We start from the raw sequence: 1,153,433 nt of genomic DNA on the forward strand, positions 1-1,153,433 counted from the left end.
ATAAACAGAATTTTGCAAGTTTTCCCACCTACAAAGAATGGAGAGGTCTGTAATTTTTATCATAGGTACACTTCAACTGTAAGAGACAGAATCTTAAAAAAATCCAGAAAATCACATTGTTTGATTTTTACATAATTAATTTGCATTTTATTGCATGAAATAAGTATTTGATACAATAGAAAAACAGAACTTAATATTTGGTACAGAAACCTTTGTTTGCAATTACAGAGGTCAGACATTTCCTGTAGTTCTTGACCAAGTTTGCACACAGTGCAGCAGGGGTTTTGACCCACTCTTCCATACAGATCGTCTCCAGATCTTTCAGGTTTCGGGACGACTGTCGCTGGGCAACATTGAGTTCGAGCTCCCTCCAAAGATTTTCTATTGGGTTCAGGTCTGGAGACTGGCTTTGCCACTCCAAGACCTTGAAATGCTTCTTACAGAGCCACTCATTAGTTACCCTGGCTGTGTATTTCATTCCATTGTCATGCTGGAAGACCCAGCCACGACCCATCTTCAATGCTCTTACTGAGGGAAGGAGGTTGTAGGCCAAAATCTTACGAAACATGACTCCATCCATCCTCCCTTCAATATGGTGAAGTCGTCCTGTCCTCTTTGCAGAAAACCACCCTCAAAATATGATGTTTCCCCCACCATGCTTCACAGTTGGGACGGTGTTCTTGGGGTTGTATTCATTCTTCTTCCTCCAAACATGGCGCGTGGAGTTGATACCAAAAAATTCTATTTTGATCTCATCTGACTTCATGACCTTCTCCTATGCCTCCTCTGGATCATCCAGATGATCATTGTTAAGCTTCAAATGGGCGTGAGCAGCGGGACCTTGCGTGCCCTGCGGGATTTTAATCCATGACGGCGTAACGTGTTACTAACAGTAATGTTTGAGACTCTGTTCCCAGCTCTCATCAGGTCATTGGCCAGGTCCTCGCGTGTAATTCTGGGCTGATTCATGACCTTTCTCAGAATCATCCTTACCTCACGAGGTCAGGTCTTGCATGGAGTCCCAAACTGAGGAAGATTGATAGTCATCTTGTGTTTCTTACATTTTCTAATAATTGTGCCAACAGTTGTTGCTTTCTCACCAAGCTGCTTGCCTATTGTCCTGTAGCCCACCCCAGCCTTGTGCAGATCTACAATTTTGTCTCTGGTGTCCCCTTAGACAGTTCTTTGGTCTTGGCCATGATGGAGAGGTTGGCGTGTGATTGATTTGTGTGTGGACAGGTGTCTTTTATACAGGTAATGAGTTCAAACTGGTGCAATTAATACAGGTAATGAGTGCAGAGTAGGAGGGCTTCTTAAAGAAAACTAACAGGTCTGTGAGAGCCAGAAATCTTGCTGATTGGTAGGTGATCAAATACTTATTTCATGCAATAAAGGGCAAATTAATTATGTGGGTTATGTAAAAATCATACAATTTGATTTAGTGGTTTTTATTTTTAGATTTTCTCTCCCACAGTTGAAGTGTACCTACGATAAAAATTACAGAACTCTCCATTCTTTGTAGGTGGAAAAACTTGCAAAATCGTCAGTGTATCAAATACTTATTTTCCCCACTGTATATATGTATATATGCCAGGGGAATCATATTGCCCTCTCATTTTTACTGCACACTGTAAAAACAAAACCCACGATTCAGTGGTGAAGTTGCATTATTTCTTTTGTTGTTGTACACCACTTGTATTTTTTTTCTGTTTTTCAGCACCTTATATAGTAAAGTGTATGTAGTAAAGTGGAAGGTGTAAATCAAAATTACAACTCGTCTCACAAAACAATAAGCGCTCATTAGGCTTTGTCGACAGAAAAAAAAAAATAGGGCTCTTGAATAAAGAGAGGAATAATGAAAGTGCAAAACTGGGAAAACAATTAAAACTGCCTGCTCATGAAGGGGTTAATGATGTTTGGTTATATTTTCCATATCACTATATTTAAAAAAAAAAAAATCCTGAATCTTGCAATTTTCACTTCTTGTTCTGTAGAGATCACTTTTATTGTTCTCATGTGCACCTTCTTACAAATAGATAGTGCGGATCTTACCTGACGATGGGTAATGATCACAGCTCCCCTCTACCCTCTCTCTGCAAAACATGCCAAGAACCCTCAAAGCTCATCAACATCTCTAGTCTATTGTTTCCAATTCCTCTATGTGGGAAAGTAAAGCATATGGCTAAATGTTCTTAAAGGCAATGTGTCATCAGAAATGTAATTATTGTTTGAAGGGGTTGTCAATTAGTGGACAGCACCACTGTACATCATTATACACTGCTCAAAAAAAATAAAGGGAACACTCAAATAACACATCCTAGATCTGAATGAATGAAATATTCTCATTGAATACTTTGTTCTGTATAAAGCTGAATGTGCTGACAACAAAATCACACAAAAATCATCAATGGAAATTAAATTTATTAACCAATGGAGGCCTGGATTTGGAGTCACCCCCAATATTAAAGTGGAAAAACACACTACAGGCTGATCCAACTTTGATTTAATGTCCTTAAAAGAAGTCAAAATGAGGCTCAGTATTGTGTGTGGCCTCCACATGCCTGTATGACCTCCCTACAACGCCTGGGCATGCTCCTGATGAGGTTGCGGATGGTCTCCTGTAGGATCTCCTCCCAGACCTGGACTAAAGCATCCGCCAACTCCTGGACAGTCTGTGGTGCAACGTGACGTTGGTGGATGGAGCGAGACATGATGTCCCAGATATGCTCAATCGGATTCAGGTCTGGGGAACGGGCGGGCCAGTCCATAGCTTCAATGCCTTCAGCTTGCAGGAACTGCTGACACACTCCAGCCACATGAGGTCTGGCATTGTCCTGCATTAGGAGGAACCCAGGGCCAACCGCACCAGCATATGGTCTCACAAGGGGTCTGAGGATCTCATCTCGGTACCTAATGGCAGTCAGGCTACCTCTGGCGAGCACATGGAGGGCTGTGCTGCCCTCCAAAGAAATGCCCCGCCACACCATTACTGACCCACTGAAATACCGGTCATGCTGAAGGATGTTGCAGGCTGCAGATCGCTCTCCACGACGTCTCCAGACACTGTCACGTCTGTCACATGTGCTCAGTGTGAACCTGCTTTCATTTGTGAAGAGCACAGGGCACCAGTGGCGACTTTGCCAATCCTGGTGTTCTGTGGCAAATGCCAAGCATCCTGCATTGTGTTGGGCTGTGAGCACAACCCCCATCTGTGGACGTCGGGCCCTCATACCACCCTCATGGAGTCGGTTTCTAACCGTTTGTGCAGACACATGCACATTTGTGGCCTGCTGGAGATCATTTTGCAGGGCTCTGTCAGTGCTCCTCCTGTTCCTCCTTGCACAAAGGCGGAGGTAGTGGTCCTGCTGCTGGGTTGTTGCCCTCCTACGGCCCCCTCCACGTCTCCTGGCACCTCCAGCCTCTGGACACTACGCTGACAGACACAGCAAACCTTCTTGGCACAGTTCGCATTGATGTGCCATCCTGGATGAGCTGCACTACCTGAGCAACTTCTGTGGGTTGTAGAGTCCGTCTCCTGCTACCACGAGTGTGAAAGCACAACCAACATTCAAAAGTGACCAAAACATCAGCCAGAAAGCATTGGTACTAAGATGTGGTCTGTGGTCCCCACCTGCAGAACCTCTCCTTTATTGAGTGTGTCTTGATAATTGCCAATAATTTCCTTCTATTGTCTATTCCATTTGCACAACAGCATGTGAAATTGATTGTCAATCAGTGTTTCTTCCTAAGTGGACAGTTTGATTTCACAGAAGTTTGATTTACTTGGAGTTATATTTAATTGTTTAAGTGTTCCCTTTATTTTTTTGAGCAGTGTATAAGAAAACGACATACTTACCCCCTGGGACTGGCGTAGTTTCTTTGATCACTGCACTTTGTTCCCCGGCAGTCATATGACATTCAGCAAATTGGCAGCTACTGATCTGTTGCAGTCTTAACTATTCCGTCAGAATTGACTTTATTAGTCTTTATCGAACGAAAAATATGCATCCATTGACCAACTGAATAGAATTTTCTAGCATGAACACCTACGTCAAACTTTAGCAGGTTCCAAATGAATAGAACTAAACATGGAGTCCGTCATATCGCACTTTAGTGTACTGATATTAGTCTAGAAATACCGTAGCTTTTGTATTACTATTATCCAGATCACTTTTCCTATATTTGGCGTCTATCAGCTGTTCTATTTTTCACAAAGGCCTTTCTATTTTACAGGTGGTAAAGACACTGCTATATCCGCAGCCGACCAGAAAATCCTTCCTTTCAACCGAAAAATGGTAACTGCAGAAAAACCGTTTTATTGTGCCGACTGTGGCGGCTTCTTTAAGCACAAGTCCAGTTTGGTCCTGCACCGTAGAATTCACTCCGGAGAAAAACCTTTTACCTGTTCACAATGTGGAAAAGAGTTTATACAGAAGGCAAATTATATTCGACACCAGAGACTTCACACTGGTGAGAAGCCGTATAAATGTACGGAGTGCGGGAAGCTTTATGCACAGAAACAGAGTCTGATCATGCATCAAAAGTTTCATGCTGAAAATGAACCTTTCTCGTGCCCAGAGTGTGGGGAAAACTTCATCCGCCAATCTCATCTGGTCAATCATAGGAAAAGCCACAAAGGTTTAAAACGCTACTCATGCCCGGACTGCGGAGATTTCTTCATGTTGCGTTCCAGTCTGGTCATTCATCAAAGGGTTCATAGTGCCGAAAAGCCGTTTTCTAGCTGAATTGATAGAAGCATGAGAAACTTGGGACTCTGTAAGCTGCCCTATGTGTATAACTGTATAGTCAGCTGTATAATGCTATGTTTTGCTGCAAATCCTGATGTGTTGGCAGGAAATAAGCATTGTAAAATATGTATGTTTTTGTTGCGGATTTTTCCCCCACTCATTAGTATCGGTGAAATTTGCAGCAAAATCGCTGCAAGAATTGACATGTGGCAGATTTAAATTTGCAAATGTGCAAGGAAAAAAATAACATGTGCATGAGAGTTCAGGAATCTCATTCACTTTTCTGGCATTAGGAAATCCTTCAGGTTTTGTGACAAATCTGTGCAAAAAAAAATTGCAACATGTGTAAGGACCTTAACTGTATATATATTTATACAAATGAAGACAGTTAGGATCATGTAATGTAAGAAGAATACTAGAGTCAATGATTTATTTCAGCTTTTATTGTTTTTCCTCACATTCCCAGTATTTCAGAAGTTTACATACCTTTGGTTTTGGTTTAGTAGCATTACCTTTTAAATTGTTCAACTTGGGCCAAATGTTTGAAGTACTGTAGATTTCCAGAGGTTTCTCACCATAAGTTTCTGGAATTTTGGTCCGTTCCTCCTGAGATAACTGTTGTAACGAAGTCAGGTTTGTAGGCCTCTTTGCTTGTACACACTTTTTTTTTTAGTTCTGGTTTTACCTTTTCTAAGGGATGGAGGTCAGGGATTTGTGATGACCAATTTGTTGACTTTAAAGTGAACCTGATTCATGCTGTCTGGCTTACAGGCAGCAGGAATCAGACACATGCTCTGTTATTTCAGCCACGTATGTATTACATACATATATATAGTTTAAACATACATTTAAAAACTGCCCTAGGACCATGTCACTCAGGTGACTAGTCTCCCGCAGCTTCCATCCATCCTGTTCTTCTTGAGTGACATGTCTATCCCTGCACACACATGTGCTAAAGAATGTGCTAAAGACCAGACTTTTGGACTAGTGCCCTGAGCGACATGGTCCCTGGCCAGCTTTTAAATGGATTGTTTCTCTGAAATGCCATGGTGTTTCAGAGTAAAACACACTTGCTTTAAATGACAGTCAGACTCTGATTCATATTGATGCTAATCTCAGGCGGCATGAATCAGCTGACAGATTCCCTTTAAATTTATTTTGCCAAGACCTTGGTAGTATGCTTGGGTCATTGTCCTTTTAGAAGACCCATTTGCATCCAAGTTGTAACTTCTTGGCTGATGTCTAGCGATGTTGCTTCAATATCTTCACACATTTTTTGTTACGCATAATATTTAGTGATGTCTACCAGCCACTTCTGCAGCAGAACACCCCCACAACGTGATGCTGCCACCTCCAGACTTCAGGTTTAGCTTTTAAACATTCCCGTTTTTTCTCAATACTTAACAATGGTCATTATGGCCAAATAGTTCCATGTTTGTTTCTTCAGACCACGAACGGTAACATTAATAACTCAGTTCCCATTTAGTAAAGTATATGTCAGCACTGGGTTAGTGCTTTCACAACGAGGAGGGTCCCAAGATCCCGTGGGCTTTGCATACTGGGATCCCACAGACTGGACGTTCAGACTTAACTTTTGCTAGAAATTCAGGTGCTTTATTGGGCATTAGAGACACTTTTGTGACTATTTGCTATTCTGTGTTAATTACAAAAATCACCATTCTGAAGCAGCCTATTCTTTTCTTAAAGACAACTGGTCACCTACCAAAATACTATTTACCAGCATAATCTGCTAGTAAATAGCATTTAAATAATGCCTGGCTGCCTTCCTGGATCAGGAGATAATGGGAAAAATGAAGTTATATATGAAGGTCAACCTTCAATACATATTGAGTGCGCTGTAATTACTCCCTGCACAATGATTGACAGCCTGTTCTACATACATTGTAGAGCATGCTGTTAATCAATGTGCAGGGGAGTGATTACATTGCCCTTACTGTGTATTGAGCAGTGACTGTAACATCTCCCTGCACTGCCCCGAAGACTGGAAGCAAGTGGCTGCAAGGAGAATGTAACATTGTTTTATCCCTGTAGCCACTGGTCTAAGCAGGAAGACTATTTAAATGCTATTTACCTGCAGATTCTCCTTTTTAGCAGCAATTCTGAGTGTGACGTGTTCTCTTTAGAGGGAATCTGTCAGCAGGATTTTAGCACCCAAACTATTTATAGGAGCATGTAGCTGTTCCAAAGACAAAGCCAGCAAAACCTTTACATGGCCAGTCTGTTCCTCGGTTATTGACAAATCAGCATTTGGATTGATATGCGAATGAGGCTGAAGAGCTTTTGGTAGAGCTGAAGCCTCCAGCTGCCTCCTCCTGCTTGTCTGACTGGTCTATGCTGTGTGACTTCCGGCAAAGGAGCGGTCAGTCAAGCAGGAGTAGGCAATGCTGAGTGGGGAATAGAGCTGGGGTGACAAAGGCATCAGATCTACCATAGCTCTTTAGCCTCATTTGCTTATCAATTCAAATGCTGATTAAGAGATTTTCCGTAATGAGGATCGGACTGGCCATGTAATGGTATTGCTGGACTTGTCTTTTAAAGAGCTACTTGTACATATAAATAGTTTGGAGTGAAATCCTGCTGACATATTCCCTTTAAATTAAAAGGGCAGCCCCAGACTGGTACTCTTAAAAGTAAAGTAGGTTATATTTCATCCCTAAATAACTAGCGAGAAGTAAAAGCAAAGTTACAGGAGGTTTTATATTGTACAATTCCCAATGTGTATGCTTAGCAGGTTACCATGTCCAGTCTATTTAGAATTGTCTTTGTGGGACATGTTTCTTTTTATCCGCTTTGTTAAATAATACACGTATAAATATGAGCATGACACTGGGACCAGGGAGTAAAGAATAGTTGTTTGCTTTTTTTAAAAAAAAACCCTGCAGCCAGGGGAGAGGGGTTTTCTGAAATCCGGAAATCCCCTTTAATAACCTGTTCATTAAAATAATTGTGTGATTTGTCTTTGTTTTGTATGTGTTCTTTAAAGGAGTCGTTTCCCTAACTTTAAGAATATATTTAAAAGCATTTTTTGATTAACAATAAGGATATGTGCGCACCTTCAGGGCTTGATTGCAGAAATTTCTGCATCTCTTGGCAGCAAAAACGCTGTGGCAAGTTTTGCCGCAATTTTTAATGCATTTTTTATGCATTTTTTTAATTAATTTTGGAGCCAAATAAAGAAATTTGAAAAAATAAACAAGAGTCATCGCTTTAACCCTTGGATTACCTGGGGTGAGTATATTGGTTAAAGGGAATCTGTCACCCCCTGGGACTTTTCAGTCCGCTAATATGGGCATGCAGGTAATAGAAATGTGAATCTATACTTACCTGTATGGCCCATATTAGCGGTCTGGTTGCTGTGTAATAGCAGAAATAATTTAATAAAAAAGCTAAGCTTCGCGTCCCCCGGATGCCAATAAATGCCCGCCTACTAGCCCTATTTCCATACTCACCCCACCGCCCCTGCACGTCCCATGGCCCTGTGACGTACAGTTCCTGGCTGGATCCCGCACCTGCGCTGTTTCCTGTGTACGGACGGCATCTTCTCCTTGCTGTCAGTATAGTGTTTTGCAGCAAGGAACTTGTGCGCAGGCGCTGGGAAGGCAGAGTGACTCACCGGCGCCTGCTCACAATTTCCATGCTGCACAACACTACACTGACACAGGGAGAAGAGCGCCGTCCTCACAGAGGAAACAGCGCAGGCGCGGGATCCGTCCGGAACTGCACATCACAGGGCCGTGTGACGTGCAGGGGAGGTGGGGTAAGTATGGAAATAGGGCTAGTAGGCGGGCATTTCTTGGCGTCCGGGGGACGCGAAGCTTAGCTTTTTTTGTTTAATTATTTCTGCTATTACACAGCAACCAGACCGCTAATATGGGCCATACAGGTAAGAATAGATTCACATGTCTATCACCTGTATGCCCATATTAGCGGTGTTAAAAGTCCCAGGGGGTGACAGATTCCCTTTAATTTAAATGATTAAAGAATGTGTCTGTTGTATTTAAAATCAAGTGTTTTATTCTTTGTCTCTGTTTATTTAACTCTTTACTTACAGATTTAGTAATGAGGGTGTCTGGTTGACACCTCTTCATCACTAAACAAAGGGCTTGGTGTCAGCGACACCTAATCCTATAAACCGTAATCCCATTAGCCCTAATTCTCATTCATGTCATTTCTGGGGCAGCTGACAGCTGCTATTTTTAGCCTATGAAGGGGCCATTAAGCCAACATGTTCTCTGGCTATTAATATATTAATAATAGCTCACAGCTGTTTATTTAGCTGCTATGTCCCAACGATCAGCAACTAGCAGTGCTTTGGATGCAGCGTATTTTTGCTGCGTCCAAAACGCTGTGTTCTAATGCCGCACTTGTTTTGCCAGTACATCTACCGCATGTAATGACATTTTAATCTGTCAAAATCTGCAGCGGGAGACTGGTGTCTCCACTACAAAAATTGACATGCAGCGCGTGAGTTTGGGTATGTGCCCATGATCAGGAAATGCTGTGGGTTTGACTCAACTAATGCCCATTTCATTTGAAGCCATTGTTCCCTGAAATAAACCAAAAATAAAAAACAACCATATCCCTCACCTGTCTGCCATGATGACATAATCCAGTGTCCCACAACGATCTGAGTCACTTCTACAGCAATCAATGGTGTGACTGTAGTAGAGGACAGCACTGTATACACTGACAGGAGTGTAATCACTCATGTCAATGTATAGCGCTGAGCTGCCGGGACTGAGGTCACTTGAGTTCATCAGCTGAGGGGGCTCTTTCACTACTCCAGTGAAACAGAGCCTGGTCTTCCTGGATAGAGCTGCCACCAGTTTCTATTTGATATACAGACTTATATCGGGCTAGAAACCAGCCCGGTAGCGCGTCGTTGGACCGAACAACAGACGTGAGGTTCGTGGTTCGAGATAAAAGACCAGCCAAGATTAAATTATATATTTAATCGCCATAAGGGCTCACTAAACAATCTACTATATACATCAGGGTTATATATACAGTGGTCAGAGTTACAAATACAAAAGCATGGTACATCAAGCATAACAGATCTTAAAGTCAATTACCGGTTTGATGGAAAGCATGGCTCGGGGTTGGGCGACCACATGGGGAAGAATGTGTGCCCTGCTTGGTTGTTGGACTTGTCCTTCACGTCTGCATGTCACGAGTTTCCCCAGGGAAAAGACAATAGGCTTATGCTACACAGACATTCCAACTCTCTGGGAACTCCCACTACCTGCCCCCTGTTCAGCCCAAGTCTCCACCCCCTGTTCCTTCCTGGCTAAGAGACTCCCAGAACAAACATGGCCCATACCTCCTTACTGGATGGTACCAGGGAACCGGTTCTGGTGTCAACAGAGCCGGCCGGGCCCCTGCTACGTGTGGGTACCAAACAAAGCAGTTGTAGGAGGTTCCAAAAGGCTGAGACATGTATCCCCTCGTCCCTACATGCTCAGTGGGCTAGGATGCAGTCTGGCTTTTGCTATCTTCCCCTGAGCTAGAAAATCCATTTTGTGAAGAGCTGGGACATATAGTTCTTCCACAGCTCGGTATTGAAATATAGTACTTTACACAACAGAGCACGTTGCTGAATAAAGGAAAGGATCACAGCAGGGGGTTATCCTGTCAGCTCAGCTCCCGCTGCAGAGGGACACTCACACTGAAGCCTCCCTCCCTTCTCTCTTACAGCTGGAAGCCGAGTTACACTGTGCCTGGAGACCTGACAACCAGGGAACATGTGATTATTTTAGAAAATTCTTCACACACCCCTTTCTTTAGAGGGCGCTAGGGGGCAGTACTTTCCTGTGTTCGCCTGTCTGCAATCTCCCTTCGTCGGGGGATAACCCGTCTGCATTACCGTGGTCACAGCCCTTCTTATAGCGAAGTGGTACTGCAGGAGAGCAAGGCTCCAGCGTAGCAACCTCCCATTCGTTCAGGATGCTGCGTGTAACTGTGATGCTGAGCCCCTTTTCACGGCCAGGCCGTGAGACGGAATAGTCAAGGAGTGAGAAGTCAAAACCAGGAGGGTACGTCATAAACAGAGGGAAGAGGCAAAGGCGTAGTCAGGTAACGTTCCCTAGATCAGAATACCAGGAGGAAAGCAGATCAGAGCAAAAGGGGTTAAACAGACAGATGGTCAGAACAAGGTCCAAGGTCAGGCAACAGAAGATCACTAAACAGAACTCAAGGCACAGAGAACAAACCACACCCTAGCTGAATGTATGTCTGGCAGAAATCTGGGGAAAACAACTCAGTTAAGTAGCTAGGCATTCAACTGAAATAATGAACACCTGATGATAGCCAGTGCCTCCCAGTCTCAGATTGGACAGCCGAGCTGTCAATAACCACACTGACAGCTATTGCACGCCCCTGTACCAGATTGGATGGTCGAGCATTCACTCACAGTACTGACAGCTCCAGCACGCCCCTGTACAAGATTGGACGGCTGAGCTGTCAGTAACTGCATCCCAGACACAGTGAGGGGTGGAACCATGACAGTAACCAGCTGAGCGGATTGTGGTGTTTCCATGGTGAATTGGTGTCCATACAAGTAGGGCTGCAGGGCCCATACAATTTCCAGGCATTCCTTTTCCATCGTGGAGTAGACTACCTCCCTTGGCAGGATCTTCCGGCTAAGATATAAAATGGGGTGCTCATGGCTCGTCGAGTCGACCTGGCTGAGCATGGCACTGAGGCCAAAGTCACTGATGTTGATCTGTACTACAAATGGCCATGTAAATTTGGCAGCTTGTAGTACCGGGAAGCTAGAAAGGGCAGTCTTCAGCGCCCAGAAGGCTGTCTCACAGTCATTTGTGCAATCGACTGCAGAGGGCAGATTTTTCTTGGTGAGGTCCATCAGGGGCATCGCCAGGCTACTATAGTGGGGAACGAACCTCCTATAGTACCCGGTGGTGCCCAGGAAGGACATCTCCTGTTCCTTGGTCCTGGGGCTGGGCCAGGATGTGATGGCATCTACCTTCCAGGGTTCCGGCTTTAGAACCCCCCACTTAGCCAGTGCCCCAGTTAGTTTACCTTAATCATACCCAACTGTCACTTTTCCGGCTTAATGGTCAAGCCTGCTTGGCGGATCCGCCCGAGCACCTATGCCAGATGCTCTAGGTGATCCTCCCAGGTGGAACTGAAGATGGTAATGTCATCGAGGTATGCAGCCGTGTACCCTTCAAGTCCTTTGAGCAGCGTGTTGACCATCTGCTGAAAAGTGGCAGGGGCATTCTTTATGCCGGATGGCATCACTGGACTCATACAGTCCAAATGGGGTGATAAAGGCAGATTGTTCTCGTGCCTTGCGGGTCAGGGGAATCTGCAGACTCAGATCCATGATGGTCAGGTACTTGGCTCCGGCCAACTGATCAAACAGGTCATTGATACACGGAATTGGGTACGCATCGGTGACCGTGACAGCATTGAGGTCCCTGTAGTCCACGCAGAATTGGGTTGTCCAGTCCTTCCTTGGAACGAGGACTATGGGCGAGGACCAAGCGCAGCAGGAAGTTTGGATGACCTCCAGCTTCAGCATCTCGTCAGTCTCCTGGCACATGTGCTGCTGCTTCTCCATGGAGACCCAATATGCTGAACGCTGGATTGGTTGGTGATCCCCAGTGTCCACGTGATGGACGGCCGACTCTGTCCTTCCGGGCTTATTGCTGAACAAATCCCAGAAGAGGTGTAGGGTTGCCTACAGCTGGGACCATTGGTCCGACAAGAGCTTGTTGCAAACCTCCACATCCTCTATGGTCCCACCCGCTCTAGCCTGGGCGAGCATATCGGGAAGATGCTCCGCCTCTCCCTCCTCTGGCAGGTTGCATACAGGGGTGGGGGGGGGGGCTCAGGCATATCGCTCTTGATATTCCTTTATCATGTTCACGTGGAAGGCCTTCTGCCTTCCCCGGACGTTGTCCAGGGTGACCAGGTACGTTGCGGCGTTGAGCCACTGCTGCACAAGGTATGGGCCTTCCCTGGCCGCTGAAGCTTGTCCTGGTGTACAGGGACCAGTACCCACACCTTTTGACCCACCTGGTAGGTCCTCTCACAAGCATTCTGGTCATACCATCACTTCTGGTCAGCCTGGGCTCGCATCAAATTATCATGCACCAACTGCCTCAAGGCCTGCATTTTGTCCCAGAAGCGCACGACATACTCGCTGACCGACACGCCAGGAGTGGCTAAGTCTTCTTCCCAGACCTCTTTCACCTGAGCCAGGGGGACCCCTGCACACATCCAATGAGGCCTGTGGAACTTCCCGGTAGGTAAATAGTAGGTGTGGAAGGTACAGCTCCCAGTTGTGCCCGTGGGAGTCTACCAACATCTTAAGCATCTGCTTCAGGATGCCATTAAACCATTCACATAGGCCGTTGGTCACCAGATGTTGCACCTGTATCTGCTTTCAGAGGGACTCCATCAGCTGCGACATGACTGGGTCCCCTGGTCGGTGGGCATTTCCTGGGGAAAACCCACTTGGGAGATAATCTCCAGTAAGGTGGTGGCAAGCCTTGTCGCCCCAAATGGACAACAGGTCTACCGCTTCCAAGTATTGGGTGGCATAGTCTACTACCGGCAGTATAAAGTGTTTCTTGGAGCTGCTTGAAGTGGTCATTGGTCCAACCAAATCCACAGCCACCATCCTGAAAGGCTCTTCAACAATGGGCAGAGTTACCAGTGTGGCTTTGGGATGCCGCCCCGCCTCCCCCACCCTCTGACAGGTGTCGCACGAACGGCAGTAGGCAGCCACATCAGCCCCATCCTTGGCCAGTAGAAATGCTGAGCTAGCCTGGCCTTGGTCTTAGTGATCCATAGATGTCCGGCCATTCTAATTTCATGTGCAATCCGCAACTACTCAGCCCTGAAGGAATAGGGTACCTCTAACTGTCGGTCCCTAGGCCACACCTCCGGTGATCCTTGCTGGACCATTACCCGGTACAGCCGTCCTTGGTCCCAGACCACCCACTTAAGGTCTGAGTCTGAGGGAGGCAGTGCTGCCTGCTCTTAGAGAGCTTTCAGGCTGTTGTCAATTTCCAAAGCGACCTGAAACCTCTGACTGGATGTGTCCAGAATAAACGAGACTGTCTTCTGTCAGTTCCCCGGGACAGGTCTTCTGGCCTCCGTCTGGCCTGGCAGCCACTTGGTCGGAAGGGGAGAAGCCGTCGGATCCTTGAGGGGCACTGCAACTGCAGGTAGTGCCCTCTTCTCCTCAGTTTCTGCTCAAGTTGCCGATCCAGACCTAATAACCTGGCCCTCTGACATTCCGGTTGTGGAGAAATCCTGAATTACCTAGGAGCCCTACCTCTCCTGGGACAGCCCCACCCTCATTTGCATGTTCCCCCCTGCAGCTGTCTGTCCTCTCTGTGACAACCTCACAGGACAAACTGTTCCAGGATGCATGCTGGCCACACTCTAAGGCATTATCACAGCTGGATTAATTGATCTCCCTTTTGAGGTGCGAGGGACACAGTGCATCACCCACCCTCACATCCACATCAGTAGGCATGTTAATCACATTGACATCAACAGGGGTGGACATTACGTTGTTGTCTGGAGGATCAGGCCTTAAGGTTTCAGTGGCCATATACTGGGACACTAGCCACCCCAAGTCTGTCCCAAACAAAACACTTGTGGGAATATTGGGGTTACCTCCACCTCTCGCACACCCTTCCCAGCGCCCCAGTCAAAATACACCTAGGCGACTGGCAGCGCCGGTTCAACTCCTCCGATCCAGGAGACAGGGGGGGTTTTCTCCGGTACCAAATCCTGTGTGGACACCAGCTCACGCTACACAAGAGTCATCTCAGCGCTGGTGTCCCGTAGTCCCATGGCCATGGCCTGGCCTATGGTGACGGGCTGAAAGTTGTCAAGGGACCTCCCTCCACCCCCACACAAAACCGTGGATGGTTTTTGGGATGGGGACGGCTCTTCTGGTGCTGGGGACACATGGCTTTGAAGTGTCCCAGCTGTTTTCAGAGATGACTTTGCAGAGATACTGCTGGAGGTCCTCCGGGCTGTTCCACAAAAACTGCTCAGTCGCGATGAGCTCCTTCAGCTGCTGGATGGTTGTGAGCTCTAATCCCGTGGTCCATGGGTCGGCCTCTCTCAGTAGGGCCCACATGTGATTGACCCATCTGTCTGCAGGACTCCGCTTCATACACTGGAGCTTCTTCTGGTACGTCTCAGGGGTCGAGTTATACTGTCGGAACAGAGCCTGCTTGATATTCTCATAGCTCAGGGTGGTCTCGCTGAGCAGGTACCCAAAGATTTCCAGGGCCTTACCCCTGAGGCAAGGGGTTAAGAACCGGACCAACTGGTCCTCAGGCAGATGGTATTGATGGCAAGTTTTTTCAAATGCCAGCAAGAAAGTGTCCAAGTCCCCTTCTTTGTCCAACAGGGGGAAGTCCTCCACTCGTAGCTTCGGGACCCGGTTCTCAGAGGACTTGTGATCGCTGGGGTCGGCGGCTGGACCTGGAGATTGAGCATTTGTAGCTGGTGCTCTTGTTCACGCTGGTGTTCTGCAGCTTCTTTGCGACTTTCTGCTGCTGCCGCTCACCACCTGCCCATCCCCCCAGCCAGGCATGCTCGGATACCCTCCTGCAAGTTGCCCTGATCAGACTCGAGGCTGGAGACAAAACCACCTACGAGACGTAGGTAGTTTTGTCTCCAGCCTCGAGTCTGATCAGGGCAACTTGCAGGAGGGTATCCGAGCATGCCTGGTGGGGGGGAGGGGGCAGGGGGTGAGCGGCCCACTGCAGGACTGATCGCAGGCGATTTGCTCCTTGGGGAGCTTGGGCTGGACTCCCCCTCTGCTTGAGCAACGTAGTCTTCCACATCCTCCCCACCGTCCATAGCATTGGCCATCTCCCTGGCTCTGCCCCTGTTGCCACTGTCCATTCTTGCAATGTTTGGTCACTGACATAAAGCTGCAACCCTGATGCACCCACACACCTTACAGATTTTGCACTCGGACTGTCTAGTGCTGAGATGATTTTAAGACCCCAGTGGAAAAAAGCTACTGCTGGTAGTGTCTGGGTGTATGTGTCACCCACACACACACACACACACACTATTATCTCGATCCCACAGTGCTGCCACCACGTGAATGAACCCACACCTCACCACCCCGCCTGAAGTCACTATTACGTCAGATGGATAACGAGATACGGTCTCCCATTTGCACCTACGTGACATTCCGTACCCCCTGGGGACACCCTGACAGGCTGAGAGGTCCCTTTCGCTAGCACCAGTGAAAAAGCGCCTGGTCAGCCCAGTAGGACTGCCACCAGTTCCTTGTTAGATATAAGCCCGGTCCCTTAACGGGATTATATTGGGCCAGAAACCAGCCCCGGTAGCATGGAAATTTAAGCCGAGAATACGGATCGAGATAAAAGAGCAACCTAAGGTTAAATTATATATTTAATTGCATAAAGGGCACAGTAGACAATACACTATATACACAATGGTTATACATATACAATGGTCAGATATGCAAATACAAATAGTGGTAGTACGGTCCTAGGGAGGTGGTTTTGGCTCCGGTCGGGCCCCTGTTAAGTATTGAGAGCAAACATGGCTTCCCTACCTGGCTCCTACTAGCCATTCTACGTATCTCCTCACCCTGGGGTGCTAGAATGGGTCGAGACCCTGGAAGGCATTTGGCCCGTTCCCAAGATCTCGAAAATGTAACCAGTATACAGCTAGGACAATCGATAAGTCCATAACTCTATATGAAATTATGGCTTCCATCCGGCTGGGGGAATTCTTTCATCAGTTAATTAGCTTTAGGTCACGGCCTCACTATCAGTATTTGGTCAGTATATTTTCTCAGGAGTGGGAGCCAAAACCAGGTAAGGAATAATCAGAGAAAAGGTATAATAGAAACAAGTGCACCAATTCTGCATTTATCACCCACTCCTGGTTTTGGTTCCCTTTCCTGAGAAAGAATACTGACCAAATACTGATAGTGGGGCCATGGCCTTACACTCTCAGTAGGGATCAGTCCTGCCAGAAATAGCTTGGTCCCAGCTATATGGAGGCGTGTATTTAGCTCAACCACCAACTGAGAATGGTTTCCTGTCTCAGCTTCACACTTTGTAAGGGGACTATAATCTTGAACCGGATAGGATAGTTGATTGAAAAAATTAGTGATCAATATAGCCACCTTTCTTTATAATGACACTCAACAGCCTTCCATCCATAGATTCTGTCAGTTGCTTGATCTGTTTTTGATCAACATTTCATGCAGCAGCCACCACAGCCTCCCAGACACTGTTCCGAGAGGTGTACTGTTTTCCCTCACTGTAGATCTCACATTTTATGATGGACCACAGGTTCTCTATGGGGTTCAGATCAGGTGAACAAGCGGGCCATGTCATTATTTTTTCATCGTTTAGACCTTTACTGGCCAGTCACGCTGTGGAGTAGTTGGATGCATGTGATGGAGCATTGTCCTGAATGAAAATCATGTTTTTCTTGAACGATACCGACTTCTTCCTGTACCACTGCTTGAAGAAGTTGTCTTCCAGAAACTGGCAGTAGGTCTGGGAGTTGAGCTTCACTCCATCCTCAACCCGAAAAGGTCCCACAAGTTCATCTTTGATGATACCTGCCCATACCAGTACCCCACCTCCACCTTGCTGGCGTCTGAGTCGGAGTGGAGCTCTCTGCCCTTTACTGATCCAGCCTCTGGCCCATCCATCTGGCCCATCAAGAGTCACTCTCATTTCATCAGTCCATAAAATATTTGAAAAATCATTCTTAAGATATTTCTTGACCCATTCTTGACGTTTTATCTTATGTTTCTTGTTCAAAGGTGGTTATTTTTCAGCCTTCCTTACCTTAGCCATGTCCCTGAGTATCTGAGTATTGCACACCTTGTGCTTTTTGATACTCCAGTAACGTTGCAGCTCTGAAATATGGCAAAACTGGTGGCGAATGGCATCTTGGCAGCTTCACGCTTGATTTTCCTCAATTCATGGGCAGTTATTTTGCGCCTTTTTTGGCCAACACGCTTCTTGCGACCCTGTTGGCTATTTGCTATGAAACGCTTGATTGTTCGGTGATCACGCTTCAAAAGTTTTGAAATTTCAAGACTTCTGCATCCCTCTGCAAGACATCTCACAATTTTGGACTTTTCAGAGCCCGTCAAATCTCTCTTCTGACCCATTTTGCCAAAGGAAAGGAAGTTGCCTAATAATTAAGCACACCTTATATAGGGTGTTGATGTCATTAGTCAACACCCCTCCTCATTACAGAGATGCACATCACCAGATTTACTTAATTGGTAGTTGGATCTCAAGCCTATGCAGCTTGGAGTAGGACAACATGTATAAAAAGTATCATGTGATCAAAATACTCATTTGCCTAATAATTCTGCACACAGTGTATAAAAGGAACAAATTTACTATCATGGCAATAATGACCTGAAATATACAATGTCAATCTACCATCAGATCTCAAAATAGCCAGCTGCCCTCATCAGGAGAGGCAGAGTGGATGACCGAACTACAGTACAGACCAAAAGTTTGGACACACCTTCTCATTTAAAGATTTTTCCGTATTTTCATGACTTTGAAAATTGTACATTCACACTGAAGGCATCAAAACTATGAATTAACACACGTGGAATTATATACTTAACAAAAAAGTGTGAAACAACTGAAAATATGTCTTATATTCTAGGTTCTTCAAAGTAGCCACCTTTTGCTTTGGTCACTGCTTTGCACACTCTTGGCATTCTCTTGATGAGCTTCAAGAGGTAGTCGCCGGAAATGGTTTTCACTTCACAGGTGTGCCCTGTCAGGTTTAATAAGTGGGATTTCTTGCCTTATAAATGGGGTTGGGACCATCAGTTGTGTTGTGCAGAAGTCTGGTGGATACACAGCTGATAGTCCTACTGAATAGACTGTTAGAATTTGTATTATGGCAAGAAAAAAGCAGCTAAGTAAAGAAAAACGAGTGGCCATCATTACCTTAAGCAATGAAGGTCAGTCAGTCTGAAAAATTGGGAAAACTTTGAAAGTGTCCTCAAGTACAGTTGCAAAAACCATCAAGCGCTACAAAGAAACTGGCTTACATGAGGACCGCCCCAGGAAAGGAAGACCGAGAGTCACCTCTCCTTCTGAGGATATGTTTATCCGAGTCACCAGCCTCAGAAATCGCAGGTTAACAGCAGCTCAGATTAGAGACCAGGTCAATGCCACACAGAGTTCTAGCAACAGACACATCTCTACAACAACTGTTAAGAGGAGACTTTGTGTAGCAGGCCTTCATGGTAAAATAGCTGCTAGGAAACCACTGCTAAGCACAGGCAACAAGCAGAAGAGACTTGTTTGGGCTAAAGAACACAAGGAATGGAAATTAGACCAGTGGAAATCTGTGCTTTGGTCTGATGAGTCCAAATTTGAGATCTTTGGTTCCAACCACCATGTCTTTGTGTGACGCAGAAAAGGTGAACGGATGGACTTTACATACCTGGTTCCCACCGTGAAGCATGGAGGAGGAGGTGTGATGGTGTGGGGGTGCTTTGCTGGTGACACTGTTGGGGATTTATTCAAAATTGAAGGCATACTGAACCAGCATGGCTACCACAGTTTCTTGCAGTGGCATGCTATTCCATCTGGTTTGCGTTTAGTTGGACCATCATTTATTTTTCAACAGGACAATGACCCCAAACACACCTCCAGGCTGTGTAAGGGCTATTTGACCAAGAAGGAGAGTGATGGGGTGCTACGCCAGATGACCTGGCCTCCACAGTCACCAGACCTGAACCCAATCAAGATGGTTTGGGGTGAGCTGGACTGCAGAGTGAAGGCAAAAGGGTCAACAAGTGCTAAGCATCTCTGGGAAATCCTTCAAGATTGTTGGAAGACCATTTCCGCTGACTACCTCTTGAAGCTCATCAAGAGAATGCCAAGAGTGTGCAAAGCAGTGATCAAAGCAAAAGGTGGCTTCTTTGAAGAACCTAGAATATAAGACATATTTTCAGTTGTTTCACACTTTTTTGTTAACTATATAATTCCACATGTGTTAATTCATAGTTTTGATGCCTTCAGTGTGAATGTACCATTTTTAAAGTCATGAAAATACAGAAAAATCTTTAAATGAGAAGGTGTGTCCAAACTTTTGGTCTGTACTGTATGTATAGGGCACTCCTCGGACCAATCTGGGGGAGAAGCATGACAACAGCTGGCTGTTACACACCTGTTCTCAGTCTTCCAGGATCTCTGGTACGTGTCTGATTGTGGCTTCCAGGATATCTCCTGTTTGCTCGCGGTTTCCCGTACCTCTGTTACTGGCTTCTAGTACCGCAGATTCCTTTTTGCCTTTCAGTACCTCTGCTAACTTCTTCTGTCTGCTATCTGTGTCCTGCATGCCTCACTCGTCTGCTGCACCGACGCCCATGGCCTCTGTGCCCACCGGGACCTTAAGCTTAGCAGATTCTCCTCACCTAGTGAGCCCTTGACACTGGCCAAGCTATACGTAAAGGTAAGAGATTTATATCATGGCAATAATCACCTGAAATATACAATGTGGAATATGTATAAATACTGTATTTTTTGTTTTTTACCATCAGATATAACAGTAGCAAGCCACCCGCAGCAGAAGAGGCAGATTACATGACCGACCTATGCTGAGGATACTCCTCGGACCAAACTGGGTGAGGAGCATGACAATATTTGGCCAAGCTACACATAAAGGTAAGAAATTTACAGCTGAAACCAGAAGTTTACATACACTATATAAAATGACACATATGCATGTTTTTCTCAATGTCTGACATGAAATCAGAATAAACCTTTCCCATTTTAGGTCAATTAGGATTACCATAATTTTTAATATTTGCCAAATGCCAGAATAATGAGAGAGAGAGAATGTTTTAAGGCATTTTTATTACTTACTGCAAAGTCAAACGTTTACATACATTTCATTAGTATTTGGTACCATTGCCCTTAAACTGAATGACTTGGGTCAAACGTTTGGGATATCCTTCCACAAGATTCTCACAATAGTTGGTCAGAATTTTGGCTCATTCCACCTGACAAAACTCGTGTAACTGATCCATGTTTGTAGGTCGCCTTGCTCGCACCTGCCTTTTCAGCTTTACCCATAAATTTTCAATATGATTGTGATGGCCACTCCAAAACATTGACTTTGTTATCCTTAAGCCACTTTGTTACCATTTTGGCAGTATGCTTTGGGTCATTGTCCATTTGGAAGACCCATTTCTGCCCAAGCTTTAACCCCTTTATGACATGTGCCGTAATAGTACGACACACATCATATTCCCCTGTTTGGTGAGGGCTCCGGCGCTGAGCCCGCACCTTTCCGGGCACATTGTAAGAGCTCATTTACATAAAGTGGTAAAAGATTTATCCACAACAACACATCTGATATGAGGCATACAGGGATGACTCTTTTCAGCAGTCTATATACTATATGCCCATGTTAATAGTTCAGATAGGTTAAATATAGTGAGAGATTCCCTTTAACAGGGATTGTAAAAAATTAGAAAAAAAATCTCTCCTTTCCTGCATAATAAAGTGTCCTCGGGTTATACCTGGTGCTGCCTCTCGGCTCCACTGACCTGACCAAGTGCAGAACAACATGCACACCATGAGGACAGGGGGTGCTGTTTATGGCAGAACACCACCATATTTATCATAAATAACCCTGCTATTAACCAGTCAAGACTCACACACACAGTTGACAATACAGCAAATAATCAAATAATTTTGAGGGAAATCTGTAATACAAATCTACACCGAACCATGTGCATATTGCTGTAGATTTGCCTCTGATTTTCTTATATGTTAGGAAAAGAAAAAAAAGTCAATGATTTTGTAATCCACAGAAAAGATACAATGCATTGTACATAATACATCTCAGCTGCTGCACAACCTCATATTAGACAGCTCAACTGCTGCATAACCTCATAATACACACCTCAGCTGCTGCAGAAACGCATAATGCACACCACAGTAGTTGCAGAACATGATAATATACACCCCAGCTGCTGCGGAACCTCATAATACACACCTCAGCTGCTGGAGAACCTGATAATGCACACCTCAGCTGCTGCAGAACCTCACATTAGAGACCTCACTGAGGTCTCTAATGTGAGGTTCTGCAGCAGCTGAGGTGTATTATGAGGTTCTGTACAGCTGAGGTCACCTCAGCTGTGCAGAACATCATAATACACCTCAGCTGCTGCAGAACCTTATAATACGCCTCAGCTGCTGCAGAATCTCATATTAGACACCTCAGTGAGGTCTCCAATGTGAGGTTCTGCAGCAGCTGAAGTGTGTATTATCAGGTTCTCCAGCAGCTGAGGTGTGTATTATGAGGTTCCGTACAGAACCTCATAATACACCTCAACTGTCGCAGAGCCTCATAATACCTCAGCTGCTGCAGAACCTCATATTAGACACCTCAGCTGCTGAAGAACCTCATAATATCATTATTTAGCTAATTTACATAAGAAACTGAAACCAAACAAATATGACCTTTTGAAAAACACTAACCTTTCTGTTTTAGAACTTTTTAATAACTTTTCCATTCCCCACATTTGGAACGATCTAGGTATTACTAACGCCCCCTCAGAAGAAGCACTTGCGAAACGGCGTCGTCGGGGTTGGTTCCCTACAAGCTCTCTCCCTTGGCAAGTACTATACCCTAATCCTTGGATCTCCATATACACTTTATATACACTTGTATTTTTATATACACCACTACTTTTTCCTTGGAAGCATTAAGACTTACTACTTTGTCTATGCTTATCCTATTACCTGCTTACCTTATCTACTGTTTATGTGCTTATATTAGGTATGAGTATCCTCTATATGCACTAGCACCTTACACAACTAATGATTTCTTACTATTGTTATTTTTTAGTACATGTACCTTCATTGTTTATGATCATTACTTGTAAGGGGATATATTTTTACCCAAGCATTGGATTTAATGTTATTATTGCATGGTTGAGTGAGCTATTTTGTAGGGAACTCAAGGGTTCCTGCTTTTTTAGTATTTTTTATTCTTGTTAGTCCTTTTATGTGTACATCTAAATAAAAATTATACTTTTAAGCCATGAGTTTTATGCTTTCCTGTTGAAGCTGCACTAATTTTGTGGCAGTTTTTGTGTCTCTTTATATCACTGTAAGCAATTGCAGACACCTGTGCTAATTAGTTTGGCAGGTGTGTCCAATGAAAGGCAAGACTACTTAAGAAGGCTCTCCCACATTATTAAGCAGCCTACATTTTCTGCCAAAATGGGAAAGAAAAAGGATGTGTCGGCTGCTGAGAAGCAACAAATTGTGGAGTGTTTAGGTCAAGGCATGACTACAATCAACATTGCCAAGACACTTCATCGTGATCATCGCACAATCAAGAAGTATGTAGCTGATTCACAGTACACAGTGCGTGCTGATAAGGGAAAATTGAGGACTCTTTCCTACAGGCAATTAAGTCAGGTTAAAAGAGCAGCGGCAAAAAAGCCTTGTCATAGCAGCAGACAAGTTTTTGAAGCTGCTGGTGCCTCCAACGTCCCCCGAACAACAAGATGCAGGGTCCTTCAGAGGTTTGCAGCTGTGCGTAAGCCATCCTGTCGACCTCCTCTATCCACTGCACACAGAAACGGCTCCAGTGGGCCAAACAATACATGAAGACTGACTTCAAAACTGTTGCCGTGCGACGCTCAATGGTCCAGATGGATGGAGTGGAGGATGGCTGGTTGATGGACACCCCATGCAAACACGGCTACGGCACCAACAAGGAGGAGGTGGAGTAATGTTTTGGGCTGGAATCATGGGGAGAGAGCTTGTCGGCCCCTTTAGGATCCCTGAAGGGGTAAAGATGAACTCCATAATGTATGTGGAGTTTCTCAAACAGCACTTCCTGCCATGGTTCAAGAAGAAGAACCGTGCATTCCGCAGCAAGATCATTTTCATGCATGATAATGCCCCGTCTCATGCTGCACATAACACATCTGCATCTCTGTCTGCTATGGGCATAAAAGGGGACAAACTTATGGTGTGGCCCCCATGCTCCCCTGACCTCAACCCCATTGAGAACCTCTGGAGCATCATCAAAAGGAGTGTCTATGATGGCGGGAGGCAGTTCACATCTAAGCAACAGCTCTGGGAGGGTATTCTATCCTCATGCAAAACAATTGAAGCAGAAACCATCCAAAACCTGACAAATTCAATGGATGAGAGAGTTAAGAAGCTCCTTTCGAACAAGGGGTCCTATGTGCAAATGTAACATCACCTAGAATAAAGTTTTGAGTTGAAAACTGTTTGATTTCAGTTTGTAATAACCTGCTAATGCTTATAATTTCAAAAATTACCATTTTTTTGTTCTTTATTAAAATGAAAAGGTTGAAAACTCTGCTGTGCATAATAATTTGGAACATGCATTTTGAGTGCAGTTTGAGTGTTTTATTTTTTTAAAAATATACTGTTATCATAGGCAGTTTGTACAAAAACCTTTCAATTGTACTCTAATAGTTATTTGACTGGAAAATTACAATGACTACAATTCATATAGGTAATTTGGGAAAATCTGAGAAAATATTATTTGCATAATAATTTGAAACACAGTGTAGATGTGTGGTGAGCACCCTGGACTCCGAAGTGCTTTACAGAAGTTTATAACATGGAGCCATGAAAATAAAAAAATCAAACTTTTTCCACAAAAATTATGTTTTGGCCCCATTTTTTTATTTTCACAAGGGTAAGTCGAGAAAATAGACCCCAAAAACTTTTGTGCAATTTCTCCTGAGTACGCCAATACCCCATATGTGGGGAAAATACAGTGTTTGGGCGCACGGCAGAGTTCAGAAGGGAAGGAGCACTGTGTGACTTTTTGAACGCAAAATTGGCTGGAATCGAGAGCAGACGCTATGTCGCGTTTGGAGAGCCCCTGATGTGCCTAAATAGTGGAAACCCCCCAAAAGTGACCCCATTTTGGAAACTACACCCCTTAAGGATTTTATCAAGGGGTATAGTGAACATTTTGAACCCAGAAGTACGACACAGAATTTGATAACATTAGGTCATCATGTTCAATAAGTTGTCATTAGTCTTGAGCGCAAGTGCTCGCTACTTGAGTTTGCATCGGGTACTCAGGTATGCACCATGTATCGCGCATGCTCGAGTGACATGCTTGAGTCCCCGCCCGCATGTTTCACGGTTATTAGACACCCCAAAAAAAAACAAGCGGGGACCGCTCGTGCATGGCAGGCACTCCCTGCGAGATTTTTTTGCCCGCGAAAAAATCGGAGACTCGAGCATGTCACTCGAGCACCCACGATACTCAGTGCATACCCGAGCACCCAATGCAAACTCAAGTAGCGAGCACTTGCGCTCAACACTAGTCGCCAAATCGTCATCTTTTTTTTACTTTGAAAAAAATCCCAACCCTAACCCCAACCCCAACCTTAACCCTATCCCAACTCTAACCCTAACCCCAACCCCAACCCTAACCCTAGCCCAACCCTAATCCTAACCCTAACCCCAACCCCAGCCCTAACCCTAGCCCACACTAACCCTAGCCCAAACCTAATCCTAACCCTAATCCTAACCCCAACCCTAATCCTAGCCCAACCCTAACCCCAACCCCAACCCTAACCCTAGCCCAACCCTAACCCTGGCTCAACCCTAACCCTAACCCTAGAGTTTATTTTTTATGCTGTTCCTCGTGCGGTATAAGTGATTAGACGATTTTACTCTTCGGGTCGTTGTGATTACAGCGATACCAGATTCATATCGGGTTTTTATGATTGACAGCTGTCACACACTAAAAGACGCATTTTTTTGTAAAATCTAGTTTTTGCATCGCCATATTTTGAGTGCTATAATTTTTCCATATTTTGGCCGACAGAGTCATGTGACGGCTGTTTTTTTGCGGGATGAGTTGACGTTTTTATTGGTGCCATTTTCAGGCACGTGACTTTTTTGATCGCTTTCTATTCCGATTTTTGAGAGGCAGAATAAACAAAAACCAACAATTCAGGAATTGTTTTTTTTTTTATTCTGTTCCGCATGTGGTAAAATTGATAAGGCAGCTTTATTCTTCGGATCAGTTTACAGCGGTCCCACATTTATATAGTTTTTCTATGTTTTGGCACTTTTACACAATAAAATAATATTTTTTTACATCACCTTATTCTGAGAGCTATAACTTTTTTATTTTTCGCCTGATGGAGCTGTATGGTGGCTGGTTTTTTGGGGGACAAGATGACGTTTTCAGTGGCACCATTTTTATTTATATTCGTCTTTTTGATCGCGTGTTATTACATTTTTTGTTTGGCGGTATGATGATAAAGCATTGTTTTTTGCTTTGTTTTTTTTTTTTTTTACCGTGTTCACTAAAGGGGTTAACTAGTGGGACATTTTTATAGGTCAGGTCGTTCCAGACGCGGCGATACCAAATATGTGCACTTGTATTTTTTTTTTTTTTTCATAATAATATTTATTGATGGGTACATTATATTTTTATTTTTGGTGGATTATTTTTTTTATTTTTTTTTTATAGTTTTACAATTTTTTTCATTTATTTTTTTCATTTTTTAGCACTTTTTTACTTTTATTCTTTGTCCCACTATGGGACTTTTACTTTTTTTATTCTGATCGCCTGTATAGCATAGGGATGGAGCACTATCCCTGTGCTATACAGGCTGTCAGCGCTGCAGATGCAGAAGATACTTTGGTCATGCACTGCGCATGACCAAAGTATCTTCCTGCTGTCTGGTGACCCGGATGTTGTCATGACGACATCGGGTCGTCATGGCAACATCCGGGAAGCCGCGGCAGACGGCGTTGGACGCCGGCAGGAGAGGTGAGTATCACGATCACCTCCCCTTGCCCCCGCAATGCTGCGATCGACTTCGATCGCAGCATTGCGGGGGTTAATGTGCCGAGAGTGGTGTGGGACCGCTCCCTGCACATAGCACCGGGTGTCAGCTGTAACAATCAGCTGACACCCGGCAGCGATTGCGCCAGCACAGCCTGTGTGCGGGCGCAATCGCCATGACGTACTATTCCGTACCTGGCTCTTAAGTCTCAGGGCGCAGGTACGTATTAGTACGTCATGGGCTTTTAAGGGGTTAAACTTACAACTACGATTGAACAATGGAAATACAGTCTTAGTCTTACCTATTAATCTAATCTTTGTTCGAACTTACATGAATGCCATTTTAAAATCATTACAAAATGGTATCTACCGTATTTTTCGGACCATAAGACGCACTTTTTTCCCCCCAAATTTGGGAGGAAAATGGGGGTGTGTCTTATGGTCCGAACCTTACCGGATACTTGTGTGGAGGTTTTACCAATTTAAGATACACCAGGTATCTGCCCTCCTAATGATTAAAGATGTCCGAGTGCATGCAAAGAAGCTAATTAACCAGATTTGCTGATCTGGTTGAAAAACTTCACTCAGAGACTGAACCACGCAAAATGGCATATTTTATTACGTAGACATGGGGTTATATAGTATTCTACTTCTAGGTGGGATTAGTAAAATTCATTGCTCTTTCTGATAGCTTGGCACACTGAAATTTGCTCATCCATGTATCTCTTGGCCTCAGTAACGCCTTAGGAATTTTGATGGGAGGTGTGAGTTCGTCTCTCAGCGCCATCTTTGCCAACTCGACATGAATCTCTCTGTTATGAGCCATGCACATGCATACGTTGTTATCAGGAAATCATTTAGTTGTTCATGTCTACAATAAGAATAGAAACTGTTATTTATATATTCATTAACTATTAACATAATCCATGTGCATATACACATTTGCATACATACATACACATAGATTATTCCATCATCTCTATATTAATTCGCACTGATTAGGTAATCTATTAAAATAAACTAATTGATTTTCTATAATATATATATTTTACCTTGACAGACCCCCCTAAAATCAATTATTTGCTTTTAATATCCATATGCTAAAAATCAGAGGGGGAGAAGGAATTGACCCTATGTTAAGACTCTTCTGGAACCCTACAATGTGACGGGTGCCCCGTCCCCTTTAGACGGAGCCACCGACGTTTCCTAAATCTAACTCAAACGAAGACTTACAGGAAAGGGATGGAGGCCCTAAAAGATCTAGTGACTGGGTAATCGAGGGCCACCCCTAACACAGAAATATGGATATTAACTTTACAAACTCATTTACTTCCGGTAATCTCTCTGGTACAACACCTTCTAAGGGGAACTGTTTGTTCATAGGCCTCTTCATTAGATTCTTCGGACAAGACGCTGACAGGTACTGCTGCATCTACTGTTTTGGCAATTAACCTCTTGATACGGGGAATCACACAGATCAGCAATACACTAATTAGAATTATTGCACTTAGTAAAATAATTTCCCCTTGGATTAACCAACTCTTCCAATCTCCCATCCAAGAAAAATATTTATCCCAGGGATCAGTCACACCTGAATTCCTTTCCAGTTCTTCACTTAAATCTGTCAATTTTTTAAGAGCTTTAGTAACTTTCCCTGTGGGGCCGGTATTGTCTGGGATATAAGTACAACAATGCTCACCTATCATTTTGCATACCCCTCCTTTTTCTGCAAGTAACATATCCAGAGCTATTCTGTTTTGGAAGACCATGGTAGATGTGGGTGCTAGTTGGTCAGCTATTCCTTGTAAGGCATCTTTGGTGTAATTGACAAATCTTTGTTGGCTATTATATATGTAATTTATCCAATCTATGTTCTTGTTAACGGTTATTATGGGTATTATGGACTCAAATCCCGCCTTCACTTGGTCTCGGGCCTTGAATTTGTCTGGCACACCCCTAGGCACCCCGAGAACATCAATATATATATATGTGGGTCAAAACTGCCTTCTTGCAATGGGATGCGTGGACCCATGATGTACGGCCTTTGACCTTCACAGCGGTAGGTGATGTAAGCAACACTTGGTAGGGCCCTTCAAATCTGGCATCCAGTGTGCCTTGCACGTGATTCTTTATCCAGACAAAATCTCCAGGTTGGATGCTGCGAGTACCTGGTTCAAGATCTGAGTCTGGAATGGAAGAGTACACTGTAGCATGTGTTAGTTTTAACGCTTTAGCAAGTCCGGCAACAAAATTCACAAGCTTATCATTCCCTGAACTAAGCTTCTGTGGGTAATATCGACCCATTCTAGGTGGCCCTCCAAACAAGATCTCATATGGTGTGAGCCCTGTGGGTTGTCTCAGGGTATTTCGGACTAAGTATAGGGCAATAGGCAGCACTTCCGGCCATGGAAGTGACAATTCTTTACTGGCTTTAAGAATTTTGTTTTCCAAAGTGTCATTCATCCTTTCAACTTTGCCGCTACTTTGAGGATGATAAGGAGTATGCAGGCCCAAATCCGCCCCAATCATCTCCCAGATTGATTTGGTAACTTCAGCAGTGAAGGCGGGTCCTTGATCACTTTCAATCTCCTCTGGAATCCCGAATCTGCAGATAAGTTCTGCCAGAAGCCTTTTCACTGTAGTTCTAGCGGTCATGTTGGCTACTGGGTATGCTTCTGTCCAGCCAGAAAACATATACACCACCACCAGAACATATTCATATCTTCCACTCTTGGATAATTGCATATGATCAATTTGGATTCTCTGGAAAGAATACTGTGACTTTGCCAGTTTCTTCTTTGGCTCATGTTCTGTTCTTCCGGGATTGCAAGTGTTACAAATCTCATAGCTCCTAGTATAGTTTGTAGCAAGAACTGAGATCTCGAGTCCAATATAGAGTTTATTGATAGCTGAAATCATCTAATTCTTTCCTCTATGTACCTTTCTATGAGCCCACTGAACCACTGCAGGATACAGTGCTCTTGGCAGACATATTCTTCTTCCCACTCTCCAGATTCCGTCATTACAAAACGTTCCTCCCCGTCCGATCCATCCTTGTTTTTCTTCTTCTGTTACCGCATTCTGCCGGTCCACTAAAGTCCTGTGTGCCGGATTCTCTTCCAGTCTTGGCTCCTCTTCTTCTTTCAACCCCAAATTTCTCATTCTCTTTTCTTCCTCATCCCCTCGTTGTCTCTGACTTCTGGTGAGCACAAACACCTCGGTACCCCCCGACACCTCTGCTTCCTCTGGAAATATTGGTTCCATAGCTGCTGCTTTTGCTGTAATGTCAGCCAGATGATTCCCCTTGGCTTCCTCCGCATTCAGTTTCCCATGAGCCTTAATTTTGATCACAGCCACTTGCCTAGGTAACTTCAGAGCTTCTAGCAGACTTCTCACTGCCGCTGCATTCCGGATTGGAGCTCCACTGGCTGTCTTGTAGCCCCTCAGGGCCCATATCAGGCCAAAGTCGTGGGCAATCCTGAATCCGTACCTCGAGTCTGTGTAGATATTGGCCACTCGACTCTCTGCGCACTTGCAGACTTCGGTCAGAGCATACAGTTCGGCCTCTTGAGCTGACATATAAGATGGCTGTGGTCCAGCAGAAACAACCGTTGGTGGGGACACCACCGCATATCCGGTATGGTAAATTCCATATTCATCTCCGTATCTGGACCCGTCAGTATACAGTATCAGATCCGCTTCAGGCAGTGGCTGCTCAGAGACAGTAGGTAGGTGAGAGGTTTCTGCCTTCATGACCTCAAGGCAATCATGGTCTCTCGAATCAGGGTATTCATGGTCTTCTGAGGTCCCCCCTAAGTCTTCAGAGAAGTCCCCCCTTGACAGAGGAAGCAGAGTGGAGGTGTTCAAGACAGTACATTGCCGAAGAGCTATATTTTCTGGTAAAAGGAGCTCATATTGGATTCTGACATGACGTTGCATACATAGATGGCTGTGCTGGGTTTGTGGAAGGATAGCTTTCAAATCATGAGGGGCCAGTATAGTTGTAGGATGGCCAAGTACAACATCTGCCAGCACTGCTTTGAGACATGTTGGAGCTGTTTGCGCCACTGGATCCAATTTACTGGAATAATATCCAATGGGTCTCATGTGGCCTCCATGTTTTTGTGCCAGAACTCCTGAGGCATGGCCACACGCTTCAGAGACAAATAAAAAGAATGGAAATTCATAGTTGGGAATCCCCAGTGCAGGGGCTGAAATTATGAGTTCTTTCTACTGGTCCATTGCATCCTCAGCTTCTTGGTCAAAATGCAGGTCAAGCTCAGAAAAGTGGACTCGATCATATAGAGGTTGCATGAGAACTGACGCGTTAGGGATCCACTGCCTGCAATATGTGACCATTCCCAGGAAAGCTTGGAGTTTTTTGACAGTTCTCGGCTACGGGATGCCACAGATGGCAGTTTTCCGCTCTTCAGTGAGATGCTTGGTACCTTGGAATATGCAATGACCCAAAAACACAACTTTGGTACAACACCATTGTAGCCTTCGCTGAGTAACTCTGCATCCGACGGTGGCCAGAAATTGGAGCAAAGAATAGCTGAACCTGTGGCAAGTTTGGTCATCGGGACAACAGAGGAGTAGATCATCGACATATTGTATCAATGTGACTTCAGGGTTCTCACTCTTCCAGGGTTGGAGACAGATAGATAAGGCCAGTGTGAAGTGATGAGGGGAGATCTGAGCTCTTTGAGCCATAACGGTCCAGGTGTACTGTACTCCTCTGTGTGTAAAAGCAAAAAGATATTGACAGTCTGAATGCAGAAGCACACTGAAGAAGGCGTTTGCCAAGTCGATTACTGTGAAATGAGTTGCTTCAGGGGGAATTTCACTAAGTAATGTATGTGGATTTGGCACCACTGGGGTCTTCATGATTGTAACTGGATTCACAGCTCTCAGATCTTGCACCATCCTAAATTTATCCGGTTCTCCTCTTGCAGTTTTCTTCTTCACTGGAAACAATGGAGTATTACCAGGAGAAACAAAGGGAATTAATGCTCCTTTCTTGAGTAATTCTTGGATCTGGGCATCTAATGACGCTACTTGGGCTGCTTTCAGTGGGTACTGTGGGAGTCTGGGAATCCGTGCACCTTCTTTCAGGAAAACTTGGATTGGCGGGACAGGCAGCCTATATCATCAGGACCTTGAAACCAGAGTTCAGGTGGTATGCAGTCAACAATCTGTTGTGTTGGCTGGTCTCTGTAATTCTGCAAAGGTTCTCTTGGCATTGTCTCATACTCTCTCTGTGGTGGCTGCCTTGATGGCTCTCTATACTCTTGGCGGGAGTACTGTGGATTCCCTTGGTAGCGTGAAGAATCTCTTCTTTCAAATTGCAGGTTGTAGGAGAGTGGCATCGAGCCATAGAAAGGATTCTCTCTTTTCTCTGGACATTCTCTTCTGAAATGATCTGGTTGGTTACAACGGTGACAGATTGGTTCCCTTAGTCTTAAACTCGGTCCTCTGCACATTTGTGGAGGACCCATCCATTGTGGGGGTGAGCGGTTTAGTTGTTGTGGGTATCCTGGGGGATATGGTAACTGTTCTTGTTGATTATCTGCAGGTTGATAGACTGCTAGAGCAGCTGGAGCAGAAGCAGGAACAGGAACAGGAGTCGGTGTAGGTGCTGGAGTAGGCTCTGGAGCAGGCCTTGGAGCAGGCCTTGGTACAGCATTCAATTGTTTCTCTATAGCTTTAGTAATAAGGAGTACCTTTCGCGGGACATGTCCACATATCCTTGTCTGGAGTCTGTGAGCCGCTCCTTGGCCCATTGCTGAAGTTGTTGACAAAAAGCTCCTCCTGATTGGTAAGTCTCCTTGTCTGTCACTTGGCTGTCATTCAGAGCTACTTGAATTATTGGCCAAAAGGCATCTCCTGCTTTAATGCTAGTGATTTCATGAAGATCTTTCCAAGTGGCTGAATACGTTTGTTGAATTTGTCTGATTCTTCTGTAGAACCTGTAGAACGCCATAAGGTGTCTGTCTGGGTCAGGTAGTTGACTAATCACTTGATAAACTTGCGAAGGTGTGAATGCCAAATATCTATTATGGTAATCTGGCACTGGAGATTCTGACTGAGAAGATATTGAGGGAGATACTGGCAAAACAGCAACAGGAGGTGGGCTTGTTTGTCCAGGAAATTGTTCATTTGGGTTATCTTCTGAGGTCATCTGGTGGCTGAGTGGGTCTGATCTAGATGTGGCACTTTACACAGCTCGGGTGAGAATTTGAAACTATTATAGTCATTGCTGATTAGTCTTATCTTCTCCAGCGTAGTTAGTCCTCTGTACTCCTGTATAGCTTGGACTATTGCTTGGGCACAGGCTTGCATAGGAAATCCATATATTCCAGAACTTATAGAAGGAAGAGCAATAGAAGTAAGGTTCCTTGTTCCAGCATAGTTCAGAATATTGTTGATTGTAGCTCTAAGTTGTGACACACACTGATCATGATGACCTTCATCATACACTGGACCTACTGAATGAATGATAAGCCTACATGGTAATCTCCCTGGTCTGGTGGCTACCAGGTCTGTTGCCTCGACCGGTCCTGAAGAATGTACAATGCTGTTACAGTCTTCCTGAATAGCATTACCTCCGGCTTGCACAATAGTCTTAGCCACTCCTCCCCTATGTTGTAATCTAGGGTTTGCTGCATTAACTATTTCATCCACCCGCTGTGCTACCAGATCCCCCAGACCTGCTGTTAGTACCGTTGATGACTTCCAAATCATTCTTTCTGTCCATGGTTTCCACACCTGTGGGTATTCTTCATCTGAATGGGTGGCACGGGAATCCTGATATTGGTGAATTCTGATATTGGTGTGCGAAATGTCACACGAGCCGGTTTACCTTCTGGATCGCTTATCGGTGTGGACATTGATGGTGGTGGTGGTGGTGGTGGTGCTGCCGACACTTCATACTCCGGCTCCTCCGGTTCAATAGAATTTCTCCTTCGGTTAAGGGCCTGCCAGAACTCCGGACTATTAAATAGAGTTTCAGCACTAGGCAAATGAGGATAGAGAGGGACATAGTCTTTTGGGACATAGTATGCACCATCCGGAGTGACAACCGGACACACTGGTATAGGAGTAAATGTTGCGGGTGTAGTGTGTTTTGCGGCCTGTATTCCAGGTGCACCAAGATGGCCACTACCGGAAAGGTGGGTGGCACTGGGAAGAAGCACACCCACTGACATCTGGTCAGAGGCCGGAGGTGATGCAATGGGTGTAGTAACATGGCCGCTGCAGGAAGGGTTGGAACTTTGGGCGGTCATAGGTATGAGTATGGGGCACTAGGAGTGGCTTGGGTAGTAGTGAGGGGTGGGCCTCCTGGACAGGGCGCGTGACATGCAACACAATAATCTGCTGATAATGGATTCTGCTGGCCACAATTAGAACACATCCAACAATTCATTGCGCCGCCATTATAGGGCGGTGACGGAGGCATCTCTCTAAAACAGAAATAACCAGTTATGTTCCCTTTGTTATCCCTATCCTCAATCTCCACAAACCCTTCTTTCGATAAACTCAGCGCAACCTTTTTCCACATGTATGCACTTTGCAACAACCCATTATCTTCCAGTTTTCCAGTTTTCAAAAATTGCTGCATTCAACATCTCGTACTGTAATCTACCCCCCCGGGTACAACCCACACAATGACATTACTTTTTTGGTTTTCTCTACATATTTCCTTCCTTCTCTTCTAGCAACTATATCTTTGGGGTCCTGTTGCTCCTGATCGAGCGACCCCTGCGACATAAACAATGTCTTTATTTTTTTCCATGATTTTGGCTCAAGGTGTCCCGTCCCCTTAGACTTATGATCAGACCAGGCAGCTGATACACAAGTAGAATTGTAACAGGTCCCTACACTCCCTACCAAGCACTGAATTGATTCTCTTACGACTTAATGAAGCACTGACGTCTTAATATACGGCTTAACGATGCAGTTGGCTCCCCGTATATTCCACGTCTTAATAGAGGATTGGTTGACCCTGCATGCCCGCGTCCTAATGGCGTCTTAATGCACGACTTATCAGTAACTTCATTCCCCGCGTGTCCAACTTAATAGAGGATTAGATGGCCCCGCGTGCCTGCGCCCTAATAGCGTCTTAATACATGACTTATCAGCGTCACTCCCCGCGTGACCGCGTTATAAACAAAGAAATTTTCCTAAATTCTCAAGTGTATACTTGTACGCCCCTCCATACAAAGATCGTTCTAATGGGACGGAACACCTCAGAAACCACAGAGCAGCAGTTAGCCAGGAGCGACTACACACCAGAGTTCTTGGAATCACACAGCGGGGACCTGCCCAGTCGCACGGGGCTGTCCCTAAGGGCCAATCTAGACACCACAAACTCACCAGAGACCGCTCAAAATACGAATAAGCACTACGGATTCATTAAATCTGCAGACTTACAGTATTCAGTGATGAGAGTTGATCAGGCTCTCGCTTTGAGCAGTCCCAGCTCGTCCATAGGTGGTCCGGTGATGGGCACCCCAAGACCTAGAGTCCCCTTCAGTGTGATCCGAGTCATGGCACCATTTGTGGAGGTTTCACCAATTTAAGATACACCAGGTAACTGCTCTCCTCCAAATTAAAGATGTCTGAGTGCATGCAAAGAAGCTAATTAACCAGATTTGCTGATCTGGTTGAAAAACTTCACTCAGAGACTGAACCACGCAAAATGGCATACTTTATTACTTAGACATGGGGTTATATAGTATTCTATTTCTATGTGGGATTAGTAAAATTCATTGCTCTTTCTGATAACTTGGCACATTGCAATTTGCTCATCCATGTATCTCTTGGCCACAGTAATGCCTTAGAAATTCTGATGGGAGGGGTGAGTTTGTTTCTCAGCGCCATCTTTGCCAACTCGACATGAATCTCTCTGTTATGAGCCATGCACATGCATACGTCATTCTCAGGAAATCATTTAGTTGTTCATGTCTACAATAAGAATAGAAACTGTTAGTTATATATTCATTAACTATTAACATAATCCATGTGCATATACACATTTGCATACATACATACACATAGATTATTCCATCATCTCTATATTAATTCATACTGATAAGGTAATCTATTAAAATAAACTAATTGATTTTCTATAATATATATATTTTACCTTGACACTTGTGGTGATGGTGTAGTGGGATCGCAGGGCCGATGCAGCAGAGCGACGGTGCAGCTGTGGGTGCGGCGGCGAGGCAGAGTGGCTGTGCGGCGGCGAGGCAGAGTGGATGTGCAGCGGCGAGGCAGTGCGGCGGTGGGTGCACCGTGATCTACAGGAAAATGGCCGCTTCCATTTTTCTGTGGATCACAGCTTCATGAAGATGGCCGCGGCCCCATCCGGACCACAGGCCCCAGCCAGGCTCCACTACAGATCAAAAATAGTTCACTAAGTACCCTATATTTATTATGCAATTTTGCTTTACATTTATATATAATTATGGTAGGGTATGAGATATATTTTTGTCTTGCTTCTTTTTTGCTAATGTGAACATGCCTCTGTTTCTTGTATGTCTGCCATCTTAGACCTCAGTTCACATTGTCTGGTTTTTTGACTTGTTTGCATTCTGTGCAATTTAAGGGTGTGGCATGCCCTTTGTTGAGCTGATTGGTATATATGTAGCTTACCACGGGCCTAGGTGGTCTGGAGTTGGGACCCGGTCCTATTTGTCTACCCTTGTATATGCATTACTTCAACTTTGATATACAGTAAGGTTTTTAATATAGGCAGTATAGGTACCGTCCCAATTTAGGGTCACCTTGCCGCTGGTGGGACGGCTTGTATACTTTTTTTGATCAAAAATAGTTCACTAAGTACCCTATATTTATTATGCAATTTTGCTTTACATTTATATATAATTATGGTAGGGTATGAGATATATTTTTGTCTTGCTTCTTTTTTGCTAGTGTGAACATGCCTCTGTTTCTTGTATGTCTGCCATCTTAGACCTCAGTTCACATTGTCTGGTTTTTTGACTTGTTTGCATTCTGTGCAATTTAAGGGTGTGGCATGCCCTTTGTTGAGCTGATTGGTATATATGTAGCTTACCACGGGCCTAGGTGGTCTGGAGTTGGGACCCGGTCCTATTTGTCTACCCTTGTATATGCATTACTTCAACTTTGATATACAGTAAGGTTTTTAATATAGGCAGTATAGGTACCGTCCCAATTTAGGGTCACCTTGCCGCTGGTGGGACGGCTTGTATACTTTTTTTGATCAAAAATAGTTCACTAAGTACCCTATATTTATTATGCAATTTTGCTTTACATTTATATATAATTATGGTAGGGTATGAGATATATTTTTGTCTTGCTTCTTTTTTGCTAGTGTGAACATGCCTCTGTTTCTTGTATGTCTGCCATCTTAGACCTCAGTTCACATTGTCAGGCTCCACTACAGGCCCTAGGCCCCACCACCTATTTTCCACCCCAAAATTTGGGGTGCGTCTTATGGTCCAGTGTGTCTTATAGTCCGAAAAATACGGTAACTCCCAATAAATTATCCAAAGCCTATAAAGATCAATCCCCTATGTGTTGGCGCAGTTTTGGGCTTAAAGGGGATGTGCTTCACATTTTTTGGAACTATCCAATTCTAGATAATATGTGGAACGATATCTCCTTTTTGATTTATAGAGTCACTCACCAAAAAATGATAATCACCCCAAAACTTGCACCTCTATCTTTAGGCACAGAGGTCATTCCAAAAAATTTGAGACATCTAATCGCACACATTTTCTTAGTTGTCAAAAATGTAATCGCATCTAATTGGAAAACTTCCACTATCCCTTCGATCTCCGAAATTATAGATAAAGTATCCCTACACAATTTATACGAATATATTAATGCCAAAATAAAGAACTCTTTACACAAATATTATATTAAATGGAACTTTTGGAATGAACAATTTCCCCTCCAATAAGAATTCTGACACAACTGTTGTATATATTGTTTGAATATATTATCTTTGTTAATTATACTACTAGAAACTGTTAGGCTGTGTGCCCACGATGCGTTTTTTAAGCGTTTCCGCAGCGGCAAAAACGCTGCAGAAACGTCTAAAAAACGCATGGTAGAAGGTCTGCCATGTTCCCCAATGATAATCCGCATGTGCTGTGCACATGCTGCGGAAATTTCCACTGCGGATTATCATTGCGGAAAAAAACGCAGCACTACCAATTATTTTGCGGAAGTGCTGCGTTTTCGCCGCCATTAACTTGCATTAGAACGCGCCAATTCCGGCAGACTGCATCTGTACTTGCGTAATTGGCACATTCTAATGTGCGGATGGTACCCGGGTGTGGAGGAGAGGAGACTCTCCTCCACACCCAGGTACCATTAAAAGCTCTAAAAAAAATAAAAAACTAAAAAATAAAGATTAATATAAAAAATAATATTCACCTTCCCACCGCCCCCGGACTCCTTCCCTGTGCTTGCCTACAGATCGCGCAGGACTGAAGGACCTGCGGTGACGTCACAGTCATGTGACGGCAGGTCCTTCAGTACAGCATACTGCGATCTGCCGGCAGCCTGCACAGGAGGCGCGGGTCATCAGAAGGTAAGTATAGGTTTATTTTTTTATTTTTAACCATTCTCTCGGGTCACACTATATAAATCCATGCTGTTTACATGGATTTATATAGTGTGACCATGTTGTCAAGCACTTTCCAAGTGATGCTAAAATTGCTTGGAAAGCTCTTGACAACCCGCATGCGGAAATGCATGTGAAGAACGTTTCACATCCGCATGTCCCTGGCAGGAAAAACACATGTACAATCCGCATGTACAATCCGCATGTACAATCCGCATGTACAATCCGCATGCGTTTATTTCTGCCAGGGAGATGCAGAAACGCTCAGGAAAAAATCCGGAGCATTTCTGCATCGTGGGCACATAGCCTTAATTTATTTTTTCTCTATATTTTGAATAAACAATTATTTTAATATGTTATTTTAATTGTTTATTACTCAGCTATGTTTTAAAGTTAGTATTGTCAGACAATGTTATGTAATTAAACTACTGTACTGGATTACTTTGTTTTAAATGCATAAACCAGATTTCCTTCTTTCCCATGTTCCTTTCTTTTATGTATCATTGTAGTAAATAGTTAAAAAATTGAAAAATTCAATAAAGATATTAATATAAAAAAAGAACCTCATAATAGACACCTCAACTGCTGCAGAACCTGATAACACATGCCTCAGCTGCTGCAGAACCTCATAATACATACTTTAGCTGCTGTAGAACCTCATACTACACCCCTCAACTGCTGCAGAACCTGATATTAGACACCTCAGCTGCTGTAGAACCTCATAATACACACCTCAACTGCTGCCGAACCTCATATTAGACAGCTCATCTGCTGCAGAACCTCATATTAGACACCACAGCTGTTGCAGAACCTCATAATACACACCTCAGCTGCTGCAGGACATTATAATATACACCTCAGCTGTTGAAGAACCTCATAATAGTCACCTCAACTGCTGCAAAATCTGATAATACACACCTCAGCTGTACAGAACCTCATAATACACCTCAGTTGCTGCATAACCTTATATTAGACAGCTCATCTGCTGCAGAATCTCTTTAGACACCGCAGCTGCTGCAGCACCTCTAAATACACACCTCAACTGCTACAGAACATTATAATACATACATCAGCTGCTGCAGAACCTCATATTAGATACCTCAGGTGCTGCAGAACCTCATAATAGATACCTCAGCTGCTGCAGAACCTCATAATACAACTCGGCTACTGCAGAACCTCATATAAGACACCTCAGCTGTTATAGAACCACATGATCCAAAACTCAACTGCTGCAGAACCTCATACTACATACCTCAGCTGCTGCAGAACCTCATAATACCCACCTCAGCTGCTGCAAAACCTCATAATACCCACCTCAGCTACTGCAGAACCTCATAATAAACACCTCAGCCTTTGCCAAACTTCACAGTACATACCTTACCGATCGCAGACCCTCATAATACCCACCTCAGCTGCTGCAGAACCTCATAATACACACCTCAGCTGCTTCAGAACTTCATAATACACACCTCAGCAGCAACAGAATCGGATCACAGATGTGGAAAAGATGGAGAATAATTTCTCCATTCTTTGAGTCAATGTACACTGCTCAAAAAAATAAAGGGAACACTTAAACAACAGAATATAACTCCAAGTAAATCAAACTTCTGTGAAATCAAACTGTCCACTTAGGAAGCAACACTGATTGACAATCAATTTCACATGCTGTTGTGCAAATGGAATAGACAATAGATGGAAATTATTGGGAATTATCAAGACACACTCAATAAAGGAGAGGTTCTGCAGGTGGAGACCACAGACCACATCTCAGTGCCAATGCTTTCTGGCTGATGTTTTGGTCACTTTTGAATGTTGGTTGTGCTTTCACACTCGTGGTAGCATGAGACGGACTCTACAACCCACAGAAATTGCTCAGGTAGTGCAGCTCATCCAGGATGGCACATCAATGCGAGCTGTGGCAAGAAGGTTTGCTGTGTCTGCCAGCGTAGTGTCCAGAGGCTGGAGGCTCTACCAGGAGACAGGCCAGTACACCAGGAGACGTGGAGCGGGCCGTAGGAGGGCAACAACCCAGCAGAAGGACCGCTACCTCTGCCTTTGTGCAAGGAGGAACAGGAGGAGCACTGCCAGAGCCCAGCAAAATGACCGCCAGCAGGCTACAAATGTGCATGTGTCTGCACAAACGGTTAGAAACCGACTCCATGAGGGTGGTATCAGGGCCTGACCTCCACAGATGGGGGTTGTGCTCACAGCCCAACAACATGCAGGACGCTTGGCATTTGCCACAAAACTCCAGGATTGGCAAAGTCACCACTGGCGCCCTGTGCTCTTCACAGATGAAAGCAGGTTCACACTGAGCTCATGTGACAGACGTGACAGAGTCTGGAGATGCCGTGGAGCGCGATCTGCTGCCTGCAACATCCTTCAGCATGACCGGTTTGGCAGTGGGTCAGTAATGGTGTGGGGTGGCATTTCTTTGGAGGCCCGCACAGCCCTCCATGTGCTTGCCAGAGGTAGCCTGACTGTCATTAGGTACCGAGATGAGATCCTCAGACCCCTTATGAGACCATATGTTGGTGCGGTTGGCCCTGGGTTCCTCCTAATGCAGGACAATGCCAGACCTCATGTGGCTGGAGTGTGTCAGCAGTTCCTGCAAGCTGAAGGCATTGAAGCTATGGACTGGCCCGCCCGTTCCCCAGACCTGAATCCGATTGAGCACATCTGGGACATCGTCTCGCTCCATCCACCAACGTCACGTTGCACCACAGACTGTCCAGGAGTTGGCGGATGCTTTAGTGCAGGTCTGGGAGGAGATCCCACAGGAGACCATCCGCAACCTCATCAGGAGCATGCCCAGGCGTTGTAGGGAGGTCATACAGGCACGTGGAGGCCACACGCGATACTGAGCCTCATTTTGACTTGTTTTAAGGACATTACATCAAAGTTGGATCAGCCTGTAGTGTGTTTTTCCACTTTAATTTTGGGGGTGACTCCAAATCCAGGCCTCCATTGGTTAATAAATTTGATTTCCATTGATGATTTTTGTGAGATTTTGTTGTCAGCACATTCAACTTTGTACAGAACAAAGTATTCAATGAGAATATTTCATTCATTCAGATCTAGGATGTGTTATTTGAGTGTTCCCTTTATTTTTTTGAGCAGTGTATATCGGACTGCACTCGGTGGACATCCGAGTGCAGTCCGATGTTTTGCACGCACCCATAGACTTGTATGACCGATTAGAGCGGTCGTCATATGATCACTCACATGCGATTTGCAGACTTGTGGTTGTATGACAATTGAGGTCTCCTCCTGTTTCTCTCATTGTTTTAAATTTCAATTGAGAGAAGCAGGATGAGACATCAGTCTTCACATGACCACAAGTCTGCAAGTTGCATGTAAGCGATCACATGACGACCGCTCGAATCAGCAAGTAGAGCAAAAGCCTAACAGAGCGCATATTACACACCTCTAGGATTCAGCATGTAAGGGTGCAGAATTACAAACATTTAAATTACACCTATATATTACACACATACACATTACATTCTACACATGCCCTGCACCTACTCTACAGCCAGGGGCCTATCAGATGCCCACAGCTGCTGAGCACACTGGCGTCACATCGCAGACTCAGCCTGATGTCATTACGCCTATCAGAGACCTGCAGCTGCAGAGCAAGTGCAGGATAGGGAGTCCGTGGCTCTCAGCTCCGCAATGGTTTTCAACTGGGGGTGCAGCTGAGGGAATAACAATGCCCCCCTCACTCACAAGTCCGATTGTTATGCCCCTGCAAAGATTGGAGCCAGATTGATGAAGAGTACTGTTTGTCACTCATTAAGTCCATGCCTCAGAGACTGCAAGCTGTTATTAAGCCAGAGGTGGTGCAACAAAATACTAGTGATGTATTGGAGACTTCTTTTGTGTGTTTGTTTTTCATGATTCCATAATTTTTTCCTCAGAATTGAGTGATTCCATAATTTTTTCCCTCTGCTTGGTCTGAAAAAAAGAACCCTTACTGAGTACCACATTTTTTATCGTGATTTCTTTTAGTGTTTCTTAAAGTCCTAAAGTTGCCATTTGAAATGACTTTAGTTTTGTGCCATGTCTGTGATCTGCTTTTTTTCAACAACATTAAACAACTGAATGAACATCCTCCGAGCCTGGTGATTCCATAATTTTTGCCAGGGGTTGTATATGTCATGTGCAGGGTGTAATACATATACAAGTCTAAATTGACAAGTCTGCTGTCACTTTATGAATGCAGACTTGTGAATCCTCCCAGTGCAAGATAGATAGATAGATAAATAGATAGATAGATATAGATATGGGGTAGATAGACAGATAATATGGGATAGATAGATAGATAGATAGATATGGGGTAGGTAGTGTGATAGATCGACTCACTTGGTTGCACATAGAGGTACACAGGAACTCTGTCTCTTTAAATCTTCTGCTGAGTTTATTAAGAGCACTGCATAAACTACAGCAATGTTAGCAAACACAAACACGGCCTTCCTGGCCTAACAGGAAAAACAAAACATAACCATAATGTATGGCACAGTCCTTGTTGCTACGGTAACCGCCTGCTTCAGGAACAAACAATCCCAGGTTTGTCTTTCCTTCTTATGACCAAAACAGCTCAGAGCTTTCACCTTCAGTCCCTCCCCCCACCAAATGCTCAGAAAAGCTGAGATTTTATCCTCTGACCTCCTCCCTCTACAGGTGTTTAATCACCTTAGCACTAAGATGGCTGATTAACCCACTCGTCTTCTTGAACCTTTTTCCTATATATAATTACTGCAGCTATTAATCTCAGTGCTACTTATATCCCCTCCAGTACTTTGCCAGTGACTTTGTCACAATAGATAGATATGGGGTAGGTAGGTAAGTAGATATACAGTGGTGGCCAAAAGTATTGGCACCCCTGCAATTCTATCAGATAATACTCAGTTTCTTCCTGAAAATGATTGCAATCACAAATTCTTTGGTATTATTATCTTCATTTAATTTGTCTTCAATGAAAAAACACAAATTGCAGGGGTGCCATTACTTTTGGCCACCACTGTATAGTAGGTAGGTAGGGAGATATGGTGTAGATAGATAGATAATAGATAGACATTAGATAGATAATATATACATAACAGATAGATAATAGATAGATAGACATTAGATAGATTCCACACAGTACAGGACAGATATATACTGTATCTTACACATGCCACATATAGAGATACTGTAGCACATACAGTACAGACCAAAAGTTTGGACACACCTTCTCATTTAAAGATTTTTCTGTATTTTCATGACTTTGAAAATTGTACATTCACACTGAAGGCATGAAAACTATGAATTAACACATGTGGAATTATATACTTAACAAAAAAGTGTGAAACAACTGAAAATGTCTTTTATTCTAGGATCTTCAAAGTAGCCACCTTTTGCTTTGATGACTGCTTTGCACACTCTTGGCATTCTCTTGATGAGCTTCAAGAAGAAGTCACCGGAAATGGTCTTCCAACAATCTTGAAGGAGTTCCCAGAGATGCTTAGCACTTGTTGGCCCTTTTGCCTTCACTCTGCGGTCCAGCTCACCCCAAACCATCTCGATTGGGTTCAGGTCTGGTGACTGTGGAGGCCAGGTCATCTGGCGTAGCACCCCATCACTCCCCCTCTTGGTCAAATAGCCCTTACACAGCCTGGTGGTGTGTTTGGGGTCATTGTCCTGTTGAAAAATAAATGATGGTCCAACTAAACGCAAACCGGATGGAATAGCATGCCGCTGCAAGATGCTGTGGTAGCCATGCTGGTTCAGTATGCCTTCAATTTTGAATAAATACCCAACAGTGTCACCAGCAAAGCACCCCCACACCATCACACCTCCTCCTCCATGCTTCATGGTGGGAACCAGGCATGCCCTTTGTTGAGCTGATTGGTATATATGTAGCTTACCACGGGCCTAGGTGGTCTGGAGTTGGGACCCGGTCCTATTTGTCTACCCTTGTATATGCATTACTTCAACTTTGATATACAGTAAGGTTTTTAATATAGGCAGTATAGGTACCGTCCCAATTTAGGGTCACCTTGCCGCTGGTGGGACGGCTTGTATACTTTTTTTGATCAAAAATAGTTCACTAAGTACCCTATATTTATTATGCAATTTTGCTTTACATTTATATATAATTATGGTAGGGTATGAGATATATTTTTGTCTTGCTTCTTTTTTGCTAGTGTGAACATGCCTCTGTTTCTTGTATGTCTGCCATCTTAGACCTCAGTTCACATTGTCTGGTTTTTTGACTTGTTTGCATTCTGTGCAATTTAAGGGTGTGGCATGCCCTTTGTTGAGCTGATTGGTATATATGTAGCTTACCACGGGCCTAGGTGGTCTGGAGTTGGGACCCGGTCCTATTTGTCTACCCTTGTATATGCATTACTTCAACTTTGATATACAGTAAGGTTTTTAATATAGGCAGTATAGGTACCGTCCCAATTTAGGGTCACCTTGCCGCTGGTAGGACGGCTTGTATACTTTTTTTGATCAAGAGTCCATCCATTCACCTTTTCTGCGTCGCACAAAGACACGGTGGTTGGAACCAAAGATCTCAAATTTGGACTCATCAGACCAAAGCATAGATTTCCACTGGTCTAATGTCCATTCCTTGTGTTCTTTAGCCCAAACACGTCTCTCTACCTGCTTGTTGCCTGTCCTTAGCAGTGGTTTCCTAGCAGCTATTTTACCATGAAGGCCTGCTACACAAAGTCTCCTCTTAACAGTTGTTGTAGAGATGTGTCTGCTGCTAGAACGCTGTGTGGCATTGACCTGGTCTCTAATCTGAGCTGCTGTTAACCTGCGATTTCTGAGGCTGGTGACTCGGATAAACTTATCCTCAGAAGCAGAGGTGACTCTTGGTCTTCCTTTCCTGGGGCGGTCCTCATGTGAGCCAGTTTCTTTGTAGCGCTTGATGTTTTTTGCAACTGCACGTGGGGACACATTCAAAGTTTGCCCATTTTTTCAGACTGACTGACCTTCATTTCTTAAATTAATGATGGCCACTCGTTTTTCTTTACTTAGCTGCTTTTTTCTTGCCATAATACAAATTCTAACAGTCTATTCTGTAGGACTATCAGCTGTGTATCCACCTGACTTCTGCACAACACAACTGATGGTCCCAACCCCATTTATAAGGCAAGAAATCCCACTTATTAAACCTGACAGGGCACACCTGTGAAGTGAAAACCTTTTCCGGTGACCACCTCTTGAAGCTCATCAAGAGAATGCCAAGAGTGTGCAAAGCAGTCATCAAAGCAACATGTGGCTCCTTTGAAGAACCTAGAATATAAGACATATTTTCAGTTGTTTCACACTTTTTTGTTAAGTATATAATTCCACATGTGTTGATTCATAGTTTTGATGCCTTCAGTGTGAATGTACAATTTTCAAAGTCATGAAAATACAGAAAAATCTTTAAATGAGAAGGTGTGTCCAAACTTTTGGTCTGTACAGTAGTACATTACACACAGGACATACACTACACACAGCACACTATACTCACCTATGTGGAAGCCTGTTTTCCTTCCAGGAACTCCAGGACAGCAAGGGGTGTTTGGCATCAGCTTATGCAGCCAGAGTAGGCGCCACTCCCCTTCTCTCTTTTGTGATAGGCTGTGCAGATAGCATGCAGAGCAGAGCACAGAAGGAGGGAAAGTTGCCTTCTGCATTGTTTTTGCTGGAGCCTGGGCAGAGCGGGAGCAGCAAATGAAAGCGAGTTGCTGTCTCCTTGTGGGCACCCCCTCTGGTGTTTGACTGCCCGTGCCCTGTGCGACCTCACTGGTCGCACATAGGTAAGGCCGGCCATCTGTATAATCACTGTATTTTTTCTCTATTAACATCAGATATAACAGTAGACAGCTGCCCTCAGCAGGAAAGGCAGATTACATGACCGACCTATGCAAAGGACACTTCTCGGACCAGACTGGAGGAGGAGCATGACAATATTTGGCCAAGCTACACATAAAGGTAAGAGATTTATATCATGGTAACAATCACCAGAAATATACAATGTACAATAACTGCATTTTTCTCTTTTACCATCAGATGTAACAGTAGCCAGCTGACTGTGGCAGAAGAGGCAGAGTGGATGACTGACCTTTGTAGAGGCCACTCCTCGGACCAAACTGGTGGAGGATGTCACGCACAGTGTAGGAAAGACAAAGTGCGACACCTAGGGATGAGGGGAAGGGAGCCCAGACACTAGGAAATGGGAGAAGTGGAGACCTCCTAGGCTGATCTGCAATAACCCTGTCTCCCCTATATTGGTTCCTCCCCAATTGCTGCACAGGAACCTATCCCTGTATTTCCCTAGCGCTTGGCCCTGGATAGGGAAGGGGGGATGAGCGCTAGTCGATCCCCACTGACAACTAAAGACAGAAAGGGGAGACAGACACGGGGGAAGTAGCTTAGCTTGAGTCGACTTCAGTGAGATGGCACACACGTCCTCTTACCACCAGAGAAGAAGGAAGAACTGCACTTGCTCCAAGCCTTCACAAGGGGTCATGTGAATATCACCGGCACCTCCCTCTAGCAACAGCCAGTATTTAAACACCCAGCCTGGGTATCAATTAGCCGGAGGGAGGTAGCCACTGGGTCCTAGAGTGAGACAGCTAAGAAGGTGTCTGTAATCAGTGCTGTGGAGTCGGAGCCCATTTTGGTGGAGTTGGAGTCGGTATAAAATGGACCAACTCCGACTCCTAAAATATATAATAAATTGGGGACAGTAGTTCAGTGCACTTTGTGGGGAATATTTTTTCATAAGAATTTGGGAAAGTTATGAAATGTCCTATAAATGTCTGTTCTATTCCTGATCTAAGGGTCTATATTTTTAGCTGACATGAATCTGTGCTATATTAAATTAATCACTTAAACATGAGTCATGTATGAGGGAGTCGGTGTCATGGAAATTGAGGAGTCGGAGTCGGAGTTTTGGCTTACCGACTCCACAGCCCTGTCTGTAATGCCAAACGAAGAGATGTTCTGCAACTGTCTGTCACTTCTGACGCACCCGTGACAGAGGAGCATTATAGACATTTGCCAAACTACACTTAAAGGTAAGAGATTTATATCGTGGCAATAATCACCAAAATATACAATGTTAATTATGTATAATTACATCTTTTTTTCTCTTTTTCAAACCTATGCATAGGGCACTCCTAGGACCAAACTGGGGGAGGAGCATGACAACAGCTGGCTGTTACACACCTGTTCCCGGTCTTCCAGGATCTCTGCTATGTGTCCGATTTTGGCTTCCAGGACTTCTCTTGACCGCTTCTGACTTCCAAGACAGAGGTCTACGAGCCACCTGCAGCTACCGGTAGGTGTAGGTCTCCAGTCCACTTGCATTTTCCAGTACCTCTGCTAATTGTCCCTGGTCATAAAGTACATTTGCTAATTGTCCCTAGTCTTCCAAGTACCTCTGTTACCTGTCTGCTGTCTTCCAGGACCTCTGCTACGTATCCGCCTGTGGCTTCCAGTATTTTTGCTACCTGTCTGCGGTCTCCCAGTTGTCTCTGGTCTGTCTGCGTCTTGAATTACCTCTGCTAATTGTCCCTGGTCTTGAAGTACCTCTGATGCCAGTCTGTGGTCATCCAGGACCTCTGCTACGTGTCCGCCTGTGGCTTCCAGGATGTCTTCTGGTCGCCTGCGGCTTCCAGAACCTCTGTTTTTTTTTCTTAAATCAATTTTTTTTATTGATTTTTATAAAGATTTACACAAAGGAAAAAAAAAAAAGGAAAAAACAACAATCAGACAAACATTGGAGAAACACAGTTCTCCACCCCCCAACCTTAAGAAGCATTAAACATGAGTTATTTATACATCCTGGCCCTGCAAAACCAGCATAATTAGATGAACAAGTATTTGAACATGGTAACAATACTCAATCCAATTACATATAACTTGTGGAAGTACTAACAACATTTTAATTAATTTTCAAAGAAGTTTAAATTGAGGCATCATATAAACGTAATTCAAAGCAAGCCGAGGCAAAATCTCCTCAGTTCCCTAGATATCAAACCAGAGCCATCAATCCATAGACCCTATATCTTGTCAAATTTATAGATAGCATCTATTTTTAGGTATATGCCTTTTTCCAAATTTACTAGCCAGTTAACTTTATCAATAAATGCTGATATCATAGGCTCCTGATCTGCTATCCATTTTTGGGCTATCAATTTTCTTGCCATATATAACATACGTGCCGCCGCAATTTTGCCGTACTCATCAATAGTTACATCTTCAACATATCCCAGTATACATACTAATGCTGAAAGCTCTACGTCAATTGAATAAACCCTGTTAATCATTGCTACAACACTCTTCCGAAAGGACACAAAGTTAGGACAGTTCCACATCATATGAAGCATATCTGCTATGCTAGTTTTGCATTTAGGACAGTGGGGACTTGAACGAAATCCTGTGTTAAATAAGAATTGAGGTGTCCTGTATACCTGGTGTATCACATATATATGGGACAGTCTATGGGATTCACTTAAAGACAGCTGTGGAACTCTTTCCAGTATTTCTGACCAGTGATTTTCCTCTATGGGTCCCATTACACTCTCCCATTTCTCTTTTGATCGCATCGGCTGGTTTGTCAATATAATGTCTAAGAGAATGTTATAAAGTAATGAGATCAGTCCATGAGAACTGTGTAGATTAGCTATTCTCTGTATTATTGAGTTTCGGGGTACCCCCCACTTCCAGAACAATGCCTTCCGCCCGATATGCGTGCCTAAATTGTAAGTATTTGTAGAATTCAGAGTGAGGTAACCCATATTCGCTTTGCAGCTGTGAGAATTCCTTAATCACATCACCTATCAGCACTTGATTAAGTCTGTTTAAACCCTTGGAGCTCCAGGAGCCAAATCCCACCAGTTGGTATAGATTTGGAAGCCATGGAGTATTTCATAATGAAGTAAATTGCGAAACACATTCTATACCTTGTAGTTTTTTCACCGTCCCCCAAAGTTTGTGACATAACAGCATAGTCGGTATTTTGCCTCCAAGTGTCCCAAACTTATTCGCCTCCAAACCTCAAAGAGTTTATCTGATTGGAAATAATGCTGTAGCAACATACGCTGAGCTCCCCCTCCCCAGGGTCGTCCCATCCCTGAATATGTTGAAGCTGAGATGCCACATAATATACCCATGGGTTAGGAACTGCCAGGCCTCCCATTGTTTTGTTTCTTTGCAATGTTTCCAGTTTAATTCTCGGAGTCTGTTTGCCCCATATTAATTTTCTAAACTCCTCACTGACTTTAAAGAAAAACCTCTGATTTATCCATTTTGGGGAGTTGTGTAGAACATACAGCAATTGTGGCATTTTGACTAGGTTAGTACGGCCCACAACTGACAACGGTAACTTAGACCAGGCGCCTAGTTTACCGCCAAATTTAATTAAGACTGGATCCAGATTGAACTTCTCATAATCATTTATTTTTGCCAATATTTTGATGCCTAAATATTTAAACTCCGATACCACTTGTAAACCCGAGTTAATGTAGTGGGAAGCATTCTCATCTGTATTATCCCATAGAAGTATAGCTGATTTGCTCCAATTTATCTTCAGACAAGAGTATTTTCAAATGTTTCTATCATTTCCATTGCCATAGAAAGGGACTCAGAAGTTTTAGCCAGAAATAATAAAGTGTCATCAGCGTATAACGTGACTTTCTCTTCACTATTCCCTCTACGAAACCCAACTAATCCTGGACGATCCCTGATAACCGATGCCAGGGATTCAATTGCCAGAGCAAAGAGCAGGGGGAACACCCCAGCCTCGTACCTCTACTCAGTCCAAAAGCAGGGGAGAGGTGTCCATTTACCCGTATTCTAGCCATCGGCCTACCATACTGCAATTTAACCCATGAAATAAAACTAGGTCCTATACCAAACTTTTCCAACACCGCCCATAAATATTCCCACTCAACAGAATCAAACGCCTTAGCGGCTTCCAGAGAACATACAGCCCTGTCCCCATCACCATCCACTGAAGATTAAGAAACAATCTCCGGATATTAACAGCTTTGGATCTAGCCGGCATGAAGCCTGACTGGTCAGTATGGATAACTGTAGAAATTACTGTATTCAATCTAGACGCCAGAAACTTCACAATAATTTTAACATCAGTTGACAATGAAGATATTGGCCTATATGAGTCAGGGATTAAAGGGTCTTTACCTGGCTTAGGTATGACTATCACCGCCTCTTGCATTGAATGGGGTAGGGTTCCCCCCCTCACCGCCTCCTCCAGGGTAACCAGTAAGTGGGGAAGTAGAATATTTCCAAATTTCTTATATATTTCTGTGGGAAGCCCGTCTAGTAGTGACGATTTGTTATTAGCCATAGAGGCTACTGCCATTTGTAACTCCTCCAGCTGTAGTGGTCTATTTAAAAATTCTTGATCTTTACTGCTGAATGTTGGTAGTTTGATTTCCCTCAAGTAGGATAAGATCTGTTCTCTATTAAATTGCAGTTTGGATGTATATAAATCTTTATAAAATTCTAGCAGAGTGTTTGAGATCAGGTCAGTCTGATTTACTACCACTCCTTCCCTGTTCTTCAAAGCACCAATAAAAGAACTCCCCATCTGGGCTCTTGCTATCACAGCCAGTAAGTGTCTTGCCTTCTCCCCCTCCTCAAAGAAGTGTGTCTGGGGAAACATGCGTTTATTTTTAGTTTTTTCCTTTATATGTGTGGTGTACGCTTCTTGTGCCTCTCCCCACTCCATCAGGTCCTCTTTTACACCGGTTAGTCCAACTTTCTCTTCTGTAGATCTAACTCTATCCTGTAAAAACTCCCCGATCTGTTAATGGCCTGTATTAAGACTCCTCGTAAGCACGCTTTCATGGCATCCCAAAATGTGTTGTGCGACACTCGTTTGTCGTTTTCCTTAAAATAATGTTCTAAGTTAGATGTGATCAGTGTAATATCTATAATTTGAGGCCAGAAGGGATTCATGGCCCACATCAGAAAATCCAGCGGCCTGGGTGAAAAACAAAGAGTAGTCAGCAAGTGTGAATGCTCTGATAGCGCTCTGGGCAAATATTCCACTGTTCTTACCAAGGGGGAAATATGTTCTGTGCCCAATACCATATCAATACACGATAATGTTTTATGTGTCTTAGAATAGCAAGAAAATTGTCTAGTGTTAGGATATTTGAGACGCCATATGTCCACTAATGATAGTATTTCTCCAAACTTCGTTAAGGGGGCATTTTTGTAGCAGTGTCTGCTTTATATCTATCCCAATATGGATGAACAACATTATTGAAATCTCCCATGCAATGGACTGGAACTCCGGGTATCTTATTCATTAGTGAAGCAATATTTTTCAAAGTAATGTTGTTATATGGTGGAGGAACATAGACTGCCACAAGTAGAATTTCTTTTGTGAATATTTTACAGTGGATTCTCACAAATCTGCCTTCTCCATCTATCTTGGAATCAATTAATTCAAAAGGGATAGTCCTGTGTACTAGGATGCTAACCCGCCTAGAATATGTGGAGAAGGTAGAGTGGAAGCTGTGGCCTATCCATGAATATTCCATGCCCACAACACTCTTTCCCAAAGTGCGTTTCCTGCAGACGCAGGCAGGTGATCCCGGATATATTCCATGACCGCCGCTCTCTTTAAGGAGTCCCCCAGACCTCTGACATTCCATGAGAGGAATTTTACTTTATCAGCCATTATATCTAGTTATATAAGGATTGAAAAATACCGGTGACTTGTAAGGTATCGCACCTTTTTCTTCCCTTTTATAACCCTTTTTACAGTATTTCCACTTAGTCTGCTTGACCGCTAGTATTTGCAGAACCAGACAACAAGTTGTAGAGACAAAAACCCCACAAACACATTAAAACAAGTAAACATTAATCCATCCATTCAATCTGGATGAAGAAAGGCACCAGTCCATCCTGTAACCGTATACAAGGCAAGCGAACAATCAACCTAAAACGAAAAAGGTTAAACACTTCCTGGGGGCCTGCAATATTCGGATATAGCTCAGGATAGTTGTGTCCACTGGGCCGTGGGCTAGGCTGTAAAGGATATGACCCCAACAGTCAATCGGGAAACTCTGATGGTATATATCTTTAATTATTCAGCTTCAAAGTTACTGATTTTGATGGATCTTCTGCTCATTCAGATCAATCCAACCGAGTGCGTCTTTCGGATGTTCAAAAGAGAAAGGCTCTCCCAGAGCCGCCACTCTAAGTTTCACAGGGTAAATCATGGAGTATGAGGTTTGCAGACTACGCAGCCTTTGTTTTACATCCAGAAACTGCGCCCTACGTTTTGAAACTTCAATGGAGTAATCTGGAAAAAGGAAATTCTTTGGCCATTAATAGAAATGTCCCCTTTATCATGGGCAGCCTTAAGGATGACATCTCTGTCTTTGTAGTGCAGCAGCTTTATTAATACTGGACGTGGAGGGGCCCCTGGTGGCAATGGCCGGATTGGCACCCTGTGCGCCCTTTCCACAGCAAAGAGGGCAAACAGGCAATCAGTCCCAAACAAGGAATGTAACCATGTCTCAAAGTACTCATTCAGATTATTGCTCTCAGATTTTTCAGGGACACCAATCACTCTTATATTATTTCACCTGAGTCTGTTCTCCAAATCATGTTTTAGCTAATAGGGCCATTATTTGTTTGTCAGGTCTCTGGCAGTCTCTTATTATCTGTAGCTGTTTGTCCTCCATATCACTGATTCTGCCCTCTGCTGCTGTAGTGCGTTTATGAACCGTTTGTAGCCCGTGCCTCATAAAAGAAAGTTCCTTTTTAATCTCTCCCATCTGACTGTTAAGTGAGGTTAAAGCAGCTCCATACTGTGTTACAGCCATAAACACATATTTTATTGTGGGCTCATTAATGTGTTGAGCTGTATTATGATGGGAAGCAGTGATTTCTGTCTCAGGGTGAAGGGCACAGGAATTTGCAGAGACCTTTTCAGCAGTGTTATTGAATTCCTCTGAGAGCACAGAGAAAGGATTAGACACCTCAATGATTTGTGTCTGTGCCTCATTGCCAGTGCAGGCTCCTGTGCTTGGAGCTCTAAGAAATCCAGACAGCCTCAGTGCTGTGCCTGCAGACACTGACTTCCCTATTCTGGTACCTGCTGCAGAGGAGCCTGCGGCATCTTGGATGTCTCCATTCCCTCCTGCTGTTGCTCCCCGTCGTCTTGCTGCTGCTCCTCCGGCCATGATCGCTCCTCCTATGCACACCGGTAAGTGCTAGGACGTGTTTAGAAGGGGTAATACCTCTTTTTATGAAGTTAGAGGCCAAGTGGATCCTCCGGCAGGCTGCTTTTCCCAGGAGCTCTTCTACCACACTTCCACTCATATGTCCAGCCAGGCCACGCCCCCCCAGAACCTCTGTTACCTGTCTACGGTCTCTCGGTTGTCTCTGGTCTGCCTGCAGCTTCCAATACCTCTGCTACCTGCCTGCAGTCTACAGGACGTCTCCTGTCTGGTGGTGGCTTCCAGTACCGCAGCTTCCTTTTGCCTTCGGCTTTCAGTACCTCTGCTAACGGTCCTCTGTCTATCTGTGTCCTGCGTGCCTCCCTCGTCTGCTGCACCGACGCTAGTGGCCTTTGTGCCCACGGAGACCTTAAGCTTAAAGGATTCTCCTCACCTAGTGAGCCCTTGACACTGGCCAAGCTACACGTAGAGGTAATAATTTTATATCAAGTCAATAATTACCAGAAATAGTATGTCTCAATTATGAATAATTGCTAATTTTTGTTCTTTTACCATCAACTATAACTATAGTAGCCAGTCGTCCACAACAGAAGAGATAGTGAATGACTGACCTGTGCAGAAGGCACTCTTCAGACCAAACTGGGGGAGGAACATGACAACATTTGGCCAAGCTACACGTAATAGATTCATATCATGGCAATAATCACCTGAAAATACAATATTGATTATGTATAATTACTGTATTTTGTTTTTTACCATCAGATATAACAGTAGCTAGCCGCCCACAGGATAGAAGACAGAGAGAACAAACTAGCTATGCAGAGGCACTCCGCGGATCAACCTGGGGGATGAGCATGACAGAAGTTGGCCACGCTATACGTAAGGGTGAGCGGTTTCTATCAAGGCAATAATCACCAATTACAGTGGGTACGGAAATAATTCAGACTCCTTTAAATTTTTCACTCTTTGTTTCATTGCAGCCATTTGGTAAATTCTAAAAAGTTCATTTGTTTTCTCATTAAAGTACACTCTGCACCCCATCTTGACTGAAAAAAAAACAGAAATGTAGAAATTTTTGCAAATTTATTAGAGATGATCTGCAAAGAGCAGTGGACTAAAATTGCTCCTGACGTGAGCAACCCTCATCATCAACTACAAACAACGTCTGACTGCTGTGCTTGCCAGCAAGGGTTTTGCCACCAAGTATTAAGTGTTGTTTGCCAGAGGGATCAAATACTTATTTCTCACTGCAAAATGCAAATAAATTTATCTAATTTATACTATGTGATTTTCTTGATTTTTTTTTTTTGGATATTCTGTCTCTCAATGTTAAAATTAACCTACCCTTAAAATTATAGACTGTTCATGTCTTTGTCAGTGGGCAAACCTACAAAAACAGCAAGGGATCAAATACTTATTTCCTTCATAGTATGTCTCCCGGTACTCTCTTTCCTTGTAGGCTGCATAGCCGCTCACACACTTTGATTTACTTATAATGATGACATCACATACTATATGCCTGTATTTTGAAGTAATTGTACCCTACTGATAATATCATATACACAATTCATGGAAAATAGGTAGTATAATTATCCCCGATCAGGGAAACAGTCAATACTCATGCACTTTGTTAATACATCAATAGAAACTACCAATTAATGGACTATTATATAGGCTAAATCGTACAAACAACATAGCACAAGAGAACAAAGAACGATCAATAAGCCATAATTTTGAAAAATAGTTCAATAGACTTTATTATGAATAACAACAAGCATAATTTAGGGTAAGATATAAATATAGATATAGCCAATATGAACCTTGAAAGAATGGCTCCACTGAGTACAGCAGATATTATCTAATCCACAATTTGCAAATGCATATATATTAACATATGTTAACAGTCAGCACATGTACTGAAAAGTCCCTTGTATACCCCTAATCGATAGTGTGCACAAATAGCTATCATAAATGCTCATTGCTGTATAGTGTACAATCCATAGAGACCCTGTCTATACATACCAGGGAATCACACGGAGGACCGCAGAAAGAAGTGGCAGGGCACAGGGGCGTGACAACAGGTAGCTGTACATGTGGAGCAATAGCCCCGACGCGCGTTTCGGTTTTCCCTTCGTCAGGAGGCGTGGAGACATGTTTGTTTGGTCTCATGTATATTGGTACCGCAGGACCCTAAGACCAGAAGTGGCGTTTGCGTCCGCATCACGCCACCACCGGAAGCCAGGCCCCACATGACCCGGAAATGACGCATGCGTTGCCACGGCAACCGCGACGCCCGCCGGCGTCCGCGTCACATGGCGATGACGGCAGGCCACACGTGACCCGACGCCAACCACCACCAAAGACACAGAGAGCCGGCAGGCATCACGGAGCCGCAGCACGCATGCGTGCAGGGTCAATAATATAGCAAGTATAAAGGCTGTATACATATATTTTGGGGAAAAAGAGAGAGAGAGATAATCGCTGGGTTCTGCCATAACCACATATATGAGGGACATTTCAAAGAAGAATAGATACATGTCAAATTTAAAACCAGACAATGTAAAAGATAATTATAACGTGACTGCCACATGTGCACAATGTCCGAACCAAAACCACAAGGGGATTCCATCAGGACATCCCGCAAAGTGTCCACACGTGTGTGTTCAGCATCACAGTAGATAGGTACAAGAATTAAATCAATCCTCAATAGAGAGAAGGAAGAAAGTATTATTCAAAAACCATCATATAGGGTGATATTACAATATAGAATGTACACATATAAATTATATATAATATACTGGAGCATACAAAGACATCATATAAATAATTCAGAATTGATCAAGGCCACCAATGGGCAGTTTTTTGCTACATCATAAACATAATATGACAAGTATACTGCAATATCACTTATCAAAGATGTCCATACCTACAAACATATAGATGAATGCACAGATGCTAAAATACTTTGACATAAAGTGAATACATAAGGCCACGTATTATCCAGTTGTATATATAAGTATTCAAATTCTTGCAGGGACGGCTCCATATATGTGTTGCAGAAAGAGAACAAGTGTAGCGCCGGCGTCCCTGCCCTCTGCTAGGCAGGGACGCTGTTCCCCTCACCCCTCTGCTCCGAGCCCGGTGTTCTCCTCCCGCTCTGCTGGCAGCGCGCGCTCCTTCCCGGCCACTGTGCTTAGGGCGCGCGCGCTCCCTCCCTCTTAAAGGGGCCGCGCGCGCCGTCCTAAGGAGTCCCCGGCCAATGGCCGGAGGACTTCACCATATATAAGGCACCTCCTCCAAAATGGAGGTGCCCGAGCAATGTTGTTGCACTGTTCACTACTCTGCTTCAGCCCTCAGGTCCCGTTGCCAGTTACCTGCCAGATTCCTGCCAGTTTGCTGTCTGATTCCCGCCAGATATTCCGCTTACCTGCCTGCTAGCCTGAGGTCCGACGGTCTGCCTACCGACTCCTGTCAGTCTGTCTAAGGACCAGCTTGCCCGCTCACCTGGGAGCGCACCTCTGCTACCTGCCTGCTAGCCTGAGGTCCGACGGTCTGCCCTCCAACTCCTGTCAGTCTGTCTATGGACCAGCTTGCCCGCTCACATGGGAGCGCACATCTGCTACCTGCCTGCTAGCCTACTTGGAGGCTCCGCCGTCACGTGCTGTGACCATCCGCCTGTCCAGAGACTCCTGCCCGCTCACCTGGGAGCGCTCATCTGCTGCCTGTCTGCTAGTCTTCCTGGAGGCTCCGCCGTCACGTGCTGTGACCACCCGCCTGTCCAGAGACTCCTGCCCGCTCACCTGGAGCGCTCATCTGCTGCCTGTCTGTTGGTCTACCTGGAGGCTCCGCCGTCACATGCTGTGACCACCCGCTTATCCAGTGACTCTCACCTGCTCACCTGGGAGCTCACGTCTACCATCTGCCTGCTAGCCTACCTGGAGGCTCAGCCGTCACAGGTCGTACCAACCCTTTACCCAGAGACTGCCTCGGTCACTTGCCGTGACCTCCTGCCCGTTCATCCAGAGACTGCCCCGGTCACTTGCCGTGACCTCCTGCCCGTTCATCCAGAGACTGCCCCGGTCACTTGCCGTGACTTCCTGCCCGTTCATCCAGAGACTGCCCCGGTCACTTGCCGTGACCTCCTGCCCGTTCATCCAGAGACTGCCCCGGTCACTTGCCGTGATCTCCTGTCCGTTCACCCAGAGACTGTCCCGGTCACCTGCTGTGACTGCCTGCCCGTATTCCCTGGTCGCCACCCGCTCCCTTACAAGGACCGCCCCCTTGTATAGTAGCTCAGAGGTTCCGCCTCCCAGACCCGTTACAACAAGTAGAACCACAGCAAGGAAAAGCAGGTAATGAAAGGTCCTAAACGGCATAAAAAATGCATTAAAACCAAATAAAAAATCAATATAAAACCAACAACACAAATACAAGGTTCAGACTTGAGGCATGATATAGACGTTGCACATTTATGTACTAGTAGGGGATTTTTTAGATATTCAGAGGAATGGTGCATAACTGATGTTTTCATTCAACCCCCGTGGGTGTACAGTATTTAGGGTCCAGATCCAGCGAGACTCAAGTTGAGCCAGTTTCTGTCCGATCTTGCCTCCCCGTATATTGGGTGTGATAGCATCTATCCCCTAACCCGGAATAGTGAGGCATCGCTATTGTGATGAGTCTTAAAATGACGCGGAATCGTCTTAAGGGTGGATGTATCCGTGTGGTCGGCAGCAGCCAAAATCCCCAGTACATGTTCACGTATTCGTATTTTGAACTGGCGAGTTGTCATACCCACATAAATCAAACCACATGGACATGTAGCAAAGTATATTACATTCTTAGTTGTACATGTGATAAATTTATTGATTGTAAAGGTTCTAGACCCATCAGATTTAGAGAATATGTCACTCCGTTCTACATTGGGGCATGCCACACACCGACCACACTGAACACATCCACTTCTCTTGGGCTGCCCATCCAAGAATGTACTACCACTTAAACTCTCATAATGGGAGCGTACCAAATAATCACGGATATCCCTAGAGCGTCTAATAGTGATTGATGGCCTATCGGACACATATCTTGCAGTGGCAGGATCAGCCCTCAAGATATGCCATGATCTGGCTAATATGTCTCTGAGACGAGGAAACTGTGAATGAAAGTTTGTAACAAATCTAACCTGCTCTGTACCATGTCCAGTTTCTCTTTTTCCATATAGTAGGCTATTCCAAGTAGTGAACCTAGCCCTATTGTAGGCCTTTTTAACCATACCCCTACTATAACCACTGGCATAGAACCTATCTTTGAGTTCTGAGGCCTGCCTCTCAAACTCCGTGTCGGTGGAACAAATCCTCCGGATGCGGAGGAACTGTCCCACCGGCACGGACCGAAGTATATGCCCAGGATGTGAGGAGGAAGCATGCAAAAGCATGTTGGTAGAAGTAGGCTTGCGAAAGACAGTAGTCTGGATACAGTTGGTATTATCCCTACTTAAGGACACATCAACGAACTCAATATGATCTACATCAAAATGATACGTAAGATGGATATTACGATCATTAGTAGTAAGATGACACATGAAGGTCCTCAAAGAAGTTTCAGACCCCTGCCAGATCAGGAGGATGTCATCGATGTACCGCGTCCAAAGAAGAACCCGGCACATCGGCTCCCCGTGATCTGACAGGCAGAGGTCCCTTTCCCACAGCCCCAAGAACAGACAGGCGTAGGCCGGGGCAAAGGCTGCGCCCATTGCTGTTCCCTGGAGCTGCAGAAAAAAGGACCCCTTAAATACAAAGAAGTTGTGACTAAGAGTAAATTCTAGCAATTCCAAAATGAGATCCCTAAGTGATCCCGGAAGGGGTGATGTCCCCAGAAAGAATTGTGTCATTGCAGCCATTTGGTAAATTCTAAAAAGTTCATTTGTTTTCTCATTAAAGTACACTCTGCACCCCATCTTGACTGAAAAAAAACAGAAATGTAGAAATGTTTGCAAATTTATTAGAGATGATCTGCAAAGAGCAGTGGACTAAAATTGCTCCTGACGTGCGCAACCCTCATCATCAACTACAAAAAACGTCTGACTGCTGTGCTTGCCAGCAAGGGTTTTGCCACCAAGTATTAAGTGTTGTTTGCCAGAAGGATCAAATACTTATTTCTCACTGCAAAATGCAAATAAATTTATCTAATTTATACTATGTGATTTTCTTGATTTTTTTTTTTGGATATTCTATCTCTCAATGTTAAAATTAACCTACCCTTAAAATTATAGACTGTTCATGTCTTTGTCAGTGGGCAAACCTACAAAAACAGCAAGGGATCAAATACTTATTTCCTTCATAGTATGTCTCCCAGTACCCTCTTTCCTTGTAGGCTGCATAGCCGCTCACACGCTTTGATTTACTTATAGTGATGACATCACATACTATATGCCTGCATTTTGAAGTAATTGTACCCTACTGATAATATATATATTTGATACCCTTTGGCTGATTTTGTTGTGTCTTTGTATGTAGACTTGATTTTTTCATGTCTTTCTTATATGTGCTGTTGTGCCTAATTGTTTGTACATATTAGTTATTCAATTTCTTATATGACTATTTTTGTTAATTTTGGTATAAACCTTGAGAAAGGCCCTACCCGGCCGAAATGTTGGATTTATGGGTCAACTGAATAAAGTTTCTTTCTTTATCTGCAAAAAAGAGTGCAGAAGTTAGATTTTTTTATGTGAAGACTTAGTCTTTCTTCAGAGCACCTTCAGGACCATTACCACAGTAGAGTAGACTTTTTCTATATATTCAGCACTTTGACTGACAGCCAACCTTGCAGTGAATCAATGCACATCTGGCTGTCAGTCAAACTGCCGAGACGTGATTACTGTAGCTACGTCGGCATGCCTTTATGACTGTAAGCCTGCGGCTCTTGGAAGCAATACATTTCATTTTCTCCCAAGACCTTCACTTTCATTAGGGCAGCCAGGCGCCTTCATAATGCTATTAACCTGCGTGTATTGGACATCACAAGTTTCCTTTAAATAACAAAAAAAAACATACATATTAATATGTATCCACACAACCACAATAACCTGAAGGTATCTCTATTAAGACTCTCCTCTCTGCCCGTAGTCCTGGGCACATTGTGAAAAAGGTCTGAAATGCCTTGGTCCACATATGTCAAACTCTGTCCCGCAGGGTGGGTATATTTGGCCCGATGAAGCACTATATGGGGCCATTATACTGTATGGAGCACCATGTGGGGCCATTATACTGTATGGCGCACTATGTGGGGCCATTGTACTGTATGGAGCACTATGTGGGGTGCATTATACTGTATGAAGCACTATGTGGGGCCATTATACTGTATGGAGCACCATGTGGGGCCATTATACTGTATGGCGCACTATGTGGGGCTATTGTACTGTATGGAGCACTATGTGGGGCGCATTATACTGTATGAAGCACTATGTGGGGCCATTGTACTGTATGGAGTAGTATGTTGGGCCCATTATACTGTATGGATGACTATGTGGGGCCATTATACTGTATGCAGCACTATGTGGGGCCTATTATACTGTATGGAGCACTATGTGGGGCCATTATACTGTATGGAAGATAATGCAGGGCCTTGTTATATGGTATGCAGGACTTTGTGGGGCCCATTATGCTATATGGAGCACTTTTTGTAGCCATTATACTGTATGGAGGGCTGTGTTGGGAATCACAATTGGAGAAATATACTGTGATGGGGTCACCATTATTTGTTGGAGAAATTGAGGGAGGGGGGTACATTAGGGTCTTCATTCTGTACGTCTGGAGGGTACTGTGGAAGAATTCACTGTGAGGGTGTCTCACTCAGGGCTGTGGATTCGGTAAGCCAAACCTCTGACTCCGACTCCAACTCCGACTCCTCAATTTCCATGACACCGACTCCACGACTCCGTCTCCCTCATACATGGCTCATGTTTAAGTGATAAATTTACTGTAGCACAGATTCATCTCAGCTAAATGTCTACATCCTTATATCAGGAATAGGACAGACATTTCTAGGACATTTCATAACTTTACCAAATTCTTATGAAAAAATATTCCCCACAAAGTGCACTGAACTACTGTACCCAATTTATTATATATTTTAGGAGTCAGAGTTGGTCCATTTTATACCGACTCCAACTCCACCAAAATGGGCTCCAACTCCAACTCCACAGCCCTGATTACAGATACCTTCTTAGCTGTCTCACTCTAGGACCCAGAGGCTACCTCCCTCTGGCTAATTGACACCCAGGCTTGGTGTTTAAATACTGGCTGTTGCTAGAGGAAGGTGCCAGTGATATTCACATGACCCCTTGTGAAGGCTTGGAGCAAGTGCAGTTCCTACTTCCTCTCTGGTGCTAAGAGGACGTGTGTGCCATCTCACTGAAGTCGACTCAAACTAAGCTACTTCCCCCGTGTCTGTCTCCCCTTGCTGTCTTTAGTTGTCAGTGGGGATCGACTAGCGCTCATCCCCCCTTCCCTATCCAGGGCCAAGCGCTAGGGAAATACAGGCATATATTTTAGGAGTTGGACCATTTTATACCGACTCCGATTCCCACTCCACCAAAATGGACACCGACTCCGACTCCATGATTCCGACTCCACAGCCCTGGTCTTACTGTGTTTAGGGGCACTTTTGTTTGCATAATACGTTATTATCTGTATTATTCAAGGTTTTTTAGCTGTTGTTATTACATATATAAATTAGGCTATTGGGCCATATGCTTTTTACTGCTCTTACATAACATATTATTCCAATATTTTATTCTAAGATCTATAAATAAAAATGTACTTTGTTCGTGGGACAACCCCTTTTAAGTTTGTTTCCATACGAAAAGGTTTGTATTTATATTGGATGCTGAGGAAAAACTTCCTCAATTGTAGACTTTTTTTTAATAAATATCACGGCTGGCCCATGACTTTGTCTAAGCTTTTAATTTTGGCCCTCTGTGTATTTGAGTTTGACATCGTTGCCTTAGTCTGAGGGCAGAGAGGAACGCTGAGGAGACTGACAAGACATCCCAAGGGCAAAGAGGGACACTGAGGATACAGCCCGAGAGCAGAGAGGGACACTGAGGAGACACTCTAAGAGCAGAGAGGAGTGGACTCTGAGGAGGCGGCCTGAGGGCAGAGAGGAGTGTTGAGGAGGCGGCCTGAGTGCAGAGAGGAGCGATGAGGAGACACTCTATGGGCAGAGAGGAGTGGACGCTGAGGAGATGACCTGAGGGCAGAGAGGAGCGCTAGGGAGACAGCCTGAGGACAGAGAAGAGCGCTGAGGAGATAGCCTGAGGGCAGAGAGGAGCGCTCAGGAGATGGCCTGAGGGCAGAGAGGAGCGCTCAGGAGATGGCCTGAGGGCAGACAGGAGCGCTGAGGAGACGGCCTGAGGGCAGTGAGGAGCGCTAAGGAGACGGCCTGAGGACAGAGAAGAGCGCTGAGGAGACGGCATGAGGGCAGAGAGGAGAGGACGCTGAGGAGTCACTCTAAGGGCAGAGAGGAGTGGACACTGAGGAGATGGCTTGAGGGCAGAGGGGAGCGCTGAGGAGATGGCCTGAGGGCAGAGAGGAGCGCTGAGATGGCCTGAGGGCAGAGAGGAGCGCTGAGATGGCCTGAGGGCAGAGAGGAGCGCTGAGCTGGCCTGAGTGTGGACTGATAGGAACAAGAGCTTAGGTTTGAATTGTGATGGATACTTGGACAGAAAGGTGACGAATTTCATTATGTGCAGTGGGGTGGTCAGACTTTGCTCTGCATTCCACGATAAATCTGTCCCCAGCTGCTTTCCATTGTTCTGCTCCTATAATGGACAGGACAACAAAAAGGTCTGTGTGAACACAGACTTCATTAGCGCTCCTCTCTGCCCTCAGGCCATCTCCTCAGCGCTCCTCTCTGCCCTCAGGCCATCTCCTCAGCGCTCCTCTCTGCCCTCAGGCCATCTCCTCAGCGCTCCTCTCTGCCCTCAGGCCATCTCCTCAGCGCTCCTCTCTGCCCTCAGGCCATCTCCTCAGCGCTCCTCTCTGCCCTCAGGCCATCTCCTCAGCGCTCCTCTCTGCCCTCAGGCCATCTCCTCAGCGCTCCTCTCTGCCCTCAGGCCATCTCCTCAGCGCTCCTCTCTGCCCTCAGGCCATCTCCTCAGCGCTCCTCTCTGCCCTCAGGCCATCTCCTCAGCGCTCCTCTCTGCCCTCAGGCCATCTCCTCAGCGCTCCTCTCTGCCCTCAGGCCATCTCCTCCATGCTCCTCTCTGCCCTCAGGCCATCTTGGAAAGCTCCATCACTTTTTCTTAATGTGGTCAGGTAAGAATGACACAGTAAATTGGTATGGCCATGGCTGCAGCCCAAAATTTGCTGTGGCGCGTGTAATGCGCTGCATATTCTGTCCCGTTTTCTCTTCTTCAGAAGGTGGGAGGAATGGACTAGGGGCATTGTTAAAATCTGCTTAGTTTATGCCTTTTTCTATTCTGTAAAGGCTGAAGGGTATGTGTCTGTATTACACCATATCTAGAAAACATATGCAGTGTACTCCTAAGAACTCTGTTATGAGTCTAGCAGTCAGCCCCCCTTACATATGGTTCACAGGCAGCCATGATATCTTCGCAGGAAGCTCCACCCCTTTATGTCGGCACAACTTCTGAGCATCGGCCATTTTTACAGCGGCTACAACACATCTTCAGGAGGCTACAGAAACATGGCTGCCGCGCCGAGGACGTGTCTGGCGTATTAGTCACTCCCTCTAGCGCCGACTATTCGGAGCCGATGACATAATAAAGAGCCGACATGTTGTTGGGAGTTTACATTTAGTGAGGGTGGAATGAGCCCGAGCGCCTTGTGCATGTAAGCCCCAGAGTTGCCTGCGCCTGACAGGTGAGACGCGGCCTCTAGGGCTGCACCGGATGCCATGGAGACCAACACTGTGCATGTCTATTATGGAGGTGGACGGGGCACGAAGTACACAATGAATAGTAACTGCAGGGCACATGGGGGTGACTGGTACCTGTGCTCAGGAGATATTTATCACTGGCACCACTCAGGGAGAAGTTTTCTCGTTATGGAGGCAGTGCTGCCACCATTGGGGATTGCCCAGAGCTGCAGCACCTGGCGGCTGAGGCACTCCTGTATGGTATGGCTAGTGTTAGCATATGCCAGGCTAGAACTAGCACTCCCTCTCACTGTGCACAGCACTTACAGACTTAGGTACCCGAGTGGCACTGTGCACCAGGTGTGGGGAATCTATACAAGGCTGATTCTTGATAGGATTTCAGACAAAGGGACGATGTTTTGGGGACTGTAATGGGAGCTTTCCAGGGGGAGGAAGATCCTTCCTAGATGGCGGATTTAGCTGTGGCTTCCACATGATGTTCCTGGTGAGCTGCCGGAAGTATTCTCCATTAGGATGAGGCCTCCCATCATTAGAACAAATCATTTTGGATTTCGGGAGTAGGTAAAAGAAGGCTTTAATCAGAACCAATATTTCATGAAGGGAAAATCGCCTTGGTCAGGCAAAAGCTGTCTGGACAATAACCCCAAGGCATTACTATTGGTAAGAAATTATTTTTGGTTAGCCGAGGACATCCCTGGTTGCAACAAAGCTATCCTTAGATGAAGGTATTCCTGGTTAGAAAAAGACTTTCCTGGTTAGAAAAAAATTTAGGCAAGTGGGTTCCCACTAAAGAAAACATATTTTTTGGTGAAAGATGTTTCCTTGGTTGGGTACGGGCATTCTTAACAACACAAGGACTTAACTACTGGGGCTGTCCAGTAACATCGAGTTATCAGCTATCCAAGATGATAACTTGTTTCATGGTGGGGGTCCGACGTCTAGTACCTGCACCAGTCGGCAGAAGAGGTCACTTTTATTTAGTTAGAATGGAGTAGCCGTGCACATGGTTAACCGCTGCTCGATTAATTCCTTATGGGACTGCCGAGTGCTGCGCTTTTCCGACAGCTCCTTAGAAAATCAATGGAGCAGCCTTTGAGGATCTGATCTGCCCACACTATTTTGAAACTGGGATAAAGATTACCCATAAGAGATCCAAATTCTGCCAATCCGTGCGGCTCCAGGTGGTGGGACACCCATAGATCATCAAGTTATCACTATTGCTGGATAACCCTATTAATGTAGGCTTTCCTAGTTGGAAGGCACTTTTTCTTTTTCAGGCAAAGATGTTCCTGATTAGGCAAGGGCATGCTTTGTTATTATATTAACACTGTCCTGGTTAAAGCTGGGAATATTTGTATCTCAAATTCCAGCTAATTTTCTAAAATTAAAAACCTACAATAAGAAACTCTTATTTTGTTAGATCCCCTTTAATTTTTCTGTCCCCCCTAGTAATCTTTGTCAGAGTTGCTAGCCAGGGCTGTGGAGTGTGTGTCGATTTTGGTGGAGTCAGTATAAAATGAACCGACTCCTAAAATATATAATAAATTGGGTACATTAGTTCAATGCAGGATGTGTAAATGTTTTCATAAGAATTTGGGAAAGTTATGAAATGTCCTATAAATGTCTGTTCTATTCCTGATCTAAGGTTTTCAGCTTTTAATTGAGATGAATCTGTGCTTCACTTTATGTACACCCTCAGTAGTTAGGCAGTGCTGTGGAGTCGGGAGTCAGTGGTTTGGCTTAGCGACTCCACAGCCCTAGCCAGGGCACCTAGCCACCCATTCCCCCATTCCAGCCACCAGATGTCACAACATTAGAGTTACTGGATGTCAACTTTTTTAACAAGTATAGAATCGGGAGGGGCAGGCAATCGAAATATTTGTTTGATTTACATTGTAGTTTTAGAGATGTGTAAAAACTGTGAATGTGGTAGAATGGCATATCTCCATTCTTTGAGTAAACTTTGGGGATTCAGATTATGGCCTCTCACAGGTCCTATCTTAATTTCAGAAGACATGCAGTAGGACACCCAGTCATCAGTTTCTTGTCACAGATCCCTTCTGAGGCCACCTTCACATGCCCAATCGTTATTTCCATTTTTGGATCTGTTCTGGGATGATGAAAGTGGAAATAAATTGATCCAGTGCAAGATCCATTCATTTGAATGGAAACAGGACTGTCCTAAAATGTCTTCTATTTGTCTTCTTTCTAGCTACAATCTGGTGTTTTTAGCTGGATCAAAAAGTAGTCTGCACAACTTTTTTTATCCGGCCAAAAAAAACATCAACTAGAACTGTTTCTTTAAACAGTGAAGTACATGGGGAAACGGATCACAAAGGATGTGATTCGCTAACAGATCTGTTTTTTAGCACTATGCATGTCCAAAACTATAGAGGTGGTCAGAGACATCTCTAGTAAGGAAATGGATCCAATACAAAAAAAGATTGAAAAACGAAAACATCAATTTTTACTTCCTTTGTAACAGATCTAGGGTATTTTTGATTAACTTTTTTAATACTGGATACGTTTCAAAGGGATGACAAGTGGGTGTGTAAACAAAGCCCAACAAATTAATTTTGCGAAGCCGGAAACGCCTTTAGAGAGAGAAATAATGGTAATAATATGAACAGTTGGTATGAGCATCTTGGCATTGCTTACTTTTCAAACTTGTTCCTTTTACTATGGGTCCACCCAATAGTATAAAATTAATAAAACACGCAAACAAGTAATCAACACAGTCCCTATACCCTTTTATGCTATTATATACAGTGGGGAAAATAAGTATTTGATACACTGCCGATTTTTTCAAGTTTTCCCACCTACAAAGAATGGACAGGTCTGTCATTTTTATCATGGGTACACTTCAACTGTGAGAGACAAAATCTAAAAATAAAAACCAGAAAAACACATTGATGATTTTTACATACTTTATTCATGCAATAAAATGCAAATTAATTATTTGATGCAATAGAAAAACAGAACTTTAATATTTGGTACAGAAACTTTATTTGCAGTTAGAGGTCAGACGTTTCCTGTAGTTCTTGACCAAGTTTGAACACACTGCAGCAGGGATTTTGGCCCTCTCCTCCATAGAGATCTTCTCCAGATCTTTCAGGTTTTGAGGCTATTGCAGGGCAACATTGAGTTTCAGCTCCCTCCAAAGATTTTCTATTGGGTACAGGTCTGGAGACTGGCTAGGCCACTGCAAGACCTTAAAATGCTTCTTACGGATCCACTCCTTAGTTGCCCTAGCTGTGTGTTTCATGTCATTGTCATGCTGGAAGACCCAGCCACCACCCATCTTCAATGCTCTTACTGAGGGAAGGAGGTTGTTGGCCAAAATCTCGCGATACATGACCCCATCCATCTTCCCTTCAATACGGTGCAGTCGTCCTGTCCCCTTTACAGAAAAGCACCTGCAAAGTATGTTTCCCCCACCATGCTTCATGGTTAGGACGGTGTTCTTGGGGTTGTACTTGTCTTTCTTTTTCCTCGAAACACGGCTAGTGGAGTTGATACCAAAAAATTATATTTTGGTCTCATCTGATCACATGACCTTCTCCCTTGCCTCCTCTGGATCATCCAGATGCTCATTGGTGAACTTAAAACAGGACTGGACATGTGGTAACGTGAGCAGGGGGACCTTGCGTGCCCTGCAGGATTTTAATCCATGACGGCGTAGTGTGTTACTAACAGTAATGTTTAAGACTGTGGTCCCAGCTCTTTTCAGGTCATTGACCAGGTCCTCCCATGTATAGTTCTGGGCTGATTCCTTACTTTTCTCAGAATCATCCTTACCCCACAAGGCAAGAACTTTCATGGAGACCCAGACCGAGGAAGATTGACAGTCATCTTGTGTTTCTTCCATATTCTAATAATTGTGCCCACAGTTGTTGCCTTCTCACCAAGCTGTTTGCCTATTGTCCTATAGCCCATCCCAACCTTGTACAGGTCTACAATTTTGTCCCTGGTGTCCTTAGACAGCTCTTTGGTTTTGGCCATGGTGGAGAGGTTGGAGTGTGATTGGTTGAGTGTATGGACAGATGTCTTTTATACAGGTAATAAGTTCAAACAGGTGCTATTAATCCAAGTAATGAGTGCAGAGTAGGAGGGCCTGTTAAAGAAAAAGTAACAGGTCTGTGAGTGCCAATTCTTGCTGGTTGGTAGGTGATCAAATACTTATTTCATGCAATAAGATGCAATTTAATTATTTAAAAATGATACAATGTGATTTTCTGTCTCTCACAGTTGAAGTGTACCTACGATAAAAATTACAAACCTCTCCATTCTTTGTAGTTGGGAAAACTTGCAAAATCGGCAGTGTATCAAATACTTATTTTCCCCACTGTATATGGGTCATTACTATAGTTTTACAGCATGTATTCACTAATCAGGGTTTGAGTGATGCTTTCATTGTGCAAAATATGCAGTGATTTGTGACATTAATATCATGGATGTGTATGAGTGGCCATGTAGACCAAATTTGGGTGACAGTCTATGATATCATGTGCTTTCAGGCTACATATTTACAGATCGTGTTATGGCTCCAAGAGTGCTACATATTTTTTGTGAAATGCAGGAGAAAGCCTGGTTCACACTCACACTGTGCTCTATGCTGAAAAACGGTATTCAGAGAGTGGTGGAGTTACTTTCGACGTAGTCTGACCTTCATTCAGGCAGTATTTTTATTTTTAGGCGAACACTAAAGTACAGTAGACAGTGTTTTTACGTACTAAAAAGAACGAAAACTTCTAGAATGGGAGTTAGATGGTGTACTAATTGACTGGCTCCATCAGGCCTTCTCTCTGAATCCTGTTTTTCAGGACTTTAGATGAATATGTGGCTCATTTGTAAAAGCTTTTTTGTTCTTAGATAAGATTTTTCTTCTTTCTCACAACAGTATCCAATCCTCACTTTTTTGCCAAGTACAGTTGAAACCAAAAGTTTACATACACTTTATAAAAAGACACATATGCATGTTTTTCTCAATATCTGAGATGAAATCTTAATAAACTTTTCTCGTTTTAGGTCAGTTAGGATTACTGACCTAACTTCTGGTTTCAACTGTGTATAGCAGTCGCATAGAACCATAATATATCTTTGATTTCTTGATCACTTCTTGACAACAGGTAATTTTTGTAGGTTCGGCCAGTCTAAGAGCCCCCATACACTTTGAAGTAATGGCTGAACCCGCCGATATTGATGTGTTTGGCTGACAGTCTATTGTCTCTTGGGCATGTCATATTTCAGACTGCCAATTGCATTGTTCTTCCAGAGATAAGCCACCAGCTGACGTGCCAGTCAGCGTTTTTTTCGTAGAGAATACAGGACCACTCAGCCGAACGAGCGCTCCTGTGTATGGGAGTGTCGGCTGCAATGGCTGTCGGCCAAACAATCGGACGAAGCATTGTTCGGCCGACAGCCATCTATTGTGTATGGCCGGCTTCAGCCTATATCTATGGGGGCTTTAGGACAGTCCAAATTGTTGTTCTTGGACTATGACACCCCTTATCTTTTTTCATTGTATTTTAACCCCCTCCCGACATTTGCGGAATATACAGTTGTGCTCAAAAGTTTACATACCCCGGCAGAATTTTTCCTTTCTTGGCCTTGTTTCAGAGAATATGAATGATGATAAAAATACTTTTTCTCCACTCATGGTTATTGGTTGGGTGAAGCCATTTATTGTCAAACTACTGTGTTTTCTCTTTTTAAATCTTAATGACAACCAAAAACATCCAAATTACCCTGATCAAAAGTTCACATGCCCTGGTGATTTTGGCCTGATAACGTGCACAGAATTTGACACAAATGGGTTTGAATGGCTACTAAAGGTAACATCCTCACCTATGACCTGTTTGCTTGTAATCAGAGTGTGTGCATAAATGCTGATTGAGTTTCTGAGATCCAGACAGACTCTTGCACCTTTCATCCAGCCACTGATGTTTCTGGATTGTGAGTCATGGGGAAATCCAAAGAATTGTCAACGGATCTATGGGAAAAGGTAGTTGAACTGTATAACACAGGAAAGGGATACAAAAAAATATCCAAGGAATTGATAATGCCAGTCAGCAGCGTTCAAACTGTGATTAACAAATGGAAAATCAGAGGCTCTGTAAAAATCAAACCACGCTCTGAAACCAGGCCAAGAAAAGAAAACTTTTGAGCACCACTGTATACGTCATCATCGGGAAGGACTTCCCGACCAATGCAATATATATACGTCATGGTGATCGCCCGAGCACAGGGGGCTTTGCGCGGGTCTCTCCTATTCATGTGAAAATGAAAAAAATTTGGCGCTAAACTAAAACATTTTTGTGGGGAAAAATATATTTTTTTCATTTTTACAGGTCCACGTTGTAAAATCTGTGAAGTACCTGTGGGTTCAAGGTGCTCAACACACATCTAAGTAAATTCCTTGAGGGGTTTAGTTTCTAAAATGGGGTCACTTATGGAGGTTTTCCACTGTTTAGGCACATAAGGGGCTCTCCGAACGCAATATTACTCCCGCAGACCATTCCATCAAAGTCTGCGTTCCAAAATGTCACTCCTTCCTTTTGGAGCTCTGCCGTGCACCCGAATAATAGTTTTCCCCCAAATATGGGGTATCTAGCTGCTCAAGAGAAATTGCACAACACATTTTGGGGTCCATTTTCTTCTGTTACCACTGTAAAAATAAAAAATTTGAGACTAAAAAACATTTTTATGGGAAAAATAGGATTTTCTTTATTTTCACTGCTCAATGTTATAAACTTGTTAAGCACATGGGGGTTCAAGGTGCTCACCACACATCTAGATACGTTTCCTGAGGGTTCTAGTTTTCAAAATGGTGTCACTTGTAGGGAGTTTCCACTGTTTAGGCACATCAGCGGCTCTCCAAACGTGACATGGCATCCGCTAATTATTCCTGCAAATTTTACATTCAAAAAGTCGAATGGCGCTCCTTCCCTTCTGAGCCTTGCCGTGCGCCCAAACAGTGGTTTTCCCCCACACATGGGGTATCGGCGTTCTCAGGAGAAATTGCACAACAAATTTTGGGGTCCATTTTTTCCTGATACCCTTGCAAAAATAAAAAAAAATTGGGTCTAAAGTTACATTTTTTGGAAAAAAAGTTAAATGTTCATTTTTTTCTTCCACATTCCAGAAATACTGTGATTCACCTGAATGATTAATAAACTTCTTGAATGTGGTTTTGAGCGCAGTTTTTAGAATGGTGTCACTTTTGGGTATTTTCTGTCATAAAGGCCCCTCAAAGTCACTTCAAATGTGATGTGGTCCCTAAAAAAAATGTTTTTGTAAATTTGGTTGGAAAAATGAGAAATCGCTGGTCAACTTTTAACCCTTATAGCTGCCTAACAAAAAAAATTTTGGTTCCAAAATTGTGCTGATGTAAAGTAGACATGTGAGAAATGTTATTTATTAACTATTTTGTGTGATATATCTCTCTGATTTAAGGGCATGAAAATTCAAAGTTCGAAAATTGCGAAACTTTAAAATTTTTTCCCAAATTTCCGATTTTTTTTCACAAATAAACGCAAGTGATATCGAAGAAATTTTACCACTATCATGAAGTACAATATGTCACGAAAAAACAATCTCAGAATCAGGGGGATCCATTGAAGCGTTCCAGAGTAATTACCTCATAAAGTGACAGTGGTCAGAATTGTAAAATTTGGCCTGGTCATGAAGGTGAAAACAGGCTCGGGTGTGAAGGGGTTAATCACACCATGTCTAATCCGCAGCTGGCCCTCTTGCTGGCCTTCTGCATTTATTTACGGATGATAATCTGCTGTGCACATGCTGCGGAAATTTCCGCTGCGGATTATCATTGCGGAAAAAAACGCACCACTACCAATTATTTTGCGGAAGAACTGCGTTTTCGCCGCCATTGACTTGCATTAGAACGCATGGATTACGCATCACTGTATATGTAGATGCGCATTCCATGCGTTTCAATGTGCGGATGGTACCCGGGTCTCTTCTCCGGACCCGGGTACCATAGAAAACTGTAAAAAAAAAGAATAAAATAAAAAATAAATATATACTTACCTTCTGGCGGCTCCCGCTGCGCTCCTCCTCGCATGCCGACAGTTCGCGATGGACTGAAGGACCTGCGCTGACGTCATAGTCATGGAAAAAATCCTGAGCATTTCTGCATCGTGGGCACATAGCCTTAAGGTCTCTTTACACAGACCGACCAGCGGCATGATACGACTGTAGATCGGTAAACTTACACCAATTAGTGATCGTTTAAAGACCAAAGGAAACGATGCGCTCTGAGAGATCTAAACTACTCAGTAGGCTGCCGTAGTTCTCGGCAGTGAGAGTACTGTTTACACAGAGCAATGCACCACCGAGAACGATTATCTTTTGTGATGTATAAAAGATAATTTCACCCTATAAACAAGCATTTTGCTCATACATCGGGTGATCGGCAGCCTTTTTAAACCGCCAGATAATCATAAAATTATCTTGCCATGTAAATGTCCTTTTATGCATACAAGCTTGGGCCAATTTCATAGTTGAAGGGGTATTGCCATCTTCAAGATCTTATCCCAATATGTAGTGGGTGTAATGATAATCATATTAGCAAATACCTCCAATTAGAAATGTAGTATAGTTCTTCTGATTTGCTATGTAGCTTACCCCATGTACAAGGCATTGCAGTTGCTTAGGTATCTATGATTATGGCCACTCCTATATTGACAGTTAGTTAGCTGTTAGTGGTCGTAACCATGGATACCTAAGTTACTGCAATGCAGTCCACATGGGGTAAGGGACATAGTGAATCAGAAGAACTATAGCACATTTCTAATTGAAGGTATTTGCTAATACTATTACACCTACTACATATTGGGAAAGGATTTTGGAGATGGGAATAGTCCTTTAGCTTGTTTATCTTTTTTTGAGTGTATTAGGAAACCATACAGGATCCATGTGTTTCTCAAATTCATGTTTATGTTTTTTGTTGCTTCATTTCAACAGATATTCTACTTCCTGAAGATGGAAAAAGACAGAAGTCAAATGACTGATAGGATATTAAACCTCACACTGGAGATCATCTACCTACTGACTGGAGAAGTGAGGGAGTTCAGGAATAAGAATGTGACATCACATTTATTTAAAAAAAAATATTTGGTTAAAGAAACCTATATAAGTCATTACATTGAGAATGTACTATTTTAGGTTTTTAACAGATGGGAGCAATACATGTAATTATAAATAATGATTGTTTTACTGCCTCATGCTGGACTCAACATAAACTGTACATTATTAAATAGATCCTTCAGACTTCATAATACTGGTGTACTTTATAAATATAAGCGAGGATCCCTGTGTAATCCTTTTTTAAAAAAAAAACCATAATCCCTACTCACTGAGCCTGCATTTTCTCAGTGACTCTCCTCCCTGCTGCTGAAATCTCACTCTACAATCTGCAGCTGTGAATCAAACTATGTAGGTGGAGCTTGAATACACATAGATTCATGAGTAATTTTCCACTTTCCTGAACAGATAAAATACTTATTTTAATATCAGGAGGGTACAACAATTCTAACGTGGATGTACAAATAAAGTACACCGGTGTCATCAGGTCTAAGATATTTAATTTTAATAATAATGCAGCTAGAATTGTGAAATTTGGTGCCGGTCTGCTTTCAATAATATTCCTATCACTAAAGATTAGTTTACTTTTTATTTTATTTCTGTCCTTTAAAAGATCTGTATCCTGTAACTTTGTAGGACTATGTACCTTCAAAGAAGTTAAGTGAGCCTGTCACACCAAGCAACTCGCATGCGTCAGGGGGACTGAGCAGGACCCAGAGCCCTAGCACTGTGTCTCCTACTCACTCAAAGAAGCAGGAGAAAAGCAATGATGAGAAGATCCTAGAACTCACCAACAAGATCATACAGGTGCTGACTGGAGAGGTGAGCGCTGCTGGGGATACTGGGACGTTATATAGTAATGCTAAAGCATACTGTGTCTGGATGATGATGTATTATTGTGTGTCAGGTTCCTGTAAGGTGTCAGGACGTCACAGTCTATTTCTCCATGGAGGAGTGGGAGTACATAGAAGGACACAAGGATCTCTACAAGGATGTTATGATTGAGACCCACAAGCCCCTCACATCACCTGGTAAAATGGCTGCGTATTGATGTTGAGTTTTGATTTGTGCAAGTACGCTAGTAATGCCATCTTTTAAATTGGAATCTGACCTCATCCAGATCGTCTTGTCCAGGTAAAAAATAGAAGGCAGAAGGCTTATGTCAAAGGGAGAGGTGTCGTAATTAAAGTTTAATAAAAGACAAATAAAAGCAGTGTGTAATCTTTATCCGCTTCTAAATGGTTAATTTTGGCATTGTTGTAGCATACATGAGGAAGGTGTGAAACTAGTTTTAACTAGGTGGGGCATGTAGTAGAATGACTCTAGGAAAAACCATGGCTGCCCAAATTTAAACCCTTGGAGATGTGGCCGTTTTTTTGTTGCTTTTTTCTCACCTTCCAAGAGCCATAACTTATGTTTTCCTTCTACATAGCCGTATAAGAAGTTTTATCAGCCGAAAGAGTTATAGTTTTGAATGATACCATTCATTGGAAAAAAAATTCCAAGTTGTGAGAAATTGAAAAAAAAATTACAATTCCGCTGTTCTTTGGATTCTGTATTTATGATATTCACTTTGTGTTTTATTTTTCCATTTACTACTTCAAACTATTTTTTTTTCAATTTTTTGGTTTCAATAATCATATAAGATTTTATGAGGTCTTTTTTGTGAGGTGAGCTATAGTTTTTATTGGTACATACTAATTTCTGATCTTTTTTTTTTAATTTTTGGGGAAGTGACCTGACAAAATAGCAGCAATTGTGTCATTTAGATTTTTTTTTTCCATTTCATCATTCACCGTATAGGATAAATATTTTGATATTTATTAGTTTCAACAATTACACTCTGTAATGCCAAGTATGTTAGTTTTTGTTTAACTTTTTACAGATTTCGCTATTTGCGTTTTGGAAAAAAGGGGTTATATATATATAAAATTTAAATATTTTTTATTAATTTTATTAATCCACTTGATGTATTATAATGTACGTGATTGCGTGTTGAGGGGGTCTCAGGAGCTGAGCTCCCTGTACATGCAGCAGATACTAAATAGCCAGCATCTGTCTCCGAACATCCACAGGTGGAGATGTGCTCCAGCTGCAGCTGTTAACTTTTTAAATGCCGCTGTCAATCTCTGAAAAGTATCCACAGGTGCTTGCTAGCTTTCATCGGCTTCCTTGTGATACGATCACGGGGCGCTAATGGGTTACTGTGACAGCCGGGGGCCTGCTGGCCTCTGTTGTTGCCATCTTGGTGCTCCTTTGACGTTTTCTGTATGTGAAGCTTCAAAGGATGGTGAGTTTTACAGTATATATTGCAAAAAATATAATATAAGGGATTGGATGATTGCAGCTTCAAGTTCCCTAAAAGGACTAACAATTAAAGTAAAAATAAAAAATAAATATTTAAAAAAATAGTTTAAATCCATCCCCTTTTCCCTCTTGAAAATATTGAAAATAAAGAAATTATGAAAATACAAAAATGTGGTATCTCCATGTTCATAAAAGTCTTATCTATAAAATTAATTAACCGATCAGTAAATGCGTAACGAGAAAAAAAATCATGAAGCCAGAAATGTTTTGGGTTTTTTTTGGGTCAGTACTCCTCCCTAAAAAATGCGATAAAAAAAAAATAGATCAAAAAGTGAGATATAGCCAAAAATGGTATCATTGAAATAGTCAGCTCATCACGCAAAAAAAACCCTCACCCATTGATGGAAAAACAAAATATTAAGGGGCTTGCAAAATGGCAACACAAACCCAAACATTTTTATTATTTTTTTAACACATTTCTGAATTTTTTTTTTCTTCACTTAAAAAAAATATATATCTATACACGTTTGATATTGTTGTATAATATTACTGACTGGGAGAATCATGAATCAGAGTAACTTTTACTACAGAATGTACGCTGTAAAAAAATACAAAAACCCATGGTAGAATTGCATTTCTTTTCCCCAATTTCATCACACTTGCATTTTTTTTCCCATTTCTCAGTACATTGAATGGTGAATCAATGGTGTCGCTGAACACTCGTTACGCAAAAAAAAAAAAGCAGTCCTACAGCTATGTGGACGAAAAATAAAAAAGCTGTGGCTCTTGGAAGAAGGGGAGGAAAAAAAAGCGCAAAAGAGAAAATTGGCTGCTGAGGGAATGGGTTAAAGGACTTGAATTTTCAATATGTAGTCTATTATACAATTACTGGTCTCTTTTATAAAGCTGTAATTCTGATTACCGTGTTCTGATGTTAAGATCTAATGTACAAAACTGGTGATATAACTACAAAAAACACTAGGTCCAGACTAGCATGCTAGGGTTGATAGGTGTGCTAAAATGACAGACATGGGGTGGACCTTCAGTAAACCACTGGCTTCAATGACAACCCATCAGTGCCAGTTACCACATTGCTAAGGGGTGATAGGTGTTAGACGCCCCCCCCCATCTCTCCAATACCACTTCTTTAACCTCTTAATTTAATCTAAGAGGTTCAATTGTAACCCAAGCTAATATAGCGTCGTAAGCACCGTATAGCTTCTCTATATTCAATAGATTTCTATATTACTCTATTTTCTTTCTCCAACAGATAACTTTAAAACCAAAATGTCTCCTGGAGATTTTCGCACTACTTTTCATTCCCCTTACTACATAGGACAGAATAAGAACTTCAGTAAATCTAATCTGAGACCTGAATTGTTGAAATTATATAAAACAATCGAGAGACCTTGGAAATCAGTAAGTGACGAATTGGAGGACTCGTCTTCTAGTGAAGAAGACTATTTCTCAGAAAGTGACCTTTACATACATACTCAATACACAGCTACTGATGGTCAAGCCACAGAGTCCGACTCCAGTGATGAAGATGTAATTTATATATCCACACAACAAACTCAAACAAAACATCCTCCTTTATTTAGGAGGGAAGAATCAAGGCCACGAGATGGAGCAAACCTCTTTCATGTCTATAATCCAAGAGCTTTAGCCTACAGACCAGCTCCTATTAAACAAATTCCTAAAACTAATATCAACACACAGAAAATGAATGCTATGTTAATAAAATATGGTGAATTTAACAGGAATTTTAACATTAAGCCAGCTCCTCCACCTCCTCGTCCGACTGTACCGCGGCAGACTTTACAAATGACGCGGAGATTGTTCACCTGCACTGAGTGTCCAAAGGTTTTCACTAGTAACGCCGAACTGACTAGGCATTATCGAGTCCACAGGAGAAAGAAACTGACGTGCTCCGATTGTGGAAAGCTTTTCCCATACAAGTCACATCTGGTTAGACACCAGAGCGTTCACACAGGAGAAAGAGCCTTTGTGTGCCCAGAATGTGGGGAAAACTTCCTTTGCAAGTCCCACCTGGTGACACATCTAAGAACCCATACGAGAGAAAAGCCTCTCATCTGTCAAGATTGCGGCAAACATTTCTCTTGTAACTCTGCTCTCGTCACTCATCGGAGAATACACACCGGAGAGAAACCTTTTGTTTGCCCCATCTGTGGGAAGGCTTTTGCTCAAAGTTCGAACCTTCTCTCACATCAGAGAGGTCACACCGGAGTGAAGAAGTTCATCTGTCGGGAATGTGGCAAGAGCTTCGCTCAGAAGAATGACCTGAATAGACATTTGAAAATCCATAGAGGACAAATTGTTTTTCAACATATGTAGAGCTTTTTGATTTTAAATAAAACCTGTTAACCTTTCAAGTATCTTATGTTGTTGTTAACTTCATGTTAAAGATACAGATTTTATAAGGTTTCCCAATAGGGCAGCATTAAGATGAACATAAAATGTATCCTGTGTTCTGATGTTATGATATAATGTACAAAACTGGTGATTTAACTACAAAAAAAGTAGATCTGGATTAGCATAGAACGTCTGACTGTACAGTATGTGTAAATGTTACTTAATTACGACATTTTTACATTTCAAATTTGGGGGAACACTTTTAAGAAAGCTGCAAATGGTTAATAAAAATAGCCATATGATACATAAAGTTAATTTACACAAAGTTCGAAGAAGTAAAAGAAAGTACAGTCGAATAGTAATGGACTTGTGTATAATGGTCATCATGTGCAGACCTTTGCATAGAAACTTGGGACAGACAAGGTAGTTGCCCTTGTGAATCATGTGTCTGGGAAAATCAAAACCAAGATGAATTGGACCCAGGGCTGCCACAAGACCAGAAGATGAGGATCTCAAAAAGGAAATTATCCTCTACTAACTTAGAATTGCCTAATATAGTTTGATTATTTTTTTCTCTGAAACTGAGATTATATTTAAGAACTTAAAGGCTACATTACCCATTAAGAAGCAAATTATATACATCCTCTATAAATATATCCGGTAAATACACCTCCACCATGGTTGTCTGAATTTAGGCTTTTTATATCCGGTAAATACGCCTTTACCATGAATTTCTTCCCCCCTATTACCAACAACAGAGCTCCCCTTACAGTAACATCAGTGCATCTTGTCATAATTGTGTCCCTCACTCTCTTTTTCTAGTAGGCACAACTGACCCTCACTGCAACTTTCAAAGTAGTTATAGCAACTACCCTTACCTATACAATGGTAAAAACTTCCCTAATCATAGCAACAGTCCAACCACTTCCCCAGTAGTCATAGCAGCTCCCCATTTACCACTTCTATTTTGATCAATGACCATCAACTGTGATTTTTTTTTTTTTGGAATTGGTTTTGTTCAGCCCTGTTTTACAATGATTGATTTCATTGGGGTTACGTGAGAAGAGTTATGAACCATTTAGTAAAAAATTCAAGAAAGGTGTGAAGTCTAGGAAGAATATTTCAAGGGCAGCTGACATGGATTCTTAAGATTTTATTTTCTTAAGGTGCTCTAAGGGTGCTCTTCTCTTTTTTGTGTTTCTATATTTTATTATATTTTGCAACACATAAAAATAGAAATAACTAACAATGCCCATCCAAAGATTGTCACAATGCTGTTGCCTAGATTAATTAAAATATGCGTTATCCCAGCAGGGGATGGGAATCTAGCAGCCTACAATGTAACGCAATTTGGATAAACTAATAGAAGAACAGTGACTAGCTTGGGGCAAAGTTGTGCCAACTTTGTGGAGAACACATGAACAAGTATAATTTGTTATCCATCTTACTAAGCTACCCCGTTTTAAGGGCTGTCATATCAAACCAAGAATAAACAAATATATTGACAACACAAGAGAACGAGACTAGAAGAGTACAAAGGTACTAACATTGGAAAGGGACCACGTTAATCTCAGACATTAGCATAGAAAATTGGGACAGACAAGATCGGAGAGGTGGTCTCCCTTGGGGAGACTAATCTATCCAGGAACATCAAAACTAAGATGAATTAGACCAGGGCTGCCACATGCGCTCAAATTTGGAAACTTTATCATAAGGTATACTAGATAAATGTTCGTTAACCATTATTCACATTAATTTTCTTTAAATCAAAGGATAGAACTGAGGACTTCCAGAACAGGCTTATGTGATTTTAGTTTTTAAAAAAATGAAAGAAATAAGGGCATTGGTATGAGATTCTTTTTAAAACACCACTCCAGTGTTTTGTTTTGTTTTTTTAGCGCTGGAGTGGTGCTTTAAATCTAAGCCCACTGCCCCCGGTCATTTGCTCACATTCTGGCGTCTTAACCGTTTTTCCGTGCCGCTCCGGTCCCCCTGAGCCATCTTGTGAGCACAGCTTCTGACTGTCCGGAAGTCAGAAGTTATGTCACAAGAGCACAATGGAAGTATATGAGAGCCAGAAGGAGGCTCCATAGACTTGTATTGTAAAGTGACCTCCACGAAACACTGGAGCAGCCGGCAGGTCACTTTTTGCCAGGGAGCGGCGGTGAAAACCAATGAAAACGCCGGAAGCTGATTATCAGACAGGGCAGGGAAATTAAATTTAAAGCACCACTCCAGCGGTGCAATATAAAAAACTGAGTGGTGCGTTAAGGAATTTGATAATTATGGAGAGCATACAAGGGGTCTTTCTTCAAATTGGTCGAGGATTGAATAAGTTGAAGACCTCTATCATATGCGACACATTGTGCTCTCAGTGGTGCATCCACAGAAATTATTGGGGGACACCTGAGAATAAAATTAATATAGTCTAGTGGGGACCATGTACCATCTCATAAGAATGTTAATGTTGGCTTCTGTAAGCTTGACATTAATACTCCTCTTCAAGGAGAGGGCAGGAGCTTTATGCTAGATTTGTACAGGAAGGATTTTATTTATCTCTTTCCCAAGTTGTCATACAAGATTATTGATTGGGTTGATGAATAAAGATATTGTATAGAAAGGAGACAAGCTATCTGCCACAACAGTTTGAAATACATAAATTTCCAAAGGTGGAAAGCATGGTCAGTTTCACATTTGGAGATTTTATGCTTTGAATATAATGAACTGTTCATTTGTATCGATAGATTTCGGATGTGAGCATTTTGTAGATGTTCTGAAAAGGAGACAACTGCCTAATAATGGGGTAGTAATAATAATAATAATCTCTATTTATATAGCGCCAACATATTCCGCAGCACTTTACAATTCAGAGGTTCATATACAACAGTCATAAGTAACATAGCTAAAGATAATACAATAATTAAAGCAAAAATAATGACGACCCTGCTCGTAAGAGCTTACAATCTACAATGAGGTGGGAGTGATACAAAGTACAGGGGCTTATTTACAATGATGGTCCAGCCATCTTGAGGGGATGAGGGATAGATAAAGGCTGCATGAGCTCATCACCAGCCAGTATCTGTAGTGCTTTTGGGTTCGGTGGAGACTTATCTTTGGAGAAATAAGAAATGGGCTATAAGAATATAAAAGGACTTTGATTAGGGAACGTGAAAGGCTGCCCTAAACAGGTTTGTTTTTAGGGAGCGCCTATAACCGTATAAGTTGTGGTTCGTTCTAATTTCTTGGGGTAGAACTTTCCAAAGAATAGGTGCAGCTCGGGAGAAGTCTTGGAGCCGGGAGTGGGAGGTACGGATTAGTGTGGATGTTAGTCGAAAGTTGCTTGCTTAGCGTAGAGAACGGGTAGGCTGATAAACAGAAATAAGGGATGAGATGTAGGGGGGTGCCGCACTGTGGAGAGCTTTGTGGGTGAAAACAAGCAATTTAAATTGGATCCTATAATTCATGGGCAGCCAGTGCAATGACTGGCACAGAGCGGATACCGGGGGGGTACCTAGGGATATGAGAGGAAGAGTGTGGAAATTGATAATTCAAGTGGCCCCAAAGGGCAGTAGATTGAAATAATATAGACGCTAAAACGGGAGGCCTGCAACATGGAGCCATCCACATAAGAAAAAGCATGAGGTTGCATTTCTTTCAATCTCTGTCGATGTAGCATCGGCGTCTCTGCCTCCTGCACGGCAGAGACGCCGTCCCCCTTGCCGCCGCGGGCCTGCTCCGGCGTCTTCTGGCCTCCCTGCTGCTGGTGCACGCAGCTTCCCTGGCTCTGTGCTTAGGGCGCACGCGTGCGCGCTCCCTACCTCTTAAAGGGGCCGCGTGCGCCATCCTAAAAAGACCCCGCCCAATGGCCGGAGGACTTCCCCTATAAAAGGCATCTCCTAGGACCGCTTGGAGAGGTCGTCCTGGGCAAAAGTAAATCCTCTCCGTTCTTGACTTTATCCATCTCTATTTCCTGTGGAGAGAACCGCTTCTTTGAAACCGCACATCTGGATTCCGGAGCCGCTGGGAATCTCATATCCCAGTCCCTTGTAGAGAAGTATCAGATTCCTACCAAACCTCTGGCCGAACCAGTGGCAGTCGCTTCCGTGGATGGTAGACTCCTTCCGGTGACCATCTTGCTCGTCACAGAGCCCGTAACCCTGATTTCCTTCCATGTGCTTTCCGGACTCTCTCACCCCCTTTTGCTGGGTCTACCCTGGCTACAGAAACATGAACCCATTCTGAACTGGCAATCCGGTGAGGTGCTCCGTTGGGGGCAGGATTGCCATGAGACCTGCCTGGTTCCGGTTCGCCCGGCTCGACCCCCATCTACTCCGACTAATTTCCCGGGTTTACCGGCACCCTACTGGCCCTATGCTGATGTCTTCGACAACAAGGAGGCAGAGACTCTGCCACCCCATAGGCCATATGACTGCCCTATTGACCTGATACCCGGTGCTACTCCACCCCATGGGCATATCTACCTGTTATCGTTGGCCGAAAGTCGGGCCATGTCGGAGTACATCGAAGAAAATCTGGCTAGGGGATACATCAGGAAATCTTCCTCCCCGGCTGGAGCTGGATTCTTCTTCATTAAAAAGAAAGACGGTTCACTACGTCCATGTATCGACTATAGAGGACTCAACCAAATCACTGACAAAAACAAATACCCCCTGCCACTCATCTCTGAGCTGTTCGACCGCCTTAAAGGCGCGAAGGTCTTCACCAAGCTCGATCTTTGTGGGGCGTATAACCTGGTCCGGATCAGCCAAGGAGACGAGTGGAAGACGGCATTCAATACCCCGGACGGTCACTATGAATACCGTGTGATGCCCTTCAGTCTCTATAATGCTCCCGCCATCTTCCAAGAATTAGTTAATGACATCTTCCGTGACCTCTTATATTCTTTCGTGGTGGTGTACCTGGATGACATCTTGGTCTTCTCTCCGGATCTTCCCTCAAATCAGAGGGATGTTCGTCAGGTCCTGCTTAGGCTCAGGCAGAATCACCTATATGCAAAATTTGAGAAATGCCTCTTCGAGCAGTCCTCTCTTCCGTTCCTGGGCTATATTATCTCTAAGACAGGTCTACGGATGGACCCCGAGAAGGTCTCTGCCATCTTAAAGTGGCCCCGTCCGGAGAGGTTGAAGGCGATTCAGCGGTTCCTGGGCTTCACCAACTATTACCGTCTCTTCATCCCACATTTTTCTTCCCGGACTGCTCCCATCTCTGCACTCACCCGAAAGGGAGCAAATCCCAAGGAATGGCCGTCCGAAGCGGAGGAGGCCTTCCTCTCTTTAAAACAAGCCGTCTCTTCTGCCCCTGTGCTGCACCGTCCAGATAACAACAAACAATTCTTTCTGGAGGTTGATGCCTCCTCTTCCGGAGCCGGAGCCGTGCTCACCCAGAAATCTCCATCCGGGAGAATGGTAACCTGCGGCTTCTCCAAGCTCTTCTCCTCGTCTGAGCGCAATTACTCCATAGGAGACCGAGAACTGCTAGCCATCAAATTGGCGCTGGAGGAGTGGCGTTACCTGCTTGAGGGGACTCTGTACCTGGTGATCATCTATACTGACCACAAAAACTTGGCTTATCTTCAGAACGCCCAAAGACACAATCCGCGTCAGGCCCGGTGGTCTTTGTTCTTCGCCCGCTTTAACTTTACCCTACATTACCACCCGGCGGACAAGAATGTTAAAGCAGACGCCTTGTCCCGATCCTTCCTGTCTTCCGATCAAGAGGAGGAGCCTATGCATATCATCGATCTCTCCAAAGTGATGAATGTGCCCCCTTGGATCTGTCCCGTCTCCCACCCGGTAAGACGTTTGTAGCGGTTCCGGATCGTAAGAAGGTTCTTTACTGGGGTCATTCATCCAAACTAGCCAGCCATGCTGGCCAGAAGAAGACCTTCCTGCTCATTACCCGGCATTACATGTGGCCTACCCTGCGCCAGGATGTGGTAGATTTCATCACGGCCTGTTCATCCTGTGCCCGCAACAAGGTTCCCAGACATCTTCCTACCGGCCGTCTCATGCCTCTTCCCATACCTGCTGCCCCGTGGCAACACATTGCTATGGACTTTTTTACGGATCTCCCTGTTTCTGCCGGATGTACGATCATTTGGGTGGTCGGTGACTGCTTTTCTAAAATGGCCCACTTCATTCCTCTGCCTGGTCTCCCGTCTGCATCTGTGCTGGCTAAGGACTTCATCCATCACATCTTTCGTCTCCACGGCCTGCCCCTCCACATTGTGTCTGATCGAGTGGTCCAGTTCACTTCGCGCTTCTGGAAAGCTACGTGTAAGCTGCTGGATGTCACCCTTGATTTCTCCTCCACTTACCATCCGCAGTCCAATGGCCAAGTGGAGCGTATCAACCAGATCCTTACCAGCTACCTCCGGCACTTCGTCAACGCTCACCATACCGATTGGGTGGAGCTCCTACCTTGGGCCGAGTTCTCCTACAACAACCATGAGAGCGAATCTTCTTCCAAGTCCCCGTTCTTTGTGGTCTACAGTCAACATCCCCGGATTCTATTTCTGCTTCTGTGGACAACCCGGCCGCAAAGTCTCTGGTCAGCGAATTTTCCACTATTTGGGAGGACTCTTATCAGCATGCTTCTTCATCCGCTCGGAGGATTGAAGAAGTGCGGATCTAGAGACGTCTGGATCCACCTCAATTCCATCCGGGAGACAAGGTTTGGCTCTCCTCCAAACATGTTCGACTCCAAATACCCTCCTATAAGTTGGGTCCACTGTTCATCAGCCCATTTGAAGTCCTCAAGCAAATCAACCCAGTAGCCTACAAGTTAAAACTCCCGGCCACCTTACGGATTCCGAACTCCTTCCACGTATCTCTCCTCAAACCAGTTGTGCTTAATTCTTTTTCTGACAATCCAGGTACCTCCCCAGCTCCAGTCTCCGCTGAGGACGTCTATGAGGTAGAGAACATTCTGGCCACCAAGAGGGTAAGAGGAAAAAACTTTTTTCTGGTGGATTGGAAGAGGTTTGGCCCAGAGGAGAGAACTTGGGAACCCAGGGAGAGCATTCACGCCCCTCTTCTCCTTAAAAAATTTCTTGCTGGCCTGAAAAAGAGGGGGCATAAAGGGGGGTACTGTAGCATCGCCATCTCTGCCTCCTGCCCGGCAGAGACGCCGTCTCCCTTACCACCGCGGTCCTGCTCCGGCGTCTTCTGGCCTCCCTGCAGCTGCTGCTGGTGCATGCAGCTTCACTGGCTATGTGCTTAGGGCGCTTGTGCGCTCCCTCCCTCTTAAAGGGGCCGCGCGCTCCGTCCTAATAAGTCCCCGCCCAGTGGCCGGAGGACTTCCCCTATAAAAGGCACCTCCTCCAATATGGAGGTGCCCATGCAAGGTTGTAGCTTTGTGTGTTATACTCTGCTTCAGCCCTCAGGTCCCGCTGCCAGCCTGACTACAAGTTCAGTCCGCCAGCCTGACTACAAGTCCAGTTCGCCAGCCTGACTACAAATCCAGTCCGCCAGCCCGACTACAAGTCCTGAGGTTAAAGATCAGATAAAGCATAGATGTGTTCACAGGCAAAAAAAGAAAGAAAAAAGATACTTAGCAGCTCTCTCAGGGTCTGGTGTAGCTCATGGATCCGCAAATTCACAAAGGTAGGCACGGATAACAGAATCCCAGCTGGTTGCTGGGTGGAGTGCAAAAGAAGAGGGTAAAAATCCAGCAATCCCCAATAGAAAAAAAAAATCTTTATTAAAATTTCACATTTAATAGAAAATCTTTAAAAAAATCCATCATGAAAGAGAATAAAAAAGGTAGATGAAAAAAGGGTGGGGCTAGAAAATATACAGAGGTTACACTGTTCTAACCACACTGGTTCTTAATCATAACTAGTGATGAGTGAGCATACTCGCCACTATTAATTACTCGCCTGCGCATCACAGTGCTCGAGATGCTCGATACTCGGCGAGCATTTTTTGAATGTTCGGGCAGGTGCTCGAGTCCCCGCTCCACATGTTGGGTGCATTTTAGGAAGCCAATTACCATGTAGGGATTGCGTGACAGTCACTGTAATGCCGTAGCCATGTTGGTTGGGGCATTACAGTGATTGGCTGGCCGCACAGCGTCATCAGGTCTATATAAGACCCGGAGAAAGGAAGTAATTCCCAGCACTCACGTGTTAAGTGATTAATTGCTCTTTTATTTCATTGCCAAACCCAGTGGGCGTTTCAGCTTGTCCCAGGCTTTTTTCCCACAATTGTTGAAAAAAAGCCTGGGACAGGCTGAAACATCCACTGGAATTGGCAATGAAATAAAAGAACAATTATTCACTGAACACGTGAATGCCGGGAATTACTTCTTTTCTGCATATTTTATTACATGTACACCACACTAACAGAGTGCTGATCCACTATTCCTGTGTCTATATAAGACCCATGTCCCTATGCTCGTCACAGTCCCTCTTCTCCCACTCTTGACACACTGATAGCAACACCGCAGAAGAAATGCTAGCACAGGCTATCCGTTGTATCTTGATGGTATGGTGTGGTATAAGGGGTACAAATATAGTGGGGCCATTCTTCATCAATGGAAACCTCAAAGCCACTGGATATCTGAAATTGCTACATGATGATGTGTTGCCCTCTTTATGCACGGAAGATCGCACGTTCCCTGAGTTTTTCCAACAAGATGGTGCACCACCACATTATGGGTGTCAGGTCCGAGCATTCCTACATGAACTGTTTCCTGGAAAGTGGATTGGTCGTCGTGGGCCAGTTTAATGGCCACCAAAGGTCTCCCGATCTGACGCCCTTAGATTTTTATCTTTGGGGTCATCTGAAGGCAGTTGTGTTTGCTGTGAAGATACGAGATGTGCAGCATCTGAAACAACGGATACTGGAAGCCTGTGCTAGCATTTCTTCTGCGGTGTTGCTATCAGTGTGTCAAGAGTGGGAGCAGAGGGTTGCATTGACAATCCAACACAATGGGCAGCACTTTGAACACATTTTATAATTGGTCATAAACTTGTAAAACATGAAAGAATAAAGTTACGTTAAAAGCAAGTACACCATTGTTTTTCTTATGAAATTCTCAATAAGTTTGATGTGTCACATGACCCTCTTCCCATAAAAAAAAATAAATTTGGATCCAAAATGGCCGACTTCAAAATGGCCACCATGGTCACCACCCATCTGGAAAAGTTTTCCCCCTCCCATATACTAATGTGCCACAAACAGGAAGTTGATATCACCAACCATTCCCATTTAATTTAGGTGCATCCATATAAATAGCCCACCCTGTACTATTAGAAATCTAATCTAACAGTCCTTGTAAGGGCTCAATATTAATATTAATCCTGCTGATAGCAGTAGTTAAGCAGAGTTTGTGGAGACCTAGTATAGTACAGAATAGGGTCCATTGCACATTCTTTCTGCTGCTGGAACTCCTATCTATAGCCCTAGATATCAGGGCTGATAATATTCTTTTTGCTCTTAATTCTGCTAATTTTGGTGAAAAGCAATATAATACACCATTTTTAGTTTAGTTGATTTGAATATCATTGCTGTATTGTGGAAGCAGAGAAACTTGTTCATCATCTCAGGTGGTCAAATATTACTGCAGTATTAATCCTGATTTTTTTTTTGCAATCTGCAAAAGATTATACTCCATTTAAAGTCTGCTACTTGTGTGTCCAAAACCTATCCACACTTGTTCACTGTCCAATAGCATCGCTATACCGTCACTGGGCAAAAAATTGGTCATCAGACGTGATCACACACTGCGGTATTAATCCTGACATTTTTTTGCAAGCTGCAAAATATTATACTCCGTTTAAAGTCTGCTACTTGTGTGTCCAAATTATATTCACACTTGTTCGCTGACCAATAGCATCAGTATACCATCACTGGGCAAAAGAATTGGTCATCAGACTTGATCAAATACTGCGGTATTAATCCTGATTTTTTTTTTGCAAGCTGCAAAACATTATACTCCATTTAAAATCTCTTACTTGTGTGTCCAAAACATATCCGCACTTGTTCGTTCATGAGAACTCATGGTCTTGCTTGCTGTACTTTAGCTAAGCCCATTCCCATCTTCGCCATCGACTCAGCGCCACTTGCACAGAAAGCTCTAACTCAGATTGTACATAATGTAAGACTGAGGGTGGGGTCGGTTCATTGTGAGATAATTCCTTGCTATGTCCTAGACGGTCTTCCCACTCCAATTGTACTTGGTCTACCCTGGTTTGTGAAACATAATCTGTTGGTGGATTGACAATCCAGAGAAATCATTGGGTGGGGAGATTACTGCCTTGAGAACTGTTTAAACATTTCCCTTTCTACAGCCTCTACAGAGACCTTACCTGCGTTTCTGTCTGGTTTTGAGGACATCTTTTCTGAACAGAGGTGTCCGGATTTGCCTCCTCATTGTGCATATGACTGTCCTATTAACCTGACCCCTGGAGCTAAACTACCAAAGTCCAGACTGTATAATCTTTCTGGCCCTGAGAGACAAGCCATGAAGGATTTCATTGTGGAAACTCTGGAGAAGAGACATATCAGATCCTAATCTTCGACCAATGCAGGAGGGTTCTTCTTTGTGAAGAAAAAAGATGGCGGTCTATGTCCCTGTTTAGATTTCCGGGAAATAAATAAAATTACCATCTGAGATCCATACCCTCTTCCTCTGATTCCAGATTTGTTCAGCCAGCTTGTGGGAGCTAAGGTATTCTCCAAGTTAGATTTAAGGGGAGCCTTCAATCTGGTTAGAATCAGAGAGGGGAATGAATGGAAAACACCAATACCCCTGAAGGCATTTCGAGAGTCTGGTTATGCCTTTCGGTTTGACCAATGCACCTCCGGTGTTCCAGCATTTTATTAATGATATTTTCCATCATTTGGTGGGCAAGTTTGTGGTCTATCTGGATGATATTTTGGTTTACTCACCTGATTTTGAGACTCATCTGGGGCATATTAAACAGGTACTTCAGATATTAAGAGATAGCAAACTATATGCCAAACTAGAAAAGTGTGTTTTCGCCGTCCTGGAGGTGCAGTTTTTGGGGAACCTGATGTCATCTTCGGGTTTTTGGATGGATCCGGAGAAGCTATACAGCATTTTCTGGGTTTTACTAATTTTTACCAGAAATGTATCCAAAATTTTTCGGTAATTCTGAAACCTCTCACTGACATGACAAGGAAAGGGGTCTGATCTTTCTAAATCGCCGGATGCCGCGCAGCAGGCTTCTTCCTCCCTAAAGAGCTGTTTTGCCACTGCACCTACAATACAGACCAAAAGTTTGGACACACCTTCTCATTTAAAGATTTTTATGTATTTTCATGACTATGAAAATTGTGCATTCACACTGAAGGCATCAAAACTATGAATTAACACATGTGGAATCATATACTTAACAAAAAAGTGTGAAACAACTGAAAATATGTCTTATATTCTAGGTTCTTCAAAGTAGCCACCTTTTGCTTTGATGACTGCTTTGCACACTCTTGGCATTCTCTTGATGAGCTTCAAGAGGTAGTCACCGGAAATTGTCTTCCAACAATCTTGAAGGAGTTACCAGAGATGCTTAGCACTTGTTGGCCCTTTTGCCTTCACTCTGCGGTCCAGCTCACCCCAAACCATCTCGATTGGGTTCAGGTCTGGTGACTGTGGAGGCCAGGTCATCTGGCGTAGCACCCCATCACTCTCCTTCTTGGTCAAATAGCCCTTACACAGCCTGGAGGTGTGTTTGGGGTTATTGTCCTGTTGAAAAATAAATGATGGTCCAACTAAACGCAAACCGGATGGAATAGCATGCCGCTGCAAGATGCTGTGGTAGCCATGCTGGTTCAGTATGCCTTCAATTTTGAATAAATCCCCAACAGTGTCACCAGCAAAGCACCCCCACACCATCACACCTCCTCCTCCATGCTTCACGGTGGGAACCAGGCATGTAGAGTCCATCCGTTCACCTTTTCTGCGTCGCACAAAGACATGGTGGTTGGAACCAAAGATCTCAAATTTGGACTCATCAGACCAAAGCACAGATTTCCACTGGTCTAATGTCCATTCCTTGTGTTCTTTAGCCCAAACAAGTCTCTTCTGCTTGTTGCCTGTCCTTAGCAGTGGTTTCCTAGCCGCTATTTTACCATGAAGGCCTGCTGCACAAAGTCTCCTCTTAACAGTTGTTGAAGAGATGTGTCTGCTGCTAGAACTCTGTGTGGCATTGACCTGGTCTCTAATCTGAGCTGCTGTTAACCTGCGATTTCTGAGGCTGGTGACTCGGATAAACTTATCGTCAGAAGCAGAGGTAACTCTTGGTCTTCCTTTCCTGGGGCGGTCCTCATGTGAGCCAGTTTCTTTGTAGCGCTTGATGGTTTTTGCAACTGCACTTGGGGACACTTTCAAAGTTTTCCCAATTTTTCGCACTGACTGACCTTCAGTTCTTAAAGTAATGATGGCCACTCGTTTTTCTTTACTTAGCTGCTTTTTTGTTGCCATAATATAAATTCTAACAGTCAATTCAGTAGGACTATCAGCTGTGTTTCCACAAGACTTCTGCACAACACAACTGATGGTCCCAACCCCATTTATAAGGCAAGAAATCCCACTTATTAAACCTGACAGGGCACACCTGTGAAGTGAAAACCATTGGCGGTGACTACCTTTTGAAGCTCATCAAGAGAATGCCAAGAGTGTGCAAAGCAGTCATCAAAACAAAAGGTGGCTACTTTGAAGAACCTAGAATATAAGACATATTTTCAGTTGTTTCACACTTTTTTGTTAAGTATATAATTACACATGTGTTAATTCATCGTTTATCGTTTTGATGCCTTCAGTGTGAATGTACAATTTTAATAGTCATGAAAATACATAAAAATCTTTAAATGAGAAGGTGTGTCCAAACTTTTGGTCTGTACTGTATACTCAGTCAAATCAATGTTTCCCAATCCTGTATTGTGGAATTTGATGCGTCGGAGGTGGTGATTGGGGCTGTTGTCGTCTCAGGGTGCATCCACTGGTAAATGGCATCCGTGCGCTTTCTTTTCCAAAAAAATTGTCTTTGGCTGAGAGAAATTTTGACGTGGGTAATAGGAAACTTTTCAACTTGGTTGGAGGGGGCTGTCCATCCTTTTACTGTCATCACAAACCATAAGAACCTGTTATATCATCAATCAGCTAAACGTCTCAACCCTAGGCAAGCTAGATGGTCCCTGTTTTTTACTAGGTTCAATTTTGTTGTCACTTTCCGTCCAGGGGTCAAAAACGTCAAGGATGATGCTTTGTCCCAGAGCTTCCCTGGTGGTGGTGACCATGATAACCCTGCCCTGATTTTGCAGAAGGGGGTAGTCATTTCGGCATTGTACCCTGAACTGGAGGGTGAGGTGCTGGAGGCTCATGGGGACGCCCCTGCCTCCTGCCCTTTAGGAAGGTCATTTGTACCATCTAATCTGCTCCGCAAAGTAATTAAGGAACATCACAACTCTCTGCTTGCTGGTCATCCGGGTGGTAAGGCAACTGCGGACCTCCTTTCTTGTCGTTTTTGGTGGCTGGGGTTGTATCAGGATGTGATTGAACACGTGTCTGCTTGTAGTATTTGCGTGCGTTGTAAAGTATTGCACACCCGTCTGTCTGGTATTCTTCTTCCGCTACCTATTCCTAGCAGGCCACAGGCCATGGCCACACTTGTCCATGGATTTTATTACTGACCTACCGGTATCTGCAGGCAAAACTGTGGTTTTCGTGGTTGTAGATGGGTTCAGTAAAAGGGTTCACTTTGTTTCATTACCGACACTTCCGAATGCCAAAACTCTTACTCAGGTGTTTATAAATGAGATTGTGAAGCTTCACGGGGTTCCCTCCGATGTAGTGTCAGATTTGGGGACCCAGTTTGTTTCCAAGTTCTGAAAAGCATTCTGTTCTTGACTGGGGGTGCAGCTGTCCTTTTCCTCTGACTTCCTTCCTCAGTCAAATGGGCAAACCAAACGCATTAACCAGAATTTGGAGACTTATCTCAGGTGTTTTGTCTCAGAAAACCAGGAGGATTGGCATCTTACCGCTGGCTGAATTTGCTATTAATAATCACCAAGAATCTACCGGTAGGTCACGGTTCTTTGGTCCATATACAGTTTCCATCCACAGTTTTGGTACTTTTAGTGGGGGAGGGGCTTCGGGATTTCCTGAGAAGGAACTTTTTGCTTTGTTGCTCTCCTCGGTGTTCTGAGTAATTTGAAGATCATGGGAGACAGGTACATACGTATGGCTGACAGGAAATGCTCGCCAGGTCCGGACCTGAGAGTGAATGACTTTGTGTGGTTGTCTACCAGGAATATTAAGTTGATGGTTCCTTCCTGAAAGCTGGGACCTAGATTTATTGGTCCCTATTAAATATCCACCGTTATTAACCCAGCAGCTTTTCGTCTTGAGCTACCTCAGGCCCTTAAGATCCACAATGTCTTTCACAGGTCTCTGCTCCAGAAACATGTAGAACCTCTTGAGTCTTCTCCCCTACCCCCGCCCCCAATTATGGTTGATGGTAAGTTGGAGTTTCAGATTTCACGGATTGTAGATTCCCTTCTCCAGCATCGTTCCCTACAGTACTTGGTGCACTGGAAGGGTTATGGTCCAAAGGAAAGGATGTGGGTTTCAGCATCAGAGGTGAATGCCCCTAGGTTGGTTCATACATTCCACACCTCTTATCCTGAGAAACCTGGTCCTGAGTGTCCGGAGGCCACTCGTAGAAGGGGGCTACTGTACGGGTGTGTCAGGTGTAACAGACAGCCGCCGTGGATATGGCTGTAGAAGGTCACTGCGCTTGGCATTACAGACTCTTTCTTAATTCTTCTTCCTTTTGGACCCAGCGGCAACCTCTTTCCTGCTGCTGATTGACACACCCTTGCCTGGGAGTTAAAAATACTCAGTTTGCTCCAGGGAATCGCCGGTGGTAAAGATGATATTATCCAAATACGACTCTGTCAGTGGCATCTGGCAGTAACTCTTGGTCAGATCGAAGGCGTGAAGTACTGGGCCTTCCCCAGCCTCTCTCAGCTCATCTACCCGGGGCATTGGATAAAGATCAAACTTTAACACTTCATTCGATTTTCGGAAGTCATTGCAAAATCGTAATGATCCGTCTGGCTTCGGAATCAGCACAGTGGGGCTAGCCCACTCACTCCTGGATTCCTCAGTGACTCATACCTGGAGCATTTGTTTCACTTCAGCCACGATGGTTTGCCTCCAGGCCTCTGGCATACGGTATGGATTCATTCGCACCCTTACCCGAAGCTCGGTAACAATTTCATGTTGGATCACAGATGTGTGGCCGGCAGTTTCGAGAATGCTTCCATATTCTACTGCACTAATTTCTGAGCCTCCCTCCGCTGCTGTTTAGTGAGAGAGTCACTTATCTTTACCTCTTCCCCGGCCTCTTCTCGGGCTGGTGTTGGAGGGTCCACAGACAAAACGACGTCGCATCCGTAATCATACATTCCCGGTCTTTCCAGGCTTTAAGTAGATTGACGTGATATATCTGTTCGGGATTCCTCTTCCCGAGTTAGTATCCTCTATAATTTACCTCCCCCACTTTTTTTTCCATATGGCCCTCTGCCACTTGGCCACAAGTTTACTCTCTGCAGTGGGCAGTAATACTAATACCTGATCCCCCTTCTTTAAAGGACCTAACTGTGGCCTTTCTATTATATGCTTGGGTCTGCGCTGTCTGAGCATCCAGGAGGTGTTCCTTTACTATCAGCATGACCACCGCGATCTGGTCCTGCATAGTTGCCACATTTTCTATTACACTCTTATATGGGGTAGGCTCCTGTTCCCACGTCTTTTTGGCTAGGTCCTGCAGCCCCCCTAGGATGCCTGCTGTACAGTAGCTCAAAGGGTAAGAACCCCGTGGAAGTCTGTGGTACCTCGTAGACGGCAAACATTAAATAGCTCAGTAACATGTCCCAATCCCTCACATCCTTGGAAACCAGCTTTTTCAGCATGGATTTGAGGGTTTAATTAAACCATTTGACTAATCCGTCGGTCTGTGGATGGTACACCGACATGCGCAACTGTTTTATTTTTAGCAGCTTGCACAGTTCCTTTGTCACCTTGGACATAAAATGAGTCTCCTGTACCTTAAGGATCTCCTTAGGCAGTCCAAGGCGACATAACATGGCAAACAACTCCCGGGCAATAAGGTTAGCCGAGGTGTGGTGAAGCGAAATGGCCTCTGGGTAACAGGTGGTATAATCTACAACCACAAGTATGTGTTGGTGGCTACGAGCTGACTTTACAATGGGCCCCACCAAATCCATCACAATCCGTTCAAAAGGTACCCCTATAACCGGCAGAAGAACCAATGGACTATGGAAGTTGCAGTGGATGTGATCAGCTGACATTCCGGGCAAGATTCACAATACCTCTGTACCTCGGTGTAAATCCCGGGCCTAAAGAACCACTGCAAGATACGTTCTTGCGTCTTTTTATATTCAATCTGTTTTATTAAACATCAATTAAGCATTAATTATTATTCATTTTACATTTTGCAAATCAAGAAAAATATATTGTATTCAATTTTGAAGAAAATATAACAAAATAGAAATATAGAAAAATGTCCAAAGTTCAAATGGGGTCACTTTTTTCAAATAATTCAAATGGTAGTATAATGAACAATATAATATTGAACAATATAATATAAGAGAATCATATATTTTGAGGAAAATTCTATATTATATCTGAAAAGCCCATATAAGAAGAAGAAAAAAATGGAGAAAAGACAAGGCAAAGGGTCAAAGGGGAGGGGAAAGGGGGAGGTCCTTATGCCTCTGTGACTTATTATGAACACAATCACATGTATCTGTTGAAACTATTAGAACAAGGTATGAAAATCAGGTGAGTCCTGCAACAGAATCCATCCGCTCCAAACCCTTCTAAATTTATCATTGGTTCCATTACATTCTGTAGACAACTCTTCCATCCTACATAGATTCACCATTTCCTTGTACCAATGTAATATGTTAGGAGGGTTTTTAAGTTTCCAAAACCGTGGAATTACCGTCCGTGCCGCTGTTAAGCAAAATCGAAGTAAATCCTTCTTTTGTACACCTATTGAGGAAGGGAGGATTGACAGAAGGGCTATTTGAGGAGACCCCAACACTCCGTTTCCTGTGATACATTGGTAATTGGCAAATGCCTTCTCCCAAAATGGTTTAATTTTAGAACACACCCAACATATATGAATCATAGAACCCACTTCACTTTCACATCTCCAACATAGTAACATAGTTTTTAAGGTTGAAGGAAGACTAAGTCCATCTAGTTCAACCCATAGCCTAACATGTTGATCCAGAGGAAGGCAAAAAAAAACATGTGGCAAACACTAAACTCCACATTGGGGAAAAAAATTCGTTCCTGACTCCACATACGGCAATCAGACTAGTTCCCTGGATCAACGCCCTATCAAGGAATCTAATATATATAACCTGTAATATTATACTTTTCCAGAAAGGCATCCAGACCCTTCTTAAATTTTAGTAGTGAATCACTCATTACAACATCATGCGGCAGAGAGTTCCATAGTCTCACTGCTCTTACAGTAAAGAATCCGCGTCTGTGATTATGATTAAACCTTCTTTCCTCCAGATGTAGAATATGCCCCCTTGTCCCCGTCTCAGGCCTCAGAGTAAAAAGATTAGTAGAAAGGTCTTTGTACTGTCCCCTCATATATTTGTACATAGTAATAACCCCTAAGCCTTCATTTTTGCAAACTGAATAACCCCAAGTGTAATAACCTGTCTTGGTATTGCAGACGCCCCAGTCCTCTAATAACCTTGGTCGCTCTTCTCTGCACCCTCTCTAGTTCAGCTATGTCTTTCTTATACACCGGAGACCAGAACTGTACACAGTAATCTAAGTGTGGTCGCACTAATGACTTGTATAGAGGTAAAATTATGTTCTCCTCATGAGCATCTATGTCTCTTTTAATGCATCCCATTATTTTACTTGCCTTTGCAGCAGCTGCCTGACACTGGCCACCAAATGTGAGCTTGTCGTCCACCAATACACCCAGGTCTTTTTCAGTGACAGTTTTGCCCAGAGTTTTACAATTAAGCATATAATTATACATTTTATTTCCTCTGCCCAAGTGCATTACCTTACATTTATCCCCATTAAAGCTCATTTGCCATTTATCAGCCCAAGCTTCTAGTTTACATAGATCCTCCTGTAATATAAAATTGTCCTCCTCTGTATTGATTACCCTGCAGAGTTTAGTGTCATCAGCAAATATTGAAATACTACTCTGTATGCCCCCTACAAGGTCATTAAGAAATATGTTAAAAAGAAGAGGGCCAAATACTGACCCCTGTGGTACCCCACTGTTAACTGTGACCCAGTCTGAGTGTGTTCCATTAATAACCACCCTTTGTTTCCTATCACTGAGCCTGTTCTTAACCCACTTACATATATTTTACCCTATCCCCATTGTTCTCATTTTATGTATCAACCTTTTGTGTGGAACCGTATCAAAAGCTTTTGAAAAGCCCATACACACAACATCCACTGCATTTCTTTGGCCTAGTCCGGAACTTACCTCTTCATAAAAGCTGATCAGATTAGTTTGACAGGAACGGTCCCTCGTAAACCCATGTTGATATTGGGTCATGAGGTTATTCTCCTTCAGATACTCTAGTATAGCGTCTCTTAGGAAACCCTCCAGGATTTTACCCACAGTAGAGGTTAAGCTTACTGGCCTATAATTTCCAAGTTCGGTTTTTGTCCCCTTTTTGAATATTGGCACCACATTTGCTATACGCCAGTCCTGTGGTACAGACCCTGTTATTATGGAATCTTTAAAGATTAAAAATAATGGTCTATCTATGACGTTACTTAATTCCTGCAGTACTCGCGGGTGTATCCCATCCGGGCCCGGGGATTTGTCAACTTTAGTGATTTTTAGACGCCGCCATACTTCCTGCTGGGTTAAGTAAGTGACATTTAATGGAGAATTTTTGTTATCATTGATCATGTTTTCTGTCATGCGATTTTCTTGTGGAAATACTGTTGAAAAAAAATCATTTAGCATATTGGCTTTTTCCTCATCCTCATCCACCATTTCACCCAATGTGAAACTGTTTTGCTCTGATAATGACTAGTAAATAGCCGTTTGATAACACTGTGTTTGTATAGTTTATTGTCATCTTGAGGAAAAAAATAAATAAATTAATTAAAAAAAAATTAAAAATTAATTAAAATAAATAAATAAAAAATAATTTAAAAAAATAAATAAATAAAAACAAAAATAAATAGGGGACTCATATCATTTATTTCATAAGGAAAGCCCTACTAGAGTTGCAATAAATTATCAATCACAAGTGCGAAATATACACACCTATATCTGAAACGGACAGGATTTTTATTTTGGCTGTGGGTGATTGATTCCGTCTACTATTAAAGGATGGTGTTAGACGGACTCTACAACCTCATTTAAACCGTCCGGATGGAGGCTCCCTAGTTTATAAATCCAGAAGGATTCTTTGGAATTAAGGGTGGCTCTTCTATTTCTGATACCTGCAGGGATCTGTTCAAGCGGTGTGACTACTACAGAATCAAAATTTTTATTATGCACTAATGTGATGTGCTTGAATAGACTTTGCTTGAGAAAGCCTGTTTTGGCATTATGCCTGTGGCCGTTCATACGGTTCCGCAAAGTCTGAAGTGTGCATCCCACATAATTGAGCCCACAGCTACATGTGACTGCATATATAAGAAATTCAGAACCACATGTGAACTCATACGTAGGATTTGCAGTGACCTGAGCTATTTTATCGTTTGAGGCTCTCTTGTCAAAGTTGATAATTCTACAACAATAACATTTTTTGTTCCCGCATTTAAAGATTCCCACTTTTTCTTTATCAGGCCTCTGTACAGTATAAATATTTTATTCCTCAACAGACTGGGTGCTATGCTATTTTTTATAGTTTTGCCCCTTCTGAACACTACATTGGGTCTCGGGGGAACTAGATCTTTTAAAATGGGGTTCTTCCTAACAAGATACCAATATTTATTTAATATTTTACGAATTATGCGTTTTCCTTTATTATATACTGTAATGAAACTATGTTTCCAGTCGGATTTGCTCTTCTCTGGATTGCTTTGCGGTTTCTGAATCAAACAATCGTTTTGAGTGAGTGCTAGATTATTTTGATAGGAGGATGCAATTAATGCTCTAGGGTAACCCTTCTCTTTGAATCTTGTGATCAATGTTTTGGTTGTTCCTGGTAATCTGCTGTTGAGGTACAGTTACGCCTAATGCTTCGGAATTGACTAGAAGGGATATTTTTCTTCCACTTGGGGTATTGTGCACTTGAGTAATCAAGGTATCCATTTGTGTCTACCGATTTGAAATATGTTCTACTTTGGATTTTTTGACCTACAGTATATAGTTCAAGATCCAAATAAACAATTTTTTCTTTAGATGTATTGCTAGTGAATGATAAGCCCCAATCATTTTGGTTTAACTCTTTCACAAAGGACTCTGCTTTGCTTGTTGTGCCCCTCCATATTATGATTAAGTCATCGATATAGCTGCGATAATATCGAATGTGATCCTTATATTTGGGGGCTGTGAGTGGCGACAGGGACTTGAATCGCCCCATGAATAAATTTGCGAAACTGGGTATGACCCGAGTCTCCATCGCAGTCCCGAACTGCTGCAGGTACAGCGTGTTTTGGAACCAAAAAAGATTGTGTTCGAGTATAAATCTCAGGCTTTTGAGCAGAAAGATTTTTTGTTCCATCAACACCACTGCGTCGTTTGATAAATAATAATCTATAGATTCGATAACCAGATCGTGATCTATATTTGAATACAGCGCACAAACGTCAAGGGTCAAAAAAAGAAAATCGGTTTCCCATTCTATATCTCTAGTTTCCAATATCAGTTGTGTGGAATCTTTAAGATATGAGGGTAATTTTGATACATATCCCTGTAAGAATAAATCAAAATAATGGGACAGAGAGCTGGTTAAAGAACCAATCCCATAAATGATGGGTCTTCCCGAGGGATTTTTATTGTCTTTATGAATTTTGGGTAAGTGGTAAAATATTGCCTGATTAGAATTATTATTGGTTAAGAACCGTTTTACTTTTTTGTTGAGTACTTTTGCTTGATACTCTTCATTTATCAGGATGTTGTATTCTTTTTCATAGGATTTTGTAGTATTTATTATCAGACAGAATATGTAGTGCTTCCTTGATATAATCATCTCGATCCTGTACAACCACCCCCCCTCCCTTGTCAGCTTGTCTCATGACAATTTTGGTGTTATTTTGTAGCCGTTTTAAAGCCAAACTTTCCCCTTTTCATAAACTGTATGTGCTTATTTTAGTTTTATTAACATTTTCAAACTCACCCATGACAAGAGAATAAAAGGTTCCAAGAAAGTGTCATCTATGATGTAGAGGATAAAATTGGGATTTTGGTGCAACTGGTTGATGTATATATACATCTGACTCTAAAGCCAAAGGTTCAGATTTCACTTTGGTTTTTTCAATCTGGAAATGTCTATCTAGGGTGAGTTTGCGAACAAGCCTATTTAAATTCAGGAATAGTTGATATTCACTAGCTTGTTGTGAGGGACAAAATTTTAATCCTTTGGTCAGGAGATTAATTTCAAAGTCATCGAGTGTATATTGTGATAAGTTGAAAATCTTTACAGTTTGGGAGATTTTTTGGTGGGGGTGTATTTTGTGGGACTGTTGGTGTTTTCTTCCACCTCGTTTTCCCCGCAATGTTCTTTTCTTTTTCGGGATGATTTGAGTGGTGGAAAGAACTTTGTTATGGAGTGTGACCGGAAGGATAGAGGAAAAGGGAGGGTAGTAGTGGGGCAAAGGTGCCCTGGAAATGTCAAGGATGGGTGTGTGGGGCCCAATCCTAAAAAAAAAATGTAAATGTAAAGAAATTTGCTTTGTGTAGTTTTATGTCTCAGGATATCGTCCCAGTTTATTGCACTAAGATCATCTCTCAACCATTCAAAATTTGCCTTCCTGAAGTTTAGTGTCCTTGTAACCCCTCTATTACACATCTTATTAAAGGATACATGAAAACTTATTATTTTGTGATCACTATTACCCAACTCGTATATTTGATATGCGGTCGGGCCTGTTGGTTAATATTAGGTCTAGAAGTGCCCCACTTCTTGTTGGGTCCTGAACCAGTTGTGAAAGGTAATTGACTCTCATAGTTGTCAAAAACCTATTACCTTTGCTGGAACTACAGGTTTCTGTTCCCCAATGTATTTCAGGGTAGTTAAAGTCCCCCATAATAATGACTTATCCTTGAGTCGCTGCTTCATCTATTTGCTTTATGAGTATATTTTCCGCTGCTTCCATTATTTTTGGAGACTTATAACAAATCTCTATCAGTAATTAATAATTTTTCCCCCCTCCCCTTATCTCACCCACAGGGACTCTACATTTTCATTAGATTCACATATATTCTCACGCAAGGTGGGTTTTAAGGATGATTTTACATATAAACACCCCCCCCCCTCGCTTGTTTATACGGTCATTTCTGAACAGACTATAGCTCTGTAAATTAACTGCCCAGTCATGGCTCTCGTCCAGCCGTGTCTCAGATATCCCAACCATGTCATAATTATTTGCCACCAAAATGAATTCTAATTCCTCCATTTTGTTGGTGAGGCTTCTGGCATTAGTGTACATGCATTTTATGTATCTTTCTGTACCTCTATTCCTTCTTACTATATTGACTTTTCTAACCCCAACCCCAATTTCTTTATTTGTGCCCAGGTCACTATCTGCATTATCTTCCCCATCTATAAAATGAACACCCTCCCCCCCAATCCCTAGTTTAAACACTCCTCCAACCATCTAGCCATTTTCTCCCCCAGCACAGCTGCACCCTCCCCATTGAGGTGCAGCCCATGTTTCCGAAACTGTGGGGAACATTGCATGTAGTTTAGATGGGTAATAATACCATTGTGTAAGTATTTTATAGTTATTTTCATGTGTAGTCCCAGCATTAGTGAGCTTATGTGTGAAGAGGAACCCTTTTGCCCACTCAAGAGGGGATAAACTAACTCCCATATCTCCCATGCTTGCTGAAATGCCAGTTTCGCCGTTCTCCACTCTCTGCCCAATCCCTCGATAGCGTGAGTCGGACCACTTTCTAGAAGGAACATGTTTTCAAAGAAGGTGTAGTTTGAGAATGAATTTACATTAGAATTGTGTGCTGCTAGAAAGGATTGCATTTGCAAATATTCAAACCATTTGATTTTAACATTTGGGGATTTTGTTTGTAAAGATACAAAAGTAGGTATCATGCCATTTTCCAAAATCTGAACCAATCAGGTGTCCTCCACTGCCCTCCAACCGAGGAAAGATCCGCGCAAAAATCCAGGTAGAAAGGAAGGGTTATAAAATATTGATGTGAGTGGGCTAATAGTTCTACCTGGAAACATATTTTTCCTCAGAGAGTGCCATGTTTTAAGTATTTCCCTAGTTAGATTGCATTTTGCCAAGGTCACTGAGTCTTCTTGGCACCATGGTAAATGTCTTAAAGGGACGTCTGAGCCCACCTGTTCCACCCCTACCCATTGTTTAGAGTCTGCATGAAAGTGCCATTCTAAAATCTTCATCAAGGCAGAAGCCTGAAAATACCTATAGAAAACCCACTCCTCCTAATGATTTGTGACGAGAGAGAACCCATATGTTTATGCAGGGTTTAATCTTACCCCAAATGAATTTGATTAAAGCTAATTGTAGTTTACGAAAGAAGCTATGAGGTGGAGAGATCGGAACTGTTTTAAAAATATATAAAAAACAAAGTAATATATTCATTTTGATTTCATTCATTCTTCCAAACCAAGATAGCGTCAGTTTGCTATATTTCAATAAATCTCCATATATTCTGTGCAATAAAGCTTAATGATTAAGCTCAAATAAGTTATTAGGGTCCGAGGGAATATGAACCCCTAAATGTTTAAATGATTCTTTCTGTCATTTCAATAGGAATTAAGTCATAACTTGTGAGATTTCAGTCTGTGGAATAGATATATTCAAGGCCTCTCTTTTAGTAATTTTAAAGCCAATTACTCTAACTGCTCCAAACCTATCAAATTCTTTTAGGATAATTGGAAATGTTATTTGTGGTTGGGATATGTAAAGAAGCAAATCGACTGCATACAGAGCTGCTTTATAAGACTTAGATCCCACTTTGTATCCATGAATATTACTATTGTTTCTGAGGGCATTGGCGAAATGCTCCATTACCACTACATATAACAATGGGGACAAGGGGCACCCTTGTCTGGTTCCATTGTTAATTGCAAATGGGGCAGAAAGAGAATTCTTTACTCTTACCAGTGCTGATGGGTTTTTATACAAGGCCTTTATTTTCTGTAGGTAACAAGGGCCCAAGCCTATCTGTTTCAAGGCTTTCTCCATAAACCCCCAGTAAACTCTATTGAAAACCTTCTCTGCATCTATAGATAGCAGACCTAATGGAGTAGAGTCACTTCTTGCTTTGGAGATAATGAGTAGTGTCTTAATGGTATTGTCCCTAGCCTCTTTTCCTTTGACGAAGCCTACCTGATCATTGTTGACTATAGAGGGGAGTAAAGGAGCTAACCTGTCAGCCAGAATTTTTGAAAATAGTTTAATATCTATATTTAATAAAAATATTGGTCTAAAATTAGCAATTATTGAGGGGTCTTTGTTCTTGCGTCTTTTTAACCCCTAGGTGCCGTACCCAGCAGACGGTACGACTGAGGCACTACTAGCTGTTCTGCTACCTCGTCCCGAATCTTGTCAACCGCTATACAATAACTACTGTTTGATCGCCATTCATGGAAAAACCGCCTCTGCTCCTGGTTGCTGAGCTACTCCATTTACCTTTATCACCCGTTCCCGTACCCGGGTCAGGGTAGGATCTTGGAGCTGAACGGTCCCAAACGTTCCCCGGGACACTTCTAGCTCTGGGATCGATGGGGTCTCCTCAACCTCTCCTGCCAATACCTCTAGGGGAAACCTATCGGGTTTACACTCTGTCCCTAGGTTGACGACCCATACAGCAGGTATACCTCACTCGGGATCTTCGTGTTCCACACCCGGACAAATCTTTATCCTGGGAGATTTAACCTTATTCTCACACAACACCAAAACAGGGGTAAGTCTCTTCCCAGCACAGTCCCATAAGGAAGGGTCTTTACTAGTGATAAGCGAACGTGCTTGGTACTCGCCGGAGCATCACGGTGCTCGACAAGCTCGGTGAGTATTTGCGGGTTGCTCGGGCGGGAACTCGGGTCCCCACCCTGCATGTTCAGCTGTAGCATCGGCGTCTCTGCCTCCTGCAGGGCAGAGATACCGTTCCCCTTACCGCCGCAGTCCCAGTCCGGCGTCTTCCTGCTCCCCTGCTGTGGCGCGCACTTTGCGCAGCTTCCCGAACACTGTGCTTAGTGCGCGCTCCCTCCCTCTTAAAGGGGCTGTGCGTGCCGTCCTAAAGAGTACCCGGCCAATTGCCGGAGGACTTCTCCTATTTAAAGCACCTCCTCCAAAATGGAGGTGCCGGTGCAAGGTTGTTGTTTTGTGTGCTAACACTTTCCTCAGCCCTCAGGTCCCCGTGCCCGTCTGCCTGTCTGTCAGCCGTGCCATCTTACCATTTGAGATCTGAATATGCTAGCATCCTTGTAGTAAGTGAACCACATGTGACTATATTAAAACTTTTGACTGTAGGGAAATTAGCAAGAAGCATTCTTTTTCCTGGTGATTTGCCTGAGTGAGATTTGAACCCACACCTCCCAAGTGAACTGGAGCCATAAACCAGGGACCTAGCCCACTAAGCCATCTTACCATTTGAGATCTGCATATGCTAGCTTCCTTGTAATAAGTAAAGCACATCTGACTATTTAGCTCCAAAAAGCTAAAGTTATTTGGTGGGACATTGCTTAAACCATTGGATTACCATCAGAACTGAGGAGAGTATATAATTTAATTGATTTAAGAATTTGACTGTATTTCAAATAAAGTGTTTGCTCTTTGTCTGTTTATTTAAGTCTTTACTTTACTTTGGTCTTGAAAAGGTCTGATTGGTTATGACAAAGTGTCAAACAAAAGAGCTAGGTGTCAGCTAGTCCCATTCACTCAATCTTCATTAGCATTTCTATTCACGTAAATTATGCAGCTGCTGTGAGCTGCTATTTTTAGCCTGGGAAGGTGCCATTAGCAAACATGGTCCGTGGCTATAATTAAGAGCATACAGCTGTTTTGTTAGCCACTTCGTCCCCACGATCAGCATTCAGCAGTGCTTTGGACGCAACATATTTTTGTTGCGTCCAAAACGCCCTGTTCTAATGCCGCACTTTTGATGTCGGTACATGTGAATCCACCGCATATGACACTTCAATCGGTCAAAATCTGCAGCGGAGACTAGCGTGTCCGCTACGGTATTTGACATGCTACGGGTGCGTTTAGGTACGTGGCCATGGTCAGGAGCCGCTGCAGGTTTGACTTTGTGTGTTTATACAGCATCAAACCCACAGCGTCCAGAAGTTAGATCCCATCCACTATGCTGTAACCCTAACCCTAGTCGTCCTAACGCCAACACTAGTCATCCTAATGCTAACCCTAGTCGTCCTAACGCTAGCCCTAGTCGTCCTAACCCTAGTTGTCCTATCGCTAACCCTAGTCGTCCTAACCCTAGTCGCCCTAACGCTAACCCTAGTCATCCTAACGCTAACCCTAGTCATCCTAACCCTAGTCGTCCTATCGTTAACCCTAGTCGTCCTAATGCTAACCCTAGTCGTCCTAACCCTAGTCGTCTTAACGCTAACCCTAGTCGTCCTAACGCTAACCCTAGTCGTCCTAATGCTAACCCTAGTCGTCCTAACGTTAACCCTAGTCGTCCTAACGCTAACCCTAGTCGTCCTAACGCTAACCCTAGTTGTCCTAACGTTAACCCTAGTCGTCCTAACCCTAGTTGTCTTAACGCTAACCCTAGTCGTCCTAACGCTAACCCTAGTCGTCCTAACCCTAGTCATCCTATTGCTAACCCTAGTCGTCCTAATGCTAACCCTAGTCGTCCTAACGCTAACCCTAGTCGTCCTAATGCTAACCCTAGTCGTCCTAACGTTAACCCTAGTCGTCCTAACGCTAACCCTAGTCGTCCTAACGCTAACCCTAGTTGTCCTAACGTTAACCCTAGTCGTCCTAACCCTAGTTGTCTTAACGCTAACCCTAGTCGTCCTAACGCTAACCCTAGTCGTCCTAACCCTAGTCATCCTATCGCTAACCCTAGTCGTCCTAATGCTAACCCTAGTCGTCCTAACGCTAACCCTAGTCGTCCTAATGCTAACCCTAGTCGTCCTAACGTTAACCCTAGTCGTCCTAACGCTAACCCTAGTCGTCCTAACGCTAACCCTAGTTGTCCTAACGTTAACCCTAGTCGTCCTAACCCTAGTTGTCTTAACGCTAACCCTAGTCGTCCTAACGCTAACCCTAGTCGTCCTAACCCTAGTCATCCTATTGCTAACCCTAGTCGTCCTAATGCTAACCCTAGTCGTCCTAACGCTAACCCTAGTCGTCCTAATGCTAACCCTAGTCGTCCTAACGTTAACCCTAGTCGTCCTAACGCTAACCCTAGTCGTCCTAACGCTAACCCTAGTTGTCCTAACGTTAACCCTAGTCGTCCTAACCCTAGTTGTCTTAACGCTAACCCTAGTCGTCCTAACGCTAACCCTAGTCGTCCTAACCCTAGTCATCCTATCGCTAACCCTAGTCGTCCTAATGCTAACCCTAGTCGTCCTAACGCTAACCCTAGTCGTCCTAATGCTAACCCTAGTCGTCCTAACGTTAACCCTAGTCGTCCTAACGCTAACCCTAGTCGTCCTAACGCTAACCCTAGTTGTCCTAACGTTAACCCTAGTCGTCCTAACCCTAGTTGTCTTAACGCTAACCCTAGTCGTCCTAACGCTAACCCTAGTCGTCCTAACCCTAGTCATCCTATTGCTAACCCTAGTCGTCCTAATGCTAACCCTAGTCGTCCTAACACTAACCCTAGTCGTCCTAACGCTAACCCTAGTCGTCCTAACCCTAGTCATCCTATCGCTAACCCTAGTCGTCCTAATGCTAACCCTAGTCGTCCTAACGCTAACCCTAGTCGTCCTAACGCTAACCCTAGTCGTCCTCACCCTAGTCATCCTATCGCTAACCCTAGTCGTCCTAATGCTAACCCTAGTCGTCCTAACGCTAACCCTAGTCGTCCTAACGCTAACCCTAGTCGTCCTAACCCTAGTCGTCCTAACCCTAGTCGTCCTATCACTAACCCTAGTCGTCCTAACGCTAACCCTAGTCGTCCTAACCCTAGTCGTCTTAACCCTAGTCATCTTAACGCTAACCCTAGTCGTCCTAACGCTAACCCTAGTCGTCCTAACGCTAACCCTAGTCGTCCTAACCCTAGTCATCCTATTGTTAACCCTAGTCGTCCTAATGCTAACCCTAGTCGTCCTAACCCTAGTCGTCTTAACGCTAACCCTAGTCGTCCTAACGCTAACCCTAGTCGTCCTAATGCTAACCCTAGTCGTCCTAACGTTAACCCTAGTCGTCCTAACCCTAGTCGGCCTAACGCTAACCCTAGTCGTCCTAACGCTAACCCTAGTTGTCCTAATGTTAACCCTAGTCGTCCTAACCCTAGTTGTCTTAACGCTAACCCTAGTCGTCCTAACGCTAACCCTAGTCATCCTAACCCTAGTCGTCTTAACGCTAACCCTAGTCGTCCTAACGCTAACCCTAGTCGTCCTAACGCTAACCCTAGTCGTCCTAATGCTAACCCTAGTCGTCCTAACGCTAACCCTAGTTGTCCTAACGTTAACCCTAGTCGTCCTAACCCTAGTCGTCCTAACGCTAACCCTAGTCGTCCTAACGCTAACCCTAGTCATCCTAACCCTAGTCGTCTTAACGCTAACCCTAGTCGTCCTAACGCTAACCCTAGTCGTCCTAACGCTAACCCTAGTCGTCCTAACCCTAGTCATCCTATCGCTAACCCTAGTCGTCCTAATGCTAACCCTAGTCGTCCTAACGCTAACCCTAGTCGTCCTAACGCTAACCCTAGTCGTCCTAACCCTAGTCGTCCTATCACTAGCCCTAGTCGTCCTAACGCTAACCCTAGTCGTCTTAACCCTAGTCGTCTTAACGCTAACCCTAGTCGTCCTAACGCTAACCCTAGTCGTCCTAGCGCTTACCCTAGTCGTCCTAACCCTAGTCGTCCTAACGCTAAGCCTAGTCGTCCTAACGCTAAGCCTAGTCGTCCTAACGCTAATCCTAGTCGTCCTAACGCTATCCCTAGTCTTGCTAACCCTAGTCTTCCTAACGCTAACCCTAGTTGTCCTAACGCTAACCCTATTCGCCCTAATGCTAACCCTAGTCATCCTAACTCTAACCCTAGTCGTCCTAACCCTAGTCGTCCTATCGCTAACCCTAGTCATCCTAACTCTAACCCTAGTCGTCCTATTGCTAACCCTAGTCGTCCTAACGCTAACCCTAGTCTTCCTAACCCTAGTCTTCCTAACGCTAACCCTAGTCGTCCTAACGCTAACCCTATTCGCCCTAATGCTAACCCTAGTCGTCCTAACTCTAACCCTAGTCGTCCTAACCCTAGTCGTCCTAACGCTAACCCTAGTCGTCCTAACGCTAACCCTTGTCGTCCTAACCCTAATCGTCCTAAAGCTAACCCTAGTCATCCTAGCGCTAACCCAAGTCGTCCTAACCCTAGTCATCCTAACGCTAACCCTAGTCGTCCTAACGCTAACCCTAGTCGTCCTATCCCTAGTCGTCCTAACGCTAACCCTAGTCGTCCTAACCCTAGTCTTCCTAACGCTATCCCTAGTCGTCCTAACGCTACCCCAAGTCATCCTAACGCTAACCCTAGTCGTCCTATCACTAACCCTAATCGTCCTAACATTAACCCTAGTCGTCCTAACGCTAACCCTAGTCGTCCTAACGTTAACCCTAGTCGTCCTAACACTAACCCTAGTCGTCCTAACGCTAACCCTAGTCATCCTAACCCTAGTCGTCCTAACGCTAACCCTAGTCGTCCTAAGGCAAACCCTAGTCGTACTAACCCTAGTCGTCCTAACGCTAACCCTAGTCATCCTAACGCTAATCCTAGTCATCCAAAGGCAAACCCTTGTCGTCATAACGCTAAACCTAGTTGTCCTAACCCTAGTCGTCCTAATGCTAACCCTAGTCGTCCTAACCCTAACCCTAGTCGTCCTAACCCTAGTCGTCTTAATGCTAACCCTAGTCGTCCTAACACTAACCCTAGTCATCCTATCCCTAGTCGTCCTAACGCTAACCCTAGTCGTCCTAACGCTAACCCTAGTCGTCCTAACCCTAATCATCCTAAAGCTAACCCTAGTCATCCTAGCGCTAACCCAAGTCGTCCTAACCCTAGTCATCCTAACGCTAACCCTAGTCGTCCTAACGCTAACCCTAGTCGTCCTATCCCTAGTCGTCCTAACGCTAACCCTAGTCGTCCTAACCCTAGTCTTCCTAACGCTAACCCTAGTCGTCCAAACACTACCCCAAGTCATCCTAACGCTAACCCTAGTCGTCCTATCACTAACCCTAATCATCCTAACATTAACCCTAGTCGTCCTAACGCTAACCCTAGTCGTCCGAACGTTAACCCTAGTCGTCCTAACACTAACCCTAGTCGTCCTAACGCTAACCCTAGTCATCCTAACCCTAGTCGTCCTAACGCTAACCCTAGTCGTCCTAAGGCAAACCCTAGTCGTACTAACCCTAGTCGTCCTAACGCTAACCCTAGTCATCCTAACGCTAATCCTAGTCATCCAAAGGCAAACCCTTGTCGTCCTAACGCTAAACCTAGTTGTCCTAACCCTAGTCGTCCTAATGCTAACCCTAGTCGTCCTAACCCTAACCCTAGTCGTCCTAACCCTAGTCGTCTTAACGCTAACCCTAGTCGTCCTAACACTAACCCTAGTCATCCTATCCCTAGTCGTCCTAACGCTAACCCTCGTCGTCCTAACCCTAGCCCTAGTCGTCCTAACCCTAGTCGTCCTAACGCTATCCCTAGTCGTCCTAATGCTAACCCTAGTCGTCCTAACCCTAGTCGTCCTAATGCTAACCCTAGTCGTCCTAACCCTAACCCTAGTCGTCCTAACCCTAGTCGTCCTAACACTAACCCTAGTCATCCTATCCCTAGTCGTCCTAACGCTAACCCTCGTCGTCCTAACCCTAGCCCTAGTCGTCCTAACCCTAGTCGTCCTAACGCTATCCCTAGTCGTCCTAATGCTAACCCTAGTCGTCCTAACCCTAGTCGTCCTAATGCTAACCCTAGTCGTCCTAACGCTAACCCTAGTCATCCTAACCCTATTCGTCCTAACGCTAATCCTAGTCTGCCTAACCCTAGTCGTCCTAACACTAACCCTAGTCGTCCTAACGCTAACCCAAGTCGTCCTAATGCTAACCCTAGTCGTCCTTACCCTAGTCGTGCTAACGCTAACCCTAGTCGTCCTAACGCTAACCCTAATCGTCCTAACTCTAACCCTAGTCGTCCTAACCCTAGTTGTCTTAACGCTAACCCTAGTCATCCTAACGCTAACCCTAGTCGTCCTATCCCTAGTCGTCCTAACGCTAACCCTAGTCGTTCTAACACTAACCCAAGTCGTCCTAACTAGTGTTGAGCGAGCACTAAAGTGCTCGGGTCCTCGAAGCACAGGCCAAGCTCACCGTGATACTCGGGTGCTCGACCCGAGCAACGAGCCCAATGTTAGTCTATGGGAGACCCGAACATTTTTGCGGCGGCACCCCTGGCAGTCTTAAATGACAGTGCTCAAATGACATGGGGACAGCATGGGGATCGCCCCAGGAAGCATTTCTGACCCCCAGGTCACTGCTGTCAACAACGTGGTCAGAGGTATTAAGCCACTTTTAAGGGCTCACAATAAAACGTTCAAAAGCGAAACTGAAACTGCTTTCCTGTGAAATATGTTAAGGAAGTTCCTTTCCAGGGTAAAGACTTGTGTACAGTGCTGGCCAAAAGTATTGGCACCCCTGCAATTCTGTCAGATAATACTCAGTTTCTTCCTGAAAATGATTGCAATCACAAATTCTTTGGTATTATTATCTTCGTTTAATTTGTCTTCAATGAAAAAACACAAAAAGAATTGTCCTAAAGCCAAATTGGATATAATTCCACACCAAACCTAAAAAAGGGGGTGGACAAAAGTATTGGCACTGTTTGAAAAATCATGTGATGCTTCTCTAATTCGTCTAATTAACAGCACCTGTAACTTACCTGTGGCACCTAACAGGTGTTGGCAATAACTAAATCACACTTGCAGCCAGTTAACATGGATTAAAGTTGACTCAACCTCTGTCCTGTGTCCTTGTGTGTACCACATTGAGCATGGAGAAAAGAAAGATGACCAAAGAACTGTCTGAGGACTTGAGAAACCAAATTGTGAGGAAGCATGAGCAATCTCAAGGCTACAAGTCCATCTCCAAAGACCTGAATGTTCCTGTGTCTTCCGTGCGCAATGTCATCATGAAGTTTAAAGCCCATGGCACTGTGGCTAACCTCCCTAGATGTGGACGGAAAAGAAAAATTGACGAGAGATTTCAACGCAAGATTGTGCGGATGGTGGATAAAGAACCTCGACTAACATCCAAACAAGTTCAAGCTGCCCTGCAGTCCGAGGGTACAACAGTGTCAACCCTTACTATCCTTCGGCGTCTAAATGAAAAGGGACTGTATGGTAGGATACCCAGGAAGACCCCACTTCTTACCCCGAGACATAAAAAAGCCAGGCTGGAGTTTGCCAAAACTTACCTGAGAAAGCCTAAAACGTTTTGGAAGAATGTTCTCTGGTCAGATGAGACGAAAGTAGAGCTTTTTGGGAAAAAGCATGAACATAGAGTGTACAGGAAAAAAAAAGAGGCATTCAAAGAAAAGAACACGGTCCCTACAGTCAAACATGGCGGAGGTTCCCTGATGTTTTGGGGTTGCTTTACTGCCTCTGGCACTGGACTGCTTGACCATGTGCATGGCATTATGAAGTCTGAAGACTACCAACAAATTTTGCAGCATAATGTAGGGCTCAGTGTGAGAAAGCTGGGTCTCCCTCAGAGGTCATGGGTCTTCCAGCAGGACAATGACCCAAAACATACTTCCAAAAGCACTATAAAATGGTTTGAGAGAAAGCACTGGAGACTTCTAAGGTGGCCAGCAATGAGTCCAGACCTGAATCCTATAGAACACCTATGGAGAGATGTCAAAATGGCAGTTTGGAGAAGGCACCCTTCAAATATCAGGGACCTGGAGCAGTTTGCCAAAGAAGAATGGTCTACAATTCCAGCAGAGCATTGTAAGAAACTCATTGATGTTTACCGGAAGCAATTGTTCGCAGTTATTTTGGCTAAAGGTTGTGCAACCAAGTATTAGGCTGAGGGTGCCAATACTTTTGTCCGGCCCTTTTTTGGAGTTTTGTGTGAAATGATCAATGATTTGATTTTTGCTTCATTCTCTTTTGTGTTTTTTCCTTGCAAGCAAATTAAATGAAGGTAAAAATACCAAAGAATTTGTGATTGCAATCATTTTCAGGAAGAAACTGAGTATTAGCTGACAGAATTGCAGGGGTGCCAATACTTTTGGTCAGCACTGTATAAGGTAAAATAAATACCCCCCCAAAAAAATACTCCTCCACACCTTGGGCTATGTTCATGAGCAGCATTCACCGGGAAATGTCATTTTAACATTTTACAATCTTATCTGGCCATGTGCTGTGTGACACATGCATACAGTGCTGAAAAGACATGGGAACAGCATAGGGAAGACCCCTGGAAGCATCTCTGACACCCAGGTCACTGTCTAAAAGTATGCCCATCAGAAGTGATCCTTGCCATTTCAGAAGATGCAGACTTGCAACTATCCCCGTGCAAGTCCTTGTCCCAGGGCAGTGTTCAATTGTACCTCCCCCATTCCTTGCAATGCAAGCTCAAATATGCAGCCTGCCACAGGGCTGCAATACCATACTGCTAGCTTGCAATTGAAATGGGGCCTTTTAGTTAGGAGGAGGCTGAAGCTGGCCACTACCTCATGGCTGCTTCGGCAGCGAGGTCTCCATACTCAGTCCCCAGCCGCCACAATTTGTCAAGGTAACCTTCCCCACACTTTTCTTAGCCTGGCCTGCTTTGGGGCAGCATTGGACGAGCCCACCAGAGTACCAGACTCCCCCGGTGGGCCCTGGCTTCTCCATCAGGGGAGTTGAGAGTGCCAAGGTGAGGAGCATGATGATGATAGAAGTTAGCATCTGCTTTGTTTTCTTAGAATGCAAGCGCATGTATGTAGTAGCGGCTAGGCCTGAGGTGGTCAGCGTTTTGGCGCATATCCTACCTCCTCCGAGGATTGCTGGGTGTTTTCCTGCTACTATCTGTAGCGTCGGCGTCCCTGCCTCCTGCTAGTCAGGGACGCTGTTCCTCTCACCTCTCCACTCCGTGCCCGGCGTCCTCCTCCCGCTCTGCTGGCACTGCTTCCCGGCCACTGTGCTTAGGGCGCGCTCCCCCTCTCTTAAAGGGGCCGCGCGCGCCGTCCTAAGGAGTCCCCGGCCAATGGCCGGAGGACCTCACCATATATAAGGCACCTCCTCCAAAATGGAGGTGCCCGAGCAATGTTGTTACAAAGCCTTCACTCTGCTTCAGCCCTCAGGTCCCGCTACCAGTTACCTGCCAGACACCTGCCAGATTCCTGCTAGATACCTGCCTGATATCCGTTTACCTGCTTGCAAGCCTGCGGTCCGACGGTCTGCCTTCCGACACCTGTCAGTCTGTCTATGGACCAGCCTGCTCGCTCACCTGGGAGCGCTCATCTGCTACCTGCCTACTAGCCTACCTGGAGGCTCTGCCGTCACTTGCCGTGACCACCTGCCCGTCCAGAGACTCTTGCCTGCTCACCTGGGAGCGCTCACCTGCTACCTGTCTGCTAGCCTACCTGGAGGCTCTGTTGTCACTTGCCGTGACCACCTGCCTGTCCAGAGACTCTTGCCTGCTCACCTGGGAGCGCTCACCTGCTACCTGTCTGCTAGCCTACCTTGGGGCTCTGCCGTCACTTGCCGTAACCACCTGCCCGTCCTGAGACTCTTGCCCGCTCACCTGGGAGCGCTCACCTGCTATCTGCCTGCTAGCCTACCTGGAGGCTCTGCCGTCACTTGCCGTGACCACCTGCCTGTCCAAAGACTTTCGCCCGCTCACCTGGGAGCGCTCACCAGCCACCTGCCTGATGTCCTTCTACCCAGAGACTGTCCCTGTCACTTGCCGTGAGTACCCGTCCTTCTACTCAGAGACTGTCCCTGTCACTTGCCGTGACTACCTGCCCTTCTACCCAGAGACTGTCCCTGTCACTTGCCATGACTATCTGCCCTTCTACCCAGAGACTGTCCCTGTCACTTGCCGTGACTACCTGCCCCTCTTCCCCGGGAGCCACCTGCTTCCTTACAAGGACCGCCCCCTTGTATAGTTGCTCAGAGGTTCCGCCTCCCAGACCCGTTACAGTTTGCTCGGGCCATGGAACCCGGTGGCACCCAAGCTCCCTCGCTCTCGGACCTATGTCATGAACTGTCCCGTCAGAGGTCCCAACAGGAGTCCATCCTGAGTCATCTGCGGAATGTCAACTCTCGCCTGGATACTCTGACTGCTCCACCAGCAACCACCGCTAGTGTCATGACTCGCAGCCCGGCAGCGCCGCTGCCCACCAATAGCATGGCATCCTGCCCCGGACCCCGGCTTTCTGCACCTCCTCGCTTCGGAGGCGACCCCGCTCAAGCTCGGGGCTTCATAAACCAGTGCACCCTGCACTTTGAACTCCTGTCCCACCAGTTTATCTCCGACCGGGCCAAAGTAGCCTTCATCATGTCCCATCTCACGGGGGAGGCACTGGCTTGGCTAAACCCTCTATGGGAGAGAGGAGACCCCCTGGTGTCCAACCTGCCAGCCTTTCTCACGGCTTTCCGGAAAGTCTTCGACGAACCCGGACGGAAGACCTCATCCGCATCATCTCTGCTACGCCTCCATCAAGGAAATCTCACCGTGGGCCAATATGCCATACGGTTCCGTACCCTTGCTTCGGAGCTGGCCTGGGATAACGCCGGTCGGGACATACCTACCACTATCGACGACTTAATAACTCTTGCCACCCGGATTGACATCCGGTTCCAGGAACGCGCCAAAGAGGTTACCCGTGAGAGGAGGTTTCCACGTCTAGCCCCTACCTTTCAGAAACCTGTCCCTTCTCCCGCTACTCCCCAGGCGCACTCACCCGAGCCTATGCAGGTCGACCAGACCAAGATGGTCAAAACCCGTCAAGAGTTACGCCGTGCCGAGGGGAGCTGCTTCTACTGTGGCAGTAAGGAGCACCGGATCCGTTCCTGCCCGGAGAGGTCGGGAAACGCCTGTGTCTAGGATCGCTCAGAGAGGTCGTCCTAGACAAGAGTAAACCCTCTCCATCTCTGTTGCTGTCAGTCTCTATCATCTGCGGGGAGAACCGTTATTTTGAACTAGCCCAACTTGACTCTGGAGCTGCCGGAAATCTCATTTCTCAGTCTCTGGTAGAGAAATACCGCATTCCCACCAAACCTCTAGCTGTACCCTTATCTGTCGCTGCCGTGGATGGGGGCCTCTTACCACATCCCATCCAACTCATCACCAAATCCATAACCCTGCAGGTGGGAATGCTGCACTCTGAGAGCATCTTCTTTCATGTTCTGCCTGGACTCTCTCACGCCCTATTGCTAGGCCTACCTTGGCTTCAGAAACATGCACCCGTGCTTGATTGGCAGACCGGAGAAGTCCTTCGCTGGGGACAGGACTGCCATAAGACTTGTTTAGTTCCCGTCCATCCTGTCCGTCCTTCTCCTGCTCCAGCCAATCTACCTGGTCTTCCGGCTCCTTATTGGTCGTATGCGGATGTCTTTAATAAAAAGGAGGCAGAGACATTACCCCCTCATAGACCATACGACTGCCCAATCGACCTGATGCCCGGCGCTACTCCTCCCCGTGGGCGCATTTACCCTTTGTCCGCTGCTGAGACCCGATCCATGTCAGAATATATTGAGGAGAATCTGGCCCGGGGATTCATCCGGAAATCTACTTCCCCGGCGGGAGCAGGCTTCTTCTTCGTCAAAAAGAAGGATGGCTCACTCCGTCCCTGTATAGACTATAGAGGCCTTAACCAGATCACGGTGAAGAATAAATACCCCCTTCTGCTCATTCCGGAATTATTTGACCGTCTGAGGGGGGCTAGAATCTTCACCAAGCTGGACCTCCGTGGGGTGTATAACCTGGTCCGTATCCGTCAGGGGGATGAATGGAAGACGGCATTCAACACCCGGGATGGCCACTATGAATACCTGGTAATGCCCTTCGGTCTCTGTAACGCTCCCGCTGTCTTTCAAGAGTTGGTCAATGACATCTTCCGGGACCTTCTCTACTCCTGCGTAGTGGTGTATCTGGACGACATCTTGATCTTCTCTCCGGATCTCCCCACACACCGGAGGGATGTTCGTCAGGTTCTGCTCAGGCTCAGGCAGAACCACCTCTACGCTAAATATGAGAAGTGCCTCTTTGAGCAGACCTCGCTTCCGTTTTTGGGCTACATAATTTCTCAGACCGGCCTACGAATGGATCCTGAGAATCTGTCTGCCATCGAGAAGTGGCCTCGACCAGAGGGGTTGAAGGCTATTCAGCGGCTCCTGGGCTTCGCCAACTACTACCGCCTCTTCATACCGCACTTCTCTTCCCGGACTGCCCCAATCTCTGCGCTCACCCGTAAGGGCACTAATCCCAGAGAATGGCCGCCCGAAGCTGAGGAAGCTTTTCTTTCCTTAAAACAGGCTTTCTCTTCCGCTCTGGTGCTGCATCGCCCGGACGGCAACAAGCAATTCTTCCTGGAAGTTGACGCCTCCTCCTCTGGAGCCGGAGCGGTACTTACCCAAAAATCGTCTTCCGGGAGAATGGTAACTTGCGGCTTCTTCTCCAAACTCTTCTCCTCTTCCGAGCGCAACTATTCTATAGGAGACCGAGAATTATTGGCCATTAAGCTGGCATTGGAGGAGTGGCGTTACCTGCTCGAGGGGGCTCTTCACCCGGTAATAATTTACACGGACCACAAGAACTTGGCTTACCTCCAGAGTGCCCAGAGACTTAACCCGCGCCAAGCCCGTGGTCATTGTTTTTTGCTCGCTTTGATTTTGTTCTTCATTTTCGCCCGGCTGATAAAAACATCAAAGCTGATGCCTTGTCCCGATCTTTCCTGATGTCTGATCTTGAGGAGGAACCTAAACACATCATCGATCCCGCCAGAGTAATGCAGGTGGCCCCCGTGAGTCTAAATCGTCTCCCTCCCGGTAAGACGTTCGTAACGGTACCTGATCGGGAGAAGATCCTACACTGGGGTCACTCGTCTAAGCTTGCTGGCCATGCCGGTCAGAAAAAGACCCTCCAGCTTATTACCCGGCACTACTGGTGGCCTACCCTGCACAAGGACGTAATAGACTTTGTTTCTGCCTGTGTGTCCTGCGCCCGCAACAAGGTTCCGAGACACCTGCCAGCCGGTCGCCTCCTTCCTCTTCCAGTACCTGCTGCCCCCTGGCAGCATATAGCTATGGACTTCATAACAGATCTCCCTGTCTCTGCCGGTTGTACGGTCATTTGGGTGGTCGCTGACCGCTTTTCCAAAATGGCTCATTTCATTCCCCTGCCAGGCCTCCCGTCTGCACCCGAGCTGGCTAAAGACTTTATCCGCCACATCTTCCGTCTCCATGGCCTGCCCCTCCACATCGTGTCGGATCGTGGGGTTCAGTTCACCTCACGCTTCTGGAGAGCCACATGTAAGCTGCTAGACGTCAGCCTGGACTTCTCCTCCGCATACCACCCACAGTCCAATGGTCAAGTGGAGCGGATCAATCAGATCCTGACCAGTTACCTCCGGCACTTCGTTAATGCCCACCATTCAGACTGGGTGGATCTCCTGCCATGGGCCGAATTCTCTTACAATAATCACGAGAGCGAATCTTCCTCCAGATCCCCGTTTTTTGTAGTCTTCGGTCAGCATCCTCGGATCCCATTTCCCGTCTCCACCTCGGTGGACAATCCGGCTGCGGAATCTCTTGTTAGCAAATTTTCCTCCATTTGGGAGAGTACCCGATCCGCACTCCTTCAGTCGTCCGAGCAGATGAAAAAACACGCTGACAAAAAACGCCTGGATCCTCCACAATTCCGTCCTGGATATAAAGTCTGGCTCTCGTCCAATTATGTCCGGCTCAAGATTCCTTCCTATAAGTTAGGGCCTCGGTTCATCGGCCCACTAGAAGTTATCAAACAAATCAACCCAGTGGCCTATAAATTGAAACTCCCGGCCAACTTGCGGATCCCTAACTCCTTCCATGTATCTCTCTCAACTTAACTCTTTTTCCAAGTCTACAGGTACGCCTCCTGCTCCGGTTTCCGCTGAAAACGAGTTTGAGGTAGAGAACATTCTGGCCACCAAAAGGGTAAGAGGAAAAACCTTTTTTCTGGTAGATTGGAAGGGGTTTGGTCCTGAGGAGAGAACGTGGGAGTCCCGGGAGTACATCCATGCCCCTCTCATCCTTGATAAATTTCTGTCTGGCCTAAAAAAGGGGGGGCCTAAAGGGGGGGGTACTGTAGCGTCGGCGTCCCTGCCTCCTGCTAGGCAGGGACGCTGTTCCCCTCACCTCTCCACTCCGTGTCCGGCGTCCTCCTCCCGCTCTGCTGGCAGCGCGTGCTGCTTCCCGGCCATTGTGCTTAAGGCGCGAGCGTTCCCCCTCTCTTAAAGGGGCCGCGCGCGCCGTCCTAAGGAGTCCCCGTCCAATGGCCGGAGGACCTCACCATATATAAGGCACCTCCTCCAAAATGGAGGTGCCCGAGCAATGTTGTTGCAAAGCCTTCACTCTGCTTCAGCCCTCAGGTCCCGCTACCAGTTACCTGCCAGTCACCTGTCAGATTCCTGCTTAATACCTGCCTGATATCCGTTTACCTGCTTGCAAGCCTGCGGTCCGACGGTCTGCCTTCCGACACCTGTCAGTCTGTCTATGGACCAGCCTGCTCGCTCACCTGGGAGCGCTCATCTGCTACCTGCCTACTAGCCTACCTGGAGGCTCTGCCGTCACTTGCCGTGACCACCTGCCCGTCCAGAGACTCTTGCCTGCTCACCTGGGAGCGCTCACCTGCTACCTGTCTGCTAGCCTACCTGGAGGCTCTGCCGTCACTTGCTGTGACCACCTGCCCGTCCTGAGACTCTTGCCCGCTCACCTGGGAGCGCTCACCTGCTATCTGCCTGCTAGCCTACCTGGAGGCTCTGCCGTCACTTGCCGTGACCACCTGCCCGTCCTGAGACTCTTGCCCGCTCACCTGGGAGCTCTCACCTGCTACCTGTCTGCTAGCCTACCTGGAGGCTCTGCCGTCACTTGCTGTGACCACCTGCCCGTCCTGAGACTCTTGCCCGCTCACCTGGGAGCGCTCACCTGCTATCTGCCTGCTAGCCTACCTGGAGGCTCTGCCGTCACTTGCCGTGACCACCTGCCTGTCCAAAGACTTTCGCCCGCTCACCTGGGAGTGCTCACCAGCCACCTGCCTGTTGTCCTTCTACCCAGAGACTGTCCCTGTCACTTGCCGTGAGTACCCGTCCTTCTACTAAGAGACTGTCCCTGTCACTTGCCGTGACTACCTGCCCTTCTACCCAGAGACTGTCCCTGTCACTTGCCGTGACTACCTGCCCCTCTTCCCCGGGAGCCACCCGCTTCCTTACAAGGACCGCCCCCTTGTATAGTTGCTCAGAGGTTCCGCCTCCCAGACCCGTTACACTATCCCAGTTCTATGACTCCCGTTAAAACAAAGCTTCAGGTGATAAATGATGGATGAGGTGGTGGCAAAGGAGAAAAAGCAGGAGGAACAGGGACCATTGACATCAATATCAGACCAGTCAACCACACATGTCTTGTAGGATATGTTTCTGTACCAAAAGGAGCAGTTTGGCTACACAGTTATAGGGCATACAGTGAGTGCAATGCCTACCAAAAATTTAGAGGCACTCCAATGCCCCTTGGAAGTGACATGGAGGTCAGAGGGCCTTAACTAAACCATTTTTTCCATTTATAACAACTGTGTCTCCTGTGCACTGTTGGCCTAAGCAGTGAATGGAAGGCATTCCAAAAAATATGAGGAACTGCAATGCCCCTTGAAACAGACGTGGATTACAGCGTACTAAAAACCTTCTACCCATTATTGGAGAGTGGGTCTCCCTTAGTGTTCGCCTATGCATTGAATAGCAAAAGCTGACTAAAATTAGGAGGAAATGCAATGCCCGTTGGAAGAGTCGTGGAGGTCGCAGTAGCTTAACAAGACGGTTTTAATGCCCATTGGATAAGTGGTGGAGGTCCCAGTAGCTTGACAAGATGGTTTTAATGCTGCTTGGAAAAGTGGTAGAGGTCACAGTAGCTTAACAAAACGGTTTTAATGCCCCTCGGAAGAGACGTGGAGGTCCCAGTAGCTTAACAAGACGGTTTTAATTCCCCTTACAAGAGCCATACAGTACAGCATATTACAAACATTATTCCCATTATTGGGGAGTGGGTCTCCCAGAGTCTTTGCCTATGCCTTCCAAGCAAAAGCTGACAAAAGTTAGGAGGAAATGCAATGCCCGTTCGAAGAGTCGTGGAGGTTAGAGTTAATTAAAAACAACATTTCAATGCCCCTTGGAAGAGCTGTGGAGTTCAGAGTGGTTTAACAAGATGCTTTTAATGCCCCTCGGAAGAGACGTGGAGGTCCCAGTAGCTTAACAAGACGGTTTTAATGCCCCTTGGAAAAGTGGTGGAGGTCACAGTATCTTAACAAGACGGTTTTAATGCCCCTTGGAAAAGTGGTGGAGGTCCCAGTAGCTTAACAAGATGGTTTTAATGCCCCTCGGAAGAGACGTGGAGGTCCCAGTAGCTTAACAAGACCGTTTTAAAGCCCCTCGGAAGATACGTGGAGGTCGCAGTAGCTTAACAAGACAGTTTTAATGCCCCTTGGAAATGTGGTGGAGGTCACAGTAGCTTAACAAGATGGTTTTAATGCCCCTCGGAAGAGACGTGGAGGTCCCAGTAGCTTAAGAAGACGGTTTTAATTCCCCTTACAAGAGCCATACAGTACAGCATATTACAAACATTATTCCCATTATTGGGGAGTGGGTCTCCCATAGTCTTTGCCTATGCCTTCCAAGCAAAAGCTGACAAAAATTAGCAGGAAATGCAATGCCCGTTCGAAGAGTCGTGGAGGTTAGAGTTAATTAAAAACAACATTTCAATGCCCCTTGGAAGAGCTGTGGAGTTCAGAGTGATTTAACAAGACGCTTTTAATGCCCTTCGGAAGAGACGTGGAGGTCCCAGTACCTTAACAAGACGGTTTTAATGCCCCTTGGAAAAGTGGTGGAGGTTACAGTATCTTAACAAGACGGTTTTAATGCCCCTTGGAAAAGTGGTGTAGGTCCCAGTAGCTTAACAAGACGGTTTTAATGCCCCTCGGAAGAGCCGTGGAGGTCCCAGTAGCTTAACAAGACGGTTTTAAAGCCCCTTGGAAGATATGTGGAGGTCGCAGTAGCTTAACAAGACGGTTTTAATGCCCCTCGGAAGAGACGTGGAGGTCGCAGTAGCTTAACAAGACGGTTTTAATGCCCCTTGGAAAAGTGGTGGAGGTCACAGTAGCTTAACAAGATGGTTTTAATGCCCCTCGGAAGAGACGTGGAGGTCCCAGTAGCTTAAGAAGACGGTTTCAATGCCCCTCGGAAGAGATGTGGAGGTTCCAGTAGCTTAACAAGACAGTTTTAATGCCCCTCAGAAGAGACGTGGAGGTCCCAGTAGCTTAACAAGACGGTTTTAATGCCCCTTGGAAAAGTGGTGGAGGTCACAGTAGCTTAACAAGACGGTTTTAATGCCCCTCGGAAGAGACGTGGAGGTCCCAGTAGCTTAACAAGATGGTTTTAATGCCCCTCGGAAGAGACGTGGAGGTCGCAGTAGCTTAACAAGACAGTTTTAATGCCCCTCGGAAGAGACGTGGAGGTCGCAGTAGCTTAACAAGACGGTTTTAATGCCCCTTGGAAAAGTGGTGGAGGTCACAGTAGCTTAACAAGACGGTTTTAATGCCCCTCGGAAGAGACGTGGAGGTCACAGTAGCTTAACAAGACGGTTTTAATGCCCCTCGGAAGAGACGTGGAGGTCCCAGTAGCTTAACAAGATGGTTTTAATGCCCCTCGGAAGAGACGTGGAGGTCGCAGTAGCTTAACAAGACAGTTTTAATGCCCCTCGGAAGAGACGTGGAGGTCGCAGTAGCTTAACAAGACGGTTTTAATGCCCCTTGGAAAAGTGGTGGAGGTCACAGTAGCTTAACAAGACGGTTTTAATGCCCCTCGGAAGAGACGTGGAGGTCCCAGTAGCTTAAGAAGACGGTTTCAATGCCCCTCGGAAGAGATGTGGAGGTTCCAGTAGCTTAACAAGACAGTTTTAATGCCCCTCAGAAGAGACGTGGAGGTCCCAGTAGCTTAACAAGACGGTTTTAATGCCCCTTGGAAAAGTGGTGGAGGTCACAGTAGCTTAACAAGACGGTTTTAATGCCCCTCGGAAGAGACGTGGAGGTCCCAGTAGCTTAACAAGATGGTTTTAATGCCCCTCGGAAGAGACGTGGAGGTCGCAGTAGCTTAACAAGACAGTTTTAATGCCCCTCGGAAGAGACGTGGAGGTCACAGTAGCTTAACAAGACGGTTTTAATGCCCCTTGGAAAAGTGGTGGAGGTCACAGTAGCTTAACAAGACGGTTTTAATGCCCCTCGGAAGAGACGTGGAGGTCACAGTAGCTTAACAAGACGGTTTTAATGCCCCTCGGAAGAGACGTGGAGGTCCCAGTAGCTTAACAAGATGGTTTTAATGCCCCTCGGAAGAGACGTGGAGGTCGCAGTAGCTTAACAAGACAGTTTTAATGCCCCTCGGAAGAGACGTGGAGGTCGCAGTAGCTTAACAAGACGGTTTTAATGCCCCTTGGAAAAGTGGTGGAGGTCACAGTAGCTTAACAAGACGGTTTTAATGCCCCTCGGAAGAGACGTGGAGGTCACAGTAGCTTAACAAGACAGTTTTAATGCCCCTCGGAATAGACATGGAGGTCGCAGTAGCTTAACAAGATGGTTTTAATGCCCCTTACAAGAGCCATACAGTACAGCATATTACAAACATTATTCCCATTATTGGGGAGTGGGTCTCCCATAGTCTTTGCCTATGCCTTCCAAGCAAAAGCTGCCAAAAATTAGGACGGAGGAACTTGCAATGCCCCTTACAAGAGCCATGCAGTACAGCATATTACAAACATTATTCCCATTATTGGGGAGTGGGTCTCCCATAGTCTTTGCCTATGCCTTCCAAGCTAAAGATGACAAAAATAAGGACGGAGGAACTTTCAATAATGGTAACACGGACCACGGTCACCCTGGTGGTATAGTGGTGGTGGAGGCTGAGGATAAGGAGAAGAACATAAAACAGCCGAAATGAAGAAGCGTATACCCATGTGTGGGTGTGAAGCGGTGCATGTGAATACACCTCCCGAAATAACACAGTGGATTTGACTTTATGTTACTCTGCTGTCATTTGGTGGTGATGAGAAGTTTGGCCCAATCCAGCCCTTGTTCATTTTGATAAGGGTCAGCTTGTCAGCATTGTCAGTTGACAGGCGAGTGCGCTTATCAGTTATATTTCCCCCAGCGGCACTAAAAGCATGCTCCGATAACACGCTAGCGGCAGGGCAGGCCAGGACCTCCAAGGCGTACAGAGCGAGTTCATTCCAAGTGTCCATCTTGGATACCCAATAATTAAAAGGCACAGAGGTATCACGGAGGACACTGGTACGGTCGGCAAGGTACTCCCTCACCATCTTTTGAAACTTTCCACTCCTTGTGAGAGTACCCCGCTCCTCAGGGTCTGTCCGAAAGGAGGGTCTGAGAAAACTGTCCCAGAACGTTGACAGTGTTCCCCTGCCTCTGCTGGATTGGAGTTGCGTCTCTCTCGCATGTACGCCTTGGTTGGGCAATGAACTGTGACCTCTGCCGCTAGCGTGTTCAGATGGGAATTTTTTTAAGAGTTCTGCAGCAAGGGCCTTCTGGTACTGCCCCATTTTTGTAGACCTCTCCACCTCAGGAATAAGAGAGTGAAAGTTCTCCTTGTAGCGGGGGTCTACAAGTGTCACCAATCAGTAATGACTGTCACCCAACATTTTGACAACGCGAGGGTCACGGTTAAGGTAGCGTAACATAAAGTCAGCCATGCGTGCCAGACTGGTAATGGGCAAGACTTCCGTGTCCTCACCAAGATGACGACTGACCATGCTGTCCTCCTCTTCCTCCTCCTCCTCCTCCCCCCTGTCCTCAGGCCACCCACGCTGAACCAACGGTATGACAGTTGTACAGGTACTACCGTCTACAGCTCATGATACATGCTCCTGTTCTTCCTCCTCCTCCTCCTCTCCCTCATTGTCCCCCAATGCACGTTGGGATTAGATTAGGCAGGGCTGTGTGTAATCGACCGCTACTTCTTCTTGATCCATCTCATCATACTCTGGCTGCAATGCCTCCTCTTTAATTCTCTGCAGAGAGCATTGCAAAAGACAGACAAGTGGAATGCTGACGCTAATGATGGCGTCATCGCCACTCACCATCTTGGTGGACTCCTCAAAGTTTGTCAAGATGGTACATATGGTAGACATCCAGGTCCACTCCTGAGGTCTTATGTGTGGAGACTGACCTGAATATTGACGGCCTTGTTGCAGCTGGGAGTCCACAACTGCTCTCTTCTGCTCACAAATCCTTTGCAACATGTGGAGGGTAGAATTCCAACGTGTGGGGACATCACACACCAGTCGGTGTGACGGAAGCTGCAAACGCTGCTGCAACACAGCAAGGGCGGCGGAAGCTGTAGCCGACTTGCGAAAATGAGCTGACAGGCGGCGTACTTTGACGAGCAGATCTGGCAACTCGGGATACGATTTAAGAAACCGCTGAACCATGAGGTTAAGCACATGAGCCAGGCATGGTACGTGTGTGATCTCGCCTTGCCTCAGAGCCGCCGCCACGTTACGGCCATTGTCACACACGACCATGCCTGGATGTAGGTTCAGCGGTGTCAGCCTCAGATCTGCCTGCTCTTTCGCAGCTGTCCACAACTCACAAGCAGTGTGAGGTTTCTCACCTAAGCTTAGGAGTTTCTGCACAGCCTGTTGCCGCTTGGCGGAGGCAGTACTGCAGTGCTTCCAGCTTGTAACTGATGAGGTGATATCTGAGATGGAGGCTGAACATGAGGAGGATGATGCACAAGAGCTGTACACTGTGGGGGCAACTCTGACTGACATAGGGCCCGCAATCCTCGGTTTGGCGAGGATGTGTTCCATCCCAAAGTCCGCAAGCAGTCGTGAAATGTGCGAATTTAGGACTGTGGACTGTGGGGCATTAGCTGCGAATTTCCGCTTTCGTTGAAAGGTCTGGGATATGGACAATTGAATGCAGCGGTGGGACGTGGACGTGGACGTTTATGCTGTTTCTTGAGAAACTGCCATAACAAGTGAAGACTGAGAGGAGGGGGCATCTTTGCATGCAGTATGGACAGGGGATTGCCTTGCACACACAACAGGGGGTTCTATTGCATGCACAACAGCGGAAGAAGCAGTGGTGACACCCGCTGACACTGGTCGTGGACCCTTGGGTTCGCCCCACAAAGTTGGGTGCTTTGCTGCCATGTGCCTGATCATTCTGGTGGTGGTCAGGCTGGTAGTTTTGTCACCCCTGCTGATGCTGGCATGGCAGGTGGTACAAATGGCCTTTTTGGGGTTATCAACAGAGTCTTTAAAAAAATTCCAGACTCTGGAAGACCTACCGGTTGTACTGGCAACGTCCCTCGTGTTGGGGTTACGGGGAACTGTTGCCTGCCTTCTTTGTGCGGCCACCACACTGCTTCTTCCTGCCTGTTGGGGTACTCTGCCTCCCTCACCCTGTGTGTTGCTGGCCTCGCTCTGCATGTCCTCCTGCCACGTTGGGTCAGTTGCTAGATCATCCACTACCTCCTTCTCTTCCACTTGTGCACCACGATCCTCCTCCTCACTCCCTGGCAATTGTGTCTCGTCATCGTCCACCTCTTATGACAAATTGCCAGCGTCGACTTCCTGTGGCTGTGGCTGTTCAAATATTTGGGCATCGCTACATGGGATCTCCTCTTCCACCACTTCAAGCGGAGCAGGCGAGGGGCACAAATCTGGAAATGAACCAGTGAACAGCTATTCAGAGTGTTCAAGTGTGGGATCAGTTGCTGTCTGACGATACTCGGCATGGTGGGAGGAAGGAGCATCAGGGTGAGGAGGAGTATGCGGTCGAGACTCACGGTTACTAAGATTTGACCGTGTGGAAGACAGACCGGAGATGGTGGTGCCTAGGTAACTGGAAGTATTATCTGCTATCCAATTAATAACCTGTTCACACTGATCAGTTCGCAATACTGGTGTTGTTCTGTGCTTCTCTAGTAATTCGGTCAAGAAGTGGAAGCGAGAAGATGTGGTTGTTGGTTGTGGCACATTTTCACCTTGGCCACGGCCCCGTCCTCTGCACGCACCATCACCAGAACGTCCAGTTCCACGTCCCTTGCCTCGCGCCTTTCCTATTGTAAAGGAAGTAAAATAGCTTACACTCGCACTATCAATGGAAAAAGGGTGATAAAAAGTAGATTAGAACCGTGGAAGAGGAAAACCACAGTTCTATTTCTCTGGCCTACACCCGAGTCTTTTAAACAATCTGAACAATCAGGGAGAAACTATTACTGTTTTTCTTTACGGAAAAAATACCAAAAGCTGGATAAGATTTTTTACCATGGAATGGCAAAACCACAGTTAATGTTTACTGGGGTATACCAGACAATTTTAAATAGATATATTTGCGGCTGAACAGTGAGCGACACACTCAAACTGTATTTTTTAGGTAAAAATGGCCCAAAAGCAGGATAATACAGAGATTTCACCTGTGGAACTGCAAAACCACACTGGAAAATAGTCTGGTGTAGGCCCGAGAAATACAAGTGTGGTTTTGCAGTTCCACGGGTCAAATCTCTGTATTATCCTGCTTTTGCCATTTTTTGCCGTAAAGAAAAACAATAATAGTGTCTCCTGATTTTTCAGACACAAATATATCTGTTGAAATAGTCTGGTGTAGGCCCGAGAAATACAACAGATATATTTGTGTCTGAAAAATCAGAGACACACTTTCTTTTTTTTTGGGGGGGAGCGGGGGACACCAAAAGGTTAATAAGACGGGTATTTGTACAGTGTGAAGGAGGGAAAAAAAAGGATTTAGATGAAAAAGAAAGGACTTTTCCTGCCCCCCGAGACCTGGAGCTAAGTCCAGCAGTTTCAGCAACAAGAGCACACGGGACTGTAATGCAGAGTTTGCTAGTATAACCACTGCGTCTCCTATACAGCCTGCCTGCCTGCCTGATATCTGGGATGGATATTAGTCCTGAGAAGGACTGTTTGTTTGATCTGGCAGCCTTTACAAAACCTACACTAACTTTTTCGCAGTATATATCTCTCCCTAAATCAGCAGCGCTGTCCCTACACTGTCTGATCCCAGCCGTCTGTGTCCAAGATGGCGGCGCCCGGTTTTAAATACTCGAGGTGACGCTGTGCGGCCAGCCAATCAATGTAATGCCCACAACCAACATGGCTGCGGCATTACAGTGACTGGCTGGCAATCCCTGCATGTTCATTGGCTCTGTAAAGAGCGCCAAACATGCAGGGCAGAGACCCGAGCTCCGGCCCGAGTAACCCGGAAATGCTCTGTGCTCGCCGAACATCCCGAGTAGCGTGATGCTCGGGCGCGTACCGAGCAGTGTCGAGCATGTTCGCTCAACACTAGTCCTAACACTAACCCTAGTCGTCTTAACGATAACCCTAGTCGTCCTAAGGCTAACCCTAGTCGTCCTAACGCTAACCTTAGTCGTCCTAAGGCTAACCCTAGTAGTCCTAGCGCTAACCCTAGTCATCCTAGCGCTAACTCTAGTCTTCCTAGTGCTAACCTTAGTTGCCCTAGCGCTAACCCTAGTCGTCCTAGCGCTAACCCTAGTCGTCCTAGCGCTAACCCTAGTCGTCCTAGCGCTAACCCTAGTCGTCATTGCGCTAACCCTAGTCGTCCTAGCTCTAACCCTAGTCGTCCTAGCTCTAACCCTAGTCGTCCTAACTCTAACCCTAGTCGTCCTAACGCTAACCCTAGTCATTCTAAGGCTAACCCTAGTCGTCCTAGCGCTAACCCTAGTCGTCCTAACGCTAACCCTAGTCATCCTAGCGATAACCCTAGTGGTCCTAGCTAGAGATGAGCGTTGTTCTACTCAAACTGTTCGCCAATCTCAAATTCGAGCTGTTTTGGGCGGTGTTCGAGCCGTTCGGCGAACACGAACAATTTGAGAAAAATTCGGCTGTTCGAGGTTATGTTCGATAACTGTTCGTGCACCAAAATCATAACTGGATTTTTTCTCAGTAATGATGAAAATTAATGTTAATACGCAGTTTGAGTGTACAGCGGGGTGAGGGGAGGGGCAGGGGATGGATCTCTGCAGGAACAATGAAGATCTCCATTTTTTTTTCTCTTTCCCGCATTTACAGTGGGGAGGTGCAATCTGTCAGCCTATCAGCAGCGCACACACGGAGCGAAGTGCTTTTTTTCACACAAGCAAGGGCATGTGTCATTGGCAGTGTATGTCACATGTCCTTGCCCTATAAGACCAAGCCATTTTCCCCGCCGCCACCATTTTCTCACTGCTGCAGCTGCGTGTTAGACGGCACCGCTGTTGCTGTGTGCGCTATACCTTGTTAATTTCAAGCCAATTTTCGCACAAATATACAGATAGCTTGGGAGTAGGGAATAGTTGTGATTGCAGTCCTTTTAAGGACTAGGTTACAGCATTTCCTACGACTTTTATCAGGGAGGTCTGTGCTCTTAAATAGATCGGTTGTGGGAGTAAAGACTAATTGTAATTGCAGTCCTTTTCAGGACTAGGTTACATGAGTTCCTATCAGTTTTTGCCAGGCAGGTCTGTGCCAGTGCTGTGCAAGTTTGTTTCACAGCATTTGGCTGAATCTAGCAAAGCTAATCTTTTTTGGCCTATTGCAGAGTGTGTTAGTCAGTGGAGTAGCCTATCTGTGTTGCAAGATATAGCACCTGTGTATAGAATACCAATTTTTTTACTGCACCTAGTGAAGTAAAATCTTTTGGGCATAGCATCATTCTATTAGTCCATCTATACTGACCTCCATCAGGTTGCAAATTAAAACTAATTTTTATCTGCATCTACAGTACCTCTGAAAAAATATTTGGGCTTCTAGCAGTGTGTGGGACTTGTTCTATTAGTCCATCTATACTGACCTCCATCAGGTTGCAAACTGAATATATTTTTTTCTGCATCTACCTCTGAAAAAATATTTGGCCTTCTAGTAGTGTGTCGGACTTTCTCTATTAGTCCATCTATACTGACCTCCATCAGTTTGCAAATTAAAACTAATTTTTATCTGCATCTACAGTACCTCTGAAAAAATATTTGGGCTTCTAGCAGTGTGTGGGACTTGTTCTATTAGTCCATCTATACTGACCTCCATCAGGTTGCAAACTGAATATATTTTTTTCTGCATCTACCTCTGAAAAAATATTGGGCTTCTAGCTGTGTGTGGGTCTTGTTCTATTAATCCATCTATACTGACCTCCATCAGGTTGCAAACTGAATATATTTTTTTCTGCATCTACCTCTGAAAAAATATTTGGCCTTCTAGTAGTGTGTCGGACTTTCTCTATTAGTCCATCTATACTGACCTCCATCAGGTTGCAAATTAAAACTAATTTTTATCTGCATCTACAGTACCTCTGAAAAAATATTTGGCCTTCTAGCAGTGTGTGGGTCTTGTTCTATTAATCCATCTATACTGACCTCCATCAGGTTGCAAACTGAATATATTTTTTTCTGCATCTACCTCTGAAAAAATATTTGGCCTTCTAGTAGTGTGTCGGACTTTCTCTATTAGTCCATCTATACTGACCTCCATCAGGTTGCAAACTGAATATAATTTTTTTCTGCATCTAGCTCTGAAAAAATATTTGGCCTTCTAGTAGTGTGTCGGACTTTCTCTATTAGTCCATCTATACTGACCTCCATCAGGTTGCAAATTAAAACTAATTTTTATCTGCATCTACAGTACCTCTGAAAAAATATTTGGGCTTCTAGCAGTGTGTGGGACTTGTTCTATTAGTCCATCTATACTGACCTCCATCAGGTTGCAAACTGAATATATTTTTTTCTGCATCTACCTCTGAAAAAATATTGGGCTTCTAGCTGTGTGTGGGTCTTGTTCTATTAATCCATCTATACTGACCTCCATCAGGTTGCAAACTGAATATAATTTTTTTCTGCATCTAGCTCTGAAAAAATATTTGGCCTTCTAGTAGTGTGTCGGACTTTCTCTATTAGTCCATCTATACTGACCTCCATCAGGTTGCAAATTAAAACTAATTTTTCTCTGCATCTACAGTACCTCTGAAAAAATATTTGGGCTTCTAGCTGTGTGTGGGACTTGTTGTATTAGTCCATCTATACTGACCTCCATCAGGTTGCAAACTGAATATATTTTTTTCTGCATCTACCTCTGAAAAAATATTTGGCCTTCTAGAAGTGTGTCGGACTTTCTCTATTAGTCCATCTATACTGACCTCCATCAGGTTGCAAATTAAAACTAATTTTTATCTGCATCTACAGTACCTCTGAAAAAATATTTGGGCTTCTAGCAGTGTGTGGGACTTGTTCTATTAGTCCATCTATACTGACCTCCATCAGGTTGCAAACTGAATATATTTTTTTCTGCATCTACCTCTGAAAAAATATTGGGCTTCTAGCTGTGTGTGGGTCTTGTTCTATTAATCCATCTATACTGACCTCCATCAGGTTGCAAACTGAATATATTTTTTTCTGCATCTACCTCTGAAAAAATATTTGGCCTTCTAGTAGTGTGTCGGACTTTCTCTATTAGTCCATCTATACTGACCTCCATCAGGTTGCAAATTAAAAATAATTTTTATCTGCATCTACAGTACCTCTGAAAAAATATTTGGGCTTCTAGCTGTGTGCGGGACTTGTTGTATTAGTCCATCTATACTGACCTCCATCAGGTTGCAAACTGAATATATTTTTTTCTGCATCTACCTCTGAAAAAATATTTGGCCTTCTAGTAGTGTGTCGGACTTTCTCTATTAGTCCATCTATACTGACCTCCATCAGGTTGCAAATTAAAACTAATTTTTATCTGCATCTACAGTACCTCTGAAAAAATATTTGGGCTTCTAGCAGTGTGTGGGACTTGTTCTATTAGTCCATCTATACTGACCTCCATCAGGTTGCAAACTGAATATATTTTTTTCTGCATCTACCTCTGAAAAAATATTGGGCTTCTAGCTGTGTGTGGGTCTTGTTCTATTAATCCATCTATACTGACCTCCATCAGGTTGCAAACTGAATATATTTTTTTCTGCATCTACCTCTGAAAAAATATTTGGCCTTCTAGTAGTGTGTCGGACTTTCTCTATTAGTCCATCTATACTGACCTCCATCAGGTTGCAAATTAAAACTAATTTTTATCTGCATCTACAGTACCTCTGAAAAAATATTTGGGCTTCTAGCAGTGTGTGGGACTTGTTCTATTAGTCCATCTATACTGACCTCCATCAGGTTGCAAACTGAATATAGTTTTTTCTGCATCTACTTCTGAAAAAATATTGGGCTTCTAGCTGTGTGTGGGTCTTGTTCTATTAATCCATCTATACTGACCTCCATCAGGTTGCAAACTGAATATATTTTTTTCTGCATCTACCTCTGAAAAAATATTTGGCCTTCTAGTAGTGTGTCGGACTTTCTCTATTAGTCCATCTATACTGACCTCCATCAGGTTGCAAATTCAAAATAATTTTTTTCTGCATCTAACCCAGCCAATAGTTTTGGCCTAATACCACAGTTTGGCCACTCAGCTCTGCTCGGTTACCATCCATTGTTTTTTTGTGCAAACAACTCCAGAGTTGTGAATTAGGTAACCACCAAAATGAGTGGAAAAAGGCCTGCTGCTGGTGGAAAGGGGAATAGGCGTGTTGGGAAGGGGAAAAAAGGTTGTGTCCGTGGGGTAGGTGTTAAAGCAACAGTAACATCTGCAGAAGAAAGACCATCTTCCAGCCAAACTAAAATGTCTACTTCTTTTAGCGGACAATGTGATAAGATCCCTTTCTTACGGCCACGCCAATCGCTACAAATTCCAGATGAGGCACAAAAACAGCAGGTGCTTCAACGGATATCAAGTGCTCCTTTAAGTGGGCTCTCCTCCACATCAACTTCAACATCACAAATACTCCAGTCCTCAAAGGTGTCACCCAAATCGCACTTGCTTCCTCACAGCTCCCAAATCTCCAGCTGCCCGTCTGAGTATGAGGTAGAACAGATGGTTGAGTCTGCAGAGCTGTTTACTCATACTATAGCCTGGGAATCAGAGGTCGACTCCAGCGCTTCTGTGAATCCAGACGAGGAAATGATCTGCACTGATGCCCAGAATCTTTATGAGTCGGATCCAGGACCAGACGCAGAAGGTTCTGACCATAATGTAGACCCTCATTCCCAAACTGTAACTCCTGTTGGTGGAGACAATGAGGAAGACGATGATAAGACTCAAATACCTGATTGGAGCGACAACTTTAGTTTTTTGTCAGGGCAGGAACAGGTTGGCTCTGAGGACGACGGGTGTGATAACGCACAGGGTGATGATGATGAGGTCGGAGATCCCACTTACTGTCAACCCACAGTCAGCCAAGAGATGAGGTCAGCAGAGGAGGTGGAGGAAGATGCTAGTGACGACGAGGTCAGGTTGCGCCTTCCTGGACAGAGACGTAGTACTGGAAGCACGTCAACAACTGCATCCTCAAACACAACTCTGCCTCTCACCACAAGTCGTGGTGGCTCTTCAGGTCGCATGGGTGCTAAGCCTTGCATAGCCTGGGCATTTTTTCAGATCGATAAAGATGACCCAACTCGTGTTATCTGTAACATTTGTCAGCAAAAGCTAAGTAGAGGCCAAAAAATACATAGTTTGAGTACTTCATGCATGAACCGGCACATGGACATGAAGCATAAGTTGCAGTGGGAAGCTCAGTGTGCTACAATGCGGCCTAGCCGGCCGGGCCAACCACCGTCTGCCATATCTTGTGCATCCGCGGCCTCTTCATCCTCTGTGACTGGGGGGACAGCAGTCACACCTGTTTTGGGGCGCAGACCTGCCACCTCTTTACCCGCAACAGCCAGCGTGATTGGCAGGTCATCATTTTCTTTGGAGGTGGTAACACCAGCTGGTGTTGAGCGCTGTCCGACATCGATAGCACCACCTTTGGATCAAGGCAACCTAACATGTCCGCCTGCATCTTCCTCACAGACCGGTAGTTTGCCGGGGACACCCTTATCAACCCCGTCTGAGAACAACAGCCAGCCCTCGGTCCCTCAGATGTGGACAAGTAAAAGACCATTTCCTCCTAGCCATGAGAAAGCTAAGAGGTTGAATTTCACCATCTGCAAGCTCTTGGCTACAGAAATGCTGCCTTTCCGCCTGGTGGACACAGAGGATTTTCGAGACCTTATGTCCGTCGCAGTGCCCCAGTACCAGATGCCCAGTCGGCACTACTTCTCAAAGAAAGGTGTGCCTGCGCTCCACCAGCATGTCGCACACAACATCACCGCTTCTTTGAGAAACTCTGTGTGTGACAGGGTGCATTTCACCACAGACACTTGGACGAGTAGGCATGGACAGGGGCGTTACATGTCGCTGACTGGGCACTGGGTAACTATGGTGACAGCAGGACAAGGGGCTGCTGTCCAAGTCTTGCCGTCCCCACGAGTTGTGCGTCAATCCTCTTTATGTCAAAGTTCCTCCACTGCTTCTGCCTCCTCAACCTCCTGTCGGTCTTCCACCTGCACCCAAAGCCTGTCTGGTCATGCCACAAGCTTTCTAACTGCGCAGAAGGGATCCTGCACACCTCCTTACTATGCTGGCAGTAGGGCTCAACGTCATCAGGTGGTTTTTACATTGAAATGTCTGGGAAATGTGAGTCACACAGCTGAGGAGTTGTGGTCAGCTCTGGAGAACCAATTTCATGAATGGTTGTCTCCACTGGACCTGAAACCAGGGAACGCCGTGTGCGACAATGCTGCAAACCTGGGTGCGGCCCTTCGCCGGGGCAATGTCACACACGTGCCTTGTATGGCTCACGTGTTGAACCTGGTTGTCCAGCAATTTTTAGCCCACTATCCCAGACTAGATGGCCTTCTGCAGAGGGCACGGTCGCTGTGTGCTCACTTCCGCCGTTCGCATCCCGCAGCTCAGCGACTTACATCTCTACAGAAGTCGTTGGGCCTGCCACTTCACCGGCTAAAATGCGATGTGCCTACCCGGTGGAATTCAACTCTGCACATGTTGCAGCGACTGTGGCAGCACCGACAAGCCCTGGTGCAATACGTTCTGACGTATAGCCTGGGCCAACGAGATTCAGAGGTGGGGCAAATCACGCTGGAGGAGTGGTCTCAGATCAGGGACCTATGCACCCTTCTGCACAGTTTTGAAATGGCGACGAAGATGTTTAGTGCTGACGATGCCATTATCAGCATGACTATTCCGGTGATTTACATGCTGGAGCACATGTTAAACAGAATTCGGAGTCAGGTGGTGGCACAAGAGGAGGTGGAGGAAGTAGAGGAGGAGGAGTTGTATGCGGAAGGGCTAACATCTGCAAGGTCCAGAAGGTCGGCAGCACCAAGGCGGCAGGCATGTGAGGGTGGGGGAGATGGTTTTACCAGGGCGCATGGTAGCAGCCAAACTAGTGAGGAAGGTGCAGGAGCCCAGGAAGAAGTGGAGGACGAACTGATGGAAGACTCATCAGATGAGGGAGACCTTGATCACATTTCTGTTGTGCGAGGTTGGGGGGAGAGGACAGGGGAAGGAAGCATGATTGTTACCTCGCCACCAACACAACAGGGACTTGGTGCTCCTGGATGCGCAACACACATGAGTGCCTTCTTGCTGCACTACCTGCAACATGACCCTCGAATTGTGAGAATTAGAAATAATCCTGACTACTGGGTTGCCACACTGTTAGATCTCCGGTACAAAAGTAAATTTGCAGAAATTATTCCTGCCATAGAAAGGGATGCACGCATGCAGGAGTATCAGCAGAGACTGTTGCAGAATCTTACATGTGCTTTTCCACAAAATACCAGTGGTGCACGTAGTGAATCTCACAGTTCCAACTTGCCAACCGTGGGACCGTCAAGTGTTCAGCACTCAAACCGTAACAGAACCACAGTATCTGCTGGTAACATCAATTTTGCGGAATCATTTCACCACTTTTTTAGCCCATCCTTTGCAAGGCCACAGGAGACAAGAAGTCTGACACATAGTCAACGCCTAGAGACGATGGTACAGGAGTATCTCCAAGTAAACATTGAAGCCACGACTGTGTCACTGGACCCTTGCTCTTTTTGGGCTTCCAATCTGGATAAATGGCCGGAGCTAGCCACTTACGCCTTGGAGATCTTGTCATGCCCCGCAGCCAGCGTTCTGTCTGAACGTGTGTTCAGCGCTGCTGGTGGTGTGCTGACAGATAAGCGCACGCGGCTCTCCACTGATAATGTAGACAGACTCACGTTCATAAAGATGAACAAATCATGGATCCGAAACGACTTTTCTACCCCTGTGTCATCCTGGGGAGAGTAAAAGCTTGATGACTGGTTAAAATCACCCTACCAAACGTTTTAAGCTTTCAAATTACTAATCATGTTTATCTGTATCTTGACTGGAAAATAATTTGGGCTTTGTAGCAGTGTGCAGCACTGATCCTATTAGGCCATCTATAATAAGCTCCACCAGATTTAAAATTAAAAATAATTTCTGGCTGCATCTAGCCCGGAAAATAATTTTGGGGCTCCGAGATGCGCAAGACACATAAGTGCCTTCTTGCTGCACTACCTGCAGCATGACCCTCATATTGTCAGAATTCGAAGTAATCATGACTACTGGGTTGCCACACTCTTAGATCCCCCAAACTTTTCGATCAACCTTTTCATTTTAATAAAGACCAAAAAAATGGTCATTTTTGAAATTATAAGCATTAGCAGGTTGTTAGAAACTGAAATCAAACAGTTTTCAACTCAAAACTTTATTCTAGGTGATGTTACATTTTCACATAGGACCCCTTGTTCGAAAGGAGCTTCTGAACTCTCTCGTCCATTGAATTTGTCAGGTTTTGGATGGTTTCTGCTTCAATTGTTTTGCATGAGGACAGAATACCCTCCCAGAGCTGTTGCTTAGATGTGAACTGCCTCCCGCCATCATAGACACTCCTTCTAATGATGCTCCAAAGGTTCTGAATGGGGTAGAGGTCAGGGGAGCATGGGGGTCACACCATAAGTTTGTCCCCTTTTATGCCCATATCAGCCAGAGATGCAGATGTTTTATGTGCAGCATGAGATGGTGCATTATCATGCAGAAAAATGATCTTGCTGTGAAATACACGGTTCTTCTTCTTGAACCATGGCAGGAAGTGCTGTTTTAGAAAATCCACATACATTATGGAGTTCATCTTTAGCGCCTTCAGGGATCCTAAAGGGGCCGACAATCTCTCTCCCCATGATTCCAGCCCAAAATATTACTCCACCTCCTCCTTGTTGGCGCTGTAGCCGTGTCCATCAACCAGCCATCCTCCACTCCATCCATCTGGACCATCGAGCGCTGCACGGCACTCATCCGTGAACAAAACAGTTTTGAAATCAGTCTTCATGTAATGTTTGGCCCACTGGAGCCGTTTCTGCTTGTGTGAAGTGGATAGAGGAGGTCGACAGGATGGCGTATGCACAGCTGCAAACCTCTGAAGGACCCTGCATCTTGTTGTTCGGGGGACGTTGGAGGCACAAGCAGCTTCAAAAACTTGTCTGCTGCTATGACAAGGCTTTTTTGCCGCTGCTCTTTCAATCTGACGTAATTGCCTGTAGGAAAGAGTCCTCAATTTGCCCTTATCAGCACGCACACGTGTGTACTGTGAATCAGCTACATACTTCTTGATTGCCAAGACACTTCATCCTGATCATCGCACAATGTTGATTGTAGTCATGTCTTGACCTAAACACTCCACAATTTGTTGCTTCTCAGCAGCCGACACATCCTTTTTCTTTCCCATTTTGGCAGAAAATGTAGGCTGCTTAATAATGTGAGAGAGCCTTCTTAAGTAGTCTTGCCTTTCATTGGACACACCTGCCAAACTAATTAGCACAGGTGTCTGCAATTGCTTACAGTGATATAAAGAGCCCTGACACACATCACCATCAATGAGTTTAACTGACAAACAAACAAATTCTTCCCTTATCACTCCTAAACACTTTTTGCATAATAATTTGGAACGCGGTGTACATGTGCTTTTCCACAAAACACCAGCGGTTCACGTAGTGAATCTTACAGTTCTAACTTGCCAACCGTGGTCTGTATGGAATTGTTCAATAAAGGGCCCAAAATTAAGATAACATAGATGGGAGAGGTCTCTATGAATAGGAATTCCTAAGTATTTGATACCCTGTGAGGGCCAGGCAAAGGGAAAGTTGGACTGGATGGAATCCTATATGGATTTGGGGAGGGAGACATCGAGGGCCTCAGACTTCGCTGCATTGATTTTAAAATTTTACCATGTAACAAAGTGATCTATTTCAGCCATAACAGCATGGATGGATATATGTGATTGAGTGATATATACTAGGACATCATCAGCAAATAGAGAGCACTTGTACTCGGTGCCTCCCACCTCAATCCACCTAATATTGGGGTTATGGCGAATTGATGAGAGCAGGTGCTCCGTCACTAGGATGTATAAGAGAGGGGACAGAGGACATCCCTGCCTTGTCCCATTGGTGATTGTGAAAGGTGATGAAAATGTTCTGACGCACCCCCTGGGCCTTGGGACACCCGGAGCCGGACCCTTTTTGGTGGATGCTGGTGGTTGTAGTCTTCGTGGCGGCGACCCGGTTCCGTGGCTCAGGGCGGTCAAACCAGTGGCGGAACTATTTATGTGGTTTTGATGTTTAAATGTCCGACTACGCCACCCGTGGATTGCGGTCAGAGTGAACCGCCGCTACAGGGCAGACCGCTGAGGCTGGTGTTGTGGGTGCAGCAGAGCGTAGCATAACTCCCCATGGGAGGAGTATAGCCTCAGGGCAGTGTATGCGGAGGATGGGGGTGATGGTGCAGGGCAGCAGCAGTAACGACACGGAGTCAGTGATGCAGTCCAGGGCCTTTACTCACAGTTCTTATTATCCAGACCACGTCTGCAGGTAACGGCTGCCCACGTCGTACTGTGCTCACCAGGTGAGGGGCTCAGACAACTCCCAGATAACTTTGGAGCACTTCACAGGACCCCCTTTGTGTGTCCTTTGTCTGGCCTTTCTTACCAACACTTCTGTCCGGCTGCCTCGGGCCTCCTCTTGGTAAACTTGGCGCCAGTTTCCCTGACCCTATGTGGTGCCTTCCTAGCGGGTGTAGCGAGGGGCTGCGCCACATAAAATGTCAGAGCCTCCGGTTTCTAGCTGAGGGTCGTTTCCTGCCTCCACTAGTTCGGGGACCGGTCTCCCCCTTTGGCCTGACCCCTCCACGCAGGTGGATTCGGGCGTGCGGTGGCGACTCGCCCGTCCGCACCCCTGGGATCCCTTCATTCCTCGTTCCTGGAGCCTTCTCCGCTCCTCTTCCTTCCTTCTCCCTCTTCCAGGCCTGGGCCTCTGTTACTAGGCCCGCCTCCGGAGCAGAGCTCATGCAGAGCCCCTGCTCCCTGCCACTTCTGCTCAGACTTCTCTGCACTGAACTAAGATGGTGCCCACCTTTTATACTCCCTTCTCAATGCACCCAGGAACTGCTTCCTCCCTGCTCCTGCACTACAGGGTTCCCCTTCCTCAGTGTTCCCTCCCCCCACTCCAGCCAGGGACAGGGACTGTCGTGCCCATCTCAGGGGCATATTGGTCGCCCTGCCCCACGGCAATGTGGTGTAATGCATGCAGGTGTCGGGTCCTGATCCACACTCCATCCTTACCTGAGAGTGAGATATCACACCTCTGGGTGAGGTGCAATATGTCTGTAGCAACCGAGCCCTCAGGGTGCTACAGTTCCATTTATCTTCAGCCTAGGTGACGTATTGCGATACAGGGACGTGATTTTGGCTATAAAAGGGTCCCCTAGACCCCTACCCCAAGCTTTTTAAGAGAATCATATATGGCGTGCCAGGAGACTCTATGGAATGCTTTCTCAGCATCCAACGAGAGTATCTAATTACAAATTTTTAACTGCATCTAGCCCAGGAAATACTTTGTGCCTAGTAGCAGTGTCTGCTAGTCAGCGGATTATCCCGGCTGTTAAGCAAGCTACACCACCTGTAGTTTAGACACTTAATTTTTTCAAAGGAAATGCTTCGGGACCATGGGATACTCAGTGAAGAGCATCAGGAGGCACCCCAAGGCATAGGGGCTGGGACTGGCAGTAGGACGCCTTGAGGTGGACAGCCGAGCTCGATCCTTATAAAAGCTTTTTAACTGCAGCAGCTTTAGTGGACGCTACTGGAGCTGGAATTACGCGGCTGCTGGCATGAGACTTGCCCTCCAATAGATCCTTGTAAATGGATTTAAAGTGTATTCATTCAAATTAGAGAGACAATTTAAATTAAAAAGCTTAGAGCTGCCTCCGCCACAGGGGGGCTCGCTCGACCCACCAGCGGACAGGCACCAGTATTGGGAGAGGGGGGCTGGCCATCAGGGTTCACCGCGGCTCTGGCACAAACCCGGCGACACGGAGGTGGCACGGGCAGGAGCGGACTGGCCGTGTCGGCTTCTCACTTTTTGGATTTTAGAAGGGCATGACATGCCTATATCTATATGCCTAACGCTAGTCGTCCTAACGCTAACCCTAGTCATCCTAGCGCTATCCCTAGACGTCCTAGCGCTAACCCTAGTCGTCATAGCGCTAAACCTAGTCGCCTTAGCGCTAAACCTAGTCGTCCTAGTGCTAACCCTAGTCGTCATAGCGTTAACCCTAGTCATCCTAGCGCTAAGTCTAGTCTTCCTAGTGCAAACCCTAGTCATCCTAGCGCTAACGCTAGTCATCCTAACGCTAACCCTAGTTGTCCTAGCGATAACCCTAGTCGTCCTAGCGCTAAACCTAGGCGTCAAAATGCTAACCCTAGTCGTCCTAACGTTAACCCTAGTCGTCCTAAGGCTAACCCTAGTCGTCCTAGCGCTAACCCTAGTCGTCCTAGCGCTAACCCTAGTTGTCCTAACGCTAACCCTAGTCATCCTAGCGCTAACGCTAGTCACCCTAACGCTAACCCCAGTCGTCCTAACGCTAACCCTAGTCGTCCTAAGGCTAACCCTCGTCGTCCTAGCTCTAACCCTAGTCGTCCTAACGCTAACCCTAGTCGTCCTAGCGATAACCCTAGTCGTCCTAGCCCTAAACCTAGTCGTCAAAATGCTAACCCTAGTCGTCCTAACGCTAACCCTAGTCGTCCTAAGGCTAACCATAGTCGTCCTAGCGCTAATCCTAGTCGTCCTAGCGCTAAACCTAGTCATCCTAATGCTAACGCTAGTCGTCCTAAAGCTAACCCTAATCGTCCTAGCGCTAACCCTAGTCGTCCTAACGCTAACCCTAGTCGTCCTAGCGCTCACCCTAGTCGTCCTAGTGCAAACCAAAGTCGTCCTAGCGCTAACCCTAGTCGTCCAAACGCTAACCCTAGTCATCGTAAGGCTAACACTAGTCGTCCTAACGCTAACCCTAGTCATCCTAAGGCTAACGCTAGTCATCCTAACGCTAACCCTAGTCATCCTAGCGCTATCCCTAGTCGTTCTAGCGCTAACCATAGTTATAGCGCTAAACCTAGTCGTCTTAGCGCTAAACCTAGTCGTCCTAGCGCTAACCCTAGTCGTCATAGCGTTAACCCTAGTCATCCTAGCGCTAAGTCTAGTCTTCCTAGTGCAAACCCTAGTCGTCCTAGCGCTAACGCTAGACGTCCTAACGCTAACCCTAGTTGTCCTAGCGATAACCCTAGTCGTCCTAGCGCTAAACCTAGGCGTCAAAATGCTAACCCTAGTCGTCCTAACGCTAACCCTAGTCGTCCTAAGACTAACCCTAGTCGTCCTAACGTTAACCCTAGTTGTCCTAGCGCTATCCCTAGTCGTTCTAGCGCTAACCCTAGTCGTCCTAGCGCTAACCCTAGTCGTCCTAGCGCTAACCCTAGTCGTCCTAGCGCTAACCCTAGTCGTCCTAGCGCTAACCCTAGTCACCCTAACGCTAACCCTAGTCGTCCTAGCTCTAACCCTAGTCGTCCTAGCTCTAACCCTAGTCGTCCTAACGCTAACCCTAGTCGTCCTAGCGATAACCCTAGTCGTCCTAGCCCTAAACCTAGTCGTCAAAATGCTAACCCTAGTCGTCCTAACGCTAACCCTAGTCGTCCTAAGGCTAACCTTAGTCGTCCTAGCGCTAATCCTAGTCGTCCTAGTGCTAAACCTAGTCATCCTAATGCTAACTCTCGTCGTCCTAAAGCTAACCCTAATCGTCCTAGCGCTAACCCTAGTCGTCCTACGGTTAACCCTAGTCGTCCTAGCGCTCACCCTAGTCGTCCTAGTGCAAACCCTAGTGTTCCTAGCGCTAACCCTAGTCGTCCTAACTCTAACCCTAGTTGTCCTAACGCTAACCCTAGTCGTCCTAGCGCTTATCCTAGTCGTCGTAGCGCTAACCCTAGTTGTCGTAGCGCTAACCCTAGTCCTCCTAACGCTAACCCTAGACGTCCTAGCACTAACCCTAGTCGCCCTAGCGCTAACTCTTGTTGTCGTAGCGCTAAACCAAACGTCCTAGCGCTAACCCTAGTTGTACAAACGCTAACCCTAGTCGTCCTAGCGCTAACCCTACTCGTCCTAGCGCTAACCCTAGTCTTCCTAATGCTAACTCTAGTCGTCCTAGCGCTAACCCTTGTCGTCCTAAGGCTAACCCTAATCGTCCTAGCGCTAACCCTTGTTGTCCTAGCACTAACCCTAGTCGTCCTAACGCTAACCCTAGTCGTCTTAACGCTAACCCTAGTCATTCTAGTGCTAACCCTAGTCATCTAGTCGTCCTAACGCTAACCCTAGTCATCCTATCGCTAACCCTAGTCGTCTTACCGCTAACCCTAGTCGTCCTAGCGCTAACCCTAGTCGTCCTAATGCTAACACTAGTCGTCCTAGCGCTAACACTAGTCGTCCTAGCGCTAACACTAGTCGTCCTAACGCTAACCCTAGTCGTCCTAACGCTAACACTAGTCGTTCTAGCGCTAACCCTAGTTGTCCGTGCGCTAACCCTAGTCGTTCTAATGCTAACCCTAGTCGTCCTAGCGCTAACCCTAGTCGTTCTAACGCTAACCCAAGTTGTCCTAGCGCTAACCCTAGTTGTCCTAGATCTAACCCTAGTCGTTCTAGCGCTAACCGTAGTCGTCCTAGCGCTAACCCTAGTCTTCCTAATGCTAACCCTAGTGGTCCTAACGCTAATCCTAGTCGTTCTAAGGCTAACCCTAGTCGTCCTAGCGCTAACCCTAGTAGTCCTAAGGCTAACCCTAGTCGTCCTAACTCTAACCCTAGTCGTCCTAGCGCTAACCCTAGTCGTCGTAGCGCTAGGACGACTAGGGTTAGAGTTAGAACGCCTAGGGTTAGCCTTAGAACTACTAGGGTTAGTGCTAGGACGACTATGGTTAGCACTAGGACGATTAGGGTTAGCGTCAGAATGACTAGGGTTAGCGTTAGGACGACTAGGGTTAGCGCTGGGACGACTAACTCTAACCCTAGTCGTCCCAGCGCTAAACCTAGCATTCCTAGCGCTAACCCTAGGCGTTCTAACTCTAACGCTAGTCGTCCTAGCGGTAACCCTAGTCATCCTAGCACTAACCCTAGTAGTCCTACCGCTAGGACGACTAGCGTTAGAGTTAGAACGCCTAGGGTTAGCGCTAGGAATGCTCGGTTTAGCGCTGGGACGACTAGGGTTAGAGTTAGTCGTCCTAGCGCTAACCCTAGTCGTCCTAACGCTAACCCTAGTCGTTCTGACGCTAACCCTAGTCGTCCTAATGCTAACCATAGTCGTCCTAGCTCTAACCCTAGTATTCCTAGCGCTAACCCTAGGCGTTCTAACTCTAACCCTAGTCGTCTTAGCGCTAAATTTAGTCATCCTTGCGCTAACCCTAGTCGTCCTAAAGCTAACCCTAGTCGTCCTAGCGCTAACCCTAGTCGTCCGACGGCTAGCCCTAGTCGTCCTAACGCTAACCTTAGTCGTCCTAAAGCTAACCCTAGTCGTCCTAACGCTAACCCTAGTCGTCCTAGCGCTAACCCTAGTCGTTCTAAGGCTAACCCTAGTTGTCCTAACGCTAACCCTAGTCATCCTAGCGCTAACCCTTGTCATCCTACGGTTAACCATAGTCATCCTATCGCAATCCCTAGTCGTCCTAAGATAAACCTTGTCGTCCTAACGTTAACCCCAGTCATCCTGGCGCTAACCCTAGTCGTCCTAGTGCAAACCCTAGTCGTCCTAGCGCTATCCCTAGTCATCCTAGCGCTAACCCTAGTTGTCCTAACTCTAACCCTAGTCGTCCTAACGCTAACCCTAGTCATCCTAACGCTAACCCTAGTCGTCCTAGCGCTAACCCTAGTCGTCCTAGCGCTAACCCTAGTCATCCTAGCGCTAACCCTAGTCGTCCTAACGCTAACCCTAGTCGTTCTAGCGCTAACCTTAGTCAACCTAACGCTAACACAATTGTCCTAACGCTAGCCCTAGTCGTCCTACGGCTAACCCTAGCCGTCCTAACGCTAACCCTAGTCGTCCTAAGGCTAACCCTAGCCGTCCTAACGCTAACCCTAGTCGTCCTAAGGCTAATCCTTGTCGACTTAATGCTAACCCTAGTCATCCTAGTGCTAACCCTAGTCGTCCCAGCGCTAACCCTAGTCGTCCTAGCGCTAACCCTAGTCGTCCTAACTAGTGTTGAGCGATACCTTCAGATATCGAGAAATATCGGATCGGATTGTATCAGACCAATACCTAAAAAATATCGGATATCGTCGATTCTGATTAGTGTTGAGCCACCCCCGTAGTGTTCGAGTTCGGTTCGGTTCGTCGAACACCCGTGTGTTCGCCGAACTGTCCGTCGAACTGTTCGTCGAACACCTTCGAACACCATTAAAACCAATGGCAGGCTAACAAAAACACATAGAAACACATAGAAAACACCTTCAAAGGTGTCCAAAAGCTGACAAACTGCTCAGAAGACACAACTAACACATGGAAAAGTGACAAGTACATATAGTCATGCGAAAATAAAAGAGGTGGAGGAGTAAAAGGAGGGGGAGACACAGATATAGGCATGTCATGCCCTTCTAAAATCCAAAAAGTGAGAAGCCGACACGTTCAGTCCGCTCCTGCCCGTGCCACCTCCGTGTCGCCGGGTTTGTGCCAGAGCTGCGGTGAACCCTGACGGCCAGCCCCCCTCTCCCAATACTGGTGCCTGTCCGCTGGTGGGTCGAGCGAGCCCCCCTGTGGTGGAGGCAGCTCTAAGCTTTTTAATTTAAATTGTCTCTCTAATTTGAATGAATACACTTTAAATCCATTTACAAGGATCTATTGGAGGGCAAGTCTCATGCCAGCAGCCGCGTAATTCCAGCTCCAGTAGCGTCCACTAAAGCTGCTGCAGTTAAAAAGCTTTTATAAGGATCGAGCTCGGCTGTCCACCGCAAGGCATCCTACTGCCAGTCCCAGCCCCTATGCCTTGGGGTGCCTCCTGATGCTCTTCACTGAGTATCCCGTGGTCCCGAAGCATTTCCTTTGAAAAAATTAAGTGTCCAAACTACAGGTGGTGTAGCTTGCTTAACAGCCGGGATAATCCGCTGACTAGCAGACACTGCTACTAGGCACAAGTGGCAGGGAGCAGGGGCTCTGCATGAGCTCTGCTCCGGAGGCGGGCCTAGAGGCCCAGGCCTGGAAGAGGGAGAAGGAAGGAAGAGGAGCGGAGAAGGCTCCAGGAACGAGGAATGAAGGGATCCCAGGGGTGCGGACGGGCGAGTCGCCACCGCACGCCCGAATCCACCTGCGTGGAGGGGTCAGGCCAAAGGGGGAGACCGGTCCCCGAAACTAGTGGAGGCAGGAAACGACCCTCAGCTAGAAACCGGAGGCTGTGACATTTTATGTGGCGCAGCCCCTCGCTACACCCGCTAGGAAGGCACCACATAGGGTCAGGGAAACTGGCGCCAAGTTTACCAAGAGGAGGCCCGAGGCAGTCGGACAGAAGGGTTGGTAAGAAAGGCCAGACAAAGGACACACAAAGGGGGTCCTGTGAAGCGCTCCAAAGTTATCTGGGAGTTGTCTGAGCCCCTCACCTGGTGAGCACAGTACGACGTGGGCAGCTGTTACCTGCAGACGTGGTCTGGATAATAAGAACTGTGAGTAAAGGCCCTGGACTGCATCACTGACTCCGTGTCGTTACTGCTGCTGCCCTGCACCATCACCCCCATCCTCCGCATACACTGCCCTGAGGCTATACTCCTCCCGTGGGGAGTTATGCTACGCTCTGCTGCACCCACAACACCAGCCTCAGCGGTCTGCCCTGCAGCGGCGGTTCACTCTGACCGCAATCCACGGGTGGCGTAGTCGGACATTTAAACATCAAAACCACATAAATAGTTCCGCCACTGGTTTGACCACCCTGAGCCACGGAACCGGGTCGCCGCCACGAAGACTACAACCACCAGCATCCACCAAAAAGGGTCCGGCTCCGGGTGTCCCAAGGCCCAGGGGGCGCGTCAGAACATTTTCATCACCTTTCACAATCACCAATGGGACAAGGCAGGGATGTTCTCTGTCCCCTCTCTTATACATCCTAGTGACGGAGCACCTGCTCTCATCAATTCGCCATAACCCCAATATTAGGTGGATTGAGGTGGGAGGCACCGAGTACAAGTGCTCTCTATTTGCTGATGATGTCCTAGTATATATCACTCAATCACATATATCCATCCATGCTGTTATGGCTGAAATAGATCACTTTGTTACATGGTCAAATTTTAAAATCAATGCAGCGAAGTCTGAGGCCCTCGATGTCTCCCTCCCCAAATCCATATAGGATTTCATCCAGTCCAACTTTCCCTTTGCCTGGCCCTCACAGGGTATGAAATACTTAGGAATTCCTATTCATAGAGACCTCTCCCATCTATGTTATCTTAATTTTGGGCCCTTTATTGAACAACTCCATACAGACCACGGTTGGCAAGTTAGAACTGTAAGATTCACTTCGTGAACCACTGGTGTTTTGTGGAAAAGCACATGTACACTGTGTTCCAAATTATTATGCAAAAAGTGTTTAGGAGTGATAAGGGAAGAATTTGTTTGTTTGTCAGTTAAACTCATTGATGGTGATGTGTGTCAGGGCTCTATATATCACTGTAAGCAATTGCAGACACCTGTGCTAATTAGTTTGGCAGGTGTGTCCAATGAAAGGCAAGACTACTTAAGAAGGCTGTCTCACATTATTAAGCAGCCTACATTTTCTGCCAAAATGGGAAAGAAAAAGGATGTGTCGGCTGCTGAGAAGCAACAAATTGTGGAGTGTTTAGGTCAAGGCATGACTACAATCAACATTGTGCGATGATCAGGATGAAGTGTCTTGGCAATCAAGAAGTATGTAGCTGATTCACAGTACACACGTGTGCGTGCTGATAAGGGCAAATTGAGGACTCTTTCCTACAGGCAATTACGTCAGGTTAAAAGAGCAGCGGCAAAAAAGCCTTGTCATAGCAGCAGACAAGTTTTTGAAGCTGCTGGTGCCTCCAACGTCCCCCGAACAACAAGATGCAGGGTCCTTCAGAGGTTTGCAGCTGTGCATACGCCATCCTGTCGACCTCCTCTATCCAATTCACACAAGCAGAAACGGCTCCAGTGGGCTAAACATTACATGAAGACTGATTTCAAAACTGTTTTGTTCACGGATGAGTGCCGTGCAGCGCTCGATGGTCCAGATGGATGGAGTGGAGGATGGCTGGTTGTAGCCGCAAACACGGCTACAGCGCCAACAAGGAGGAGGTGGAGTAATGTTTTGGGCTGGAATCATGGGGAGAGAGATTGTCTGCCCCTTTAGGATCCCTGAAGGCGCTAAAGATGAACTCCATAATGTATGTGGATTTTCTCAAACAGCACTTCCTGCCATGGTTCAAGAAGAAGAACCGTGTATTTCACAGCAAGATCATTTTTTTGCATGATAATGCACCATCTCATGCTGCACATAAAACATCTGCATCTCTGGCTGGGCATAAAAGGGGACAAACTTATGGTGTGACCCCCATGCTCCCCTGACCTCTACCCCATTCAGAACCTCTGGAGCATCATCAAAAGGAGTGTCTATGATGGCGGGAGGCAGTTCACATCTAAGCAACAGCTCTGGGAGGGTATTCTGTCCTCATGCAAAACAATTGAAGCAGAAACCATCCAAACCCTGACAAATTCAATGGACGAGAGAGTTCAGAAGCTCCTTTCGAACAAGGGGTCCTATGTGAAAATGTAACATCACCTAGAATAAAGTTTTGAGTTGAAAACTGTTTGATTTCAGTTTCTAATAACCTGCTAATGCTTATAATTTCAAAAATGACAATTTTTTTGGTCTTTATTAAAATGAAAAGGTTGATCGAAAAGTTTGGGGGATCTAAGAGTGTGGCAACCCAGTAGTCATGATTACTTCGAATTCTGACAATATGAGGGTCATGTTGCAGGTAGTGCAGCAAGAAGGCACTTATGTGTCTTGCGCTTCTCGGAGCCCCAAAATTATTTTCCGGGCTAGATGCAGCTAAAAATTATTATAATTTTAAATCTGGTGGAGCTTAGTATAGATGGCCTAATAGGATCAGTGCTGCACACTGCTACAAAGCCCAAATTATTTTCCAGCCAAGATACAGATAAACATGATTAGTAATTTTAAATCTGGTGGAGCTTATTATAGATGGCCTAATAGAATCAGTGCGGCACACTGCTACAAAGCCCAAATTATTTTCCAGCCAAGATACAGATAAACATGATTAGTAATTTGAAAGCTTAAAACGGTTGGTAGGGTGATTTTAACCAATCATCAAGCTTTTACTCTCCCCAGGATGACACAGGGGTAGAAAAGTCGTTTCGGATCCATGATTTGTTCATCTTTATGAACGTGAGTCTGTCTACATTATCAGTGGAGAGCCGCGTGCGCTTATCTGTCAGCACACCACCAGCAGCGCTGAACACACGTTCAGACAGAACGCTGGCTGCGGCGCATGACAAGATCTCCAAGGTGTAAGTGGCTAGCTCCGGCCATTTATCCAGATTGGAAGCCCAAAAAGAGCAAGGGTCCAGTGACACAGTCATGGCTTCAATGTTTACTTGGAGATATTCCTGTACCATCGTCTCTAGGCGTTGACTATGTGTCAGACTTCTTGTCTCCTGTGGCCTTGCAAAGGATGGGCTAAAAAAGTGGTGAAATGATTCCGCAAAATTGATGTTACCAGCAGATACTGTGGTTCTGTTACGGTTTGAGTGCTGAACACTTGACGGTCCCACGGTTGGCAAGTTGGAACTGTGAGATTCACTACGTGCACCACTGGTGTTTTGTGGAAAAGCACATGTAAGATTCTGCAACAGTCTCTGCTGATACTCCTGCATGCGTGCATCCCTTTCTATGGCAGGAATAATTTCGGCAAATTTACTTTTGTACCGGGGATCTAACAGTGTGGCAACTCAGTAGTCAGGATTATTTCTAATTCTCACAATTCGAGGGTCATGTTGCAGGTAGTGCAGGAAGAAGGCACTCATGTGTGTTGCGCATCCAGGAGCACCAAGTCCCTGTTGTGTTGGTGGCGAGGTAACAATCATGCTTCCTTCCTCTGTCCTCTTCCCCCAACCTCGCACAACAGAAATGTGATCAAGGTCTCCCTCATCTGATGAGTCTTCCATCAGTTCGTCCTCCACTTCTTCCTGGGCTCCTGCACCTTCCTCACTAGTTTGGCTGCTACCATGCGCCCTGGTAAAACCATCTCCCCCACCCTCACATGCCTGCCGCCTTGGTGCTGCCGACCGTCTGGACCTTGCAGATGTTAGCCCTTCCGCATACAATTCCTCCTCCTCTACTTCCTCCACCTCCTCTTGTGCCACCACCTGACTCCGAATTCTGTTTAACATGTGCTCCAGCATGTAAATCACCGGAATAGTCATGCTGATAATGGCATCGTCAGCACTAAACATCTTCGTCGCCATTTCAAAACTGTGCAGAAGGGTGCATAGGTCCCTGATCTGAGACCACTCCTCCAGCGTGATTTGCCCTACCTCTGGATCTCGTTGGCCCAGGCTATACGTCAGAACGTATTGCACCAGGGCTTGTCGGTGCTGCCACAGTCGCTGCAACATGTGCAGAGTTGAATTCCACCGGGTAGGCACATCGCATTTTAGCCGGTGAAGTGGCAGGCCCAACGACTTCTGTAGAGATGTAAGTCGCTGAGCTGCGGGATGCGAACGGCGGAAGTGAGCACACAGCGACCGTGCCCTCTGCAGAAGGCCATCTAGTCTGGGATAGTGGGCTAAAAATTGCTGGACAACCAGGTTCAACACGTGAGCCATACAAGGCACGTGTGTGACATTGCCCCGGCTGTTAGAACCTTGCTCTTAGGTTTTTTCCTTTGCTGGTCACATGACCTTGTTGGCCTATTTAATCCTGCTCCGCCCTTCTGGCTTTGCTGGACTTCATTGTATAACTACTTTCTAGCTAGCCTGTGCTCTGTATCTAACTCTGTTAGTTTGCTTGGTCTACGGACCTCAGTGTTCTATATATTTTGTTTGTTTGTCTGTCTGCTACTATTTCTGTTAGGAGGTGTCCCATTTTCCTCCTAGTCCTTAGTACTTGTAGGGATTCCTTCCCCACATCTATAGGTCTCCGTACAGACTAGCTTAGGACTTTAGCAGGTCTGATCGCAGGATCAGGTTCCCTGTTACATCGTAGGGATTAAGCTGAGTTCTATCGTAGGGACAGATCTCCTCTCTTTCCTTAGCTCTGGTAGCAGAACATAACAGTAAGTCCAGCCTGCAAATTCTCTAAGGAAAGATTTTTCTGTTCCATCATGGTGTCGGTTCAGGATTTGGCTCATCGCCTGCAGGGACTCTCTCTGGAGGTGGCCGAGCTCCGTCAGCACGTGAGTAACTGTCCTGGAGCACATTTCTTGGAGCCTAAGGTATGTTTGCCGGATTTATTTTTTGGTGAACACCGAGAATTTTTTTCATTTAAAAATGCTTGTTTATTGTATTTTCGTTTGAGACCCAAGTCCTCTGGGGATGAATCCCAGCGCATAGGGTTCATAATGTCACTTTTGCGCAAAGAGCCTCAGGAGTGGGCCTTTTCTTTGCAACCTAGTGATACATGCTTCAGATCAGTGGATAGTTTTTTTTTCTGCTTTGGGACTATTATATGATGATCCTGACCATGTCGCATCAGCTGAGACTGAGTTGAGACGTTTGAAACAGGGATCAGGTAATGTGGAAAAATATTTTACTCATTTCCGTCGATGGTCTACTCAAACAGGGTGGAACGATTCTGCTCTGAAAAGTCTATTTCTTGCTGGGCTCAATGAAAGGGTTAAAGACCTGCTAATTGCTTATCCTACACCTGAAGATTTGCAACAGGCTATGCAATTAGCTATACGGGTGGATAGGAGACTGCGTGCAAGGGTTAATGAGAGCAAATCCTCTGCTATGTCAGTTTCTGGTTATGAGAATGTGTGTACTAACAGTGGTGAACCGATGGAGATTGGATCGGTGGCACCTCGCTCTCAAGAAAAAGACCGTAGATTTTTTGAAGGCTTGTGTTTCTATTGCGGAAAATCTGGTCTTTTGATTAAAGGCTGTGAGCTTCGTATGAAGAAAGAAAAAAAAATGGTCAGTCATGCCCGTATTGCCTGTTTAAATTCCAAGGGTGTATTTTTAGCTGCTTCCACGATTGCTCAGGAAAAATTAATGGAATTTCGGGTGTTTGTTGATTGTGGGTCTACTCTGAATGTAATTGATGGGGGATTCTTGGAAAGACTCAATTTAAAACCCGAACCTTTATCATCCCCCATTGCTGTGGTTTCTGTGGATGGTTCCCCTTTGAAGAATATTACTCTCAAGGTCTGTGAATTTCCTCTCACTATTAATGGTGTTCACCATGAGAAATTGGATTTGGTAGTTTTGAATAACTTGCCTTCTCCAGTAATATTGGGATTGCCCTGGTTAAAATTTCACAATCCTGTACTGGATTGGTCTACCAGTGAAATTAAATCCTGGAGCCCTAAATGTTATGACAAGTGTTGTAACGGGCGTATTGCAGCTTTGGATAGGGGAGAATTGCCTGTTCCTATTCAGGATTTTTGGAGAGTTTTTTCTGAGAAGGAATCGCAGGTTTTGCCTCCCCATAGAGACTATGATTGTTCTATTGAATTTGTCCCTGGAGCGACTCTTCCTAAAAGTCGTTTATTTAACCTTACTATTCCTGAGAGGAAGGCTTTGGAGGAATACATACAGACAAGTTTGGCCGCCGGTCACATTAGGCCCTCTAAGTCTCCTGTAGCGGTTGGATTTTTTTTTGTAAAAAAAAAGAACTGCGGTTTACGTCCTTGTCTGGATTTTCGTGAGATTAACAAAATTACTGTACGCAATCCTTACCCACTGCCATTGATTCCTGATCTGTTTAACCAGTTAATGGGGGCCAAGTGGTTCTCTAAAATTGACCTTAAGGGGGCATACAATCTGTTGCGCATGAAGGAGGGTGACGAATGGAAGACTGCTTTTAACACTCCTGTGGGTCATTTTGAGAATCTGGTTATGCCTTTTGGTCTTACTAATGCTCCTGCATTTTTTCAGAATCTTATTAATGACATCCTTAGACCTTTGATCGGCAAAAATGTGGTTGTGTATTTGGATGACATTTTGATTTATTCGCCGGATCTGGAGTCTCATTGGCGGAGCGTACGTGAGGTATTACAGTTGTTAATGGACAATTCGCTTTTTGCTAAGCTGGAGAAATGTGAGTTCGCTGTACAGAGAATTAGTTTTTTGGGTTACATTATCTCCAGCGAAGGTTTTGAGATGGACCCGGTTAAAGTTCAAGCTGTACAGGAATGGCCTAGGCCTATTGGTTTGAAATCGATACAGAGGTTTTTAGGTTTCGCCAATTATTACAGAAAATTCATAAAAATTTTTTCTAGTATTGTCAAACCTCTGACCGATCTCACAGGAAAGGTGCTGATGCGGTTCAGTGGTCTTCTGAGGCTATTGAAGCTTTTGTGTATCTCAAGGAGAGGTTCACCTCTGCTCCCATCCTTATGCAGCCTGATGTGACTAAGCCGTTTTTGGTTGAGGTTGATGCTTCCTCTGTGGGGGTTGGCGCAGTATTGTCTCAGGATAACGGGGATGGATTACATCCCTGTGCCTTTTTTTCAAAAAAATTTTCGGAGACTGAACTGAATTACGATATTGGTAATCGGGAATTATTGGCTATTAAACTCGCATTTGAACACTGGCGCCACTTCTTGGAAGGTGCGGAATTTCCCGTTCAGGTTCTTACGGATCATAAAAATCTGATATATCTTGATGCTGCCAAGCGCCTGAATGCCCGTCAGGCTAGGTGGGCACTGTTTTTCTCGCGGTTTAATTTCTCCGTTACTTACATCCCTGGTACTAAGAATGTTAAGGCGGATGCCTTGTCTCGCAGTTTTTCTCCCATAGTCGGTGCTGAGAAAGAGGAGAACATTTTACAAGAAGGTGTTGTGATAGCTGCTTTGGACTCCGTTTTGGAAGATGAGATTCTTAAAGCACAGGAGAATGCCCCATCTAACACTCCTCATGGGAGGTTGTTTGTGCCTGGGACCTTTAGGAGAGATTTGTTTGTTGAGTGTCACGAATCTCGGTTGGCAGGTCATCCCAGAATCTCTGAGACCAAGAGACTGGTGGGTCGCAGTTTTTGGTGGCCTGGATGGCAGAAGGAAGTCATTAAGTGGGTGCGTCAATGTACTATATGTGCTAGATCTAAGTCCTCACATACTCCTGCTGCGGGGTTGCTTTGTCCTTTGGAGGTTCCCAGTGCTCCTTGGACACATTTGGCTATGGACTTTATAACTGACCTTCCCCCCTCTGAGGGTTTTACTGTCATCTGGGTGGTCGTAGACCGTTTTAGCAAGATGTGTCACTTGGTTCCCTTCGTCAAACTGCCCTGCGCTAAAACTCTCGCTAAGGCCTTTGTCAAGGAAATTGTCAGACTTCATGGCGTTCCTACTGACATTGTTTCTGATAGGGGTCCTCAGTTCGTGGCTCGTTTTTGGCGTGCCTTTTGTGACAGGTTGGGAGTTCATTTGTCGTTCTCGTCCGGATATCATCCTGAATCTAATGGCCAGACAGAAAGGAAAAACCAGGATGTTGAGCAGTTCTTGCGTTGTTTTGTGGCAGACAATCAAGAGGGGTGGTCTGAGTTTCTGCCACTTGCTGAATTTGCTCTGAACAATCATACATCTTCTTCTGCTGGTTGTTCGCCTTTTTTTTGTTGTTCTGGGAGACATCCGTCGTTTGGGTCGTTCTCCAAGTTGGGATCTGCCGTGCCTGAGGAGGAGAATTTTTCCGGTGATTTGGAGAGAGTTTGGACGGATGTGCGTGGTAATCTTCAGGAGGCCAACAGAAAATCTAAAGACTACTTTGATAGGAAACGACAGGAGGTTTTGTTCGCTGTTGGTGACATGGTTTGGTTGTCCTCTAGGAATCTGCGGTTGAGGATTCCTTCTAAGAAATTGGGTCCCAAGTTTGTAGGGCCCTTTAAGGTGCTTCAGGTTGTCAACCAATCTGCTGTTAGGTTGGAGGTTCCTACCTCCTGGAGAATTAATCCGGTATTTCATGTCTCTCTGTTAAAAAAAGCTGTTGTGTCGGATGGTGATGCCTCTGCCTCTGTTCCTCCGGTGGTGGAGGACGGGGAATATGAAATTTCTCGCATCCTTAACTCTAGACGGTATAGAGGTAGTTTGCAGTATCTTGTGGCCTGGAAAGGTTTCGGACCCGAGGATAACTCTTGGGTGAGGTCAGATGATGTTTCCGCGTCCAGACTTATCAGAGCGTTTCACAGGAGATTTCCTGATAAGCCTGGTCCTAGGGGATCCGGAGGATCCTCTTAGAAGGGGGGGTACTGTTAGAACCTTGCTCTTAGGTTTTTTCCTTTGCTGGCCACATGACCTTGTTGGCCTATTTAATCCTGCTCCGCCCTTCTGGCTTTGCTGGACTTCATTGTATAACTACTTTCTAGCTAGCCTGTGCTCTGTATCTAACTCTGTTAGTTTGCTTGGTCTACGGACCTCAGTGTTCTATATATTTTGTTTGTTTGTCTGTCTGCTACTATTTCTGTTAGGAGGTGTCCCATTTTCCTCCCAGTCCTTAGTACTTGTAGGGATTCCTTCCCCACATCTATAGGTCTCCGTAAAGACTAGTTTAGGACTTTAGCAGGTCTGATCGCAGGATCAGGTTCCCTGTTACATCGTAGGGATTAAGCTGAGTTCTATCGTAGGGACAGATCTCCTCTCTTCCCTTAGCTCTGGTAGCAGAACATAACCCCGCGAAGGGCCGCACCCAGGTTTGCAGCATTGTCGCACACGGCCTTCCCTGGTTTCAGGTCCAGTGGAGACAACCATTCATGAAATTGGTTCTCCAGAGCTGACCACAACTCATCAGCTGTGTGACTCACATTTCCCAGACATTTCAAAGTAAAAACCGCCTGATGACGTTGAGCCCTACTGCCAGCATAGTAAGGAGGTGTGCAGGATCCCTTCTGCGCAGTTAGAAAGCTTGTGGCATGACCAGACAGGCTTTGGGTGCAGGTGGAAGACCGAGAGGAGGTTGAGGAGGCAGAAGCAGTGGAGGAACTTTGACATAAAGAGGATTGACGCACAACTCGTGGGGACGGCAAGACTTGGACAGCAGCCCCTTGTCCTGCTGTCACCATAGTTACCCAGTGCCCAGTCAGCGACATGTAACGCCCCTGTCCATGCCTACTCGTCCAAGTGTCTGTGGTGAAATGCACCCTGTCATACACAGAGTTTCTCAAAGAAGCGGTGATGTTGTGTGCGACATGCTGGTGGAGCGCAGGCACACCTTTCTTTGAGAAGTAGTGCCGACTGGGCATCTGGTACTGGGGCACTGCGACGGACATAAGGTCTCGAAAATCCTCTGTGTCCACCAGGCGGAAAGGCAGCATTTCTGTAGCCAAGAGCTTGCAGATGGTGAAATTCAACCTCTTAGCTTTCTCATGGCTAGGAGGAACTATGTCTCTGTCCAGGAAGGCGCAACCTGACCTCGTCGTCACTAGCATCTTCCTCCACCTCCTCTGCTGACCTCATCTCTTGGCTGACTGTGGGTTGACAGTAAGTGGGATCTCCAACCTCATCATCATCACTCTGTGCGTTATCACACCCGTCGTCCTCAGAGCCAACCTGTTCCTGCCCTGACAAAAAACTAAAGTTGTCGCTCCAATCAGGTATTTGAGTCTCATCATCGTCTTCCTCATTGTCTCCACCAACAGGAGTTACAGTTTGGGAATGAGGGTCTACATTATGGTCAGAACCTTCTGCGTCTGGTCCTGGATCCGACTCATAAAGATTCTGGGCATCAGTGCAGATCATTTCCTCGTCTGGATTCACAGAAGCGCTGGAGTCGACCTCTGATTCCCAGGCTATTGTATGAGTAAACAGCTCTGCAGACTCAACCATCTGTTCTACCTCATACTCAGACGGGCAGCTGGAGATTTGGGAGCTGTGAGGAAGCAAGTGCGATTGGGGTGACACCTTTGAGGACTGGAGTATTTGTGATGTTGAAGTTGATGTGGAGGAGAGCCCACTTAAAGGAGCACTTGATATCCGTTGAAACACCTGCTGTTTTTGTGCCTCATCTGGAATTTGTAGCGATTGGCGTGGCCGTAAGAAAGGGATCTTATCACATTGTCCGCTAAAAGAAGTAGACATTTTAGTTTGGCTGGAAGATGGTCTTTCTTCTGCAGATGTTACTGTTGCTTTAACACCTACCCCACGGACACAACCTTTTTTCCCCTTCCCAACACGCCTATTCCCCTTTCCACCAGCAGCAGGCCTTTTTCCACTCATTTTGGTGGTTAACTAATTCACAACTCTGGAGTTGTTTGCACAAAAAAACAATGGATGGGAACCGAGCAGAGCTGAGTGGCCAAACTGTGGTATTAGGCCAAAACTATTGGCTGGGTTAGATGCAGAAAAAAATTATATTCGATTTGCAACCTGATGGAGGTCAGTATAGATGGACTAATAGAACAAGTCCCACACACAGCTAGAAGCCCAAATATTTTTTCAGAGGTAGATGCAGAAAAAAAATATATTCAGTTTGCAACCTGATGGAGGTCAGTATAGATGGACTAATAGAGAAAGTCCCACACACTGCTAGAAGGCCAAATATTTTTTCAGAGCTAGATGCAGACAAAAAATTATTTTGAATTTGCAACCTGATGGAGGTCAGTATAGGTGGACTAATAGAACAAGTCCCACACACTGCTAGAAGGCCAAATATTTTTTCAGAGCTAGATGCAGAAAAAAATTATATTCAGTTTGCAACCTGATGGATGTCAGTATAGATGGACTAATAGAACAAGTCCCACACACAGCTAGAAGCCCAAATATTTTTTGAGAGGTAGATGCAGAAAAAAATTATATTCAGTTTGCAACCTGATGGAGGTCTGTATAGATGGATTAATAGAACAAGTCCCACACACAGCTAGAAGCCCAATATTTTGTCAGAGGTAGATGCAGAAAAAAAATTATTTTTAATTTGCAACCTGATGGAGGTCAGTATAGATGGACTAATAAAGAAAGTCCCACACACTGCTAGAAGGCCAAATATTTTTTCAGAGCTAGATGCAGAAAAAAATTATATTCAGTTTGCAACCTGATGGAGGTCAGTATAGATGGACTAATAGAACAAGTCCCACACACAGCTAGAAGCCCAAATATTTTTTCAGAGGTAGATGCAGATAAAAATTATTTTTAATTTGCAACCTGATGGAGGTCAGTATAGATGGACTAATAGAGAAAGTCCCACACACTGCTAGAAGGCCAAATATTTTTTCAGAGCTAGATGCAGATAAAAAATATTTTTAATTTGCAACCTGATGGAGGTCACTATAGATGGACTAATAGAGAAAGTCCCACACACTGCTAGAAGGCCAAATATTTTTTCAGAGCTAGATGCAGATAAAAATTATTTTTAATTTGCAACCTGATGGAGGTCAGTATAGATGGACTAATAGAGAAAGTCCCACACACTGCTAGAAGGCCAAATATTTTTTCAGAGCTAGATGCAGAAAAAAATTATATTCAGTTTGCAACCTGATGGAGGTCAGTATAGATGGACTAATAGAACAAGTCCCACACACAGCTAGAAGCCCAAATATTTTTTCAGAGGTAGATGCAGATAAAAATTATTTTTAATTTGCAACCTGATGGAGGTCAGTATAGATGGACTAATAGAGAAAGTCCCACACACTGCTAGAAGGCCAAATATTTTTTCAGAGCTAGATGCAGATAAAAATTATTTTTAATTTGCAACCTGATGGAGGTCAGTATAGATGGACTAATAGAGAAAGTCCCACACACTGCTAGAAGGCCAAATATTTTTTCAGAGCTAGATGCAGAAAAAAATTATATTCAGTTTGCAACCTGATGGAGGTCTGTATAGATGGATTAATAGAACAAGTCCCACACACAGCTAGAAGCCCAATATTTTTTCAGAGGTAGATGCAGAAAAAAAATATATTCAGTTTGCAACCTGATGGAGGTCAGTATAGATGGACTAATAGAGAAAGTCCCACACACTGCTAGAAGGCCAAATATTTTTTCAGAGGTAGATGCAGAAAAAAATATATTCAGTTTGCAACCTGATGGAGGTCAGTATAGATGGATTAATAGAACAAGTCCCACACACAGCTAGAAGCCCAATATTTTTTCAGAAGTAGATGCAGAAAAAAATTATTTTTAATTTGCAACCTGATGGAGGTCAGTATAGATGGACTAATAGAGAAAGTCCCACACACTGCTAGAAGGCCAAATATTTTTTCAGAGCTAGATGCAGAAAAAAATTATATTCAGTTTGCAACCTGATGGAGGTCAGTATAGATGGACTAATAGAACAAGTCCCACACACAGCTAGAAGCCCAAATATTTTTTCAGAGGTAGATGCAGATAAAAATTATTTTTAATTTGCAACCTGATGGAGGTCAGTATAGATGGACTAATAGAGAAAGTCTCACACACTGCTAGAAGGCCAAATATTTTTTCAGAGCTAGATGCAGATAAAAATTATTTTTAATTTGCAACCTGATGGAGGTCAGTATAGATGGACTAATAGAGAAAGTCCCACACACTGCTAGAAGGCCAAATATTTTTTCAGAGCTAGATGCAGAAAAAAATTATATTCAGTTTGCAACCTGATGGAGGTCTGTATAGATGGATTAATAGAACAAGTCCCACACACAGCTAGAAGCCCAATATTTTTTCAGAGGTAGATGCAGAAAAAAAATATATTCAGTTTGCAACCTGATGGAGGTCAGTATAGATGGACTAATAGAGAAAGTCCCACACACTGCTAGAAGGCCAAATATTTTTTCAGAGGTAGATGCAGAAAAAAATATATTCAGTTTGCAACCTGATGGAGGTCAGTATAGATGGATTAATAGAACAAGTCCCACACACAGCTAGAAGCCCAATATTTTTTCAGAAGTAGATGCAGAAAAAAATTATTTTTAATTTGCAACCTGATGGAGGTCAGTATAGATGGACTAATAGAGAAAGTCCCACACACTGCTAGAAGGCCAAATATTTTTTCAGAGCTAGATGCAGAAAAAAATTATATTCAGTTTGCAACCTGATGGAGGTCAGTATAGATGGACTAATAGAACAAGTCCCACACACAGCTAGAAGCCCAAATATTTTTTCAGAGGTAGATGCAGATAAAAATTATTTTTAATTTGCAACCTGATGGAGGTCAGTATAGATGGACTAATAGAGAAAGTCCCACACACTGCTAGAAGGCCAAATATTTTTTCAGAGCTAGATGCAGATAAAAATTATTTTTAATTTGCAACCTGATGGAGGTCAGTATAGATGGACTAATAGAGAAAGTCCCACACACTGCTAGAAGGCCAAATATTTTTTCAGAGCTAGATGCAGAAAAAAATTATATTCAGTTTGCAACCTGATGGAGGTCTGTATAGATGGATTAATAGAACAAGTCCCACACACAGCTAGAAGCCCAATATTTTTTCAGAGGTAGATGCAGAAAAAAAATATATTCAGTTTGCAACCTGATGGAGGTCAGTATAGATGGACTAATAGAGAAAGTCCCACACACTGCTAGAAGGCCAAATATTTTTTCAGAGGTAGATGCAGAAAAAAATATATTCAGTTTGCAACCTGATGGAGGTCAGTATAGATGGATTAATAGAAGAAGTCCCACACACAGCTAGAAGCCCAATATTTTTTCAGAAGTAGATGCAGAAAAAAATTATTTTTAATTTGCAACCTGATGGAGGTCAGTATAGATGGACTAATAGAGAAAGTCCCACACACTGCTAGAAGGCCAAATATTTTTTCAGAGCTAGATGCAGAAAAAAATTATATTCAGTTTGCAACCTGATGGAGGTCAGTATAGATGGACTAATAGAACAAGTCCCACACACAGCTAGAAGCCCAAATATTTTTTCAGAGGTAGATGCAGATAAAAATTATTTTTAATTTGCAACCTGATGGAGGTCAGTATAGATGGACTAATAGAGAAAGTCCCACACACTGCTAGAAGGCCAAATATTTTTTCAGAGCTAGATGCAGATAAAAATTATTTTTAATTTGCAACCTGATGGAGGTCAGTATAGATGGACTAATAGAGAAAGTCCCACACACTGCTAGAAGGCCAAATATTTTTTCAGAGCTAGAAGCAGAAAAAAATTATATTCAATTTGCAACCTGATGGAGGTCAGTATAGATGGACTAATAGAATGATGCTATGCGAAAACATTTTACTTCACTAGGTGCAGTAAAAAAATTGGTATTCTATACACAAGTGGTATATCTTGCAACACAGATAGGCTACTCCACTGACTAACACACTCTGCAATAGGCCAAAAAGGATTAGCTTTGCTAGATTCAGCCAAATGCTGTGAAAAAAACTTGCACAGCACTGGCACAGACCTGCCTGGCAAAAACTGATAGGAACTGATGTAACCTAGTCCTGAAAAGGACTCCAATTACAATTAGTCTTTACTCCCACAATCTATCTATTTAAGAGCACAGACCTGCCTGATAAAAGTCGTAGGAAATGCTGTAACCTAGTCCTTAAAAGGACTGCAATCACAACTATTCCCTACTCCCAAGCTATCTGTAGATTTGTGCGAAAATTGGCTTGAAATTAACAAGGTATAGCGCACACAGCAACAGCGGTGCCGTCTAACACGCAGCTGCAGCAGTGAGAAAATGGTGGCGACGGGGAAAATGGCTTGGTCTTATAGGGCAAGGACATGTGACATACACTGCCAATGACACATGCCCTTGCTTGTGTGAAAAAAAGCACTTCGCTCCATGTGTGCGCTGCTGATAGGCTGACAGATTGCACCTCCCCACTGCAAATGCGGGAAAGAGAAAAAAAAATGGAGATCTTCATTATTCCTGCAGAGATCCATCCCCTGCCCCTCCCCCCACCCCGCTGTACACTCAAACTGCGTATTAACATTAATTTTCATCATTACTGAGAAAAAATCCAGTTATGATTTTGGTGCACGAACAGTTATCGAACATAACCTCGAACAGTCGAATTTTTCTCAAATTGTTCGTGTTCGCCGAACGGCTCGAACACCGCCCAAAACAGCTCGAATTTGAGATTGGCGAACAGTTCGATTAGAACAACGCTCATCTCTAATTCTGATACCGGAAACCAATGCAGGTCAATGGGACACAGATATCGGAATGAAAATAAACCCTTTCTTTCCTTGTAGGTTAATTCTACATGAAGGAAAACAACTAAGAATAATGTAGAATCTATTGGGGGAGGTGGGGGAGACAATAAAGGCATAGAGAGCAAGGAAAAAGAGAACACCAGGTATCCTGTTGATCTTCATTAAAATATAGCTTTTATTGGAAACATATAAAAGCAGCCATGACACGGAATACTAATCCACAGAGCATGCTCTGTGGATTAGTATTCCGTGTTTTGTCCTTGTGACATGGCTGTTTTTATATGTTTCCAATAAAAGCAATATTTTAATGAAGATCTGCTGGATACCTGGTGCTTTCTTTTTCCTTGCTCTATATTCCAAGTGATTGCCTGGAACCAAGGCTATTCCGCTGTCGGATCACTGCTAACACAGAGCTTCCAGCTGTCTACTAACGGGTGAGCTGATATTTTTTCCCTCTCCCTCTTCCCTGCTATTTTGCCAATAAAGGCATAGAGGTTTAGCCCAATCAAATGGAATAGCAGGAATTAATATTTTTTTTAAGACGTTCTGAGTTACAAAAATATTGACTATGTTAAGTTTTTTTATATTTTGTCAGATATTTATGTTTCACTACTTCTATGCTCTTCACCTTCTTTTTTACTTCTCCCACACTTTCTCCTTCATCATCCTCAGCATCAGCATCTTTTTCATCAACTTCTTCTTCACCTTCTTCATCTTCTTCTTCTTCACCTTCTTCGTATTATTCTTTTTTTTTTACATTCTTCATATTCTTCTTATTCAACTATTAGGCTGTGTTCACACGATGCGTATTTCATGCGTTTCCGCGGCGTTTTTGCAGTTGCGTAAACGCCGCGGAAACGCATGAAAAACGCATGGTAGAAGGGCAGCAATGTTCCCCAATGGAAATCCGCATGTGCTGTGCCCATGATGCGGATTTTTCCGCAGCGTTAACGCTGCGGTCAAAAATCCGCAGCATGTCAATTAATTTTGCGGAAACGCGGCGATTTCGCCGCCATTGACTTGCATTAGAACGCGCCAATTCCGCAAGACAGCATTTGTACTTGCGTAATTGGTGCGTTCTAATGTGCGGATGGTACCCGGGTGTGGAGGAGAGGAGAGTCTCATCCACACCCAGGTACCATTAAAAAAGCTGTAAAAAGAAGAATAAAATAAAAAATAAATGTATTCTTACCTTCTGTCGGCCCGCGCAGCGCTCCCGCTTGGTTCCCGGCACTTGCAGTGAGTTGTAGGACCTGCGCTGACGTCAGAGTCATGTGACGGGTCACGTGACGCTGACGTCGGCAGGTCTTTCAATTCAAAGTTGCCGGCAGCCGGGAGAACGGAGTGAGCAGGACAGCGCGGGCCATCGGAGGTAAGTATATACACTCTCTCGGTTCACACTGTATAAATCCATGCTGTTTGCATGGATTTATATAGTGTGACCTAGTTATCAAGCACTTTCCAGGTGATGCTAACATCGCCTGGAAAGCGCTTGTCAATCTGCATGCGGAAACGCATGTGAATCTGCATGTGGATCCGCATGTATTCTGCAGGAAAAACGCATGCACAATCTGCATGCGTTTTTTCTGCCAGGGAGATGCAGAAATGATGCAGAAATTTTCTGCTTCATTTCTGCATCGTGTGCACATACCCTTATTCTTCTTCATATTCTACTTCTTCATCTTCTTCATATTCTTCTTCTTCATCATATTCTTATTTGTGACAGGCATTCCTGTAGTTGTTAGCTATAAAAGTTTGAAGATTACACCTTTCGTTCTGCCCGTCACAATAGATTTACAACAGGATTTGTCTGTGTTCAGTTTGGCCTGCAGCAGCAGGTCTTTCCAGGGGCACCATGAGGAGGAACGGACTCACCCCCATACACTGCTTAGTCTTCTTCTGCTTATAATTTAGATAATATCTTTTGCTCTGATTTTTATTCATATGCTTAATATTCTTCTGCTTTTTGTTCTGCAGCTTCTTGTTCTTCTGCTTCTTGGTTTTCTGTCTCTTGTTCTTCTGTATCTTGGTGGCTGTCTTCTTGTTCTTTGTCCTCTTGGTCATCTTCTTCAGGGTCATCTACTTGGTCTTCTTCGGGGTGGTCTTCAGGGTCGTCATCTTCAGGGTCATCCTCTTCGGGGTCCTCGTCTTCTTCGGGGTGGTCTTCAGGGTCCTCATCTTCAGGGTCGTCGTCTTCAGGGTCCTCGTCTTCTTCGGGGTGGTCTTCAGGGTCGTCGTCTTCAGGTTCGTCGTCTTCGGGGTCCTCGTCTTCTTCGGGGTGGTCTTCAGGGTCCTCATCTACAGGGTCATCGTCTTCGAGGTCCTCGTCTGTTCGGGGTGGTCTTCAGGGTCGTCGTCTTCGGTGTCCCTGTCTTCTTTGGAGTGGTCTTCAGGGTCCTCGTCTTCGGGGTCATCGTCTTCGGGGTCCTCGTCTTCTTCCGGGTGGGCTTCAGGGTCCTCGTCTTCAGGGTCATCATCTTCGGGGTCCTCGTCTTCTTTGGGGTGGTCTTCAGGGTCGTCGTCTTCAGTTTCGTCGTCTTCGGGGTCCTCATCTTCTTCGGGGTGGTCTTCAGGGTCGTCGTCTTCAGGGTCGTCATCTTTGGGGTCCTTGTCTTCTTCGGGGTGGTCTTCAGGGTCCTCAACTTCGGGGTCGTCGTCTTCGGGGTCATCATCTTCGGGGTCCTCGTCTTCTTCGGGGTGGTCTTCAGGGTCGTCGTCTTCAGGGTCCTCGTCTTCTTCGGGGTGGTCTTCAGGGTCCTTTTCTTCAGGGTCATCGTCAGGGAGATCCAGAGTGATTACCAAGAACCATTTCAAAAAGCTTGAACTTGGAAATGTAGCAGAAGGTACAAGAAGGCTGAGGAACTGCCGAGAACCAGCTGACGGTACTGGAACCCGGATGGGTAGCAGAAGGTACAAGAGCCAATGGAACTACCGAGGACCAGCTGACGGCACTGGAACCCGGTTACTAAGCAGTAGGTACCTGTGCCAGAAAGCACTACCAAGGACTAGCAGACGTTGGTGGAACTTGGATACCGAGAAGGAGGCACCTAAGCCAAAGGCACTGCCGAGAACCAGCTGACGATACTGGAACTCGGATGGGTAGCAGAAGGTACCCATGGAAAAAAAAGTTGCAAGGCCGCGAGCCCATCTGAGTTACCGAAACCCACAGTTCTACAGGGGGTGCTTGTCCTATTGGCACTATGGAACCAGCCTACACTGCCAGATCCCGAGCCCACATAGGAGTCACCTAAGCTGCAGGCACCATAGAGTCGGCTAACCCAACCGCAACATGACAGGACAACGTATTGGAAGCAAAGTGACGTTCACACTACCCGGAAACAGCTGGCGTGCTGGAACCAGGCTGGGCAGGAGGGAGTACCTGAGTACCAAAGACACTGCCGGGAAACAGCTGACGGTACTGGAACCCGGATGGGTAGCAGAAGGTTATGGAATGGCACTCTGGAACCAGCCGTCTAACCGTAGTCATCCTAGCGCTAACCCTAGTCGTGCTAAAACTAACCCTAGACGTCCTACCGCTAACCCTAGTCATCCTAGCGCTAACCTAAATCGCCCGAGCGCTACCCTAGTCATCCTAAAGCTAACCCTAGTCGTCCTAAAGCTAAACCTAGTCATCCTACCGCTAACCCTAGTTGTCCTAGCGCTAACCCTAGTCATCCTAGCGCTAACCCTAGTCGCCCTAATGCTAACCCTAGTCGTCCTAACGCTAACCCTAGTCGTTTTAAGGCTAACCCTAGTCATCCTAATGCTAACCCTAGTTGTCCTAGCGCTAACCCTAGTCGTCCTACCGCAAACCCTAGTCGTCCTAACTCTAAACATAGTCGTTCTAGTGCTAACCCTAGTCGTCCTAGCGCTAACCCTAGTCGTCCTAGTGCTAGCCCTAGTCGTCCTAACTCTAACCATAGTCATTCTAGTGCTAACCATAGTCGTCCTAGCTCTAACCCTAGTCACCCTAATGCTGACCCTATTGTCCTAACGCTAACCCTAGTCGTCCTAATAATAACCCTAGTCGTCCTAGCGCTAACCCTAGTATTCCTAGCGCTAACCCTAGGCGTTCTAGCTCTAACCTAAGTCGTCCTAATGCTAACCCTAATCGTCCTAGCGCTAACCCTAGTCGTCCTAGCGCTAAACCTAGTCGTCCTAGCGCTAACCCTAGTCGTCATAAGGTGAACCCTAGTCGTCCTACCGCTAACCCTAGTCGTCCTACCGCTAACCCTAGTCGTCCTAACGCTAACCCTAGTCGTCGTAATGTTAACCCTAGTCGCTCTAACGCTAACCCTAGTCATCCTAGCGCTAACCTTATTCGTCCTAATGCAAACCCTAGTCGTCCTAACTCTAACCCTAGTTGTCCTAACGCTAACCCTAGTTGTCCTAACGCTAACCCTAGTCGTCCTAGCGCTTATCCTAGTCGTCCTAGCGCTAACCCTAGTTGTCCTAACTCGAACCCTAGTTGTCTTAACGCTAACCCTAGTCGTCCTAGCGCTTATCCTAGTCGTCCTAGTGCTAACCCTAGTCGTCCTAGCGCTAACCCTAGTTGTCCTAGCGCTAACCCTACACCTCAACCCCATTGAGAACCTCTGGAGCATCATCAAAAGGAGTGTCTATGATGGCGGGAGGCAGTTCACATCTAAGCAACAGCTCTGAGAGGGTATTCTGTCCTCATGCAAAACAATTGTAGCAGAAACCATCCAAAACCTGACAAATTCAATGGACGAGAAGCTCCTTTCGAACAAGGGGTCCTATGTGCAAATGTAACATCACCTAGAATATAGTTTTGAGTTGAAAACTGTTTGATTTCAGTTTGTAATAACCTGCTAATGCATATAAATTCAAAAATTACCATTTTTTTTGTTCTTTATTAAAATGAAAAGGTTGAAAACTCTGCTGTGCATAATAATTTGGAACATGCATTTTGAGTGCAGTTTGAGTGTTTTATTTTTTTAAAAATATACTGTTATCATAGGCAGTTTGTACAAAAACCTTTCAATTGTACTCTAATAGTTATTTGACTGAAAAATTACAATGGCTGCAATTCATATAGGTAATTTGGGAAAATCTGAGAAAATATTATTTCCATAATAATTTGGAACACAGTGTAGTCATCCTAGCGCTAATCCTAGTCATCTAAGCGCTAACCCTAGTCGTCCTAACGCTAACCCTAGTCGTCCTAAGGCTTACCCTAGCCGTCCTAATGCTAACCCTTGTCGTCCTAAGGCTAACACTTGCCGTCCCAACGCTAACCCTAGTCGTCCTGGCGCTAAGCCTAGTCGTCCTAGTGCAAACCCTAGATTTCCTAGCGCTAACCCTAGTCGTCCTAGCGGTAACCCTAGTCGTCCTAACGCTAACCCTAGTCGTCCTAGCGCTAACCCTTGTCTTCCTAACGCTAACTCTAGTCATCCTAGTGCTAACTATTGTCGCTCTAAGGCTAACCCTAGTCGTATTAACGCTATCCCTAGTCTTTATAAGGTTAATCCTAGTCGTCCTAACGCTAACCCTAGTCGTCCTAGCGCTAACCCTAGTTGTCCTAGCGCTAACCCTACACCTCAACCCCATTGAGAACCTCTGGAGCATCATCAAAAGGAGTGTCTATGATGGCGGGAGGCAGTTCACATCTAAGCAACAGCTCTGAGAGGGTATTCTGTCCTCATGCAAAACAATTGTAGCAGAAACCATCCAAAACCTGACAAATTCAATGGACGAGAAGCTCCTTTCGAACAAGGGGTCCTATGTGCAAATGTAACATCACCTAGAATATAGTTTTGAGTTGAAAACTGTTTGATTTCAGTTTGTAATAACCTGCTAATGCATATAAATTCAAAAATTACCATTTTTTTGTTCTTTATTAAAATGAAAAGGTTGAAAACTCTGCTGTGCATAATAATTTGGAACATGCATTTTGAGTGCAGTTTGAGTGTTTTATTTTTTTAAAAATATACTGTTATCATAGGCAGTTTGTACAAAAACCTTTCAATTGTACTCTAATAGTTATTTGACTGAAAAATTACAATGGCTGCAATTCATATAGGTAATTTGGGAAAATCTGAGAAAATATTATTTCCATAATAATTTGGAACACAGTGTAGTCATCCTAGCACTAATCCTAGTCGTCTAAGCGCTAACCCTAGTCGTCCTAACGCTAACCCTAGTCGTCCTAAGGCTTACCCTAGCCGTCCTAATGCTAACCCTTGTCGTCCTAAGGCTAACACTTGCCGTCCCAACGCTAACCCTAGTCGTCCTGGCGCTAACCCTAGTCGTCCTAGTGCAAACCCTAGATTTCCTAGCGCTAACCCTAGTCGTCCTAGCGGTAACCCTAGTCGTCCTAAGGCTAACGCTAGTCGTCCTAACGCTAACCCTAGTCGTCCTAACGCTAACCCTAGTCGTCCTAGTGCTTATTCTAGTCGTCCTAGCGCTAACCCTAGTCGTCCTAACACTAACCCTAGTCGTCCTAGCGCTAACCCTAGTCGTCCTAGCGCTAACCCAAGTCGCCCTAACGCTAACCCTAGTCGTCCTAACACATACCCTAGTCGTCGTAAGGATAACTCTAGTCGTCTTAATGCTAACCCTAGTTGTCCTAGCACTAACCCTAGTCGTCCTACCGCAAACCCTTGTCGTCCTAGTGCTAACTCTAGTCGTCCTAGCGCTAACTATAGTCTTCCTAATGCTAACTCTAGTCGTTCTAGCGCTAACCCTAGTCGTCCTAGCGCTAACCCTAGACGCCCTAACGCTGACCCATTTGTACTAACGCTAATCCTAGTCGTCCTAACGCTACCCCTAGTCGTACTAGCGCTAACCCTAGTCGTCCTAACGATAACCATAGTTGTCCTAGTGCTAACCCTAGTCGTCGTAGCGCTAACCCTAGACGTCCTAGCGCTAACCCTAGTCGTCTTAACGCTAACCCTAGTCGTCCTAGCGCTAACCCTAGTCGTCGTAGCTCTATCCCTAGTCGTCCTAGTGCTAACCCTAGTCGTCCTAACGCTAACCATAGTCGTCCTAGTGCTAACCCTGGTATTCCTAGCGCTGTCCCTAGGCGTTCTAACGCTAACCCTAGTCGTCCTAACGCTAACCCTAGTCGTCCTAGCGCTAACCCTAGTCGTCCTAGTGCTAACCCTAGTTGTCCTAGCGGTAAACCTAGTCGTCCTAGCGCTAGCCCTAGTCGTCGTAAGGTTAACCCTAGTCATCCTAATGCTAAGCCTAGTCGTCCTAGCGCTAACCTTATTCGTCCTAATGCAAACCCTAGTCGTCCTAGTAAAAACCCTAGTCGTCCTAGCGCTAACCCTAGTCCTAGCGCTTATCCTAGTCGTCCTAGCGCTAACCCTAGTTGTACTAATGCTAACCCTAGTCGTCCTAGCGCTAGCCCTAGTCATCTAAGCGCTAACCCTAGTCGTTCTAACACCAACCCTAATCGTCCTAGCGCTAACCCTTGTCGTCCTAGCGCTAACCCTAGTCGTCCTACCACAAACCCTAGTCATCTTAGCACTAACCCTAGTCGTCCTAGCACTAACACTAGTCTTCCTAACGCTAACCCTAGTCGTCCTAGCGCTAACCCTTGTCTTCCTAACGCTAACTCTAGTCATCCTAGTGCTAACTATTGTCGTTCTAAGGCTAACCCTAGTCGTATTAACGCTATCCCTAGTCTTTATAAGGTTAATCCTAGTCGTCCTAACGCTAACCCTAGTCGTCCTAACGCTAACCCTAGTTTTCCTAACGCTAACCCTAGTCATCCTAGGGATAACCCTAGTCGTCCTAGGGCTAACCCTAGTCATCATAACGCTAACCCTAGTCGTCCTAATGCTAACCCTAGTCGTTCTAGCGCTAATCCTAGGAGATCTAACTCTAACCCTAGTCGTTCTAACGCTAATCTTAGTCGTCGTAAGGCTAACCCTAGTCGTCCTAGCGCTAACCCTAGTTGTCCTAGCGCTAACCCTAGTCGTCCTAGCGCTAACTCTAGGAGTTCTAACTCTAAACCTAGTCGTCCTATCTCTAACCCTAGTTGTCCTAGCACTAACCCTAGTCGTCCTAGCGCTAACACTAGTCATCCTAACTCTAACCCAGCAGTCCTAAGGCTAACCCTAAACATATTAACTCTAACCCTGGTCATCCTAAGGCTAACCGTAGTCGTCCTAACGCTAACCCTAGTCGTCCTAGCGCTAACCCTAGTTGTCCTAGCGCTAACCCTAGTCGTCCTAACATCACCTAGAATAAAGTTTTGAGTTGAAAACTGTTTGATTTCAGTTTGTAATAACCTGCTAATGCATATAAATTCAAATATTACCATTTTTTTTGTTCTTTATTAAAATGAAAAGGTTGAAAACTCTGCTGTGCATAATAATTTGGAACATGCATTTTGAGTGCAGTTTGAGTGTTTTATTTTTTTAAAAATATACTGTTATCATAGGCAGTTTGTACAAAAACCTTTCAATTGTACTCTAATAGTTATTTGACTGAAAAATTACAATGGCTGCAATTCATATAGGTAATTTGGGAAAATCTGAGAAAATATTATTTCCATAATAATTTGGAACACAGTGTAGTCATCCTAGCGCTAATCCTAGTCGTCTAAGCGCTAACCCTAGTCGTCCTAACGCTAACCCTAGTCGTCCTAAGGCTTACCCTAGCCGTCCTAATGCTAACCCTTGTCGTCCTAAGGCTAACACTTGCCGTCCCAACGCTAACCCTAGTCGTCCTGGCGCTAACCCTAGTCGTCCTAGTGCAAACCCTAGATTTCCTAGCGCTAACCCTAGTCGTCCTAGCGGTAACCCTAGTCGTCCTAAGGCTAACGCTAGTCGTCCTAACGCTAACCCTAGTTGTCCTAACGCTAACCCTAGTCGTCCTAGTGCTTATTCTAGTCATCCTAGTGCTAACCCTAGTCGTCCTAACGCTAACCCTAGTCGTCCTAGCGCTAACCCTAATCGTCCTAGCGCTAACCCAAGTCGCCCTAACGCTAACCCTAGTCGTCCTAACACATACCCTAGTCGTCGTAAGGATAACTCTAGTCGTCTTAATGCTAGCCCTGGTTGTCCTAGCACTAACCCTAGTCGTCCTACCACAAACCCTAGTCATCCTAGCGCTAACTCTAGTCGTCCTAGCGCTAACTATAGTCTTCCTAACGCTAACCCTAGTCGTTCTAGCGCTAACCCTAGTCGTCCTAGCGCTAACCCTAGACGCCCTAACGCTGACCCATTTGTACTAACGCTAATCCTAGTCGTCCTAACGCTACCCCTAGTCGTACTAGCGCTAACCCTAGTCGTCCTAACGATAACCATAGTTGTCCTAGTGCTAACCCTAGTCGTCGTAGCGCTAACCCTAGACGTCCTAGCGCTAACCATAGTAGTCTTAACGCTAACCCTAGTCGTCCTAGCGCTAACCCTAGTCGTCGTAGCTCTATCCCTAGTCGTCCTAGTGCTAACCCTAGTCGTCCTAACGCTAACCCTAGTCGTCCTAGCGCTAACCCTAGTCGTACTAGTGCTAACCCTAGTTATCCTAGCGGTAAACCTAGTCGTCCTAGCGCTAACCCTAGTCGTCGTAAGGTTAACCCTAGTCATCCTAATGCTAAGCCTAGTCGTCCTAGCGCTAACCTTATTCGTCCTAATGCAAACCCTAGTCGTCCTAGTACAAACCCTAGTCGTCCTAGCGTTTATCCTAGTCGTCCTAGCGCTAACCCTAGTTGTACTAATGCTAACCCTAGTCGTCCTAGCGCTAGCCCTAGTCATCTAAGCGCTAACCCTAGTCGTTCTAACACCAACCCTAATCGTCCTAGCGCTAACCCTTGTCGTCCTAGCGCTAACCCTAGTCGTCCTACCACAAACCCTAGTCATCTTAGCACTAACCCTAGTCATCCTAGCACTAACACTAGTCTTCCTAACGCTAACCCTAGTCGTCCTAGCGCTAACCCTTGTCTTCCTAACGCTAACTCTAGTCATCCTAGTGCTAACTATTGTCGTTCTAAGGCTAACCCTAGTCGTATTAACGCTATCCCTAGTCTTTATAAGGTTAATTCTAGTCGTCCTAAAGCTAACCCTAGTCCTCCTAACGCTAACCCTAGTTTTCCTAACGCTAACCCTAGTCGTCCTAGGGATAACCCTAGTCGTCCTAGGGCTAACCCTAGTCATCATAACGCTAACCCTAGTCGTCCTAACGCTAACCCTAGTCGTTCTAGCGCTAATCCTAGGAGATCTAACTCTAACCCTAGTCGTTCTAAGGCTAATCTTAGTCGTCGTAAGGCTAACCCTAGTCGTCCTAGCGCTAACCCTAGTTGTCCTAGCGCTAACCCTAGTCGTCCTAGCGCTAACCCTAGTTGTCCTAGCGCTAACCCTAGTCGTCCTAGCGCTAACTCTAGGAGTTCTAACTCTAAACCTAGTTGTCCTAGCTCTAACCCTAGTTGTCCTAGCACTAACCCTAGTCGTCCTAGCGCTAACACTAGTCATCCTAACTCTAACCCTAGCAGTCCTAAGGCTAACCCTAGACATATTAACTCTAACCCTGGTCATCCTAAGGCTAACCCTAGTCGTCCTAACGCTAACCCTAGTCGTCCTAGCGCTAACCCTAGTCGTCCTAGCGCTAACCCTAGTCGTCCTAACATCACCTAGAATAAAGTTTTGAGTTGAAAACTGTTTGATTTCAGTTTGTAATAACCTGCTAATGCATATAAATATAAAAATTACCATTTTTTTTGTTCTTTATTAAAATGAAAAGGTTGAAAACTCTGCTGTGCATAATAATTTGGAACATGCATTTTGAGTGCAGTTTGAGTGTTTTATTTTTTTAAAAATATACTGTTATCATAGGCAGTTTGTACAAAAACCTTTCAATTGTACTCTAATAGTTATTTGACTGAAAAATTACAATGGCTGCAATTCATATAGGTAATTTGGGAAAATCTGAGAAAATATTATTTCCATAATAATTTGGAACACAGTGTAGTCATCCTAGCGCTAATCCTAATCGTCTAAGCGCTAACCCTAGTCGTCCTAACGCTAACCCTAGTCGTCCTAAGGCTTACCCTAGCCGTCCTAATGCTAACCCTTGTCGTCCTAAGGCTAACACTTGCCGTCCCAACGCTAACCCTAGTCGTCCTGGCGCTAACCCTAGTCGTCCTAGTGCAAACCCTAGATTTCCTAGCGCTAACCCTAGTCGTCCTAGCGGTAACCCTAGTCGTCCTAAGGCTAACGCTAGTCGTCCTAACGCTAACCCTAGTCGTCCTAACGCTAACCCTAGTCGTCCTAGTGCTTATTCTAGTCGTCCTAGCGCTAACCCTAGTCGTCCTAACGCTAACCCTAGTCGTCCTAGCGCTAACCCTAGTCGTCCTTGCGCTAACCCAAGTCACCCTAACGCTAACCCTAGTCGTCCTAACACATACCCTAGTCGTCGTAAGGATAACTCTAGTCGTCTTAATGCTAACCCTGGTTGTCCTAGCACTAACTCTAGTCGTCCTACCGCAAACCCTAGTCGTCCTAGCGCTAACTCTAGTCGTCCTAGCGCTAACTATAGTCTTCCTAACGCTAACCCTAGTCGTTCTAGCGCTAACCCTAGTCGTCCTAGCGCTAACCCTAGACGCCCTAACGCTGACCCATTTGTACTAACGCTAATCCTAGTCGTCCTAACGCTACCCCTAGTCGTACTAGCTCTAACCCTAGTCGTCCTAACGATAACCATAGTTGTCCTAGTGCTAACCCTAGTCGTCGTAGCGCTAACCCTAGACGTCCTAGCGCTAACCCTAGTAGTCTTAACGCTAACCCTAGTCGTCCTAGCGCTAACCCTAGTCGTCGTAGCTCTATCCCTAGTCGTCGTAGTGCTAACCCTAGTCGTCCTAACGCTAACCCTAGTCGTCCTAGCGCTAACCCTAGTCGTCCTAGTGCTAACCCTAGTTGTCCTAGCGGTAAACCTAGTCGTCCTAGCGCTAACCCTAGTCGTCGTAAGGATAACCCTAGTCATCCTAATGCTAAGCCTAGTCGTCCTAGCGCTAACCTTATTCGTCCTAATGCAAACCCTAGTCGTTCTAGTACAAACCCTAGTCGTCCTAGCGCTTATCCTAGTCGTCCTAGCGCTAACCCTAGTTGTACTAATGCTAACCCTAGTCGTCCTAGCGCTAGCCCTAGTCATCTAAGCGCTAACCCTAGTCGTTCTAACACCAACCCTAATCGTCCTAGCGCTAACCCTTGTCGTCCTAGCGCTAACCCTAGTCGTCCTACCACAAACCCTAGTCATCTTAGCACTAACCCTAGTCATCCTAGCACTAACACTAGTCTTCCTAACGCTAACCCTAGTCGTCCTAGCGCTAACCCTTGTCTTCCTAACTCTAACTCTAGTCATCCTAGTGCTAACTATTGTCGTTCTAAAGCTAACCCTAGTCGTATTAACGCTATCCCTAGTCTTTATAAGGTTAATCCTAGTCGTCCTAACGCTAACCCTAGTCGTCCTAACGCTAACCCTAGTTTTCCTAACGCTAACCCTAGTCGTCCTAGGGATAACCCTAGTCGTCCTAGGGCTAACCCTAGTCATCATAACGCTAACCCTAGTCGTCCTAACGCTAACCCTAGTCGTTCTAGCGCTAATCCTAGGAGATCTAACTCTAACCCTAGTCGTTCTAACGCTAATCTTAGTCGTCGTAAGGCTAACCCTAGTCATCCTAGCGCTAACCCTAGTTGTCCTAGCGCTAACCCTAGTCGTCCTAGCGCTAACTCTAGGAGTTCTAACTCTAAACATAGTCGTCCTAGCTCTAACCCTAGTTGTCCTAGCACTAACCCTAGTCATCATAGCTCTAACACTAGTCATCCTAACTCTAACCCTAGCAGTCCTAAGGCTAACCCTAGACATATTAACTCTAACTCTGGTCATCCTAAGGCTAACCCTAGTCGTCCTAACGCTAACCCTAGTCGTCCTAGCGCTAACCCTAGTCGTCCTAGGGCTAACCTCGTCGTCCTAGTGCGAACCCTAGTCGTCCTAGCGCTAACCCTAGTCGTCCTAACTCTAACCCTAGTCGTCCTAGCGCTAACCCTAGTCGTTCTAGCGCTAACCCTAGTCGTTCTCGCGCTAACCCTAGTCGCCCTAACGCTGACCCTAGTCGTCCTAACGCCAACCCTAGTCGTACTAACGCCAACCCTAGTCATCCTAACGCCAACCCTAGTCATCCCAACGCTAACCCTAATCATCCTAACGCTAACGCTAGTTGTCCTAGCGCTTATTCTAGACTTCCTAGCGCTAACCCTAGTCGTCTTCACGCTAACTCTAGTCGTACTAGCGCTAACCCTAGTCGTCCTAGCGCTAACCCTAGTCCTAGCGCTAACCCTAGTCGTCCTAGCGCTAACCTTAGTCGTTATAGCGCTAACCCTAGTCATCCTAACGCTAACCCTAGTCATCCTAACTCTAACACTAGTCGTCCTAAGGCTAACCCTAGTCGTCCTAGCGCTAACCCTAGCAGTCCTAAGGCTAACCCTAGTCGTCCTAACGCTAACCCTAGTCGTCCTAGCGCTAACCCTAGTCGTCCTAGGGCTAACCTCGTCGTCCTAGTGCGAACCCTAGTCGTCCTAGCGCTAACCCTAGTCGTCCTAACTCTAACCCTAGTCGTGCTACCGCTTACCCTAGTTGTCCAACACTAACCCTAGTCGTACTAGCGCTAACCCTAGTCATTCTAGTGCTAACCCTAGTCGCCCTAACGCTGACCCTAGTCATCCTAACGCCAACCCTAGTCATCCAAACGCCAACCCTAGTCATCCAAACGCTAACCCTAGTCATCCTAACGCTAACTCTAGTTGTCCTAGCGCTTATTCTAGACTGCCTAGCGCTAACCCTAGTCGTCTTCACGCTAACCCTAGTCGTACTAGCGCTAACCCTAGTCGTTCTAGCACTAACCCTAGTCGTCCTAGCGCTAACCTTAGTCGTTATAGCGCTAACCCTAGTCATCCTAACGCTAACCCTAGTCATCCTAACTCTAACCCTAGTCGTCCTAACGCTAACCCTAGTCGTCCTAGCGCTAACCCTAGTCGTCCTAGGGCTAACCTCGTCGTCCTAGTGCGAACCCTAGTCGTCCTAGCGCTAACCCTAGTCGTCCTAACTCTAACCCTAGTCGTGCTACCGCTTACCCTAGTTGTCCAACACTAACCCTAGTCGTACTAGAGCTAACCCTAGTCGTTCTAGCTCTAACCCTAGTCGCCCTAACGCTGACCCTAGTCATCCCAACGCCAACCCTAGTCATCCAAACGCTAACCCTAGTCATCCTAACGCTAACGCTAGTTGTCCTAGCGCTTATTCTAGACTTCCTAGCGGTATCCCTAGTCGTCTTCACGCTAACCCTAGTCGTACGAGCGCTAACCCTAGTCGTCCTAGCGCTAACCCTAGTCGTCCTAGCGCTAACCTTAGTCGTTATAGCGCTAACCCTAGTCATCCTAACGCTAACCCTAGTCATGCTAACTCTAACACTAGTCGTCCTAAGGCTAACCCTAGTCGTCCTAGCCCTAACCCTAGCAGTCCTAAGGCTAACTCTAGTCGTCCTAACGCTAACCCTAGTTGTCCTAGCGCTAACCCTAGTCGTCCTAGGGCTAACCTCGTCGTCCTAGTGCGAACCCTAGTCGTCCTAGCGCTAACCCTATTCGTCCTAACTCTAACCCTAGTCGTCCTACCGCTTACTCTAGTTGTCCAACACTAACCCTAGTTGTCCTAGCGCTAACTCTAGTCATTCTGGCTCTAACCCCAGTCGTTCTAGCGCTAACCCTAGTCGCCCTAGCGCTAACCCTAGTCGCCCTAACGCTGACCCTATTGTCCTAACGCTAACCCTAGTCGTCCTAACGCTAACCCTAGTCATCCTAACGCTAACCCTAGTCGTCCTAACGCTAACCCTAGTCGTCCTAACGCTAACCCTAGTCGTCCTAACGCTAAACCTAGTCATCCTTACACTAACCCTAGTCGTCCTAACGCTAACCCTAGTTGTCCTAGCGCTAACCCTAGTCGTCCTAAGGCTAACCCTAGTCATCCTACCACTAACCCTAGTTGTCCTAGCGCTAATTCTAGTCGTCCTAGTGCTAACCCTAGTCGTCCTAACGCTAACCCTAGTCGTTCTAACGCTAATCTTAGTCGTCGTAAGGCTAACCCTAGTCGTCCTAACGCTAACCCTAGTCGTCCTAACGCTAACCCTAGTTGTCCTAGCGCTAACCCTAGTCGTCCTAGCGCTAACTCTAGGAGTTCTAACTCTAAACCTAGTCATCCTAGCTCTAACCCTACTTGTCCTAGCACTAACCCTGGTCGTCCTAGCGCTAACACTAGTCATCCTAACTCTAACCCTAGTCGTCCTACCGCTAACCCTAGTTGTCCAACACTAACCCTTGTTGTCCAAGCGCTAACCCTAGTCGTCCTAGCGCTAACCCTAGTCGTTCTAGCGCTAACCCTAGTCGCCCTAACGCTGACCCTAGTCGTCCTAACTCCAACCCTAGTCATTCTAACGCTAACCCTAGTCATCCTAATGCTAACGCTAGTTGTCCTAGCACTTATTCTAGACTTCCTAGCGCTAACCCTAGTCGTCTTCACTCTAACCCTAGTCATCCTAGCGCCAACCCTAGTCGTCCTAGCGCTAACCCTAGTCGTCCTAGCGCTAACCGTAGTCGTCCTAGCGCTAACCCTAGTCGTCATAGCGCTAACCCTAGTCATCCTAACTCTAACCCTAGTCGTCCTAAGGCTAACCCTAGTTGTCCTAGCGCTAACCCTAGCAGTCCTAAGTCTAACCCTAGTCATATTAACTCTAACCCTGGTCATCCTAAGGCTAACCCTAGTCGTCCTAACGCTAACCCTAGTCGTCCTAGCGCTAACCCTAGTCGTCCTAGGGCTAACATAGTCGTCCTAGCGCTCACCCTAGTCGTCCTAGCACTAACCCTAGTCCTAACTCTAACCCTAGTCGTCCTACCGCTTACCCTAGTTGTCCAACGCTAACTCTAGTCATTATGGCGCTAACCCTAGTCGTTCTAGCGCTAACCCTAGTCTTTCTAGCGCTAATCCTAGGAGTTCAAACTCTAAGCCTAGTTGTCCTAACGCTAACCCTAGTCATCGTAAGGCTAACCCTAGTCGTCCTAACGCTAACCCTAGTCGTCCTAGCGCTAACCCTAGTCGTCTTAGGGCTAGCCTAGTCGTCCTAGCGCTAACCCTAGTCGTCCTATTGCGAACCCTGGTCGTCCTAACTCTAACCCTCGTCGTCCTACCGCTTACCCTAGTTGTCCAACACTAACCCTAGTTGTCCTAGAGCTAACTCTAGTCATTCTGGTGCTAACCCTAGTCGTTCTAGCGCTAACCCTACTCGTTCTAGCGCTAATCCTAGGAGTTCTAACTCTAACCCTAGTTGTCCTAACGCTAACCCTAGTCATCGTAAGGCTAACCCTAGTCGACCTAACTCTAACCCTAGTTGTCCTAGCGCTAACCCTAGTTGTCCTAGCCCTAACTCTAGGAGTTCAAACTCTAAACCTAGTCGTCCTAGCGCTAACCTAGTCGTCCTAAGGCTAACCCTAGTCATCCTACCGCTAACCCTACTTATGCTAGCGCTAACCCTAGTCGTCCTAACGCTAACCCTAGTCATTCTAGCGCTAATCCTAGGAGATCTAACTCTAACCCTAGTCGTTCTAACGCTAATCTTAGTCGTCGTAAGGCTAACCCTAGTCGTCCTAACGCTAACCCTAGTTATCCTAGCGCTAACCCCAGTCGTCCTAGCGCTAACTCTAGGAGTTCTAACTCTAAACCTAGTCGTCCTAGCTCTAACCCTAGTTGTCCTAGCATTAACCCTAGTCGTCCTAGCGCTAACACTAGTCATCCTAACTCTAACCCTAGTCGTCCTACCGCTAACCCTAGTTGTCCAACACTAACCCTAGTTGTCCAAGCGCTAACCCTAGTCGTCCTAGCGCTAACCCTAGTCGTTCTAGCGCTAACCCTAGTCGCCCTAACGCTGACCCTATTGTCCTAACGCCAACCCTAGTCGTCCTAACGCAAACCCTAGTCGTCCTAACGCCAACCCTAGTCATCCTAACGCTAACCCTAGTCGTCCTAACGCCAACCCTAGTCATCCTAACGCTAATGCTAGTTGTCTTAGCGCTTATTCTAGACTTCCTAGATCTAACCCTAGTCGTCTTCACGCTAACCCTAGTTGTCCTAGCACTAACCCTAGTCGTCCTAGTGCTAACCCTAGTCGTCATAGCACTAACCCTAGTCATCCTAACTCTAACCCTAGCCGTCCTAGTGCTAACTCTAGGGTTAGAGTTAGGACGACTAGGGTTAGTGCTAGGACAACTAGGGTTAGCGCTAGGATGACTAGGTTTAGAGTTAGAACTCCTAGGATTAGCGCTAGAACGAGTAGGGTTAGCGCTAGAACGACTAGGGTTAGCGCCAAAGTGACTAGAGTTAGCGCTAGGACAACTAGGGTTAGTGTTGGACAACTAGGGTAAGCGGTAGGACGACTAGGGTTAGAGTTAGGACGACTAGGGTTCGCAACAGGACAACTAGGGTTAGCGCTAGGACGACTAGGGTTAGCGCTAGGACGACTAGGGTTAGCGTTAGGACGACTAGTGTTAGCCTTACGATGACTAGGGTTAGCGTTAGGACAACTAGGCTTAGAGTTAGAACTCCTAGGATTAGCGCTAGAACGACTAGGGTTAGTGCTATGACGACTAGGGTTAGTGCTAGGACGACTAGGGTTAGCGTTAAGATGACTAGGGTTAGCGCTAGAACGACAAAGGTTAGCGCTATGATGACTAGGTTTAGAGTTAGAACTCCTAGTCGTCCTAATGCTAACCCTAGTCGTCCTAGTGCTAACCCTAGCAGTCCTAAGGCTAACCCTAGTCATATTAACTCTAACCCTGGTCATCCTAAGGCTAACCCTAGTCGTCCTAACGCTAACCCTAGTCGTCCTAGCGCTAACCCTAGTCGTCCTAGGGCTAACCTCGTCGTCCTAACGCTAACCCTAGTCGTCCTAGCGCTAACCCTAGTCGTCCTAGGGCTAACCTCGTCGTCCTAGCGCTAACCCTAGTCGTCCTAACTCTAACCCTAGTCGTCCTACCACTTACCCTAGTTGTCCAACACTAACCCTAGTTGTCCTAGCGCTAACTCTAGTCATTCTGGCGCTAACCCTAGTCGTTCTAGCGCTAACCCTAGTCGCCCTAACGCTCACCCTATTGTCCTAACGCTAACCTTAGTCGTCCTAACGCTAACCCTAGTCATCCTTACACTAACCCTAGTTGTCCTAACGCTAACCATAGTCGTCCTAGTGCTAACCCTGGTATTCCAAGCGCTGTCCCTAGGCGTTCTAACGCTAACCCTAGTTGTCCTAGCGGTAAACCTAGTATTCCTAGCGCTAACCCTAGTGTTCGTAAGGTTAACCCTAGTCGTCCTAACGCTAACCCTAGTCATCCTACCGCTAACCCTAGTCGTCCTAACGCTAACCCTAGTCGTCCTAACGCTAACCATAGTCGGCCTGTGCTAACCCTGGTATTCCAAGCCCTGTCCCTAGGCGTTCTAACGCTAACCCTAGTCGTCCTAACCCTAACCCTAGTTATCCTAGCGCTAACCCTAGTTGTCCTAGCGCTAACCCTAGTTGTCCTAGCGGTTAACCTAGTCGTCCTAGCGCTAACCCTAGTCGTCGTAAGGTTAACCCTAGTCGTCCTAACGCTAACCCTAGTCGTCCTACCGCTAACCCTAGTCATCCTAACGCTAATCCTAGTCGTCATAAGGTTAACCCTAGTCATCCTAATGCTAAGCCTAGTCATCCTAGCGCTAACCTTATTCGTCCTAATGCGAACCCTAGTCATCCTAGTGCAAACCCTATTCGTTCTAGCGCTAACCCTAGTGGTCGTAGCGCTTATCCTAGTAGTCCTAGCGCTAACCCTAGTTGTTCTAGCGGTAACCCTAGTCATCTTAACGCTAACCCTAGTCGTCCTAGCACTAACCCTAGTCGTCATTGCGCTAACCCTAGTCGTCCTAGCACGAACACTAGTCTTCCTAACGCTAACCCTAGTCGTCCTAGCGCTAACCCTTGTCGTCCTAACCCTAACCCTACTCGTCTTAGTTCTAACCTTTGTCGTTCTAAGGCTAACCCTAGTCGTATTAACGCTATCCCTAGTCATCAAAAGTTTAATCCTAGTCGTCCTAACGCTAACCCTAGTCATCCTAACGCTAACCCTAGTCGTCCTAACGCTAACCCTAGTCATCCTAGGGCTAACCCTATTCATCATAACGCTAACCCTAGTTGTCCTAACGCTAACCCTAGTCTTCGTAAGGTTAACCGTAGTCGTCCTAACGCTAATCCTAGTCGTCCTAGCGCTAACCTTATTTGTCCTAATGCAAACCCTACTCATTATAGCACTAACCCTAGTCGTCTTAGCGCTAACCCTAGGCGTTCTAACTCTAACCCTAGTCGTCCTAACGCAAACCCTAGTTGTCCTAGCTCTAACCCTAGTTGTCCTAGCTCTAACCCTAGTCGTCCTAGAGCTAACCCTCGTTGTCCTAGCGCTAACCCTAGTCGTCCTAGCGCTAACCCTAGTCGTGCTAACTCTAACCCTAGTCGTCCTACTGCTAACTCTAGTCGTACTAGCGCTAACGCTAGTCGTGCTAGCGCTAACCCTAGTCGTCCTAATGCTAACCCTAGTCATCCTACCGCTAACCCTAGATGTCCTAGCGCTAGCCCTAGTCGTCCTAGCGCTAACCCTAGTCGTCCTAACGCTAACCCTAGTCGTTCTAGCGCTAATCCTAGGAGTTCTAACTCTAACTCTAGTTGTCCTAACGCTAACCCTAGTCATCGTAAGGCTAACCCTAGTCGTCCTAACGCTAATCCTAGTTGTCCTAGCGCTAACCCTAGTTGTCCTAACCCTAACTCTAGGAGTTCAAACTCTAAACCTAGTCGTCCTAGCGCTAACCCTAGTCGTCCTAAGGCTAACCCTAGTCATCCTACCGCTAACCTTAGTTGTCCTAGCGCTAACCCTTGTCATCCTAGTGCTAACCCTAGTCGTTCAAACGCTAATCTTAGTCATTGTAAGGCTAACCCTAGTCGTCCTAACGCTAACCCTAGTCATCATACCGCTAACCTTAGTTGTCCCAGCGCTAACCTTTGTCATCCTAGTGCTAACCCTAGTCATTGTAAGGCTAACCCTAGTTGTCCTAGCACTAACCCTAGTCGTCCTAGCGCTAACCCTAGTTGTCCAACACTAACCCTAGTTGTCCAAGCGCTAACCCTAGTCGTCCTAGCGCTAACCCTAGTCTTTCTAGCGCTGACCGTAGTCGCCCTAATGCTGACCCTATTGTCCTAACGCCAACCCTAGTCGTCCTAACGCCAACCCTAGTCGTCCTAACGCCAACCCTAGTCGTCCTAACGCCAACCCTAGTCGTCCTAACGCTAACCCTAGTTGTCCTAGCGCTTAATCTAGTCTTCCTAGCGCTAACCCTAGTCGTCTTCACGCTAACCCTAGTCGTACTAGCGCTAACCCTAGTCGTCCTAGCGCTAACCCTAGTCGTCCTAGCGCTAACCCTAGTCGTCATATCACTAACGCTAGTCGTCCTAACGCTAACCCTAGTCATCCTAACTCTAACCCTAGTCGTCCTAAGGCAAACCCTAGTCGTCCTAGCGCTAACCCTAGTCGTCCTAGCCCTAACCCTTGTCGTCCTAACGCTAACCCTAGTCGTCCTAGTGCTAACCATTGTCGTTCTAAGGATAACCCTAGTCGTATTAACGCTATCCCCAGTCGTAATAAGGTTAATCCTAGTCGTCCTAACGCTAACCCTAGTCGTCCTAACGCTAACCCTAGTCGTCCTAACGCTAACCCTAGTCGTCCTAACGCTAACCCTAGTCTTCGTAAGGTTAACCGTAGTCGTCCTAACGCTAATCCTAGTCGTCCTAGCGCTAACCTTATTTGTCCTAATGCAAACCCTAGTCATTATAGCACTAACCCTAGTCGTCTTAGCGCTAACCCTAGACGTTCTAACTCTAACCATAGTCGTCCTAACACAAACCCTAGTTGTCCTAGCGCTAACCCTAGTTGTCCTAACTCTAACCCTAGTTGTCCTAGCACTAACCTTAGTCGTCCTAGCTCTAACCCTAGTCGCGCTAACTCTAACCCTAGTCGTCCTACTGCTAACTCTAGTCGTACTAGCGCTAACCCTAGTCGTGCTAGCGCTAACCCTAGTCGTCCTATCGCTAACCCTAGACGTCCTAGCGCTAACCCTAGTCGTCCTAATGCTAACCATAATCGTCCTAAGGCTAACCCTAGTCATCCTACCACTAACCCTAGTTGTCCTAGCGCTAGCCCTAGTCGTCCTAGGTCTAACCTTAGTCGTCCTAACGCTAACCCTAGTCGTTCTAGCGCTAATCCTAGGAGTTCTAACTCTAACCCTAGTTGTCCTAGCGCTAACCCTAGTCATCGTAAGGCTAACCCTAGTCGTCCTAACGCTAACCCTAGTTGTCCTAGCGCTAACCCTAGTTGTCCTAGCCCTAACTCTAGGAGTTCAAACTCTAAACCTAGTCGTCCTAGAGCTAACCCTATTCGTCCTAAGGCTAACCCTAGTCATCCTACCGCTAGCCCTAGTTGTCCTAGCGCTAACCCTAGTCGTCCTAGCGCTAACCCTAGTCGTCCTAACGCTAACCCTAGTCGTTCTAGCGCTAATCCTAGGAGTTCTAACTCTAACCCTAGTTGTCCTAACGCTAACCCTAGTCATCGTAAGGCTAACCCTAGTCGTCCTAACGCTAACCCTAGTTGTCCTAGCGCTAACCCTAGTTGTCCTAGCCCTAACTCTAGGAGTTCAAACTCTAACCCTAGTCTTCCTATCGCTAACCCTAGTTGTCCAACACTAACCCTAGTTGTCCAAGCGCTAACCCTAGTCATCCTAGCGCTAACCCTAGTCGTTCTAGCGGTAACCCTAGTCGCCCTAACGCTGACCCTATTGTCCTAACGCCAACCCTAGTCGTCCTAACGCTAACCCTAGTCGTGCTAGCGCTAACCCTAGTCGTCCTAATGCTAACCCTAATCACCCTAAGGCTAACCCTAGTCACAGTGTGATGCAGCAGCAAAAAAGGCAAATACAATTCTGGGATGTATTAACAGAAGCATACAGTCTAGATCGCGTGAAGTCATTATCGGTCTTTACTCCTCTTTGGTCAAACCTCATCTGGAATACTGTGTACAGTTTTGGGCACCACATTTTAAAAAAGACATAGACAAACTGGAGCAAGTTCAGAGAAGAGCGACCAGAATGGTGACTGGTCTGCAAACCATGTCCTATGAGGAACGGTTGCAGGATTTGGGAATGTTTAGCTTGCAAAAAAGAAGACTGAGAGGAGACTTAATAGCTGTCTACAAATATGTCAAGGGCTGTCACATTGTAGAAGGATCATCTTTATTCTCATTTGCACAAGGAAAGACTAGAAGCAATGGGATGAAACTAAATGGGAGGAGACACAGATTAGATATTAGAAAAAACTTTTTGACAGTTAGGGTGATTAATGAGTGGAACAGGCTGCCACGAGAGGTGGTGAGTTCCCCTTCAATGGACGTCTTCAAACAGAGGCTGGACAGACATCTGTCTGAGATGATTTAGTGAATCCTGCTTTGAGCAGGGGGTTGGACCAGATGACCCAGGAGGTCCCTTCCAACTCTACCATTCTATTCTATAATTCTATGATCCTACCGCTAACCCTAGTTGTCCTAGCGCTAGCCCTAGTCGTCCTAACGCTAACCCTAGTCATCGTAAGGCTAACCCTAGTCGTCCTAGCGCTAACCCTAGTCGTCCTAGCGCTAACCCTAGTCGTCCTAAGGCTAACCCTAGTCATCCTACCGCTAACCCTAGTCGTCCTTGCGCTAACCCTAGTCGTCCTAGCGCTAACCCTAGTCGTCCTAACGCTAACCCTAGTCGTTCTAGCGCTAATCCTAGGAGTTCTAACTCTAACCCTAGTTGTCCTTATTCTAACCCTAGTCATCGTAAGGCTAACCCTAGTCGTCCTAACGCTAACCCTAGTTGTCCTAGCACTAACCCTAGTTGTCCTAGCCCTAAATCTAGGAGTTCAAACTCTAAACCTAGTCGTCCTAGCGCTAACCCTAGTCGTCCTAAGGCTAACCCTAGTCATCCTACCGCTAACCCTAGTCGTCCTAGCGCTAACCCTAGTCGTCCTAGCGCTAACCCTAGTCGTCCTAAGGCTAACCCTAGTCATCCTACCGCTAACCCTAGTCGTCCTTGCGCTAACCCTAGTCGTCCTAGCGCTAACCCTAGTCGTCCTAACGCTAACCCTAGTCGTTCTAGCACTAATCCTAGGAGTTCTAACTCTAACCCTAGTTGTCCTTATTCTAACCCTAGTCATCGTAAGGCTAACCCTAGTCGTCCTAACGCTAACCCTAGTTGTCCTAGCGCTAACCCTAGTTGTCCTAGCCCTAACTCTAGGAGTTCAAACTCTAAACCTAGTCGTCCTAGCGTTAACCCTAGTTGTCCAACACTAACCCTAGTCGTCATAGCGCTAACCCTAGTCGTTCTAATGCTAACCCTAGTCGCCCTAACGCTGACCCTATGGTCCTAACGCCAACCCTAGTCGTCCTAACGCCAACCCTAGTCGTCCTAACGCTAACCCTAGTCGTCCTAACGCCAACCCTAGTCGTCCTAACGCTAACCCTAGTCATCCTAACGCTAACCCTAGTCATCCTAACGCTAACCCTAGTCATCCTAACGCTAACCCTAGTTGTCCTAGCGCTAACCCTAGTCGTCCTAGCGCTCACCCTAGTCGAACTAACGCTAACCCTAGTCGTCCTAACTCTAACCTTAGTCGTCCTAAGGCTAACCCTAGTCGTCCTAGCGGTAACCCTAGCAGTCCTAAGGCTAACCCTAGTCGTCCTAACGCTAGCCCTAGTCGTTCTAGCGCTAACCCTAGTCGTCCTAGGGCTAACCTCGTCGTCCTAACGCTAACCCTAGTCGTCCTAGCACTAACTCTAGTCGTCCTAATTCTAACCCTAGTCGTCCTGCCGCTTACCCTAGTTGTCCAACACTAACCCTAGTTGTCCTAGCGCTAACTCTAGTCATTCTGGCGCTAACCCTAGTCGTTCTAGTGCTAACCCTAGTCGTCCTAGCGCTAACTCTAGTCGCCCTAACGCTAACCCTATTTGTCCTAGCGCTTATTCTAGTTTTCCTAGCGCTAACCCTAGTCGTCTTAACGCTATCCGTAGTCGTCCTAGCGCTAACCCTCGTCGTCCTAGAGCTAACCGTAGTGTTCCTAACGCTAACCCTAGTCGTCCTAACTCTCACCCTAGTCGTCCTAACGCTAACCCTAGTTATCCTAGCGTTAACCCTAGTCGTCCTAGGGCTTATTCTAGTTTTCCTAGCGCTAACCCTAGTCGTCTTAACGCTATCCGTAGTCGTCCTAGCGCTAACCCTCGTCGTCCTAGAGCTAACCGTAGTTTTCCTAACGCTAACCCTAGTCGTCCTAACTCTCACCCTAGTCGTCCTAACGCTAACCCTAGTTGTCCTAGCGTTAACCCTAGTCGTCTTAGGGCTAACCTCGTCGTACGAACGCTAACCCTAGTCGTACTAAAGCTAATCCTAGTCGTCCTAGCGCTAACCCTAGTCGTCCTAAAGCTCACCCTAGTCATCCTAGTGCAAACCCTAGTCGTCCTAGCACTAACCCTTGTCGTCCTTGCGCTAACCCTTGTCGTCCTAGCGCTAACCCTAGTCGTCTTAGCGCTAACCCTAGTCGTCCTACCGCTAACACTAGTCGTCCTAAGGCTAACCCTAGTCGTTCTAAGGCTAACCCTAGTCGTCCTAAGGCTAACCCTAGTCGTCCTAAGGCTAACCCTAGTCGTCCTAAGGCTAACCCTAGCCGTCCTAACGCTAACCCTAGTCGTCCTAAGGCTAACCCTAGTCGTCCTAACGCTAACCCAAGTTGTCCTAGCTCTAACCCTAGTTGTCCTAGCGCTAACCCTAGTCGTGCTAACTCTAATCCTAGTCGTCCTACCGCTAACCCTAGTCATACTAGCGCTAACCCTAGTCGTCCTAACGCTAACCCTAGTCGTCCTATCGCTAACCCTAGACGTCCTAGCGCTATCCCTAGTCATCCTAGCGCTAACCCTAGTCGTCCTAGCGCTAACCCTAATCGTCTAAGTGCTAACCCTAGTCGTCTCAACGCTAACCCTAGTCGTCCTAGCGCTAACCGTTGTTGTCCTACCGCTAACCCTTGTCGTCCTAGCACTAACCCTAGTCGCCCTAGCACTAACCCTAGTATTCCTAACGCTAACCCTAGTCGTCCTAGCGCTAATCCCTTGTCGTCCTAGTGCTAACCCTAGTCATCCTAGCGCTAACCCTAGTCGTCCTAAAGCTAACCTTAGGAGCTCTAATTCTAGCCCTAGTCTTCCTAACGCTAACCCTAGTCATCCTAGCGCTAACCCTAGTCGTCCTAGCGTTAACCCTAGTCGTTCCTAGTCCTAATTCTAATCGTCCTAAGGCTAACCCTATTTATCCTAATGCTATACCTAGTAGTCCTAAGGCTAACCCTAGCCATCCTAACCCTAGCCATCAGTGGTTGAACCCTAGTATTCCTAGCGCTAACCCTAGGTGTTCTAACTCTAACCCTAGTCATCCTAGTACTAACCCTAGTCGTCCTAGCGCTAACCCTAGTCATCCTAGCGCTAACCATAGTCGTCATAGTGCTAACCCTTGCCGTCCTAAGACTAACCCTAGTCGTCCTAACGTTAACCCTAGTCGTCCTAGGGCTAGCCGTAGTTGTCCTAAAGCTAACCCTGGTCGTCCTAGCGCTAAACCTAGTCGTCCTACTGCTAACCCTAGTCGTCCTACTGCTAACCCTAGTCGTCCTAAGGCTAACCCTAGCCGTCCTAACGCTAACCCTAGTCGTCCTAAGGCTAACCCTTGTCGTCCCAACGCTAACCCTAGTTGTCCTGGCGCTAACCCTAGTTGTCCTAGGGCAAACCTAGTCGTCCTAGAGTTAACCCTAGTCGTCCTAGCGCTAACCCTAGTCGTCCTCAGGCTAACCTTAGTCGTATTAACTCTAACCCTAGTCGTCCTAACGCTAACCCTAGTCGTCCTAGCACTTATCCTAGTCATTCTAGCGCTAACCTTAGTCGTCCTAGCGCTAACCCTAGTCGTCCTAGCGCTAACCCTAGCCGTCCTAACGCTAACGCTAGACGTCCTAAGGCTAACCCTAGTCGTCCTAAGGCTAACCCTAGTCGTCCTCAGGCTAACCCTAGTCATCCTCAGGCTAACCCTAGTCGTCCTAACGCTAACGCTAGTCGTCCTAACGCTAACACTAGTCGTCCAAGTGCTAACCCTAGTCATCATAAGGCTAACCCTAGTCGTCCTAGCGCTAACCCTTGTCATCCTAGCGCTAAGTATAGTCGTCTTAGCGCTAACCCTAGTCGTCCTACCGCTAACACTAGTCGTCCTAAGGCTAACCCTAGTCGTCCTAACGCTAACCCTAGTCATTCTAAGGCTAACCCTAGTCGTTCTAAGGCTAACCCTAGTCCGAAGGCTAACCCTAGCTGTCCTAACGCTAACCCTAGTCGTCCTAAGGCTAACCCTAGTCGTCCTAGCTCTAACCCTAGTTGTCCTAGCGCTAACCCTAGTCGTGCTAACTCTAATCCTTGTCGTCCTACCGCTAACCCTAGTCGTACTAGCGCTAACCCTAGTCGTCCTAACAATAACCCAAGTCGTCCTATCGCTAACCCTAGACTTCCTAGCGCTATCCCTAGTCGTCCTAACGCTAATCCTAGTCATCCTAGCGCTAACCCTAGTCGTCCTAGTGCTATCCCTAGTCGTCTAAGTGCTAACCCTAGTCGCCTCAACGCTAACCCTAGTCGTCCTAGCGCTAACCGTTGTTGTCCTACTGCTAACCCTTGTCGTCCTAGCGCTAACCCTAGTCGTCCTAACGCTAACCCTAGTCATCCTAATGCTAACCCTAGTCAAACTAGCGCTAACCCTAGTCGCCCTAGCACTAACCCTATTATTTCTAACGCTAACCCTAGTCGTCCTAGCAGTAACCCTTGTCGTCCTAGCGCTAACCCTAGTCATCCTAGCGCTAACCCTAGTCGTCCTAAAGCTAACCTTAGGAGTTCTAATTCTAGCCCTAGTCATCTTAACGCTAACCCTAGTCATCCTAGCGCTAACCCGAGTCGTCCTAGCGTTAACCCTAGTCGTTCCTAGTCCTAATCCTAGTCGTCCTAAGGCTAACCCTAGTCATCCTAACGCTAAACCTCGTAGTCCTAAGGCTAACCCTAGCCATCCTAATGCTAACCCTAGTCGTCTTAGAGCTAACCCTGTTCATCCTAACGCTAATCCTAGTTGTCCAAGCGCTAACCCTAGTATTCCTAGCGCTAACCCTAGGTGTTCTAACTCTAACCCTAGTCATCTTAGTACTAACCCTAGGCATCCTAGCGCTAACCCTAGTCATCCTAGCGCTAACCATAGTCGTCCTAGCGCTAACCCTTGTCGTCCTAAGACTAACCCTAGTCGTCCTAACGTTAACCCTACTCGTCCTAGGGCTAGCCGTAGTTGTCCTAAAGCAAACCCTAGTCGTCCTACTGCTAACCCTAGTCGTCCTACTGCTAACCCTAGTCGTCCTAAGGCTAACCCTAGCCGTCCTACCGCTAACCCTAGTCGTCCTAAGGATAACCCTTGTCGTCCCAACGCTAACCCTAGTCGTCCTGGCGCTAACCCTAGTTGTCCTAGGGCAAACCTAGTCGTCCTAGAGCTAACCCTAGTCGTCCTAGCGCTAACCCTAGTTGTCCTCAGGCTAACCCTAGTTGTATTAACACTAACCCTAGTCCTAACGCTAGCCCTAGTCATCCTAGCACTTATCCTAGTCGTTCTAGCGCTAACCCTAGTCGTCCTAGCGCTAACCTTAGTCGTCCTAGCTCTAACCCTAGTCGTCCTAGCGCTAACCCTAGCCGTCCTAACGCTAACGCTAGTCGTCCTACCGCTAACCCTAGTCGTCCTAAGGCTAACCCTAGTCGTCCTAATGCTAACCCTAGTCGTCCTAAGGCTAACCCTAGTCATCCTAAGGCTAACCCTAGTCGTCCTTAGGCTAACCCTAGTCGTCCTAATGCTAACACTAGTCTTCCTAATGCTAATTCTAGTCGTTCTAGTACTAACCCTAGTCATCCGAGCGCTATCCCTAGTCATCCTAACGCTAACCTACTTCGTTCTAGCACTAACCCTAGTCGTCCTAGCTCTAACCCTTGTTGTCCTAGCGCTAACCCTATTCGTCCTAGCGCTAACCCTAGACGTCCTAACGCTAACCCTAGGAGTTCTTATTCTAGCCCTAGTCATCCTAACGCTAACTCTAGTCATCCTAAGGCTAACCCTAGTCATCCTAGCGCTAACCCTATTTGTCCTTACACTAACCCTAGTCTTCCTAGCGCTAATCCTAGTATTCCTAGCGCTAACCGAAGGCACTCTAACTCTAACCCTAGTCATCCTAACGCTAACCTTAGTCGTCCTAGCTCTAACTCCAGTCGTCCTAGCGCTAACCATAGTCGTCCTAGCGCTAACCATAGTCATCCTAGCGCTAACCTCAGTCATCCTATTGCTAACCCTAGTCGTCCTAAGGCTAATCCTAGTCGTCCTAAAGCTAACCCTAGTGGTCCTAAGGCTAACCCTAGTCTTTCTAATGCTAACCCTAGTCGTCCTAGCGCTAACCCTAGTCATCCTAAGGCTAACCCTAGCCGTCCTCACGCTAACCCTAGTCGTCCTAAGGCTAACCCTAGTCGTCCTAGTGAAAACCCTAGTCGTCCTAGCGCTAACCCTAGTCATCCTATTGAAAATCCTAGTCGTCCTAGCGCTAACCCTAGTCGTCCTAACTAGAGATGAGCGTTGTTCGACTCGAACTGTTCGCCAATCTCAAATTCGAGCTGTTTTGGGTGTTGTTCGAGCCGTTCGGCGAACACGAACGATTTGAAAACAATTCGGCTGTTCGAGGTTATGTTCGATAACTGTTTGTGCACCAAAATCATAACTGGATTTTTTCTCAGCAATGATGAAAATTAATGTTAATACGCAGTTTGAGTGTACAGTGGGGCGGGGGGAGGGGCAGGGGATGGATCTCTGCAGGAATAATGAAGATCTCCATTTTTTTTCTCTTTCCCGCATTTACAGTGGGGAGGTGCAATCTGTCAGCCTATCAGCAGAGCACACACGGAGCGAGCTGCTTTTTTTCACACAAGCAGGGGCATGTGTCATTGGCAGTGTATGTCACATGTCCTTGCCCTATAAGACCCAGTCATTTTCCCCGTCGCCACCATTTTCTCACTGCTGCAGCTGCGTGTTAGACGGCACCGCTGTTGCTGTGTGCGCTATACCTTATTAATTTAAAGCCAATTTTCGCACAAATCTACAGATAGCTTGGGAGTAAGGAATAGTTGTGATTGCAGTCCTTTTAAGGACTAGGTTACAGCATTTCCTACGACTTTTATCAGGCAGGTCTGTGCTCTTAAATAGATAGGTTGGCAGTAAAGACTAATTGTAATTGCAGTCCTTTTCAGGACTAAGTTACATCAGTTCCTATCAGTTTTTGCCAGGCAGGTCTGTGCCAGTGCTGTGCAAGTTTTTTTCACAGCATTTGGTTGGCTAAATCTAGCAAAGCTAATCCTTTTTGGCCTATTGCAGAGTGTGTTAGTCAGTGGTGTAGCCTATCTGTGTTGCAAGCTACAACACCTGTGTATAGAATACCAATTTTTTTACTGCACCTAGTGAAGTAAAACCTTTTGGGCATAGCATCATTCTATTAGTCCATCTATACTGACCTCCATAAGGTTGCAAATTGAATATATTTTTTTTCTGCATCTAGCTCTGAAAAAATATTTGGGCTTCTAGCAGTGTGTGGGACTTGTTCTATCAGTCCATCTATACTGACCTCCATCAGGTTGCAAATTAAAAATAATTTTTATCTGCATCTAGCTCTGAAAAAATATTTGGGGTTCTAGCAGTGTGTGGGATTTGTTCTATTAGTCCATCTATACTGACCTCCATCAGGTTGCAAATTGAATATAATTTTTTTCTGCATCTAGCTCTGAAAAAATATTTGGGCTTCTAGCAGTGTGTGGGACTTGTTCTATTAGTCCATCTATACTGACCTCCATCAGGTTGCAAATTAAAAATAATTGTTATGTGCATCTAGCTTTGAAAAAATATTTGGGCTTCTAGCAGTGTGTGGGACTTGTTCTATTAGTCCATCTATACTGACCTCCATCAGGTTGCAAATTAAAAATAATTTTTATCTGCATCTAGCTCTGAAAAAATATTTGGGCTTCTAGCAGTGTGTGGGGCTTGTTCTATTAGTCCATCTATACTGACCTCCATCAGGTTGCAAATTGAATATAATTTTTTTCTGCATCTAGCTCTGAAAAAATATTTGGGCTTCTAGCAGTGTGTGGGACTTGTTCTATTAGTCCATCTATACTGACCTCCATCAGGTTGCAAAATGAATATAATTTTTTTCTGCATCTAGCTCTGAAAAAATATTTGGGCTTCTAGCAGTGTGTGGGACTTGGTCTATTAGTCCATCTATACTGACCTCCATCAGGTTGCAAATTGAATATAATTTTTTTCTGCATCTAGCTCTGAAAAAATATTTGGGCTTCTAGCAGTGTGTGGGACTTGTTCTATTAGTCCATCTATACTGACCTCCATCAGGTTGCAAATTAAAAATAATTTTTATCTGCATCTAGCTCTGAAAAAATATTTGGGCTTCTTGCAGTGTGTGGGACTTGGTCTATTAGTCCATCTATACTGACCTCCATCAGGTTGCAAATTGAATATAATTTTTTTCTGCATCTAGCTCTGAAAAAATATTTGGGCTTCTAGCAGTGTGTGGGACTCATTGTATTAGGCCATCTATACCAAGCTCCACCAGCTTTTAAATTAATAATAATTTTTAGCTGCATCTAGCCCTGAAAATAATTTTTCTTCTCAATAGTGGTAGCAATTGAAATATGGGGCACGCGCCTGGCTTACAAAAATATACGCTTCACCAGCCTAGCGCACTGCATTAATAAGATGGCATCATCGTCTCTCCCAGTGCTAGGCCTACTACCCAGGCTAGCATTCCTGTGCCTAAAACACAATGTATGGGTCCACGCTAGCCACTATGCTGAGGGGTCTAAAGCTGCTGCTAACGCTTTATAACAATTCAATTGGCAGATTTTCACAGAGCTCTTCCACAACGCCCACCTATCGGGCAACAGTTGCCCACCTTCCCTATGGGATCTAGTGGCAAATAGTTGATGCCATGAATCAGAGCGTCAGTTGCCCCGACGACGTGGCAAGCATACGGTAAGCCATGGGAAGAGTGGACACGACTAGTAGCAGGCAGACGGGTTGACCAATGTGAACAAGCCAGATCACAAGTCACCATAGAATTTCTCCACCAGCTAATGATAAGGGGCATATCAGGGGCGTCAGCGCAGCGGTGTCTGACCGGAGTAGCATTTCACTTCCAACTACTGAATTGGGGAGATGTGACAAAGATTCATCATCAGACAATCCATAAAAGGGTGGAAAAGGGGTCAGGCAAGTCAGGAGTGTAGACGTCCCGTCCCGTGTCACTAAAACTGATTTCTCACATCACATCCCTAACACCATTAACAAGACACACACAATTTGAAGCAACACTACTGTCTACTGCATTTGTGATCACCTTCTTCGGGGCGCTATGCATAAGCGAATTAGTCCCTCAATCCAAAATTACCACCAGTGGAGGCTTATTACACCAGGACGTAGTCATAGCCAATAATACAATACAACGCATACACAAATCGAAAACGGTTCCAGCGGGCAGGGGCACTTGGGTACCTCTACAATCCACAAACGGTACATTGAGTCGGGTAACAATAGTAAAAACATATCTAACCATCAGATCACAAAGTAATTTCTTCCTATCACACATTGATGGAACACCATTATCAAGATACCAGTTCCAAGCTATATTTAATAAATGCATAACATCGGCAGGGAACCACCCCAAAGATTACGGGACACACTCATTCCGCATAGGCGCTTTCACGGAAGCAGCAAGAGCAGGACTGTCAGAAACGGAAGTTCAGAGGATAGGGAGATGGCGATCTACGTGTTTGGCAAGATACATAAGACCGGACTTGTTATCCTAACGTGGTTTGTTTGTTTTACAGGTGACGCTAAGCCAACAGTGTGGGTGATAGGCCACTCGTATATATATTGGGCAGAAAAAAGGGTGAAAGTCCGCCCAGGCGGGAGGAAATTAGAGTTTCATAACACATATTTCAACTGGAGAGGTATTAGAGGCCTGCTATGGCCACAGGTACTAATGGAGGTAATCAAGGTAGGGAGAGAGGCAAGATGTCCGGTCATCTTAGTTATACAGGCCGGGGGAAACAACCTAGGTCATCACAAGATCGCATAAGTAATGGCAATAATGAAACTAGACACTGAGCGCTTCAGAGAATTTTTCCCAAAACTAGCTATAGTATGGTCAGAGATTGTGCCGATAGCGGTATGGCAAGGTGCGCGAGACATCACGGCCATCGAACGGACAAGGCGGGTAATAAATATTTGGATGGCAAAATTTAGAAGAAACAGAGGTGGTGTAGAGGTACGACACCGACAACTGGAAGGAGATAAAGCAGGCCTCATACGGCCCGACGGTGTTCACTTAATGGATATTGTACTGGACATATTCCTGTCAGGACTCCAGGACGGAGTGGAACAAGCGTTAAGAGTGATGGGTGGGGGTCAGAGTCCTGCATACGAGTACGCAGGATCCTCCGTGGCCTGGAAATAGAAAGAACATGTTGGAGAGTTACACTTGTTGGCCAGCTTGCCGGAGTGGAGACCCAGGGCATGCTGCAACAAGCTGAATTATTTTAGAAATAAAATGCCTTTCTAATGGAATGAGTATAAAGAGTTAATAAAGCTGTGACCGATCCTCACCCATCCAGTTGTAAGAGTTACATTATTGTATTGTCAAGGAAAGGGGGGCGGTAGGGGGGCTGAGCGTCTGGGTTTGGTTTCAGGGTCCCCACAGTCTGCCTAGGCTAGATGCATTTAAAAATTCTTATTAGATACACAGGCTGTGCAACTGGCTTCACAGCTGGGCTACTAAGCCCAAATACGCTGACTAGCAGACACTGAAGATTTGGAGCAGACCTCTGAGTAAACAGCTCTTCAGACTCAACCATCTGTGTTACCCCAAGCCATAGTGTATGTAGTTTCTTACAGGTAAAAGGGGGGGGGGAGCGACCCAACCCACCTGGAATTGACGATGCCAACGTCACGTAAGACACAGCAAGGGGACTCCAAAAAGAGTCTCCATTTTTTCCCAAAATTGTGGCACAGACACCACTTAAGTGGCATCAATTGCCCCACAGTTGCTTAAAACGGTTGGTGAGGTGATTTTACCAAATCCTCAAGCTTTTAGTCTCCCAAGGATAACACAGGGGTAGAAAAGTCCTTGCGAATCCATGATTTGTTCATCTTTATGAACGTGAGTCTGTCTACATTCTCAGTGGACAGCCGCGTGCGCTTATCTGTCAGCACACCACCAGCAGTGCTGAACACACGTTCAGAGAGAACACTGGCTGCAGGGCATGACAAGATCTCCAAGGCGTGAGTGGCGAGCTCCGGCCATTTTTCCAGATTGGAATACCAAAATGAGCAAGGGTCCAGTGACACAGTCATGGCTTCGATGTTCACTTGGAGATACTCCTGCACCATCCTCTCTAGGCATTGACTATGTGTCAGACTTCTTGTCTCCTGTGGCCTTGCAAAGGATGGTCTAAAAAAGTGGTGAAACGATTCTACAAAATTGCTGTTACCAGCAGATACTGTGTTATTGTTACGGTTTGAGTGATGAAGACTCGACAGTCCCACGGTTGGCAAGTTAGAACTGTGAGATTCACTACGTGCACCACTGGTGTTTTGTGGAAAAGCACATGTAAGATTCTGCAACAGCGTCTGCAGATACTCCTGCATGCGTCAATCCCTTTTTATGGCAGGAATTATTTCGACAAATTTACTTTTGTACCGGGGATCTAAGAGTGTGGCAACCCAGTAGTCAGGATTACTTCGAATTCTGACAATCTGAGGGTCATGTTGCAGGTAGTGCAGCAAGAAGGCACTCATGTGTCTTGCACATCCAGGAGGACCAAGTCCTTGTTGTGTTGGTAGCGAGGTAAGAATCATGCTTCCTTCCTCTGCCCTCTCCCCCCAACCTCGCACAACAGAAATGTGATCAAGGTCTCCCTCATCTGATGAGTCTTCCATGCCCATCGCCAGTTCGTCCTCCACTTCTTCCTCGGCTCCTGCACCTTCCTCAACAGTTTGGCTGCTACCATGCGCCCTGGTTAATCCCTCTCCCCCACCCTCCTATGCCTGCCGCCTTGGTGCTGCCAATCGTCTGGACCTTGGAGATGTTATCCCTTCCGCATACGACTCCTCCTCTACTTCCTCCACCTCCTCTTGTCCCACCACCTGACTCTGAATTCTGTTTAATGTGTGCTCCAGCATGTAACTCACCGGAATAGTCATGCTGATAATGGCATCGTCGTCAGCACTAAACATCTTCGTCGCCATTTCAAAACTGTGCAGAAGGGTGTGTGGCGCCCCTGAGGGTTCAGTCGCCACAGAGTTACTGCATCTCACCCAGAGGTGTGGTATCTCACCCTCAGGTAAGGAAGGCGTATGGCTCGGGACCCTAACACCTGCATCCAACACATACCCGCAGTGGGGGTAGGGTGAGATTGCTCCTAAGGGAGAGCACAGTCCCAGGTCCCTAGCTGGTGGGAGGGTCCTATGTAGTGGGTGCTTAGGGGAGCAGCTTAGGGGAGCACATGACAGGGAGAGTATAAATAGGAAGCCATCTTAGAAAGAGCAAGCCAGTCAGAGAAGGAAAAGTGACAGGAGCAGAGGCTCGGCATGAGTTCTGCTCCGGAGGCGGGCCTAGCCTGGGAGGCCCAGGACTGAAGGAGAGAAGAGAGGAGTGGGAGCAGGAAGGCTCCAGGAACCGAAGGGACCCTAGGGCTACGGGCCGTGCAGAAGGCCACCCGTACGCCCGCTGCTACCAGGAGGTAGATGGGTTAGGCCAGATAAGGGGAACCGGTCCCTCAACTAGTGGAGAAACAGCAAGGCTCAACTAGAAACAGGAGGCTGCAGCATTTCATGTACTGCAGGCAAAAGTCCACACCAGTCTCACTAAGAAGGTAGCCACATAGGACCCAGGGGACGGAACACAAGTCGCCCGTCAAGGCCCGAGGATACCGGATAGAAGTGTCACTGGGTGTGAGGTGCAGGGAGAAGGCCAGAGAAAGGACACACAGAAGGGGGTCCTGCTAAGTACTCCGGAGCTATCTGTGGGTGGACTGAGCCCCTCACTGAGTACGCACAGCACGACGGGTGAGATTGCTCTGGTACCTGTAATCTGGACTGCAAAAACTGTGAGTAAAGATCTTGGGACTGCATCACATGGACTCTGTGTTCATTACTGACTCCCTGCACTACAACCACCATCATCCACCCACACTGCCCTGAAGCTACACTCTTCCTGTGGTGAGTAATAATACCATTGCTGCAAAACCACCAGCTTCAGAGGACTGTTCCGCAGCGGCGGCCCCTTTGGCCGCACTCCACAGGTGGCGTAGTCGGACATTATAAAATCCATATATACATATTACCCTTGGATTGACAGCCCCGGGTCACTGACCGGGTCACCGCCACAGTGACTACAACCCCCTGCGTCTACCGGCCCGGCTCAGGGTACCCCACGGCCCAGGGGGCGCGTCAACTTCATAGGTCCCTGATCTGAGACCACTCCTGCAGCGTGATTTGCCCCACCTCTGGATCTCGTTGGCCCAGGCTATACGTCAGAACGTATTGCACCAGGGCTTGTCGGTGCTGCCACAGTCGCTCCAACATGTGCAGAGTTGAATTCCACCGGCACATCGCATTTCAGCCGGTGAACTGGCAGGCCCAACGACTTCTGTAGAGATGTAAGTCGTTGAGCTGCGGGATGCGAACGGCGGAAGTGAGCACACAGCGACCGTGCCCTCTGCAGAAGGCCATCTAGTCCGGGATAGTGGGCTAAAAATTTATGGACAACCAGGTTCAACACGTGAGCCATACAAGGCACGTGTGTGACATTGCCCCGGCGAAGGGCCGCACCCAGGTTTGCAGCATTGTCGCACACGGCCTTCCCTGGTTGCAGGTCCAGTGGAGACAACCATTCATGAAACTGGTTCTCCAGAGCTGACCACAACTCCTCAGCTGTGTGACTCACATTTCCCAGACATTTCAAAGTAAACACTGATGCCGTTGAGCCCTGCTGCCAGCATAGTAAGGAGGTGTGCAGGATTCCTTCTGCACAGTTAGAAAGCAGGTGGCATTACCAGACAGGCTTTGGGTGCAGGTGGAGGACCGAGAGGAGGTTGAGGAGGCAGAAGCAGTGCAGGAACTTCAAGATAAAGAGGATTGATGCACAACTCGTGAGGACGGTAAGACTTGGACAGCAGCCCCTTGTCCTGCTGTCACCATAGTTACCCAGTGCCCAGTCAGCGACATGTAACGACCCTGTCCATGCCTACTCGTCCAAGTGTCTGTGGTGAAATGCACCCTGTCACACACAGAGTTTCTCATAGAAGCGGTGATGTTGTGTGCGACATGCTGGTGGAGCGCAGGCACACCTTTCTTTGAGAAGTAGTACCGACTGGGCATCTGGTACTGGGGCACTGCAACGGACATAAGGTCTCGAAAATCCACTGTGTCCTCCAGGCGGAAAGGCAGCATTTCTGTAGCCAACAGCTTGCAGATAGTGAAATTCAACCTCTTAGCTTTGTCATGGCTAGGAGGAAATGGTCTTTTACTTTTCCACATCTGAGGGACCGAGGGCTGGCTGTTGTGCTTAGACGGGGTTGAGTAGGGTGTCCCCGGCAAACTGCCGGTCTGTGAGGAAGATGCAGGCGGACATGTTAGGTTGCCTTGATCCAAAGGTGGTGCACTTGATGTCAGAGGGCGCTCAACACCAGCAGGTGTTTCCACTTCCCAATGAACTGACGACCTGCCAATCACACTGGCTGTTGCAGGTAAAGAGGTGGCAGGTCTGCGTCCAAAAACATGTGTGACTGCTGTCCCCCCAGTCACAGAGGATGAAGAGGCCGCGGATGCACAAGATGGGGCAGACGGTGGTTGGCCCAGCCTGCTAGGCCGCATTGTAGCACAGTGAGCTTCCCACTGCAACTTATGTTTCATATCCATGTGACGGTACATGCATGAAGTACTCAAGCTATGGATTTTTTGGCCTCTACTTAGCTTTTGGTGACAAATATTACAGATAACACGAGTTGAGTCATCCTTATCGATCTGAATAAATGCCCAGGCTATGCAAGGCTTAGAGCCCATGTGACCTGAAGAGCCACTACGACTTGTGGTCAGAGGCAGAGTTGTGGTTGAGGATGCAGTTGTTGACGTGCTTCCAGTACTCCGTCTCTGTCCAGGAAGGCGCAACCTAACCTCGTCGTCAATAGCATCTGTGATTCCCCGCTGCGCTTGGTATCACAGATCCTAGAAGAGTGTATTGATGGAATCCTCCACAAGAAGCCCCCATAAACATTCACACATCTCCACCTTCCACCTCAGACCAGCAGATGGAGCCCGTTAGGTATATAAATAGGGAAGGTGGAGCTAGGCAGTTCAGTTCCTCTGAAGAGTTCCTGCAGTAGAGAAGCCTAAGAGAGGTCAGTCTGCAGTGGAGCTCAGTCTAGTCTAGAGAACTCAGTTAATAGTTCAGCAGTGGAGCACGAGGCTCCTGCTAGCTAGATTCAGGGAGCCCAGATAGAGCTTAAGGTGTGCCGGCGCCATAAGATCGGTGTAGCGCGGCAAGCTGCCGTTAGTGTGTATAGCCTAGTGAGGGCCCGAGTAGGCCGAAGGCGAGTGGCGAGTTAGTACATAAGGGGCAGAGGAGTTTAACCAGCTCACCCCGAAGCATTTACCGGACACCGGATCCGAGCTTACCGGGATCTCTATGGCCCAGTAAGGCATGACCGGAATCCCTGGAGAACTACAAGTCCCAGGATCGCTAAGGTGCTAATACGTAACAGAGCCAGGAGACGCTTAGGCCCCGCATACTGGGAGCGTGAACTCCAAGAGAAGGCCCTACCACAAGGTCAGCCAGCGCAGGACAGAGACAAAGTTTGGTCTAGCTCCAGGCAGGTCAGAAACTTAATACGCAGAGGCAAGAAACAGGAGGCCCTACACCCGCTCATTGGGGAGGATCCTGATATGCACCCTTCACCCTACAATGCTCCGGGATGTGCCTGAATTTCCTCCAGTAAAAGGTACTGAAGTGACTACCGTGTCCGTTCCTGTTCTTGCTCTGACCCAGCTGGGTCTCGCCTGTCCTGCATTCCCCCTGCATACGCTGCCCTGAGACCTAGCTCCACCTGTGGGGAGCTATACCATCGAGATGCCTTATCACGGGTCTCAGTGGACTGCTGCAGCGCTGGTGCTTCTCACCAGATACCACAGGTGGCGTCACGAACTCTTATAAAATTAACAATTATCCACCCTTTTAAAGAGTGACCCCAGGGTACGGGCCAGGGAGCCGACCACCGCGACATCCCCAAGGCCAGGCAAAGGCCCGGGTACCGAGTCATCCCCATCCCCTGGGCTAGTCACATCCTCCTCCACCTCCTCCGCTGACCTCATCGACTGGCTGACTGTGGGTTGACAGTAAGTGGGATCTCCAACCTCGTCATCATCACCCTGTGTGTTATCACACCCGTCGTCCTCAAAGCAAAACTCTTCCTGCCCTGACCGAAAAGTCAAGTTGTCGCTCCAATCAGGTATTTGAGTCTCATCATCGTCTTCATCATTGCCTCCACCAACAGGAGTTACAGTTTGGGAACGAGGGTCTACATTATGCTCAGAACCTTCTTCATCTGGTCCTGGATCCGACTTATAAAGATTCTGGGCATCAGTGCAGATCATTTCCTCATCTGGATTAACAGAAGCTCTGGAGCAGACCTCCGTTTCCCAGGCTATAGTATGAGTAAACAGCTTTGCAGACTCAACCATCTGTGTTACCCCATACTCAGACGGGCAGCTGGAGACTTGGGAGCTGTGAGGAAGCAAGTGCGATTGGGGTGACACCGCTGAGGACTGGAGTATTTGTGATGTTGAAATTGAGGTGGAGGAGAGCCCACTTGAAGGAGCACTTGATATCCGCTGAAGCACCTGCTGTTTTTGTGCCTCATCTGGAACTTGTAGCGATGGGCGTGTCCGTAAGAAAGGGATCGTATCACATTGTCCACGAAAAGAAGTCGACATCTTAGTTTGGCTGGAAGATGGTCTTTATTCTGCAGATGTTACCCCCCCACCGCGGGGGGGCTCGACCCACCAGCGGACAGGCACCAGTAATGGGAGAGGGGGGGCTGGCCGTCAGGGTCCACCGCGGCTCTGGCACAAACCCGGCGACACGGAGGTGGCACGGGCAGGAACGGACTGGCCGTGTCGGCTTCTCACTTTTTGGATTTTAGAAGGGCATGACATGCCTATATCTGTGTCTCCCCCTCCTTTTACTCCTCCACCTCTTTTCTTTTCGCATGACTATATGTACTTGTCACTTTTCCATGTGTTAGTTATGTCTTCTGATCAGTTTGTCAGCTTTTGGACACCTTTGAAGGAGTTTTCTATGTGTTTCTATGTGTTTTTGTTTGCCTGCCATTGGTTTTAACGGTGTTCGACGAACAGTTCGACGAACAGTTCGACGAACAGTTCGGCGAACACACGGGTGTTCGACAAACCGAACCGAACTCGAGCACTACGGGGGTGGCTCAACACTAGTCCTAGCGTTAAACCTAGTAGTCCTAGCTCTAACCCTAGTCATCCTAGCGCTAACCCTAGTCGTCTTAGCGCTAACCTTTGTCATCCTAAGACAAACCCTAGTCGTCCTAACGTTAACTCTAGCCGTCCTAAGGCTCACCCTAGTTGTCCTAACGCTAACCCTAGTCGTCCTAAGGCTAACCCTAGCCGTCCCAACGCTAACCTTAGTCATCCTGGCGCTAACCCTAGTCTCCCTAGTGCAAACCCTAGTCATCCTAGCGCTAACCCTAGTCATCCTAGCGCTAACCCTAGTCGTACTAAGGCTAATCCTAGTCGTCCTAATGCTAACCCTAGTCATCCTAATGCTAACTCTAGTCGTCCTAACGCTTATCCTAGTCGTCCTAGAGCTTACCCTAGTCGTCCTACCGCTAACACTAGTCGTCCTAAGGCTAACGCTAGTCGTCCTAACGCTAACCTTAGTCATCCTAATGCTAACCCTAGTCGTCCTAACGCTAACCCTAGCGGTCCTAACGCTAACCCTAGTCGTCCTAAGGCTAACCCTAGTCGTCCTAACGCTAACCCTAGTTGTCCTAGCGCTAACCCTAGTTGTCCTAGAGCTTACCCTTGCCTTCCTAACGCTAACCCTAGTCGTGCTAGCTCTAACCCTAGTCGTCCTACCGCTAACCCAATCATCCTAGCGCTAACCCTAGTCGTCTAAGTGCCAACCCTAGTCGTCTCAACGCCAACCCTAGTCGTCCTAGCGCTAACCGTTGTTGTCCTACCGCTAACCCTTGTCGTCCTAGCTCTAACCCTAGTCGTCCTAACGCTAACCCTAGTCATCCTAACGCTAACCCTAGTCAACCTAGCGCTAACCCTAGTCGTCCTAGCACTTACCCTAGTCTTCCTAATGCTTACCCTAGTCGTCCTAGCGCTAACCTTTGTCGTCCTAGCACTAACCCTTGTCACCCTTGCCCTAACCCTAGTCGTCCTAACGCCAACCCTAGGAGTACTAATTCTAGCCCTAGTCGTCCTAACGCTAACCCTTGTCGTCCTAGCACTAACCCTAGTCGTCCTAATGCTAACCTTAGAAGTTCTAATTCTAGCCCTAGTCGTCCTAACGCTAACCCTAGTCATCCTAGCGCTAACCCTAGTCGTCCTAGCGTTAACCCTAGTCGTCCTAGCGCTAACCCTAGTCGTTCTAACCCTAACCCTAGTCATCCTAAGGCTAACGCTAGTCGTCCTAGCGCTAAACCTAGTAGTCCTAGAGCTAACCCTAGCCATCCTAACGCTAACCCTAGTCGTCCTAGAGCTAACACTATTCATCCTAATGCTAATCCCAGTCGTCCTAGCGCTAACCCTAGTATTCCTAGCGCTAACCCTAGGTGTTCTAACTCTAACCCTAGTCATCCTAGTACTTACCCTAGTCGTCCTAGCGCTAATCCTAGTTATCCTAACGCTAACCCTAGTCATCCTAGCGCTAACCCTTGTCGTCCTAAGACTAACCCTAGTCGTCCTAACGTTAACCCTAGTCGTCCTAGGGCTAACTATAGTTGTCCTAAAGCTAACCCTTGTCATCCTAGCGCTAAACCTAGTCGTCCTACTGCTAACCCTAGTTGTCCTAAGGCTAACCCTTGTCGTCCCAACGTTAACCCTAGTCGTCCTGGCGCTAACCCTAGTCGTCCCAAGGCTAACCCTATTCGTATTAACGCTAAACCTATTCGTCCTAACGCTAACCCTAGTCTTCCTAGCGCTTATCCTAGACGTTCTAGAGCTAACCCTAGTCGTCCTAGCGCTAACCCTAGCTGTCCTAACGCTAACGCTAGTCGTCCTAAGGCTAACCCTAGTCGTCCTAAGGCTAACCCTAGTCGTCCTAACGCTAAACCTCGTCGTCCTAACGCTAACACTAGACGTCCTAGTGCTAACCCTGGTCCTAACGCTAACCCTAGTCGTCCCAAGGCTAACCCTCGTTGTCCCAGCGCTTACCCTAGTCATTCTAACGCTAATTCTCATCGTTCTAGTGATAACCCCAGTCATCCGAGCGCTATCTCTAGTCGTCCTAACACTAACCCTCGTCGTTCTAGCGCTAACCCTAGTCGTCCTAGCGCTAACCCTTATTATCCTAGCGCTAACCCTTGTCGTCCTAGCGCTAACTCTAGTCGTCCTAACGCTAACCCTAGGAGTTCTTACTCTAACCCTAGTCGTCCTAACGCTAATGCTAGTTATCGTAGCACTAACCCTAGTCATCCTAGCGTTAACCCTAGTCATTCTAGCTCTAACCCTAGTCGCCCTAACGCTAACCCTAGTCGTCCTAAGTCTAACTCTATTCGTCCTAACGCTAAACCTAGTTGTCCTAAGGCTAACCTTAGTCATCCTAGCGATAACCCTATTCGTCGTAACGCTAACCCTAGTCGTCCTAGCGCTAATCCTAGTATTCCTATCGCTAACCCTAGGCGTTCTAACTCTAACCCTAGTCGTCCTAGCGCTAACCCTATTAGTCCTACCTCTAACCCTAGTCATCCTAGCGCTAACCCTAGTCGTCTTAGCGCTAACCTTTGTCATCCTAAGACAAACCCTAGTCGTCCTAACGTTAACTTTAGTCGTCCTAAGGCTCACCCTAGTTGTCCTAACGCTAACCCTAGTCGTCCTAAGGCTAACCCTAGCCGTCCCAACGCTAACCCTAGTCGTCCTGGCGCTAACCCTAGTCGTCCTAAGGCTAATCCTAGTCGTCCTAATGCTAACCCTAGTCGTCCTAACGCTAACCCTAGTCGTCCTAGCGCTTATCCCAGTTGTCCTAGCGCTAACCCTAGTCGTCCTACCGCTAACACTAGTCATCCTAAGGCTAACCCTAGTCGTCCTAACGCTAACCCTAGTAGTTCTAAGGCTAACCCTAGTCGTCCTAATGCTAACCCTAGTCGTTCTAAGGCAAGCCCTAGTTGTCCTAGCGCTTACCCTAGTCGTCCTAGCGTTAACCCTAGTCGTGCTAACTCTAACCCTTGTCGTCCTACCGCTAACCCTAGTCGTACTAGCGCTAGCCGTAGTCGTCCTAACGCTAACCCTAGTCGTCCTGGCGCTAACCCTAGTCGTCCTGAGGCTAATCCTAGTCGTCCTAATGCTAACCCTAGTCGTCCTAACGCTAACCCTAGTCATCCTAGCGCTTATCCTAGTAGTCCTAGCGCTAACCCTAGTCATCCTACTGCTAACACTAGTCGTCCTAAGGCTAACCCTAGTCGTCCTAACGCTAACCCTAGTCATTCTAAGGCTAACCCTAGTCGTCCTAATGCTAACCCTAGTCGTCCTAAGGCAAACCCTAGTTGTCCTAGCGCTTACCCTAGTCGTCCTAGCGTTAACCCTAGTCGTGCTAACTCTAACCCTTGTCGTCCTACCGCTAACCCTAGTCGTACTAGCGCTAACCGTAGTCGTCCTAACGCTAACCCTAGTCGTCCTATCGCTAACCCTAGTCGTCCTAGCTCTAACCCTAGTCGTCCTAATGCTAACCCTAATCGTCCTAAGGCTAACCGTAGTAATCCTACAGCTAACCCTAGTTGTCCTAGCCCTAACCCTAGTCGTCCTAGTGCTAACCCTAGTCGTCCTAACGCTAACCCTAGTCGTGCTAGCGCTCATACTAGGAGTTCTAACTCTAACCCTAGTCATCCTAACGCTAACCCTAGTCGTCGTAAGGCTAAACCTAGTCGTCCTAACGCTAACCCTAGTTGTCCTAGCGCTAACCCTAGTCATCCTATCGCTAACCCTAGTCGTCCTATCGCTAACTCTAGTCGTCCTAGCGCTAACCCTAGTCATCCTTCAGCTAACCCTAGTTGTCCTATCGCTAACCCTAGTCGTCTAAATGCTAACCCTAGTCGTCTCAATGCTAACCCTAGTCATCCTAGCGCTAACCGTTGTTGTTCTACCGCTAACCCTTGTCGTCCTAACGCTAACCGTAGTCATCCTAGCTCTAACCCTAGTCAACCTAGCGCTAACCCTAGTCATCCTATCACTAACCCTAGTCTTCCTAATGCTAACCCTAGTCGTCCTAGTGCTAACCCTTGTCGTCCTAGCGCTAACCCTTGTCGTCCTAACGCCAACCCTAGGAGTTCTAATTCTAGCCCTAGTTGTACTAATGCTAACCCTAGTCATCCTAGCACTAACCCTAGTCGTCCTAGCGTTAACACTAGTCGTCCTAGCGCTAACCCTAGTCGTCCTAACCCTAACCCTAGTCATCCTAAGGCTAACCCTAGTCGTCCTAACGCTAAACCTAGAAGTCCTAAGGCTAACCCTAGTCATCCTAACGCTAACCCTAGTCGTCCTACCGCTAACCCTATTCGTCCTAATGCTCATACTAGTCATCCTAATGCTAACCCTAGTATTCCTAGAGCTAACCCTAGGTGTTCTAACTCTAACCCTAGTCATCCTAGTACTAACCCTAGTCGTCCTAGCGCTAACCTCAGCCATCCTAGCGCTAACCCTAGTAGTCCTAATGCTAACCCTAGTCGTCCTAGGGCTAACCGTAGTTGTCCTAAAGCTAACCCTAGTCATCCTAGCGCTAACCTTAGTAGTCCTACTGCTAACCCTAGTCGTCCTAAGGCTAACCCTAGCCGTCCTAACGCTAACCCTTGTCGTCCTAAGGCTAACCCTTGTCGTCCCAACGCTAACCCTAGTCGTCCTGGCGCTAGCCCTAGTCGTCCTAGTGCAAACCTAGTCGTCCTAGAGCTAACCCTAGTCGTCCTAGCGCTAACCCTAGTCGTCCTAAGGCTAACCCTAGTCATATTAATGCTAACCGTAGTCGTCCTAGCTCTTATCCTAGTAGTTCTAGCGCTAACCCTAGTCGTCCTAGTGCTCACCCTAGTTTTCCTAGCGCTAACCCTAGCCGTCCTAACGCTAACCCTAGTCATCCTAAGGCTAACCCTAGCCGTCCTAACGCTAACCCTAGTCGTCCTAACGCTAACTCTAGTCATCCTAACGATAACACTAGTCGTCCTAGTGCTAACGCTAGTCGTCCTAACACTAACCCTAGTCGTCCTAACGCTAACCCTAGTTGTCCTAACGCTAACCCTAGTCGTCCTAAGGCTAACCCTAGTTGTCCCAGCGCTAACCCTTGCCATCCTAACGCTAATTCTAGTTTTTCTAGTGCTAACCCTAGTCATCCGAGTGCTATCCCTAGTCGTCCTAACGCTAACACTCGCCGTTCTAGCGCTAACCCTATTCGTCCTAAGGCTAACCCTAGTCGTCCTAACGCTAACCCTAGGTGTCCTAGCGCTAACCCTAGTTGTCCTAGCGCTTACTCTAGTCATCCTAGCGCTAACCCTAGTCGTGCTAACTCTAACCCTAGTCGTCCTAACGCTAACCCTACAGTCATGGCCAAAAGTATTGAGAATGAGACAAATAGTAATTTTTCCAAAGTTTACTGCATCATTTTTTGTAATGGCAATTTGCATATACTCCTGATTTTCAAAGAGTGATCAGCTTAACTGCAATTACTGTACTTGCAAAGTCAATATTTGCCCAGAAAATGAACTTTAACCCCCAAAACACATTTCAACATCATTGCAGTCCTGCCTTAAAAGGAGCAGCTAACATAGTTTTAGTGATTGATCCATTAACACAGGTGTGGGTGTTGATGAGGACAGGGCTGGCGATCAATCAGTCATGATTAAGTAAGAATGACATCACTGGACACTTTAAAAGGAGGCTGGTTCTTGGTATCATTGTTTCTCTTCAGTTAACCATGGTTATCTCTAAAGAAACACATGCAGCCATCATTGCACTGCACAAAAATGGCCTAACAGGGAAGAGTATCGCAGCTACAAAGATTGCACCTCAGTCAACAATCTATCGCATCATCAAGAACTTCAAGGAGAGAGCTTCCATTGTTGTCAAAAAGGCTCCAGGGCGCCCAAGAAAGACCAGCAAGCGCCAGGACCGTATCTTAAAACTGTTTCAGCTGCGGGATCGGACTACCAGCAGTGTCGAGCTTGCTCAGGAATGGCAGCAGGCTGGTGTGAGTGCTTCTGCACGCACTGTGAGGCGGAGACTCTTTGAGCAAGGGCTGGTTTCAAGGAGGGCAGCAAAGAAGCCACTTCTCTCCAGAAAAAACATCAGGGACCGACTGATATTCTGCAAAAGGTACAGTGAGTGGACTGCTGAGGACTGGGGCAAAGTCATTTTCTCTGATGAATCCCCTTTTCGATTGTTTGGGACATCTGGAAAACAGCTTATTCGGAGAAGAAGAGGTGAGCGATGCCACAAGTCTTGTCTCATGCCAACTGCTGTAAAGCATCCTGAAACCATTCATGTGTGGGGTTGCTTCTCAGCCAAGGGAATCGGCTCACTCACAGTCTTGCCTAAAAACACAGCCATGAATAAAGAATGGTACCAGAATGTCCTCCAAGAGCAACTTCTCCCAACCGTCCAAGAGCAGTTTGGCGCCCAGCATTGCCTTTTCCAGCATGATGGAGCACCTTGCCATAAAGCAAAGGTGATAACTAAATGGCTCATGGAACAAAACATAGAGATTTTGGGTCCATGGCCTGGAAACTCCCCAGATCTTAATCCCATTGAGAACTTGTGGTCAATCATCAAGAGACAGGTGGACAAACAAAAACCAACAAATTCTGGCAAAATGCAAGCATTGATTACGCAACAATGTACTGCGATCAGTCAGGATTTGGTCCAAAAGTTGATTGAGAGCATGCCAGGGAGAATTACAGAGGTCTTGAAGAAGAAGGAGCAACACTGCAAATATTGACTTGCTGCATTAACTCATTCTAACTGTCAATATAACCTATTGGTACTCATAATATGATTGCAATTATATTTCTGTATGTGATATAAACATCAGACAAACACTAATAAGAACCAGAGGCCAGCAGATCATGTGAAAATATAATTTTGGTGTCATTCTCAAAACTTTTGGCCATGACTGTAGTCATCCTATCGCTGACCCTAGTCATCCAAGCGCTAACCCTATTCGTCCAAGCGCTAACCCTAGTCATCCTAACTCTAACCCTAGTCGTACTGGCGCTAACCCTAGTCGTCCTAACGCTAACCCTATTCATCCTATCGCTAACCCTAGTCACCCTAGCGCTAACCCTAGTTGTCCTAACGCTAACCCTAGTTGTCCTAGCGCTAACCCTAGTCGTCCTAGCGCAAACCCTAGTCGTCCTAACTCTAACCCTAGTCGTTGTAGAGCTAATCCAAGGAGATCTAGCTCTAACCCTAGTTGTCCTAACGCTAACCCTAGTCGTCGTAAGGCTAACCCTAGTCATCCTAACGCTAACCCTAGTTGTCCTAATGCTAACCCTAGTCATCCTAGCGCTAACTCTAGGAGTTCCAGCTCTATACCTAGTCATCCTAGCGCTAACCCTATTCGCCCTAGCGCTAACCCTAGTCGTCCTAACTCTAACCCTAGTAGTCCTACGGCTAACCCTAGTTGTCCAACACTAATCCTAGCTGTCCTAGCGCTAACCCTAGTCATCCTAGCGCTAACCCTATGCATCCTAGCGCTCTCCCTAGTCGCCCTAACGCTGACCCTATTGTCCTAACGCTAACCCTAGTCGTCCTAACGCTAACCCTAGTCGTCCTAACGCTAACCCTAGTTGTCATAGCGCTTATTCTAGTCATCCTAGCTCTAACCCTAGTCGTCTTAACTCTAACCCTATTTGTGATAGCGCTAACCCTAGTCGTTCTAGCGCTAACCCTAGTCGTACTAGCGCTAACCCTAGTCGTTCTAGCTATAACCCTAGTCGTCCTACCGCTAACCCTAGTCGTACTAGCGCTAACCCTAGTCGTCCTAATGCTAACCTTAGTCGTCCTATCGCTAACCCTAGTTGTCCTAATGCTAACCCTAAGCGTTCTAAGGCTAACCCTAGTCATCCTAGAGCTAATTCTAGTCGCCATAACACTGACCCTATTGTCCTAAAGTTAACCCTAGTCGTCCTAGCGCTTACCCTAGTCATCCTAGCGCTAACCCTAGTCATCCTAGCTATAACCCTAGTCGTCCTAACGCTAACCCTAGTCGTTCTAGAGCTAATCCTAGGAGAACTAACTCTAACCCTAGTCCTCCTAATTCTAACCCTAGTCGTCGTAACGCTAACCCTTGTCGTCCTAACGCTAATCCTAGTTGTCCTAACGCTAACCCTCGTCGTCCAAATCTAACCCTAGTCGTTCTAGCGCTAATCCTAGAAGTTCTAGCTCTAACCCTAGTTGTCCTAACGCTAACCCTAGTCGTCATAAGGCTAACCCTATTCGTCCTAACGCTAACCCTAGTTGTCCTAGCGCTAACCCTAGTCGTCCTAGCGCTAACCCTAGTTGTTCTAGCGCTAACCCTAGTCATCCTCGCGCCAACCCTAGTCGCCCTAACGCTGACCCTATTGTCTTTACGTTAACCCTAGTCGCCCTAACGCTAACCCTAGTCATCTTAACGCTAACCCTAGTTGTCCAAGCGCTTATTCTAGTCGCCCTAGCGCTAACCCTAGTCGTCTTAATGCTAATCCTAGTCGTACTAGCGCTAACCTTAGTCATCCTAGTGCTTACCTAGTCGTTCTAGCGCTAACCCTAGTCGTACTAGCTCTATCGCTAGTCGACCTAACGCTAACCCTAGTGATCCTATCGCTAACCCTAGTCGCCCTAGGGCTAACCCTAGTCGTCCTAATGCTAACTCTAATCGTCCTAAGGCTAACCCTAGTCATCCTACCGCTAACCCTAGTTGTCCTAGCGCTAACCCTAGTCATCCTACCGCTAACCCTCGTCGTCCTAACGCTAACCCTAGTCGTTCTAGAGCTAATCCTAGGAGATCTAACTCTAACTCTTGTCGTCCTAACGTTAACCCTAGTCGTCGTAAGGCTAACCATAGTCATCCTAACGCTAACCCTAGTCGTCCTAGCGATAACCCTATTCGTTGTAACGGTAACCCTAGTCGTCCTAGCGCTAATCCTAGTATTCCTATCGCTAACCCTAGGCGTTCTAACTCTAACCCTAGTCATCCTAGCGCTAAGCCTAGTCGTCCTAGCTGTAACCCTAGTCATCCTAGCGCTAACCCTAGTCGTCTTAGCGCTAACCTTTGTTATCCTAAGAGAAACCCTAGTTGTCCTAACGTTAACCCTAGTCGTCCTAGCGCTTATCCAAGTCGTCCTAGCGCTAACCCTAGTCGTCCTACCGCTAACACTAGTCGTCCTAAGGCTAACCCTAGTCGTTCTAAGGCTAACCCTAGTCGTCCTAATGCTAACCCTAGTCGTCCTAAGGCTAACCCTATCCGTCCAAAGGCTAGCCCTAGTCGTCCAAAGGCTAGCCCTAGTCGTCCTAAGGCTAACCCTAGGTGTCCTAGCATTAACCCTAGTTGTATTAGCGCTTACCCTCGTCGTCCTAGCGCTAACCCTAGTCTTGCTAACTCTAACCCTAGTCGTCCTACCGCTAACCCTTGTCGTATTAGCGCTAGCCCTAGTCGTCCTAATGCTAACCCTAGTCATCCTGGCGCTAACCCTAGTCCTAGCGCTAAACCTAGTCGTCCAAAGGCAAACCCTAGCGCTAGCCCTAGTCGTATTAACGCCAACCGTAGTCGTCCTAACGCTAACCCTAGTCGTCCTAGCGCTTATCCTAGTCATTCTAGCGCTAACCTTAGTCGTCCTAGCGCTAACCCTAGCCGTACTACCGCTAACCCTCGTCATCCTAAGGCTAACCCTAGTCGTCCTAACGCTAAATATAGTCGTCCTAACGCTAACATTAGTTGTACTAGTGCTAACCCTAGTCGTCCTAACGCTAACCCTAGTCGTCCTAAGGCTAACCCTAGTCGTCCTAAGGCTAACGCTAGTCGTCGTAAGGCTAACCCTAGTCGTCCTAACGCTAACCCTAGTCGTCCTAAGGCTAACTCTAGTTGTCCCAGCGCTAACCCTAGTCATCCTAACGCTAATTCTAGTCATTCTAGTGCTAACCCTAGTCATCTGAGCGCTATCCCTAGTCATCTTAACGCTAACCCTCGCCGTTCTAGCACTAACCCTAGTCGTCCTAGTGCTAACCCTTGTTGTCCTAGCGCTAACCCTAGTCATCCTAGCGCTAACCCTAGTCATCCTAACGCTAATCCTAGGAGTTCTAACTCTAACCCTAGTCGTCCTAACGCTAACCCTAGTCGTCCTAAGGCTAACCCTAGTCGTCCTAACGCTAACCCTAGTTGTCCTAGCGCTAACCCTAGTTGTCCTAGAGCTTACCCTTGCCTTCCTAACGCTAACCCTAGTCGTGCTAGCTCTAACCCTAGTCGTCCTACCGCTAACCCAATCGTCCTAGCGCTAACCCTAGTCGTCTAAGTGCCAACCCTAGTCGTCTCAACGCCAACCCTAGTCGTCCTAGCGCTAACCGTTGTTGTCCTACCGCTAACCCTTGTCGTCCTAGCTCTAACCCTAGTCGTCCTAACGCTAACCCTAGTCATCCTAACGCTAACCCTAGTCAACCTAGCGCTAACCCTAGTCGTCCTAGCACTTACCCTAGTCTTCCTAATGCTTACCCTAGTCGTCCTAGCGCTAACCTTTGTCGTCCTAGCACTAACCCTTGTCACCCTTGCCCTAACCCTAGTCGTCCTAACGCCAACCCTAGGAGTACTAATTCTAGCCCTAGTCGTCCTAACGCTAACCCTTGTCGTCCTAGCACTAACCCTAGTCGTCCTAATGCTAACCTTAGAAGTTCTAATTCTAGCCCTAGTCGTCCTAACGCTAACCCTAGTCATCCTAGCGCTAACCCTAGTCGTCCTAGCGTTAACCCTAGTCGTCCTAGCGCTAACCCTAGTCGTTCTAACCCTAACCCTAGTCATCCTAAGGCTAACGCTAGTCGTCCTAACGCTAAACCTAGTAGTCCTAGAGCTAACCCTAGCCATCCTAACGCTAACCCTAGTCGTCCTAGAGCTAACACTATTCATCCTAATGCTAATCCCAGTCGTCCTAGCGCTAACCCTAGTATTCCTAGCGCTAACCCTAGGTGTTCTAACTCTAACCCTAGTCATCCTAGTACTTACCCTAGTCGTCCTAGCGCTAATCCTAGTTATCCTAACGCTAACCCTAGTCGTCCTAGCGCTAACCCTTGTCGTCCTAAGACTAACCCTAGTCGTCCTAACGTTAACCCTAGTCGTCCTAGGGCTAACTATAGTTGTCCTAAAGCTAACCCTTGTCATCCTAGCGCTAAACCTAGTCGTCCTACTGCTAACCCTAGTTGTCCTAAGGCTAACCCTAGCCGTCCTAACGCTAACCCTAGTCGTACTAAGGCTAACCCTTGTCGTCCCAACGTTAACCCTAGTCGTCCTGGCGCTAACCCTAGTCGTCCCAAGGCTAATCCTATTCGTATTAACGCTAAACCTATTCGTCCTAACGCTAACCCTAGTCTTCCTAGCGCTTATCCTAGACGTTCTAGCACTAACCCTAGTCGTCCTAGCGCTAACCCTAGCTGTCCTAACGCTAACGCTAGTCATCCTAAGGCTAACCCTAGTCGTCCTAAGGCTAACCCTAGTCGTCCTAACGCTAACCCTCGTCGTCCTAACGCTAACAGTAGACGTCCTAGTGCTAACCCTGGTCCTAACGCTAACCCTAGTCGTCCCAAGGCTAACCCTCGTTGTCCCAGCGCTTACCCTAGTCATTCTAACGCTAATTCTCATCGTTCTAGTGATAACCCCAGTCATCCGAGCGCTATCTCTAATCGTCCTAACACTAACCCTCGTCGTTCTAGCGCTAACCCTAGTCGTCCTAGCGCTAACCCTTATTATCCTAGCGCTAACTCTAGTCGTCCTAACGCTAACCCTAGGAGTTCTTACTCTAACCCTAGTCGTCCTAACGCTAATGCTAGTTATCGTAGCACTAACCCTAGTCATCCTAGCGTTAACCCTAGTCATTCTAGCTCTAACCCTAGTCGCCCTAACGCTAACCCTAGTCGTCCTAAGTCTAACTCTATTCGTCCTAACGCTAAACCTAGTTGTCCTAAGGCTAAGCTTAGTCATCCTAGCGATAACCCTATTCGTCGTAACGCTAACCCTAGTCGTCCTAGCGCTAATCCTAGTATTCCTATCGCTAACCCTAGGCGTTCTAACTCTAACCCTAGTCGTCCTAGCGCTAACCCTATTAGTCCTACCTCTAACCCTAGTCATCCTAGCGCTAACCCTAGTCGTCTTAGCGCTAACCTTTGTCATCCTAAGACAAACCCTAGTCGTCCTAACGTTAACTTTAGTCGTCCTAAGGCTCACCCTAGTTGTCCTAACGCTAACCCTAGTCGTCCTAAGGCTAACCCTAGCCGTCCCAACGCTAACCCTAGTCGTCCTGGCGCTAACCCTAGTCGTCCTAAGGCTAATCCTAGTCGTCCTAATGCTAACCCTAGTCGTCCTAACGCTAACCCTAGTCGTCCTAGCGCTTATCCCAGTTGTCCTAGCGCTAACCCTAGTCGTCCTACCGCTAACACTAGTCATCCTAAGGCTAACCCTAGTCGTCCTAACGCTAACCCTAGTCGTTCTAAGGCTAACCCTAGTCGTCCTAATGCTAACCCTAGTCGTTCTAAGGCAAGCCCTAGTTGTCCTAGCGCTTACCCTAGTCGTCCTAGCGTTAACCCTAGTCGTGCTAACTCTAACCCTTGTCGTCCTACCGCTAACCCTAGTCGTACTAGCGCTAGCCGTAGTCGTCCTAACGCTAACCCTAGTCGTCCTGGCGCTAACCCTAGTCGTCCTGAGGCTAATCCTAGTCGTCCTAATGCTAACCCTAGTCGTCCTAACGCTAACCCTAGTCATCCTAGCGCTTATCCTAGTAGTCCTAGCGCTAACCCTAGTCATCCTACTGCTAACACTAGTCGTCCTAAGGCTAACCCTAGTCGTCCTAACGCTAACCCTAGTCATTCTAAGGCTAACCCTAGTCGTCCTAATGCTAACCCTAGTCGTCCTAAGGCAAACCTTAGTTGTCCTAGCGCTTACCCTAGTCGTCCTAGCGTTAACCCTAGTCGTGCTAACTCTAACCCTTGTCGTCCTACCGCTAACCCTAGTCGTACTAGCGCTAACCGTAGTCGTCCTAACGCTAACCCTAGTCGTCCTATCGCTAACCCTAGTCGTCCTAGCTCTAACCCTAGTCGTCCTAATCGTCCTAAGGCTAACCGTAGTAATCCTACAGCTAACCCTAGTTGTCCTAGCCCTAACCCTAGTCGTCCTAGTGCTAACCCTAGTCGTCCTAACGCTAACCCTAGTCGTGCTAGCGCTCATACTAGGAGTTCTAACTCTAACCCTAGTCATCCTAACGCTAACCCTAGTCGTCGTAAGGCTAAACCTAGTCGTCCTAACGCTAACCCTAGTTGTCCTAGCTCTAACCCTAGTCATCCTATCGCTAACCCTAGTCGTCCTATCGCTAACTCTAGTCGTCCTAGCGCTAACCCTAGTCATCCTTCAGCTAACCCTAGTTGTCCTATCGCTAACCCTAGTCGTCTAAATGCTAACCCTAGTCGTCTCAATGCTAACCCTAGTCATCCTAGCGCTAACCGTTGTTGTTCTACCGCTAACCCTTGTCGTCCTAACGCTAACCCTAGTCATCCTAGCTCTAACCCTAGTCAACCTAGCGCTAACCCTAGTCATCCTATCACTAACCCTAGTCTTCCTAATGCTAACCCTAGTCGTCCTAGTGCTAACCCTTGTCGTCCTAGCGCTAACTCTTGTCGTCCTAACGCCAACCCTAGGAGTTCTAATTCTAGCCCTAGTTGTACTAATGCTAACCCTAGTCATCCTAGCACTAACCCTAGTCGCCCTAGCGTTAACACTAGTCGTCCTAGCGCTAACCCTAGTCATCCTAAGGCTAACCCTAGTCGTCCTAACGCTAAACCTAGAAGTCCTAAGGCTAACCCTAGTCATCCTAACGCTAACCCTAGTCGTCCTACCGCTAACCCTATTCGTCCTAATGCTCATACTAGTCATCCTAATGCTAACCCTAGTATTCCTAGAGCTAACCCTAGGTGTTCTAACTCTAACCCTAGTCATCCTAGTACTAACCCTAGTCGTCCTAGAGCTAACCCCAGCCATCCTAGCGCTAACCCTAGTAGTCCTAATGCTAACCCTAGTCGTCCTAGGGCTAACCGTAGTTGTCCTAAAGCTAACCCTAGTCATCCTAGCGCTAACCTTAGTAGTCCTACTGCTAACCCTAGTCGTCCTAAGGCTAACCCTAGCCGTCCTAACGCTAACCCTTGTCGTCCTAAGGCTAACCCTTGTCGTCCCAACGCTAACCCTAGTCGTCCTGGCGCTAGCCCTAGTCGTCCTAGTGCAAACCTAGTCGTCCTAGAGCTAACCCTAGTCGTCCTAGCGCTAACTCTAGTCGTCCTAAGGCTAACCCTAGTCATATTAATGCTAACCGTAGTCGTCCTAGCTCTTATCCTAGTAGTTCTAGCGCTAACCCTAGTCGTCCTAGTGCTCACCCTAGTTTTCCTAGCGCTAACCCTAGCCGTCCTAACGCTAACCCTAGTCATCCTAAGGCTAACCCTAGCCGTCCTAACGCTAACCCTAGTCGTCCTAACGCTAACTCTAGTCATCCTAACGATAACACTAGTCGTCCTAGTGCTAACGCTAGTCGTCCTAACACTAACCCTAGTCGTCCTAACGCTAACCCTAGTTGTCCTAACGCTAACCCTAGTCGTCCTAACGCTAACCCTAGTTGTCCCAGCGCTAACCCTTGCCATCCTAACGCTAATTCTAGTTTTTCTAGTGCTAACCCTAGTCATCCGAGTGCTATCCCTAGTCGTCCTAACGCTAACACTCGCCGTTCTAGCGCTAACCCTATTCGTCCTAAGGCTAACCCTAGTCGTCCTAACGCTAACCCTAGGTGTCCTAGCGCTAACCCTAGTTGTCCTAGCGCTTACTCTAGTCGTCCTAACGCTAACCCTACAGTCATGGCCAAAAGTATTGAGAATGAGACAAATAGTAATTTTTCCAAAGTTTACTGCATCATTTTTTGTAATGGCAATTTGCATATACTCCTGATTTTCAAAGAGTGATCAGCTTAACTGCAATTACTGTACTTGCAAAGTCAATATTTGCCCAGAAAATGAACTTTAACCCCCAAAACACATTTCAACATCATTGCAGTCCTGCCTTAAAAGGAGCAGCTAACATAGTTTTAGTGATTGATCCATTAACACAGGTGTGGGTGTTGATGAGGACAGGGCTGGCGATCAATCAGTCATGATTAAGTAAGAATGACATCACTGGACACTTTAAAAGGAGGCTGGTTCTTGGTATCATTGTTTCTCTTCAGTTAACCATGGTTATCTCTAAAGAAACACATGCAGCCATCATTGCACTGCACAAAAATGGCCTAACAGGGAAGAGTATCGCAGCTACAAAGATTGCACCTCAGTCAACAATCTATCGCATCATCAAGAACTTCAAGGAGAGAGCTTCCATTGTTGTCAAAAAGGCTCCAGGGCGCCCAAGAAAGACCAGCAAGCGCCAGGACCGTATCTTAAAACTGTTTCAGCTGCGGGATCGGACTACCAGCAGTGTCGAGCTTGCTCAGGAATGGCAGCAGGCTGGTGTGAGTGCTTCTGCACGCACTGTGAGGCGGAGACTCTTTGAGCAAGGGCTGGTTTCAAGGAGGGCAGCAAAGAAGCCACTTCTCTCCAGAAAAAACATCAGGGACCGACTGATATTCTGCAAAAGGTACAGTGAGTGGACTGCTGAGGACTGGGGCAAAGTCATTTTCTCTGATGAATCCCCTTTTCGATTGTTTGGGACATCTGGAAAACAGCTTATTCGAAGAAGAAGAGGTGAGCGATGCCACAAGTCTTGTCTCATGCCAACTGCTGTAAAGCATCCTGAAACCATTCATGTGTGGGGTTGCTTCTCAGCCAAGGGAATCGGCTCACTCACAGTCTTGCCTAAAAACACAGCCATGAATAAAGAATGGTACCAGAATGTCCTCCAAGAGCAACTTCTCCCAACCGTCCAAGAGCAGTTTGGCGCCCAGCATTGCCTTTTCCAGCATGATGGAGCACCTTGCCATAAAGCAAAGGTGATAACTAAATGGCTCATGGAACAAAACATAGAGATTTTGGGTCCATGGCCTGGAAACTCCCCAGATCTTAATCCCATTGAGAACTTGTGGTCAATCATCAAGAGACAGGTGGACAAACAAAAACCAACAAATTCTGGCAAAATGCAAGCATTGATTACGCAAAAATGTACTGCGATCAGTCAGGATTTGGTCCAAAAGTTGATTGAGAGCATGCCAGGGAGAATTACAGAGGTCTTGAAGAAGAAGGAGCAACACTGCAAATATTGACTTGCTGCATTAACTCATTCTAACTGTCAATATAACCTATTGGTACTCATAATATGATTGCAATTATATTTCTGTATGTGATATAAACATCAGACAAACACTAATAAGAACCAGAGGCCAGCAGATCATGTGAAAATATAATTTTGGTGTCATTCTCAAAACTTTTGGCCATGACTGTAGTCATCCTATCGCTGACCCTAGTCATCCAAGCGCTAACCCTATTCGTCCAAGCGCTAACCCTAGTCATCCTAACTCTAACCCTAGTCGTACTGGCGCTAACCCTAGTCGTCCTAACGCTAACCCTATTCATCCTATCGCTAACCCTAGTCACCCTAGCGCTAACCCTAGTTGTCCTAACGCTAACCCTAGTTGTCCTAGCGCTAACCCTAGTCGTCCTAGCGCAAACCCTAGTCGTCCTAACTCTAACCCTAGTCGTTGTAGAGCTAATCCAAGGAGATCTAGCTCTAACCCTAGTTGTCCTAACGCTAACCCTAGTCGTCGTAAGGCTAACCCTAGTCATCCTAACGCTAACCCTAGTTGTCCTAACGCTAACCCTAGTCATCCTAGCGCTAACTCTAGGAGTTCCAGCTCTATACCTAGTCATCCTAGCGCTAACCCTATTCGCCCTAGCGCTAACCCTAGGCGTCCTAACTCTAACCCTAGTAGTCCTACGGCTAACCCTAGTTGTCCAACACTAATCCTAGCTGTCCTAGCGCTAACCCTAGTCATCCTAGCGCTAACCCTATGCATCCTAGCGCTTTCCCTAGTCGCCCTAACGCTGACCCTATTGTCCTAACGCTAACCCTAGTCGTCCTAACGCTAACCCTAGTCGTCCTAACGCTAACCCTAGTTGTCATAGCGCTTATTCTAGTCATCCTAGCTCTAACCCTAGTCGTCTTAACTCTAACCCTATTTGTGATAGCGCTAACCCTAGTCGTTCTAGCGCTAACCCTAGTCGTACTAGCGCTAACCCTAGTCGTTCTAACTATAACCCTAGTCGTCCAACCGCTAACCCTAGTCGTACTAGCGCTAACCCTAGTCGTCCTAATGCTAACCTTAGTCGTCCTATCGCTAACCCTAGTTGTCCTAATGCTAACCCTAAGCGTTCTAAGGCTAACCCTAGTCATCCTAGAGCTAATTCTAGTCGCCATAACACTGACCCTATTGTCCTAAAGTTAACCCTAGTCGTCCTAGCGCTTACCCTAGTCATCCTAGCGCTAACCCTAGTCATCCTAGCTATAACCCTAGTCGTCCTAACGCTAACCCTAGTCGTTCTAGAGCTAATCCTAGGAGAACTAACTCTAACCCTAGTCCTCCTAATTCTAACCCTAGTCGTCGTAACGCTAACCCTTGTCGTCCTAACGCTAACCCTAGTTGTCCTAACGCTAACCCTCGTCGTCCAAATCTAACCCTAGTCGTTCTAGCGCTAATCCTAGAAGTTCTAGCTCTAACCCTAGTTGTCCTAACGCTAACCCTAGTCGTCATAAGGCTAACCCTATTCGTCCTAACGCTAACCCTAGTTGTCGTAGCGCTAGCCCTAGTCGTCCTAGCGCTAACCCTAGTTGTTCTAGCGCTAACCCTAGTCATCCTCGCGCCAACCCTAGTCGCCCTAACGCTGACCCTATTGTCTTTACGTTAACCCTAGTCGCCCTAACGCTAACCCTAGTCATCTTAACGCTAACCCTAGTTGTCCAAGCGCTTATTCTAGTCGCCCTAGCGCTAACCCTAGTCGTCTTAATGCTAATCCTAGTCGTACTAGCGCTAACCTTAGTCATCCTAGCGCTTACCTAGTCGTTCTAGCGCTAACCCTAGTCGTACTAGCTCTAACGCTAGTCGACCTAACGCTAACCCTAGTGATCCTATCGCTAACCCTAGTCGCCCTAGGGCTAACCCTAGTCGTCCTAATGCTAACTCTAATCGTCCTAAGGCTAACCCTAGTCATCCTACCGCTAACCCTAGTTGTCCTAGCGCTAACCCTAGTCATCCTACCGCTAACCCTCGTCGTCCTAACGCTAACCCTAGTCGTTCTAGAGCTAATCCTAGGAGATCTAACTCTAACTCTTGTCGTCCTAACGTTAACCCTAGTCGTCGTAAGGCTAACCATAGTCATCCTAACGCTAACCCTAGTCGTCCTAGCGATAACCCTATTCGTTGTAACGGTAACCCTAGTCGTCCTAGAGCTAATCCTAGTATTCCTATCGCTAACCCTAGGCGTTCTAACTCTAACCCTAGTCATCCTAGCGCTAAGCCTAGTCGTCCTAGCTGTAACCCTAGTCATCCTAGCGCTAACCCTAGTCGTCTTAGCGCTAACCTTTGTTATCCTAAGAGAAACCCTAGTTGTCCTAACGTTAACCCTAGTCGTCCTAGCGCTTATCCAAGTCGTCCTAGCGCTAACCCTAGTCGTCCTACCGCTAACACTAGTCGTCCTAAGGCTAACCCTAGTCGTTCTAAGGCTAACCCTAGTCGTCCTAATGCTAACCCTAGTCGTCCTAAGGCTAACCCTATCCGTCCAAAGGCTAGCCCTAGTCGTCCAAAGGCTAGCCCTAGTCGTCCTAAGGCTAACCCTAGGTGTCCTAGCGCTAACCCTAGTTGTATTAGCGCTTACCCTCGTCGTCCTAGCGCTAACCCTAGTCTTGCTAACTCTAACCCTAGTCGTCCTACCGCTAACCCTTGTCGTATTAGCGCTAGCCCTAGTCGTCCTAATGCTAACCCTAGTCATCCTGGCGCTAACCCTAGTCCTAGCGCTAAACCTAGTCGTCCAAAGGCAAACCCTAGCGCTAGCCCTAGTCGTATTAACGCCAACCGTAGTCGTCCTAACGCTAACCCTAGTCGTCCTAGCACTTATCCTAGTCATTCTAGCGCTAACCTTAGTCGTCCTAGCGCTAACCCTAGCCGTACTACCGCTAACCCTCGTCATCCTAAGGCTAACCCTAGTCGTCCTAACGCTAAATATAGTCGTCCTAACGCTAACATTAGTTGTACTAGTGCTAACCCTAGTCGTCCTAACGCTAACCCTAGTCGTCCTAAGGCTAACCCTAGTCGTCCTAAGGCTAACGCTAGTCGTCGTAAGGCTAACCCTAGTCGTCCTAACGCTAACCCTAGTCGTCCTAAGGCTAACTCTAGTTGTCCCAGCGCTAACCCTAGTCATCCTAACGCTAATTCTAGTCATTCTAGTGCTAACCCTAGTCATCTGAGCGCTATCCCTAGTCATCTTAACGCTAACCCTCGCCGTTCTAGCGCTAACCCTAGTCGTCCTAGTGCTAACCCTTGTTGTCCTAGCGCTAACCCTAGTCATCCTAGCGCTAACCCTAGTCATCCTAACGCTAATCCTAGGAGTTCTAACTCTAACCCTAGTCGTCCTAACGCTAACCCTAGTCATCCTAGTGCTAACCCTAATCGTCCTAGCGCTAACCCTAGTCGTCCTAGCGTTAACCCTAGTCGTTCTAGCGCTAACCCTAGTCGTCCTAAGTCTAACCCTATTCGTCCTAACGCTAAACCTAGTTGTCCTAAGGTTAACCCTAGTCATCCTAACGCTAACCCTAGTCGTCCTAGCGATAACCCTATTCTTCGTAAGGCTAACCCTAGTCGTCCTAACGTTAATCCTAGAATTCCTATCGCTAACCCTAGGCGTTCTAACTCTAACCCTAGTCGTCCTAGCTCTAACCCTATTCATCCTAGCTGTAACCCTAGTCATCCTAGCGCTAACCCTAGTTGTCTTAACGCTAACCGTTGTCATCCTAAGACTTACCCTAGTCATCCTAACGTTAGCTCTAGTCGTCCTAATGCTAACCCTAGTTGTCTTAACGCTAACCCTATTCGTCCTAAGGCTAACCCTAGCCATCCCAACGGTAACCCAAGTCGTCCTGGCGCTAACCCTAATCGTCCTGGCGCTAACCCTAGTCGTCCTAGTGCAAACCCAAGTCGTCCTAGCGCTAACCCTAGTCGTCACAGAGCTAACCATAGTCGTCCTAAGGCTAATCCTAGTCGTCTTAATGCTAACCCTAGTTGTTCTAAGGCTAACCCTAGTCGTCCTAATGCTAACCGTAGTCGTCCTAAGGCTAACCCTAGCCGTCCGAACGCTAACCCTAGTCGTCCTAAGGCTAACCCTAGTCGTCTTAACGCTAACCCTAGTCATCCTATTGCTAACCCTAGTCGCCGTAGTGCTAACCCTAGTCGTCTTAATGCTAACTCTAATCATCCTAAGGCTAACCCTAGTCATCCTACCGCTAACCCTAGTTGTCCTATCGCTAACCCTAGTCGTCCTAGCGCTAACCCTCATCTTCCTAACATTGACCGTAGTCGTTGTAGAGCTAATCCAAGGAGATCTAACTCTAACCCTAGTCGTCCTAATGCTAACCCTAGCCGTCGCAAGGCTAACCCTAGTCGTCCTAACGCTAACCCTAGTTGTCCTAACGCTAACCCTAGTCATCCTAGCGCTAACTCTAGAAGTTCCAGCTCTAAACCTAGTCGTCCTAGCGCTAACCCTAGTCGTCCTAGCGCTAACCCTAGTCGTCCTAGCGCTAACCCTATTCGTCCTAGCGCTAACCCTAGTCGTCCTAACTCTAACCCGAGTCGTCCTACCGCTAACCCTAGTTGTCCAACACTAACCCTAGTTGTCCTAGCGCTAACCCTAGTCGTCCTTGCGCTAACCCTAGTTGTACTAGCGCTAACCCTAGTTGTCCTAGCGCTTTCACTAGTCGCCCAAACGCTGACCCTATTGTCCTAACGCTAACCCTAATCGTCCTAACGCTAACCCTAGTCATCCTATAGCTATCCCTAGCCGTCCTAACGCTAACCCTAGTCGTCCTAAGGCTAACCCTAGTCATCCTAGCGCTAAACCTAGGTGTCCTAGCGCTAACCCTAGTTGTGATAGCCCTTATTCTAGTCGTCCTAGCGCTAACCCTAGTCGTCTTAACTCTAACCCTAGTCGTGCTAGCGCTAACCCTAGTCGTTCTAGCGCTTACGCTTGTCGTCCTAGCGCTAACCCTTGTCGTGCTATTACCCTAGTCGTCCTATCGCTAACCCCAGTCGTACTAGCGCTAACCCTAGTCGTCCTAACGCTAACCCTAGTCGTCCTAACGCTAACCCAAGTCATCCTAAGGCTAACCCTAGTTGTCCCAGCGCTAACCCTTGTCATCCTAACGCTAATTCTAGTCATTCTACTGCTAACCCTAGTCATCTGAGCGCTATCCCTAGTCGTCCTAACGCTAACCCTCGCCGTTATAGCGCTAACCCTAGTCGTCCTAGTGCTAACCCTTGTTGTCCTAGGGCTAACCCTAGTCATCCTAGCGCTAACCCTAGTCGTCCTAACGCTAACCCTAGGAGTTCTAGCTCTAACCCTAGGCGTCCTAACGCTAACCCTAGTCATCCTAGTGCTAACCCTAATCGTCCTAGCGCTAACTCTAGTCGTCCTAGCGCTAACCCTAGTCGTTTTAGCGCTAACCCTAGTCATCCTAACGCTAACCCTAGTCGTCCTAGCGATAACCCTATTCATCGTAAGGCTAACCCTAGTCGTCCTAACGCTAATCCTAGAATTCCTATCGCTAACCCTAGGCGTTCTAACTCTAACCCTAGTCGTCCTAGCGCTTACCCTAGTCATCGTTGCTGTAAATCTAGTCATCCTAGCACTAACCCTAGTTGTCTTAGCGCTAACCTTTGTCATCCTAAGACAAACCCTAGTCATCCTAACGTTAGCTCTAGTCGTCCTAATGCTAACCCTAGTTGTCTTAATGCTAACTCTAGTCGTCCTAAGGCTAACCCTAGCCGTCCCAACGCTAACCCTAGTCGTCCTAAGGCTAACCCTAGTCGTCCTAATGCTAACCCTAGTTGTCTTAACGCTAACCCTAGTCGTCCTAAGGCTAACCCTAGCCGTCCCAACGGTAACCCTAGTCGTCCTAAGGCTAACCCTAGTCGTCCTAACGCTAACCCTAGGTGTCCTAGCGCTAACCCTAGTTGTCCTAGCGCTTACCCTAGTCGTCCTAGCGCTAACCCTAGTCGTGCTATCTCTAACCCTAGTCGTCCTACCGCTAACCCTAGTCGTACTAGTGCTAGCCCTAGTCGTCCTAACACTAACCCTAGTCGTCCTATCGCTAACCCTAGTGGTCCTAGCGCTAACCCTAGTCGTCCTAATTCTAACCTTAGTCGTCCTAGCGCTATCCCTAGTCATCCTACCACTAACCCTAGATGTCCTAGCGCTAACCCTAGTCGTCCTAGTGCTTTCCCTAGTCGTCCTAATGCTAACTCTAGTCGTTTCAGCGCTAATCCTAGGAGATCTAACTCTAACCCTAGTCATCCTACCCCTAACCCGAGACGTTTTAAGGCTAACCCTAGTCGTCCTAAAGCTAACCCTAGTTGTCCTAGCGCTAACCCTAGTCATCCTAGCGCTATCTCTAGGAGTTCCAGCTCTAAACCTAGTCGTTCTAGCGCTAGCCCTAGTAATCCTAGCGCTAACCCTATTCGTCCTAGCGCTAACCCTAGTCGTCCTAACTCTAACCCTAGTTGTCCTAGCGCTTATTCTAGTCGCCCTAGCGCTAACGCTAGTCGTCTTAACTCTAACCCTAGTCGTATTGGTGCTAACACTAGTCGTCCTAACGCTAACCCTAGTCATCCTATCGCTAACCCTAGTCGCCGTAGCGCTAACCCTACTCGTCTTAATGCTAACTCTAATCGTCCTAAGGCTAACCCTAGTCATCCTACAGCTAACCCTCGTCATCCTAGCGCTAACCCTAGTCGTCCTAGCGCTAACCCTCGTCATCCTAACGCTAACCCTAGTCGTTGTAGAGCTAATCCAAGGAGATCTAACTCTAACCCTAGTCGTCCTAATGCTAACCCTAGTCGTCGCAAGGCTAACCCTAGTCATCCTAACGCTAACCCTAGTTGTCCTAACTCTAACCCTAGTCATCCTAGCGCTAACTCTAGGAGTTCCAGCTCTAAACCTAGTCGTCCTAGCGCTAACCCTAGTCGTCCTAACTCTAACCCTAGTCGTCCTACCGCTAACATTAGTTGTCCAACACTAACCCTAGTTGTCCTAGCGCTAACCCTAGTCATCCTAGCGCTAACCCTAGTTGTTTTAGCGCTAACCCTAGTCGTCCTAGCGCTTTCCCTAGTCGCCCTAACGCTGACCCTATTGTCCTAACGCTAACCCTAGTCGTCCTAAGGCTAACCCTAGTCGTCCTAAAGCTAACCCTAGGTGTCCTAGCTAGTGTTGAGCCACCCCCGTAGTGTTCGAGTTCGGTTCGGTTCGTCGAACACCCGTGTGTTCGCCGAACTGTTCGTCGAACTGTTCGTCGAACACCTTCGAACACCATTAAAACCAATGGCAGGCAAAGAAAAACACATAGAAACACATAGAAAACACCTTCAAAGGTGTCCAAAAGCTGACAAACTGCTCAGAAAACATAACTAACACATGGAAAAGTGACAAGTACATATAGTCATGCGAAAATAAAAGAGGTGGAGGAGTAAAAGGAGGGGGAGACACAGATATAGGCATGTCATGCCCTTCTAAAATCCAAAAAGTGAGAAGCCGACACGGCCAGTCCGCTCCTGCCCGTGCCACCTCCGTGTCGCCGGGTTTGTGCCAGAGCCGCGGTGAACCCTGATGGCCAGCCCCCCTCTCCCAATACTGGTGCCTGTCCGCTGGTGGGTCGAGCGAGCCCCCCTGTGGTGGAGGCAGCTCTAAGCTTTTTAATTTAAATTGTCTCTCTAATTTGAATGAATACACTTTAAATCCATTTACAAGGATCTATTGGAGGGCAAGTCTCATGCCAGCAGCCGCGTAATTCCAGCTCCAGTAGCGTCCACTAAAGCTGCTGCAGTTAAAAAGCTTTTATAAGGATCGAGCTCGGCTGTCCACCGCAAGGCATCCTACTGCCAGTCCCAGCCCCTATGCCTTGGGGTGCCTCCTGATGCTCTTCACTGAGTATCCCATGGTCCCGAAGCATTTCCTTTGAAAAAATTAAGTGTCTAAACTACAGGTGGTGTAGCTTGCTTAACAGCCGGGATAATCCGCTGACTAGCAGACACTGCTACTAGGCACAAAGTATTTCCTGGGCTAGATGCAGTTAAAAATTTGTAATTAGATACTCTCGTTGGATGCTGAGAAAGCATTCCATAGAGTCTCCTGGCACGCCATATATGATTCTCTTAAAAAGCTTGGGGTAGGGGTCAAGGGGACCTAGCCAAAATAGCCAAAATCACGTCCCTGTATCACAATACGTCACCTAGGCTGAAGATAAATGGAACTGTAGCACCCTGAGGGCTCGGTTGCTACAGAGGTATTGCACCTCACCCAGAGGTGTGATATCTCACTCTCAGGTAAGGATGGAGTGTGGATCAGGACCCGACACCTGCATGCATTACACCACATTGCCGTGGGGCAGAGCGACCAATATGCCTCTGAGATGGGCACGACAGTCCCTGTCCCTGGCTGGAGTGGGGGGAGGGAACACTGAGGAAGGGGAACCCTGTAGTGCAGGAGCAGGGAGGAAGCAGCTCCTGGGTGCATTGAGAAGGGAGTATAAAAGGTGGGCACCATCTTAGTTCAGTGCAGAGAAGTCTGAGCAGAAGTGGCAGGGAGCAGGGGCTCTGCATGAGCTCTGCTCCGGAGGCGGGCCTAGTAACAGAGGCCCAGGCCTGGAAGAGGGAGAAGGAAGGAAGAGGAGCGGAGAAGGCTCCAGGAACGAGGAATGAAGGGATCCCAGGGGTGCGGACGGGCGAGTCGCCACCGCACGCCCGAATCCACCTGCGTGGAGGGGTCAGGCCAAAGGGGGAGACCGGTCCCCGAAACTAGTGGAGGCAGGAAACGACCCTCAGCTAGAAACCGGAGACTGTGACATTTTATGTGGCGCAGCCCCTCGCTACACCCGCTAGGAAGGCACCACATAGGGTCAGGGAAACTGGCGCCAAGTTTACCAAGAGGAGGCCCGAGGCAGCCGGACAGAAGGGTTGGTAAGAAAGGCCAGACAAAGGACACACAAAGGGGGTCCTGTGAAGCGCTCCAAAGTTATCTGGGAGTTGTCTGAGCCCCTCACCTGGTGAGCACAGTACGACGTGGGCAGCCGTTACCTGCAGACGTGGTCTGGATAATAAGAACTGTGAGTAAAGGCCCTGGACTGCATCACTGACTCCGTGTCGTTACTGCTGCTGCCCTGCACCATCACCCCCATCCTCCGCATACACTGCCCTGAGGCTATACTCCTCCCGTGGGGAGTTATGCTACGCTCTGCTGCACCCACAACACCAGCCTCAGCGGTCTGCCCTGCAGCGGCGGTTCACCCTGACCGCAATCCACGGGTGGCGTAGTCGGACATTTAAACATCAAAACCACATAAATAGTTCCGCCACTGGTTTGACCACCCTGAGCCACGGAACCGGGTCGCCGCCACGAAGACTACAACCACCAGCATCCACCAAAAAGGGTCCGGCTCCGGGTGTCCCAAGGCCCAGGGGGTGCATCAGAACATTTTCATCACCTTTCACAATCACCAATGGGACAAGGCAGGGATGTTCTCTGTCCCCTCTCTTATACATCCTAGTGACGGAGCACCTGCTCTCATCAATTCGCCATAACCCCAATATTAGGTGGATTGAGGTGGGAGGCACCGAGTACAAGTGCTCTCTATTTGCTGATGATGTCCTAGTATATATCACTCAATCACATATATCCATCCATGCTGTTATGGCTGAAATAGATCACTTTGTTACATGGTCAAATTTTAAAATCAATGCAGCGAAGTCTGAGGCCCTCGATGTCTCCCTCCCCAAATCCATATAGGATTCCATCCAGTCCAACTTTCCCTTTGCCTGGCCCTCACAGGGTATCAAATACTTAGGAATTCCTATTCATAGAGACCTCTCCCATCTATGTTATTTTAATTTTGGGCCCTTTATTGAACAACTCCATACAGACCACGGTTGGCAAGTTAGAACTGTAAGATTCACTACGTGAACCACTGGTGTTTTGTGGAAAAGCACATGTACACTGCATTCCAAATTATTATGCAAAAAGTGTTTAGGAGTGATAAGGGAAGAATTTGTTTGTTTGTCAGTTAAACTCATTGATGGTGATGTGTGTCAGGGCTCTTTATATCACTGTAAGCAATTGCAGACACCTGTGCTAATTAGTTTGGCAGGTGTGTCCAATGAAAGGCAAGACTACTTAAGAAGGCTCTCTCACATTATTAAGCAGCCTACATTTTCTGCCAAAATGGGAAAGAAAAAGGATGTGTCGGCTGCTGAGAAGCAACAAATTGTGGAGTGTTTAGGTCAAGGCATGACTACAATCAACATTGTGCGATGATCAGGATGAAGTGTCTTGGCAATCAAGAAGTATGTAGCTGATTCACAGTACACATGTGTGCGTGCTGATAAGGGCAAATTGAGGACTCTTTCCTACAGGCAATTACGTCAGGTTGAAAGAGCAGCGGCAAAAAAGCCTTGTCATAGCAGCAGACAAGTTTTTGAAGCTGCTTGTGCCTCCAACGTCCCCCGAACAACAAGATGCAGGGTCCTTCAGAGGTTTGCAGCTGTGCATACGCCATCCTGTCGACCTCCTCTATCCACTTCACACAAGCAGAAACGGCTCCAGTGGGCCAAACATTACATGAAGACTGATTTCAAAACTGTTTTGTTCACGGATGAGTGCCGTGCAGCGCTCGATGGTCCAGATGGATGGAGTGGAGGATGGCTGGTTGATGGACACCCCACGCAAACACGGCTACAGCGCCAACAAGGAGGAGGTGGAGTAATGTTTTGGCCTGGAATCATGGGGAGAGAGATTGTCGGCCCCTTTAGGATCCCTGAAGGCGCTAAAGATGAACTCCATAATGTATGTGGATTTTCTCAAACAGCACTTCCTGCCATGGTTCAAGAAGAAGAACCGTGTATTTCACAGCAAGATCATTTTTCTGCATGATAATGCACCATCTCATGCTGCACATAAAACATCTGCATCTCTGGCTGATATGGGCATAAAAGGGGACAAACTTATGGTGTGACCCCCATGCTCCCCTGACCTGTACCCCATTCAGAACCTTTGAAGCATCATTAAAAGGAGTGTCTATGATGGCGGGAGGCAGTTCACATCTAAGCAACAGCTCTGGGAGGGTATTCTGTCCTCATGCAAAACAATTGAAGCAGAAACCATCCAAAACCTGACAAATTCAATGGACGAGAGAGTTCAGAAGCTCCTTTCGAACAAGGGGTCCTATGTGAAAATGTAACATCACCTAGAATAAAGTTTTGAGTTGAAAACTGTTTGATTTCAGTTTCTAACAACCTGCTAATGCTTATAATTTCAAAAATGACCATTTTTTTGGTCTTTATTAAAATGAAAAGGTTGATCGAAAAGTTTGGGGGATCTAAGAGTGTGGCAACCCAGTAGTCATGATTACTTCGAATTCTGACAATATGAGGGTCATGCTGTAGGTAGTGCAGCAAGAAGGCACTTATGTGTCTTGCGCATCTCGGAGCCCCAAAATTATTTTCCGGGCTAGATGCAGCTAAAAATTATTATTAATTTTAAATCTGGTGAAGCTTTAGTATAGATGGCCTAATAGGATCAGTGCTGCACACTGCTACAAAGCCCAAATTATTTTCCAGTCAAGTTACAGATAAACATGATTAGTAATTTTAAATCTTGTGGAGCTTATTATAGATGGCCTAATAGAATCAGTGCTGCACACTGCTACAAAGCCCAAATTATTTTCCAGCCAAGATACAGATAAACATGATTAGTAATTTGAAAGCTTAAAACGGTTGGTGATTTTAACCAATCATCAAGCTTTTACTCTCCCCAGGATGACACAGGGGTAGAAAAGTCGTTTCGGATCCATGATTTGTTCATCTTTATGAACGTAAGTCTGTCTACATTATCAGTGGAGAGCCGCGTGCGCTTATCTGTCAGCACACCACCAGCAGCGCTGAACACACGTTCAGACAGAACGCTGGCTGCGGGGCATGACAAGATCTCCAAGGTGTAAGTGGCTAGCTCCGGCCATTTATCCAGATTGGAAGCCCAAAAAGAGCAAGGGTCCAGTGACACAGTCGTGGGTTCAATGTTTACTTGGAGATACTCCTGTACCATCGTCTCTAGGCGTTGACTATGTGTCAGACTTCTTGTCTCCTGTGGCCTTGCAAAGGATGGGCTAAAAAAGTGGTGAAATGATTCCGCAAAATTGATGTTACCAGCAGATACTGTGGTTCTGTTACGGTTTGAGTGCTGAACACTTGACGGTCCCACGGTTGGCAAGTTGGAACTGTGAGATTCACTACGTGCACCACTGGTGTTTTGTGGAAAAGCACATGTAAGATTCTGCAACAGTCTCTGCTGATACTCCTGCATGCGTGCATCCCTTTCTATGGCAGGAATAATTTCTGCAAATTTACTTTTGTACCGGGGATCTAACAGTGTGGCAACCCAGTAGTCAGGATTATTTCTAATTCTCACAATTCGAGGGTCATGTTGCAGGTAGTGCAGCAAGAAGGCACTCATGTGTGTTGTGCATCCAGGAGCACCAAGTCCCTGTTGTGTTGGTGGCGAGGTAACAATCATGCTTCCTTCCTCTGTCCTCTCCCCCCAACCTCGCACAACAGAAATGTGATCAAGGTCTCCCTCATCTGATGAGTCTTCCATCAGTTCGTCCTCCACTTCTTCCTGGGCTCCTGCACCTTCCTCACTAGTTTGGCTGCTACCATGCGCCCTGGTAAAACCATCTCCCCCACCCTCACATGCCTGCCGCCTTGGTGCTGCCGACCGTCTGGACCTTGCAGATGTTAGCCCTTCCGCATACAACTCCTCCTCCTCTACTTCCTCCACCTCCTCTTGTGCCACCACCTGACTCCGAATTCTGTTTAACATGTGCTCCAGCATGTAAATCACCGGAATAGTCATGCTGATAATGGCATCGTCAGCACTAAACATCTTCGTCGCCATTTCAAAACTGTGCAGAAGGGTGCATAGGTCCCTGATCTGAGACCACTCCTCCAGCGTGATTTGCCCCACCTCTGAATCTCGTTGGCCCAGGCTATACGTCAGAACGTATTGCACCAGGGCTTGTCGGTGCTGCCACAGTCGCTGCAACATGTGCAGAGTTGAATTCCACCGGGTAGGCACATCGCATTTTAGCCGGTGAAGTGGCAGGCCCAACGACTTCTGTAGAGATGTAAGTCGCTGAGCTGCGGGATGCGAACGGCGGAAGTGAGCACACAGCGACCGTGCCCTCTGCAGAAGGCCATCTAGTCTGGGATAGTGGGCTAAAAATTGCTGGACAACCAGGTTCAACACGTGAGCCATACAAGGCACGTGTGTGACATTGCCCCGGCGAAGGGCCGCACCCAGGTTTGCAGCATTGTCGCACACGGCCTTCCCTGGTTTCAGGTCCAGTGGAGACAACCATTCATGAAATTGGTTCTCCAGAGCTGACCACAACTCCTCAGCTGTGTGACTCACATTTCCCAGACATTTCAATGTAAAAACCGCCTGATGACGTTGAGCCCTACTGCCAGCATAATAAGGAGGTGTGCAGGATCCCTTCTGCGCAGTTAGAAAGCTTGTGGCATGACCAGACAGGCTTTGGGTGCAGGTGGAAGACCGAGAGGAGGTTGAGGAGGCAGAAGCAGTGGAGGAACTTTGACATAAAGAGGATTGACGCACAACTCGTGGGGACGGCAAGACTTGGACAGCAGCCCATTGTCCTGCTGTCACCATAGTTACCCAGTGCCCAGTCAGTGACATGTAACGCCCCTGTCCATGCCTACTCGTCCAAGTGTCTGTGGTGAAATGCACCCTGTCACACACAGAGTTTCTCAAAGAAGCGGTGATGTTGTGTGCGACATGCTGGTGGAGCGCAGGCACACCTTTCTTTGAGAAGTAGTGCCGACTGGGCATCTGGTACTGGGGTACTGCGACGGACATAAGGTCTCGAAAATCCTCTGTGTCCACCAGGCGGAAAGGCAGCATTTCTGTAGCCAAGAGCTTGCAGATGGTGAAATTCAACCTCTTAGCTTTCTCATGGCTAGGAGGAAATGGTCTTTTACTTGTCCACATCTGAGGGACCGAGGGCTGGCTATTGTGCTTAGACGGGGTTGATAAGGGTGTCCCCGGCAAACTGCCGGTCTGTGAGGAAGATGCAGGCGGACATGTTAGGTTGCCTTGATCCAAAGGTGGTGCTATCGATGTCGGACAGCGCTCAACACCAGCTGGTGTTACCACCTCCAAAGAAAATGATGACCTGCCAATCACGCTGGCTGTTGCGGGTAAAGAGGTGGCAGGTCTGCGCCCCAAAACAGGTGTGACTGCTGTCCCCCCAGTCACAGAGGATGAAGAGGCCGCGGATGCACAAGATATGGCAGACGGTGGTTGGCCCGGCCGGCTAGGCCGCATTGCAGCACACTGAGCTTCCCACTGCAACTTATGCTTCATGTCCATGTGCCGGTTCATGCATGAAGTACTCAAACTATGTATTTTTTGGCCTCTACTTAGCTTTTGCTGACAAATGTTACAGATAACACGAGTTGGGTCATCTTTATCGATCTGAAAAAATGCCCAGGCTATGCAAGGCTTAGCACCCATGCGACCTGAAGAGCCACCACGACTTGTGGTGAGAGGCAGAGTTGTGTTTGAGGATGCAGTTGTTGACGTGCTTCCAGTACTACGTCTCTGTCCAGGAAGGCGCAACCTGACCTCGTCGTCACTAGCATCTTCCTCCACCTCCTCTGCTGACCTCATCTCTTGGATGACTGTGGGTTGACAGTAAGTGGGATCTCCAACCTCATCATCATCACCCTGTGTGTTATCACACCCGTCGTCCTCAGAGCCAACCTGTTCCTGCCCTGACAAAAAACTAAAGTTGTCGCTCCAATCAGGTATTTGAGTCTTATCATCGTCTTCCTTATTGTCTCCACCAACAGGAGTTACAGTTTGGGAATGAGGGTCTACATTATGGTCAGAACCTTCTGCGTCTGGTCCTGGATCCGACTCATAAAGATTCTGGGCATCAGTGCAGATCATTTCCTCGTCTGGATTCACAGAAGCGCTGGAGTCGACCTCTGATTCCCAGGCTATAGTATGAGTAAACAGCTCTGCAGACTCAACCATCTGTTCTACCTCATACTCAGACGGGCAGCTGGAGATTTGGGAGCTGTGAGGAAGCAAGTGCGATTGGGGTGACACCTTTGAGGACTGGAGTATTTGTGATGTTGAAGTTGATGTGGAGGAGAGCCCACTTAAAGGAGCACTTGATATCCGTTGAAGCACCTGCTGTTTTTGTGCCTCATCTGGAATTTGTAGCGATTGGCGTGGCCGTAAGAAAGGGATCTTATCACATTGTCCGCTAAAAGAAGTAGACATTTTAGTTTGGCTGGAAGATGGTCTTTCTTCTGCAGATGTTACTGTTGCTTTAACACCTACCCCACGGACACAACCTTTTTTCCCCTTCCCAACACGCCTATTCCCCTTTCCACCAGCAGCAGGCCTTTATCCACTCATTTTGGTGGTTAACTAATTCACAACTCTGGAGTTGTTTGCACAAAAAAACAATGGATGGGAACCGAGCAGAGCTGAGTGGCCAAACTGTGGTATTAGGCCAAAACTATTGGCTGGGTTAGATGCAGAAAAAAATTATATTCAATTTGCAACCTGATGGAGGTCTGTATAGATGGATTAATAGAACAAGTCCCACACACAGCTAGAAGCCCAATATTTTTTCAGAGGTAGATGCAGAAAAAAATATATTCAGTTTGCAACCTGATGGAGGTCTGTATAGATGGATTAATAGAACAAGTCCCACACACAGCTAGAAGCCCAATATTTTTTCAGAGGTAGATGCAGAAAAAAATATATTCAGTTTGCAACCTGATGGAGGTCAGTATAGATGGACTAATACAACAAGTCCCACACACAGCTAGAAGCCCAATATTTTTTCAGAGGTAGATGCAGAAAAAAATATATTCAGTTTGCAACCTGATGGAGGTCAGTATAGATGGACTAATACAACAAGTCCCACACACAGCTAGAAGCCCAATATTTTTTCAGAGGTAGATGCAGAAAAAATATATTCAGTTTGCAACCTGATGGAGGTCTGTATAGATGGATTAATAGAACAAGTCCCACACACAGCTAGAAGCCCAATATTTTTTCAGAGGTAGATGCAGAAAAAAATATATTCAGTTTGCAACCTGATGGAGGTCTGTATAGATGGATTAATAGAACAAGTCCCACACACAGCTAGAAGCCCAATATTTTTTCAGAGGTAGATGCAGAAAAAAATATATTCAGTTTGCAACCTGATGGAGGTCAGTATAGATGGACTAATACAACAAGTCCCACACACAGCTAGAAGCCCAATATTTTTTCAGAGGTAGATGCAGAAAAAAATATATTCAGTTTGCAACCTGATGGAGGTCTGTATAGATGGATTAATAGAACAAGTCCCACACACAGCTAGAAGCCCAATATTTTTTCAGAGGTAGATGCAGAAAAAAATATATTCAGTTTGCAACCTGATGGAGGTCTGTATAGATGGATTAATAGAACAAGTCCCACACACAGCTAGAAGCCCAATATTTTTTCAGAGCTAGATGCAGAAAAAAATTATATTCAATTTGCAACCTGATGGAGGTCAGTATAGATGGACTAATAGAATGATGCTATGCCCAAAAGATTTTACTTCACTAGGTGCAGTAAAAAAATTGGTATTCTATACACAGGTGGTATATCTTGCAACACAGATAGGCTACTCCACTGACTAACACACTCTGCAATAGGCCAAAAAGGATTAGCTTTGCTAGATTCAGCCAAATGCTGTGAAAAAAACTTGCACAGCACTGGCACAGACCTGCCTAGCAAAAACTGATAGGAACTGATGTAACCTAGTCCTGAAAAGGACTCCAATTACAATTAGTCTTTACTCCCACAATCTATCTATTTAAGAGCACAGACCTGCCTGATAAAAGTCGTAGGAAATGCTGTAACCTAGTCCTTAAAAGGACTGCAATCACAACTATTCCCTACTCCCAAGCTATCTGTAGATTTGTGCGAAAATTGGCTTGAAATTAACAAGGTATAGCGCACACAGCAACAGCGGTGCCGTCTAACACGCAGCTGCAGCAGTGAGAAAATGGTGGCGACGGGGAAAATGGCTTGGTCTTATAGGGCAAGGACATGTGACATACACTGCCAATGACACATGCCCTTGCTTGTGTGAAAAAAAGCACTTTGCTCCGTGTGTGCGCTGCTGATAGGCTGACAGATTGCACCTCCCCACTGCAAATGCGGGAAAGAGAAAAAAAAATGGAGATCTTCATTGTTCCTGCAGAGATCCATCCCCTGCCCCTCCCCCCACCCCGCTGTACACTCAAACTGCGTATTAACATTAATTTTCATCATTACTGAGAAAAAATCCAGTTATGATTTTGGTGCACGAAGAGTTATCGAACATAACCTCGAACAGCCGAACTTTTCTCAAATTGTTCGTGTTCGCCGAACGGCTCGAACACCGCCCAAAACAGCTCGAATTTGAGATTGGCGAACAGTTCGAGTAGAACAACGCTCATCTCTAGTCCTAGCGCTAACCCTAGTTGTCATAGCGCTTATTCTAGTCGTCCTAGCGCTAACCCTAGTCATCTTAACTCTAACCCTAGTCGTGCTAGCGCTAACTCTAGTCGTTCTAGCGCTTACCCTAGTCGTCCTAGCGCTAACCCTAGTCGTGCTAACTATAACCCTAGTCGTCCTATCGCTAACCCTAGTCGTACTAGCGCTAACCCTAGTCGTCCTAGCGCTAACCCGAGTCGTCCTAATGCTAACCCTAATCTTCCTACAGCTAACCCTAGTCATCCTAGCGCTAACCCTATTCGTCCTAACTCTAACCCTAGTCGTCCTAATGCTAACCCTAGTCGTGGTAAGGCTAACCCTAGTCGTCCTAACGCTAAACCTAGTTGTCCTAGCTCTAACCCTAGTCGTCCTAGCGCTAACCCTAGTCGATCTAGCGCTAACACTAGTCGTCCTTGCGCTAACCCTAGTCGCCCTAACACTGACCCTATTGTCCTAACGTTAACCCTAGTCGTCCTAACGCTCACCCTAGTCATCTTAACGCTAACCCAAGTTGTCCTAGCGCTTATTAACGTCGCTCTAGCGCTAACCTTAGTCGTCTTAACGCTAAACCTAGTCATACTAGCGCTAATCCTAGTCGTCCTAGCGCTAACACTAGTTGTCCTAGCGCTAACCCTAGTCGTCCTAGCTATAACCCTAGTCATCCTACTGCTAATCCTAGTCGCACTAGCGCTAAGCCTAGTCGACCTAACGTTAACCCTAGTCATCCTATCGCTAACCCTAGTCGTCCTAATGCTAACTCTAATCGTCCTAAGGCTAACCCTAGTCATCCTGCCGCTAACCCTAGTTGTCCTAGCGCTAACCCTCGTCGTCCTAACGCTAACCCTAGTCGTTCTAGAGCTAATCCTAGGAGATCTAACTATAACCCTAGTCGTCCTAACGCTAACCCTAGTCCTCGTAAGGCTAACCCTAGTCATCCTAACTCTAACCCTAGTTGTCCTAACGCTAACCCTAGTTATCCTAACGCTAACCCTAGTCATCATAGCGCTAACTCTAGGAGTTCCAGCTCTAAACCTAGTCGTCATAGCGCTAACCCTAGTCGTTCTAGCGCTAACCCTATTCGTCCTAATGCTAACCCTAATTGTCCTAACTCTAACGCTAGTCATCCTACCGCTAACCCTAGTTGTCCAACACTAACTCTAGTTGTCCTAGCGCTAACCCTAGTCATCCTACAGCTAACCCTAGTCGTTCTAGCGCTAACCGTAGTCGTCCTAGCGCTAACCCTAGTCGTCCTAATGCTAACCCTACTCATCCTAAGGCTAACCCTAGTCATCCTACAGCTAACCCTAGTTGTCCTAGCGCTAACCCTAGTCGTCCTAGCACTAGCCCTAGTCGTCCTAACGCTAACCCTAGTCGTTCTAGCGCTAATCCTAGAAGTTCTAACTCTGACCCTAGTCGTCCTAACGCTAACTCTAGTCATCGTAAGGCTAACCCTAGTCATCCTAACGCTAACCCTAGTTGTCCTAGCGCTAACCCTAGTTGTCCTAGCGCTAAACCTAGTCGTTCTAGCGCTAACCCTAGTCGTCCTAGCGCTAACCCTAGTCGCCCTAACGCTGACCCTATTGTCCTAACGTTAACCCTAGTCGTCCTAACGCTAACCCTAGTCATCTTAGCGCTAACCCTAGTTGTCCTAGCGCTTATTCTAGTCGCCCTAGCACTAACCCTAGTCATCTTAATGCTAACCCTAGTAGTACTAGCGCTAACCTTAATCGTCCTAGCGCTTACCCTAGTCGTCCTATCGCTAACCCTAGTCATACTAGCGCTAACCCTAGTCGACCTAACGCTAACCCTAGTGATCCTATCGCTAACCCTAGTCGCCCTAGGGCTAACCCTAGTCGTCCTAATGCTAACTCTAATCATCCTAAGGCTAACCCTAGTCATCCTACCGCTAACCCTAGTTGTCCTAGCGCTAAACCTAGTCGTCCTAGCGCTAACCCTCGTCGTCCTAACTCTAACCCTAGTTGTCCTAGCGCTTATTCTAGTCGCCCTAGCGCTAACCCTAGTCGTCTTAACTCTAACCCTAGTCGTATTGGTGCTAACACTAGTCGTCCTAACGCTAACCCTAGTCATCCTATCGCTAACCCTAGTCGCCGTAGCGCTAACCCTAGTCATCTTAATGCTAACTATAATCGTCCTAAGGCTAACCCTAGTCATCCTACAGCTAACCCTAGTTGTCCTAGCGCTAACCCTAGTCGTCCTAGCGCTAACCCTAGTCGTTCTAGAGCTATTCCTAGGAGATCTAACTCTAACCCTAGTCGTCCTAACGCTAACCCTAGTCGTCGTAAGGCTAACCCTGGTCGTCCTAACGCTAACCCTAGTTGTCCGAACGCTAACCCTAGTCATCCTAGCGCTAACTCTAGGAGTTCCAGCTCTAAACCTAGTCGTCCTAGCGCTAACCCTAGTCGTCCTAGCGCTAACCCTATTCGTACTAGCGCTAACCCTAGTCGTCCTAACTCTAACCCTAGTCGTCCTACCGCTAACCCTAGTTGTCCAACACTAACTCTAGTTGTCCTAGCGCTAACCCTAGTCGTCCTGGCGCTAACCCTAGTCGTTCTAGCACTAACTGTAGTCATCCTAGCGCTAACCCTAGTCACCGTAACGCTGACCCTATTGTCCTAACGCTGACCCTATTGTCCTAACGCTGACCCTATTGTCCTAACGCTAACCCTAGTCGTCCTAACGCTAACCCTAGTCTTCCTAGCGCTTATTCTAGTCGTCCTAGCGCTAACCCTAGTCGTTTTAACTCTAACCCTAGTCGTGCTAGCTCTAACCCTAGTCGTTCTAGCGCTTACCCTAGTCATCCTAGCGCTAACCCTAGTCCTGCTAACTATAACCCTAGTCGTCCTACCGCTAACCCTAGTCGTACTAGCGCTAACCCTAGTCGTCCTAATGCTAACCCTAATCGTTCTAAGGCTAACCCTAGTCATCCTACAGCTAACCCTAGTTGTCCTAGCGCTAACCCTAGTCGTTCTAGCACTAATCTTAGAAGTTCTAACTCTAACCCTAGTCGTCCTAACGTTAAACCTATTCGTCGTAAGGCTAACCCTATTAGTCCTAACGCTAACCCTAGTTGTCCTAGCGCTAAGCCTAGTCGTCCTAGCGCTAACCCTAGTCGTTCTAGCGCTAACCCTAGTCGTCCTAGCGCCAACCCTAGTCGCCCTAACGCTGACACTATTGTCCTCACGTTAACCCTAGTCGTGCTAACGCTAACACTAGTCATCTTAACGCTAACCCTAGTTGTCCTAGCGCTTATTCTAGTCGCCCTAGCGCTAACCCTAGTTGTCTTAATGCTAACCCCAGTCGTACTAGCGCTAACCTTAGTCGTCCTAGCGCTTACCCTAGTTGTCCTAGCGCTAACCCTAGTCGTACTATCGCTAAGCCCAGTCGACCCAACGCTAACCGTAGTCATCCTATCGCTAACCCTAATCGCCCTAGGGCTAACCCTAGTCGTCCTAATGCTAACTCTAATCGTCCTAAGGCTAGCCCTAGTCATCCTACCGCTAACACTAGTTGTCCTAGTTCTAACCCTAGTCATCGTAGCGCTAACCCTCGTCATCCTAACGCTAACCCTAGTCGTTGTAGAGCTAATCCAAGGAGATCTAACTCTAACCCTAGTCGTTCTAACGCTAACCCTCGTCGTCGTACGGCTAACCCTAGTTGTCCTAACGCTAACCCTAGTTGTCCTAACGCTAACCCTAGTCATCCTAGCGCTAACTCTAGGAGTTCCAGATCTAAACCTAGTTGTCCTAGCGCTAACCCTAGTCATCCTAGCTCTAACCCTATTCGTCCTAGCGCTAATTCAAGTCGTCTTAACTCTAACCCTAGTCGTCCTACCGCTAACCCTACTTGTCCAACACTAACCCTAGTTGTCTTAGCTCTAACCCTAGTTGTCCTAGCGCTAACCCTAGTTGTTCTAGCGCTAACCCTAGTCGTCCTAGCGCTTTCCCTAGTCGCCCTAATGCTGACCCTATTGTCCTAACGCTTACCCTAGTCGTCCTAACGCTAACCCTAGTCGTCCTAACGCTAACCCTAGTTGTCATAGCGCTTATTCTAGTCGTCCTAGCGCTAACCCTAGTCGTGCTAGCGCTAACCCTAGTTGTTCTAGCGCTTACCCAAGTCGTCCTAGCACTAACCCTATTTGTCCTAACGCTAACCCTAGTCGTCCCATCGCTAACCCTAGTCATCCTAGCGCTAAACCTAGTCGTCCTAATGCTAACCCTAATCGTCCTAAGGCTAACCCTAGTAATCCCACAGCTAACCCTAGTTGTCCTAGCGCTAACCCTAGTCGTCCTATCGCTAACCCTAGTCGTCCTAAGGCTAACCCTAGTCGTGGTAAGGCTAACCCTAGTCGTCCTAACGCTAACCCTAGTAGTCCTAGCGCTAACCCTAGTCGTCCTAGCACTAACCCTAGTCATTCTAGCGCTAACCCTAGTCGTCCTAGCGCTAACCCTAGTCGCCCTAACGCTGAGCCTATTGCCCTAACGTTAACCCTAGTCGTCCTATCGCTAACCCTAGTCATCTTAACGATAACCCTAGTTGTCGTAGCGCTTATTCTAGTCGCCCTAGCGCTAACCCTAGTCGTCTTAACGCTAACCCTAGACGTACTAGCGCTAACGATAGTCGTCCAAGCGCTTACCCTAGTCGTCCTAGTGCTTACCCTATTCGTCCTAGCGCTAACCCTAGTTGTCCTAGCTATAACCCTAGTCGTCCTACCGCTAATCCTAGTCGTACTAGCGCTAACCCTAGTCGACCTAACGCTAACCCTAGTCATCCTATCGCTAACCCTAATCGCCTTAGGGCTAACCCTAGTCGTCCTAATACTAACCCTAATCGTCCTAAGGCTAACACTAGTCATCCTACCACTAACCAAAGTTGTCCTAGCGCTAACCCTAGTCGTCCTAGCGCTAACCCTCGTCGTCCTAACGCTAAACCTAGTCGTTGTAGTGCTAATCCAAGGAGATCTAACTCTAACCCTAGTCCTAACTCTAACCCTAGTCGTCGAAAGGCTAACCCTAGTCGTCCTAACGCTAACCCTAGTGGTCCTAATGCTAACCCTAGTCATCCTAGCGCTAACTCTAGGAGTTCCATCTCTAAACCTAGTCGTCATAGCGCTAACCCTAGTCGTCCTAGCGCTAACCCTATTCATCCTGGCGCTAATCCTAGTCATCCTAGCGTTTTCCCTAGTCGCCCTAATGCTGACCCTATTGTCCTAACGTTAACCCTAATTGTCCTAACGCTAACCCTAGTCATCTTAACGCTAACCCTAGTTGTCCTAGCGGTTATTCTAGTCACCCTAACGCTAACCCTAGTCGTCTTAATGCTAACTCTAGTCGTACTAGCGCTAACCTTAGTCATCCTAGCGCTTACCCCAGTCGACCTAACGCTAACCCTAGTCAACCTATCGCTAACCCTAGTCGCCCTAGGGCTAATCCTAGTCGTCCTATTGCTAACTCGAATCATTCTAAGGCTAACCCTAGTCATCCTACCGCTAACCCTAGTTGTCCTAGCGCTAACCATAGTCGTCCTAGCGCTAACCCTAGTTGTTCTAGCGCTAACCCTAGTCGTCCTAGCGCTTTCCCTAGTCACCCTAACGCTGACCCTATTGTCTTAAGGCTAACCCTAGTCGTCCTAACGCTAACCCTAGTCGTCCTAACGCTGACCCTAGTTGTCATAGCGCTTATTCTAGTCGTCCTAGCGCTAACCTTAATCGTCTTAACTCTAACCCTAGTCGTGCTAGAGCTAACACTAGTCGTTCTAGCGCTTACCCTAGTCGTCCTAGCGCTAACTCTATTCATCCTAACGCTAACCCTAGTCATCCTATCGCTAACCCTAGTTGTCCTATCGCTAACCCTAGTCGTCCTAGCGCTAACCCTAGTCATCCTAATGATAACCATAATCGTCCTAAGGCCAACCCTAGTAATCCCACAGCTAACCCTAGTTGTCCTAGCGCTAACCCTAGTCATCCTAGCGCTAACCCTAGTCGTCCTAACGCTAACCCTAGTCGTGGTAAGGCTAATCCTAGTCGTCCTAACTCTAACCCAAGTTGTCCTAGCGCTAACTCTAGTCGTCCTAGCACTAACCCTAGTCATTCTAGCGCTAACCCTAGTCATCTTAACACTAACCCTAGTTGTCCTAGCGCTTATTCTAGTCGCCCTAGCGCTAACCCTAGTCGTCTTAACGCTAACCCTAGTCGTACTAGCGCTAACCTTAGTCGTCTTAACGCTTACCCTAGTCGTCCTAGCGCTAACCCTAGTCGTCCTAGCTATAACTCTAGTCGTCCTACCGCTAATCCTAGTCGTACTAGCGCTAACCCTAGTCGACCTAACGCTAACCCTAGTCGTCCTATCGCTAACCCTAGTCGTCCTATCGCTAACCCTAGTCATCCTATCGCTAACCCTAGTCATCTTAATGCTAACCCTAATCGTCCTAAGGCTAACCCTAGTAATCCTACAGCTAACCCTAGTTGTCCTAGCGCTAACCCTAGTCATCCTAGTGCTAACCCTAGTCGTCCTAATGCTAACCCTAGTCGTGGTAAGGCTAACCCTAGTCGTTCTTACGCTAACCCTAGTTGTCCTAGCGCTAATCCTAGTCGTCCTAGCACTGACCCTAGTCATTCTAGCGATAACACTAGTCATCCTAGCGCTAACCCTAGTCGCCCTAACGCTGACCCTATTGTCCTAACGTTAACCCTAGTCGTCCTAACGCTAACCCTAGTCATCTTAACGCTAACCCTAGTTGTCCTAGCGCTTATTCTAGTCGCCCTAGCGCTAACCTTAGTCGTCTTAACGCTAACCCTAGTCGTACTAGCGCTAACCCTAGTCGTCCTAGCGCTTACCCTAGTTGTCCTAGCGCTAACCCTAGTCGTCCTAGCTATAACCCTATTCATCCTACCGCTAATCCTAGTCGTACTAGCGCTAATTCTAGTCGACCTAACGCTAACCCTAGTCATCCTATCGCTAACCCTAGTCGCCCTAGGGCTAACCCTTGTCGTCTTAATGCTAACCCTAGTCATTGTAGAGCTAATCCAAGGAGATCTAACTCTAACCCTAGTCGTCCTAACGCTAACCCTAGTCGTCGTAAGGCTAACCCTAGTCGTCCTAACGCTAACCCTAGTTGTCCTAATGCTGACCCTAGTCATCCTAGCGCTAACTCTAGGAGTTCCAGCTCTAAACCTAGTCGTTCTAGCGCTAACCCTATTCATCCTAGCGCTAATCCTAGTCGTCTTAACTCTAACCCTAGTCATCCTACCGCTAGCCCTAGTTGTCCTAGCGCTAACCCTAGTCGTCCTAGCACTTTCCCTAGTCGCCCTAACACTGACCCTATTGTCCTAACGCTAATCTTAGTCGTCCTAACGCTAACCCTACTCATCCTAATGCTAACCCTAGCTGTCATAGCGCTTATTCTAGTCATCCTAGCGCTAACCCTTGTCGTCCTAGCGCTAACCCTAGTCGTCTTAACGCTAACCCTATCATCCTAACAATAACCTTAGTCGACCTAACACTAACCCTAGTCGTCCTAGAGCTAACTAGTGTTGAGCCACCCCCGTAGTGCTCGAGTTCGGTTCGGTTCGTCGAACACCCGTATGTTCGCTGAACTGTTCGTCGAACTGTTCGTCGAACACCTTCGAACACCGTTAAAACCAATGACAGGCAAACAAAAACACATAGAAACACATAGAAAACACCTTCAATGGTGTCCAAAAGTTGACAAACTGCTCAGAAGACACAACTAACACATGGAAAAGTGACAAATACATATAGTCATGCGAAAAGAAAAGAGGTGGAGGAGTAAAAGGAGGGGGAGACACAGATATAGGCATGTCATGCCCTTCTAAAACCAAAAAAGTGCGAAGCCGACACGGCCAGTCTGTTCCTGCCCGTGCGACCTCCGTGTCGCCGGGTTTGTGCCAGAGCTGCGGTGGACCCTGACGGCCAGCCCCCCTCTCCCTATACTGGTGCCTGTCCCCTAGTGGGTCGAGCGAGCCCCCCTGCGGTGGAGGCAGTTCTAATCTTTTTAATTTAAATTGTCTCTCTAATTTGAATGAGTACACTTTAAATCCTTTTACAAAGATCTATTGGAGGGCAAGTCTCATGCCAGCAGCCGCGGTAATTCAAGCTCCAGTAGCGTCCACTAAAGCTGCTGCAGTTAAAAAGCTTTTATAAGGATCGAGCTTGGCCGTCCACCGCAAGGCGTCCTACCACCAGTCCCAGCCCCCGTGCCTTGGGGTGCCTCCCCGATGCTCTTCACTGAGTGTCCCCGGGGCCCGAACCATTTCCTTTGAAAAAATTAAGTGTCCATAATACAGGTGGTGTAGCTTGCTTAACAGCTGGGATAATCCGCTGACTAGCAGATACTGCTACTAGGCACAAAGTATTTCCTGGGCTAGATGCAGTTAAAAATTTGTAATTAGATACTCTCGTTGGATGCTGAGAAAGCATTCTATAGAGTCTCCTGGCACGCCATATATTATTCTCTTAAAAAGCTTGGGGTAGGGGTCTAGGGGACCCTTTTATAGGCAAAATCATGGCCCTGTATCGCAATACGTCACCTAGGCTGAAGATAAATGGAACATTTTCATCACCTTTCATAATCACCAATGGGACAAGGCAGGGATGTCCTCTGTCCCCTCTCTTATACATCCAAGTGATGGAGCACCTGCTCTCATCAATTCGCCATAACCCCAATATTAGGTGGATTGAGGTAGGAGGCACCGAGTACAAGTGCTCTGCATTTGCTGATGATGTCCTAGTATATATCACTCAATCACATATATCCATCCCTGCTGTTATGGCTGAAATAGATCACTTTGTTACATGGTCAAATTTTAAAATCAATGCAGCGAAGTCTGAGGCCCTCGATGTCTCCCTCCCCAAATCCATACAGGATTCCATCCAGTCCAACTTTCCCTTTGCCTGGCCCTCGCAGGTATCAAATACTTAGGAATTTGCATTCATAGAGACCTCTCCCGTCTATGTTATCTTAATTTTGTGCCCTTTATTGAACAACTCCATACAGACCACGGTTGGCAAGTTAGAACTGTAAGATTCACTACGTGAACCACTGGTGTTTTGTGGAAAAGCACATGTACACTGTGTTCCAAATTATTATGCAAAAAGTGTTTAGGAGTGATAAGGTAAGAATTTTTTTGTTTGTCAGTTAAACTCATTGATGGTGATGTGTGTCAGGGCTCTTTATATCACTGTGAGCAATTGCAGACACCTGTGCTAATTAGTTTGGCAGGTGTGTCCAATGAAAGTCAAGACTTAAGAAGGCTGTCCCGCATTATTAAGCAGCCTACATTTTCTGCCAAAATGGGAAAGAAAAAGGATGTGTCGGCTGCTGAGAAGCATAAATTGTGGAGTGTTTAGGTCAAGGCATGACTACAATCAACATTGCCAAGACACTTCATCCTGATCATCGCACAATCAGGAAGTATGCAGCTGATTCACAGTACACACGTGTGTGTGCTGATAAGGGAAAATTGAGGACTCTTTCCTACAGGCAATTACGTCAGGTTAAAAGAGCAGCGGCAAAAGAGCCTTGTCATAGCAGCAGACAAGTTTTTGAAGCTGCTGGTGCCTCCAACGTCCCCCAAACAACAAGATGCAGGGTCCTTCAGAGGTTTGCAGCTGTGCGTAAGCCATCCTGTCGACCTCCTCTATCCACTGTACACAAGCAGAAACGGCTCCAGTGGGCCAAACAATACATGAAGACTGACTTCAAAACTGTTTTGTTCACCGATGAGTGCTGTGCAACGCTCGATGGTCCAGATGGATGGAGTGGAGGATGGCTGGTTGATGGACACCCCATGCAAACACGGCTATGGCGCCAGCAAGGAGGAGGTGGAGTAATGTTTTGGGCTGGAATCATGGGGAGAGAGATTGTCGGCCCCTTTAGGATCCCTGAAAGGGTAAAGATGAACTCCATAATGTATGTGGAGTTTCTCAAACAGCACTTCCTGCCATGGTTCAAGAAGAAGAACCGTGTATTCTGCAGCAAGATCATTTTCATGCATGATAATGCACCGTCTCATGCTGCACATAACACATCTGCATCTCTGGCTGATATGGGCATAAAAGGGGACAAACTTATGGTGTGACCCCCATGCTCCCCTGACCTCAACCCCATTGAGAACCTCTGGAGCATCATCAAAAGGAGTGTCTATGATGGCGGGAGGCAGTTCACATCTAACCAACAGCTCTGGGAGGGTATTCTGTCCTCATGCAAAACAATTGAAGCAGAAACCATCCAAAACCTGACAAATTCAATGGACGAGAGAGTTCAGAAGCTCCTTTCCAACAAGGGGTCCTTTGTGCAATGTAACATCACCTAGAATAAAGTTTTGAGTTGAAAACTGTTTGATTTCAGTTTCTAACAACCTGCTAATGCTTATAATTTCAAAAATGACCATTTTTTTGTTCTTTATTAAAATGAAAAGGTAGATCGAAGAGTGTGGGGGATCTAAGAGTGTGGCAACCCAGTAGTCAGGATTATTTCGAATTCTGACAATCTGAGGGTCATGTTGCAGGTAGTGCAGCAAGAAGGCACTCATGTGTCTTGCGCATCTAGGAGCCCCAAAATTATTTTCCGGGCTAGATGCAGCTAAAAATTATTAATAATTTGAAAGCTGGTGGAGCTTAGCATAGATGGCCTAATAGAATCAGTACTGCAAACTGCTACAAGACCCAAATTATTTTCCAGCCAAGATACAGATAAACATGATTAGTAATTTTAAATCTGGTGGAGTTTAGTATAGATGGCCTAATAGAATCAGTACTGCAAACTGCTACAAGGCCCAAATTATTTTCCAGCCAAGATACAGATAAACATGATTAGTAATTTTAAATCTGGTGGAGTTTAGTATAGAGGGACTAATTGAATCAGTACTGCACACTGCTACAAGGCCCAAATTATTTTCCAGCCAATATACAGATAAACGTGATTAGTAATTTTAAATCTGGTGGAGTTTAGTATAGATGGCCTAATAGAATCAGTACTGCACACTGCTGCAAGGCCCAAATTGTTTTCCAGCCAAGATACAGATAAACATGATTAGTAGTTTGAAAGCTTAAAACGGTTGGTGAGGTGATTTTAACAAATCATCAAGCTTTTACTCTCCCCAGGATGACACAAGGGTAGAAAAGTCATTTCGGATCCATGATTTGTTCATCTTTATGAACGTGAGTCTGTCTACATTATCAGTGGAGAGCTGCGTGCGCTTATCTGTCAGCACACCACCAGCAGTGCTGAACACACGTTCAGACAGAACGCTGGCTGCGGGGCATGACAAGATCTCCAAGGCGTAAGTGCGAGCTCAGGCCATTTATCCAGATTGGAAGCCCAAAAAGAGCAAGGGTCCAGTGACACAGTCATGGCTTCAATGTTTACTTGGAGATACTCCTGTACCATCGTCTCTAGGCGTTGACTATGTGTCAGACTTCTTGTCTCCTGTGGCCTTGCAAAGGATGGGCTAAAAAAGTGGTGAAATGATTCCGCAAAATTGATGTTACCAGCAGATACTGTGTTTCTGTTACCTTTTGAGTGCTGAACAATCGACGGTCCCACAGTTGGCAAGTTGGAACTGTGAGATTCACTACGTGCACCACTAGTGTTTTGTGGAAAGCACATGTAAGATTCTGCAACAGTCTCTGCTGATACTCCTGCATGCGTGCATCTCTTTCTATGGCAGGAATAATTTCTGCAAATTTAATTTTGTACTGGGGATCTAAGAGTGTGGTAACCCAGTAGTCAGGACTATATCTAATTCTCACAATTCGAGGGTCATGTTGCAGGTAGTGCAGCAAGAAGTCACTCATGTGTCTTGCGCATCCAGGAGCACCAAGTCCCTGTTGTGTTGGTGGTGAGGTAACAATCATGCTTCCTTCCTCTGCCCTCTCTCCCCAACCTCGCACAACAGAAATGTGATCAAGGTCTCCCTCATCTGATGAGTCTTCCATCAGTTCGTCCTCCACTTCTTCCTCGGCTCCTGCACCTTCGTCACTAGTTTGGCTGCTACCATGCGCCCTGGTAAAACCATCTCCCCCACCCTCACATGCCTGCCGCCTTGGTGCTGCCGACCGTCTGGACCTTGCAGATGTTAGCCCTTCCGCATACAACTCCTCCTCCTCTACTTCCTCCACCTCCTCTTGTGCCACCACCTGACTCCGAATTCTGTTTCACATGTGCTCCAGCATGTAAATCACCGGAATAGTCATGCTGATAATGGCATCGTCAGCACTAAACATCTTCGTCGCCATTTCAAAACTGTGCAGAAGGGTGCATAGGTCCCTGATCTGAGACCACTCCTCCAGCGTGATTTGCCCCACCTCTGGATCTCATTGGCCCAGGCTATACGTCAGAACGTATTGCACCAGGGCTTGTCGGTGCTGCCACAGTCGCTGCAACATGTGCAGAGTTGAATTCCACTGGGTAGGCAAACTGCATTTTTGCCGGTGAAGTGGCAGGCCCAACGACTTCTGTAGAGATGTAAGTCGCTGAGCTGCGGGATGCGAACGGCGGAAGTGAGCACACAGCGACCGTGCCATCTGCAGAAGGCCATCTAGTCCGGGATAGTGGGATAAAAATTGCTGGACAACCAGGTTCAACATGTGAGCCATACAAGGCACGTGTGTGACATTGCCCCGGTGAAGGGCCGCACCCAGGTTTGCAGCATTGTCGCACACGGCCTTCCCTGGTTTCAGGTCCAGTTGAGACAACCATTCATGAAACTGGTTCTCCAGAGCTGACCACAACTCCTCAGCTGTGTGACTCACATTTCCCTGACATTTCAAAGTAAAAACCGCCTGATGACGTTGAGCCCTGCTGCCAGCATAGTAAGGAGGTGTGCAGGATCCCTTCTGCGCAGTTAGAAAGCTTGTGGCATGACCAGACAGGCTTTGGGTGCAGGTGGAGGACCGAGAGGAGGTTGAGGAGGCAGAAGCAGTGGAGGAACTTTGAGATAAAGAGGATTGGCGCACAACTCGTGGGGACGGCAAGACTTGGACAGCAGCCCCTTATCCTGCTGTCACCATAGATACCCAGTGCCCAGTCAGCGACATGTAACGCCCCTATCCATGCCTACTCGTCCAAGTGTCTGTGGTGAAATGCACCCTGTCACACACAGAGTTTCTCAAAGAAGCGGTGATGTTGTGTGCGACATGCTGGTGGAGCGCAGGCACACCTTTCTTTGAGAAGTAGTGCCGACTGGGCATCTGGTACTGGGGCACTGCGACGGACATAAGGTCTCGAAAATCCTCTGTGTCCACCAGGCGGAAAGGCAGCATTTCTGTAGCCAAGAGCTTGCAGATGGTGAAATTCAACCTCTTAGCTTTCTCATGGCTAGGAGGAAATGGACTTTTACTTGTCCACATCTGAGGGACCGAGGGCTGGCTGTTGTTCTCAGACGGGGTTGAGAAGGGTGTCCCCGGCAAACTGCCGGTCTGTGAGGAAGATGCAGGCGGACATGTTAGGTTGCCTTGATCCAAAGTTGGTGCTATCGATGTCAGACAGCGCTGAACACCAGCTGGTGTTTCCACCTCCAAAGAAAATGATGACCTGCCAATCACGCCGGCTGTAGCGAGTAAAGAGGTGGCAGGTCTGCGTCCCAAAACAGGTGTGACTGCTGTCCCCCCAGTCACAGAGGATGAAGAGGCCGCGGATGCACAAGATGTGGCAGACGGTGGCTGGCCCGGCCGGCTAGGCCGCACTGTAGCACAGTGAGCTTCCCACTGCAACTTATGCTTCATATCTATGTGCCGGTTCATGCATGAAGTACTCAAACTATGTATTTTTTGGCCTCTACTTAGCTTTTGCTGACAAATGTTACAGATAACACGAGTTGGGTCATCCTTATCGATCTGAAAAAATGCCCAGGCTATGCAAGGCTAAGCACCCATGCGACCTGAAGAGCCACCACGACTTGTGGTCAGAGGCAGAGTTGTGTTTGAGGATGCAGTTGTTGACGTGCTTCCAGTACTACGTCTCTGTCCAGGAAGGTGCAACCTGACCTCTTCGTCACTAGCATTCTCCTCCACCTCCTCTGCTGACCTCATCGACTGGCTGACTGTGGGTTGACAGGAAGTGGGATCTCCAACCTCGTCATCATCACCCTGTGTGTTATCACACCCGTTGTCCTCAGAGCCAACCTCTTCCTGCCCTGACAAAAAACTAAAGTTGTCGCTCCAATCAGGTATTTGAGTCTCATCATCGTCTTCCTCATTGTCTCCACCAACAGGAGTTACAGTTTGGGAGCGAGGGTCTACATTATGGTCAGAACCTTCTGCGTCTGGTCCTGGATCCGACTCATAAAGATTCTGGGCATCAGTGCAGATCATTTCCGCGTCTGGATTCACAGAAGCTCTGGAGCCGACCTCTGATTCCTAGGCTATAGTATGAGTAAACAGCTCTGCAGACTCAACCATCTGTTCTACCCCATACTCAAACGGGCAGCTGGAGACTTGGGAGCTGTGAGGAAGCAAGTGCGATTGGGGTGACACCTCTGAGGACTGGAGTATTTGTGATGTTGAAGTTGAGGTGGAGGAGACCCCACTTAAAGGAGCACTTGATATCCATTGAAGCACCTGCTGTTTTTGTGCCTCATCTGGAATTTGTAGCGATTGGTGTAGCCGTAAGAAAGGGATTTTATCACATTGTCCGCTAAAAGAAGTAGACATCTTAGTTTGTCTGGAAGATGGTCTTTCTTCTGCAGATGTTACTGTTGCTTTAACACCTACCCCACGGACACAACCTTTTTTTCCTTTCCCAACACGCCTATTCCCCTTTCCACCAGCAGCAGGCCTTTTTCCACTCATTTTGGTGGTTAACTAATTGACAACTCTGGAGCTGTTTGCACAAAAAACAATGGATGGGAACCGAGCAGAGCTGAGTGGCCAAACTGTGGTATTAGCCCAAAAGTATTGGCTGGGCTAGAGGCAGATAAAAATTATTTTGAATTTGCAACCTGGTGGAGGTTAGTATAGATGGACTAATTGAACAAGTCCCACACACTGCTACAAGCCGAAGCCTAAATATTTTTTCAGAGCTAGATGCAGATAAAAATTATTTAGAATTTTCAACCTGGTGGAGGTTAGTATAGATGGACTAATAGAACAAGTCCCACACACTGCTACAAGCCGAAGCCCAAATATTTTTTCAGAGCTAGATGCAGATAAAAATTATTTTGAATTTGCAACCTGGTGGAGGTTAGTATAGATGGATTAATAGAATGATGCTATGCCCAAAAGGTTTTACTTCACTGGGTGCAGTAAAAAATTTGTATTCTATACACAGGTGGTGTAGCTTGCAACACAGATAGGCTACTCCACTGACTAACACACACTGCAAGAGGCCAAAAAGGATTTGCTTTGCTAGATTTAGCCAAATGCTGTGAAAAAAACTTGCACAGCACTGGCACAGACCTGCCTGGCAAAAAGTGATAGGAACTGATGTAACCTAGCCCTCAAAAGGACTGCAATTACAATTAGTCTTTACTCCCAACCTATCTATTTAAGAGCACAGACCTGCCTGATAAAAGTGATAGGAACTGATGTAACCTAGCCCTCAAAAGGACTGCAATTACAATTAGTCTTTACTCCCAACCTATCTATTTAAGAGCACAGACCTGCCTGATAAAAGTCATAGGAAATGATGTAACCTAGTCCTCAAAAGGACTGCAATCACAACTATTCCCTACTCCCAAGCTATCTGTAGATTTGTGTGACAATTGGCTTGAAATTAACACTGAAAGTATAGCGCACACAGCAACAACGGTGCCGTCTAACACGCAGCTGCAGCAGTGAGAAAATGTTGGCGACGGGGAAAATGGCTGGGTCTTATAGGGCAAGGACATGTGACATACACTGCCAATGACACATTCCCTAGCTTGTGTGAAAAAAAGCAGTTCGCTCCGTGTGTGCGCTGCTGATAGGCTGACAGATTGCACCTCCCCACTGTAAATGCGGGAAAGAGAAAAAAAAATGGAGATCTTCATTATTTATGCAGAGATCCATCCCCTGCCCCTCCCCCCGCCCCGCTGTAAACTCAAACTGCGTATTAACATTCATTTTCAGCATTACTGAGAAAAAATCCAGTTATGATTTTGGTGCACGAAAAGTTATCGAACATAACCTCGAACAGCCGAATTTTTTTCGAACACCGCCCAAAACAGCTCGAATTTGAGATTGGCGAACAGTTCGAGTCGAACACCGCCCATCTCTAGAGCTAACCCCAGTCGTCCTAGCGCTAACCCTATTCGTCATAATGCAAACCCTAGTTGTCCTAGCGCTAACTCTAGTCATCCTAGCGCTAACCTTAGTCGTCCTAACTCTAATCCTAGTCATCATAACTCTAACCCTAGTCATCCTAACGCTAACCCTAGTTGTCCTAACGCTAACCCTAGTCATCCTAGCACTAACCCTAGTCGTTGTAGCGCTAACCCTAGTATTCCTAGCGCTAACCCTAGGCATTTTAACTCTGACCCTAGTCATCCTAACACTAACCCTAGTCATCCTAGCTCTTACCCTATTCGTATTAAGGCTAACCCTAGTCATCCTAGCGGTAACTCTAGTATTCCTAGCTCTAAACCTAGCCGTTCTAACTCTAACACTAGTCGTCCTAGCGCTAACCCTAGTCGTCCTAGCGCTAACTCTTGTCGTCCTTAGACTAACCCTAGTCGTTCTATCACTAATCCTAGTCGTCCTTAGGCTAACCCTAGTCATCCTAATGCTAACCCTAGTCGTTCTAACGCTAACCCTAATCATCCTGGCGCTAACCATAGTTGTCCTAGAGCAAACCCTAGTCGTCTTAGCGCTATCCCTAATCGTCCTAGGGCTAATCCTAGTTGTCCTAACTCTAACCCTAGTCGTCCTAACTCTAACCGTAGTCGTCCGAATGCTAACCCTAATCATCCTAGCGCTAACCCTTGTTGTCCTAGAGCTAACCATAGTCGTCGTAGCGCTAACGCTAGTCGTCCTAACGCTAACCTAGTCGCCCTAGCGCTAACCCTTTTCGACCTAACACTAACCCGATCGTCCTAACGCTAACCCTAATCGTCCTAGCGCTAACCCTTGTCGCCCTAGCGCTAACCATAGTCGTCCTAGCGCCAACCCTAGTCGTCCTAATGCTGACCCTAGTTGTCCTAGCGCTAACCTTAGTCGTCCTAGCGCTTACCCTAGTCATCCTAGCGCTAAACCCAGTCATCCTAGCGCTAACACTAGTCGTCCTAATGCTAAACCTAGTCTTCCATGCACCAACCCTAATCGTCCTACTGCTAACCCTGGTCATCCTAGAGCTAACCCTAGTCGTCCGAGCGCTAACCCTAGTCGTTCTAAGGCTATCCCTAGTCGTTCTAGCGCTAACCCTAGTCATCCTAAATCTTTCACAATCGTCCCAACGCTAAAACTAGTTGTCCTACGGCTAACCCTAGCCATCCTAACGCTAACCCTAGTCATCCTAAGGCTAACCGTAGCCGTCCTGACCCTCACCCTAGTCGTCCTAGCGCTAATCCTTGTCGTCTTAATGCTAAAGCTAGTCGCCCTAGTGCTAACCCTAGTCGTCCTATTGAAAACCCTAGTCGTCCTAGCGCTAAACCTAGTCGTACTAGCGCTAACCCTAGTTGTTCTAGCGCTAACCCTAGTCGTCCTAGCGCTAACCCTAGTCGTCCTAGCGCTTATCCTAGTCGTACTAGCGCTAACATAGTCATCCTAGCGCTAACACTAATCGTCCTAACGCTAACGCTAGTCATCCTAATGCTAACACTAGTCGTCCTAGCGCTAACTCTAGTCCTCCTAACATTAATCCTAGTCGTCCTAAGGCTTACCCTAGTCGTCCTAGCGCTAACCCTAGTCGTCCTAATGCTAAAGCATGTCTTCCTAGCGCTAACTGCAGTCGTCCTAGCTCTAACCCTAGTCGTCCCAGCGCTAACCCTAGTCATCCTAACTCTAACCCTAGTCGTCCTAACGCTAACCCTAGTCGCCCTAAGGCTAACCCTAGTCCTCCTAGCTCTTACCCTAGTCGTCCTAGCGCTAACCGTAGTCGTCTTAATGCTAAACTATGTCATCCTAGCGCTTACCCTAGTCGTATTAGCCCCAACCCTAGTCGTGCTAGCGCTAACCCTAGTCGTCCTAACGCTAACCCTAGTCGTCCTAAGGCAAACACTAGTCGTCCTAGCGCTAACCATAGTCATCATAACGCTAACCCTAGTTGTCCTAGCACTATCCCTAGTGGTCCTAGCGCTAACCCTAGTAGTCCTAACGCTAACACTAGTCATCCAAACGCTAACCCTTGTCTTCCTAGCGCTAACCCTAGTCATCCTAGCGCTAACCCTAGTCGTGCTAATGCTAACTCTTGTCGTCCTATCTCTAACCCTAGTCGTCCTAACGTTAACCCTAGTCATCCTAGCGCTAACCCTAGTCATCCTAGCGCTAACCCTAGTCGTTCTAGAGCTAACCCCAGTTGTCCTAGCGCTAACCCTAGTCATAATAGCGCTAACCCTAGTCGTTCTAACGCTAACCCTAGTCGTCCTAACGCTAACCTTAGTAGTCCTAACGCTAACCCTAGTCGTTATAGCGCTAACCCTAGTCGTCCTAGCGCTAACCGTAGTCACCCTAACGCGGAACCTATTGTCCTAATGCTAACCATAGTCATCCTAACGCTAACCCTAGTCGTACTAACGCTAACACTAGTCGTCCTAACGCTAACCCTAGTCGTCCTAATGCTAACCCTAGAGCTTATTCTAGTCATCCTAGCGCTAAGCCTAGTCGACCTAGTGCTAACCCTAGTCGTCATAACGCTAACCCTAGACGTCCTAATGCTAACCCTAGTCGTCCTAATGCTAACCCTAGTAGTCCTGAGGCTAACCCTAGTTGTCCTAACTCTAACCCTAGTCGTCCCAGCGCTAACCCTAGTCGACCTAGTGCTAACCCTAGTCGTCTTAATGCTAACCCTAGTCGTCCTAAGGCTAACCCTAGTCGTCCTAATGCTAACCCCAGTAGTCCTGAGGCTAACCCTAGTCGTCCTAACTCTAACCCTAGTCGTCCCAGCGCTAACCCTAGTCGTCCTAGCGCTATCCCTAGTCGTCCTACGTTTAACCCTAGTCGTCCTAACGCTAACCTTAGTCGTCTTAAGGCTAACCCTAGCAGTCCTAACGCTAACCTTAGTCGTCCTAAGGCTAACCCTTGTCGCCCTAATGCTAACCCTACTCGTTCTAACTCTAACCCTAGTCGTCCAAACGCTAACCCTAGTTGTCCTAATGCTAACCCTAGTCGTCCTAGCGCTAACCCTAGTCATCCTAGCGCTTATTTTAGACGTCATAGCGCTAACATAGTCATCCTAGTGCTAACACTAGTCGTCCTAACTCTAACGCTAGTCATCCTAATGTTAACCCTAGTCGTCCTAGCACTATCCCTAGTCGTCCTAGCGCTAACCCTAGTCATCCTAGCGCTAATCCTAGTCCTCCTAACACTAACCGTAGTGGTCCTAAGGCTAACCCTAGTCGTCCTAGCGCTAACCCTGGTTGTCCTAATGCTAAACCATGTATTCCTAGCGCTAACCCTAGTCGTCCTAGCTCTAACCCTAGTCGTCCCAGCGCTAACCCTAGTCATCCTAACGCTAACCCTAGTCGTCCTAACGCTAACCCTAGTCGTCCTAAGGCTAACCCTAGTCCTCCTTGCTCTTACGCTAGTCGTATTAATGCTAAACAATGTCGTCCTAGCGCTAACCCTAGTCGTATTAGCCCCAACCCTAGTCGTCCTAACGTTAACCCTAGTCGTCCTAAGGCAAACCCTAGTGGTCCTAGCGCTAACCCTAGTTGTCCTCCCGCTAACCCTAGTCGTAATAGCGCTAAGCCTAATCGTCCTAACCCTAACCCTAGTCGTCCTAAGGCTAACTCTAGTCCTCATTGCTCTTACGCTAGTCGTTCTAGCGCTAACCCTAGTCGTATTAATGCTAAACAATGTCGTCCTAGCGCTAACTCTAGTCGTATTAGCCCCAACCCTAGTCGTCCTAGCACTAACCCTATTCGTCCTACGGCTAACCCTAGTCATCCTAACGCTAACCCTAGTCGTCCTAGCGCTAACCGTAGTCACCCTAACGCGGAACCTATTGTCCTAATGCTAACCATAGTCATCCTAACGCTAACCCTAGTCGTACTAACGCTAACACTAGTCGTCCTAACGCTAACCCTAGTCGTCCTAATGCTAACCCTAGAGCTTATTCTAGTCATCCTAGCGCTAAGCCTAGTCGACCTAGTGCTAACCCTAGTCGTCATAACGCTAACCCTAGACGTCCTAATGCTAACCCTAGTCGTCCTAATGCTAACCCTAGTAGTCCTGAGGCTAACCCTAGTCGTCCTAACTCTAACCCTAGTCGTCCCAGCGCTAACCCTAGTCGACCTAGTGCTAACCCTAGTCGTCTTAATGCTAACCCTAGTCGTCCTAAGGCTAACCCTAGTCGTCCTAATGCTAACCCCAGTAGTCCTGAGGCTAACCCTAGTCGTCCTAACTCTAACCCTAGTCGTCCCAGCGCTAACCCTAGTCGTCCTAGCGCTATCCCTAGTCGTCCTACGTTTAACCCTAGTCGTCCTAACGCTAACCTTAGTCGTCTTAAGGCTAACCCTAGCAGTCCTAACGCTAACCTTAGTCGTCCTAAGGCTAACCCTTGTGGCCCTAATGCTAACCCTACTCGTTCTAACTCTAACCCTAGTCGTCCAAACGCTAACCCTAGTTGTCCTAATGCTAACCCTAGTCGTCCTAGCGCTAACCCTAGTCATCCTAGCGCTTATTTTAGACGTCATAGCGCTAACATAGTCATCCTAGTGCTAACACTAGTCGTCCTAACTCTAACGCTAGTCATCCTAATGTTAACCCTAGTCGTCCTAGCACTATCCCTAGTCGTCCTAGCGCTAACCCTAGTCATCCTAGCGCTAATCCTAGTCCTCCTAACACTAACCGTAGTGGTCCTAAGGCTAACCCTAGTCGTCCTAGCGCTAACCCTGGTTGTCCTAATGCTAAACCATGTATTCCTAGTGCTAACCCTAGTCGTCCTAGCTCTAACCCTAGTCGTCCCAGCGCTAACCCTAGTCATCCTAACGCTAACCCTAGTCGTCCTAACGCTAACCCTAGTCGTCCTAAGGCTAACCCTAGTCCTCCTTGCTCTTACGCTAGTCGTATTAATGCTAAACAATGTCGTCCTAGCGCTAACCCTAGTCGTATTAGCCCCAACCCTAGTCGTCCTAACGTTAACCCTAGTCGTCCTAAGGCAAACCCTAGTGGTCCTAGCGCTAACCCTAGTTGTCCTCCCGCTAACCCTAGTCGTAATAGCGCTAAGCCTAATCGTCCTAACCCTAACCCTAGTCGTCCTAAGGCTAACTCTAGTCCTCATTGCTCTTACGCTAGTCGTTCTAGCGCTAACCCTAGTCGTATTAATGCTAAACAATGTCGTCCTAGAGCTAACTCTAGTCGTATTAGCCCCAACCCTAGTCGTCCTAGCACTAACCCTATTCGTCCTACGGCTAACCCTAGTCATCCTAACGCTAACCCTAGTCGTCCTAACGCTAACCCTAGTCATCCTAGTGCAATCCCTAGTCTTCCCAGCGCCAACCCAGTCATCCTACCCCTAACCCTAGTCGTCCTAGAGCTAACCCTAGTCGTCTGAGTGCTAACCCTAGTCGTTCTAACGCTATCCCTAGTCGTTATAGCGCTAACCCTAGTCATCCTAAAGCTAACACAATCATCCCAACGGTAACCCTAGTCGTCCTACGGCTAACCCTAGCCATCCTAACGTTAACCCTAGTCACCCTAAGGCTAACCGTAGCCATCCTAACGCTCACCTTAGTCGTCCTTGTGCTAACCCTAGTTGCCTTAGAGCAAACCCTAGTCGTCCTAGGGCTAATCCTAGCTGTCCTAACTATAACCCTAGTCGTCCTAACGCCAACCCTAGTCGCCCAAGCGCTAACTCTAGTCGTCCTAACGCTAACCCTAGTCGTCCTAGTGCTAACCCTAGTCATCTTTACGCTAAGCCTAGTCATCCTAACTCAAACCCTAGTAGTCCTAGCACTAACCCTTGTGGTTCTAGCGCTAACCCTAGTCGTCCAAGCGCTAACTCTAGTCGTCCTAACGCTAACCCTAGTCTTCCTAGCGCTAACTCTAGTCGTCCTAGCGCTAACCCTAGTCGTCCTAATGCTAACCCTTGTCGTCCTATCGCTAACCCTAGTCATCCTAACGCTAATCCTAGTCGTCCTAGTGCTAACCCTAGTCGTCCTAGCGCTAGCACTAGTCGTCCTAGGGCTAATCCTAGCTGTCCTAACTATAACCCTAGTCGTCCTAACGCGAACCCTAGTCGTCCTAACGCTAACCCTAGTCGTCCTAACGCTAACCCTAATCGTCCTAGCGCTAACCCTTGTCGTCCTAGCGCTAGCCCTAGTCGTCCTAGCGCTAACCCTAGTCGCCCTAGCGCTAACCCTAGTTGTCCTAACTCTAACCCTAGTTGTCATAACTCTAACCCTAGTCGTCCTAACGCTATCCCTAGTTGTCCTAACGCTAACCCTAGTCATCCTAGCACTAACCCTAGTCGTCCTAGCGCTAACCCTAGTCGTCCTAGCGCTGACCCTAGTCATCCTAACTCTAACCCTAGTCATGCAAACGCTAACACTAGTCGTCCTAATGCTGACCCTAGTTGTCCTAGCGCTAACTCTAGTCATCCTAGCGCTCATCCTCGTCGTCCTAGCGCTAACCCCAGTCATCCTAGCACTACCACTAGTTGTCCTAACACTAACACTAGTCGTCCTAATGCTAACCTTAGCCATCCTAGCGCTAACCCTAGTCTTCCAAACGCTAACCCTAGTCGTCCTAGCGCTAACTCTAGTCGTCATAGTGCAAACCCTAGTCATCCTAATTCTAGCACAATCGTCCCAACGCTAACCCTAGTTGTCCTATGGCTAACCGTAGCCGTCCTGATGCTCACCCTAGTCGTCCTAGTGCTAACTAGTGTTGAGCCACCCCCGTGTGTTCGCCGAACTGTTCGTCGAACTGTTCGTCGAACACCTTCGAACACCGTTAAAACCAATGGCAGGCAAACAAAAACACATAGAAACACATAGAAAACACCTTCAAAGGTGTCCAAAAGCTGACAAACTGCTCAGAAGACACAACTAACACATGGAAAAGTGACAAGTACATATAGTCATGCGAAAAGAAAAGAGGTGGAGGAGTAAAAGGAGGGGGAGACACAGATATAGGCATGTCATGCCCTTCTAAAATCCAAAAAGTGAGAAGCCGACACGGCCAGTCCGCTCCTGCCCGTGCCACCTCCGTGTCGCCGGGTTTGTGCCAGAGCCGCGGTGAACCCTGACGGCCAGCCCCCCTCTCCCAATACTGGTGCCTGTCCGCTGGTGGGTCGAGAGAGCCCCCCTGTGGTGGAGGCAGCTGTAAGCTTTTTAATTTAAATTGTCCCTCTAATTTGAATGAATACACTTTAAATCCATTTACAAGGATCTATTGGAGGGCAAGTCTCATGTCAGCAGCCGCGTAATTCCAGCTCCAGTAGCGTCCCCTAAAGCTGCTGCAGTTAAAAAGCTTTTATAAGGATCGAGCTCGGCTGTCCACCGCAAGGCATCCTAGTGCCAGTCCCAGCCCCTATGCCTTGGGGTGCCTCCTGATGCTCTTCACTGAGTATCCCGTGGTCCCGAAGCATTTCCTTTGAAAAAATTAAGTGTCCAAACTACAGGTGGTGTAGCTTGCTTAACAGCCGGGATAATCCGCTGAGTAGCAGACACTGCTACTAGGCACAAAGTATTTCCTGGGCTAGATGCAGTTAAAAATTTGTAAGTAGATACTCTCGTTGGATGCTGAGAAAGCATTCCATAGAGTCTCCTGGCACGCCATATATGATTCTCTTAAAAAGCTTGGGGTAGGGGTCTAGGGGACCCTTTTATAGCCAAAATCACGGCCCTGTATCACATTACGTCACCTAGGCTGAAGATAAATGGAACTGTAGCACCGAGGGCTCGGTTGCTACAGACGTATTGCACCTCACCCAGAGGTGTGATATCTCACTCTCAGATAAGGATGGAGTGTGGATCAGGACCCGACACCTGCATGCATTACACCACATTGCCGTGGGGCAGGGCGACCAATATGCCCCTGAGATGGGCACGACAGTCCCTGTCCCTGGCTGGAGTGGGGGGAGGGAACACTGAGGAAGGGGAACCCTGCAGTGCAGGAGCAGGGAGGAAGCAGTTCCTGGGTGCATTGAGAAGGGAGTATAAAAGGTGGGCACCATCTTAGTTCAGTGCAGAGAAGTCTGAGCAGAAGTGGCAGGGAGCAGGGGCTCTGCATGAGCTCTGCTCCGGAGGCGGGCCTAGTAACAGAGGCCCAGGCCTGCAAGAGGGAGAAGGAAGGAAGAGGAGCGGAGAAGGCTCCAGGAACGAGGAATGAAGGGATCCCAGGGGTGCGGACGGGCGAGTCGCCACCGCACGCCCGAATCCACCTGCGTGGAGGGGTCAGGCCAAAGGGGGAGACCGGTCCCCGAACTAGTGGAGGCAGGAAACGACCCTCAGCTAGAAACCGGAGGCTCTGACATTTTATGTGGCGCAGCCCCTTGCTCCACCCGCTAGGAAGGCACCACATAGGGTCAGGGAAACTGGCGCCAAGTTTACCAAGAGGAGGCCCGAGGCAGCCGGACAGAAGTGTTGGTAAGAAAGGCCAGACAAAGGACACACAAAGGGGGTCCTGTGAAGCGCTCCAAAGTTATCTGGGAGTTGTCTGAGCCCCTCACCTGGTGAGCACAGTACGACGTGGGCAGCCGTTACCTGCAGACGTGGCCTGGATAATAAGAACTGTGAGTAAAGGCCCTGAACTGCATCACTGACTCCGTGTCGTTACTGCTGCTGCCCTGCACCATCACCCCCATCCTCCGCATACACTGCCCTGAGGCTATACTCCTCCCGTGGGGAGTTATGCTACGCTCTGCTGCACCCACAACACCAGCCTTAGCGGTCTGCCCTGTAGCGGCGGTTCACTCTGACCGCAATCCACGGGTGGCGTAGTCGGACATTTAAACATCAAAACCACATAAATAGTTCCGCCACTGGTTTGACCGCCCTGAGCCACGGAACCGGATTGCCGCCACGAAGACTACAACCACCAGCATCCACCAAAAAGGGTCCGGCTCCGGGTGTCCCAAGGCCCAGGGGGTGCGTCAGAACATTTTCATCACCTTTCACAATCACCAATGGGACAAGGCAGGGATGTCCTCTGTCCCCTCTCTTATACATCCTAGTGACGGAGCACCTGCTCTCATCAATTCGCCATAACCCCAATATTAGGTGGATTGAGGTGGGAGGCACCAAGTACAAGTGCTCTCTATTTGCTGATGATGTCCTAGTATATATCACTCAATCACATATATCCATCCCTGCTGTTATGGCTGAAATAGATCACTTTGTTACATGGTAAAATTTTAAAATCAATGCAGCGAAGTCTGAGGCCCTCGATGTCTCCCTCCCTAAATCCATATAGGATTCCATCCAGTCCAACTTTCCCTTTGCCTGGCCCTCACAGGGTATCAAATACTTAGGAATTCCTATTCATAGAGACCTCTCCCATCTATGTTATCTTAATTTTGGGCCCTTTATTGAACAATTCCATACAGACCACGGTTGGCAAGTTAGAACTGTAAGATTCACTACGTGAACCGCTGGTGTTTTGTGGAAAAGCACATGTACACCGCGTTCCAAATTATTATGCAAAAAGTGTTTAGGAGTGATAAGGGAAGAATTTGTTTGTTTGTCAGTTAAACTCATTGATGGTGATGTGTGTCAGGGCTCTTTATATCACTGTAAGCAATTGCAGACACCTGTGCTAATTAGTTTGGCAGGTGTGTCCAATGAAAGGCAAGACTACTTAAGAAGGCTCTCTCACATTATTAAGCAGCCTACATTTTCTGCCAAAATGGGAAAGAAAAAGGATGTGTCGGCTGCTGAGAAGCAACAAATTGTGGAGTGTTTAGGTCAAGGCATGACTACAATCAACATTGTGCGATGATCAGGATGAAGTGTCTTGGCAATCAAGAAGTATGTAGCTGATTCACAGTACACACGTGTGCGTGCTGATAAGGGCAAATTGAGGACTCTTTCCTACAGGCAATTACGTCAGGTTGAAAGAGCAGCGGCAAAAAAGCCTTGTCATAGCAGCAGACAAGTTTTTGAAGCTGCTTGTGCCTCCAACGTCCCCCGAACAACAAGATGCAGGGTCCTTCAGAGGTTTGCAGCTGTGCATACGCCATCCTGTCGACCTCCTCTATCCACTTCACACAAGCAGAAACGGCTCCAGTGGGCCAAACATTACATGAAGACTGATTTCAAAACTGTTTTGTTCACGGATGAGTACCGTGCAGCGCTCGATGGTCCAGATGAATGGAGTGGAGGATGGCTGGTTGATGGACACCCCACGCAAACACGGCTACAGCGCCAACAAGGAGGAGGTGGAGTAATGTTTTGGGCTGGAATCATGGGGAGAGAGATTGTCGGCCCCTTTAGGATCCCTGAAGGCGCTAAAGATGAACTCCATAATGTATGTGGATTTTCTCAAACAGCACTTCCTGCCATGGTTTAAGAAGAAGAACCGTGTATTTCACAGCAAGATCATTTTTCTGCATGATAATGCACCATCTCATGCTGCACATAAAACATCTGCATCTCTGGCTGATATGGGCATAAAAGGGGACAAACTTATGGTGTGACCCCCATGCTCCCCTGACCTCTACCCCATTCAGAACCTTTGGAGCATCATTAAAAGGAGTGTCTATGATGGCGGGAGGCAGTTCACATCTAAGCAACAGCTCTGGGAGGGTATTCTGTCCTCATGCAAAACAATTGAAGCAGAAACCATCCAAAACCTGACAAATTCAATGGACGAGAGAGTTCAGAAGCTCCTTTCGAACAAGGGGTCCTATGTGAAAATGTAACATCACCTAGAATAAAGTTTTGAGTTGAAAACTGTTTGATTTCAGTTTCTAACAACCTGCTAATGCTTATAATTTCAAAAATGACCATTTTTTTGGTCTTTATTAAAATGAAAAGGTTGATCGAAAAGTTTGGGGGATCTAAGAGTGTGGCAACCCAGTAGTCATGATTACTTCGAATTCTGACAATATGAGGGTCATGCTGCAGGTAGTGCAGCAAGAAGGCACTTATGTGTCTTGCGCATCTCGGAGCCCCAAAATTATTTTCCGGGCTAGATGCAGCTAAAAATTATTTTTAATTTTAAATCTGGTGAAGCTTATTATAGATGGCCTAATAGGATCAGTGCTGCACACTGCTACAAAGCCCTAATTATTTTCCAGTCAAGATACAGATAAACATGATTAGTAATTTGAAAGCTTAAAACGGTTGGTAGGGTGATTTTAACCAATCATCAAGCTTTTACTCTCCCCAGGATGACACAGGGGTAGAAAAGTCGTTTCGGATCCATGATTTGTTCATCTTTATGAACGTGAGTCTGTCTACATTATCAGTGGAGAGCCGCGTGCGCTTATCTGTCAGCACACCACCAGCAGCGCTGAACACACGTTCAGACAGAACGCTGGCTGCGGGGCATGACAAGATCTCCAAGGCGTAAGTGGCTAGCTCCGGCCATTTATCCAGATTGGAAGCCCAAAAAGAGCAAGGGTCCAGTGACACAGTCGTGGCTTCAATGTTTACTTGGAGATACTACTGTACCATCGTCTCTAGGCGTTGACTATGTGTCAGACTTCTTGTCTCCTGTGGCCTTGCAAAGGATGGGCTAAAAAAGTGGTGAAATGATTCCGCAAAATTGATGTTACCAGCAGATACTGTGGTTCTGTTACGGTTTGAGTGCTGAACACTTGACGGTCCCACGGTTGGCAAGTTGGAACTGTGAGATTCACTACGTGCACCACTGGTATTTTGTGGAAAAGCACATGTAAGATTCTGCAACAGTCTCTGCTGATACTCCTGCATGCGTGCATCCCTTTCTATGGCAGGAATAATTTCTGCAAATTTACTTTTGTACCGGGGATCTAACAGTGTGGCAACCCAGTAGTCAGGATTATTTCTAATTCTCACAATTCGAGGGTCATGTTGCAGGTAGTGCAGCAAGAAGGCACTCATGTGTGTTGCGCATCCAGGAGCACCAAGTCCCTGTTGTGTTGGTGGCGAGGTAACAATCATGCTTCCTTCCTCTGTCCTCTCCCCCCAACCTCGCACAACAGAAATGTGATCAAGGTCTCCCTCATCTGATGAGTCTTCCATCAGTTCGTCCTCCACTTCTTCCTGGGCTCCTGCACCTTCCTCACTAGTTTGGCTGCTACCATGCGCCCTGGTAAAATCATCTCCCCCACCCTCACATGCCTGCCGCCTTGGTGCTGCCGACCGTCTGGACCTTGCAGATGTTAGCCCTTCCGCATACAACTCCTCCTCCTCTACTTCCTCCACCTCCTCTTGTGCCACCACCTGACTCCGAATTCTGTTTAACATGTGCTCCAGCATGTAAATCACCGGAATAGTCATGCTGATAATGGCATCGTCAGCACTAAACATCTTCGTCGCCATTTCAAAACTGTGCAGAAGGGTGCATAGGTCCCTGATCTGAGACCACTCCTCCAGCGTGATTTGCACCACCTCTGAATCTCGTTGGCCCAGGCTATACGTCAGAACGTATTGCACCAGGGCTTGTCGGTGCTGCCACAGTCGCTGCAACATGTGCAGAGTTGAATTCCACCGGGTAGGCACATCGCATTTTAGCCGGTGAAGTGGCAGGCCCAACGACTTCTGTAGAGATGTAAGTCGCTGAGCTGCGGGATGCGAACGGCGGAAGTGAGCACACAGCGACCGTGCCCTCTGCAGAAGGCCATCTAGTCTGGGATAGTGGGCTAAAAATTGCTGGACAACCAGGTTCAACACGTGAGCCATACAAGGCACGTGTGTGACATTGCCCCGGCGAAGGGCCGCACCCAGGTTTGCAGCATTGTCGCACACGGCCTTCCCTGGTTTCAGGTCCAGTGGAGACAACCATTCATGAAATTGGTTCTCCAGAGCTGACCACAACTCCTCAGCTGTGTGACTCACATTTCCCAGACATTTCAATGTAAAAACCGCCTGATGACGTTGAGCACTACTGCCAGCATAGTAAGGAGGTGTGCAGGATCCCTTCTGCGCAGTTAGAAAGCTTGTGGCATGACCAGACAGACTTTGGGTGCAGGTGGAAGACCGAGAGGAGGTTGAGGAGGCAGAAGCAGTGGAGGAACTTTGACATAAAGAGGATTGACGCACAACTCGTGGGGACGGCAAGACTTGGACAGCAGCCCCTTGTCCTGCTGTCACCATAGTTACCCAGTGCCCAGTCAGCGACATGTAACGCCCCTGTCCATGCCTACTCGTCCAAGTGTCTGTGGTGAAATGCACCCTGTCACACACAGAGTTTCTCAAAGAAGCGGTGATGTTGTGTGCGACATGCTGGTGGAGCGCAGGCACACCTTTCTTTGAGAAGTAGTGCCGACTGGGCATCTGGTACTGGGGCACTGCGACGGACATAAGGTCTCGAAAATCCTCTGTGTCCACCAGGCGGAAAGGCAGCATTTCTGTAGCCAAGAGCTTGCAGATGGTGAAATTCAACCTCTTAGCTTTCTCATGGCTAGGAGGAAATGGTCTTTTACTTGTCCACATCTGAGGGACCGAGGGCTGGCTATTGTGCTTAGACGGGGTTGATAAGGGTGTCCCCGGCAAACTGCCGGTCTGTGAGGAAGATGCAGGCGGACATGTAAGGTTGCCTTGATCCAAAGGTGGTGCTATCGATGTCGGACAGCGCTCAAGACCAGCTGGTGTTACCACCTCCAAAGAAAATGATGACCTGCCAATCACGCTGGCTGTTGCGGGTAAAGAGGTGGCAGGTCTGCGCCCCAAAACAGGTGTGACTGCTGTCCCCCCAGTCACAGAGGATGAAGAGGCCGCGGATGCACAAGATATGGCAGACGGTGGTTGGCCCGGCCGGCTAGGCCGCATTGTAGCACACTGAGCTTCCCACTGCAACTTATGCTTCATGTCCATGTGCCGGTTCATGCATGAAGTACTCAAACTATGTATTTTTTGGCCTCTACTTAGCTTTTGCTGACAAATGTTACAGATAACACGAGTTGGGTCATCTTTATCGATCTGAAAAAATGCCCAGGCTATGCAAGGCTTAGCACCCATGCGACCTGAAGAGCCACCACGACTTGTGGTGAGAGGCAGAGTTGTGTTTGAGGATGCAGTTGTTGACGTGCTTCCAGTACTACGTCTCTGTCCAGGAAGGCGCAACCTGACCTCGTCGTCACTAGCATCTTCCTCCACCTCCTCTGCTGACCTCATCTCTTGGCTGACTGTGGGTTGACAGTAAGTGGGATCTCCGACCTCATCATCATCACCTTGTGCGTTATCACACCCGTCGTCCTCAGAGCCAACCTGTTCCTGCCCTGACAAAAAACTAAAGTTGTCGCTCCAATCAGGTATTTGAGTCTTATCATCGTCTTCCTCATTGTCTCCACCAACAGGAGTTACAGTTTGGGAATGAGGGTCTACATTATGGTCAGAACCTTCTGCGTCTGGTCCTGGATCCGACTCATAAAGATTCTGGGCATCAGTGCAGATCATTTCCTCGTCTGGATTCACAGAAGCGCTGGAGTCGACCTCTGATTCCCAGGCTATAGTATGAGTAAACAGCTCTGCAGACTCAACCATCTGTTCTACCTCATACTCAGACGGGCAGCTGGAGATTTGGGAGCTGTGAGGAAGCAAGTGCGATTGGGGTGACACCTTTGAGGACTGGAGTATTTGTGATGTTGAAGTTGATGTGGAGGAGAGCCCACTTAAAGGAGCACTTGATATCCGTTGAAGCAAGTGCTGTTTTTGTGCCTCATCTGGAATTTGTAGCGATTGGTGTGGCCGTAAGAAAGGGATCTTATCACATTGTCCGCTAAAAGAAGTAGACATTTTAGTTTGGCTGGAAGATGGTCTTTCTTCTGCAGATGTTACTGTTGCTTTAACACCTACCCCACGGACACAACCTTTTTTCCCCTTCCCAACACGCCTATTCCCCTTTCCACCAGCAGCAGGCCTTTTTCCACTCATTTTGGTGGTTAACTAATTCACAACTCTGGAGTTGTTTGCACAAAAAAACAATGGATGGTAACCGAGCAGAGCTGAGTGGCCAAACTGTGGTATTAGGCCAAAACTATTGGCTGGGTTAGATGCAGAAAAAAATTATATACAATTTTCAACCTGATGGAGGTCAGTATAGATGGACTAATACAACAAGTCCCACACACAGCTAGAAGCCCAATATTTTTTCAGAGGTAGATGCAGAAAAAAATATATTCAGTTTGCAACCTGATAGAGGTCAGTATAGATGGACTAATACAAGTCCCACACACAGCTAGAAGCCCAATATTTTTTCAGAGGTAGATGCAGAAAAAAATATATTCAGTTTGCAACCTGATGGAGGTCAGTATAGATGGACTAATACAACAAGTCCCACACACAGCTAGAAGCCCAAATATTTTTTCAGAGGTACTGTAGATGCAGATAAAAATTATTTTTAATTTGCAACCTGATGGAGGTCAGTATAGATGGACTAATAGAGAAAGTCCGACACACTGCTAGAAGGCCAAATATTTTTTCAGAGCTAGATGCAGAAAAAAATATATTCAGTTTGCAACCTGATGGAGGTCAGTATAGATGGACTAACAGAGAAAGTCCCACACACTGCTAGAAGGCCAAATATTTTTTCAGAGCTAGATGCAGAAAAAAATTATATTCAGTTTGCAACCTGATGGAGGTCTGTATAGATGGATTAATAGAACAAGACCCACACACAGCTAGAAGCCAAATATTTTTTCAGAGCTAGATGCAGAAAAAAATTATATTCAGTTTGCAACCTGATGGAGGTCAGTATAGATGGACTAACAGAGAAAGTCCCACACACTGCTAGAAGGCCAAATATTTTTTCAGAGCTAGATGCATACAAAAAATTATTTTGAATTTGCAACCTGATGGAGGTCAGTATAGGTGGACTAATAGAACAAGTCCCACACACTGCTAGAAGGCCAAATATTTTTTCAGAGCTAGATGCAGAAAAAAATTATATTCAGTTTGCAACCTGATGGAGGTCTGTATAGATGGATTAATAGAACAAGACCCACACACAGCTAGAAGCCCAATATTTTTTCAGAGGTAGATGCAGAAAAAAATATATTCAGTTTGCAACCTGATGGAGGTCAGTATAGATGGACTAATACAACAAGTCCCACACACAGCTAGAAGCCCAATATTTTTTCAGAGGTAGATGCAGAAAAAAATATATTCAGTTTGCAACCTGATGGAGGTCAGTATAGATGGACTAATACAACAAGTCCCACACACAGCTAGAAGCCCAAATATTTTTTCAGAGGTACTGTAGATGCAGATAAAAATTATTTTTAATTTGCAACCTGATGGAGGTCAGTATAGATGGACTAATAGAGAAAGTCCGACACACTGCTAGAAGGCCAAATATTTTTGCAGAGCTAGATGCAGAAAAAAATTATATTCAGTTTGCAACCTGATGGAGGTCAGTATAGATGGACTAACAGAGAAAGTCCCACACACTGCTAGAAGGCCAAATATTTTTTCAGAGCTAGATGCAGAAAAAAATTATATTCAGTTTGCAACCTGATGGAGGTCTGTATAGATGGATTAATAGAACAAGACCCACACACAGCTAGAAGCCCAATATTTTTTCAGAGGTAGATGCAGAAAAAAATATATTCAGTTTGCAACCTGATGGAGGTCAGTATAGGTGGACTAATACAACAAGTCCCACACACAGCTAGAAGCCCAATATTTTTTCAGAGGTAGATGCAGAAAAAAATATATTCAGTTTGCAACCTGATGGAGGTCAGTATAGATGGACTAATACAACAAGTCCCACACACAGCTAGAAGCCCAAATATTTTTTCAGAGGTAGATGCAGAAAAAAATATATTCAGTTTGCAACCTGATGGAGGTCAGTATAGATGGACTAATACAACAAGTCCCACACACAGCTAGAAGCCCAATATTTTTTCAGAGGTAGATGCAGAAAAAAATATATTCAGTTTGCAACCTGATGGAGGTCAGTATAGATGGACTAATACAACAAGTCCCACACACAGCTAGAAGCCCAAATATTTTTTCAGAGGTAGATGCAGAAAAAAATATATTCAGTTTGCAATCTGATGGAGGTCAGTATAGATGGACTAATACAAGTCCCACACACAGCTAGAAGCCCAAATATTTTTTCAGAGGTACTGTAGATGCAGATAAAAATTATTTTTAATTTGCAACCTGATGGAGGTCAGTATAGATGGACTAATAGAGAAAGTCCGACACACTGCTAGAAGGCCAAATATTTTTTCAGAGCTAGATGCAGAAAAAAATTATATTCAGTTTGCAACCTGATGAAGGTCAGTATAGATGGACTAATAGAATGATGCTATGCCCAAAAGATTTTACTTCACTAGGTGCAGTAAAAAAATTGGTATTCTATACACAGGTGGTATATCTTGCAACACAGATAGGCTACTCCACTGACTAACACACTCTGCAATAGGCCAAAAAGGATTAGCTTTGCTAGATTCAGCCAAATGCTGTGAAAAAAACTTGCACAGCACTGGCACAGACCTGTCTGGCAAAAACTGATAGGAACTGATGTAACCTAGTCCTGAAAAGGACTCCAATTACAATTAGTCTTTACTCCCACAATCTATCTATTTAAGAGCACAGACCTCCCTGATAACAGTCGTAGGAAATGCTGTAACCTAGTCCTTAAAAGGACTGCAATCACAACTATTCCCTACTCCCAAGCTATCTGTATATTTGTGCGAAAATTGGCTTGAAATTAACAAGGTATAGCGCACACAGCAACAGCGGTGCCGTCTAACACGCAGCTGCAGCAGTGAGAAAATGGTGGCGACGGGGAAAATGGCTTGGTCTTATAGGGCAAGGACATGTGACATACACTGCCAATGACACATGCCCTTGCTTGTGTGAAAAAAAGCACTTTGCTCCGTGTGTGCGCTGCTGATAGGCTGACAGATTGCACCTCCCCACTGCAAATGCGGGAAAGAGAAAAAAAAATGGAGATCTTCATTGTTCCTGCAGAGATCCATCCCCTGCCCCTCCCCCCACCCCGCTGTACACTCAAACTGCGTATTAACATTAATTTTCATCATTACTGAGAAAAAATCCAGTTATGATTTTGGTGCACGAAGAGTTATCGAACATAACCTCGAACAGCCGAACTTTTCTCAAATTGTTCGTGTTCGCCGAACGGCTCGAACACCGCCCAAAACAGCTCGAATTTGAGATTGGCGAACAGTTCGAGTAGAACAACGCTCATCTCTAGTCCTAACACTAACCCTAGTCAAACTAAGGCTAACCCTAGTCCTCGTAGCTCTTACCCTAGTGGTCCTAATGCTAACCCTAGTCGTCTTAAGGCTAACTCTAGCCGTCCTAACGCTAACCCTAGTCGTCCTAACGCTAACGCTAGTAGTCCTAATGCTAACCCTAGTCGTCCTAGCACTAACCCTAGTCATCCTAAGACTAACCCTAGTCAAACTAAGGCTAACCCTAGTCCTCCTAGCTCTTACCCTAGTGGTCCTAATGCTAACCCTAGTCGTCTTAAGGCTAACCCTAGCCGTCCTAACGCTAACCCTAGTCGTCCTAAGGCTAACCCTTGTCGTCTTAATGCTAACCCTAGTCGTTCTAACGCTAACCCTAGTCCTCCTAGTGCAAACCCTAGTCGTCCTAGCACTAACCTTAGTCATCCTAGCGCTAACCCTAGTCGTCCTAGTGCTAACCCTAGTCGTCCTAACGCTAACCCTAGTCACCCTAACACTAACCCCAGTCGTCCTAGCGCTAACCCTAGTCGTCCTAGCGCTAACCCCAGTCATCCTAGAGCTAACCATAGTCGTAGTAACGCTAACCCTAGTCGTTCTAACGCTAACCATAGTCGTCCTAATGCTAACCCTAGTTGTTATAGCGCTAACCCTAGTCGTCCTAGCAATAACAGTAGTCGCCCTAACGCTGACCCTATTGTCCTAACGCTAACCATAGTCATCCTAATGCTAACCCTAGTCGTCCTAGCGCTAACCCTAGTCATCTTAACGCTAACTCTAGTCGTCCTAGCGCTAACCATAGTCGTCCTAGCGTTAAACCTAGTTGTCCTAGCGCTAACCATAGTCATCCTAGCGTTAACCCTAGTCGTCCTAGCGTTAACCCTAGTCATCCTAACGCTAACCCTAGTCATACTAAGGCTAACTCTAGTCATCCTAACGCTAACCCTTATCGTCCTCGCGCCAACCCTTGTCATCCAACGCTAACCGTAGTCGTCCTAGCGCTAACTCTAGTCGTCCTAGCGCTAGACCTAGTCGTACTAACGCTAACCCTAGTCGTCCTAGCGCTAACCTTTGTCCTAGCGCTAACCCTAGTCGTCCTAGCGCTAACCCCAGTCATACTAACGCTAACCCTAGTAGTCCTAGTGCTAACCCTTGTCCTAGCGCTAACCCTAGTCATACTAGTGCAAACCCAAGACTTCCTAGCGCTAACTCTAGTCGTCCTAGTACTAACCCTAGTCATCCTAACTCGAACCCTAGTTGTCGTAACGCTAACCCTAGTTGTCCTAATGCTAACCCTAGTCGTCCTAGCGCTAACTCTAGTCATCCTAGCGCTAACCCTAGTCATCCTAACGCTAACCCTAGTCATCCTAAGGCTAACTCTAGTCATCCTAACGCTAACCCTAGTCATCGTAAGGTTAACCTTAGTCGTCCTAGCGCTTATCCTAGTCTTCCTATCGCTAACCCTAGTCATCCTAGAGCTAACCCTAGGCATTCTAACTCTAACCCTAGTCGTCCAAGAGCTAACCCTAGTCGTCCTAGTGCAAACCCAAGTCGTCCTAGCGCTAACTCTAATCGTCCTAGCGCTAAAACTAGTCATCCTAACTCTAACCCTAGTCGTCCTAATGCTAACACTAGTAGTCCCAGTGCAAACCCTAGTCGTCCAGCGCTAACCCTAATCCTAGCGCTAGCTCTAGTCGTCATAGCGCTAACCCTAGTTGTACTTGTGCAAACCCAAGACGTTCTAGCGCTAACTCTAATCATCCTAGCGCTAAAACTAGTCGTCCTAACTCTAACCCTAGGCGTCGTAACGCTAACCCTAGTTGTCCTAATGCTAACCCTAGTTGTCCTATCGCTAACTCTAGTCGTCCTAGCGCTTACCCTAGTCGTCCTGACGATAACTCTAGTGGTCCTAAGGCTAACCCTAGTCGTCCTAACGCTAACCCTAGTCGTCCTAAGCCTAACCCTAGTCGTCATAAGGCTAACCCTAGTCGTCCTAAGGCTAACCCTAGTTGTCCTAACGCTAACCTTAGTCATCCTAGAGCTAACCCTAGCAGTCCTAGCGCCAACCCTCGTCGTCCTAAGGCTAAACCTAGTCATCCTAACGCTAAACATAGTTGTCCTTTGGCTAATCCTAGTCATCCTAACGCTAACCCTAGTCGTCGTAAGGTTAACCTTAGTCGTCGGAACGCTAACCCTATTCATCCTAGCCCTAACCCTAGTCGTCCTAGCGCTTATCCTAGTCTTCCTATCGCTAACCCTAGTCATCCTAGCGCTAACCCTAGTCATCTTAGCGCTAACCCTAGGCATTCTAACTCTAACCCTAGTCGTCCTAGCGCAAACCCTAGTCGTCCTAGCGCTAACCCTAGTCGTCCTAGTGCAAACCCAAGTCGTCCTAGCGCAAACTCTAATCATCCTAGCGCTAAAACTAGTCGTCCTAACTCTAACCCTAGGTGTCCTAACGCTAACCCTAGTTGTCCTATCGCTAACCCTAGTCTTCTCAGCGCTAACCCTAGTCGTCCTATCGCTAACCATAGTCGTCCTAACGCTAACACTAGTCGTCCTAGTGCAAACCCTAGTCATCCTAGCGCTAACCCTAGTCGTCCCAGAGTTAACCCTAGGTGTCCAAACTCTAATTCTAGTCGTTCTAGTGCTAACCCTAGTCGTCTGAGCGCTAGCCCTAGTCGTCCTTACGCTAACCCTAGTCGTTCTAGAGCTATCGCTAGTCGTCCTAACCTATCCCTAGTCGTCCTAATGCTATTCCTAGTCATCCTAGCGCTAACCCTAGTCTTTCTAAAGCTAACCCAAGTCATCCTAGCGCTAATCGTAGTCGGCCTAGAGCAAGACCTAGTCGTCCTAGTGCTAACCCTAATCGTCCTAGCGCTAACCCTAGTCATCCTAACGCTAACCCTAGTCGTCCTAAGGCTAACACTAGTTGTCCTAAAGCTAACCCTAGTTGTCCTAGCGCTAGCCCTAGTATTCCTAGCTCTAACCCTAGGCGTTCTAACTCCAAGCCTAGTCGTCCCAGCGCTAACCATTGTCGTCCTAGCGATAACCCTTGTCGACCTTAGACTAACCCTATCGTCCTAACAATAACCCTAGTCTTCCAAACACTAACCCTAGTCGTCCTAGCGCTAACCCTAGTCGTCATATTTCAAACCCTAGTCATCCTAGTGCTAACTCTAGTCATCCTAGCGCTAACCCTTGTCGTCCTTAGACTAAACCTAGTTGTCCTAAAGCTAACCCTAGTTGTCCTAAGGCTAACCCTAGTCGTCCTAACGCTAACCCTAGTCGTCCTAGCGCTAACCCTTGTCGTCCTATGGTTAACCATAGTTGTCCTATCGCTAACCCTTGTCGCCCTAAGGCTAAACTTTGTCGTCCTAACGCTAACCCTAGTCATCCTGGCGCTAACCCTAGTTGTCCTAGAGCAAACCATAGTCGTCCTAACGCTAATCCTAGTCGTCCTAACTCTAACCCTTGTCGTCTTAATGCTGACCCTAGTCGTCCTAACGCTAAAACTAGTCGTCCTAGCGCTAACCCTTGTCGTCCTATTGCTAACCGTAGTCACCCTAGCGCTAACCCTAATCGTCCTAACGCTAACCCTAGTTGTCCTAGCGCTAACCCTTGTCGTCCTAGCGCTAACCATAGTCGTCCTAGCGCTAACCCTAGTCGTCCTAATGCTAACCCTAGTCGTCCTAGCGCTAATCCTTGTTGTCCTAGCGCTAACCCTTGTAGTCCTAGCGCTAACCGTAGTCGTGCTAGCGCTAACCCTAGTCGTCCTAGTGCAAACCCAAGTCGTCCTACCGCTAACTCTAGTCGTCCTAGCGCTAACTCTAGTCATCCTAGCGCTAACCGTAGTCGTCCTAGCGCTAACCCTAGTCGTCCTAACGCTAACCTAGTCATCTTAGCGCTAACCCTATCGTCCAAACAATAACCCTATTCTTCCAAACACTAACCCTAGTTGTCCTAGCGCTAACCCTAGTCGTCATAGTGCAAAACCTAGTCATCCTAGTGCTAACTCTAGTCATCCTAGCGCTAACCCTAGTCATCCTAACTCTAACCCTAGTTGTCCTAACGCTATCCCTAGTTGTCCTAACGCTAACCCTAGTCATCCTAGCACTAACCCTAGTCGTCCTAGCTCTAACCATAGAATTACTAGCGCTTACCCTAGGCATTCTAACTCTAACCCAAGTCATCCTAACGCTAACCCTAGTCGTCCTAGCGCTAACCTTATTCGTCCTAAGGCTAACCCTAGTCATTTACCGCTAACCCTAGTCGTCTTAGAGCTAACCTAGACATGACAACGCTAACCCTAGTCGTCCTAAGTCTTACCCTAGTGGTCCTAACGATAACTCTAGTCGTGCTAAGGCTTACCCTAGTCGTCCTAACGCTAACCCTAGTCATCCTTACGCTAACCCTAGTCGTCCTATGGCTATCCCTAGTCATCCTAACGCTAACCCTAGTTGTCCTAACGCTAACCCTAGTCCTCCTAGTGCAAACCCTAGTCATCCTAGCACTAACCTTAGTAATCCTAACGCTAACCCTTGACATCCTAGCGCTAACCCTAGTCATCCTAGTGCTAACCCTAGTCATCCTAACGCTAACACTAGTCGTCCTAAGGCTACCCCTAGTCGTCCTAGCGCTAGCCCTAGTATTCCTAGCTCTAACCCTAGGCGTTCTAGCTCTAAGCCTAGTCGTACTTGCTCTGACCCTTGTCGTCCTAGCGATAACCCTTGTCGTCCTTAGACTAACTCTAGTCGTCCTAAGGCTAACCCTAGTCGTCCTAACGCTAACTCTAGTCATGCTAGCGCTAACCCTTGTCGTCCTATGTCTAACCATAGTTGTCTTAATGCTAACCCTAGTCGTCCTAACGCTAAAACTAGTCGTCCTAGCGCTAACCCTTGTCGTCCTATTGCTAACCGTAGTCGCCCTAACGCTAGCCCTAGTTGTCCTACCGCTAACCCTACTAGTCCGAGCGCTAACCCTAGTCGTCCTAATGCTAACCCTAGTCGTCCTAGCGCTAACCCTTGTTGTCCTAGCACTAACCATAGTCGTGCTAGCGCTAACCCTAGTCGTCCTAGTGCAAACCCATGTCGCCCTAGCGCTAACTCTAGTCGTCCTAGCGCTAACCCTAGTCGTCCTAGCGCTAACCGTAGTCGTCTAAGCGCTAACCCTAGTGGTCCTAGCGCTAACCTAGTCATCTTAGCGATAACCCTAGTCATATTAATGCTAACCCTATCGTCCTAACGATAACCCTAGTCGACCTAACACTAACCCTAGTCATTCTAGAGCTAACCCCAGTCGTCCTAGCGCTAACACTAGTCTTCCAAACGCTAACCCTAGTCGTCCTAGCGCTAACCCTAGTCATCAGAGTGCAAACCCTAGTCATCCTAGTGCTAACTCTAGTCATCCCAGCGCTAACCCTAGTCATCCTAACTCTAACCCTAGTTGTCCTAACGCTAACCCTAATTGTTCTAACGCTAACCCTAGTCATCCTAGCACTAACCCTAGTCGTCCTAGCTCTATCCATAGTATTACTAACGCTAACCCTAGTCATCCTATCGCTAACCTTATTCGTCCTAAGGCTAACCCTAGTCGTTTACCGCTAACCCTAGTCGTTCTAGAGCTAACCTAGACATCACAATGCTAACCCTAGTCGTCCTAAGGCTTACCCTAGTCGTCCTAACGATAACACTAGTCGTGCTAAGGCTTACCCTAGTCGTCCTAACGATAACACTAGTCGTGCTAAGGCTTACCCTAATCGTCCTAACGCTAACCCTAGCCATCCTAAAGCTAACCCTTGTCGTCCTAAGGTGTACCCTTGTCGTCTTAATGCTAACTCTAGTCGTTCTAATGCTAACTCTAGTCCTCCTAGTGCAAACCCTAGTCGTCCTAGCGCTGACCCTCGTCGTCCTAATTCTAACCCTAGTCGTCCAAACGCTAACCCTAGTCGTCCTAATGCTAACCCTAGTCGTCCTAGCGCTAACCCTAGTCGTCCTAGCGCTTATCCTACTCGTCCTAGCGCTAACCCCAGTCATCCTAGCGCTAACATTAGTCGTCCTAACGCTAGTCGTTCTAATGCTAATCCTAGTCATCCTAGCGCTAACCCTAGTCGTCCTAGCGCTTACCCTAGCGGTCCTAACACTAGCCCTAGTCATCTTAAGGCTAACCCTAGCCGTCCTAATGCTAACCCTAGTCGTCCTAAGGCTAACCCTTGTCGTCGTAATGATAACCCTAGTCGTTCTAACGCTAACCCTAGTCCTCCTAGTGCAAACCCTAGTCTTCCTAGCACTAAACTTAATCATGCTAGCACTAACCCTAGTCGTCCTAGCGCTAACCCTAGTCGTCCAAACGCTAACCCTAGTCGTCCAAACACTAACCTTAGTCGTCCTAATGCTAACCCTAGTCGCGCTAGCGCTAACCCTAATCGTCCTAGCGCTTATCCTAGTCGTCCGAGCGCTAACACCAGTCATTCTAGCGCAAACCCTAGTCATCCTAACGCTAATGCTAGTCGTCCTAATGCTAACCCTGGTCGTACTAGCGCTAACCCTAGTCGTCATAACGCTAACCGTAGTCGTCCTAGCGCTAACCCTAGTCATCCTAAGGCTAACCCTAGTCCTCCTAGCGCTAACCCTAGTCGTGCTAATGCTAATCCATGTTTTCCTAGCGCTAACCCTAGTCATCCTATCTCTAACCCTAGTCGTCCCAGCGCTAACACTAGTCATCCTAACGCTAACCCTAGTCGTCGTAACGCTAACCCTAGTCGTCCTAAGGCTAACCCTAGTCCTCCTAGCTCTTACCCTAGTCGTCCTATCGCTCACCCTAGTTGTCCTAGCGATAACGCTAGTCGTGCTAAAGCTAAGCCTAGTCATCCTAGCACTGACCCTTGTGGTCCTAGCGCTAACCCTAGTCGTCCTAACGCTAACACTAGTCGTCCTAACGCTAACCCTAGTCTTCCTAGCGCTAACCTTAGTCGTCCTAGCGCTAACCCTAGTCGTCCTATTGCTAACCCTTGTCGTCCTATCTCTAACCCTAGTCATCCTAACGCTAACCCTAGTCGTCCTAGCGCTAACCTTACTCGTCCTTGCGCTAACCCCAGTCATCCTAGAGCTAACCCTAGTCGTAATTGCGCTAACCCTAGTCGTTCTAACGCTAACCCTAGTCATCCTAATGCTAACCCTAGTAGCTATAGCGCTAAACTTAGTCGTCCTAGCACTAACAGTAATAGCCCTAACGCTAACCAAAGTGTCCAAACGCTAACCAAAGTTGTCCTAATGCTAACCCTAGTTGTACTAGCACTAACCCTAGTCATCCTAGCGCTAACCCTAGTCGTACTAACGCTAACCCTAGTCGTCCTAGTGCTAACCCTTGTCCTAGCGCTAACCCTAGTCGTCCTAGCGCTAACCCTAGTCGTACTAGTGCAAACCCAAGACGTCCTAGCACTAGCTCTAGTCGCCCTAGCACTAACACTAGTCATCCTAACTCGAACCCTAGTCGTCGTAACGCTAACCCTAGTTGTCCTAATGCTCACCCTAGTCGTCCTAGCGCTAACCCTAGTCATCCTAACGCTAACCCTAGTCGTCCTAAGGCTAAGCCTAGTCGTCCTAACGCTAACCCTAGTCGTCGTAAGTTTAACCTTAATCGTCGTAACGCTAACCCTAGTCATCCTAGCGCTAACCCTTGTCGTCCTAGTGCTAACCGTAGTCGCCCTAGCGCTAACCCTAGTCATCCTAACGTTAACCCTAGTCATCCTAAGGCTAACCCTAGTCGTCCTAACGCTAACCCTAGTCGTCGTAAGGTTAACCTTAGTCGTCGTAGCGCTAACCCTAGTCATCCTAGCGCTAACCCTTGTCGTCCTAGTGCTAACCGTAGTCGCCCTAGCGCTAACCCTAGTCATCCTAACGCTAACCCTAGTCGTCGTAAGGTTAACCTTAGTCGTCGTAACGCTAACCCTAGTCGTCCTAGCCCTAACCCTAGTCGTGCTTATGCTAAACCATGTCTTCCTAGCGCTAACCCTAGTCGTCCTAGCTCTAACCCTAGTGGTCCCAGCGCTAACACTAGTCATCCTAACGCTAACCCTAGTCGTCACAAGCTAATCCTAGTCGTCCTAAGGCTAACCCTAGTCCTCCTAGCTCTTACCCTAGTCGTCCTCTCGCTCACCCTAGTTGTCCTAGCGATAGCCCTAGTCATCCTAACGCTAACCTTAATCGTCCTAACGCTAAGCTTAGTCATCCTAGCACTGACCCTTGTGGTCCTAGCGCTAACCCTAGTCGTCCTAGCGCTAACCCTAGTCGTCCTATTGCTAACCCTTGTCGTCCTATCTCTAACCCTAGTCGTCCTAACGCTAACCCTAGTCATCCTAGTGCTAACCATAGTCGTCCTTGCGCTAACCCCAGTCATCCTAGAGCTAACCCTAGTCGTAAAAGCGCTAACCCTAGTCGTTCTAACGCTAACCCTAGTCGTCCTAACGCTAACCCTAGTCATTATAGCGCCAAACTTAGTCGTCCTAGCGCTAACAGTCGTCGCCCTAACGCTGACCCTATTGTCCAAACGCTAACCATAGTCGTCCTAATGCTAACCCTAGTCGTACTAGCACTAACCCTAGTTGTCCTAACGCTAACCCTAGTTGTCCTAGCGCTTATTCTAGTCGTCCTAGCGCTAAGCCTAGTCGTCCTAGCGCTAACCCTAGTCGTCTTAACGCTAACCCTAGTCGTCCTAGCGCTAACCATAGTCGTCCTAGCGCTAACCCTAGTCATCCTGATGCTAACCCTAGACGTCCTAAGGCTAACCCTAGTCATCCTAGCACTAACCCTAGTCGTCCTAACGCTAACCCTAATCGTCCTCGCGCCAACCCTTGTCATCCAACACTAACCGTAGTTGTCCTATCGTAACCCTAGTCGTCCTAACGCTAACCCTAGTCGTACTAACGCTAACCCTAGTCGCTCTAGCGCTAACCCTAGTCGTCCTAGCGCTAACCCTTGTCCTAGCGCTAACCCTAGTCGTCCTAGCGCTAACCCTTGTCGTACTAACGCTAGCCCTAGTCGTCCTAGCGCTAACCCTTGTCCTAACGCTAACCCTAGTCGTCCTAGCGCTAACCCTATTCATACTAGTGCAAACCCAAGACGTCCTAGCACTAACTCTAGTCGTCCTAGCACTAACCCTAGTCATCCTAACTCGAACCCTAGTCGTCGTAACGCTAATCCTAGTTGTCCTAATGCTTACCCTAGTCATCCTAGCGCTAACCCTTGTCCTCCTAGTGCTAACCGTAGTCGCCCTAGCACTAACCCTAGTCATCCTAAGGCTAACCCTAGTCGTCCTAACGCTAACCCTAGTCGTCATAAGGTTAACCTTAGTCGTCGTAACGCTAACCCTAGTCGTCCAAGCCCTAACCCTAGTCGTCATAGCGCTTATCCTAGTCTTCCTATCGCTAACCCTAGTCATCCTAACGCTAACCGTAGGCATTCTAACTCTAACCCTAGTCGTCCTAGCGCTAACCCTAGTCATCCAAGTGCAAACCCAAGTCGTCCTAGCGCTAACTCTAATCGTCCTAGCGCTAAAACTAGTCATCCTAACTCTAACCCTAGTCATCCTAACGCTAACCCTAGTTGTCCTATCGCTAACCCTAGTTTTCTCAGCGCTAACCCTAGTCGTCCTTGCGCTAACCCTAGTCGTCCTAACGCTAACACTAGTCGTCCTAGTGCAAACCCTAGTCGTCCTAGCGCTAACCCTAGTCCTAGCGCTAACTCTAGTCGTCCTAGCGCTAACCCTAGTCGTACTAGTGCAAACCCAAGACGTCCTAGCGCTAACTCTAGTCATCCTAGCACTAACCCTAGTCATCCTAACTCGAACCCTCGTCATCGTAACCCTAACCCTAGTCGTCCTAACGCTAACCCTAGTTGTCCTATCGCTAACCCTAGTTTTCTCAGCGCTAACCCTAGTCGTCCTTGCGCTAACCCTAGTCGTCCTAACGCTAACACTAGTCGTCCTAGTGCAAACCCTAGTCGTCCTAGCGCTAACCCTAGTCCTAGCGCTAACTCTAGTCGTCCTAGCGCTAACCCTAGTCGTACTAGTGCAAACCCAAGACGTCCTAGCGCTAACTCTAGTCATCCTAGCACTAACCCTAGTCATCCTAACTCGAACCCTCGTCGTCGTAACCCTAACCCTAGTCGTCCTAACGCTAACCCTAGTTGTCCTATCGCTAACCCTAGTTTTCTCAGCGCTAACCCTAGTCGTCCTAACGCAAACACTAGTCGTCCTAGTGGAAACCCTAGTCGTCCTAGCGCTAACCCTAGTCCTAGCGCTAACTCTAGTCGTCCTAGCGCTAACCCTATTCGTACTAGTGCAAACCCAAGACGTCCTAGCGCTAACTCTAGTCGTCCTAGCGCTAACTCTAGTCGTCCTAGCACTAACCCTAGTCATCCTAACTCGAACCCTAGTCGTCGTAACCCTAACCCTACTTGTCCTAATGCTAACCCTAGTGGTCCTAAGGCTAACCCTAGTCGTCCTAACGCTAACCCTAGTCGTCGTAAGGTTAACCTTAGTCGTCGTAACGCTAACCCTAGTCGTCCTAGCCCTAACCGTAGTCGTCCTAGTGCTTATCCTAGTCTTCCTATCGCTAACCCTAGTCATCCTAGCGCTAACCCTAGGCATTCTAACTCTAACCCTAGCCATCCTAGTGCAAACCCTAGTCGTCCTAGCGCTAACCCTCGTCGTCCTAGTGCAAACCCTAGTCGTTATAGCGCCAAACTTAGTCGTCCTAGCGCTAACAGTCGTCGCCCTAACGCTGACCCTATTGTCCAAACGCTAACCATTGTCGTCCTAATGCTAACCCTAGTCGTACTAGCACTAACCCTAGTCGTCCTAACGCTAACCCTAGTTGTCCTAGCGCTTATTCTAGTCGTCCTAGCGCTAAGACTAGTCATCCTAGCGCTAACCCTAGTTGTCCTAGCGCTAACCATAGTCGTCCAAGCACTAACCCTAGTTGTCCTAGCGCTAACCCTAGTCGTCCTAACGCTAACCCTAGTCATCCTAAGGCTAACCCTAGTCATCCTAGCGCTAACCCTAGTCGTCCTAACGCTAACCCTAGTCGTCCTAACGCTAACCCTAATCGTCCTCGCGCCAACCCTTGTCATCCAACACTAACCGTAGTCGTCCTAACGCTAACCCTAGTTGTCCTAACGCTAACCCTAGTCGTACTAACGCTAACCCTAGTCGTTCTAGCGCTAACCCTAGTCGTCCTTGCGCTAACCCTTGTCCTAGCGCTAACCCTAGTCGTCCTATCGCTAACCCTTGTCGCACTAACGCTAGCCCTAGTCGTCCTAGCGCTAACCCTTGTCCTAGCGGTAACCCTAGTCGTCCTAGCGCTAACCCTAGTCGTACTAGTGCAAACCCAAGACGTCCTAGCACTAACTCTAGTCGTCCTAGCACTAACCCTAGTCATCCTAACTTGAACCCTTGTCGTCGTAACGCTAATCCTAGTTGTCCTAATGCTCACCCTAGTCGTCCTAGCGCTAACTCTTGTCGTCCTAGTGCTAACCGTAGTCGCCCTGGCACTAACCCTAGTCGTCCTAAGGCTAACCCTAGTCGTCCTAACGCTAACCCTAGTCGTTATAAGGTTAACCTTAGTCGTCGTAACGCTAACCCAAGTCATCCTAGCCCTAACCCTAGTCGTCCTAGCGCCTATCCTAGTCTTCCTATCGCTAACCCTAGTCATCCTAACGCTAACCCTAGGCATTCTAACTCTAACCCTAGTCGTCCTAGCGCTAACCCTAGTCATCCAAGTGCAAACCCAAGTCGTCCTAGCGCTAACTCTAATCATCCTAGCGCTAAAACTAATCATCCTAACTCTAACCCTAGTCGTCCTAACGCTAACCCTACATCCTAGTGCAAACCCTAGTCGTCCTAGCGCTAACCCTAGTCCTAGCGCTAACTCTAGTCGTCCTAGCGCTAACCCTAGTCGTACTAGTGCAAACCCAAGACGTCCTAGCGCTAACTCTAGTCATCCTAGCACTAACCCTAGTCATCCTAACTCGAACCGTAGTCGTCGTAACCCTAACCCTAGTTGTCCTAATGCTAACCCTAGTTGTCCTATCGCTAACCCTAGTCGTCCTAGCGCTATCCCTAGTCGTCCTAACGCTAACCCTAGTGGTCCTAAGGCTAACCCTAGTCATCCTAACGCTAACCCTAGTCGTTGTAAGGTTAACCTTAGTTGTCGTAACGCTAACCATAGTCGTCCTAGCCCTAACCATAGTCATCCTAGTGCTTATCCTAGTCTTCCTATCGCTAAACCTAGTCATCCTAGCGCTAACCCTAGGCATTCTAAATCTAACCCTAGACATCCTAGCGCAAACCCTAGTCGTCCTAGCGTTTACCCTCGTCGTCCTAGTGCAAAGCCAAGTCGTCCTAGCGCTAACTCTAATCGTCCTAGCGCTAAAACTAGTCGTCCTAACTCTAACCCTAGTCGTCCTATCGCTAACCCTAGTCTTCTCAGCGCTAACCCCAGTCGTCCTAGTGCTAACCCTAGTCGTCCTAACGCTAACGCTAGTTGTCCCAGAGCTAACCCTAGTTGCCCTAACGCTAATTCTAGTCGTTCTAGTGCTAACCCTAGTCGTCTGAGAGCTGGCCCTAGTCGTCCTTACGCTAACCCTAGTCGATCTAGCGCTAACCCTAGTCGTCCTAACGCTAACCCTAGTTGTCCTATCGCTAACCCTAGTTTTCTCAGCGCTAACCCTAGTCGTCCTTGCGCTAACCCTAGTCGTCCTAACGCTAACACTAGTCGTCCTAGTGCAAACCCTAGTCGTCCTAGCGCTAACCCTAGTCCTAGCGCTAACTCTAGTCATCCTAGCGCTAACCCTAGTCGTACTAGTGCAAACCCAAGACGTCCTAGCGCTAACTCTAGTCATCCTAGCACTAACCCTAGTCATCCTAACTCGAACCCTAGTCGTCGTAACGCTAATCGTAGTTGTCCTAATGCTCACCCTAGTCGTCATAAGGTTAACCTTAGTCGTCGTAACGCTAACCCTAGTCATCCTAACGCTAACCCTAGGCATTCTAACTCTAACCCTAGTCGTCCTAGCGCTAACCCTAGTCATCCAAGTGCAAACCCAAGTCGTCCTAGCGCTAACACTAATCGTCCTAGCGCTAAAACTAGTCATCCTAACTCTAACCCTAGTCGTCCTAATGCTAACCCTAGTTGTCCTATCGCTAACCCTAGTTTTCTCAGCGCTAACCCTAGTCGTCCTTGCGCTAACCCTAGTCGTCCTAACGCTAACACTAGTCGTCCTAGTGCAAACCCTAGTCGTCCTAGCGCTAACCCTAGTCCTAGCGCTAACTCTAGTCGTCCTAGCGCTAACCCTAGTCGTACTAGTGTAAACCCAAAACGTCCTAGCGCTAACTCTAGTCATCCTAGCACTAACCCTAGTCATCCTAACTCGAACCGTAGTCGTCGTAACCCTAACCCTAGTTGTCCTAATGCTAACCCTAGTTGTCCTATCGCTAACCCTAGTCGTCCTAGCGCTAACCCTAGTCGTCCTAACGCTAACCCTAGTGGTCCAAAGGCTAACCCTAGTCGTCCTAACGCTAACCCTAGTCGTTGTAAGGTTAACCTTAGTTGTCGTAACGCTAACCATAGTCGTCCTAGCACTAACCATAGTCATGCTAGTGCTTATCCTAGTCTTCCTATCGCTAACCCTAGTCATCCTAGCGCTAACCCTAGGCATTCTAACTCTAACCCTAGTCATCCTAGCGCAAACCCTAGTCGTCCTAGCGCTAACCCTAGTCGTCCTAGTGCAAAGCCAAGTCGTCCTAGCGCTAACTCTAATCGTCCTAGCGCTAAAACTAGTCGTCCTAACTCTAACCCTAGTCGTCCTATCGCTAACCCTAGTCTTCTCAGCGCTAACCCCAGTCGTCCTAGCGCTAACCCTAGTTGTCCTAACGCTAACACTAGTCGTCCTAGTGCAAACCCTAGTCATCCTAGCGCTAACCCTAGTTGTCCCAGAGCTAACCCTAGTTGCCCTAACGCTAATTCTAGTCGTTCTAGTGCTAACCCTAGTCGTCTGAGCGCTGGCCCTAGTCGTCCTTATGCTAACCCTAGTCGTTCTAGCGCTAACCCTAGTCGTCCTAACGCTAACCCTAGTCGTCCTAACGCTAACCCTAGTCGTTCTAACGCTAATCCTAGTCGTCCTAGCGCTAACCCTAGTCTTTCTAATGCTAACCCAAGTCGTCCTAGCGCTAACCATAGTCGTCCTAGTGCAAACCCTAGTCATCCTAGTGCTAACTCTCGTCGTCCTAGCGCTAACGCTAGTCATCTCAGCGCTAACCTTAGTCATCCTAGCGCTAACCTAAGTCATCCTAACGCTAACCCTAGTTGTCCTAAGGCTAACACTAGTCGTCCTAACGCTAACCCTAGTCTTCCTAGCGCTAGCCCTAGTATTCCTAGCTCTAACCCTAGACGTTCTAACTCTAAGCCTAGTTGTCCTAGCGCTAACCATTGTCGTCCTAGCGATAACCCTTGTCGTCCTTAGACTAACCCTAGTTGTCCTAATGCTAACCCTAGTCATCGTGGCGCTAAGCCTAGTTGTCCTAGTGCAAACCTTAGTCGTCCTAGCGCTAATCCTAGTCGTCCTAACTCTAACCCTAGTCGTCTTAATGCTAACCCTAGTCGTTCTAACGCTAAAACTAGTCGTCTTAGCGCTAACCCTTGTCGTCCTTTTGCTAACCGTAGTCACCCTAGCGCTAACCCTAGTCGTCCTAACGCTAACCCTATTTGTCCTAGCGCTAACCCTTGTCGTCCTAGCGCTAACCCTAGTCGTCCTAGCGCTAACCCTAGTCGTCCTAATGCTAACCCTAGTTGTCCTAGCGCTAACCCTTGTCGTCCTAGCGCTAACCCTAGTCGTGCTAGCGCTAACCCTAGTCGTCCTAGTGCAAGCCCTAGTCGTCCTAGCGCTAATTCTAGTCGTCCTAGCGCTAACCCAAGTCGTCCTAACTCTAACCCTAGTCGTCCTAACGCTAACCCTAGTTGTCCTAATGCTAACCCTAGTCGTCCTAGCGCTAACCCTAGTCGTCCTAACGCTAACCCTAGTCGCCCTAAGGCTATTCCTAGTCATCCTAGCGCTTATCCTAGTCGTCCTATCGCTAACCTTTGTTGTCCTATCGCTAACCCTAGTCGTCCGAATACTAACCCTAGTCGTCCTAATGCTAACCCTAGTTGTCCTAGCGCTAACCCTTGTCGTCCTAGCGCTAACCCTAGTCGTGCTAGCGCTAACCCTAGTCGTCCTAGTGCAAGCCCAAGTCGTCCTAGCGCTAATTCTAGTCGTCCTAGCGCTAACCCAAGTCGTCCTAACTCTAACCCTAGTCGTCCTAACGCTAACCCTAGTTGTCCTAATGCTAACCCTAGTCGTCCTAGCGCTAACCCTAGCCGTCCTAACGCTAACCCTAGTGGTCCTAGCGCTTATCCTAGTCGTTCTAGCGCTTATCCTAGTCGTCCTATCGCTAACCTTTGTTGTCCTATCGCTAACCCTAGTCGTCCGAATACTAACCCTAGTCGTCCTAGCGCTAACCCTTGTTGTCCTAGCGCTAACCCTAGTCGTCCTAGTGCAAACCTAAGTCGTCCTAGCGCTAACTCTAGTCGTCCTAGTGCTAACCCTAGTGGTCCTAGCGCTAATACTAGACGTCCTAGCGCTAACCCTAGTCGTCCTAAAGCTAACCTAGTCATCTTAGCGCTAACCCTAGTCATCCTAACGCTAACCCTATCGTCCTAACGATAACCCTAGTCGACCTAACACTAACCCTAGTTGTCCTAGAGCAAACCCCAGTTGCCCTAGCGCTAACCCTATTCTTCCAAACGCTAACCCTAGTCGTCCTAGCGCTAACCCTAGTCATCATAGTGCAAACCCTAGTCATCCTAGTGCTATCTCTAGTCATTCTAGCGCTAACCCTAGTCGTCCTAACTCTAACCCTAGTTGTTCTAACGCTAACCCTAGTTGTTCTTACGCTAACCCTAGTCATCCTTGCACTAACCCTAGTTATCCTAGCTCTAACCATAGTATTATTAGCGCTAACCCTAGGCGTTCTAACTCTAACCCAAGTCATCCTAACGCTAACCCGAGTCGTTCTAGCGCTAACCTTATTCGTCCTAAGGCTAACCCTAGTCGTTTACCGCTAACCCTAGTCGTACTAGAGCTAACCTAGACATGACATTGCTAACCCTAGTTGTCCTAAGTCTTACCCTAGTCGTTCTAACGATAACTCTAGTCGTCCTAAGGCTTACCCTAGTCGTCCTAATGCTAACCCTAGTCGTTCTAGCGCTAACCCTAGTCGTCCTATGGCTAACCCTAGTCGTCCTAACGCTAGCCCTAGTCGTCTTAAGTCTAACCCTAGCCATCCTAACGCTAACTCTAGTCATCCTAAGGCTAAACCTTGTCGTCTTAATGTTAACTCTAGTCGTTCTAACGCTAACCCTTTTCCTCCTAGTGCAAACCCTAGTCGTCCTAGCACTAACCTTAGTAATCCTAGCGCTAACCCTAGTCATGCTAGCGCTAACCCAAGTCATCGTAGCGCTAACACTAGTCGTCCTTGCGCTGACCCTAGTCGTCCTAATGCTAACCCTAGTCGTCGTAGCGCTAACCTTAGTCGTCCTAGCGCTTATCCTACTCGTCCTAGCGCTAACCCCAGTCATTCTAGTGCTAACATTAGTCGTCCTAACGCTAACGCTAGTAGTCCTAATGCTAACCCTAGTCGTCCTAGCGCTAACCCTAGTCTTCCTAGCGCTAACCCTAGTCGTCCTAACACTAACCCTAGTCAAACTAAGGCTAACCCTAGTCCTCCTAGCTCTTACCCTAGTGGTCCTAATGCTAACCCTAGTCTTCTTAAGTCTAACCCTAGCCGTCCTAACGCTAACCCTAGTCGTCCTAACGCTAACGCTAGTAGTCCTAATGCTAACCCTAGTCGTCCTAGTGCTAACCCTAGTCATCCTAGCGCTAACCCTAGTCATCCTAACACTAACCCTAGTCAAACTAAGGCTAACCCTAGTCCTACTTGCTCTTACCCTAGTGGTCCTAATGCTAACCCTAGTCGTCTTAAGGCTAACCCTAGCCATCCTAACGCTAACCCTAGTCGTCCTAAGGCTAACCCTTGTCATCTTAATGCTAACCCTAGTCGTTCTAACGCTAACCCTAGTACTACTAGTGCAAACCCTAGTCGTCATAGCACTAACCTTAGTCATCCTAGCGCTAACCCTAGTCATCCTAGTGCTAACCCTAGTCGTCCTAGCGCTAACCCCAGTCATCCTAGAGCTAACCATAGTCGTAGTAACGCTAACCCTAGTCGTTCTAACGCTAACCCTAGTCGTCCTAACGCTAACCCTAGTCGTTATAGCTCTAACCGTAGTCGTCCTAGCACTAACAGTAGTAACCCTAACGCTGACCCTATTGTCCTAACGCTAACGATAGTCATCCTAATGCTAACCCTAGTCGTCCTAGCGCTAACCCTAGTCATCTTAACGCTAACTCTAGTCGTCCTAGCGCTAACCATAGTCGTCCTAGCGTTAACCCTAGTTGTCCTAGCGCTAACCATAGTCGTGCTAGCGTTAACCCTAGTCGTCCTAGCGTTAACCCTAGTCATCCTAACGCTAACCCTAGTCATACTAAGGCTAACCCTTATCGTCCTCGCGCCAAACCTTGTCATCCAACGCTAACCGTAGTCGTTCTAGCGCTAACCCTAGTCGTCCTAACGCTAACCCTAGTCGTACTAACGCTAACCCTAGTCGTCCTAGCGCTAACCCTAGTCGTACTAACGCTAACCCTAGTCGTGCTAGCGCTAACATTTGTCCTAGCGCTAACCCTAGTCGTCCTAGCGTTAACCCTAGTCGTACTAACGCTAACCCTAGTAGTCCTAGCGCTAACCCTTGTTCTAGCGCTAACCCTACTCATACTAGTGCAAACCCAAGACTTCCTAGCGCTAACTCTAGTCGTCCTAGCACTAACCCTAGTCATCCTAACTCGAACCCTAGTTGTCGTAATGCTAACCCTAGTTGTCCTAATGCTAACCCTAGTCATCCTAGCGCTAACTCTAGTCATCCTAGCGCTAACCCTAGTCATCCTAACGCTAACCCTAGTCGTCCTAAGGCTAGCCCTAGTCGTTCTAACGCTAACCCTAGTCATCGTAAGGTTAACCTTAGTCGTCCTAGCGCTTATCCTAGTCTTCCTATCGCTAACCCTAGTCATCCTAGCGCTAACCCTAGGCATTCTAACTCTAAACCGAGTCGTCCTAGAGCTAACCCTAGTCGTCCTAGTGCAAACCATAGTCGTCCTAGCGCTAGCTCTAATCGTCCTAGCGCTAAAACTAGTCATCCTAACTCTAACCCTAGTCGTCCTAATGCTAACACTAGTAGTCCTAGTGCAATCCCTAGTCGTCCAGCGCTAACCCTAGTCCTAGCGCTAACTCTAGTCGTCATAGCGCTAACCCTAGTCGTACTAGTGCAAACCCAAGACGTTCTAGCGCTAACTCTAATCATCCTAGCGCTAAAACTAGTCGTCCTAACTCTAACCCTAGGCGTCGTAACGCTAACCCTAGTTGTCCTAATGCTAACCCTAGTTGTCCTATCGCTAACTCTAGTCGTCCTAGCGCTTACCCTAGTCGTCCTGACGATAACCCTAGTGGTCCTAAGGCTAACCCTAGTCGTCCTAACGCTAACCCTAGTCGTCCTAAGCCTAACCCTAGTCGTCATAAGGCTAGCCCTAGTCGTCCTAAGGCTAACCCTAGCCGTCCTAACGCTAACCTTAGTCATCCTAGCGCTAACCCTAGTAGTCCTAGCGCCAACCCTCGTCGTCCTAAGGCTAAACCTAGTCATCCTAATGCTAAACATAGTTGTCCTTTGGCTAACCCTAGTCATCCTAACGCTAACCCTAGTCGTCGTAAGGTTAACCTTAGTCGTCGGAACGCTAACCCTATTCATCCTAGCCCTAACCCTAGTTGTCCTAGCGCTTATCCTAGTCTTCCTATCGCTAACCCTAGTCATCCTAGGTCTAACCCTAGTCATCTTAGCACTAACCCTAGGCATTCTAACTCTAACCCTAGTCGTCCTAGCGCAAACCCTAGTCGTCTTAGCGCTAACCCTAGACGTCCTAGTGCAAACCCAAGTCGTCCTAGCGCTAACTCTAATCATCCTAGCGCTAAAACTAGTCGTCCTAACTCTAACCCTAGGCGTCCTAACGCTAACCCTAGTTGTCCTATCGCTAACCCTAGTCTTCTCAGCGCTAACCCTAGTCGTCCTATCGCTAACCCTAGTCGTCCTAACGCTAACACTAGTCGTCCTAGCACAAACCCTAGTCATCCTAGCGCTAACCCTAGTCGTCCCAGAGTTAACCCTAGGTGTCCTAACTCTAATTCTAGTCGTTCTAGTGCTAACCCTAGTCGTCTGAGCGCTAGCCCTAGTCGTCCTTACGCTAACCCTAGTCGTTCTAGCGCTATCCCTTGTCGTCCTAACGCTAACCCTAGTCGTCCTAATGCTATTCCTAGTCATCCTAGCGCTAACCCTAGTCTTTCTAAAGCTAAGCCAAGTCATCCTTGCGTTAATCGTAGTCGACCTAGAGCAAGCCCTAGTCGTCCTAGTGCTAACCCTAATCGTCCTAGCGCTAACCCTAGTCATCCTAATGCTAACCCTAGTCATCCTAAGGCTAACACTAGTCGTCCTAAAGCTAACCCTAGTTGTCCTAGCGCTAACCCTAGTATTCCTAGCTCTAACCCTAGGCGTTCTAACTCCAAGCCTAGTCGTCCTAGCGCTAACCATTGTCGTCCTAGCGATAACCCTTGTCGAACTTAGACTAACCCTATCGTCCTAACAATAACCCTAGTCTTCCAAACACTAACCCTAGTCGTCCTAGCACTAACCCTAGTCGTCATAGTTCAAACCCTAGTCATCCTAGTGATAACTCTAGTCATCCTAGCGCTAACCCTTGTCGTCCTTAGACTAAACCTAGTTGTCCTAAAGCTAACCCCAGTTGTCCTAAGGCTAACCCTAGTCGTCCTAACGCTAACCCTAGTCGTCCTAATGCTAACCCTAGTTGTCCTAGCGCTAACCCTTGTCATCCTAGCGCTAACCCTAGTCGTGCTAGCTCTAACCCTAGTCGTCCTAGTGCAAGCTCAAGTCGTCCTAGCGCTAATTCTAGTCGTCCTAGCGCTAACCCAAGTCGTCCTATCTCTAACCCTAGTCGTCCTAACGCTAACCCTAGTTGTCCTAATGCTAACCCTAGTCGTCCTAGCGCTAACCCTAGTCGTCCTAACGCTAACCCTAGTCGCCCTAAGGCTATTCCTAGACATCCTAACGCTAAACCTAGTCATCGTAAGGTTTACCTTAGCCGTCCTAACGCTAACCCTAGTGGTCCTAGCGCTTATCCTAGTCGTCCTAACGCTTATCCTAGTCGTCCTATCTCTAACCTTTGTTGTCCTATCGCTAACCCTAGTCGTCCGAATACTAACCCTAGTCGTCCTAGCGCTAACCCTTGTTGTCCTAGCGCTAACCCTAGTCGTCCTAGTGCAAACCTAAGTCGTCCTAGCGCTAACTCTAGTCGTCCTAGTGCTAACCCTAGTGGTCCTAGCGCTAACACTAGACATCCTAGCGCTAACCCTAGTCGTCGTAAAGCTAACCTAGTCATCTTAGCGCTAACCCTAGTCATCCTAACGCTAACCCTATCGTCCTAACGATAACCCTAGTCGACCTAACACTAACCTTAGTTGTCCTAGAGCAGGGGTGTCCAAACTTTTTTCTAAGAGTGCCAAATTTGATGAAGTGAACATGTGCGAGGGTCGATCATTTTGCTTGACATTCTTTGGACCATTAAAATGAATGCAAATAAACTTTTTTTGCAAAGTTTATTGAAAACGGCATACTTTTTATTTTGTGACTTGGATGACAAATCTAAACAGGTGTTTAATCAATCTGCCTTAAAGGGGTTAACCCAGACATACCCCCATTCTCACCCAGGAAGCCCCTCCCCGACTTGAGCATCGAAGCAGTTTATGCTCCAATGTCCTACTTTTGCCCTGCACTAAATTGCGCAGAGGAAAGGCATTTTCTGGAGTTCTAGTGACATACCCGGCTCTCCACGGGGCTGGCAGAAAGCCCAGTGACGTCACCGGCACTGATGGGCGGGCTTTATCACCAGTAAACCAGCTAGAGCAGCGCTAAAGCCTGCACATTAGAGCCGGTGAAGCCTCCTACCGGCAGTGTGTCATTGTAAATAGCACAGGGCAAGGGAGCACATCGGAGCATGAGATGCTTTGATGCCCATGGCAGGGGGGCTGCCTGGGTGAAAAAGGGGGTATGTCTGGGTTCTGAACTTGGACAACCCCTTTAATATAATAAAAACAGGAAACTGAGATATCTCAGGAACATTTTAAAGTACATTACACAAAGTAATGTAAGGTTGTCTGTCAACTTATAAGTTCAAAAAATGTGAACAGGAACATAACAGCAAGTATACATGTGTTCAAATATATAACTGTCTATCCAACTGACATTAATTGAGATTTTACAACATATTAATCTCAATTAAAAAAAAGAAACTAGCCTGCACTAATGTGAAGGGTGAAACTGGGATCTGGACTGCAGCACATAGACTAGGTCTGGTTCAATGGCCGTGGTTTTGATGCGCAAAATGTCACGCAGGTGAGAGTCACTTAGTCTTGTCCTCACGCGGTTCTTGTTAAAGTTCATAACAGAGAATGTCTTCTCACACAAATATGTTGAGCCAAACAAGCTCAGGGTTTTCTTAGCCAATGTTCGAATCTCTTGAAACCGGCTCTTATCCAGTTGGCGGTAAAAGTTAACAAGAGAGAGCTGTTGATGACGACTGCGTAACTCGCTGTCACAATGTAGCTCAATGAGCTCGAGCTGCAACTGATCAGGAGCATTGTCGGGGTCAACAGAGAATGGAGAGGAGAAAATGCTGATCTCCTTTTCAATAGCTGCAAAATCTTGAAAGCGCCGTTGAAACTCCCCAGCCAGAGATGTGATGTCTGCTGCATACCTGCTTATTTGCGCATGGATATCATCCTGTGGAAAACTGTTAATTATTTCCTGTAGCGCTGAAAAATGGATGGTATTGGGCGGTGTTTGTGACAACTGCCTTAGGAAAAGTTGCAGCTTTGTTCCAAAGGCTTTGAGGTGTGAATAAAGTTGGTTCACCGCTGCATCTTTGCCGTGAAGATTCATGTTCAGTACATTCAGATGCTTTGTTAGGTCGACTAGAAACCCCAAATCAGCCAGCCAAATTGGATCAGATAGTTCTCGCATCGTTTGTCCCTTTGTTTCCAAGAATTCTCCTATTTCCTTTCTGAGAGAGTAGAAACGTTGCAGTGCAGACCCCCGACTGAGCCATCTTACATCGTTATGATATGAAACATCTTCATATTCAGCCTGGATATCCAGTAGAAACTGTTTAAACTGGCGGTGGCACAGGGCTTTAGAGCGGATAAAATTAATGGTCTTTAGTACCGGTTTCATAACATGATCATATTGGAGATGTTTAGCACAGAGAACTTGTTGATGAATGATGCAATGAAGTTTAATAGCTTTGCCTCCTTCTTCGCTCACCTTGTTACAGATTAGGGTTGATAATCCACTTCGTTCACCAGTCATGGCAGGTGCCCCATCAGTAATAATCCCAGTAACTTTGTTCCAAGGCAGTTTCATGTCATCTATGGCAGAACTAACAGAATCAAATAAATCTTTCCCTCTTGTTTGATCCTTGAGGCTCTGGAGGTCAAGTAGCTCTTCAGTCACATTCATTTCATCGTCCACCCCTCTTAAAAAAATCAGCAACTGAGCCGTGTCAGATAGGTCCGTGCTTTCATCACAGGCTATTGAAAAGAAGTCAAAATCAGCTCCTTTTGACATTAACTGTCTCTTAATATCCGATGAAATTTCTTCAATTCTCCGTGCTACAGTGTTACGAGCCAGGCAAATGTTGGAAAACTCTTGCTTCTTCTCGGGACAGACATTCTCTACCATTTTCATAACACATTCTTTGATAAAGTCACCCTCTGCAAAAGATTTGCAATTTTTAGCAATTAACGCTGCCACCTCATAGCTCGCCTTTGTGGCATTTTCATTTGACTCACGGGCTCTTGTAAAAAATCGCTGTTGTGACAATAAAACAGCTTCAAGTTGCTTATACTTTTCACTTCGGTCGTGCCCTGTTAGCTTGTCGTATGTGCTATGTCTCGTCTGATAGTGTCGCTTGACATTAAATTCTTTATAAACAGCAACGGTCTCTTGGCATATCAGACAAACACAGTGATTCTTTATTTCAGTGAAAAAATATTCTACTTTCCACTTGTCCTGGAAGCGGCGGCCCTCACTGTCAACTTTTCGTTTCTTATTTGTAGTTGCCATTATAAAAATTGGCCAGAAGGGGAGAGATTAAAAGGCGCAGAGGGTGGAACAGCAAAAATAAGATACTGCTATATGCTTTATAACACAGGCAGAGAATAGCAAGCTGTGCAACAGTCGCACATCAGATAATGGAATTATAGCACAGTGACAGGCAGTCAGGGGTTAATGAAGGGTATGACAGCTTGCTACCACAAGCTTGTGTGAGAGCCCTGCTGGCCTAACCTTTCTGGAGGTGTAAGGTGGCGCAGGGACTTATATATAACTTAATATATATATTATTTATATAATTTTACACAACTAAGCTGAGGTCTTCAGCCTATCTGACCTCTGAACGTCTTACAACCCCTGGGGGCTGGAGATCTCGCACGTCGCGAGATCTTGGCTGGCCGGTTGCCGCCGCTCAGTACTCCGGCGCAGGGAGAAGGAAAGCCGAAATCTCGCGATGTCCGAGATTTCGGCTCTTCTCCCTGCGCCGGAGTACTGAGCGGCGGTGGCGACGAGAGCGGCGGTGGCGACGAGAGCGGCAGCGGCCGCAAGGTACATGCTGCTGGATACCTGGGGGCCTTATTAGTCCGGACCGCGGGCCGCAAATGGCCCGCGGGCCGGACTTTGGACATGCCTAGAGCAAACCCCAGTTGCCCTAGCGCTAACCCTAGTCTTCCAAACGCTAACCCTAGTCGTCCTAGCGCTAACCCTAGTCATCATAGTGCAAACCCTAGTCATCCTAGCGCTAACCCTAGTCGTCCTAACTCTAACCCTAGTTGTTCTAACGCTAACCCTAGTTGTTCTAACGCTAACCCTAGTCATCCTTGCACTAACCCTAGTTATCCTAGCTCTAACCATAGTATTATTAGCTCTAACCCTAGGCGTTCTAACTCTAACCCAAGTCATCCTAACGCTAACCCGAGTTGATCTATCGCTAACCTTATTCGTCCTAAGGCTAACCCTAGTCGTTTACCGCTAACCCTAGTCGTACTAGAGCTAACCTAGACATGACATTGCTAACCCTAGTCGTCCTAAGTCTTACCCTAGTCGTTCTAACGATAACTCTAGTCGTCCTAAGGCTTACCCTAGTCGTCCTAATGCTAACCCTAGTCGTTCTAGCGCTAACCCTAGTCGTCCTATGGCTAACCCTAGTCGTCCTAACGCTAGCCCTAGTCGTCTTAAGTCTAACCCTAGCCATCCTAACGCTAACTCTAGTCATCCTAAGGCTAAACCTTGTCGTCTTAATGTTAACTCTCGTCGTTCTAACGCTAACCCTAGTCCTCCTAGTGCAAATCATAGTCGTCCTAGCACTAACCTTAGTAATCCTAGCGCTAACCCTAGTGATGCTAGCGCTAACCCAAGTCATCGTAGCGCTAACACTAGTCGTCCTTGCGCTGACCCTAGTCGTCCTAATGCTAACCCTAGTCGTCGTAGCGCTAACCCTAGTCGTCCTAGCGCTTATCCTACTCGTCCTAGCGCTAACCCCAGTCATTCTACTGCTAACATTAGTCGTCCTAACGCTAACGCTAGTAGTCCTAATGCTAACCTTAGTCGTCCTAGCGCTAGCTCTAGTCTTCCTAGCGCTAACCCTAGTCGTCCTAACACTAACCCTAGTCAAACTAAGGCTAACCCTAGTCCTCCTAGCTCTTACCCTAGTGGTCCTAATGCTAACCCTAGTCGTCTTAAGTCTAACCCTAGCCGTCCTAACGCTAACCCTAGTTGTCCTAACGCTAACGCTAGTAGTCCTAATGCTAACCCTAGTCGTCCTAGCGCTAACCCTAGTCATCCTAGCGCTAACCCTAGTCATCCTAACACTAACCCTAGTCAAACTAAGGCTAACCCTAGTCCTACTAGCTCTTACCCTAGTGGTCCTAATGCTAACCCTAGTCGTCTTAAGGCTAACCCTTGTCATCTTAATGCTAACCCTAGTCGTTCTAACGCTAACCCTAGTCCTACTAGTGCAAACCCTAGTCGTCATAGCACTAACCTTAGTCATCCTAGCGCTAACCCTAGTCATCCTAGTGCTAAACCTAGTCGTCCTAACGCTAACCCAAGTCATCCTAACGCTAACCCCAGTCGTCCTAGCGCTAACCCTAGTCGTCCTAGCGCTAACCCCAGTCATCCTAGAGCTAACCATAGTCGTAGTAACGCTAACCCTAGTCGTTCTAACGCTAACCCTAGTCGTCCTAACGCTAACCCTAGTCGTTATAGCTCTAACCGTAGTCGTCCTAGCACTAACAGTAGTAACCCTAACGCTGACCCTATTGTCCTAACGCTAACGATAGTCATCCTAATGCTAACCCTAGTCGTCCTAGCGCTAACCCTAGTCATCTTAACGCTAACTCTAGTCGTCCTAGCGCTAACCATAGTCGTCCTAGCGTTAACCCTAGTTGTCCTAGCGCTAACCATAGTCGTCCTAGCGTTAACCCTAGTCGTCCTAGCGTTAACCCTAGTCATCCTAACGCTAACCCTAGTCATACTAAGGCTAACCCTAGTCATCCTAACGCTAACCCTTATCGTCCTCGCGCCAAACCTTGTCATCCAACGCTAACCGTAGTCGTTCTAGCGCTAACCCTAGTCGTCCTAACGCTAACCCTAGTCGTACTAACGCTAACCCTAGTCGTGCTAGCGCTAACCTTTGTCCTAGCGCTAACCCTAGTCGTCCTAGCGTTAACCCTAGTCGTACTAACGCTAACCCTAGTAGTCCTAGCGCTAACCCTTGTCCTAGCGCTAACCCTACTCATACTAGTGCAAACCCAAGACTTCCTAGCGCTAACTCTAGTCGTCCTAGCACTAACCCTAGTCATCCTAACTCGAACCCTAGTTGTCGTAATGCTAACCCTAGTTGTCCTAATGCTAACCCTAGTCGTCCTAGCGCTAACTCTAGTCATCCTAGCGCTAACCCTAGTCATCCTAACGCTAACCCTAGTCGTCCTAAGGCTAGCCCTAGTCGTTCTAACGCTAACCCTAGTCATCGTAAGGTTAACCTTAGTCGTCCTAGCGCTTATCCTAGTCTTCCTATCGCTAACCCTAGTCATCCTAGCGCTAACCCTAGGCATTCTAACTCTAACCCGAGTCGTCCTAGAGCTAACCCTAGTCGTCCTAGTGCAAACCATAGTCGTCCTAGCGCTAGCTCTAATCGTCCTAGCGCTAAAACTAGTCATCCTAACTCTAACCCTAGTCGTCCTAATGCTAACACTAGTAGTCCTAGTGCAAACCCTAGTCGTCCAGCGCTAACCCTAGTCCTAGCGCTAACTCTAGTCGTCATAGCGCTAACCCTAGTCGTACTAGTGCAAACCCAAGACGTTCTAGCGCTAACTCTAATCATCCTAGCGCTAAAACTAGTCGTCCTAACTCTAACCCTAGGCGTCGTAACGCTAACCCTAGTTGTCCTAATGCTAACCCTAGTTGTCCTATCGCTAACTCTAGTCGTCCTAGCGCTTACCCTAGTCGTCCTGACGATAACCCTAGTGGTCCTAAGGCTAACCCTAGTCGTCCTAACGCTAACCCTAGTCGTCCTAAGCCTAACCCTAGTCGTCCTAAGGCTAACCCTAGCCATCCTAACGCTAACCTTAGTCATCCTAGCGCTAACCGTAGTAGTCCTAGCGCCAACCCTCGTCGTCCTAAGGCTAAACCTAGTCATCCTAACGCTAAACATAGTTGTCCTTTGGCTAACCCTAGTCATCCTAACGCTAACCCTAGTCGTCGTAAGGTTAACCTTAGTCGTCGGAACGCTAACCCTATTCATCCTAGCCCTAACCCTAGTTGTCCTAGCGCTTATCCTAGTCTTCCTATCGCTAACCCTAGTCATCCTAGGTCTAACCCTAGTCATCTTAGCACTAACCCTAGGCATTCTAACTCTAACTCTAGTCGTCCTAGCGCAAACCCTAGTCGTCCTAGCGCTAACCCTAGACGTCCTAGTGCAAACCCAAGTCGTCCTAGCGCTAACTCTAATCATCCTAGCGCTAAAACTAGTCGTCCTAACTCTAACCCTAGGCGTCCTAACGCTAACCCTAGTTGTCCTATCGCTAACCCTAGTCTTCTCAGCGCTAACCCTAGTCGTCCTATCGCTAACCCTAGTCGTCCTAACGCTAACACTAGTCGTCCTAGTACAAACCCTAGTCATCCTAGCGCTAACCCTAGTCGTCCCAGAGTTAACCCTAGGTGTCCTAACTCTAATTCTAGTCGTTCTAGTGCTAACCCTAGTCGTCTGAGCGCTAGCCCTAGTCGTCCTTACGCTAACCCTAGTCGTTCTAGCGCTATCCCTTGTCGTCCTAACGCTAACCCTAGTCGTCCTAATGCTATTCCTAGTCATCCTAGCGCTAACCCTAGTCTTTCTAAAGCTAAGCCAAGTCATCCTAGCGTTAATCGTAGTCGACCTAGAGCAAGCCCTAGTCGTCCTAGTGCTAACCCTAATCGTCCTAGCGCTAACCCTAGTCATCCTAATGCTAACCCTAGTCATCCTAAGGCTAACACTAGTCGTCCTAAAGCTAACCCTAGTTGTCCTAGCGCTAACCCTAGTATTCCTAGCTCTAACCCTAGGCGTTCTAACTCCAAGCCTAGTCGTCCTAGCGCTAACCATTGTCGTCCTAGCGATAACCCTTGTCGACCTTAGACTAACCCTATCGTCCTAACAATAACCCTAGTCTTCCAAACACTAACCCTAGTCGTCCTAGCGCTAACCCTAGTCGTCATAGTTCAAACCCTAGTCATCCTAGTGATAACTCTAGTCATCCTAGCGCTAACCCTTGTCGTCCTTAGACTAAACCTAGTTGTCCTAAAGCTAACCCTAGTTGTCCTAAGGCTAACCCTAGTCGTCCTAACGCTAACCCTAGTCGTCCTAGCGCTAACCCTTGTCGTCCTATGGTTAACCATAGTTGTCCTATCGCTAACCCTTGTCGCCCTAAGGCTAAACTTTGTCGTCCTAACGCTAACCCTAGTCATCCTGGCGCTAACCCTAGTTAGAGCAAACCATAGTCGTCCTACCGCTAATCCTAGTCGTCCTAACTCTAACCCTTGTCGTCTTAATGCTGATCCTAGTCGTCCTAACGCTAAAACTAGTTGTCCTAGCGCTAACCCTTGTCGTCCTATTGATAACCGCAGTCACCCTAGCGATAACCCTAATCGTCCTAACGCTAACCCTAGTTGTCCTAGCGCTAACCATAGTCGTCCTAGCGCTAACCCTAGTCGTCCTAATGCTAACCCTAGTCGTCCTAGCGCTATCCCTTGTTGTCCTAGCGCTAACCCTTGTAGTCCTAGCGCTAACCCTAGTCGTGCTAGCGCTAACCCTAGTTGTCCTAGTGCAAACCCAAGTCGTCCTACCGCTAACTCTAGTCGTCCTAGCGCTAACCCTAGTGGTCCTAGCGCTAACCCTAGTGGTCCTAGCGCTAACCCTAGTCGTCCTAGCGCTAACCCTAGTGGTCCTAGCGCTAACCCTAGTGGTCCTAGCGCTAACCCTAGTGGTCCTAGCGCTAACCCTAGTGGTCCTAACGCTAACCCTAGTGGTCCTAACGCTAACCCTAGTGGTCCTAGCGCTAACCCTAGTCGTCCTAACGCTAACCCTAGTGGTCCTAACGCTAACCCTAGTGGTCCTAACGCTAACCCTAGTGGTCCTAACGCTAACCCTAGTCGTCCTAACTAGTGTTGAGCCACCCCCGTAGTGTTCGAGTTCGGTTCGGTTCGTCGAACACCCGTGTGTTTGCCGAACTGTTCGTCGAACTGTTCGTCGAACACCTTCGAACACCATTAAAACCAATGGCAGGCAAACAAAAACACATAGAAACACATAGAAAACACCTTCAAAGGTGTCCAAAAGCTGACAAACTGCTCAGAAGACATAACTAACACATGGAAAAGTGACAAGTACATATAGTCATGCGAAAATAAAAGAGGTGGAGGAGTAAAAGGAGGGGGAGACACAGATATAGGCATGTCATGCCCTTCTAAAATCCAAAAAGTGAGAAGCCGACACGGCCAGTCCGCTCCTGCCTGTGCCACCTCCGTGTCGCCGGGTTTGTGCCAGAGCCGCGGTGAACCCTGACGGCCAGCCCCCCTCTCCCAATACTGGTGCCTGTCCGCTGGTGGGTCGAGCGAGCCCCCCTGTGGTGGAGGCAGCTCTAAGCTTTTTAATTTAAATTGTCTCTCTAATTTGAATGAATACACTTTAAATCCATTTACAAGGATCTATTGGAGGGCAAGTCTCATGCCAGCAGCCGCGGTAATTCCAGCTCCAGTAGCGTCCACTAAAGCTGCTGCAGTTAAAAAGCTTTTATAAGGATCGAGCTCGGCTGTCCACCGCAAGGCATCCTACTGCCAGTCCCAGCCCCTATGCCTTGGGGTGCCTCCTGATGCTCTTCACTAAGTATCCCATGGTCCCGAAGCATTTCCTTTGAAAAAATTAAGTGTCTAAACTACAGGTGGTGTAGCTTGCTTAACAGCCGGGATAATCCGCTGACTAGCAGACACTGCTACTAGGCACAAAGTATTTCCTGGGCTAGATGCAGTTAAAAATTTGTAATTAGATACTCTCGTTGGATGCTGAGAAAGCATTCCATAGAGTCTCCTGGCACGCCATATATGATTCTCTTAAAAAGCTTGGGGTAGGGGTCTAGGGGACCCTTTTATAGCCAAAATCACGGCCCTGTATCGCAATACGTCACCTAGGCTGAAGATAAATGGAACTGTAGCACCCTGAGGGCTCGGTTGCTACAGATGTATTGCACCTCACCCAGAGGTGTGATATCTCACTCTCAGGTAAGGATGGAGTGTGGATCAGGACCCGACATCTGCATGCATTACACCACATTGCCGTGGGGCAGGGCGACCAATATGCCCCTGAGATGGGCACGACAGTCCCTGTCCCTGGCTGGAGTGGGGGGAGGGAACACTGAGGAAGGGGAACCCTGTAGTGCAGGAGCAGGGAGGAAGCAGTTCCTGGGTGCATTGAGAAGGGAGTATAAAAGGTGGGCACCATCTTAGTTCAGTGCAGAGAAGTCTGAGCAGAAGTGGCAGGGAGCAGGGGCTCTGCATGAGCTCTGCTCCGGAGGCGGGCCTAGTAACAGAGGCCCAGGCCTGGAAGAGGGAGAAGGAAGGAAGAGGAGCGGAGAAGGCTCCAGGAACGAGGAATGAAGGGATCCCAGGGGTGCGGACGGGCGAGTCGCCACCGCACGCCCGAATCCACCTGCGTGGAGGGGTCAGGCCAAAGGGGGAGACCGGTCCCCGAACTAGTGGAGGCAGGAAACGACCCTCAGCTAGAAACCGGAGGCTCTGACATTTTATGTGGCGCAGCCCCTCGCTACACCCACTAGGAAGGCACCACATAGGGTCAGAGAAACTGGCGCCAAGTTTACCAAGAGGAGGCCCGAGGCAGCCGGACAGAAATGTTGGTAAGAAAGGCCAGACAAAGGACACACAAAGGGGGTCCTGTGAAGTGCTCCAAAGTTATCTGGGAGTTGTCTGAGCCCCTCACCTGGTGAGCACAGTACGACGTGGGCAGCCGTTACCTGCAGACGTGGTCTGGATAATAAGAACTGTCAGTAAAGGCCCTGGACTGCATCACTGACTCCGTGTCGTTACTGCTGCTGCCCTGCACCATCACCCCCATCCTCCGCATACACTGCCCTGAGGCTAAACTCCTCCCGTGGGGAGTTATGCTACGCTCTGCTGCACCCACAACACCAGCCTCAGCGGTCTGCCCTGTAGCGGCGGTTCACTCTGACCGCAATCCACGGGTGGCGTAGTCGGACATTTAAACATCAAAACCACATAAATAGTTCCGCCACTGGTTTGACCGCCCTGAGCCACGGAACCGGGTCGCCGCCACGAAGACTACAACCACCAGCATCCACCAAAAAGGGTCCGGCTCCGGGTGTCCCAAGGCCCAGGGGGTGCGTCAGAACATTTTCATCACCTTTCACAATCACCAATGGGACAAGGCAGGGATGTCCTCTGTCCCCTCTCTTATACATCCTAGTGACGGAGCACCTGCTCTCATCAATTCGCCATAACCCCAATATTAGGTGGATTGAGGTGGGAGGCACCGAGTACAAGTGCTCTCTATTTGCTGATGATGTCCTAGTATATATCACTCAATCACATATATCCATCCCTGCTGTTATGGCTGAAATAGATCACTTTGTTACATGGTAAAATTTTAAAATCAATGCAGCGAAGTCTGAGGCCCTCGATGTCTCCCTCCCCAAATCCATATAGGATTCCATCCAGTCCAACTTTCCCTTTGCCTGGCCCTCACAGGGTATCAAATACTTAGGAATTCCTATTCATAGAGACCTCTCCCATCTATGTTATCTTAATTTTGGGCCCTTTATTGAACAATTCCATACAGACCACGGTTGGCAAGTTAGAACTGTAAGATTCACTACGTGAACCACTGGTGTTTTGTGGAAAAGCACATGTACACTGCGTTCCAAATTATTATGCAAAAAGTGTTTAGGAGTGATAAGGGAAGAATTTGTTTGTTTGTCAGTTAAACTCATTGATGGTGATGTGTGTCAGGGCTCTTTATATCACTGTAAGCAATTGCAGACACCTGTGCTAATTAGTTTGGCAGGTGTGTCCAATGAAAGGCAAGACTACTTAAGAAGGCTCTCTCACATTATTAAGCAGCCTACATTTTCTGCCAAAATGGGAAAGAAAAAGGATGTGTCGGCTGCTGAGAAGCAACAAATTGTGGAGTGTTTAGGTCAAGGCATGACTACAATCAACATTGTGTGATGATCAGGATGAAGTGTCTTGGCAATCAAGAAGTATGTAGCTGATTCACAGTACACACGTGTGCGTGCTGATAAGGGCAAATTGAGGACTCTTTCCTACAGGCAATTACGTCAGGTTAAAAGAGCAGCGGCAAGAAAGCCTTGTCATAGCAGCAGACAAGTTTTTGAAGCTGCTGGTGCCTCCAACGTCCCCCGAACAACAAGATGCAGGGTCCTTCAGAGGTTTGCAGCTGTGCATACGCCATCCTGTCAACCTCCTCTATCCACTTCACACAAGCAGAAACGGCTCCAGTGGGCCAAACATTACATGAAGACTGATTTCAAAACTGTTTTGTTCACGGATGAGTGCCGTGCAGCGCTCGATGGTCCAGATGGATGGAGTGGAGGATGGCTGGTTGATGGACACCCCACGCAAACACGGCTACAGCGCCAACAAGGAGGAGGTGGAGTAATGTTTTGGGCTGGAATCATGGGGAGAGAGATTGTCGGCCCCTTTAGGATCCCTGAAGGCGCTAAAGATGAACTCGATAATGTATGTGGATTTTCTCAAACAGCACTTCCTGCCATGGTTCAAGAAGAAGAACCGTGTATTTCACAGCAAGATCATTTTTCTGCATGATAATGCACCATCTCATGCTACACATAAAACATCTGCATCTCTGGCTGATATGGGCATAAAAGGGGACAAACTTATGGTGTGACCCCCATGCTCCCCTGACCTCTACCCCATTCAGAACCTTTGGAGCATCATTAAAAGGAGTGTCTATGATGGCGGGAGGCAGTTCACATCTAAGCAACAGCTCTGGGAGAGTATTCTGTCCTCATGCAAAACAATTGAAGCAGAAACCATCCAAAACCTGACAAATTCAATGGACGAGAGAGTTCAGAAGCTCCTTTCGAACAAGGGGTCCTATGTGAAAATGTAACATCACCTACAATAAAGTTTTGAGTTGAAAACTGTTTGATTTCAGTTTCTAACAACCAGCTAATGCTTATAATTTCAAAAATGACCATTTTTTTGGTCTTTATTAAAATGAAAAGGTTGATCGAAAAGTTTGGGGGATCTAAGAGTGTGGCAACCCAGTAGTCATGATTACTTCGAATTCTGACAATATGAGGGTCATGCTGCAGGTAGTGCAGCAAGAAGGCACTTATGTGTCTTGCGCATCTCGGAGCCCCAAAATTATTTTCCGGGCTAGATGCAGCTAAAAATTATTTTTAATTTTAAATCTGGTGGAGCTTATTATAGATGGCCTAATAGGATCAGTGCTGCACACTGCTACAAAGCCCAAATTATTTTCCAGTCAAGATACAGATAAACATGATTAGTAATTTGAAAGCTTAAAACGGTTGGTAGGGTGATTTTAACCAATCATCAAGCTTTTACTCTCCCCAGGATGACACAGGGGTAGAAAAGTCGTTTCGGATCCATGATTTGTTCATCTTTATGAACGTGAGTCTGTCTACATTATCAGTGGAGAGCCGCGTGCGCTTATCTGTCAGCACACCACCAGCAGCGCTGAACACACGTTCAGACAGAACGCTGGCTGCGGGGCATGACAAGATCTCCATTTATCCAGATTGGAAGCCCAAAAAGAGCAAGGGTCCAGTGACACAGTCGTGGCTTCAATGTTTACTTGGAGATACTCCTGTACCATCGTCTCTAGGCGTTGACTATGTGTCAGACTTCTTGTCTCCTGTGGCCTTGCAAAGGATGGGCTAAAAAAGTGGTGAAATGATTCCGCAAAATTGATGTTACCAGCAGATACTGTGGTTCTGTTACGGTTTGAGTGCTGAACACTTGACGGTCCCACGGTTGGCAAGTTGGAACTGTGAGATTCACTACGTGCACCACTGGTATTTTGTGGAAAAGCACATGTAAGATTCTGCAACAGTCTCTGCTGATACTCCTGCATGCGTGCATCCCTTTCTATGGCAGGAATAATTTCTGCAAATTTACTTTTGTACCGGGGATCTAACAGTGTGGCAACCCAGTAGTCAGGATTATTTCTAATTCTCACAATTCGAGGGTCATGTTGCAGGTAGTGCAGCAAGAAGGCACTCATGTGTGTTGCGCATCCAGGAGCACCAAGTCCCTGTTGTGTTGGTGGCGAGGTAGCAATCATGCTTCCTTCCTCTGTCCTCTCCCCCCAACCTCGCACAACAGAAATGTGATCAAGGTCTCCCTCATCTGATGAGTCTTCCATCAGTTCGTCCTCCACTTCTTCCTGGGCTCCTGCACCTTCCTCACTAGTTTGGCTGCTACCATGCGCCCTGGTAAAACCATCTCCCCCACCCTCACATGCCTGCCGCCTTGGTGCTGCCGACCGTCTGGACCTTGCAGATGTTAGCCCTTCCGCATACAACTCCTCCTCCTCTACTTCCTCCACCTCCTCTTGTGCCACCACCTGACTCCGAATTCTGTTTAACATGTGCTCCAGCATGTAAATCACCGGAATAGTCATGCTGATAATGGCATCGTCAGCACTAAACATCTTCGTCGCCATTTCAAAACTGTGCAGAAGGGTGCATAGGTCCCTGATCTGAGACCACTCCTCCAGCGTGATTTGCCCCACCTCTGAATCTCGTTGGCCCAGGCTATACGTCAGAACGTATTGCACCAGGGCTTGTCGGTGCTGCCACAGTCGCTGCAACATGTGCAGAGTTGAATTCCACCGGGTAGGCACATCGCATTTTAGCCGGTGAAGTGGCAGGCCCAACGACTTCTGTAGAGATGTAAGTCGCTGAGCTGCGGGATGCGAACGGCGGAAGTGAGCACACAGCGACCGTGCCCTCTGCAGAAGGCCATCTAGTCTGGGATAGTGGGCTAAAAATTGCTGGACAACCAGGTTCAACACGTGAGCCATACAAGGCACGTGTGTGACATTGCCCCGGCGAAGGGCCGCACCCAGGTTTGCAGCATTGTCGCACACGGCCTTCCCTGGTTTCAGGTCCAGTGGAGACAACCATTCATGAAATTGGTTCTCCAGAGCTGACCACAACTCCTCAGCTGTGTGACTCACATTTCCCAGACATTTCAAAGTAAAAACCGCCTGATGACGTTGAGCCCTACTGCCAACATAGTAAGGAGGTGTGCAGGATCCCTTCTGCGCAGTTAGAAAGCTTGTGGCATGACCAGACAGGCTTTGGGTGCAGGTGGAAGACCGAGAGGAGGTTGAGGAGGCAGAAGCAGTGGAGGAACTTTGACATAAAGAGGATTGACGCACAACTCGTGGGGACGGCAAGACTTGGACAGCAGCCCCTTGTCCTGCTGTCACCATAGTTACCCAGTGCCCAGTCAGCGACATGTAACGCCCCTGTCCATGCCTACTCGTCCAAGTGTCTGTGGTGAAATGCACCCTGTCACACACAGAGTTTCTCAAAGAAGCGGTGATGTTGTATGCGACATGCTGGTGGAGCGCAGGCACACCTTTCTTTGAGAAGTAGTGCCGACTGGGCATCTGGTACTGGGGCACTGCGACGGACATAAGTTCTCGAAAATCCTCTGTGTCCACCAGGCGGAAAGGCAGCATTTCTGTAGCCAAGAGCTTGCAGATGGTGAAATTCAACCTCTTAGCTTTCTCATGGCTAGGAGGAAATGGTCTTTTACTTGTCCACATCTGAGGGACCGAGGGCTGGCTATTGTGCTTAGACGGGGTTGATAAGGGTGTCCCCGGCAAACTGCCGGTCTGTGAGGAAGATGCAGGCGGACATGTTAGGTTGCCTTGATCCAAAGGTGGTGCTATCGATGTCGGACAGCGCTCAACACCAGCTGGTGTTACCACCTCCAAAGAAAATGATGACCTGCCAATCACGCTGGCTGTTGCGGGTAAAGAGGTGGCAGGTCTGCGCCCCAAAACAGGTGTGACTGCTGTCCCCTCAGTCACAGAGGATGAAGAGGCCGCGGATGCATAAGATATGGCAGACGGTGGTTGGCCCGGCCGGCTAGGCCGCATTGTAGCACACTGAGCTTCCCACTGCAACTTATGCTTCATGTCCATGTGCCGGTTCATGCATGAAGTACTCAAACTATGTATTTTTTGGCCTCTACTTAGCTTTTGCTGACAAATGTTACAGATAACACGAGTTGGGTCATCTTTATCGATCTGAAAAAATGCCCAGGCTATGCAAGGCTTAGCACCCATGCGACCTGAAGAGCCACCACGACTTGTGGTGAGAGGCAGAGTTGTGTTTGAGGATGCAGTTGTTGACGTGCTTCCAGTACTACGTCTCTGTCCAGGAAGGCGCAACCTGACCTCGTCGTCACTAGCATCTTCCTCCACCTCCTCTGCTGACCTCATCTCTTGGCTGACTGTGGGTTGACAGTAAGTGGGATCTCCAACCTCATCATCATCACCCTGTGTGTTATCACACCCGTCGTCCTCAGAGCCAACCTGTTCCTGCCCTGACAAAAAACTAAAGTTGTCGCTCCAATCAGGTATTTGAGTCTTATCATCGTCTTCCTCATTGTCTCCACCAACAGGAGTTACAGTTTGGGAATGAGGGTCTACATTATGGTCAGAACCTTCTGCGTCTGGTCCTGGATCCGACTCATAAAGATTCTGGGCATCAGTGCAGATCATTTCCTCGTCTGGATTTACAGAAGCGCTGGAGTCGACCTCTGATTCCCAGGCTATAGTATGAGTAAACAGCTCTGCAGACTCAACCATCTGTTCTACCTCATACTCAGACGGGCAGCTGGAGATTTGGGAGCTGTGAGGAAGCAAGTGCGATTTGGGTGACACCTTTGAGGACTGGAGTATTTGTGATGTTGAAGTTGATGTGGAGGAGAGCCCACTTAAAGGAGCACTTGATATCCGTTGAAGCACCTGCTGTTTTTGTGCCTCATCTGGAATTTGTAGCGATTGGCGTGGCCGTAAGAAAGGGATCTTATCACATTGTCCGCTAAAAGAAGTAGACATTTTAGTTTGGCTGGAAGATGGTCTTTCTTCTGCAGATGTTACTGTTGCTTTAACACCTACCCCACGGACACAACCTTTTTTCCCCTTCCCAACACGCCTATTCCCCTTTCCACCAGCAGCAGGCCTTTTTCCACTCATTTTGGTGGTTAACTAATTCACAACTCTGGAGTTGTTTGCACAAAAAAACAATGGATGGTAACCGAGCAGAGCTGAGTGGCCAAACTGTGGTATTAGGCCAAAGCTATTGGCTGGGTTAGATGCAGAAAAAAATTATATTCAATTTGCAACCTGATGGAGGTCAGTATAGATGGACTAATACAACAAGTCCCACACACAGCTAGAAGCCCAATATTTTTTCAGAGGTAGATGCAGAAAAAAATATATTCAGTTTGCAACCTGATGGAGGTCAGTATAGATGGACTGATACAACAAGTCCCACACACAGCTAGAAGCCCAAATATTTTTTCAGAGGTACTGTAGATGCAGATAAAAATTATTTTTAATTTGCAACCTGATGGAGGTCAGTATAGATGGACTAATAGAGAAAGTCCGACACACTGCTAGAAGGCCAAATATTTTTTCAGAGCTAGATGCAGAAAAAAATTATATTCAGTTTGCAACCTGATGGAGGTCTGTATAGATGGATTAATAGAACAAGACCCACACACAGCTAGAAGCCCAATATTTTTTCAGAGGTAGATGCAGAAAAAAATATATTCAGTTTGCAACCTGATGGAGGTCAGTATAGATGGACTAATACAACAAGTCCCACACACAGCTAGAAGCCCAATATTTTTTCAGAGGTAGATGCAGAAAAAAATATATTCAGGTTGCAACCTGATGGAGGTCAGTATAGATGGACTAATACAACAAGTCCCACACACAGCTAGAAGCCCAATATTTTTTCAGAGGTAGATGCAGAAAAAAATATATTCAGTTTGCAACCTGATGGAGGTCAGTATAGATGGACTAATACAACAAGTCCCACACACAGCTAGAAGCCCAATATTTTTTCAGAGGTAGATGCAGAAAAAAATATATTCAGTTTGCAACCTGATGGAGGTCAGTATAGATGGACTAATACAACAAGTCCCACACACAGCTAGAAGCCCAAATATTTTTTCAGAGGTACTGTAGATGCAGATAAAAATTATTTTGAATTTGCAACCTGATGGAGGTCAGTATAGATGGTCTAATAGAGAAAGTCCGACACACTGCTAGAAGGCCAAATATTTTTTCAGAGCTAGATGCAGAAAAAAATTAGATTCAGTTTGCAACCTGATGGAGGTCAGTATAGATGGACTAATAGAATGATGCTATGCCCAAAAGATTTTACTTCACTAGGTGCAGTAAAAAAATTGGTATTCTATACACAGGTGGTATATCTTGCAACACAGATAGGCTACTCCACTGACTAACACACTCTGCAATAGGCCAAAAAGGATTAGCTTTGCTAGATTCAGCCAAATGCTGTGAAAAAAACTTGCACAGCACTGGCACTGACCTGCCTGGCAAAAACTGATAGGAACTGATGTAACCTAGTCCTGAAAAGGACTCCAGTTACAATTAGTCTTTACTCCCACAACCTATCTATTTAAGAGCACAGACCTGCCTGATAAAAGTCGTAGGAAATGCTGTAACCTAGTCCTTAAAAGGACTGCAATCACAACTATTCCCTACTCCCAAGCTATCTGTAGATTTGTGCGAAAATTGGCTTGAAATTAACAAGGTATAGCGCACACAGCAACAGCGGTGCCGTCTAACACGCAGCTGCAGCAGTGAGAAAATGGTGGCGACGGGGAAAATGGCTTGGTCTTATAGGGCAAGGACATGTGACATACACTGCCAATGACACATGCCCTTGCTTGTGTGAAAAAAAGCACTTCGCTCCGTGTGTGCGCTGCTGATAGGCTGACAGATTGCACCTCCCCACTGTAAATGCGGGAAAGAGAAAATAAAATGGAGATCTTCATTGTTCCTGCAGAGATCCATCCCCTGCCCCTCCCCCCACCCCGCTGTACACTCAAACTGCGTATTAACATTAATTTTCATCATTACTGAGAAAAAATCCAGTTATGATTTTGGTGCACGAACAGTTATCGAACATAACCTCGAACAGCCGAATTTTTCTCAAATTGTTCGTGTTCGCCGAACGGCTCGAACACCGCCCAAAACAGCTCGAATTTGAGATTGGCGAACAGTTCGAGTAGAACAACGCTCATCTCTACTTAGGACGACTAGGGTTAGCGTTAGGACGGCTAGGGTTAGCCTTAAGACGACTAGGGTTTGCGTTAGCACGACTAGGGTTAGCCATAGGACGACTGGGGTTAGCGCTAGGACGACTAGGGTTAGCATTAGGACGACTAGGGTAAGCCTTAGGACAAATAGAGTTATTGTTAGGACGACTAGGGTAAGCCTTAGGACGACTAGGTTTAGCGTTGTGATGTCTAGGTTAGCTCTAGGACGACTAGGGTTAGCGGTAAACGACTAGGGTTAGCCTTAGGATGAATAAGGTTAGCTCTAGGACGACTAGGGTTAGCGTTAGCATGACTTGGGCTAGAGTAAGAACGCCTAGGGTTAGCGCTAATAATACTATGGTTAGAACTAGGACGACTAGGGTTAGTGCTAGGATGAATAGGGTGAGCGTTAGGACAACTAGGGTTAGCGTTAGGACAACTAGGGTTAGAGTTAGGACGACTAGGGTTAGCGCTAGGATGACTAGAGTTAGCACTAGGATGACTAGGGTTTGCACTATGACGACTAGGGTTAGCGCTAGGACGACTAGGGTTAGCGTTTGGAAGACTAGTGTTAGCGCTAGGACGACTGGGGTTAACTCTAGGACAACTAGGGTTAGCGCTAGGACGACTACGGTTAGCGCTAGGACGACTAGGGTTAGCACTAGGACAACTAGAGTTAGCGCTAGGATGACTTGGGTTTGCACTAGGACGACTAGGGTTAGCGCTAACACGACTAGGGTTAGCGCTAGGACAGCAAGGGTTAGCGCTAGGACGACTAGGGTTAGCGTTAGGACGACTAGGGTTAGCGCTAGGGCGACTACAGTTAGCAATAGGACGACAAGGGTTAGAGCTAGGACGACTAGTTTTAGCGTTAGGACGACTAGGGTTAGCATTAAGACGACTAGGGTTATAGTTAGGACGACTAGGATTAGCGCTAGGACAACTAAGGTTTGCACTAGGACAACTAGGGTTAGCGCCACGATGACTACGGTTAGCGTTAGGACAACAAGGTTTAGCCATAGGGCGACTAGGGTTAGCAATAGGATGGCTAGGGTTAGCCTTAGGACGACTAGGGTTAGCGTTAGGACTACTATGGTTAGCCATAGGACGACAAGGGTTAGCGCTAGGACGACTAGGGTTAGCGTTAGGACGACTAGGGTTAGCCTTAGGACGAGTAGGGTTAGCGTTAGGACAACTAGGGTTAGTCTAAGGACGAGAAGGGTTATCGCTAGGAAGACAATGGTTAGCGCTAGGACGACTAGGCATAGAGTTAGAACGCCTAGGGTTAGAGCTAGGAATACTAGGGCTAGCGCTAGGACGACTAGGGTTAGCGTTAAGATGACTAGTGTTAGTCTTAGGTTGACTAGGTTAGCGTTAGGATGACTAGGGTTAGCGCTAGGATGACTAGGGTTAGCGCTAGGATGACTAGGGTTAGCGCTAGGATGACTAAGGTTAGTGCTAGGACGACTAGGGTTTGCACTAGGAAGACTAGGGTTAGCGTTAGAACGACTAGTGTAAGCATTAAGACGACAAGGGTTAGCCTTAGGACGACTAGGGTTAGCGTTAGGACGGTAGCGTTAGCCTTAAGACGACTTGGATTACCGTTAGGACCACTAGGGTAAGCGCTAGGAGGACTAGGGTTAGCCTTAGGTTGACTAGGGTTAGTGTTAGGACGACTAGGGTTATCGCTAGGACGACTAGGGTTAGCTCTAGGACGACTAGATTTAGCGTTAGGACGACTAGCGTTAGCGTTAGGACGACTAATGTTAGCGCTAGGTTGACTGGGGTTAGCACCAGGACGAGTAGGATAAGCGCTAGGGCGACTAGGTTTAGCGCTAGGACGAATAGGGTTAGCATTAGGACGACTAGGGTAACCGTTTGGACGACTAGAGTTTGCAATTGGAGGACTAGGGTTAGCGTTAGAACGATTAGAGTTAGCATTAAGACGACAAGGGTTAGCCTTAGGACGACTAGGGTTAGCGTTAGGACGGCTAGGGTTAGCCATAGGACGACTAGGGTTAGCGCTAGGACGACTAGGGTTAGCATTAGGACGACTAGGGTAAGCCTTAGGACGACTAGAGTTATCGTTAGGACGACTAGGGTAAGCCTTAGGACGACTAGGTTTAGCGTTGTGATGTCTAGGTTAGCTCTAGGACGACTAGGGTTAGCGGTAAACGACTAGGGTTAGCCTTAGGGCGAATAAGGTTAGCTCTAGGACGACTAGGGTTAGCGTTAACATGACTTGGGCTAGAGTAAGAACGCCTAGGGTTAGCGCTAATAATACTATGGTTAGAGCTAGGACGACTAGGGTTAGTGCTAGGATGAATAGGGTTAGCGTTAGGACAACTAGGGTTAGCGTTAGGACAACTAGGGTTAGAGTTAGGACGACTAGGGTTAGCGCTAGGATGACTAGAGTTAGCCCTAGGACGACTGGGGTTAGCTCTAGGACGACTAGGGTTAGTGTTAGGTCGACTAGGGTTATCATTAGGACGATAGGGTTAGCGTTAGGATGACTAGGGTTAGCGCTAAGATGACTAGGTTAGCGTTATGACGACTAGGGTTAGCACTAGGACGACTACGGTTAGCGCTAGGATGACTAGAGTTAGCGCTAGGACGACTTGGGTTTGCACTAGGACGACTATGTTTAGCGCTAGCCCGACTAGGGTTAGCGCTAGGACTACAAGGGTTAGCCCTGGGACGACTACGGTTAGCAATAGGACGACTAGGGTTAGCGCAGGACGACTAGGGTTAGCGCTAGGACGACTACGGTTAGCAATAGGACGACAATGGTTAGCGCTAGGACGACTAGTTTTAGCGTTAGGACGACTAGGGTTAGCATTAAGACGACTAGGGTTAGAGTTAGGACGACTAGGATTAGCGCTAGGACGACAAAGGTTTGCACTAGGACAACTAGGGTTAGCGCCAGGATGACTAGGGTCAGCGTTAGGACGACAAGGGTTAGCGATAGGACTGCTAGGGTTAGCCTTAGGACGACTAGGGTTAGCGCTAGGACAACTATGGTTAGCCAAACGACGACAAGGGTTAGCACTAGGACCACTAGGGTTAGCGTTAGGATGACTAGGGTTAGCCTTAGGTCGACTAGGGTTAGCGTTAGGACGACTACGGTTAGCGCTTGGACGACTATGGTTAGCGCTAGGACGACTAGGGTTAGCGTTAAGATGACTAGGGTTAGCGCTAGGACGACTAGGCTTAGCGCTAGGACGACTAGAATAAACACTAGGACAACTAGGGTTAGCGTTAGGACGACTTGGGTTAGTGCTAGTACGACTAGGGATAGCATCAGGACGACTATGGTTAGCGTTAAGACATTAGGGTCAGCGTTAGGGAGACTACTATTAGTGCTAGGACGACTAGGGTTAGCGCTATAATGACTAGGGTTAACGTTGGGACGAGTCGGGTTAGCGTTAGAACGACTAGGGTTAGCGCTATTACGACTAGGGTTAGCTCTGGGATGACTGGGGTTAGCGCTAGGACGACTAGGGTTAGCACTAGGACGACTAGGGTTAGCGTTAGGACGACTAGGGTTAGCGCTAGGACAACTATGGTTAGCCAAAGGACGACAAGGGTTAGCACTAGGACCACTAGGGTTAGAGTTAGGATGACTAGGGTTAGCCTTAGGACGACTAGGGTTAGCGTTAGGACGACTAGGGTTAGCGCTAGGACAACTACGGTTAGCGCTTGGACGACTATGGTTAGCGCTAGGACGACTAGGGTTAGCGTTAAGATGACTAGGGTTAGCGCTAGGACGACTAGGCTTAGCGCTAGGACGACTAGAATAAACACTAGGACAACTAGGGTTAGCGTTAGGACGACTTGGGTTAGTGCTAGTACGACTAGGGTTAGCATCAGGATGACTATGGTTAGCGTTAAGACATTAGGGTCAGCGTTAGGGAGACTACTATTAGCGCTAGGACGACTAGGGTTAGCGCTATAATGACTAGGGTTAGCGTTGGGATGACTCGTGTTAGCGTTAGAACGACTAGGGTTAGCGCTATTACGACTAGGGTTAGCTCTGGGATGACTGGGGTTAGCGCTAGGACGACTAGGGTTAGCACTAGGACGACTAGGGTTAGCGTTAGGACGACTAGGGTTAGCGATAGGACGACAAGGGTTAGCATTAGGACGACTAGGGTTAGCGCTAGGACGACTAGAGTTAGCGCTTGGACGACTAGGGTTAGCGCTAGAACCACAAGGGTTAGTGCTAGGACTACTAGGGTTTGAGTTAGGATGACTAGGCCTAGCGTAAAGATGACTAGGGTTAGCACTAGGACGACTAGGGTTAGCGTTAGGACGACTAGAGTTAGCGCTTGGGCGACTAGGGTGAGCGATAGGACGACTAGGGTAAGAGCTAGGAGGACTAGGCTTAGCCTTAGGACGACTAGTGTTAGCGTTACGACGACTAGGGTTAGCGTTAGGACGACTAGTGTTAGCGCTAGGAAGACTAGAGTTAGCATTAGGAGGACTAGAGTAAGCCTTACGATGAGTAGGGTTAGCGCTAGGACGACTACGGTTAGCGTTAGGACGACTAGGTTTAGCGCTAGGACGACTAGAGTTAGCATTAGGATGACTAGCATTAGCGCTAGCATGACAAGTGTTAGCGCTAGGATGACTGGGGTTAGCGCTAGGACGACTAGGCTAAGCGCTAGGACGACTAGGGTTAGCGCTAGGACGACTAGGGTTAGCATTAGGACGACTAGGGTTACTGTTTGGACCACTAGGGTTAGCGTTAGGACGACTAGGGTTAGCTCTAGGACGACTAGGGTTAGGGGTAGGACGACTAGGGTTGGCGCTGGGAAGACTAGGGATTGCACTAGGATGACTAGGGTTAGCGTTAGGACGACTAGGGTTAGCGTTAGGATGACTAGGGTTAGCCGTAGGACGAATAGGGTTAGCGCTAGGACGACTAGGGTTGGGGCTAATACGACTAGAGTTAGCGCTAGGACGACATTGTTTAGCATTAATACGACTAGGGTTAGCGCTAGAACGACTAGCGTAAGAGCAAGGAGGACTAGAGTTAGCCTTAGGACGACTAGGGTTAGGGTTAGGACGATTAGGCTTAGCGCTATTACTACTAGGGTTAGCGGGAGGACAACTAGGGTTAGCGCTAGGACCACTAGGGTTTGCCTTAGGACGACTAGGGTTAACGTTAGGACGACTAGGGTTGGGGCTAATACGACTAGGGTTAGCGCTAGGACGACATTGTTTAGCATTAATACGACTAGGTTAGCGCTAGAACGACTAGCGTAAGAGCAAGGAGGACTAGGGTTAGCCTTAGGACGACTAGGGTTAGCGTTAGGATGACTAGGGTTAGCGCTGGGACGACTAGGGTTAGAGCTAGGACGACTAGGGTTAGCGCTAGGAAGACATGGTTTAGCATTAGGACAACTAGGGTTAGCGCTAGGACGACTAGGGTTAGCCTTAGGACCACTACGGTTAATGTTAGGAGGACTAGGATTAGCGCTAGGATGACTAGGGTTAGCGCTAGGACGACTAGGGATAGTGCTAGGACGACTAGGGTTAACATTAGGACAACTAGGGTTAGCGTTTGGACGACTAGGGTTAGAGTTAGAACGAGTAGGGTTAGCATTAGGGCGACAAGGGTTAGCCTTAGGACGACTAGGGTTAGCGTTAGGACTGCTAGGGTTAGCCTTAAGACGACTAAGGTTAGCGTTAGGACGACTAGGGTTAAACGTAGGACGACTAGGGAAAGCGCTAGGACGACTAGGGTTAGCGCTGGGACGACTAGGGTTAGAGTTAGGACGACTAGGGTTAGCCTCAGGACTACTGGGGTTAGCATTAGGACGACTAGGGTTAGCCTTAGGACGACTAGGGTTAGCATTAAGACGACTAGGGTTAGCACTAGGTCGACTAGGGTTAGCGCTGGGACGACTAGGGTTAGAGTTAGGACGACTAGGGTTAGCCTCAGGACTACTAGGGTTAGCATTAGGACGACTAGGGTTAGCATTAGGACGACTAGGGTTAGCGTTATGACGACTAGGGTTAGCACTAGGTCGACTAGGCTTAGCGCTAGGATGACTAGAATAAGCTCTAGGGTTAGCATTAGGACGACTAGGGTTAGCGTTAGGACGACTAGTGTTAGCGTTAGTACGACTAGGGTTAGCGTTAGGATGACTATGGTTAGCATTAGGACAATAGGTTCAGCGTTAGGATGACTACGGTTAGCGCTAGAACGACTAGGGTCAGCGCTATAACGACTAGGGTTAGCGTTAGGACTACTAAGGTTAGCGTTAGGACGACTAGGGTTAGCGTTAGAACGACTAGGGTTAGCGCTATTATGACTAGGGTTAGCGCTAGGACAACTGGGGTTAGCTCTAGAACGACTACGGTTAGCGCTAGGATGACTAGGGTTAGCGCTAGGATGACTAGGGTTAACGTTAGGACGACTAGGGTTAGAGATAGGACGACAAGAATTAGCATTAGCACGACTAGGGTTAGCGCTAGGACGACTAGGGTTAGCACTAGGAAGACAAGGGTTAGCGTTTGGATGACTAGTGTTAGTGTTAGGACTACTAGGGTTAGCGCTAGGACCACTAGGGATAGTGCTAGGACAACTAGGGTTAGCGTTAGGACGAGTAGGGTTAGCGTTAGGATGACTATGGTTAGCGCTAGGACGACTAGTGTTTGCCTTAGGACGACTAGGGTTAGCGTTAGGACGACTAGGGTTAGCGCTAGCACGACTAGGGTTGGGGCTAATACGACTAGGGTAAGCGCTAGGACGACATAGTTTAGCATTAAGACGACTACGGTTAGCGCTAGGACGACTAGGGTAAGAGCTAGGAGGACTAGGGTTAGCCTTAGGGCGACTAGGGTTAGCGTTAGGATGACTAGGGTTAGCGTTAGGATGACTAGGGTTAGCGCTGGGACGACTAGGGTTAGAGCTAGGACGACTGCAGTTAGCGCTAGGAAGACATGCTTTAGCATTAGGACGACTAGGGTTAGCGCTAGGACGACTAGGGTAAGCCTTAGGACGACTAGGGTTAGTGTTAGGAGGACTAGGGTTAGCGCTAGGACGACTAGTGTTAGCATTAGGATGACTAGCGTTAGCGTTAGGACGATTAGTGTTAGCGCTAGGATGACTATGTTAGCGCTAGTACGACTAGGATAAGCGCTAGGACGACTAGGGTTAGCGCTAGGACGACTAGGGTTAGCGCTAGGACAACTAGGGTTAGCGCTAGTACGACTAGGTTTAGCGCTAGGACGACTAGGGTTTTCACTAGGACGACTAGGGTTAGCACTAGGGCGACTAGGGTTAGCATTAAGACGACAAGGATTAGCGCTAGGACGACTAGGGTGAGGGTCAGGACGGCTACGTTTAGCCTTAGGATGACTAGGGTTAGCATTAGGATGGCTAGGGTTAGCCGTAGGACAACTAGTTTTAGCGTTGGAACGATTGTGAAAGATTTAGGATGACTAGGGTTAGCGCTAGAACGACTAGGGTAGCCTTAGAACGACTAGGGTTAGCGCTCGGACGACTAGGGTTAGCTCTAGGATGACCAGGGTTAGCAGTAGGACGATTAGGGTTGGTGCTGGGAAGACTAGGTTTAGCATTAGGACGACTAGTGTTAGCGCTAGGATGACTGGGTTTAGCGCTGGGATGACTAGGGTAAGCGCTAGGACGACTAGGGTTAGCGCTAGGACAACTAGGGTCAGCATTAGGACGACTAGGGTTGGCGCTAGGACGACTATGGTTAGCGCTAGGGCGACAAGGGTTAGCGCTAGGACGATTAGGGTTAGCGTTAGGACGATCGGGTTAGCGTTAGGACGATAGGGTTAGTGTTAGGTCGAAAAGGGTTAGCGCTAGGGCGACTAGGTTAGCGTTAGGACGACTAGCGTTAGCGCTACGACAACTATGGTTAGCTCTAGGACAACAAGGGTTAGCGCTACGATGATTAGGGTTAGCATTCGGACGACTACGGTTAGAGTTAGGACGACTAGGGTTAGAGTTAGGACAACTAGGATTAGCCCTAGGACGACTAGGGATAGCGCTAAGACGACTAGGGATTGCTCTAGGACAACTATGGTTAGCGCCAGGATGATTAGGGTTAGCGTTAGGACGCCAAGGTTTAGCCATAGGACAACTAGGGTTAGCGATAGGACGGCTAGGGTTAGACTTAGGACGACTAGGGATAGCGTTAGGATAAGTATGGTAAGCCGTAGGATGACAGGGGTTAGCGCTAGGACGACTAGGGTTAGCATTAGGACGACTAGGGTTAGCCTAAGGACGACTAGGGTTAGTGATAGAACGACTAGGGTTAGTCTAAGGACGACAAGAGTTAGCGCTAGGACGACTAGGGTTAGCGCTAGGATGACTAGTGTTAGAGTTAGAACGGCTAGGTTTAGAGCTAGGAATACTAGAGTTACCGCTAGGATGACTAGGGTTAGCCTTAATACGAATAGGGTAAGAGCTAGGATGACTAGGGTTAGTGTTAGGATGACTAGGGTCAGAGTTAAAATGCCTAGGGTTAGCACTAGGAATACTAGGGTTAGCGCTACAACGACTAGGGTTAGTGCTAGGATGACTAGGGTTAGCGTTAGGACAACTAGGGTTAGCGTTAGGATGACTAGGGTTAGAGTTATGACGACTAGGATTAGAGTTAGGACGACTAGGGTTAGCGCTAGGATGACTAGAGTTAGCGCTAGGACAACTAGAGTTTGCACTATGACGAATAGGGTTAGCGCTAGGACGACTGGGGTTAGCTCTAGAGATGGGCGGTGTTCGACTCGAATTGTTCGCCAATCTCAAATTCGAGCTGTTTTGGGCGGTGTTCGAAAAAAATTCGGCTGTTCGAGGTTATGTTCGATAACTTTTCGTGCACCAAAATCATAACTGGATTTTTTCTCAGTAATGCTGAAAATGAATGTTAATACGCAGTTTGAGTTTACAGCGGGGCGGGGGGAGGGGCAGGGGATGGATCTCTGCATAAATAATGAAGATCTCCATTTTTATTTCTCTTTCCCGCATTTACAGTGGGGAGGTCCAATCTGTCAGCCTATCAGCAGCGCACACACGGAGCGAACTGCTTTTTTTCACACAAGCTAGGGCATGTGTCATTGGCAGTGTATGTCACATGTCCTTGCCCTATAAGACCCAGCCATTTTCCCCGTCGCCAACATTTTCTCACTGCTGCAGCTGCGTGTTAGACGGCACCGCTGTTGCTGTGTGCGCTATACTTTCAGTGTTAATTTCAAGCCAATTTTCACACAAATCTACAGATAGCTTGGGAGTAGGGAATAGTTGTGATTGCAGTCCTTTTGAGGACTAGGTTACATCATTTCCTACGACTTTTATCAGGCAGGTCTGTGCTCTTAAATAGATAGGTTGGGAGTAAAGACTAATTGTAATTGCAGTCCTTTTGAGGGCTAGGTTACATCAGTTCCTATCACTTTTATCAGGCAGGTCTGTGCTCTTAAATAGATAGGTTGGGAGTAAAGACTAATTGTAATTGCAGTCCTTTAGAGGGCTAGGTTACATCAGTTCCTATCACTTTTTGCCAGGCAGGTCTGTGCCAGTGCTGTGCAAGTTTTTTTCACAGCATTTGGCTAAATCTAGCAAAGCAAATCCTTTTTGGCCTCTTGCAGTGTGTGTTAGTCAGTGGAGTAGCCTATCTGTGTTGCAAGCTACACCACCTGTGTATAGAATACAAATTTTTTACTGCACCCAGTGAAGTAAAACCTTTTGGGCATAGCATCATTCTATTAATCCATCTATACTAACCTCCACCAGGTTGCAAATTCAAAATAATTTTTATCTGCCTCTAGCCCAGCCAATACTTTTGGGCTAATACCACAGTTTGGCCACTCAGCTCTGCTCGGTTCCCATCCATTGTTTTTTGTGCAAACAGCTCCAGAGTTGTCAATTAGTTAACCACCAAAATGAGTGGAAAAAGGCCTGCTGCTGGTGGAAAGGGGAATAGGCGTGTTGGGAAAGGAAAAAAAGGTTGTGTCCGTGGGGTAGGTGTTAAAGCAACAGTAACATCTGCAGAAGAAAGACAATCTTCCAGCCAAACTAAGATGTCTACTTCTTTTAGCGGACAATGTGATAAAATCCCTTTCTTACGGCTACACCAATCGCTACAAATTCCAGATAAGGCACAAAAACAGCAGGTGCTTCAATGGATATCAAGTGCTCCTTTAAGTGGGCTCTCCTCCACCTCAACTTCAACATCACAAATACTCCAGTCCTCAGAGGTGTCACCCCAATCGCACTTGCTTCCTCACAGCTCCCAAGTCTCCAGCTGCCCGTTTGAGTATGGGGTAGAACAGATGGTTGAGTCTGCAGAGCTGTTTACTCATACTATAGCCTCGGCTCCAGAGCTTCTGTGAATCCAGACGCGGAAATGATCTGCACTGATGCCCAGAATCTTTATGATTCGGATCCAGGACCAGACGCAGAAGGTTCTGACCATAATGTAGTCCCTCGTTCCCAAACTGTAACTCCTGTTGGTGGAGACAATGAGGAAGACGATGATGAGACTCAAATACCTGATTGGAGCGACAACTTTAGTTTTTTGTCAGGGCAGGAAGAGGTTGGCTCTGAGGACAACGGGTGTGATAACACACAGGGTGATGATGACGAGGTTGGAGATCCCACTTCCTGTCAACCCACAGTCAGCCAGTCGATGAGGTCAGCAGAGGAGGTGGAGGAGAATGCTAGTGACGAAGAGGTCAGGTTGCACCTTCCTGGACAGAGACGTAGTACTGGAAGCACATCAACAACTGCATCCTCAAACACAAGTCTGCCTCTGACCACAAGTCGTGGTGGCTCTTCAGGTCGCATGGGTGCTAAGCCTTGCATAGCCTGGGCATTTTTTCAGATCGATAAGGATGACCCAACTCGTGTTATCTGTAACATTTGTCAGCAAAAGCTAAGTAGAGGCCAAAAAATACATAGTTTGAGTACTTCATGCATGAACCGGCACATAGATATGAAGCATAAGTTGCAGTGGGAAGCTCACTGTGCTACAGTGCGGCCTAGCCGGCCGGGCCAGCCACCGTCTGCCACATCTTGTGCATCCGCGGCCTCTTCATCCTCTGTGACTGGGGGGACAGCAGTCACACCTGTTTTGGGGCGCAGACCTGCCACCTCTTTACTCGCAACAGCCGGCGTGATTGGCAGGTCATCATTTTCTTTGGAGGTGGAAACACCAGCTGGTGTTCAGCGCTGTCTGACATCGATAGCACCAACTTTGGATCAAGGCAACCTAACATGTCCGCCTGCATCTTCCTCACAGACCGGCAGTTTGCCGGGGACATGTAGCACCCTGAGGATTCGGCTGCTACAGGGGTATTACACCTCAAGCCAGAGGTGTGATATTCCACTCCCGGGTAAGGATGGAGTGTGGAACTGAGCTCAGTAGGCTGCATGCACTACACACATTCCATTTCCGGGGAACAGACCGATGGTACTCCCACTAGAGAAATGTGCAGGTACGACAGTGTCTGTTCCTGGCTGGAGTGGGAGGGGGGTGGAACATCCCAGTAGTGTAGGGGCAGATAGGGGGAGCAGTCTGGGTAGTGCTAGGAGCTCATTGGGTGCTGGTCACCTGAGCTCACACATAGAGGGAGTATATAAGGTGGGCACCATCTTAGGACAGGGTCTTTTGCAGAGTGAGGTCAGTCTGTCAGAGTTGAGCAGAGGAGAAGAGCAGCTCCAAGGCCAAGAGAGAGAGAGAGGAGAAAGAAAGACCCAGAGGGGGAGAAAGAAGGAACTCCAAGAGCCCAAATTAGACCAGAGGGTGAAGAGTTGGCACAAGGGTACCGGATCCCAAGCTGGTGGAGGGCACTAATCCTCAGCCAGAGACCGGAGGTCGTGGGCAGGATCTGCCACGACCACCCACTAAATCCACCCGGAAGGCAGACCAGGAATAGGGTCAGGGAACCCAGAGACAAGGGTTTACCACCAAGAGGCCCGAGGGAGCCGGACATAGGTGGATCCCTGGTGGGGAAGGCCAGAGAAGAGGACAAGACAGAAAGGGAGCTCAGGACCACGCTCCAGAATCACCTGGGGGTTGGCTGAGTCCAGGACCTGGTGGACGCAGCGCGGCTCGGGTGGTCACTTAAGGCCGGAGTGACCAGAACAACTGCAGTAAGTAAACAAACCCTGAACTGCACAGCCCGACTCCGAGTCTCATTTCCATCCTCGCTGCACCACCACAACCCCCATCCTCTGCAACTGACCCCCTGAGGCTATACCCCTCCCGTTGGGGGTTATACTACCTAAGCTGCACTCACATCATCAGCCTCAGTGGACCCTGTTGCAGCGGCGGCCGTACTGACCGCAAATCAACGGGTGGCGTAGTCGACATAAAAGAACATCTAGTAACATCATAAGGACTGCCACACACTGAGCTTGACACCCTGGGCACGGACCGGGTCACAGCCACTCGGAGACTACAACCCCCATCTGATCCGGCTCCGGGTATCCCCCAAACAACACTGGCCCAGGGGGCGCGTCAACTTTGGCGTAGTCGGCAGGATTACGTGCCCGCAACAACCGGGTACTGCGTGCCTGAAGAAAAGTACACCGTTACCTCAAAAAGAAGTCTCCCGCCGGTTCCGGAGGGTCCCCGCCAACGGACCCCATCACAGGTCGTTTCCCGCCGGTTGTCCGCCATTTGCAGCTTTTTCCCGCCATCCATGGAGTTTCCCGCCACTGGGAGACGATTCCCGCCATTTCCGAAGATTTCCCGCCTTGGAAGAGCGGACGCCATTATGGGCGTGCCAGAGGGTGGCAAAAGGCCACCTCCCATCGTGGGCCAGGTCGAAGAATGGCGCCAAAAGCGGAAACCGCGCCCATCAACAGAGACTGTGATGCTGGAAGTGTCCATCAGCGTAAGAGAACTGCCCCTGGAACTGACAATCACTAAGTTGCCCCGGGACCACCCTCAATGTGGGCGGAGACAGAACGAGAGAACAAAGATGGGTGTCGCCTGGAGCAGTCTGGAGAGAGCGCACCCGGAGACAAGACGTCTGGAAGAGAGTCCAGAGAGAGCCTACCCGGAGATGGAGGGAGAGTCAGGCAGCACCGACCCAGTGGTCAGGAGCCTGTTGCAGGTCGCCACTCCAGAAGGCCTGCTGGAGATCCTAACACAGCTTCCCCGAGACCGGGAGTGTGCACAGACCGCGCTGGAGGGCCTCGCACGGAGGATGGCCCGGGTGCAGCGAGAGACGTTGGCGGAGTGGAGCCGAGAGATGGCCCAGCAGACCGAAATCCGTCAGCGGAGCACGCCGCCCGAGACGAGGAAACAGACCGCCTCTGAGGATGGCGCAGGAGGAATGAAGGCAGGAGACGGCGCCGAGAAGGGAGCCGAACGAAAGGAGGCAGGTAAAGGGGACGTCTATACCCCGAGCCGGGAAACCGCGTGCCTGCCCCAGCTCCCCGTCGCAGAGCCCGAAATTCCCCCTGCCGTGCCCGTCGCTGCATCGTCACCGCCGCCGACTAGGCCTCAACCGGAAACCGCGGCCGCGACCCCTGTGACGTCACACGCCTCGACCTCGAGCGTGGCCAAGCAGGAAATACCACCGGCCTGGTCGCAAGGCCTAGTACCCCCGGGCGCCGCAATTCCAACAGCGCCCCCTACATCCGCGGAGCCACCGGCCTGGTCGCAGGGCCGAATAACCCAGGGCGCCGCCGTTCTTACGGTGCCCTTTGCCTTTAAGGTGCCCCAGGCCTGGTCGCAAGGCCTGGTTAACCCGGGCGCCGCTACCATCAACGCGTCCTCAACATCTCGAGTGCCGCACCTGGGTGAAAATCTATTCGCCCAGCATACGTGCCCGGATGGGCAGCCCTTCATCTGGCCCCAGGAGTACATTCAGCTAGAACTCCAGAGAGCAAGGCCCATGTGCGAGCCCCTGATTCCGGCTCCGAAGCCTGTAAAGAGGACCTCGCCCCCGCTGGAGGAGGCACAGTTTGAGTGGGACCCCACCGGAGGAGACCTCATGGGGTTCACTCAGGAGACTCGGGCGGCCGCAGCGGAGCGTGCAGAGTGCTGCCGCCAGCAGCTCGAGGTCTTCGAGAAGGAGCGGAGAGAGAGGCGGGTCCGGGAACAGCAGATGCAGATAAGAAGCGCGGAGCAGAAGAGCCGGACCAGGAGGAATCCCCGTGCAGCTCATGGTCCCCCTTCCACCGGGACTGTGATAAAATTCAAGATGCAGCACGGATGGGGCTTTATCAGAGACCATCATACCCCCGGCGACGTCTTTGTGACCCGCAGAGACGTAGAAAGCCATCTGCCGGAGGGACACAGAGGTCGTGACCTGTATGTAGGGGACGAGGTCACCTTCACTCGGCACAAGTGTGCCAAAGGACCCTACGCCCTCCATGTACATCGCCTGACGGAGGAGGAGCTGCGGTGTGAGGAGGAGCAGGAGGACCCGGACGGGTCTGAATCAAAAGAAAAAGCAGGAGGACGCCGTCGTTGAAGTACGGTAGAGAGAGACTGTATAAAGTTGCCCGTCGGGGTACCAAGAACTGTTACTTATTTAAAATATGTTCCCCGTTGGGACAAAGTGTGAACCGATACCCGTGTGTCCCTAGTTCCTAATACCTGGCCGAGGACTGAGAGCGGCCATATCCCCTTTGTATATAGTTGCGCATCCTAAAGCGCCCCCTACTGGTTTTATGGGAAAACTATTTTTCTTCAAGAGACTGTCGCACTTTACCCGGTCACAAGTTGCACCGTGACCGGAGGAACCAGAGACAGGAATGTTTACAAGAATGTTATTTATGAAAACGTTTTATTGCTGATGATATATATGATGTTTTATATGTTTATATGTTGATGTTTATGAAAAATAATTGTATGTTTTGGATGTTTTTATCTTTGACAGCCCGAGGACGTGCTGTGGTTTACCAGGGGGGAATGTAGCACCCTGAGGATTCGGCTGCTACAGGGGTATTACACCTCAAGCCAGAGGTGTGATATTCCACTCCCGGGTAAGGATGGAGTGTGGAACTGAGCTCAGTAGGCTGCATGCACTACACACATCCCATTTCCGGGGAACAGACCGATGGTACTCCCACTAGAGAAATGTGCAGGTACGACAGTGTCTGTTCCTGGCTGGAGTGGGAGGGGGGTGGAACATCCCAGTAGTGTAGGGGCAGATAGGGGGAGCAGTCTGGGTAGTGCTAGGAGCTCATTGGGTGCTGGTCACCTGAGCTCACACATAGAGGGAGTATATAAGGTGGGCACCATCTTAGGACAGGGTCTTTTGCAGAGTGAGGTCAGTCTGTCAGAGTTGAGCAGAGGAGAAGAGCAGCTCCAAGGCCAAGAGAGAGAGAGAGGAGAAAGAAAGACCCAGAGGGGGAGAAAGAAGGAACTCCAAGAGCCCAAATTAGACCAGAGGGTGAAGAGTTGGCACAAGGGTACCGGATCCCAAGCTGGTGGAGGGCACTAATCCTCAGCCAGAGACCGGAGGTCGTGGGCAGGATCTGCCACGACCACCCACTAAATCCACCCGGAAGGCAGACCAGGAATAGGGTCAGGGAACCCAGAGACAAGGGTTTACCACCAAGAGGCCCGAGGGAGCCGGACATAGGTGGATCCCTGGTGGGGAAGGCCAGAGAAGAGGACAAGACAGAAAGGGAGCTCAGGACCACGCTCCAGAATCACCTGGGGGTTGGCTGAGTCCAGGACCTGGTGGACGCAGCGCGGCTCGGGTGGTCACTTAAGGCCGGAGTGACCAGAACAACTGCAGTAAGTAAACAAACCCTGAACTGCACAGCCCGACTCCGAGTCTCATTTCCATCCTCGCTGCACCACCACAACCCCCATCCTCTGCAACTGACCCCCTGAGGCTATACCCCTCCCGTTGGGGGTTATACTACCTAAGCTGCACTCACATCATCAGCCTCAGTGGACCCTGTTGCAGCGGCGGCCGTACTGACCGCAAATCAACGGGTGGCGTAGTCGACATAAAAGAACATCTAGTAACATCATAAGGACTGCCACACACTGAGTTTGACACCCTGGGCACGGACCGGGTCACAGCCACTCGGAGACTACAACCCCCATCTGATCCGGCTCCGGGTATCCCCCAAACAACACTGGCCCAGGGGGCGCGTCAGACACCCTTCTCAACCCCGTCTGAGAACAACAGCCAGCCCTCGGTCCCTCAGATGTGGACAAGTAAAAGTCCATTTCCTCCTAGCCATGAGAAAGCTAAGAGGTTGAATTTCACCATCTCCAAGCTCTTGGCTACAGAAATGCTGCCTTTCCGCCTGGTGGACACAGAGGATTTTCGAGACCTTATGTCCGTCGCAGTGCCCCAAGTACCAGATGCCCAGTCGGCACTACTTCTCAAAGAAAGGTGTGCCTGCGCTCCACCAGCATGTCGCACACAACATCACCGCTTCTTTGAGAAACTCTGTGTGTGACAGGGTGCATTTCACCACAGACACTTGGACGAGTAGGCATGGATAGGGGCGTTACATGTCGCTGACTGGGCACTGGGTATCTATGGTGACAGCAGGACAAGGGGCTGCTGTCCAAGTCTTGCCGTCCCCACGAGTTGTGCGCCAATCCTCTTTATCTCAAAGTTCCTCCACTGCTTCTGCCTCCTCAACCTCCTCTCGGTCCTCCACCTGCACCCAAAGCCTCTCTGGCCATGCCACAAGCTTTCTAACTGCGCAGAAGGGATCCTGCACACCTCCTTACTATGCTGGCAGCAGGGCTCAACGTCATCAGGCGGTTTTTACTTTGAAATGTCAGGGAAATGTGAGTCACACAGCTGAGGAGTTGTGGTCAGCTCTGGAGAACCAGTTTCATGAATGGTTGTCTCAACTGGACCTGAAACCAGGGAAGGCCGTGTGCGACAATGCTGCAAACCTGGGTGCGGCCCTTCACCGGGGCAATGTCACACACGTGCCTTGTATGGCTCACATGTTGAACCTGGTTGTCCAGCAATTTTTATCCCACTATCCCGGACTAGATGGCCTTCTGCAGATGGCACGGTCGCTGTGTGCTCACTTCCGCCGTTCGTATCCCGCAGCTCAGCGACTTACATCTCTACAGAAGTCGTTGGGCCTGCCACTTCACCGGCTAAAATGCAGTTTGCCTACCCAGTGGAATTCAACTCTGCACATGTTGCAGCGACTGTGGCAGCACCAACAAGCCCTGGTGCAATACGTTCTGACGTATAGCCTGGGCCAATGAGATCCAGAGGTGGGGCAAATCACGCTGGAGGAGTGGTCTCAGATCAGGGACCTATGCACCCTTCTGCACAGTTTTGAAATGGCGACGAAGATGTTTAGTGCTGACGATGCCATTATCAGCATGACTATTCCGGTGATTTACATGCTGGAGCACATGTGAAACAGAATTCGGAGTCAGGTGGTGGCACAAGAGGAGGTGGAGGAAGTAGAGGAGGAGGACTTGTATGCGGAAGGGCTAACATCTGCAAGGTCCAGACGGTCGGCAGCACCAAGGCGGCAGGCATGTGAGGGTGGGGGAGATGGTTTTACCAGGGCGCATGGTAGCAGACAAACTAGTGACGAAGGTGCAGGAGCCGAGGAAGAAGTGGAGGACGAACTGATGGAAGACTCATCAGATGAGGGAGACCTTGATCACATTTCTGTTGTGCGAGGTTGGGGGGAGAGGGCAGAGGAAGGAAGCATGATTGTTACCTCACCAGCAACACAACAGGGACTTGGTGCTCCTGGATGCGCAAGACACATGAGTGACTTCTTGCTGCACTACCTGCAACATGACCCTCGAATTGTGAGAATTAGATATAGTCCTGACTACTGGGTTACCACACTCTTAGATCCCCGGTACAAAATTAAATTTGCAGAAATTATTCCTGCCATAGAAAGAGATGCACGCATGCAGGAGTATCAGCAGAGACTGTTGCAGAATCTTACATGTGCTTTCCACAAAACACTAGTGGTGCACGTAGTGAATCTCACAGTTCCAACTTGCCAACTGTGGGACCGTCGATTGTTCAGCACTCAAAACGTAACAGAAACACAGTATCTGCTGGTAACATCAATTTTGCGGAATCATTTCACCACTTTTTTAGCCCATCCTTTGCAAGGCCACAGGAGACAAGAAGTCTGACACATAGTCAACGCCTAGAGACGATGGTACAGGAGTATCTCCAAGTAAACATTGAAGCCATGACTGTGTCACTGGACCCTTGCTCTTTTTGGGCTTCCAATCTGGATAAATGGCCTGAGCTCGCACTTACGCCTTGGAGATCTTGTCATGCCCCGCAGCCAGCGTTCTGTCTGAACGTGTGTTCAGCACTGCTGGTGGTGTGCTGACAGATAAGCGCACGCAGCTCTCCACTGATAATGTAGACAGACTCACGTTCATAAAGATGAACAAATCATGGATCCGAAATGACTTTTCTACCCTTGTGTCATCCTGGGGAGAGTAAAAGCTTGATGATTTGTTAAAATCACCTCACCAACCGTTTTAAGCTTTCAAACTACTAATCATGTTTATCTGTATCTTGGCTGGAAAACAATTTGGGCCTTGCAGCAGTGTGCAGTACTGATTCTATTAGGCCATCTATACTAAACTCCACCAGATTTAAAATTACTAATCACGTTTATTTGTATATTGGCTGGAAAATAATTTGGGCCTTGTAGCAGTGTGCAGTACTGATTCAATTAGTCCCTCTATACTAAACTCCACCAGATTTAAAATTACTAATCATGTTTATCTGTATCTTGGCTGGAAAATAATTTGGGCCTTGTAGCAGTTTGCAGTACTGATTCTATTAGGCCATCTATACTAAACTCCACCAGATTTAAAATTACTAATCATGTTTATCTGTATCTTGGCTGGAAAATAATTTGGGTCTTGTAGCAGTTTGCAGTACTGATTCTATTAGGCCATCTATGCTAAGCTCCACCAGCTTTCAAATTATTAATAATTTTTAGCTGCATCTAGCCCGGAAAATAATTTTGGGGCTCCTAGATGCGCAAGACACATGAGTGCCTTCTTGCTGCACTACCTGCAACATGACCCTCAGATTGTCAGAATTCGAAATAATCCTGACTACTGGGTTGCCACACTCTTAGATCCCCCACACTCTTCGATCTACCTTTTCATTTTAATAAAGAACAAAAAAATGGTCATTTTTGAAATTATAAGCATTAGCAGGTTGTTAGAAACTGAAATCAAACAGTTTTCAACTCAAAACTTTATTCTAGGTGATGTTACATTTGCACATAGGACCCCTTGTTGGAAAGGAGCTTCTGAACTCTCTCGTCCATTGAATTTGTCAGGTTTTGGATGGTTTCTGCTTCAATTGTTTTGCATGAGGACAGAATACCCTCCCAGAGCTGTTGGTTAGATGTGAACTGCCTCCCGCCATCATAGACACTCCTTTTGATGATGCTCCAGAGGTTCTCAATGGGGTTGAGGTCAGGGGAGCATGGGGGTCACACCATAAGTTTGTCCCCTTTTATGCCCATATCAGCCAGAGATGCAGATGTGTTATGTGCAGCATGAGACGGTGCATTATCATGCATGAAAATGATCTTGCTGCAGAATACACGGTTCTTCTTCTTGAACCATGGCAGGAAGTGCTGTTTGAGAAACTCCACATACATTATGGAGTTCATCTTTACCCTTTCAGGGATCCTAAAGGGGCCGACAATCTCTCTCCCCATGATTCCAGCCCAAAACATTACTCCACCTCCTCCTTGCTGGCGCCATAGCCGTGTTTGCATGGGGTGTCCATCAACCAGCCATCCTCCACTCCATCCATCTGGGCCATCGAGCGTTGCACAGCACTCATCGGTGAACAAAACAGTTTTGAAGTCAGTCTTCATGTATTGTTTGGCCCACTGGAGCCGTTTCTGCTTGTGTACAGTGGATAGAGGAGGTCGACAGGATGGCTTACGCACAGCTGCAAACCTCTGAAGGACCCTGCATCTTGTTGTTTGGGGGACGTTGGAGGCACCAGCAGCTTCAAAAACTTGTCTGCTGCTATGACAAGGCTCTTTTGCCGCTACTCTTTTAACCTGACGTAATTGCCTGTAGGAAAGAGTCCTCAATTTTCCCTTATCAGCACACACACGTGTGTACTGTGAATCAGCTGCATACTTCCTGATTGTGCGATGATCAGGATGAATTGTCTTGGCAATGTTGATTGTAGTCATGCCTTGACCTAAACACTCCACAATTTATGCTTCTCAGCAGCCGACACATCCTTTTTCTTTCACATTTTGGCAGAAAATGTAGGCTGCTTAATAATGTGGGACAGCCTTCTTAAGTAGTCTTAACTTTCATTGGACACACCTGCCAAACTAATTAGCACAGGTGTCTGCAATTGCTCACAGTGATATAAAGAGCCCTGACACACATCACCATCAATGAGTTTAACTGACAAACAAAACAATTCTTACCTTATCACTCCTAAACACTTTTTGCATAATAATTTGGAACGCAGTGTACATGTGCTTTTCCACAAAACACCAGTGGTTCACGTAGTGAATCTTACAGTTCTAACTTGCCAACCGTGGTCTGTATGGAGTTGTTCAATAAAGGGCACAAAATTAAGATAACATAGACGGGAGAGGTCTCTATGAATGCAAATTCCTAAGTATTTGATACCTGCGAGGGCCAGGCAAAGGGAAAGTTGGACTGGATGGAATCCTGTATGGATTTGGGGAGGGAGACATCGAGGGCCTCAGACTTCGCTGCATTGATTTTAAAATTTGACCATGTAACAAAGTGATCTATTTCAGCCATAACAGCAGGGATGGATATATGTGATTGAGTGATATATACTAGGACATCATCAGCAAATGCAGAGCACTTGTACTCGGTGCCTCCTACCTCAATCCACCTAATATTGGGGTTATGGCGAATTGATGAGAGCAGGTGCTCCATCACTTGGATGTATAAGAGAGGGGACAGAGGACATCCCTGCCTTGTCCCATTGGTGATTATGAAAGGTGATGAAAATGTTCCATTTATCTTCAGCCTAGGTGACGTATTGCGATACAGGGCCATGATTTTGCCTATAAAAGGGTCCCCTAGACCCCTACCCCAAGCTTTTTAAGAGAATAATATATGGCGTGCCAGGAGACTCTATAGAATGCTTTCTCAGCATCCAACGAGAGTATCTAATTACAAATTTTTAACTGCATCTAGCCCAGGAAATACTTTGTGCCTAGTAGCAGTGTCTGCTAGTCAGCGGATTATCCCAGCTGTTAAGCAAGCTACACCACCTGTATTATGGACACTTAATTTTTTCAAAGGAAATGGTTCGGGCCCCCGGGACACTCAGTGAAGAGCATCGGGGAGGCACCCCAAGGCACGGGGGCTGGGACTGGTGGTAGGACGCCTTGCGGTGGACGGCCAAGCTCGATCCTTATATAAGCTTTTTAACTGCAGCAGCTTTAGTGGACGCTACTGGAGCTTGAATTACCGCGGCTGCTGGCATGAGACTTGCCCTCCAATAGATCTTTGTAAAAGGATTTAAAGTGTACTCATTCAAATTAGAGAGACAATTTAAATTAAAAAGATTAGAACTGCCTCCACCGCAGGGGGGCTCGCTCGACCCACTAGGGGACAGGCACCAGTATTGGGAGAGGGGGGCTGGCCGTCAGGGTCCACCGCAGCTCTGGCACAAACCCGGCGACACGGAGGTCGCACGGGCAGGAACAGACTGGCCGTGTCGGCTTCGCACTTTTTTGGTTTTAGAAGGGCATGACATGCCTATATCTGTGTCTCCCCCTCCTTTTACTCCTCCACCTCTTTTCTTTTCGCATGACTATATGTATTTGTCACTTTTCCATGTGTTAGTTGTGTCTTCTGAGCAGTTTGTCAACTTTTGGACACCTTTGAAGGTGTTTTCTATGTGTTTCTATGTGTTTTTGTTTGCCTGTCATTGGTTTTAACGGTGTTCGAAGGTGTTCGACGAACAGTTCGACGAACAGTTCGGCGAACATACGGGTGTTCGACGAACCGAACCGAACTCGAGCACTACGGGGGTGGCTCAACACTAGCTAGCTCTAGGACGACTAGGGTTAGTGTTAGGTCGACTAAGGTTATTGTTAGGACGATAGGGTTAGCGTTAAGACGACTAGGGTTAGCGCTAGGACGACAAGGGTTAGCGCTAGGATGACTAGAATAAGCGCTATGACAGCTAGGGTTAGCGTTAGGATGAGTAGGGTTAGCGTTAGGACGACTAGGATTAGCGTTAGGACAATAGGGTCAGCGTTAGGGCGACTAGGGAAAGTGCTAGGACGACTAGGGTTAGCGCTAGGACAACTAGGGCTAGCGGTAGGATGACTAGGGTTAGAGTTACGACGACTAGGATTAGCGCTAGGATGAATAGGGTTAGCGCTAGGACGACTAGGTTTAGAGCTGGAACTCCTAGAGTTAGCGCTAGGATGACTAGGGTCAGCATTAGGACAACTAGGGTTAGCGTTAGGACGACTAGGGTTAGCCTTACGACGACTATGGTTAGCGTTAGGACGACTAGGGTTAGAGTTAGATCTCCTTGGATTAGCTCTACCATGACTAGGGTTAGCATTAAGACGACTAGGGTTAGCCCTAGGGTGACTAGGGTTAGCGATAGGATGACTAGGGTTAGCGTTAGGTCGACTAGAATTAGCGCTAGTACGACTAGGATTAGCGGTAGGATGAATAGGGTTATAGCTAGTACGACTAGGGTTAGCGCTAGGACGACTAGGGTAAGCGCTAGGACGACTAGGGTTAGCGCTAGTACGACTAGGGTTAGCGTTAAGACGACTAAGGTTAGCGCTAGGGCGACTAGAATAAGCGCTAGGACAACTAGGGTTAGCGTTAAGATGACTAGGGTTAGCGTTAGGACGACTAGGGTTAACGTTAGGACAATAGGGTCAGCGTTAGGGCGACTAGGGTTAGCGCTAGGACGACTAGTGTTATCGCTAGAATGACTAGGGTCAGTGCTAGGACGACTAGGATTAGCGCTAGGACAACTAGGGTTAGCGTAAGAACGACTAGGGTTAGCCTTACCACGACTAGGGTTAGCATTAGGACGACTAGGGTTAGCACTAGGATGACTAGGGTTAGCGCTAGGACAACTAAGGTTAGCTGTAGGATTACTAGGGTTAGCCTTAGGACGATTAGGGTTAGCATTAAGATGACTAGGGTTAGCGATAGGATGACTAGGGTTAGCGATAGGACGATTAGGGTTAGCGATAGGACGACTAGGGTTAGCATTAGGTCGACTAGGGTTAGCGCTAGTACGACTAGGATTAGCGGTAGGACGACTAGAGTTATAGCTAGGATGACTAGGGTTAGCGCTAGGACGACTAGGGTAAGCGTTAGGACGACTAAGGTTAGCGCTAGTACGACTAGGGTTAGCGTTAAGACGACTAGGGTTAGCGCTAGGGCGACTAGAATAAGCGCTAGGACAACTAGGGTTAGCGTTAAGATGACTAGGGTTAGCGCTAGAATGACTAGGGTTAGTGCTAGGATGACTAGAGTTAGCGCTAGGACAACTTGGGTTAGAGTTAGGACGACTAGGATTAGCCTTACCATGACTAGGGTTAGCGTTAGGACGACTAGGGTTAGCGCTAGGATGACTAGGGTTAGCGCTAGGACAACTAGGGTTAGCTGTGGGATTACTAGGGTTGGCCTTAGGACGATTATGGTTAGCATTAGGATGACTAGGGTTAGCGCTACGACGACTAGGGTTAGCGATAGGACAACTAGGGTTAGCGATAGGATGACTAGGGTTAGCGTTAGGATGAATAGAGTTATCGCTAGGACGACTAGGGTAAGCGCTAGAACGACTAGTGTTAGCTCTAGCACGACTAGGGTTAGAGTTAAGACGATTAAGGTTAGCGCTAGGACGACTAGAATAAGCGCTATGACAACTAGGGTCAGCGTTAGGACGACTAGGGTTAGCGTTAGGACGACTAGGGTTAGCCCTAGGACAATAGGGTCAGCGTTAGGGTGACTAGGGAAAGCGCTAGGACGACTAGGGTTAGCGCTAGAACAACTAGGGTTAGCTCTAGGACGACTATGGTTAGCGCTAGGACAACTAGGGTTAGCGGTAGGATGACTAGGGTTAGCCTTAGAACGATTCGAGTTAGCAATAGGACGACTAGGATTAGCCCTAGGGCGACTAGGGTTAGCGATAGGTTGACTAGGGTTAGCGTTATGTCGACTGGGGTAAGCGCTAGGATGACTAAGGTTAGCGCTAGTACGACTAGAGTTAGCATTAAGACGACTAGGGTTAGCATTAGGGTGACTAGAATAACCGCTAGGACAACTAGGGTTAGCGTTAAGATGACTAGGGTTAGCGTTAGGACGACTAGGGTTAACGTTAGGACAATAGGGTCAGCATTAGGGCGACTAGGGAAAGCGCTAGGATGATTAGGATTAGCGCCAGGATGAATAGGGTTAGCGCTAGGACGACTAGGGTTAGCGCTAGGACGACTAGGTTTAGAGATGGAACTCCTAGAGTTAGCGCTAGGATGACTAGGGTTAGCATTAGGACCACTAGGGTTAGCGTTAGGACGACTAGGGTTAGCCTTTCGACGACTAGGGTTAGAGTTAGGACTAGGGTTAGAGTTAGATCTCCTTGGATTAGCACTACAACGACTAGGTTTAGCGTTAGGACGACGAGGGTTAGCGCTAGGACGACTAGGGTTAGCGCTAGGACAACTTTGGTTAGTGGTAGGATGACTAGGGTTAGCCTTAGGACGATTAGGGTTAGTATTAGGACAACTAGGGTTAGCCCTAGGGCGATTAGGGTTAGCGATAGGATGACTAGGGTTAGCGTTAGGTCGACTAGGGTTAGCGCTAGTACGACTAGGATTAGCGGTAGGACGACTAGGGTTATAGCTAGGACAACTAGGGTTAGCGCTAGGACGAATAGGGTAAGCACTAGGACGACTAGGGTAAGCGCTTGGACGACTATCGTTAGCGCTAGTACGTCTAGGGTTAGCGTTAAGACGACTAGGGTTAGCGCTAGGGCGACTAGAATAAGCGCTACGACAACTAGGGTTAGCGTTAAGATGACTAGGGTTAGCGATAGGACGACTAGGGTTAACGTTAGGGCAATAGGCTCAGCGTTAGGGCGACTAGGGTTAGCGCTAGGACGACTAGGGTTAGCGCTAGAATGACTAGGGTTAGTGCTAGGACGACTAGGGTTAGCGCTAGGACTACTAGGGTTAGCGTTAGGACGACTAGGGTTAGCCTTACCACGACTAGGGTTAGCCTTAGGACGACTAGGGTTAGCGATAGGACGACTAGGGTTAGCGCTAGGACAACTAGGGTTAGCTGTGGGATTACTAGGGTTAGCCTTAGGACGATTAGGGTTAGCATTAGAACGACTAGGGTTAGCGCTAGGATGACTAGGGTTAGCGATGGGACGACTAGGGTTAGCGTTAGGTCAAATAGGGTTAGTGCTAGGACGACTTGGGTAAGCGCTAGAACGACTAGGGTTAGCGCTAGCACGACTAGGGTTAGCGCTAGGACGACTAGAATAAGCGCTATGACAACTAGGGTTAGCATTAGGACGACTAGGGTTAGCGTTAGGACGACTAGGGTAAGCGTTAGGACAATAGGGTCAGCATTAGGGCGACTAGGGAAAGCGCTAGGACGACTAGGGTTAGCGCTTGAACAACTAGGGTTAGCGCTAGGACAACTAGGGTTAGCGCTAAGAAAACTAGGGTTAGTGTTGGACAAGTAGGGTTAGCGGTAGGACGACTAGGGTTAGAGTTAAGACGACTTGAATTAGCGCTAGGACGAATAGGGTTAGAGCTAGGATGACTAGGGTTAGCGCTAGGACAACTAGGTTTAGAGCTGGAGCTCCTAGAGTTAGCTCTAGGATGACTAGGGTTAGCGTTAGGACAACTAGGGTTAGCGTTAGGACAACTAGGGTTAGCCGTACGACGACGAGGGTTAGCGTTAGGACGACTAGGGTTAGAGTTAGATCTCCTTGGATTAGCTCTACAACGACTAGGGTTAGCGTTAGGACGACGAGGGTTATCGCTAGGATGACTAGGGTTAGAACTAGGACAACTAGTGTTAGCGGTAGGATGACTAGGGTTAGCCTTAGGACGATTAGAGTTAGCATTAGGACGACTAGGGTTAGCCCTAGGGCGATTAGGGTTAGCGATAGGATGACTACGGTTAGCGTTGGGTCGACTGGGCTTAGCGATAGTACGACTAGGGTTAGCGCTAGGACGACTAGGGTAAGCGCTAGGACGACTAAGGTTAGCGCTAGTACGACTGGGGTTAGCATTATGACAACTAGGGTTAGCGCTAGGGCGACTAGAATAAGCACTAGGACAACTAGGGTTAGCGTTAAGATGACTAGTGTTAGCGTTAGCACGACTAGGGTTAACGTGAGGACAATAGTGTCAGCGTTAGGGCGACTAGGGTTGGCGCTAGGACGACTAGGGTTAGCGCTAGAACGACTAGGGTTAGCGCTAGGACGACTAGGGTTAGCGCTAGGACAACTAGGGTTAGCGTTAGGACTAATAGGGTTAGCCTTACGACGAATAGGTTTAGCGTTAGGACGACTAGGGTTAGAGTTAGAACTAGAGATGAGCGGTGTTCGACTAGAACTGTTCGCCAATCTCAAATTCGAGCTGTTTTGGGCGGTGTTCGAGTTGTTCGACGAACCCGAACGATTTGCAAAAAATTCGGCTGTTCGAGGTTATGTTCGATAACTGTTCGTGCACCAAAAGCTTGTCCTGCATGTCTGGCGCTATTTAGAGCACCAATCTTGCAGGGATTGTCTGCCACTCACTGTAATGCCACAGCCATGGTGGTTGTGGCATTACAGTGATTGCCCAAATCGATGGGAACAGTGCCAACAGTGAAACATGAAAAGCCGGCAATTCAGCAGCGGCATACACCTGTACCCGACAATTTAGAACCGAAAGAATAGAGCTTCACACATAGATTAGATAGATATAAACATGTCAGCCACATATATACGAAGTACAGTGAAAGTGCTGCTTACTGTACTTGTCATTTAGCGAAAAGGATTTATCAAAAAAAATAATAGTGTTTTCATGCACTGTCTCTTTAAAAAAGCCGGCCGGCAATTCAGCAGCGGTACCCGACAATTTATAACAGAAAGAATAGAGCTTCACACATAGATTAGATAGATAGAAACATGTCAGCCACATATATAAGAAGTACAGTGACAGTGTTGCTTACTGTACTTGTCATTTAGTGTAAAGGATTTATTTAAAAAAATATTAGTGTTTTCATGCACCGTCTCTTTAAGAAAGCCGGCCGGCAATTCAGCAGCGGTACCCGACAATTTATAACAGACAGAATAGAGCTTCACACATAGATTAGATAGATAGAAACATGTCAGTCACATATATATGAAGTACAGTGATAGTGTTGGTTACTGTACTTGTCATTTAGTATTAAAATAAAGGATTTATTATTAAAAAAATTGGCGTGGGGTTCCCCTTAATTTTAGGCTCTAGCGGAGGTTAAGCAGACGGCTGGGGCAGATGTTTGAAGCCTGGGAAGGGGGTAATACCCACGGAGCTTCCCAGGCTACTAATATCAGCCCCCAGCTGAATACATAGCCTTTACTAGCTATTAAAATGGGGGACCACCCCAAAAAAATGACGTGGGGTCCCCCCTAATTTAATAGCTAGCAAAGGCTAGGCAGACAGCTGGGGGCTGATATTAATAGCCCAGGAAGGGAGCCATGAATATTGGCCCCCTCCCAGGCTAGAAACACCAGCCGTCAGCCGCCCCAGAAATGGCGCATTCATAGGATGCGCCAATTCTGGCACTTAGCCTCGCTCTTCCACGCTGCCCTGGTGCGGTGGCAGGGGGTAATAGGGTTGGGGTTGATGTCAGCTTATAATGCCAGCTGACATCAAGCCCAGGTTAGTAATGGAGAGGCGTCTATAAGACACCCCCATTACTAACCCCATAGTCAAAGTTAAAAAAAACACAAACACCCAGAATAAAGTCCTTTAATTGAAATAAAGACACAATCCTTTATTGTTCTAAATTAAACCATACTTACCATCACGCCCATTCCAGCTGAAGCCAACGATCTCCTGCAATAAAAGAAAAATAATAAAGCAACCTCATCCTTACCTTTCCATGGTTCCCACGACAGCTTCAGCTCTGCTACATCGAGATGACAGGCTGGACCGCAGCAGAACGCTGCCATCCAGCCTCTCATCCCGCAGACACTGAGAAGCGCAGGCTTGCTTGCGCTGCTCAGCGTCTCTCTGTGACGACATCCAGATGAGCCGAGGTCATGTCCAATGAACTCGGCTCACCTCATGCACGTCACTGACAGCGTGGGAAAATTCTCACGCTGAAGCGGTGAGTGCAGGAGAATTCTCCCACGCTGTCAGTGACGTGCATAAGGTGAGCTCATGTCCAATGAACTCAGCTCACCTCCTGCACGTCACTGACAGCGTGGGAGAATTCTCCTGCACTCAGCGCTTCAGCGTGAGAATTCTCCCACACTGAAGCGCTGAGTGCAGGAGAATTTTCCCACGCTGTCAGTGACGTGCATAAGGTGAGCTCATGTCCAATGAACTCAGCTCACCTCCTGCACGTCACTGACAGCGTGGGAGAATTCTCCTGCACTCAGCGCTTCAGTGTGAGAATTCTCCCACGCTGAAGCGCTGAGTGCAGGAGAATTTTCCCACGCTGTCAGTGACGTGCATGAGGTGAGCCGAGTTCATTGGACATTAACTCGGCTCATCTGGATGCCCTCACAGAGAGACACTGTGGAGCGCAAGCAAGCCTGCGCTTCTCAGTGTCTGCGGGATGACAGGCTGGATGGCAGCGTTCTGCTGTGGTCCAGCCTGTCATCTCGATGTAGCAGAGCTGAAGCTGTCATGGGAACCATGGAAAGGTAAGGATGATGTTGCTTTATTATTTTTCTTTTATTTCAGGAGATCGTTGGCTTCAGCTGGAATGGGCGTGATGGTAAGTATAGTTTAATTTAGAACAATAAAGAATTGTGTGTTTATTTCAATTAAAGGACTTTATTCTGGGTGTTGTGTTTTTTTTAAATACTTTACTAGAAATTTATGGTGGTCATGTCTAATATTGGCGTGACCCCATGAATTTCGGGCTTAGGGCCAGCTGATAATGCCAAGCTGGCCCTAACCCCTTTATTACCCAGTGAGCCACCGCATCAGGGCCCTGGATGAGTTGGGTACAGCGCCAGAAGATGGCGCTTCTATGAACGCGCCATTTTCCGGGGTGGCTGCGGACTGCAATTTGCAGCGGGGGTGGCCCAGAAAGCTTGGGCCTCCCTGCGCTGCGGATTCCAGCCCCCAGCTGCCTAGTTGTACCTGGCTGGACACAAAAACAGGGCGAAGCCCCACGTCAATTTTCTTTAAATTATTTCATGAAATAATTAAGAAAAAAAGGGCTTCCCTATATTGTTGTGTCCGGCCAGGTACAAATAGGCAGCTGGTGGTTGGGGGCAGCCCGTTCCTGCCTGCTGTACCTGGCTGGACACAAATATAGTGCGAAGCCCCACGTCAATTTTTTTTAAATTATTTCAGGAAATTCATGAAATAATTAAAAAAAAATTGATATGGGGGTTCGCACTATATTTGTGTCCAGCCAGGTACAGCAGGCAGGAACGGGCTGCCCCCATCCACCAGCTGCCTATTTGTACCTGGCCGGACACAACAATATAGGGAAGGCCTTTTTTTCTTAATTATTTCATGAAATTCATGAAATAATTAAAAAAAAATTGAAGTGGGGCTTCGCACTATATTTGTGTCCAGCCAGGTACAGCAGGCAGGAACGGGCTGCCCCCATCCACCAGCTGCCTATTTGTACCTGGCCGGACACAACAATATAGGGAAGCCCTTTTTTTCTTAATTATTTCATGAATTTCATGAAATAATTAAAAAAAAAGTACGTGGGGCTTCGCCCTATTTTTGTGTCCAGCCAGGTACAACTAGGCAGCTGGGGGCTGGAATCTGCAGCGCAGGGAGGCCCAAGCTTTCTGGGCCCCCCCCCGCTACAAATTGCAGTCCGCAGCCACCCCGGAAAATGGCGCGTTCATAGAAGCGCCATCTTCTGGCGCTGTACCCAACTCATCCAGGGCCCTGGTGCGGTGGCTCACTGGGTAATAAAGGGGTTAGGGCCAGCTTGGTATTATCAGCTGGCCCCAAGCCCAAAATTCATGGGGTCACGCCAGTATTAGACATGACCGCCATGAATTTCTAGTAAAGTATTTAAAAAAAACACAACACCCAGAATAAAGTCCTTTAATTGAAATAAAGACACAATTCTTTATTGTTCTAAATTAAACCATACTTACCATCACACCCATTCCAGCTGAAGCCAACGATCTCCTGCAATAAAAGAAAAATAATAAACCAACCTCATCCTTACCTTTCCATGGTTCCCACGACAGCTTCAGCTCTGCTACATCGAGATGACTGGCTGGACCGCAGCAGAACGCTGCCATCCAGTCTGTCATCCCGCAGACACTGAGAAGCGCAGGCATGCTTGCGCTCCTCATTGTCTCGCTGTGACGGCATCCAGATGAGCCGAGGTCATGTCCAATGAACTCGGCTCACCTCATGCACGTCACTGACAGCGTGGGAAAATTCTCACGCTGAAGTGCTGAGTGCAGGAGAATTCTCCCACGCTGTCAGTGATGTGCATGAGGTGAGCTCATGTCCAATGAACTCAGCTCACCTCCTGCACGTCACTGACAGCGTGGGAAAATTCTCCTGCAATCAGCGCTTCAGCGTGAGAATTTTCCCACGCTGTCAGTGACGTGCATGAGGTGAGCCGAGTTCATTGGACATGAACTCGGCTCATCTGGATGTCGTCACAGAGAGACGCTGAGCAGCGCAAGCAAGCCTGCGCTTCTCAGTGTCTGCGGGATGACAGGCTGGATGGCAGCTTTCTGCTGCGGTCCAGCCTGTCATCTCGATGTAGCAGAGCTGAAGCTGTCGTGGGAACCATGGAAAGGTAAGGATGAGGTTGCTTTATTATTTTTCTTTTATTGCAGGAGATCGTTGGCTTCAGCTGGAATGGGCGTGATGGTAAGTATGGTTTAATTTAGAACAATAAAGGATTGTGTCTTTATTTCAATTAAAGGACTTTATTCTGGGTGTTTGTGTTTTTTTTAACTTTGACTATGGGGTTAGTAATGGGGGTGTCTTATAGACGCCTCTCCATTACTAACCTGGGCTTGATGTCAGCTGGCATTATAAGCTGACATCAACCCCAACCCTATTACCCCCTGCCACCGCACCAGGGCAGCGTGGAAGAGCGAGGCTAAGTGCCAGAATTGGCGCATCCTATGAATGCGCCATTTCTGGGGCGGCTGACGGCTGGTGTTTCTAGCCTGGGAGGGGGCCAATATTCATGGCACCCTTCCTGGGCTATTAATATCAGCCCCCAGCTGTCTGCCTAGCCTTTGCTAGCTATTACATTAGGGGGGACCCCACGTCATTTTTTTTGGGGGGTCCCCCATTTTAATAGCTAGTAAAGGCTATGTATTCAGCTGGGGGCTGATATTAGTAGCCTGGGAAGCTCCGTGGGTATTACCCCCTTCCCAGGCTTCAAACATCTGCCCCAGCCGTCTGCTTAACCTCCGCTAGAGCCTAAAATTAAGGGGAACCCCACGCCAATTTTTTTAATAATAAATCCTTTATTTTAATACTAAATGACAAGTACAGTAACCAACACTATCACTGTACTTCATATATATGTGACTGACATGTTTCTATCTATCTAATCTATGTGTGATGCTCTATCTTTCTGTTCTAAATTGTCGGGTACCGCTGCTGAATTGCCGGCCGGCTTTTTTAAAGAGACAGTGCATGAAAACACTATTATTTTTTTAAATAAATCCTTTACACTAAATGACAAGTACAGTAAGCAACACTGTCACTGTACTTATTATATATGTGACTGACATGTTTCTATCTATCTAATCTATGTGTGAAGCTCTATTCTTTCTGTTCTAAATTGTCGGGTACAGATGCTGAATTGCCGGCCGGCTTTTTTAAAGAGACGGTGCATGAAAACACTAATATTTTTTTTAATAAATCCTTTACACTAAATGACAAGTGCAGTAACCAACACTGTCACTGTGCTTCTTATATGTGTGACTGACATGTTTCTATCTATCTAATCTATGTGTGATGCTCTATTCCTTCTTGTCTAAATTGTCGGGTACCGGTGTATGCCGCTGCTGAATTTGCCGGCCGGCTTTTTTAAAGAGAGTGTCTTCTGAGCAGTTTGTCAGCTTTTGGACACCTTTGCAGGTGTTTTCTATGTGTTTCTATGTGTTTTTGTTTGCCTGCCATTGGTTTTAACGGTGTTCGACGGTGTTCTAAGGTGTTCGACGAACAGTTCGACGAACAGTTCCTCGAACATCCCGGTGTTCGACGAACCGAACCGAACCCGAACACTACGGGGGTGGCTCAACACTAGTTAGAACTTCTAAGATTAGTGCTAGAACGACTAGGGTTAGCGCTAGGACAACTAGGGTTAGCTGTAGGATGACTAGGGTTAGCCTTAGAACGATTAGGGTTAGCATTAGGACGACTAGGGTTAGCGCTAATACGACTAGGGTTAGCGGTAGGACGACTAGGGTTAAAGTTAGCAGGACTAGGGTTAGCGCTAGGACGACTAGGGTAAGCGCTAGAACGACTAGGGTTAGAGCTAGCACGACTAGGGTTAGAGTTAAAACGATTAGGGTTAGCGCTAGGACGACTAGAATAAGCGCTAGGAAGACTAGGATTAGCGTTAGGGCGACTAGGGTTAGCGTTAGGACAATAGGGTCAGCGTTAGGACAATAGGGTCAGCGTTAGGACAATAGGGTCAGCGTTAGGACAATAGGGTCAGCGTTAGGACAATAGGGTCAGCGTTACGGTGACTAGGGTTAGCGCTAGGACGACTACAGTTAGTGCTAGAACGACTAGGGTTAGCGCCAGGACGACTTGGGTTAGCGCTAGGACAACTAGAGTTAGTGTTGGACAACTAGGGTTAGCGGTAGGACGACTAGGGTTAGAGTTAGGACGACTAGGGTTAGCGCTAGTACGAATAGGGTTAGCGCTAGGACGACTAGGGTTAGCGCTAGGACGACTAGGTTTAGAGCTGGAACTCCTAGAGTTAGCGCTAGGATGACTAGGGTTAGCGTTCGGACAACTAGGGTTAGCGTTAGGACGACCAGGGTTAGCCTTACGATGACTAGGGTTAGCGTTAGGACGACTAGGGTTAGAGTGAGATCTCCTAGGAATAGCTCTAGAACGACTAGGGTTAGCGCTAGGACGACTAGGGTTAGCGCTAGGACAACTAGGGTTAGCTGTAGGATGACTAGGGTTAGCCTTAGGACGATTATAGTTAGCATTAAGATGACTAGGGTTAGCGCTACGGCGACTAGGGTTAGCGAAAGGATGACTAGGGTTAGCGTTAGGACGACTAGTGTTAGCACCAATACGACTAGGGTTAGAGTTAAGACGACTAGGGTTAGCGCTAAGGTGACTAGAATAAGCGCTAGGACAACTAGGGTTAGAGTTAGGACGACGAGTGTTAGCGCTAGGACGACTAGGGTTAGCGCTAGGACAACTAGGGTTAGCGGTAGGATGACTAGGGTTAGCCTTAGGATGATTAGAGTTAGCATTAGGACGACTAGGGTTAGCCCTAGGGCGACTAGGGTTAGCGATAGGATCACTAGGGTTAGCATTAGGTCGACTAGGGTTAGCGCTTGTATGACTAGGGTTAGCGCTAGGACGACTAGGGTAAGCGCTAGGACGATTAAGGTTAGCGCTAGTACTACTAGGGTTAGCATTAAGATGACTAGGGTTAGCGCTAGGGCGACTAGAATAAGCGCTAGGACAACTAGGGTTAGCGCTAAGATGACTAGGGTTAGCGTTGGGACGACTAGGGTTAACGTTAGGACAATAGGGTCAGCGTTAGGGCCACTAGGGTTAGCGCTAGGACGACTAGGGTTAGCGCTAGAACGACTAGGTTTAGCGCTAGGACAACTAGGGTTAGCGCTAGGACAACTAGGGTTAGCGTTAGGACGACTAGGGTTAGCCTTACGATGACTAGAGTTAGCGTTTGGACGACTAGGGTCAGAGTTAGAACTTCTAGGATTAGCGCTAGAACGACTAGGGTTAGCGTTAGGACGACTAGGGCTAGCGCTAGGACGACTAGGGTTAGCGCTAGGACAACTAGGGTTAGCTGTAGGATGACTAGGGTTAGCCTTAGGATGAGTAGGGTTAGCATTAGGACGACTAGGGTTAGCGCTAGGACGACTACGGTTAGCGCTAGAATGACTAGGGTTAGCTGTAGGATGACTAGGGTTAGCGCTAGGACAACTAGAGTTAGTGTTGGACAACTAGGGTTAGCGGTGGGATGACTAGCGTTAGAGTTAGGACGATTAGGGTTAGCATTAGGACGAATAGGGTTAGCGCTAGAACGACTAGGGTTAGCTCTATGACGACTAGGTTTAGAGCTGGAACTCCTAGAGTTAGCGCTAGGATGACTAGGGTTAGCGTTAGGATAACTAGGGTTAGCGTTAGGACAACTAGGGTTAGAGTTAGGATGACTAGGGTTAGCCTTACGACGACTAGGGTTAGCGTTAGGACGAATAGGGTTATAGTTAGATCTCCTAGGATTAGCTCTAGAACGACTAGGGTTAGCGTTAGGACGACGAGGGTTAGCGTTAGGACAACTAGGGTTAGCGGCAGGATGACTAGGTTTAGCCTTAGGACGATTAGAGTTAGCATTAGGACGACTAGGGTTAGCGATAGGATGACTAGGGTTAGCGTTAGGTCGACTAGGCTTAGCGCTAGTGCGACTAGGATTAGCAGTAGGATGACTAGGGTTATAGCTAGGACGACTAGGGTTAGCGCTAGGACAACTAGTGTTAGCGCTAACACGACTAGGATTAGCGCTAGTATGACTAGGGTTAGCGTTAAGACGACTAAGGTTAGCGCTAGAGCGACGTTAATAAGCACTAGGACAACTTGGGTTAGCGTTAAGATGACTAGGGTGAGCGTTAGGACGACTAGGGTTAACGTTAGGACAATAGGCTCAGTGTGAGGGCGACTAGGGTTAGCGCTAGGATGACTAGGGTTAGCGCTAGATCGACTAGGTTTAGCGCTAGGACGACTAGGGTTAGAGCTAGGACAACTAGGTTTAGCGTTAGGACGACTAGGGTTAGCCTTACCACGACTAGGGTTAGCATTAGGACGACTAGGGTTAGAGTTAGGATGAATAGGGTTAGCGCTAGGATGACTAGGGTTAGCTGTAGGAAGATTAGGGTTAGCATTAGGACGACTAGGGTTAGCGCTAGGACGACTAGGGTTAGCGATAGGACGACTAGTGTTATAGTTATCACGACTAGGGTTAGCGCTAGGACGACTAGGGTAAGCGCTAGAACGACTAGAGTTAGCGCTAGCACGACTAGGGTTAGAGTTAAGATGACTAGGGTTAGCGCTAGGACGACTAGAATAAGCACTATGACAACTAGGGTTAGCGCTAGGACTAGAGATGAGCATTGTTCTACTCGAACTGTTCGCCAATCTCAAATTCGAGCTGTTTTGGGCGGTGTTCGAGCCGTTCGGCGAACACGAACAATTTGAGAAAAATTCGGCTGTTCGAGGTTATGTTCGATAACTCTTCGTGCACCAAAATCATAACTGGATTTTTTCTCAGTAATGATGAAAATTAATGTTAATACGCAGTTTGAGTGTACAGCGGGGTGGGGGGAGGGGCAGGGGATGGATCTCTGCAGGAACAATGAAGATCTCCATTTTTTTTTCTCTTTCCCGCATTTGCAGTGGGGAGGTGCAATCTGTCAGCCTATCAGCAGCGCACACACGGAGCAAAGTGCTTTTTTTCACACAAGCAAGGGCATGTGTCATTGGCAGTGTATGTCACATGTCCTTGCCCTATAAGACCAAGCCATTTTCCCCGTCGCCACCATTTTCTCACTGCTGCAGCTGCGTGTTAGACGGCACCGCTGTTGCTGTGTGCGCTATACCTTGTTAATTTCAAGCCAATTTTCGCACAAATCTACAGATAGCTTGGGAGTAGGGAATAGTTGTGGTTGCAGTCCTTTTAAGGACTAGGTTACAGCATTTCCTACGACTTTTATCAGGCAGGTCTGTGCTCTTAAATAGATAGATTGTGGGAGCAAAGACTAATTGTAATTGGAGTCCTTTTCAGGACTAGGTTACATCAGTTCCTATCAGTTTTTGCCAGGCAGGTCTGTGCCAGTGCTGTGCAAGTTTTTTTCACAGCATTTGGCTGAATCTAGCAAAGCTAATCCTTTTTGGCCTATTGCAGAGTGTGTTAGTCAGTGGAGTAGCCTATCTGTGTTGCAAGATATACCACCTGTGTATAGAATACCATTTTTTTTACTGCACCTAGTGAAGTAAAATCTTTTGGGCATAGCATCATTCTATTAGTCCATCTATACTGACCTCCATCAGGTTGCAAATTGAGTATAATTTTTTTCTGCATCTAGCTCTGAAAAAATATTGGGCTTCTAGCTGTGTGTGGGACTTGTTCTATTAATCCATCTATACAGACCTCCATCAGGTTGCAAACTGAATATATTTTTTTCTGCATCTACCTCTGAAAAAATATTGGGCTTCTAGCTGTGTGTGGGACTTGTTCTATTAATCCATCTATACAGACCTCCATCAGGTTGCAAACTGAATATATTTTTTTCTGCATCTAGCTCTGAAAAAATATTGGGCTTCTAGCTGTGTGTGGGACTTGTTCTATTAATCCATCTATACAGACCTCCATCAGGTTGCAAACTGAATATATTTTTTTCTGCATCTACCTCTGAAAAAATATTGGGCTTCTAGCTGTGTGTGGGACTTGTTGTATTAGTCCATCTATACTGACCTCCATCAGGTTGCAAACTGAATATATTTTTTCTGCATCTACCTCTGAAAAAATATTGGGCTTCTAGATGTGTGTGGGACTTGTTCTACTATTAATCCATCTATACAGACCTCCATCAGGTTGCAAACTGAATATATTTTTTTCTGCATCTACCTCTGAAAAAATATTGGGCTTCTAGCTGTGTGTGGGACTTGTTCTATTAATCCATCTATACAGACCTCCATCAGGTTGCAAACTGAATATATTTTTTTCTGCATCTACCTCTGAAAAAATATTGGGCTTCTAGCTGTGTGTGGGACTTGTTGTATTAGTCCATCTATACTGACCTCCATCAGGTTGCAAACTGAATATATTTTGTTCTGCATCTACCTCTGAAAAAATATTGGGCTTCTAGCTGTGTGTGGGACTTGTTGTATTAGTCCATCTATACTGACCTCCATCAGGTTGCAAACTGAATATATTTTTTTCTGCATCTACCTCTGAAAAAATATTGGGCTTCTAGCTGTGTGTGGGGCTTGTTGTATTAGTCCATCTATACTGACCTCCATCAGGTTGCAAACTGAATATATTTTTTTCTGCATCTACCTCTGAAAAAATATTGGGCTTCTAGCTTTGTGTGGGACTTGTTCTATTAATCCATCTATACAGACCTCCATCAGGTTGCAAACTGAATATATTTTTTTCTGCATCTACCTCTGAAAAAATATTGGGCTTCTAGCTGTGTGTGGGACTTGTTCTATTAATCCATCTATACAGACCTCCATCAGGTTGCAAACTGAATATATTTTTTTCTGCATCTACCTCTGAAAAAATATTGGGCTTCTAGCTGTGTGTGGGACTTGTTCTATTAATCCATCTATACAGACCTCCATCAGGTTGCAAACTGAATATATTTTTTTCTGCATCTACCTCTGAAAAAATATTGGGCTTCTAGCTGTGTGTGGGACTTGTTGTATTAGTCCATCTATACTGACCTCCATCAGGTTGCAAACTGAATATATTTTTTTCTGCATCTACCTCTGAAAAAATATTGGGCTTCTAGCTGTGTGTGGGACTTGTTGTATTAGTCCATCTATAATGACCTCCATCAGGTTGCAAACTGAATATATTTTTTTCTGCATCTACCTCTGAAAAAATATTGGGCTTCTAGCTGTGTGTGGGACTTTTTCTATTAATCCATCTATACAGACCTCCATCAGGTTGCAAATTGAATATAATTTTTTTCTGCATCTAACCCAGCCAATAGTTTTGGCCTAATACCACAGTTTGGCCACTCAGCTCTGCTCGGTTACCATCCATTGTTTTTTTGTGCAAACAACTCCAGAGTTGTGAATTAGTTAACCACCAAAATGAGTGGAAAAAGGCCTGCTGCTGGTGGAAAGGGGAATAGGCGTGTTGGGAAGGGGAAAAAAGGTTGTGTCCGTGGGGTAGGTGTTAAAGCAACAGTAACATCTGCAGAAGAAAGACCATCTTCCAGCCAAACTAAAATGTCTACTTTTAGCGGACAATGTGATAAGATCCCTTTCTTACGGCCACGCCAATCGCTACAAATTCCAGATGAGGCACAAAAACAGCAGGTGCTTCAACGGATATCAAGTGCTCCTTTAAGTGGGCTCTCCTCCACATCAACTTCAACATCACAAATACTCCAGTCCTCAAAGGTGTCACCCCAATCGCACTTGCTTCCTCACAGCTCCCAAATCTCCAGCTGCCCGTCTGAGTATGAGGTAGAACAGATGGTTGAGTCTGCAGAGCTGTTTACTCATACTATAGCCTGGGAATCAGAGGTCGACTCCAGCGCTTCTGTGAATCCAGACAAGGAAATGATCTGCACTGATGCCCAGAATCTTTATGAGTCGGATCCAGGACCAGACGCAGAAGGTTCTGACCATAATGTAGACCCTCATTCCCAAACTGTAACTCCTGTTGGTGGAGACAATGAGGAAGACGATGATAAGACTCAAATACCTGATTGGAGCGACAACTTTAGTTTTTTGTCAGGGCAGGAACAGGTTGGCTCTGAGGACGACGGGTGTGATAACGCACAGGGTGATGATGATGAGGTTGGAGATCCCACTTACTGTCAACCCACAGTCAGCCAAGAGATGAGGTCAGCAGAGGAGGTGGAGGAAGATGCTAGTGACGACGAGGTCAGGTTGCGCCTTCCTGGACAGAGACGTAGTACTGGAAGCACGTCAACAACTCCATCCTCAAACACAACTCTGCCTCTCACCACAAGTCGTGGTGGCTCTTCAGGTCGCATGGGTGCTAAGCCTTGCATAGCCTGGGCATTTTTTCAGATCGATAAAGATGACCCAACTCGTGTTATCTGTAACATTTGTCAGCAAAAGCTAAGTAGAGGCCAAAAAATACATAGTTTGAGTACTTCATGCATGAACCGGCACATAGACATGAAGCATAAGTTGCAGTGGGAAGCTCAGTGTGCTGCAATGCGGCCTAGCCGGCCGGGCCAACCACCGTCTGCCATATCTTGTGCATCCGCGGCCTCTTCATCCTCTGTGACTGGGGGGACAGCAGTCACACCTGTTTTGGGGCGCAGACCTGCCACCTCTTTACCCGCAACAGCCAGCGTGATTGGCAGGTCATCATTTTCTTTGGAGGTGGTAACACCAGCTGGTGTTGAGCGCTGTCCGACATCGATAGCACCACCTTTGGATCAAGGCAACCTAACATGTCTGCCTGCATCTTCCTCACAGACCGGCAGTTTGCCGGGGACACCCTTATCAACCCCGTCTAAGCACAATAGCCAGCCCTCGGTCCCTCAGATGTGGACAAGTAAAAGACCATTTCCTCCTAGCCATGAGAAAGCTAAGAGGTTGAATTTCACCATCTGCAAGCTCTTGGCTACAGAAATGCTGCCTTTCCGCCTGGTGGACACAGAGGATTTTCGAGACCTTATGTCCGTCGCAGTGCCCCAGTACCAGATGCCCAGTCGGCACTACTTCTCAAAGAAAGGTGTGCCTGCGCTCCACCAGCATGTCGCACACAACATCACCGCTTCTTTGAGAAACTCTGTGTGTGACAGGGTGCATTTCACCACAGACACTTGGACGAGTAGGCATGGACAGGGGCGTTACATGTCGCTGACTGGGCACTGGGTAACTATGGTGACAGCAGGACAAGGGGCTGCTGTCCAAGTCTTGCCGTCCCCACGAGTTGTGCGTCAATCCTCTTTATGTCAAAGTTCCTCCACTGCTTCTGCCTCCTCAACTTCCTCTCGGTTTTCCACCTGCACCCAAAGCCTGTCTGGTCATGCCACAAGCTTTCTAACTGCGCAGAAGGGATCCTGCACACCTCCTTACTATGCTGGCAGTAGGGCTCAACGTCATCAGGCGGTTTTTACATTGAAATGTCTGGGAAATGTGAGTCACACAGCTGAGGAGTTGTGGTCAGCTCTGGAGAACCAATTTCATGAATGGTTGTCTCCACTGGACCTGAAACCAGGGAAGGCCGTGTGCGACAATGCTGCAAACCTGGGTGCGGCCCTTCGCCGGGGCAATGTCACACACGTGCCTTGTATGGCTCACGTGTTGAACCTGGTTGTCCAGCAATTTTTAGCCCACTATCCCAGACTAGATGGCCTTCTGCAGAGGGCACGGTCGCTGTGTGCTCACTTCCGCCGTTCGCATCCCGCAGCTCAGCGACTTACATCTCTACAGAAGTCGTTGGGCCTGCCACTTCACCGGCTAAAATGCGATGTGCCTACCCGGTGGAATTCAACTCTGCACATGTTGCAGCGACTGTGGCAGCACCGACAACTCTGCACAGTTTTGAAATGGCGACGAAGATGTTTAGTGCTGACGATGCCATTATCAGCATGACTATTCCGGTGATTTACATGCTGGAGCACATGTTAAACAGAATTCGGAGTCAGGTGGTGGCACAAGAGGAGGTGGAGGAAGTAGAGGAGGAGGAGTTGTATGCGGAAGGGCTAACATCTGCAAGGTCCAGACGGTCGGCAGCACCAAGGCGGCAGGCATGTGAGGGTGGGGGAGATGGTTTTACCAGGGCGCATGGTAGCAGCCAAACTAGTGAGGAAGGTGCAGGAGCCCAGGAAGAAGTGGAGGACGAACTGATAGAAGACTCATCAGATGAGGGAGACCTTGATCACATTTCTGTTGTGCGAGGTTGGGGGGAGAGGACAGAGGAAGGAAGCATGATTGTTACCTCGCCACCAACACAACAGGGACTTGGTGCTCCTGGATGCGCAACACACATGAGTGCCTTCTTGCTGCACTACCTGCAACATGACCCTCGAATTGTGAGAATTAGAAATAATCCTGACTACTGGGTTGCCACACTGTTAGATCCCCGGTACAAAAGTAAATTTGCAGAAATTATTCCTGCCATAGAAAGGGATGCACGCATGCAGGAGTATCAGCAGAGACTGTTGCAGAATCTTACATGTGCTTTTCCACAAAACACCAGTGGTGCACGTAGTGAATCTCACAGTTCCAACTTGCCAACCGTGGGACCGTCAAGTGTTCAGCACTCAAACCGTAACAGAACCACAGTATCTGCTGGTAACATCAATTTTGCGGAATCATTTCACCACTTTTTTAGCCCATCCTTTGCAAGGCCACAGGAGACAAGAAGTCTGACACATAGTCAACGCCTAGAGACGATGGTACAGGAGTATCTCCAAGTAAACATTGAAGCCACGACTGTGTCACTGGACCCTTGCTCTTTTTGGGCTTCCAATCTGGATAAATGGCCGGAGCTAGCCACTTACGCCTTGGAGATCTTGTCATGCCCCGCAGCCAACGTTCTGTCTGAGCGTGTGTTCAGCGCTGCTGGTGGTGTGCTGACAGATAAGCGCACGCGGCTCTCCACTGATAATGTAGACAGACTCACGTTCATAAAGATGAACAAATCATGGATCCGAAACGACTTTTCTACCCCTGTGTCATCCTGGGGAGAGTAAAAGCTTGATGATTGGTTAAAATCACCAACCGTTTTAAGCTTTCAAATTACTAATCATGTTTATCTGTATCTTGGCTGGAAAATAATTTGGGCTTTGTAGCAGTGTGCAGCACTGATCCTATTAGGCCATCTATACTAAAGCTTCACCAGATTTAAAATTAATAATAATTTTTAGCTGCATCTAGCCCGGAAAATAATTTTGGGGCTTCGAGATGCGCAAGACACATAAGTGCCTTCTTGCTGCACTACCTGCAGCATGACCCTCATATTGTCAGAATTCGAAGTAATCATGACTACTGGGTTGCCACACTCTTAGATCCCCCAAACTTTTCGATCAACCTTTTCATTTTAATAAAGACCAAAAAAATGGTCATTTTTGAAATTATAAGCATTAGCAGGTTGTTAGAAACTGAAATCAAACAGTTTTCAACTCAAAACTTTATTCTAGGTGATGTTACATTTTCACATAGGACCCCTTGTTCGAAAGGAGCTTCTGAACTCTCTCGTCCATTGAATTTGTCAGGTTTTGGATGGTTTCTGCTTCAATTGTTTTGCATGAGGACAGAATACCCTCCCAGAGCTGTTGCTTAGATGTGAACTGCCTCCCGCCATCATAGACACTCCTTTTAATGATGCTTCAAAGGTTCTGAATGGGGTACAGGTCAGGGGAGCATGGGGGTCACACCATAAGTTTGTCCCCTTTTATGCCCATATCAGCCAGAGATGCAGATGTTTTATGTGCAGCATGAGATGGTGCATTATCATGCAGAAAAATGATCTTGCTGTGAAATACACGGTTCTTCTTCTTGAACCATGGCAGGAAGTGCTGTTTGAGAAAATCCACATACATTATGGAGTTCATCTTTAGCGCCTTCAGGGATCCTAAAGGGGCCGACAATCTCTCTCCCCATGATTCCAGGCCAAAACATTACTCCACCTCCTCCTTGTTGGCGCTGTAGCCGTGTTTGCGTGGGGTGTCCATCAACCAGCCATCCTCCACTCCATCCATCTGGACCATCGAGCGCTGCACGGCACTCATCCGTGAACAAAACAGTTTTGAAATCAGTCTTCATGTAATGTTTGGCCCACTGGAGCCGTTTCTGCTTGTGTGAAGTGGATAGAGGAGGTCGACAGGATCTTGTTGTTCGGGGGACGTTGGAGGCACAAGCAGCTTCAAAAACTTGTCTGCTGCTATGACAAGGCTTTTTTGCCGCTGCTCTTTCAACCTGACGTAATTGCCTGTAGGAAAGAGTCCTCAATTTGCCCTTATCAGCACGCACACGTGTGTACTGTGAATCAGCTACATACTTCTTGATTGCCAAGACACTTCATCCTGATCATCGCACAATGTTGATTGTAGTCATGCCTTGACCTAAACACTCCACAATTTGTTGCTTCTCAGCAGCCGACACATCCTTTTTCTTTCCCATTTTGGCAGAAAATGTAGGCTGCTTAATAATGTGAGACAGCCTTCTTAAGTAGTCTTGCCTTTCATTGGACACACCTGCCAAACTAATTAGCACAGGTGTCTGCAATTGCTTACAGTGATATAAAGAGCCCTGACACACATCACCATCAATGAGTTTAACTGACAAACAAACAAATTCTTCCCTTATCACTCCTAAACACTTTTTGCATAATAATTTGGAACGCAGTGTACATGTGCTTTTCCACAAAACACCAGTGGTTCACGTAGTGAATCTTACAGTTCTAACTTGCCAACCGTGGTCTGTATGGAGTTGTTCAATAAAGGGCCCAAAATTAAGATAACATAGATGGGAGAGGTCTCTATGAATAGGAATTCCTAAGTATTTGATACCCTGTGAGGGCCAGGCAAAGGGAAAGTTGGACTGGATGGAATCCTATATGGATTTGGGGAGGGAGACATCGAGGGCCTCAGACTTCGCTGCATTGATTTTAAAATTTGACCATGTAACAAAGTGATCTATTTCAGCCATAACAGCATGGATATATGTGATTGAGTGATATATACTAGGACATCATCAGCAAATAGAGAGCACTTGTACTCGGTGCCTCCCACCTCAATCCACCTAATATTTAGGTTATGGCGAATTGATGAGAGCAGGTGCTCCGTCACTAGGATGTATAAGAGAGGGGACAGAGGACATCCCTGCCTTGTCCCATTGGTGATTGTGAAAGGTGATGAAAATGTTCTGATGCACCCCCTGGGCCTTGGGACACCCGGAGCCGGACCCTTTTTGGTGGATGCTGGTGGTTGTAGTCTTCGTGGCGGCGACCCGGTTCCGTGGCTCAGGGTGGTCAAACCAGTGGCGGAACTATTTATGTGGTTTTGATGTTTAAATGTCCGACTACGCCACCCGTGGATTGCGGTCAGAGTGAACCGCCGCTGCAGGGCAGACCGCTGAGGCTGGTGTTGTGGGTGCAGCAGAGCGTAGCATAACTCCCCACGGGAGGAGTATAGCCTCAGGGCAGTGTATGCGGAGGATGGGGGTGATGGTGCAGGGCAGCAGCAGTAACGACACGGAGTCAGTGATGCAGTCCAGGGCCTTTACTCACAGTTCTTATTATCCAGACCACGTCTGCAGGTAACGGCTGCCCACGTCGTACTGTGCTCACCAGGTGAGGGGCTCAGACAACTCCCAGATAACTTTGGAGCGCTTCACAGGACCCCCTTTGTGTGTCCTTTGTCTGGCCTTTCTTACCAACCCTTCTGTCCGGCTGCCTCGGGCCTCCTCTTGGTAAACTTGGTGCCAGTTTCCCTGACCCTATGTGGTGCCTTCCTAGCGGGTGTAGCGAGGGGCTGCGCCACATAAAATGTCACAGCCTCCGGTTTCTAGCTGAGGGTCGTTTCCTGCCTCCACTAGTTTCGGGGACCGGTCTCCCCCTTTGGCCTGACCCCTCCAAGCAGGTGGATTCGGGCGTGCGTCGACTCGCCCGTCCGCACCCCTGGGATCCCTTCATTCCTCGTTCCTGGAGCCTTCTCCGCTCCTCTTCCTTCCTTCTCCCTCTTCCAGGCCTGGGCCTCTGTTACTAGGCCCGCCTCCGGAGCAGAGCTCATGCAGAGCCCCTGCTCCCTGCCACTTCTGCTCAGACTTCTCTGCACTGAACTAAGATGGTGCCCACCTTTTATACTCCCTTGTCAATGCACCCAGGAACTGCTTCCTCCCTGCTCCTGCACTACAGGGTTCCCCTTCCTCAGTGTTCCCTCCCCCCACTCCAGCCAGGGACAGGGACTGTCGTGCCCATCTCAGAGGCATATTGGTCGCTCTGCCCCACGGCAATGTGGTGTAATGCATGCAGGTGTCGGGTCCTGATCCACACTCCATCCTTACCTGAGAGTGAGATATCACACCTCTGGGTGAGGTGCAATACCTCTGTAGCAACCGAGCCCTCAGGGTGCTACAGTTCCATTTATCTTCAGCCTAGGTGACGTATTGTGATACAGGGCCGTGATTTTGGCTATTTTGGCTAGGTCCCCTAGACCCCTACCCCAAGCTTTTTAAGAGAATCATATATGGCGTGCCAGGAGACTCTATGGAATGCTTTCTCAGCATCCAACGAGAGTATCTAATTACAAATTTTTAACTGCATCTAGCCCAGGAAATACTTTGTGCCTAGTAGCAGTGTCTGCTAGTCAGCGGATTATCCCGGCTGTTAAGCAAGCTACACCACCTGTAGTTTAGACACTTAATTTTTTCAAAGGAAATGCTTCGGGACCATGGGATACTCAGTGAAGAGCATCAGGAGGCACCCCAAGGCATAGGGGCTGGGACTGGCAGTAGGATGCCTTGCGGTGGACAGCCGAGCTCGATCCTTATAAAAGCTTTTTAACTGCAGCAGCTTTAGTGGACGCTACTGGAGCTGGAATTACGCGGCTGCTGGCATGAGACTTGCCCTCCAATAGATCCTTGTAAATGGATTTAAAGTGTATTCATTCAAATTAGAGAGACAATTTAAATTAAAAAGCTTAGAGCTGCCTCCACCACAGGGGGGCTCGCTCGACCCACCAGCGGACAGGCACCAGTATTGGGAGAGGGGGGCTGGCCATCAGGGTTCACCGCGGCTCTGGCACAAACCCGGCGACACGGAGGTGGCACGGACAGGAGCGGACTGGCCGTGTCGTCTTCTCACTTTTTGGATCTTAGAAGGGCATGACATGCCTATATCTGTGTCTCCCCCTCCTTTTACTCCTCCACCTCTTTTATTTTTGCATGACTATATGTACTTGTCACTTTTCCATGTGTTAGTTATGTTTTCTGAGCAGTTTGTCAGCTTTTGGACACCTTTGAAGGTGTTTTCTATGTGTTTCTATGTGTTTTTGTTTGCCTGCCATTGGTTTTAATGGTGTTCGAAGGTGTTCGACGAACAGTTCGACGAACAGTTCGGCGAACACACGGGTGTTCGACGAACCGAACCGAACTCGAACACTACGGGGGTGGCTCAACACTAGCTAGGACACCTAGGGTTAGCCTTAGGACGACTAGGGTTAGCCTTAGGACGACTAGGGTTAGCGTTAGGACGGCTAGGGTTAGACTTAGGACGACTAGGGTTAGCGTTAGGACGACTAGGGTTAGCGTTAGGACAATAGGGTCAGCGTTAGGGCGACTAGGGAAAGCGCTAGGACGACTAGGGTTAGCGCTAGAACAACTAGGGTTAGCGCTAGGATGACTAGGGTTAGCGCTAGGACAACTAGGGTTAGTGTTGGACAACTAATGTTAGCGGTAGGACGACTAGGGTTAGAGTTAGGACGACTAGGGTTAGCGCTAGGACGACTAGGTTTAGAGCTGGAACTCCTAGAGTTAGCGCTAGGATGACTAGGGTTAGAGTTAGGACAAATAGGGTTAGCGTTAGGACGACTAGGGTTATCCTTGCGACGACTAGGGTTAGCATTAGGACGACTAGGGTTAGAGTTAGATCTCCTTGGATTAGCTCTACAACGACTAGGGTTAGCGTTAGGATGACGAGGGTTAGCGCTAGGACGACTAGGGTTAGCGCTAGGATGACGAGGGTTAGCTGTAGGATGACTAGGGTTAGCCTTAGGACGATTAGAGTTAGCATTAAGACGAGTAGGGTTAGCGCTACGGCGACTAGGGTTAGCGATAGGATGACTAGGGTTAGCGTTAGGACGACTAGTGTTAGCACCAATACGACTAGGGTTAGAGTTAAGACGACTAGCGTTAGCGCTAGGGCGACTAGAATAAGCGCTAGGACAACTAGGGTTAGAGTTAGGACGACTAGGGTTAGCGCTAGGACGAATAGGGTTAGCGCTAGGATTACTAGGGCTAGCGCTAGAACGACTAGGTTTAGAGCTGGAACTCCTAGAGATAGCGCTAGGATGACTATCGTTAGCGCTAGGACAACTAGGGTTAGCTTTAGGACGACTAGGATTAGCCTTAAAACGTCTAGGGTTAGGGGTAGGATGACTAGGGTTAGAGTTAGATCTCCTAGGATTAGCGCTGAAACGACTAGGGTTAGCATTAGGACGACTAGGGAAAGCGCTAGGACGACTAGGGTTAGCGCTAGGACATCTAGGGTTAGTGGTAGGATGACTAGGGATAGCGCTAGGACGACTAAGGATAGAATTAGGACGACTAGGGTTAGCGCTAGGACCACTAGGGTTAGCGATAGGACGACTAGGGTTAGCGATAGGACGACTAGGGCTAGCACTAGGATGACTAGGGTTAGCGGTAGGACGACTAGGGTTAGAGATAGCACGACTAGGGTTAGCGCTAGGACGACTAGGGTAAGCGCTAGGACAACTAGGGTTAGCACTAGGACACCTAGGGTTAGCGTTAGGACGACTAGGGTTAGCCTTAGGACGACTAGGGTTACCGTTGGGACGGCTAGGGTTAGCCTTAGGACGACTAGGGTTAGCGTTAAGACAACTAGGGTTAGCGTTAGGACGACTAGGGTTAGCCTTAGGACGACTAGGGTTAGCGTTGGGACGGCTAGGGTTAGCCTTAGGATGACTAGAGTTAGCGTTAAGACAACTAGGGTTAGCATTAGGACGACTAGAGCTAACGTTAGGATGACTAGGGTTTGTCTTAGGATGACAAAGGTTAGCGCTAAGACAACTAGGGTTAGTACTAGGATGACTAGATTTACAGCAACGATGACTAGGGTAAGCGCTAGGACGACTAGGGTTAGAGTTAGAACGCCTAGGGTTAGCGATAGGAATTCTAGGATTAGCGTTAGGACGACTAGGGTTAGCCTTACGATGAATAGGGTTATCGCTAGGACGACTAGGGTTAGCGTTAGGATGACTAGGGTTAGCCTTAGGACAGCTAGGTTTAGCGTTAGGACGAATAGGGTTAGACTTAGAATGACTAGGGTTAGCGTTACGACAACTAGGGTTAGCGCTAGAACGACTAGGGTTAGCGCTAGGACGACTAGGGTTAGCGCTAGGACGATTAGGGTTAGCACTAGGATGACTAGGGTTAGCGTTAGGACGCCTAGGGTTAGAGTTAGAACTCCTAGGGTTAGCGTTAGAACGAATAGGGTTAGCGCTAGGACGACTACGGTTAGCCCTAGGACAACAAGGGTTAGCACTAGGACGACTAGGGTTAGCGCTAGAACGGCGAGGGTTAGCATTAGGACGACTAGGGATAGCGCTCAGATGACTAGGGTTAGCACTAGAATGACTAGAATTAGCGTTAGGATGACTAGGGTTAGCGCTGGGACAACTAGGGTTAGCCTTAGGATGACTTGGGTTAGCGTTAGGACGACTAGGGTTAGCGTTAGAACGACTAGGGTTAGCGCTAGTACGACTGGGGTTAGCGATAGGACGACTAGGGTTATAGTTAGCACGACAAGGGTTAGCGCTAGGACGACAAGCGTAAGCGCTTGAACGACTAGGGTTAGCGCTAGCACGACTAGGGTTAGAGTTAAGACGACTAGGGTTAGCGCTAGGACGACTAGAATAAGGGCTATCACAACTAGGGTTAGCGCTAGGACACCTAGGCTTAGCGCTAGGATGACTAGGGTTAGCCTTAGGACGACTAGGGTTAGCGTTAGGACGGCTAGGGATAGCTATAGGATGACTAGGGTTAGCGTTAGGACGACTAGGGTTAGCGTTAGGACGACTAGGGTTAGCGTTAGGACAATAGGGTCAGCGTTTGGGCGACTAGGGAAAGCGCTAGGATGACTAGCGTTAGCGCTAGTACAACTAGGGTTAGCGCTAGGATGACTAGGGTTAGCGCTAAGACAACTAGGGTTAGTGTTGGACAACTAGGGTTAGCGGTAGGACGACTCGGGTTAGAGTTAGGACGACTAGGGTTAGCGCTAGGACGAATAGGGTTAGCGCTAGGACGACTAGGGTTAGCGCTAGGACGACTAGGGTTAGCGCTAGGACGACTAGGTTTAGAGCTGGAACTCCTAGAGTTAGCGCTAGGATGACTAGGGTTAGCGTTAGGACAACTAGGGTTAGCGTTAGGACGACTAGGGTTAGCCTTGCGACGGCTAGGGTTAGCATTAGGACGACTAGGGTTAGAGTTAGATCTCCTTGGATTAGCTCTACAACGACTACGGTCAATGTTAGGACGATGAGGGTTAGCGCTAGGACGACTAGGGTTAGCGATAGGACAACTAGGGTTAGTGGTAGGATGACTAGGGTTAGCCTTAGGATGATTAGAGTTAGCATTAAGACGACTAGGGTTAGCACTACGGCGACTAGGGTTAGCAATAGGATGACTAGGGTTAGCGTTAGGACGACTAGGGTTAGCCTTAGGACGACTAGGGTTAGCGTTCGGACGGCTAGGGTTAGCCTTAGGACGACTACGGTTAGCATTAGGACGACTAGGGTTAGCATTAGGATGACTAGGGTTAGCCTTAGAACGACTAGGGTTAGCATTAAGACGACTAGGATTAGCCTTAGGACGACTATGGTTAGCTCTGTGACGACTAGGGTTAGCGCTAGGACGACTAGGGTTTGCACTAGGACGACTAGGGTTAGCGCCAGGACGATTAGGGTTAGCGCCAGGACGACTAGGGTTACCGTTGGGATGGCTAGGGTTAGCCTTAGGACGACTAGGGTTAGTGTTAAGACAACTAGGGTTAATATTAGGACGACTAGAGCTAACGTTAGGATGACTAGGGTAAGTCTTAGGATGACAAAGGTTAGTGCTAAGACAACTAGGATTAGCGCTAGGATGACTAGGGTTACAGCTAGGATGAATAGGGTTAGAGCTAGGACGACTAGGGTTAGAGTTAGAACGCCTAGGATTAATGTTAGGACGACTAGGGTTAGCCTTACGAAGAATAGGGTTATCGCTAGGACGACTAGGGTTAGCGTTAGGATGACTAGGGTTAACCTTAGGACAACTAGGTTTAGCGTTAGGACGAATAGGGTTAGACTTAGGACGACTAGGGTTAGCGCTAGAATGACTAGGGTTAACGCTAGGACGACTAGGGTTAGCGCTAGGACGATTAGGGTTAGCACTAGGATGACTAGGGTTAGCGTTAGGACGACTAGGGTTAGAGTTAGAACTCCTAGGATTAGCGTTAGGATGACTAGGGTTAGCGCTACGACAACTAGGGTTAGCGCTAGGACAACAAGGGTTAGTACTAGGACGACTAGGGTTAGCGCTAGAACGGCGAGGGTTAGCGTTAAGATGACTAGGGATAGCGCTCAGATGACTAGGGTTAGCACTAGAATGACTAGAATTAGCGTTAGGATGACTAGGGTTAGCGCTGGGACAACTAGAGTTAGCCTTAGGACGACTAGGGTTAGCGTTAGGACAACTAGGGTTAGCCTTACGACGACTAGGGTTAGCCTTAGGATGACTAGGGTTAGCCTTAGGACGACTAGGGTTAGCGTTAGGACGACTAGGGTTAGCACTAGGACGACTAATGTTAGCGTTAGGACGACTAGATTTAGCGTTAGGACGACTAGGGTTAGCCTTAGGATGACGAGGGTTAGCGGTAGTACGGCTAGGGTTAGCGTTAGGACGACTAAGGTTAGCGCTAGAATGACTAGGATAAGCGCTAGGACGACTAGGGTTAGCGTTAGGACGACTACGGTTGGCGTTAATACGACTAGGGTTTGCCTTTGGACGACTAGGTTTAGCGCTAGGACTAGGGTTAGCTCTAGGATGACTAGGTTTGCACTAGGACGACTACGGTTAGCGCCAGGATTACTAGGGTTAGCGTTAGGACGACTAGGGCTAGCGCTAATACGACAAGGGTTAATGGTAGGACGACTAAGGTTAGAGTTAGCAAGACTAGGGTTAGCGCTAGGACGACGAGGGTAAGCGCTAATACAACTAGGGTTAGCGCTAGGACACCTAGGGTTAGCATTAGGATGACTAGGGTTAGCCTTAGGACGACTAGGGCTAGCCTTTGGACGGATAGGGTTAGCCTTAGGACGACTAGGGTTAGCCTTAGGACGACTAGGGTTAGCCTTAGGACGACTAGTGTTAGCGGTAGGACGACTAGGGTTAGCGCTAGGACCACTAGGATAAGCGCTAGGACGACTAGGGTTAACGTTAGGACGACTAGGGTTTCTCTTAGGATAACAAAGGTTAGCGCTAAGACGACTAGGGTTAGCGCTAGGATGACTAGGGTTACAGCTAGGACGACTAGGCTTAGCGCTAGGATGACTAGGGTTAGAGTTAGAACGCCTAGGGTTAGCGATAGGAATACTAGGATTAGCGCTAAGATGACTAGGGTTACCGTTACAACGAATAGGGTTATCGCTAGGACGACTAGGGTTAGCGTTAGGATGACTAGGGTTAGCCTTACGACGACTAGGGTTAGCGTTAGGACGACAAGGGTTAGAGTTAGATCTCCTAGGATTAGCTCTAGAACGACTAGGGTTAGCGTTAGGACGACGAGGGTTAGCGGTAGGATGACTAGGGTTAGCGCTAGGACAACTAGGGTTAGCGGTAGGATGACTAGGGTTAGCCTTAGGACGATTAGAGTTAGCATTAGGGCGACTAGGGTTAGCCCTAGGGCGACTAGGGTTAGCGATAGGATCACTAGGGTTAGCGTTAGGTCGACTAGCGTTAGAGCTAGTACGACTAGGGTTAGCGCTAGAACGACTAGGTAAGCGCTAGGACGACTAAGGTTAGCGCTAGTACGACTAGGATTAGCATTAAGACGACTAGGGTTAGCGCTAGGGCGACTAGAATAGGCGCTTGGACAACTAGGGTTAGCGTTAAGATGACTAGGGTTAGCGTTAGGGTGACTAGGGTTAACGTAAAGACAATAGGGTCAGCTTTAGGGCGACTAGGGTTGGCGCGAGGATGACTAGGGTTAGCGCTAGAACAACTAGGGTTAGCGCTAGGACGACTAGGGTTAGCGCTAGGACAACTAGGGTTAGCGTTAGGACGAATAGGGTTAGCCTTATGACGACTAGGGTTAGCGTTAGGACAACTAGGGTTAGAGCTAGAACTTCTAGGATTAGCGCTAGAACGACTAGGGTTAGCATTAGGACGACGAGGGTTAGCGTTAGGACAACTAGGGTTAGCGTTAGAACGACAAGGGTTAGCCTTACGACGACTAGGGTTTGAATTAGGACGACTAGGGTTAGAGTTAGTTCTCCTAGGATTAGCTCTAGAACGACTAGGGTTAGCGTTAGGACGACTAGGGTTATAGCTAGGATGACTAGGGTTACCGCTAGGATGACTAGGGTAAGCGCTAGGACGACTAGGGTTAACTTTAGGACAATAGGGTCAGTGTTAGGGCGACTAGAATTAGCTCTAGGATGACTAGGGTTAGCCTTAGAACGCTTAGGGTTAGCATTAGGACAACTAGGGTTAGCGATAGGACGACTAAGGTTAGCATTAGGACGACTAGGGTTAGCGCTAGTACGACTAGGGTTAGCGGTAGGACGACTAGGGTTATAGTTAGAACGACTAGGATTAGCGCTAGTACGACTAGGGTTAGCGCTAGAACGACTAGGGTTAGCGCTATCACAAATAGGGTTAGAGTTAAGACGACTAGGGTTAGCGCTAGGATGACTAGAATAAGCGCTATGACAACTAGGGTTAGCGTTAGGACGACTAGGGTTAGCGTTAGGACGACTAGGGTTAGCGTTAGGACAATACTGTCAGCGTTAGGGCGACTAGGGAAAGCGCTAGGATGACTAGGGTTAGCGCTAGGATGACTAGGGTTAGCGCTAGGACAGCTAAGATTAGTGTTGGACAACTAGGGTTAGCCGTAGGACTACTAGGGTTAGAGTTAGGACGACTAGGGTTAGCGCTAGGGCGAATAGGGTTAGCGCTAGGATGACTAGGTTTAGAGCTGGAACTCCTAGAGTTAGCGCTAGGATGACTAGAGTTAGCGTTAGGACAACTAGGGTTAGCGTTAGGATGACTAGGGTTAGCCTTACGACGACTAGGGTTAGCGTTAGGACAACTAGGGTTAGAGCTAGATCTCCTTGGATTAGCTCTACAACGACTAGGGTTAGAGTTAGGACGACTAGGGTTTGCGCTAGGACGACTAGGGTTAGCGCTAGGAGAACTAGGGTTAGCGTTAGGACAACTAGGCTTAGCGCTAGGGCGACTAGGGTTAGCGATAGGATGAATAGGGTTAGCGTTAGGACGACTAGGGATAGCGCCAGTACGACTAGGGTTAGAGTTAGGATGACTAGGGTTAGCGCTTGGACGAATAGGGTTAGCGCTTGGATGACTAGGGTCAGCGATAGGATGACTACAGTCATGGCCAAAAGTTTTGAGAATGACACCAAAATTATATTTTCACATGATCTGCTGGCCTCTGGTTCTTATTAGTGTTTGTCTGATGTTTATATCACAAACAGAAATATAATTGCAATCATATTATGAGTACCAATAGGTTATATTGACAGTTAGAATGAGTTAATGCAGCAAGTCAATATTTGCAGTGTTGCTCCTTCTTCTTCAAGACCTCTGTAATTCTCCCTGGCATGCTCTCAATCAACTTTTGGACCAAATCCTGACTGATCGCAGTACATTCTTGCGTAATCAATGCTTGCATTTTGCCAGAATTTGTTGGTTTTTGTTTGTCCACCCGTCTCTTGATGATTGACCACAAGTTCTCAATGGGATTAAGATCTGGGGAGTTTCCAGGCCATGGACCCAAAATCTCTATGTTTTGTTCCATGAGCCATTTAGTTATCACCTTTGCTTTATGGCAAGGTGCTCCATCATGCTGGAAAAGGCAATGCTGGGCGCCAAACTGCTCTTGGACGGTTGGGAGAAGTTGCTCTTGGAGGACATTCTGGTACCATTCTTTATTCATGGCTGTGTTTTTAGGCAAGACTGTGAGTGAGCCGATTCCCTTGGCTGAGAAGCAACCCCACACATGAATGGTTTCAGGATGCTTTACAGTTGGCATGAGACAAGACTTGTGGCATCGCTCACCTCTTCTTCTCCGAATAAGCTGTTTTCCAGATGTCCCAAACAATCGAAAAGGGGATTCATCAGAGAAAATGACTTTGCCCCAGTCCTCAGCAGTCCACTCACTGTACCTTTTGCAGAATATCAGTCGGTCCCTGATGTTTTTTCTGGAGAGAAGTGGCTTCTTTGCTGCCCTCCTTGAAACCAGCCCTTGCTCAAAGAGTCTCCGCCTCACAGTGCGTGCAGAAGCACTCACACCAGCCTGCTGCCATTCCTGAGCAAGCTCGACACTGCTGGTAGTCCGATCCCGCAGCTGAAACAGTTTTAAGATACGGTCCTGGCGCTTGCTGGTCTTTCTTGGGCGCCCTGGAGCCTTTTTGACAACAATGGAAGCTCTCTCCTTGAAGTTCTTGATGATGCGATAGATTGTTGACTGAGGTGCAATCTTTGTAGCTGCGATACTCTTCCCTGTTAGGCCATTTTTGCGCAGTGCAATGATGGCTGCATGTGTTTCTTTAGAGATAACCATGGTTAACTGAAGAGAAACAATGATACCAAGAACCAGCCTCCTTTTAAAGTGTCCAGTGATGTCATTCTTACTTAATCATGACTGATTGACCACCAGCCCTGTCCTCATCAACACCCACACCTGTGTTAATGGATCAATCACTAAAACTATGTTAGCTGCTCCTTTTAAGGCAGGACTACAATGATGTTGAAATGTGTTTTGGGGGTTAAAGTTCATTTTCTGGGCAAATATTGACTTTGCAAGTACAGTAATTGCAGTTAAGCTGATCACTCTTTGAAAATCAGGAGTATATGCAAATTGCCATTACAAAAAATGATGCAGTAAACTTTGGAAAAATTACTATTTGTCTCATTCTCAATACTTTTGGCCATGACTGTAGGGTTAGCGTTAGGACGACTAGGGTTAGAGTTAGCACGACTAGGGTTAGCGCTAGGATGACTAGAGTAAGCGCTAGGACAACTAGGGTTAGCGCTAGGACACCTAGGGTTAGCGTTAGGACGACTAGGGTTAGCCTTAGGACGAATAGGGTTAGCGCTAGAACGGCGAGTGTTAGCATTAGGATGACTAGGGTTAGCACTCGGATGACTAGGGTTAGCACTAGAAAAACTAGAATTAGCGTTAGGATGACAAGGGTTAGCGCTGGGACAACTAGGGTTAGCCTTAGGACGACTAGGGTTAGCGTTAGGACAACTAGGGTTAGCGTTAGGACGACTAGGGTTAGTGTTAGGACGACTAGCGTTAGCACTAGGACGACTAGCGTTAGCACTAGGACGACTAGTGTTATCGTTAGGATGACTAGAGTTAGCGTTAGGACGACTAGGGTTAGCGTTAGGATGGCTAGGGTTAGCCTTAGGATGACTAGGGTTAGCCTTAGGACGGCTAGGGTTAGCGCTAGGACAACTAGGGTGAGCACTAGGACGACTAGGGTTAGCGCTAGAACTACTAGGATAAGAGCTAGGACGACTACGGTTAGCATTAATACGACTAGGGTTAGCCTTAGGACGACTAGGGTTAGCGCTAGGACGACTAGGGTTAGCTCTAGGACGACTAGGTTTGCACTAGGACGACTAGGGCTAGCGCCAGGATGACTAGGGTTAGCGTTGGGACGACAAGGGTTAGCCTTTGGACGACAAGGGTTAGCGTTAGGACGGCTAGGGTTAGCCTTAGGACGACTAGGGTTAGCAGTAGGACTACTAAGGTTAGCGCTAGGATGACTAGGGTTAGCTTTAGGACAACTACGGTTAGCCCTAGGACGACTAGGGTTAGCATTAGGACTACTAGGGTTAGCGCTAGGATGACTAGGGTTAGCGCTAGGATGGCTGGGGTTAGCGCTAGGACGACTAGGGTTAGTACTAGGATGACTAGGGTTAGAGTTAGAACACCTAGATTTAGCTCTAGGAATACTAGGGTTAGCATTAGGATGACTAGCATGAGCGTTAGGACGAATAGGGTTAGCGGTAGGACGACTAGGGTTAGCGTTAGGATGACTAGGGTTAGCCTTAGGACTTCTAGGTTTAGCGTTAGGACGACTAGGGTTAGCCTTAGGATGACTAGGGTTAGGGTTAGGACGACTAGGGTTAGCGCTAGGACGACTAGGGTTAGCGCTAGGACGACTAGTGTTAACGCTAGGACGACTAGGGTTAGTGCTAGGATGACTAGGGTTAGCGTTAGTACAACTAGGGCTAGAATTAGAACTCCTAGGGTTGGCGTTAGGACGACAAGGGTTAGCGCTAGGACGACAAGGGTTAGCACTAGGACGACTAGGGTTAGCATTAGGAAGACTAGGGTTAGCGCTAGGTTGACTAGGGTTAGAGCTAGGATGACTAGGGTTAGCGTTAGGACGACAAGGGTTAGCGGTAGGACAACAACAGTTAGCGCTAGGATGACTAGGGTTAGCATTGAGACGACTAGGGTTAGCATTTAGACGACTAGGGTTAGCTATAGGACGACTAGGGTTAGCTGAAGGATGGCTAGGGTTAGCGCTAGGACGACTAGAGTTAGCGATAGGACGACTAGGGTTAGCGATAGGATGACTAGGGTTAGCGCTAGGACAACTAGGGTTAGCGTTAGGACGACTAGGTTTAGCCTTACGACGACTAGGGTTAGCGTTAGGACGACTAGGGTTAGAGTTAGAACTGCTAGTATGAGCGCTAGCACGACTAGGGTTAGCGTTAGGACGACTAGGGTTAGCACTAGGACGACTAGGGTTAGGGCTAGGACAACTAGGGTTAGCTGTAGGATTACTACGGTTAGCCTTAGGACGATTAGGGTTAGCATTAGGACGACTAGGGTTAGAGCTAGGACGACTAGGGTTAGCGATAGGACGACTAGGGTTAGCGTTAGGACGACTACGGCTAGCGCTAGTACGACTAGGGTTAGCGGTAGGACGACAAGGGTTAGAGTTAGCACGACTAGGGTTAACGCTAGGACGACTAGGGTAAGCGCTAGGACAACTAGGGTTTGCCTTAGGACGACTAGGGTTAGCATTAGGACGACTAGGGTTAGCCTTAGAATGACTAGGGTTAGCGTTAGGACGACTAGGGTTAGCCTTAGGACGACTAGTGTTAGCAGTAGGATGACTAGGGTTAGCGCTAGGACTACTAGGATAAGCGCTAGGATGACTAGGGTTAGCGTTAGAACGACTAGGGTTAGCATTAGGACGACTAGGATTAGCCTCAGGACGACTAGGGTTAGCGCCAGGACGACTAGGGTTAGCGTTAGGACGACTACGGCTAGCGCTAGTACGACTAGGGTTAGCGGTAGGACGACAAGGGTTAGAGTTAGCACGACTAGGGTTAACGCTAGGACGACTAGGGTAAGCGCTAGGACAACTAGGGCTTGCCTTAGAACGACTAGGGTTAGCATTAGGACGACTAGGGTTAGCCTTAGAACGACTAGGGTTAGCGTTAGGACGACTAGGGTTAGCCTTAGGATGACTAGTGTTAGCGGTAGGACGACTAGGGTTAGTGCTAGGACAACTGGGATAAGCGCTAGGACGACTAGGGTTAGCGTTAGGACGACTAGGGGTAGCATTAGGACGACTAGGATTAGCCTTAGGACGACTAGGGTTAGCGCCAGGACGACTAGGGTTAGCGTTGGGACGGCTAGGATTAGCCTTAGGACGACTAGGGTTAGCGCTAGGACAACTAGGGTGAGCCTTAGGACGACTAAAGTTAACGTTAGGACGACTAGGGTTTGTCTTAGGATGACAAAGGTTAGCGCTAAGACGACTAGGGTTAGCGCTAGGATGACTAGGGTTAGAGGTAGGACTAATAGGGTTAGCGCTAGGACGACTAGGGTTAGAGTTAGAACGCCTAGGGTTAGCGATAGGAATACTAGGATTAGCGCTAGGACGACTAGGGTTAGCGTTACGACGAATAGGGTTATCGCTAGGATGACTAAGGTTTGCCTTAGGACAACTAGGTTTAGCGTTAGGACGAATAGAGTTAGACTTAGGACGACTAGGGTTAGCGTTAGGGCGACTAGGGTTAGCGCTAGAATGACTAGGGTTAACGCTAGGATGACTAGGGTTAGTGCTACGATAACTAGCATTAGCGTTAGGACGACTAGGGTTAGAGTAAGAACTCCTAGGGTTATCGTTAGGACGACTAGAGTTAGCGCTAGGACGACAAGGGTTAGCGCTAGGATATTAAGGGTTAGCGCTAGGACGACTAGGGTTAGCGCTAGAACGACGAGGGTTAGTGTTAGGACGACTAGAGATAACGCTCGGATGACTGGGGTTATCACTAGAACGATGAGAATTAGCGTTAGAATGACTAGGGTTAGCGCTGGGACAACGAGGGTTAGCCTTGGGACGACTAGGGTTAGCGTTAGGACCAGGGTTAGCACTAGGACGTCTAGTGTTAGCGTTAGGACGACGAGGGTTAGCGTTAGGACGACTAGGGTTAGCCTTAGGACGACTAGGGTTAGCCTTAGGACGACTAGCGTTAGCGTTAGGACAGCTAGGGTTAGCGCTAGGACGACTAGGGTTAGCGCTAGAACGTCTAGGATAAGCGCTAGGAAGACTAGAGTTAGCGTTAGGATGAATAGGGTTAGCGTTAATACGAATAGGGTTAGCCTTGGGACGACTAGGGTTAGCGCCAGGACGACTAGGGTTAACGTTGGGACGACAAGGGTTAGCCTTAGTACGACTAGGGTTAGCGTTAGGACGGCTAGGGTTAGCCTTAGGACAACTAGGGTTAGCAGTAGGACGACTAGATTTAGCGCTAGGATGACTAGGGTTAGCTTTAGGACAACTATAGTTAGCCCTAGGATGACTAGGGTTAATGTTAGGACGACTATGGTTAGTCTTAGGACGACAAGGGTTAGCGCTAGGACGACTAGGGTTAGCGTTAGGATAACTAGGATTAGCGCTAAGACGACTAGGGTTAGTACTAGGATGACTAGGGTTAGAGTTAGAACACCTAGGGTTAGCGCTAGGAATACTAGGGTTAGCGCTAGGACGACTGGGATTAGCATTAGGATGAATAGTGTTAGCTCTAGGATGACTAGGGTTAGCGTTAGGATGGCTAGGGTTAGCTCTAGGACTACTAGGTTTAGCGTTAGGACGACTAGCGTTAGCCTTAGGATGACTAGGGTTAGGGTTAGGACGACTAAGGTTAGCGCTAGGACGACTAGGGTTAACGCTAGGACGACTAGGGTTAGCGCTAGGATGACTAGGGTTAGCGTTAGGACGACTAGGGCTAGAATTAGTACTCCTAAGGTTAGCATTAGGACGACTAGGGTTAGTGCTAGGACGACAAGGGTTAGCGTTAGGACGACTAGGGCTAGAATTAGTACTCCTAGGGTTGGCGTTAGGACGACTAGGGTTAGCGCTAGGACGAGTAGGGTTAGGGCAAGGGTGACAAGGGTTAGTGCTAGGACGACAAAGGTTAGCGCTAGGACGACTAGGGTAAGCATTAGGAAGACTAGGGTAAGTGCTAGGACGACTAGGGTTAGCGCTAGGTTGACTAGGGTTAGCGTTAGGATGACTAGGGTTAGCGTTAGGACGACTAGGGTTAGAGCTAGGACGACAAGGGTTAGCGGTAGGACAACAACGGTTAGCGCTAGGACGACTAGGGTTGGCGTTGAGACGACTAGGGTTGGCACTTAGACGACTAGGGTTAGCGCTAGGACGATTGGGTTAGCGGTAGGACGACTAGTGTTAGAGCTAGCACGACTAGGGTTAGCGTTAGGACGGCAAGGGTAAGCGCTAGGACAAGTAGGGTTAGCGCTAGGACAAGTAGGGTTAGCGTTAGGACGACTAGGGTTAGCCTTAGGACGACTAGGGTTAGCGTTAGGACCGCTAGGGTTAGCCTTAGGACGACAAGGGTTAGCATTAGGACGACTAAGGTTAGCGTTAGGACGACTAGGGTGAGCCTTAGGACGACTAGTGTTAGCGGTAGGACGACTAGGGTAAGCTCTAGGACGACTAGGATAAGCGTTAGGACGACTAGAGTTAGCATTAGGATAGCTAGGGTTAGCATTACGACGACTAGGATTAGCCTTAGTACGACTAGGGTTAGCGCTAGGATGACTAGGGTTAGCGCTAGGATGACTAGGGTTTGCACTAGGGTGACTAGGGTTAGCGCCAGGATGACTAAGGTTAGCGTTGGGACGGCTAGGGTTAGCCTTAGGACGACTAGGGTTAGCGTTAGGACAACTAGGGTGAGCCTTAGGACGGCTAGAGTTAACGTTAGGACGACTAGGGTTTGTCTTAGGATGACAAAGGTTAGCGCTAAGACAACTAGGGTTAGCGCTAGGATGACTAGGGTTAGAGCTAGGACTACTAGGGTTAGCGCTAGGACTAGTGTTGAGCCACCCCCGTAGTGCTCAAGTTCGGTTCGGTTTGTCGAACACCCGTGTGTTCGCCGAACTGTTCGTCGAACTGTTCGTCGAACACCGTTAAAACCAATGGCAGGCAAACAAAAACACATAGAAACACATAGAAAACACCTTCAAATGTGTCCAAAAGCTGACAAACTGATCAGAAGACATAACTAACACATGGAAAAGTGACAAGTACATATAGTCATGCGAAAAGAAAAGAGGTGGAGGAGTAAAAGGAGGGGGAGACACAGATATAGGCATGTCATGCCCTTCTAAAATCCAAAAAGTGAGAAGCCGACACGGCCAGTCCGTTCCTGCCCGTGCCACCTCCGTGTCGCCGGGTTTGTGCCAGAGCCGCGGTGGACCCTGACGGCCAGCCCCCCCTCTCCCAATACTGGTGCCTGTCCGCTGGTGGGTCGAGCCCCCCCGCGGTGGGGGGGAGTAACATCTGCAGAAGAAAGACCATCTTCCAGCCAAACTAAGATGTCGACTTCTTTTCGTGGACAATGTGATACGATCCCTTTCTTACGGACACGCCCATCGCTACAAGTTCCAGATGAGGCACAAAAACAGCAGGTGCTTCAGCGGATATCAAGTGCTCCTTCAAGTGGGCTCTCCTCCACCTCAATTTCAACATCACAAATACTCCAGTCCTCAGCGGTGTCACCCCAATCGCACTTGCTTCCTCACAGCTCCCAAGTCTCCAGCTGCCCGTCTGAGTATGGGGTAACACAGATGGTTGAGTCTGCAGAGCTGTTTACTCATACTATAGCCTGGAAAACGGAGGTCTGCTCCAGAGCTTCTGTTAATCCAGATGAGGAAATGATCTGCACTGATGCCCAGAATCTTTATAAGTCGGATCCAGGACCAGATGAAGAAGGTTCTGAGCATAATGTAGACCCTCGTTCCCAAACTGTAACTCCTGTTGGTGGAGGCAATGATGAAGACGATGATGAGACTCAAATACCTGATTGGAGCGACAACTTGACTTTTCGGTCAGGGCAGGAAGAGCTTTGCTTTGAGGACGACGGGTGTGATAACACACAGGGTGATGATGACGAGGTTGGAGATCCCACTTACTGTCAACCCACAGTCAGCCAGTTGATGAGGTCAGCGGAGGAGGTGGAGGAGGATGTGACTAGCCCAGGGGATGGGGATGACTCGATACCCGGGCCTTTGCCTGGCCTTGGGGATGTCGCGGTGGTCGGCTCCCTGGCCCGTACCCTGGGGTCACTCTTTAAAAGGGTGGATAATTGTTAATTTTATAAGAGTTCGTGACGCCACCTGTGGTATCTGGTGAGAAGCACCAGCGCTGCAGCAGTCCACTGAGACCCGTGATAAGGCAGCTCGATGGTATAGCTCCCCACAGGTGGAGCTAGGTCTCAGGGCAGCGTATGCAGGGGGAATGCAGGACAGGCGAGACCCAGCTGGGTCAGAGCAAGAACAGGAAAGGACACGGTAGTCACTTCAGTACCTTTTACTGGAGGAAATTCAGGCACATCCCGGAGCACTGTAGGGTGAAGGGTGCATATCAGGATCCTCCCCAATGAGCGGGTGTAGGGCCTCCTGTTTCTTGCCTCTGCGTAGTAAGTTTCTGACCTGCCTGGAGCTAGACCAAACTTTGTCTCTGTCCTGCGCTGGCTGACCTTGTGGTAGGGCCTTCTCTTGGAGTTCACGCTCCCAGTATGCGGGGCCTAAGCGTCTCCTGGCTCTGTTACGTATCAGCACCTTAGCGATCCTGGGACTTGTAGTTCTCCAGGGATTCCGGTTATGCCTTACTGGGCCATAGAGATCCCGGTAAGCTCGGATCCGGTGTCCGGTAAATGCTTCGGGGTGAGCTGGTTAAGCTCCTCTGCCCCTTATGTACTAACTCGCCACTCGCCTTCGGCCTACTCGGGCCCTCACTAGGCTATACACACTAACGGCAGCTTGCCGCGCTACACCGATCTTATGGCGCCGGCACACCTTAAGCTCTATCTGGGCTCCCTGAATCTAGCTAGCAGGAGCCTCGTGCTCCACTGCTGAACTATTAACTGAGTTCTCTAGACTAGACTGAGCTCCACTGCAGACTGACCTCTCTTAGGCTTCTCTACTGTAGGAACTCTTCAGAGGAACTGAACTGCCTAGCTCCATCTTCCCTATTTATATCCCTAACGGGCTCCCTCTGCTGGTCTGAGGTGGAAGGTGGAGATGTGTGAATGTTTATGGGGGCTTCTTGTGGAGGATTCCATCAATACACTCTTATAGGATCTGTGATACCAAGCGCAGCGGGGAATCACAGATGCTATTGACGACGAGGTTAGGTTGCGCCTTCCTGGACAGAGACGGAGTACTGGAAGCACATCAACAACTGCATCCTCAACCACAACTCTGCCTCTGACCACAAGTCGTAGTGGCTCTTCAGGTCGCATGGGCTCTAAGCCTTGCATAGCCTGGGCATTTATTCAGATCGATAAGGATGACCCAACTCGTGTTATCTGTAATATTTGTCACCAAAAGCTAAGTAGAGGCCAAAAAATCCATAGCTTGAGTACTTCATGCATGTACCGTCACATGGATATGAAACATAAGTTGCAGTGGGAAGCTCACTGTGCTACAATGCGGCCTAGCAGGCTGGGCCAACCACCGTCTGCCCCATCTTGTGCATCCGTGGCCTCTTCATCCTCTGTGACTGGGGGGACAGCAGTCACACATGTTTTTGGACGCCGACCTGCCACCTCTTTACCTGCAACAGCCAGTGTGATTGGCAGGTCGTCAGTTCATTGGGAAGTGGAAACACCTGCTGGTGTTGAGCGCCCTCTGACATCAAGAGCACCACCTTTGGATCAAGGCAACCTAACATGTCCGCCTGCATCTTCCTCACAGACCGGCAGTTTGCCGGGGACACCCTACTCAACCCCGTCTAAGCACAACAGCCAGCCCTCGGTCCCTCAGATGTGGAAAAGTAAAAGACCATTTCCTCCTAGCCATGACAAAGCTAAGAGGTTGAATTTCACTATCTGCAAGCTGTTGGCTACAGAAATGCTGCCTTTCCGCCTGGAGGACACAGTGGATTTTCGAGACCTTATGTCCGTCGCAGTGCCCCAGTACCAGATGCCCAGTCGGTACTACTTCTCAAAGAAAGGTGTGCCTGCGCTCCACCAGCATGTCGCACACAACATCACCGCTTCTATGAGAAACTCTGTGTGTGACAGGGTGCATTTCACCACAGACACTTGGACGAGTAGGCATGGACAGGGTCGTTACATGTCGCTGACTGGGCACTGGGTAACTATGGTGACAGCAGGACAAGGGGCTGCTTTTCAAGTCTTACCGTCCTCACGAGTTGTGCGTCAATCCTCTTTATGTCAAAGTTCCTCCACTGCTTCTGCCTCCTCAACCTCCTTTCGGTCCTCCACCTGCACCCAAAGCCTGTCTGGTAATGCCACCTGCTTTCTAACTGTGCAGAAGGAATCCTGCACACCTCATTACTATGCTGGCAGCAGGGCTCAACGGCATCAGTGTTTACTTTGAAATGTCTGGGAAATGTGAGTCACACAGCTGAGGAGTTGTGGTCAGCTCTGGAGAACCAGTTTCATGAATGGTTGTCTCCACTGGACCTGCAACCAGGGAAGGCCGTGTGCGACAATGCTGCAAACCTGGGTGCGGCCCTTCGCCGGGGCAATGTCACACACGTGCCTTGTATGGCTCACGTGTTGAACCTGGTTGTCCATAAATTTTTAGCCCACTATCCCGTACTAGATGGCCTTCTGCAGAGGGCACGGTCGCTGTGTGCTCACTTCCGCCGTTTGCATCCCGCAGCTCAACGACTTACATCTCTACAGAAGTCGTTGGGCCTGCCAGTTCACCGGCTGAAATGCGATGTGCCGGTGGAATTCAACTCTGCACATGTTGGAGCGACTGTGGCAGCACCGACAAGCCCTGGTGCAATACGTTCTGATGTATAGCCTGGGCCAACGAGATCCAGAGGTGGGGCAAATCACGCTGCAGGAGTGGTCTCAGATCAGGGACCTATGAAGTTGACGCGCCCCCTGGGCCGTGGGGTACCCTGAGCCGGGCCGGTAGACGCAGGGGGTTGTAGTCACTGTGGCGGTGACCCGGTCCGTGACCCAGGGCTGTCAATCCAACGGTAATATGTATATATGGATTTTATAATGTCCGACTACGTCACCTGTGGAGTGCGGCCAAACGGGCCGCCGCTGCGGAACAGTCCTCTGAAGCTGGTGGTTTTGCAGCAATGGTATTATTACTCACCACAGGAAGAGTGTAGCTTCAGGGCAGTGTGGGTGGATGATGGTGGTTGTAGTGCAGGGAGTCAGTAATGAACACAGAGTCCGTGTGATGCAGTCCCAAGATCTTTACTCACAGTTTTTGCAGTCCAGATTACAGGTACCAGAGCAATCTCACCCGTCGTGCTGTGTGTACTCAGTGAGGGGCTCAGTCCACCCTCAGATAGCTCCGGAGTACTTAGCAGGACCCCCTTCTGTGTGTCCTTTCTCTGGCCTTCTCCCTGCACCTCACACCCAGTGACACTTCTATCCGGTATCCTCGGGCCTTGACGGGGCGACTTGTGCTCCGTCCCCTGGGTCCTATGTGGCTACCTTCTTAGTGAGACTGGTGTGGACTTTTGCCTGCAGTACATGAAATTCTGCAGCCTCCTGTTTCTAGTTGAGCCTTGCTGTTTCTCCACTAGTTGAGGGACCGGTTCCCCTTATCTGGCCTGACCCATCTACCTCCTGGTAGCAGCGGGCGTACGGGTGGCCTTCTGCACGGCCCGTAGCCCTAGGGTCCCTTCGGTTCCTGGAGCCTTCCTGCTCCCACTCCTCTCTTCTCTCCTTCAGTCCTGGGCCTCCCAGGCTAGGCCCGCCTCCGGAGCAGAACTCATGCCGAGCCTCTGCTCCTGTCACTTTTCCTCCTCTGACTGGCTTGCTCTTTCTAAGATGGCTTCCTATTTATACTCTCCCTGTCATGTGCTCCCCTAAGCTGCTCCCCTAAGCACCCAATACATAGGACCCTCCCACCAGCTAGGGACCTGGGACTGTGCTCTCCCTTAGGAGCAATCTCACCCTACCCCCACTGCGGGTATGTGTTGGATGCAGGTGTTAGGGTCCCGAGCCATACGCCTTCCTTACCTGAGGGTGAGATACCACACCTCTGGGTGAGATGCAGTAACTCTGTGGCGACTGAACCCTCAGGGGCGCCACACACCCTTCTGCACAGTTTTGAAATGGCGACGAAGATGTTTAGTGCTGACGACGATGCCATTATCAGCATGACTATTCCGGTGAGTTACATGCTGGAGCACACATTAAACAGAATTCAGAGTCAGGTGGTGGGACAAGAGGAGGTGGAGGAAGTAGAGGAGGAGTCGTATGCGGAAGGGATAACATCTCCAAGGTCCAGACGATTGGCAGCACCAAGGCGGCAGGCATAGGAGGGTGGGGGAGAGGGATTAACCAGGGCGCATGGTAGCAGCCAAACTGTTGAGGAAGGTGTAGGAGCCGAGGAAGAAGTGGAGGACGAACTGGCGATGGGCATGGAAGACTCATCAGATGAGGGAGACCTTGATCACATTTCTGTTGTGCGAGGTTGGGGGGAGAGGGCAGAGGAAGGAAGCATGATTCTTACCTCGCTACCAACACAACAAGGACTTGGTCCTCCTGGATGTGCAAGACACATGAGTGCCTTCTTGCTGCACTACCTGCAACATGACCCTCAGATTGTCAGAATTCGAAGTAATCCTGACTACTGGGTTGCCACACTCTTAGATCCCCGGTACAAAAGTAAATTTGTCGAAATAATTCCTGCCATAAAAAGGGATTGACGCATGCAGGAGTATCTGCAGACGCTGTTGCAGAATCTTACATGTGCTTTTCCACAAAACACCAGTGGTGCACGTAGTGAATCTCACAGTTCTAACTTGCCAACCGTGGGACTGTCGAGTCTTCATCACTCAAACCGTAACAGTAACACAGTATCTGCTGGTAACAGCAATTTTGTGGAATCGTTTCACCACTTTTTTAGACCATCCTTTGCAAGGCCACAGGAGACAAGAAGTCTGACACATAGTCAATGCCTAGAGAGGATGGTGCAGGAGTATCTCCAAGTGAACATCGAAGCCATGACTGTGTCACTGGACCCTTGCTCATTTTGGTATTCCAATCTGGAAAAATGGCCGGAGCTCGCCACTCACACCTTGGAGATCTTGTCATGCCCTGCAGCCAGTGTTCTCTTTGAACGTGTGTTCAGCACTGCTGGTGGTGTGCTGACAGATAAGCGCACGCGGCTGTCCACTGAGAATGTAGACAGACTCACGTTCATAAAGATGAACAAATCATGGATTTGCAAGGACTTTTCTACCCCTGTGTTATCCTTGGGAGACTAAAAGCTTGAGGATTTGGTAAAATCACCTCACCAACCGTTTTAAGCAACTGTGGGGCAATTGATGCCACTTAAGTGGTGTCTGTGCCACAATTTTGGGAAAAAATGGAGACTCTTTTTGGAGTCCCCTTGCTGTGTCTTACGTGACGTTGGCATCGTCAATTCCAGGTGGGTTGGGTCGCTCCCCCCCCCCTTTTACCTGTAAGAAACTACATACACTATGGCTTGGGGTAACACAGATGGTTGAGCCTGAAGAGCTGTTTACTCAGAGGTCTGCTCCAAATCTTCAGTGTCTGCTAGTCAGCGTAGAATTTTTAACTGCATCTAGCCTAGGCAATACTTTGGGCTTAGTAGCCCAGCTGTGAAGCCAGTTGCACAGCCTGTGTATCTAATAAGAATTTTTAAATGCATCTAGCCTAGGCAGACTGTGGGGACCCTGAAACCAAACCCAGACGCTCAGCCCCCCTACCGCCCCCCTTTCCTTGACAATACAATAATGTAACTCTTACAACTGGATGGGTGAGGATCGGTCACAGCTTTATTAACTCTTTATACTCATTCCATTAGAAAGGCATTTTATTTCTAAAATAATTCAGCTTGTTGCAGCATGCCCTGGGTCTCCACTCCGGCAAGCTGGCCAACAAGTGTAACTCTCCAACATGTTCTTTCTATTTCCAGGCCACGGAGGATCCTGCGTACTCGTATGCAGGACTCTGACCCCCACCCATCACTCTTAACGCTTGTTCCACTCCGTCCTGGAGTCCTGACAGGAATATGTCCAGTACAATATCCATTAAGTGAACACCGTCGGGCCGTATGAGGCCTGCTTTATCTCCTTCCAGTTGTCGGTGTCGTACCTCTACACCACCTCTGTTTCTTCTAAATTTTGCCATCCAAATATTTATTACCCGCCTTGTCCGTTCGATGGCCGTGATGTCTCGCGCACCTTGCCATACCGCTATCGGCACAATCTCTGACCATACTATAGCTAGTTTTGGGAAAAATTCTCTGAAGCGCTCAGTGTCTAGTTTCATTATTGCCATTACTTATGCGATCTTGTGATGACCTAGGTTGTTTCCCCCGGCCTGTATAACTAAGAGGACCGGACATCTTGCCTCTCTCCCTACCTTGATTACCTCCATTAGTACCTGTGGCCATAGCAGGCCTCTAATACCTCTCCAGTTGAAATATGTGTCATGAAACTCTAATTTCCTCCCGCCTGGGCGGACTTCACCCTTTTTTCTGCCCAATATATATACGAGTGGCCTATCACCCACACTGTTGGCTTAGCGTCACCTGTAAAACAAACAAAACCACGTTAGGATAACAAGTCCGGTCTTATGTATCTTGCCAAACACGTGGATCGCCATCTCCCTATCCTCTGAACTTCCGTTTCTGACAGTCCTGCTCTTGCTGCTTCCGTGGCCGCGCCTATGCGGAATGAGTGTGTCCCGTAATCTTTGGGGTGGTTCCCTGCCGATGTTATGCATTTATTAAATATAGCTTGGAACTGGTATCTTGATAATGGTGTTCCATCAATGTGTGATAGGAAGAAATTACTTTGTGATCTGATGGTTAGATATGTTTTTACTATTGTTACCCGACTCAATGTACCGTTTGTGGATTGTAGAGGTACCCAAGTGCCCCTGCCCGCTGGAACCATTTTCGATTTGTGTATGCGTTGTATTGTATTATTGGCTATGACTACGTCCTGGTGTAATAAGCCTCCACTGGTGGTAATTTTGGATTGAGGGACTAATTCGCTTATGCATAGCGCCCCGAAGAAGGTGATCACAAATGCAGTAGACAGTAGTGTTGCTTCAAATTGTGTGTGTCATGTTAATGGTGTTAGGGATGTGATGTGAGAAATCAGTTTTAGTGACACGGGACGGGACGTCTACACTCCTGACTTGGCTGACCCCTTTTCCACCCTTTTATGGATTGTCTGATGATGAATCTTTGTCACATCTCCCCAATTCAGTAGTTGGAAGTGAAATGCTACTCCGGTCAGACACCGTTGCGCTGACGCCCCTGATATGCCCCTTATCATTAGCTGGTGGAGAAATTCTATGGTGACTTGTGATCTGGCTTGTTCACATTGGTCAACCCGTCTGCCTGCTACTAGTCGTGTCCACTCTTCCCATGCCTTACCGTATGCTTGCCACGTCGTCGGGGCAACTGACGCTCTGATTCATGGCATCAACTATTTGCCACTAGATCCCATAGGGAAGGTTGCAACTGTTGCCCGATAGGTGGGCGTTGTGGAAGAGCTCTGTGAAAATCTGCCAATTGAATTGTTATAAAGCGTTAGCAGCAGCTTTAGACCCCTCAGCATAGTGGCTAGCGTGGACCCATACATTGTGTTTTAGGCACAGGAATGCTAGCCTGGGTAGTAGGCCTAGCACTGGGAGAGACGATGATGCCATCTTATTAATGCAGTGCGCTAGGCTGGTGAAGCGTATATTTTTGTAAGCCAGGCGCGCGCCCCATATTTCAATTGCTACCACTATTGGGAAGAAAAATTATTTTCAGGGCTAGATGCAGCTAAAAATTATTATTAATTTAAAAGCTGGTGGAGCTTGGTATAGATGGCCTAATACAATGAGTCCCACACACTGCTAGAAGCCCAAATATTTTTTCAGAGCTAGATGCAGAAAAAAATTATATTCAATTTGCAACCTGATGGAGGTCAGTATAGATGGACTAATAGACCAAGTCCCACACACTGCTAGAAGCCCAAATATTTTTTCAGAGCTAGATGCAGAAAAAAATTATATTCAGTTTGCAACCTGATGGAGGTCAGTATAGATGGACTAATAGAATGATGCTATGCCCAAAAGATTTTACTTCACTAGGTGCAGTAAAAAAATTGGTATTCTATACACAGGTGGTATATCTTGCAACACAGATAGGCTACTCCACTGACTAACACACTCTGCAATAGGCCAAAAAGGATTAGCTTTGCTAGATTCAGCCAAATGCTGTGAAAAAAACTTGCACAGCACTGGCACTGACCTGCCTGGCAAAAACTGATAGGAACTGATGTAACTTAGTCCTGAAAAGGACTGCAATTACAATTAGTCTTTACTCCAACAATCTATCTATTTAAGAGCACAGACCTGCCTGATAAAAGTCATAGGAAATGCTGTAACCTAGTCCTTAAAAGGACTGCAATCACAACTATTCCCTACTCCCAAGCTATCTGTAGATTTGTGCGAAAATTGGCTTTAAATTAATAAGGTATAGCGCACACAGCAACAGCGGTGCCGTCTAACACGCAGCTGCAGCAGTGAGAAAATGGTGGCGACGGGGAAAATGACTGGGTCTTATAGGGCAAGGACATGTGACATACACTGCCAATGACACATGCCCTTGCTTGTGTGAAAAAAAGCACTTCGCTCCGTGTGTGCTCTGCTGATAGGCTGACAGATTGCACCTCCCCACTGTAAATGCGGGAAAGAGAAAAAAAATGGAGATCTTCATTGTTCCTGCAGAGATCCATCCCCTGCCCCTCCCCCCGCCCCACTGTACACTCAAACTGCGTATTAACATTAATTTTCATCATTACTGAGAAAAAATCCAGTTATGATTTTGGTGCACGAACAGTTATCGAACATAACCTCGAACAGCCGAATTTTTCTCAAATTGTTCGTGTTCGCCGAACGGCTCGAACACCGCCCAAAACAGCTCGAATTTGAGATTGGCGAACAGTTCGAGTCGAACAACGCTCATCTCGCGCTAGGACCACTAGGGTCAGCGCTAGGACCACTAGGGTCAGCGCTAGGACCACTAGGGTCAGCGCTAGGACCACTAGGGTTAACGCTAGGACCACTAGGGTTAGAGTTAGGACGACTAGGGTTAGCGCTAGGACGACTAGGGTTGAAAAATGGGGGACAGACCTAGCACCACACTGAATTTTTATTGTATATTTGTGCCAATGTCCCCATGAATGCAAACGAGCTTGAAGAGGAATAAAGCGAGATTGGGACAAATCAAGGGCACCAAATATAGTAAATAATCAGATATAAAAACAATAATATACAAATATATGCAAAATTTTATTATTCTCAAGACATAAAACATTAGACATTATTGTAAAAAACATGACTAAAAAACACACAGGACAAAAAACAGAAAAAGTTATAAATGAATATATCAATATTATGTTTTAGGTCTGTGCAAAGTAGATATATTTCAATAACAATGGTACATGATTCCAAATGTCACTAGAATATATATGGCATGATATGAATAGATCAATTAATGAAGGAGCATTATAGAGATATGCAAACTCCACTATCCAAGCCCATAAATAAATCAAGTATGTAATAATATAGGCATAAGGAAAGTACCAAAAGAATAATAAAGATGCACAGAAAAAAAGAAAGAGGAAGTATAAATAACCTACGCATTACGCCAAATGCTAATGGCTTCATCAGGGGTGTAGAGTTAATGTCCCAGATATTGGAGGTATATATACTACAAGAAAATCACATATCCCAAATGGTCAGAGTAGAGAGATAGAAGAAAAAATGTGGGTTGGATTGTGGAGGGTTAAAATCATCCCAAAGTCCGCACATCCAATAATGGCAAAAGAATCCCAAATGGTAATCCCACATCCACAAATTTTGTGCTCCCCATTTAGGTCATGTGTGCGCGGGCTGTGTCTCATTAATAAAGCTTCACCTGGCTGGGGAGGGATGGCGTGCGGTTCACAGTGGAGCGCACCGCCACACACAAATCAGGAAGCGCCCAAGCAATAAGGGAATTCCCCACAACGCACGTACAAGTGCGATACACGTGACCGGGGGAATCCCGGAAATGACGAAATGGAGGGGCGGGGACAGGAAATGACTAACCGCGACCGTGCGTTCCACGTTGGAACACACTGACAAGGAAAGGGAGACGAGGAAGCGGGCCAATCAGGGTGGAAGCCAAGTACACAAATGTATATCAGCACAGACCACAGCGCTGAAGCTGTGAAAGAATAAGAGATAGAAAGAGCCATACCTAAGGAAAAACAAGTCCAACAGTTACAATTATAAAGAGGACCTGTATATTTATATACAGCAGGGCTTTGTCAACCTATTTAGGCACACATGAAGTACAAAACATTTAAAGCACTTGTCAAATGTCAGAATGGTGGTACCATGCAGTTAATTATGAAATGGTTCACATTTACATGCTAATAGAAGATTTTAAATAAGGCAGCAATAAGAAATGGCTCAGACATCAAAAAAGATGTCCCTGCAAAAATAGAACCAGTACTGGTTTTACAATTAATCCTATCGTTTATAAAAGCCAGTAAATAAAAGGTCCTCATTAATTCCTTTAGGGGACACACAGTTCATTCTATAAATCCATCTCGATTCAAGACGTAGTAAAGCTGGTGTCATGTCACCTCCTCGGATATTATGAGGAAGTCGGTTAAGACCGCAGATAGTGGTTCCAGCAGTCTTGCTACAGTGATGTTGCAAATAATGCATGGCCACAGATGAAATTTGCTTTTGTGCTTTAAGAAAGATCTCCGCCAACGCTATATTTGATAAATGTTGTTGTATATGACGCGCCCCCTGGGCCGCGTGGGGAACCCGGAACCGGGCCCTTTTTGTGGACGCTGGGGGTTGTAGTCACCGTGGCGGCGACCCGGGCCCGTGGCTCAGGGTGGTCAAACCAGTGGCAGTCTTTATAGGGTTTTTGTGGTTTAATGTCCGACTACGCCACCCGTGGATTGCGGTCAGTGCGAACCGCCACTGCAAGGCAGACCGCTGGGACTGATGGTGTATGCAGCTGAGGTCGTGTAACTCCCCACGGGAGGAGTGCAGCCCCAGGGCAGTGTAGTAGATGGTGGGGGTGATGGTGCGGGCGTCCCAACACTAGTAGTGCTGTATGCGGTGAGAAAGCACAGAGACAAGTTATTGCAGTTCAAGTTCTTTACCCACAGTTCTCATCCAGGTCACTTATGCGCAGGTAGGACCGCCCGAGCCTTGCTGCATCCACCAGGCAGGGGGCTTGGTCAACCCCCAGGTAATTCCGGAGTGTGGCACAGGACTCCCTTCTATCCTTTCATCAGCCGTGTCCCACCAGTGACACTACCTCTGTCCAGCTGCCTCGGGTCTTCTCTTGGGAGGCTGGGTGTCCACTTCCCTGACCCTATGTGGTGTGCCCTTCTAGTAGGTGTAGTGAGGGGTCGCACCAGTAAATGGTCACGACCGCTGGTCCTTGGCTGAGGATTAGTCGCCTCCACCAACTTGGGATCCGGTACCCTGTTCTGCCAACCCGTCACCCGCAATCTCCTGGGTCCTTAGGGTTCCTTCTGCTTCCGTGTCTCTGGGCCTCTCTTGGTGTTCTGTTCCTTCTTACTTTCCTTTCTGTTCCTTTCTGTTTCCGTTCCTCTCCTCTGGCTCTGGCCTCCACTCCAGGCCTGCCTCGTGGAGCTGGGCCCAGACTGAGCCACAGCTCCGTGTCAGCCCTCTCTGGCTGAACTCTTTCTCTTCTCCAACTCACTGCACTCTCTCTGCCTTGAACTAAGATGGTGCCCACCTTTTATACCTCCCTCTAGTGTATGAGCCCAGGTGACTTGCAACCAATGGGCTCCTACCTATGCCCAGAAACCGTTCCCTCCTGCTCCTACATCACTGTGTTTTCCTCCCCCCTCCCCACTCCAGCCAGGGACATGTTCTGTCGTGCCAGCATTACTGTACTAATGGGAGCACCGTTGAGCTGTCCCCCGGAAATGGGGTGTGTGTGATGCATGCAGCTAACTGAGTCCCGGTCCACACACCATCCTTACCCGGGAGTGGGATATCACACCTCTGGTTGAGGTGCAATACCTCTGTAGCGACCGAACCCTCGGGGCGCTACATATACGTTTACGTAATTCTTGTGACGTCTGGCCAACGCATACAAGAGGACATGGACAGACCAAGGCATAAATGACATCCTTAGTCCGGCAGTTGATGAAAGACTTTATATGAAAGTCCCGTTTGTCCGTTGGGTTAGAGAAAATATACGTAGACGGCATGAAAGGACATATAGTACAGTTCCCGCAGGCATGAGATCCTTGAGATATATAACACCCCTATTCAACTTTATTGTTGGCCGTTTGAAATGATTGATCACTAAGTTGTCCTTAAGATTTCTGGCTTTCTTTGCAGTTAATAACAGTCTAGTAGAGATCAAATGATGCAATTTTGGTTCCGATAATAGGATGGACCAATTTTTATGTAGAATAGAGTAGAGATCCCTCCACTGATTATTATAATCGGTAATCAGACGGATTGCAGAATCCTCTTTTTTAGGTCTGGGTCGTAGAAGATCAGTCCTTTCCAGAGTATTAACTTTATTTCTTGCATTATTAAGAATCTTCTTTGGGTAACCTCTGGCTTTCAAACGACAAGTTAGATCATTAGCCTGTGAGACAAAGTCAACAGAGTTACTACAATTACGCAATTGGCTTATCAATTGGCTATAGGGAATCCCACATTTAAGATGCATAGGGTGGAAGCTACTAAAGTGCAAAATATTGTTCGTTGATGTACTCTTACGGAATAAATTAGACCGGATGCCCTTATTTTCTAATGTAAGTTGTACATCAAGAAAATCAATGCTAACCGCCAAAATTTTATAAGTGAGATGAATGTTAAGCGAATTGCTGTTTAAAAGAGTAATGAAATCAATACAGCCTTGTTCTGGACCAGTCCAAAGCATAAGCACATCGTCGATGTACCTAAACCACCTAAAGACATGGCCCCGGAATTCCGCCGATGGGTACACGTGCTCCCCCTCCCACCAACCCAGAAAGAGGTTGGCATACGAAGGGGCACAACGTGCACCAATCGCGGTCCCGGAGACCTGCCTATAGTAGGTACAATCAAAGATAAAATAGTTGTGTTCCAAAACGAAAGATAACAGGTCAAGCAAGAAAGAACAATGGAAAAGATCACAAAATTCGGAATCCCGCAAAAATGAGGAAACAGCCACCAGTCCCATATTATGTGGAATAATAGTATAGAGGGACTCCACATCCAAGGACACCAATAAGGTGTCAGGCGGGACCTGGAGTCCCTCCAACTGGCTGAGCAAGGGCATCGTGTCACGAATATAAGATTTCAACTTGAGCACATGTGGCTGCAAATAAAAATCCACATATTCACAAGGTTTTTCATTAAGGCCCCCAATACCAGCCACAATGGGTCTACCCGGAGGAGCAATAAGGGACTTATGCACCTTCGGGAGAAGGTAGAAAGTAGGTGTGACTGGTTTGGGGGTTGTTAAGAAATCTATCTCATTTTTGTCTATGATGCAATTGCCAAAAGCTCGTTCCAAAATAAGGTCAAGCTTCCTCTTGAATATAGGTGTGGGATCCGAAGGAAGTGCTATATAGAAATTTCTATTGCTCAACTGTCTTTTGGCTTCGGAGAGGTATAATTCAACTGACCAAAGTATCACGTTCCCACCCTTGTCCGCCTCCTTTATGATGAACAAGGGATTACATTTAAGGGAACGGATAGCTCGTTTCTGTGCCAGTGTGAGATTGACCTCTCTATGTTTATTCAAATTAAGCCTTTCTACATCATGTACTACTGCCCTAAAGAAGGTTTGTATAGATGGTAAAGTACCTAATGAGGGAGTCATTTTTGAGGGAATTCAGACATTAAACTTTCTCCTACCCAGTGTGCTTTCACTTTCTTTGAACAAGTATACAAGGTCTCGAAAGGTTTGTCATTCGACTAGCGGTAGATCATCCACCATTGATGGTTGTTGATATAGATACTTGAAGGTTATGTTTCTGCAAAATAAATAGATTCACATTTATTAAGGATACCTATCGAGGGTCTGTGTGGGAGAGAAAGTTAATCCCCTTTCAAAAGCTGACCTCTCATCGTTAGATAACACATGATTAGATAGATTTATAATCTGTAATTCTGATGGATGATCCACCGCCAGCGAATCAGTTAGCGTATAGTCTTGTTCCTCAACCGATTTCGAAACGGTGAGTTGTTCTTGTATCTCTGCTTTCTGACGTTTTTTTTTTGGACGACTAGGGTTAGCGCTAGAACGACTAGGGTTAAAGTTAGAACGCCTAGCGTTAGCGCTAGGATAACTAGGGTTAGCGATAGGACGACTAGGATAAGCGTTAGGACGACTAGGATAAGCGCTAGGACCACTAGGGTTAGCGTTAGGACGGCTAAGGTTAGGATGACTAGGAATAGCCTTAGGGCGACTAGGGTTAGTGTTAGGACGACTACGGTTAGCGCTAGGATGACTAGGGTTAGCATTAGGACAACTAGGGATAGCGTTAGGACGACTAGTGTTAGAGTTAGGACGACTTGGGTTAGCGCTAGGACGACTAGAATTAGCGCTAGGACGACTTGGGCTTGCACTAGCACGACTAGGGTTAGCGCTAGCACGACTAGGGTTAGCGCTAGGACGACAAGGGTTAGCGCTAGGACAACTAGGGTTAGCATTAGGACGACTAGGGTTAGCGCTAGGACGACAAGGGTTAGCGCTAGGACAAATAGGGTTAGCGTTAGGACGACTAGGGTTAGCGCTAGGGTGACTACGGTTAGCACTAGGACGACAAGGGTTAGCGCTAGGACGACTAGTTTTAGCGTTAGGACGACTAGGGTTAGCATTAAGACGACTAGGGTTAGAGTTAGGACGACTAGGATTAGCGCTAGGACGACTAAGGTTTGCACTAGGACAACTAGGGTTAGCGCCACGATGACTAGGGTTAGCATTAGGACAACTAGGGCTAGTCTAAGGACGACAAGGGTTATCACTAGGACGACAATGGTTAGCGCTAGGACAACTAGGCTTAGAGTTAGAACGCCTAGGGTTAGAGCTAGGATGACTAAGGTTAGCACTGAGATGACTAGCGTTAGCACTAGGACGACGAGAGTTAGCACTAGGATGACTAGGGTTTGCACTAGGACGACTATGGTTAGCGCTAGGACGACTTGGGTTAGCATTAGAAAGACGAGGGTTAGCGCTAGGACGACTAGGATTAGCTTTAGACCGACTAGGGTTAGCGTTAGGACGACTAGGGTTAGCGCTAGAACGACTAGGGTTAGCGTAAGGACGACTAGGGCTAGCGCTCAGACGACTAGGGTTAGCACTAGAACGACTATAATTAGCGTTAGGGCAACTAGGGTTAGCTCTGGGACAACTAGGGTTAGCGCTAGGATGACTAGGGTTTGCACTAGGACGACTAGTGTTAGCGTTAGGACGACTAGGGTTAGCGCTAGGACGACTGGGGTTAGCGCTGAGAAGACTAGGGATAGCGATAGGACGACTAGGGTTAGAGTTAGGACGACTAGTTTTAGCGCTAGGACGATTAGAGTTAGCGCTAGGACGACTTGGCTTTGCACTAGGACGACTAGGGTTAGCGCTAGGATGACTAGGGTTTGCGCTAGGATGACTAGGGTTAGAGTTAGAATGCCTAGGGTTAGCGCTAGGATGACTAGGGTTAGCGATAGGAAGACTTGGATAAGCGCTAGGACGACTATGGTTAGGGCTAGGACGACTAGGGTTAGCGTTACGACGACTAAGGTTAACCTTACGACGACTAGGGTTAGCGTTAGGATGACTAGGGTTAGCCTTAGGACCACTAGGGTTAGCGTTAGGACGACTAGGGTTAGGGTTACGACGACTAGGGTTCGAGTTAGGATGACTAGGGTTAGCGATAGGACAACTAGGGTTAGCATTAGGACAACTAGGGTTAGGGTTACGACGACTAAGGTTCGAGTTAGGATGACTAGGGTTAGTGCTAGGACGACTAGAGTTAGCGCTAGGACGTCTTGGGTTTGCACTAGTACGACTAGGGTTAGTGCTAGGACGACTAGAGTTAGCGCTAGGACTAGGGATAGCGCTAGGACGACTAGGGTTTGCACTAGGATGACTAGTGTTAGCGTTAGGATGACTAGGGTTAGCGCTAGGACGACTAGGGTTAGCGCTGAGAAAACTAGGGTTAGCGATAGGACAACTAGGGTTAGCGTTAGGACGACTAGGGTTAGAGTTAGGATGACTAGATTTAGCGCTAGGACGATTAGAGTTAGCGCTAGAACGACATGGGTTTGCACTTGGATGACTAGGGTTAGCGCTAGGACGACTAGGGTTAGAGTTAGAATGCCTAGGGTTAGCGTTAGGATGACTAGGGTTAGCGATAGGAAGACTAGGGTTAGCGTTACGACGACTAAGGTTAACCTTACGACGACTAGGATTAGCGTTAGGACGACTAGGGTTAGCCTTAGGACGACTAGGGTTAGCGTTAGGATAACTAGGGTTAGCGCTAGGATGACTAGGGTGAGCATTACGACAACTAGGGTTAGCGTTACGACGACTAGGGTTCGAGTTAGGATGACTAGTGTTAGTGCTAGGACGACTAGAGCTAGTGCTAGGACGTCTTGGGTTTGCACTAGTACGACTAGGGTTAGCGCTAGGACGACTAGGTTTAGCGCTAGGACAAGGGTTAGCACTTGGACAACTAGGGTTAGCGTTAGTACGACTAGGGTTAGCGCTAGGATGACTAGGGTTAGTGCTAGTACAACTAGGGTTAGCATTAGGATGACTTTGGTTAGCGTTTGGACTATAGGGTCAGCGTTAGGGCTATTACTGTTAGCGCTAGGACGACTAAGTTTAGCGCTACGACGACTAGGGTTAGCGTTAGGATGACTAGGGTTAGAGATAGGACGACAAGGGTTAGCAATAGGACGACTAGGGTTAGCGCTAGGACGACTAAGGTTAGCGCTAGGAAGACTAGGGTTAGCGTTAGGACGACTAGTGTTAGCGTTAGGACGACTAGGGTTAGCGCTAGGACCACAAGGGTCAGTGCTAGGATGACTAGGCTTAGCGTTAGGACGACTAGCGTTATCGCTAGGACAACTAGGGTGAGCGATAGGACGACTAGGGTAAGAGCTAGGAGGACTAGGGTTAGCCTTACGACGACTAGGGTTAGCGTTAGGACGACTAGTGTTAGCGCTGGGGCGACTAGGGTTAGAGATAGGACGACTAGGGTTAGCGCTAGGAAGACATGGTTTAGCATTAGCACGACTAGGGTTAGTGTTAGGACAACTAGGGTAAGCGCTAGGAGGACTAGGGTTAGCCTTAGGATGACTAGGGTTAGCGCTAGGACGACTACGGTTAGCGTTATGACGACTAGGGTTAGCGCTAGTACGACCAGGGTTAGCATTAGGACGACTAGCATTAGCGTTAGGATGACTAGGGATTGCGCTAGGATGACTGGTGTTAGCGCTAGGACGACTAGGATAAGCGCTAGGACGATTAGGGTTAGCGCTAGCGCGACTAGGGTTAGCATTAGGACGACTAGGGTTAGTGTTTGGACGACTAGGGTTAGCGTTTGGACGACTAGGGTTAGCGCTAGGACGACTAGGGTTAGCGCTAGCATGACTAAGGTTAGTGCTAGGAAGACTAGGGTTTGCACTAGGATGACTAGGGTTGGCGTTAGAACGACTAGGGTTATCATTATGACTACAAGGGTTAGCCTTAGGACGACTAGGGTTAGCATTAGGATGGCTAGGGTTAGCCTTAAGATGACTAGGGCTAGTGTTAGGACCGCTAGGGTAAGCGCTAGGACGACTAGGGTTAGCGCTAGGACGACTAGGGTTAGCATTAGGACGACTAGCGTTAGGACGACTAATGTTAGCGCTAGGATGACTGAGGTTAGCGCTAGGACGAGTAGGATAAGCGCTAGGACGACTAGGGTTAGCGCTAGGACGACTAGGGTTAGCATTAGGACGACTAGGGTTAGCGTTTGGACGACTAGGGTTAGAATTAGGACGACGAGGGTCAGCGCTAGGACGACTAGGGTTTGCACTAGGAGGACTAGAGTTAGCATTAGAACGACTAGAGTTAGCATTAAGACGACAAGGGTACGCCTTAGGACGACTAGGGTTAGCGCTAGGATGACTAGGGTTATCGTTAGGACGACTAGGGTAAGCCTTAGGACGACTAGGGTTAGCGTTGTGATGTCTAGGTTACCTCTAGAATGACTAGGGTTAGCGGTAAACGACTAGGGTTAGCCTTAGGACGAATAAGGTTAGCGATAGGACGACTAGGGTTAGCGTTAGTAATACTATGGTTAGAGCTAGGACGACTAGGGTTAGTGCTAGGATGACTAGGGTTAGCGTTAGAACAACTAGCGTTAGCGTTAGGACAACTAGGGTTAGAGTTAGGATAACTAGGGTTAGCGCTGGGATGACTAGAGTTAGCACTAGGATGACTAGGGTTTGCACTCTGATGACTAGGGTTAGCGCTAGGACGACTAGGGTTAGCGTTTGGAAGACTAGTGTTAGCGCTAGGACGACTGGGGTTAGCTCTAGAACGACTAGGGTTAGTGTTAGGTCGACTAGGGTTATCGTTAGGACGATAGGGTTAGCATTAATATGACTAGGGTTAGCGCTAAGATTACTAGGTTAGCGCTAGGACCACTAGGGTTAGCGCTAAGACGACTATGGTTAGCGCTAGGACGACTAGGGTTAGCGCTAGGTCGACTAGAGATAGCGCTAGGGCGACATGGGTTTGCACTAGGACGACTAGGGTTATCGCTAGCACGACTAGGGTTAGTGCTAGGACAACAAGGGTTAGCGCTAGGACGATTAACCAGAGTCAGCATGGGTTTGTAACTAACAAGTCATGTCAGACTAACTTAATTTCCTTCTATGACAGAATCACTGACTGGGTGGATCAGGGAAATGCTGTAGATATAGTATATCTTGACTTCAGCAAAGCATTTGACAAAGTATCTCACACCATCCTTATTGAAAAAATGACCAAGTATGCAATGGACCAGGCAACTGTTAGGTGGATTCATAACTGGCTTAGTGATCGGACTCAAAGGGTGGTTGTAAATGGCTTCACATCCAGCTGGATGAATGTCTCAAGTGGGATACCACAGGGCTCTGTCCTGGGACCTGTATTGTTCAACATCTTCATCAATGATTTAGATGAAGGAATTGAGGGTAAACTGATTAAATTTGCTGATGACACAAAGCTAGGAGGGATATCTAATACTAGAGAAGAGAGAGAGAGGATTCAAAAAGACCTAAATAAACTGGAGCAGTGGGCAGCAACCAACAGAATGGTTTTTAACAGGGAAAAATGCAAAGTACTACATCTGGGCAATAAAAATGAAAAAAGCATATACAGAATGGGAGGAATAGAGCTAAGCAACAGTACATGTGAAAAAGACTTAGGTATACTAATAGATCATAGACTGAACATGAGTCAACAGTGTGATGCAGCAGCAAAAAAGGCAAATACAATTCTGGGATGTATTAACAGAAGCATACAGTCTAGATCACGTGAAGTCATTATCGGTCTTTACTCCTCTTTGGTCAGACCTCATCTGGAATACTGTGTACAGTTTTGGGCACCACATTTTAAAAAAGACATAGACAAACTGGAACAAGTTCAGAGAAGAGCGACCAGAATGGTGACTGGTCTGCAAACCATGTCCTATGAGGAACGGTTGCAGGATTTGGGAATGTTTAGCTTGCAAAAAAGAAGACTGAGAGGAGACTTAATAGCTGTCTACAAATATGTCAAGGGCTGTCACATTGTAGAAGGATCATCTTTATTCTCATTTGCACAGCGAAAGACTAGAAGCAGCGGGATGAAACTAAATGGGAGGAGACACAGATTAGATATTAGAAAAAACTTTTTGACAGTTAGGGTGATTAATGAGTGGAACAGGCTGCCACGAGAGGTGGTGAGTTCCCCTTCAATGGACGTCTTCAAACAGAGGCTGGACAGACATCTGTCTGAGATGATTTAGTGAATCCTGCTTTGAGCAGGGGGTTGGACCAGATGACCCAGGAGGTCCCTTCCAACTCTACCATTCTATGATTCTATGATTCTATGATTCTATGACTAGGGTTAGCATTAGGACGACTAGGGTTAGCGCTCGGACTACTAGGTTTAGCGGTAGGACAACTAGGGCTAGCGTTAGGGCGACTACAGTTAGCAATAGGACGACAAGGGTTAGCGCTAGGACGACTAGTTTTAGCGTTAGGACGACTAGGGTTAGCATTAAGACAACTATGGTTAGACATAGGACGACAAGGGTTAGCGCTAGGATGACTAGGGTTAGCGTTAGGACAACTAGGGTTAGCCTTAGGACGACTAGGGTTAGCGTTAGGACAACTAGGGTTAGTCTAAGGACGACAAGGGTTATCGCTAGGACGACAAGGGTCAGAGCAAGGACGACTAGGCTTAGAGCTAGAGCGCCTAGGGTTAGAGCTAGGAATACTAGGACTAGCGCTAGGACGACTAGGGGTAGCCTTAGGACGACTAGTGTTAGCCTTAGGATGACTAGGGTTAACGTTAGGATGACTAGGGTTAGCGCTAGGATGACTAGGGTTAGCGCTAGGATGTCTAGGGTTAGCGCTAGGATTACTAAGGTTAGTGCTAGGACGACTAGGGTTTGCACTAGGAGGACTAGGGTTAGCGTTAGAACAACTAGGGTTAGCGTTAGGACGACTAGGGATAGCCATAGGACGACTAGGATTAGCGTAAGGATGACTAGAGTTATCGTTAGGACGACTAGGGTAAGACTTAGGACGACTAGGGTTAGCGTTGTCATGTTTAGGTTAGCTCTAAGACGACTAGGGTTAGCGGTAAACGACTAGGGTTAGCCTTAGGACGAATAAGGTTAGCGCTAGGATGACTAGGGTTAGCGTTAGGATGACTTGGGTTAGAGTTAGAATGCCTAGGGTAAGCGCTAGTAATTCTATGGTTAGAGCTAGGACGACTAGGGTTAGTGCTAGGATGACTAGGGTTAGCGTTAGGACAACTAGGGTTAGCGTTAGGACAACTAGGGTTAGAGTTAGGACGACTAGGGTTAGCGCTAGGATGACTAGAGTTAGCACTAGGATGACTAGGTTTTGCACTATGACGACTAGGGTTAGCGCTAGGACAACTAGGGTTAGTGTTTGGAAGAATAGGGTTATTGTTTGGACGATAGGGTTAGCGTTAGGATGACTAGGTTAGTGCTAAGATGACTAGGTTAGCGTTAGGACGACTAGGGTTAGCGCTAGGACGACTACGGTTAGCGCTAGGACGACTAGAGTTAGCGCTAGGACGACTAGAGTTAGCGGTAGGACGACTTGGGTTTGCACTAGGACGTCTAGGGTTAGCGCTAGCACGACTAGGGTTAGCGCTAGGACTACAAGGGTTAGCGCTAGGACAACAAGGGTTAGCGCTAGGATGACTAGGGTTAGCATTAGGACGACTAGGGTTAGCGCTAGGATGACTATGGTTAGCGCTAGGACAACTAGGGTTAGCGTTAGGACGATTAGGGTTATCGCTAGGGTGACTACGGTTAGCAATAGGACGACAAGGGTTAGCGCTAGGACGACTAGTTTTAGCGTTAGGACGACTAGGGTCAGCATTAAGACGACAAGGGTTAGAGTTAGGACGACTAGGATTAGCGGTAGGACGACTATGGTTTGCTCTAACTAGGGTTAGCGCCAGGATGACTAGGGTTAGCGTTAGGACGACAAAGTTTAGCCTTAGGGCGACAAGGGTTAGCGATAGGACAACTATGGTTAACCATAGGACGACAAGGGTTAGCGCTAGGACGACTAGGGTTAGCGTTAGGACGACTAGGGTTAGCCTTAGGACAACTAGGGTTAGCTTTAGGACAACTAGGTTTAGTCTAAGGACGACAAGGGTTAGCGCTAGGATGACTAGAGTTATCACTAGGATGACTAGGGTTTGAACTATGACGACTAGGGTTAGCGCTAGGACGACTAGGGTTAGTGTTTGGAAGACTAGGGTTATTGTTAGGACGATAGGGTTAGTCTAAGGTCGACAAGGGTTATCGCTAGGACGACAATGGTTAGCGCTAGGACGACTAGGCTTGGAGTTAGAACGCCTAGGGTTAGAGCTAGGAATACTAGGGTTAGCGCTAGGACAACTAGGGTTAGCTTTAGGACGACTAGTGTTAGCATTAGGACGACTAGGGATAGCATTAGGATGACTAGGGTTAGCGCTAGGACGATTAGGGTTAGCACTAGGACGACTAGGGCTTGCTCTAGGTCGACTACGATTAGCGCTAGGATGACTTGGCTTAGCTTTAGAAAGACTAGGGTTAGCGCTAGGATGACTAGGAATAGCATTAGGACGACTAGGGTTAGCGTTAGGACGACAAGGGATAGCGCTAGAACGACTAGGGTTAGCGTAAGGACGACTAGGGCTAGCGCTCAGACGACTAGGGTTAGCACTAGAACGACTAGAATTAGAGTTAGGACACCTAGGGTTAACTCTGGGACGACTAGGGTTAGCGCTAGGATGACTAGGGTTTGCACTAGGACGACTAGTGTTAGCGTGAGGACGACTAGGGTTAGCGATAGGACGACTAGGGTTAGCGCTGAGAAGACTAGGGTTAGCGATAGGACAACTAGGGTTAGCGTTAGGACGCCTAGGGTTAGCGTTAGGACGACTAGTTTTAGCGCTAGGATGATTAGAGTTAGCGCTAGGACGACTTGGGTTTGCACTAGGACGTCTAGGGTTAGCGCTAGGACGACTAGGGTTTGCGCTAGGACGACTAGGGTTAGAGTTAGAATGCCTAGGGTTAGTGCTAAGATGACTAGGGTTAGACCTAGGATGACTAGGGTTAGCGATAGGAAGACTAGGATAAGCGCTAGGACAACTAGGGTTAGGGCTAGGATGAATAGGGTTAGCGTTCCGACGACTAAGGTTAACCTTACGACGACTAGGGTTAGCGTTAGGATGACTAGGGTTAGCCAAAGGACAACTATGTTTAGCGTTAGGATGACTAGGTTTAGCCTTAGGACGACGAGGGTTGGCGCTAGGACTACTAGGGTTAGCGCTAGGATGACTAAGGTTAGCGTTAGGACGGCTAGGGTTAGCCTTAGGACGACTAGGGTTAGCCTTATGACGACTTGGGTTAGGCTTAGGACGACTAGGGTTAGCGTTAGGACGACTAGGGTTAGCCTTAGGACCACTAGGATTATCGTCAGGACGACTAGGGTAAGCGCTAGGACGACTAGAGTTAGCGATAGGACAACTAGGGTTAGCATTAGGACAACTAGGGTTAGCGTTACGACGCCTAGGGTTAGAGTTGGGACGACTAGTTTTAGCGCTATTATGATTAGAGTTAGCGCTAGAACGTCTTGGGTTTGCACTAGTACGACTAGGGTTAGCGCTATGACGACTAGAGTTAGCGCTAGGACTATGGTTAGCGCTGGACGACTAGGGTTTGCACTAGGACTACTAGTGTTAGCATTAGGACGACTAGGGTTAGAGTTAGGATGGCTAGTTTTAGCGCTAGGACGATTAGAGCTAGCGCTAGGACGACTATGGTTTGCACTAGGACGACTAGGGTTAGCTCTAGGACGACTCGGGTTAGAGTTAGAATGCCTAGGGTTAGCGCTAGGATGACTAGGGTTAGCGATAGGAAGACTAGGATAAGCGCTAGGACGACTAAGGTTAACCTTACGATGACTAGGGTTAGCGTTAGGACGACTAGGGTTAGCCTTAGGACGACTAGGGTTAGCGTTAGGATGACTAGGGTTAGCGCTAGGATGACTAGAGTTAGCGCTAGGACGACTAGGGTTAGCATTAGGACAACTAGGGTTAGCGTTACGACAACTAGGGTTCGAGTTAGGATGACTAGGGTTAGTGCTAGGATGACTAGAGTTAGCGCTAGGAAGTCTTGGGTTTGCACTAGTATGAGTAGGGTTAGCGCTAGGACAAGGGTTAGCGCTAGGACTACTAGGGTTAGCGTTAGTACGACTAGGGTTAGCGCTAGGACGACTAGGGTTAGCGCTAGGACAAAGGTTAGCGCTAGCACGACTAGGGTTAGCGTTAGTACGACTAGGGTTAGCGCTAGGACGACTAGGGTTAGCGTTAGGACGACTAGGGTTAGCGTTAGGACGACTAGGGTTAGCGCTAGAACGACTATGGTTAGCGTTGGATGACAAGGTTTGGCGCGAGGACGATAAGGGTTAGCGTTAGGATGACTAGGGTTAGCCTTAGTATGACTAGGGTTAGCGTTAGGATGACTAGGGTTAACGCTAGTATGACTAGGGTTAACGCTAGGACGACTATGGTTAGCGCTAGGACAACTAGGGTTAACGCTAGGATGACTATGGTTAGCGCTAGGACGACTAGAGTTAGCGTTAAGATGACTAGGGTTAGCGCTAGGACGACTAGGGTTAGCATTAGGATGACTATGGTTAGCGTTAGGACAATAGGGTCAGCGTTAGGGTGACTACAGTTAGTGCTAGGATGACTACGGTTAGAGCTATATCGACTAGGGTTATCGTTAGGACGACTAGGGTTAGCGTTAGAACGACTAGGGTTAGCGTTAATACGACTATGGTTAGCTCTAGGATGACTGGGGTTAGCGCTAGGACGACTAGGGTTAGCACTAGGACGACTGGGGTTAGCGTTAGGATGACTTGGGTTAGCGTTAGGACGACTAGGGTTAGCACTAGGATGACTTGGGTTAGCGCTAGGATGACTAAGGTTAGTGCTATGACGACTAGGGTTTGCACTAGGAGTACTAGGGTTAGCGTTAGAACGACTAGGGTTAGCATTAAGATGACAAGGGTTAGCCTTAGGACGACTAGGGTTAGCGCTAGGATGGCTAGGGTTAGCCTTAAGACGACTAGGGTTAGCAGTAGGACCACTAGGGTAAGAGCTAGGAGGACTAGGGTTAGCCTTAGTTTGACTAGGGTTAGTGTTAGGATGACTAGGGTTAGCGCTAGGATGACTAGGGTTAGCGCTAGGACGACTAGGGTTAGCATTAGGACTACTAGCGTTAGCGTTAGGACGACTAGGGTTAGCGTTAGGACGGCTAGGGTTAGACTTAAGACGACTAGGGTTAGCATTAGGACCACTAGGGTAAGAGCTAGGAGGACTAGGGTTAGCCTTAGTTTGACTAGGGTTAGTGTTAGGACGACTAGGGTTAGCGCTAGCAAGACTAGGGTTAGCGCTAGGACGACTAGGGTTAGCATTAGGACTACTAGCGATAGCGTTAGGACGACTAATGTTAGCACTAGAATGACTGAGGTTAACGCTAGGACGAGTAGGATAAGCGCTAGGACGACTAGGGTTAGCGCTACGACCACTAGGGTTAGCATTAGGACGACTAGGGTCAGCGCAAGGACGACTAGTGTTAGCGCTACGATGACTTGGGTTAGCGCTAGCATGACTAGGGTTAGCGCTAGGATTACTAAGGTTAGTGCTAGGACGACTAGGGTTTGCACTAGGAGGACTAGGGTTAGCGTTAGAACGACTAGAGTTAACATTAAGACGACAAGGGTTAGCCTTAGGATGACTAGAGTTAGCGTTAGGATGGCTAGGGTTAGACTTAAGACGACTAGGGCTAGCGTTAGGACGACTAGGGTTAGCCATAGGACGACTAGGGTTAGCACTAGAACGACTAGGGTTAGCATTAGGATGACTAGGGTAAGCCTTAGGACGACTAGAGTTATCGTTAGAACGACTAGGGTAAGACTTAGGACGACTAGGGTTAGCAATGTCATGTCTAGGTTAGCTCTAGGACGACTAGGGTTAGCGGTAAACGACTAGGGTTAGCCTTAGGACGAATAAGGTTAGCGCTAGAACGACTCGGGTTAGCGTTAGGATGACTTGGGTTAGAGTTAGAACGCCTAGGGTTAGCGCTAATAATACTATGGTTAGAGCTAGGATAACTAGGGTTAGTGCAAGGATGACTAGGGTTAGCGTTAGAACAACTAGGGTTAGCGTTAGAACAACTAGGGTTAGAGTTAGGACGACTAGGGTTAGCGCTAGGATGACTAGAGTTAGCACTAGGATGACTAGGGTTTGCACTATGATGACTAGGGTTAGCGCTAGGACGACTAGGGTTAGCGTTTGTAAGACTAGGGTTAGAGCTAGGGCAACTGGGGTTTGCTCTAGGACAACTAGGGTTAGTGTTAGGTCGACTAGGGTTATCGTTAGGACGATAGGGTTAACGTTAGGATGACTAGGGTTAGCGCTAAGATGACTAGGTTAGCTTTAGGACGACTAGGGTTAGCGCTAGGACGTCTAGTGTTAGCGCTAGGACCACTAGGGTTAGCACTAGGACCACTAGAGTTAGCGCTAGGACGACTTAGGTTTGCACTAGGACGACTAGGGTTAGCGCTAGGACAACAAGGGTTAGCGCTAGGACGACTAGGGTTAGTATTCGGACGACTAGGGTTAGCGATAGGACAACAAGGGTTAGCGATAGGACGACTAGGATAAGAGCTAGGACGACTAGGATAAGCGCTAGGACCACTAGGGTTAGCGTTAGGACGGCTAAGGTAAACCTTACGATGACTAGGTTTAGCATTAGGATGACTAGGAATAGCCTTAGGGCGACTACGGTTAGCGTTAGGACGACTAGGGTTAGCGCTAGGACGACTAGGGTTAGCATTAGGACAACTAGAGTTAGCGTTAGGACGACTAGGGTTAGAGTTAGGACGACTTGGGTTAGCGCTAGGACGACTAGAATTAGCGCTAGGACGACTTGGGCTTGCACTAGGACGACTAGGGTTAGCGCTAGCACGACTAGGGTTAGCGCTAGGACGACAAGGGTTAGCGCTAGGACAACTAGGGTGAGCATTAGGACGACTAGGGTTAGCGCTAGGACGACTAGGGTTAGCGCTAGGACGACAAGGGTTAGCGCTAGGACAAATAGGGTTAGCGTTAGGACGACTAGGGTTAGCGCTAGGGTGACTACGGTTAGCACAAGGACGACAAGGGTTAGCGCTAAGACGACTAGTTTTAGCGTTAGGACGACTAGGGTTAGCATTAAGACGACAAGGGTTAGAGTTAGGACGACTAGGATTAGCGCTTGGACGACTAAGGTTTGCACTAGGACAACTAGGGTTAGCGCCACGATGACTAGGGTTAGCATTAGGACAACTAGGGTTAGTCTAAGGACGACAAGGGTTATCGCTAGGACGACAATGGTTAGCGCTAGGACAACTAGGCTTAGAGTTAGAACGCCTAGGGTTAGAGCTAAGAATACTAGGGCTAGCGCTAGGAAGACTAGGGTTAGCGTTAGGACGACTAGTGTTAGCCTTAGGACAACTAGGGTTAGCGTTAGGATGACTTAGGTTAGCGCTAGGATGAACTAAGGTTAGCGCTGAGATGACTAGCGTTAGCGCTAGGATGACGAGAGTTAGCACTAGGATGACTAGGGTTTGCACTAGGACGACTATGGTTAGCGCTAGGACGACTTGGGTTAGCATTAGAAAGACTAGGGTTAGCGCTAGGACGACTAGGATTAGCATTAGAACGACTAGGGTTAGCGTTAGGACGACTAGGGTTAGCGTTAGGACGACTAGGGTTAGCGCTAGAACGACTAGGGTTAGCGTAAGGACGACTAGGGCCAGCGCTCAGACGACTAGGGTTAGCACTAGAACGACTAGAATTAGCGTTAGGGCAACTAGGGTTAGCTCTGGGACAACTAGGGTTAGCGCTAGGATGACTAGGGTTTGCACTAGGACGACTAGTGTTAGCGTTAGGACGACTAGGGTTAGCGCTAGGACGACTGGGGTTAGCGCTGAGAAGACTAGGGTTAGCGATAGGACGACTAGGGTTAGAGTTAGGACGACTAGTTTTAGCGCTAGGACGATTAGAGCTAGCGCTAGGACGACTTGGCTTTGCACTAGGACGACTAGGGTTAGCGCTAGGACGACTAGGGTTTGCGCTAGGATGACTAGGGTTAGAGTTAGAATGCCTAGGGTTAGCGCTAGGATGACTAGGGTTAGCGATAGGAAGACTAGGATAAGCACTAGGATGACTATGGTTAGGGCTAGGACGACTATGGTTAGCGTTACGACAACTAAGGTTAACCTTACAACGACTTGGGTTAGCGTTAGGACGACTAGGGTTAGCCTTAGGACCACTAGGGTTAGCGTTAGGACGACTAGGGTTAGCGCTAGGACGACTAGGGTTAGCGATAGGACAACTAGGGTTAGCATTAGGACAACTAGGGTTAGGGTTACGACGACTACGGTTCGAGTTAGGATGAGTAGGGTTAGTGCTAGGATGACTAGAGTTAGCGCTAGGACGTCTTGGGTTTACACTAGTACGACTAGGGTTAGCGCTAGGACGACTAGAGTTAGCGCTAGGACTAGGGTTAGCGCTAGGACGACTAGGGTTTGCACTAGGACGACTAGTGTTAGCGTTAGGACGACTAGGGTTAGCGCAAGGACGACTAGGGTTAGCGCTGAGAAAACTAGGGTTAGCGATAGGACAACTAGGGTTAGCGTTAGGACGACTAGGGTTAGAGTTAGGATGACTAGTTTTAGCGCTAGGACGATTAGTGTTAGCGCTAGGACGACTTGGGTTTGCACTTGGATGACTAGGGTTAGCGCTAGGACGACTAGGGTTAGAGTTAGAATGCCTAGGGTTAGCGTTAGGATGACTAGGGTTAGCGATAGGAAGACTAGGATAGGCGCTAGGACGACTAGGGTTAGGGCTAGGATGACTAGGGTTAGCGTTACGACGACTAAGGTTAACCTTATGACGACTAGGGTGAGAATTAGGACAACTAGGATTAGCGTTACGACGACTAGGGTTCGAGTTAGGATGACTAGGGTTAGTGCTAGGACGACTAGAGTTAGTGCTAGGACGTCTTGGGTTTGCACTAGTACGACTAGGGTTAGCGCTAGGACGACTAGGGTTACCGCTAGGACAAGGGTTAGCGCTAGGACGACTAGGGCTAGCGTTTGTACGACAAGGGTTAGCGATAGGACGACTAGGGTTAGCGCTAGGACAAGGGTTAGCGCTAGGACGACTAGGGTTAGCGCTAGAACGACTAGGGTTAGGGTTACGACGACTAGGGTTCGAGTTAGGATGACTAGGGTTAGCGATAGGACAACTAGGGTTAGCATTAGGACAACTAGGGTTAGGGTTACGACGACTAAGGTTCGAGTTAGGATGACTAGGGTTAGTGCTAGGACGACTAGAGTTAGCGCTAGGACGTCTTGGGTTTGCACTAGTACGACTAGGGTTAGTGCTAGGACGACTAGAGTTAGCGCTAGGACTAGGGATAGCGCTAGGACGACTAGGGTTTGCACTAGGATGACTAGTGTTAGCGTTAGGATGACTAGGGTTAGCGCTAGGACGACTAGGGTTAGCGCTGAGAAAACTAGGGTTAGCGATAGGACAACTAGGGTTAGCGTTAGGACGACTAGGGTTAGAGTTAGGATGACTAGATTTAGCGCTAGGACGATTAGAGTTAGCGCTAGAACGACATGGGTTTGCACTTGGATGACTAGGGTTAGCGCTAGGACGACTAGGGTTAGAGTTAGAATGCCTAGGGTTAGCGTTAGGATGACTAGGGTTAGCGATAGGAAGACTAGGGTTAGCGTTACGACGACTAAGGTTAACCTTACGACGACTAGGATTAGCGTTAGGACGACTAGGGTTAGCCTTAGGACGACTAGGGTTAGCGTTAGGATAACTAGGGTTAGCGCTAGGATGACTAGGGTGAGCATTACGACAACTAGGGTTAGCGTTACGACGACTAGGGTTCGAGTTAGGATGACTAGTGTTAGTGCTAGGACGACTAGAGCTAGTGCTAGGACGTCTTGGGTTTGCACTAGTACGACTAGGGTTAGCGCTAGGACGACTAGGTTTAGCGCTAGGACAAGGGTTAGCACTTGGACAACTAGGGTTAGCGTTAGTACGACTAGGGTTAGCGCTAGGATGACTAGGGTTAGTGCTAGTACAACTAGGGTTAGCATTAGGATGATTTTGGTTAGCGTTTGGACTATAGGGTCAGCGTTAGGGCTATTACTGTTAGCGCTAGGACGACTAAGTTTAGCGCTACGACGACTAGGGTTAGCGTTAGGATGACTAGGGTTAGAGATAGGACGACAAGGGTTAGCAATAGGACGACTAGGGTTAGCGCTAGGACGACTAAGGTTAGCGCTAGGAAGACTAGGGTTAGCGTTAGGACGACTAGTGTTAGCGTTAGGACGACTAGGGTTAGCGCTAGGACCACAAGGGTCAGTGCTAGGATGACTAGGCTTAGCGTTAGGACGACTAGCGTTATCGCTAGGACAACTAGGGTGAGCGATAGGACGACTAGGGTAAGAGCTAGGAGGACTAGGGTTAGCCTTACGACGACTAGGGTTAGCGTTAGGACGACTAGTGTTAGCGCTGGGGCGACTAGGGTTAGAGATAGGACGACTAGGGTTAGCGCTAGGAAGACATGGTTTAGCATTAGCACGACTAGGGTTAGTGTTAGGACAACTAGGGTAAGCGCTAGGAGGACTAGGGTTAGCCTTAGGATGACTAGGGTTAGCGCTAGGACGACTACGGTTAGCGTTATGACGACTAGGGTTAGCGCTAGTACGACCAGGGTTAGCATTAGGACGACTAGCATTAGCGTTAGGATGACTAGGGATTGCGCTAGGATGACTGGTGTTAGCGCTAGGACGACTAGGATAAGCGCTAGGACGATTAGGGTTAGCGCTAGCGCGACTAGGGTTAGCATTAGGACGACTAGGGTTAGTGTTTGGACGACTAGGGTTAGCGTTTGGACGACTAGGGTTAGCGCTAGGACGACTAGGGTTAGCGCTAGCATGACTAAGGTTAGTGCTAGGAAGACTAGGGTTTGCACTAGGATGACTAGGGTTGGCGTTAGAACGACTAGGGTTATCATTATGACTACAAGGGTTAGCCTTAGGACGACTAGGGTTAGCATTAGGATGGCTAGGGTTAGCCTTAAGATGACTAGGGCTAGTGTTAGGACCGCTAGGGTAAGCGCTAGGACGACTAGGGTTAGCGCTAGGACGACTAGGGTTAGCATTAGGACGACTAGCGTTAGGACGACTAATGTTAGCGCTAGGATGACTGAGGTTAGCGCTAGGACGAGTAGGATAAGCGCTAGGACGACTAGGGTTAGCGCTAGGACGACTAGGGTTAGCATTAGGACGACTAGGGTTAGCGTTTGGACGACTAGGGTTAGAATTAGGACGACGAGGGTCAGCGCTAGGACGACTAGGGTTTGCACTAGGAGGACTAGAGTTAGCATTAGAACGACTAGAGTTAGCATTAAGACGACAAGGGTACGCCTTAGGACGACTAGGGTTAGCGCTAGGATGACTAGGGTTAGCGTTAGGACGACTAGGGTAAGCCTTAGGATGACTAGAGTTATCGTTAGGACGACTAGGGTAAGCCTTAGGACGACTAGGGTTAGCGTTGTGATGTCTAGGTTACCTCTAGAATGACTAGGGTTAGCGGTAAACGACTAGGGTTAGCCTTAGGACGAATAAGGTTAGCGATAGGACGACTAGGGTTAGCGTTAGTAATACTATGGTTAGAGCTAGGACGACTAGGGTTAGTGCTAGGATGACTAGGGTTAGCGTTAGAACAACTAGCGTTAGCGTTAGGACAACTAGGGTTAGAGTTAGGATAACTAGGGTTAGCGCTGGGATGACTAGAGTTAGCACTAGGATGACTAGGGTTTGCACTCTGATGACTAGGGTTAGCGCTAGGACGACTAGGGTTAGCGTTTGGAAGACTAGTGTTAGCGCTAGGACGACTGGGGTTAGCTCTAGAACGACTAGGGTTAGTGTTAGGTCGACTAGGGTTATCGTTAGGACGATAGGGTTAGCATTAATATGACTAGGGTTAGCGCTAAGATTACTAGGTTAGCGCTAGGACCACTAGGGTTAGCGCTAAGACGACTATGGTTAGCGCTAGGACGACTAGGGTTAGCGCTAGGTCGACTAGAGATAGCGCTAGGGCGACATGGGTTTGCACTAGGACGACTAGGGTTATCGCTAGCACGACTAGGGTTAGTGCTAGGACAACAAGGGTTAGCGCTAGGACGATTAACCAGAGTCAGCATGGGTTTGTAACTAACAAGTCATGTCAGACTAACTTAATTTCCTTCTATGACAGAATCACTGACTGGGTGGATCAGGGAAATGCTGTAGATATAGTATATCTTGACTTCAGCAAAGCATTTGACAAAGTATCTCACACCATCCTTATTGAAAAAATGACCAAGTATGCAATGGACCAGGCAACTGTTAGGTGGATTCATAACTGGCTTAGTGATCGGACTCAAAGGGTGGTTGTAAATGGCTTCACATCCAGCTGGATGAATGTCTCAAGTGGGATACCACAGGGCTCTGTCCTGGGACCTGTATTGTTCAACATCTTCATCAATGATTTAGATGAAGGAATTGAGGGTAAACTGATTAAATTTGCTGATGACACAAAGCTAGGAGGGATATCTAATACTAGAGAAGAGAGAGAGAGGATTCAAAAAGACCTAAATAAACTGGAGCAGTGGGCAGCAACCAACAGAATGGTTTTTAACAGGGAAAAATGCAAAGTACTACATCTGGGCAATAAAAATGAAAAAAGCATATACAGAATGGGAGGAATAGAGCTAAGCAACAGTACATGTGAAAAAGACTTAGGTATACTAATAGATCATAGACTGAACATGAGTCAACAGTGTGATGCAGCAGCAAAAAAGGCAAATACAATTCTGGGATGTATTAACAGAAGCATACAGTCTAGATCACGTGAAGTCATTATCGGTCTTTACTCCTCTTTGGTCAGACCTCATCTGGAATACTGTGTACAGTTTTGGGCACCACATTTTAAAAAAGACATAGACAAACTGGAACAAGTTCAGAGAAGAGCGACCAGAATGGTGACTGGTCTGCAAACCATGTCCTATGAGGAACGGTTGCAGGATTTGGGAATGTTTAGCTTGCAAAAAAGAAGACTGAGAGGAGACTTAATAGCTGTCTACAAATATGTCAAGGGCTGTCACATTGTAGAAGGATCATCTTTATTCTCATTTGCACAGCGAAAGACTAGAAGCAGCGGGATGAAACTAAATGGGAGGAGACACAGATTAGATATTAGAAAAAACTTTTTGACAGTTAGGGTGATTAATGAGTGGAACAGGCTGCCACGAGAGGTGGTGAGTTCCCCTTCAATGGACGTCTTCAAACAGAGGCTGGACAGACATCTGTCTGAGATGATTTAGTGAATCCTGCTTTGAGCAGGGGGTTGGACCAGATGACCCAGGAGGTCCCTTCCAACTCTACCATTCTATGATTCTATGATTCTATGATTCTATGACTAGGGTTAGCATTAGGACGACTAGGGTTAGCGCTCGGACTACTAGGTTTAGCGGTAGGACAACTAGGGCTAGCGTTAGGGCGACTACAGTTAGCAATAGGACGACAAGGGTTAGCGCTAGGACGACTAGTTTTAGCGTTAGGACGACTAGGGTTAGCATTAAGACAACTATGGTTAGACATAGGACGACAAGGGTTAGCGCTAGGATGACTAGGGTTAGCGTTAGGACAACTAGGGTTAGCCTTAGGACGACTAGGGTTAGCGTTAGGACAACTAGGGTTAGTCTAAGGACGACAAGGGTTATCGCTAGGACGACAAGGGTCAGAGCAAGGACGACTAGGCTTAGAGCTAGAGCGCCTAGGGTTAGAGCTAGGAATACTAGGACTAGCGCTAGGACGACTAGGGGTAGCCTTAGGACGACTAGTGTTAGCCTTAGGATGACTAGGGTTAACGTTAGGATGACTAGGGTTAGCGCTAGGATGACTAGGGTTAGCGCTAGGATGTCTAGGGTTAGCGCTAGGATTACTAAGGTTAGTGCTAGGACGACTAGGGTTTGCACTAGGAGGACTAGGGTTAGCGTTAGAACAACTAGGGTTAGCGTTAGGACGACTAGGGATAGCCATAGGACGACTAGGATTAGCGTAAGGATGACTAGAGTTATCGTTAGGACGACTAGGGTAAGACTTAGGACGACTAGGGTTAGCGTTGTCATGTTTAGGTTAGCTCTAAGACGACTAGGGTTAGCGGTAAACGACTAGGGTTAGCCTTAGGACGAATAAGGTTAGCGCTAGGATGACTAGGGTTAGCGTTAGGATGACTTGGGTTAGAGTTAGAATGCCTAGGGTAAGCGCTAGTAATTCTATGGTTAGAGCTAGGACGACTAGGGTTAGTGCTAGGATGACTAGGGTTAGCGTTAGGACAACTAGGGTTAGCGTTAGGACAACTAGGGTTAGAGTTAGGACGACTAGGGTTAGCGCTAGGATGACTAGAGTTAGCACTAGGATGACTAGGTTTTGCACTATGACGACTAGGGTTAGCGCTAGGACAACTAGGGTTAGTGTTTGGAAGAATAGGGTTATTGTTTGGACGATAGGGTTAGCGTTAGGATGACTAGGTTAGTGCTAAGATGACTAGGTTAGCGTTAGGACGACTAGGGTTAGCGCTAGGACGACTACGGTTAGCGCTAGGACGACTAGAGTTAGCGCTAGGACGACTAGAGTTAGCGGTAGGACGACTTGGGTTTGCACTAGGACGTCTAGGGTTAGCGCTAGCACGACTAGGGTTAGCGCTAGGACTACAAGGGTTAGCGCTAGGACAACAAGGGTTAGCGCTAGGATGACTAGGGTTAGCATTAGGACGACTAGGGTTAGCGCTAGGATGACTATGGTTAGCGCTAGGACAACTAGGGTTAGCGTTAGGACGATTAGGGTTATCGCTAGGGTGACTACGGTTAGCAATAGGACGACAAGGGTTAGCGCTAGGACGACTAGTTTTAGCGTTAGGACGACTAGGGTCAGCATTAAGACGACAAGGGTTAGAGTTAGGACGACTAGGATTAGCGGTAGGACGACTATGGTTTGCTCTAACTAGGGTTAGCGCCAGGATGACTAGGGTTAGCGTTAGGACGACAAAGTTTAGCCTTAGGGCGACAAGGGTTAGCGATAGGACAACTATGGTTAACCATAGGACGACAAGGGTTAGCGCTAGGACGACTAGGGTTAGCGTTAGGACGACTAGGGTTAGCCTTAGGACAACTAGGGTTAGCTTTAGGACAACTAGGTTTAGTCTAAGGACGACAAGGGTTAGCGCTAGGATGACTAGAGTTATCACTAGGATGACTAGGGTTTGAACTATGACGACTAGGGTTAGCGCTAGGACGACTAGGGTTAGTGTTTGGAAGACTAGGGTTATTGTTAGGACGATAGGGTTAGTCTAAGGTCGACAAGGGTTATCGCTAGGACGACAATGGTTAGCGCTAGGACGACTAGGCTTGGAGTTAGAACGCCTAGGGTTAGAGCTAGGAATACTAGGGTTAGCGCTAGGACAACTAGGGTTAGCTTTAGGACGACTAGTGTTAGCATTAGGACGACTAGGGATAGCATTAGGATGACTAGGGTTAGCGCTAGGACGATTAGGGTTAGCACTAGGACGACTAGGGCTTGCTCTAGGTCGACTACGATTAGCGCTAGGATGACTTGGCTTAGCTTTAGAAAGACTAGGGTTAGCGCTAGGATGACTAGGAATAGCATTAGGACGACTAGGGTTAGCGTTAGGACGACAAGGGATAGCGCTAGAACGACTAGGGTTAGCGTAAGGACGACTAGGGCTAGCGCTCAGACGACTAGGGTTAGCACTAGAACGACTAGAATTAGAGTTAGGACACCTAGGGTTAACTCTGGGACGACTAGGGTTAGCGCTAGGATGACTAGGGTTTGCACTAGGACGACTAGTGTTAGCGTGAGGACGACTAGGGTTAGCGATAGGACGACTAGGGTTAGCGCTGAGAAGACTAGGGTTAGCGATAGGACAACTAGGGTTAGCGTTAGGACGCCTAGGGTTAGCGTTAGGACGACTAGTTTTAGCGCTAGGATGATTAGAGTTAGCGCTAGGACGACTTGGGTTTGCACTAGGACGTCTAGGGTTAGCGCTAGGACGACTAGGGTTTGCGCTAGGACGACTAGGGTTAGAGTTAGAATGCCTAGGGTTAGTGCTAAGATGACTAGGGTTAGACCTAGGATGACTAGGGTTAGCGATAGGAAGACTAGGATAAGCGCTAGGACAACTAGGGTTAGGGCTAGGATGAATAGGGTTAGCGTTCCGACGACTAAGGTTAACCTTACGACGACTAGGGTTAGCGTTAGGATGACTAGGGTTAGCCAAAGGACAACTATGTTTAGCGTTAGGATGACTAGGTTTAGCCTTAGGACGACGAGGGTTGGCGCTAGGACTACTAGGGTTAGCGCTAGGATGACTAAGGTTAGCGTTAGGACGGCTAGGGTTAGCCTTAGGACGACTAGGGTTAGCCTTATGACGACTTGGGTTAGGCTTAGGACGACTAGGGTTAGCGTTAGGACGACTAGGGTTAGCCTTAGGACCACTAGGATTATCGTCAGGACGACTAGGGTAAGCGCTAGGACGACTAGAGTTAGCGATAGGACAACTAGGGTTAGCATTAGGACAACTAGGGTTAGCGTTACGACGCCTAGGGTTAGAGTTGGGACGACTAGTTTTAGCGCTATTATGATTAGAGTTAGCGCTAGAACGTCTTGGGTTTGCACTAGTACGACTAGGGTTAGCGCTATGACGACTAGAGTTAGCGCTAGGACTATGGTTAGCGCTGGACGACTAGGGTTTGCACTAGGACTACTAGTGTTAGCATTAGGACGACTAGGGTTAGAGTTAGGATGGCTAGTTTTAGCGCTAGGACGATTAGAGCTAGCGCTAGGACGACTATGGTTTGCACTAGGACGACTAGGGTTAGCTCTAGGACGACTCGGGTTAGAGTTAGAATGCCTAGGGTTAGCGCTAGGATGACTAGGGTTAGCGATAGGAAGACTAGGATAAGCGCTAGGACGACTAAGGTTAACCTTACGATGACTAGGGTTAGCGTTAGGACGACTAGGGTTAGCCTTAGGACGACTAGGGTTAGCGTTAGGATGACTAGGGTTAGCGCTAGGATGACTAGAGTTAGCGCTAGGACGACTAGGGTTAGCATTAGGACAACTAGGGTTAGCGTTACGACAACTAGGGTTCGAGTTAGGATGACTAGGGTTAGTGCTAGGATGACTAGAGTTAGCGCTAGGAAGTCTTGGGTTTGCACTAGTATGAGTAGGGTTAGCGCTAGGACAAGGGTTAGCGCTAGGACTACTAGGGTTAGCGTTAGTACGACTAGGGTTAGCGCTAGGACGACTAGGGTTAGCGCTAGCACGACTAGGGTTAGCGTTAGTACGACTAGGGTTAGCGCTAGGACGACTAGGGTTAGCGTTAGGACGACTAGGGTTAGCGTTAGGACGACTAGGGTTAGCGCTAGAACGACTATGGTTAGCGTTGGATGACAAGGTTTGGCGCGAGGACGATAAGGGTTAGCGTTAGGATGACTAGGGTTAGCCTTAGTATGACTAGGGTTAGCGTTAGGATGACTAGGGTTAACGCTAGTATGACTAGGGTTAACGCTAGGACGACTATGGTTAGCGCTAGGACAACTAGGGTTAACGCTAGGATGACTATGGTTAGCGCTAGGACGACTAGAGTTAGCGTTAAGATGACTAGGGTTAGCGCTAGGACGACTAGGGTTAGCATTAGGATGACTATGGTTAGCGTTAGGACAATAGGGTCAGCGTTAGGGTGACTACAGTTAGTGCTAGGATGACTACGGTTAGAGCTATATCGACTAGGGTTATCGTTAGGACGACTAGGGTTAGCGTTAGAACGACTAGGGTTAGCGTTAATACGACTATGGTTAGCTCTAGGATGACTGGGGTTAGCGCTAGGACGACTAGGGTTAGCACTAGGACGACTGGGGTTAGCGTTAGGATGACTTGGGTTAGCGTTAGGACGACTAGGGTTAGCACTAGGATGACTTGGGTTAGCGCTAGGATGACTAAGGTTAGTGCTATGACGACTAGGGTTTGCACTAGGAGTACTAGGGTTAGCGTTAGAACGACTAGGGTTAGCATTAAGATGACAAGGGTTAGCCTTAGGACGACTAGGGTTAGCGCTAGGATGGCTAGGGTTAGCCTTAAGACGACTAGGGTTAGCAGTAGGACCACTAGGGTAAGAGCTAGGAGGACTAGGGTTAGCCTTAGTTTGACTAGGGTTAGTGTTAGGATGACTAGGGTTAGCGCTAGGATGACTAGGGTTAGCGCTAGGACGACTAGGGTTAGCATTAGGACTACTAGCGTTAGCGTTAGGACGACTAGGGTTAGCGTTAGGACGGCTAGGGTTAGACTTAAGACGACTAGGGTTAGCATTAGGACCACTAGGGTAAGAGCTAGGAGGACTAGGGTTAGCCTTAGTTTGACTAGGGTTAGTGTTAGGACGACTAGGGTTAGCGCTAGCAAGACTAGGGTTAGCGCTAGGACGACTAGGGTTAGCATTAGGACTACTAGCGATAGCGTTAGGACGACTAATGTTAGCACTAGAATGACTGAGGTTAACGCTAGGACGAGTAGGATAAGCGCTAGGACGACTAGGGTTAGCGCTACGACCACTAGGGTTAGCATTAGGACGACTAGGGTCAGCGCAAGGACGACTAGTGTTAGCGCTACGATGACTTGGGTTAGCGCTAGCATGACTAGGGTTAGCGCTAGGATTACTAAGGTTAGTGCTAGGACGACTAGGGTTTGCACTAGGAGGACTAGGGTTAGCGTTAGAACGACTAGAGTTAACATTAAGACGACAAGGGTTAGCCTTAGGATGACTAGAGTTAGCGTTAGGATGGCTAGGGTTAGACTTAAGACGACAAGGGCTAGCGTTAGGACGACTAGGGTTAGCCATAGGACGACTAGGGTTAGCACTAGAACGACTAGGGTTAGCATTAGGATGACTAGGGTAAGCCTTAGGACGACTAGAGTTATCGTTAGAACGACTAGGGTAAGACTTAGGACGACTAGGGTTAGCAATGTCATGTCTAGGTTAGCTCTAGGACGACTAGGGTTAGCGGTAAACGACTAGGGTTAGCCTTAGGACGAATAAGGTTAGCGCTAGAACGACTCGGGTTAGCGTTAGGATGACTTGGGTTAGAGTTAGAACGCCTAGGGTTAGCGCTAATAATACTATGGTTAGAGCTAGGATAACTAGGGTTAGTGCAAGGATGACTAGGGTTAGCGTTAGAACAACTAGGGTTAGCGTTAGAACAACTAGGGTTAGAGTTAGGACGACTAGGGTTAGCGCTAGGATGACTAGAGTTAGCACTAGGATGACTAGGGTTTGCACTATGATGACTAGGGTTAGCGCTAGGACGACTAGGGTTAGCGTTTGTAAGACTAGGGTTAGAGCTAGGGCAACTGGGGTTTGCTCTAGGACAACTAGGGTTAGTGTTAGGTCGACTAGGGTTATCGTTAGGACGATAGGGTTAACGTTAGGATGACTAGGGTTAGCGCTAAGATGACTAGGTTAGCTTTAGGACGACTAGGGTTAGCGCTAGGACGTCTAGTGTTAGCGCTAGGACCACTAGGGTTAGCACTAGGACCACTAGAGTTAGCGCTAGGACGACTTAGGTTTGCACTAGGACGACTAGGGTTAGCGCTAGGACAACAAGGGTTAGCGCTAGGACGACTAGGGTTAGTATTCGGACGACTAGGGTTAGCGATAGGACAACAAGGGTTAGCGATAGGACGACTAGGATAAGAGCTAGGACGACTAGGATAAGCGCTAGGACCACTAGGGTTAGCGTTAGGACGGCTAAGGTAAACCTTACGATGACTAGGTTTAGCATTAGGATGACTAGGAATAGCCTTAGGGCGACTACGGTTAGCGTTAGGACGACTAGGGTTAGCGCTAGGACGACTAGGGTTAGCATTAGGACAACTAGAGTTAGCGTTAGGACGACTAGGGTTAGAGTTAGGACGACTTGGGTTAGCGCTAGGACGACTAGAATTAGCGCTAGGACGACTTGGGCTTGCACTAGGACGACTAGGGTTAGCGCTAGCACGACTAGGGTTAGCGCTAGGACGACAAGGGTTAGCGCTAGGACAACTAGGGTGAGCATTAGGACGACTAGGGTTAGCGCTAGGACGACTAGGGTTAGCGCTAGGACGACAAGGGTTAGCGCTAGGACAAATAGGGTTAGCGTTAGGACGACTAGGGTTAGCGCTAGGGTGACTACGGTTAGCACAAGGACGACAAGGGTTAGCGCTAAGACGACTAGTTTTAGCGTTAGGACGACTAGGGTTAGCATTAAGACGACAAGGGTTAGAGTTAGGACGACTAGGATTAGCGCTTGGACGACTAAGGTTTGCACTAGGACAACTAGGGTTAGCGCCACGATGACTAGGGTTAGCATTAGGACAACTAGGGTTAGTCTAAGGACGACAAGGGTTATCGCTAGGACGACAATGGTTAGCGCTAGGACAACTAGGCTTAGAGTTAGAACGCCTAGGGTTAGAGCTAAGAATACTAGGGCTAGCGCTAGGAAGACTAGGGTTAGCGTTAGGACGACTAGTGTTAGCCTTAGGACAACTAGGGTTAGCGTTAGGATGACTTAGGTTAGCGCTAGGATGAACTAAGGTTAGCGCTGAGATGACTAGCGTTAGCGCTAGGATGACGAGAGTTAGCACTAGGATGACTAGGGTTTGCACTAGGACGACTATGGTTAGCGCTAGGACGACTTGGGTTAGCATTAGAAAGACTAGGGTTAGCGCTAGGACGACTAGGATTAGCATTAGAACGACTAGGGTTAGCGTTAGGACGACTAGGGTTAGCGTTAGGACGACTAGGGTTAGCGCTAGAACGACTAGGGTTAGCGTAAGGACGACTAGGGCCAGCGCTCAGACGACTAGGGTTAGCACTAGAACGACTAGAATTAGCGTTAGGGCAACTAGGGTTAGCTCTGGGACAACTAGGGTTAGCGCTAGGATGACTAGGGTTTGCACTAGGACGACTAGTGTTAGCGTTAGGACGACTAGGGTTAGCGCTAGGACGACTGGGGTTAGCGCTGAGAAGACTAGGGTTAGCGATAGGACGACTAGGGTTAGAGTTAGGACGACTAGTTTTAGCGCTAGGACGATTAGAGCTAGCGCTAGGACGACTTGGCTTTGCACTAGGACGACTAGGGTTAGCGCTAGGACGACTAGGGTTTGCGCTAGGATGACTAGGGTTAGAGTTAGAATGCCTAGGGTTAGCGCTAGGATGACTAGGGTTAGCGATAGGAAGACTAGGATAAGCACTAGGATGACTATGGTTAGGGCTAGGACGACTATGGTTAGCGTTACGACAACTAAGGTTAACCTTACAACGACTTGGGTTAGCGTTAGGACGACTAGGGTTAGCCTTAGGACCACTAGGGTTAGCGTTAGGACGACTAGGGTTAGCGCTAGGACGACTAGGGTTAGCGATAGGACAACTAGGGTTAGCATTAGGACAACTAGGGTTAGGGTTACGACGACTACGGTTCGAGTTAGGATGAGTAGGGTTAGTGCTAGGATGACTAGAGTTAGCGCTAGGACGTCTTGGGTTTACACTAGTACGACTAGGGTTAGCGCTAGGACGACTAGAGTTAGCGCTAGGACTAGGGTTAGCGCTAGGACGACTAGGGTTTGCACTAGGACGACTAGTGTTAGCGTTAGGACGACTAGGGTTAGCGCAAGGACGACTAGGGTTAGCGCTGAGAAAACTAGGGTTAGCGATAGGACAACTAGGGTTAGCGTTAGGACGACTAGGGTTAGAGTTAGGATGACTAGTTTTAGCGCTAGGACGATTAGTGTTAGCGCTAGGACGACTTGGGTTTGCACTTGGATGACTAGGGTTAGCGCTAGGACGACTAGGGTTAGAGTTAGAATGCCTAGGGTTAGCGTTAGGATGACTAGGGTTAGCGATAGGAAGACTAGGATAGGCGCTAGGACGACTAGGGTTAGGGCTAGGATGACTAGGGTTAGCGTTACGACGACTAAGGTTAACCTTATGACGACTAGGGTGAGAATTAGGACAACTAGGATTAGCGTTACGACGACTAGGGTTCGAGTTAGGATGACTAGGGTTAGTGCTAGGACGACTAGAGTTAGTGCTAGGACGTCTTGGGTTTGCACTAGTACGACTAGGGTTAGCGCTAGGACGACTAGGGTTACCGCTAGGACAAGGGTTAGCGCTAGGACGACTAGGGCTAGCGTTTGTACGACAAGGGTTAGCGATAGGACGACTAGGGTTAGCGCTAGGACAAGGGTTAGCGCTAGGACGACTAGGGTTAGCGCTAGAACGACTAGGGTTAGGGTTACGACGACTAGGGTTCGAGTTAGGATGACTAGGGTTAGCGATAGGACAACTAGGGTTAGCATTAGGACAACTAGGGTTAGGGTTACGACGACTAAGGTTCGAGTTAGGATGACTAGGGTTAGTGCTAGGACGACTAGAGTTAGCGCTAGGACGTCTTGGGTTTGCACTAGTACGACTAGGGTTAGTGCTAGGACGACTAGAGTTAGCGCTAGGACTAGGGATAGCGCTAGGACGACTAGGGTTTGCACTAGGATGACTAGTGTTAGCGTTAGGATGACTAGGGTTAGCGCTAGGACGACTAGGGTTAGCGCTGAGAAAACTAGGGTTAGCGATAGGACAACTAGGGTTAGCGTTAGGACGACTAGGGTTAGAGTTAGGATGACTAGATTTAGCGCTAGGACGATTAGAGTTAGCGCTAGAACGACATGGGTTTGCACTTGGATGACTAGGGTTAGCGCTAGGACGACTAGGGTTAGAGTTAGAATGCCTAGGGTTAGCGTTAGGATGACTAGGGTTAGCGATAGGAAGACTAGGGTTAGCGTTACGACGACTAAGGTTAACCTTACGACGACTAGGATTAGCGTTAGGACGACTAGGGTTAGCCTTAGGACGACTAGGGTTAGCGTTAGGATAACTAGGGTTAGCGCTAGGATGACTAGGGTGAGCATTACGACAACTAGGGTTAGCGTTACGACGACTAGGGTTCGAGTTAGGATGACTAGTGTTAGTGCTAGGACGACTAGAGCTAGTGCTAGGACGTCTTGGGTTTGCACTAGTACGACTAGGGTTAGCGCTAGGACGACTAGGTTTAGCGCTAGGACAAGGGTTAGCACTTGGACAACTAGGGTTAGCGTTAGTACGACTAGGGTTAGCGCTAGGATGACTAGGGTTAGTGCTAGTACAACTAGGGTTAGCATTAGGATGATTTTGGTTAGCGTTTGGACTATAGGGTCAGCGTTAGGGCTATTACTGTTAGCGCTAGGACGACTAAGTTTAGCGCTACGACGACTAGGGTTAGCGTTAGGATGACTAGGGTTAGAGATAGGACGACAAGGGTTAGCAATAGGACGACTAGGGTTAGCGCTAGGACGACTAAGGTTAGCGCTAGGAAGACTAGGGTTAGCGTTAGGACGACTAGTGTTAGCGTTAGGACGACTAGGGTTAGCGCTAGGACCACAAGGGTCAGTGCTAGGATGACTAGGCTTAGCGTTAGGACGACTAGCGTTATCGCTAGGACAACTAGGGTGAGCGATAGGACGACTAGGGTAAGAGCTAGGAGGACTAGGGTTAGCCTTACGACGACTAGGGTTAGCGTTAGGACGACTAGTGTTAGCGCTGGGGCGACTAGGGTTAGAGATAGGACGACTAGGGTTAGCGCTAGGAAGACATGGTTTAGCATTAGCACGACTAGGGTTAGTGTTAGGACAACTAGGGTAAGCGCTAGGAGGACTAGGGTTAGCCTTAGGATGACTAGGGTTAGCGCTAGGACGACTACGGTTAGCGTTATGACGACTAGGGTTAGCGCTAGTACGACCAGGGTTAGCATTAGGACGACTAGCATTAGCGTTAGGATGACTAGGGATTGCGCTAGGATGACTGGTGTTAGCGCTAGGACGACTAGGATAAGCGCTAGGACGATTAGGGTTAGCGCTAGCGCGACTAGGGTTAGCATTAGGACGACTAGGGTTAGTGTTTGGACGACTAGGGTTAGCGTTTGGACGACTAGGGTTAGCGCTAGGACGACTAGGGTTAGCGCTAGCATGACTAAGGTTAGTGCTAGGAAGACTAGGGTTTGCACTAGGATGACTAGGGTTGGCGTTAGAACGACTAGGGTTATCATTATGACTACAAGGGTTAGCCTTAGGACGACTAGGGTTAGCATTAGGATGGCTAGGGTTAGCCTTAAGATGACTAGGGCTAGTGTTAGGACCGCTAGGGTAAGCGCTAGGACGACTAGGGTTAGCGCTAGGACGACTAGGGTTAGCATTAGGACGACTAGCGTTAGGACGACTAATGTTAGCGCTAGGATGACTGAGGTTAGCGCTAGGACGAGTAGGATAAGCGCTAGGACGACTAGGGTTAGCGCTAGGACGACTAGGGTTAGCATTAGGACGACTAGGGTTAGCGTTTGGACGACTAGGGTTAGAATTAGGACGACGAGGGTCAGCGCTAGGACGACTAGGGTTTGCACTAGGAGGACTAGAGTTAGCATTAGAACGACTAGAGTTAGCATTAAGACGACAAGGGTACGCCTTAGGACGACTAGGGTTAGCGCTAGGATGACTAGGGTTAGCGTTAGGACGACTAGGGTAAGCCTTAGGATGACTAGAGTTATCGTTAGGACGACTAGGGTAAGCCTTAGGACGACTAGGGTTAGCGTTGTGATGTCTAGGTTACCTCTAGAATGACTAGGGTTAGCGGTAAACGACTAGGGTTAGCCTTAGGACGAATAAGGTTAGCGATAGGACGACTAGGGTTAGCGTTAGTAATACTATGGTTAGAGCTAGGACGACTAGGGTTAGTGCTAGGATGACTAGGGTTAGCGTTAGAACAACTAGCGTTAGCGTTAGGACAACTAGGGTTAGAGTTAGGATAACTAGGGTTAGCGCTGGGATGACTAGAGTTAGCACTAGGATGACTAGGGTTTGCACTCTGATGACTAGGGTTAGCGCTAGGACGACTAGGGTTAGCGTTTGGAAGACTAGTGTTAGCGCTAGGACGACTGGGGTTAGCTCTAGAACGACTAGGGTTAGTGTTAGGTCGACTAGGGTTATCGTTAGGACGATAGGGTTAGCATTAATATGACTAGGGTTAGCGCTAAGATTACTAGGTTAGCGCTAGGACCACTAGGGTTAGCGCTAAGACGACTATGGTTAGCGCTAGGACGACTAGGGTTAGCGCTAGGTCGACTAGAGATAGCGCTAGGGCGACATGGGTTTGCACTAGGACGACTAGGGTTATCGCTAGCACGACTAGGGTTAGTGCTAGGACAACAAGGGTTAGCGCTAGGACGATTAACCAGAGTCAGCATGGGTTTGTAACTAACAAGTCATGTCAGACTAACTTAATTTCCTTCTATGACAGAATCACTGACTGGGTGGATCAGGGAAATGCTGTAGATATAGTATATCTTGACTTCAGCAAAGCATTTGACAAAGTATCTCACACCATCCTTATTGAAAAAATGACCAAGTATGCAATGGACCAGGCAACTGTTAGGTGGATTCATAACTGGCTTAGTGATCGGACTCAAAGGGTGGTTGTAAATGGCTTCACATCCAGCTGGATGAATGTCTCAAGTGGGATACCACAGGGCTCTGTCCTGGGACCTGTATTGTTCAACATCTTCATCAATGATTTAGATGAAGGAATTGAGGGTAAACTGATTAAATTTGCTGATGACACAAAGCTAGGAGGGATATCTAATACTAGAGAAGAGAGAGAGAGGATTCAAAAAGACCTAAATAAACTGGAGCAGTGGGCAGCAACCAACAGAATGGTTTTTAACAGGGAAAAATGCAAAGTACTACATCTGGGCAATAAAAATGAAAAAAGCATATACAGAATGGGAGGAATAGAGCTAAGCAACAGTACATGTGAAAAAGACTTAGGTATACTAATAGATCATAGACTGAACATGAGTCAACAGTGTGATGCAGCAGCAAAAAAGGCAAATACAATTCTGGGATGTATTAACAGAAGCATACAGTCTAGATCACGTGAAGTCATTATCGGTCTTTACTCCTCTTTGGTCAGACCTCATCTGGAATACTGTGTACAGTTTTGGGCACCACATTTTAAAAAAGACATAGACAAACTGGAACAAGTTCAGAGAAGAGCGACCAGAATGGTGACTGGTCTGCAAACCATGTCCTATGAGGAACGGTTGCAGGATTTGGGAATGTTTAGCTTGCAAAAAAGAAGACTGAGAGGAGACTTAATAGCTGTCTACAAATATGTCAAGGGCTGTCACATTGTAGAAGGATCATCTTTATTCTCATTTGCACAGCGAAAGACTAGAAGCAGCGGGATGAAACTAAATGGGAGGAGACACAGATTAGATATTAGAAAAAACTTTTTGACAGTTAGGGTGATTAATGAGTGGAACAGGCTGCCACGAGAGGTGGTGAGTTCCCCTTCAATGGACGTCTTCAAACAGAGGCTGGACAGACATCTGTCTGAGATGATTTAGTGAATCCTGCTTTGAGCAGGGGGTTGGACCAGATGACCCAGGAGGTCCCTTCCAACTCTACCATTCTATGATTCTATGATTCTATGATTCTATGACTAGGGTTAGCATTAGGACGACTAGGGTTAGCGCTCGGACTACTAGGTTTAGCGGTAGGACAACTAGGGCTAGCGTTAGGGCGACTACAGTTAGCAATAGGACGACAAGGGTTAGCGCTAGGACGACTAGTTTTAGCGTTAGGACGACTAGGGTTAGCATTAAGACAACTATGGTTAGACATAGGACGACAAGGGTTAGCGCTAGGATGACTAGGGTTAGCGTTAGGACAACTAGGGTTAGCCTTAGGACGACTAGGGTTAGCGTTAGGACAACTAGGGTTAGTCTAAGGACGACAAGGGTTATCGCTAGGACGACAAGGGTCAGAGCAAGGACGACTAGGCTTAGAGCTAGAGCGCCTAGGGTTAGAGCTAGGAATACTAGGACTAGCGCTAGGACGACTAGGGGTAGCCTTAGGACGACTAGTGTTAGCCTTAGGATGACTAGGGTTAACGTTAGGATGACTAGGGTTAGCGCTAGGATGACTAGGGTTAGCGCTAGGATGTCTAGGGTTAGCGCTAGGATTACTAAGGTTAGTGCTAGGACGACTAGGGTTTGCACTAGGAGGACTAGGGTTAGCGTTAGAACAACTAGGGTTAGCGTTAGGACGACTAGGGATAGCCATAGGACGACTAGGATTAGCGTAAGGATGACTAGAGTTATCGTTAGGACGACTAGGGTAAGACTTAGGACGACTAGGGTTAGCGTTGTCATGTTTAGGTTAGCTCTAAGACGACTAGGGTTAGCGGTAAACGACTAGGGTTAGCCTTAGGACGAATAAGGTTAGCGCTAGGATGACTAGGGTTAGCGTTAGGATGACTTGGGTTAGAGTTAGAATGCCTAGGGTAAGCGCTAGTAATTCTATGGTTAGAGCTAGGACGACTAGGGTTAGTGCTAGGATGACTAGGGTTAGCGTTAGGACAACTAGGGTTAGCGTTAGGACAACTAGGGTTAGAGTTAGGACGACTAGGGTTAGCGCTAGGATGACTAGAGTTAGCACTAGGATGACTAGGTTTTGCACTATGACGACTAGGGTTAGCGCTAGGACAACTAGGGTTAGTGTTTGGAAGAATAGGGTTATTGTTTGGACGATAGGGTTAGCGTTAGGATGACTAGGTTAGTGCTAAGATGACTAGGTTAGCGTTAGGACGACTAGGGTTAGCGCTAGGACGACTACGGTTAGCGCTAGGACGACTAGAGTTAGCGCTAGGACGACTAGAGTTAGCGGTAGGACGACTTGGGTTTGCACTAGGACGTCTAGGGTTAGCGCTAGCACGACTAGGGTTAGCGCTAGGACTACAAGGGTTAGCGCTAGGACAACAAGGGTTAGCGCTAGGATGACTAGGGTTAGCATTAGGACGACTAGGGTTAGCGCTAGGATGACTATGGTTAGCGCTAGGACAACTAGGGTTAGCGTTAGGACGATTAGGGTTATCGCTAGGGTGACTACGGTTAGCAATAGGACGACAAGGGTTAGCGCTAGGACGACTAGTTTTAGCGTTAGGACGACTAGGGTCAGCATTAAGACGACAAGGGTTAGAGTTAGGACGACTAGGATTAGCGGTAGGACGACTATGGTTTGCTCTAACTAGGGTTAGCGCCAGGATGACTAGGGTTAGCGTTAGGACGACAAAGTTTAGCCTTAGGGCGACAAGGGTTAGCGATAGGACAACTATGGTTAACCATAGGACGACAAGGGTTAGCGCTAGGACGACTAGGGTTAGCGTTAGGACGACTAGGGTTAGCCTTAGGACAACTAGGGTTAGCTTTAGGACAACTAGGTTTAGTCTAAGGACGACAAGGGTTAGCGCTAGGATGACTAGAGTTATCACTAGGATGACTAGGGTTTGAACTATGACGACTAGGGTTAGCGCTAGGACGACTAGGGTTAGTGTTTGGAAGACTAGGGTTATTGTTAGGACGATAGGGTTAGTCTAAGGTCGACAAGGGTTATCGCTAGGACGACAATGGTTAGCGCTAGGACGACTAGGCTTGGAGTTAGAACGCCTAGGGTTAGAGCTAGGAATACTAGGGTTAGCGCTAGGACAACTAGGGTTAGCTTTAGGACGACTAGTGTTAGCATTAGGACGACTAGGGATAGCATTAGGATGACTAGGGTTAGCGCTAGGACGATTAGGGTTAGCACTAGGACGACTAGGGCTTGCTCTAGGTCGACTACGATTAGCGCTAGGATGACTTGGCTTAGCTTTAGAAAGACTAGGGTTAGCGCTAGGATGACTAGGAATAGCATTAGGACGACTAGGGTTAGCGTTAGGACGACAAGGGATAGCGCTAGAACGACTAGGGTTAGCGTAAGGACGACTAGGGCTAGCGCTCAGACGACTAGGGTTAGCACTAGAACGACTAGAATTAGAGTTAGGACACCTAGGGTTAACTCTGGGACGACTAGGGTTAGCGCTAGGATGACTAGGGTTTGCACTAGGACGACTAGTGTTAGCGTGAGGACGACTAGGGTTAGCGATAGGACGACTAGGGTTAGCGCTGAGAAGACTAGGGTTAGCGATAGGACAACTAGGGTTAGCGTTAGGACGCCTAGGGTTAGCGTTAGGACGACTAGTTTTAGCGCTAGGATGATTAGAGTTAGCGCTAGGACGACTTGGGTTTGCACTAGGACGTCTAGGGTTAGCGCTAGGACGACTAGGGTTTGCGCTAGGACGACTAGGGTTAGAGTTAGAATGCCTAGGGTTAGTGCTAAGATGACTAGGGTTAGACCTAGGATGACTAGGGTTAGCGATAGGAAGACTAGGATAAGCGCTAGGACAACTAGGGTTAGGGCTAGGATGAATAGGGTTAGCGTTCCGACGACTAAGGTTAACCTTACGACGACTAGGGTTAGCGTTAGGATGACTAGGGTTAGCCAAAGGACAACTATGTTTAGCGTTAGGATGACTAGGTTTAGCCTTAGGACGACGAGGGTTGGCGCTAGGACTACTAGGGTTAGCGCTAGGATGACTAAGGTTAGCGTTAGGACGGCTAGGGTTAGCCTTAGGACGACTAGGGTTAGCCTTATGACGACTTGGGTTAGGCTTAGGACGACTAGGGTTAGCGTTAGGACGACTAGGGTTAGCCTTAGGACCACTAGGATTATCGTCAGGACGACTAGGGTAAGCGCTAGGACGACTAGAGTTAGCGATAGGACAACTAGGGTTAGCATTAGGACAACTAGGGTTAGCGTTACGACGCCTAGGGTTAGAGTTGGGACGACTAGTTTTAGCGCTATTATGATTAGAGTTAGCGCTAGAACGTCTTGGGTTTGCACTAGTACGACTAGGGTTAGCGCTATGACGACTAGAGTTAGCGCTAGGACTATGGTTAGCGCTGGACGACTAGGGTTTGCACTAGGACTACTAGTGTTAGCATTAGGACGACTAGGGTTAGAGTTAGGATGGCTAGTTTTAGCGCTAGGACGATTAGAGCTAGCGCTAGGACGACTATGGTTTGCACTAGGACGACTAGGGTTAGCTCTAGGACGACTCGGGTTAGAGTTAGAATGCCTAGGGTTAGCGCTAGGATGACTAGGGTTAGCGATAGGAAGACTAGGATAAGCGCTAGGACGACTAAGGTTAACCTTACGATGACTAGGGTTAGCGTTAGGACGACTAGGGTTAGCCTTAGGACGACTAGGGTTAGCGTTAGGATGACTAGGGTTAGCGCTAGGATGACTAGAGTTAGCGCTAGGACGACTAGGGTTAGCATTACGACAACTAGGGTTAGCGTTACGACAACTAGGGTTCGAGTTAGGATGACTAGGGTTAGCGCTAGGACGACTAGGGCTAGCGTTTGTACGACAAGGGTTAGCGATAGGACGACTAGGGTTAGCGCTAGGACAAGGGTTAGCGCTAGGACGACTAGGGTTAGCGCTAGAACGACTAGGGTTAGCGTTAGTACGACTAGGGTTAGCGTTAGGACAACTAGGGTTAGCGTTAGGACGACTACGGTTAATATTGGATGACAAGGGTTGGCGCGAGGACGATTAGGGTTAGCGTTAGGACGACTAGGGTTAGCGTTAGGACGACTAGGGTTAGCGCTAGGATGACTAGGGTTAGCCTTAGGACGACTAGGGTTAGCGTTAGGACGACTAGGGTTAGCGCTAGGACAACTAGGGTTAGTGCTAGGACGACTATGGTTAGCGCTCGGATGACTAGGGTTAGCGTTAAGACGACTAGGGTTAGCGCTAGGTTGACTAGTCTTAGCGCTAGGACGACTAGAATAAGCGCTAGGACAAGTAGGGTTAGCGTTAGGACGACTAGGGTTAGTGCTAGTACGACTAGGGTTAGCATTAGGACGACAATGGTTAGCGTTTGGACAATAGGGTCAGCGTTAGGGCGACGACTGTTAGCGCTAGGACGACTAAGTTTGGCGCTATAATGACTAGGGTTAGCACTAGGACGACTAGGTTTAGCGCTAGGACGACTAGGGTTTGCACTAGGATGACTAGGGTTAGAGTTAGAATGCCTAGGGTTAGCGCTAGGATGACTAGGGTTAGCGATAGGAAGACTAGGATAAGCACTACGACGACTACGGTTAGGGCTAGGACGACTAGGGTTAGCGTTACGACGACTAAGGTTAACCTTACGACGACTAGGGTTAGCCTTAGGACCACTAGGGTTAGCGTTAGGACGACTAGGGTTAGCGCTAGGACGACTAGCGTTAGCGATAGGACAACTAGGGTTAGCATTAGGACAACTAGGGTTAGGGTTACGACGACTAGGGTTCGAGTTAGGATGACTAGGGTTAGTGCTAGGACGACTAGAGTTAGCACTAGGACGTCTTGGGTTTGCACTAGTACGAATAGGGTTAGCGCTAGGACGACTAGAGTTAGCGCTAGGACTAGGGTTAGCGCTAGGACGACTAGGGTTATCGCTGAGAAAACTAGGGTTAGCGATAGGACAACTAGGGTTAGCGTTAGGACGACTAGGGTTAGAGTTAGGATGACTAGTTTTAGCGCTAGGACGATTAGAGTTAGCGCTAGGACGACTTGGGTTTGCACTTGGATGACTAGGGTTAGCGCTAAGACAGACTAGGGTTAGAGTTAGATTGCCTAGGGTTAGCGTTAGGATGACTAGGGTTAGCGATAGGAAGACTAGGATAAGCGCTAGGACGACGAGGGTTAGGGCTTGGACGACTAGGGTTAGCGTTACGACGACTAAGGTTAACCTTATGACAACTAGGGTTAGCGTTAGGACGACTAGGGTTAGCCTTAGGATGACTAGAGTTAGTGCTAGGGCGACTACGGTTAGCACTAGGACGACAAGGGTTAGCGCTAGGACGATTAGGGTGAGCATTAGGACAACTAGGATTAGCGTTACGACGACTAGGGTTCGAGTTAGGATGACTAGGGTTAGTGCTAGGATGACTAGAGTTAGCGCTAGGACGTCTTGGGTTTGCACTAGTACGACTAGGGTTAGCGCTAGGACGACTAGAGTTAGCGCTAGGACTAGGGTTAGCGCTAGGACGACTAGGGTTTGCACTAGGACGACTAGTGTTAGCGTTAGGACGACTAGGGTTAGCGCAAGGATGACTAGGGTTAGCGCTGAGAAAACTAGGGTTAGCGAAAGGACAACTAGGGTTAGCGTTAGGACGACTAGGGTTAGCGCTAGAATGACTAGGGTTAGCGTAAGGACGACTAGGGCCAGCGCTCAGACGACTAGGGTTAGCACTAGAACGACTAGAATTAGCGTTAGGGCAACTAGGGTTAGCTCTGGGACAACTAGGGTTAGCGCTAGGATGACTAGGGTTTGCAATAGGACGACTAGTGTTAGCGTTAGGACGACTAGGGTTAGCGCTAGGACGACTGGGGTTAGCGCTAGGACGACTGGGGTTAGCGCTGAGAAGACTAGGGTTAGCGATAGGACGATTAGGGTTAGAGTTAGGACGACTAGTTTTAGCGCTAGGACGATTATAGTTAGCGCTAGGACGACTTGGCTTTGCACTAGGACGACTAGGGTTAGCGCTAGGACGAATAGGGTTTGCGCTAGGATGACTAGGGTTAGAGTTAGAATGCCTAGGGTTAGCGCTAGGATGACTAGGGTTAGCGATAGGAAGACTAGGATAAGCACTAGGATGACTTTGGTTAGGGCTAGGACGACTATGGTTAGCGTTACGACAACTAAGGTTAACCTTACAACGACTAGGGTTTACGTTAGGACGACTATGGTTAGCCTTAGGACCACTAGGGTTAGCGTTAGGACGACTAGGGTTAGCGCTAGGACGACTAGGGTTAGCGATAGGACAACTAGGGTTAGCATTAGGACAACTAGGGTTAGGGTTACGACGACTACGGTTCGAGTTAGGATGACTAGGGTTAGTGCTAGGATGACTAGAGTTAGCGCTAGGACGTCTTGGGTTTGCACTAGTACGACTATGGTTAGCGCTAGGACGACTAGAGTTAGCGCTAGGACTAGGGTTAGCGCTAGGACGACTAGGGTTTGCACTAGGACGACTAGTGTTAGCGTTTGGACGACAAGGGTTAGCGCAAGGACGACTAGGGTTAGCGCTGAGAAAACTAGGGTTAGCGATAGGACAACTAGGGTTAGCGTTAGGACGACTAGGGTTAGAGTTAGGATGACTAGTTTTAGCGCCAGGACGATTAGAGTTAGCGCTAGGACGACTTGGGTTTGCGCTTGGATGACTAGGGTTAGCGCTAGGACGACTAGGATTAGAGTTAGAATGCCTAGGGTTAGCGTTAGGATGACTAGGGTTAGCGATAGGAAGACTAGGATAGGCGCTAGGACGACTAGGGTTAGGGCTAGGATGACTAGGGTTAGCGTTACGACGACTAAGGTTAACCTTATGACGACTAGGGTTAGCGTTAGGACGACTAGGGTTAGCCTTACGACGACTAGGGTTAGTGCCAGGGCGACTACGGTTAGCACTAGGACGACAAGAGTTAGCGCTAGGACGACTAGGGTGAGCATTAGGACAACTAGGATTAGCGTTACGACGACTAGGGTTCGAGTTAGGATGACTAGGGTTAGTGCTAGGACGACTAGAGTTAGTGCTAGGACGTCTTGGGTTTGCACTAGTACGACTAGGGTTAGCGCTAGGACGACTAGTTTTACTGCTAGGACAAGGGTTAGCGCTAGGACGACTAGGGCTAGCGTTAGTACGACAAGGGTTAGCGATAGGACGACTAGGGTTAGCGCTAGGACAAGGGTTAGCGCTAGGACGACTAGGGTTAGCGCTAGAACGACTAGGGTTAGCGTTAGTACGACTAGGGTTAGCGTTAGGACAACTAGGGTTAGCGTTAGGATGACTACGGTTAGTGTTGGATGACAAGGGTTGGCGCGAGGACGATTAGGGTTAGCGTTAGGACGACTAGGGTTAGCGTTAGGACGACTAGGGTTAGCGCTAGGATGACTAGGGTTAGCCTTAGGACGACTAGGGTTAGCGTTAGGACGACTAGGGTTAGCGCTAGGACAACTAGGGCTAGTGCTAGGACGACTATGGTTAGCGCTAGGACGACTAGGGTTAGCGTTAAGACAACTAGGGTTAGCGTTAGGATGACCAGTCTTAGCGCTAGGACGACTAGAATAAGCGCTAGGACAACTAGGGTTAGCGTTAGGACGACTAGGGTTAGTGCTAGTACGACTAGGGTTAGCATTAGAACGACAATGGTTAGCGTTTGGACAATAGGGTCAGCGTTAGGGCGACGACTGTTAGCGCTAGGACGACTAAGTTTGGCGCTATAACGACTAGGGTTTGCACTAGGACGACTAGGGTTAGCGCTAGGACGACTAGGGTTTGCACTAGGATGACTAGGGTTAGAGTTAGAATGCCTAGGGTTAGTGCTAGGATGACTAGGGTTAGCGATAGGAAGACTAGGATAAGCACTAGGACGACTACGGTTAGGGCTAGGACGACTAGGGTTAGCGTTACGACGACTAAGGTTAACCTTACGACGACTAGGGTTAGCGTTAGGACGACTAGGGTTAGCCTTAGGACCACTAGGGTTAGCGTTAGGACGACTAGGGTTAGCGCTAGGACGACTAGGGTTAGCGATAGGACAACTAGGGTTAGCATTAGGACAACTGGGGTTAGGGTTACGACGACTAGGGTTCGAGTTAGGATGACTAGGGTTAGTGCTAGGACGACTAGAGTTAGCGCTAGGACGTCTTGGGTTTGCACTAGTACGAATAGGGTTAGCGCTAGGACGACTAGAGTTAGCGCTAGGACTAGGGTTAGCGCTAGGACGATTAGGGTTTGCACTAGGACGACTAGTGTTTGCGTTAGGACGACTAGGGTTAGCGCTGAGAAAACTAGGGTTAGCGATAGGACAACTAGGGTTAGCGTTAGGACGACTAGGGTTAGGGTTACGACGACTAGGGTTCGAGTTAGGATGAATAGGGTTAGTGCTAGGATGACTAGAGTTAGCGCTAGGACGTCTTGGGTTTGCACTAGTACGACTAGGGTTAGCGCTAGGACGACTAGAGTTAGCGCTAGGACTAGGGTTAGCGCTAGGACGACTGGGGTTTGCACTAGGACGACTAGTGTTAGCGTTAGGATGACTAGGGTTAGCGCTGAGAAAACTAGGGTTAGCGATAGGACAACTAGGGTTAGCGTTAGGACGACTAGGGTTAGAGTTAGGATGACTAGTTTTAGCGCTAGGACGATTAGAGTTAGCGCTAGGACGACTTGGGTTTGCACTTGGATGACTAGGGTTAGCGCTAGGACGACTAGGGTTAGAGTTAGAATGCCTAGGGTTAGCGTTAGGATGACTAGGGTTAGCGATAGGAAGACTAGGATAGGCGCTAGGACGACTAGGGTTAGAGCTAGGATGACTAGGGTTAGCGTTAGGACGACTAAGGTTAACCTTATGACGACTAGGGTTAGCGTTAGGACGACTAGGGTTAGCCTTAGGACGACTACGGGTAGTGCCAGGGCGACTACGGTTAGCACTAGGACGACAAGAGTTAGCGCTAGGATGACTAGGGTGAGCATTAGGACAACTAGGATTAGCGTTACGACGACTAGGGTTCGAGTTAGGATGACTAGAGTTAGTGCTAGGACGTCTTGGGTTTGCACTAGTACGACCAGGGTTAGCGCTAGGATGACTAGGGTTACCGCTAGGACAAGGGTTAGCGCTAGGACGACTAGGGCTAGCGTTAGTACGACAAGGGTTAGCGCTAGGACGACTAGGGTTAGCGCTAGGACAAGGGTTAGCGCTAGGACGACTAGGGTTAGCGCTAGAACGACTAGGGTTAGCGTTAGTACGACTAGGGTTAGATTTAGGACGACTAGGGTTAGCGCTAGGACGACTACGGTTAGTGTTGGATGACAAGGGTTGGCGCGAGGACGATTAGGGTTAGCGTTAGGACGACTAGGGTTAGCGTTAGGACGACTAGGGTTAGCGCTAGGATGACTAGGGTTAGCCTTAGGACGACTAGGGTTAGCGTTAGGACGACTAGGGTTAGCGCTAGGACAACTAGGGTTAGTGCTAGGACGACTATGGTTAGCGCTAGGACAACTAGGGTTAGCGTTAAGACGACTAGGGTTAGCGCTAGGATGACTAGTCTTAGCGCTAGGACGACTAGAATAAGCTCTAGGACAACTAGGGTTAGCGTTAGGACGACTAGGGTTAGTGCTAGTACGACTAGGGTTAGCATTAGGACGACAATGGTTAGCATTTGGACAATAGGGTCAGCGTTAGGGCGACGACTGTTAGCGCTAGGACGACTAAGTTTGGCGCTATAACGACTAGGGTTAGCACTAGGACGACTAGGGTTAGCGCTAGGATGACTAGGGTTTGCGCTAGGATGACTAGGGTTAGAGTTAGAATGCCTAGGGTTAGCACTAGGATGACTAGGGTTAGTGATAGGAAGACTAGGATAAGCACTAGGACGACTACGGTTAGGGCTAGGACGACTAGGGTTAGCGTTACGACGACTAAGGTTAACCTTACGACGACTAGGGTTAGCGTTAGGACGACTAGGGTTATGGTTACGACGACTAGGGTTTGAGTTAGGATGACTAGGGTTAGTGCTAGGACGACTATAGTTAGCGCTAGGACGTCTTGGGTTTGCACTAGTACGACTAGGGTTAGCGCTAGGACGACTAGAGTTAGCGCTAGGACTATGGTTAGCGCTAGGACGACTAGGGTTTTGCACTAGGACGACTAGTGTTTGCGTTAGGACGACTAGGGTTAGCGCTAGGACGACTAGGGTTAGCGCTGAGAAAACTAGGGTTAGCGATAGGACAACTAGGGTTAGCGTTAGGACGACTAGGGTTAGAGTTAGGATGACTAGTTTTAGCACTAGGACGATTAGAGTTAGCGCTAGGACGACTTGGGTTTGCACTTGGATGACTAGGGTTAGCGCTAGGACGACTAGGGTTAGAGTTAGAATGCCTAGGGTTAGCGTTAGGATGACTAGGGTTAGCGATAGGAAGACTAGGATAAGCGCTAGGATGACTAGGGTTAGGGCTTGGACGACTAGGGTTAGCGTTACGACGACTAAGGTTAACCTTATGACGACTAGGGTTAGCGTTTGGTCGACTAGGGTTAGCCTTAGGATGACTAGGGTTAGTGCTAGGGCGACTACGGTTAGCACTAGGACGACAAGGGTTAGCGCTAGGAACGACTAGGGTGAGCATTAGGACAACTAGGATTAGCGTTACGACGACTAGGGTTCGAGTTAGGATGACTAGGGTTAGTGCTAGGACGACTAGAGTTAGTGCTAGGACGTCTTGGGTTTGCACTAGTATGAATAGGGTTAGCGCTAGGACGACTAGGGTTAGCGTTAGGACAAGGGTTAGCGCTAGGACGACTAGGGCTAGCGTTAGTACGACAAGGGTTAGCGCTAGGACGACTAGGGTTATTGCTAGGACAAGGGTTAGCGCTAGGACGACTAGGGTTAGCGCTAGAGTGACTAGGGTTAGCGTTAGTACGACTAGGGTTAGCATTAGGACGACTAGGGTTAGCGATAGGACGACTACGGTTAGTGTTGGATGACAAGGGTTGGCGCGAGGACGATTAGGGTTAGCGTTAGGACGACTAGGGTTAGTGCTAGGATGACTAGGGTTAGCCTTAGGACGACTAGGGTTAGCATCAGGATGACTAGGGTTAGCGCTAGGACAACTAGGGTTAGTGCTAGGGCGACTGTGGTTAGCGCTAGGACGACTAGGGTTAGCGTTAAGACGACTAGGGTTAGCGCTAGGACGACTAGGCTTAGCGCTAGGATGACTAGAATAAGCGCTAGTACAACTAGGGTTAGCATTAGGACGACTAGGGTTAGTGCTAGTACGACTAGGTTTAGCATTAGGACGACTATGGTTAGCGTTTGGACAATAGGGTCAGCGTTAGGGCGACGACTGTTAGCGCTAGGACGACTAAGTTTGGCGCTATAACGACTAGGGTTAGCGTTAGGACGACTAGTGTTAGCGTTAGAACGACTAGGGTTAGCGCTATTACGACTAGGGTTAGCTCTAGGATGACTGGGGTTAGCGCAAGGACGACTAGGGTTAGCACTAGGATGACTAGGGTTAGCGTTAGGACGACTAGGGTTAGAGATAGGACGACAAGGGTTAGCAATAGGACGACTAGGGTTAGCGCTAGGACGACTAGGGTTAGCGCTAGGACCACAAGGGTCAGTGCTAGGATTACTAGGCTTAGCATTAGGACGACTAAGGTTAGCGTTAGGATGACTAGGGCTATCGCTAGGACAACTAGGGTGAGCGAGAGGACGACTAGGGTAAGAGCTAGGAGGACTAGGGTTAGCCTTAGGACGACTAGGATTAGCTTGTGACGACTAGGGTTAGCGTTAGGATGACTAGTGTTAGCGCTGGGACCACTAGGGTTAGAGCTAGGACGACTAGGGTTAGCGCTAGGAAGACATCGTTTAGCATAAGCACGACTAGGGTTAGGGCTAGGACGACTAGGGTTAGCGTTACGACGACTAAGGTTAACCTTACGATGACTAGGGTTAGCGTTAGGATGACTAGGGTTAGCGCTAGGGCGACTACGGTTAGCACTAGGACCACAAGGGTTAGCGCTAGGATGACTAGGGTTAGCGCTACGACGACTAAGGTTAACCTTACGACGACTAGGGTTAGCGTTAGGACGACTAGGGTTAGCCTTAGGATGACTAGGGTTAACGTTAGGATGACTAGGGTTAGCGCTAGGGCGACTACGGTTAGCACTAGGACGACAAGGGTTAGCGCTAGGATGACTAGGGTTAGCGTTACGACGACTAAGGTTAAACTTACGACGACTAGGGTTAGCGTTAGGATGACTAGGCTTAGCCTTAGGACGACTAGGGTTAGCGTTAGGATGACTAGGGTTAGCGCTAGGACGACTAGCGTGAGCATTAGGACAACTAGGGTTAGCATTACGACGACTAGGGTTCGAGTTAGGATGACTAGTGTTAGTGCTAGTGCTAGGACGTCTTGGTTTTGCACTAGTACGACTAGGGTTAGCGCTAGGACGACTAGGGTTAGCGCTAGGACAAGGGTTAGCACTAGGACGACTAGGGTTAGCGTTAGTACGACTAGGGTTAGCGCTAGGATGACTAGGGTTAGTGCTAGTACAACTAGGGTTAGCATTAGGACAACTTTGGTTAGCGTTTGGACAATAGGGTCAGCATTAGGGCTATTACTGTTAGTGCTAGGATGACTAAGTTTAGCGCTATAGCTACTAGGGTTAGCATTAGGACGACTAGGGTTAGCGTTAGAATGACTAGGGTTAGCGCAATTACGACTAGGGTTAGCTCTAGGATGACTGGGGTTAGCGCAAGGACGACTAAGGTTAGCGCTAGGACGACTAGGGTTAGCGTTAGGATGACTAGGGTTAGAGATAGGACGACAAGGGTTAGCAATAGGATGACTAGGGTTAGCGCTAGGACGACTAAGGTTAGCGCTAGGAAGACTAGGGTGAGCGTTAGGACGACTAGTGTTAGCGTTAAGACGACTAGGGTTAGCGCTAGGACCACAAGGGTCAGTGCTAGGATGACTAGGCTTAGCGTTAGGACGACTAGCGTTATCGCTAGGACAACTAGGGTGAGCGATAGGACGACTAGGGTAAGAGCTAGGAGGACTAGGGTTAGCCTTAGGACGACTAGGGTTAGCGTTACGACGACTAGGGTTAGCAATAGGATGACTAGGGTTAGCGCTAGGACGACTAAGGTTAGCGCTAGGATGACTAGGCTTAGCGTTAGGACGACTAGCGTTATCGCTAGGACAACTAGGGTGAGCGATAGGACGACTAGGGTAAGAGCTAGGAGGACTAGGGTTAGCCTTAGGACGACTAGGGTTAGCGTTACGACGACTAGGGTTAGCAATAGGATGACTAGGGTTAGCGCTAGGACGACTAAGGTTAGCGCTAGGAAGACTAGGGTGAGCGTTAGGACGACTAGTGTTAGCGTTAAGACGACTAGGGTTAGCGCTAGGACCACAAGGGTCAGTGCTAGGATGACTAGGCTTAGCGTTAGGACGACTTGCGTTATCGCTAGGACAACTAGGGTGAGCGATAGGACGACTAGGGTAAGAGCTAGGAGGACTAGGGTTAGCCTTAGGACGACTAGGTTTAGCGTTACGACGACTAGGGTTAGCGTTAGGATGACTAGTTTTAGCGCTGGGACGACTAGGGTTAGAGATAGGATGACTAGGGTTAGCGCTAGGAAGACATCGTTTAGCATTAGCATGACTAGGGTTAGCGCTAGGAGGACTAGGGTTAGCCTTAGGATGACTAGGGTTAGCGCTAGGACGACTACGGTTAGCGTTATGACGACTAGGGTTAGCGCTAGTACGACCAGGGTTAGCATTAGGACGACTAGCATTATCGTTAGGATGACTAGGGTTTGCGCTAGGATGACTGGTGTTAGCGCTCGGACGACTAGGATAAGCGCTAGGACGATTAGGGTTAGCGCTATCGCGACTAGGGTTAGCATTAGGACGACTAGCGTTAGTGTTTGGACGACTAGGGTTAGCGTTTGGACGACTAGGGTTAGCGCTAGGACGACTAGGGTTAGCGCTAGCATGACTAAGGTTAGTGCTAGGAAGACTAGGGTTTGCACTAGGAGGACTAGGGTTAGCGTTAGAACGACTAGGGTTATCATTATGACGACAAGGGTTAGCCTTAGGACGACTAGGGTTAGCATTAGGACGGCTAGGGTTAGCCTTAAGATGACTAGGGCTAGTGTTAGGACCGCTAGGGTAAGCGCTAGGACGACTAGGGTTAGCGCTAGGATGACTAGGATTAGCATTAGAACGACTAGCGTTAGGACGACTAATGTTAGCGCTAGGATGACTGGGGTTAGCGCTAGGACGAGTAGGATAAGCGCTAGGACGACTAGGGTTAGCGCTAGGATGACTAGGGTTAGCATTAGGACGACTAGGGTTAGCGTTTGGACGACTAGGGTTAGAATTAGGACGACGAGGGTCAGCGCTAGGACGACTAGGGTTTGCACTAGGAGGACTAGAGTTAGCATTAGAACGACTAGAGTTAGCATTAAGACGACAAGGGTACACCTTAGGACGACTAGGGTTAGCTTTAGGATGGCTAGGGTTAGCGTTAGGACGATTAGGGTTAGCCATAGGACGACTAGGGTTAGCGCTAGGATGACTAGGGTTAGCGTTAGGACGACTAGGGTAAGCCTTAGCATGACTAGTGTTATCGTTAGGACGACTAGGTTAAGCCTTAGGACGACTAGGGTTAGCGTTGTGATGTCTAGGTTAGCTCTAGAACGACTAGGGTTAGCGGTAAACGACTAGGGTTAGCCTTAGGACGAATAAGGTTAGCGATAGGACGACTAGGGTTAGCGTTAGTAATACTATGGATAGAGCTAGGACGACTAGGGTTAGTGCTAGGATGACTAGGGTTAGCGTTAGAACAACTAGGGTTAGCGTTAGGACAACTTGGGTTAGAGTTAGGATGACTAGGTTTAGCGCTGGGATGACTAGAGTTAGCACTAGGATGACTAGGGTTTGCACTCTGATGACTAGGGTTAGCGCTAGGACGACTAGGGTTAGCGTTTGGAAGACAAGTGTTAGCGCTAGGACGACTGGGGTTAGCTCTAGAACGACTAGGGTTAGTGTTAGGTCGACTAGGGTTATCGTTAGGACGATAGGGTTAGCATTAATATGACTAGGGTTATCGCTAAGATGACTAGGTTAGCGCTAGGACCACTAGGGTTAGCGCTAAGACGACTACGGTTAGCGCTAGGACGACTAGGGTTAGCGCTAGGGCGACATGGGTTTGCACTAGGACGACTAGGGTTAGCGCTAGCACGACTATGGTTAGTGCTAGGACAACAAGGGTTAGCGCTAGGACGACTAGGGTTAGCATTAGAACGACTAGGGTTAGCGCTCGGACTACTAGGGTTAGCGGTAGGACAACTAGGGCTAGCGTTAGGGCGACTACGGTTAGCCATAGGACGACAAGGGTTAGCGCTAGGATGACTAGTTTTAGCGTTAGGACGACTAGGGTTAGCATTAAGACAACTATGGTTAGACATAGGACGACAAGGGTTAGCGCTAGGATGACTAGGGTTAGCGTTTGGACGACTAGGGTTAGCCTTAGGACGACTAGGGTTAGTCTAAGGGCGACAAGGGTTATCGCTAGGACGACAAGGGCAGAGCAAGTACGACTAGGCTTAGAGCTAGAACGCCTAGGGTTAGAGCTAGGAATACTAGGGCTAGCGCTAGGACGACTAGGGGTAGCCTTAGGACGACTAGTGTTAGCCTTAGGACGACTAGGGTTAGCGTTAGGATGACTAGGGTTAGCGCTAGGATGACTAGGGTTAGCGCTAGGATGTCAAGGGTTAGCGCTAGGATTACTAAGGTTAGTGCTAGGATGACTAGGGTTTGCACTAGGAGGACTAGGGTTAGCGTTAGGACAACTAGGGATAGCCATAGGACGACTAGGGTTAGCGTAAGGATGACTAGGGTTAGCGTTAGGACGACTAGGGTAAGCCGTAGCACGACTAGAGTTATTGTTAGGACGACTAGGGTAAGACTTAGGACGACTAGGGTTAGCGTTGTCATGTCTAGGTTAGGTCTAAGACGACTAGGGTTAGCGGTAAATGACTAGGGTTAGCCTTAGGACGAATAAGGTTAGCGCTAGGACGACTAGGGTTAGCGTTAGGATGACTTGGGTTAGAGTTAGAATGCCTAGGGTAAGCGCTATTATTTCTATGGTTAGAGCTAGGATGACTAGGGTTAGTGCTAGGATGACTAGGGTTAGCGTTAGGACAACTAGGGTTAGCGTTAGGACAACTAGGGTTAGAGTTAGGACGACTAGGGTTAGCGCTAGGATGACTAGAGTTAGCACTAGGATGACTAGGTTTTGCACTATGACGACTAGGGTTAGCGCTAGGACAACTAGGGTTAGTGTTTGGAAGAATAGGATTATTGTTTGGATGATAGGGTTAGCGTTCAGATGACTAGGTTAGCGTTAGGACGACTAGGGTTAGCGCTAGGACGACTACTGTTAGCGCTAGGATGACTAGAGTTAGCGCTAGGACGACTAGAGTTAGCGGTAGGATGACTTGGGTTTGCACTAGGACGACTAGGGTTAGCGCTAGCACGACTAGGGTTAGCGCTAGGACTACAGGGGTTAGCGCTAGGACAACAAGGGTTAGCGCTAGGACGACTAGGGTTAGCATTAGGACGACTAGGGTTAGCGCTAGGACGACTATGGTTAGCGCTAGGACGACAAGGGTTAGCGCTAGGACAACTAGGGTTAGCGTTAGGACGATTAGGGTTAGCGCTAGGGTGACTACGGTTAGCAATAGGACGACAAGGGTTAGCGCTAGGACGACTAGTTTTAGCGTTAGGACGACTAGGGTCAGCATTAAGACGACAAGGGTTAGAGTTAGGACGACTAGGATTAGCGTTAGGACGAGTATGGTTTGCTCTAGGACAACTAGGGTTAGCGCCAGGATGACTAGGGTTAGCGTTAGGACGAAAAAGTTTAGCCTTAGGGCGACAAGGGTTAGCGATAGGACAACTATGGTTAACCATAGGACGACAAGGGTTAGCGCTAGGACGACTAGGGTTAGCGTTAGGACGACTAGGGTTAGCCTTAGGACAACTAGGGTTAGCTTTAGGACAACTAGGTTTAGTCTAAGGACGTCAAGGGTTAGCGCTAGGATGACTAGAGTTAGCACTAGGATGACTAGGGTTTGAAATATGACGACTAGGGTTAGCGCTAGGACGACTAGGGTTAGTGTTTGGAAGACTAGGGTTATTGTTAGGACGATAGGGTTAGTCTAAGGTCGACAAGGGTTATCGCTAGGACGACAATGGTTAGCGCTGGGACGACTAGGCTTGGAGTTAGAACGCCTAGGGTTAGAGCTAGGAATACTAGGGCTAGCGCTAGGACAACTAGGGTTAGCTTTAGGATGACTTGTGTTAGCCTTAGGACGACTAGGGTTAGCGTTAGGATGACTAGGGTTAGCGCTAGGACGATTAGGGTTAGCACTAGGACGACTAGGTCTTGCTCTAGGTCGACTACGATTAGCGCTAGGATGACTTGGCTTAGCTTTAGAAAGACTAGGGTTAGCGCTAGGATGACTAGGAATAGCATTAGGACGACTAGGGATAGGTTAGGACGACTAGCGATAGCTCTAGAACGACTAGGGTTAGCGTAAGGACGACTAGGGCTAGCGCTCAGACGACTAGGATTAGCACTAGAACGACTAGAATTAGAGTTAGGACACCTAGGGTTAACTCTGGAACGACTAGGGTTAGCGCTAGGATGACTAGGGTTTGCACTAGGCCGACTAGTGTTAGCGTTAGGACGACTAGGGTTAGCGATAGGACGACTAGGGTTAGCGCTGAGAAGACTAGGGTTAGCGATAGGACAACTAGGGTTAGCGTTAGGACGCCTAGGGTTAGAGTTAGGACGACTAGTTTTAGCGCTAGGATGATTAGAGTTTGCGCTAGGACGACTTGGGTTTGCACTAGGACGACTAGGGTTAGCGCTAGGACGACTAGGGTTTGCGCTAGGACGACTAGGGTTAGAGTTAGAAGGCCTAGGGTTAGCGCTAAGATGACTAGGGTTAGCGCTAGGATGACTAGGGTTAGCGATAGGAAGACTAGGATAAGCGCTAGGACGACTAGGGTTAGGGCTAGGATGAATAGGGTTAGCGTTCCGACGACTAAGGTTAACCTTACGACGACTAGGGTTAGCGTTAGGATGACTAGGGTTAGCCAAAGGACAACTATGTTTAGCGTTAGGATGACTAGGTTTAGCCTTAGGACGACGAGGGCTGGCGCTAGGACTACTAGCGTTAGCGCTAGGATGACTAAGGTTAGCGTTAGGACGACTAGGGTTAGCCTTAGGACGACTAGGGTTAGCCTTATGACGACTAGGGTTAGGCTTAGGACGACTAGGGTTAGCGTTAGGACGACTAGGGTTAACCATAGGACCACTAGGGTTATCGTCAGGACGACTAGGGTAAGCGCTAGGACGACTAGAGTTAGCGATAGGACAACTAGGGTTAGCATTAGGACAACTAGGGTTAGCGTTACGACGCCTAGGGTTAGAGTTAGGACGACTAGTTTTAGCGCTAGGATGATTAGAGTTAGCGCTAGAACGTCTTGGGTTTGCACTAGTACGACTAGGGTTAGAGCTATGACGACTAGAGTTAGCGCTAGGATTAGGGTTAGCGCTGGACGACTAGGGTTTGCACTAGGACTACTAGTGTTAGCATTAGGACGACTAGGGTTAGAGTTAGGATGACTAGTTTTAGCGCTAGGACGATTAGAGTTAGCGCTAGGACGACTATGGTTTGCACTAGGACGACTAGGGTTAGCTCTAGGACGACTAGGGTTATAGTTAGAATGCCTAGGGTTAGCGATAGGAAGACTAGGATAAGCGCTAGGACGACTAAGGTTAACCTTACGATGACTAGGGTTAGCGTTAGGATGACTAGAGTTAGCCTTAGGATGACTAGGGTTAGCGTTAGGATGACTAGGGTTAGCGCTAGGATGACTAGAGTTAGAGCTAGGGCGACTAGGGTTAGCATTAGGACAACTAGGGTTAGCGTTACGACAACTAGGGTTCGAGTTAGGATGACTAGGGTTAGTACTAGGACGACTAGAGTTAGCGCTAGGAAGTCTTGGGTTTGCACTAGTATGACTAGGGTTAGCGCTAGGACAAGGGTTAGCGCTAGGACTACTAGGGTTAGCGTTAGTATGACTGGGGTTAGCGCTAGGACGACTAGGGTTAGCGCTAGGACAAAGGATAGCGCTAGGACGACTAGGGTTAGCGTTAGTACGACTAGGTCTAGCGCTAGGACGACTAGGGTTAGCGCTAGGACGACTACGGTTAGCGTTGGATGACAAGGGTTGGCGCGAGGACGATAAGGGTTAGCGTTAGGATGACTAGGGTTAGCCTTAGTATGACTAGGGTTAGCGTTAGGATGACTAGGGTTAACGCTAGGATGACTAGGGTTAACGCTAGGATGACTATGGTTAGGGCTAGGACAACTAGGTTTAACGCTAGGACGACTATGGTTAGCGCTAGGACGACTAGAGTTAGCGTTAAGATGACTAGGGTTAGCGCTAGGACGACTCGGGTTAGCATTAGGATGACTATGGTTAGCGTTAGGACAATAGGGTCAGCGTTAGGGCGACTACTGTTATTGCTAGGACGACTAGGGTTAGCGCTATAACAACTAGGGTTAGCATTAGGACGACTAGGGTTAGCGTTAGAACGACTAGGGTTAGCGTTACTACGACTATGGTTAGCTCTAGGATGACTGGGGTTAGCGCTAGGACGACTAGGGTTAGCGCTAGGACGACTGGGGTTAGTGTTAGGGTGACTAGGGTTAGCGTTAGGACGACTAGGGTTAGCACTAGGACGACTAGGGTTAGCGCTAGGATGACTAAGGTTAGTGCTAGGACGACTAGGGTTTGCACTAGGAGGACTAGGGTTAGCGTTAGAATGACTAGGGTTAGCATTAAGACGACAAGGGTTAGCCTTAGGATGACTAGGGTTAGCGTTAGGCCGGCTAGGGTTAGCCTTAAGACGACTAGGGTTAGCATTAGGACCACTAGGGTAAGAGCTAGGAGGACTAGGGTTAGCCTTAGTTTGACTAGGGTTAGTGTTAGGATGACTAGGTTTAGCGCTAGGATGACTAGGGTTAGCGCTAGGACGACTAGGGTTAGCATTAGGACTACTAGCATTAGCGTTAGGACGACTAGGGTTAGCGTTAGGACGGCTAGAGTTAGCCTTAAGACGACTAGGGTTAGCATTAGGACCACTAGGGTAAGAGCTAGGAGGACTAGGGTTAGCCTTACTTTGACTAGGGTTAGTGTTAGGACGACTAGGGTTAGCGCTAGGATGACTAGGGTTAGCGCTAGGACGACTAGGGTTAGCATTAGGACTACTAGCGTTAGCGTTAGGACGACTAATGTTAGCGTTAGAATGACTGGGGTTAGCGCTAGGACGAGTAGGATAAGCGCTAGGACGACTAGGGTTAGCGCTACGACGACTAGGGTTAGCATTAGGACGACTAGGTCAGCGCAAGGACGACTAGTGTTAGCGCTACGATGACTTGGGTTAGCGCTAGGATGACTAGGGTTAGCGCTAGGATTACTAAGGTTAGTGCTAGGACGACTAGGGTTTGCACTAGGAGGACTAGGGTTAGCGTTAGAACGACTAGAGTTAACATTAAGACGACAAGGGTTAGCCTTAGGATGACTAGGGTTAGCGTTAGGACGACTAGGGTTAGCGCTAGAACGACTACGGTTAGCGTTAGGACGACTACGGCTAGCCCTCAGACGACTAGGGTTAGCAGTAGAACGACTAGAATTAGCATTAGGACAACTAGGGTTAGCTCTGGGACGACTAGGGTTTGCGTTAGGATGACTAGGGTTAGCGCTAGGATGACTAAGGTTAGCGCTGGAACGACTAGGGTTAGCGCTAGGACGACTAGGGTTATCACTAGAACGACTATGGTTAGCGCTAGGACGACTTGGGTTAGCATTAGAAAGACTAGGGTTAGCGCTAGGACGACTAGGATTAGCATTAGGACGACTAGGGTTAGCGTTAGGACGACTAGGGTTAGCGCTAGAATGACTAGTGTTAGCGTTAGGACGACTAGGGCTAGCGTTCAGAAGACTAGGGTTAGCACTAGAACGAATGGAATTAGCGTTAGGACAACTACGGTTAGCTCTGGGACGACTAGGGTTAGCGCTAGGATGACTAGGGTTTGCACTAGGACGACTAGTGTTAGCGTTAGGACGACTAGGGTTAGCGCTAGGATGACTAGGGTTAGCGCTGAGAAGACTAGGGTAAGCGATAGGACAACTAGGGTTAGCGTTAGGACGACTAGGGATAGAGTTAGGACGACTAGTTTTAGCGCTAGGACGATTAGAGTTAGTGCTAGGACGACTTGGGTTTGCACTAGGACGACTAGGGTTAGCGCTAGGACGACTGGGGTTTGCACTGGGACAACTAGGGTTAGAGTTAGAATGCCTAGGGTTAACGCTAGGATGACTCGGGTTAGCGCTAGGATGACTAGGATTAGCGATAGGAAGACTAGGATAAGCGCTAGGATGACTAGGGTTAGGGCTAGAACGACTAGGGTTAGCGTTACGACGACTAAGGTTAACCTTGCGACGACTAGGGTTAGCCTTAGGACGACTAGGGTTATCGTTAGGACGACTAGGGTTAGCGCTAGGACGACTAGGGTTAGCGATAGGACAGCTAGGGTTAGCATTAGGACAACTAGGGTTAGCGTTACGACGACTAGGGTTCGAGTTAGGATGACTAGGATTAGCGCTAGGACAACTAGGGTTAGCGCTAGTACTTCTTGGGTTTACACTAGTATGACTAGACTTAGCACTAGGACGACTAGGGTTAGCGCTAGGATGACTAGGGTTAGCGCTAGGACGACTAGGGTTAACGTCAGGATAACTAGGGTTAGCGCTAGGACGACTAGGGTTAGCCTTAGGACGACTATGGTTAGTGTTAGGACCACTAGGGTAAGCGCTAGGAGGACTATGGTTAGCCTTAGGTTGACTAGGGTTAGTGTTAGGACGACTAGGGTTAACGCTAGGACGACTAGGCGTAGCGCTAGGACGACTAGGGTTAGCATTAAGACGACTAGCTTTAGCATTAGGACGACTAATGTTAGCATTAGGATGACTGGGGTTAGTGCTAGGACGAGTAGGATAAGCGCTAGGACGACTAAGGTTAGCGCTAGGATGACTACGGTTAGCGCTAGGACGACTAGGGTTAGCGCTAGGACGACTAGAGTTAGCACTAGGTCGACTTCGGCTTGCACTAGGATGACTAGGGTTAGCGCTAGCACGACTAGGGTTAAGGCTAGGATGATAAGGGTAGCGCTAGGATGACTAGGGTTAGCGTTAAGACGACTAGGGTTAGCGCTAAGACGACTAAGGTTAACCTTACGACGACTAGGATTAGCGTTAGGATGGCTAGGGCTGGCGCTAGGACGACTAGGGTTAGCATTAGGACAACTAGGGTTAGCGTTAGGACGACTAGGGTTAGAGATAGGACGACTAGGGTTAGCGATAGGACAACTAGAGTTAGCTCTAGGATGACTTGGGTTTGCACGAGGACGACTAGGGTTAGCGCTAGCACGACTAGGGTTAGCGCTAGGACGACAAGGGTTAGCGCTAGGGTGACTAGGGTTAGCATTAGGACCACCAGGTTTAGCTCTAGGACGACTAGGGTAAGCACTAAGACGACTATGGTTAGCGCTAGGACGACTTCGGTTAGCATTAGAAAGACTAGGGTTAGCGCTATGACGACTAGGATTGTCATTAGGACGACTAGGGTTAGCGTTAGGACGACTAGGGTTAGCGCTAGAACCACTACGGTTAGCGTTAGGACAACTAGGGCTAGCGCTCAGACGACTAGGGTTAGCACTATAACGACTGGAATTAGCGTTAGGACAACTAGGGATAGCTCTGGGACGACTAGGGTTAGCGCTAGAACGACTAGGTTAGCATTAGGACGACTAGCGTTAGCGTTAGGACGACTAATGTTAGCGATAGGATGACTGGGGTTAGCGCTAGGACGAGTAGGAAAAGCGCTAGGACGACTACGGTTAGCGCTAGGACGACTAGGTTTAGCGCTAGGACGACTAGGGTTAGCGCTAGGACGACTTGCGTTTGCACTAGGACGACTAGGGTTAGCGCTAGCACGACTAGGGTTAGCGCTAGGACGACAAGGGTTAGCGCAAGGACGACTAGGGTTAGCATTAAGACGACTAGGGTTAGCGCTAGGACGACTAAGTTTAACCTTACGACGACTAGGTTTAGCGTTAGGACGACTAGGAATAGCCTTAGGGCGACTAGGGTTAGCGTTAGGATGGCTAGGGCTAGCGCTAGGACGACTAGGGTTAGAATTAGGACAACTAGTGTTAGCGTTAGGACGGCTAGGTTTAGAGTTAGGACGACTAGGGTTAGCGATAGGACGACTAGAGTTAGCGCTAGGACGACTTGGGTTTGCACGAAGACGACTAGGGTTAGCACTAGCACGACTAGGGTTAGCGCTAGGACGACTAGGATTAGCATTAGCACGACTAGGGTTAGCGATAGGACGACTAGTGTTAGCGCTAGAACGACTAGGGTTAGCGTTAGGACAACTAGGGCTAGCGCTCAGACGACTAGGGTTAGCACTAGAACGACTGGAATTAGCGTTAGCACAACTAGGGTTAGCTCTGGGACAACTAGGGTTAGCGCTAGGATGACTAGGGTTAGCGCTGAGAAGACTAGGGTAAGCGATAGGACAACTAGGGTTAGAGTTAGAATGCCTAGGGTTAACGCTAGGATGACTCGGGTTAGCGCTAGGATAACTAGGGTTAGCGATAGAAAGACTAGGATAAGCGCTAGGACGATTAGGGTTAGCGCTACGACGACTAGGGTTAGCGCTGAGAAGACTAGGGTTAGCGCTAGGACAACTAGGGTTAGCGTTAGGACGACTAGGATTAGAGTTAGGACAACTAGGGTTAGAGTTAGGACAACTACGGTTAGAGTTAGGACAACTAGGGTTAGAGTTAGGACGACTAGGGTTAGAGTTAGGACGACTAGGGTTAGAGTTAGGACGACTAGTTTTAGCGATAGGACGATTAGACTTAGCGCTAGGACGGCTTGGGTTTGCACTAGGGCGACTAGGGTTAGCGCTAGGAAGACTAGGGTTAGAGTTAGAATGCCTAGGATTAGCGCTTGGATGACTGGGGTTAGCGATAGGAAGACTAGGATAAGCGCTAGGACGACTAGGGTTAGCGTTACGACGACTAAGGTTAACCTTACGATGACTAGGGTTAGCGTTAGGACGACTAGGGTAAGCCTTAGGACAACTAGGTTTAGCGTTACGACGACTAGGATTCGATTTAGGATGACTAGGGTTAGTGCTAGGACGACTAGAGTTAGTGCTAGGACGTCTTGGGTTTGCACTATTACGACTAGAGTTAGCGCTAGGACGACTAGAGTTAGCACTAGGACAAGGGTTAGCGCTAGGACGAATAGGGTTAGCATTAGTACGACTAGGGTTAGCGTTAGGACGACTAGGGTTAGCGCTAGGACAAAGGTTAGCGATAGGACGACTAGGGTTAGCATTAGTACGACTAGGGTTAGCGCTAGGACGACTAGGGTTAGCGCTAGTGCGACGAGGGTTAGCGTTAGGAGGACTAGGGTTAGCGCTAGGATGACTAGGGTTAGCGCTAGGATGACTACGGTTAGCGTTGGATGACAAGGGTTGGCGCGAGGACGATTAGGGTTAGAGCTAGGACGACTAGGATTAGCTTTAGGATGACTGCGGTTAGCGTTAGGATGACTAGGGTTAGCGCTAGGAAAACTATGGTTAGCGCTAGGACGACTAGGGTTAGTTTTAAGACGACTAGGGTTAGCGCTAGGACGACTAAGGTTAACCTTGCGACGACTAGGTTTAGCGTTAGGACGAATAGGAATAGCCTTAGCGCGACTAGGGTTAGCGTTAGGATGACTAGGTTTAGCGCTAGGACGACTAGGGTTAGCATTAGGACAACTAGGGTTAACGTTAGGACGACTAGGGTTAGAGTTAGGACGACTAGGGTTAGCGATAGGACAACTAGGGTTAGCATTAGGACAAGTAGGGTTAGCGTTATGAAGACTAGGGTTAGCTTTAGGATGACTAGGGTTAGCGCTAGGACGACTACGGTTAGCGTTGGATGACAAGGCTTGGCGTGAGGACTATTAGGGTTAACGTTAGGACTACTAAGGTTAGCGTTAGGATGACTAGGGTTAGCGGTAGGACGACTAGGGTTAGCCTTAGGATGATTAGTGTTAGCATTAGGTCGACTAGGGTTAGCGCTAGGACAACTACGGTTAGCCCTAGGACGACTATGGTTAGCGCTAGGACGACTAGGGTTAGCATTAAGACGACTATGGTTAGCGCTAGGACGACTAAGGTTAACCTTACGATGACTAGGTTTAGCATTAGGACGACTAGGAATAGCCTTAAGGTGTCTAGGGTTAGCGTTAGTATGACTAGGGTTAGCGCTAGGATGACTAGGGAAAGCGCTAGGACGACTAGAGTTAGCGCTAGGACGACTTGGGTTTGCACGAGGACGACTAGGGTTAGCGCTAGCACGACTAGGGTTAGCGCTAGGATGACAAGGGTTAGTGCTAGGACGACTAGGGTTAGCATTAGGACGACTAGGGTTAGCGTTAGTACGACTAGGGTTAGCGCTAGGATGACTAGGGTTAGCGCTAGGACAAAGGTTAGCGATGGGACGACTAGGGTTAGCGTTAGTACGACTAGGGTTAGCGCTAGGATAACTAGGGTTAGCGCTAGGACAAAGGTTAGCGATAGGACGACTAGGGTTAGCGTTAGGATGACTAGGGTTAGCGCTAGGACGACTATGGTTAGCGTTGGATGACAAGGGTTGCCGCGAGGACGATTAGGGTTAGTGTTAGGACGACTAGGGTTAGCTTTAGGACAACTAGGGTTAGCGGTAGGACAACTAGGGTTAGTGATAGGATGACTATGGTTAGCGCTAGGACGACTAGGGTTAGCGTTAAGACGATTAGGGTTAGCGATTTGACGACTCAGGTTAACCTTACGACGACTAGGTTTAGCGTTAGAGCGACTAGGAATAGCCTTAGGGCGACTAGGGTTAGCGTTAGGATGACTAGGGTTAGCGCTAGGACGACTAGTGTTAGCATTAGGACAACTAGGGTTAGCGTTAGGACGACTAGGGTTAGAGTTAGGATGACTAGGGTTAGCGCTAGGAAGACTATAGTTAGCGCTAGGACGACTTGGGTTTGCACGAGGACGACTAGGGTTAGCGCTAGCACGACTAGGGTTTGCGCTTGGACGACAAGGGTTAGCGCTAGGACGACTAGGGTTAGCATTAGGACGACTAGGGTTAGCTCTAGGACGACTAGGGTTATCGCTAGGACGACAAGGGTTAGCGCTAGGACGACTAGTGTTAGCATTAGGACAACTAGGGTTAGCGATAGGACAACTAGGGTTAGCGTTAAGACGACTAGGTTTAGCGCTAGTACGACTAGAGTTAGTGCTAGGACGACTTGGGTTTGCACGAGGACGACTAGGGTTAGCGCTAGCACGACTAGGGTTAGCGCTAGGACGACAAGGGTTAGTGCTAGGACGACTAGGGTTAGCATTAGGACGACTAGGGTTAGCGCTAGGACGACTAGTTTTAGCATTAGGACAACTAGGGTTAGCGTTAGGACGACTAGGGTTAGAGTTAGGACGACTATGGTTGGCGCTAGGACGACTAGGGTTAGCGATAGGACAACTAGGAGTAGTATTAGGACAACTAGGGTTAGCGTTACGACGACTAGGGTACGAGTTAGGATGACTAGGTTTAGTGCTAGGACGACTAGAGTTAGCGCTAGGACGTCTTGGGATTGCACTAGTATGACTAGGGTTAGCGCTAGGATGACTAGGGTTAGCTCTAGGACTAGGGTTAGCGCTAGGACGACTAGGTTTAGCATTAGTACGACTAGGGTTAGCGCTAGGATGACTAGGGTTAGCGCTAGGACAAAGGTTAGCGATAGGACGACTAGGGTTAGCGTTAGTACGACTAGGGTTAGCGGTAGGATGACTAGGGTTAGCGCTAGTACAAAGGTTAGCGATAGGACGACTAGGGTTAGCGTTAGGATGACTAGGGTTAGCGCTAGGACGACTACGGTTAGCGTTGGATGATAAGGGTTGCCGCGAGGACGATTAGGGTTAGCGTTAGGACGACTAGGGTTAGCGTTAGGACAACTAGAGTTAGCGGTAGGATGACTAGGGTTAGCGCTAGGACGACTAGGGTTAGCGCTAGGACGACTAGGGTTAGCGCTAGGACGACTAGGGTTAGCATTAGGACGACAAGGGTTAGCGATAGGACAACTAGGGTTAGCGTTAAGACGACTAGGTTTAGTGCTAGGACGACTAGAGTTAGTTCTAGGACGACTTGGGTTTGCACGCGGACGACTAGGGTTAGCGCTAGCACAACTAGGGTTAGGGCTAGGACGACTAGGGTTAGCGTTACGGCGACTAAGGTTAACCTCACGACGACTAGGGTTAGCGTTAGGACAACTAGGTTTAGCCTTAGGACAACTAGGGTTAGCGTTAGGATGACTAGGGTTAGCGTTAGGACGACTAGGGTTAGAGCTAGGGCGACAAGGGTTAGCGATAGGACAACTAGGGTTACCATTAGGACAACTAGGGTTAGCGTTACGACGACTAGGGTTCGAGTTAGGATGACTGCGGTTAGTGCTAGGACGACTATAGTTAGCGCTAGGACGTCTTGGGATTACACTAGTACGACTAGGGTTAGCGCTAGGATGACTAGAGTTAGCGTCAGGACGAGGATTAGCACTAGGACGACTAGGGTTAGCGCTACGACGACTAGGGTTAGCGCTGAGAAGACTAGGGTTAGCACTAGGACAACTAGGGTTACCGTTAGAACGACTAGGGATAGAGTTAGGACGTCTAGGGATAGAGTTAGGACGACTAGGGTTAGCGATAGGACAACTAGGGTTAGCGATAGGACAACTAGGGTTAGCATTAGGACAACTTGGATTAGCGTTAGGACGACTAGGGTTCAAGTTAGGATGACTAGGGTTAGTGCTAGGACGACTAGAGTTAGCGCTAGGACGTCTTGGGTTTGCACTAGTACGACTCGGGTTAGCGCTAGCACGACTAGGGTTAGCGCTAGGACGACAAGGGTTAGCACTAGGATGACTAGGGTTAGCATTAGGACGACTAGGGTTAGCGCTTGGACGACTAGGGTTAGCGCTAGGACGACTAGGGTTAGCGCTAGGACAACTAGGGTTAGCGTTAGGACGACTAGGGTTAGCACTAGGGTGACTACGGTTAGCACTAAGACGACAAGGGTTAGCGCTAGGATGACTAGTTTTACCGTTAGGACGACTAGATTTAGCATTAAAACGACTAGGGTTAGAGTTAGGACGACTAGGATTAGCGCTAGGATGACTAAGGTTTGCACTAGGACAACTAGGGTTAGCGCCAGGTTGACTAGGGTTAGCGTTAGGACGACAAGGTTTAGCCTTAGGGCGACTAGGCTTAGCTAAAGGACGGCTAGGGTTAGCCTTAGGACGACTTGGGTTAGCGTTAGGACGACTATGGTTAGACGTAGGACAACAAGGGTTAGCGCTAGGATGACTAGGGCTAGCCTTAGGAAGACTAGGGTTAGCCTTAGGACGACTAGGGTTAGCATTAGGACAACTAGGGTTAGTCTAAAGACGACAGGGGTTATCGCTAGGACGACAATAGTTAGCGCTAGGACGACTAAGCTTAGAGTTAGAACGCCTAGGGTTAGAGCTAGGAATACTAGGGCTAGCGCTAGGATGACTAGGGCTAGCGTTAGGACGACTAGGGTTAGCCTTAGGACGACTAGGGTTAGCCTTAGGATGACTAGGGTTAGCGTTAGGATGACTAGGGTTAGCGCTAGGATGACTAAGGTTAGCGCTGGGACGACTAGGGTTAGCGCTAGGACGACTAGGGTTAGCACTAGGACGACTAGGGTTTGCACTAGGACGACTAGGGTTTGCACTAGGACGACTTGGGCTAGCATTAGAAAGACTAGGGTTAGCGCTTTTACGACTAGAATTAGAGTTAGGACAACTAGTGTTAGCTCTGGGACAACTAGGATTAGCGCTAGGATGACTAGAGTTTGCAGTAGGACGACTAGTGTTATCGTTAGGACGACTAGGGTTAGCGCTAGGACGACTAGGGTTAGCGCTGAGAAGACTAAGGTTAGCGGTAGGACAACTAGGGTTAGCGTTAGGACGACTACGGTCAGAGTTAGGACGACTAGTTTTAGCGCTAGGAAGTTTAGAGTTAGCGATAGGACGACTTGGGTTTGCACTAGGACAACTAGGGTTAGCGATAGGAAGACTAGGATAAGCGCTAGGACGACTAGGGTTAGGGCTAGGACGACTAGGGTTAGCCTTAGGACCACTAGGGTTAGCATTAGGACGACTAGGGATAGCACTAGGAAGACTAGGGTTAGCGATAGGACAACTAGGGTTAGCATTAGGACAACTAGGGTTCGCGTTACGACGACTAGGGTTCCAGTTAGGATGACTAGGGCTAGTGCTAGGACGACTAATGTTAGCGCTAGGACTAGGGTTAGCGCTAGGACGACTAGGGTTTGCACTAGGACGACTAGTGTTAGCATTAGGACGACTAGGGTTAGCGCTAGGACAACTAGGATTAGCGTTAGGACGACTAGTGTTAGAGTTAGGATGACTAGTTTTAGCGCTAGGACGATTAGAGTTAGCGCTAGGATGACTAGGGTTTGCACTAGGACGACTAGGGTTAGCGCTAGGACGACTAGGGTTAGAGTTAGAATGCCTAGGGTTAGCGCTAGGATGACTAGGGTTAGCGATAGGAAGACTAGACTAAGCGATAGGAAGACTAGGATAAGCGCTAGGACGACTAGGGTTAGGGCTAGGACGACTAGTGTTAGCGTTACGATGACTAAGGTTAACCTTAAGACGACAAGGACAACTAGGGTTAACGCTAGGACGACTATGGTTAGCGCTAGGACGACTAGGGTTAGCGTTAAGACGACTAGGTTTAGCGTTGTGATGTCTAGGTTAGCTCTAGGACGACTAGGGTTAGCGGTAAACGACTAGGGTTAGCCTTAGGACGAATAAGGTTAGCTCTAGGACGACTAGGGTTAGCGTTAGCATGACTTGGGCTAGAGTAAGAACGCCTAGGGTTAGCGCTACTAATACTATGGTTAGAACTAGGACGACTAGGCTTAGTGCTAGGATGAATAGGGTTAGCGTTAGGACAAATAGGGTTAGCGTTATGACAACTAGGGTTAGAGTTAGGACGACTAGGGTTAGCGCTAGGATGACTAGAGTTAGCACTAGGATGACTAGGGTTTGCACTATGACAACTAGGGTTAGCGCTAGGACGACTAGGGTTAGCGTTTGGAAGACTAGGGTTAGCCTTAGGACGACTAGGGTTAGCGTTAGGATGACTAGGGTTAGCGCTAGGATGACTAGGGTTAGCGTTAGGATGACTAAAGTTAGCGCTAGGACGACTAGGGTTAGCGCTAGGACGACTAGGGTTAGCATTAGGACAACTAGGGTTAGCGTTACGACTAGGGTTCGAGTTAGGATGACTAGAGTTAGCGCTAGGACGACTATAGTTAGCGCTAGGACAACTAGGGTTAACGCTAGGACGACTATGGTTAGCGTTAGGACAATAGGGTCAGCGCTAGGTCGACTATTGTTAGCGCTAGGACGACTAGGGTTAGCGCTATAATGACTAGGGTTAGCGTTAGGACGACTAGGGTTAGCGCTATTACGACAAGGGTTAGCTCTAGGATGACTGGGGTTAGCGCTAGGACGACTAGGGTTAGCGCTTGGACGACTCGGATTAGCGATAGGGCGACTAGGGTTAGCGTTAGGACGACTAGGGTTAGCGTTAGGACGGCTAGGGTTAGCCTTAAGATGACTAGGGTTAGCGTTAGGACGACTAGGGTTAGCCATAGGACGACTAGGGTTAGCACTAGGAAAACTAGAGTTAGCATTAGGACGACTAGGGTAAGCCTTAGGACAAATAGAGTTATCGTTAGGACGACTAGGGTTAGCGTTAGGACGACTAGGGTTAGCCTTAAGATGACTACGGTTAGCGTTAGGACGACTAGGGTTAGCCATAGGACGACTAGGGTTAGCACTAGGACGACTAGGGTTAGCATTAGGACGACTAGGGTAAGCCTTAGGACAAATAGAGTTATCGTTAGGACGACTAGGGTAAGCCTCACCACGACTAGGTTTAGCGTTGTGATGTTTAGGTTAGCTCTAGGACGACTAGGGTTAGCGGTAAACGACTAGGGTTAGAGTTAGGACGACTAGGTTTAGCGCTAGGATGACTAGAGTTAGCACTAGGATGACTAGGGTTTGCACTATGACGACTAGGGTTAGCGCTAAGACGACTAGGGTTAGCGTTTGGAAGACTAGTGTTAGCGCTAGGACGACTGGGGTTAGCTCTAGGACAACTAGGGTTAGTGTTAGGACGATAGTGTTAGCGTTAGGATGACTAGGGTTAGCGCTAAGATGACTAGGCTAGCGTTAGGACGACTAGGGTTAGCGCTAGGACGACTAGGGTTAGCGCTAGGACAACTAGAGTTAGCGCTAGGACGACTTGGGTTTGCACTAGGACGACTAGGGTTAGCGCTAGCTCGACTAGGGTTAGCGCTAGGACAGCAAGGGTTAGCGCTAGGACGACTAGGGTTAGTATTAGGACGACTAGGGTTAGCGCTAGGACGACTAGGATTAGCGCTAGGACAACTAAGGTTTGCACTAGGACAACTAGGGTTAGCGCCAGGATGAATACGGTTAGTGTTAGGACGACAAGGTTTAGCCATAGGGCGACTAGGGATAGCAATAGGATGGCTAGGGTTAGCGCTAGGACGACTAGGGTTAGCGCTAGGACAACTAGAGTTAGCGCTAGGACGACTTGGATTTGCACTAGGACGACTAGGGTTAGCGCTAGCACGACTAGGGTTAGCGCTAGGACAGCAAGGGCTAGCGCTAGGACGACTAGGGTTAGTATTAGGACGACTAGGGTTAGCACTAGGACGACTAGGGTTAGCACTAGGACGACAAGGGTTAGCGCTAGGACAACTATGGTTAGCGTTAGGACGACTAGGGTTAGCGCTAGGGCGACTACGGTTAGCAATAGGACGACAAGGGTTAGAGCTAGGACGACTAGTTTTAGTGTTAGGACGACTAGCGTTAGCATTAAGACGACTAGGGTTAGAGTTAGGACGACTAGGATTAGCGCTAGGACAACTAAGGTTTGCACTAGGACAACTAGGGTTAGCGCCAGGATGACTACGGTTAGCGTTAGGACGACAAGGTTTAGCCATAGGGCGACTAGGGTTAGCAATAGGATGGCTAGGGTTAGCGCTAGGACGACTAGGGTTAGCTCTAGGACAACTAGAGTTAGCGCTAGGACGACTTGGGTTTGCACTAGGACGACTAGGGTTAGAGCTAGCACGACTAGGGTTAGCGCTAGGACAGCAAGATTTAGCGCTAGGATGACTAGTGTTAGTATTAGGACGACTAGGGTTAGCGCTAGGATGACTAGAGTTAGCACTAGGATGACTAGGGTTTGCACTATGACGACTAGGGTTAGCGCTAAGACGACTAGGGTTAGCGTTTGGAAGACTAGTGTTAGCGCTAGGACGACTGGGGTCTCTTCCAAGGGGCATTTAAACCGTCTTGTTAAGCTACTGCGACCTCCACGCTCTTCCAAGGGGCATTTAAACCATCTTGTTATGCTACTGCGACCTCCAACGCTCTTCCAAGGGACATTTAAACCGTCTTGTTAAGCTACTGCGACCTGCATGTCTCTTCCAAGGGGCATTTAAACCATCTTGATAAGCTACTGCGACCTGCACGTCTTTTCCAAGGGGCATTTAAACCATCTTGTTAAGCTACTGCGACTTGTACGTCTCTTCCAAGGGGCATTTAAACCATTTTGTTAAGCTACTGTAATCTCCACCACTTTTCCAAGGGGCATTTAAACCGTCTTGTTAAGCTACTGCGACCTGCACGTCTCTTCCAAGGGGCATTTAAACCGTCTTGTTAAGCTACTGCGACCTGCATGTCTCTACTAAGGGGCATTTAAACCGTCTTGTTAAGCTACTGAGACCTGCACGTCTCTTCCAAGGGGCATTTAAATAGTCTTGTTAAGTTGCTGCGAACTGCATGTCTCTTCCAAGGGGCATTTAAACCGTCTTGTTAAGCTAGTGCGACCTCCACAGCTCTACCAAGGGGCATTTAAACCATCTTGTTAAGCTACTGCGACCTGCACGTCTCTTCCAAGGGCCACTTAAACTGTCTTGGTAAGCTACTGCGACCTGCAAGCCTCTTCGGAGGGGCATTTATACCGTCTTGTTAAGCTACTGCGACCTGCACGTGTCTTCCAAGGGGCATTTAAACCGTCTTGGTAAGCTACTGCGACCTGCAAGCCTTTTCTAAGGGGCATTTAAACCCTCTTGTTAAGCTACTGCGACCTGCACGTCTCTTGCAAGGGGCATTTAAACCGTCTTGTTAAGCTACTGCGACCTGCACTTCTCTTCCAAGGGGCATTTAAACCGTCTTGTTAAGCTACTGCGACCTGCACTTCTCTTCCAAGGGGCATTTAAAACGTCTTGTTAAGCTACTGCGACCTGCACTTCTCTTCCAAGGGGCATTTAAACTGTCTTTTTAAGCTACTGCGACCTCCACCTCTCTTCCAAGGGGCATTTCAACCATCTTGTTAAGCTACTGCGACCTGCACGTCTCTTCCAAGGGGCATTTAAACCGTCTTGTTAAGCTCCTGCGACCTGCATGTCTCTTCCAAGGAGCATTTAAACCGTCTTATAAAGCTACTGCGACCTGCACTTCTCTTCCAAGGGGCATTTAAACGGTCTTTGTAAGCTACTGCGACCTCCACCGCTCTTCCAAGGGGCATTTAAACTGTCTTTGTAAACTACTGCGACCTCCACCGCTCTTCCAAGGGGCATTTAAACCGTCTTGTTAAGCTACTGCGACCAGCACGTCTCTTCCAAGGGGCATTTAAACAGTCTTGTTAAGCCACTGCGACCTGCACGTCTCTTCCAAGGTTCATTTGAACCGTCTTTTTAAGCTGCTGCGATCTGCATGTCTCTTCCAAGGGGCATTTAAACCGTCTTGTTAAGCAACTGCGAACTCAACCGTTCTTCCAAGGGCCTTTAAACTGTCATGTTAAGCTACTGCGACCTGCACGTCTCTTCCAAGGGACATTTAAACCATCTTATTAAGATACTGCGAACTGCACGTCTCTTGCAAAGGGTATTTAAACTGTTTTGTTACGCTTCTGCGACCTCCACCGCTCTTCCATGGGGCATTTAAACCATCTTGTTAAGCTACTGCAACCTGCACGTCTCTTCCAAGGGGCATTTAAACTGTCTTGTTAAGCTACTGCGACCTCCACCTCTCTTCCAAGGGGCATTTAAACTGTCTTGTTAAGCTTCTGCGACCTCCACCTCTCTTCCAAGGGGCATTTAAACCGTCTTGTTAAGCTACTGCGACCTGCACTTCTCTTCAAAGGGGCATTTAAACCATCTTGTTAAGCTACTGCGACCTCCACCACTCTACCAAGGCACATTTATACCGTCTTTTTAAGCTACTGCAACCTGCACGTCTCTTCCAAGGGGCATTTAAACCGTCTTGTTAAGCTACTGCGACCTCCACCGCTCTTCCAAGGGGCATTTAAACCATCTTGGTATGCTACTGCGACCTCCAACGCTCTTCCAAGGGACATTTAAACCGTCTTGTTAAGCTACTGCGACCTGCACGTCTCTTCCAAGGGGCATTTAAACCATCTTGATAAGCTACTGCGACCTGCACGTCTTTTCCAAGGGGCATTTAAACCATCTTGTTAAGCTACTGCGACTTGTACGTCTCTTCCAAGGTGCATTTAAACCATCTTGTTAAGCTACTGTAATCTCCACCACTTTTCCAAGGGGCATTTAAACCGTCTTGTTAAGCTACTGCGACCTGCACGTCTCTTCCAAGGGGCATTTAAACCGTCTTGTTAAGCTACTGCGACCTGCATGTCTCTACTAAGGGGCATTTAAACCGTCTTGTTAAGCTACTGAGACCTGCACGTCTCTTCCAAGGGGCATTTAAATAGTCTTGTTAAGTTGCTGCGAACTGCATGTCTCTTCCAAGGGGCATTTAAACAGTCTTGTTAAGCTAGTGTGACCACCACAGCTCTACCAAGGGGCATTTAAACCATCTTGTTAAGCTACTGCGACCTGCACGTCTCTTCCAAGGGCCACTTAAACTGTCTTGGTAAGCTACTGCGACCTGCAAGCCTCTTCGGAGGGGCATTTATACCGTCTTGTTAAGCTACTGCGACCTGCACGTGTCTTCCAAGGGGCATTTAAACCGTCTTGGTAAGCTACTGCGACCTGCAAGCCTTTTCTAAGGGGCATTTAAACCCTCTTGTTAAGCTACTGCGACCTGCACGTCTCTTGCAAGGGGCATTTAAACCGTCTTGTTAAGCTACTGCGACCTGCACGTCTCTTCCAAGGGGCATTTAAACCGTCTTGTTAAGCTACTGCGACCTGCACTTCTCTTCCAAGGGGCATTTAAACCGTCTTGTTAAGCTACTGCGACCTGCACTTCTCTTCCAAGGGGCATTTAAACTGTCTTGTTAAGCTACTGCGACCTCCACCTCTCTTCCAAGGGGCATTTCAACCATCTTGTTAAGCTACTGCGACCAGCACGTCTCTTCCAAGGGGCATTTAAACCGTCTTGTTAAGCTCCTGCGACCTGCATGTCTCTTCCAAGGAGCATTTAAACCGTCTTATTAAGCTACTGCGACCTGCACTTCTCTTCCAAGGGGCATTTAAACGGTCTTTGTAAGCTACTGCGACCTCCACCGCTCTTCCAAGGGGCATTTAAACTGTCTTTGTAAACTACTGCGACCTCCACCGCTCTTCCAAGGGGCATTTAAACCGTCTTGTTAAGCTACTGCGACCTGCACGTCTCTTCCAAGGGGCATTTAAACAGTCTTGTTAAGCCACTGCGACCTGCACGTCTCTTCCAAGGTGCATTTGAACCGTCTTTTTAAGCTGCTGCGATCTGCATGTCTCTTCCAAGGGGCATTTAAACCGTCTTGTTAAGCAACTGCGAACTCAACCGTTCTTCCAAGGGGCATTTAAACAGTTTTGTTAAGCTACTGCGACCTGCACGTCTCTTCCAAGGGGCATTTAAACAGTCTTGTTAAGCCACTGCGACCTGCACGTCTCTTTCAAGGTGCATTTGAACCATCTTTTTAAGCTGCAGCGACCTGCAAGTCTCTTCCAAGGGGCATTTAAACCGTCTTGTTAAGCTACTGCGAACTCCACCGCTCTTCCAAGGGGCATTTAAACCATCTTGTTAAGCTGCTGCGACCTGCACGTCTCTTCCAAGGGGCATTTAAACTGTCTTGTTAAGCTACTGCGACCTGCACGTCTCTTGCAAGGGGGATTTAAACCGTCTTGTTAAGCTACTGCGACCTGCACGTCTCTTCAAAGGGGCATTTAAAATGTCTTGTTAAGCTACTGCGACCTGCTCGTCTCTTCCAAGGGGCATTTAAACCGTCTTATTAAGCTACTGCGACCTGCATGTCTCTTCCAAGGCGCATTTAAACCGTCTTTTTAAGATACTGCGACTTGCACGTCTCTTCCAAGGGGCATTTAAACCGTCTTGTTAAGCTACTGGAACCTCCACCACTTTTCCAAGGGGCATTTAAACCATCTTGTCAAGTTACTGCGACCTGCACGTCTCTTCCAAGGGGCATTTAAACTGTCTTATTAAGCTTCTGCGACCTGCACTTCTCTTCCAAGGGGCATTTAAACGGTCTTTGTAAGCTACTGCGACCTCCACCGCTCTTCCAAGGGGCATTTAAACTGTCTTTGTAAACTACTGCGAACTCCATCGCTCTTCCAAGGAGCATTTAAACCGTCTTGTTAAGCTACTGCGACCTGCACGTCTTTTCCAAGGGGCATTTAAATGGTCTTGTTAAGCCACTGAAACCTGCACGTCTCTTTCAAGGTGCATTTGAAACGTCTTTTTAAGCTGCTGCGACCTCCATGTCTCTTCCAAGGGGCATTTAAACCGTCTTGTTAAGCAACTGCGAACTCCACCGTTCTTCCAAGGGACATTTAAACCGTCTTGTTAAGCTACTGCGACCTGCACGTCTCTTCCAAGGGGCATTTAAACAGTCTTGTTAAGCCACTGCGACCTGCACGTCTCTTTCAAGGTGCATTTGAACCATCTTTTTAAGCTGCTGCGACCTCCAAGTCTGTTCCAAGGGGCATTTAAACCGTCTTGTTAAGCTACTGCGAACTCCACCGCTCTTCCAAGGGTCATTTAAACCATCTTGTTAAGCTACTGCGACCTGCACGTCTCTTCCAAGGGGCATTTAAACTGTCTTGTTAAGCTACTGCGACCTGCAAGCCTATTCCAAGGGGCATTTAAATCCTCTTGTTGAGCTACTGTGACCTGCTCGTCTCTTCCAAGGCGCATTTAAACTGTCTTTTTAAGCTACTGCGACTTGCACGTCTCTTCCAAGGGGCATTTAAACCATCTTGTTAAGCTACTGTAACCTGCATGTCTCTTCCAAGGGGCATTTAAACCGTCTTGTTAAGCTACTGTAATCTCCACCACTTTTCCAAGGGGCATTTAAACCGTCTTGTTAAGCTACTGCGACCTGCACGTCTCTTCCAAGTGGCATTTAAACCGTCTTGTTAAGCTACTGCGACCTGCATGTCTCTTCCAAGCGGCATTTAAGCCGTCTTTTTAAGCTGCTGCGACCCGCATGTCTCTTCCAAGGGGCATTTAAACCATCTTGTTAACTACTGCGACTTCCACCGCTCTTCCAAGGGGCATTTAAACCATCTTGTTAAGCTACGGCGACCTGCATGTCTCTTCCAAGGGGCATTTAAACCGTCTTGTTAAGCTACTGCGATCTGCATGTCTCTTCCAAGGGGCATTTAAACCGTCTTGTTAAGCCACTGCAAAATGCACGTCTCTTTCAAGGTGCATTTAAACTGTCTTTTTAAGCTGCTGCGACATGCACGTCTCTTCCAAGGGGTACTTAAAGCGACTTGGTAAGCTACTGCGAGCTGCATGTCTCTTCCAAGGGGCATTTAAACCATATTATTAAGGTACTGCGACCTGCACTTCTCTTCCAAGGGGCATTTAAACCGTCTTGTTAAGCTACTGCGATCTGCATGTCTCTTCCAAGAGTCATTTAAACCCTCTTGTTAAGCTTCTGCGACCTGCACTTCTCTTCCAAGAGGGATTTACACCGTCATGTTAAGCTACTGCGACCTGCACGTCACTTCTAAGGGGCATTTAAACCGTCTTGTTAAGCTACTGCGACCTGCACTTCTCTTCCAAGGGGCATTTAAAATGTCTTGTTAAGCTACTGCAACCTCCACCGCTCTTCCAAGTGGCATTTAAACCGTCTTGTTAAGCTACTGCGACCTGCATGTCTCTTCCAAGAGGCATTTAAACCGTCTTGTTAAGCTACTGCGACCTGCACGTCTCTTCCAAGGGACATTTAAACCATCTTATTAAGCTACTGCGACCTGCACGTCTCTTCCAAGGGGTATTTAAACTGTCTTGTTAAGCTTCTGCGACCTTCACCGCTCTTCCAAGGTGCATTTAAACCGTCTTGTTAAGCTACTGCGACCTGCACATCTCTTCCAAGGTGCATTTAAACCGTCTTGTTAAGCTACTGCGACCTGCACTTCTCTTCAAAGAGGCATTTAAACCATCTTGTTAAGCTACTGAGACCTCCACCGCTCTACCAAGGGGCATTTAAACCATCTTTTTAAGCTACTGCAACCTGCACGTCTCTTCCAAGGGGCATTTAAACCATCTTGTTAAGCTGCTGCGACCTCCACCGCTCTTCCAAGGGCCACTTAAACTGTCTTGGTAAGCTACTGCGACCTGCAAGCCTCTTCGGAGGGGCATTTATACCGTCTTGTTAAGCTACTGCGACCTGCACGTGTCTTCCAAGGGGCATTTAAACCGTCTTGGTAAGCTACTGCGACCTGCAAGCCTTTTCTAAGGGGCATTTAAACCCTCTTGTTAAGCTACTGCGACCTGCACGTCTCTTGCAAGGGGCATTTAAACCGTCTTGTTAAGCTACTGCGACCTGCACTTCTCTTCCAAGGGGCATTTAAACCGTCTTGTTAAGCTACTGCGACCTGCACTTCTCTTCCAAGGGGCATTTAAAACGTCTTGTTAAGCTACTGCGACCTGCACTTCTCTTCCAAGGGGCATTTAAACTGTCTTGTTAAGCTACTGCGACCTCCACATCTCTTCCAAGGGGCATTTCAACCATCTTGTTAAGCTACTGCGACCTGCACGTCTCTTCCAAGGGGCATTTAAACCGTCTTGTTAAGCTCCTGCGACCTGCATGTCTCTTCCAAGGAGCATTTAAACCGTCTTATAAAGCTACTGCGACCTGCACTTCTCTTCCAAGGGGCATTTAAACGGTCTTTGTAAGCTACTGCGACCTCCACCGCTCTTCCAAGGGGCATTTAAACTGTCTTTGTAAACTACTGCGACCTCCACCGCTCTTCCAAGGGGCATTTAAACCGTCTTGTTAAGCTACTGCGACCAGCACGTCTCTTCCAAGGGGCATTTAAACAGTCTTGTTAAGCCACTGCGACCTGCACGTCTCTTCCAAGGTTCATTTGAACCGTCTTTTTAAGCTGCTGGGATCTGCATGTCTCTTCCAAGGGGCATTTAAACCGTCTTGTTAAGCAACTGCGAACTCAACCGTTCTTCCAAGGGCCTTTAAACTGTCATGTTAAGCTACTGCGACCTGCACGTCTCTTCCAAGGGACATTTAAACCATCTTATTAAGATACTGCGAACTGCACGTCTCTTGCAAAGGGTATTTAAACTGTTTTGTTACGCTTCTGCGACCTCCACCGCTCTTCCATGGGGCATTTAAACCATCTTGTTAAGCTACTGCAACCTGCACGTCTCTTCCAAGGGGCATTTAAACTGTCTTGTTAAGCTACTGCGACCTCCACCTCTCTTCCAAGGGGCATTTAAACTGTCTTGTTAAGCTTCTGCGACCTCCACCTCTCTTCCAAGGGGCATTTAAACCGTCTTGTTAAGCTACTGCGACCTGCACTTCTCTTCAAAGGGGCATTTAAACCATCTTGTTAAGCTACTGCGACCTCCACCACTCTACCAAGGCACATTTATACCGTCTTTTTAAGCTACTGCAACCTGCACGTCTCTTCCAAGGGGCATTTAAACCGTCTTGTTAAGCTACTGCGACCTCCACCGCTCTTCCAAGGGGCATTTAAACCATCTTGGTATGCTACTGCGACCTCCAACGCTCTTCCAAGGGACATTTAAACCGTCTTGTTAAGCTACTGCGACCTGCACGTCTCTTCCAAGGGGCATTTAAACCATCTTGATAAGCTACTGCGACCTGCACGTCTTTTCCAAGGGGCATTTAAACCATCTTGTTAAGCTACTGCGACTTGTACGTCTCTTCCAAGGTGCATTTAAACCATCTTGTTAAGCTACTGTAATCTCCACCACTTTTCCAAGGGGCATTTAAACCGTCTTGTTAAGCTACTGCGACCTGCACGTCTCTTCCAAGGGGCATTTAAACCGTCTTGTTAAGCTACTGCGACCTGCATGTCTCTACTAAGGGGCATTTAAACCGTCTTGTTAAGCTACTGAGACCTGCACGTCTCTTCCAAGGGGCATTTAAATAGTCTTGTTAAGTTGCTGCGAACTGCATGTCTCTTCCAAGGGGCATTTAAACAGTCTTGTTAAGCTAGTGCGACCTCCACAGCTCTACCAAGGGGCATTTAAACCATCTTGTTAAGCTACTGCGACCTGCACGTCTCTTCCAAGGGCCACTTAAACTGTCTTGGTAAGCTACTGCGACCTGCAAGCCTCTTCGGAGGGGCATTTATACCGTCTTGTTAAGCTACTGCGACCTGCACGTGTCTTCCAAGGGGCATTTAAACCGTCTTGGTAAGCTACTGCGACCTGCAAGCCTTTTCTAAGGGGCATTTAAACCCTCTTGTTAAGCTACTGCGACCTGCACGTCTCTTGCAAGGGGCATTTAAACCGTCTTGTTAAGCTACTGCGACCTGCACGTCTCTTCCAAGGGGCATTTAAACCGTCTTGTTAAGCTACTGCGACCTGCACTTCTCTTCCAAGGGGCATTTAAACCGTCTTGTTAAGCTACTGCGACCTGCACTTCTCTTCCAAGGGGCATTTAAACTGTCTTGTTAAGCTACTGCGACCTCCACCTCTCTTCCAAGGGGCATTTCAACCATCTTGTTAAGCTACTGCGACCAGCACGTCTCTTCCAAGGGGCATTTAAACCGTCTTGTTAAGCTCCTGCGACCTGCATGTCTCTTCCAAGGAGCATTTAAACCGTCTTATTAAGCTACTGCGACCTGCACTTCTCTTCCAAGGGGCATTTAAACGGTCTTTGTAAGCTACTGCGACCTCCACCGCTCTTCCAAGGGGCATTTAAACTGTCTTTGTAAACTACTGCGACCTCCACCGCTCTTCCAAGGGGCATTTAAACCGTCTTGTTAAGCTACTGCGACCTGCACGTCTCTTCCAAGGGGCATTTAAACAGTCTTGTTAAGCCACTGCGACCTGCACGTCTCTTCCAAGGTGCATTTGAACCGTCTTTTTAAGCTGCTGCGATCTGCATGTCTCTTCCAAGGGGCATTTAAACCGTCTTGTTAAGCAACTGCGAACTCAACCGTTCTTCCAAGGGGCATTTAAACAGTTTTGTTAAGCTACTGCGACCTGCACGTCTCTTCCAAGGGGCATTTAAACAGTCTTGTTAAGCCACTGCGACCTGCACGTCTCTTTCAAGGTGCATTTGAACCATCTTTTTAAGCTGCAGCGACCTGCAAGTCTCTTCCAAGGGGCATTTAAAACGTCTTGTTAAGCTACTGCGAACTCCACCGCTCTTCCAAGGGGCATTTAAACCATCTTGTTAAGCTGCTGCGACCTGCACGTCTCTTCCAAGGGGCATTTAAACTGTCTTGTTAAGCTACTGCGACCTGCACGTCTCTTGCAAGGGGGATTTAAACCGTCTTGTTAAGCTACTGCGACCTGCACGTCTCTTCAAAGGGGCATTTAAAATGTCTTGTTAAGCTACTGCGACCTGCTCGTCTCTTCCAAGGGGCATTTAAACCGTCTTATTAAGCTACTGCGACCTGCATGTCTCTTCCAAGGCGCATTTAAACCGTCTTTTTAAGATACTGCGACTTGCACGTCTCTTCCAAGGGGCATTTAAACCGTCTTGTTAAGCTACTGGAACCTCCACCACTTTTCCAAGGGGCATTTAAACCATCTTGTCAAGTTACTGCGACCTGCACGTCTCTTCCAAGGGGCATTTAAACTGTCTTATTAAGCTTCTGCGACCTGCACTTCTCTTCCAAGGGGCATTTAAACGGTCTTTGTAAGCTACTGCGACCTCCACCGCTCTTCCAAGGGGCATTTAAACTGTCTTTGTAAACTACTGCGAACTCCATCGCTCTTCCAAGGAGCATTTAAACCGTCTTGTTAAGCTACTGCGACCTGCACGTCTTTTCCAAGGGGCATTTAAATGGTCTTGTTAAGCCACTGAAACCTGCACGTCTCTTTCAAGGTGCATTTGAAACGTCTTTTTAAGCTGCTGCGACCTCCATGTCTCTTCCAAGGGGCATTTAAACCGTCTTGTTAAGCAACTGCGAACTCCACCGTTCTTCCAAGGGACATTTAAACCGTCTTGTTAAGCTACTGCGACCTGCACGTCTCTTCCAAGGGGCATTTAAACAGTCTTGTTAAGCCACTGCGACCTGCACGTCTCTTTCAAGGTGCATTTGAACCATCTTTTTAAGCTGCTGCGACCTCCAAGTCTGTTCCAAGGGGCATTTAAACCGTCTTGTTAAGCTACTGCGAACTCCACCGCTCTTCCAAGGGTCATTTAAACCATCTTGTTAAGCCACTGCGACCTGCACGTCTCTTCCAAGGGGCATTTAAACTGTCTTGTTAAGCTACTGCGACCTGCAAGCCTATTCCAAGGGGCATTTAAACCCTCTTGTTGAGCTACTGTGACCTGCTCGTCTCTTCCAAGGCGCATTTAAACTGTCTTTTTAAGCTACTGCGACTTGCACGTCTCTTACAAGGGGCATTTAAACCATCTTTTTAAGCTGCTGCGACCCGCATGTCTCTTCCAAGGGGCATTTAAACCATCTTGTTAACTACTGCGACTTCCACCGCTCTTCCAAGGGGCATTTAAACCATCTTGTTAAGCTACGGCGACCTGCATGTCTCTTCCAAGGGGCATTTAAACCGTCTTGTTAAGCTACTGCGATCTGCATGTCTCTTCCAAGGGGCATTTAAACCGTCTTGTTAAGCCACTGCAAAATGCACGTCTCTTTCAAGGTGCATTTAAACTGTCTTTTTAAGCTGCTGCGACATGCACGTCTCTTCCAAGGGGTACTTAAAGCGCCTTGGTAAGCTACTGCGAGCTGCATGTCTCTTCCAAGGGGCATTTAAACCATATTATTAAGGTACTGCGACCTGCACTTCTCTTCCAAGGGGCATTTAAACCGTCTTGTTAAGCTACTGCGATCTGCATGTCTCTTCCAAGAGTCATTTAAACCCTCTTGTTAAGCTTCTGCGACCTGCACTTCTCTTCCAAGGGGGATTTACACCGTCATGTTAAGCTACTGCGACCTGCACGTCACTTCTAAGGGGCATTTAAACCGTCTTGTTAAGCTACTGCGACCTGCATGTCTCTTCCAAGGGGCATTTAAACCATATTATTAAGGTACTGCGACCTGCACTTCTCTTCCAAGGGGCATTTAAAATGTCTTGTTAAGCTACTGCAACCTCCACCGCTCTTCCAAGTGGCATTTAAACCGTCTTGTTAAGCTACTGCGACCTGCATGTCTCTTCCAAGAGGCATTTAAACCGTCTTGTTAAGCTACTGCGACCTGCACGTCTCTTCCAAGGGACATTTAAACCATCTTATTAAGCTACTGCGACCTGCACGTCTCTTCCAAGGGGTATTTAAACTGTCTTGTTAAGCTTCTGCGACCTTCACCGCTCTTCCAAGGTGCATTTAAACCGTCTTGTTAAGCTACTGCGACCTGCACATCTCTTCCAAGGTGCATTTAAACCGTCTTGTTAAGCTACTGCGACCTGCACTTCTCTTCAAAGAGGCATTTAAACCATCTTGTTAAGCTACTGAGACCTCCACCGCTCTACCAAGGGGCATTTAAACCATCTTTTTAAGCTACTGCAACCTGCACGTCTCTTCCAAGGGGCATTTAAACCATCTTGTTAAGCTGCTGCGACCTCCACCGCTCTTCCAAGGGGCATTTAAACCATCTTGCTATGCTACTGCGAACTCCACCGCTCTTCCAAGGGGCATTTAAACTATCTTGTTAAGCTACTGCGTCCTGCACGTCTCTTCCAAGGGGCATTTAAACTGTGTTGATAAGCTACTGCGAACTGCACGTCTTTTCCAAGGGGCATTTAAACCATCTTGTTAAGCTACTGCGACTTGCACGTCTCTTCCAAAGGGCCTTTAAACCGTCTTGTTAAGCTCCTGTAATCTCCACCACTTTTCCAAGGGGCATTTAAACCGTCTTGTTAAGCTACATGACCTGCACGTCTCTTCCAAGGGGCATTTAAACCGTATTGTTAAGCTACTGCGACCTGCATGTCACTAACAAGGGGAATATAAACCGTCTTGTTAAGCTACTGCGATCTGCACGTCTCTTCCAAGGGGCATTTAAACAGTCTTGTTAAGCTGCTGCGACCTGCATGTCTCTTCCAAGGGGCATTTAAACCGTCTTGTTAAGCTAGAGCGACCTCCACCACTCTTCCAAGGGGCATTTAAACCGTCTTGTTAAGCTACTGCTACCTGCACGTCTCTTCCAAGGGCCATTTAACCCGTCTTGGTAAGCTACTGCAACCTGCAAGACTCTTCCAAGGGGCATTTATACCGTCTTGTTAAGCTACTGCGACCTGCACGTGTCTTCCAAGGGGCATTTAAACCATCTTGGTAAGCTACTGCGACCTGCAAGCCTTTTCTAAGGGGCATTTAAACACTCTTGTTAAGCTACTGCGACCTGCACGTCTCTTGCAAGGGGCATTTAAACCGTCTTGTTAAGCTACTGCGACCTGCACATCTCTTCCAAGGGGCATTTAAACCGTCTTGTTAAGCTACTGCGACCTGCACGTCTCTTCCAAAGGCTGTTTAAACCGTCTTGTTAAGCTACTGTAACCTGCACTTCTCTTCTAAGGGGCATTTAAACTGTCTTCTTAAGCTACTGCGACCTCCACCTCTCTTCCAAGGGGCATTTCAACCATCTTGTTAAGCTACTGCGACCTGTACCTCTCTTCCAAGGGGCATTTAAACCGTCTTATTAAGCTACTGCGACCTGCACGTCTCTTCCAAGGGCCATTTAACCCGTCTTGGTAAGCTACTGCAACCTGCAAGACTCTTCCAAGGGGCATTTATACCGTCTTGTTAAGCTACTGCGACCTGCATGTGTCTTCCAAGGGGCATTTAAACCATCTTGGTAAGCTACTGCGACCTGCAAGCCTTTTCTAAGGGGCATTTAAACACTCTTGTTAAGCTACTGCGACCTGCACGTCTCTTGCAAGGGGCATTTAAACCGTCTTGTTAAGCTACTGCGACCTGCACATCTCTTCCAAGGGGCATTTAAACCGTCTTGTTAAGCTACTGCGACCTGCACGTCTCTTCCAAAGGCTGTTTAAACCGTCTTGTTAAGCTACTGTAACCTGCACTTCTCTTCTAAGGGGCATTTAAACTGTCTTCTTAAGCTACTGCGACCTCCACTTCTCTTCCAAGTGGCATTTAAACTGTCTTTGTAAGCTACTGCGACCTCCACTGCTCTTCCAAGGGGCATTTAAACGGTCTTGTTAAGCTACTGCGACCTGCACGTCTCTTCCAAGGGGCATTTAAACCGTCTTGTTAAGCCACTGCGACCTGCACGTCTCTTCCAAGGTGCATTTGAACCGTCTTTTTAAGCTGCTGCGACCTGCATATCTCTTCCAAGGGGCATTTAAACAGTCTTGTTAAGCTACTGCGACCTCCACGGCTCTTCCAAGGGGCATTTACACCATATTGTTAAGCTACTGCGACCTGCACGTCTCTTCCAAGGGGCATTTAAACTGTCTTGGTAACCTACTGCGACCTGCAAGCCTATTCCAAGGGGCATTTAAACCGTCTTGTTAAGCTAATGCGACCTGCACATCTCTTCCAAGGGGCATTTAAAGCGTCCTGGTAAGCTACTGCGACCTGCAAGCATATTTCAAGGGGCATTTAAACCCTCTTGTTAAGCTACTGCGACCTACACGTCTCTTCCAAGGGGGATTTAAACCGTCTTGTTAAGCTACTGCGACCTGCTCGTCTCTTCCAAGGGGCTTTTAAACCGTGTTGTTAAGCTACTGCGACCTGCTCGTCTCTTCCAAGGGGCTTTTAAACCGTGTTGTTAAGCTACTGCGACCTGCACGTCTCTTCCAAGGGGCATTTTAACCGTCTTATTAAGCTACTGCGACCTGCACTTCTCTTCCAGGGGGCATTTAAACTGTCTTGTTAAGCTACTGCGACCTCCACCGCTCTTCCATGTGGCATTTAAACCATCTTGTTAAGCTACTGCGACCTGCACGTCTCTTCCAAGGGGCAATTAAACCGTCTTGTTAAGCTGCTGTGACCTGCTCGTCTCTTCCAAGGGACATTTAAACCGTCTTATTAACCGACTGTGACCTGCATGTCTCTTCCAAGGGGTATTTAAACTGTCTTGTTAAGCTACTGCGACCTCCACCGCTCTTAAAAGGGGCATTTAAACCAACTTGTTAAGCTACTGCGACCTGCACGTCTCTTCCAAGGGGCATTTAAACCGTCTTTTTAAGCCAATGCGACCTGCACATCTCTCTCAAGGGGCATTTAAACCGTCTTGTTAAGCTACTGCGACTTGCACGACTCTTCCAGGGGGCATTTAAACCGTCTTGTTAAGCTCCTGTAACCTCCAACACTTTTCCAAGGGGCATTTAAACCGTCTTGTTAAGCTACTGCGACTTCCACGTCTCTTCCAAGGGGCATTTAAACCATCTTGTTAAGCTACTGCGACTTGCACGTCTCTTCCAAGGGGAATTTAAACCGTCTTCTTAAGCTACTGCGCCTGAATGTCTCTTCCAAGGGGCATTTAAACAGTCTTGTTAAGCTGCTGCGACCTGCACGTCTCTTCCAAGGGGCATTTAAACCGTCTTATTAAGCTACTGCGACCTGCACGTCTCTTCCAAGGGGCATGTAAACTGTCTTATTAAGCTACTGCGACCTGCACGTCTCTTCCAAGGGGCATTTAAACCGTCTTATTAAGCTACTGCGACCTCCACCGCTCTTCCAAGGGGCATTTAAACTGTCTTGTTAAGCTGCTGCGACCTGCACGTCTCTTCCAAGGGGCATTTAAACTGTCTTGTTAAGCTAGTGCGACCTCCACAGCTCTTCCAAGGAGCATTTAAACCGTCTTTTTAATCTACTGCGACCTGCATGTCTCTTCAAAGGGCCATTTAAACCGTCTTGTTAAGCTACTGCGACCTGCACGTGTCTTCCAAGGGCATTTAAAACGTCTTGTTAAGCTACTGCGACCTGCAAGACTCTTCCAAGGGGCATTTATACCATCTTGTTAAGCTACTGCGACCTGCACTTGTCTTCCAAGGGGCATTTAAACCGTCTTGGTATGCTACTGCGACCTGCAAGCCTTTTCTAAGGGGAATTTAAACTGTCTTGTTAAGCTACTGCGACCTACACGTCTCTTCCAAGGGGCATTTAAACCGTCGTGTTAAGCTACTGCGACCTCCACCTCTCTTCAAAGGGGCATTTCAACCATCTTGTTAAGCTACTGCGACCTGCACGTCTCTTCCAAGGGGCATTTAAACCGTCTTATTAAGCTACTGCGACCTGCACGTCTCTTCCAAGGGGCATTTAAACGTCTTGTTAAGCTATAGCGACCTGCACGTCTCTTCCAAGGGGCATTTAAACCGTCTTGTTAAGCCACTGCGACCTGCACGTCTCTTCCAAGGTGCATTTGAACCGTCTTTTTAAGCTGCTGCGACCTGCATGTCTCTTCCAAGGGGCATTTAAACCGTCTTGTTAAGCTACTGCAACCTCCACCTCTCTTTCAAGGGGCATTTAAACCATCTTGTTAAGCTACAGCGACCTGCACGTCTCTTCCAAGGTGCATTTAAACTGTCTTGGCAAGCTACTGCGACCTTCAAGCCTATTCCAAGGGGCATTTAAACCCTCTTGTTAAGCTAATGCGACCTGCACGTCTCTTCCAAGGGGGATTTAAACAGTCTTGTTAAGCTACTGCGACCTGCTTGTCTCTTCCAAGGGGCATTTAAACTGTCTTGTTAAGCTACTGCGACCTGCACGTCTCTTCCAAGGCGCATTTAAACCGTCTTTTTAAGCTACTGCGACCTCCACCACTTTTCCAAGGGGCATTTAAACCATCTTGTTAAGCTACTGCTACCTGCACGTCTCTTCCAAGGGGCATTTAAACCGTCGTGTTAAGCTACTGTAACCTCCACCACTTTTCCAAGTGGTATTTAAACCGTCTTGTTAAGCTACTGCGACCTGCGCGTCTCTTCCAAGGGGCATTTAAACCGTATTGTTAAGCAACTGCGACCTGCATGTCTCTTCCAAGGGGCATTTAAACCGTCTTGTTAAGCCACTGCGACCTGCACGTCTCTTCCAAGGGGTATGTAAACTGTCTTTTTAAGCTGCTGCGAACTGCATGTCTCTTCCAAGGGGCATTTAAACTGTCTTGTTAAGCTAATGCGCCGTCCACCACTCTCCCAAGGGGCTTTTAAACCATCTTGTTAAGCTACTGCGACCTGCACGTCTCTTCCAAGGGGAATTTAAACCGTCCTGTTAAGCTACTGCGACCTGCACGTCTCTTCCAAGGCGCATTTAAACCGTCTTTTTAAGTTACTGCGACTTGCACGTCTCTTCCAAGGGGCATTTAAACCGTCTTGTTAAGCTACTGTAGCCTCCACCACTTTTCCAAGGGGCATTTAAACCGTCTTGTTAAGCTACAGCGACCTGCATGTCTCTTCCAAGGGGCATTTAAACTGTCCTGTTATGCCACTGCGAAATGCATGTCTCTTTCAAGGGGCATTTAAACCGTCTTTTTAAGCTGCTGCGACCTCCACCGCTCCTCCAAGGGGCATTTAAACCATCTTGTTAAGCTACTGCGACATGCACGTCTCATCCAAGGGGCATTTAAAGCGTCTTGGTAAGCTCCTGTGAGCTGCAAGCCTATTCCAAGAGGCATTTAAACCCTCTTGTTAAGCTACTGCGACCTGCACTTCTCTTCCAAGGTGGATTTAAACCGTCTTGTTAAGCTACTGCGACCTGCAACTCTCTTCCAAGGGGCATTTAAACAGTCTTGTTAAGCTACTGCGACCTGCACGTCTCTTCCAAAGGGCATTTAAACCGTCTTATTAAGCTACTGCGACCTGCACTTCTCTTCCGAGGTGCATTTAAACTGTCTTGTTAAGTTACTGCGACCTCCACCGCTCTTCCAAGGAGCATTTAAACCGTCTTGTTATGCTACTGCGACCTGCACGTCTCTTCCAAGGGGCATTTAAACTGTCTTGTTAAGCTACTGCGACCTCCACCGCTCTTCCAAGGGGCATTTAAACCGTCTTGTTAAGCTACTGCGACCTCCACCGCTCTAGCAAGGGGCATTTAAACCGTCTTTTTAAGCTACTGCAACCTGCACGTCTCTTTCAAGGGGCATTTAAACCGTCTTGTTAAGCTACTGCGACCTGCTAGTCTCTTCCAAGGGGCATTTAAACCGTCTTGTTAAGCTACTGCGACCTGCACGTCTCTTCCAAGGAGCATTTAAACCGTCTTTTTAAGCTACTGTGACTTGCACGTCTCTTCCAAGGCGCATTTAAAGCATCTTGTTAAGCTACTGTAACCTCCACCACTTTTCCAAGGGGCATTTAAACCGTCTTGTTAAGCTACTGCTAGCTGCTCGTCTCTTCCAAGGGGCATTTAAACTGTCTTGTTAAGCTACTGCAACCTTCATGTCTCTTCCAAGGGGCATTTAAACCGTCTTGTTAAGCCACTGCGACCTGCATGTCTCTTCCAAGTGGCATTTAAACCGTCTTGTTAAGCCACTGCGAAATGCACGTCTCTATTAAGGGCCATTTAAACCGTATTTTTAAGATGCTGCGACCTGCATGTCTCTTCCAAGGGGCATTTATACCATCTTGTTAAGCTACTGCGACCTCCACCGCTCTTCCAAGAGGCATTTAAACCGTCTTGTTAAGCTACTGCGAACTGCACGTCTCTTCCAAGGGGCATTTAAAGCATCTTGTTAAGCTACTGCTACCTGCACGTCTCTTCCAAGGGGCATTGAAGCCGTCTTGTTAAGCTACTGCAACCTGCATGTCTCTACCAAGGGGCATTTAAACCGTCTTGTTAAGCTACTGCGACCTGCACGTCTCTTCCAAGGGGCATTTAAACAGTCTTGTTAAGCTGCTGTGACAAGCATGTCTCTTCCAAGGGGCATTTAAACCATCTTGTTAAGCTACTGCGACCTGCACGTCTCTTCGAAGGGGCATTTAAACAGTCTTATTAAGCTACTGCGACCTGCACATCTCTTACAATGGGCATGTAAACTGTCTTATTAAGCTACTGCGACCTCCACCGCTCTTCCAAGGGTCATTTAAACTGTCTTGTTAAGCTACTGCGACCTGCACGTCTCTTCCAAAGAGCATTTAAACTGTCTTCTTAAGCTACTGCGACCTCCACCGCTCTTCCAAGGGGCATTTAAACCGTCTTGTTAAGCTACTGCGACCTACTCGTCTCTTCCAAGGGGCATTTAAACCATCTTGTTAAGCTACTGCGACCTGCACATCTCTTCCAAGGCTCATTTAAACCGTCTTTTTAAGCTTGTGCGACTTGCACGTCTCTTCCAAGGGGCATTTAAACCGTCGTGTTAAGCTACTGTAACCTCCACCACTTTTCCAAGTGGCATTTAAACCGTCTTGTTAAGCTACTGCAACCTCCACCTCTCTTTCAAGGGGCATTTAAACCATCTTGTGAAGCTACAGCGACCTGCACGTCTCTTCCAAGGTGCATTTAAACTGTCTTGGCAAGCTACTGCGACCTTCAAGCCTATTCCAAGGGGCATTTAAACCATCTTGTTAAGCTAATGCGACCTGCACGTCTCTTCCAAGGTGCATTTAAACCGTCTTTTTAAGCTACTGCGACTTGCACGTCTCTTTCAAGGCGCATGTAACCGTCTTGTTAAGTTACTGTAACCTCCACCACTTTTCTAAGGGGCATTTAAACCATCTTGTTAAGCTACTGCTACCTGCACGTCTCTTCCAAGGCGCATTTAAACCGTCTTTTTAAGCTACTGCGACTTGCACGTCTCTTCCAAGGCGCATTTAAACCATCTTGTTAAGCTACTGTAACCTCCACCACTTTTCCAAGGGGCATTTAAACCGTCTTTTTAAGCCACTGCGACTTGCACGTCTCTCCCAAGGGCATTTAAACCGTCTTGTTAAGCTACTGCGACCTCCACCGCTCTTCCAAGGGGCATTTAAACCCTCTTGTTAAGCTACTGCGACCTACACGTCTCTTCCAAGGGGGATTTAAACCGTCTGGTTAAGCTTCTGCGACCTGCACGTCTCTTCCAAGGGGCATTTAATCCGTCTTATTAAGCTACTGTGACCTGGACATCTCTACCAAGGGGCATTTAAACCGTCTTATTAAGCTACTGTGACCTGCACATCTCTTCCAAGGGGCATTTAAACCTTCTTGTTAAGCTACTACAACCTCCACCTCTCTTCCAAGGGGCATTTAAACCATCTTGTTAAGCTACAGCGACCTGCACGTCTCTTCCAAGGTGCATTTAAACTGTCTTGGCAAGCATATTGCGACCTTCAAGCCTATTCCAAGGGGCATTTAAACCCTCTTGTTAAGCTAATGCGACCTGCACGTCTCTTCCAAGGTGCATTTAAACCATCTTTTTAAGCTACTGCGACTTGCACGTCTCTTCCAAGGCGCATGTAACAGTCTTGTTAAGCTACTGTAACCTCCACCACTTTTCCAAGGGGCATTTAAACCATCTTGTTAAGCTAATGCTACCTGCACGTCTCTTCCAAGGCGCATTTAAACCGTCTTTTTAAGCTACTGCGACTTGCACATCTCTTCCAAGGCGCATTTAAACCGTCTTGTTAAGCTACTGTAACCTCCACCACTTTTCCAGGGGGCATTTAAACCGTCTTTTTAAGCCACTGCGACTTGCACGTCTCTCTCAAGGGGCATTTAAACCGTCTTGTTAAGCTACTGCGACCTCCACCGCTCTTCCAAGCGGCATTTAAACCCTCTTGTTAAGCTACTGCGCCTGCACGTCTCTTCCAAGGGGGATTTAAACCGTCTGGTTAAGCTTCTGCGACCTGCACGTCTCTTCCAAGGGGCATTTAATCCGTCTTATTAAGCTACTGCGACCTGGACATCTCTTCCAAGGGGCATATAAACCGTCTTATTAAGCTACTGCGACCTGCACTTCTCTTCCAAGGGGCATTTAAACTGTCTTGTTAAGCTACTGCGACCTACACGTCTCTTCCAAGGGGCATTTAAACCGTCTTGTTAAGCTACTGCGACCTCCACTTCTCTTCCAAGGGGCATTTAAACCGTCGTGTTAAGCTACTGCGACCTCCACCTCTCTTCAAAGGGGCATTTCAACCGTCTTGTTAAGCTACTGCGACCTGCACGTCTCTTCCAAGGGGCATTTAAACCGTCTTGTTAAGCTACTGCGACCTGCACGTCTCTTCCAAGGGGCATTTAAACCGTCTTGTTAAGCCACTGCGACCTGCGCGTCTCTTCCAAGGTGCATTTGAACCTTCTTTTTAAGCTGCTGCGACCTGCATGTCTCTTCCAAAGGGCATTTAAACCGTCTTGTTAAGCTACTGCAACCTCCACCGCTCTTCCAAGGGGCATTTAAACCCTCTTCTTAAGCTAATGCGACCTGTACGTCTCTTCCAAGGAGGGATTTAAACCGTCTTGTTAAGCTACTGCGACCTGCACGTCTCTTCAAAGGGGCATTTAAACCGTCTTGTTAAGCTACTGCGACCTGCACGTCTCTTCCAAGGCGCATTTAAGCCGTCTTTTTAAGCTACTGCGACTTGCACGTCTCTTCCAAGGGGCATTTAAACCGTCTTGTTAAGCTACTGTAGCCTCCACCACTTTTCCAAGGGGCATTTAAACCGTCTTGTTAAGCTACTGCGACCTGCATGTCTCTTCCAAGCGGCATTTAAACTGTCCTGTTATGCCACTGAGAAATGCACGTCTCTTTCAAGGGGCATATAAACCGTATTTTTAAGCTGCTGCGACCTCCACCGCTCCTCCAAGGGGCATTTAAACCATCTTGTTAATCTACTGCGACATGCACGTCTCTTCCAAGGGGCATTTAAAGCGTCTTGGTAAGCTACTGTGAGCTGCAAGCCTATTCCAAGAGGCATTTAAATAGTCTTGTTAAGCTACTGCTACCTGCACGTCTCTTCCAAGGGGCATTTAAACCGTCTTATTAAGCTACTGCGACCTGCACTTCTCTTCCAAGGGGCATTTAAGCTGTCTTGTTAAGTTACTGCGACCTCCACCGCTCTTCCAAGTGGCATTTAAACCGTCTTGTTGAGCTTCTGTGACCTGCACGTCTATTCCAAGGGGCATTTAAACTGTCTTGTTAAGCTACTGCGACCTCCACCGCTCTTCCAAGGGGCATTTAAACCGTCTTGTTAAGCTATTGCGACCTCCACCGCTCTACCAAGGGGCATTTAAACCGTCTTTTTAAGCTACTGCAACCTGCACGTCTCTTCCAAGGGGCATTTAAACCGTCTTTTTAAGCTACCGCAACCTGCTTGTCTCTTCCAAGGGGCATTTAAACCGTCTTGTTAAGCTAATACGACCTGCACGTCTCTTCCAAGGCGCATGTAAACCGTCTTTTTAAGCTACTGCGCATTTAAAGCATCTTGTTAAGCTACTGTAACCTCCACCACTTTTCCAAGGGGCATTTAAACCATCTTGTTAAGCTACTGCTAGCTGCACGTCTCTTCCAAGGGGCATTTAAACTGTCTTGTTAAGCTACTGCAACCTTCATGTCTCTTCCAAGGGGCATTTAAACCGTCTTGTTAAGCCACTGCGACCTGCATGTCTCTTCCAAGTGGCATTTAAACCGTCTTGTTAAGCCACTGCGAAATGCACGTCTCTATTAAGGGCCATTTAAACCGTATTTTTAAGATGCTGCGACCTGCTTGGCTCTTCCAAGGGGCATTTAAACCATCTTGTTAAGCTACTGCGACCTCCACTGCTCTTCCAAGGGGCATTGAAGCCGTCTTGTTAAGCTTCTGCAACCTGCATGTCTCTACCAAGGGGTATTTAAACCGTCTTGTTAAGCTACTGCGACCTGCACGTCTCTTCCAAGGGGCATTTAAACAGTCTTGTTAAGCTGCTGTGACAAGCATGTCTCTTCCAAGGGGCATTTAAACCATTTTGTTAAGCTACTGCGACCTGCACGTCTCTTCGAAGGGGCATTTAAACAGTCTTATTAAGCTACTGCGACCTGCACTTCTCTTCCAAGGGGCATGTAAACTGTCTTATTAAGCTACTGCGACCTCCACCGCTCTTCCAAGGGTCATTTAAACTGTCTTGTTAAGCTACTGTGACCTGCACGTCTCTTCTAAAGAGCAGTTAAACTGTCTTATTAAGCTACTGCGACCTCCACCGCTCTTCCAAGGGGCATTTAAACCGTCTTGTTAAGCTACTGCGACCTACTCGTCTCTTCCAAGGGGCATTTAAACCATCTTGTTAAGCTACTGCGACCTGCACGTCTCTTCCAAGGCTCATTTAAACCGTCTTTTTAAGCTAGTGCGACTTGCACGTCTCTTCCAAGGGGCATTTAAACCGTCGTGTTAAGCTACTGTAACCTCCACCACTTTTCCAAGTGGCATTTAAACTGTCTTGTTAAGCTACTGCAACCTCCACCTCTCTTCCAAGGGGCATTTAAACCATCTTGTTAAGCTACAGCGACCTGCACGTCTCTTCCAAGGTGCATTTAAACTGTCTTGGCAAGCTACTGCGACCTTCAAGCCTATTCCAAGGGGCATTTAAACCCTCTTGTTAAGCTAATGCGACCTGCACGTCTCTTCCAAGGGGGATTTAAACAGTCTAGTTAAGCTACTGCGACCTGCTCGTCTCTTCCAAGGGGCATTTAAACTGTCTTGTTAAGCTACTGCGACCTGCACGTCTCTTCCAAGGCGCATTTAAACCGTCTTTTTAAGCTACTGCGACTTGCACGTCTCTTCCAAAGCGCATGTAACCGTCTTGTTAAGCTACTGTAACCTCCACCACTTTTCCAAAGGGCATTTAAACCGTCTTTTTAAGCCACTGCGACTTGCACGTCTCTCACAAGGGGCATTTAAACCGTCTTGTTAAGCTACTGCGACCTCCACCGCTCTTCCAAGGGGCATTTAAACCCTCTTGTTAAGCTACTGCGACCTGCACGTCTCTTCCAAGGGGGATTTAAACTGTCTGGTTAAGCTTCTGCGACCTGCACGTCTCTTCCAAGGGGCATTTAATCCGTCTTATTAAGCTACTGCGACCTGGACATCTCTTCCAAGGGGCATTTAAACCGTCTTATTAAGCTACTGTGACCTGCACATCTCTTCCAAGGGGCATTTAAACCTTCTTGTTAAGCTACTGCGACCTGCACGTGTCTTCCAAGGGGCATTTAAACCGTCTTGGTAAGCTACTGCGACCTGCACGTCTCTTGCAAGGGGCATTTAAACCTTCTTGTTAAGTTACTGCGACCTGCACTTCTCTTCCAAGGGGCATTTAAACTGTCTTGTTAAGCTACTGCGACCTACACGTCTCTTCCAACGGGCATTTAAACCATCTTGATAAGCTACTGCGACCTGCACTTCTCTTCCAAGGGGCATTTAAACCGTCGTGTTAAGCTACTGCGACCTCCACCTCTCTTCAAAGGGGCATTTCAACCGTCTTGTTAAGCTACTGCGACCTGCACGTCTCTTCCAAGGGGCATTTAAACCGTCTTGTTAAGCTACTGCGACCTGCACGTCTCTTCCAAGGGGCATTTAAACCGTCTTGTTAAGCCACTGCGACCTGCGCGTCTCTTCCAAGGTGCATTTGAACCTTCTTTTTAAGCTGCTGCGACCTGCATGTCTCTTCCAAAGGGCATTTAAACCGTCTTGTTAAGCTACTGCAACCTCCACTGCTCTTCCAAGAGGCATTTAAACCCTCTTCTTAAGCTAATGCGACCTGCACGTCTCTTCCAAGGGGGGATTTAAACCGTCTTGTTAAGCTACTGCGACCTGCACGTCTCTTCCAAGTCGCATTTAAACCGTCTTTTTAAGCTACTGCGACTTGCACGTCTCTTCCAAGGCGCATTTAAAGCATCTTGTTAAGCTACTGTAACCTCCACCACTTTTCCAAGGGGCATTTAAACCGTCTTGTTAAGCTACTGCTAGCTGCACGTCTCTTCCAAGGGGCATTTAAACCATCTTGTTAAGCTACTGCGACCTGCACGTCTCTTCGAAGGGGCATTTAAACAGTCTTATTAAGCTACTGCGACCTGCACTTCTCTTCCAAGGGGCATGTAAACTGTCTTATTAAGCTACTGCGACCTCCACCGCTCTTCCAAGGGTCATTTAAACTGTCTTGTTAAGCTACTGTGACCTGCACGTCTCTTCTAAAGAGCAGTTAAACTGTCTTATTAAGCTACTGCGACCTCCACCGCTCTTCCAAGGGGCATTTAAACCGTCTTGTTAAGCTACTGCGACCTACTCGTCTCTTCCAAGGGGCATTTAAACCATCTTGTTAAGCTACTGCGACCTGCACGTCTCTTCCAAGGCTCATTTAAACCGTCTTTTTAAGCTAGTGCGACTTGCACGTCTCTTCCAAGGGGCATTTAAACCGTCGTGTTAAGCTACTGTAACCTCCACCACTTTTCCAAGTGGCATTTAAACTGTCTTGTTAAGCTACTGCAACCTCCACCTCTCTTCCAAGGGGCATTTAAACCATCTTGTTAAGCTACAGCGACCTGCACGTCTCTTCCAAGGTGCATTTAAACTGTCTTGGCAAGCTACTGCGACCTTCAAGCCTATTCCAAGGGGCATTTAAACCCTCTTGTTAAGCTAATGCGACCTGCACGTCTCTTCCAAGGGGGATTTAAACAGTCTAGTTAAGCTACTGCGACCTGCTCGTCTCTTTCAAGGGGCATTTAAACTGTCTTGTTAAGCTACTGCGACCTGCACGTCTCTTCCAAGGCGCATTTAAACCGTCTTTTTAAGCTACTGCGACTTGCACGTCTCTTCCAAGGCGCATGTAACCGTCTTGTTAAGCTACTGTAACCTCCACCACTTTTCCAAGGGGCATTTAAACCGTCTTTTTAAGCCACTGCGACTTGCACGTCTCTCCCAAGGGGCATTTAAACCGTCTTGTTAAGCTACTGCGACCTCCACCGCTCTTCCAAGGGGCATTTAAACCCTCTTGTTAAGCTACTGCGACCTGCACGTCTCTTCCAAGGGGGATTTAAACCGTCTGGTTAAGCTTCTGCGACCTGCACGTCTCTTCCAAGGGGCATTTAATCCGTCTTATTAAGCTACTGCGACCTGGACATCTCTTCCAAGGGGCATTTAAACCGTCTTATTAAGCTACTGTGACCTGCACATCTCTTCCAAGGGGCATTTAAACCTTCTTGTTAAGCTACTGCGACCTGCACGTGTCTTCCAAGGGGCATTTAAACCGTCTTGGTAAGCTACTGCGACCTGCACGTCTCTTGCAAGGGGCATTTAAACCTTCTTGTTAAGCTACTGCGACCTGCACTTCTCTTCAAAGGGGCATTTAAACTGTCTTGTTAAGCTACTGCGACCTACACGTCTCTTCCAAGGGGCATTTAAACCATCTTGTTAAGCTACTGCGACCTGCACTTCTCTTCCAAGGGGCATTTAAACCGTCGTGTTAAGCTACTGCGACCTCCACCTCTCTTCAAAGGGGCATTTCAACCGTCTTGTTAAGCTACTGCGACCTGCACGTCTCTTCCAAGGGGCATTTAAACCGTCTTGTTAAGCTACTGCGACCTGCACGTCTCTTCCAAGGGGCATTTAAACCGTCTTGTTAAGCCACTGCGACCTGCGCGTCTCTTCCAAGGTGCATTTGAACCTTCTTTTTAAGCTGCTGCGACCTGCATGTCTCTTCCAAAGGGCATTTAAACCGTCTTGTTAAGCTACTGCAACCTCCACTGCTCTTCCAAGAGGCATTTAAACCCTCTTCTTAAGCTAATGCGACCTGCACGTCTCTTCCAAGGGGGGATTTAAACCGTCTTGTTAAGCTACTGCGACCTGCACGTCTCTTCCAAGTCGCATTTAAACCGTCTTTTTAAGCTACTGCGACTTGCACGTCTCTTCCAAGGCGCATTTAAAGCATCTTGTTAAGCTACTGTAACCTCCACCACTTTTCCAAGGGGCATTTAAACCGTCTTGTTAAGCTACTGCTAGCTGCACGTCTCTTCCAAGGGGCATTTAAACTGTCTTGTTAAGCTACTGCAACCTTCATGTCTCTTCCAAGGGGCATTTTAACCGTCTTGTTAAACCACTGCGAAATGCACGTCTCTATTAAGGGCCATTTAAACCGTATTTTTAAGATGCTGCGACCTGCATGGCTCTTCCACGGGGCATTTAAACCATCTTGTTAAGCTACTGCGACCTCCACCGCTCTTCCAAGAGGCATTTAAACCGTCTTGTTAAGCTACTGCGACCTGCACGTCTCTTCCAAGGGACAATTAAAGCATGTTGTTAAGCTACTACTACCTGCACGTCTCTTCCAAGGGGCATTGAAGCCGTCTTGTTAAGCTTCTGCAACCTGCATGTCTCTACCAAGTGGCATTTAAACCGTCTTGTTAAGCTACTGCGACCTGCACGTCTCTTCCAAGGGGCATTTAAACAGTCTTGTTAAGCTGCTGTGACAAGCATGTCTCTTCCAAGGGGCATTTAAACCATCTTGTTAAGCTACTGCGACCTGCACGTCTCTTCGAAGGGGCATTTAAACAGTCTTATTAAGCTACTGCGACCTGCACTTCTCTTCCAAGGGGCATGTAAACTGTCTTATTAAGCTACTGCGACCTCCACCGCTCTTCCAAGGGTCATTTAAACTGTCTTGTTAAGCTACTGCGATCTGCACGTCTCTTCTAAAGAGCATTTAAACTGTCTTATTAAGCTACTGCGACCTCCACTGCTCTTCCAAGGGGCATTTAAACCGTCTTGTTAAGCTACTGCGACCTACTCGTCTCTTCCAAGGGGCATTTAAACCATCTTGTTAAGCTACTGCGACCTGCACGTCTCTTCCAAGGCTCATTTAAACCGTCTTTTTAAGCTAGTGCGACTTACACGTCTCTTCCAAGGGGCATTTAAACCGTCGTGTTAAGCTACTGTAACCTCCACCACATTTCCAAGTGGCATTTAAACTGTCTTGTTAAGCTGCTGCAACCTCCACCTCTCTTCCAAGGGGCATTTAAACCATCTTGTTAAGCTACAGCGACCTGCACGTCTCTTCCAAAGTGCATTTAAACTGTCTTGGCAAGCTAATGCGACCTTCAAGCCTATTCCAAGGGGCATTTAAACCCTCTTGTTAAGCTAATGCGACCTGCACGTCTCTTCCAAGGGGGATTTAAACAGTCTAGTTAAGCTACTGCGACCTGCTCGTCTCTTCCAAGGGGCATTTAAACTGTCTTGTTAAGCTACTGCGACCTGCACGTCACTTCCAAGGCGCATTTAAACCGTCTTTTTAAGCTACTGCGACTTGCACTTCTCTTCCAAGGCGCATGTAACCGTCTTGTTAAGCTACTGTAACCTCCACCACTTTTCCAAGGGGCATTTAAACCGTCTTTTTAAGCCACTGCGACTTGCACGTCTCTCCCAAGGGGCATTTAAACCGTCTTGTTAAGCTACTGCGACCTCCACCGCTCTTCCAAGGGGCATTTAAACCCTCTTGTTAAGCTACTGCGACCTGCACGTCTCTTCCAAGGGGGATTTAAACCGTCTGGTTAAGCTTCTGCGACCTGCACGTCTCTTCCAAGGGGCATTTAATCCATCTTATTAAGCTACTGCGACCTGGACATCTCTTCCAAGGGGCATTTAAACCGTCTTATTAAGCTACTGTGACCTGCACATCTCTTCCAAGGGGCATTTAAACCTTCTTGTTAAGCTACTGCGACCTGCACGTGTCTTCCAAGGGGCATTTAAACCGTCTTGGTAAGCTACTGCGACCAGCACGTCTCTTGCAAGGGGCATTTAAACCGTCTTGTTAAGCTACTGCGACCTGCACGTCTCTTCCAAGGGGCATTTAAACCTTCTTGTTAAGCTACTGCGACCTGCACTTCTCTTCCAAGGGGCATTTAAACTGTCTTGTTAAGCTACTGCGACCTACACGTCTCTTCCAAGGGGCATTTAAACCATCTTGTTAAGCTACTGCGACCTGCACTTCTCTTCCAAGGGGCATTTAAACCGTCGTGTTAAGCTACTGCGACCTCCACCTCTCTTCAAAGGGGCATTTCAACCGTCTTGTTAAGCTACTGCGACCTGCACGTCTCTTCCAAGGGGCATTTAAACCGTCTTGTTAAGCTACTGCGACCTGCACGTCTCTTCCAAGAGGCATTTAAACCGTCTTGTTAAGCCACTGCGACCTGCGCGTCTCCTCCAAGGTGCATTTGAACCTTCTTTTTAAGCTGCTGCGACCTGCATGTCTCTTCCAAAGGGCATTTCAACCGTCTTGTTAAGCTACTGCAACCTCCACCGCTCTTCCAAGGGGAATTTAAACCCTCTTGTTAAGCTAATGCGACCTGCACGTCTCTTCCAAGGGGGATTTAAACAGTCTAGTTAAGCTACTGCGACCTGCTCGTCTCTTTCAAGGGGCATTTAAACTGTCTTGTTAAGCTACTGCGACCTGCACGTCTCTTCCAAGGCGCATTTAAACCGTCTTTTTAAGCTACTGCGACTTGCACGTCTCTTCCAAGGCGCATGTAACCGTCTTGTTAAGCTACTGTAACCTCCACCACTTTTCCAAGGGGCATTTAAACCGTCTTTTTAAGCCACTGCGACTTGCACGTCTCTCCCAAGGGGCATTTAAACCGTCTTGTTAAGCTACTGCGACCTCCACCGCTCTTCCAAGGGGCATTTAAACCCTCTTGTTAAGCTACTGCGACCTGCACGTCTCTTCCAAGGGGGATTTAAACCGTCTGGTTAAGCTTCTGCGACCTGCACGTCTCTTCCAAGGGGCATTTAATCCGTCTTATTAAGCTACTGCGACCTGGACATCTCTTCCAAGGGGCATTTAAACCGTCTTATTAAGCTACTGTGACCTGCACATCTCTTCCAAGGGGCATTTAAACCTTCTTGTTAAGCTACTGCGACCTGCACGTGTCTTCCAAGGGGCATTTAAACCGTCTTGGTAAGCTACTGCGACCTGCACGTCTCTTGCAAGGGGCATTTAAACCTTCTTGTTAAGCTACTGCGACCTGCACTTCTCTTCCAAGGGGCATTTAAACTGTCTTGTTAAGCTACTGCGACCTACACGTCTCTTCCAAGGGGCATTTAAACCATCTTGTTAAGCTACTGCGACCTGCACTTCTCTTCCAAGGGGCATTTAAACCGTCGTGTTAAGCTACTGCGACCTCCACCTCTCTTCAAAGGGGCATTTCAACCGTCTTGTTAACCTACTGCGACCTGCACGTCTCTTCCAAGGGGCATTTAAACCGTCTTGTTAAGCTACTGCGACCTGCACGTCTCTTCCAAGGGGCATTTAAACCGTCTTGTTAAGCCACTGCGACCTGCGCGTCTCTTCCAAGGTGCATTTGAACCTTCTTTTTAAGCTGCTGCGACCTGCATGTCTCTTCCAAAGGGCATTTAAACCGTCTTGTTAAGCTACTGCAACCTCCACTGCTCTTCCAAGAGGCATTTAAACCCTCTTCTTAAGCTAATGCGACCTGCACGTCTCTTCCAAGGGGGGATTTAAACCGTCTTGTTAAGCTACTGCGACCTGCACGTCTCTTCCAAGTCGCATTTAAATCGTCTTTTTAAGCTACTGCGACTTGCACGTCTCTTCCAAGGCGCATTTAAAGCATCTTGTTAAGCTACTGTAACCTCCACCACTTTTCCAAGGGGCATTTAAACCGTCTTGTTAAGCTACTGCTAGCTGCACGTCTCTTCCAAGGGGCATTTAAACTGTCTTGTTAAGCTACTGCAACCTTCATGTCTCTTCCAAGGGGCATTTTAACCGTCTTGTTAAACCACTGCGAAATGCACGTCTCTATTAAGGGCCATTTAAACCGTATTTTTAAGATGCTGCGACCTGCATGGCTCTTCCACGGGGCATTTAAACCATCTTGTTAAGCTACTGCGACCTCCACCGCTCTTCCAAGAGGCATTTAAACCGTCTTGTTAAGCTACTGCGACCTGCACGTCTCTTCCAAGGGGCAATTAAAGCATCTTGTTAAGCTACTACTACCTGCACGTCTCTTCCAAGGGGCATTGAAGCCGTCTTGTTAAGCTTCTGCAACCTGCATGTCTCTACCAAGTGGCATTTAAACCGTCTTGTTAAGCTACTGCGACCTGCACGTCTCTTCCAAGGGGCATTTAAACAGTCTTGTTAAGCTGCTGTGACAAGCATGTCTCTTCCAAGGGGCATTTAAACCATCTTGTTAAGCTACTGCGACCTGCACGTCTCTTCGAAGGGGCATTTAAACAGTCTTATTAAGCTACTGCGACCTGCACTTCTCTTCCAAGGGGCATGTAAACTGTCTTATTAAGCTACTGCGACCTCCACCGCTCTTCCAAGGGTCATTTAAACTGTCTTGTTAAGCTACTGCGATCTGCACGTCTCTTCTAAAGAGCATTTAAACTGTCTTATTAAGCTACTGCGACCTCCACCGCTCTTCCAAGGGGCATTTAAACCGTCTTGTTAAGCTACTGCGACCTACTCGTCTCTTCCAAGGGGCATTTAAACCATCTTGTTAAGCTACTGCGACCTGCACGTCTCTTCCAAGGCTCATTTAAACCGTCTTTTTAAGCTAGTGCGACTTACACGTCTCTTCCAAGGGGCATTTAAACCGTCGTGTTAAGCTACTGTAACCTCCACCACATTTCCAAGTGGCATTTAAACTGTCTTGTTAAGCTGCTGCAACCTCCACCTCTCTTCCAAGGGGCATTTAAACCATCTTGTTAAGCTACAGCGACCTGCACGTCTCTTCCAAAGTGCATTTAAACTGTCTTGGCAAGCTAATGCGACCTTCAAGCCTATTCCAAGGGGCATTTAAACCCTCTTGTTAAGCTAATGCGACCTGCACGTCTCTTCCAAGGGGGATTTAAACAGTCTAGTTAAGCTACTGCGACCTGCTCGTCTCTTCCAAGGGGCATTTAAACTGTCTTGTTAAGCTACTGCGACCTGCACGTCACTTCCAAGGCGCATTTAAACCGTCTTTTTAAGCTACTGCGACTTGCACTTCTCTTCCAAGGCGCATGTAACCGTCTTGTTAAGCTACTGTAACCTCCACCACTTTTCCAAGGGGCATTTAAACCGTCTTTTTAAGCCACTGCGACTTGCACGTCTCTCCCAAGGGGCATTTAAACCGTCTTGTTAAGCTACTGCGACCTCCACCGCTCTTCCAAGGTGCATTTAAACCCTCTTGTTAAGCTACTGCGACCTGCACGTCTCTTCCAAGGGGGATTTAAACCATCTGGTTAAGCTTCTGCGACCTGCACGTCTCTTCCAAGGGGCATTTAATCCATCTTATTAAGCTACTGCGACCTGGACATCTCTTCCAAGGGGCATTTAAACCGTCTTTTTAAGCTACTGTGACCTGCACATCTCTTCCAAGGGGCATTTAAACCTTCTTGTTAAGCTACTGCGACCTGCACATCTCTTCCAAGGGGCATTTAAACCGTCTTGGTAAGCTACTGCGACCAGCACGTCTCTTGCAAGGGGCATTTAAACCGTCTTGTTAAGCTACTGCGACCTGCACGTCTCTTCCAAGGGGCATTTAAACCTTCTTGTTAAGCTACTGCGACCTGCACTTCTCTTCCAAGGGGCATTTAAACTGTCTTGTTAAGCTACTGCGACCTACACGTCTCTTCCAAGGGGCATTTAAACCATCTTGTTAAGCTACTGCGACCTGCACTTCTCTTCCAAGGGGCATTTAAACCGTCGTGTTAAGCTACTGCGACCTCCACCTCTCTTCAAAGGGACATTTCAACCGTCTTGTTAAGCCACTGCGACCTGCACGTCTCTTCCAAGGGGCATTTAAACCGTCTTGTTAAGCTACTGCGACCTGCACGTCTCTTCCAAGGGGCATTTAAACCGTCTTGTTAAGCCACTGCGACCTGCGCGTCTCCTCCAAGGTGCATTTGAACCTTCTTTTTAAGCTGCTGCGACCTGCATGTCTCTTCCAAAGGGCATTTCAACCGTCTTGTTAAGCTACTGCAACCTCCACCGCTCTTCCAAGGGGAATTTAAACCCTCTTCTTAAGCTAATGCGACCTGCACGTCTCTTCCAAGGGGAGATTTAAACCGTCTTGTTAAGCTACTGGGACCTGCACGTTTCTTCCAAGGCGCATTTAAACCGTCTTTTTAAGCTACTGCGACTTGCACGTCTCTTCCAAGGCGCATTTAAACCGTCTTGTTAAGCTACTGTAACCTCCACCACTTTTCCAAGGGGCATTTAAACCGTCTTTTTAAGCCACTGCGACTTGCACGTCTCTCCCAAGGGGCATTTAAACCGTCTTGTTAAGCTACTGCGACCTCCACCGCTCTTCCAAGGGGCATTTAAAACCCTCTTGTTAAGCTACTGCGACCTGCACGTCTCTTCCAAGGGGGATTTAAACTGTCTGGTTAAGCTTCTGCGACCTGCATGTCTCTTCCAAGGGGCATTTAATCCGTCTTATTAAGCTACTGCGACCTGGACATCTCTTCCAAGGGGCATTTAAACCGTCTTATTAAGCTACTGTGACCTGCACATCTCTTCCAAGGTGCATTTAAACCTTCTTGTTAAGCTACTGCGACCTGCACGTGTCTTCCAAGGGGCATTTAAACCATCTTGGTAAGCTACTGCGACCTGCACGTCTCTTGCAATGGGCATTTAAACCGGCTTGTTAAGCTACTGCGACCTGCACGTCTCTTCCAAGGGGCATTTAAACCTTCTTGTTAAGCTACTGCGACCTGCACTTCTCTTCCAAGGGGCATTTAAACTGTCTTGTTAAGCTACTGCGACCTACACGTCTCTTCCAAGGGGCATTTAAACCGTCTTGTTAAGCTACTGCGACCTGCACTTCTCTTCTAAGGGGCATTTAAACCGTCGTGTTAAGCTACTGCGACCTCCACCTCTCTTCAAAGGGGCATTTCAACCGTCTTGTTAAGCTACTGCGACCTGCACGTCTCTTCCAAGGGGCATTTAAACCGTCTTGTTAAGCTACTGCGACCTACACGTCTCTTCCAAGGGGCATTTAAACTGTCTTGTTAAGCCACTGCGACCTGCGCGTCTCTTCCAAGGTGCATTTGAACCTTCTTTTTAAGCTGCTGCGACCTGCATGTCTCTTCCAAAGTGCATTTAAACCGTCTTGTTAAGCTATTGCAACCTCCACCGCTCTTCCAAGGGGCATTTAAACCCTCTTCTTAAGCTAATGCGACCTGCACGTCTCTTCCAAGGGGGGATTTAAACCGTCTTGTTAAGCTACTGCGACCTGCACGTCTCTTCAAAGTGGCATTTAAACCGTCTTGTTAAGCTATTGCGACCTGCTCTTCTCTTCCAAGGGGCATTTAAACCGTCTTGTTAAGCTACTGCGACCTGCACGTCTCTTCCAAGGCACATTTAAACCGTCTTTTTAAGCTACTGCGACATGCACGTCTCTTCCAGGGCGCATTTAATCCATCTTGTTAAGCTACTGTAACCTCCACCACTTTTCCAAGGTGCATTTAAACCGTATTTTTAAGCTACTGCTACCTGCACGTCTCTTCCAAGGGGCATTTAAACTGTCTTGTTAAGCTACTGCGACCTTCATGTCTCTTCCAAGGGGCATTTAAACCGTCTTGTTAAGCCACTGCGACCTGCATGTCTCTTCCAAGTGGCATTTAAACCGTCTTGTTAAGCCACTGCGAAATGCACGTCTCTTTTAAGGGGCATTTACACCGTCTTTTTAAGATGCTGTGACCTGCATGTCTCTTCCAAGGGGCATTTAAACCATCTTGTTAAGCTACTGCGACCTCCACCGCTCTTCCAAGAGGCATTTAAACCGTCTTGTTAAGCTACTGCGACCTGCACGTCTCTTCCAAGGGGTCATTGAAGCCATCTTTTTAAGCTTTTGCAACCTGCCTGTCTCTAACAAGGGGCATTTAAACCGTCTTGTTAAGCTACTGCGACCTGCACGTCTCTTCCAAGGGGCATTTAAACAGTCTTGTTAAGCTGCTGTGACAAGAATGTCTCTTCCAAGGGGCATTTAAACCATCTTGTTAAGCTACTGCGACCTGCACGTCTCTTCGAAGGGGCATTTAAACAGTCTTATTAAGCTACTGCGACCTGCACTTCTCTTACAATGGGCATGTAAACTGTCTTATTAAGCTACTGCGACCTCCACCGCTCTTCCAAGGGTCATTTAAACTTTCTTGTTAAGCTACTGCGACCTGCACGTCTCTTCCAAGGAGCATTTAAACTGTCTTATTAAGCTACTGTGACCTCCACCGCTCTTCCAAGGGGCATTTAAACCGTCTTGTTAAGCTACTGCGACCTGCTCGTCTCTTCTAAGGGGCATTTAAACCATCTTGTTAAGCTACTGCGACCTGCACGTCTCTTCCAAGGCTCATTTAAACCGTCTTTTTAAGCTACTGCGACTTGCACGTCTCTTCCAAGGGGTATTTAAACCGTCGTGTTAAGCTACTGTAACCTCCACCACTTTTCCAAGTGGTATTTAAACCGTCTTGTTAAGCTACTGCGACCTGCACGTCTCTTCAAAGTGGCATTTAAACCGTCTTGTTAAGCTATTGCGACCTGCTCTTCTCTTCCAAGGGGCATTTAAACCGTCTTGTTAAGCTACTGCGACCTGCACGTCTCTTCCAAGGCACATTTAAACCGTCTTTTTAAGCTACTGCGACATGCACGTCTCTTCCAGGGCGCATTTAATCCATCTTGTTAAGCTACTGTAACCTCCACCACTTTTCCAAGGTGCATTTAAACCGTATTTTTAAGCTACTGCTACCTGCACGTCTCTTCCAAGGGGCATTTAAACTGTCTTGTTAAGCTACTGCGACCTTCATGTCTCTTCCAAGGGGCATTTAAACCGTCTTGTTAAGCCACTGCGACCTGCATGTCTCTTCCAAGTGGCATTTAAACCGTCTTGTTAAGCCACTGCGAAATGCACGTCTCTTTTAAGGGGCATTTACACCGTCTTTTTAAGATGCTGTGACCTGCATGTCTCTTCCAAGGGGCATTTAAACCATCTTGTTAAGCTACTGCGACCTCCACCGCTCTTCCAAGAGGCATTTAAACCGTCTTGTTAAGCTACTGCGACCTGCACGTCTCTTCCAAGGGGTCATTGAAGCCATCTTTTTAAGCTTTTGCAACCTGCCTGTCTCTAACAAGGGGCATTTAAACCGTCTTGTTAAGCTACTGCGACCTGCACGTCTCTTCCAAGGGGCATTTAAACAGTCTTGTTAAGCTGCTGTGACAAGAATGTCTCTTCCAAGGGGCATTTAAACCATCTTGTTAAGCTACTGCGACCTGCGCGTCTCTTCCAAGGGGCATTTAAACCGTATTGTTAAGCAACTGCGACCTGCATGTCTCTTCCAACGGGCATTTAAACCGTCTTGTTAAGCTACTGCGACCTGCATGTCTCTACTAAGGGGCATTTAAACCGTCTTGTTAAGCTACTGAGACCTGCACGTCTCTTCCAAGGGGCATTTAAATAGTCTTGTTAAGTTGCTGCGAACTGCATGTCTCTTCCAAGGGGCATTTAAACCGTCTTGTTAAGCTAGTGCGACCTCCACAGCTCTACCAAGGGGCATTTAAACCATCTTGTTAAGCTACTGCGACCTGCACGTCTCTTCCAAGGGCCACTTAAACTGTCTTGGTAAGCTACTGCGACCTGCAAGCCTCTTCGGAGGGGCATTTATACCGTCTTGTTAAGCTACTGCGACCTGCACGTGTCTTCCAAGGGGCATTTAAACCGTCTTGGTAAGCTACTGCGACCTGCAAGCCTTTTCTAAGGGGCATTTAAACCCTCTTGTTAAGCTACTGCGACCTGCACGTCTCTTGCAAGGGGCATTTAAACCGTCTTGTTAAGCTACTGCGACCTGCACTTCTCTTCCAAGGGGCATTTAAACCGTCTTGTTAAGCTACTGCGACCTGCACTTCTCTTCCAAGGGGCATTTAAAACGTCTTGTTAAGCTACTGCGACCTGCACTTCTCTTCCAAGGGGCATTTAAACTGTCTTTTTAAGCTACTGCGACCTCCACCTCTCTTCCAAGGGGCATTTCAACCATCTTGTTAAGCTACTGCGACCTGCACGTCTCTTCCAAGGGGCATTTAAACCGTCTTGTTAAGCTCCTGCGACCTGCATGTCTCTTCCAAGGAGCATTTAAACCGTCTTATAAAGCTACTGCGACCTGCACTTCTCTTCCAAGGGGCATTTAAACGGTCTTTGTAAGCTACTGCGACCTCCACCGCTCTTCCAAGGGGCATTTAAACTGTCTTTGTAAACTACTGCGACCTCCACCGCTCTTCCAAGGGGCATTTAAACCGTCTTGTTAAGCTACTGCGACCAGCACGTCTCTTCCAAGGGGCATTTAAACAGTCTTGTTAAGCCACTGCGACCTGCACGTCTCTTCCAAGGTTCATTTGAACCGTCTTTTTAAGCTGCTGCGATCTGCATGTCTCTTCCAAGGGGCATTTAAACCGTCTTGTTAAGCAACTGCGAACTCAACCGTTCTTCCAAGGGCCTTTAAACTGTCATGTTAAGCTACTGCGACCTGCACGTCTCTTCCAAGGGACATTTAAACCATCTTATTAAGATACTGCGAACTGCACGTCTCTTGCAAAGGGTATTTAAACTGTTTTGTTACGCTTCTGCGACCTCCACCGCTCTTCCATGGGGCATTTAAACCATCTTGTTAAGCTACTGCAACCTGCACGTCTCTTCCAAGGGGCATTTAAACTGTCTTGTTAAGCTACTGCGACCTCCACCTCTCTTCCAAGGGGCATTTAAACTGTCTTGTTAAGCTTCTGCGACCTCCACCTCTCTTCCAAGGGGCATTTAAACCGTCTTGTTAAGCTACTGCGACCTGCACTTCTCTTCAAAGGGGCATTTAAACCATCTTGTTAAGCTACTGCGACCTCCACCACTCTACCAAGGCACATTTATACCGTCTTTTTAAGCTACTGCAACCTGCACGTCTCTTCCAAGGGGCATTTAAACCGTCTTGTTAAGCTACTGCGACCTCCACCGCTCTTCCAAGGGGCATTTAAACCATCTTGGTATGCTACTGCGACCTCCAACGCTCTTCCAAGGGACATTTAAACCGTCTTGTTAAGCTACTGCGACCTGCACGTCTCTTCCAAGGGGCATTTAAACCATCTTGATAAGCTACTGCGACCTGCACGTCTTTTCCAAGGGGCATTTAAACCATCTTGTTAAGCTACTGCGACTTGTACGTCTCTTCCAAGGTGCATTTAAACCATCTTGTTAAGCTACTGTAATCTCCACCACTTTTCCAAGGGGCATTTAAACCGTCTTGTTAAGCTACTGCGACCTGCACGTCTCTTCCAAGGGGCATTTAAACCGTCTTGTTAAGCTACTGCGACCTGCATGTCTCTACTAAGGGGCATTTAAACCGTCTTGTTAAGCTACTGAGACCTGCACGTCTCTTCCAAGGGGCATTTAAGTAGTCTTGTTAAGTTGCTGCGAACTGCATGTCTCTTCCAAGGGGCATTTAAACAGTCTTGTTAAGCTAGTGTGACCACCACAGCTCTACCAAGGGGCATTTAAACCATCTTGTTAAGCTACTGCGACCTGCACGTCTCTTCCAAGGGCCACTTAAACTGTCTTGGTAAGCTACTGCGACCTGCAAGCCTCTTCGGAGGGGCATTTATACCGTCTTGTTAAGCTACTGCGACCTGCACGTGTCTTCCAAGGGGCATTTAAACCGTCTTGGTAAGCTACTGCGACCTGCAAGCCTTTTCTAAGGGGCATTTAAACCCTCTTGTTAAGCTACTGCGACCTGCACGTCTCTTGCAAGGGGCATTTAAACCGTCTTGTTAAGCTACTGCGACCTGCACGTCTCTTCCAAGGGGCATTTAAACCGTCTTGTTAAGCTACTGCGACCTGCACTTCTCTTCCAAGGGGCATTTAAACCGTCTTGTTAAGCTACTGCGACCTGCACTTCTCTTCCAAGGGGCATTTAAACTGTCTTGTTAAGCTACTGCGACCTCCACCTCTCTTCCAAGGGGCATTTCAACCATCTTGTTAAGCTACTGCGACCAGCACGTCTCTTCCAAGGGGCATTTAAACCGTCTTGTTAAGCTCCTGCGACCTGCATGTCTCTTCCAAGGAGCATTTAAACCGTCTTATTAAGCTACTGCGACCTGCACTTCTCTTCCAAGGGGCATTTAAACGGTCTTTGTAAGCTACTGCGACCTCCACCGCTCTTCCAAGGGGCATTTAAACTGTCTTTGTAAACTACTGCGACCTCCACCGCTCTTCCAAGGGGCATTTAAACCGTCTTGTTAAGCTACTGCGACCTGCACGTCTCTTCCAAGGGGCATTTAAACAGTCTTGTTAAGCCACTGCGACCTGCACGTCTCTTCCAAGGTGCATTTGAACCGTCTTTTTAAGCTGCTGCGATCTGCATGTCTCTTCCAAGGGGCATTTAAACCGTCTTGTTAAGCAACTGCGAACTCAACCGTTCTTCCAAGGGGCATTTAAACAGTTTTGTTAAGCTACTGCGACCTGCACGTCTCTTCCAAGGGGCATTTAAACAGTCTTGTTAAGCCGCTGCGACCTGCACGTCTCTTTCAAGGTGCATTTGAACCATCTTTTTAAGCTGCAGCGACCTGCAAGTCTCTTCCAAGGGGCATTTAAACCGTCTTGTTAAGCTACTGCGAACTCCACCGCTCTTCCAAGGGGCATTTAAACCATCTTGTTAAGCTGCTGCGACCTGCACGTCTCTTCCAAGGGGCATTTAAACTGTCTTGTTAAGCTACTGCGACCTGCACGTCTCTTGCAAGGGGGATTTAAACCGTCTTGTTAAGCTACTGCGACCTGCACGTCTCTTCAAAGGGGCATTTAAAATGTCTTGTTAAGCTACTGCGACCTGCTCGTCTCTTCCAAGGGGCATTTAAACCGTCTTATTAAGCTACTGCGACCTGCATGTCTCTTCCAAGGCGCATTTAAACCGTCTTTTTAAGATACTGCGACTTGCACGTCTCTTCCAAGGGGCATTTAAACCGTCTTGTTAAGCTACTGGAACCTCCACCACTTTTCCAAGGGGCATTTAAACCATCTTGTCAAGTTACTGCGACCTGCACGTCTCTTCCAAGGGGCATTTAAACTGTCTTATTAAGCTTCTGCGACCTGCACTTCTCTTCCAAGGGGCATTTAAACGGTCTTTGTAAGCTACTGCGACCTCCACCGCTCTTCCAAGGGGCATTTAAACTGTCTTTGTAAACTACTGCGAACTCCATCGCTCTTCCAAGGAGCATTTAAACCGTCTTGTTAAGCTACTGCGACCTGCACGTCTTTTCCAAGGGGCATTTAAATGGTCTTGTTAAGCCACTGAAACCTGCACGTCTCTTTCAAGGTGCATTTGAAACGTCTTTTTAAGCTGCTGCGACCTCCATGTCTCTTCCAAGGGGCATTTAAACCGTCTTGTTAAGCAACTGCGAACTCCACCGTTCTTCCAAGGGACATTTAAACCGTCTTGTTAAGCTACTGCGACCTGCACGTCTCTTCCAAGGGGCATTTAAACAGTCTTGTTAAGCCACTGCGACCTGCACGTCTCTTTCAAGGTGCATTTGAACCATCTTTTTAAGCTGCTGCGACCTCCAAGTCTGTTCCAAGGGGCATTTAAACCGTCTTGTTAAGCTACTGCGAACTCCACCGCTCTTCCAAGGGTCATTTAAACCATCTTGTTAAGCTACTGCGACCTGCACGTCTCTTCCAAGGGGCATTTAAACTGTCTTGTTAAGCTACTGCGACCTGCAAGCCTATTCCAAGGGGCATTTAAATCCTCTTGTTGAGCTACTGTGACCTGCTCGTCTCTTCCAAGGCGCATTTAAACTGTCTTTTTAAGCTACTGCGACTTGCACGTCTCTTCCAAGGGGCATTTAAACCATCTTGTTAAGCTACTGTAACCTGCATGTCTCTTCCAAGGGGCATTTAAACCGTCTTGTTAAGCTACTGTAATCTCCACCACTTTTCCAAGGGGCATTTAAACCGTCTTGTTAAGCTACTGCGACCTGCACGTCTCTTCCAAGTGGCATTTAAACCGTCTTGTTAAGCTACTGCGACCTGCATGTCTCTTCCAAGCGGCATTTAAGCCGTCTTTTTAAGCTGCTGCGACCCGCATGTCTCTTCCAAGGGGCATTTAAACCATCTTGTTAACTACTGCGACTTCCACCGCTCTTCCAAGGGGCATTTAAACCATCTTGTTAAGCTACGGCGACCTGCATGTCTCTTCCAAGGGGCATTTAAACCGTCTTGTTAAGCTACTGCGATCTGCATGTCTCTTCCAAGGGGCATTTAAACCGTCTTGTTAAGCCACTGCAAAATGCACGTCTCTTTCAAGGTGCATTTAAACTGTCTTTTTAAGCTGCTGCGACATGCACGTCTCTTCCAAGGGGTACTTAAAGCGACTTGGTAAGCTACTGCGAGCTGCATGTCTCTTCCAAGGGGCATTTAAACCATATTATTAAGGTACTGCGACCTGCACTTCTCTTCCAAGGGGCATTTAAACCGTCTTGTTAAGCTACTGCGATCTGCATGTCTCTTCCAAGAGTCATTTAAACCCTCTTGTTAAGCTTCTGCGACCTGCACTTCTCTTCCAAGGGGGATTTACACCGTCATGTTAAGCTACTGCGACCTGCACGTCACTTCTAAGGGGCATTTAAACCGTCTTGTTAAGCTACTGCGACCTGCATGTCTCTTCCAAGGGGCATTTAAACCATATTATTAAGGTACTGCGACCTGCACTTCTCTTCCAAGGGGCATTTAAAATGTCTTGTTAAGCTACTGCAACCTCCACCGCTCTTCCAAGTGGCATTTAAACCGTCTTGTTAAGCTACTGCGACCTGCATGTCTCTTCCAAGAGGCATTTAAACCGTCTTGTTAAGCTACTGCGACCTGCACGTCTCTTCCAAGGGACATTTAAACCATCTTATTAAGCTACTGCGACCTGCACGTCTCTTCCAAGGGGTATTTAAACTGTCTTGTTAAGCTTCTGCGACCTTCACCGCTCTTCCAAGGTGCATTTAAACCGTCTTGTTAAGCTACTGCGACCTGCACATCTCTTCCAAGGTGCATTTAAACCGTCTTGTTAAGCTACTGCGACCTGCACTTCTCTTCAAAGAGGCATTTAAACCATCTTGTTAAGCTACTGAGACCTCCACCGCTCTACCAAGGGGCATTTAAACCATCTTTTTAAGCTACTGCAACCTGCACGTCTCTTCCAAGGGGCATTTAAACCATCTTGTTAAGCTGCTGCGACCTCCACCGCTCTTCCAAGGGCCACTTAAACTGTCTTGGTAAGCTACTGCGACCTGCAAGCCTCTTCGGAGGGGCATTTATACCGTCTTGTTAAGCTACTGCGACCTGCACGTGTCTTCCAAGGGGCATTTAAACCGTCTTGGTAAGCTACTGCGACCTGCAAGCCTTTTCTAAGGGGCATTTAAACCCTCTTGTTAAGCTACTGCGACCTGCACGTCTCTTGCAAGGGGCATTTAAACCGTCTTGTTAAGCTACTGCGACCTGCACTTCTCTTCCAAGGGGCATTTAAACCGTCTTGTTAAGCTACTGCGACCTGCACTTCTCTTCCAAGGGGCATTTAAAACGTCTTGTTAAGCTACTGCGACCTGCACTTCTCTTCCAAGGGGCATTTAAACTGTCTTGTTAAGCTACTGCGACCTCCACATCTCTTCCAAGGGGCATTTCAACCATCTTGTTAAGCTACTGCGACCTGCACGTCTCTTCCAAGGGGCATTTAAACCGTCTTGTTAAGCTCCTGCGACCTGCATGTCTCTTCCAAGGAGCATTTAAACCGTCTTATAAAGCTACTGCGACCTGCACTTCTCTTCCAAGGGGCATTTAAACGGTCTTTGTAAGCTACTGCGACCTCCACCGCTCTTCCAAGGGGCATTTAAACTGTCTTTGTAAACTACTGCGACCTCCACCGCTCTTCCAAGGGGCATTTAAACCGTCTTGTTAAGCTACTGCGACCAGCACGTCTCTTCCAAGGGGCATTTAAACAGTCTTGTTAAGCCACTGCGACCTGCACGTCTCTTCCAAGGTTCATTTGAACCGTCTTTTTAAGCTGCTGGGATCTGCATGTCTCTTCCAAGGGGCATTTAAACCGTCTTGTTAAGCAACTGCGAACTCAACCGTTCTTCCAAGGGCCTTTAAACTGTCATGTTAAGCTACTGCGACCTGCACGTCTCTTCCAAGGGACATTTAAACCATCTTATTAAGATACTGCGAACTGCACGTCTCTTGCAAAGGGTATTTAAACTGTTTTGTTACGCTTCTGCGACCTCCACCGCTCTTCCATGGGGCATTTAAACCATCTTGTTAAGCTACTGCAACCTGCACGTCTCTTCCAAGGGGCATTTAAACTGTCTTGTTAAGCTACTGCGACCTCCACCTCTCTTCCAAGGGGCATTTAAACTGTCTTGTTAAGCTTCTGCGACCTCCACCTCTCTTCCAAGGGGCATTTAAACCGTCTTGTTAAGCTACTGCGACCTGCACTTCTCTTCAAAGGGGCATTTAAACCATCTTGTTAAGCTACTGCGACCTCCACCACTCTACCAAGGCACATTTATACCGTCTTTTTAAGCTACTGCAACCTGCACGTCTCTTCCAAGGGGCATTTAAACCGTCTTGTTAAGCTACTGCGACCTCCACCGCTCTTCCAAGGGGCATTTAAACCATCTTGGTATGCTACTGCGACCTCCAACGCTCTTCCAAGGGACATTTAAACCGTCTTGTTAAGCTACTGCGACCTGCACGTCTCTTCCAAGGGGCATTTAAACCATCTTGATAAGCTACTGCGACCTGCACGTCTTTTCCAAGGGGCATTTAAACCATCTTGTTAAGCTACTGCGACTTGTACGTCTCTTCCAAGGTGCATTTAAACCATCTTGTTAAGCTACTGTAATCTCCACCACTTTTCCAAGGGGCATTTAAACCGTCTTGTTAAGCTACTGCGACCTGCACGTCTCTTCCAAGGGGCATTTAAACCGTCTTGTTAAGCTACTGCGACCTGCATGTCTCTACTAAGGGGCATTTAAACCGTCTTGTTAAGCTACTGAGACCTGCACGTCTCTTCCAAGGGGCATTTAAATAGTCTTGTTAAGTTGCTGCGAACTGCATGTCTCTTCCAAGGGGCATTTAAACAGTCTTGTTAAGCTAGTGCGACCTCCACAGCTCTACCAAGGGGCATTTAAACCATCTTGTTAAGCTACTGCGACCTGCACGTCTCTTCCAAGGGCCACTTAAACTGTCTTGGTAAGCTACTGCGACCTGCAAGCCTCTTCGGAGGGGCATTTATACCGTCTTGTTAAGCTACTGCGACCTGCACGTGTCTTCCAAGGGGCATTTAAACCGTCTTGGTAAGCTACTGCGACCTGCAAGCCTTTTCTAAGGGGCATTTAAACCCTCTTGTTAAGCTACTGCGACCTGCACGTCTCTTGCAAGGGGCATTTAAACCGTCTTGTTAAGCTACTGCGACCTGCACGTCTCTTCCAAGGGGCATTTAAACCGTCTTGTTAAGCTACTGCGACCTGCACTTCTCTTCCAAGGGGCATTTAAACCGTCTTGTTAAGCTACTGCGACCTGCACTTCTCTTCCAAGGGGCATTTAAACTGTCTTGTTAAGCTACTGCGACCTCCACCTCTCTTCCAAGGGGCATTTCAACCATCTTGTTAAGCTACTGCGACCAGCACGTCTCTTCCAAGGGGCATTTAAACCGTCTTGTTAAGCTCCTGCGACCTGCATGTCTCTTCCAAGGAGCATTTAAACCGTCTTATTAAGCTACTGCGACCTGCACTTCTCTTCCAAGGGGCATTTAAACGGTCTTTGTAAGCTACTGCGACCTCCACCGCTCTTCCAAGGGGCATTTAAACTGTCTTTGTAAACTACTGCGACCTCCACCGCTCTTCCAAGGGGCATTTAAACCGTCTTGTTAAGCTACTGCGACCTGCACGTCTCTTCCAAGGGGCATTTAAACAGTCTTGTTAAGCCACTGCGACCTGCACGTCTCTTCCAAGGTGCATTTGAACCGTCTTTTTAAGCTGCTGCGATCTGCATGTCTCTTCCAAGGGGCATTTAAACCGTCTTGTTAAGCAACTGCGAACTCAACCGTTCTTCCAAGGGGCATTTAAACAGTTTTGTTAAGCTACTGCGACCTGCACGTCTCTTCCAAGGGGCATTTAAACAGTCTTGTTAAGCCACTGCGACCTGCACGTCTCTTTCAAGGTGCATTTGAACCATCTTTTTAAGCTGCAGCGACCTGCAAGTCTCTTCCAAGGGGCATTTAAACCGTCTTGTTAAGCTACTGCGAACTCCACCGCTCTTCCAAGGGGCATTTAAACCATCTTGTTAAGCTGCTGCGACCTGCACGTCTCTTCCAAGGGGCATTTAAACTGTCTTGTTAAGCTACTGCGACCTGCACGTCTCTTCCAAGGGGCATTTAAACCGTCTTATTAAGCTACTGCGACCTGCATGTCTCTTCCAAGGCGCATTTAAACCGTCTTTTTAAGATACTGCGACTTGCACGTCTCTTCCAAGGGGCATTTAAACCGTCTTGTTAAGCTACTGGAACCTCCACCACTTTTCCAAGGGGCATTTAAACCATCTTGTCAAGTTACTGCGACCTGCACGTCTCTTCCAAGGGGCATTTAAACTGTCTTATTAAGCTTCTGCGACCTGCACTTCTCTTCCAAGGGGCATTTAAACGGTCTTTGTAAGCTACTGCGACCTCCACCGCTCTTCCAAGGGGCATTTAAACTGTCTTTGTAAACTACTGCGAACTCCATCGCTCTTCCAAGGAGCATTTAAACCGTCTTGTTAAGCTACTGCGACCTGCACGTCTTTTCCAAGGGGCATTTAAATGGTCTTGTTAAGCCACTGAAACCTGCACGTCTCTTTCAAGGTGCATTTGAAACGTCTTTTTAAGCTGCTGCGACCTCCATGTCTCTTCCAAGGGGCATTTAAACCGTCTTGTTAAGCAACTGCGAACTCCACCGTTCTTCCAAGGGACATTTAAACCGTCTTGTTAAGCTACTGCGACCTGCACGTCTCTTCCAAGGGGCATTTAAACAGTCTTGTTAAGCCACTGCGACCTGCACGTCTCTTTCAAGGTGCATTTGAACCATCTTTTTAAGCTGCTGCGACCTCCAAGTCTGTTCCAAGGGGCATTTAAACCGTCTTGTTAAGCTACTGCGAACTCCACCGCTCTTCCAAGGGTCATTTAAACCATCTTGTTAAGCCACTGCGACCTGCACGTCTCTTCCAAGGGGCATTTAAACTGTCTTGTTAAGCTACTGCGACCTGCAAGCCTATTCCAAGGGGCATTTAAACCCTCTTGTTGAGCTACTGTGACCTGCTCGTCTCTTCCAAGGCGCATTTAAACTGTCTTTTTAAGCTACTGCGACTTGCACGTCTCTTACAAGGGGCATTTAAACCATCTTTTTAAGCTGCTGCGACCCGCATGTCTCTTCCAAGGGGCATTTAAACCATCTTGTTAACTACTGCGACTTCCACCGCTCTTCCAAGGGGCATTTAAACCATCTTGTTAAGCTACGGCGACCTGCATGTCTCTTCCAAGGGGCATTTAAACCGTCTTGTTAAGCTACTGCGATCTGCATGTCTCTTCCAAGGGGCATTTAAACCGTCTTGTTAAGCCACTGCAAAATGCACGTCTCTTTCAAGGTGCATTTAAACTGTCTTTTTAAGCTGCTGCGACATGCACGTCTCTTCCAAGGGGTACTTAAAGCGCCTTGGTAAGCTACTGCGAGCTGCATGTCTCTTCCAAGGGGCATTTAAACCATATTATTAAGGTACTGCGACCTGCACTTCTCTTCCAAGGGGCATTTAAACCGTCTTGTTAAGCTACTGCGATCTGCATGTCTCTTCCAAGAGTCATTTAAACCCTCTTGTTAAGCTTCTGCGACCTGCACTTCTCTTCCAAGGGGGATTTACACCGTCATGTTAAGCTACTGCGACCTGCACGTCACTTCTAAGGGGCATTTAAACCGTCTTGTTAAGCTACTGCGACCTGCATGTCTCTTCCAAGGGGCATTTAAACCATATTATTAAGGTACTGCGACCTGCACTTCTCTTCCAAGGGGCATTTAAAATGTCTTGTTAAGCTACTGCAACCTCCACCGCTCTTCCAAGTGGCATTTAAACCGTCTTGTTAAGCTACTGCGACCTGCATGTCTCTTCCAAGAGGCATTTAAACCGTCTTGTTAAGCTACTGCGACCTGCACGTCTCTTCCAAGGGACATTTAAACCATCTTATTAAGCTACTGCGACCTGCACGTCTCTTCCAAGGGGTATTTAAACTGTCTTGTTAAGCTTCTGCGACCTTCACCGCTCTTCCAAGGTGCATTTAAACCGTCTTGTTAAGCTACTGCGACCTGCACATCTCTTCCAAGGTGCATTTAAACCGTCTTGTTAAGCTACTGCGACCTGCACTTCTCTTCAAAGAGGCATTTAAACCATCTTGTTAAGCTACTGAGACCTCCACCGCTCTATCAAGGGGCATTTAAACCATCTTTTTAAGCTACTGCAACCTGCACGTCTCTTCCAAGGGGCATTTAAACCATCTTGTTAAGCTGCTGCGACCTCCACCGCTCTTCCAAGGGGCATTTAAACCATCTTGCTATGCTACTGCGAACTCCACCGCTCTTCCAAGGGGCATTTAAACTATCTTGTTAAGCTACTGCGTCCTGCACGTCTCTTCCAAGGGGCATTTAAACTGTGTTGATAAGCTACTGCGAACTGCACGTCTTTTCCAAGGGGCATTTAAACCATCTTGTTAAGCTACTGCGACTTGCACGTCTCTTCCAAAGGGCCTTTAAACCGTCTTGTTAAGCTCCTGTAATCTCCACCACTTTTCCAAGGGGCATTTAAACCGTCTTGTTAAGCTACATGACCTGCACGTCTCTTCCAAGGGGCATTTAAACCGTATTGTTAAGCTACTGCGACCTGCATGTCACTAACAAGGGGAATATAAACCGTCTTGTTAAGCTACTGCGATCTGCACGTCTCTTCCAAGGGGCATTTAAACAGTCTTGTTAAGCTGCTGCGACCTGCATGTCTCTTCCAAGGGGCATTTAAACCGTCTTGTTAAGCTAGAGCGACCTCCACCACTCTTCCAAGGGGCATTTAAACCGTCTTGTTAAGCTACTGCTACCTGCACGTCTCTTCCAAGGGCCATTTAACCCGTCTTGGTAAGCTACTGCAACCTGCAAGACTCTTCCAAGGGGCATTTATACCGTCTTGTTAAGCTACTGCGACCTGCACGTGTCTTCCAAGGGGCATTTAAACCATCTTGGTAAGCTACTGCGACCTGCAAGCCTTTTCTAAGGGGCATTTAAACACTCTTGTTAAGCTACTGCGACCTGCACGTCTCTTGCAAGGGGCATTTAAACCGTCTTGTTAAGCTACTGCGACCTGCACATCTCTTCCAAGGGGCATTTAAACCGTCTTGTTAAGCTACTGCGACCTGCACGTCTCTTCCAAAGGCTGTTTAAACCGTCTTGTTAAGCTACTGTAACCTGCACTTCTCTTCTAAGGGGCATTTAAACTGTCTTCTTAAGCTACTGCGACCTCCACCTCTCTTCCAAGGGGCATTTCAACCATCTTGTTAAGCTACTGCGACCTGTACCTCTCTTCCAAGGGGCATTTAAACCGTCTTATTAAGCTACTGCGACCTGCACGTCTCTTCCAAGGGCCATTTAACCCGTCTTGGTAAGCTACTGCAACCTGCAAGACTCTTCCAAGGGGCATTTATACCGTCTTGTTAAGCTACTGCGACCTGCATGTGTCTTCCAAGGGGCATTTAAACCATCTTGGTAAGCTACTGCGACCTGCAAGCCTTTTCTAAGGGGCATTTAAACACTCTTGTTAAGCTACTGCGACCTGCACGTCTCTTGCAAGGGGCATTTAAACCGTCTTGTTAAGCTACTGCGACCTGCACATCTCTTCCAAGGGGCATTTAAACCGTCTTGTTAAGCTACTGCGACCTGCACGTCTCTTCCAAAGGCTGTTTAAACCGTCTTGTTAAGCTACTGTAACCTGCACTTCTCTTCTAAGGGGCATTTAAACTGTCTTCTTAAGCTACTGCGACCTCCACTTCTCTTCCAAGTGGCATTTAAACTGTCTTTGTAAGCTACTGCGACCTCCACTGCTCTTCCAAGGGGCATTTAAACGGTCTTGTTAAGCTACTGCGACCTGCACGTCTCTTCCAAGGGGCATTTAAACCGTCTTGTTAAGCCACTGCGACCTGCACGTCTCTTCCAAGGTGCATTTGAACCGTCTTTTTAAGCTGCTGCGACCTGCATATCTCTTCCAAGGGGCATTTAAACAGTCTTGTTAAGCTACTGCGACCTCCACGGCTCTTCCAAGGGGCATTTACACCATATTGTTAAGCTACTGCGACCTGCACGTCTCTTCCAAGGGGCATTTAAACTGTCTTGGTAACCTACTGCGACCTGCAAGCCTATTCCAAGGGGCATTTAAACCGTCTTGTTAAGCTAATGCGACCTGCACATCTCTTCCAAGGGGCATTTAAAGCGTCCTGGTAAGCTACTGCGACCTGCAAGCATATTTCAAGGGGCATTTAAACCCTCTTGTTAAGCTACTGCGACCTACACGTCTCTTCCAAGGGGGATTTAAACCGTCATGTTAAGCTACTGCGACCTGCTCGTCTCTTCCAAGGGGCTTTTAAACCGTGTTGTTAAGCTACTGCGACCTGCTCGTCTCTTCCAAGGGGCTTTTAAACCGTGTTGTTAAGCTACTGCGACCTGCACGTCTCTTCCAAGGGGCATTTTAACCGTCTTATTAAGCTACTGCGACCTGCACTTCTCTTCCAGGGGGCATTTAAACTGTCTTGTTAAGCTACTGCGACCTCCACCGCTCTTCCATGTGGCATTTAAACCATCTTGTTAAGCTACTGCGACCTGCACGTCTCTTCCAAGGGGCAATTAAACCGTCTTGTTAAGCTGCTGTGACCTGCTCGTCTCTTCCAAGGGACATTTAAACCGTCTTATTAACCGACTGTGACCTGCATGTCTCTTCCAAGGGGTATTTAAACTGTCTTGTTAAGCTACTGCGACCTCCACCGCTCTTAAAAGGGGCATTTAAACCAACTTGTTAAGCTACTGCGACCTGCACGTCTCTTCCAAGGGGCATTTAAACCGTCTTTTTAAGCCAATGCGACCTGCACATCTCTCCCAAGGGGCATTTAAACCGTCTTGTTAAGCTACTGCGACTTGCACGACTCTTCCAGGGGGCATTTAAACCGTCTTGTTAAGCTCCTGTAACCTCCAACACTTTTCCAAGGGGCATTTAAACCGTCTTGTTAAGCTACTGCGACTTCCACGTCTCTTCCAAGGGGCATTTAAACCATCTTGTTAAGCTACTGCGACTTGCACGTCTCTTCCAAGGGGAATTTAAACCGTCTTCTTAAGCTACTGCGCCTGAATGTCTCTTCCAAGGGGCATTTAAACAGTCTTGTTAAGCTGCTGCGACCTGCACGTCTCTTCCAAGGGGCATTTAAACCGTCTTATTAAGCTACTGCGACCTGCACGTCTCTTCCAAGGGGCATGTAAACTGTCTTATTAAGCTACTGCGACCTGCACGTCTCTTCCAAGGGGCATTTAAACCGTCTTATTAAGCTACTGCGACCTCCACCGCTCTTCCAAGGGGCATTTAAACTGTCTTGTTAAGCTGCTGCGACCTGCACGTCTCTTCCAAGGGGCATTTAAACTGTCTTGTTAAGCTAGTGCGACCTCCACAGCTCTTCCAAGGAGCATTTAAACCGTCTTTTTAATCTACTGCGACCTGCATGTCTCTTCAAAGGGCCATTTAAACCGTCTTGTTAAGCTACTGCGACCTGCACGTGTCTTCCAAGGGCATTTAAAACGTCTTGTTAAGCTACTGCGACCTGCAAGACTCTTCCAAGGGGCATTTATACCATCTTGTTAAGCTACTGCGACCTGCACTTGTCTTCCAAGGGGCATTTAAACCGTCTTGGTATGCTACTGCGACCTGCAAGCCTTTTCTAAGGGGAATTTAAACTGTCTTGTTAAGCTACTGCGACCTACACGTCTCTTCCAAGGGGCATTTAAACCGTCGTGTTAAGCTACTGCGACCTCCACCTCTCTTCAAAGGGGCATTTCAACCATCTTGTTAAGCTACTGCGACCTGCACGTCTCTTCCAAGGGGCATTTAAACCGTCTTATTAAGCTACTGCGACCTGCACGTCTCTTCCAAGGGGCATTTAAACGTCTTGTTAAGCTATAGCGACCTGCACGTCTCTTCCAAGGGGCATTTAAACCGTCTTGTTAAGCCACTGCGACCTGCACGTCTCTTCCAAGGTGCATTTGAACCGTCTTTTTAAGCTGCTGCGACCTGCATGTCTCTTCCAAGGGGCATTTAAACCGTCTTGTTAAGCTACTGCAACCTCCACCTCTCTTTCAAGGGGCATTTAAACCATCTTGTTAAGCTACAGCGACCTGCACGTCTCTTCCAAGGTGCATTTAAACTGTCTTGGCAAGCTACTGCGACCTTCAAGCCTATTCCAAGGGGCATTTAAACCCTCTTGTTAAGCTAATGCGACCTGCACGTCTCTTCCAAGGGGGATTTAAACAGTCTTGTTAAGCTACTGCGACCTGCTTGTCTCTTCCAAGGGGCATTTAAACTGTCTTGTTAAGCTACTGCGACCTGCACGTCTCTTCCAAGGCGCATTTAAACCGTCTTTTTAAGCTACTGCGACCTCCACCACTTTTCCAAGGGGCATTTAAACCATCTTGTTAAGCTACTGCTACCTGCACGTCTCTTCCAAGGGGCATTTAAACCGTCGTGTTAAGCTACTGTAACCTCCACCACTTTTCCAAGTGGTATTTAAACCGTCTTGTTAAGCTACTGCGACCTGCGCGTCTCTTCCAAGGGGCATTTAAACCGTATTGTTAAGCAACTGCGACCTGCATGTATCTTCCAAGGGGCATTTAAACCGTCTTGTTAAGCCACTGCGACCTGCACGTCTCTTCCAAGGGGTATGTAAACTGTCTTTTTAAGCTGCTGCGAACTGCATGTCTCTTCCAAGGGGCATTTAAACTGTCTTGTTAAGCTAATGCGCCGTCCACCACTCTCCCAAGGGGCTTTTAAACCATCTTGTTAAGCTACTGCGACCTGCACGTCTCTTCCAAGGGGAATTTAAACCGTCCTGTTAAGCTACTGCGACCTGCACGTCTCTTCCAAGGCGCATTTAAACCGTCTTTTTAAGTTACTGCGACTTGCACGTCTCTTCCAAGGGGCATTTAAACCGTCTTGTTAAGCTACTGTAGCCTCCACCACTTTTCCAAGGGGCATTTAAACCGTCTTGTTAAGCTACAGCGACCTGCATGTCTCTTCCAAGGGGCATTTAAACTGTCCTGTTATGCCACTGCGAAATGCATGTCTCTTTCAAGGGGCATTTAAACCGTCTTTTTAAGCTGCTGCGACCTCCACCGCTCCTCCAAGGGGCATTTAAACCATCTTGTTAAGCTACTGCGACATGCACGTCTCATCCAAGGGGCATTTAAAGCGTCTTGGTAAGCTCCTGTGAGCTGCAAGCCTATTCCAAGAGGCATTTAAACCCTCTTGTTAAGCTACTGCGACCTGCACTTCTCTTCCAAGGTGGATTTAAACCGTCTTGTTAAGCTACTGCGACCTGCAACTCTCTTCCAAGGGGCATTTAAACAGTCTTGTTAAGCTACTGCGACCTGCACGTCTCTTCCAAAGGGCATTTAAACCGTCTTATTAAGCTACTGCGACCTGCACTTCTCTTCCGAGGTGCATTTAAACTGTCTTGTTAAGTTACTGCGACCTCCACCGCTCTTCCAAGGGGCATTTAAACCGTCTTGTTATGCTACTGCGACCTGCACGTCTCTTCCAAGGGGCATTTAAACTGTCTTGTTAAGCTACTGCGACCTCCACCGCTCTTCCAAGGGGCATTTAAACCGTCTTGTTAAGCTACTGCGACCTCCACCGCTCTAGCAAGGGGCATTTAAACCGTCTTTTTAAGCTACTGCAACCTGCACGTCTCTTCCAAGGGGCATTTAAACCGTCTTGTTAAGCTACTGCGACCTGCTAGTCTCTTCCAAGGGGCATTTAAACCGTCTTGTTAAGCTACTGCGACCTGCACGTCTCTTCCAAGGAGCATTTAAACCGTCTTTTTAAGCTACTGTGACTTGCACGTCTCTTCCAAGGCGCATTTAAAGCATCTTGTTAAGCTACTGTAACCTCCACCACTTTTCCAAGGGGCATTTAAACCGTCTTGTTAAGCTACTGCTAGCTGCTCGTCTCTTCCAAGGGGCATTTAAACTGTCTTGTTAAGCTACTGCAACCTTCATGTCTCTTCCAAGTGGCATTTAAACCGTCTTGTTAAGCCACTGCGACCTGCATGTCTCTTCCAAGTGGCATTTAAACCGTCTTGTTAAGCCACTGCGAAATGCACGTCCCTATTAAGGGCCATTTAAACCGTATTTTTAAGATGCTGCGACCTGCATGTCTCTTCCAAGGGGCATTTATACCATCTTGTTAAGCTACTGCGACCTCCACCGCTCTTCCAAGAGGCATTTAAACCGTCTTGTTAAGCTACTGCGAACTGCACGTCTCTTCCAAGGGGCATTTAAAGCATCTTGTTAAGCTACTGCTACCTGCACGTCTCTTCCAAGGGGCATTGAAGCCGTCTTGTTAAGCTACTGCAACCTGCATGTCTCTACCAAGGGGCATTTAAACCGTCTTGTTAAGCTACTGCGACCTGCACGTCTCTTCCAAGGGGCATTTAAACAGTCTTGTTAAGCTGCTGTGACAAGCATGTCTCTTCCAAGGGGCATTTAAACCATCTTGTTAAGCTACTGCGACCTGCACGTCTCTTCGAAGGGGCATTTAAACAGTCTTATTAAGCTACTGCGACCTGCACATCTCTTACAATGGGCATGTAAACTGTCTTATTAAGCTACTGCGACCTCCACCGCTCTTCCAAGGGTCATTTAAACTGTCTTGTTAAGCTACTGCGACCTGCACGTCTCTTCCAAAGAGCATTTAAACTGTCTTCTTAAGCTACTGCGACCTCCACCGCTCTTCCAAGGGGCATTTAAACCGTCTTGTTAAGCTACTGCGACCTACTCGTCTCTTCCAAGGGGCATTTAAACCATCTTGTTAAGCTACTGCGACCTGCACATCTCTTCCAAGGCTCATTTAAACCGTCTTTTTAAGCTTGTGCGACTTGCACGTCTCTTCCAAGGGGCATTTAAACCGTCGTGTTAAGCTACTGTAACCTCCACCACTTTTCCAAGTGGCATTTAAACCGTCTTGTTAAGCTACTGCAACCTCCACCTCTCTTTCAAGGGGCATTTAAACCATCTTGTGAAGCTACAGCGACCTGCACGTCTCTTCCAAGGTGCATTTAAACTGTCTTGGCAAGCTACTGCGACCTTCAAGCCTATTCCAAGGGGCATTTAAACCATCTTGTTAAGCTAATGCGACCTGCACGTCTCTTCCAAGGTGCATTTAAACCGTCTTTTTAAGCTACTGCGACTTGCACGTCTCTTTCAAGGCGCATGTAACCGTCTTGTTAAGTTACTGTAACCTCCACCACTTTTCTAAGGGGCATTTAAACCATCTTGTTAAGCTACTGCTACCTGCACGTCTCTTCCAAGGCGCATTTAAACCGTCTTTTTAAGCTACTGCGACTTGCACGTCTCTTCCAAGGCGCATTTAAACCATCTTGTTAAGCTACTGTAACCTCCACCACTTTTCCAAGGGGCATTTAAACCGTCTTTTTAAGCCACTGCGACTTGCACGTCTCTCCCAAGGGCATTTAAACCGTCTTGTTAAGCTACTGCGACCTCCACCGCTCTTCCAAGGGGCATTTAAACCCTCTTGTTAAGCTACTGCGACCTACACGTCTCTTCCAAGGGGGATTTAAACCGTCTGGTTAAGCTTCTGCGACCTGCACGTCTCTTCCAAGGGGCATTTAATCCGTCTTATTAAGCTACTGTGACCTGGACATCTCTACCAAGGGGCATTTAAACCGTCTTATTAAGCTACTGTGACCTGCACATCTCTTCCAAGGGGCATTTAAACCTTCTTGTTAAGCTACTACAACCTCCACCTCTCTTCCAAGGGGCATTTAAACCATCTTGTTAAGCTACAGCGACCTGCACGTCTCTTCCAAGGTGCATTTAAACTGTCTTGGCAAGCATATTGCGACCTTCAAGCCTATTCCAAGGGGCATTTAAACCCTCTTGTTAAGCTAATGCGACCTGCACGTCTCTTCCAAGGTGCATTTAAACCATCTTTTTAAGCTACTGCGACTTGCACGTCTCTTCCAAGGCGCATGTAACAGTCTTGTTAAGCTACTGTAACCTCCACCACTTTTCCAAGGGGCATTTAAACCATCTTGTTAAGCTAATGCTACCTGCACGTCTCTTCCAAGGCGCATTTAAACCGTCTTTTTAAGCTACTGCGACTTGCACATCTCTTCCAAGGCGCATTTAAACCGTCTTGTTAAGCTACTGTAACCTCCACCACTTTTCCAGGGGGCATTTAAACCGTCTTTTTAAGCCACTGCGACTTGCACGTCTCTCTCAAGGGGCATTTAAACCGTCTTGTTAAGCTACTGCGACCTCCACCGCTCTTCCAAGCGGCATTTAAACCCTCTTGTTAAGCTACTGCGCCTGCACGTCTCTTCCAAGGGGGATTTAAACCGTCTGGTTAAGCTTCTGCGACCTGCACGTCTCTTCCAAGGGGCATTTAATCCGTCTTATTAAGCTACTGCGACCTGGACATCTCTTCCAAGGGGCATATAAACCGTCTTATTAAGCTACTGCGACCTGCACTTCTCTTCCAAGGGGCATTTAAACTGTCTTGTTAAGCTACTGCGACCTACACGTCTCTTCCAAGGGGCATTTAAACCGTCTTGTTAAGCTACTGCGACCTCCACTTCTCTTCCAAGGGGCATTTAAACCGTCGTGTTAAGCTACTGCGACCTCCACCTCTCTTCAAAGGGGCATTTCAACCGTCTTGTTAAGCTACTGCGACCTGCACGTCTCTTCCAAGGGGCATTTAAACCGTCTTGTTAAGCTACTGCGACCTGCACGTCTCTTCCAAGGGGCATTTAAACCGTCTTGTTAAGCCACTGCGACCTGCGCGTCTCTTCCAAGGTGCATTTGAACCTTCTTTTTAAGCTGCTGCGACCTGCATGTCTCTTCCAAAGGGCATTTAAACCGTCTTGTTAAGCTACTGCAACCTCCACCGCTCTTCCAAGGGGCATTTAAACCCTCTTCTTAAGCTAATGCGACCTGTACGTCTCTTCCAAGGAGGGATTTAAACCGTCTTGTTAAGCTACTGCGACCTGCACGTCTCTTCAAAGGGGCATTTAAACCGTCTTGTTAAGCTACTGCGACCTGCACGTCTCTTCCAAGGCGCATTTAAGCCGTCTTTTTAAGCTACTGCGACTTGCACGTCTCTTCCAAGGGGCATTTAAACCGTCTTGTTAAGCTACTGTAGCCTCCACCACTTTTCCAAGGGGCATTTAAACCGTCTTGTTAAGCTACTGCGACCTGCATGTCTCTTCCAAGCGGCATTTAAACTGTCCTGTTATGCCACTGAGAAATGCACGTCTCTTTCAAGGGGCATATAAACCGTATTTTTAAGCTGCTGCGACCTCCACCGCTCCTCCAAGGGGCATTTAAACCATCTTGTTAATCTACTGCGACATGCACGTCTCTTCCAAGGGGCATTTAAAGCGTCTTGGTAAGCTACTGTGAGCTGCAAGCCTATTCCAAGAGGCATTTAAATAGTCTTGTTAAGCTACTGCTACCTGCACGTCTCTTCCAAGGGGCATTTAAACCGTCTTATTAAGCTACTGCGACCTGCACTTCTCTTCCAAGGGGCATTTAAGCTGTCTTGTTAAGTTACTGCGACCTCCACCGCTCTTCCAAGTGGCATTTAAACCGTCTTGTTGAGCTTCTGTGACCTGCACGTCTATTCCAAGGGGCATTTAAACTGTCTTGTTAAGCTACTGCGACCTCCACCGCTCTTCCAAGGGGCATTTAAACCGTCTTGTTAAGCTATTGCGACCTCCACCGCTCTACCAAGGGGCATTTAAACCGTCTTTTTAAGCTACTGCAACCTGCACGTCTCTTCCAAGGGGCATTTAAACCGTCTTTTTAAGCTACCGCAACCTGCTTGTCTCTTCCAAGGGGCATTTAAACCGTCTTGTTAAGCTAATACGACCTGCACGTCTCTTCCAAGGCGCATGTAAACCGTCTTTTTAAGCTACTGCGCATTTAAAGCATCTTGTTAAGCTACTGTAACCTCCACCACTTTTCCAAGGGGCATTTAAACCATCTTGTTAAGCTACTGCTAGCTGCACGTCTCTTCCAAGGGGCATTTAAACTGTCTTGTTAAGCTACTGCAACCTTCATGTCTCTTCCAAGGGGCATTTAAACCGTCTTGTTAAGCCACTGCGACCTGCATGTCTCTTCCAAGTGGCATTTAAACCGTCTTGTTAAGCCACTGCGAAATGCACGTCTCTATTAAGGGCCATTTAAACCGTATTTTTAAGATGCTGCGACCTGCTTGGCTCTTCCAAGGGGCATTTAAACCATCTTGTTAAGCTACTGCGACCTCCACTGCTCTTCCAAGGGGCATTGAAGCCGTCTTGTTAAGCTTCTGCAACCTGCATGTCTCTACCAAGGGGTATTTAAACCGTCTTGTTAAGCTACTGCGACCTGCACGTCTCTTCCAAGGGGCATTTAAACAGTCTTGTTAAGCTGCTGTGACAAGCATGTCTCTTCCAAGGGGCATTTAAACCATTTTGTTAAGCTACTGCGACCTGCACGTCTCTTCGAAGGGGCATTTAAACAGTCTTATTAAGCTACTGCGACCTGCACTTCTCTTCCAAGGGGCATGTAAACTGTCTTATTAAGCTACTGCGACCTCCACCGCTCTTCCAAGGGTCATTTAAACTGTCTTGTTAAGCTACTGTGACCTGCACGTCTCTTCTAAAGAGCAGTTAAACTGTCTTATTAAGCTACTGCGACCTCCACCGCTCTTCCAAGGGGCATTTAAACCGTCTTGTTAAGCTACTGCGACCTACTCGTCTCTTCCAAGGGGCATTTAAACCATCTTGTTAAGCTACTGCGACCTGCACGTCTCTTCCAAGGCTCATTTAAACCGTCTTTTTAAGCTAGTGCGACTTGCACGTCTCTTCCAAGGGGCATTTAAACCGTCGTGTTAAGCTACTGTAACCTCCACCACTTTTCCAAGTGGCATTTAAACTGTCTTGTTAAGCTACTGCAACCTCCACCTCTCTTCCAAGGGGCATTTAAACCATCTTGTTAAGCTACAGCGACCTGCACGTCTCTTCCAAGGTGCATTTAAACTGTCTTGGCAAGCTACTGCGACCTTCAAGCCTATTCCAAGGGGCATTTAAACCCTCTTGTTAAGCTAATGCGACCTGCACGTCTCTTCCAAGGGGGATTTAAACAGTCTAGTTAAGCTACTGCGACCTGCTCGTCTCTTCCAAGGGGCATTTAAACTGTCTTGTTAAGCTACTGCGACCTGCACGTCTCTTCCAAGGCGCATTTAAACCGTCTTTTTAAGCTACTGCGACTTGCACGTCTCTTCCAAAGCGCATGTAACCGTCTTGTTAAGCTACTGTAACCTCCACCACTTTTCCAAAGGGCATTTAAACCGTCTTTTTAAGCCACTGCGACTTGCACGTCTCTCACAAGGGGCATTTAAACCGTCTTGTTAAGCTACTGCGACCTCCACCGCTCTTCCAAGGGGCATTTAAACCCTCTTGTTAAGCTACTGCGACCTGCACGTCTCTTCCAAGGGGGATTTAAACTGTCTGGTTAAGCTTCTGCGACCTGCACGTCTCTTCCAAGGGGCATTTAATCCGTCTTATTAAGCTACTGCGACCTGGACATCTCTTCCAAGGGGCATTTAAACCGTCTTATTAAGCTACTGTGACCTGCACATCTCTTCCAAGGGGCATTTAAACCTTCTTGTTAAGCTACTGCGACCTGCACGTGTCTTCCAAGGGGCATTTAAACCGTCTTGGTAAGCTACTGCGACCTGCACGTCTCTTGCAAGGGGCATTTAAACCTTCTTGTTAAGTTACTGCGACCTGCACTTCTCTTCCAAGGGGCATTTAAACTGTCTTGTTAAGCTACTGCGACCTACACGTCTCTTCCAACGGGCATTTAAACCATCTTGATAAGCTACTGCGACCTGCACTTCTCTTCCAAGGGGCATTTAAACCGTCGTGTTAAGCTACTGCGACCTCCACCTCTCTTCAAAGGGGCATTTCAACCGTCTTGTTAAGCTACTGCGACCTGCACGTCTCTTCCAAGGGGCATTTAAACCGTCTTGTTAAGCTACTGCGACCTGCACGTCTCTTCCAAGGGGCATTTAAACCGTCTTGTTAAGCCACTGCGACCTGCGCGTCTCTTCCAAGGTGCATTTGAACCTTCTTTTTAAGCTGCTGCGACCTGCATGTCTCTTCCAAAGGGCATTTAAACCGTCTTGTTAAGCTACTGCAACCTCCACTGCTCTTCCAAGAGGCATTTAAACCCTCTTCTTAAGCTAATGCGACCTGCACGTCTCTTCCAAGGGGGGATTTAAACCGTCTTGTTAAGCTACTGCGACCTGCACGTCTCTTCCAAGTCGCATTTAAACCGTCTTTTTAAGCTACTGCGACTTGCACGTCTCTTCCAAGGCGCATTTAAAGCATCTTGTTAAGCTACTGTAACCTCCACCACTTTTCCAAGGGGCATTTAAACCGTCTTGTTAAGCTACTGCTAGCTGCACGTCTCTTCCAAGGGGCATTTAAACCATCTTGTTAAGCTACTGCGACCTGCACGTCTCTTCGAAGGGGCATTTAAACAGTCTTATTAAGCTACTGCGACCTGCACTTCTCTTCCAAGGGGCATGTAAACTGTCTTATTAAGCTACTGCGACCTCCACCGCTCTTCCAAGGGTCATTTAAACTGTCTTGTTAAGCTACTGTGACCTGCACGTCTCTTCTAAAGAGCAGTTAAACTGTCTTATTAAGCTACTGCGACCTCCACCGCTCTTCCAAGGGGCATTTAAACCGTCTTGTTAAGCTACTGCGACCTACTCGTCTCTTCCAAGGGGCATTTAAACCATCTTGTTAAGCTACTGCGACCTGCACGTCTCTTCCAAGGCTCATTTAAACCGTCTTTTTAAGCTAGTGCGACTTGCACGTCTCTTCCAAGGGGCATTTAAACCGTCGTGTTAAGCTACTGTAACCTCCACCACTTTTCCAAGTGGCATTTAAACTGTCTTGTTAAGCTACTGCAACCTCCACCTCTCTTCCAAGGGGCATTTAAACCATCTTGTTAAGCTACAGCGACCTGCACGTCTCTTCCAAGGTGCATTTAAACTGTCTTGGCAAGCTACTGCGACCTTCAAGCCTATTCCAAGGGGCATTTAAACCCTCTTGTTAAGCTAATGCGACCTGCACGTCTCTTCCAAGGGGGATTTAAACAGTCTAGTTAAGCTACTGCGACCTGCTCGTCTCTTTCAAGGGGCATTTAAACTGTCTTGTTAAGCTACTGCGACCTGCACGTCTCTTCCAAGGCGCATTTAAACCGTCTTTTTAAGCTACTGCGACTTGCACGTCTCTTCCAAGGCGCATGTAACCGTCTTGTTAAGCTACTGTAACCTCCACCACTTTTCCAAGGGGCATTTAAACCGTCTTTTTAAGCCACTGCGACTTGCACGTCTCTCCCAAGGGGCATTTAAACCGTCTTGTTAAGCTACTGCGATCTCCACCGCTCTTCCAAGGGGCATTTAAACCCTCTTGTTAAGCTACTGCGACCTGCACGTCTCTTCCAAGGGGGATTTAAACCGTCTGGTTAAGCTTCTGCGACCTGCACGTCTCTTCCAAGGGGCATTTAATCCGTCTTATTAAGCTACTGCGACCTGGACATCTCTTCCAAGGGGCATTTAAACCGTCTTATTAAGCTACTGTGACCTGCACATCTCTTCCAAGGGGCATTTAAACCTTCTTGTTAAGCTACTGCGACCTGCACGTGTCTTCCAAGGGGCATTTAAACCGTCTTGGTAAGCTACTGCGACCTGCACGTCTCTTGCAAGGGGCATTTAAACCTTCTTGTTAAGCTACTGCGACCTGCACTTCTCTTCAAAGGGGCATTTAAACTGTCTTGTTAAGCTACTGCGACCTACACGTCTCTTCCAAGGGGCATTTAAACCATCTTGTCAAGCTACTGCGACCTGCACTTCTCTTCCAAGGGGCATTTAAACCGTCGTGTTAAGCTACTGCGACCTCCACCTCTCTTCAAAGGGGCATTTCAACCGTCTTGTTAAGCTACTGCGACCTGCACGTCTCTTCCAAGGGGCATTTAAACCGTCTTGTTAAGCTACTGCGACCTGCACGTCTCTTCCAAGGGGCATTTAAACCGTCTTGTTAAGCCACTGCGACCTGCGCGTCTCTTCCAAGGTGCATTTGAACCTTCTTTTTAAGCTGCTGCGACCTGCATGTCTCTTCCAAAGGGCATTTAAACCGTCTTGTTAAGCTACTGCAACCTCCACTGCTCTTCCAAGAGGCATTTAAACCCTCTTCTTAAGCTAATGCGACCTGCACGTCTCTTCCAAGGGGGGATTTAAACCGTCTTGTTAAGCTACTGCGACCTGCACGTCTCTTCCAAGTCGCATTTAAACCGTCTTTTTAAGCTACTGCGACTTGCACGTCTCTTCCAAGGCGCATTTAAAGCATCTTGTTAAGCTACTGTAACCTCCACCACTTTTCCAAGGGGCATTTAAACCGTCTTGTTAAGCTACTGCTAGCTGCACGTCTCTTCCAAGGGGCATTTAAACTGTCTTGTTAAGCTACTGCAACCTTCATGTCTCTTCCAAGGGGCATTTTAACCGTCTTGTTAAACCACTGCGAAATGCACGTCTCTATTAAGGGCCATTTAAACCGTATTTTTAAGATGCTGCGACCTGCATGGCTCTTCCACGGGGCATTTAAACCATCTTGTTAAGCTACTGCGACCTCCACCGCTCTTCCAAGAGGCATTTAAACCGTCTTGTTAAGCTACTGCGACCTGCACGTCTCTTCCAAGGGACAATTAAAGCATGTTGTTAAGCTACTACTACCTGAACGTCTCTTCCAAGGGGCATTGAAGCCGTCTTGTTAAGCTTCTGCAACCTGCATGTCTCTACCAAGTGGCATTTAAACCGTCTTGTTAAGCTACTGCGACCTGCACGTCTCTTCCAAGGGGCATTTAAACAGTCTTGTTAAGCTGCTGTGACAAGCATGTCTCTTCCAAGGGGCATTTAAACCATCTTGTTAAGCTACTGCGACCTGCACGTCTCTTCGAAGGGGCATTTAAACAGTCTTATTAAGCTACTGCGACCTGCACTTCTCTTCCAAGGGGCATGTAAACTGTCTTATTAAGCTACTGCGACCTCCACCGCTCTTCCAAGGGTCATTTAAACTGTCTTGTTAAGCTACTGCGATCTGCACGTCTCTTCTAAAGAGCATTTAAACTGTCTTATTAAGCTACTGCGACCTCCACTGCTCTTCCAAGGGGCATTTAAACCGTCTTGTTAAGCTACTGCGACCTACTCGTCTCTTCCAAGGGGCATTTAAACCATCTTGTTAAGCTACTGCGACCTGCACGTCTCTTCCAAGGCTCATTTAAACCGTCTTTTTAAGCTAGTGCGACTTACACGTCTCTTCCAAGGGGCATTTAAACCGTCGTGTTAAGCTACTGTAACCTCCACCACATTTCCAAGTGGCATTTAAACTGTCTTGTTAAGCTGCTGCAACCTCCACCTCTCTTCCAAGGGGCATTTAAACCATCTTGTTAAGCTACAGCGACCTGCACGTCTCTTCCAAAGTGCATTTAAACTGTCTTGGCAAGCTAATGCGACCTTCAAGCCTATTCCAAGGGGCATTTAAACCCTCTTGTTAAGCTAATGCGACCTGCACGTCTCTTCCAAGGGGGATTTAAACAGTCTAGTTAAGCTACTGCGACCTGCTCGTCTCTTCCAAGGGGCATTTAAACTGTCTTGTTAAGCTACTGCGACCTGCACGTCACTTCCAAGGCGCATTTAAACCGTCTTTTTAAGCTACTGCGACTTGCACTTCTCTTCCAAGGCGCATGTAACCGTCTTGTTAAGCTACTGTAACCTCCACCACTTTTCCAAGGGGCATTTAAACCGTCTTTTTAAGCCACTGCGACTTGCACGTCTCTCCCAAGGGGCATTTAAACCGTCTTGTTAAGCTACTGCGACCTCCACCGCTCTTCCAAGGGGCATTTAAACCCTCTTGTTAAGCTACTGCGACCTGCACGTCTCTTCCAAGGGGGATTTAAACCGTCTGGTTAAGCTTCTGCGACCTGCACGTCTCTTCCAAGGGGCATTTAATCCATCTTATTAAGCTACTGCGACCTGGACATCTCTTCCAAGGGGCATTTAAACCGTCTTATTAAGCTACTGTGACCTGCACATCTCTTCCAAGGGGCATTTAAACCTTCTTGTTAAGCTACTGCGACCTGCACGTGTCTTCCAAGGGGCATTTAAACCGTCTTGGTAAGCTACTGCGACCAGCACGTCTCTTGCAAGGGGCATTTAAACCGTCTTGTTAAGCTACTGCGACCTGCACGTCTCTTCCAAGGGGCATTTAAACCTTCTTGTTAAGCTACTGCGACCTGCACTTCTCTTCCAAGGGGCATTTAAACTGTCTTGTTAAGCTACTGCGACCTACACGTCTCTTCCAAGGGGCATTTAAACCATCTTGTTAAGCTACTGCGACCTGCACTTCTCTTCCAAGGGGCATTTAAACCGTCGTGTTAAGCTACTGCGACCTCCACCTCTCTTCAAAGGGGCATTTCAACCGTCTTGTTAAGCTACTGCGACCTGCACGTCTCTTCCAAGGGGCATTTAAACCGTCTTGTTAAGCTACTGCGACCTGCACGTCTCTTCCAAGAGGCATTTAAACCGTCTTGTTAAGCCACTGCGACCTGCGCGTCTCCTCCAAGGTGCATTTGAACCTTCTTTTTAAGCTGCTGCGACCTGCATGTCTCTTCCAAAGGGCATTTCAACCGTCTTGTTAAGCTACTGCAACCTCCACCGCTCTTCCAAGGGGAATTTAAACCCTCTTGTTAAGCTAATGCGACCTGCACGTCTCTTCCAAGGGGGATTTAAACAGTCTAGTTAAGCTACTGCGACCTGCTCGTCTCTTTCAAGGGGCATTTAAACTGTCTTGTTAAGCTACTGCGACCTGCACGTCTCTTCCAAGGCGCATTTAAACCGTCTTTTTAAGCTACTGCGACTTGCACGTCTCTTCCAAGGCGCATGTAACCGTCTTGTTAAGCTACTGTAACCTCCACCACTTTTCCAAGGGGCATTTAAACCGTCTTTTTAAGCCACTGCGACTTGCACGTCTCTCCCAAGGGGCATTTAAACCGTCTTGTTAAGCTACTGCGACCTCCACCGCTCTTCCAAGGGGCATTTAAACCCTCTTGTTAAGCTACTGCGACCTGCACGTCTCTTCCAAGGGGGATTTAAACCGTCTGGTTAAGCTTCTGCGACCTGCACGTCTCTTCCAAGGGGCATTTAATCCGTCTTATTAAGCTACTGCGACCTGGACATCTCTTCCAAGGGGCATTTAAACCGTCTTATTAAGCTACTGTGACCTGCACATCTCTTCCAAGGGGCATTTAAACCTTCTTGTTAAGCTACTGCGACCTGCACGTGTCTTCCAAGGGGCATTTAAACCGTCTTGGTAAGCTACTGCGACCTGCACGTCTCTTGCAAGGGGCATTTAAACCTTCTTGTTAAGCTACTGCGACCTGCACTTCTCTTCCAAGGGGCATTTAAACTGTCTTGTTAAGCTACTGCGACCTACACGTCTCTTCCAAGGGGCATTTAAACCATCTTGTTAAGCTACTGCGACCTGCACTTCTCTTCCAAGGGGCATTTAAACCGTCGTGTTAAGCTACTGCGACCTCCACCTCTCTTCAAAGGGGCATTTCAACCGTCTTGTTAACCTACTGCGACCTGCACGTCTCTTCCAAGGGGCATTTAAACCGTCTTGTTAAGCTACTGCGACCTGCACGTCTCTTCCAAGGGGCATTTAAACCGTCTTGTTAAGCCACTGCGACCTGCGCGTCTCTTCCAAGGTGCATTTGAACCTTCTTTTTAAGCTGCTGCGACCTGCATGTCTCTTCCAAAGGGCATTTAAACCGTCTTGTTAAGCTACTGCAACCTCCACTGCTCTTCCAAGAGGCATTTAAACCCTCTTCTTAAGCTAATGCGACCTGCACGTCTCTTCCAAGGGGGGATTTAAACCGTCTTGTTAAGCTACTGCGACCTGCACGTCTCTTCCAAGTCGCATTTAAATCGTCTTTTTAAGCTACTGCGACTTGCACGTCTCTTCCAAGGCGCATTTAAAGCATCTTGTTAAGCTACTGTAACCTCCACCACTTTTCCAAGGGGCATTTAAACCGTCTTGTTAAGCTACTGCTAGCTGCACGTCTCTTCCAAGGGGCATTTAAACTGTCTTGTTAAGCTACTGCAACCTTCATGTCTCTTCCAAGGGGCATTTTAACCGTCTTGTTAAACCACTGCGAAATGCACGTCTCTATTAAGGGCCATTTAAACCGTATTTTTAAGATGCTGCGACCTGCATGGCTCTTCCACGGGGCATTTAAACCATCTTGTTAAGCTACTGCGACCTCCACCGCTCTTCCAAGAGGCATTTAAACCGTCTTGTTAAGCTACTGCGACCTGCACGTCTCTTCCAAGGGGCAATTAAAGCATCTTGTTAAGCTACTACTACCTGCACGTCTCTTCCAAGGGGCATTGAAGCCGTCTTGTTAAGCTTCTGCAACCTGCATGTCTCTACCAAGTGGCATTTAAACCGTCTTGTTAAGCTACTGCGACCTGCACGTCTCTTCCAAGGGGCATTTAAACAGTCTTGTTAAGCTGCTGTGACAAGCATGTCTCTTCCAAGGGGCATTTAAACCATCTTGTTAAGCTACTGCGACCTGCACGTCTCTTCGAAGGGGCATTTAAACAGTCTTATTAAGCTACTGCGACCTGCACTTCTCTTCCAAGGGGCATGTAAACTGTCTTATTAAGCTACTGCGACCTCCACCGCTCTTCCAAGGGTCATTTAAACTGTCTTGTTAAGCTACTGCGATCTGCACGTCTCTTCTAAAGAGCATTTAAACTGTCTTATTAAGCTACTGCGACCTCCACCGCTCTTCCAAGGGGCATTTAAACCGTCTTGTTAAGCTACTGCGACCTACTCGTCTCTTCCAAGGGGCATTTAAACCATCTTGTTAAGCTACTGCGACCTGCACGTCTCTTCCAAGGCTCATTTAAACCGTCTTTTTAAGCTAGTGCGACTTACACGTCTCTTCCAAGGGGCATTTAAACCGTCGTGTTAAGCTACTGTAACCTCCACCACATTTCCAAGTGGCATTTAAACTGTCTTGTTAAGCTGCTGCAACCTCCACCTCTCTTCCAAGGGGCATTTAAACCATCTTGTTAAGCTACAGCGACCTGCACGTCTCTTCCAAAGTGCATTTAAACTGTCTTGGCAAGCTAATGCGACCTTCAAGCCTATTCCAAGGGGCATTTAAACCCTCTTGTTAAGCTAATGCGACCTGCACGTCTCTTCCAAGGGGGATTTAAACAGTCTAGTTAAGCTACTGCGACCTGCTCGTCTCTTCCAAGGGGCATTTAAACTGTCTTGTTAAGCTACTGCGACCTGCACGTCACTTCCAAGGCGCATTTAAACCGTCTTTTTAAGCTACTGCGACTTGCACTTCTCTTCCAAGGCGCATGTAACCGTCTTGTTAAGCTACTGTAACCTCCACCACTTTTCCAAGGGGCATTTAAACCGTCTTTTTAAGCCACTGCGACTTGCACGTCTCTCCCAAGGGGCATTTAAACCGTCTTGTTAAGCTACTGCGACCTCCACCGCTCTTCCAAGGTGCATTTAAACCCTCTTGTTAAGCTACTGCGACCTGCACGTCTCTTCCAAGGGGGATTTAAACCGTCTGGTTAAGCTTCTGCGACCTGCACGTCTCTTCCAAGGGGCATTTAATCCATCTTATTAAGCTACTGCGACCTGGACATCTCTTCCAAGGGGCATTTAAACCGTCTTTTTAAGCTACTGTGACCTGCACATCTCTTCCAAGGGGCATTTAAACCTTCTTGTTAAGCTACTGCGACCTGCACATCTCTTCCAAGGGGCATTTAAACCGTCTTGGTAAGCTACTGCGACCAGCACGTCTCTTGCAAGGGGCATTTAAACCGTCTTGTTAAGCTACTGCGACCTGCACGTCTCTTCCAAGGGGCATTTAAACCTTCTTGTTAAGCTACTGCGACCTGCACTTCTCTTCCAAGGGGCATTTAAACTGTCTTGTTAAGCTACTGCGACCTACACGTCTCTTCCAAGGGGCATTTAAACCATCTTGTTAAGCTACTGCGACCTGCACTTCTCTTCCAAGGGGCATTTAAACCGTCGTGTTAAGCTACTGCGACCTCCACCTCTCTTCAAAGGGACATTTCAACCGTCTTGTTAAGCCACTGCGACCTGCACGTCTCTTCCAAGGGGCATTTAAACCGTCTTGTTAAGCTACTGCGACCTGCACGTCTCTTCCAAGGGGCATTTAAACCGTCTTGTTAAGCCACTGCGACCTGCGCGTCTCCTCCAAGGTGCATTTGAACCTTCTTTTTAAGCTGCTGCGACCTGCATGTCTCTTCCAAAGGGCATTTCAACCGTCTTGTTAAGCTACTGCAACCTCCACCGCTCTTCCAAGGGGAATTTAAACCCTCTTCTTAAGCTAATGCGACCTGCACGTCTCTTCCAAGGGGAGATTTAAACCGTCTTGTTAAGCTACTGGGACCTGCACGTTTCTTCCAAGGCGCATTTAAACCGTCTTTTTAAGCTACTGCGACTTGCACGTCTCTTCCAAGGCGCATTTAAACCGTCTTGTTAAGCTACTGTAACCTCCACCACTTTTCCAAGGGGCATTTAAACCGTCTTTTTAAGCCACTGCGACTTGCCCGTCTCTCCCAAGGGGCATTTAAACCGTCTTGTTAAGCTACTGCGACCTCCACCGCTCTTCCAAGGGGCATTTAAAACCCTCTTGTTAAGCTACTGCGACCTGCACGTCTCTTCCAAGGGGGATTTAAACCGTCTGGTTAAGCTTCTGCGACCTGCATGTCTCTTCCAAGGGGCATTTAATCCGTCTTATTAAGCTACTGCGACCTGGACATCTCTTCCAAGGGGCATTTAAACCGTCTTATTAAGCTACTGTGACCTGCACATCTCTTCCAAGGTGCATTTAAACCTTCTTGTTAAGCTACTGCGACCTGCACGTGTCTTCCAAGGGGCATTTAAACCGTCTTGGTAAGCTACTGCGACCTGCACGTCTCTTGCAAGGGGCATTTAAACCGGCTTGTTAAGCTACTGCGACCTGCACGTCTCTTCCAAGGGGCATTTAAACCTTCTTGTTAAGCTACTGCGACCTGCACTTCTCTTCCAAGGGGCATTTAAACTGTCTTGTTAAGCTACTGCGACCTACACGTCTCTTCCAAGGGGCATTTAAACCGTCTTGTTAAGCTACTGCGACCTGCACTTCTCTTCTAAGGGGCATTTAAACCGTCGTGTTAAGCTACTGCGACCTCCACCTCTCTTCAAAGGGGCATTTCAACCGTCTTGTTAAGCTACTGCGACCTGCACGTCTCTTCCAAGGGGCATTTAAACCGTCTTGTTAAGCTACTGCGACCTACACGTCTCTTCCAAGGGGCATTTAAACTGTCTTGTTAAGCCACTGCGACCTGCGCGTCTCTTCCAAGGTGCATTTGAACCTTCTTTTTAAGCTGCTGCGACCTGCATGTCTCTTCCAAAGTGCATTTAAACCGTCTTGTTAAGCTATTGCAACCTCCACCGCTCTTCCAAGGGGCATTTAAACCCTCTTCTTAAGCTAATGCGACCTGCACGTCTCTTCCAAGGGGGGATTTAAACCGTCTTGTTAAGCTACTGCGACCTGCACGTCTCTTCAAAGTGGCATTTAAACCGTCTTGTTAAGCTATTGCGACCTGCTCTTCTCTTCCAAGGGGCATTTAAACCGTCTTGTTAAGCTACTGCGACCTGCACGTCTCTTCCAAGGGGCATTTAAACCGTCTTGTTAAGCTACTGCGACCTACACGTCTCTTCCAAGGGGCATTTAAACTGTCTTGTTAAGCCACTGCGACCTGCGCGTCTCTTCCAAGGTGCATTTGAACCTTCTTTTTAAGCTGCTGCGACCTGCATGTCTCTTCCAAAGTGCATTTAAACCGTCTTGTTAAGCTATTGCAACCTCCACCGCTCTTCCAAGGGGCATTTAAACCCTCTTCTTAAGCTAATGCGACCTGCACGTCTCTTCCAAGGGGGGATTTAAACCGTCTTGTTAAGCTACTGCGACCTGCACGTCTCTTCAAAGTGGCATTTAAACCGTCTTGTTAAGCTATTGCGACCTGCTCTTCTCTTCCAAGGGGCATTTAAACCGTCTTGTTAAGCTACTGCGACCTGCACGTCTCTTCCAAGGCACATTTAAACCGTCTTTTTAAGCTACTGCGACATGCACGTCTCTTCCAGGGCGCATTTAATCCATCTTGTTAAGCTACTGTAACCTCCACCACTTTTCCAAGGTGCATTTAAACCGTATTTTTAAGCTACTGCTACCTGCACGTCTCTTCCAAGGGGCATTTAAACTGTCTTGTTAAGCTACTGCGACCTTCATGTCTCTTCCAAGGGGCATTTAAACCGTCTTGTTAAGCCACTGCGACCTGCATGTCTCTTCCAAGTGGCATTTAAACCGTCTTGTTAAGCCACTGCGAAATGCACGTCTCTTTTAAGGGGCATTTACACCGTCTTTTTAAGATGCTGTGACCTGCATGTCTCTTCCAAGGGGCATTTAAACCATCTTGTTAAGCTACTGCGACCTCCACCGCTCTTCCAAGAGGCATTTAAACCGTCTTGTTAAGCTACTGCGACCTGCACGTCTCTTCCAAGGGGTCATTGAAGCCATCTTTTTAAGCTTTTGCAACCTGCCTGTCTCTAACAAGGGGCATTTAAACCGTCTTGTTAAGCTACTGCGACCTGCACGTCTCTTCCAAGGGGCATTTAAACAGTCTTGTTAAGCTGCTGTGACAAGAATGTCTCTTCCAAGGGGCATTTAAACCATCTTGTTAAGCTACTGCGACCTGCACGTCTCTTCGAAGGGGCATTTAAACAGTCTTATTAAGCTACTGCGACCTGCACTTCTCTTACAATGGGCATGTAAACTGTCTTATTAAGCTACTGCGACCTCCACCGCTCTTCCAAGGGTCATTTAAACTTTCTTGTTAAGCTACTGCGACCTGCACGTCTCTTCCAAGGAGCATTTAAACTGTCTTATTAAGCTACTGTGACCTCCACCGCTCTTCCAAGGGGCATTTAAACCGTCTTGTTAAGCTACTGCGACCTGCTCGTCTCTTCTAAGGGGCATTTAAACCATCTTGTTAAGCTACTGCGACCTGCACGTCTCTTCCAAGGCTCATTTAAACCGTCTTTTTAAGCTACTGCGACTTGCACGTCTCTTCCAAGGGGTATTTAAACCGTCGTGTTAAGCTACTGTAACCTCCACCACTTTTCCAAGTGGTATTTAAACCGTCTTGTTAAGCTACTGCGACCTGCGCGTCTCTTCCAAGGGGCATTTAAACCGTATTGTTAAGCAACTGCGACCTGCATGTCTCTTCCAACGGGCATTTAAACCGTCTTGTTAAGCCACTGCGACCTGCACGTCTCTTCCAAGGGGTATTTAAACTGTCTTTTTAAGCTGCTGCGAACTGCATGTCTCTTCCAAGGGGCATTTAAACTGTCTTGTTAAGCTAATGCGCCGTCCACCACTCTCCCAAGGGGCTTTTAAACCATCTTGTTAAGCTACTGCGACCTGCACGTCTCTTCCAAGGGGAATTTATACCGTCTTGTTAAGCTACTGCGACCTGCACGTCTCTTCCAAGGTGCATTTAAACCGTCTTTTTAAGCTACTGCGACTTGCACGTCTCTTCCAAGGGGCATTTAAACCGTCTTGTTAAGCTACTGTAGCCTCCACCACTTTTCCAAGGGGCATTTATACCATCTTGTTAAGCTGCTGCGACCTGCATGTCTCTTCCAAGGGGCATTTAAACTGTCCTGTTATGCCACTGCGAAATGCACGTCTCTTTCAAGATGCATTTAAACCGCCTTTTTAAGCTGCTGCGACCTCCACCGTTCCTCCAAGGGGCATTTAAACCATCTTGTTAAGCCACTGCGACATGCACGTCTCTTCCAATGGGCATTTAAAGCGTCTTATTAAGCTACTGCGACCTGCACTTCTCTTCCAAGGGGCATTTAAACAGTCTTGTTAAGCTACTGTGAGCTGAAAGCCTATTCCAAGAGGCATTTAAACCCTCTTGTTAAGCTACTGCGACCTGCACTTCTCTTCCAAGGTGGATTTAAACCGTCTTGTTAAGCTACTGCGACCGGCACCTCTCTTCCAAGGGGCATTTAAACAGTCTTGTTAAGCTACTGCGACCTGCACTTCTCTTCCAAGGGGCATTTAAACTGTCTTGTTAAGTTACTGCGACCTCCACCGCTCTTCCAAGTGGCATTTAAACCGTCTTGTTGAGCTTCTGTGACCTCCACCGCTCTTCCATGGGGCATTTAAACCATCTTGTTATGCTACTGCGACCTGCACGTCTCTTCAAAGGGGCATTTAAACTGTCTTGTTAAGCTACTGCGACCTCCACCGCTCTTCCAAGGTGCATTTAAACCGTCTTGTTTAGCTACTGCGACCTCCACCGCTCTACCAAGGGGCATTTAAACCGTCTTTTTAAGCTACTGCAACCTGCACGTCTCTTCCAAGGGGCATTTAAACCGTCTTGTTAAGCTACTGCGACCTGCTCGTCTCTTACAAGGGGCATTTAAACCGTCTTTTTAAGCTACTGCGACCTGCACGTCTCTTCCAAGGCGCATTTAAACCGTCTTTTTAAGCTACTGCGAATTGCACGTCTCTTCCAAGGCGAATTTAAACTATCTTGTTAAGCTACTGTAACCTCCATCACTTTTCCAAGGGGCATTTAAACTGTCTTGTTAAGCTACTGCGACTTTCATGTCTCTTCCAAGGGGCATTTAAACCGTCTTGTTAAGCCACTGCGACCTGCATGTCTCTTCCAAGTGGCATTTAAACCGTCTTGTTAAGCCACTGCGAAATGCACGTCTCTATTAAGGGCCATTTAAACCGTATTTTTAAGATGCTGCGACCTGCACGTCTCTTCCAAGGGGCATTTAAACCATCTTGTTAAGCTAGTGCGACCTCCACCGCTCTTCCAAGAGGCATTTAAACTGTCTTGTTAAGCTACTGCGACCTGCACGTCTCTTCCAAGGGGCATTTAAAGTATCTTGTTAAGCTACTGCAACCTGCACGTCTCTTCCAAGGGGCATTGAAGCCGTCTTGTTAAGCTACTGCAACCTGCATGTCTCTACCAAGGGGCATTTAAACCGTCTTGTTAAGCTACTGCGACCTGCACGTCTCTTCCAAAGAGCATTTAAACTGTCTTATTAAGCTACTGCGACCTCCACCGCTCTTCCAAGGGGCATTTAAACCGTCTTGTTAAGCTACTGCGACCTACTCGTCTCTTCCTAGGGGCATTTAAACTATCTTGTTAAGCTACTGCGACCTGCACGTCTCTTCCAAGGCTCATTTAAACCGTCTTTTTAAGCTAGTGCGACTTGCACGTCTCTTCCAAGGGGCATTTAAACCGTCGTGTTAAGCTACTGTAACCTCCACCACTTTTCCAAGTGGCATTTAAATCGTCTTGTTAAGCTACTGCGACCTGCGCGTCTCTTCCAAGGGGCATTTAAACCGTATTGTTAAGCAACTGCGACCTGCATGTCTCTTCCAAGGGGCATTTAAACCGTCTTGTTAAGCCACTGCGACCTGACGTCTCTTCCAAGGGGTATTTAAGCTGTCTTTTTAAGCTGCTGCAAACTGCATGTCTCTTCCAAGGGGCATTTAAACCGTCTTGTTAAGCTAATGCGCCGTCCACCGCTCTCCCAAGGGGCTTTTAAACCATCTTGTTAAGCTACTGCGACCTGCACGTCTCTTCCAAGGGGAATTTAATCCGTCTTGTTAAGCTACTGCGACCTGCACGTCTCTTCCAAGGCGCATTTAAACCGTCTTTTTAAGCTACTGCGACTTGCACTTCTCTTCCAAGGGGCATTTAAACCGTCTTGTTAAGCTACTGTAGCCTCCACCACTTTTCCAAGGGGCATTTAAACCGTCTTGTTAAGCTACTGCGACCTGCATGTCTCTTCCAAGGGGCATTTAAACTGTCCTGTTATGCCACTGCGAAATGCACGTCTCTTTCAAGGGGCATTTGAATCGTCTTTTTAAGCTGCTTCGACCTCCACCGCTCCTCCAAGGGGCATTTAAACCATCTTGTTAAGCTACTGCGACATGCACGTCTCTTCCAAGGGGCATTTAAAGCGTCTTGGTAAGCTACTGCGAGCTGCACGCCTATTCCAAGAGGCATTTAAACCCTCTTGTTAAGCTACTGCGACCTGCACTTCTCTTCCAAGGTGGATTTAAACCGTCTTGTTAAGCTACTGCGACCTGCACGTCTCTTCCAAGGGGCATTTAAACAGTCTTATTAAGCTACTGCGACCTGCACTTCTCTTACAATGGGCATGTAAACTGTCTTATTAAGCTACTGCGACCTCCACCGCTCTTCCAAGGGTCATTTAAACTTTCTTGTTAAGCTACTGCGACCTGCACGTCTCTTCCAAGGAGCATTTAAACTGTCTTATTAAGCTACTGTGACCTCCACCGCTCTTCCAAGGGGCATTTAAACCGTCTTGTTAAGCTACTGCGACCTGCTCGTCTCTTCTAAGGGGCATTTAAACCATCTTGTTAAGCTACTGCGACCTGCACGTCTCTTCCAAGGCTCATTTAAACCGTCTTTTTAAGCTACTGCGACTTGCACGTCTCTTCCAAGGGGTATTTAAACCGTCGTGTTAAGCTACTGTAACCTCCACCACTTTTCCAAGTGGTATTTAAACCGTCTTGTTAAGCTACTGCGACCTGCGCGTCTCTTCCAAGGGGCATTTAAACCGTATTGTTAAGCAACTGCGACCTGCATGTCTCTTCCAACGGGCATTTAAACCGTCTTGTTAAGCCACTGCGACCTGCACGTCTCTTCCAAGGGGTATTTAAACTGTCTTTTTAAGCTGCTGCGAACTGCATGTCTCTTCCAAGGGGCATTTAAACTGTCTTGTTAAGCTAATGCGCCGTCCACCACTCTCCCAAGGGGCTTTTAAACCATCTTGTTAAGCTACTGCGACCTGCACGTCTCTTCCAAGGGGAATTTATACCGTCTTGTTAAGCTACTGCGACCTGCACGTCTCTTCCAAGGTGCATTTAAACCGTCTTTTTAAGCTACTGCGACTTGCACGTCTCTTCCAAGGGGCATTTAAACCGTCTTGTTAAGCTACTGTAGCCTCCACCACTTTTCCAAGGGGCATTTATACCATCTTGTTAAGCTGCTGCGACCTGCATGTCTCTTCCAAGGGGCATTTAAACTGTCCTGTTATGCCACTGCGAAATGCACGTCTCTTTCAAGATGCATTTAAACCGCCTTTTTAAGCTGCTGCGACCTCCACCGTTCCTCCAAGGGGCATTTAAACCATCTTGTTAAGCCACTGCGACATGCACGTCTCTTCCAATGGGCATTTAAAGCGTCTTATTAAGCTACTGCGACCTGCACTTCTCTTCCAAGGGGCATTTAAACAGTCTTGTTAAGCTACTGTGAGCTGAAAGCCTATTCCAAGAGGCATTTAAACCCTCTTGTTAAGCTACTGCGACCTGCACTTCTCTTCCAAGGTGGATTTAAACCGTCTTGTTAAGCTACTGCGACCGGCACCTCTCTTCCAAGGGGCATTTAAACAGTCTTGTTAAGCTACTGCGACCTGCACTTCTCTTCCAAGGGGCATTTAAACTGTCTTGTTAAGTTACTGCGACCTCCACCGCTCTTCCAAGTGGCATTTAAACCGTCTTGTTGAGCTTCTGTGACCTCCACCGCTCTTCCATGGGGCATTTAAACCATCTTGTTATGCTACTGCGACCTGCACGTCTCTTCAAAGGGGCATTTAAACTGTCTTGTTAAGCTACTGCGACCTCCACCGCTCTTCCAAGGTGCATTTAAACCGTCTTGTTTAGCTACTGCGACCTCCACCGCTCTACCAAGGGGCATTTAAACCGTCTTTTTAAGCTACTGCAACCTGCACGTCTCTTCCAAGGGGCATTTAAACCGTCTTGTTAAGCTACTGCGACCTGCTCGTCTCTTACAAGGGGCATTTAAACCGTCTTTTTAAGCTACTGCGACCTGCACGTCTCTTCCAAGGCGCATTTAAACCGTCTTTTTAAGCTACTGCGAATTGCACGTCTCTTCCAAGGCGAATTTAAACTATCTTGTTAAGCTACTGTAACCTCCATCACTTTTCCAAGGGGCATTTAAACTGTCTTGTTAAGCTACTGCGACTTTCATGTCTCTTCCAAGGGGCATTTAAACCGTCTTGTTAAGCCACTGCGACCTGCATGTCTCTTCCAAGTGGCATTTAAACCGTCTTGTTAAGCCACTGCGAAATGCACGTCTCTATTAAGGGCCATTTAAACCGTATTTTTAAGATGCTGCGACCTGCACGTCTCTTCCAAGGGGCATTTAAACCATCTTGTTAAGCTAGTGCGACCTCCACCGCTCTTCCAAGAGGCATTTAAACTGTCTTGTTAAGCTACTGCGACCTGCACGTCTCTTCCAAGGGGCATTTAAAGTATCTTGTTAAGCTACTGCAACCTGCACGTCTCTTCCAAGGGGCATTGAAGCCGTCTTGTTAAGCTACTGCAACCTGCATGTCTCTACCAAGGGGCATTTAAACCGTCTTGTTAAGCTACTGCGACCTGCACGTCTCTTCCAAAGAGCATTTAAACTGTCTTATTAAGCTACTGCGACCTCCACCGCTCTTCCAAGGGGCATTTAAACCGTCTTGTTAAGCTACTGCGACCTACTCGTCTCTTCCTAGGGGCATTTAAACTATCTTGTTAAGCTACTGCGACCTGCACGTCTCTTCCAAGGCTCATTTAAACCGTCTTTTTAAGCTAGTGCGACTTGCACGTCTCTTCCAAGGGGCATTTAAACCGTCGTGTTAAGCTACTGTAACCTCCACCACTTTTCCAAGTGGCATTTAAATCGTCTTGTTAAGCTACTGCGACCTGCGCGTCTCTTCCAAGGGGCATTTAAACCGTATTGTTAAGCAACTGCGACCTGCATGTCTCTTCCAAGGGGCATTTAAACCGTCTTGTTAAGCCACTGCGACCTGACGTCTCTTCCAAGGGGTATTTAAGCTGTCTTTTTAAGCTGCTGCAAACTGCATGTCTCTTCCAAGGGGCATTTAAACCGTCTTGTTAAGCTAATGCGCCGTCCACCGCTCTCCCAAGGGGCTTTTAAACCATCTTGTTAAGCTACTGCGACCTGCACGTCTCTTCCAAGGGGAATTTAATCCGTCTTGTTAAGCTACTGCGACCTGCACGTCTCTTCCAAGGCGCATTTAAACCGTCTTTTTAAGCTACTGCGACTTGCACTTCTCTTCCAAGGGGCATTTAAACCGTCTTGTTAAGCTACTGTAGCCTCCACCACTTTTCCAAGGGGCATTTAAACCGTCTTGTTAAGCTACTGCGACCTGCATGTCTCTTCCAAGGGGCATTTAAACTGTCCTGTTATGCCACTGCGAAATGCACGTCTCTTTCAAGGGGCATTTGAATCGTCTTTTTAAGCTGCTTCGACCTCCACCGCTCCTCCAAGGGGCATTTAAACCATCTTGTTAAGCTACTGCGACATGCACGTCTCTTCCAAGGGGCATTTAAAGCGTCTTGGTAAGCTACTGCGAGCTGCACGCCTATTCCAAGAGGCATTTAAACCCTCTTGTTAAGCTACTGCGACCTGCACTTCTCTTCCAAGGTGGATTTAAACCGTCTTGTTAAGCTACTGCGACCTGCACGTCTCTTCCAAGGGGCATTTAAACCGTCTTGTTAAGCTACTGCGACCTGCACTTCTCTTCCAAGGTGGATTTAAACAGTCTTGTTAAGCTACTGCGACCTGCACGTCTCTTCCAAGGGGCATTTAAACCGTCTTGTTAAGCTACTGCGACCTGCACGTCTCTTCCAAGGGGCATTTAAACCGTCTTATTAAGCTACTGCGACCTCCACCGCTCTTTCAAGTGGCATTTAAAACGTCTTGTTAAGCTTCTGTGACCTCCACCGCTCTTCCATGGGGCATTTAAACCATCTTGTTAATCTACTGCGACCTGCACGTCTCTTCCAAGGGGCATTTAAACTGTCTTGTTAAGCTACTGCGACCTCCACCGCTCTTCCAAGGGGCATTTAAACCGTCTTGTTAAGCTACTGCGACCTCCACCGCTCTACCAAGGGGCATTTAAACCGTCTTTTTAAGCTACTGCAACCTGCATGTCTCTTCCAAGGGGCATTTAAACCGTCTTGTTAAGCTATTGCGACCTCCACCGCTCCTCCAAGGGGCATTTAAACAATCTTGTTATGCTACTGCGACCTCCTCCGCTCTTCCAAGTGGCATTTAAACCGTCTTGATAAGCTGCTGCGACCTGCACGTCTCTTCCAAGGGGCATTTAAACCGTCTTGTTAAGCTACTGCGACCTGCACTTCTCTTCCAAGTGGCATTTAAAATGTCTTGTTAAGCTTCTGTGACCTCCACCGCTCTTCCATGGGGCATTTAAACCATCTTGTTAATCTACTGCGACCTGCACGTCTCTTCCAAGGGGCATTTAAACCTTCTTATTAAGCTACTGCGACCTGCACTTCTCTTCCAAGGGGCATTTAAACTGTCTTGTTAAGCTACTGCGACCTCCACCGCTCTTCCAAGTGGCATTTAAACCGTCTTGTTAAGCTTCTGTGACCTCCGCCGCTCTTCCATGGGGCATTTAAACCATCTTGATAAGCTACTGCAACCTGCACGTCTCTTCCAAGCGGCATTTAAACCATCTTGTTAAGCTACTGCGACCTGCACGTCTCTTCTAAGGGGCATTTAAACTGTCTTGTTAAGCTACTGCGACCTGCACGTCTCTTCCAAGGGGCATTTAAATCGTCTTGTTAAGCTACTGCGACTTGCACGTCTCTTCCAAGGGGCATTTAAACCGTCTTGTTAAGCTATTGTAACCTCCACCACTTTTCCAAGGGGCATTTAAACCATCTAGTTAAGCTACTGCGACCTGCACGTCTCTTCCAAGGGGCATATAAACCGTCTTGTTAAGCTACTGCGAACTGCATGTCTCTACCTAGGGGCTTTAAAACCGTCTTGTTCAGCTACTGCGACTTGCACGTCTCTTCCAAGGGGCATTTAAACAGTCTTGTTAAGCTGCTGGGACCTGCATGTCTCTTCCAAGGGTCAATCAAACCGTCTTGTTAAGCTAGTGCGACCTCCACCGCTCTTCCAAGGGGCATTGAAACCATCTTGTTAAGCTACTGCGACCTGCACGTCTCTTCCAAGGGCCATTTAAACCGCCTTGTTAAGCTACTGCGACCTGCAAGCCTTTCATAAGGGGCATTTAAACCCTCTTGTTAAGCTACTGCGACCTGCACGTCTCTTGCAAGGGGCATTTAAAACGTCTTGTTAAGCTACTGCGACCCGCACGTCTCTTCCAAAGTTCATTTAAACAGTCTTGTTAAGCTACTGCGACCTCCACCTCTCTTCCAAGGGGCATTTCAACCATCTTGTTAAGCTACTGCGACCTGTACGTCTCTTCCATGGGGCATTTAAACCGTCTTGTTAAGCTACTGCGACCTGCATGTATTTCCAAGGGGCATTTAAACCGTCTTATTAAGCTACTGCGACCTGCACGTCTCTTCCAAGGGGCATTTAAACCATCTTAATAAGCCTCTGCGACCTGCACGTCTCTTCCAAGGTGCATTTGAACAGTCTTTTTAAGCTGTTGCGACCTGCATGTCTCTTACAAGGGGCATTTAAACCGTCTTGTTAAGCTAGTGCGACCTCCACCGCTCTTCCAAGGGGCATTTCAACCATTTTGTTAAGCTACTGCGACCTGCACGTCTCTTCCATACGGCATTTAAACCGTCTTGTTAAGCTACTGCGACCTGCACGTCTCTTCCAAGGGGCATTTAAACCATCTTAATAAGCCACTGCGACCTACACGTCTCTTCCAAGGTTCATTTGAACCGTCTTTTTAAGCTGTTGCGACCTGCATGTCTCTTACAAGGGGCATTTAAACCGTCTTGTTAAGCTACTGCGACCTCCACCGCTCTACCAAGGGGAATTTAAAACATCTTGTTAAGCTACTGCGCCCTGCACGTCTCTTCCAAGGGGCATTTAAACTGTCTTGTTAAGCTACTGCGACCTGCAAGCCTATTCCAAGGGGCATTTAAACTCTCTTGTTAAGCTAATGCGACCTGCACGTCTCTTCCAAGGGTGATTTAAACCGTCTTGTTAAGCTACTGCGACCTGCACTTCTCTTCCAAGGGGCATTTAAACTGTCTTGTTAAGCTACTGCGACCTCCACCGCTCTACCAAGGGGCATTTAAACCGTCTTTTTAAGCTACTGCAACCTGCACGTCTCTTCCAAGGGGCATTTAAACCGTCTTGTTAAGCTACTGCGACCTCCACCGCTCTTCTAAGGGGCATTTAAACGATCTTGTTATGCTACTGCGACCTCCACCGCTCTTCCAAGGTGCATTTAAACCGTCTTGATAAGCTACTGGGACCTGCACGTCTCTTCCAAGGGGCATTTAAACCGTCTTGTTAAGCTACTGCGACCTGCACTTCTCTTCCAAGGGGCATTTAAACTGTCTTGTTAAGCTACTGCGACCTGCACGTCTCTTCCAAGGGGCATTTAAACCGTCTTGTTAAGCTACTGCGACCTGCACGTCTATTCCAAGGGGCATTTAAATCGTGTGATTAAGCTACTGCGACCTGCACATCTCTTCCAAGGGGCATTTAAACTGTCTTGTTAAGCTACTGCGACCTCCACCGCTCTTTCAAGGGGCATTTAAACCGTCTTGTTAAGCTACTGCGACCTGCACTTCTCTTCCAAGGGGCATTTAAACTGTCTTCTTAAGCTACTGCGACCTCCACCTCTCTTCCAAGGGGCATTTCAACCATCTTGTTAAGCTACTGCGACCTGCACGTCTCTTCCAAGGGGCATTTAAACCGTCTTTTTAAGTTACTGCGACCTGCATGTCTCTTCCAAGGGGCATTTAATTCGTCTTATTAAGCTACTGCGACCTGCACGTCTCTTCCAAGGGGCATTTAAACTGTCTTTGTAAGCTACTGCGACCTCCACCGCTCTTCCAAGGGGCATTTAAACTGTCTTGTTAAGTCACTGCGACCTGCATGTCTCTTCCAAGGGGCATTTAAACCGTCTTGTTAAGCTACTGCGAACTCCACCGCTCTTCCAAGGGGCATTTAAACCATCTTGTTAAGCTACTGCGACCTGCACGTCTCTTCCAAGGGGCATTTAAACCGTCTTGTTAAGCTACTGCGAACTCCACCGCTCTTCCAAGGGGCATTTAAACCATCTTGTTAAGCTACTGCGACCTGCACGTCTCTTCCAAGGAGCATTTAAACTGTCTTGGTAAGCTACTGCGAACTCCACCGCTCTTCCAAGGAGCATTTAAACCCTCTTGTTAAGCTAATGCGACCTGGACGTCTCTTCCAAGGGGGATTTAAACCGTCTTGTTAAGCTACTGCGACCTGTTCGTCTCTTCCAATAGGCATTTAAACCGTCTTTTTAAGCTACTGCGACTTGCACGTGTCTTCCAAGGGGCATTTAAACAGTCTTCTTAAGCTACTATAACCTCCACCACTTTTCCAAGGGGCATTTAAACCGACTTGTTAAGGTACTGCGACCTGCATGTCTCTTCCAAGGGGCATTTAAACTGTCTTGTTAAGCTACTGCGACCTTCATGTCCCTTCCAATGGGCCTTTAAACCATCTTGTTAAGCCACTGCGACCTGCATGTCTCTTCCAAGTGGTATTTAAACCGTCTGGATAAGCCACTGCGAAATGCACGTCTCTTTCAAGGGGCATTTAAACCGTCTTTTTAAGCTGCTGCTACCTGCATGTCTCTTCCAAGAAGCATGTAAACCATCTTGTTAAGCTACTGCGACCTCCACCGCTCTTCCAAGGGGCATTTAAACCGTCTTGTTAAGCTACTGCGAACTGCAAGCCTATATCAAGGGGCATTTAAACTCTCTTGTTAAGCTACTGCGACCTGCACGTCTCTTCCAAGGGGGATTTAAACCGTCTTGTTAAGCTACTGCGACCTGCACGTCTCTTCCAAGGGGCATTTAAACCGTCTTGTTAAGCTACTGCGACCTGCACGTCTCTTCCAAGGGACATTTAAACCGTCTTATTAAGCTACTGCGACCTGCATGTCTCTCCCAAGGGGCATTTAAACTGTCTTGTTAAGCTGCTGCGAACTGCATGTCTCTTCCAAGTGGCATTTAAACCGTCTTGTTAAGCTACTGGGACCTCCACCGCTCTTCCAAGGGGCATTTAAACCTTCTTGTTAAGCTACTGCGACCTGCATGTCTCTTTCAACGGGCATTTAAACCGTCTTGGTAAGCTACTGCTACCTGAAAGCCTATTCCAAGGGGCATTTAAACCCTCTTGTTAAGCTACTGCGACCTGCACGTCTCTTCCAAGGGTGATTTAAACCGTCTTGTTAAGCTACTGCGACCTGCACGTCTCTTCTAAGGGGCATTTAAACCGTCTTATTAAGCTACTGCGACCTGCACGTCTTTTCCAAGGGGCATTTAAATCGTGTTATTAAGCTACTGCGACCTCCACCGCTCTTTCAAGTGGCATTTAAACCGTCTTGTTAAGCTACTGCGACCTGCACGTCTCTTCCAAGGGACATTTAAATCGTCTTGTTAAGCTACTGTGACCTGCACGTCTCTTCCAAGGGGAATTTAAACTGTCTTTTTTAGCTTCAGCGACCTCCACCGCTCTTCCATGGGGCATTTAAACCGTCTTGTTAAGCTACTGCGACCTGCACGTCTCTTCTAAGGGGCATTTAAACTGTCTTGTTAAGCTACTGCGACCTGCACGTCTCTTCCAAGGGGCATTTAAATCGTCTTGTTAAGCTACTGCGACTTGCACGTCTCTTCCAAGGGGCATTTAAACCGTCTTGTTAAGCTATTGTAACCTCCACCACTTTTCCAAGGGGCATTTATACCATCTAGTTAAGCTACTGCGACCTGCACGTCTCTTCCAAGGGGCATTTAAACCGTCTTGTTCAGCTACTGCGACCTGCACGTCTCTTCCAAGGTGCATTTAAGCAGTCTTGTTAAGCTGCTGCGACCTGCATGTCTCTTCCAAGGGTCAATCAAACCGTCTTGTTAAGCTAGTGTGACCTCCACCGCTCTTCCAAGGGGCATTGAAACCGTCTTGTTAAGCTACTGCGACCTGCACATCTCTTCCAAGGGCCATTTAAACCGTCTTGTTAAGCTACTGCGACCTGCAAGACTTTCATAAGGGGCATTTAAACCCTCTTGTTAAGCTACTGCGACCTGCACGTCTGTTGCAAGGGGCATTTAAAACGTCTTGTTAAGCTACTGCGACCCGCACGTCTCTTCCAAAGTTCTTTTAAACAGTCTTGTTAAGCTACTTCGACCTCCACCTCTCTTCCAAGGGGCATTTCAACCATCTTGTTAAGCTACTGCGACCTGCACGTCTCTTCCATGGGGCATTTAAACCGTCTTGTTAAGCTACTGCGACCTGTATGTTTCTTCCAAGGGGCATTTAAACCGTCTTATTAAGCTACTGCGACCTGCACGTCTCTTCCCAGGGGCATTTAAACCATCTTAATAAGCCACTGCGACCTGCACGTCTCTTCCAAGGTGCATTTGAATAGTCTTTTTAAGCTGTTGCGACCTGCATGTCTCTTACAAGGGGCATTTAAAACGTCTTGTTAAGCTACTGTGACCTCCACCGCTCTTCCAAGGGGCATTTCAACCGTCTTCTTAAGCTACTGCGACCTGCACGTCTCTTCCATGGGGCATTTAAACTGTCTTGTTAAGCTACTGCGACCTGCATGTCTCCTACAAGGGGCATTTAAAACGTCTTATCAAGCTACTACGACCTGCACGTCTGTTCCAAGGGGCATTTAAACCATCTTAATAAGCCACTGCGACCTGCACGTCTCTTCCAAGGTGCATTTGAACCGTCTTTTTAAGCTGTTGCGACCTGCATGTCTCTTACAAGGGGCATTTAAACCGTCTTGTTAAGCTACTGCGACCTCCACCGCTCTTCCAAGGGGAATTTAAAACATCTTGTTAAGCTACTGCGACCTGCACGTCTCTTCCAAGGGGCATTTAAACTGTCTTGGTAAGCTACTGCGACCTGCAAGCCTATTCCAAGGGGCATTTAAACCCTCTTGTTAAGCTAATGCGACCTGCACTTCTCTTCCAAGGGTGATTTAAACCGTCTTGTTAAGCTACTGCGACCTGCACTTCTCTTCCAAGGGGCATTTAAACTGTCTTGTTAAGCTACTGCGACCTCCACCGCTCTCCCAAGTGGCATTTAAACCGTCTTGTTAAGCTTCTGTGACCTCCGCCGCTCTTTCATGGGGCATTTAAACCATCTTGTTAAGCTACTGCGACCTGCACGTCTCTTCCAAGGGGCATTTAAACTGTCTTGTTAAGCTACTGCGACCTCCACCGCTCTTCCAAGGGGCATTTAAACCGTCTTGTTAAGCTACTGCGACCTCCACCGCTCTACCAAGGGGCATTTAAACCGTCTTTTTAAGCTACTGCAACCTGCACGTCTCTTCCAAGGGGCATTTAAACCGTCTTGTTAAGCTACTGCGACCTCCACTGCTCTTCCACGGGGCATTTAAACCATCTTGTTATGCTACTGCGACCTCCACCACTCTTACAAGGGGCATTTAAACCGTCTTGATAAGCTACTGCGACCTGCACGTCTCTTCCAAGGGGCATTTAAACCGTCTTGTTAAGCTACTGCGACCTGCACTTCTCTTCCAAGGGGCATTTAAACTGTCTTGTTAAGCTACTGCAACCTCCACCTCTCTTCCAAGGTGCATTTCAACCATCTTGTTAAGCTACTGCGACCTGCACGTCTCTTCCAAGGGGCATTTAAACCGTCTTTTTAAGTTACTGCGACCTGCATGTCTCTTCCAAGGGGCATTTAATTCGTCTTATTAAGGTACTGCGACCTGCACGTCTCTTCCAAGGGGCATTTAAACTGTATTTGTAAACTACTGCGACCTCCACCACTCTTCCAAGGGGCATTTAAACTGTCTTGTTAAGTCACTGCGACCTGCACGTCTCTTCCAAGGTGCATTTGAACCGTCTTTTTAAGCTGCTGCGACCTGCATGTCTCTTCCAAGGGGCATTTAAACTGTCTTGTTAAGCTACTGCGAACTCCACCGCTCTTCCAAGGGGCATTTAAACCATCTTGTTAAGCTACTGCGACCTGCAAGCCTATTCCAAGGGGCATTTAAACCCTCTTGTTAAGCTAATGCGACCTGGACGTCTCTTCCAAGGGTGGATTTAAACCGTCTTGTTAAGCTACTGCGACCTGTTCGTCTCTTCCAAGGGGCATTTAAACCGTCTTTTTAAGCTACTGTGACTTTCACGTGTCTTCCAAGGGGCATTTAAACAGTCTTCTTAAGCTACTATAACCTCCACCACTTTTCCAAGGGGCATTTAAACCGTCTTGTTAAGCTACTGCGACCTGCATGTCTCTTCCAAGGGGCCTTTAAACCATCTTGTTAAGCCACTGCGACCTGCATGTCTCTTCCAAGTGGTATTTAAACCGTCTGGTTAAGCCACTGCGAAATGCACGTCACTTTCAAGGGGCATTTAAACCGTCTTTTTAAGCTGCTGCTACCTGCATGTCTCTTCCAAGAAGCATTTAAACCGTCTTGATAAGCTACTGCGAACTGCAAGCCTATATCAAGGGGCATTTAAACTGTCTTGTTAAGCTACTGCGACCTGCACGTCTCTTCCAAGGGGGATTTAAACCGTCTTGTTAAGCTACTGCGACCTGCACGTCTCTTCCAAGGGGCATTTAAACCGTCTTGTTAAGCTACTGCGACCTGCACGTCTCTTCCAAGGGACATTTAAACCGTCTTATTAAGCTACTGCAACCTGCATGTCTCTTCCAAGGGGTATTTAAACTGTCTTGTTAAGCTACTGCGACCTCCACCGCTCTTCCAAGGGGCATTTAAACCATCTTGTTAAGCTACTGCGACCTGCACGTCTCTTCGAAGGGGCATTTAAACCGTCTTTTTAAGCCACTGCGACCTGCACGTCTCTTCCAAGTGGCATTTAAACCGTCTTGTTAAGCTACTGCGTAATGCACGTCTCTTTCAAGGGGCATTTAAACCGTCTTTTTAAGCTACTGCGACTTGCACGTCTCTTCCAAGGGGCATTTAAACCATCTTCTTAAGCTACTGCGACTTTTACGTCTATTCCAAGGGGCATTTAACCCGTCTTGTTAAGCTACTGTAATCTCCACCACTTTTCCAAGGGGCATTTAAACCATCTTGTTAAGCTACTGAGACCTGCACGTCTCTTCCAAGGGGCATTTAAACCTTCTTGGTAAGATACTGCGAAATGAAAGCCTATTCCAAGGGGCATTTAAACCGTCTTGTTAAGCTACTGCGACCTGCACGTCTCTCCCAAGGGGCATTTAAAACATCTTGTTAAGCTACTGCGACCTGCATGTCTCTTCCAAGGGGCATTTAAACCGTCTTATTAAGCTACTGCGACCTGCACGTCTCTTCCAAGGGGCATTGAAACTGTCTTTGTGAGCCACTGCGACCTCTACCGCTCTTCCAAGGGGCATTTAAACCTTCTTGTTAAGCTACTGCGACCTGCACGTCTCTTCCAATGGGCATTTAAACCGTCTTGTTAAACCACTGCGACCTGCACGTCTCTTCCAAGGTGCATTTGAACCGTCTTTTTAAGCTGCTGCGACCTGCATGTCTCTTCCTAGGGGCATTTAAACCGTCTTGTTAAGCTACTGCGACCTCCACCGCTCTTCCAAGGGGTATTTAAAGCATCTTGTTAAGCTACTGCGACCTGCACGTCTTTTCCAAGGGGCATTTAAACTGTCTTGGTAAGCTACTGCGACCTGCAAGCCTATTCCAAAGGGCATTTAAACCCTCTTGTTAAGCTAATGCGACCAGCACGACTCTTCCAAGGCGGATTTAAACCGTCTTGTTAAGCTACTGCGACCTGCACGTCTCTTCAAAGGGGCATTTAAACCGTCTTGTTAAGCTACTGCGACCTGCTCGTCTCTTCCAAGGGGCATTTAAACTGTCTTGTTAAGCTACTGCGACCTGCATGTCTCTTCCAAGGGGCATTTAAACCGTCTTGTTAAGCCACTGCGACCTGCATGTCTCTTCCAAGGGGCATTTAAACCATCTTGTTAAGCCACTGCGTAATGCACGTCTCTTTCAAGGGGCATTTAAACCGTCTTTTTATGCTGCTGCGACCTGCCCGTCTCTTAAAAGGGGCATTTAAACCATCTTGTTAAGCTACTGCGACCTCCACCGCTCTTCCAAGGGGCATTTAAACCGTCTTGGTAAGCTACTGCGACCTGCAAGCCTATTCCAAGGGGCATTTAAACCCTCTTGTTAAGCTAATGCGACCTGCATGTCTCTTCCAAGGGGGATTTAAACCGTCTTGTTAAGCTACTGCGACCTGCACTTCTCTCCCAAGGGGCATTTAAACCGTCTTGTTAAGCTGCTGCGAACTGCATGTCTCTTCCAAGTGGCATTTAAACCGTCTTGTTAAGCTACTGTAACCTCCACCACTTTTCCAAGGGGCATTTAAACTACCTTGTTAAGCTACTGCGACTTGCTCGTCTCTTCCAAGGGGCATTTAAACCGTCTTGTTAAGCTACTGTAATCTCCACCACGTTTCCAAGAAGCATTTAAACCATCTTGTTAAGCTACTGCGACCTGCACGTCTCTTCCAAGGGGCATTTAAACCGTCTTGTTAAGCTACTGCGACCTGCACGTCTCTTCCAAGGGGCATTTAAACCGTCTTGCTAAGCTACTGCGACCTGCACATCTCTTCCAAGGGGCATTTAAACCGTCTTGTTAAGCTACTGTAACCTCCACCACTTTTCCAAGGGGCATTTAAACGATCTTGTTAAGCTACGGCGACTTGCACGTCTCTTCCAAGGGGCATTTAAACCATCTTGTTAAGCTACTGCGACTTGCACGTCTCTTCCAAGGGGCATTTAAACCGTCTTGTTAAGCTACTGTAATCTCCACCTCTTTTCCAAGGGGCATTTAAACCGTCTTGTTACGCTACTGCGACCTGCACGTCTCTTCCAAGGGCCATTTAAACCGTCTTGGTAAGCTACTGTGACCTGCAAGCCTCTTCCAAGGGGCATTTATACTGTCTCGTTAAGCTACTGCGACCTGCACGTGTCTTCCAAGCGGCATTTAAACCGTCTTGGTAAGCTACTGCGACCTGCAAGCCTTTTATAGGGGCATTTAAACCCTCTTTTTAAGCTACTGCGACCTGCAAGTCTCTTGCAAGGGGCATTTAAACCATCTTGTTAAGCTACTGCGACCTGCACGTCTCTTCCAAAGGGCATTTAAACAGTCTTGTTAAGCCACTGCGACCTGCACGTCTCTTCCATGTGGCATTTAAACCGTCTTGTTAAGCTACTGCGACCTGCATGTCTCTTCCAAGGGGCATTTAAACCGTCTTATTAAGCTACTGCGACCTGCACGTCTCTTCCAAGGGGCATTTAAACTGTCTTTGTAAGCTACTGCGACCTCCACCACTCTTCCAAGGGGCATTTAAACCGTCTTGTTAAGCTACTGCGACCTGCACTTCTCTTCCAAGGGGCATTTAAACCATCTTAATAAGCCACTGCGACCTGCACGTCTCTTCCAAGGTGCATTTGAACCGTCTTTTTAAGCTGTTGCGACCTGCACGTCTCTTCCAAGGGGCATTTAAACCGTCTAGTTAAGCTACTGCGACCTCCACCGCTCTTCCAAGGGGCATTTAAACCATCTTGTTAAGCTACTGCGACCTGCACGTCTCTTCCAAGGGGCATTTAAACTGTCTTTGTAAGCTACTGCGACCTCCACCACTCTTCCAAGGGGCGTTTAAACCGTCTTGTTAAGCTACTGCAACCTGCACTTCTCTTCCAAGGGGCATTTAAACCATCTTAATAAGCCAGTGCTACCTGCACGTCTCTTCCAAGGTGCATTTGAACCGTCTTTTTAAGCTGTTGCGACCTGCATGTCTCTTCCAGGGGGCATTTAAACCGTCTTGTTAAGCTACTGCGACCTCCATCGCTCTTCCAAGGGGCATTTAAACCATCTTGTTCAGCTACTGCGACCTGCACGTCTCTTCCAACGGGCATTTAAACTGTCTTGGTAAGCCACTGCGACCTGCAAGCCTATTCCAAGGGGCATTTAAACCCTCTTGTTAAGCTACTGCGACCTGCACGTCTCTTCCAAGGGGAATTTAAACCGTCTTGTTAAGCTACTGCGACCTGCACGTCTCTTCAAAGGGGCATTTAAACCGTCTTGTTCAGCTACTGCGATCTGCTCGTCTCTTTCAAGGGGCATTAAAACCGTCTTGTTAAGCTACTGCGACCTGCACGTCTCTTCCAAGGCGCATTTAAACCGTCTTTTTAAGCTACTGCGACTTGCACGTCTCTTCTATGGGGCATTTAAACCGTCTTGTTAAGCTACTGCGACCTGCCTGTCTCTTCCAAGGGGCATTTAAACCGTTTTATTAAGCTACTGCGACCTGCACGTCTCTTCCAAGGGGCATTTAAACTGTCTTTGTAAGCTACTGCGACCTCCACCACTCTTCCAAGGGGCATTTAAACCGTCTTGTTAAGCTACTGCGACCTGCACTTCTCTTCCAAGGGGCATTTAAACCGTCTTGTTAAGCTACTGCGACCTCCACCGCTCTGCCAAGGGGCATTAAAACCATCTTGTTAAGCTACTGCGACCTGCACGTCTCTTCCAAGGCACATTTAAACTGTCTTTTTAAGCTGTTGCGACCTGCATGTCTCTTCCAAGGGGCATTTAAACCGTCTTGTTAAGCTGCTGCGACATCCACTGCTCTTCCAAGGGGCATTTAAACCATCTTGTTAAGCTACTGAGACCTGCACGTCTCTTCCAAGGCGCATTTGAACCGTCTTTTTAAGCTACTGTGACTTGCACATCTCTTCCAAGGGGCATTTAAACCGTCTTGTTAAGCCACTGCGAAATGCACGTCTCTTTCAAGGGGCATTTAAACCGTCTTTTTAAGCTGCTGCGACCTGCATGTCTCTTCCAAGGGGCATTTAAACCATCTTGTTAAGCTACTGCGACCTCCACCGCTCTTCCAAGGGACATTTAAACCGTCTTATTAAGCTACTGCGACCTGCATGTCTCTTCCAAGAGGTATTTAAACTGTCTTCTTAAGCTACTGCTACCTCCACCGCTCTTCCAAGGGGCATTTAAACCGTCTTGTTACGCTACTGCGACCTGCACGTCTCTTCCAAGCGGCATTTAAACCGTCTTTTTAAGCCACTGCGACCTGCACGTCTCTCCCAAGGGGCATTTAAACCGTCTTGTTAAGCTGCTGCGAACTGCAAGTCTCTTCCAAGTGGCATTTAAACCGTCTTGTTAAGCTACTGCGACCTCCACCGCTCTTCCAAGGGGCATTTAAACCTTCTTGTTAAGCTACTGAGACCTGCACGTCTCTTCCAAGGGGCATTTAAACCGTCTTGGAAAGCTAGTGCGACCTGCATGTCTCTTCCAAGGGGCATATAAACCGTCTTATTAAGCTACTGCGACATGCACTTCTCTTTCAAGGGGCATTTAAACTGTCTTTGTGAGCTACTGCGACCTCTACCGCTTTTCCAAGGGGCATTTAAACCGCCTTGTTAAGCTACTGCGACCTGCACGTCTCTTCCAATGGGCATTTAAACCGTCTTGTTAAGCCACTGCGACCTGCACGTCTCTTCCAAGGTGCATTTGAACCGTCTTTTTAAGCTGCTGCGACCTGCATGCCTCTTCCAAGGGGCATTTAAACCGTCTTGTTAAGCTACTGCGACCTCCACCGCTCTTCCAAGGGGCATTTAAACCATCTTGTTAAGCTACTGCGACCTGCACGTCTCTTCCAAGGGGCAGTTAAACCATCTTGTTAAGCTACTGCGACCTCCACCGCTCTTCCAAGGGGCATTTAAACCTTCTTGTTAAGCTACTGCGACCTGCACGTCTCTTCCAAGGGGCATTTAAACCGTCTTGGAAAGCTACTGCGACATGCACTTCTCTTTCAAGGGGCATTTAAACCGTCTTATTAAGCTACTGCGACATGCACTTCTCTTTCAAGGGGCATTTAAACTTTCTTTGTGAGCTACTGCGACCTCTACCGCTCTTCCAAGGGGCATTTAAACCGTCTTGTTAAGCTACTGCGACCTGCACGTCTCTTCCAACGGGCATTTAAACCGTCTTGTTAAGCCACTGCGACCTGCACGTCTCTTCCAAGGTGCATTTGAACCGTCTTTTTAAGCTGCTGCGACCTGCATGTCTCTTCCAAGGGGCATTTAAACCGTCTTGTTAAGCTACTGCGACCTCCACCGCTCTTCCAAGGGGCATTTAAACCATCTTGTTAAGCTACTGCGACCTGCACGTCTCTTCCAAGGGGCATTTAAACTGTCTTGGTAAGCTACTGCGACCTGCAAGCCTATTCCAAAGGGCATTTAAACCCTCTTGTTAAGCTAATGCGACCAGCACGTCTCTTCCAAGGCGGATTTAAACCGTCTTGTTAAGCTACTGCGACCTGCACGTCTCTTCAAAGGGGCATTTAAACCGTCTTTTTAAGCTACTGCGACCTGCACGTCTCTTCCAAGGGGCATTTAAACCGTCTTGTTAAGCTACTGCTACCTACACTTTTCTTCCAAGGGTCATTTAAACTGTCTTTTTAAGCTACTGCGACCTGCATGTCTCTTCCAAGTGGCATTTAAACCGTCTTTTTAAGCCACTGCGTAATGCACGTCTCTTTCAAGGGGCATTTAAACCGTCTTTTTAAGCTGCGGCGACCTGCACGTCTCTTCCAAGGGGTATTTAAACCATCTTGTTAAGCTTCTGCGACCTCCACCGCTCTTCCAAGGGGCATTTAAACCATCTTGATAAGCTACTGCGACCTGCACGTCTCTTCCAAGGGGCATTTAAACCGTCTTGTTAAGCTACTGCGGCCTGCACGTCTGTTCCAAGGGGGATTTAAACCGTCTTATTAAGCTACTGTGACAGGCACTTCTCTTCCAAGGGGTATTTAAACTGTCTTGTTAAGCTAATGCCACCTCCACCGCTCTTCCAAGGGTCATTTAAACCATCTTGTTAAGCTACTGCGACCTGCACGTCTCTTCCAAGGGGTATTTAAACCGTCTTTTTAAGCCACTGCGACCTGCACTTCTCTCCCAAGGGGCATTTAAACCATCTTGTTAAGCTGCTGCGAACTGCATGTCTCTCCCAAGGGGCATTTAAACCATCTTGTTAAGCTACTGCGGCCTCCACATCTCTTCCAAGGGGCATTTAAACCTTCTTGTTATGATACTGCGACCTGAACGTCTCTTCCAACGGGCATTTAAACCATCTTGGTAAGCAACTGCGACCTGAAAGCCTATTCCAAGGGGCATTTAAACCCTCTTGTTAAGCTACTGCGACCTGCACGCCTCTTCCAAGGGGGATTTAAACCATCTTGCTAAGCTACTGCGACCTGCACATCTCTTCCAAGGGGCATTTAAACCGTCTTGTTAAGCTACTGCGACCTGCACGTCTCTTCCAAGGGGCATTTAAACCGTCTTATTAAGCTACTGTGACCTGCACGTCTCTTCCAAGGGTCATTTAAACCGTCTTATTAAGCTACTGTGACCTGCTCGTGTCTTCCAAGTGGCATTTAAACTGTCTTTTTAAGCTGCTGTGCCCTGCACGTCTCTTCCAAGGAGCATTTAAACCGTCTTGGTAAGCTACTGCGACCTGCAAGCCTCTTCCAAGGGGCATTTATACCGTCTTGTTAAGCTACTGCGACCTGCACGTGTCTTCCAAGGGGCATTTAAACCATCTTGTTAAGCTACTGCGACTTGCACGTCTCTTCCAAGGGGCATTTAAACCGTCTTGTTAAGCTACTGTAATCTCCACCACTTTTCCAAGGGGCATTTAAACCGTCTTGTTAAGCTACTGTAATCTTCACCACTTTTCCAAGGGGCATTTAAACCGTCTTGTTAAGCTACTGCGACCTGTACATCTCTTCCAAGGGGCATTTAAACCATCTTGTTAAGCTACTGCGACCTGTACATCTCTTCCAAGGGGCATTTAAACCATCTTGTTAAGCTAGTGCGACCTGCACGTCTCTTCCAAGGGCCATTTAAACCATCTTGGTAAGCTACTGCGACCTGCAAGCCTGTTCCAAGGGGCATTTATACCGTCTTGTTACGCTACTGCGACCTGCACATGTCTTCAAAGGGGCATTTAAACCGTCTTGGTAAGCTACTGCGAACTGCACGTCTCTTCCAAGGGGCATTTAAACTGTCTTGCTAAGCTACTGCGACCTGCATGTCTCTCCCAAGGGGCATTTAAATCCATATTGTTAAGCTACTGCGACCTGCACGTCTCTTCCCAGGGACATTTAAACCATCTTATTAAGCTACTGCGACCTGCAGGTCTCTTCCAAGGGGTATTTAAACTGTCTTGTTAAGCTACTGCGACCTCCACCGCTCTTCCAAGGGGCATTTAAACCATCTTCTTAAGTTCTTGCAACCTGCACGTCTCTTCCAAGGGGCATTTAAACCGTCTTTTTAAGCTACTGCGACCTGCACGTCTCTCCCAAGGGGCATTTAAACCGTCTTGTTAAGCTGATGCGAACTGCATGTCTCTTCCAAGGGGCATTTAAACCGTCTTGTTAAGCTACTGCGACCTCCACCGCTCTTCCAAGGGGCATTTAAACCTTCTTGTTAAGCTACTGCGACCTGCACGTCTCTTCCAACGGGCATTTAAACCATCTTGGTAATCTACTGCGAACTGAAAGCCTATTCCAAGGGGCATTTAAACCCTCTTGTTAAGCTACTGCGACCTGCACGTCTCTTCCAAGAGGGATTTAAACCTTCTTGTTAAGCTACTGCGACCTGCACGTCTCTTCCAAGGGGCATTTAAACCGTCTTGTTAAGCTACTGCGACCTGCACGTCTCTTCCAAGGGGCATTTAAACCTTCTTATTAAGCTAATGTGACCTGCACGTCTCTTCCAAGGGGCATTTAAACCGTCTTGTTAAGCTACTGCAACCTCCACCGCTCTTCCAAGGGGCATTTAAACCGTCTTGTTAAGCTACTGCGACCTGCATGTCTCTTCCAAGGGGCATTTAAACCATCTTGTTAAGCTAGTGCGACCTCCACAGCTCTTCCAAGGGGCATTTAAACCGTCTTGTTAAGCTACTGCGACCTTCACGTCTCTTCCAAGGGCCATTTAATCCGTCTTGGAAAGCTACTGCGACCTGCAAGCCTCTTCCAAGGGGCATTTATACCGTCTTGTTAAGCTACTGCGACCTGCACGTGTCTTCCAAGGGGCATTTAAACCGTCTTGGTAAGCTACTGCGACCTGCAAGCTTTTTCTAAGGTGCATTTAAACCCTCTTGTTAAGCTACTGCGACCTGCACGTCTCTTCCAAGGGACATTTAAATCGTCTTATTAAGCTACTGTGACCTGCACGTCTCTTCCAAGGGGCATTTTAACTGTCTTTTTAAGCTACTGCGAAATGCACGTCTCTTCCAAGGGGCATTTAAACAGTCTTGTTAACACTAGGACTACTGGACTCGTGACCCCGCCTAGAACTACTGAAAGGAGTCATTTTGATTCCTTGCTTGTTTTCGTTTATTTTTAGAGTTTCATTTTTGGTTATTTATTAATAATTATATTTTTTGTAATGTATTATTATTGTGAGATCCAACAGTAATGCTTTTGATTGTTTTTTTTCTGCTTTTCTTATTTTTCTACAGAAAATAACAATAATTATAATAGACGTTTTTCAAACATTTTTTTTTATTCAAGTGCACACATATAAACAACAACTGAAGAACAAAAAGCAGAGAAAATGTAGGTGGAGGAGCATAAAAATGAAAATATGGCGCAGAATTCACCTTCTAAACATTTGGTGTTTCGCATTTTAGGCATTGCCTTTGATTTATGGCAGTACATTGCCCACACAAAGACTTACCACAAGTCTTACAATTTCCGACAGATCTATTTTTCTTGCACTTTTCTTTGATCTGGCAAAATTTTGTTTGAACCATCACTTCTGAGCATGTAGAAACTTGGGACGTGGAACCCTTTTCCCTATCTGTGACATAAGGACCACTCAACTCTCTCACAAGCGTTTGCAAAAATGCCTTGCGTGACATTTTTTGGTGGGTAATCTCCTTGAATATTATCCATGCATTTATACCCGCAAAGTCTAAGGCATTTTCAAATGCATGAACAGGCCATCTCCTTGTGCATGTTCGTGTGGTATATTTTCGTGCCATCTGATCCACTACATCTACTCCATATTTTGTTTCATTGTAAAACTTTACCGTTTCTGGAGTTTTTTTAGCGGAATCAGACGCAACAACAACATCTGGATGGACGGAACTCAAAATGACAACATTTTTGTTGGGCTTTCCTTGATATACTGTAAGTGTAAAATTGTCTTCATTTCTAAACACTTTAGTGTTGTACAATTCCTCTTTCATGGATTTTATTTCTTTAGGCACTTCTCGCCTTATCTTGCTCAGTGTTCCCACGATGGTTGTTCCTTTGTTTTTTAGCTGTTTAGCTAATTTTACTGAAGTAAAATAATTATCGGTTGTAACATTGCGACCTTTTTTCAAAAACGGGTCCTATAACTTCATTACCACATGGTCAGCTAAACGGTCCTCAGCACGGCGTGTGTCATCTTTGCCTAGATAAGGGAAGCCATTTGCCAGATATTTGCTCCTCTTATCAACAGCTAGCCAATATTTGTGGCCATATTTATCTGGTTTGGAAGGCATGTACTGCGTGAATGGACACCTAGTTTTGCTTGGGAAAAGTTGCTCATCCACCGTTATGTATGGGCCAGGTTTGTAACACGCAATACAATTTTCAATAAACCTGTCCCACACAGTAGAAAATAGAGCAAACTTGTCCGTTTGCAGTCTCTCCGATCGAGTAGATTTCTCATCAAATCTGAGAAACCTCATAATTTCAACAAAGCGGTCCCTAGACATTGTCGCTTTGCAAAACGGTATTCCCCAGTCATTACACTAAATACTGCTAATCGAGTGACGGTTCGTGCCAGATATTCCACGAGCATAGAATATCGCAATGAATGCATCTAGCTCCTCATCAGATAGAGTAAACTGTAAATTATTGTTCCTGCATGCTTCTGCAAGCGTACAGTTCTTTATATGTGTCAATATATATGAATCAAAAAATAAACGCCATGCGCTCAAAGGACTATCGATAATGATATTTCTTCTGGCGTATCCTGTAGGGCCAGGTGCTTCTCGAAGAATATTTTGGCTGTCACGCCTACCAGGCAAGTGTTCTCCAATTTCAACAGGTTTCCATTGAATACCATCCGCTGAAACTAGTATTCCTTCAGATTCGCCTTCTCTGGTGTTTGTTGTTGCATTACCTTCGCCGCCATCGTTATCTGTTGTTCTTTCATTTCTGGGACGTTTTGCTGATTTTTTCTGTCCACGACCAGGAGGATGGTCACGAGGCAACATAACTGCATGAGCCCGATCCCCAGTTGATGTGCTTGGAATATCTGTAAAAAAGTTGATGAATATTTAGAATTTTTGTTTTGTAAGGGTCCGTGCACACTGGCTGGATTAGCGGCGGAATATCCGACCGGATATTCTCACCACAATCCGGCCCGTACCTGCCCGCTCAGGTACAGAGTGGAGTTTCATACCTGAAGCTCCGCTCCGAACCCCGGGCTGGAGCCGCTGTCTGGGACGGAGCCGTGCTCGCGTGTAAGCAAGCGCTGCTCTGTCCCTGACAGCGGCTCCAGCCCAGGGTTCGGAGCGGAGCTTCAGGCATGAGCGGGCAGGTACGGCCTGTATTGCGGCAAGAATATCCAGATGGCTATTCAGCCAGAATTCTGCTAGTGTGCACAGGCCCTAACTCAGTGTGTGGAAGAACAAATAAATACACATAACTACTTACCTTCTGGATTTGTTCCTTCTGAGTCTTCAGATTCACTTGATATGTTCTGAGGAATGAAATCTTCATCACTGTCAGAATCAAATACATGTTCCTGCAATTCGGATTCCGATTCATCCTCCGGTATGGATTGCAAAGTAGCCAGAATATCCTGAGGCTTTATCAAACGTCTTCTCTCCATATTCCTCACAAATTCCATAATTCTATATAGTTCCCTGCTGAAAAATAGAAATGAAATGAAAACTAAAAGAAATAATAACTGTTCTGCCACCTTCAAAAGTAGGTGGGCTGAATCAGTTGACAGACAGCTAAACTATTTCATAACAATTCATACCTGTATGAGTCTTCAGAGCTCGTATGTCTGCGTCTGTTCTCTTTGTCTCTTCAGCTGAACTGAAAGTAAAGTTACTATCCAGAATACTGTCTCCTGCTAGGACCTTAGAAAAACACAACCCTTCATTAGCATAAGATAAGAGCCTAGAGTAAACAAGCTATTTTGTTCAGCATTACACAGTAATACAAGCAGGTAAAACACAAGGAAAATGTGAAAAGTTGACATGTAAATTGAACTACATCTATATGAACATCAGGGTAAATAAGACAGAGTGAAAAAATTATGCAAAAAACTTTATAGCAACATTTAGTGACAAAAGGACCTCAAAATATAGTAGGGAGTCAAAATGACTCCCTTCAGTAGTTCTTGGTAAATTTTGAAAAAAACACGCAAATTTTTCACCAAAATTATTTATTCTCACAAAATCTTTTTTCACATCATATTTGAGGAAAAGTCACCGAGTTTCAAGCCGGAATTCTGAAAAATGTAGTCACAGAAGAGAAATAAAAAACGAAAGGAGTCAAAATGACTCCATCAGTAGTTCTAGTGTTAAGCTACTGCGACCTCCACCGCTCTTCCAAGGGGCATTTAAACCAACTTGTTAAGCTACTGCGACCTGCACGTCTCTTCCAAGGGGAATTTAAACCATCTTGGTAAGCTACTGCGACCTGTAAGCCTCTTCCAAGGGGCATTTAAACCGTCTTTTTAAGCTGCTGCGAACTGCATGTCTCTTCCAAGGGGCATTTAAACAATCTTTTTAAGCTACTGCGACCTCCACCGCTCTTCCAAGGGGCATTTAAACCATCTTGTTAAGCTACTGCGACCTGCACGTCTCTTCCAAGGGGCATTTAAACCATCTTGTTAAGCTACTGCGACCTGCACGTCTCTTCCAAGGGGCATTAAAACTGTCTTGTTAAGCTACTGCGACCTCCAACGCTCTTCCAAGGGGCATTTAAACCATCTTGTTAAGCTACTGCGACTTGCACGTCTCTTCCATAGCGCATTTAAACCGTTTTTTAAACTACCGCGACTGGCACGTCTCTTCCAAGGGACATTTAAACCGTCTTGTTAAGCTACTGCGACCTGCATGTCTCTACGAAGGGACATTTAAACCGTCTTGTTAAGCTGCTGCGAGCTGCACGTCTCTTCCAAGGGACATTTAAATCGTCTTGGTAAGCTACTGCGACCTGCAAGCCTCTTCCAAGGGGCATTTAAACCCTCTTGTTAATCTACTGCGACCTGCAAGCCTCTTCCAAGGGGCATTTAAACTGTCTTGTTAAGCTACAGCGACCTGCACGTCTCTTCCAAGGGGCGTTTAAGTCGTCTTGGTAAGCTACTGCGACCTGCAAGCCTCTTCCAAGGAGCATTTAAACCGTCTTGTTAAGCTACTGCGACCTGCACGTCTCTTCCAAGGGGCATTTAAACTGTCTTTTTAAGCTACTGCGACCTCCACCGCTCTTCCAAGGGGCATTTAAACCATCTTGTTAAGCTACTGCGACCTGCAGGTCTCTTCCAAGGGGCATTTAAACCGTCTTGGTAAGCTACTGCGACCTGCAAGCCTCTTCCAAGGGGCATTTAAACCGTCTTTATAAGCTGCTGCGAACTGCATGTCTCTTCCAAGGGGCATTTAAACCATCTTGTTAAGCTACTGCGACCTCCACCGCTCTTCCAAGGGGAATTTAAACCATCTTGTTAAGCTACTGCGACCTGCACGTCTCTTCCAAGGGGCATTTAAACCGTCTTGTTAAGCTACTGCGACCTGCACGTCTCTTCCAAGGGGCATTTAAACTGTCTTGTTAAGCTACTGCGACCTGCACGTCTCTTCCAAGGGGCATTTAAACCGTCATGTTAAGCTACTGCGACCTGAACGTCTCTTCCAAGGAGCATTTAAACTGTCTTGTTAAGCTACTGCGACTTGCACGTCTCTTCCAAGGCGCATTTAAACCGTCTTTATAATCTTCTGCGACTTGCACGTCTCTTCCAAGGGTCATTTAAACCGTTTTGTTAAGCTACTGCGACCTGCACGTCTCTTCCATGGGGCATTTAAACCGTCTTGTTAAGCTACTGCGACTTGCATGTCTCTAGCAAGGGACATTTAGACCGTCTTGTTAAGCGACTGCGACCTGTACGTCTCTTCCAAGGGGCATTTAAACAATCTTGTTAAGATGCTGTGACCTGCATGTCTCGTCCAAGGGGCATTTAAACTGTCTTATTAAGCTACTGCGACCTCCAGCGCTCTTCCAAGGGGCATTTCAACTGTCTTGTTAAGCTACTGCGACCTGCATGTCTCTTCCAAGGGGCATTTAAACCATCTTGTTAAGCTACTGCGACCTGCATGTCTCTTCCAAGGGGAATTTAAACCATCTTGTTAATCTACTGCGGCCTGCACGTCTTTTCCAAGGGGCATTTACACCGTCTTGTTAAGCTACTGCGACCTGCACGTCTTTTCCAAGGGGCATTTACACCGTCTTGTTAAGCTACTGCGACTTGCACGTCTCTTCCAAGGGGCATTTAAACGGTCTTGTTAAGCTACTGTAACCTCCACCACTTTTCCGAGGGGCATTTCAACTGTCTTGTTAAGCTACTGCGACCTGCATGTCTCTTCCAAGGGGCATTTAAACCATCTTGTTAAGCTACTGCAACCTGCATGTCTCTTCCAAGGGGCATTTAAACCATCTTGTTAATCTACTGCGGCCTGCACGTCTTTTCCAAGGGGCATTTACACCGTCTTGTTAAGCTACTGCGACCTGCACGTCTTTTCCAAGGGGCATTTACACCGTTTTGTTAAGCTACTGCGACTTGCACGTCTCTTCCAAGGGGCAATTAAACGGTCTTGTTAAGCTACTGCGACCTGCACGTCTCTTCCATGGGGCATTTAAACCGTCTTGTTAAGCTACTGCGATCTCCACCGCTCTTCCAAGGGGCATTTAAACCGTCTTGTTAAGCTACTGCGACTTGCACGTCTCTTCCAAGGGGCATTTAAACGGTCTTGTTAAGCTACTGTAATCTCCACCACTTTTCCAAGGGGTATTTAAACCGTCTTGTTAAGCTACTGCGACCTGTACGTCTCTTCCATGGGGCATTTAAACCATCTTGTTAAGCTACTGCGACCTCCACCGCTCTTCCAAGGTGCATTTACACCGTCTTGTTAAGCTACTGCGACTTGCACGTCTCTTCCAAGGGGCATTTAAACGGTCTTGTTAAGCTACTGTAACCTCCACCACTTTTCCAAGGGGTATTTAAACCGTCTTGTTAAGCTACTGCGACCTGCACGTCTCTTCCATGGGGCATTTAAACCGTCTTGTTAAGCTACTGCGACCTACACCGCTCTTCCATGGGGCATTTAAACCGTCTTGTTAAGCTACTGCGACCTGCATGTCTCTACCAAGGGACATTTAAAACGTCTTTTAAGCTACTGCGACCTGCACGTCTCTTCCAAGGGGCATTTAAACAGTCTTGTTAAGGTGGTGCGACCTGCATGTCCTTCCAAGGGGCATTTAAACTGTCTTGTTAAGCTACTGCGACCTCCACCGCTCTTCCAAGGGGCATTTAAACAGTCTTGTTAAGCTACTGCGACCTGCACGTCTCTTCCAAGGGGCATTTAACCTGTCTTGTTAAGCTACTGCGACCTCCACCGCTCTTCCAAGGGGCATTTAAACCATCTTGTTAAGCTACTGCAACCTGCGCGTCTCTTCCAAGGGGCATTTAAGCTGTCTTATTAAGCTACTGCGACCGGCACGTCTCTTCTAAGGGGCATTTAAACCGTCTTGTTATGCTACTGCGACTTTCACGTCTCTTCCAAGGGGCATTTAAATCGTCTTGTTAAGCTACTGTAACCTCCACCACTTTTCCAAGGGGCATTTAAACCGTCTTGTTAAGCTACTGCGACCTGCATGTCTTTTCCAAGGTGCATTTAAACCGTCTTGTTAAGCTACTGCGACCTGCACGTCTCTTTCAAGGGGCATTTATACGGTCTTGTTAAGCTGCTGCGGCCTGCATGTCTCTTCCAAGGGGCATTTAATCCATCTTATTAAGCTACTGCGACCTCCACCGCACTTCCAAGGGGCATTTAAACCATCTTGTTAAGCTACTGCGACCTGCACGTCTCTTCCAAGGGGCATTTAAACCATCTTGTTAAGCTTCTGCGACCTGCACGTCTCTTCTAAGGGGCATTTAAACAGTCTTGTTAAGCTTCTGCGACTTTCACTTCTCTTCCAAGGGGCATTTAAACCGTCTTGTTAATCTACTGTAACCTCCACCACTTTTCCAAGGGGCATTTAAACCGAGTTGTTAAGCTACTGCGACCTGCATGTTTCTTCCAAGGGGCATTTTAACGGTCTTGTTAAGCTGCTGCGACCTGCATGTTTCTTCCAGGGGGCATTTAAACCGTCTTGTTAAGCTACTGCGACCTCCACCGCACTTCCAAGGGGCATTTAAACTGTCTTGTTAAGCTTCTGTGACCTGCACGTCTCTTCTAAGTGGCATTTAAACTGTCTTGTTAAGCTACTGCGACCATCACGTCTCTTCCAAGGGGCATTTAAACCGTCTTGATAAGCTACTGTGACCTGCACGTCTCTTTCAAGGGGCATTTAAACTGTCTTGTTAAGCTTCTGTGACCTGCACGTCTCTTCTAAGGGGCATTTAAACTGTCTTGTTAAGCTACTGCGACTTGCACGTCTCTTCCAAGGGGCATTTAAACAGTCTTGTTAAGGTGGTGCGACCTGCATGTCCTTCCAAGGGGCATTTAAACTGTCTTGTTAAGCTACTGCGACCTCCACCGCTCTTCCAAGGGGCATTTAAACAGTCTTGTTAAGCTACTGCGACCTGCACGTCTCTTCCAAGGGGCATTTAACCTGTCTTGTTAAGCTACTGCGACCTCCACCGCTCTTCCAAGGGGCATTTAAACCATCTTGTTAAGCTACTGCAACCTGCGCGTCTCTTCCAAGGGGCATTTAAGCTGTCTTATTAAGCTACTGCGACCGGCACGTCTCTTCTAAGGGGCATTTAAACCGTCTTGTTATGCTACTGCGACTTTCACGTCTCTTCCAAGGGGCATTTAATCCGTCTTATTAAGCTACTGCGACCTCCACCGCACTTCCAAGGGGCATTTAAACCATCTTGTTAAGCTACTGCGACCTGCACGTCTCTTCCAAGGGGCATTTAAACCATCTTGTTAAGCTTCTGCGACCTGCACGTCTCTTCTAAGGGGCATTTAAACAGTCTTGTTAAGCTTCTGCGACTTTCACTTCTCTTCCAAGGGGCATTTAAACCGTCTTGTTAATCTACTGTAACCTCCACCACTTTTCCAAGGGGCATTTAAACCGTCTTGTTAAGCTACTGCGACCTGCATGTTTCTTCCAAGGGGCATTTTAACGGTCTTGTTAAGCTGCTGCGACCTGCATGTTTCTTCCAGGGGGCATTTAAACCGTCTTGTTAAGCTACTGCGACCTCCACCGCACTTCCAAGGGGCATTTAAACTGTCTTGTTAAGCTTCTGTGACCTGCACGTCTCTTCTAAGTGGCATTTAAACTGTCTTGTTAAGCTACTGCGACCATCACGTCTCTTCCAAGGGGCATTTAAACCATCTTGATAAGCTACTGTGACCTGCACGTCTCTTTCAAGGGGCATTTAAACTGTCTTGTTAAGCTTCTGTGACCTGCACGTCTCTTCTAAGGGGCATTTAAACTGTCTTGTTAAGCTACTGCGACTTGCACGTCTCTTCCAAGGGGCATTTAAACCGTCTTGTTAAGCTACTGTAACCTCCACCAATTTTCCAAGGGGCATATAAACCGTCTTGTTAAGCTACTGAGACCTGCACGTCTCTTCCAAGGGGCTTTTCAAACGCTTTGTTAAGCTACTGCGACCTGCATGTCTCTTCCAAGGGGCATTTAAACCGTCTTGTTAAGCTACTGCGACCTGCAAGTCTCTTCCAAGGGGCATTTAAACCATCATGTTAAGCTGCTGCGACCTGCGTGTCTCTTCCAAGGGGCATTGAAACCGTCTTGTTAAGCTACTGCGACCTCCTCCGCACTTCCAAGGGGCATTTAAACAGTCTTTTTAAGCTACTGCGACCTGCACGTCTCTTCCAAGTGGCATTTAAACCATCTTGTTAAGCTACTGCGACCTGCACGTCTCTTCCTAGGGGGATTTAAATCGTCTTGTTAAGCTACTGCGACCTGCACGTCTCTTCCAAGGGGCATTTAAACAGTCTTGTTAAGCTACTGCGACCTGCTAGTCTATTCAAAGGGGCATTTAAACTGTCTTGTTGAGCTTCTGCGACCTCCACCGCTCTTCCAATGGACATTTAAACCGTCTTGTTAAGCTATTGCGACCTGCACGGCTCTTCCAAGGGGCATTTAAACGGTATTGGTAAGCTACTGCGACCTGCAAGCCTATTCCAAGGGGGATTTAAACCGACTTGTTAAGCTACTGCGACCTGCACGTGTCTTCCAAGGGGCATTTAAACTGTCTTGTTAAGCTACTGCGACCCGCTAGTCTATTCAAATGGGCATTTAAACTGTCTTGTTAAGATACTGTAACCTCCACCAATTTTCCAAGGGGCATTTAAACCGTCTTGGTAAGCTAATGCGGCCTGCAAGCCTATTCCAAGGGGCATTTAAACCGTCTTGTTAAGCTACTGCGACCTGCACGTCTCTTCCAAGGGGGATTTAAACCGTCTTGTTAAGCTACTGCGACCTGCACGTCTCTTCCAAGGGGCATTTAAACCGTCTTGTTAAGCTACTGCGACCTGCTCGTCTCTTCCAAGGGGCATTTAAACCGTCTTGTTAAGCTACTGCGACCTGCACGTCTCTTCCAAGGGGCATTTAAACCGTCTTTTTAAGCTACTGCGATTTGCACGTCTCTTCCTTGGGGCATTTAAACCGTCTTGTTAAGCTACTGCGACCTGCACGTCTCTTCCAAGGGGCATTTAAACTGTCTTTTTAAGCTACTGCGACCTGCACGTCTCTTCCAAGGGGCATTTAAATCGTCTTGTTAAGCTACTGCGACCTCCACCGCTCTTCCAAGGGGCATTTAAACCATCTTGTTAAGCCACTGCAACCTGCATGTCTCTTCCAAGGGGCATTTAAACCGTCTTGTTAAGCTACTGCAACCTCCACCGCTCTTCCAAGGGGCATTTCATCTGTCTTGTAAAGCTATTGTGACCTCCACCGCACTTCGAAGGGGCATTTAAACCGTCTTGTTAAGCTACTGCGACCTGCACGTCTCTTTCAAGGGGCATTTAAAGCGTATTGTTAAGCTATTGCGACCTGCACGTCTCTTACAAGTGGCATTTAAACCGTCTTGTTAAGCTACTGCGACCTGCACGTCTCTTCCAAGGGGCATTTAAACTGTCTTGTTAAGCTACTGCGACCTCCACCTCTCTTCCAAGGGGCATTTAAACCGTCTTATTAAGCTACTGCGAACTGCATGTCTCTTCCAAGGGGCATTTAAACCGTCTTGTTAATCTACTGTAACCTCCACCACTTTTCCAAGGGGCATTTAAACCGTCTTGTTAAGCTACTGCGACCTGCATGTTTCTTCCAAGGGGCATTTTAACGGTCTTGTTAAGCTGCTGCGACCTGCATGTTTCTTCCAGGGGGCATTTAAACCGTCTTGTTAAGCTACTGCGACCTCCACCGCACTTCCAAGGGGCATTTAAACTGTCTTGTTAAGCTTCTGTGACCTGCACGTCTCTTCTAAGTGGCATTTAAACTGTCTTGTTAAGCTACTGCGACCATCACGTCTCTTCCAAGGGACATTTAAACCGTCTTGATAAGCTACTGTGACCTGCACGTCTCTTTCAAGGGGCATTTAAACTGTCTTGTTAAGCTTCTGTGACCTGCACGTCTCTTCTAAGGGGCATTTAAACTGTCTTGTTAAGCTACTGCGACTTGTACGTCTCTTCCAAGGGGCATTTAAACCGTCTTGTTAAGCTACTGTAACCTCCACCAATTTTCCAAGGGGCATATAAACCGTCTTGTTAAGCTACTGTGACCTGCACGTCTCTTCCAAGGGGCTTTTCAAACGCTTTGTTAAGCTACTGCGACCTGCATGTCTCTTCCAAGGGGCATTTAAACCGTCTTGTTAAGCTACTGCGACCTCCTCCGCACTTCCAAGGGGCATTTAAACAGTCTTTTTAAGCTACTGCGACCTGCACGTCTCTTCCAAGTGGCATTTAAACCATCTTGTTAAGCTACTGCGACCTGCACGTCTCTTCCTAGGGGGATTTAAACCGTCTTGTTAAGCTACTGCGACCTGCACGTCTCTTCCAAGGGGCATTTAAACAGTCTTGTTAAGCTACTGCGACCTGCTAGTCTATTCAAAGGGGCATTTAAACTGTCTTCTTAAGCTTCTGCGACCTCCACCGCTCTTCCAATGGACATTTAAACCGTCTTGTTAAGCTATTGCGACCTGCACGGCTCTTCCAAGGGGCATTTAAACGGTATTGGTAAGCTACTGCGACCTGCAAGCCTATTCCAAGGGGCATTTAAACCCTCTTGTTAAGCTACTGCGACCTGCACGTCTCTCCCTAGGGGGATTTAAACCGACTTGTTAAGCTACTGCGACCTGCACGTGTCTTCCAAGGGGCATTTAAACTGTCTTGTTAAGCTACTGCGACCCGCTAGTCTATTCAAATGGGCATTTAAACTGTCTTGTTAAGATACTGTAACCTCCACCAATTTTCCAAGGGGCATTTAAACCGTCTTGGTAAGCTAATGCGGCCTGCAAGCCTATTCCAAGGGGCATTTAAACCGTCTTGTTAAGCTACTGCGACCTGCACTTCTCTTCCAAGGGGGATTTAAACCGTCTTGTTAAGCTACTGCGACCTGCACGTCTCTTCCAAGGGGCATTTAAACCGTCTTGTTAAGCTACTGCGAACTACTCGTCTCTTCCAAGGGGCATTTAAACCATCTTGTTAAGCTACTGCGACCTGCACGTCTCTTCCAAGGGGCATTTAAACCGTCTTTTTAAGCTACTGCGATTTGCACGTCTGTTCCTTGGGGCATTTAAACCGTCTTGTTAAGCTACTGCGACCTGCACGTCTCTTCCAAGGGGCATTTAAACTGTTTTTTTAAGCTACTGCGACCTGCACGTCTCTTCCAAGGGGCATTTAAACCATCTTGTTAAGCTACTGCGACCTGCATGTCTCTTCCAAGGGGCATTTAAACCGTCTTGTTAAGCTACTGCGACCTCCACGTCTGTTCCAAGGGTTATTTAAACCGTCTTGTTAAGCTACTGCGACCTCCACCGCTCTTCCAAGGGGCATTTAAACCGTTTTGTTAAGCTACTGCGACATCCACCACACTTCCAAGGGGCAAATAAATGGTCTTGTTAAGCTACTGCGACCTGCACGTCTCTTTCAAGGGGCATTTAAACTGTCTTCTTAAGCTACTGCGACCTACACCGGTCCTCCAAGGGGAATTTGAACCGTCTTTTTAAGCTACTACGACTTGCACGTCTCTTCCAAGGGGCATTTAAACCGTCTTCTTAAGCTACTGTAAACTCCACCACTTTTACAAGGGGCATTTAAACAGTCTTGTTAAGCTACTGCTACCTCCACGTCTCTTCCAAGGGGCATTTAAACCATCTTTTTAAGCTACTGCGACCTGCATGTCTCTTCCAAGGGCATTTAAACCGTCTTGTTAAGCCACTGCGACCTGTACGTCTCTTCCAAGGGGCATTTAAATCGTCTTGTTAAGCTACTGCAACCTCCACCGCTCTTCCAAGGGGCATTTCATCTGTCTTGTAAAGCTATTGTGACCTCCACCGCACTTCGAACGGGCATTTAAACTGTCTTGTTAAGCTACTGCGACCTGCACGTCTCTTTCAAGGGGCATTTAAAGCGTATTGTTAAGCTACTGCGACCTGCACGTCTCTTCCAAATGGCATTTAAACCGTCTTGTTAAGCTACTGCGACCTGCTCTTCTCTTCCAAGGGGCATTTAAACCGTCTTGGTAAGCTAATGCGGCCTGCAAGCCTATTCCAAGGGGCATTTAAACCGTCTTGTTAAGCTACTGCGACCTGCACGTCTCTTCCAAGGGGGATTTAAACCGTCTTGTTAAGCTACTGCGACCTGCACGTCTCTTCCAAGGGGCATTTAAACCGTCTTGTTAAGCTACTGCGACCTGCTCGTCTCTTCCAAGGGGCATTTAAACCGTCTTGTTAAGCTACTGCGACCTGCACGTCTCTTCCAAGGGGCATTTAAACCGTCTTTTTAAGCTACTGCGATTTGCACGTCTGTTCCTTGGGGCATTTAAACCGTCTTGTTAAGCTACTGCGACCTGCACGTCTCTTCCAAGGGGCATTTAAACTGTCTTTTTAAGCTACTGCGACCTGCACGTCTCTTCCAAGGGGCATTTAAATCGTCTTGTTAAGCTACTGCGACCTCCACCGCTCTTCCAAGGGGCATTTAAACCATCTTGTTAAGCCACTGCAACCTGCATGTCTCTTCCAAGGGGCATTTAAACCGTCTTGTTAAGCTACTGCAACCTCCACCGCTCTTCCAAGGGGCATTTCATCTGTCTTGTAAAGCTATTGTGACCTCCACCGCACTTCGAAGGGGCATTTAAACCGTCTTGTTAAGCTACTGCGACCTGCACGTCTCTTTCAAGGGGCATTTAAAGCGTATTGTTAAGCTATTGCGACCTGCACGTCTCTTACAAGTGGCATTTAAACCGTCTTGTTAAGCTACTGCGACCTGCACGTCTCTTCCAAGGGGCATTTAAACTGTCTTGTTAAGCTACTGCGACCTCCACCTCTCTTCCAAGGGGCATTTAAACCGTCTTATTAAGCTACTGCGAACTGCATGTCTCTTCCAAGGGGCATTTAAACCGTCTTGTTAAGCTACTGCGACCTGCAAGCCTCTTCCAAGGGGCATTTAAACCGTCTTGGTAAGCTACTGCGACCTGCAAGCCTATTCCAAGGGGCATTTAAACCCTCTTGTTAAGCTGCTGCGACCTGCACGTCTCTTCCAAGGGGGATTTAAGCCATCTTGTTAAGCTACTGCGACCTGCATGTCTCTACCAAGGGACATTTAAAACGTCTTTTAAGCTACTGCGACCTGCATGTCTCTTCCAAGGGGCATTTAAACTGTCTTGTTAAGCTACTGCGACCTCCACCGCTCTTCCAAGGGGCATATAAACTGTCTTGTTAAGCTGCTGCGACCTGCACGTCTCTTCCAAGGGGCATTTAAATTGTCTTGGTAAGCTACTGCGACCTGCAAGCCTCTTCCAAGGGGCATTTAAACCCTCTTGTTAAGCTACTGCGAACTGCATGTCTCTTCCAAGGGGCATTTAAACTGTCTTTTTAAGCTACTGCGACCTCCACCGCTCTTCCAAGGGGCATTTAAACCATCTTGTTAAGCTACTGGGACCTGCACGTCTCTTCCAAGGGGCATTTAAACCGTTTTGGTAAGCTACTGCGACATGCAAGCCTCTTCCAAGGGGCATTTAAACCGTCTTCATAAGCTGCTGCGAACTGCATGTCTCTTCCAAGGGGCATTTAAACCATCTTGTTAAGCTACTGCGACCTCCATTGCTCTTCCAAGGGGCATTTAAACCATCTTGTTAAGCTACTGCGACCTGCACGTCTCTTCCAAGGGGGATTTAAACTGTCTTGTTAAGCTACTGCGACCTCCACGTCTCTTCCAAGGGGCATTTAAACCGTCTTGTTAAGCTACTGCGACCTGCTCGTCTCTTCCAAGGAGCATTTAAACTGTCTTGTTAAGCTACTGCGACTTGCACGTCTCTTCCAAGGCGCATTTAAACCGTCTTTTTAAGCTACTGCGACTTGCACGTCTCTTCCAAGGGGCATTTAAACTGTCTTGTTAAGCTACTGTAACCTCCACCACTTTTCCAAGGGGCATTTAAACTGTCTTGTTAAGCTACTGCGACCTGCATGTCTCTTCCAAGGGGCATTTAAACCATCTTGTTAAGCCACTGCTACCTACACGTCTCTTCCAAGGGGCATTTAAACCATCTTGTTAAGCTGCTGCGACCTGCATGTCTCTTCCAAGGGGCATTTAAACCGTTTTGTTAAGCTACTGCGACATCCACCACCCTTCCAAGGGGCAATTAAACGGTCTTGTTAAGCTACTGCGACCTGCACGTCCCTTTCAAGGGGCATTTAAACTGTGTTCTTAAGCTACTGTGACCTACACCGCTCCTCCAAGGGGAATTTAAACCGTCTTTTTAAGCTACTACGACTTGCACGTCTCTTCCAAGGGGCATTTAAACAGTCTTGTTAAGCTACTGCTACCTGCACGTCTCTTCCAAGGGGCATTTAAACCATCTTGTTAAGCTACTGCGACCTGCACGTCTCTTCCAAGGGGCATTTAAATCGTCTTGTTAAGCTACTGCGACCTCCACCGCTCTTCCAAGGGGCATTTAAACCATCTTGTTAAGCCACTGCAACCTGCCTGTCTCTTCCAAGGGGCATTTAAACCGTCTTGTTAAGCTACTGCAACCTCCACCGCTCTTCCAAGGGGCATTTAAACTGTCTTATTAAGCTACTGCGACCTCCAACGCTCTTCCAAGGGGCATTTCATGTGTCTTGTAAAGCTACTGTGACCTCCACCGCACTTCGAAGGGGCATTTATACCGTCTTGTTAAGCTACTGCGACCTGCACGTCTCTTTCAAGGGGCATTTAAAGCGTCTTGTTAAGCTACTGCGAGCTGCACGTCTCTTCCAAGTGGCATTTAAACCGTTTTGTTAAGCTACTGCGACCTGCACGTCTTTTCCAAGGGGCATTTAAACTGTCTTGTTAAGCTACTGCGACCTCCACCTCTCTTCCAAGGGGCATTTAAACTGTCTAATTAAGCTACTGCGAACTGCATGTCTCTTCCAAGGGGCATTTAAACCGTCTTGTTAAGCTACTGCGACCTGCAAGCCTCTTCCAAGGGGCATTTAAACCGTCTTGGTAAGCTACTGCGACCTGCAAGCCTATTCCAAGGGGCATTTAAACCCTCTTGTTAAGCTGCAGCGACCTGCACGTCTCTTCCAAGGGGGATTTAAGCCATCTTGTTAAGCTACTGCGACCTGCATGTCTCTACCAACGGACATTTAAAACGTCTTTTAAGCTACTGCGACCTGCACGTCTCTTCCAAGGGATATTTAAACAGTCTTGTTAAGGTGCTGCGACCTGCATGTCTCTTCCAAGGGACATTTAAACTGTCTTGTTAAGCTACTGCGACCTCCACCGCTCTTCCAAGGGGCTTATAAACTGTCTTTTTAAGCTACTGCGAGCTGCACGTCTCTTCCAAGGGACATTTAAATCGTCTTGGTAAGCTACTGCGACCTGCAAGCCTCTTCCAAGAGGCATTTAAACTGTCTTGTTAAGCTACTGCGACCTGCACGTCTCTTCCAAGGGGCATTTAAATTGTCTTGGTAAGCTACTGCCACCTGCAAGCCTCTTCCAAGGGGCATTTAAACCCTCTTGTTAAGCTACTGCGAACTGCATGTCTCTTCCAAGGGGCATTTAAACTGTCTTTTTAAGCTACTGCGACCTCCACCGCTCTTCCAAGGGGCATTTAAACCATCTTGTTAAGCTACTGCGACCTGCACGTCTCTTCCAAGGGGTATTTAAACCGTCTTGGTAAGCTACTGCGACATGCAAGCCTCTTCCAAGGGGCATTTAAACCCTCTTGTTAAGCTACTGCGAACTGCATGTCTCTTCCAAGGGGCATTTAAACTGTTTTTTTAAGCTACTGCGACCTCCACCGCTCTTCCAAGGGGCATTTAAACCATCTTGTTAAGCTACTGCGACCTGCTCGTCTCTTCCAAGGAGCATTTAAACTGTCTTGTTAAGCTACTGCGACTTGCACGTCTCTTCCAAGGCGTATTTAAACCGTCTTTTTAAGCTACTGCGACTTGCACGTCTCTTCCAAGGGTCATTTAAACCGTCTTGTTAAGCTACTGCGACCTGCACGTCTCTTCCATGGGGCATTTAAACCGTCTTGTTAAGCTACTGCGGCCTTCATGTCTCTAGCAAGGGACATTTAAACCGTCTTGTTAAGCTACTGCGACCTGCACGTCTCTTTCAAGGGATATTTAAACTGTCTTGTTAAGCTTCTGTGACCTGCACGTCTCTTCTAAGGGGCATTTAAACTGTCTTGTTAAGCTACAGCGACTTGCACGTCTCTTCCAAGGGACAATTAAACCGTCTTGTTAAGCTACTGTAACCTCCACCACTTTTCCAAGGGGCATATAAACCGTCTTGTTAAGCTACTGTGACCTGCACGTCTCTTCCAAGGGGCTTTTAATACGCTTTGTTAAGCTACTGCGACGTGCATGTCTCTTGCAAGGGGCATTTAAACCGTCTTGTAAAGCTACTGCGACCTGCACGTCTCTTCCAAGGGGCATTTAAACCATCTTGTTAAGCTGCTGCGACCTGCGTGTCTCTTCCAACGGGCATTGAAACCGTCTTGTTAAGCTACTGCGATCTGCATGTCTTTTCCAAGGTGCATTTAAACCGTCTTGTTAAGCTACTGCGACCTGCACGTCTCTTTCAAGGGGCATTTAAACCATCTTATTAAGCTACTGCGACCTCCACCGCACTTCCAAGGGGCATTTAAACCATCTTGTTAAGCTACTGCGACCTGCACGTCTCTTCCAAGGGGCATTTAAACCATCTTGTTAAGCTTCTGCGACCTGCACGTCTCTTCTAAGGGGCATTTAAACAGTCTTGTTAAGCTTCTGCGACTTTCACTTCTCTTCCAAGGGGCATTTAAACCGTCTTGTTAATCTACTGTAACCTCCACCACTTTTCCAAGGGGCATTTAAACCGTCTTGTTAAGCTACTGCGACCTGCATGTTTCTTCCAAGGGGCATTTTAACGGTCTTGTTAAGCTGCTGCGACCTGCATATTTCTTCCAGGGGGCATTTAAACCGTCTTGTTAAGCTACTGCGACCTCCACCGCACTTCCAAGGGGCATTTAAACCGTCTTGTTAAGCTACTGCGACCATCACGTCTCTTCCAAGGGGCATTTAAACTGTCTTGTTAAGCTTCTGTGACCTGCACGTCTCTTCTAAGTGACATTTAAACTGTCTTATTAAGCTACTGCGACCTCCACCGCACTTCCAAGTGGCATTTAAACCGTCTTGTTAAGCTACTGCGACTTGCACGTCTCTTCCAAGGGGCATTTATACCGTCTTGTTAAGCTACTGTAACCTCCACCAATTTTCAAAGGGGCATATAAACCGTCTTGTTAAGCTACTGTGACCTGCACGTCTCTTCCAAGGGGCTTTTCAAACGCTTTGTTAAGCTACTGCGACCTGCTTGTCTCTTCCAAGGGGTATTTAAACCGTCTTGTTAAGCTACTGCGACCTGCACGTCTCTTCCAAGGGGCATTTAAACCATCATGTTAAGCTGCTGCGACCTGCGTGTCTCTTCCAAGGGGCATTGATACCGTCTTGTTAAGCTACTGCGACCTCCTCCGCACTTCCAAGGGGCATTTAAACAGTCTTTTTAAGCTACTGTGACCTGCACGTCTCTTCCAAGGGGCATTTAAACCGTCTTGTTAAGCTACTGCGACCTGCATGTCTCTTCCTAGGGGGATTTAAACCGACTTGTTAAGCTACTGCGACCTGCACGTCTCTTCCAACGGGCATTTAAACAGTCTTGTTAAGCTACTGCGACCTGCTAGTCTATTCAAAGGGGCATTTAAACTGTCTTGTTAAGCTTCTGCGACCTCCACCGCTCTTCCAATGGACATTTAAACCGTCTTGGTAAGCTATTGCGACCTGCACGGCTCTTCCAAGGGGCATTTAAACCGTATTGGTAAGCTACTGCGACCTGCAAGCCTATTCCAAGGGGCATTTAAACCCTCTTGTTAAGCTACTGCGACCTGCACGTCTCTTCCTAGGGGGATTTAAACCGACTTGTTAAGCTACTGCGACCTGCACGTGTCTTCCAAGGGGCATTTAAACTGTCTTGTTAAGCTACTGCGACCTGCTAGTCTATTCAAATGGGCATTTAAACTGTCTTGTTAAGATACTGTAACCTCCACCAATTTTCCAAGGGGCATTTAAACCGTCTTGGTAAGCTAATGCGGCCTGCAAGCCTATTCCAAGGGGCATTTAAACCGTCTTGTTAAGCTACTGCGACCTGCACGTCTCTTCCAAGGGGGATTTAAACCGTCTTGTTAAGCTACTGCGACCTGCACCTCTCTTCCAAGGGGCATTTAGGCATTTAAACCGTCTTGTTAAGCTACTGTGACCTGCTCGTTTCTTCCAAGGGGCATTTAAACCGTCTTGTTAAGCTACTGCGACCTGCACGTCTCTTCCAAGGGGCATTTAAACCGTCTTTTTAAGCTACTGCGACTTGCACGTCTCTTCCTTGGGGCATTTAAACCGTCTTGTTAAGCTATTGCGACCTGCACGTCTCTTCCAAGGGGCATTTAAACTGTCTTTTTAAGCTACTGCGACCTGCACGTCTCTTCCAAGGGGCATTTAAACCATCTTGTTAAGCTACTGCGACCTGCATGTCTCTTCCAAGGGGCATTTAAACCAGCTTGTTAAGCTACTGCGAACTCCACGTCTGTTCCAAGGGTTATTTAAACCGTCTTGTTAAACTGCTGCGACCTGCATGTCTCATCCAAGGGGCATTTAAACCATCTTGTTAAGCTACTGCGACCTGCACGTCTCTTCCAAGGGGCATTTAAATCGTCTTGTTAAGCTACTGCGACCTCCACCGCTCTTCCAAGGGGCATTTAAACCATCTTGTTAAGCCACTGCAACCTGCATGTCTCTTCCAAGGGGCATTTAAACCGTCTTGTTAAGCTACTGCAACCTCCACCGCTCTTCCAAGGGGCATTTAAACTGTCTTATTAAGCTACTGCGACCTCCAACGCTCTTCCAAGGGGCATTTCATGTGTCTTGTAAAGCTACTGTGACCTCCACCGCACTTCGAAGGGGCATTTATACCGTCTTGTTAAGCTACTGCGACCTGCACGTCTCTTTCAAGGGGCATTTAAAGCGTCTTGTTAAGCTACTGCGAGCTGCACGTCTCTTCCAAGTGGCATTTAAACCGTTTTGTTAAGCTACTGCGACCTGCACGTCTTTTCCAAGGGGCATTTAAACTGTCTTGTTAAGCTACTGCGACCTCCACCTCTCTTCCAAGGGGCATTTAAACTGTCTAATTAAGCTACTGCGAACTGCATGTCTCTTCCAAGGGGCATTTAAACCGTCTTGTTAAGCTACTGCAACCTGCAAGCCTCTTCCAAGGGGCATTTAAACCGTCTTGGTAAGCTACTGCGACCTGCAAGCCTATTCCAAGGGGCATTTAAACCCTCTTGTTAAGCTGCAGCGACCTGCACGTCTCTTCCAAGGGGGATTTAAGCCATCTTGTTAAGCTACTGCGACCTGCATGTCTCTACCAACGGACATTTAAAACGTCTTTTAAGCTACTGCGACCTGCACGTCTCTTCCAAGGGATATTTAAACAGTCTTGTTAAGGTGCTGCGACCTGCATGTCTCTTCCAAGGGACATTTAAACTGTCTTGTTAAGCTACTGCGACCTCCACCGCTCTTCCAAGGGGCTTATAAACTGTCTTTTTAAGCTACTGCGAGCTGCACGTCTCTTCCAAGGGACATTTAAATCGTCTTGGTAAGCTACTGCGACCTGCAAGCCTCTTCCAAGAGGCATTTAAACTGTCTTGTTAAGCTACTGCGACCTGCACGTCTCTTCCAAGGGGCATTTAAATTGTCTTGGTAAGCTACTGCCACCTGCAAGCCTCTTCCAAGGGGCATTTAAACCCTCTTGTTAAGCTACTGCGAACTGCATGTCTCTTCCAAGGGGCATTTAAACTGTCTTTTTAAGCTACTGCGACCTCCACCGCTCTTCCAAGGGGCATTTAAACCATCTTGTTAAGCTACTGCGACCTGCACGTCTCTTCCAAGGGGTATTTAAACCGTCTTGGTAAGCTACTGCGACATGCAAGCCTCTTCCAAGGGGCATTTAAACCCTCTTGTTAAGCTACTGCGAACTGCATGTCTCTTCCAAGGGGCATTTAAACTGTTTTTTTAAGCTACTGCGACCTCCATCGCTCTTCCAAGGGGCATTTAAACCATCTTGTTAAGCTACTGCGACCTGCTCGTCTCTTCCAAGGAGCATTTAAACTGTCTTGTTAAGCTACTGCGACTTGCACGTCTCTTCCAAGGCGTATTTAAACCGTCTTTTTAAGCTACTGCGACTTGCACGTCTCTTCCAAGGGTCATTTAAACCATCTTGTTAAGCTACTGCGACCTGCACGTCTCTTCCATGGGGCATTTAAACCGTCTTGTTAAGCTACTGCGGCCTTCATGTCTCTAGCAAGGGACATTTAAACCGTCTTGTTAAGCTACTGCGACCTGCACGTCTCTTTCAAGGGATATTTAAACTGTCTTGTTAAGCTTCTGTGACCTGCACGTCTCTTCTAAGGGGCATTTAAACTGTCTTGTTAAGCTACAGCGACTTGCACGTCTCTTCCAAGGGACAATTAAACCGTCTTGTTAAGCTACTGTAACCTCCACCACTTTTCCAAGGGGCATATAAACCGTCTTGTTAAGCTACTGTGACCTGCACGTCTCTTCCAAGGGGCTTTTAATACGCTTTGTTAAGCTACTGCGACGTGCATGTCTCTTGCAAGGGGCATTTAAACCGTCTTGTAAAGCTACTGCGACCTGCACGTCTCTTCCAAGGGGCATTTAAACCATCTTGTTAAGCTGCTGCGACCTGCGTGTCTCTTCCAACGGGCATTGAAACCGTCTTGTTAAGCTACTGCGATCTGCATGTCTTTTCCAAGGTGCATTTAAACCGTCTTGTTAAGCTACTGCGACCTGCACGTCTCTTTCAAGGGGCATTTAAACCATCTTATTAAGCTACTGCGACCTCCACCGCACTTCCAAGGGGCATTTAAACCATCTTGTTAAGCTACTGCGACCTGCACGTCTCTTCCAAGGGGCATTTAAACCATCTTGTTAAGCTTCTGCGACCTGCACGTCTCTTCTAAGGGGCATTTAAACAGTCTTGTTAAGCTTCTGCGACTTTCACTTCTCTTCCAAGGGGCATTTAAACCGTCTTGTTAATCTACTGTAACCTCCACCACTTTTCCAAGGGGCATTTAAACCGTCTTGTTAAGCTACTGCGACCTGCATGTTTCTTCCAAGGGGCATTTTAACGGTCTTGTTAAGCTGCTGCGACCTGCATATTTCTTCCAGGGGGCATTTAAACCGTCTTGTTAAGCTACTGCGACCTCCACCGCACTTCCAAGGGGCATTTAAACCGTCTTGTTAAGCTACTGTGACCATCACGTCTCTTCCAAGGGGCATTTAAACTGTCTTGTTAAGCTTCTGTGACCTGCACGTCTCTTCTAAGTGACATTTAAACTGTCTTATTAAGCTACTGCGACCTCCACCGCACTTCCAAGTGGCATTTAAACCGTCTTGTTAAGCTACTGCGACTTGCACGTCTCTTCCAAGGGGCATTTATACCGTCTTGTTAAGCTACTGTAACCTCCACCAATTTTCAAAGGGGCATATAAACCGTCTTGTTAAGCTACTGTGACCTGCACGTCTCTTCCAAGGGGCTTTTCAAACGCTTTGTTAAGCTACTGCGACCTGCTTGTCTCTTCCAAGGGGTATTTAAACCGTCTTGTTAAGCTACTGCGACCTGCACGTCTCTTCCAAGGGGCATTTAAACCATCATGTTAAGCTGCTGCGACCTGCGTGTCTCCTCCAAGGGGCATTGATACCGTCTTGTTAAGCTACTGCGACCTCCTCCGCACTTCCAAGGGGCATTTAAACAGTCTTTTTAAGCTACTGTGACCTGCACGTCTCTTCCAAGGGGCATTTAAACCGTCTTGTTAAGCTACTGCGACCTGCATGTCTCTTCCTAGGGGGATTTAAACCGACTTGTTAAGCTACTGCGACCTGCACGTCTCTTCCAACGGGCATTTAAACAGTCTTGTTAAGCTACTGCGACCTGCTAGTCTATTCAAAGGGGCATTTAAACTGTCTTGTTAAGCTTCTGCGACCTCCACCGCTCTTCCAATGGACATTTAAACCGTCTTGGTAAGCTATTGCGACCTGCACGGCTCTTCCAAGGGGCATTTAAACCGTATTGGTAAGCTACTGCGACCTGCAAGCCTATTCCAAGGGGCATTTAAACCCTCTTGTTAAGCTACTGCGACCTGCACGTCTCTTCCTAGGGGGATTTAAACCGACTTGTTAAGCTACTGCGACCTGCACGTGTCTTCCAAGGGGCATTTAAACTGTCTTGTTAAGCTACTGCGACCTGCTAGTCTATTCAAATGGGCATTTAAACTGTCTTGTTAAGATACTGTAACCTCCACCAATTTTCCAAGGGGCATTTAAACCGTCTTGGTAAGCTAATGCGGCCTGCAAGCCTATTCCAAGGGGCATTTAAACCGTCTTGTTAAGCTACTGCGACCTGCACGTCTCTTCCAAGGGGGATTTAAACCGTCTTGTTAAGCTACTGCGACCTGCACGTCTCTTCCAAGGGGCATTTAGGCATTTAAACCGTCTTGTTAAGCTACTGTGACCTGCTCGTTTCTTCCAAGGGGCATTTAAACCGTCTTGTTAAGCTACTGCGACCTGCACGTCTCTTCCAAGGGGCATTTAAACCGTCTTTTTAAGCTACTGCGACTTGCACGTCTCTTCCTTGGGGCATTTAAACCGTCTTGTTAAGCTATTGCGACCTGCACGTCTCTTCCAAGGGGCATTTAAACTGTCTTTTTAAGCTACTGCGACCTGCACGTTTCTTCCAAGGGGCATTTAAACCATCTTGTTAAGCTACTGCGACCTGCATGTCTCTTCCAAGGGGCATTTAAACCAGCTTGTTAAGCTACTGCGAACTCCACGTCTGTTCCAAGGGTTATTTAAACCGTCTTGTTAAGCTGCTGCGACCTGCATGTCTCATCCAAGGGGCATTTAAACCGTCTTGTTAAGCTTCTGCGACCTGCACGTCTCTTCTAAGGGGAATTTAAACAGTCTTGTTAAGCTACTGCGCCTTGTACGTCTCTTTCAAGGGGCATTTAAACTGTCTTGTTAAGCTACTGCGACCTCCTCCGCTCTTCCAAGGGACATTTAAACCGCCTTGTAAAGCTACTGTGACCTGCACGTCTCTTCCAAGTGGCATTTAAACCGTCTTGTTAAGCGTCTGCAACTTGCACGTCTCTTCCAAGGGGCATTTAAACTGTCTTGTTAAGCTACTGCGACCTCCACCTCTCTTCCAAGGGGCATTTAGACCGTCTTATTAAGCTACTGCGACCTCCACGTCTCTTCCTATGGGCATTTAAACCGTTTTGTTAAGCTAATGCGACCTCCACCGCTCTTCCAAGGGGCATTTAAACCATCTTGTTAAGCTACTGCGACCTGCACATCTCTTCCAAGTGGCATTTAAACTGTCTTATTAAGCTACTGCGACCTGCACCACTCTTCCAATAGGCATTTAAACAGTCTTTTTAAGCTACTGCGACCTGCACGTCTCTTCCAAGGGGCAATTAAACCGTCTTGGTAAGCTACTGCGACCTGCAAGCCTATTCCAAGGGGCATTTAAACCCTCTTGTTAAGCTGCTGCGACCTGCACGTCTTTTCCAAGGGGGATTTAAACCGTCTTGTTAAGCTACTGCGACCTGCACGTCTCTTCCAAGTGGCATTTAAACCGTCTTGTTAAGCTACTGCGACCTGCTCTTCTATTCCAAGGGGCATTTAAACCGCCTTGTTAAGCTACTGCGACCTGCACGTCTCTTCCAAGGCGCATTTAAACCGTGTTTTTAAGCTACTGCGACTTGCATGTCTCTTCCAAGGGGCATTTAAACTGTCTTGTTAAGCTACTGTAACCTCCACCACTTTTCCAAGGGGCATTTAAACTGTCTTGTTAAGCTACTGCGACCTGCATGTCTCTTCCAAGGGGCATTTAAACCATCTTGTTAAGCCACTGCTACCTACACGTCTCTTCCAAGGGGCATTTAAACCATCTTGTTAAGCTGCTGCGACCTGCATGTCTCTTCCAAGGGGCATTTAACCGTTTTGTTAAGCTACTGCGACATCCACCACCCTTCCAAGGGGCAATTAAACGGTCTTGTTAAGCTACTGCGACCTGCACGTCTCTTTCAAGGGGCATTTAAACTGTCTTCTTATGCTGCTGCGACCTACACCGCTCCTCCAAGGGGAATTTAAACCGTCTTTTTAAGCTACTACGACTTGCACGTCTCTTCCAAGGGGCATTTAAACCGTCTTGTTAAGCTACTGTAAACTCCACCACTTTTACAAGGGGCATTTAAACAGTCTTGTTAAGCTACTGCTACCTGCACGTCTCTTCAAAGGGGCATTTAAACCATCTTGCTAAGCTACTGCGACCTGCATGTCTCTTCCAAGGGGCATTTAAACCGTCTTGTTAAGCCACTGCGACCTGCACGTCTCTTCCAAGGGGCATTTAAATCGTCTTGTTAAGCTACTGCGACCTCCACCGCTCTTCCAAGGGGCATTTAAACCATCTTGTTAAGCCACTGCAACCTGCATGTCTCTTCCAAGGGGCATTTAAACCGTCTTGTTAAGCTACTGCAACCTCCACCGCTCTTCCAAGGGGCATTTAAACTGTCTTATTAAGCTACTGCGACCTCCAACGCTCTTCCAAGGGGCATTTCATCTGTCTTGTAAAGCTACTGTGACCTCCACCGCACTTCGAAGGGGCATTTAAACCGTCTTGTTAAGCTACTGCGACCTGCACGTCTCTTTCAAGGGGCATTTAAAGCGTCTTGTTAAGCTACTGCGAGCTGCACGTCTCTTCCAAGTGGCATGTAAACCGTCTTGTTAAGCTACTGCGACCTGCACGTCTCTTCCAAGGGGCATTTAAACTGTCTTGTTAAGCTACTGCGACCTCCACCTCTCTTCCAAGGGGCATTTAAACCGTCTAATTAAGCTACTGCGAACTGCATGTGTCTTCCAAGGGGCATTTAAACCGTCTTGTTAAGCTGCTGCGACCTGCAAGCCTCTTCCAAGGGGCATTTAAACCGTCTTGGTAAGCTACTGCGACCTGCAAGCCTATTCCAAGGGGCATTTAAACCCTCTTGTTAAGCTGCTGCGACCTGCACGTCTCTTCCAAGGAGGATTTAAGCCATCTTGTTAAGCTACTGCGACCTGCATGTCTCTACCAAGGGACATTTAAAACGTCTTTTAAGCTACTGCGACCTGCACGTCTCTTCCAAGGGATATTTAAACAGTCTTGTTAAGGTGCTGTGACCTGCATGTCTCTTCCAACGGGCATTTAAACTGTCTTGTTAAGCTACTGCGACCTCCACCGCTCTTCCAAGGGGCATATAAACTGTCTTGTTAAGCTACTGCGAGCTGCACGTCTCTTCCAAGGGACATTTAAATCGTCTTGGTAAGCTACTGCGACCTGCAAGCCTCTTCCAAGAGGCATTTAAACTGTCTTGTTAAGCTACTGCGACCTGCACGTCTCTTCCAAGGGGCATTTAAATTGTCTTGGTAAGCTACTGCGACCTGCAAGCCTCTTCCAAGGGGCATTTAAACCCTCTTGTTAAGCTACTGCAAATTGCATGTCTCTTCCAAGGGTCATTTAAACTGTCTTTTTAAGCTACTGCGACCTCCACCGCTCTTCCAAGGGGCATTTAAACCATCTTGTTAAGCTACTGCGAACTGCACGTCTCTTCCAAGGGGCATTTAAACCGTCTTGGTAAGCTACTGCGACATGCAAGAGTCTTCCAAGGGGCATTTAAACCATCTTGTTAAGCTACTGCGACCTACAACGCTCTTCCAAGGGTCATTTAAACCATCTTGTTAAGCTACTGCGACCTGCACGTCTCTTCCAAGGTGCATTTAAACCGTCTTGTTAAGCTACTGCGACCTGCATATCTCTTCCAAGGGGCATTTAAACTGTCTTGTTAAGCTACTGCGACCTCCACTGCTCTTCCAAGGGGCATTTAAACCATCTTGTAAAGCTACTGCGACCTGCACGTCTCTTCCAAGGGGGATTTAAACTGTCTTGTTAAGCTACTGCGACCTCCACGTCTCTTCCAAGGGGCATTTAAACCGTCTTGTTAAGCTACTGCGACCTGCTCGTCTCTTCCAAGGAGCATTTAAACTGTCTTGTTAAGCTACTGCGACTTGCACGTCTCTTCCAAGGCGCATTTAAACCGTCTTTTTAAGCTACTGCGCCTTGCACGTCTCTTCCAAGGGTCATTTAAGCCGTCTTGTTAAGCTACTGCGACCTGCACGTCTCTTCCATGGGGCATTTAAACCGTCTTGTTAAGCTACTGCGACCTTCATGTCTTTAGCAAGGGACATTTAAACCGTCTTGTTAAGCTACTGCGACCTGCACTTCTCTTTCAAGGGATATTTAAACTGTCTTGTTAAGCTTCTGTGACCTGCACGTCTCTTCTAAGGGGCATTTAAACTGTTTTGTTAAGCTACAGCGACTTGCACGTCTCTTCCAAGGGGCAATTAAACCGTCTTGTTAAGCTACTGTAACCTCCACCAATTTTCCAAGGGGCATATAAACCGTCTTGTTAAGATACTGTGACCTTCCCGTCTCTTCCAAGGGGCTTTTAATAAGCTTTGTTAAGCTACTGCGACGTGCATGTCTCTTGCAAGGGGCATTTAAACCGTCTTGTTAAGCTACTGCGACCTGCACGTCTCTTCCAAGGGGCATTTAAACCATCTTGTTAAGCTGCTGCGACCTGCGTGTCTCTTCCAACGGGCATTGAAACCGTCTTGTTAAGCTACTGCGACCACCTCCGCACTTCCAAGGGGCATTTAAACTGTCTTGTTAAGCTACTGCGACCTGCACGTCTCTTCCAAATGGCATTTAAACCGTCTTTTTAAGCTACTGCGACTTGCACGTCTCTTCCTTGGGGCATTTAAACCGTCTTGTTAAGCTACTGCGACCTGCACGTCTCTTCCAGGGGGCATTTAAACTGTCTTTTTAAGCTACTGCGACTGCACGTCTCTTCCAAGGGGCATTTAAACCATCTTGTTAAGCTACTGCGACCTGCATGTCTCTTCCAAGGGGCAATTAAACCGTCTTGTTAAGCTACTGCGACCTCCACGTCTGTTCCAAGGGTTATTTAAACCGTCTTGTTAAGCTGCTGCGACCTGCATGTCTCATCCAAGGGGCATTTAAACCGTCTTGTTAAGCTTCTGCGACCTGCACGTCTCTTCTAAGGGGCATTTAAACAGTCTTGTTAAGCTACTGCGCCTTGTACGTCTCTTTCAAGGGGCATTTAAACTGTCATGTTAAGCTACTGCGACCTCCTCCGCTCTTCCAAGGGACATTTAAACCGCCTTGTTAAGCTACTGTGACCTGCACGTCTCTTCCAAGTGGCATTTAAACCGTCTTGTTAAGCGTCTGCAACTTGCACGTCTCTTCCAAGGGGCATTTAAACTGTCTTGTTAAGCTACTGCGACCTCCACCTCTCTTCCAAGGGGCATTTAGACCGTCTTATTAAGCTACAGCGACCTCCACGTCTCTTCCAATGGGCATTTAAACCGTTTTGTTAAGCTAATGCGACCTCCACCGCTCTTCCAAGGGGCATTTAAACCATCTTGTTAAGCTACTGCGACCTGCACATCTCTTCCAAGTGGCATTTAAACCGTCTTATTAAGCTGCAGCGACCTGCACCACTCTTCCAATAGGCATTTAAACAGTCTTTTTAAGCTACTGCGACCTGCACGTCTCTTCCAAGGGGCAATTAAACCGTCTTGTTAAGCTACTGTGACCTGCAAGCCTATTCCAAGGGGCATTTAAACATTCTTGTTAAGCTGCTGCGACCTGCACGTCTTTTCCAAGGGGCATTTAAATCGTCTTGTTAAGCTACTGCGACCTCCACCGCTCTTCCAAGGGGCATTTAAACCATCTTGTTAAGCCACTGCAACCTGCATGTCTCTTCCAAGGGGCATTTAAACCGTCTTGTTAAGCTACTGCAACCTCCACCGCTCTTCCAAGGGGCATTTAAACTGTCTTATTAAGCTACTGCGACCTCCAACGCTCTTCCAAGGGGCATTTCATGTGTCTTGTAAAGCTACTGTGACCTCCACCGCACTTCGAAGGGGCATTTATACCGTCTTGTTAAGCTACTGCGACCTGCACGTCTCTTTCAAGGGGCATTTAAAGCGTCTTGTTAAGCTACTGCGAGCTGCACGTCTCTTCCAAGTGGCATTTAAACCGTTTTGTTAAGCTACTGCGACCTGCACGTCTTTTCCAAGGGGCATTTAAACTGTCTTGTTAAGCTACTGCGACCTCCACCTCTCTTCCAAGGGGCATTTAAACTGTCTAATTAAGCTACTGCGAACTGCATGTCTCTTCCAAGGGGCATTTAAACCGTCTTGTTAAGCTACTGCGACCTGCAAGCCTCTTCCAAGGGGCATTTAAACCGTCTTGGTAAGCTACTGCGACCTGCAAGCCTATTCCAAGGGGCATTTAAACCCTCTTGTTAAGCTGCAGCGACCTGCACGTCTCTTCCAAGGGGGATTTAAGCCATCTTGTTAAGCTACTGCGACCTGCATGTCTCTACCAACGGACATTTAAAACGTCTTTTAAGCTACTGCGACCTGCACGTCTCTTCCAAGGGATATTTAAACAGTCTTGTTAAGGTGCTGCGACCTGCATGTCTCTTCCAAGGGACATTTAAACTGTCTTGTTAAGCTACTGCGACCTCCACCGCTCTTCCAAGGGGCTTATAAACTGTCTTTTTAAGCTACTGCGAGCTGCACGTCTCTTCCAAGGGACATTTAAATCGTCTTGGTAAGCTACTGCGACCTGCAAGCCTCTTCCAAGAGGCATTTAAACTGTCTTGTTAAGCTACTGCGACCTGCACGTCTCTTCCAAGGGGCATTTAAATTGTCTTGGTAAGCTACTGCCACCTGCAAGCCTCTTCCAAGGGGCATTTAAACCCTCTTGTTAAGCTACTGCGAACTGCATGTCTCTTCCAAGGGGCATTTAAACTGTCTTTTTAAGCTACTGCGACCTCCACCGCTCTTCCAAGGGGCATTTAAACCATCTTGTTAAGCTACTGCGACCTGCACGTCTCTTCCAAGGGGTATTTAAACCGTCTTGGTAAGCTACTGCGACATGCAAGCCTCTTCCAAGGGGCATTTAAACCCTCTTGTTAAGCTACTGCGAACTGCATGTCTCTTCCAAGGGGCATTTAAACTGTTTTTTTAAGCTACTGCGACCTCCACCGCTCTTCCAAGGGGCATTTAAACCATCTTGTTAAGCTACTGCGACCTGCTCGTCTCTTCCAAGGAGCATTTAAACTGTCTTGTTAAGCTACTGCGACTTGCACGTCTCTTCCAAGGCGTATTTAAACCGTCTTTTTAAGCTACTGCGACTTGCACGTCTCTTCCAAGGGTCATTTAAACCGTCTTGTTAAGCTACTGCGACCTGCACGTCTCTTCCATGGGGCATTTAAACCGTCTTGTTAAGCTACTGCGGCCTTCATGTCTCTAGCAAGGGACATTTAAACCGTCTTGTTAAGCTACTGCGACCTGCACGTCTCTTTCAAGGGATATTTAAACTGTCTTGTTAAGCTTCTGTGACCTGCACGTCTCTTCTAAGGGGCATTTAAACTGTCTTGTTAAGCTACAGCGACTTGCACGTCTCTTCCAAGGGACAATTAAACCGTCTTGTTAAGCTACTGTAACCTCCACCACTTTTCCAAGGGGCATATAAACCGTCTTGTTAAGCTACTGTGACCTGCACGTCTCTTCCAAGGGGCTTTTAATACGCTTTGTTAAGCTACTGCGACGTGCATGTCTCTTGCAAGGGGCATTTAAACCGTCTTGTAAAGCTACTGCGACCTGCACGTCTCTTCCAAGGGGCATTTAAACCATCTTGTTAAGCTGCTGCGACCTGCGTGTCTCTTCCAACGGGCATTGAAACCGTCTTGTTAAGCTACTGCGATCTGCATGTCTTTTCCAAGGTGCATTTAAACCGTCTTGTTAAGCTACTGCGACCTGCACGTCTCTTCCAAGGGGCATTTAAACCATCTTGTTAAGCTTCTGCGACCTGCACGTCTCTTCTAAGGGGCATTTAAACAGTCTTGTTAAGCTTCTGCGACTTTCACTTCTCTTCCAAGGGGCATTTAAACCGTCTTGTTAATCTACTGTAACCTCCACCACTTTTCCAAGGGGCATTTAAACCGTCTTGTTAAGCTACTGCGACCTGCATGTTTCTTCCAAGGGGCATTTTAACGGTCTTGTTAAGCTGCTGCGACCTGCATATTTCTTCCAGGGGGCATTTAAACCGTCTTGTTAAGCTACTGCGACCTCCACCGCACTTCCAAGGGGCATTTAAACCGTCTTGTTAAGCTACTGCGACCATCACGTCTCTTCCAAGGGGCATTTAAACTGTCTTGTTAAGCTTCTGTGACCTGCACGTCTCTTCTAAGTGACATTTAAACTGTCTTATTAAGCTACTGCGACCTCCACCGCACTTCCAAGTGGCATTTAAACCGTCTTGTTAAGCTACTGCGACTTGCACGTCTCTTCCAAGGGGCATTTATACCGTCTTGTTAAGCTACTGTAACCTCCACCAATTTTCAAAGGGGCATATAAACCGTCTTGTTAAGCTACTGTGACCTGCACGTCTCTTCCAAGGGGCTTTTCAAACGCTTTGTTAAGCTACTGCGACCTGCTTGTCTCTTCCAAGGGGTATTTAAACCGTCTTGTTAAGCTACTGCGACCTGCACGTCTCTTCCAAGGGGCATTTAAACCATCATGTTAAGCTGCTGCGACCTGCGTGTCTCTTCCAAGGGGCATTGATACCGTCTTGTTAAGCTACTGCGACCTCCTCCGCACTTCCAAGGGGCATTTAAACAGTCTTTTTAAGCTACAGTGACCTGCACGTCTCTTCCAAGGGGCATTTAAACCGTCTTGTTAAGCTACTGCGACCTGCATGTCTCTTCCTAGGGGGATTTAAACCGACTTGTTAAGCTACTGCGACCTGCACGTCTCTTCCAACGGGCATTTAAACAGTCTTGTTAAGCTACTGCGACCTGCTAGTCTATTCAAAGGGGCATTTAAACTGTCTTGTTAAGCTTCTGCGACCTCCACCGCTCTTCCAATGGACATTTAAACCGTCTTGGTAAGCTATTGCGACCTGCACGGCTCTTCCAAGGGGCATTTAAACCGTATTGGTAAGCTACTGCGACCTGCAAGCCTATTCCAAGGGGCATTTAAACCCTCTTGTTAAGCTACTGCGACCTGCACGTCTCTTCCTAGGGGGATTTAAACCGACTTGTTAAGCTACTGCGACCTGCACGTGTCTTCCAAGGGGCATTTAAACTGTCTTGTTAAGCTACTGCGACCTGCTAGTCTATTCAAATGGGCATTTAAACTGTCTTGTTAAGATACTGTAACCTCCACCAATTTTCCAAGGGGCATTTAAACCGTCTTGGTAAGCTAATGCGGCCTGCAAGCCTATTCCAAGGGGCATTTAAACCGTCTTGTTAAGCTACTGCGACCTGCACGTCTCTTCCAAGGGGGATTTAAACCGTCTTGTTAAGCTACTGCGACCTGCACGTCTCTTCCAAGGGGCATTTAGGCATTTAAACCGTCTTGTTAAGCTACTGTGACCTGCTCGTTTCTTCCAAGGGGCATTTAAACCGTCTTGTTAAGCTACTGCGACCTGCACGTCTCTTCCAAGGGGCATTTAAACCGTCTTTTTAAGCTACTGCGACTTGCACGTCTCTTCCTTGGGGCATTTAAACCGTCTTGTTAAGCTATTGCGACCTGCACGTCTCTTCCAAGGGGCATTTAAACTGTCTTTTTAAGCTACTGCGACCTGCACGTCTCTTCCAAGGGGCATTTAAACCATCTTGTTAAGCTACTGCGACCTGCATGTCTCTTCCAAGGGGCATTTAAACCAGCTTGTTAAGCTACTGCGAACTCCACGTCTGTTCCAAGGGTTATTTAAACCGTCTTGTTAAGCTGCTGCGACCTGCATGTCTCATCCAAGGGGCATTTAAACCGTCTTGTTAAGCTTCTGCGACCTGCACGTCTCTTCTAAGGGGAATTTAAACAGTCTTGTTAAGCTACTGCGCCTTGTACGTCTCTTTCAAGGGGCATTTAAACTGTCTTGTTAAGCTACTGCGACCTCCTCCGCTCTTCCAAGGGACATTTAAACCGCCTTGTAAAGCTACTGTGACCTGCACGTCTCTTCCAAGTGGCATTTAAACCGTCTTGTTAAGCGTCTGCAACTTGCACGTCTCTTCCAAGGGGCATTTAAACTGTCTTGTTAAGCTACTGCGACCTCCACCTCTCTTCCAAGGGGCATTTAGACCGTCTTATTAAGCTACTGCGACCTCCACGTCTCTTCCTATGGGCATTTAAACCGTTTTGTTAAGCTAATGCGACCTCCACCGCTCTTCCAAGGGGCATTTAAACCATCTTGTTAAGCTACTGCGACCTGCACATCTCTTCCAAGTGGCATTTAAACTGTCTTATTAAGCTACTGCGACCTGCACCACTCTTCCAATAGGCATTTAAACAGTCTTTTTAAGCTACTGCGACCTGCACGTCTCTTCCAAGGGGCAATTAAACCGTCTTGGTAAGCTACTGCGACCTGCAAGCCTATTCCAAGGGGCATTTAAACCCTCTTGTTAAGCTGCTGCGACCTGCACGTCTTTTCCAAGGGGGATTTAAACCGTCTTGTTAAGCTACTGCGACCTGCACGTCTCTTCCAAGTGGCATTTAAACCGTCTTGTTAAGCTACTGCGACCTGCTCTTCTATTCCAAGGGGCATTTAAACCGCCTTGTTAAGCTACTGCGACCTGCACGTCTCTTCCAAGGCGCATTTAAACCGTGTTTTTAAGCTACTGCGACTTGCATGTCTCTTCCAAGGGGCATTTAAACTGTCTTGTTAAGCTACTGTAACCTCCACCACTTTTCCAAGGGGCATTTAAACTGTCTTGTTAAGCTACTGCGACCTGCATGTCTCTTCCAAGGGGCATTTAAACCATCTTGTTAAGCCACTGCTACCTACACGTCTCTTCCAAGGGGCATTTAAACCATCTTGTTAAGCTGCTGCGACCTGCATGTCTCTTCCAAGGGGCATTTAACCGTTTTGTTAAGCTACTGCGACATCCACCACCCTTCCAAGGGGCAATTAAACGGTCTTGTTAAGCTACTGCGACCTGCACGTCTCTTTCAAGGGGCATTTAAACTGTCTTCTTATGCTGCTGCGACCTACACCGCTCCTCCAAGGGGAATTTAAACCGTCTTTTTAAGCTACTACGACTTGCACGTCTCTTCCAAGGGGCATTTAAACCGTCTTGTTAAGCTACTGTAAACTCCACCACTTTTACAAGGGGCATTTAAACAGTCTTGTTAAGCTACTGCTACCTGCACGTCTCTTCCAAGGGGCATTTAAACCATCTTGCTAAGCTACTGCGACCTGCATGTCTCTTCCAAGGGGCATTTAAACCGTCTTGTTAAGCCACTGCGACCTGCACGTCTCTTCCAAGGGGCATTTAAATCGTCTTGTTAAGCTACTGCGACCTCCACCGCTCTTCCAAGGGGCATTTAAACCATCTTGTTAAGCCACTGCAACCTGCATGTCTCTTCCAAGGGGCATTTAAACCGTCTTGTTAAGCTACTGCAACCTCCACCGCTCTTCCAAGGGGCATTTAAACTGTCTTATTAAGCTACTGCGACCTCCAACGCTCTTCCAAGGGGCATTTCATCTGTCTTGTAAAGCTACTGTGACCTCCACCGCACTTCGAAGGGGCATTTAAACCGTCTTGTTAAGCTACTGCGACCTGCACGTCTCTTTCAAGGGGCATTTAAAGCGTCTTGTTAAGCTACTGCGAGCTGCACGTCTCTTCCAAGTGGCATGTAAACCGTCTTGTTAAGCTACTGCGACCTGCACGTCTCTTCCAAGGGGCATTTAAACTGTCTTGTTAAGCTACTGCGACCTCCACCTCTCTTCCAAGGGGCATTTAAACCGTCTAATTAAGCTACTGCGAACTGCATGTGTCTTCCAAGGGGCATTTAAACCGTCTTGTTAAGCTGCTGCGACCTGCAAGCCTCTTCCAAGGGGCATTTAAACCGTCTTGGTAAGCTACTGCGACCTGCAAGCCTATTCCAAGGGGCATTTAAACCCTCTTGTTAAGCTGCTGCGACCTGCACGTCTCTTCCAAGGAGGATTTAAGCCATCTTGTTAAGCTACTGCGACCTGCATGTCTCTACCAAGGGACATTTAAAACGTCTTTTAAGCTACTGCGACCTGCATGTCTCTTCCAAGGGATATTTAAACAGTCTTGTTAAGGTGCTGTGACCTGCATGTCTCTTCCAACGGGCATTTAAACTGTCTTGTTAAGCTACTGCGACCTCCACCGCTCTTCCAAGGGGCATATAAACTGTCTTGTTAAGCTACTGCGAGCTGCACGTCTCTTCCAAGGGACATTTAAATCGTCTTGGTAAGCTACTGCGACCTGCAAGCCTCTTCCAAGAGGCATTTAAACTGTCTTGTTAAGCTACTGCGACCTGCACGTCTCTTCCAAGGGGCATTTAAATTGTCTTGGTAAGCTACTGCGACCTGCAAGCCTCTTCCAAGGGGCATTTAAACCCTCTTGTTAAGCTACTGCAAATTGCATGTCTCTTCCAAGGGTCATTTAAACTGTCTTTTTAAGCTACTGCGACCTCCACCGCTCTTCCAAGGGGCATTTAAACCATCTTGTTAAGCTACTGCGAACTGCACGTCTCTTCCAAGGGGCATTTAAACCGTCTTGGTAAGCTACTGCGACATGCAAGAGTCTTCCAAGGGGCATTTAAACCATCTTGTTAAGCTACTGCGACCTACAACGCTCTTCCAAGGGTCATTTAAACCATCTTGTTAAGCTACTGCGACCTGCACGTCTCTTCCAAGGTGCATTTAAACCGTCTTGTTAAGCTACTGCGACCTGCATATCTCTTCCAAGGGGCATTTAAACTGTCTTGTTAAGCTACTGCGACCTCCACTGCTCTTCCAAGGGGCATTTAAACCATCTTGTAAAGCTACTGCGACCTGCACGTCTCTTCCAAGGGGGATTTAAACTGTCTTGTTAAGCTACTGCGACCTCCACGTCTCTTCCAAGGGGCATTTAAACCGTCTTGTTAAGCTACTGCGACCTGCTCGTCTCTTCCAAGGAGCATTTAAACTGTCTTGTTAAGCTACTGCGACTTGCACGTCTCTTCCAAGGCGCATTTAAACCGTCTTTTTAAGCTACTGCGCCTTGCACGTCTCTTCCAAGGGTCATTTAAGCCGTCTTGTTAAGCTACTGCGACCTGCACGTCTCTTCCATGGGGCATTTAAACCGTCTTGTTAAGCTACTGCGACCTTCATGTCTTTAGCAAGGGACATTTAAACCGTCTTGTTAAGCTACTGCGACCTGCACTTCTCTTTCAAGGGATATTTAAACTGTCTTGTTAAGCTTCTGTGACCTGCACGTCTCTTCTAAGGGGCATTTAAACTGTTTTGTTAAGCTACAGCGACTTGCACGTCTCTTCCAAGGGGCAATTAAACCGTCTTGTTAAGCTACTGTAACCTCCACCAATTTTCCAAGGGGCATATAAACCGTCTTGTTAAGATACTGTGACCTTCCCGTCTCTTCCAAGGGGCTTTTAATAAGCTTTGTTAAGCTACTGCGACGTGCATGTCTCTTGCAAGGGGCATTTAAACCGTCTTGTTAAGCTACTGCGACCTGCACGTCTCTTCCAAGGGGCATTTAAACCATCTTGTTAAGCTGCTGCGACCTGCGTGTCTCTTCCAACGGGCATTGAAACCGTCTTGTTAAGCTACTGCGACCACCTCCGCACTTCCAAGGGGCATTTAAACTGTCTTGTTAAGCTACTGCGACCTGCACGTCTCTTCCAAATGGCATTTAAACCGTCTTTTTAAGCTACTGCGACTTGCACGTCTCTTCCTTGGGGCATTTAAACCGTCTTGTTAAGCTACTGCGACCTGCACGTCTCTTCCAGGGGGCATTTAAACTGTCTTTTTAAGCTACTGCGACTGCACGTCTCTTCCAAGGGGCATTTAAACCATCTTGTTAAGCTACTGCGACCTGCATGTCTCTTCCAAGGGGCAATTAAACCGTCTTGTTAAGCTACTGCGACCTCCACGTCTGTTCCAAGGGTTATTTAAACCGTCTTGTTAAGCTGCTGCGACCTGCATGTCTCATCCAAGGGGCATTTAAACCGTCTTGTTAAGCTTCTGCGACCTGCACGTCTCTTCTAAGGGGCATTTAAACAGTCTTGTTAAGCTACTGCGCCTTGTACGTCTCTTTCAAGGGGCATTTAAACTGTCTTGTTAAGCTACTGCGACCTCCTCCGCTCTTCCAAGGGACATTTAAACCGCCTTGTTAAGCTACTGTGACCTGCACGTCTCTTCCAAGTGGCATTTAAACCGTCTTGTTAAGCGTCTGCAACTTGCACGTCTCTTCCAAGGGGCATTTAAACTGTCTTGTTAAGCTACTGCGACCTCCACCTCTCTTCCAAGGGGCATTTAGACCGTCTTATTAAGCTACAGCGACCTCCACGTCTCTTCCAATGGGCATTTAAACCGTTTTGTTAAGCTAATGCGACCTCCACCGCTCTTCCAAGGGGCATTTAAACCATCTTGTTAAGCTACTGCGACCTGCACATCTCTTCCAAGTGGCATTTAAACCGTCTTATTAAGCTGCAGCGACCTGCACCACTCTTCCAATAGGCATTTAAACAGTCTTTTTAAGCTACTGCGACCTGCACGTCTCTTCCAAGGGGCAATTAAACCGTCTTGTTAAGCTACTGCGACCTGCAAGCCTATTCCAAGGGGCATTTAAACCCTCTTGTTAAGCTGCTGCGACCTGCACGTCTTTTCCAAGGGGGATTTAAACCGTCTTGTTAAGCTACTGCGACCTGCACGTCTCTTCCAAGGGGCATTTAAACCGTCTTGTTAAGCTACTGCGACCTCCACCGCTCTTCCAAGTGGCATTTAAACCGTCTTGTTAAGCTACTGCGACCTGCTCTTCTATTCCAAGGGGCATTTAAACCGTCTTGTTAAGCTACTGTGACCTGCACGTCTCTTCCAAGGCGCATTTAAACCGTCTTTTTAAGCTACTACGACTTGCACGTCTCTTCCAAGGGGCATTTAAACCGTCTTGTTAAGCTACTGTAAACTCCACCACTTTTACAAGGGGCATTTAAACAGTCTTGTTAAGCTACTGCTACCTGCACGTCTCTTCCAAGGGGCATTTAAACCATCTTGTTAAGCTACTGCGACCTGCATGTCTCTTCCAAGGGGCATTTAAACCGTCTTGTTAAGCCACTGCGACCTGCACGTCTCTTCCAAGGGGCATTTAAATCGTCTTTTTAAGCTACTGCGACCTCCACCGCTCTTCCAAGGGGCATTTAAACCATCTTGTTAAGCCACTGCAACCTGCATGTCTCTTCCAAGGGGCATTTAAACCATCTTGTTAAGCTACTGCAACCTCCACCGCTCTTCCAAGGGGCATTTAAACTGTCTTATTAAGCTACTGCGACCTCCAACGCTCTTCCAAGGGGCATTTCATCTGTCTTGTAAAGCTACTGTGACCTCCACCGCACTTCGAAGGGGCATTTAAACCGTCTTGTTAAGCTACTGCGACCTGCACGTCTCTTTCAAGGGGCATTTAAAGCGTCTTGTTAAGCTACTGCGAGCTGCACGTCTCTTCCAAGTGGCATTTAAACCGTCTTGTTAAGCTACTGCGACCTGCACGTCTCTTCCAAGGGGCATTTAAACTGTCTTGTTAAGCTACTGCGACCTCCACCTCTCTTCCAAGGGGCATTTAAACCGTCTAATTAAGCTACTGCGAACTGCATGTCTCTTCCAAGGGGCATTTAAATCATCTTGTTGAGCTACTGCGACCTGCAAGCCTCTTCCAAGGGGCATTTAAACCGTCTTGGTAAGCTACTGCGACCTGCAAGCCTATTCCAAGGGGCATTTAAACCCTCTTGTTAAGCTGCTTCGACCTGCACGTCTCTTCCAAGGAGGATTTAAGCCATCTTGTTAAGCTACTGCGACCTGCATGTCTCTACCAAGGGACATTTAAAACGTCTTTTAAGCTACTGCGACCTGCACGTCTCTTCCAAGGGATATTTAAACAGTGTTGTTAAGGTGCTGCGACCTGCATGTCTCTTCCAAGGGGCATTTAAACTGTCTTGTTAAGCTACTGCGACCTCCACCGCTCTTCCAAGGGGCATATAAACTGTCTTGTTAAGCTACTGCGAGCTGCACGTCTCTTCCAAGGGACATTTAAATCGTCTTGGTAAGCTACTGCGACCTGCAAGCCTCTTCCAAGAGGCGTTTAAACTGTCTTGTTATGCTACTGCGACCTGCACGTCTCTTCCAAGGGGCATTTAAATTGTCTTGGTAAGCTACTGCGACCTGCAAGCCTCTTCCAAGGGGCATTTAAACCCTCTTGTTAAGCTACTGCGAACTGCATGTCTCTTCCAAGGGGCATTTAAACTGTCTTTTTAAGCTACTGCGACCTCCACCGCTCTTCCAAGGGGCATTTAAACCATCTTGTTAAGCTACTGCGACCTGCACGTCTCTTCCAAGGTGCATTTAAACCGTCTTGTTAAGCTACTGCGACCTGCATGTCTCTTCCAAGGGGCATTTAAACTGTCTTGTTAAGCTACTGCGACCTCCACCGCTCTTCCAAGGGGCATTTAAACCATCTTGTAAAGCTACTGCGACCTGCACGTCTCTTCCAAGGGGGATTTAAACTGTCTTGTTAAGCTACTTCGACCTCCACGTCTCTTCCAAGGGGCATTTAAACCGTCTTGTTAAGCTACTGCGACCTGCTCGTCTCTTCCAAGGAGCATTTAAACTGTCTTGTTAAGCTACTGCGACTTGCACGTCTCTTCCAAGGCGCATTTAAACCGTCTTTTTAAGCTACTGCGACTTGCACGTCTCTTCCAAGGGTCATTTAAGACGTCTTGTTAAGCTACTGCGACCTGCACGTCTCTTCCATGGGGCATTTAAACCGTCTTGTTAAGCTACTGCGACCTTCATGTCTCTAGCAAGGAACATTTAAACCGTCTTGTTAAGCTACTGCGACCTGCACGTCTCTTTCAAGGGATATTTAAACTGTTTTGTTAAGCTTCTGTGACCTGCACGTATCTTCTAAGGGGCATTTAAACTGTCTTGTTAAGCTACAGCGACTTGCACGTCTCTTCCAAGGGGCAATTAAACCGTCTTGATAAGCTACTGTAACCTCCACCACTTTTCCAAGGGGCATATAAACCGTCTTGTTAAGCTACTGTGACCTGCACGTCTCTTCCAAGGGGCTTTTAATAAGCTTTGTTAAGCTACTGCGACGTGCACGTCTCTTGCAAGGTGCATTTAAACCGTCTTGTTAAGCTACTGCGACCTGCACGTCTCTTCCAAGGGGCATTTAAACCATCTTGTTAAGCTGCTGCAACCTCCACCGCTCTTCCAAGGGGCATTTAAACTGTCTTGTTTAGCATCTGCCACCTGCATGTCTCTTCCAAGGGGCATTTAAACAGTCTTGTTAAGCTACTGCGACTTGCACGCCTCTTCCAAGGAGCATTTAAACCGTCTTCTTAAGCTACTGTAAATTCCACCACTTTTCCAAGGGGCATTTAAACCATCTTATTAAGCTACTGCGACCTGCATGTTTCTTCCAGGGGGCATTTAAACCGTCTTGTTAAGCTACTGCGACCTCCACCGCACTTCCAAGGTGCATTTAAACCGTCTTGTTAAGCTACTGCGACCATCACGTCTCTTCCAAGGGGCATTTAAACTGTCTTGTTAAGCTTCTGTGACCTGCACGTCTCTTCTAAGTTTCATTTAAACTGTCTTGTTAAGCTACTGCGACCATCACGTCTCTTTCAAGGGGCATTTAAACTGTCTTGTTAAGCTTCTGTGACCTGCACGTCTCTTCTAAGGGGCATTTAAACTGTCTTGTTAAGCTACTGCGACTTGCACGTCTCTTCCAAGGGGCATTTAAACCGTCTTGTTAAGCTACTGTAACCTCCACCAATTTTCCAAGGGGCATATAAACCGTCTTGTTAAGCTACTGTGACCTGCACGTCTCTTCCAAGGGGCTTTTCAAACGCTTTGTTAAGCTACTGCGACCTGCATGTCTCTTCCAAGGGGCATTTAAACCGTCTTGTTAAGCTACTGCGACCTGCACGTCTCTTCCAAGGGGCATTTAAACCATCATGTTAAGCTGCTGCGACCTGCGTGTCTCTTCCAAGGGGCATTGAAACCGTCTTGTTAAGCTACTGCGACCTCCTCCGCACTTCCAAGGGGCATTTAAACAGTCTTTTTAAGCTACTGTGACCTGCACGTCTCTTCCAAGTGGCATTTAAACCATCTTGTTAAGCTACTGCGACCTGCACGTCTCTTCCTAGGGGGATTTAAACCGACTTGTTAAGCTACTGCGACCTGCACGTCTCTTCCAAGGGGCATTTAAACTGTCTTGTTAAGCTTCTGCGACCTCCACCGCTCTTCCAATGGACATTTAAACCGTCTTGTTAAGCTATTGCGACCTGCACGGCTCTTCCAAGGGGCATTTAAACCGTATTGGTAAGCTACTGCGACCTGCAAGCCTATTCCAAGGGGCATTTAAACCCTCTTGTTAAGCTACTGCGACCTGCACGTCTCTTCCTAGGGGGATTTAAACCGACTTGTTAAGCTACTGCGACCTGCATGTGTCTTCCAAGGGGCATTTAAACTGTCTTGTTAAGCTACTGCGACCTGCTAGTCTTTTCAATTGGGCATTTAAACTGTCTTGTTAAGATACTGTAACCTCCACCAATTTTCCAAGGGGCATTTAAACCGTCTTGGTAAGCTAATGCGGCCTGCAAGCCTATTCCAAGGGGCATTTAAACCGTCTTGTTAAGCTACTGCGACCTGCACGTCTCTTCCAAGGGGGATTTAAACCGTCTTGTTAAGCTACTGCGACCTGCACGTCTCTTCCAAGGGGCATTTAAACCGTCTTGTTAAGCTACTGTGACCTGCTCGTCTCTTCCAAGGGGCATTTAAACCGTCTTGTTAAGCTACTGCGACCTGCACGTCTCTTCCAAGGGGCATTTAAACCGTCTTTTTAAGCTACTGCGACTTGCACGTCTCTTCCTTGGGGCATTTAAACCGTCTTGTTAAGGTACTGCGACCTGCACGTCTCTTCCAAGGGGCATTTAAACTGTCTTTTTAAGCTACTGCGACCTGCACGTCTCTTCCAAGGGGCATTTAAACCATCTTGTTAAGCTACTGCGACCTGCATGTCTCTTCCAAGGGGCATTTAAACCGTCTTGTTAAGCTACTGCGACCTCCACGTCTGTTCCAAGGGTTATTTAAACCGTCTTGTTAAGCTGCTGCGACCTGCATGTCTCATCCAAGGGGCATTTAAACCGTCTTGTTAAGCTTCTGCGACCTGCACCTCTCTTCTAAGGGGCATTTAAACTGTCTTGTTAAGCTACTGCGACCTCCTCCGCTCTTCCAAGGGACATTTAAACCGCCTTGTAAAGCTACTGTGACCTGCACGTCTCTTCCAAGTGGCATTTAAACCGTCTTGTTAAGCGTCTGCAACTTGCACGTCTCTTCCAAGGGGCATTCAAACTGTCTTGTTAAGCTAATGCGACCTCCACCTCTCTTCCAAGGGGCATTTAGACCGTCTTCTTAAGCTACTGCGACCTCCACGTCTCTTCCAATGGGCATTTAAACCGTTTTGTTAAGCTAATGCGACCTCCACCGCTCTTCCAAGGGGCACTTAAACCATCTTGTTAAGCTACTGCGACCTGCACATCTCTTCCAAGTGGCATTTAAACCGTCTTATTAAGCTACTGAGACCTGCACCACTCTTCCAATAGGCATTTAAACAGTCTTTTTAAGCTACTGCGACCTGCACGTCTCTTCCAAGGGGCAATTAAACCGTCTTGGTAAGCTACTGCGACCTGCAAGCCTATTCCAAGGGGCATTTAAACCCTCTTGTTAAGCTGCTGCGACCTGCATGTCTTTTCCAAGGGGGATTTAAACCGTCTTGTTAAGCTACTGCGACCTGCACGTCTCTTCCGAGGGGCATTTAAACCGTCTTGTTAAGCTACTGCGACCTGCTCTTCTATTCCAAGGGGCATTTAAACCGTCTTGTTAAGCTACTGCGACCTGCACGTCTCTTCCAAGGCGCATTTAAACCGTCTTTTTAAGCTACTGCGACTTGCATGTCTCTTCCAAGGGGCATTTAAACTGTCTTGTTAAGCTACTGTAACCTCCACCACTTTTCCAAGGGGCATTTAAACTGTCTTGTTGCTACTGCGACCTGCATGTCTCTTCCAAGGGGCATTTAAACCATCTTGTTAAGCCACTGCTACCTGCACGTCTCTTCCAAGGGGCATTTAAACCATCTTGTTAAGCTGCTGCGACCTGCATGTCTCTTCCAAGGGGCATTTAAACCGTTTTGTTAAGCTACTGCGACATCCACCACCCTTCCAAGGGGCAATTAAACGGTCTTGTTAAGCTACTGCGACCTGCACGTCTCTTTCAAGGGGCATTTAAACTGTCTTCTTAAGCTACTGCGACCTACACCGCTCCTCCAAGGGGAATTTAAACCGTCTTTTTAAGCTACTGCGACTTGCACGTCTTTTCCAAGGGGCATTTAAACCGTCTTGTTAAGCTACTGTAAACTCCACCACTTTTACAAGGGGCATTTAAACAGTCTTGTTAAGCTACTGCTACCTGCACGTCTCTTCCAAGGGGCATTTAAACCATCTTGTTAAGCTACTGCGACCTGCATGTTTCTTCCAAGGGGCATTTAAACCGTCTTGTTAAGTTACTGCGACCTGCACGTCTCTTCCAAGGGGCATTTAAATCGTCTTGTTAAGCTACTGCGACCTCCACCGCTCTTCCAAGGGGCATTTAAACCATCTTGTTAAGCCACTGCAACCTGCATGTCTCTTCCAAGGGGCATTTAAACTGTCTTGTTAAGCTACTGCAACCTCCACCGCTCTTCCAAGGGGCATTTAAACTGTCTTATTAAGCTACTGCGACCTCCAACGCTCTTCCAAGGGGCATTTCATCTGTCTTGTAAAGCTACTGTGACCTCCACCGCACTTCGAAGGGGCATTTAAACCGTCTTGTTAAGCTACTGCGACCTGTACGTCTCTTTCAAGGGGCATTTAAAACGTCTTGTTAAGCTACTGCGACCTGCACGTCTCTTCCAAGTGGCATTTAAACCGTCTTGTTAAGCTACTGCGACCTGCACGTCTCTTCCAAGGGGCATTTAAACTGTCTTGTTAAGCTACTGTGACCTCCACCTCTCTTCCAAGGGGCATTTAAACCGTCTTATTATGCTACTGCGAACTGCATGTCTCTTCCAAGGGGCATTTAAACCGTCTTGTTAAGCTACTGCGACCTGCAAGCCTCTTCCAAGGGGCATTTAAACCGTCTTGGTAAGCTACTGCGACCTGCAAGCCTATTCCAAGGGGCATTTAAACCCTCTTGTTAAGCTGCTGCGACCTGCACGTCTCTTCCAAGGGGGATTTAAGCCATCTTGTTAAGCTACTGCGACCTGTATGTCTCTACCAAGGGACATTTAAAACGTCTTTTAAGCTACTGCGACCTGCACGTCTCTTCCAAGGGATATTTAAACAGTCTTGTTAAGGTGCTGCGACCTGCATGTCTCTTCCAAGGGGCATTTAAACTGTCTTTTTAAGCTACTGCGACCTCCACGGCTCTTCCAAGGGGCATATAAACTGTCTTGTTAAGCTACTGCGAGCTGCACGTCTCTTCCAAGGGAAATTTAAATCGTCTTGGTAAGCTACTGCGACCTGCAAGCCTCTTCCAAGAGGCATTTAAACTGTCTTGTTAAGCTACTGCGACCTGCACGTCTCTTCCAAGGGGCATTTAAATTGTCTTGGTAAGCTACTGCGACCTGCAAGCCTCTTCCAAGGGGCATTTAAACCCTCTTGTTAAGCTACTGCGAACTGCATGTCTCTTCCAAGGGGCATTTAAACTGTCTTTTTAAGCTACTGCGACCTCCACCGCTCTTCCAAGGGGCATTTAAACCATCTTGTTTAGCTACTGCGACCTGCACGTCTCTTCCAAGGGGCATTTAAACCGTCTTGGTAAGCTACTGCGACATGCAAGCCTCTTCCAAGGGGCATTTAAACCGTCTTTATAAGCTGCTGCGAACTGCATGTCTCTTCCAACGGGCATTTAAACCATCTTGTTAAGCTACTGCGACCTACAACGCTCTTCCAAGGGTCATTTAAACCATCTTGTTAAGCTACTGCGACCTGCATGTCTCTTCCAAGGTGCATGTAAACCGTCTTGTTAAGCTACTGCGACCTGCATGTCTCTTCCAAGGGGCATTTAAACTGTCTTGTTAAGCTACTGCGACCTCCACTGCTCTTCCAAGGGGCATTTAAACCATCTTGTAAAGCTAGTGCGACCTGCACGTCTCTTCCAAGGGGGATTTAAACTGTCTTGTTAAGCTACTGCGACCTCCACATCTCTTCCAAGGGGCATTTAAACCGTCTTGTTAAGCTACTGCGACCTGCTCGTCTCTTCCAAGGAGCATTTAAACTGTCTTGTTAAGCTACTGCGACTTGCACGTCTCTTCCAAGGTGCATTTAAACCGTCTTTTTAAGCTACTGCGACTTGCACGTCTCTTCCAAGGGTCATTTAAACCGTCTTGTTAAGCTACTGCGACCTGCACGTCTCTTCCATGGGGCATTTAAACCGTCTTGTTAAGCTACTGCGACCTTCATGTCTCTAGCAAGGGACATTTAAACCGTCTTGTTAAGCTACTGCGACCTGCACGTCTCTTTCAAGGGATATTTAAACTGTCTTGTTAAGCTTCTGTGACCTGCACGTCTCTTCTAAGGGGCATTTAAACTGTCTTGTTAAGCTACAGCGACTTGCACGTCTCTTCCAAGTGGCAATTAAACCGTCTTGTTAAGCTACTGTAACCTCCACCACTTTTCCAAGGGGCATATAAACCGTCTCGTTAAGCTACTGTGACCTGCACGTCTCTTCCAAGGGGCTTTTAATACGCTTTGTTAAGCTACTGCGACGTGCATGTCTCTTGCAAGGGGCATTTAAACCGTCTTGTTAAGCTACTGCGACCTGCACGTCTCTTCCAAGGGGCATTTAAACCATCTTGTTAAGCTGCTGTGACCTGCGTGTCTCTTCCAACGGGCATTGAAACCGTCTTGTTAAGCTACTGCGACCTCCTCCGCACTTCCAAGGGGCATTTATACTGTCTTGTTAAGCTACTGCGACCTGCACGTCTCTTCCAAATGGCATTTAAACCATCTTGTTAAGCTAGTGCGACATGCACGTCTCTTCCAAGGGGCATTTAAACTGTCTTGTTTATCTACTGCGTCTTCCACATATCTTCCAAGGAGCATTTAAACCATCTTATTAAGCTGCTGCGACCTGCACGTCTCTTCCAAGGGGCATTTAAACCGTCTTGTTAAGCTTCTGCGACCTCCACCGCTCTTCCAATGGACATTTAAACCGTCTTGTTAAGCTACTGCGACCTGCACGGCTCTTCCAAGGGGCATTTAAACCGTATTGGTAAGATACTGTAACCTCCACCACTTTTCCAAGGGGCATTTAAACCTTCTTGGTAAGCTTATGCGGCCTGCAAGTCTCTTCCAAGGGGGATTAAAACCGTCTTGCTAAGCTACTGCGACCTACACGTCTCTTCCGAGGGCATTTAAACCGTCTTGTTAAGCTACTGCCACCTGCTCGTCTCTTCAAAGGGGCATTTAAACCGTCTTGTTAAGCTACTGCGACCTGCACGTCTCTTCCAAGGGCCATTTAAACCGTCTTGTTAAGCTACTGCGACCTGCATGTCTCTACCATTGGACATTTAAAACGTCTTTTAAGCTACTGCGACCTGCACGTCTCTTCCAAGGGGTATTTAAACAGTCTTGTTAAGGTGCTGCGACCTGCATGTCCTTCCAAGGGGCATTTAAACTGTCTTGTTAAGCTACTGCGACCTGCAGGTCTCTTCCAAGGGACATTTAAATCGTCTTGGTAAGCTACTGCGGCCTGCAAGCCTCTTCCAAGGGGCATTTAAACAGTCTTGTTAAGCTGCTGCAACCTGCATGTCTCTTCCAAGGGGCATTTAACATATCTTGTTAAGCTACTGCGACCTCCACCGCTCTTCCAAGGGGCATTTAAACCATCTTGTTAAGGTACTGCAACCTGCACGTCTCTTCCAAGGGGCATTTAAGCTGTCTTATTAAGCTACTGCAACCTGCACGTCTCTTCTAAGGGGCATTTAAACCGTCTTGTTATGCTACTGCGACTTTCACGTCTCTTCCAAGGGGCATTTAAATCGTCTTGTTAAGCTACTGCGACCACCACGTCTCTTCCAAAGGGCATTTAAAACGCTTTGTTAAGCTACTGCGACCTGCATGTCTTTTCCAAGGTGCATTTAAACCGTCTTGTTAAGCTACTGCGACCTGCACGTCTCTTCCAAGGGAACATTTATACGGTCTTGTTAAGCTGCTGCGGCCTGCATGTCTCTCCCAAGGGCCATTTAAACCGTCTTGTTAAGCTACTGCGACCTCCACCGCACTTCCAAGTGGCATTTAAACCATCTTGTTAAGCTACTGCGACCTGCACGTCTCTTCCAAGGGGCATTTAAACGATCTTGTTAAGCTTCTGCGACCTGCACGTCTCTTCTAAGGGGCATTTAAACAGTCTTGTTAATCTTCTGCGACTTTCACTTCACTTCCAAGGGGCATTTAAACCGTCTTGTTAATCTACTGCAACCTCCACCACTTTTCCAAGGGGCATTTAAACCGTCTTGTTAAGCTACTGCGACCTGCACATCTCTTCCAAGGGGCATTTAAACGGTCTTGTTAAGCTACTGTAACCTCCACCACTTTTCCAAGGGGCATTTAAACCGTCTTGTTAAGCTACTGCGACCTGCACGTCTCTTCCATGGGGCATTTAAACCGTCTTGTTAAGCTACTGCGACCTGCATGTCTCTACCAAGGGACATTTAAAACGTCTTTTAAGCTACTGCGACCTGCACGTCTCTTCCAAGGGGTATTTAAACAGTCTTGTTAAGGTGCTGCGACCTGCATGTCCTTCCAAGGGGCATTTAAACTGTCTTGTTAAGCTACTGTGACCTCCACCGCTCTTCCAAGGGGCATTTAAACTGTCTTGTTAAGCTACTGCGACCTGCAGGTCTCTTCCAAGGGACATTTAAATCGTCTTGGTAAGCTACTGCGGCCTGCAAGCCTCTTCCAAGGGGCATTTAAACAGTCTTGTTAAGCTGCTGCAACCTGCATGTCTCTTCCAAGGGGCATTTAACATATCTTGTTAAGCTACTGCGACCTCCACCGCTCTTCCAAGGGGCATTTAAACCATCTTGTTAAGGTACTGCAACCTGCACGTCTCTTCCAATGGGCATTTAAGCTGTCTTATTAAGCTACTGCAACCTGCACGTCTCTTCTAAGGGGCATTTAAACCATCTTGTTATGCTACTGCGACTTTCACGTCTCTTCCAAGGGGCATTTAAATCGTCTTGTTAAGCTACTGTGACCAGCACGTCTCTTCCAAAGGGCATTTAAAACGCTTTGTTAAGCTACTGCGACCTGCATGTCTTTTCCAAGGTGCATTTAAACCGTCTTGTTAAGCTACTGCGACCTGCACGTCTCTTCCAAGGGGACATTTATACGGTCTTGTTAAGCTGCTGCGGCCTGCATGTCTCTCCCAAGGGGCATTTAAACCCTCTTGTTAAGCTACTGCGACCTCCACCGCACTTCCAAGTGGCATTTAAACCATCTTGTTAAGCTACTGCGACCTGCACGTCTCTTCCAAGGGGCATTTAAACCATCTTGTTAAGCTTCTGCGACCTGCACGTCTCTTCTAAGGGGCATTTAAACAGTCTTGTTAAGCTTCTGCGACTTTCACTTCACTTCCAAGGGGCATTTAAACCGTCTTGTTAATCTACTGCAACCTCCACCACTTTTCCAAGGGGCATTTAAACCGTCTTGTTAAGCTACTGCGACCTGCACATCTCTTCCAAGGGGCATTTTAACGGTCTTGTTAAGCTGCTGCGACCTGCATGTTTCTTCCAAGGGGCATTTAAACCGTCTTGTTAAGCTACTGCGACCTCCACCGCACTTCCAAGGGGCATTTAAACCGTCTTGTTAAGCTACTGCGACCATTACGTCTCTTCCAAGGGGCATTTAAAGCGTCTTGTTAAGCTAATGCGACCTCCACCGCACTTCCAAGGGGCATTTAAACCGTCTTGTTAAGATACTTCGACCTCCACCTCTCTTCCAAGGGGCATTTAAACCATCTTGTTAAGCTACTGCGACCTGCACGTCTCTTCCAAGGCGCATTTAAACTGTCTTTTTAAGCTACTGCGACCTGTACGTCTCTTCCAAGGGGCATTTAAACCGTCTTGTTAAGCTACTGCGACCTCAACCGCACTTCCAAGGGGCATTTAAACCGTCTTGTTAAGCTACTTCCACCTCCACCTCTCTTCCAAGGGGCATTTAAACCATCTTGTTAAGCTAGTGCGACGTGCACGTCTCTTCCAAGGGGCATTTAAACTGTCTTGTTAAGCTACTGCGACTTGCACGTCTCTTCGAACGGGCAATTAAAGCGTCTTGTTAAGCCACTGTAACCTCCACCACTTTTCCAAGGGGCATATAAACCATCTTGTTAAGCTACTGCGACCTGCACGTCTCTTCCAAGGGGCATTTAAACTGTCTTGTTAAGCTTCTGTGAACTGCACGTCTCTTCCAAGGGGCATTTAAACTGTCTTGTTAAGCTTCTGTGACCTGCACGTCTCTTCCAAGGGGCATTTAAACTGTCTTGTTAAGCTACTGTGACCTGCACGTCTCTCTTTCAAGGGATAGTTAAACTGTCTTGTTAAGCTTCTGTGACCTGTACGTCTTTTCTAAGGGGCATTTAACTGTCTTGTTAAGCTACAGCGACTTGCACGTCTCTTCCAAGGGGCAATTAAACCGTCTTGTTAAGCTACTGCGACCTCCTCCGCACTTCCAAGGGGCATTTAAACTGTCTTGTTAAGCTACTGCGACCTGCACGTCTCTTCCAAATGGCATTTAAACCATCTTGTTAAGCTACTGCGACATGCACGTCTCTTCCAAGGGGCATTTAAACTGTCTTGTTTATCTACTGCGTCCTCCACATATCTTCCAAGGGGCATTTAAACCGTCTTATTAAGCTACTGCGACCTGCACGTCTCTTCCAAGGGGCATTTAAACCGTCTTGTTAAGCTTCTGCGACCTCCACCGCTCTTCCAATGGACATTTAAACCGTCTTGTTAAGCTACTGCGACCTGCACGGCTCTTCCAAGGGGCATTTAAACCGTATTGGTAAGCTACTGCGACCTGCAAGGCTATTCCAAGGGGCATTTAAACCCTCTTGTTAAGCTATTGCGACCTGCACGTCTCTTCCTAGGGGGATTTAAACCGACTTGTTAAGCTTCTGCGTCCTGCACGTCTCTTCCAAGGGGCATTTATACAGTATTGTTAAACTTCTGCGACCTGCACGTCTCTTCCAAGGGGCATTTAAACTGTCTTTTTAAGATACTGTAACCTCCACCACTTTTCCAAGGGGCATTTAAACCGTCTTGGTAAGCTTATGCGGCCTGCAAGCCTATTCCAAGGGGCATTTAAACACTCTTGTTAACTACTGCGACCTGCACGTCTCTTCCAAGGGGGATTAAAACCGTCTTGTTAAGCTACTGCGACCTGGACGTCTCTTCCGAGGGGCATTTAAACCGTCTTGTTAAGCTACTGCGACCTGCTCGTCTCTTCAAAGGGGCATTTAAACCGTCTTGTTAAGCTACTGCGACCTGCACGTCTCTTCCAAGGGGCATTTAAACCGTCTTGTTAAGCTACTGCGACCTGCATGTTTCTTCCAATTGGCATTTAAACTGTCTTGTTAAGCTACTGCGACCTCCACCGCTCTTCCAAGGGGCATTTAAACTGTCTTGTTTAGCTTCTGCCACCTGCATGTCTCTTCCAAGGGGCATTTAAACAGTCTTGTTAAGCTACTGCGACTTGCACGCCTCTTCCAAGGAGCATTTAAACCGTCTTCTTAAGCTACTGTAAATTCCACCACTTTTCCAAGGGGTATTTAAACCATCTTATTAAGCTACTGCGACCTGCATGTCTCTTCCAAGGGGCATTTAAACAGTCTTGTTAAGCTACTGCGACCTCCACGTCTCTTCCAAGGGGCATTTAAACCATCTTGTTAAGCTACTGCGACCTGCACATCTCTTCCAAGGGGCATTTAAACCGTCTTATTAAGCTACTGCGACCTGCACCACTCTTCCAATGGGCATTTAAACCGTCTTGTTAAGCTACTGCGACCTGCACGTCTCTTCCAAGCTGCAATTAAACCGTCTTGGTAAGCTACTGCAACCTGCACGTCTCTTCTAAGGGGCATTTAAACCGTCTTGTTATGCTACTGCGACTTTCACGTCTCTTCCAAGGGGCATTTAAATCGTCTTGTTAAGCTACTGCGACCACCACGTCTCTTCCAAAGGGCATTTAAAACGCTTTGTTAAGCTACTGCGACCTGCATGTCTTTTCCAAGGTGCATTTAAACCGTCTTGTTAAGCTACTGCGACCTGCACGTCTCTTCCAAGGGAACATTTATACGGTCTTGTTAAGCTGCTGCGGCCTGCATGTCTCTCCCAAGGGCCATTTAAACCGTCTTGTTAAGCTACTGCGACCTCCACCGCACTTCCAAGTGGCATTTAAACCATCTTGTTAAGCTACTGCGACCTGCACGTCTCTTCCAAGGGGCATTTAAACGATCTTGTTAAGCTTCTGCGACCTGCACGTCTCTTCTAAGGGGCATTTAAACAGTCTTGTTAATCTTCTGCGACTTTCACTTCACTTCCAAGGGGCATTTAAACCGTCTTGTTAATCTACTGCAACCTCCACCACTTTTCCAAGGGGCATTTAAACCGTCTTGTTAAGCTACTGCGACCTGCACATCTCTTCCAAGGGGCATTTAAACGGTCTTGTTGAGCTACTGTAACCTCCACCACTTTTCCAAGGGGCATTTAAACCGTCTTGTTAAGCTACTGCGACCTGCACGTCTCTTCCATGGGGCATTTAAACCGTCTTGTTAAGCTACTGCGACCTGCATGTCTCTACCAAGGGACATTTAAAACGTCTTTTAAGCTACTGCGACCTGCACGTCTCTTCCAAGGGGTATTTAAACAGTCTTGTTAAGGTGCTGCGACCTGCATGTCCTTCCAAGGGGCATTTAAACTGTCTTGTTAAGCTACTGTGACCTCCACCGCTCTTCCAAGGGGCATTTAAACTGTCTTGTTAAGCTACTGCGACCTGCAGGTCTCTTCCAAGGGACATTTAAATCGTCTTGGTAAGCTACTGCGGCCTGCAAGCCTCTTCCAAGGGGCATTTAAACAGTCTTGTTAAGCTGCTGCAACCTGCATGTCTCTTCCAAGGGGCATTTAACATATCTTGTTAAGCTACTGCGACCTCCACCGCTCTTCCAAGGGGCATTTAAACCATCTTGTTAAGGTACTGCAACCTGCACGTCTCTTCCAATGGGCATTTAAGCTGTCTTATTAAGCTACTGCAACCTGCACGTCTCTTCTAAGGGGCATTTAAACCATCTTGTTATGCTACTGCGACTTTCACGTCTCTTCCAAGGGGCATTTAAATCGTCTTGTTAAGCTACTGTGACCAGCACGTCTCTTCCAAAGGGCATTTAAAACGCTTTGTTAAGCTACTGCGACCTGCATGTCTTTTCCAAGGTGCATTTAAACCGTCTTGTTAAGCTACTGCGACCTGCACGTCTCTTCCAAGGGGACATTTATACGGTCTTGTTAAGCTGCTGCGGCCTGCATGTCTCTCCCAAGGGGCATTTAAACCCTCTTGTTAAGCTACTGCGACCTCCACCGCACTTCCAAGTGGCATTTAAACCATCTTGTTAAGCTACTGCGACCTGCACGTCTCTTCCAAGGGGCATTTAAACCATCTTGTTAAGCTTCTGCGACCTGCACGTCTCTTCTAAGGGGCATTTAAACAGTCTTGTTAAGCTTCTGCGACTTTCACTTCACTTCCAAGGGGCATTTAAACCGTCTTGTTAATCTACTGCAACCTCCACCACTTTTCCAAGGGGCATTTAAACCGTCTTGTTAAGCTACTGCGACCTGCACATCTCTTCCAAGGGGCATTTTAACGGTCTTGTTAAGCTGCTGCGACCTGCATGTTTCTTCCAAGGGGCATTTAAACCGTCTTGTTAAGCTACTGCGACCTCCACCGCACTTCCAAGGGGCATTTAAACCGTCTTGTTAAGCTACTGCGACCATTACGTCTCTTCCAAGGGGCATTTAAAGCGTCTTGTTAAGCTAATGCGACCTCCACCGCACTTCCAAGGGGCATTTAAACCGTCTTGTTAAGATACTTCGACCTCCACCTCTCTTCCAAGGGGCATTTAAACCATCTTGTTAAGCTACTGCGACCTGCACGTCTCTTCCAAGGCGCATTTAAACTGTCTTTTTAAGCTACTGCGACCTGTACGTCTCTTCCAAGGGGCATTTAAACCGTCTTGTTAAGCTACTGCGACCTCAACCGCACTTCCAAGGGGCATTTAAACCGTCTTGTTAAGCTACTTCCACCTCCACCTCTCTTCCAAGGGGCATTTAAACCATCTTGTTAAGCTAGTGCGACGTGCACGTCTCTTCCAAGGGGCATTTAAACTGTCTTGTTAAGCTACTGCGACTTGCACGTCTCTTCGAACGGGCAATTAAAGCGTCTTGTTAAGCCACTGTAACCTCCACCACTTTTCCAAGGGGCATATAAACCATCTTGTTAAGCTACTGCGACCTGCACGTCTCTTCCAAGGGGCATTTAAACTGTCTTGTTAAGCTTCTGTGAACTGCACGTCTCTTCCAAGGGGCATTTAAACTGTCTTGTTAAGCTTCTGTGACCTGCACGTCTCTTCCAAGGGGCATTTAAACTGTCTTGTTAAGCTACTGTGACCTGCACGTCTCTCTTTCAAGGGATAGTTAAACTGTCTTGTTAAGCTTCTGTGACCTGTACGTCTTTTCTAAGGGGCATTTAAACTGTCTTGTTAAGCTACAGCGACTTGCACGTCTCTTCCAAGGGGCAATTAAACCGTCTTGTTAAGCTACTGCGACCTCCTCCGCACTTCCAAGGGGCATTTAAACTGTCTTGTTAAGCTACTGCGACCTGCACGTCTCTTCCAAATGGCATTTAAACCATCTTGTTAAGCTACTGCGACCTGCACGGCTCTTCCAAGGGGCATTTAAACCGTATTGGTAAGCTACTGCGACCTGCAAGGCTATTCCAAGGGGCATTTAAACCCTCTTGTTAAGCTATTGCGACCTGCACGTCTCTTCCTAGGGGGATTTAAACCGACTTGTTAAGCTTCTGCGTCCTGCACGTCTCTTCCAAGGGGCATTTATACAGTATTGTTAAACTTCTGCGACCTGCACGTCTCTTCCAAGGGGCATTTAAACTGTCTTTTTAAGATACTGTAACCTCCACCACTTTTCCAAGGGGCATTTAAACCGTCTTGGTAAGCTTATGCGGCCTGCAAGCCTATTCCAAGGGGCATTTAAACACTCTTGTTAACTACTGCGACCTGCACGTCTCTTCCAAGGGGGATTAAAACCGTCTTGTTAAGCTACTGCGACCTGGACGTCTCTTCCGAGGGGCATTTAAACCGTCTTGTTAAGCTACTGCGACCTGCTCGTCTCTTCAAAGGGGCATTTAAACCGTCTTGTTAAGCTACTGCGACCTGCACGTCTCTTCCAAGGGGCATTTAAACCGTCTTGTTAAGCTACTGCGACCTGCATGTTTCTTCCAATTGGCATTTAAACTGTCTTGTTAAGCTACTGCGACCTCCACCGCTCTTCCAAGGGGCATTTAAACTGTCTTGTTTAGCTTCTGCCACCTGCATGTCTCTTCCAAGGGGCATTTAAACAGTCTTGTTAAGCTACTGCGACTTGCACGCCTCTTCCAAGGAGCATTTAAACCGTCTTCTTAAGCTACTGTATATTCCACCACTTTTCCAAGGGGTATTTAAACCATCTTATTAAGCTACTGCGACCTGCATGTCTCTTCCAAGGGGCATTTAAACAGTCTTGTTAAGCTACTGCGACCTCCACGTCTCTTCCAAGGGGCATTTAAACCATCTTGTTAAGCTACTGCGACCTGCACATCTCTTCCAAGGGGCATTTAAACCGTCTTATTAAGCTACTGCGACCTGCACCACTCTTCCAATGGGCATTTAAACCGTCTTGTTAAGCTACTGCGACCTGCACGTCTCTTCCAAGCTGCAATTAAACCGTCTTGGTAAGCTACTGCGACCTGCAAGCCTATTCCAAGGGGCATTTAAACCCTCTTGTTAAGCTGCTGTGACCTGAACGTCTCTTCCAAGGGGGATTTAAACTGTCTTGTTAAGCTACTGCGACCTGCACGTCTCTTCCAAGGGGCATTTAAACCATCTTGTTAAGCTACTGCGACCTGCTCTTCTATTCCAAGGGGCATTTAAAGCGTCTTGTTAAGCTACTGCGACCTGCACGTCTCTTCCAAGGCGCATTTAAACCGTCTTTTTAAGCTACTGCGACTTGCATGTCTGTTCCAAGGGGCATTTAAACTGTCTTGTTAAGCTACTGTAACCTCCACCACTTTTCCAAGGGGCATTTAAACTGTCTTGTTAAGCTACTGCGACCTGCATGTCTCTTCCAAGGGTCATTTAAACCATCTTCTTAAGCCACTGCTACCTGCACGTCTCTTCCAAGGGGCATTTAAACCATCTTGTTAAGCTGCTGCGACCTGCATGTCTCTTCCAAGGGGCATTGAAACCGTCTTGATAAGCTACTGCGACATCCACCGCACTTCCAAGGGGCATTTAAACGGTCTTGTTAAGCTACTGCGACCTGCACGTCTCTTTCAAGGGGCATTTAAACTGTCTTCTTAAGCTACTGCGACCTCCATCGCTCTTTCAAGGAGCATTTAAACCGTCTTGTTAAGCTACTGAGACCTGCACGTCTCTTCCAAGGCGCATTTAAACCGTCTTTTTAAGCTTCTACGACTTGCACGTCTCTTCCAAGGGGCATTTAAACCGTCTTGTTAAGCTACTGTAACCTCCACCACTTTTACAAGGGGCATTTAAACAGTCTTGTTAAGCTACTGCTACCTACACGTCTCTTCCAAGGGGCATTTAAATCATCTTGTTAAGCTACTGCGACCTGCACGTCTCTTCCAAGGGGCATTTAAACCGTCTTTTTAAGCTGCTGCGAACTGCATGTCTCTTCTAAGGGGCATTTAAACCATCTTGTTAAGCTACTGCGACCTCCACCGCTCTTCCAAGGGGCATTTAAACCATCTTGTTAAGCTACTGCGACCTGCACGTCTCTTCCAAGGGGCATTTAAACCGTCTTGGTAAGCTACTGCGACCTGCAAGCCTCTTCCAAGGGGCATTTAAACCGTCTTTTTAAGCTGCTGCGAACTGCATGTCTCTTCCAAGGGGCATTTAAACCATCTTTTTAAGCTACTGCGACCTCCACCGCTCTTCCAAGGAGCATTTAAACCATCTTGTTATGCTACTGCGAACTGCACGTCTCTTCCAAGAGGCATTTAAACCATCATGTTAAGCTACTGCGACCTGCACGTCTTTTCCAAGGGGCATTTAAACTGTCTTGTTAAGCTACTGCAACCTGCACGTCTCTTCCAAGGGGCATTTAAATCGTCTTGTTAAGCTAATGCGACCTGCTCGTCTTTCCCAAGGGTCATTTAAACCGTTTTTTAAGCTACTGCGACTGGCACGTCTCTTCCAAGGGACATTTAAACCGTCTTTTTAAGCTACTGCGACCTCCACCTCTCTTCCAAGGGGCATTTAAACCATCTTGTTAAGCTAGTGCGACGTGCACGTCTCTTCCAAGGGGCATTTAAACTGTCTTGTTAAGCTACTGTGACTTGCACGTCTCTTCGAACGGGCAATTAAAGCGTCTTGTTAAGCCACTGTAACCTCCACCACTTTTCCAAGGGGCATATAAACCATCTTGTTAAGCTACTGCGACCTGCACGTCTCTTCCAAGGGGCATTTAAACTGTCTTGTTAAGCTTCTGTGAACTGCACGTCTCTTCCAAGGGGCATTTAAACTGTCTTGTTAAGCTTCTGTGACCTGCACGTCTCTTCCAAGGGGCATTTAAACTGTCTTGTTAAGCTACTGTGACCTGCACGTCTCTCTTTCAAGGGATATTTAAACTGTCTTGTTAAGCTTCTGTGACCTGCACGTCTCTTCTAAGGGGCATTTAAACTGTCTTGTTAAGCTACAGCGACTTGCACGTCTCTTCCAAGGGGCAATTAAACCGTCTTGTTAAGCTACTGCGACCTCCTCCGCACTTCCAAGGGGCATTTAAACTGTCTTGTTAAGCTACTGCGACCTGCACGTCTCTTCCAAATGGCATTTAAACCATCTTGTTAAGCTACTGCGACATGCAAGTCTCTTCCAAGGGGCATTTAAACTGTCTTGTTTATCTACTGCGTCCTCCACATATCTTCCAAGGGGCATTTAAACCGTCTTATTAAGCTACTGCGACCTGCACGTCTCTTCCAAGGGGCATTTAAACCGTCTTGTTAAGCTTCTGCGACCTCCACCGCTTTTCCAATGGACATTTAAACCGTCTTGTTAAGCTACTGCGACCTGCACGGCTCTTCCAAGGGGCATTTAAACCGTATTGGTAAGCTACTGCGACCTGCAAGGCTATTCCAAGGGGCATTTAAACCCTCTTGTTAAGCTACTGCGACCTGCACGTCTCTTCCTAGGGGGATTTAAACCGACTTGTTAAGCTTCTGCGACCTCCACCGCTCTTCCAATGGACATTTAAACCGTCTTGTTAAGCTACTGCGACCTGCACGGCTCTTCCAAGGGGCATTTAAACCGTATTGGTAAGCTACTGCGACCTGCACGTCTCTTCCAAGGGGCATTTATACAGTCTTGTTAAACTTCTGCGACCTGCACGTCTCTTCCAAGGGGCATTTAAACTGTCTTTTTAAGATACTGTAACCTCCACCACTTTTCCAAGGGGCATTTAAACCGTCTTGGTAAGCTTATGCGGCCTGCAAGCCTATTCCAAGGGGCATTTAAACACTCTTGTTAACTACTGCGACCTGCACGTCTCTTCCAAGGGGGATTAAAACCGTCTTGTTAAGCTACTGCGACCTGCACGTCTCTTCCGAGGGGCATTTAAACCGTCTTGTTAAGCTACTGCGACCTGCTCGTCTCTTCAAAGGGGCATTTAAACCGTCTTGTTAAGCTACTGCGACCTGCACGTCTCTTCCAAGGGGCATTTAAACCGTCTTGTTAAGCTACTGCGACCTGCATGTTTCTTCCAATTGGCATTTAAACTGTCTTGTAAAGCTACTGCGACCTCCACCGCTCTTCCAAGGGGCATTTAAACTGTCTTGTTTAGCTTCTGCCACCTGCATGTCTCTTCCAAGGGGCATTTAAACAGTCTTGTTAAGCTACTGCGACTTGCACGCCTCTTCCAAGGAGCATTTAAACCGTCTTCTTAAGCTACTGTAAATTCCACCACTTTTCCAAGGGGTATTTAAACCATCTTATTAAGCTACTGCGACCTGCATGTCTCTTCCAAGGGGCATTTAAACAGTATTGTTAAGCTACTGCGACCTCCACGTCTCTTCCAAGGGGCATTTAAACCATCTTGTTAAGCTACTGCGACCTGCACATCTCTTCCAAGGGGCATTTAAACCGTCTTATTAAGCTACTGCGACCTGCACCACTCTTCCAATGGGCATTTAAACCGTCTTGTTAAGCTACTGCGACCTGCACGTCTCTTCCAAGGGGCAATTAAACCGTCTTGGTAAGCTACTGCGACCTGCAAGCCTATTCCAAGGGGCATTTAAACCCTCTTGTTAAGCTGCTGTGACCTGCACGTCTCTTCCAAGGGGGATTTAAACCGTCTTGTTAAGCTACTGCGACCTGCACGTCTCTTCCAAGGGGCATTTAAACCATCTTGTTAAGCTACTGCGACCTGCTCTTCTATTCCAAGGGGCATTTAAACCGTCTTGTTAAGCTACTGCGACCTGCACGTCTCTTCCAAGGCGCATTTAAACCGTCTTTTTAAGCTACTGCGACTTGCATGTCTGTTCCAAGGGGCATTTAAACTGTCTTGTTAAGCTACTGTAACCTCCACCACTTTTCCAAGGGGCATTTAAACTGTCTTGTTAAGCTACTGCGACCTGCATGTCTCTTCCAAGGGTCATTTAAACCATCTTCTTAAGCCACTGCTACCTGCACGTCTCTTCCAAGGGGCATTTAAACCATCTTGTTAAGCTGCTGCGACCTGCATGTCTCTTCCAAGGGGCATTGAAACCGTCTTGTTAAGCTACTGCGACATCCACCGCACTTCCAAGGGGCATTTAAACGGTCTTGTTAAGCTACTGCGACCTGCACGTCTCTTTCAAGGGGCATTTAAACTGTCTTCTTAAGCTACTGCGACCTCCATCGCTCTTCCAAGGAGCATTTAAACCGTCTTGTTAAGCTACTGAGACCTGCACATCTCTTCCAAGGCGCATTTAAACCGTCTCTTTAAGCTACTACGACTTGCACGTCTCTTCCAAGGGGCATTTAAACCGTCTTGTTAAGCTACTGTAACCTCCACCACTTTTACAAGGGGCATTTAAACAGTCTTGTTAAGCTACTGCTACCTACACGTCTCTTCCAAGGGGCATTTAAATCATCTTGTTAAGCTACTGCGACCTGCACGTCTCTTCCAAGGGGCATTTAAACCGTCTTTTTAAGCTGCTGCGAACTGCATGTCTCTTCTAAGGGGCATTTAAACCATCTTGTTAAGCTACTGCGACCTCCACCGCTCTTCCAAGGGGCATTTAAACCATCTTGTTAAGCTACTGCGACCTGCACGTCTCTTCCAAGGGGCATTTAAACCGTCTTGGTAAGCTACTGCGACCTGCAAGCCTCTTCCAAGGGGCATTTAAACCGTCTTTTTAAGCTGCTGCGAACTGCATGTCTCTTCCAAGGGGCATTTAAACCATCTTTTTAAGCTACTGCGACCTCCACCGCTCTTCCAAGGAGCATTTAAACCATCTTGTTATGCTACTGCGAACTGCACGTCTCTTCCAAGAGGCATTTAAACCATCATGTTAAGCTACTGCGACCTGCACGTCTTTTCCAAGGGGCATTTAAACTGTCTTGTTAAGCTACTGCAACCTGCACGTCTCTTCCAAGGGGCATTTAAATCGTCTTGTTAAGCTAATGCGACCTGCTCGTCTTTCCCAAGGGTCATTTAAACCGTTTTTTAAGCTACTGCGACTGGCACGTCTCTTCCAAGGGACATTTAAACCGTCTTTTTAAGCTACTGCGACCTCCACCTCTCTTCCAAGGGGCATTTAAACCATCTTGTTAAGCTAGTGCGACGTGCACGTCTCTTCCAAGGGGCATTTAAACTGTCTTGTTAAGCTACTGTGACTTGCACGTCTCTTCGAACGGGCAATTAAAGCGTCTTGTTAAGCCACTGTAACCTCCACCACTTTTCCAAGGGGCATATAAACCATCTTGTTAAGCTACTGCGACCTGCACGTCTCTTCCAAGGGGCATTTAAACTGTCTTGTTAAGCTTCTGTGAACTGCACGTCTCTTCCAAGGGGCATTTAAACTGTCTTGTTAAGCTTCTGTGACCTGCACGTCTCTTCCAAGGGGCATTTAAACTGTCTTGTTAAGCTACTGTGACCTGCACGTCTCTCTTTCAAGGGATATTTAAACTGTCTTGTTAAGCTTCTGTGACCTGCACGTCTCTTCTAAGGGGCATTTAAACTGTCTTGTTAAGCTACAGCGACTTGCACGTCTCTTCCAAGGGGCAATTAAACCGTCTTGTTAAGCTACTGCGACCTCCTCCGCACTTCCAAGGGGCATTTAAACTGTCTTGTTAAGCTACTGCGACCTGCACGTCTCTTCCAAATGGCATTTAAACCATCTTGTTAAGCTACTGCGACATGCACGTCTCTTCCAAGGGGCATTTAAACTGTCTTGTTTATCTACTGCGTCCTCCACATATCTTCCAAGGGGCATTTAAACCGTCTTATTAAGCTACTGCGACCTGCACGTCTCTTCCAAGGGGCATTTAAACCGTCTTGTTAAGCTTCTGCGACCTCCACCGCTTTTCCAATGGACATTTAAACCGTCTTGTTAAGCTACTGCGACCTGCACGGCTCTTCCAAGGGGCATTTAAACCGTATTGGTAAGCTACTGCGACCTGCAAGGCTATTCCAAGGGGCATTTAAACCCTCTTGTTAAGCTACTGCGACCTGCACGTCTCTTCCTAGGGGGATTTAAACCGACTTGTTAAGCTTCTGCGACCTCCACCGCTCTTCCAATGGACATTTAAACCGTCTTGTTAAGCTACTGCGACCTGCACGGCTCTTCCAAGGGGCATTTAAACCGTATTGGTAAGCTACTGCGACCTGCACGTCTCTTCCAAGGGGCATTTATACAGTCTTGTTAAACTTCTGCGACCTGCACGTCTCTTCCAAGGGGCATTTAAACTGTCTTTTTAAGATACTGTAACCTCCACCACTTTTCCAAGGGGCATTTAAACCGTCTTGGTAAGCTTATGCGGCCTGCAAGCCTATTCCAAGGGGCATTTAAACACTCTTGTTAACTACTGCGACCTGCACGTCTCTTCCAAGGGGGATTAAAACCGTCTTGTTAAGCTACTGCGACCTGCACGTCTCTTCCGAGGGGCATTTAAACCGTCTTGTTAAGCTACTGCGACCTGCTCGTCTCTTCAAAGGGGCATTTAAACCGTTTTGTTAAGCTACTGCGACCTGCACGTCTCTTCCAAGGGGCATTTAAACCGTCTTGTTAAGCTACTGCGACCTGCATGTTTCTTCCAATTGGCATTTAAACTGTCTTGTAAAGCTACTGCGACCTCCACCGCTCTTCCAAGGGGCATTTAAACTGTCTTGTTTAGCTTCTGCCACCTGCATGTCTCTACCAAGGGGCATTTAAACAGTCTTGTTAAGCTACTGCGACTTGCACGCCTCTTCCAAGGAGCATTTAAACCGTCTTCTTAAGCTACTGTAAATTCCACCACTTTTCCAAGGGGTATTTAAACCATCTTATTAAGCTACTGCGACCTGCATGTCTCTTCCAAGGGGCATTTAAACAGTATTGTTAAGCTACTGCGACCTCCACGTCTCTTCCAAGGGGCATTTAAACCATCTTGTTAAGCTACTGCGACCTGCACATCTCTTCCAAGGGGCATTTAAACCGTCTTATTAAGCTACTGCGACCTGCACCACTCTTCCAATGGGCATTTAAACCGTCTTGTTAAGCTACTGCGACCTGCACGTCTCTTCCAAGGGGCAATTAAACCGTCTTGGTAAGCTACTGCGACCTGCAAGCCTATTCCAAGGGGCATTTAAACCCTCTTGTTAAGCTGCTGTGACCTGCACGTCTCTTCCAAGGGGGATTTAAACCGTCTTGTTAAGCTACTGCGACCTGCACGTCTCTTCCAAGGGGCATTTAAACCATCTTGTTAAGCTACTGCGACCTGCTCTTCTATTCCAAGGGGCATTTAAACCGTCTTGTTAAGCTACTGCGACCTGCACGTCTCTTCCAAGGCGCATTTAAACCGTCTTTTTAAGCTACTGCGACTTGCATGTCTGTTCCAAGGGGCATTTAAACTGTCTTGTTAAGCTACTGTAACCTCCACCACTTTTCCAAGGGGCATTTAAACTGTCTTGTTAAGCTACTGCGACCTGCATGTCTCTTCCAAGGGTCATTTAAACCATCTTCTTAAGCCACTGCTACCTGCACGTCTCTTCCAAGGGGCATTTAAACCATCTTGTTAAGCTGCTGCGACCTGCATGTCTCTTCCAAGGGGCATTGAAACCGTCTTGTTAAGCTACTGCGACATCCACCGCACTTCCAAGGGGCATTTAAACGGTCTTGTTAAGCTACTGCGACCTGCACGTCTCTTTCAAGGGGCATTTAAACTGTCTTCTTAAGCTACTGCGACCTCCATCGCTCTTCCAAGGAGCATTTAAACCGTCTTGTTAAGCTACTGAGACCTGCACATCTCTTCCAAGGCGCATTTAAACCGTCTCTTTAAGCTACTACGACTTGCACGTCTCTTCCAAGGGGCATTTAAACCGTCTTGTTAAGCTACTGTAACCTCCACCACTTTTACAAGGGGCATTTAAACAGTCTTGTTAAGCTACTGCTACCTACACGTCTCTTCCAAGGGGCATTTAAATCATCTTGTTAAGCTACTGCGACCTGCACGTCTCTTCCAAGGGGCATTTAAACCGTCTTTTTAAGCTGCTGCGAACTGCATGTCTCTTCCAAGGGGCATTTAAACCATCTTGTTAAGCTACTGCGACCTCCACCGCTCTTCCAAGGGGCATTTAAACCATCTTGTTAAGCTACTGCGACCTGCACGTCTCTTCCAAGGGGCATTTAAACCGTCTTGGTAAGCTACTGCGACCTGCAAGCCTCTTCCAAGGGGCATTTAAACCGTCTTTTTAAGCTGCTGCGAACTGCATGTCTCTTCCAAGGGGCATTTAAACCATCTTTTTAAGCTACTGCGACCTCCACCGCTCTTCCAAGGAGCATTTAAACCATCTTGTTATGCTACTGCGAACTGCACGTCTCTTCCAAGAGGCATTTAAACCATCATGTTAAGCTACTGCGACCTGCACGTCTCTTCCAAGGGGCATTTAAACTGTCTTGTTAAGCTACTGCAACCTGCACGTCTCTTCCAAGGGGCATTTAAATCGTCTTGTTAAGCTAATGCGACCTGCTCGTCTTTCCCAAGGGTCATTTAAACCGTTTTTTAAGCTACTGCGACTGGCACGTCTCTTCCAAGGGACATTTAAACCGTCTTTTTAAGCTACTGCGACCTCCACCTCTCTTCCAAGGGGCATTTAAACCATCTTGTTAAGCTAGTGCGACGTGCACGTCTCTTCCAAGGGGCATTTAAACTGTCTTGTTAAGCTACTGTGACTTGCACGTCTCTTCGAACGGGCAATTAAAGCGTCTTCTTAAGCCACTGTAACCTCCCGCACTTTTCCAAGGGGCATATAAACCATCTTGTTAAGCTACTGCGACCTGCACGTCTCTTCCAAGGGGCATTTAAACTGTCTTGTTAAGCTTCTGTGAACTGCACGTCTCTTCCAAGGGGCATTTAAACTGTCTTGTTAAGCTTCTGTGACCTGCACGTCTCTTCCAAGGGGCATTTAAACTGTCTTGTTAAGCTACTGTGACCTGCACGTCTCTCTTTCAAGGGATATTTAAACTGTCTTGTTAAGCTTCTGTGACCTGCACGTCTCTTCTAAGGGGCATTTAAACTGTCTTGTTAAGCTACAGCGACTTGCACGTCTCTTCCAAGGGGCAATTAAACCGTCTTGTTAAGCTACTGCGACCTCCTCCGCACTTCCAAGGGGCATTTAAACTGTTTTGTTAAGCTACTGCGACCTGCACGTCTCTTCCAAATGGCATTTAAACCATCTTGTTAAGCTACTGCGACATGCACGTCTCTTCCAAGGGGCATTTAAACTGTCTTGTTTATATACTGCGTCCTCCACATATCTTCCAAGGGGCATTTAAACCGTCTTATTAAGCTACTGCGACCTGCACGTCTCTTCCAAGGGGCATTTAAACCGTCTTGTTAAGCTTCTGCGACCTCCACCGCTCTTCCAATGGACATTTAAACCGTCTTGTTAAGCTACTGCGACCTGCACGGCTCTTCCAAGGGGCATTTAAACCGTATTGGTAAGCTACTGCGACCTGCAAGGCTATTCCAATGGGCATTTAAACCCTCTTGTTAAGCTACTGCGACCTGCACGTCTCTTCCTATGGGGATTTAAACCGACTTGTTAAGCTTCTGCGTCCTGCACGTCTCTTCCAAGGGGCATTTATACAGTCTTGTTAAACTTCTGCGACCTGCACGTCTCTTCCAAGGGGCATTTAAACTGTCTTTTTAAGATACTGTAACCTCCACCACTTTTCCAAGGGGCATTTAAACCGTCTTGGTAAGCTTATGCGGCCTGCAAGCCTATTCCAAGGGGCATTTAAACACTCTTGTTAACTACTGCGACCTGCACGTCTCTTCCAAGGGGGATTAAAACCGTCTTGTTAAGCTACTGCGACCTGCACGTCTCTTCCGAGGGGCATTTAAACCGTCTTGTTAAGCTACTGCGACCTGCTCGTCTCTTCAAAGGGGCATTTAAACCGTCTTGTTAAGCTACTGCGACCTGCACGTCTCTTCCAAGGGGCATTTAAACCGTCTTGTTAAGCTACTGCGACCTGCATGTTTCTTCCAATTGGCATTTAAACTGTCTTGTTAAGCTACTGCGACCTCCACCGCTCTTCCAAGGGGCATTTAAACTGTCTTGTTTAGCTTCTGCCACCTGCATGTCTCTTCCAAGGGGCATTTAAACAGTCTTGTTAAGCTACTGCGACTTGCACGCCTCTTCCAAGGAGCATTTAAACCGTCTTCTTAAGCTACTGTAAATTCCACCACTTTTCCAAGGGGTATTTAAACCATCTTATTAAGCTACTGCGACCTGCATGTCTCTTCCAAGGGGCATTTAAACAGTCTTGTTAAGCTACTGCGACCTCCACGTCTCTTCCAAGGGGCATTTAAACCATCTTGTTAAGCTACTGCGACCTGCACATCTCTTCCAAGGGGCATTTAAACCGTCTTATTAAGCTACTGCGACCTGCACCACTCTTCCAATGGGCATTTAAACCGTCTTGTTAAGCTACTGCGACCTGCACGTCTCTTCCAAGGGGCAATTAAACTGTCTTGGTAAGCTACTGCGACCTGCAAGCCTATTCCAAGGGGCATTTAAACCATCTTGTTAAGCTGCTGTGACCTGCACGTCTCTTCCAAGGGGGATTTAAACCGTCTTGTTAAGCTACTGCGACCTGCACGTCTCTTCCAAGGGGCATTTAAACCATCTTGTTAAGCTACTGCGACCTGCTCTTCTATTCCAAGGGGCATTTAAACCGTCTTGTTAAGCTACTGCGACCTGCACGTCTCTTCCAAGGCGCATTTAAACCGTCTTTTTAAGCTACTGCGACTTGCATGTCTGTTCCAAGGGGCATTTAAACTGTCTTGTTAAGCTACTGTAACCTCCACCACTTTTCCAAGGGGCATTTAAACTGTCTTGTTAAGCTACTGCCACCTGCATGTCTCTTCCAAGGGTCATTTAAACCATCTTCTTAAGCCACTGCTACCTGCACGTCTCTTCCAAGGGGCATTTAAACCATCTTGTTAAGCTGCTGCGACCTGCATGTCTCTTCCAAGGGGCATTGAAACCGTCTTGTTAAGCTACTGCGACATCCACCGCACTTCCAAGGGGCATTTAAACGGTCTTGTTAAGCTACTGCGACCTGCACGTCTCTTTCAAGGGGCATTTAAACTGTCTTCTTAAGCTACTGCGACCTCCACCGCTCTTCCAAGGAGCATTTAAACCATCTTGTTAAGCTACTGAGACCTGCACGTCTCTTCCAAGGCGCATTTAAACCGTCTTTTTAAGCTACTACGACTTGCACGTCTCTTCCAAGGGGCATTTAAACCGTCTTGTTAAGCTACTGTAACCTCCACCACTTTTACAAGGGGCATTTAAACAGTCTTGTTAAGCTACTGCTACCTACACGTCTCTTCCAAGGGGCATTTAAATCATCTTGTTAAGCTACTGCGACCTGCACGTCTCTTCCAAGGGGCATTTAAACCGTCTTTTTAAGCTGCTGCGAACTGCATGTCTCTTCCAAGGGGCATTTAAACCATCTTGTTAAGCTACTGCGACCTCCACCGCTCTTCCAAGGGGCATTTAAACCATCTTGTTAAGCTACTGCGACCTGCACGTCTCTTCCAAGGGGCATTTAAACCGTCTTGGTAAGCTACTGCGACCTGCAAGCCTCTTCCAAGGGCATTTAAACCGTCTTTTTAAGCTGCTGCGAACTGCATGTCTCTTCCAAGGGGCATTTAAACCATCTTTTTAAGCTACTGCGACCTCCACCGCTCTTCCAAGGAGCATTTAAACCATCTTGTTATGCTACTGCGACCTGCACGTCTCTTCCAAGAGGCATTTAAACCATCATGTTAAGCTACTGCGACCTGCACGTCTCTTCCAAGGGGCATTTAAATTGTCTTGTTAAGCTACTGCGACTGGCACGTCTCTTCCAAGGGACATTTAAACCGTCTTGTTAAGCTACTGCGACCTGCACGTCTCTTCCATGGGGCATTTAAACCGTCTTGTTAAGCTACTGCGACCTGCATGTCTCTACCAAGGGACATTTAAACCGTCTTGTTAAGATATTGCGACCTGCACGTCTCTTTCAAGGGGCATTTAAACAATCTTGTTAAGATGCTGTGACCTGCATGTCTCTTCCAAGGGGCATTTAAACTGTCTTATTAAGCTACTGCGACCTCCAACGCTCTTCCAAGGGGCATTTCAACTGTCTTGTAAAGCTACTGCGACCTCCACCGCACTTCGAAGGGGCATTTAAACCGTCTTGTTAAGCTACTGCGACCTGCACGTCTCTTTCAAGGGGCATTTAAACCATCTTGTTAAGCTACTGCGACCTCCACCGCTCATCCAAGGGGCATTGAAACCGTCTTGTTAAGCTACTGCGCCCTGCACGTCTCTTCCAAGTGGCATTTTAACCGTCTTGTTAAGCTGCTGCGACCTGCACGTCTCTTCCAAGCGGGATTTAAACCGTCTTGTTAAGCTACTGCGACCTGCAGGTCTCTTCCAAGGGGCATTTAAACCGTCTTGTTAAGCTTCTGCGACCTGCTCTTCTATTCCAAGGGGCATTTAAACCGTCTTGTTAAGCTACTGCGACCTGCACGTCTCTTGCAAGGTGCATTTAAACTGTGTTTTTAAGCTACTGCGACTTGCATGTCTGTTCCAAGGGGCATTTAAATTGTCTTGTTAAGCTACTGTAACCTCCACCACTTTTCCAAGGGGCATTTAAACTGTCTTGTTAAGCTACTGCGACCTGCATGTCTCTTCCAAGGAGCATTTAAACCATCTTGATAAGCCACTGCTACCTGCACGTCTCTTCCAAGGGGCATTTAAACCATCTTGTTAAGTTGTTGCGACCTGCATGTCTCTTCCAAGGGGCATTTAAACCGTCTTGTTAAGCTACTGTAACCTCCACCACTTTTACAAGGGGCATTTAAACAGTCTTGTTAAGCTACTGCTACCTGCACGTCTCTTCCAAGGGGATTGAAATCTTCTTGTTAAGCTACTGCCACCTGCACGTCTCTTCCAAGGGGCATTTAAACCGTCTTTTTAAGCTGCTGCGAACTGCATGTCTCTTCCAAGGGGCATTTAAACCATCTTGTTAAGCTACTGCGACCTCCACCGCTCTTCCAAGGGGCATTTAAACCATCTTGTTAAGCTACTGCGACCTCCACCGCTCTTTCAAGGAGCATTTAAACCATCTTGTTAAGCTACTGCGACCTGCACGTCTCTTCCAAGTGGGATTTAAACTGTCTTGTTAAGCTACTGCGACCTCCACGTCTCTTCCAAGGGGCATTTAAACCGTCTTGTTAAGCTACTGCGACCTGCTCGTCTCTTCCAAGGAGCATTTAAACCGTCTTGTTAAGCTACTGCGACCTGCACGTCTCTTCCAAGGCGCATTTAAACCGTCTTTTTAAGCTTCTGCGACTTGCACGTCTTTTCCATGGGGCATTTAAACCGTCTTTTTAAGCTAATGCGACCTGCATGTCTCTGGCAAGGGACATTTAAACCATCTTATTAAGCTACTGCGACCTGCATGTCTCTTCCAAGGGGCATTTAAACTGTCTTATTAAGCTAATGCGACCTCCACCGCTCTTCCAAGGGGCATTTCAACTGTCTTGTTAAGCTACTGCGACCTGCACGTCTCTTCCAAGGGGCATTTATATCGTCTTGGTAAGCTACTGCTTCCTGCGAGCCTCTTCCAAGGGGCATTTAAACCATCTTGTTAAGCTACTGCGGCCTGCATGTCTCTTCCAATGGGAATTTAAACCGTCTTGTTAAGCTACTGCGACCTGCACGTCTCTTCCAAGGGGCATTTAAACCGTCTTTTTAAGCTGCTGCGAACTGCATGTCTCTTCCAAGGGGCATTTAAACCATCTTGTTAAGCTACTGCGACCTCCACCGCTCTTCCAAGGGGCATTTAAACCATCTTGTTAAGCTACTGCGACCTGCACGTCTCTTCCAAGGGGCATTTAAACCGTCTTGGTAAGCTACTGCGACCTGCAAGCCTCTTCCAAGGGCATTTAAACCGTCTTTTTAAGCTGCTGCGAACTGCATGTCTCTTCCAAGGGGCATTTAAACCATCTTTTTAAGCTACTGCGACCTCCACCGCTCTTCCAAGGAGCATTTAAACCATCTTGTTATGCTACTGCGACCTGCACGTCTCTTCCAAGAGGCATTTAAACCATCATGTTAAGCTACTGCGACCTGCACGTCTCTTCCAAGGGGCATTTAAATTGTCTTGTTAAGCTACTGCGACTGGCACGTCTCTTCCAAGGGACATTTAAACCGTCTTGTTAAGCTACTGCGACCTGCACGTCTCTTCCATGGGGCATTTAAACCGTCTTGTTAAGCTACTGCGACCTGCATGTCTCTACCAAGGGACATTTAAACCGTCTTGTTAAGATATTGCGACCTGCACGTCTCTTTCAAGGGGCATTTAAACAATCTTGTTAAGATGCTGTGACCTGCATGTCTCTTCCAAGGGGCATTTAAACTGTCTTATTAAGCTACTGCGACCTCCAACGCTCTTCCAAGGGGCATTTCAACTGTCTTGTAAAGCTACTGCGACCTCCACCGCACTTCGAAGGGGCATTTAAACCGTCTTGTTAAGCTACTGCGACCTGCACGTCTCTTTCAAGGGGCATTTAAACCATCTTGTTAAGCTACTGCGACCTCCACCGCTCATCCAAGGGGCATTGAAACCGTCTTGTTAAGCTACTGCGTCCTGCACGTCTCTTCCAAGTGGCATTTTAACCGTCTTGTTAAGCTGCTGCGACCTGCACGTCTCTTCCAAGGGGGATTTAAACCGTCTTGTTAAGCTACTGCGACCTGCAGGTCTCTTCCAAGGGGCATTTAAACCGTCTTGTTAAGCTTCTGCGACCTGCTCTTCTATTCCAAGGGGCATTTAAACCGTCTTGTTAAGCTACTGCGACCTGCACGTCTCTTGCAAGGCGCATTTAAACTGTGTTTTTAAGCTACTGCGACTTGCATGTCTGTTCCAAGGGGCATTTAAATTGTCTTGTTAAGCTACTGTAACCTCCACCACTTTTCCAAGGGGCATTTAAACTGTCTTGTTAAGCTACTGCGACCTGCATGTCTCTTCCAAGGAGCATTTAAACCATCTTGATAAGCCACTGCTACCTGCACGTCTCTTCCAAGGGGCATTTAAACCATCTTGTTAAGTTGTTGCGACCTGCATGTCTCTTCCAAGGGGCATTTAAACCGTCTTGTTAAGCTACTGTAACCTCCACCACTTTTACAAGGGGCATTTAAACAGTCTTGTTAAGCTACTGCTACCTGCACGTCTCTTCCAAGGGGATTTAAATCTTCTTGTTAAGCTACTGCCACCTGCACGTCTCTTCCAAGGGGCATTTAAACCGTCTTTTTAAGCTGCTGCGAACTGCATGTCTCTTCCAAGGGGCATTTAAACCATCTTGTTAAGCTACTGCGACCTCCACCGCTCTTCCAAGGGGCATTTAAACCATCTTGTTAAGCTACTGCGACCTGCACGTCTCTTCCAAGGGGCATTTAAACCGTCTTGGTAAGCTACTGCGACCTGCAAGCCTCTTCCAAGGGGCATTTAAACCGTCTTTTTAAGCTGCTGCGAACTGCATGTCTCTTCCAACGGGCATTTAAACCATCTTTTTAAGCTACTGCGACCTCCACCGCTCTTCCAAGGAGCATTTAAACCATCTTTTTATGCTACTGCGACCTGCACGTCTCTTCCAAGGGGCATTTAAACCATCTTGTTAAGCTACTGCGACCTGCACGTCTCTTCCAAGGGGCATTTAAACTGTCTTGTTAAGCTACTGCAACCTGCACGTCTCTTCCAAGGGGCATTTAAACCGTCTTGTTAAGCTAATGCGACCTGCTCGTCTTTCCCAAGGGTCATTTAAACCGTTTTTTAAGCTACTGCGACTGGCACGTCTCTTCCAAGTGACATTTAAACCGTCTTGTTAAGCTACTGCGACCTGCACGTCTCTTCCATGGGGCATTTAACCCGTCTTGTTAAGATATTGCGACCTGCATGTCTCTACCAAGGGACATTTAAACCGTCTTGTTAAGATATTGCGACCTGCACGTCTCTTCCAAGGGGAATTTAAACAATCTTGTTAAGATGCTGTGACCTGCATGTCTCTTCCAAGGGGCATTTAAACTGTCTTATTAAGCTACTGCGACCTCCAACGCTCTTCCAAGGGGCATTTCATCTGTCTTGTAAAGCTACTGCGACCTCCACCGCACTTCGAAGGGGCATTTAAACCGTCTTCTTAAGCTACTGCGACCTGCACGTCTCTTTCAAGTGGCATTTAAACCGTCTTGTTAAGCTACTGCGACCTCCACCGCTCATCCAAGGGGCATTGAAACCGTCTTGTTAAGCTACTGCGCCCTGCACGTCTCTTCCAAGTGGCATTTTAACCGTCTTGTTAAGCTGCTGCGACCTGCACGTCTCTTCCAAGGGGCATTTAAACCGTCTTGTTAAGCTACTGCGACCTGCTCTTCTATTCCAAGGGGCATTTAAACCGTCTTGTTAAGCTACTGCGACCTGCACGTCTCTTGCAAGGCGCATTTAAACTGTGTTTTTAAGCTACTGCGACTTGCATGTCTGTTCCAAGGGGCATTTAAATTGTCTTGTTAAGCTACTGTAACCTCCACCACTTTTCCAAGGGGCATTTAAACTGTCTTGTTAAGCTACTGCGACCTGCATGTCTCTTCCAAGGAGCATTTAAACCATCTTGTTAAGCCACTGCTACCTGCACGTCTCTTCCAAGGGGCATTTAAACCATCTTGTTAAGTTGCTGCGACCTGCATGTCTCTTCCAAGGGGCATTTAAACCGTCTTGTTAAGCTACTGCGACATCCACCGCACTTCCAAGGGGCATTTAAACGGTCTTTTTAAGCTACTGCGACCTGCACCTCTCTTTCAAGGGGCATTTAAACTGTCTTCTTAAGCTACTGCGACCTCCACCGCTCTTCCAAGGGGCATTTAAACCGTCTTGTTAAGCTACTGCGCCCTGCACGTCTCTTCCAAGTGGCATTTAAACCGTCTTGTTCAGCTACTGCGACCTGCACGTCTCTTCCAAGGGGCATTTAAACTGTCTTGTTAAGCTACTGCGACCTCCACCTCTCTTCCAAGGGGCATTTAAACCGTCTTATTAAGCTACTGCGACCTGCACATCTCTTCCAAGGGGCATTTAAACCGTCTTATTAAGCTACTGCGAACTGCATGTCTCTTCCAAGGGGCATTGAAACTGTCTTGTTAAGCTACTCCGACCTCCACCACTCTTCCAAGGGGCATTTAAACCGTCTTGTTAAGCTACTGCGACCTGCAAGCCTCTTCCAAGGGGCATTTAAACCGTCTTGGTAAGCTACTGCGACCTGCAAGCCTATTCCAAGGGGCATTTAAACCCTCTTGTTAAGCTGCTGCGACCTGCACGTCTCTTCCAAGGGAGATTTAAGCCATCTTGTTAAGCTACTGCGACCTGCATGTCTCTACCAAGGGACATTTAAAACGTCTTTTAAGCTACTGTGACCTGCACGTCTCTTCCAAGGGATATTTAAACTGTCTTGTTAAGCTACTGCGACCTCCACCGCTCTTCCAAGGGGCATTTAAACTGTCTTGTTAAGCTACTGCGAGCTGCACGTCTCTTCCAAGGGACATTTAAATCGTCTTGGTAAGCTACTGCGACCTGCAAGCCTCTTCCAAGGGGCATTTAAACTGTCGTTTTAAGCTACTGCGACCTGCACGTCTCTTCCAAGGGGCATTTAAATCGTCTTGGTAAGCTACTGCGACCTGCAAGCCACTTCCAAGGAGCATTTAAACCCTCTTGTTAAGCTACTGCGACCTGCATGTCTCTTCCAAGGGGCATTTAAACTGTCTTTTTAAGCTACTGCGACCTGCACGTCTCTTCCAAGGGGCATTTAAACCGTCTTGGTAAGCTACTGCGACCTGCAAGCCTCTTCCAAGGGGCATTTAAACCGTCTTTATAAGCTGCTGCGAACTGCATGTCTCTTCCAAGGGGCATTTAAACCATCTTGTTAAGCTACTGCGACCTCCACCGCTCTTTCAAGGAGCATTTAAACCATCTTGTTAAGCTACTGCGACCTGCACGTCTCTTCCAAATGGGATTTTAAACTGTCTTGTTAAGCTACTGCGACCTCCACGTCTCTTCCAAGGGGCATTTAAACCGTCTTGTTAAGCTACTGCGACCTGCTCGTCTCTTCCAAGGAGCATTTAAACCGTCTTGTTAAGCTACTGCGACCTGCACGTCTCTTCCAAGGCGCATTTAAACCGTCTTTTTAAGCTTCTGCGACTTGCACGTCTTTTCCATGGGGCATTTAAACCGTCTTTTTAAGCTAATGCGACCTGCATGTCTCTGGCAAGGGACATTTAAACCATCTTATTAAGCTACTGCGACCTGCATGTCTCTTCCAAGGGGCATTTAAACTGTCTTATTAAGCTAATGCGACCTCCACCGCTCTTCCAAGGGGCATTTCAACTGTCTTGTTAAGCTACTGCGACCTGCACGTCTCTTCCAAGGGGCATTTATATCGTCTTGGTAAGCTACTGCTTCCTGCGAGCCTCTTCCAAGGGGCATTTAAACCATCTTGTTAAGCTACTGCGGCCTGCATGTCTCTTCCAATGGGAATTTAAACCGTCTTGTTAAGCTACTGCGACCTGCACGTCTTTTCCAAGGGGCATTTACACCGTCTTGTTAAGCTACTGCGACTTGCCTGTCTCTACCAAGGGGCATTTAAACGGTCTTGTTAAGCTACTGTAACCTCCACCACTTTTCCAAGGGGCATTTAAACCATCTTGTTGAGCTACTGCGACCTGCACGTCTCTTCCAAGGGGCATTTAAACCGTCTTGTTAAGCTACTGCGACCTGCATGTCTCTACCAAGGGACATTTAAAACGTCTTTTAAGCTACTGCGACCTGCACGTCTCTTCCAAGGGGTATTTAAACAGCCTTGTTAAGGTGCTGCGACCTGCATGTCCTTCCAAGGGGCATTTAAACTGTCTTGTTAAGCTACTGCGACTTCCACCGCTCTTCCAAGGGGCATTTAAACTGTCTTGTTAAGCTACTGCGACCTGCAGGTCTCTTCCAAGGGACATTTAAATCGTCTTGGTAAGCTACTGCGGCCTGCAAGCCTCTTCCAAGGGGCATTTAAACAGTCTTGTTAAGCTACTGCGACCTCCACCGCTCTTCCAAGGGGCATTTAAACCATCTTGTTAAGCTACTGCGACCTGCACGTCTCTTCCAAGGGGCATTTAAGCTGTCTTATTAAGCTACTGTAACCTCCACCACTTTTCCAAGGGGCATTTAAACCGTCTTGTTAAGCTACTGCGACCAGCACGTCTCTTCCAAAGGGCATTTAAAACGCTTTGTTAAGCTACTGCGACCTGCATGTCTTTTCCAAGGTGCATTTAAAACGTCTTGTTATGCTACTGCGACCTGTACGTCTCATCCAAGGGGCATTTATACGGTCTTGTTAAGCTGCTGCGGCCTGCATGTCTCTTCCAAGGGGCATTTAAACCATCTTGTTAAGCTACTGCGACCTGCACGTCTCTTCCAAGGGGCATTTAAACCATCTTGTTAAGCTTCTGCGACCTGCACTTCTCTTCTAAGGGGCATTTAAACAGTCTTGTTAAGCTTCTGCGACTTTCACTATTTTTCCAAGGGGCATTTAAACCGTCTTGTTAATCTACTGTAACCTCCACCACTTTTCCAAGGGGCATTTAAACCGTCTTGTTAAGCTACTGCGACCTGCACATCTCTTCCAAGGGGCATTTTAACGGTCTTGTTAAGCTGCTGCGACCTGCATGTTTCTTCCAAGGGGCATTTAAACCGTCTTGTTAAGCTACTGCGACCATCACGTCTCTTCCAAGGGGCATTTAAGCTGTCTTGTTAAGCTACTGCGACCTCCACCGCTCTTCCAAGTGGCATTTAAACCATCTTTTTAAGCTACTGTGACCTGCACGTCTCTTTCAAGGGGCATTTAAACTGTCTTGTTAAGCTACTGTGACCTGCACGTCTCTTCCAAGGGGCTTTTAAAACGCTTTGTTAAGCTACTGCGACCTGCATGTCTCTTCCAAGGGGCATTTAAACTGTCTTGTTAAGCTACTGCGACCTGCACGTCTCTTCCAAGGGGCATTTAAACCATCATGTTAAGCTGCTGCGACCTGCGTGTCTCTTCCAAGGGGCATTGAAACCGTCTTGTTAAGCTACTGCAACCTCCTCCGCACTTCCAAGGGGCATTGAAACCGTCTTGTTAAGCTACTGCGACCTGCACGTCTCTTCCAAGTGGCATTTAAACCATCTTGTTAAGCTACTGCGACATGCACGTCTCTTCCAAGGGGCATTTAAACTGTTTTGTTTTTCTACTGCGACCTCCACCTATCTTCCAAGGGGCATTTAAACCATCTTATTAATCTACTGCGACTTGCACATCTCTTCCAAGGGGCATTTAAACAGTCTTGTTAAGCTTCTGTGACCTGCACGTCTCTTCTAAGGGGCATTTAAACCGTCTTGTTAAGCTACTGCGACTTGCACGTCTCTTCCAAGGGGCATTTAAACCGTCTTGTTAAGCTACTGTAACCTCCACCAATTTTCCAAGGGGCATATAAACCGTCTTGTTAAGCTACTGTGACCTGCACGTCTCTTCCAAGGTGCTTTTAAAACGCTTTGTTAAGCTACTGCGACCTGCATGTCTCTTCCAAGGGGCATTTAAACCGTCTTGTTAAGCTACTGCGACCTGCACGTCTCTTCCAAGGGGCATTTAAACCATCATGTTAAGGTGCTGCGACCTGCGTGTCTCTTCCAAGGGGCATTGAAACCGTCTTGTTAAGCTACTGCGACCTGCACGACTCTTCCAAGTGGCATTTAAACCATCTTGTTAAGCTACTGCGACATGCACGTATCTTCCAAGGGGCATTTAAACTGTTTTGTTTTTCTACTGCGACCTCCACCTATCTTCCAAGGGGCATTTAAACCGTCTTATTAAGCTACTGCGACCTGCACATCTCTTCCAAGGGGCATTTAAACAGTCTTATTAAGCTACTGCGACCAGCACGTCTCTTCCAAGGGGCATTTAAATTGTCTTGTTAAGCTACTGCGACCTCCACCGCTCTTCCAATGGACATTTAAACCGTCTTGTCAAGCTACTGCGACCTGCACGGCTCTTCCAAGGGGCATTTAAACTGTTTTGTTTTTCTACTGCGACCTCCACATATCTTCCAAGGGGCATTTAAACCATCATGTTAAGGTGCTGCGACCTGCGTGTCTCTTCTAAGGGGCATTGAAACCGTCTTGTTATCTACTGCGACTTGCACGTCTCTTCCAAGGGGCATTTAAACCGTCGTGTTAAGCTACTGTAACCTCCACCAATTTTCCAAGGGGCATATAAACCGTCTTGTTAAGCTACTGTGACCTGCACGTCTCTTCCAAGGTGCTTTTAAAACGCTTTGTTAAGCTACTGCGACCTGCATGTCTCTTCCAAGGGGCATTTAAACCGTCTTGTTAAGCTACTGCGACCTGCACGTCTCTTCCAAGGGGCATTTAAACCATCATGTTAAGCTGCTGCGACCTGCGTGTCTCTTCCAAGGGGCATTGAAACCGTCTTGTTAAGCTACTGCGACCTGCACGTCTCTTCCAAGTGGCATTTAAACCATCTTGTTAAGCTACTGCGACATGCACGTCTCTTCCAAGGGGCATTTAAACTGTTTTGTTTTTCTACTGCGACCTCCACCTATCTTCCAAGGGGCATTTAAACCGTCTTATTAAGCTACTGCGACCTGTGCATCTCTTCCAAGGGGCATTTAAACAGTCTTATTAAGCTACTGCGACCAGCACGTCTCTTCCAAGGGGCATTTAAACTGTCTTGTTAAGCTACTGCGACCTCCACCGCTCTTCCAATGGACATTTAAACCGTCTTGTTAAGCTACTGCGACCTGCACGGCTCTTCCAAGGGGCATTTAAACCGTATTGGTAAGCTACTGCGACCTGCAAGCCTATTCCAAGGGGCATTTAAACCCTCTTGTTAAGCAACTGCGACCTGCACGTCTCTTCCTAGGGGGATTTAAACCGACTTGTTAAGCTACTGCGACCTGCACGTCTCTTCCAAGGGGCATTTAAACAGTCTTGTTAAGCTACTGCGACCTGCTAGTCTATTCAAAGGGGCATTTAAACTGTCTTGTTAAGCCACTGCGACCTGCACGTCTCTTCCAAGGGGCATTTAAACTGTCTTGTTAAGATACTGTAACCTCCACCACTTTTCCAAGGGGCATTTAAACCGTCTTGGTAAGCTAATGCGGCCTGCAAGCCTATTCCAAGGGGCATTTAAACACTCTTGTTAACTACTGCGACCTGCACGTCTCTTCCAAGGGGGATTTAAACCGTCTTGTTAAGCTACTGCGACCTGCACGTCTCTTCCAAGGGGCATTTAAACCGTCATGTTAAGCTACTGCGACCTGCTCGTCTCTTCCAAGGGGCATTTAAACCGTCTTGTTAAGCTACTGCGACCTGCACGTCTCTTCCAAGGCGCATTTAAACCGTCTTTTTAAGCTACTGCGACTTGCACGTCTCTTCCTAGGGGTATTTAAACCGTCTTGTTAAGCTACTGCGACCTGCACGTCTGTTCCAAGGGGCATTTAAACCGTCTTGTTAAGCTACTGCGACCTGCACGTCTCTTCCAAGGGGAATTTAAACCATCTTGTTAAGCTACTGCGACCTGCATGTCTCTTCCAAGGGGCATTTAAACTGTCTTGTTAAGCTACTCTGACCTCCACCGCTCTTCCAAGGGGCATTTAAACCGTCTTGGTAAGCTACTGCGACCTGCAAGCCTCTTCCAAGGGGCATTTAAACGGTCTTGTTAAGCTACTGCGACCTGCACGTCTCTTCCATGGGGCATTTAAACTGTCTTGTTAAGCTACTGCGACCTGCACGTCTCTTCCAAGGGGCATTTAAACCGTCTTGTTAAGCTACTTTGACCTCCACCGCTCTTCCAAGGGGCATTTAAACCATCTTTTTAAGCTACTACGACCTGCACGTCTCTTCCAAGGGGCATTTAAACCGTCTTGTTAAGCTACTTTGACCTCCACAGCTCTTCCAAGGGGCATTTAAACCATCTTTTTAAGCTACTACGACCTGCACGTCTCTTCCAAGGGGGCTATAAACTGTCTTGTTAAGCTACTGCGACCTGCACGTCTCTTCCAAGGGGCATTTAAACCGTCTTGTTACGCTACTGCGACCTGCTCGTCTCTTCCAAGGGGAACTTAAACCGTCTTGTTAAGCTACTGCGAGTTGCACGTCTCTTCCAAGGCGCATTTAAACCGTCTTTTTAAGCTACTGCGACTTGCACGTCTCTTCCAAGGGACATTTAAACTGTCTTGTTAAGCTACTGCGACCTGCACGTCTCTTCCATGGGGCATTTAAACCGTCTTGTTAAGCTACTGCGACCTGCATGTGTCTACCAAGGGACATTGAAACCGTCTTGTTAAGCTACTGCGACCTGCACGTCTCTTCCAAGGGGCAATTAAACAATCTTGTTAAGATGCTGCGACCTGCATGTCTCTTCCAAGGGGAATTTAAACCTTCTTGTTAAGCTACTGCGACCTCCACCGCTCTTCCAAGGGGCATTTAAACTGTCTTGTTAACCTACTGCGACCTGCACGTCTCTTTCAAGGGGTATTTAAATCATCTTGGTAAGCTACTGCGTCCTGCAAGCCTCTTCCAAGGGGCATTTAACCCCTCTTGTTAAGCTACTGCTACCTGCACGTCTCTTTCAACGGGCAATTAAACTATCTTGTTAAGCTACTGCGAACTAAACCGTTCTTCCAAGGGGCATTTAAACCATCTTGTTAAGCTACTGCTGCCTGCACGTCTCCTCCAAGGGGCATTTAAACCGTCTTGTTAAGCTACTGCGACCTGCACGTCTTTTCCAAGGGGCATTTACACCATCTTGTTAAGCTACTGTGACTTGCACGTCTCTTCCAAGGGACATTTAAACGGTCTTGTTAAGCTCCTGCGACCTGCACGTCTCTTCCAAGGGGCATTTAAACCGTCTTATTAAGCTACTGTAACCTCCACCACTTTTCCAACGGGCATTTAAAAGGTCTTGTTAAGCTACTGCGACCTGCACTTCTATTCCATGGGGCATTTAAACCGTCTTGTTAAGCTACTGCGACCTGCATGTCTCTAACAAGGGGTATTTAAACAGTCTTGTTAAGGTGCTGCGACCTGTACGTCTCTTCCAAGGGGCATTTAAACCTTCTTGTTAAGCTACTGCGACCTCCACCGCACTGCCAAGGGACATTTAAACCGTCTTGTTAAGCTACTGCGACCTCCACCTCACTTCCAAGGGACATTTAAAACGTCTTTTAAGCTACTGCGACCTGCACGTCTCTTCCAAGGGGTATTTAAACAGTCTTGTTAAGGTGCTGCGAACTGTACGTCTCTTCCAAGGGGCATTTAAACCGTCTTGTTAAGCTACTGCGACCTCCACCGCACTTCCAAGGGACATTTAAACCGTCTTGTTAAGCTACTGCGACCATCACGTCTCTTCCAAGGGGCATTTAAACTGTCTTGTTAAGCTACTGCGACCTCCACCGCTCTTCCAAGGGGCATTTAAACCATCTTGTTTAGCTACTGCGACCTGCACGTCTCTTCCAAGGGGCATTTAAACTGTCTTGTTAAGATTCTGTGACCTCCACGTCTCTTCTAAGTGGCATTTAAACTGTCTTGTTAAGCTACTGCGACTTGCACGTTTCTTCCAAGGGGCAATTAAACCGTCTTGTTAAGCCACTGTAACCTCCACCACTTTTCCAAGGGGCATATAAACCATCTTGTTAAGCTACTTCGACCTGCACGTCTCTTCCAAGGGGCATTTAAACTGTCTTGTTAAGCTTCTGTGACCTGCACGTCTCTTCCAAGGGGCATTTAAACCGTCTTGTTAAGCTACTTTGACCTCCACCGCTCTTCCAAGGGGCATTTAAACCATCTTTTTAAGCTACTACGACCTGCACGTCTCTTCCAAGGGGCATTTAAACCGTCTTGTTAAGCTACTTTGACCTCCACAGCTCTTCCAAGGGGCATTTAAACCATCTTTTTAAGCTACTACGACCTGCACGTCTCTTCCAAGGGGGCTATAAACTGTCTTGTTAAGCTACTGCGACCTGCACGTCTCTTCCAAGGGGCATTTAAACCGTCTTGTTACGCTACTGCGACCTGCTCGTCTCTTCCAAGGGGAACTTAAACCGTCTTGTTAAGCTACTGCGAGTTGCACGTCTCTTCCAAGGCGCATTTAAACCGTCTTTTTAAGCTACTGCGACTTGCACGTCTCTTCCAAGGGACATTTAAACTGTCTTGTTAAGCTACTGCGACCTGCACGTCTCTTCCATGGGGCATTTAAACCGTCTTGTTAAGCTACTGCGACCTGCATGTGTCTACCAAGGGACATTGAAACCGTCTTGTTAAGCTACTGCGACCTGCACGTCTCTTCCAAGGGGCAATTAAACAATCTTGTTAAGATGCTGCGACCTGCATGTCTCTTCCAAGGGGAATTTAAACCTTCTTGTTAAGCTACTGCGACCTCCACCGCTCTTCCAAGGGGCATTTAAACTGTCTTGTTAACCTACTGCGACCTGCACGTCTCTTTCAAGGGGTATTTAAATCATCTTGGTAAGCTACTGCGTCCTGCAAGCCTCTTCCAAGGGGCATTTAACCCCTCTTGTTAAGCTACTGCTACCTGCACGTCTCTTTCAACGGGCAATTAAACTATCTTGTTAAGCTACTGCGAACTAAACCGTTCTTCCAAGGGGCATTTAAACCATCTTGTTAAGCTACTGCTGCCTGCACGTCTCCTCCAAGGGGCATTTAAACCGTCTTGTTAAGCTACTGCGACCTGCACGTCTTTTCCAAGGGGCATTTACACCATCTTGTTAAGCTACTGTGACTTGCACGTCTCTTCCAAGGGACATTTAAACGGTCTTGTTAAGCTCCTGCGACCTGCACGTCTCTTCCAAGGGGCATTTAAACCGTCTTATTAAGCTACTGTAACCTCCACCACTTTTCCAACGGGCATTTAAAAGGTCTTGTTAAGCTACTGCGACCTGCACTTCTATTCCATGGGGCATTTAAACCGTCTTGTTAAGCTACTGCGACCTGCATGTCTCTAACAAGGGGTATTTAAACAGTCTTGTTAAGGTGCTGCGACCTGTACGTCTCTTCCAAGGGGCATTTAAACCGTCTTGTTAAGCTACTGCGACCTCCACCGCACTGCCAAGGGACATTTAAACCGTCTTGTTAAGCTACTGCGACCTCCACCTCACTTCCAAGGGACATTTAAAACGTCTTTTAAGCTACTGCGACCTGCACGTCTCTTCCAAGGGGTATTTAAACAGTCTTGTTAAGGTGCTGCGAACTGTACGTCTCTTCCAAGGGGCATTTAAACCGTCTTGTTAAGCTACTGCGACCTCCACCGCACTTCCAAGGGACATTTAAACCGTCTTGTTAAGCTACTGCGACCATCACGTCTCTTCCAAGGGGCATTTAAACTGTCTTGTTAAGCTACTGCGACCTCCAACGCTCTTCCAAGGGGCATTTAAACCATCTTGTTTAGCTACTGCGACCTGCACGTCTCTTCCAAGGGGCATTTAAACTGTCTTGTTAAGATTCTGTGACCTCCACGTCTCTTCTAAGTGGCATTTAAACTGTCTTGTTAAGCTACTGCGACTTGCACGTTTCTTCCAAGGGGCAATTAAACCGTCTTGTTAAGCCACTGTAACCTCCACCACTTTTCCAAGGGGCATATAAACCATCTTGTTAAGCTACTTCGACCTGCACGTCTCTTCCAAGGGGCATTTAAACTGTCTTGTTAAGCTTCTGTGACCTGCACGTCTCTTCCAAGGGGCATTTAAACTGTCTTGTTTAGCTATTGTGACCTGCACTTCTCTTTCAAGGGGCATTTAAACTGTCTTGTTAAGCTTCTGTGACCTGCACGTCTCTTCTAAGGGGCATTTAAACTGTCTTGTTAAGCTACTGCGAATTGCTCGTCTCTTCCAAGGGGCAATTAAACCGTCTTGTTAAGCTACTGTAACCTCCACCACTTTTCCAAGGGGCATATAAACCGTCTTGTTAAGCTACCTTGACCTGCACGTCTCTTCCAAGGGGCTTTTAAAACGCTTTGTTAAGCTACTGCGACCTGCATGTCTCTTCCAAGGGGCATTTAAACCGTCTTGTTAAGCTACTGCGACCTGCACGTCTCTTCCAAGTGGAATTTAAACCATCTTGTTAAGCTCCTGCGACCTGCGTGTCTCTTCCAACGGGCATTGAAACCGTCTTGTTAAGCTACTGCGACCTGCATGTCTCTACCAAGGGACATTTAAACCGTCTTGTTAAGCTACTGCGACCTGCACGTCTCTTCCAAGGGGCATTTAAACAATCTTGTTAAGCTACTGTGACCTCAACCACTCTTCCAAGGGGCATTTAAACCGTCTTTTTAAGCTACTGCGACCTCCACCGCTCTTCCAAGGTGCATTTAAACTGTCTTGTTAAGATACTGCTCCCTGCACGTCTCTTCCAAGGGGCATTTAAATCGTCTTGGTAAGCTACTGCGTCCTGCACGCCTCTTCCAAGGGGCATTTAACCCTTCTTGTTAAGTTACTGCTACCTGCTCATCTCTTCCAACGGGCATTTAAACTATCTTGTTAAGCTACTGCGAACTAAACCGTTCTTCCAAGGGGCATTTAAACCATCTTGTTAAGCTACTGCTGCCTGCACGTCCCCTCCAAGGGGCATTTAAACCGTCTTGTTAAGCTACTGCGACCTGCACGTCTTTTCCAAGGGGCATTTACACCGTCTTGTTAAGCTACTGTGACTTGCACGTCTCTTCCAAGGGACATTTAAACAGTCTTGTTAAGCTCCTGCGACCTGCACGTCTCTTCCAAGGGGCATTTAAACCGTCTCATTGAGCTACTGTAACCTCCACCACTTTTCCAAGGGGCATTTAAACGGTCTTGTTAAGCTACTGCGTCCTGCACTTCTCTTCCATGGGGCATTTAAACCGTCTTGTTAAGCTACTGCGACCTGCATGTCTCTACCAAGGGACATTTAAAACGTCTTTTAAGCTACTGCGACCTGCACGTCTCTTCCAAGGGGTATTTAAACAGTCTTGTTAAGGTGCTGCGACCTGTACGTCTCTTCCAAGGGGCATTTAAACCGTCTTGTTAAGCTACTGCGACCTGCACATCTCTTCCAAGGGGCATTTAAACCGTCTTGTTAAGCTACTGCGACCTTCACGTCTCTTCCAAGGGGCATTTAATTTGTCTTGTTAAGCTACTGCGACGTCCACCGCTCTTCCAAGGTGCATTTAAACCGTCTTGTTAAGCTACTGCGACCTGCACGTCTCTTCCAAGGGGCATTTAAACCATCTTGGTAAGCTACTGCGACCTGCAAGCCTATTCCAAGGGGCATTTAAACCCTCTTGTTAAGTTTCTGTGACCTGCACGTCTCTTCCAAGGGGCATTTAAACCGTCTTGTTAAGCTGCTGCGACCTGCATGTCTCTTCCAAGGGGCATTTAAACCATCATGTTAAGCTACTGCGACCTCCACCGCATTTCCAAGTTGCATTTAAACCGTCTTGTTAAGCTACTGCGACCTCCACCGCTCTTCCAAGGGGCATTTAAACCATCTTTTTAAGCCACTGCGACCTGCACGTCTCTTTCAAGGGGCATTTAAACTGTCTTGTTAAGCTACTGCGACCTCCACCGCTCTTTCAAGGGGCATTTAAACTGTCTTGTTAAGCTACTGCGACCTGCACGTCTCTTCCAAGTGGCATTTAAACCGTCTTATTCAGCTACTGCGACCTGCACGCCTCTTCCAAGGGGCATTTAAACTGTCTTTTTAAGTTACTGTGACCTCCACCTCTCTTCCAAGGGGCATTTAAACAGTCTTATTATGCTACTGCGACCTGCACATCTCTTCCAAGGGGCATTTAAACCGTCTTATTAAGCTACTGTGACCTGCAAGTCTCTTCCAAGGGGCATTTAAACTGTCTTGTTAAGCTTCTGCGACCTCCACCGCTCTTCCAAGGGGCATTTAAACCGTCTTGTTAAGCTACTGCGACCTGCTCGTTTATTCCAAGGGGCATTTAAACTGCCTTGTTAAGCTACTGTGACCAGCACGTCTCTTCCAAGCCGCATTTAAACCGTCTTGTTAAGCTACTGCGACCTGCATGTCTCTTCCAAGGGGCATTTAAACCATCTTGTTAAGCCACTGCTACCTGCACGTCTCTTCAAAGTGGCATTTAAGCTGTCTTGTTAAGCTGCTGCTACCTGCATGTCTCTTCCAGGGGGCATTTAAACCGTCTTGTTAAGCTACTGCACCCTCCACCGCACTTCCAAGTGGCATTTAAACCGTCTTGTTAAGCTACTGCGACTTGCACGTCTTTTTAAGCTGCTGCGACCTGCATGTCTCTTCCAAGGGGCATTTAAACTGTATTTTTAAGTTACTGTGACCTCCACCTCTCTTCCAAGGGGCATTTAAACCGTCTTATTAAGCTACTGCGACCTGCACATCTCTTCCAATGGGCATTTAAACCGTCTTATTAAGCTACTGCAACCTGCACGTCTCTTCCAAGGGGCATTTAAACTGTCTTGTTAAGCTTCTGCGACCTCCGCCGCTCTTCCAAGGGGCATTTAAACCGTCTTGTTAAGCTACTGCGACCTGCACGTCTCTTCCAAGGCTCATTTAAACCGTCTTTTTAAGCTTCTGCGACTTGAACGTGTCTTCCAAGGGGCATTTAAACCTTCTTGTTAAGCTACTGCTACCTGCATGTCTCTTCCAAGGGGCATTTAAACCATCTTGTTAAGCTACTGTGACCTCCACCGCTCTTCCAAGGGGCATTTAAACCATCTTGCTAAGCTACTGCGACCTGCACGTCTCTTCCAAGGGACATTTAAACCCTCTTGTTAAGCTCCTGCGACCTGCACGTCTCTTGAAAGGGGCATTTAAACTGTCTTGTTAAGCTACTGCGACCTGCACGTCTCTTCCAAGGGGCATTTAAACTGTCTTGTTAATGTACTGCGACCTCCATCTCTCTTCCAAGGGGCATTTAAACCATCTTATTAAGCTACTGCGACTTGCACGTCTCTTCCAAGGGGCATTTAAACTGTTTTGTTAAGCTACTGCGACCTGCACGTCTCTTCCAAGGGGCATTTAAACCATCTTATTAAGCTACTGCGACCTGTTCGTCTATTCGAAGGGGCATTTAAACCGTCTTGTTAAGCTACTGCGACCTGCACGTCTCTTCCAAGGCGCATTTAAACCCTCTTGTTAAGCTACTGCGACTTGCACGTCTCTTCCAAGGGGCATTTAAACTGTCTTGTTAAGCCACAGCTACCTGCACGTCTCTTCAAAGTGGCATTTAAGCCATCTTGTTAAGCTGCTGCGACCTGCATGTCCCTTCCAAGGGGCATTTAAACCCTGTTGTTAAGCTACTGCGACCTGTTCGTCTATTCCAAGGGGCATTTAAACCGTCTTTTTAAGCTACTGCGACCTGCACGTCTCTTCCAAGGCGCATTTAAACCCTCTTGTTAAGCTACTGCGACTGGCATGTCTCTTCCAAGGGTCATTTAAACCGTCTTGTTAAGCTACTGCGACCTGCATGTCTCTTCCAAGGGGCATTTAAACCGTCTTGTTAAGCTACTGCGACTGGCATGTCTCTTCCAAGGGGCATTTAAACCGTCTTGTTAAGCTACTGTGACCTGTTCATCTATTCCAAGGGGCATTTAAACCGTCTTTTTAAGCTACTGCGACCTGCACGTCTCTTCCAAGGCGCATTTAAACCCTCTTGTTAAGCTACTGCGACTTGCACGTCTCTTCCAAGGGTCATTTAAACCGTCTTGTTAAGCTACTGCGACCTGCATGTCTCTTCCAAGGGGCATTTAAACCGTCTTGTTAAGCTACTGCGACTGGCATGTCTCTTCCAAGGGGCATTTAAACCGTCTTGTTAAGCCACTGCGACCTGCACGTCTCTTCCAAGGGGCATTTAAACCATCTTTTTAAGCTGATGCGAACTGCATGTCTCTCCCAAGGGGCATTTAAACCAACTTGTTATGCTACTGCGACCTCCACCGCTCTTCCAAAGGGCATTTAAACCATCTTGCTAAGCTTCTGCTACCTGCACGTCTCTTCCAAGAGGCATTTCAACCGTCTTGGTAATCTACTGCGACCTGCAAGACTATTCCAAGGGGCATTTAAACCCTCTTGTTAAGCTACTGCGACCTGCACGTCTCTTCCAAGGGGGATTTAAACCGTCTTTTTAAGCTACTGCGAGCTGCACGTCTCTTCCAAGGTGCATTTAAACCGTCTTGTTAAGCTACTGCGACCTGCACGTCTCTTCCAAGGGGCATTTAAACCATCTTATTAAGCTACTGCGACCTCCACCGCTCTTCCAAGGGGCATTTAAACTGTCTTGTTAAGCTACTGCGACCTCCACCTCTCTTCCAAGGTGCATTTTAACCATCTTATTAAGCTACTGCGACCTCCACCGCTCTTCCAAGGGGCATTTAAACTGTCTTGTTAAGCTACTGCGACCTCCACCTCTCTTCCAAGGTGCATTTTAACCATCTTATTAAGCTACTGCGACCTGCACATCTCTTCCAAGGGGCATTTAAACCGTCTGATTAAGCTACTGAGTCCTGCACGTCTCTTCCAAGGGGCATTTAAACTGTCTTGTTAAGCTAATGCTAGCTCCACCTCTCTTCCAAGGGGCATTTAAACCGTCTTATTAAGCTACTGCGACCTGCACATCTCTTCCAAGGGGCATTTAAACCGTTTTGTTAAGCTACTGCGACCTTCACGTCTCTTCCAAGGGGCATTTAAACTGTCTTGTTAAGCTACTGCGACCTGCACGTCTCTTCCAAGTGGCATTTAAACCGTCTTGTTAAGCTACTGCGACCTGCACGCCTCTTCCAAGGGGCATTTAAACTGTCTTTTTAAGTTACTGTGACCTCCACCTCTCTTCCAAGGGGCATTTAAACAGTCTTATTAAGCTACTGCGACCTGCACATCTCTTCCAAGGGGCATTTAAACCGTCTTATTAAGCTACTGTGACCTGCACGTCTCTTCCAAGGGGCATTTAAACTGTCTTGTTAAGCTTCTGCGACCTCCACCGCTCTTCCAAGGGGCATTTAAACCGTCTTGTTAAGCTACTGCGACCTGCTCGTTTATTCCAAGGGGCATTTAAACTGTCTTGTTAAGCTACTGTGACCAGCACGTCTCTTCCAAGCCGCATTTAAACCGTCTTGTTAAGCTACTGCGACCTGCATGTCTCTTCCAAGGGGCATTTAAACCATCTTGTTAAGCCACTGCTACCTGCACGTCTCTTCAAAGTGGCATTTAAGCTGTCTTGTTAAGCTGCTGCGACCTGCATGTCTCTTCCAGGGGGCATTTAAACCGTCTTGTTAAGCTACTGCACCCTCCACCGCACTTCCAAGTGGCATTTAAACCGTCTTGTTAAGCTACTGCGACTTGCACGTCTTTTTAAGCTGCTGCGACCTGCATGTCTCTTCCAAGGGGCATTTAAACCATCTTGTTAAGCCACTGCGACCTACACCGCTCTTCCAAGGGGCATTTAAACCGTCTTGTTAAGCTAATGCGACCTGCACGTCTTTTCCAAGGGGCATTTAAACTGTATTTTTAAGTTACTGTGAGCTCCACCTCTCTTCCAAGGGGCATTTAAACCGTCTTATTAAGCTACTGCGACCTGCACATCTCTTCCAATGGGCATTTAAACCGTCTTATTAAGCTACTGCAACCTGCACGTCTCTTCCAAGGGGCATTTAAACTGTCTTGTTAATCTTCTGCGACCTCCGCCGCTCTTCCAAGGGGCATTTAAACCGTCTTGTTAAGCTACTGCGACCTGCACGTCTCTTCCAAGGCTCATTTAAACCGTCTTTTTAAGCTTCTGCGACTTGAACGTGTCTTCCAAGGGGCATTTAAAGCTTCTTGTTAAGCTACTGCTACCTGCATGTCTCTTCCAAGGGGCATTTAAACCATCTTGTTAAGCTACTGTGACCTCCACCGCTCTTCCAAGGGGCATTTAAACCATCTTGTTAAGCTACTGCGACCTGCACGTCTCTTCCAAGGGACATTTAAACCCTCTTGTTAAGCTCCTGCGACCTGCACGTCTCTTGAAAGGGGCATTTAAACCCTTTTTTTAAGCTACTGCGACCTGCACGTCTCTTCCAAGGGGCATTTAAACTGTCTTGTTAATCTACTGCGACCTCCATCTCTCTTCCAAGGGGCATTTAAACCATCTTATTAAGCTACTGCGACTTGCACGTCTCTTCCAAGGGGCATTTAAACTGTCTTGTTAAGCTACTGCGACCTGCACGTCTCTTCCAAGGGGCATTTAAACCATCTTATTAAGCTACTGCGACCTGTTCGTCTATTCCAAGGGGCATTTAAACCGTCTTGTTAAGCTACTGCGACCTGCACGTCTCTTCCAAGGCGCATTTAAACCCTCTTGTTAAGCTACTGCGACTTGCACGTCTCTTCCAAGGGGCATTTAAACTGTCTTGTTAAGCCACAGCTACCTGCACGTCTCTTCAAAGTGGCATTTAAGCCATCTTGTTAAGCTGCTGCGATCTGCATGTCTCTTCCAAGGGGCATTTAAACCCTGTTGTTAAGCTACTGCGACCTGTTCGTCTATTCCAAGGGGCATTTAAACCGTCTTTTTAAGCTACTGCGACCTGCACGTCTCTTCCAAGGCGCATTTAAACCCTCTTGTTAAGCTACTGCGACTGGCATGTCTCTTCCAAGGGTCATTTAAACCGTCTTGTTAAGCTACTGCGACCTGCATGTCTCTTCCAAGGGGCATTTAAACCGTCTTGTTAAGCTACTGCGACTGGCATGTCTCTTCCAAGGGGCATTTAAACCGTCTTGTTAAGCTACTGCGACCTGTTCGTCTATTCCAAGGGGCATTTAAACCGTCTTTTTAAGCTACTGCGACCTGCACGTCTCTTCCAAGGCGCATTTAAACCCTCTTATTAAGCTACTGCGACTTGCACGTCTCTTCCAAGGGTCATTTAAACCGTCTTGTTAAGCTACTGCGACCTGCATGTCTCTTCCAAGGGGCATTTAAACCGTATTGTTAAGCTACTGCGACTGGCATGTCTCTTCCAAGGGGCATTTAAACCGTCTTGTTAAGCCACTGCGACCTGCACGTCTCTTCCAAGGGGCATTTAAACCATCTTTTTAAGCTGATGCGAACTGCATGTCTCTCCCAAGGGGCATTTAAACCAACTTGTTATGCTACTGCGACCTCCACCCCTCTTCCAAAGGGCATTTAAACCATCTTGCTAAGCTTCTGCTACCTGCACGTCTCTTCCAAGAGGCATTTCAACCGTTTTGGTAATCTACTGCGACCTGCAAGACTATTCCAAGGGGCATTTAAACCCTCTTGTTAAGCTACTGCGACCTGCACGTCTCTTCCAAGGGGGATTTAAACCGTCTTGTTAAGAAACTGCGACCTGCACGTCTCTTCCAAGGTGCATTTAAACCGTCTTCTTAAGCTACTCCGACCTGCACGCCTCTTCCAAGGGGCATTTAAACCATCTTATTAAGCTACTGCGACCTCCACCGCTCTTCCAAGGGGCATTTAAACTGTCTTGTTAAGCTACTGCGACCTCCACCTCTCTTCCAAGGTGCATTTTAACCATCTTATTAAGCTACTGCGACCTGCACATCTCTTCCAAGGGGCATTTAAACCGTCTGATTAAGCTACTGAGACCTGCACGTCTCTTCCAAGGGGCATTTAAACTGTCTTGTTAAGCTAATGCTACCTCCACTTCTCTTCCAAGGGGCATTTAAACCGTCTTATTAAGCTACTGCGACCTGCACATCTCTTCCAAGGGGCATTTAAACCGTCTTGTTAAGCTACTGCGACCTTCACGTCTCTTCCAAGGGGCATTTAAACTGTCTTGTTAAGCTACTGCGACCTCCACCGCTCTTCCAAGGGGCATTTAAACCATCTTGTTAAGCTACTGTAACCTCCACCACTTTTCCAAGGGGCATCTCAACAGTGTTGTTAAGCTACTGCGACCTGCACGTCTCTTCCAAGGGGCATTTAAACCGTCCTGTTAAGCTACTGCTACCTGCATGTCTCTTCCAAGGGGCATTTAAACCATCTTGTTAAGCTACTGCGACCTGCACGTCTCTTCCAAGGGGCATTTAAACCGTCTTATTAAGCTACTGCGACCAGCACGTCTCTTCCAAGGGGCATTTAAACTGTCCTGTTAAGCTACTGTGACCTCCACCGCTCTTCCAAGGGGCATTTAAACCATCTTGTTAAGCTACTACGACCTGCACGTCTCTTCCAAGGGGGCTTTAAACTGTCTTGTTAAGCTACTGCGACCTGCACGTCTCTTCCAAGGGGCATTTAAACCGTCTTGTTAAGCTACTGCGACCTGCTCGTCTCTTCCAAGGGGCACTTAAACTGTCTTGTTAAGCTACTGCGACTTGCACGTCTCTTCCAAGGCGCATTTAAACCGTCTTTTTAAGCTACTGCGACTTGCACGTCTCTTCCAAGGGACATTTAAACCGTCTTGTTAAGCTACTGCGACCTGCACGTCTCTTCCATGGGGCATTTAAACCGTCTTGTTAAGCTACTGCGACCTGCATGTCTCTATCAAGGGACATTGAAACCGTCTTGTTAAGCTACTGCGACCTGCACGTCTCTTCCAAGGGGCAATTAAACAATCTTGTTAAGATGCTGCGACCTGCATGTCTCTTCCAAGGGGCATTTAAACCGTCTTGTTAAGCTACTGCGACCTCCACCACTCTTCCAAGGGGCATTTAAACTGTCTTTTTAAGCTACTGCGACCTGCACGTCTCTTCCAAGGGGCATTTAAATCGTCTTGGTAAGCTACTGCGTCCTGCAAGCCTCTTCCAAGGGGCATTTAACCCTTCTTGTTAAGTTACTGCTACCTGCACGTCTCTTACAACGGGCATTTAAACTATCTTGTTAAGCTACTGCGAACTAAACCGTTCTTCCAAGGGGCATTTAAACCATCTTGTTAAGCTACTGCTGCCTGCACGTCTCCTCCAAGGGGCATTTAAACCGTCTTGTTAAGCTACTGCGACCTGCACGTCTTTTCCAAGGGGCATTTACACCGTCTTGTTAAGCTACTGTGACTTGCATATCTCTTCCAAAGGACATTTAAACGGTCTTGTTAAGCTCCTGCGACCTGCACGTCTCTTCCAAGGGGCATTTAAACCGTCTTATTAAGCTACTGTAACCTCCACCACTTTTCCAAGGGGCATTTAAACGGTCTTGTTAACCTACTGCGACCTGCACTTCTCTTCCATGGGGCATTTAAACCGTCTTGTTAAGCTACTGCGACCTGCATGTCTCTACCAAGGGACATTTAAAACGACTTTTAAGCTACTGCGACCTGCACGTCTCTACCAAGGGGTATTTAAACAGTCTTGTTAAGGTGCTGCGACCTGTACGTTTCTTCCAAAGGGCATTTAAACTGTCTTGTTAAGCTACTGCGACCTCCATCGCACTTCCAAGGGACATTTAAACCGTCTTGTTAAGCTACTGCGACCTCCACCGCACTTCCAAGGGACATTTAAACCGTCCTGTTAAGCTACTGCTACCTGCATGTCTCTTCCAAGGGGCATTTAAACCGTTTTGTTAAGCTACTGTGACCTCCACCGCTCTTCCAAGGGGCATTTAAACCATCTTGTTAAGCTACTGCGACCTGCAGGTCTCTTCCAAGGGGCATTTAAACCGTCTTATTAAGCTACTAAGACCTGCACGTTTCTTCCAAGGGGCATTTAAACTGTCTTGTTAAGCTAATGCTCCCTCCACCTCTCTTCCAAGGGGCATTTAAACCGTCTTATTAAGCTACTGCGACCTGCACATCTCTTCCAAGGGGCATTTAAACCGTCTTGTTAAGCTACTGTGACCTTCACGTCTCTTCCAAGGGGCATTTAAACTGTCTTGTTAAGCTACTGCGACGTCCACCGCTCTTCCAAGGGGCATTTAAACCGTCTTGTTAAGCTACTGCGACCTGCACGTCTCTTCCAAGGGGCATTTAAACCATCTTGGTAAGCTACTGCGACCTGCAAGCCTATTCCAAGGGGCATTTAAACCCTCTTGTTAAGTTTCTGTGACCTGCACGTCTCTTCCAAGGGGCATTTAAACCGTCTTATTAAGCCACTGCAACCTGCACGTCTCTTCCAAGGGGCATTTAAACCGTCTTTTTAAGCTGCTGCGACCTGCATGTCTCTTCCAAGGGGCATTTAAACCATCATGTTAAGCTACTGCGACCTCCACCGCATTTCCAAGTTGCATTTAAACCGTCTTGTTAAGCTACTGCGACCTGCACGTCTCTTTCAAGCGGCATTTAAACTGTCTTGTTAAGCTACTGCGACCTCCACCGCTCTTCCAAGGGGCATTTAAACCATCTTGTTAAGCTACTGCGACCTCCACCGCACTTCTAAGGGGCATTTAAACAGTCTTTTTAAGCCACTGCGACCTGCACGTCTCTTTCAAGGGGCATTTAAACTGTCTTGTTAAGCTACTGCGACCTCCACCGCTCTTTCAAGGGGCATTTAAACTGTCTTGTTAAGCTACTGCGACCTGCACGTCTCTTCCAAGTGGCATTTAAACCGTCTTGTTAAGCTACTGCGACCTGCATGCCTCTTTCAAGGGGCATTTAAACTGTCTTGTTAAGCTTCTCCGACCTCCACCGCTCTTCCAAGGGGCATTTAAACCGTCTTGTTAAGCTACTGCGACCTGCTCGTTTATTCCAAGGGGCATTTAAACTGTCTTGTTAAGCTACTGTGACCAGCACGTCTCTTCCAAGCCACATTTAAACCGTCTTGTTAAGCTACTGCGACCTGCATGTCTCTTCCAAGCCGCATTTAGACCATCTTGTTAAGCCACTGCTACCTGCACGTCTCTTCAAAGTGGCATTTAAGCTGTCTTGTTAAGCTGCTGCGACCTGCATGTCTCTTCCAGGGGGCATTTAAACCGTCTTGTTAAGCTACTGCACCCTCCACCGCACTTCCAAGTGGCATTTAAACCGTCTTGTTAAGCTACTGCGACTTGCACGTCTTTTTAAGCTGCTGCGACCTGCATGTCTCTTCCAAGGGGCATTTAAACCATCTTGTTAAGCTACTGCGACCTACACCGCTCTTCCAAGGGGCATTTAAACCATCTTGTTAAGCTACTGCGACCTGCACGTCTCTTCCAAGTGGCATTTAAAGCGTCTTGTTAAGCTAATGCGACCTGCACGTCTGTTCCAAGGGGCATTTAAACTGTATTTTTAAGTTACTGTGACCTCCACCTCTCTTCCAAGGGGCATTTAAACTGTCTTATTAAGCTACTGCGACCTGCACATCTCTTCCAAGGGGCATTTAAACCGTCTTATTAAGCTACTACAACCTGCACGTCTCTTCCAAGGGGCATTTAAACTGTCTTTTTAAGCTTCTGCGACCTCCACCGCTCTTCCAAGGGGCATTTAAACCGTCTTGTTAAGCTACTGCGACCTCCACCGCACTTCTAAGGGGCATTTAAACCGTCTTTTTAAGCCACTGCGACCTGCACGTCTCTTTCAAGGGGCATTTAAACTGTCTTGTTAAGCTACTGCGACCTCCACCGCTCTTTCAAGGGGCATTTAAACTGTCTTGTTAAGCTACTGCGACCTGCACGTCTCTTCCAAGTGGCATTTAAACCGTCTTGTTAAGCTACTGCGACCTGAACGCCTCTTTCAAGGGGCATTTAAACTGTCTTGTTAAGCTTCTCCGACCTCCACCGCTCTTCCAAGGGGCATTTAAACCGTCTTGTTAAGCTACTGCGACCTGCTCGTTTATTCCAAGGGGCATTTAAACTGTCTTGTTAAGCTACTGTGACCAGCACGTCTCTTCCAAGCCGCATTTAAACCGTCTTGTTAAGCTACTGCGACCTGCATGTCTCTTCCAAGGGTCATTTAGACCATCTTGTTAAGCCACTGCTACCTGCACGTCTCTTCAAAGTGGCATTTAAGCTGTCTTGTTAAGCTGCTGCGACCTGCATGTCTCTTCCAGGGGGCATTTAAACCGTCTTGTTAAGCTACTGCACCCTCCACCGCACTTCCAAGTGGCATTTAAACCGTCTTGTTAAGCTACTGCGACTTGCACGTCTTTTTAAGCTGCTGCGACCTGCATGTCTCTTCCAAGGGGCATTTAAACCATCTTGTTAAGCTATTGCGACCTACACCGCTCTTCCAAGGGGCATTTAAACCGTCTTGTTAAGCTACTGCGACCTGCACGTCTCTTCCAAGTGGCATTTAAAGCGTCTTGTTAAGCTAATGCGACCTGCACGTCTGTTCCAAGGGGCATTTAAACTGTATTTTTAAGTTACTGTGACCTCCACCTCTCTTCCAAGGGGCATTTAAACCGTCTTATTAAGCTACTGCGACCTGCACATCTCTTCCAAGGGGCATTTAAACCGTCTTATTAAGCTACTGCAACCTGCACGTCTCTTCCAAGGGGCATTTAAACTGTCTTTTTAAGCTTCTGCGACCTCCACCGCTCTTCCAAGGGGCATTTAAACCATCTTGTTAAGCTACTGCGACCTGCACGTCTCTTCCAAGGCTCATTTAAACCGTCTTTTTAAGCTTCTGCGACTTGAACGTCTCTTCCAAGGGGCATTTAAACCGTCTTGTTAAGCTACTATAACCTCCACCACTTTTCCAAGGGGCATCTCAACAGTCTTGTTAAGCTACTGCGACCTGCACGTCTCTTCCAAGGGGCATTTAAACCTTCTTGTTAAGCTACTGCTACCTGCATGTCTCTTCCAAGGGGCATTTAAACCATCTTGTTAAGCTACTGTGACCTCCACCGCTCTTCCAAGGGGCATTTAAACCATCTTGTTAAGCTGCTGCGACCTGCACGTCTCTTCCAAGGGACATTTAAACCCTCTTGCTAAGCTCCTGCGACCTGCACGTCTCTTGAAAGGGGCATTTAAACCCTTTTTTTAAGCTACTGCGACCTGCATGTCTCTTCCAAGGGGCATTTAAACTGTCTTGTTAATCTACTGCGACCTCCATCTCTCTTCCAAGGGGCATTTAAACCATCTTATTAAGCTACTGCGACCTGCACATCTCTTCCAAGCAGCATTTAAACAGTCTAATTAAGCTACTGCGACCTGCACGTCTCTTCAAAGGGGCATTTAAACCGTCTTGTTAAGCTACTGCGACCTCCACCGCTCTTCCAAGGGGCATTTAAACTGTCTTGTTAAGCTACTGCGACCTGCACGTCTCTTTCAAGGGGGACTTAAACTGTCTTGTTAAGCTACTGAGACCTCCACCGCTCTTCCAAGGGGCATTTAAAGCGTCTTGTTAAGCTACTGCGGCCTGCTCGTCTCTTCCAAGGGGCATTTAAACCATCTTGTTAAGCTACTGCAACCTGCAAGTCTCTTCCAAGGCTCATTTAAACCGTCTTTTTTAGCTACTGAGACTTGCACGTCTCTTCCAAGGGGCATTTAAAGCGTCTTGTTAAGCTACTGCGAACTGCATGTCTCTTCCAAGGGGCATTTAAACCGTCTTGTTAAGCTGCTGCGACCTGCATGTCTTTTCCAAGGGGCATTTAAACCATCTTGTTAAGCTACTGCGACCTCCACCGCATTTCCAAGGGGTATTTAAACCGTCTTGTTAAGCTACTGCGACCTGCACATCTCTTTCAAGGGCATTTAAACTGTCTTGTTAAGCTACTGCGACCTCCACCGCTCTTCCAAGGGGCATTTAAACCTTCTTGTTAAGCTACTGCGACCTGTTCGTCTATTCCAAGGGGCATTTAAACCGTCTTGTTAAGCTACTGCGACCAGCACGTCTCTTCCAAGGCGCATTTAAACCCTCTTGTTAAGCTACTGCGACTTGCACGTCTCTTCCAAGGGGCATTTAAACCGTCTTGTTAAGCCACAGCTACCTGCACGTCTCTTGAAAGTGGCATTTAAGCCATCTTGTTAAGCTGCTGCGACCTGCATGTCTCTTCCAAGGGGCATTTAAACCCTCTTGTTAAGCTACTGCAACCTGCACGTCTCTTCCAAGGGGGATTTAAACCGTCTTGTTTAGCTATTGCGACCTGCACGTCTCTTCAAAGGGGTATTTAAACCGTCTTGTTAAGCTACTACGACCTGCTTGTCTCTTCCTAGGGGCATTTAAACCGTCATGTTAAGCTACTGCCACCTGCACGTCTCTTCCAAGGCTCATTTAAACCGTGTTTTTAAGCTACTGCGACTTGCACGTCTCTTCCAAGGGTCATTTAACCCGTCTTGTTAAGCTACTGCGACCTGCATGTCTCTTCCAAGGGGCATTTAAACCGTCTTGTTAAGCTACTGCGACTGGCATTTCTCTTCAAAGAGGCATTTAAACCGTCTTGTTAAGCCACTGCGACCTGCACGTCTCTTCCAAGGGGCATTTAAACCATCTTTTTAAGCTGATGCGAACTGCATGTCTCTCCCAAGGGGCATTTAAACCAACTTGTTATGCTACTGCGACCTCCACCGCTCTTCCAAAGGGCATTTAAACCATCTTGCTAAGCTTCTGCTACCTGCACGTCTCTTCCTAGAGGCATTTAAACCCTCTTGTTAAGCTACTGCGACCTGCACGTCTCTTCCAAGGGGGATTTAAACCGTCTTGTTAAGCTACTGCGACCTGCACGTCTCTTCCAAGGTGCATTTAAAACGTCTTGTTAAGCTACTGTGACCTGCACATCTCTTCCAAGGGGCATTTAAACCATCTTATTAAGCTACTGCGACCTCCACCGCTCTTCCAAGGGGCAATTAAACTGTCTTGTTAAGCTTCTCCGACCTCCACCGCTCTTCCAGGGGGCATTTAAACCATCTTGTTAAGCTACTGCGACCTGCTCGTTTATTCCAAGGGGCATTTAAACTGTCTTGTTAAGCTACTGTGACCAGCACGTCTCTTCCAAGCCGCATTTAACCCGTCTTGTTAAGCTACTGCGACCTGCATGTCTCTTCCAAGGGGCATTTAGACCATCTTGTTAAGCCACTGCTACCTGCACGTCTCTTCAAAGTGGCATTTAAGCTGTCTTGTTAAGCTGCTGCGACCTGAATGTCTCTTCCAGGGGGCATTTAAACCGTCTTGTTAAGCTACTGCACCCTCCACCGCACTTCCAAGTGGCATTTAAACCGTCTTGTTAAGCTACTGCGACTTGCACGTCTTTTTAAGCTGCTGCGACCTGCATGTCTCTTCCAAGGGGCATTTAAACCATCTTGTTAAGCTACTGCGACCTACACCGCTCTTCCAAGGGGCATTTAAACCGTCTTGCTAAGCTACTGCGACCTGCACGTCTCTTCCAAGTGGCATTTAAAGCGTCTTGTTAAGCTAATGCGACCTGCACGTCTGTTCCAAGGGGCATTTAAACTGTATTTTTAAGTTACTGTGACCTCCACCTCTCTTCCAAGGGGCATTTAAACCGTCTTCTTAAGCTACTGCGACCTGCACATCTCTTCCAAGGGGCATTTAAACCGTCTTATTAAGCTACTGCAACCTGCACGTCTCTTCCAAGGGGCATTTAAACTGTCTTTTTAAGCTTCTGCGACCTCCACCGCTCTTCCAAGGGGCATTTAAACCGTCTTGTTAAGCTACTGCGACCTGCACGTCTCTTCCAAGGCTCATTTAAACCGTCTTTTTAAGCTTCTGCGACTTGAACGTCTCTTCCAAGGGGCATTTAAACCGTCTTGTTAAGCTACTATAACCTCCACCACTTTTCCAAAGGGCATCTCAACAGTCTTGTTAAGCTACTGCGACCTGCACGTCTCTTCCAAGGGGCATTTAAACCTTCTTGTTAAGCTACTGCTACCAGCATGTCTCTTCCAAGGGGCATTTAAACCATCTTGTTAAGCTACTGTGACCTCCACCGCTCTTCCAAGGGGCATTTAAACCATCTTGTTAAGCTACTGCGACCTGCACGTCTCTTCCAAGGGACATTTAAACCCTCTTGCTAAGCTCCTGCGACCTGCACGTCTCTTGAAAGGGGCATTTAAACCCTTTTTTTAAGCTACTGCGACCTGCATGTCTCTTCCAAGGGGCATTTAAACTGTCTTGTTAATCTACTGCGACCTCCATCTCTCTTCCAAGGGGCATTTAAACCATCTTATTAAGCTACTGCGACCTGCACATCTCTTCCAAGCAGCATTTACACAGTCTAATTAAGCTACTGCGACCTGCACGTTTCTTCAAAGGGGCATTTAAACCGTCTTGTTAAGCTACTGCGACCTCCACCGCTCTTCCAAGGGGCATTTAAACTGTCTTGTTAAGCTACTGCGACCTGCACGTCTCTTTCAAGGGGGACTTAAACTGTCTTGTTAAGCTACTGCGAACTCCACCGCTCTTCCAAGGGCATTTAAACCGTCTTGTTAAGCTACTGCGACCTGCACGTCTCTTCCAAGGGGCATTTAAACTGTCTTGTTAAGCTACTGCGACCTCCATCGCTCTTCCAAGTGTCATTTAAACCGTCTTGTTAAGCTACTGCGACCTGCAAGTCTCTTCCAAGGGGCATTTAAACCGTCTTTTTAAGCCACTGCGACCTCCACCTCTCTTCCAAGGGGCATTTAAAGCGTCTTGTTAAGCTACTGCGACCTGCTCGTCTCTTCCAAGGGGCATTTAAACCGTCTTGTTAAGCTACTGCAACCTGCAAGTCTCTTCCAAGGCTCATTTAAACCGTCTTTTTTAGCTACTGAGACTTGCACGTCTCTTCCAAGGGGCATTTAAAGCGTCTTGTTAAGTTACTGCGAACTGCATGTCTCTTCCAAGAGGCATTTAAACCGTCTTGTTAAGCTGCTGCGACCTGCATGTCTTTTCCAAGGGGCATTTAAACCATCTTGTTAAGCTACTGCGACCTCCACCGCATTTCCAAGGGGTATTTAAACCGTCTTGTTAAGCTACTGCGACCTGCACATCTCTTTCAAGGGCATTTAAACTGTCTTGTTAAGCTACTGCGACCTCCACCGCTCTTCCAAGGGGCATTTAAACCTTCTTGTTAAGCTACTGCGACCGGTTCGTCTATTCCAAGGGGCATTTAAACCGTCTTGTTAAGCTACTGCGACCAGCACGTCTCTTCCAAGACGCATTTAAACCCTCTTGTTAAGCTACTGCGACTTGCACGTCTCTTCCAAGGGGCATTTAAACCGTCTTGTTAAGCCACAGCTACCTGCACGTCTCTTGAAAGTGGCATTTAAGCCATCTTGTTAAGCTGCTGCGACCTGCATGTCTCTTCCAAGGGGCATTTAAACCCTCTTGTTAAGCTACTGCAACCTGCACGTCTCTTCCAAGGGGGATTTAAACCGTCTTGTTTAGCTACTGCGACCTGCACGTCTCTTCAAAGGGGTATTTAAACCGTCTTGTTAAGCTACTACGACCTGCTTGTCTCTTCCTAGGGGCATTTAAACCGTCATGTTAAGCTACTGCCACCTGCACGTCTCTTCCAAGGCTCATTTAAACCGTGTTTTTAAGCTACTGCGACTTGCACGTCTCTTCCAAGGGTCATTTAAACCGTCTTGTTAAGCTACTGCGACCTGCATGTCTCTTCCAAGGGGCATTTAAGCCGTCTTGTTAAGCTACTGCGACTGGCATGTCTCTTCCAAGGGGCATTTAAACCGTCTTGTTAAGCCACTACGACCTGCACGTCTCTTCCAAGGGGCATTTAAACCATCTTTTTAAGCTGATGCGAACTGCATGTCTCTCCCAAGTGGCATTTAAACCAACTTGTTATGCTACTGCGACCTCCACCGCTCTTCCAAAGGGCATTTAAACCATCTTGCTAAGCTTCTGCTACCTGCACGTCTCTTCCAAGATGCATTTAAACCCTCTTGTTAAGCTACTGCGACCTGCACGTCTCTTCCAAGGGGGATTTAAACCGTCTTGTTAAGCTACTGCGACCTGCACGTCTCTTCCAAGGTGCATTTAAACCGTCTTGTTAAGCTACTGTGACCTGCACATCTCTTCCAAGGGGCATTTAAACCATCTTATTAAGCTACTGCGACCTCCACCGCTCTTCCAAGGGGCATTTAAACTGTCTTGTTAAGCTACTGCGACCTCCACCTCTCATCCAAGGTGCATTTAAACCATCTTATTAAGCTACTGCGACCTGCACATCTCTTCCAAGGGGCATTTAAACCATCTGATTAAGCTACTGAGACCTGCACGTCTCTTCCAATGGGCATTTAAACTGTCTTGTTAAGCTAATGCTACCTCCACCTCTCTTCCAAGGGGCATTTAAACCGTCTTATTAAGCTACTGCGACCTGCACATCTCCTCCAAGGGGCATTTAAACCGTCTTGTTAAGCTACTGCGACCTTCACATCTCTTCCAAGGGGCATTTAAACTGTCTTGTTAAGCTACTGCGACCTCCATCGCTCTTCCAAGGGACATTTAAACCGTCTTGTTAAGCTACTGCGACCTGCAAGCCTATTCCAAGGGGCATTTAAACCTTCTTGTTATGTTTCTGAGACCTGCACGTCTCTTCCAAGGGGCATTTAAACCGTCTTGTTAAGCCACTGCGACCTGCATGTCTCTTCCAAGGGGCATTTAAACCATCTTGTTAAGCTACTGCGACCTCCACCGCACTTCCAAGGGGCATTTAAACCGTCTTGCTAAGCTAGTGCGACCTGCACATCTCTTCCAAGGGGCATTTAAACCGTCTTGTTAAGCTACTGCGACCTTCACGTCTCTTCCAAGGGGCATTTAAACTGTCTTGTTAAGCTACTGCGACCTCCACCGCTCTTTCAAGGGGCATTTAAACCGTCTTGTTAAGCTACTGCGACCTGCACGTCTCTTCCAAGGGGCATTTAAACCATCTTGGTAAGCTACTGCGACCTGTAAGCCTATTCCAAGGGGCATTTAAACCCTCTTGTTAAGTTTCTGTGACCTGCACGTCTCTTCCAAGGGGCATTTAAACCGTCTTATTAAGCCACTGCGACCTGCACGTCTCTTCCAAGGGGCACTTAAACCGTCTTGTTAAGCTGCTGCGACCTGCATGTCTCATCCAAGGGGCATTTAAACCATCATGTTAAGCTACTGCAACCTCCACCGCATTTCCAAGTTGCATTTAAACCGTCTTGTTAAGCTACTGCGACCTGCACGTCTCTTTCAAGCGGCATTTAAACTGTCTTGTTAAGCTACTGCGACCTCCACCGCTCTTCCAAGGGGCATTTAAACCATCTTGTTAAGCTACTGCGACCTCCACCGCACTTCCAAGGGGCATTTAAACCATCTTTTTAAGCCACTGCGACCTGCACGTCTCTTTCAAGGGGCATTTAAACTGTCTTGTTAAGCTACTGCGACCTCCACCGCTCTTTCAAGGGGCATTTAAACTGTCTTGTTAAGCTACTGCGACCTGCACGTCTCTTCCAAGTGGCATTTAAACCGTCTTGTTAAGCTACTGTGACCTGCACGTCTCTACCAAGGGGCATTTAAACTGTCTTTTTAAGTTACTGTGACCTCCACCTCTCTTGCAAGGGGCATTTAAACCGTCTTATTAAGCTACTGCGACCTGTACATCTCTTCCAAGGGGCATTTAAACCGTCTTATTAAGCTACTGTGACCTGCACGTCTCTTCCAAGGGGCATTTAAACTGTCTTGTTAAGCTTCTGCGACCTCCACCGCTCTTCCAAGGGGCATTTAAACCGTCTTGTTAAGCTACTGCGACCTGCTCATTTATTCCAAGGGGCATTTAAACCGTCTTGTTAAGCCACTGCTACCTGCACGTCTCTTCAAAGTGGCATTTAATCTGTCTTGTTAAGCTGCTGCGACCTGCATGTCTCTTCCAGGGGGCATTTAAACCGTCTTGTTAAGCTACTGCACCCTCCACCGCACTTCCAAGGGGCATTTAAACCGTCTTGTTAAGCTACTGCGACCTGCACGTCTTTTAAAGCTGCTGCGACCTGCATGTCTCTTCCAAGGGGCATTTAAACCATCTTGTTAAGCTACTGCGACCTCCACCGCTCTTCCAAGGGGCATTTAAACCGTCTTGTTAAGCTACTGCGACCTGCACGTCTCTTCCAAGTGGCATTTAAAGCGTCTTTTTAAGCTAATGCGACCTGCACGTCTTTTCCAAGGGGCATTTAAACTGTATTTTTAAGTTACTGTGACCTCCACCTCTCTTCCAAGGGGCATTTAAACCGTCTTATTAAGCTACTGCGACCTGCACATCTCTTCCAAGGGCATTTAAACCGTATTATTAAGCTACTGCAACCTGCACGTCTCTTCCAAGGGCCATTTAAACTGTCTTGTTAAGCTTCTTCGACCTCCACCGCTCTTCCAAGGGGCACTTAAACCGTCTTGTTAAGCTACTGCGACCTGCACGTCTCTTCCAAGGCTCATTTAAACCGTCTTTTTAAGCTTCTGCGACTTGAACGTCTCTTCCAAGGGGCATTTAAACCGTCTTGTTAAGCTACTATAACCTCCACCACTTTTCCAAGGGGCATCTCAACAGTCTTGTTAAGCTAATGCGACCTGCACGTTTCTTCCAAGGGGCATTTAAACCGTCTTGTTAAGCTACTGCTACCTGCATGTCTCTTCCAAGGGGCATTTAAACCATCTTGTTAAGTTACTGTGACCTCCACCGCTCTTCCAAGGGGCATTTAAAATATCTTGTTAAGCTACTGCGACCTGCACGTCTCTTCCAAGGGACATTTAAACCCTCTTGTTAAGCTCCTGCGACCTGCACGTCTCTTGAAAGGGGCATTTAAACCCTTTTTTTAAGCTACTGCGACCTGCACGTCTCTTCCAAGGGGCATTTAAACTGTCTTGTTAATCTACTGCGACCTCCATCTCTCTTCCAAGGGGCATTTAAACCATCTTATTAAGCTACTGCGACCTGCACATCTCTTCCAAGCAGCATTTAAACAGTCTAATTAAGCTACTGCGACCTGCACGTCTCTTCAAAGGGGCATTTAAACCGTCTTGTTAAGCTACTGCGAACTCCACCGCTCTTCCAAGGGGCATTTAAACCGTCTTGTTAAGCTACTGCGACCTGCACGTCTCTTTCAAGGGGGACGTAAACTGTCTTGTTAACCTACTGCGACCTCCACCGCTCTTCCAAGGGGCATTTAAACCATCTTGTTAAGCTACTGCGACCTGCACGTCTCTTCCAAGGGGCATTTAAACCGTCTTGTTAAGCTACTGCGACCTGCACGTCTCTTCCAAGTGTCATTTAAACCGTCTTGTTAAGCTACTGCGACCTGCAAGTCTCTACCAAGGGGCATTTAAACTGTCTTGTTAAGCTACTGCGACCTCCACCTCTCTTCCAAGGGGCATTTAAAGCGTCTTGTTAAGCTACTGCGACATGCTCGTCTCTTCCAAGGGGCATTTAAACCGTCTTGTTAACTACTGCAACCTGCAAGTCTCTTCCAAGGCTCATTTAAACCGTCTTTTTAAGCTACTGAGACTTGCACGTCTCTTCCAAGGGGCATTTAAACGGTCTTGTTAAGCTACTGTAACCTCCACCACTTTTCCAAGGGGCATCTCAACAGTCTTGTTAAGCTACTGCGAACTGCTTGTCTCTTAAAAGGGGCATTTAAACTGTCTTCTTAAGCTGCTGCGACCTGCATGTCTTTTCCAAGGGGCATTTAAACCATCTTGTTAAGCTACTGCGACCTGCACGTCTCTTTCAAGGGGCATTTAAACTGTCTTGTTAAGCTACTGCGACCTCCACCTCTCTTCCAAGGGGCATTTAAAGCGTCTTGTTAAGCTACTGCGACCTGCTCGTCTCTTCCAAGGGGCATTTAAACCGTCTTGTTAAGCTACTGCAACCTGCAAGTCTCTTCCAAGGCTCATTTAAACCGTATTTTTAAGTTACTGTGATTTGCACGTCTCTTCCAAGGGGCATTTAAACGGTCTTGTTAAGCTACTGTAACCTCCACCACTTTTCCAAGGGGCATCTCAACAGTCTTGTTAAGCTACTGCGAACTGCATGTCTCTTCCAAGGGGCATATAAACAGTCTTGTTAAGCTGCTGCGACCTGCATGTCTTTTCCAAGGAGCATTTAAACCATCTTGTTAAGCTACTGCGACCTCCACCGCATTTCCAAGGGGCATTTACACCGTCTTGTTAAGCTACTGCGACCTGCACGTCTCTTTCAAGAGGCATTTAAACTGTCTTGTTAAGCTACTGCGACCTCCACCGCTCTTCCAAGGGGCATTTAAACCTTCTTGTTAAGCTACTGCGACCTGTTCGTCTATTCCAAGGGGCATTTAAACCGTCTTGTTAAGCTACTGCGACCTGCACGTCTCTTCCAAGGCGCATTTAAACCCTCTTGTTAAGCTACTGCGACTTACACTTCTCTTCCAAGGGTCATTTAAACCGTCTTGTTAAGCTACTGCGACCTGCATGTCTCTTCCAAGGGGCATTTAAACCGTCTTGTTAAGCTACTGCGACTGGCATGTCTCTTCCAAGGGGCATTTAAACCGTCTTGTTAAGCCAATGCGACCTGCACGTCTCTTCCAAGGGGCATTTAAACCATCTTTTTAAGCTGATGCGAACTGCATGTCTCTCCCAATGGGCATTTAAACCAACTTGTTATGCTACTGCGACCTCCACCGCTCTTCCAAAGGGCATTTAAACCATCTTCCTAAGCTTCTGCTACCTGCACGTCTCTTCCAAGAGGCATTTCAACCGTCTTGGTAATCTACTGCGACCTGCAAGACTATTCCAAGGGGCATTTAAACCCTCTTGTTAAGCTACTGCGACCTGCACGTCTCTTCCAAGGGGGATTTAAACCGTCTTGTTAAGCTACTGCGACCTGCACGTCTCTTCCAAGGTGCATTTAAACCGTCTTGTTAAGCTACTGCGACCTGCACGTCTCTTCCAAGGGGCATTTAAACCGTCTTATTAAGCTACTGCGACCTCCACCGCTCTTCCAAGGGGCATTTAAACTGTCTTGTTAAGCTACTGTGACCTCCACGTCTCTTCCAAGGTGCATTTTAAGCATCTTATTAAGCTACTGCGACCTGCACATCTCTTCCAAGGGGCATTTAAACCGTCTGATTAAGCTACTGAGACCTGCACGTCTCTTCCAAGGGGCATTTAAACTGTCTTGTTAAGCTAATGCTACCTCCAACTCTCTTCCAAGGGGCATTTAAACCGTCTTGTTAAGCTACTGTGACCTGCAAGCCTATTCCAAGGGGCATTTAAACCGTCTTGTTATGTTTCTGAGACCTGCCCGTCTCTTCCAAGGGGCATTTAAACCGTCTTGTTAAGCCACTGCGACCTGAATGTCTCTTCAAAGGGGCATTTAAACCATCTTGTTAAGCTACTGCGACCTCCACCGCACTTCCAAGGGGCATTTAAACCATCTTGCTAAGCTACTGCGACCTGCACATCTCTTCCAAGGGGCATTTAAACCGTCTTGTTAAGGTACTGCGACCTTCACGTCTCTTCCAAGGGGCATTTAAACTGTCTTGTTAAGCTACTGCGACCTCCAACGCTCTTCCAAGGGGCATTTAAACCGTCTTGTTAAGCTACTGTAACCTCCACCAGTTTTCCAAGGGGCATCTCAATAGTCTTGTTAAGCTACTGCGACCTGCACGTCTCTTCTAAGGGGCATTTAAACCGTCCTGTTAAGCTACTGCTACCTGCATGTCTCTTCCAAGGGGCATTTAAACTGTCTTGTTAAGCTATTGTGACCTCCACCGCTCTTCCAAGGGGCATTTAAACCATCTTGTTAAGCTACTGCGACCTGCACGTCTCTTCCAAGGGGCATTTAAACCGTCTTATTAAGCTACTGCGACCAGCACGTCTCTTCCAAGGGGCATTTAAACTGTCTTGTTAAGCTACTGCGACCTGCACGTCTCTTCCAAGGGGCATTTAAACTGTCCTGTTAAGCTACTGTGACCTCCACCGCTCTTCCAAGGGGCATTTAAACCATCTTGTTAAGCTACTACGACCTGCACATCTCTTCCAAGGGGCTTTAAACTGTCTTGTTAAGCTACTGCGACCTGCACGTCTCTTCCAAGGGGCATTTAAACCGTCTTGCTAAGCTACTGCGACCTGCTCGTCTCTTCCAAGGGGCACTTAAACCTTCTTGTTAAGCTACTGCGACTTGCACGTCTCTTCCAAGGCGCATTTAAACCGTCTTTTTAAGCTACTGCGACTTGCACGTCTCTTCCAAGGGACATTTAAACCGTCTTGTTAAGCTACTGCGACCTGCACGTCTCTTCCATGGGTCATTTAAACCGTCTTGTTAAGCTACTGCGACCTGCATGTCTCTACCAAGGGACATTGAAACCGTCTTGTTAAGCTACTGCGACCTGCACGTCTCTTCCAAGGGGCAATTAAACAATCTTGTTAAGATGCTGCGACCTGCATGTCTCTTCCAAGGGGCATTTAAACCGTCTTGTTAAGCTACTGCGACCTCCACCACTCTTCCAAAGGGCATTTAAACTGTCTTGTTAAGCTACTGCGACCTGCACGTCTCTTCCAAGGGGCATTTAAATCGTCTTGGTAAGCTACTGCGTCAGGGAAGCCTCTTCCAAGGGGCATTTAACCCTTCTTGTTAAGTTACTGCTACCTGCACGTCTCTTCCAACGGGCATTTAAACTATCTTGTTAAGCTACTGCGAACTAAACCGTTCTTCCAAGGGGCATTTAAACCATCTTGTTAAGGTACTGCTGCCTGCACGTCTCCTCCAAGGGGCATTTAAACCGTCTTGTTAAGCTACTGTGACCTGCACGTCTTTTCCAAGGGGCATTTACACCGTCTTGTTAAGCTACTGTGACTTGCACGTCTCTTCCAAGGGACATTTAAATGGTCTTGTTAAGCTCCTGCGACCTGCACGTCTCTTCCAAGGGGCATTTAAACCGTCTTATTAAGCTACTGTAACCTCCACCACTTTTCCAAGGGGCATTTAAAGGGTCTTGTTAAGCTACTGCGACCTGCACTTCTCTTCCATGGGGCATTTAAACCGTCTTGTTAAGCTACTGCGACCTGCATGTCTCTACCAAGGGACATTTAAAACGACTTTTAAGCTACTGCGACCTGCACGTCTCTACCAAGGGGTATTTAAACAGTCTTGTTAAGGTGCTGCGACCTGTACATTTATTCCAAAGGGCATTTAAACCGTCTTGTTAAGCTACTGCGACCTCCACCGCACTTCCAAGGGACATTTAAACCGTCTTGTTAAGCTACTGCGACCTCCACCGCACTTCCAAGGGACATTTAAACCGTCCTGTTAAGCTACTGCTACCTGCATGTCTCTTCCAAGGGGCATTTAAACCGTCTTGTTAAGCTACTGTGACCTCCACCGCTCTTCCAAGGGGCATTTAAACCATCTTGTTAAGCTACTGCGACCTGCAGGTCTCTTCCAAGGGGCATTTAAACGTCTTATTAAGCTACTAAGACCTGCACGTCTCTTCCAAGGGGCATTTAAACTGTCTTGTTAAGCTAATGCTCCCTCCACCTCTCTTCCAAGGGGCATTTAAACCGTCTTATTAAGCTACTGCGACCTGCACATCTCTTCCAAGGGGCCTTTAAACCGTCTTGTTAAGCTACTGCGACCTTCACGTCTCTTCCAAGGGGCATTTAAACTGTCTTGTTAAGCTACTGCGACGTCCACCGCTCTTCCAAGGGGCATTTAAACCGTCTTGTTAAGCTACTGCGACCTGCACGTCTCTTCCAAGGGGCATTTAAACCATCTTGGTAAGCTACTGCGACCTGCAAGCCTATTCCAAGGGGCATTTAAACCCTCTTGTTAAGTTTCTGTGACCTGCACGTCTCTTCCAAGGGGCATTTAAACCGTCTTATTAAGCCACTGCGACCTGCATGTCTCTTCCAAGGGGCATTTAAACGGTCTTGTTAAGCTACTGCGACCTGCACGTCTCTTCCAAGTGGCATTTAAACCGTCTTGTTAAGCTACTGTGACCTCCACCTCTCTTGCAAGGGGCATTTAAACCGTCTTATTAAGCTACTGCGATCTGTACATCTCTTCCAAGGGGCATTTAAACCGTCTTATTAAGCTACTGTGACCTGCACGTCTCTTCCAAGGGGCATTTAAACTGTCTTGTTAAGCTTCTGCGACCTCCACCGCTCTTCCAAGGGGCATTTAAACCGTCTTGTTAAGCTACTGCGACCTGCTCGTTTATTCCAAGGGGCATTTAAACTGTCTTGTTAAGCTACTGTGACCAGCACGTCTCTTCCAAGCCGCATTTAAACCGTCTTGTTAAGCTACTGCGAACTGCATGTCTCTTCCAAGGGGCATTTAAACCGTCTTGTTAAGCCACTGCGACCTGCACGTCTCTTCAAAGTGGCATTTAATCTGTCTTGTTAAGCTGCTGCGACCTGCATGTCTCTTCTAGGGGGCATTTAAACCGTCTTGTTAAGCTACTGCACCCTCCACCGCACTTCCAAGGGGCATTTAAACCGTCTTGTTAAGCTACTGCGACCTGCACGTCTTTTTAAGCTGCTGCGACCTGCATGTCTCTTCCAAGGGGCATTTAAACCATCTTGTTAAGCTACTGCGACCTCCACCGCTCTTCCAAGGGGCATTTAAACCGTCTTTTTAAGCTACTGCGACCTGCACGTCTCTTCCAAGTGGCAATTAAAGCGTCTTTTTAAGCTAATGCGACCTGCACGTCTTTTCCAAGGGGCATTTAAACTGTATTTTTAAGTTACTGTGACCTCCACCTCTCTTCCAAGGGGCATGTAAACCGTCTTATTAAGCTACTGCGACCTGCACATCTCTTCCAAGGGCATTTAAACCGTATTATTAAGCTACTGCAACCTGCACGTCTCTTCCAAGGGGCATTTAAACTGTCTTGTTAAGCTTCTTCGACTTCCACCGCTCTTCCAAGGGGCATTTAAACCGTCTTGTTAAGCTACTGCGACCTGCACGTCTCTTCCAAGGCTCATTTAAACCGTCTTTTTAAGCTTCTGCGACTTGAACGTCTCTTCCAAGGGGCATTTAAACCGTCTTGTTAAGCTACTATAACCTCCACCACTTTTCCAAGGGGCATCTCAACAGTCTTGTTAAGCTAATGCGACCTGCACGTCTCTTCCAAGGGGCATTTAAACCGTCTTGTTAAGCTACTGCTACCTGCACGTCTCTTCCAAGGGGCATTTAAACCATCTTGTTAAGTTACTGTGACCTCCACCGCTCTTCCAAGGGGCATTTAAAATATCTTGTTAAGCTACTGCGACCTGCACGTCTCTTCCAAGGGACATTTAAACCCTCTTGTTAAGCTCCTGCGACCTGCACGTCTCTTGAAAGGGGCATTTAAACCCTTTTTTAAGCTACTGCGACCTGCACGTCTCTTCCAAGGGGCATTTAAACTGTCTTGTTAATCTACTGCGACCTCCATCTCTCTTCCAAGGGGCATTTAAACCATCTTATTAAGCTACTGCGACCTGCACATCTCTTCCAAGCAGCATTTAAACAGTCTAATTAAGCTACTGCGACCTGCACGTCTCTTCAAAGGGGCATTTAAACCGTCTTGTTAAGCTACTGCGAACTCCACCGCTCTTCCAAGGGGCATTTAAACCGTCTTGTTAAGCTACTGCGACCTGCACGTCTCTTTCAAGGGGGACTTAAACTGTCTTGTTAAGCTACTGCGACCTCCACCGCTCTTCCAAGGGGCATTTAAACCGTCTTGTTAAGCTACTGCGACCTGCACGTCTCTTCTAAGGGGCATTTAATCCGGCTTGTTAAGCTACTGCGACCTGCAAGTCTCTACCAAGGGGCATTTAAACTGTCTTGTTAAGCTACTGCGACCTGCACGTCTCTTCCAAGTGTCATTTAAACCGTCTTGTTAAGCTACTGCGACCTGCAAGTCTCTACCAAGGGGCATTTAAACTGTCTTGTTAAGCTACTGCGACCTCCACCTCTCTTCCAAGGGGCATTTAAAGCGTCTTGTTAAGCTACTGGGACATGCTCATCTCTTCCAAGGGGCATTTAAACCGTCTTGTTAACTACTGCAACCTGCAAGTCTCTTCCAAGGCTCATTTAAACCGTCTTTTTAAGCTACTGAGACTTGCACGTCTCTTCCAAGGGGCATTTAAACGGTCTTGTTAAGCTACTGTAACCTCCACCACTTTTCCAAGGGGCATCTCAACAGTCTTGTTAAGCTACTGCGAACTGCATGTCTCTTCCAAGGGGCATTTAAACCGTCTTGTTAAGCTGCTGCGACCTGCATGTCTTTTCCAAGGGGCATTTAAACCATCTTGTTAAGCTACTGCGACCTGCATGTCTCTTTCAAGGGGCATTTAAACTGTCTTGTTAAGCTACTGCGACCTCCACCGCTCTTCCAAGTGACATTTAAACCTTCTTGTTAAGCTACTGCGACCTGCTCGTCTATTCCAAGGGGCATTTAAACCGTCTTGTTAAGCTACTGCGACCAGCACGTCTCTTCCAAGGTGCATTTAAACCCTCTTGTTAAGCTACTGCGACTTGCACGTCTCTTCCAAGGGGCATTTAAACCGTCTTGTTAAGCCACAGCTACCTGCACGACTCTTCAAAGTGGCATTTAAGCCGTCTTGTTAAGCTGATGCGACCTGCATGTCTCTTCCAAGGGGCATTTAAACCCTCTTGTTAAGCTACTGCAACCAAAACGTCTCTTCCAAGGTTGATTTAAACCATCTTGTTTAGCTACTGCGACCTGCATGTCTCTTCAAAGTTGTATTTAAACCGTCTTGTTAAGCTACTACGACCTGCTTGTCTCTTCCAAGGGGCATTTAAACCGTCATGTTAAGCTACTGCCACCTGCACGTCTCTTCCAAGGGTCATTTAAACCGTCTTTTTAAGCTACTGTGACTTGCACGTCTCTTTCAAGGGTCATTTAAACCGTCTTGTTAAGCTACTGCGACCTGCACGTCTCTTCCAAGTGGCAATTAAAGCGTCTTTTTAAGCTAATGCGACCTGCACGTCTTTTCCAAGGGGCATTTAAACTGTATTTTTAAGTTACTGTGACCTCCACCTCTCTTCCAAGGGGCATGTAAACCGTCTTATTAAGCTACTGCGACCTGCACATCTCTTCCAAGGGCATTTAAACCGTATTATTAAGCTACTGCAACCTGCACGTCTCTTCCAAGGGGCATTTAAACTGTCTTGTTAAGCTTCTTCGACCTCCACCGCTCTTCCAAGGGGCATTTAAACCGTCTTGTTAAGCTACTGCGACCTGCACGTCTCTTCCAAGGCTCATTTAAACCGTCTTTTTAAGCTTCTGCGACTTGAACGTCTCTTCCAAGGGGCATTTAAACCGTCTTGTTAAGCTACTATAACCTCCACCACTTTTCCAAGGGGCATCTCAACAGTCTTGTTAAGCTAATGCGACCTGCACGTCTCTTCCACGGGGCATTTAAACCGTCTTGTTAAGCTACTGCTACCTGCATGTCTCTTCCAAGGGGCATTTAAACCATCTTGTTAAGTTACTGTGACCTCCACCGCTCTTCCAAGGGGCATTTAAAATATCTTGTTAAGCTACTGCGACCTGCACGTCTCTTCCAAGGGACATTTAAACCCTCTTGTTAAGCTCCTGTGACCTGCACGTCTCTTGAAAGGGGCATTTAAACCCTTTTTTTAAGCTACTGCGACCTGCACGTCTCTTCCAAGGGGCATTTAAACTGTCTTGTTAATCTACTGCGACCTCCATCTCTCTTCCAAGGGGCATTTAAACCATCTTATTAAGCTACTGCGACCTGCTCATCTCTTCCAAGCAGCATTTAAAAAGTCTAATTAAGCTACTGCGACCTGCACGTCTCTTCAAAGGGGCATTTAAACCATCTTGTTAAGCTACTGCGAACTCCACCGCTCTTCCAAGGGGCATTTAAACCGTCTTGTTAAGCTACTGCGACCTGCACGTCTCTTTCAAGGGGGACTTAAACTGTCTTGTTAAGCTACTGCGACCTCCACCGCTCTTCCAAGGGGCATTTAAACCGTCTTGATAAGCTACTGCGACCTGCACGTCTCTTCCAAGGGGCATTTAATCCGGCTTGTTAAGCTACTGCGACCTGCAAGTCTCTACCAAGGGGCATTTAAACTGTGTTGTTAAGCTACTGCGACCTGCACGTCTCTTCCAAGTGTCATTTAAACCGTCTTGTTAAGCTACTGCGACCTGCAAGTCTCTACCAAGGGGCATTTAAAATATCTTGTTAAGCTACTGCGACCTGCACGTCTCTTCCAAGGGACATTTAAACCCTCTTGTTAAGCTCCTGTGACCTGCACGTCTCTTGAAAGGGGCATTTAAACCCTTTTTTTAAGCTACTGCGACCTGCACGTCTCTTCCAAGGGGCATTTAAACTGTCTTGTTAATCTACTGCGACCTCCATCTCTCTTCCAAGGGGCATTTAAACCATCTTATTAAGCTACTGCGACCTGCACATCTCTTCCAAGCAGCATTTAAAAAGTCTAATTAAGCTACTGCGACCTGCACGTCTCTTCAAAGGGGCATTTAAACCGTCTTGTTAAGCTACTGCGAACTCCACCGCTCTTCCAAGGGGCATTTAAACCGTCTTGTTAAGCTACTGCGACCTGCACGTCTCTTTCAAGGGGGACTTAAACTGTCTTGTTAAGCTACTGCGACCTCCACCGCTCTTCCAAGGGGCATTTAAACCGTCTTGTTAAGCTACTGCGACCTGCACGTCTCTTCCAAGGGGCATTTAATCCGGCTTGTTAAGCTACTGCGACCTGCAAGTCTCTACCAAGGGGCATTTAAACTGTCTTGTTAAGCTACTGCGACCTGCACGTCTCTTCCAAGTGTCATTTAAACCGTCTTGTTAAGCTACTGCGACCTGCAAGTCTCTACCAAGGGGCATTTAAACTGTCTTGTTAAGCTACTGCGACCTCCACCTCTCTTCCAAGGGGCATTTAAAACGTCTTGTTAAGCTACTGCGACATGCTCGTCTCTTCCAAGGGGCATTTAAACCGTCTTGTTAACTACTGCAACCTGCAAGTCTCTTCCAAGGCTCATTTAAACCGTCTTTTTAAGCTACTGAGTCTTGCACGTCTCTTCCAAGGGGCATTTAAACGGTCTTGTTAAGCTACTGTAACCTCCACCACTTTTCCATGGGGCATCTCAACAGTCTTGTTAAGCTACTGCGAACTGCATGTCTCTTCCAAGGGGCATTTAAACCGTCTTGTTAAGCTGCTGCGACCTGCATGTCTTTTCCAAGGGGCATTTAAACCATCTTGTTAAGCTACTGCGACCTGCACGTCTCTTTCAAGGGGCATTTAAACTGTCTTGTTAAGCTACTGCGACCTCCACCGCTCTTCCAAGGGGCATTTAAACCTTCTTGTTAAGCTACTGCGACCTGCTCGTCTATTCCAAGGGGCATTTAAACCGTCTTGTTAAGCTACTGCGACCAGCACGTCTCTTCCAAGGCGCATTTAAACCCTCTTGTTAAGCTACTGCGACTTGCACGTCTCTTCCAAGGGGCATTTAAACCGTCTTGTTAAGCCACAGCTACCTGCACGTCTCTTCAAAGTGGCATTTAAGCCGTCTTGTTAAGCTGCTGCGACCTGCATGTCTCTTCCAAGGGGCATTTAAACCCTCTTGTTAAGCTACTGCAACCAAAACGTCTCTTCCAAGGGGGATTTAAACCATCTTGTTTAGCTACTGCGACCTGCATGTCTCTTCAAAGGGGTATTTAAACCGTCTTGTTAAGCTACTACGACCTGCTTGTCTCTTCCAAGGGGCATTTAAACCGTCATGTTAAGCTACTGCCACCTGCACGTCTCTTCCAAGGGTCATTTAAACCATCTTTTTAAGCTACTGTGACTTGCACGTCTCTTTCAAGGGTCATTTAAACCGTCTTGTTAAGCTACTGCGACCTGCACGTCTCTTCCAAGTGGCAATTAAAGCGTCTTTTTAAGCTAATGCGACCTGCACGTCTTTTCCAAGGGGCATTTAAACTGTATTTTTAAGTTACTGTGACCTCCACCTCTCTTCCAAGGGGCATGTAAACCGTCTTATTAAGCTACTGCGACCTGCACATCTCTTCCAAGGGCATTTAAACCGTATTATTAAGCTACTGCAACCTGCACGTCTCTTCCAAGGGGCATTTAAACTGTCTTGTTAAGCTTCTTCGACCTCCACCGCTCTTCCAAGGGGCATTTAAACCATCTTGTTAAGCTACTGCGACCTGCACGTCTCTTCCAAGGCTCATTTAAACCGTCTTTTAAAGCTTCTGCGACTTGAACGTCTCTTCCAAGGGGCATTTAAACCGTCTTGTTAAGCTAGTATAACCTCCACCACTTTTCCAAGGGGCATCTCAACAGTCTTGTTAAGCTAATGCGACCTGCACGTCTCTTCCAAGGGGCATTTAAACCGTCTTGTTAAGCTACTGCTACCTGCATGTCTCTTCCAAGGGGCATTTAAACCATCTTGTTAAGTTACTGTGACCTCCACCGCTCTTCCAAGGGGCATTTAAAATATCTTGTTAAGCTACTGCGACCTGCACGTCTCTTCCAAGGGACATTTAAACCCTCTTGTTAAGCTCCTGTGACCTGCACGTCTCTTGAAAGGGGCATTTAAACCCTTTTTTTAAGCTACTGCGACCTGCACGTCTCTTCCAAGGGGCATTTAAACTGTCTTGTTAATCTACTGCGACCTCCATCTCTCTTCCAAGGGGCATTTAAACCATCTTATTAAGCTACTGCGACCTGCACATCTCTTCCAAGCAGCATTTAAAAAGTCTAATTAAGCTACTGCGACCTGCACGTCTCTTCAAAGGGGCATTTAAACCGTCTTGTTAAGCTACTGCGAACTCCACCGCTCTTCCAAGGGGCATTTAAACCGTCTTGTTAAGCTACTGCGACCTGCACGTCTCTTTCAAGGGGGACTTAAACTGTCTTGTTAAGCTACTGCGACCTCCACCGCTCTTCCAAGGGGCATTTAAACCGTCTTGTTAAGCTACTGCGACCTGCACGTCTCTTCCAAGGGGCATTTAATCCGGCTTGTTAAGCTACTGCGACCTGCAAGTCTCTACCAAGGGGCATTTAAACTGTCTTGTTAAGCTACTGCGACCTGCACGTCTCTTCCAAGTGTCATTTAAACCGTCTTGTTAAGCTACTGCGACCTGCAAGTCTCTACCAAGGGGCATTTAAAATATCTTGTTAAGCTACTGCGACCTGCACGTCTCTTCCAAGGGACATTTAAACCCTCTTGTTAAGCTCCTGTGACCTGCACGTCTCTTGAAAGGGGCATTTAAACCCTTTTTTTAAGCTACTGCGACCTGCACGTCTCTTCCAAGGGGCATTTAAACTGTCTTGTTAATCTACTGCGACCTCCATCTCTCTTCCAAGGGGCATTTAAACCATCTTATTAAGCTACTGCGACCTGCACATCTCTTCCAAGCAGCATTTAAAAAGTCTAATTAAGCTACTGCGACCTGCACGTCTCTTCAAAGGGGCATTTAAACCGTCTTGTTAAGCTACTGCGAACTCCACCGCTCTTCCAAGGGGCATTTAAACCGTCTTGTTAAGCTACTGCGACCTGCACGTCTCTTTCAAGGGGGACTTAAACTGTCTTGTTAAGCTACTGCGACCTCCACCGCTCTTCCAAGGGGCATTTAAACCGTCTTGTTAAGCTACTGCGACCTGCACGTCTCTTCCAAGGGGCATTTAATCCGGCTTGTTAAGCTACTGCGACCTGCAAGTCTCTACCAAGGGGCATTTAAACTGTCTTGTTAAGCTACTGCGACCTGCACGTCTCTTCCAAGTGTCATTTAAGCCGTCTTGTTAAGCTACTGCGACCTGCAAGTCTCTACCAAGGGGCATTTAAACTGTCTTGTTAAGCTACTGCGACCTCCACCTCTCTTCCAAGGGGCATTTAAAGCGTCTTGTTAAGCTACTGCGACATGCTCGTCTCTTCCAAGGGGCATTTAAACCGTCTTGTTAACTACTGCAACCTGCAAGTCTCTTCCAAGGCTCATTTAAACCGTCTTTTTAAGCTACTGAGACTTGCACGTCTCTTCCAAGTGTCATTTAAACCGTCTTGTTAAGCTACTGCGACCAGCACGTCTCTTCCAAGGCGCATTTAAACCCTCTTGTTAAGCTACTGCGACTTGCACGTCTCTTCCAAGGGGCATTTAAACCGTCTTGTTAAGCCACAGCTACCTGCACGTCTCTTCAAAGTGGCATTTAAGCCGTCTTGTTAAGCTGCTGCGACCTGCATGTCTCTTCCAAGGGGCATTTAAACCCTCTTCTTAAGCTACTGCAACCAAAACGTCTCTTCCAAGGGGGATTTAAACCATCTTGTTTAGCTACTGCGACCTGCATGTCTCTTCAAAGGTGTATTTAAACCGTCTTGTTAAGCTACTACGACCTGCTTGTCTCTTCCAAGGGGCATTTAAACCGTCATGTTAAGCTACTGCCACCTGCACGTCTCTTCCAAGGGTCATTTAAACCGTCTTTTTAAGCTACTGTGACTTGCAAGTCTCTTTCAAGGGTCATTTAAACCGTCTTGTTAAGCTACTGCGACCTGCATGTCTCTTCCAAGGGGCATTTAAACCGTCTTGTTAAGCTACTGCGACCGGCATGTCTCTTCCAAGGGGCATTTAAACCGTCTTGTTAAGCCACTGCGACCTGCACGTCTCTTCCAAGGGGCATTTAAACCATCTTTTTAAGCTGATGCGAACTGCATGTCTCTCCCAAGGGGCATTTAAACCAACTTGTTATGCTACTGCGACCTCCACCGCTCTTCCAAAGGGCATTTAAACCATCTTGCTAAGCTTCTGCTACCTGCACGTCTCTTCCAAGAGGCATTTCAACCGTCTTGGTAATCTACTGCGACCTGCAAGCCTATTCCAAGGGGCATTTAAACCCTCTTGTTAAGCTACTGCGACCTGCACGTCTCTTCCAAGGGGCATTTAAACTGTCTTTTTAAGTTACTGTGACCCCCACCTCTCTTCCAAGGGGCATTTAAACCGTCTTATTAAGCTACTGCGACCTGCACATCTCTTCCAAGGGGCATTTAAACTGTCTTGTTAAGCTACTGCGACCTGCTCGTCTCTTCCAAGGGGCATTTAAACCGTCTTGTTAAGCTACTGCGACCTGCAAGTCTCTTCCAAGGCTCATTTAAACCGTCTTTTTAAGCTACTGCGACTTGCACGTCTCTTCCAAGGAGTATTTAAACTGTCTTGTTAAGCTACTGTAACCTCCACCACTTTTCCAAGGGGCATCTCAACAGTCTTGTTAAGCTACTGCGACCTGCATGTCTCTTCCAAGGGGCATTTAAACCGTCTTGTTAAGCTGCTGCGACCTGCATGTCTTTTCCAAGGGGCATTTAAACTGTCTTGTTAAGCTACTGCGACCTCCACCGCTCTTCCAAGGGGCATTTTAACCATCTTGTTAAGCTACTGCGACCTGCACGTCTCTTCCAAGGGGGATTTAAACCGTCTTGTTAAGCTACTGCGACCTGCACGTCTCTTCCAAGGTGCATTTAAACCGTCTTGTTAAGCTACTGCGACCTGCACGTCTCTTCCAATGGGCATTTAAACCATCTTGTTAAGCTACTGCGACCTGCACGTCTCTTCCAATGGGCATTTAAACCATCTTATTAAGCTACTGCGACCTCCACCGCTCTTCCAAGGGGCATTTAAACTGTCTTGTTAAGCTACTGCGACCTCCACCTCTCTTCCAAGGTGCATTTAAACCATCTTAATAAGCTACTGCGACCTGCACATCTCTTTCAAGGGGCATTTAAACCGTCTGATTAAGCTACTGAGACCTGCACGTCTCTTCCAAGGGGCATTTAAACTGTCTTGTTAAGCTAATGATACCTCCACCTCTCTTCCAAGGTGCATTTAAACCGTCTTATTAAGCTACTGCGACCTGCACATCTCTTCCAAGGGGCATTTAAACCGTCTTGTTAAGCTACTGCGACCTTCACGTCTCTTCCAAGGGGCATTTAAACTGTCTTGTTAAGCTACTGCGACCTCCACCGCTCTTCAAAGGGGCATTTAAACCGTCTTGTTAAGCTACTGCGACCTGCAAGCCTATTCCAAGGGGCATTTAAACCCTCTTGTTATGTTTCTGAGACCTGCACGTCTCTTCCAAGGGGCATTTAAACCGTCTTGTTAAGCCACTGCGAACTGCATTTCTCTTCCAATGGGCATTTAAACCATCTTGTTAAGCTACTGCGACCTCCACCGCACTTCCAAGGGGCATTTAAACCGTCTTGCTAAGCTATTGCGACCTGCACGTCTCTTCCAAGGGGCATTTAAACTGTCTTTTTAAGTTACTGTGACCTCCACCTCTCTTCCAAGGGGCATTTAAACCGTCTTATTAAGCTACTGCGACCTGCACATCTCTTCCAAGGGGCATTTAAACTGTCTTGTTAAGCTACTGCGACCTGCTCGTCTCTTCCAAGGGGCATTTAAACCGTCTTGTTAAGCTACTGCGACCTGCAAGTCTCTTCCAAGGCTCATTTAAACCGTCTTTTTAAGCTACTGCGACTTGCACGTCTCTTCCAAGGGGTATTTAAACTGTCTTGTTAAGCTACTGTAACCTCCACCACTTTTCCAAGGGGCATCTCAACAGTCTTGTTAAGCTACTGCGACCTGCATGTCTCTTCCAAGGGGCATTTAAACCGTCTTGTTAAGCTGCTGCGACCTGCATGTCTTTTTCAAGGGGCATTTAAACTGTCTTGTTAAGCTACTGCGACCTCCACCGCTCTTCCAAGGGGCATTTAAACCATCTTGTTAAGCTACTGCGACCTTCACTGCACTACCAAGGGGCATTTAAACCGTCTTGTTAAGCTACTGCGACCTGCTCGTCTCTTTCAAGGGGCATTTAAACTGTCTTGTTAAGCTACTGTGACCTCCACCGCTCTTCCAAGGGGCATTTAAACCGTCTTGTTAAGCTACTGCGACCTGCACATCTCTTCCAAGCAGCATTTAAACAGTCTAATTAAGCTACTGCGACCTGCACGTCTCTTCAAAGGGGCATTTAAACCGTCTTGTTAAGCTACTGCGAACTCCACCGCTCTTCCAAGGGGCATTTAAACCGTCTTGTTAAGCTACTGCGACCTGCACGTCTCTTTCAAGGGGGACTTAAACTGTCTTGTTAAGCTACTGCGACCTCCACCGCTCTTCCAAGGGGCATTTAAACCGTCTTGTTAAGCTACTGCGACCTGCACGTCTCTTCTAAGGGGCATTTAATCCGGCTTGTTAAGCTACTGCGACCTGCAAGTCTCTACCAAGGGGCATTTAAACTGTCTTGTTAAGCTACTGCGACCTGCACGTCTCTTCCAAGTGTCATTTAAACCATCTTGTTAAGCTACTGCGACCTGCAAGTCTCTACCAAGGGGCATTTAAACTGTCTTGTTAAGCTACTGCGACCTCCACCTCTCTTCCAAGGGGCATTTAAAGCGTCTTGTTAAGCTACTGGGACATGCTCATCTCTTCCAAGGGGCATTTAAACCGTCTTGTTAACTACTGCAACCTGCAAGTCTCTTCCAAGGCTCATTTAAACCGTCTTTTTAAGCTACTGAGACTTGCACGTCTCTTCCAAGGGGCATTTAAACGGTCTTGTTAAGCTACTGTAACCTCCACCACTTTTCCAAGGGGCATCTCAACAGTCTTGTTAAGCTACTGCGAACTGCATGTCTCTTCCAAGGGGCATTTAAACCGTCTTGTTAAGCTGCTGCGACCTGCATGTCTTTTCCAAGGGGCATTTAAACCATCTTGTTAAGCTACTGCGACCTGCACGTCTCTTTCAAGGGGCATTTAAACTGTCTTGTTAAGCTACTGCGACCTCCACCGCTCTTCCAAGTGACATTTAAACCTTCTTGTTAAGCTACTGCGACCTGCTCGTCTATTCCAAGGGGCATTTAAACCGTCTTGTTAAGCTACTGCGACCAGCACGTCTCTTCCAAGGTGCATTTAAACCCTCTTGTTAAGCTACTGCGACTTGCACGTCTCTTCCAAGGGGCATTTAAACCGTCTTGTTAAGCCACAGCTACCTGCACGACTCTTCAAAGTGGCATTTAAGCCGTATTGTTAAGCTGCTGCGACCTGCATGTCTCTTCCAAGGGGCATTTAAACCCTCTTGTTAAGCTACTGCAACCAAAACGTCTCTTCCAAGGGGGATTTAAACCATCTTGTTTAGCTACTGCGACCTGCATGTCTCTTCAAAGGGGTATTTAAACCGTCTTGTTAAGCTACTACGACCTGCTTGTCTCTTCCAAGGGGCATTTAAACCGTCATGTTAAGCTACTGCCACCTGCACGTCTCTTCCAAGGGTCATTTAAACCGTCTTTTTAAGCTACTGTGACTTGCACGTCTCTTTCAAGGGTCATTTAAACCGTCTTGTTAAGCTACTGCGACCTGCACGTCTCTTCCAAGTGGCAATTAAAGCGTCTTTTTAAGCTAATGCGACCTGCACGTCTTTTCCAAGGGGCATTTAAACTGTATTTTTAAGTTACTGTGACCTCCACCTCTCTTCCAAGGGGCATGTAAACCGTCTTATTAAGCTACTGCGACCTGCACATCTCTTCCAAGGGCATTTAAACCGTATTATTAAGCTACTGCAACCTGCACGTCTCTTCCAAGGGGCATTTAAACTGTCTTGTTAAGCTTCTTCGACCTCCACCGCTCTTCCAAGGGGCATTTAAACCGTCTTGTTAAGCTACTGCGACCTGCACGTCTCTTCCAAGGCTCATTTAAACCGTCTTTTTAAGCTTCTGCGACTTGAACGTCTCTTCCAAGGGGCATTTAAACCGTCTTGTTAAGCTACTATAACCTCCACCACTTTTCCAAGGGGCATCTCAACAGTCTTGTTAAGCTAATGCGACCTGCACGTCTCTTCCACGGGGCATTTAAACCGTCTTGTTAAGCTACTGCTACCTGCATGTCTCTTCCAAGGGGCATTTAAACCATCTTGTTAAGTTACTGTGACCTCCACCGCTCTTCCAAGGGGCATTTAAAATATCTTGTTAAGCTACTGCGACCTGCACGTCTCTTCCAAGGGACATTTAAACCCTCTTGTTAAGCTCCTGTGACCTGCACGTCTCTTGAAAGGGGCATTTAAACCCTTTTTTTAAGCTAATGCGACCTGCACGTCTCTTCCAAGGGGCATTTAAACTGTCTTGTTAATCTACTGCGACCTCCATCTCTCTTCCTAGGGGCATTTAAACCATCTTATTAAGCTACTGCGACCTGCACATCTCTTCCAAGCAGCATTTAAAAAGTCTAATTAAGCTACTGCGACCTGCACGTCTCTTCAAAGGGGCATTTAAACCATCTTGTTAAGCTACTGCGAACTCCACCGCTCTTCCAAGGGGCATTTAAACCGTCTTGTTAAGCTACTGCGACCTGCACGTCTCTTTCAAGGGGGACTTAAACTGTCTTGTTAAGCTACTGCGACCTCCACCGCTCTTCCAAGGGGCATTTAAACCGTCTTGTTAAGCTACTGCGACCTGCACGTCTCTTCCAAGGGGCATTTAATCCGGCTTGTTAAGCTACTGCGACCTGCAAGTCTCTACCAAGGGGCATTTAAACTGTGTTGTTAAGCTACTGCGACCTGCACGTCTCTTCCAAGTGTCATTTAAACCGTCTTGTTAAGCTACTGCGACCTGCAAGTCTCTACCAAGGGGCATTTAAAATATCTTGTTAAGCTACTGCGACCTGCACGTCTCTTCCAAGGGACATTTAAACCCTCTTGTTAAGCTCCTGTGACCTGCACGTCTCTTGAAAGGGGCATTTAAACCCTTTTTTTAAGCTACTGCGACCTGCACGTCTCTTCCAAGGGGCATTTAAACTGTCTTGTTAATCTACTGCGACCTCCATCTCTCTTCCAAGGGGCATTTAAACCATCTTATTAAGCTACTGCGACCTGCACATCTCTTCCAAGCAGCATTTAAAAAGTCTAATTAAGCTACTGCGACCTGCACGTCTCTTCAAAGGGGCATTTAAACCGTCTTGTTAAGCTACTGCGAACTCCACCGCTCTTCCAAGGGGCATTTAAACCGTCTTGTTAAGCTACTGCGACCTGGACGTCTCTTTCAAGTGGGACTTAAACTGTCTTGTTAAGCTACTGCGACCTCCACCGCTCTTCCAAGGGGCATTTAAACCGTCTTGTTAAGCTACTGCGACCTGCACGTCTCTTCCAAGGGGCATTTAATCCGGCTTGTTAAGCTACTGCGACCTGCAAGTCTCTACCAAGGGGCATTTAAACTGTCTTGTTAAGCTACTGCGACCTGCACGTCTCTTCCAAGTGTCATTTAAACCGTCTTGTTAAGCTACTGCGACCTGCAAGTCTCTACCAAGGGGCATTTAAACTGTCTTGTTAAGCTACTGCGACCTCCACCTCTCTTCCAAGGGGCATTTAAAACGTCTTGTTAAGCTACTGCGACATGCTCGTCTCTTCCAAGGGGCATTTAAACCGTCTTGTTAACTACTGCAACCTGCAAGTCTCTTCCAAGGCTCATTTAAACCGTCTTTTTAAGCTACTGAGACTTGCACGTCTCTTCCAAGGGGCATTTAAACGGTCTTGTTAAGCTACTGTAACCTCCACCACTTTTCCAAGGGGCATCTCAACAGTCTTATTAAGCTACTGCGAACTGCATGTCTCTTCCAAGGGGCATTTAAACCGTCTTGTTAAGCTGCTGCGACCTGCATGTCTTTTCCAAGGGGCATTTAAACCATCTTGTTAAGCTACTGCGACCTGCACGTCTCTTTCAAGGGGCATTTAAACTGTCTTGTTAAGCTACTGCGACCTCCACCGCTCTTCCAAGGGGCATTTAAACCTTCTTGTTAAGCTACTGCGACCTGCTCGTCTATTCCAAGGGGCATTTAAAACGTCTTGTTAAGCTACTGCGACCAGCACGTCTCTTCCAAGGCGCATTTAAACCCTCTTGTTAAGCTACTGCGACTTGCACGTCTCTTCCAAGGGGCATTTAAACCGTCTTGTTAAGCCACAGCTACCTGCACGTCTCTTCAAAGTGGCATTTAAGCCGTCTTGTTAAGCTGCTGCGACCTGCATGTCTCTTCCAAGGGGCATTTAAACCCTCTTGTTAAGCTACTGCAACCAAAACGTCTCTTCCAAGGGGGATTTAAACCATCTTGTTTAGCTACTGCGACCTGCATGTCTCTTCAAAGGGGTATTTAAACCGTCTTGTTAAGCTACTACGACCTGCTTATCTCTTCCAAGGGGCATTTAAACCGTCATGTTAAGCTACTGCCACCTGCACGTCTCTTCCAAGGGTCATTTAAACCATCTTTTTAAGCTACTGTGACTTGCACGTCTCTTTCAAGGGTCATTTAAACCGTCTTGTTAAGCTACTGCGACCTGCACGTCTCTTCCAAGGCTCATTTAAACCGTCTTTTAAAGCTTCTGCGACTTGAACGTCTCTTCCAAGGGGCATTTAAACCGTCTTGTTAAGCTACTATAACCTCCACCACTTTTCCAAGGGGCATCTCAACAGTCTTGTTAAGCTAATGCGACCTGCACGTCTCTTCCAAGGGGCATTTAAACCGTCTTGTTAAGTTACTGTGACCTCCACCGCTCTTCCAAGGGGCATTTAAAATATCTTGTTAAGCTACTGCGACCTGCACGTCTCTTCCAAGGGACATTTAAACCCTCTTGTTAAGCTCCTGTGACCTGCACGTCTCTTCCAAGGGACATTTAAACCCTCTTGTTAAGCTCCTGTGACCTGCACGTCTCTTGAAAGGGGCATTTAAACCCTTTTTTTAAGCTACTGCGACCTGCACGTCTCTTCCAAGGGGCATTTAAACTGTCTTGTTAATCTACTGCGACCTCCATCTCTCTTCCAAGGGGCATTTAAACCATCTTATTAAGCTACTGCGACCTGCACATCTCTTCCAAGCAGCATTTAAAAAGTCTAATTAAGCTACTGCGACCTGCACGTCTCTTCAAAGGGGCATTTAAACCGTCTTGTTAAGCTACTGCGAACTCCACCGCTCTTCCAAGGGGCATTTAAACCGTCTTGTTAAGCTACTGCGACCTGCACGTCTCTTTCAAGGGGGACTTAAACTGTCTTGTTAAGCTACTGCGACCTCCACCGCTCTTCCAAGGAGAATTTAAACCGTCTTGTTAAGCTACTGCGACCTGCACGTCTCTTCCAAGGGGCATTTAATCCGGCTTGTTAAGCTACTGCGACCTGCAAGTCTCTACCAAGGGGCATTTAAACTGTCTTGTTAAGCTACTGCGACCTGCACGTCTCTTCCAAGTGTCATTTAAACCGTCTTGTTAAGCTACTGCGACCTGCAAGTCTCTACCAAGGGGCATTTAAAATATCTTGTTAAGCTACTGCGACCTGCACGTCTCTTCCAAGGGACATTTAAACCCTCTTGTTAAGCTCCTGTGACCTGCTCGTCTCTTGAAAGGGGCATTTAAACCCTTTTTTTAAGCTACTGCGACCTGCACGTCTCTTCCAAGGGGCATTTAAACTGTCTTGTTAATCTACTGCGACCTCCATCTCTCTTCCAAGGGGCATTTAAACCATCTTATTAAGCTACTGCGACCTGCACATCTCTTCCAAGCAGCATTTAAAAAGTCTAATTAAGCTACTGCGACCTGCACGTCTCTTCAAAGGGGCATTTAAACCGTCTTGTTAAGCTACTGCGAACTCCACCGCTCTTCCAAGGGGCATTTAAACCGTCTTGTTAAGCTACTGCGACCTGCACGTCTCTTTCAAGGGGGACTTAAACTGTCTTGTTAAGCTACTGCGACCTCCACCGCTCTTCCAAGGGGCATTTAAACCGTCTTGTTAAGCTACTGCGACCTGCACGTCTCTTCCAAGGGGCATTTAATCCGGCTTGTTAAGCTGCTGCGACCTGCAAGTCTCTACCAAGGGGCATTTAAACTGTCTTGTTAAGCTACTGCGACCTGCACGTCTCTTCCAAGTGTCATTTAAACCGTCTTGTTAAGCTACTGCGACCTGCACGTCTCTTCCAAGGGGCATTTAATCCGGCTTGTTAAGCTACTGCGACCTGCAAGTCTCTACCAAGGGGCATTTAAACTGTCTTGTTAAGCTACTGCGACCTGCACGTCTCTTCCAAGTGTCATTTAAACCGTCTTGTTAAGCTACTGCGACCTGCAAGTCTCTACCAAGGGGCATTTAAACTGTCTTGTTAAGCTACTGCGACCTCCACCTCTCTTCCAAGGGGCATTTAAAGCGTCTTGTTAAGCTACTGCGACATGCTCGTCTCTTCCAAGGGGCATTTAAACCGTCTTGTTAACTACTGCAACCTGCAAGTCTCTTCCAAGGCTCATTTAAACCGTCTTTTTAAGCTACTGAGACTTGCACGTCTCTTCCAAGTGTCATTTAAACCGTCTTGTTAAGCTACTGCGACCAGCACGTCTCTTCCAAGGCGCATTTAAACCCTCTTGTTAAGCTACTGCGACTTGCACGTCTCTTCCAAGGGGCATTTAAACCGTCTTGTTAAGCCACAGCTACCTGCACGTCTCTTCAAAGTGGCATTTAAGCCGTCTTGTTAAGCTGCTGCGACCTGCATGTCTCTTCCAAGGGGCATTTAAACCCTCTTGTTAAGCTACTGCAACCAAAACATCTCTTCCAAGGGGGATTAAAACCATCTTGTTTAGCTACTGCGACCTGCATGTCTCTTCAAAGGGGTATTTAAACCGTCTTGTTAAGCTACTACGACCTGCTTGTCTCTTCCAAGGGGCATTTAAACCGTCATGTTAAGCTACTGCCACCTGCACGTCTCTTCCACGGGTCATTTAAACCGTCTTTTTAAGCTACTGTGACTTGCAAGTCTCTTTCAAGGGTCATTTAAACCGTCTTGTTAAGCTACTGCGACCTGCATGTCTCTTCCAAGGGGCATTTAAACCGTCTTGTTAAGCTACTGCGACCGGCATGTCTCTTCCAAGGGGCATTTAAACCGTCTTGTTAAGCCACTGCGACCTGCACGTCTCTTCCAAGGGGCATTTAAACCATCTTTTTAAGCTGATGCGAACTGCATGTCTCTCCCAAGGGGCATTTAAACCAACTTGTTATGCTACTGCGACCTCCACCGCTCTTCCAAAGGGCATTTAAACCATCTTGCTAAGCTTCTGCTACCTGCACGTCTCTTCCAAGAGGCATTTCAACCGTCTTGGTAATCTACTGCGACCTGCAAGCCTATTCCAAGGGGCATTTAAACCCTCTTGTTAAGCTACTGCGACCTGCACGTCTCTTCCAAGGGGCATTTAAACTGTCTTTTTAAGTTACTGTGACCCCCACCTCTCTTCCAAGGGGCATTTAAACCGTCTTATTAAGCTACTGCGACCTGCACATCTCTTCCAAGGGGCATTTAAACTGTCTTGTTAAGCTACTGCGACCTGCTCGTCTCTTCCAAGGGGCATTTAAACCGTCTTGTTAAGCTACTGCGACCTGCAAGTCTCTTCCAAGGCTCATTTAAACCGTCTTTTTAAGCTACTGCGACTTGCACGTCTCTTCCAAGGAGTATTTAAACTGTCTTGTTAAGCTACTGTAACCTCCACCACTTTTCCAAGGGGCATCTCAACAGTCTTGTTAAGCTACTGCGACCTGCATGTCTCTTCCAAGGGGCATTTAAACCGTCTTGTTAAGCTGCTGCGACCTGCATGTCTTTTCCAAGGGGCATTTAAACTGTCTTGTTAAGCTACTGCGACCTCCACCGCTCTTCCACGGGGCATTTAAACCATCTTGTTAAGCTACTGCGACCTGCACGTCTCTTCCAAGGGGGATTTAAACCGTCTTGTTAAGCTACTGCGACCTGCACGTCTCTTCCAAGGTGCATTTAAACCGTCTTGTTAAGCTACTGCGACCTGCACGTCTCTTCCAATGGGCATTTAAACCATCTTGTTAAGCTACTGCGACCTGCACGTCTCTTCCAATGGGCATTTAAACCATCTTATTAAGCTACTGCGACCTCCACCGCTCTTCCAAGGGGCATTTAAACTGTCTTGTTAAGCTACTGCGACCTCCACCTCTCTTCCAAGGTGCATTTAAACCATCTTAATAAGCTACTGCGATCTGCACATCTCTTTCAAGGGGCATTTAAACCGTCTGATTAAGCTACTGAGACCTGCACGTCTCTTCCAAGGGGCATTTAAACTGTCTTGTTAAGCTAATGATACCTCCACCTCTCTTCCAAGGTGCATTTAAACCGTCTTATTAAGCTACTGCGACCTGCACATCTCTTCCAAGGGGCATTTAAACCGTCTTGTTAAGCTACTGCGACCTTCACGTCTCTTCCAAGGGGCATTTAAACTGTCTTGTTAAGCTACTGCGACCTCCACCGCTCTTCAAAGGGGCATTTAAACCGTCTTGTTAAGCTACTGCGACCTGCAAGCCTATTCCAAGGGGCATTAAACCCTCTTGTTATGTTTCTGAGACCTGCACGTCTCTTCCAAGGGACATTTAAACCGTCTTGTTAAGCCACTGCGAACTGCATGTCTCTTCCAATGGGCATTTAAACCATCTTGTTAAGCTACTGCGACCTCCACCGCACTTCCAAGGGGCATTTAAACCGTCTTGCTAAGCTATTGCGACCTGCACGTCTCTTCCAAGGGGCATTTAAACTGTCTTTTTAAGTTACTGTGACCTCCACCTCTCTTCCAAGGGGCATTTAAACCGTCTTATTAAGCTACTGCGACCTGCACATCTCTTCCAAGGGGCATTTAAACTGTCTTGTTAAGCTACTGCGACCTGCTCGTCTCTTCCAAGGGGCATTTAAACCGTCTTGTTAAGCTACTGCGACCTGCAAGTCTCTTCCAAGGCTCATTTAAACCGTCTTTTTAAGCTACTGCGACTTGCACGTCTCTTCCAAGGGGTATTTAAACTGTCTTGTTAAGCTACTGTAACCTCCACCACTTTTCCAAGGGGCATCTCAACAGTCTTGTTAAGCTACTGCGACCTCATGTCTCTTCCAAGGGGCATTTAAACCGTCTTGTTAAGCTGCTGCGACCTGCATGTCTTTTCCAAGGGGCATTTAAACTGTCTTGTTAAGCTACTGCGACCTCCACCGCTCTTCCAAGGGGCATTTAAACCATCTTGTTAAGCTACTGCGACCTTCACTGCACTACCAAGGGGCATTTAAACCGTCTTGTTAAGCTACTGCGACCTGCTCGTCTCTTTCAAGATGCATTTAAACTGTCTTGTTAAGCTACTGTGACCTCCACCGCTCTTCCAAGGGGCATTTAAACCGTCTTGTTAAGCTACTGCGACCAGCACGTCTCTTCCAAGGCGCATTTAAAACGTGTTTTTAAGCTACAGCGACTTGCACGTCTCTTCCAAGGGGCATTTAAACGGTGTTGTTAAGCTGCTGTAATCTATACCACTTTTCCAAGGCACATTTAAACCGTCTTGTTAAGTTACTGCGACCTGCATGTGTCTCTCTCAAGGGGCATTTAAACCGTCTTGTTAAGCTACTGCGACCTGCACGTCTCTTGAACGGGGCATTTAAACCCTCTTGTTAAGCTACTGCGACCTGCACGTCTCTTCCAAGGGGCATTTAAACTGTCTTGTTAAGCTACTGCGACCTCCACCACTCTTCCAAGGGGCATTTAAACCGTCTTGTTAAGCTACTGCGACCTGCACGTCTCTTCCAAGGGGCATTTAAACATTCCTGGTAAGCTACTGCGACCTGCAAGCCAATTTCAAGGGGCATATAATCCCTCTTGTTAAGCTGCTGCGACCTGCACGTCTCTTCCAAAGGGGATTTAAACCGTTTTGTTAAGCTACTGCGACCTGCACGTCTCTTCCAAGGGGCATTTAAACCGTCTTGTTAAGCTACTGCGACCTGCACGTCTATTCCAAGGGGCATTTTAACCGTCTTGTTAAGCTACTGCGACCTGCACGTCTCTTCCAAGGCGCATTTAAACCGTCTATTTAAGCTACTGCGACTTGCATGTCTCTTCCAAGGGGGAGTTAAACTTTCTTGTTAAGCTACTGTAACCTCCACCACTTTTCCAAGGGGCATTTAAACTGTCTTGTTAAGCTACTGCGACCTGCACGTCTCTTTCAAGGGGCATTTAAACCGTCTTGTTAAGCCACTGCTACCTGCACGTCTCTTCCAAGGGGATTTAAACCATCTTGTTAAGCTGCTGCGACCTGAATGTCTCTTCCAAGGGGCATTTAAACCGTCTTGTTAAGCTACTGCGACCTCCACCGCACCTCCATGGGTCATTTAAACCGTCTTGTTAAGCTACTGCGACCTCCACCGCTATTCCAAGGGGCATTTAAACCGTCTTATTAAGCTACTGCAACCTGCACGTCTCTTCCAAGGGGCATTTAAACTGTCTTGTTAAGCTACAGCAACCTCCACCTCTCTTCCAAGGGGCATTTAAAACATCTTATTAAGCTACTGCGACATGCACATCTCTTCCAAGAGGCATTTAAACCGTCTTATTAAGCTACTGCGACCTGCACGTCTCTTCCAAGGGCCATTTAAACCGTCTTGTTAAGCTACTGCGACCTGCACGTCTCTTCCAAGGCGCATTTAAACCGTCTTGTTAAGCTACTGCGACCTGCAAGCCTATTCTAAAGGGCATTTAAACCCTCTTGTTAAGATCCTGTGACCTGCCCGTCTCTTCCAAGGGGCATTTAAATCGTCTTGTTAAGCTACTGCGACCTGCACGTCTCTTTCAAGGGGCATTTAAACTGTCTTGTTAAGCTACTGCGACCTCCACCTCTCTTCCAAGGGGCATTTAAAACATCTTATTAAGCTACTGCGACCTGCACATCTCTTCCAAGAGGCATTTAAACCGTCTTGTTAAGCTACTGTAACTTGCACTTCTCTTCCAAGGGGCATTTAAACAGTCTTGTTAAGATACTGCGACCTGCACGTCTCTTCCAAGGGGCATTTAAACCATCTTATTAAGCTACTGCGACCTGCATGTCTCTTCCAAGGGACATTTAAAACGTCTTATTAAGCTACTGCGACCTGCACGTCTCTTCCAAGGGGCATTTAAACTGTCTTGTTAAGCTACTGCGACCTGCATGTCTCTTCCAATGTGCATTTAAACCGTCTTGCTATGCTACTGCGACCTGCACTTCTCTTCCAAGGCGCAATTAAACCTTCTTTTTAAGCTCCTGCGACTTGCACGTCTATTCCAAAGGGCTTTTAAACCATCTTGTTAAGCTACTGCGACCTGCATGTCTCTTCCAAGGGGCATTTAAACCGTCTTGTTAAGCCTCTGCGACCTGCACGTCTTTTCCAAGGGGCATTTAAACCGTCTTGTTAAGCTACTGCGACCTGCATGTCTATTCAAAGGGGCATTTAAACCTTCGTGTTAAGCTACTGCGACCTCCACCGCTTTTCCAAGGGGCATTTAAACCGTTTTTTATGCTACTGCGACCTGCACTTCTCTTCCAAGGCGCATTTAAATCTTCTTTTTAAGCTCCTGCGACCTGCACGTCTTTTCCTAGGGGCATTTAAACAGTCTTGTTAAGCTGCTTCGACATGCATGTTTCTTCCAAGTGGCATTTAAACTGTCTTGTTAAGCTAGTGCGACCTGCACGTCTCTTCCAAGGTGCATTTAAACCGTCTTGTTAAGCTACTGCGACCTGCATGTCTCTTCCAAGGGGCATTTAAACCGTCTTGTTAAGTTGCTTCGACATGCATGTTTCTTCCAAATGGCATTTAAACTGTCTTGTTAAGCTACTTCGACCTCCACCGCTCTTTCAAGGGGCATTTAAACTGTCTTGTTAAGGTACTGCGACCTGCACGTCTTTTCCAAGGGGCATTTAAATCGTCTTGTTAAGCTACTGCGACCTGCACGTCTCTTCCAAGGGGCATTTAATCTGGCTTGTTAAGCTACTGCGACCTGCAAGTCTCTACCAAGGGGCATTTAAACTGTCTTGTTAAGCTACTGCGACCTGCACGTCTCTTCCAAGTGTCATTTAAACCGTCTTGTTAAGCTACTGCGACCTGCAAGTCTCTACCAAGGGGCATTTAAACTGTCTTGTTAAGCTACTGCGACCTCCACCTCTCTTCCAAGGGGCATTTAAAGCGTCTTGTTAAGCTACTGCGACATGCTCGTCTCTTCCAAGGGGCATTTAAACCGTCTTGTTAACTACTGCAACCTGCAAGTCTCTTCCAAGGCTCATTTAAACCGTCTTTTTAAGCTACTGAGACTTGCACGTCTCTTCCAAGTGTCATTTAAACCGTCTTGTTAAGCTACTGCGACCAGCACGTCTCTTCCAAGGCGCATTTAAACCCTCTTGTTAAGCTACTGCGACTTGCACGTCTCTTCCAAGGGGCATTTAAACCGTCTTGTTAAGCCACAGCTACCTGCACGTCTCTTCAAAGTGGCATTTAAGCCGTCTTGTTAAGCTGCTGTGACCTGCATGTCTCTTCCAAGGGGCATTTAAACCCTCTTGTTAAGCTACTGCAACCAAAACGTCTCTTCCAAGGGGGATTAAAACCATCTTGTTTAGCTACTGCGACCTGCATGTCTCTTCAAAGGGGTATTTAAACCGTCTTGTTAAGCTACTACGACCTGCTTGTCTCTTCCAAGGGGCATTTAAACCGTCATGTTAAGCTACTGCCACCTGCACGTCTCTTCCAAGGGTCATTTAAACCGTCTTTTTAAGCTACTGTGACTTGCAAGTCTCTTTCAAGGGTCATTTAAACCGTCTTGTTAAGCTACTGCGACCTGCATGTCTCTTCCAAGGGGCATTTAAACCGTCTTGTTAAGCTACTGCGACCGGCATGTCTCTTCCAAGGGGCATTTAAACCGTCTTGTTAAGCCACTGCGACCTGCACGTCTCTTCCAAGGGGTATTTAAACTGTCTTGTTAAGCTACTGTAACCTCCACCACTTTTCCAAGGGGCATCTCAACAGTCTTGTTAAGCTACTGCGACCTGCATGTCTCTTCCAAGGGGCATTTAAACCGTCTTGTTAAGCTGCTGCGACCTGCATGTCTTTTCCAAGGGGCATTTAAACTGTCTTGTTAAGCTACTGCGACCTCCACCGCTCTTCCAAGGGGCATTTAAACCATCTTGTTAAGCTACTGCGACCTTCACTGCACTACCAAGGGGCATTTAAACCGTCTTGTTAAGCTACTGCGACCTGCTCGTCTCTTTCAAGGGGCATTTAAACTGTCTTGTTAAGCTACTGCGACCTCCACCGCTCTTCCAAGGGGCATTTAAACCGTCTTGTTAAGCTACTGCGACCAGCACGTCTCTTCCAAGGCGCATTTAAAACGTGTTTTTAAGCTACAGCGACTTGCACGTCTCTTCCAAGGGGCATTTAAACGGTGTTGTTAAGCTGATGTAATCTATACCACTTTTCCAAGGCACATTTAAACCGTCTTGTTAAGTTACTGAGACCTGCATGTGTCTCTCTCAAGGGGCATTTAAACCGTCTTGTTAAGCTACTGCGACCTGCACGTCTCTTGAACGGGGCATTTAAACCCTCTTGTTAAGCTACTGCGACCTGCACGTCTCTTCCAAGGGGCATTTAAACTGTCTTGTTAAGCTACTGCGACCTCCACCACTCTTCCAAGGGGCATTTAAACCGTCTTGTTAAGCTACTGCGACCTGCACGTCTCTTCCCAGGGGCATTTAAACATTCCTGGTAAGCTACTGCGACCTGCAAGCCAATTTCAAGGGGCATATAATCCCTCTTGTTAAGCTGCTGCGACCTGCACGTCTCTTCCAAAGGGGATTTAAACCGTTTTGTTAAGCTACTGCGACCTGCACGTCTCTTCCAAGGGGCATTTAAACCGTCTTGTTAAGCTTCTGCGACCTGCACGTCTATTCCAAGGGGCATTTTAACCGTCTTGTTAAGCTACTGCGACCTGCACGTCTCTTCCAAGGCGCATTTAAACCGTCTATTTAAGCTACTGCGACTTGCATGTCTCTTCCAAGGGGGAGTTAAACTTTCTTGTTAAGCTACTGTAACCTCCACCACTTTTCCAAGGGGCATTTAAACTGTCTTGTTAAGCTACTGCGACCTGCACGTCTCTTTCAAGGGGCATTTAAACCGTCTTGTTAAGCCACTGCTACCTGCACGTCTCTTCCAAGGGGATTTAAACCATCTTGTTAAGCTGCTGCGACCTGAATGTCTCTTCCAAGGGGCATTTAAACCGTCTTGTTAAGCTACTGCGACCTCCACCGCACCTCCATGGGGCATTTAAACCGTCTTGTTAAGCTACTGCGACCTCCACCGCTATTCCAAGGGGCATTTAAACCGTCTTATTAAGCTACTGCAACCTGCACGTCTCTTCCAAGGGGCATTTAAACTGTCTTGTTAAGCTACAGCAACCTCCACCTCTCTTCCAAGGGGCATTTAAAACATCTTATTAAGCTACTGCGACATGCACATCTCTTCCAAGAGGCATTTAAACCGTCTTATTAAGCTACTGCGACCTGCACGTCTCTTCCAAGGGCCATTTAAACCGTCTTGTTAAGCTACTGCGACCTGCACGTCTCTTCCAAGGCGCATTTAAACCGTCTTGTTAAGCTACTGCGACCTGCACGTCTCTTCCAAGGGGCATTTAAAACATCTTATTAAGCTACTGCGACCTGCACATCTCTTCCAAGAGGCATTTAAACCGTCTTGTTAAGCTACTGTAACTTGCACTTCTCTTCCAAGGGGCATTTAAACAGTCTTGTTAAGATACTGCGACCTGCACGTCTCTTCCAAGGGGCATTTAAACCATCTTATTAAGCTACTGCGACCTGCATGTCTCTTCCAAAGGACATTTAAAACGTCTTATTAAGCTACTGCGACCTGCACGTCTCTTCCAAGGGGCATTTAAACTGTCTTGTTAAGCTACTGCGACCTGCATGTCTCTTCCAATGTGCATTTAAACCGTCTTGCTATGCTACTGCGACCTGCACTTCTCTTCCAAGGCGCAATTAAACCTTCTTTTTAAGCTCCTGCGACTTGCACGTCTATTCCAAAGGGCTTTTAAACCATCTTGTTAAGCTACTGCGACCTGCATGTCTCTTCCAAGGGGCATTTAAACCGTCTTCTTAAGCCTCTGCGACCTGCACGTCTTTTCCAAGGGGCATTTAAACCGTCTTGTTAAGCTACTGCGACCTGCATGTCTATTCAAAGGGGCATTTAAACCTTCGTGTTAAGCTACTGCGACCTCCACCGCTTTTCCAAGGGGCATTTAAACCGTTTTTTATGCTACTGCGACCTGCACTTCTCTTCCAAGGCGCATTTAAACCTTCTTTTTAAGCTCCTGCGACCTGCACGTCTTTTCCTAGGGGCATTTAAACAGTCTTGTTAAGCTGCTTCGACATGCATGTTTCTTCCAAGTGGCATTTAAACTGTCTTGTTAAGCTAGTGCGACCTGCACGTCTCTTCCAAGGTGCATTTAAACCGTCTTGTTAAGCTACTGCGACCTGCATGTCTCTTCCAAGGGGCATTTAAACCGTCTTGTTAAGTTGCTTCGACATGCATGTTTCTTCCAAATGGCATTTAAACTGTCTTGTTAAGCTACTGCGACCTCCACCGCTCTTTCAAGGGGCATTTAAACTGTCTTGTTAAGGTACTGCGACCTGCACGTCTTTTCCAAGGGGCATTTAAATCGTCTTGTTAAGCTACTGCGACCTGCTCGTCTCTTCCAAGGGGCATTTAAACCCTCTTGTTAAGCTACTGCGACCTGCAAGCCTCTTCCAATGGGCATTTAAACCCTCTTGTTAAGCTACTGCGATCTGCATGTCTCTTCCAAGGGGCATTTAAACTGTCTTCTTAAGCTACTGCGACCTCCACCGCTCTTCCAAGGGGCATTTAAACCATCTTGTTAAGCTACTGCGACCTGCACGTCTCTTCCAAGGGGCATTTAAACTGTCTTGTTTAGCTTCTGCGACCTGCACGTCTCTTCTAAGGGGCATTTAAACAGTCTTGTTAAGCTACTGCGACCTCCACCGCTCTTCCAAGGGGCATTTAAACCATCTTGTTAAGCTACTGCGACCTGCACGTCTCTTCCAAGGGGGATTTAAACCGTCTTGTTAAGCTACTGTGACCTGCACGTCTCTTCCAAGGTGCATTTAAACCGTCTTGTTAAGCTACTGCGACCTGCACGTCTCTTCCAATGGGCATTTAAACCATCTTGTTAAGCTACTGCGACCTGCACGTCTCTTCCAATGGGCATTTAAACCATCTTATTAAGCTACTGCGACCTCCACCGCTCTTCCAAGGGGCATTTAAACTGTCTTGTTAAGCTACTGCGACCTCCACCTCTCTTCCAAGGTGCATTTAAACCATCTTAATAAGCTACTGCGACCTGCACATCTCTTTCAAGGGGCATTTAAACCGTCTGATTAAGCTACTGAGACCTGCACGTCTCTTCCAAGGGGCATTTAAACTGTCTTGTTAAGCTAATGATACCTCCACCTCTCTTCCAAGGTGCATTTAAACCGTCTTATTAAGCTACTGCGACCTGCACATCTCTTCCAAGGGGCATTTAAACCGTCTTGTTAAGCTACTGCGACCTTCACGTCTCTTCCAAGGGGCATTTAAACTGTCTTGTTAAGCTACTGCGACCTCCACCGCTCTTCAAAGGGGCATTTAAACCGTCTTGTTAAGCTACTGCGACCTGCAAGCCTATTCCAAGGGGCATTTAAACCCTCTTGTTATGTTTCTGAGACCTGCACGTCTCTTCCAAGGGGCATTTAAACCGTCTTGTTAAGCCACTGCGAACTGCATGTCTCTTCCAATGGGCATTTAAACCATCTTGTTAAGCTACTGCGACCTCCACCGCACTTCCAAGGGGCATTTAAACCGTCTTGCTAAGCTATTGCGACCTGCACGTCTCTTCCAAGGGGCATTTAAACTGTCTTTTTAAGTTACTGTGACCTCCACCTCTCTTCCAAGGGGCATTTAAACCGTCTTATTAAGCTACTGCGACCTGCACATCTCTTCCAAGGGGCATTTAAACTGTCTTGTTAAGCTACTGCGACCTGCTCGTCTCTTCCAAGGGGCATTTAAACCGTCTTGTTAAGCTACTGCGACCTGCAAGTCTCTTCCAAGGCTCATTTAAACCGTCTTTTTAAGCTACTGCGACTTGCACGTCTCTTCCAAGGGGTATTTAAACTGTCTTGTTAAGCTACTGTAACCTCCACCACTTTTCCAAGGGGCATCTCAACAGTCTTGTTAAGCTACTGCGACCTGCATGTCTCTTCCAAGGGGCATTTAAACCGTCTTGTTAAGCTGCTGCGACCTGCATGTCTTTTCCAAGGGGCATTTAAACTGTCTTGTTAAGCTACTGCGACCTCCACCGCTCTTCCAAGGGGCATTTAAACCATCTTGTTAAGCTACTGCGACCTTCACTGCACTACCAAGGGGCATTTAAACCGTCTTGTTAAGCTACTGCGACCTGCTCGTCTCTTTCAAGGGGCATTTAAACTGTCTTGTTAAGCTACTGTGACCTCCACCGCTCTTCCAAGGGGCATTTAAACCGTCTTGTTAAGCTACTGCGACCAGCACGTCTCTTCCAAGGCGCATTTAAAACGTGTTTTTAAGCTACAGCGACTTGCACGTCTCTTCCAAGGGGCATTTAAACGGTGTTGTTAAGCTGCTGTAATCTATACCACTTTTCCAAGGCACATTTAAACCGTCTTGTTAAGTTACTGCGACCTGCATGTGTCTCTCTCAAGGGGCATTTAAACCGTCTTGTTAAGCTACTGCGACCTGCACGTCTCTTGAACGGGGCATTTAAACCCTCTTGTTAAGCTACTGCGACCTGCACGTCTCTTCCAAGGGGCATTTAAACTGTCTTGTTAAGCTACTGCGACCTCCACCTCTCTTCCAAGGGGCATTTAAACCGTCTTATTAAGCTACTGCGACCTGCACATCTCTTCCAAGGCGCACTTAAACCGTCTTGTTAAGCTACTGCGACCTGCACGTCTCTTCCAAGGGGGATTTAAAATGTCTTGTTAAGCTACTACGACCTGCACGTCTCTTCCAAGGGGCATTTAAACCGTCTTGTTAAGCTACTGTGACCTGCTCGTCTCTTCCAAGGGGCATTTAAACTGTCTTGTTAAGCTACTGTAACCTCCACCACTTTTCCAAGGGGCATTTAAACCGTCTTGTTAAGCTACTGCGACCTGCACGTGTGGCACCCCAGGGGTCTGGTTACCGCAGTATTAGCAATATTACGTCTGAGAGCAGGTGGGAGGTCTCCTGGTCAGGAACCCTAAGCATACAACACTTCCTGCCCAGATCTGGGAGGGGAAGAACTTCCCCTATATAAACTGGGGCTGAGGCGGGGTTAGAGGAGAAGAAGAGGAGTCCCAGACAGAGACACAGTCTGGTCTGGAGTGGAGCAGATGCAGGGAGAGCAAGATCAGGAGCTCTGTGGGAGCAGTGATAAAAGGGGTCAGAGACTGGAAACTGTAGAGCTCGTCCTGACTGAAGAGATCTCACCGGACACGGAGTCCGAGGCTGTGGGGACTAATTCATACCCAGCGGCAGAAACCGACCGGCAGGAGATTTCAGGTCCTCTGGCCAAGAAACCCGAAGGCACGGTCACACGCAAGGGACCAGCACCGCCGTTGTGGAGCGGAGGCTACCAGAAGGCCCCGAGTCACCGGCCATACGGGTGAGCACCACACGGTACACTCAGGGACGTGGGCTACTTTTACCCGCTTCTAGCAAGGTAGCCAGGGAGAGTACAATTAGTTGGGGAGGCCTACAACTCCGCCTGGCCGGGGGAGATCCTATCTGCTCACGGACTGACCAGGCCCCGATCGCTAGCCAGTACTCCCGGGAGGGTCTACCTTTGCCACCAGTAAAGACCCTGAACTACACCGCACCGTCTCTGAGTGGTTCCTGGTGCCTGCGTGCAATTCTGCTATCCCCATCATCCACGTCCGCTGCCCTGAGGCCATACCCCTCCCGTTGGGGGTTATACTATCCACGCTGCACAACCGTACCACCGGCCTCAGCGGTCTGCCCTGCAGCGGCGGCTTCATAACCGCATTCAACGGGTGGCGTAGTCGAACACTATAACATCTTCTACTAAATTCCGCCACTTAGTTTGACACCCTGGGCACGGACCGGGTCACTGCCACGAGGACTACTAACCCCAACAGATCCGGCTCCGGGTAGCCCCCGCGTGCGCAACGCTACACAACACAGGCCCAGGGGGCGCGTCAACTTTGGCGTAGTCGGCAGGATTCCGTGCCCGCAACCACCGGGTACTGCGTGCCTGAAAAAGACTGTTAAACTTACCTGTGGTGAAGATTCCCGCCCTCCGACGCCATCTTCTGCCTTCTTTCCGCCATCCGTGGAGTTTTCCCGCCATTGGACGCCATCTTGAGGACGCCGCGCGGGAAGAAAAGGGGCGTGGACTCCGAAAGCGCGCGAGAACTGAAGCTCCGCCTCACGTCCGGACGTTGCGTAAGGTCCTGGAAGGAGCCCAGCAGACGCCGACGTCACAGGAGCGCGACGGAAGGTCCTCAACCCTGACGATCCACTGCGGAGCCGCGGCCTACGGAAGAGGATCATCGCAAGGTAGGCCACGGTCCACTAGGGGGGAGGAGGATGTCGGATACGGAGGAGAGCTTCACTGCCACAGCCACCGCCAGCGCCACCGCTGCTGCGGTCATGCCTTTCACCATGCCCTATATCCCGGGGGCAGCCTGGCTACCCCAGTACTCAGGGGAGTCACATACCCTAAATGACTTCAGAGAAAGGCTGGATAGCCTCTTCCAGGTGTACCCCCTCACAGAGGAGCAAAAAGTGAGTATCCTGGTGGCTCAATTAACAGGGGCAGCCCAAAGGGAGGTAAAGTCCTGGCCACTTGGGAGGAGGAGGTCTGTCGCAGAGATACTAGCCCGGCTGAAGGACACCTTTGATACCCGTACCTCAGCCGAGATCAAGCTTAGATTCTACGGGTGCAAGCAGCGAGCACATGAGAATATAAGGGACTATGCACTAAACCTACAAGAGGCCCTGAGAGCCATTAAGCAGGCCGACCCTGACGGCGTGGGAAACGAAGACAAGCTGTTGAATGAACAATTTATAGAGGGTCTACATTGCAATGCCCACCGAACCCAGTTGCGGGCAATGGCCTTACAGGACCCTCATCTGGACTTTGCACAGTTCAAGGACAGAGCCATCCGGGTGCTCCGAGAACCGGCACCAGGTGGCGCTGTGACCCACAGACGCCCTACTACCACTTACCACCAGGAGACGGCGCCCTTGTCGGCAGGGCCTGTGGGAGCTGATGCGCAGGCTTTAAACAATGACCCGGCTACAGACCTGCACCATCAGGTCCAAGAGCTAACTAAAAGCGTTGCTGCGCTAACCCGAACTGTGCAGTCTTTACAGGTTTCTACTCCAGGGAAGATCCAGCTGGCATCCGGACCGGAGGACATCCCGTGGCGCCGACCAAGGAGGACCCCACCGGCCAGAGGAAAACCCAGCGACCGATACAACGAGGACGGACAACCCATCTGCCGCCGCTGCAATCAACCCGGACATATGGCAAGGTACTGTCCTTTAAACTGGCACAACCTGGGGTAGAGGGCCAACCCCTAGGAATAAGATCACCAGGCCCATCGAACTGGCGTGACAAATATGTGGGAGGATGTCCAGTCTTGCCTGTGGTACTGGATGGCATTCCTATGAGTGCCCTACTGGACACCGGGTCACAGGTCACCACCATCCCGTACGTGCTCTTCAAGCAGTACTGGAATGACTCGGATATAACCCGCTACCCTGACGACGACTTGAGTATCATCGCCAGCAATGGTCAGCCCGTGCCACAGATCGGATTTAAAGAGATGACCATTAAAATCGGTAAAGTCGAACTGGCAGCACAGGGACTGATCATTGTGGACATTGACAAGCGCGAGAGTCACCCAAAGATAACTCTAGGAACTAATGTGATTGAAAATTGTCTTGCAGAGGTGATTCTCATTTTACAGCAGGTTGCCAAGAACGCCAGCTCCGGCCAGCAGCGAGTGCTCCAAAAAGAGATCCGGGCACTGATGCGACGGCAACAGGTGGAACTCTCCGGTGGTGAGATTGGTAGCGTGAGAATGTGTGACCCTTTCCCTATTGCCATGCCCCCGAAAAGTGAAATGATGATTTGGTGCCGGGCAGCTATTGGTCTGAGAGGTAGAGATTACCAGGCAATGGTAGAACCAGTCTACTCAGACAGTAGGCCCACCATTTTGACGGCACGGGGGGTGGTTGATGTATGCCATGGGAGGGTGCCCGTTCGCATAATAAATATCGGGAAGAGGGAAGTGTACCTGCCCCGGTATGCTACGCTAGCCAAATTGTATACCATCAACCAAAATTCTGTACAGTCCGTGGAACCCTTGCCTCCATCTCATCCAGAGGAAGGTAACGGCTCTAAGCAACAAATGGAGGACTGGTGTCAGCAACTGCATTTGGGTACTGACTCCACACCCGCTCACCACAAGCAGGGAGTCTACCGGGTGATCCAGGAATACGAGAGAGTGTTCAGTAAACACCCGCTAGACTTCGGGCGGGTAAAGGGAGTGGAACATCACATCCCCACGGGAGACCATCCTCCCATAAAGGAGAGGTATCGTCCCGTACCCCCTGCACACTACCAACACGCCAAGGGGATGCTTAGAGACATGAAGGAGGCTGGGGTAATCAGGGATAGCTGTAGCCCCTGGGCAGCTCCACTAGTCTTGGTTAAAAAGAAAGACAACACCATGAGAATGTGTGTAGATTACCGGAAAATCAACCGTATCACACACAAAGATGCGTACCCCTTACCAAGGATAGAGGAGTCTTTGGCTGCTTTAAAATCTGCTAACTTCTTCTCCACTTTGGATCTCACTAGCGGGTACTGGCAGGTTCCTGTAGCAGAGGCGGACCGGGAGAAGACCGCATTCACCACCCCGATGGGACTTAGCGAGTTTACCTGCATGCCGTTTGGACTCTGCAACGCACCAGGAACCTTCCAACGATTGATGGAATGCTGTCTGGGACACCGGAACTTTGAGACGGTCCTGCTGTACCTGGACGATGTTATAGTTTATTCCAAAACCTACGAGGATCACCTGAAACACCTGGCGGAAGTGTTTGAAGCCCTGGCAAACTACGGTCTGAAGGTGAAACCGTCGAAGTGTCACCTGCTAAAACCAAAAGTGCAGTACCTGGGACACGTGGTGAGTGCTGACGGAGTGGCTCCCGACCCTGATAAGATCACCGCGATTAAGGAATGGCCAAGACCCTCCAGCGTAAGGGAAGTGCGGCAGTTCCTCGGGTTGGTAGGCTACTACCGAAGATTCATTCCCGGTTACACCAAAAAGGCAGCTCCTATGCAGGACCTCCTGATAGGCCAGTCCAGGAAGGCCAAGAACCAGAAGCCGCCCTTCAGATGGGAGAAGCTGGGAGAAGAGTCCTTCCGCCAGCTGAAGATGGCCCTCACGGGGGATGAAATCCTGGCGTACCCTGATTACAGCCAGCCCTTTATCCTCTACACCGACGCAAGTAACATCGGGCTAGGAGCCGTGCTGTCCCAGATCCAGCAGGGGAGAGAACGGGTAATTGCTTACGCCAGCCGAAAACTGCGACCCACCGAAAGAAACCCTGAGAATTACAGCTCATTCAAGCTAGAGTTCCTGGCAGTGGTGTGGGCAGTCACCGAACGCTTTAAGCACTACCTCGCCTCTTCCCGGTTCACCGTGTACACGGATAACAACCCGTTGACACACCTGGACACTGCAAGACTCGGTGCCCTGGAGCAGAGATGGATGGCCCGCCTGTCCAACTATGAGTTCACGATCAAATACCGGGCAGGACGCTCCAATACCAATGCGGATGCCTTGTCCAGAATGCCAAACCTACCGGACGTAGGGGAAGATCCCGAGGAACTGGAAGAAGTTGAACTCCCCGCGTTCCACCGTCATGGGACTACCCAGTAAGGGGTAAGCAATCCGCTACGTTCAACCCCTTACCTCATTACAACTGGGCGGAAACGCAAGACAGTGACCCCGCCGTCCGACTGGTGAAGGAGATGCTGACTCAGCCAGATGTTCGCCTTGACCCAGACGCTCCGGAGGAAACCAAGCAACTGTGGGCTGAGAAGAGTCGACTGTTCCTTTACAAGGGGAAGTTGTGCCGTAGAATGGTTAACTCCCGGACGCATGAACTGATCTGGCAAGTAGTGGTGCCAAGAAGAGACGCGGCTATGGTACTGGAGGCATACCACGACGGAGCTGGGCACTTCGGATGGAAGAAGCTGGAGTTCCTGCTGCGCGGGCGGCTCCACTGGGTAGGCATGAGAGGAACCATCGAGAGGTGGTGCAGAGACTGTGGCCCATGCAACCTAAGAAGGAAGGACCGTGCCAGCCAGAAGACTCCCCTGCAGTCCATCGTCACCAGGCAGCCGTTGGAACTGGTAGCCTTGGATCATGTAAAACTGACCCCAAGCAGAAGTGGCTACGTCTATGCGTTAACCATCGTGGATCACTACTCCCGGTTCTTGGTTGTAGTCCCTGTCAAGGACTTAACGGCTCAAACAGCAGCTAGAGCCTTTCAGCAGCACTTCTGCCGTCCACACGGATACCCAGAGCAGGTGCTGACGGACCAGGGACCTGCCTTTGAAGCGGAAGTCTTCCAGGAGTTCTGCACTCTGTATGGCTGCCGGAAGATAAGAACAACACCCTATCATCCGCAAACCAATGGACTCTGCGAGAAGATGAACCAGGTGGTGATAGACCTTCTGAAAACATTGCCCCTGGAAGAACGCAGTCTGTGGCCTGAGAAACTGCCTGATCTGGTGGACCTATACAACCACATCCCTGTAGGTTCTACCAACTGTACCCCGGCTTACCTAATGAGAGCAAGACCTGGTAAGCTGCCTGTTGATCTGGATATGGGAGTCCTGACACCCGAGGACACTTCACCAGAAGCAGACTGGGACACAGAGAGGCAGCAGCAGTACCGGAAAGTACAGGAGAGCGTTGAGCGAAGTCTCTGTCAAGCTAGAGAAAGACAGGAGAAGACTTACAACCAGTATGCTCCCGCTGTTCCCCTGGTACCTGGAGAGCAGGTCTTGAAGAGGAAGAGACGGCTCCACAAGTTGGACGACCAGTGGGAAAAGGACCCGTACACCATACTGCCATCAAGCCATGAAAACCCAAAAATCTGCACAATCAGTAAGGATGGAGGAGAAACCACAGCCATTGTCTCCCGAGATCACCTGAAGAAGTGTCCCGAGCAGCTACGAAACCCTGAAGAAGATCAAGAAAACCCTCGACCCGCAGAGGAAAGGGAGGAGATGGTCAGTACTGTACTCGGAGACTTACCTCGGTCTTGGACACAAGTAAATGGCGCTGTTGGGGTACCCGTCCTGACCTTCCTCCAGCCAGCATCCCAAGTGCCTACGGAAAAACAGGTAGAGCTGGAAGAGCAGCCGGTCCAGGAGGCAGAAGACCCCACACAAGCAGACCAGGAGAATCGACCCTCTGCTTATAGTGAGCCTGCCGTGCCCCTAGTGAGCCAAAGAGCCCGTAGACAGCTGCCCAGCTTACCTTTGACAGCTCCTACACCCTGTAGCTCAGGACCGGTCAGTAAGCTCCGTAGGTCTACTAGGGCCACTAGAGGCCAGTTGCCAGTACGTTGGAGGATCTAAAGTGCTCAGACTGTTTTATTGGTATTTACCTGTTTACTGTTGCTTGTAAATAATTATGTTTTTCCAGTTATTTTATAGGTGTCTTTTGTGGATTAACCGGAATTCTTTGTATATATGTTTGGAGCGTAACCCAGGAATGGACTAAGACTGCTAAAGACTCGGGGTAGGACAGACCCCCACCTGGTTACGGCTCCCTGTTCTTTGGTGAAATGGACACCCTTATTGCTTCAAAAACTGCACCCGGTTGCGGACACGCTGTGACCACCCTAACGTGTTTTCCCTTATTGTATTGTTCCTGTTTATACCCTGTTATGTTTTCAAAAATATGTTTAGTCCCGGAGTACTAAATTTTACTAGGGGGGAATGTGGCACCCCAGGGGTCTGGTTACCACAGTAATAGCAATATTACGTCTGAGAGCAGGTGGGAGGTCTCCTGGTCAGGAACCCTAAGCATACAACACTTCCTGCCCAGTCCTGGGAGGGGTAGAACTTCCCCTATATAAACTGGGGCTGAGGCGGGGTTAGAGGAGAAGAAGAGGAGTCCCAGACAGAGACACAGTCTGGTCTGGAGTGGAGCAGATACAGGGAGAGCAAGATCAGGAGCTCTGTGGGAGCAGTGATAAAAGGGGTCAGAGACTGGAAGCTGTAGAGCTCGTCCTGACTGAAGAGATCTCACCGGACACGGAGTCCGAGGCTGTGGGGACTAATCTATACCCAGCGGCAGAAACCGACCGGCAGGAGATTTCAGGTCCTCTGGCCAAGAAACACGAAGGCACGGTCACACGCAAGGGACCAGCACCGCCGTTGTGGAGCGGAGGCTACCAGAAGGCCCCGAGTCACCGGCCATACGGGTGAGCACCACACGGTACACTCAGGGACGTGGGCTACTTTTACCCGCTTCTAGCAAGGTAGCCAGGGAGAGTACAATTAGTTGGGGAGGCCTACAACTCCGCCTGGCCGGGGGAGATCCTATCTGCTCACGGACTGACCAGGCCCCGATCGCTAGCCAGTACTCCCGGGAGGGTCTACCTTTGCCACCAGTAAAGACCCTGAACTACACCGCACCGTCTCTGAGTGGTTCCTGGTGCCTGCGTACAATTCTGCTATCCCCATCATCCACGTCCGCTGCCCTGAGGCCATACCCCTCCCGTTGGGGGTTATACTATCCACGCTGCACAACCGTACCACCGGCCTCAGCGGTCTGCCCTGCAGCGGCGGCTTCATAACCGCATTCAACGGGTGGCGTAGTCGAACACTATAACATCTTCTACTAAATTCCGCCACTTAGTTTGACACCCTGGGCACGGACCGGGTCACCGCCACGAGGACTACTAACCCCAACAGATCCGGCTCCGGGTAGCCCCCGCGTGCGCAACGCTAAACAACACAGGCCCAGGGGGCGCGTCACACGTCTCTTTCAAGGGGCATTTAAACCGTCTTGCTAAGCTACTGCGACCTGAACGTCTCTTCCAAGGGGCATTTAATCCTTCTTGCTAAGCTACTGCGACCAGCAAGCCTATTCCAAGGGGCATTTAAACCCTCTTGTTAAGCTACTGCGACCTGCACATCTCTTCCAAGGGGCATTTAAACCGTCTTGGTAAGCTACTGCGACCAGCAAGCCTATTCCAAGGGGCATTTAAACCCTCTTGTTAAGCTACTGCGACCTGCACATCTCTTCCAAGTGGGATTTAAACCGTCTTGTTAAGCTACTGCGACCTGCACGTCTCTTCCAAGGGGCATTTGAACCGTCTTGTTAAGCTACTGCGACCTGCTCGTCTCTTCCAAGGGGCATTTAAACCGTCTTGTTAATCTACTGTAACCTCCACCACTTTTCCAAGGGGCACTTAAACCGTCTTGTTAAGCTGCTGCGACCTGCACGTCTCTTCCAAGGGGCATTTAACCGTCTTGTTAAGCTACTGCGACCTGCATGTCTCTTTCATGGGGCATTTAAACCATCTTGGTAAGCCACTGCGACCTGCACGTCTCTTCCAGGGGTCATTTAAACCGTCTTGTTAAGCTGCTGCGACCTGCACTTCTCTTCCAAGGGGCATTTAAACCATCTTGTTAAGCTACTGCGACCTCCACCGCACTTCCAAGGGGCATTTAAACAGTCTTGTTAAGCTACTGTGACCTGCTCATCTCTGTCAAGGGGCATTTAAACTGTCTTGTTAAGCTACTGCGACCTCCACCGCTCTTCCAAGGGGCATTTAAACCGTCTTATTAAGATACTGCGACCTGCATGTCTCTTCCAAGGGGCATTTAAACTGTCTTGTTAAGCTACTGCAACCTCCATCTCTCTTCTAAGAGGCATTTAAACCGTCTTATTAAGATACTGCGACCTGCATGTCTCTTCCAAGGGGCATTTAAACTGTCTTGTTAAGCTACTGCGACCTCCACCACTCTTCCAAGGGGCATTTAAACTGTCTTGTTAAGCTACTGCGACCTGCACGTCTCTTTCAAGGGGCACTTAAACTGTCTTGTTAAGCTACTGCGACCTCCACCGCTCTTCCAAGGTGCATTTAAACCGTCTTGTTAAGCTACTGCGACCTGCACGTCTCTTCCAAGGGGCATTTAAACTGTCTTGTTAAGCTACTGCGACCTCCACCTCTCTTCCAAGGGGCATTTAAACCGTCTTATTAAGCTACTGCAACCTGCACATCTCTTCCAAGGGGCATTTAAACCGTCTTGTTAAGCTACTGCGACCTGCACGTGTGGCACCCCAGGGGTCTGGTTACCGCAGTATTAGCAATATTACGTCTGAGAGCAGGTGGGAGGTCTCCTGGTCAGGAACCCTAAGCATACAACACTTCCTGCCCAGTTCTGGGAGGGGAAGAACTTCCCCTATATAAACTGGGGCTGAGGCGGGGTTAGAGGAGAAGAAGAGGAGTCCCAGACAGAGACACAGTCTGGTCTGGAGTGGAGCAGATGCAGGGAGAGCAAGATCAGGAGCTCTGTGGGAGCAGTGATAAAAGGGGTCAGAGACTGGAAACTGTAGAGCTCGTCCTGACTGAAGAGATCTCACCGGACACGGAGTCCGAGGCTGTGGGGACTAATCCATACCCAGCGGCAGAAACCGACCGGCAGGAGATTTCAGGTCCTCTGGCCAAGAAACCCGAAGGCACGGTCACACGCAAGGGACCAGCACCGCCGTTGTGGAGCGGAGGCTACCAGAAGGCCCCGAGTCACCGGCCATACGGGTGAGCACCACACGGTACACTCAGGGACGTGGGCTACTTTTACCCGCTTCTAGCAAGGTAGCCAGGGAGAGTACAATTAGTTGGGGAGGCCTACAACTCCGCCTGGCCGGGGGAGATCCTATCTGCTCACGGACTGACCAGGCCCCGATCGCTAGCCAGTACTCCCGGGAGGGTCTACCTTTGCCACCAGTAAAGACCCTGAACTACACCGCACCGTCTCTGAGTGGTTCCTGGTGCCTGCGTGCAATTCTGCTATCCCCATCATCCACGTCCGCTGCCCTGAGGCCATACCCCTCCCGTTGGGGGTTATACTATCCACGCTGCACAACCGTACCACCGGCCTCAGCGGTCTGCCCTGCAGCGGCGGCTTCATAACCGCATTCAACGGGTGGCGTAGTCGAACACTATAACATCTTCTACTAAATTCCGCCACTTAGTTTGACACCCTGGGCACGGACCGGGTCACTGCCACGAGGACTACTAACCCCAACAGATCCGGCTCCGGGTAGCCCCCGCGTGCGCAACGCTACACAACACAGGCCCAGGGGGCGCGTCAACTTTGGCGTAGTCGGCAGGATTCCGTGCCCGCAACCACCGGGTACTGCGTGCCTGAAAAAGACTGTTAAACTTACCTGTGGTGAAGATTCCCGCCCTCCGACGCCATCTTCTGCCTTCTTTCCGCCATCCGTGGAGTTTTCCCGCCATTGGACGCCATCTTGAGGACGCCGCGCGGGAAGAAAAGGGGCGTGGACTCCGAAAGCGCGCGAGAACTGAAGCTCCGCCTCACGTCCGGACGTTGCGTAAGGTCCTGGAAGGAGCCCAGCAGACGCCGACGTCACAGGAGCGCGACGGAAGGTCCTCAACCCTGACGATCCACTGCGGAGCCGCGGCCTACGGAAGAGGATCATCGCAAGGTAGGCCACGGTCCACTAGGGGGGAGGAGGATGTCGGATACGGAGGAGAGCTTCACTGCCACAGCCACCGCCAGCGCCACCGCTGCTGCGGTCATGCCTTTCACCATGCCCTATATCCCGGGGGCAGCCTGGCTACCCCAGTACTCAGGGGAGTCACATACCCTAAATGACTTCAGAGAAAGGCTGGATAGCCTCTTCCAGGTGTACCCCCTCACAGAGGAGCAAAAAGTGAGTATCCTGGTGGCTCAATTAACAGGGGCAGCCCAAAGGGAGGTAAAGTCCTGGCCACTTGGGAGGAGGAGGTCTGTCGCAGAGATACTAGCCCGGCTGAAGGACACCTTTGATACCCGTACCTCAGCCGAGATCAAGCTTAGATTCTACGGGTGCAAGCAGCGAGCACATGAGAATATAAGGGACTATGCACTAAACCTACAAGAGGCCCTGAGAGCCATTAAGCAGGCCGACCCTGACGGCGTGGGAAACGAAGACAAGCTGTTGAATGAACAATTTATAGAGGGTCTACATTGCAATGCCCACCGAACCCAGTTGCGGGCAATGGCCTTACAGGACCCTCATCTGGACTTTGCACAGTTCAAGGACAGAGCCATCCGGGTGCTCCGAGAACCGGCACCAGGTGGCGCTGTGACCCACAGACGCCCTACTACCACTTACCACCAGGAGACGGCGCCCTTGTCGGCAGGGCCTGTGGGAGCTGATGCGCAGGCTTTAAACAATGACCCGGCTACAGACCTGCACCATCAGGTCCAAGAGCTAACTAAAAGCGTTGCTGCGCTAACCCGAACTGTGCAGTCTTTACAGGTTTCTACTCCAGGGAAGATCCAGCTGGCATCCGGACCGGAGGACATCCCGTGGCGCCGACCAAGGAGGACCCCACCGGCCAGAGGAAAACCCAGCGACCGATACAACGAGGACGGACAACCCATCTGCCGCCGCTGCAATCAACCCGGACATATGGCAAGGTACTGTCCTTTAAACTGGCACAACCTGGGGTAGAGGGCCAACCCCTAGGAATAAGATCACCAGGCCCATCGAACTGGCGTGACAAATATGTGGGAGGATGTCCAGTCTTGCCTGTGGTACTGGATGGCATTCCTATGAGTGCCCTACTGGACACCGGGTCACAGGTCACCACCATCCCGTACGTGCTCTTCAAGCAGTACTGGAATGACTCGGATATAACCCGCTACCCTGACGACGACTTGAGTATCATCGCCAGCAATGGTCAGCCCGTGCCACAGATCGGATTTAAAGAGATGACCATTAAAATCGGTAAAGTCGAACTGGCAGCACAGGGACTGATCATTGTGGACATTGACAAGCGCGAGAGTCACCCAAAGATAACTCTAGGAACTAATGTGATTGAAAATTGTCTTGCAGAGGTGATTCTCATTTTACAGCAGGTTGCCAAGAACGCCAGCTCCGGCCAGCAGCGAGTGCTCCAAAAAGAGATCCGGGCACTGATGCGACGGCAACAGGTGGAACTCTCCGGTGGTGAGATTGGTAGCGTGAGAATGTGTGACCCTTTCCCTATTGCCATGCCCCCGAAAAGTGAAATGATGATTTGGTGCCGGGCAGCTATTGGTCTGAGAGGTAGAGATTACCAGGCAATGGTAGAACCAGTCTACTCAGACAGTAGGCCCACCATTTTGACGGCACGGGGGGTGGTTGATGTATGCCATGGGAGGGTGCCTGTTCGCATAATAAATATCGGGAAGAGGGAAGTGTACCTGCCCCGGTATGGTACGCTAGCCAAATTGTATACCATCAACCAAAATTCTGTACAGTCCGTGGAACCCTTGCCTCCATCTCATCCAGAGGAAGGTAACGGCTCTAAGCAACAAATGGAGGACTGGTGTCAGCAACTGCATTTGGGTACTGACTCCACACCCGCTCACCACAAGCAGGGAGTCTACCGGGTGATCCAGGAATACGAGAGAGTGTTCAGTAAACACCCGCTAGACTTCGGGCGGGTAAAGGGAGTGGAACATCACATCCCCACGGGAGACCATCCTCCCATAAAGGAGAGGTATCGTCCCGTACCCCCTGCACACTACCAACACGCCAAGGGGATGCTTAGAGACATGAAGGAGGCTGGGGTAATCAGGGATAGCTGTAGCCCCTGGGCAGCTCCACTAGTCTTGGTTAAAAAGAAAGACAACACCATGAGAATGTGTGTAGATTACCGGAAAATCAACCGTATCACACACAAAGATGCGTACCCCTTACCAAGGATAGAGGAGTCTTTGGCTGCTTTAAAATCTGCTAACTTCTTCTCCACTTTGGATCTCACTAGCGGGTACTGGCAGGTTCCTGTAGCAGAGGCGGACCGGGAGAAGACCGCATTCACCACCCCGATGGGACTTAGCGAGTTTACCTGCATGCCGTTTGGACTCTGCAACGCACCAGGAACCTTCCAACGATTGATGGAATGCTGTCTGGGACACCGGAACTTTGAGACGGTCCTGCTGTACCTGGACGATGTTATAGTTTATTCCAAAACCTACGAGGATCACCTGAAACACCTGGCGGAAGTGTTTGAAGCCCTGGCAAACTACGGTCTGAAGGTGAAACCGTCGAAGTGTCACCTGCTAAAACCAAAAGTGCAGTACCTGGGACACGTGGTGAGTGCTGACGGAGTGGCTCCCGACCCTGATAAGATCACCGCGATTAAGGAATGGCCAAGACCCTCCAGCGTAAGGGAAGTGCGGCAGTTCCTCGGGTTGGTAGGCTACTACCGAAGATTCATTCCCGGTTACACCAAAAAGGCAGCTCCTATGCAGGACCTCCTGATAGGCCAGTCCAGGAAGGCCAAGAACCAGAAGCCGCCCTTCAGATGGGAGAAGCTGGAAGAAGAGTCCTTCCGCCAGCTGAAGATGGCCCTCACGGGGGATGAAATCCTGGCGTACCCTGATTACAGCCAGCCCTTTATCCTCTACACCGACGCAAGTAACATCGGGCTAGGAGCCGTGCTGTCCCAGATCCAGCAGGGGAGAGAACGGGTAATTGCTTACGCCAGCCGAAAACTGCGACCCACCGAAAGAAACCCTGAGAATTACAGCTCATTCAAGCTAGAGTTCCTGGCAGTGGTGTGGGCAGTCACCGAACGCTTTAAGCACTACCTCGCCTCTTCCCGGTTCACCGTGTACACGGATAACAACCCGTTGACACACCTGGACACTGCAAGACTCGGTGCCCTGGAGCAGAGATGGATGGCCCGCCTGTCCAACTATGAGTTCACGATCAAATACCGGGCAGGACGCTCCAATACCAATGCGGATGCCTTGTCCAGAATGCCAAACCTACCGGACGTAGGGGAAGATCCCGAGGAACTGGAAGAAGTTGAACTCCCCGCGTTCCACCGTCATGGGACTACCCAGTAAGGGGTAAGCAATCCGCTACGTTCAACCCCTTACCTCATTACAACTGGGCGGAAACGCAAGACAGTGACCCCGCCGTCCGACTGGTGAAGGAGATGCTGACTCAGCCAGATGTTCGCCTTGACCCAGACGCTCCGGAGGAAACCAAGCAACTGTGGGCTGAGAAGAGTCGACTGTTCCTTTACAAGGGGAAGTTGTGCCGTAGAATGGTTAACTCCCGGACGCATGAACTGATCTGGCAAGTAGTGGTGCCAAGAAGAGACGCGGCTATGGTACTGGAGGCATACCACGACGGAGCTGGGCACTTCGGATGGAAGAAGCTGGAGTTCCTGCTGCGCGGGCGGCTCCACTGGGTAGGCATGAGAGGAACCATCGAGAGGTGGTGCAGAGACTGTGGCCCATGCAACCTAAGAAGGAAGGACCGTGCCAGCCAGAAGACTCCCCTGCAGTCCATCGTCACCAGGCAGCCGTTGGAACTGGTAGCCTTGGATCATGTAAAACTGACCCCAAGCAGAAGTGGCTACGTCTATGCGTTAACCATCGTGGATCACTACTCCCGGTTCTTGGTTGTAGTCCCTGTCAAGGACTTAACGGCTCAAACAGCAGCTAGAGCCTTTCAGCAGCACTTCTGCCGTCCACACGGATACCCAGAGCAGGTGCTGACGGACCAGGGACCTGCCTTTGAAGCGGAAGTCTTCCAGGAGTTCTGCACTCTGTATGGCTGCCGGAAGATAAGAACAACACCCTATCATCCGCAAACCAATGGACTCTGCGAGAAGATGAACCAGGTGGTGATAGACCTTCTGAAAACATTGCCCCTGGAAGAACGCAGTCTGTGGCCTGAGAAACTGCCTGATCTGGTGGACCTATACAACCACATCCCTGTAGGTTCTACCAACTGTACCCCGGCTTACCTAATGAGAGCAAGACCTGGTAAGCTGCCTGTTGATCTGGATATGGGAGTCCTGACACCCGAGGACACTTCACCAGAAGCAGACTGGGACACAGAGAGGCAGCAGCAGTACCGGAAAGTACAGGAGAGCGTTGAGCGAAGTCTCTGTCAAGCTAGAGAAAGACAGGAGAAGACTTACAACCAGTATGCTCCCGCTGTTCCCCTGGTATCTGGAGAGCAGGTCTTGAAGAGGAAGAGACGGCTCCACAAGTTGGACGACCAGTGGGAAAAGGACCCGTACACCGTACTGCCATCAAGCCATGAAAACCCAAAAATCTGCACAATCAGTAAGGATGGAGGAGAAACCACAGCCATTGTCTCCCGAGATCACCTGAAGAAGTGTCCCGAGCAGCTACGAAACCCTGAAGAAGATCAAGAAAACCCTCGACCCGCAGAGGAAAGGGAGGAGATGGTCAGTACTGTACTCGGAGACTTACCTCGGTCTTGGACACAAGTAAATGGCGCTGTTGGGGTACCCGTCCTGACCTTCCTCCAGCCAGCATCCCAAGTGCCTACGGAAAAACAGGTAGAGCTGGAAGAGCAGCCGGTCCAGGAGGCAGAAGACCCCACACAAGCAGACCAGGAGAATCGACCCTCTGCTTATAGTGAGCCTGCCGTGCCCCTAGTGAGCCAAAGAGCCCGTAGACAGCTGCCCAGCTTACCTTTGACAGCTCCTACACCCTGTAGCTCAGGACCGGTCAGTAAGCTCCGTAGGTCTACTAGGGCCACTAGAGGCCAGTTGCCAGTACGTTGGAGGATCTAAAGTGCTCAGACTGTTTTATTGGTATTTACCTGTTTACTGTTGCTTGTAAATAATTATGTTTTTCCAGTTATTTTATAGGTGTCTTTTGTGGATTAACCGGAATTCTTTGTATATATGTTTGGAGCGTAACCCAGGAATGGACTAAGACTGCTAAAGACTCGGGGTAGGACAGACCCCCACCTGGTTACGGCTCCCTGTTCTTTGGTGAAATGGACACCCTTATTGCTTCAAAAACTGCACCCGGTTGCGGACACGCTGTGACCACCCTAACGTGTTTTCCCTTATTGTATTGTTCCTGTTTATACCCTGTTATGTTTTCAAAAATATGTTTAGTCCCGGAGCACTAAATTTTACTAGGGGGGAATGTGGCACCCCAGGGGTCTGGTTACCACAGTAATAGCAATATTACGTCTGAGAGCAGGTGGGAGGTCTCCTGGTCAGGAACCCTAAGCATACAACACTTCCTGCCCAGTCCTGGGAGGGGTAGAACTTCCCCTATATAAACTGGGGCTGAGGCGGGGTTAGAGGAGAAGAAGAGGAGTCCCAGACAGAGACACAGTCTGGTCTGGAGTGGAGCAGATACAGGGAGAGCAAGATCAGGAGCTCTGTGGGAGCAGTGATAAAAGGGGTCAGAGACTGGAAGCTGTAGAGCTCGTCCTGACTGAAGAGATCTCACCGGACACGGAGTCCGAGGCTGTGGGGACTAATCTATACCCAGCGGCAGAAACCGACCGGCAGGAGATTTCAGGTCCTCTGGCCAAGAAACACGAAGGCACGGTCACACGCAAGGGACCAGCACCGCCGTTGTGGAGCGGAGGCTACCAGAAGGCCCCGAGTCACCGGCCATACGGGTGAGCACCACACGGTACACTCAGGGACGTGGGCTACTTTTACCCGCTTCTAGCAAGGTAGCCAGGGAGAGTACAATTAGTTGGGGAGGCCTACAACTCCGCCTGGCCGGGGGAGATCCTATCTGCTCACGGACTGACCAGGCCCCGATCGCTAGCCAGTACTCCCGGGAGGGTCTACCTTTGCCACCAGTAAAGACCCTGAACTACACCGCACCGTCTCTGAGTGGTTCCTGGTGCCTGCGTGCAATTCTGCTATCCCCATCATCCACGTCCGCTGCCCTGAGGCCATACCCCTCCCGTTGGGGGTTATACTATCCACGCTGCACAACCGTACCACCGGCCTCAGCGGTCTGCCCTGCAGCGGCGGCTTCATAACCGCATTCAACGGGTGGCGTAGTCGAACACTATAACATCTTCTACTAAATTCCGCCACTTAGTTTGACACCCTGGGCACGGACCGGGTCACCGCCACGAGGACTACTAACCCCAACAGATCCGGCTCCGGGTAGCCCCCGCGTGCGCAACGCTACACAACACAGGCCCAGGGGGCGCGTCACACGTCTCTTTCAAGGGGCATTTAAACCGTCTTGCTAAGCTACTGCGACCTGAACGTCTCTTCCAAGGGGCATTTAATCCTTCTTGCTAAGCTACTGCGACCAGCAAGCCTATTCCAAGGGGCATTTAAACCCTCTTGTTAAGCTACTGCGACCTGCACATCTCTTCCAAGGGGCATTTAAACCGTCTTGGTAAGCTACTGCGACCAGCAAGCCTATTCCAAGGGGCATTTAAACCCTCTTGTTAAGCTACTGCGACCTGCACATCTCTTCCAAGTGGGATTTAAACCGTCTTGTTAAGCTACTGCGACCTGCACGTCTCTTCCAAGGGGCATTTGAACCGTCTTGTTAAGCTACTGCGACCTGCTCGTCTCTTCCAAGGGGCATTTAAACCGTCTTGTTAATCTACTGTAACCTCCACCACTTTTCCAAGGGGCATTTAAACCGTCTTGTTAAGCTGCTGCGACCTGCACGTCTCTTCCAAGGGGCATTTAACCGTCTTGTTAAGCTACTGCGACCTGCATGTCTCTTTCATGGGGCATTTAAACCATCTTGGTAAGCCACTGCGACCTGCACGTCTCTTCCAAGGGTCATTTAAACCGTCTTGTTAAGCTGCTGCGACCTGCACTTCTCTTCCAAGGGGCATTTAAACCATCTTGTTAAGCTACTGCGACCTCCACCGCACTTCCAAGGGGCATTTAAACAGTCTTGTTAAGCTACTGTGACCTGCTCATCTCTGTCAAGGGGCATTTAAACTGTCTTGTTAAGCTACTGCGACCTCCACCGCTCTTCCAAGGGGCATTTAAACCGTCTTATTAAGATACTGCGACCTGCATGTCTCTTCCAAGGGGCATTTAAACTGTCTTGTTAAGCTACTGCAACCTCCATCTCTCTTCTAAGAGGCATTTAAACCGTCTTATTAAGATACTGCGACCTGCATGTCTCTTCCAAGGGGCATTTAAACTGTCTTGTTAAGCTACTGCGACCTCCACCACTCTTCCAAGGGGCATTTAAACTGTCTTGTTAAGCTACTGCGACCTGCACGTCTCTTTCAAGGGGCACTTAAACTGTCTTGTTAAGCTACTGCGACCTCCACCGCTCTTCCAAGTTGCATTTAAACCGTCTTGTTAAGCTACTGCGACCTGCACGTCTCTTCCAAGGGGCATTTAAACTGTCTTGTTAAGCTACTGCGACCTCCACCTCTCTTCCAAGGGGCATTTAAACCGTCTTATTAAGCTACTGCAACCTGCACATCTCTTCCAAGGGGCATTTAAACCGTCTTATTATGCTACTGCGACCTGCATGTCTCTTCCAAGGGGCATTTAAACTGTCTTGTTAAGCTACTGCGACCTCCACCACTCTTCCAAGGGGCATTTAAACCGTATTGTTAAGCTACTGCGACCTGCACGTCTCTTCCAAGGTGCATTTAAACATTCCTGGTAAGCTACTGCGACCTGCAAGCCAATTCCAAGGGGCATATAAACCCTCTTGTTAAGCTGCTGCGACCTGCACGTCTCTTCCAAAGGGGATTTAAACCCTCTTGTTAAGCTACTGCGACCTGCACGTCTCTTCCAAGGGGCATTTAAACCGTCTTGTTAAGCTACTGCGACCTGCTCGTCTATTCCAAGGGGCATTTTAACCATCTTGTTAAGCTACTGCGACCTGCACGTCTCTTCCAAGGCGCATTTAAACCGTCTATTTAAGCTACTGCGACTTGCATGTCTCTTCCAAGGGGCATTTAAACTTTCTTGTTAAGTTACTGTAACCTCCACCACTTTTCCAAGGGGCATTTAAACTGTCTTGTTAAGCTACTGCGACCTGCACGTCTCTTCCAAGGGGCATTTAAACCATCGTGTTAAGCTACTGCGACCTGCATGTCTCTTCCAAGGGGCATTTAAACCGTCTTGTTAAGCCACTGCTAACTGCACGTCTCTTCCAAGGGGATTTAAACCATCTTGTTAAGCTGCTGCGACCTGAATGTCTCTTCCATGGGGCATTTAAACCATCTTGTTAAGCTACTGCGACCTGCACGTCTCTTTCAAGGGGCATTTAAACCGTCTTGTTAAGCTACTGCGATCTCCACCGCTCTTCCAAGGGGCATTTAAACCGTCTTATTAAGTTACTGCAACCTGCACGTCTATTCCAAGTGGCATTTAAACCGTCTTGTTAAGATACTGCGACCTGCACGTCTCTTCCAAGGGGCATTTAAACTGTCTTGTTAAGCTACTGCGACCTCCACCTCTCTTCCAAGGGGCATTTAAAACATCTTATTAAGCTACTGCGACATGCACATCTCTTCCAAGAGGCATTTAAACCGTCTTATTAAGCTACTTCAACCTGCACGTCTCTTCCAAGGGGCATTTAAACCGTCTTTATAAGCTACTGCGACCAGCATGTCTCTTCCAAGGGGCATTTAAACTGTCTTGTTAAGCTACTGCGACCTGCAAGCCTATTCTAAGGGGCATTTAAACCCTCTTGTTAAGATCCTGTGACCTGCATGTCTCTTCCAAGGGGGATTTAAACCGTCTTGTTAAGCTACTGCTACCTGCACGTCTCTTCCAAGGGGCATTTAAATCGTCTTGTTAAGATACTGCGACCTCCACCACTCTTCCAAGGGGTCATTTAAACTGTCTTGTTAAGCTACTGCGACCTGCACATCACTTCCAAGGGGCATTTAAACCTTCTTGTTAAAGTCCTGCGACCTGCACGTCTCTTGAAAGGGGCATTTAAAAACTCTTGTTAAGCTACTGCGACCTGCACGTCTCTTCCAAGGGGCATTTAAACTGTCTTGTTAAGCTTCTACGGCCTGCACGTCTCTTACAAGGCGCATTTAAACCGTCTTTTTACGCTACTGTGACTTGTATGTCTCTTCCAAGGGGCACTTAAACCGTCTTATTAAGCTACTGCGACCTGCACATCTCTTCCAATGCGCATTTAAACCGTCTTTTTAAGCTACTGTGACCTGCATGTCTCTTCCAAGGGTCATTTAAACTGTCTTGTTAAGCTACTGCGACCTCCACCTCTCTTCCAAGGGGCATTTAAAACATCTTATTAAGCTACTGCGACCTACACATCTCTTCAAAGAGGCATTTAAACCGTCTTATTAAGCTACTTCAACCTGTACGTCTCTTCCAAGGGGCATTTAAACTGTCTTGTTAAGCTACTGCGACCCCCACCGCTCTTCCAAGTGGCATTTAAACCGTCTTGTTAAGCTACTGCGACCTGCACGTCTCGTCCAAGGGGCATTTAAACCGTCTTGGTAAGCTACTGCGACCTGCAAGCCTATTCCAAGGGGGCATTTAAACCATCTTGTTAAGCTACTGCGTCCTGCACGTTTCTTCCAAGGGGGATTTAAACCGTCTTGTTAAGCTACTGCGACCTGCACGTCTCTTCCAAGGGTCATTTAAACTGTCTTGTTAAGCTACTGCGACCTCCACCTCTCTTCCAAGGGGCATTTAAAACATCTTATTAAGCTACTGCGACCTGCACATCTCTTCCAAGAGGCATTTAAACCGTCTTATTAAGCTACTTCAACCTGTACGTCTCTTCCAAGGGGCATTTAAGCTGTCTTTTTAAGCTACTGCCACCCCCACCGCTCTTCCAAGGGGCATTTAAACCGTCTTGTTAAGCTACTGCGACCTGCACGTCTCGTCCAAGGGGCATTTAAACCGTCTTGGTAAGCTACTGCGACCTGCAAGCCTATTCCAAGGAGGCAGTTAAACCATCTTGTTAAGCTACTGCGTCCTGCACGTTTCTTCCAAGGGGGATTTAAACCGTCTTGTTAAGCTACTGCGACCTGCAAGTCTCTTCCAAGGGCCATTTAAACCGTCTTGTTAAGCTACTGCGACCTGCACGTCTCTTCCAAGGCGCATTTAAACCGTCTTTTTAAGCTACTGCGACTTGCACGTCTCTTCCAAGGGCCATTTAAACTGTCTTGTTAAGCTACTGCGACCTGCGAGCCTATTCTAAGGGGCATTTAAACCCTCTTGTTAAGATCCTGCGACCTGCATGTCTCTTCCAAGGGGGATTTAAACCGTCTTGTTAAGCTACTGCTTCCTGCACGTCTCTTCCAAGGGGCATTTAAACCGTCTTGTTATGCTACTGCGACCTGCACTTCTCTTCCAAGGCGCATTTAAACCTCCTTTTTAAGCTCGTGCGACTTGATCGTCTCTTCCAAGGGGCATTTAAACCGTCTTGTTAAGCCTCTGCGACCTGCACGTCTCTTCCAAGGAGCATTTTAACCGTCTTGTTAAGTTACTGTAACCTCCACCACTTTTCCAAGGGACATCTCAACAGTCTTGTTAAGCTACTGCGACCTGCATATCTCTTCCAAGGGGCATTTAAACCATCTTGTTAAGCTTCTGCAACCTGCACGTCTCTTCCAAGGGGCATTTAAACCCTCTTGTTAAGCTCCTGCGACCTGCACTTCTCTTTTTAGGGGCATTTAAACCCTCTTGTTTAGCTACTGCGACCTGCACTTCTCTTTTTAGGGGCATTTAAACTGTCTTGTTAAGCTACTGCGACCTGCACATCTCTTCCAAGGGGCATTTAAACCGTCTTATTAAGCTACTGCGACCTGCACGTCTCTTCCAAGGGGCATTTAAACTGTCTTGTTAAGCTACTGCGACCTGCACGTCTCTTACAAGGTGCATTTAAACCATCTTGTTAAGCTACTTCGACCTGCATTTCTCTTCCAAGGGGCATTTAACCGTCTTTTTAAGCCTCTTCGACCTGCACGTCTTTTCCTAGGGGCATTTAAACAGTCTTGTTAAGCTGCTTCGACCTGCATATTTCTACCAAGTGGCATTTAAACTGTCTTGTTAAGCTACTGCGACCTGCACGTCTCTTCCAAGGGGCATTTAAATCGTCTTGGTAAGCTACTGCGACCTGCAAGCCTCTTCCAAAGGGCATTTAAACCCTCTTGTTAAGCTCCTGCGACCTGCACGTCTCTTCCAAGGGGCATTTAAACTGTCTTCTTAAGCTACTGCGACCTCCAACGCTCTTCCAAGGGGCATTTAAACCATCTTGTTAAGCTACTGCGACCTGCGCGTCTCTTCCAAGGGGCATTTAAACTGTCTTGTTTAGCTTCGGAGAACTGCGCGTCTCTTCTAAGTGGCATTTAAACAGTCTTGTTAAGCTACTGCGACCTGCATGTCTCTTCCAAGGGGCATTTAAACCGTCTTGTTAAGCTACTGCGACCTCCACGTCTCTTCCAAGGGGCATTTAAACCGTCTTGTTAAGCAGCTGTGACCTGCATGTCTCTTCCAAAGGGCATTTAAACCATCTTTATAAGCTACTGCGACCAGCATGTCTCTTCCAAGGGGCATTTAAACTGTCTTGTTAAGCTACTGCGACCTGCAAGCCTATTCTAAGGGGCATTTAAACCCTCTTGTTAAGATCCTGTGACCTGCATGTCTCTTCCAAGGGGGATTTAAACCGTCTTGTTAAGCTACTGCTACCTGCACGTCTCTTCCAAGGGGCATTTAAATCGTCTTGTTAAGCTACTGCGACCTGCACGTCTCTTTCAAGGGGCATTTAAACTGTCTTGTTAAGCTACTGCAACCTGCACGTCTCTTCCAAATGTCATTTAAACCGTCTTGTTTAGCTACTGCGACCTGCATGTCTCTTCCAAGGGTCATTTAAACTGTCTTGTTAAGCTACTGCGACCTCCACCTCTCTTCCAAGGGGCATTTAAAACATCTTATTAAGCTACTGCGACCTACACATCTCTTCAAAGAGGCATTTAAACCGTCTTATTAAGCTACTTCAACCTGTACGTCTCTTACAAGGGGCATTTAAACTGTCTTGTTAAGCTACTGCGACCCCCACCGCTCTTCCAAGTGGCATTTAAACCGTCTTGTTAAGCTACTGCGACCTGCACGTCTCGTCCAAGGGGCATTTAAACCGTCTTGGTAAGCTACTGTGACCTGCAAGCCTATTCCAAGGGGGCATTTAAACCATCTTGTTAAGCTACTGCGTCCTGCACGTTTCTTCCAAGGGGGATTTAAACCGTCTTGTTAAGCTACTGCGACCTGCACGTCTCTTCCAAGGGTCATTTAAACTGTCTTGTTAAGCTACTGCGACCTCCACCTCTCTTCCAAGGGGCATTTAAAACATCTTATTAAGCTACTGCGACCTGCACATCTCTTCCAAGAGGCATTTAAACCGTCTTATTAAGCTACTGCGACCTGCGAGCCTATTCTAAGGGGCATTTAAACCCTCTTGTTAAGATCCTGCGACCTGCATGTCTCTTCCAAGGGGGATTTAAACCGTCTTGTTAAGCTACTGCTACCTGCACGTCTCTTCCAAGGGGCATTTAAACCGTCTTGTTATGCTACTGCGACCTGCACTTCTCTTCCAAGGCGCATTTAAACCTCCTTTTTAAGCTCCTGCGACTTGATCGTCTCTTCCAAGGGGCATTTAAACCGTGTTGTTAAGCCTCTGCGACCTGCACGTCTCTTCCAAGGGGCATTTAAACGGTCTTTTTAAGCTGCTGCGACCTGCATGTCTCTTCCAAGGGGCATTTAAACCGTCTTGTTAAGCCTCTGCGACCTGCATGTCTCTTCCAAGGGGCATTTAAACCGTCTTGCTAAGCTACTGTAACCTCCACCACTTTTCCACGGGGCATTTAAACCGTCTTGTTAAGCTACTACGACCTGCACGTGTCTTCCAAGGGGCATTTAAACCGTCTTGTTAAGCTACTGCGACCTGCATGTCTCTTCCAAGGGGCATTTAAACCGTCTTGTTAAGCCTCTGCGACCTGCACGTCTTTTCCTAGGGGCATTTAAACAGTCTTGTTAAGCTGCTTCGACCTGCATGTTTCTTCCAAGTGGCATTTAAACTGTCTTGTTAAGATACTGCGACCTCCACCACTCTTCCAAGGGGTCATTTAAACTGTCTTGTTAAGCTACTGCGACCTGCACATCTCTTCCAAGGGGCATTTAAACCTTCTTGTTAAGGTCCTGCGACCTGCACGTCTCTTGAAAGGGGCATTTAAAAACTCTTGTTAAGCTACTGCGACCTGCACGTCTCTTCCAAGGGGCATTTAAACTGTCTTGTTAAGCTTCTGCGGCCTGCACGTCTCTTACAAGGCGCATTTAAACCGTCTTTTTACGCTACTGTGACTTGTATGTCTCTTCCAAGGGGCATTTAAACCGTCTTATTAAGCTACTGCGACCTGCACATCTCTTCCAATGCGCATTTAAACCGTCTTTTTAAGCTACTGTGACTTTAACGTCTCTTCCAAGGAGCATTTAAACTGTCTTGTTAAGCTACTGCGACCTCCACCACTCTTCCAAGGGGCATTTAAACCGTCTTGTTAAGCTACTGCGACCTGCACGTCTCTTCCAAGGGGCATTTAAACATTCCTGGTAAGCTACTGCGACCTGCAAGCCAATTTCAAGGGGCATATAATCCCTCTTGTTAAGCTGCTGCGACCTGCACGTCTCTTCCAAAGGGGATTTAAACCGTTTTGTTAAGCTACTGCGACCTGCACGTCTCTTCCAAGGGGCATTTAAACCGTCTTGTTAAGCTACTGCGACCTGCACGTCTATTCCAAGGGGCATTTTAACCGTCTTGTTAAGCTACTGCGACCTGCACGTCTCTTCCAAGGCGCATTTAAACCGTCTATTTAAGCTACTGCGACTTGCATGTCTCTTCCAAGGGGCATTTAAACCGTCTTGTTAAGCCACTGCTACCTGCACGTCTCTTCCAAGGGGATTTAAACCATCTTGTTAAGCTGCTGCGACCTGAATGTCTCTTCCAAGGGGCATTTAAACTTTCTTGTTAAGCTACTGTAACCTCCACCACTTTTCCAAGGGGCATTTAAACTGTCTTGTTAAGCTACTGCGACCTGCACGTCTCTTTCAAGGGGCATTTAAACCGTCGTGTTAAGCAACTGCGACCTGCATGTCTCTTCCAAGGGGCATTTAAACCGTCTTGTTAAGCCACTGCTACCTGCACGTCTCTTCCAAGGGGATTTAAACCATCTTGTTAAGCTGCTGCGACCTGAATGTCTCTTCCAAGGGGCATTTAAACCGTCTTGTTAAGCTACTGCGACCTCCACCGCACCTCCATGGGGCATTTAAACCGTCTTGTTAAGCTACTGCGACCTCCACCGCTATTCCAAGGGGCATTTAAACCGTCTTATTAAGCTACTGCAACCTGCACGTCTCTTCCAAGGGGCATTTAAACTGTCTTGTTAAGCTACTGTAACCTCCACCAATTTTCCAAGGGGCATCCCAACAGTCTTGTTAAGCTACTGCGACCTGCACGTCTCTTCCAAGGGGCATTTAAACAGTCTTGTTAAGCTACTGCGACCTGCATGTCTCTTCCAAGGGGCATTTAAACTGTCTTGTTAAGCTATTGCGACCTCCACCGCTCTTCCAAGGGGCATTTAAATCATCTTGTTAAGCTACTGCGACCAGCACGTCTCTTCCAAGGGGCATTTAAACCCTCTTATTAAGCTCCTGCGACCTGCTCATCTCTTGAAAGGGGCATTTAAACCCTCTTGTTAAGCTACTGCGACCTGCACGTCTCTTCCAAGGGGCATTTAAACTGTCTTGTTAAGCTACTGCGACCTGCATGTCTCTTCCAACGGGCATTTAAAGTGTCTTGTTAAGCTACTGTGACCTGCACGTCTTTTCCAAGGGGCATTTAAATCGTCTTGGTAAGCTACTGCGACCTGCAAGCCTCTTCTAAGGGGCATTTAAAACCTCTTGTTAAGCTACTGCGACCTGCACGTCTCTTCCAAGGGGCATTTAAACTGTCTTCTTAAGTTACTGCGACCTCCACCGCTCTTCCAAGGGGCATTTAAACCATCTTGATAAGCTACTGCGACCTGCACGTCTCTTCCAAGGGGAATTTAAACTGTCTTGTTTAGCTTCTGCGACCTGCACATCTCTTCTAAGGGGCATATAAACAGTCTTGTTAAGCTACTGCGACTTGCACGTCTCTTCCAACGGGCATTTAAACCGTCTTCTTAAGCTACTGTAACCTCCACCACTTTTCCAAGGGGCATTTAAACTGTCTTGTTAAGCTACTGCGACCTGCACGTCTCTGCCAAGGGGCATTTAAACCGTCTTGTTAAGCTACTGCACCCTCCAAGTCTCTTCCAAGGGGCATTTAAACTGTTTTGTTAAGCTGCTGTGACCTGCATTTCTCTTCCCAGGGGCATTTAAACCGTCTTGTTAAGCTACTGCGACCTCCACCGCACTTCCAAGGGGCATTTAAACCGTCTTGTTAAGCTACTGCGACCTGCACGTCTCTTTCAAGGGGCATTTAAACTGTCTTGATAAGCTACTGCGGCCTCCACTGCTCTTCCAAGGGGCATTTAAACAGTCTTGTTAAGCTACTGCGACCTGCACGTCTCTTCCAAGTGGCATTTAAACAGTCTTGTTAAGCTACTGCGACCTGCACGTCTCTTCCAAGGGGCATTTAAACTGTCTTGTTAAGCTACTGCGACCTCCACCTCTCTTCCAAGGGGCATTTAAACGGTCTTATTAAGCTACTGCGACCTGCACATCTCTTCCAAGGGGCATTTAAACCGTCTTATTATGCTACTGCGACCTGCATGTCTCTTCCAAGGGGCATTTAAACCGTCTTGTTAGGCTACTGCAACCTCCACCACTCTTCCAAGGGGCATTTAAACCGTCTTGTTAAGCTACTGCGACCTGCACGTCTCTTTCAAGGGGCATTTAAACTGTCTTGTTAAGCTACTGCGACCTGCACGTCTCTTCCAAATGGCATTTAAACCGTCTTGTTAAGCTACTGCGACCTGCACGTCTCTTCCAAGGGGCATTTAAACTGTCTTGTTAAGCTACTGCGACCTCCACCTCTCTTCCAAGTGGCATTTAAACCGTCTTGTTAAGCTACTGCGACCTGCACGTCTCTTCCAAGGGGCATTTAAACTGTCTTCTTAAGCTACTGCGACCTGCACATCTCTTCCAAGGGGCATTTAAACCGTCTTATTATGCTACTGCGACCTGTATGTCTTTTCCAAGGGGCATTTAAACTGTCTTGTTAAGCTACTGCGACCTCCACCACTCATCCAAGGGGCATTTAAACCGTCTTGTTAAGCTACTGCGACCTGCACTTCTCTTCCAAGGGGCATTTAAACCGTCTTGGTAAGCTACTGCGACCTGCAAGCCTATTCCAAGGGGCATTTAAACCCTCTTGTTAAGCTGCTGCGACATGCACGTCTCTTCCAAGGGGGATTTAAACCGTCTTGTTAAGCTACTGCGACCTGCACGTCTCTTCCAAGGGGCATTTAAACCATCTTGTTAAGCTACTGCGACCTGCACGTCTCTTCCAAGGGGCATTTAAACCATCTTGTTAAGCTACTGCGACCTGCACGTCTCTTCCAACGGGCATTTAAACCCTCTTGTTAAGCTCCTGCGACCTGCACGTCTCTTGAAAGGGGCATTTAAACCCTCTTGTTAAGCTACTGCGACCTTCACGTCTCTTCCAAGGGGCATTTAAACTGTCTTGTTAAGGTACTGCGACCTTCACGTCTCTTCCAAGGGGCATTTAAACCGTCTTGGTAAGCTACTGCGACCTGCAAACCTTTTCTAAGGGGCATTTAAACCCTCTTGATAAGCTACTGCGACCTGCACGTCTCTCCCAAGGGGCATTTAAACCGTCTTGTTAAGCTTCTGCGACCTGCACGTCTCTTCCAAGGGGCATTTAAAACGTCTTATTAAGCTACTGCGACCTGCTCGTCTCTTCCAAGGGGCATTTAAACTGTCTTGTTAAGCTTCTGCGACCTGCATGTCTCTTCCAAGGGGCATTTAAACCGTCTTATTAAGCTACTGCGACCTGCTCGTCTCTTCCAAGGGGCATTTAAACTGTCTTGTTAAGCTTCTGCGACCTGCACGTCTCTTCCAAGGGGCATTTAAACAGTCTTGTTAAGCTACTGTAACCTCCACCACTTTTCCAAGGGGCATTTAAACCGTCTTGTTAAGCTACTGCGACCTGCACGTCTCTTCCAAGGGGCATTTAAAACATCTTGTTAAGCTACTGTAGCCTCCACCACTTTTCCAAGGTCGAATTAAGCCGTCTTCTTAAGCTACTGCGACCTGCATGCCTCTACCAAGGGGCATTTAAACAGTCTTGTTAAGCTACTGCGACCTGCGCGTCTCTTCCAAGGAGCATTTAAACACTCTTCTTAAGCTGCTGTGACCTGCTTGTCTCTTCCAAGGGGAATTTAAACCTTCTTGTTAAGCTACTGCGACCTCCGCCGCTCTTCCAAGGGGCATTTAAACCATCTTGTTAAGCTATTGCGACCTGCACTTCTCTTCCAAGGGCCATTTAAACCGTCTTGGTAAGCTGCTGTGACTTGAACTTCTCTTTCAAGCGGCATTTAAACTATCTTGTTAAGCTACTGCGACCTGCATGTCTCTTCAAAGGGGCATTTAAACCGTCTTGTTAAGCTACTGCGACCTGCACGTCTCTTCCAAGGGGCATTTAAACCCTCTTGTTAAGCTACTGCGAACTGCACGTCTCTTCCAAGGGGCATTTAAACCATCTTCTTAAACTACTGCGACCTGCACGTCTCTTCCAAGGGGCATTTAAACCATCTTGTTAAGCTACTGCGACCTGCACGTCTCTTCCAAGGGGCATTTAAACCCTCTTGTTAAGCTCCTGCGACCTGCACGTCTCTTGAAAGGGGCATTTAAACCCTCTTGTTAAGCTACTGCGACCTTCACGTCTCTTCCAAGGGGCATTTAAACTGTCTTGTTAAGCTTCTGCGACCTGCTCGTCTATTCCAAGGGGCATTTAAACCGTCTTGTTAAGCTACTGCGACCTGCACGTCTCTTCCAAGGCTCATTTAAACCGTCTTTTTAAGCTACTGTGACTTGCATGTCTCTTCCAAGGGGCATTTAAACTTTCTTGTTAAGCTACTTTAACCTCCACCACTTTTCCAAGGGGCATTTAAACTGTCTTGTTAAGCTACTGCGACCTACACGTCTCTTCCAAGGGGCATTTAAACCGTCTTGTTAAGCCACTGCTACCTGCACGTCTCTTCCAAGGGGATTTAAACTATCTTGTTAAGCTGCTGCGACCTGCATGTCTTTTCCAAGGGGCATTTAAACCGTATTGTTAAGCTACTGCGACCTCCACCGCACCTCAAAGGGGCATGTATACCGTCTTGTTAAGCTACTGCGACCTGCACGTCTCTTTCAAGGGGCATTTAAACTGTCTTGTTAAGCTACTGCGAACTCCACCACTCTTCCAAGGTGCATTTAAACCGTTTTGTTAAGCTACTGCGACCTGCACGTCTCTTCCAAGGGGCATTTAAACTGTCTTTTTAAGCTACTGCGACCTCCACCTCTCTTCCAAGGGGCATTTAAACCATCTTATAAAGCTACTGCAACCTGCATGTCTCTTCCAAGGGGCATTTAAACCGTCTTATAAAGCTACTGCAACCTGCACGTCTCTTCCAAGGGGCATTTAAACTGTCTTGTTAAGCTACTGCGACCTGCACGTCTCATCCAAGGGGCATTTAAACCGTCTTGTTAAGCTACTGCGACCTGCTCGTCTCTTCCAAGGGGCATTTAAACCGTCTTGTTAAGCTACTGCGACCTGCACGTCTCTTCGAAGGCGCATTTAAACCGTCTTTTTAAGCTACTGCGACTTGTACGTCTCTTCCAAGGGGCATTTAAACCGTCTTGTTAAGCTACTGTAACCTCCACTACTTTTACAAGGGCCATTTAAACCATCTTGTCAAGCTACTGTGACCTGCATGTCTCTTCCAAGGGGCATTTAAACCGTCTTGTTAAGCCACTGCGACCTGCACGTCTCTTCCAAGGGGCATTTAAACCGTCTTTTTAAGCTGTTGCGAACTGCATGTCTCTTCTAAGGGGCATTTAAACCATCTTGCTAAGCTACTGCGACCTAAACCGCTCTTCCAAGGGGCATTTAAACCATATTGTTAAGCTACTGCGACCTGCACGTCTCTTCCAAGGGGCATTTAAACCGTCTTGGTAAGCTACTGCGACCTGCACGTCTCTTCCAAGGGGCATTTAAACCATCTTGTTAAGCTACTACGACCTCCACCGCTCTTCCAAGGGGCATTTAAACCATCTTGTTAAGCTACTGCGACATGCACCGCTCTTCCAAGGGGCATTTAAACCGTCTTGTTAAGCTACTGCGACCTGCACGTCTCTTCCAAGGGGCATTTAAACCATCTTTTTTAGCTGCTGCGACCTCCACCGCTCTTCCAAGGGGCATTTAAACCATCTTGTTAAGCTACTGTGACCTGCACATCTCTTCCAAGGGGCATTTAAGCAGTCTTGTTAAGCTACTTTAACTTGCACGTCTCTTATAAGAGGCATTTAATCCGTCTTGTTAAGCTACTGTAACCTCCACCACTTTTCCACGGGGCATTTAAACCGTCTTGTTAAGCTACTGCGACCTGCACGTCTCTTCCAAGGGGCATTTAAACCGTCGTGTTAAGCTACTGCGACCTGCATGTCTCTTCCAAGGGGCATTTAAACTGTAAACTGTCTTGTTAAGCCTCTGCGACCTGTACGTCTTTTACTAGGGGCATTTAAATAGTCTTGTTAAGCTGCTTCGACCTGCATGTTTCTTCCAAGTGGCATTTAAACTGTCTTGTTAAGCTACTGCGACCTCCACCGCTCTTCCAAGGGGCATTTAAACTGTCTTGTCAAGCTATTGCGACCTGCACGTCTCTTCTAAGGCGCATTTAAATCGTCTTGATAAGCTACTGCGACCTGCAAGCCTCTTCCAAGGGGCATTTAAAACCTCTTGTTAAGCTACTGCGACCTGCACGTCTCTTCCAAGGGGCATTTAAACCGTCTTCTTAAGCTACTGTAACCTTCACCACTTTTCCAAGGGGCATTTAAACTGTCTTGTTAAGCTGCTGCGACCTGCACGTCTCTTCCAAGGGGCAATTAAAACGCTTTGTAAAGCTACTGCGACCTGCATGTCTCTTCCAAGGGGCATTTAAACAGTCTTTTTAAGCTACTGCGACCTCCACGTCTGTTCCAAGGGGCATTTAAACCGTCTTGTTAAGCTGCTGCGACCTGCATATCTCTTCCAAGGGGCATTTAAACTGTCTTGTTAAGCTACTGCGACCTCCACCGCACTTCCAAGGGGCATTTAAACCGCCTTGTTAAGCTTCTGCGACCTGCACGTCTCTTCTAAGGGGCATTTAAACAGTCTTGTTAAGCTACTGCGACTTGCACGTCTCTTCCAAGGGGCATTTACACCGTCTTCTTAAGCTACTGCGACCTGCACATCTCTTCCAAGGGGCATTTAAACCGTCTTGTTAAGCTACTGCGACCTGCATGTCTCTTCCAAGGGTCATTTAAAACGCTTTGTTATGCTACTGCAACCTGCATATCTCTTCCAAGGGGCATTTAAACGGACTTGTTAAGCTAATGCGACTCCACGTCTCTTCCAAGGGGCATTTAAACCGTGTTGTTAAGCTGCTGCGACCTGCATGTCTCTTCCAAGGGGCATTTAAACCATCTTGTTAAGCTACTGCGACCTCCACCACACTTCCAAGGGGCATTTAAACCGTCTTGTTAAGCTACTGCGACCTACACGTCTCTTTCAAAGGGCATTTAAACTGTCTTGTTAAGCTACTGCTACCTCCACCGCTCTTCCAAGGGGCATTTAAACCGTCTTGTTAAACTATTGCGACCTGCTCGTCTATTCCAAGGGGCATTTAAACCGTCTTGTTAAGCTACTGCGACCTGCACGTCTCTTCCAAGGCGCATTTAAACCGTCTTTTTAAGCTACTGCGACTTGCATGTCTCTTTCAAGGGGCATTTAAACTGTCTTGTTAAGCCACTGCGACCTGCACGTCTCTTCCAAGGGGCATTTTAACCGTCTTGTTATGCTACTGCGACCTGCATATCTCTTCCAAGGAGCATTTAAACGGACTTATTAAGCTAATGCGACTCCACGTCTCTTCCAAGGCCCATTTAAACCGTCTTTTTAAGCTACTGCGACTTGCATGTCTCTTCCAAGGGGCATTTAAACCGTCTTTTTAAGCCACTGCTACCTGCACGACTCTTCCAAGGGGCATTTAAACCATCTTGTTAAGCTACTGCGACCTCCACCGCACTACCAAGGGGCATTTAAACAGTCTTGTTAAGCTACTGCGACCTGCACGTCTCTTTCAAGGGGCATTTAAACCGTCTTGTTAAGCTACTGCGTCCTCCACCGCTCTTCCAAGGGGCATTTAAACCATCTTGTTAAGCTACTGCAACCTGCACGTCTCTTCCAAGTGGCATTTAAACCGTCTTGTTAAGCTACTGCGACCTGCATGTCTCTTCCAAGGGGCATTTAAACTGTCTTCTTAAGCTACTGCGACCTCCACCTCTCTTCCAAGGGGCATTTAAAGCATCTTATTAAGCTACTGCGACCTGCACATCTCTTCCAAGGAGCATTTATACCATCTTATTAAGCTACTGCAACCTGGACGTCTCTTCCAAGGGGCATTTAAACCGTCTTGTTAAGCTACTGCGACCTGCACGTCTTGTCCAAGGGGCATTTAAACCGTCTTGGTAAGCTACTGCGACCTGCAAGCCTATTCCAAGGAGGCACTTAAACCCTCTTGTTAAGCTGCTGCGACATGCACGTCTCTTCCAAGGGGGATTTAAACCGTCTTGTTAAGCTACTGCGACCTGCACGTCTCTTCCAAGGGGCATTTAAACCATCTTGTTAAGCTACTGCGACCTGCACGTCTCTTCCAAGGGGCATTTAAACCATCTTGTTAAGCTACTGCGACCTGCACGTCTCTTCCAACGGGCATTTAAACCCTCTTGTTAAGCTCCTGCGACCTGCACGTCTCTTGAAAGGGGCATTTAAACCCTCTTGTTAAGCTACTGCGACCTTCACGTCTCTTCCAAGGGGCATTTAAACTGTCTTGTTAAGGTACTGCGACCTTCACGTCTCTTCCAAGGGGCATTTAAACCGTCTTGGTAAGCTACTGCGACCTGCAAACCTTTTCTAAGGGGCATTTAAACCCTCTTGATAAGCTACTGCGACCTGCACGTCTCTCCCAAGGGGCATTTAAACCGTCTTGTTAAGCTTCTGCGACCTGCACGTCTCTTCCAAGGGGCATTTAGAACGTCTTATTAAGCTACTGCGACCTGCTCGTCTCTTCCAAGGGGCATTTAAACTGTCTTGTTAAGCTTCTGCGACCTGCATGTCTCTTCCAAGGGGCATTTAAACCGTCTTATTAAGCTACTGCGACCTGCTCGTCTCTTCCAAGGGGCATTTAAACTGTCTTGTTAAGCTTCTGCGACCTGCACGTCTCTTCCAAGGGGCATTTAAACAGTCTTGTTAAGCTACTGTAACCTCCACCACTTTTCCAAGGGGCATTTAAACCGTCTTGTTAAGCTACTGCGACCTGCACGTCTCTTCCAAGGGGCATTTAAAACATCTTGTTAAGCTACTGTAGCCTCCACCACTTTTCCAAGGTCGATTTAAGCCGTCTTCTTAAGCTACTGCGACCTGCATGTCTCTACCAAGGGGCATTTAAACAGTCTTGTTAAGCTACTGCGACCTGCGCGTCTCTTCCAAGGAGCATTTAAACACTCTTCTTAAGCTGCTGTGACCTGCTTGTCTCTTCCAAGGGGAATTTAAACCTTCTTGTTAAGCTACTGCGACCTCCGCCGCTCTTCCAAGGGGCATTTAAACCATCTTGTTAAGCTATTGCGACCTGCACTTCTCTTCCAAGGGCCATTTAAACCGTCTTGGTAAGCTGCTGTGTCTTGAACTTCTCTTTCAAGCGGCATTTAAACTATCTTGTTAAGCTACTGCGACCTGCATGTCTCTTCAAAGGGGCATTTAAACCGTCTTGTTAAGCTACTGTGACCTGCACGTCTCTTCCAAGGGGCATTTAAACCCTCTTGTTAAGCTACTGCGAACTGCACGTCTCTTCCAAGGGGCATTTAAACCATCTTCTTAAACTACTGCGACCTGCACGTCTCTTCCAAGGGGCATTTAAACCATCTTGTTAAGCTACTGCGACCTGCACGCCTCTTCCAAGGGGCATTTAAACCCTCTTGTTAAGCTCCTGCGACCTGCACGTCTCTTGAAAGGGGCATTTAAACCCTCTTGTTAAGCTACTGCGACCTTCACGTCTCTTCCAAGGGGCATTTAAACTGTCTTGTTAAGCTTCTGCGACCTGCTCGTCTATTCCAAGGGGCATTTAAACCGTCTTGTTAAGCTACTGCGACCTGCACGTCTCTTCCAAGGCTCATTTAAACCGTCTTTTTAAGCTACTGTGACTTGCATGTCTCTTCCAAGGGGAATTTAAACTTTCTTGTTAAGCTACTTTAACCTCCACCACTTTTCCAAGGGGCATTTAAACTGTCTTGTTAAGCTACTGCGACCTACACGTCTCTTCCAAGGGGCATTTAAACCGTCTTGTTAAGCCACTGCTACCTGCACGTCTCTTCCAAGGGGATTTAAACTATCTTGTTAAGCTGCTGCGACCTGCATGTCTTTTCCAAGGGGCATTTAAACCGTATTGTTAAGCTACTGCGACCTCCACCGCACCTCAAAGGGGCATGTATACCGTCTTGTTAAGCTACTGCGACCTGCACGTCTCTTTCAAGGGGCATTTAAACTGTCTTGTTAAGCTACTGCGAACTCCACCACTCTTCCAAGGTGCATTTAAACCGTTTTGTTAAGCTACTGCGACCTGCACGTCTCTTCCAAGGGGCATTTAAACTGTCTTTTTAAGCTACTGCGACCTCCACCTCTCTTCCAAGGGGCATTTAAACCATCTTATAAAGCTACTGCAACCTGCATGTCTCTTCCAAGGGGCATTTAAACCGTCTTATAAAGCTACTGCAACCTGCACGTCTCTTCCAAGGGGCATTTAAACTGTCTTGTTAAGCTACTGCGACCTGCACGTCTCATCCAAGGGGCATTTAAACCGTCTTGTTAAGCTACTGCGACCTGCTCGTCTCTTCCAAGGGGCATTTAAACCGTCTTGTTAAGCTACTGCGACCTGCACGTCTCTTCGAAGGCGCATTTAAACCGTCTTTTTAAGCTACTGCGACTTGTACGTCTCTTCCAAGGGGCATTTAAACCGTCTTGTTAAGCTACTGTAACCTCCACTACTTTTACAAGGGCCATTTAAACCATCTTGTCAAGCTACTGTGACCTGCATGTCTCTTCCAAGGGGCATTTAAACCGTCTTGTTAAGCCACTGCGACCTGCACGTCTCTTCCAAGGGGCATTTAAACCGTCTTTTTAAGCTGTTGCGAACTGCATGTCTCTTCTAAGGGGCATTTAAACCATCTTGCTAAGCTACTGCGACCTAAACCGCTCTTCCAAGGGGCATTTAAACCATATTGTTAAGCTACTGCGACCTGCACGTCTCTTCCAAGGGGCATTTAAACCGTCTTGGTATGCTACTGCGACCTGCACGTCTCTTCCAAGGGGCATTTAAACCATCTTGTTAAGCTACTGCGACCTCCACCGCTCTTCCAAGGGGCATTTAAACCATCTTGTTAAGCTACTGCGACATGCACCGCTCTTCCAAGGGGCATTTAAACCGTCTTGTTAAGCTACTGCGACCTGCACGTCTCTTCCAAGGGGCATTTAAACCATCTTTTTTAGCTGCTGCGACCTCCACCGCTCTTCCAAGGGGCATTTAAACCATCTTGTTAAGCTACTGTGACCTGCACATCTCTTCCAAGGGGCATTTAAGCAGTCTTGTTAAGCTACTTTAACTTGCACGTCTCTTATAAGAGGCATTTAATCCGTCTTGTTAAGCTACTGTAACCTCCACCACTTTTCCACGGGGCATTTAAACCGTCTTGTTAAGCTACTGCGACCTGCACGTCTCTTCCAAGGGGCATTTAAACCGTCGTGTTAAGCTACTGCGACCTGCATGTCTCTTCCAAGGGGCATTTAAACTGTAAACTGTCTTGTTAAGCCTCTGCGACCTGTACGTCTTTTACTAGGGGCATTTAAATAGTCTTGTTAAGCTGCTTCGACCTGCATGTTTCTTCCAAGTGGCATTTAAACTGTCTTGTTAAGCTACTGCGACCTCCACCGCTCTTCCAAGGGGCATTTAAACTGTCTTGACAAGCTATTGCGACCTGCACGTCTCTTCTAAGGCGCATTTAAATCGTCTTGATAAGCTACTGCGACCTGCAAGCCTCTTCCAAGGGGCATTTAAAACCTCTTGTTAAGCTACTGCGACCTGCACGTCTCTTCCAAGGGGCATTTAAACCATCTTCTTAAGCTACTGTAACCTTCACCACTTTTCCAAGGGGCATTTAAACTGTCTTGTTAAGCTGCTGCGACCTGCACGTCTCTTCCAAGGGGCAATTAAAACGCTTTGTAAAGCTACTGCGACCTGCATGTCTCTTCCAAGGGGCATTTAAACAGTCTTTTTAAGCTACTGCGACCTCCACGTCTGTTCCAAGGGGCATTTAAACCGTCTTGTTAAGCTGCTGCGACCTGCATATCTCTTCCAAGGGGCATTTAAACTGTCTTGTTAAGCTACTGCGACCTCCACCGCACTTCCAAGGGGCATTTAAACCGTCTTGTTAAGCTTCTGCGACCTGCACGTCTCTTCTAAGGGGCATTTAAACAGTCTTGTTAAGCTACTGCGACTTGCACGTCTCTTCCAAGGGGCATTTACACCGTCTTCTTAAGCTACTGCGACCTGCACATCTCTTCCAAGGGGCATTTAAACCGTCTTGTTAAGCTACTGCGACCTGCATGTCTCTTCCAAGGGTCATGGAAAACGCTTTGTTATGCTACTGCAACCTGCATATCTCTTCCAAGGGGCATTTAAACGGACTTGTTAAGCTAATGCGACTCCACGTCTCTTCCAAGGGGCATTTAAACCGTGTTGTTAAGCTGCTGCGACCTACATGTCTCTTCCAAGGGGCATTTAAACCATCTTGTTAAGCTACTGCGACCTCCACCACACTTCCAAGGGGCATTTAAACCGTCTTGTTAAGCTACTGCGACCTACACGTCTCTTTCAAAGGGCATTTAAACTGTCTTGTTAAGCTACTGCTACCTCCACCGCTCTTCCAAGGGGCATTTAAACCGTCTTGTTAAACTATTGCGACCTGCTCGTCTATTCCAAGGGGCATTTAAACCGTCTTGTTAAGCTACTGCGACCTGCACGTCTCTTCCAAGGCGCATTTAAACCGTCTTTTTAAGCTACTGCGACTTGCATGTCTCTTTCAAGGGGCATTTAAACTGTCTTGTTAAGCCACTGCGACCTGCACGTCTCTTCCAAGGGGCATTTAAACCGTCTTGTTATGCTACTGCGACCTGCATATCTCTTCCAAGGAGCATTTAAACGGACTTATTAAGCTAATGCGACTCCACGTCTCTTCCAAGGCCCATTTAAACCGTCTTTTTAAGCTACTGCGACTTGCATGTCTCTTCCAAGGGGCATTTAAACCGTCTTTTTAAGCCACTGCTACCTGCACGACTCTTCCAAGGGGCATTTAAACCATCTTGTTAAGCTACTGCGACCTCCACCGCACTACCAAGGGGCATTTAAACAGTCTTGTTAAGCTACTGCGACCTGCACGTCTCTTTCAAGGGGCATTTAAACCGTCTTGTTAAGCTACTGCGTCCTCCACCGCTCTTCCAAGGGGCATTTAAACCATCTTGTTAAGCTACTGCAACCTGCACGTCTCTTCCAAGTGGCATTTAAACCGTCTTGTTAAGCTACTGCGACCTGCATGTCTCTTCCAAGGGGCATTTAAACTGTCTTCTTAAGCTACTGCGACCTCCACCTCTCTTCCAAGGGGCATTTAAAGCATCTTATTAAGCTACTGCGACCTGCACATCTCTTCCAAGGAGCATTTATACCATCTTATTAAGCTACTGCAACCTGGACGTCTCTTCCAAGCGGCATTTAAACCGTCTTGTTAAGCTACTGCGACCTGCACGTCTTGTCCAAGGGGCATTTAAACCGTCTTGGTAAGCTACTGCGACCTGCAAGCCTATTCCAAGGAGGCACTTAAACCCTCTTGTTAAGCTACTGCGACCTGCACGTCTCTTCCAAGTAGGATTTTAAACCGTCTTGTTAAGCTACTGCGACCTGCACGTCTCTTCCAAGGGGCATTTAAACCGTGTTGTTAAGCTACTGCGACCTGGACATCTCTTCCAAGGCGCATTTAAACCGCCTTTTTAAGCTACTGCGACTTGCACGTCTCTTCCAAGGGGCTTTTAAACTGTCTTGTTAAGCTACTGTAACCTCCACCACTTTTACAAGGGGCATTTAAACCGTCTTGTTAAGCTACTGCGACCTGCACGTCTCTTCCAAGGGGCATTTAAACCATCTTGTTAAGCTACTGCGACCTGCATGTCTCTTCTAAGGGGCACTTAAACCGTCTTGTTAAGCCACAGCGACCTGCACGTCTTTTCCAAGGGGCATTTAAACCGTCTTTTTAAGCTGCTGCGAACTGCATGTCTCTTCCAATGGGCAATTAAACCATCTTGTTAAGCTACTGCGACCTCCACCGCTCTTCCAAGGGGCATTTAAACCATCTTGTTAAGCTTCTGCGACCTGCACGTCTCTTCCAAGGGGCATTTAAACCGTCTTGGTAAGCTACTGCAAACTGCAAGCCTCTACCAAGGGGCATTTAAACCGTCTTGTTAAGCTACTGCGACCTGCACGTCTCTTCCAGGGGGCGTTGAAACTGTCTGGTTAAGCTACTGCCTCCTCCAACGTTTTTCCAAGGGGCATTTAAACCATCTTGTTAAGCTTCTGCGACCTGCACGTCTCTTCCAAGGGACATTTAAACCGTCTTGTTAAGCTACTGCGACCTGCATGTCTCTACCAAGGGACATTTAAACCGTCTAGTTAAGCTACTGCGACCTCCACCGCTCTAAAAAGGGGCATTTAAACCGTCTTGCTAAGCTACTCCGACCTGCACGTCTCTTCCAAGGCGCATTTAAAACGTCTTTTTAAGCTACTGCGACTTGCACGTCTTTTTCAAGGGACATTTAAACTGTTTGTCAAGCTTCAGCGACCTGCACGTCTGCTCCATGGGGCATTTAAACCGTCTTGTTGAGCTACTGCGACCTGCATGTCTCTACCGAGGGATATTTAAACCGTCTTGTTAAGCTACTGAGACCTGCACGTCTCTTCCAAGGGGCATTTAAACAGTCTTTTTAACTGCTGCGACCTGCATGTCTCTTCCAAGGGGCATTTAAACTGTCTTTTTAAGCAACTGCGACCTCCACCGCTCTTCCAATGGGCATTTAAACTGTCTTGATAAGCTACTGCGACCTGCACGTCTTTCCCAAGGGGCATTTAAATCGTCTTGGTAAGCTACTGCGACCTGCAAGCCTCTTCCATTGGGCATTTAAACCGTCTTGTTGAGCTACTGCAACCTGCACGTCTCTTCCAAGTGGCATTTAAACCGTCTTGTTAAGCTACTGCGACCTGCATGTCTCTTCCAAGGGGCATTTAAACTGTCTTCTTAAGCTACTGCGACCTCCACCTCTCTTCCAAGGGGCATTTAAACCGTCTTATTAAGCTACTGCGACCTGCACATCTCTTCCAAGGAGCATTTATACCGTCTTATTAAGCTACTGCAACCTGCACGTCTCTTCCAAGGGGCATTTAAACTGTCTTGTTAAGCTACTGCGACCTGCACGTCTTGTCCAAGGGGCATTTAAACTGTCTTGATAAGCTACTGCGACCTGCACGTCTCTTCCAAGCGGCATTTAAACCATCTTGGTAAGCTACTGCGACCTGCACGTCTCTTCCAAGGCGCATTTAAACCGTCTTTTTAAGCTACTGCGACTTGCACGTCTCTTCCAAGGGACATTTAAACGGTCTTGTTAAGCTACTGCAACCTGCACGTCTCTTCCAAGTGGCATTTAAACCGTCTTGTTAAGCTACTGCGACCTGCATGTCTCTTCCAAGGGGCATTTAAACTGTCTTCTTAAGCTACTGCGACCTGCACATCTCTTCCAAGGAGCATTTATACCGTCTTATTAAGCTACTGCAACCTGCACGTCTCTTCCAAGGGGCATTTAAACTGTCTTGTTAAGCTACTGCGACCTGCACGTCTTGTCCAAGGGGCATTTAAACCGTCTTGGTAAGCTACTGCGACCTGCAATCCTATTCCAAGGAGGCACTTAAACCCTCTTGTTAAGCTACTGCGACCTGCATGTCTCTTCCAAGTAGGATTTTAAACCGTCTTGTTAAGCTACTGCGACCTGCTCGTCTCTTCCAAGGGGCATTTAAACCGCGTTGTTAAGCTACTGCGACCTGGACGTCTCTTCCAAGGCGCATTTAAACCGTCTTTTTAAGCTACTGCGACTTGCACGTCTCTTCCAAGGGGCATTTAAACCGTCTTGTTAAGCTACTGTAACCTCCACCACTTTTACAAGGGGCATTTAAACCGTCTTGTTAAGCTACTGCGACCTGCATGTCTCTTCTAAGGGGCATTTAAACCGTCTTGTTAAGCCACAGGGACCTGCATATCTTTTCCAAGGGGCATTTAAACCGTCTTTTTAAGCTGCTGCGAACTGCATGTCTCTTCCAAGGGGCAATTAAACCATCTTGTTAAGCTACTGCGACCTCCACCGCTCTTCCAAGGGGCATTTAAACCATCTTGTTAAGCTTCTGCTACCTGCACGTCTCTTCCAAGGGGCATTTAAACCTTCTTGTTAAGCTACTGCGACCTGCACGTCTCTTCCAAGGGGCAATTAAACCGTCTTGGTAAGCTTCTACGACCTGCAAGCCTCTTCCAAGGGGCATTTACACCCTCTTGTTAAGCTACTGCGACCTGCACGTCTCTTCCAAGGGGGATTTAAACTGTCTTGTTAAGCTACTGCGACCTACACGTCTCTTCCAAGGGGCATTTAAACAATCTTGGTAAGCTACTGTGGCCTGCTCGTCTCTTCCAATGGGCATTTAAACCGTCTTGTTAAGCTACTGCGACCTGCACGTCTCTTCAAAGGGGCATTTAAACCGTTTTCGTAAGCTACTGCGAACTGCAAGACTCTTCCAAGGGTCATTTAAACACTCTTGTTAAGCTACTGCGACCTGCACGTCTCTTCCAAGGGGGATTTAAACTGTCTTGTTAAGCCTCTGCGACCTGCACGTCTCTTCCAAGCGGCATTTAAACCATCTTGGTAAGCTACTGCGACCTGCACGTCTCTTCCAAGGCGCATTTAAACCATCTTTTTAAGCTACTGCGACTTGCACGTCTCTTCCAAGGGACATTTAAAAGGTCTTGTTAAGCTACTGCAACCTGAACGTCTCTTCCAAGTGGCATTTAAACCGTCTTGTTAAGCTACTGCGACCTGCATGTCTCTTCCAAGGGGCATTTAAACTGTCTTCTTAAGCTACTGCGACCTCCACCTCTCTTCCAAGGGGCATTTAAACCGTCTTATTAAGCTACTGCGACCTACACATCTCTTCCAAGGAGCATTTATACCGTCTTATTAAGCTACTGCAACCTGCACGTCTCTTCCAAGGGGCATTTAAACTGTCTTGTTAAGCTACTGCGACCTGCACGTCTTGTCCAAGGGGCATTTAAACCGTCTTGGTAAGCTACTGCGACCTGCAAGCCTATTCCAAGGAGGCACTTAAACCCTCTTGCTAAGCTACTGCGACCTGCATGTCTCTTTCAAGTAGGATTTTAAACCGTCTTGTTAAGCTACTCCGACCTGCACGTCTCTTCCAAGGCGCATTTAAACCGTCTTTTTAAGCTACTGCGACTTGCATGTCTCTTCCAAGGGACATTTAAACCGTCTTGTTAAGATACTGCAACCTGCACTTCACCTCCATGGGCCATTTAAACTGTCTTTTTAAGCTACTGCGACCTGCACGTCTCTTCCAAGGGGCATTTAAACAGTCTTGTTAAGCTGCTGCGACCAGCATGTGTCTTCCAAGGGGCATTTAAACTGTCTTGTTAAGTTACTGAGACCTCCACCGCTCTTCCAAGGGGCATTTAAACAGTCTTTTTAACTGCTGCGACCTGCATGTCTCTTCCAAGGGGCATTTAAACTGTCTTTTTAAGCAACTGCGACCTCCACCGCTCTTCCAAGGGGCATTTAAACTGTCTTGATAAGCTACTGCGACCTGCACGTCTCTCCCAAGGGGCATTTAAATCGTCTTGGTAAGCTACTGCGACCTGCAAGCCTCTTCCAAGGGGCATTTAAACCGTCTTGTTGAGCTACTGCAACCTGCACGTCTCTTCCAAGTGGCATTTAAACCATCTTGTTAAGCTACTGCGACCTGCATGTCTCTTCCAAGGGGCATTTAAACTGTCTTCTTAAGCTACTGCGACCTCCACCTCTCTTCCAAGGGGCATTTAAACCGTCTTATTAAGCTACTGCGACCTGCACATCTCTTCCAAGGAGCATTTATACCGTCTTATTAAGCTACTGCAACCTGCACGTCTCTTCCAAGGGGCATTTAAACTGTCTTGTTAAGCTACTGCGACCTGCACGTCTTGTCCAAGGGGCATTTAAACCGTCTTGGTAAGCTACTGCGACCTGCAATCCTATTCCAAGGAGGCACTTAAACCCTCTTGTTAAGCTACTGCGACCTGCATGTCTCTTCCAAGTAGGATTTTAAACCGTCTTGTTAAGCTACTGCGACCTGCTCGTCTCTTCCAAGGGGCATTTAAACCGCGTTGTTAAGCTACTGCGACCTGGACGTCTCTTCCAAGGCGCATTTAAACCGTCTTTTTAAGCTACTGCGACCTGCACGTCTCTTCCAAGGGGCATTTAAACTGTCTTGTTAAGCTACTGTAACCTCCACCACTTTTACAAGGGGCATTTAAACCGTCTTGTTAAGCTACTGCGACCTGCATGTCTCTTCTAAGGGGCATTTAAACCGTCTTGTTAAGCCACAGCGACCTGCACGTCTTTTCCAAGGGGCATTTAAACCGTCTTTTTAAGCTGCTGCCAACTGCATGTCTCTTCCAAGGGGCAATTAAACCATCTTGTTAAGCTACTGCGACCTCCACCGCTCTTCCAAGGGGCATTTAAACCATCTTGTTAAGCTTCTGCTACCTGCACGTCTCTTTCAAGGGGCATTTAAACCTTCTTGTTAAGCTACTGCGACCTGCACGTCTCTTCCAAGGGGCAATTAAACCGTCTTGGTAAGCTTCTACGACCTGCAAGCCTCTTCCAAGGGGCATTTACACCCTCTTGTTAAGCTACTGCGACCTGCACGTCTCTTCCAAGGGGGATTTAAACTGTTTTGTTAAGCTACTGCGACCTACACGTCTCTTCCAAGGGGCATTTAAACAATCTTGGTAAGCTACTGTGGCCTGCTCGTCTCTTCCAAGGGGCATTTAAACCGTCTTGTTAAGCTACTGCGACCTGCACGTCTCTTCAAAGCGGCATTTAAACCGTTTTCGTAAGCTACTGCGAACTGCAAGACTCTTCCAAGGGTCATTTAAACACTCTTGTTAAGCTACTGCGACCTGCACGTCTCTTCCAAGGGGGATTTAAACTGTCTTGTTAAGCCTCTGCGACCTGCACGTCTCTTCCAAGCGGCATTTAAACCATCTTGGTAAGCTACTGCGACCTGCACGTCTCTTCCAAGGCGCATTTAAACCGTCTTTTTAAGCTACTGCGACTTGCACGTCTCTTCCAAGGGACATTTAAACGGTCTTGTTAAGCTACTGCAACCTGCACGTCTCTTCCAAGTGGCATTTAAACCGTCTTGTTAAGCTACTGCGACCTGCATGTCTCTTCCAAGGGGCATTTAAACTGTCTTCTTAAGCTACTGCGACCTCCACCTCTCTTCCAAGGGGCATTTAAACCGTCTTATTAAGCTACTGCGACCTACACATCTCTTCCAAGGAGCATTTATACCGTCTTATTAAGCTACTGCAACCTGCACGTCTCTTCCAAGGGGCATTTAAACTGTCTTGTTAAGCTACTGCGACCTGCACGTCTTGTCCAAGGGGCATTTAAACCGTCTTGGTAAGCTACTGCGACCTGCAAGCCTATTCCAAGGAGGCACTTAAACCCTCTTGCTAAGCTACTGCGACCTGCATGTCTCTTTCAAGTAGGATTTTAAACCGTCTTGTTAAGCTACTCCGACCTGCACGTCTCTTCCAAGGCGCATTTAAACCGTCTTTTTAAGCTACTGCGACTTGCATGTCTCTTCCAAGGGACATTTAAACCGTCTTGTTAAGATACTGCAACCTGCACTTCACCTCCATGGGGCATTTAAACTGTCTTTTTAAGCTACTGCGACCTGCACGTCTCTTCCAAGGGGCATTTAAACAGTCTTGTTAAGCTGCTGCGACCAGCATGTGTCTTCCAAGGGGCATTTAAACTGTCTTGTTAAGTTACTGAGACCTCCACCGCTCTTCCAAGGGGCATTTAAACTGTCTTGTTAAGCTACTGTGACCTGCACGTCTCTTCCAAGGGGCATTTAAACCATCTTGGTAAGCTACTGTGACCTGCTCGTCTCTTCCAAGGGGCATTTAAACCGTCTTGTTAAGCTACTGCGACCTGCACTTCTCTTCCAAGGCACATTTAAACAGTCATTTTAAGCTACTGCGACTTGCACGTCTCTTTCAAGGGACATTTAAACCTTCTTGTTAAGCTACTGCAACCTGCACGTCTCCTCCATGGGGCATTTAAACCGTCTTGTTAAGCTACTGCGACCTGCGTGTGTAGCACCCCGAGGACTCGGCTGTTACAGGGGTATTGCACCTCAGACCAGAGGTGTGGTATTCCACTCCCGGGTAAGGATGGAGTGTGGATCTGGGCTCAGTTAGCTGCATGCACTACACTCACCCCATTTCCGGGTGACAGATCAACGGCACTCCCACCAGATTGATGTGCAGGTACGACAGCTTCTGTCCCTGGCTGGAGTGGGGAGGGGGGAGGAACATCCCAGTGGTGTAGGAGCAGACAGGGAAGGGACTCTGGGCATAGGTAGGAGCCCATTGGGTGCTTGTCACCTGGGCTCGGGTGTCAGAGGGAGTATATAAGGTGGGCACCATCTTAGGACACGGTCTTTTTGGTCTGCTCTGTGCAGAGAGGAGCTCAGCCAGAGAGGGCTGACAGGGAGCTGTGGCTCAGTCTGGGCCCAGCTCCAGAGCCAGGCCTGGAGAGGTGGCCTGAAGCAGAGAGAGAGAGAAAGGAGAAGAAGGAGGAACAGAAACACCAGGAGAGGCCCAGAGACGCAAGAGAAGAGGGAACCCTGAGATCCCACGAGTTAACGGGTGAAGGGTTGGCAGAACAGGGTACCGGATCCCAAACTGGTGGAGGCCAATTATCCTCAGCCAGGAACCGGAGGTCGTGGATAAGTTTTGGCGCGACCCCTCGCCATATCCACCAGGAAGGCATACCACGTATAGGGTCAGGGAAGCCGGGAAAGGTTTCACCACCAGAAGGCCCGAGGGAGCTGGACAAAGGTGGATCCCTGGTGGGGACGGCCAGTAGGAAGGAAGAGAGGGGAGCTCAGGACCACGCTCTGGAACTGCCTGGGAGTTGGCCGAGTCCCGCACCTGGTGGACGCAGCACGGCTCGGGTGGTCACTCTTGGCCGAAGTGATCTGAACACCAACTGTGAGTAAAGCTTTGAAAACTGCAATGCACGTCTCTGAGCTTCCTTGTCACACCACTACCACTATCATCATTCCCTGCTTCACCAGCTGCCCTGAGGCTATACCTCTCCCGTTGGGGGTTATACCATCCACGCTGCACAACCACACCATCGCCCTCAGCGGTCTGCCCTGCAGCGGCGGCTTCATAGCCGCATTCAACGGGTGGCGTAGTCGGACACTAATACCATCATATCAATAACGCCACTTAGTTTGACCACCCTGGGCACGGACCGGGTCACCGCCACACGAAGACTACTACCCCCATTGGATCCGGCTCCGGGTATTCCCCGCGCGCACGCGCGCCGCACTACAGCACTGGCCCAGGGGGTGAGTCAACTTTGGCGTAGTCGGCAGGATTACGTGCCCGCAACCACCGGGTACTGCGTGCCTGAAGAAAAGTGCATATATACCGCAAAAAGGAGTCTCCCGCCAATTCCAGAGGGTTCCCGCCATCGGACGCCATCTGGGATCGCTTCCTGCCGTTTGCCCGCCATCTGCAGTCTTTGCCCGCCATCTGCGAAGTTTCCCACCATCGGGAGACGATTCCCGCCATCTTGGACAGTTTCCCGCCCTGGCAGAGCGGACGCCATTATGTTCGTGCCAGAGGGTGGCAAGAGACCACCTCCCATCGTGGGCGCGGTCCCAGAAGGGCGCCAAAAGCGGAGACCGCCCCCACCAGCCGAGACTACCACCATGGAAATGTCCATCAAAGTGGGGGGTCTGCCCCTAAAACTGACTGTCACCAAGTTGCCCCGGGACCACTCCCAAGGGGGGTGGATAGAGAACAAAACGGAGAAGATGGGTGCAGCCTGGAGGAGTCTGGACAGATCGCACCCGGGAATGGAGGAAGAGACAAGCGGTACCGACCCCGTGGTCCGGGGCCTGCTGCAGGCCGCCACCCCAGAAGGCCTGGTGGAGATCCTGGCACAGCTCCCCAGAGATCGGGAGCGTGCACAGACCGCGCTGGAGGCCTTGGCCCGGAAGATGGCCCGAGTACAACAAGAAGCCTTGGACTAATGGATTAGGGAGATGGCCCAGCAGGCTGGAACCCGCCAGCAGAGGACGCCACCCGCAACGTGGGGCATGTCTGCCCCTGAGGATGGTGCAGGAGGGACGAAGGCCGGAGACGACGCCGCGGAGGGAGCCGCAGGGATGGAAGCAGGTAATGGGGACGTCACCACCCCGAGCCCAGTAGCCGAAAGCCTGCCCCAGCTCCCCGTCGCAGAGCCCGAAGTCCCACTCACCGCGCCCATTGCCGCACCGCCACTGCTCCCAACTAGGCCTCAAGCGGCCGGAGTCGCGGTCACGCCCCCTTCCGCGCCACGCCCCTTGACCCTGAGTGCGGCAAAAGAGGAAGTGCCCCCGGCCTGGTCGCAGGGCCGAGTACCCCCGGGCGCCGCGGTCTCAACAGCGCCCTCCTCCCGGAAGGCGCCATACTTGAATCCAGACAGGATGCCTACGGCCTGGACACAAGGCCGAGCACCCCCGGGCGCCGCTGCCCCTACAGCGCCCTCTACCTCCACCGTGCCACCCCTGGGTGAAGATCTGTTTGCACAGCATACTAGCCCGGACGGGCTGCCCTTCGTTTGGCCACCGGAGTACATCAATCCCCGACTCCGGAGGGAACGGCCCCTGTGTGAGCCTCTAATCCCGGCTCCGGCGCCCGCCAAAATTGTCCTGCTCCCGTTGGAGGAAGCCCAGTTTGCATGGGACCCCACCGGTGAGAACCTAATGGGGTTTACCCAGGAGACCCGGGCGGACGCAGCCCGGCGTGAGGAGTGCTGCCGTCAGCAGCTAGAGGTCTTCGGGAGAGAATGACGAGAGAGGCGGATCCGCGAAGAACAGCTGCAGGTCCGGAGCGCGGAGCAGAAACGTCGAGCCCAACGAAACCCCCGTGCGGCCCACGGTCCCCACGCCACCGGGACCGTAATAAAGTTCCAGTTGGAGTATGGCTGGGGCTTTATCCGGGATCACCGAACCCCCGGCGACGTCTTTGTCACCCGCAGGGATGTCGAGAGCCACCTGCCGGAGGGACATCGCGGACGTGACCTCTACCCGGGTGATGAGGTCACCTTCACCCGGCATCAGTGTGCTAAAGGACCGTATGCCCTTCACGTACACCGGCTGACTGAGGAGGAGATACAATATGAGGAAAGCCAAGAGGACCCGGACGGGTCTGAAGACTACCCTCTGGAGGAGACAAGGAGAGGATACAGCTACTGAAGGAAGTAGCATAAACAAAGTACTGTATATAGTTACCCGTCAGGATATGAGAACTGTTGCTGAAACTGTTGCTGAGTGAAGTGTGGTCCCCGTTGGGACTAGTGTGGGACTGTTAAAGAACTGTTTCCTGTGTGCCCCTATCCATTACCAGGCTGAGGACTGTGAGCAGCCATTCCCCTATTCCCACTGGCCGAGGACTGAGAGTGGCCATACCCTGTAAATAGTTGCGCTTCCTAAGGCGCCCCCTACTGGTTTTATAGAAGAACTGTTTTCCTACTACAGAATTAGTGACTGCTGCACTTTACCTGGTCACAAGTTGCACGGTGACCAGAGATCAAGAACGTGTTGATCAAGAATGTTTTATATGAAAAAGTTTTTATGATGCTAAAAGAGTTAATGGCATTTTCCGATAATGTTTTCGTAATGTTTTATACCTGTAAAGTTAGAAGAGAAAAGTACCTCCCATAAAGGGATGAGTTCATAAGTTAATAACTTATATATGAGTGCACTTTAAAATTTTGTATGTTGTAAATTGCTTTTGCTCTATTCCAGCCCGAGGACGTGCTGTGGTTTACCAGGGGGGAATGTAGCACCCCGAGGACTCGGCTGCTACAGGGGTATTGCACCTCAGACCAGAGGTGTGGTATTCCACTCCCGGGTAAGGATGGAGTGTGGAACTGGGCTCAGTTAGCTGCATGCACTACACTCACCCCATTTCCGGGGGACAGATCAACGGTACTCCCACCAGATAGATGTGCAGGTACGACAGCTTCTGTCCATGGCTGGAGTGGGGAGGGGGGAGGAACATCCCAGTGGTGTAGGAGCAGACAGGGGAGGGACTCTGGGCATAGGTAGGAGCCCATTGGGTGCTTGTCACCTGGGCTCGGGTGTCAGAGGGAGTATATAAGGTGGGCACCATCTTAGGACACGGTCTTTTTGGTCTGCTCTGTGCAGAGAGGAGCTCAGCCAGAGAGGGCTGACAGGGAGCTGTGGCTCAGTCTGGGCCCAGCTCCAGAGCCAGGCCTGGAGAGGAGGCCTGAAGCAGAGAGAGAGAGAAAGGAGAAGAAGGAGGAATAGAAACACCAGGAGAGGCCCAGAGACGCAAGAGAAGAGGGAACCCTGAGATCCCACGAGTTAACGGGTGAAGGGTTGGCAGAACAGGGCACCGGATCCCAAACTGGTGGAGGCCAATTATCCTCAGCCAGGAACCGGAGGTCGTGGATAAGTTTTGGCGCGACCCCTCGCCATATCCACCAGGAAGGCATACCACGTATAGGGTCAGGGAAGCCGGGAAAGGTTTCACCACCAGAAGGCCCGAGGGAGCTGGACAAAGGTGGATCCCTGGTGGGGACGGCCAGTAGGAAGGAAGAGAGGGGAGCTCAGGACCATGCTCTGGAACTGCCTGGGAGTTGGCCGAGTCCCGCACCTGGTGGACGCAGCACGGCTCGGGTGGTCACTCTTGGCCGAAGTGATCTGAACACCAACTGTGAGTAAAGCTGTGAAAACTGCAATGCACGTCTCTGAGCTTCCTTGTCACACCACTACCACTATCATTATTCCCTGCTTCACCAGCTGCCCTGAGGCTATACCTCTACCATTGGGGGTTATACCATCCACGCTGCACAACCACACCATCGGCCTCAGCGGTCTGCCCTGCAGCGGCGGCTTCATAGCCGCATTCAACGGGTGGCATAGTCGGACACTAATACCATCATATCAATAGCGCCACAAAGTTTGACACCCTGGGCACGGACCGGGTCACCGCCACGAGGACTACTACCCCCATCGGATCCGGCTCCGGGTATTCCCCGCGCGCGCACGCGCGCAACGCTACGCAACATGGCCCAGGGGGCGCGTCACATGTCTCTTCCAATGGGCATCTAAGCTGTCTTGTTAAGCTACTGCGACCTTCACCGCTCTTCCAAGGGGCATTTAAACTGTCTTGTTAAGCTATTGTGACCTGCACGTCTCTTCCAAGGGGCATTTAAACCATCTTGTTAAGCTACTGTGACCTGCTCGTCTCTTCCAAGGGGCATTTAAACCGTCTTGTTAAGCTACTGCGACCTGCACGTCTCTTACAAGGTGCATTTAAAGCGACTTTTTAAGCTACTGCGATTTGCACGTCTCTTCCAAGGGACATTTAAACCGTCTTGTTAAGCTACTGCGACCTGCACGTCTCCTCCATGGGGCATTTAAACCGTCTTGTTAAGCTGCTGCGACCTGCATGTCTCTACCAAGGGACATTTAAACCGTCTTGTTAAGCTACTGCGAACTGCACGTCTGTTCCAAGGGGCATTTAAACAGTCTTGTTAAGCTGCTGCGACCTGCATGTCTCTTCCAAGTGGCATTTAAACTGTCTTGTTAAGCTACTGCGACATCCACCGCTCTTTCAAGGGGCATTTAAACTATCTTGATAAGCTACTGTGACCTGCACGTCTCTTCCACGGGGCATTTAAATCGTCTTGGTAAGCTACTGCGACCTGCACATCTCTTCCATGGGGCATTTAAACCGTTTTTTAAGCTACTGCGACCTGCACGTCTCTTCCATGGGACATTTAAATCGTCTTGGTAAGCTACTGCGACCTGCTCGTCTCTTCCAAGGGGCATTTAAACCGTCTTTTTAAGCTACTGCGACCTGCACGTCTCTTCCATGGGGCATTTAAACCATCTTGTTAAGCTACTGCGACCTGCATGTCTCTACCAAGGACATTTAAACCGTCTTGTTAAGCTACTGCGACCTCCACCGCTCTTCCAAGGGGCACTTAAACTGTCTTGTTAAGCCACTGCGACCTGCACGTCTCTTCCAAGGGGCATTTAAAGCGTCTTTTTAAGCTACTGCGACCTGCATGTCTCTTCCAAGGAGCATTTAAACTGTCTTGTTAAGCTACTGCGACCTCCACCGCTCTTCCAAGGGGCATTTAAGCCATCTTGTTTAGCTGCTGCGACCTGCACGTCTCTTCCAAGGGGCATTTAAACTGTCTTGTTAAGCTACTGCGACTTTCACGTCTCTTCCAAGGGGCATTTAAACCATCTTTTTAAGCTACTGTAACCTCCACCACTTTTCCAAGGGGCATTTAAACTGTCTTGTTAAGCTACTGCGATCTGCACGTCTCTTCTAAGGGCATTTAAACCATCTTGTTAAGCTACTGCGACTTTCACGTCTCTTCCAAGGGGCATTTAAACCGTCTTTTTAAGCTACTGTAACCTCCACCACTTTTCGAAGTGGCATTTAAACCGTCTTGTTAAGCTACTCCGACCTGCACGTCTCTTCCAAGGCGCATTTAAACCGTCTTTTTAAGCTACTGCGACTTGCATGTCTCTTCCAAGGGACATTTAAACCGTCTTGTTAAGATACTGCAACCTGCACTTCACCTCCATGGGGCATTTAAACTGTCTTTTTAATCTACTGCGACATGCACGTCTCTTCCAAGGGGCATTTAAACAGTCTTGTTAAGCTGCTGCGACCAGCATGTGTCTTCCAAGGGGCATTTAAACTGTCTTGTTAAGTTACTGAGAAGTCCACCGCTCTTCCAAGGGGCATTTAAACTGTCTTGTTAAGCTACTGTGACCTGCATGTCTCTTCCAAGGGGCATTTAAACCATCTTGGTAAGCTACTGTGACCTGCTCGTCTCTTCCAAGGGGCATTTAAACCGTCTTGTTAAGCTACTGCGACCTGCATTTCTCTTCCAAGGCACATTTAAACAGTCATTTTAAGCTACTGCGACTTGCACGTCTCTTTCAAGGGACATTTAAACCTTCTTGTTAAGCTACTGCGACCTGCACGTCTCCTCCATGGGGCATTTAAACCGTCTTGTTAAGCTACTGCGACCTGCATGTCTCTACCAAGGGACATTTAAAACCGTCTTGTTAAGCTACTGCGACCTGCATTTCTCTACCAAGGGGCATTTAAACAGTCTTGTTAAGCTGCTGCGACCTGCATGTCTCTTCCAAGGGGCATTTAAACTGTCTTTTTAAGCTACTGCGACATCCACCGCTCTTCCAAGGGGCATGTAAACTGTCTTGTTAAGCAACTGTGACCTGCACGTCTCTCCCAAGGGTCATTTAAATCGTCTTGGTAAGCTACTGCGACCTGCAAGCCTCTTTCAAGGGGCATTTAAACCGTGTTTTTAAGCTACTGCGACCTGCAAGCCTCTTTCAAGGGGCATTTAAACCGTCTTGGTAAGCTACTGTGACCTGCTCGTCTCTTCCAAGGGGCATTTAAACCGTCTTGTTAAGCTACTGCGACCTGCACATCTCTTCCAAGGGGCATTTAAACCGTCTTGTTAAGCTACTGCGACCTGCACGTCTCTTCCAAGGGGCATTTAAACCATCTTGCTAAGCTACTGCGACCTGCAAGCCTCTTCCAAGGGTCATTTAAACACTCTTGTTAAGCTACTGCGACCTGCACGTCTCTTCCAAGGGGGATTTAAACTGTCTTGTTAAGCTACTGCTACCTGCACGTCTCTTCCAAGGGGCATTTAAGCCATCTTGTTAAGCTACTGCGACCTCCACGTCTCTTCCAATGGGCATTTAAACCATCTTGTTAAGCTACTGCGACCTGCACGTCTCTTCCAAGGGGCATTTAAACTGTCTTATTAAGCTACTGCGATCTGCACGTCTTTTTTAAGGGGCATTTAAACCATCTTATTAAGCTACTGCGACTTTCACGTCTCCTCCAAGGGGCAAATAAACCGTCTTTGTAAGCTACTGCGACGTGCAAGCCTCTTCCAAGGGGCATTTAAAAACTCTTGTTAAGCTACGGCGACCTGCACGCCTCTTCCAAGGGGCATTTAAACCGTCTTGGTAAGCTACTGTGACCTGCTTGTCTCTACCAAGGGGCATTTAAACCGTCTTGTTAAGCTACTGCGACCTGCATGTCTCTTCCAAGGGGCATTTAAACCGTCTTGTTAAGCTACTGTGACCTGCACGTCTCTTCAAAGGGGCATTTAAACCCTCTTGTTAAGCTACTGTGACCTGCTCGTCTCTTCCAAGGGGCATTTAAACCGTCTTGTTAAGCTACTGCGACCTGAACGTCTCTTCAAAGGGGCATTTAAACCGTCTTGGTAAGCTACTGCGAACTGCAAGACTCTTCCAAGGGTCATTTAAACACTCTTGTTAAGCTACTGCGACCTGCACGTCTCTTCCAAGGGGGATTTAAACTGTCTTGTTAAGCCTCTGCGACCTGCACGTCTCTTCCAAGCGGCATTTAAACCATCTTGGTAAGCTACTGCAACCTGTACTTCTCTTCCAAGGCGCATTTAAACCGTCTTTTTAAGCTACTGCGACTTGCACATCTCTTCCAAGGGACATTTAAACGGTCTTGTTAAGCTACTGTGACCTGCACGTCTCCTCGATGGGGCATTTAAACCGTCTTGTTAAGCTACTGCGACTTGCACGTCTCTTCCAAGGGACATTTAAACCGTCTTGTTAAGCTACTGCGACCTGCAAGTCTCTTCCAAGGGGCATTTAAACAGTCTTGTTAAGCTGCTGCGACCTGCATGTCTCTTCCAAGGGGCATTTAAACAGTCTTGTTAAGCTGCTGCGACCTGCATGTCTCTTCCAAGGGGCATTTAAACTGTCTTGTTAAGCTACTGCGACCTGCACGTCTCTTTCAAGGGGCATTTAAACTGTCTTGATAAGCTACTGTGACCTGCACGTCTCTTCCAAGGGGCATTTAAACCATCTTGTTAAGCTACTGCGACCTGCTAGTCTATTCCAAGGGGCATTTAAACCGTCTTGTTAAGCTACTGCGACCTGCACGTCTCTTCCAAGGTGCATTTAAACAGTCTTTTTAAAGTACTGCGACCTGCACGTCTCTTCCAAGGGGCATTTAAACTGTCTTGTTAAGCTACTGTAACCTCCACCACTTTTCCAAGGGGCATTTAAACTGTCTTGGTAAGCTAATGCGACCTGCAAGCCTATTCCAAGGGGCATTTAAACACTCTTGTTAAGCTACTGCGACCTGCACGTCTCTTCCAAGGGGGATTTAAACCGTCTTGTTAAGCTACTGCGACCTGATCGTCTCTTCCAAGGCGCATTTAAACCGTCTTTTTAAGCTACTGCGACTTGCACGTCTCTTCCTAGGGGCATTTAAACCGTCTTGTTAAGCTCCTGTAAGCTCCACCACTTTTCCAAGGGGCATTTAAACCGTCTTGTTAAGCTACTGCGACCTGCACGTCTCTTCTAAGGGGCATTTAAACCTTCTTTTTAAGCTACTGCGACCTGCACGTCTCTTCCAAGGGGCAATTAAACCGTCATGGTAAGCTTCTACGACCTGCAAGCCTCTTCCAAGGGGCATTTACACCCTCTTGTTAAGCTACTGCGACCTGCACGTCTCTTCCAAGGGGGATTTAAACTGTCTTGTTAAGCTACTGCGACCTACACGTCTCTTCCAAGGGGCATTTAAACCATCTTGGTAAGCTACTGTGACCAGCTTGTCTCTTCCAAGGGGCATTTAAACCATCTTGTTAAGCTACTGTGACCTGCACGTCTCTTCAAAGGGGCATTTAAACCGTCTTGGTAAGCTATTGCTAACTGCAAGACTCTTCCAAGGGTCATTTAAACACTCTTGTTAAGCTACTGCGACTTGCACGTCTCTTCCAAGGGGGATTTAAACTGTCTTGTTAAGCCTCTGCGACTTGCACGTCTCTTCCAAGGGGCATTTAAACAATCTTGGTAAGCTACTGCGACCTGCACGTCTCTTCCAAGGCGCATTTAAACCGTCTTTTTAAGCTACTGCGACTTGCACGTCTCTTCCAAGGGACATTTAAACGGTCTTGTTAAGCTACTGTGACCTGCACGTCTCCTCCATGGGGCATTTAAACCGTCTTGTTAAGCTGCTGCGACCTGCATTTCTCTACCAAGGGACATTTAAACCGTCGTGTTAAGCTACTGTGACCTGCACGTCTCTTCCAAGGGGCATTTAAACTGTTTTGTTAAGCTGATGCGACCTGCATGTCTCTTCCAAGGGGCATTTAAACTGTCTTGTTAAGCCTCTGCGACATCCACCGCTCTTTCAAGGGGCATTTAAACTGTCTTGGTAAGCTACTGCGACCTGCAAGCCTCTTCCAAGGGGCATTTAAACCGTCTTTTTAAGCTACTGCGACCTGCACGTCTCTTTCATGGGGCATTTAAAACGTCTTGTTAAGCTACTGCGACCTCCACCGCTCTTCCAAGGGGCACTTAAACTGTCTTGTTAATCTACTGTGACGTGCACTTCTCTTCCAAGGGGCATTTAAATCGTCTTGGTAAGCTACTGCGACCTTCAAGCCTCTTCCAAGGGGCATTTAAACAGTCTTGTTAAGCTGCTGCGACCTGCATGTCTCTTCCAAGGGGCATCTAAGCTGTCTTGTTAAGCTACTGCGACCTCCACCGCTCTTCCAAGGGGCATTTAAACTGTCTTGTTAAGCTATTGTGACCTGCACGTCTCTTCCAAGGGGCATTTAAACCATCTTGTTAAGTTACTGTGACCTGATCGTCTCTTCCAAGGGGCATTTAAACCGTCTTGTTAAGCTACTGCGACCTGCACGTCTCTTACAAGGCGCATTTAAACCGACTTTTTAAGCTACTGCGACTTGCACGTCTCTTCCAAGGGACATTTAAACCGTCTTGTTAAGCTACTGCGACCTGCATGTCTCTACCAAGGGACATTTAAATCGTCTTGCTAAGCTACTGCGACCTGCACGTCTCTTCCAAGGGGCATTTAAACAGTCTTGTTAAGCTGCTGCGACCTGCATGTCTCTTCCAAGGGGCATTTAAACTGTATTGTTAAGCTACTGCGACATCCACCGCTCTTTCAAGGGGCATTTAAACTATCTTGATAAGCTACTGTGACCTGCACGTCTCTTCCACGGGGCATTTAAATCGTCTTGGTAAGCTACTGCGACCTGCACGTCTCTTCCATGGGGCATTTAAACCGTCTTTTTAAGCTACTGCGACCTGCACGTCTCTTCCATGGGGCATTTAAATCGTCTTGGTAAGCTACTGCGACCTGCTCGTCTCTTCCAAGGGGCATTTAAACCGTCTTTTTAAGCTACTGCGACCTGCACGTCTCTTCCATGGGGCATTTAAACCGTCTTGTTAAGCTACTGCGACCTGCATGTCTCTACCAAGGGACATTTAAAACCGTCTTGTTAAGCTACTGCGACCTGCATTTCTCTTCCAAGGGGCATTTAAACAGTCTTGTTAAGCTGCTGCGACCTGCATGTCTCTTCCAAGGGGCATTTAAACTGTCTTTTTAAGCTACTGCGACATCCACCGCTCTTCCAAGGGGCATGTAAACTGTCTTGTTAAGCAACTGTGACCTGCACGTCTCTCCCAAGAGTCATTTAAACCGTCTTGGTAAGCTACTGCGACCTGCAAGCCTCTTTCAAGGGGCATTTAAACCGTCTTTTTAAGCTACTGCGACCTGCAAACCTCTTTCAAGGGGCAATTAAACCGTCTTGGTAAGCTACTGTGACCTGCTCGTCTCTTCCAAGGGGCATTTAAACCGTCTTGTTAAGCTACTGCGACCTGCACATCTCTTCCAAGGGGCATTTAAACCGTCTTGTTAAGCTACTGCGACCTGCACGTCTCTTCCAAGGGGCATTTAAACCATCTTGGTAAGCTACTGCGACCTGCAAGCCTCTTCCAAGGGTCATTTAAACACTCTTGTTAAGCTACTGCGACCTGCACGTCTCTTCCAAGGGGGATTTAAACTGTCTTGTTAAGCTACTGCTACCTGCACGTCTCTTCCAAGGGGCATTTAAACCATCTTGTTAAGCTACTGCGACCTCCACGTCTCTTCCAAGGGGCATTTAAACCATCTTGTTAAGCTACTGCGACCTGCACGTCTCTTCCAAGGGGCATTTAAACTGTCTTATTAAGCTACTGCGATCTGCACGTCTTTTTTAAGGGGCATTTAAACCATCTTATTAAGCTACTGCGACTTTCACGTCTCCTCCAAGGGGCAAATAAACCGTCTTTGTAAGCTACTGCGACGTGCAAGCCTCTTCCAAGGGGCATTTAAAAACTCTTGTTAAGCTACTGCGACCTGCATGTCTCTTCCAAGGGGCATTTAAACCGTCTTGTTAAGCTACTGTGACCTGCACGTCTCTTCAAAGGGGTATTTAAACCCTCTTGTTAAGCTACTGTGACCTGCTCGTCTCTTCCAAGGGGCATTTAAACCGTCTTGTTAAGCTACTGCGACCTGAACGTCTCTTCAAAGGGGCATTTAAACCGTCTTGGTAAGCTACTGCGAACTGCAAGACTCTTCCAAGGGTCATTTAAACACTCTTGTTAAGCTACTGCGACCCGCACGTCTCTTCGAAGGGGGATTTAAACTGTCTTGTTAAGCCTCTGCGACCTGCACGTCTCTTCCAAGCGGCATTTAAACCATCTTGGTAAGCTACTGCAACCTGTACGTCTCTTCCAAGGCGCATTTAAACCGTCTTTTTAAGCTACTGCGACTTGCACATCTCTTCCAAGGGACATTTAAACGGTCTTGTTAAGCTACTGTGACCTGCACGTCTCCTCGATGGGGCATTTAAACCGTCTTCTTAAGCTACTGCGACTTGCACGTCTCTTCCAAGGGACATTTAAACCGTCTTGTTAAGCTACTGCGACCTGCAAGTCTCTTCTAAGGGGCATTTAAACAGTCTTGTTAAGCTGCTGCGACCTGCATGTCTCTTTCAAGGGGCATTTAAACTGTCTTGATAAGCTACTGTGACCTGCACGTCTCTTCCAAGGGGCATTTAAACCATCTTGTTAAGCTACTGCGACCTGCTAGTCTATTCCAAGGGGCATTTAAACCGTCTTGTTAAGCTACTGCGACCTGCACGTCTCTTCCAAGGTGCATTTAAACAGTCTTTTTAAAGTACTGCGACCTGCACGTCTCTTCCAAGGGGCATTTAAACTGTCTTGTTAAGCTACTGTAACCTCCACCACTTTTCCAAGGGGCATTTAAACTGTCTTGGTAAGCTAATGCGACCTGCAAGCCTATTCCAAGGGGCATTTAAACACTCTTGTTAAGCTACTGCGACCTGCACATCTCTTCCAAGGGGGATTTCAACCGTCTTGTTAAGCTACTGCGACCTGCACGTCTCTTCTAATGGGCATTTAAACCGTCTTGTTAAGCTACTGCGACCTGATCGTCTCTTCCAAGGCGCATTTAAACCGTCTTTTTAAGCTACTGCGACTTGCACGTCTCTTCCTAGGGGCATTTGAACCGTCTTGTTAAGCTCCTGTAAGCTCCACCACTTTTCCAAGGGGCATTTAAACCGTCTTGTTAAGCTACTGCGACCTGCACGTCTCTTCTAAGGGGCATTTAAACCTTCTTTTTAAGCTACTGCGACCTGCACGTCTCTTCCAAGGGGCAATTAAACCGTCATGGTAAGCTTCTACGACCTGCAAGCCTCTTCCAAGGGGCATTTACACCCTCTTGTTAAGCTACTGCGACCTGCACGTCTCTTCCAAGGGGGATTTAAACTGTCTTGTTAAGCTACTGCGACCTACACGTCTCTTCCAAGGGGCATTTAAACCATCTTGGTAAGCTACTGTGACCAGCTCGTCTCTTCCAAGGGGCATTTAAACCATCTTGTTAAGCTACTGTGACCTGCACGTCTCTTCCAAGGGGCATTTAAACCATCTTGTTAAGCTACTGCGACCTGCTAGTCTATTCCAAGGGGCATTTAAACCGTCTTGTTAAGCTACTGCGACCTGCACGTCTCTTCCAAGGTGCATTTAAACAGTCTTTTTAAAGTACTGCGACCTGCACGTCTCTTCCAAGGGGCATTTAAACTGTCTTGTTAAGCTACTGTAACCTCCACCACTTTTCCAAGGGGCATTTAAACTGTCTTGGTAAGCTAATGCGACCTGCAAGCCTATTCCAAGGGGCATTTAAACACTCTTGTTAAGCTACTGCGACCTGCACATCTCTTCCAAGGGGGATTTAAACCGTCTTGTTAAGCTACTGCGACCTGCACGTCTCTTCTAATGGGCATTTAAACCGTCTTGTTAAGCTACTGCGACCTGATCGTCTCTTCCAAGGCGCATTTAAACCGTCTTTTTAAGCTACTGCGACTTGCACGTCTCTTCCTAGGGGCATTTGAACCGTCTTGTTAAGCTACTGCGACCTGATCGTCTCTTCCAAGGTGCATTTAAACCTTCTTTTTAAGCTACTGCGACCTGCACGTCTCTTCCAAGGGGGATTTAAACTGTCTTGTTAAGCTACTGCGACCTACACGTCTCTTCCAAGGGGCATTTAAACCATCTTGGTAAGCTACAGGTGACCAGCTCGTCTCTTCCAAGGGGCATTTAAACCATCTTGTTAAGCTACTGTGACCTGCACGTCTCTTCAAAGGGGCATTTAAACCGTCTTGGTAAGCTATTGCTAACTGCAAGACTCTTCCAAGGGTCATTTAAACACTCTTGTTAAGCTACTGCGACTTGCACGTCTCTTCCAAGGGGGATTTAAACTGTCTTGTTAAGCCTCTGCGACTTGCACGTCTCTTCCAAGGGGCATTTAAACAATCTTGGTAAGCTACTGCGACTTGCACGTCTCTTCCAAGCGACATTTAAACGGTCTTGTTAAGCTACTGTGACCTGCACGTCTGCTCCATGGGGCATTTAAACCGTCTTGTTAAGCTGCTGCGACCTGCATGTCTCTACCAAGGGACATTTAAACCGTCGTGTTAAGCTACTGTGACCTACATGTCTCTTCCAAGGGGCATTTAAACTGTCTTGTTAAGCTGATGCGACCTGCATGTCTCTTCCAAGGGGCATTTAAACTGTCTTGTTAAGCTTCTGCGACATCCACCGCTCTTTCAAGGGGCATTTAAACTGTCTTGGTAAGCTACTGCGACCTGCAAGCCTCTTCCAAGGGGCATTTAAACCGTCTTTTTAAGCTACTGCGACCTGCACGTCTCTTTCATGGGGCATTTAAAACGTCTTGTTAAGCTACTGCGACCTCCACCGCTCTTCCAAGGGGCACTTAAACTGTCTTGTTAAGCTACTGTGACCTGCACTTCTCTTCCAAGGGGCATTTAAATCATCTTGGTAAGCAACGGCGACCTTCAAGCCTCTTCCAAGGGGCATTTAAACAGTCTTGTTAAGCTGCTGCGACCTGCATGTCTCTTCCAAGGGGCATCTAAGCTGTCTTGTTAAGCTACTGCGACCTCCACCGCTCTTCCAAGGGGCATATAAACTGTCTTGTTAAGCTATTGTGACCTGCACGTCTCTTCCAAGGGGCATTTAAACCATCTTGTTAAGCTACTGTGACCTGATCGTCTCTTCCAAGGGGCATTTAAACCGTCTTGTTAAGCTACTGCGACCTGCACGTCTCTTACAAGGCGCATTTAAACCGACTTTTTAAGCTACTGCGACTTGCACGTCTCTTCCAAGGGACATTTAAACCGTCTTGTTAAGCTACTGCGACCTGCACGTCTCCTCCATGGGGCATTTAAACCGTCTTGTTAAGCTACTGCGACCTGCATGTCTCTACCAAGGGACATTTAAATCGTCTTGCTAAGCTACTGCGACCAGCACGTCTCTTCCAAGGGGCATTTAAACCGTCTTTTTAAGCTACTGCGACCTGCACGTCTCTTCCATGGGGCATTTAAACCGTCTTGTTAAGCTACTGCGACCTGCATGTCTCTACCAAGGACATTTAAACCGTCTTGTTAAGCTACTGCGACCTCCTCCGCTCTTCCAAGGGGCACTTAAACTGTCTTGTTAAGCCACTGCGACCTGCACGTCTCTTCCAAGGGGCATTTAAACCATCTTTTTAAGCTACTGCGACCTGCATGTCTCTTCCAAGGAGCATTTAAACTGTCTTGTTAAGCTACTGCGACCTCCACCGCTCTTCCAAGGGGCATTTAAACCATCTTGTTAAGCTACTGCGACCTGCACGTCTCTTCCAAGGGGCATTTAAACTGTCTTGTTAAGCTACTGCGACTTTAACGTCTCTTCCAAGGGGCATTTAAACCATCTTTTTAAGCTACTGTAACCTCCACCACTTTTCCAAGGGGCATTTAAACTGTCTTGTTAAGCTACTGCGATCTGCACGTCTCTACTAAGGGCATTTAAACCATCTTGTTAAGCTACTGCGACTTTCACGTCTCTTCCAAGGGGCATTTAAACCGTCTTTTTAAGCTACTGTAACCTCCACCACTTTTCGAAGTGGCATTTAAACCGTCTTGTTAGGCTACTCCGACCTGCACGTCTCTTCCAAGGCGCATTTAAACCGTCTTTTTAAGCTACTGCGACTTGTACGTCTCTTCCAAGGGACATTTAAACCGTCTTGTTAAGATACTGCAACCTGCACTTCACCTCCATGGGGCATTTAAACTGTCTTTTTAAGCTACTGCGACCTGCACGTCTCTTCCAAGGGGCATTTAAACCCTCTTCTTAAGCTGCTGCGACCAGCATGTGTCTTCCAAGGGGTATTTAAACTGTCTTGTTAAGTTACTGAGACCTCCACCGCTCTTCCAAGGGGCATTTAAACTGTCTTGTTAAGCTACTGTTACCTGCACGTCTCTTCCAAGGGGCATTTAAACCATCTTGGTAAGCTACTGTGACCTGCTCGTCTCTTCCAAGGGGCATTTAAACCGTCTTGTTAAGCTACTGCGACCTGCACTTCTCTTCCAAGGCACATTTAAACAGTCATTTTAAGCTACTGCGACTTGTACGTCTCTTTCAAGGGACATTTAAACCATCTTGTTAAGCTACTGCGACCTGCACGTCTCCTCCATGGGGCATTTAAACCGTCTTGTTAAGCTACTGCGACCTGCATGTCTCTACCAAGGGACATTTAAAACCGTCTTGTTAAGCTACTGCGACCTGCATTTCTCTTCCAAGGGGCATTTAAACAGTCTTGTTAAGCTGCTGCTACCTGCATGTCTCTTCCAAGGGGCATTTAAACTGTCTTTTTAAGCTACTGCGACATCCACCGCTCTTCCAAGGGGCATTTAAACTGTCTTGTTAAGCAACTGTGACCTGCACGTCTCTTCCAAGGGGCATTTAAATCGTCTTGGTAAGCTACTGAGACCTGCAAGCCTCTTTCAAGGGGCATTTAAACCGTCTTTTTAAGCTACTGCGTCCTGCAAGCCTCTTTCAAGGGGCATTTAAACCGTCTTGGTAAGCTACTATGACCTGCTCGTCTCTTCCAAGAGGCATTTAAACCGTCTTGTTAAGCTACTGCGACCTGCACATCTCTTCCAAGGGGCATTTAAACCGTCTTGTTAAGCTACTGCGACCTGCACGTCTCTTCCAAGGGGCATTTAAACCATCTTGGTAAGCCACTGCGACCTTCAAGCCTCTTCCAAGGGTCATTTAAACACTCTTGTTAAGCTACTGCGACCTGCACGTCTCTTCCAATTGGGATTTAAACTGTCTTGTTAAGCTACTGCTACCTGCACGTCTCTTCCAAGGGGCATTTAAACCGTCTTGTTAAGCTACTGCGACCTCCACCGCTCTTCCAAGGGGCATTTAAACCATCTTGTTAAGCTACTGCGACCTGCACGTCTCTTCCAAGGGGCATTTAAACCATCTTGTTAAGCTACTGCGACCTGCACGTCTCTTCCAAGGGGCATTTAAACTGTCTTATTAAGCTACTGCGATCTGCACGTCTTTTCTAAGGGGCATTTAAACCATCTTGTTAAGCTACTGCGACTTTCACGTCTCCTCCAGGGGGCAAATAAACCGTCTTTGTAAGCTACTGCGACGTGCAAGCCTCTTCCAAGGGGCATTTAAAAACTCTTGTTAAGCTACTGCGACCTGCACGTCTCTTCCAAGGGGCATTTAAACCGTCTTGGTAAGCTACTGTGACCTGCTTGTCTCTACCAAGGGGCATTTAAACCATCTTGTTAAGCTACTGCGACCTGCATGTCTCTTCCAAGGGGCATTTAAACCGTCTTGTTAAGCTACTGTGACCTGCACGTCTCTTCAAAGGGGCATTTAAACCCTCTTGTTAAGCTACTGTGATCTGCACGTCTCTTCCATGGGGCATTTAAACCGCTTTGTTAAGCTAATGTGACGCGCCCCCTGGGCCATGTTGTGCAGCGTTGCGCATGCAGGGAATACCCGGAGCTGGATCTGATAGGGGTAGTAGTCCTCGTGGCGGTGACCCGGTCCGTGCCCAGGGTGGTCAAACCAGTGGCAGTCTATTTGTATGGTAATAAGTGTCCGACTATGCCACCCGTGGATTGCGGTCAGTGGGGACCGCCGCTGCACTGCAGACCGCTGAGGCTGATGTTGTTTGTGCAGCTGAGTATGGGATGACTCCCCACGGGAGGAGTATTGCCTCATGGCAGCTATAGTGGAGATGATGAGGGGGAGTGATGGTGCGGGTGTCCCAGTGCTAGTGGTGCTGGTGCGACAAGGAATCAGTGAGAAGTGCAGCTGCAGTTTTCAATGCTTTGCTCACAGTTCTTTATCAGGTCACTTGTGCGCAGTAAGGACCACCCGAGCCATGCTGCGTCCACCAGGTCAGGGACTCGGCCAACTCCCAGGCAATTCCAGAGCGTGGTCCAGGGCTCCCCTCTCTTCCTTCCTACTGGCCGTCCCCACCACGGACCCACCTTTGTCCGGCTCCCTCGGGCCTTCTGGTGGTGAAACCTTTCCCGGCTTCCCTGACCCTTTACGTGGTATGCCTTCCTGGTGGATATTGTGAGGGGTCGCGCCAAGACTTGACCACGACCTCCGGTTCCTGGCTGAGGATAATTGGCCTCCACCAGTTTGGGATCCGGTACCCTGTTCTGCCAACCCTTCACCCGTTATTCCGTGGGATCTCAGGGTTCCCTCTTTTCTTGCGTCTCTGGGCCTTTCCTGGTGTTTCTGTTTCCTTTCTGTTCCTTCTTCTTCTTCCTTCTCTCTCTCTGCTTCAGGCCTCCACTCCAGGCCTGGCTCTGGAGCTGGGCCCGGACTGAGCCACAGCTCCCTGTCAGCCCTCCCTGGCTGAGCTCCTCTCTGAACTGACAGACCAAGATCTAAGATGGTGCCCACCTTATATACTCCCTTCTGACACCCGAGCCCAGGTGACTAGCACCCAATGGGCTCCTACCTATGCCCAGAGTCCGTCCCCTCTCTGCTCCTACACCACTGAGATATTCCCCCCCCCCCCACTCCAGCCAGGGACAGACGCTGTCGTACCTGCACATCTATCTGGTGGGAGTACCGTTGATCTGTCCCCCGGAAATGGGGTGAGTGTGGTGCATGCAGCTAACTGAGCCCCGTTCCACGCTCCATCCTTACCCGGGAGTGGAATACCACACCTCTGGTTCGAGGTGCAATACCCCTGTAGCAGCCGAGTCCTCGGGGTGCTACATTCCCCCCTGGTAAATCACAGCACGTCCTCGGGCTGGAAAAGAGTAAAACAATTTAGACATACAAAATTTTTAGAATGCATTCACATATAAGATATTAACTTGTAACTCATCCCTTTATGGGAGGTACTCTTTTCTTTTTAATGTTACAGGTTACATTTTCATAAAACATTATAAAATATCTGGCTAATGCCACCGGAACTCTTTTATGAAACAATATATATAACTTTGGCATTACTATTTTAGCAGCAAATTAAACTTTCCAATATAAAACATTTTCAAACATATTCTTGATCTCCGGCCGCTGTGCAACTTGCGACCAGGTAAAGTGCAACAGTCACCAATTCCACGGTAGAAAGACAGTTCTTTATAAAACCAGTAGGGGGCGCTTCAAGAAGCGCAACTATTTACAGGGTGGCCGCTCTCAGTCCTCGGCCAGTGGGGATAAGGGAATGGCTGTTCACAGTCCTCAGCCTGATTGGGGATTAGGGCACACAGGTAACAGTCCCTTTAACGACTCCATACTAGTCCCAACGGGGACCACACTTCGATCAGCACACGTTCTTGTACCCCGACGGGTAACTATATACAGTTCTTTGTTCATGCTACTTCCCTTCAGTAGCTATGTCCTCTCCGTGCTCCCTCCTGAGGGTAGTCTTCAGACCCGTCCGGGTCCTCTTGGCTTTCCTCATACCGCAACTCCTCCTCAGTTAGCCGGTGTACGTGAAGGGCGTACGGTCCTTTGGCACACGCATGCCGGGTGAAAGTAACCACGTCACCCGAGTAGAGATCTCATCCACGGTGTCCTTCAGGAAGGTGGCTCTCGACATCCCTGCGGGTAACAAAGACGTCGCCGGGAGTTCGGTGATCCCGGATAAAGCCCCAGCCATTCTCTAGCTGGAACTTTATTATGGTCCCGGTGGCGCGGGGACCGTGGGCCGCACGGGGGTTTTGTCGAGCCCTGCGCTTCTGTTCTGCGCTTCGGACCTGCAGCTGTTCCTCGCGGATCCGCCTCTCTCGCCGTTCTCTCCCAAAGACCTCCAGCTGTTGGCGGCAGCACTCCTCACGCCGGGCTGCGTCCGCCCGGGTCTCCTTGGTGAACCCCATGAGGTCCTCACCGGTCGGATCCCACGCAAATTGGGCGTCCTCTAACGGGATCGGAGCAATTTTGGCGGGCGCCGGAGCCGGGATCAGGGGCTCACACAAGGGCCGTTCCTTCCGGAGTCGGGGGTTGACGTACTCCGGTGGCCACACGAAGGGCAGCCCGTCCGGGCTGGTATGTTGCGCGAATAGATCTGCGCCCAGGGGTGGCACTGTGGAAGCAGAGTGCGCGGTGGGAACCGCGGCGCCCGGGGGCACTCGGCCTTGCGTCCAGGCCGGAGGCATCCTATTTGGATCTAGGTATGGCACCTTTGAGGAAGAAGGCGCTGTGGAGACCGCGGCGCCCGGAGGTACTCTGCCTTGAGACCAGGCCGGTGGCACTTCCTGTTTCACCGCGCTCAGGGTCAAGGGGCGTGGCGCGGAAGGGGGCGTGACCGCGGCTCCCTCCGCCTGAGGCCTAGTTGGAAGCAGTGGCGGTGCAGCAACGGGCGCGGTGAGTATGACTTCGGGCTCTGTGACGGGGAGCTGGGGCAGGCTTACGGCTACTGGGCCTGGGGTGATGACGTCCCCATTACCTGCTTCCATCCCGGCGGCTCCCTCCGCGGCGTCGTCTTCGGCCTTCGTCCCTCCCGCACCATCCTCAGGGGCAGACATGCTCCACGTTGCGGGTGGCATCCTCCGCTGGCGGGTTCCAGCCTGCTGGGCCATCTCCCTTCTCCATTTGGCCAGCGCTTCCTGCTGTACTCGGGCCATCTTCCGGGCCAAGGCCTCCAGCGCAGCCTGTGCGCGCTCCCGATCTCTGGGGAGTTGTGCCAGGATCTCCACCAGGCCGTCTGGGGTGGCGGCCTGCAACAGGCTCCGGACCACGGGGTCGGTACTGCTCGACTCTTCCTCCATCCCCGAGTGCGGTCTGTCCAGAATCCTCTTCGCCGCCCCCAGTCCCTCCGTTTTGTTCTCTATCCGCCCCCATTGGGAGTGGTCCCGGGGCAACTTAGTGACAGTCAGTTTCAGGGGCAGCCCCCCCACTCTGATGGACATCTCCATTGTTGTAGTCTCGGCTGGTGGGGGCGGTCTCTTCCTTTGGCGCCACTCTGGGACCATGCCCGCGATGGGAGGTGGTCTCTTGCCACCCTCTGGCACGCCCATAATGGCGTCCGCTCTGCCAGGGCGGGAAACCGTCCAAGATGGCGGGAATCGTCCCCTGATGGCGGGAAGCTCCACGGATGGCGGGTAAAAGCTGCAGATGGCGGGCAAACGGCGGGAAACGACCCGAGATGGCGTCCGATGGCGGGAATCCTCTGGAATTGGCGGGAGACTTCTTTTTGAGGTACATGTGAACTTTTCTTCAGGCACGCAGTACCCGGTGGTTACGGGCACGAGATCCTGCCGACTACGCCAAAGTTGACGCGCCCCCTGGGCCATGTTGTGCAGCGTTGCGCATGCAGGGAATACCCGGAGCCGGATCTGATAGGGGTAGTAGTCCTCGTGGCGGTGACCCGGTCCGTGCCCAGGGTGGTCAAACCAGTGGCAGTCTATTTGTATGGTAATAAGTGTCCGACTACGCCACCTGTAGATTTCGGTCAGTGGGGACCGCCGCTGCACTGCAGACCGCTGAGGCTGATGTTGTTTGTGCAGCTGAGTATGGGATGACTCCCCACGGGAGGAGTATTGCCTCAGGGCAGCTATAGTGGAGATGATGAGGGGGAGTGATGGTGCGGGTGTCCCAGTGCTAGTGGTGCTGGTGCGACAAGGAATCAGTGAGATGTGCAGCTGCAGTTTTCAATGCTTTACTCACAGTTCTTTATCAGGTCACTTGTGCGCAGTAAGGACCACCCGAGCCATGCTGCGTCCACCAGGTCAGGGACTCGGCCAACTCCCAGGCAATTCCAGAGCGTGGTCCAGGGCTCCCCTCTCTTCCTTCCTACTGGCCGTCCCCACCAGGGACCCACCTTTGTCCGGCTCCCTCGGGCCTTCTGGTGGTGAAACCTTTCCCGGCTTCCCTGACCCTTTACGTGGTATGCCTTCCTGGTGGATATGGTGAGGGGTCGCGCCAAGACTTGACCACGACCTCCGGTTCCTGGCTGAGGATAATTGGCCTCCACCAGTTTGGGATCCGGTACCCTGTTCTGCCAACCCTTCACCCGTTATTCCGTGGGATCTCAGGGTTCCCTCTTTTCTTGCGTCTCTGGGCCTTTCCTGGTGTTTCTGTTTCCTTTCTGTTCCTTCTTCTTCTTCCTTCTCTCTCTCTGCTTCAGGCTTCCACTCCAGGCCTGGCTCTGGAGCTGGGCCCGGACTGAGCCACAGCTCCCTGTCAGCCCTCCCTGGCTGAGCTCCTCTCTGAACTGACAGACCAAGATCTAAGATGGTGCCCACCTTATATACTCCCTTCTGACACCCGAGCCCAGGTGACTAGCACCCAATGGGCTCCTACCTATGCCCAGAGTCCCTCCCCTCTCTGCTCCTACACCACTGAGATATTCCTCCCCCCCCCCCACTCCAGCCAGGGACAGACGCTGTCGTACCTGCACATCTATCTGGTGGGAGTACCATTGATCTGTCCCCCGGAAATGGGGTGAGTGTGGTGCATGCAGCTAACTGAGCCCCGTTCCACGCTCCATCCTTACCTGGGAGTGGAATACCACACCTCTGGTTCGAGGTGCAATACCCCTGTAGCAGCCGAGTCCTCGGGGTGCTACAAATGCGACCTGTATTTCTCTACTAAGGGGCATTTAATCCATCTTGTTAAGCTACTGCGACCTGCACGTCTCTTCCAAGGGGCATTTAAACAGTCTTGTTAAGCTGCTGCGACCCGCACGTCTCTTCCAAGGGGCATTTAAACTGTCTTGTTAAGCTACTGCGACCTCCACCGCTCTTCCAAGGGGCATTTAAACCATCTTGTTAAGCTACTGCGACCTCCACCGCTCTTCCAAGGGGCATTTAATCCATCTTGTTAAGCTAATGCGACCTCCACCGCTCTTCCAAGGGGCATCTCAACCGTCTTATTAAGCTACTGCGACCTGCACATCTCTTCCAAGGGGCAATTAAACTGTCTTGTTAAGCTACTGCGACCTCCACCGCTCTTCCAAGGGGCATTTAAACCATCTTGTTAAGCTACTGCGACCTGTACGTCTCTTCCAAAGGGCATTTAAACAGTCTTGTTAAGCTAGTGCGACCTGCACATCTCTTCCAAGGGGCATTTAAACTGTCTTGTTAAGCTACTGCAACCTCCACCGCTCTTCCAAGGAGCATTTAAACCATCTTGTTAAGCTACTGCGATCTCCACCGCTCTTCCAAGCGGCATGTAAACCGTGTTATTAAGCTACTGCGACCTCCACCGCTCTTGCAAGGGGCATGTAAACCGTCTTGTTAAGCTACTGTGACCTGCACGTCTCTTCCAAGGGGCATTTAATCCATCTTGTTAATCTACTGCGACCTCCACCGATTTTCCAAGGGGCATTTAAACCGTGTTGTTAAGCTAATGCGACTTGCAGGTCTCTTCCAAGGGACATTTAAACCGTCTTGTGAAGCTGCTGCGACCTGCACGTCTCTACCAAGAGGCATTTAATCAGTCTTGATAAGCTATTACGACCTCCACCGCTCTTCCAAGGGGCATTTAAACCGTCTTTTTAAGCTGCTGCGACCTGCATGTCTCTTCCAAGGGGCATTTAAACAATCGTGTTAAGCCACTGCGACCTCCACCGCTCTTCCAAGGGGCATTTAAACCATCTTGTTAAGCTACTGCGACCTGCACGTCTCTTCCAAGGGGGATTTAAACCGTCTTGTTAAGCTACTGTGACCTGCACGTCTCTTCCAAGGGCCATTTAAACCGTCTTGTTAAGCTACTGCGACCTGCACGTCTCTTCCAAGGGGCATTTAAACTTTCTTGTTAAGCTACTGCGACCTGCACGTCTCTTCCAAGGGGCATTTAAACCGTCTTTTTAAGCTACTGCGACTTGCACGTCTCTTCCAAGGGGCATTTAAACTGTCATGTTAAGCTACTGCGACCTGCAAGCCTATTCTAAGGGGCATTTAAACCCTCTTGTTAAGATCCTGCGACCTGCACTTCTCTTCCTAGGGGGATTTAAACCGTCTTGTTAAGCAAATGCGACCTGCTCGTCTCTTCCAAGGGGCATTTAAACCGTCTTGTTAAGCAACTGTGACCTGCATGTCTCTTCCAAGGCCAATTTAAACCGTCTTTTTAAGCTACTGCGACCTGCTCGTCTCTTCCAAGGGGCATTTAAACCTTCTTTTTAAGCTACTGCGACCTGCATGTCTCTTCCAAGGGGGATTTAAACCGTCTTGTTAAGCTACTGCGACCTGCACGTCTCTTCCAAGGGGCATTTAAACCGTCTTGTTAAGCTACTGCTACCTGCACGTCTCTTCCAAGGGGCATTTAAACCGTCTTGTTAAGCTACTGCTACCTGAACGTCTCTTCCAAGGGGCATTTAAACCGTCTTGTTAAGCTACTGCGACCTGCAAGTCTCTTCCAAGGGGCATTTAAACTGTCTTGTTAAGCTACTGCAACCTCCACCACACTTCCAAGGGGCATTTAAAGCGTCTTGTTAAGCTTCTGCGACCTGCTGGTCTCTTCCAAGGGGCATTTAAACCGTCTTGTTAAGCTACTGCGACCTGCAAGTCTCTTCCAAGGCGCATTTAAACCGTCTTTTTAAGCTACTGTGACTTGAACGTCTCTTCCAAGGGGCATTTAAACCGTCTTGTTAAGCTACTGTAACCTCCACCACTATTCCAAGGGTCATCTCAACAATCTTGTTAAGCTACTGCGACCTGCAAGTCTCTTCCAAGGGTCATTTAAACCCTCTTGTTAAGCTCCTGCGACATGCACATCTCTTGAAAGGGGCATTTATACCCTCTTGTTAAGCTACTGTGACCTGCACGTCTCTTCCAAGGGGCATTTAAACTGTCTTGTTATGCTACTGCGACCTCCACCTCTCTTCCAAGGGGCATTTAAACCGTCTTATTAAGCTACTGCGACCTGCACATCTCTTCCAAGGCGCATTTAAATCGTCTTTTTAAGCTACTGTGACTTCAACTTCTCTTCCAAGGGGCATTTAAACTGTCTTGTTAAGCTACTGTAGCCTCCACCACTTTTCCAAGGGGCATCTCAACAGTCTTGTTAAGCTACTGCTACCTGCACGTCTCTTCCAAGGGGCATTTAAACAGTCTTGTTAAGGTACTGCGACCTACATGTCTCTTCCAAGGGGCATTTAAACCGTCTTGTTAAGCTACTGCGACCTCCACCGCTCTTCCAAGGGGCATTTAAACCATCTTGTTAAGCTACTGCGACCTGCACGTCTCTTCCAAGGGGCATTTAAACCCTCTTGTTAAGCTCCTGCGACCTGCACGTCTCTTGAAAGGGGCAATTAAACCCTCTTGTTAAGCTACTGCGACCTGCACGTCTCTTCCAAGGGGCATTTAAACTGTCTTGTTAAGCTACTGCGACCTCCACCTCTATTCCAAGGAGCATTTAAAGCGTCTTGTTAAGCTTCTGCGACCTGCACTTCTCTTGCAAGGCGCATTTAAACCTTCTTTTTAAGCTCCTGCGACTTGATCGTCTCTTCCAAGGGGCATTTAAACCATCTTGTTAAGCTACTGTAACCTCCACCACTTTTCCAAGGGGCATTTAAACCGTCTTTTAAGCTACTGCGACTTGCACTTCTCTTCCAAGGGGCTTTTAAACTGTCTTGTTAAGCTACGGCGACCTGCATGCCTCTTCCAAGGGGCATTTAAACCGTTTTGTTAAGCCTCTGCGACCTGCACGTCTCTTCCAAGGGGCATTTAAACCGTCTTTTTAAGCTGCTGCGACCTACATGTCTCTTCCAAGGGGCATTTAAACCATCGTGTTAAGCTACTTCGACCTCCACCGCTCTTCCAAGGGGCATTTAAACCATCTTGTTAAGCTACTGCGACCTGCACGTCTCTTCCAAGGGGGATTTAAACCGTCTTGTTAAGCTACTGTGACCTGCACGTCTCTTCCAAGGGCCATTTAAACTGTCTTGTTAAGCTACTGCGACCTGCACGTCTCTTCCAAGGGGCATTTAAACCGTCTTGTTAAGCTACTGCGACCTGCACGTCTCTTCCAAGGCGCATTTAAACCGTCTTTTTAAGCTAATGCGACTTGCACGTCTCTTCCAAGGGGCATTTAAACTGTCTTGTTAAGCTACTGCGACCTGCAAGCCTATTCTAAGGGGCATTTAAACCCTCTTGTTAAGATCCTGCGACCTGCACTTCTCTTCCAAGGGGGATTTAAACCGACTTGTTAAACAACTGCGACCTGCTCGTCTCTTCCAAGGGGCATTTAAACCGTCTTGTTAAGCAACTGTGACCTGCATGTCTCTTCCAAGGCCAATTTAAACCGTCTTGTTAAGCTACTGCGACCTGCTCGTCTCTTCCAAGGGGCATTTAAACCTTCTTTTTAAGCTACTGCGACCTGCATGTCTCTTCCAAGGGGGATTTAAACCGTCTTGTTAAGCTACTGCGACCTGCACGTCTCTTCCAAGGGGCATTGAAACCGTCTTGTTAAGCTACTGCTACCTGCACGTCTCTTTCAAGGGGCATTTAAACTGTCTTGTTAAGCTACTGCAACCTCCAACACACTTCCAAGGGGCATTTAAAGCGTCTTGTTAAGCTTCTGCGACCTGCTGGTCTCTTCCAAGGGGCATTTAAACCGTCTTGTTAAGCTACTGCGACCTGCAAGTCTCTTCCAAGGCGCATTTAAACCGTCTTTTTAAGCTACTGTGACTTGAATGTCTCTTCAAGGGGCATTTAAACCGTCTTGTTAAGCTACTGTAACCTCGACCACTATTCCAAGGGGCATCTCAACAATCTTGTTAAGCTGCTGCGACCTGCAAGTCTCTTCCAAGAGTCATTTAAACCCTCTTGTTAAGCTCCTGCGACATGCACGTCTCTTGAAAGGGGCATTTATACCCTCTTGTTAAGCTACTGTGACCTGCACTTCTCTTCCAAGGGGCATTTAAACTGTCTTGTTATGCTACTGCGACCTCCACCTCTCTTCCAAGGGACATTTAAACCGTCTTATTAAGCTACTGCGACCTGCACATCTCTTCCAAGGCGCATTTAAATCGTCTTTTTAAGCTACTGTGACTTATAATAATAATAATAATAATAGTTTATTTTTATAGCGCCAACATATTCCGCAGCACTTTACAAATTTTAGGGGGGACTTATACAGACAATACAGAATAAGCATATCTCATATCGAACGGAGTGAGGGCCCTGCTCGCGAGCTTACAGTCTATGAGGAAGTGGGGGAGACACAAAAGGTAAAAAGTACATACATTGTATAATGCAGCCTTGATATACTGAATAGGATAAATAATAATACATGGACTGGTCGCCAGCCAGTATGTGTGCAGTCCTGACAGAGGCTTTTATGTGCATGGTTGGTTTGAACCCGAAGTTGAAGAAGATTTTAATATGGGGGAAAGCTGGGATGGACAGAGTGTGTTTAGGTGATACGCCAGTCTAAAGAAATGTGTTTTTAGGGTTCGCTTGAAACTGTGGGTATTGGGAATTAATCGAACTGTCCTGGGTAATGCATTCCAGAGAATTGGCGCAGCACGCGAGAAATCTTGGAGACGGGAGTGGGAAGTTCGGATTATGGAGGATTTTAGTTTCAAGTCATTTGCAGAACGGAGGGCACGTGTAGGGTGGTAGACTGAGACAAGGGAGGAGATGTAGGGGGGTACTGAAGCATGGAGCGCTTTGTGGGTAAGCGTGATAAGTTTAAAACGAACTCTATATTGGATGGGCAACCAATGCAATGACTGGCACAGGGAAGAGGCATCGGTGTAGCGGTTGGCGAGGAATATGATCCTGGCTGCTGCGTTCAGGACGGATTGGAGAGGGGAGAGTTTAGTAAGAGGGAGACCGATTAGTAGAGCGTTGCAATAGTCAAGACGAGAATGAATAAGAGCGACAGTAAGAGTTTTTGCCGAGTCAAAGGTGAGAAAAGTCCTGATTCTTGAGATGTTTTTGAGGTGTAGATGACATGAACGAGCGAGTGATTTGATGTGAGGAGTGAAAGAAAGATCTGAATCAAAAATGACCCCAAGACAGCGGGCTTGTTGCTGGGGAGTAATGGTGGAGCCACAAACGGAGATGGCAATATCGGGCACAGGTAGATTAATGGAGGGAGGAAAGACGAGTAGTTCAGTTTTTGACAGATTCAGTTTTAGGTAGAGGGAGGACATAGTGTTAGACACAGCAGAAAGACAATCACTGGTCTTTTGTAGTAATGCAGGGGTGATGTCCGGAGCAGCGGTGTATAATTGGGTGTCATCAGCATAGAGATGGTACTGAAAACCGAATCTACTGATTGTTTGTCCAATAGGAGCGGTGTATAAGGAGAAAAGAAGGGGGCCTAGGACTGATCCTTGAGGAACCCCGACAGTAAGAGGAAGTAGGGAGGAGGAGGAGCCGGCAAAAGACACAGAGAAGGAGCGGTCAGAGAGATAAGAGGAGAACCAGGAGAGAACCGTGTCCTTGAGGCCAATAGTGCGGAGCATAGTGAGGAGGAGCTGGTGATCCACAGTGTCAAATGCTGCAGAGAGATCCAGGAGAATCAGCAGGGAGTAGTGACCATTAGATTTAGCTGTTAGTAGATCATTAGAGACTTTAGTGAGGGCAGTTTCAGTAGAATGTAAAGAGCGGAAACCAGATTGTAAAGGGTCAAGAAGAGAGTTGTCTGAGAGATAGCGGATTAGACGGGAGTGGACCAGGCGTTCCAGGAGTTTAGAGATAAAGGGAAGATTGGAAACAGGTCTGTAGTTGGCCTTGCAGTTCTGGTCGAGGGATGGTTTTTTAAGTAATGGTTGTATGCTGGCGTGTTTAAAAGAAGAGGGAAAGATACCAGATGAGAGGGAAAGGTTGAAAATTTTAGTTAGGTGAGAGGTGACAGCTGGAGCAAGGGACTGAAGGAGATGTGAGGGAATAGGGTCGCTGGTGCAGGTGGTAGGGCGAGAAGATGCAAGGAGCCTGATCACTTCATCTTCCGTGACTGGTTCGAAGTCAGAAAATGAGCAAGATACAATGTGGCGGGGGGGAGCATGCATAACATTTGGGGATTGGGAGAAAATTTCCTGTCGGATATGGTCAATTTTTTCTTTGAAATAGTTAGCCAGATCGTCAGCGCTGAGGTCGGTGGTCGGGGCCTGTGCTGTTTGATTGAGGAGAGAATGAAACGTGTCAAAGAGTCGTTTAGGATTATTGGAAAGTGAGATGATGAGGTTGTTAAAGTAGGTTTGTTTGGAGAGGTGAAGGGCAGAGTTATATGTTTTCAGCATAAATTTATAGTGGAGGAAATCTTCGGGCAGATTTGATTTTCTCCACAGCCGTTCAGCGCACCTGGAGTACCTCTGGAGAAGACGTGTTTGAGGCGTGTGCCAGGGTTGTCGCCGTCTATGCCGAATTGTTCTTTGTGTAGGAGGTGCGGCTTCATCCAGGGCGCATAGCATTATTTTGTTATAATGCTTCAATGCAGATTCGGGACATGAGAGGGAGGAGATTGGGGCCAATGATGATTGCAACCTTTTTATAAATTTCTGGGTGTTAATGGCGCGTAAATTTCTATAAGTGTGGACGGTGGGAGTGTCTTGAGTAAAGTCACAGTTCTTGACAGAGAATGAAAGAAGATTATGGTCAGAGAGTGGAAGGGGAGAGTTAGTAAAGTCATGTACTGAGCAAAGCCGGGAGAAGATCAGGTCCAATGTGTTCCCGTCCTCATGTGTAGGAGAATTAGCAAGCTGTGAAAGGCCGAAGGAGGAGGTTAATGATAAAAGATGCGTGGCAGATGGGGAAAGAGGATCGCCAATTGGGATGTTAAAGTCTCCCATGATTATCGTGGGGATGTCGCAGGATAGAAAATTTGTAAGCCAGGCAGCAAAGTGATCCAGGAATTGACGGGGGGGACCTGGGGGGCGATAGACAACCGCCACTCGCAGGGAGAAGGGCCGGTAGAGTCTGACTGTGTGGGCCTCAAAGGACGGGAAGATAAGGGAGGGTACAGGGGGGATAACCTGAAAAGTACATTTTGTTGAAAGAAGCAGACCAACACCTCCACCTGATCTGTTGTCAGGTCGCGGGGTATGAGAGAAATGTAGGCCACCATAGGAGAGAGCTGCAGCGGCGGTGGTGTCCGACTGCTGGATCCAGGTTTCAGTGAGAGCCAGAAGGTTGAGGGAATTAGAGAGGAAAAAGTCATGGATGTAAGAGAGTTTATTACAAGCTGAGCGTGCATTCTCTTCCAAGGGGCATTTAAACTGTCTTGTTAAGCTACTGTAACCTCCACCACTTTTCCAAGGGGCATCTCAACAGTCTTGTTAAGCTACTGCTACCTGCACGTCTCTTCCAAGGGGCATTTAAACAGTCTTGTTAAGCTACTGCGACCTGCATGTCTCTTCCAAGGGGCATTTAAACCGTCTTGTTAAGCTACTGCGACCTCCACCGCTCTTCCAAGGGGCATTTAAACCATCTTGTTAAGCTACTGCTACCTGCACGTCTCTTCCAAGGGACATTTAAACCCTCTTGTTAAGCTCCTGCGACCTGCACGTCTCTTGAAAGGGGCAATTAAACCCTCTTGTTAAGCTACTGCGACCTGCACGTCTCTTCCAAGGGGCATTTAAACCGTCTTGTTAAGCTACTGCTACCTGCACGTCTCTTCCAATGGGCATTTAAACTGTCTTGTTAAGCTACTGCAACCTCCAACACACTTCCAAGGGGCATTTAAAGCGTCTTGTTAAGCTTCTGCGACCTGCTGGTCTCTTCCAAGGGGCATTTAAACCGTCTTCTTAAGCTACTGCGACCTGCAAGTCTCTTCCAAGGCGCATTTAAACCGTCTTTTTAAGCTACTGTGACTTGAATGTCTCTTCCAAGGGGCATTTAAACCGTCTTGTTAAGCTACTGTAACCTCCACCACTATTCCAAGGGGCATCTCAACAATCTTGTTAAGCTACTGCAACCTGCAAGTCTCTTCCAAGAGTCATTTAAACCCTCTTGTTAAGCTCCTGCGACATGCACGTCTCTTGAAAGGGGCATTTATACCCTCTTGTTAAGCTACTGTGACCTGCACGTCTCTTCCAAGGGGCATTTAAACTGTCTTGTTATGCTACTGCGACCTCCACCTCTCTTCCAAGGGGCATTTAAACCGTCTTATTAAGCTACTGCGACCTGCACATCTCTTCCAAGGCGCATTTAAATCGTCTTTTTAAGCTACTGTGACTTGAACTTCTCTTCCAAGGGGCATTTAAACAGTCTTGTTAAGCTACTGTAACCTCCACCACTTTTCCAAGGGGCATCTCAACAGTCTTGTTAAGCTACTGCTACCTGCACGTCTCTTCCAAGGGGCATTTAAACAGTCTTGTTAAGCTACTGCGACCTGCATGTCTCTTCCAAGGGGCATTTAAACCGTCTTGTTAAGCTACTGCGACCTCCACCGCTCTTCCAAGGGGCATTTAAACCATCTTGTTAAGCTACTGCGACCTGCACGTCTCTTCCAAGGGGCATTTAAACCCTCTTGTTAAGCTCCTGCGACCTGCACGTCTCTTGAAAGGGGCAATTAAACCCTCTTGTTAAGCTACTGCGACTTGCACGTCTCTTCCAAGGGGCATTTAAACTGTCTTGTTAATCTACTGCTACCTGCACGTCTCTTCCAAGGGGCATTTAAAGTGTCTTGTTAAGCTACTGCGACCTGAACTTCTCTTCCAAGGGGCATTTAAACCTTGTTTTTAAGCTACTGCGACCTGCATGTCTCTTCCAAGGGTCATTTAAACCATCTTGTTAAGCTACTGTAACCTCCACCGCTCTTCCAAGGGGGATTTAAACCATCTTGTTAAGCTACTGCGACCTGCACGTCTCTTTCAAGGGGGATTTAAAACGCCTTATTAAGCTACTTTGACCTGCACGTCTCTCCCAAGGACCATTTAAACTGTCTTGTTAAGCTACTGCGACCTGCTCGTCTCTTCCAAGGGGCATTTAAACCGTCTTGTTAAGCTACTGCGACCTGCATGTCTCTTCCAAGGGGTATTTAAACCGTCTTGTTAAGCTACTGCGACCTGCACGTCTCTTCCAAGGTGCATTAAAACTGTCTTTTTAAGCTACTGCGACCTGCACGTCTCTTCCAAGGTGCATTTAAACCGTCTTGCTAATCTACTGAAACCTCCACCACTTTTCCAAGGGGCATTTAAACCGTCTTGTTAAGCCTCTGCGACCTGCACGTCTCTTCCAAGGGGCATTTAAACCGTCTTTTTAAGCTGCTGCGACCTGCATGTCTCTTCCAAGGGGCATTTAAACCATCGTGTTAAGCTACTGCGACCTCCACCGCTCTTCCAAGGGGCATTTAAACCATCTTGTTAAGCTACTGAGACCTGCACGTCTCTTCCAAGGGGGATTTAAAATGCCTTGTTAAGCTACTGTGACCTGCACGTCTCTTCCAAGGACCATTTAAACCGTCTTGTTAAGCTACTGCGACCTGCACGTCTCTTCCAAGGTGCATTTAAACCGTCTTGCTAATCTACTGAAACCTCCACCACTTTTCCAAGGGGCATTTAAACCGTCTTGTTAAGCCTCTGCGACCTGCACGTCTCTTCCAAGGGGCATTTAAACCGTCTTTTTAAGCTGCTGCGACCTGCATGTCTCTTCCAAGGGGCATTTAAACCATCGTGTTAAGCTACTGCGACCTCCACCGCTCTTCCAAGGGGCATTTAAACCATCTTGTTAAGCTACTGAGACCTGCACGTCTCTTCCAAGGGGGATTTAAAATGTCTTGTTAAGCTACTGTGACCTGCTCTTCTCTTCCAAGGACCATTTAAACCGTCTTGTTAAGCTACTGCGACCTGCACGTCTCTTCCAAGGCGCATTTAAACCGTCTTTTTAAGCTACTGCGACTTGCACGTCTCTTCCAAGGGGCATTTAAACTGTCTTGTTAAGCTACTGCGACCTGCAAGCCTATTCTAAGGGGCATTTAAACTCTCTTGTTAAGATCCTGCGACCTGCATGTCTCTTCCAAGGGGCATTTAAAACGTCTTGTTAAGCTACTGCTACCTGCACGTCTCTTCCAAGGGGAATTTAAACCGTCTTGTTAAGCTACTGCGACCTGCTCGTCTCTTGCAAGGGGCATTTAAACCTTCTTTTTAAGCTACTGCGACCTGCATGTCTCTTCCAAGGGGGATTTAAACCGCCTTGTTAAGCTACTGCTACCTGCACGTCTCTTCCAAGCGGCATTTAAACCGTCTTGTTAATCTACTGAAACCTCCACCACTTTTCCAAGGGGCTTTTAAACCATCTTGTTAAGCTACTGCGACCTGCACGTCTCTTCCAAGGGGCATTTAGCCGTCTTGTTAAGCTACTGCGACCTGCATGTCTCTTCCAAGGGGCATTTAAACCGTCTTGTTAAGCCACTGCGACCTGCACGTCTCTTCCAAGGGGCATTTAAACCGTCTTGTTAAGCTGCTGCGACCAGCATGTCTCTTCCAAGGGGCATTTAAATCATCTTGTTAAGCTACTGCGACCTCCACCGCACTTCCAAGGGGCATTTAAACCGTCTTGTTAAGCTACTGCGACCTGCACATCTCTGTCCAGGGGCATTTAAACTGTCTTGTTAAGCTACTGCGACCTCCACCGTTTCTTCCAAGGGGCTTTGAAACCGTCTTGTTAAACTACTGCGACCTGCACGTCTCTTCCAAGTGTCATTTAAACTGTCTTGTTAAGCTACTGAGACCTGCACGTCTCTTCCAAGGGGCATTTAAACTGTCTTGTTAAGCTACTTCGACCTCCACCTCTCTTGCAAGGGGCATTTAAACCGTCTTATTAAGCTACTGCGACCTGCACGTCTCTTCCACGGGGCATTTAAACTGTATTGTTAAGCTACTGCGACCTGCAAGCCTATTCTAAGGGGCATTTAAACCCTCTTGTTAAGATCCTGCGACCTGCATGTTTCTTCCAAGGGGGATTTAAACCGTCTTGTTAAGCTACTGATACCTGCACGTCACTTCCAAGGGGCATTTAAACCGTCTTGTTAAGCTACTGCTACTTGCACGTCTCTTCCAAGGGGCATTTAAACCGTCTTATTAAGCTACTGCGACCTGCACGTCTCTTCCAAGGGGCATTTAAACCGTCTTATTAAGCTACTGCGACCTGCACATCTCTTCCACAGGGCATTTAAACTGTATGGTTAAGCTACTGCGACCTGCAAGCCTATTCTAAGGCGCATTTAAACCCTGTTTTTAAGCTCCTGCGACTTGATCGTCTCTTCCAAGGGGCATTTAAACCATCTTTTTAAGCTACTGTAACCTCCACCACTTTTCCAAGGGGCATTTAAACCGTCTTGTTAAGCTACTGCGACTTGCACGTCTCTTCCATGGGGCTTTTAAACCGTCTTGTTAAGCTACTGCGACCTGCATGTCTCTTCCAAGGGGCATTTAAACCGTCTTGTTAAGCCTCTGCAACCTGCATGTCTCTTCCAAGGGGCATTTAAACCATCGTGATAAGCTACTGCGACCTCCACCGCTCTTCCAAGGGGCATTTAAACCATATTGTTAAGCTACTGCGACCTGCACATCTCTTCCAAGGGGCATTTAAACCGTCTTGTTAAGCTACTGTAACTTGCACTTCTCTTCCAAGTGGCATTTAAACCGTCTTGTTAAGCTACTGTAACCTCCACCACTTTTCCACGGGGCATTTAAACCGTCTTGATAAGCTACTGCGACCTGCAAGCCTATTCTAAGGGGCATTTAAACCCTCTTGTTAAGATCCTGTGACCTGCATGTCTCTTCCAAGGGGGATTTAAACCGTCTTGTTAAACTACTGCTACCTGCACGTCTCTTCCAAGGGGCATTTAAACCGTCTTGTTAAGCTACTGCGACCTGCTCGTCTCTTCCAAGGGGCATTTAAACCGTCTTGTTATGCTACTGCGACCTGCACTTCTCTTCCAAGGCGCATTTAAACCTTCTTTTTAAGCTCCTGATACTTGATCGTCTCTTCCAAGGGGCATTTAAACCATCTTGTTAAGCTACTGTAACCTCCACCACTTTTCCAAGGGGCATTTAAAACGTCTTGTTAAGCTACTGCGACCTGCATGTCTCTTCCAAGGGGCATTTAAACCGTCTTGTTAAGCTACTGCGACCTTCACGTCTCTTCCAAGGGGGATTTAAACTATCTTGTTAAGCTACTACGACCTGCATGTCTCTTCCAAGGTGCATTTAAACCATCTTGTTAAGCTACTGTGACATACTCGTCTCTTCCAAGGGGCATTTAAACCGTCTTGTTAAGCTACTGTAACCTCCACCATTTTTCCAAGGGGCATTTAAACCGTCTTTTTAAGCTGCTGCGACCTGCATGTCTCTTCCAAGGGGCATTTAAACCATCTTGTTAAGCTACTGCGACCTCCACCGCTCTTCCAAGGGGCATTTAAACCATTTTGTTAAGCTACTGCGACCTGCACATTTCTTCCTAGGGGCATTTAAACCATCTTGTTAAGCTACTGTAACTTGCACGTCTCTTCAAAGGGGCATTTAAACCGTCTTGTTAAGCTACTGCGACCTGCACGTCTCTTCCAAGGTGCATTTAAAAAGTCTTGTTAAACTAATGCGACCTGCATGTCTCTTCCAATGGGCATTTAAACAGTCTTGTTAAGCCTCTGCGACCTGCACGTCTTTTACTAGGGGCATTTAAACCGTCTTGTTAAGCTACTGCGACCTCCACCGCTCTTCCAAGGGGCATTTAAACTGTCTTTTTAAGCTACTGCGACCTGCATGTCTCTTCCAAGGGGCATTTAAACCGTCTTGGTAAGCTACTGCGACCAGCAAGCCTATTCCAAGGGGCATTTAAACCCTCTTGTTAAGCTACTGCGACCTGCACATCTCTTCCAAGGGGGATTTAAACCGTCTTGTTAAGCTACTGCGACCTGCACGTCTCTTCCAAGAGGCATTTAAACCGTCCTGTTAAGCTACTGCGACCTGCTCGTCTCTTCCAAGGGGCATTTAAACCATTTTGTTAAGCTACTGCGACCTGCACGTCTCTTCCAAGGTGCATTTAAACCGTCTTTTTAAGCTACTGCGACCTGCACGTCTCTTCCAAGGTGCATTTAAACCGTCTTGTTAATCTACTACGACCTGCAAGTCTCTTCCAAGGGGCATTTAAACCCTCTTGTTTAGCCACTGCGACCTGCACGTCTCTTCTAAGGGGCAATTAAACCATCTTGTTAAGCTACTGCGTCCTCCACCGCACTTCCAAGGGGCATTTAAACCATCTTGTTAAGCTACTGCGAACTCCACCACTCTTCCAAGGGGCATTTAAACCGTCTTATTAATCTACTGCGACCTGCACGTCTCTTCCACGGGGCATTTAAACTGTATTTTTAAGCTACTGCGACCTGCAAGCCTATTCTAAGGGGCATTTAAACCCTCTTGTTAAGACACTGCGACCTGCATGTCTCTTCCAAGGGGGATGTAAACCATCTTGTTAAGCCACTGCTACCTGCACGTCTCTTCCAAGGGGTCATTTAAACCGTCTTGTTAAGCTACTGCGACTTGCACGTCTCTTCCATGGGGCATTTAAACCGTCTTCTTAAGCTACTCTAACCTCCACCACTTTTCCAAGGGGCATTTAAACCGTCTTGTTAAGCTACTGCGACCTCCACAGCACTTCCAAGGGGCATTTAAAACGCTTTGTTAAGCTACTGCGACCTGCATGTCTCTTCCAAGGGGCATTTAAACCGTCTTGTTAAGCTACTGCGACCTCCACGTCTCTTCCAAGGGGCATTTATACCGTCTTGTTAATCTACTACGACCTGCAAGTCTCTTCCAAGGGGCATTTAAACCCTCTTGTTTAGCCACTGCGACCTGCACGTCTCTTCTAAGGGGCAATTAAACCATCTTGTTAAGCTACTGCGATCTCCACCGCACTTCCAAGTGGCATTTAAACAGTCTTGTTAAGCTACTGCGACCTGCACATCTCTTTCAAGGGGCATTTAAACTGTCTTGTTAAGCTACTGCGACCTGCACGTCTCTTCCAAGGTGCATTTAAACTGTCTTTTTAAGCTACAGCGACCTGCACGTCTCTTCCAAGGTGCATTTAAACCGTCTTGTTAATCTACTGCGACCTGCACGTCTCTTCCAAGGGGCATTTAAACCCTCTTGTTAAGCCACTGCGACCTGCACGTCTCTTCCAAGGGGCATTTAAACCATCTAGTTAAGCTGCTGCGACCTGCATGTCTCTTCCAAGGGGCAATTAAACCATCTTGTTAAGCTACTGCGACCTCCACCGCACTTCCAAGGGGCATTTAAACCATCTTGTTAAGCTACTGCGACCTCCACCGCTCTTCCAAGGGGCATTTAAACCGTCTTATTAAGCTACTGCGACCTGCACGTCTCTTCCTCAGGGCATTAAAACTGTATTGTTAAGCTACTGCGACCTGCACGTCTCTTCCACAGGGCATTTAAACCGTCTTGTTAAGCTACTGCGACTTGCACGTCTCTTCCATGGGGCATTTAAACCGTCTTCTTAAGCTACTGTAACCTCCACCACTTTTCCAAGGGGCATTTAAACCGTCTTGTTAAGCTACTGCGACCTCCACAGCACTTCCAAGGGGCATTTAAAACGCTTTGTTAAGCTACTGCGACCTGCATGTCTCTTCCAAGGGGCATTTAAACCGTCTTGTTAAGCTACTGCGACCTCCACGTCTCTTCCAAGGGGCATTTAAACCGTCTTCTTAAGGTGCTGTGACCTGCATGTCTCTTCCAAGGGCATTTAAACCGTCTTGTTAAGCTACTGCGATCTCCACCGCACTTCCAAGGGGCATTTAAACCGTCTTTTTAAGGTACTGCGACCTGCACGTCTCTTTCAAGGGGCATTTAAACTGTCTTGTTAAGCTAATGCGACCTCCACCGCTCTTCCAAGGGGCATTTAAACCGTCTTGTTTAGCTACTGCGACCTGCTCGTCTCTTTCAAGGGGCATTTAAACCTTCTTTTAAGCTACTGCGACCTGCATGTCTCTTCCAAGGGGGATTTAAACCGTCTTATTTAGCCACTGCGACCTGCACGTCTGTTCCAAAGGGCATTTAAACCGTCTTATTTAGCTGCTGCGACCTGCATGTCTCTTCCAAGGGGTATTTAAACCATCTTGTTAAGCTACTGCGACCTGCATGTCTCTTCCAAGGGGCATTTAAAGTGTCTTGTTAATCTACTGCTACCTGCACGTCTCTTCCAAGGGGCATTTAAAGTGTCTTGTTAAGCTACTGCGACCTGAACTTCTCTTCCAAGGGGCATGTAAACCTTCTTTTTAAGCTACTGCGACCTGCACGTCTCTTCCAAGGGTCATTTAAACCATCTTGTTAAGCTACTGTAACCTCCACCGCTCTTCCAAGGGGGATTTAAACCATCTTGTTAAGCTACTGCGACCTGCACGTCTCTTCCAAGGGGGATTTAAAACGCCTTATTAAGCTACTTTGACCTGCACGTCTCTTCCAAGGACCATTTAAACTGTCTTGTTAAGCTACTGCGACCTGCTCGTCTCTTCCAAGGGGCATATAAACCGTCTTGTTAAGCTACTGCGACCTGCATGTCTCTTCCAAGGGGTATTTAAACCGTCTTGTTAAGCTACTGCGACCTGCACGTCTCTTCCAAGGTGCATTAAAACTGTCTTTTTAAGCTACTGCGACCTGCACGTCTCTTCCAAGGTGCATTTAAACCGTCTTGCTAATCTACTGAAACCTCCACCACTTTTCCAAGGGGCATTTAAACCGTCTTGTTAAGCCTCTGCGACCTGCACGTCTCTTCCAAGGGGCATTTAAACCGTCTTTTTAAGCTGCTGCGACCTGCATGTCTCTTCCAAGGGGCATTTAAACCATCGTGCTAAGCTACTGCGACCTCCACCGCTCTTCCAAGGGGCATTTAAACCATCTTGTTAAGCTACTGAGACCTGCACGTCTCTTCCAAGGGGGATTTAAAATGCCTTGTTAAGCTACTGTGACCTGCACGTCTCTTCCAAGGACCATTTAAACCGTCTTGTTAAGCTACTGCGACCTGCTCGTCTCTTCCAAGGGGCATTTAAACCGTCTTGTTAAGCTACTGCGACCTGCACGTCTCTTCCAAGGCGCATTTAAACCGTCTTTTTAAGCTACTGCGACTTGCACGTCTCTTCCAAGGGGCATTTAAACTGTCTTGTTAAGCTACTGCGACCTGCAAGCCTATTCTAAGGGGCATTTAAACTCTCTTGTTAAGATCCTGCGACCTGCATGTCTCTTCCAAGGGGGATTTAAACCGTCTTGTTAAGCTACTGCTACCTGCACGTCTCTTCCAAGGGGCAATTAAACCATTTTGTTAAGCTACTGCGACCTGCATGTCTCTTCCAAGGGGGATTTAAACCGCCTTGTTAAGCTACTGCTACCTGCACGTCTCTTCCAGGCGGCATTTAAACCGTCTTGTTAATCTACTGAAACCTCCACCACTTTTCCAAGGGGCATTTAAACCGTCTTGTTAAGCTACTGCGACCTGCACGTCTCTTCCAAGGGGCATTTAGCCGTCTTGTTAAGCTACTGCGACCTGCATGTCTCTTCCAAGGGGCATTTAAACCGTCTTGTTAAGCCACTGCGACCTGCACGTCTCTTCCAAGGGGCATTTAAACCATCTTGTTAAGCTACTGCGACCTCCATCGCACTTCCAAGGGGCATTTAAACCGTCTTGTTAAGCTACTGCGACCTCCACCGTTTCTTCCAAGGGGCTTTGAAACCGTCTTGTTAAACTACTGCGACCTGCACGTCTCTTCCAAGTGTCATTTAAACTGTCTTGTTAAGCTACTGAGACCTGCACGTCTCTTCCAAGGGGCATTTAAACTGTCTTGTTAAGCTACTTCGACGTCCACCTCTCTTCCAAGGGGCATTTAAACCGTCTTATTAAGCTACTGCGACCTGCACGTCTCTTCCACGGGGCATTTAAACTGTATTGTTAAGCTACTGCGACCTGCAAGCCTATTCTAAGGGGCATTTAAACCCTCTTGTTAAGATCCTGCGACCTGCATGTCTCTTCCAAGGGGGATTTAAACCGTCTTGTTAAGCTACTGCTACTTGCACGTCTCTTCCAAGGGGCATTTAAACCGTCTTATTAAGCTACTGCGACCTGCACGTCTCTTCCAAGGGGCATTTAAACCGTCTTATTAAGCTACTGCGACCTGCACATCTCTTCCACAGGGCATTTAAACTGTATTGTTAAGCTACTGCGACCTGCAAGCCTATTCTAAGACGCATTTAAACCCTCTTTTTAAGCTCCTGCGACTTGATCGTCTCTTCCAAGGGGCATTTAAACCATCTTTTTAAGCTACTGTAACCTCCACCACTTTTCCAAGGGGCATTTAAACCGTCTTGTTAAGCTACTGCGACTTGCACGTCTCTTCCAAGGGGCTTTTAAACCGTCTTGTTAAGCTACTGCGACCTGCATGTCTCTTCCAAGGGGCATTTAAACCGTCTTGTTAAGCCTCTGCAACCTGCATGTCTCTTCCAAGGGGCATTTAAACCATCGTGATAAGCTACTGCGACCTCCACCGCTCTTCCAAGGGGCATTTAAACCATCTTGTTAAGCTACTGCGACCTGCACATCTCTTCCAAGGGGCATTTAAACCGTCTTGTTAAGCTACTGTAACTTGCACTTCTCTTCCAAGTGGCATTTAAACCGTCTTGTTAAGCTACTGTAACCTCCACCACTTTTCCACGGGGCATTTAAACCGTCTTGATAAGCTACTGCGACCTGCAAGCCTATTCTAAGGGGCATTTAAACCCTCTTGTTAAGATCCTGTGACCTGCATGTCTCTTCCAAGGGGGATTTAAACCGTCTTGTTAAACTACTGCTACCTGCACGTCTCTTCCAAGGGGCATTTAAACCGTCTTGTTAAGCTACTGCGACCTGCTCGTCTCTTCCAAGGGGCATTTAAACCGTCTTGTTATGCTACTGCGACCTGCACTTCTCTTCCAAGGCGCATTTAAACCTTCTTTTTAAGCTCCTGATACTTGATCGTCTCTTCCAAGGGGCATTTAAACCATCTTGTTAAGCTACTGTAACCTCCACCACTTTTCCAAGGGGCATTTAAAACGTCTTGTTAAGCTACTGCGACCTGCATGTCTCTTCCAAGGGGCATTTAAACCGTCTTGTTAAGCTACTGCGACCTGCACGTCTCTTCCAAGGGGCATTTAAACCATCGTGTTAAGCTACTGTAACCTCCACCACTTTTCCAAGGGGCATTTAAACCGTCTTTTAAGCTACTGCGACTTGCACTTCTCTTCCAAGGGGCTTTTAAACCGTCTTGTTAAGCTACTGCGACCTGCATGCCTCTTCCAAGGGGCATTTAAATCGTTTTGTTAAGCCTCTGCGACATGCACGTCTCTTCCAAGGGGTATTTAAACCGTCTTTTTAAGCTGCTGCGACCTGCATGTCTCTTCCAAGGGGAATTTAAACCATCGTGTTAAGCTACTGCGACCTTCACCGCTCTTCCAACGTGCATTTAAACCATCTTGTTAAGCTACTGCGACCTGCACGTCTCTTCCAAGGGGGACTTAAACCGTCTTGTTAAGCTACTGTGATCTGCACGTCTCTTCCAAGGGCCATTTAAACCGTCCTGTTAAGCTACTGCGACCTGCTCGTCTCTTCCAAGGTGCATTTAAACCGTCTTGTTAAGCTACTGCGACCTGCACGTCTCTTCCAAGGCGCATTTAAACCGTCTTTTTAAGCTACTGCGACTTCCACGTCTCTTCCAAGGGGCATTTAAACTGTCTTGTTAAGCTACTGCGACCTGCACTTCTCTTCCAAGGGGGATTTAAACCGTCTTGTTAAGCAACTGCGACCTGCTCGTCTCTTCCAAGGGGCATTTAAACCGTCTTGTTAAGCAACTGTGACCTGCATGTCTCTTCCAAGGCCAATTTAAACCGTCTTGTTAAGCTACTGCGACCTGCTCGTCTCTTCCAAGGGGCATTTAAACCTTCTTTTTAAGCTACTGCGACCTGCATGTCTCTTCCAAGGGGGATTTAAACCGTCTTGTTAAGCTACTGCTACCTGCACGTCTCTTCCAAGGGGCATTTAAACCGTCTTGTTAAGCTACTGCTACCTGCAGGTCTCTTCCAAGGGGCATTTAAACCGTCTTGTTAAGCTACTGCTACCTGCACGTCTCTTCCAAGGGGCATTTAAACCGTCTTGTTAAGCTACTGCGACCTGCATGTCTCTTCCAAGGGGAATTTAAACCATCTTGTTATGCTACTGCGACCTGCAGTTCTCTTCCATGGCGCATTTAAACCTTCTTTTTAAGCTCCTGCGACTTGATCGTCTCTTCCAAGGGGCATTTAAACCATCTTGTTAAGCTACTGTAACCTCCACCACTTTTCCAAGTGGCATTTAAACCCTCTCGTTAAGCTACTGCGACTTGCACGTCTCTTCCAAGGGGCATTTAATCCGTCTTATTAAGCTACTGTAATTTGCAAGTCTCTGCCAAGGGGCATTTAAACCATCTTGTTAAGCTACTGTAACCTCCACCACTTTTCCACGGGGCATTTAATACGTCTTGTTAAGCTACTGCGACCTGCACGTCTCTTCCAAGGGGCATTTAAACCGTCTTGTTAAGCTACTGTGACCTGCATGTCTCTTCCAAGGGGCATTTAAACCGTCTTGTTAAGCCTCTGCGACCTGCACGTCTTTTCCTAGGGGCATTTAAACAGTCTTGTTAAGCTGCTTCGACCTGCATGTTTCTTCCAAGTGGCATTTAAACTGTCTTGTTAAGCTACTGCGACCTCCACCGCTCTTCCCAGGAGCATTTAAACTGTATTGTTAAGCTACTGCGACCTGCACGTCTCTTCCAAGGGGCATTTAAAACCTCTTGTTAAGCTTCTGCGACCTGCACGTCTCTTGAAAGGGGCATTTAAACAGTCTCGTTAGGCTACTGCGACCTGCATGTCTCTTCCAAGGGGCATTTAAACAGTCTTGTTAAGCTACTGCGACCTGCACGTCTCTTCCAAGGGGCATTTAAACCGTCTTATTTAGCTACTGCGACCTGCACGTCTCTTCCACGGGACATTTAAACTGTATTGTTAAGCTACTGCGACCTGCAAGCCTATTCTAAGGGGCATTTAAACCCTCTTTTTAAGCTCCTGCGATTTGATCGTCTCTTCCAAGGGGCATTTAAACTGTCTTGTTAAGCTACTGTAACCTCCACCACTTTTCCAAGGGGCATTTAAACCGTCTTGTTAAGCTACTGTGACCTGCACGTCTCTTCCAAGGGGCTTTAAAACCGTCTTGTTAAGCTACTGCGACCTGCATGTCTCTTCCAAGGGGCATTTAAACCATCTTGTTAAGCCTCTGCGACCTGCACGTCTCTTCCAAGGCTCATTTAAACCGTCTTTTTAAGCTGCTGCGACCTGCATGTCTCTTCCAAGGGGCATTTAAACCATCGTGATAAGCTACTGCGACCTCCAACGCTCTTCCACGGGGCATTTAAACCATCTTGTTAAGCTACTGCGACCTGCACATCTCTTCCAAGGGGCATTTAAACCGTCTTGTTAAGCTACTGTAACTTGCACTTCTCTTCCAAGTGGCATTTAAACCATCTTGTTAAGCTACTGTAACCTCCACCACTTTTCCACGGGGCATTTAAACCGTCTTGATAAGCTACTGCGACCTACACGTCTCTTCCAAGGGGCATTTAAACTGTCTTGTTAAGCTACTGCGACCTGCAAGCCTATTCTAAGGGGCATTTAAACCCTCTTGTTAAGATCCTGTGACCTGCATGTCTCTTCCAAGGGGGATTTAAACCGTCTTGTTAAGCTACTGCTACCTGCACGTCTCTTCCATGGGGCATTTAAACCGTCTTGTTAAGCTACTGCGACCTGCTCGTCTCTTCCAAGGGGCATTTAAACCGTCTTGTTATGCTACTGCGACCTGCACTTCTCTTCCAAGGCGCATTTAAACCTTCTTTTTAAGCTCCTGATACTTGATCGTCTCTTCCAAGGGGCACTTAAACCATCTTGTTAAGCTACTGCGACCTGCACGTCTCTTCCAAGGGGCATTTAAACCATCGTGTTAAGCTACTGTAACCTCCACCACTTTTCCAAGGGGCATTTAAACCGTCTTTTAAGCTACTGCGACTTGCACTTCTCTTCCAAGGGGCTTTTAAACCGTCTTGTTAAGCTACTGCGACCTGCATGCCTCTTCCAAGGGGTATTTAAATCGTTTTGTTAAGCCTCTACGACCTGCACGTCTCTTCCAAGGGGCATTTAAACCGTCTTTTTAAGCTGCTGCGACCTGCATGTCTCTTCCAAGGGGCATTTAAACCATCGTGTTAAGCTACTGCGACCTCCACCGCTCTTCCCAGGGGCATTTAAACCATCTTGTTAAGCTACTGCGACCTGCACGTCTCTTCCAAGGGGGATTTAAACCGTCTTGTTAAGCTACTGTGATCTGCACGTCTCTTCCAAGGGCCATTTAAACCGTCTTGTTAAGCTACTGCGACCTGCTCGTCTCTTCCAAGGGGCATTTAAACAGTCTTGTTAAGCTACTGCGACCTGCACGTCTCTACCAAGGCGCATTTAAACCGTCTTTTTAAGCTACTGCGACTTGCACGTCTCTTCCAAGGGGCATTTAAACTGTCTTGTTAAGCTACTGCCACCTGCAAGCCTATTCTAAGGGGCATTTAAACCCTTTTGTTAAGATCCTGCGACCTGCACTTCTCTTCCAAGGGGGATTTAAACCGTCTGGTTAAGCTACTGCGACCTACACGTCTCTTCCAAGGGGCATTTAATCCGTCTTGTTAAGCTACTGCGACCTGCTCGTCTCTTCCAAGGGGCATTTAAACCGTCTTGTTAAGCTACTGCTACCTGCAGGTCTCTTCCAAGGGGCATTTAAACCGTCTTGTTAAGCTACTGCTACCTGCACGTCTCTTCCAAGGGGCATTTAAACCATCTTGTTAAGCTATTGCGACCTGCATGTCTCTTCCAAGGGGAATTTAAACCGTCTTGTTATGCTACTGCGACCTGCAGTTCTCTTCCATGGCGCATTTAAACATTCTTTTTAAGCTCCTGCAACTTGATTGTCTCTTCCAAGGGGCATTTAAACCATCTTGTTAAGCTACTGTAACCTCCACCACTTTTCCAAGGGGCATTTAAACCGTCTTGTTAAGCTACTGCGACCTGCACATCTCTTCCAAGGGGCATTTAAACCGTCATGTTAAGCTACTGTAACTTGCAATTCTCTTCCAAGTGTCATTTAAACCGTCTTGTTAAGCTACTGTAACCTCCACCACTTTTCCACGGGGTATTTAAACCGTCTTGATAAGCTACTGCGACCTACACGTCTCTTCCAAGGGGCATTTAAACTGTCTTGCTAAGCTACTGTGACCTGCAAGCCTATTCTAAGAGGCATTTAAACCCTCTTGTTAAGATCCTGTGACCTGCATGTCTCTTCCAAGGGGGATTTAAACTGTCTTGTTAAGCTACTGCTACCTGCACGTCTCTTCCAAGGGGCATTTAAAACCGTCTTGTTAAGCTACTGCGACCTGCTCATCTCTTCCAAGGGGCATTTAAACCGTCTTGTTATGCTACTGCGACCTGCACTTCTCTTCCAAGGCTCATTTAAACCTTCTTTTTAAGCTCCTGATACTTGATTGTCTCTTCCAAGGGGCATTTAAACCATCTTTTTAAGCTACTGCGACCTGCATGTCTCTTCCAAGGGGCATTTAAACCGTCTTGTTAAGCTACTGCGACCTGCACGTCTCTTCCAAGGGGCATTTAAACCATCGTGTTGAGCTACTGTAACCTCCACCACTTTTCCAAGGGGCATTTAAACCGTCTTTTAAGCTACTGCGACTTGCACTTCTCTTCCAAGGGGCTTTTAAACCGTCTTGTTAAGCTACTGCGACATGTATGCCCCTTCCAAGGGGCATTTAAATCGTTTTGTTAAGCCTCTACGACCTGCACGTCTCTTCCAAGGGCATTTAAACCGTCTTTTTAAGCTGCTGCAACCTGCATGTCTCTTCCAAGGGGCATTTAAACCATCTTGTTAAGCTACTGCGACCTCCACCGCTCTTCCAAGGGGCATTTAAACCATCTTGTTAAGCTACTGCGACCTGCACGTCTCTTCCAAGGGGGATTTAAACCGTCTTGTTAAGCTACTGTGATCTGCACATCTCTTCCAAGGGCCATTTAAACCGTCTTGTTAAGCTACTGCGACCTGCTCGTCTCTTCCAAGGGGCATTTAAACCGTCTTGTTAAGATACTGCGACCTGCACGTCTCTTCCAAGGCGCATTTAAACCGTCTTTTTAAGCTACTGCGACTTGCACGTCTCTTTCAAGGGGCATTTAAACCATCTTGTTAAGCTACTGTAACCTCCACCACTTTTCCACGAGGCATTTAAACTGTCTTGTTAAGCTGCTGCGACCTGCATAACTCTTCCAAGGGGCATTTAAACCATCGTGTTAAGCTACTGCGACCTCCACCGCTCATCCAAGGGGCATTTAAATCATCTTGTTAAGCTACTGCGACCTGCACATCTCTTCCAAGGGGCATTTAAACCGTCTTGTTAAGCTACAGTAACTTGCACGTCTCTTCCAAGGGGCATTTAAACCGTCTTGTTAAGCTACTGTAACCTCCACCACTTTTCCACGAGGCATTTAAACCGTCTTGTTAAGCTACTGCGACCTGCATGTCTCTTCCAAGGGGCATTTAAACTGTCTTGTTAAGCTACTGCGACCTCCACCGCTCTTCCAAGGGGCATTTAAACTGTCTTGTTAATCTACTGCGACCTGCACGTCTCTTCCAAGGGGCATTTAAATCGTCTTGGTAAGCTACTGCGACCAGCAAGCCTATTCCAAGGGGCATTTAAACCCTCTTGTTAAGCTACTGCGACCTGCACATCTCTTCGAAGGGGGATTTAAACCGTCTTGTTAAGCTACTGCGACCTGCACGTCTCTTCCAAGGGGCATTTAAACCGTCTTGTTAAGCTACTGCAACCTGCTCGCCTCTTCCAAGTGGCATTTAAACCGTCTTATTAAGCTACTGCGACCTGTACGTCTCTTCCAAGGGGCATTTAAACTGTATTGTTAAGCTACTGCGACCTGCAAGCCTATTCTAAGGGGCATTTAAACCCTCTTGTTAAGATCCTGCGACCTGCATGTCTCTTCCAAGGGGCATTTAAACCATCGTGATAAGCTACTGCGACCTCCACCGCTCTTCCAAGGGGCATTTAAACCATCTTGTTAAGCTACGGCGACCTGCACATCTCTTCCAAGGGGCATTTAAACCGTCTTGTTAAGCTACTGTAACTTGCACTTCTCTTCCAAGGGGCATTTAAACCGTCTTGATAAGCTACTGTAACCTCCACCACTTTTCCACGGGGCATTTAAACCGTCTTGTTAAGCTACTGCGACCTGCACGTCTCTTCCAAGGGGCATTTAAACCATCGTGTTAAGCTACTGCGACCTCCACCGCTCATCCAAGGGGCATTTAAATCATCTTGTTAAGCCACTGCGACCTGCACATCTCTTCCAAGGGGCATTTAAACCGTCTTGTTAAGCTACAGTAACTTGCACGTCTCTTCCAAGGGGCATTTAAACCATCTTGTTAAGCTACTGTAACCTCCACCACTTTTCCACGAGGCATTTAAACCGTCTTGTTAAGCTACTGCGACCTGCATGTCTCTTCCAAGGGGCATTTAAACTGTCTTGTTAAGCTACTGCGACCTCCACCGCTCTTCCAAGGGGCATTTAAACTGTCTTGTTAATCTACTGCGACCTGCACGTCTCTTCCAAGGGGCATTTAAATCGTCTTGGTAAGCTACTGCGACCAGCAAGCCTATTCCAAGGGGCATTTAAACCCTCTTGTTAAGCTACTGCGACCTGCACATCTCTTCGAAGGGGGATTTAAACCGTCTTGTTAAGCTACTGCGACCTGCACGTCTCTTCCAAGGGGCATTTAAACCGTCTTGTTAAGCTACTGCAACCTGCTCGCCTCTTCCAAGTGGCATTTAAACCGTCTTATTAAGCTACTGCGACCTGTACGTCTCTTCCAAGGGGCATTTAAACTGTATTGTTAAGCTACTGCGACCTGCAAGCCTATTCTAAGGGGCATTTAAACCCTCTTGTTAAGATCCTGCGACCTGCATGTCTCTTCCAAGGGGCATTTAAACCATCGTGATAAGCTACTGCGACCTCCACCGCTCTTCCAAGGGGCATTTAAACCTTCTTTTTAAGCTACTGCGACCTGCATGTCTCTTCCAAGGGGGATTTAAACCGTCTTGTTAAGCTACTGCTACCTGCACGTCTCTTCCAAGGGGCATTTAAACCGTCTTGTTAAGCTACTGCTACCTGCAGGTCTCTTCCAAGGGGCATTTAAACCGTCTTGTTAAGCTACTGCTACCTGCACGTCTCTTTCAAGGGGCATTTAAACCGTCTTGTTAAGCTACTGCGACCTGCATGTCTCTTCCAAGGGGAATTTAAACCATCTTGTTATGCTACTGCGACCTGCAGTTCTCTTCCATGGCGCATTTAAACCTTCTTTTTAAGCTCCTGCGACTTGATCGTCTCTTCCAAGGGGCATTTAAACCATCTTGTTAAGCTACTGTAACCTCCACCACTTTTCCAAGTGGCATTTAAACCCTCTCGTTAAGCTACTGCGACTTGCACGTCTCTTCCAAGGGGCATTTAATCCGTCTTATTAAGCTACTGTAATTTGCAAGTCTCTGCCAAGGGGCATTTAAACCATCTTGTTAAGCTACTGTAACCTCCACCACTTTTCCACGGGGCATTTAATACGTCTTGTTAAGCTACTGCGACCTGCACGTCTCTTCCAAGGGGCATTTAAACCGTCTTGTTAAGCTACTGTGACCTGCATGTCTCTTCCAAGGGGCATTTAAACCGTCTTGTTAAGCCTCTGCGACCTGCACGTCTTTTCCTAGGGGCATTTAAACAGTCTTGTTAAGCTGCTTCGACCTGCATGTTTCTTCCAAGTGGCATTTAAACTGTCTTGTTAAGCTACTGCGACCTCCACCGCTCTTCCCAGGAGCATTTAAACTCTCTTGTTAAGCTACTGCGACCTGCACGTCTCTTCCAAGGGGCATTTAAAACCTCTTGTTAAGCTTCTGCGACCTGCACGTCTCTTGAAAGGGGCATTTAAACAGTCTCGTTAGGCTACTGCGACCTGCATGTCTCTTCCAAGGGGCATTTAAACAGTCTTGTTAAGCTACTGCGACCTGCACGTCTCTTCCAAGGGGCATTTAAACCGTCTTATTTAGCTACTGCGACCTGCACGTCTCTTCCACGGGACATTTAAACTGTATTGTTAAGCTACTGCGACCTGCAAGCCTATTCTAAGGGGCATTTAAACCCTCTTTTTAAGCTCCTGCGATTTGATCGTCTCTTCCAAGGGGCATTTAAACTGTCTTGTTAAGCTACTGTAACCTCCACCACTTTTCCAAGGGGCATTTAAACCGTCTTGTTAAGCTACTGTGACCTGCACGTCTCTTCCAAGGGGCTTTAAAACCGTCTTGTTAAGCTACTGCGACCTGCATGTCTCTTCCAAGGGGCATTTAAACCATCTTGTTAAGCCTCTGCGACCTGCACATCTCTTCCAAGGCTCATTTAAACCGTCTTTTTAAGCTGCTGCGACCTGCATGTCTCTTCCAAGGGGCATTTAAACCATCGTGATAAGCTACTGCGACCTCCAACGCTCTTCCACGGGGCATTTAAACCATCTTGTTAAGCTACTGCGACCTGCACATCTCTTCCAAGGGGCATTTAAACCGTCTTGTTAAGCTACTGTAACTTGCACTTCTCTTCCAAGTGGCATTTAAACCATCTTGTTAAGCTACTGTAACCTCCACCACTTTTCCACGGGGCATTTAAACCGTCTTGATAAGCTACTGCGACCTACACGTCTCTTCCAAGGGGCATTTAAACTGTCTTGTTAAGCTACTGCGACCTGCAAGCCTATTCTAAGGGGCATTTAAACCCTCTTGTTAAGATCCTGTGACCTGCATGTCTCTTCCAAGGGGGATTTAAACCGTCTTGTTAAGCTACTGCTACCTGCACGTCTCTTCCAAGGGGCATTTAAACCGTCTTGTTAAGCTACTGCGACCTGCTCGTCTCTTCCAAGGGGCATTTAAACCGTCTTGTTATGCTACTGCGACCTGCACTTCTCTTCCAAGGCGCATTTAAACCTTCTTTTTAAGCTCCTGATACTTGATCGTCTCTTCCAAGGGGCACTTAAACCATCTTGTTAAGCTACTGCGACCTGCACGTCTCTTCCAAGGGGCATTTAAACCATCGTGTTAAGCTACTGTAACCTCCACCACTTTTCCAAGGGGCATTTAAACCGTCTTTTAAGCTACTGCGACTTGCACTTCTCTTCCAAGGGGCTTTTAAACCGTCTTGTTAAGCTACTGCGACCTGCATGCCTCTTCCAAGGGGTATTTAAATCGTTTTGTTAAGCCTCTACGACCTGCACGTCTCTTCCAAGGGGCATTTAAACCGTCTTTTTAAGCTGCTGCGACCTGCATGTCTCTTCCAAGGGGCATTTAAACCATCGTGTTAAGCTACTGCGACCTCCACCGCTCTTCCCAGGGGCATTTAAACCATCTTGTTAAGCTACTGCGACCTGCACGTCTCTTCCAAGGGGGATTTAAACCGTCTTGTTAAGCTACTGTGATCTGCACGTCTCTTCCAAGGGCCATTTAAACCGTCTTGTTAAGCTACTGCGACCTGCTCGTCTCTTCCAAGGGGCATTTAAACCGTCTTGTTAAGCTACTGCGACCTGCACGTCTCTACCAAGGCGCATTTAAACCGTCTTTTTAAGCTACTGCGACTTGCACGTCTCTTCCAAGGGGCATTTAAACTGTCTTGTTAAGCTACTGCCACCTGCAAGCCTATTCTAAGGGGCATTTAAACCCTTTTGTTAAGATCCTGCGACCTGCACTTCTCTTCCAAGGGGGATTTAAACCGTCTGGTTAAGCTACTGCGACCTACACGTCTCTTCCAAGGGGCATTTAATCCGTCTTGTTAAGCTACTGCGACCTGCTCGTCTCTTCCAAGGGGCATTTAAACCGTCTTGTTAAGCTTCTGCTACCTGCAGGTCTCTTCCAAGGGGCATTTAAACCGTCTTGTTAAGCTACTGCTACCTGCACGTCTCTTCCAAGGGGCATTTAAACCATCTTGTTAAGCTATTGCGACCTGCATGTCTCTTCCAAGGGGAATTTAAACCGTCTTGTTATGCTTCTGCGACCTGCAGTTCTCTTCCATGGCGCATTTAAACATTCTTTTTAAGCTCCTGCAACTTGATCGTCTCTTCCAAGGGGCATTTAAACCATCTTGTTAAGCTACTGTAACCTCCACCACTTTTCCAAGGGGCATTTAAACCGTCTTGTTAAGCTACTGCGACCTGCACATCTCTTCCAAGGGGCATTTAAACCGTCATGTTAAGCTACTGTAACTTGCAATTCTCTTCCAAGTGTCATTTAAACCGTCTTGTTAAGCTACGGTAACCTCCACCACTTTTCCACGGGGTATTTAAACCGTCTTGATAAGCTACTGCGACCTACACGTCTCTTCCAAGGGGCATTTAAACTGTCTTGCTAAGCTACTGTGACCTGCAAGCCTATTCTAAGAGGCATTTAAACCCTCTTGTTAAGATCCTGTGACCTGCATGTCTCTTCCAAGGGGGATTTAAACTGTCTTGTTAAGCTACTGCTACCTGCACGTCTCTTCCAAGGGGCATTTAAAACCGTCTTGTTAAGCTACTGCGACCTGCTCATCTCTTCCAAGGGGCATTTAAACCGTCTTGTTATGCTACTGCGACCTGCACTTCTCTTCCAAGGCGCATTTAAACCTTCTTTTTAAGCTCCTGATACTTGATTGTCTCTTCCAAGGGGCATTTAAACCATCTTTTTAAGCTACTGCGACCTGCATGTCTCTTCCAAGGGGCATTTAAACCGTCTTGTTAATCTACTGCGACCTGCACGTCTCTTCCAAGGGGCATTTAAACCATCGTGTTGAGCTACTGTAACCTCCACCACTTTTCCAAGGGGCATTTAAACCGTCTTTTAAGCTACTGCGACTTGCACTTCTCTTCCAAGGGGCTTTTAAACCGTCTTGTTAAGCTACTGCGACATGTATGCCCCTTCCAAGGGGCATTTAAATCGTTCTGTTAAGCCTCTACGACCTGCACGTCTCTTCCAAGGGCATTTAAACCGTCTTTTTAGCTGCTGCAACCTGCATGTCTCTTCCAAGGGGCATTTAAACCATCTTGTTAAGCTACTGCGACCTCCACCGCTCTTCCAAGGGGCATTTAAACCATCTTGTTAAGCTACTGCGACCTGCACGTCTCTTCCAAGGGGGATTTAAACCGTCTTGTTAAGCTACTGTGATCTGCACGTCTCTTCCAAGGGCCATTTAAACCGTCTTGTTAAGCTACTGCGACCTGCTCGTCTCTTCCAAGGGGCATTTAAACCGTCTTGTTAAGATACTGCGACCTGCACGTCTCTTCCAAGGCGCATTTAAACCGTCTTTTTAAGCTACTGCGACTTGCACGTCTCTTTCAAGGGGCATTTAAACCATCTTGTTAAGCTACTGTAACCTCCACCACTTTTCCACGAGGCATTTAAACTGTCTTGTTAAGCTGCTGCGACCTGCATAACTCTTCCAAGGGGCATTTAAACCATCGTGTTAAGCTACTGCGACCTCCACCGCTCATCCAAGGGGCATTTAAATCATCTTGTTAAGCTACTGCGACCTGCACATCTCTTCCAAGGGGCATTTAAACCGTCTTGTTAAGCTACAGTAACTTGCACGTCTCTTCCAAGGGGCATTTAAACCGTCTTGTTAAGCTACTGTAACCTCCACCACTTTTCCACGAGGCATTTAAACCGTCTTGTTAAGCTACTGCGACCTGCATGTCTCTTCCAAGGGGCATTTAAACTGTCTTGTTAAGCTACTGCGACCTCCACCGCTCTTCCAAGGGGCATTTAAACTGTCTTGTTAATCTACTGCGACCTGCACGTCTCTTCCAAGGGGCATTTAAATCGTCTTGGTAAGCTACTGCGACCAGCAAGCCTATTCCAAGGGGCATTTAAACCCTCTTGTTAAGCTACTGCGACCTGCACATCTCTTCGAAGGGGGATTTAAACCGTCTTGTTAAGCTACTGCGACCTGCACGTCTCTTCCAAGGGGCATTTAAACCGTCTTGTTAAGCTACTGCAACCTGCTCGCCTCTTCCAAGTGGCATTTAAACCGTCTTATTAAGCTACTGCGACCTGTACGTCTCTTCCAAGGGGCATTTAAACTGTATTGTTAAGCTACTGCGACCTGCAAGCCTATTCTAAGGGGCATTTAAACCCTCTTGTTAAGATCCTGCGACCTGCATGTCTCTTCCAAGGGGCATTTAAACCATCGTGATAAGCTACTGCGACCTCCACCGCTCTTCCAAGGGGCATTTAAACCATCTTGTTAAGCTACGGCGACCTGCACATCTCTTCCAAGGGGCATTTAAACCGTCTTGTTAAGCTACTGTAACTTGCACTTCTCTTCCAAGGGGCATTTAAACCGTCTTGATAAGCTACTGTAACCTCCACCACTTTTCCACGGGGCATTTAAACCGTCTTGTTAAGCTACTGCGACCTGCACGTCTCTTCCAAGGGGCATTTAAACCATCGTGTTAAGCTACTGCGACCTCCACCGCTCATCCAAGGGGCATTTAAATCATCTTGTTAAGCTACTGCGACCTGCACATCTCTTCCAAGGGGCATTTAAACCGTCTTGTTAAGCTACAGTAACTTGCACGTCTCTTCCAAGGGGCATTTAAACCATCTTGTTAAGCTACTGTAACCTCCACCACTTTTCCACGAGGCATTTAAACCGTCTTGTTAAGCTACTGTAACTTGCACTTCTCTTCCAAGGGGCATTTAAACCGTCTTGATAAGCTACTGTAACCTCCACCACTTTTCCACGGGGCATTTAAACCGTCTTGTTAAGCTACTGCGACCCGCACGTCTCTTCCAAGGGGCATTTAAACTGTCTTGTTAAGCTACTGCGACCTGCAAGCCTATTCTAAGGGGCATTTAAAACCTCTTGTTAAGATCCTGCGACCTGCATGTCTCTTCCAAGGGGGATTTAAACCATCTTGTTAAGCTACTGCGACCTGCTCGTCTCTTCCAAGGGGCATTTAAACCGTCTTGTTATGCTACTGCGACCTGCACTTCTCTTTCAAGGCGCATTTAAACCTTCTTTTTAAGCTCCTGATACTTGATCGTCTCTTCCAAGGGGCATTTAAACCATCTTGTTAAGCTACTGTAACCTCCACCACTTTTCCAAGGGGCATTTAAAACGTCTTGTTAAGCTACTGCGACTTGCACGTCTCTTCCAAGGGGCTTTTAAACCGTCTTTTTAAGCTGCTGCGACCTGCATGTCTCTTCCAAGGGGCATTTAAATCGTCGTTTTAAGCTACTGCGACCTCCACCGCTCTTCCAAGGGGCATTTAAACCATCTTGTTAAGCTACTGCGACCTGCACATCTCTTCCAAGGGGCATTTAAACCATCTTGTTAAGCTACTGTAACTTGCACGTCTCTTCCAAGGGGCATTTAAACTGTCTGGTTAAGCTACTGTAACCTCCACCACTTTTCCACGGGGCATTTAAACCTTCTTGTTAAGCTACTGCGACCTGCACGTCTCTTCCAAGGTGCATTTAAACCGTCTTGTTAAGCTACTGCGACCTGCATGTCTCTTCCAAGGGGCATTTAAAGCGTCTTGTTAAGCCTCTACGACATGCACGTCTTTTCCTAGGGGCATTTAAACTGTCTTGTTAAGCTGCTTCGACCTGCATGTTTCTTCCAAGTGGCATTTAAACTGTCTTGTTAAGCTACTGCAACCTCCACCGCTCTTCCAAAGTTCATTTAAACTGTCTTGTTAAGCTACTGCGACCTGCACATCTCTTCCAAGGGGCATTTAAACCGTTTTGTTAAGCTACTGCGACCTACACGTCTCTTCCAAGGGGCATTTAAACCGTCTTGTTAAGCTACTGCGACCTGCTCGTCTCTTCCAAGGGGCATTTAAACCGTCTTGTTAAGCTACTGAGACCTGCACGTCTCTTCCAAGGTGCATTTAAACCGTCTTGTTAATCTACTGCGACCTGCACGTCTCTTCCAAGGGGCATTTAAACCCTCTTGTTAAGCCACTGGGACCTGCATGTCTCTTCCAAGGGGCATTTAAACTGTCTTTTTAAGCTACTGCAACCTGCATGTCTCTTCCAAGCGGCATTTAACCTGTCTTGTTAAGCTACTGCGACCTGCACGTCTCTTCCAAGGGGCATTTAAACCGTCTTGTTAAGCAGCTGCGACCTGCATGTCTCTTCCAAGGGGCATTTAAACCATCTTGTTAAGCTACTGCGACCAGCAAGCCTATTCCAAGGGGCATTTAAACCCTCTTGTTAAGCTACTGCGACCTGCACATCTCTTCCAAGGGGGATTTAAACCGTCTTGTTAAGCTACTGCGACCTACACGTCTCTTCCAATGGGCATTTAAACCGTCTTGTTAAGCTACTGCGACCTGCTCATCTCTTCCAAGGGGCATTTAAACCGTCTTGTTAAGCTACTGAGACCTGCACGTCTCTTCCAAGGTGCATTTAAACCGTCTTTTTAAGCTACTGCGACCTGCATGACTCTTCCAAGGTGCATTTAAACCGTCTTGTTAATCTACTGCGACCTGCACGTCTCTTCCAAGGGGCATTTAAACCCTCTTGTTAAGCCACTGGGACCTGCATGTCTCTTCCAAGGGGCATTTAAACTGTCTTGTTAAGCTACTGCGACCTGCATGTCTATTCCAAGCGGCATTTAACCTGTCTTGTTAAGCTACTGCGACCTGCACGTCTCTTCCAAGGGGCATTTAAACCGTCTTGTTAAGCAGCTGCGACCTGCACGTCTCTTCCACGGGGCATTTAAACCATCTTGTTAAGCTACTGCGACCTCCACCGCACGTCCAAGGGGCATTTAAACCATCTTGTTAAGCTACTGCGACCTCCACCTCTCTTCCAAGGGGCATTTAAACCGTCTTATTAAGCTACTGCGACCTGCACGTCTCTTCCACGGGGCATTTAAACTGTATTGTTAAGCTACTGCGACCTGCAAGCCTATTCTAAGGGGCATTTAAACCCTCTTGTTAAGATACTGCGACCTGCATGTCTCTTCCAAGGGGGATTTAAACCGTCTTGTTAAGCTACTGCTACCTGCACGTCTCTTCAAAGGGGCATTTAAACCATCTTGTTAAGCTACTGCGACCTGCTCGTCTCTTCCAAGGGGCATTTAAACCGTCTTGTTAAGCTACTGCGACCTGCACTTCTCTTCCAAGGCGCATTTAAACCTTCTTTTTAAGCTCCTGCGACTTGATCGTCTCTTCCAAGGGGCATTTAAACCATCTTGTTAAGCTACTGTAACCTCCACCACTTTTCCAAGGGGCATTTAAACCGTCTTGTTAAGCTACTGCGACTTGCACGTCTCTTCCAAGGGGCTTTTAAACCGTCTTGTTAAGCTACTGCGACCTGCATGTCTCTTCCAAGGGGCATTTAAACCATCTTGTTAAGCCTCTGCGACCTGCACGTTTCTTCCAAGGGTCATTTAAACCATCGTGATAAGCTACTGCGACCTCCACCGCTCTTCCAAGGGGCATTTAAACCATCTTGTTAAGCTACTGCGACCTGCACATCTCTTCCAAGGGGCATTTAAACAGTCTTGTTAAGCTACTGTAACTTGCACTTCTCTTCCAAGGGGCATTTAAACCGTCTTGTTAAGATAGTGTAACCTCCACACTTTACCATGGGGCATTTAAACCATCTTGTTAAGCTCCTGCACCTGCAAGCTTATTCTAAAGGGCATTTAAACCCTCTTGTTAAGTTCCTGCGACCTGCTCGTCTCTTCCAAGGGGCATTTAAACCGTCTTGTTATGCTACTGCGACCTGCACTTCTCTTCCAAGGCGCATTTAAACCTTCTTTTTTAACTCCTTATACTTGATCGTCTCTTCCAAGGGGAATTTAAACCATCTTGTTAATCTACTGTAACCTCCACCACTTTTCCAAGGGCATTTAAAACGTCTTGTTAAGCTACTGCGACTTGCATGTCTCTTCCAAGGGGCATTTAAACCATCTTGTTAAGCCTCTACGACATGCACGTCTCTTCCAAGGGGCATTTAAACCGTCTTTTAATGCTGCTGCGACCTGCATGTCTCTTCCAAGTGGCATTTAAACCATCGTGTTAAGCTACTGCGACCTCCACCGCTCTTCCAAGGGGCATTTAAACCATCTTGTTAAGCTACTGCGACCTGCACATCTCTTCCAAAGGGCATTTAAACCGTCTTGATAAGCTACTGTAACCTCCACCACTTTTCCACGGGGCATTTAAACCGTCTTGTTAAGCTACTGCGACCTGCACGTCTCTTCCAAGGGGCATTTAAACTGTCTTGTTAAGCTACTGCGACCTGCAAGCCTATTCTAAGGGGCATTTAAAACCTCTTGTTAAGATCCTGCGACCTGCATGTCTCTTCCAAGGGGGATTTAAACCATCTTGTTAAGCTACTGCGACCTGCTCGTCTCTTCCAAGGGGCATTTAAACCGTCTTGTTATGCTACTGCGACCTGCACTTCTCTTTCAAGGCGCATTTAAACCTTCTTTTTAAGCTCCTGATACTTGATCGTCTCTTTCAAGGGGCATTTAAACCATCTTGTTAAGCTACTGTAACCTCCACCACTTTTCCAAGGGGCATTTAAAACGTCTTGTTAAGCTACTGCGACTTGCAAGTCTCTTCCAAGGGGCTTTTAAACCATCTTGTTAAGCTACTGCGACCTGTAAGTCTCTTCCAAGGGGCATTTAAACCGTCTTCTTAAGCCTCTACGACATGCACGTCTCTTCCAAGGGGCATTTAAACCGTCTTTTTAAGCTGCTGCGACCTGCATGTCTCTTCCAAGGGGCATTTAAATCGTCGTTTTAAGCTACTGCGACCTCCACCGCTCTTCCAAGGGGCATTTAAACCATCTTGTTAAGCTACTGCGACCTGCACATCTCTTCCAAGGGGCATTTAAACCGTCTGGTTAAGCTACTGTAACCTCCACCACTTTTCCACGGGGCATTTAAACCGTCTTGTTAAGCTACTGCGACCTGCACGTCTCTTCCAAGGTGCATTTAAACCGTCTTGTTAAGCTACTGCGACCTGCTTGTCTCTTCCAAGGGGCCTATAAAGCGTCTTGTTAAGCCTCTACGACCTGCACGTCTTTTCCAAGGGGCATTTAAACTGTCTTGTTAAGCTACTGCGACCTCCACCGCTCTTCCAAAGTTCATTTAAACTGTCTTGTTAAGCTACTGCAACCTCCACCGCTCTTCCAAAGTTCATTTAAACTGTCTTGTTAAGCTACTGCGACCTGCACGTCTCTTCCAAGGGGCATTTAAACCGTCTTGTTAAGCTACTGCGACCAGCAAGCCTATTCCAAGGGGCAATTAAACCCTCTTGTTAAGCTACTGCGACCTGCACATCTCTTCCAAGGGGGATTTAAACCGTCTTGTTAAGCTACTGCGACCTACACGTCTCTTCCAAGGGGCATTTAAACCGTCTTGTTAAGCTACTGCAACCTGCTCGTCTCTTCCAAGGGGCATTTAAACCGTCTTGTTAAGCTACTGAGACCTGCACGTCTCTTCCAAGGTGCATTTAAACCGTCTTTTTAAGCTATTGCGACCTGCATGTCTCTTCCAAGGTGCATTTAAACCGTCTTGTTAATCTACTGCGACCTGCACGTCTCTTCCAAGGGGCATTTAAACCCTTTTGTTAAGCCACTGGGACCTGCATGTCTCTTCCAAGGGGCATTTAAACTGTCTTGTTAAGCTACTGTGACCTGCATGTCTCTTCCAAGCGGCATTTAACCTGTCTTGTTAAGCTACTGCGACCTGCACGTCTCTTCCAAGGGGCATTTAAACCGTCTTGTTAAGCAACTGCGACCTGCATGTCTCTTCCAAGGGGCATTTAAACCATCTTGTTAAGCTACTGCGACCTCCACCGCACTTCCAAGGGGCATTTAAACCGTCTTGTTAAGCTACTGCGACCTCCACCTCTCTTCCAAGGGGCATTTAAACCGTCTTATTAAGCTACTGCGACCTGCACGTCTCTTCCACGGGGCATTTAAACTGTATTGTTAAGCTACTGCGACCTGCAAGCCTATTCTAAGGGGCATTTAAACCCTCTTGTTAAGATACTGCGACCTGCATGTCTCTTCCAAGGGGGATTTAAACCGTCTTGTTAAGCTACTGCTACCTGCTCGTCTCTTCAAAGGGGCATTTAAACCATCGTGTTAAGCTACTGCGACCTGCTCGTCTCTTCCAAGGGGCATTTAAACCGTCTTGTTAAGCTACTGCGACCTGCACGTCTCTTCCAAGGGGCATTTAAACCGTCTTATTAAGCTACTGCGACCTGCACGTCTCTTCCAAGGCGCATTTAAACCTTCTTTTTAAGCTCCTGCGACTTGATCGTCTCTTCCAAGGGGCATTTAAACCATCTTGTTAAGCTACTGTAACCTCCACCACTTTTCCAAGGGGAATTTAAACCGTCTTGTTAAGCTACTGCGACTTGCACGTCTCTTCCAAGGGGCTTTTAAACCGTCTTGTTAAGCTACTGCGACCTGCATGTCTCTTCCAAGGGGCATTTAAACTGTCTTGTTAAGCCTCTGCGACCTGCACGTCTCTTCCAAGGGTCATTTAAACCATCGTGATAAGCTACTGCGACCTCCACCGCTCTTCCAAGGGGCATTTAAACCATCTTGTTAAGCTACTGCGACCTGCACATCTCTTCCAAGGGGCATTTAAACAGTCTTGTTAAGCTACTGTAACTTGCACTTCTCTTCCAAGGGGCATTTAAACCGTCTTGTTAAGATACTGTAACCTCCACCACTTTACCATGGGGCATTTAAACCATCTTGTTAAGCTACTGCGACCTGCAAGCTTATTCTAAAGGGCATTTAAACCCTCTTGTTAAGATCCTGCGACCTGCTCGTCTCTTCCAAGGGGCATTTAAACCGTCTTGTTATGCTACTGCGACCTGCACTTCTCTTCCAAGGCTCATTTAAACCTTCTTTTTTAACTCCAGATACTTGATCGTCTCTTCCAAGGGGCATTTAAACCATCTTGTTAATCTACTGTAACCTCCACCACTTTTCCAAGGGCATTTAAAACGTCTTTTTAAGCTACTGCGACTTGCATGTCTCTTCCAAGGGGCATTTAAACCATCTTGTTAAGCCTCTACGACATGCACGTCTCTTCCAAGGGGCATTTAAACCGTCTTTTTATGCTGCTGCGACCTGCATGTCTCTTCCAAGTGGCATTTAAACCATCGCATTAAGCTACTGCGACCTCCACCTCTCTTCCAAGGGGCATTTAAACCGTCTTGTTAAGCTACTGTAACTTGCACGTCTCTTCCAAGGGGCATTTAAACCGTCTTGTTAAGCTACTGTAACCTCCACCACTTTTCCACGGGGCATTTAAACCGTCTTGTTAAGCTACTGCAACCTGCACTTCTCTTCCAAGGTGCATTTAAACTTTCTTGTTAAGCTACTGCGACCTGCATGTCTCTTCCAAGGGGCATTTAAACTGTCTTGTTAAGCCTCTGCGACCTGCACGTCTTTTACTAGCGGCATTTAAACAGTCTTGTTAAGCTTCTTCGACCTGCATGTTTCTTCCAAGTGGCATTTAAACTGTCTTGTTAAGCTACTGCGACCTCCACCGCTCTTCCAAGGGGCAGTTAAACTGTCTTGTTAAGCTACTGCGACCTGCACGTCTCTTCCAAGGGTCATTTAAATCCTCTTGGTAAGCTACTGCGACCTGCAAGCCTCTTCCAAGGGGCATTTAAACCCTCTTGTTAAGCTACTGCGACCTGCATGTCTCTTCCAAGGGGCATTTAAACTGTCTTCTTTAGCTACTGCGACCTCCACCGCTCTTCCAAGGGGCATTTAAACCATCTTGTTAAGCTACTGCGACCAGCACGTCTCTTCCAAGGGGCATTTAAACTGTCTTGTTTAGCTTCTGCGACCTGCATGTCTCTTCCAAGGGGCATTTAAACCGTCTTGTTAAGCTACTGCAACCTCCACGTCTCTTCCAAGGGGCATTTAAACCGTCTTGTTAAACTGATGTGACCTGCATGTCTCTTCCAAGGGGCATTTCAACCGTCTTGTTAAGCTACTGCGACCTCCACCGCACTTCCATGGGGCATTTAAACAGTCTTGTTATGCTACTGCGACTTGCACATCTCTTCCATGGGGCATTTAAACCGTCTTCTTAAGCTACTGTAACCTCCACCACTTTTCCAAGGGGCATTTAAACCGTCTTGTTAAGCTACTGCTACCTGCACGTCTCTTCCAAGGGGCATTTAAACCGTCTTGTTAAGCTACTGCGACCTGCTCGTCTCTTCCAAGGGGCATTTAAACCGTCTTGTTATGCTACTGCGACCTGCACGTCTCTTCCAAGGGGCATTTAAACCATCGTGTTAAGCTACTGTAACCTCCACCACTTTTCCAAGCGGCATTTAAACCGTCTTTTAAACTACTGCGACTTGCACTTCTCTTCCAAGGGGCTTTTAAACCGTCTTGTTAAGCTACTGCGACCTGCATGCCTCTTCCAAGGGGGATTTAAATCGTTTTGTTAAGCCTCTACGACCTGCACGTCTCTTCCAAGGGGCATTTAAACCGTCTTTTTAAGCTGCTGCGACCTGCATGTCTCTTCCAAGGGGCATTTAAACCATCGTGTTAAGCTACTGCGACCTCCACCGCTCTTCCAAGGGGCATTTAAACCATCTTGTTAAGCTACTGCGACCTGCACGTCTCTTCCAAGGGGTATTTAAACCGTCTTGTTAAGCTACTGTGATCTGCACGTCTCTTCCAAGGGCCATTTAAACCGTCTTGTTAAGCTACTGCGACCTGCTCGTCTCTTCCAAGTGGCATTTAAACCGTCTTGTTAAGCTACTGCGACCTGCACGTCTCTTCCAAGGCGCATTTAAACCGTCTTTTTAAGCTACTGCGACTTGCACGTCTCTTCCAAGGGGCATTTAAACTGTCTTGTTAAGCTACTGCCACCTGCAAGCCTATTCTAAGGGGCATTTAAACCCTTTTGTTAAGATCCTGCGACCTGCACTTCTCTTCCAAGGGGGATTTAAACCGTCTTGTTAAGCAACTGCGACCGGCTCGTCTCTTCCAAGGGGCATTTAAACCGTCTTGTTAAGCAACTGTGACCTGCATGTCTCTTCCAAGGCCAATTTAAACCGTCTTGTTAAGCTACTGCGACCTGCTCGTCTCTTCCAAGGGGCATGTAAACCTTCTTTTTAAGCTACTGCGACCTGCATGTCTCTTCCAAGGGGCATTTAAACCGTCTTGTTAAGCTACTGCTACCTGCAGGTCTCTTCCAAGGGGCATTTAAACCGTCTTGTTAAGCTACTGCTACCTGCACGTCTCTTCCAAGGGGTATTTAAACCATCTTGTTAAGCTACTGCAACCTGCATGTCTCTTCAAAGGGGAATTTAAACCGTCTTGTTAAGCTACTGCGACCTGCTCGTCTATTCCAAGGGGCATTTAAACCGTCTTGTTAAGCTACTGCGACCTGCACGTCTCTTCCAAGGGGCATTTAAACCGTCTTATTAAGCTACTGCGACCTGCACGTCTCTTCCACGGGGCATTTAAACTGTATTGTTAAGCTACTGCGACCTGCAAGCCTATTCTAAGGGGCATTTAAACCCTCTTGTTAAGATACTGCGACCTGCATGTCTCTTCCAAGGGGGATTTAAACCGTCTTGTTAAGCTACTGCTACCTGCTCGTCTCTTCAAAGGGGCATTTAAACCATCTTGTTAAGCTACTGCGACCTGCTCGTCTCTTCCAAGGGGCATTTAAACCGTCTTGTTAAGCTACTGCGACCTGCACGTCTCTTCCAAGGGGCATTTAAACCGTCTTATTAAGCTACTGCGACCTGCACGTCTCTTCCAAGGCGCATTTAAACCTTCTTTTTAAGCTCCTGCGACTTGATCGTCTCTTCCAAGGGGCATTTAAACCATCTTGTTAAGCTACTGTAACCTCCACCACTTTTCCAAGGGGAATTTAAACCGTCTTGTTAAGCTACTGCGACTTGCACGTCTCTTCCAAGGGGCTTTTAAACCGTCTTGTTAAGCTACTGCGACCTGCATGTCTCTTCCAAGGGGCATTTAAACTGTCTTGTTAAGCCTCTGCGACCTGCATGTCTCTTCCAAGGGTCATTTAAATCATCGTGATAAGCTACTGCGACCTCCACCGCTCTTCCAAGGGGCATTTAAACCATCTTGTTAAGCTACTGCGACCTGCACATCTCTTCCAAGGGGCATTTAAACAGTCTTGTTAAGCTACTGTAACTTGCACTTCTCTTATAAGGGGCATTTAAACCGTCTTGTTAAGATACTGTAACCTCCACCACTTTACCATGGGGCATTTAAACCATCTTGTTAAGCTACTGCGACCTGCAAGCTTATTCTAAAGGGCATTTAAACCCTCTTGTTAAGATCCTGCGACCTGCTCGTCTCTTCCAAGGGGCATTTAAACCATCTTGTTATGCTACTGCGACCTGCACTTCTCTTCCAAGGCGCATTTAAACCTTCTTTTTTAACTCCTGATACTTGATCGTCTCTTCCAAGGGGCATTTAAACCATCTTGTTAATCTACTGTAACCTCCACCACTTTTCCAAGGGCATTTAAAACGTCTTTTTAAGCTACTGCGACTTGCATGTCTCTTCCAAGGGGCATTTAAACCATCTTGTTAAGCCTCTACGACATGCACGTCTCTTCCAAGGGGCATTTAAACCGTCTTTTTATGCTGCTGCGACCTGCATGTCTCTTCCAAGTGGCATTTAAACCATCGCATTAAGCTACTGCGACCTCCACCGCTCTTCCAAGGGGCATTTAAACCATCTTGTTAAGCTACTGCGACCTGCACATCTCTTCCAAGGGGCATTTAAACCGTCTTGTTAAGCTACTGTAACTTGCACGTCTCTTCCAAGGGGCATTTAAACCGTCTTGTTAAGCTACTGTAACCTCCACCACTTTTCCACGGGGCATTTAAACCGTTTTGTTAAGCTACTGCAACCTGCACTTCTCTTCCAAGGTGCATTTAAACTTTCTTGTTAAGCTACTGCGACCTGCATGTCTCTTCCAAGGGGCATTTAAACTGTCTTGTTAAGCCTCTGCGACCTGCACGTCTTTTACTAGCGGCATTTAAACAATCTTGTTAAGCTTCTTCGACCTGCATGTTTCTTCCAAGTGGCATTTAAACTGTCTTGTTAAGCTACTGCGACCTCCACCGCTCTTCCAAGGGGCAGTTAAACTGTCTTGTTAAGCTACTGCGACCTGCACGTCTCTTCCAAGGGTCATTTAAATCATCTTGGTAAGCTACTGCGACCTGCAAGCCTCTTCCAAGGGGCATTTAAACCCTCTTGTTAAGCTACTGCGACCTGCATGTCTCTTCCAAGGGGCATTTAAACTGTCTTCTTTAGCTACTGCGACCTCCACCGCTCTTCCAAGGGGCATTTAAACCATCTTGTTAAGCTACTGCGACCAGCACGTCTCTTCCAAGGGGCATTTTAACTGTCTTGTTTAGCTTCTGCGACCTGCATGTCTCTTCCAAGGGGCATTTAAACCGTCTTGTTAAGCTACTGCAACCTCCACGTCTCTTCCAAGGGGCATTTAAACCGTCTTGTTAAACTGATGTGACCTGCATGTCTCTTCCAAGGGGCATTTCAACCGTCTTGTTAAGCTACTGCGACCTCCACCGCACTTCCATGGGGCATTTAAACAGTCTTGTTATGCTACTGCGACTTGCACATCTCTTCCATGGGGCATTTAAACCGTCTTCTTAAGCTACTGTAACCTCCACCACTTTTCCAAGGGGCATTTAAACCGTCTTGTTAAGCTACTGCTACCTGCACGTCTCTTCCAAGGGGCATTTAAACCGTCTTGTTAAGCTACTGCGACCTGCTCGTCTCTTCCAAGGGGCATTTAAACCGTCTTGTTATGCTACTGCGACCTGCACTTCTCTTCCAAGGCGCATTTAAACCTTCTTTTTAAGCTCCTGATACTTGATCGTCTCTTCCAAGGGGCATTTAAACAGTCTTGTTAAGCTACTGCGACCTGCACGTCTCTTCCAAGGGGCATTTAAACCATCGTGTTAAGCTGCTGTAACCTCCACCACTTTTCCAAGCGGCATTTAAACCGTCTTTTAAGCTACTGCGACTTGCACTTCTCTTCCAAGGGGCTTTTAAACCGTCTTGTTAAGCTACTGCGACCTGCATGCCTCTTCCAAGGGGCATTTAAATCGTTTTGTTAAGCCTCTACGACCTGCACGTCTCTTCCAAGGGGCATTTAAACCGTCTTTTTAAGCTGCTGCGACCTGCATGTCTCTTCCAAGGGGCATTTAAACCATCGTGTTAAGCTACTGCGACCTCCACCGCTCTTCCAAGGGGCATTTAAACCATCTTGCTAAGCTACTGCGACCTGCACGTCTCTTCCAAGGGGTATTTAAACCGTCTTGTTAAGCTACTGTGATCTGCACGTCTCTTCCAAGGGCCATTTAAACCGTCTTGTTAAGCTACTGCGACCTGCTCGTCTCTTCCAAGGGGCATTTAAACCGTCTTGTTAAGCTACTGCGACCTGCACGTCTCTTCCAAGGCGCATTTAAACCGTCTTTTTAAGCTACTGCGACTTGCACGTCTCTTCCAAGGGGCATTTAAACTGTCTTGTTAAGCTACTGCCACCTGCAAGCCTATTCTAAGGGGCATTTAAACCCTTTTGTTAAGATCCTGCGACCTGCACTTCTCTTCCAAGGGGGATTTAAACCGTCTTGTTAAGCAACTGCGACCGGCTCGTCTCTTCCAAGGGGCATTTAAACCGTCTTGTTAAGCAACTGTGACCTGCATGTCTCTTCCAAGGCCAATTTAAACCGTCTTGTTAAGCTACTGCGACCTGCTCGTCTCTTCCAAGGGGCATGTAAACCTTCTTTTTAAGCTACTGCGACCTGCATGTCTCTTTCAAGGGGCATTTAAACCGTCTTGTTAAGCTACTGCTACCTGCAGGTCTCTTCCAAGGGGCATTTAAACCGTCTTGTTAAGCTACTGCTACCTGCACGTCTCTTCCAAGGGGTATTTAAACCATCTTGTTAAGCTACTGCGACCTGCATGTCTCTTCCAAGGGGAATTTAAACCGTCTTGTTAAGCTACTGCGACCTGCTCGTCTATTCCAAGGGGCATTTAAACCGTCTTGTTAAGCTACTGCGACCTGCACGTCTCTTCCAAGGGGCATTTAAACTGTCTTGTTAAGCTAATGCGACCTCCACCGCTCTTCCAAGGGGCATTTAAACCATCTTGTTAAGCTACTGCGACATGCACCGCTCTTCCAAGGGGCATTTAAACCGTCTTGTTAAGCCTCTGCGACTTGCACGTCTCTTTCAAGGGGCATTTAAACCGTCTTTTTAAGCTGCTGCGTCCTGCATGTCTCTTCCAAGGGGCATTTAAACCATCTTGATAAGCTACTGTGACCTGCACGTCCCTTCCAAGGGGAATTAAATCGTCTTGTTAAGCTACTGTAACTTGCACGTCTCTTATAAGGGGCATTTAAACAGTCTTGTTAAGCTACTGTGACATGCAAGCCTATTCCAAGGGGGCATTTAAACCGTCTTGTTAAGCTACTGCGACCTGCACATCTCTTCCAAGGGGCTTTTAAACCGTCTTGTTAAGCTACTGTAACTTGCACGTCTCTTATAAGGGGCATTTAAACCGTCTTGTTAAGCTACTGCGACATGCAAGCCTATTCCAAGGGGGCATTTAAACCGTCTTGTTAAGCTACTGCGACCTGCACGTCTCTTCCAAGGGGCATTTAAACCGTCTTGTTAAGCTACTGCGACCTGCACGTCCCTTCCAAGGGGAATTAAATCGTCTTGTTAAGCTACTGTAACTTGCACGTCTCTTCTTGGGTCATTTAAACCGTCTTGTTAAGCTACTGCGACATGCACCGCTCTTCCAAGGGGCATTTAAACCGTCTTGTTAAGCCTCTGCGACCTGCACGTCGCTTTCAAGGGGCATTTAAACCGTCTTTTTAAGCTGCTGCGTCCTGCATGTCTCTTCCAAGGGGCATTTAAACCATCTTGATAAGCTACTGTGACCTGCACGTCCCTTCCAAGGGGAATTAAATCGTCTTGTTAAGCTACTGTAACTTGCACGTCTCTTATAAGGGGCATTTAAACCGTCTTGTTAAGCTACTGCGACATGCAAGCCTATTCCAAGGGGGCATTTAAACCGTCTTGTTAAGCTACTGCGACCTGCACATCTCTTCCAAGGGGCTTTTAAACCGTCTTGTTAAGCTACTGTAACTTGCACGTCTCTTATAAGGGGCATTTAAACCGTCTTGTTAAGCTACTGCGACCTGCAAGCCTATTCCACGGGGCATTTAAACGTCTTATTCAGCTACTGCAACCTGCACATCTCTTCCATGGGGCATTTAAACTGTCTTCTTAAGCTACTGCGACCTCCACCGCTCTTCCAAGGGGCATTTAAACCATCTTGTTAAGCTACTGCGACCTGCACGTCTCTTCCAAGGGGAATTTAAACTGTCTTTTGTTTAGCTTCTGCCACCTGCACGTCTCTTCTAAGGGGCATTTAAACAGTCTTGTTAAGCTACTGCGACTTGATTGTCTCTACCAAGGGGCATTTAAACCATCTTCTTAAGCTACTGTAAATTCCACCACTTTTCCAAGGGGCATTTAAACCATCTTGTTAAGCTACTGCGACCTGCATGTCTCTTCCAAGGGCATTTAAACAGTCTTGTTAAGCTACTGCGACCTCCACGTCTCTTCCAAGGGGCATTTAAACCATCTTGTTAAGCTGCTGCGACCTGCATGTCTCTTCCAAGGGGCATTTAAACCGTCTTGTTAAGCTTCTGTGACCTGCACGTCTCTTCTAAGCGGCATTTAAACAGTCTTGTTAAGCTACTGCGACTTGCACGTCTCCTCCAAGGGGCATTTAAACCGTCCTCTTAATCTACTGTAACCTCCACGACTTTTCCAAGGGGCATTTAAACCGTCTTCTTAAGCTACTGCGACCTGCATGTCTCTTCCAAGGGGCATTTAAACCGTCTTGTTAAGCTACTGCGACCTCCACGTCTCTTCCAAGGGGCATTTAAACCGTCTTGTTAAGCTCCTACGACCTGCATGTCTCTTCCAATGGGCATTTAAACAGTCTTGTTAAGCTACCGTGACCTGCACGTCTCTTTCAAGGGGCATTTAAACCGTCTTGTTAATCTACTGCGACCTCCACCGCTCTTCCAAGGGGAATTTAAACCGTCTTGTTAAGCTACTGCGACTTGCACGTCTCTTCCAAGGGGCATTTAAACCGTCTTGTTAAGCTACTGCAACCTGCACGTCCCTTCCAAGGGGAATTAAATCGTCTTGGTAAGCTACTGCGACCTGCAAGCCTATTCCACGGGGCATTTAAACGTCTTATTCAGCTACTGCAACCTGCACATCTCTTCCATGGGGCATTTAAACTGTCTTCTTAAGCTACTGCGACCTCCACCGCTCTTCCAAGGGGCATTTAAACCATCTTGTTAAGCTACTGCGACCTGCACGTCTCTTCCAAGGGGAATTTAAACTGTCTTTTGTTTAGCTTCTGCCACCTGCACGTCTCTTCTAAGGGGCATTTAAACAGTCTTGTTAAGCTACTGCGACTTGATTGTCTCTACCAAGGGGCATTTAAACCGTCTTCTTAAGCTACTGTAAATTCCACCACTTTTCCAAGGGGCATTTAAACCATTTTGTTAAGCTACTGCGACCTGCATGTCTCATCCAAGGGCATTTAAACAGTCTTGTTAAGCTACTGCGACCTCCACGTCTCTTCCAAGGGGCATTTAAACCGTCTTGTTAAGCTGCTGCGACCTGCATGTCTCTTCCAAGGGGCATTTAAACCGTCTTGTTAAGCTTCTGTGACCTGCACGTCTCTTCTAAGGGGCATTTAAACAGTTATGTTAAGCTACTGCGACTTGCACGTCTCCTCCAAGGGGCATTTAAACCGTCTTCTTAATCTACTGTAACCTCCACGACTTTTCCAAGGGGCATTTAAACCGTCTTCTTAAGCTACTGCGACCTGCATGTCTCTTCCAAGGGGCATTTAAACCGTCTTGTTAAGCTACTGCGACCTCCACGTCTCTTCCAAGGGGCATTTAAACCGTCTTGTTAAGCTCCTACGACCTGCATGTCTCTTCCAATGGGCATTTAAACAGTCTTGTTAAGCTACCGCGACCTTCACGTCTCTTTCAAGGTGCTTTTAAACCGTCTTGTTAATCTACTGCGACCTCCACCGCTCTTCCAAGGGGAATTTAAACCGTCTTGTTAAGCTACTGCGACTTGCACGTCTCTTCCAAGTGGCATTTAAACCGTCTTGTTAAGCTGCTGCGACCTGCACGTATCTTCCAAGGGGCATTTAAACTGACTTGTTAAGCTACTGCGACCTCCACCTCTCTTCCAAGGGGCATTTAAACCGTCTTATTAAGCTCCTGCTACCTGCACATCTCTTCCAAGGGTATTTAAACCGTCTTATTAAGCTACTGCGAACTGCATGTCTCTTCCAAGGGGCATTTAAACTGTCTTGTTAAGCTACTGCGAACTCCACCACTCTTCCAAGGGGCATTTAAACCGTCTTGTTAAGCTACTGCGACCTGCAAGCCTTTTCCAAGGGGCATTTAAACCGTCTTGGTAAGCTACTGCGACCTGCAAGCCTATTCCAAGGGGCATTTAAACCCTCCTGTTAAGCTGCTGCGACCTGCACGTCTCTTCCAAGGGGGATTTAAACCATCTTTTTAAGCTACTGCGACCTGCATGTCTCTACCAAGGGACATTTAAAACGTCTTTTAAGCTACTGCGACCTGCACGTCTCTTCCAAGGGTTATTTAAACAGTCTTGTTAAGGTGCTGCGACCTGCATGCCTCTTCCAAGGGGCATTTAAACTGTCTTGTTAAGCTACTGCGAACTCCACCGCTCTTCCAAGGGGCATTTAAACTGTCTTGTTAAGCTATACTGTGAGCTACACGTCTCTTCCAAGGGACATTTAAACCGTCTTGTTAAGCTACTGCGACCTGCAAGCCTCTTCCAAGGGGCATATAAACTGTCTTGTTAAGCTACTGCGACCTGCACGTCTCTTCCAAGGGGCATTTAAATCGTCTTGGTAAGCTACTGCGACCTGCAAGCCTCTTCCAAGGGGCATTTAAACCCTCTTGTTAAGCTACTGCGACCTGTACGTCTCTTCCAAGGGGCATTTAAACTGTCTTCTTAAGCTACTGCGACCTCTACCGCTCTTCCAAGGGGTATTTAAACCATCTTGTTAAGCTACTGCGACATGCACGTCTCTTCCAAGGGGCATTTAAACTGTCTTGTTTAGCTTCTGCGACCTGCTCGTCTCTTCCAAGGGGCATTTAAACTGTCTTGTTTAGCTTCTGCGACCTGCACGTCTCTTCTAAAGGGCATTTAAACAGTCTTGTTAAGCTACTGCGACTTGCACGTCTCTTCCAAGGGGCATTTAAACCGTCTTCTTAAGCTACTGTAACCTCCACCACTTTTCCAAGGGGCATTTAAACCGTCTTCTTAAGCTACTGTGACCTGCACGTCTCTTTCAAGGGGAATTTAAAACGCTTTGTTAAGCTACTGCGACCTGCATGTCTCTTCCAAGGGGCATTTAAACCGTCTTGTTAAGCTACTGCGACCTCCACGTCTGTTCCAAGGGTTATTTAAACCGTCTTGTTAAGCTACTGCGACCTCCACCACACTTCCAATGGGCATTTAAACCGTCTTGTTAAGCTTCTGCGACCTGCACGTCTCTTCTAAGGGGCATTTAAACAGTCTTGTTGAGCTACTGCGAACTCCTCCACACTTCCAAGGGACATTTAAACCGTCTTGTTAAGCTGCTGTGACTTGCACGTCTCTTCCAAGTGGCATTTAAACCATCTTGTTAAGCGTCTGCGACTTGCACGTCTCTTCCAAGGGGCAATTAAACTGTCTTGTTAAGCTACTGCGACCTCCACCTCTCTTCCAATGGGCATTTAAACCGTCTTGTTAAGCTACTGCGACCTGCACGTCTCTTCCAAGGGGCAATTAAACCGTCTTGGTAAGCTACTGCGACCTGCAAGCCTATTCCAAGGGGCATTTAAACCCTCTTGTTAAGCTGCTGCGACCTGCACGTCTCTTCCAAGGGGGATTTAAACCGTCTTGTTAAGCTACTGCGACCTGCACGTCTCTTCCAAGGGGCATTTAAACCGTCTTGTTAAGCTACTGCGACCTGCTCTTCTATTCCAAGGGGCATTTAAACCATCTTGTTAAGCTACTGCGACCTGCACGTCTCTTCCAAGGCGCATTTAAACCGTCTTTTTAAGCTACTGCGACTTGCATGTCTCTTCCAAGGGGCATTTAAACTGTCTTGTTAAGCTACTGTAACCTCCACGACTTTTCCATAGGGCATTTAAACTGTCTTGTTAAGCTACTGCGACCTGAATGTCTCTTCCAAGGGGCATTTAAACAATCTTGTTAAGCCACTGCTACCTGCACGCCTCTTCCAAGGGGCATTTAAACCATCTTGTTAAGCTGCTGCGACCTGCATGTCTCTTCCAAGGGGCATTTAAACCGTCTTGTTAAGCTACTGCGACATCCACCGCACTTCCAAGGGGCATTAAAACCGTCTTGTTAAGCTAATGAGACCTGCACGTCTCTTCCAAGGCGCATTTAAACCGTCTTTTTAAGCTATTGCGACTTGCACGTCTCTTCCAAGGGGCATTTAAACCGTCTTGTTAAGCTACTGTAACCTCCACCACTTTTACAAGGGGCATTTAAACAGTCTTGTTAAGCTACTGCTACCTGCACGTCTCTTCCAAGGGGCATTTAAACCATCTTGTTAAGCTACTGCGACCTGCATGTCTCTTCCAAGGGGCATTTAAACCGTCTTGTTAAGCCACTGCGACCTGCACGTCTCTTCCAAGGTTCATTTAAACCATCTTTTTAAACTGCTGCGAACTGCATGTCTCTTCCAAGGGGCATTTAAACCATCTTGTTAAGCTACTGCGACCTCCACCGCTCTTCCAAGGGGCATTTAAACCAACTTGTTAAGCTACTGCGACCTGCACGTCTCTTCCAAGGGGCATTTAAACCGTCTTGGTAAGCTACTGCGACCTGGAAGCCTCTTCCAAGGGGCATTTAAACCATCTTTTTAAGCTGCTGCGAACTGCATGTCTCTTCCAAGGGGCATTTAAACCATCTTTTTAAGCTACTGCGACCTCCACCGCTCTTCCAAGGGGCATTTAAACCATCTTGTTAAGCTACTGCGACCTGCACGTCTCTTCCAAGGGGCATTTAAACCATCTTGTTAAGCTACTGCGACCTGCACGTCTCTTCCAAGGGGCATTTAAACAGTCTTGTTAAGCTAATGCGACCTCCAACGCTCTTCCAAGGGGCATTTAAACCATCTTGTTAAGCTACTGCGACTTGCACGTCTCTTCCATGGGGGATTTAAACTGTCTTGTTAAGCTACTGCGACCTGCACGTCTCTTCCAAGGGGCATTTAAAACGTCTTGTTAAGCTATTGCGACCTGCACGTCTCTTCCAAGGGGCATTTAAACAATCTTGTTAAGATGCTGTGACCTGCATGTCTCTTCCAAGGGGCATTTAAACTGTCTTATTAAGCTACTGCGACCTCCAACGCTCTTCCAAGGGGCATTTCATCTGTCTTGTAAAGCTACTGCGACCTCCACCACACTTCGAAGGGGCATTTAAACCGTCTTGTTAAGCTACTGCGACCTCCACCGCTCTTCCAAGGGGCATTTAAACCATCTTGTTAAGCTACTGCGACCTGCACGTCTCTTCCAAGTGGCATTTAAACCGTCTTGTTAAGCTACTGCGACCGGCATGTCTCTTCCAAGGGGCATTGAAACTGTCTTGTTAAGCTACTGCGACCTCCACCACTCTTCCAAGGGGCATTTAAACCGTCTTGTTAAGCTACTGCGACCTGCAAGCCTCTTCCAAGGGGCATTTAAACCGTCTTGGTAAGCTACTGCGACCTGCAAGCCCATTCCAAGGGGCATTTAAACCCTCTTGTTAAGCTGCTGCGACCTGCACGTCTCTTCCAAGGGGGATTTAAGCCATCTTGTTAAGCTACTGCGACCTGCATGTCTCTACCAAGGGACATTTAAAACGTCTTTTAAGCTACTGCGACCTGCACGTCTCTTCCAAGGGATATTTAAACAGTCTTGTTAAGGTGCTGCGACCTGCACGTGTCTTCCAAGGGGCATTAAAACTGTCTTGTTAAGCTACTGCGAACTCCACCGCTCTTCCAAGGGGCATTTAAACTGTCTTGTTAAGCTACTGCGAGCTGCACGTCTCTTCCAAGGGACATTTAAATCGTCTTGGTAAGCTACTGCGACCTGCAAGCCTCTTCCAAGGGGCATTTAAACCCTCATGTTAATCTACTGCGACCTGCAAGCCTCTTCCAAGGGGCATTTAAACTGTCTTGTTAAGCTACTGCGACCTGCATGTCTCTTCCAAGGGGCATTTAAACAATCTTGTTAAGCCACTGCTAACTGCACGTCTCTTCCAAGGGGCATTTAAACCATCTTGTTAAGCTGCTGCGACCTGCATGTCTCTTCCAAGGGGCATTTAAACCGTCTTGTTAAGCTACTGCGACATCCACCGCACTTCCAAGGGGCATTTAAACCGTCTTGTTAAGCTAATGAGACCTGCACGTCTCTTCCAAGGCGCATTTAAACCGTCTTTTTAAGCTACTGCGACTTGCACGTCTCTTCCAAGGGGCATTTAAACCGTCTTGTTAAGCTACTGTAACCTCCACCACTTTTACAAGGGGCATTTAAACAGTCTTGTTAAGCTACTGCTACCTGCACATCTCTTCCAAGGGGCATTTAAACCATCTTGTTAAGCTACTGCGACCTGCATGTCTCTTCCAAGGGGCATTTAAACCGTCTTGTTAAGCCACTGCGACCTGCACGTCTCTTCCAAGGTTCATTTAAACCATCTTTTTAAACTGCTGCGAACTGCATGTCTCTTCCAAGGGGCATTTAAACCATCTTGTTAAGCTACTGCGACCTCCACCGCTCTTCCAAGGGGCATTTAAACCAACTTGTTAAGCTACTGCGACCTGCACGTCTCTTCCAAGGGGCATTTAAACCGTCTTGGTAAGCTACTGCGACCTGCAAGCCTCTTCCAAGGGGCATTTAAACCATCTTTTTAAGCTGCTGCGAACTGCATGTCTCTTCCAAGGGGCATTTAAACCATCTTTTTAAGCTACTGCGACCTCCACCGCTCTTCCAAGGGGCATTTAAACCATCTTGTTAAGCTACTGCGACCTGCACGTCTCTTCCAAGGGGCATTTAAACCATCTTGTTAAGCTACTGCGACCTGCACGTCTCTTCCAAGGGGCATTTAAACTGTCTTGTTAAGCTACTGCGACCTCCAACGCTCTTCCAAGGGGCATTTAAACCATCTTGTTAAGCTACTGCGACTTGCACGTCTCTTCCATGGGGGATTTAAACTGTCTTGTTAAGCTACTGCGACTTGCACGTCTCTTCCAAGGGGCATTTAAACCGTCTTGTTAAGCTACTGCGACCTGCTCGTCTTTCCCAAGGGGCATTTAAACTGTCTTGTTAAGCTACTGCGACTTGCACGTCTCTTCCATGGCGCATTTAAACCGTTTTTTAAGCTACTGCGACTGGCACGTCTCTTCCAAGGGACATTGAAACTGTCTTGTTAAGCTACTGCGACCTGCATGTCTCTACCAAGGGACATTTAAACCGTCTTGTTAAGCTATTGCGACCTGCACGTCTCTTCCAAGGGGCATTTAAACAATCTTGTTAAGATGCTGTGACCTGCATGTCTCTTCCAAGGGGCATTTAAACTGTCTTATTAAGCTACTGCGACCTCCAACGCTCTTCCAAGGGGCATTTCATCTGTCTTGTAAAGCTACTGCGACCTCCACCGCACTTCAAAGGGGCATTTAAACCGTCTTGTTAAGCTACTGCGACCTCCACCGCTCTTCCAAGGGGCATTTAAACCATCTTGTTAAGCTACTGCGACCTGCACGTCTCTTCCAAATGGCATTTAAACCGTCTTGTTAAGCTACTGCGACCTGCATGTCTCTTCCAAGGGGCATTGAAACTGTCTTGTTAAGCTACTGCGACCTCCACCACTCTTCCAAGGGGCATTTAAACAGTCTTGATAAGCTACTGCGACCTGCAAGCCTATTCCAAGGGGCATTTAAACCCTCTTGTTAAGCTGCTGCGACCTGCACGTCTCTTCCAAGGGGGATTTAAGCCATCTTGTTAAGCTACTGCGACCTGCATGTCTCTACCAAGGGACATTTAAAATGTCTTTTAATCTACTGCGACCTGCACGTCTCTTCCAAGGGATATTTAAACAGTCTTGTTAAGGTGCTGCGACCTGCATGTGTCTTCCAAGGGGCATTAAAACTGTCTTGTTAAGCTACTGCGACCTCCACCGCTCTTCCAAGGGGCATTTAAACCATCCTGTTAAGCTACTGCGACCTGCACGTCTTTTCCAAGGGGCATTTAAAGCGTCTTGTTAAGCAACTGCGACCTGCACGTCTCTTCCAAGGGGCATTTAAACTGTCTTGTTAAGCTACTGCGACCTCCAACGCTCTTCCAAGGGGCATTTAAACCATCTTGTTAAGCTACTGCGACTTGCACGTCTCTTCCATGGGGGATTTAAACTGTCTTGTTAAGCTACTGCGACCTGCACGTCTCTTCCAAGGGGCATTTAAACCGTCTTGTTAAGCTACTGCGACCTGCTCGTCTTTCCCAAGGGGCATTTAAACTGTCTTGTTAAGCTACTGCGACCTGCATGTCTCTACCAAGGGACATTTAAACCGTCTTGTTAAGCTATTGCGACCTGCACGTCTCTTCCAAGGGGCATTTAAACAATCTTGTTAAGATGCTGTGACCTGCATGTCTCTTCCAAGGGGCATTTAAACTGTCTTATTAAGCTACTGCGACCTCCAACGCTCTTCCAAGGGGCATTTCATCTGTCTTGTAAAGCTACTGCGACCTCCACCGCACTTCAAAGGGGCATTTAAACCGTCTTGTTAAGCTACTGCGACCTCCACCGCTCTTCCAAGGGGCATTTAAACCGTCTTGTTAAGCTGCTGTGACCTGCATGTCTCTTTCAAGGGGCATTTAAACTGTCTTGTTAAGCTACTGCGACCTGCATGTCTCTTCCAAGGGGCATTTAAACCGTCTTGTTAAGCTACTGCGACCTCCACCAAACTTCCAAGGGGCATTTAAACTGTCTTGTTAAGCTACTGCGACCTGCACGTCTCTTCCAAGGGGCATTTAAATTGTCTTGTTAAGCTACTGCGACCTCCACCTCTCTTCCAAGGGGCATTTAAACCATCTTATTAAGCTACTGCGACCTGCACATCTCTTCCAAGGGGCATTTAAACCGTCTTATTATGCTACTGCGACCTGCATGTCTCTTCCAAGGGTCATTTAAACTGTCTTGTTAAGCTACTGCGACCTCCACCACTCTTCCAAGGGGAATTTAAACCGTGTTGTTAAGCTACTGCGACCTGCAAGTCTCTTCCAAGGGGCATTTAAACCGTCTTGTTAAGCTACTGCGACCTCCACCGCTCTTCCAAGGGGCATTTAAACCATCCTGTTAAGCTACTGCGACCTGCACGTCTTTTCCAAGGGGCATTTAAAGCGTCTTGTTAAGCAACTGCGACCTGCACGTCTCTTCCAAGGGGCATTTAAACTGTCTTGTTAAGCTACTGCGACCTCCAACGCTCTTCCAAGGGGCATTTAAACCATCTTGTTAAGCTACTGCGACTTGCACGTCTCTTCCATGGGGGATTTAAACTGTCTTGTTAAGCTACTGCGACCTGCACGTCTCTTCCAAGGGGAATTTAAACCGTCTTGTTAAGCTACTGCGACCTGCTCGTCTTTCCCAAGGGGCATTTAAACTGTCTTGTTAAGCTACTGCGACTTGCACGTCTCTTCCATGGCGCATTTAAACCGTTTTTTAAGCTACTGCGACTGGCACGTCTCTTCCAAGGGACATTGAAACTGTCTTGTTAAGCTACTGCGACCTGCATGTCTCTACCAAGGGACATTTTAACCGTCTTGTTAAGCTATTGCGACCTGCACGTCTCTTCCAAGGGGCATTTAAACAATCTTGTTAAGATGCTGTGACCTGCATGTCTCTTCCAAGGGGCATTTAAACTGTCTTATTAAGCTACTGCGACCTCCAACGCTCTTCCAAGGGGCATTTCATCTGTCTTGTAAAGCTACTGCGACCTCCACCGCACTTCGAAGGGGCATTTAAACCGTCTTGTTAAGCTACTGCGACCTCCACCGCTCTTCCAAGGGGCATTTAAACCATCTTGTTAAGCTACTGCGACCTGCACGTCTCTTCCAAGTGGCATTTAAACCGTCTTATTAAGCTACTGCGACCTGCATGTCTCTTCCAAGGGGCATTGAAACTGTCTTGTTAAGCTACTGCGACCTCCACCACTCTTCCAAGGGGCATTTAAACCGTCTTGATAAGCTACTGCGACCTGCAAGCCTATTCCAAGGGGCATTTAAACCCTCTTGTTAAGCTGCTGCGACCTGCACGTCTCTTCCAAGGGGGATTTAAGCCATCTTATTAAGCTACTGCGACCTGCATGTCTCTACCAAGGGACATTTAAAATGTCTTTTAAGCTACTGCGACCTGCACGTCTCTTCCAAGGGATATTTAAACAGTCTTGTTAAGGTGCTGCGACCTGCATGTGTCTTCCAAGGGGCATTAAAACTGTCTTGTTAAGCTACTGCGACCTCCACCGCTCTTCCAAGGGGCATTTAAACCATCCTGTTAAGCTACTGCGACCTGCACGTCTTTTCCAAGGGGCATTTAAAGCGTCTTGTTAAGCAACTGCGACCTGCACGTCTCTTCCAAGGGGCATTTAAACCGTCTTGTTAAGCTGCTGTGACCTGCATGTCTATTACAAGGGGCATTTAAACCGTCTTGTTAAGCTACTGCGACCTCCACCGCACTTCCAAGGGGCATTTAAACCGTCTTGTTAAGCTACTGCGACCTGCACGTCTTTTTCAAGAGGAATTTAAACTGTCTTGTTAAGCTACTGCGACCTCCACCGCTCTTCCAAGGGGCATTTAAACCGTCTTGTTAAGCTGCTGTGACCTGCATGTCTCTTTCAAGGGGCACTTAAACTGTCTTGTTAAGCTACTGCGACCTGCATGTCTCTTCCAAGGGGCATTTAAACCGTCTTGTTAAGCTACTGCGACCTCCACCAAACTTCCAGGGGGCATTTAAACCGTCTTGTTAAGCTACTGCGACCTGCATGTCTCTTCCAAGGGGCATTTAAATTGTCTTGTTAAGCTACTGCGACCTCCACCTCTCTTCCAAGGGGCATTTAAACCATCTTATTAAGCTACTGCGACCTGCACATCTCTTCCAAGGGGCATTTAAACCGTCTTATTATGCTACTGCGACCTGCATGTCTCTTCCAAGGGTCATTTAATCTGTCTTGTTAAGCTACTGCGACCTCCACCACTCTTCCAAGGGGAATTTAAACCGTGTTGTTAAGCTACTGCGACCTGCAAGTCTCTTCCAAGGGGCATTTAAACCGTCTTGTTAAGCTACTGGACCTGCAAGCCTATTCCAAGGGGCATTTAAACCCTCTTTTTAAGCTGCTGCGACCTGGACGTCTCTTCCAATGGGGATTTAAACCGTCTTGTTAAGCTACTGCGACCTGCACGTCTCTTCCAAGGGGCATTTAAACCGTCTTGTTAAGCTACTGCGACCTGCTCGTCTATTCCAAGGGGCATTTAAACCGTCTTGTTAAGCTACTGCGACCTGCACGTCTCTTCCAAGGGACATTTAAACTGTCTTGTTAAGCTAATGCGACCTCCACCGCTCTTCCAAGGGGCATTTAAACCATCTTGTTAAGCTACTGCGACATGCACCGCTCTTCCAAGGGGCATTTAAACCGTCTTGTTAAGCCTCTGCGACCTGCACGTCTCTTCCAAGGGGCATTTAAACCGTCTTTTTAAGCTGCTGCGTCCTGCATGTCTCTTCCAAGGGGCATTTAAACCATCTTGATAAGCTACTGCGACCTGCACGTCCCTTCCAAGGGGAATTAAATCGTCTTGTTCAGCTACTGTAACTTGCACGTCTCTTATAAGGGGCATTTAAACCGTCTTGTTAAGCTACTGCGACATGCAAGCCTATTCCAAGGGGGCATTTAAACCATCTTGTTAAGCTACTGCGACCTGCACATCTCTTCCAAGGGGCTTTTAAACCGTCTTGTTAAGCTACTGTAACTTGCATGTCTCTTATAAGGGGCATTTAAACCGTCTTGTTAAGCTACTGCGACATGCAAGCCTATTCCAAGGGGGCATTTAAACCGTCTTGTTAAGCTACTGCGACCTGCACGTCTCTTCCAAGGGGCATTTAAACCGTCTTGTTAAGCTACTGCGACCTGCACGTCTCTTCCAAGGGACATTTAAACTGTCTTGTTAAGCTAATGCGACCTCCACCGCTCTTCCAAGGGGCATTTAAACCATCTTGTTAAGCTACTGCGACATGCACCGCTCTTCCAAGGGGCATTTAAACCGTCTTGTTAAGCCTCTGCGACCTGCACGTCTCTTCCAAGGGGCATTTAAACCGTCTTTTTAAGCTGCTGCGACCTGCACGTCCTTTCCAAGGGGAATTAAATCGTCTTGGTAAGCTACTGCGACCTGCAAGCCTATTCCACGGGGCATTTAAACGTCTTATTCAGCTACTGCAACCTGCACATCTCTTCCATGGGGCATTTAAACTGTCTTCTTAAGCTACTGCGACCTCCACCGCTCTTCCAAGGGGCATTTAAACCATCTTGTTAAGCTACTGCGACCTACACGTCTCTTCCAAGGGGCATTTAAACTGTCTTTTGTTTAGCTTCTGCCACCTGCACGTCTCTTCTAAGGGGCATTTAAACAGTCTTATTAAGCTACTGCGACTTGCACGTCTCCTCCAAGGGGCATTTAAACCGTCTTCTTAATCTACTGTAACCTCCACGACTTTTCCAAGGGGCATTTAAACCGTCTTCTTAAGCTACTGCGACCTGCATGTCTCTTCCAAGGGGCATTTAAACCGTCTTGTTAAGCTACTGCGACCTCCACGTCTCTTCCAAGGGGCATTTAAACCGTCTTGTTAAGCTCCTACGACCTGCATGTCTCTTCCAATGGTCATTTAAACAGTCTTGTTAAGCTACCGCGACCTGCACGTATCTTCCAAGGGGCATTTAAACTGACTTGTTAAGCTACTGCGACCTCCACCTCTCTTCCAAGGGGCATTTAAACCGTCTTGTTAAGCTACTGCGACTTGCAGGTCTCTTCCAAGTGGCATTTAAACCGTCTTGTTAAGCTGCTGCGACCTGCACGTATCTTCCAAGGGGCATTTAAACTGACTTGTTAAGCTACTGCAACCTCCACCTCTCTTCCAAGGGGCATTTAAACCATCTTATTAAGCTACTGCGACCTGCACATCTCTTCCAAAGGGCATTTAAACCGTCTTATTAAGCTACTGCGAACTGCATGTCTCTTCCAAGGGGCATTTAAACTGTCTTGTTAAGCTACTGCGACCTCCACCACTCTTCCAAGGGGCATTTAAACCGTCTTGTTAAGCTACTGCGACCTGCAAGCCTTTTCCAAGGGGCATTTAAACCGTCTTGGTAAGCTACTGCGACCTGCAAGCCTATTCCAAGGGGCATTTAAACCCTCTTGTTAAGCTGCTGCGACCTGCACGTCTCTTCCAAGGGGGATTTAAACCATCTTTTTAAGCTACTGCGACCTGCATGTCTCTACCAAGGGACATTTAAAACGTATTTTAAGCTACTGCGACCTGCACGTCTCTTCCAAGGGTTATTTAAACAGTCTTGTTAAGGTGCTGCGACCTGCATGCCTCTTCCAAGGGGCATTTAAACTGTCTTGTTAAGCTACTGCGAACTCCACCGCTCTTCCAAGGGGCATTTAAACTGTCTTGTTAAGCTATACTGTGAGCTACACGTCTCTTCCAAGGGACATTTAAACCGTCTTGTTAAGCTACTGCGACCTGCAAACCTCTTCCAAGGGGCATATAAACTGTCTTGTTAAGCTACTGCGACCTGCACGTCTCTTCCAAGGGGCATTTAAATCGTCTTGGTAAGCTACTGCGACCTGCAAGCCTCTTCCAAGGGGCATTTAAACACTCTTGCTAAGCTACTGCGACCTGCACGTCTCTTCCAAGGGGCATTTAATCTGTCTTCTTAAGCTACTGCGACCTCTACCGCTCTTCCAAGGGGTATGTAAACCATCTTGTTAAGCTACTGCGACATGCACGTCTCTTCCAAGGGGCATTTAAACTGTCTTGTTTAGCTTCTGCGACCTGCTCGTCTCTTCCAAGGGGCATTTAAACTGTCTTGTTTAGCTTCTGCGACCTGCACGTCTCTTCTAAAGGGCATTTAAACAGTCTTGTTAAGCTACTGCGACTTGCACGTCTCTTCCAAGGGGCATTTAAACCGTCTTCTTAAGCTACTGTAACCTCCACCACTTTTCCAAGGGGCATTTAAACCGTCTTCTTAAGCTACTGCGACCTGCACGTCACTTTCAAGGGGAATTTAAAACGCTTTGTTAAGCTACTGCGACCTGCATGTCTCTTCCAAGGGGCATTTAAACCATCTTGTTAAGCTACTGCGACCTCCACGTCTGTTCAAAGGGTTATTTAAACCGTCTTGTTAAGCTGCTGCGACCTGCATGTCTCTTCTAAGGGGCATTTAAACCGTCTTGTTAAGCTACTGCGACCTCCACCACACTTCCAATGGGCATTTAAACCGACTTGTTAAGCTTCTGCGACCTGCACGTCTCTTCTAAGGGGCATTTAAACAGTCTTGTTGAGCTACTGCGACCTCCTCCACACTTCCAAGGGACATTTAAACCGTCTTGTTAAGCTGCTGTGACCTGCACGTCTCTTCCAAGTGGCATTTAAACCATCTTGTTAAGCGTCTGCGACTTGCACGTCTCTTCCAAGGGGCATTTAAACTGTCTTGTTAAGCTACTACGACCTCCACCTCTCTTCCAATGGGCATTTAAACCGTCTTGTTAAGCTACTGCGACCTGCACGTCTCTTCCAAGGGGCAATTAAACCGTCTTGGTAAGCTACTGCGACCTGCAAGCCTATTCCAAGGGGCATTTAAACCCTCTTGTTAAGCTGCTGCGACCTGCACGTCTCTTCCAAGGGGTATTTAAACCGTCTTGTTAAGCTACTGCGACCTGCACGTCTCTTCCAAGGCGCATTTAAACCGTCTTTTTAAGCTACTGCGACTTGCATATCTCTTCCAAGGGGCATTTAAACTGTCTTGTTAAGCTACTGTAACCTCCACGACTTTTCCATAGGGCATTTAAACTGTCTTGTTAAGCTACTGCGACCTGCATGTCTCTTCCAAGGGGGATTTAAACAATCTTGTTAAGCCACTGCTACCTGCACGTCTCTTCCAAGGGGCATTTAAACCATCTTGTTAAGCTGCTGCGACCTGCATGTCTCTTCCAAGGGGCATTTAAACCGTCTTGTTAAGCTACTGCGACATCCACCGCACTTCCAAGGGGCATTTAAACCGTCTTGTTAAGCTAATGAGACCTGCACGTCTCTTCCAAGGCGCATTTAAACCGTCTTTTTAAGCTACTACGACTTGCACGTCTCTTCCAAGGGGCATTTAAACCGTCTTGTTAAGCTACTGTAACCTCCACCACTTTTACAAGGGGCATTTAAACAGTCTTGTTAAGCTACTGCTACCTGCACGTCTCTTCCAAGTGGCATTTAAACCATCTTGTTAAGCGTCTGCGACTTGCACGTCTCTTCCAAGGGTCATTTAAACTGTCTTGTTAAGCTACTACGACCTCCACCTCTCTTCCAATGGGCATTTAAACCGTCTTGTTAAGCTACTGCGACCTGCACGTCTCTTCCAAGGGGCAATTAAACCGTCTTGGTAAGCTACTGCGACCTGCAAGCCTATTCCAAGGGGCATTTAAACCCTCTTGTTAAGCTGCTGCGACCTGCACGTCTCTTCCAAGGGGGATTTAAACCGTCTTGTTAAGCTACTGCGACCTGCACGTCTCTTCCAAGGGGCATTTAAACCGTCTTGTTAAGCTACTGCGACCTGCTCTTCTATTCCAAGGGGCATTTAAACCATCTTGTTAAGCTACTGCGACCTGCACGTCTCTTCCACGGCGCATTTAAACCGTCTTTTTAAGCTACTGCGACTTGCATGTCTCTTCCAAGGGGCATTTAAACTGTCTTGTTAAGCTACTGTAACCTCCACGACTTTTCCATAGGGCATTTAAACTGTCTTGTTAAGCTACTGCGACCTGCATGTCTCTTCCAAGGGGGATTTAAATAATCTTGTTAAGCCACTGCTACCTGCACGTCTCTTTCAAGGGGCATTTAAACCATCTTGTTAAGCTGCTGCGACCTGCATGTCTCTTCCAAGGGGCATTTAAACCGTCTTGTTAAGCTACTGCGACATCCACCGCACTTCCAAGGGGCATTTAAACCGTCTTGTTAAGCTAATGAGACCTGCACGTCTCTTCCAAGGCGCATTTAAACCGTCTTTTTAAGCTACTACGACTTGCACGTCTCTTCCAAGGGGCATTTAAACCGTCTTGTTAAGCTACTGTAACCTCCACCACTTTTACAAGGGGCATTTAAACAGTCTTGTTAAGCTACTGCTACCTGCACGTCTCTTCAAATGGGCATTTAAACCATCTTGTTAAGCTACTGCGACCTGCATGTCTCTTCCAAGGGGCATTTAAACCGTCTTGTTAAGCCACTGCGACCTGCACGTCTCTTCCAAGGTTCATTTAAACCATCTTTTTAAACTGCTGCGAACTGCATGTCTCTTCCAAGGGGCATTTAAACCATCTTGTTAAGCTACTGCGACCTCCACCGCTCTTCCAAGGGGCATTTAAACCAACTTGTTAAGCTACTGCGACCTGCACGTCTCTTCCAAGGGGCATTTAAACCATCTTGGTAAGCTACTGCGACCTGCAAGCCTCTTCCAAGGGGCATTTAAACCATCTTTTTAAGCTGCTGCGAACTGCATGTCTCTTCCAAGGGACATTTAAACCATCTTTTTAAGCTACTGCGACCTCCACCGCTCTTCCAAGGGGCATTTAAACCATCTTGTTAAGCTACTGCGACCTGCACGTCTCTTCCAAGGGGCATTTAAACCATCTTGTTAAGCTACTGCGACCTCCAACGCTCTTCCAAGGGGCATTTAAACCATCTTGTTAAGCTACTGCGACTTGCACGTCTCTTCCATGGGGGATTTAAACTGTCTTGTTAAGCTACTGCGACCTGCACGTCTCTTCCAAGGGGCATTTAAACCGTCTTGTTAAGCTACTGCGACCTTGTCACGGGTGTGTCACCACGAAGATCGTCACGAGTACACAGCCTGACTTCTCGCAGCTGACTTGTTGGTGCTTTGTGTTTTTCGGCAGTGAGGGAGTTAATTCTCTCTCTCTCTGTGCTAGACGAGGTCCAGCCTCGCCCAGCTGCAATCAATACTGCTGTAGTGAGACTCCTTCAAATGCCTGCTGGTCTGTTTGGGAAGTGTCGGTGAAAGCATTTCATTCAGACTAACAGAGCGGATCGTGGTGTTTGGAGTTTCTGAGATAAGTGTATTTGGAGTGTTTTTTCCCTTCCTCGCTTTATCATTTATCTCCTTTCCCGTTGGTGTTCCCTCTGTTGTAGTTGTGTAGTTGTTGTATGCAAGGTGGTTTTGGTTTTTCCCTTGTACTGTCTCGTTCGTCTAAATACTGTGTGTGGGCATATTATTACTTGTCCCCTTTTGTTGTGATCGGGGTCCTTCTCAGGACTAGATTACTTAGGTGCAGGGATCCTCAGGAGGTAGGGGTTACGCTGGCGGCCTGGACCTCTGTACCTTTAACAGTACCTCCAGGTTGAGGGACTAGTCAGGGCCCCAGCTTAGGGTCAGCTTAGGCCCCCTACCTCCAGTATACAGAGACAGCGTGACATTTTCACCGACCCACTTAGTTTTTCTCCAGCTACCATGGATCCAGTAGCCGGTCTAGCTTGGCAGTTGCAGAGTTTGTCCATGGAGCTGGCGGACGTTAGGTCCAAGGTTTTGCATCCTCAGGAGCAAGCCGGACCAGAACCTAAAGTAGCTCTCCCTGACAGGTTCACTGGGGGGCGGGACAAGTTTTTTGTTTTCCGGGAGGCATGCAAGTTGTACTTTCGGCTGCGGCCTCGGTCATCGGGGAGTGAAGAACAAAGGGTGGGAATTGTCATCTCGCTCCTACAAGGGGACCCACAATCATGGGCGTTCTCTCTTCCCCCGGGCTCCCCGGCTCTCCAGTCAGTGGATAGGTTTTTCGCTGCTCTGGGACTCGTATATGATGACCCAGATCGGATCTCCCTTGCTGAGTCTAAGTTACGTAGGATCCAGCAGGGAGATCGTCCGGCGGAGGAATTCTGTTCGGAGTTCCGTAGGTGGGCTACGGACACCCAGTGGAATGACCCGGCTCTTAGGAGCCAGTTTTGTCATGGTTTATCCGACAAATTACAGGATGTGTTGGCACAGTATGACTCTCCCGCGTCACTGGAAGCCGCTATGGCCCTTGCTATTCGCGTTGACAGACGGCTTCGGGAGAGGTGCGGGATAACTCTACCCCCTGTGATGACTCCACCTCCTACAAGGTCCCCTCATATGGTGGTTCCCCTGGTCAGTCCAGAGGAGCCTATGCAATTAGGAGGGACATCATTTCGGGGGAGGGGACCGGTGGTGCGCCATAAGACAGGAAGGTGTTTCTTCTGCGGGAGAAAGGGACATTTTATTGGGGGGTGTCCATCCCGTCCCTTGCAGAGTGAAGAGTCGTCGGAAAACTGTTGATCCCAGGTTGTGTGGTGGACGGCAATCTGGGAGTAGGTATTTCGTCCCTAGGTTCGTCTCAGTTTCTCGTACCGGCGGAGGTGGTGGTGGGTACGAGAACTGAGAGGATATCTGTTCTTCTGGATAGTGGGGCCGGGGCTAATCTGGTTGATGCTCGGTTTGCCCGGGTTCAAGGTATGCGATTGAGTGAGTTGGCTAAACCCATCCCCATATTCTCGATCGATGCCAGGCCTCTCGGTCAGGGAAGTTTTTTGCAAGCTGTGCATGACGTAAAACTTCAAGTGGGGGCGATACATAAAGAACTGTTGTCTTGCTACGTGTTGGAGGGTCTTCCCACTCCTATAGTGTTGGGCCTTCCTTGGTTAGCTAAGCATAACCCGGTTATTAATTGGCAAACCAGAGAGATAAGCCAATGGAGTAAATTCTGTAATAAAAACTGCATGAACACGGTCATCGGTGCGGTTACTCCTTGGGTCTTACCTCCATTTCTGGCGGACTTTGAGGATGTATTCTCGGAGAAAGGGTGTCAGGAACTACCTCCTCATCGCGAGTATGACTGTTCTGTAAAACTGCTCCCTGAGGCCAAGTTACCTAAAGCTAGGTTGTATAACCTTTCTGGTCCTGAGAGGCAGGCCATGAAGGATTATATTTCAGAAAGTCTGGCTAAGGGGCATATTAGACCTTCATCTTCACCGGTGGCTGCGGGGTTCTTCTTTGTTAAGAAGAAAGATGGAGGCCTACGCCCTTGCCTGGATTTCCGTGAACTTAATCGGATTACGGTCCGAGATCCGTATCCGCTCCCACTTATTCCCGATCTCTTTAATCAGATCGTGGGCGCCAAATGGTTCTCTAAGTTGGATCTCAGGGGGGCGTACAATCTGATTAGGATGAAGGAGGGGGATGAGTGGAAGACGGCGTTTAACACTCCGGAGGGGCATTATGAGAACCTTGTCATGCCATTCGGTCTGACTAATGCCCTGGCGGTGTTCCAACACTTTGTTAATGACATTTTTCGCCGCCTGGTGGGACAGTTTGTTGTCATATATCTGGATGATATCTTAATTTACTCGCCGGATCTGGTGTCTCATCAGGAGCACGTTAGGCAGGTGTTACAGATCTTGCGGGATAATAAACTGTATGCCAAATGGGAAAAGTGTGTGTTCGCCGTACAGGAACTCCAGTTTTTAGGCTTCCTGGTTTCAGCGTCTGGTTTTCGTATGGACCCTGGGAAAGTGCGGGCAGTTCTTGAGTGGGATCGGCCAGAGAATCTTAAGGCACTACAACGTTTCCTGGGGTTTGCTAATTATTACCGGAAGTTCATTCGTAATTTCTCGTCCATGGTTAAGCCTCTCACAGACATGACTAAAAAGGGGACGGATTTTTCTAGGTGGTCTGACAAGGCTTGTCAAGCATTCTCCTCCTTGAAAAAATGTTTTGCCTCGGCACCCATACTCATTCAACCTGATGCGTCACAGCCATTCATTGTAGAGGTAGACGCTTCCGAGGTAGGGGTGGGAGCAGTATTGTCACAGGGTTCGTCCCCTGGTAAGTGGCATCCGTGCGCCTTTTTCTCTAAAAAATTGTCGTCCGCTGAGAGGAATTACGATGTCGGCAATAGGGAACTCTTGGCCATTAAGTTAGCTTTTGAGGAGTGGCGCCATTTTTTGGAGGGGGCAGTCCATCCGGTCACCGTCATCACCGATCACAAGAACCTGCTATATCTGGAGTCCGCGAAACGTCTGAATCCCAGACAAGCTAGGTGGTCATTGTTTTTTACCAGGTTTAATTTTGTCGTTACATATCGTCCTGGGTCAAAAAATGTAAAGGCGGATGCCTTATCTCGTAGTTTCCCTGGGGCCGGGAATACGGACGACCCGATTCCTATCCTTCAGGAGGGGGTGGTGGTTTCGGCAGTATGCTCTGAGCTGGAGGAGGAGGTATTGGAGGCTCAGGGGGACGCCCCTGTTGGACCTCCGGGGAGACTGTTTGTTCCAGATCAGTTGCGACAAAAGGTGATCGAGGCACACCATAACTCAGTTTTTGCAGGACACCCGGGGAGTAAAGCAACTGTGGATCTCCTCTCGCGTCGGTTTTGGTGGCCTAACTTACATAAGGAGGTGGTAACTTTTGTCGCGTCCTGTGGGGTTTGTGCGCGCTCTAAGACCTCACATACCCGTCCGTCTGAGGCCCTCTTACCTTTGAAGATCCCGGAGCGTCCTTGGACTCATCTGTCTATGGACTTTATTACGGACCTCCCTCCGTCTTCGGGTAAAACGGTCATACTCGTTGTAGTGGACAGGTTCAGCAAGATGGCACATTTTATCGCTCTTCCGGCTCTCCCTAATGCTAAAACTCTTGCGCAGGTGTTCATTGGGGAGATTGTGAGGCTTCACGGGGTACCCTCCGAGGTGGTGTCTGATCGGGGGTCTCAGTTTGTGTCCAAGTTCTGGAAGGCGTTTTGTGCACGGCGGGGGATGCATTTGTCATTCTCATCGGCTTTTCATCCTCAGACCAATGGTCAGACGGAACGTATGAACCAAAGCTTGGAGACATATCTCCGGTGTTTTGTGTCAGAGAACCAGGAGGACTGGGCTTCTTTCTTACCTCTGGCAGAGTTTGCTCTTAATAATAGGCGGAGCGAGTCCACTGGTAAGTCCCCGTTTTTTGGGGCATATGGTTTTCACCCCCAGTTTTGTACTTTCAGTAGGGGGGGCTCTTCGGGGGTTCCTGAGGAGGAACGATTTTCCTCATCACTCGCTTCAGTATGGAGAGGGGTGCTGAAGAATCTGAATACTATGGGGAACCGATACAAACGTATGGCTGATAGGAAGAGAGTGTCTGGTCCGGACCTAAGTGTGAACGATCGGGTATGGTTGTCTACCAGGAATATTAAACTTAAGGTTCCCTCCTGGAAACTGGGTCCCAGGTTCATCGGGCCGTACAGAATCAGTTCTATTATTAATCCGGTGGCATTCCGTCTTGACCTCCCCCCTACGTTTAAAATTCACAACGTGTTCCACAGATCGTTGCTTAAGAGGTATGTGGCGCCGGTGGTACCGTCACCTTTACCTCCCCCTCCAGTGGTGGTCAATGGTAACTTGGAGTTCCAGGTATCGAGGGTCATCGATTCACGCTTTAATCGCCAGTCCCTTCAGTACCTGGTTCATTGGAAAGGGTATGGTCCTGAGGAGAGGATGTGGGTTCCTGCGTCGGATATTAACGCAGACCGATTAGTTCGGGCCTTCCACACGACTCACCCGGATAAACCTGGCCCTGAGGGTCCGGAGGCCCCTCGTAGAAGGGGGGGTACTGTCACGGGTGTGTCGCCACGAAGATCGTCACGAGTACACAGCCTGACTTCTCGCAGCTGACTTGTTGGTGCTTTGTGTTTTTCGGCAGTGAGGGAGTTAATTCTCTCTCTCTCTGTGCTAGACGAGGTCCAGCCTCGCCCAGCTGCAATCAATACTGCTGTAGTGAGACTCCTTCAAATGCCTGCTGGTCTGTTTGGGAAGTGTCGGTGAAAGCATTTCATTCAGACTAACAGAGCGGATCGTGGTGTTTGGAGTTTCTGAGATAAGTGTATTTGGAGTGTTTTTTCCCTTCCTCGCTTTATCATTTATCTCCTTTCCCGTTGGTGTTCCCTCTGTTGTAGTTGTGTAGTTGTTGTATGCAAGGTGGTTTTGGTTTTTCCCTTGTACTGTCTCGTTCGTCTAAGTACTGTGTGTGGGCATATTATTACTTGTCCCCTTTTGTTGTGATCGGGGTCCTTCTCAGGACTAGATTACTTAGGTGCAGGGATCCTCAGGAGGTAGGGGTTACGCTGGCGGCCTGGACCTCTGTACCTTTAACAGTACCTCCAGGTTGAGGGACTAGTCAGGGCCCCAGCTTAGGGTCAGCTTAGGCCCCCTACCTCCAGTATACAGAGACAGCGTGACAGACCTGCTCGTCTTTCCCAAGGGGCATTTAAACTGTCTTGTTAAGCTACTGCGACTTGCACGTCTCTTCCATGGCGAATTTAAACCGTTTTTTAAGCTACTGCGACTGGCTTGTCTCTTCCAAGGGACATTGAAACTGTCTTGTTAAGCTACTGCGACCTGCATGTCTATACCAAGGGCCATTAAAACCGTCTTGTAAAGCTATTGCGACCTGCACGTCTCTTCCAAGGGGCATTTAAACAATCTTGTTAAGATGCTGTGACCTGCATGTCTCTTCCAAGGGGATTTAAACTGTCTTATTAAGCTACTGCGACCTCCAACTCTCTTCCAAGGGGCATTTCATCTGTCTTGTAAAGCTACTGCGACCTCCACCGCACTTCGAAGGGGCATTTAAACCGTCTTGTTAAGCTACTGCGACCTCCACCGCTCTTCCAAGGGGCATTTAAACCATCTTGTTAAGCTACTGCGACCTGCACGTCTCTTCCAAGTGGCATTTAAACCGTCTTGTTAAGCTACTGCGACCTGCATGTCTCTTCCAAGGGGCATTGAAACTGTCTTGTTAAGCTACTGCGACCTCCACCACTCTTCCAAGGGGCATTTAAATCGTCTTGTTAAGCTACTGCGACCTGCAAGCCTCTTCCAAAGGGCATTTAAACCGTCTTGGTAAGCTACTGCGACCTGCAAGCCTATTCCAAGGGGCATTTAAACCCTCTTGTTAAGCTGCTGCGACCTGCACGTCTCTTCCAAGGGGGATTAAGCCATCTTGTTAAGCTACTGCGACCTGCATGTCTCTACCAAGGGACATTTAAAACGTCTTTTAAGCTACTGCGACCTGCACGTCTCTTCCAAGGGATATTTAAACAGTCTTGTTAAGGTGCTGCGACCTGCATGTGTCTTCCAAGGGGCATTAAAACTGTCTTGTTAAGCTACTGCGACCTCCACCGCTCTTCCAAGGGGCATTTAAACTGTCTTGTTAAGCTACTGCGACCTGCACGTCTCTTCCAAGGGGCATTTAAGTCGTCTTGGTAAGCTACTGCGACCTGCAAGCCTCTTCCAAGGGGCATTTAAACCCTCTTGTTAAGCTACTGCGACCTGCACGTCTCTTCCAAGGGGCATTTAAACTGTCTTTTTAAGCTACTGCGACCTCCACCGCTCTTCCAAGGGGCATTTAAACCATCTTGTTAAGCTACTGCAACCTGCACGTCTCTTCCAAGGGGCATTTAAACCGTCTTGGTAAGCTACTGCGACCTGCAAGCCTCTTCCAAGGGGCATTTAAACCGTCTTTATAAGCTGCTGCGAACTGCATGTCTCTTCCAAGGGGCATTTAAACCATCTTGTTAAGCTACTGCGACCTCCACCGCTCTTCCAAGGGGCATTTAAACCATCTTGTTAAGCTACTGCGACCTGCACGTCTCTTCGAAGGGGCATTTAAACCGTCTTGTTTAGCTACTGCGACCAGCACGTCTCTTCCAAGGGGCATTTAAACTGTCTTGTTAAGCTACTGCGACCTGCACGTCTCTTCCAACGGGCATTTAAACTGTCTTGTTAAGCTACTGCGACCTGCACGTCTCTTCCAAGGAGCATTTAAACTGTCTTGTTAAGCTACTGCGACTTGCACGTCTCTTCCAAGGCGCATTTAAACCGTCTTTTTAAGCTTCTGCGACTTGCACGTCTCTTCCAATGGTCATTTAAACCGTTTTGTTGAGCTACTGCGACCTGCACGTCTCTTCCATGGGGCATTTAAACCGTCTTGTTAAGCTACTGCGACCTGCATGTCTCTAGCAAGGGACATTTAAACCTTCTTGTTAAGCGACTGCGACCTGCACGTCTCTTCCAAGGGTCATTTAAACAATCTTGTTAAGATGCTGTGACCTGCATGTCTCTTCCAAGGGGCATTTAAACTGTCTTATTAAGCTACTGCGACCTCCACCGCTCTTCCAAGGGGCATTTCAACTGTCTTGTTAAGCTACTGCGACCTGCATGTCTCTTCCAAGGGGCATTTAAACCATCTTGTTAAGCAACTGCAACCTGCATGTCTCTTCCAAGAGGCATTTAAACCATCTTGTTAAGCTACTGCGGCCTGCACGTCTTTTCCAAGGGGCATTTACACCGTCTTGTTAAGCTACTGCGACCTGCACGTCTTTTCCAAGGGGCATTTACACCGTCTTGTTAAGCTACTGCGACTTGCACGTCTCTTCCAAGGGGCATTTAAACCGTCTTGTTAAGCTACTGCGACCTGCTAGTCTTTCCCAAGGGGCATTTAAACTGTCTTGTTAAGCTACTGCGACTTGCACGTCTCTTCAAAGGCGCATTTAAACCGTTTTTTAAGCTACTGCGACTGGCACGTCTCTTCCAAGGGACATTTAAACCGTCTTGTTAAGCTACTGCGACCTGCACGTCTCTTCCATGGGGCATTTAAACCGTCTTGTTAAGCTACTGCGACCTGCATGTCTCTACCAAGGGACATTTAAACCGTCTTGTTAAGCTATTGCGACCTGCACTTCTCTTCCAAGTGGCATTGAAACAATCTTGTTAAGATGCTGTGACCTGCATTTCTCTTCCAAGGGGCATTTAAACTGTCTTATTAAGCTACTGCGACCTCCAACACTCTTCCAAGGGGCATTTCATCTGTCTTATAAAGCTACTGCGACCTCCACCGCACTTCGAAGGGGCATTTAAACATTCTTGTTAAGCTACTGCGACCTCCACCGCTCTTCCAAGGGGCATTTAAATCATCTTGTTAAGCTACTGCGACCTGCACGTCTCTTCCAAGTGGCATTTAAACCGTCTTGTTAAGCTACTGCGACCTGCACGTCTCTTCCAAGGGGCATTTAAACTGTCTTGTTAAGCTACTGCGACTTCCACCTCTCTTCCAAGGGGCATTTAAATCGTCTTATTAAGCTACTGCGACCTGCACATCTCTTCCAAGGGGCATTTAAACCGTCTTATTAAGCTACTGCGAACTGCATGTCTTTTCCAAGGGGCATTGAAACTGTCTTGTTAAGCTACTGCGACCTCCACCACTCTTCCAAGGGGCATTTAAACCGTCTTGATAAGCTACTGCGACCTGCAAGCCTCTTCCAAGGGGCATTTAAACCGTTTTGGTAAGCTACTGCGACCTGTAAGCCTATTCCAAGGGGCATTTAAACCCTCTTGTTAAGCTGCTGCGACCTGCACGTCTCTTCCAAGGGGGATTTAAACCATCTTGTTAAGCTACTGCGACCTGCATGTCTTCACCAAGGGACATTTAAAACGTCTTTTAAGCTACTGCGACCTGCACGTCTCTTCCAAGGGATATTTAAACAGTCTTGTTAAGGTGCTGCGACCTGCATGTCTCTTCCAAAGGGCATTTAAACTGTCTTGTTAAGCTACTGCGACCTCCACCGCTCTTCCAAGGGGCATATAAACTGTCTTGTTAAGCTACTGCGAGCTGCACGTCTCTTCCAAGGGACATTTAAATCGACTTGGTAAGCTACTGCGACCTGCAAGCCTCTTCCAAGGGGCATTTAAACTGTCTTGATAAGCTACTGCGACCTGCACGTCTCTTCCAAGGGGCATTTAAATCGTCTTGGTAAGCTACTGCGACCTGCAAGCCTCTTCCAAGGGGCATTTAAACCCTCTTGTTAAGCTACTGCGACGTGCATGTCTCTTCCAAGGGGCATTTAAACTGTCTTTTTAAGCTACTGCGACCTCCACCGCTCTTCCAAGGAGCATTTAAACCATCTTGTTAAGCTTCTGCGACCTGCACGTCTCTTCCAAGGTGCATTTAAACCGTCTTGGTAAGCTACTGCGACATGCAAGCCTCTTCCAAGGGGCATTTAAACCGTCTTTATAAGCTGCTGCGAACTGCATGTCTCTTCCAAGAGGCATTTAAACCATTTTGTTAAGCTACTGCGACCTACACCGCTCTTCCAAGGGGCATTTAAACCATCTTGTTAAGCTACTGCGACCCGCACGTCTCTTCCAAGGTGCATTTAAACCGTCTTGTTAAGCTACTGCGACCTGCACGTCTCTTCCAAGGGGCATTTAAACTGTCTTGTTAAGCTACTGCGACCTCCACCGCTCTTCCAAGGGGCATATAAACTGTCTTGTTAAGCTACTGCGAGCTGCACGCCTCTTCCAAGGGACATTTAAATCGTCTTGGTAAGCTACTGCGACCTGCAAGCCTCTTCCAAGGGGCATTTAAACTGTCTTGATAAGCTACTGCGACCTGCACGTCTCTTCCAAGGGGCATTTAAATCGTCTTGGTAAGCTACTGCGACCTGCAAGCCTCTTCCAAGGGGCATTTAAACCCTCTTGTTAAGCTACTGCGACGTGCATGTCTCTTCCAAGGGGCATTTAAACTGTCTTTTTAAGCTACTGCGACCTCGACCGCTCTTCCAAGGGGCATTTAAACCATCTTGTTAAGCTTCTGCGACCTGCACGTCTCTTCCAAGGGGCATTTAAACCGTCTTGGTAAGCTACTGCGACATGCAAGCCTCTTCCAAGGGGCATTTAAACCGTCTTTATAAGCTGCTGCGAACTGCATGTCTCTTCCAAGAGGCATTTAAACCATTTTGTTAAGCTACTGCGACCTACACCGCTCTTCCAAGGGGCATTTAAACCATCTTGTTAAGCTACTGCGACCCGCACGTCTCTTCCAAGGTGCATTTAAACCGTCTTGTTAAGCTACTGCGACCTGCACGTCTCTTCCAAGGGGCATTTAAACTGTCTTGTTAAGCTACTGCGACCTCCACCGCTCTTCCTAGGGGCATTTAAACCATCTTGTTAAGCTACTGCGACCTGCACGTCTCTTCCAAGGGGGATTTAAACTGTCTTGTTAAGCTACTTCGACCTCCACGTCTCTTCCAAGGGGCATTTAAACCGTCTTGTTAAGCTACTGCGACCTGCTCGTCTCTTCCAAGGAGCATTTAAACTGTCTTGTTAAGCTACTGCGACTTGCACGTCTCTTCCAAGGCGCATTTAAACCGTCTTTTTAAGCTACTTCGACTTGCACGTCTCTTCAGAGGGTCATTTAAACCGTCTTTTTAAGCTACTTCGACCTGCACGTCTCTTCCATGGGGCATTTAAACCGTCATTTTAAGCTGCTGCGACCTTCATGTCTCTAGCAAGGGACATTTAAACCATCTTGTTAAGCTACTGCGACCTGCACGTCTCTTCCAAGGGGCATTTAAACTGTCTTATTAAGCTACTGCGACCTCCACCGCTCTTCCAATGGGCATTTCAACTGTCTTGTTAAGCTACTGCGACCTGCACGTCTCTTCCAAGGGGCATTTAAATCGTCTTGGTAAGCTACTGCTTCCTGCAAGCCTCTTCCAAGGGGCATTTAAACCATCTTGTTAAGCTACTGCGGCCTGCACGTCTCTTCCAAGGGGCATTTAAACCGTCTTGTTAAGCTACTGCGACCTGCACGTCTTTTCCAAGGGGCATTTACACCGTCTTGTTAAGCTACTGCGACCTGCACGTCTCTTCCAAGGGGCATTTAAACGGTCTTGTTAAGCTACTGTAACCTCCACCACTTTTCCAAGGGGCATTTAAACCGTCTTGTTAAGCTACTGCGACCTGCACGTCTCTTCCATGGGGCATTTAAATCGTCTTGGTAAGCTACTGCTTCCTGCAAGCCTCTTCCAAGGGGCATTTAAACCATCTTGTTAAGCTACTGCGGCCTGCACGTCTCTTCCAAGGGGCATTTAAACCGTCTTGTTAAGCTACTGCGACCTGCACGTCTTTTCCAAGGGGCATTTACACCGTCTTGTTAAGCTACTGCGACCTGCACGTCTCTTCCAAGGGGCATTTAAACGGTCTTGTTAAGCTACTGTAACCTCCACCACTTTTCCAAGGGGCATTTAAACCGTCTTGTTAAGCTACTGCGACCTGCACGTCTCTTCCATGGGGCATTTAAACCGTCTTGTTAAGCTACTGCGACCTGCATGTCTCTACCAAGGGACATTTAAAACGTCTTTAAAGCTACTGCGACCTGCACGTCTCTTCCAAGGGGTATATAAACAGTCTTGTTAAGGTGCTGCGACCTGCATGTCCTTCCAAAGGGCATTTAAACTGTCTTGTTAAGCTACTGTGACCTCCACCGCTCTTCCAAGGGGCATTTAAACCGTCTTGTTATGCTACTGCGACTTTCACGTCTCTTCCAAGGGGCATTTAAATCGTCTTGTTAAGTTACTGTAACCTCCATCACTTTTCCAAGGGGCATTTAAACCGTCTTGTTAAGCTACTGCGACCAGCACGTCTCTTCCAAAGGGCATTTAAAACGCTTTGTTAAGCTACTGCGACCTGCATGTCTTTTCCAAGGTGCATTTAAACCGTCTTGTTAAGTTACTGCGACCTGCACGTCTCTTCCAAGGGGCATTTAAACCGTCTTGTTAAGCTACTGCGACCTCCACCACACTTCCAAGTGGCATTTAAACCATCTTGTTAAGCTACTGCGACCTGCACGTCTCTTCCAAGGGGCATTTAAACCATCTTGTTAAGCTTCTGCGACCTGCACGTCTCTTCTAAGGGGCATTTAAATAGTCTTGTTAAGCTTCTGCGACTTTCAGTTCACTTCCAAGGGGCATTTAAACCGTCTTGTTAATCTACTGTAACCTCCACCACTTTTCCAAGGGGCATTTAAACCGTCTTGTTAAGCTGCTGCGACCTGCACATCTCTTCCAAGGGGCATTTTAATGGTCTTGTTAAGCTGCTGCGACCTGCATGTATCTTCCAAGGGGCATTTAAACCATCTTGTTAAGCTACTGCGACCTCCACCGCACTTCCAAGGGGCATTTAAACCGTCTTGTTAAGCTACTGCGACCATTACGTCACTTCCAAGGAGCATTTAAAGCGTCTTGTTAAGCTACTTCGACCTCCACCTCTCTTCCAAGGGGCATTTAAACCATCTTGTTAAGCTACTGCGACCTGCACGTTTCTTCCAAGGCGCATTTAAACTGTCTTTTTAAGCTACTGCGACCTGTACGTCTCTTCCAAGGGGCATTTAAACAGTCTTGTTAAGCTACTGCGACCTCCAGCGCACTTCCAAGGGGCATTTAAACTGTCTTGTTAAGCTACTTCCACCTCCACCTCTCTTCCAAGGGGCATTTAAACCATCTTGTTAAACCACTGCGACCTGCACGTCTCTTCTAAGGGGCATTTAAACTGTCTTGTTAAGCTACTGCGACTTGCACGTCTCTTCCAACGGGCAATTAAAGCGTCTTGTTAAGCCACTGTAACCTCCACCACTTTTCCAAGGGGCATATAAACCATATTGTTAAGCTACTGCGACCTGCACGTCTCTTTCAAGGGGCATTTAAACTGTCTTGTTAAGCTTCTGTGAACTGCACGTCTCTTCCAAGGGGCATTTAAACAGTCTTGTTAAGCTTCTGTGACCTGCACGTCTCTTCCAAGGGGCATTTAAACTGTCTTGTTAAGCTACTGTGACCTGCACATCTCTTTCAAGGGATATTTAAACTGGATTGTTTAGCTTCTGTGACCTGCACGTCTCTTCTAAGGGGCATTTAAACTGTCTTGTTAAGCTACTGCGACTTGCACGTCTCTTCCAAGGGGCAATTAAACTGTCTTCTTAAGCTACTGTAACCTCCACCACTTTTCCAAGGGGCATATAAACCGTCTTGTTAAGCTACTGTGACCTGCACGTCTCTTCCAAGGGGCTTTTAAAATGCTTTGTTAAGCTACTGCGACCTGCATGTCTCTTCCAAGGGGCATTTAAACCGTCTTGTTAAGCTACTGCGACCTGCTCGTCTCTTCCAAGGGGCATTTAAACCATCTTGTTAAGCTGCTGCGACCTGCGTGTCTCTTCCAACGCGCATTGAAACCGTCTTGTTAAGCTACTGCGACCTCCTCCGCACTTACAAGGGGCATTTAAACCGTATTGTTAAGCTACTGCGACCTGCACGTCTCTTCCAAATGGCATTTAAACCACCTTGTTAAGCTACTGCGACCTGCACGTCTCTTCCAAATGGCATTTAAACCACCTTGTTAAGCTACTGCGACATGCACGTCTCTTCCAAGGGGCATTTAAACTGTCTTGTTTATCTACTGCGTCCTCCACATATCTTCCAAGGGGCATTTAAACCGTCTTATTAAGCTACTGCGACCTGCACGTCTCTTCCAAGGGGCATTTAAACCGTCTTGTTAAGCTTCTGCGACCTCCACCGCTCTTCCAATGGACATTTAAACCGTCTTGTTACGCTACTGCGACCTGCACGGCTCTTCCAAGGGGCATTTAAACCGTATTGGTAAGCTACTGCGACCTGCAAGCCTATTCCAAGGGGCATTTAAACCCTCTTGTTAAGCTACTGCGACCTGCACGTCTCTTCCTAGGGGGATTTAAACCGACTTGTTAAGCTTCTACGTCCTGCACGTCTCTTCCAAGGGGCATTTAAACAGTCTTGTTAAGCTTCTGCGACCTGCACGTCTCTTCCAAGGGGATTTAAACTGTCTTGTTAAGCTACTGCGAGCTGCACGTCTCTTCCAAGGGACATTTAAATCGTCTTGGTAAGCTACTGCGACCTGCAAGCCTCTTCCAAGGGGCATTTAAACTGTCTTGTTAAGCTACTGCGACCTGCACGTCTCTTCCAAGGGGCATTTAAATCGTCTTGGTAAGCTACTGCGACCTGCAAGCCTCTTCCAAGGGGCATTTAAACCCTCTTGTTAAGCTACTGCGACCTGCATGTCTCTTCCAAGGGGCATTTAAACTGTCTTTTTAAGCTACTGCGACCTCCACCGCTCTTCCAAGGGGCATTTAAACCATCTTGTTAAGCTTCTGCGACCTGCACGTCTCTTCCAAGGGGCATTTAAACCGTCTTGGTAAGCTACTGCGACATGCAAGCCTCTTCCAAGGGGCATTTAAACCGTTTTTATAAGCTGCTGCGAACTGCATGTCTCTTCCAAGGGGCATTTAAACCATTTTGTTAAGCTACTGCGACCTACACCGCTCTTCCAAGGGGCATTTAAACCATCTTGTTAAGCTACTGCGACCCGCACGTCTCTTCCAAGGTGCATTTAAACCGTCTTGTTAAGCTACTGCGACCTGCACGTCTCTTCCAAGGGGCATTTAAACTGTCTTGTTAAGCTACTGCGACCTCCACCGCTCTTCCTAGGGGCATTTAAACCATCTTGTTAAGCTACTGCGACCTGCACGTCTCTTCCAAGGGGGATTTAAACTGTCTTGTTAAGCTACTTCGACCTCCACGTCTCTTCCAAGGGGCATTTAAACCGTCTTGTTAAGCTACTGTGACCTGCTCGTCTCTTACAAGGAGCATTTAAACTGTCTTGTTAAGCTACTGCGACTTGCACGTCTCTTCCAAGGCGCATTTAAACCGTCTTTTTAAGCTACTTCGACTTGCACGTCTCTTCAAAGGGTCATTTAAACCGTCTTTTTAAGCTACTTCGACCTGCACGTTTCTTCCATGGGGCATTTAAACCGTCATTTTAAGCTGCTGCGACCTTCATGTCTCTAGCAAGGGACATTTAAACCATCTTGTTAAGCTACTGCGACCTGCACGTCTCTTCCAAGGGGCATTTAAACTGTCTTATTAAGCTACTGCGACCTCCACCGCTCTTCCAATGGGCATTTCAACTGTCTTGTTAAGCTACTGCGACCTGCACGTCTCTTCCAAGGGGCATTTAAATCGTCTTGGTAAGCTACTGCTTCCTGCAAGCCTTTTTCAAGGGGCATTTAAACCATCTTGTTAAGCTACTGCGGCCTGCACGTCTCTTCCAAGGGGCATTTAAACCGTTTTGTTAAGCTACTGCGACCTGCACGTCTTTTCCAAGGGGCATTTACACCGTCTTGTTAAGCTACTGCGACTTGCACGTCTCTTCCAAGGGGCATTTAAACGGTCTTGTTAAGCTACTGTAACCTCCACCACTTTTCCAAGGGGCATTTAAACCGTCTTGTTAAGCTACTGCGACCTGCACGTCTCTTCCAAGGGGCATTTAAACCGTCTTGTTAAGCTACTGCGACCTGCATGTCTCTACCAAGGGACATTTAAAACGTCTTTAAAGCTACTGCGACCTGCACGTCTCTTCCAAGGGGTATATAAACAGTCTTGTTAAGGTGCTGCGACCTGCATGTCCTTCCAAAGGGCATTTAAACTGTCTTGTTAAGCTACTGTGACCTCCACCGCTCTTCCAAGGGGCATTTAAACTGTCTTGTTAAGCTACTGCGACCTGCAGGTCTCTTCCAAGGTACATTTAAATCGTCTTGGTAAGCTACTGCGGCCTGCAAGCCTCTTCCAAGGGGCATTTAAACAGTCTTGTTAAGCTACTGCAACCTGCACGTCTCTTCCAAGGGGAATTTAACATGTCTTGTTAAGCTACTGCGACCTCCACCGCTCTTCCAAGGGGCATTTAAACCATCTTGTTAAGCTACTGTAACCTGCACGTCTCTTCCAAGGGGCATTTAAGCTGTCTTATTAAGCTACTGCGACCTGCACGTCTCTTCTAAGGGGCACTTAAACCGTCTTGTTATGCTACTGCGACTTTCACGTCTCTTCCAAGGGGCATTTAAACCATCTTGTTAAGCTACTGCGACCTGCACGTCTCTTCCAAGTGGCATTTAAACCGTCTTGTTAAGCTACTGCGACCTGCACGTCTCTTCCAAGGGGCATTTAAACTGTCTTGTTAAGCTACTGCGACCTCCACCTCTCTTCCAAGGGGCATTTAAATCGTCTTATTAAGCTACTGCGACCTGCACATCTCTTCCAAGGGGCATTTAAACCGTCTTATTAAGCTACTGCGAACTGCATGTCTTTTCCAAGGGGCATTGAAACTGTCTTGTTAAGCTACTGCGACCTCCACCACTCTTCCAAGGGGCATTTAAACCGTCTTGTTAAGCTACTGCGACCTGCAAGCCTCTTCCAAGGGGCATTTAAACCGTCTTGGTAAGCTACTGCGACCTGCAAGCCTATTCCAAGGGGCATTTAAACCCTCTTGTTAAGCTGCTGCGACCTGCACGTCTCTTCCAAGGGGGATTTAAACCATCTTGTTAAGCTACTGCGACCTGCATGTCTTCACCAAGGGACATTTAAAACGTCTTTTAAGCTACTGCGACCTGCACGTCTCTTCCAAGGGATATTTAAACAGTCTTGTTAAGGTGCTGCGACCTGCATGTCTCTTCCAAGGGGCATTTAAACTGTCTTGTTAAGCTACTGCGACCTCCACCGCTCTTCCAAGGGGCATATAAACTGTCTTGTTAAGCTACTGCGAGCTGCACGTCTCTTCCAAGGGACATTTAAATCGTCTTGGTAAGCTACTGCGACCTGCAAGCCTCTTCCAAGGGGCATTTAAACTGTCTTGTTAAGCTACTGCGACCTGCACGTCTCTTCCAAGGGGCATTTAAACCCTCTTGTTAAGCTACTGCGACGTGCATGTCTCTTCCAAGGGGCATTTAAACTGTCTTTTTAAGCTACTGCGACCTCCACCGCTCTTCCAAGGGGCATTTAAACCATCTTGTTAAGCTTCTGCGACCTGCACGTCTCTTCCATGGGGCATTTAAACCGTCTTGGTAAGCTACTGCGACATGCAAGCCTCTTCCAAGGGGCATTTAAAACGTCTTTATAAGCTGCTGCGAACTGCATGTCTCTTCCAAGGGGCATTTAAACCATTTTGTTAAGCTACTGCGACCTACACCGCTCTTCCAAGGTGCATTTAAACCATCTTGTTAAGCTACTGCGACCCGCACGTCTCTTCCAAGGTGCATTTAAACCGTCTTGTTAAGCTACTGCGACCTGCACGTCTCTTCCAAGGGGCATTTAAACTGTCTTGTTAAGCTACTGCGACCTCCACCGCTCTTCCTAGGGGCATTTAAACCATCTTGTTAAGCTTCTGCGACCTGCACGTCTCTTCCAAGGGGGATTTAAACTGTCTTGTTAAGCTACTTCGACCTCCACGTCTCTTCCAAGTGCCATTTAAACCGTCTTGTTAAGCTACTGCGACCTGCTCGTCTCTTCCAAGGAGCATTTAAACTGTCTTGTTAAGCTACTGCGACTTGCACGTCTCTTCCAAGGCGCATTTAAACCGTCTTTTTAAGCTACTTCGACTTGCACGTCTCTTCAAAGGGTCATTTAAACCGTCTTTTTAAGCTACTTCGACCTGCACGTCTCTTCCATGGGGCATTTAAACCGTCATTTTAAGCTGCTGCGACCTTCATGTCTCTAGCAAGGGACATTTAAACCATCTTGTTAAGCTACTGCGTCCTGCACGTCTCTTCCAAGGGGCATTTAAACTGTCTTATTAAGCTACTGCGACCTGCACGTCTCTTCTAATTGGCATTTAAACCGTCTTGTTATGCTACTGCGACTTTCACGTCTCTTCCAAGGGGCATTTAAATCGTCTTGTTAAGTTACTGTAACCTCCACCACTTTTCCAAGGGGCATTTAAACCGTCTTGTTAAGCTACTGCGACCAGCACGTCTCTTCCAAAGGGCATTTAAAACGCTTTGTTAAGCTACTGCGACCTGCATGTCTTTTCCAAGGTGCATTTAAACCGTCTTGTTAAGTTACTGCGACCTGCACGTCTCTTCCAAGGGGCATTTATACGGTCTTGTTAAGCTGCTGCGGCCTGCATGTCTCTTCCAAGGGGCATTTAAACCGTCTTGTTAAGCTACTGCGACCTCCACCGCACTTCCAAGTGGCATTTAAACCATCTTGCTAAGCTACTGCGACCTGCACGTCTCTTCCAAGGGGCATTTAAACCATCTTGTTAAGCTTCTGCGACCTGCACATCTCTTCTAAGGGGCATTTAAATAGTCTTGTTAAGCTTCTGCGACTTTCAGTTCACTTCCAAGGGGCATTTAAACCGTCTTGTTAATCTACTGTAACCTCCACCACTTTTCCAAGGGGCATTTAAACCGTCTTGTTAAGCTGCTGCGACCTGCACATCTCTTCCAAGGGGCATTTTAACGGTCTTGTTAAGCTGCTGCGACCTGCATGTATCTTCCAAGGGGCATTTAAACCATCTTGTTAAGCTACTGCGACCTCCACCGCACTTCCAAGGGGCATTTAAACCGTCTTGTTAAGCTACTGCGACCATTACGTCACTTCCAAGGGGCATTTAAAGCGTCTTGTTAAGCTAATGCGACCTCCACCGCACTTCCAAGGGGCATTTAAACCATCTTGCTAAGCTACTGCGACCTGCACGTTTCTTCCAAGGCGCATTTAAACTGTCTTTTTAAGCTACTGCGACCTGTACGTCTCTTCCAAGGGGCATTTAAACAGTCTTGTTAAGCTACTGCGACCTCCAGCGCACTTCCAAGGGGCATTTAAACTGTCTTGTTAAGCTACTTCCACCTCCACCTCTCTTCCAAGGGGCATTTAAACCATCTTGTTAAACCACTGCGACCTGCAAGTCTCTTCTAAGGGGCATTTAAACTGTCTTGTTAAGCTACTGCGACTTGCACGTCTCTTCCAACGGGCAATTAAAGCGACTTGTTAAGCCACTGTAACCTCCACCACTTTTCCAAGGGGCATATAAACCATCTTGTTAAGCTACTGCGACCTGCACGTCTCTTCCAAGGGGCATTTAAACTGTCTTGTTAAGCTTCTGTGAACTGCACGTCTCTTCCAAGGGGCATTTAAACTGTCTTGTTAAGCTTCTGTGACCTGCACGTCTCTTCCAAGGGGCATTTAAACTGTCTTGTTAAGCTACTGTGACCTGCACGTCTCTTTCAAGGGATATTTAAACTGTCTTGTTTAGCTTCTGTGACCTGCACGTCTCTTCTAAGGGGCATTTAAACTGTCTTGTTAAGCTACTGCGACTTGCACGTCTCTTCCAAGGGGCAATTAAACTGTCTTCTTAAGCTACTGTAACCTCCACCACTTTTCCAAGGGGCATATAAACCGTCTTGTTAAGCTACTGTGACCTGCACGTCTCTTCCAAGGGGCTTTTAAAACGCTTTGTTAAGCTACTGCGACCTGCATGTCTCTTCCAAGGGGCATTTAAACCGTCTTGTTAAGCTACTGCGACCTGCTCGTCTCTTCCAAGGGGCATTTAAACCATCTTGTTAAGCTGCTGCGACCTGCGTGTCTCTTCCAACGCGCATTGAAACCGTCTTGTTAAGCTACTGCGACCTCCTCCGCACTTCCAAGGGGCATTTAAACCGTATTGTTAAGCTACTGCGACCTGCACGTCTCTTCCAAATGGCATTTAAACCACCTTGTTAAGCTACTGCGACCTGCACGTCTCTTCCAAATGGCATTTAAACCACCTTGTTAAGCTACTGCGACATGCACGTCTCTTCCAAGGGGCATTTAAACTGTCTTGTTTATCTACTGCGTCCTCCACATATCTTCCAAGGGGCATTTAAACCGTCTTATTAAGCTACTGCGACCTGCACGTCTCTTCCAAGGGGCATTTAAACCGTCTTGTTAAGCTTCTGCGACCTCCACCGCTCTTCCAATGGACATTTAAACCGTCTTGTTACGCTACTGCGACCTGCACGGCTCTTCCAAGGGGCATTTAAACCATATTGGTAAGCTACTGCGACCTGCAAGCCTATTCCAAGGGGCATTTAAACCCTCTTGTTAAGCTTCTACGTCCTGCTCGTCTCTTCCAAGGGGCATTTAAACAGTCTTGTTAAGCTTCTGCGACCTGCACGTCTCTTCCAAGGGGCATTTAAACTGTCTTGTTAAGCTACTGCGAGCTGCACGTCTCTTCCAAGGGACATTTAAGTCGTCTTGGTAAGCTACTGCGACCTGCAAGCCTCTTCCAAGGGGCATTTAAACTGTCTTGTTAAGCTACTGCGACCTGCACGTCTCTTCCAAGGGGCATTTAAATCGTCTTGGTAAGCTACTGCGACCTGCAAGCCTCTTCCAAGGGGCATTTAAACCCTCTTGTTAAGCTACTGCGACCTGCATGTCTCTTCCAAGGGGCATTTAAACTGTCTTTTTAAGCTACTGCGACCTCCACCGCTCTTCCAAGGGGCATTTAAACCATCTTGTTAAGCTTCTGCGACCTGCACGTCTCTTATAAGGGGCATTTAAACCGTCTTGGTAAGCTACTGCGACATGCAAGCCTCTTCCAAGGGGCATTTAAACCGTCTTTATAAGCTGCTGCGAACTGCATGTCTCTTCCAAGGGGCATTTAAACCATTTTGTTAAGCTACTGCGACCTACACCGCTCTTCCAAGGGGCATTTAAACCATCTTGTTAAGCTACTGCGACCCGCACGTCTCTTCCAAGGTGCATTTAAACCGTCTTGTTAAGCTACTGCGACCTGCACGTCTCTTCCAAGGGGCATTTAAACTGTCTTGTTAAGCTACTGCGACCTCCACCGCTCTTCCTAGGGGCATTTAAACCATCTTGTTAAGCTACTGCGACCTGCACGTCTCTTCCAAGGGGGATTTAAACTGTCTTGTTAAGCTACTTCGACCTCCACGTCTCTTCCAAGGGGCATTTAAACCGTCTTGTTAAGCTACTGCGACCTGCTCGTCTCTTCCAAGGAGCATTTAAACTGTCTTGTTAAGCTACTGCGACTTGCACGTCTCTTCCAAGGCGCATTTAAACCGTCTTTTTAAGCTACTTCGACTTGCACGTCTCTTCAAAGGGTCATTTAAACCGTCTTTTTAAGCTACTTCGACCTGCACGTCTCTTCCATGGGGCATTTAAACCGTCATTTTAAGCTGCTGCGACCTTCATGTCTCTAGCAAGGGACATTTAAACCATCTTGTTAAGCTACTGCGACCTGCACGTCTCTTCCAAGGGGCATTTAAACTGTCTTATTAAGCTACTGCGACCTCCACCGCTCTTCCAATGGGCATTTCAACTGTCTTGTTAAGCTACTGCGACCTGCACGTCTCTTCCAAGGGGCATTTAAATCGTCTTGGTAAGCTACTGCTTCCTGCAAGCCTCTTCCAAGGGGCATTTAAACCATCTTGTTAAGCTACTGCGGCCTGCACGTCTCTTCCAAGGGGCATTTAAACCGTCTTGTTAAGCTACTGCGACCTGCACGTCTTTTCCAAGGGGCATTTACACCATCTTGTTAAGCTACTGCGACTTGCACGTCTCTTCCAAGGGGCATTTAAACTGTCTTTTTAAGCTACTGCGACCTCGACCGCTCTTCCAAGGGGCATTTAAACCATCTTGTTAAGCTTCTGCGACCTGCACGTCTCTTCCAAGGGGCATTTAAACCGTCTTGGTAAGCTACTGCGACATGCAAGCCTCTTCCAAGGGGCATTTAAACCGTCTTTATAAGCTGCTGCGAACTGCATGTCTCTTCCAAGAGGCATTTAAACCATTTTGTTAAGCTACTGCGACCTACACCGCTCTTCCAAGGGGCATTTAAACCATCTTGTTAAGCTACTGCGACCCGCACGTCTCTTCCAAGGTGCATTTAAACCGTCTTGTTAAGCTACTGCGACCTGCACGTCTCTTCCAAGGGGCATTTAAACTGTCTTGTTAAGCTACTGCGACCTCCACCGCTCTTCCTAGGGGCATTTAAACCATCTTGTTAAGCTACTGCGACCTGCACGTCTCTTCCAAGGGGGATTTAAACTGTCTTGTTAAGCTACTTCGACCTCCACGTCTCTTCCAAGGGGCATTTAAACCGTCTTGTTAAGCTACTGCGACCTGCTCGTCTCTTCCAAGGAGCATTTAAACTGTCTTGTTAAGCTACTGCGACTTGCACGTCTCTTCCAAGGCGCATTTAAACCGTCTTTTTAAGCTACTTCGACTTGCACGTCTCTTCAGAGGGTCATTTAAACCGTCTTTTTAAGCTACTTCGACCTGCACGTCTCTTCCATGGGGCATTTAAACCGTCATTTTAAGCTGCTGCGACCTTCATGTCTCTAGCAAGGGACATTTAAACCATCTTGTTAAGCTACTGCGACCTGCACGTCTCTTCCAAGGGGCATTTAAACTGTCTTATTAAGCTACTGCGACCTCCACCGCTCTTCCAATGGGCATTTCAACTGTCTTGTTAAGCTACTGCGACCTGCACGTCTCTTCCAAGGGGCATTTAAATCGTCTTGGTAAGCTACTGCTTCCTGCAAGCCTCTTCCAAGGGGCATTTAAACCATCTTGTTAAGCTACTGCGGCCTGCACGTCTCTTCCAAGGGGCATTTAAACCGTCTTGTTAAGCTACTGCGACCTGCACGTCTTTTCCAAGGGGCATTTACACCGTCTTGTTAAGCTACTGCGACCTGCACGTCTCTTCCAAGGGGCATTTAAACGGTCTTGTTAAGCTACTGTAACCTCCACCACTTTTCCAAGGGGCATTTAAACCGTCTTGTTAAGCTACTGCGACCTGCACGTCTCTTCCATGGGGCATTTAAATCGTCTTGGTAAGCTACTGCTTCCTGCAAGCCTCTTCCAAGGGGCATTTAAACCATCTTGTTAAGCTACTGCGGCCTGCACGTCTCTTCCAAGGGGCATTTAAACCGTCTTGTTAAGCTACTGCGACCTGCACGTCTTTTCCAAGGGGCATTTACACCGTCTTGTTAAGCTACTGCGACCTGCACGTCTCTTCCAAGGGGCATTTAAACGGTCTTGTTAAGCTACTGTAACCTCCACCACTTTTCCAAGGGGCATTTAAACCGTCTTGTTAAGCTACTGCGACCTGCACGTCTCTTCCATGGGGCATTTAAACCGTCTTGTTAAGCTACTGCGACCTGCATGTCTCTACCAAGGGACATTTAAAACGTCTTTAAAGCTACTGCGACCTGCACGTCTCTTCCAAGGGGTATATAAACAGTCTTGTTAAGGTGCTGCGACCTGCATGTCCTTCCAAAGGGCATTTAAACTGTCTTGTTAAGCTACTGTGACCTCCACCGCTCTTCCAAGGGGCATTTAAACCGTCTTGTTATGCTACTGCGACTTTCACGTCTCTTCCAAGGGGCATTTAAATCGTCTTGTTAAGTTACTGTAACCTCCATCACTTTTCCAAGGGGCATTTAAACCGTCTTGTTAAGCTACTGCGACCAGCACGTCTCTTCCAAAGGGCATTTAAAACGCTTTGTTAAGCTACTGCGACCTGCATGTCTTTTCCAAGGTGCATTTAAACCGTCTTGTTAAGTTACTGCGACCTGCACGTCTCTTCCAAGGGGCATTTAAACCGTCTTGTTAAGCTACTGCGACCTCCACCACACTTCCAAGTGGCATTTAAACCATCTTGTTAAGCTACTGCGACCTGCACGTCTCTTCCAAGGGGCATTTAAACCATCTTGTTAAGCTTCTGCGACCTGCACGTCTCTTCTAAGGGGCATTTAAATAGTCTTGTTAAGCTTCTGCGACTTTCAGTTCACTTCCAAGGGGCATTTAAACCGTCTTGTTAATCTACTGTAACCTCCACCACTTTTCCAAGGGGCATTTAAACCGTCTTGTTAAGCTGCTGCGACCTGCACATCTCTTCCAAGGGGCATTTTAATGGTCTTGTTAAGCTGCTGCGACCTGCATGTATCTTCCAAGGGGCATTTAAACCATCTTGTTAAGCTACTGCGACCTCCACCGCACTTCCAAGGGGCATTTAAACCGTCTTGTTAAGCTACTGCGACCATTACGTCACTTCCAAGGAGCATTTAAAGCGTCTTGTTAAGCTACTTCGACCTCCACCTCTCTTCCAAGGGGCATTTAAACCATCTTGTTAAGCTACTGCGACCTGCACGTTTCTTCCAAGGCGCATTTAAACTGTCTTTTTAAGCTACTGCGACCTGTACGTCTCTTCCAAGGGGCATTTAAACAGTCTTGTTAAGCTACTGCGACCTCCAGCGCACTTCCAAGGGGCATTTAAACTGTCTTGTTAAGCTACTTCCACCTCCACCTCTCTTCCAAGGGGCATTTAAACCATCTTGTTAAACCACTGCGACCTGCACGTCTCTTCTAAGGGGCATTTAAACTGTCTTGTTAAGCTACTGCGACTTGCACGTCTCTTCCAACGGGCAATTAAAGCGTCTTGTTAAGCCACTGTAACCTCCACCACTTTTCCAAGGGGCATATAAACCATATTGTTAAGCTACTGCGACCTGCACGTCTCTTTCAAGGGGCATTTAAACTGTCTTGTTAAGCTTCTGTGAACTGCACGTCTCTTCCAAGGGGCATTTAAACAGTCTTGTTAAGCTTCTGTGACCTGCACGTCTCTTCCAAGGGGCATTTAAACTGTCTTGTTAAGCTACTGTGACCTGCACATCTCTTTCAAGGGATATTTAAACTGGATTGTTTAGCTTCTGTGACCTGCACGTCTCTTCTAAGGGGCATTTAAACTGTCTTGTTAAGCTACTGCGACTTGCACGTCTCTTCCAAGGGGCAATTAAACTGTCTTCTTAAGCTACTGTAACCTCCACCACTTTTCCAAGGGGCATATAAACCGTCTTGTTAAGCTACTGTGACCTGCACGTCTCTTCCAAGGGGCTTTTAAAATGCTTTGTTAAGCTACTGCGACCTGCATGTCTCTTCCAAGGGGCATTTAAACCGTCTTGTTAAGCTACTGCGACCTGCTCGTCTCTTCCAAGGGGCATTTAAACCATCTTGTTAAGCTGCTGCGACCTGCGTGTCTCTTCCAACGCGCATTGAAACCGTCTTGTTAAGCTACTGCGACCTCCTCCGCACTTACAAGGGGCATTTAAACCGTATTGTTAAGCTACTGCGACCTGCACGTCTCTTCCAAATGGCATTTAAACCACCTTGTTAAGCTACTGCGACCTGCACGTCTCTTCCAAATGGCATTTAAACCACCTTGTTAAGCTACTGCGACATGCACGTCTCTTCCAAGGGGCATTTAAACTGTCTTGTTTATCTACTGCGTCCTCCACATATCTTCCAAGGGGCATTTAAACCGTCTTATTAAGCTACTGCGACCTGCACGTCTCTTCCAAGGGGCATTTAAACCGTCTTGTTAAGCTTCTGCGACCTCCACCGCTCTTCCAATGGACATTTAAACCGTCTTGTTACGCTACTGCGACCTGCACGGCTCTTCCAAGGGGCATTTAAACCGTATTGGTAAGCTACTGCGACCTGCAAGCCTATTCCAAGGGGCATTTAAACCCTCTTGTTAAGCTACTGCGACCTGCACGTCTCTTCCTAGGGGGATTTAAACCGACTTGTTAAGCTTCTACGTCCTGCACGTCTCTTCCAAGGGGCATTTAAACAGTCTTGTTAAGCTTCTGCGACCTGCACGTCTCTTCCAAGGGGATTTAAACTGTCTTGTTAAGCTACTGCGAGCTGCACGTCTCTTCCAAGGGACATTTAAATCGTCTTGGTAAGCTACTGCGACCTGCAAGCCTCTTCCAAGGGGCATTTAAACTGTCTTGTTAAGCTACTGCGACCTGCACGTCTCTTCCAAGGGGCATTTAAATCGTCTTGGTAAGCTACTGCGACCTGCAAGCCTCTTCCAAGGGGCATTTAAACCCTCTTGTTAAGCTACTGCGACCTGCATGTCTCTTCCAAGGGGCATTTAAACTGTCTTTTTAAGCTACTGCGACCTCCACCGCTCTTCCAAGGGGCATTTAAACCATCTTGTTAAGCTTCTGCGACCTGCACGTCTCTTCCAAGGGGCATTTAAACCGTCTTGGTAAGCTACTGCGACATGCAAGCCTCTTCCAAGGGGCATTTAAACCGTTTTTATAAGCTGCTGCGAACTGCATGTCTCTTCCAAGGGGCATTTAAACCATTTTGTTAAGCTACTGCGACCTACACCGCTCTTCCAAGGGGCATTTAAACCATCTTGTTAAGCTACTGCGACCCGCACGTCTCTTCCAAGGTGCATTTAAACCGTCTTGTTAAGCTACTGCGACCTGCACGTCTCTTCCAAGGGGCATTTAAACTGTCTTGTTAAGCTACTGCGACCTCCACCGCTCTTCCTAGGGGCATTTAAACCATCTTGTTAAGCTACTGCGACCTGCACGTCTCTTCCAAGGGGGATTTAAACTGTCTTGTTAAGCTACTTCGACCTCCACGTCTCTTCCAAGGAGAATTTAAACCGTCTTGTTAAGCTACTGCGACCTGCTCGTCTCTTACAAGGAGCATTTAAACTGTCTTGTTAAGCTACTGCGACTTGCACGTCTCTTCCAAGGCGCATTTAAACCGTCTTTTTAAGCTACTTCGACTTGCACGTCTCTTCAAAGGGTCATTTAAACCGTCTTTTTAAGCTACTTCGACCTGCACGTTTCTTCCATGGGGCATTTAAACCGTCATTTTAAGCTGCTGCGACCTTCATGTCTCTAGCAAGGGACATTTAAACCATCTTGTTAAGCTACTGCGACCTGCACGTCTCTTCCAAGGGGCATTTAAACTGTCTTATTAAGCTACTGCGACCTCCACCGCTCTTCCAATGGGCATTTCAACTGTCTTGTTAAGCTACTGCGACCTGCACGTCTCTTCCAAGGGGCATTTAAATCGTCTTGGTAAGCTACTGCTTCCTGCAAGCCTTTTTCAAGGGGCATTTAAACCATCTTGTTAAGCTACTGCGGCCTGCACGTCTCTTCCAAGGGGCATTTAAACCGTTTTGTTAAGCTACTGCGACCTGCACGTCTTTTCCAAGGGGCATTTACACCGTCTTGTTAAGCTACTGCGACTTGCACGTCTCTTCCAAGGGGCATTTAAACGGTCTTGTTAAGCTACTGTAACCTCCACCACTTTTCCAAGGGGCATTTAAACCGTCTTGTTAAGCTACTGCGACCTGCACGTCTCTTCCAAGGGGCATTTAAACCGTCTTGTTAAGCTACTGCGACCTGCATGTCTCTACCAAGGGACATTTAAAACGTCTTTAAAGCTACTGCGACCTGCACGTCTCTTCCAAGGGGTATATAAACAGTCTTGTTAAGGTGCTGCGACCTGCATGTCCTTCCAAAGGGCATTTAAACTGTCTTGTTAAGCTACTGTGACCTCCACCGCTCTTCCAAGGGGCATTTAAACTGTCTTGTTAAGCTACTGCGACCTGCAGGTCTCTTCCAAGGTACATTTAAATCGTCTTGGTAAGCTACTGCGGCCTGCAAGCCTCTTCCAAGGGGCATTTAAACAGTCTTGTTAAGCTACTGCAACCTGCACGTCTCTTCCAAGGGGAATTTAACATGTCTTGTTAAGCTACTGCGACCTCCACCGCTCTTCCAAGGGGCATTTAAACCATCTTGTTAAGCTACTGTAACCTGCACGTCTCTTCCAAGGGGCATTTAAGCTGTCTTATTAAGCTACTGCGACCTGCACGTCTCTTCTAAGGGGCACTTAAACCGTCTTGTTATGCTACTGCGACTTTCACGTCTCTTCCAAGGGGCATTTAAACCATCTTGTTAAGCTACTGCGACCTGCACGTCTCTTCCAAGTGGCATTTAAACCGTCTTGTTAAGCTACTGCGACCTGCACGTCTCTTCCAAGGGGCATTTAAACTGTCTTGTTAAGCTACTGCGACCTCCACCTCTCTTCCAAGGGGCATTTAAATCGTCTTATTAAGCTACTGCGACCTGCACATCTCTTCCAAGGGGCATTTAAACCGTCTTATTAAGCTACTGCGAACTGCATGTCTTTTCCAAGGGGCATTGAAACTGTCTTGTTAAGCTACTGCGACCTCCACCACTCTTCCAAGGGGCATTTAAACCGTCTTGTTAAGCTACTGCGACCTGCAAGCCTCTTCCAAGGGGCATTTAAACCGTCTTGGTAAGCTACTGCGACCTGCAAGCCTATTCCAAGGGGCATTTAAACCCTCTTGTTAAGCTGCTGCGACCTGCACGTCTCTTCCAAGGGGGATTTAAACCATCTTGTTAAGCTACTGCGACCTGCATGTCTTCACCAAGGGACATTTAAAACGTCTTTTAAGCTACTGCGACCTGCACGTCTCTTCCAAGGGATATTTAAACAGTCTTGTTAAGGTGCTGCGACCTGCATGTCTCTTCCAAGGGGCATTTAAACTGTCTTGTTAAGCTACTGCGACCTCCACCGCTCTTCCAAGGGGCATATAAACTGTCTTGTTAAGCTACTGCGAGCTGCACGTCTCTTCCAAGGGACATTTAAATCGTCTTGGTAAGCTACTGCGACCTGCAAGCCTCTTCCAAGGGGCATTTAAACTGTCTTGTTAAGCTACTGCGACCTGCACGTCTCTTCCAAGGGGCATTTAAACCCTCTTGTTAAGCTACTGCGACGTGCATGTCTCTTCCAAGGGGCATTTAAACTGTCTTTTTAAGCTACTGCGACCTCCACCGCTCTTCCAAGGGGCATTTAAACCATCTTGTTAAGCTTCTGCGACCTGCACGTCTCTTCCATGGGGCATTTAAACCGTCTTGGTAAGCTACTGCGACATGCAAGCCTCTTCCAAGGGGCATTTAAAACGTCTTTATAAGCTGCTGCGAACTGCATGTCTCTTCCAAGGGGCATTTAAACCATTTTGTTAAGCTACTGCGACCTACACCGCTCTTCCAAGGTGCATTTAAACCATCTTGTTAAGCTACTGCGACCCGCACGTCTCTTCCAAGGTGCATTTAAACCGTCTTGTTAAGCTACTGCGACCTGCACGTCTCTTCCAAGGGGCATTTAAACTGTCTTGTTAAGCTACTGCGACCTCCACCGCTCTTCCTAGGGGCATTTAAACCATCTTGTTAAGCTTCTGCGACCTGCACGTCTCTTCCAAGGGGGATTTAAACTGTCTTGTTAAGCTACTTCGACCTCCACGTCTCTTCCAAGTGCCATTTAAACCGTCTTGTTAAGCTACTGCGACCTGCTCGTCTCTTCCAAGGAGCATTTAAACTGTCTTGTTAAGCTACTGCGACTTGCACGTCTCTTCCAAGGCGCATTTAAACCGTCTTTTTAAGCTACTTCGACTTGCACGTCTCTTCAAAGGGTCATTTAAACCGTCTTTTTAAGCTACTTCGACCTGCACGTCTCTTCCATGGGGCATTTAAACCGTCATTTTAAGCTGCTGCGACCTTCATGTCTCTAGCAAGGGACATTTAAACCATCTTGTTAAGCTACTGCGTCCTGCACGTCTCTTCCAAGGGGCATTTAAACTGTCTTATTAAGCTACTGCGACCTGCACGTCTCTTCTAATTGGCATTTAAACCGTCTTGTTATGCTACTGCGACTTTCACGTCTCTTCCAAGGGGCATTTAAATCGTCTTGTTAAGTTACTGTAACCTCCACCACTTTTCCAAGGGGCATTTAAACCGTCTTGTTAAGCTACTGCGACCAGCACGTCTCTTCCAAAGGGCATTTAAAACGCTTTGTTAAGCTACTGCGACCTGCATGTCTTTTCCAAGGTGCATTTAAACCGTCTTGTTAAGTTACTGCGACCTGCACGTCTCTTCCAAGGGGCATTTATACGGTCTTGTTAAGCTGCTGCGGCCTGCATGTCTCTTCCAAGGGGCATTTAAACCGTCTTGTTAAGCTACTGCGACCTCCACCGCACTTCCAAGTGGCATTTAAACCATCTTGCTAAGCTACTGCGACCTGCACGTCTCTTCCAAGGGGCATTTAAACCATCTTGTTAAGCTTCTGCGACCTGCACATCTCTTCTAAGGGGCATTTAAATAGTCTTGTTAAGCTTCTGCGACTTTCAGTTCACTTCCAAGGGGCATTTAAACCGTCTTGTTAATCTACTGTAACCTCCACCACTTTTCCAAGGGGCATTTAAACCGTCTTGTTAAGCTGCTGCGACCTGCACATCTCTTCCAAGGGGCATTTTAACGGTCTTGTTAAGCTGCTGCGACCTGCATGTATCTTCCAAGGGGCATTTAAACCATCTTGTTAAGCTACTGCGACCTCCACCGCACTTCCAAGGGGCATTTAAACCGTCTTGTTAAGCTACTGCGACCATTACGTCACTTCCAAGGGGCATTTAAAGCGTCTTGTTAAGCTAATGCGACCTCCACCGCACTTCCAAGGGGCATTTAAACCATCTTGCTAAGCTACTGCGACCTGCACGTTTCTTCCAAGGCGCATTTAAACTGTCTTTTTAAGCTACTGCGACCTGTACGTCTCTTCCAAGGGGCATTTAAACAGTCTTGTTAAGCTACTGCGACCTCCAGCGCACTTCCAAGGGGCATTTAAACTGTCTTGTTAAGCTACTTCCACCTCCACCTCTCTTCCAAGGGGCATTTAAACCATCTTGTTAAACCACTGCGACCTGCAAGTCTCTTCTAAGGGGCATTTAAACTGTCTTGTTAAGCTACTGCGACTTGCACGTCTCTTCCAACGGGCAATTAAAGCGACTTGTTAAGCCACTGTAACCTCCACCACTTTTCCAAGGGGCATATAAACCATCTTGTTAAGCTACTGCGACCTGCACGTCTCTTCCAAGGGGCATTTAAACTGTCTTGTTAAGCTTCTGTGAACTGCACGTCTCTTCCAAGGGGCATTTAAACTGTCTTGTTAAGCTTCTGTGACCTGCACGTCTCTTCCAAGGGGCATTTAAACTGTCTTGTTAAGCTACTGTGACCTGCACGTCTCTTTCAAGGGATATTTAAACTGTCTTGTTTAGCTTCTGTGACCTGCACGTCTCTTCTAAGGGGCATTTAAACTGTCTTGTTAAGCTACTGCGACTTGCACGTCTCTTCCAAGGGGCAATTAAACTGTCTTCTTAAGCTACTGTAACCTCCACCACTTTTCCAAGGGGCATATAAACCGTCTTGTTAAGCTACTGTGACCTGCACGTCTCTTCCAAGGGGCTTTTAAAACGCTTTGTTAAGCTACTGCGACCTGCATGTCTCTTCCAAGGGGCATTTAAACCGTCTTGTTAAGCTACTGCGACCTGCTCGTCTCTTCCAAGGGGCATTTAAACCATCTTGTTAAGCTGCTGCGACCTGCGTGTCTCTTCCAACGCGCATTGAAACCGTCTTGTTAAGCTACTGCGACCTCCTCCGCACTTCCAAGGGGCATTTAAACCGTATTGTTAAGCTACTGCGACCTGCACGTCTCTTCCAAATGGCATTTAAACCACCTTGTTAAGCTACTGCGACCTGCACGTCTCTTCCAAATGGCATTTAAACCACCTTGTTAAGCTACTGCGACATGCACGTCTCTTCCAAGGGGCATTTAAACTGTCTTGTTTATCTACTGCGTCCTCCACATATCTTCCAAGGGGCATTTAAACCGTCTTATTAAGCTACTGCGACCTGCACGTCTCTTCCAAGGGGCATTTAAACCGTCTTGTTAAGCTTCTGCGACCTCCACCGCTCTTCCAATGGACATTTAAACCGTCTTGTTACGCTACTGCGACCTGCACGGCTCTTCCAAGGGGCATTTAAACCATATTGGTAAGCTACTGCGACCTGCAAGCCTATTCCAAGGGGCATTTAAACCCTCTTGTTAAGCTTCTACGTCCTGCTCGTCTCTTCCAAGGGGCATTTAAACAGTCTTGTTAAGCTTCTGCGACCTGCACGTCTCTTCCAAGGGGCATTTAAACTGTCTTGTTAAGCTACTGCGAGCTGCACGTCTCTTCCAAGGGACATTTAAGTCGTCTTGGTAAGCTACTGCGACCTGCAAGCCTCTTCCAAGGGGCATTTAAACTGTCTTGTTAAGCTACTGCGACCTGCACGTCTCTTCCAAGGGGCATTTAAATCGTCTTGGTAAGCTACTGCGACCTGCAAGCCTCTTCCAAGGGGCATTTAAACCCTCTTGTTAAGCTACTGCGACCTGCATGTCTCTTCCAAGGGGCATTTAAACTGTCTTTTTAAGCTACTGCGACCTCCACCGCTCTTCCAAGGGGCATTTAAACCATCTTGTTAAGCTTCTGCGACCTGCACGTCTCTTATAAGGGGCATTTAAACCGTCTTGGTAAGCTACTGCGACATGCAAGCCTCTTCCAAGGGGCATTTAAACCGTCTTTATAAGCTGCTGCGAACTGCATGTCTCTTCCAAGGGGCATTTAAACCATTTTGTTAAGCTACTGCGACCTACACCGCTCTTCCAAGGGGCATTTAAACCATCTTGTTAAGCTACTGCGACCCGCACGTCTCTTCCAAGGTGCATTTAAACCGTCTTGTTAAGCTACTGCGACCTGCACGTCTCTTCCAAGGGGCATTTAAACTGTCTTGTTAAGCTACTGCGACCTCCACCGCTCTTCCTAGGGGCATTTAAACCATCTTGTTAAGCTACTGCGACCTGCACGTCTCTTCCAAGGGGGATTTAAACTGTCTTGTTAAGCTACTTCGACCTCCACGTCTCTTCCAAGGGGCATTTAAACCGTCTTGTTAAGCTACTGCGACCTGCTCGTCTCTTCCAAGGAGCATTTAAACTGTCTTGTTAAGCTACTGCGACTTGCACGTCTCTTCCAAGGCGCATTTAAACCGTCTTTTTAAGCTACTTCGACTTGCACGTCTCTTCAAAGGGTCATTTAAACCGTCTTTTTAAGCTACTTCGACCTGCACGTCTCTTCCATGGGGCATTTAAACCGTCATTTTAAGCTGCTGCGACCTTCATGTCTCTAGCAAGGGACATTTAAACCATCTTGTTAAGCTACTGCGACCTGCACGTCTCTTCCAAGGGGCATTTAAACTGTCTTATTAAGCTACTGCGACCTCCACCGCTCTTCCAATGGGCATTTCAACTGTCTTGTTAAGCTACTGCGACCTGCACGTCTCTTCCAAGGGGCATTTAAATCGTCTTGGTAAGCTACTGCTTCCTGCAAGCCTCTTCCAAGGGGCATTTAAACCATCTTGTTAAGCTACTGCGGCCTGCACGTCTCTTCCAAGGGGCATTTAAACCGTCTTGTTAAGCTACTGCGACCTGCACGTCTTTTCCAAGGGGCATTTACACCATCTTGTTAAGCTACTGCGACTTGCACGTCTCTTCCAAGGGGCATTTAAACGGTCTTGTTAAGCTACTGTAACCTCCACCACTTTTCCAAGGGGCATTTAAACCGTCTTGTTAAGCTACTGCGACCTGCACGTCTCTTCCATGGGGCATTTAAACCGTCTTGTTAAGCTACTGCGACCTGCATGTCTCTACCAAGGGACATTTAAAACGTCTTTAAAGCTACTGCGACCTGCACGTCTCTTCCAAGGGGTATATAAACAGTCTTGTTAAGGTGCTGCGACCTGCATGTCCTTCCAAAGGGCATATAAACTCTCTTGTTAAGCTACTGTGACCTCCACCGCTCTTCCAATGGGCATTTAAACTGTCTTGTTAAGCTACTGCGACCTGCAGGTCTCTTCCAAGGTACATTTAAATCGTCTTGGTAAGCTACTGCGGCCTGCAAGCCTCTTCCAATGGGCATTTAAACAGTCTTGTTAAGCTACTGCAACCTGCACGTCTCTTCCAAGGGGAATTTAACATGACTTGTTAAGCTACTGCGACCTCCACCGCTCTTCCAAGGGGCATTTAAACCATCTTGTTAAGCTACTGCAACCTGCACGTCTCTTCCAAGGGGCATGTAAGCTGTCTTATTAAGCTACTGCGACCTGCACGTCTCTTCTAAGGGGCACTTAAACCGTCTTGTTATGCTACTGCGACTTTCACGTCTCTTCCAAGGGGCATTTAATCGTCTTGTTAAGTTACTGTAACCTCCACCACTTTTCCAAGGGGCATTTAAACCGTCTTGTTAAGCTACTGCGACCAGCACGTCTCTTCCAAAGGGCATTTAAAACGCTTTGTTAAGCTACTGCGACCTGCATGTCTTTTCCAAGGTGCATTTAAACCGTCTTGTTAAGTTACTGCGACCTGCACGTCTCTTCCAAGGGGCATTTATACGGTCTTGTTAAGCTGCTGCGGCCTGCATGTCTCTTCCAAGGGGCATTTAAACCGTCTTGTTAAGCTACTGCGACCTCCACCGCACTTCCAAGTGGCATTTAAACCATCTTGTTAAGCTACTGCGACCTGCACGTCTCTTCCAAGGGGCATTTAAACCATCTTGTTAAGCTTCTGCGACCTGCACGTCTCTTCTAAGGGGCATTTAAATAGTCTTGTTAAGCTTCTGCGACTTTCAGTTCACTTCCAAGGGGCATTTAAACCGTCTTGTTAATCTACTGTAACCTCCACCACTTTTCCAAGGGGCATTTAAACCGTCTTGTTAAGCTGCTGCGACCTGCACATCTCTTCCAATGGGCATTTTAACGGTCTTGTTAAGCTGCTGCGACCTGCATGTTTCTTCCAAGGGGCATTTAAACCATCTTGTTAAGCTACTGCGATCTCCACCGCACTTCCAAGGGGCATTTAAACCGTCTTGTTAAGCTAATGCGACCTCCACCGCACTTCGAAGGGGCATTTAAACCATCTTGTTAAGCTACTTCGACCTCCACCTCTCTTCCAAGGGGCATTTAAACCATCTTGTTAAGCTACTGCGACCTGCACGTCTCTTCCAAGGCGCATTTAAACTGTCTTTTTAAGCTACTGCGACCTGTACGTCTCTTCCAAGGGGCATTTAAACAGTCTTGATAAGCTACTGCGACCTCCAGCGCACTTCCAAGGATCATTTAAACTGTCTTGTTAAGCTACTTCCACCTCCACCTCTCTTCCAAGGGGCATTTAAACCATCTTGTTAAACCACTGCGACCTGCACGTCTCTTCTAAGGGGCATTTAAACTGTCTTGTTAAGCTACTGCGACTTGCACGTCTCTTCCAACGGGCAATTAAAGCGTCTTGTTAAGCCACTGTAACCTCCACCACTTTTCCAAGGGGCATATAAACCATCTTGTTAAGCTACTGCGACCTGCACGTCTCTTCCAAGGGGCATTTAAACTGTCTTGTTAAGCTTCTGTGAACTGCACGTCTCTTCCAAGGGGCATTTAAACTGTCTTGTTAAGCTTCTGTGACCTGCACGTCTCTTCCAAGGGGCATTTAAACTGTCTTGTTAAGCTACTGTGACCTGCACGTCTCTTTCAAGGGATATTTAAACTGTCTTGTTTAGCTTCTGTGACCTGCACGTCTCTTCTAAGGGGCATTTAAACTGTATTGTTAAGCTACTGCGACTTGCACGTCTCTTCCAAGGGGCAATTAAGCTGTCTTCTTAAGCTACTGTAACCTCCACCACTTTTCCAAGGGGCATATAAACCGTCTTGTTAAGCTACTGTGACCTGCACGTCTCTTCCAAGGGGCTTTTAAAACGCTTTGTTAAGCTACTGCGACCTGCATCTCTCTTCCAAGGGGCATTTAAACCGTCTTGTTAAGCTACTGCGACCTGCTCGTCTCTTCCAAGGGGCATTTAAACCATCTTGTTAAGCTGCTGCGACCTGCGTGTCTCTTCCAACGCGCATTGAAACCGTCTTGTTAAGCTACTGCGACCTCCTCCGCACTTCCAAGGGGCATTTAAACCGTATTGTTAAGCTACTGCGACCTGCACGTCACTTCACGTGGCATTTAAACCACCTTGTTAAGCTACTGCGACATGCACGTCTCTTCCAAGGGGCATTTAAACTGTCTTGTTTATCTACTGCGTCCTCCACATATCTTCCAAGGGGCATTTAAACCGTCTTATTAAGCTACTGCGACCTGCACGTCTCTTCCAAGGGGCATTTAAACCGTCTTGTTAAGCTTCTGCGATCTCCACCGCTCTTCCAATGGACATTTAAACCGTCTTGTTACGCTACTGCGACCTGCACGGCTCTTCCAAGGGGCATTTAAACCGTATTGGTAAGCTACTGCGACCTGCAAGCCTATTCCAAGGGGCATTTAAACCCTCTTGTTAAGCTACTGCGACCTGCACGTCTCTTCCTAGGGGGATTTAAACCGACTTGTTAAGCTTCTACGTACTGCACGTCTCTTCCAAGGGGCATTTAAACAGTCTTGTTAAGCTTCTGCGACCTGCACGTCTCTTCCAAGGGGCATTTAAACTGTCTTTTTAAGATACTGTAACCTACATGACTTTTCCAAGGGGCATTTAAACCGTCTTGGTAAGCTAATGCGGCCTGCAAGCCTATTCCAAGGGGCATTTAAACACTCTTGTTAACTACTGCGACCTGCACGTCTCTTCCAAGGGGGATTTAAACCGTCTTGTTAAGCTACTGCGACCTGCACGTCTCTTCCGAGGGGCATTTAAATCGTCTTGTTAAGCTACTGCGACCTGCTCGTCTCTTCCAAGGGGCATTTACACCGTCTTGTTAAGCTACTGCGAGCTGCACGTCTCTTCCAGGGGGGCACTTAAACCGTCTTGTTAAGCTACTGCGACCTGCATGTTTCTTCCAAGTGGCATTTAAACTGTCTTGTTAAACTACTGCGACCTCCACCCCTCTTCCAAGGGGCATTTAAACTGTCTTGTTTAGCTTCTGCCACCTGCATGTCTCTTCCAAGGGGCATTTAAACAGTCTTGTTAAGCTACTGCGACTTGCACGCCTCTTCCAATGAGCATTTAAACCGTCTTCTTAAGCTACTGTAAATTCCACCACTTTTCCAATGGGCATTTAAACCATCTTATTAAGCTACTGCGACCTGCATGTCTCTTTCAAGGGGCATTTAAACAGTCTTGTTAAGCTACTGCGACCTGCATATCTCTTCCAAGGGGCATTTAAACCGTCTTATTAAGCTACTACGACCTGCACCACTCTTCCAATGGGCATTTAAACCGTCTTGTTAAGCTACTGCGACCTGCACGTCTCTTCCAAGCGGAAATTAAACCGTCTTGGTAAGCTACTGCGACCTGCAAGCCTATTCCAAGGGGCATTTAAACCCTCTTGTTAAGCTGCTGCGACCTGCACGTCTCTTCCAAGGGGGATTTAAACCGTCTTGTTAAGCTACTGCGACCTGCATGTCTCTTCCAAGGGGCATTTAAACCGTCTTGTTAAGCTACTGCGACCTGCTCTTCTATTCCAAGGGGCATTTAAACCGTCTTGTTAAGCTACGGCGACCTGCACGTCTCTTCCAAGGCGCATTTAAACCGTCTTTTTAAGCTACTGCGACTTGCATGTCTGTTCCAAGGGGCATTTAAACTGTCTTGTTAAGCTACTGTAACCTCCACCACTTTTCCAAGGGGCATTTAAACTGTCTTGTTAAGCTACTGCGACCTGCATGTCTCTTCCAAGGGGCATTTAAACCATCTTCTTAAGCCACTGCTACCTGCACGTCTCTTCCAAGGGGCATTTAAACCATCTTTTAAGCTGCTGCGACCTGCATGTCTCTTCCAAGGGGCATTTAAACCGTCTTGTTAAGCTACTGCGACATCCACCGCACTTCCAAGGGGAATTTAAACAGTCTTGTTAAGCTACTGCGACCTGCACGTCTCTTTCAAGGGGCATTTAAACTGTCTTCTTAAGCTACTGCGACCTCCACCGCTCTTCCAAGGGGCATTTAAACCGTCTTGTTAAGCTACTGAGACCTGCACTTCTCTTCCAAGGCGCATTTAAACCGTCTTTTTAAGCTACTACGACTTGCACGTCTCTACCAAGGGGCATTTAAACCGTCTTGTTAAGCTACTGTAACCCCCACCACTTTTACAAGGGGCATTTAAACAGTCTTGTTAAGCTACTGCGACCTGCACGTCTCTTCCAAGGGGCATTTAAACCGTCTTGTTAAGCTACTGCGACCTGCTCTTCTATTCCAAGGGGCATTTAAACCGTCTTGTTAAGCTACTGCGACCTGCACGTCTCTTCCAAGGCGCATTTAAACCGTCTTTTTAAGCTACTGCGACTTGCATGTCTGTTCCAAGGGGCATTTAAACTGTCTTGTTAAGCTACTGTAACCTCCACCACTTTTCCAAGGGGCATTTAAACTGTCTTGTTAAGCTACTGCGACCTGCATGTCTCTTCCAAGGGGCATTTAAACCATCTTCTTAAGCCACTGCTACCTGCACGTCTCTTCCAAGGGGCATTTAAACCATCTTTTAAGCTGCTGCGACCTGCATGTCTCTTCCAAGGGGCATTTAAACCGTCTTGTTAAGCTACTGCGACATCCACCGCACTTCCAAGGGGAATTTAAACAGTCTTGTTAAGCTACTGCGACCTGCACGTCTCTTTCAAGGGGCATTTAAACTGTCTTCTTAAGCTACTGCGACCTCCACCGCTCTTCCAAGGGGCTTTTAAACCGTCTTGTTAAGCTACTGAGACCTGCACTTCTCTTCCAAGGCGCATTTAAACCGTCTTTTTAAGCTACTACGACTTGCACGTCTCTACCAAGGGGCATTTAAACCGTCTTGTTAAGCTACTGTAACCCCCACCACTTTTACAAGGGGCATTTAAACAGTCTTGTTAAGCTACTGCGACCTGCACGTCTCTTCCAAGGGGCATTTAAATCATCTTGTTAAGCCACTGCGACCTGCACGTCTCTTCCAAGGGGCATTTAAACCGTCTTTTTAAGCTGCTGCGAACTGCATGTCTCTTCCAAGGGGCATTTAAACCATCTTGTTAAGCTACTGCGACCTCCACCGCTCTTCCAAGGGGCATTTAAACCATCTTGTTAAGCTACTGCGACCTGCACGTCTCTTCCAAGGGGAATTTAAACCGTCTTGGTAAGCTACTGCGACCTGCAAGCCTCTTCCAAGGGGCATTTAAACAGTCTTTTTAAGCTGCTGCGAACTGCATGTCTCTTCCAAGGGGCATTTAAACCATCTTTTTAAGCTACTGCGACCTCCACCGCTCGACCAAGGAGCATTTGAACCATCTTGTTAAGCTACTGCGACCTGCACGTCTCTGCCAAGGGGCAATTAAACCATCTTGTTAAGCTACTGCGACCTGCACGTCTCTTCCAAGGGGCATTTAAACTGTCTTGTTAAGCTACTGCAACCTGCACGTCTCTTCCAAGGGGCATTTAAAACGTCTTGTTAAGCTAATGCGACCTGCTCGTCTTTCCCAAGGGGCATTTAAACTGTCTTGTTAAGCTACTGCGACTTGCACGTCTCTTCCAAGGCGCATTTAAACCGTTTTTTAAGCTACTGCGACTGGCGCGTCTCTTCCAAGGGACATTTAAACCGTCTTGTTAAGCTACTGCGACCTGCACGTCTCTTCCATGGGGCATTTAAACCATCTTGTTATGCTACTGCGACCTGCATGTCTCTACCAAGGGACATTTAAACCATCTTGTTATGCTACTGCGACCTGCACGTCTCTTCCAAGGGGCATTTAAACAATCTTGTTAAGATGCTGTGACCTGCATGTCTCTTCCAAGGGGCATTTAAACTGTCTTATTAAGCTACTGCGACCTCCAACGCTCTTCCAAGGTTTCATTTCATCTGTCTTGTAAAGCTACTGCGAACTCCACCGCACTTCGAAGGGGCATTTTAACCGTCTTGTTAAGCTACTGCGACCTGCACGTCTCTTTCAAGGGGCATTTAAACCGTCTTGTTAAGCTACTGCGACCTCCACCGCTCATCCAAGGGGCATTTAAACCGTCTTGTTAAGCTACTGCGCCCTGCACGTCTCTTCCAAGTGGCATTTAAACCGTCTTGTTAAGCTGCTGCGACCTGCACGTCTCTTCCAAGGGGGATTTAAATCGTCTTGTTAAGCTACTGCGACCTGCACGTCTCTTCCAAGGGTCATTTAAACCGTCTTGTTAAGCTACTGCGACCTGCTCTTCTATTCCAAGGCGCATTTAAACTGTCTTTTTAAGCTACTGCGACTTGCATGTCTGTTCCAAGGGGCATTTAACTGTCTTGTTAAGCTACTGTAACCTCCACCACTTTTCCAAGGGGCATTTAAACTGTCTTGTTAAGCTACTGCGACCTGCATGTGTAGCACCCCGAGGACTCGGCTGCTACAGGGGTATTGCACCTCAAACCAGAGGTGTGGTATTCCAGTCCCAGGTAAGGATGGAGTGTGGGACTGAGCTCAGTAAGCTGCATGCACTTCACTCATCCCATTTCCGGGGGACAGAACAACGGTACTCCCACTAGGTAGATGTGCAGGTACGACAGCGTCTGTCCCTGGCTGGAGTGGGAGGGGGGGAGGAACATCCCAGTAGTGTAGGAGCAGTCAGGGGAGGGACTCTGGGCATTGGTGGGAGCGCATTGGGTGCTAGTCACCTGGGCTCGGGTGTCAGAGGGAGTATAAAAGGTGGGCACCATCTTGAGACGGGGAGTTGAGTCTGAGGAGAAGCTGAGGGAGAGTTCAGCCAGAGAGGGCTGACAGGGAGCTGTGGCTCCGGCTGGGCCCAGCTCCAGGGCCAGGCCTGAAGCACAGAGAGAGAGGAAGAGAAAAGGAACACCAAGAAAGGCCCAGAGACGCAAGAATAGAGGGAACCCTGAGATCCCACAAGAGAACAAGTTAACGGGTGAAGGGTTGGCATAAAAGGGTACCGGATCCCAAACTGGCAGAGGCTAATCATCCTTAGCCAGGAACCGGAGGTCGTGGACAAGCTTTGGCGTGACCCCTCACCATATCCACCAGGAAGGCAGACCACGCATAGGGTCAGGGAAGCCGGGAAAGGTTTCGCCACCAAAAGACCCTAGGGAGCCGGACATAGGTGGGTCCTTGGTGAGGACGGCCTGTAGGAAGGAAGAGAGGGGAGCTCAAGACCACGCTCTGGAACTGCCTGGGGGTTGGCCGAGTCCCGCACCTGGTGGACGCAGCACAGCTCGGGTGGTCACTGCTGGCCGAAGTGACCGGAGCAACACCTGTGAGTAAAAGCCTTGAAACTGCACCACACGTCTCTGAGCTTCCTTGCTGCACCATCACTACCACTATCATCCACATCTGCTGCCCTGAGGTCATACCCCTCCCGTTGGGGGTTCTACCAGCTACGCTGCACAACCTTACCACTGGCCTCAGCGGTCTGCCCTGCAGCGGCGGCCTCATAGCCGCATTCAACGGGTGGCGTAGTCGAACATTCTAACATCTACTGCTAAAGACTGCCGCTCAGTTTGACTCCCTGGGCACGGACCGGGTCACCGCCACGAGACTACTACCCCCATCTGATCCGGCTCCGGGTAAGCCTCCGTGCGCGCGATGCCGCACGACACAGCAGGCCCAGGGGCGCGTCAACTTTGGCGTAGTCGGCAGGATTACGTGCCCGCAACCGACGGGTACTGCGTGCCTGAAGAAAAGTTCATATTTACCGTAAGGAGGAGTCTCCCGCCAATTCCGGAGGGTTCCCGCCATCGGACGCCATCTCGGGTCGTTTCCCGCCGTTTGCCCGCCATCTGCAGCCTTTTCCCGCCATCCACGGAGTTTCCCGCCATAAGGAGACGATTCCCGCCATCTGAGACGATTTCCCGCCCTGGCAGAGCGGACTCCATTGTGGGCGTGCCAGAGGGTGGCAAGAGGCCACCTCCCATCGTGGGCCAGGTCCAGGAATGGCGCCAAAAGCGGAAACGCCCCCACCAGCAGAGACTGCAATGATAGAAATGTCCATCAGCGTGAGGGGGCTGCCCCTGGAACTGACAATCACTAAGTTGCCCCGGGACCACCCTCAATGGGGGCGGATAGAGAACAAAACAGAGAAGATGGGTGCGGCCTGGAGGAGTCTGGACAGATCGCACCCGGAGATGGAGGGAGAGTCGATCAGCACCGACCCTGTGGTCCGGAACATGTTACAGGCTGCCACCCCAGAAGACCTGGTGGAGATCCTGGCACAGCTCCCCAGAAATCGGGAGCGTGCACAGACCGCGCTGGAGGCCTTGGCCCGGAAGATGGCCCGGGTACAGCAAGAAGCGCTGGCCGAGTGGAGGAGAGAGATGGTCCAGCAGGCTGGACCCCGCCAGCAGAGGATGCCACCCGCAACGTGGAGCGTGTCTGCCCCTGAGGATGGTGCAGGAGAAACGGAGGCCGGAGACGACGCCGTGGAGGGAGCCACCGAGATGGAAGCAGGTAAAGGGGACGACATCATCCCGTGCCCCGTAGCCGTAAGCCTGTCCCAGCTCCCCGTCGCAGAGCCTGAAGTTCCACTCACCGCGCCTGTTGCTGCACCGCCACCGCTCCCAGCTAGGCCTCAAGCGGCAGGAGCCGCGACCACGCCCCCTTCCGCGCCACGCTCCTTGACCCTGAGCGCGGTGAAGCAGGAAGTGCCGCCGGCCTGGTCGCAGGGCCGAGTACCCCCGGGCGCCGCCGTCTCCACAGTACCCTTCACCTTCAGAGTGCCACCGGCCTGGTCGCAAGGCCTGGTGAATCCGGGCGCTGCTGCCCCCACCGCGCCCTCAACCTCCACAGTGCTGCCCCTGGGTGAAGACCTATTCATGCAGCACACTTGCCCGGATGGGCAGCCCTTCGTGTGGCCACCGGAGTACGCCAACCCCCGACTCCGGAAGGAATGGCCCCTGTGTGAGCCTCTGATCCCGGCTCCGGCGCCCGCCAACATTGTCCCGCTCCCGTTGGAAGAGGCCCAATTTGCGTGGGACCCCACCGGTGAAAACCTTATGGGGTTCACCCAAGAGACCCGGGCGGCTGCAGCCCAACGTGAGGAGTGCTGTCGTCAACAGCTGGAGGTCTTTCAGAGGGAACGGCAAGAGAGGCGGGTCCGCGAGTAGCGGCTGCAGGTCCAAAGCGCAGAGCAGAAAAGCCGGACCCGACGAAACTGCCGTGCGGCCCACGGTCCCCGCGCCACCGGGACTGTAATAAAGTTTCAGATGGAGCACGGCTGGGGCTTTATCCGGGATCACAGAACCCCCGGCGACGTCTTTGTTACCCGCAGGGATGTTGAGAGCCACCTGCCGGAGGGACACCGAGGACGTGACCTCTACCCGGGTGATGAGGTTACCTTCACCCGGCACCAGTGTGCCAAAGGACCATACGCCCTTCAAGTGCACCGGTTGACGGAGGAGGAGTTGCAGTATGGGGAAGATCAAGAGGACCCGGACGGGTCTGAAGACTATCCTCAGGAGGAGACAAGGAGAAGACACCGCTACTGAAGGGAAGTAGCCCAAATAAAGTACTGTAAATAGTTACCCGTAAGGGTACTTGACATGCTGGTAATCAGAGTATGGTCCCCGTTGGGACTAGTGTGGAACTGTTTAAAGGAACTGTTTCCTGTGTGCCCCTATTCCTTACCAGGCTGAGGACTGTGAGCAGCCATTCCCCTATTCCCCACTGGCCGAGGACTGAGAGCGGCCATACCCTGTAAATAGTTGCGCTTCCTAAAGCGCCCCTTCTGGTTTTATAAAGAACCGTTTTTCTCTAGTGACTGTTGCACTTTACCCGGTCATAAGTTGCACCGTGGCCGGAGGAACAAGAATGCTTTATATGGAAAAGTTTTATATCAAAAGTTTATGCTGCTAAGATAGTAATCTAAAAAGTTACCTGTAACGTTATATTTTCTGATAAAGTTTTTTTCGTAATGTTTTATATGTTAGTGTGTACTTTAAAAATTTTGTATGTTTCATTAAGTTATGCTCTTTTCCAGCCCGAGGACGTGCTGTGGTTTACCAGGGGGGAATGTAGCACCCCGAGGACTCGGCTGCTACAGGGGTATTGCACCTCAAACCAGAGGTGTGGTATTCCACTCCCGGGTAAGGATGGAGTGTGGGACTGAGCTCAGTAAGCTGCATGCACTTCACTCATCCCATTTCCGGGGGACAGAACAACGGTACTCCCACTAGGTAGATGTGCAGGTACGACAGCGTCTGTCCCTGGCTGGAGTGGGAGGGGGGGAGGAACATTCCAGTAGTGTAGGAGCAGTCAGGGGAGGGACTCTGGGCATTGGTAGGAGCCCATTGGGTGCTAGTCACCTGGGCTCGGGTGTCAGAGGGAGTATAAAAGGTGGGCACCATCTTGAGACGGGGAGTTGAGTCTGAGGAGAAGCTGAGGGAGAGTTCAGCCAGAGAGGGCTGACAGGGAGCTGTGGCTCCGGCTGGGCCCAGCTCCAGGGCCAGGCCTGAAGCACAGAGAGAGAGGAAGAGAAAAGGAACACCAAGAAAGGCCCAGAGACGCAAGAATAGAGGGAACCCTGAGATCCCACAAGAGAACAAGTTAACAGGTGAAGGGTTGGCAGAAAAGGGTACCGGATCCCAAACTGGCAGAGGCTAATCATCCTTAGCCAGGAACCGGAGGTCGTGGACAAGCTTTGGCGCGACCCCTCACCATATCCACCAGGAAGGCAGACCACGCATAGGGTCAGGGAAGCCGGGAAAGGTTTCGCCACCAAAAGACCCGAGGGAGCCGGACATAGGTGGGTCCCTGGTGAGGACGGCCTGTAGGAAGGAAGAGAGGGGAGCTCAGGACCACGCTCTGGAACTGCCTGGGGGTTGGCCGAGTCCCGCACCTGGTGGACGCAGCACGGCTCGGGTGGTCACTGCTGGCCGAAGTGACCGGAGCAACACCTGTGAGTAAAAGCCTTGAAACTGCACCACACGTCTCTGAGCTTCCTTGCTGCACCATCACTACCACTATCATCCACATCTGCTGCCCTGAGGTCATACCCCTCCCGTTGGGGGTTCTACCAGCTACGCTGCACAACCTTACCACCGGCCTCAGCGGTCTGCCCTGCAGCGGCGGCCTCATAGCCGCATTCAACGGGTGGCGTAGTCGAACATTCTAACATCTACTGCTAAAGACTGCCGCTCAGTTTGACTCCCTGGGCACGGACCGGGTCACCGCCACGAGACTACTACCCCCATCTGATCCGGCTTCGGGTAAGCCTCCGTGCGCGCGATGCCGCACGACACAGCAGGCCCAGGGGCGCGTCACATGTTTCTTCCAAGGAGCATTTAAACCATCTTGTTAAGACACTGCTACCTGCACGTCTCTTCCAAGGGGCATTTAAACCATCTTGCTAAGTTGCTGCGACCTGCATGTCTCTTCCAAGGGGCATTTAAACCGTCTTGTTAAGCTACTGCGACATCCACCGCACTTCCAAGGGGCATTTAAATGGTCTTGTTAAGCTACTGCGACCTGCACCTCTCTTTCAAGGGGAATTTAAACTGTCTTCTTAAGCTACTGCGACCTCCACCGCTCTTCCAAGGGGCATTTAAACCGTCTTGTTAAGCTACTGCGCCCTGCACGTCTCTTCCAAGTGGCATTTAAACCGTCTTGTTCAGCTACTGCGACCTGCACGTCTCTTCCAAGGGGCATTTAAACTGTCTTGTTAAGCTACTGCGACCTCCACCTGTCTTCCAAGGGGCATTTAAACCGTCTTATTAAGCTACTGTGACCTGCACATCTCTTCCAAGGGGCATTTAAACCATCTTATTAAGCTACTGCGAACTGCATGTCTCTTCCAAGGGGCATTGAAACTGCCTTGTTAAGCTACTGCGACCTCCACCACTCTTCCAAGGGGCATTTAAACCGTCTTGTTAAGCTACTGCGACCTGCAAGCCTCTTCCAAGGGGCATTTAAACCGTCTTGGTAAGCTACTGCGACCTGCAAGCCTATTCCAAGGGGCATTTAAATCCTCTTGTTAAGCTGCTGCGACCTGCACGTCTCTTCCAAGGGGGATTTTAGCCATCTTGTTAAGCTACTGCGACCTGCATGTCTCTACCAAGGGACATTTAAAACGTGTTTCAAGCTAATGCGACCTGCACGTCTCTTCCAAGGGATATTTAAACTGTCTTGTTAAGCTACTGCGACCTCCACCGCTCTTCCAATGGGCATTTAAACTGTCTTGTTAAGCTTCTGCGACCTCCACCGCTCTTCCAAGGGGCATTTAAACCGTCTTGTTAAGCTACTGCGGGCTGCACGTCTCTTCCAAGGGACATTTAAATCGTCTTGGTAAGCTACTGCGACCTGCAAGCCTCTTCCAAGGGGCATTTAAACTGTCTTGTTAAGCTACTGCGACCTGCACGTCTCTTCCAAGGGGCATTTAAATCATCTTGTTAAGCTACTGCGACCTCCACCGCTCTTCCAAGGGGCATTTAAACCATCTTGTTAAGCTACTGCGACCTGCACGTCTCTTCCAAGGTGCAATTAAACCGTCTTGTTAAGCTACTGCGACCTGCACGTCTCTTTCAAGGGGCATTTAAACTGTTTTGTTAAGCTACTGCGACCTCCACCGCTCTTCCAAGGGGCATTTAAACCATCTTGTTAAGCTACTGCGACCTGCACGTCTCTTCCAAGGGGGATTTAAACTGTCTTGTTAAGCTACTGCGACCTCCACGTCTCTTCCAAGGGGCATTTAAACCGTCTTGTTAAGCTACTGCGACCTGCTCGTCTCTTCCAAGGAGCATTTAAACTGTCATGTTAAGCTACTGCGACTTGCACGTCTCTTCCAAGGCGCATTTAAACCGTCTTTTTAAGCTTCTGCGACTTGCACGTCTCTTCCAAGGGTCATTTAAACCGTCTTGTTAAGCTACTGCGACCTGCACGACTCTTCCATGGGGCATTTAAACCGTCTTGTTAAGCTACTGCGACCTGCATGTCTCTAGCAAGAGACATTTAAACCATCTTGTTAAGCTACTGCGACCTGCATGTCTCTTCCAAGGGGCATTTAAACTGTCTTATTAAGCTAATGCGACCTCCACCGCTCTTCCAAGGGGCATTTCAACTGTCTTGTTAAGCTACTGCGACCTGCACGTCTCTTCCAAGGGGCATTTAAATCGTCTTGGTAAGCTACTGCTTCCTGCAAGCCTCTTCCAAGGGGCATTTAAACCATCTTGTTAAGTTACTGCGGCCTGCATGTCTCTTCCAAGGGGCATTTAAAACGTCTTGTTAAGCTCCTGCGACCTGCACGTCTTTTCCAAGGGGCATTTACACCGTCTTGTTAAGCTACTGCGACTTGCACGTCTCTACCAAGGGGCATTTAAACGGTCTTGTTAAGCTACTGTAACCTCCACCACTTTTCCAAGGGGCATTTAAACCGACTTTTTGAGCTACTGCGACCTGCACGTCTCTTCCAAGGGGCATTTAAACCGTCTTGTTAAGCTACTGCGACCTGAACGTCTCTTCCAAGGGATATTTAAACTGTCTTGTTAAGCTACTGCGACCTCCACCGCTCTTCCAAGGGGCATTTAAACTGTCTTGTTAAGCTTCTGCGACCTCCACCGCTCTTCCAAGGGGCATTTAAACCGTCTTGTTAAGCTACTGCGAGCTGCACGTCTCTTCCAAGGTACATTTAAATCGTCTTGGTAAGCTACTGCGACCTGCAAGCCTCTTCCAAGGGGCATTTAAACTGTCTTGTTAAGCTACTGCGACCTGCACGTCTCTTCCAAGGGGCATTTAAATCATCTTGTTAAGCTACTGCGACCTCCACCGCTCTTCCAAGGGGCATTTAAACCATCTTGTTAAGCTACTGCGACCTGCACGTCTCTTCCAAGGGGCATTTAAACCGTCTTGTTAAGCTACTGCGACCTGCACGTCTCTTTCAAGGGGCATTTAAACTGTTTTGTTAAGCTACTGCGACCTCCACCGCTCTTCCAAGGGGCATTTAAACCATCTTGTTAAGCTACTGCGACCTGCACGTCTCTTCCAAGGGGGATTTAAACTGTCTTGTTAAGCTACTGCGACCTCCACGTCTCTTCCAAGGGGCATTTAAACCGTCTTGTTAAGCTACTGCGACCTGCTCGTCTCTTCCAAGGAGCATTTAAACTGTCATTTTAAGCTACTGCGACTTGCACGTCTCTTCCAAGGCGCATTTAAACCGTCTTTTTAAGCTTCTGCGACTTGCACGTCTCTTCCAAGGGTCATTTAAACCGTCTTGTTAAGCTACTGGGACCTGCACGACTCTTCCATGGGGCATTTAAACCGTCTTGTTAAGCTACTGCGACCTGCATGTCTCTAGCAAGGGACATTTAAACCATCTTGTTAAGCTACTGCGACCTGCATGTCTCTTCCAAGGGGCATTTAAACTGTCTTATTAAGCTAATGCGACCTCCACCGCTCTTCCAAGGGGCATTTCAACTGTCTTGTTAAGCTACTGCGACCTGCACGTCTCTTCCAAGGGGCATTTAAATCGTCTTGGTAAGCTACTGCTTCCTGCAAGCCTCTTCCAAGGGGCATTTAAACCATCTTGTTAAGTTACTGCGGCCTGCATGTCTCTTCCAAGGGGCATTTAAAACGTCTTGTTAAGCTCCTGCGACCTGAACGTCTTTTCCAAGGGGCATTTACACCGTCTTGTTAAGCTACTGCGACTTGCACGTCTCTACCAAGGGGCATTTAAACGGTCTTGTTAAGCTACTGTAACCTCCACCACTTTTCCAAGGGGCATTTAAACCGTCTTTTTGAGCTACTGCGACCTGCACGTCTCTTCCAAGGGGCATTTAAACCGTCTTGTTAAGCTACTGTGACCTCCACCGCTCTTCCAAGGGGCATTTAAACCGTCTTGGTAAGCTACTGCGACCTGCAAGCCTCTTCCAAGGGTCATTTAAACTGTCTTGTTAAGCTACTGCGACCTGCACGTCTTTTCCAAGGGGCATTTAAACCGTCTTGTTAAGCTACTGCGACCTGCTCGTCTCTTCCAAGGGGCACTTAAACCGACTTGTTAAGCTACTGCGACTTGCACGTCTCTTCCAAGGGGCATTTAAACTGTTTTATTTTTCTACTGCGACCTCCACCTATCTTCCAAGGGGCATTTAAACCGTCTTATTAAGCTACTGCGACCTGCACATCTCTTCCAAGGGGCATTTAAACAGTCTTGTTAAGCTTCTGTGACCTGCACGTCTCTTCTAAGGGGCATTTAAACTGTCTTCTTAAGCTACTGCGACTTGCACGTCTCTTCCAAGGGGCATTTAAACCGTCTTGTTAAGCTACTGTAACCTCCACCAATTTTCCAAGGGGCATATAAACCATCTTGTTAAGCTACTGTGACCTGCACGTCTCTTCCAAGGGGCTTTTAAAACGCTTTGTTAAGCTACTGCGACCTGCATGTCTCTTCCAAGGGGCATTTAAACCGTCTTGTTAAGCTACTGCGACCTGCACGTCTCTTCCAAGGGGCATTTAAACCATCATGTTAAGCTGCTGCGACCTGCGTGTCTCTTCCAAGGGGCATTGAAACCATCTTGTTAAGCTACTGCGACCTCCTCCGCACTTCCAAGGGGCATTTAAACCGTCTTGTTAAGCTACTGCGACCTGCACGTCTCTTCCAAGTGGCATTTAAACGATCTTGTTAAGCTACTGCGACATGCACGTCTCTTCCAAGGGGCATTTAAACTGTTTTGTTTTTCTACTGCGACCTCCACCTATCTTCCAAGGGGCATTTAAACCGTCTTATTAAGCTACTGCGACCTGCACATCTCTTCCAAGGGGCATTTAAACAGTCTTTTTAAGCTACTGCGACCAGCACGTCTCTTCCAAGGGGCATTTAAACTGTCTTGTTAAGCTACTGCGACCTCCACCGCTCTTCCAATGGACATTTAAACCGTCTTGTTAAGCTACTGCGACCTGCACGGCTCTTCCAAGGGGCATTTAAACCGTATTGGTAAGCTACTGCGACCTGCAAGCCTATTCCAATTGGCATTTAAACCCTCTTGTTAAGCTACTGCGACCTGCACGTCTCTTCGTAGGGGGATTTAAACCGACTTGTTAAGCTACTGCGACCCGCACGTCTCTTCCAAGGGGCATTTAAACAGTCTTGTTAAGCTACTGCGACCTGTTAGTCTATTCAAAGGGGCATTTAAAGTGTCTTGTTAAGCTACTGCGACCTGCACGTCTCTTCCAAGGGGCATTTAAACTGTCTTGTTAAGATACTGTAACCTCCACCACTTTTCCAAGGGGCATTTAAACACTCTTGTTAACTACTGCGACCTGCACGTCTCTTCCAAGGGGGATTTAAACCGTCTTGTTAAGCTACTGCGACCTGCACGTCTCTTCCAAGGGGCATTTAAACCGTCTTGTTAAGCTACTGCGACCTGCTCGTCTCTTCCAAGGGGCATTTAAACCGTCTTGTTAAGGTACTGCGACCTGCACGTCTCTTCCAAGGCGCATTTAAACCGTCTTTTTAAGCAACTGCGACTTGCACGTCTCTTCCTAGGGGCATTTAAACCGTCTTGTTAAGCTACTGCGACCTGCACGTCTGTTCCAAGGGGCATTTAAACCGTCTTGTTAAGCTACTGTGACCTGCACCTCTCTTCCAAGGGGCATTTAAACCATCTTGTTAAGCTACTGCGACCTGCATGTCTCTTCCAAGGGGCATTTAAAACGTCTTGTTAAGCCACTGCGACCTGCACGTCTCTTCCAAGGGGCATTTAAACTGTCTTGTTAAGCTGCTGTGACCTCCACCGCTCTTCCAAGGGGCATTTAAACCGTCTTGGTAAGCTACTGCGACCTGCAAGCCTCTTCCAAGGGGCATTTAAACGGTCTTGTTAAGCTACTGCGACCTGCACGTCTCTTCCAAGGGGCATTTAAACTGTCTTGTTAAGCTACTGCGATCTGCACGTCTCTTCCAAGGGGCATTTAAACTGTCTTGTTAAGCTACTGTGACCTCCACCGCTCTTCCAAGGGGCATTTAAACCATCTTGTTAAGCTACTACGACCTGCACGTCTCTTCCAAGGGGGCTTTAAACTGTCTTGTTAAGCTACTGCGACCTGCACGTCTTTTCCAAGGGGCATTTAAACCGTCTTGTTATGCTACTGCGACCTGCACGTCTTTTCCAAGGGGCATTTAAACGGTCTTGTTAAGCTACTGCGACCTGCACGTCTCTTCCAAGGGGCATTTAAACTGTCTTGTTAAGCTACTGCGATCTGCACGTCTCTTCCAAGGGGCATTTAAACTGTCTTGTTAAGCTACTGTGACCTCCACCGCTCTTCCAAGGGGCATTTAAACCATCTTGTTAAGCTACTACGACCTGCACGTCTTTTCCAAGGGTCATTTAAACCGTCTTGTTAAGCTACTGCGACCTGCTCGTCTCTTCCAAGGGGCACTTAAACCGTCTTGTTAAGCTACTGCGACTTGCACGTCTCTTCCAAGGCACATTTAAACCGTCTTTTTAAGCTACTGCGACTTGCACGTCTCTTCCAAGTGACATTTAAACCGTCTTGTTAAGCTACTGCGACCTGCACGTCTCTTCCATGGGGCATATAAACCGTCTTGTTAAGCTACTGCGACCTGCATGTCTCTACCAAGGGACATTGAAACCGTCTTGTTAAGCTACTGCGACCTGCACGTCTCTTCCAAGGGGCAATTAAACAATCTTTTTAAGATGCTGCGACCTGCATGTCTCTTCCAAGGGGCATTTAAACCGTCTTGTTAAGCTACTGCGACCTCCACCGCTCTTCCAAGGGGCATTTAAATCGTCTTGGTAAGCTACTGCGTCCTGCAAGCCTCGTCCAAGGGGCATTTAACCCGTCTTGTTAAGCTACTGCTACCTGCACGTCTCTTCCAACGGGCATTTAAACTATCTTGTTAAGCTACTGTGAACTAAACCGTTCTTCCAAGGGGCATTTAAACCATCTTGTTAAGCTACTGCTGCCTGCACGTCTCCTCCAAGGGGCATTTAAACAGTCTTGTTAAGCTACTGTGACCTGCACGTCTTTTCCAAGGGGCATTTACACCGTCTTGTTAAGCTACTGTGACTTGCACTTCTCTTTCAAGGGACATTTAAACGGTCTTGTTAAGCTCCTGAGACCTGCACGTCTCTTCCAAGGGGCATTTAAACCGTCTTATTAAGTTACTGTAACCTCCACCACTTTTCCAAGGGGCATTTAAACAGTCTTGTTAAGCTACTGCGACCTGCACTTCTCTTCCATGGGGCATTTAAACCGTCTTGTTAAGCTACTGCGACCTGCATGTCTCTACCAAGGGACATTTAAAACGTCTTTTAAGCTACTGCTACCTGCACGTCTCTTCCAAGGGGTATTTAAACAGTCTTGTTAAGGTGCTGCGACCTGTACGTCTCTTCCAAGGGGCATTTAAACCGTCTTGTTAAGCTACTGCGACCTCCACCGCACTTCCAAGGGACATTTAAACCGTCTTGTTAAGCTACTGCGACCATCACGTCTCTTCGAAGGGGCATTTAAACTGTTTTGTTAAGATACTGCGACCTCCACCGCTCTTCCAAGGGGCATTTAAACCATCTTGTTAAGCTACTGCAACCTGCACGTCTCTTCCAAGGGGCATTTAAACTGTCTTGTTAAGATTCTGTGACCTGCACGTCTCTTCTAAGGGGCATTTAAACTGTCTTGTTAAGCTACTGCGACTTGCACGTCTCTTCCAAGGGGCAATTAAACCGTCTTGTTAAGCCACTGTAACCTCCACCACTTTTCCAAGGGGCATATAAACCATCTTGTTAAGCTACTGCGACCTGCACGTCTCTTCCAAGGGGCATTTAAACTGTCTTGTTAAGCTTCTGTGAACTGCACGTCTCTTCCAAGGGGCATTTAAACTGTCTTGTTAAGCTTCTGTGACCTGCACGTCTCTTCCAAGGGGCATTTAAACTGTCTTGTTAAGCTACTGTGACCTGCACGTCTCTTTCAAGGGGCATTTAAACTGTCTTGTTAAGCTTCTGTGACCTGCACATCTCTTCTAAGGGGCATTTAAACTGTCTTGTTAAGCTACTGCGACTTGCACGTCTCTTCCAAGGGGCAATTAAACCATCTTGTTAAGCCACTGTAACCTTCACCACTTTTCCAAGGGGCATATAAACCATCTTGTTAATATACTGCGAGCTGCACGTCTCTTCCAAGGGGCATTTAAACTGTCTTGTTAAGCTTCCGTGACCTGCACGTCTCTTCCATGGGGCATTTAAACTGTCTTGTTAAGCTTCTGTGACCTGCACGTCTCTTCCAAGGGGCATTTAAACTGTCTTGTTAAGCTACTGTGACCTGCTCGTCTCTTCCAAGGTGCTTTTAAAACGCTTTGTTAAGCTACTGCGACCTGCATGTCTCTTCCAAGGGGCATTTAAACCGTCTTGCTAAGCTACTGCGACCTGCACGTCTCTTCCAAGGGGAATTTAAACCATCTTGTTAAGCTGCTGCGACCTGCGTGTCTCTTCCAACGGGCATTGAAACCGTCTTGTTAAGCTACTGCGACCTGCATGTCTCTACCAAGGGACATTTAAACCGTCTTGTTAAGCTTCTGCGACCTGCACGTCTCTTCCAAGGGGCATTTAAACAATCTTGTTAAGCTACTGCGACCTGCTCGTCTCTTCCAAGGGGCATTTAAACAGTCTTGTTAAGCTACTGCGACCTGCAATTCTCTTCCAAGGCTCATTTAAGCAGTCTTGTTAAGCTCCTGTAACCTCCACCACTTTTCCAAGGGGCATCTAAACCGTCTTGTTAAGCTACTGCGACCTGCACCTCTCTTCCAAGGGGCATTTAAACCGTATTGTTAATCTGCTGCTACCTGCATGTCTCTTGAAGGGGCATTTAAACTGTCTTATTAAGCTACTGTGACCTCAACCACTCTTCCAAGGGGCATTTAAACCGTCTTGTTAAGCTACTGCGACCTGCACGTCTCTTCCAAGGGGCATTTAAACTGTCTTGTAAAGCTACTGCGACCTCCACCTCTCTTCCAAGGGACATTTAAAGCGTCTTGTTAAGCTACTGCGACCAGCTCGTCTCTTCCAAGGGGCATTTAAACCATCTTGTTAAGCTACTGCGACCTGCAAGTCTCTTCCAAGGCTCATTTAAACCGTGTTTTTAAGCTTCTGCGACTTGAACGTCTCTTCCAAGGGGCATTTAAACCGTCTTGTTAAGCTATTGTAACCTCCACCACTTTTCCAAGGGGAATCTCAACAGTCTTGTTAAGCTACTGCGACCTGCACGTCTCTTCCAAGGAGCATTTAAACCGTCCTGTTAAGCTACTGCTACCTGCATGTCTCTTCCAAGGGGCATTTAAACCATCTTGTTAAGCTACTCTGACCTCCACCGCTCTTCCAAGGGGCATTTAAACCATCTTGTTAAGCTACTGCGACCTGCACGTCTCTTTCAAGGGGCATTTAAACCGTCTTATTAAGCTACTGCGACCTGCACGTCTCTTCCAAGGGGCATTTAAACTGTCTTGTTAAGCTACTTCGACCTGCACGTCTCTTCCAAGGGGCATTTAAACTGTCTTGTTAAGCTACTGTGACCTCCACAGCTCTTCCAAGGGGCATTTAAACCATCTTGTTAAGCTACTACGACCTGCACGTCTCTTCCAAGGGGCATTTAAACCGTTTTGTTAAGCTACTGCGACCTCCACCGCTCTTCCAAGGGGCATTTAAACCATCTTGTTAAGCTACTACGACCTGCACGTCTCTTCCAAGGGGCATTTAAACCGTCTTGTTAAGCTACTGCGACCTGCTCGTCTCTTCCAAGGGGCACTTAAACCGTCTTGTTAAGCTACTGCGACCTGCACATCTCTTCCATGGGGCATTTAAACCGTCTTGTTAAGCTACTGCGACCTGCATATCTCTACCAAGGGACATTGAAACCGTCTTGTTAAGCTACTGCGACCTGCACGTCTCTTCCAAGGGGCAATTAAACAATCTTGTTAAGATGCTGCGACCTGCATGTCTCTTCCAAGGGGCATTTAAACCGTCTTGTTAAGCTACTGCGACCTCCACCGCTCTTCCAAGAGGCATTTAAACTGTCTTGTTAAGCTACTGTGACCTGCACGTCTCTTCCAAGGGGCATTTAAATCGTCTTGGTAAGCTACTGCGTCCTGCAAGCCTCTTCCAAGGGGCATTAAACCCGTCTTGTTAAGCTACTGCTACCTGCACGTCTCTTCCAAGGGGCATTTAAACCGTCTTGTTAAGCTAATGCTACCTCCACCTCTCTTCCAAGGGGCATTTAAACCGTCTTATTAAGCTACTGCGACCTGCACATCTCTTCCAAGGGGCATTTAAACCGTCTTGTTAAGCTACTGCGACCTTCACGTCTCTTCCAAGGGGCATTTAAACTGTCTTGTTAAGCTACTGCGACCTGCAAGCCTATTCCAAGGGGCATTTAAACCCTCTTGTTAAGTTTCTGTGACCTGCACGTCTCTTCCAAGGGGCATTTAAACCGTCTTATTAAGCTACTGCGACCTGCACGTCTCTTCCAAGGGGCATTTAAACCGTCTTGTTACGCTGCTGCGACCTGCATGTCTCTTCCAAGGGGCATTTAAACCATCATGTTAAGCTACTGCGACCTCCACCGCATTTCCAAGTTGCATTTAAACCGTCTTGTTAAGCTACTCGACCTGCACGTCTCTTTCAAGCGGCATTTAAACTGTCTTGTTAAGCTACTGCGACCTCCACCGCTCTTCCAAGGGGCATTTAAACCATCTTGTTAAGCTACTGCGACCTCCACCGCACTTCCAAGGGGCATTTAAACCGCCTTTTTAAGCCACTGCGACCTGCACGTTTCTTTCAAGGGGCATTTAAACTGTCTTGTTAAGCTACTGCGACCTCCACCGCTCTTGCAAGGGGCATTTAAACTGTCTTGTTAAGCTACTGCGACCTGCACGTCTTTTCCAAGTGGCATTTAAACCGTCTTGTTAAGCTACTGCGACCTGCACGTCTCTTCCAAAGGGGCATTTAAACTATCTTTTTAAGTTACTGTGACCTCCACCTCTCTTCCAAGGGACATTTAAACCGTCTTATTATGCTACTGCGACCTGCACATCTCTTCCAAGGGGCATTTAAACCGTCTTATTAAGCTACTGTGACCTGCACGTCTCTTCCAAGGGGCATTTAAACTGTCTTGTTAAGCTTCTGCGACCTCCACCGCTCTTCCAAGGGGCATTTAAACCGTCTTGTTAAGCTACTGCGACCTGCTCGTTTATTCCAAGGGGCATTTAAACTGTCTTGTTAAGCTACTGTGACCAGCACCTCTCTTCCAAGCCGCATTTAAACCGTCTTGTTAAGCTACTGCGACCTGCATGTCTCTTCCAAGGGGCATTTAAACCGTCTTGTTAAGCCACTGCTACCTGCACGTCTCTTCAAAGTGGCATTTAAGCTGTCTTGTTAAGCTGCTGCGACCTGCATGTCTCTTCCAGGGGGCATTTAAACCGTCTTGTTAAGCTACTGCACCCTCCACCGCACTTCCAAGGGGCATGTAAACCGTCTTGTTAAGCTACTGCGACCTGCACATCTTTTTAAGCTGCTGCGACCTGCATGTCTCTTCCAAGGGGCATTTAAACCATCTTGTTAAGCTACTGCGACCTACACCGCTCTTCCAAGGGGCATTTAAAGCGTCTTGTTAAGCTAATGCGACCTGCACGTCTTTTCCAAGGGGCATTTAAACTGTATTTTTAAGTTACTGTGACCTCCACCTCTCTTCCAAGGGGCATTTAAACAGTCTTATTAAGCTACTGCGACCTGCACATCTCTTCCAAGGGGCATTTAAACCGTCTTATTAAGCTACTGCGACCTCCACCGCTCTTCCAAGGGGCATTTAAACCATCTTATTAAGCTACTGCGACCTGCACATCTCTTCCAAGAGGCATTTAAACTGTATTTTTAAGTTACTGTGACCTCCACCGCTCTTCCAAGGGGCATTTAAAGCGTCTTGTTAAGCTAATGCGACCTGCATGTCTCTTCCAAGGGTCATTTAAACTGTCTTGTTAAGCTTCTGCGACCTCCACCGCTCTTCCAAGGGGCATTTAAACCGTCTTGTTAAGCTACTGCGACCTGCACGTCTCTTCCAAGGCTCATTTAGACCGTCTTGTTAAGCTACTATAACCTCCACCACTTTTCCAAGGGGCATCTCAACAGTCTTGTTAAGCTACTGCGACCTGCACGTCTCTTCCAAGGGGCATTTAAACCGTCTTGTTAAGCTACTGCTACCTGTACGTTTCTTTCAAGGGGGACTTAAACTGTCTTGTTAAGCTACTGCGACCTCCACCGCTCTTCCAAGGGGCATTTAAACTGTCTTGTTAAGCTACTGCGACCTGCACGTTTCTTTCAAGGGGGACTTAAACTGTCTTGTTAAGCTACTGCGACCTCCACCGCTCTTCCAAGGGGCATTTAAACCGTCTTGTTACGCTACTGCGACCTGCACGTCTCTTCCAAGGGGCATTTAAACCGTCTTGTTAAGCTACTGCGACCTGCACGTCTCTTCCAAGTGTCATTTAAACCGTCTTGTTAAGCTGCTGCGACCTGCAAGTCTCTTCCAAGGGGCATTTAAACTGTCTTGTTAAGTTATTGCGACCTGCATGTCTCTCCCAAGGGGCATTTAAACCGTCTTGTTAAGCTACTGCGACCTGCAAGTCTCTTCCAAGGCTCATTTAAACCGTCTTTTTAAGCTACTGCGACTTGCACGTCTCTTCCAAGGGGCATTTAAATGGTCTTGTTAAGCTACTGTAACCTCCACCACTTTTCCAAGGGGCATCTCAACAGTCTTGTTAAGCTACTGCGACCTGCATGTCTCTTCCAAGGGGCATTTAAACTGTCTTGTTAAGCTGCTGCGACCTGCATGTCTTTTCCAAGGGGCATTTAAACTGTCTTGTTAAGCTACTGCGACCTCCACCGCTCTTCCAAGGGGCATTTAAACCATCTTGTTAAGCTACTGCGACCTCCACTGCACTTCCAAGGGGCATTTAAACCGTCTTATTAAGCTACTGCGACCTGCACGTCTCTTTCAAGGGGCATTTAAACTGTCTTGTTAAGCTACTGCGACCTGCACGTCTCTTCCAAGGCGCATTTAAACCGTGTTTTTAAGCTACAGCGACTTGCACGTCTCTTCCAAGGGGCATTTAAACGGTGTTGTTAAGCTGCTGTAATCTACTCCACTTTTCCAAGGCACATTTAAACCGTCTTGTTAAGTTATTGCGACCTGCATGTCTCTCCCAAGGGGCATTTAAACCGTCTTGTTAAGCTACTGCGACCTGCATGTCTCTTCCAAGGCACATTTAAACCGTCTTGTTAAGCTACTGCGACCTTCACCTCTCTTCCAAGGGGACATTTAAACCGTCTTATTAAGCTACTGCGACCTTCACGTCTCTTCCAAGGGGCATTTAAACTGTCTTGTTAAGCTACTGCGACCTTCACGTCTCTTCTAAGGGGCATTTAAACTATCTTGTTAAGCTACTGCGACCTCCACCGCTCTTCCAAGGGGCATTTAAACCATCTTGGTAAGCAACTGCGACTTGCAAGCCTATTCCAAGGGGCATTTAAACCCTCTTGTTATGTTTCTGTGACCTGCACGTCTCTTCCAAGGGGCATTTAAACCGGCTTGTTAAGCCACTGCGACCTTCACGTCTCTTCCAAGGGGCATTTAAACTGTCTTGTTAAGCTACTGCGACCTCCACCGCTCTTCCAAGGGGCATTTAAACCATCTTGGTAAGCAACTGCGACCTGCAAGCCTATTCCAAGGGGCATTTAAACCATCTTGTTAAGCTACTGCGACCTGCACGTCTCTTCCAAGGGGCATTTAAACCGTCTTGTTAAGCCACTGCGACCTGCACGTCTCTTCCAAGGGGCATTTAAACCGTCTTGTTAAGCTGCTGCGACATGCATGTCTCTTCCAAGGGGCATTTAAACCATCTTGTTAAGCAACTGCGACCTCCACCGCATTTCCAAGGGGCATTTAAACCTTCTTGTTAAGCTACTGCGACCTGCACGTCTCTTTCAATGGGCATTTAAACTGTCTTGTTAAGCTACTGCGACCTCCATCGCTCTTCCAACGGGCATTTAAACCATCTTGTTAAGCTACTGCGATCTCCACCGCACTTCCAAGGGGCATTTAAACCGCCTTGTTAAGCTACTGCGACCTGCACGTCTCTTCCTAGGGGCATTTAAACTGTCTTTTTAAGTTAATGTGACCTCCACCTCTCTTCCAAGGGGCATTTAAACCGTCTTATTAAGCTACTGCGACCTGCACATCTCTTCCAAGGGGCATTTAAACTGTCTTGTTAAGCTTCTGCGACCTCCACCGCTCTTCCAAGGGGCATTTAAACCATCTTGTTAAGCTTCTGCGACCTGCACGTCTCTTCCAAGAGGCATTTAAACTGTCTTGTTAAGCTTCTGCGACCTCCTCTGCTCTTCCAAGGGACATTTAAACCATCTTGTTAAGCTACTGCGATCTGCACGTCTTTTTAGGCTGCTGCGACCTGCATGTCTCTTCCAAGGGGCATTTAAACCATCTTGTTAAGCTACTGCGACCTCCACCGCTCTTCCAAGGGGCATTTAAACCGTCTTGTTAAGCTACTGTGACCAGCACGTCTCTTCCAAGGCGCATGTAAACCGTGTTTTTAAGCTACTGCGACTTGCATGTCCCTTCCAAGGGGCATTTAAACCGTCTTGTTAAGCTGCTGTAATCTACACCACTTTTCCAAGGCACACTTAAACCGTCATGTTAAGCTACTGCGACCTGCATGTCTCTTCCAAGGGGCATTTAAACCATCTTATTAAGCTTCTGCGACCTGCACGTCTCTTCCAAAGGGGCATTTAAACTGTCTTGTTAAGCTTCTGCGACCTCCACCGCTCTTCCAAGGGGCATTTAAACCATCTTGTTAAGCTACTGCGATCTGCACGTCTTTTTAGGCTGCTGCGACCTGCATGTCTCTTCCAAGGGGCATTTAAACCATCTTGTTAAGCTACTGCGACCTCCACCGCTCTTCCAAGGGGCATTTTAACCGTCTTATTAAGCTACTGCGACCTGCACATCTCTTCCAAGGGGCATTTAAACCGTCTTGTTAAGCTACTGCGACCTTCACGTCTCTTCCAAGGGGCATTTAAACTGTCTTGTTAAGCTACTGCGTCCTCCACCGCTCTTCCAAGGGGCATTTAAACCGTCTTGTTAAGCTACTGCGACCTGCAAGCCTATTCCAAGGGGCATTTAAACCCTCTTGTTATGTTTCTGAGACCTGTACGTCTCTTCCAAGGGGCATTTAAACCGTCTTGTTAAGCCACTGCGACCTGCATGTCTCTTCCAAGGGGCATTTAAACCATCTTGTTAAGCTACTGCGACCTCCACCGCACTTCCAAGGGGCATTTAAACCGTCTTGCTAAGCTACTGCGACCTGTACGTCTCTTCCAAGGGGCATTTAACATGTCTTTTTAAGTTACTGTGACCTCCACCTCTCTTCCAAGGGGCATTTAAACAGTCTTATTAAGCTACTGCGACCTGCACATCTCTTCCAAGGGGCATTTAAACTGTCTTGTTAAGCTACTGCGACCTGCTCGTCTCTTCCAAGAGGCATTTGAACCGTCTTGTTAAGCTACTGCGACCTGCAAGTCTCTTCCAAGGCTCATTTAAACCGTCTTTTTAAGCTACTGCGACTTGCACGTCTCTTCCAAGGGGCATTTAAATGGTCTTGTTAAGCTACTGTAACCTCCACCACTTTTCCAAGGGGCATCTCAACGGTCTTGTTAAGCTACTGCGACCTGCATGTCTCTTCCAAGGGGCATTTAAACTGTCTTGTTAAGCTGCTGCGACCTGCATGTCTTTTCCAAGGGGCATTTAAACTGTCTTGTTAAGCTACTGCGACCTCCACCGCTCTTCCAAGGGGCATTTAAACCATCTTGTTAAGCTACTGCGACCTCCACTGCACTTCCAAGGGGCATTTAAACCGTCTTGTTAAGCTACTGCGACCTGCACGTCTCTTTCAAGGGGCATTTAAACTGTCTTGTTAAGCTACTGCGACCTGCACGTCTCTTCCAAGGCGCATTTAAACCGTGTTTTTAAGCTACAGCGACTTGCACGTCTCTTCCAAGGGGCATTTAAACGGTGTTGTTAAGCTGCTGTAATCTACTCCACTTTTCCAAGGCACATTTAAACCGTCTTGTTAAGTTATTGCGACCTGCATGTCTCTCCCAAGGGGCATTTAAACCGTCTTGTTAAGCTACTGCGACCTGCATGTCTCTTCCAAGGCACATTTAAACCGTCTTGTTAAGCTACTGCGACCTCCACCTCTCTTCCAAGGGGACATTTAAACCGTCTTATTAAGCTACTGCGACCTTCACGTCTCTTCCAAGGGGCATTTAAACTGTCTTGTTAAGCTACTGCGACCTTCACGTCTCTTCTAAGGGGCATTTAAACTGTCTTGTTAAGCTACTGCGACCTCCACCGCTCTTCCAAGGGGCATTTAAACCATCTTGGTAAGCAACTGCGACTTGCAAGCCTATTCCAAGGGGCATTTAAACCCTCTTGTTATGTTTCTGTGACCTGCACGTCTCTTCCAAGGGGCATTTAAACCGGCTTGTTAAGCCACTGCGACCTTCACGTCTCTTCCAAGGGGCATTTAAACTGTCTTGTTAAGCTACTGCGACCTCCACCGCTCTTCCAAGGGGCATTTAAACCATCTTGGTAAGCAACTGCGACCTGCAAGCCTATTCCAAGGGGCATTTAAACCATCTTGTTAAGCTACTGCGACCTGCACGTCTCTTCCAAGGGGCATTTAAACCGTCTTGTTAAGCCACTGCGACCTGCACGTCTCTTCCAAGGGGCATTTAAACCGTCTTGTTAAGCTGCTGCGACATGCATGTCTCTTCCAAGGGGCATTTAAACCATCTTGTTAAGCTACTGCGACCTCCACCGCATTTCCAAGGGGCATTTAAACCTTCTTGTTAATCTACTGCGACCTGCACGTCTCTTTCAATGGGCATTTAAACTGTCTTGTTAAGCTACTGCGACCTCCATCGCTCTTCCAAGGGGCATTTAAACCATCTTGTTAAGCTACTGCGATCTCCACCGCACTTCCAAGGGGCATTTAAACCGCCTTGTTAAGCTACTGCGACCTGCACGTCTCTTCCTAGGGGCATTTAAACTGTCTTTTTAAGTTACTGTGACCTCCACCTCTCTTCCAAGGGGCATTTAAACCGTCTTATTAAGCTACTGCGACCTGCACATCTCTTCCAAGGGGCATTTAAACTGTCTTGTTATGCTTCTGCGACCTCCACCGCTCTTCCAAGGGGCATTTAAACCATCTTGTTAAGCTTCTGCGACCTGCACGTCTCTTCCAAGTGGCATTTAAACTGTCTTGTTAAGCTTCTGCGACCTCCTCTGCTCTTCCAAGGGGCATTTAAACCATCTTGTTAAGCTACTGCGATCTGCACGTCTTTTTAGGCTGCTGCGACCTGCATGTCTCTACCAAGGGGCATTTAAACCATCTTGTTAAGCTACTGCGACCTCCACCGCTCTTCCAAGGGGCATTTAAACCGTCTTGTTAAGCTACTGTGACCAGCATGTCTCTTCCAAGGTGCATTTAAACCGTGTTTTTAAGCTACTGCGACTTGCACGTCTCTTCCAAGGGGCATTTAAACCGTCTTGTTAAGCTGCTGTAATCTACACCACTTTTCCAAGGCACACTTAAACCGTCATGTTAAGCTACTGCGACCTGCATGTCTCTTCCAAGGGGCATTTAAACCATCTTATTAAGCTTCTGCGACCTGCACGTCTCTTCCAAGGGGCATTTAAACTGTCTTGTTAAGCTTCTGCGACCTCCACCGCTCTTCCAAGGCGCATTTAAACCATCTTGTTAAGCTACTGCGATCTTCACGTCTTTTTAGGCTGCTGCGACCTGCATGTCTCTTCCAAGGGGCATTTAAACCATCTTGTTAAGCTACTGCGACCTCCACCGCTCTTCCAAGGGGCATTTAAAACGTCTTGTTAAGCTACTGTGACCAGCACGTCTCTTCCAAGGCGCATTTAAACCTTGTTTTTAAGCTACTGCGACTTGCACGTCTCTTCCAAGGGGCATTTAAACCGTCTTGTTAAGCTGCTGTAATCTACACCACTTTTCCAAGGCACCCTTAAACCGTCATGTTAAGCTACTGCGACCTGCATGTCTCTTCCAAGGGGCATTTAAACCATCTTATTAAGCTTCTGCGACCTGCACGTCTCTTCCAAGGGGCATTTAAACTGTCTTGTTAAGCTTCTGCGACCTCCACCGCTCTTCCAAGGGGCATTTAAACCATCTTGTTAAGCTACTGCGATCTGCACGTCTTTTTAGGCTGCTGCGACCTGCATGTCTCTTCCAAGGGGCATTTAAACCATCTTGTTAAGCTACTGCGACCTCCACCGCTCTTCCAAGGGGCATTTAAACCGTCTTATTAAGATACTGCGACCTGCACATCTCTTCCAAGGGGCATTTAAACCGTCTTGTTAAGCTACTGCGACCTTCACGTCTCTTCCAAGGGGCATTTAAACTGTCTTGTTAAGCTACTGCGACCTCCACCGCTCTTCCAAGGGACATTTAAACCGTCTTGTTAAGCTACTGCGACCTGCAAGCCTATTCCAAGGGGCATTCAAACCCTCTTGTTATGTTTCTGAGACCTGCACGTCTCTTCCAAGGGTCATTTAAACCGTCTTGTTAAGCCACTGCGACCTGCATGTCTCTTCCAAGGGGCATTTAAACCATCTTGTTAAGCTACTGCGACCTCCACCGCACTTCCAAGGGGCATTTAAACCGTCTTGCTAAGCTACTGCGACCTGCACGTCTCTTCCAAGGGGCATTTAAACTGTCTTTTTAAGTTACTGTGACCTCCACCTCTCTTCCAAGGGGCATTTAAACAGTCTTATTAAGCTACTGCGACCTGCACATCTCTTCCAAGGGGCATTTAAACTGTCTTGTTAAGCTACTGCGACCTGCTCGTCTATTCCAAGGGGCATTTGAACCGTCTTGTTAAGCTACTGCGACTTGCACGTCTCTTCCAAGGGGCATTTAAATGGTCTTGTTAAGCTACTGTAACCTCCACCACTTTTCCAAGGGGCATCTCAACAGTCTTGTTAAGCTACTGCGAACTGCATGTCTCTTCCAAGGGGCATTTAAACCGTCTTGTTAAGCTGCTGCGACCTGCATGTCTTTTCCAAGGGGCATTTAAACTGTCTTGTTAAGCTACTGCGTCCTCCACCGCTCTTCCAAGGGGCATTTAAACCATCTTGTTAAGCTACTGCGACCTCCACTGCACTTCCAAGGGGCATTTAAACCGTCTTGTTAAGCTACTGCGACCTGCACGTCTCTTTCAAGGGGCATTTAAACTGTCTTGTTAAGCTACTGCGACCTGCACGTCTCTTCCAAGGCGCATTTAAACCGTGTTTTTAAGCTACAGCGACTTGCACGTCTCTTCCAAGGGGCATTTAAACGGTGTTGTTAAGCTGCTGTAATCTACTCCACTTTTCCAAGGCACATTTAAACCGTCTTGTTAAGTTATTGCGACCTGCATGTCTCTCCCAAGGGGCATTTAAACCGTCTTGTTAAGCTACTGCGACCTGCATGTCTCTTCCAAGGCACATTTAAACCGTCTTGTTAAGCTACTGCGACCTCCACCTCTCTTCCAAGGGGACATTTAAACCGTCTTATTAAGCTACTGCGACCTTCACGTCTCTTCTAAGGGGCATTTAAACTGTCTTGTTAAGCTACTGCGACCTCCACCGCTCTTCCAAGGGGCATTTAAACCATCTTGGTAAGCAACTGCGACCTGCAAGCCTATTCCAAGGGGCATTTAAACCTTCTTGTTATGTTTCTGTGACCTGCACGTCTCTTCCAAGGGTGCATTTAAACCGTCTTGTTAAGCCACTGCGACCTTCACGTCTCTTCCAAGGGGCATTTAAACTGTCTTGTTAAGCTACTGCGACCTCCACCGCTCTTCCAAGGGGCATTTAAACCGTCTTGTTAAGCTACTACGACCTGCAAGCCTATTCCAAGGGGCATTTAAACCCTCTTGTTATGTTTCTGAGACCTGTACGTCTCTTCCAAGGGGCATTTAAACCGTCTTGTTAAGCCACTGCGACCTGCATGTCTCTTCCAAGGGGCATTTAAACCATCTTGTTAAGCTACTGCGACCTCCACCGCACTTCCAAGGGGCATTTAAACCGTCTTGCTAAGCTACTGCGACCTGCACGTCTCTTCCAAGGGGCATTTAACATGTCTTTTTAAGTTACTGTGACCTCCACCTCTCTTCCAAGGGGCATTTAAACAGTCTTATTAAGCTACTGCGACCTGCACATCTCTTCCAAGGGGCATTTAAACTGTCTTGTTAAGCTACTGCGACCTGCTCGTCTCTTCCAAGAGGCATTTGAACCGTCTTGTTAAGCTACTGCGACCTGCAAGTCTCTTCCAAGGCTCATTTAAACCGTCTTTTTAAGCTACTGCGACTTGCACGTCTCTTCCAAGGGGCATTTAAATGGTCTTGTTAAGCTACTGTAACCTCCACCACTTTTCCAAGGGGCATCTCAACGGTCTTGTTAAGCTACTGCGACCTGCATGTCTCTTCCAAGGGGCATTTAAACTGTCTTGTTAAGCTGCTGCGACCTGCATGTCTTTTCCAAGGGGCATTTAAACTGTCTTGTTAAGCTACTGCGACCTCCACCGCTCTTCCAAGGGGCATTTAAACCATCTTGTTAAGCTACTGCGACCTCCACTGCACTTCCAAGGGGCATTTAAACCGTCTTGTTAAGCTACTGCGACCTGCACGTCTCTTTCAAGGGGCATTTAAACTGTCTTGTTAAGCTACTGCGACCTGCACGTCTCTTCCAAGGCGCATTTAAACCGTGTTTTTAAGCTACAGCGACTTGCACGTCTCTTCCAAGGGGCATTTAAACGGTGTTGTTAAGCTGCTGTAATCTACTCCACTTTTCCAAGGCACATTTAAACCGTCTTGTTAAGTTATTGCGACCTGCATGTCTCTCCCAAGGGGCATTTAAACCGTCTTGTTAAGCTACTGCGACCTGCATGTCTCTTCCAAGGCACATTTAAACCGTCTTGTTAAGCTACTGCGACCTCCACCTCTCTTCCAAGGGGACATTTAAACCGTCTTATTAAGCTACTGCGACCTTCACGTCTCTTCCAAGGGGCATTTAAACTGTCTTGTTAAGCTACTGCGACCTTCACGTCTCTTCTAAGGGGCATTTAAACTGTCTTGTTAAGCTACTGCGACCTCCACCGCTCTTCCAAGGGGCATTTAAACCATCTTGGTAAGCAACTGCGACTTGCAAGCCTATTCCAAGGGGCATTTAAACCCTCTTGTTATGTTTCTGTGACCTGCACGTCTCTTCCAAGGGGCATTTAAACCGGCTTGTTAAGCCACTGCGACCTTCACGTCTCTTCCAAGGGGCATTTAAACTGTCTTGTTAAGCTACTGCGACCTCCACCGCTCTTCCAAGGGGCATTTAAACCATCTTGGTAAGCAACTGCGACCTGCAAGCCTATTCCAAGGGGCATTTAAACCATCTTGTTAAGCTACTGCGACCTGCACGTCTCTTCCAAGGGGCATTTAAACCGTCTTGTTAAGCCACTGCGACCTGCACGTCTCTTCCAAGGGGCATTTAAACCGTCTTGTTAAGCTGCTGCGACATGCATGTCTCTTCCAAGGGGCATTTAAACCATCTTGTTAAGCTACTGCGACCTCCACCGCATTTCCAAGGGGCATTTAAACCTTCTTGTTAATCTACTGCGACCTGCACGTCTCTTTCAATGGGCATTTAAACTGTCTTGTTAAGCTACTGCGACCTCCATCGCTCTTCCAAGGGGCATTTAAACCATCTTGTTAAGCTACTGCGATCTCCACCGCACTTCCAAGGGGCATTTAAACCGCCTTGTTAAGCTACTGCGACCTGCACGTCTCTTCCTAGGGGCATTTAAACTGTCTTTTTAAGTTACTGTGACCTCCACCTCTCTTCCAAGGGGCATTTAAACCGTCTTATTAAGCTACTGCGACCTGCACATCTCTTCCAAGGGGCATTTAAACTGTCTTGTTATGCTTCTGCGACCTCCACCGCTCTTCCAAGGGGCATTTAAACCATCTTGTTAAGCTTCTGCGACCTGCACGTCTCTTCCAAGTGGCATTTAAACTGTCTTGTTAAGCTTCTGCGACCTCCTCTGCTCTTCCAAGGGGCATTTAAACCATCTTGTTAAGCTACTGCGATCTGCACGTCTTTTTAGGCTGCTGCGACCTGCATGTCTCTACCAAGGGGCATTTAAACCATCTTGTTAAGCTACTGCGACCTCCACCGCTCTTCCAAGGGGCATTTAAACCGTCTTGTTAAGCTACTGTGACCAGCATGTCTCTTCCAAGGTGCATTTAAACCGTGTTTTTAAGCTACTGCGACTTGCACGTCTCTTCCAAGGGGCATTTAAACCGTCTTGTTAAGCTGCTGTAATCTACACCACTTTTCCAAGGCACACTTAAACCGTCATGTTAAGCTACTGCGACCTGCATGTCTCTTCCAAGGGGCATTTAAACCATCTTATTAAGCTTCTGCGACCTGCACGTCTCTTCCAAGGGGCATTTAAACTGTCTTGTTAAGCTTCTGCGACCTCCACCGCTCTTCCAAGGGGCATTTAAACCATCTTGTTAAGCTACTGCGATCTTCACGTCTTTTTAGGCTGCTGCGACCTGCATGTCTCTTCCAAGGGGCATTTAAACCATCTTGTTAAGCTACTGCGACCTCCACCGCTCTTCCAAGGGGCATTTAAAACGTCTTGTTAAGCTACTGTGACCAGCACGTCTCTTCCAAGGCGCACTTAAACCTTGTTTTTAAGCTACTGCGACTTGCACGTCTCTTCCAAGGGGCATTTAAACCGTCTTGTTAAGCTGCTGTAATCTACACCACTTTTCCAAGGCACACTTAAACCGTCATGTTAAGCTACTGCGACCTGCATGTCTCTTCCAAGGGGCATTTAAACCATCTTATTAAGCTTCTGCGACCTGCACGTCTCTTCCAAGGGGCATTTAAACTGTCTTGTTAAGCTTCTGCGACCTCCACCGCTCTTCCAAGGGGCATTTAAACCATCTTGTTAAGCTACTGCGATCTGCACGTCTTTTTAGGCTGCTGCGACCTGCATGTCTCTTCCAAGGGGCATTTAAACCATCTTGTTAAGCTACTGCGACCTCCACCGCTCTTCCAAGGGGCATTTAAACCGTCTTATTAAGATACTGCGACCTGCACATCTCTTCCAAGGGGCATTTAAACCGTCTTGTTAAGCTACTGCGACCTTCACGTCTCTTCCAAGGGGCATTTAAACTGTCTTGTTAAGCTACTGCGACCTCCACCGCTCTTCCAAGGGACATTTAAACCGTCTTGTTAAGCTACTGCGACCTGCAAGCCTATTCCAAGGGGCATTCAAACCCTCTTGTTATGTTTCTGAGACCTGCACGTCTCTTCCAAGGGTCATTTAAACCGTCTTGTTAAGCCACTGCGACCTGCATGTCTCTTCCAAGGGGCATTTAAACCATCTTGTTAAGCTACTGCGACCTCCACCGCACTTCCAAGGGGCATTTAAACCGTCTTGCTAAGCTACTGCGACCTGCACGTCTCTTCCAAGGGGCATTTAAACTGTCTTTTTAAGTTACTGTGACCTCCACCTCTCTTCCAAGGGGCATTTAAACAGTCTTATTAAGCTACTGCGACCTGCACATCTCTTCCAAGGGGCATTTAAACTGTCTTGTTAAGCTACTGCGACCTGCTCGTCTATTCCAAGGGGCATTTGAACCGTCTTGTTAAGCTACTGCGACTTGCACGTCTCTTCCAAGGGGCATTTAAATGGTCTTGTTAAGCTACTGTAACCTCCACCACTTTTCCAAGGGGCATCTCAACAGTCTTGTTAAGCTACTGCGAACTGCATGTCTCTTCCAAGGGGCATTTAAACCGTCTTGTTAAGCTGCTGCGACCTGCATGTCTTTTCCAAGGGGCATTTAAACTGTCTTGTTAAGCTACTGCGTCCTCCACCGCTCTTCCAAGGGGCATTTAAACCATCTTGTTAAGCTACTGCGACCTCCACTGCACTTCCAAGGGGCATTTAAACCGTCTTGTTAAGCTACTGCGACCTGCACGTCTCTTTCAAGGGGCATTTAAACTGTCTTGTTAAGCTACTGCGACCTGCACGTCTCTTCCAAGGCGCATTTAAACCGTGTTTTTAAGCTACAGCGACTTGCACGTCTCTTCCAAGGGGCATTTAAACGGTGTTGTTAAGCTGCTGTAATCTACTCCACTTTTCCAAGGCACATTTAAACCGTCTTGTTAAGTTATTGCGACCTGCATGTCTCTCCCAAGGGGCATTTAAACCGTCTTGTTAAGCTACTGCGACCTGCATGTCTCTTCCAAGGCACATTTAAACCGTCTTGTTAAGCTACTGCGACCTCCACCTCTCTTCCAAGGGGACATTTAAACCGTCTTATTAAGCTACTGCGACCTTCACGTCTCTTCTAAGGGGCATTTAAACTGTCTTGTTAAGCTACTGCGACCTCCACCGCTCTTCCAAGGGGCATTTAAACCATCTTGGTAAGCAACTGCGACCTGCAAGCCTATTCCAAGGGGCATTTAAACCTTCTTGTTATGTTTCTGTGACCTGCACGTCTCTTCCAAGGGTGCATTTAAACCGTCTTGTTAAGCCACTGCGACCTTCACGTCTCTTCCAAGGGGCATTTAAACTGTCTTGTTAAGCTACTGCGACCTCCACCGCTCTTCCAAGGGGCATTTAAACCATCTTGGTAAGCAACTGCGACCTGCAAGCCTATTCCAAGGGGCATTTAAACCGTCTTTTTAAGCTACTGTGACCTGCTCGTCTCTTCCAAGGGGCATTTAAACCGTATTGTTAAGCCACTGCGACCTGCACGTCTCTTCCAAGGGGCATTTAAACCGTCTTGTTAAGCTGCTGCGACATGCATGTTTCTTCCAAGGGGCATTTAAACTGTCTTGTTAAGCTACTGCAACCTCCACCGCACTTCCAAGGGGCATTTAAACCGTCTTGTTAAGCTACTGCGACCTGCACGTCTTTTTAAGCTGCTGCGACCTGCATCTCTCTTCCAAATGGGCATTTAAACCATCTTGTTAAGCTACTGCAACCTCCACCGCTCTTCCAAGGGGCATTTAAACCATCTTGGTAAGCAACTGCGACCTGCAAGCCTATTCCAAGGGGCATTTAAACCCTCTTGTTATGTTTCTGTGACCTGCACGTCTCTTCCAAGGGGCATTTAAACCGTCTTGTTAAGCCACTGCGACCTTCACGTCTCTTCCAAGGCGCATTTAAACTGTCTTGTTAAGCTACTGCGACCTCCACCGCTCTCCCAAGGGGCATTTAAACCATCTTCGTAAGCAACTGCGACCTGCAAGTCTATTCCAAGGGGCATTTAAACCCTCTTGTTAAGTTTCTGTGACCTGCATGTCTCTTCCAAGGGGCATTTAAACCGTCTTGTTAAGCCACTGCGACCTGCACGTCTCTTCCAAGGGGCATTTAAACCGTCTTGTTAAGCTGCTGCGACATGCATGTCTCTTCCAAGGGGCATTTAAACCATCTTGTTAAGCTACTGCGACCTCCACCGCATTTCCAAGGGGCATTTAAACCATCTTGTTAAGCTACTGCGACCTGCACGTCTCTTTCAATGGGCATTTAATCTGTCTTGTTAAGCTACTGCGACCTCCATCGCTCTTCCAAGGGGCATTTAAACCATCTTGTTAAGCTACTGCGATCTCCACCGCACTTCCAAGGGGTATTTAAACCGCCTTGTTAAGCTACTGCGACCTGCACGTCTCTTCCTAGGGGCATTTAAACTGTCTTTTTAAGTTACTGTGACCTCCACCTCTCTTCCAAGGGGCATTTAAACCGTCTTATTAAGCTACTGCGACCTGCACATCTCTTCCAAGGGGCATTTAAACCATCTTATTAAGCTTCTGCGACCTGCACGTCTCTTCCAAGGGGCATTTAAACTGTCTTGTTAAGCTTCTGCGACCTCCACCGCTCTTCCAAGGGGCATTTAAACCATCTTGTTAAGCTACTGCGATCTTCACGTCTTTTTAGGCTGCTGCGACCTGCATGTCTCTTCCAAGGGGCATTTAAACCATCTTGTTAAGCTACTGCGACCTCCACCGCTCTTCCAAGGGGCATTTAAAACGTCTTGTTAAGCTACTGTGACCAGCACGTCTCTTCCAAGGCGCATTTAAACCTTGTTTTTAAGCTACTGCGACTTGCACGTCTCTTCCAAGGGGCATTTAAACCGTCTTGTTAAGCTGCTGTAATCTACACCACTTTTCCAAGGCACACTTAAACCGTCATGTTAAGCTACTGCGACCTGCATGTCTCTTCCAAGGGGCATTTAAACCATCTTATTAAGCTTCTGCGACCTGCACGTCTCTTCCAAGGGGCATTTAAACTGTCTTGTTAAGCTTCTGCGACCTCCACCGCTCTTCCAAGGGGCATTTAAACCATCTTGTTAAGCAACTGCGATCTGCACGTCTTTTTAGGCTGCTGCGACCTGCATGTCTCTTCCAAGGGGCATTTAAACCATCTTGTTAAGCTACTGCGACCTCCACCGCTCTTCCAAGGGGCATTTAAACCGTCTTATTAAGATACTGCGACCTGCACATCTCTTCCAAGGGGCATTTAAACCGTCTTGATAAGCTACTGCGACCTTCACGTCTCTTCCAAGGGGCATTTAAACTGTCTTGTTAAGCTACTGCGACCTCCACCGCTCTTCCAAGGGACATTTAAACCGTCTTGTTAAGCTACTGCGACCTGCAAGCCTATTCCAAGGGGCATTCAAACCCTCTTGTTATGTTTCTGAGACCTGCACGTCTCTTCCAAGGGTCATTTAAACCGTCTTGTTAAGCCACTGCGACCTGCATGTCTCTTCCAAGGGGCATTTAAACCATCTTGTTAAGCTACTGCGACCTCCACCGCACTTCCAAGGGGCATTTAAACCGTCTTGCTAAGCTACTGCGACCTGCACGTCTCTTCCAAGGGGCATTTAAACTGTCTTTTTAAGTTACTGTGACCTCCACCTCTCTTCCAAGGGGCATTTAAACAGTCTTATTAAGCTACTGCGACCTGCACATCTCTTCCAAGGGGCATTTAAACTGTCTTGTTAAGCTACTGCGACCTGCTCGTCTATTCCAAGGGGCATTTGAACCGTCTTGTTAAGCTACTGCGACTTGCACGTCTCTTCCAAGGGGCATTTAAATGGTCTTGTTAAGCTACTGTAACCTCCACCACTTTTCCAAGGGGCATCTCAACAGTCTTGTTAAGCTACTGCGAACTGCATGTCTCTTCCAAGGGGCATTTAAACCGTCTTGTTAAGCTGCTGCGACCTGCATGTCTTTTCCAAGGGGCATTTAAACTGTCTTGTTAAGCTACTGCGTCCTCCACCGCTCTTCCAAGGGGCATTTAAACCATCTTGTTAAGCTACTGCGACCTCCACTGCACTTCCAAGGGGCATTTAAACCGTCTTGTTAAGCTACTGCGACCTGCACGTCTCTTTCAAGGGGCATTTAAACTGTCTTGTTAAGCTACTGCGACCTGCACGTCTCTTCCAAGGCGCATTTAAACCGTGTTTTTAAGCTACAGCGACTTGCACGTCTCTTCCAAGGGGCATTTAAACGGTGTTGTTAAGCTGCTGTAATCTACTCCACTTTTCCAAGGCACATTTAAACCGTCTTGTTAAGTTATTGCGACCTGCATGTCTCTCCCAAGGGGCATTTAAACCGTCTTGTTAAGCTACTGCGACCTGCATGTCTCTTCCAAGGCACATTTAAACCGTCTTGTTAAGCTACTGCGACCTCCACCTCTCTTCCAAGGGGACATTTAAACCGTCTTATTAAGCTACTGCGACCTTCACGTCTCTTCCAAGGGGCATTTAAACTCTCTTGTTAAGCTACTGCGACCTTCACGTCTCTTCTAAGGGGCATTTAAACTGTCTTGTTAAGCTACTGCGACCTCCACCGCTCTTCCAAGGGGCATTTAAACCATCTTGGTAAGCAACTGCGACCTGCAAGCCTATTCCAAGGGGCATTTAAACCTTCTTGTTATGTTTCTGTGACCTGCACGTCTCTTCCAAGGGTGCATTTAAACCGTCTTGTTAAGCCACTGCGACCTTCACGTCTCTTCCAAGGGGCATTTAAACTGTCTTGTTAAGCTACTGCGACCTCCACCGCTCTTCCAAGGGGCATTTAAACCATCTTGGTAAGCAACTGCGACCTGGAAGCCTATTCCAAGGGGCATTTAAACCGTCTTTTTAAGCTACTGTGACCTGCTCGTCTCTTCCAAGGGGCATTTAAACCGTCTTGTTAAGCCACTGCGACCTGCACGTCTCTTCCAAGGGGCATTTAAACCGTCTTGTTAAGCTGCTGCGACATGCATGTTTCTTCCAAGGGGCATTTAAACCATCTTGTTAAGCTACTGCGACCTCCACCGCATTTCCAAGGGGCATTTAAACCTTCTTGTTAAGCTACTGCGACCTGCACGTCTCTTTCAATGGGCATTTAAACTGTCTTGTTAAGCTACTGCGACCTCCACCGCACTTCCAAGGGGCATTTAAACCGCCTTGTTAAGCTACTGCGACCTGCACGTCTCTTCCTAGGGGCATTTAAACTGTCTTTTTAAGTTACTGTGACCTCCACCTCTCTTCCAAGGGGCATTTAAACCGTCTTATTAAGCTACTGCGACCTGCACATCTCTTCCAAGGGGCATTTAAACTGTCTTGTTAAGCTTCTGCGACCTCCACCGCTCTTCCAAGGGGCATTTAAACCATCTTGTTAAGCTTCTGCGACCTGCACGTCTCTTCCAAGGGGCATTTAAACTGTCTTGTTAAGCTTCTGCGACCTCCTCTGCTCTTCCAAGGGGCATTTAAACCATCTTGTTAAGCTACTGCGATCTGCACGTCTTTTTAGGCTGCTGCGACCTGCATGTCTCTTCCAAGGGGCATTTAAACCATCTTGTTAAGCTACTGTGACCAGCACGTCTCTTCCAAGGCGCATTTAAACCGTGTTTTTAAGCTACTGCGACTTGCACGTCTCTTCCAAGGGGCATTTAAACCGTCTTGTTAAGCTGCTGTAATCTACACCACTTTTCCAAGGCACACTTAAACCGTCATGTTAAGCTACTGCGACCTGCATGTCTCTTCCAAGGGGCATTTAAACCATCTTATTAAGCTTCTGCGACCTGCACGTCTCTTCCAAGGGGCATTTAAACTGTCTTGTTAAGCTTCTGCGACCTCCACCGCTCTTCCAAGGGGCATTTAAACCATCTTGTTAAGCTACTGCGATCTTCACGTCTTTTTAGGCTGCTGCGACCTGCATGTTTCTTCCAAGTTGCATTTAAACCATCTTGTTAAGCTACTGCGACCTCCACCGCTCTTCCAAGGGGCATTTAAACGGTCTTGTTAAGCCACTGCTACCTGCACGTCTCTTCAAAGTGGCATTTAAGCCGTCTTGTTAAGCTACTGCGACCTGCATGTCTATTCCAAGGGGCATTTAAACTGTCTTGTTAAGCTACTGCAACCTCCACCGCACTTCCAAGGGGCATTTAAACCGTCTTGTTAAGCTACTGCGACCTGCACGTCTTTTTAAGCTGCTGCGACCTGCATCTCTCTTCCAAATGGGCATTTAAACCATCTTGTTAAGCTACTGCAACCTCCACCGCTCTTCCAAGGGGCATTTAAACCATCTTGGTAAGCAACTGCGACCTGCAAGCCTATTCCAAGGGGCATTTAAACCCTCTTGTTATGTTTCTGTGACCTGCACGTCTCTTCCAAGGGGCATTTAAACCGTCTTGTTAAGCCACTGCGACCTTCACGTCTCTTCCAAGGCGCATTTAAACTGTCTTGTTAAGCTACTGCAACCTCCACCGCTCTCCCAAGGGGCATTTAAACCATCTTCGTAAGCAACTGCGACCTGCAAGTCTATTCCAAGGGGCATTTAAACCCTCTTGTTAAGTTTCTGTGACCTGCATGTCTCTTCCAAGGGGCATTTAAACCGTCTTGTTAAGCCACTGCGACCTGCACGTCTCTTCCAAGGGGCATTTAAACCGTCTTGTTAAGCTGCTGCGACATGCATGTCTCTTCCAAGGGGCATTTAAACCATCTTGTTAAGCTACTGCGACCTCCACCGCATTTCCAAGGGGCATTTAAACCATCTTGTTAAGCTACTGCGACCTGCACGTCTCTTTCAATGGGCATTTAATCTGTCTTGTTAAGCTACTGCGACCTCCATCGCTCTTCCAAGGGGCATTTAAACCATCTTGTTAAGCTACTGCGATCTCCACCGCACTTCCAAGGGGTATTTAAACCGCCTTGTTAAGCTACTGCGACCTGCACGTCTCTTCCTAGGGGCATTTAAACTGTCTTTTTAAGTTACTGTGACCTCCACCTCTCTTCCAAGGGGCATTTAAACCGTCTTATTAAGCTACTGCGACCTGCACATCTCTTCCAAGGGGCATTTAAACCATCTTATTAAGCTTCTGCGACCTGCACGTCTCTTCCAAGGGGCATTTAAACTGTCTTGTTAAGCTTCTGCGACCTCCACCGCTCTTCCAAGGGGCATTTAAACCATCTTGTTGAGCTACTGCGATCTGCACGTCTTTTTAGGCTGCTGCGACCTGCATGTCTCTTCCAAGGGGCATTTAAACCATCTTGTTAAGCTACTGCGACCTCCACCGCTCTTCCAAGGGGCATTTAAACCGTCTTGTTAAGCTACTGTGACCAGCACGTCTCTTCCAAGGCGCATTTAAACCATCTTGTTAAGCTGCTGTAATCTACACCACTTTTCCAAGGCGCACTTAAACCGTCTTGTTAAGCTACTGCGACCTGCATGTCTCTTCCAAGGGGCATTTAAACGGTCTTGTTAAGCCACAGCTACCTGCACGTCTCTTCAAAGTGGCATTTAAGCCGTCTTGTTAAGCTACTGCGACCTGCATGTCTATTCCAAGGGGCATTTAAACTGTCTTGTTAAGCTACTGCAACCTCCACCGCACTTCCAAGGGGCATTTAAACCGTCTTGTTAAGCTACTGCGACCTGCACATCTTTTTAAGCTGCTGCGACCTGCATCTCTCTTCCAAATGGGCATTTAAACCATCTTGTTAAGCTACTGCGACCTCCACCGCTCTTCCAAGGGGCATTTAAACCATCTTTGTAAGCAACTGCGACCTGCAAGACTATTCCAAGGGGCATTTACACCCTCTTGTTATGTTTCTGTGACCTACACGTCTCTTCCAAGGGGCATTTAAACCGTCTTGTTAATCCACTGCGACCTTCACGTCTCTTCCAAGGGGCATTTAAATTGTCTTGTTAAGCTACTGCGACCTCCACCGCTCTTCCAAGGGGCATTTAAACCATCTTGGTAAGCAACTGCGACCTGCAAGCCTATTCCAAGGGGCATTTAAACCCTCTTGTTATGCTAATGTGACCTGCACGTCTCTTCCAAGGGGCATTTAAACCGTCTTGTTAAGCCACTGCGACCTGCACGTCTCTTCCAAGGGGCATTTAAACCGTCTTGTTAAGCTGCTGCGACATGCATGTCTCTTCCAAGGGGCATTTAAACCATCTTGTTAAGCTACTGCGACCTCCACCGCATTTCCAAGGGGCATTTAAACCATCTTGTTAAGCTACTGCGACCTGCACGTCTCTTTCAATGGCCATTTAATCTGTCTTGTTAAGCTACTGCGACCTCCATCGCTCTTCCAAGGGGCATTTAAACCATCTTGTTAAGCTACTGCGATCTCCACCGCACTTCCAAGGGGCATTTAAACCGCCTTGTTAAGCTACTGCGACCTGCACGTCTCTTCCTAGGGGCATTTAAACTGTCTTTTTAAGTTACTGTGACCTCCACCTCTCTTCCAAGGGGCATTTAAACCGTCTTATTAAGCTACTGCGACCTGCACATCTCTTCCAAGGGGCATTTAAACCATCTTATTAAGCTTCTGCGACGTTAACATCTCTTCCAAGGGGCATTTAAACTGTCTTGTTAAGCTTCTGCGACCTCCACCGCTCTTCCAAGGGGCATTTAAACCATCTTGTTAAGCTACTGCGATCTGCACGTCTTTTTAGGCTGCTGCGACCTGCATGTCTCTTCCAAGGGGCATTTAAACCATCTTGTTAAGGTACTGCGACCTCCACTGCTCTTCCAAGGGGCATTTAAACCGTCTTGTTAAGCTACTGTGACCAGCACGTCTCTTCCAAGGCGCATTTAATCCGTGTTTTTAAGCTACTGCGACTTGCACGTCTCTTCCAAGGGGCATTTAAAACGTCTTATTAAGCTGCTGTAATCTACACCACTTTTCCAAGGCGCACTTAAACCATCTTGTTAAGCTACTGCGACCTGCATGTCTCTTCCAAGGGGCATTTAAACGGTCTTGTTAAGCCACTGCTACCTGCACGTCTCTTCAAAGTGGCATTTAAGCCGTCTTGTTAAGCTACTGCGACCTGCATGTCTATTCCAAGGGGCATTTAAACTGTCTTGTTAAGCTACTGCAACCTCCACCGCACTTCCAAGGGGCATTTAAACCGTCTTGTTAAGCTACTGCGACCTGCACGTCTTTTTAAGCTGCTGCGACCTGCATCTCTCTTCCAAATGGGCATTTAAACCATCTTGTTAAGCTACTGCGACCTGCACGTCTCTTCTAAGTGGCATTTAAACCGTCTTGTTAAGCTGCTGCGACCTGCACGTCTCTTCCAAGGGGCATTTAAACCGTCATGTTAAGCTACTGCCACCTGCACGTCTCTTCCAAGGTTCATTTAAACCGTCTTTTTAAGCTACTGCGACTTGCACGTCCCTTCCAAGGGGCATTTAAACCGTCTTTTTAAGCTACTGCGACCTGCACGTCTCTTCCAAGGGGCATTTAAACCCTCTTGTTAAGCTACTGCGACCTGCACGTCTCTTCCAAGGGGGATTTAAACCATCTTGTTAAGCTACTGCGACCTGCACGTCTCTTCCAAGGTGAATTTAAACCGTCTTGTTAAGCTACTGCGACCTGCACGTCTCTTCCGAGGGGCATTTAAACCGTCTTGTTAAGCTACTGCGACCTGCACGTCTCTTTCAAGGTGCATTTAAACCGTCTTGTTAAGCTACTGCGACCTGCACGTCTCTTCCAAGGGGCATTTAAACCGTCTTATTAAGCTACTGCGACCTGCACGTCTCTTCCAAGGGGCATTTAAACTGTCTTGTTAAGCTACTGCGACCTCCACCTCTCTTCCAAGGTGCATTTAAACCATCTTATTAAGCTACTGCGACCTGCACATCTCTTCCAAGGGGCATTTAAACCGTCTTGTTAAGCTACTGCGACCTTCACGTCTCTTCCAAGGGGCATTTAAACTGTCTTGTTAAGCTACTGCGACCTCCACCGCTCTTCCAAGGGGCATTTAAACCATCTTGTTAAGGTACTGCGACCTGCACGTCTCTTCCAAGGCTCATTTAAACCGTCTTTTAAGCTACTGCGACTTGCACTTCTCTTCCAAGGGGCATTTAAACCGTCTTTTTAAGCTACTGCTACCTGCACGTCTCTTCCAAGGGGCATTTAAACCATCTTGTTAAACTTCTGCGACCTGCACGTCTCTTCCAAGGGGCATTTCAACCGTCTTGGTAATCTACTGCGACCTGCAAGCCTATTCCAAGGGGCATTTAAACCCTCTTGTTAGGCTACTGCGACCTGCACGTCTCTTCCAAGGTGGATTTAAACCATCTTGTTAAGCTACTGCGACCTGCACGTCTCTTCCAAGGTGCATTTAAACCTTCTTGTTAAGCTGCTTCGACCTGCATGTTTCTTCCAATTGGCATTTAAACTGTTTTGTTAAGCTACTGCGACCTCCACCGCTCTTCCAAGGGACATTTAAACTGTCTTGTTAAGCTACTGAGACCTGCACGTCTCTTCCAAGGGGCATTTAAATCATCTTGGTAAGCTACTGCGACCAGCAAGCCTCTTCCAAGGGGCATTTAAACTGTCTTCTTAAGCTACTACGATCTCCACCGCTCTTCCAAGGGGCATTTAAACCATCTTGTTAAGCTACTGCGACATGCACGTCTCTTCCAAGGGGCATTTAAACTGTCTTGTTAAGCTTCTGCGACCTCCACCGCACTTCCAAGGGGCATTTAAACCGTCTTGTTAAGCTACTGCGACCTGCACATCTCTGTCAAGGGGCATTTAAACTGTCTTGTTAAGCTACTGCGACCTCCACCTCTCTTCCAAGGGGCATTTAAACCGTCTTGTTAACCTACTGCGACCTGCACGTCTCTTCCAAGTGGCATTTAAACTGTCTTGTTAAGCTACTGCGACCTGCACGTCTCTTCCAAGGGGCATTTAAACTGTTTTGTAAAGCTACTGCGACCTCCACCCCTCTTCCAAGGGGCATTTAAACCGTCTTATTAAGCTACTGCGACCTGCACGTCTCTTCCAAGGGGCATTTAAACTGTATTGTTAAGCTACTGCGACCTGCAAGTCTATTCTAAGGTGCATTTAAAGCATCTTGTTAAGCTACTGCGACCTGCACATCTCTGTCAAGGGGCATTTAAACCGTCTTGTTAAGCTACTGCGACCTGCACATCTCTTCCAAGGGAAATTTAAACCACCTTGTTAAGATACTGCGACCTGCACGTCTCTTCCAAGGGGCATTTAAACAGTCTTGTTAAGATACTGCGACCTGCACGTCTCTTCCAAGGGGCATTTAAAACGTCTTGTTAAGCTACTGCGACCTGCATGTCTCTTCCAAGGGACATTTAAAACGTCTTATTAAGCTACTGCGACCTGCACGTCTCTTCCAAGGGGCATTTAAACTGTCTTGTTAAGTTACTGCGACCTGCATGTCTCTTCCAAGGGGCATTTAAACCGTCTTGTTATGCTACTGCGACCTGCACTTCTCTTCCAAGGCGCAATTAAACCTACTTTTTAAGCTCCTGCGACTTGCACGTCTCTTCCAAGGGGCTTTTAAACCGTCTTGTTAAGCTACTGCGACCTGCATGTCTCTTCCAAGGGGCATTTAAACCGTCTTGTTAAGCTACTGCGACCTGCATGTCTATTCCAAGGGGCATTTAAACCTTCGTGTTAAGCTACTGCGACCTCCACCGCTTTTCCAAGGGGCATTTAAACCGTTTTTTTATGCTACTGCGACCTGCACTTCTCTTCCAAGGTGCATTTAAACCTTCTTTTTAAGCTCCTGCGACCTGCACGTCTTTTCCTAGGGGCATTTAAACAGTCTTGTTAAGCTGCTTCGACATGCATGTTTCTTCCAAGTGGCATTTAAACTGTCTTGTTAAGCTAGTGCGACCTGCACGTCTCTTCCAAGGTGCATTTAAACCGTCTTGTTAAGCTACTGCGACCTGCATGTCTCTTCCAAGGGGCATTTAAACCGTCTTGTTAAGCTGCTTCGACCTCCAAGCCTCTTCCAATGGGCATTTAAACCCTCTTGTTAAGCTACTGCGACCTGCATGTCTCTTCCAAGGGGTATTTAAACTGTCTTCTTAAGCTACTGCGACCTCCACAGCTCTTTCAAGGGGCATTTAAACTGTCTTGTTTAGCTTCTGCGACCTGCTCGTCTCTTCTAAGGGGCATTTAAACAGTCTTGTTAAGCTACTGCGACTTGCACGTCTCTTCCAAGGGGCATTTAAACCGTCTTCTTAAGCTACTGTAACCTCCACCACTTTTCCAAGGGGCATTTAAACCGTCTTGTTAAGCTACTGCGACATCCACCGCACTACCAAGGGGCTTTTAAAACGCTTTGTTAAGCTACTGCGACCTGAATGTCTCTTCCAAGGGGCATTTAAACCGTCTTGTTAAGCTACTGCGACCTCCACGTCTCTTCCAAGGGGCATTTAAACCGTCTTGTTAAGCTGTTGTGACCTGCATGTCTCTTCCAAGGGGCATTTAAACCATCTTGTTAAGCTACTGCGACCTCCACCGCACTTCCAAGGGGCATTTAAACCGTCTTGTTAAGCTGCTTCGACCTGCACGTCTCTTTCAAGGGGCATTTAAACTGTCTTGTTAAGCTACTGCGACCTCCACCGCTCTTCCAAGGGGCATTTAAACCGTCTTGTTTAGCTACTGCGACCTGCACGTCTCTTCCAAGGGGCATTTAAACCGTCTTGTTAAGCTACTGCGACCTGCACGTCTCTTCCAAGGGGCATTTAAACTGTCTTGTTAAGCCACTGCGACCTCCACCTCTCTTCCAAGGGGTATTTAAACCATCTTATTAAGCTACTGCGACCTGCATGTCTCATCCAAGGGGCATTTAAACTCTCTTGTTAAGCTCCTGCGACCTCCACCACTCTTCCAATGGGCATTTCACCCGTCTTGTTAAACTACTGCGACCTGAACATAACTTTCAAGGGGCATTTAAACTGTCTTGTTAAGCTACTGCGACCTCCACCGCTCTTCCAAGGGGCATTTCAACCGTCTTGTTAAGCTACTGCGACCTGCACGTCTCTTCCAAGTGGCATTTAAACCGTCTTGTTAAGCTACTGCGACCTGCACGTCTCTTCCAAGTGGCATTTAAACCGTCTTGTTAAGCTACTGCGACCTGCACGTCTCTTCCAAGTGGCATTTAAACTGTCCTGTTAAGCTACTGCGACCTCCACCTCTCTTCCAAGGGGCATTTAAACCATCTTATTAAGCTACTGCGACCTGCACATCTCTTCCAAGGGGCATTTAAACTGTCTTATTATGCTACTGCGACCTGCATGTCTCTTCCAAGGGGCATTTAAACTGTCTTATTATGCTACTGCGACCTGCACGTCTCTTCCAAGGGGCATTAAAACCGTCTTGGTAAGCTTCTGCGACCTGCAAGCCTATTCCAAGTGGCATTTAAACCCTCTTGTTAAGCTGCTGCGACCTGCACGTCTCTGCCAAGGGGGATTTAAACCGTCTTGTTAAGCTACTGAGACCTGCACGTCTCTTCCAAGGGGCATTTAAACCATCTTGTTAAGCTACTGCGACCTGCTCGTCTATTCCAAGGGACATTTAAACCATCTTGTTAAGCTTCTGCGACCTGCACGTCTCTTCCAAGGCGTATTTAAACCGTCTTTTTAAGCTACTGCGACTTGCATTTCTCTTCCAAGGGGCATTTAAACGTTCTTGTTAAGCTACTGTAACCTCCACCACTTTTCCAAAGGGCATTTAAACAGTCTTGTTAAGCTACTGCTAACTGCACGTCTCTTCCAAGGGGCATTTAAACTGTCTTGTTAAGCTACTGCGACCTGCACGTCTCTTCCAAGGGGCATTTAAACCGTCTTGTTAAGCCACTGCTACCTGCACGTCTCTTCCAAGGGGATTTAAACCATCTTGTTAAGCTGCTGCGACCTGCATGTCTCTTCCAAGGGGCATTTAAACCGTCTTGTTAAGCTACTGCGACCTCCACCGCACTTCCAAGGGGCATTTAAACCGTCTTGTTAAGCTACCCCGACCTGCACGTCTCTTTCAAGCGGCATTAAAACTGTCTTGTTAAGCTACTGCGACCTCCACCGCTCTTCCAAGGGGCATTTAAACCGTCTTGTTAAGCTACTGCGACCTGCACGTCTCGTCCGAGGGGCATTTAAACCGTCTTGGTAAGCTACTGCGACCTGCAAGCCTATTCCAAGGGGGCATTTAAACCCTCTTGTTAAGCTACTGCGAACTGCACGTCTCTTCCAAGGGGGATTAAACCGTCTTGTTAAGCTACTGCGACCTGCACGTCTCTTCCAAGGGCCATTTAAACCATCTTGTTAAGCTACTGTGACCTGCCCGTCTCTTCCAAGGGACATTTAAACAGTCTTGTTAAGCTATTGCGACCTGCACGTCTCTTCCAAGGCGCATTTATACCGTCTTTTTAAGCTACTGCGACCTGCATGTCTCTTCCAAGGGGGATTTAAACTGTCTTTTAAGCTACTGTAACCACGACCACTTTTACAAGGGGCATTTAAACCGTCTTGTTAAGCTACTGCGACCTGCAAGTTTCTTCCAAGGGGCATTTAAACTATCTTGTTAAGCTACTGCGACCTGCATGTCTCTTTCAGGGGACATTTAAACCGTCTTGTTAAGCCACTGCTGCCTGCACGTCTCTTCCAAGGGGCATTTAAACCATCTTTTTAAGCTGCTGCGAACTGCATGTCTCTTCCAAGGGGCATTTAAACCATCTTGCTAAGCTACTGCGACCTTCTCGCCTCTTCCAAGGGGCATTTAAACAATATTGTTAAGATACTGCGACCTGCACGTCTCTTCCAAGGGGCATTTAAACTGTCTTGGTAAGCTACTGCGACCTGCAATCCTGTTTCAAGGGGCATTTAAACCATCTTGCTAAGCTACTGCGACCTCCACGTCTCTTCCAAGGGGCATTTAAACAATATTGTTAAGCTATTGCGACCTGCATGTCTCTTCCAAGGGGCATTTAAACTGTCTTGTTAAGCTACTGCGACCTCCACCGCTCTTCCAAGGGGCATTTAAACCATCTTGTTAAGCTACTGCGACATGCACCGCTCTTCCAAGGGGCATTTAAACCATCTTGATAAGCCTCTGCGACCTGCACGTCTCTTCCAAGGGGCATTTAAACCGTCTTTTTAAGCTGCTGCGGCCTGCATGTCTCTTCCAAAGAGCACTTAAACCTTCTTGTTAAGCTACTGCGACCTGCGCATCTCTTCCAAGGGGCATTTAAACCGTCTTGTTAAGCCACTGTAACTTGCACGTCTCTTATAAGGGGCATTTAAACCGTCTTGTTAAGCTACTGTAACCTCCACCACTTTTCCACGGGGCATTTAAACCGTCTTGTTAAGCTACTGCGACCGTCACGTCTCTTCCAAGGGGCATGTAAACCGTCTTGTTAAGCCTCTGCGAACTGCACGTCTTTTCCTAGGGGCATTTAAACAGTCTTGGTAAGCTACTTCGACCTGCATGTTTCTTCCAATTGGCATTTAAACTGTTTTGTTAAGCTACTGCGACCTCCACCGCTCTTCCAAGGGACATTTAAACTGTCTTGTTAAGCTACTGAGACCTGCACGTCTCTTCCAAGGGGCATTTAAACCCTCTTGTTAAGCTACTGCGACCTGCAAGCCTCTTCCAAGGGGCATTTAAACCCCCTTGTTAAGCTACTGCGACATGCACGTCTCTTCCAAGGGGCATTTAAACTGTCTTGTTTAGCTTCTGCGACCTGCACGTCTCTTCTAAGGGGCAATTAAACAGTCTTGTAAAGCTACTGCGACTTGCACATCTCTTCCAAGTGGCATTTAAACCGTGTTCTTAAGCTACTGTAACCTCCACTACTTTTCCAAGGGGCATTTAAACCGTCTTGTTAAGCTACTGCGACCTCCACCGCTCTTCCAAGGGGCATTTAAACCATCTTGTTAAGCTACTGCGACCTGCATGTCTCTTCCAAGGGACATTTAAACAGTCTTTTTAAGCTACTGCGATCTCCACGTCTCTTCCAAGGGGCATTTAAACCGTCTTGTTAAGCTGCTGCGACCTGCATTTCTCTTCCAAGGGGCATTTAAACCGTCTTGTTAAGCTACTGCGACCTCCACCGCACTTCCAAGAGGCATTTAATCCGTCTTGTTAAGCTTCTGCGACCTGCACGTCTCTTCCAAGGGACATTTAAACCGTCTTCTTAAGCTACTGTAACCTCCACCGCTCTTCCAAAGGGCATTTAAACCGTCTTGTTAAGCTACTGCGACCTGCACGCCTCTTCCAAGGGGCATTTAAACCATCTTGTTAAGCTACTGCGGCCTGCACGTCTCCTCCAAGGGGCATTTAAACCGTCTTGTTAAGCTTCTGCGACCTGCACGTCTTTTCCAAGGGATATTTACACCGTCTTGTTAAGCTACTGCGACTTGCACGTCTCTTACAAGGGGCATTTAAATGGTCTTGTTAAGCTACTGTAACCTTCACCACTTTTCCAAGGGGCATTTAAACCCTCTTGTCAAGCTACTGCGACCTGCATGTCTCTACCAAGGGACATTTAAAACGACTTTTAAGCTACTGCGACCTGCATGTCTCTTCCAAGGGGTATTTAAACAGTCTTGTTAAGGTGCTGCGACCTGCATGTCTCTTCCAAGGGGCATTTAAACTGTCTTGTTAAGCTACTGCGACCTCCACCGCTCTTCCAAGGGGCATTTAAACCATCTTATTAAGCTACTGCGACCGGCACGTCTCTTCCAAGGGACATTTAAATAGTCTTGGTAAGCTACTGCGACCTGCAAGCCTCTTCCAAGGGGCATTTTAACCGTCTTGTTAAGCTACTGCGACCTGCACGTCTCTTGCAAGGGACATTTAAAACGCTTTGTTAAGCTACTGCGACCTGCATGTCTTTTCCAAGGTGCATTTAAACCATCTTGTTAAGCTACTGCGACCTGCACGTCTCTTCCAAGGGGCATTTAAATGGTCTTGTTAAGCTGCTGCGGCCTGCATGTCTCTTCCAAGGGGCATTTAAACTGTCTTGTTAAGCTACAGCGACCTCCACCGCACTTCCAAGGGGCATTTAAACCATCTTGTTAAGCTACTGCGACCTGCACGTCTCTTCCAAGGGGCATTTAAACTGTCTTGTTAAGCTTCTGCGACCTGCACGTCTCTTCTAAGGGGCATTTAAACAGTCTTGTTAAGCTACTGCGACTTTCACGTCTCTTCCAAGGGTCTTTTAAACCGTCTTGTTAAGCTACTGCGACCTGCACGTCTCTTCCAAGGGGCATTTAAACATTCTTCTTAAGCTACTATGACATGCACGTCTCTTCCAAGGGGCATTTCAACAGTCTTGTTAAGCTACTGCGACCTGCATGTCTCCTCCAAGGGGCATTTAAACAGTCTTGTTAAGCTACTGCGACTTGCACGTATCTTCCAAGGGGCATTTACACAGTCTTCTTAAGCTACTGTAACCTCCACCACTTTTCCAAGGGGCATTTAAACCGTCTTGTTAAGCTACTGCAACCTGCACGTCTCTTCCAAGGCGCATTTAAACCGTCTTTTTAAGCTACTGCGACCTGCACGTCTCTTCTAAGGGACATTTAAACGGTCTTGTTAAACTACTGTGACCTGCACGTCTCCTCCATGGGGCATTTAAACCGTCTTGTTAAGCTGCTGCGACCTGCATGTCTCTACCAAGGGACATTTAAACCGTCTTCTTAAGCTACTGCGACCTGCACGTCTCTTCCAAGGGGCATTTAAACTGTCTTGTTAAGCTGCTGCGACCTGCATGTCTCTTCCAAGGGGCATTTAAACTGTCATGTTAAGATACTGTGACATCCACCGCTCTTTCAAGGGGCATTTAAACTGTCTTGGTAAGCTACTGCGACCTGCAAGCCTCTTCCAAGGGGCATTTAAACCGTCTTTTTAAGCTACTGCGACCTGCACGTCTCTTTCATGGGGCATTTAATCCGTCTTGTTAAGCTACTGCGACCTCCACCGCTCTTCCAAGGGGCACTTAAACTGTCTTGTTAAGCTACTCCGACCTGCAAGCCTCTTCCAAGGGGCATTTAAACAGTCTTGTTAAGCTGCTGCGACCTGCATGTCTCTTCCAAGGGGCATTTAAGCTGTCTTGTTATGCTACTGCGACCTCCACAGCTCTTCCAAGGGGCATTTAAACTGTCTTATTAAGCTACTGCGACCTGCTCGTCTCTTCCAAGGGGCATTTAAACCATCTTGTTAAGCTACTGCGACCTGCATGTCTCTTCCAAGGGGCATTTAAACCGTCTTTTTAAGCTAATGTAACCTCCACCACTTTTCCAAGTGGCATTTAAACCGTCTTTCTAAGCTACTCCGACCTGCACGTCTCTTCCAAGGCGCATTTAAACCGTCTTTTTAATCTACTGCGACTTGCACGTCTCTTCCAAGGGGCATTTAAATAGTCTTGTTAAGCTAATGCGACATGCACGTCTCTTCCAAGGGGCATTTAAACAGTCTTGTTAAGCTGCTGCGACCTGCATGTGTCTTCCAAGGGGCATTTAAACTGTCTTGTTAAGCTACTGAGACCTCCACCGCTCTTCCAAGGGGCATTTAAACTGTCTTGTTAAGCTACTGTGACCTGCCCGTCTCTTCCAAGGGGCATTTAAACCATCTTGTTAAGCTACTGCGACCTCCACCGCACTTCCAAGGGGCATTTAAACCGTCTTGTTAAGCTGCTTCGACCTGCACGTCTCTTTCAAGGGGCATTTAAACTGTCTTGTTAAGCTACTGCGACCTCCACCGCTCTTCCAAGGGGCATTTAAACCGTCTTGTTTAGCTACTGCGACCTGCACGTCTCTTCCAAGGGGCATTTAAACCGTCTTGTTAAGCTACTGCGACCTGCACGTCTCTTCCAAGGGGCATTTAAACTGTCTTGTTAAGCCACTGCGACCTCCACCTCTCTTCCAAGGGGTATTTAAACCATCTTATTAAGCTACTGCGACCTGCATGTCTCATCCAAGGGGCATTTAAACTCTCTTGTTAAGCTCCTGCGACCTCCACCACTCTTCCAATGGGCATTTCACCCGTCTTGTTAAACTACTGCGACCTGAACATAACTTTCAAGGGGCATTTAAACTGTCTTGTTAAGCTACTGCGACCTCCACCGCTCTTCCAAGGGGCATTTCAACCGTCTTGTTAAGCTACTGCGACCTGCACGTCTCTTCCAAGTGGCATTTAAACCGTCTTGTTAAGCTACTGCGACCTGCACGTCTCTTCCAAGTGGCATTTAAACCGTCTTGTTAAGCTACTGCGACCTGCACGTCTCTTCCAAGTGGCATTTAAACTGTCCTGTTAAGCTACTGCGACCTCCACCTCTCTTCCAAGGGGCATTTAAACCATCTTATTAAGCTACTGCGACCTGCACATCTCTTCCAAGGGGCATTTAAACTGTCTTATTATGCTACTGCGACCTGCATGTCTCTTCCAAGGGGCATTTAAACTGTCTTATTATGCTACTGCGACCTGCACGTCTCTTCCAAGGGGCATTAAAACCGTCTTGGTAAGCTTCTGCGACCTGCAAGCCTATTCCAAGTGGCATTTAAACCCTCTTGTTAAGCTGCTGCGACCTGCACGTCTCTGCCAAGGGGGATTTAAACCGTCTTGTTAAGCTACTGAGACCTGCACGTCTCTTCCAAGGGGCATTTAAACCATCTTGTTAAGCTACTGCAACCTGCTCGTCTATTCCAAGGGACATTTAAACCATCTTGTTAAGCTTCTGCGACCTGCACGTCTCTTCCAAGGCGTATTTAAACCGTCTTTTTAAGCTACTGCGACTTGCATTTCTCTTCCAAGGGGCATTTAAACGTTCTTGTTAAGCTACTGTAACCTCCACCACTTTTCCAAAGGGCATTTAAACAGTCTTGTTAAGCTACTGCTAACTGCACGTCTCTTCCAAGGGGCATTTAAACTGTCTTGTTAAGCTACTGCGACCTGCACGTCTCTTCCAAGGGGCATTTAAACCGTCTTGTTAAGCCACTGCTACCTGCACGTCTCTTCCAAGGGGATTTAAACCATCTTGTTAAGCTGCTGCGACCTGCATGTCTCTTCCAAGGGGCATTTAAACCGTCTTGTTAAGCTACTGCGACCTACACCGCACTTCCAAGGGGCATTTAAACCGTCTTGTTAAGCTACCCCGACCTGCACGTCTCTTTCAAGCGGCATTAAAACTGTCTTGTTAAGCTACTGCGACCTCCACCGCTCTTCCAAGGGGCATTTAAACCGTCTTGTTAAGCTACTGCGACCTGCACGTCTCGTCCGAGGGGCATTTAAACCGTCTTGGTAAGCTACTGCGACCTGCAAGCCTATTCCAAGGGGGCATTTAAACCCTCTTGTTAAGCTACTGCGAACTGCACGTCTCTTCCAAGGGGGATTAAACCGTCTTGTTAAGCTACTGCGACCTGCACGTCTCTTCCAAGGGCCATTTAAACCATCTTGTTAAGCTACTGTGACCTGCCCGTCTCTTCCAAGGGACATTTAAACAGTCTTGTTAAGCTACTGCGACCTGCACGTCTCTTCCAAGGCGCATTTATACCGTCTTTTTAAGCTACTGCGACCTGCATGTCTCTTCCAAGGGGGATTTAAACTGTCTTTTAAGCTACTGTAACCACGACCACTTTTACAAGGGGCATTTAAACCGTCTTGTTAAGCTACTGCGACCTGCAAGTTTCTTCCAAGGGGCATTTAAACCATCTTGTTAAGCTACTGCGACCTGCATGTCTCTTTCAGGGGACATTTAAACCGTCTTGTTAAGCCACTGCTGCCTGCACGTCTCTTCCAAGGGGCATTTAAACCATCTTTTTAAGCTGCTGCGAACTGCATGTCTCTTCCAAGGGGCATTTAAACCATCTTGCTAAGCTACTGCGACCTTCTCGCCTCTTCCAAGGGGCATTTAAACAATATTGTTAAGATACTGCGACCTGCACGTCTCTTCCAAGGGGCATTTAAACTGTCTTGGTAAGCTACTGCGACCTGCAATCCTGTTTCAAGGGGCATTTAAACCATCTTGCTAAGCTACTGCGACCTCCACGTCTCTTCCAAGGGGCATTTAAACAATATTGTTAAGCTATTGCGACCTGCATGTCTCTTCCAAGGGGCATTTAAACTGTCTTGTTAAGCTACTGCGACCTCCACCGCTCTTCCAAGGGGCATTTAAACCATCTTGTTAAGCTACTGCGACATGCACCGCTCTTCCAAGGGGCATTTAAACCATCTTGATAAGCCTCTGCGACCTGCACGTCTCTTCCAAGGGGCATTTAAACCGTCTTTTTAAGCTGCTGCGGCCTGCATGTCTCTTCCAAAGAGCACTTAAACCTTCTTGTTAAGCTACTGCGACCTGCGCATCTCTTCCAAGGGGCATTTAAACCGTCTTGTTAAGCCACTGTAACTTGCACGTCTCTTATAAGGGGCATTTAAACCGTCTTGTTAAGCTACTGTAACCTCCACCACTTTTCCACGGGGCATTTAAACCGTCTTGTTAAGCTACTGCGACCGTCACGTCTCTTCCAAGGGGCATGTAAACCGTCTTGTTAAGCCTCTGCGAACTGCACGTCTTTTCCTAGGGGCATTTAAACAGTCTTGGTAAGCTACTTCGACCTGCATGTTTCTTCCAATTGGCATTTAAACTGTTTTGTTAAGCTACTGCGACCTCCACCGCTCTTCCAAGGGACATTTAAACTGTCTTGTTAAGCTACTGAGACCTGCACGTCTCTTCCAAGGGGCATTTAAACCCTCTTGTTAAGCTACTGCGACCTGCAAGCCTCTTCCAAGGGGCATTTAAACCCTCTTGTTAAGCTACTGCGACATGCACGTCTCTTCCAAGGGGCATTTAAACTGTCTTGTTTAGCTTCTGCGACCTGCACGTCTCTTCTAAGGGGCAATTAAACAGTCTTGTAAAGCTACTGCGACTTGCACATCTCTTCCAAGTGGCATTTAAACCGTGTTCTTAAGCTACTGTAACCTCCACTACTTTTCCAAGGGGCATTTAAACCGTCTTGTTAAGCTACTGCGACCTCCACCGCTCTTCCAAGGGGCATTTAAACCATCTTGTTAAGCTACTGCGACCTGCATGTCTCTTCCAAGGGACATTTAAACAGTCTTGTTAAGCTACTGCGATCTCCACGTCTCTTCCAAGGGGCATTTAAACCGTCTTGTTAAGCTGCTGCGACCTGCATTTCTCTTCCAAGGGGCATTTAAACCGTCTTGTTAAGCTACTGCGACCTCCACCGCACTTCCAAGAGGCATTTAATCCGTCTTGTTAAGCTTCTGCGACCTGCACGTCTCTTCCAAGGGACATTTAAACCGTCTTCTTAAGCTACTGTAACCTCCACCGCTCTTCCAAAGGGCATTTAAACCGTCTTGTTAAGCTACTGCGACCTGCACGCCTCTTCCAAGGGGCATTTAAACCATCTTGTTAAGCTACTGCGGCCTGCACGTCTCCTCCAAGGGGCATTTAAACCGTCTTGTTAAGCTTCTGCGACCTGCACGTCTTTTCCAAGGGATATTTACACCGTCTTGTTAAGCTACTGCGACTTGCACGTCTCTTACAAGGGGCATTTAAATGGTCTTGTTAAGCTACTGTAACCTTCACCACTTTTCCAAGGGGCATTTAAACCCTCTTGTCAAGCTACTGCGACCTGCATGTCTCTACCAAGGGACATTTAAAACGTCTTTTAAGCTACTGCGACCTGCATGTCTCTTCCAAGGGGTATTTAAACAGTCTTGTTAAGGTGCTGCGACCTGCATGTCTCTTCCAAGGGGCATTTAAACTGTCTTGTTAAGCTACTGCGACCTCCACCGCTCTTCCAAGGGGCATTTAAACCATCTTATTAAGCTACTGCGACCGGCACGTCTCTTCCAAGGGACATTTAAATAGTCTTGGTAAGCTACTGCGACCTGCAAGCCTCTTCCAAGGGGCATTTTAACCGTCTTGTTAAGCTACTGCGACCTGCACGTCTCTTGCAAGGGACATTTAAAACGCTTTGTTAAGCTACTGCGACCTGCATGTCTTTTCCAAGGTGCATTTAAACCATCTTGTTAAGCTACTGCGACCTGCACGTCTCTTCCAAGGGGCATTTAAATGGTCTTGTTAAGCTGCTGCGGCCTGCATGTCTCTTCCAAGGGGCATTTAAACTGTCTTGTTAAGCTACAGCGACCTCCACCGCACTTCCAAGGGGCATTTAAACCATCTTGTTAAGCTACTGCGACCTGCACGTCTCTTCCAAGGGGCATTTAAACTGTCTTGTTAAGCTTCTGCGACCTGCACGTCTCTTCTAAGGGGCATTTAAACAGTCTTGTTAAGCTACTGCGACTTTCACGTCTCTTCCAAGGGTCTTTTAAACCGTCTTGTTAAGCTACTGCGACCTGCACGTCTCTTCCAAGGGGCATTTAAACATTCTTCTTAAGCTACTATGACATGCACGTCTCTTCCAAGGGGCATTTCAACAGTCTTGTTAAGCTACTGCGACCTGCATGTCTCCTCCAAGGGGCATTTAAACAGTCTTGTTAAGCTACTGCGACTTGCACGTATCTTCCAAGGGGCATTTACACAGTCTTCTTAAGCTACTGTAACCTCCACCACTTTTCCAAGGGGCATTTAAACCGTCTTGTTAAGCTACTGCAACCTGCACGTCTCTTCCAAGGCGCATTTAAACCGTCTTTTTAAGCTACTGCGACCTGCACGTCTCTTCTAAGGGACATTTAAACGGTCTTGTTAAACTACTGTGACCTGCACGTCTCCTCCATGGGGCATTTAAACCGTCTTGTTAAGCTGCTGCGACCTGCATGTCTCTACCAAGGGACATTTAAACCGTCTTCTTAAGCTACTGCGACCTGCACGTCTCTTCCAAGGGGCATTTAAACTGTCTTGTTAAGCTGCTGCGACCTGCATGTCTCTTCCAAGGGGCATTTAAACTGTCATGTTAAGATACTGTGACATCCACCGCTCTTTCAAGGGGCATTTAAACTGTCTTGGTAAGCTACTGCGACCTGCAAGCCTCTTCCAAGGGGCATTTAAACCGTCTTTTTAAGCTACTGCGACCTGCACGTCTCTTTCATGGGGCATTTAATCCGTCTTGTTAAGCTACTGCGACCTCCACCGCTCTTCCAAGGGGCACTTAAACTGTCTTGTTAAGCTACTCCGACCTGCAAGCCTCTTCCAAGGGGCATTTAAACAGTCTTGTTAAGCTGCTGCGACCTGCATGTCTCTTCCAAGGGGCATTTAAGCTGTCTTGTTATGCTACTGCGACCTCCACAGCTCTTCCAAGGGGCATTTAAACTGTCTTATTAAGCTACTGCGACCTGCTCGTCTCTTCCAAGGGGCATTTAAACCATCTTGTTAAGCTACTGCGACCTGCATGTCTCTTCCAAGGGGCATTTAAACCGTCTTTTTAAGCTAATGTAACCTCCACCACTTTTCCAAGTGGCATTTAAACCGTCTTTCTAAGCTACTCCGACCTGCACGTCTCTTCCAAGGCGCATTTAAACCGTCTTTTTAATCTACTGCGACTTGCACGTCTCTTCCAAGGGGCATTTAAATAGTCTTGTTAAGCTAATGCGACATGCACGTCTCTTCCAAGGGGCATTTAAACAGTCTTGTTAAGCTGCTGCGACCTGCATGTGTCTTCCAAGGGGCATTTAAACTGTCTTGTTAAGCTACTGAGACCTCCACCGCTCTTCCAAGGGGCATTTAAACTGTCTTGTTAAGCTACTGTGACCTGCCCGTCTCTTCCAAGGGGCATTTAAACCATCTTGTTAAGCTACTGTGACCTGCTCGTCTCTTCCAAGGGGCATTTAAACCGTCTTGTTAAGCTACTGCGACCTGCACGTCTCTTACAAGGCGCATTTAAACCGACTTTTTAAGCTACTGCGACTTGCACGTCTCTTCCAAGGGTCATTTAAACCGTCTTGTTAAGCTACTGCGACCTGCACGTCTCTTCCAAGGGGCATTTAAACAGTCTTGTTAAGCTGCTGCGACCTGCATGTCTCTTCCAAGGGGCATTTAAACTGTCTTGTTAAGCTACTGCGACATCCAACGCTCTTTCAAGGGGCATTTAAACTATCTTGATAAGCTACTGTGACCTGCACGTCTCTTCCTCGGGGCATTTAAATCTTCTTGGTAAGCTACTGCGACCTGCACGTCTCTTCCAAGGGGCATTTAAACCGTCTTTTTAAGCTACTGCGACCTGCACGTCTCTTCCATGGGGCATTTAAATCGTCTTGGTAAGCTACTACGACCTGCTCGTCTCTTCCAAGGGGCATTTAAACCGTATTTTTAAGCTACTGCGACCTGCAAGTCTCTTCCATGGGGCATTTAAACCGTCTTGTTAAGCTACTGCGACCTGCATGTCTCTACCAAGGACATTTAAACCGTTTTGTTAAGCTATTGCGACCTCCACCGCTCTTCCAAGGGGCACTTAAACTGTCTTGTTAAGCCACTGCGACCTGCACGTCTCTTCCAAGGGGCATTTAAACCGTCTTTTTAAGCTACTGCGACCTGCATGTCTCTTCCAAGGAGCATTTAAACTGTCTTGTCAAGCTACTGCGACCTCCACCGCTCTTCCAAGGGGCATTTAAAACATCTTGTTAAGCTACTGCGACCTGCACGTCTCTTCCAAGGGGCATTTAAACTGTCTTTTTAAGCTGCTGCGAACTGCATGTCTCTTCCAAGGGGCATTTAAACCATCTTGCTAAGCTACTGCGACCTTCTCGCCTCTTCCAAGGGGCATTTAAACAATATTGTTAAGATACTGCGACCTGCACGTCTCTTCCAAGGGGCATTTAAACTGTCTTGGTAAGCTACTGCGACCTGCAATCCTGTTTCAAGGGGCATTTAAACCATCTTGCTAAGCTACTGTGACCTCCACGTCTCTTCCAAGGGGCATTTAAACAATATTGTTAAGCTATTGCGACCTGCATGTCTCTTCCAAGGGGCATTTAAACTGTCTTGTTAAGCTACTGCGACCTCCACCGCTCTTCCAAGGGGCATTTAAACCATCTTGTTAAGCTACTGCGACATGCACCGCTCTTCCAAGGGGCATTTAAACCATCTTGATAAGCCTCTGCGACCTGCACGTCTCTTCCAAGGGGCATTTAAACCGTCTTTTTAAGCTGCTGCGGCCTGCATGTCTCTTCCAAAGAGCACTTAAACCTTCTTGTTAAGCTACTGCGACCTGCGCATCTCTTCCAAGGGGCATTTAAACCGTCTTGTTAAGCCACTGTAACTTGCACGTCTCTTATAAGGGGCATTTAAACCGTCTTGTTAAGCTACTGTAACCTCCACCACTTTTCCACGGGGCATTTAAACCGTCTTGTTAAGCTACTGCGACCGTCACGTCTCTTCCAAGGGGCATGTAAACCGTCTTGTTAAGCCTCTGCGAACTGCACGTCTTTTCCTAGGGGCATTTAAACAGTCTTGTTAAGCTACTTCGACCTGCATGTTTCTTCCAATTGGCATTTAAACTGTTTTGTTAAGCTACTGCGACCTCCACCGCTCTTCCAAGGGACATTTAAACTGTCTTGTTAAGCTACTGAGACCTGCACGTCTCTTCCAAGGGGCATTTAAACCCTCTTGTTAAGCTACTGCGACCTGCAAGCCTCTTCCAAGGGGCATTTAAACCCTCTTGTTAAGCTACTGCGACATGCACGTCTCTTCCAAGGGGCATTTAAACTGTCTTGTTTAGCTTCTGCGACCTGCACGTCTCTTCTAAGGGGCAATTAAACAGTCTTGTAAAGCTACTGCGACTTGCACATCTCTTCCAAGTGGCATTTAAACCGTGTTCTTAAGCTACTGTAACCTCCACTACTTTTCCAAGGGGCATTTAAACCGTCTTGTTAAGCTACTGCGACCTCCACCGCTCTTCCAAGGGGCATTTAAACCATCTTGTTAAGCTACTGCGACATGCACGTCTCTTCCAAGGGGCATTTAAACTGTCTTGTTTAGCTTCTGCGACCTGCACGTCTCTTCTAAGGGGCAATTAAACAGTCTTGTAAAGCTACTGCGACTTGCACATCTCTTCCAAGTGGCATTTAAACCGTGTTCTTAAGCTACTGTAACCTCCACTACTTTTCCAAGGGGCATTTAAACCGTCTTGTTAAGCTACTGCGACCAGCACGTCTCTTCCAAGGGGCATTTAAACCGTCTTGGTAAGCTACTGCGACCTGCATGTCTCTTCCAAGGGACATTTAAACAGTCTTGTTAAGCTACTGCGACCTCCACGTCTCTTCCAAGGGGCATTTAAACCGTCTTGTTAAGCTGCTGCGACCTGCATTTCTCTTCCAAGGGGCATTTAAACCGTCTTGTTAAGCTACTGCGACCTCCACCGCACTTCCAAGAGGCATTTAATCCGTCTTGTTAAGCTTCTGCGACCTGCATGTCTCTTCCAAGGGACATTTAAACCGTCTTCTTAAGCTACTGTAACCTCCACCGCTCTTACAAAGGGCATTTAAACCGTCTTGTTAAGCTACTGCGACCTGCACGCCTCTTCCAAGGGGCATTTAAACCATCTTGTTAAGCTACTGCGGCCTGCACGTCTCCTCCAAGGGGCATTTAAACCGTCTTGTTAAGCTTCTGCGACCTGCACGTCTTTTCCAAGGGACATTTACACCGTCTTGTTAAGCTACTGCGACTTGCACGTCTCTTACAAGGGGCATTTAAATGGTCTTGTTAAGCTACTGTAACCTTCACCACTTTTCCAAGGGGCATTTAAACCCTCTTGTCAAGCTACTGCGACCTGCATGTCTCTACCAAGGGACATTTAAAACGTCTTTTAAGCTACTGCGACCTGCATGTCTCTTCCAAGGGGTATTTAAACAGTCTTGTTAAGGTGCTGCGACCTGCATGTCTCTTCCAAGGGGCATTTAAACTGTCTTGTTAAGCTACTGCGACCTCCACCGCTCTTCCAAGGGGCATTTAAACCATCTTATTAAGCTACTGCGACCGGCACGTCTCTTCCAAGGGACATTTAAATAGTCTTGGTAAGCTACTGCGACCTGCAAGCCTCTTCCAAGGGGCATTTTAACCGTCTTGTTAAGCTACTGCGACTTTCACGTCTCTTCCAAGGGGCATTTAAATCGTCTTGTTAAGCTACTGTAACCTCCACCACTTTTCCAAGGGGCATTTAAACCGTCTTGTTAAGCTACTGCGACCTGCACGTCTCTTGCAAGGGACATTTAAAACGCTTTGTTAAGCTACTGCGACCTGCATGTCTTTTCCAAGGTGCATTTAAACCGTCTTGTTAAGCTACTGCGACCTGCACGTCTCTTCCAAGGGGCATTTAAATGGTCTTGTTAAGCTGCTGCGGCCTGCATGTCTCTTCCAAGGGGCATTTAAACTGTCATGTTAAGCTACAGCGACCTCCACCGCACTTCCAAGGGGCATTTAAACCATCTTGTTAAGCTACTGCGACCTGCACGTCTCTTCCAAGGGGCATTTAAACTGTCTTGTTAAGCTTCTGCGACCTGCACGTCTCTTCTAAGGGGCATTTAAACAGTCTTGTTAAGCTACTGCGACTTTCACGTCTCTTCCAAGGGTCTTTTAAACCGTCTTGTTAAGCTACTGCGACCTGCACGTCTCTTCCAAGGGGCATTTAAACATTCTTCTTAAGCTACGATGACATGCACGTCTCTTCCAAGGGGCATTTCAACAGTCTTGTTAAGCTACTGCGACCTGTATGTCTCCTCCAAGGGGCATTTAAACAGTCTTGTTAAGCTACTGCGACTTGCACGTCTCTTCCAAGGGGCATTTACACCGTCTTCTTAAGCTACTGTAACCTCCACCACTTTTCCAAGGGGCATTTAAACCGTCTTGTTAAGCTACTGCAACCTGCACGTCTCTTCCAAGGCGCATTTAAACCGTCTTTTTAAGCTACTGCGACCTGCACGTCTCTTCTAAGGGACATTTAAACGGTCTTGTTAAACTACTGTGACCTGCACGTCTCCTCCATGGGGCATTTAAACCGTCTTGTTAAGCTGCTGCGACCTGCATGTCTCTACCAAGGGACATTTAAACCGTCTTGTTAAGCTACTGCAACCTGCACGTCTCTTCCAAGGGGCATTTAAACTGTCTTGTTAAGCTGCTGCGACCTGCATGTCTCTTCCAAAGGGCATTTAAACTGTCATGTTAAGATACTGCGACATCCACCGCTCTTTCAAGGGGCATTTAAACTGTCTTGGTAAGCTACTGCGACCTGCAAGCCTCTTCCAAGGGGCATTTAAACCGTCTTTTTATGCTACTGCGACCTGCACGTCTCTTTCATGGGGCATTTAATCCGTCTTGTTAAGCTACTGCGACCTCCACCGCTCTTCCAAGGGGCACTTAAACTGTCTTGTTAAGCTACTCCGACCTGCAAGCCTCTTCCAAGGGGCATTTAAACAGTCTTGTTAAGCTGCTGCGACCTGCATGTCTCTTCCAAGGGGCATTTAAGCTGTCTTGTTATGCTACTGCGACCTCCACAGCTCTTCCAAGGGGCATTTAAACTGTCTTATTAAGCTACTGCGACCTGCTCGTCTCTTCCAAGGGGCATTTAAACCATCTTGTTAAGCTACTGCGACCTGCATGTCTCTTCCAAGGGGCATTTAAACCGTCTTTTTAAGCTACTGTAACCTGCACGTCTCTTCCAAGGGGCATTTAAACAGTCTTGTTAAGCTGCTGCGACCTGCATGTGTCTTCCAAGGGGCATTTAAACTGTCTTGTTAAGCTACTGAGACCTCCACCGCTCTTCCAAGGGGCATTTAAACTGTCTTGTTAAGCTACTGTGACCTGCCCGTCTCTTCCAAGGGGCATTTAAACCATCTTGTTAAGCTACTGTGACCTGCTCGTCTCTTCCAAGGGGCATTTAAACCGTCTTGTTAAGCTACTGCGACCTGCACGTCTCTTACAAGGCGCATTTAAACCGACTTTTTATGCTACTGCGACTTGCACGTCTCTTCCAAGGGTCATTTAAACCGTCTTGTTAAGCTACTGCGACCTGCACGTCTCTTCCAAGGGGCATTTAAACAGTCTTGTTAAGCTGCTGCGACCTGCATGTCTCTTCCAAGGGGCATTTAAACTGTCTTGTTAAGCTACTGCGACATCCAACGCTCTTTCAAGGGGCATTTAAACTATCTTGATAAGCTACTGTGACCTGCACGTCTCTTCCTCGGGGCATTTAAATCTTCTTGGTAAGCTACTGCGACCTGCACGTCTCTTCCAAGGGGCATTTAAACCGTCTTTTTAAGCTACTGCGACCTGCACGTCTCTTCCATGGGGCATTTAAATCGTCTTGGTAAGCTACTACGACCTGCATGTCTCTACCAAGGACATTTAAACCGTCTTGTTAAGCTATTGCGACCTCCACCGCTCTTCCAAGGGGCACTTAAACTGTCTTGTTAAGCCACTGCGACCTGCACGTCTCTTCCAAGGGGCATTTAAACCGTCTTTTTAAGCTACTGCGACCTGCATGTCTCTTCCAAGGAGCATTTAAACTGTCTTGTCAAGCTACTGCGACCTCCACCGCTCTTCCAAGGGGCATTTAAAACATCTTGCTAAGCTACTGCGACCTGCACGTCTCTTCCAAGGGGCATTTAAACTGTCTTGTTAAGCTACTGCGACTTTCACGTCTCTTCCAAGGGGCATTTAAACCATCTTTTTAAGCTACTGTAACCTCCACCACTTTTCCAAGTGGCATTTAAACTGTCTTGTTAAGCTACTGCGATCTGCACGTCTCTTCTAAGGGCATTTAAACCATCTTGTTAAGCTACTGCGACTTTCACGTCTCTTCCAAGGGGCATTTAAACCATCTTTTTAAGCTACTGTAACCTCCACCACTTTTCCAAGTGGCATTTAAACCGTCTTGTTAAGCTACTCCGACCGGCATGTCTCTTCCAAGGCGCATTTAAACCGTCTTTTTAAGCTACTGCGACTTGCACGTCTCTAGCAAGGGACATTAAAACAGTCTTGTTAAGCTGCTGCGACCAGCATGTGTCTTCCAAGGGGCATTTAAACTGTCTTGTTAAGTTACTGAGACCTCCACCGCTCTTCCAAGAGGCATTTAAACTGTCTTGTTAAGCTACTGCGACCTGCATGTCTCTTCCAAGGGGCATTTAAACCGTCTTGTTAAGCTACTGTGACCTGCACGTCTCTTCCAAGGGGCATTTAAACCATATTGGTAAGCTACTGTGACCTGCTCGTCTCTTCCAAGGGGCATTTAAACCGTCTTTTGTTAAGCTACTGCGACTTGCACGTCTCTTTCAAGGGACATTTAAACCGTCTTGTTAAGCTACTGCGACCTGCACGTCTCCTCCATGGGGCATTTAAACCGTCTTGTTAAGCTACTGCGACCTGCATGTCTCTACCAAGGGACATTTAAAACCGTCTTGTTAAGCTACTGCGACCTGCATTTCTCTTCCAAGGGGCATTTAAACAGTCTTGTTAAGCAACTGTGACCTGCACGTCTCTTCCAAGGGGCATTTAAATCGTCTTGGTAAGCTACTGCGACCTGCAAGCCTCTTTCAAGGGGCATTTAAACCGTCTTTTTAAGCTACTGCGACCTGCAAGCCTCTTTCAAGGGGCATTTAAACCATCTTGGTAAGCTACTGTGACCTGCTCGTCTCTTCCAAGGGGCATTTAAACCGTCTTGTTAAGCTACTGCGACCTGCACATCTCTTCCAAGGGGCATTTAAACCGTCTTGTTAAGCTACTGCGACCTGCACGTCTCTTCCAAGGGGCATTTAAACCATCTTGGTAAGCTACTGCGACCTGCAAGCCTCTTCCAAGGGTCATTTAAAGACTCTTGTTAAGCTACTGCGACCTGCACGTCTCTTCTAAGGGGGATTTAAACTGTCTTGTTAAGCTACTGCTACCTGTACGTCTCTTCCAAGGGGCATTTAAACAGTCTTGTTAAGCTACTGCGACCTCCACCGCTCTTCCAAGGGGCATTTAAACCATCTTGTTAAGCTACTGCGACCTGCACGTCTCTTCCAAGGGGCATTTAAACTGTCTTATTAAGCTACTGCGATCTGCACGTCTTTTCTAAGGGGCATTTAAACCATCTTGTTAAGCTACTGCGACTTTCACGTCTCCTCCAAGGGGCAAATAAACCGTCTTTGTAAGCTACTGCGACGTGCAAGCCTCTTCCAAGGGGCATTTAAAAACTCTTGTTAAGCTACTGCGACCTGCACGTCTCTTTCAAGGGGCATTTAAACCGTCTTGGTAAGCGACTGTGACCTGCTTGTCTCCACCAAGGGGCATTTAAACCGTCTTGTTAAGCTACTGCGACCTGCATGTCTCTTCCAAGGGGCATTTAAACCGTCTTTTTAAGCTACTGTGACCTGCTCGTCTCTTCAAAAGGGCATTTAAACCATCTTGTTAAGCTACTGCGACCTGCACGTCTCTTCCAAGGGGCATTTAAACCGTCTTTTTAAGCTACTGCGACCTGCAAGTCTCTTCCAAGGGGTATTTAAACTGTCTTGTTAAGCTACTGCGACCTCCACCGCTCTTCCAAGGTGCATATAAACCGTCTTGTTAAGCTACTGCGACCTGCACATCTCTTCCAAGGGACATTTAAACCCTCTTATTAAGCTACTGCGACCTGCACGTCTCTTCCAAGGGGTATTTAAACTGTCTTGTTAAGCTACTGCGACCTCCACCGCTCTTCCAAGGTGCATTTAAACCGTCTTGTTAAGCTACTGCGACCTGCATATCTCTTCCAAGGGGGTTTTAAACAGTCTTGTTCAGCTACTGCGACCTGCACGTCTCTTCCAAGGGGCATTTAAACTGTCTTGTTAAGCTACTGCGACCTCAACCGCTCTTCCAAGTGGCATTTAAACCGTCTTGTTAAGCTACTGCGACCTGCACGTCTCTTCCAAGGGGCATTTAAACCGTCTTGTTAAGCTACTGCGACCTGAGCGTCTCTTCCAAGGGACATTTAAACCGTCTTATTAAGCTACTGCGACCTGCACGTCTCTTCCAAGGGGCATTTAAACTGTCTTGTTAAGCTACTGCAACTTGCACGTCTCTTCCAAGGGGCATTTAAACCTTCTTGTTTAGCTACTGTAATCTCCACCACTTTTCCTAGGGGCATTTAAACCGTCTTTTTAAGCTACTGCGACCTGCATGTCTCTTCCAAGGGGCATTTAAACCGTCTTATTAAGCTACTGCGACCTCCACCCCTCTTCCAAGTGGCATTTAAACCGTCTTGTTAAGCTACTGCAAACTGCACGTCTCTTCCAAGGGGCATTTAAACCGTCTTGTTAAGCTACTGCGACCTGCACGTCTCTTCCAAGGGGCATTTAAACCGTCTTATAAAGCTACTGCGATCTGCACGTCTCTTCCAAGGGGCATTTAAACTGTCTTGTTAAGCTACTGCGACTTGCACGTCTCTTCCAAGGGGCATTTAAACCTTCTTGTTTAGCTACTGTAACCTCCACCACTTTTCCTAGGGGCATTTAAACCGTCTTTTTAAGCTACTGTGACCTACATGTCTCTTCCAAGGGGCATTTAAACCGTCTTATTAAGCTACTGCGACCTGCACGTCTCTTCGAAGGGGCATTTAAACTGTTTTGTTAAGCTACTGCGACCTCCACCGCTCTTCCAAGTGGCATTTAAACTGTCTTGTTAAGCTACTGCGACCTGCACGTTTCTTCCAAGGGGCATTTAACTTTCTTGTTAAGCTACTGCGACCTCCACCGCTCTTCCAAGGGGCATTTAAACCGTCTTGTTAAGCTACTGCGACCTGCACGTCTCTTCCAAGCGGCATTTAAACCGTCTTGTTAAGCTACTGCGACCTGCACGTCTCTTCCAAGTTGCATCTAAACTGGCTTGTTAAGATACTGCGACCTCCACCGCTCTTCCAAGGGGCATTTAAACCCTCTTGTTAAGCTACTGCGACCTGCTGGTGTCTTCCAAGGAACATTTAAACCGTCTTGTTAAGCTACTGCGACCTGCACCTCTCTTCCAAGGCTCATTTAATCTGTCTTTTTAAGCTACTGTGACTTGCACGTCTCTTCCAAGGGGCATTTAAACCGTCTTGTTAAGCTACTGCGACCTGCACGTCTCTTCCAAGGGGCATTTAAACAGTCTTGTTAAGCTACTGCGACCTGCATGCCTCTTCCAAGGGGCATTTAAACTGTCTTGTTAAGCCACTGAGACCTGCACGTCTTTTCCAAGGGGCATTTAAACAGTCTTTTTAAGCTGCTGCGACCTGCATGTCTCTTACAAGGGGCACTTAAACTGTCTTGTTAAACTACTGCGACCTCCACCGCTCTTCCAAGGGGCATTTAAACCTTCTTGTTAAGCTACTGCGACCTGCACGTCTCTTCCAAGGGGCATTTAAACCGTCTTGGTAAGCTACTGCGACCTGCAAGCCTATTCCAAGGGGCATTTAAACCATCTTGTTAAGCCACTGCGACCTGCATAACTCTTCCAAGGGGCATTTAAACCATCTTGTTAAGCTACTGCGACCAGCACGTCTCTTCCAAGGGGCATTTAAACCGTCTTATTAAGCTACTGCGATCTGCACGTCTCTTCCAATGGGCATTTAAACTGTCATGTTAAGCTACTGCGACCTCCACTGCTCTTCCAAGTGGCATTTAAACCGTTTTGTTAAGCTACTGCGACCTGCACATCTCTTCCAAGGGACATTTAAACCGTCTTATTAAGCTACTGCGACCTGCACGTCTCTTCCAAGGGGTATTTAAACTGTCTTGTTAAGCTACTGCGACCTCCACCGCTCTTCCAAGGGACATTTAAACCATCTTGTTAAGCTACTGCGACCTGCACGTCTCTTCCAAGGGGCATTTAAACCGTCTTTTTAAGCTACTGCGACCTGCACGTCTCTTCCAAGGGGCATTTAAACCGTCTTGTTAAGCTACTGCGACCTGCACGTCTCTTCCAAGGGGCATTTAAACCGTCTTGTTAAGCTACTGCGACCTGCACATCTCTTCCAAGGGACATTTAAACCGTCTTATTAAGCTACTGCGACCTGCACGTCTCTTCCAAGGGGTATTTAAACTGTCTTGTTAAGCTACTGCGACCTCCACCGCTCTTCCAAGGGGCATTTAAACCATCTTGTTAAGCTACTGCGACCTGCACGTCTCTTCCAAGGGGCATTTAAACTGTCTTATTAAGCTACTGCGATCTGCACGTCTTTTCTAAGGGGCATTTAAACCATCTTGTTAAGCTACTGCGACTTTCACGTCTCCTCCAAGGGGCAAATAAACCGTCTTTGTAAGCTACTGCGAGGTGCAAGCCTCTTCCAAGGGGCATTTAAAAACTCTTGTTAAGCTACTGCGACCTGCACGTCTCTTTCAAGGGCATTTAAACCGTCTTGGTAAGCTACTGTGACCTGCTTGTCTCCACCAAGGGGCATTTAAACCGTCTTGTTAAGCTACTGCGACCTGCATGTCTGTTCCAAGGGGCATTTAAACCGTCTTGGTAAGCTACTGTGACCTGCTCGTCTCTTCAAAGGGGCATTTAAACCGTCTTGTTAAGCTACTGCGACCTGCACGTCTCTTCCAAGGGGCATTTAAACCGTCTTTTTAAGCTACTGCGACCTGCAAGTCTCTTCCAAGGGGTATTTAAACTGTCTTGTTACGCTACTGCGACCTCCACCGCTCTTCCAAGGTGCATTTAAACCGTCTTGTTAAGCTACTGCGACCTGCACATCTCTTCCAAGGGACATTTAAACCCTCTTATTAAGCTACTGCGACCTGCACGTCTCTTCCAAGGGGTATTTAAACTGTCTTGTTAAGCTACTGCGACCTCCACCGCTCTTCCAAGGTGCATTTAAACCGTCTTGTTAAGCTACTGCGACCTGCATATCTCTTCCAAGGGGGTTTTAAACAGTCTTGTTAAGCTACTGCGACCTGCACGTCTCTTCCAAGGGGCATTTAAACCGTCTTGTTAAGCTACTGCGACCTGCACATCTCTTCCAAGGGACATTTAAACCCTCTTATTAAGCTACTGCGACCTGCACGTCTCTTCCAAGGGGTATTTAAACTGTCTTGTTAAGCTACTGCGACCTCCACCGCTCTTCCAAGGTGCATTTAAACCGTCTTGTTAAGCTACTGCGACCTGCATATCTCTTCCAAGGGGGTTTTAAACCGTCTTGTTAAGCTACTGCGACCTGCACGTCTCTTCCAAGGGGCATTTAAACCGTCTTGTTAAGCTACTGCGACCTGAACGTCTCTTCCAAGGGACATTTAAACCGTCTTATTAAGCTACTGCGACCTGCACGTCTCTTCCAAGGGGCATTTAAACTGTCTTGTTAAGCTACTGCGACTTGCACGTCTCTTCCAAGGGGCATTTAAACCTTCTTGTTTAGCTACTGTAATCTCCACCACTTTTCCTAGGGGCATTTAAACCGTCTTTTTAAGCTACTGCGACCTGCATGTCTCTTCCAAGGGGCATTTAAACCGTCTTATTAAGCTACTGCGACCTCCACCCCTCTTCCAAGTGGCATTTAAACCGTCTTGTTAAGCTACTGCAAACTGCACGTCTCTTCCAAGGGGCATTTAAACCGTCTTGTTAAGCTACTGCGACCTGCACGTCTCTTCCAAGGGGCATTTAAACCGTCTTATAAAGCTACTGCGACCTGCACGTCTCTTCCAAGGAACATTTAAACAGTCTTGTTAAGCTACTGCGACATGCACGTCTCTTCCAAGGGGCATTTAAACCTTCTTGTTTAGCTACTGTAACCTCCACCACTTTTCCTAGGGGCATTTAAACCGTCTTTTTAAGCTACTGCGACCTGCATGTCTCTTCCAAGGGGCATTTAAACTGTCTTATTAAGCTACTGCGACCTGCACGTCTCTTCGAAGGGGCATTTAAACTGTCTTGTTAAGCTACTGCGACCTGCACGTCTCTTCGAAGGGGCATTTAAACCGTCTTATTAAGCTACTGCGACCTGCACGTCTCTTCGAAGGGGCATTTAAACTGTCTTGTTAAGCTACTGCGACCTCCACCGCTCTTCCAAGTGGCATTTAAACTGTCTTGTTAACCTACTGCGACCTGCACGTTTCTTCCAAGGGGCATTTAACTTTCTTGTTAAGCTACTGCGACCTCCACCGCTCTTCCAAGGGGCATTTAAACCGTCTTGTTAAGCTACTGCGACCTGCACGTCTCTTCCAAGCGGCATTTAAACCGTCTTTTTAAGCTACTGCGACCTGCACGTCTCTTCCAAGTTGCATCTAAACTGGCTTGTTAAGATACTGCGACCTCCACCGCTCTTCCAAGGGGCATTTAAACCCTCTTTTTAAGCTACTGCGACCTGCTGGTGTATTCCAAGGGGCATTTAAACCGTCTTGTTAAGCTACTGCGACCTGCACGTCTCTTCCAAGGGGCATTTAAACAGTCTTGTTAAGCTACTGCGACCTGCATGCCTCTTCCAAGGGGCATTTAAGCTGTCTTGTTAAGCCACTGAGACCTGCACGTCTTTTCCAAGGGACATTTAAACCCTCTTATTAAGCTACTGCGACCTGCACGTCTCTTCCAAGGGGTATTTAAACTGTCTTGTTACGCTACTGCGACCTCCACCGCTCTTCCAAGGTGCATTTAAACCGTCTTGTTAAGCTACTGCGACCTGCATATCTCTTCCAAGGGGGTTTTAAACAGTCTTGTTAAGCTACTGCGACCTGCACGTCTCTTCCAAGGGGCATTTAAACCGTCTTGTTAAGCTACTGCGACCTGCACATCTCTTCCAAGGGACATTTAAACCCTCTTATTAAGCTACTGCGACCTGCACGTCTCTTCCAAGGGGTATTTAAACTGTCTTGTTAAGCTACTGCGACCTCCACCGCTCTTCCAAGGTGCATTTAAACCGTCTTGTTAAGCTACTGCGACCTGCATATCTCTTCCAAGGGGGTTTTAAACCGTCTTGTTAAGCTACTGCGACCTGCACATCTCTTCCAAGGGGCATTTAAACCGTCTTGTTAAGCTACTGCGACCTGAACGTCTCTTCCAAGGGACATTTAAACCGTCTTATTAAGCTACTGCGACCTGCACGTCTCTTCCAAGGGGCATTTAAACTGTCTTGTTAAGCTACTGCGACTTGCACGTCTCTTCCAAGGGGCATTTAAACCTTCTTGTTTAGCTACTGTAATCTCCACCACTTTTCCTAGGGGCATTTAAACCGTCTTTTTAAGCTACTGCGACCTGCATGTCTCTTCCAAGGGGCATTTAAACCGTCTTATTAAGCTACTGCGACCTCCACCCCTCTTCCAAGTGGCATTTAAACCGTCTTGTTAAGCTACTGCAAACTGCACGTCTCTTCCAAGGGGCATTTAAACCGTCTTGTTAAGCTACTGCGACCTGCACGTCTCTTCCAAGGGGCATTTAAACCGTCTTATAAAGCTACTGCGACCTGCACGTCTCTTCCAAGGGGCATTTAAACTGTCTTGTTAATCTACTGCGACATGCACGTCTCTTCCAAGGGGCATTTAAACCTTCTTGTTTAGCTACTGTAACCTCCACCACTTTTCCTAGGGGCATTTAAACCGTCTTTTTAAGCTACTGCGACCTGCATGTCTCTTCCAAGGGGCATTTAAACTGTCTTATTAAGCTACTGCGACCTGCACGTCTCTTCGAAGGGGCATTTAAACTGTCTTGTTAAGCTACTGCGACCTGCACGTCTCTTCGAAGGGGCATTTAAACCGTCTTATTAAGCTACTGCGACCTGCACGTCTCTTCGAAGGGGCATTTAAACTGTCTTGTTAAGCTACTGCGACCTCCACCGCTCTTCCAAGTGGCATTTAAACTGTCTTGTTAAGCTGCTGCGACCTGCACGTTTCTTCCAAGGGGCATTTAACTTTCTTGTTAAGCTACTGCGACCTCCACCGCTCTTCCAAGGGGCATTTAAACCGTCTTGTTAAGCTACTGCGACCTGCACGTCTCTTCCAAGCGGCATTTAAACCGTCTTGTTAAGCTACTGCGACCTGCACGTCTCTTCCAAGTTGCATCTAAACTGGCTTGTTAAGATACTGCGACCTCCACCGCTCTTCCAAGGGGCATTTAAACCCTCTTGTTAAGCTACTGCGACCTGCTGGTGTCTTCCAAGGGGCATTTAAACCGTCTTGTTAAGCTACTGCGACCTGCACGTCTCTTCCAAGGGGCATTTAAACAGTCTTGTTAAGCTACTGCGACCTGCATGCCTCTTCCAAGGGGCATTTAAACTGTCTTGTTAAGCCACTGAGACCTGCACGTCTTTTCCAAGGGGCATTTAAACAGTCTTTTTAAGCTGCTGCGACCTGCATGTCTCTTCCAAGGGGCACTTAAACTGTCTTGTTAAACTACTGCGACCTCCACCGCTCTTCCAAGGGGCATTTAAACCATCTTGTTAAGCTACTGCGACCTGCACGTCTCTTCCAAGGGGCATTTAAACCGTCTTGGTAAGCTACTGCGACCTGCAAGCCTATTCCAAGGGGCATTTAAACCATCTTGTTAAGCCACTGCGACCTGCATAACTCTTGCAAGGGGCATTTAAACCGTCTTGTTAAGCTACTGCGACCAGCACGTCTCTTCCAAGGGGCATTTAAACCGTCTTATTAAGCTACTGCGATCTGCACGTCTCTTCCAAGGGGCATTTAAACTGTCATGTTAAGCTACTGCGACCTCCACTGCTCTTCCAAGTGACATTTAAACTGTCTTGTTAAGCTACTGCGACCTGCACATCTCTTCCAAGGGACATTTAAACCGTCTTATTAAGCTACTGCGACCTGCACGTCTCTTCCAAGGGGTATTTAAACTGTCTTGTTAAGCTACTGCGACCTGCACGTCTCTTCCAAGGGGTATTTAAACTGTCTTGTTAAGCTACTGCGACCTCCACTGCTCTTCCAAGTGACATTTAAACCGTCTTGTTAAGCTACTGCGACCTGCACGTCTCTTCCAAGGGATATTTAAACCGTCTTATTAAGCTACTGCGACCTGCACGTCTCTTTCAAGGGGCATTTAAACCGTCTTTTTAAGCTACTGCGACCTGCACGTCACTTCCAAGGGGCATTTAAACCGTCTTGTTAAGCTACTGCGACCTGCACGTCTCTTCCAAGGGACATTTAAACCGTCTTATTAAGCTACTGCGACCTGCACGTCTCTTCCAAGGGGTATTTAAACTGTCTTGTTAAGCTACTGCGACCTCCACCGCTCTTCCAAGGGACATTTAAACCATCTTGTTAAGCTACTGCGACCTGCACGTCTCTTCCAAGGGGCATTTAAACCGTCTTTTTAAGCTACTGCGACCTGCACGTCTCTTCCAAGGGGCATTTAAACCGTCTTTTTAAGCTACTGCGACCTGCACGTCTCTTCCAAGGGGCATTTAAACCGTCTTGTTAAGCTACTGTAACCTCCACAACTTTTCCAAGGGGCATTTAAACCGTCTTGTTAAGCTACTGCGACCTGTACTTCTCATCCATGGGGCATTTAAACCGTTTTGTTAAGCTGCTGCGACCTGCATGTCTCTACCAAGGGGCATTTAATCCATCTTGTTAAGCTACTGCGACCTGCACGTCTCTTCCAAGGGGCATTTAAACCGTCTTGTTAAGCTACTGCGACCTGCACATCTCTTCCAAGGAGCATTTAAACCGTCTTGTTACGCTACTGCGACCTCCACCGCTCTTCCAAGGTGAATTTAAACCATCTTGTTAAGCTACTGCGACCTCCTCCGCTCTTCCAAGGGGCATGTAAACCGTGTTGTTAAGCTACTGCGACTTGCACGTCTCTTCCAAGGGGCATTTAATCCATCTTGTTAATGTACTGCGTCCTCCACCGCTTTTCCAAGGGCCATTTAAACCGTCTTGTTAAGCTACTGCAACCTGCACTTCTCTTCCAAGGGACATTTTAACCATCTTGTTAAGCTGCTGCGACCTGCACGTCTCTACCAAGGGGCATTTAATCCGTCTTGTTAAGCTACTACGACCTGCACGTCTCTTCCAAGGGTCATTTAAACCGTCTTGTTAAGCTACTGTGACATGCACGTTTCTTCCAAGGGGCATTTAATTGTCTTGTTAAGCTACTGCGACCTCCACCGCTCTTCCAAGGGGCATTTAAACCGTCTTGTTAAGCTACTGCGACCTGCACGTCTCTTCCAAGGGGCATTAAAACCGTCTTGTTAATCTACTGCGACCTGCACGTCTCTTCCAAGGGGCATCTAAACTGTCTTGTTAAGCTACTGCGACCTCCACCGCTCTTCCAAGGGGCATTTAAACCCTCTTGTTAAGCTACTGCGACCTGCTCGTGTCTTCCAAGCGGCATTTATACCGTCTTGTTAAGCTACTGCGACCTGCACGTCTCTTCCAAGGCTCATTTAATCCGTCTTTTTAAGATAATGTGACTTGCACGTCTCCTCCAAGGGGCATTTAAACCGTCTTGTTAAGCTACTGCAACCTGCACGTCTCTTCCAAGGGGCATTTAAACTGTCTTGTTAAGACACTGAGACCTGCACGTCTTTTCCAAGGGGCATTTAAACAATCTTTTTAAGCTGCTGCGACCTGCATGTCTCTTCCAAGGGGCATTTAAACTGTCTTGTTAAACTACAGCGACCTCCACCACTCTTCCAAGGGGCATTTAAACCATCTTGTTAAGCTACTGCGACCTGCACGTCTCTTCCAAGGGGCATTTAAACAGTCTTGGTAAGCTACTGCGACCTGCAAGCCTATTCCAAGGGGCATTTAAACCATCTTGTTAAGCTACTGCGACCTGCATAACTCTTCCAAGGGGGATGTAAACAGTCTTGTTAAGCTACTGCGACCTGCACGTCTCTTCCAAGGGGCATTTAAACCGTCTTGTTAAGCTACTGCGACCTGCATGTCTCTTCCAAGGTGCACTTAAACAGTCTTTTTAAGCTGCTGCGACCTGCATGTCTCTTCCAAGGGGCATTTAAACAGTCTTTTTAAGATACTGCGACCTGAACGTCTCTTCCAAGGGGCATTTAAACCGTCTTAGTAAGCTACTGCGACCTGCACGTCTCTTCCAAGGGACATTTAAACCGTCTTATTAAGCTACTGCGACCTGCACTTCTCTTCCAAGGGGTATTTAAACTGTCTTGTTTAGCTACTGCGACCTCCTCCTCTCTTCCAAGGGGCATTTAAACCGTCTTGTTAAGCTACTGCGACCTGCACTTCTCTTCCAAGGGGCATTTAAACCGTCGTTTTAAGCTATTTCGACCTGCACGTCTCTTCCAAGGGGCATTTAAACCGTATTGTTAAGCTACTGCGACTTGCACATCTCTTCCAAGGGGCATTTAAACCGTCTTGTTAAGCTAATGTAACCTCCACCACTTTTCCAAGGGTCATTTAAACAGTCTTGTTAAGCTACTGCGACCTGCACTTCTCTTCCAAGGGGCATTTAATCCGTCTTGTTAAGCTACTGCGACCTGCATGTCTCTTCCAAGGGGCATTTAAACAGTCTTGTTAAGCTGCTGCGACCTGCATGTCCCTTCCAAGGGGAAATTAAACTGTCTTGTTAAGCTACTGCGACCTCCACCGCTCTTCCAAGGGGCATTTAAACCGTCTTCTTAAGCTACTGCGACCTGCACGTCTCTTCCAAGGGGCATTTAAACTGTCTTGTTAAGCTACTGCGACCTGCACATCTCTTCCAAGGGGCATTTAATCTGTCTTGTTAAGCTACTGCGACCTCCACCGCTCTTCCAAGGGGCATTTAAACCATCTTGTTAAGCTACTGCGACCTCCACCGCTCTTCCAAGTGGCATGTAAACCGTGTTGTTAAGCTACTGCGACTTGCACTTCTCTTCCAAGGGGCATTTAATCCATCTTGTTAATCTACTGCGACCTCCAACGATTTTCCAAGGGGCATTTAAACCGTCTTGTTAAGCTACTGCGACTTGCACGTCTCTTCCAAGGGACATTTAAACCGTCTTGTTAAGCTGATGCGACCTGCACGTCTCTACCAAGGGGCATTTAATCAGTCTTGATAAGCTAATACGACCTCCACCTTTCTTCCAAGGGGAATTTAAACCGTCTTGTTAAGCTACTGCGACCTGCACGTCTCTTCAAAGGGGCATTTAAACAGTCTTGTTAAGCTGTTGCGACCTGCATGTCTCTTCCAAGGGGAAATTAAACTGTCTTGTTAAGCTACTGCGACATCCACCGCTCTTCCAAGGGGCATTTAAACCATATTGTTAAACTTCTGCGACCTGCACGTTTCTTCCAAGGGGCATTTAAATAGCCTTGTTAAGCTACTGCGACCTCCACATGTCTTCCAAGGGGCATTTAATCTGTCTTGTTAAGCTACTGCGACCTGCACGTCTCTTCCAATGGGCATTTAAACCATCCTGTTAAGCTACTGCGACCTCCACCGCTCTTCCAAGGGGCATTTAATCCATCTTGTTAATCTACTGTGACATCCACCGATTTTCCAAGGGGCATTTAAACCGTCTTGTTAAGCTACTGCGACTTGCACGTCTCTTCCAAGGGACATTTAAACCGTCTTGTTAAGCTGATGCGACCTGCACGTCTCTACCAAGGTGCATTTAATCAGTCTTGATAAGCTAATACGACCTCCACCGCTCTTCCAAGGGGAATTTAAACCGTCTTGTTAAGCTACTGCGACCTGCACGTTTCTTCCAAAGGGCATTTAAACCATCTTGTTAAGCTACTGTGAACTGCACGTCTCTTGCAAGGGGTCTTTAAACCGTTTTGCTAAGCTACTGTGACCTCCACCGCTTTTCATAGGGGTATTTAAACCATCTTGTTAAGCTACTGCGACCTGCACGTCTCTTCCAAGGCGCATTTAAACCATCTTATTAAGCTACTGTGACCTGCACGTCTCTTCCAAGGGGCAATTAAATCGTCTTGTTAAGCCACTGCGACCTCCGCCGCTCTTCCAAGGGGCATTTAAACCGTCTTGTTTAGCTACTGCGACCTGAACGTCTCTACCAAGGGGCATTCAAACCGTCTTGTTAATCTACTGTGACATGCACGTCTCTTCCAAGGGGCATTTAAACCATCTTGTTAAGCTACTGCGACCTGCACGTCTCTTCCAAAGGGCATTTAAACCATCTTGTTAAGCTACTGCGACCTCCACCGCTCTTCCAAAGGTCATTTTAACCGTCTTGTTAAGCTACTGTGACCTGCATGTCTCTACCAAGGGGCATTTAAACCGTCTTGTTAAGCTAGTGCAACCTGCACGTCTCTTGCAAGGGGAATTTAAACTGTCTTGTTAAGCCACTGAGACCTGCACGTCTTTTCCAAGGGGCATTTAAACAGACTTTTTAAGCTGCTGCGACCTGCATGTCTCTTCCAAGGGGCATTTAAACCATCTTGTTAAGCTACTGCGACCTGCACGTCTCTTCCAAGGGGCATTTAAACCGTCTTGGTAAGCTACTGCGACCTGCAAGCCTATTCCAAGGGGCATTTAAACCATCTTGTTAAGCTACTGCGACCTGCATAACTCTTCCAAGGTGGATTTAAACAGTCTTGTTAAGCTACTGCGACCTGCACGTCTCTTCCAAGGGGCATTTAAACAGTCTTGTTAAGCTACTGCGACCTGCACGTCTCTTCCAAGGTGCATTTAAACCGTCTTATTAAGCTACTGCGATCTGCACGTCTCTTCCAAGGGGCATTTAAACTGTCATGTTAAGCTACTGCGACCTCCACCGCTCTTCCAAGTGGCATTTAAACCGTCTTGTTAAGCTACTGCGACCTGCACATCTCTTCCAAGGGGCATTTAAACTGTCATGTTAAACTACTGCGACATCCACCGCTCTTCCAAGGGGCATTTAAACCGTATTGTTAAGCTTCTGCGACCTGCACGTCTCTTCCAAGGGGCATTTAAACCGTCTTGTTAAGCTACTGCGACCTGCACATCTCTTCCAAGGGCATTTAATCTGTCTTGTTAAGCTAATGCGACCTCCACCGCTCTTAAAAGGGGCATTTAAACCATCTTAATAAGCTACTGCGACCTCCACCGCTCTTCCAAGGGGCATTTAAACCGTGTTGTTAACCTACTTCGACTTGCACGTCTCTTCCAAGGGGCATTTAATCCATCTTGCTAATCTACTGTGACCTCCACCGATTTTCCAAGGGGCATTTAAACCGTCTTGTTAAGCTACTGCGACTTGCACGTCTCTTCCAAGGGACATTTAAACCGTTTTGTTAAGCTGATGCGACCTGCACGTCTCTACCAAGGGGCATTTAAGCAGTCTTGATAAGCTAATACGACCTCCACCGCTCTTCCAAGGGGAATTTAAACCGTCTTGTTAAGCTACTGCGACCTACACGTCTCTTCCAAGGGGCATTTAAACCGTTTTGTTAAGCTACTGCGACCTGCACGTTTCTTCCAATGGGCATTTAAACCATCTTGTTAAGCTACTATGACCTGCACGTCTCTTGCAAGGGGTATTTAAACCGTTTTGCTAAGCTACTGCGACCTGCACGTCTCTTCCAAGGGGCATATAAACCGTCTTGTTAAGCTACTGCGACCTGCATGTCTCTTCCAAGGGGCATTTAAACCGTCTTGTTAATCTACTGCAACATGCATGTCTCTTCCAAGGGGCATTTAAACCGTCTTGTTAAGCTACTGCGACCTTCGCGTCTCTTCCAAGGTGCATTTAAACTGTCTTGTTAAGCTACTGCGACCTGCACGTCTCTTCCAAGGGGCATTTAAACCGTCTTGTTAAGCTACTTCGACCTCCACCGCTGTTCCAAGGGGCATTTAAACCCTCTTGTTAAGCTACTTCGACCTGCTCTTGTCTTCCAAGGGGCATTTAAACGTCTTGTTAAACTACTGCGACCTGCACGTCTCTTCCAAGGTGCATTTAAACCGTCTTTTTAAGCTAATGCGACTTGCACGTCCCTTCCAAGGGGCATTTAAACTGTCTTGTTAAGCTACTGCGACCTGCACGTCTCTTCCAAGGGGCATTTAAACCGTCTTGTTAAGCTACTGCGACCTGCAAGTCTCTTCCAAGGGGCATTTAAACTGTCTTGTTATGCCACTGCGACCTGCACGTCTCTTCCAAGGGGCATTTAAACCGTCTTTTTAAGCTGCTGCCACCTCCACCGCTCTTCCAAGGGGCATTTAAACCATCTTGTTAAGCTACTGCGACCTGCACATCTCTTCCAAGGGGGATTTAAACAGTCTTGTTAAGCTCCTGTGACCTGCACGTCTCTTCCAAGGGGCATTTAAACTGTCATGTTAAGCTACTGCGACCTCCACCGCTCTTCCAAGTGGCATTTAAACTGTCTTGTTAAGCTACTGCGACCTGCACATCTCTTCCAAGGGACATTTAAACCTTCTTATTAAGCTACTGCGACCTGCACGTCTCTTCCAAGGGGTATTTAAACCGTCTTGTTAAGCTACTGCGACCTGCACATCTCTTCCAAGGGACATTTAAACCGTCTTATTAAGCTACTGCGACCTGCACGTCTCTTCCAAGGGGTATTTAAACCATCTTGTTAAGCTACTGCGACCTCCACCGCTCTTCCAAGGGGCATTTAAATCGTCTTGTTTAGCTACTGTAACCTCCACCACTTTTCCAAGGGGCATTTAAACCGTCTTCTTAAGCTACTGCGACCTGCACTTCTCTTCCATGGGGCATTTAAACCGTTTTGTTAAGCTACTGCGACCTGCATGTCTCTACCAAGGGGCATTTAATCCGTCTTGTTAAGCTACTGCGACCTGCACGTCTCTTCAAAGGGGCATTTAAACAGTCTTGTTAAGCTGCTGCGACCTGCATGTCTCTTCCAAGGGGCATTTAAACCATCTTGTTAAGCTACTGCGACCTGCACGTCTCTTCCAAGGGGCATTTAAACCGTCTTGTTAAGCTACTGTAACCTCCACCACTTTTCCAAGGGTCATTTAAACCATCTTGTTAAGCTACTGCAACCTGCACTTCTCTTCCAAGGGGCATTTAATCCGTCTTGTTAAGCAACTGCGACCTGCAAGTCTCTTCCATGGGGCATTTAAACAGTCTTGTTAAGCTGCTGCGACCTGCATGTCTCTTCCAAGGGGCAATTAAACTGTCTTGTTAACCTACTGCGACATCCACCGCTCTTCCAAGGGGCATTTAAACTGTATTGTTAAGCTTCTGCGACCTGCACGTCTCTTCCAAGGGGCATTTAAACCGTCTTGTTAAGCTACTGCGACCTGCACATCTCTTCCAAGGGGCATTTAATCTGTCTTTTTAAGCTACTGCGACCTCCACCGCTCTTAAAAGGGGCAGTTAAACCATCTTAATAAGCTACTGCGACCTCCAGAGCTCTTCCAAGGGGCATTTAAACCGTGTTGTTAACCTACTGCGACTTGCACATCTCTTCCAAGGGGCATTTAATCCATCTTGTTAATCTACTGCGACCTCCATCGATTTTCCAAGGGGCATTTAAACCGTCTTGTTAAGCTACTGCGACTTGCACGTCTCTTCCAAGGGACATTTAAACCGTCTTGTTAAGCTGAAGCGACCTGCACGTCTCTTCCAAGGGGCATTTAAACCGTCGTTTTAAGCTATTTCGACCTGCACGTCTCTTCCAAGGGGCATTTAAACCGTGTTGTTAAGCTGCTGCGACTTGCACATCTCTTCCAAGGGGCATTTAAAGCGTCTTGTTAAGCTAATGTAACCTCCACCACTTTTCCAAGGGTCATTTAAACAGTCTTGTTAAGCTAATGCGACCTGCACTTCTCTTCCAAGGGGCATTTAATCCGTCTTGTTAAGCTACTGCGACCTGCATGTCTCTTCCAAGGGGCATTTAAACAGTCTTGTTAAGCTGCTGCGACCTGCATGTCCCTTCCAAGGGGAAATTAAACTGTCTTGTTAAGCTACTGCGACCTCCACCGCTCTTCCAAGGGGCATTTAAACCGTCTTCTTAAGCTACTGCGACCTGCACGTCTCTTCCAAGGGGCATTTAAACTGTCTTGTTAAGCTACTGCGACCTGCACATCTCTTCCAAGGGGCATTTAATCTGTCTTGTTAAGCTACTGCGACCTCCACCGCTCTTCCAAGGGGCATTTAAACCATCTTGTTAAGCTACTGCGACCTCCACCGCTCTTCCAAGTGGCATGTAAACCGTGTTGTTAAGCTACTGCGACTCGCACTTCTCTTCCAAGGGGCATTTAATCCATCTTGTTAATCTACTGCGACCTCCAACGATTTTCCAAGGGGCATTTAAACCGTCTTGTTAAGCTACTGCGACTTGCACGTCTCTTCCAAGGGACATTTAAACCGTCTTGTTAAGCTGATGCGACCTGCACGTCTCTACCAAGGGGCATTTAATCAGTCTTGATAAGCTAATACGACCTCCACCTTTCTTCCAAGGGGAATTTAAACCATCTTGTTAAGCTACTGCGACCTGCACGTCTCTTCAAAGGGGCATTTAAACAGTCTTGTTAAGCTGTTGCGACCTGCATGTCTCTTCCAAGGGGAAATTAAACTGTCTTGTTAAGCTACTGCGACATCCACCGCTCTTCCAAGGGGCATTTAAACCATATTGTTAAACTTCTGCGACCTGCACGTTTCTTCCAAGGGGCATTTAAATAGCCTTGTTAAGCTACTGCGACCTCCACATGTCTTCCAAGGGGCATTTAATCTGTCTTGTTAAGCTACTGCGACCTGCACGTCTCTTCCAATGGGCATTTAAACCATCCTGTTAAGCTACTGCGACCTCCACCGCTCTTCCAAGGGGCATTTAATCCATCTTGTTAATCTACTGTGACATCCACCGATTTTCCAAGGGGCATTTAAACCGTCTTGTTAAGCTACTGCGACTTGCACGTCTCTTCCAAGGGACATTTAAACCGTCTTGTTAAGCTGATGCGACCTGCACGTCTCTACCAAGGGGCATTTAATCAGTCTTGATAAGCTAATACGACCTCCACCGCTCTTCCAAGGGGAATTTAAACCGTCTTGTTAAGCTACTGCGACCTGCACGTTTCTTCCAAAGGGCATTTAAACCATGTTGTTAAGCTACTGTGAACTGCACGTCTCTTGCAAGGGGTATTTAAACCGTTTTGCTAAGCTACTGTGACCTCCACCGCTTTTCATAGGGGTATTTAAACCATCTTGTTAAGCTACTGCGACCTGCACGTCTCTTCCAAGGCGCATTTAAACCATCTTATTAAGCTACTGTGACCTGCACGTCTCTTCCAAGGGGCAATTAAATCGTCTTGTTAAGCCACTGCGACCTCCGCCGCTCTTCCAAGGGGCATTTAAACCGTCTTGTTTAGCTACTGCGACCTGAACGTCTCTACCAAGGGGCATTCAAACCTTCTTATTAAGCTACTGCGACCTGCACGTCTCTTCCAAGGGGTATTTAAACCGTCTTGTTAAGCTACTGCGACCTGCACATCTCTTCCAAGGGACATTTAAACCGTCTTATTAAGCTACTGCGACCTGCACGTCTCTTCCAAGGGGTATTTAAACCATCTTGTTAAGCTACTGCGACCTCCACCGCTCTTCCAAGGGGCATTTAAACCGTCTTGTTTAGCTACTGTAACCTCCACCACTTTTCCAAGGGGCATTTAAACCGTCTTCTTAAGCTACTGCGACCTGCACTTCTCTTCCATGGGGCATTTAAACCGTTTTGTTAAGCTACTGCGACCTGCATGTCTCTACCAAGGGGCATTTAATCCGTCTTGTTAAGCTACTGCGACCTGCACGTCTCTTCAAAGGGGCATTTAAACAGTCTTGTTAAGCTGCTGCGACCTGCATGTCTCTTCCAAGGGGCATTTAAACCATCTTGTTAAGCTACTGCGACCTGCACGTCTCTTCCAAGGGGCATTTAAACCGTCTTGTTAAGCTACTGTAACCTCCACCACTTTTCCAAGGGTCATTTAAACCATCTTGTTAAGCTACTGCAACCTGCACTTCTCTTCCAAGGGGCATTTAATCCGTCTTGTTAAGCAACTGCGACCTGCAAGTCTCTTCCATGGGGCATTTAAACAGTCTTGTTAAGCTGCTGCGACCTGCATGTCTCTTCCAAGGGGCAATTAAACTGTCTTGTTAACCTACTGCGACATCCACCGCTCTTCCAAGGGGCATTTAAACTGTATTGTTAAGCTTCTGCGACCTGCACGTCTCTTCCAAGGGGCATTTAAACCGTCTTGTTAAGCTACTGCGACCTGCACATCTCTTCCAAGGGGCATTTAATCTTTCTTTTTAAGCTACTGCGACCTCCACCGCTCTTAAAAGGGGCAGTTAAACCATCTTAATAAGCTACTGCGACCTCCAGAGCTCTTCCAAGGGGCATTTAAACCGTGTTGTTAACCTACTGCGACTTGCACGTCTCTTCCAAGGGGCATTTAATCCATCTTGTTAATCTACTGCGACCTCCATCGATTTTCCAAGGGGCATTTAAACCGTCTTGTTAAGCTACTGCGACTTGCACATCTCTTCCAAGGGACATTTAAACGGTCTTGTTAAGCTGAAGCGACCTGCACGTCTCTTCCAAGGGGCATTTAAACCGTCTTATTAAGCTACTGCGATCTGCACGTCTCTTCCAAGGGGCATTTAAACTGTCATGTTAAGCTACTGCGACCTCCACCGCTCTTCCAAGGGGCATTTAAACCGTATTGTTAAGCTTCTGCGACCTGCATGTCTCTTCCAAGGGGCATTTAAACCGTCTTGTTAAGCTACTGCGACCTGCACATCTCTTCCAAGGGGCATTTAATCTGTCTTGTTAAGCTACTGCGACCTCCACCGCTCTTAAAAGGGGCATTTTAACCATCTTAATAAGCTACTGCGACCTCCACCGCTCTTCCAAGGGGCATTTAAACCGTCTTGTTAACCTACTTCGACTTGCACGTCTCTTCCAAGGGGCATTTAATCCATCTTGTTAATCTACTGCGACCTCCACCGATTTTCCAAGGGGCATTTAAACCGTCTTGTTAAGCTACTGCGACTTGCACGTCTCTTCCAAGGGACATTTAAACCGTCTTGTTAAGCTGATGCGACCTGCACGTCTCTACCAAGGGGCATTTAAGCAGTCTTGATAAGCTAATACGACCTCCACCGCTCTTCCAAGGGGAATTTAAACCGTCTTGTTAAGCTACTGCGACCTACACGTCTCTTCCAAGGGGCATTTAAACCGTTTTGTTAAGCTACTGCGACCTGCACGTTTCTTCCAATGGGCATTTAAACCATCTTGTTAAGCTACTGTGACCTGCACGTCTCTTGCAAGGGGTATTTAAACCCTTTTGCTAAGCTACTGCGACCTGCACGTCTCTTCCAAGGGGCATATAAACCGTCTTGTTAAGCTACTGCGACCTGCATGTCTCTTCCAAGGGGCATTTAAACCGTCTTGTTAATCTACTGCAACATGCATGTCTCTTCCAAGGGGCATTTAAACCGTCTTGTTAAGCTACTGCGACCTTCGCGTCTCTTCCAAGGTGCATTTAAACTGTTTTGTTAAGCTACTGCGACCTGCACGTCTCTTCCAAGGGGCATTTAAACCGTCTTGTTAAGCTACTTCGACCTCCACCGCTGTTCCAAGGGGCATTTAAACCCTCTTGTTAAGCTACTTCGACCTGCTCGTGTCTTGCAAGGGGCATTTAAACGGTCTTGTTAAACTACTGCGACCTGCACGTCTCTTCCAAGGTGCATTTAAACCGTCTTTTTAAGCTAATGCGACTTGCACGTCCCTTCCAAGGGGCATTTAAACTATCTTGTTAAGCTACTGCGACCTGCACGTCTCTTCCAAGGGTGCATTTAAACCGTCTTGTTAAGCTACTGCGACTTACAAGTCTCTTCCAAGGGGCATTTAAACTGTCTTGTTATGCCACTGCGACCTGCACGTCTCTTCCAAGGGGCATTTAAACCGTCTTTTTAAGCTGCTGCCACCTCCACCGCTCTTCCAAGGGGCATTTAAACCATCTTGTTAAGCTACTGCGACCTGCACGTCTCTTCCAAGGGGCATTTAAACTGTTATGTTAAGCTACTGCGACCTCCACCGCTCTTCCAAGTTGCATTTAAACTGTCTTGTTAAGCTACTGCGACCTGCACATCTCTTCCAAGGGACATTTAAACCTTCTTATTAAGCTACTGCGACCTGCACGTCTCTTCCAAGGGGTATTTAAACCGTCTTGTTAAGCTACTGCGACCTGCACATCTCTTCCAATTGACATTTAAACCGTCTTATTAAGCTACTGCGACCTGCACGTCTCTTCCAAGGGGCATTTAAACCGTCTTGTTTAGCTACTGTAACCTCCACCACTTTTCCAAGAGGCATTTAAACCGTCTTCTTAAGCTACTGCGACCTGCACTTCTCTTCCATGGGGCATTTAAACCGTTTTGTTAAGCTACTGCGACCTGCATGTCTCTACCAAGGGGCATTTAATCCGTCTTGTTAAGCTACTGCGACCTGCAAGTCTCTTCAAAGGGGCATTTAAACAGTCTTGTTAAGCTGCTGCGACCTGCATGTCTCTTCCAAGGGGCATTTAAACCATCTTGTTAAGCTACTGCGACTTGCACGTCTCTTCCAAGGGGCATTTAAACCGTCTTGTTAAGCTACTGTAACCTCCACCACTTTTCCAAGGGTCATTTAAACCATCTTGTTAAGCTACTGCGACCTGCACTTCTCTTCCAAGGGGCATTTAATCCGTCTTGTTAAGCAACTGCGACCTGCACGTCTCTTCCATGGGGCATTTAAACAGTCTTGTTAAGCTGCTGCGACCTGCATGTCTCTTCCAAGGGGCAATTAAACTGTCTTGTTAAGCTACTGCGACATCCACCGCTTTTCCAAGGGGCATTTAAACTGTATTGTTAAGCTTCTGCGACCTGCACGTCTCTTCCAAGGGGCATTTAAACCGTCTTGTTAAGCTACTGCGACCTGCACATCTCTTCCAAGGGACATTTAATCTGTCTTGTTAAGCTACTGCGACCTCCACCGCTCTTAAAAGGGGCATTTAAACCATCTTAATAAGCTACTGCGACCTCCACAGCTCTTCCAAGGGGCATTTAAACCGTGTTGTTAACCTACTGCGACTTGCACGTCTCTTCCAAGGGGCATTTAAACCGTCTTGTTAATCTACTGCAACATGCATGTCTCTTCCAAGGGGCATTTAAACCGTCTTGTTAAGCTACTGCGACCTTCGCGTCTATTCCAAGGTGCATTTAAACTGCCTTGTTAAGCTACTGCGACCTGCACGTCTCTTCCAAGGGGCATTTAAACCGTCTTGTTAAGCTACTTCGACCTCCACCGCTGTTCCAAGGGGCATTTAAACCCTCTTGTTAAGCTACTTCGACCTGCTCTTGTCTTCCAAGGGGCATTTAAACGGTCTTGTTAAACTACTGCGACCTGCACGTCTCTTCCAAGGTGCATTTAAACCGTCTTTTTAAGCTAATGCGACTTGCACGTCCCTTCCAAGGGGCATTTAAACTGTCTTGTTAAGCTACTGCGACCTGCACGTCTCTTCCAAGGGGCATTTAAACCGTCTTGTTAAGCTACTGCGACCTGCAAGTCTCTTCCAAGGGGCATTTAAACTGTCTTGTTATGCCACTGCGACCTGCACGTCTCTTCCAAGGGGCATTTAAACCGTCTTTTTAAGCTGCTGCCACCTCCACCGCTCTTCCAAGGGGCATTTAAACCATCTTGTTAAGCTACTGCGACCTGCACATCTCTTCCAAGGGGGATTTAAACAGTCTTGTTAAGCTCCTGTGACCTGCACGTCTCTTCCAAGGGGCATTTAAACTGTCATGTTAAGCTACTGCGACCTCCACCGCTCTTCCAAGTGGCATTTAAACTGTCTTGTTAAGCTACTGCGACCTGCACATCTCTTCCAAGGGACATTTAAACCTTCTTATTAAGCTACTGCGACCTGCACGTCTCTTCCAAGGGGTATTTAAACCGTCTTGTTAAGCTACTGCGACCTGCACATCTCTTCCAAGGGACATTTAAACCGTCTTATTAAGCTACTGCGACCTGCACGTCTCTTCCAAGGGGTATTTAAACCATCTTGTTAAGCTACTGCGACCTCCACCGCTCTTCCAAGGGGCATTTAAACCGTCTTGTTTAGCTACTGTAACCTCCACCACTTTTCCAAGGGGCATTTAAACCGTCTTCTTAAGCTACTGCGACCTGCGCTTCTCTTCCATGGGGCATTTAAACCGTTTTGTTAAGCTACTGCGACCTGCATGTCGCTACCAAGGGGCATTTAATCCGTCTTGTTAAGCTACTGCGACCTGCACGTCTCTTCAAAGGGGCATTTAAACAGTCTTGTTAAGCTGCTGCGACCTGCATGTCTCTTCCAAGGGGCATTTAAACCATCTTGTTAAGCTACTGCGACCTGCACGTCTCTTCCAAGGGGCATTTAAACCGTCTTGTTAAGCTACTGTAACCTCCACCACTTTTCCAAGGGTCATTTAAACCATCTTGTTAAGCTACTGCAACCTGCACTTCTCTTCCAAGGGGCATTTAATCCGTCTTGTTAAGCAACTGCGACCTGCAAGTCTCTTCCATGGGGCATTTAAACAGTCTTGTTAAGCTGCTGCGACCTGCATGTCTCTTCCAAGGGGCAATTAAACTGTCTTGTTAACCTACTGCGACATCCACCGCTCTTCCAAGGGGCATTTAAACTGTATTGTTAAGCTTCTGCGACCTGCACGTCTCTTCCAAGGGGCATTTAAACCGTCTTGTTAAGCTACTGCGACCTGCACATCTCTTCCAAGGGGCATTTAATCTGTCTTTTTAAGCTACTGCGACCTCCACCGCTCTTAAAAGGGGCAGTTAAACCATCTTAATAAGCTACTGCGACCTCCAGAGCTCTTCCAAGGGGCATTTAAACCGTGTTGTTAACCTACTGCGACTTGCACGTCTCTTCCAAGGGGCATTTAATCCATCTTGTTAATCTACTGCGACCTCCATCGATTTTCCAAGGGGCATTTAAACCGTCTTGTTAAGCTACTGCGACTTGCACGTCTCTTCCAAGGGACATTTAAACCGTCTTGTTAAGCTGAAGCGACCTGCACGTCTCTTCCAAGGGGCATTTAAACCGTCGTTTTAAGCTATTTCGACCTGCACGTCTCTTCCAAGGGGCATTTAAACCGTATTGTTAAGCTACTGCGACTTGCACATCTCTTCCAAGGGGCATTTAAACCGTCTTGTTAAGCTAATGTAACCTCCACCACTTTTCCAAGGGTCATTTAAACAGTCTTGTTAAGCTACTGCGACCTGCACTTCTCTTCCAAGGGGCATTTAATCCGTCTTGTTAAGCTACTGCGACCTGCATGTCTCTTCCAAGGGGCATTTAAACAGTCTTGTTAAGCTGCTGCGACCTGCATGTCCCTTCCAAGGGGAAATTAAACTGTCTTGTTAAGCTACTGCGACCTCCACCGCTCTTCCAAGGGGCATTTAAACCGTCTTCTTAAGCTACTGCGACCTGCACGTCTCTTCCAAGGGGCATTTAAACTGTCTTGTTAAGCTACTGCGACCTGCACATCTCTTCCAAGGGGCATTTAATCTGTCTTGTTAAGCTACTGCGACCTCCACCGCTCTTCCAAGGGGCATTTAAACCATCTTGTTAAGCTACTGCGACCTCCACCGCTCTTCCAAGTGGCATGTAAACCGTGTTGTTAAGCTACTGCGACTTGCACTTCTCTTCCAAGGGGCATTTAATCCATCTTGTTAATCTACTGCGACCTCCAACGATTTTCCAAGGGGCATTTAAACCGTCTTGTTAAGCTACTGCGACTTGCACGTCTCTTCCAAGGGACATTTAAACCGTCTTGTTAAGCTGATGCGACCTGCACGTCTCTACCAAGGGGCATTTAATCAGTCTTGATAAGCTAATACGACCTCCACCTTTCTTCCAAGGGGAATTTAAACCGTCTTGTTAAGCTACTGCGACCTGCACTTCTCTTCAAAGGGGCATTTAAACAGTCTTGTTAAGCTGTTGCGACCTGCATGTCTCTTCCAAGGGGAAATTAAACTGTCTTGTTAAGCTACTGCGACATCCACCGCTCTTCCAAGGGGCATTTAAACCATATTGTTAAACTTCTGCGACCTGCACGTTTCTTCCAAGGGGCATTTAAATAGCCTTGTTAAGCTACTGCGACCTCCACATGTCTTCCAAGGGGCATTTAATCTGTCTTGTTAAGCTACTGCGACCTGCACGTCTCTTCCAATTTGCATTTAAACCATCCTGTTAAGCTACTGCGACCTCCACCGCTCTTCCAAGGGGCATTTAATCCATCTTGTTAATCTACTGTGACATCCACCGATTTTCCAAGGGGCATTTAAACCGTCTTGTTAAGCTACTGCGACTTGCACGTCTCTTCCAAGGGACATTTAAACCGTCTTGTTAAGCTGATGCGACCTGCACGTCTCTACCAAGGGGCATTTAATCAGTCTTGATAAGCTAATACGACCTCCACCGCTCTTCCAAGGGGAATTTAAACCGTCTTGTTAAGCTACTGCGACCTGCACGTTTCTTCCAAAGGGCATTTAAACCATCTTGTTAAGCTACTGTGAACTGCACGTCTCTTGCAAGGGGTATTTAAACCGTTTTGCTAAGCTACTGTGACCTCCACCGCTTTTCATAGGGGTATTTAAACCATCTTGTTAAGCTACTGCGACCTGCACGTCTCTTCCAAGGCGCATTTAAACCATCTTATTAAGCTACTGTGACCTGCACGTCTCTTCCAAGGGGCAATTAAATCGTCTTGTTAAGCCACTGCGACCTCCGCCGCTCTTCCAAGGGGCATTTAAACCGTCTTGTTTAGCTACTGCGACCTGAACGTCTCTACCAAGGGGCATTCAAACCTTCTTATTAAGCTACTGCGACCTGCACGTCTCTTCCAAGGGGTATTTAAACCGTCTTGTTAAGCTACTGCGACCTGCACATCTCTTCCAAGGGACATTTAAACCGTCTTATTAAGCTACTGCGACCTGCACGTCTCTTCCAAGGGGTATTTAACCCCTTCAGGACCCAGCCTATTTTGACCCTAAAGACCTTGGCATTTTTGTCAATTCTGACCAGTGTCCCTTTACGAAGTAAAAACTCTGGAACACTTCAACGGATCCTAGCGATTCTGAGATTGTTTTTTCGTGACATATTGGGCTTCATGTTAGTATTAAATTTAGGTCGATAATATTTGCGTTTATTTGTGAAAAAATCAAAAATATGGGAAAAATTTTGAAAATTTTGCAATTTTCAAATTTTGAATTTTTATTCTGCTAAACTAGAGAGTGATGTGACACAAAATAGTTAATAAATAACATTTCCCACATGTCTACTTTACATCAGCACAATTTTTGAAAAAAAAAAAATTTTTGGTAGGAAGTTAGAAGGGTTCAAAGTTCATCAGCAAATTTTCTTTTTTCCAGCAAAATTTGCAAAGCCATTTTTTTTAGTGACCACATCACATTTGAAGTCCCTTTGAGGGGTGTACATGACAGAAAACACCCAAAAGTGACACCATTCCAAAAACTGCACCCCTCAAGCTACTCAAAACTACATTCAAGAAGATTATTAACCCTTCAGGTGCATCACAGGAACTAAAGCCACATGGAAGAAAAAAATGAACATTTTTATTTTTCTAACAAAAATTTTCTTTTAGCCTAAATTTTTTAATTTTCACATGGGTAACAGGATAAAATGCATCCTAAAATTTGTTGGTCAATTTCTCCTTAGTACACTGATACCTCATATGTGGTCATAAACCACTGTTTGGGCACACGGCAGGGCTCAGAAGGGAAGGAGCGCCATTTTACTTTTTGAATGGAAAATTAGCTCCAAAAGTCAAATTGCGCTCCTTCTCTTCTGAGCCCTGTCATGTGCCCAAAAAGTGGTTTACGACCACATATGAGGTATCAGTGTACTCAGGAGAAATTGACCAATACATTTTAGGATGCATTTTATCCTGTTACCCATGTGAAAATTAAAAAATTTAGGCTAAAAGAAAATTTTTGTGAAAAAAAAAGTACTTTTTTGTTTTCACAGATCATTTTGTGAAGCACCTGGGGGTTCCAAGTGCTCACTATGCATCTAGATAGGTGCCTTGGGGGGTCTAGTTTCCAAAGTGGGGTCACTTGTGGGGGAGCTCCACTGTTTAGGCACATTAGGGGCTCTCCAAACGCAACATGGTGTCCGCTAACAATTTGAGCCGATTTTCCATTCAATTTGTTAGCGGACACCATGTCGCGTTTGGAGAGCCGCTGTGTGGCCAAACATTGGAGCTCCCCCACAAGTGACCCCATTTTGGAAACTAGACCCCCCAAGGCACCTATCTAGATGCACAGTGAGCACTTGGAACCCCCAGGTCATTCACAAATTAATCCGTAAAAATAAAAAAGTGTTTTTTTTTCCACTTTTTCATTTTTATGAATCAATTTGTGAAGCACCTGGGGGTTCCAAGTGCTCACTATGCATCTAGATAGGTGCCTTGGGGGGTCTAGTTTCCAAAATGGGGTCACTTGTGGGGGAGCTCCAATGTTTGGGCACACAGCGGCTCTCCAAAAGCAACATGGTGTCCGCTAACAAATTGTCGGCTCAAATTGTTAGAAGACACCATGTTGCGTTTGGAGAGCCGCTGTGTGGCCAAACATTGGAGCTCCCCCACAAGTGACCCCATTTTGGAAACTAGACCCCCCAAGGCACCTATCTAGATGCATAGTGAGCACTTGGAACCCCCAGGTCCTTCACAAATTAATCCGTAAAAATAAAAAAGTGTTTTTTTTTCCACTTTTTCATTTTTATGAATCAATTTGTGAAGCACCTGGGGGTTTCAAGTGCTCACTATGCATCTAGATAGGTGCCTTGGGGGGTCTAGTTTCCAAAATGGGGTCACTTGTTGGGGAGCTCCAATGTTTGGGCACACAGGGACTCTCCAAACGCAACATGGTTCCAATTTGTTAGTGGACACCATTGTGTAGTGTATGTCAGGTTGGTGTGCGGTGTGGTATATTGTAGTGTATACACCACACACACACACACACACTACAACACACACACCAACCTGACATAGCCTACTAAGCTGAGTACGCCCTAGACTGGGATGAGTGGGACGGGCGGGACATTTTGTGTGCTGTGTGCGTGTGTAAAAAAAAAAAAAAAAAAATCGAAACTTTATTATAGTGTGAGTGTACGTGTGTGTGTGTGTGTGCTTGGTGTAACCTTCTGCAGTCACGTGTGGGGGCTGTCAGGCGTAGGGGGCTGTCAGGCGTAGGGGGCTGTCAGGCGTAGGGGGCTGTCAGGCGTAGGGGGGCTGTCAGGCGTAGGGGGGCTGTCAGGTGTACGGGGGCTGTCAGGCGTACGGGGCTGTCAGGCGTAGGGGGGGGGCTGAAGAGATGGAGGAGCCAGCAGCTGCAGCAAGGGGGGTGATCACTGGGGCAGGAGCCGGCAGTAGCAAGGGGGGTGATCACTGGGGCAGGAGCCGGCAGCAGCAAGGGGGGTGATCACTGGGGCAGGAGCCGGCAGCAGCAAGGGGGGTGATCACTGGGGCAGGAGCCGGCAGCAGCAAGGGGGGTGATCACTGGGTTTGCGGGGGGGGGGGATGATCACTGGGATGGGGGGGTGCACACTGGGGATGGGGAGTGAACACTGGAGACAGGGGGGGTGAACACTGGGGACAGGGGGGGTGAACACTGGGGGGGTGAACACTGGGGTCAGGGGGGGTGAACACTGGGGACAGGGGGGTGAACACTGGGGACAGGGGGGGTGAACACTGGGGTCAGGGGGGGTGAACACTGGGGACAGGGGGGGGAAAACTGGGGGAGGGGTGATTATTGGGAGGTGGGGGGTGATATCACTGGGACTGGGGGATGGTGGGTTTGATCTCAGGAGCAGGGCATTTACACTGAGCCTGCTGCTGCTGTGATCACAGTCCACCGGCTGTCAGAAGGAGAGCAGCAGCCGGTGGATGAAGACGTGGGAGAGGGAGCAGAGGGAGCGGAGGTCGGGGTGCAGGTATGAAAGTGGAGGGGGGGTCGGGGGTGGAGGGGGGGGCAGGGTGGAGTGGAGGGGGGGTCGGGGGGGAGCGGGGGCAATACTACCTGATGCAGATCAGCGGCGGCAGCAGGCGATCAGCGGCGGCAGCAGGCGATCCACGGGGGGGCAGCTGCAGAGGGTCCACGGGGGGGCAGCAGCAGAGGGTCCACAGGAGGCAGCAGCAGAGGGTCCACAACGGCCGGCACCCGATCCATGGACGGGCAGTTGCGGCCATCATTAAAAACTCCCTCCACATCTGATTGGGGCTAGTATCCATGTGACGCTAGCCCCCCAATCAGATCTGGGGGGAGGGGGGGACAGAGGTGACACTCCCCCCAGCCAATGGCTGATGCTGTAAGCATCAGGCCATGCCCAGATTTAAATATTACACCAATTTTCATTGGTGAAATATTTAATTCATACCGATTGGCAGTTTCATTAAAAGTGAAAATGAAACAGCCAATCGGAGGGGTCCCAGACACGGGGGGGTTAATCCACCCCCCGGGGGGTCGACTTCAGGATGTCCAGTTGCAGTAGCAACTGTGACACCTGAGCGACCCCGCTCGCAGGCGCTGCAGGGGGTCTTTCCCTCCATGTCACAGACGCTGTGACATGGGTCGGGAACGAACTGTTTTCCATGTCACAAACGGTGTGACACGGGTCGGGAAGGGGTTAAACCATCTTGTTAAGCTACTGCGACCTCCATCGCTCTTCCAAGGGGCATTTAAACCGTCTTGTTTAGCTACTGTAACCTCCACCACTTTTCCAAGGGGCATTTAAACCGTCTTCTTAAGCTACTGCGACCTGCACTTCTCTTCCATGGGGCATTTAAACCGTTTTGTTAAGCTACTGCGACCTGCATGTCTCTACCAAGGGGCATTTAATCCGTCTTGTTAAGCTACTGCGACCTGCACGTCTCTTCAAAGGGGCATTTAAACAGTCTTGTTAAGCTGCTGCGACCTGCATGTCTCTTCCAAGGGGCATTTAAACCATCTTGTTAAGCTACTGCGACCTGCACGTCTCTTCCAAGGGGCATTTAAACCGTCTTGTTAAGCTACTGTAACCTCCACCACTTTTCCAAGGGTCATTTAAACCATCTTGTTAAGCTACTGCAACCTGCACTTCTCTTCCAAGGGGCATTTAATCCGTCTTGTTAAGCAACTGCGACCTGCAAGTCTCTTCCATGGGGCATTTAAACAGTCTTGTTAAGCTGCTGCGACCTGCATGTCTCTTCCAAGGGGCAATTAAACTGTCTTGTTAACCTACTGCGACATCCACCGCTCTTCCAAGGGGCATTTAAACTGTATTGTTAAGCTTCTGCGACCTGCACGTCTCTTCCAAGGGGCATTTAAACCGTCTTGTTAAGCTACTGCGACCTGCACATCTCTTCCAAGGGGCATTTAATCTGTCTTTTTAAGCTACTGCGACCTCCACCGCTCTTAAAAGGGGCAGTTAAACCATCTTAATAAGCTACTGCGACCTCCAGAGCTCTTCCAAGGGGCATTTAAACCGTGTTGTTAACCTACTGCGACTTGCACGTCTCTTCCAAGGGGCATTTAATCCATCTTGTTAATCTACTGCGACCTCCATCGATTTTCCAAGGGGCATTTAAACCGTCTTGTTAAGCTACTGCGACTTGCACGTCTCTTCCAAGGGACATTTAAACCGTCTTGTTAAGCTGAAGCGACCTGCACGTCTCTTCCAAGGGGCATTTAAACCGTCTTATTAAGCTACTGCGATCTGCACGTCTCTTCCAAGGGGCATTTAAACTGTCATGTTAAGCTACTGCGACCTCCACCGCTCTTCCAAGTGGCATTTAAACCGTCTTGTTAATCTACTGCGACCTGCACATCTCTTCCAAGGGGCATTTAAACTGTCATGTTAAGCTACTGCGACATCCACCGCTCTTCCAAGGGGCATTTAAACCGTATTGTTAAGCTTCTGCGACCTGCATGTCTCTTCCAAGGAGAATTTAAACCGTCTTGTTAAGCTCCTGCGACCTGCACATCTCTTCCAAGGGGCATTTAATCTGTCTTGTTAAGCTACTGCGACCTCCACCGCTCTTAAAAGGGGCATTTTAACCATCTTAATAAGCTACTGCGACCTCCACCGCTCTTCCAAGGGGCATTTAAACCGTCTTGTTAACCTACTTCGACTTGCACGTCTCTTCCAAGGGGCATTTAATCCATCTTGTTAATCTACTGCGACCTCCACCGATTTTCCAAGGGGCATTTAAACCGTCTTGTTAAGCTACTGCGACTTGCACGTCTCTTCCAAGGGACATTTAAACCGTCTTGTTAAGCTGATGCGACCTGCACGTCTCTACCAAGGGGCATTTAAGCAGTCTTGATAAGCTAATACGACCTCCACCGCTCTTCCAAGGGGAATTTAAACCGTCTTGTTAAGCTACTGCGACCTACACGTCTCTTCCAAGGGGCATTTAAACCGTTTTGTTAAGCTACTGCGACCTGCACGTTTCTTCCAATGGGCATTTAAACCATCTTGTTAAGCTACTGTGACCTGCACGTCTCTTGCAAGGGGTATTTAAACCCTTTTGCTAAGCTACTGCGACCTGCACGTCTCTTCCAAGGGGCATATAAACCGTCTTGTTAAGCTACTGCGACCTGCATGTCTCTTCCAAGGGGCATTTAAACCGTCTTGTTAATCTACTGCAACATGCATGTCTCTTCCAAGGGGCATTTAAACCGTCTTGTTAAGCTACTGCGACCTTCGCGTCTCTTCCAAGGTGCATTTAAACTGTTTTGTTAAGCTACTGCGACCTGCACGTCTCTTCCAAGGGGCATTTAAACCGTCTTGTTAAGCTACTTCGACCTCCACCGCTGTTCCAAGGGGCATTTAAACCCTCTTGTTAAGCTACTTCGACCTGCTCGTGTCTTGCAAGGGGCATTTAAACGGTCTTGTTAAACTACTGCGACCTGCACGTCTCTTCCAAGGTGCATTTAAACCGTCTTTTTAAGCTAATGCGACTTGCACGTCCCTTCCAAGGGGCATTTAAACTATCTTGTTAAGCTACTGCGACCTGCACGTCTCTTCCAAGGGGCATTTAAACCGTCTTGTTAAGCTACTGCGACCTGCAAGTCTCTTCCAAGGGGCATTTAAACTGTCTTGTTATGCCACTGCGACCTGCACGTCTCTTCCAAGGGGCATTTAAACCGTCTTTTTAAGCTGCTGCCACCTCCACCGCTCTTCCAAGGGGCATTTAAACCATCTTGTTAAGCTACTGCGACCTGCACGTCTCTTCCAAGGGGCATTTAAACTGTCATGTTAAGCTACTGCGACCTCCACCGCTCTTCCAAGTTGCATTTAAACTGTCTTGTTAAGCTACTGCGACCTGCACATCTCTTCCAAGGGACATTTAAACCTTCTTATTAAGCTACTGCGACCTGCACGTCTCTTCCAAGGGGTATTTAAACCGTCTTGTTAAGCTACTGCGACCTGCACATCTCTTCCAATTGACATTTAAACCGTCTTATTAAGCTACTGCGACCTGCACGTCTCTTCCAAGGGGCATTTAAACCGTCTTGTTTAGCTACTGTAACCTCCACCACTTTTCCAAGAGGCATTTAAACCGTCTTCTTAAGCTACTGCGACCTGCACTTCTCTTCCATGGGGCATTTAAACCGTTTTGTTAAGCTACTGCGACCTGCATGTCTCTACCAAGGGGCATTTAATCCGTCTTGTTAAGCTACTGCGACCTGCAAGTCTCTTCAAAGGGGCATTTAAACAGTCTTGTTAAGCTGCTGCGACCTGCATGTCTCTTCCAAGGGGCATTTAAACCATCTTGTTAAGCTACTGCGACTTGCACGTCTCTTCCAAGGGGCATTTAAACCGTCTTGTTAAGCTACTGTAACCTCCACCACTTTTCCAAGGGTCATTTAAACCATCTTGTTAAGCTACTGCGACCTGCACTTCTCTTCCAAGGGGCATTTAATCCGTCTTGTTAAGCAACTGCGACCTGCACGTCTCTTCCATGGGGCATTTAAACAGTCTTGTTAAGCTGCTGCGACCTGCATGTCTCTTCCAAGGGGCAATTAAACTGTCTTGTTAAGCTACTGCGACATCCACCGCTTTTCCAAGGGGCATTTAAACTGTATTGTTAAGCTTCTGCGACCTGCACGTCTCTTCCAAGGGGCATTTAAACCGTCTTGTTAAGCTACTGCGACCTGCACATCTCTTCCAAGGGACATTTAATCTGTCTTGTTAAGCTACTGCGACCTCCACCGCTCTTAAAAGGGGCATTTAAACCATCTTAATAAGCTACTGCGACCTCCACAGCTCTTCCAAGGGGCATTTAAACCGTGTTGTTAACCTACTGCGACTTGCACGTCTCTTCCAAGGGGCATTTAATCCGTCTTGTTAATCTACTGCGACCTCCATCGATTTTCCAAGGGGCATTTAAACCGTCTTGTTAAGCTACTGCGACTTGCACGTCTCTTCCAAGGGACATTTAAACCGTCTTGTTAAGCTGAAGCGACCTGCACGTCTCTACCAAGGGGCATTTAATCAGTCTTGATAAGCTAATACGACCTCCACCGCTCTTCCAAGGGGAATTTAAACCGTCTTGTTAAGCTACTGCGACCTACACGTCTCTTCCAAGGGGCATTTAAACCGTCTTGTTAAGCTACTGCGACCTGCACGTTTCTTCCAATGGGCATTTAAACCATCTTGTTAAGCTACTGTGACCTGCACGTCTCTTGCAAGGGGTATTTAAACCGTTTTGCTAAGCTACTGCGACCTGCACGTCTCTTCCAAGGGCCATATAAACCGTCTTGTTAAGCTACTGCGACCTGCATGTCTCTTCCAAGGGGCATTTAAACCGTCTTGTTAATCTACTGCAACATGCACGTCTCTTGCAAGGGGCATTTAAACTGTCTTGTTAAGCCACTGAGACCTGCACGTCTTTTCCAAGGGGCATTTAAACAGTCTTTTTAAGCTGCTGCGACCTGCATGTTTCTTCCAAGGGGCATTTAAACTGTCTTGTTAAACTACTGCGACCTCCACCGCTCTTCCAAGGGGCATTTAAACCAACTTGTTAAGCTACTGCGACCTGCACGTCTCTTCCAAGGGGCATTTAAACCGTCTTGGTAAGCTACTGCGACCTGCAAGCCTAATCCAAGGGGCATTTAAACCATCTTGTTAAGGTACTGCGACCTGCATAACTCTTCCAAGGTGGATTTAAACAGTCTTGTTAAGCTACTGCGACCTGCACGTCTCTTACAAGGGGCATTTAAACGGTCTTGTTAAGCTACTGCGACCTGCACGTCTCTTCCAAGGGGCATTTAAACCGTCTTATTAAGCTACTGCGATCTGCACGTCTCTTCCAAGGGGCATTTAAACTGTCATGTTAAGCAATTGCGACCTCCACCGCTCTTCCAAGTGGCATTTAAACCGTCTTGTTAAGCTACTGCGACCTGCACATCTCTTCCAAGGGGCATTTAAACTGTCATGTTAAGCTACTGCGTCATCCACCGCTCTTCCAAGGGGCATTTAAACCGTATTGTTAAGCTTCTGCGACCTGCACGTCTCTTCCAAGGGGCATTTAAACCGTCTTGTTAAGCTACTGCGACCTGCACATCTCTTCCAAGGGGCATTTAATCTGTCTTGTTAAGCTAGTGCGACCTCCACTGCTCTTAAAAGGGGAATTTAAACCATCTTAATAAGCTACTGCGACCTCCACCGCTCTTCCAAGGGGCATTTAAACCCTCTTGTTAAGCTACTTCGACCTGCTCGTGTCTTCCAAGGGGCATTTAAACGGTCTTGTTAAACTACTGCGACCTGCACGTCTCTTCCAAGGTGCATTTAAACCGTCTTTTTAAGCTAATGCGACTTGCACGTCCCTTCCAAGGGGCATTTAAACTGTCTTGTTAAGCTACTGCGATCTGCACGTCTCTTCCAAGAGGCATTTAAACCATCTTGTTAAGCTACTGCGACCTGCAAGTCTCTTCCAAGGGGCATTTAAACTGTCTTGTTATGCCACTGCGACCTGCACGTCTCTTCCAACGGGTATTTAAACCGTCTTTTTAAGCTGCTGCCACCTCCACCGCTCTTCCAAGGGGCATTTAAACCATCTTGTTAAGCTACTGCGACCTGCACATCTCTTCCAAGGGGGATTTAAACAGTCTTGTTAAGCTACTGCGACCTGCACGTCTCTTCCAAGGGGCATTTAAACTGTCATGTTAAGCTACTGCGACCTCCACCGCTCTTCCAAGTGGCATTTAAACCGTCTTGTTAAGCTACTGCGACCTGCACATCTCTCCAAGGGACATTTAAACCGTCTTATTAAGCTACTGCGACCTGCACGTCTCTTCCAAGGGGTATTTAAACCGTCTTGTTAAGCTACTGCGACCTCCACCGCTCTTCCAAGGGGCATTTAAAGCGTCTTGTTAAGCTACTGCGACCTGCACTTCTCTTCCATGGGACATTTAAACCGTTTTGTTAAGCTACTGCGACCTGCATGTCTCTACCAAGGGGCATTTAATCCGTCTTGTTAAGCTACTACGACCTGCACGTCTCTTCCAAGGGGCATTTAAACCATCTTGTTAAGCTACTGTAACCTCCACCACTTTTCCAAGGGCCATTTAAACCGTCTAGTTAAGCTACTGCGACCTGCACTTCTCTTCCAAGGGGCATTTAAACCGTCTTTTTAAGCTATTGCGACCTGCACGTCTCTTCCAAGGGGCATTTAAACTGTCTTGTTAAGCTACTGCGACTTGCACGTCTCTTCCAAGGGGCATTTAAACCGTCTTGTTAAGCTACTGTAACCTCCACCACTTTTCCAAGGGACATTTAAACCATCTTGTTAAGCTACTGCGACCTGCACTTCTCTTCCAAGGGGCATTTAATCCGTCTTGTTAAGCAACTGCGACCTGCACGTCTCTTCCAAGGGGCATTTAAACAGTCTTGTAAAGCTGCTGCGACCTGCATGTCTCTTCCAAGGGGCAATTAAACTGTCTTGTTAAGCTACTGCGACATCCACCGCACTTCCAAGGGGCATTTAAACCGTCTTCTTAAGCTACTGTAACCTCCACCACTTTTCCAAGGGTCATTTAAACCATCTTGTTAAGTTACTGCGACCTGCACTTCTCTACCAAGGGGCATTTAATCCGTCTTGTTAAGCAACTGCGAACTGCACGTCTCTTCCAAGGGGCATTTAAACAGTCTTGTTAAGCTATTGCGACCTGCACATCTCTTCCAAGGGGCATTTAATCTGTCTTGTTAAGCTACTGCGACCTCCACCGCTCTTAAAAGGGGCATTTAAAGCATCTTGATAAGCTACTGCGACCTCCACCGCTCTTCCAAGGGGCATTTAAACCGTGTTGTTAACCTACTGTGAATTGCACGTCTCTTCCAAGGGGCATTTAATCCATCTTGTTAATCTAGTGCGACCTCCACCGATTTTCCAAGGGGCATTTAAACCGTCTTGTTAAGCTACTGCGACTTGCACGTCTCTACCAAGGGACATTTAAACCGTCTTGTTAAGCTAATACGACCTCCACCGCTCTTCCAAGGGGAATTTAAATCGTCTTGTTAAGCTACTGCGACCTACACGTCTCTTCCAAGGGGCATTTAAACCGTCTTGTTAAGCTACTGCGACCTACACGTTTCTTCCAAGGGGCATTTAAACCATCTTGTTAAGCTACTGTGACCTGCACGTCTCTTGCAAGGGGTATTTAAACCATTTTGCTAAGCTACTGCGACCTGCACGTCTCTTCCAAGGGGCATATAAACCGTCTTGTTAAGCTACTGCGACCTGCATGTCTCTTCCAAGGGGCATTTAAACCGTCTTGTTAATCTACTGCAACATGCATGTCTCTTCCAAGGGGCATTTAAACCGTCTTGTTAAGCTACTGCGACCTTCGCGTCTCTTCCAAGGTGCATTTAAACTGTCTTGTTAAGCTACTGCGACCTGCACGTCTCTTCCAAGGGGCATTTAAACCGTATTGTTAAGCTACTGCGACCTCCACCGCTGTTCCAAGGGGCATTTAAACCCTCTTGTTAAGCTACTTCGACCTGCTCGTGTCTTCCATGGGGCATTTAAACGGTCTTGTTAAACTACTGCGACCTGCACGTCTCTTCCAAGGTGCATTTAAACCGTCTTTTTAAGCTAATGCGACTTGCACGTCCCTTCCAAGGGGCATTTAAACTGTCTTGTTAAGCTACTGCGACCTGCACGTCTCTTCCAAGGGGCATTTAAACCATCTTGTTAAGCTACTGCGACCTGCAAGTCTCTTCCAAGGGGCATTTAAACTGTCTTGTTATGCCACTGCGACCTGCACGTCTCTTCCAAGGGGCATTTAAACCGTCTTTTTAACCTGCTGCCACCTCCACCGCTCTTCCAAGGGGGATTTAAACAGTCTTGTTAAGCTACTGCGACCTGCACATCTCTTCCAAGGGGGATTTAAACAGTCTTGTTAAGCTACTGCGACCTGCACGTCTCTTCCAAGGGGCATTTAAACCGTCTTATTAAGCTACTGCGACCTGCACGTCTCTTACAAGGGGCATTTAAACTGTCTTGTTAAGCTACTGCCACCTCCACCGCTCTTCCAAGTGCCATTTAAACCGACTTGGTAAGCTCCTGCGACCTGCACGTCTCTCCCAAGGGGCATTTAAACCGTCTTCTTAAGCTACTGCGACCTGCACGTCTCTTCCAACTGACATTTAAACTGTCTTATTAAGCAACTGCGACCTGCACGTCTCTTCCAAGGGGTATTTAAACTGTCTTGTTAAGATACTGCGACCTCCACCGCTCTTCCAAGGGGCATTTAAACCGTTTTCTTATGCTGCTACGACCTGCACGTCTCTTCCAAGGGGCATTTACACCGTCTTTTTAAGCTACTGCGACCTGCACGTCTCTTCCAGGGGGCATTTAAACGGTCTTGTTAAGCTACTGCGACTTGCACGTCTCTTCCAAGGGGCATTTAAACCGTCTTGTTAAGCTACTGTAACCTCCACCACTTTTCCAAGGGGCATTTAAACCGTCTTGTTAAGCTACTGCGACCTGCACGTCTCTTCCATGGGGCATTTAAACCGTTTTGTTAAGCTACTGCGACCTGCACGTCTCTTCCAAGGGGAATTTAAACAGTCTGGTTAAGCTGCTGCTACCTGCATGTCTCTTGCAATGGGCAATTAAACTGTCTTGTTAAGCTACTGCGACCTCCACCGCTTTTCCAGGTGGCATTTAAACCATCTTGTTAAGCTACTGCGACCTGCACGTCACTTCCAAGGGGCATTTAAACTGTCTTGTTAAGATTCTGCGACCTCCACCGCTCTTCCAAGGGGCATTTAAACCATCTTGTTAAGCTACTGCAACCTCCACCACTCTTCCAATGGGCATGTAAACCGTCTTGTTAAGCTACTGCGACTTGCACGTCTCTTCCAATGGTCATTTAATCCATCTTGTTAATCTACTGCGACCTCCACCGATTTTCCAAGGGGCATTTAAACCGTCTTGTTAAGCTGCTGCGACCTGCACGTCTCTACCAAGGGGCATTTAATCAGTCTTGGTAAGCTACTACGACCTCCACCGCTCTTCCAAGGGTCATTTAAACCGTCTTGTTAAGCTACTGCGACCTGCACGTCTCTTCCAAGGGGCATTTAAACCGTCTTGTTAAGCTACTGCGACCTGCACATCTCTTCCAAGGGGCAGTTAAACCGTCTTGTTAAGCTACTGCGACCTCCACCGCTCTTCATAGGGGCTTTTAAACTATCTTGTTAAGCTACTGGAACCTGCACGTTTCTTCCAAGGCGCATTTAAACCGTCTTATTAAGCTACTGTGACCTGCACGTCTCTTCCAAGGGGCAATTAAATCGTCTTGTTAAGCTACAGCGACCTCCGCCGCTCTTCCAAGGGGCATTTAAACTGTCTTGTTAAACCACTGCGACCTGCATGTCTCTTCCAATGGGGCATTTAAACCGTCTTGTTAAGCTACTGCGACCTGCATCTCTCTTCCAAGGGGCACTTAAACCATCTTGTTAAGCTACTGCGACCTGCACGTCTCTTCCAAGGGGCATTTAAACCATCTTGGTAAGCTACTGCGACCTGCAAGTCTCTTCCAAGGGGCATTTAAACTGTCTTGTTATGCCACTGCGACCTGCACGTCTCTTCCAAGGGGCATGTAAACAGTCTTTTTAAGCTGCTGCGACCTGCATGTCTCTCACCAAGGGTAATTTAAACCATCTTGTTAAGCTACTGCGACCTGCACGTCTCTTCCAAGGGGCATTTAAACCATCTTGGTAAGCTACTGCGACCTGCAAGCTTATTCCAATGGGTTATTTAAACCCTCTTGTTAAGCTACTGCGACCTGCACATCTCTTCCAAGGGGGATTTAAACTGTCTTGTTAAACTACTGCGACCTCCACCGCTCTTCCAAGGGGCATTTAAACTGTCTTCTTAAGCTACTGCGCCCTCCACCACTCTTCCAAGGGGCATGTAAACCGTCTTGTTAAGCTACTGCGACTTGCACGTCTCTTCCAAGGGGCATTTAATCCATCTTGTTAATCTAGTGCGACCTCCACCGCTTTTCCAATTGGCATTTAAACCGTCTTGTTAAGCTACTGCGACCTGCACGTCTCTTCCAAGGGGCATTTAAACCGTCTTGTTAATCTACTGCAACATGCATGTCTCTTCCAAGGGGCATTTAAACCATCTTGTTAAGCTACTGCGACCTGCACGTCTCTTCCAAGGGACATTTAAACCGTCTTGTTAATCTACTGCTACCTCCATGTCTCTTCCAAGGGGCATTTAAACTGTCTTGTTAAACCACTGCGACCTGCATGTCTCTTCCAAGGGGCATTTAAACCGTTTTGTTAATCTACTGCGACCTGCATCTCTCTTCCAAGGGGCATTTAAACCATCTTGGTAAGCTACTGCGACCTGCAAGTCTCTTCCAAGGGGCATTTAAACTGTCTTGTTATGCCACTGCGACCTGCACGTCTCTTCCAAGGGGCATGTAAACAGTCTTTTTAAGCTGCTGCGACCTGCATGTCTCTCACCAAGGGTCATTTAAACCATCTTGTTAAGCTACTGCGACCTGCACGTCTCTTCCAAGGGGCATTTAAACCATCTTGGTAAGCTACTGCGACCTGCAAGCTTATTCCAATGGGTTATTTAAACCCTCTTGTTAAGCTACTGCGACCTGCACATCTCTTCCAAGGGGGATTTAAACTGTCTTGTTAAACTACTGCGACCTCCACCGCTCTTCCAAGGGGCATTTAAACTGTCTTCTTAAGCTACTGCGCCCTCCACCACTCTTCCAAGGGGCATGTAAACCGTCTTGTTAAGCTACTGCGACTTGCACGTCTCTTCCAAGGGGCATTTAATCCATCTTGTTAATCTAGTGCGACCTCCACCGCTTTTCCAATTGGCATTTAAACCGTCTTGTTAAGCTACTGCGACCTGCACGTCTCTTCCAAGGGGCATTTAAACCGTCTTGTTAATCTACTGCAACATGCATGTCTCTTCCAAGGGGCATTTAAACCATCTTGTTAAGCTACTGCGACCTGCACGTCTCTTCCAAGGGACATTTAAACCGTCTTGTTAATCTACTGCTACCTCCATGTCTCTTCCAAGGGGCATTTAAACTGTCTTGTTAAACCACTGCGACCTGCATGTCTCTTCCAAGGGGCATTTAAACCGTTTTGTTAATCTACTGCGACCTGCATCTCTCTTCCAAGGGGCACTTAAACCATCTTGTTAAGCTACTGCGACCTGCACGTCTCTTAAAAGGGGCATTTAAACCATCTTGGTAAGCTACTGCGACCTGCAAGCCTATTCCAAGGGGCATTTAAACCCTCTTGTTAAGCTACTGCGACCTGCACATCTCTTCCAAGGGGGATTTAAACTGTCTTGTTAAGCTACTGCGACCTCCACCGCTCTTCCAAGGGGCATTTAAACCATCTTCTTAAGCTACTGCGCCCTCCATCACTCTTCCAAGGGGCATGTAAACCGTCTTGTTAAGCTACTGCGACTTGCACGTCTCTTCCAAGCGGCATTTAATCCATCTTGTTAATCTACTGCGACCTCCACCACTTTTCCAAGTGGCATTTAAAACATCTTGTTAAGCTACTGCGACCTGCACGTCTCTTCCAAGGGGCATTTAAACTGTCTTGCTAAGCTACTGGACCTCCATCGCTGTTCCAAGGGGCATTTAAACCCTCTTGTTAAGCTACTGCGACCTGCTCGTGTCTTCCAAGGGGCATTTAAACCGTCTTGTTAAGCTACTGCGACCTGCACGTCTTTTCCAAGGCGCATTTAAACCGTCTTTTTAAGCTACTGCGACTTGCACGTCTCTTCCAAGGGGAATTTAAACCATCTTGTTAAGCTACTGTAACCTCCACCACTTTTCCAAGGGGCATTTAAACCGTCTTTTTAAGCTACTGCGACCTGCACGTCTCTTCCAAGGGGCATTTAAACCGTCTTGTTAAGCTACTGGGACCTGCATGTCTCTTCCAAGGGGCATTTAAACTGTCTTGTTAAACCACTGCGACCTGCATGTCTCTTCCAAGGGGCATTTAAACCATCTTGTTAAGCTACTGCGACCTGCACGTCTCTTCCAAGGGGCATTTAAACCATCTTGGTAAGCTACTGCGACCTGCAAGTCTCTTCCAAGGGGCATTTAAACTGTCTTGTTATGCCACTGCGACCTGCACGTCTCTTCCAAGGGGCATGTAAACAGTCTTTTTAAGCTGCTGCGACCTGCATGTCTCTCACCAAGGGTCATTTAAACCATCTTGTTAAGCTACTGCGACCTGCACGTCTCTTCCAAGGGGCATTTAAACCATCTTGGTAAGCTACTGCGACCTGCAAGCCTATTCCAATGGGTTATTTAAACCCTCTTGTTAAGCTACTGCGACCTGCACATCTCTTCCAAGGGGGATTTAAACTGTGTTGTTAAACTACTGCGACCTCCACCGCTCTTCCAAGGGGCATTTAAACTGTCTTCTTAAGCTACTGCGCCCTCCACCACTCTTCCAAGGGGCATGTAAACCGTCTTGTTAAGCTACTGCGACTTGCACGTCTCTTCCAAGGGGCATTTAATCCATCTTGTTAATCTACTGCGACCTCCACCGCTTTTCCAATTGGCATTTAAACCGTCTTGTTAAGCTACTGCGACCTGCACGTCTCTTCCAAGGGACATTTAAACCGTCTTGTTAATCTACTGCAACATGCATGTCTCTTCCAAGGGGCATTTAAACCATCTTGTTAAGCTACTGCGACCTGCACGTCTCTTCCAAGGGGCATTTAAACTATCTTGTTAAGCTACTGCGACCTCCACCGCTGTTCCAAGGGGCATTTAAACCCTCTTGTTAAGCTACTTCGACCTGCTCGTGTCTTCCAAGGGGCATTGAAACCGTCTTGTTAAGCTACTGCGACCTGCACGTCTCTTCCAAGGTGCATTTAAACCGTCTTTTTAAGCTACTGCGACTTGCACGTCCCTTCCAAGGGGCATTTAAACTGTCTTGTTAAGCTACTGTAACCTCCACCACTTTTCGAAGGGGCATTTAAACCGTCTTGTTAAGCTTCTGCGACCTCCACGTCTCTTCCAAGGGGCATTTAAACCGTCTTGTTAAGCTACTGCGACCTGCAAGTCTCTTCCAATGGGCATTTAAACTGTCTTGTTATGCCACTGTGACCTGCACGTCTCTTCCAAGGGGCATGTAAACAGTCTTTTTAAGCTGCTGCGACCTGCATGTCTCTCACCAAGGGGCATTTAAACCGTTTTGTTAAGCTACTGCCACCTCCACCGCTCTTCCAGGGGCATTTAAACCATCTTGTTAAGCTACTGCGACCTGCACGTCTCTTCCAAGGGGCATTTAAACCGACTTGGTAAGCTATTGCGACCTGCAAGCCTATTCCAAGGGGCATTTAAACCATCTTGTTAAGCTACTGCGACCTGCACATCTCTTCCAAGGGGGATTTAAACAGTCTTGTTAAGCTACTGCCACCTGCACGTCTCTTCCAAGGGGCATTTAAACCGTCTTGTTAAGCTACTGTAACCTCCACCACTTTTCCAAGGGGCATTTAAACCGTCTTGTTAAGCTACTGCGACCTGCACGTCTCTTCCATGGGGCATTTAAACCGTTTTGTTAAGCTACTGCGACCTGCACGTCTCTTCCAAGGGGCATTTAAACAGTCTGGTTAAGCTGCTGCTACCTGCATGTCTCTTGCAATGGGCAATTAAACTGTCTTGTTAAGCTACTGCGACCTCCACCGCTTTTCCAAGTGGCATTTAAACCATCTTGTTAAGCTACTGCGACCTGCACGTCACTTCCAAGGGGCATTTAAACTGTCTTGTTAAGATTCTGCGACCTCCACCGCTCTTCCAAGGGGCATTTAAACCATCTTGTTAAGCTACTGCGACCTCCACCACTCTTCCAATGGGCATGTAAACCGTCTTGTTAAGCTACTGCGACTTGCACGTCTCTTCCAATGGTCATTTAATCCATCTTGTTAATCTACTGCGACCTCCACCGATTTTCCAAGGGGCATTTAAACCGTCTTGTTAAGCTGCTGCGACCTGCACGTCTCTACCAAGGGGCATTTAATCAGTCTTGGTAAGCTACTACGACCTCCACCGCTCTTCCAAGGGTCATTTAAACCGTCTTGTTAAGCTACTGCGACCTGCACGTCTCTTCCAAGGGGCATTTAAACCGTCTTGTTAAGCTACTGCGACCTGCACATCTCTTCCAAGGGGCAGTTAAACCGTCTTGTTAAGCTACTGCGACCTCCACCGCTCTTCATAGGGGCTTTTAAACTATCTTGTTAAGCTACTGGAACCTGCACGTTTCTTCCAAGGCGCATTTAAACCGTCTTATTAAGCTACTGTGACCTGCACGTCTCTTCCAAGGGGCAATTAAATCGTCTTGTTAAGCTACTGCGACCTCCGCCGCTCTTCCAAGGGGTATTTAAACCGTCTTGTTTAGCTACAGCGACCTGCACGTCTCTTCCAAGGGACATTTAAACCGTCTTGTTAATCTACTGCTACCTGCATGTCTCTTCCAAGGGGCATTTAAACTGTCTTGTTAAACCACTGCGACCTGCATGTCTCTTCCAAGGGGCATTTAAACCGTTTTGTTAATCTACTGCGACCTGCATCTCTCTTCCAAGGGGCACTTAAACCATCTTGTTAAGCTACTGCGACCTGCACGTCTCTTCCAAGGGGCATTTAAACCATCTTGGTAAGCTACTGCGACCTGCAAGCCTATTCCAAGGGGCATTTAAACCCTCTTGTTAAGCTACTGCGACCTGCACATCTCTTCCAAGGGGGATTTAAACTGTCTTGTTAAGCTACTGCGACCTCCACCGCTCTTCCAAGGGGCATTTAAACCGTCTTCTTAAGCTACTGCGCCCTCCACCACTCTTCCAAGGGGCATGTAAACCGTCTTGTTAAGCTACTGCGACTTGCACGTCTCTTCCAAGCGGCATTTAATCCATCTTGTTAATCTACTGCGACCTCCACCACTTTTCCAAGTGGCATTTAAAACATCTTGTTAAGCTACTGCGACCTGCACGTCTCTTCCAAGGGGCATTTAAACTGTCTTGCTAAGCTACTGGACCTCCATCGCTGTTCCAAGGGGCATTTAAACCCTCTTGTTAAGCTACTGCGACCTGCTCGTGTCTTCCAAGGGGCATTTAAACCGTCTTGTTAAGCTACTGCGACCTGCACGTCTTTTCCAAGGCGCATTTAAACCGTCTTTATAAGCTACTGCGACTTGCACGTCTCTTCCAAGGGGAATTTAAACCATCTTGTTAAGCTACTGTAACCTCCACCACTTTTCCAAGGGGCATTTAAACCGTCTTTTTAAGCTACTGCGACCTGCACGTCTCTTCCAAGGGGCATTTAAACCGTCTTGTTAAGCTACTGCGACCTGCATGTCTCTTCCAAGGGGCATTTAAACTGTCTTGTTAAACCACTGCGACCTGCATGTCTCTTCCAATGGGGCATTTAAACCGTCTTGTTAAGCTACTGCGACCTGCATCTCTCTTCCAAGGGGCACTTAAACCATCTTGTTAAGCTACTGCGACCTGCACGTCTCTTCCAAGGGGCATTTAAACCATCTTGGTAAGCTACTGCGACCTGCAAGTCTCTTCCAAGGGGCATTTAAACTGTCTTGTTATGCCACTGCGACCTGCACGTCTCTTCCAAGGGGCATGTAAACAGTCTTTTTAAGCTGCTGCGACCTGCATGTCTCTCACCAAGGGTCATTTAAACCATCTTGTTAAGCTACTGCGACCTGCACGTCTCTTCCAAGGGGCATTTAAACCATCTTGGTAAGCTACTGCGACCTGCAAGCCTATTCCAATGGGTTATTTAAACCCTCTTGTTAAGCTACTGCGACCTGCACATCTCTTCCAAGGGGGATTTAAACTGTCTTCTTAAACTACTGCGACCTCCACCGCTCTTCCAAGGGGCATTTAAACTGTCTTCTTAAGCTACTGCGCCCTCCACCACTCTTCCAAGGGGCATGTAAACCGTCTTGTTAAGCTACTGCGACTTGCACGTCTCTTCCAAGGGGCATTTAATCCATCTTGTTAATCTAGTGCGACCTCCACCGCTTTTCCAATTGGCATTTAAACCGTCTTATTAAGCTACTGCGACCTGCACGTCTCTTCCAAGGGGCATTTAAACCGTCTTGTTAATCTACTGCAACATGCATGTCTCTTCCAAGAGGCATTTAAACCATCTTGTTAAGCTACTGCGACCTGCACGTCTCTTCCAAGGGACATTTAAACCGTCTTGTTAATCTACTGCTACCTGCATGTCTCTTCCAAGGGGCATTTAAACTGTCTTGTTAAACCACTGCGACCTGCATGTCTCTTCCAAGGGGCATTTAAACCGTTTTGTTAATCTTCTGCGACCTGCATCTCTCTTCCAAGAGGCACTTAAACCATCTTGTTAAGCTACTGCGACCTGCACGTCTCTTCCAAGGGGCATTTAAACCATCTTGGTAAGCTACTGCGACCTGCAAGCCTATTCCAAGGGGCATTTAAACCCTCTTGTTAAGCTACTGCGACCTGCACATCTCTTCCAAGGGGGATTTAAACTGTCTTGTTAAGCTACTGCGACCTCCACCGCTCTTCCAAGGGGCATTTAAACCGTCTTCTTTAGCTACTGCGCCCTCCACCACTCTTCCAAGGGGCATGTAAACCGTCTTGTTAAGCTACTGCGACTTGCACGTCTCTTAAAAGCGGCATTTAATCCATCTTGTTAATCTACTGCGACCTCCACCACTTTTCCAAGTGGCATTTAAAACATCTTGTTAAGCTACTGCGACCTGCACGTCTCTTGCAAGGGGCATTTAAACTGTCTTGCTAAGCTACTGGACCTCCATCGCTGTTCCAAGGGGCATTTAAACCCTCTTGTTAAGCTACTGCGACCTGCTCGTGTCTTCCAAGGGGCATTTAAACCGTCTTGTTAAGCTACTGCGACCTGCACGTCTTTTCCAAGGCGCATTTAAACCGTCTTTTTAAGCTACTGCGACTTGCACGTCTCTTCCAAGGGGAATTTAAACCATCTTGTTAAGCTACTGTAACCTCCACCACTTTTCCAAGGGGCATTTAAACCGTCTTTTTAAGCTACTGCGACCTGCACGTCTCTTCCAAGGGGCATTTAAACCGTCTTGTTAAGCTACTGCGACCTGCATGTCTCTTCCAAGGGGCATTTAAACTGTCTTGTTAAACCACTGCGACCTGCATGTCTCTTCCAAGGGGCATTTAAACCATCTTGTTAAGCTACTGCGACCTGCACGTCTCTTCCAAGGGGCATTTAAACCATCTTGGTAAGCTACTGCGACCTGCAAGTCTCTTCCAAGGGGCATTTAAACTGTCTTGTTATGCCACTGCGACCTGCACGTCTCTTCCAAGGGGCATGTAAACAGTCTTTTTAAGCTGCTGCGACCTGCATGTCTCTCACCAAAGGTCATTTAAACCATCTTGTTAAGCTACTGCGACCTGCACGTCTCTTCCAAGGGGCATTTAAACCATCTTGGTAAGCTACTGCGACCTGCAAGCCTATTCCAATGGGTTATTTAAACCCTCTTGTTAAGCTACTGCGACCTGCACATCTCTTCCAAGGGGGATTTAAACTGTCTTGTTAAACTACTGCGACCTCCACCGCTCTTCCAAGGGGCATTTAAACTGTCTTCTTAAGCTACTGCGCCCTCCACCACTCTTCCAAGGGGCATGTAAACCGTCTTGTTAAGCTACTGCGACTTGCACGTCTCTTCCAAGGGGCATTTAATCCATCTTGTTAATCTACTGCGACCTCCACCGCTTTTCCAATTGGCATTTAAACCGTCTTGTTAAGCTACTGCGACCTGCACGTCTCTTCCAAGGGGCATTTAAACCGTCTTGTTAATCTACTGCAACATGCATGTCTCTTCCAAGGGGCATTTAAACCATCTTGTTAAGCTACTGCGACCTGCACGTCTCTTCCAAGGGGCATTTAAACTATCTTGTTAAGCTACTGCGACCTCCACCGCTGTTCCTAGGGGCATTTAAACCCTCTTGTTAAGCTACTTCGACCTGCTCGTGTCTTCCAAGGGGCATTTAAACCGTCTTGTTAAGCTACTGCGACCTGCACGTCTCTTCCAAGGTGCATTTAAACCGTCTTTTTAAGCTACTGCGACTTGCACGTCCCTTCCAAGGGGCATTTAAACTGTCTTGTTAAGCTACTGTAACCTCCACCACTTTTCGAAGGGGCATTTAAACCGTCTTGTTAAGCTTCTGCGACCTGCACGTCTCTTCCAAGGGGCATTTAAACCGTCTTGTTAAGCTACTGCGACCTGCAAGTCTCTTCCAATGGGCATTTAAACTGTCTTGTTATGCCACTGTGACCTGCACGTCTCTTCCAAGGGGCATGTAAACAGTCTTTTTAAGCTGCTGCGACCTGCATGTCTCTCACCAAGGGGCATTTAAACCGTCTTGTTAAGCTACTGCCACCTCCACCGCTCTTCCAGGGGCATTTAAACCATCTTGTTAAGCTACTGCGACCTGCACGTCTCTTCCAAGGGGCATTTAAACCGACTTGGTAAGCTATTGCGACCTGCAAACCTATTCCAAGGGGCATTTAAACCATCTTGTTAAGCTACTGCGACCTGCACATCTCTTCCAAGGGGGATTTAAACAGTCTTGTTAAGCTACTGCCACCTGCACGTCTCTTCCAAGGGGCATTTAAACCGTCTTATTAAGCTACTGCGACCTGCACGTCTCTTCCAAGGGGCATTTAAACTGTCTTGTTATGCTACTGCGACCTCCACCGCTCTTTCAAGTGGCATTTAAACCGTCTTGTTAAGCTACTGCGACCTGCACGTCTCTTCCAAGGGGCATTTAAACCGTCTTGTTAAGCTACTGCGACCTGCACGTCTCTTCCAACTGACATTTAAACTGTCTTATTAAGCAACTGCGACCTGCACGTCTCTTCCAAGGGGTATTTAAACTGTCTTGTTAAGCTGCTGCGACCTGCACGTCTCTTCCAAGGGGCATTTACACCATCTTTTTAAGCTACTGCGACCTGCACGTCTCTTCCATGGGGCATTTAAACCGTCTTGTTAAGCTACTGCGACTTGCACGTCTCTTCCAAGGGGCATTTAAACCGTCTTGTTAAGCTACTGTAACCTCCACCACTTTTCCAAGGGGCATTTAAACCGTCTTTTTAAGTTACTGCGACCTGCACTTCTCTTCCATGGGGCATTTAAACCGTTTTGTTAAGCTACTGCGACCTGCATGTTTCTACCAAGGGACATTTAAACCGTCTTGTTAAGCTACTGCGACCTGCACGTCTCTTCCAAGGGGCATTTAAACAGTCTTGCTAAGCTGCTGCGACCTGCATGTCTGTTCCAAGGGGCAATTAAACTGTCTTGTTAAGCTACTGCGACCTCCACCGCTTTTCCAAGTGGCATTTTAACCATCTTGTTAAGCTACTGCGACCTGCACGTCACTTCCAAGGGGCATTTAAACTGTCTTGTTAATATTCTGCGACCTCCACCGCTCTTCCAAGGGGCATTTAAACCATCTTGTTAAGCTACTGCGACCTCCACCACTCTTCCAATGGGCATGTAAACCGTCTTGTTAAGCTACTGCGACTTGCACGTCTCTTCCAAGGGTCATTTAATCCATCTTGTTAATCTACTGCGACCTCCACCGCTCTTCCAAGGGGCATTTAAACCGTCTTGTTTAGCTACTGCGACCTGCAAATCTCTACCAAGGGGCATTTAAACCGTCTTGTTAATCTCCTGCGACTAGCACGTCTCTTCCAAGGGGCATTAAAACCGTCTTGTTAAGGTACTGTGACCAGCACGTCTCTTCCAAGGTGCATTTAAACCGCCTTGTTAAGCTACTGTAACCTCCACCACTTTTCCAAGGGGCATTTAAACCGTCTTGTTAAGCTACTGCAACCTGCACGTCTCTTCCAAGGGGCATTTAGACTGTCTTGTTAAGCTACTGCGACCTCCACCGCTCTTCCAAGGGGCATTTAAACCCTCTTGTTAAGCTACTGCGACCTACTCGTGTCTTCCAAGGGGCATTTAAACCGTCTTGTTAAGCTACTGCGACCTGCGCGTCTTTTCCAAGGCACATTTAAACCGTCTTTTTAAGCTACTGCGACCTGCACGTCTCTTCCAAGGGGCATTTAAATCGTCTTTGTAAGCTACTGCGACCTGCCAGCCTCTTCCAAGGGGCATTTAAACCGTCTTGTTAAGATTCTGCGACCTCCACCGCTCTTCCAAGGGGCATTTAAACCATCTTGTTAAGCTACTGCGACCTCCACCACTCTTCCAATGGGCATGTAAACCATCTTGTTAAGCAACTGCGACTTGCACGTCTCTTCCAAGTGTCATTTAATCCATCTTGTTAATCTACTGCGACCTCCACCGATTTTCCAAGGGGCATTTAAACCGTCTTGTTAAGCTGCTGCGACCTGCACGTCTCTACCAAGGGGCATTTAATCAGTCTTGATAAGCTACTACGACCTCAACCGCTCTTCCATGGGTCATTTAAACCGTCTTGTTAAGCTACTGCGACTTGCACGTCTCTTCCAAGGGGCATTTAAACTGTCTTGTTAAGCTACTGTAACCTCCACCACTTTTCCAAGGGGCATTTAAACCGTCTTTTTAAGCTACTGCGACCTGCACGTCCCTTCCAAGGGGTATTTAAACTGTCTTGTTAAGCTACTGTAACCTCCACCACTTTTCGAAGGGGCATTTAAACCGTCTTGTTAAGCTTCTGCGACCTGCACGTCTCTTCCAAGGGGCATTTAAACCGTCTTGTTAAGCTACTGCGACCTGCACGTCTCTTCCAAGGGGCATTTAAACCGTCTTGTTAATCTACTGCAACATGCATGTCTCTTCCAAGGGGCATTTAAACCGTCTTGTTAAGCTACTGCGACCTGCACGTCTCTTCCAAGGGGTATTTAAACTGTCTTGTTAAGCTACTGGACCTCCACCGCTGTTCCAAGGGGCATTTAAACCCTCTTGTTAAGCTACTGCGACCTGCTCGTGTCTTCCAAGGGGCATTTAAACCGTCTTGTTAAGCTACTGCGACCTGCACATCTTTTCCAAGGCGCATTTAAACCGTCTTTTTAAGCTACTGCGACTTGCACGTCTCTTCCAAGGGGCATCTAAACCGTCTTGTTAAGCTACTGTAACCTCCACCACTTTTCCAAGGGGCATTTAAACCGTCTTTTTAAGCTACTGCGACCTGCACGTCTCTTCCAAGGGGCATTTAAACCGACTTGTTAAGCTACTGCGACCTGCATGTCTCTTCCAAGGAGCATTTAAACTGTCTTGTTAAACCACTGCGACCTGCATGTCTCTTCCAAGGGTCATTTAAACCGTCTTGTTAAGCTACTGCGACCTGCATCTCTCTTCCAAGGGGCACTTAAACCATCTTGTTAAGCTATTGCGACCTGCACGTCTCTTCCAAGGGGCATTTAAACCATCTTGGTAAGCTACTGCGACCTGCAAGCCAATTCCAAGGGGCATTTAAACCCTCTTGTTAAGCTACTGCGACCTGCACCTCTCTTCCAAGGGGGATTTAAACCATCTTCTTAAGCTACTGCGCCCTCCTCCACTCTTCTAAGGGGCATGTAAACCGTCTTGTTAAGCTACTGCGACTTGCACCTCTCTTCCAAGGGGCATTTAATCCATCTTGTTAATCTACTGCGACCTCCACCGCTTTTCCAAATGGCATTTAAACCGTCTTGTTAAGCTACTGCGACCTGCACGTCTCTTCCAAGGGGCATTTAAACCGTCTTGTTAATCTACTGCAACATGCATGTCTCTTCCAAGGAGCATTTAAACCGTCATGTTAAGCTACTTCGACCTGCTCGTGTCTTCCAAGGGGCATTTAAACCGTCTTGTGAAGCTACTGTCACCTCCACCGCTCTTCCAAGGGGCATTTAAACCATCTTGTTAAGCTACTGCGACCTGCACGTCTCTTCCAAGGGGCATTTAAACCGACTTGGTAAGCTATTGCGACCTGGAAGCCTATTCCAAGGGGCATTTAAACCATCTTGTTAAGCTACTGCGACCTGCACATCTCTTCCAAGGGGGATTTAAACCGTCTTGTTAAGCTACTGCGAAATGCACGTCTCTTCCAAGCGGCATTTAAACCGTCTTATTAAGCTACTGCGACCTGCACGTCTCTTCCAAGGGGCATTTAAACTGTCTTGTTAAACTACTGCGACCTCCACCGCTCTTCCAAGTGGCATTTAAACCGACTTGTTAAGCTACTGCGACCTGCACGTCTCTTCCAAGGGGCATTTAAACCGTCTTGTTAAGCTACTGCGACCTGCACGTCTCTTCCAAGGGGCATTTAAATCGTCTTTGTAAGCTACTGCGACCTGCCAGCCTCTTCCAAGGGGCATTTAAACCGTCTTGTTAAGCTACTGCGACCTGCACGTCACTTCCAAGGGGCATTTAAACTGTCTTGTTAAGATTCTGCGACCTCCACCGCTCTTCCAAGGGGCATTTAAACCGTCTTGTTAAGCTACTGCGACCTGCACGTCTCTTCCAAGGGGCATTTAAACCGTCTTGTTAATCTACTGCAACATGCATGTCTCTTCCAAGGGGCATTTAAACCGTCTTGTTAAGCTACTGCGACCTGCACGTCTCTTCCAAGGGGTATTTAAACTGTCTTGTTAAGCTACTGGACCTCCACCGCTGTTCCAAGGGGCATTTAAACCCTCTTGTTAAGCTACTGCGACCTGCTCGTGTCTTCCAAGGGGCATTTAAACCGTCTTGTTAAGCTACTGCGACCTGCACGTCTTTTCCAAGGCGCATTTAAACCGTCTTTTTAAGCTACTGCGACTTGCACGTCTCTTCCAAGGGGCATTTAAACCGTCTTGTTAAGCTACTGTAACCTCCACCACTTTTCCAAGGGGCTTTTAAACCGTCTTTTTAAGCTACTGCGACCTGCACGTCGCTTCCAAGGGGCATTTAAAACGTCTTGTTAAGCTACTGCGACCTGCATGTCTCTTCCAAGGAGCATTTAAACTGTCTTGTTAAACCCCTGCGACCTGCATGTCTCTTCCAAGGGGCATTTAAACCGTCTTGTTAAGCTACTGCGACCTGCATCTCTCTTCCAAGGGGCACTTAAACCATCTTGTTAAGCTATTTCGACCTCCACGTCTCTTCCAAGGGGCATTTAAACCATCTTGGTAAGCTACTGCGACCTGCAAGCCAATTCCAAGGGGCATTTAAACCCTCTTGTTAAGCTACTGCGACCTGCACATCTCTTCCAAGGGGGATTTAAACCGTATTCTTAAGCTACTGCGCCCTCCTCCACTCTTCTAAGGGGCATGTAAACCGTCTTGTTAAGCTACTGCGACTTGCACGTCTCTTCCAAGGGGAATTTAATCCATCTTGTTAATCTACTGCGACCTCCACCGCTTTTCCAAATGGCATTTAAACCGTCTTGTTAAGCTACTGCGACCTGCACGTCTCTTCCAAGGGGCATTTAAACCGTCTTGTTAATCTACTGCAACATGCATGTCTCTTCCAAGGAGCATTTAAACCGTCATGTTAAGCTACTTCGACCTGCTCGTGTCTTCCAAGGGGCATTTAAACCGTCTTGTGAAGCTACTGCCACCTCCACCGCTCTTCCAAGGGGCATTTAAACCATCTTGTTAAGCTACTGCGACCTGCACGTCTCTTCCAAGGGGCATTTAAACCGACTTGGTAAGCTATTGCGACCTGCAAGCCTATTCCAAGGGGCATTTAAACCATCTTGTTAAGCTACTGCGACCTGCACATCTCTTCCAAGGGGGATTTAAACCGTCTTGTTAAGCTACTGCGAAATGCACGTCTCTTCCAAGCGGAATTTAAACCGTCTTATTAAGCTACTGCGACCTGCACGTCTCTTCCAAGGGGCATTTAAACTGTCTTGTTAAGCTACTGCGACCTCCACCGCTCTTCCAAGTGGCATTTAAACCGACTTGTTAAGCTACTGCGACCTGCACGTCTCTTCCAAGGGGCATTTAAACCGTCTTGTTAAGCTACTGCGACCTGCACGTCTCTTCCAAGGGGCATTTAAATCGTCTTTGTAAGCTACTGCGACCTGCCAGCCTCTTCCAAGGGGCATTTAAACCGTCTTGTTAAGCTACTGCGACCTGCACGTCACTTCCAAGGGGCATTTAAACTGTCTTGTTAAGATTCTGCGACCTCCACCGCTCTTCCAAGGTGCATTTAAACCGTCTTGTTAAGCTACTGCGACCTGCACGTCTCTTCCAAGGGGCATTTAAACCGTCTTGTTAATCTACTGCAACATGCATGTCTCTTCCAAGGGGCATTTAAACCGTCTTGTTAAGCTACTGCGACCTGCACGTCTCTTCCAAGGGGTATTTAAACTGTCTTGTTAAGCTACTGGACCTCCACCGCTGTTCCAAGGGGCATTTAAACCCTCTTGTTAAGCTACTGCGACCTGCTCGTGTCTTCCAAGGGGCATTTAAACCGTCTTGTTAAGCTACTGCGACCTGCACGTCTTTTCCAAGGCGCATTTAAACCGTCTTTTTAAGCTACTGCGACTTGCACGTCTCTTCCAAGGGGCATTTAAACCGTCTTGTTAAGCTACTGTAACCTCCACCACTTTTCCAAGGGGCATTTAAACCGTCTTTTTAAGCTACTGCGACCTGCACGTCGCTTCCAAGGGGCATTTAAACCGTCTTGTTAAGCTACTGCGACCTGCATGTCTCTTCCAAGGAGCATTTAAACTGTCTTGTTAAACCCCTGCGACCTGCATGTCGCTTCCAAGGGGCATTTAAACCGTCTTGTTAAGCTACTGCGACCTGCATCTCTCTTCCAAGGGGCACTTAAACCATCTTGTTAAGCTATTTCGACCTGCACGTCTCTTCCAAGGGGCATTTAAACCATCTTGGTAAGCTACTGCGACCTGCAAGCCAATTCCAAGGGGCATTTAAACCCTCTTGTTAAGCTACTGCGACCTGCACATCTCTTCCAAGGGGGATTTAAACCGTCTTCTTAAGCTACTGCGCCCTCCTCCACTCTTCCAAGGGGCATGTAAACCGTCTTGTTAAGCTACTGCGACTTGCACGTCTCTTCCAAGGGGCATTTAATCCATCTTGTTAATCTACTGCGACCTCCACCGCTTTTCCAAATGGCATTTAAACCGTCTTGTTAAGCTACTGCGACCTGCACGTCTCTTCCAAGGGGCATTTAAACCGTCTTGTTAATCTACTGCAACATGCATGTCTCTTCCAAGGAGCATTTAAACCGTCATGTTAAGCTACTTCGACCTGCTCATGTCTTCCAAGGGGCATTTAAACCGTCTTGTGAAGCTACTGCCACCTCCACCGCTCTTCCAAGGGGCATTTAAACCATCTTGTTAAGCTACTGCGACCTGCACGTCTCTTCCAAGGGGCATTTAAACCGACTTGGTAAGCTATTGCGACCTGCAAGCCTATTCCAAGGGGCATTTAAACCATCTTGTTAAGCTACTGCGACCTGCACATCTCTTCCAAGGGGGATTTAAACCGTCTTGTTAAGCTACTGCGAAATGCACGTCTCTTCCAAGCGGCATTTAAACCGTCTTATTAAGCTACTGCGACCTGCACGTCTCTTCCAAGGGGCATTTAAACTGTCTTGTTAAACTACTGCGACCTCCACCGCTCTTCCAAGTGGCATTTAAACCGACTTGTTAAGCTACTGCGACCTGCACGTCTCTTCCAAGGGGCATTTAAACCGTCTTGTTAAGCTACTGCGACCTGCACGTCTCTTCCAAGGGGCATTTAAATCGTCTTTGTAAGCTACTGCGACCTGCCAGCCTCTTCCAAGGGGCATTTAAACCGTCTTGTTAAGCTACTGCGACCTGCACGTCACTTCCAAGGGGCATTTAAACTGTCTTGTTAAGATTCTGCGACCTCCACCGCTCATCCAAGGGGCATTTAAACCGTCTTGTTAAGCTACTGCGACCTGCACGTCTCTTCCAAGGGGCATTTAAACCGTCTTGTTAATCTACTGCAACATGCACATCTCTTCCAAGGGGCATTTAAACCGTCTTGTTAAGCTACTGCGACCTGCACGTCTCTTCCAAGGGGTATTTAAACTGTCTTGTTAAGCTACTGGACCTCCACCGCTGTTCCAAGGGGCATTTAAACCCTCTTGTTAAGCTACTGCGACCTGCTCGTGTCTTCCAAGTGGCATTTAAACCGTCTTGTTAAGCTACTGCGACCTGCACGTCTTTTCCAAGGCGCATTTAAACCGTCTTTTTAAGCTACTGCGACTTGCACGTCTCTTCCAAGGGGCATTTAAACTGTCTTGTTAAGCTACTGTAACCTCCACCACTTTTCCAAGGGGCTTTTAAACCGTCTTTTTAAGCTACTGCGACCTGCACGTCGCTTCCAAGGGGCATTTAAAACGTCTTGTTAAGCTACTGCGACCTGCATGTCTCTTCCAAGGAGCATTTAAACTGTCTTGTTAAACCCCTGCGACCTGCATGTCTCTTCCAAGGGGCATTTAAACCGTCTTGTTAAGCTACTGCGACCTGCATCTCTCTTCCAAGGGGCACTTAAACCATCTTGTTAAGCTATTTCGACCTGCACGTCTCTTCCAAGGGGCATTTAAACCATCTTGGTAAGCTACTGCGACCTGCAAGCCAATTCCAAGGGGCATTTAAACCCTCTTGTTAAGCTACTGCGACCTGCACATCTCTTCCAAGGGGGATTTAAACCGTATTCTTAAGCTACTGCGCCCTCCTCCACTCTTCTAAGGGGCATGTAAACCGTCTTGTTAAGCTACTGCGACTTGCACGTCTCTTCCAAGGGGCATTTAATCCATCTTGTTAATCTACTGCGACCTCCACCGCTTTTCCAAATGGCATTTAAACCGTCTTGTTAAGCTACTGCGACCTGCACGTCTCTTCCAAGGGGCATTTAAACCGTCTTGTTAATCTACTGCAACATGCATGTCTCTTCCAAGGAGCATTTAAACCGTCATGTTAAGCTACTTCGACCTGCTCGTGTCTTCCAAGGGGCATTTAAACCGTCTTGTGAAGCTACTGCCACCTCCACCGCTCTTCCAAGGGGCATTTAAACCATCTTGTTAAGCTACTGCGACCTGCACGTCTCTTCCAAGGGGCATTTAAACCGACTTGGTAAGCTATTGCGACCTGCAAGCCTATTCCAAGGGGCATTTAAACCATCTTGTTAAGCTACTGCGACCTGCACATCTCTTCCAAGGGGGATTTAAACCATCTTGTTAAGCTACTGCGAAATGCACGTCTCTTCCAAGCGGCATTTAAACCGTCTTATTAAGCTACTGCGACCTGCACGTCTCTTCCAAGGGGCATTTAAACTGTCTTGTTAAGCTACTGCGACCTCCACCGCTCTTCCAAGTGGCATTTAAACCGACTTGTTAAGCTACTGCGACCTGCACGTCTCTTCCAAGGGGCATTTAAACCGTCTTGTTAAGCTACTGCGACCTGCACGTCTCTTCCAAGGGGCATTTAAATCGTCTTTGTAAGCTACTGCGACCTGCCAGCCTCTTCCAAGTGGCATTTAAACCGACTTGTTAAGCTACTGCGACCTGCACGTCTCTTCCAAGGGGCATTTAAACCGTCTTGTTAAGCTACTGCGACCTGCACGTCACTTCCAAGGGGCATTTAAACTGTCTTGTTAAGATTCTGCGACCTCCACCGCTCTTCCAAGGGGCATTTAAACCGTCTTGTTAAGCTACTGCGACCTGCACGTCTCTTCCAAGGGGCATTTAAACCGTCTTGTTAATCTACTGCAACATGCATGTCTCTTCCAAGGGGCATTTAAACCGTCTTGTTAAGCTACTGCGACCTGCACGTCTCTTCCAAGGGGTATTTAAACTGTCTTGTTAAGCTACTGGACCTCCACCGCTGTTCCAAGGGGCATTTAAACCCTCTTGTTAAGCTACTGCGACCTGCTCGTGTCTTCCAAGGGGCATTTAAACCGTCTTGTTAAGCTACTGCGACCTGCACGTCTTTTCCAAGGCGCATTTAAACCGTCTTTTTAAGCTACTGCGACTTGCACGTCTCTTCCAAGGGGCATTTAAACCGTCTTGTTAAGCTACTGTAACCTCCACCACTTTTCCAAGGGGCATTTAAACCGTCTTTTTAAGCTACTGCGACCTGCACGTCGCTTCCAAGGGGCATTTAAACCGTCTTGTTAAGCTACTGCGACCTGCATGTCTCTTCCAAGGAGCATTTAAACTGTTTTGTTAAACCCCTGCGACCTGCATGTCTCTTCCAAGGGGCATTTAAACCGTCTTGTTAAGCTACTGCGACCTGCATCTCTCTTCCAAGGGGCACTTAAACCATCTTGTTAAGCTATTTCGACCTGCACGTCTCTTCCAAGGGGCATTTAAACCATCTTGGTAAGCTACTGCGACCTGCAAGCCAATTCCAAGGGGCATTTAAACCCTCTTGTTAAGCTACTGCGACCTGCACATCTCTTCCAAGGGGGATTTAAACCGTCTTCTTAAGCTACTGCGCCCTCCTCCACTCTTCCAAGGGGCATGTAAACCGTCTTGTTAAGCTACTGCGACTTGCACGTCTCTTCCAAGGGGCATTTAATCCATCTTGTTAATCTACTGCGACCTCCACCGCTTTTCCAAATGGCATTTAAACCGTCTTGTTAAGCTACTGCGACCTGCACGTCTCTTCCAAGGGGCATTTAAACCGTCTTGTTAATCTACTGCAACATGCATGTCTCTTCCAAGGAGCATTTAAACCGTCATGTTAAGCTACTTCGACCTGCTCGTGTCTTCCAAGGGGCATTTAAACCGTCTTGTGAAGCTACTGCCACCTCCACCGCTCTTCCAAGGGGCATTTAAACATCTTGTTAAGCTACTGCGACCTGCACGTCTCTTCCAAGGGGCATTTAAACCGACTTGGTAAGCTATTGCGACCTGCAAGCCTATTCCAAGGGGCATTTAAACCATCTTGTTAAGCTACTGCGACCTGCACATCTCTTCCAAGGGGGATTTAAACCGTCTTGTTAAGCTACTGCGAAATGCACGTCTCTTCCAAGCGGCATTTAAACCGTCTTATTAAGCTACTGCGACCTGCACGTCTCTTCCAAGGGGCATTTAAACTGTCTTGTTAAGCTACTGCGACCTCCACCGCTCTTCCAAGTGGCATTTAAACCGACTTGTTAAGCTACTGCGACCTGCACGTCTCTTCCAAGGGGCATTTAAACCGTCTTGTTAAGCTACTGCGACCTGCACGTCTCTTCCAAGGGGCATTTAAATCGTCTTTGTAAGCTACTGCGACCTGCCAGCCTCTTCCAAGGGGCATTTAAACCGTCTTGTTAAGCTACTGCGACCTGCACGTCACTTCCAAGGGGCATTTAAACTGTCTTGTTAAGATTCTGCGACCTCCACCGCTCTTCCAAGGGGCATTTAAACCGTCTTGTTAAGCTACTGCGACCTGCACGTCTCTTCCAAGGGGCATTTAAACCGTCTTGTTAATCTACTGCAACATGCATGTCTCTTCCAAGGGGCATTTAAACCGTCTTGTTAAGCTACTGCGACCTGCACGTCTCTTCCAAGGGGTATTTAAACTGTCTTGTTAAGCTACTGGACCTCCACCGCTGTTCCAAGGGGCATTTAAACCCTCTTGTTAAGCTACTGCGACCTGCTCGTGTCTTCCAAGGGGCATTTAAACCGTCTTGTTAAGCTACTGCGACCTGCACGTCTTTTCCAAGGCGCATTTAAACCGTCTTTTTAAGCTACTGCGACTTGCACGTCTCTTCCAAGGGGCATTTAAGCCGTCTTGTTAAGCTACTGTAACCTCCACCACTTTTCCAAGGGGCATTTAAACCGTCTTTTTAAGCTACTGCGACCTGCACGTCGCTTCCAAGGGGCATTTAAACCGTCTTGTTAAGCTACTGCGACCTGCATGTCTCTTCCAAGGAGCATTTAAACTGTCTTGTTAAACCCCTGCGACCTGCATGTCTCTTCCAAGGGGCATTTAAACCGTCTTGTTAAGCTACTGCGACCTGCATCTCTCTTCCAAGGGGCACTTAAACCATCTTGTTAAGCTATTTCGACCTGCACGTCTCTTCCAAGGGGCATTTAAACCATCTTGGTAAGCTACTGCGACCTGCAAGCCAATTCCAAGGGGCATTTAAACCCCCTTGTTAAGCTACTGCGACCTGCACATCTCTTCCAAGGGGGATTTAAACCGTCTTCTTAAGCTACTGCGCCCTCCTCCACTCTTCCAAGGGGCATGTAAACCGTCTTGTTAAGCTACTGCGACTTGCACGTCTCTTCCAAGGGGCATTTAATCCATCTTGTTAATCTACTGCGACCTCCACCGCTTTTCCAAATGGCATTTAAACCGTCTTGTTAAGCTACTGCGACCTGCACGTCTCTTCCAAGGGGCATTTAAACCGTCTTGTTAATCTACTGCAACATGCATGTCTCTTCCAAGGAGCATTTAAACCGTCATGTTAAGCTACTTCGACCTGCTCGTGTCTTCCAAGGGGCATTTAAACCGTCTTGTGAAGCTATTGCCACCTCCACCGCTCTTCCAAGGGGCATTTAAACCATCTTGTTAAGCTACTGCGACCTGCACGTCTCTTCCAAGGGGCATTTAAACCGACTTGGTAAGCTATTGCGACCTGCAAGCCTATTCCAAGGGGCATTTAAACCATCTTGTTAAGCTACTGCGACCTGCACATCTCTTCCAAGGGGGATTTAAACAGTCTTGTTAAGCTACTGCGACCTGCACGTCTCTTCCAAGGGGCATTTAAACCGTCTTATTAAGCTACTGCGACCTGCACGTCTCTTCCAAGGGGCATTTAAACTGTCTTGTTAAGCTACTGCGACCTCCACCGCTCTTCCAAGTGGCATTTAAACCCACTTGTTAATAGTGTTGAGCCACCCCCGTAGTGTTCGAGTTCGGTTCGGTTCGTCGAACACCCGTGTGTTCGCCGAACTGTTCGTCGAACTGTTCGTCGAACACCTTCGAACACCGTTAAAACCAATGGCAGGCAAACAAAAACACATAGAAACACATAGAAAACACCTTCAAAGGTGTCCAAAAGCTGACAAACTGCTCAGAAGACATAACTAACACATGGAAAAGTGACAAGTACATATAGTCATGCGAAAATAAAAGAGGTGGAGGAGTAAAAGGAGGGGGAGACACAGATATAGGCATGTCATGCCCTTCTAAAATCCAAAAAGTGAGAAGCCGACACGGCCAGTCCGCTCCTGCCTGTGCCACCTCCGTGTCGCCGGGTTTGTGCCAGAGCCGCGGTGAACCCTGACAGCCAGCCCCCCTCTCCCAATACTGGTGCCTGTCCGCTGGTGGGTCGAGCCAGCCCCCCTGTGGTGGAGGCAGCTCTAAGCTTTTTAATTTAAATTGTCTCTCTAATTTGAATGAATACACTTTAAATCCATTTACAAGGATCTATTGGAGGGCAAGTCTCATGCCAGCAGCCGCGGTAATTCCAGCTCCAGTAGCGTCCACTAAAGCTGCTGCAGTTAAAAAGCTTTTATAAGGATCGAGCTCGGCTGTCCACCGCAAGGCATCCTACTGCCAGTCCCAGCCCCTATGCCTTGGGGTGCCTCCTGATGCTCTTCACTAAGTATCCCATGGTCCCGAAGCATTTCCTTTGAAAAAATTAAGTGTCTAAACTACAGGTGGTGTAGCTTGCTTAACAGCCGGGATAATCCGCTGACTAGCAGACACTGCTACTAGGCACAAAGTATTTCCTGGGCTAGATGCAGTTAAAAATTTGTAATTAGATACTCTCGTTGGATGCTGAGAAAGCATTCCATAGAGTCTCCTGGCACGCCATATATGATTCTCTTAAAAAGCTTGGGGTAGGGGTCTAGGGGACCCTTTTATAGCCAAAATCACGGCCCTGTATCGCAATACGTCACCTAGGCTGAAGATAAATGGAACTGTAGCACCCTGAGGGCTCGGTTGCTACAGACGTATTGCACCTCACCCAGAGGTGTGATATCTCACTCTCAGGTAAGGATGGAGTGTGGATCAGGACCCGACACCTGCATGCATTACACCACATTGCCGTGGGGCAGGGCGACCAATATGCCCCTGAGATGGGCACGACAGTCCCTGTCCCTGGCTGGAGTGGGGGGAGGGAACACTGAGGAAGGGGAACCCTGTAGTGCAGGAGCAGGGAGGAAGCAGTTCCTGGGTGCATTGAGAAGGGAGTATAAAAGGTGGGCACCATCTTAGTTCAGTGCAGAGAAGTCTGAGCAGAAGTGGCAGGGAGCAGGGGCTCTGCATGAGCTCTGCTCCGGAGGCGGGCCTAGTAACAGAGGCCCAGGCCTGGAAGAGGGAGAAGGAAGGAAGAGGAGCGGAGAAGGCTCCAGGAACGAGGAATGAAGGGATCCCAGGGGTGCGGACGGGCGAGTCGCCACCGCACGCCCGAATCCACCTGCGTGGAGGGGTCAGGCCAAAGGGGGAGACCGGTCCCCGAACTAGTGGAGGCAGGAAACGACCCTCAGCTAGAAACCGGAGGCTCTGACATTTTATGTGGCGCAGCCCCTCGCTACACCCGCTAGGAAGGCACCACATAGGGTCAGGGAAACTGGCGCCAAGTTTACCAAGAGGAGGCCCGAGGCAGCCGGACAGAAGTGTTGGTAAGAAAGGTCAGACAAAGGACACACAAAGGGGGTCCTGTGAAGTGCTCCAAAGTTATCTGGGAGTTGTCTGAGCCCCTCACCTGGTGAGCACAGTACGACGTGGGCAGCCGTTACCTGCAGACGTGGTCTGGATAATAAGAACTGTGAGTAAAGGCCCTGGACTGCATCACTGACTCCGTGTCGTTACTGCTGCTGCCCTGCACCATCACCCCCATCCTCCGCATACACTGCCCTGAGGCTATACTCCTCCCGTGGGGAGTTATGCTACGCTCTGCTGCACCCACAACACCAGCCTCAGCGGTCTGCCCTGTAGCGGCGGTTCACTCTGACCGTAATCCACGGGTGGCGTAGTCGGACATTTAAACATCAAAACCACATAAATAGTTCCGCCACTGGTTTGACCGCCCTGAGCCACGGAACCGGGTCGCCGCCACGAAGACTACAACCACCAGCATCCACCAAAAAGGGTCCGGCTCCGGGTGTCCCAAGGCCCAGGGGGTGCGTTAGAACATTTTCATCACCTTTCACAATCACCAATGGGACAAGGCAGGGATGTCCTCTGTCCCCTCTCTTATACATCCTAGTGACGGAGCACCTGCTCTCATCAATTCGCCATAACCCCAATATTAGGTGGATTGAGGTGGGAGGCACCGAGTACAAGTGCTCTCTATTTGCTGATGATGTCCTAGTATATATCACTCAATCACATATATCCATCCCTGCTGTTATGGCTGAAATAGATCACTTTGTTACATGGTAAAATTTTAAAATCAATGCAGCGAAGTCTGAGGCCCTCGATGTCTCCCTCCCCAAATCCATATAGGATTCCATCCAGTCCAACTTTCCCTTTACCTGGCCCTCACAGGGTATCAAATACTTAGGAATTCCTATTCATAGAGACCTCTCCCATCTATGTTATCTTAATTTTGGGCCCTTTATTGAACAATTCCATACAGACCACGGTTGGCAAGTTAGAACTGTAAGATTCACTACGTGAACCACTGGTGTTTTGTGGAAAAGCACATGTACACTGCGTTCCAAATTATTATGCAAAAAGTGTTTAGGAGTGATAAGGGAAGAATTTGTTTGTTTGTCAGTTAAACTCATTGATGGTGATGTGTGTCAGGGCTCTTTATATCACTGTAAGCAATTGCAGACACCTGTGCTAATTAGTTTGGCAGGTGTGTCCAATGAAAGGCAAGACTACTTAAGAAGGCTCTCTCACATTATTAAGCAGCCTACATTTTCTGCCAAAATGGGAAAGAAAAAGGATGTGTCGGCTGCTGAGAAGCAACAAATTGTGGAGTGTTTAGGTCAAGGCATGACTACAATCAACATTGTGCGATGATCAGGATGAAGTGTCTTGGCAATCAAGAAGTATGTAGCTGATTCACAGTACACACGTGTGCGTGCTGATAAGGGCAAATTGAGGACTCTTTCCTACAGGCAATTACGTCAGGTTAAAAGAGCAGTGGCAAGAAAGCCTTGTCATAGCAGCAGACAAGTTTTTGAAGCTGCTGGTGCCTCCAACGTCCCCCGAACAACAAGATGCAGGGTCCTTCAGAGGTTTGCAGCTGTGCATACGCCATCCTGTCGACCTCCTCTATCCACTTCACACAAGCAGAAACGGCTCCAGTGGGCCAAACATTACATGAAGACTGATTTCAAAACTGTTTTGTTCACGGATGAGTGCCGTGCAGCGCTCGATGGTCCAGATGGATGGAGTGGAGGATGGCTGGTTGATGGACACCCCACGCAAACACGGCTACAGCGCCAACAAGGAGGAGGTGGAGTAATGTTTTGGGCTGGAATCATGGGGAGAGAGATTGTCGGCCCCTTTAGGATCCCTGAAGGCGCTAAAGATGAACTCCATAATGTATGTGGATTTTCTCAAACAGCACTTCCTGCCATGGTTCAAGAAGAAGAACCGTGTATTTCACAGCAAGATCATTTTTCTGCATGATAATGCACCATCTCATGCTGCACATAAAACATCTGCATCTCTGGCTGATATGGGCATAAAAGGGGACAAACTTATGGTGTGACCCCCATGCTCCCCTGACCTCTACCCCATTCAGAACCTTTGGAGCATCATTAAAAGGAGTGTCTATGATGGCGGGAGGCAGTTCACATCTAAGCAACAGCTCTGGGAGGGTATTCTGTCCTCATGCAAAACAATTGAAGCAGAAACCATCCAAAACCTGACAAATTCAATGGACGAGAGAGTTCAGAAGCTCCTTTCGAACAAGGGGTCCTATGTGAAAATGTAACATCACCTACAATAAAGTTTTGAGTTGAAAACTGTTTGATTTCAGTTTCTAACAACCTACTAATGCTTATAATTTCAAAAATGACCATTTTTTTGGTCTTTATTAAAATGAAAAGGTTGATCGAAAAGTTTGGGGGATCTAAGAGTGTGGCAACCCAGTAGTCATGATTACTTCGAATTCTGACAATATGAGGGTCATGCTGCAGGTAGTGCAGCAAGAAGGCACTTATGTGTCTTGCGCATCTCGGAGCCCCAAAATTATTTTCCGGGCTAGATGCAGCTAAAATTATTTTTAATTTTAAATCTGGTGGAGCTTATTATAGATGGCCTAATAGGATCAGTGCTGCACACTGCTACAAAGCCCAAATTATTTTCCAGTCAAGATACAGATAAACATGATTAGTAATTTGAAAGCTTAAAACGGTTGGTAGGGTGATTTTAACCAATCATCAAGCTTTTACTCTCCCCAGGATGACACAGGGGTAGAAAAGTCATTTCGGATCCATGATTTGTTCATCTTTATGAACGTGAGTCTGTCTACATTATCAGTGGAGAGCCGCGTGCGCTTATCTGTCAGCACACCACCAGCAGCGCTGAACACACGTTCAGACAGAACGCTGGCTGCGGGGCATGACAAGATCTCCAAGGCGTAAGTGGCTAGCTCCGGCCATTTATCCAGATTGGAAGCCCAAAAAGAGCAAGGGTCCAGTGACACAGTCGTGGCTTCAATGTTTACTTGGAGATACTCCTGTACCATCGTCTCTAGGCGTTGACTATGTGTCAGACTTCTTGTCTCCTGTGGCCTTGCAAAGGATGGGCTAAAAAAGTGGTGAAATGATTCCGCAAAATTGATGTTACCAGCAGATACTGTGGTTCTGTTACGGTTTGAGTGCTGAACACTTGACGATCCCACGGTTGGCAAGTTGGAACTGTGAGATTCACTACGTGCACCACTGGTATTTTGTGGAAAAGCACATGTAAGATTCTGCAACAGTCTCTGCTGATACTCCTGCATGCGTGCATCCCTTTCTATGGCAGGAATAATTTCTGCAAATTTACTTTTGTACCGGGGATCTAACAGTGTGGCAACCCAGTAGTCAGGATTATTTCTAATTCTCACAATTCGAGGGTCATGTTGCAGGTAGTGCAGCAAGAAGGCACTCATGTGTGTTGCGCATCCAGGAGCACCAAGTCCCTGTTGTGTTGGTGGCGAGGTAACAATCATGCTTCCTTCCTCTGTCCTCTCCCCCCAACCTCGCACAACAGAAATGTGATCAAGGTCTCCCTCATCTGATGAGTCTTCCATCAGTTCGTCCTCCACTTCTTCCTGGGCTCCTGCACCTTCCTCACTAGTTTGGCTGCTACCATGCGCCCTGGTAAAACCATCTCCCCCACCCTCACATGCCTGCCGCCTTGGTGCTGCCGACCGTCTGGACCTTGCAGATGTTAGCCCTTCCGCATACAACTCCTCCTCCTCTACTTCCTCCACCTCCTCTTGTGCCACCACCTGACTCCGAATTCTGTTTAACATGTGCTCCAGCATGTAAATCACCGGAATAGTCATGCTGATAATGGCATCGTCAGCACTAAACATCTTCGTCGCCATTTCAAAACTGTGCAGAAGGGTGCATAGGTCCCTGATCTGAGACCACTCCTCCAGCGTGATTTGCCCCACCTCTGAATCTCGTTGGCCCAGGCAATACGTCAGAACGTATTGCACCAGGGCTTGTCGGTGCTGCCACAGTCGCTGCAACATGTGCAGAGTTGAATTCCACCGGGTAGGCACATCGCATTTTAGCCGGTGAAGTGGCAGGCCCAACGACTTCTGTAGAGATGTAAGTCGCTGAGCTGCGGGATGCGAACGGCGGAAGTGAGCACACAGCGACCGTGCCCTCTGCAGAAGGCCATCTAGTCTGGGATAGTGGGCTAAAAATTGCTGGACAACCAGGTTCAACACGTGAGCCATACAAGGCACGTGTGTGACATTGCCCCGGCGAAGGGCCGCACCCAGGTTTGCAGCATTGTCGCACACGGCCTTCCCTGGTTTCAGGTCCAGTGGAGACAACCATTCATGAAATTGGTTCTCCAGAGCTGACCACAACTCCTCAGCTGTGTGACTCACATTTCCCAGACATTTCAAAGTAAAAACCGCCTGATGACGTTGAGCCCTACTGCCAGCATAGTAAGGAGGTGTGCAGGATCCCTTCTGCGCAGTTAGAAAGCTTGTGGCATGACCAGACAGGCTTTGGGTGCAGGTGGAAGACCGAGAGGAGGTTGAGGAGGCAGAAGCAGTGGAGGAACTTTGACATAAAGAGGATTGACGCACAACTCGTGGGGACAGCAAGACTTGGACAGCAGCCCCTTGTCCTGCTGTCACCATAGCTACCCAGTGCCCAGTCAGCGACATGTAACGCCCCTGTCCATGCCTACTCGTCCAAGTGTCTGTGGTGAAATGCACCCTGTCACACACAGAGTTTCTCAAAGAAGCGGTGATGTTGTGTGCGACATGCTGGTGGAGCGCAGGCACACCTTTCTTTGAGAAGTAGTGCCGACTGGGCATCTGGTACTGGGGCACTGCGACGGACATAAGGTCTCGAAAATCCTCTGTGTCCACCAGGCGGAAAGGCAGCATTTCTGTAGACAAGAGCTTGCAGATGGTGAAATTCAACCTCTTAGCTTTCTCATGGCTAGGAGGAAATGGTCTTTTACTTGTCCACATCTGAGGGACCGAGGGCTGGCTATTGTGCTTAGACGGGGTTGATAAGGGTGTCCCCGGCAAACTGCCGGTCTGTGAGGAAGATGCAGGCGGACATGTTAGGTTGCCTTGATCCAAAGGTGGTGCTATCGATGTCGGACAGCACTCAACACCAGCTGGTGTTACCACCTCCAAAGAAAATGATGACCTGCCAATCACGCTGGCTGTTGCGGGTAAAGAGGTGGCAGGTCTGCGCCCCAAAACAGGTGTGACTGCTGTCCCCCCAGTCACAGAGGATGAAGAGGCCGCGGATGCACATGATATGGCAGACGGTGGTTGGCCCGGCCGGCTAGGCCGCATTGTAGCACACTGAGCTTCCCACTGCAACTTATGCTTCATGTCCATGTGCCGGTTCATGCATGAAGTACTCAAACTATGTATTTTTTGGCCTCTACTTAGCTTTTGCTGACAAATGTTACAGATAACACGAGTTGGGTCATCTTTATCGATCTGAAAAAATGCCCAGGCTATGCAAGGCTTAGCACCCATGCGACCTGAAGAGCCACCACGACTTGTGGTGAGAGGCAGAGTTGTGTTTGAGGATGCAGTTGTTGACGTGCTTCCAGTACTACGTCTCTGTCCAGGAAGGCGCAACCTGACCTCGTCGTCACTAGCATCTTCCTCCACCTCCTCTGCTGACCTCATCTCTTGGCTGACTGTGGGTTGACAGTAAGTGGGATCTCCGACCTCATCATCATCACCCTGTGCGTTATCACACCCGTCGTCCTCAGAGCCAACCTGTTCCTGCCCTGACAAAAAACTAAAGTTGTCGCTCCAATCAGGTATTTGAGTCTTATCATCGTCTTCCTCATTGTCTCCACCAACAGGAGTTACAGTTTGGGAATGAGGGTCTACATTATGGTCAGAACCTTCTGCGTCTGGTCCTGGATCCGACTCATAAAGATTCTGGGCATCAGTGCAGATCATTTCCTCGTCTGGATTCACAGAAGCGCTGGAGTCGACCTCTGATTCCCAGGCTATAGTATGAGTAAACAGCTCTGCAGACTCAACCATCTGTTCTACCTCATACTCAGACGGGCAGCTGGAGATTTGGGAGCTGTGAGGAAGCAAGTGCGATTTGGGTGACACCTTTGAGGACTGGAGTATTTGTGATGTTGAAGTTGATGTGGAGGAGAGCCCACTTAAAGGAGCACTTGATATCCGTTGAAGCACCTGCTGTTTTTGTGCCTCATCTGGAATTTGTAGCGATTGGCGTGGCCGTAAGAAAGGGATCTTATCACATTGTCCGCTAAAAGAAGTAGACATTTTAGTTTGGCTGGAAGGTGGTCTTTCTTCTGCAGATGTTACTGTTGCTTTAACACCTACCCCACGGACACAACCTTTTTTCCCCTTCCCAACACGCCTATTCCCCTTTCCACCAGCAGCAGGCCTTTTTCCACTCATTTCTGGAGTTGTTTGCACAAAAAAACAATGGATGGTAACCGAGCAGAGCTGAGTGGCCAAACTGTGGTATTAGGCCAAAACTATTGGCTGGGTTAGATGCAGAAAAAAATTATTTTGAATTTGCAACCTGATGGAGGTCAGTATAGATGGACTAATAGAGAAAGTCCGACACACTACTAGAAGGCCAAATATTTTTTCAGAGGTAGATGCAGAAAAAAATATATTCAGTTTGCAACCTGATGGAGGTCAGTATAGATGGATTAATAGAACAAGACCCACACACAGCTAGAAGCCCAATATTTTTTCAGAGGTAGATGCAGAAAAAAATATATTCAGTTTGCAACCTGATGGAGGTCAGTATAGATGGACTAATAGAACAAGTCCCACACACTGCTAGAAGCCCAAATATTTTTTCAGAGGTACTGTAGATGCAGATAAAAATTAGTTTTAATTTGCAACCTGATGGAGGTCAGTATAGATGGACTAATAGAATGATGCTATGCCCAAAAGATTTTACTTCACTAGGTGCAGTAAAAAAATTGGTATTCTATACACAGGTGGTATATCTTGCAACACAGATAGGCTACTCCACTGACTAACACACTCTGCAATAGGCCAAAAAGGATTAGCTTTGCTAGATTCAGCCAAATGCTGTGAAAAAAACTTGCACAGCACTGGCACAGACCTGCCTGGCAAAAACTGATAGGAACTCATGTAACCTAGTCCTGAAAAGGACTCCAATTACAATTAGTCTTTACTCCCACAACCTATCTATTTAAGAGCACAGACCTGCCTGATAAAAGTCGTAGGAAATGCTGTAACCTAGTCCTTAAAAGGACTGCAATCACAACTATTCCCTACTCCCAAGCTATCTGTATATTTGTGCGAAAATTGGCTTGAAATTAACAAGGTATAGTGCACACAGCAACAGCGGTGCCGTCTAACACGCAGCTGCAGCAGTGAGAAAATGGTGGCGACGGGGAAAATGGCTTGGTCTTATAGGGCAAGGACATGTGACATACACTGCCAATGACACATGCCCTTGCTTGTGTGAAAAAAAGCACTTCGCTCCGTGTGTGCGCTGCTGATAGGCTGACAGATTGCACCTCCCCACTGTAAATGCGGGAAAGAGAAAAAAAAATGGAGATCTTCATTGTTCCTGCAGAGATCCATCCCCTGCCCCTCCCCCCACCCCGCTGTACACTCAAACTGCGTATTAACATTAATATTCATCATTACTGAGAAAAAATCCAGTTATGATTTTGGTGCACGAACAGTTATCGAACATAACCTCGAACAGCCGAATTTTTCTCAAATTGTTCGTGTTCGCCGAACGGCTCGAACACCGCCCAAAACAGCTCGAATTTGAGATTGGCGAACAGTTCGAGTAGAACAACGCTCATCTCTAGTCCTAACGCTAACCCTAGTCGTTCTAGCGCTAACCCTAGTTTTCCTAACGCTTACCCTAGTCGTCATAGTGCAAACCCTAGTCGTCCTACCGCTAACCCCAGTCATCCTAAGGCTAACCTTAATCATCCTAGCGCTAACCTTGGTCGTCCTAGCGCTAAACCTAGTCTTCCTACCGCTAAACCAAGTCGTCCTAGCCCTAAACCTAGTAGTCCTAACGCTAACCCTAGTCGTCCTAGCGCTAACCTTATTCATCCTAATGCTAACCCAAGTTGTCCTAGCACAAAGCCTAGTCGTCCTAAGGCTAACCCTAGTCGTTCTAAGGCTAACCCTAGTCGTCCTAACGCTAACCCTGGTAGTAATAAGGCTAGCCCTAGTCGTCCTAACGCTATTCCTGGTCATCCTAAGGCTAACCCTAGTCATCCTAACGCTAACCCTAGTCATCCTAGCGCTATCCCTAGTCGTCATAGTGCAAACGCTAGTCGTCCTAGCTCTAACCCTTGTCGTCATAGCGCTAACCCTAGGCGTCCTAACTCTAACCCTACTCGTCCTAACGCTAACCCTAGTCGTCCTAGTGCTAACCCTAGTCGTCCTAGCACTAACCCTAGTCGTCGTAAGGCTAACCCTAGTCGTCCTAGCGCTAACTTTAGTCGTCCTAAGGCTAAACCTAGTCGCCCTAAGGCTAACCCTAGTCACTCTAAGGCTAACCCTAGTCATCCTAACGCTAACCCTAGTCGTCCTAAGGCTAACCCTAGTCGTCCTAACGCTAACTCTAGTCATCTTAAGGATAACCCAAGTCATCCTAACGCTAACCTAGTCGTCCTAGAGCTAACCCTAGTCGTCCTAGCGCTAACCCTAGTCGTCCTAACGCTAACCCTGGTTTTCCTAGCGCTAACCCTAGTGGTCCTAGTGCTAGCTGTTGTCGTCCTAGCGCTAACCCTTGTCGTCCTAGCGTTAACCCTATTCGTCCTAGCGCTAACCCTAATCGTCCTGACACTGACCCTAATCGTCCTAACGCTAGTCATCCTAAGTCTAACCCTAATCGTCCTAGCGCTAACCCTGGTCGTCCTAACGCTAAAACTAGTCTTCCTAGCGCTAACCCTAGTTGTCCTTGCGCTAACCCTAGTCGTCCTAACGCTAACCCTAGTCGTCCTAGCGCTAACCTTAGTCATCCTAGCACTAACCCTAGTCGTTCTAGCGCTAACCCTAGTTTTCCTAACGCTTACCCTAGTCGTCATAGTGCAAACCCTAGTCGTCCTACCGCTAACCCCAGTCATCCTAAGGCTAACCTTAATCATCCTAGCGCTAACCTTGGTCGTCCTAGCGCTAAACCTAGTCTTCCTACCGCTAACCCAAGTCGTCCTAGCACTAAACCTAGTAGTCATAACGCTAACCCTAGTCGTCCAAGCGCTAACCTTATTCATCCTAATGCTAACCCAAGTTGTCCTAGCACAAACCCTAGTCGTCCTAAGGCTAACCCTAGTCGTCCTAAGGCTAACCCTAGTCGTCCTAACGCTAACCCTGGTCGTAATAAGGCTAGCCCTAGTCGTCCTAACGCTATTCCTGGTCATCCTAAGGCTAACCCTAGTCGTCCTAACGCTAACCCTAGTCATCCTAGCACTATCCCTAGTCGTCATAGTGCAAACGCTAGTCGTCCTAGCTCTAACCCTTGTCGTCATAGCGCTAACCCTAGGCGTCCTAACTCTAACCCTACTTGTCCTAACGCTAACCCTAGTCGTCCTAGTGCTAACCCTAGTCGTCCTAGCGCTAACCCTAGTCGTCGTAAGGCTAACCCTAGTCGTCCTAGCGCTAACTTTAGTCGTCCTAAGGCTAAACCTAGTCGCCCTAAGGCTGACCCTAGTCGCTCTAAGGCTAACTCTAGTCATCCTAACGCTAACCCTAGTCATCCTAAGGCTAACCCTAGTCGTCCTAACGCTAACTCTAGTCATCTTAAGGATAACCCAAGTCGTCCTAGCGCTAACCTAGTCGTCCTAGAGCTAACCCTAGTCGTCCTAGCGCTAACCCTAGTAGTCCTAACGCTAACCCTGGTTTTCCTAGCGCTAACCCTAGTGGTCCTAGTGCTAGCTGTTGTCGTCCTAGCGCTAACCCTTGTCTTCCTAGCGTTAACCCTAGTCGTCCTAGCGCTAACGCTAATCGTCCTGACACTGACCCTAATCGTCCTAACGCTAACCCTAGTCATCCTAAGGCTAACCCTAATCGTCCTAGCGCTAACCCTGGTCGTCCTAACGCTAAACCTAGTCTTTCTAGAGCTAAATCTAGTCTTCCTAGCGCTAACCCTAGTCGTCCTTGCGCTAACGCTAGTCGTCCTAACGCTAACCCTAGTCGTCTTAATGCTAACCTTAGTCATCCTAGCACTAACCCTAGTCGTTCTAGCGCTAACCCTAGTCTTCCTAACGCTTACCCTAGTCGTCATAGTGCAAACTCTAGTCGTCCTACCGCTAACCCTAGTCATCCTAAGGCTAACCTTAATCATCCTAGCGCTAACCTTGGTCGTCCTAGCGCTAAACCTAGTCTTCCTAGTGCTAACCCAAGTCATCCTAGCGCTAAACCTAGTATTCCTAACGCTAACCCTAGTCGACCTAGCGCTAACCTTATTCATCCTAATGCTAACCCTAGTTGTCCTAGCACAAACCCTAGTCGTCCTAAGGCTAACCCTAGTCGTCCTAAGGCTAACCCTAGTCGTCCTAACGCTAACCCTGGTCGTACTAAGGCTAGCCCTAGTCATCCTAACGCTATCCCTGGTCGTCCTAAGGCTAACCCTAGTCATCCTAACGCTAACCCTTGTCGTCCTGGCGCTATCCCTAGTCGTCCTAATGCTAACCCTAGTCATCCTACCGCTATCCCTAGTCGTCATAGTGCTAACGCTAGTCGCCCTAGCTCTAACCCTTGTCGTCATAGCGCTAACCCTAGGCGTCCTAACTCTAACCCTACTCGTCCTAACGCTAACCCTAGTCGTCCTAGTGCTAACCCTAGTCGTCCTAACGCTAACCCTAGTCATCCTAAGGCTAACCCTAGTCGTCCTAGCGCTAACTTTAGTCGTCCTAAGGCTAAACCTAGTCGCCCTAAGGCTAACCCTAGTCACTCTAAGGCTAACCCTAGTCATCCTAACGCTAACCCTAGTCGTCCTAAGGCTAACTCTAGTCGTCCTAAGGATAACCCAAGTCATCCTAGCGCTAACCTAGTCGTCCTAGAACTAACCCTAGTCGTCCTAGCGCTAACCCTCGTCGTCCTAGCGCTGACCCTGTCGTCCTAACGCTAACCCTAGTCGTCATACCGCTAACTCTAGTCGTCCTAAGGCTAACCCTATTCATCCTAGCGCTAACCCTAGTCGTCCTAAGGCACACCCTAGTCATCCTAAGGCTAACCCTAGTGGTCCTAAGGCTAACCCTCATCGTACTAACGGTAACCGTAGTCGTACTAACGCTAATCCTAGTCGTCTTAAGGATAACCCTAGTCGTCCTAATGATAACCCTAGTCGTCCTAGCGCTAACACTAGTCATCCTAATGTTAACCCTAGTGGTCCTAAGGCTAACCCTAGTTGTCCTAGCGATAACTTTAGTCAACCTAAGGCTAACCCTCAACAGGTTCTAGTTTCGAACATCCGACCCGACGTCCGGAAAAAAAAAATGCGCGGGAGCGTGTTTCAGGTCCAGACTGACCTTTTGAGCATAAAACATAAAAGTTTTCTATGGAAAATTGCGCGGCGATAATGTCCGAGTATGAGTGCCGCAGATGGATATATTAGCATGTTTTTCTGAAAATTTGAAACCACAACAACAAATATAGCCCGAGCTGCGCCATTTTAAACATTGCCTTCTTCTATCATTTAGGTAAAAATCATAACTTTAAATATTAATACCTCAAAAACCTTGCGTCCTAAAGCTCTAAAATTTGAAATCCTTCAATAGAGATATATTATCAATTTTTCCTGAAAATTTGAAACCTCAACGACAAATATAGCCCGTGTTGCGCCATTTTAAACATTGCCTTTTTCTATTATTCAGGTAAAATCATAACTTTTAAATATTAATACTTCAAAAACCTTGCATTCTAAAGCTTTAAAATTTGACATGCAGCAATATGGATATATTAACAATTTTTTGCTGAGAATTTGAAGCAACAACGTCAAACGCAGCCCGTGCTGTGGCCTTTCAAGGGTTTCCGTTTCTCTCATGCAGGTAAAATTCATCACATTTGGGAGCTTAGAACCCGTGAATGATAGCTGTTTTTACCTCTCTAAAAGCATTATCCGGTAGATCTCTTTGAGATCTTTAAATCGAGTCCAAAATTGTTACCATAGATCCATTTTTGCACCTCCAAACTCATGATTAAACAAAAGAGGGAAACAGGGTTTACAGATATTAGTGCCGCACGTGGCACAAGCCAAAAGCGAAGGTCACATGGAAGTAACGCCCGACCAATTTTTATGCTGAAGTTGAAACTTAACGGTGTTTCCATGAAATCTGAGCGATGGCGGCGCATTCCGTGCGTCCGTTTTTTTGCGCCAAAGAGTGCCAAATGCTTGTCCGAAATCCTGAGCAAAGTCCAAATTTCGCCCGTGCATCCGATCGACTCGATCCTGGTGTCATTCCGTCCGTCTCGGCGAGCCGATCTATTTGAGTACAGACTCACACCTGATATCTTAACGGGAACCCCCGAAATATTAAAAAAGACTGGTGGTCATTTTGGATTTTCAGCAAAAATGGCCTTTTTCGGCCTCAATTTCTCCAAAACCACACTACTTTTAGCTGTGAGTCTGACATATATTGCAAAGCTTCATGTCCTGAGACCCCTGATCCAAAATTCACCCCATTTTGTCAAACGGTTTGCCCGTAAAGGGCGCCGATAACGGATCCATTTTTTTCAATTTAATCCCCTTTTGTCCCATAAGAAAATTAAAATCTCAAAAACCAAGCATCCCAAAGCCATGAAATTTAACATACACCAAGACGGATATATTATCATTTTTTTCTGAAAATTTGAAACCACAAAGACAAATATAGCCCGTGCTGCATCATTTTAAACATTGGCTTTTTCTATCATTCAGGTAAAAATCATAACCTTAAAATATTAATACCTCAAAAACCTTGCGCCCTAAAGACCCCTCAGAACCAATTCAGGCAAGCATGGACCCCTCAGATCCAATCCTGGTATGCATGGCTCCCTCAGAACCAATCCTGACATGCATGCCCCCTAGAGTACCAATCCTGGTATGCATCACCGTCTCAGACCCAATTGTGGCATGCATGGTCCCCTCAGACAAAATTATGGCATTCATGGCCCCCTTAGACCCAATTCTGGCATGCATGGCCTCCTCAGACCCAATCCTGGCAATCATGGCCCTCTCAGACCCAATACTGGTATGCATGGACCCCTGAGAACCAATCTTGGTAAGCATGCACCTACTAGGCCCAATCCTGGTATGCATGGCCCCTTCAGATCCAATCCTGATATGTATGGCCCCCTTAGACCCAATACTGATATTCATTCACCTAACAGACCCAAACCTGGTATGCATGGTTCCCTCAGCCGCAATTCTGTCATGCACGGCCCCCTCAGACCCAATCCTGGCATGCATGGCCCCCTCAGAGCCAATCCTGTTTTGTATGGCACCCTCAGACCCAATCCTGGCATGCATGACCCCCTCAGATGCTTTCCTGGTATGCTTGGCTCCCTCAGACCCTATTCTGGCATGCACTTCCCCCTTAGACCTAATTCTGGCATGCATGGCCCCCTCAGACCCAATTCAGGCATGCATGGCCCCCTCAGACCCAATTCAGACATGTACGGCCCCCTCAGATCCAATCATGGTATGCATGGCTCCCTCAGGCCCAATCCTAGCATGCATGGTCCCCTCAGTACCAATCCAGGTATGCAAGACCGTTTCAGATCCAATTCTGGCATGCATGGCCCCTCAGAAACAATCCAGGCATGCATGGCTCTCTCTGACCCAATCCTGGCATGCATGGACCCCCCAGACCCAATCATGGCATGCATGGCCCCCTCAGATCCAATAATGGTATGCAAGCACCTCCTTGACCCAATCCTGGCATGCTTGGCCCCCTCAGACAAAATCCTGGCATGCATGGTCCCCTTAGACCCAATTCTGGCATGTATGGCATCCTCAGACCCAATCCTGGCAATCATGGCCCCTCAGACATAATTCTGCCATGCATGGATCCCTCAGAACCAATCCTGGTAAGCATGTACCTCCTAGGCCCAATGCTGGTATGCATGGCCCCTTCAACCCAATCCTGGCATACATGGCCTCCTCAGACCCAATACTGGTATGCAAGCACCTCCTCGACCCAATCCTGGTATGCATTGCACCCTCAGACCGAATCCTGGCATGCATGGCCCCCTCAGGTCCAATCCTGGCATGCATGCCCCCCTAGACCAAATCCTGGCATGCATGGCCCCCTCAGACACAATTCTGGCATGCATGGCCCCTCAGACACGATCCTGGCATGCTTAGCCCCCTCAGACCCAATCCTGGTAAGCATGCACCTCCTTGGCCCAATCCTGCTATACATGGCCCCTTCAGACCCAATCCTGGCATACATGGCTTCCTCAGACCCTATCCTGGCAATCATGGCCCTCTCAGACCCAATCCTGATATGCATGGACCTCTCAGTACCAATCCTGGTAAGCATGCATCTCCTAGGCCAAATCCTGGTATGCATGGCCGCTTCTGCCCAATCCTGGCATACATGGCCTCCTCTGATCCAATCCTGGCATGCATGGGCCTCTCAGGCCCAATTCTGGCATGCATGGACCCCACAGGCTCAATTCTGGTATGCATGGCCCCCTCTGACCCAATCCTGGTATTCACGGCCTTATCAGACAAAATCCTGGCATACATGGCCCCCTCCGATCAAATCCTGGCATGAACGGCCCCCTCAAACCCAATTCAGGCATGCATGGCCCCATCAGATCCAATCCTGGTATGCATGGCTCCCTCAGACCCAATCTTGGCATGCATGGGCCCTTCAGCACCAATCCTGGTATGCATGACCGTCTCAGACCCATTTCTGGCATGCATGTCCCCCTCAGACAAAACCATGACATGCATGACCTCCTTAGACCCATTTCTGGCATGCATGGCCTCCTCAGACCCAATCCTGGCAATCATGGCCCTCTCAGACCCAATACCGGTATGCATGGACCCCTCAGAACCAATCTTGGTATGCTTGCACCTCCTAGGCCCAATCTGTTATACATGGCCCCTTCAGACCCAAACCTGGCATACATGGCCTCCTCAGATCCAATCCTGGTATGCATGGGTCTCTCAGGCTCAATTCTGGCATGCATGGCCCCCACAGACTCAGAACTGGTATGCATGGCCCCCACAGACCCAATCCTGGTATCCACGGCCTTCTCAGACAAAATCCAGGCATACATGGCCCCCTCAGAACAAATCCTGGCATATATGGCCCCCTCAGACCTAATCCTTGCATGCAAAATTTCAACAGAACCAATCCTGGCATGCATTGCCCCTGTAGACCCAATCCTGGAATTCACTTCCCCCTCAAACCCAGTTCTGGCATGCATTGCCCCCTCAGACCCAATTCAGGCATGCATAGCCCCCTCAGCTCCAATCCTGGTATGCATGGCTCCCTCAGACCCAATCTTGACTTGCATGGTCCCTTCAGTACCAATCCTGGTATGCATCACAGTCTCAGACCCAATTCTGCCATGCATGGCTCCCTCAGACAAAATCATGGCATGCATGTCCCCCTTAGACCCAATTCTGGCATGCATGGCCTCCTCAGACCCAATCCTGGAAATCATGGCACTCTCAGGCCCAATCCTGTTATACATGGACCCCTCAGAACCAATCTTGGTAAGCATGCACCTCCTAGGCCCAATCCTGGTATGCATTGCCCCTTCAGACCCAATTTTGGCATACATGGCCTCCTCAAATCCAATCCTCGTATGCACGGGCCTCTCAGGCCCAATTCTGGCATGCATGGCCCACACAGACTCAATACTGGTATGCATGGCCCCCTCAGACCCAATCGTGGTATTCACGGCCTTCTCAGACAAAATCCTGCCATACATGGCCCCCTCAGATCAAATCCTGGCATGCATGGACCCCTCAGACCTAATCTTTGCATGCTAGACCCCAGCAAGAACAAATCCTGGCATGCATTGCCCCTGTAGACAAAATCCTGGAATGCTTGGCCCCCTCAGACCCAATTCTGGCATGCATTGCCCCCTCAGACCAAATTCAGACATGCATGGCCCCCTCAGATTCAATCCTGGTATGCATGGCTCCCTCAGACCCAGTCCTGGTACGCATGGCCCCTTCAATCCCAATCCTGGTATGCATGACCGTATCAGACCCAATTCTGGCATGCATGGCCCCCTTAGAAAAAAACATGGCATGCATGGCCCCCTTAGACCATATTCTGGCATGCATGGCCTCCTCAGAACCAATCCTGGCAATCATGGCCCTCTCAGACCCAATCCTGGTATGCATGGACCCCTCAGAATCAATCTTGGGAAGCATGCACCTGCTAGGCCCAATCCTGGTATGCATAGCCCCTTCAGACCCAATACTGATATGTATGCCCCCCTCAGACCCAATACTGACATACAATCACCTAACAGACCCAATCCTGGTATGCATGGTTCCCTCAGACCCAATTCTGGCATGCACGGCCCCCTCAGACCCGATCCTGGCATGCATGGCCTCCTCCGACCCAATCCTGGCAATCATGGCCCTCTCAGACCGAATCCTGGTATGCATGGACCCTTCAGACCCAATCTTGGCATACATGGCCTCCTCAGATCCATTGCTGGTATACATGGGGCTCTCAGGCCCAATTCTAGCATGCATGGCCCCCACAGACTCAATACTGGTATGCATGAACCCCTCACACCCAATCCTGTTATGTATGGCACGCTCAGACCCAATTCAGGCATGTATGGCCCCTCAGATCCAATCCTGGCAGGCATGGTTCCCTCTGACCCAATACTGGCATGCATGGCCCCCCCAGACCAAATCCTGGCATGATTGGCCCCCTCAGACCCAATTCTGGCATGCATGGCCCCTCAGATCCAATCCTGGCATGCATGGCCCCCTCAGACCCAATCCTGGTAAGCATGTACCTCCTAGGCCCAATCCTGGAATGCATGGCCCCTTAAGACCCAAACCTGGCAATCATGGCCCTCTCAGACCCAATCCCGGTATGCATGGACCTCTCAGAACCAATCCTGGTAAGCATGCACCTCCTAGGCCAAATCCTGGTATGCATGGCCCATTAAGACCCAATCCTGGCATACGTGGCCTCCTCAGATCCAATCCTGGTATGCATGGGCATCTCAGGCCCAATTCTGGCATGCATGGACCCCACAGGCTCAATAATGGTATGCATGGCCCCCTCCGACCCAATTCTGGTATTCACGGGCTTCTCAGACAAAATCCTGGCATGCATGGCCCCCTCCGATCAAATCCTGGCATGCATGGCCCCCTCAGACCCAATTCAGGCATGCATGGCCCCCTCAGATCCAATCCTGGTATGCATGGCTCCCTCAGACCCAATCCTGGCATGCATGGCCCCTTCAGTACCAATCCTGGTATGCATGACAGTCTCACATCCAATTCTGGCATGCATAGCCCCTTCAGTACCATTCCTGGTTTTCATGACCGTCTCAGAAGCAATTCTGGCATGCATGGCTCCCTCAGACAAAATCATGGCATGCATGGCCCCCTTAGACCCAATTCTGCCATGTATGGCCTCCTCAGACACAATCCTGGCAATCATGGCCCTCTCAGACGCAATCCTGGTATGCATGGACCCCTCAGAACCAATCCTGGTAAGCATGCACCTCCTAGCCCCAATCCTGATATGAATGGCCCCTTCAGACCCAATCCTGGCATACATGGCCTCCTCAGATCCAATTCTGGTATGCATGGGGCTCTCAGGCCCAATTCTGGCATGCATGGCCCCAACAGACTCAATACTGGTATGCATGGCCCCCTCAGACCCAGTCCTGGTATTCACGGCCTTCTCAGTCAAAATCCTGGCATATATGGCCCCCTCAGACCTATTCCTTGCATGCAAGACCACAACAAAAGCAATCCTGGCATGCATTGCCTCTGTAGACCCAATCCTGGTATGCACTTCCCCCTCAGACCCAAATCTGGCATGCATTGCCTCCTCAGACCCAATTCAGGCATGCATGGCCCCCTCAGATCCAATCCTGGTATGCATGGCTCCCTCAGACCCAATCCTGGCATGCATGGCCCCTACAGTACCAATCCTGGTACGCATCACTGCCTCAGACCCAATTCTGGCATGCATGGCCCCCTCAGACCAAATCATGGCATACATGGCCCCCTTAGACCCAATTTTGGCATGCATGGACTCCTCAGACCCAATTCTGGAAATCATGGCCCTCTCATGCCCAATCATGTTATACATGCACCCCTCAGAACCAATCTTGGTAAGCATGCCCCTCCTAGGCCTAATCCTGGTATGCATGGCCCCTTCAGACCCAAATCTGGCATACGTGGCCTCCTCAGATCCAATCCTGGTATGCATGGGTCTCTCAGGCCCAATTCTGGAATGCATGGCCCACACAGACTCAATACTGGTATGCATGGCCCCCTCAGACCCAATCCTGGTATTCACGGCGTTCTCAGACAAAATCCTGGCATACATGGCCCCCTCAGATCAAATCCTGGCATGCATGGCCCCATCAGACATAATCCTTGCATGCAAGACCCCCACAGAACCAATCCTGGCATGCATTGCCCCTGTAGACCCAATCCTGGAATGCACTTCCCCCTAAGACCTAATTCAGGCATGCATTGCCCCAATAGACCCAATTCTGGCATGCATGGCCTCTTCAGATCCAATCCTGGCAATCATGGCCCTCTCAGACCCAATCATGGTATGCATGGACCCCTCAGAACCAAGCCTGGTAAGCATGCACCTCCTAGGCCCAATCCTGGTATGCATGGCCCCTTCAGACCCAATCCTGGCATACATGGCCTCCTCAGATCCAATCCTGGTATGCATGGGCCTCTCAGGCCCAATTCTGGCATGCATGGACCACACAGACTCAATACTGGTATGCATGGCCCCGTCAGACCCAATCCTGGTATTCACAGCGATCTCAGAAAAAATCCAGGCTTACATGCCCCCTCCGATCAAATCCTGGCATGCATGGCCCCCTTAGACCCAATTCAGATATGCATGGCCCCGTCAGATCCAATCCTAGTATGCATGGCTCCCTCAGACCCAATCCTGGCATGCATGGCCCCTTCAGTACCAATCCTGGTATGCATGACCGTCTCAGACCAAATTCTGGCATGCATGGCCCCCTCAGACAAAATCATGGCATGCATGGCCTCCTTAGACCCATTTCTAGCATGTATGGCTCCTCAGACCCAAACCTGGCAATCATGGCCCTCTCAGACCCAATACAGGTATGCATTGACCTCTCAGAACCAATCTTGATAAGCTTCCACCTCCTAGGCCCAATCCTGGTATGCATGGCACCTTCAGACCCAATCCTGGCATACATGGCCTCCTCAGATCCAATCCTGGTATGCATGGGCCTCTCAGGCTCAATTCTGGCATGCATGGCCCCCACAGACTCAAAACTGGTATGCATGGCCCCCTCACACCCAATCCTGGTATTCACGGCCTTCTCAGACAAAATCCTGGTATACAAGCCCCCTCAGATCAAATCCTGGAATGCACGGCCCCCTCAGACCTAATCCTTGCATGCAAGACCCCCACAGAACCAATCCTGGCATGCATTGCCCCTGTAGACCCAATCCTGGAATGCACTTCCCCCTCAGACCCAATTCAGGCATGCATTGCCCCCTTAGACCCAATTCTGGCATACATGAACTCTTCAGAGCCAATTCTGGAAACCATGGCCCTCTCATGCCCAATCCTGTTATACATGGAATCCTCAGAACCAATCTTGGTAAGCATGCACCTCCTAGGCCCAATCCTGTCATGCATGGCCCCTTCAGACCCAATTCTGGCATACATTGCCTCCTCAGATCCAATCCTTGTATGCATGGGCCTCTCAGGCCCAATTCTGGCATGCATGGCCCCCTCAGATCCAATCCTGGTATGCATGGGCCTCTCAGGCCCAATTCTGGCATGCATGGACCACACAGACTCAATACTGGTATGCATGACCCCCTCAGACCCAATCCTGGTATTGACGGCGTTCTCAGAAAAAATCTGGGCTTACATGCCCCCTCCGATCAAATCCTGGCATGCATGGCCCCCTCAGACCCAATTCAGATATGCATGGCCCCGTCAGATCCAATCCTAGTATACATGGCTCCCTCAGACCCAATCCTGGCATGCATGGCCCCTTCAGTACCAATCCTGGTATGCATGACCGTCTCAGACCCAATTCTGGCAAGCATGGCCCCCTCAGACAAAATCATGGCATGCATGGCCTCCTTAGAACCATTTCTAGCATGTATGTCTCCTCAGACCCAAACCTGGCAATCATGGCCCTCTCAGACAAAATACCGGTATGCATGGACCTCTCAGAACCAATCTTGATAAGCTTGCACCTCCTAGGCCCAATCCTGGTATGCATGGCACCTTCAGACCAAATCCTCGCATACATGGCCTCCTCAGATCCAATCCTGGTATGCATGGGCCTCTCAGGCTCAATTCTGGCATGCATGGCCCCCACAGACTCAGAACTGGTATGCATGGCCCCCTCAGACCTAATCCTGGTATTCACGGCCTTCTCAGACAAAATCCTGGTATACAAGGCCCCCTCTGATCAAATCCTGGCATGCACGGCCCCCTCAGACCTAATCCTTGCATGCAAGACCCCCACAGAACCAATACAGGCATGCATTGCCCCTGTAGACCCAATCCTGGAATGCACTTCCCCCTCAGACCCAATTCAGGCACGCATTGCCCCCTTAGACCCAATTCTGGCATACATGGACTCTTCAGACCCAATTCTGGAAGCCATGGTCTTCTCATGCCCAATCCTGTTATACATGGACCCCTCAGAACCAATCTTGGTAAGCATGCACCTCCTTGGCCCAATCCTGGTATTCATGGCCCCTTCAGACCCAATTCTGGCATACATGGCCTCCTCAGATCCAATCCTTGTATGCATGGGCCTCTCAAGCCCAATTCTGGCATGCATGGCCCGCACAGGCTCAATACTGGTATGCATGGCCCCCTCAGACCCAATCCTGGTATTCACTGCCTTCTAAGACAAAATACTGGCTTACATAGGCCCCTCAGATCAAATCCTGACATGAATGGCCCCCTGAGACATAATCCTTGCATGCAAGACCCCCACAGAACCAATCCTGGCATGCATTGCCCCTGTAGACCCAATCCTGGAATGCACTTGCCCCTCAGACCCAATTCAGGCATGCATGGCCCCCTCAGACCCAATTCAGGCATGAATGGCCCCCTCAGATCCAATCCTGGTATTCATGGCTCCCTCAGACCCAATCCTGGCATACATGGCCCCTTCAGTACCAATCCTGGTATGCATAACCTTATCAGACCCAATTCTGGCATGCATGGCCCCTTCAGTACCAATCCTGGTATTCATGGCCGTCTCAGACTCAATTCTGGCATGCATGGCCCCCTCAGACAAAATCATGGCATGCATGGCCCCCTTAAACCCATTTATGGCATGTATGGCCTCTTCAGACACAATCCTGGCAATCATGGCCCTCTCAGATGCAATCCTGGTATGCATGGACCCCTCAGAACCAATCCTGGTAAGCATGCACCTCCTAGGCCCAATTCTGGTATGCATGGCCCCTTCAGACCCAATCCTGGCATACATGGCCTCCTCAGATCCAATCCTGGTATGCATGGGGCTCTCAGGCCCAATTCTGGCATGCATAGCCCCCACAGACTCAATACTGGTATGTATGGCCCCCTCAGACCCAATCCTGGTATTCACGGCCTTCTCAGACAACATCCTGGCATAAATGGCCCCCTCAGACCTAATCCTTGCATGCAAGACCCCAACAGAACCAATCCTGACATGCATTACCCCTGTAGACCCAATCCTGGAAAGCACTTCCCCCTCAGACCCAAATCTGGCATGCATTGCCCCCTCAGACCCAATTCAGGCATGCATGGCCCCCTCAGATCCAATCCTGGGATGCATGGCTCCCTCGGACCCAATCCTGGCATGCATGGCCTCTTCAGCACCAATCCCGGTACGCATCACCGCCTCAGACCCAATTCTGGCATGCATGGACCCCTCAGATCAAATCATGGCATGCAAAGCCCCATTAGACCCAATTCTGGCATGCATGGACTCATGAGACCCAATCCTGGCAATCATGGCCCTCTCATGCCCAATCCTGTTATACATGTACCCCTCAGAACCAATTTTGGTAAGCATGCACCTCCTAGGCCCAATCCTGGTATGCATTGCCCCTTCAGACCCAATTTTGGCATACATGGCCTCCTCAAATCCAATCCTCGTATGCACGGGCCTCTCAGGCCCAATTCTGGCATGCATGGCCCACACAGACTCAATACTGGTATACATGGCCCCCTCAGATCAAACCCTGGTATGCATGGCCCCCTCAGACCCAATCCTTGCATGCAAGACCCCAACAGAACCAATCCTGGCATGCAATGCCCCTGTAGACCCAATCCTGGAATGAACTTCCCCCTCAGACCCAATTCAGGCATGCATTGCCCCCTTAGACCCAATTCTGGCATGCATGGCCTCTTCAGACCCAATCATGGCCGTCTCAAGCCCAATCCTGTTATACATGGACCCCTTACTTTTCCTTACTATTCATCTATCACCAATATTGGATTGTGGATTGGAATCCTGACTCGGCCAGCATAATTGGTATGTCTGGGCCCTGTTCGTTCCTGTGGCCTCAGAAGAAATGGAGGGACGGATAGGACTCATATGATTTACTTGTGATTACCGTGGCACCGTAACTTTATGGAACTTACAATATGGGCGCAGCTACCATGTACCCAAGAGGATGATTGGGCCATTTATGCATATTATTTATGTACATTTTGTCCTTGCCTATTATCTGTCCCTCTTTACCGTTATTAGGCTTCTCCATCTGTGGTGGTCAATAACAGTTATACTGTATTTGATGCACACAAAGTAATCTTTGATTGACCTTGTTGGGTAGTAGGACATATCTACCCGCTGAAGTCAATCTCTGGTAGAAAACTTGGGAAATTGGGACAATTTGGTCATCTATGTATATTGACTATTTATGCACATTTTGTCCTTGCCTATTTTTTGTCCCTCTCTACCGTCATTAGGCTTCTCCATCTGTGGTGGTCAATAACAGTTATACTATATCTGATGCATACAGAATGGTTTTTGATTGACCCTATTGGGTAATAGAATACATCTACCCGCTGAAGTCATTTTCTGGTAGAAAACCTGGGAAATTATCCTCTTACTTTATAAGGAGTGCTTTAAAGGAATAATTAATATAATTAATATATATAATGGCGCTCATGTATGTTACGAATTGAGTTGCAAATATCTCGCGTTTTGACGGTACCATGAGTGCTCCAGTGGTGGCGTCACGATGACTGTGCAATATTATACTCTTAATGAAGGGTTATTTACAGATCTTAGCAAAAAAGTGGTGCAACAGAATGACCAATATCAACTGGACATGAGTGGATCTTGAGTGACCCTGATTTAATTTAATTTAATTTAATATTAATTTAATTTAATTTAATAACCTTCTTGCCACAAGTCAAAATATTTATTTATTATTTATTATTATTATTATTTTTTAGAGGACACATGGGGGTCTGACTACTGTACGCACTCCCATGCGTCTTATTATCATTATTATTATTATTATTATTATTTTTGATATGCTGCTATTGTCATGACATAGCCTTATTCTGACTAAGCTGGGACTTTATTTCTGTACCCATGCTCACCTTATTAGGTCTAGGTGGAGAGTCCTTATTTTTGAACCTCCCATCTGATTGGGCCAGCATTCTCTCTGTGGCCAACATTGTGGATGTTCCTCATGAAGCCGCGCATGCGCTATTGTACGGGGACTGGATGGTTTGTGGGCGTGGGTTCCCTAGCAACTCAGGACGCACACTACACTGGCTGCATCTGATCTGTTTATGCCGGTGTGACCACTTCCGGTTCACACACACATACTTCCGCTCCGCGATGTCCGGGGCTCCGGCGTCTCCTGGGATAACAGCTGTTTCCTAGGTAAATTATTGATTACTTAGGCTTTATATATATCGACACATGGTATGGGATCATACATGCCCCTGATGAAGCCATCTTGCGTGGCGACACGCGTTGGGCACTGAGGTCCCAGCTTCACCTTCCAGAGCACATGCTGCTTTGATTTAAGTATATTTATTTAGGGTCATGTTGTTGGTCTAGATTGTCATATTGTGCGGGGAGCTACTTTTTCTGCCTTTATAGTCATGGTGACTTATTAACTGTTTGCAGATATTCATTTTTTGGTATATTGTTGGCTTACTGAATAATTATTGTTTATATCTTGATTACTACAACTATATATATGTGTATTATACCATTGGCCTGGCACCCAGGCATATGGGGATTGAGTTAAAATCTTTACTCATTTTTGATCATGCAAACACAGTGTGCTATGTATCATTCCTTGTCTTGGATATGTGCAATATAGGGCTTGTGCAATTATTGACCATTACAGATATTCTATACAGCCGGTGTATATTGTTGGCTTATTGAATAATTATTGTCTATACCCTGATTATTCCAACTATATATGTGTATTATGCCATTGGCCTGGCACCCAGGCATATAGGGATTGAGCTAAAATCTTTACTCATTTTTTTGATCATGCAAACATATTGTGCTATGTACCATTCCTTGCCTTAGGTGTGTGCAATATAGGGCTTGTGCAACTATTGACCACTACAGATATTCTATACAGCCTGTGCGGTTTGACTGGATTATGTGCACTTTTTGCACTGCATTCTTTAATATCATGGGAAGGTTTCTTTAGTAGCTGGCTCCTTATATAGTGGTTCATTCCACTTTTTGAATGGTGTTTTAAATTTGTTGGTATGTCCTTTACTTGTGTCTGATTATATCTTAATAAAAATAAAATTAATTGATGTACTTTATATCCAGGGTATTCATTATTATTTATATATCTCCCTTCGCTTATTATTTTGGTGATCACTGCATAAATACACGTTCTTTTTCTGCCTATTAAGTTTATGTTACTTTTTGCGTGTGGCAGGTGGATCCCAATCACCAGATGGTGCCCTCCTTAAATTGTTGTTGCTCATACATGGACCCCTCAGAACCAATCTTTGTTAGCTTGCACCTCCTAGGCCCAATCCTGTTATGCATGGCCCCTTCAGACTCAATTCTGGCAAACATGGCCTCCGCAGATCCAATCCTTGTATGCATGGGACTCTCAGGCCCAATTCTGGCATGCATGGCCTCCACAGACTCAATACTGGTATGCATGGCCCCCTCAGACCCAATCCTGGTATTCACGGCCTTCTCAGACATAATCCTGGCATGCTTGGCAACCTCAGACCCTATTCTGGCATGCATTGCCCTCTCACACCCAAATCAGACATGCATGACCCCCTCAGATCCAATCCTGGTACGCATGGCTCCCTCAGACCCAATCCTGGCATGCATGGCCCCTTCAGTACCAATTCTGGTATGCATGACCATCTCATACCCAATTCTGGCATACATGGCCCCCTCAGAAAAAAACATGGCTTGCATGGCCCCCTTAGACCCAATTCTGGCATGCATGGCCCTCTCAGACCAAATCCTGGCAATCATGGCTCTCTCAGACCCAATCCTGGTATGCATGGACCCCTCAGAATCAATCTTGGGAAGCATGCACCTCCTAGGCCCAATCGTGGTATGCAAAGCCCCTTCAGACCCAATCCTGATACGTATGGCCCTCTCAGGCCCAATACTGATATACATTCACCTAACAGACCCAATCCTGGTATGCATGGTTCCCTCAGACCCAATTCTTGCAAGCACGGCCCCCTCAGACCCAATCCTGGTATGCACGGCCTCCTCAGACCCAATCCTGGCAATCATGGCCCTCTCAGACCCAATCCTGGTATGCATGGACCCCTCAGAACCAATTCTGGTAAGCATGCACGACCTAGGCCCAATCCTGGTATGCATGGCCCCTTCAGACCCAATCCTGGCATACATGGCCTCCTCAGATCCATTCCTGGCATGCATGGGACTCTCAGGCCCAATTCTAGCATGCATGGCCCCCACAGACTCAATACTGGTATGCATGCCTCCCTCAGACCCAATCCTGTTATGTATGGCACCCTCAGACCCAGTTCAGGCATGCATGGCCCCTCAGATCCAATCCTGGCAGGCATGGTTCCCTCTGACCCAATCCTGGCATGCATGGCCCCCCCAGACCCAATCCTGGCATGATTGGCCCCCTCAGACACAATTCTGGCATGCATGGCACCCTCAGACCCAATCCTGGTAAGCATGCACCTCCTAGGCCAATCCTGGTATGCATGGCCCCTTAAGACCCAATCCTGGAATACATGGCCTCCTCAGACCCAATCCTGGCAATCACGGCCCTCTCAGACCCAATCCTGGTATGCATGGACCTCTCAGACCCAATCCTGGTAATCATGCACCTCCTAGGCAAATACTGGTATGCATGGCCCCTTTAGACCCAATCCTGGCGTACATGGCCTCCTCAGATCCAATCCTGGTATGCATGGGCCTTTCAGGCCCAATTCTGGCAGGCATGGACCCCACAGGCTCAATACTGGTATGCATGCCCCCCTCTGACCCAATTCTGGTATACAAGGCCTTCTCAGACAAAATCCTGGCATGCATGGCCCCCTCCGATCAGATCCTGGCATGCATGGCCCCCTCAGACCCAATTCAGGCATGCATGGCGCCCTCAGATCCAATCCTGGTATGCATGGCTCCCTCAGACCCAATCCTGGCATGCATGGCCCCTTCAGTACCAATCCTGGTATGCATGAGCGTCTCAGACAGAATTCTAGCATGCATGGCCCCTTCAGTACCATTCCTGGTATGCATGACCGTCTCAGAAGCAATTCTGGCATGCATTGCCCCCTCAGACAAAATCATGGCATGCATGGCCCCCTTAGACACAGTTCTGGCATGTATGGCCTCCTCAGACACAATCCTGGCAATCATGGCCCTCTCAGATGCAATGCTGGTATGCATGGACACCTCAGAACCAATCCTGGTATGCATGCACCTCCTAGGCCCAATCCTGGTATGCATGGCCCCTTCAGACCCAATCCTGGCATACATGGCCTCCTCCGATCCAATCCTCCTATGCATGGGGCTCTCAGGCCCAATTCTGCCATGCATGGCCCTCACAGACTCAATACTGGTATGCATGACCCCCTCAGAACCAATCCTGGTATTCACAGCCTTCTCAGTCAAAATCCTGGCATGTATGGCCCCCTCAGACCTAATCCTTGCATGCAAGACCCCAACATAACCAATCCTGGCATGCATTGCCCCTGTAGACCCAATCCTGGAATGCACTTCTCCCTCAGACCCAAATCTGACATGCATTGCCTCCTCAGACCCAATTCAGGCATGCATGGCCCCCTCAGATCTAATCCTGGTGTTCATGGCTCCATCAGACCCAATCAGGGCATGCATGGCCCCTTCAGTACCAATCCTGATACGCATCACCGCCTCAGACCCAATTCTGGCATGCATGGCCCCCTCAGACCAAACCATGACATGCATGGCTCCCTTAGACCCAATTCTGGCATGCATGGACTCCTGAGACCCAATTCTGGCAATCATAGCCCTCTCATGCCCAATGCTGTTATACATGGACCCCACAGAACCAATCTTGGTAAGCATGCACCTCCTAGGCCATATCCTGGCATGCATGGCCCCTTCAGACCCAATTCTGGCATAAATGGCCTCCTCAGATCCAATCCTTGTATGCATGGGTCTCTCAGGCCCAATTCTGGCATGCATGGCCGCCACAGACTCAATACTGGTATGCATGGCACCCTCAGACCCAATCCTGGTATTCACGGCCTTCTTAGACAAAATCCTGGCATACATTGCCCCCTCAGATCAAATCCTGGCATGCATGGCTCCCTCAGACATAATATTTGCATGCAAGACCCCCACAGAACCAATCCTGGCATGCATTGCCCCTGTAGACCCAATCTTGGAATGCACTTCCCCCTCAGACCCAATTCAGGCATGCATTGCCCCCTTAGACCCAATTCTGGCATGCATGGCCTCTTCATATCCAATCCTGGCAATCATAGCCCTCTCAGACCCAATCCTGGTATGCATGGACCCCTCAGAACCAATCCTGGTAAGCATGCACCTCCTAGGCCAAATCCTGGTATGAATGGCCCCTTCAGACCCAATCCTGGCATACATGGCCTCCTCAGAACTAATCCTGGAATGCATGGGCCTCTCAGGCCCAATTCTGGCATGCATGGCCCCCACAGACCCAATACTGTTATTCACGGCCTTCTCAGACAAAATCCTGACATACATGGCCCCCTCGATCAAATCCTTGCATGCATGACCCCCTCAGACCCAATTCAGGCATGCATGGCCCCGTCAGATCCATTCCTAGTATGCATGGCTCCCTCAGACCCAATCCTGGCATGCATGTCCCCTTCAGTACCAATCCTGGTATGCATGACCGTCTCAAACCCAATTCTTGCATGCATGGCCCCCTCAGACAAAATCATGGCATGCATGACCTGCTTAGACCCATTTCTGGCATGTATGGCCTCCTCAGACCCATTCCTGGCAATCATGGCCCTCTCAGACCCAATACCGGTATGTATGGACCCCTCAGAACCAATCTTGGTAAGCTTGAACCTCCTAGGCCCAATCCTGGTATGCATGGCCCCTTCAGACCCAATCCTGGCATACATGGCCTCCACAGATCCAATCCTGGTATGCATGAGCCTCTCAGGCTCAATTCTGGCATGCATGGCCCCCACAGACTCAGAACTGGTATGCATGGCCCCCTCAGACCCATCCTGTTATTCACAGCCTTCTCAGACAAAATCCTGGCATACATGGCCCCCTCAGATCAAATCCTGGCATATATGGCCCACTCAGAACCAATCCTGGCATGCATTCCCCTGTAGACCCTATCATGCAATTCACATCCCCCTCAGACCCAATTCTGGCATGCATTGCCCCCTAAGACCCAATTCAGGCATGCATGGCCCCCTCAGACAAAATCATTGCATGCATGGCCCTCTTAGACCCAATTCTGGCATGCATGGACTCAATCATGGTCCTCTCATGCCCAATCCTGTTATACATTGACCACTCAGAACCAATCTTGGTAAGCATGCACCTCCTGGGCCCAATCCTGGTATGCATTGCCCCTTCAGACCCAATTCTGGCATGCATGTCCCCCACAGACTCAATAATGGTATTCATGGCCCCCTCAGACCTAATCCTGGAATTCACGGCCTTCTCAGACAAAATGTTGGCATACATAGCCCCCTCAGATCAAATCCTGGCATGCACGGCCCCCTCAGACCTAATTCTTGCATGCAAGACCCCCGCAGAACCAATCCTGGCATGCAATGCCCCTGTAGACCCAATCCTGGAATACTTGGCCCCTCAGACCCAATTCTGGCATGCATTGTCCCCTCAGACCCAATTCAGACATGCATGGCCCCCTGAGATCCAATCCTGGTATGCATGGCTCCCTCAGACCCAATTCTGGCATGCATGGCCCCTTCAGTACAAATCCTGGTATGCATGACCATCTCAGACACAATTCTGGCATGCATGGCCCCCTCAGAAAAAAAACATGGCATGCATGGCCCCCTTAGACCCAATTCTGGCATGCATGGCCTCCTCAGACCCAATCCTGGTAATCATGGCCCTCTCAGACCCAATCCTGGTATGTATGGACCCCTCAGAACCAATCTTAGGAAGCATGCACCTCCTAGGCCCAATCCTGCTATGCATTGCCCCTTCAGACGAAATCCTGATATGTATGGCCCCCTCACACCCAATACTGATATACATTCACCTAACAGACCCAATTATGGTATGCATGGTTCCTTCAGACCCAATTCTGGCATGCATGGCCCCCTCAGAACCAATCCTGGCATGCATTGACCCTGTAAACCATATCCTGGAATGTATGGCCTCCTAAGACCCAATCCTGGCAATCATGTCCCTCTCAGACCCAATCCTGGAATGCATGGACCCCTCAGAACCAATCCTGGTAAGCATGCACGTCCTAGGCCCAATCCTGGTATGCATGGCCCCTTAAGACCCAATCCTGGCATACATGGCCTCCTCAGATCCATTCTTGGTATGCTTGGGGCTTTCAGGCCCAATTCTAGCATGCATGGCCCCCACAGACTCTATAATGTTATGCATGGCCCCCTCAGACCCAATCCTGTTATGTATGGCACCCTCAGACCCAATTCAGGCATGCATGGCCCCTCAGATCCAATCCTGGCAGGCATGGTTCCCTCTGACCCATTCCTGCTATGCATGACCCCCACAGACCCAATACTGGCATGCATGGCCCCCTCAGACCCAATACTGGTATGCAAGCACCTCCTCGACCCAATCCTGGTATGCATGGCACCCTCCAACCGAATCATGGCATGCATGGCCCCCTCCGACACAATTCTGGCATGCATGGCCCCTCAGACCCAATCCTGGCATGCATGGCCCCCTCAGATCCAATCCTGGTAGGCATGCACCTCCTAGGCCCAATCCTGGTATATATGGCCCCTTCAGACCCAATCCTGGCATACATGGCCTCCTCAGACCCAATCCTTGCAATCTTGGCCCTCTCAGACCCAATCCTGGTATGCATGGACCTCTCAGAACCAATCCTGGTAAGCATGCACCTCCTAGGCCAAATCCTGGTATGCATGGCCCCTTAAGACCCAATCCTGGCATACATGGCCTCCTCAGATCCAATCCTGGCATGCATGGCTCCCTCATATCCAATCCTGGTATGCATGGCTCCCTCAGACCCAATCCTGGCATGCATGGCCCCTTCAGTACCAATCCTGGTATGCATGACCGTCTCAGAAGCAATTCTGGCATGCATGGCCCACTCAGACAAAATCATGGCATGTATGGCCCCCTTAGACCCAATTCTGGCATGTATGGCCTCCTCAGACACAATCCTGGCAATCATGGCCCTCTCAGATGTAATCCTGGTATGCATGGACCCCTCAGAACCAATCCTGGTTAGCATGCACCCCCTTGGCCCAATCCTGACCTGCATGGCCCCTTCAGACCCAATTCTGGAAAACATGGCCTCCTCAGATCCAATCCTGCTATGCTTGGGGCTCTCAGGTCCAATTCTGGCATGCATGGCCCCCACAGACTCAATCCTGGCATTCACGACCTTCTCAGACAACATCCTGGCATATATGGCCCCCTCAGACCTAATCCTTGCATGCAAGACGCAAATAGAACCAATCCTGGCATGCATTGCCCCTGTAGACCCAATCCTGGAATGCACTTCCCCCTCAGACCCAAATCTGGCATGCATTGCCCCCTCAGACCCAATTCAGGCATGCATGGCCCCCTCAGATCCAATCCTGCGATGCATGGCTCCCTCGGACCCAATCCTGGCATGCATGGCCCCTTCAGTACCAATCCTGGTACGCATCACCGCCTCAGACCAAATTCTGGCATGCATGGCCCCCTCAGACCAAATCATGGCATGCATAGCCCCCTTAGACCCAATTCTGGCATGCAAGGACTCATGAGACCCAATCCTGGCAATCATGGCCCTCTCATGCCCAATCCTGTTATACATGGACCCCTCAGAACCAATTTTGGTAAGCATGCACCTCCTAGGCCCAATCCTGGTATGCATTGCCCCTTCAGACCCAATTCTGGCATACATGGCCTCCTCAGATCCAATCCTTGTATGCATGGGCCTCTCAGGCCCAATTCTGGCATGCATGGCCCCCACAGACTCAATACTGGTATGCATGGCCCCCTCAGACCCAATCCTGATATTCACGGCCTTTTCAGACAAAATCCTGGCATACAAGCCCCCCTCAGATCAAATCCTGGCATGCATGGCCCCCTCAGACCTAATCATTGCATGCAAGACCCCCACAGAACCAATCCTGGCATGCATTGCCTCTGTAGACCCAATCCTGGAATGCACTTCCCCCTCAGACCCAATCCTGGTATTCACGGCCTTCTCAGACAACATCCTGGCATATATGGCCCCCTCAGACCTAATCCTTGCATGCAAGACGCAAACAGAACCAATCCTGGCATGCATTGCCCCTGTAGACCCAATCCTGGAATGCACTTCCCCCTCAGACCCAAATCTGGCATGCATTGCCCCCTCAGACCCAATTCAGGCATGCATGGCCCCCTCAGATCCAATCCTGGTATGCATGGCTCCCTCGGACCCAATCCTGGCATGCATGGCCCCTTCAGTACCAATCCTGGTACGCATCACCGCCTCAGACCTAATTCTGGCATGCATGGCCCCCTCAGACCAAATCATGGCATGCATAGCCCCCTTAGACCCAATTCTGGCATGCATGGCCTCTTCAGACCCAATCCTGGCAATCATGGCCCACTCAGGCCCAATCCTGTTATACATGGACCCCTCAGAGCCAATCTTTGTAAGCTTGCACCTCCTAGGCCCAATCCTGTTAAGCATGGCCCCTTCAGACCCAATTCTGGCATACATGGCCTCCTCAGATCCAATCCTTGTATGCATGGGACTCTCAGGCCCAATTCTGGCATGCATGGCCTCCACAGACTCAATACTGGTATGCATGGCCCCCTCAGACCCAATACTGGTATTCACGGCCTTCTCAGACAAAATCCTGGCATGCATGGCAACCTCAGACCCAATTCTGGTATGCATTGCCCTCTCACACCCAATTCAGACGTGCATGGCCGCCTCAGAAAAAGACATGGCTTGCATTGCCCCCTTAGACCCAATTCTGGCATGCATGGCCTCCTCAGACCCAATCCTGGCAATCATGGCTCTCTCAGACCCAATCCTGGTATGCATGGACCCCTCATAACCAATCTTGGGAAGCATGCACCTCCTAGGCCCAATCGTGGTATGTAAATCCCCTTCAGTGCCAATCCTGATATGTATGGCCCTCTCAGACCCAATACTGATATACATTCACCTATCAGACCCAATCCTGGTATGCATGGTTCCCTCAGACCCAATTCTGGCATGCACGGCCCCCTCAGACCCAATCCTGGTATGCATGGACTCCTCAGACCCAATCCTGGCAATCATGGCCCTCTCAGACCCAATCCTCATATGCATGGACCCCTCAGAACCAATTCTGGTAAGCATGCATGTCCTAGGCCCAATCCTGGTATGCATGGCCCCTTCAGACCCAATCCTGGCAATCATGGCCCTCTCATGCCCAATCCTGTTATACATGGACCCCTCAGAACCAATTTTGATAAGCATGCACCTCCTAGGCCCAATCCTGGTATACATTGCCCCTTCAGACCCAATTCTAGCATACATGGCCTCCTCAGATCCAATCCTTGCATGCATGGGCCTCTCAGGCCCAATTCTGGCATGCATGGCCCCCACAAACTCAATACTGGTATGCATGGCCCCCTCAGACCCAATCCTGGTATTCACGGCCTTTTCAGACAAAATCCTGGCATACATGGCCCCCTCAGGTCAAACCCTGGCATGTATGGCCCCCTCAGACCCAATCATTGCATGCATGCAAGACCACCACAGAACCAATCCTGGCATGCATTACCCCTGTAGATCCAATCCTGGAATGCACTACCCCCTCAGACCCAATTCTGCTATGCATTGCCCCCTCAGACCTAATTCTGGCATGCATGGCCACCTCAGACCCAATTTTGGCATGCATGGCCCCCTCAGACAAAATCATGGCATGCATGGCCCCCTTTCACCCAATTCTGGCACGCATGGCCCTCTCTGACCCAATCCTGGTATGCATGGACCCCTCAGAACCAATCCTGGTAAGCATGCACATCCTAGATACAATCCTGGTATGTATGGCCCCCTCAGACCCATTCCTGATATGAATGGCCCCCTCAGACCCAATACTGATATATATTCACCTAACAGACTGAATCCTGGTATGCATGGTTCCCTCAGACCCAATTCTGGCATTCATGGCCTGCATGGCCCACTCAGACCCAATCCTGGTATGCATGGCCCCCTCATACCCAATGCTGGCATGCATGGCCCCCTGAAAGCCAATCCTGGAATGCATGGCCCCCTCAGAACCAATCCTGGCATGCATTTCCCCGGTAAACCCAATCCTGGAATGCATGGCCCCCTCAGACCCAATCCTGTTATGTATGGCACCCACAGACCCAATCCTGGCATGCTTGGCTCCCTCAGACCCAATTCTGGCATGCACTTCCCCATCAGACCTAATTCTGGCCTGTATGGCCCCTCAAACCCAATTCAGGCATGCATGGCCCCCTCATACCCAATCATAGTAAGCATGGATCCCTCAGACCCATCCTGGCATGCATGGCCCCCTCAGTACCAATCCTGGTATGCATGACAGTCTCATATCCAATTCTGGCATGCATTGCCCCCTCAGACCCAATCCTGGTATTCACGGCCTTCTCAGATAAAATCCTGGCATACAATGCCCCCTCCGATCAAATTCTGGCATGCACGGCCCTCTCAGACCCAATTCAGGTATGCATGCCCCCCTCAGATCAAATCCTGGCATGCATGGCCCCCTCAGACCTAATCCTTGCATGTAAGACCCTCACAGAACCAATCCTGGCATGCATTGCCCCTGTAGACCTTATCCTAGAATACACTTCCCCCTCAGACCCAATTCAGGCAAGCATGGCCTCTTCAGACCATACTCTGGCAATCATGGCCTTCTCAGACCCAATCCTGGTTTGCATGGACCCCTCAGAACCAATCCTGGTAAGCATGCACCTCCTAGGCCCAATCCTGGTATGCATGGCCCCTTCAGACCCAATCCTGGCATAAATGGCCTCCTCAGATACAATCCTGGTATGCATGGGTCTCTCAGGCTCAATTCTGGCATGCATGGACCCCACAGACTCAGAACTGGTATGCATGGCCCCCTCAGACCAAATTCTGGTATTCAAGGCCTTCTTAGACAAAATCCTGGCATACATGGCCCCCTCAGATCAAATTCTAGCATGCATGGCCCCCTCAGACCTAATCCTTGCATGCAAGATGCCCGCAGAACCAATCCTGGCATGTATTGCCCCTGTAGACCCAATCCTGGAATTCACTTCCCCCTCAGACCCAAATCTGGCATGCATTACCCCTTAGACCCATCTCAAGCATGCAAGGCCCCCTCAGATCCAATCCTGGTATGCTTGGCTCCCTGAGACCCAATTCTGGCATGCACTTCCCCCTCAGACCTAATTCTGGCATGCATGGCCACCTCAGACCCAATTCAGACTTGTATGGCCTCCTCAGACCCAATCCTGGCAATCATGGCCCTCTCAGACCCAATCCTGGTATGCATGGATCGTTCAGAACCAATATATTCCACCCGTGAAATATTTATTTTACCCACACATTTGGAACCCTCCTGGGATGCCCTCTAACACAGTATTCCCTCATTTAGCGGATATTTTCACAAAAAAGTGAAATTTTCAAAAAAGTCAGAAAATTGGCAAAAACGACTAAGTATGAAGGACTCATCGGGCGAATCGCTCTGGAACTGAAATCGGATGCGCTCACTGACATTTTCCCCTCTCTGGAAGTCTAACACAAGTTGGAAAATTTTCTAAGTCCACAAAAATTGTTCTTTCAACTTTTTTTTAATTTTCCCCCTGCGGGATATATATTTTACCCACACATTTGGAACCCTCCTGGTTCTAACATAGTATTCCCTCATTTAGCGGATATTTTCACAAAAAAGTGAAATTTTCAAAAAGTCAGGAATTTGGCTGAAAACGACTAAGTTTGAAGGACCCATCGGGCAAATCGCTGTGGAACTGAAATCGGATGCGTTCACTGACATTTTCCCCTCTCTGGAAGTCTGACACAAGTTGGAAAATTTTCTAAGTCCAAATAATTTTTTTTTTTACTTTTTTTCAATTTTCCCCTGTGGGATATATGTTTTACCCACACATTTGGAACTCTCCTGGGATGCCCTCTAGCATAGTATTCCCTCATTTAGTGGATATTTTCACAAAAAAGTGAAATTTTCAAAAAAGTCAGAAAATTGGCAAAAACGACTAAGTATGAAGAACTCATCGGGCGAATCGCTCTGGAACTGAAATCGGATGCGCTCACTGACATTTCCCCTCTCTGGAAGTCTGACACACGCCGGAAAATTTTCTAAGTCCAAAAAATTTTGTTTTTCAACTTATTTTCAATCCCCCCCCCGTGGGATATATATTTTACCTACACATTTGGAACTCTCCTGGGATGCCCTCTAACATATTATTCCCTCATTTAGCGGATATTTTCACAAAAAAGTGAAATTTTGCATACCAGTATTGAGTCTTTGGGGGCCATGCATGCCAGAATTGGGCCTGAGAGGCCCATGCATACGAGGATTGCATCTGAGGAGGCCAAGCATACCAGGATTGGGCCTAGGAGGTGCATGCTTACCAGATTTTGTCTGAGGGGGCCATGCATGCCAGGATTGGGTTTGAGACAGTGATGCATACCAGGATTGGAACTGAAGGGGCATGCATGCCAGGATTGGGCCTGAGGGAGCTATGCATACCAGGATTGGATCTGAGGGGGCCATGCATGCCAGAATTGGGCCTGAGAGGCCCATGCATACCAGGATTGGATCTGAGCAGGCCATGTATGCCAGGATTGGGTCTGAAGGGGCCATGCATACCAGGATTGGGCCTTGGAAGTGCATGCTTACCAGGATTGGTTCTGAGGGGTCCATGCATACCAGGATTGGGTCTGAGAGTGCCATGATTGCCAGGATTGGGTCTGAAGAGGCCATACATGCCAGAATTGGGTCTAAGGGGGCAATGCATGACTGAATTGGGACTGAGGGGGAAGTGCATTCCAGGATTGGGTCTACAGGGGCAATGCATGCCAGGATTGGTTCTGTGGGGGTCAAAGAAAAAGCTGCATAGTGAATATTTAAGCCAAGAGGATTATCTAAAAACATCTCTGTCTATTTGCGTTCTACTCCCCCAGCGGCTGAGATCTGCCCCCCAAAGTCAGAGGAACATTTTCAGATGCAGATCTTTAGTGTAAGACTTTGATAGTATGTGCCATATATGGCACTCACTCTCACACTATCACACTTAGCATTAACCAGATAGGGGTGCCTTGCTTCTTGGGGTGCTGCTCCTCAGGGAAATGACACAAATACACATGTGAGGAGTTGCTTGAAAGGGGAGAGTGAGTGCTACAAAGTGTATATCTCCGATTTTTGATTGGACCTTCAGAACCGGAGCAAACAGTACCAAATTTAGACATGTCTGGTACTGGAACCACTCTTAATATTAACAAGTGCCACCACGCATTGTGTAGGTCTACTTTAGTTCTGTACACACTGCAAGTTTGGGCCATCATGGACCTTCACAAGCCGAGAGATCAGCACTGGAAAGTGGGTAACCTCATTTAGTAGACATGAGCAGCCTGGTCAGAGGGGTATCACGGATCTCGGGGTGTTGCTTCTCAGTACAAGATGCCTCTCACTCAGGAGATGAATCCCTGGAAAGCTGATGGTCCAGTCTACAGAACGTATATCTTGGATTGTTTATCGGACCCACGGTTCTGGAGAAATCGAGGTTAAAGTGAGATAGGGAAATGCCATTGAATCTTCACATTGATGTAACATGGTGCTGGGGGTGCCCTCTTTCCCAAGCCACCAGAAACCGCAGGAGAGATCAAAGAAAAAGCTGCATAGTGCATATTGAAGCCAAGAGGATTATTTAAATACATCTCTGTCCATTTGAAGTCTGCTCCCTTAGCTGATGAGATCTGTCACCCCAAAGTCGAAGGAGCATTTTCAGATGCAGATCTTTAGTGTGAGACTTTGATAGTATGTGCCAAATATGACACTCACTATCACAGTCTCACACTTAGCATTCACCAGGTATGGGTGCCTTGCTTCTTGGGGTGCTGCTCCTGAGGGAAATGACATACATACACGTGTGAGGAGTTGCTTGAAAGGGGAGAGTGAGTGCTACAAAGTGTATATCTCCGATTTTTGATTGGACCTTCATAACCGGAGCAAACAGTACCAAATTTAGACATGTCTGGTACTGGAACCACTCTTAATATTAACAAGTTCCACCACTCATTGTGTAGGTCTACTTTAGCTCTGAACACACTGCAAGTTTGGGCCATCTTGGACCTTCACAAGCCGAGATATCAGCACTGGAAAGTGGGTAACCTCATTTAGTAGACATGGGCCACCTGGTCAGAGGGGTATCACGGCTCTCGGGGAGCTGCTTCTCAGTACAAGATCCCTGTCACTCAGGAGATGAATCACTGGAAATCTGACGGTCCAATCTACAGAACGTATATCTTGGATTCTTTATCGGACCCACGTTTCTGGAGAAATCGAGGTTAAAGTGAGATAGGGAAATGCCATTGAATCTTCACATTGATGTAACATGGTGCTGGGGGTGCCCTCTTCCCCGAGCCACCAGAAACCGCAGGAGGGAGCAAAGAAAAAGCTGCATAGTGCATATTGAAGCCAAGAGGATTATTTAAATACATCTCTGTCAGATTGCAGTCTGCTCCCTTAGCTGCTGAGATCTGTCACCCCAAAATCGGAGGAGCATTTTCAGATGCAGATCTTTAGTGTGAGACTTTGATAGTATGTGCCAAATACGGCACTCACTATCACAGTCTCACACTTAGCATTAACCAGGTATGGGTGCCTTGCTTCTTGTGGTGCTGATCCTCAGGGAAATGACATCCATACACATGTGAGGAGTTGCTTGAAAGGGGAGAGTGAGTGCTACAAAGTGTATATCTCTGATTTTTGATTGGACCTTCAGAACCGGAGCAAACAGTACCAAATTAAGACATGTCAGGTACTGGAACCACTCTTAATATTAACAAGTGCCACCACTCATTGTGTAGGTCTACTTTAGCTCTGTACACACTGCAAGTTTGGGCCATCTTGGACCTTCACAAGCCGAAATATCAGCACTGGAAAGTGGGTAACCTCATTTAGTAGACATGGGCCGCCTGGTCAGAGGGAGATCACAGCTCTCGGGGAGCTGCTTCTCAGTACAAGATGCCTCTCACTCAGGAGATGAATCCCTGGAAACCTGACGGTCCAGTCTACAGAACGTATATCTTGGATTGTTTATCGGACCCACGGTTCTGGAGAAATCGAGGTTAAAGTGAGATAGGGAAATGCCATTGAATCTTCACATTGATGTAACATGGTGCTGGGGGTGCCCTCTTCCCCGAGCCACCAAAAACCGCAGGAGGGATCAAAGAAAAAGCTCTATAGTTCATATTAAAGCCAAGAGGATTATTTAAATACATCTCTGTCCGTTTGCAGTCTGCTCCCTTAGCTGCTGAGATCAATCATCCCAAAGTCGGAGGAGCATTTTCATACGTAGATCTTTAGTGTGAGACATTGATAGTAAGTGCCAAATACGGCACTCACTATCACAGTCTCACACTTAGCATTAACCAGGTATGGGTGCCTTGCTTCTTGGGGTGCTGCTCCTCAGGGAAATGACATATGTGACACCCCAGGGGTCTGGTTGCCACAGTGATAGAGATATTACGTCTGAGAGCAGGTGGGAGGTCCTTTGGTCAGGGATCCTGTGCATGCCACACCTCCTGCCCAGTCTTGGGAGGGGAAGGACTTCCCCTATATAAACCTGGGGCTGAGGCAGGGTAAGGAGTTCTGAGAGGAGAAGACAGGGAGCAGAGCTGCTCTATGGGCTCTGCTCCACAGGCAGGCCCTGTCCAGGGGCCTGAGCCTGGAGTCAAGGAGAGTAGAGACAAGAAACAGCAGAAGCAATACTACTACGAGTCAGGGGCTGGCAGCTGCAGAGCTCGCCCTGACTGAGAAGCTTTCTTACCGGACCCGGCGTCCGAGGCTGTGGGGACTAACTCTTACCCAGCAGCAGAAGCCGACCGGCAGGGGATTTCAGGTCCTCAGGCCCAGAAACCCGAAGGCACGGTCACACGCGTGGGACCAGCACCGCCATCGTGGAGCGGAAGCTATTAGAAGGCCCCGAGTCACCGGCCATACGGGTGAGCACCACACGGTACACTCAGGGACGTGGGCTACTTATATCCGCTTCTAGCAAGGTAGCCAGAAGAGTACAGTCAGTTTGGGAGGCCTACAACTCCGCCTGGCCAGGGGAGATCCCATCTGCTCAAGGACTGACCAGGCCCCGTTCACTAGCAAGTACTCCGGGAGGGTCTATCGTTGTTACCAGTAAAGACCCTGAATTACACCGCACCGTCTCTGAGTGGTTCCTGCTACCCCCATCATCCACATCTGCTGCCCTGAGGCCATACCCCTCCCGTTGGGGGTTATACCATCTACGCTGCACCATCCATCCACCGGCCTCAGCGGACTGTCCTGCAGCGGCAGCTCCATAGCTGCATTCAACGGGTGGCGTAGTCGTCCTACATCTACCGCTGTTACATCGCCGCTCAGTTTGACTCCCTGGGCACGGACCGGGTCACCGCCACGAGACTACAACCCTCAAGAGATCCGGCTCCGGGTAAGCTCCCGCGTGCGCAACGCAGCGCGACACAGGCCCAGGGGCGCGTCAACTTTGGCGTAGTCGGCAGGATTTCGTGCCCGCAACCACCGGGTACTGCGTGCCTGAAAAAGAGACTTTTCAAACTTACCAGTGGTGAAGATTCCCGCCATCTGTGAAGATTCCCGCCATCCGTGGAGTTTTCCCGCCATCCGGCGCCATCTTCTGCCTTCTTCCCGCCATCCGAGGAGTTTTCCCGCCATCTGGCGCCATCTTGGAGACGCCGCGCGGGAAGAAGAGGGGCGTGGACTCCGAAAGCGCGCGAGAACTGAAGCCCCGCCTCACGTCCGGACGTTGCGTAAGGTCCTGGAAGGAGCCCAGCAGACGCCGACGTCACAGGAGCGCGACGCCAGGTCCTCTACCCCGACGATTGACTGCGGAGCCGCGGCCTACGGAAGAGGATCTCCGGAAGGTAGGCCACGGTCCACTAGGGGGGAGGAGGACACCAGGAACGGACAGCAAGATGGCGGACCGGCAGCAGACTAAGCTGCCCAGCATCGGCAGTGCCCCAGTCGTCGCCGGCCCCGACCAGCGCCGGGAGAAGACGCGTGACGCAGGAGCGGTCGCGGGAGCAGGTAAGAGGAGTCTCCCTGTCCCGGATGCTGCCAGCGTCAGCCTGCTCCCGGGCCCCCTGGTGGAGCCGCCGATTCCGGGCGCTGCAGACACCGACCTGCTCCAGCCCCCGCAACAAGCCCTGCGGCCAAGCCCTCCAGCCCTGGGCACTACCACCACCAGCCCGCGCCCAGGCCCAAAGTTGCACCCTCTGACCCCGGGCGTCATCAACGGCGACCCTCTCCACGCCTGGTCGCAAGGCCTGAACTCCCCAGGTGCAAAAGGACTGTACGCCCTCCACGTTAACCAAGGAGGAGCTGCAGTACTACCAATACGAGGAAAGCCAAGAGGACCCGGACGGGTCTGAAGCCTACACACAAGAAGGAGCAGGAGGATGCCGTTACTGAAGTACGGTAAAGTGGAACTGTACATAGTTACCCGTAGGGGTACTTGTGTTGCTAATTAAAATATGGTCCCCGTTGGGACAAGTGTGAACTGTTCCCGTGTGTCCCCTATCCTTAACCAGGCTGAGGACTGTGAGCAGCCATCCCATCTCCCCACAGGCTGAGGACTGTGAGCAGCCAATCCTTATCCCCACTGGCCGAGGACTGAGAGCGGCCATATCTTGTAAATATTATGTGTTTCCAGTTATTTATAGGAGTCCTTGGTGGATTTACCGGGAATCCTTTGTACAGTTAGTGGAGCGTAACCCGGGATGGACTAAAAGACTGTTAAGGACTCGGGGTAGGACAGACCCCTACCTGGTTACGTCTCCCTGTTTTGGTGAAATGGACACCTTGCTTTTCAAAACTGCACCCGGTTGCGGACACGCCGTAACCATCTTATGTGTTTTTCTTATTGTATTGTTATTGTTATACCTTGTTATGTTTTTCTAAAAAAATATGTTTAGTCCCGGAGTACTAAATTTCACTAGGGGGGAATGTGACACCCCAGGGGTCTGGTTGCCACAGTGATAGAGATATTACGTCTGAGAGCAGGTGGGAGGTCCTTTGGTCACGGATCCTGTGCATGCCACACCTCCTGCCCAGTCTTGGGAGGGGAAGGACTTCCCCTATATAAACCTGGGGCTGAGGCAGGGTAAGGAGTTCTGAGAGGAGAAGACAGGGAGCAGAGCTGCTCTATGGGCTCTGCTCCACAGGCAGGCCCTGTCCAGGGGCCTGAGCCTGGAGTCAAGGAGAGTAGAGACAAGAAACAGCAGAAGCAATACTACTACGAGTCAGGGGCTGGCAGCTGCAGAGCTCGCCCTGACTGAGAAGCTTTCTTACCGGACCCGGCGTCCGAGGCTGTGGGGACTAACTCTTACCCAGCAGCAGAAGCCGACCGGCAGGGGATTTCAGGTCCTCAGGCCCAGAAACCCGAAGGCACGGTCACACGCGTGGGACCAGCACCGCCATCGTGGAGCGGAAGCCATTAGAAGGCCCCGAGTCACCGGCCATACGGGTGAGCACCACACGGTACACTCAGGGACGTGGGCTACTTACATCAGCTTCTAGCAAGGTAGCCAGAAGAGTACAGTCAGTTTGGGAGGCCTACAACTCCGCCTGGCCAGGGGAGATCCCATCTGCTCAAGGACTGACCAGGCCCCGTTCACTAGCAAGTACTCCGGGAGGGTCTATCGTTGTTACCAGTAAAGACCCTGAATTACACCGCACCGTCTCTGAGTGGTTCCTGCTACCCCCATCATCCACATCTGCTGCCCTGAGGCCATACCCCTCCCGTTGGGGGTTATACCATCTACGCTGCACCATCCATCCACCGGCCTCAGCGGACTGTCCTGCAGCGGCAGCTCCATAGCTGCATTCAACGGGTGGCGTAGTCGTCCTACATCTACCGCTGTTACATCGCCGCTCAGTTTGACTCCCTGGGCACGGACCGGGTCACCGCCACGAGACTACAACCCTCAAGAGATCCGGCTCCGGGTAAGCTCCCGCGTGCGCAACGCAGCGCGACACAGGCCCAGGGGCGCGTCACATACATACACATGTGAGGAGTTGCTTGAAAGGGGAGAGTGAGTGCTACAAAGTGTATATCTCTGATTTTTGATTGAACCTTCAGAACCGGAGAAAACAGTACCAAATTAAGACATGTCTGGTACTGGAACCACTCTTAATATTAACAAGTGCCACTACTCATTGTGTAGGTCTACTTTAGCTCTGAACACACTGCAAGTTTGGGCCATCTTGGACCTTCACAAGCCGAGATATCAGCACCGGAAAGTTGGTAACCTCATTTAGTAGACATGGGCCGCCTGGTCAGAGGGGGATCACGGATCTCAGGGTGCTGCTTCTCAGTACAAGATGCCTCTCACTCAGGAGATGAATCCCTGGAAAGGTGACGGTCCAGTCTACAGAAATTATTTCTTGGATTGTTTATCGGACCCACGGTTCTGGAGAAATCCAGGTTAAAGTGATACAAGGAAATGCCATTGAATCTTCACATTGATGTAACATGGTGCTGGGGGTGCCCTCTTCCCCGAGCCACCAGAAACCGCAGGAGGGATCAAAGAAAAAGCTGCATAGTGCATATTGAAGCCAAGAGGATTATTTAAATACATCTCTGTCCGTTTGCAGTCTGCTCCCTTAGCTGCAGAGATCTATCACCCCAAAGTCGGAGGAGCATTTTCAGATGCAGATCTTTAGTGTGAGACTTTGATAGTATGTGCCAAATACGGCACTCACTATCACAGTCTCACACTTAGCATTAACCAGGTATGGGTGCCTTGCTTCTTCGGGTGCTGCTCCTCAGGGAAATGACATACATACACATGTGAGGAGTTGCTTGAAAGGGGAGAGTGAGTGCTACAAAGTGTATATCTCCGATTTTTGATTGGACCTTCAGAACCGGAGCAAACAGTACCAAATTTAGACATGTCTGGTACTGGAACCACTCTTAATATTAACAAGTGCCACCACGCATTGTGTAGGTCTACTTTAGTTCTGTACACACTGCAAGTTTGGGCCATCATGGACCTTCACAAGCCGAGAGATCAGCACTGGAAAATGGGTAACCTCATTTTGTAGACATGGGCAGCCTGGTCAGAGGGGTATCACGGATCTCTGGGTGTTGCTTCTCAGTACAAGATGCCTCCCACTCAGGAGATGAATCCCTGGAAAGCTGACGGTCCAGTCTACAGAACGTATATCTTGGATTGTTTATCGGACCCACGGTTCTGGAGAAATCGAGGTTAAAGTGAGATAGGGAAATGCCATTGAATCTTCACATTGATGTAACATGGTGCTGGGGGTGCCCTCTTTCCCGAGCCACCAGAAACCGCAGGAGAGATCAAAGAAAAAGCTGCATAGTGCATATTGAAGCCAAGAGGATTATTTAAATACATCTCTGTCCATTTGAAGTCTGCTCCCTTAGCTGATGAGATCTGTCACCCCAAAATCGAAGGAGCATTTTCAGATGCCGATCTTTAGTGTGAGACTTTGATAGTATGTGCCAAATATGACACTCACTATCACAGTCTCACACTTAGCATTCACCAGATATGGGTGCCTTGCTTCTTGGGGTGCTGATCCTCAGGGAAATGACATACATACACGTGTGAGGAGTTGCTTGAAAGGGGAGAGTGAGTGCTACAAAGTGTATATCTCCGATTTTTGATTGGACGTTCAGATCCGGAGCAAACAGTAACAAATTTAGACATGTCTGGTACTGGAACCACTCTTAATATTAACAAGTGCCACCACTCATTGTGTAGGTCTACTTTAGCTCTATACACACTGCAAGTCTGGGCCATCTTGGACCTTCACAAGCCGAGAGATCAGCACTGGAAAGTGGGTAACCTCATTTAGTAGACATGGGCAGCCTGGTCAGAGGGGTATTATTATTATTATTATTTATTATTATAGCGCCATTTATTCCATGGCGCTTTACATGTGATAGGGATATACATAACAAAAGCATTTACATAATCTTAACAAAACGAGTCAGCGACTGGTACAGGAGGAGCGAGGACCCTGCCTGCGAGGGCTCACATTCTAGAAGGGATGGGTGAGGATACATTAGGTGAGGCTAGATCACGGATCTCGGGGAGCTGCTTCTCAGTACAAGATGCCTGTCACTCAGGAGATGAATCCCTGGAAAGTTGACGGTCCAATCAACAGAACGTATATCTTGGATTGTTTATTGGACCCACGGTTCTGGAGAAATCGAGGTTAAAGTGAGATAGGGAAATGCCATTGAATCTTCACATTGATGTAACATGGTGCTGGGGGTGCCCTCTTCCCCGAGCCACCAGAAACCGCAGGAGAGATCAAAGAAAAAGCTGCATAGTGCATATTGAAGCCAAGAGGATTATTTAAATACATCTCTGTTAGTTTGCAGTCTGGTCCCTTAGCTGCTGAGATCTGTCACCCCAAAATCGAAGGAGCATTCACAGTCTCACACTTAGCATTAACCAGGTATGGGTGCCTTGCTTCTTGGGGTGCTGATCCTCAGGGAAATGACATACATACACATGTGAGGAGTTGCTTGAAAGGGGAGAGTGAGTGCTACAAAGTGTATATCTCCGATATTTGATTGGACCTTCAGAACCGGAGCAAACAGTACCAAATTAAGACATGTCTGGTACTGGAACCACTCTTAATATTAACAAGTGCCACCACTCATTGTGTAGGTCTACTTTAGCTCTGAACACACTGCAAGTTTGGGCCATCTTGGACCTTCACAAGCCGAGATATCAGCACCGGAAAGTGGGTAACCTCATTTAGTAGACATAGTCCGCCTGGTCAGAGGGGGATCACGGCTCTCGGGGTGTTGCTTCTCTGTACAAGATGCCTCTCACTCAGCAGATGAATCCCTGGAAAGGTGATGGTCCAGTCTACAGAAATTATTTCTTGGATTGTTTATCGGACCCACGGTTCTGGAGAAATCCAGGTTAAAGTGAGATAGGGAAATGCCATTGAATCTTCACATTGATGTAACATGGTGCTGGGGGTGCCCTCTTCCCCGAGCCACCAGAAACCGCAGGAGGGATCAAAGAAAAAGCTGCATAGTGCATATTGAAGCCAAGAGGATTATTTAAATACATCTCTGTCCGTTGCAGTCTGCTCCCTTAGCTGCAGAGATCTGTCACCCCAAATTCGGAGGAGCATTTTCAGATGCAGATCTTTAGTGTGAGACTTTGATAGTATGTGCCAAATATGACACTCACTATCACAGTCTCACACTTAGCATTCACCAGGTATGGGTGCCTTGCTTCTTGGGGTGCTGCTCCTGAGGGAAATGACATACATACACGTGTGAGGAGTTGCTTCAAAGGGGAGAGTGAGTGCTACAAAGTTTATATCTCCGATTTTTGATTGGACCTTCAGAACCGGAGTCATCAGTACCAAATTTAGACATGTCTGGTACTGGAACCACTCTTAATATTAACAAGTTCCACCACTCATTGTGTAGGTCTACTTTAGCTCTGTACACACTGCAAGTTTGGGCCATCTTGGACCTTCACAAGCCGAGATATCAGCACCGGAAAGTGGGTAACCTCATTTAGTAGACATGGGCCACCTGGTCAGAGGGGGATCACGGCTCTCAGGGTGCTGCTTCTCAGTACAAGATGCCTCTCACTCAGCAGATGAATCCCTGGAAAGGTGACGGTCCAGTCTACAGAAATTATTTCTTGGATTGTTTATCGGACCCACGGTTTTGGAGAAATCCAGGTTAAAGTGAGATAGGGAAATGCCATTGAATCTTCACATTGATGTAACATGGTGCTGGGGGTGCCCTCTTCCCCGAGCCACCAGAAACCGCAGGAGGGAGCAAAGAAAAAGCTGCATAGTGCATATTGAAGCCAAGAGGATTATTTAAATACATCTCTGTCCGTTTGCAGTCTGCTCCCTTAGCTGCAGAGATCTATCACCCCAAATTCGGAGGAGCATTTTCAGACGCAGATCTTTAGTGTGAGACTTTGATAGTATGTGCCAAATACGGCACTCACTATCACAGTCTCACACTTAGCATTAACCAGGTATGGGTGCCTTGCTTCTTGGGGTGCTGCTCCTCGGGAAATGACATACATACACATGTGATGAGTTGCTTGAAAGGGGAGAGTGAGTGCTACAAAGTGTATATCTCCGATTTTTGATTGGACCTTCAGAACCGGAGCAAACAGTACCAAATTAAGACATGTCTGGTACTGGAACCACTCTTAATATTAACAAGTGCCACCACTCATTGTGTAGGTCTACTTTAGCTCTATACACACTGCAAGTCTGGGCCATCTTGGACCTTCACAAGCCGAGAGATCAGCACTGGAAAGTGGGTAACCTCATTTAGTAGACATGGGCAGCCTGGTCAGAGGGGTATCACGGATCTCGGGGTGTTGCTTCTCAGTACAAGATGCCTCTCACTCAGGAGATGAATCCCTGGAAAGCTGACGGTCCAGTCTACAGAACGTATATCTTGGATTGTTTATCGGACCCACGGTTCTGGAGAAATCGAGGTTAAAATGAGATAGGGAAATGCCATTGAATCTTCACATTGATGTAACATGGTGCTGGGGGTGCCCTCTTTCCCGAGCCACCAGAAACCGCAGGAAGGATCAAAGAAAAAGCTGCATAGTGCATATTGAAGCCAAGAGGATTATTTAAATACATCTCTGTCCATTTGAAGTCTGCTCCCTTAGCTGCTGAGATCTGTCACCCCAAATTCGGAGGAGCATTTTCAGACGCAGATCTTTAGTGTGAGACTTTGATAGTATGTGCCAAATACGGTACTCACTATCACAGTCTCACACTTAGCATTAACCAGGTATGGGTGCCTTGCTTCTTGGGGTGCTGCTCCTCGGGAAATGACATACATACACATGTGAGGAGTTGCTTGAAAGGGGAGAGTGAGTGCTACAAAGTGTATATCTCCGATTTCTGATCGGACCTTCAGAACCGGAGCAAACAGTACCAAATTAAGACATGTCTGGTTCTGGAACCACTCTTAATATTAACAAGTGCCACCACTCATTGTGTAGGTCTACTTTAGCTCTATACACACTGCAAGTCTGGGCCATCTTGGACCTTCACAAGCCGAGAGATCAGCACTGGAAAGTGGGTAACCTCATTTAGTAGACATGGGCCGCCTGGTCAGAGGGGGATCACGGCTCTCGGGGAGCTGCTTCTCAGTACAACATGCCTCTCACTCAGGACATGAATCCCTGTATATCCCACGTATATCTTGGATTGTTTATTGGACCCACGGTTCTGGAGAAATCCAGGTTAAAGTGAGATAGGGAAATGCCATTATATCTTCACATTGATGTAACATGGTGCTGGGGGTGCCCTCTTCCCCGAGCCACCAGAAACCGCAGGAGGAATCAAAGAAAAAGCTGCATAGTGCATATTGAAGCCAAGAGGATTATTTAAATACATCTCTGTCCATTTGAAGTCTGCTCCCTTAGCTGCTGAGATCTGCGACCCCAAAGTCGGAGGAGCATTTTCAGATGCAGATCTTTAGTGTGATGGATGCATCATGCTACATGGATGACTGAGCTGTGCTGTATATTATATGGAGGACTATGGGCTGTGCATTATGCTACATGGATGACTGAGCTGAGCTGTATATTATATGGAGGACTATGTGATGCATTATACTATATGGAGGACTATGGGCTGTGCATCATGCTACATGGATGACTGAGCTGTGCTGTATATTATATGGAGGACTATGGGCTGTGCATCATGCTACATGGATGACTGAGCTGTGCTGTATATTATATGGAGGACTGTGTGATACATTATACTATATGGAGACCTATGAGCTGTGCATCATTCTACATGGATGACTGAGCTGTGCTTTATATTATATGAAGGACTATGGGCTGTGCATCATGCTACATGGATGTCTGAGCTGTGCTGTATATTATATGGAGGACTATGTGATGCATTATATTATATGGAGGACTATGGGCTGTGCATCATGCTACATGGATGACTGAGCTGCGCTGTATATTATATGGAGGACTATGTGATGCATTATATTATATGGAGGACTACATACATAGTACATAGTACATACATAGTTTGTAAAGCCGAATAAAGACTTGCGTCCATCAAGTTCGACCTGTAAGTTCTGTAGTTGCTAAAGTTGATGCAGAGGAGGGCAAAAACCCCAAATGATTTAGCCAATCTTCACCTGAGGAAAAATTCCCTCCCGACTCTGAAACCAGCAGTCAGAATAAATCCCTGTATCAACCTACTGTTTTATTCTATATTTAAGTATATGCAGAAATCTGCCTGGTATCTAGAAAAGCATCCAGTCCCCGCTTGAACTGGTGTAGTGAATCCGACATTACCGTCTCCTCACTCAGTGAATTCCATATTCTCACTGCTCTTACCGTAAAGAACCCCTTCCTATGCTGGTGCTGAAACCTTTTCTCTTCCAGTCTTAGTGAGTGCCCTCTTGTTACCGTAATATCCCTCCTTTTGAACAAATCCCTGGCATGGTCTCTATACTGTCCCCTAACATATTTGTACACATTTATTATGTCCCCCCTCAACCTTCTCTTTTCCAGGCTGAATAGTCCTAGTTTTGCCAACCTCTCTGGGTATTGCAGTCCCTCCATTCCCCTTATTAATTTTGTTGCCCTCCTTTGTACCTTTTCAAGCTCATTTATATCCTTTCTATATATTGGGGCCCATAACTGAGCACCGTATTCCAAGTGTGGTCTGACCAGTGCTTTGTACAGTGGAAGAACAATGTTCTCCTCCTTTGCAGCTATACCCCTTCTGATACATCCCATTACCCTGTTTGCCCTTACAGCAGCGGCCTGACTTTGGGCACTCCAATTTAGTTTGCTATCAATCAAGATGCCCAAGTCCTTCTCCATCTCTGAATTCCCCAATGATTTCCCATTCAGTGAGTACTGGTGACTTCCATTTTTCCTTCCCATATGTATGACCTTACATTTCTCCTCGTTAAACCTCATTTGCCATTTAATGCTCCACCTACCAGCTTATCCAAATCCCTCTGTAGGTCTGCACTGTCCTCTTTTGTATTAATTGTTTTACATAACTTTGTGTCATCTGCAAATATTGATATTTTACTATTTATCCCGTTGACTATGTCGTTAATAAAGATATTAAATAACATTGGGCCTAGTACAGACCCCTGTGGTACCCCACTAGTGACGCTTACCCAATCTGAGTATATTCCATTTATAACCACCCTCTGCCTTCTATCCTTTAGCCAGTTAGCTACCCACTTGCAGACATTTTCCCCCAGCCCCATCATTCTCATTTTGTATACCAACCTATTATGTGGCACGCTATCGAACGCTTTTGAGAAGTCGAGATACACGACATCCACTGGTTCCCCCTGATCTACTCGAGAGCTAACCTCCTCGTAGAAGTCAATCAGGTTTGTTTGGCAGGAGCGATTCCTCATGAATCCATGTTGGTTCGGGGTTAATAGATTATTAGCGTCAAGATGCTCCATGATTGCCTCATTAATAAAGCCTTCAAAAATTTTGCCCACAACGGACGTCAGACTCACCGGCCGATAGTTTCCGGCGTCACTTTTTGCTCCCTTTTTGAATATTGGCACTACATTCGCCTGTCGCCAATCAAGTGGTACAGACCCAGTCTCAACAGAGTCCTTAAATATAAGATATAACGGTCTGTCTATCACATTACTTAGTTCCCTTAGTACCCATGGGTGTATGCCATCAGGTCCTGGTGATTTGTTTATTTTAATGTTACTGAGGCGTTTCTGTACCCCAGCTTGGGTTAGATTTGTCATACTTAGTGGAGGATTAAGCTTGTCACTTCTCATTTCGCCTGTTAGTTCTTTTTCCTTTGTGAAAGTTGACGAAAAAAATTTATTTAATAGATTAGCTTTATCCTCATCTTTCTCTATGATTTTGCCTTCATCACTTTTTATCGGTCCAATATTATTCGATTTAATCCTTTTATTATTTATATACGTAAAGAACAGTTTGGGATTTGATCTACTTTCCCTAGCAATACGTCTCTCTGTTTCCTCCTTTGCTATTTTTATTTGTTTTTTGCAGGTTCTCGTTTTTTCCTTGTAACACATTAGTGCCTCCTTGCTGTTTTCCTGTTTTAATCTCTTGAATGCCTCTTTTTTGCTATTTAACGCCCCTTTTACGTTCTTATTCAACCATATTGGTTTCCTCTTATTTCTGGCCCTTTTATTCCCATACGGTATATACCTCTCGCACTGAGTATTCAGAATTCTTTTGAAGGTTTCCCATTTACTATTCGTATTTCCTTGATTAAGAACTTTGTCCCAGTCTATAAGTTGAAGGTTTTCTTTCAGCTGATCAAACTTCGCCCTCCTAAAGTTTAATGTTTTAGTTGTTCCCTTATTGATAACCCTACTGAAGGGCATTTTGAAATTGATAATATTATGATCGCTATTACCTAGGTGCCCCCCTATCTGTACCTCAGTTATTCTATCAGGCCTATTAGTCAATATTAAGTCCAACACTGCCTTCCCTCTCGTTGGTTCCTGCACTAGTTGGGAGAGATAATTATCCTTGATATTTGTCAAGAACCTTTTTCCTTTCTGCGATCTACAGGTTTCTGTTTCCCAGTCAATATCCGGGTAGTTGAAGTCCCCCATTACAATCACCTCATTATGTTTTGCTACTTTGTCTATTTGTCCTAATAGCAGTTTCTCATTCTCCTCTGTTATATTGGGTGGCTTATAGCAGACCCCCAGTAATATTTTATTATTATTTTTTGCCCCCTCTATCTCTACCCACATGGACTCGACCCCCTCTTCTCCCTCTCCTATATCTTCCCTTAGTCTGGGCTTTAGACGTGACTTTACATATAAGCAGACTCCTCCGCCCTTCCCCTGTTTCCGGTCCCTTCTAAATAAACTATAATCTGTTAAATTTACCGCCCAGTCGTAGCTATCGTCTAGCCAAGTCTCTGTTATACCTACGATGTCATACCTCTCCTCCGATATAAGCGCCCGCAGCTCATCCGCCTTATTGGTCAGGCTTCTTGCGTTGGTCAGCATGCAAGATAAAACTTTGGGGTTATTTAGCATCCTATTCTTCTCTAACGATCTAACTGTACTATCCCCACCCCCCTCTCCACCCTCATTATATTCACTTCTCCCCTTCCCCCTTGCTTGCCTCACATCCCACCTATTTCCTTGGTTTCCCCCCCCCGTCTCTAGTTTAAAAACTCCTCCAACCTATTAGCCATCTTCTTCCCCAGCACCGCTGCACCCTCCCCATTGAGGTGCAGCCCGTCCCTACGGTAGAGCCTGTAGCCGACAGCGAAGTCGGCCCAGTTCTCCATGAACCCAAACCCTTCTGCCTTGCACCAACTCTTTAGCCACTTATTCACCTCCCTAACCTCCCGTTGGCGCTCCTGTGTGGCTCGCGGGATTGGTAGTATTTCTGAGAAAACTACCTTGGAGGTCCTTGCCCTAAGCTTCCTATCTAGATCCCTGAAATCATTTTTAAGGACCCTCCATCTACCACTCACTTTGTCATTGGTGCCAATGTGGACCATGACCGCTGGGTCTTCGCCAGCCCCACCCAGTAACCTGTCAACCCGATCCGCGATGTGCCGGACTCGAGCGCCAGGGAGGCAGCACACCGTTCGGCGATCCCGGTCTTTGTGACAGATTGCCCTGTCTGTCCCCCTAATAATAGAGTCACCCACTACCAGGACCTGTCTAGCCTGCCCTACACTTCCCCCCTCCCCCTCATTACTGGAGCATACACTCCCCCGGCGGTCAGAGGATCTGTCGTGCTCCAATAATGCCGGTTCTGAACCAGCCTTCCTATACTTCTTCCCTCTATCCCTTCTAACCGTTACCCAGCTCCCTGCCTGTTCAGCCTGCGCTTCCCCACTAAGCTCCACCCCCAGTGTTGACCCATTGAGTGTCTGCTCGGTGAGCAGCAAACTCCGTTCCATGTTGTCGATGCTCCTCAGTACCGCTATCTGAGCACTTAGATCCAGGATTTGGGCTTCCAAGTGCACGATATGCTCACATCTCTCGCAGCAGTATGGATCCCTGAGCGGTAGCTCAGGGAATGCATACATTGCGCAAGATGTACACTGCACGGCTCCGGCCAACATGGACGTCATTCTAAATATGGGGATACAGTCAGTATATATGTACAAGTACAAAACACAATTATTTATATATAGGTGTATGGACGGGGATCAATTAGGGATGTGCAAGTGTATCGATTAGATATCGGCGCGGGATCAGTTAAGTATGGACGGGGGATCAATTAAGTATCAATTAAGTATGGACGGGGGATCAGCTGAGTGGGTCAGGTGGATTAATTAAGTGTGGACGGTGTGTCAATTAACTATGGACTGGGATCAATAAGTATGGACTGGGGAAATAATTAATTGTGGACTAGGGATTCAATCAATTAATTATGGACAGGGGGTTTAATTAAATAGGATGGGGGGTAAAGCAAAAAAAATAGGTATGGACGGTGGGTTAATTAACTAAGGACTGGGGATCAATAAGTATCAATAATATCAATAAATATGGACTGGGGAAATAATTAATTGTGGTCTGGGGAATCAATCAATTAATTATGGACAGGGGTTAATTAAATATGGTGGGGGATAAGGCAAATAGATAGGGACTGGGGATGAGTAAAAGTGGACAAGGGGAATCTATTAAATAGGACAAGGGGGATCAATCAATTATGGGCTGGGGGGGTCAATCATTTAAATGTGGTCAGGGGGATCAGTTAAATATGGACGGGGGTGTTCAGGGGAATCAATTTAAATATGGACGGGGGGGTAATCAATTAAATATGGACTAGGGAATACAATACAATTACAATACAGATACAAATACAATACAGTACAGTACACACTTGGGTTCAGTAGGGCCGCTTATCGCGGCCTCCTGCCCCTCACTCACCTCCTCTAGGGACGCTGCACGCTATCACAGCGCGCTTGTCCCTCCGGTCGCCTCTTACCAGTCCTCCTGATCACCTCCTGGTAACCACCACCTGGCACCCTCCGCTGGCCGGCACTGCACGCTGCCACAGCGCTCTCTTGCGCTCGTCCCTCCGGTCGCCTCCTACTGGTCCTCCCGGTCCGCTCGGTCACCTCCGCCTGGCTCTCCTCCCTTCCCACTATGGGCTGTGCATCATGCTACATGGATGACTGAGCAGTGCTGTATATTATATGGAGGACTATGTGATGCATTATATTATATGGAGGACTATGGGCTGTGCATTATGCTACATGGATGACTGAGCTGTGCTGTATATTATATGGAGGACTATGTGATGCATTACACTATTTGGAGGACTATGGGCTGTGCATCATGCTACATGGATAACTGAGCTGAGCTGTATATTATATGGAGGACTATGTGATGCATTATATTATATGGAGGACTATGGGCTGTGCATCATGCTACATGGATGACTGAGCTGTGCTGTATATTATATGGAGGACTATGGGCTGTGCATCATGCTACATGGATGACTGAGCTGTGCTGTATATTATATGGAGGACTATGTGATGCATTATACTATATGGAGGACTATGGGCTGTGCATCATGCTACATGGATGACTGAGCTGTGCTGTATATTATATGGAGGACTATGTGATGCATTATACTATATGGAGGACTATGGGCTGTGCATCATGCTATATGGATGACTGTGCTGTGCTGTATATTATATGGAGGACTATGGGCTGTGCATCACGCTACATGGATGACTGAGCTGTGCTGTATATTATATGGAGGACTATGTGATGCATTATACTATTTGGAGGACTATGGGCTGTGCATCATGCTACATGGATGACTGAACTGTGCTGTATATTATATGGAGGACTATGGGCTGTGCATTATGCTACATGGATGACTGAGCTGTGCTGTATATTATATGGAGGACTATGTGATGCATTATACTATATGGAGGACTATGGGCTGTGCATCATGCTACATGGATGACTGAGCTGTGCTGTATATTATATGGAGGACTATGGAGGGGTGCATTATAATTCTATGTAGACCCATGATTTCTATGTATGCCCCTGATGAGCATAATGGTTTATTTTATTGTATACGTTAAAGAACAGGCCTTACAAATGAATTACTATTTTTATAATTACTGCACTATTACAATTACAAATAAACCACTTTATAATTTTTTAATTAGTTTTATTTTTGTATTACTAAAATCTCTGTACCTAAACCTGTTGATCCAGAAGAAAGCAAAAACCCCAGGACACATTCAGCCAATTTGCATCACAGGGAAAAATTCCTTCTTGACCCCTAGAAAGGCGATCAGTCCTAGAACCCTGGATCAAAAGTACTACTATAGGTGTTCTAGTGTCGGCCATCACTACCAAATTTGAATTTACTTCTTAAAGAAGTGCAGTGCTGAGATATCTTCCTGGCGTTAAATTTCCCTACTAAATAAAGCATTTTTCTATGTACATTCACATTGTAGGGCGTCATAATTAACCCTTTGTCTCCATGCAGAGAGTTGGGGCAGCCACGGACTCGATGTGAATGCAGCATCATGGCATCCGATTCTCAAGCTGCTCCTAGGAGTCTGAGAAACACATGCCCTGATGTCACACTCACATCGTGGCCACGACTAACTCCGCTCTCTGCATGGAGGCAGAGGAAGGGGGAATGAGGCCATCCTGCCATGCGACTGTATTTAGAAAAATGCTCTATTTCATAGGGTAGATGTAACGCTGGGAAGTTGTCCCAGTGCTGCACTTCTCCTTTAACTTAAAAAATATCTACTTTATTAAACAACCCCCATCACCCCAAACCCCTACAATTCAATGTGTTTGTCATTCTTAAACACTTTTGACAGGTCATAAGGTATGTCAAAAGTTACTGATCACAGAAGGTCTCATAAGTGAGACCTGATATGATCAAAAGCTTTTGACATGTCCTGACATATCCAACAGAATAAGTGTCCTGTTAAAGGTGTCCATTGTCCTGGTGTAAGTCTAACACTTTTTCCATTTTTCAAAAATATCCTTTACCCTGGGCAAGTTACTTTTCCAAAGTTTCTGTACAATACACCTGTTCACCTCCTCTTCATCTGGCTGACCATCCTTAAGAAGTCGGAATATATAGTCCACTCGCATTCTGTTCTGTCTCCTCCTCCACCTATCATACAGATGTGGTCCATTCAGTGGGAACTTGAACTGGCATTCTTTTAACGTTGGTGGTTCAGTCTCAATAGTTAGGGGATATAAGGAAATAAATCTTTGAAAATCCTCATCTTTGGTCTCTATGGCGGAAGGTCCACGCTTATTTTCTTTTTCTTGATTAAACTTTTCTTTTTTTTCAATTGCAGCTCTGTAAAAGACATATATTTTAGTTTTAAAGAAAACACAGGAAAATGCAATACTTGTGAGAATGATCAAACTAAAATATTCTATTTTTCAAGTACTCACAGTGAGGTGGAAGGCTTCTCTTGCAGTCTGTCGAGAATTTGTGTTGTCATCATGGATGCCTTCACCATATTTTCCATGGTCTTCTCCCTTTAGACACGTTCTGCTGTGGGCTTTGAATGTGCCAGGTATTTTGCAAAAATGTCTTTGTCATTAGTGTCCTTGCAATTGGAAGCAATGAATGTCTCTGCGTTCCTCCTGATCTCTTGGCTCGTCACAGTCTTTATTCCAAATCTGTGCAATAGAAGAAATAAATGTTAAAATACATGTTTGTAATGTTGATATATAGAATTTAAGTGTCACTGTACAGAAATACTTACTTTTTATAAAATCTTGCGATGTCATTAGAAACATTGTGGATTTTTCCCCCCGATGAAGAAATGAAGAAATTCTTGATGTCCATTGATTTTTTCAGGAATGTAGGCCGGACTTTTTCAATATAAATTTGAAACCACTAAAAAATAAACTGAAAATGTTAGCTCAATCATAGAGAAGATAGATAGACAGACAGATAGGAGATAGAAAGACAGATATTTACCCTTTCTTCTTCTTTATTCAAAATCAATACTGCAATCTGGTTCGCCGCTGTCTTGTGTTCATGTACGGCTACTCCTACGTGACTTTCACGATAAGGAGCTCTCTTCTTCCACTCCTCAACCTACAAGATAAGAAAGTGTGAAATTTACATTAATAAAGCTTTAACTAATTGATTTATAAAAAAAAAAGGGAAATGTACTACAGGTTACTTACAGTCATATTTTGCACCACACCAGGTCGTTGTAATTTATTCAAGATTATATAGCATTCAAGATAGTTGAGAATAACTAGCTTGTCACTATCTAGAAGCCTTTCATCCTGGTCCGCCTTGTTTATGGCCTTTTCAAAATCTGTCTTTGCAACTATCAGGATCGATTGCATCTCATCTGGCCTTTTCATCTCATTCAATAAGCGGTTTTCTCTGGAAATAAAAAATTCAAATTACATTGAATAAAGTAACAAGGTACATTTTCTTCCTATTAATTCTTTTACACTTACTTCTTCAAGATATTCTCCCTGGAGATTCCTTTGCTTAGCCTCTTCTGAAATACTCCTAGCTGGCTGAGGTACATTCCCGCTGCTCCATATGTCTCCTGGTCTTTATGATGAATGGATGTTGCATTCATTAGGTAATATATGAACCGCTTGACATTTTTCATATAATTAAAGACAGTCTGGTGAGTGTTTCCGATTTCCAATAGTTTGTCAAAATAGTCATTGGTCTTCTCGATGTCATATATAAACTTCAGTGAAGGCTTCTCCTTGTCCATGAAGTACAGAAAGCGAGTGACGTTCTCTACCTCCTGCTTGTATCTCACGACTTGCAAGGTTTTTGATAAATATCTTGCAAAGCCAGCAATTGGTTCCAAATCCAAAGAATGCCTCGTGTACATCCCAGCCTCGGACATTTTAAGTCGTAGTGGATTGCTCCAGACAACATTGGGCTCAGTTGTTGCTGCTTCAGTTTCCATCGGTGATTCTTCTTCTTCTCCTTCATCTTCCTCATTTGGCTCGGCCGTGTCTTCTTTGGTTTCGCTCCTTCCTTTGGCTGTGGCATCTTCACAATCTCCCTTTGAGGTTGCATCTTCTTGTTCTTCGGTTGTCATCTCAGCTGTTAGGAGTCCCTCTATCCTCATGTTGGGAACCTTCTTGCAATGGCCATTCTTCTGGGGCATTCTTGTATGACATGGCTGATTAATGATTTTAAAACCACGTCCATTAAGAAATGCAATTACTTTTTCCAGGCACCCACCATCACACACCAGCTCCTTCACCTCATTATACTCAATGGCCAGGCCCTTTGCTGCCACAGCAACCAGATCTGTCTTTGCTTGTGCGAGGGTAGCCTTGATCTCATCCTTGCTGCTGTTTTTTTGCATTTTCTTCTTAGGTGGGTGCCAAGGTTCTCATCTATCTTGTAACAAATCGGGCAGGTCATCGGGGTTCTGTTGTGCACTTTGGATTCCATGCTTGAACCTGAGAATTAGAACAAAAGAAAAGAGATACAAAATGAAAAGGTTAAGATGGATTTTAAAAAAGCTGTATGTAAACAAATCAAAAACGAGCTAAAAGTAAAAAGCAGGTTGGACAAAGCAGTCCAGTAGACAGAGCAAAGCAGTCCGTGGAGATCAGTCCTGTAGAGAGAGCAGAGCTACACTGGATCGCCAAGAGCAGTCTGAGCAATTAGACTCTGATCTGGCCTTTTACACAGAAAACTGAGACACCTTGACCAATAGGATCAGTCTCTAATGATAGCCATTGAGAACAATAGAAAAACATTCCCATTGTCTAGGTGTGAAAACTAGGTCTTAGGGGGCATGGCTGACACCTAAAGAGAAAGCTGTGTTTGCAAAAACTGCTCCTAAACATTGCCATCAATAATGTTAAATATGCTAAAAGTAAAGAAAAAAATGATGATGGATAATAATTAGTCACCAAAATAGAGCAGCACAACCATTAAACAGAGAAATGGTGCCAGCAGGCAGGGGTTAAAATCAGGACTCCTAACAGAAGACACAAGGGATAACCTTAAGTACTCCATGGTAAAGTAACATCAATGTAGCATTTTTATTCCATCATAGGAGAGGATCCATGTTGTGGCATCACACCGACTCACACTGTTATGTTCAAGCATGAGATTGCTGTGTGAGATGCTGAAATGTCAGAACATCTATTCTCTTCTAAGATGGAATAAAACACAACTTTACCTTGGCATGCTGTAGGTTATTCTTTATAAGATAGAAAGATAGATGGAGAAGAATAGAAATAGATTATAACAGTAAAGGAGAAATATAATAGAAATGTATCTTTTTCATCCGAGTGATGTGGTAGGACGACTGGTACACGTTTGGGCAGAGTGTAGGCAATGTAGGGAGACGATGGGAACACATTTGGGCAGTGTCCCTCCTTCTGTCTGTTGGATCTTCATGCCTTTAAAAGACAAACAAAAATGAAGATTGAAATTACAACCTCATGAGGATAAACAGTTTGAGGGTTTTGTTTTTTTATTTTCCAATAACTAATGTCACACAGTGAGTACTATCTGTGCCTTGAGGGGCTCCTGTCCTGCCCCATCCTTTATTTCTGGAACCTCATTATCCTGAGTAGGGGAGAGGGCGATTTTGGATAATTAGATGGGCATATGAATAAAATGACCATTAGTATACAATCAGGTGATGCCTGCACAAACTAGCTATAGACGGTTTATAATTCTGATGTATTCACCTTGTAGTCCACATCTCATCCGGTTCACTAATCTTCCTCTTGGTCAGTCTCGTCCACTAGGAGTCTTCGGTCCTCTTCCGTGCGGTCTCCCTCCTGGGCACTGCAGGCTTTGGCATCCCTAAGGAAGAGTTAATAAACCTTATATTTTACTGTATTTAGAAGCAAAGTAGTATTAAAACATACACTGCCATACTAAGTCCACATTCCTAGATGTTTGAGTTCTCAAAATGCTAACGTTTTTAAGAGGTCACTGATTTGCCCGGATGATTGTTGAGTCATGGTGACACTAAGGTGTCAAGGCTAGGTTCATAATTGATTAAAAAGTTAGCATGTTACAAATACCTAGTTATGTATGGAAGTACCAGGGCTGTGAAAAGTGTAATTTTTTTGGAACTGACAAACATGGTGGTGGAGGTTTAATGTGAAAAGGATCAAAGTTTAATGTTATAGTAGTGATGAAGAGCTAAATGGCTTTTCATAGCTGGGACACAGCTAACAAAAATAAAATAACAATGTGATATTACAGAGTGTCCACAGGTTTGGGCAGTGTCCTCATCAAGGCGACGTAGGTAGACCATGGGAACACGTTTTGGTAGTGTGTCCCTCCTTCTGTCTCTTGGATCTTCATGCCTTTAAAAGACAAAAAAAAATGAAGACTGAAATTACAACCTTATGAGATCAGACTGTTTGAGAGTTTTTTTTATTGTATTTTCCAATCACTAATGTCAGAGAGTGAGCACTAATTACCTTGAGGGGCTCCTGTCCTGCCGCATCCTCTTTCTCTGGGACCTCGTTGTCCTGGGCTGGGGAGAGGGTGATCTTGCTCTGAAAAAAGATAATTAGATGGGTATATGAATAAAATGACCATTAGTATACAATCAGGTGATGCATGCATAAACTAGCTATAGACAGGTTTATAATTTTGATGTATTCACCTTGTAGTCCACATCTCATCCGGTTTACTAATTTGCTCCTCTTCGCTACCATCTTCCTCTTGGTCAGTCTCGTCCACTTGGAGTCTTCGGTCCTCTTCCCTGCGGTCTTCCTCCTGGGCAGTGCAGGCTTTGGCATCCCTAACGAAAAGTTAGTAAAACCTTATATTTTACTTTTTTTGTAACTGCCAAACATAGTGGTGGAGGTTTAATGTTCAAAGAATCAAAGTTTAATGTTATAGTAGATATGAAGACCTAAATAGCTTTTCATAGCTGGGACACATCTAAAGAAAAATAACAATGTGATATTACAGAGCGTATATGAATTTACTACCCACAATATATTACCTTGAAGTGCTGGCTTGAGGCTCATCACCGGTTTCTTTCCCTGCCTGTGCCACCAGTTTGTATGCATGGCATATGTCCGTCAGGGTCTTCTCTCTATACGTCCTTTCTGCCGTCATATTGGTGTGCGCAAGATACTTTGCAAAGAGACACTTCTCGGAGTCTGAATAGTTTGGGAGAGTCCATGTCTCACATACCCTCCTCACAAGTTGACTTGAGATAACCGGAAGTTTGTACCTGGAAAGGAATACAGAAAAAATAAAATACATTGCACTGCATTTATTATTGAAGAATGATAACAGGGGTGTTGCGGTCCCCCATTCACATGAATGGGGTCTGTGTTCAGGTTAGGGTACTCTTCTGATACCCGAGCTTGAACTTTTAATAAACTGTTCGGCGTTTGGCTGAACCTGCCATACACGAACAGTCAGGGGTTCGCCCATCACTACTTCTGAGCACCATTCATTGCATATTTTGGGTGCTGCCCATCTGATTGGCGCTCAACTGATCAGTGATTAATAGGGGATCAATCATATTAGCCAAGAACAGTTTTTACCACTGCCATCCTACCTAGAAAGGAATACAGAAAAAAATACATAGCACTACATTTACTATTGAAGAATGATAATGTGCTTTTTATTGAAGAATAAATTGGTCATTTTTGTAAATCTTACTTATTATGGTACCGTGAAATGTCATTTGAGACATTGAAGATCTCCTTCCCCGAGGTTGAGAGGAAAAATGTTTCTTGTGGCGAGTTCTTCCTCACAAGCTTTGGTCTGACTCTTTCATAGTAGACTCTGAACCACTAGAAATAAAACAAAAGGAAATATTAATAATTATTATAGTTAAATAGAAATGTGTCATCTTGTATTAAATCAGATTAATAAGGAGAATAAGTAAATCTCACCATTTCTTCTTCCTTAGTCAGCACGAATGTGGCCACTTGCTGTGTAGCGGTCTTGTGTAACTTTACACCGATAACAACGAGGTCTTCCCCATCATACGTGTGGCTAATCCTCTCCTTCCACTCAGACACCAAAGGATGAAGAGACCAAAGGTTAGACATAAAGAAGAGTAAACCAAAAATGAGTATGAGGGTATGTGCACACGATGCAGAAATGAAGCAGAAAATTTCTGCATCATTTCTGCATCTCCCTGGCAGAAAAAACGCATGCAGATTGTGCATGCGTTTTTCCTGCAGAATACATGCGGATCCACATGCAGATTCACATGCGTTTCCGCATGCAGATTGACAAGCGCTTTCCAGGCGATTTTAGCATCACCTGGAAAGTGCTTGACAACTTGGTCACACTATATAAATCCATGCAAACAGCATGGATTTATATAGTGTGACCCGAGAGAGTGTATATACTTACCTCTGATGGCCCGCGCTGTCCTGCTTTACACTCCGTTCTCCCGGCTGCCGGCAACTTTGAATTGAAAGACCTGCCGACGTCAGCGTCACGTGACCCGTCACATGACTCTGACGTCACCGCAGGTCCTACAACTCACTGCAAGTGCCGGGAAGCAGGAGCGCTGCGCGGGCCGACAGATGGTAAGTATATATATATTTTTTATTTTATTCTTGTTTTTACAGCTTTTTTAATGGTACCTGGGTGTGGATGAGACTCTCCTCTCCTCCACACTCGGGTACCATCCGCACATTAGAACGCACCAATTACGCAAGTACAGATGCAGTCTTGCGGAATTACCGCGTTCTAATGCAAGTCAATGGCAGCGAAAACGCCGCGTTTCCGCAAAATTAAATGACATGCTGCGGATTTTTGAGCGCAGCGTTTACGCTGCGGAAAAATCCGCATCATGGGCACAGCACATGCGGATTTCAATTGGGGAACATTGCTTCCCTTCTACCATGCGTTTTTCATGCGTTTCCGCGGCGTTTACGCAACTTCAAAAACGCCGCGGAAACGCATGAAATACGCATCGTGTGAACTCAGCCTGAGTAGTGAATATAGAGAAGAAAGGCACTTACAGTCATGTTCTGTACGACCCCGGGTCGCTGCAGATGCTTCAGGACAAGCAGGGCCTCTAGATAGTAAATCACTTCCAGCTGGCAGCTTTGACGCAGACATCCATCTTTGGCAGCTTGAAGACACTTTAAAAATTATTGCTTTGCCCCATCCAGGATCTTCCGGCACTCCTGAGGTGTAATTTGTGACGTTGTCAGTGCCAGGTACCTACACATAAAATTAATAATAGAATATTACAGTATATACAAGCCACACACAGCACAAATATATAAAAAATATCTACTTCAATACTAAGTGTATGAGGGTTATGAGATCTCCTAAGAAGAAAAAAGTGTAACAAAAAATGTAATAAGGTAATGAAGGGGACCAAAAACAAGGGGTGCTACTCACTATGCAATCAATGAATTACAAAAGGAGAGGAAAGGCTGCATAGTATAAGGCTGTGTGCCCACGTAGCGTTTTTCAAGCGTATATGCTGCGGAATTTCCGCAGCGTAAACGCTTGAAAAACGCATGTATATCCGCACCCCATGGTCCCCAATGGCATTCCGCAATGTCAATGCCCATGCTGCGGATTTTTCCGCAGCGTATATGCTGCGGTCAAAAATCCGCAGCATGTTCATTAATTTTGCGGAAGCGCAGCGGAATCAATGTGCGGATGGTACCCAAGTCTGGATGAGAGGAGACTCTCATCCAGACCTGGGTACCAAAGAACCTGTAAAAAAAAGAATAAAATAAAGTTTATACTTATCTTCTGATGTTTTCCCTCCGTCGCGCTGTTGTCTGAAGGACCTGCCACGTCATTGAGTCATGTGACCCACCACATGACTCAATGACGTCACCGCAGGTCCTGCACACAACAGCGTGAGCCGCTCAAGACTCCGGACGGGGCAGAGAATGCATCAGAAGGTGAGTATAAAGTTTATTTTTTTATTTTTTACCATTCTGAACAAGTTGTCAAGCACTTTTCCAAGTGATGCTTGGAGAAGTGCTTGATAACCCGCATGCGGAAATGCATGCAAAGACGCCTCACAAACGCTTCTACCTGGCGGGAAAACCGCATGTAATATCCGCATGCGATTTTTCCGCCAGGGAGAAGCGTAAAAAATATGCTTCAGGTCCGCAACGTGGGCACATAGCCTAATAGAGAGCACACAACACAATGAAGGGAAATCAGATATTATTATGTTACAAATAGAAACAAAGCAAAGCATTAAAACCAATTCAAAACATTCATGATCAATATGGTGTAATGGGAGATAGCAAAACATGGGAGGAAATAATATACACGGAAGGACGGCCCAAATACAGCAGATTCAGGGAATTAAATGCCAAGGTAAGTGGTATATGTGAAATACCCCAAACTGCTGAGTGTTCAGGGGGATACAATAAAGTGTCAATGCCCCAGAAACAATCAAGCAATTATGCAGAGTGTATGCATCAAATAAGGGGAGTTATAATTAACCACTTGAACTCTTTAACATAATCACATGGTATAAGATACACATACACTAAATAAACACCACCAAGAGTCAAGCTACACAAACCACTGGGCCACCTATGGTAGCATTAACACATACATGGCTCAGCGGTTAGCACAATATACGGTGGCTCAGTGGTTAGCACTGCAGCCTTGCAGCACTGGGGACCTGGGTTCTTATCCCACCAAGGACAACTTCTGCAAGGAGTTTGTATGTTCTTCCCGTGTTTGCTTGGGTTTCCTCCAGGTTCTCTGGTTTCCTCACAGACTGATAGGGAATTTAAATTGTGAGCCTCAATGGGGACAGTGATGATGATATCTGTAAAGCACTGTGGAATTAATGGCTGCTATATAAGGGAGTAATATAAATATATCATGAGCAGACACTAATATGCATTTTACCTAATACAGACCTCCAAATAAGTGTCAGATTGCTAATTGATAATTGGTAATTGCATTGCCCGGCTGCAGGTGTCAATATTGTATTTCTTGGTAATTACCAAGCAGTGTTTAAAGGTTGAGAGAAATTATATGGAGGAGAAGATATATACATTTAGATTTTACATTATCCATAATTTCCTATTACTTCAATATAAATATTAGCTAATAACCCACCTTTTGCTGACAACTTCTCTTGATATTCCCTTTGACAACCTCTTTTGTATGTCCTCGGTCACGGTCATAAAAAACTCACATGACCTAAACAGTGCGCGGTTTTTTTCAAAGAGGTTGGAGGCTCTCACATTGTAAGTCATGAACCTACGCACATGTTTTAGGTAGTTGAAAATGGTCTGATTTGCCAGATTCAGGTCCCGCAGCTTTGTAAAGAAGGAGTTGACTTTTTCTACATCTTTCACAAAGTCCAGATTGGCAATGCGGCACCCCAGGGGTCTGGTTGCCGCAGTAATAGAGATATTATGTCTGAGAGCAAGTGGGAGGTTTCTCTGGTCAGGATCCCTAAACATGCAACACGGCCCACCCAGACCTGGGAGGGGAGGAATCTGCCCTTATAAACTGAGTCTGGGGCGGGATTAGACAGTTCAGTTCAGTTCCAGACACAGGGAAAGTGAGATCAGGAGCTCTGTAGGAGCAGTAGCTAAAGACCAAGGGCTGGAGCTGAGCAGAGCTCGCCCTGGACGAAGACACTAAAACCGGACACAGGAGTCCGAGGCTGTGGGGACTGATATACACCCAGCAGCAGAAACCAGCCGGCAGGGGATTCCAGGTCCTCTGGCCATAGAAGCCCGGAGGCTCAGTCACAAACAAGGGACCAGCGCCGCCATCCAGGAGCGGAGGCTAACAGAAGGCCCCAAGTCACCAGCCATACGGGTGAGCACCACACGGTATACTCAGGGACGTGGGCTACTTGTAACCGCTGACAGCAAGGTAGCCAGGAAGAGTGCAGATTAACGGGGAGGCCTACAACTCCACCTGGCCAGGGGAACTCCTGCTTGCTCGCAGACTGACCAGGCCCCTTATACTAGCCAGTACTCCCGGGAGGGTCCGCCTTGTACCATCAGTAAAGACCCTGAACCGCACCTCACATCTCTGTGATTCCTTGCCGCTCCAGCACCATTAGCACTGGGACCCTCACACCATCACTCCCATCATCATCCACATTAGCTGCCCTGAGGCAATACTCCTCCCGTGGGGAGTTATCCCATACTCGGCTGCGCAACCAACATCAGCCTCAGCGGTCGGCAGCGCAGCGGCGGTCCCCACTGACCGCAATCCACGGGTGGCGTAGTCGGACACTTATTACAACGTTTAGACTGCCACTGGTTTGACCACCCTGGGCACAGACCGGGTCACCGCCACGGAGAACTACAACCCCCAGCGATCCGGCTCCGGGTATTCCCCCTGCACAGCAGCAGCAGCACAGGCCCAGGGGGCGCGTCAACTTTGGCGTAGTCGGCAGGATTTCGTGCCCGCAACCACCGAGTACTGCGTGCCTGAAAAAGAGACTTTTATACTTACCTGTGGAGTCGTTTCCCGCCATCTGGAGCCGATTCCCGCCATAAGACGCCATCTTGGACCGTTTCCCGCCGTCTTCTGCCTTCTTCCCGCCATCCGCAGCTGCTTCCCGCCTTCGGACGCCATCTTCGGGACGCCGCACGGGAAGAAGAGGGGCGTGGACGCCGAAAGCGCGCGAGATCCGAATCTCCGCCCCACGCTCCGCCCCACGCTCTGACGCTGCGCAAGGTCCTGGAAGGGAGGAAGAGCGACGCTGACGTCATCGGAGCGCGACGCCAGGTCCTCAACCCCGACGATCGACTGCGGAGCCGCGGCCTACGGAAGAAGAGCATCGCAAGGTAGGCCACGGTCCACTAGGGGGGAGGAGGATGCCGGATACCGAGGAGAGCTCCACTGCCACCGCCAGCGCAACCGCTGCAGCAGTCATGCCATTCACCATGCCCTATATCCCGGGGGCAACCTGGCTACCCCAGTACTCAGGGGAGTCACATACTCTAAATGACTTTAGAGAAAGACTGGATAGCCTCTTCCAGGTGTACCCCCTCACAGAAGAGCAAAAAGTGAGCATCCTGCTGGCCCAATTAATCGGGGCAGCCCAAAGGGAGGTAAAGTCCTGGCCACCTGGGAGGAAGAGGACTGTCAGAGAAATACTAGCCCGGCTGAAAGACACATTTGATACCTGCACCTCAGCCGAAATAAAGCTCAGATTTTATGGGTGCAAACAACGGGCACATGAGAGTATAAGAGACTATGCGCTAAATCTACAAGAGGCCCTGAGAGCCATTAAGCAGGCAGACCCTGACAGCGTGGGAAATGAAGATAAGCTGTTGACTGAACAATTTATTGAGGGTCTACTGTGCAATGCCCACCGAACCCAGTTGCGGGCAATGGCCTTACAGGACCCTGACCTGGACTTTGCACAGTTCAAGGACAGAGCCATCCGGGTGCTCCGAGAACCGGCACCAGGTGGCGCTGTGACCCACAGGCGCCCTGCTATCACTTACCACCAGGAGACGGCGCCCTTGTCTGCAGGGCCTGTGGGAGCTGATGCGCAGGCTTTAAACAGTGACCCGGCTACAGACCTGCACCATCAGGTCCAAGAGCTGACTAAGAGCGTTGCCGCGCTAACCAGAACTGTGCAGTCTTTACAGGTCTCTTCTCCAGGAAAGATCCAGCTGGCCTCCGGACCGGAGGACGTCCCGTGGCGCCGACTGAGGAGGACCCCACCGGCCAGAGGAAGACCCAGCGACCGATACAACGAGGACGGACGACCCATCTGCCGCCGCTGCAATCAACCCGGACATGTGGCAAGGTACTGTCATTTAAACGGGCACAACCTGGGGTAGAGGGCCAACCCCCAGGCATAAGACCATCAGGCCCATCAAACTGGCGTGATAAATACGTAGGGGGACGTCCAATCTTGCCTGTGGTACTGGATGGCATTCCTATGAGTGCCCTACTAGACACCGGGTCACAGGTCACCACCATCCCGTACGTGCTCTTCAAGCAGTACTGGAATGACTCGGACATAACCCGCTACCCAGATGACGACCTGAGTATCATCTCCAGCAATGGTCAGCCCGTGCCGCAGGTGGGATTCAAAGAGGTGACCATTAAGATCGGTAAAGTCGAACTGGCGGCACAAGGACTGATAATAGTGGACATAGACCGTCATGAGTGTCACCCTAGAATAACCTTGGGAACTAATGTGATTGAAAATTGTCTTGCAGAGGTGATTCTCATTTTACAGCAGGTTGCCAAGAACGCCAGTTCCGGCCAGCAGCGTGTGCTCCAAAAAGAGATCCGGGCACTGATGAAGCGGCAACAGGTGGAACTATCTGGTGGTGAGATAGGTAGCGTGAGAATGTGTGACCCGTTCCCTATTGCCATGCCCCCAAAAAGTGAGATGATGATTTGGTGCCGGGCAGCTATTGGTCTAAGAGGTAGAGACTACCAAGCAATGGTAGAACCCGTCTACTCAGACAGTAGGCCCACCATTTTGACAGCACGGGGGGTGGTCGATGTACGCCATGGGAGGGTGCCCGTTCGCATCATAAATATCGGGGAGAGAGAAGTAAACCTGCCCCGGTATGCCACGCTAGCCAAATTGTTCACCATAAACCAGAATTCTGTACAGGCCGTGGAACCCTTGCCTCCATCTCAACCAGATGAAGGTAACGGCTCTAAGAAACCAATGGAGGACTGGTGTCAGCAACTGCATTTGGGTACTGACTCCACTCCCTCACACCAGAAACAGGGAGTCTATCGGGTGGTTCAAGAGTACGAGAGAGTGTTTAGTAAACACCCGCTGGACTTCGGGCGAGTAAAGGGGGTAGAACACCACATCCCCACGGGAGACCATCCTCCCATAAAGGAGAGATACCGACCCGTACCCCCGGCACACTACCAACACGCCAAGGGGATGCTTAGAGACATGAAGGAGGCTGGGGTAATCAGGGACAGCTGTAGCCCCTGGGCAGCTCCACTAGTCTTAGTGAAAAAGAAAGACAACACCATGAGAATGTGTGTAGACTACAGGAAGGTCAACCATATCACACACAAAGATGCGTACCCGTTACCAAGGATAGAAGAGTCCTTAGCTGCATTAAAATCTGCTAACTTCTTCTCTACTTTGGATCTCACTAGCGGGTACTGGCAGGTTCCTGTAGCAGAGGCGGACCGGGAGAAGACCGCATTCACCACCCCGATGGGTCTCAGTGAATTTAACTGCATGCCGTTCGGGCTCTGCAACGCACCAGGAACCTTCCAACGGTTGATGGAATGCTGTCTGGGGCACCGGAACTTCGAGACGGTCCTGTTATACCTGGACGATGTCATCGTCTATTCCAAGATCTACGAGGACCACCTGAAACACCTGGCAGAAGTGTTTGAAGCTCTGGCAAACTACGGCCTAAAGGTGAAACCCTCCAAGTGTCACCTCCTGAAACCAAAGGTGCAGTACCTGGGACACGTGGTGAGTGCTGACGGAGTGGCTCCCGACCCTGATAAGATCACTGTGATTAAGGACTGGCCAAGACCCTCCAGCATAAAGGAAGTGCGGCAATTCCTCGGGTTGGTAGGCTACTACCGAAGATTCATTCCCGGTTTCACCAAAATGGCAGCCCCTATGCAGGACCTCCTGATAGGTCAATCTCGGAAAGCCAAAAACCAGAAGCCGCCCTTTAGGTGGGAAAAGCTGGAAGAGGAGTCCTTCTGCCAGCTGAAGATGGCCCTCACGGGGGATGAAATCCTGGCATATCCAGACTACAGCCAGCCCTTTATCCTCCACACGGACGCAAGCAACATCGGGCTAGGAGCAGTACTGTCCCAGATCCAGCAAGGGAAAGAACGGGTAATCGCTTACGCCAGCAGAAAGCTACGGCCCACGGAGAGGAACCCTGAGAATTATAGCTCATTCAAGCTGGAGTTCCTGGCAGTAGTGTGGGCAGTGACCGAACGTTTCAAGCATTACCTTGCCTCCTCCAAATTCACCGTGTACACGGATAACAACCCATTGACACACCTGGACACTGCAAGGCTCGGTGCCCTGGAACAGAGATGGATGGCCCGCCTGTCCAACTTTGAATTCACCATCAAATACCGGGCATGACGCTCAAATGCCAACGCGGATGCCCTGTCTAGAATGCCGAACTTACCGGACGTAGGGGAAGATCCAGAAGATCTGGAAGAAGTTGAGCTCCCTGCGTTCCACCGTCATGGGATTACCCTGTATTCCCACCGTGTGAAGGACAGGCGCTCCGTGACGTTCAATCCCTTGCCCCACTACAACTGGGCGGAGACGCAAGACAGTGATCCCGCAGTCCATTTGGTGAAGGAAATGCTGACCCAGGCCGATGCCCGTCTTGACCCAGATGCTCCGGAGGAGACCAAGCAACTGTGGAAGGAGAAAAGTAAGCTGTTCCTCTACAGGGAGAAGCTGTGCCGGAGAATGGTTAACTCTCGAACACATGAGTTGACCTGGCAGGTAGTGGTCCCAAGACGAGACGCGGCTATGATTCTGGAGGCATACCACAACGGAGCGGGGCATTTCGGATGGAAGAAGCTGGAGTTCTTGTTGCGTGAACGGTTCTACTGGGTAGGCATGAGAGGAGCCATCGAGAGGTGGTGCAGAGACTGTGGCCCGTGCCACCTGATAAGAAAAGACCGTGCCAGCCAGAAGACTCCCCTATAGCCCATCATCACCAGACAGCCACTGGAACTGGTAGCCCTGGACCATGTGAAACTGGCTCCAAGCAGATCTGGGTATGTCTACGCCCTCACAATCGTAGATCATTACTCCCGGTTCCTGGTGGTGGTCCCGGTCAAGGACTTAACGGCTCAAACAGCAGCTAGAGCCTTCCAGCAGCACTTCTGCCGTCCACACGGGTACCCGGTCCAATTGTTGACAGACCAAGGACCAGCCTTCGAAGCGGAGGTCTTCCAGGAGTTCTGCAACCTGTATGGCTGCAAGAAGATAAGAACAACGCCCTATCACCCTCAAACCAATGGACTCTGTGAGAAGATGAGCCAGGTGGTGATAGATCTGCTAAAAACATTGCCCCTGGAAGAACGCAGTCTGTGGCCTGAGAAACTGCCCGATCTGGTGGACCTGTATAACCACATCCCTGTAGGTTCCACCAACTGTACCCCGGCTTACCTAATGAGTGCAAGACCTGGTAAGCTGCCTATTGACCTGGATATGGGAGTCCTGACACCTGAGGACACCTCGCCAGAGGCAGACTGGGATACAGAACGGCAGCAGCAGTATTGGAAAGTGCAGGAGAGCGTCGAGCGAAGTCTGTCTCAAGCTAGAGAAAGGCAAGAGAAGGCTTATAACCAGTATGCTCCCGCTGTTCCCCTGGTACCTGGAGAGCAGGTCTTGAAGAGGAAGAGGCGGCTCCACAAGTTGGACGACCAGTGGGAGAAGGACCCGTACACCGTACTGCCATCAAGCCATGAGAACCCAAAAATCTGCGTAATCAGTAAGGATGGAGGAGAAACCACAGCCATTGTCTCCAGAGACCACCTGAAGAAGTGTCCCGAGCAGCTGCAAAGCCCTGAAGAAGATCAAGAAAACCCTCAATCCGCAGAGGAAAGGGAAGAAATGATCAGTACCGTACTCGGAGACTTCCCCCGGTCTTGGACACAAGTAAACGGCGCTGTCGTGGTACCCGTCCTCACCTTTCTCCAGCCAGCCCCGCAAGTGCCTACAGAGGAACCGGTAGAGCTGGAAGAGCAGCCGGCCCAAGAGGCAGAAGAGTCCACACCAGCAGTACAGGAGGATCAACCCTCTGCTAGTAGTGAGCCTGCCGTGCCCCTAGTGAGCCAAAGAGTGCGCAGAAAGCTGCCCAGCTTGCCCAAAACACCTCCTACACCCTGTAATGCAGAACCAGTTAGTGAGCTCCGTAGGTCTACTAGAGTCACTAGAGGTCAGATGCCCGCTCGCTGGAGAATCTAAACCAATGCACTGTAAAGTTGACTGTTTATTGAAAAATGTTTATGGTTTATGTTTGTTGCCTGTTACTAATTATGTTTCTCAGTTACCCTGCAGATTTATTTGGACTAACAGGTTATGGACACTGGATAACCGGAACAGTTTTGTAGATAGTTGCACCTTGGTGCCTCTTGCGAAGACGGTCGCAGAAGAGAAAACCTGTCTGGCGTGGCCTCCTTGCGGCCCAAAGTAGTTAGTCTACCCTTGCAGCTGTGACACCCCAGGGGTCTGGTTGCCACAGTGATAGAGATATTACGTCTGAGAGCAGGTGGGAGGTCTCTTGGTCAGGGATCCTATGCATGCCACACCTCCTGCCCAGTCCTGGGAGGGGAAGAACTTCCCCTATATAAACCTAGGGCTGAGGCAGGGTTAGTGAGTAGAGAAGAAGTAGAGAAGAGAAGCAGCATAGGAAGAAACAACAGGAGCTCTGTGGGAGCAGTGCTACAAGGAGTCAGGGGCTGGCAGCTGCAGAGCTCGCCCTGACTGAGAAGTTATCACCGGACCCGGAGTCCGAGGCTGTGGGGACTAACTCCTATCCAGCAGCAGAAACCGACCGGCAGGGGATTGCAGGTCCTCTGGCCCAGAAACCCGAAGGCACGGTCACACGCGTGGGACCAGCACCGCCGTCGTGGAGCGAAAGCTACTAGAAGGCCCCGAGTCACCGGCCATACGGGTGAGCACCACACGGTACACTCAGGGACGTGGGCTACTTATACCCGCCTCTAGCAAGGTAGCCAGAAGAGTATCGTTAGTTTGGGAGGCCTACAACTCCGCCTGGCCAGGGGAGATCCCATCTGCTCAAGGACTGACCAGGCCCCAATCGCTAGCCAGTACTCCGGGAGGGTCTATCTTTGTCACCAGTAAAGACCGTGAACTACACCGTACCGTCTCCGAGTGGTTCCTGCTACCTCCATCATCCACGTCGGCTGCCCTGAGGCCATACCCCTCCCGTTGGGGGTTATACTATCACGCTGCACAATCCTACCACCGGCCTCAGCGGTCTGCCCTGCAGCAGCAGCTCCTTAGCTGTACTCAACGGGTGGCGTAGTCGTCCAACATCTACCGCTGATACAGCGCCACTTAGTCTGACTCCCTGGGCACGGACCGGATCACCGCCACGAGACTACAACCCTCAACAGATCCGGCTCCGGGTAAGCTCCCGCGTGCGCAACGCTGCGCGACACAGGCCCAGGGGCGCGTCAGCTTTTGGCGTAGTCGGCAGGATCTCGTGCCCGCAACCACCGGGTACTGCGTGCCTGAAAAAGACTGTTCAAACTTTCCTGTGGTGAAGATTCCCGCCATCCGGCGCCATCTTCCGCTTCCTTCCCGCCATCGGTGGAGTTTTCCCGCCATCCGGCGCCATCTTCAGCCTTCTTCCCGCCACACGTGGAGTTTTCCCGCCATTGGACGCCATCTTGAGGACGCCGCGCGGGAAGAAGAGGGGCATGGACTCCGAAAGCGCGCGAGAACTGAAGCCCCGCCTCACGTCCGGACGTTGCGTAAGGTCCTGGAAGGAGCCCAGCAGACGCCGACGTCACAGGAGCGCGACGGAAGGTCCTCAACCCTGACGATCCACTGCGGAGCCGCGGCCTACGGAAGAGGATCATCGCAAGGTAGGCCACGGTCCACTAGGGGGGAGAAGGATGTCGGATACGGAGGAGAGCTTCACCGCTTCAACCCCCGCCAGCGCCACCGCTGTTGCGGTCATGCCTTTCACCATGCCCTATATCCCGGGGGCAGCCTGGCTACCCCAGTACTCAGGGGAGTCACATACCCTGCATGACTTTAGAGAAAAGCTGGATAGCCTCTTCCAGGTGTACCCCCTCACAGAGGAGCAAAAAGTGAGCATCCTGGTGGCCCAATTAACCGGGGCAGCCCAAAGGGAGGTAAAGTCCTGGCCACCTGGGGGGAGGACTGTCGCAGGGATACTAACCCGGCTGAGGGACACCTTTGATACCCGCACCTCAGCCGAGATCAAGCTTAGATTCTACGTGTGCAAACAGCGGGCACATGAGAGTATAAGGGACTATGCCCTGAACCTACAAGAGGCCCTGAGAGCCATTAAGCAGACCGACCCTGACGGCGTGGGAGACGAGGACAGGCTGTTGACTGAACAATTTATAGAGGGTTTATATTGCAATGCCCACCGAACCCAGTTGCGGGCAATGGCCTTACAGGACCCTCATCTGGGATTTGCACAGTTCAAGGACAGAGCCATCCGGGTGCTTCGAGAACCGGCACCAGGTGGCGTTGTGACCCACAGACACCCCACTACCACTTACCACCAGGAGGCGGCGCCCTTGTCGGCAGGGCCTGTGGGAGCTGATGCGCAGGCTTTGAACAATGACCCGGCTCCAGACCTGCACCATCAGGTCCAAGAGCTAGCTAAAAGCGTTGCTGCGCTAACCCGAACTGTGCAGTCTTTACAGGTTTCCACTCCAGGGAAGATCCAGCTGGCATCCGGACCGGAGGACATCCCGTGGCGTCGACCAAGGAGGACCCCACCGGCCAGAGGAAGACCCAGCGACCGATACAACGAGGACGGACGACCCATCTGCCGCCGCTGCAATCAACCCGGACATATGGCAAGGTACTGTCCTTTAAACTGGCACAACCTGGGGTAGAGGGCCAACCCCCAGGAAAAAGATCACCAGGCCCATCGAACTGGCGCGACAAATATGTGGGAGGATGTCCAGTCTTACCCGTGGTACTGGATGGCATTCCTATGAGTGCCCTACTGGACACCGGGTCACAGGTCACCACCATCCCGTACGTGCTCTTCAAGCAGTACTGGAATGACTCGGATATCACCCGCTACCCTGACGACGACTTGAGTATCATCGCCAGCAATGGTCAGCCCGTGCCACAGATTGGATTTAAAGAGGTGACCATTAAAATCGGTAGAGTCGAATTGGCAGCACAGGGACTGATCATTGTAGACATTGACAAACACGAGAGTCACCCAAAGATAACTCTAGGAACTAATGTAATTGAAAATTGTCTTGCAGAGGTGATTTTCCTTTTACAGCAGGTTGCCAAGAACGCCAGCTCCGGCCAGCAGCGAGTGCTCCAGAAAGAGATCCGGGCACTGATGCGACGGCAACAGCTAGAACTCTCCGGTGGTGAGATTGGTAGCGTGCGAATGTGTGACCCTTTCCCTATTGCCATGCCCCCGAAAAGTGAAATGATGATTTGGTGCCGGGCAGCTATTGGTCTGAGAGGTAGAGATTACCAGGCAATGGTAGAACCAGTTTACTCAGACAGTAGGCCCACCATTTTGACAGCACGGGGGGTGGTCAATGTACGCCATGGGAGGGTGCCCGTTCGCATAATAAATATCGGGAAGAGGGAAGTGTACCTGCCCCGGTATGCCACGCTAGCCAAATTGTATACCATCAATCAAGATTCCATACAGTCCGTAGAACCCTTGCCTCCATCTTCCCCGGAGGAAGGTAACGGCTCTAAGAAAACAATGGAGGACTGGTGTCAGCAACTACATTTGGGTACTGACTCCACTCCCTCACACCAGAAACAGGGAGTCTATCGGGTGGTTCAAGAGTACGAGAGAGTGTTTAGTAAACACCCGTTAGACTTCGGGCGAGTCAAGGGGGTAGAACACCACATCCCCACGGGAGACCATCCTCCCATAAAAGAGAGGTATCGACCCGTACCCTCTGCACACTACCAACACGCCAAGGGGATGCTTAGAGACATGAAGGAGGCTGGGGTGATCAGGGATAGCTGTAGCCCCTGGGCAGCTCCACTAGTCTTAGTCAAAAAGAAAGACAACACCATGAGGATGTGTGTAGATTACCGGAAAATCAACCGTATCACACACAAGGATGCGCACCCCTTACCAAGGATAGAGGAGTCTTTGGCTGCTTTAAGATCTGCTAACTTCTTCTCTACCTTGGATCTCACTAGTGGGTACTGGCAGGTTCCTGTAGCAGAGGCGGACCGGGAGAAGACCGCATTCACCACCCCGATGGGACTTAGCGAGTTTACCTGCATGCCGTTCGGACTCTGCAACGCACCAGGAACCTTCCAACGATTAATGGAGTGCTGTCTGGGCCACAGAAACTTCGAGACGGTCTTGTTGTACCTGGACGATGTCATCGTATATTAAAAGACGTATGAGGACCACCTGAAACACCTGGCGGAAGTGTTCGAAGCTCTGGCAAGCTATGGCCTAAAGGTGAAACCCTCCAAGTGTCACCTCCTGAAACCAAAGGTGCAGTACCTGGGACACGTGGTGGGCGCTGATGGAGTGGCTCCCGACCCTGATAAGATCACCGCAATTAAGGAATGGCCAAGTCCCTCCAGTGTAAAGGAAGTGCGGCAGTTCCTCGGGTTGGTAGGCTATTACCGCAGATTCATCCCCGGTTTCACCAAAAAGGCAGCTCCTATGCAGGACCTCCTGATAGGCCAGTCCCGGAAGGCCAAGAACCAGAAGCCACCCTTCAGATGGGAGAAGTTAGAAGAAGAGTCCTTCCGCCAGCTGAAGATGGCCCTCACGGGGGATGAAATCCTGGCGTACCCTGATTACAGCCAGCCCTTTATCCTCTACACCGACGCAAGTAACATCGGGCTAGGAGCCGTGCTGTCCCAGATCCAGCAGGGGAAAGAACGAGTAATCGCTTACGCCAGCCGAAAACTGCGACCCACCGAGAGAAACCCTGAGAATTACAGCTCATTTAAGCTAGAGTTCCTGGCAGTGGTGTGGGCAGTCACCGAACGCTTTAAGCACTACCTCGCTTCTTCCCGGTTCACCGTGTACACGGATAACAACCCGTTGACACACCTGGACACGGCAAGACTCGGTGCCCTAGAGCAGAGATGGATGGCCCGTCTGTCCAACTACAAGTTCACAATCAAATACCGGGCAGGACGCTCCAATACCAACGCGGACGCCCTGTCCAGGATGCCAAACCTACCGGACGTAGGAGAAGATCCAGAGGGACTGGAAGAAGTTGAACTCCCCGCGTTCCACCGTCATGGGACTATCCAGTATTCCCATCGGGTAAGGAGTAAGCAAGCCGCTACGTTTAACCCCTTGCCTCACTACAACTGGGAGGAAACGCAAGACAGTGACCCTGCCGTCCGACTGGTGAAGGAGATGCTGACTCGGCCAGAGGCTCGCCTTGACCCAGACGCTCCGGAGGAAGCCAAGCAACTGTGGGCTGAGAAGAGTCGACTGTTCCTTTACAAGGGGAAGTTGTGCCGCAGAATGGTTAACTCCCGGACGCATGAACTAATCTGGCAAGTAGTGGTGCCACGGAGAGACGCAGCCATGGTGATGGAGGCATACCACGACGGGGCTGGACACTTCGGATGGAAGAAGCTGGAGTTCCTGCTGCGCGGGCGGTTCCACTGGGTAGGCATGAGGGGAACCATCGAGAGGTGGTGCAGAGACTGTGGCCCGTGCAACCTAAGAAGGAAGGACCGTGCCAGCCAGAAGACTCCCCTGCAGCCCATCGTCACCCGGCAGCCGTTGGAACTGGTAGCCTTGGATCATGTAAAACTGACCCCAAGCAGAAGTGGCTACGTTTACGCACTAACCATCGTGGATCACTACTCCCGGTTCTTGGTTGTCGTCCCCGTCAAGGACTTAACAGCTCAAACAGCAGCTAGAGCCTTCCAGCAGCACTTCTGCCGTCCACACGGGTACCCGGACCAAGTGCTGACGGACCAGGGACCTGCCTTTGAAGCGGAGGTCTTCCAGGAATTCTGCAATCTGTATGGCTGCCGGAAGATAAGGACGACACCCTATCATCCGCAAACTAATGGACTTTGTGAGAAAATGAACCAGGTGGTAATGGATCTTCTGAAAACGTTGCCCCTGGAAGAACGCAGTCTGTGGCCTGAGAAGCTGCCCGATCTGGTGGACCTATACAACCACATCCCGGTAGGTTCCACCAACTGTACCCCGGCTTACCTGATGAGGGCAAGGCCTGGTAAGCTACCTGTTGACCTGGAGATGGGAGTCCTGACACCCGAGGACACTTCACCAGAAGCAGACTGGGACACAGAGAGGCAGCAGCAGTACCGGAAAGTACAGGAGAGCGTGGAGCGAAGTCTCTGTCAAGCTAGGGAAAGACAAGAGAAAACTTACAACCAGTATGCTCCCGCTGTTCCCCTGGTACCCGGAGAGCAGGTCTTGAAGAGGAAAAGGCGGCTCCACAAGTTGGACGACCAGTGGGAGAAGGACCCGTACATCGTACTGCCCTCAAGCCACGACAACCCAAAGGTCTGTACCATCAGTAAAGACGGAGGGGAAACCACAACCATTGTATCCCGGGATCACCTGAAGAAGTGTCCCGAACAGCTACGGAACCCTGAAGAGGAACAAGAAGACCCTCGACCCGTAGAGGAAAGGGAAGACATGGTTAGTACTGTGCTCGGAGACTTCCCTCGGTCTTGGACTCAAGTCAATGGCGCAGTTGTGGTACCCGTACTCACCTTCCTCCAACCAGCATCCCAAGCACCTACGGAGCAACAGGTAGAGCTGGAAGAACAGCCGGTCCAGGAGGCAGAAGACTCCACACAAGCAGAACAGGAGGATCAACCCTCTGCTTATAGTGAGCCTGCCGTACCCCTAGTGAGCCAAAGAGCCGGTAGACAGCTGCCCAGTTTACCCTTGACAGCTCCTACACCCTGTAGTTCAGGGCTAGACAGTCAGCTCCGTAGGTCCACTAGGGCCACTAGAGGCCAGTTACCCGCACGTTGGAGGATTTGAAATGTATAAATTGTTTTATTTGTGGTTACCTGTTTTTCTTGTTGCTTGTAAATAATTATGTGTTTCTAGTTATTTTTAGGAGTCCTTGGTGGATTTACCGGGAATCCTTGTACAATTAGTTGGAGCGTAACCCAGGATGGACTAAAAGACTGATAAGGACTCGGGGCAGGACAGACCCCTACCTGGTTACGTCTCCCTGTTTTGGTGAAATGGACACCTTTGTTTTCTTCAAAACTGCACCCGGTTGCGGACACGCCGTAACCATCTTTATGTGTTTTTCTTATTGTATTATTATTGTTTATACCTTGTTATGTTTTTCTAAAAATATGTTTAGTCCCGGAGTACTAAATTTCACTAGGGGGGAATGTGACACCCCAGGGGTCTGGTTGCCACAGTGATAGAGATATTACGTCTGAGAGCAGGTGGGAGGTCTCTTGGTCAGGGATCCTATGCATGCCACACCTCCTGCCCAGTCCTGGGAGGGGAAGAACTTCCCCTATATAAACCTAGGGCTGAGGCAGGGTTAGTGAGTAGAGAAGAAGTAGAGAAGAGAAGCAGCATAGGAAGAAACAACAGGAGCTCTGTGGGAGCAGTGCTACAAGGAGTCAGGGGCTGGCAGCTGCAGAGCTCGCCCTGACTGAGAAGTTATCACCGGACCCGGAGTCCGAGGCTGTGGGGACTAACTCCTATCCAGCAGCAGAAACCGACCGGCAGGGGATTGCAGGTCCTCTGGCCCAGAAACCCGAAGGCACGGTCACACGCGTGGGACCAGCACCGCCGTCGTGGAGCAAAAGCTACTAGAAGGCCCCGAGTCACCGGCCATACGGGTGAGCACCACACGGTACACTCAGGGACGTGGGCTACTTATACCCGCCTCTAGCAAGGTAGCCAGAAGAGTATAGTTAGTTTGGGAGGCCTACAACTCCGCCTGGCCAGGGGAGATCCCATCTGCTCAAGGACTGACCAGGCCCCAATCGCTAGCCAGTACTCCGGGAGGGTCTATCTTTGTCACCAGTAAAGACCCTGAACTACACCGTACCGTCTCCGAGTGGTTCCTGCTACCTCCATCATCCACGTCGGCTGCCCTGAGGCCATACCCCTCCCGTTGGGGGTTATACTATCACGCTGCACAATCCTACCACCGGCCTCAGTGGTCTGCCCTGCAGCAGCAGCACCTTAGCTGTACTCAACGGGTGGCGTAGTCGTCCAACATCTACCACTGATACAGCGCCACTTAGTCTGACTCCCTGGGCACGGACCGGATCACCGCCACGAGACTACAACCCTCAACAGATCCGGCTCCGGGTAAGCTCCCGCGTGCGCAACGCTGCGCGACACAGGCCCAGGGGCGCGTCACAGCCACGCCCAAGGACAACGCAATGGGTTTGCTTTGGACAGGTCCCCTATTCTGTGCCAAGACTTCGCCTTGTTGGGTGACATGGACACCCCCTTTGTTTTCATAAACTTCACCTTGGGTGATATGGACACCCGGTCACGGAAACGCCGTGACCTCTACAGACTAAAGTTTCTTGTGAATATGTTATTGTATTATTGTTATACCTTGTATTTATGTTTCTTTAAAAATGTGTTTAGTCCCGGAGTACTAAAATTTACTAGGGGGGAATGCGGCACCCCAGGGGTCTGGTTGCCGCAGTAATAGAGATATTATGTCTGAGAGCAAGTGGGAGGTTTCTCTGGTCAGGATCCCTAAACATGCAACACGGCCCACCCAGACCTGGGAGGGGAGGAATCTGCCCTTATAAACTGGGTCTGGGGCGGGATTAGACAGTTCAGTTCAGTTCCAGACACAGGGAAAGTGAGATCAGGAGCTCTGTAGGAGCAGTAGCTAAAGACCAAGGGCTGGAGCTGAGCAGAGCTCGCCCTGGATGAAGACACTAAAACCGGACACAGGAGTCCGAGGCTGTGGGGACTGATATACACCCAGCAGCAGAAACCAGCCGGCAGGGGATTCCAGGTCCTCTGGCCATAGAAGCCCGGAGGCTCAGTCACAAACAAGGGACCAGCGCCGCCATCCAGGAGCGGAGGCTAACAGAAGGCCCCAAGTCACCAGCCATACGGGTGAGCACCACACGGTATACTCAGGGACGTGGGCTACTTGTAACCGCTGACAGCAAGGTAGCCAGGAAGAGTGCAGATTAACGGTGAGGCCTACAACTCCACCTGGCCAGGGGAACTCCTGCTTGCTCGCAGACTGACCAGGCCCCTTATACTAGCTAGTACTCCCGGGAGGGTCCGCCTTGTACCATCAGTAAAGACCCTGAACCGCACCTCACGTCTCTGTGATTCCTTGCCGCTCCAGCACCATTAGCACTGGGACCCTCACACCATCACTCCCATCATCATCCACATTAGCTGCCCTGAGGCAATACTCCTCCCGTGGGGAGTTATCCCATACTCGGCTGCGCAACCAACATCAGCCTCAGCGGTCGGCAGCGCAGCGGCGGTCCCCACTGACCGCAATCCACGGGTGGCGTAGTCGGACACTTATTACAACGTTTAGACTGCCACTGGTTTGACCACCCTGGGCACGGACCGGGTCACCGCCACGGAGAACTACAACCCCCAGCGATCCGGCTCCGGGTATTCCCCCTGCACAGCAGCAGCAGCACAGGCCCAGGGGGCGCGTCAGCAACCTTGGGGTTCATGTAAAAGAGGAACCTGGCGACATCCTCAACTTCCTGTCTGAAGTGTCTTACCCCCAAGGTGTGCAGTAAATAGTTGGCGAAGCCCACCAGCAGTGGGTCCTGCAGAGAGTGGCGCTTGTAGAGTCCAGCTGCCAGCATCTTCTTTCTTGTACCTGCTGTCCATTTTGTCAGCAAGGCTCTGTAATTGGTGAGAAATAAAGAAACAGCTCAGGCATTAGACATTTTTTAACCAATTCTCCCTTTACTACTTTTTGTCACAGAACATAACATATAGCGAACTAGCAAACCTGTATGATCGACCATCAGCCACAGTCAGGCTTGCAATATAAAGACATAAGCAAAAAGCTTGTAGATTAATTACATAGTGTTTCATGTATAAACATAAGAGTCAAATAAAATGGGTGGATCAGCTCCCCAGATAGTAGACAAGGTGCACAAGGTCCAAGAGGAGTAGGTGCGGTGGACGGACAGAGATCTTGGGCCTACACCCAGGCTTAACAAGCAATATCAAAATAGGAGGAAGTCCAGCAATGGTCAGATGGAAGGAGGAGATGAAAAATAAAAAATATTCAATATTTCTCCTCCTTCCATCTGACCATTGCTGGACTTCCTCCCATTTTGATTTTGATGATAAACAAAGAGGCATATGGCATCCTTAAGGCCAGAGGTTTCATAGGTAACAGTTGAAGGAGGATGGGGGAGAAGGAGGATGGGGGAGAAGGAGGATGGGGTAGGGAAAGCCAGGGTATACAAGGACATACAGAAGGGTGCACATTTTATGTCAGAAAAAGAGTTTAGCAGTGCTAAGAGGATATAGGCCATCTATACATACTGACCTCTGTGTGGTTTGATCGAAACCTGCTTCCTCTACATTTTCTTCGTTGTGACCTTCCTCAGGTGGCAGTGTAAGTTCAACATCTCTGTGACTTTCTTCTCTACTGTCTTCATCTTCCGGTCTACTTTCTTCTTCTTCTTCATCATCAGCATGCCAGTATTCTGTAGGCTCTTCAGGCTCCAATAGGGTGGGTACATTTTCAGCATCATCTTCACGCTCTTCATGTGCTGGTGTAACCTCCATTTCTTCTTCTGTCTCCTCTAGGACCAGTACACCTGCAACCTTCTCTTCTAGCACCTCAGTTTCAGCAGCGGTTGGTTGCTCAGATGAAGCACCAGGTGTAGGTGGTGTAGAGGTAGACGGTTTGTTGAATATTAAAAACCCTCTTTCTTCCAAGAAGGGGACCACATTCTCCAGGGATCCAAGAGACAGGATCTCTTCATAATCGATAGCTGTTCCCTTGGATGCAATGTTGACCAGAGTCTTTTTGGCCGATTCCAGAGTAACTTCTCTCTCATCTTTACTGCTCAGTCTCATACATGTCCGCTTTAAATGGGTAGAGAGGATTTTCTGTGGCCTGAAGCATATTGGGCAAGTCTTCGGAGTTCGGTTGTGACTGTTAGGCTATGTGCCCACGTTGCGGACCTGAAGCATATTTTTTACGCTTCTCCCTGGCGGGAAAATCGCATGCGGATATTACATGCGGTTTTCCCGCCAGGTAGAAGCGTTTGTGAGGCGTCTTTGCATGCATTTCTGCATGCGGGTTATCAAGCACTTCTCCAAGCATCACTTGGAAAAGTGCTTGACAACTTGTTCAGAATGGTGAAAAATAAAAAAATAAACTTTATACTCACCTTCCGATGCATTCTCTGCCCCGTCCGGAGGCTTGAGCGGCTCACGCTGTTGTGTGCAGGACCTGCGGTGACGTCATTGAGTCATGTGGTGGGTCACATGACTCAATGACGTGGCAGGTCCTTCAGACAACAGCGCGACGGAGGGAAAACATCATAAGATAAGTATAAACTTTATTTTATTCTTTTTTTTACAGGTTCTTTGGTACCCAGGTCTGGAGGAGAGTCTCCTCTCCTCCAGACTTGGGTACCATCCGCACATTGATTCCGCTGCGCTTCCGCAAAATTAATGAACATGCTGCGGATTTTTGACTGCAGCATATATGCTGCGGAAAAATCCGCAGCATGGGCATTGACATTGCGGAATGCCATTGGGGACCATGGGGTGCGGATCTACATGCGTTTTTCAAGCGTTTACGCTGCGGAAATTCCGCAGCATATACGCTTGAAAAACGCTACGTGGGCACACAGCCTTAAAAAGGCAGAGAAAATAGTTACTAAATGCTCCATTTCTGATGGTCCAAAGCTTATCCATAAGAAAAGCATCTCATGGAAGTATGAAAGTACACAATTACACCAAAATTACTATGTACACTCTAATGAAAATTTATCAAAAGCAATTTTTTAGCTGAAGCTTATTTTATGACCAAAAATGATAATTTAAAATGATAAATTTGATAATATTTATTCAATTATTTAAAGGATATATCCAGGCCAGTATCTTCCGCTAGGCACCAGGGGTCCTGTACCTAGGGGCGGGGGGTGGAGCCATATTCGGGATTTAAAGAAAATCTATATCTCTCTATATATCTATCTATCTATATCTCTAGGTCCGATGCTTAGGGTGGTGGGTCGTGGGGGTGGAGCTAGGCTCAGAATTTAAAAAAAATAAATATATATTTTTTTTGAAAATTTCCCCTCCCTTCCCCAGACTCCATAACAAAACCGGAGTCTTCGCCGGCATGTGGGGGTGGGCGGTTATCCCTGTACTTATTCTAATTAGTGTCTTTAAGATGCTATTTCAAATGAAAGTCGGTGTGCGCTGGTAGTTTCGGGGTTAGTGCAGCTCCAATCAGCTTCCTGACCCCTCGGGCTGTGGCGTGCGCACGCTGCTGATGTCACTGCGGCACCATGAGATCTCATCACGCTGCAGTGGGTGAGGAAGCAAGACTGAGGGCTTTTATTAATACAGTGCTTGCAAGCATATACATTGTATATATACAGACCCCCCTGTATATGTGGCACCCCAGGGGTCTGGTTTTCCACAGTAATGTAATGTTATGTCTGAGAGCAGGTGGGAGGTCCTTTGGTCAGGGATCCTGTGCATGCCACACCTCCTGCCCAGTCTTGGGAGGGGAAGAACTTCCCCTGTATAAACCCTGGGCTGGGGCAGGGTTAGTCAGTCAAGGAGAGTAGAGACAAGAAACAGTCACAGGAAGAAACAGCAGAAGCTCAGTGGGAGCAATACTACTACAAGTCAGGGGCTGGCAGCTGCAGAGCTCGCCCTGACTGAGAAGCTTTCTTACCGGACCCGGCGTCCGAGGCTGTGGGGACTAACTCTTACCCAGCAGCAGAAGCCGACCGGCAAGGGATTTCAGGTCCTCAGGCCCAGAAACCCGAAGGCCTCGAGTCACCGGCCATACGGGTGAGCACCACACGGTACACTCAGGGACGTGGGCTACTTATATCCGCTTCCAGCAAGGTAGCCAGAAGAGTACAGTCAGTTTGGGAGGCCTACAACTCCGCCTGGCCAGGGGAGATCCCATCTGCTCAAGGACTGACCAGGCCCCGTTCACTAGCAAGTACTCCGGGAGGGTCTATCGTTGTTACCAGTAAAGACCCTGAATTACACCGCACCGTCTCTGAGTGGTTCCTGCTACCCCCATCATCCACATCTGCTGCCCTGAGGCCATACCCCTCCCGTTGGGGGTTATACCATCTACGCTGCACCATCCATCCACCGGCCTCAGCGGACTGTCCTGCAGCGGCAGCTCCATAGCTGCATTCAACGGGTGGCGTAGTCGTACAACATCTACCGCTGATACGTCGCTGCTCAGTTTGACTCCCTGGGCACGGACCGGGTCACCGCCACGAGACTACAACCCTCAAGAGATCCGGCTCCGGGTAAGCTCCCGCGTGCGCAACGCAGCGCGACACAGGCCCAGGGGCGCGTCAACTTTGGCGTAGTCGGCAGGATTTTGTGCCCGCAACCACCGGGTACTGCGTGCCTGAAAAAGAGACTTTTCAAACTTACCTGTGGTGAAGTTTCCCGCCATCCGGCGCCATCTTCTGCCTTCTACCCGCCATCCGTGGATTTTTCCCGCCATTGGACGCCATCTTGAGGACGCCGCGCGGGAAGAAGAGGGGCGTGGACTCCGAAAGCGCGCGAGAACTGAAGCCCCGCCTCACGTCCGGACGTTGCGTAAGGTCCTGGAAGGAGCCCAGCAGACGCCGACGTCACAGGAGCGCGACGGAAGGTCCTCAACCCTGACGATCCACTGCGGAGCCGCGGCCTACGGAACAGGATCATCGCAAGGTAGGCCACGGTCCACTAGGGGGGAGGAAGATGTCGGATACGGAGGAGAGCTTCACTGCCTCAACCCCCGCCAGCGCTACCGCTGCTGCAGTTATGCCCTTCACCATGCCCTATATCCCGGGAGCAGCTTGGCTACCCCAGTACTCAGGGGAGTCACATACCCTGCATGACTTTAGAGAAAAGCTGGATAGCCTCTTCCAGGTGTACCCCCTCACAGAAGAGCAAAAAGTGAGCATCCTGGTGGCCCAACTAACCGGGGCAGCCAAAAGGGAAGTAAAATCCTGGCCACCTGGGAGGAAGACTGTCGCAGGGATACTAACCCGGCTGAAGGACACCTTTGATACCCGCACCTCAGCCGAGATTAAGCTTAGATTCTACGGGTGCAAGCAGCAAGCGCATGAGAGTATAAGGGACTATGCACTAAACCTACAAGAGGCCCTGAGGGCCATTAAGCAGACCGACCCTGATGGAGTGGGAAACGAGGACAGGCTGTTGACCGAACAGTTTATAGAGGGACTGTATTGTAATACCCACCGAACCCAGTTGCGGGCAATGGCCTTACAGGATCCCCATCTGGGCTTTGCACAGTTCAAGGACAGAGCCATCCGGGTGCTCCGAGAACCGGCACCGGGTGGCGTTGTGACCCACAAGCGCCCTGCTATCACTTACCACCAGGAGGCGGCGCCCTTGTCGGCAGGGCCTGTAGGAGCTGATGCGCAGGCTTTGGACAATGACCCGGCTCCAGACCTACACCATCAGGTCCAAGAGCTAGCTAAGAGCGTTGCTGCGCTAACCCGAACTGTGCAGTCTTTACAGGCTTCCACCCCAGGGAAGATCCAGCTGGCATCCGGACCGGAGGACATCCCGTGGCGTCGACCAAGGAGGACCCCACCGGCCAGAGGAAGACCCAGTGACCGATACAGCGAGGACAGACGACCCATCTGCCGCCGCTGCAATCAACCTGGACATATGGCAAGGTACTGTTCTTTAAACGGGCACAACCTGGGGTAGAGGGCCAACCCCCAGGAAAAAGATCACCAGGCCCATCGAACTGGCGCGACAGATATGTGGGAGGACGTCCAGTCTTGCCTGTGGTACTGGATGGCATTCCCATGAGTGCCCTACTGGACACCGGGTCACAGGTCACCACCATCCCGTACGTGCTCTTTAAGCAGTACTGGAATGACTCGGATATTACCCGCTACCCTGACGACGACTTGAGTATCATCGCCAGCAATGGCCAGCCCGTGCCACAGATCGGATTTAAAGAGGTGACCATCAAAATCGGTAGAGTCGAACTGGCAGCACAGGGACTGATCATTGTAGATATTGACAAACATGAGAGTCACCCAAAAATAACTCTAGGAACTAATGTAATTGAAAATTGTCTTGCAGAGGTGATTTTCCTTTTACAGCAGGTTGCCAAGAACGCCAGCTCCGGCGAGCAGCGGGTGCTCCAGAAAGAGATCCGGGCACTGATGCGACGGCAACAGGTGGAACTCTCCGGCGGTGAGATTGGTAGCGTAAGAATGTGTGACCCTTTTCCTATTGCCATGCCCCCAAAAAGTGAAATGATGATTTGGTGCCGGGCAGCTATTGGTCTGAGAGGTAGAGATTACCAGGCAATGGTAGAACCAGTTTACTCAGACAGTAGGCCCACCATTTTGACAGCACGGGGGGTGGTCAATGTACGCCATGGGAGGGTGCCCGTTCGCATAATCAATATCGGGGAGAGGGAAGTGTACCTGCCCCGGTATGCCACGCTAGCCAAATTATATACCATTAACCAAAATGCTATACAATCTGTGGAACCCTTGCCTCCATCTCACCCGGAGGAAGGTAACGGCTCTAAGAAAACAAAGGAGGACTGGTGTCAGCAACTACATTTGGGTACTGACTCCACTCCCTCACATCAGAAACAGGGAGTCTATCGGGTGGTTCAAGAGTACGAGAGAGTGTTTAGTAAACACCCGTTAGACTTCGGGCGAGTCAAGGGGGTAGAACACCACATCCCCACGGGAGACCATCCTCCCATAAAAGAGAGGCATCGACCCGTACCCCCTGCACACTACCAACACGCCAAGGGGATGCTTAGAGACATGAAGGAGGCTGGGGTGATCAGGGATAGCTGTAGCCCCTGGGCAGCTCCACTAGTCTTAGTCCGAAAGAAAGACAACACCATGAGGATGTGTGTAGATTACCGGAAAATCAATCGTATCACACACAAGGATGCGTACCCCTTACCAAGGATAGAGGAGTCATTGGCTGCTTTAAGATCTGCTAACTTCTTCTCTACCTTGGATCTCACTAGCGGGTACTGGCAGGTTCCTGTAGCAGAGGCGGACCGAGAGAAGACCGCATTCACCACCCCGATGGGACTTAGCGAGTTCACCTGCATGCCGTTCGGACTCTGCAACGCACCGGGAACCTTCCAACGACTAATGGAGTGTTGTCTGGGCCACAGAAACTTCGAGACGGTCCTGTTGTACCTGGACGATGTCATCGTATATTCCAAGACGTATGAGGACCACCTGAAACACCTGGCGGAAGTGTTCGAAGCTCTGGCGAGTTACGGCCTAAAGGTGAAACCCTCCAAGTGTCACCTCCTGAAACCAAAGGTGCAGTACCTGGGACACGTGGTGAGCGCTGACGGAGTGGCTCCCGACCCTGATAAGATCACCGCAATTAAGGAATGGCCAAGCCCCTCCAGCGTAAAAGAAGTGCGGCAGTTCCTCGGGTTGGTAGGCTACTACCGAAGGTTTATTCCCGGTTTCACCAAAAAGGCAGCACCTATGCAGGACCTCCTGATAGGCCAGTCCCGGAAGGCCAAGAACCAGAAGCCGCCCTTCAAATGGGAGGAGCTGGAAGAAGAGTCCTTCCGCCAGCTGAAGATGGCCCTCACGGGGGACGAAATCCTGGCGTACCCGGATTATAGCCAGCCCTTTATCCTCTACACCGACGCCAGTAACATCGGGCTAGGAGCCGTACTGTCCCAGATCCAGCAGGGGAAGGAACGAGTAATCGCTTACGCCAGCCGAAAACTGCGACCCACCGAAAGGAACCCTGAGAATTACAGCTCATTTAAGCTAGAGTTCCTGGCCGTAGTATGGGCAGTCACCGAGCGCTTTAAGCATTACCTCGCTTCTTCCCGGTTCACCGTGTACACGGATAACAACCCGTTGACACACCTGGACACGGCAAGACTCGGTGCCCTGGAGCAGAGGTGGATGGCCCGTCTGTCCAACTACGAGTTCACAATCAAATACCGGGCAGGACGCTCCAATACCAACGCGGACGCCCTGTCCAGGATGCCCAACCTGCCGGACGGAGGAGAAGATCCGGAGGGACTGGAAGAAGTTGAACTCCCTGCGTTCCACCGTTATGGGACTATCCAGTATTCCCACCGGGTAAGGAGTAAGCAGGCTGCTACGTTGAACCCCTTACCCCACTACAACTGGGCGGAAACGCAAGAGAGCGACCCTGCCGTCCGACTGGTGAAGGAGATGCTGACTCGGCCGGAGGCTCGCCTTGAACCAGACGCTCCGGAGGAAGCCAAACAACTATGGGCAGAGAAGAGTCGACTGTTCCTTTACAAAGGGAAGTTGTGCCGCAGAATGGTTAACTCCCGGACGCATGAATTACTCTGGCAAGTAGTGGTGCCACGAAGAGACGCAGCCATGGTGATGGAGGCATACCACGACGGAGCTGGACACTTCGGGTGGAAGAAGCTGGAGTTCCTGCTGCGCGAGCGGTTCCACTGGGTAGGCATGAGGGGAACCATCGAGAAGTGGTGCAGAGACTGTGGCCCGTGCAACCTGAGAAGGAAGGACCGTGCCAGCCAGAAGACTCCCCTGCAGTCCATCGTCACCCGGCAACCGTTGGAACTGGTAGCCTTGGATCATGTAAAACTGACCCCAAGCAGAAGTGGCTACGTCTACGCGTTAACCATCGTGGATCATTACTCCCGGTTTCTGGTTGTCGTCCCCGTCAAGGACTTAACGGCTCAAACAGCAGCTAGAGCCTTCCAGCAGCACTTTTGCCGTCCACACGGGTACCCGGACCAAGTGCTGACGGACCAGGGACCTGCCTTTGAAGCGGAGGTCTTCCAGGAATTCTGCAATCTGTATGGCTGCCGGAAGATAAGGACGACACCCTACCATCCGCAAGCTAATGGACTTTGTGAGAAAATGAACCAGGTGGTAATGGATCTTCTAAAAACATTGCCCCTGGAAGAACGCAGTCTGTGGCCTGAGAAGTTGCCCGATCTGGTGGACCTATACAACCACATCCCGGTAGGTTCCACCAACTGTACCCCGGCTTACCTAATGAGGGCAAGACCTGGTAAGTTACCTGTTGACCTGGAAATGGGAGTCCTGACACCCGAGGACACTTCACCAGAAACAGACTGGGACACAGAGAGGCAGCAGCAGTACCGGAGAGTACAGGAGAGCGTGGAGCGAAGTCTCTGTCAGGCTAGGGAAAGACAAGAGAAAACTTACAACCAGTATGCTCCCGCTGTTCCCCTGGTACCCGGAGAGCAGGTCTTGAAGAGGAAGAGACGGCTCCACAAGTTGGATGACCAGTGGGAGAAGGACCCGTACACCGTACTGCCCTCAAGCCACGAGAACCCGAAGGTTTGTACCATCAGTAAAGATGGAGGGGAAACCACAGCCATTGTATCCCGGGACCACCTGAAGAAGTGTCCCGAACAACTGAGGAACCCTGAAGAGGAAGATATGGTTAGTACTGTGCTCGGGGACTTCCCTCGGTCTTGGACTCAAGTCAATGGTGCAGTTGTGGTACCCGTACTCACCTTCCTCCAACCAGCATCCCAAGCACCTACGGAGCAACAGGTAGAGCTGGAAGAACAGCCGGTCCAGGAGGCAGAAGACTCCACACAAGCAGAACAGGAGGATCAACCCTCTGCTTATAGTGAGCCTGCCGTACCCCTAGTGAGACAAAGAGCCGGTAGACAGCTGCCCAGTTTACCCTTGACAGCTCCTACACCCTGTAGTTCAGGGCTAGACAGTCAGCTCCGTAGGTCCACTAGGGCCACTAGAGGCCAGTTACCCGCACGCTGGAGGATTTGAAGTGTATAAATTGTTTTATTTATGTTTATCTGTGTATTGTTGCTTGTGTATAATTTTGTGTTTCCAGTTATTTTTAGGAATCCTTGGTGGATTTACCGGGAATCCTTGTACATAGTTGGAGCGTAACCCAGGATGGACTAGAGACTGTTAAGGACTCGGGGTAGGACAGACCCCTACCTGGTTACGTCTCCCTGTTTTGGTGAAATGGACACCTTGCTTTTTTCAAAGACTGCACCCGGTTACGGACACGCCGTGACCAGCTTTATGTGTTTCCTTATTGTAATGTTATTGTTTATACTTTGTTATGTTACAAAAATATGTTTAGTCCCGGAGTACTAAATTTCACTAGGGGGGAATGTGGCACCCCAGGGGTCTGGTTTTCCACAGTAATGTAATGTTATGTCTGAGAGCAGGTGGGAGGTCCTTTGGTCAGGGATCCTGTGCATGCCACACCTCCTGCCCAGTCTTGGGAGGGGAAGAACTTCCCCTGTATAAACCCTGGGCTGGGGCAGGGTTAGTCAGTCAAGGAGAGTAGAGACAAGAAACAGTCACAGGAAGAAACAGCAGAAGCTCAGTGGGAGCAATACTACTACAAGTCAGGGGCTGGCAGCTGCAGAGCTCGCCCTGACTGAGAAGCTTTCTTACCGGACCCGGCGTCCGAGGCTGTGGGGACTAACTCTTACCCAGCAGCAGAAGCCAACCGGCAAGGGATTTCAGGTCCTCAGGCCCAGAAACCCGAAGGCCTCGAGTCACCAGCCATACGGGTGAGCACCACACGGTACACTCAGGGACGTGGGCTACTTATATCCGCTTCCAGCAAGGTAGCCAGAAGAGTACAGTCAGTTTGGGAGGCCTACAACTCCGCCTGGCCAGGGGAGATCCCATCTGCTCAAGGACTGACCAGGCCCCGTTCACTAGCAAGTACTCCGGGAGGGTCTATCGTTGTTACCAGTAAAGACCCTGAATTACACCGCACCGTCTCTGAGTGGTTCCTGCTACCCCCATCATCCACATCTGCTGCCCTGAGGCCATACCCCTCCCGTTGGGGGTTATACCATCTACGCTGCACCATCCATCCACCGGCCTCAGCGGACTGTCCTGCAGCGGCAGCTCCATAGCTGCATTCAACGGGTGGCGTAGTCGTACAACATCTACCGCTGATACGTCGCCGCTCAGTTTGACTCCCTGGGCACGGACCGGGTCACCGCCACGAGACTACAACCCTCAAGAGATCCGGCTCCGGGTAAGCTCCCGCGTGCGCAACGCAGCGCGACACAGGCCCAGGGGCGCGTCATATACAGCCCCCTGTATACAGATAGATATATACAAATCACTATGTACACTCTAATGTAAATTTATCAAAATCAATTGTTTAGCTGAAGGCTATTTTATGACCAATAATTGTTAACCTTTGATAATATTGATTCAATATTTAAAGGATATATATACTCTATGAGAATGAATATTTGAACACATGGCGTCAGAAACGCGTTGCTGCGCTGCCTGTGCGTTATTTCATGTAGATTTTATTCTACTCCCGGCAATAAATTTTGCACATTATTGGAAGCTGGATATATTATTCTTATCACATTATTGAGTAATTGTGTATATGTATAGATTGTCTTTATTCCACCTGATGCACATTATTATTGTACACTGTATATGCACTGTTACAATTTTTTTCAGAATTGCTGCTGATTAATTGTATAATTTGGCTGCCTTAAATATTCTGCACTTTCACTTGGTACTTGCTTACAGGTCCACGATATGGGACCGAAACTTCACCACATGGGCTATTAAAGTACTTTTTTTTTTCACTTACTTTGTGTGCTGCTGTATTACATTACTAGCATGTACCTAGAGGGCTTTCCTGGGGAGGGAGATGCTGTATGTATGTATGTCGGACCTGGGGAGGGAGATTCTGGCTGTGTGTCGGACCTGGGGAGGGAGATGCTGCGCTGTGTGTCGGACCTGGGGAGGGAGGTGCTGCGCTGTGTGTCGGACCTGGGGAGGGGGATGCAAAGCTGTATGTCGGACCCGGGGATGGCGATGCGAAGCTGTATGTATGTCGGACCTGGGGAGGGCGATGTGAAGCTGTATGTATGTCGGACCTGGGTAGGGCGATGCGAAGCTGTATGTATGTCGGACCCGGGGAGGGCGATGCGAAGCTGTATGTATGTCGGACCCAGAGAGGGCAATGTGAAGCTGTATGTATGTCGGACCTGGGGATGGTGATGCAAAGCTGTATGTATGTCGGACCCGGGGAGGGCAATGCAAAGCTGTATGTATGCCGGACCCAGGGAGGGCGAAGCTCTGTGTCGAACCTGGGGAGGGAGGTGCTGCACTTTGTGTCGGACCTGGGGAGGGAGGTGCTGCGCTGTGTGTCGGACATGGGGAGGGAGATGCTGCGCTGTGTCGGACCTGGGGTGGGAAATGCTGCGCTGTGTGTTGGACCTGGGGAGGGAGAGGTTGCGCTGTGTGTTGGACCTGGGGACGGAGATGCTGCGCTGTGTGTCGGACCTGGGGAGGGGGATGCGAAGATGTATGTATGTCAGACCCGGGGAGGGCGATGTGAAGATGTATGTATGTCGGACCCGGGGAGGGCGATGTGAAGCTGTATGTATGTCGGACCCGGGGAGGGCGATGCGAAGCTGTATGTATGTTGGACCCGGGGAGGGCTATGTGAATTTGTATGTATGTCGGACCTGGGGATGGTGATGCGAAGATGTATGTATGTCGGACCCAGGGAGGGCAATGCAAAGCTGTATGTATGTCAGACCCGGGGAGGGCGATGCTGCGCTGTATCGGACCTGGGGAGGGAGGTGCTGCGATGTGTCGGACCTGGGGAGGGAGGTGCTGCGCTGTGTGTCGGACATGGGGAGGGAGATGCTGCGCTGTGTCGGACCTGGGGAGGGAAATTCTGCGCTGTGTGTTGGATCTGGGGAGAGAGAGGCTGCGCTGTGTGTCGGACCTGGGGACGGAGATGCTGCGCTGTGTGTCGGACCTGGGGAGGGGGATGCGAAGATGTATGTATGTCGGACCCGGGGAGGACGATGTGAAGATATATGTATGTCGGACCCGGGGAGGGCGATGCGAGGCTGTATGTATGTCGGACCCGGGGAGGGCGATGCGAAGCTGTATGTATGTCGGACCCGGGGAGGGCGATGTGAAGCTGTATGTATGTCGGACCTGGGGATGGTGATGCGAATCTGTATGTATGTCGGACCCGGGGAGGGCAATGCAAACTGTATGTGTGTCAGACCCGGGGAGGGCGATGCCGCGCTGTGTGTCGGACCTGGGGAGGGAGGTGCTGCGCTGTGTGTCGGACCTGGGGAGGGAAATGCTGCGCTGTGTCGGACCTGGGGAGGGAAATGCTGCGCTGTGTGTTGGACCTGGGGAGGAAGATGATGCGCTGTGTGTTGGACCTGGGGACGGAGATGCTGCGCTGTGTGTCAGACCTGGGGAGGGGGATGCGAAGATGTATGTATGTCGGACCCGGGGAGGGTATTGTGAAGATGTATGTATGTCGGACCAGGGGAGGGCGATGTGAAGCTGTATGTATGTCGGACCTGGGGAGGGCGATGCGAAGCTGTATGTATGTCGGACCTGGGGAGGGCGATGCGAAGCTGTATGTATGTCGGACCTGGGGAGGGCGATGTGAAGCTGTATGTATGTCGGACCTGGGGAGGGCGATGCGAAGCTGTATGTATGTCGGACCTGGGGAGGGCGATGCGAAGCTGTATGTATGTCGGACCTGGGGAGGGCGATGTGAAGCAGACTATACTGCAATCTACTATTTCTTTTTAAAACTACACTATAGCAGATTTATCTTAAACCTCCCCCTATACAAGCACCTAATTAACATTCAATGTCTTCTCAGAGAGAAGCTTCAATACAGAAACACACAGCCCCCCACCCCCAGCATTGCCATGCACTGAGAGCAGACTTGACTGCCATCTACTGTTCATTTATAAGAATACACCATAGCAGATTTATTTCCACAATACATGCTGTTCACTCTAGAATATACAACAAAATACAGGATATAAGGGAAAATACACTGTAAGGCTGAGTTCACATGTTAGTTTATTGTTTAGTTTTTTATATCAGTTATTGTAAGCCAAAACCTGGAGTGCATGAAAAATACAGAAGTGGTGACGTGGGAGGCAGTATTTAGTACTTGAGGTGGCTGCACCCCAAAATGTGTCTTCTCAAATGGACCCCAAAATGTAACTGTAGCCCACAAATGTTTACTAAAAATAATTAGTGTAAAAAAAAAAAATTCTAGTCCCCTTTAAGCCCCCCAAAATTGTAGGGGGTCAAGTAAATCCTCAACTTTCATCTGACCTGCCCCCAAAACATTCAGGTGTTTCAATATTTGTGTTCAAAGAAAAAGAAAGAGAAATGTCGGTCATACACAGATTTCCTATAGAGATACATTGGGCAGCCCTACGGCTGACAAAAGTAGAGGCCTGAAGCCGTACGGCTGCAAAACAGAGCAATGCAATGCACTGAGAAAAGACTAAGTTTGGGTCAGTTTTTCATATCAGTTATTGTAAGCCAAAACCAGGAGAGGATAAAAAAAATACAGAAGTGGTAGCGTGGGAGGCAGTTTTTAGTACTTGAGGTGTCAGCACCCCAAAATGTATCTTCTCAAATGTCCCCCAAAATGTCCCCCAAAATCTGACTGGAGCCCAGAAAGAATCACTTGGGGTACATAAAAAACAGAATTCAGCATTTTAGGGGCTGTTGAATGTAGTATTTAGCACTTTGGAGGATGCACCCCAAAATGTGTCTCCTCAAATGTACCCCCAAAATGTGTCAGATTTCTACAAATAATCAATTGGGGGGTCATAAAAAACAGGATTTAGTACTTTAAGGGCTGTGGGAGGCAGTATTTATTACTTGAGGTGGCTGCACCCCAAAAATGTGTCTTCTCAAATGGACCCGAAAATGTGACTGTAGTGCAGAAAGAATCACTTGGGGGACATAAGAAACAGGATTCAGTATTTTAGGGGCTGTTGAAGGTAATATTTAGCACTTTGGAGGATGCACCCCAAAATGTACTCCCAAAATGTGTCAGATTTCTAGAAATAATCACTTGGGGGACATAAAAAACAGGATTCATTATTTTAGGGGTTATTGCAGGTAGTATTTAAGCACTTTGGAGGATGCACCCCAAAATGTGTCAACTCAAATGTACCCCCAAAGTGTGTCAGATTTCTAGAAATAATCACTTGGGGGGACATAAAAAACAGGATTCAGCATTTTAGGGACTGTTGAAGGTAGTATTTAGCACTTTGGAGGATGCACCCCAAAATGTGCCTCCTCAAATGTACCCCCAAAATGTGTCAGATAATCACTTGGGGAACATAAAAACAACAGGTTTCAGTATTTTAAAGGCTGTGGGAGGCAGTATTTATTACATAGTTTATAAGGCCGAAAAAAGACAAGCGTCCATCCAGTTCAGCCTATTTCTTGTGCACTGCAGCTATTCCGCAGCGTTGATCCAGGGGAAGGCAACAAAAAACCATGAGGTATAGGCCAATTTACATCATTGAGGAAAAATTCACTTCCCGACACCAATCTGGCAGTCAGATTAAATCCCTGGATTAATTAACTATCACTAAGCATAAGATGTAATTTTATTGTTCTCAAGAAAGGCGTCCAGGCCTCTCTTGAACTCATTAAGTGAGTTGGACATCACCACTTCCTCTCCCAGAGAGTTCCAGAGTCTCACGGCTCTGACCGTAAAGAATCCCCTTCTATGCTGGTGCAGGAACCTCCTTTCCTCCAGACGCATAGTGTGCCCCCTCGTCTTTGTCACCATCCTTGGTATAAACAGGTCATGGGAGAGATCTCTGTACTGCCCCCTGATGTATTTATACATGTTTATGAGGTCTCCCCTAAGCCTTCTCTTTTCCAACGTAAATAGGCCTAATTTTGACAACCTCTCTGGGTATTCTAGTCCCTCCATTCCCTTTATTACCTTAGTCGCCCTCCTTTGTACCCTCTCTAGCTCCAATATGTCTTTCCTGAGCACCGGAGCCCAGAACTGTGCACAATATTCTAAGTGCGGCCTTACCAGCGCTTTATACAGAGGAAGAACAATGTTCTCATCATATGCCCCTATTCCTCTTCTGATGCATGCCATGACTCTATTTGCCTTCGCAGCTGCTGCCTGACACTGGGCACTCCAATTTAATTTGCTATTAACCAAGACGCCCAGGTCCTTCTCCATGTCAGATTTCCCCAACGGTTTCCCATTTAATATGTATGGGTGACTGCTGTTTTTCTTTCCCATGTGCATGACCTTACATTTATCGGCATTGAACCCCATTTGCCATTTTTTGGCCCAACTCCCCAATTTATCTAAATCCTCCTGTAGTTGTGCCCTATCCTCATCTGTATTAACTACTTTACAAAGTTTAGTATCATCTGCAAATATTGCTATTTTACTATGCAACCCTTCCACTAGATCATTAATAAATATATTAAATAATATAGGGCCCAAGACAGACCCTTGAGGCACCCCGCTAGTAACCCTGACACACCCTGAGCTTACTCCATTGATAACCACCCTCTGCTTTCTATCACTCAGCCAGCTATTTACCCACTTGCACACATTATCCCCCAGACCAAGCATTCTCATTTTATATACCAACCTTTTGTGTGGCACGGTATCAAACGCTTTGGAGAAGTCAAGGTATACAACATCCACTGACTCTCCCCGGTCCAGCTGTGAGCTCACCTCCTCGTAGAAGGCGATCAGGTTTGTTTGGCAGGAGCGATCCCTCATGAATCCATGTTGATATGGAGTTAGACAGTTATTATCATTAAGATATTCTACAATAGCATCTCTAAGAAATCCTTCAAACAATTTACCCACAACAGACGTTAAGCTGACTGATCTATAGTTCCCAGGGTCACTTTTAGACCCCTTTTTGAATATTGGTACCACATTTGCTTGGCGCCAGTTTAGTGGGACAGTCCCTGTCCATAAAGAGTGCTTGAATATAAGATACAGCGGTCTGTCTATCACATTACTTAATTCTTTTAGTACCCGGGGGTGTATGTCATCTGGGCCTGGTGACTTGTCTATTTTGATATTATTTAGGCGTTTCTGAACTTCCTCCTGGGTTAGGTGGGTGATATTTAGCGGAGGGTTTACTTTATCACTCTGCATTTCCTCCGATAAATTGTTTTCTTTTGTGAAAACAGTGGAGAAGAAGCTATTGAGTAGGTTTGCTTTACCCTCATCGCCCTCTATGATTTTACCCAGGTTATTTTTCAATGGGCCAACTCCATCAGTTTTAATCCTTTTACTGTTTATATAGTTAAAGAACAGTTTGCGATTCGTTTTACTTTCCTTGGCAATTAGTCTCTCTGTCTCCTCTTTTGCTATTCCTATTTGTTTCTTACAGATTTTGTTTTTTTCCCTATAAGATATTAGCACTTCCTCACTGCCTTCTTGTTTAAGTTTACCGAAAGCCCTTTTTTTGTTTTTCATTGCCCTCTTGACTTCCTTATTTAGCCACATTGGCTTCCTCCTATTCCTAGCCCTTTTATTCCCATAAGGTATGTACCTTCTACAGTGACTATGTAGGACTGTTTTGAAAATTTCCCATTTTCTATCCGTGCTCCTATTACTAAAGATACTATCCCAGTCTATAAGGTGAAGGCCATCTCTTAGCTGATCAAACTTTGCCCCCTGAAGTTCAGTGTTTTTGTGACTCCCTTGCTGGGCACCTACTGAAGCACATGTGGAATTGTATAATGTTGTGGTCACTATTTCCCAGGTGCCCCCCGACCTGCACCTCAGTTATTCTGTCTGGCCTGTTAGTTAATATTAAGTCTAAAAGGGCCGTCCCTCTAGTTGGTTCCTGCACAAGTTGTGACAAATAATTGTCTTTGATAATTGACAGAAACCTGTTTCCTTTCTGAGATCTACAGCTTTCGGTTTCCCAGTCTATATCGGGGTAGTTGAAGTCCCCCATAATAATCACCTCGTTATTTTTTGCTACTTCGTCTATTTGTCTCATTAATAGACTTTCCGTGGCTTCTGCTATATTTGGTGGTTTATAACAGACTCCTATGATAATTTTATTATTGTTTTTTGCCCCATGTATCTCCACCCATAAGGCGGCTGCACCCCAAAATTGTGTCTTCTCAAATTGACCCGAAAATGTGACTGTAGCGAAGAAAGAATCACTTGGGGGACATAAAAAACAGGATTCAGCATTTTAAGGGCTGTTGAAGGTAGTATTTAGCACTTTGGGGGGATACACCCCAAAATGTGTCTCCTCAAATGTACCCCCAAAATGTGTCAGATAATCACTTGGGGAACATAAAAACAACAGGTTTCAGTATTTTAGAGGCTCTGGGAGGCAGTATTTATTACTTAAGGTGGCTGCACCCCAAAAAATGTGTCTTCTCAAATGGACCCCAAGATTTGAATATAGCCCAGAAATGATCACTATAAATAACCAGTGTAATAAGTAAAAAAATAAATAAATTTCAGTCCCCTTGAAGCCCCCCCCAAAACAGGAGGGGTCAAGTAACTCAACTTGCATCTGACCTGCCCCCAAAACATTCAGGTGCCTCAATATTTGTGTTCGCGGAAAAGAAATATCGGTCATACACAGATTTCCCATAGAGATGCATTGTGTAGCCCTACGGCTGCACAGAGAGAACCTTTGCAGCCCTAGGGCCTCGGTTAGATTTTCATTCTGCAGCCCTAGGGCTGCAAAAGTAGAGGCTTAGGCTAAAAGGTCAACCTAGTCGTTCTAATGCTAAACCTAGTCGTCCTAAGGATAGCCCTAGTCATCCTAGCGCTAACCTTAGTCGTCCTAGCGCTAACCCTAGTCGTCCTAGCGCTAACCCTAGTCATCCTAGCGATAACCCTAGTCGTCCTAACGCTAACCCTAGTCGTCCTACCGCTAACTCTAGTCGTCCTAAGGCTAACCTTACTCATCCTAACGCTAACCCTAGTCGTCCTAAGGCACACCCTAGTAATCCTGACGCTAACCTAGTCGTCCTAAGGCTAACCCTAGTCGTCCTAAGGCTAACCCTAGTCATACTAACGGTAACCCTAGCGGTACTAACGCTAATCCTAGTCGTCCTAAGGATAACCCTAGTCATCCTAAGGATAACCTTGGTCATCCTAGCGCTAACCCTAGTCGTCCTAAGTAGAGATGAGCGTTGTTCAACTCGAACTGTTTGCCAATCTCAAATTCGAGCTGTTTTGGGCGGTGTTCAAGCCGTTCGGCTGAACACGAACGATTTGAAAAAAATTCGGCTGTTCGAGGTTATGTTCGATAACTGTTCGTGCACCAAAATCATAACTGGATTTTTTCTCAGTAATGATGAAAATTAATGTTAATACGCAGTTTGAGTGTACAGCGGGGCAGGGGGAGGGGCAGGGGATGGATCTCTGCAGGAATAATGAAGATCTCCATTTTTTTTTCTCTTTCCCGCATTTACAGTGGGGAGGTGCAATATGTCAGCCTATCAGCAGCGCACACACAGAGCGAACTGCTTTTTTTCACACAAGCAAGGGCATGTGTCATTGGCAGTGTGTGTCACATGTCCTTGCCCTATAAGACCCAGCCATTTTCCCCATCGCCACCATTTTCTCACTGCTGCAGCTGCGTGTTAGACGGCACCGCTGTTGCTGTGTGCGCTATACCTTGTTAATTTCAAGCCAATTTTCGCACAAATCTACAGATAGCTTGGGAGTAGGGAATAGTTGTGATTGCAGTCCTTTTAAGGACCAGGTTACAGCATTTCCTACGACTTTTATCAGGCAGGTCTGTGCTCTTAAATAGATAGGTTGGGAGTAAAGACTAATTGTAATTGCAGTCCTTTTCAGGACTAAGTTACATCAGTTCCTATCAGTTTTTGCCAGGCAGGTCTGTGCCAGTGCTGTGCAAGTTTTTTTCACAGCATTTGGCTAAATCTAGCAAAGCTAATCCTTTTTGGCCTATTGCAGAGTGTGTTAGTCAGTGGTGTAGCCTATCTGTGTTGCAAGCTACACCACCTGTGTATAGAATACCAATTTTTTTACTGCACCTAGTGAAGTAAAACCTTTTGGGCATAGCATCATTCTATTAGTCCATCTATACTGACCTCCATCAGGTTGCAAATTGAATATAATTTTTTTCTGCATCTAGTTCTGAAAAAATATTTGGGCTTCTAGCAGTGTGTGGGACTTGTTCTATTAGTCCATCTATACTGACCTCCACCAGGTTGCAAATTGAATATAATTTTTTTCTGCATCTAGCTCTGAAAAAATATTTGGGCTTCTAGCAGTGTGTGGGACTTGTTCTATTAGTCCATCTATACTGACCTCCACCAGGTTGCAAATTAAAAATAATTATTATCTGCATCTAGCTCTGAAAAAATATTTGGGCTTCTAGCAGTGTGTGGGACTTGGTCTATTAGTCCATCTATACTGACCTCCATCAGGTTACAAATTCAATATAATTTTTTTCTGCATCTAGCTCTGAAAAAATATTTGGGCTTCTAGCAGTGTGTGGGACTTGGTCTATTTGTCCATCTATACTGACCTCCATCAGGTTGCAAATTAAAAATAATTTTTATCTGCATCTAGCTCTGAAAAAATATTTGGGCTTCTAGCAGTGTGTGGGACTCTCTCTGTCACCTCTTTTGCTATTCTTATTTGTTTCTTACAGATTTTGTTTTTTTCCCTATAAGATATTAGCGCTTCCTCGCTGCCTTCTTGTTTAAGTTTACCGAGAGCCCTTTTTTTGTTTTTCATTGCCTTCTTGACTTCCTTATTTAGCCACATTGGCTTCCTCCTATTCCTAGCCCTTTTATTCCCGTAAGGTATGTACCTTCTACAGTGACTATGTTGGACTGTTTTGAAAATTTCCCATTTTCTATCCGTGCTCCTATTTCTAAAGATACTATCCCAGTCTATAAGGTGAAGGCCATCTCTTAGCTGATCAAACTTTGCCCTCCTGAAGTTCAGTGTTTTTGTGACTCCTTGCTGGGCACCCTACTGAAGCACATGTGGAATTGTATAATGTTGTGGTCACTATTTCCCAGGTGCCCCCCGACCTGCACCTCAGTTATTCTGTCTGGCCTGTTAGTTAATATTAAGTCTGAAAGGGCCGTCCCTCTAGTTGGTTCCTGCACAAGTTGTGCAAATAATTGTCTTTGATAATTGACAGAAACCTGTTTCCTTTCTGAGATCTACAGCTTTCGGTTTCCCAGTCTATATCGGGGTAGTTGAAGTCCCCCATAATAATCACCTCGTTATTTTTTGCTACTTTGTCTATTTGTCTCATTAATAGACTTTCCGTGGCTTCTGCTATATTTGGTGGTTTATAACAGACTCCTATGATAATTTTATTATTGTTTTTTGCCCCATGTATCTCCACCCATAAGGCGGCTGCACCCCAAAATTGTGTCTTCTCAAATTGACCCGAAAATGTGACTGTAGCGAAGAAAGAATCACTTGGGGGACATAAAAAACAGGATTCAGCATTTTAAGGGCTCTTGAAGGTAGTATTTAGCACTTTGGGGGGATGCACCCCAAAATGTGTCTCCTCAAATGTACCCCCAAAATGTGTCAGATAATCACTTGGGGAACATAAAAACAACAGGTTTCAGTATTTTAGAGGCTCTGGGAGGCAGTATTTATTACTTAAGGTGGCTGCACCCCAAAAAATGTGTCTTCTCAAATGGACCCCAAGATTTGAATATAGCCCAGAAATGATCACTATAAATAACCAGTGTAATAAGTAAAAAAAATAAATAAATTTCAGTCCCCTTGAAGCCCCCCCCAAAACAGGAGGGGTCAAGTAACTCAACTTGCATCTGACCTGCCCCCAAAACATTCAGGTGCCTCAATATTTGTGTTCGCAGAAAAGAAATATCGGTCATACACAGATTTCCCATAGAGATGCATTGTGTAGCCCTACGGCTGCACAGAGAGAACCTTTGCAGCCCTAGGGCCTCGGTTAGATTTTCATTCTGCAGCCTTAGGGCTGCAAAAGTAGAGGCTTAGGCTAAAAGGTCAACCTAGTCGTTCTAAATCTAAACCTAGTCGTCCTAAGGATAGCCCTAGTCGTCCTAGCGCTAACCTTAGTCGTCCTAGCGCTAACCCTAGTCATCCTAACGCTAACCCTAGTCGTCCTACCGCTAACTCTAGTCGTCCTAAGGCTAACCTTACTCATCCTAACGCTAACCCTAGTCGTCCTAAGGCACACCCTAGTAATCCTAACGCTAACCTAGTCGTCCTAAGGCTAACCCTAGTCGTCCTAAGGCTAACCCTAGTCATACTAACGGTAACCCTAGTGGTACTAACGCTAATCCTAGTTGTCCTAAGGATAACCCTAGTCATCCTAAGGATAACCTTGGTCATCCTAGCGCTAACCCTAGTCGTCCTAAGTAGAGATGAGCGTTGTTCAACTCAAACTGTTTGCCAATCTCAAATTCGAGCTGTTTTGGGCGGTGTTCAAGCCGTTCGGCTGAACACGAACAATTTGAAAAAAATTCGGCTGTTCGAGGTTATGTTCGATAACTGTTCGTGCACCAAAATCATAACTGGATTTTTTCTCAGTAATGATGAAAATTAATGTTAATATGCAGTTTGAGTGTACAGCGGGGCAGGGGGAGGGGCAGGGGATGGATCTCTGCAGGAATAATGAAGATCTCCATTTTTTTTTCTCTTTCCCGCATTTACAGTGGGGAGGTGCAATATGTCAGCCTATCAGCAGCGCACACACAGAGCGAAGTGCTTTTTTTCACACAAGCAAGGGCATGTGTCATTGGCAGTGTATGTCACATGTCCTTGCCCTATAAGACCCAGCCATTTTCCCCATCGCCACCATTTTCTCACTGCTGCAGCTGCGTGTTAGACGGCACCGCTGTTGCTGTGTGCGCTATACCTTGTTAATTTCAAGCCAATTTTTGCACAAATCTACAGATAGCTTGGGAGTAGGGAATAGTTGTGATAGCAGTCCTTTTAAGGACTAGGTTACAGCATTTCCTACGACTTTTATCAGGCAGGTCTGTGCTCTTAAATAGATAGGTTGGGAATAAAGACTAATTGTAATTGCAGTCCTTTTCAGGACTAAGTTACATCAGTTCCTATCAGTTTTTGCCAGGCAGGTCTGTGCTGGTGCTGTGCAAGTTTTTTTCACAGCATTTGGCTAAATCTAGCAAAGCTAATCCTTTTTGGCCTATTGCAGAGTGTGTTAGTTAGTGGAGTAGCCTATCTGTGTTGCAAGCTACACCACCTGTGTATAGAATACCAATTTTTTTACTGCACCTAGTGAAGTAAAACCTTTTGGGCATAGCATCATTCTATTAGTCCATCTATACTGACCTCCATCAGGTTGCAAATTGAATATAATTTTTTTCTGCATCTAGTTCTGAAAAAATATTTGGGCTTCTAGCAGTGTGTGGGACTTGTTCTATTAGTCCATCTATACTGACCTCCACCAGGTTGCAAATTGAATATAATTTTTTTCTGCATCTAGCTCTGAAAAAATATTTGGGCTTCTAGCAGTGTGTGGGACTTGTTCTATTAGTCCATCTATACTGACCTCCACCAGGTTGCAAATTAAAAATAATTATTATCTGCATCTAGCTCTGAAAAAATATTTGGGCTTCTAGCAGTGTGTGGGACTTGGTCTATTAGTCCATCTATACTGACCTCCATCAGGTTGCCAATTAAAAATAATTTTTTTCTGCATCTAGCTCTGAAAAAATATTTGGGCTTCTAGCAGTGTGTGGGACTTGGTCTATTAGTCCATCTATACTGACCTCCATCAGGTTGCAAATTAAAAATAATTTTTATCTGCATCTAGCTCTGAAAAAATATTTGGGCTTCTAGCAGTGTGTGGTACTTGTTCTAATAGTCCATCTATACTGACCTCCATCAGGTTGCAAATTAAAAATAATTTTTATCTGCATCTAGCTCTGAAAAAATATTTGGGCTTCTAGCAGTGTGTGGGACTTGGTCTATTAGTCCATCTATACTGACCTCCATCAGGTTGCAAATTCAATATAATTTTTTTCTGCATCTAGCTCTGAAAAAATATTTGGCCTTCTAGCAGTGTGTGGTACTTGTTCTAATAGTCCATCTATACTGACCTCCATCAGGTTGCAAATTGAATATAATTTTTTTCTGCATCTAGCTCTGAAAAAATATTTGGGCTTCTAGCAGTGTGTGGGACTTGGTCTATTAGTCCATCTATTCTGACCTCCATCAGGTTGCAAATTGAATATAATTTTTTTCTGCATCTAGCTCTGAAAAAATATTTCGGCTTCTAGCAGTGTGTGGTACTTGTTCTAATAGTCCATCTATACTGACCTCCATCAGGTTGCAAATTGAATATAATTTTTTTCTGCATCTAGCTCTGAAAAAATATTTGGGCTTCTAGCAGTGTGTGGGACTTTCTCTATTAGTCCATCTATACTGACCTCCATCAGGTTGCAAATTAAATATAATTTTTTTCTGCATCTAGCTCTGAAAAAATATTTCGGCTTCTCGCAGTGTGTGGGACTTGGTCTATTTGTCCATCTATACTGACCTCCATCAGGTTGCAAATTAAAAATAATTTTTTTCTGCATCTAGCTCTGAAAAAATATTTGGGCTTCTAGCAGTGTGTGGGACTTGTTCTATTAGTCCATCTATACTGACCTCCATCAGGTTACAAATTGAATATAATTTTTTTCTGCATCTAGCTCTGAAAAAATATTTGGGCTTCTAGCAGTGTGTGGGACTTGTTCTATTAGTCCATCTATACTGACCTCCATCAGGTTGCAAATTGAATATAATTTTTTTCTGCATCTAGCTCTGAAAAAATATTTGGGCTTCTAGCAGTGTGTGGGACTTGGTCTATTAGTCCATCTATACTGACCTCCATCAGGTTGCAAATTAAAAATATTTTTTTTCTGCATCTAGCTCTGAAAAAATATTTGGGCTTCTAGCAGTGTGTGGGACTTGGTCTATTAGTCCATCTATACTGACCTCCATCAGGTTGCAAATTGAATATAATTTTTTTCTGCATCTAGCTTTGAAAAAATATTTGGGCTTCTAGCAGTGTGTGGGACTTGGTCTATTAGTCCATCTATACTGACCTCCATCAGGTTGCAAATTGAATATAATTTTTTTCTGCATCTAACCCAGCCAATAGCTTTGGCCTAATACCACAGTTTGGCCACTCAGCTCTGCTCGGTTCCCATCCATTGTTTTTTTGTGCAAACAACTCCAGAGTTGTGAATTAGTTAACCACCAAAATGAGTGGAAAAAGGCCTGCTGCTGGTGGAAAGGGGAATAGGCGTGTTGGGAAGGGGAAAAAAGGTTGTGTCCGTGGGGTAGATGTTAAAGCAACAGTAGCATCTGCAGAAGAAAGACCATCTTCCAGCCAAACTAAAATGTCTACTTCTTTTAGCGGACAATGTGATAAGATCCCTTTCTTACGGCCACGCCAATCGCTACAAATTCCAGATGAGGCACAAAAACAGCAGGTGCTTCAACGGAAATCAAGTGCTCCTTTAAGTGGGCTCTCCTCCACATCAACTTCAACATCACAAACACTCCAGTCCTCAGAGGTGTCACCCCAATCGCACTTGCTTCCTCACAGCTCCCAAATCTCCAGCTGCCCGTCTGAGTATGAGGTAGAACAGATGGTTGAGTCTGCAGAGCTGTTTACTCATACTATAGCCTGGGAATCAGAGGTCGGCTCCAGCGCTTCTGTGAATCCAGACGAGGAAATGATCTGCACTGATGCCCACAATCTTTATGAGTCGGATCCAGGACCAGACGCAGAAGGTTCGGACCATAATGTAGACCCTCATTCCCAAACTGTAACTCCTGTTGGTGGAGACAATGAGGAAGACAATGATGAGACTCAAATACCTGATTGGAGCAACAACTTTAGTTTTTTGTCAGGGCAGGAACAGGTTGGCTCTGAGGACGATGGGTGTGATAACACACAGGGTGATGATGATGAGGTTGGAGATCCCACTTACTGTCAACCCACAGTCAGCCAAGAGATGAGGTCAGCAGAGGAGGTGGAGGAGAATGCTAGTGACGACGAGGTCAGGTTGCGCCTTCCTGGACAGAGACGTAGTACTGGAAGCACGTCAAGAACTGCATCCTCAAACACAACTCTGCCTCTCACCACAAGTCGTGGTGGCTCTTCAGGTCGCATGGGTGCTAAGCCTTGCATAGCCTGGGCATTTTTTCAGATCGATAAAGATGACCCAACTCGTGTTATCTGTAACATTTGTCAGCAAAAGCTAAGTAGAGGCCAAAACATACATAGTTTGAGTACTTCATGCATTAACCGGCACATGGACATGAAGCATAAGTTGCAGTGGGAAGCTCACTGTGCTACAATGCGGCCTAGCCGGCCGGGCCAACCACCGTCTGCCACATCTTGTGCATCCGCGGCCTCTTCATCCTCTGTGACTGGGGGGACAGCAGTCACACCTGTTTTGGGACGCAGACCTGCCACCTCTTTACCCGCAACAGCCAGCGTGATTGGCAGGTCATCATTTTCTTTGGAGGTGGTAGCACCAGCTGGTGTTGAGCGCTCTCCGACATCGATAGCACCTCCTTTGGATCAAGGCAACCTAACATGTCCGCCTGCATCTTCCTCACAGACCGGCAGTTTGCCGGGGACACCCTTATCAACCCCGTCTAAGCACAACAGCCAGCCCTCGGTCCCTTAGATGTGGACAAGTAAAAGACCATTTCCTCCTAGCCATGAGAAAGCTAAGAGGTTGAATTTCACCATCTGCAAGCTCTTGGCTACAGAAATGCTGCCTTTCCGCCTGGTGGACACAGAGGATTTTCGAGACCTTATGTCCGTCGCAGTGCCCCAGTACCAGATGCCTAGTCGGCACTACTTCTCAAAGAAAGGTGTGCCTGCGCTCCACCAGCATGTCGCACACAACATCACCGCTTCTTTGAGAAACTCTGTGTGTGACAGGGTGCATTTCACCACAGACACTTGGAAGAGTAGGCATGGACAGGTGCGTTACATGTCGCTGACTGGGCACTGGGTAACTATGGTGACAGCAGGACAAGGGGCAGCTGTCCAAGTCTTGCCGTCCCCACGAGTTGTGCGTCAATCCTCTTTATCTCAAAGTTCCTCCACTGCTTCTGCCTCCTCAACCTCCTCTCGGTCCTCCACCTGCATTCAAAGCCTGTCTGGTCATGTCACAAGCTTTCTAACTGCGCAGAAGGGATCCTGCGCACCTCCTTACTATGCTGGCAGTAGGGCTCAACGTCATCAGGCGGTTTTTACTTTGAAATGTCTGGGAAATGTGAGTCACACAGCTGAGGAGTTGTGGTCAGCTCTGGAGAACCAATTTCATGAATGGTTGTCTCCACTGGACCTGAAACCAGGGAAGGCCGTGTGGACAATGCTGCAAACCTGGGTGCGGCCCTTCGCCGGGGCAATGTCACACACGTGCCTTGTATGGCTCACGTGTTGAACCTGGTTGTCCAGCAATTTTTAGCCCACTATCCCGGACTAGATGGCCTTCTGCAGAGGGCACGGTCGCTGTGTGCTCACTTCCGCCGTTCGCATCCCGCAGCTCAGCGACTTACATCTCTACAGAAGTCGTTGGGCCTGCCACTTCACCGGCTAAAATGCGATGTGCCTATCCGGTGGAATTCAACTCTGCACATGTTGCAGCGACTGTGGCAGCACCGACAAGCCCTGGTGCAATACGTTCTGACGTATAGCCTGGGCCAACGAGATCCAGAGGTGGGGCAAATCACGCTGGAGGAGTGGTCTCAGATCAGGGACCTATGCACCCTTCTGCACAGTTTTGAAATGGCGACGAAGATGTTTAGTGCTGACGATGCCATTATCAGCATGACTATTCCGGTGATTTACATGCTGGAGCACATGTTAAACAGAATTCGGAGTCAGGTGGTGGCACAAGAGGAGGTGGAGGAAGTAGAGGAGGAGGAGTTGTATGCGGAAGGGCTAACATCTGCAAGGTCCAGATGGTCGGCAGCACCAAGGTGGCAGGCATGTGAGGGTGGGGGAGATGGTTTTACCAGGGCGCATGATAGCAGCCAAACTAGTGAGGAAGGTGCAGGAGCCCAGGAAGAAGTGGAGGACGAACTGATGGAAGACTCATCAGATGAGGGAGACCTTGATCACATTTCTGTTGTGCGAGGTTGGGGGGAGAGGACAGAGGAAGGAAGCATGATTGTTACCTCGCCACCAACACAACAGGGACTTGGTGCTCCTGGATGCGCAAGACACATGAGTGCCTTCTTGCTGCACTACCAGCAACATGACCCTCGAATTGTGAGAATTAGAAATAATCCTGACTACTGGGTTGCCACACTGTTAGATCCCCGGTACAAAAGTAAATTTGCAGAAATTATTCCTGCCATAGAAAGGGATGCACGCATGCAGGAGTATCAGCAGAGACTGTTGCAGAATCTTACATGTGCTTTTCCACAAAACACCAGTGGTGCACGTAGTGAATCTCACAGTTCCAACTTGCCAACCGTGGGACCGTCGAGTGTTCAGCACTCAAACCGTAACAGAAACACAGTATCTGCTGGTAACATCAATTTTGCGGAATCATTTCACCACTTTTTTAGCCCATCCTTTGCAAGGCCACAGGAGACAAGAAGTCTGACACATAGTCAACGCCTAGAGACGATGGTACAGGAGTATCTCCAAGTAAACATTGAAGCCATGACTGTGTCACTGGACCCTTGCTCTTTTTGGGCTTCCAATCTGGATAAATGGCCGGAGCTCGCCACTTACGCCTTGGAGATCTTGTCATGCCCCGCAGCCAGCATTCTGTCTGAACGTGTGTTCAGCGCTGCTGGTGGTGTGCTGACAGATAAGCGCACGCAGCTCTCCACTGATAATGTAGACAGACTCACGTTCATAAAGATGAACAAATCATGGATCCAAAATGACTTTTCTACCCCTGTGTCATCCTGAGGAGAGTAAAAGCTTGATGATTGGTTAAAATCACCTCACCAACCGTTTTAAGCTTTCAAATTACTAATCATGTTTATCTGTATCTTGGTTGGAAAATAATTTGGGCTTTGTAGCAGTGTGCAGTACTGATTCTATTAGGCCATCTATACTAAGCTCCACCAGATTTAAAATTACTAATCATGTTTATCTGTATCTTGGCTGGAACATAATTTGGGCTTTGTAGCAGTGTGCAGCACTGATTCTATTAGGCCATCTACACTAAGCTCCACCAGATTTAAAATTACTAATCATGTTTATCTGTATCTTGGCTGGAAAATAATTTGGGCTTTGTAGCAGTATGCAGTACTGATTCTATTAGGCCATCTATACTAAGCTCCACCAGATTTAATATTACTAATCATGTTTATCTGTATCTTGGCTGGAAAATAATTTGGGCTTTGTAGCAGTGTGCAGCACTGATTCTATTAGGCCAACTATACTAAGCTCCACCAGATTTAAAATTACTAATCATGTTTATCTGTATCTTGGCTGGAAAATAATTTGGGCTTTGTAGCAGTATGCAGTACTGATTCTATTAGGCCATCTATACTAAGCTCCACCAGATTTAATATTACTAATCATGTTTATCTGTATCTTGGCTGGAAAATAATTTGGGCTTTGTAGCAGTGTGCAGCACTGATTCTATTAGGCCAACTATACTAAGCTCCACCAGATTTAAAATTACTAATCATGTTTATCTGTATCTTGGCTGGAAAATCATTTGGGCTTTGTAGCAGTGTGCAGTACTGATTCTATTAGGCCATCTATACTAAGCTCCACCAGATTTAAAATTAATAATAATTTTTAGCTGCATCTAGACCGGAAAATAATTTTGGGGCTCCGAGATGCGCAAGACACATAAGTGCCTTCTTGCTGCACTACCTGCAACATGACCCTCAGATTGTCAGAATTCGAAGTAATCCTGACTACTGGGTTGCCACACTCTTAGATCCCCCACACTCTTCGATCAACCTTTTCATTTTAATAAAGACCAAAAAAATGGTCATTTTTGAAATTATAAGCATTATTAGGTTATTAGAAACTGAAATCAAACAGTTTTCAACTCAAAACTTTATTCTAGGTGATGTTACATTTGCACATAGGACCCCTTGTTCGAAAGGAGCTTCTGAACTCTCTCATCCATTGAATTTGTCAGGTTTTGGATGGTTTCTGCTTCAATTGTTTTGCATGAGGACAGAATACCCTCCCAGAGCTGTTGCTTAGATGTGAACTGCCTCCCGCCATCATAGACACTCCTTTTGATGATGCTCCAGAGGTTCTGAATGGGGTAGAGGTCAGGGGAGCATGGGGGTCACACCATAAGTTTGTCCCCTTTTATGCCCATATCAGCCAGAGATGCAGATGTGTTATGTGCAGCATGAGACGGTACATTATCATGCATGAAAATGATCTTGCTGTGGAATACACGGTTCTTCTTCTTGAACCATGGCAGGAAGTGCTGTTTGAGAAACTCCACATACATTATGGAGTTCATCTTTACCCCTTCAGGGATCCTAAAGGGGCCGACAATCTCTCTCCCCATAATTCCAGCCCAAAACATTACTCCACCTCCTCCTTGTTGGCGCTGTAGCCGTGTTTGCGTGGGGTGTCCATCAACCAGCCATCCTCCACTCCATCCATCTGGACCATCGAGCATTGCACGGCACTCATCCGTGAACAACCCTTCTGTCCGGCTGCCTTGGGCCTCCTCTTGGTAAACTTGGCGCCAGTTTCCCTGACCCTATGTGGTGCCTTCCTAGCGGGTGTAGCGAGGGGCTGCGCCACAAAAAATGTCACAGCCTCCGGTTTCTAGCTGAGGGTCGTTTCCCGCCTCCACTAGTTTCGGGGACCGGTCTCCCCCTTTGGCCTGACCCCTCCACGCAGGTGGATTCGGGCGTGCGGTGGCGACTCGCCCGTCCGCACCCCTGGGATCCCTTCGTTCCTCATTCCTGGAACCTTCTCCGCTCCTCTTCCTTCCTTCTCCCTCTTCCAGGCCTGGGCCTCTGTTACTAGGCCCGCCTCTGGAGCAGAGCTCATGCAGAGCCCCTGCTCACTGTCACTTCTGCTCAGACTTCTCTGCACTGAACTAAGATGGTGCCCACCTTTTATACTCCCTTCTCAATGCACCCAGGAACTGCTTCCTCCCTGCTCCTGCACTACAGGGTTCCCCTTCCTCAGTGTTCCCTCCCCCCACTCCAGCCAGGGACAGGGACTGTCGTGCCCATCTCAGGGGCATATTGGTCGCCCTGCCCCACGGCAATGTGGTGTAATGCATGCAGGTGTCGGGTCCTGATCCACACTCCATCCTTACCTGAGCATGAGATATCACACCTCTGGGTGAGGTGCAATACCTCTGTAGCAACCGAGCCCTCAGGGTGCTACAGTTCCATTTATCTTCAGCCTAGGTGACGTATTGCGATACAGGGCCGTGATTTTGGCTATAAAAGGGTCCCCTAGACCCCTACCCCAAGCTTTTTAAGAGAATAATATATAGCGTGCCAGGAGACTCTAGGAATGCTTTCTCAGCATCCAACGAGAGTATCTAATTACAAATTTTTAACTGCATCTAGCCCAGGAAATACTTTGTGCCTAGTAGCAGTGTCTGCTAGTCAGCAGATTATCCCGGCTTTTAAGCAAGCTACACCACCTGTAGTTTGAACACTTAATTTTTTCAAAGGAAATGCTTCGGGACCACGGGATACTCAGTGAAGAGCATCAGGAGGCACCCCAAGGCATAGGGGCTGGGACTAGCGGTAGGATGCCTTGCGGTGGACAGCCGAGCTCGATCCTTATAAAAGCTTTTTAACTGCAGCAGCTTTAGTGGACGCTACTGGAGCTGGAATTACGCGGCTGCTGGCATGAGACTTGCCCTCCAATAGATCCTTGTAAAAGGATTTAAAGTGTATTCATTCAAATTAGAGAGACAATTTAAATTAAAAAGCTTAGAGCTGCCTCCACCACAGGGGGGCTCGCTCAACCCACCAGCGGACAGGCACCAGTATTGGGAGAGGGGGGCTGGCCGTCAGGGTCCACCGCGGCTCTGGCACAAACCCGGCGACACGGAGGTGGCACGGGCAGGAACGGACTGGCCGTGTCGGCTTCTCACTTTTTGGATTTTAGAAGGGCATGACATGCCTATATCTGTGTCTCCCCCTCCTTTTACTCCTCCACCTCTTTTCTTTTCGCATGACTATATGTACTTGACGAACCGAACCGAACTCGAACACTACGGGGGTGGCTCAACACTAGTCAGCATATAGGAGTGGTGCTAACCACTAAACTCATGTAGTCTGCATTTACTAGTGGTGCTAGCCAATAACCACATGTAGTCCATATCTAGGAGTGGTCTTAGCCAGTAACCCCATGTCTTTTGCATCTAGGAGTGGTTCTAGTCAGTAACCCCATGTCTTCTGCCTCTGGGAGTGGTGCTTGCCAGGAACCCCATGTCTTCTGCCATTAGGAGTGGTGTTAGCCAGTAACCAAATGTATTCTGCCTCTAGGAGTGATGCTAGCCATTAACCTCATGTAGTCTGCATATAGGAATGGTGCTAGCCACTAACCTCATGTGGTCTGCATATAGGAGTGGTGCTAGCCAGTAACCACATGTAGTCCGCACCTAGGATTGGTGCTAGACAGTAACCCAATGTCTTCTAACTAGGATTGGTGCTAGCGAGTATATTCATGTATTCTGCCTCTGAGTGATGATAGCCAGCAAACTCATGTGGTCTGCATATAGGAGTGGTGCTAGCCAGTAACCTCATGTAGTCTGCATATATTAGTGGTGCTATCCAGTAACCACATGTAGTCCTTATCTTGGAGTGGTCCTAGCCAGTAACCCCATGTATTCTGCCTCTAGGAGTGGTGTTAGCTAGTAATCCCATGTCTTCTGACACTAGGCATTGTGCTAGCCAGTAACCTCATGCAGTCTCCATCGATTAGTGGCGCTAGCCAGTAACCCCATGTGTTCTGCCTCTAGGAGTGGCGCTAGCCAGTAACCCCATGTGTTCTGCCTCTAAGAGTAGTGCTAGCCAGTTAACTCGAGTATTCTGCCTCCAGGAGTGGTGCTAGCCAGTAACTGCACGTCCTCTGCCTCTAGGAGTGATGCTAACAAGTAACCCGATGTATTCTGCCTCTTGTAGTCATGTTAGCCAGTAACCCCATGTATTCTGCCTCTAGTAGTGATGCTATCCAGTAACCCCATGTGTTCTACCTCTAGGAGTGGTGGTAGCCAATAACCCCATGTCTTCTGCCTCTGGGAGTGGTGCTAGCCAGAAAGCGCACGTTTTCAGCCTCTAGGAGTGATGCTAGCCAGTAACCCCATATATTCTGCCTCTTGTAGTCATGCTAGCCAGTATCCCCATGTATTCTGCCTCTAGGATTGGTCCTAGCCATTAACCCCATGTCTATTGCCTCTAGAAGTGGTGCTAGCCAATAACCCCATGTCTTCTGCCTCTAGGAGTGGTGCTAGCCAGTAACTGCATGTCTTCTGACTCTAGGAGTGGTACTAGCCAATATCTGCATGTCTTCTGCCTCTAGGAGTGATGCTATCCAGTAACCCCATATATTCTGTTTCTAGTAGTGGCGATAGCCAATAACCCCATGTATGCTGTCTCTAGGAGTGGTGCTAGCCAGTAACCACATGTAGTCCGCATCGAGGAGTGTTGCTAACCAGTAACCCCATGTATTCTTCCTCTAGAATTGGTGGTAGCCAGTAACTCTATCTCTTCTGCCTCTAGGAGTGATGTTATCCAGTGAACCCATGTATCTGCCTCTAGGAGTGATGCTAGCCAGTAACCCCATGTATTCTGCCTCTAGGAGTGGTGCTAGCCAGTAACCCCATGTCTACTGCCTATAGGAGTGGAGTTAACAAGTAATTTGTATTCTGCCACTAGAAGTGGTGCTAGCCAGTAACCTCATGTAGTCTGCCTCTAGAAGTGGGGCTAGCCTGTAACCCCATGTGTTTTTGCCTCTAGGAGTGGTGCTAGCTTGTAACCCCATATGTTTTGCCTCTAGAAGTGGTGCTAGCCAGTACCGCACGTTTTCTGTCTCTTGTAGTGATGCTAGCCAGTAGCCCCATGTGTTCTGCCTCTAGTAGTGGTGCTAGCCAGTATCTTCATGTAATCTGCATATAGGAGTGTTGCTAGCCATTAACCCCATGTCTTCTGCCTCTAGGATTTGTGCTAGCCAGTAACCCCATGTCTTCTGCTTCTAGTTGTGGTCCTTTCAGTAACCCCATGTATTCTACCTCTAGGAGTGGTGCTAGCCAGTAACTCCATGTTTTTTGCCTCTAGGAGTGATGCTAGCCAGTAGCCCCATGTATTCTGCTTCTAGGAGTGGTGCTAGCCAGTAACCCCAAGTATTCTGCCTCTGGGGCTTGTGCTAGCCAGTAAGCACACGTCTTCTGCCTCTAGAAGTGATGAAAACCAGTAACCCCATGTCTTCTGCCTCTAGGATTAATGCTAGCCAGTAACCCCATGTATTCTGCCTCTAGTAGTTGTGCTTGCCAGTAACTGCACGTCTTCTGCTTCTAGGAGTGGTTCTAGCCAGTAACCCCATGTCTTCTGCCTCTAGTAGTTGTGATTGCCAGTAACCCCCTGTCTTCTGCCTCTAGTAGTTGTGATTGCCAGTAACCCCCTGTCTTCTGCCTCTAGGAGTGGCGATAGCCAATAAGTGCATGTCTTCTGCCTCTAGGAGTGATGCTAGCCAGTAACCCCATGTATTTTGCCTCTAGGAGTGGTGCTAGCCAGTAACTGCATTCCTTCAGCCTCTAGGAGTGATGCTAGCCAGTAATCACATGTAGTCTGCAAATAGGAGTGGTGCTAGCCAGTAACCCCATGTATTCTGCCTCTAAGAGTGGTCATAGCCAGTAACCTCATGCAGTCTGCATCTAGGAGTGGTGCTAGACAGTTTCCCCATGTAGTCTGCATCTAGTAGTGGTGCTAGCCAGTAACCGCATGTATTCTGCCTCTAGTAGTGATGCTAGCCAGTAACCCCATGTATTCTGCCTCTAAGAGTGGTCATAGCCAGTAACCTCATGCAGTCTGCATCTAGGAGTGGTGCTAGACAGTTTCCCCATGTAGTCTGCATCTAGTAGTGGTGCTAGCCAGTAACCCCATGTGCTCTGCCTCTAGGAGTGGCGCTAGCCGGTAACTCCATGTATTCTGCTTCTAAGAGTGGTGCTAGCCAGTAACACCAAGTATTCTGCCTCAGGGAATGGTGCTAGGCAGTAAGCAAACGTCTTCTCCCTCTAGATGTGATGAAAGCCAGTAACCCCATGTCTTCTGCCTCTAGGAGTGGTGCTAGCCAGTAACCGCACATCTTCTGCCTCTAGGAGTAATGGTATCCAGTAACCCCATGTATTCCGCCTCTAGTAGTTGTGCTTGCCAGTAACCACACGTCTTCTGCCTCTAAGAGTGGTGCTAGCCAGTAACCCCATGTCTTCTGCCTTTAGTAGTGGTGCTAGCCAGTAACCCCCTGTCTTCTGCCTCTAGGATTGGTTCTTGCCAATAAGTGCATGTCTTCTGCCTCTAGGAGTGATACTAGCCAGTAGCCCCATGTATTCTGCTTCTAAGAGTGGTGCTAGCCAGTAACACGAAGTTTTCTGCCGAAGGGAATAGTTCTAGCCAGTAACCACAAGTCTTCTGCCTCTAGATGTGATGAAAGCCAGTAACCCCATGTCTTCTGCCTCTAGGAGTGGTGCTAGCCAGTAACCGCACGTCTTCTGTCTCTAGGAGTAATGGTATCCAGTAACCCCATGTATTCTGCCTCTAGTAGTTGTGCTTGCCAGTAACCACATGTCTTCTGCCTCTAGGAGTGGTGCTAGCCAGTAACCATATGTCTTCTGCCTTTAGTAGTGGTGCTAGCCAGTAACCCCCTGTCTTCTGCCTCTAGGATTGGTTCTTGCCAGTAAGTGCATGTCTTCTGCCTCTAGGAGTGATGCTAGCCAGTAGCCCCATGTATTCTGCTTCTAAGAGTGATGCTAGCCAGTAACACCAAGTATTCTGCCTCAGGGAATGGTGCTAGCCAGTAAGCACACGTCTTCTGCCTCTAGATGTGATGAAAGCCAGTAACCCCATGTCTTCTGCCTCTAGCAGTGGTGCTAGCCAGTAACTGCACGTCCTCTGCCTCTAGGAGTGGTGCTAGCCAGTAACCACATGTAGTCTGCAACTAGGAGTGGTGCTAGCCAGTAACCGCATGTTTTCTTTCTCTTGGAGTGGTGCTAGCCAGTAACCCCATGTATTCTGCCTCTAGGAGTGATGCTAGCCAGTAACCCCATGTATTCTGCCTCTAGGAGTGGTGCTAGCCTGTAACCTCATGTGGTCTGCATCTAGGAGTGGTGCTAGCCAGTAACCACATGCAGTCCGCATTTAGGAGTGGTGCTAGCCAGTACCCCCATGAATTCTGCCTCTAGGAGTGGTGCTGGCCAGTAACCACATGTACTCTGCCTCTAGGAATGGCACTAGTCAGTAACCTCTTTTCTTCTGCCTCTAGGAGTTGTCCAAGCCAGTAGGCGCACTTCTACCTCTAGGAGTGATGCTAGCCAGTAACCCCTTGTATTCTGCCTCTAGGAGTGATGCTAGCCAGTAACCCCATGTATTCTGTCTCTAGGAGTGGTGCTAGCCAGTAACCACATGTAGTCTGCAACTAGGAGTGGTGCTAGCCAGTAACCCCATATCTTCTGCCTCTAGGAGCGGTGCTTGCCAGTAACTACATTTACTCTGTCTCTAGGAATGGCACTAGCCAGTAACCGCACGTCTTCTACCTCTAGTAGTGGTGCTAGCCAGTAACCCCATGTGTGCTGTCTCTAGGAGTGGTGCTAGCCAGTAACCACATGTAGTCCGCACCTACAGTAGGAGTGGTGCTTCTGCCTCTAGGAGTGAAGTTATCCAGTAAACCCATGTATCTGCCTCTAGGAGTGATGCTAGCCAGTAACCCCATGTAGTCTCCATCTAGGAGTGATGCTAGCCAGTAACCCCATGTTTTCTGCCTCTAGGAGTGGTGCTAGCCAGTAACCCCATGTCTACTGCCTCTAGGAGTGGAGTTAGCCAGTAACCCCATGTATTATGCCACTAGAAGTGGTGCTAGCCAGTAACCTCATGTAGTCTGCCTCTAGAAGTGGTGCTAGCCAGTAACCCCATATATTCTGCCTCCAGGAGTGATGCTAGCCAGTAGCCCCATGTATTCTCCCTCTAGGAGTGGTGCTATTCAGTAAACTCATGTAGTCTGCATCTAGGAGTGGTGCTAGCCAGTTACCCCATGTGTTCTGCCTCTTGGAGTGATGCTAGCCTGTAACTCCATGTATTCTGCCTCTAGGAGTGATGCTAGCCAGTAGCCCCATGTATTCTGCCTCTAGGAGTGGTGCTAGCCAGTAACTTCATGTCTTCCTCTAGGAGTGATTATAGCCAGTAATTCCATGTATTCTGCCCTAGGAGTTTTGCGAGCCTGTAACCACACGTATACTGCCTCTAGGTGTGGTGCTAGCCAGTAAACCCATGTATTCTAACTTTAGTAGGGGTGCTTGCCAGTAAACGCACGTCTTCTGCCTCTAGGAGTGGTGCTGGCCAGTTATCTCATGTCGTCTGCATATAGGAGTGGTGCTAGATAGTGTTGAGCGAGCACTAAAATGCTGGGGTGCTCGAAGCTCGGGCCGAGCTCGCCGTGATACTCGGGTGCTCGACCCGAGCAACGAGCCCAATCTTAGTCTATGGGAGACCCGAGCATTTTTGCGGCGGCACCTCCGGCAGTCTGTAGAAAGCCTAAAAAGTGCCCAAAACGATAGTGATAGTGCTCAAAAGACATGGGGACAGCATGGGCATCACCCCAGGAAGCATTTCTGACCCCAGTTCACTGTTGTCAACAATGTGGTCAGAGGTATTAAGCCACTTTAATGGGCTCACAATAAAACATTCAAAAATGAAACTGAAATGGTTTTCATGTGAAATATGTTAAGGAACTTCCTTTCCAGGGTAAAGACTTGTGTATAAGGTAAAATAAATAACCAAAAACAAAAATACTCCTCCACACCTTTGGCTATGTTCACAAGTAGCATTTTTATGCGTTTTTGCACTTTTCTATTGCTTTCAACCGTGACAAATGCATTCACCGGGAAATGTCATTTCAACATTTTACAATCTTATCTGGCCATGTGCTGTGTGACACATGCATACAGTGCTGAAGAGACATGGGAACAGCATGGGGAAGACTCCTGGAAGCATCTCTGACACCCAGGTCACTGCCTAAAAGTGTGCCCATCAGAAGTGATCCTTTCCGCATCAGAAGATGCAGACTTACAACTATCCCTGTGCAAGTCCTTGTCCCAGGGCAGTGTTCAATTGTACCTCCCCCATTCCTTGCAATGCAAGCGCAAGTATGCAGCCTGCCACAAACCCACCCCCAGACTTCAATACAATACTGCTAGCTTGCTTGCACTTGAAATGGTGCCTTTTATTTTGGAGGAGGCCGAAGCTGGCTACTACCTCATGGCTGCTTCGGCAGCGAGGTATCCATTCTCAGTCCCCAGCCGCCCAGCGGCCGGGTGTCCATGCTCGATCCCCAGCCTCCAGGGGGCGGCCGGGTGTCCACACTCGGTCACCAGCCACCCCGCGGCCGGGTATCCACACACGGTCCCCAGCCGCCTGGGGGCGGCCGGTGTCCATAAACGGTCCCCAGCTGCCCCTATTTCTCCTTGGAACATCCCCCCACACACTTTTCTTAGCCCGGCCTGCTTTATGGCAGCATTGGACAAGCCCACCAGAGAACCAGACTCCTCCGGTGGGCCCTGGCTTCTCCGTCAGGGGAGTTGAGAGTGCCAAGGTGAGGAGCATGATGATGATGATAGAAGTTAGCATCTGCTTTGTTTTCTTGGAATGCAAGCGTAAGTGTGCAACCTGCCACCCACCCACCCCCAGGCTTCAATACCATACTGCTAGCTTGCTTGCACTTGAAATTGGGCCTTTTAGTTTGGAGGAGGCCGAAGCTGGCCACTACCTCATGGCTGCTTCGGCAGCGAGGTATCCATACTCAGTCCCCAGCCGCCCGGCGGCCGGGTGTCCACACTCGGTCCCCAGCCGCCAGGGGGCGGCCGGGTGTCAATACTCGGTTCCCAGCTGCCCCGCAGCCGGGTGTCCACACACGGTCCCCAGCCGCCTGGGGGCAGCCTGGTGTCCATAAACGGTCCCCAGCCGCCCCTATTTCTCCTTGGAACTTCCCCCACACTTTTCTTAGCCTGGCCTGCTTTAGGGCAGCATTGGATGAGCCCACCAGAGAACCAGACTCCTCTAGTGGGCCCTGGATTCTCCATCAGGGGAGTTGAGAGTACCAAAGTGAGGAGCATGATGATGATGATAGAAGTTAACATCTGCTTTGTTTTCTTGGAATGCAAGCATAAGTGTGCAACCTGCCACCCACCCACCCCCAGGCTGCAATACCATACTGCTAGCTTGCTTGCACTTGAAATTGGGCCTTTTAGGCATGTGGAGGCAGACGCCGGCCACCATGTCATGGCTGCGTCGGCGGCCTGGTATCCATACTCAGTCCCCAGCTGCCCGGCCGCCGGGTGTCCACGCTTGGTCCCCTGCCGCCAGGGGGCGGCCAGGTGTCTATAAACGGTCCCCAGACACCCCTATTTCTCCTTGGAACATCCCCCCACACTTTTCTTAGCCCAGCCAGCTTTATGGCAGCATTGGACGAGCCCACCAGAGAACCAGATACCTCCGGTGGGCCCTGGCTTCTCCATCAGGAGAGTTGAGAGTGCCAAGGTAAGGAGCATGATGATGATGATAGAAGTTAGCATCTGCTTTGTTTTCTTGGAATGCAAGCGCCTGTATGTAGTAGCGGCTAGGCCTGAGGTGGTCAGCGTTTTGGCGCATATCCTACTTCCTCCGAGGATTGCTGGATGTTTTCCTGCTACTATCCCAGTTCTATGACTCCCGTTAAAACAAAGCTTCAGGTGATGAATGAAGGATGAGGTGGTGGCAAAGGAGAAAGAGCAGGAGGAACAGGGACCATTCACATCAATATCAGGCCAGTCAACCACACATGTCTAGTAGGATATGTTTCTGTACCAAAAGGAGAGGTTCGGCTACACAGTTATAGGGCATGCAGTGAGTGCAATGCCTACCAAAAATTTCGAGACACTCCAATGCCCCTTGGAAGTGATATGGAGGTCAGAGGGCCTTAACTAAACCGTTTTTTCCATTTATAGCAACATGGTCTCCTGTGCACTGTTGGCCTAAGCAGTGAATGGAAGGCTTTCCAAAAATTATGAGGAACTGCAATGCCCCTTGAAACAGACGTGGATTACAGCATACTAAAAACCTTCTACCCATTATTGGGGAGTGGGTCTACCTTAGTGATTGCCTATGCATTGAAAAGCAAAAGCTGACTAAAATTAGGAGGAAATGCAATGCCCGTTGGAAGAATGATGGAGTTCGCAGTGGAATAAAAAGACAATATCAATGTCCCTTGAAACAGTGGTGGAGGTCGCAGTAGCTTAACAAAATGGTTTTAATGCCCCTTGGAAAAGTGGTGGAGGTCGCAGTGGAATAAAAAGACAATATCAATGCCCCTGGGAAAAGTGGTGGAGGTCGCATTAGCTTAACAAGATGGTTTTAATGCCCCTTTGAAGAGCGGTGGAGGTCGCAGTAGCTTAACAAGACGGTTTTAATGCCCCTTGGAAGAGACGTGGAGGTTGCAGTAGCTTAACAATACTGTTTAAATGCCCCTTGGTAGAGTGTTGGAGGTTACAGTAGCTTAGCAAGACAGCTTTAGTGCAACTTGGAAAAGTGGTGGAGGTCGCAGTGGCTTAACAAGACGGTTTTAATGCCCCTTGGAAAAGTGGTGGAGGTCGCATTAGCTTAAGAAGACGGTTTTAATGCCCCTTGGAAGAGACGTGGAGGTTGCAGTAGCTTAACAAGACGGTTTAAATGCCCCTTGGAAGAGACGTGGAGGTCGCAGTAGCTTAACAAGACGGTTTTAATGCCCTTTGGAAAAGTGGTGGAGGTCGCAGTAGCTTAACAAGACGGTTTTAATGCCCCTTGGAAGAGACGTGGAAGTCGCAGTAGCTTAACAAGACGGTTTTAATGCCCCTTGGAAGAGACTTGGAGGTTGCAGTAGCTTAACAAGACGGTTTAAATACCCCTTGGAAGAGTGGTGGAGGATAAAGTAGCTTAACAAGACAGCTTTAATGCCCCTTGGAAAAGTGGTGGAGGTCGCAGTAGCTTAACAAGACGGTGTTAATGCCCCTTGGAAGAGACTTGGAGGTTGCAGTAGCTTAACAAGACGGTTTAAATACCCCTTGGAAGAGTGGTGGAGGATAAAGTAGCTTAACAAGACAGCTTTAATGCCCCTTGGAAAAGTGGTGGAGGTCGCAGTAGCTTAACAAGACGGTTTTTAATGCCCCCTGGAAAAGTGGTGGAGGTCGCATTAGCTTAACAAGACGGTTTTAATGCCCCTTGGAAGAGACGTGGAGGTTGCAGTAGCTTAATAAAATGGTTTAAATGCCCCTTGGAAGAGACGTGGAGGTCGCAGTAGCTTAACAAGACAGTTTTAATGCCCCTTGGAAAAGTGGTGGAGGTCGCATTAGCTTAACAAGATGGTTTTAATGCCCCTTGGAAGAGACGTGGAGGTCGCATTAGCTTAACAAGACAGTTTAAATGCCCCTTGGAAGAGACGTGGATGTCAGAATGGTTTAACAAGACGGTTTTAATGCCCCTTACAATGGCCATGCAATACAGCATATTAAAAACATTATTCCCATTATTGGGGAGTGGGTCTCCCATAGTCTTTGCCCATACCTTCCAACACACGGACCACAGTCACCCTGGTGGTATAGTGGTGGTGGAGGCTGAGGATAAGGAGAAGAGCAAAAAAAGCCGAATTGAGGAAGCGTATACCCATGTGTGGGTGTGAAGCGGTGCATGGGAATACACCTCCCGAAATATCACAGTGGATTTGACTTTATGTTACTCTGCTGTCATTTGGTGGTGATGAGAAGTCTGGCCCAATCCAGTCCTTGTTCATTTTGATAAGGGTCAGCTTGTCAGCATTGTCAGTTGACAGGCGAGTGCGCTAATCAGTTATAATTCCCCCAACGGCACTAAAAACACGCTCCGATAACACGCTAGTGGCAGGGCAGGCCAGGACCTCCAAGGCGTACAGAGCGAGTTCATTCCAAGTGTCCAGCTTGGATACCCAATAATTAAAAGGCACAGAGGAATCACGGAGGATGCTGGTACGGTCGGCACGGTACTCCCTCACCATCTTTTGAAACTTTCCACTCATTGTGAGAGTACCCCACGCCTCAGGGCCTGTAAGCTGGGCGGGTCTCAGAAAACTGTCCCAGAATGTTGACAGTGTTCCCGTGCCTCTGCTGGATTGGAGTTGCGTCTCTCTCGCCTGTACGCCTTGGTTGGTCAACGAACTGTGACCTCTGCCGCTAGCGTGTTCAGATGGTAATTTTTTAACAGTTCTGCAGCAAGGGCCTTGTGGTACTGCCCCATTTTTGTAGACCTCTCCACCTCAGGAATAAGAGAGTGAAAGTTTTTATTGTAGAGGGGGGTCTAAAAGTGTCAACAAGTAATGACTGTCACCCAACATTTTGGCAATGCGAGGGTCACGGTTAAGGCAGCGTAACATAAAGTCAGCCATGCATGCCATACTGGTAACGGGCAACACTTCCGTGTCCTCACCAAGATGCCGACAGACCATGCTCTCCTCCTCCTCCTCCTCCCCCCTGTCCTCAGGCCACCCACACTGAACCGACTGTATGACAGTTGTACAGGTACTACCGTCTACGGCGCATGATACCAGCTCCTGTACTTCTTCCTCCTCCTCCTCCTCTCCCTCATTGTCCCCCAATGCACGTTGGGATGAGATTAGGCTGGGCTGTTTGTAATCGCCCATTATGGGTTCTTGATCCATCTCATCATACTCTGGCTGCAATGCCTCCTCTTTAATTCTCTGCAGCGAGCGTTGCAAAAGACAGACAAGTGGGATGCTGACGCTAATGATGGCGCCACTCACCATCTTGGTGGACTCCTCAAAGTTTGTCAGGATGGTACATATGTGAGACATCCAGATCCACTCCTGAGGTCTTATGTGTGGAGTCTGACCTGAATATCGACTGCCTTGTTGCAGCTGGTACTCCACAACTGCTCTCTTCTGCTCACAAATCCTTTGCAACATGTGGAGGGTAGAGTTCCAACGTGTGGGAACATCACAAACCAGTCGGTGTGCCGGAAGCTGCAAATGCTGCTGCAACACAGCAAGGGCGGCGGAAGCTGTAGCCGACTTGCGAAAATGAGTTGACAGGCGGTGTACTTTGACGAACAGATCTGGCAACTCGGGGTACGATTTAAGAAACCTCTGTACCACGAGGTTAAGCACATGAGCCAGGCATGGTACGTCTGTGATATTGCCTCGCCTCAGAGCCGCCACAAGGTTAGGGTCATTGTCACACACGACCATGCCTGGTTGTAGGTTCAGCGGTCTCAGCCACAGATCTGCCTGCTCTTTCACAGCTTTCCACAACTCACAAGCAGTGTGAGGATTATCACCTAAGCTTATGAGTTTTAGCACAGCCTGTGGCTGCTTGGCTGAGGCAGTACTGCAGTGCTTCCAGCTTGTAACTGATGTGGTGATATCTGAGATGGAGGCTGAACTTGAGGAGGAGGAGGAGGATGATGCGCAGGAGCTGTACATTGTGGGGGCAACTCTAACTGACATAGGGCCTGCAATCCTTGGTGTGGGGAGGATGTGTTCCGTCCCAAGGTCCGACTGGGTCCCGGCTTCCACTATGTTTACCCATTGTGCCGTCAGGGAGATATACCATCACTGGCCACAAGCACTTGTCCACGTGTCCGTTGTCAGATGGACTCTCCCAGTAACTGTGTTGTTGAGGGCACGGCAGATGTTTTGGGACACGTGCTTGTGTAGAGCGGGGATGGCACACCGGGCAAAATAGTGTTGGCTGGGGACCGAGTACCGAGGGACGGCCACTGCCATAAGGTTGCAGAAGGATTCCGTCTCCACCAGCCTAAAAGGCAGTATTTCCAACACAAGCAGTCGTGAAATGTGCGAATTTAGGACTGTGGCCCGTGGGGCGTTGGCTGCGAATTTGCGCTTTCGTTCAAAGCTCTGGGATATGGACAATTGAACGCTGCGGTGGGACGTGGACGTTGATGCAGTTCCTTGAGAAACTGCCATAACAAGTGAAGACTGAGAGGAGGGGGCATCTTTGCATGCAGTATGAACAGGGGATTGCCTTGTACGCACAACAGGGGGTTCTATTACATGCACAACAGCGGAAGAAGCAGTGGTGACACCCGCTGACACTGGTCGTGGACCCTGGGGTTCGCCCCACAAAGTCGGGTGCTTTGCTGCCATGTGCCTGATCATGCTGGTGGTGGTCAGGCTGGTGGTTTTGTCACCCCTGATGATGCTGGCATGGCAGGTGGTACAAATAGCCTTTTTGGGGTTATCAGCAGAGTCTTTAAAAATATTCCAGACTCTGGAAGACCTACCGGTTGTACTGGCAACGTCCCTCGTGTTGGTGTTACGGGGAACTGTTGACCGCCTTCTGTGTGTGGCCACCATACTGCTTCTTCCTGCCTGTTGGGGTACTCTGCCTCCCTCCCCCTGTGTGCTGCTGGCCTCGCTCTGCGTGTCCTCCTGCCACGTTGGGTCAGTTACTAGATCATCCACCACCTCCTCCTCTTCTACTTGCGCACCACAATCCTCCTCCTCACTTCGTGGCAATTGTGTCTCGTCATCGTCCACCTCTTGTGAAAAATTGCCAGCGTCGACTTCCTGTAGCCGTGGCTGTTCAAATATTTGACCATCACTACATGGGATCTCCTCTTCCACCACTTCAAGCGGAGCAGGCGAGGGGCACAAATATGGAAATGGACCAGTGAACAGCTCTTCAGAGTGTCCAAGTGTGGGATCAGTTGCTGTCTGACGACACTCAGCATGGTGGGAGGAAGGAGCATCAGGGTGAGGAGGAGTATGCGGTCGAGACTCACGGCTACTAAAACTTGACCATGTGGAAGACAGACCAGAGGTGGTGGTGCCCAGGTAACTGGAATTATTATCTGCTATCCAATTAATAACCTGTTCACACTGATCAGTTTGCAATACTGGTGTTGTAGTGTGCTTCCCTAGTAATTCGGTCAAGAAGTGGGAGCGAGAAGATGTGGCTGTTGGTTGTGGCACATTTTCACTTTGGCCACGGCCCCGTTCTCTACACGCACCATCACCAGAACGTCCAGTTCCACGTCCCTTGCCACGCGACTTGCCAATTGTAAATGAAGTAAATGAGCTTACACTCGCACTATCAATGGAAAAAGGGTAAAAAAAGGAGATTTGAACTGTGGAAGAGGAAAACCACAGTTCTATTTGTCTGGCCTACACCTGACTCTTTTAAACAGATATATTGGTGTCTGACCAGTCAGGGAGACACTATTACAGTTTTTTTTTAAGTCAAAAAATGCCAAAAACAGGATAATACAGAGATTTGACCCTTGGAACTGCAAAACCACAGTTCTATTTTTCTGACCTACACCAGACTCTTTTAAACAGATGTATTGGTGTCTGACCAGTCAGGGAGGCACTATTACAGTTTTTTTTTTACGGCAAAAAATGCCAAAAACAGGTTAATACAGAAATTTGACCTGTGGAACTGCAAAACCACAGTTATAGTTATGTGGCATACACCAGACTCTTTTAAACAGATATATTGGTGTCTGGCCAGTCAGGGATATACTATTACTGTTTTTTTTTACGGCAAAAAATGCCAAAAACAGGATAATACAGAGATTTGACCTGTGGAACTGCAAAACCACAGTTATAGTTATGTGGCGTACACCAGACTTTTTTAAACAGATATATTGGGGTCTGACCAGTCAGGGAGATACTATTACAGGTTTTTTTTACGACAAAAAATGCCAAAAACAGGATAATACAGAGATTTGACCCGTGGAACTGCAAAACCACAGTTCTATTTTTCTGGCCTACACCAGACTCTTTTAAACAGATATATTGGTGTCTGACCAGTCAGGGAGACACTATTACAGTTTTTTTTACGGCAAAAAATGCCAAAAACAGGATAATACAGAGATTTGACCCGTGGAAATGCAAAACCACAGTTCTATTTTTCTGGCCTACACCAGACTCTTTTAAACAGATATATTGGTGTCTGACCTCTCAAGAAGACACTATTACAGGGTTTTTTTACGGCAAAAAATGCCAAAACAGGATAATACAGAGATTTGACCCATGGAACTGCAAAACCACAGTTCTATTTTTCTGGCCTACACCAGACTCTTTTAAACAGATATATTGGTGTCTGACCAGTCAGGGAGACACTATTACAGGTTTTTTTTTACGACAAAAAATGCCAAAAACAGGATAATACAGAGATTTGACCAATGGAACTGCAAAACCACAGTTCTATTTTTCTGGCCTACACCAGACTCTTTTAAACAGATATATTGGTGTCTGACCAGTCAGGGAGTCACTATTACAGTTTTTTTTTTACGACAAAAAATGCCAAAAACAGGATAATACAGAGATTTGACCAATGGAACTGCAAAACCACAGTTATAGTTATGTGGCGTACACCAGACTTTTTTAAACAGATATATTGGGGTCTGACCAGTCAGGGAGACACCATTACAGGTTTTTTTACGGCAAAAAACGCCAAAAACAGGATAATACAGAGATTTGACCCGTGGAACTGCAAAACCACAGTTCTATTTTTCTGGCCTACACCAGACTCTTTTAAACAGATATATTGGTGTTTGACCAGTCAGGGAGATACTATTACAGGTTTTTTTACGGCAAAAAATGCCAAAAACAGGATAATACAGAGATTTGACCCGTGGAACTGCAAAACCACAGTTCTATTTTTCTGGCCTACACCGGACTCTTTTAAACAGATATATTGGTGTCTGACCAGTCAGGGAGACACTATTACAGTTTTTTTTACGGCAAAAAATGCCAAAAACAGGATAATACAGAGATTTGACCCGTGGAAATGCAAAACCACAGTTCTATTTTTCTGGCCTACACCAGACTCTTTTAAACAGATATATTGGTGTCTGACCTCTCAGGAAGACACTATTACAGGGTTTTTTTACGGCAAAAAATGCCAAAACAGGATAATACAGAGATTTGACCCATGGAACTGCAAAACCACAGTTCTATTTTTCTGGCCTACACCAGACTCTTTTAAACAGATATATTGGTGTCTGACCAGTCAGGGAGACACTATTACAGGTTTTTTTTACGACAAAAAATGCCAAAAACAGGATAATACAGAGATTTGACCAATGGAACTGCAAAACCACAGTTCTATTTTTCTGGCCTACACCAGACTCTTTTAAACAGATATATTGGTGTCTGACCAGTCAGGGAGTCACTATTACAGTTTTTTTTTTACGACAAAAAATGCCAAAAACAGGATAATACAGAGATTTGACCAATGGAACTGCAAAACCACAGTTATAGTTATGTGGCGTACACCAGACTTTTTTAAACAGATATATTGGGGTCTGACCAGTCAGGGAGACACCATTACAGGTTTTTTTACGGCAAAAAACGCCAAAAACAGGATAATACAGAGATTTGACCCGTGGAACTGCAAAACCACAGTTCTATTTTTCTGGCCTACACCAGACTCTTTTAAACAGATATATTGGTGTTTGACCAGTCAGGGAGATACTATTACAGGTTTTTTTACGGCAAAAAATGCCAAAAACAGGATAATACAGAGATTTGACCCGTGGAACTGCAAAACCACAGTTCTATTTTTCTGGCCTACACCGGACTCTTTTAAACAGATATATTGGTGTCTGACCAGTCAGGGAGACACTATTACAGTTTTTTTTACGGCAAAAAATGCCAAAAACAGGATAATACAGAGATTTGACCCGTGGAAATGCAAAACCACAGTTCTATTTTTCTGGCCTACACCAGACTCTTTTAAACAGATATATTGGTGTCTGACCTCTCAGGAAGACACTATTACAGGGTTTTTTTATGGCAAAAAATGCCAAAACAGGATAATACAGAGATTTGACCCATGGAACTGCAAAACCACAGTTCTATTTTTCTGGCCTACACCAGACTCTTTTAAACAGATACAGTGCCTACAAGTATTATTCAACCCCCTGCAGATTTAGCTGGTTGACACATGCAGAATTAACTTGGCATTGTGACATTTGTACTGTAGATCAGCCTGGAAGTGGGAAATGCACTGCAGCAAATTTTGTTTTTGTTTTCTTTTTTTTTTTTTTTTTAAAACGTAAAAAGTTAATTCAGAGTGTCATTTATTATTCAACCCCTCAAACCACAAGAATTCTGTTTGGTCCCCCTAAAGTATTAAGAAGTAGTTCAGGCACCAAGAATAATGAGCTTCACATGTGTGGATTAAAGATCTCTTTTGCCAGCCTTTTCTGACTATTTAAGACCCTCCCCAAACTTGTGAATAGCACTCAGACATGGTCAACATGGGAAAGACAAAGGAGCATTCCAAGGCCATCAGAGACAAGATCGTGGAGGGTCACAAGGCTGGAAAGAGGTACAAAACCCTTTCCAAGGAGTTGGGCCTACCTGTCTCCACTGTTGGGAGCATCATCCGTAAGTGGAAGGCTTATGGAACTACTGTTAGCCTTCGACGGCCAGGACAGCCTTTGAAAGTGTCCTCCCGTGCCGAGGCCAGGCTTGTCCGAAGAGTCAAGGCTAACCCAAGGACAACAAGGAAGGAGCTCCGGGAAGATCTCATGGCAGTGGGGACATTGGTTTCAGTCAATACCATAAGTAACATACTCCAAAGCAATGGTCTCCGTTCCAGACGAGCCCGTAAGGTACCTTTACTTTCAAAGCGTCATGTCAAGGCTCGTCTACAGTTTGCTCATGATCACTTGGAGGACTCTGAGACAGACTGGTTCAAGGTTCTATGGTCTGATGAGACCAAGATCGAGATCTTTGGTGCCAACCACACACGTGACGTTTGGAGACTGGATGGCACTGCATACGACCCCAAGAATACCATCCCTACAGTCAAGCATGGTGGTGGCAGCATCATGCTGTGGGGCTGTTTCTCTGCCAAGGGGCCTGGCCATCTGGTCCGCATCCATGGGAAGATGGATAGCACGGCCTACCTGGAGATTTTGGCCAAGAACCTCCGCTCCTCCATCAAGGATCTTAAGATGGGTCGTAATTTCATCTTCCAACAAGACAACGACCCAAAGCACACAGCCAAGAAAACCAAGGCCTGGTTCAATAGGGAAAAAGTCAAGGTGTTGGAGTGGCCTAGTCAGTCTCCTGACCTTAACCCAATTGAAAACTTGTGGAAGGAGCTCAAGAATAAAGTCCACATGAGACACCCAAAGAACCTAGATAACTTGGAGAAGATCTGCATGGAGGAGTGGGCCAAGATAACTCCACAGACCTGTGCCGGCCTGATCAGGTCTTATAAAAGACGATTATTAGCTGTAATTGCAAACAAGGGTTATTCCACAAAATATTAAACATAGGGGTTGTATAATAATTGACCCACACTTTTATGTTTAAAATTTAATAAAATTCAACTGAGCAACATAACTTTTTGGTTTGTAAGATTTATGCTTCTGTTCATAAAACCTACTCTCGTTTGCAGTTTGAAGGCTCTAACTTATTTGCATCTTATCAAACCAGCTAAATCTGCAGGGGGTTGAATACTACTTGTAGGCACTGTATATTGGTGTCTGACCAGTCAGGGAGACACTATTACTGGTTTTTTTTTACGACAAAAAATGCCAAAAACAGGATAATACAGAGATTTGACCAATGGAACTGCAAAACCACAGTTCTATTTTTCTGGCCTACACCAGACTCTTTTAAACAGATATATTGGTGTCTGACCAGTCAGGGAGTCACTATTACAGGTTTTTTTTACGGCAAAAAATGCCAAAAACAGGATAATACAGAGATTTGACCCGTGGAACTGCAAAACCACAGTTCTATTTTTCTGACCTACACCAGACTCTTTTAAACAGATATATTGGTGTCTGACCAGTCAGGGAGACACTATTACAGTTTTTTTAACGGCAAAAAATGCCAAAAACAGGATAATACAGAGATTTGACCCGTGGAACTGCAAAACCACAGTTCTATTTTTCTGGCCTACACCAGACTCTTTTAAACAGATATATTGGTGTCTGACCAGTCAGGGAGACACTATTACAGGTTTTTTTTTACGACAAAAAATGCCAAAAACAGGATAATACAGAGATTTGACCAATGGAACTGCAAAACCACAGTTCTATTTTTCTGGCCTACACCAGACTCTTTTAAACAGATATATTGGTGTCTGACCAGTGAGGGAGACACTATTACAGGTTTTTTTTACGGCAAAAAATGCCAAAAACAGGATAATACAGAGATTTGACCCGTGGAACTGCAAAACCACAGTTCTATTTTTCTGACCTACACCAGACTCTTTTAAACAGATATATTGGTGTCTGACCAGTCAGGGAGACACTATTACAGTTTTTTTTACGGCAAAAAATGCCAAAAACAGGATAATACAGAGATTTGACCCGTGGAACTGCAAAACCACAGTTCTATTTTTCTGGCCTACACCAGACTCTTTTAAACAGATATATTGGTGTCTGACCTCTCAGGAAGACACTATTACAGGTTTTTTTTACGGCAAAAAATGCCAAAACAGGATAATACAGAGATTTGACCCATGGAACTGCAAAACCACAGTTCTATTTTTCTGGCCTACACCAGACTCTTTTAAACAGATATATTGGTGTCTGACCAGTCAGGGAGACACTATTACAGGGTTTTTTTTTACGACAAAAAATGCTAAAAACAGGATAATACAGAGATTTGACCCGTGGAACTGCAAAACCACAGTTCTATTTTTCCGGCCTACACCAGACTCTTTTAAACTGATATATTGGTGTCTGAACAGTCACAGACACACTCAATTTTTTTTTGGGAGGGGGAAAAAATACCAAAAGGTTAATAAGACGGGTATTTGTACAGTCTGACTGAGGAAAAACAAAACAAAACAGGATTTAGTTGAAAAAAAAAAAAGATTTTTCCTGGCCCCTGAGACCGGGGTGATAAGTCTAGCAATTTGACCAACAGGAGCACGCAGGACTGTAATGCGGCGTTTGCTGGTATAATCACTGCGTCTCCTATACAGCCTGCCTGCCTGCCTGATATCTGGGATGGATATTAGTCCTGAGAAGGACTGTTTGTTTGTTCTGGCAGCCTTTAGAGACCCTACACTACCTATTTTGCACTATATATCTCTCCCAAACTCAGAAGCACTGACCCTACACTGGCTGATCTGGAGTGTCCAAGATGGCGGCGCCTGGTTTTAAATACTCGAGGTGACTCTGTGCGGCCAGCCAATCACTGTAATGCCCACAAACAACATGGTTGCGGCATTACAGTGACTGGCTGGCAATCCCTGCATGTTCATTGGCTCTGTAAAGAGCGCCAAACGTGCAGGGCAGAGACCCGAGCTCCCGCCCGAGTAACCCGGAAATGCTCGGTGCTCGCCGAACATCCCGAGTAGCGTGATGCTCGGGCAAGTAACGAGCAGTGTCGAGCATGCTCGCTCAACACTAGTGCTAGCCAGTAACCTCATGTAGTCTGAATATAGGAGTGGTGCTAGCCAGTAACCACATGTAGTCCGCATCTAGGAGTGGTGCTAGCCAGTAACCCCATGTGTTCTGCCTCTAGGAGTGGTGTAGAAAGTATCCCCATGTGTTCTGCCTCTAGGAGTGGTGCTAGCCAGTAACCTGATGTCTTCTGCCTCTAGGAGTGATGCTAGCCAATGCTGACCAATTATTTGAAAAACAGGGTAACTGAAAAAACGCTTTAATACCTATCACTATAGGTATGACATCATTCAAAAAGGTTACCAGAGAGCTAAAGAAACAACCAGGGATGAACTCTTAAAACCTAAAGATAAAAAACAGGATCAGAAGGTGAGACTGATTACCCCTTACCATAGTCAATGCAGGGAGATGTATCAAATTATTGGCCGATTTTGGCCAATTCTCCGTCCTGACCCTGTTCTAAGACAAATAATTCCACTGAAACCATCTATAACACCAAAAAGGGCAAAAACTCTAACGAATATTCTGGTGAGAAGTCACTACATTCCCCCAAAACCTCCAAATATGTTAGCCGGTAATACAACTCAAAAACACGGTAGTTTCTCATGTGGATCATGTGGCGCCTGCCCCCAAATCGACAGAGTAAAGGAATGCTCTGATTATTCAGGGAAACGGATATATAAAATCTTTCACTTTATTAATTGTAGATCAACGGGGATAATATACTGGGCAACATGTCCATGCAATCTAATCTACGTGGGACTTACATTTCGTGAATTTCGGGTAAGGATACTTGAACACATTAAAGATATAAGAAATGCAGCAAAATGTGTGAAGCCTGAAGAAATAGCTACTCTTAAAAATATCCCTAAGCATTTTAAAGAATGTTATAACTGTAACTGGAGACTGTTCCATTTTAGAGGAATAGATAAGGTGAATCTTGGAGCTAGAGGTGGAAATTTGAAAATAATGCTTGAACAAAAGGAAATTAAATGGATTATAACCCTGGACACGATTAAACCAAAAGGCCTAAATGATATGATTAGCTTTGCGCCACTTTTGGTATAAACAATTGTAACTAATGGAGTTGACAGTTTTGCTGCATGGTGGGATATTTTGTGAGATTTTGAGACTTTTTGAAATTTGAAGTCGTGTGACGCTATATATCTCTTATCAATAATATAGTTTTTAGTAATGGTCTAGCATGTATGGCTGTGCATTGGGGACATATGTTGGTTACTCTATGATGTTTGTTGTTTGCTGAAGATGGTTGATTATTGACATGATACCATGTTTCTGTATTAATTATACTATGTATGCATAAGAGATAAATATCTATACTATTTCTATCAGGATTGACTTGTTATCCATATTTACCTAGATTAGGTCCAAACTAGATTTTACTGATAATATATGATGAGTGCATGCCTATGTATTCGATATATGTGTAATTTTACATGGTTATTGTGGCTGGTCACCAGCATCTTTGGTAATACTTGCATTTATAATATAGTGTCTGTACCTTCAGATTGCAAAGACTCTATTTAACTTCTGTAACTCTGGAAAAAAGCCACAAGAGGGAGACATAATTAAGGAAAATCAGCATTCAAGATCTAAGCAGCAATATGGGAATTTGTAATCCATGATATAATTAGATGTTATGACTGTACGACTTGCTGTTATGTATGCCAATAAGATGTATGCTTCAAATCTCGATCTTGTCATTGTACAATATAAAATCTTGATATTTGATGCTTTACAATATGTTTGCATCGGATTATGTCTTGGATTATGCTATCATAATGTGCTGATATCATGCTATATTTAAGATCATGTTAAAATCATGTTCCATAATGGCCTTTCTATGTGCGGTGCTAATTGGCATTTTGTGCCCATTACCAAAATGGAGTCTTAAGCTCTATGATGCGTGCGCGCCTGTGCTGCGGTGTCACGCCTCCCCCCCTAGTTCCAGCGTCCAATCGGCTGCCGGACAGCGCGCGCATGCGCGGCCCGACTTCCGGGATGCCGGTCTCTGGTGAGTAGTGTTGAGCCACCCCCGTAGTGTTCGGGTTCGGTTCGGTTCGTCGAACACCGGGATGTTCGAGGAACTGTTCGTCGAACTGTTCGTCGAACACCTTAGAACACCGTCGAACACCGTTAAAACCAATGGCAGGCAAACAAAAACACATAGAAACACATAGAAAACACCTGCAAAGGTGTCCAAAAGCTGACAAACTGCTCAGAAGACACTCTCTTTAAAAAAGCCGGCCGGCAAATTCAGCAGCGGCATACACCGGTACCCGACAATTTAAACAAGAAGGAATAGAGCATCACACATAGATTAGATAGATAGAAACATGTCAGTCACACATATAAGAAGCACAGTGACAGTGTTGGTTACTGCACTTGTCATTTAGTGTAAAGGATTTATTAAAAAAAATATTAGTGTTTTCATGCACCGTCTCTTTAAAAAAGCCGGCCGGCAATTCAGCATCTGTACCCGACAATTTAGAACAGAAAGAATAGAGCTTCACACATAGATTAGATAGATAGAAACATGTCAGTCACATATATAATAAGTACAGTGAGAGTGTTGCTTACTGTACTTGTCATTTAGTGTAAAGGATTTATTTAAAAAAATAATAGTGTTTTCATGCACTGTCTCTTTAAAAAAGCCGGCCGGCAATTCAGCAGCGGTACCCGACAATTTAGAACAGAAAGATAGAGCATCACACATAGATTAGATAGATAGAAACATGTCAGTCACATATATATGAAGTACAGTGATAGTGTTGGTTACTGTACTTGTCATTTAGTATTAAAATAAAGGATTTATTATTAAAAAAAATTGGCGTGGGGTTCCCCTTAATTTTAGGCTCTAGCGGAGGTTAAGCAGACGGCTGGGGCAGATGTTTGAAGCCTGGGAAGGGGGTAATACCCACGGAGCTTCCCAGGCTACTAATATCAGCCCCCAGCTGAATACATAGCCTTTACTAGCTATTAAAATGGGAGACCCCCCAAAAAAAATGACGTGGGGTCCCCCCTAATTTAATAGCTAGCAAAGGCTAGGCAGACAGCTGGGGGCTGATATTAATAGCCCAGGAAGGGAGCCATGAATATTGGCCCCCTCCCAGGCTACAAACACCAGCCGTCAGCCGCCCCAGAAATGGCGCATTCATAGGATGCGCCAATTCTGGCACTTAGCCTCGCTCTTCCACGCTGCCCTGGTGCGGTGGCAGGGGGTAATAGGGTTGGGGTTGATGTCAGCTTATAATGCCAGCTGACATCAAGCCCAGGTTAGTAATGGAGAGGCGTCTATAAGACACCCCCATTACTAACCCCATAGTCAAAGTTAAAAAAAACACAAACACCCAGAATAAAGTCCTTTAATTGAAATAAAGACACAATCCTTTATTGTTCTAAATTAAACCATACTTACCATCACGCCCATTCCAGCTGAAGCCAACGATCTCCTGCAATAAAAGAAAAATAATAAAGCAACCTCATCCTTACCTTTCCATGGTTCCCACGACAGCTTCAGCTCTGCTACATCGAGATGACAGGCTGGACCGCAGCAGAACGCTGCCATCCAGCCTGTCATCCCGCAGACACTGAGAAGCGCAGGCTTGCTTGCGCTGCTCAGCGTCTCTCTGTGACGACATCCAGATGAGCCGAGTTCATGTCCAATGAACTCGGCTCACCTCATGCACGTCACTGACAGCGTGGGAAAATTCTCACGCTGAAGCGCTGATTGCAGGAGAATTTTCCCACGCTGTCAGTGACGTGCAGGAGGTGAGCTGAGTTCATTGGACATGAGCTCACCTCATGCACATCACTGACAGCGTGGGAGAATTCTCCTGCACTCAGCACTTCAGCGTGAGAATTTTCCCACGCTGTCAGTGACGTGCATGAGGTGAGCCGAGTTCATTGGACATGACCTCGGCTCATCTGGATGCCGTCACAGCGAGACAGTGAGGAGCGCAAGCATGCCTGCGCTTCTCAGTGTCTGCGGGATGACAGACTGGATGGCAGCGTTCTGCTGCGGTCCAGCCAGTCATCTCGATGTAGCAGAGTTGAAGCTGTCGTGGGAACCATGGAAAGGTAAGGATGAGGTTGGTTTATTATTTTTCTTTTATTGCAGGAGATCGTTGGCTTCAGCTGGAATGGGTGTGATGGTAAGTATGGTTTAATTTAGAACAATAAAGAATTGTGTCTTTATTTCAATTAAAGGACTTTATTCTGGGTGTTGTGTTTTTTTTAAATACTTTACTAGAAATTCATGGCGGTCATGTCTAATACTGGCGTGACCCCATGAATTTTGGGCTTGGGGCCAGCTGATAATACCAAGCTGGCCCTAACCCCTTTATTACCCAGTGAGCCACCGCACCAGGGCCCTGGATGAGTTGGGTACAGCGCCAGAAGATGGCGCTTCTATGAACGCGCCATTTTCCGGGGTGGCTGCGGACTGCAATTTGTAGCGGGGGGGGGGGGCCCAGAAAGCTTGGGCCTCCCTGCGCTGCAGATTCCAGCCCCCAGCTGCCTAGTTGTACCTGGCTGGACACAAAAATAGGGCGAAGCCCCACGTACTTTTTTTTTAATTATTTCATGAAATTCATGAAATAATTAAGAAAAAAAGGCCTTCCCTATATTGTTGTGTCCGGCCAGGTACAAATAGGCAGCTGGTGGTTGGGGGCAGCCCGTTCCTGCCTGCTGTACCTGGCTGGACACAAATATAGGGCGAAGCCCCACTTCAATTTTTTTTAATTATTTCATGAAATTCATGAAATAATTAAGAAAAAAAGGGCTTCCCTATATTGTTGTGTCCGGCCAGGTACAAATAGGCAGCTGGTGGATGGGGGCAGCCCGTTCCTGCCTGCTGTACCTGGCTGGACACAAATATAGTGCGAAGCCCCACTTCAATTTTTTTTAATTATTTCATGAAATTCATGAAATAATTAAGAAAAAAAGGGCTTCCCTATATTGTTGTGTCCGGCCAGGTACAAATAGGCAGCTGGTGGATGGGGGCAGCCCGTTCCTGCCTGCTGTACCTGGCTGGACACAAATATAGTGCGAAGCCCCACTTCAATTTTTTTAAATTATTTCAGGAAATTCATGAAATAATTTAAAAAAAATTGACGTGGGGCTTCGCCCTGTTTTTGTGTCCAGCCAGGTACAACTAGGCAGCTGGGGGCTGGAATCCGCAGCGCAGGGAGGCCCAAGCTTTCTGGGCCACCCCCGCTGCAAATTGCAGTCCGCAGCCACCCCGGAAAATGGCGCGTTCATAGAAGCGCCATCTTCTGGCGCTGTACCCAACTCATCCAGGGCCCTGATGCGGTGGCTCACTGGGTAATAAAGGGGTTAGGGCCAGCTTGGCATTATCAGCTGGCCCTAAGCCCGAAATTCATGGGGTCACGCCAATATTAGACATGACCACCATGAATTTCTAGTAAAGTATTTAAAAAAAACACAACACCCAGAAAAAAGTCCTTTAATTGAAATAAACACACAATTCTTTATTGTTCTAAATTAAACCATACTTACCATCACGCCCATTCCAGCTGAAGCCAACGATCTCCTGAAATAAAAGAAAAATAATAAAGCAACATCATCCTTACCTTTCCATGGTTCCCATGACAGCTTCAGCTCTGCTACTTCGAGATGACAGGCTGGACCGCAGCAGAACGCTGCCATCCAGCCTGTCATCCCGCAGACACTGAGAAGCGCAGGCATGCTTGCGCTCCTCAGTGTCTCTCTGTGAGGGCATCCAGATGAGCCGAGTTAATGTCCAATGAACTCGGCTCACCTCATGCACGTCACTGACAGCGTGGGAAAATTCTCCTGCACTCAGCGCTTCAGCGTGGGAGAATTCTCACACTGAAGCGCTGAGTGCAGGAGAATTCTCCCACGCTGTCAGTGACGTGCAGGAGGTGAGCTGAGTTCATTGGACATGAGCTCACCTTATGCACGTCACTGACAGCGTGGGAAAATTCTCCTGCACTCAGCGCTTCAGCGTGGGAGAATTCTCACGCTGAAGCGCTGAGTGCAGGAGAATTCTCCCACGCTGTCAGTGACGTGCAGGAGGTGAGCTGAGTTCAATGGACATGAGCTCACCTTATGCACGTCACTGACAGCGTGGGAGAATTCTCCTGCACTCACCGCTTCAGCGTGAGAATTTTCCCACGCTGTCAGTGACGTGCATGAGGTGAGCCGAGTTCATTGGACATGAACTCGGCTCATCTGGATGTCGTCACAGAGAGATGCTGAGCAGCGCAAGCAAGCCTGCACTTCTCAGTGTCTGCGGGATGAGAGGCTGGATGGCAGCGTTCTGCTGCGGTCCAGCCTGTCATCTCGATGTAGCAGAGCTGAAGCTGTCGTGGGAACCATGGAAAGGTAAGTATGAGGTTGCTTTGTTATTTTTCTTTTATTGCAGGAGATCGTTGGCTTCAGCTGGAATGGGCGTGACGGTAAGTATGGTTTAATTTAGAACAATAAAGGATTGTGTCTTTATTTCAATTAAAGGACTTTATTCTGGGTGTTTGTGGTTTTTTTAACTTTGACTATGGGGTTAGTAATGGGGGTGTCTTATAGACGCCTCTCCATTACTAACCTGGGCTTGATGTCAGCTGGCATTATAAGCTGACATCAACCCCAACCCTATTACCCCCTGCCACCGCACCAGGGCAGCGTGGAAGAGCGAGGCTAAGTGCCAGAATTGGCGCATCCTATGAATGCGCCATTTCTGGGGCGGCTGACGGCTGGTGTTTCTAGCCTGGGAGGGGGCCAATATTCATGGCTCCCTTCCTGGGCTATTAATATCAGCCCCCAGCTGTCTGCCTAGCCTTTACTAGCTATTAAATTAGGGGGGACCCCACGTCATTTTTTTTGGGGGGTCCCCCATTTTAATAGCTAGTAAAGGCTATGTATTCAGCTGGGGGCTGATATTAGTAGCCTGGGAAGCTCCGTGGGTATTACCCCCTTCCCAGGCTTCAAACATCTGCCCCAGCCGTCTGCTTAACCTCCGCTAGAGCCTAAAATTAAGGGGAACCCCACGCCAATTTTTTTAATAATAAATCCTTTATTTTAATACTAAATGACAAGTACAGTAACCAACACTATCACTGTACTTCATATATATGTGACTGACATGTTTCTATCTATCTAATCTATGTGTGAAGCTCTATTCTGTCTGTTATAAATTGTCGGGTACCGCTGCTGAATTGCCGGCCGGCTTTTTTAAAGAGACGGTGCATGAAAACACTATTATTTTTTTTGATAAATCCTTTACGCTAAATGACAAGTACAGTAAGCAACACTGTCACTGTACTTCGTATATATGTGGCTGACATGTTTCTATCTATCTAATCTATGTGTGAAGCTCTATTCTGTCTGTTATAAATTGTCGGGTACAGATGCTGAATTGCCGGCCGGCTTTTTTAAAGAGACGGTGCATGAAAACACTATTATTTTTTTTGATAAATCCTTTACGCTAAATGACAAGTACAGTAAGCAGCACTTTCACTGTACTTCGTATATATGTGGCTGACATGTTTATATCTATCTAATCTATGTGTGAAGCTCTATTCTTTCGGTTCTAAATTGTCGGGTACCGGTGTATGCCGCTGCTGAATTGCCGGCTTTTCATGTTTCATTGTTGGCACTGTTCCCATCGATTTGGGCAATCACTGTAATGCCACAACCACCATGGCTGTGGCATTACAGTGAGTGGCAGACAATCCCTCCATGATTGGTGCTCTAAATAGCGCCAGACATGCAGGACACGCTTTTGGTGCACGAACAGTTATCGAACATAACCTCGAACAGCCGAATTTTTTGCAAATCGTTCGGGTTCGTCGAACAACTCGAACACCGCCCAAAACAGCTCGAATTTGAGATTGGCGAACAGTTCTAGTCGAACACCGCTCATCTCTACTGGTGAGTCATGCGTGACTGGCAGCATGGCCGCACCATTACATGCATCATAGCTAACACTGCATATGGTATGATGCTGGGAATCTGAAAGGTAATTGATAATGACTAAACAACACCTATTTATTTGATTAAACTATATGTGATAGGGAATAAAAATTGGCCCAACCCCCTCAGATAGCTATAATTGTTTAGACCATTCACTGCCTCAAGTACCCCCCGAGGAAGCAACATACTCGAAACGTGTGTTGGGGCGCTTGGGTGGTGTGTGGATACCGCCATGGCATCTGGTTTGTATCTTTACTTATTATACAACTAATTAATGTGGAGGAATATATATGTGTTATCGATGGTGACACTAGGTAATATATACAGTATAATATAATATAACAACTGTATCTGATGTAATCATGTAATACATTTCTTGATTTTAACCTAGCCTGTTAATTGATTTATAATTTGTATTGCATTGGGTTATTATATACCTTTACGGACTGTACAATTAAACTTACTATTATATACTGGCATTGTGTGACCATATACCCCATTGGATTGTACAATTAATCTTGCTTGCAAGTTTATTATTATATACTGGCATTTATGCTGTATATTGAGTCACCCTGTACAATGGACCACAATGGATAGAACCTGATATAGACCTCCCTGTATTTAATTAAATGCATTAATTTATGTCATGCAGTAAATATACTGTTGATACTGATATATATTAAGTCACCCTATATAATGGACCACAAGGGATAGAATTTGATATAGACCATCCAGTATTTAATTGAATGCATTAATTTATGTCATGCAATAAATATACTATTGATACTGATATATATTGAAGTGAATTGTACAAAATACTACCTCTGCCAATTAGACAAATGGTGGACCACACCACCCCTGTGGTTTTATGGGAATTTTTAGGGGCTGTTTTTTAACTTTATTCTGTTTTGCTGTGTTGAATGAACTGTAATAAAATATTGTTATGAAATAACGGACAACTAATTTGTCTAAATTGTTTATTATACTGTAAGAAGGTATTACACATAGACTTGATTTATATATGAATCTATATATCCTTTATGTGGTTAGTAAGCACATGTCGTCTGCATTTAGTAGTGGTGCTAGCCAGTAGCCACATGTGTTCTGCCTCTAGGAGTGGTGCTAGTCATTGTCCACATGTATTTTGCCTCTAGGAGTGGTGCTAGCTAGAAAGCGCACGTCTTCTGCCTCTAGGTGTGATGCTAGCCAGTATCCCTATGTCTTTTGCCTTTAGGAGAGGTGCTAGCCAGTAACCACATGTATTCTGCCTCTAGGAGTGATGCTAGCCTGTAACCACATGTAGTCTGCATCTAGGAGTGATGCTAGCCAGTAACCACATGTATTCTGCCTCTAGGAGTGATGCTAGCCTGTAACCACATGTAGTCTGCATCTAGGAGAGGAGCTAGCCAGAGACCCCATGTCTTCTTCCTCTAGGATTGGTCTTAGCCAGTAAACCCATGTCTTCTGCCTCTAGGAGTGATGCTATCCAGTAACCCCATGTAGTCTCCATCTAGGAGTGATGCTAGCCAGTAACCTCATGTAGTCTCCATCTAGGAGTGATGCTAGCCAGTAACCCCATGTCTTCTGCCTCTAGGAGTGATACTAGCCAGTAACCCCACGTCTTCTGCCTCTAGGAGTGGTGCTATCCAGTAACCCCATGTATTCTGCCTCTAAGAGTGGTGCTAGCCAGTAACCACATGTAGTCCGCATCTAAAAGTGGTGCTAGCCAGTAATCTCATGTCTTATGCCTCTAGGAGTGGTGCTAGCCAGTAACCCCATGTCTTCTGCCTCTAGGAGTGTTGCTATCCAGTAACCACATGTATTCTGCCTCTACGAGTGATGCTAGCCATTAACCTCATGTATTCTGCATCTAGGAGTGGTGCTAGCCTGTAACCACATGTAGTCCGCATCTAGGAGTGGTTCTAGCCAGTAACCCCATGTCTTCTTCCTCTAGGATTGGTCCTAGCCAGTAACCCCATGTCTTCTGCCTCTAGGAGTGGTGCTATCCAGTAACCCCATGTATTCTGCCTCTAGGAGTGGTGCTAGCCAGTAACCACATGTAGTAAGCATCTAAAAGTGGTGCTAGCCAGTAATCCCATGTCTTCTGCCTCTAGGAATGGTGCTAGCCAGTAACCCCATTTCTTCTGCCTCTAGGAGTGTTGCTAGCCAGTAACCACATGGATTCTGCCTCTAGGAGTGATGCTAGCTAGTAAGCACAAGTCTTCTGCCTCTAGTTGTGCTGCTATCCAGTATCCCTATGTCTTCTGCCTCTAGTAGAGGTGCTAGCCAGTACCCCATGTATGCTGCATCGAGGAGTGGTGCTAGCCAGTAACCACATGTAGTCTGCATCTAGGAGTGGTGCAAGCCAGTAACTCCATGTCTTCTGCCTCTAGGAGTGTTGCTAGCCAGTAACGTCATGTCTTTTGCCTCTAGGAGTGGTGCTATCCAGTAACCGCACGTCTTCTGCCTCTAGGAGTGATGCTAGCCAGTAACACCATGTATTCTGCTTCTAGGAGTCTAGCTAGCCAGTAACCCCATGTATTCTACCTCTATGAGTGGTGCTAGCCAGTACCCGCATGTAGTCTGCATCTAGGAGTGATGCTAGCCAGAAACCCTATGTATTCTGCCTCTTGGAGTGATGCTAGCCAATAACACCATGTATTCTGCCTCTAAGAGTTGTGCTAGCTAGTAACCCCATGTATTCTGCTTCTAGGAGTAGCACTAGCCAGTAACCTCACATATTCTGCATCTAGGAGTGGTGCTATCCAGTAACCGCACGTCTTCTCCCTCTAGGAGTTATGCTAGCCAGTAACCCCATGTACTCTGCCTAGAAGAGTGACGCTAGCCAGTAACCCCATGTATTCTGCCTCTAGGAGTGGTGCTAGCCAGTAACACCATGTATTCTGCCTCTAGGAGTGGTGCTAGGAAGGAACTCTGTCAAGGTAAAATATATATATTATGGCAAATCAATTAGTTTATTTTAATAGATTACCTAATCAGTGTGAATCAATATAGAGATGATGGAATAATTTATGTGTATGTATGTATGCAAATGTGTATATGCACATGGATTATGTTAATAGTTAATGAATATATAGCTAACAACTTCTTTTCTAATTTGCAGACACAACAACTAAATGATTTCCTGGGAATGACGTATGCATGTGCATGGCTGATAACAGAGAGATTAATAATAATAGTAATAATAATAATTTTTATTTATATAGCGCCAAGATATTCCGCAGTACTTTACAATTAAGCTGGGACATGTACAAACAATAAATTCAATACAAGGTGAGACAGTTTAACAGTTACATCAGGAGTGAGGTCCCTGCTCGCAAGCTTACATTCTACAAGGAAATGGGGGGACACAATAGGTGGAAAGTGCTTGTTATTTCAGGTCAGGCAATTATAATAAGTCGGGATTATCATATAAAGCTGTATGATCTGGTCATCAGCCTGTATGTTCAAGTGCAATACTCAATTACCGAGTGCAGTTATCGTGTGCATGGAGGGTGTAGAGACAGATGAACAGTAGGGAACAGATTCTGAATAGTATTTAGGAGGGAACAGGGGAAAGTTAGTTTACTGGGTATTTGAGGTGGTAGGCTTGTTTAAAGAAATGGGTTTTTAAAGCGCACGTGAAGACATCAGGGCTAGGCATCAGTCGGATCGTCTGGGGTAGAGCATTCCAGAGAACTGGCGCTGCATGAGAGAAGTCTTGGAGACGGAGGTGCGAGGTTCTGATTATGGGGGATGTTAGTCTTAGGTCATTTGTGGAACGGAGGGCACGTGCAGGATGATAGACTGCGATGAGAGAGGAGATATAAGGTGGTGCAGTACTGTGGAGAGCTTTGTGGGTGAGAGCAATGAGTTTATATTGGACCCTGTAGCGAATGGGTAACCAGTGTAATGACTGGCACAAGGTGGAGGCATCGGTGAAGCGGCTGGGCAGAAATACAACCCTGGCTGCCGCATTCAGGACAGATTGGAGAGGGTAAATTTTGGTAAGAGGGAGACCGATCAGAAGAGAGTTGCAGTAGTCCAGACGAGAGTGAATAAGAGCGACAGTAAGAGTTTTAGCAGTTTCAAAAGTGAGAAAAGATCGGATTCTGGAGATGTTTTTAAGATGGAGGTGACAAGAGCAAGTGAGTGATCGGATATAGGGAGTAAAGGAAAGGTTAGTGTCGAATATGACCCCAAGGCAGCGGGCGTGCTGCTTGGGAGTTATGGTTGAACCCTCCAAGGTATTTTTGATGTTAGGTAGAGTTAGGTTAGTAGAGGGGGGAAACACAAGAAGTTCAGTTTTGGAGAGATTCAGTTTAAGATAGAGGGAGGACATGATGCTAGACTCAGCAGACAAACAATTCTTGGTATTTTTTATTAGGGTAGGGGTGATGTCAGGGGAAGAAGTGTATAATTGGGTGTCATCAGCATAGAGATGATACTGGAACCCAAATCTGCTGATTGTTTGTCCAATAGGGGCAGTGTATAGATAGAAGAGGAGGGGGCCTAGGACTGAGCCCTGCGGAACCCCGATAGTAAGGGGATGAGGAGGGGAAGAGGAGCCGGCAAAAGATACAGTGAAGGAGCGGTCAGAGAGGTAGGATGAGAACCAGGAGAGAATGGTTTCCTTGAGGCCTATAGAGCGGAGCATAGTGAGGAGGAGCTGGTGATCCACAGTGTCAAATGCTGCAGAGAGATCCAGGAGAATCAGCAGGGAGCAGTGACCTTTGGATTTGGCTGTTAGTAGATCATTAGAAACTTTAGTGAGGGCAGTTTCAGTGGAGTGTAAGGAGCGGAAACCAGATTGTAGAGGGTCGAGGAGAGAGTTACCTGAGAGATAGCGGATTAGATGGGAGTGGACCAAGCGTTCCAGAAGTTTAGAGATGAAAGGAAGATTAGAGACAGGTCTGTAGTTAGCAGCGCAGTTCTGGTCCAGGGATGGCTTTTTAAGTAAAGGGGTTATGATGGCATGTTTAAATGAGGAGGGAAAGATACCTGAAGAAAGAGAGAGGTTAAATATTTTAGTCAGGTGAGTGGTGACCACCGGTGAGAGGGACTGCAGGAGATGTGAAGGAATGGGGTCACTGTTGCAGGTTGTAGGCCGAGAAGAAATGAGGAGCTGGGTAACTTCTTCTTCTGTGACAGGCTCAAAGATGGCAAGTGAGCTTGAAGTGCGGCAGGGAAGGGGATCCAGGCACTGAGGATATTGGGCTGAGATGTCCTGATGGATGTGGTTGATTTTTTCAAAGAAATAAGTGGCCAGATCCTCCCCGATGAGGTTAGTGGTGGGGGCCTGTGCTTTAGGTTTCAGGAGAGAGTTTAAGGTTTCGAAAAGTCATTTTGGATTGTTGGACATTAAAGTGATGAGGGTGGTGAAGTAGGATTGTTTGGCCAGATGAAGGGCAGAGTTATAGGTTTTGAGCATGAATTTATAGTGGATGAAGTCCTCCGCTAAAATAGATTTTCTCCACTGGTGCTCAGCACACCTTGAGCAACTTTGAAGAAAACGTGTTTGCATCGTGTGCCAGGGCTGCCGTTTTCTGTGTCGGATCTTTCTGCGAGTAGAAGGAGATGCTTCATCTAGGGCACTCTTCAGTGTATTATTGTAGTGTGACAATGCTAATGTCGAGTTGGCAAAGTTGGCGCTCAGAAACAAACTCACCCCTCCCATCGTAATTACTAAGGCGTTACTGAGTGCAAGAGATACATAGATGAACAAATTACAGCGTGCCGAGTTATCATAAAAGAGCAATACATTTTACTAATCCCACCTAGAAAGAGAATGCTATTTAACCCCATGTCTACGTAATAAAGTATGCCATTTGCGTGGTTCAGTCTCTGAGTGAAGTTTATCAACCAGATTAGCAGATTTGGTTAATTAGCTTCTCTGCATGCACTCGGACATCTTTAATTTGGAGGAGAGCAGTTACCTAGTGTATCTTAAATTGCTGAAACCTTCACAAATGGTTCGGTGACTTGGATCACACTCGAGGGGAACTCTATGTCTCGGGGTGCCCATCACCGGACCACCTACGGATGAGCCGGGACTGCTCAAAGCGAGAGCCTGATCAACTCTCATCACTGAATATGGTAAGTCTGCAGATTTAATGAACCCGTAGTACTTACTCGTATTTTGAGCGGTCTCTGGTGAGTTTGTGGTGTCTAGATTGGCCCTTAGGGACTGCCCGTCCCCACTGTGTGATTCCAAAAACTCTGGTGTGTAGTCACCCCTGGCTAATTACTGCTCTGTGTATGAATCTCCCTTAACTTCTGACAAAGATTCTTAGGAGACTGAACACTATTAGTTTCAGTCGCGACAGGTGATCGAAGATTGGGTAGTAGGACACGCACACTGATATAAGTATATCGAGTGTCCGGAGAGCTGCGGACGAGAGCTCTCCTCCTTTCACCTAGTGCCGTACGTGACTCCCCCGACGGGAGGGGTGAGTCAGTGGAACAGCAGCTGAGGCCGGCCGGACTCATACTGTGCACAAATCAAGAATCTTTGTCAGTTGGAAGGCAGTAGTGATTAATCAATGTTTCCGTGGAGCAGAAAGAGAGTGTCTCCCCTCAGGAGGGAGAGGATGTGATGACTATCATGATCGGTCGAGAGGGGAAAAGATCATTTACGAATGCACCGAAAGTGTTCAAGTTTAGAAAAGTTTAGGAAAGTTGCACATGAGATTTGTGATGAAGGATATGTTGAAATAGAAAAGAAGGAAGGAAATATGTAGAGAAAATCAAAAGAGTAATTTCATTGTGTGGGTCATACCCGGGCGGGTAGATTACAGTACGAGATGCTGAATGCAGCAAGGAAGCTAATGGGTTGTTGGAAAGTGCATATACAGGTATATGAAAAAGTTTGGGCACCCCCCTATTAATCTTAAGCTTAATGTTTTATAAAAATTGGTGTTTTTGCAACAGCTATTTCAGTTTGATATATGTAATAACTGTTGGACACAGTAATGTTTCTGCCTTGAAATGAGGTTTATTGTACTAACGGAAAATGTGCAATCTGCATTCAAACAAAATTTGACAGGTGCATAAATATGGGCACCCTTATCATTTTCTTGTTTTAAATACTCCTACCTACTTTTTACTGACTTATTAAAGCACTTTTTTGGGTTTTGTAACCTCATTGAGCTTTGAACTTCATAGCCAGGTGTATGCAATCATGAGAAAAGCTACTTAAAGTGGCCACTTGCAAGTTGTTCTCCTGTTTGAATCTCCTCTGAAGAGTGGCATCATGGGCTCCTCAAAACAACTGTCAAATGATCTGAAAACAAAGATTATTCAACATAGTTGTTCAGGGGAAGGATACAAAAAGCTGTCTCAGAGATTTAACCTGTCAGTTTCCACTGTGAGGAACATAGTAAGGAAATGGAATAACACAGGGACAGTTCTTGTTAAGGCCAGAAGTGGCAGGCCAAGAAAAACATCAGAAAGGCAGAGAAGAAGAATGGTGAGATCAGTCAAGGACAATCCTCAGACCACCTCCAGAGAGCTGCAGCATCAACTTGCTGCAGATGGTGTCACTGTGCATCGGTCAACTATACAACGCACTTTGCACAAGGAGAAGCGATATGGGAGAGTGATGCGAAAGAAGCCTTTTCTGCAAGCACGCCACAAACAGAGTCGGCTGAGGTATGCAAAAGCACATTTGGAGAAGCCAATTTATTTTTGGAAGAAGGTCCTGTGGACTGATGAAACCAAGATTGAGTTGTTTGGTCATACAAAAAGGCGTTATGCATGGCGGCAAAAAAACACAGCATTCCAAGAAAAACACTTGCTACCCACAGTAAAATTTGGTGGAGGTTCCATCATGCTTTGGGGCTGTGTTGCCAATGCCGGCACCGGTAATCTTGTTAAAGTTGAGGGACGCATGGATTCCACTCAGTATCAGCAGACTCTTGACAATAATGTTCAAAAATCAGTGATAAAGTGAAGTTACGCAGGGGATGGATCTTTCAGCAAGACAATGATCCAAAACACCGCTCCAAATCTACTCAAGCATTCATGCAGAGGAACAATTACAATGTTCTGGAATGGCCATCCCAGTCCGCAGACCTGAATATCATTGAACATCTGTGGGATCATTTGAAGAGAGCTGTCCATGCTCAGCGACCATCAAACTTAACTGAACTGGAATTGTTTTGTAAAGAGGAATGGTCAAAAATACCTTCATCCAGGATCCAGGAACTCATTAAAAGCTACAGGAAGCGACTAGAGGCTGTTATTTTTGCAAAAGGAGGATCTACTAAATATTAATGTCACTTTTCTGGTGAGGTGCCCAAACTTATGCACCTGTCAAATTTTGTTTGAATGCAGATTGCACATTTTCTGTTAGTACAATAAACATCATTTCAAGGCTGAAACATTACTGTGTCCAACAGTTATTACATATATCAAACTGAAATAGCTGTTGCAAAAACACCAATTTTTATAAAACAATAAGCTTAAGATTAATAGGGGTGCCCAAACTTTTTCATATAACTGTATGTGGAAAAAGGCTGCGCTGAGTTTGTCGAAAGAAGGGAAAAAGTATGTGCAGAAACTTAAACAGTTAACTAAAATATGCGAGCTACCAGATAAGGGCCGGTTACAGTTGCTAGAATAGCAAGAAATTATGAAGAAGGAAAAGGGCAAGCTAAAAGATAAAGGATTGTTACAAACAGCCTTGGCTTGATATAGAACAGCAGAGAATTTGTCAAAGAAGGGTGGATGGAGGAAGAAAATACAGACAATAAGGGAAAGATGCCATGTTATGTGTATTACAAAGATACTGCTCTCCAGCCACCGCCCGATAATGGTGGACGGGGGGGATGTACCTGTACAAATTGCAGTCAGCAGATTATTGTGTTGCATGTCACGCGCCTCGTCCAGGAGGCCCACCCCTTGCTACTACCCAAGCCACTCCTAGTGCCCCATCCTCATCTGCTATACCTATGTCCGCCCAAAGTTCCAACCCTTCCTGCAGCGGCCATGTTGCTACACCCATTGCATCACCTCCGGCCTCTGACCAGATGTCCCTTTGGTGGTGGCTATCTTGGTGCACCCTTCCTGTAGTGTGCTGCCTTCCAGTGGCAGCCATCTTGGCACACCCGGAATACAGGCAGCAATACACACTACACCCGGAATGTGTATGATGAAGATCATCATGATCAGTGTGTGACACAACTTAGAGCTACAATCAACAATATTCTGAACTATGTTGGAACAAGGAACCTTATTTCTATTGCTCTTCCTGCTATAAGTTCTGGAATGAATGGATTTCCTATACAAGCCTGTGCCCAAGCGATAGTCCAAGCTATAGGGGAGTATAGAGGACTAACTATGTTGGAGGAGATAAGACTAATCAGCAATGACTATCACAAAACTCAAATTCTCACCCGAGCTGTGGAAAGTGTCACAGCTAGATCAGACCCACTCAGGCGCCAGATGACCTCACAAGATAACCTGAATGAACTATTTCCTAGACAAACAAGCCCACCTCCTGCTGTAAGAAAGGAGCATTAATTCCCTGTGTTTCTCCTTCTAATACGCCATTGTTTCTAGTGAAGAAGAAAACTGCAGAGGAGAATCGGATAAATTCAGGATGGTGCAAGATCTGAGAGCTGTGAATGCAGTTACAATCCTGGAGACCCCAGTGGTGCCAAATCCACATACATTACTCATTGAAATCCCCCCTGAGGCAACGCACTTTACAGTAATCGAGGGCCACCCCTAACTGGCAGAAACCTCTCATCTACCTACTGTCTCTGAGCAGCCACTGCCTGAAGCGGATCTGATACTGTATACTGACGGGTCCAGATACACAGATGAATATGGAACTTACCATACCGGATATGCGGTGGTGTCCCCACCAACGGTTGTTTCTGCAGGACCACTGCCATCTTATATGTCAGCTCAAGAGGCCGAACTTTATGCTCTGACGAAAGCCTGCAAGTGCGCAGAGAGTCGAGTGGCCAATATCTACATGGACTCGAGGTACGGATTCTGGATTGCCCACGACTTTGGCCTGATATGGGCCCTGAGGGGCTACAAGACAGCAAGTGGAGCTCAAATTCGGAATGCAGCGGCAGTGAGAAGTCTGCTAGAAGCTCTGAAGTTACCTAGGCAAGTGGCTGTGATCAAAATTAAGGCTCATGGAAAACTGAATTCAGAGGAAGCCAAGGGCTGACATTACAGCAAAAGCAGCAGCTATGGAACCAATATTTCCAGAGGAAGCAGAGGTGTCGGGGGGTACGGAGGTGTTTGTGTTCACCAGAAGTCAGAGACAATGAGGAGATGAGGAAGAAATGGGTATGAGAAATTTGGGTTTGGAAGAAGAAGGGGTTGGAAGATGAAGAGGAGCAAAGACTGGAAGAGAATCTGACAAACAGGCCTTAAGTGGACCGGCAGAATGCGGTAACGGAAGAAGGAAAACAAGGATGGATCGAACGGGGAGGAACGTTTTGCAATGACAGAATCTTTAGAGTGGGAAGAAGAATATGTCTGCCAAGAGCACTGTATCCTGCAGTGGCTCAGTGGGCTCATGGAAAGGTACATAGAGGGAAGAATCAAATGATTTCAGCTATCAATAAACTCTATATTGCACCCGAGATCTCAGCTCTTGCTACAAACTATACTAGGAGCTGTGAGATTTGTAACACTTGTAATACTGGAAGAACAGAACATGTGCCAAAGAAGAAACTGGCAAAGTCACAGTATCCTTTCCAGAGAATCCAAATTGATCATATGCAATTACCCAAGAGTGGAAGATATGAATATGTTCTGGTGGTGGATATGTTTTCCGGCTGGACAGATGCATACCCAGTGGCCAACATGACTGCTAGAACTACAGTGAAAAGGCTTCTGGCAGAACTTATCTGCAGATTCAGGATTCCAGAAGTGATTGAAAGTGATCAAGGACCCGCCTTCACAGCAGAAGTTACCAAATCAATCTGGGAGATGATTGGGGTGGATGTGGGCCTGCATACTCCTTATCATCCTCAAAGTAACGGCAAAGTTGAAAGGATGAATGGCACTTTAAAAAAACAAAATTCTTAAAGCCAGTAAAGAATTGTCACTTCCATGGCCAGAGGTGCTGCCTATTGCCCTATACTCAGTCCGAAATACCCCGAGACAACCCACAAGGCTCACACCATATGAGATCTTGTTTGGGGGCCACCTAGAATGGGTCGATATTACCCACAGCAGCTTAGTTCAGGGAATGATAAGCTTGTGAATTTTGTTGTCGGACTTGCTAAAGAGTTAAAACTAACACATGCTACAATGTATTCTTCTATTCCAGACTCAGATCTAGAACCAGATACTCACAGCATCCAACCTGGTGATTTTGTCTGGATAAAGAACCCACAACTCTGATGTTCCTTTGTCTGATGACAGTAGCTGGAGGGGAAGCCTTTGTTACGGTAACACGTGCATTCCAAGCAATTATTACTAAGGAGAATGATATTCCAGTTTTCTGGTACAACACTTCCTTGAATGTGGTGACATGAAGATTAGGATTAGATTGGAGGGCAAATAGACTGGAGAATGTGCCATAACTAAAGCACAAAATTATTCGGAAGAAAAAGACTCAGGATATATAACCATGCACACCCAATGTTGGAAAAGTGAAAAAAATCTTTATTACATGATTACATTTAGACAACAAAAGAAAAAATTTTTAAAAGCATTTAAAACAGACAAAAACATGTGCAATCTTCATATGGGGGAATTCATGATAATATGCATAAAAATAGCAATAAACCCCACTATGTTATGTGCCACAGGTATATTTTACATCACTTATATAACATTCGATTAATGTAGACCAACTAAGCAACCCTGGCTATAAATAGCACAGCATAACCAGTCAAAATATGTGTTTATGACAAAGCAAACCCCCCTAAATAATATAAGTGAATCAAGGAATGAGTAGGAGAGATGGTCTATTGGCAATGGGGGCCCATATTTTAGAGGTATTGGCCAGATTGTGTCACCAAAGTCATATATGACGTGGCACAGTTGATCCAAATATAAATAACAAGCCAGGCATTCCTGAGTGGTCAAGTCAAGAAAATAAGTAAATAAAAAATATATGGAAGAATAATTACCTGCTGGCACCAGAGACCCTACGCGTTACGCTGCTCAGACGCAGCTTCGTCAGGGGTATGTTGTCTAAGAGCACATGTGTGTGTTATATAGTTGATCCCAAATGGTGTGACTAGTTTCAGGTGAGTGTTTGTCTCCCTATGGTGTGTAGACAGGACTGTTCTCATCAGAATGTGTCCACCCAGTCCACGTGGAACGCAAACGGAAATGGGTTAAACGTCATATCCGGTCCAAAGCAGAGGGCGCCAAATACAGCCCTGAAGCTATTATTGTCAAAGGTGCGTCCCACCCGTACCATACGGTGGAACGGGGGTGGAAGTAAAGTAAACGTCATATCCAGTCAGAAGGGTAAACACGCAGAGCAATGAACTATGCACGTAGTCATAATAAAGAAGAGGCTTGCGTTCCACGATGGAACGCAAAAACCCCAGGAGCAGCGCGTCCGCTGCAGAGAATAATAGTGATCACACAAGAAAGTGCTAGCATTAAAAAAAAAAAAAAAAGAAAGAAAGAATTGCAGTCCAAACCAGGAATACTAAGAAGTCAGTATATGATCTGAGGACAATCACCAAACATGCATAGATACAAAGATAGATACAAAGATGCATCACATAACAGAATACAGACCTGGACATATAAGACTCACTAACCAGACAGACATAAAACAACAACAAAAAAAAAGAAAAAAAAAAAAAAAATCCCATTTAAAATAAAACTCTCTCTTTTCCCTCTTTTTCCTTTTTTCTCTTCCTTTCTTTCTCCCTTCCCTTCCTTCTCCTTTCCCTTCCCCTTCTTTTCCTTCCCCTTTCCATCCTCCCCTCTCCTTCCCTCCCCTTCCTTTATTAAGATAAAAGACAAGACATATAAAGGCATATGAGACTGTGTGCAAGTATGTGAAAAGATGCACACAGCTAAACAATCACAAATACAAGAAATAAGCAATAAACTAATGGAACTGCACAAGTTGGCCCCATGGGAGGGAAAAAAAAAAAAAGGTGAATCAAAACCCCAATAGTGGGCAAGATTCCACATATAAGAACACCATGGGAGTCTGGAAAAGTCAGAACTGGAAAATACTCATTCGTGCCCCTCATAGCCACTACATCAAACATTAGGGTCCAATAAGAAACTAACCCCGGGGAACTGGGTAGAATCTAAAAAATATTGATATTAAAGCTGCTGGAATGGAATTTAAAGGAGGTGCACATGCACCCCCAAAATAAACAGAGTACTGCTTATAAGGACACCATGGAAATTTAAGCCAAGTAACCAGTAAATGAGAGATCCTCATTTATGCCCTTTGGGGCCACTGTGTCAAGTGTAAAGATCCACCTGGATTCTGTCCTCAAAAGGTCCCTAGTATGATCTGAATTGCGTGGGTTAGGCTTCATTTTTTGGAGGCCTATAACTCGCAATTTATTAGTGCTGCTGGAATGGAATTGAAGAAAGTGCAGGGCCACCGTGGAGATGGTCCTGCCCTTTCTCAAATCCTGTTCAGCAAGATGGATATTCGAAGCGTGTTGCTGTACCCGCCTCCGAAGTTCCTGCGATGTTTGACCAACATAGACCTTGGGACAGGGACAGGTCAAAGCATAAATAACATTAGTGGACCTGCAGTTAATGTAGTCCCTCAAAGGAAATTGACGATTGTCAGTCGGGTTAGTAAAGATTTTTTCAGATGAAAAAAATGGACATGCAGAACAATTGCCGCAGGGAAAAGAGCCTTTGAGCCTATTACCACCAGAGGTATTGTACAACGGACGTAAGTAATGGCTATGAACGAGTTTGTCCCTTAAATTTGGGGCTCGTCTAACCGTCAGCAAAGGTTTGTTTGATAATATACTGGATAGACGGTGATCCGTCTTCAGTATATTCCAATGTTTGCGGAATAGACCACCTACTTCATTCCATTGATTGTTAAACCTAGTAATAAATCTGATCTGTGTGTCTTCCATGTCAGCTCGTGGTTGCAACAGAACCTCCTGTGGTTTGGCGATGATCCTCTGATGTGCTTTAGAGATTATGGATTTCGGATAGCCCCGTTCACGAAAGCGTGTAGTTAGGTTACTGGCCTCAGTTTTGAAGTCATCCTGTGTTGTACAATTCCTCTTGGCCCTTGAAAACTGTCCCACTGGTATACTGTCTCTCAAATTTCTGGGATGAAAGCTTTGGTAATGTAGAAGACTGTTTGTAGCAGTCGATTTTCTGTATAATTTAGTAACAAGTGATCCGCCCACTATCCTGATTTCCAAATCCAGAAAATAGACTGCGGAAGAAGATATACAATGGGTAAGATGGATGTTAAAGTCATTAACATTAAGTCTATCAACAAAATCAATTGCCTCCGCCTCCTTGCCCGTCCAAATAATTAAAATATCATCAATGAAGCGGAACCACTTGAAAACCCCATAATTGTATTCCCGTAAGGGATAGACATGTGTATCCTCCCACCAACCCAAGAATAGATTGGCGTAGGCGGGCGCACACCGTGCGCCCATGGCGGTCCCAGAGGCCTGCCGATAAAACACATGATCGAATACAAAATAGTTGGCGTGAGGATAAATTTCAAAAGATCCACAATAAAGGAGTCATGCAGACGATTACCTCCACTCGTGTTATTCAGAAAGTGCAGGACCGCTGCTATGCCATCCTGGTGAGCTATATTGGAATACAGCGATTCAACATCAACAGTAATGAGCAGGAACTGGTCAGGTAAACTTAAGGAGTTGAGAGACTGTATTAGATGGGAAGAGTCTCTGAGATAAGAAGGAAGGCTGGTGGCAAGTGGCTGCAAGAAAAAATCTACATAAATGCATGCTTTTTCACAGATACTTCCTATGCCTGACACAATGGGTCGTCCGGGCGGACAAACCAGGTCTTTATGCACTTTAGGCAATATGTAGAAAGTAGGAATAGTTGGTTTCCTCACCATCATGAAGTCCTTCTCCTGTTTATTGATAATCCCCATGGAAAAGGCCTTAAGGATCAATCGTTCAAATTTAGCCGAGAAAATCTGAGTCGGATCCGATGGAAGCCTCAGATAAAATCTGCTATTATTCAACTGCCTATGTACTTCAGTGGTATACATGTCCCGGGGCCAAAGGACAACGTTACCCCCCTTGTCAGCTTCCTTAATAAGGAATTCCTGATTTTTTTGCAGACAAAGGAGGGCACGTCTTTCCATGTTTGTTAGATTTTGATGGGATAAATTATTAGTGGGTAATCTCCTGATCTCATCCTTCATGACTTCAAAGAAGGTAAACACTGCTGGAACCATGGACAGGGACGGTAAGATTTTAGAAGGTAATCGGTGTGGAAATTTTTGCCTACCTTGGTATGCCTGGTTGTCCCGTAGGAGTTCAAGTAGATCAGAGAAGACCTGTCTATCTGTAGGAGAAGAAAGATCTGATGGCACATCAGACTTGCTGTAAATGACCCTAAAAATGATTTTCCTACAAAATAGATATAAATCTTTTATCAAGGTGAATTTGTCCGCCGGCACCATAGGAGAAAATGTTAGACCCTTTTGTAATACAGACCTTTCAGTGTCACTTAGAGTATATGTAGAGAGATTGATGATCTGCAATTGATCAGAACTCTGGCTCAAAACCTGTTTCTCTTCCTGTACGTCCTGGTGGCCATGGTCCTTGCAGAGTTCAGACTTGTTTTTTTGCTGCCGTTGCTTGCGTTTTCCCCGTCTCGTCCGCCGTCGGTGTCGCTCGTTTCTGAGCTTAAAAAATTATCGCTACGCCCTACACTTGATGAGGATCCCCCTTCTATAAACTTTATAGAGGAAAATCTGCGCAGGTTACCCCTGTGCTTCCATTTATAAGCTTGACCCCTGTCATAATCAGCCTTATCACGATTAAGTTTGGCTCTTTTTCTCTCCATGGTGTCCTTATCAAGACGATCAATAGTGTCCCTCAAATTAATTTGGAAAGGCATTACTAATTTATTAAGATCAAATTTAGACATCTGTGTTTCCAATGATTTTATTCGGATTTTCAGTGTCTGAAATAATTCCCTGTCATGCTGAATTAACATGTTGATGAGGATATTAGAGCACTGTGATAGACCCGACTCCCATGTGGACTTGAATTCCGGGGAAGGTTCCCAGGCCGGAAAAATCTGGACTCTCAGTCCACGAGGAAAAATGGAGAGTCTTTGGTACTCTTCAAGACTAAATATATTCCACCAGACACGTGTAACCGCCTTGTGCAGATCCGTCAAATCCCGTGCAAGACGGTTAAAATCATTATCCTCCACAATATATTTTCTATAATATATTTTCTTTTTGTGTACCCATAACTAAAGCAATAACGTCTTTTTTCCTAATATCTGAGTCCCAGGAATCCAAAGAGGAAATAGAGGCTGCGTTTACAGGCACATACAGGGCCAAGAGAGAAGTTAACCCCAAAGGCAGTTATGCCCCACATATATATATTGATGTTCTCGGAGTGCTTAGGGGGGTGCCAGACGAATTCAAGGCCTGAGACCAAGTGAAGGTGGGATTTGAGTCCATAATACCCATAATAACCATTAACAAGAACATAGATTGGATAAATTACATATATTATAACTAACAAATATTTGTCAATTACACCAAAGATGCCTTACAAGGAATAGCTGACCAACTAGCACCCACATCTAACATGGCTTTCCAAAACAGAATAGCTCTGGATATGTTACTTGCAGAGAAAGGAGGGGTATGCAAAATGATAGGTGAGCATTGTTGCACGTATATCCCAGACAATACCGGCCTCACAGGGAAAGTTACTAAGGCTCTCAAAATCTATGAACAAATAGTTAACCTTAGAACAAAAGTGTTGTACCAGAGAGATTACCAGAAGTAAATGGGTTTGTAAAGTTAATATCCATATTTTTGTGTTAGGGGTGGCCCTCGATTACCCAGTCACTAGATCTTTTAGGGCCTCCATCCCTTTCCTGTAGGTCTTCGTACGAGTTAGATTTAGGAACGTCAGTGGGTCCGTCTAAAAGGGACGGGGCACCCGTCACATCGTAGGATTCCAGAATAGCCTTAACATAGGGTCAATTTCTTCTCCCCCTCTGATTTTTAGCATATGGATATTAAAAGCAAATAATTGATTTTAGGGGGGTCTGTCAAGGTAAAATATATATATTATAGAAAATCAATTAGTTTCTTTTAATAGATTACCTAATTAGTGTGAATCAATATAGAGATGATGGAATAATCTATGTGTATGTATGTATGCAAATGTGTATATGCACATGGATTATGTTAATAGTTAATCAATATATAACTAACTTATAGCTTCTGTTCTAATTTCTAGACACGAACAACTAAATGATTTCCTGGGAATGACGTACGCATGTGCACGGCTGATAACAGAGAGATTCATGTCGAGTTTGCAAAGATGGCGCTGAGAAACGAACTCACCACTCCCATTGGAATTACTAAGGCGTTACTGAGTGCAAGAGAAACATAGATGAACAAATTACAGCGTGCCGACTTATCAGAAAAGAGCAATAAATTTTACTAATCCCACCTAGAAGGAGAATGCTATTAAACCCCATGTCTACGTAATAGAGTATGCCATTTGCGTGGTTCAGTCTCTGAGTGAAGTTTATCAACTAGATTAGCAGATTTTGTGAATTAGCTTCTCTGCATTGCACTCGGACATCTTTAATTTGGAGGAGAGCAGTTACCCAGTGTACCTTAAAATGGTGAAACCCTCACAACCCCATGTAGTCAGCCTCTAGGAGTGGCACTAGCCCGTAAGTGCATGTCTTCTGCCTCTAGGAGTGGTGCTAGCCAGTAAATAAATGTATTCTGCACCTCGGAGTGATGCTAGCCTGTAACCCCATGTGTTTTGCCTCTAGGAATAATGCTAGCCAGTAACCCCATGTACTCTGCTTCTAGGGGTGATTCTAGCCAGTAACGCCATCTATTTTGCTATCGGAGTGATGCTAGCCAGTAACCTCATGTATTTCGCTCTAGGAGTGATGCTAGACAGTAACCCCATGTATTATGCTTTAGGAGTGATGAAAGCCAGTAACCCCATGTATTCTGCCACTAGGAGAGGTGCTAGCCAGTAAGCGCACGTCTTCTGCCTCTAGGAGTGATGCTAGCCAGTAACCCTTATGTCTTCTGCCTATAGATGTGCTGCTAGCCAGTAACCTCATGTATTCTGCGTCTAGGAGTGGTGCTACCCAGTAACCTCATGTATTCTGTCTCTAGGAGTGGTGCTAGCCAGTAACCCCATGTATTCTGCCACTAAGAGTGGTGCTAGCCAGTAAGCGCACATCTTCTGCCTCTAGGAGTGATGCTGGCCAGTAACCCCATGTCTTCTGCCTATAGGTGTGATGCTAGCCAGTAATCTCATGTATTCTGCAACTAGGAGTGGTGCTAGCCAGTAACCCCATGTATTCTGCCTCTAGGAGTGGTGCTAGCCAGAAACCACATGTGGTCTGAATCTAGGAGTGGTGCTAGCCAGTAACCCCATGTATTCTGCCTCTAGGAGTGGTGCAAGCCAGTAACCAAATGTATTCTCCATCTCGGAGTGGCGCTAGCCCGTAAGTGCACATCTTCTGCCTATAGGAGTGATGATAGCCAGTAACCCTATGTAGCCTGCCTTTTGGAGTGATGCTAGCCTGTAACCCCATGTGTTTTGCCTCTAGGAGTAATGCTAGCCAGTAACCACATGTACTCTGCTTCTAGGAGTGATTCTAGCCAGTAACCCCATGTATTTTGCTCTCGGAATGATTCTAGCCAGTAACCCCATGTATTTTGCTCTAGGAGTGATGCTAGACATTAACCCCATGTATTCTGCCACTAGGAGTGGTGGTAGCCAGTAAGCGCACGTCTTCTGCCTCTAGGAGTGATGATAGCCAGTAACCCCATGTCTTCTACCTATAGGTCTGATGCTAGCCAGTAACCTTATGTATTCTGCTTCTAGGAGTGGTGCTAGCCAGTAACTCCGTGTATTCTGCCACTAGAAGTGGTGCTAGCCAGTAAGCGCACGTCTTCTGCCTCTAGGAGTGATGATAGCCAGTAACCCCATGTCTTCTGCCTATAGGTGTGATGCTAGCCAGTAACCTCATGTATTCTGCATCTAGGAGTGGTGCTAGCCAGTAACCCCATGAATTCTGCCTCTAGGAGTGATGCTAGCCAGTATCCACATGTGGTCTAAATCTAGGAGTGGTGCTAGCCAGTAACCTCATGTATTCTGCCTCTAGGAGTGGCTCTAGCCAATAACCCCATGTATTCTGCCTCTAGGAGTGATGCTAGCCAGTAACCCCATATATTCTGCCTCTAAGAGTGGCGCTAGCTAGTAACCCCATGTGTTCTGCCTCTAGGAATGGTGCTAGCTAGTAAACCCATGTATTCTTCCTCTAGTAGTGGTGCTAGCCACCAACCACACGTCTTCTGCCTCTAGGAGTGGTTCTAGCAAGTAACCCCATGTATTCTGCCTCTAGGTGTGGCGCTAGCCAGTAACCCCACGTCTTCTCCCTCTAGGAGTGATGCTAGCAAGTAACCCCATGTACTCTGCCTCGAGGAGTGATGATAGCCAGTAACCCCATGTATTCTGCCTCTAGGGGTGGTGCAAGCCAGTAACCCCATGCATTCTGCCTCTAGTAGTGGTGCTAGCCAGTAACCCCATGTATTCTGCCTCTAGGAGTGGTGCTAGCCAGTAACGCCATGTATTCTGCCTCTAGGAGTGGTGCTAGCCAGTAACACGATGTATTCTGCCTTTAGTAGTGGTGCTAGCCAGTAACCCCATGTTTTCTGCCTCTAATAGTGGTGCTAGGCAGTAACCCCATGTAGTCTGCCTCTAGGAGTGGCGCTAGTCTGTAAGCGCATGTCTTCTGCCTCTCGGAGTGGCGCTAGCCCGTAAGCGCACATCTTCTGCCTATAGGAGTGATGCAAGCCAGTAACCCTATGTAGCCTGATTTTTCTAGTGATGCTAGCCTGTAACCCCATGTGTTTTGCCTCTAGGAGTAATGCTAGCCAGTAACCACAAGTACTCTGCTTCTAGGAGTGATTCTAGCCAGTAACACGATATATTTTGCTCTCAGAGTGATGCTAGCCAGTAACTCCACGTATTTTGCTCTAGGAGTGATGCTAGACAATAACCCCATGCATTCTGCCACTAGGAGTGGTGCTAGCCAGTAAGCGCACGTCTTCTGACTATAGGTGTGATGCTAGCCAGTAACCTCATGTATTCTGCAACTAGGAGTTGTGCTTGCCAGTAACCTCATGTATTCTGCCCCTAGGAATGGTGCTGGCCAGTAACCCCATGTATTCTGCCACTAGGAGTGGTGCTAGCCAGTAAGTGCACGTCTTCTGCCTCTAGGAGTGATGCTAGCCAGTAACCTCATGTAATCTGCATCTAGGAGTGGTGCTAGCCAGTAACCTCATGTATTCTGCCTCTAGTAGTGGTGCTAGCCAGTAGCCCCATGTATTCTGCCACTAAGAGTGGTGCTAGCCAGTAAGCGCACATCTTCTGCCTCTAGGAGTGATGCTGGCCAGTAACCCCATGTCTTCTGCCTATAGGTGTGATGCTAGCCAGTAATCTCATGTATTCTGCAACTAGAAGTGGTGCTAGCCAGTAACCCCATGTATTCTGCCTCTAGGAGTGATGCTAGCCAGTATCCACATGTGGTCTGAATCTAGGAGTGGTGCTAGCCAGTAACCCCAGGTATTCTGCCTCTAGGAGTGGCACTAGTTAGTAAGCCCATGTGTTCTGCCTCTAGGAATGGTGCTAGCTAGTAAACCTATGTATTCTTCCTCTAGTAGTGGTGCTAGCCACCAACCACACGTCTTCTGCATCTAGGAGTGGCGCTAGCCAGTAACCCCACATATTCTTACTCTAGGAGTGATGATAGCCAGTAACCCCATGTCTTCTGCCTATAGGTCTGATGCTAGCCAGTAACCTTATGTATTCTGCTTCTAGGAGTGGTGCTAGCCAGTAACTCCGTGTATTCTGCCACTAGAAGTGGTGCTAGCCAGTAAGCGCACATCTTCTGCCTCTAGGAGTGATGATAGCCAGTAACCCCATGTCTTCTGCCTATAGGTGTGATGCTAGCCAGTAACCTCATGTATTCTGCATCTAGGAGTGGTGCTAGCCAGTAACCCCATGAATTCTGCCTCTAGGAGTGATGCTAGCCAGTATTCACATGTGGTCTAAATCTAGGAGTGGTGCTAGCCAGCAACCTCATGTATTCTGCCTCTAGGAGTGGCCCTAGCCAATAACCCCATGTATTCTGCCTCTAGAAGTGATGCTAGCCAGTAAGCTCATGTCTTCTGCCTCTAGGAGTGGTGCTAGCCAATAACCGCACGTCTTCTACCTCTAGGAGTGATGCTAGCCAGTATCCTCATGTACTCTGCCTCTAGGAGAGATGCTAGCCAGTAACCCCATGTATTCTGCCTCTAAGAGTGGCGCTAGCTAGTAACCCCATGTGTTCTGTCTCTAGGAATGATGCTAGCTAGTAAACCCATGTATTCTTCCTCTAGTAGTGGTGCTAGCCACCAACCACACGTCTTCTGCCTCTAGGAGTGGTTCTAGACAGTAACCCCATGTATTCTGCATCTAGGAGTGATGCTAGCCAGTAACCCCATGTATTCTGCCTCTAGGAGTGGTTCTAGCCAGTAAACAAAGGTCTTCTGCCTCTAGGAGTGGTGTTAGCCAATAACGCCATGTATTCTTCCGTTAGTAGTGGTGCTGGCCAGTAACTTTATGTAGTCTGTATCTAGGAATGGTGCTAGGTAGTAGGCCCATGTAGTCTGCCTCTAGGAGTGGTGCTAGCCAGTAACCCCATGCATTCTTCCGCTAGGAGTGGCGCTAGCAAGTATTCCCATGTCTTCTGCCTCTAGGAGTGGTGGCTAGACAGTAACCCCATCTGTTCTCTCTCTAGAAGTGGCGCTAGCCAGTAACTCCAGGTATTCTGCCTCTAGGAGTGTTGCGAACCAGTACCGCACGTGTTCTGCCTCTAGGAGTGGTGCTAGCCAGTAACCTCATGTACTCTGCATCTAGGAGAGATGCTAGCCAGTAACCCCGTGTATTCTGCCTCTAGGAGTGGCCTAGCCAATAACCCCATATATTCTGCCTCTAGGAGTGGCGCTAGCCAGTAAGCTCATGTACTCTGCCCTAGACAGTAACCCCATGTATTCTGCATCTAGGAGTGATGCTAGCCAGTAACCCCATGTATTCTGCCTCTAGGAGTGGTTCTAGCCAGTAAACAAACGTCTTCTGCCTCTAGGAGCGGTGTTAGCCAATAACGCCATGTATTCTTCCTCTAGTAGTAGTGCTGGCCAGTAACTTTATGTAGTCTGTATCTAGGAGTGGTGCTAGGCAGTAGGCCCATGTAGTCTGCCTCTAGGAGTGGTGCTAGCCAGTAACCCCGTGCGTTCTTCCGCTAGGAGTGGCGCTAGCAAGTATTCCCATGTCTTCTGCCTCTAGGAGTGGTGGCTAGCCAGTAACCCCATCTGTTCTCTCTCTAGAAGTGGCGCTAGCCAGTAAGCTCATGTCTTCTGCCTCTAGGAGTGGTGCTAGCCAATAACCGCACGTCTTCTACCTCTAGGAGTGATGCTAGCCTGTATCCTCATGTACTCTGCCTCTAGGAGAGATGCTAGCCAGTAACCCCATGTATTCTGCCTCTAAGAGTGGCGCTAGCTAGTAACCCCATGTGTTCTGCATCTAGGAATGGTGCTAGCTAGTAAACCCATGTATTCTTCCTCTAGTAGTGGTGCTAGCCACCAAACACACAGTAACCTTATGTATTCTGCTTCTAGGAGTGGTGCTAGCCAGTAACTCCGTGTATTCTGCCACTAGAAGTGGTGCTAGCCAGTAAGCGCACGTCTTCTGCCTCTAGGAGTGATGATAGCCAGTAACCCCATGTCTTCTGCCTATAGGTGTGATGCTAGCCAGTAACCTCATGTATTCTGCATCTAGGAGTGGTGCTAGCCAGTAACCCCATGAATTCTGCCTCTAGGAGTGATGCTAGCCAGTATTCACATGTGGTCTAAATCTAGGAGTGGTGCTAGCCAGTAACCTCATGTATTCTGCCTCTAGGAGTGGCCCTAGCCAATAACCCCATGTATTCTGCCTCTAGGAGTGATGCTAGCCAGTAAGCTCATGTCTTCTGCCTCTAGGAGTGGTTCTAGCCAGTAACCCCACGTCTTCTCCCTCTAGAAGTGATGCTAGCCAGTAACCCCATGTACTCTGCCTCGAGGAGTGATGATAGCCAGTAACCCCATGTATTCTGCCTCTAGGGGTGGTACAAGCCAGTAACCCCATGCATTCTGCCTCTAGTAGTGGTGCTAGCCAGTATCCATATGTGGTCGTAATCTAGGAGTGGTGCTAGCCAGTAACCCCATGTATTCTGCCTCTAGGAGTGGCACTAGCTAGTAAGCCCATGTGTTCTGCCTCTAGGAATGGTGCTAGCTAGTAAACCCATGTATTCTTCCTCTAGTAGTGGTGCTAGCCACCAACCACACGTCTTCTGCATCTAGGAGTGGTGCTAGCCAGTAAGCGCACATCTTCTGCCTCTAGGAGTGATGCTGGCCAGTAACCCCATGTCTTCTGCCTATAGGTGTGATGCTAGCCAGTAATCTCATGTATTCTGCAACTAGGAGTGGTGCTAGCCAGTAACCCCACATATTCTTACTCTAGGAGTGGTGCTAGCCAGTAACCCCATGTACTCTGCTTCGAGGAGTGATGCTAGCCAGTAACCCCATGTATTCTGCCTCTAGGAGTGGTGCTAGCCAGTAATACGATGTATTGTGCCTCTAGTAGTGGTGCTAGCCAGTAACCCCATGTTTTCTGCCTCTAAGAGTGGTGCTAGACAGTAACCCCATGTATTCTGCCTCTAGGAGTGGCGCTAGCCCCTAAGCGCACGTCTTCTGCCTCTAGGAGTGGTGCAAGCCAGTAACCAAATGTATTCTCCATCTCGGAGTGGCGCTAGCCCGTAAGTGCACATCTTCTGCCTATAGGAGTGATGATAGCCAGTAACCCTATGTAGCCTGCCTTTTGGAGTGATGCTAGCCTGTAACCCCATGTGTTTTGCCTCTAGGAGTAATGCTAGCCAGTAACCACATGTACTCTGCTTCTAGGAGTGATTCTAGCCAGTAACCCCATGTATTTTGCTCTCGGAATGATTCTAGCCAGTAACCCCATGTATTTTGCTCTAGGAGTGATGCTAGACATTAACCCCATGTATTCTGCCACTAGGAGTGGTGGTAGCCAGTAAGCGCACGTCTTCTGCCTCTAGGAGTGATGATAGCCAGTAACCCCATGTCTTCTACCTATAGGTCTGATGCTAGCCAGTAACCTTATGTATTCTGCTTCTAGGAGTGGTGCTAGCCAGTAACTCCGTGTATTCTGCCACTAGAAGTGGTGCTAGCCAGTAAGCGCACGTCTTCTGCCTCTAGGAGTGATGATAGCCAGTAACCCCATGTCTTCTGCCTATAGGTGTGATGCTAGCCAGTAACCTCATGTATTCTGCATCTAGGAGTGGTGCTAGCCAGTAACCCCATGAATTCTGCCTCTAGGAGTGATGCTAGCCAGTATCCACATGTGGTCTAAATCTAGGAGTGGTGCTAGCCAGTAACCTCATGTATTCTGCCTCTAGGAGTGGCCCTAGCCAATAACCCCATGTATTCTGCCTCTAGGAGTGATGCTAGCCAGTAAGCTCATGTCTTCTGCCTCTAGGAGAGACGCTAGCCAGTATCCTCATGTACTCTGCCTCTAGGAGAGATGCTAGCCAGTAACCCCATGTATTCTGCCTCTAAGAGTGGCGCTAGCTAGTAACCCCATGTGTTCTGCCTCTAGGAATGGTGCTAGCTAGTAAACCCATGTATTCTTCCTCTAGTAGTGGTGCTAGCCACCAACCACACGTCTTCTGCCTCTAGGAGTGGTTCTAGCAAGTAACCCCATGTATTCTGCCTCTAGGTGTGGCGCTAGCCAGTAACCCCACGTCTTCTCCCTCTAGGAGTGATGCTAGCAAGTAACCCAATGTACTCTGCCTCGAGGAGTGATGATAGCCAGTAACCCCATGTATTCTGCCTCTAGGGGTGGTGCAAGCCAGTAACCCCATGCATTCTGCCTCTAGTAGTGGTGCTAGCCAGTAACCCCATGTATTCTGCCTCTAGGAGTGGTGCTAGCCAGTAACGCCATGTATTCTGCCTCTAGGAGTGGTGCTAGCCAGTAACACGATGTATTCTGCCTTTAGTAGTGGTGCTAGCCAGTAACCCCATGTTTTCTGCCTCTAATAGTGGTGCTAGGCAGTAACCCCATGTAGTCTGCCTCTAGGAGTGGCGCTAGTCTGTAAGCGCATGTCTTCTGCCTCTCGGAGTGGCGCTAGCCCGTAAGCGCACATCTTCTGCCTATAGGAGTGATGCAAGCCAGTAACCCTATGTAGCCTGATTTTTCTAGTGATGCTAGCCTGTAACCCCATGTGTTTTGCCTCTAGGAGTAATGCTAGCCAGTAACCACAAGTACTCTGCTTCTAGGAGTGATTCTAGCCAGTAACACGATATATTTTGCTCTCAGAGTGATGCTAGCCAGTAACTCCACGTATTTTGCTCTAGGAGTGATGCTAGACAATAACCCCATGCATTCTGCCACTAGGAGTGGTGCTAGCCAGTAAGCGCACGTCTTCTGACTATAGGTGTGATGCTAGCCAGTAACTTCATGTATTCTGCAACTAGTAGTTGTGCTTGCCAGTAACCTCATGTATTCTGCCCCTAGGAATGGTGCTGGCCAGTAACCCCATGTATTCTGCCACTAGGAGTGGTGCTAGCCAGTAAGTGCACGTCTTCTGCCTCTAGGAGTGATGCTAGCCAGTAACCTCATGTATTCTGCGTCTAGGAGTGGTGCTAGCCAGTAACCTCATGTATTCTGCCTCTAGTAGTGGTGCTAGCCAGTAGCCCCATGTATTCTGCCACTAAGAGTGGTGCTAGCCAGTAAGCGCACATCTTCTGCCTCTAGGAGTGATGCTGGCCAGTAACCCCATGTCTTCTGCCTATAGGTGTGATGCTAGCCAGTAATCTCATGTATTCTGCAACTAGAAGTGGTGCTAGCCAGTAACCCCATGTATTCTGCCTCTAGGAGTGATGCTAGCCAGTATCCACATGTGGTCTGAATCTAGGAGTGGTGCTAGCCAGTAACCCCAGGTATTCTGCCTCTAGGAGTGGCACTAGTTAGTAAGCCCATGTGTTCTGCCTCTAGGAATGGTGCTAGCTAGTAAACCTATGTATTCTTCCTCTAGTAGTGGTGCTAGCCACCAACCACACGTCTTCTGCATCTAGGAGTGGCGCTAGCCAGTAACCCCACATATTCTTACTCTAGGAGTGATGATAGCCAGTAACCCCATGTCTTCTGCCTATAGGTCTGATGCTAGCCAGTAACCTTATGTATTCTGCTTCTAGGAGTGGTGCTAGCCAGTAACTCCGTGTATTCTGCCACTAGAAGTGGTGCTAGCCAGTGTGATGAACCCGTAGCCGCCATCTTGGTAATGATAAATCATATCCAGGGATGGCCACACTTCAGCAGCCCCCACCCTTGGGACCTTCGGTTAAAACGTCAACTAGATAGTTTCCCCCCATCCAGGCTCCTGTAAGATAAGAAGCCCCAGGGCCTACTTAACACTTGAATGCTAGGAGCTTCAAAGACTTCGAGAGGAAACACAGCCAGCGGGGGGGGGGGGGTGCTTCGTCCATCTGTAACTGACCATTTGTCCCATAGGACTAGTTTCTTTGTCTGTCACAAGCATGGAGGCATAAGATATAGAAACATGAATAGTACACGCATGTTGCGTGGGATGGGCCAATAAAAAAATATCACGGCGTCCCGGAGCCATTGCGCACACAAGCCTCCGCGGTAGACGTTTGTACGTGCTCTGGAAGCCAAGATATAGCGCTGAGCCATTCCTGAGGACCGTATGGTATCATAATTGATATCAAAAGGTCGGTTACGGTGGCCCGAATCCATGGGAACCCCTGGGGGTATCATGAGACCATCCCAGAAGAAGTTATTGGGTTCCGTAGAATTTGGGCTTCTGATCGAAGTTAGACCTGAGGGTGGAGACTGAGCCAGCTGACCTCACCAGCAGGGGCGGGACGGGGCAGGTAAGATAGCAGGACAGACAAGAGATAAGTCAGTCTTGACCCAAGAGTGGGGTGCTGAACATCTGAGCACCAGCTGAGGCCACCAAGGGGAGGAGCAGTTTGACCATGCGGTGGTAGGCCTCAGCCTGTAACAAAGAACCGTGCCTGCGACCGCAGAATCCTCTCCCTGCGTCACAAGAAAATCAAGAAACCGGTAACTGATATGCTGTGGTGATTCTGTGTGTTGTATTCCATTGTTGTATAGTTTAGCCTGACCTTATACCTGTGTATATTTAGTTGTATATCGTGTATCTAGTGTATTATTATGATCAATTACCTCAAGTAATTGTGGGCCTGCCTTTTATTCTGCATAACGAACGCACGTCCGTGTGAGCTCGGCTCAAGCCAAAAACGCTACCCAGGGTTGGTTCCTGACCCGATATAGGCCCATTCACGGACTGGGCGTATATCTAAAATAGGGACTGGTGGCAGCATACCAACTGGGGATTGGGGAAGGCTGGTAGTGACGGTCGGAGGTTCAGATATATATATTCCTGGCGCGGCCAAGGAAGATATATATACCGCCCTCACTACAGAGGGCCCCGATACCCAGTAGGTTACAGGACAGTCTCCCTGGCGACCGCTTATCCTAGGTGCAGTTCCTTGACTGACCTGAGGCTAGGAGGGCGCTAGCGAGTTGTGCTGTGTAGTGACGTTACGGTTTAGTGACGTTGAAGGGAACACTCTACCGTGTTCCCTGCGCTGGTTGCAGCTTCCTGGCACTACTTTCTCTAGGTGCAGTACCTTGACTGACCTGAGAGGTAAGGGGGCGCCAGAGAGCTGCACCCACCGGCCGGCTTTCACCACATTGGTGGCAGAGCGGTGGGATTGCAGAATAATAGTGTTGTGGGACCCCTACTCCCAGGAACTAAAGACTGCCAGTGGTAACTTCCACTGCTGGAGTCTTAAGGTCAGCCCAACGTTAGACGGTCAGGCTAAAAGTATAACAAGGTGTGTGCAAACTCAGGGTTGCAGCGGTGTCGGTTACCAAGATGGCAGACGGCACCAGGAGCAAGACCCTGCAGGAGGCTAATGCTACGGTCCGTGTGGCAGGAGGGGAGGACATTGTTACTCATGGCGAGGAGGAGTCCAGCCCGGGCACCTCAGGGAGCCAGTCCCCAGTATATGGTCCCGCAGTGGGCTGCCCACCACCTACCCAGCCCAGCCTGTCCAGATCACAAGCCCTTTTACAAGCGGCTATGGCAAGTCTCCAGTCTCATGGCGATGCCGTCTACAAAACCCTCCTGGCAGCATCAGAGAAGGCAGCGGAGGAGGAGCGCGAAGCTGCGGAGCGCCGGGAGGCTGCGGAGCGTGCAGAGCGGGCTGCGGAGCGGGCTGCGGAGCGGGCTGCGGAGCGTGAAGCTGCAGAGCGCCGGGAGGCTGCGGAGCGTGCAGAGCGAGCTGCGGAGCGCCAGCACCAACTGGACCTGGCCCAGCGGGGGCTTCCGCTAGAGCAACCAACCCATCAGGAGACCAAGTCGTCCAAAGTCCGAGCTGAGGACTTCCCTCTACTGGAGAAGGATGGGGACCTGGACTCCTTTCTGGTGGCATTTGAACGGACCTGTCTTCAGCACCATCTGGCCCGGGATCAGTGGGCCAGATACCTGACCCCCCGTTTGAGGGGTAAGTCCCTGGATGCCTTGGGGGACTTACCTGCCGGGGAGGTACAGAACTACGACTGCATCAAGCGGGCCCTGATCCGGCAGTACAACCTCACTCCCGAGTCGTACCGCCAGAAGTTCCGGAGCCTGCTGCGTGGCCCCAAGGACACCTGGACCGATCATATGCGGGCGCTGTTGAGAGCTGCAGAGCACTGGACCTCGGGTCTAGCGCTTACTACCCGCCAGGAGGTCCAGGAACTGTTCGTCACGGAGCAGTTCTTGTGGAACTGCCCAGAGGACCTCCGACAGTTCCTCCGTGACCGAAAACCAACAGGGGCTTCTGCTACAGCCGCCCTGGCAGACGAGTATGCCAATAACAGGGCGCCTGAGCTGAAGAAGTCTGCCAGCAGCACCTGGAGAGGGGGTAAGCCCAGTCATGCCCCTGTTTCCCCGGCCCCTAGAACACAAGGGGTGTATCCCCCTGTTGCCCTCTCCAGGCAAGGACCAGGCGTAAGACGTCATCTATGCAACAAACCAGGACACTTTAGGGCTGAGTGTCCCCAGCGCCAAAAGACCCCATCCCAGTCCCAGAGAGCGCCCAATGTTTTGTGTGTGGGAGGGGGTGGTGGTAGGTCCCTGGACAACATCCAACCCGTCACCATAGGCCGTTCTGCGGTCATGGGACTGCGGGACACTGGCGCTGAACGAACACTGGTACGGCCTGAGGTGGTGTCCCCCCAGGACTTGGTACCAGGAAAGACTCTTTCCGTCTCCGGGGTTGGAGGCGTGGAGCCGGCACTTCCCGTTGCCATGGTGTATTTGGACTGGGGTGCCGGGAGGGGGATGCGGGAGGTGGGAGTAACGCCAAATATTCCCGCAAATGTTTTATTAGGGACCGACTTGGGGCGTCTAGTATCGCAGTATGTACCCTCTGAACCCCCAAGTTCGGCCCCCCAAGAGTGTATTGATTTGTCTGCTGCTAATGCCAACCATGTTGTATGTAGTGTGCGTCCTGCTGAGGAGGAGGGAGTGAAACCTGAGGGTAACACCTGCACAGACAGAACACAAACAGGGTTAGTGAAAGCAGGTGGGGAGTGTGGGGATGCCCGCAGAGGTGCTCAGCCGGCGTGCCGTGACCTCTTATCCTCCGGTGAGGGAGGGGGCGGGCAGGATTCTGTAGAGGGAAGCTCAGGGATGGAGAGGGGGGCAGCTACCGGCAGTGTAGGGCTCCCAGGGGTATCCAGGCTGCTGAGTATAGGCCCACTGCAGGGGGAGGAACAGGCCATGGGAGGTGGGGGTGTCCCAAGAGAGGAGCCGCCAGGTAAGACCCCAGGGCAGGAGTTCCCCACATCCGAGATGTCCAAAGGCCTAGGAAGCCTGCCTGATCGGGCGGCTTGGTCAGAAACAGAGGGGGAGCGGGCACTACCCACGGTCACAGCGGTCATAGCCGCTGTCACCAGGAGTGGGAGCGCCGGAGCCCAAGGAGCCTTGCAGAGGTCCGACGGCTTCCCCACTTCTGACCAAGTGTCTGCCGGGTCAGACAGCGGCCAGGTGACATGCCCGGAGGGGCTGACGGAGGATGTGGCAGTTTCGTCGATTCTGGCCACATCAAGTCAGGAATTTCAGGCTGCGTTGGAAGCAGACGACAGCCTGAAAGCTCTCAAGGAACAGGCGGCACAGCCTCCCATGGAGTCAGACTGCGAGCGTGTAGTCTGGGACCAGGGACGGCTGTACCGGGTAACGGTCCAGCAGGGTTCACCGGAGGCGTGGCCCAGGGACCAACAGTTAGTGGTACCCTATCCGTTCAGGGCGGAATTGTTGCGGATCGCACACGAGATTCCGATGGCCGGACACCTAGGGATCGCTAAAACCAAGGCCAGGATAGCTCAGCATTTCTACTGGCCTGGGATGGGAGCCGTGGTGGGTGCCTACTGCCGTTCGTGTGACACCTGTCAGAGGGTGGGGAAGGCGGGGCCGCGCCCCAAAGCCCCACTGGTAACTCTGCCAATCATCGAAGAGCCTTTCTCGAGGGTTGCTGTGGATCTTATTGGACCTCTGTCCACTCCCAGCCACTCCGGGAAATGCTTCATACTCACGGTAGTGGACTATGCCACCCGGTACCCGGAAGCGGTAGCTTTGTCGTCCATTCGGGCCGACAAGGTGGCTACCGCCTTACTGGAGATCTTCTCCAGAGTGGGTTTCCCCCAGGAAATGCTCACCGACCGAGGGACCCAGTTCATGTCGCGGCTGATGGAGTCCCTCTGTAAGCAAATGCAGGTGCAACATCTGGTGGCCAGCCCGTATCACCCACAGACTAATGGCCTGTGTGAGCGGTTCAATGGCACCTTAAAGCAGATGCTTAAGATGTTGGTCGACTCCCACGGGAGAGACTGGGAGCGTTACCTCCCACACCTCCTATTTGCTTACCGGGAGGTTCCGCAGGCCTCAACGGGGTTCTCCCCCTTTGAGCTCCTGTACGGGCGACGGGTACGGGGCCCCCTGGCTCTGGTGAAGGAAGCATGGGAAGGGGATTTGGCCACCCCCGAGGTGTCGGTCATCGAGTATGTCGTGCGCCACCGGGACAGGATGATGGCCTTGGCAAAGCTGGTGCAGGACAATATGGCCCAGGCCCAGGCCGACCAGACGCGGTGGTACGACCAGAATGCTTGTGAGAGGACCTACCAGGTGGGTCAAAAGGTGTGGGTACTGGTCCCCGTACCACAGAACAAGCTTCAGGCAGCCTGGGAAGGTCCCTACTTCGTGCACCAGAAACTCAACGCCGTCACCTATCTGGTCACCCTGGATCACGCCCGTGGAAGGAGGAAGGCCTTCCACGTGAAAATGATGAAGGCTCATCATGAGCGGGAAGCGACTGCCCACCCAGTGTGCAACCTTCCCGAGGAAGGAGAGGTAGAAACCCTCCTGGATCTGCTCACCCAAGCCAAGGCGGGTGGGTCCATCGAGGATGTGGGGGTTGGCCACCAGCTCACGGAGGACCAACGGTCCCCGCTGGGGACCACCCTGCACCCCTTCCGGGGGCTGTTCAGCAGCCTGCCCGGAAGGACTGAGATGGCTGTCCACGACGTGGACACTGGCGATCACCCGCCGATCCGGCGTTCAGCATATCGGGTCTCTTTCGAGGTGCAGGGAAACATGCGCCAAGAGATAGACAAGATGCTGAAGCTGGGGGTGATCCAGGCATCCAGCAGCGCGTGGGCCTCGCCTGTAGTCCTCGTACCAAAGAAGGACCGAACTACACGGTTCTGCGTGGACTACCGGGGGCTCAACGCTGTAACGGCCACCGATGCGTTCCCCATACCACGCATCGATGACCTGCTCGATCGGATGGCCGGGGCTAAGTACCTGACCATCATGGATCTGAGCCGGGGGTACTGGCAGATTCCTCTGACCCCCGCGGCAAGGGAACGCTCTGCCTTTATCACCCCTTTTGGACTGTACGAGTCCACAGTGATTCCATTCGGCATGAAGAATGCCCCTGCCACTTTTCAGCGGATGGTCAATACGCTGCTTGAGGGACTTGAAGGGTACGCGGCTGCGTACTTGGACGATATTGCAGTCTTCAGTCCCACTTGGGAGGATCAGCTAGAGCACCTGTGGCAGGTGCTCGGTCGGATCCACCGGGCAGGCTTGACCATCAAGCCGGAAAAGTGCCAGCTGGGCATGAGTGAGGTCCTCTACCTGGGTCACCGGGTAGGCGGGGGGGTTCTGAAGCCAGAACCTGGGAAAGCCCACTCCTAGGACCAAAAAGCAGGTGATGTCCTTCTTGGGGACCGCCGGGTACTATAGGAGGTTCGTCCCACACTATAGCACCCTGGCCAAGCCCCTGACGGACCTCACCAAGAAGAAGCTGCCCGTCGCAGTCGACTGGACAGTCGCCTGCGAGACAGCTTTCGGGGCACTCAAAGCCACCCTAAGTAGCTCCCCTGTACTGCAAGCTGCCGACTTCGACCGGCCGTTTGTGGTACAGACCGACGCCAGTGACTTTGGCCTCGGTGCTGTGCTAAGTCAGGTCAACACGACAGGCCAGGAACATCCTGTCTTGTACCTGAGCAGGAAGCTACTGCCCCGGGAGGTGGCTTACTCCACGGTGGAAAAAGAATGCCTGGCAATTGTATGGGCCCTGCAGCGTCTGCAGCCCTACTTGTACGGGAGCCATTTCACCGTGGAGACGGACCACAACCCCCTCAGCTGGTTACACACGGTCTCTGGGTCGAATGGCAGGTTGCTACGCTGGAGGCTCGCTCTCCAGCAGTACCACTTCTCCATTCGCCACAGAAGAGGCCGTGACCACGGTAACGCTGACGGGTTATCCCGGCAAGGGGAGGGTGCAGAAGGACGCACGGGGGAACACAGGAATGTGCTACCCCCTCGTGCCCTCGTATAGGGGGAGGTGTGATGAACCCGTAGCCGCCATCTTGGTAATGATAAATCATATCCAGGGATGGCCACACTTCAGCAGCCCCCACCCTTGGGACCTTCGGTTAAAACGTCAACTAGATAGTTTCCCCCCATCCAGGCTCCTGTAAGATAAGAAGCCCCAGGGCCTACTTAACACTTGAATGCTAGGAGCTTCAAAGACTTCGAGAGGAAACACAGCCAGCGGGGGGGGGGGGGTGCTTCGTCCATCTGTAACTGACCATTTGTCCCATAGGACTAGTTTCTTTGTCTGTCACAAGCATGGAGGCATAAGATATAGAAACATGAATAGTACACGCATGTTGCGTGGGATGGGCCAATAAAAAAATATCACGGCGTCCCGGAGCCATTGCGCACACAAGCCTCCGCGGTAGACGTTTGTACGTGCTCTGGAAGCCAAGATATAGCGCTGAGCCATTCCTGAGGACCGTATGGTATCATAATTGATATCAAAAGGTCGGTTACGGTGGCCCGAATCCATGGGAACCCCTGGGGGTATCATGAGACCATCCCAGAAGAAGTTATTGGGTTCCGTAGAATTTGGGCTTCTGATCGAAGTTAGACCTGAGGGTGGAGACTGAGCCAGCTGACCTCACCAGCAGTGGGCGGGACGGGGCAGGTAAGATAGCAGGACAGACAAGAGATAAGTCAGTCTTGACCCAAGAGTGGGGTGCTGAACATCTGAGCACCAGCTGAGGCCACCAAGGGGAGGAGCAGTTTGACCATGCGGTGGTAGGCCTCAGCCTGTAACAAAGAACCGTGCCTGCGACCGCAGAATCCTCTCCCTGCGTCACAAGAAAATCAAGAAACCGGTAACTGATATGCTGTGGTGATTCTGTGTGTTGTATTCCATTGTTGTATAGTTTAGCCTGACCTTATACCTGTGTATATTTAGTTGTATATCGTGTATCTAGTGTATTATTATAATCAATTACCTCAAGTAATTGTGGGCCTGCCTTTTATTCTGCATAACGAACGCACGTCCGTGTGAGCTCGGCTCAAGCCAAAAACGCTACCCAGGGTTGGTTCCTGACCCGATATAGGCCCATTCACGGACTGGGCGTATATCTAAAATAGGGACTGGTGGCAGCATACCAACTGGGGATTGGGGAAGGCTGGTAGTGACGGTCGGAGGTTCAGATATATATATTCCTGGCGCGGCCAAGGAAGATATATATACCGCCCTCACTACAGAGGGCCCCGATACCCAGTAGGTTACAGGACAGTCTCCCTGGCGACCGCTTATCCTAGGTGCAGTTCCTTGACTGACCTGAGGCTAGGAGGGCGCTAGCGAGTTGTGCTGTGTAGTGACGTTACGGTTTAGTGACGTTGAAGGGAACACTCTACCGTGTTCCCTGCGCTGGTTGCAGCTTCCTGGCACTACTTTCTCTAGGTGCAGTACCTTGACTGACCTGAGAGGTAAGGGGGCGCCAGAGAGCTGCACCCACCGGCCGGCTTTCATCACAGCCAGTAAGCGCACATCTTCTGCCTCTAGGAGTGATGATAGCCAGTAACCCCATGTCTTCTGCCTATAGGTGTGATGCTAGCCAGTAACCTCATGTATTCTGCATCTAGGAGTGGTGCTAGCCAGTAACCCCATGAATTCTGCCTCTAGGAGTGATGCTAGCCAGTATTCACATGTGGTCTAAATCTAGGAGTGGTGCTAGCCAGCAACCTCATGTATTCTGCCTCTAGGAGTGGCCCTAGCCAATAACCCCATGTATTCTGCCTCTAGGAGTGATGCTAGCCAGTAAGCTCATGTCTTCTGCCTCTAGGAGTGGTGCTAGCCAATAACCGCACGTCTTCTACCTCTAGGAGTGATGCTAGCCAGTATCCTCATGTACTCTGCCTCTAGGAGAGATGCTAGCCAGTAACCCCATGTATTCTGCCTCTAAGAGTGGCGCTAGCTAGTAACCCCATGTGTTCTGTCTCTAGGAATGATGCTAGCTAGTAAACCCATGTATTCTTCCTCTAGTAGTGGTGCTAGCCACCAACCACACGTCTTCTGCCTCTAGGAGTGGTTCTAGACAGTAACCCCATGTATTCTGCATCTAGGAGTGATGCTAGCCAGTAACCCCATGTATTCTGCCTCTAGGAGTGGTTCTAGCCAGTAAACAAAGGTCTTCTGCCTCTAGGAGTGGTGTTAGCCAATAACGCCATGTATTCTTCCGTTAGTAGTGGTGCTGGCCAGTAACTTTATGTAGTCTGTATCTAGGAGTGGTGCTAGGCAGTAGGCCCATGTAGTCTGCCTCTAGGAGTGGTGCTAGCCAGTAACCCCATGCGTTCTTCCGCTAGGAGTGGCGCTAGCAAGTATTCCCATGTCTTCTGCCTCTAGGAGTGGTGGCTAGACAGTAACCCCATCTGTTCTCTCTCTAGAAGTGGCGCTAGCCAGTAACTCCAGGTATTCTGCCTCTAGGAGTGTTGCGAGCCAGTACCGCACGTGTTCTGCCTCTAGGAGTGGTGCTAGCCAGTAACCTCATGTACTCTGCATCTAGGAGAGATGCTAGCCAGTAACCCCGTGTATTCTGCCTCTAGGAGTGGCCCTAGCCAATAACCCCATATATTCTGCCTCTAGGAGTGGCGCTAGCCAGTAAGCTCATGTAGTCTGCCCTAGACAGTAACCCCATGTATTCTGCATCTAGGAGTGATGCTAGCCAGTAACCCCATGTATTCTGCCTCTAGGAGTGGTTCTAGCCAGTAAACAAACGTCTTCTGCCTCTAGGAGCGGTGTTAGCCAATAACGCCATGTATTCTTCCTCTAGTAGTAGTGCTGGCCAGTAACTTTATGTAGTCTGTATCTAGGAGTGGTGCTAGGCAGTAGGCCCATGTAGTCTGCCTCTAGGAGTGGTGCTAGCCAGTAACCCCATGCGTTCTTCCGCTAGGAGTGGCACTAGCAAGTATTCCCATGTCTTCTGCCTCTAGGAGTGGTGGCTAGCCAGTAACCCCATCTGTTCTCTCTCTAGAAGTGGCGCTAGCCAGTAAGCTCATGTCTTCTGCCTCTAGGAGTGGTGCTAGCCTGTATCCTCATGTACTCTGCCTCTAGGAGAGATGCTAGCCAGTAACCCCATGTATTCTGCCTCTAAGAGTGGCGCTAGCTAGTAACCCCATGTGTTCTGCATCTAGGAATGGTGCTAGCTAGTAAACCCATGTATTCTTCCTCTAGTAGTGGTGCTAGCCACCAAACACACAGTAACCTTATGTATTCTGCTTCTAGGAGTGGTGCTAGCCAGTAACTCCGTGTATTCTGCCACTAGAAGTGGTGCTAGCCAGTAAGCGCACGTCTTCTGCCTCTAGGAGTGATGATAGCCAGTAACCCCATGTCTTCTGCCTATAGGTGTGATGCTAGCCAGTAACCTCATGTATTCTGCATCTAGGAGTGGTGCTAGCCAGTAACCCCATGAATTCTGCCTCTAGGAGTGATGCTAGCCAGTATTCACATGTGGTCTAAATCTAGGAGTGGTGCTAGCCAGTAACCTCATGTATTCTGCCTCTAGGAGTGGCCCTAGCCAATAACCCCATGTATTCTGCCTCTAGGAGTGATGCTAGCCAGTAAGCTCATGTCTTCTGCCTCTAGGAGTGGTTCTAGCCAGTAACCCCACGTCTTCTCCCTCTAGAAGTGATGCTAGCCAGTAACCCCATGTACTCTGCCTCGAGGAGTGATGATAGCCAGTAACCCCATGTATTCTGCCTCTAGGGGTGGTACAAGCCAGTAACCCCATGCATTCTGCCTCTAGTAGTGGTGCTAGCCAGTAACCCCATGTATTCTGCCTCTAGGAGTGGTGCTAGCCAGTAACCCCATGTATTCTGCCTCTAGGAGTGGTGCTAGCCAGTAACACGATGTATTCTGCCTCTAGTAGTGGTGCTAGCCAGTAACCCCATGTTTTCGGCCTCTAATAGTGGTGCTAGCCAGTAAGCGCACATCTTCTGCCTCTAGGAGTGATGCTGGCCAGTAACCCCATGTCTTCTGCCTATAGGTGTGATGCTAGCCAGTAATCTCATGTATTCTGCAACTAGGAGTGGTGCTAGCCAGTAACCCCATGTATTCTGCCTCTAGGAGTGGTGCTAGCCAGAAACCACATGTGGTCTGAATCTAGGAGTGGTGCTAGCCAGTAACCCCATGTATTCTGCCTCTAGGAGTGGCACTACTGTAGCTAGTAAGCCCATGTGTTCTGCCTCTAGTAGTGGTGCTAGCTAGTAAACCCATGTATTCTTCCTCTAGTAGTGGTGCTAGCCACCAACCACACGTCTTCTGCATCTAGGAGTGGCGCTAGCCAGTAACCCCACATATTCTTACTCTAGGAGTGGTGCTAGCCAGTAACCCCATGTACTCTGCCTCGAGGAGTGATGCTAGCCAGTAACCCCATGTATTCTGCCTCTAGGAGTGGTGCTAGCAAGTAACACCATGTATTCTGCCTCTAGGAGTGGTGCTAGGAAGGAACTCTGTCAAGGTAAAATATATATATTATAGCAAATCAATTAGTTTCTTTTAATAGATTACCTTATCAGTGTGAATCAATATAGAGATGATGGAATAATCTATGTGTATGTATGTATGCAAATGTGTATATGCACATGGATTATGTTAATAGTTAATCAATATATAACTAACAGCTTCTGTTCTAATTTGTAGACACGAACAAATAAATCATTTCCTGGGAATGACGTACGCATGTGCATGGCTGATAACAGAGAGATTCATGTCGAGTTTGCAAAGATGGCGCTGAGAAAAGAACTCACCACTCCCATTGGAATTACTAAGGCGTTACTGAGTGCAAGAGAAACATAGATGAACAAATTACAGCGTGCCGACTTATCAGAAAAGAGCAATAAATTTTACTAATCCCACCTAGAAGGAGAATGCTATTAAACCCCATGTCTACGTAATAGAGTATGCCATTTGCGTGGTTCAGTCTCTGAGCGAAGTTTATCAACTAGATTAGCAGATTTGGTTAATTAGCTTCTCTGCATTGCACTCGGACATCTTTAATTTGGAGGAGAGCAGTTACCCAGTGTACCTTAAAATGGTGAAACCCTCCCAACCCCATGTAGTCTGCCTCTAGGAATGGCACTAGCCCGTAAGTGCATGTCTTCTGCCTCTAGGAGTGGTGCTAGCCAGTAAATAAATGTATTCTGCATCTCGGAGTGATGCTAGCCTGTAATCCCATGTGTTTTGCCTCTGGGAATAATGCTAGCCAGTAACCCCATGAACTCTGCTTCTAGGAGTGATGCTAGCCAGTATCCACATGTGGTCTTAATCTAGGAGTGGTGCTAGCCAGTAACCCCATGTATTCTGCCTCTAGGAGTAGCACTAGCTAGTAAGCCCATGTGTTCTGCCTCTAGGAATGGTGCTAGCTAGTAAACCCATGTATTCTTCCTCTAGTAGTGGTGCTAGCCACCAACCACACGTCTTCTGCATCTAGGAGTGGTGCTAGCCAGTAAGCGCACATCTTCTGCCTCTAGGAGTGATGCTGGCCAGTAACCCCATGTCTTCTGCCTATAGGTGTGATGCTAGCCAGTAATCTCATGTATTCTGCAACTAGGAGTGGTGCTAGCCAGTAACCCCACATATTCTTACTCTAGGAGTGGTGCTAGCCAGTAACCCCATGTACTCTGCTTCGAGGAGTGATGCTAGCCGGTAACCCCATGTATTCTGCCTCTAGGAGTGGTGCTAGCCAGTAATACGATGTATTCTGCCTCTAGTAGTGGTGCTAGCCAGTAACCCCATGTTTTCTGCCTCTAGGAGTGGCGCTAGCCCCTAAGCGCACGTCTTCTGCCTCTAGGAGTGGTGCAAGCCAGTAACTAAATGTATTCTCCATCTCGGAGTGGCGCTAGCCCGTAAGTGCACATCTTCTGCCTATAGGAGTGATGATAGCCAGTAACCCTATGTAGCCTGCCTTTTGGAGTGATGCTAGCCTGTAACCCCATGTGTTTTGCCTCTAGGAGTAATGCTAGCCAGTAACCACATGTACTCTGCTTCTAGGAGTGATTCTAGCCAGTAACCCCATGTATTTTGCTCTCGGAATGATTCTAGCCAGTAACCCCATGTATTTTGCTCTCGGAGTGATGCTAGACATTAACCCCATGTATTCTGCCACTAGGAGTGGTGGTAGCCAGTAAGCGCACGTCTTCTGCCTCTAGGAGTGATGATAGCCAGTAACCCCATGTCTTCTGCCTATAGGTCTGATGCTAGCCAGTAACCTTATGTATTCTGCTTCTAGGAGTGGTGCTAGCCAGTAACTCCGTGTATTCTGCCACTAGAAGTGGTGCTAGCCAGTAAGCGCACGTCTTCTGCCTCTAGGAGTGATGATAGCCAGTAACCCCATGTCTTCTGCCTATAGGTGTGATGCTAGCCAGTAACCTCATGTATTCTGCATCTAGGAGTGGTGCTAGCCAGTAACCCCATGAATTCTGCCTCTAGGAGTGATGCTAGCCAGTATCCACATGTGGTCTAAATCTAGGAGTGGTGCTAGCCAGTAACCTCATGTATTCTGCCTCTAGGAGTGGCCCTAGCCAATAACCCCATGTATTCTGCCTCTAGGAGTGATGCTAGCCAGTAAGCTCATGTCTTCTGCCTCTAGGAGAGATGCTAGCCAGTATCCTCATGTACTCTGCCTCTAGGAGAGATGCTAGCCAGTAACCCCATGTATTCTGCCTCTAAGAGTGGCGCTAGCTAGTAACCCCATGTGTTCTGCCTCTAGGAATGGTGCTAGCTAGTAAACCCATGTATTCTTCCTCTAGTAGTGGTGCTAGCCACCAACCACACGTCTTCTGCCTCTAGGAGTGGTTCTAGCAAGTAACCCCATGTATTCTGCCTCTAGGTGTGGCGCTAGCCAGTAAACCCACGTCTTCTCCCTCTAGGAGTGATGCTAGCAAGTAACCCCATGTACTCTGCCTCGAGGAGTGATGATAGCCAGTAACCCCATGTATTCTGCCTCTAGGGGTGGTGCAAGCCAGTAACCCCATGCATTCTGCCTCTAGTAGTGGTGCTAGCCAGTAACCCCATGTATTCTGCCTCTAGGAGTAGTGCTAGCCAGTAACGCCATGTATTCTGCCTCTAGGAGTGGTGCTAGCCAGTAACCCCATGTTTTCTGCCTCTAATAGTGGTGCTAGGCAGTAACCCCATGTAGTCTGCCTCTAGGAGTGGCGCTAGTCTGTAAGCGCATGTCTTCTGCCTCTCGGAGTGGCGCTAGCCCGTAAGCGCACATCTTCTGCCTATAGGAGTGATGCAAGCCAGTAACCCTATGTAGCCTGATTTTTCTAGTGATGCTAGCCTGTAACCCCATGTGTTTTGCCTCTAGGAGTAATGCTAGCCAGTAACCACAAGTACTCTGCTTCTAGGAGTGATTCTAGCCAGTAACACGATATATTTTGCTCTCAGAGTGATGCTAGCCAGTAACTCCACGTATTTTGCTCTAGGAGTGATGCTAGACAATAACCCCATGCATTCTGCCACTAGGAGTGGTGCTAGCCAGTAAGCGCACGTCTTCTGACTATAGGTGTGATGCTAGCCAGTAACCTCATGTATTCTGCAACTAGGAGTTGTGCTTGCCAGTAACCTCATGTATTCTGCCCCTAGGAATGGTGCTGGCCAGTAACCCCATGTATTTTGCCACTAGGAGTGGTGCTAGCCAGTAAGTGCACGTCTTCTGCCTCTAGGAGTGATGCTAGCCAGTAACCTCATGTATTCTGCGTCTAGGAGTGGTGCTAGCCAGTAACCTCATGTATTCTGCCTCTAGTAGTGGTGCTAGCCAGTAGCCCCATGTATTCTGCCACTAAGAGTGGTGCTAGCCAGTAAGCGCACATCTTCTGCCTCTAGGAGTGATGCTGGCCAGTAACCCCATGTCTTCTGCCTATAGGTGTGATGCTAGCCAGTAATCTCATGTATTCTGCAACTAGGAGTGGTGCTAGCCAGTAACCCCATGTATTCTGCCTCTAGGAGTGATGCTAGCCAGTATCCACATGTGGTCTGAATCTAGGAGTGGTGCTAGCCAGTAACCCCAGGTATTCTGCCTCTAGGAGTGGCACTAGTTAGTAAGCCCATGTGTTCTGCCTCTAGGAATGGTGCTAGCTAGTAAACCTATGTATTCTTCCTCTAGTAGTGGTGCTAGCCACCAACCACACGTCTTCTGCATCTAGGAGTGGCGCTAGCCAGTAACCCCACATATTCTTACTCTAGGAGTGATGATAGCCAGTAACCCCATGTCTTCTGCCTATAGGTCTGATGCTAGCCAGTAACCTTATGTATTATGCTTCTAGGAGTGGTGCTAGCCAGTAACTCCGTGTATTCTGCCACTAGAAGTGGTGCTAGCCAGTAAGCGCACATCTTCTGCCTCTAGGAGTGATGATAGCCAGTAACCCCATGTCTTCTGCCTATAGGTGTGATGCTAGCCAGTAACCTCATGTATTCTGCATCTAGGAGTGGTGCTAGCCAGTAACCCCATGAATTCTGCCTCTAGGAGTGATGCTAGCCAGTATTCACATGTGGTCTAAATCTAGGAGTGGTGCTAGCCAGCAACCTCATGTATTCTGCCTCTAGGAGTGGCCCTAGCCAATAACCCCATGTATTCTGCCTCTAGGAGTGATGCTAGCCAGTAAGCTCATGTCTTCTGCCTCTAGGAGTGGTGCTAGCCAATAACCGCACGTCTTCTACCTCTAGGAGTGATGCTAGCCAGTATCCTCATGTACTCTGCCTCTAGGAGAGATGCTAGCCAGTAACCCCATGTATTCTGCCTCTAAGAGTGGCGCTAGCTAGTAACCCCATGTGTTCTGTCTCTAGGAATGATGCTAGCTAGTAAACCCATGTATTCTTCCTCTAGTAGTGGTGCTAGCCACCAACCACACGTCTTCTGCCTCTAGGAGTGGTTCTAGACAGTAACCCCATGTATTTTGCATCTAGGAGTGATGCTAGCCAGTAACCCCATGTATTCTGCCTCTAGGAGTGGTTCTAGCCAGTAAACAAACATCTTCTGCCTCTAGGAGTGGTGTTAGCCAATAACGCCATGTATTCTTCCGTTAGTAGTGGTGCTGGCCAGTAACCTTATGTAGTCTGTATCTAGGAATGGTGCTAGGCAGTAGGCCCATGTAGTCTGCCTCTAGGAGTGGTGCTAGCCAGTAACCCCATGCGTTCTTCCGCTAGGAGTGGCGCTAGCAAGTATTCCCATGTCTTCTGCCTCTAGGAGTGGTGGCTAGACAGTAACCCCATCTGTTCTCTCTCTAGAAGTGGCGCTAGCCAGTAACTCCAGGTATTCTGCCTCTAGGAGTGTTGCGAGCCAGTACCACATGTGGTCTAAATCTAGGAGTGGTGCTAGCCAGTAACCTCATGTATTCTGCCTCTAGGAGTGGCCCTAGCCAATAACCCCATGTATTCTGCCTCTAGGAGTGATGCTAGCCAGTAAGCTCATGTCTTCTGCCTCTAGGAGTGGTTCTAGCCAGTAACCCCACGTCTTCTCCCTCTAGAAGTGATGCTAGCCAGTAACCCCATGTACTCTGCCTCGAGGAGTGATGATAGCCAGTAACCCCATGTATTCTGCCTCTAGGGGTGGTACAAGCCAGTAACCCCATGCATTCTGCCTCTAGTAGTGGTGCTAGCCAGTAACCCCATGTATTCTGCCTCTAGGAGTGGTGCTAGCCAGTAACCCCATGTATTCTGCCTCTAGGAGTGGTGCTAGCCAGTAACACGATGTATTCTGCCTCTAGTAGTGGTGCTAGCCAGTAACCCCATGTTTTCGGCCTCTAATAGTGGTGCTAGGCAGTAACCCCATGTAGTCTGCCTCTAGGAGTGGCTCTAGTCTGTAAGCGCATGTCTTCTGCCTCTAGGAGTGGTGCTAGCTAGTAACCAAATGTATTCTGCATCTCGGAGTGGCGCTAGCCCATAAGCGCACATCTTCTGCCTATAGGAGTGATGCAAGCCAGTAACCCTATGTAGCCTGATTTTTCTAGTGATGCTAGCCTGTAACCCCATGTGTTTTGCCTCTAGGAGTAATGCTAGCCAGTAACCACAAGTACTCTGCTTCTAGGAGTGATTCTAGCCAGTAACACCATGTATTTTGCTCTCAGAGTGATGATAGCCAGTAACCCCACGTATTTTGCTCTAGGAGTGATGCTAGACAATAACCCCATGCATTCTGCCACTAGGAGTGGTGCTAGCCAGTAAGCGCACATCTTCTGACTATAAGTGTGATGCTAGCCAGTAACCTCATGTATTCTGCATCTAGGAGTTGTGCTTGCCAGTAACCTCATGTATTCTGCCCCTAGGAATGGTGCTAGCCAGTAACCCCATGTATTCTGCCACTATGAGTGGTGCTAGCCAGTAAGTGCACGTCTTCTGCCTCTAGGAGTGATGCTAGCTAGTAACCCCATGTCTTCTGCCTATAGGTGTGATGCTAGCCAGTAACCTCATGTATTCTGCCTCTA

General features: G+C 47.6%; 2 protein-coding genes across 6 annotated transcripts in view; both read left to right on the plus strand.

Annotated features, from left to right (window-relative positions):
- The window catches only part of LOC141273094 (uncharacterized), a 91,108-nt gene extending 83,381 nt beyond the window's left edge, over positions 1-7,727 (plus strand). For all 5 annotated transcript variants that reach the window (XM_073684472.1, XM_073684469.1, XM_073684471.1 and 2 more), the window contains one exon: positions 4,234-7,727. In XM_073684472.1, the coding sequence (XP_073540573.1) occupies positions 4,234-4,745 (512 nt within the window). In that variant the 3' untranslated portion in view covers positions 4,746-7,727. The remainder of the gene's footprint in view (positions 1-4,233) is intronic.
- Positions 7,728-64,219: 56,492 nt separating this feature from the next.
- On the plus strand, positions 64,220-78,172 carry LOC141273097 (uncharacterized). Its single transcript, XM_073684476.1, has 5 exons — positions 64,220-64,348; positions 73,350-73,445; positions 74,106-74,291; positions 74,377-74,500; positions 77,047-78,172. The coding sequence occupies exons 2-5, from the start codon at positions 73,368-73,370 to the stop codon at positions 78,129-78,131; spliced, it is 1,473 nt and encodes a 490-aa protein (XP_073540577.1). The 5' UTR covers positions 64,220-64,348; positions 73,350-73,367; the 3' UTR covers positions 78,132-78,172.
- Positions 78,173-1,153,433: the final 1,075,261 nt, after the last annotated feature.

Source organism: Phyllobates terribilis, unplaced genomic scaffold, assembly GCF_046119375.1.
Source record: "Phyllobates terribilis strain yellow unplaced genomic scaffold, ASM4611937v1 Scaffold_5__5_contigs__length_657084704, whole genome shotgun sequence".
NCBI classification, from domain to species: Eukaryota; Metazoa; Chordata; class Amphibia; order Anura; family Dendrobatidae; genus Phyllobates; species Phyllobates terribilis.

What these genes read in the sequence shown, in the direction of transcription:
- LOC141273097 (XM_073684476.1), top strand. Translation starts at nt 73,368, where the DNA reads ATGGAAAAAGACAGAAGTCAAATGACTGATAGGATATTAAACCTCACA. An exon ending in TACAGGTGCTGACTGGAGAG is followed by an intron (nt 74,292 to 74,376) that starts GTGAGCGCTGCT and finishes ATTGTGTGTCAG; the next exon opens with GTTCCTGTAAGGTGTCAGGA. An exon ending in CAAGCCCCTCACATCACCTG is followed by an intron (nt 74,501 to 77,046) that starts GTAAAATGGCTG and finishes TTTCTCCAACAG; the next exon opens with ATAACTTTAAAACCAAAATG.